At 39.3% G+C, this 992,852-nt stretch overlaps 4 protein-coding genes, 1 long non-coding RNA gene, 1 other non-coding gene and 3 pseudogenes across 12 annotated transcripts in view; 5 read left to right on the forward strand and 4 right to left on the reverse strand.

The window, feature by feature from the left end:
* Positions 1-56,616: 56,616 nt before the first annotated feature.
* TNFRSF19 (TNF receptor superfamily member 19) lies at positions 56,617-170,718 on the reverse strand. 2 transcript variants are annotated; one of them, XM_066236724.1, is made up of 10 exons: positions 170,345-170,718; positions 144,525-144,627; positions 142,328-142,438; positions 121,203-121,381; positions 115,831-115,916; positions 73,785-73,949; positions 73,027-73,146; positions 67,189-67,291; positions 66,205-66,595; positions 56,617-59,459 (listed from the first exon to the last, which is right to left on the reverse strand). In XM_066236724.1, exons 2-9 carry the CDS (start codon positions 144,591-144,593, stop codon positions 66,238-66,240), a joined length of 1,191 nt encoding a protein of 396 aa, XP_066092821.1. In that variant the 5' UTR covers positions 144,594-144,627; positions 170,345-170,718; the 3' UTR covers positions 56,617-59,459; positions 66,205-66,237. The 2 variants fall into 2 exon arrangements, with proteins under 2 accessions (XP_066092821.1, XP_066092822.1); XM_066236725.1 differs by lacking the exon at positions 170,345-170,718 and adding an exon at positions 162,070-162,094.
* A 77,872-nt stretch (positions 170,719-248,590) lies between these two features.
* Positions 248,591-252,448, forward strand: LOC136309365 (PDZ and LIM domain protein 1 pseudogene; annotated as a pseudogene).
* Positions 252,449-311,591: 59,143 nt separating this feature from the next.
* On the forward strand, positions 311,592-429,895 carry SACS (sacsin molecular chaperone). 2 transcript variants are annotated; one of them, XM_066236852.1, is made up of 11 exons: positions 311,592-311,669; positions 342,570-343,062; positions 363,197-363,350; positions 370,998-371,085; positions 371,847-371,932; positions 373,409-373,520; positions 391,772-391,918; positions 395,395-396,877; positions 397,489-397,580; positions 413,053-413,076; positions 417,087-429,895. In XM_066236852.1, the coding sequence occupies exons 2-11, from the start codon at positions 343,043-343,045 to the stop codon at positions 428,642-428,644; spliced, it is 13,764 nt and encodes a 4,587-aa protein (XP_066092949.1). In that variant the 5' UTR covers positions 311,592-311,669; positions 342,570-343,042; the 3' UTR covers positions 428,645-429,895. The 2 variants fall into 2 exon arrangements, with proteins under 2 accessions (XP_066092949.1, XP_066092950.1); XM_066236853.1 differs by lacking the exons at positions 311,592-311,669; positions 342,570-343,062 and adding an exon at positions 362,784-363,065.
* An 11,416-nt stretch (positions 429,896-441,311) lies between these two features.
* On the reverse strand, positions 441,312-896,074 carry SGCG (sarcoglycan gamma). 3 transcript variants are annotated; one of them, XM_066236856.1, is made up of 8 exons: positions 896,017-896,074; positions 486,013-486,207; positions 482,350-482,451; positions 474,883-474,970; positions 470,969-471,088; positions 448,655-448,727; positions 446,168-446,291; positions 441,312-443,269 (listed from the first exon to the last, which is right to left on the reverse strand). In XM_066236856.1, the coding sequence occupies exons 2-8, from the start codon at positions 486,205-486,207 to the stop codon at positions 443,096-443,098; spliced, it is 876 nt and encodes a 291-aa protein (XP_066092953.1). In that variant the 5' UTR covers positions 896,017-896,074; the 3' UTR covers positions 441,312-443,095. The 3 variants fall into 3 exon arrangements, with proteins under 3 accessions (XP_066092953.1, XP_066092951.1, XP_066092952.1); XM_066236854.1 differs by lacking the exon at positions 896,017-896,074 and adding an exon at positions 508,378-508,420; XM_066236855.1 differs by lacking the exon at positions 896,017-896,074 and adding an exon at positions 531,563-531,688 and having other exon boundaries at positions 441,313-443,269.
* PDS5B (PDS5 cohesin associated factor B) lies at positions 558,354-756,188 on the forward strand. 3 transcript variants are annotated; one of them, XM_066234440.1, is made up of 35 exons: positions 558,354-558,502; positions 614,768-614,894; positions 618,929-619,132; positions 621,953-622,039; positions 622,132-622,229; positions 622,852-622,978; positions 628,051-628,131; positions 634,348-634,488; positions 636,664-636,779; positions 640,751-640,845; positions 648,374-648,519; positions 651,167-651,318; positions 652,542-652,655; positions 669,041-669,122; positions 670,579-670,627; positions 672,857-672,996; positions 675,167-675,282; positions 676,732-676,837; positions 679,266-679,426; positions 703,841-703,964; positions 707,116-707,274; positions 715,824-715,892; positions 717,511-717,647; positions 721,773-721,896; positions 727,907-728,111; positions 731,145-731,259; positions 732,836-732,968; positions 733,310-733,429; positions 734,415-734,477; positions 735,436-735,581; positions 738,418-738,523; positions 745,209-745,651; positions 745,743-745,850; positions 750,403-750,541; positions 753,454-756,188. In XM_066234440.1, the coding sequence occupies exons 2-35, from the start codon at positions 614,787-614,789 to the stop codon at positions 753,487-753,489; spliced, it is 4,350 nt and encodes a 1,449-aa protein (XP_066090537.1). In that variant the 5' UTR covers positions 558,354-558,502; positions 614,768-614,786; the 3' UTR covers positions 753,490-756,188. The 3 variants fall into 3 exon arrangements, with proteins under 3 accessions (XP_066090537.1, XP_066090535.1, XP_066090536.1); XM_066234438.1 differs by having other exon boundaries at positions 558,378-558,502; positions 738,418-738,517; XM_066234439.1 differs by lacking the exon at positions 745,743-745,850 and having other exon boundaries at positions 558,378-558,502.
* LOC136308338 (mitotic spindle assembly checkpoint protein MAD2A pseudogene) lies at positions 681,956-684,864 on the forward strand (annotated as a pseudogene).
* LOC136309777 (U6 spliceosomal RNA) lies at positions 751,400-751,484 on the reverse strand (annotated as a pseudogene).
* Positions 896,075-940,971: 44,897 nt separating the features above from the next.
* LOC136308490 (uncharacterized) overlaps positions 940,972-992,852 on the forward strand; it is an 81,155-nt gene continuing 29,274 nt past the window's right edge. Inside the window, exon 1 of the long non-coding RNA XR_010726113.1 lies at positions 940,972-941,159. This is a non-coding gene — a long non-coding RNA (uncharacterized lncRNA). The remainder of the gene's footprint in view (positions 941,160-992,852) is intronic.
* LOC136309710 (U6 spliceosomal RNA) lies at positions 992,007-992,113 on the reverse strand. Its single transcript, XR_010726362.1, has one exon. It is a non-coding gene; the product is annotated as a U6 spliceosomal RNA (small nuclear RNA).

The raw sequence follows: 992,852 nt of genomic DNA on the forward strand, positions 1-992,852 counted from the left end.
TTGAAAATGCATTTGAGGTAATCAGTTACAACAGCCAAGAAACAGGTGTGGTTTCCAAAGTAGTTGTAATTGACTGCGTTGGTTTTTTATGAGTGTTTAGGCATACACAGATGGACTCAGAACAGACAAGATTTCCCCTCATACTTTTCTGCTGGATTCTGAATCTACAAGAGTAAGTGCAGGTCCAATTAATGAGTGGTGTGCCGAGATCCCGCAACTGATAAGTAAGGAGCCCAGGACTTAACCGTGTCTGCCCTGATTTTGAGCACATCTGCCTCCCAGTACTGCATACTGTATCGCTGTGTGTTAATATAGGAAAGCAGTGATTTCATGGGGTTTTCCCATCATCAAAGTCAAGAAATTAATTATAGACTTTAAAATGGCATCTGCAAGAAGCTTCTTTCTGCTTCTCACTGAATGACTACTGATGATGCAAAAAAGGCGGGATTAAGAATCCCCAAAACTAGGACACACATCAAACTTGTTTCAGGATCTGGAGGGATTTCTGTAAGTCCATAATCAGATGAGACCAGGTGAAGAAATACCAGTGACCCACCCATGCAGGGATACTGGACACACAGGGCACCGTCGCCCCCTGACCCCTGCTCACACTGAGAAACCCGAAGTGCACGCCAGCCAGACAGCAGAGTGGCTGCACCCCCCACGCGGTGCTCTCCTGGGGCCCCGGCTGCCCTCGGTCCCTCGTCCAGCTCCCAGAACGTCCTTGGGCGGGAAGCAGTGCAGGCCAGGCACTGGGGTTTCTCCTGTCCTAGAGCAGAGCCGGGGGACGCTGGCAACAGGAGGAGTTCTATAGCTGATCCTGTCCTCCACCCAGTATATTCACAGTGTCTGAGCTAAAGTGAGGAGAATTTCCCCTAACACACTTGCACTACAGAAATGCTCACTCTCTTTTGAGAAGTGGACTTGGAGAAGTTGATACGAACCTGCCCATCAGTGACAGATGAATCTGAAAAGGTACTTCAGCTATCTCCCAGGTGTACCAATGGTGACAGTTCTTCTTCAGTGGAGGCTGAGGAAGGAGAAAGATCTATCGGGCCCATGTGCAAACATTCTTCAGGAAAAGGAAGGAGAAACACCATCTGAAGGAGCAGGATACAGAAAACTATTTTGTAGAGGAAGTGAAACACATTGTAAAAACCCCTCTATTATTCTTAGTGAGATCTGAGAAAACACGTTATTTATGAAGCGGAAAGCCATGAGGAACAAGCAGAAAGAAAATGATAGTAGGATAAGCTAAAGAGATAGGTAGAATAAGAAGGAAAGAAGGAAAGAAAGTATGCAGAGAAACTGAAATACATGCAATGATTTAAAACATCAAAGCAGAAAAGAGCAAAATTGTTGAGCACGAACTCGAGAAACATCTCAGAGTGCAGATTGAAGGGATATAAGAGATAGTAGCAGGGAGTGGAGGAGAAGGAAGGCCCAGCAGCGGAGTGTTGGGAAGGGAGAGGGCATCAGGAGAGGAGGGGAGGGAGGTGCTCGCAGGGAGATTGAGCGAGGGGAGGGAGGTGCTCTCAGGGAGATTGAGCGAGGGGAGGGAGGTGCTCGCAGGGAGATTGAGCGAGGGGAGGGAGGTGCTCGCAGGGAGATTGAGCGAGGGCAGGGAGGTGCTCGCAGGGAGATTGAGCGAGGGGAGGGAGGTGCTCGCAGGGAGATTGAGCGGAGCCCGCTGCCTCCTCCAGACACGGAGTCCTGAGGAGGAAGGCAGGACACCCCGAACAAAAGCAGTAACAGAAAACAAGTTCTGGTGTCTGGTATTCCCAGTGCTCCAGTGATGAGCACATTGGAGTCTCACAAAGAGCATATTCAGTTAATTTAAGAACACTTTTTTGAGATGAGAAGGAAAAATGAGTGTGTAATTTCAAAGGGAATTCTTGATGGTTGCCTGATAATGTGACTGTACTTAATGCCACTGAACTGTACACTTAAAAATGGTTAAATCAGTAAATTTTATGTATATTTTATCACAATTTAAAAAAAATGATCCTGTAGCCCAGACCAGAAGAAACAAAATAATGAAAAGAAACTCTTACCTAGACACTATCTGCCTTTTCTTTTGAGCATTTAATGTGAGTATAATTGAAATTATATATAAGCCAGCATACCCCAAATTGGGCTTTGCAGAATACTTCTCAGGATGTTATTCAGTTTTTAATGAACTCAGAAGGGTCCTATTTTTAAATATATTTGGGAAATGCCAAGTAAGCATCAAAGGTTCACCACGCATATTAGCAACCCTGCAGTCACAAAACATACATAGCACTGTACATACAACCCAATGTTTCCCAAGCATGTGTAATGATAGGGCCCACCCCCTTTTTGGACTCTGTTTTTCAAGAACACTGGAAACAACTGCTACAAGCATTCAGCTAGAAACAACAGGCTTAAGTACAAAGGAACACAGAAAAGAGCAGTGTCATCACAGTGGTACAAATAGAATTGTGCGTCACCATTAAACACCAAAGGACAATGAAAAAAAGGTTTTGAGAGGTGAAGGCTAAAACATAAAATGGCATTCTCAGATAATAAGAGGGTTCCAGAAACATCTCAGGTGGTTCTTTAAAAATTGCTGAAAGAACTAGTAATTTAGAACAAGCATCAAAAGCAAAGAAAATCTCTAAGGAGCTTCTAAGGACACAGAGGGGTCACTGCTTCTTTTTATAATAATAGCTGGATAAGTCATCATAGCAGACAATTATATTATGAATGCTTTTTATAATGGTAGTATACTCATAAGCACCCAGAAATTCCTCTGGGAAAAATTCTCTGCTGTAGTTAGAAGTTACCACCAGCTTCCAAAAAATCCAAATTTAAAGTACTTTTGAATATGTAAACAGTAAAAACGTGGGAATAGAACTTGGTGGATAATAAGTAAAATGTTGCTGTGGCCTTCTTTAGTATCGATACCCAAGGTTCAGCTGATTTAGTAGAAGTGATTGAGATAAAATATTAGTAACCAGCCCTGGCCGGTAGGCTCAGCGGTAGAGCGTCAGCCCGGTGTGTGGAAGTCACAGGTTCAATTCCTGGCCAGGGCACACAGGATAAGCACCTATCTGCTTCTCCACCCCTCCCCCTCTCCTTCCTCTCTGTCTCTCTCTTCCCCTCCTGCAGCCAGGGCTCCATGGGAGCAAAGTTGGCCCGGGCACTGAGAACAGCTCCATGGCCTCTGCCTCAGGCGTTAGAATAGCTCTGGCTGCAACGGAGTGGAGCAACACCCCAGATGGACAGAGCATCACCCCTGGTGAGAATGCCAGGGGAATCCCGGTTGGGCACATGCAGGAGTCTGACTGCCTCCCTGCTTCTAACTTCAGAAAAAGTAAAATAAATAAATAAATAAATATCCATCCATAACCATAATGCTCAACATTTATTTAGCATTTTTCAGTTGACAATGAACACTGTCCTAGTTACTGACTAGGTGATGCTCAAACCTACGAGACAACAGGGCAGTGGGTATTATAGCACCGTCACTGTGAGGCAGACAGGCGTGGTGGACAGGCAGGCTCACAGAGCCAGCTCCTGGCAGAACCAGCTCCTGGCAGAAGCAGGACCAAAGCCAGCTCCTCTGGCTCCGTGCCCACTGTTCTATCCGCTTCATGCCTATCTTCTGCAGACTCTGAGGTAGACACAGACATGGAGTATGGAGTGGTGACACGACCCACACAGCCACACAGCCCCTGTCGTGCTCCGTCTGTCTGCTTGAGTACGCCAATACCATGACAGAAGATGGAGTAAAATAGGATGTAAGATGTCAACATCAGACCAGGAGACTTGCATTTAGGACAGTGTTGGGATGGGAGAGTGGAAACGAGAGGCAGAGACATTCTGGACTACTCCTTGGCAAAATTTAGTATCAAATTGTGTGTGTGGAAGCAGAATGGGATTAGGTAAATATGCCACCTATCTGCTCATCTAAAGCATGATCAAACTTGATTTTAGGGGAAAATATGTGGGGAAGCAAGAACTAGGCACAGGCCTCTAATGGGCTGTTAGTGACTATTCTTTACATTGATAAGCTGCCTAATCTGAGTGCTTTGAATGAGATCACCCAGCTGTTGTCCAGGTACACTTCCCTGCTTTAGCTACAGAAGAAATCACAGTCTGGCTCGGGTGCCTTCCTCAAGACCAGGTGATTAGGCCATAGTATCCCCTTGGCCGGAGGTCAGATGCACTCTCCAGGCACTGTGCTTGTGCACTCGAAGATTGTATCCTTGCCTGGTCGGATAACTTGGTTGACGAGCATCGTCCGGACTGCAGAGGTTGCTGGTTCGATTCCCCAGCTGGGGCACATACAGGAGCAGTTCAGTGTTGCTGTCTCTCTCTCTCTCTCTCTCAAAAAAAAAGAAAAGAAAAAAGAAAGGTTTTATCCTTATAGCAATATTTTGGTGGTGGGACTGGGGAAGGTGGGATAATGATCTCCATTTGAGTGACACTGGGACAAGCCACCTGTTGAACACATGCAGTAGTGTGGTATAAAATGTGGATGGTAAGTCTTCACTACTGCAAGAGGGCCAGCTTGCAATGCTTCAAGCAGAAACAACTCTTAAGCAGAATCTTTAAATACACGGTAGGAAATTTGAACTGGGAAACTAACTCAAAGGAATGTTCATAGTGCCACTGCGATTAATTCACCTAGACAAAGCAGAAAGCTCTAATTTGCCCATATTTGAATCAAGATTTCAGCTTTTTGTAACATGAAATAATAAAGTTTTCAGGAATATATCTATGTATTAGATATAGATAAAAGACCCAGAAAACATAAATCTATTTACTGCGTGCATATAAAATGCACTGGACTTCAGGAGGCCCCAAAGTAGCAGAGTGAATGTTTTATACATTTCCCTTCCATGATGCAAACACTGAACATTGAGAGGCTGCATGGGTGTCCAGTGGCATGCTGTCTTAGAGTTTGTCCTATATTCCAGGCTTTGTTCAAGCCTTCTGTCTTGACCTGTATCTCTTAAAGACACATCAAAGTCAACCTCCCAAATCAAACTCATCTTCTGTCCCTACTACTCCTGAGTCTCTGCCTGAGGAGCACTATCCTGTCAGTCTGAGCTGCTGAAGTAGAAACCCTCTCTCCTCTAAGCAGCCTCATCTCTCTAGTCACCACCTACCCTCCCTGCAGCGCCCCCTTCACTTCCTCATCATGTATCTGCCCCAGCGCGGTGGGAACCACGTCTCAGCCATCTCAGCTGCCCTTTGCCAATCTCAACTGCCGGATGTGTATCAGAACATCAGTGAGAGCCTCCCACTCAATCTAGGAACAAAGTGATAAAGGCCCAAGGACATGAAAATGAGGAGCAGCTATAGGAAATACCTCATGGGAAGGCTAGAGCCTCAGAAGGAGCAAGGTTGAAACCCAATTCTCCCAGACCTTCTTGTTTTTTTTGTTTTGGTATTTTTCTTAAGTGAGAAGCAGGGAGGCAGAAAGACAGACTCCTACATGGGCCTGACCGGGATCCACCTGGAATGCCCACCAGGGGGCAATGCTCTGCCCATCTAGGCCATTGCTCCTTTGCAACTGGAGCCATTCTTGTGCCTGAGGCAGAAGCCATGGAGCCATCTTCAGTGCCGGGCCAACTCACTCCAAAGGAGCCATGGTTGCTGGAGGGGAAGAGAGAGATAGAGAAAAAGGAGAGAGGAGAAGGGTAGTGAAGCAGATGATCACTTCTGCTGTGTGCCCTAACCAGAAATCGAACCTGGGACATCCACATGCTGGGCCGATGCTCTACCACTGAGCCAGCCGGCCAGGGCCTCTGGGACTTCTTAAAAATCTGTCAGATATAGTTATCCTCAACAAGGATTGAGATTTATAGGAACTTCTTTATTTGCTCCCATCACTGCTTAAAGAAGAACCCACAGAAAGACCTGTGGTTTTGTTTGTTTGTTTTTCTTTTCTTTTTAATTTTTAAGAGGTCTGAACTAAAGAAACACCAAGGACACTGGGGACTGAAGCGGCCTCAGGAAAAGCCTCAAGCCCAGCGAGGTGTTTAGAATTCCTGGGGGAAGCTCTTCTGGCCTGCCAGTGTCCCGTTCTGGCCCAGTGTGCTTCCAGGGCTAGCTGGAGAGAAGGTGGTCCTCTCTGGAGGGAGCACAGCCCAGGTCTCTCTGTAATTCTGAAACGCAACCTATGCTAAACATGTAAACACTCCTCAGCAGGGAGAGGGAAGCAAGTCTCAAGGAGGTCAGTGTCATGGAATTCCAGAGAAATTCTTTTCACAGCCTTTTATGTTGATTCCACATCAAGGCCACAGCGATCTTTGCCCTTTCTCACCAATGGCAGAAGGGACGGCACTGTTGGCGGGGCACTTGCACCCGGAAGCCAGAGCCCCCGGAGAGCTGAGCCTGGGAAGGCAGCCCCTGCCCGCAGCGAAAGTCAAACCTGCCAGCGCCTCCTGCCTGTGTTGAGATCAAGCTCCTCTGAAAAGCTCCATTTTGAGGTTTTTAAGTCAAAAAAGAAAAAAAGTTTTAAGGTTGATTTAGTAAAATGTATTAAATTTAGTAAAAATTATCAAGATTAGTACCAAATTGTGTTTAGATTTCTTCAGATACTCTTCTTCAAATGCAGTCTTTGGTAATGTCTTATGCCGAGCTGGTAGAGAGAGTTCTTACTGTTTACCAAAGAAAGTGTGTGCTGGCGGGAGGGGTTGCGGGGAGAAGGCCTCATTGTTCTAGTTTCACTTGCTCAGGAAAGGGATGAGGCGTCTAGCAGGACAACCCGTTGGGGACCTGCTAGCTGGCACAGAGAGGTGGCCATGATGGTGGGCTGGATCTGGGCTGTTTTCCAACAAGGGCATCCTGAGTTAAACAGTGTAATAAAGATAAAACACAAGTAAGTGCTTAGTCACCAAACGGAGGGCAGCCCCGGTTATTCGCGGAAGACTAACACACTCTGCACTCACTTCCTCACAAGGCAGTCGGTGCTTGGATGGAAAAGACAGTGCGATGCACAGGCATTGGAAGGGGCAGGATGTGGGTTCACTGGAGTGAAAGCGGGTCGGCTGAGAACCAAGACCACGATGTGCAGAGAGAGGACACTGAGGAAGATGGAGGAGAGCCAGCAGAAACACCACACCAGTGTGTCTCATGCTCTCAGGGTCTGCAGGTTGTATTCAATAAGCCAGGTCTGCACTTCAGATGGTCCTTTCTCGGAAAACGTATGGCTCACTTTGTGTTGTTCTCTAAGTCCCTTTACTTTTTAGTTTGGAAATTACAAAAAAAAAAAAAAAAAAAAACAGATCATATTACAGTCTGAATGTGTCGTCTCCAAATTCACAAGTTAAATCATAACACCCAATGTGACAGTATTAAAAGGTAGGTTCTAAGACTATACTTTCAGGGATCATTTCTATAGTTTGTTAAAAGGTAGGTTCTTTGGAAGGCAGTTAAGTTGTGAAGGTGGATCTCTTTTAAATAGGATTACAAAAACCACCAGAAAGATCCCTGACCTGTTCCACCACCTGAGGATACAACCAGAAGTCTACAACAACAGCCTCCTGACTGCTTAGCCTTAGAACATCGACCATGGCTGTGGGAAAGGTGATACCAATCCCTTCCCCCAGCCAACCCCCCCCCCCCCACACACACACACACACAATCTTGCATGCCAGCAGAAACCAGGCAGAAGGTAGCAGGAAGCTGGCTTTCAACACACTTGAACTTCTAAACTTGCAGAAGTGTGTCTCATCAGTGGTACCTCATTCTCAGAATACAATGGTTTTAAGATATCTAGGCTTTTTTTTTTTTTTTTTGTACTTTTCGGAAGCTGGAAACGGGGAGGCAGTGAGACAGACTCCCGCATGCGCCCGACCGGGATCCACCCGGCACGCCCACCAGGGCGCAATCAGAGCCATTCTAGCGCCTGAGGCAGAGGCCATAGAGCCATCCTCAGCGCCTGGGCAAACTTTGCTCCAGTGGAGCCTTGGCTGCGGGAGGGGAAGAGAGAGACAGAGAGGAAGGAGAGGGGGAGGGGTGGAGAAGCAGATGGGCGCTTCTCCTGTGTGCCCTGGCGGGGAATCGAACCCGGGATTCCTGAACGTCAGGCCGACGCTCTGCCATTGAGCCAACCGGCCAGGGCTGATATCCAGGCTTTTTACATGAAAAAATCTTGTCTCTTCCCTGAGCCCACATTACACAAATGTGTAGCTTTAAATGTCCTATTTCTGTAAAAAGCAGCACCATCTCATTCACCAAATTTCTGAACCTGGAACTCTTCCAACTCTCTCTTTGCCACATTCAGTCCATGGCCCGTGAGTCTTCCTCTGCCCCCCCCCCCCCCCCCCGTTCCCACGTCTTCTCTCCCAGGCTGCCCTCTGACCCAGCTCCATCTCCCGCCATCTAAACAGGCACCCTCACCGCTCATTGCAGGTTTTCTAAGTGGCTATCAAAGGACCCTTCTAAAGTATGTTGCTCACCATGTCATATCACTGCCCAAAGACCTTCAGTAAGTCCCTGTTGAACATTTGGAAAAATGCCAAGCTCTTTGGCAGGAAACTAACAGCCGTCCACAATTGGCCTGAGCACCTTCTAGCTCGCCTCTCACAGGTGTGCCTTTTTCTTGGAATGGCCTTCCTCCTGTGCTATGTGCTCAACCCCTGTGCTCGCCTCAGGAGTACAACTTGGATGTCATTTGCCTAAGACCAAAAGTAGGCTCCTTTCTTTGATCTTGACTTATAGCATATAATTAGATCTCTTTAGAAGCTCTTGCACTTTCTATTTTATAAAGTATTTATTTGTGAACATGTTTATCTCCCTCTAATTCCCCAAGGTGAAAGGCCACATCTTCCTTGTTCTGGGGTGGGTCTCTTTCATTATGCCTTGCACTTTATAGAAGCTCGGTATTTAATTAATAGATAATGCATATTTTATGAAGTTCTTATGTAATCTACATGTGACTGTGCTCTTTCTTCTAGGCCATGAAAGGGACAAGCCTGAAGTGGCGGCACACTGACAGAGTCAAGAGGATGACTGCAGCAATGCAGGCCGAGCAGCTCCTATTTTATAAAGATTGATGAACACTGTGTCCTGCTGTGAATCAGGCCCTCTGCTGGGTGCTGGAGGGGGGTGGGGGGTTGATCTGGTGATCTCCTTACAACTTCTTCCTTTCAGTTTTACTTCTACTGACATTCCAGTACAGTTCACTTTTAAAGGAAAATAACTTTTTACAGTTTACATTGTTTCATGAACATTATCTGATTCTTGCTCGAGCACTTCATAATAATTACCATTATTAACCAAGGATAAGCTGACAAATTAAATTTATCCAAGACCAAAAAGCCAATAAAAAGTAATGACCAACTTTCAAATGCTATTCTGTCCGGAAAGAGCTACCTGCGTGCTGTAGTTCTCACTCACCAGCAGGCCCCTCCACCCCACCCCACCCCACCCACACCGAGGCAAAGCCTTCCCATGGCCACAACTGCAAAATCCTATCCCTGCAGTTACAACCCCAACAAACACAGAATACCAAGCTCAGGATAGCAGGGCAAGTCCCTGGGTCCTGACCGGCCCATTCTTGTCACATGCTCACAACTGAGCCAAGCACGGTAGCTGTTTTCTGCACTCTCACATGTGGGTCATGCAGGTGAGGATCAGGGCCAGTCTGGGTCACATGTCCAGCAGGAGGCAAGAACAGGCCACCCAACCAGAAGTACGGGACCTGAGCTCCAGAAAGCACAGTTACACAGAGAGAAGCGGTCACTATCTGTGACTGTCAACAGAAGGCATCAAGGGCAAATGGAAACAGATGCTCACTGTCAAAGGGGAGGGGTTATGACGTGGAGGCTCTGTAGAGCAGAAAGAGGCCAAGGGCAAGGTGCTGGGTGTGGCCAGAAGTCAGGCTCTGTGAGAATGGACAAGTGTCCAGCTGTAGCTGTTCCGTGTCTGCGTTCAGACAAAGTCATTCAGCCGTCTACAGGCTGGGAGGGATGGTTTCAGGGTTTGGAGGACACAGAGATGCGCGGAACCTGCCCTCAGAGCCTTACACACCCCACACACCTGCCTCCTGTTGGAGAAGAGGCGGCACATGCCGGCTGAGAGGTGGCTCTGTTCTGTGGTGACATGAGCAGTAAAGGCTCGCTTGTCTAACCCTGGGGTCATGGGCTGGGGAGGGCCTCCCGAGTCCCCCCTGGCCAATCCTGCCTTAGGGCAGAGGCATACCCCAACTACTTTCTGGTTCATAGGCTTTCTACCTTTATTTACCATTTGCAGAGGGGTAGGGTCAGCCTTCCCTCACAAGAAGGTAACATCTCTTGCTACTCCCTACTTCCAGCCCACCCCCTTATCTCCAGTCTTAAAGAAGAGCCAGCTGCTTGCTATTTCCCTGTCATCACCCTTTTAGGTATTGAGAACCTTATTAAAAGTGTCATCCTTTTGCTCATCCTTTTGGACAAGCATGAACTGAGCATGAATTACAAGCCCAGTGCCCTGGTGGCTACTGTGGCAACGGAGATGGATAAGATAAGGTCCCTGCCCCAAAGAGCTCTCAGCCTAACGAAAAAGAGGCCTCTACATAAACAATTACTATACACAGTGAGGTTATAGAACCGGCCCTATGCAGGGTGTGTGAGGACCTAGAGGGCTCTGGAGGGTGTGGCGGTGCCAGGCCCTTAGAAGGAGCACAGGGAGAGCGTCAGAACAGATTATTTTTGAGCAGAGTAAGTTACTAAATATAGATTTTATTCGTATATTTAAAAACTAAATGGATTCACGTAGAAAAAGTTAGAGAATGCGGAGTAAGAAGAAAATACAGTATATTGGTATTTTTCAGTTTTTTAAGCTTCGTTTTTCACTTAAAAACATGATCATTTCAATCATAAGGTGTTGTTTTTTTTACTAGTTTTAATGGCAACATAGCCTTCTATTGAATGTTTTTCAGGGTCTTTGAGAAAGACCAATAATTAGCACCCATCTTACCCACCCAAATCAATGGAGAGATAAGACCACAGGTAGAGACCAAAATATCACCCTTATTCTTAACTAAAGGCCAAATTGGAAGGTGTGGTTCACCACTAGAGACAAATGGGGCTCACTGACTCTGTCTTCCTGTTCAGACCATGGAAAAGCCCACCTCAGGGAAAGCCTAACAGAAAACTCAGCAGGTCCCTGGACTCCCACTGGCCTGTGGCGAGGGATGAAGAAGAAAGAGCAACTTCTCCAAGCAGAGGGACTTTGATCACCTCCACCTAGCGCCTGTAATTCACCAACCAATGTCACTCTGGGGAGGAGGAAGGACGGGAAAGAAGCCAAGCGAACTGAGGTCAAGCACAGAAAACTAGAAGGTAAGGAAGAGGCAGTGCTCTCTAACATATGAAGGTGTTGCCACTCATTCAGCCAAGCCATTGTTGTACATTTACATTGTTTCCAAACAGCACAGAAGGGAAATACCTTTGTAACTCATCTTTGTGTACAATTTATGGTAATTTCTTTAAGATAAAGTCCTAGAAGTGGAATTTCACACATAGCCACATTTCCATAGAGAGTTTGTGTTGATGTGCATCGCACCGTGTTTCCTTAATGCACACCCACTCTAGATCGTTCATCTTGTTTCTCTGTGAACTTGATGGGTAAAACATCTGCACTTCAGCGTTATTTCAATTTTGAGCAATCCTAGTGGAGTTTTCCTGGAGGACAAGGGGGTGGAAGTGAAAGAGGAGCTGTGCTTAGAGACTGAGCAGTGTTTCCGAAGGCTTGGAGCCTTGAAGTCATCCCTAGTCCTCCCACTTCTGTGCACAGATTTTATTTTTCAATCTTAGAGGTATCATAGTGATGTTGAGAGAGGTTGATTCTGGGCAAATACAATTCCTTAATAGTTCTGGGGCCTGGGGCAAGAGAAGCCTAAATATCCTCATTGTTCAATGGAACTCAGTAGTCCCTACATTTTTAATGACAGCCTTTGGACATGGCTTGGCTTATAGTGGGAAATGAATAAATTGCAACCCTCTGAAATCATCTTATGGTTTCTGGTGGGGGGGTGAGTAAATCTGAAATGGGCCTTCTGCCTCCCACCTTTGTGTATATATCTGCCTTTGGTGAATGGTGCAGAGGAGCAGAGTGATCACAGAGTGGTTTGGCATTCTTAGGACTTCTAACCAGAATGCCACCTAGTAGGTCTCTTGAGCCACAGGCTTTTTCTCATGTCTCTCTATACCATGTCCCTCACACCCGGGCATGAGGGCGAAGCTCTCAGTATCTTGAGGGTGTGCTCCCACACCTGTGTGGGGTCTTGTCCAGTGAACCCTTCCCAGCCCGCACCCTCGCCAATTAAAAGCCTGGCCAGGGGACGGGAGTGCCTGGCAATCTTTTCTGCCCTCTTTGTCTGACTTGGGTGCCCGACCTGTGGCTCACCTTTGTCCTCAGACAGACACCTCGGGAAGTGTCTCGGGTCCACCTCCTGTGGCCCATGGATGTCCAGGCAGCAGCAGGCAGAGCCAGACCCAGCCTGGGCACCTCATTGATGATTCTGGGCACATCTCTTTCTGGGAGCTCTTTGACTCAGAGTTTCAGAAGCCCTTTTGTTTCTTTTTGAAAGTTAATGTGGAAAATAAGGTAGGAAGCTGACATACAAATATCCCTTCCAAAGCCTTGTAGCAGTGTGAAGGGAAAGGGAGGATCCAAACAGCTAAGCAGCCGACCACCCACGAATGGGAGGCGCACAGCCACGAATTGACCAGCTGTGGTCTCTGGGACAAGGGCTCACTCAGTTGTTTGATGTCATCTTGTGCCATCCATGAGTGCTCTCTTTCCCTCAGCAACACAGAGTGTGTGTGTGTGTGTGCGTGTGTGTGTGTGAGAGAGAGAGAGAGAGAGAGAGAGAGATATGCATGTTCCATCTTTTCCACTGTGGGGAATCTCTTCCATGAACAGCACTAAATGTTTCTTTAGTTACACATTTAATTGTCTCCATAGTTAATAGATTTGGTTTATAAATTCCCCACCTGGCACAAGTACCTGTTTAAAACATGTGCACACTACCACTGTAAACGAATCACCCATGAAACAGCGAGTCCTTCCGGTGGCCCATGGAAGACAGGGCTCTTCGCGTGGAATCCCTCTGGAGTTGGGCTCAGGACGCTCAGAAATCATCCCAACACTAACACAGCCCAGGGGCTGGGCCACCTGCAGGCCAGCTGCTTTCTCAGTAAACACTGGCGGGAGCTCCGGTGGACAAGCCCTGTATGTGGCAAAGTGGGAAAGGCACAGGCCAGTGAGCTGCTGCTGCTGCTGCCTCCTCGGAGAGGAGACACAGACCAGGACGAGCCCAGGTCCAAGCAGAAGGGAGGTGCCTCCTGAGAGGAGACACAGACCAGGATGAGCCCCGGTCCAAGCAGAAGGGAGGTGCCTCCTGAGAGGAGACACAGACCAGGACGAGCCCAGGTCCAAGCAGAAGGGAGGTGCCTCCTGAGAGGAGACACAGACCAGGGCGAGCCCAGGTCCAAGCAGAAGGGAGGTGCCTCCTGAGAGGAGACACAGACCAGGGCGAGCCCAGGTCCAAGCAGAAGGGAGGTGCCTCCTGAGAGGAGACACAGACCAGGGCGAGCCCAGGTCCAAGCAGAAGGGAGGTGCCTCCTGAGAGGAGACACAGACCAGGACGAGCCCAGGTCCAAGCAGAAGGGAGGTGCCTCCTGAGAGGAGCGAAGCTAGCTAGGGTGGGAGGCAGGCTCCCTGGGGCGCATGGGAGCAGGGTGTTCTGCTCCTTCCCCTGAGTCCCAGGTGTCCCATTAAACTAGAGGTAAGTGGCAGTGCCCTCCAGTCGTGTCTTCTCTTTACTTTCCCATGGCTCCGGGCACACTTGCTGCCTTGTTTCTCCTTGGTGTTAACAAGCTCTTTTTCACCCGAACCGACACTTGCCATTTCTCAGGCCTGGCCTGCCTGTCCCCAGCTCTTGGTTAGGAATTCTCATCCTGGAGGCCTCAACTCAAATGCTCTTCCCTGGGAGAGATCGTCCAGTCTCTGTTTAGGACATGTTGTCACCAACACTACAAGTTATACTTTTCCATTCATTTCTCAGAATCTGAAATTATCCTCTGATTTCTTTGACTATTTGTCCTTTGTGGTAGTGACCTCGTCTGTCTGGGCCATTGTTGAATCCTCAGCATTTAGAAGAGAACTTGACTCATCATGGTCACTCAAAAGCAGAGGAATGATTCCTTTCCTTCCTTCCCTCCCTCCTTCCTTCCTTTCTTCCTCCCTCCCTCCCTTCCTTCCTTCCTTCTTCCCTCCCTCCTTCCCTCCCTCCCTTTCTTCTTTCCTTCCTTCCTCCCTTCCTTCCTTCTCTTCTTTTTCTTTTCTTTTCTTTCTTTCTTTATTTTTTTTCTTTCTTTCTTCCTCTCTTTCTTCCTTTCTTTTTTCGAGAGAGGCAGGGACAGAGGACAGAGACAAGAACAAGCTGTTGCTATATGTGCCTTGACCAAGGTCGAACCTGCAACCTCTGTGCTTCAAGATGACGCTCCAACCAACCAAGCTATCTGACCAGGGCTTAATTTTTTTTCCTGATTGATTTTTAGAGACAGAGGGGGAGAGGAAAGGGAAGCATTCTTTCGTTGTTCCACTCAATTGTGCATTCATTGGTTGCTTTCTGTGTGTGCCCTGACCGGGGATTTAACTTGCAAACTTGCCATTTCAGGACAATGTCTAAGTGATTGAGCTAACTGGCCAGGGCTAAGGAATGATTTCTGATGTATCTCACCTACAAACTAAGATGAAAATTGCCCTATTAAAGGGGAGCAGTTTGCAGGGACCATGATGCAGTTTAACCGTAGGAATGGGCTTTAAGAGGTCCACAGAGCACCTAAATTTATATGCAAAATTTCACGTGTATGTGCATTTTCTTGGGACAGGAGTCTAGAGTTGGCTTCAAATTCCCAGAGGGAACTGTGACAGCCTGCCTGCCTCCCCCAGACAGGGCCGGTGGGCTCCAGTCATCCCCTGGGTCTGAATCTGCGCTAAGGAAGGGAAAACGGGGCCTGGTATGGGATGGTTCCTGGGAGTCCCTCTGGTCGGTGTTTCTCAGGGACTCGTGGTTCTCAGGAGGTCCACCGAGGACGTTAGGTGCCACCATGTGAGAGGGTGACAGCCAGGGGGACAATTTACACACTGAACTTCCATTAAGATGTCATTTAAGGACTATTTCCCACTGCATTGGAAAAAGGAAGGTGGTGGAATGAATGAAAGCACTCTCACAAAATACTTAAATCTCAGTTCAGTTTATTTGGCAAAAGTTTAAAGAATCTTTTTGCCCAAGTATTTATTTCAACTCAGCTCTTCTAACATCTGGAAAAACAGAGCCTGCGATCATCTGTGTGGCGCGGGAGCTTCTGCCGCCCCTGAAAGGGGCGGGAGAAGGGCCCTCAGTGAGTGTCCCGGACTCTGCACAGCTGCACCCCAGCCTTGCCCAGAACCAGTCCCTGTAGGAAACCTCACTGACCCAGAGTGTGAGACCTTCCCAGTGGCTTGGCGCTGAACCAGCCTAGTGTGCTGAATTGGCCAGGAGAAGGAACAAAAAGCAGTCACACAGCATCAAGGCATTGGCTACCATGATGAGTAGGCCCCCAGAAAATGCTTTGTTGGCTGTTGTTTGCCGTGTTTTCTAATCTTATTACTGACAGGTCACATCATCCCCAAAGACCAACTGGCACCTTCCCCAAGGGAGTGAATTCCCGCTGATGCCATAAAAAGAAAAGCAGGGAGAGGATTCATGTCTGAGAAAAGGAAATCAAAACAGAATGGAAATGAACAATCTGTGCATGGCATCGCCATTGATGGGATCTTAAGGTCTCCAAGGACAATCGTTTCCTCTCTGGGTCATGGTGTGGCCTGCATCGATGACTTCCATCTCCAAAACAGGACACAGGAAGTGCTACATGTCACCTGTAGGGTGCTGCACACTGAGTCTTGAATCTATCAACTCTACTGTGAAAAAAAAGAAAGTAAAACGAGTAGGCAAACGATTAAGTGAGGAATCATTCTTGAAGGCCACATGACACAGCAGAGGAAACAATTTGAGTTTCCCAGATCCAGATAAATTCCGGGTCAGCCTTGTCTAGCTTGCCACCTTGGAGACATTTAGGCTCTCTGTATGGAAACGAGGATTGTAATGTCTACCTCGACAGTATGAAGAGAAGTCTATTTACTCAGCATCTGGTACTCAGCAATTCATAACCATGTCCATTTGGACAGCTAAGCATGAAGAAAAGTCTGCAAGGTAAGTGTGCAAAGATGTGACTACATGCAGGAGGATTATCTGGGTTGCAGTAATGGATATATCATATGATATCAATCTTATTGATGAGCCTTACTGAACCACCTGATCTCTGGGTTAAAATCCAGACTGCTAAAAGTTACAGCTGGAGCTTCAATGCAATTTAGTATGATTGTTATGAAGTGACTAAATGTTGGGAATTTAGCTGAGCCAAAGAGACATATTCCTCTATTCAATATGTCACAAATACTCATTAAGCATCTACAGCACATTTGGTAGTTATCAGGCACTAGGGATACAGATGTGAACAAAAACGGTCAAAACTCTCTACTGTCCTGGTACTTATATCCTAGTAGGGAAGGACAGAAAATAAACAAGTAATATGTTAAAAGGTAACAGCTTCTATGGGAAATAGAGGGAAGGGAACAGGGAGTCTGGGGAGGCATGCACCTTTAAGTTGGATGTTCAGAGAGCACAGTGGCAGAACCATGAGATATCTGGGGGAAGAACACAGGGAACAGCATGTGCAGAATCCCTGAGGTGGGAATGAGTCTTCCCCTTTGAAGCTGTAGATGTCTATTTTAAAGCATTAAACGTTGCTAAACACTAGCAATGTATTTTAAAAATTAAAAAAGGGGGGAGCTGGCCGGGTTGCTAAATGGATAAACACCATCCCGGGCAGCGAGGTCACAGATTTGATCTCTGATCAGGGGGCACAATTGAGAAGCAATCAATGGGTGCACAACTAAATGGAACAACTAAATGAAACAATGAAGTGGAGTGAGTTGGTGTTTCTCTCTATCTCTCTCAAATATATGGAAAAGCTTTTAAAAAGTAAAAAGCAAAATAAAAAGGGGGGTTTTCTTTCACACTTTCTATTGTCTAACATTCTGTTCCCTTTATAACATAAGGACCTATTTGTGAATTGGTCCTTGAACTTAGAAACATAACATGATGATCTCAGACCACCATGCAACTCTTCTCTATTTTATTTGAAAAGCATTTAAATAACACTTATTACATGCTAGGTATTTTCTAAACATTTCCTAAGTGTAAAGTCCTAAATCCTCATAACAACTTGAAGTAGGTACTATTGTTGTCCTCATTTTACAGGGAGTTAAACGGGGCGACAGAGAGAGTAGGTTACTTGTCTAAAATTACATAGCTAATAAACACCAGAGCTGTGGCTTGAACCCGGTCTGTCTGGCTTTATAATCTATGCTCTGAACCTTCACACTATGCAGCCTCTGGTAGAGGTAACTCCTCTACAGGTGATGAGCTGGAGCCCTCGCGACCAGCCCTGGTTGCCAGTTACGCATATCTGTTACCAAACCCATATTCACTAGCTCACCTTGGTAACCTAAAACTGGCCACTGCAGAAATATTTATACAATGGAAATCAGCAAACGCTAAAGCCAAGGGTTCAGCCTGAGGAATGGGTTGTTAAACACCCACCAGCACACAGCTGGTTCCTCCAGCATTTGCACTCTACCCTCGCTGGGTTTCCTCCTCCTAGATGTCTGCTCTGACTCCATCCCCTGAGAGACTAATTACTCCAGTTCCACCCAAGCCCTTGTCATTCTTACATCACAACGGAATGGAATACACCGCAGTATCGACTAGGTTTATTTGACTAGAAGTAATGCCATCTTCGACTTTTTGAGTACAGCACCGTAGCAAGAACACGTGTGTTTGTGACAGGAAGACATGACTCAGCTCTGTGAGGTAGGCAGCCTTTACTGATTCACTTCCCATCTCTGTCCCCCCGCCTCCTTCATCTATATAAATGGGATGCAGTAATTCTACTCCAGAGTCTCACAGAGTGTGGGGGACCCAAAGTGAGGTAAGCCTCAAGCTGCCCACACATTGTCATCTCTTTCATATGTCCCTGGGTTGTTTCCTCCGGGGCACTCGTCTGTACCAAGTATCATTTCACCTGTTTGTTCATTTCGTGGCTTGACAACATCTTCTTTTCTTCTAGTATAAGCCCCCTGATGGCAGAGCACTGGTTAATTTCCCACCATATGCCCAGCCCTTAGGATAGCATCAGGCCTCCAGGAAAATGCTGTTGGTGAATGGCCAATTTACCTGAAGTTCCCAGCACAGACCTAGGCACGTGGTGACTGCTCAACACAGCAACTGCATGTGTGTGTTGAGTAGTATCTTCAGTGGTGGGGTTCAAATAATTTAACAACCAGTTCTCTGCCCTAATTACCATTTTAAATATTAAAAAACAATATATCGAAAGGTAGTCAATTATTTCATGCACTTAATACTTAAATAAGAACAATAAAAGAGGTACACAAAACTAGATTATGTTATAAGAAAGAGTTTTAAAATATTAATGAAAAATATTAAATAATGCCTGACAAAAAAACAACAAAACTGTTATTTAAGATATTTCCATATTGCTTCTTGATTGGCATCCTCACTTGCAATTTTTTTCCCCCTATGGACAGAATAAACATTACTATGGGTGCTTAGAATATGCTGTTGCACAGATGAACATTAAAAAAGAGTAAGGAATACATATTTGTGATTTTCACATTGGGTGGCTTCCCCGGTGCCCACCTTAGAGAAAACCCTGATTACAAGCACCATTTTAACAGCCAGTTCACTGAACTCAACAAAAAATTAGGTGTCGGTTCTGCCGAACCAGAGAGAACAGGCTGAATCCCACCACTGGGTATCTCCCAGTCTTCTGCAATCTCGTGGGCGAGAGAGGGTGGTTGTCTTGGGCCCAGGGCATATGTGGAAGCCCGTGATGAAAGAGCTGCCCCTTCCAACCCAGGAAGCCCATCTGCCCAGGCTGAGAGGGTGGGAGGGCTCAGCTGGAGCTACGTCATCAAATATTTGTGAAAGGCATTGGATTTGCAGACTTACAGTCCTAACGAGCACAGGGCAGACCACACTCTTTCAAGTGGCACCTGGCGGGCCGTCTGCCAGCCACTGGCTGGAGGAAGCTGTGGCTAGAGGGAATGCTGTGCTGAACTCAAGTGTCCGATTCTCCTGACTTTTGAGAATTCTTTTAAAAACTCTTTGCATTTCAGCTGCTCTTGTAAAAATGGGAGGAGACTCTTCCTTCTCTGCTGTTATCTCACCTTGGAGGTATGAGGACATCCAGCCTTCTGCCTGGGAACGGCCAGTCTGCTAACCGGTCATCCGGACACCTCCTGCCCTTTTGGGTCATGTCTCCGAACATCAGCATGTTCAGACGCCTCAAGAATTTCCAAGCATCCCCTGATGAAGCATTTTATCATTTTTATGGAACCCATGTGGAAAGTGGTGCAGGAGAGGCCTGAAGGAGGTCCCATGGATCGTGCAAGAGGTCAGTTGGCATCCATCCAGCCGGGCCTGCTTCTTGTTTATTAATCACCTGGAGACTTAGCAGGATTTTGGCAAAAAGCCATCCTGGGCTGTGGTGAGAGTGATCCTTCCCTAGACCTTGATAACGTTCATTCTATCCTTTGCCTCGTGTTCAAAACACTTTATTCATCTTAATCCTGGTTCCCGCCCAATCCAGAGTGCTTGTGGTGTGGCTTCCAAATTATGAAAGGCCTAGCAGGTGGCGTGGTCCTCCAAGAGCAGGAGTAAGTTAATGTGGATCAATGTAGGAAGCATTCGGTTTGCCAAGACATACTCAAGTGGCGGAGTGATGGTGCTTGGTAGTGGTAGAGTCCGGTTCTCTGAAATTCTCCATGCCCCACTGACGGCTCTTGTGGCCATTGTTAGCGCTTGAGTTCATGAGGCAAGACTCTGTGCAGTGCTGCAGGGCCCAGCTGTGATCAGGGACCTACGTGTGCTTTGGCTTGGGCCATTCTAACAGTACTAAGAGGTCATTGTGGGCGTGGCCGCTGGAATACCATGCTCTTAAGCAGCCTTCTCTGGGCTCCACCCAGCCGCCTCTGGGCAGCAACCCAGGAAGGAGGCCTCCACCCCAAATACAATGGCCCAGCAAACCAAAACAGCAGGACACTTGCTGCGGGGCTTTGAAGCACTTTGGAAACCAGGCTGAAGCACGTGACTGAGGCCCGTCGGGGCCTCCTCTTTCCACACCATACCCCACATCAGCTGGTCGAGGGAAGTGAAGAGCTGAGGGCTCTCGTGTGCTGGAGAGTGGAAAAAGAGCTGGCTGGGCCCACCGAGGCCTCACCACCTGGTGCAGAGCATCAGAGGGAGGTGAGGCACTCTGAGTGACCGCCCTGCTCTCCAGGCTTGTTCCCACATGCTTCCCTGCTCCTTGCTGCCAGTCAGAGGACAGAGGGTGTGTCCCCTCCACTGAGACCCAGAGCTCACAGCAGCACCCTGCTCGACCCCTCGGTGCAGAAGTGTAATTTCGGGGGAAGGAATGCACATATCTAAGAAGCATGAGTGAATGTATTATAAGTTAATTTAAAAATCATCTTCCTCTTTATTGTCTGAGAGACTTGTCGTGATTCCCTTTGAGAGCGCGAGTCCGGTCCTTCTGACCCGAGCAGTCTGGCCCGGGCCCCCGGGCCTTCTCCTCGGGCCACGGGCCTGGCTGGACTTCGGAGCCTTTCATTCAGGTGAAAGATTTCTTGTGTTTTAAAACACTATCTTTGCTTTGATAACTAATTTTATCATATTCGGTAGCCTTTTTTTTTTCTTTTTGGTAGAAATAACTTTTTTTTCTTACACTGCCCTAACATTATCTATTTTGCAAGCCAAATAATTAAACTCTGACATTTGTTTTCTGTCGTTTGTCCTTTGGCCACAAGTAAATGCATGTTTAAGCAACAGCTTACTACAACTCTCTAAATACGTAATATAATCATGCCAGAGTGTTTTCACTTTAGTTCTGTAGGTCATATAATCAGAAATGATTTCAAAAATAATTTTAAAAGTCCTATATTTCTAAATCTGTAAAATAAAAAAGAAAAAGCTATTTCTCATTTGACCCTTCAGCAACCCAAGGGCCCAAGGGCCCTGGCATTGCACTTCCTGCCCCAGCCTTCCTGTCGGTCCTCAGACATGCTGCTGCGGTGCGTGCTGCCTCCTGCCCCACCTCCAGGAATTCCTCCGCGTTCTGCAAACCCTGGGGTCCGCCTGGCATTGCACTTCCTGCCCCAGCCTTCCTGTCCCTCAGACATGCTGCTGCGGTGCGTGCTGCCTCCTGCCCCACCTCCAGGAATTCCTCCGCGTTCTGCAAACACGTGGCAGAAAGGGCCCCTGCTCAGGTAGAATGAGCATTTCCTCCGTGTCAGAGTCCCAACGACTTTACACACATTACCATGGATAATCCTCAGAACCGCCATGGGAGGTAGATTCCATTTTAAATTCTTATTTTACAGCAGAGGAAATTGAGGCACAGAGAAGTTAAGTAGCTTGCTTGAGATCACACAGCTTCAGTTCCAGACTGAGTGGACCTAGTGGACCCAGTGTCTGCTTTTTTTCATCACCACGTGATACTTCATGCCTTCTCCTCCCGCGCCCCCACTGCCCTGCCTGGACAGACCCGGTTTCTTCTGCAGGAGTCCACACATCCTTCCTTCCTTAACACCTTCGCTGTTGGCTCCAGAGACCCCTTGCACTCGTGGCTCAGGGGTCTCTGTCCCACCTCGGTTCCCATTAACAGTCTACTTCCATTTCCACTGCGCCCAGTGCGCATCCCCGCTGAGGTTCAATTACTCATGGTTGTGTTTAGTGAGCATGCACTGCTGTGATGATGGGCTCAGGGGGCTCAATATCTGTTTGCAGAAAATTGAAAGGCTCGTATGAAAGGCTGATGAGGCTTGCTTGTACCTGAAACTGGGAACAGGCCCCAGGGAACATTACCTGCCGTCAGCCTGCTGGCAGATGACCTTGGAGGGTGTTGAGAGCCACTGGCTTTCTGCCCAAGCCATCCAGGCCCACAGGCTGCTGACCATGGGCTGGACCACAGGGTCTCCTGCCTCTTCCTCCTCCTGCCACTGCCCCTCACCCCGCCCGCCACTTTGTTGTTTCATTTGTCTTCTGTTTCTGCTCTTCTGTTGGCTTTTTGTGAAAACAGGGCAGAAAACAGCTCACAAGAAATTATAGGAAGATCAGGCATGGTGGGAGGGCAACCAGTGAGAAATAACCTTTATCATGCAGCTTCTCACAAAATTCAGGGTCTTAGTGAGACACAGTGGGAACAGGCAGCCCAGTCCTTCAGAGCTTTAACTTTTGATGGTGCCACCACAGTAGTTATCTGTTAAGGCGGGAAGAAAAGCCCTGTCCCTTTCCCATCAAACATAACCAAGATTCTAGGGCATCCACTGCATCAGCTTCTGTGCAAACCCCGTCACGGTTGTTGGGCCACCTGGAGTAGTCCGCCAGGCTTCAAAGAGCCACTCCAGCCAAGGGGCCTGCAGCCTCCCCGAGTCTCATGGCTGTGTCCCAGCACCTATGGTCACATCAGCCAGTTGACTTACCCTATCCAGCTGCCAGCCTCCCTCCGCAGCCCTCTCTGGTGGCTTGATGCCTGGCCTTCACTGTCCTAGTCACGATTTGCACAAGCTTTGCTGGTTATTCTCCTTTAAAACCAAAGCCTCCCACTCTTTTCCCTTAGTGGTTGCGTCCCCTCCACTTCCCTCTGTCTCATCTGAGTGTCTCTACTCTCTGAGGGCCCAGGACATGGTCTCTGCAAGCTCAGGGAGAAACCTTTCTCGTCCTCGGTCTATGACTTGATCCCTCAACTATGCAATTCAGAACTACTTGTGTTTTGTGTGGTTGTTTTGGCTATATCACATTACGAGCTCACATATAATTTGCTGGCTTTTTTCATCCCTCTGAGGTCTCATTCAATGTTTGTATTTTCCAAAGACTTTATCTCCTTGCCATTAATAAGCATGTTTGGGATTCTTGTCCTTATGTTTTGTTTCCACATCAGACCTCCTATTATTTACTGCCCTTAATTATCGTCTCTTTTGATTTGTGTCCCATTCCCATCCTTGAGTGGGAGGCTTATTTAGTTTCAGTGAATGGACAGCCGCCTACTCCAGTCAGCGCGGCAGTGTCACGAGGAAGGGTCTCCGTCGGGGCCAGTGGCGCTCACTTCCTTCTGCCCTGCAGAGTGCTGCAGCTACAGTGGCTCCTGCCAACCAGGGCCCACCTTAGGCCTGCTGGGGTGACTCAGAGATATGACCTCTGATGAAAACATAAAGTAACTGGGCTGCTTCACTGGGAAGTAGACACAGTGACCTAGCTATGTTCTCTTTGTGTGAGGGGGATTGTTCTATCAAGGACAGAAATGAGTTATATTTGCCATTTCTTTTACATAATGACAATGTGTTAGTGCTAGAAAAAGGAATTCAGCCCTGGCTATTTGGCTCATTGGATAGAGCATCAGCCTGGCTTATGGATGTCCCAGGTTCGATTCCAGGTCAGGGCACACAGAGGCGACCATCTGCTTCTCTCCCTTCTCTTCCCCTCTTTCCCTTCCACAGCCAGTGGCTTGACTAGTTTGAGTATGGGCCTGTATGCTGAAGATGGCTCCGTTGGTCTGAGCATGCCAACTTCAGATGCTAAAAATAGCTCAGTTGTTTCAAGCATTGGCCCTAGACAGGGGTTGTCAGGTGGATCCCAGTTGAGGTACATGCAGGAGTCTGCATCACTATCTCCTCTCCTCTCACAGAAAGAAAGAAAGAAAGAAAGAAAGAAAGAAAGAAAGAAAGAAAGAAAGAAAGAAAGAGAGAGAGAGAGAGAGAGAGAGAGAGAGAAAGAGAAAGAGAAAGAGAAAGAGAAAGAGAAAGAAAAGAAAGAAATCATTTAGATTTAAGATAAAGCTTCTGCATAGTTAATCCTGAGGCATGGGATGCTGAACAAAAAAAGATTTCTTGGGGGTGGGAGCGGAAGGGAGATTGTCTTCCTGAACTTTAAAAATAAAACATGGATTACTCTGTAATATCGAAGGCTCAGGTCCAACCCTTATAAAATGAGGTTCTTAATACATTTAGACTTTATCAACATCCCCTGGTTCTAATTCCAGCCCTTTGAACATGATTCCCAATAATCTTCTTTCCTTCTGGTCTGCGTTAACCATGCATCTTGTATCTTTAGGGTTATTTGGGGTGAGGAGCATGCCACAAACTGCAAACGAGAAGGTTTACAACAGACGTTCTTGATCCTGAAAATTTATTTGATCTCCACACATCTCATCTCAGACTTTGAGAATGGTTTACATGAAAATGGTTCATGTGTGGCCCCAGCTCAGAAGCTCATCTGCCACTTTAAATGAGCAGCTTCGGAACCATCCGTATCGGGAGTCAGAAGCTCTGGGGACGGATCTCAGCTGTGGACAGTTGGAACAGAATCCCCACACTGCTGACACTGCCCCGCTGCTCCCGGCTGCCTGCTGCCTGCAGTGAGAAGCCCCAGAAGAACCTGCCCACGGGGCTGTGAGGCAGAGTCAGTGGTCGATGAGTAGCTGGTGATGATGATGCGATGACAACAAAGATCTTAAGTCTGTTGTTTTCCCTCTCGGGGTCTCACTTTCCCCCCACTGACCTAATTATATTCCGACTTCATTTCATGTACAGTCCTTTCCAGCTTTCATATTTACTCTCTAGATCTAAACTGGCAGAGTGCCTCACCTACCCCTACCCAGACCGAGGCTCACAGAATTGGGTGGATTTTCATAGGACAGGGTGGGCTTTTCAAAATCCTGCACTTTTCCTTACGTGCTACTCTTTCAACGTTTTTATGTTTGAGAAGCAATTAGCTGAGGCATTGCCAGGTCTGATAGAGAGGAAAGACTCTAGTGTTCTCTTGAACCCCTAGCCTTTAGAGTTTCCCCTAACTTCTACACCTTCTTTCTATAAACACTTCTCTCCCCACACTGATCATCGGAGCCTCTTTGCTTCCAAAGCACAGAAAGTAGAAACTGAGCCAATCTTCTCCCCAAACTGAGTTTATCATAAGTCCACAGAGAACGTAGACGCCCCTGCTAGGCTTCCTCAAGATAACCTGGACCGCAGACTTCAGGGCTTTACAAACAGCATCCAGCTCCCGTCTCTGGAGGACCGCTCCAGCCTTTGAGAGCCGTCACTGGGTTCTCGGGCTGTACTTAGGGAGGCATTTGGTTTCTCTGGGTAGGTTAAAGCAGGAACTCCAAAGGAAGGGTCACTTTTATCTTCAGATTGCAGTGATTTGAGATGCTGTGAGAAACGAGAGGCAGTGCGGTCCATTCCTTGTCCCTGAGCAGGAGTTTACTCAGCTCCTGGGGACAGAGCTGTCCAACACAAAAGCATTTGGAAATGAGAGACACAGGCAGAGCTGATGCAAAGGAAAGGAGAGATGAGAAGCAGTGATGTTTCAGTTTATCACAGAACACTCCCTTCATTTCTCCTCCACTACACTCTTCCCTTCCTTCTCCCCTCAGCTGGTCATCGCCCTCATCTTGCCCATCAAATGAAAATGCTGTAGCTCAGCCCAGTGTTTCTACCCCACTGGGGGATCTTATTCAAAATGCAAATGACTGAGCCCAGGGCCACAGGTGACTCCAAAGTCACACAACTCTGAAGCCGTCCCTGATCTCAGGATACTGTCAAAATAGCTGCATGAGCCTGGAAAGGACCGGGTGGACTGGTCAGCACTCAGACCTGCACTAAGTGTGAACGACATTGCCTCCGGCCTGCACACAGTAGCTGTGAGGCTTGGCCTCGGGGTATGCAGACCTGTCCTCTGCCCCTACCCCCTCTGAGGCTGTGTGGCACACAGTGCCTACCCTGGGGCCCTTTGTTCCAGTGACAAGATGCAGCAGTCTCCGAGGTGGAAAGTGCAGCAGTTAGAAGTCTCAACCTCAGCCAGCAGAGTCGGGGACAGGGAGGGCGAGCAGAATATAGCCTGCTGCTTGGATGGACTTCATAGGAATGTGAGCCAAGGCTCTCAAAGAAGCCACAACCAAAGAGGAATTCTTCTCCTCCCACCTCACACCAAGGTGACTGTTATCAGGTTCATTACCTCAGTTTACCTGCTGAAAAGCAGCAGCCTGATGCTGAGTTTACTTGCTTCCTGGGGGGAGGGCCAGAGGTCTCCATGCCACAGGGTGTCTGGAGTGACAGGTCACTCGGAAGAGGCACCTGTAAGCAATTCAGCTGACTTCCAAGGCACAAGTGTCACTATCTCTGAGAAGCTGTCCCACAGTCCCACAGGCTCCCTGCAGGGTGGGACCACCACAGGTAATGAGAAAAGGGGAACTCTTGCCCATACCTGCTGAGGCCGAGTCAGGAACCAAGCTCACAAGCGTCAATAGCTGGCCTTCTCTGAGTGCTCCCTAGGTTTTCCTGCCACAATAAACAACAAATGAAAACCAAAACCAGCCAGCCAACCAACTTTTCTTCCTTGCAAGCATTAGAACATCTCCTCCCAAGAAGGCTTGGCCTGTTGTTCTGTAGTTGCTTCAGAGATCTTAAAAAAAAAAAAAGTTTCTACTAGTTCTCACCTTAACTCACATACCTCTACGCTCCTTTTTCTTGCAAAGTAAATAATATATTGACTTACTTACTTTTTCTTTTTCTTATCAACTAGAATATTTGTCCCTTTATTGGTTATATACTTTGCAAAAAATTTTTTTAATTAAGTAAGAGGCAGGGAGGCAGACAGACAGACTTCCACATGTGCCTGGACCAGAATCCACTAGGCACCAGGCGATGCTTTGCCCAGCTGGGGCCGTTGATCCATTGCTCAGCAACTGAGCCATTTTAGTGCCTGAGGCAAGGCCATGCCAACTTGCTCAAACCATTTAAGCCATGGCTGCAAGAGAAGAGAGAGAGGGAGAGAAAAGTGGGGGGAGGGGGGGAGAAGCAGATGGTTGCTTCTCCTATGTGCCCTGACCAGTAATTAAACCCAAGACATCCACATGCCAGGCTGATGCTGTACCACTGAGCAAACCGGCCAGGGCTAGCAAATATCTTTTCTTGTTTGGTTTGTCTTACCAATTTGTAATTGGCAACTTTTGTGACAGAGAAGTTTGTTTGTTTTTTTGTTTTTTTTTTCTGAAGCTGGAAACGGGGAGAGACAGTCAGACAGACTCCCGCATGCGCCCGCCCGACCGGGATCCACCCGGCACGCCCACCAGGGGCAATGCTCTGCCCACCAGGGGGCGATGCTCTGCCCCTCCAGGGGGTCGCTCTGCCGCGACCAGAGCCACTCTAGCACCTGGGGCAGAGGCCAAGGAGCCATCCCCAGCGCCTGGGCCATCATTGCTCCAATGGAGCCTTGGCTGTGGGAGGGGAAGAGAGAGACAGAGAGGAAGGAGGGGGAGGGGTGGAGAAGCAAATGGGTGCTTCTCCTATGTGCCCTGGCCGGGAATTGAACCCAGGTCCTCCGCACGCCAGGCCGACGCTCTACCGCTGAGCCAACCGGCCAGGGCCAGAAGTTTTAAATTTGAATGCAATCAAATTTGTTAGTCTTCTTTACAGTTTATTTCTTATCTCATTTAAAAAAAATCTTTTGTTACCCAAGGCTGAAAATGTTTTAACAGTCTCAAGTTTTGTTTTGAAAGTTTAGATTTTTAATTTGCATAAAATTTATTTTTGTTCAGGGCATAAAGTAGATCTCCAACTTTATTTAAAATTTTTGTATAGATTCCCAACTCTTTTAGACCCTGAGGTGTACAGTGCCACCTGTCACACTGATTGGCTCCTGTGTTTCTAGACTGCACTGCTGTAATGATTTTCTCTTTCTAGCATATCGACATCTGGTAAGTGTTCTGCTTCATTTGTCTTCAGAAATGTCTCAGCGACATTTGACCTTTGGTCTTCCAGAGAAACTCAAGAGTCAGCACTATTAAGCTCAACTAAAAAAAAATTAGAATTTTTCTTTATTGGAACTTCATTGAATGTATTGTAAGAAATGTGATCAAATCTGCCATTGTGAAGGTCAATTAATTAATTTCATAGTGTAATTGTGTCCATATTATGTATTTTGTCCGTATTTTATTTGTTCATTTATATTTCTTAGCCTATCCCACTACATTTATGCATTGCTATATTTTCCTGTTGTTTCTTTTATATATATATTTTTATTATAATTTTATTTTTTTAATGGGGTGACATCAATAAATCAGGATACATATATATTTTATATATTTTTAAATTTATTTTTTAATTTATTGTGTTTACATAGATTCAAGTGTCCCCCAACCCCCATGTTCTCCTCAACCTCCCCCTTGTCCCCCTGTCCCCCCATGCCCTTCCCACTTCCCTCCAGGATTTGCTTTCCTGCTTTCTATAATGCTGTTATGTATATACTAGAAAGCCCGGTGGTCATACGAAATGACCGCTGTTCTAGATATTATAAATTGTAATTAAAATGATTTGTGCAAAGGTGTCTGCTAATTCAAACTGAATTACCCAGGGCAGGCGGCGAGGACGCCCCTTTGCTTACTGGTTTCCCCCTTCTACTTGCTTAATTGCTTAAAGTAGAGTGCAATGAAGGAAACCACTGGCAGAACATTTCTTAAGAGCCACCGCTAGCTCAATAAATAAAGGTGATTTAAATAATAAAATGTTAATTCACATGTCAAAGATCTCTTTGTATACAACATTTCTTGTGTAGATCTTTCCATCATTTTTAAGTTCGCCTTGCAGAGGACCATCAATTATTTTTAATTTTATGTCTGTTCTTTCACAAACTCTTGAACAGGCAACATAAAGTTGACCATGTCCAAATGCAGGCTCAGGTAAAAAAATGCCAACACGCTTAAGTGTTTGGCCCTGAGACTTATTGATGGTCATAGAAAAGGCAAGTTTTATAGGAAATTGTCTACATCTCAATTGAAACGGCAACCCTGTTTGAGATGGAGCCAAATCAATTCTTGGAATGACATGTATTTCACCTTTAGAGGAGCCAGTCAAAGACTTAGCTATTATGACATTATTTTTCAATTGGAGAACCTCTAGTCTTGTACCATTGCAAAGACCCCTTCTGGTGTTAAGATTTCTTAACAGCATAATAATTGCTCCAACCTTTAACTTCAATTTTTGAGGTGGCATGCCAGAAGGCGACAGACTATTTAAAAATTCCGTTGGAAAGTTGTTGGCACTCGCAAACAAATGTTCACCTTCCCCCTGACCCGCTCAATTTCTGTTCAGCCGTGGCAACTTCAGTCCATTGGTTAGTACAGTTACGCAAGCAACCAATAAGCTATTGGCAACAAACAGACACTTAAGCCGCATATAATAAAGATAATTTCATCAATCTCTTTCCTTTCTCTGATCCCATCCACTCATCCCCTTTCTCTTTGACCACTTTCCCTCTGGTCCCTTTGATCTTGCCTCTGTCTCTATTCCACTCCTCAGTTCACATTGTTCATTGGATTTCTCAAATAAGTGAGGTCATATGATATTTTTCTTCCTCTTCCTAGCTTATTTCACTATGCATAATAGTTTTCAGGTCCATCCATGTTGTCACAAAAGGTAAGATTTACTTCTTTTTCATGGCTACATATTATTCCATTGTGTATATGTACCACTGCTTTTTAATCCACGTGTCCACTGACGGACACTTGGCTGTTTCCAGATCTTGGCTATTGTAAGCAATGCTGCAATAAACATGGGGGTGCATTTCTGCTTTTGAATCAGTGATTTGGTATTCTTAGGATATATTCCTAAAAGTGGATGGCTGGGTCAACAGGCAGTTTCACTTTTAATTTTTTGAGGAATCTCCATACTGTTTTCCTCAGTGGCTGCACCAGTCTGCATTCCCACCACCAGTGCAGGACGGTTCCCTTTTTTCCACACCCTCGCCAGCACTTATGTGTTGTTTTGTTAATGAGCACCATTCTGACAAATGAGGCAGTATCTCATTGTGGTTTTAATTTGCATTTCTCTAATGACTAGTGATGTTGAACATTTTTTCATATGCCCATTGACCATCTGTATGTCCTCTTTGAAGAAATGTTTATTCAGTTCTTTTGCCCAATTTTTGATTGGATTGTTTACTTTCCTGGTGTTGAGTTTTACAAGTTCTTTGTAGCTTTTGGTTATTAACCCCTTATCAGACATGTTGGTGAATATGTTTTTCCATTGTGTGGGTTGTCTTTTTATTTTGTTCATGGTATCTTTTGCTCTGCAAAAGCTTTTTAGTTTGATATAGTCCCATTTGTTCATCCTGTCCTTTATTTCACTTGCCTGTGGAGATAAATCAGCAAATATATTGCTGTGAGAGATGTCAGAGAGAACTGCCTGTTTTCTTCAAAGATGATCATGGTTTCATGACTTACATTCAAATCTTTTATCCATTCAGAGTTTATTTTTGTGAATGGTGTAAGTTAGTGGTCTAGTTTAATTTTTTTACAGGTAGCTATCCAGTTATCTCAACACTATTTGTTAAAGAGACTGTCTTTACTCCATTGTATGCTCTTGCCTCCTTTGTCAAATATCAATGTGAGTTTATTTCTGGGTTCTCTGTTCTGTTCCATTGATCTACATTCCTGTTCTTATGCCAGTACCAAGCTGTTTTGAGTACAATGGCTTTGTAATATAACTTGATATCAGGAAGTGTGACACCACCCATTTTATTCTTCTTTTTCAAGATTGCTGAGGCTATTTGTGTTCTTTTTTGGTTCCATATAAATTTTTGGAATATTTGTTCTATATCTTGAAGGATGTCATTGGTATTTTAATAGAAATTGCATTGAATTTATAAATTGCTTTGAGTAATATAAAGATTTTAATGATGTTTCTTTTTCCTATCCATGAACATGGTATGTACTTCCAATCCTTGTTATTTCCTTGATTTTTTTAATCAATGTTTTATAATTTTTCGAGTACAAGTCTTCAACCTCTTGGGTTAAATTTACTTCTAGGAACTTTATTATTATTATTTTTGCAATAGTGAATGGGATTGCTTTATTTTTTTTTAAAGATTTTATTTTTATTTACTTATTTTGTAATTCTTTCTTTTTTTTGTTAATATGCCAATTTTATTGATTGACTTTTAAACATTAAACCAATCTTATACCTCTGAGTTAAATTCCATTGGTCACAATGTATTTTTTTATTATTATTAAATTTAATGCAGTGACATTGATAAATCAGGGTACATATGTTGAGAGAAAACATCTCCAGATTATTTTGACATTTGATTTTGCTGTATAACCCTCCTCCAAAGTCAAATTGTCTTCTGTCACCTTCTATCTGGTTTTCTTTGTGCCCCTCCCCTCCCCCATCCCCTCTCATCTTCCTCACCCCATCAACCATCCCCCCACCCCCCACCCCCATTGCCATCACATTCTTGTTCATGTCTCTGAGTCTCATTTTTATGTCCCATCTATGTATGGATTCATATAGTTCTTAGATTTTTCTGATTTACTTATTTCACTCCGTATAATGTTATCAAGGTCCATCCATGTTATTGTAAATGATCCGATGTCATAATTTCTTATGGCTGAGTAGTATTCCATAGTATATATGTACCAAAGCTTTTTAATCCACTCGTCCTCTGACGGACACTGGGCTGTTTCCAGATCTTCGCTATTGTGAACAATGCTGCCACAAACATGGGGGTGCATTTCTCCTTTTGGAGCCGTTCTATGGTGTTCTTCGGGTATATTCCTAAAAGTGGGATAGCTGGGTCAAAAGGCAGTTCGATTTTCAGTTTTTTGAGGAATCTCCATACTGTTTTCCACAGTGGCTGCACCAGACTGCATTCCCACCAGCAGTGCAAGAGGGTTCCCTTTTCTCCACCTCCTTGCCAGCACTTATTCTGTGTTGTTTTGTTTGTGAGCGCCATTCTGGCTGGTGTGAGGTGATATCTCATTGTGGTTTTAATTTGCATTTCTCTAATGATTAGTGATGTTGAGTATTTTTTCATACGCCTATTGGCCATCTGTATGTCCTCTTTGGAGAAGTGTCTATTCATTTCTTTTGCCCATTTTTTGATTGGATTGTTTGTCTTCCTGGTATTAAGTTTTACAAGTTCTTTATAAATTTTGGTTATTAACCCCTTATCAGAAGTATGGTCAAATATGTTCTCCAATTGTGTAGTTTGTCTTTGTCTTTTTACTCTGTTCTTATTGTTTTTAGCTGTGCAAAAGCTTTTTAGTTTGATGTAGTCCCATTTGTTTATCCTGTCTTTTATTTCACTTGACCGTGGAGATAAATCAGCAAATGTATTGCTCTGAGAGATGTTGGAGAGCTTACTGTCTATGTTTTCTTCTAATATGCTTATGGTTTCAAGGCCTACATTTAAGTCTTTTATCCATTTTGAGTTTATTTTTGTGAGTGGTGTAAGCTGGTGATCTAGTTTCATTTTTTTGCAGGTAGCTGTCCAATTTTCCCAACACCATTTGTTAAAGAGGCTGTCTTTACTCCATTGTATTTCCTTGCCTCCTTTGTCAAATATCAGTTGTCCATAGAGCTGTGGGATTATTTCTGGGTTCTCTGTTCTGTTCCATTGAACTATATGCCTGTTCTTATGCCAGTACCAGGCTGTTTTGAGTACAATGGCCTTGTAGTATAACTTGATATTAGGAAGTGTGATACCTCCCACTTTATTCTTTTTTAAGATTGCTGAGGCTATTCGTGTTCTTTTTTGGTTCATTATAAATTTTTGGAATATGTGATCTATATCTTTGAAGTATGTCATTGGTATTTTAATTGGTATTGCATTGAATTTATAGATTGCTTTGAGTAATATAGACATTTTAATGATGTTTATTCTTCCTAACCATGAGCACGGTATATGCTTCCACTTGTTTGTATCTTCCTTGATTTCTTTTATCAATGCTTTGTAATTTTCCGAGTATAAGTCTTTAGTCTCCTTGGTAAAGTTTATTCTTAGGTACTTTATTTTTTTGGTTGTAATAGTAAAGGGGATTGTTTCCTTAATTTCTCTTTCTGACTTCATTGTTGGCATATAAAAATGCCTCTGATTTCTGAGTATTGATTTTATATCCTGCCACTTTGCTGAATTCATTTATTATGTCCAGTAGTTTTTTGACTGAGACTTTAGGGTTTTCTATATACAATATCATATCATCTGCAAATAATGATAATTTTGCTTCTTCTTTTCCAACTTGAATGCCTTTTATTTCTTCTTCTTGTCTGATTGCTGTGGCTAGGACTTCCACAACTATGTTAAATAAGAGTGGTGAAAGGGGCACCCTGCCTTTTTCCTGATCTTAAGGGTATTGCTTTTAATTTTTTCCCATTGAGTATGATGTTGGCTGTGGGTTTCACATAGATGGCTTTTATCATGTTGAGGTATGTTTCCTATATTTCCACTTTGCTGAGAGTTTTGATTATGAATGGGTGCTGGATTTTATCAAATGCTTTTTCTGCATCTATTGAAATTATCATATGGTTTTTCTCCTTCTTTTTGTTTATGTGATGAATCACATTGATTGATTTATGAATATTGTACCAGCCTTGCCTCCCAAGAATAAATCCCACTTGATCATGGTGTATGATTTTTTCCATATATTGTTGGATCTGGTTTGCTAATATTTTGTTGAGGATTTTAGCATCTATATTCATTAGAGATATTGGCCTTTAATTTTCTTTCTTTGTGTTGTCTTTGCCTGGTTTTGGAATCACAATTATGCTCGCCTCATAAAAGGGGCTTGGAAGTAAGTCTTCCTTCCTCTTGAATTTTTGAAATAGTTTGAGAAGGATAGGAGTTAGTTCTTCTTTGAATATTTGGTAGAATTTACTTGTGAAGCCATCAGGCCCCAGACTTTTCTTTGTTGGGCGTTTTTTGATAACTGTTTCTATCTCAATTGGTGTAATCGGTCTGTTTAGGTTTTCTGATTCTTCCAGATTGATTTTTGGAAGATTGTATGTTTCAAGGAATTTGTCCATTTCATTTAGGTTGTCTAGTTTTTTGGTATACAGTTCTTCCTAGTATTTTCTTACAATATTTTGTATTTCTGTTGTGTCAGTTATTATTTCTCCACTCTCATTTCTAATTTTATTTATTTGAGTCCTCTCTTTTTCTTGGTGAGTCTAGTTAAAGGTTCATCAATCTTGTTTACCTTTTCAAAAAATCAGCTCCTAGTTTCATTGATCCTCTGTATTGTTTCTTTAGCCACTATGTCATTTATTTCTGCTCTGATCTTTATTATTTCCTTCCTTCTACTTCATTTGGGCTTTACTTGTTCTTTTTCTAGTTCTTTTAGTTGCAGGGTTAAGTTGTTTCTTTGAGCTTTTTCTAGCTTCTTAAAGTGTGCCTGTAGTGCTATGAACTTCCCTCTCAGTACTGCTTTTGCTGTGTCCCATAAATTTTGAGTTGTTGTATGCTCATTGTCATTCGTTTCTAGAAATTTTTTTATTTTTTCTTTGATCCCATTCTTAATCCATTCATTATTTAACAACCTGCTATTTAGTTTCCATGTGTTTGAGAATTTTTGAGCTTTTCTGTTGTGGTTGATTTCTAGTTTCATGCCGTTGTGATCTGAGAAAGTGCTTGATAGGATTTCAATCTTCTTAAATTTGTTGATACCACTTTTGTGCCCTAACATGCGGTCTATTCTAGAGAATGTACCATAAGCACTTGAAAAGAATGTATATTCTGCTGCTTTAGGGCGAAAGGTTCTGAAGATATCTATTAAATCGAGTTGATCTAGTGCGGTTTCCCAACGTAGGTCCCATGCCCCACAGGCGGGCAATTCGATAGTTAAGGGGGGCAATTTGAAAATGGACTCGACATGACTTTAACTCTTTCGCCCCGGGCCATTTAAATGCAATGCTAGATATCGGTGCCAAATTTAACAAAAAATGTAATTCTTAAATAATTGCGGTAAATAATTATTAAGTATAATTTCGTTTGACGAGACCAAAATATCAACTGGGTGATTGGCGTCATCAAGTAAACTTCGTCCTGGGTTCACCACGGAGCGTGCTGTCTGCCACGGGGAACCCCGGACATTTTAAAAACTCGCTAAACAACGCAGTTATTCTCACCTAATTGGCCCATCGCAACTTCTGTAGTGTTTCACATCATTCAGTTGGTGTTAATTTGAAATAAGTGTCAGTCAAAACTGTTGTAAAAGCTCATTGATTTAATAAATATACATATATATTGTATAGATATAATTGGTAAGTATTTGATTTTATTTTTATCAATATTAAACTCTTTATTAAGTACTTCTTGCATCGGGGATAGAAAGCACTAATATTTTATAAATATTATTGGGGCTATAATAGTGCATGCACGACAATTTTAATTTTAGAAGCATAACTTTCCAGAAAATTTTGTCAAGTGGAAAAAATATAGATACCTTTTGATTTGTGGTGGTAGTGTAGTAAATGTGTTATATACATTTAAATAAATATGAATTTTTAGTATACGTTTACTCTATGTCACATTGAATATATTTAAATCGGCTGGATATAACACAACGTGGAGACTTGAGACTAAAGCTAACCAAATTGGAACCTAATATAAAATCTCTGTGCAGCAAGCATCAAGCACAAGGATCACACTAAATTAAAATAATAAATTAATATAAAAAATATGTATTAAAATTATTTGGAATTTAAATTTCTGTTTTTTATTATATGTTTTGAAATTTTACTTACTGTGTGTTGTTAACAATTTCATAGTGATTTCTTCCTAGAACCTATCATTTATGTTTATTAAGTGAACAAATCAATTTTTTAATATTAAAAATGATGTATGTTACATAGGGGGGACATAAAAATTTTAGAAAGGTTAAGGTGGGGCATGGTACAAAAAAGGTTGGGAAACACTGATCTAGTGTGTCCAATAAGTCTGCTGTTTCTTTGTTAATTTTCTTTCTTAAGGATCTATCCAGTGATGTTAATGGGGTATTGAAATCCCCTACTATTACAGTATTGCTGTTGATCTCACCCTTTAGATTCATCAAAGTCTGCTTTATATATTTAGGTGCTCCTATATTAAGTGCATAGATATTTATAATAGTTATATCTTCCTGTTGGATTACCACCCTTATCATTATGTAGTGGCCTTCTTTATCTCTTATTATATCCTTTGTTTTAAAGTCCAATTTGTCTGATATAAGTATTGTTATCCCAGCTTCTTTTTTCATTTCCATTTGCATGAAATGTTTTTTTTCCATCCTTTTACCTTCAATCTATGTGTATCTTTTGTTCTAAGGTGTGTCTCTTGTAAACAGCATATGTACGGGTCTTGTTTTCTTTTCTTTTTCTTTTTTTTTTTTTGTATTTTTCTGAAGCTGGAAACGGGGAAGCAGTCAGACAGACTCCTGCATGCGTCCGACCGTGATCCACCCGGCACGCCCACCAGGGGGCGATGCTCTGCCCCTCCGGGGCGTCGCTCTGTCACAACCAGAGCCACTCTAGCACCTGGGGCAGAGGCCAAGGAGCCATCCCCAGCGCCCGGGCCATCTTTTGCTCCAATGGAGCCTTGGCTGTGGGAGAGGAAGAGAGAGACAGAGAGGAAGGAGAGGGGGAGGGGTGGAGAAGCAGATGGGTGCCTCTCCTGTGTGCCCTGGCCAGGAATCAAACCTGGGACTTCTGCACACCAGGCCGACGGTCTACCACTGAGCCAACCGGCCAGGGCCAGGTCTTGTTTTCTTATCCACACAGCTACCTTACGTCTTTTGATTGGATCATTTAAACCATTTACATTTATGGTTATTATTGATATGTAGTTGTTTACTGCCATTTTATTCTTTAAAGCTGGTTTTTGTTTGGTTTTTTTTTGCTATATTCTTTTTCTATTTGATCTTTTTCTATTTGATCTATTTATTCTTTTTGATCTGTTTACAACAGGCCCCTTAACATTTCCTGCAGCACTGTTTTGGTTGTAATGAATTCCTTGAGTTGTTTTTTGTCTGGGAAGCTTTTTATTTCTCCTTCAATTTTAAACGATAGCCATGCTGGATAAAGTAGTCTTGGTTGTAGGTTCTTGTTCTGCATTACTTTGAATATTTCTTGCCATTCCCTTCTGGCCTCAAGTGTTTCTGTTGAGAAGTCGGATGTCATCCTTATGGGGGCTCCTTTGTAGGTGATAACTTTTTTTTCTCTTGCAACTTTTAATATTTTCTCTTTATCGCTTAGCTTTGGTATTTTAATTATGATGTGTCTTGGTGTAGGTTTCTTTGGGTTTCTCTTTAATGGAGTCCTCTGTGCTTCTTGAACTTGTGAGAGTTTCTCCTGCATTAATTTAGGGAAGTTTTCAGCTATGATATGATTGAACAAAGTCTCTATCCCTTGTTCTTTTTCTTCTTCTTCAGGAACCCCTATGATGCGGATGTTATTTCTCTTCATGTTGTCACAGAGCTTTCTAAGAGTTTCCTCAGACTTTTTGAGTCTCTTTTCTTTTTTCTTCTCTGCTTTCATGCCTTCATTCCAGTTGTCCTCCAACTCCCTGATTCGACCCTCAGCTCTATCTATCCTGTTTTTAATTCCTTCATTGTGGTCTTTATTTCTGATATTGTATTTGTCATCTCTGACTGATTCTTTTTTATACTTGCTATTTCTTTATTTAGGTGTTCATAATGACCATCCATTGTTGTTCTAAGATCCCTAATCATCCTTACAATCATTATTTTGAACTCCGCATCTGGAAGTTTGATTATTTCCATATCACTCAGTTCATCTCCTGAAGGTTTCTCTTGTGGTTTCATTTGGATTGCACTCTTTGTCTTCTCATTGTCTGTGTTTGGGTGTTTTGTTTGTAGAGTTGGTTGAGTCTAGGCTTGGTGTTGTCTGTCTCCAGTTTTCAGTTGTTATTTCTAGGTCTTCTTGGGTTGGTATCAGCTATTATTTGTCATCCACTTTCTGATTTGGGCCACTTTGAAGTCTTGATTTGTTTGTTTTCTTAACAGCTGTTAGTCTTATTTACTGATCTCAGCAGGGGACTTCCTTGAAACTGTATCCAAGAATGCCATGGGTGTAACCTGAGACTCTGAAGGCCTCTTCCACCAACTAATCTCTCTGGGGGCAGGGTGTTTTCTCAGCTTCAGTAGGGGGAGGTGTATCTCAGATCTCCATGGAGACCTGAGTTATTGCCCCTCCTCCCCACTTCTTGTTTTCAGCTGTGTCTTGTTGCACTGATTGGAGCTGGAGAGATGTCTGGAGATCTCTGATCTGGAAGCAATTCAGTACTGTTTTGTGGAAGGATCAGTCCCTCCCCCAGCTATGACCGCCTCCAGCACAGATGAACCAGCTTTTTTAGGTCGTCTCCTGCATTCCTTAGCCCCTCACAGTCTGTTCCTCTCTCTCTCCTTTCTACTTGGGAGATAAGCTGATGTTTGCAACACACCTTGCTCCCTGTTTGCCAGACAAGTGGCTGTGAGCAGTATTTTCTTCTCTTTTCCCTGGAGTGAGATCCCCTCTGGGCTCTTAGCCTCACCCCCCTCCATTCTGGTAAGCAGGGAAGATTCAGGCGCTCCCTACCAGGTTTGTTGTGGCTTCTTCTTTGCTACTAGGTTTTTGAGAGCTGTTCTTGTAGTCCAGAGTTGGTTTTTCATGCTGATTTTTCCTAAATTGATTTGTATTCCAGTTTGGTGGTGAGAGCTGGGCGTCTGTGCGTCCTCCTACTCCGCTGCCATCTTCCTTGTTCTGTAATTCTTTCTTTTTAGATTTTGTTTATTCATTTTTACAGAGAGAGGTGAGGAAGAGCAGGAAGCATCAACTCCCATATGTGCCTTGACCATGTAAGCCAAGGTTTTAAACTGGCAACCTCAGTGTTCCAGGTCAATGCTTTATCTGCTACACCACCATAGATTAGGCGGGATTGTTTTCCTAATTTCTCTTTCAGATAGTTCATTGTTGATGTATAAAAATGCCTCTAATTTCTGAATATTAATTTTATATCCTGCCACTTTGCTGAATTCATTTATCAGGTCTAGTAGTTTTTTGATTGAGACCTTAGGGTTTTCTATATACAGTATCATATCATCAGCAAATAATGATAGTTTTACTTCTTATCCAGTTTGGATGCCTTTTATTTCTTCTTCTTGTCTGATTGCTGTAGCTAGGACTTCCAGGACTATCTTGAATAAGAGTGGTTAAAGGGGGCACCCCTGCCTTGTTCCTGATCTTAAGGTGATTGCTTTTCATTTTTGCCATTGAGTATGATGTTGGCTGTGAGTTTGTCATAGATGGCCTTTATCATATTGAGGTATGTTCCCTGTATTTCCACTTTCCTGAGATTTTTTATCATAAATAGGTGCTGGATTTTATCAAATATTTGTTTTCTGCATCTGTTGATATTACCATGTGATTTTTCTCTTTCCTTTTGTTTATATGCTATTTATATTTATCACATTGATTGATTTGCAACTATTGTACCAGCTGCCTCCCAAAATAAATCCCACTTGATCATGATGTATGATTTTTTTTAGTATTGCAAGATCCGGTTTGCTAATATTTTGTTGAGACTTTTAGCATCTAAATTCATCAAGAATATTGGCTTATAGTTTTTTTTCTTTGTATTGGCTTTGCCTGGTTTTGGAATAAGGATTATGCTCACTTTACAAAGGAAGTTGGAAGTCTTCCCTCCTTTTGAATTTTTTGAAATAGCTTGAGAAGGATAGGAGTTAGTTCTTCTTTGAATATTTAGTAGAATTCACTTGTGAAGCCATCCGGCCCAGGGCTTTTGTTTGTTGAGAATGTTTTGATAACTGTTTAGATCTCATTTGTTGTTATCAGTCTGTATAGGTTTCCTGTTTCTTCCAGACTGATTTTTGAAAGATTATATGTTTCAAGGAATTTGTACATTTTACCTAGGTTGTGTATTTTTTGGCATACAGTTTTTCATAGTATTTTCTTACAATCCTTTGAATTTCTGCTGTGTCAGTTGTTACTTCTCCACTCTCATTTCTAATTTTATTTATTTGAGTTATCTCTCTTTTTTTCTTGTGAGTCTGGATGAAGATTCATCAATTTTGTTTACTTTTTCAAAGAACCAGCTCTTGGTTTCATTGATCTTCTGTATTGGATTTTTTTTTGTTTATTTCTTGTGTGTGTGTGTGTGTGTTTGTTTTTGTGTTGTTGTTTTTGTTTTTTTTTTGCCTCTATGTCATTTATTTTCACTCTGATCCTTTTTATTTCCTTCCTTTTTCTTCCTCTGGGCTTTACTTGCTGTTCTTTTTCTAGTTCTTTTAGGTGCAGGGTTAAGTTGTTTATTTGAGCTTTTCCTTGCTTCTTAAGGTGTGTCTGTAATGCTATGAACTTCCCTCTCAGGACTCCTTATGCTGTATCCCATAAATTTTTATTTTTGTTCATTTTTGTTTGTTTCAAGGAATTTTTTAATTTCTTCCTTGATCTCATTGTTAACCCATTCATTATTTAATAGCATGTTATTTAGTTTCCAAGTGTTTAAATGTTTTTCAGTTTTTCTATTGTAGTTGATTTCTAGTTTCATGCTATTGTTGTCAGAGAACAAGCTTGATATGATTTCAATCTTCTGAAATTTATTGAGACTTGTTTTGTGTCCTAACATGTGGTCTATCCAGAGAATGTACCGTGAGCACTTGAAAAGAATGTATTTTCTTCTGCTTTGGGGTGAAAGGTTCTAGAGATATCTATTAAATCCAGTTGATCTAGTGTCTTTTAAGGACTCTTTCTTTGTTAATTTTCTGTCTGGAGGTTTTATCCATTGATATTAGTGGGGCATTAAAATCCCCTACTATTATAGTATTGCTATTGATTTCGCCTTTTTTGTTCATCAAAATCTGTTTTATGTATTTAGGCACTCTTATTTTAGGCGCATATATATTTATAATAGTTATATCTTTCTGTTGTAATGCTTCTTTTATCATTATATAGTGACTTTCTTTATCTCTTACTATATCCTTTGTTATAAAGTTTATTTTGTCAGTTATTAATATTGCTACCCAGCTTATTTTTTTTTCCTTTCCATTTGCATGAAATATTTTTTTCCATCCCTTTACTTTTAATCTACATGTATCTTTTGTTCTGAGGCGGGTCTCTTGTAGACAGCATATAAATAGGTCCTGTTTTCTTATCCATACAGCTACCCTATGTCTTTTGATTGGGGAATTTAATCCATTTACATTTAAGGTTATTATTGATATGTTGTTGTTTATTGCCATTTTATTCTTTAGATCTATAATCCTTTTTTTCTTGATTTCTTTTTTCCTTTGCTCTTTCTGAAGCAAGCCCCTTAACATTTCCTGCAGTACTGGTTTTGTTGTAATAAATTCCTTGAGGTTTTTTTGGTCTGGGAAGCTTTTTTTTCCTTCTTCAATTTTAAACAGTAAAGAAGTCTTGGTTGTAGGCTCTTGTTTTGCATTACTTTAAATATTCCTTGCCATTTTCTTCTGGCCTCAAGTGTTTCTGTTGAAAAGTCGAATGTCATCCATATGGGAGTTCCTCTACAGGGAATTGACTTCCTTTCTCTTGCTGCTTTTAGTATTTTTTTCTTTATTTCTTAACTTTTTAAATTATGATGTGTCTTGATGTTGGCCTCATTGGGGTTGTTTTTTTTTATCGGGACTCTCTGTGCTTCTTGAATTTGTATGACTTTTTTCTTCATCACTTTAAGGAAGTTTTTAGCTATGATTTTTTCAAACAATTTCTTTATCCCTTGTTTCTCTTCTCCTTCAGGAACCCCTATGATGCAGATGTTATTTCTCTTCATATTGTCACAGAGTTCTCTTATAGTTTCCTCAGACTTTTTGAGCCTCTTTTCTTTTTGCTGCTCTGTTTTTGTGTTTTTATTTATCTTGCCCTCTAATTTGCTGATTTGATCCTCTGCTTCATCCAGCCTGCTGTTGATTCCTTCTAGTGTAGTTTTCGTTTCTGATATTGTAATTGCCATTTCTGATTGATTCTTTTTTATGATTTCCATGTCCTTTTTGATGTTTGCAATTTCTTTGTTTAGGTGCACATACATTGACTCCATACATTGTAGGTTTGAGATCCTTAAGCATCCTAACAATCATTATTTTAAACTCTGCATCCAGTAATTTGATTACTTCCATCTCATTCAGTTCTTTTTCTGGGGATTTTTCTTGTTGATTCATATGGTTTCCATTCTTCTATCTTCCCATTCTTTCTGTGTGAGGTTTGCAATCTTTTAAGAGTTGTGGGTCTGAGGTTGGTTTATGCAATGCGGCTTCTTCTCCAGGACCTTATTTCTCAGCCTCTGCTGGTTGCTTGGATTTTAATTCTCCTTAACTAGTAGAGACACTTAAAAGTCTTAATTTCCCTGCTGTTTGTTTGCTGAGTCCAGCAAGGAGCTTCTGTGTTTAGAATGAGGGAAGAGGGTGTATCTTGCTCTTTGACCCCAGTTGAAACTCTATCCAGGAATGCAGTGAGTGTGACCTTTGAGAATCAGAAGGTGTGGTCTGCCCAGTTACTATCCGGGGGCATGGTGCATTCTTCGTATTAGAAGGGAAAGATGTAGCTCTGGTATCCCTGGAAACCTGAGTCACTGCTCCTCTGCTTTACTTCCTCCTTTCTGAACTGCTTTTCACGCTGATTGGAACTGGAGAGTTTTTTGGAGGTTGGTCAACTGGCTTGTGCTGGACAGAGGGCCCCCCCCAGCTGTGGCTGCCTCAGCACTGGAGAATGACTCAGCTCAGTATTCTTCTCCCTGTCACCAGTTGTGTCCCCATGTCTCCATCTCCCCACTCTCCTCATTAAAGACAAGTACTCTCAGCCCTCCTAACCCCCAGAGCTCCAGGCAAGTGGCTGTGAGCAAATTTTCTGTGCTAGCTCTTTAAGACGGCAACTTCTTTGCCAGATGTTTCCCACAGACAGAAATCCTGCTCTTCTCCCCACTCAATGCTGACAGGCTGTTTCCTTCAGTCTCTGGGTTTCTAGGCTGGGGCTCTGGTCCTGGGACTGAGGACTCCCACCTCTCAGGGTCTCTCTCTTCACTATGAGAAACCCTCTGGACCCTCAGCCTCCCCTTGCTTCTGGGAGCAGGGGAGCCCCCACCATGTCCCACACTCCCTACTTGGCTTGGTGTGGTTTCTTCTGTGCTCCTTGGTTTTTGAGTCCTGTTCTTTTAGTCCAAAGTTGGTTTTTCATGATGATTGTTCTTAAATTACTTTGTAATCCAGTTTTGTCCTGGGAGGTGGCAGTCTGTGTGTCTGCCTACTCCACTGCCATCTTGGAATCTCCCTAGTGTTAATATATTTAACCTTCTTCTGAAAAACATAAAGACCTCAGAAACTTGAACTCTGAGGTCCTTCTTCTGAAATTAATGCACTTACTTTGAGAATTTTAGTTCTACTCTTCTTTGTTTATTCAAATGGTTTCATTGAGGTTTAGTTGGCAAAAACAATATTGATTTAAATTTTGATGTATTTTAACTTGAGTATACATCTCACGAACATTGGAAGAATAAACCTCCACTTTATTCTCAAACCATCTATCAGCCGTAGTTATCACTGTTATTTGATACAGCAAATTCAAGCCCCTGGCTGGTTTGCTCAATGGTTGAGCATTGGCCTGGCATGTAGATGTCTCGGGTTCAAAATTCCTGGCCAGGGCACACAGGAGAAGTGCTCATCTGCTTCTCCACCCCGCCTCCTCTCACCTCTCCCTCTTTCTCTCTCTCTCTCTCTTCTCCTCCCCTCCTTCAGCCATGGCTCGATTGGCCCCAGCACTAAGGATGGCTCCATGGCTTCTGCTTCAAGTGCTAAAAAAATGGCTCTGATAGCAATGGGGCAAAGGCCTCAGATGGGCAGAATATCACCCCTTAGTGGGCATGCCAGGTGGATCCCTGTTGGGGCACATGTGAGAGTCTGTCTCTGACTCCCCTCCTCTCACACACAAAAAATCATATTAATTTGTTCAATTTTAATTTTCATTATTTATTTATTTGCTAACCACTGTTTCTTTCAACTCACTCTTTCCATCCAGGTTCATTCTTTTTATTTTTTTGTTTGTTTTTACTTGAATAAAAATCTTTGTTTCCTCGGTAAGGCTCCATGAACAGTAAGTAAATTCTATTTTTGGCCTCAAGATGTTTTCATTTTACCTGTACATACAGATTTAAAATAAAATCTTACCTGGATCTAGAATCTTAGGTTGACAGTTTTTCTCAGTATTTTAAAAATACAGTCCCAAAGCTACCGACCTCGAATGTTCTCAAGGACCCTTGGTCAGGGTAGCTGTCACTCCTGTGTGGGCAGTTATTTTTCTTCTCTGCTTGCTTCAAAGATGCTCCCTGACATTTATGGTTTGCAAGCTTATGCTGACAATTCGACTCATGAGTATTTGTTACTACTGAAAAATGATAGGACGTGTGGGGCTTAAGCAAATACGTTTTGTGGGGCCCTTGTCTCTGTAAGTCGGCTCACTCAACAAAATCAGTGTGCCAACATCATCTTGGCAGCTCAATCACATCGGATCCCAAGAAAAAGTTTGCTTTGTTCAATTGGAATGGTCCACTCAGCAGGCTATTTCCTGAGGCCAAGTGCCAGCCACAGGGCCCCAGGAAAAGCCAAGGGGCAAGATTTAAAGATATTTGGGGCATCTACCCCCACAAGCCAGGTAGAGAACCAGAGAGTGCCTTCAAGGAAAGCAATAGGACTGTAGTGGTCCACAGTGGCCTTGCTTCAGGCTCTAGGCCCCCTGCCTAAACATTGCCTAATCCTAATCTTTGAAGGTGGCAGGTGGGGGGGAGGTATAGAAAATTTCAAGGTAGGAACTCTAGATCACGGGAGCTTCCTGAGATGCAGAGCCCAGGGCATGGCACCTGCTCTCTGGGGTCTGAATGCGGAACTGTAGATACTGCTTGGTATCTACCACTGGAAAATAGTCTGGATATTTTCTTCTTCTGTCTTCTATATTCTTTCTTTCTGGAACTGCTATAGATTTATATTAGACTTTCTCATTTTATTTTTATGATTCTATCATACATTCTTTCATTTCCTCATATCCAGTTTCTAATTTGCTAATTTTCTTTATTTTTTTATTGTCTATTTTTATTTTTAAAATTTATTACCTTTTTTTTGAGAGAAGCAGTTTCTAATTTGCTAATTTTCTTTTTTTTTATTTATTTGTCTATTTTTATTTTTAAAATTTATTACCTTTTTTTTTTTTTTTTTTTTGAGAGAGAGAGAGAAGCAGGGAGAGAATGACAGGAACACTCCACTGCCATCTTGGAATCTCCCTAGTGTTAATATATCTATGTGCCCTGACCAGGGAATCAAACTGGCAACCTCCACAGTTGAGGCTGATGTTCCAATTAACTGAGCCATGCAGTCAAGGCTTAATTTTTTTTATTGATTTTTTAAAAGAAACAGAGAGAGAGGAAAGGGGAAGAGGGGTTTGGGAAGGGAAGCATTCATTTGTTGTTCAACTTAGTTGTGCATTTTTTGGTTGCTTCCTATGTGTGCCTTGACCAGGGATTGAACCTGTAACCTTGTTGTTTTGGCACAACACTCTTAACTGACTGAGTTAACTGACTATGGCCTAATTTTCTTTTAATTGTCTCTTTTGGTTTTTAACCCTTCTTTTAGTTTTAAATTTCAGTTATTTTATTTTTCATTTTAAAAGTTCTATTGGTTTATTTTCCAAATCTGCTTGTTTTCTTTCTCATAATTTTGTGTGGGGGGAGTTATTTCATTGACATCATATAACAAGATTTATTCCAGACTATGTGGCTCCGTGAGAGCAGTTCTTGGAGATGAATGCCAGCTTGCTTGTGCTGGTTCTTGCTCATGGTGGCCAGTTTTATTTTCTGAGATACTTGGGTGGTAGACCAGGCAAGAGAGTTTGTGCTTGTCTTCTCTGGATAATCCTGTCTGGTCCCTTTTCCCCTCGCCACTGTCAAGTATTGGGGGGTAGGATTCATTTCAGTCTCTCTGACTTCAGAGCCCAAGCTTCTAACAACAGCATTGTGCGGCCTCTATATGAATACATCCCCTCTGCTGCGGAAAATCCCCATGAGGCTAACAGGTTCGCACATCATCATCAAACATGTTGTCTATGCTGAAATGATCTCAGAAAGTGTAAATGAAAGTCAGAACAAATATGTGAGGAGTCAAAGGGACACCACAGTGAGCCAAAAACTCAATAAACCACACAGATGCTCGACCTCATTTAATCATTTGTTCAACAAACATTTGTTAAGCATGTACTATATGCTGCATAATGTCCATATTATGGACATTTAATGATGAACAGGACAGACCTATCTTTTCCTTATTTTGGACTTAATCATTATATTGGAAGGTAGATGAATGGGCAGATAAGTAAATGTTATGTATATGACAGTAAATGCTGAGCATTTGGGAGGGAAGTAATGGTAGCATGTGTATTTTCTGTAAGCGTAGTCAGGGAAAGGTTCTCAGAAGGGTGCTCTTCTTGGAGGGGTGCTCCTGAGCTGCAGTCCACAGCTATCTGCCATCACAGTTCAAGGGAAGAATAAGTGCAAATGCCCAGGCATCAACAAGAGGGCCAGCAGGAGGCAGTGTGAGATGACTGAGAGGGGGCAGGGGTGGGGTCAGCAGGGCCTTGGAAACTAAGATAAAAGGTTGGTAATTTATTCTAAGAATCATGGGGCTCTAAGACATTTGAGAGTCACTCATTCATTCAGGAAATGGTAACAAATACATTTATATTTGCATTATATACATTAAATGTGTTATTTATATGAAACTAGAAAGCCTGGCGGTCATACGAAATGACCGCTGTTCTAAATATTATAAATTGTAATTAAAATGATTTGTGCAAAGATGTCTGCTAATTCAAACTGAATTACCCAGGGCAGGCGGCAAGGACACCCCTTTACTTAGTGCCCCACGGGGTTTCTCCCTTCTACTTGCTTAATTGCTTAAAGTAGAGTGCAATGAAGGAAACCACTGGCGATACATTTCTTAAGAGCCACAGCTAACTCAATAAATAAAGGTGATTTAAATAATAAAATGTTAATTCACATGTCAAAGATCTCTTTGTACACCACATTTCTTGTGTAGATCTTTCCATCATTTTTAAGCTCGCCTTGCAGAGGACCATCAATTATTTTTAATTTTACGTCTGTTCTTTCACGAACTCTTGAACAGGCAACATAAAGTTGACCGTGTCCAAATGCAGGCTCAGGTAAAAAAATGCCAACATGTGGATGCTGATTAGTCAATAATTTATTCAAGAGTGGTGGATAATTCTCAATTAGTGGAACTACAACATTGAGAAAATCCTTTCTTGCCACGGTCAAATCGATTAGTTTCTAACTTGAAGTTTAAGGACTGACAGTGTTCACATTTAATATTCATGTCACCAGAGGAATGCTCAGAAATGAAAGTTTCTCTGTTCGAAACTGTTTTAATCCTTTTTGCGTTTCAGTCAGCATTACTCTGTCGTTTTTTTGCATTTCTCTCCTGCCTTTGTTCAAGGGACTCATTTTGTCGAAACAGGTTTTTTTGTCTTGCATCTGAGGCAAGCCTTGTTTCTCTATGCTCATCAGTCTCATTTTGCCGAGAAAGACGCATTTGCTCTGCGACTGAAGCAAGCCTTGTCTTTCTCTGCTCAGTGGTTTCTTTTTGTCGAGAAAGCCGTTTTTGTGCAGCTTTAGCTCCTTTTCTCTCCTCTTCAGTGCTGTATTTTCTAGGAAGCATTCTTATAAGAAATTACGTTAAGATGTAGTTTTTATGTAAAACAGATGATTGCCAATACAAACAAATGTTCACCTTCCCCCTGACATGCTCAATTTGCATTCAGCCTTAAATTGTTTCAAAAGCAGATGATTGCCAATGCAAACAAATGTTCACCTTCCCCCTGACCTGCTCAATTTGTGTTCAGCGGTGGCAACTTCACCCCATTGGCTAGTACAGTTACGCAAGCAACCAATAAGCTATCGGCGACAAACAGACACTTAATCAGCATATAATAAAGATAATTTATTTATAGAAAATAAATATTTTACTTATTTAACACTTATAATTAATAAATAATAGTTAAACAAGTAAATATTTATGTATGGTAATAAATAATCAGTAAATAAACACCCATGATGTATGAAGCATTGTTCTAGGCTAGAAATGTAAAAACAGAGAGACAAAAGTCTACATTATGTACAGTTTTTTTCTTCTTTGCAGCCTAGTGAGAAGAAAGACACACAATCATGAACTAATATTACTATTGCTAAAATAAAATTATAGCAATAGAAACCTTAGAGCAGTGGTCCCCAGTCCCTGGGCCGCAGACTGGTACCAGTCCGTGGGCCATTTGGTACCGGTCCACAGAAAAAGAATAAATGACTTACATTATTTCCGTTTAATTATATTTAAGTCTGAACGATGTTTTATTTTTTCTAAATGACCAGATTTCCTCTGTTACATCCGTCTAAGACTCTTGACGCTTGTCTCAGTCACATGATACATTTATCCGTCCCACCCTAAAGGCCGGTCCGTGAAAATATTTTCTGACATTAAACCGGTCCATGGCCTAAAAAAGGTTGGGGACCACTGCCTTCGAGGAAAGAATATTTTAAACTGTGTGATGAGTTTAAGAAGAGTTTGTGTAGAAGTTAAATATGTGCTATAATTTGTTATGCATGCTAATGATTTGGACTTAGAATTTGAACTCCCCAAAGAGACCAGGAGTTAAGACCAGAGGAGGGCAGAACAACCACTTTGTGAGCAGATGTGAGAGAATAGAGTGTGTTGGGAAACTCAGTCATTTTAATGAGCCTGGGATGGGTGGCAGACTGGAATGGGACAGGAGACTGAGGGGGATGAAGCTGAGGTGGTGACCTGGAGCCAGATCATGAAGAGCCCTGACCGTCCCACTAAGGAGGCAAGATTTAATATTGTTAGATTGAATAGGGCCAAATGGCTTGAGAAGGAGGTACATAATCATGCCATCTTCATATTAAAAAGGCCATGAGTAATGGTAAGGTGGAACTTAAGATCCTTCTACTAGCTGAAAGGGTTGGCATTAGGATGGAACTCAGTAGGAGGAGGAGGAAGATCAGTGGATTTGGGACCAGCTGACTAAGGGTGAAGTCAGGCTTCTCTGGGTTCTTGCCACATCTCCATTTGCAAAATGAAGAGGCCAGTGATCCTGTGTTGAAAGTAGGGTCACCATGTTCCCCCAACCCAGGTCGCGCTCATTCCCGGAGCCTCCTCAGAACTCGGAGGCTCCACGGATCACCATGCCAAAACTTGTAGACCAGACAATCTCTGCGGTTCTTTCTAGCTCTAGCCTATTCTGAGGTAAAGCACAGAGGCCTTCTCCATGTTATAACAATCCCACACCCTCATTGTTCATACACATGGTCGCACAACCTGGACTCTCCTCTCATTTTACTTGAATTGCATTGCATAGTAGACAAATCATGGCTCAGGGAGTCATAAATCCAGGGTTCAAATCCCAGCTCTCCCATTTACTGGCTGAAAACTTTAAACTATATTTTCTACAACTTTATACCCTTTATTATTTTCAGAGCTGGTTATTTAATCTCTTTGAGTTTCCATTTCCTCATTTTTAAGATGAAGCTAGCTAGTAATGCTAATGCTACTTATTGGACAGATGCAAAGGTCAAATGAAATAACCCATGTTAAAATGTTCCATAAGAGATGTTGTTTTCAGATGTTACGTGTTATTATCATCCGATCCCCACATGAAGAATCTGGTTTTAAGTACATTCATTACTTCTGACAGAAACGTGTACTGTCTGAGGTCTAGCTATAAAGTCCTGAGATTTTATTTTAAACACGCCTTGAGTATCCAGATAAATATTACCTTCAAAGATATCTGCCCATTGGACAGTTTGCTATTTTGATAATGTAACTCTTACTTAAGACTTTGTATCTCTTGGAGCTGTCTCCAAAGCTGGTATCGCCTTGGTGGCGGTAATTTATTTATTGGACTGAACTTTATTTTTTTATTTTTTAAAGGTTACAAGTGACCTTATAGATTTTTAAAAATTTTTTATTTATTCATTTTAGAGAGGAGAGGAAGAGACAGAGAGAGAGAGAGAGAGAGAGAGAGGAGAGACAAAGAGAGAGAAGGGGGGAAGGAGCTGGAAGCATCAACTCCCATATGTGCCTTGACCAGGCAAGCCCAGGGTTTTGAACCGGCGACCTCAGCATTTCCAGGTCGACGCTTTATCTACTGCGCCACCACAGGTCAGGCTGGACTGAACTTTAGTGAAAACCCATAGTGCTATAGGTAGTATGAGTATAGGAGATCAACCTAGATAATGCAAATGTGTTTGAAAATGAGAAATTCCTTCAGTGCCACAAGTGTTTTTCTTTTTGTGACAGATTCTACTGTACTTTTTAATGTATGATTTTTTCTAAAATTCAGGCTCCTGATCTACACTAACAAATTTGACCATTTGTTTGAAGAAGTACGGAAACTGACAACTGAACTGGTTTGCTTATGAAACGGCAGGCTGGGCCTCTGGGCCAGGAGAGAGAGCTGTCTGAGGGGGTCGTTCCTAGGTTTGCTATTTTGATAATGTAACTCTTACTTAAGACTTTGTATCTCTTGGAGCTGTCTCCAAAGCTGGTATCTTCTTGGTGGCGATAATTTATTTATTGGACTGAACTTTAGGGAACTTCTAGGTCCCTGAACCCCAACGTGAGAGAGCAGTGCAGAACTTGTGTTTAGAAAGAATAAAACAAATTCGTTCCCTCAAGTGATTTATAAGATTATGTAGGTGGGGTTGGCTTTTTGAGGAGGGAGAAATTATGCTGCAGGGACTTCGGGTCTTGGGAACAAGTTTCTACCGGACTAATGAAAAAGGTGCTTGGGAACTGTAGATGCCAGAGCTTCTTTCTCCGAATCTGTGTCTGAGTCACTGGGAGACCTTAGGCTCTTTCTATGTATGTATCACTCTTTTTACGGTCAAGTCATTCCCACTTTCCGGACTGTTAAAGAGATGGACTAATTACAAAGCCTCCCGTTCTCAGACAACTGAAATCATGCTTAACAGGCTGTTTTCCATCTCTTATTAGAGCAAGTGACATGAGCATTTTAATGCAAGGGCTCGCTTCAGAAAGAAGTGTTTTGGCCACTCTTCCAGAATAGAATTACTAATTTCTTTTTCTTATTCTCCTTGAACTAATATCTAGTCTTCATAACAAAACCAATGAGAGCCAGGCCTTTCCCTTAATGGAGGATTTCATCTTTAAAGAGAGGTAAAGTCCACATTGTAAAGAAAGGAGGTGGAGAGCTAAACCTCAGTCTGAGTTCCTAGAAGGGAGGGCCGGGGAGGAGCACAAAAGGACCTGCTTGAAGAAGGAGATGAGGAGTTCCAGTAATTTCAGACTGACCGGCCAATGGTTTCTGGGTCATGTTACTTAAACTCTTAAGTAAACCTTGAGCCTCTTGACATTCTACTGGTCTGCCCACAGACAACAGTCCACTTATGTTGCCCCTCCACACATTTTGATAACTGGTGTCTATTTTGCTTGGAAAATTGATTTATTTATTGGTTCTTGTATTATTAGTGTTTTCCAGAGAAACAGATCCAACATGGTGTGAGTGTGAGTGTGAGTGTGTGTGTGTGTGTGTGTGTGGAGAGAGAGAGAGAGAGAGAGAGAGAGAGATTTTAAGGGACTGTTTCATGTGATGGTGGGGACTGATAAGTCTAAACCTGCAGGCAGACCAATGGGAGAGGGAAGAGTTGGCGTGGCAGCTCGGATCTGAAGGCCATCTGGGGGCAGAATTCCTTTTTCCTCAGGGAACCTCAGTCTTTTCTCTTAAGTCCTTCAGCTGCTCAGGTGAGGCCCTTCCACATTACGGAAGGTAATCTGCTCTGCTCAATGTTTACTGACTGGAATGTTAATTCCATCTTTTAAAAAATGCCTTCACAGCAACATCTGGACTGGTGTTTGACCAAATAACTGGGTAATGTGACCCAGCCAGGTTGACCCATGAAATCAACCACCATACTCCTCTGTACAATGGACCCACTCAGAGAGTAAGCTAGAATCCACTCAGTTAAGGATAGTAAACTGGTTATAATCTGAGAAGAGAAATTCTCTGGCGAGGCCTCAGTTGGGAGCTAGCCTCTGTAACAGCCTCCTCCTCCATCTCAGGAGAGGACATCTGCACAGCTGCCTGCGCCCAGGTCTACCATCCAAGCTCTGGAATTCCCACACAGGTTCATTCATTGTGAGGTTCCTCAAGAGAATAGTCAGGCATTACTTGACTGCAACCTGACTCCACAACTAGTTCCATTTCGTGTGCTACTGTGTGACTCTAACTGGTGGCTGTTGGACAGATGAGGAGGCAGCCTTCATATTTGGGGGTGAGGGGCTGCGTTGCTGGGAAATTGGAGACAAGATTTTCGGTCACATGGTGAGGGACACAGGAGAAAGAGAAGGCAATGATAGAAAGAGGAAAAAAAATCCCTTTTTACAAGTACCAATTCTAATTTTTCCTCCCTACATTAACCCTGAACTACCTAAATATTGCATTTGAAAATCACTGTAGGCCCTGGCCAACTAACTCAGTGGATAGAGCATCACCCAGCATAGGGACATCTAGGTTTGTTCTTGGTCAGGACACAGAGAAGTAACATCTGCTTCTCTCCCTCTCCCTCTCCCCCTTTTCTTTCTCTTCCCCTCCTGCAGCCAGTGGCTCAACTGGTTTGAGCGTGGCTCTGGGCACTAAGGATAGCTTGGTTGATTTGAGCATCGGCCCCAGGTGGGGGTTGCCAGATGGACCCCAGTTGGGGAGCATATGGGAATCTGTCTCTCTATTTCTCCTCCTCTCACTTAAAAAAATAAAAAAGAAGGGCCCTGGCTGGTTTGTTCAGTGGTAGAGCATTGGCTAGCATGTCAATGCCCTGGGTTCAATTCCTGGTCAGGGCACATAGTAGAAGCTACCATCTGCTTCCCCTCCCCTTCTCCTGCTTTCACTCCCCTCTCCCCTGCAGCCATGGCTCGATTGGTTCTAATGAGTTGGCCCTGGGAGCTGAGGATGGCTTCATGGCCTCCACCTCAGATGCTAAAAATGGCCCAGTCACTGAGCAACAGACCAACACCCCAGATGGGCAGAGCATCACCCCATAGGGAGCTTGCCAGGTGGATCTTGGTTGGGGTGCATGCAGGAGTCTCTCTGCCTCCCCTGGTCTCAATTAAAAAAAGAAAAATGAAAAACACTGTAAATTCTACTTTATCTTAAGATCCAAAGCCAGGTTTTAGCGACATTAGTGTTGACATGTTCATTCTACTGAAGGCTGCAACCGTCTGGTCAGATGATTGCAGCAGCTGCTGCTCCTCAGCTCCAGGAGCCTCAGGTGTGGGAATAGGGCTCTGGGAGACCCTGGGTGCTCTGGGTGGCTCCTCCCTCCACTTTATGCTTGAGCACCACCTCTAGCTGGTTGGCTTATGTACCTCTTGGTGCCCTAATTTGTGGTTAAAATATCCAAAAAGATCTCAAAGATGGGTATCAGCTTTCAGTTACTGCAGGGGAGCAAAGTGCAGCCACAGAGACAAGGACTCCTCATGGGCAAAACTAACGAGGGCACAGGCTGCCTGCCCCACACCGGATGCCAGCCTTCCTGCCCCACAGGCTTCCTGAGGGAGGCTGCTCAGCCCGGTGGAACAAACAGCTAGAGCAGTGGTGTTGCTAAGAGAAGGACAAAGGGCCGAGGAAGACCAGCAGGCCAGATGTAAGCTCAGGTGAAGGTGACTGGGTACGATTTAGAAATGAGAGCACAAATATATTCTACCCTAAGGCCACCCCAGGTGTGGGGGCACAGATGCTTGGAGCTGCTGGTGGAGTGGGACCAGCAGTCTGAGCCTCGGGCTTGGGAGAGGAAGGCCATGATTAACGTGTGATGTTGTCCACGAGCTCCATCCACCAGGGTGGCTGTATTGTCATCCTTGACTTGCATTCTCAGGGACTCGTGCAGAACGCTGATTTCATGTGAGCAGGTGGTAAAGCCAAGTCCCACACATGTAGCTACTGTTTGGCACTGTCCTCGTCCCCACTTTGAAACCAGGGACGGACCAAGGGACCTGATGACAGAGGACAGTCTCAGGCTCACTGTTTCCAAACCAGGGACTGAGTGTCCACCTCTCCTCGAGTATGTGGCCATGTCCCCACAGTTACTGGGGCTATGCTGTTCTAAGAGACTAGCAGTTTCAGAGTTTCACACAGTTTTACCCATTTGTTCAAAGGCAAGTAAATTTCCTTCACAGTGAGTTCAAAGCCCAGGCGGAGTCCTCTGGACGCTTGTCAGGCTGGGGCTCAGGCCTCAGGAATTTGACCCCTGCCTGCTCCACCCTCTCACCCCCACCCCATGCTGTGCTCTCAGAATGAGCTGGGCCTTCCCACGTGATGTGCTCACTCCTCTTGCCCTCTCTCTGAAGGGTGAGCTCTACACACCCCCTCAGGGCCTACCTAAATGCCACCCAGCTTTTGTGCTCTTCCTGACTTCCTCCAGAACGGCCCTGTGTCCCCCATGTCCCAGAAGAATTGCACTTGTCTTCGCAGTCAAGACACATTTTTATAAACGCTTAAACAGTCTGTTTCTCTCTTACTTCTTAGTGTCTGCTTCATCCCGGCATTGTACTTACAACTAAGTACATATGCTATGCTACTTTGTAAATGTATTTTAGTATGTGGATGAAGAAAGCAGTGGCCTTTTCTTGGGGTCTTCTGAGGGGAATTAGACTTATGCTGAGAACTGATAGATATGAGTATTCCAAACTGCCCTCTTGATGTTCCGCTTATCTGTCAGACCTCACCCTTACTGGACTATTGCCCCTGAGACAGAGGAATTCCAAAAAGCTGACAAGCCACCCCAAGGAGGGGCTCCGGACACACCAGGACTTTTGATTCAACACCCACATGTTCGAAGCCCCCCAAGGAGGAGCATTCCGGACATACCAGGACATTTGCCTCAGTATCCCCTCAGGCTCTATATAACTCGCCCCTAGTCTGTAACCTGGTGCACTTCTCCTGGAGGAGTGCCCCGGCAGGTCTTTCTCCTCTAATAAAGCCTGCACACCTGGTGATGGAGTGCCGTCTCATTCTTACAAGAACGTCAAGGGAAACAAGTCGAATCTGATACTTGCGGTGTGTGATGTGCGCCTCCCTGCTGGGCAGCCCGCCCCCAGTTGGTCAGGGAAGGGTTGCCAGCAGGGTTCTGTCATCTTCTATTTACTGTAAATAGTCAGACAAGGTAAGGAAAATCCCTCTGCAGCGTTCCCTTGACTAAATTCAACCCCAAACAAACGGCTAGAGCGAAGCTATTTCTGTCTTTAATGGGAATACTGAACTCCATTAGAGATTAAGATAAAAAGAGACTCCTCTGTCTGTATACTGATTGAAACCTGCTTCAGAAGACCACCCCTGGTCACAGAAAAAACAAGGGGGTTTTGCTGGTTACATTTCTAAAATTCAAGTCTTTTGGAGAGGATAAGTTGAAAGCAGTCATAAATCACACTAACTCAAAGGCCCCTGGTGGTTTATGAAAGGGCGTAGCTCTGGCCTGCCTAATCTCTACAGCAGAGCCCTGTGACCTTCCTCTGGCTGAAGTGTGACAGGAGCAATATCACTGAGAACTGTCGACTTGAGTCAGTGTAATTATATCTTAAGAAGGACATACCAGGTGTTACTGAAGTTTCTTAAATATTAAAAATGACCAAATGAAACATTTAAGCTGTATTGATATATCGTATTGGGTGCCAAATCAGTTTTTAGAAGTCAGACAATATCTTTTCAGGTTAAAGTGGGACAAATAGACAAGTTCAGGATAAAAGTAGCCACAGCAAGGAGAACTTAATCGTAGTGGGAATAATGAAAATATGTCCTCTATGTCACTATAGGATACCTCAGACCTCCTGCTGGAACCTTACAAACTTTGGATTTCATTTTCTCAGAGAATTGATGGTAACCCATAGCCCAACCAGTCCGCACGGACCCTGGAGAGGTCTGTGCGCCAGAGACTGGCGCGAGGGCGGCCTGGGCAGGGGAGGCGCTCCTGTCCTCCCTCGCAGAAGCCGCAGTGTCATACCACCACCCACTAACCAGCTGAGAAATAGGGTTTCACTTTAATATAACCCCCTTTTATTCAGAAAATTTAAAGTCCTCTCTCAAAATCTAATCCTATTTTTTATTAGCTTCCTAAGGGGAGAGAAGGGAAGAAGGAATAAAGGGATTGAGCAAGAAGGAAGGTAGGAAGCTCAGAAGGGAAAAGGCAGCCGTTAGGTGACCAGCGTTGCTCTATGGAAGTTTCTGTCTCTCTATGGTCCACTCCCCGGCGGGAGATGTGCTGTCCCCTCCACAAAGAGCGAACATAAAACCTTTCTAGCTCCTTCCCTCTCTGTGTTATAAAATGGGGAGGGAGGGGGGGCGGAGAGATCATAATAAAATCTTGACACCAAAGCTTCTCAAATGACTCAGCATTGTCAGTTGCTTGACAGGCCTTGGAAATATAGCCAGATCACCAGCAAGGATCATACTGGGAAGACAGGAATCAGCCGGACCCTCACAAGGGCAGTAAGATGGTGTGCATTCACACCACACACTGCTTTCTTACTGGACATACAAATAAGAATACCAGGTAACAATTTTATTCACAAATAAAAAAGGTATTACAAAACTATTCATATAAGAAAATTCCAGTATGCAAAACTAAATTGAGTCAAACTGACTGCCTTAAACCAATGATGTTTCTCTTCTTCTTCTTCTTTTTACTAGCATAGACAGTAAGTAGTGCTTAACCTAGGTTAACAGCAATATTTACACTTTACCTAAAGTAAAAAAAATATCATTGAAAAATATAGTCCATCTACACAAAATTAGAGAACCCATGCCTTTATGTGGTTGCTTTTCAACAACTCCTTGTCTCACTCTCGTCAATGAGTTGCTGCAGCATTGAACATGATGATTGTGCACTCCCAGTTTCCTGCCATTGGCACCCTACCTAGCAGCTGAGCTGATCTGAGTGCTGGGTATTCCAACCATGTCAAATGCAAAATGGGTGCTTTCAAGTGTTTACTGAGTATAGCATATAACATTGCATATTTCTATAGTAGGTGGGGCTAAAAGTCTTTGTCTTGATAAAAACCACCCAGGATTTTTCAAATGCAGTATGAAACCAGATCAACTTTTGACCCTAAGTATTTCTCTACTGATCAAAAGTGATGTTTCAAGGTTTTTGGCCAAAGTTTCATTCTTGTCAAGTGTTTGTCTTTAAAGTTAATAAGGGCTCTACATATGGAGAATATATTCAGTTTACATAAATGAGCACAACCCTGGCTCACTCTGATCATCCCTCTGCTAAAACAAAAATGATCAGGTTGCAAACAATGGCACACACATGTGAGTTATAGTAAGGCCAGTCTACTTGCATTTCATAGACATCTTGTGATCAAATCATAAATACTTCACCTGAGTTTCCTAAAGGCAGTTCTCATAAGAGTCAGTGGATACCAAGGTTTAAGAACCATTGGATTATGCTAAAAAAAAAAAGTAGAATCAATCAATTATGACAGGGCACTTGATAGACACAAAAGATAGTGTGTTAAAGGAGACACTCTAATTTCCTATGTGGGCTAGAGGAACGGTCGTGAACATGACTGAGCCCAGGCAAGCCAACACGCACATATCACAACCTGAACCCATGGATAGAAAATGTCCAGCCACAGAAGGGGGGCTTGTTAGGTTTTACTAATGTCTTGCCAAAACAGAAAAGTATGGGGTAATAAGTGAGAAGATAAAAATGTCCATGGAAAGGCAGATTTTTAAGGTCCAGTTTAAATATTCAGTTTAGGTAAGAGTGATTTGCATGAGGTAATTTTGAAGCAAAGTATTCTAGTGCACTCTCACACACTGAAGTTCAAAGGTCTCTTTCTGTGTTAAGTGCAAATGGGACAGAGCTAATGCAGTCAGCTAAAAGGCAAAGGCTGGATCTGATCATGTAGGTTCAAATAGGAAAAAAATAAATCCTGCTCAATTAACTCCTCTCCAGGCCATAAAGGTGAAGAGAAATGAGCCACGCCCAGTTGGTGAGTGACCTGGGTTCGTCTCTGTCTCAGCCCCAGAGATCTGTCCAGTGCGTACACGCCTTGGTAAGCAGGGCCGGGGAGGCGCCCAGCCGAGCGGCAAGCTCTTCGTCAGCACTGTCCGGCTAAGACGGGGTGTCACTGCTGACTACGCTGACAGGTCGGAGGAAACACTGTAGCACCTTGGTCAGACTACAGCACAGCAGTTACAGGCTGTTCACCAAAAGGCTGCTGGCAAACTGCTTTGTCCCCGGCTCTAACACATAGTCTCATAAGGCTGTCCCTCAGTAACACGTTTCGGTCATAAGGAACGCTGATATACTGTAATTTCTAAATCCCTTAGTATGATATGCAAAGTAAAAAACACCCCCAAACTGAGCTCACAGATACAGAGAACAGATTGTTGTTGCCGGAGGAAGGGGGAGAGGAGAGGATAAGAGAAATAATAATAAAAAAATCACTATCTTTATAAATACCATTTTACTATGGAAGAGAAATTCTGCATCTTCTAAGTTCAGTCACAGGGATAGATGCTTCAATATCAACTGATTTTCACAGACATATGCTCATCTTTGTGTGCAAGTACTAGACTGTGTGTATTAAGTGGTTTTAGACTCAGGGTGATGGGCGGCCCTGTCATCACGCACTATCTAGCTCAGTCCCCTCCTTACTAGCTCAGGCCAGTAGACGTTTGGGAGACGGTGGCTGAGATTAGAAGTGTCAATTCTTTAAAAGACTTGCTTTCCTTTAATTTCTAGTTAGGCAAATTGACTTCATTTAATAAACCCAAGGTTTAGGCAGACAGTACAAAGTCAATTCTAATCTCCTAACTAAACAAATTAGCTTAGATAACAAAAAAGTGACTTTCCTCAAATGGAAACACCCACTTTTGAAACCAATCTATATAAAAACTAAGGTAAATAATCTAACTGACTCTTAGTAGGGTAATCGGCCATGTGAAATTATTTTTGGAAGAAAATACAAGATGAAAATTTATACTCTGGGTCCTCAGCCTTGTACAACCACGTTCACATGAAAATAAGCATGACTGTATTTCTGGTTCTTATTAAGGCCCGCAGTCTCATAGGCTGCCAGTGCAGCGCGTCAGTCTTTGAAGTCGTGTTTGCAGCATAGAAGCTTCTGGTTTGGGAGAGATGCAAAGCATCGTGAGCGCCTGCAGTTTTTCTTGTTGTTCCTTGAGGTTTCAGCTTACAGCTGGTCTGGCTCAGAAGCAACTGGTTGAATGGCTTAAAAAGCTATCAGTATAGTTCAGATTTATTTTCTTCCCCCAGAAGCCAAGCAAGGTCCAGACCGTTCAGTCTGTAAGCGCAAACGGAGTGCGTGCCCCTGGGTTCCAAATGTGCGCGTCTGTTCCAGAAAGAGCAGAGTCCGGTAAGCTCCCTAAAACAGCAACAGAAGGAGAGCTTTAAAAGACCACACTTTACAAATTAAAACTGTGAAACTGTAATTGCAAAAAAAAATTAATATACATAACTTTTACTAGTATTACACGTGAATTAAATCACATACAGTCAAGCAGCTCATGTACCGGTGTTCAAATATTCAGATACCTATTATTCTGAGGATAAAATAAAAATTCCATAACTCATCGTTAATATTTGCAAAAAGTATTTAAAAGATGATATTGTCACCCACAGTAAACAAAACATATTAACTAACAATCTGCTGCTGATTTTCAACCTCATTTAAACACTGAAAGCTGATTCTGTGCTGCATCCTTTAAACCATCACGGGTGAAGATCTATGAGCCATTGGACCCTAATTTAAAAGAACAAAGATGATTAATGAAAAGTGCCACTCTTCGTCTTTGAATTTAAAACATACATTAAACTACTGAAGAGAGCTGACCCTGGTTGGTTGGTTCAGTGGTAGAGTGTTGGCCCGGTATGTGGATGTCTCAGGTTTGATTCCCCGTCAGGGCACACAGGAGAAACGCCCCTCTGCTTCTCTACTCCTCCCCCTCTTTCTTCTCTCTTCTTTCTCTCTCTTTCTCTCTCTCTTTCTCTCCTGCAGCCATGGCTCATTGGAGCGAGTTGGCTCCGGAAGCTGAGGATGGCTCCATGGCTTCCACCTCAGGCACTAAGAAAAGCTCATTTGCTGAGCAATGGAGCAACAATCCGGATGGGCAGAGCATCACCCTAATTGGGTGGATCCTGGACAGGGCACATGCGGGAGCCTGTCTCTACCTCCCCTCCTCTCACTGAATTAAAAAAAAAAAAAGCCACAAAAAAACTATTGGAGAAAGTTTAGAAATAGTTTGGATATAATATTTCCCTTATAATGATCTCCTTGGAATACAGTATTCACAATCTCCATAGGGTCAACAGCCTTCGCAAAGTAGAGCCCTGAGATTTGTCCTTGTTACCAAAGGGCAGTGATCTCACCTATAGAGGGGAAGAAGCACCCACCAATGGCACCTTGCTGGAAGTAAAACCTTCAGGGTGTGCACTGACTCTCCATTAACTTATGTATCACTGATTTGGCATTGGTGACATATTAGAAAAGTTTATAAAAAGGATTCCCCCCCCCTAGGTTTAAGGAGAGTATCTGAAAATAGAAACTTCTGATATACTCTTCATAATCAGAGATAGTTTTGTCAATCAGATATTATGATAACCACATTGATACTTCTATAGGCGGCAAATTAGATTCATTTTGCAAAAATAAAACAGAGGTTTTAACAGATTAAAAAGCTGGAACCCAGGTCATTTCATATCTTTTCTACTATTACTTTCATTGTTTTATGTTGACTTAAAATGTTGGTTTAGAAACAACAGCAAGAAGAGCTTCTCCCGTAAGTTCAGACTCAAATATCTTCGTTCCCTTTGGGGAGGGGTTAGGATGAAGTCACACAGACATTAGAAGGCCCTGACACCTCTTCTCTTTGTCTTGAACTATAACCTCATCATCACATTCTGGGTGGTCTTAAACCGCTCACAAGAAAACTACTATGTAAAAATACGTTTTTGGAAACAAATATAATACATCCTGCAGTAGAAATCTGAGCTTCACACCAAGTAAAGACCAAAGTGCTGTTATATATGTCGCAACATATACATACAGCAAATCACATTGTAGATCTTCAACTTATACAATGTTATATGTCAGTATATCTCCATAAATCTGGGGAGGAAGTGAAGAGATGTTAACTGAAAATATTTATATAAATGAATGCCTGTGGAGGAACTTAAAGTTTTATTTAAAATAAATTAGTCACTTAAAAAAAAGGCTATTCTGCTGGCTCTCACTGCCCTTACACATCTAAACAGAATCCAGTGTTTCCCTGAATTACGAAAGAGCCCATTACAGGTAGCCAAGCTGCCTAGCCATGACCTCACTTTGATTCATAATAATAAGCTGCTGAAATAAATTTTTTTTAAATGAGAAGTAAATATATTCTCCACCTTGGAAAATTAGCCTGCAGAGAGAAATCTGAATTGCTTGTTGGAATCTAAAGGATTGGAAACAAACAGAACTAATCGAGTTAAATATTTGGCTGACTTGAAATAAAAAAAGAGGGTCGATTTCCCAAAATGTACAGTTGCTGCTATATCTTGTTTTCTTCTGAAAATTAAGCTTCAGTCACTAAGTTTCGCACATTTAGTAAATACAACCAGAGAAAATGCTTCTCAGAATCTGGAAAAAGGTCTTAGAATGGGCTCAAAATAGTATTTGCTGATTTTAATTTTAGGGTAAACATAAAAACAATTTACATTTTTTTTTTTTTGTATTTTTCTGAAGCTGGAAACGGGGAGGCAGTCAGACAGACTCCTGCATGCGCCGGACCGGGATCCACCTGGCATGCCCACCAGGGGGCAATGCTCTGCCCACCAGGGGTCGATGCTCTGCCCATCCAGGGCATCGCTCTGTTGCGACCAGAGCCACTGTAGCGCCTGGGGCAGAGGCCAAGGAGCCATCCCCAGCGCCCGGGCCATCTTTTGCTCCAATGGAGCCTTGGCTGCGGGAGGGGAAGAGAGAGACAGAGAGGAAGGAGAGGGGGAGGGGTGGAGAAGCAGATGGGCGCTTCTCCTATGTGCCCTGGCCGGGAATCGAACCTGGGACTCCTGCACGCCAGGCCGACGCTCTACCACTGAGCCAACCAGCCAGGGCCAACAATTTACATTTTAACAATTTTTCCTCTAAATTCAGAATGTCTTATATAGATTTACTAAAATTATGTAATCATTATAAGATAACACATCTTGGAATGCTAATAAAAAACCTTTCATTAATAAATTCTATTGTGCAACTTGACTATAACACTTTCTTATTCATGTTATGTGTAATTATAACTTTCCATAATAACTTGTATTGAAAATAACTTTATGCAGATCATAGTCACCTTAAGAATGCTCTTTGAAAGAGAATTAATGTCTATTATACACCACTCATATATACGACATGTTTCTAAATTTTGACATTCATGCACCTGAGATCATAGTGTTTATCAGCCATATGTCCACCTCACCAACAAGATGAATAGAAAAAGTAGAGAATGAGTTGGTTATATGACTTGGTATCAAGATGGTTCATTCCTTAGTCTTAGAATTTCATCACAAAATTGGGGACAAGCTACAAAATTAAGATGAGTGGTGATTCTAGTTACTGACAATAGTACAGTTATTCTAGTTACTCAGACTTTCCCCTAACAATGATGTATGAGAAGATGTAATTGATATTTGTGAAGGAAACACAAGCAAGTCTGATATCAGTGCCAATTCACTTGACATAAAAGAAATTTCAACATCTTGTAATGAAAATGAGACTCAGATTAAATTTTAGGAGCTCTAAGACTTTTATTTTGGAGTACCTGGCAAGGCATCTGATTGGGATGTTGGGATTGGTTGTGAAGGGGCTGAGGTCCTCTTCATCCTGTTTCCCGCATCTCTAACCTGTTGTCAGGGACAGTTACATGCTCTGAGCTGCTGGGAGTTCTCAGCCTGGAAGGTTTGTGGGCCACAAGCCATTCTTGAGACCTACATGGAGTTAGGCTAACTCTTAAATCTTTTCTTATTATTATCATGAAAATTATAAAAGTTATGAGATGGTTCAAAAGAATAAGGTCAGTTAACAATCTTTCCCAGCTACAGAGTTATGTTTTAACTGTCAAATTTGTTTATTTTCCCCCCTTTACTTCTCTCTTCTTCATTTCCTTTCTTTTAAGAAACACGTCTCCAAAAACAATTTTTTTTGTATAGAATTCCCTATAAATTCTCTATAGAAATTTATTGTAGTTAAAGAGAAAAGTACTGCAAATTTATACAACATATGTACTATTTTGAAATTTTGCCACCAATTTGAGAGAGAAAGAGAGAGAGGAAGGGAGAGAAGCATCAACTGGTTGTTACACATATTATATTTTTCACTCCATAAGACACATTTTTTTCTTTTGTATTTTTTCGAAGTTAGAAGTGGGGAGGCAGTCAGAGAGACTTCTGCATGCATCTGACCGGGATCCACCCAGCATGCCCACCAGGGGATGATGCTCTGCTCATCTGGGATGTTGCTCTGTTGCAGCTGGAGCCATTCTAGCACCTGAGGTGGAGGCCATGGAGCCGTCCTCAGCACCCGAGCCAACTTTGCTCCAATAGAGCCTTGGCTGCGGGAGGGGAAGAGAGAGATAAGAGAGGAAGGAGAAAGGGAAGGGTGGAGAAGCAGATGGGCGCTTCTCCTGTTGCCGGGAATCACACACGGGGCCGGCGCTCTACCACTGAGCCAACCAGCCAGGGTAAGACGCATTTTTTTTTCCAAAAAAGTGGAGGGGAAAATGCCCCTGCATCTTATGGAGCAAAAAATATGGTATTTTATTAAATATTTTAACATGCCATTTGGTTCAGAATATGTTTTTTTCTTATTTTCCTCCTTAAAACCCTAGATGTGTCTTATGGTCAGGTGCATTTTATGGAGTAAAAAATACGGTAGTTGTGCAAAAACTGATTGCTTCTAGCACCTGCCCTGACTGGAGATGGACCTGGAATTCCTGTGACCTCGGTGTGCCAGGAGAATCTATCCACTGAGAAAGTCAGCCAGGGCTCTTTTAATTTTTTCAAGTAATTGACAGAGGAGGGGAGAGAGAGAGAGAGAGGCATCAAGTCATTGTTCCACTTAGTTGTGCACTTTTTGGTTGCTTCTCCTACATGACCTGACTGGGGATCAAGCCCATGACCACAGGGATGCTACGACGAAACTCTAACCACTGAACCACCCAGTCAGGGCCATGAACTATTCTTAAAAGGAACACATGTTCCTCTCCATGTAACTTGGAGAGGAAACTTGGCTTGTTTCCTAGATAAGTAGACAAGGATGCCCTCAGGAGCACAGGCAGCACGTCTGAGTGCCGCCTTAGTGCCCAGGCCCCCACTGGTCAGTGCCGTGAGAGCAACGCTGGTCTCGTGCAGCCTGGGAGACTTGCTGCTCTGTGACTCCGCCCTTATCCCCAAGGCTGGCATCACCCTTTCAGAAGAATGTATGCCAACAATATAGGTAGGTGCTGACATTAAGGAAATATTTATAAACATGAAGTCAAACTCAGCAAAGGCCACATCCTTGTCTACGAGTCCCAGAGAGCTTCCTGGCCTCCAGTCCAGTGGCATGCCAGAAGACCCATTGGCCTACAGTCACCACCTCCCTCAACCTTATTTTAAAGCCTTTTATCTAGAATGCTCTTATGTTATACTTAGTCTCTGATCACAATGGACAATCAATTTCCAACCAAATTTGTCAGCCAGTCAAAGCAGAGTAATCAAGAAAACAATAGTTGGCCGTGGCCGGTTAGCTCAGTCCGTTAAGAGCATCATCCCGAAACAGCAGGGTTGCAGGTTTGATCCGGGTCAGGGCACACACGGGAAGCAACCAAAGAATGCACGACTGAGTGCAACAAATACTTCCCTTCTCCTTCCCCTCTGTCTCTCTAAAAATCAATACAAATTAAACCCTGGTCAGATAGCTTGGTTGGCTGGAGCTTTGTCCCAGAGCCCAGAGGTTGCTGGTTCAATCCCCGGTCAGGGCATATACAGGGACAGACTGATGTTCCTGTCTCTCTCCTTGTCTTTCTCAAAACAATAACAACAACAAAACAGTACGAGAGAGCAAGGAAAAGCATAGCTTTAGGAGATCTAAATTCCCAAGAAGTTCACACTAAATGAAGTGCCTTGATGTATAGGGCATTAGAATATTACAGGGAAAAATGGAGGTAAGTGCTGTGGTCCCCCAGTCCATGCACATATGAGAAAGCAACCAATGAACAACTAAGGTGCCACAACAAAGAACTGATGCTTCTCATCTCTCTCCCTTCCCGTCTGTCTGTCCCTGTCTGTCCTTCTTGCTGTCTGTCTCTGTCACTCACACACACACACACACACACACACACACAAATGAAGGTAAGGAATTGTTTACAAGATGCTCCCATGACTATGCCTTCTCTCCCCATCAGGAATGGAGCCTGGGGCCCTGTGCTAAGTAGCGCTGACCCTTGGACAACACAGGTTTGAACTGAGTTAGCTCGCTGATATGTGGATTTTTAAAAATACATATGTATAATATTGTAAATATATTTTCTCTTCCTTATGATTTTATTAATGTTTTCTCTCATTTTATTTTAAGAATACAGTATATAATCCATATAAGGTACAAAATATGTGTTAACCTACCTTTTATGTTATCTATAAGGCTTCTGGTCAATACAGCGGTAAGTAAAAGTAGGTTTACAGTTGTGAGTACAGAAACACAAAATTTATCATTATTTATATTTATTAATTATTATATTATTTTTCATATAAACAACTGTAAGTCTTGTTTGCTTGCTCTAAGTCAGTAGTTAAGATTTGGAGAGTCAAAGGTTCTACTTGGATTTTCCACTGTGCAGAGGTTTTGTGCCCCTAACTCTCATGATGCTCAAGAGTCAACTGTAGTTGGATTTACAGAGAATTAAAAACCACAGCTGCCCTTTACAACCTTATACATTAGCCGTTAGCTAAAGAAAACTCCTGAAATTTCATTGAAAATATATTTTTCATGAAAAACCTCCCGTCAGTCTCCCCCACACATTGTGGGAGGAACAGAACTCCGCTCCCTAAGATCTTCCAAAGTCAGGGCCACGTCCCCGCTGCCATCATTCTCCCCTTACCTGGAGGGACATCTGAGTGGTCGGGGTCTGATATCACGCTCGCTTGATGGAGCGGGCTTCAAGCAGGGGGTCATCCTGCACTAGCACTGGTTCTGGCGCTGAGTTGTATCTAAACAAATCAGTAGTTACTGTCAAGTCTTCGGAAGGAGCTTGCCCTGGAACAGCGCTCCCAACCAAATACTGACTGCTGTTTGAATCCAGTGATTCGTCTTCAGGACTGAGAGAATGAATGTCTTCTCCAGTGAGTTCGGGATAAGAGTCACAAAAAGAGATGCCATCACCACAAACGGGATTCTGCATCAGAGGCCAGGCGTCCAAAAACTCGCCACAGATGGACCGGGAAAGGGACCCGAAGAAAGCCGGCACCGTCTCCCCCACTGGATCTGCATTTCTGAACACACGTTCAAAAAATCTGTAAGTGGTCTGTAGGGAGAAGAAAGCACCACTACAAAGCAAAATTGTAACTATACTTTTAAATTTTCTGGATGGAACAGTAATTTACTAAGTCAGAATTCTAGTTGTTATACGCTTACTTAATGCAATACATTGAATTCCTCATTTACTTTAAACCTGAACTGATATGCCTACTTTTAATCAATATAGATATACTTAATATGATGTCTAAACATGCGCTTTCCGGGGTCTTACTGAATCTGAAGGCTGTTCTAAAATTTTATGAGTACATGACATGTTAAAAATTACTTGCAGATGACAGAAGTGTCAAAATCATGAATATAAGACAAAAGGAAAATTGAGTTTAAAGTACAAAAAATGTTGCACTGGAATTTAGTAACCCTGAGAAACTTAGTTAATTCTTGCCAAACTCATGTCCCCTTAAATGACCAGAATGTCATCAATGGCATCAAAAAAGTAAGGCCCTCATCAAACATTTTCAATTGCCCCACATGAAAACTGATAAATGCATATAACACACACCTGCACAAGGGATTACACAGTTAGAGTGCTTAGAAAATACCCAGTTACCTCTCCTGAAGTGTGGCCTTGGAATGTACCCTGCAACCAAGGGCCACCTGGTCCATGCTGCAGGTGTCCTCACAGCACAAGGATGGGATCAGGTGAACGGGCCCTAGGAAAGCCAGCAGAACTATGAAGCGCCATGCTTTTCCTAGGGATGCTCTCTTTACTACCAGTTCAAACTGGTCTTTGACCTTGAGCTATTTCCATGGTTATCTTTTTGGGAGAAGGGGATGTGAGGCTTAATTTGTTTCTCTTTTTTATCCTAAAAAAAAGATTAACTACTTAAGTGATGGGCCTAGAGTAGTCGAATTCACCGAGACAGAAAGTAGAGTGGCAGTTGCCAGGGACTAGGGTGCAGATGGGAATGGAGAGTTAGTTTTCAGTGGGCACAGTTTCAGTGAGGAAGGTGGAAAATTCCAGAGATGACGGGTGGGGATGGTTCCACAATAATGCGAATGTATTTAATCCACTAAAATTTATACTTAAGTTTATTGAAAAAAGGTATAAATAAAAAGAGATATTAGATAAATTTAAAAATAAATCTTCCTCAGCCTTATAACCTAGAAATAAACACTGTCCATATTTGATGAACAACCTTCTAGACTTCTCTCTCTCTCTCTCTCTGTGTGTGTGTGTGTGTATACTATGTAATTCTAATTTTATAAAACTATAGACAGACTAAGGCATGCAGGAACATACAAACACATACACACACACATATATATATAGAGAAAAAAACTTGAAATAATCATATATTTACATGTACACATACATGTTTGTGTATATTCAAATTTAACATGATTATCTATTTTTATAACCAGGAAAATAATATGAAACCATTCATTTTAAAAAATGAATGTTAGAAAGAGAGATACAACTGCAAACCAGTGTTAAGTTGGATGTAGGATGACATCCAAAACATTTATTTTCATCTGACTTTCAAAATAGGCCGCCATCTTGTACTATCTGAATAGATAGACTATAATCATGGGAAACTCATCGGGATTCACTATTAATTAACAAAAGTGTCATAGTCACTTTTAAGGAATTTCTCAAAATTCCTTAGAGAGCAAAGGCACTGTCATTCCTTATAGAAATGACTGGTTCTAGGGCTCAACCAGAGAAAGTATAAGATGAGCCTGGGAATTCTTTTTGTGTCAGAAAGTAATAAAGTGCTAAAAGAATAATGGAACATGTCAAAATGAAGCTGAAGGGACTTCCACTGACTAAGTCTAGAAAAATTTGAGCACCAAAATAAATAATGATAGCAAAGGATTGTAACCCACTGAATGGAGTCCATGAGTCCACACTAACTAAAGTAAATAAATAAATGAGGAAGAAGGGAAAGTTCCCTCTGACCATAGGAAGTCAACTAATAAATGTAGAAAGAATGTTGGAATTAGGCCTGACCAGGTAGTGGCGCAGTAGATAGAGCGTCGGACTAGGATGCGGAAGGACCCAGGCTCGAGACCCCAGGATAGCCAGCTTGAGCGTGGGCTCATCTGGCTTGAGCAAAAAACCTCACTAGCATGGACCCAAGGTCACTGGCTCGAGCGGGGGGTTGCTCAGTCTGCTGAAGGCCCGTGATCATAGCACATGTGGGAAAGCAATCAATGAACAACTATGGTGTCGCAACGAAAAACTGATGATTGATGCTTCTCGTCTCTCTCTGTTCCTGTCTGTCCCTATCTATCCCTCTATCTGACTCTCTCTCTCTGTCCCTGTAAAAAAAGAAAAAAATAAAATAAAATAAAGAAGTAAAAAAAAAAAGAAAAAGAAAATGGTGGAATTAGAAAATCAGCAATTAATCATCATACTAATGACTGAGTCAGGAAGAATCATCAGAGAATGCTAAATGAGTGGGCAAAAGTTTAGAAGCAATAGGATATTTACACAATCTCAAATAATTTATGAGGTTTTATTAATTACAAAGAGACTAACAATTTTCCAGCAGAGAAAGCTTGCAGACCCACTTTAAAAAAGTGACCCAAGTTAATCTGACTAGGAATGGGACAGATATATCTGCTGATACAGGGCACTGAGGAGGACACAGCATCACCTCTGTGGTTTTTCTGAATCTAGTCATAAGAAAACACCAGAAAGCCCAAAGGAGGGTCATTCTAAAGAATTATTGGCCTGTGCTCATAAAAAATATTAATGTCATAAAACATAAAGGAAGATTAAAGAAATATTCCATATCGAATGAGAGTAAAGAAAGAGGACAACTAAATACAACAGTGTTATCTGGGATTCTTTTTTTTTTTTTGCTGCAGAAGACATTATTGAGACAATTAAGAAAATCTTCCCTGGCCAGTTGGCTCAGTGGTAGAGCATCAGCCCGGTGTGTGGATGTTCCATGTTCAATTCCTGGTCAGGGCACACAGGAGAAGTGAACATCTGCTTCTCCACCCCACCCACTCCTTTCTTTCTCCCTTTCCCTTTAACTCCTGCAGCCATGGCTCGAATGGTTCAAGCAAGTTGGCCCCAGGCACTGAGGATGGCTCCAAGGCCTCACCTCAGGTGCTAAAATAGCTCAGTTGCTGAGCAATGAAGCAGCAGCCCAGGGGGCCTGCCGGGTGGATCCCCGTCAGGGCGCATGTAGAAGTCTGTCTCTGCCTTCCCACCTCTCACGTAAAAAAAAAATCTGAATATATTCTGTATAATAGCAATAGACTTAATTTTAATTTCCTGATTTAATAATCAAGCTGTTATGTAATGGAATGTTCTTGTTCTTATGAAACAAACACCAAAGTATGTATTAAGGGGTAAGGGAATAACATATCTGCAAATAATTTTAAGTGGCAAAAAGCATATGTATACATACAAAATACACAAAATACAAAAAATATATATATATACACACACACCAACATACTTAGAGAGAGATAATAATAATAAAGTAAATGTCAGATGAGATCAATGTTAATATTTGGGGAATGTGGGTAAAGGGTATGTGGAAATTCTTTGTCTTAGTCCTTCCAAGTTTTAGTAAGCCTGGAAATATGTCAAATAAAAGGTTGAAAGAAAAAAGCACTGTCATTAAGGAGGAAGCAATTTAAATGAAAAATTAAACTGAACCTGGGCATTAGCATGCGGGGATTAAGATCAGAGTTCTGTTTAGACCAGGGGTCCCCAAACTTTTTACACAGGGGGCCAGTTCACTGTCCCTCAGACCGTTGGAGGGCCGGACTATAAAAAAAAATATGAATAAATCCTTATGCACACTGCACATATCTTATTTTAAAGTAAAAAAACAAAATGGGAACAAACACAATATTTAAAATAAAGGACAAGTAAATTTAAATCAACAAACTGACCAGTATTTCAATGGGAACTATGCTCCTCTCACTGACCACCAATGAAAGAGGTGCCCCTTCTGGAAGTGCGGCGGGGGCGGATAAATGGCCCCAGGGGGCCGCATGTGGCCCGTGGGCCCTGGTTTAGAGGATACAAAACAAGGCTCTCTATACGTAATCTTTTCAGTTAAAAGGGTGGTGGGTATGCAACATAATTGAATGACAAGATAACCTGGACTTGTTATCTTTGAATATATGTATCCTGATTTATTGATGTCACCCCATTAAAAAAATAAAATTATTAAAAAAAAAAAAAAGTTCATGGGCCCTGGCCGGTTGGCTCAGCGGTAGAGTGTCGGCCTAGCGTGTGGAGGACCCGGGTTCGATTCCCAGCCAGGGCACACAGGAGAAGCGCCCATTTGCTTCTCCACCCCTCCGCCGTGCCTTCCTCTCTGTCTCTCTCTTCCCCTCCCGCAGCCGAGGCTCCATTGGAGCAAAGATGGCCCGGGCGCTGGGGATGGCTCTGTGGCCTCTGCCTCAGGCGCTAGAGTGGCTCTGGTCGCAACATGGCGACGCCCAGGATGGGCAGAGCATCGCCCCCTGGTGGGCAGAGCGTCGCCCCATGGTGGGCGTGCCGGGTGGATCCCGGTCGGGCGCATGCGGGAGTCTGTCTGACTGGAAAAAAAAAAAAAAAAAAAAGTTCAGGTAAGGGAGAGTTTGCACGAAGCTGTATTTTATTACATTTAAAATCTGAGTTCATCTCTCAAAAAATGATCCCTCCTCACTCTGATTCTGTGTCAATGTCATGTTAGAGGACCTAGGAAATAATGCTTGGCGTATTTTGAGGATCCCCGAGTAGTTGTTGGTTGCTGCCTGAGACTCTACAGTGTGTCCGTAAAGTCATGGTGCACTTTTGACTGGTCACAGGAAAGCAACAAAAGATGATAGAAATGTAAAATTTACACCAAATAAAAGGAAAACTCTCCCAGTTTCATACCTATTCAGTGCAGTTCGATGTGGGCTCATGCACACATTTTTTAGGGCTCCTTAGGTAGCTATCCCGTATAGCCTCTACAGACTCGTCACTGACTGATGGCCTACCAGAACGGGGTTTCTCCACCAAACTGCTGATTTCCTTCAACTGCTTATCCCACCGAGTAATGTTATTCCTATGTGGTGGCGCTTGGTTATAAACGCGCCAATATTCATGTTACACTTTGGTCACAGATTTGAATTTAGCGAGCCACAGAACACACTGAACTTTCCTCTGTACCATCCACATCTCGACTGGCATGGCCGAGGGCTGCTCCGCTGTATACAGTGTTACATCATCATCTGCGCATGCGCACATGCTGCCACATCATCCTACAGAAATTGGGAGGGTTTTATTTTCTTTTTTTTTTTTTTTTCATTTTTCTTAAGTTGGAAACAGGGAGAGACAGTCAGACAGACTCCCGCATGCGCCCGACCGGGATCCCCCCGGCACGCCCACCAGGGGCGACGCTCTGCCCACCAGGGGGCGATGCTCTGCCCATCCTGGGCGTCGCCATGTTGCGACCAGAGCCACTCTAGCGCCTGAGGCAGAGGCCACAGAGCCATCCCCAGCGCCCGGGCCATCTTTGCTCCAATGGAGCCTTGGCTGCGGGAGGGGAAGAGAGAGACAGAGAGGAAAGTGCGGCGGAGGGGTGGAGAAGCAAATGGGTGCTTCTCCTGTGTGCCCTGGCTGGGAATCGAACCTGGGTCCTCCGCACACTAGGCCGACGCTCTACCGCTGAGCCAACCGGCCAGGGCTGAGGGTTTTCCTTTTATTTGGTGCAGATTTCACATTTCTATCGTCTTTTGTTGCTTTCCTGTGACGGGTCAAAAGTGCACCATGACTTTATGGACACACTGTATTATCTACATAGGCAGAGGCAAAAATATATCCCCACACACCATAAAAGTCTTATGTTTCATTTTTAAACCCTTTTCTAGAATAGAATATGGTAATAAGTAGAAAAATAATTATGTTGAAAACTCCTTATTCCACGTATGAAATATTAGATAAAAAGATAAATCCTACACTTTCTTGGAAAGAATGATTGAATGAGGATAAGTCATGCTGATTGGGATCCACTTCACTTGAAGAATAAGAGACAAAGGGTGCTGTTAGTATTGCCTCAGAGATGCTAAAGAGAACAGGGAGGTGTGGGGGGCGAAGGGCGGCCAGGGCAGGCTTTTGGAAGGGATTGCTGACCGCATCAAATCTTACACTGCAGAGGAGATGAGGTCATTACGGTAGGGATAGGAATGGGGAAAGTGTAGAAACCTTATGTTGATGAATACATGTAAATGGCAAAGGAAATTGGTACTACCTTTGCCCATTTTTGCCCACATTAGAAACCAATTCCCATTTGAATTTCTTCCCCAAATTATCATTTCTGTCAATAACCTAGGAGGCAATTATGATTTGTGGAAAACCCGGTCATAGAGCTTCCTCCTCCCTCTTTAATCCGGGTACATGGACATTAAGTGTGACTCCACCAAACAGAAAGTAATATAAACTTACCACAAATCTGGGCGAGGTCCTGGTGGCACTGACAACATGCCCTGGGGGATTTGTCCCGCGGTCTGTCGAAACAGGACATTTCAGAACCACTGTACTGAGTGTCCTGTGCTCTCAGAGACCCTAGAGGAGGCGAGAATTCTGTCAGTGAGGCAGTTTCCTTCCCTGCATGATGCTGACCGGCACCACCGTAGCCTTTTCATTTTCAAAGAAAAAGAAGGCACAAACATGAAACAATTTGTGAAGAAAGCTCAAAATGGAGAGTACTTATGTTGTCAGAACCAAGAACGATTTTATTTTGTGTTTAAGTGTTATTTTTATTTTATTTAATCTTTTAATTGAATTTATTGGGGTGACATTGGTTAATACAATTACACAACTTGAGGTGTACCATTCTATCATAAAAAAAAGATTTTTGTTTTTGCCTGGTGGCATGGGGATATCCCTGCTGTTCCAATGTCCTTATAAACTGGGGCCACCCATCAGACGGCTCCTGCAGTGCCTCCTTGGAACAGAGGACTGTAAGATCTATTTTCATGTATTCTGTCCCTTTAATAGTGCCTTGACTCTCACTCTGCTCCAGTCTCCTGTGGTATACATAAACGCAGCGATGATGAACACGCTCACCACAGAGACACTGCATGGTGCATGGGGGGCGCAATGTGGGGTGTAGAGGGTGTTATGTTGAGTGGGACACTTGAAACCATGTCATCACAGTAAATTAAAAAGAAAAATTAAAAAATATGTAATTGAAAACTTACAGCTGGGTTTTTTCTCCATAAACTGCCTCTTACAGTAGATGATGCAGAGAATGAGCAGGGCCAGCAGGACGGTGGCCAAGGCACTGCAGATAACAGCGGCCAGTGCGGTGTCCCGCGGGCTGGAGGCGGTGGACGGGATCTTCACAAGGTTGACCTTGCTGCTACCTGAAATCCAAGCAAGCGGAATCAGAGGCTCAGATGCTTACACTGACCTTGGCTGTCATCACTAGCAATGGCCTTCATGCAACATGAATGAAACCCCAGGAAACCAGTGGGAGGCATGTGAAGATGGCTCAAGCACTTCCACTTCTTAGATTTCTTGAATACTATACCTTGCCCTGAACCCCGAGATGTGCAGGTGTGCCATTTCTCCATGCCCATAGCACGAGGCACAGCCCTCAACACTATGTGGCAGGAATGTGTGGCAGGTCTCCTACATCAGACCCACTGGCAAATCTGGGCATTCGCCATCTTTATCTCTTTGTCCTGGTACTTGACAATGTGTTTGGCATTTAGTAGGTACTTAGTATTTATTTCATTGGGATTACACTACATATATTTTTAAGCCGACTAAACTAAGGTATGCTTTTGGGGGCAACTTTAGGGAAAACAAGGCCTCAATTTCCAAAAAATTAAACCTTTTTAAATTTTAGTTGTTCAATCACTGAATAACCGTTGAGTTGTGGAGAAAAGACTGGTACTGTTGGTATACTGTGGAGAGGAGGGCAGACCAATGTGTTAGGAAAGAATCAAGAAAATGATTCTGTCTTAGAGGTTGGTATGGCATCATGGCTCCAGGCTGAGCTCCTGGGACCCTACTGCCTGGGCCAATCGCAAGACGTGACCTTGAACCAATTACTTAATATCTCGGAGTCTCAAGCCCACATCTGTTCAAACAGAGGTCCCTGTCACCTGGCCGGTGAGAGGGTGAATGGGTGATCAGGAAAGCACTGGAGACAGGCCCTGCGCCCAGCGCTGCAGACTCTTTAGCTGGTGCAGCAGTGGAGAGCACAGCTGGCCTTAGTCTTGGGGAACGAGGGGAGACAGACTCAGTTCAGAATCGCCTCGTGTCCTATTTAGCCTGAAAGGAATTTCAGAGATGAAAACCTAAATAGAGGGATGACTTCCCTGGCTCCAAGCAACTGCCCTTGGCTGAGAGGGGCCCTCTCTGCTCCCCTCGGTTGCACTCAGCTCCTTGTTAACCCCCAGCAAGGCTCCCCTGTGCGGAGGGCTCATCCAGATCCCTGCTGCCTGACAGAAGCAGCATGTGCCTCTCGTGTAATTTTAAGTTGTCTAGAATTCAGGTTAAAAAGGAAAAACAAACAAAACAAATCTATTTTTCTTAACCCAATATATCTTCAAACATTACCATTTCAACATGTATTCAATAGAGAAATTATTATTGACATCTTTTGCATTCTCTATTTTGTACAAAAATGTCGAAGTCGGGTGTGATTTCACACTGACAGCACATCTCAGTTTGGACTAGCACATTTCAAGTGCTCACTAGGCACGTGTGGTTAATGGCTATCGTACTGGATACCACAACACTGGAGACTGAAGACTGGTCTATGTACTATTTGTGTGACATGGCACCTAAACACAGGCCAGCTCATCCGCTGGTACCTTTCTCTGTGGCCCTGGCTGCTTGGGACCCTCCCCTCAGGAGCTCGGTTTCCACTGTATGACACTTGAGGCGAGAAACATAGAGAACCTTCTAAGTTACTGTTATTGAATCATAAATACAGCATAGAACTGTCTTGGTATTTCTAGGCTGATTCAGGGATAAACTGATAAAAAGGTTCTTATTGCCACCTGGAAAGACAAATAGTTTTTATTCAGGATTTATATAAGCTATATGCCTTGGATAAACAGCAATCACAATCCAATCATAAACTTTAAAGAATATTTGTTGGTGAACATGTTAATATATTTTATCACTTATAGCTGTACTCTATACACTTAGACAAACTGGGAAAATCGAATAGCACATATTAAATGTTTATTACACATCAAGTTCATTTACATCCATGACCTAATAGGGATTAAATCTGAATCTGAAATAGTCTCTGTCAGCGGACAATCCACAAGAGGATGTGTGAACCAGGCACCACTGTACAAATACTGACAAATAGATAATTGACAAGGAATTTGCATCCTATGCAAGTAAAATAGCAGGTTACACTGAAAGGGAGGTGATTCAGGAAATATAAGTATTGTCTATGTGGACCAAATAGGAAAGTTGTGGAAAACTGCCATCTCATTTATGTTTGTGAGAAAGGCAGTTTACTCAGGGGTGAGATCAGGTCCCTTAGCTTAACTTTCCATTAAATAAACCAGCTCTTGCTGTCATCAAAATGAGACATAATATATGATGTGAGTTGAAGATATCAAAGTTTTTAATCATGTTGTAATTATTGAGTTAAAGTCATCAATTAACATAGTACTGGATAGTCAGAAAAACCCTCCTAAGGATCGGGATTTTAAATTATTTAATGATTAGACTCCTGTAAGTTCTTCTTTTAAAATCTTCCTAAAATATATTAGTCAATTTATTTGCCTTCATATAAAAGGAACTATTTCTGACTTATAAACAAACTGAAATGCCTTCAAATGAGAATTTTTGTTTTTAATTTGATGGTTGTGATTCAGGATTTATTTTCCCCAAGCCAATCATAAAAGTCTTGCTAATATGCATTTTTCCATGATACAAAACTAATTCTGCAATTTCAGTAATATAGAGTTGCCATAATATCATCAGTTTTAAAAGAAATAAGCTCCTTCTTTCTATACCTCTCCCAGGCTGTACATCTGAAGATGAACAAGAAAAATACAGTAGTTTTACCACTTAATTGTTGAGACCTATAGAAGAAAAGGTACAGTATTTTGTTAACTCAAACGCTCCCTCAGAGAGACCCCACGGGAGTCAGGCTCTGATCCCTGTTTACGTGTATGTGTTTATGACACAGCAGACATACCCTTGTTCAGAGGAAGCGGTTCATCACCCAGGCTCAGCTCTCACGTACAGCAGCACAGACACAAAGGAGGCTATGGGCTAGGCTATCATTCGTGTTTGGAACAACCCCAGAAACTCCACAAGGGAAAGCCTATTTTCTTTTTGTCTTGAGCAGGAAAAAGAAAAAGAAGAAGGAAGAAGAAGGAAGAAGGAGGAGAAAAGGAAGAAGAAGAAGGAGGAGGAGGAGGAAGAGAAGAGGAAGAAGAAGAAGAAGGAGGAGGAGGAAGAGAAGAGGAAGAAGAAGAAGAAGGAGGAGGAGGAAGAGAAGAGGAAGAAGAAGAAGAAGGAGGAGGAGGAGGAGGAGGAGGAGGAGAGGGAGAGGGAGAGGAAGAAGAAGAGGAAGGAGGAGGAGGAGGAGGAGGAGGAGAGGGAGAGGGAGAGGAAGAAGAAGAGGAAGGAGGAGGAGGAGGAGGTGGGGAAGGAGGCTGGTACTAACTATAAGAAGTGGCTTCTACTCTACTCTATGAAGTCCTGGTTAATGCAGATGTTGCTGAGGACTCCTCAGAAAAGGAATCCTGCTACAGACTAAGAAGTATGGATGGCTTTGCTGATGTGCAACAGCTGCAATGACTTTGAGATTAAAGGTTCTTCCAACCACACATCTTGACCAAATTCCCTGTTCACAGTTCACCATGTACACTGGATGTCTGCGAGGAATTATCCCCAAATCTTATTAGAATACTGACTGTACTTTTGAAGAACTGGGAATAGAATACTTACATTTTGGGGCAAGTTTTAACTTTTCTGGACTATAAAAGCACCTTTTACCCTAATCAATTAAGTTATTAATTCCACTATAATCTCAGCACTACTTGGCAATTTGCTTCAGTGAGAACTGCTTCCTTAGATTATATTTTACATCACTTTACATACATGACGTAGGTTCAATTTCACATTATACATTTCCTTAGGAGTTCAGCTCAACTGAACAATGAGGTACTGAGTATCTATTTTACAAAAGACAGCCTACAAATTACTCAACAAGATGAATGAGAATCAGAATAGAAGAAGAGAGAATGGAGGTCACCAACAGAGTCTGGCAAGTGTTATCAAGTCTACGTTTACCCTCTGAGTGTGACCGAGGTACACAAATCCAAACAGCAGAGATGCTCTCCTCACATCTCCCCTTCTGGGGAGCTCTGGAAGACAGCTGGAGACACACATGTATTAAAGAGACCTGTGTTATGGCCTCTGACTGGTCATGGGAAAGTCTTAGAAGAGGAACTCTTGCAGGCCACATGACAGACTGAAAGGTGAGCACCTGTTTCTGCAGATTTCTGTGTGCCTTTGTTCCTGACATTGCTCACACACCTTCAGTCACTCACCCTCCTACAAACAAGCGAAGCGCTGACTGTATTGCTGATGAGATCTCATCTGAATGATGAGAAGCCGAGTTTCTGAGTGATTTGTCAAGGTCACACAGCAAAGTGGAGACTGCTCGAGAGCTGGAATCAGGCCTTTTGATCCCTTCCAGTGGACCCCAGTGTTCCACAGGTGCATGCAGCTTCTAAGAGAGTAAAATATTCTTCAAGGTAACAAACAAAATGTGGCTCAAGCCTGTTTCTGTGAAGGCCATGCTCAAACCTGAGAGGAGAAGCCAGCCAGGCCACAGAAAGACTGCGGGACCTCCTAACAGCAGGCCTGCTCGTGTGCAAATGGGAGAGGCTCCACATCGGCCCTGAGAAAAGTCGCAGCGCCCCTCTGCCTCCATGGGACCTCCGTGTCACATGATGAGCTGCCATGAGTAGTGTGCCGGGAGCGGGCACACTGAGCAATGACAGAGTGTCACTGACACGGGAAAAAGAGGAAACTTTATGGGGGTGACAGAATCTGGAAAGGGCCAATTAGAGAGAGAGAGAGAGACAGACAGACAGACAGAGAAGGATTTGCAAAGATGGTTGCTGGAAGTATCAGGCTCAGCAGTGCGCTCTGTCTGGATTCTAGGTCTCACCTCCTTTGTGTAGACATACCGATGCCTTTTCTGTTGATCTTCCTATATGTTTAACCACTCTGACCTTCTAGGAGATTATTGTTCAAGTCTCAAGCTCTACCTATTGACCTGGCCAGGCAACATAGCAGGCTACGTTTAAAACCTGCTAAACAAAAGATCCTTCTTCCCAGAGGATACGCCTAACAAAGGGCTCTGTCCAGGAAGGCTGGCTGGGAGGCAGGGGAACGGGTCTCTTAACCTGGCTCAGCCCTTTCTGCCCTGGCCATGCACAAGACCTTTTACCTCCAAATCTCAGTTTCTTCACAGGGGAAATCAAACAGTGGCTCACAATGCAGACACCGAGATCCACCGTGGGGGCCACTAAAAATCCCTCGTTAAATTTTAAGCCAATAAACAATGCTATCCTAGCATCCATACACACTTGGATAGCTATTGAGAAGTCCCATGATCTCTCTATGGCCTTGTTGGTTTCTTCCAACAGAAATAAGCATCACTTTTAAAGAATAAGATGAAGTAGGATGTATGTTTCACTACTCAGAAATGTATATTTCCAGTTGGAGCTGCCTTCTTAAACACTGGATTCATATATCCAACAGACTATTGAACATTTCCACTGGGTCAGAGATGTACCTTAAACTCAACAGATTCAAAAAATGAGTTCTCCATTAAAATTATGATCCCCTTTTTTCCAATCCCTCCCCAAAACCGACCGCCCACAGATTTCAGCTACCTGCATACCTGTTTCTGCAACGTTCTTTGGGTGGCTGCTCTTTCAGCTGCTGTAGGTCCTGTCTCAAACATCACCTACGCAGTGAGGCTTCCTCACCAAACTAAAATTATTTTTCTCTCTCCAGTATTTTCTACCCACTTCCCTGCCTTCTTTGCCTCCCTAGCACTTATGGCCACATAACATTTTATATCTTTAACTTGTTTGCTTCTTGTCATTCTCCCCTATGGTTGGAAATAATATAATCCGTGCTGCTTCCCCAATACACCCACCTGGTTTATGTTTACACTGGGCCCAGCAAGAGCCTGCGTTTTCCAGCCTCCTTTGCAGCTGGGGTGATAATATGTCTGTATTAGAGTCAATGGGGAACGGCAGGGGTAGGGGGCAGGGAGAAAAAGTGATATGTGTGGCACCTGTGTCATCTCCAGTTTAGGAACAAATTGCTCGCCTTAGACTTTCCTTCCACTACAGGATGGAAGCTGGATGTAGCAGCAGCTGGGTCTTGATTCTACAGGTGAGGAAGATACCCAAAGGCTGGCAAAGCCACGGGGCCTCTGAATGATCTGCAGTCCGGCTGCTCCACCAGGCTGAGCTGGCTAGACTGCCACAGAACAGAGAGCGGAAACTCTCTTACTGAAGCTGTGATATTTGGGGGTTTCCTTGTTACAGCAGCTTAGTGTTTGCCCTGACCAATAAAATCGCTCACTAAATACTAAAATAGAGGTTCCACAAGGGCAAGGGTTTGGGCTGGTTTTGTTCACTACTGTGCTTCTAATAATTACAAGAGGTCCTGGTACACAGATAGTGCCTGATAAATGTGACATTCGAATAAAAACTATAAAATACATTAATAGGCTTGGGAAAATAACTTAAAAAGGAACTGGTCCAGTAAGTACAGTACATTCCCGGAATAGATGAGACCAGACTCCCAGGATGAATAAGACAGATGAGTCCTAGAGATAGGGAAGTCGTTAGACTCCCAGGATGACTAGGAGCTGATGAGTCCTTGAGATAAGGAAGTCGTAAAAACTCCTAAGATAGTTAATGTGACCACATCCTAGGGGATAGATAGGGACATTTCCAGCTGGGGGCTTTCAACTGCATAACTGGTTACTAAGGCACATGACTAAAAATTTAATTTGGAGGAGCCAATTGCTAAACGCCAAATTCGCTTCTGTATGAACTGCTTGCTTGCTACGCTATAAAAACCCCTAGACTGTAGGCGCTCGGTGTGGCTCTTGTGACTACCACTTGAGTGCACCCCTGCGCAGGTTTATTTTCCTTTGTTTTGTTCTCTTTTTCTCTTGGCCATAAAACTTTGTCTGAAACTCTCCAAACGTCTCCAGTGTTTGTTTTACCCGGCGAGTGCAACAATAAATATTTGATAAGTGATCAAATAAGTGAGTATTTGTGAAAGAAATTGGAAAGTATTGCAACAAGTTTATTTAATGGGGAATTGTCCCAATCAATAAGATGAGATTAGGCAATTTGACTTTGAGTGGTAAACACACAATGTAATATACAGATTATATATTATAGAATTGTACACTTAACACCTATATAATTTTATCAACCAATGCTTCCCCAATAAATTAAATTAAAAACTTTTTAAAAGATGAAATTATGCCCCAAACATGCTTGTCTTCTATCCTTCCACCTTTGGCTTTATAGCTGGTGACAGTATGGATGGAAATAATGAGGTAAATAACGGAGTTATTTGCATGCACTTATTTTATATAATGCTAATTTCAGTATGTATGAAAAAACAAGGGTTGCTCAGATCTATCAATACACAAGCCTTGAAGATGACTGACTATAACCTCGGAACGAATACTAAACAAAAATTTAGTCTTCTCTCATCAATTTTAATTAGTATTATATGGAATCATCACAAGGGATCTTATTTTAGTTATTATATGCCAAATGTGTTCTTAGGTGATGACGCGCACTTAGTGACAGCAGGTCTCTGAGGCATTACCAAGAACCCCGAGAACAGGAGGACCTTCTGGAGAACAATCTCATCTTACACAGGAGGCTGCTCTGCTGTCAATTTCAGAAACTGATTATTAGACAAATTGGGTAAAGGGAACAATTAAGCATTTGTATCATTTTATCAAATTAAGCATATTAATCTTACCTGTACACATACCCTCTACCCTTAAAAAGTATTTAGAAGTATGAATAAATTGACATGAGCATCTAGAACACTGTTAGCAACAAGAACCTATAATTATTTTTTGTGGAAAGTTATCCAAATGATCATCAATACCACGACAGCAACCACATACCAAACACCCACAGTGGGCCAGCCCCTTAACTTACTTTTTAGAATGTCACACTGATCCTTTATGGTAAAAGTTTATACATGAAGAAGTCTATACATATCTATAAATAATTCTTTTTTTTTTTTTTTCATTTTGAAAAGCCATCAGGTAGTTGAATCTAGATTTGATCTTGGTTTGTCTGACTCTAAAACTTATGCTCCCCCCCCCAAGAAATTATGCTATCTCTTTCTAACCATTTAGAGCAAAAAATACACTAGAGTGTGAAGGATTATTGGTTCAAATTTTATACAGGCCATTAAACTCTAGTTAATTAGTTAACATATACAATGTAACTTTACCTAATTTAAAAACAAATATAGCTTTAAATTTTAAGGTTAAAGAGGCTATTATATTTTATTGCAAAGAAAAATAACATGACTTTTAAAATTCCTTTTTTAAATGTTATTTTTACATAGTATAATTAGATGAGTATCAAATAAACATGGTAGAGACAAACACATTGTAAATAAAGTACTTATGCTTTCTGTCTGGACTTCCATTTTTGAGGTCTCACTAATGCCTTGTGCTCACCAGAGAGTTTAGCACACAAAGAGCACACATCAGGTTTCTTGCTGTGACACAAGTCACTTTGGAAATGCCAATAGAATTGGAAATGTGAGCATTTTTTACTTGTTGATGATTACATTTTGGCACATGAAATTCAATGAACAATTATTTTGGGATATAAACATACAATTGAGACATTTTCTAATAATTTTCAGTAAAAGATTTTTTATTTGACTTTTATGTTTGTTTCAAGGAAACAATTTAACCCATTGCTTTCTGTGCTCTACCACCACGAGTACCAAAAATCCCATGTTGAATAAAGGTGTAACAAGATTAACACCTGATGCATCTACCTCTAGTCATGATCTTTCTTTAAAAACAAGTAACAAATAATTCCTTCAAGTCTTACTGAGGGAAGGATATAGTTCTATAGGGCAAGATTTCTCTTGTTAATCTAACCTGGTTAAACAAAAATACCTATGATAACACCCAGCATATGAATTCCAGATGCACTGCGAAGGAGTCTGCCAATCAACAAAATCGTTTGATTTTAAGCCTTTATCTTTTACTTTTTCATTTTAGACTTTGGTCTTAGAGCTCTGTGGCATGTTTTTCAATAACTGATAAAAATATTACTCCTAAAGAGCTTTTTTTGTTTACAGTTAATAAATAAATATATAAATGAAACAGATTTTTTATTATAGTTAAAACGTGAAATATAATTTACTATTAGTAACATTGAGTATAGTCACAATGTTGTGAACCATCACTACTAATTTCAGAACCTTTTTTCATCACCCCAAAAGGAAACCCCAATTAAGCAGTCACTCCCCAATCCCCTTGATCCCCTCCTAGCAAGACTACTCTGCTTTCCGTCTCCCTGGATTTGTCTATTCTGGATATTTCGTGTAAATAAAATAATGTAATAGTATGTGGCTGTGTCCAGCTTTTTTCATTTAGCCTTGTGTTTTCAAGGTTCATCCATGTTGTAGCATGGATCAGAACTTCTTTCCATTTTGTGGCTGAAAAACATTTTATCATACGGATATACAGGTATACTCTACTTCTGGAAAGTTCATCTTATGCCACATCGTTTCTACTAAAGACCCATATTAGTGCCTGTTTTTTGGTAACCAAAAGAAATGCAAAGAGAATTTTTGCTTTTATGAAGAAAAGCAAAGACAGCATTCAGCATTTGCAGTAAGCGTGATAGAGGCAGCAGCACCCAGGGCGTCACGGGTGGCACCTCCAGCTCTTTCCTGGGAACCACACTCAGCATCTCAGCATGGAGCCGCCAGAGCTTTGAACTGTGTGAGCATCTGTGCTTTATCTCCGTTTCCTTTGTGCATCTGTTAGCAAGATGTGTCTTAGCGTAACTGCTCTTAGCTTTATGCCATTGGGCTTACAAAGGGTTTCACAGGAACGCTCTACTTTTGGATAACAGGCAAAATCTGAACCACATTTTGTTTATCCATTCATCAGTTGATGGACATTTGGGTACTCTCCAACTTTTGGCTATTGTGAATAATGCTGCTATGAACATTCATTTACAAGCCTTTTTCCCATATATTTAAAATTTTTTCACAAAGATACACAGAAATTATTCCAAATGCTATCAAAAGATATGTTATTATTACACTAAAACATTAAATTCATTAATAAGTTAGTTATATACTCAGTATTATTACACTAAAACATTAAATTAATTAACAAGTCAGAAAATAAGTATGTTTACTGAGCAAGAACTAGAAGAGTGGAGGGAGATGACCCCAGAGAAGGGGTTAGTGGCAGTCCATGTTTAAATGGTGAGGACTTTGGTTTCTAGTCTATGAATAATAGGAAGTACTCAATGACAGCAGAGTACACATTCTTCTCAAGTGCATGTGGAGTGTTCTCCAAGAGAGACCATATGTTAGGTCACAAAGCAAGTCTCACTAAATTTAAGAAGACTGAAATCAGACAGTGTATCTTTTCTAATAAAAATGGAATTAAACCAGAAATCATTAATGAAAAGAAAACTGAAAAATTCACAAATATACAGAAATAAAATAATATACTGTTAAATAACCAATGGGACAGAAGAAATTACAATGGAAATCAGAAAATATTTTGAGATGAATGAAAATAAAAACATACACCAAAACTTATGGGAAACAGCAAAAGCATTGCTTAGAAGGAAATTTATAGCAGTAGACATCTACATTAAAAAAAAAAAATCTAGCCTGACCAGGCGGTGGCGCAGTGGATAGAGCATCAGACTGGGATGCGGAAGACCCAGGTTCGAGACCCCGAGGTTGCCAGTTTGAGTGCGGGCTCATTTGGCTTGAGCAAAAAGCTCGCCAACTTGGACCCAAGGTCGCTGGCTCAAGCAAGGGGTTATTCGGTCTGCTGAAGGCCCACGGTCAAGGCACAAATGATAAAGCAATCAATGAACAACTAAGAAGTCGCAATGCGCAACGAAAAACTAATGATTGATGCTTCTCATCTCTCCATTCCTGTCTGTCTGTCCCTGTCTATCCCTCACTCTGACTCTCTCTCTGTCTCTGTGAAAAAATTAAAAAAAAAAAAAAAAAAATCTAAAATCAATTACCTAATCTTCAAGCAAACTATATCCAAAGCTAGCATATGGGAGGAAACAATAAGAATTACAGTCTAGAGAAATAAAAGAGAGAATATAAACACAATAAAAATCAATAAAAACAAAAGTTGGTTCTTTGAAAACAACATTGACAAAATTTCAGATTGACTAAGTAAAAAGGTAGATGATTCAAATTCCTAAAAATCAAAATAAAAAAGGATATTTTTACTGACTTTACAGAAATAAAATGATTATAAAAATACTATAAAACTGTGCACCAAAAAATTGGATGAACTAGAGGAGATAGACAAATTCTTAGAAATACATGAACCAACAAAACTGACACTTAAGATCCCTTACAAATAAAGATGAAAAAATCCTCAACAAAGTAGTACTAAATCTAATTTACAGCATATTAAAGAATTATATACCATGACCAATGGGGATTTATTCCAGGAAGGCAATGATGACTGAGCATACAAAAATCAATCACTGTAATTAATATACAATAAAATGAGAGGGAAAAACTCACATGATTCTATCAACTATGCTGAAAAGCACTTGACAAAATTCAACATCCTTTCATGATAAAAGCACTAAATAAATTCGGAAGAGTCATTGCCTGCACGCACCCTGAGCCAGTGGTTTTCCACAAAGCCAGCATCCAGCCCGACTCACTGCACACTCAGGGCAGACAAGGGCAGAGCGATGGTGGCCAGGTTTGGACTGGGGATGCTGCTTCTGGCCCTGCTCTTACCCGTACAGATTTATTCAAACTAAACAACACTTTAAGTAATTCTCCCAGAGTATTATTCAGTCTTAAAGAGGAATACAAATTTGATACATGCTACACCATGGATGAATCTTGAAAATGTTATGCTAAATAAAATGAGCCAAATACAAAAGAACAAATATTGATATAATTCCACATATATTAAAAATCTGGAAGAGGCAAATTTATAGAGACAGAAAAGAGATTAGAATTTAAAATTCCAATTATGTATGTAATTATATACCACTGAATTGTACAGTTAAAGTGACAAATTTTATCACAATAAAAAAAAGAATACTAGGAAGTGACTAGAAGATTTCAAGTGTGGAGAGTGACATGCTCTGTCTCATACTTTAGAGAGGTGACCGTGTGCAGGGCGCTGAGGGAAAGATGTGAGGGGCGAGGGTGCTGCAGTGGATGATGATGACAATGATGATGCCCTGGGTAAAGATTATAGCCATGGAGATGCTGCCAACTGGCTCTATTTGAGAGATATTTGTTCTTCTGTATATTGACTATGAGTCAGGAATCAGTGATGATGCCTAATTTTGGAGTAAACCACCAACTAAATAGTGGTTCCATTTACTGACTGGGATAGCAAAAACTTGAGGGTCAGTGGATTTGACAGGGGTTCGGGGAAGATGTTAAGTTTGAGATCCTATTATCCACGTAGAGCTGCTGAGTTGGCATTTGGATATTTGAATGAAGCAAAAAAGAGTTTGGAATTGGAGATAAAAATTTGCAAATGCTCAGTGTATAATTTCCGAAGCCGAGGACTGTTAAAGTCACCTACAGGTGTACTGTAGATAAAAAGGAGGACCGAGGAGTGAGCCAGGTGCACTCTGAAATCAGGAGGTCAGAGGAGCAGCCAGCCTCCGAGCTGGGAAGAAAACAAGCAGGGCTGGTGTCGAGGAAGCCCAGAAAGGAACTCACTGCACGAAGCAGTCAACTGAAGCTTAAGGAGATGAATTCTTCTGATGCTTACATGACTAGGTGACCTTGGGATTTCTTAATTTGGGGATTAGCTACAGAAAGTAAATTTCAACATTTGGAGGAAAGATAAAAAGACATTATTTTAAAAAGAATTAGTGACCTTGTAGCAAATTTATTGAATGAAACTTTGAATTAAAATGAAACCAAAATGTGATTTTAAAATGTGATGTCACAAAAATAAGAGGAGCAAAACTCAGAGAGTTTATAACAAATAGTAAACATGATTAAATCAAGATTCCATAATTTCATAAGCAAGATTATGTAAATTAATAGAGTACCATTTTTCAAGTGAATGATAGACGGTTTATACGTACTAGGAATTACATATTTTTCCCAAGGAATTATTCTGACTTTACTTTTGAAGCTTCATCCAAACAAGTATATGTATATTTTTGGCCTGACATCTCTTTACCAGCATCCGAGATTAGTAAACATTGGCCAGACTTTCTTCTAACGTGTATCTAGAACTGAAAGTAGGTCGTGCCATACCACTTTCCAAACATCCTCTGATTAGTGTTCTAATCTGTTTTTACTGACTTGCCTTTTTGAATAAAGAGCACATTAAAAAATAGTCCAGCTCTGCAAGCATTTTTCCTTTGTTGAGCAATGTTTTAACACTTGTTTATAAATACAGTATTTCCAGCTTGATTCCTTCTTTTAACTTCCCTTCTGGCACTGCCCTAATGACCAGTTCTTCAGTGATTTAAATTGAAGTGAACCAAGGCAGAACCCCAGGGTAGCCCCAAGCTTGCTTTCTCCAAATAATAATACAGACGAGTCACAAAGATGGCTTTATTATAAGCAGAGCCCATCCCTAAGAAGTCAGGTTCTAGATCTGTACTTCCCACTTGGTCAGGCTGTAGCTAAGAGCTACACAGTGAGAGCACAGAAAGTGGAATGTGGAGGGGAAAGGACATCCCAAGAACCAAAAAAACCTAGGGTGGCTGCTGCAGAGGCACCGACAGCCTCTTCCCCTGTGGCACTATGACATGGAGGTTACTCGGGTTACTTAGAGCAGGCGGGCAGGAGATCCTCAGATTCCTCCACAAAGGGCCTTTGAGTTCTCTCTGATTTGACTGATTTCTGTTTTCCTCTGGGGTGCCTGCTCATCACTGTGTTATTTCCCTTCTCAGCCCATTACCATGTTTGTTGGGAGGAAACCATGAAGAAATTGTTAAATGTCCTTCTTGAAACTTGGAGGCAGAGGTGAAGAGAGAGGGGAAATACAATAGTTGATCCTTGATCAATATGGGTGTAAACTGCATGGGTCCACTTACATTCAGAGTGTTTTCCATACTGTAAATACCTATACTGATTTTGATCCATAGATGCAGAAGGCTGACTGAACGCATTGATCTGTGGCTATTTTATATAGGTAACCTCTGAGCATCTGCCGATATTGGTATCAACAGAGGGTCCTGGAACCAAAAATTAAACTTTTGGCTCTGGCCGGTTGGCTCAGAGGTAGAGCATCAGCCCAATGTGTGGAAGTCCCAGGTTTGGTTCCCAGTCAGGGCACACAGGAGAAGCGCCCATCTTCTTCTCCACCCTTCCCCCTCTCCTTCCTCTCTCTCTCTTCCCCTCTTGCAGCCAAAGCTCCATGGGAGCAAAGTTGGCCAAGGCGCTGAGGATGGCTCCATGGCCACAACGGAGCAATAGAATGGCTCCAGCCACAACGGAGCAATGCCCCAGATGGGTAGAGCATCACTCCCTGGTGGGCATGCCATGTAGATCCCAGTTGGGCACATGCAGGAGTCTGTCTGATTGCCTCCCTGCTTCTAACTTCAGAAAAATACAAAAAAAAATTTAAATTTTTGGGGAGTCAAAAGTTATATATATCTTCCTTGGAAAAGTATCTATTCAGGTCCTCTGCTTTTTTTTTTTTTTTACCTGATTGCTTGTTTTTGTGTTGTTGAGTTGCAAAAATGAAGAATAGAGCTACCACATGCCTCAGCAATCTGTCCTCTGAGTATCTATCTGAAATATTTGAAAATACTTCTCTGTAAAGGTGTACATACCCTTCTGTTTACTGTAGCATTATTCATAATATCCAAGACATGGAAACAACCTACATGTCCTTCAACAGATGACTGAATAAAGAAGATGTGGTATATACACATGATAGAACACTACTCAGTCATTAAAATGATGAAATACTGCCATTTGTGACAATATGGCTGGATCTTGAGAACATCATGCTAAGTGAAATAAGTCAGTTGAAAAGGGACAAGGACTGTATGACTGTATGGGATATAAAACATAAGGCAACAAACAAACAAAATAAACATACAGACAACAACAAGAAAACCTCATAGCTACAGACAACAAAACGGTGGTTCCCAGAGAAAAAGGGGGCTGAAGGAAGGACAAGAGGGATCAAACGCATGTTGTCTGAAGGACACTAGATTTTATGGATCAGCACACATTAGAGTATACAGTTGTCATATTATAAAGTTGTACACCTGAAATGTATGTAATATTATTAACCAATATTACCCCAATACCTTTTCTAACTTAAATTAAAAATTTAAAGAAGTTATAGTGCAGATTTGTTTTTTGTTTTTACTGCAGAGAAGGTTGGTGCCCCTAACCCCTGCTTTGCTCAAGGGTTAACTGTATATTCATTCTTAAATTTAAAGCACTTAGAAGTGATCTTCACATCTATGTTTATTCTTGTAATCTTATATGAAGAGTCATTTAAATAATAATTATTATTTAGATTACTAATAAACATTATTCTCTAAGACATTTAAAAAGATATGATTATAGACAATATTCTAAAATGGTTCCAATTATCCCAGTATCTTTTTTTTTTTTTTACAGAGACAGATAGAGAGTCAGAGAGATAGACAGGGACAGACAGACAGGAATGGAGAGAGATGAGAAGCATCAATCATTAGTTTTTCGTTGCGCATTGCGACTTCTTAGTTGTTCATTGATTGCTTTATCATTTGTGCCTTGACCGCGGGCCTTCAGCAGACTGAGTAACCCCTTGCTGGAGCCAGCGACCCTGGGTCCAAGCTGGTGAGCTTTTTTGCTCAAGCCAGATGAGCCCGCACTCAAGCTGGAGACCTTGGGGTCTCGAACCTGGGTCCTTCCACATCCCAGTCCAACGTTCTATCCACTGCGCCACTGCCTGGTCAGGTGTATCTTTTGAATTATAGAAGGAAAGGTTCAAATCTTGTAATTAAAGCATTAGTGATATGAACCAAAGCGCATTATTATATTTTGTAAAGTTTTCATCTGACAATTTTATTGAATTCCTTATAACAGGAGAGGTATGTGATCAGAAAAGCAGAAATTTCTTTAATAGGCCTACCGGTTCTTTGTCTATCTGTTATTTATTTATTTATTTATTTATTTATTTATTTATTGTGACAGAGACAGAGAGGCACAGATAGGGACGGACAGACAGACAGGAAGGGAGAGAGATAAGAAGCATCAACTCTTTGTGGCACCTTAGTTGTTCATTTATTGCTTTCTCATATGTGCCTTGACCGGGGGCTACAACAGACCAAGTAACCCCTTGCTCAAGCCAGTGACCTTGATCTCAAGCTGGTGAACCTTGCACAAACCAGATGAGCCTGCGCTCAAGCCGGTGACCTTGGGGTTTTGAACCTGGGTCCTACATGTCCCAGTCCAACACTCTATCCACTGTGCCACTGCCTGGTCAGGCCTGTCTATCAGTTCTTATCTGCAACTTTATCTCTGTTCTTAGAAAGTTTTAACTAAAGTCTGTAGAATAAGGTAATAAAAGAAGTAAGGTGATCGATTGTTAGTAGTTTGGTACTAACAGAACACTATTAAGCATCAAAGGGTTAAAAATAAAAATGTAATATTAATATTTTAATTATATAGAATAGTTGTCTTTAATTAAACCTACTAATGACAAAGCAGAAAATGGCAGTAATGACTGTCCTGCTAAATTACTATTTACTGTATAATAACAATTAGCAGATTCTAGTGGTAAACAGCCCATATATGTATAATAGAACATACTCTAGTTGTGTTTACACAAGCCTGATTTCACTAAGTGAGAATTAAAATAGCAAACACACATATTCCAAAGGCCGGACCTGCTCTCTCTGCTGGGGCTCTGGAGTAGGCGGCTACTGAGAGAGCCAGAAGCAGTGCTTGCTGATCAGCATAAGCCCTTGCTTCTAAAAGGATGGGCTTATGCTTTTAGAAAGGATGGGCTTATGCTTTTAGAAAGGATTTGGGCAGAAGCCTCCCTCCACTGGCACATGTGTGATACACGTAGGTCAGTAGGCCTTCGTTCATCCTTTTTCCTTCCCCTTTTCTCCTGCTTTAAAACTTTCTGTAAAGTGCTGCACATTCTACTGGCTACGAGTGTTATCACTGACAGTCCAGGTTCAAACCTGATTTTGCCATTTACCAGCTGTGTTAAGGCTAGCAGGTGACAACTTTTCAGCTCAGTTTCCTCATCAGTAAGATCAGAGAATGACAATCCCTACTTCACAGGATTTTTGTGAGAAATGGATGAAGTGAGGCACATAGTTAGCATGGCACCTCACATAGAAAAATTCCTATAAACATTAGCCATGCATTCTCCTCTTACTATTTGGAATCACACATTGTATTGCAGTTATTATTATGTTGGAATCTGGATTGTCTTTTAACTGAATTGAAACCACCTACATAGTAGGTCAGTCATTGAATAAATTGATAGAATGAGCTATTTGCCACTGGATGTTCATGCATGTGTCCCCATAAAAACATCCTAAAGCACTAGAATGTTCATGAGGAAAGTTAATAAAAATAAGCCCAGATAATTCTCTCTAGAAGTAAGCCCCTCTCTAGAGGGGCTTCTTATAAAAGAAAAAGCTGGCCCTGGCCGGTTGGCTCAGCGGTAGAGCGTCGGCCTGGCGTGCGAGGGACCCGGGTTCGATTCCCGGCCAGGGCACATAGGAGAGGCGCTCATTTGCTTCTCCACCCCCTCCCCCTCCTTCCTCTCTGTCTCTCTCTTCCCCTCCCGCAGCTGAGGCTTCATTGGAGCAAAGATGGCCCGGGCGCTGGGGATGGCTCCTTGGCCTCTGCGCAGGCACTGGAGTGGCTCTGGTCGCGGCAGAGCAACGCCCCGGAGGGGCAGAGCATTGCCCCCTGGTGGGCAGAGCGTCGCCCCTGGTGGGCGTGCCGGGTGGATCCCTGTCGGGCGCATGCGGGAGTCTGTCTGACTGTCTCTCCCTGTTTCCAGCTTCAGAAGAATACAAAAAAAAAAAAAAAAAAAGGAAAAGCTACTACTATTTTCATCTAAGTATCCCAAAAGGTCTTGTAATATGATCTCCTAATTGGTATCCATAATCAATGTTATGTAAGAATAAGCAAAAATATATAAAAAGAATTAGCAAAATATGTAAACCTCAAAGCCAATACTAAGAAAATCTTTCAGGGGAAAAAAAATAACCCTTTGATAGGCAAATAAGAGGAAAATGTAATGATTTGTCAGTTACAGAGAGCACTCTTAGCATACAGAGCTGAGGCACACCCACCAAGACTTTGCAGATAACCCTGGGATAATGTTCTCACTGAAGGGATCTGGAAGACAAGCTACAGGACCTGCATATACTTTTCTTCAAATACATTTACAGAGAGTTCTGCATGGATGAGAAGCCAGCTGATAGTACCACAACTGAGCGTAAGTTTTGTACAAGATTTCCAAACCTTTTCAAAGGCTTTTATTAAATATTACTGGTACAGGTTTTTTAAGAGAATGAACTAAAACATTAAAATTGTTTCTTCCCTCACTCCTTGAGCACTAAAATCATGATTTGGACTTACTAACTACATACTGACAGAAATATAAACAAATGTTAAGCAAAAATAATCACATATTTAAATTACATGCAAAAAAGTGGTCACTGAAGGAAAACAGAGACGAGGAATCATATATTCTTAAAAAAGAAATATATATTATATATACATATATTTGGTTCTACGCTAATGTTTAAATGGTCTTGCCTTATTGCAAATTACGGCACAGGAAAAGATCAGTTGCATGGACATTGATAATTATCTTTGTGGAAAAGTTTTTTTGACTTAATTCATTTAGGTGGATCAGTGACACTCAGATGAATATTTTTAATGTTTTGAACTGCCAATATGAGAAGAGAAATATTCTTATGTCAACAATACAGATGACCATCTTGCCCAGCATAGCATTTATACCCAAAAAGAAATACTGATCAATGGAAGGTTATATCCACTGTTGGTGATATCGTATATTATGCCTCTTCTCTCTGCTTAACTTTACTTTTTGTCTTTAGTTGGAGAGGATCAAACTCTCACTCAAAGGTGGGTACATTTTAGCAGTCAAGGAAGTCCGTGATAGTCTTTATTTGACAATAAACTGACAGTGTGAAGTTAAGAAGAGTAGAACATTCTCAGCAACACAGCTAGCAACATTTTCTGACTTAAATTACTAACCTGTGTGATTACAAAAACTGATTTTAAAAAATAAGGCAAAGAAGACAAGATGGCGATGGAGTAGGCAGACATACCAACTTCCACCCCCCAGAACCAAAGTGGATTACAAACTAATTTTAAGAACCATCATCTGGAAAAACCAACTTTGGACTAAACTAAGAGGATTCTTCAACCAAGGAACACTGAAGAAGGCACAGTGAGACTGGTAGGAAAAGCGGAAACGTGGAGAGGGCTGCCCAGCTCCCAGGAGTGAACGGCAGCCAGGAGAGACTCACATGGCAGAAAGTGAGTTTAACAGAGAGGGGAGGGTCCTGAGTCCCAGGAACAAAGCCCCAGCCTGCAGCTGCAGAGCCTAGAAGAGGCATATGGACAGTACTTAGCTGGAAACAAGACAGGATACTGTTTGTGAGAAAGAGACTGATTTCTCAGACCCAGGATTCTTCATAAAGGGACCACGCAGAAAACCTCTCTCACAGCCACTCCCCTGGGGTCCGGGGGACGGGGAGAGAGGAGAAGACTGGAGTAGCAGAAGAGAGTGTAATCTAGGAGGCACAGGCAGAAACACTTTGAGAGACAGCCACCCTAACCTCTGGGATGAGTTTCTCCCCAAATCTGAAGTGAATATTTCCCCTGGAAATAGCAATACCAGCAAAGGGAAGCAGGACACCAGCCAAACAAGCTCTCCTGCAGCACTCAGAACAGAGTCGCTTAGAAGGAGGGAGCTTTCGGGACTACAGTAGTTACTTAGAGTCTGAGCTGCAGTGCCCCCACCCACACGGCTGAGGGCTCGTCTGAGGGCGGGCGGCGGCAGGACGCGGAAGCGAGGTTCTGTCGGCAAGGGCGGAAGCCGGCTGGCCACCACTGAGACCCAGGTGTGAGCTCAGTCTTGCCCGGCTGGGGAGAAGGGACGTGTGAAAGTGGTCAAGGGAGCTGTGTGCTGCCTGCAATCCAGTCTGTGGGAGAAGGGCAGGGGCCCCAGAAGGGGCAGAGACCTGCCCTTAAGCAAAGGCGCAGGGGCCTTGCCCCGCCTGTGGAACCAAGGCTTGTGGCCTAACTTGGGAGCCGGCTCCTCCCGCAGGAGTGGAGCCAAAAGCCTAGAACAGGTGGAGTCCCAATACTGAGCAAGGGCACGCAGTCCTGCCTGGCCTGTGGAGCCAAGGCTTGCAGCTGTCCCATGAGTGGGCTTTCCTGCAAGGGCAGGGCGAAAGCCTGGAACCAGGTGGAGACCCGCAGCTGAGCAAAGGTGCTCACCACTGCCCTCAGGGCAAGTATAACGCCACCCATGGGGGCGGGGCCAAAGCCAAGGTCAAGGCCACCGAGGCTTGCACAGCCACTCTTATGAAGAAGAGGCGGAAACCACAGCAACAGCCCCAGTGGGCAGGCACTGGCAACACCCATACCCAAACGCCCTAGGCAGCAACAGCAGAGGGGGTAGCGGGCCTATAGACAGACCACACCTACGGAACACAGAGGCCACACCCAGTGGACTCCAGTGGCCAAAACCTTCTTTTACAAAGATAAAATGAGAAGGCAGAGAAATGCAAAACAAATGAATCAAGAGAAATCCCCAGAAAAGGACCTGAATGAGTCAGATATAACCAAATTTCCAGATGCACAGTTTAAAATAATGATTGTTAGGATGCTCAAGGATATTAGTACAATAGATGGTCATTATGAACACCTAAATAAAGGGATAGCAAATATAAAAAAAAAACATTGAAATAATAAAAAAGAATCAGTCAGAAATGACAAATACAATATCAGAAATGAAGAGCACAATGGAAGGAATTAAAAGCAGGATGAATGAAGATGAGAATCGAGTCAGCGAGTTAGAGGACAAGATAAATAAAGGCACAGAAGCAGAGCAGAAAAAAGAAAAACTCAAAAAGTCTGAGGAAACTCTAAGAGAGCTCTGTGACAACATGAAGAGAAATAACATCCACATCATAGGGGATCCTGAAGAAGAAGAGAAAGAACAAGGGATAGAGACTTTGTTCAAACATATCATAGCTGAAAACTTCCCTCAATTAAGGCAGGAAAACATCTCACAAGTTCAAGAAGTGCAGAGAACTCCATTAAAGAGAAACCCAAAGAAATCTACACCAAGACACATCATAATTAAAATACTAAAGCTAAGTGATAAAGAGAAAATATTAAAAGCTGCTAAAGGAAAAAAGACTATCACCTACAAAGGAGCCCCCAATAAGGATGACTTCCGACTCTCAACAGAAACACTTGAGGCCAGAAGGGAATGGCAAGAGATAAGTAATGCAGAACAAGAGCCTACAACCAAGACTGCTTTATCCAGCAAGGCTATGGTTTAAAACTGAAGGAGAAATAAAAAGCTTTCCAGACAAAAAAACCCCCAAAACTCAAGGAAATCACTACAACCAAACCAAGGCTGCAAGAAATGCTAGGGGGCCTGTTGTAAACAGATCAAAGGAGAAAAAGAATATAGCAAAAGAGGAATACATTTTTAAAGAATAAAATGGCAATTAACAACTACATATCAATAATAACCTTAAATGTAAATGGATTAAGTGATCCGATCAAAAGACATAGGGTAGCTGCATGGATAAGAAAACAGGACCCATATATATGCTGTCTACAAGAGAAACACCCTAAAACAAAAGATGCACATAGATTGAAGGTAAATTGATGGAAAAAATATTTCATGCAAATGGAATTGAAAAAAAAGCTGGGGCAGCAATACTTATATCAGATAAAATGGACTTTAAAATAAAGGCTATAGTAAAAGATAAAGAAGTTCACTACATAATGATAAAGGGAGAAATCCAACAGGAAGAGATAACCATTATAAATATCTACATACCTAATATAGGAGCACCTAAATATATAAAGCAGACTTTAATGGATTTAAAGGGCGAGATCAACAGCAATAGTATAATAGTAGGGGAATTCAATACCCCACTAACATCACTAGATAGATCCTCAAGAAAGAAAATTAACAAAGAAACAGCAGACTTAAAGGACATACTAGATCAACTCAATTCAATAGATATCTTCAGAACCTTTCACCCTAAAGCAGCAGAATATATATTCTTTTCAAGTGATCATGGTACATTCTCTAGGATAGACCACATGTTAGGGTACAAAAGTGGTGTCAACAAATTTAAAAAGATTGAAATCATATCAAGCACTTTCTCTGATCACAATGCATGAAACTAGAAATCAACCACAACAGAAAAACTGAAAAATACTCTAACACTTGGAAACTAAATAGCATGTTATTAAATAACGAATGGGTTAACAATGAGATCAAAGAAAAAATAAAAAAAATTCCTAGAAATGAACAATAACTGCATACATCAACACAAAATTTATGGGACACAGCAAAAGCAGTCCTGAGAGGGAAGTTCATAGCATTACAGGCATAACTTAAGAAGCTAGAAAAAGCTCAAATAAACAACTTGACCAAACATCTAAAAGAACTAGAAAAAGAGCAGCAAGTAAAGCCCAGAAGTAGTAGAAGGAAGGAAATAATAAAGATCAGAGCAGAAATAAATGACAGAGGCTAAAGTAACAATACAGAGGATCAATGAAACCAGGAGCTGGTTCTTTGAAAAGGTAAACAAGATCGATGAACCTTTAACCAGACTCACCAAGGAAAAAAGAGAGTACTCAAATAAATAAAATTAGAAATGAGAGTGGAGAAATAACAACTGACACAACAGAAATACAAAATATTGTAAGAAAATACTATGAAGAACTATAGGCCAAAAAACTAGACAACCTAGAGGAAATGGAAAAATTCCTTGAAACATATAATCTTCCAAAAATTAATCTGGAAGAATCAGAAAACCTGAACAGACCAATTACAACAATTGAGATTGAAACAGTTATCAAAAAACTCTCAAAAAAGAAAAGTCCTGGGCCTGATGGCTTCACAAGTGAATTCTACCAAATATTCAAAGAACTAACTCCTATCCTTCTCAAGCTATTTCAAAAAATTCAAGAGGGTGGAAGACTTCCAAGCTCCTTTTTTGAGGTGAGTATAATTCTGATTCCAAAACCAGGCAAAGACAACACAAAGAAAGAAAATTATAGGCCAATATCCCTGATGAATTTAGATGCTAAAATCCTCAACAAAATATTAGCAAACCAGATCCAGCAATATATGAAAAAAATCATACACCATGATCAAGTGGGATTTATTCTTGGGAGGCAAGGCTGGTACAATATTCGCAAATCAAAAAATGTGGTTCATCACATAAACAAAAGGAAGGAGAAAAACCACATGATAATTTCAATAGATGCAGAAAAAGCATTTGATAAATCCAGCATCCATTCATGATCAAACCTCTCAGCAAAGTGGGAATACAGTGAACATACCTCAACATGATAAAGGCCATCTATGACAAACCCATAGCTAACATTATACTCAATGGGCAAAAATTAAAAGCAATCCCCTTAAGATCAGGAACAAGGCAGGGGTGCTCCCTTTCACCACTCTTATTCAACATAGTTCTGGAAGTCCTAGCCACAGCAATCAGACAAGAAAAAGAAATAAAAGGCATCCAAATTGGAAAAGGAGAAGTAAAACTATCATTATTTGCAGATGATATGATATTGTATATAGAAAACCCTAAAGTCTCAGTCAAAAAACTACTAGACCTGATAAGTGAATTCAGCAAGGTGGCAGAATATAAAATTAATACTCAGAAATCAGAGGCATTTTTATACACTAACAATGAACTGTTAGAAAGAGAAATTAAGGAAGCAATCCCCTTCACCATTGCAACCAAAAAAAAAGTACCTAGGAATAAATTTAACCAGAGAGATTAAAGACTTGTACTCGGAAAATTATAAATCATTGATAAAAGAAATCAGGGAAGATACAAACAAGTGGAAGCATATACCGTGCTCATGGTTAGGAACAATAAACATCATTAAAATGTCTGTATTACCCAAAGCAATTTATAAATTCAATACAATATCGATTAAAATACCAATGACTTACTTCAAATATATAGAACACATATTCCAAAAATTTATATGGAACCAAAAGAGAACACGAATAGCCTCAGCAATCTTGAAAAGGAAGAATAAAGTGGGAGGTATCACACTTCTGGATATCAGGTTATACTAAAAGGCCATTGTACTCAAAACAGCCTGGTACTGGCATAAGAACAGGCATATAGACCAATGGAACAGAACTGAGAACCCAGAAATAAATCCACACTTTTATGGACAACTGATATTTGACAAAGGAGGTAAGGGCATACATTAGAGTAAAGACAGCCTCTTCAAAAAATGGTGTTGGGAAAATTGGATAGCTACCTGCAAAAAAATGAAACTAGACCACCAATTTATACCATTCACAGAAATAAACTCAAAATGGATAAAAGACTTAAATGTAAGCTGTGAAACCATAAGCATCTTAGAAGAAAACATAGGCAGTAAGCTTTCTGACATCTCTCGCAGCAATATATTTGCCTATTTATCTCCACAGGCAAGTGAAATAAAAGACAGGATAAACAAATGGAACTATATCAAACTAAAAAGCTTCTGCACAGCTAAATACAGTAAGAACAGAATAAAAAGAGAAACTACACAATGAAGAATATATTTGACAATACATCTGATAAGGGGTGAATAACCAAAATTTATAAAGAACTTGTAAAACTTAATACCAGGAAGACAAACAATCCAATCAAAAATGGGCAAAAGAAATGAATAGACACTTCTGCAAAGAGGACATACAGATGGCCAATTGGCATATGAAAAAAATGCTCAACATCACTAATCGTTAGAGAAATGCAACTTAAAACCATAATGAGATATCACCTCACACCAGTCAGAATGGCGCTTGTCAACAAAACAACAAAGAATAAGTGCTGGCGAGGATGTGGAGAAAAGGGAACCCTCCTGCACTGCTGGTGGGAATGCAGACTGGTGCAGCCACTGTGGAAAACAGTATGGAGATTCCTCAAAAAATTAAAAATCGAACTACCTTTTGACCCAGCTATCCCACTTTTAGGAATATACCCCAAGAACACCATAGCACTGTTTCAAAAGAAGAAATGCACCTCCATGTTTATGGCAGCATTGTTCACAATAGCAAAGATCTGGAAACAGCCCAAGTGTCCGTCAGAGGACGAGTGGATTAAAAAGCTTTGGTACATATATACTATGGAATACTACTCAGCCATAAGAAATGATGACATTTGATCATTTATAACAACATGGATGGACCTTGATAACATTATACTGAGCAAAATAAATAAATCAGAAAAAAACTAAGAACTATATGATTCCATACATAGGTGGGACATAAAAATGAGACTCAGAGACATGGACAAGAGTGTGGGGGTTACGGGGTGGGGGGGAGGAGAGGGAGGGTGTTGGGGGAGGGGAAGAGCACGAAGTAAACCAGTTAGAAGGTGACAGAAGACAATTGGACTTTGGGTGATGGGAATGCAGCATAATCAAATGTCAAAATAACCTAGAGATGTTTTCTCTGAACATATGTACCCTGATTTATCATTGTCACTGCATTAAAATTAATTAAAAAAAAAATAAGGCAGAGGCCTGACCAGCTGGTAGCATAGTGGATAGAGTGTGGACCTGAGACACTTAGAACCCAGGTTTGAAACCCCGAGGTAGCCAGCTTGAGAGTGGGGTCATATATATGACCCCTTGGTCACTGGCTTGAAGCCTAAGGACTCTGGCTTGAGCAAGAGGTCACTGGCTTGGCTTGGATGGAGCCCTCGGTCAAGGCATGTATGAGAAGTAATCAATGAACAACTATAGTGACAGAACTACAAGTTGATGCTTCTCATTTCTCCTCCTTTCTGCCTGTGTGTCTGTTTCTCTCTTTAAAAAAAAATAATAATAAGCCAGAAGTCACCAGGTCTTTACTAGGTATGTGTACTCGTGGACTTGGTTCCCTGTCCAATTGAGACCATTCTCTTCCATGGCAAACCTCCTCAATTTAGTAAACAGCCTCCCACAGCAAATTCTAACAGAGTCTTCGGGAGGCCAAGCTGTTCCTCTGAGCCAGCACCACCCAATACCACCCCGCACGCTCTCTGCTCCTCCACTCCCTGTTCCCTTCCCCGCTAGGCTCATGTATTAGACTACTGTAAACACTGACTAGAAAGTAAGTTGATGGTACTTAACAACTTAATTACCCAGCATTGTTACCCTGCCAATATAGTTTTGTTTGGTTTCTTGGTGGAAAAACCACAGGATCATCATTCATTCTGACTGCAATTGTAAGTACTTTGTATTTCAATTGCTACAAAAATAATGATTTTAGCATATCCTTTCACATCCAGTAGTGCATACTGCTTTGAAAACCATCCTTCTGAATACTCGGGCCCTTCTCCTCTTCTCTTCAGCGATTGCCCGGGTTCTGGCTAATCATCTCCTTGTCCACTGCAAGGCCTCCTAACTGGCCTGCAACCTGCCAGGCTGGGCCATACAGACCGCTGTCCTGTGGCCTGAACTGGCCAGGTGAGCCTATTTTGTTTGGACCACACACTACTGGCTGAGGAGCTGCCTAGGAAATAAAGACTAGGTGTGGACTCTTAGAGCCATGCCCTTTTATAGTTTGCTCCCCAACACTGGTGGGGAGGCACCAGGGGAAAGGGGAGGGGAAATCTACCCAGGCTGTGGGCATGACTGAACACAGGCACAGCTCCGGGGTGAGGGGACTTAGAAGGGTGTGAAGGGAACAGGTGTCCTGGCCAGGCCAGTCATCACCCAAGAGCACCAATAACTGATTGAGTGCTTGCTCAGTGACTGCCGATTGTTACCAGTAGTGAGAGGCAAAGATTTTTAGAATTTTTTTTTTACATTTGCCTTTGGGTTTTATTTATTAGTACAAAAATGTGAATGTTTCTATCCAGAAAATGAAAATTAAGTATATTTATAAGGTATTGAAGCGAACAGTTTCATCTCTTCTCAACAGGACAAAAGAAAATTATAGATGATTGAGATAGAGTTCTCTGGTCTTTAAGGTGTGAATGTCATCAAATGTACTGTCAGAGGTGTAACAATAAAACTACGGAGAAACAGGATTGAAGGGCTGTCATTAGCCCAGGGGTGTGACTGGCTGAGGTGTGCTTGAAGGCTGAGCAAGCAGAGGGGGCAGGAACTTTGTTAAGAGATATATATGCTGGGTGATGGAGAGGCTCAGGCTGGCGACAGACACAAGGCTCCCGGGAAGGCCTGGAGGCAGCTAGAGTGATCTGAAGGACTAGAGGTCGAAGGGATTCCCCAACACGACATCTAGAAGCATTTGAAGGGAGGAAATCGTCGGAAGTGATGCTTGTTGATAGGAGCAGGAGGTCACAGTGGCTGAGACTCAGTAAACCACATAACTGAATTTAGTTTCTGCGGTTCTTAATCCTGCTTCCAGACCACTCAGCCTAGCGATCTGTTTGCCACCAGAACTGCACCAAATATTATCATGCATGTCTTTAAGGAGACAGGAAAGAAAGAAGATAACTATCACAGGACAGTAGCTGGTGAGGCAGGAGGTGAACAGGCCATTGTGACCCACAGCTGGGACCACAGGATCGATTAAAGGCTTTTGCTGCCATTTGCTGTTCAGAGAAAGTCTGTTATGCCAAGAGTGAACTCATTACTTTAGTTTTTTTTTTTTTTTGGCACTTAGTGGATTCTAAGCATAACTGTTTGGTATGTTAATTAAGATAAACACCATAATTGACACTGGAGAAATTATAAACCACAAAATGGCAGCAGATTGCCTTTAGTATTTCTCTGAAAACATGATGAAGTAAAATAATTTTTTCCTGCTTCCAAGGATGTTTTTCTTTTTATGATCCCACAGCCCTATAGGGTCTTGCTGTGTTTGTTTGACAGATGAAACAATGAAGCGTTTAAACTTGACACCAAGAAACAGAAAAGACACCATAAAAGAAACACATTATAATGTCCTGAACATCTGTGCTGAAGGACACACAGACTCAAAAATAGTTTTTGCTTCAATTGGAACTAACAAAGCTACCATCTGGGAGTTGAAACAAAGATATGAAACTTTTGCTGCCCTCCCTATTCCTGCACGGACTTTGCTTAACCCTTGCAGTGCCAGGCTCCATGTACAGCCCTGGGCTCTGTCTCAATGAAAGCACGGCCTTGTTCACTGTATCTCATCTTTGGAGAAGGCACCATCAAGATAGGCATGCTTTCACCTGAGGACGCTGCATCCTGTAAGTCTTAGGTTCCCTGTTATTAGTAAAGCGGATAATTCTTATTTACCTCACTGCAGTATTAAAAGAAGTATTTTCTGTGAAATTATTCTAAGATGATGAAACTTAGATGATTTCCAACCATTAACTTCCTCCTAAGAAGAAAAATGTGTGTATGTCTATGCATGGTTTAATATGGCTGGCCTACACTGAAAAAGAAATCTGGATTTAGACTGTGGTTCTTCCTATAGCCTATTCCAGAAGACTGGATACTGCTATCAATTGACTTATGATTTTATAGTAAACAGATTTATGATAAAGAGCAAACTCTAGGGTAGGTCAGAAATAACACACTTTCTGGAGGCTTGGAATATAAGGCAGATTCAGGAATTTAACCAAATCTTTATTCCTCTTTTAAAAATGTTAGAAAAGACTGGTCACAGAAAGTTAAATAACTTGTCTGTAAGTTAGGTGTTAAGACAAGGACTCAAAATCAAGCCCTCTTCATTGTGAAGATTAAATAAACTAATCCGGGAAAAGCATCAATATGATATTAGTTTGCATAAGCCTGGAAATGATCAAATGAGGTAGATATGAGAAAATGTCCTTTCAGTGATCACTTGTATTAGAAGTTAGAAAGCCCCCTGTTATTTTTCTGATCTTCATCTATATTCCTATGGCCTAAAAATCTATGGTACAGTGTAAAATCTTAAGTTAACCTCTTCCAAATTTGGCTTTTGCTCAAGTTTAGGAAAAAGAAAAATCAACCAAATGCTACTCTTCTGTAATTTTCTTTGACATCACACAGAGCATGCAAAACATAACAAATATATTATTACTATAATAACTAAGTAAATTAAATGTATTTGAATTAAATTAATTATACTCATAATTAACTCTTGAGAAAAGAGTGGAAAGCCTATTCTTCCAAGTATATAAATTTATTGTATCAGCTAAAAATATTGCATTCAGGTCCTGGCCTGGTAGCTCAGTAGATTAGAGCATGGCCCTCAACATGCCAAGGTTGTGGCTTAGATCCCCGGTCACAGCACAAACAAGAATCAAACAGTGACGGCATGAATGAGGGAACAACAAATTGACACTTCTCTCCCTTTCCACTTAAGTCAATAAAAATTTTTAAAAATTAAAAAAAAATAAGCTAAAAATATTGTAGTGTTTTTAACTAGCTATCTAGCACCTTCCCTTGTTTCCCTGAAGTTCTCTCCACAGCAACCAGAGGATCTTTTTATAACTTCCTTCAGATCATGTTATCCCTGTAATTCTCATCTGCCATCTCCCTCAGAGGAAAGGCAGGTCTTCCCCAAGTCCCTCCTCCCTGTTCAGTGGGCTTCAGCCTCTGCTGACATTCTGCCCACAGCTTGCATCCTCCTCCCTTCCTTCAGAACCCTGTCCATGGCCCACCTTATTTAGGCCTTCCCTGACCACCTATTTTATTTATTTATTTATTTTTACAGAGACAGAGAGAGAGTCAGAGAGAGGGATAGACAGGGAAAGACAGACAGGAATGGAGAGATGAGAAGCATCAATCATTAGTTTTTTGTTGCGCATTGCAACACCTTAGTTGTTCATTGATTGCTTTCTCATACGTGCCTTGACTGCGGGTCTTCAGCAGACCGAGTAACCCCTTGCTCTAGCCAGCGACCTTGGGCTCAAGCTGGTGAGCTTTTGCTCAAACCAGATGAGCCTGAGCTCAAGCTGGCGACCTCGGGGCCTCAAACCTGGGTTCTCTGCATCCCAGTCCGATGCTCTATCCACTGCGCCACTGCCCGGTCAGGCTTACCACCTATTTTAAATAAGCCCACACTGTGCAAAATGAAAATGTCACTTCCTAAGGACTGGGAACTTATTCTGTGTTTGTCACGGTGGGGTCTCCAGTAGTGCTCCTGGTTGGCATTCCGTATATTGGTCAGTGAATGAGAGGATAAACTCATCTGCAGGTAATTTACAACACAGGAGAAGTGTCTTTATGATGCATTTTGCTGAGATTTAGACAAGCATTAGGCACTCAGACATACTCCCTGACATGCCTCCTGAGTTAAAAAGCCTATTACTATGACTTTTAAAAAGTAATTTTCCTCATTTTGAAGAAAAGCTTGCCTCCTGTGACCACTAAAAAGTTTTCTGGAAATGATTATTTTCAGTGACATTTTTTTTAAGTTTGATACTTAAGCTTTTGCAGAAAATCATTCAAAGACAAAATTCAACATTTCATAACACAACCCTTTGGTCTCCTGATAAGAAAGGAGAAAAAAAAAAACATGGACAGAAAACACTACAATACACATACATAAATGTTAAAGAATATAAAACAGAAAACTATCCAAACTATATATATCTTCAATATATCTTCAAGGCAGTTGATATAAGACAAAAAGAATCTTCTGAGTCTACTCTCAAGTCATTGCTTAACATGAATTACTTTTGGGGGTGATGACAAGAAGACTTTACATCTTCATTGGGGAGACAATTACCCACGTATATAACGCGTCAAAACTCACTGAATTATACACTTAAAATGGTGCATCTTATATGTCAATTATATTTCAGTAACAGTAAAAAAATATTTTGCATCAGTTAAAAAAGAAGCACTTCTCTTTTTTTTTTTTATACAGAGACAGAGAGAGAGTCAGAGAGAGGGATAGATAGGGACAGAGAGACAGGAACAAAGAAAGATTAGAAGCATCAATCATCAGTTTTTCGTTGCGACACCTTAGTTGTTCATTGATTGCTTTCTCATATGTGCCTTGACCGTGGGCCTTTAGCAAACTGAGTAACCCCTTGCTCGAGCCAGTGATCTTGGGTCCAAGCTGGTAAGCTTTTGCTCAAACCAGATGAGCCTGCGCTCAAGCTGGCGACCTCAGAGTCTCGAACCTGGGTCTTCTGTATCCCAGTCCGACACTCTACCTACTGCGCCGCCGCCTGGTCAGGCTTCTCTTTATAACTGTATAAATATCAAGCAAAGATGTTGCTTGAATATTTAATTAATAAAATAGCTACAATTCATAATATAGGCAACACGCTAATGAATGCTTAATATAATTTCTCTTGAGATAGTCAAAATAACAAATAAGTCCGTTAAAACATGTTATCTTTAAAAAATTAATTCCTGGCCCTGGCCGGTGGCTCAGTGGATAGAGCATCAGCCTGGTGTATGAAGATCCTGGGTTCCATCCCCGGTCAAGGCACATTGGCACACAGAAGTAGTGACCATCTGCTTCTCCCTCTCCCTATCCCCCTTCTCTCTCTCTTCCCCTCTTGCAGCCTGTGTCTCAATTGGTTTGAGTATTGGCCCCAGGTGCTGTGGATAGCTTGGTTGGTCCAAGCATCAGCCCCACACAGGGGTTGCTGGGTGAATCTCGTTTGGGGCGCATACGAGAGTCTATCTCCCCTACTCTCACTTAAGAAAAAAAATTAATCCTGTTTGATATTTGACTTCAGGCATTCAATTTTCATTTTCTACTACCTTTTCCAAACTTTGAGTTATTTTACACTATTTTTTCTAGTAAAGATGACTCAACTACATTTCATTTGTAGTCTGAAATTTTTTCTCAATTTTAAAATTAATTTTAAATACTCTTCCTCCTAAGCTCTTCAGAGTTCACCAGGAGAGGCAGTACTGAGCTCAGCAAGTCTGTGCAGTCAGGTTGGCTTCAGTTCAAATTCTGTCTCCTCTTTCATGTACTGTAATTGCTTTCTGGTTGTGAAGCGAGGGCATTAGCAAGCCCACCACAGAGAAGTGTTTGCTATTTTAAACTCTCCTGGTAGTTCTCTCTTCCCTCCTCAAAACGGAGTTTCTCAAATTCAATCCCCCTCCTTAAGCAGTTGACGCAGAAAGTAGCCAGGCACTCACGTGTGCTTCAAGACAAAGGACCCTACAGACCACTGTTTTTCAACCACTGGTCTGTGGACCCTTCTGCCAGAAATTTTGCACTGGTCTGCAAAAGAGTTAGTCACCTTGATGTTGTGTGAAGATTTTAGAGCCAATAATCTTAGTCAAATTCGCTTATACTCAGGGTGATTTCTGCCTTAGCAATCCCTAAAATAATTCTATTTTCACCAGGCCTCAAATGTAAAAAAGGTTGAAAACCACTGGCCACTGGTGATGGCTACGTATTCTGGTCTCCTCTAGAATGGAGGTCCACAGAGGACAATCCTGGCAAAGTGTGAGCCCTTACACACAAACCTGTGAGAATAAATGTTCTGTGTATGAAAAGGAGCGATCTCTAAACTTAAGCTGAGTATTTCCACTATAGGTTTGGCAGAAACGTTTAGATTGCTTTTCTCCGCATATATTTATTTTAAGCATATAATGGATACATACACCAATCACTGATCCATTTGTAAAAGTCCACAACTTAATGAAACAGGCCTGCTAGATGACATATTTTTAAAATAAACTGTACTTAATCTAATATTCATTTAATTTTGTGACGGGCTTTAACAAATTGCAACCTGTTTCTTCATGAGTAAATATTTAAACCAGCTCATTGACTTTAAATGTCTAAAAGAAACTGAAGATAAAGGCAGAGAAATTAGATTTATAACTGACTAAGTAATAATCAACTGCTACTGTTCTTGGAGGGCTGATCAAAGCCTCCAGCCCGCAGCCTGCAGCCCAGGGCTCCCGCCGCCCAGACAGTGGCAGGCCAGTGAGGACTCCACGAAGCATCTCTCGACTCAGGGCACACGGAAACCTGACTCAGTTGGGCAGTTACGTTTTTCTTTTCTCCACTTGCGACAAAGTAAATGGCTTGCAAATATTTAGAAATTTTATACTGGGAGAAAAGAATGAATGTGGAGCACATGAGTTTAAGTAAACTCTTTTTAAGAATGTTTGATTTCTATAACTCTAATGAAACTAGGCCTAAGTAAAGATAAATGTTTGAAATCACTAAATAATTATCCAAAGCAGTCACATTTATAGCACTTTTTTTTTCTCTAAAGGGGGCCAAGACAGTTAAACTGCCCAGTTATTTTTTCAGCATCCTTGGAAAGTGAGCACCTTGCTGTAACAAGCTTCCAGCTAACAGCTATTGAGCTCCATAAGCAAATGAGTATAAAAAAATTGTTCAAATAAATTATAATGGTTTTCTGCTTTCTTAAAAAGACTACAGCAAATTTGCAATCTTATCCTCCCGCACTCCCTTTCCACATCCAGGATAATAATGAGAACTATCACTGCTGTGCTGAGCAGTGTTAGAAGACCTCAGGGGCTGGTCATCCGACTGTATGGGTCTGTTTGCTTTACACCAATTAGTTCCAATTAGAACAAAATTACAGTGTATTTGGAGTTCTTGTGGCTGTTTTGCTGTTTCTGACTCCTCCCTGCTGGACTGCAGGCTGCCCGTTTGCTGCTTGCTGCATTCATTCCTCTGCCTCTGTTACCTTCTTCCAACTCTTCTCCACCCCTTCAGCAGGGCTGTTTAGTTTGGCAGAGCAAGGCTTACAATAAAAAACAAGTGGGTTCCACGGGAGGGCTATAAAAGGCATTCCTCTCAAGTAGCACTGCGGAGCCTCGATTCTGCGAAAAGACATGCTGTTGTTGTTTTGGGTTTCCTTTGACTATTACTATTTTAGATTTGTTTTTCAATAAAATAATGAAATGATATAATATTGACAAAAAAGAAAGGGTGATGTAAAGGACAAGCAGGGAGCTACAGAGAGCGGAAGGAAGAGCAATCGGACCCTAACCCAAAAGATACGTTTGTGGAAACAAGGAATGTTTCAAATGTTAGCAGTCTGTCTGCCACAAGCGGTGGGCTGTTTTGTCGGTTTTGCCAAGCTCTCTTTGATGTCATTGTCCTACTCCCCACCCTGAAAGTCTATCAGGAAAGAGCCATATTGCTAAGACTTATTTTTATGAAGCTCCCTATCTCCACTGCTTTAACCATTTGTTCAGGACACACAATGGCACTCATCTTATCCCAAAACCAGCCCCAAGGAGGGCTCCTAAAACACAAGACATGGCAGTGACCCCCTTACACTTAAGAATCTTGGCGTAAGGACCACAGACTACTTGAAAAACTTCAGTAAACTGAACCCTTAATTAGTACATACTGGCTCTGTGGACTCATCCTGCAAAGACCTAGTAAGATCTCTAAAAGGCCTGACCAGGCAGTGGCACAGTGGATAGAGCGTCGGACTGGGATGCGGAGGACTCAGGTTCGAGACCCCGAGGTCACCAGCTTGAGCGTGGGCTTATCTGGTTTGAGCAAAAGCTCACCAGCGTGGTCGCTGGCTTGAGCAAGGGGTTACTTGGTCTGCTGTAGCCCCACGGTCAAGGCACATATGAGAAAGCAATCAATGAACAACTAAGGTGTCACAACGAGAAACTAATAATGATTGATGCTTCTCATCTCTCTCTGTTTCTCTCTCTCTCTCTCTCTCTCTCTCTCTCTCTCTCTCTCTCTGTCTCTGTTAAAAAAAAAGAAAGAAAAAAAAAAGATCTCTGAAAAGCTAGGCCACTAGATATCAGCAAACTCATTGGAAGAACTCTGCTGCAGAAACAAAAGAACCAGATACAAAAATCATTTAACTTCTCCAAAGCAAATGTACAACAGTTCTGGATTTCAACATCTCTTCCGTATCCCATTATACAGGTATTGACAGTGATCAGGTTCAGTAAGTGTTCAAGCACCCCATGACGCAAAGATGTTTGCTCGGGAGAACACCAGGCACTGGTTTTTTAACATCAGGCATCTACTGGCAAAATCATTTCATTAAAGCTTAAGTCACCTTGTGATTCACCTCCCCTCCTCATCCTTCTCCCCTTTTCCCTTCCCCTCCTTTTCTAAAGAAAACTGCAGAATTCATATTGGTATTGATTTCAAACAATTCCAATTTATTTTTTTAAATTTGTTTTTGTTTTCTTTAAAAGAGGCATTTACCAGGTACCCTTACTTAAAATGATTTAACACTGCATGTCAAAAGACAAAAATAATGCCATCTCTGGATCCATAAACACACTGTGAGCGTCAATTTGTTAGTGTAAATATGGAAAGATGTCTATAGAGAGACATGAACAGCAGCAGTTGGGGAACACGCAGCCTAAAACCCCTGTCGTCCAAACACGGTACTTTACTCAATAAACACATCAAAGTAATGCTCAGAATAGTATGTGAACAAAAATTTACATCTAAAAATTTATATCTCAAGAGGGAAAATGATACAAAATAATATGGACGGCATAATTACATTTATTTTTTAAAAATCAGTGGTACAGATAGAAAAAAGACAAATAAAACATCAAAAGGCTATATCTTGCCTGACCAAGTGGTGGCGCAGTGGGTAGAGCGTCGAACTGGGATGCAGAAGGACACAGGTTCGAGACTCCGAGGTCGCCAGCTTGAGCGTGGGCTCATCTGGCTTGAGCAAAAAAAAAAAAAAAAAAAAGCTCACCAGCTTCACTGGCTCAAGCAAGGGGTTACTCAGTCTGCTGAAGGCCCGCGGTCAAGGCACATATGAGAAAGCAATCAATGAACAACTAAGGTGTCGCAACGAAAAACTGATGATTGATGCTTCTCATCTCTCTCCATTCCTGTCTGTCCCTATCTATCCCTCTCTGACTCTCTCTCTGTCCTTGTAAAAAAAAAAAAAAAAAAAATGGCTGTATCTTGTTTTGTGTGCTCTGATGTTGGAAATGTTTTGTTTACGATGTTTCCACTTCTTTTTTCTATTTCACTTTTTACATTACCTTGAATAAACAAATGTTTCTCTTAAAAGTTTATTTTGAAATTACTTTGATTCACTATTTAGAAATTTTAAATTTCCTTTGGAAAAAATTCTTTTTTAATAATGTGATTACTTCCTGGTACCGGGCCCTGCTGTGCTCCGAGGTCTAAGCGGATAAGATTCCTCAGCAGTTCCAGGTCAGCAGAGCGGCCTGTCTCCCCCACACAGGGACTAATCTGATCGCTTATCTCTTCGCAATCACATGACTTGTTTTACAAAGCCCCCAAGAACAAAGCAAACATCTAGGTTAAATACACTTAAATAAAGCTGGACTTGGCTAAAAACTGCTCTAAATTTTTTCAAAACCATTTGGTCCAACTTTGTTCCACAGTAAGTAAATACTGCTAAAAGAAATAAGACAAAACCTTCGTTTCTTATCAGGCCCAGGGCAGAATGTCGCTCTTCTAAAATCTCTTGTGTGTTTTTGTCCATTTTTCTTTAATGCCCTAAATGGGAGCATGCTATTAGGAATTGAGAGCACAAAGAGGCTCAGAGCCTTAAAGCAGGGATCTCTCTGGAAATGTCCCTTCTATTCACCTGCGATTCACGGTGAGTCCACTAACCAACACTGGGCTCCACACCCAAACAGTCAAGGTCACAAATTAGTGCTCCTAGTAACTGACAAAGAAGTTATGGATGGACTAATCAATTTATGTGCACATACTCATCATTATGTGGAGGGGGGCAGGGCTTAAAGCCATGCTGATTGGGCATGGGGAATGAGGCCTTGGGTCATGGGACAGAGGAAACAGAGATGGGCCCAAAGAGGGCTTCTTCAGCCTGGTAGTCCAGCCATTCAAGGAACCTAACAATCTACTGGTGCCCCTTTCTAGGTGTCTTCCATTGCTCACCCGCCACTGGAGGTGAAGGATCAGCAAAACGAACATCAGAGCCAGCTGTATCATGAGATCCTCCCTATATGGACTACTCCCACCTGCCATTCCCTCCACAGAGCACACCTGGCCAGGGGTGCAGGGCGAACGCAGCCATTATTTGGAAGAGGGCAGGCCGGCAGGCAGAGTGGTCACTGAGTTCACTCTGGCAGGTATGCTTCTGGATACTGTCTCATTTCGTTCTGTCTAATATCTACCAACATGGCGTGATCATCTCCATTTTCCAAGGAGTGAACAGAAGTTCAAAGTGGTGAAATGATTTTACCAAGGTTACACCATCAGTACAAGGCAGAGCCTAGATGTGAATCCAAAACTTCTAGCAACAGGACTCCTACTGTGTTCAGCTGCACCCTACTGCCTCTAAGAGATGCCAAATTTTTGAGGGCTGTGTCAATATAAAAAATCATGAGGAATAGAAACTTATTTCTTGTTTTTGAAATCATTTTACAAACAATACAGGTATATCCTACAGGAAAGAAACCTATTTAGACACTTGATTACACATTTACGATGTAGAGAATCTGTTACTTGATGGCTCAAGTTTCCTCAATCTCCCATTGCCCCACTTCCTGAGTAGTGGGGCCGTTAAACACACAGTTCTAGCTCAGTGGTCGTCTTTGTACCACTGCCTCTGCTGAATACCAAAGCCCTGGGCAGTGGGCTCTCTCCCAACACAACAGGTCCCCCAAATACGAAGAGATAAGCTCTCAATATCCAAGAAGCATTGCACAGGAGGAGCAAGGAAGGGGCCCACAGACTGGAGACCCTGCTCATCACCAGACACTGTGCCAGCGACTGACATATACTGACTAGTCGGTACTTACAACAACCTACGTAGGTAGGTGTCACCCCATTCTACGGAGACCAGTCCGAGCCTAATGAAGTCAGGACGTCACTTGGCCAAAGCGACACCTGCAGGGGGTCCACGTGGGGACCTGGAGTGGCTCCTGGAAGCCTGGCGTACAGATGGGAAGTTTTCAACCTCTTGTTTTCTGTTAAGTTGTTACTTTGGTTTGCTTTAGGTATTATAGAAATATTTTTTAAACTATTATATTAATTTTAAATTATTCTTGTGTTGACAGTAATCCTTTTTAAAAACTTGTTTGTAACTTGCTCTATGCTGCATATTTAGGGTGCAACTTATATGTCTTGGGCCAATTCAGAGGTGGCCTGAGTCATCCGCACAGTAGAAGCTCCTTCGGACAGCATATGAGAAGTAAACAATGTGTCACCAGGACCACAGACTTCACACCAGGAAACCCACTGTGTTCTCTAATCCACTTGCCTCCCCTCTCTGTAATGAGGACTTTAAGCACCTATGCTCTTCCAGCCTCTGTGGTCCTTGTCCCCTGCGTTACTTGGTGGAACACAGTGCCTCACCTCCTCTGTCACACACACAGAAGCAGTGTACAGAAACCCCCAACCCCCTCGCTGAGTGACAAGCCCATGCTCATCAGCCCTGCCCCTCCTTCCGAGGTCACGGCCAGGATCGCTCCCTCCTCCTTGCAGAAGGTTCGCCAAGCGCCTGAGCTTCAGGCTCCTTCTCCATTATGCCCTCTGTGCCTGACTATGTTTTGATTCTCTCAACATGAAAACATGCAGATGTGTCTACACCTAAAAAATGAAATAAAATAAAGCCCTTCCTTTGCCTGCAGGCTGCACAGGCAAACATCTGCAGAGTCATCTATAAGGTCCCCATTCTTCCCTTACAATAAATTTCTAGTTTCATTTTAATAGGGTTTCCATTTCCATTACTCACTAAAATGGTTCTAGTCAATGTCATCAAAGACCTCCAGGGTGAAAAGGACATTTCCAGTGTCAACTGACTCAACCTGCACACAGCTTACAATGCTGCTAGCCACTATACTTCCTGGTTCCCCCAGACTTCTCTGGACCCTGTGTTTAGTATCCCTTTCAGGCGCATCTTCCTCTAGCCAATCTTTTCCATCACAGCTCAAAGCCTTCCCTCTTGCTCCTACATCATTACCCATGATTCACCCTCAGAGCCCTATGGATCCTTCCAGACACGAGACTAAGCAGTCCCAGTTTCACCTCTACATGTATTGTATTTGAACACTGTCTAACTTGGAGTAGCGGTTTGACAACTCCTCCACTATACTGTGTCCGCCATGAAGAGAAGGACTGGGGTCTGTCTGTCCTCCGCTGTGTGCAAAACACTCAGGTGTTTGTTTGACAGGTAAAAAGAAGAGGGCCTGCCCCACAGGACATGGTATTGAACTAGGCCAATCAGACTCCCCCCCTCCGGAGCTTGAATAGGGAAGCGGTGAAGGAGATGACCAAAGCAGTTCAGTGGAAGTATGAGAGAGAACCAGGGGCCAAAAACAAAGGCCTACAGGCTGAGCAAGCAGCTGGGTGGCTGATACAGGGCCCCGGGCAGGGCTCAGAGCCTCTGGCTACAGCAGGGCCATGGCCCCAGACTCCCGTTGCCTGGAGTCTCAGGCAAGGGCTACCCCTGGGTTCCAGGAAGTTCCTGCCTCTGTCACCACGCCTGCATCCTTGAAATAAACCCCATTACTTGAGGTAGCTTGAGGAGCAGCACTTTCTTACAGCTAAGAGTCAATAATACAGGAGCTCAAGGGAGAAATACCACGGAAAAAAAGGTAAAGTAGGTTTTTTTGTGAATATATTGAAAAGCCCAAAGTACGAGAAATTAAAATATAAGGTGCCTTACATAATTTCCCCCCAAAAGGTCAAAGCTCTTTTTTGAGATTAGTTGCGTTCTGAAATGATTCCCAAGAGCTGTGCCAAAGGCAGCAAGCTTTCCTTCACAGAGATAAGGATTAACACTCGCAGAAGACCAACAGGCTTGTTTCACAGTTCAGACGGGCACCAGCTGAGCATATTACATTTCCGACTGAAAAATAATTCATTTTCCTTTCCTTTCTAAAAAGTTTCATCTATGGAGAAATATATATATATATATACACATATATATATATACATACACATATACATATAAGTTAAACTAATTCTTCTTTTCAAATTATAACTTAATTAGGGCTTTACGAGACATTAAAAATTAAATGTGAAATCTATGTTTAAAGGCTAATTTATGATGTCCAAACTTTGCCAGATCTCCAAAGGCAAAAAAATTCCAATGCCTCAGACTTAGGACTAGATTATTAAACAGAAGAATTTTAACCCAGTACGTTCCAACTCTAAATTGGGCAATGTCAATTTCTTTACTAAATCTTTTAATTGTAGTTTTGGGGGTAATCTTTGCCTTCCGGACAAAACAATGGCTGCGCTGACCCATGGGCAAGACCAAGCTGCAGCCCCATCTGAGCTGGCAAGAGAACATGTCACTTTATGGATTGTGGAGCACAAGGAGGCTCTTTCAGGGTTTTCTCTATGTTAGATTTTTATAGTTTTCATTAAATTATGAATATTAAAGCAAACACTATAAGAAGAAGTCAACAAGTGGTAGATTACATCAGCGAACAGATGACAGATTAGATCGTTTGGTTTTTCTTAGGGAGACAGCAGAGTATGGTGGAAAGAGCACCCCACTTGGACCTGGACAGACTTCTGTTTGGATCTTGACTCTGCCAAATACCAGCAACAATGAACCGTTAGTAACCTCTCTGGACCTGCGGTCCTCCTGGACAAATGTAGGCTGATGATGTGGTATTGAGAAAATTAAGTAAAACCAATTGTTTCCCCATGGTGACTAATACATAACAGGCATTCAATATCACATTTGTTAACTGCAATAAATTATTTGCTGAATGTATGGATAGTATAAAAATGAGGGTCAAAATACAGTTCTATAAAAGTTAGAGTCTTCTTTCTTTTTCTTTTCTAACACTTCAAATGAAGAATAAAAAGTAATGCATTTTGGTAAAGGATGTACAATAATATGGACTTCAATATTCAATGATGCTCTGGGAGAGATTACTACTATGTGACCTTATCAAATAATGCTGTAATTTTCAATTAGTTATGCATTGAAAATTATATCAAAACAACCCTGAAATGTAACCACTGATGTTACCAATGCTCCCCAGGAAGGCATGAGCAACCTATGCTTGGGATGTAAGCCCTCCGCCCCCTCTGCCTAGAGCTGCTATCTCTTGTGTGCAGTGAAGCCCAGTGCACTCAAGCCCTGCTCAGCAAAGACAAGCACAACAAGCAGGCCACATGAGGGGCCACCTGCTGAGCTCTTCCCTGGCCCAACACCTGTGGGTTTCCATTGGCCATATTTGTACTTAGGATTCCCATTCAAAATCAGTGCAGGTTCATAAACTTGCAACAAACATCTTTTGTATCTAAGGGAAAAGTATGGTTAAAAAGATGAACTAATATTAATAGAAACAGAAAAGGGCACAATTTTCTCATTTACAGTTATATTCTCAGTACATAATGGGTTTCTCTTTTTATTTGTTAAATGATAAAAATAAAGGAATGAATGGAGTGAACTAAGATTCGATTTAACACTATATTAATTAGGGCAAACGACTCATGGAGAAAAATGTCTCTGGAATGGCAGAAAAGACACCATGTGACAGTGTCTGGGGACGAAGATGAGAAAACATAGGAATTCATGGGGCCATGGCATGAAGACATTATGCACTAGGATTTGGACCACCTGGTTAACTGGAGTTGCCTGAGATATGTGTTCAAATGAATACAGCAGTCACAAAATGTCCCTATTTCATTTTGAGATTCAAGTCAATGGGCACAGTTTACTAACTGAGGCCCACAACAGAAGGGCTTTATGTCCTGCTGGAAGCTTGATGAAAGAGTGCACACTATAAGCCCCACAGTAGAGGGAGAATTTGCTTCATTTGCCAACTGAACAAAGGTTTTTTGTGTTGTTGTTGTTGTTGTTTTAAAACAAAAAGGCGGAGAGCCCACTGCTGCATAGTATTTGTACGGAGTTCACTCACAGAGCGGTTCATAGGGAGGAGGGGGGTCTCCACAAGGTACACACTCCATGTCTTGAAAACCAACAAGTTTTGTCTTCCTATAAAATCTAGAAGAAAAAGGAAAATAATCCTTGTTAGTTCTTTTATCTAAGCTCACAGTTGCAGTGAGCACAGTATATAAATTACTGGCAGACTCCATTATCAATGCTATTGTTTAAAAAAAAAAAGGTTTCTCAAAGCCTTAAATACAGTATACCTTAGACAGACACCCTTAGAAACCCCTCTGAGCATGCAGTGAATACTTAGGGTTCCAATTCCACTAACCATGACTTGGTAGATTTTACTCAGCCTTACTTTTTCTATATTGGGGGGGGGGGGGACTGGTGAGGGAATGAGAGCTCAGTTTAAATGATAAAATGCCTTATAAATAAAGTGCTAGTTTTTAACATTTGAAATTCAGAAACCAAAAAAATCAAACAAATCATAAAAGCAATGGAAAAATGTAGGGAGATGCTTATAGAATTTTGATACAGAGATATCTTATAGACATGACAAGAAACAGAAGCCAGAATGGAAAAGATTAGCAGCTTTGAAAACAACACACCTTGAGAACATTATACTGAGTGAAATAAGTAAATCAGAAAAAGTTAAGAACTGCATGATTCCACACATAGGTGGGATATAAACCTGAGACCCATAGGCCCTAGTCAGTTGGCTCACTGGCAGAGCATTGGCCAGGCGTGTGGAAGTCCCAGGTTCGATTCCGGGCCAGGGCACACAGAAGAAGCACCCATCTGTTTCTCTACCCCTCATCTTCTCCTTTCTCTCCCTTCCCCTCCCGCAGCCAGGGTTCCATGGGAGCAAAGTTGGCCCAGGTGCTAAGGATGGCTCCATGGCCTCCACCTCAGGCACTAGAATGGCTTCAGTTGCAATGGACAATGCCCCAGATGGGAAAAGCATTGCCCCCTATGGGCATTCCGGGTGGATCCCAGTCATGTGCATGCAGGAGTCTTCTGCCTCCCTGCTTCTCACTTCAGAAAAATACAAAAATAAATAAAACTGAGACCCATAGACATAGGTAAAAGTGAAGTGGTTACCAGGCGGAGCAGAGGGGGGAACAGTGTAAAGAGGGACAAATACACATGACAAAAAATGATTTGACTTCGGGTGATGGGTATACAACATAATCAACAGTTTAAATGCTATAAAAAGGTTTACCTAAAACCTATGTACTCTTTTTTTTTTTTAAGATTTTATTTATTTATTTTAGAGAGGAGAGAGAAAGAGAGGGGGGAGGGAGGAGCAGGAAGCATCAACTCCCATATGTGCCTTGACCAGGCAAGCCCAGGGTTTCAAACCGGTGACCTCAGTGTTTATCCACTGCGCCACCACAGGTCAGGCGAAACCTATGTACTCTTATTGATCAAAGTCACTCTGTTAAAGTTAATTTTCTAAATAATATTTTTTAAAAAAGAAAACAACACACACCCAATATTAAAGATAACTGAAAAACAAAAACAAAGCATCATCAACCTAGTTAATTGGCAAAAATAAATAAATGAAAATTAAAAATAATAGTTCTGATCACAGCATTTTCTATAACAAGTCTATAACATTACACTTAAAAATCATTATGGCAAAAGGAAAATACAGGCAAAGAACATTAATTCCCAAGAGAATAACATTTCATAATTTTACTTTTCATAATTAAAACTCAAAAGGATGCCATTTTTTCTTTAACATTAAAATGTTTACCCTCATCACTAATCATGTAAATATAAATTGCAATGAAAATACACCATTTTTACTGAGAAAACTGCAAAAGTATAAGGACAGGCAGATAGGCACATGTGTATGCTGCCTGTGGGAATATAATGCCCACTTGCAGGAGGGCAATTTAGCAATATGTCATCAGAACTTAATAAAATAGTTCAGTTATCTTAATAATTATCCTTTATCCAATAATGTCATTTAAAAATGTATTGTAAAGAAATAATCAAGTTGGGGTAAAAACATAAATAGAACATAGGAGAAAAGCTTAATGACACTAAATTTGACAATAACTTCTTGGATATGACACCAAAAAAGGATCAAAAGGTATACACGAAACAGGCAGGAAAAACAAAAATAGACAAGTTGAACTACATCAAACTTAAACTTGTGATTAAAGAACACGATCAATGTATACTGATTCCCACACTCATCGAGTAAATATGTACAGCTTTTCACGTCAGTCATATCTTAATAAAGTGGTTAAAAAAAGTCAAACCAAAAAGTTTTAAATTATTACACACTAAGTAACAGAATTATTGAAATAGAATTTATAAACCACAGAATGCATCCATTTCAAGTATACCATTAAATGGTCTTAATATATTCACACATTTGTGTAGCCATCAGTATAATTAATTTGAGAACATTTTTAACATCCCACAAAAGAAACTCTGTATCCATATCCCCTCATCACCATTTTTCTGACCCCACCCCAGCTCTAGACAACCACTAGCTTAAAATAATTTCTCTCTTTATAAATTTACCTATTCTGGATATTCATGCAGTGGTACATACAATAGGTGGTTTTTTGTGAGTGACTTCTTTCATTGAACATAATGTTTTCTAGGTTTGTCCATTTTGTAGCATGAATTAGTAATTCATTCCTTTTTATTGCTGAATAAAATTCCAATATTTGCATACCTTCCATTTTGCTTATCCATTCACCAGTTGAAAGAAACTGAGGTTGTTTCCCCTTTTGACTACTATATATAATGCTGCTATGAACATTTGTGGACAGGTTTTCTTGTGGATGTTTTCAATGATCTTGGTTATATAACTAAGAGCAGAAGTGCTGGGGCACACGATTACAATGTTTCACTTGTCCAGGAACTGCCAGACTTTTGCAAGTGGCAGCATCATTTTACATTTCCTCTAAGAGTGTATGTTCCATTTTCTCTGCATCTTCACCAATACCTGTTACTGTCTTTTTAGTAATAGCCACCATAGTGGGTCTGAAGTATGCAGTTTTAATTTGCATTTTCCTGATGGCTAATAACGTTGAGCATTTTTTCCCTGTGCTCATTATTGACCATTTGTATATCTTCTTTGGAGAAATGTCTAATCAAATCCTTTGCCCATGTTTTAATTGGGTTGTTTGACTTTTTATTATTGAGTTGTAAGAGTTCTTTATATATTCTAAATAAGATAATCCCTTATTACATACATATATATGTATAATTTACAAATAATTTCTCTAATTCTGTGGGTTGTCTTTTTATTTTCTTTCTTTCTTTTTTTCAAGTGAGGGGAGAAGAGGTAGTGAGACAGACTCCTGCATGCGCCCCAGTGAGGATCCACCCTACAATCCCTGCCTGGGGCCGATGCTCAAATCAGCCAAGCTATCCTCAGCACACAGGGCCACACTCAAACCAATCGAGCCACTGACTGCAGGAGGGGAAGAAGGAGAGAAGGGGGAAGATGGGGAAGAGAAGCCAACGGTCACTTCTCCTGTGTGCCCTGACCAGAAATAGAACCTGGGACATCCACATGCCAGGCTGACACTATCCACTGAGCAAACCTGCCAGGGCTCCTTTTCTTAACGGTATCCTTTGAAGCACAAACAATTTTAATTTTGAGTAAGTTTAGTAAAGCTATTTTTTATTTGATTGCTTACACTTTTGGTGTTAGACTACTACTTTTTGCACTGTTTTTGGTGTTGAGTTGTTGCCTAAGGCCATCCTCGACCCACAGGCTATTTCCTACCCAGCTTCTGCCTTTCCAGTCCAGAGCTTCCTCTCCCCCTCTGGCCTCAACAAGAGCCCCAGAACTATCACTGTGACATTTGCTCAAAAGCACCCTGATCTTGGGGCATGTTCTGGCCAAGTCCAGTTAGAGTCAGTGACCTGGAACACAGATGGTGGCCTGGATGTGGCTCCAAGCTCCACCACATAGTGGCTAAGTGAACTTGCCTGAATAACCTCCAACCTCAATAAGTCTCACTTTCTTATTTTTAAAACACTATGAACATAACTCATGTAAAAGTACTTAGCCAAGTGCCTAGCACATTATAAATCATAAATGTTTGCTGCTCCTGTAATGCTGCTTGGTTTTTTGTTTTGTTTTGTTTTAATCTCTTCAGCAAAACCTGCTTTCCACAGCTCTGGGAATTCTGGGTTCTCCCTCTTCCGTCTGTCTTTGGCTGCTAACAGGCTGCACTCTACACCCATGACAGTATTCTGATATTCCGCTTTGCCTCTCTTTCTTTCAACCTTGGGCAGTAATACAGCTCATTCCCTAACAAATCAGCGCCCATGCCTCACTGAGACCCACTCTTCAGACAGAGTCTGTCCCTAGCTGCACGCTCTATTGGGCATAGCTATCCAATGCTTACTCAGGAACACTCAAAACTTTAAAATTACTCTTCCTGGGCTTTGTCTCTCCACCTGGCCCAGGTATAGTCCCCTTTCCTTCCATGACCTGGGTTCCTTTTCAACGCACACATTTAAGATGTCCACTGTTCACATGTACTCAACCCCTCCCACCCTCTCTTTCGACTTGACTCTTCTGGCCTCCTGAAGATACCTCTTTGCAGCTTCTTAAAAATCCCAGGTTCATGTCCCCCTTGGGGCCTGTTCCTAGTGGCTGCCAGTGTCTACATACAGGGATCTTCCCCACACAGCTTCTTGGCTAACCTCCTCATCTCCTTCAGGTCTCTGTTCAGATCCCTCTTTCAGTAATGCCTATATTTTAATAAGAAATTTGTCTATCCATTCCCAGATGCATGCCCAATCCCCCTTAGCTGTTCTATGCTTTCTTTTTTTCCCATAGAAATCATCATCATCTACCTTTCTGCATAATTTACTTGATATTTACTGTTTAGTTATTTTTAAAAACCTTACTGGGATATAAGCTCCTCACAAGCAGGGATTTTGGCCTCCTGACCTAAGCAATGCCTAGCTTTTACCCAGAGCATGTTGGACAAACATCTGCTGGAATGACTAGCCGGTCACAATTTGCATTTCTCTGATCTCCAGTGAGGATTTGAACATCTTCAGATCACAAGCCATATGTTTTTCTTCTTTTGCGAATTGCCTCTTCATTTTTTTATCCATTTGTTGATGTTTTCTTTTTTATTGACTTATAGGAACTCTTTAGAATTTTGTGACACTAATCTTTTGCTAGTATGCTTATTCATTTTATTTATAAGCGCACCCATCACAGTGCACTAGATTCACAGAAACTGAGAATGCAGAGGAGACTGCCGAGAGGCAAAGTCATGAACACCCAAAGGATGTGTTCAGGTTATTATCAGTGTGCATTTACGTTTGGAAAAGAACATGAAAAATTCCTTTTTAAAAAACGATTAGATAACTTTTATGGAAAGAAATCACCCAACCTACCCTGGCAAGCAGTCCCCACAGACGGCATCGCTGGCAGCAGAACAGTTCGCTCTCTGGAAGCGGTTCACCAGCACACAGTCTAGGCACGGCTTGCACTTCTGAGAGCCCCAGTCCTCCTTGAACCTGTACGGCCGGCAAGTCACACACTGAGCATCCTCCCCATAGCCAAAGCCACATTCCTGTGGGGATTAACGGGCAACAGAAAACTATTCAGACATGGCAAGCAGGGAAAAGCAAAGATGCTGGGATGAAACGAAGATCTGTTCTAGTAATTACGGAGTGCCTTCCTTCCTAGAGACAAAGGCAGCTCTCTAAGCAAGTTCAAATGTGTCTCCCACTGCTAATCATCTCTCTTACTATAAGAAGCATACTTAGTCATCCACTTTACTCAAGAAGCCACAAGTATTTGAATAACAATGGTTCTCCGGGACCCCCATTGCTGCATCATTGCAGTTTATGGCAGAATGATGGCACTTTACCCTTTTTCTATTTAAGCCAGGCTTGTGAATGTTCAGAACCTAAAGTCAGGAAAATATTCATTATTCATTTATCAAGGCAGAAAAGTACTTTGATATCAACAGAGGTACTTTAGAAAATGAGAACGCATAAGAAATTTCATAAGCTTACAAGCCTGGAAGTCTAGTCAACAGAAAACATCCTGAATGTTTAGCAGCTGAACACTGTCTGATAGTAGGAAGATTCTTACACATTTCTTTCAAAAACTCTACATTCTTGTTTGAATAAAATTGTGTGGTCTTAAGCATCTCGGATTTGGATATCAGAACACAGCACTGTTTTCCAAGGCTGGGCAAAACAGATGGCTCTTTGACCCACATTATGATCCTTTCCACAAGTTCAGGAACTAAACAAATTATAGCAAGTCACATAATGTAATTATAATGCAACCATAAAAAGAATGAAACAGATGTGTATTCATGATTGTTCAAAAAATAAGCTATAATTCAAAATTAGAAGTATGATCCTATTTCTTACAAAACATTAATAATGAGCACTAATATTTGTTGGGTGCTTACTCTATGCCAGGAACTTTTTATCTATTATCTCATTAATTCATACTCCTTCTCAATGAGATAAACATCATGATTCCCATTTCACAGATGAAAGTATGGAGCTTTCCAGAAGGTAGGGAGTCACCTTAATTAAGGTGACACAGCTAATGTCAGAACCAGGCTTTCAATTGGCACAGTTTAATTCCAGAGCCAGACTTCATAACACTACCCTGCAGGGTCTGTCAGCTATTTCATCTGATCCAGACATAAGAAGATGTCGGAAAGATTGCATACCAAATGTCAACACTGGTTATCTACACTTTGTAATGGTTTCTGGGGAACACTGGTCATAAAAAAGGAAAAGACAGCAGCTTAAGACTGTAAGGAGAATGCGTGAAGACAGCATGCTGAGCAGACCCACAAACAAGGCACAGAGGGAGGAAGGGCTCTGAGAGAATCCTTCGAGACTCAGCCTCCTCATCTGCAAACCCCAGATGCCAGAAGCAAATCCTAGCTACTTCAAACTGCTTAAAAATTAAATCAAAACTAACACAAGGGATAGTATTTCCTATACTCAATAAACTAATCAATAAAGAATATTAGTTGTAACACTTTAATCTGGATTTTTTTTTCACTAATGAACTCATTCAGATTGTAGAGAGTGGTACCTCCTTTCCACCTTTTGTTTACTCTGCCTGTCTTTCAAATGTATACTTTGAACACACATAACAAAGAGCAGGGAAGATAAAAGAAAAAAAACAAGAGCAGAAGGCCAACCACCTTCTTCATCCTGAATGCTCCAGCTACAGCTATACAACTCTCTAAAGCAAAGCACAGACAAGAGGACCTAACCATTTGATTTAAAGAATAATTAATGAATTAGAATTTCTTTAAGACTATTAATAGAAATTAGTATAATTATGAGTCATTTTCAATTTTTATAATTCTGTAATAATTTCTTTTTTTTTTTCAAAAAGCACCATTACTCTAGTAATCAGGAAAAAAATAAAGATATATATTCACAAAGAATTTCTTGGGACACGTACTAGGTCTCTGTGGGGAGGCCATTGCTATCTATTTTTTTCTGGTGCTCTGTCCATGGGCAACATTGTTCTATGTGGCAACAGATGTGTGTTTGTGCTGAGCACTTTAGTTGTTAAGAGAACCCAGTTCATCCACAGGTTTTCTTTAAGTATAGAAGGAAGGCTCCACCCAGTCTCCGAGAATCAGGGGGTGATGAGACCCAGCTGTTCATAGGCAAATGCAATATTTCAAAATCATGATTTGATCCAGGCAGCTTGGATTGTAAAGGTCTCACACACAAATTAAAACACAACAAAGAAGGGAAAAAGGAAGAGTAGAAAGGAAACCAAAGGGAGAGAAAGGAGAAAGACGAAAGAGGTGTTCAAACCTGGTTGACAGAGGAAAAGTGTGTATTTTCCTACATTGAAGTAAAGACACATGAGTTTAATGCCTACTCTACACTTGTCAGCTGAGTTATTCTGGGAACTCTCTGATCCTGTCTTCATCTATGAAATGGTTGACAATAGAAATGGGGTTCTTCCAGGGAATTGCAAGAAAACCATTTTGGGGACCTAAATGAGAGGAAGAGGTAGAGTGGTAAGATATATTGGAGTAGAAATAAAAGACTACCCCCAGGTTCCCAGTGTCTCAATTCCATCTGTTCTGCTGTGGAAGAAGTCCAGCCTTGTCTTCATCAAGCCCAGATGAAGAGTGGGGTCCAGAACTTCTATGCCTTGGTCCAGCATTGGTAAGGCATAACAGGGGTGCAGGGCCAGTAGCTGCGGTCACATCACAGCTGCCTGGCCTTTGCAGGTTCGCATTTGTTTTGGACAGACAGTAATAAAATAACAGAGCCAAGAACTGGTGGGCCATTACCTTTATTCCTAGCTCGCACTCGGCAAGCGATTAAACACAAACACAATGAGCTCCAAAACCCACTCATTCAGTGCTCACAAAGCTACTGACACATCCGAGTTTTCCTAGAATCAAAGGCCCCTACTAGTCTTATCCCCTCTGGTTCCCCATCTCCCATCTCCTCTCTGCACAAACTGGCTTCTCCTTCAGCACCCGGCCATCTTGACTGCCTCCTCTCCTCCAAACCACGTGGTCTCCTCCTCTCTCCACAACAATGTGGTCTCTCTCTCAAAATGGCCTCCGAGCTCCTTCTTTTAAAACTTTTTGGCATAAAAGTCCTCCCCCAGCACACATTAGCATAACCACGCCCCTTCCCAAGCATGAAAGCAATCACCTGTATCACGTGAGAGCATCATCACGTGAGCAGTGGCCATTTTTAACAATAAGAGTGAGCAAAAACAGAAAATACAGTTTTTACAACTCATTTGCCCAACAATGGGTTAAACTAGGTGTGGCCAACAGTTTTTGCCCCCAGGCCAGATTAGAAAGGAAACTTTTTTCACGGGCTGGATGAAATATTAAAATTAAAAAACATTAAATATAAAAATGATTTGTTTAAGTAAACAAAATTTTATTATGTAATTTGTTTATGAATAAATGTAAGTAATTTAGTACAACAAATTAACAAAAAAAATCTTTATAATGGAATTTTTTTTAAAAATAAAGAAGTATCGTGAATCCATTCAACCAATTATTGGAAGTAAACCCTAGATTAGTCACACGCGGAATTCTTTTCCACGTATCACTATCTTCTTATATATCTCCATTTCCAATAATCAAAGATGCTTCCGCTTCTGAGTAGCTGAGATTTTAACTTTCATTGTTATACAATGGTTAGATATTGTAGTTTATGTATAATGATTTTAAAGTACCACTTATTTCATTTCCACAGTGCGATGTGCGGAGAATATTAAAAATTTAATTGCGGGTCACATCCGGCCTGCGGGCCATATGTTGGCCATGCCTGGGTTAAACCCATACTTCAGTTAAACTCATGCCAAAGCTTAGTCTAGTCTCTGTCCCCGTCCAGCTAGCTTAGTCTCTGTTATGTCTGCACTCTAGCCAGCACACTGCATTGCTGTACCAGGTCTGTGCTTGGAGACTACCAGCTGCCCGGCCAGCACTTGGAGCCCATGCTTGAGCCTGTGTGGCTTCTATAGAAAGAATATGTGCCAGTGAAGGGGCAAATGCTACCAAGAGAGACCTTTAACTTTGATTGTATTGCAGGCTGGAAAAAGACCAGGAATTCTTTTGAACTAACCAACCTTTTTCCCAACCTTTTGGGGCTTGTGCTGAAGCTTTCCCCTACCCAGTCTTGTCTTTTCTCCAGATTAGGCACTTCCTCTTTATGGTCACCATCTTAGCTTCGACTGCACATGTCCCAAAGTTCTGCTGTGTCACCTGGTTTCTACTGTGCATGTGTTCACTTCCCTCTGCACCAGGGGTCCCCAAACTACGGCCCGCATGTGGCCCCCTGAGGCCATTCATCCAGCCCCCGCTGCACTTTCGGAAGGGGCACCTCTTTCATTGGTGGTCAGTGAGAGGAGCACATTGACCATCTCATTAGCCAAAAGCAGGCCCATAGTTCCCATTAAAATACTGGTCAGTTTGTTGATTTAAATTTACTTGTTCTTTATTTTAAATATTGTATTTGTTACCGTTTTGTTTTTCTACCTTAAAATAAGATATGTGCAGTGTGCATAGGGATTTTTTTATAGTTTTTTTTATAGTCCGGCCCTCCAACGGTCTGAGGGACAGTGAACTGGCCCCCTGTGTAAAAAGTTTGGGGACCCCTGCTCTGCACCATCGTGGCTTCCACTGGGCATGTGACCCGCAGCGGAATTCCTCCTCTTATCTCCCACCCATAATCCCTAACTGGGAAGATTTTTCCTGACCACTTACAGAAGTAAGTCCCAAGGGCAAGGATGCCACCATGCCCAGGGGAGCCTATGAATGCTGTGGCTTTCTAGTGAATGAGGCCTAATGTCAGATTCCATTTCCTCCCTTCCTTTACTCACAACTAGCTAGCTATCACTGTTAACAAAATGGTGCTAATAATACCTGCCCTATGAAGTTGTTCTGAGAAATAAACAAAAAACCTATTAAGCCTCTAAACCCATGATGGGGGCTATGACACGCGTGTCAGCACTGACACGTGTAGCCATTTTCTTTTTTTCTTTTTTTTTATCTTTTTTTCAAAGATTTTATTTATTTATTATAGAGAGGGGGGAGAGAGAGAGAGAGAGAGAGAGAGAGAGAGAGAGAGAAGGGGGGAGGAGCAGGAAGCATCAACTCCCATATGTGCCTTGACCAGGCAAGCCCAGGGTTTTGAACCGGCAACCTCAGCGTTTCCAGGTTGACGCTTTATCCACTGCGCCACCACAGGTCAGGCGCCATTTTCAATGACATGCGGCCACATACCAGAGAAGTATGGGGCTGCATGCCAAGAAGGACGTTTCATCCTCGGCTCCTGCACGACCAGGTGCAGTAGCCGAGGATAAAACATTTGCTGCAGTGTAGACACCCTGTGCCGGAGATCTATAGGCCTAAACAACAGAACTCCGGCACAGAGCATCTAGTTCTGGGACTTCCGGTTGCAGGGGTCGTCAAACTTTTTATAAAAACTGCCCACTTTTGCAGTGCTGGTCAACCTGGTCCCTACTGCCCACTAGTGGGCATTCCAGCTCTCATGGTGGGCCAATCATGGCACCGTTTGGTTGCTCTGCTACACCCACCAATAAAGCTGAAACACCCACTAGTGGGTGGTAGGGACTAGGTTGACCAGCACTGCAAAAGTGGGCGGTTTTTATAAAAAGTTTGACAACCCCTGCTAGGGATCTTTGACCTCACTTCTGGCCGGTGGAGCAGGGAGCAGCGGAATGCGTGGGGGACGCATCTCTGGGGGCCCTTGATCGCCATTACCAGCAACCACATAACCACAGCAACCATCATCCAATCTACTGTTCTGGGGTGTCGTGGATTTCTAATTGACCATCGTTACTGAGATAAGTGAGGGGGAGGCTGGGAGAGGTGAAGGCCTGTGCTATGGGTGCCGTTTCCCGCCCTTAGAAATAGCGGCAGCCATCTTAATTTACATAAGATGCAACTTGCAGAATTTCAAGACAGCATCTGGGCTCAGGTGTTTATCGACTTGGAAGTCAAAACTTGTGAATCTGGAAAGGTGCCGCTTGGAGAATCAAAAGGAGTATCACTATGAACAGGAAATTTGGAGTGCTTGCAACCGATTACCAGACACTTTTAGCACCCTGAAAAAGATAGCAATGGCTTTACTCACAATTTTTCCTTCTACGTACTTTGTGAGACCTTATTATCAGCGTTAAATAATATCAAAACCAACAATAAGAAACAGACAGATGAAGTTAGTAGCACTTGCTTGGGCTTGAAGTGTACAAAATACCAACCTTCAATTGAAGATTTAGCCAATGAAATTCAGCAACAAAAAAGTCACTAATAGCAGGTTAAAGAATTCCCCCTCCCCCTCACTTACCTTAGTTCATGACACCCCACACAAGTTAAATAATATCAAGACCAACAAAAGAAACGACTGACAGATGAACAAGAAGTCACTAAGCAGGTAGGTTAAATAATTAGTTTTTGGTTTATTAAATACAGTTATATATTACAATTATACATTTTTGTTATTTAAACTTTAAATATTGCAAAATTATGTTTTTTTTTCTCTCGAAGTGACACACCACCCGAGTTATGCTTGGTTTTTTGGCGAATTTTGACACACCAAGCTCAAAAGATTGCCCATTACTGCTCTAAACTGTAAATGAAGCACACAGTAAGCATTTGTCAAATAAATGATACCCATATAGGGTGATTATTATTTTGGGTTTTCTACAACCCAGCAAACCACCTTTCCCGATTCAAGTGTAACCCTGGGGAATAGGGAATCTTTAAACTCCCAACTTTTTTCTAGGTTACTTAAAACATTACTTTCCATCTTAAATATTTTTACTGAATAAAAATGTTTCAAAAAATAAATCACAATTACTTGCTTTTTAAAAAAACAAGTTACCTGCCCTGGCCGGTTGGCTCAGTGGTAGAGCGTCGGCCCAGCGTGCAGGAGTCCTGGGCTCGATTCCCGGCCAGGGCACACAGGAGAAGCGCCCATCTGCTTCTCCACCCCTCCCCCTCTCCTTCCTCTCTGTCTCTCTTTTCCCCTCCCACAACTGAGGCTCCATTGGAGCAAAGTTGGCCCCGGGCGCTGAGGATGGCTCCATGGCCTCTACCTCAGGCGCTAAAATGGCTCTGGTCAAAACAGAGCAATGCCCCAGATGAGCAGAGCATCGCCCCCTGGTGGGCATGCCGGGTGGATCCCGGTAGGTGCATGCGGGAGTCCGTCTGACTGCCTCCCCGTTTCCAACTTCAGAAAAATACAAATAAATAAATAAATAAATAAACAAACAAGTTACCTAAAATAGAATTTCACCTTATCTGGTTGAATCAACTGCTGCATTGTGCTGTAACACAAAGACCCAGGGACCCATGCCTGTGAGTGGCGGCAGCAAGGGCGGGCAGTTTGCTGTTCTAACACCCCTGCCAGGCAGTCAGTTACCATTTCTTGCTCCTGCTGAGTATCACTGTCTACAAGGCCTCACTTCTCTCCATTTCTAAGAAACTAGATTAAATGATCCAAAAGAAATGAACTTGAAAAATATAAACAGTCACATCTGTGTTCAAAAAGGATCACAGACTTTAGTGCTGAGATCTTTGTGCTTATTTTTTACTGTGTTCTAGAGTTCACACTGTACACAAGGACTATTTTAACCAATGCATTTTTACCATAGATCATTTTGTGTCATCATATTTTGTAAATGAAGATGTCATAAAAAAAATTGGGGGTTTATTCTATACTGCCCAAAATCATGTACAGAAATAAAAGCTCTCCAAGCATCCTAGTTGCCTTTATTATCTGGGTATCAAGTTACTGTTTCTGCTTAGAGTTTATGTTTTGGTGACAAAATTCATTTTGTGGTAGATTTAGATGAGGGCTTGAATGAGGCGTTGTATCAATTACTACCATAGTACCACAAATAATGATATGATGTACTGAGCATACACTATATATAAAACAGTCCCCTAGGAATTTTTATAGAGATTATTTGGGGGGGGGGGAATGTTATTTAAGTTTTTTTTTGCTAAAGTATTTGCCAATTAAAAAATATAACATTAGAAAACCTGGCCTGACCAGGCGGTGGTGCAGCGGATAGAGCATCGGACTGGGATGCGGAAGGACCCAGGTTCGAGACCCCGAGGTCACTAGCTTGAGCGCGGGCTCATCTGGCTTGAGCAAAAAGCTCACCAGCTTGGACCCAAGGTCACTGACTCAAGCAAGGGGTTACTCGGTTTGCTTAAGGCCCACGGTCAAGGCACATATGAGAAAGCAATCAATGAACAACTAAGGTGTCGCAATGAAAAACTAATGATTGATGCTTCTCATCTCTCTCCGTTCCTGTCTGTCTGTCCCTATCTATCCCTCTTTCTGACTTTCTCTCTGTCCCTGTAAAAAAAGAAAAAGAAAAAAAGAAAACCTGCCTATTATTTTTAAACACTTAAAAATAACATAGCTTTCAATCTATGATAGTCAAGAAATTTATGAAGTGACCATTCTACATGTTATAAATCAGAAACATTTAATTAACTGAAAATTCAGAGAATGTAGTTTCCAGAATTTAAATTACAGTATAGTGTCCAGGGCAGTAATCACTTTTAGAATGGACTGTCCTATTTCTAAAGCACTAGAAAAAGAAATAAATAAATACAGAGACACTATATAAATCACAGAGACACTATAATTATTTTAAGCCATATTTGGTGGCTTTGCAGTAATAAAATGACTCAAAGTAAATAGTCTTCAAATCCTCATCTCCCTCTGCACTGAATAAAAACATAAAGGGGTCCCACTGACACCTACATTTCCGAGGAGCAGGTCCTCAGGCCATGGGAGCCTCACAGGCCCACTATTGTCCAGGATATACGTTCTGGAGCCCTGGGGCTAAAGCACTATTGAAGCATTATTTATTTGTATAGCCAATAAGTTATTAACTTTGGTTCTTTGACCTTTAAAAGTTCAATTCTGGATGAAGAAGAAATTAGTTGTGGAGAAAATCTAGGGCACACAAATGAAAATGACAAATTAGATTGCATGGCTGGTGTTCAGAAATCAACTTTTTAAAAGTCCTTTCATAAAACAAAACCAAAGTCATATTTCTCCCAACTTTCAGTTTATGAAAATCTGCGGTTTGAGTTTCTGAAATAAAAAGTACAAGCTAGAGCTTGTTAATATCTGCCAAACATCACAGGACCCGATTAGGTATAATTAAACATAAATAAAGCAAGCAACACTGTAATTAAGTAGCAAAAATGAATCTTTTTGTGCTTGCAAATTACATTTTTTATGTAATTTTCTTCATATGGATGAAAACAGTTTTACAAAAAGTCGTTATCTTTTAAAATAGGAAGCTGCACATGCACCTGTGTAGAGAGAAGTGTGCTACTGCTTACAGGAATTAATTTTCTCCCAGAGCTAAAGTCACCCCAATAATTGGTTAGAAAAGCTTACTTGGAAAATTGTGCCAGAGACTTGAAAGTCTCTTTCAAGTGGTTCATGAGAAAATGAGCTTCCTGATTTACTGCTGGGAGGTGATCATGTTAAAAGCACATTGTTGGCCTTCATGCTCAGGAGGGAGGAGGGGCCGGGGCCAGGCACATTTCAGACAGCAGAAAGTAAAAGTCTGAGTGGTCACTTTAGGAAAACAAAACTCAGCCCCTCTTATATATCGCAATGGTGTTTATTCTCATGAGCTGAAAGGATGGCTATGTCACACTCCTACCCACACTCACTGCCCAGAACGAACGCCCAGTGTGTACTTCTTGCAGAGCAATGTAAACAGTATTTTGTGTGTTTTTTGCCTCAGAAATAGGAAAAAGACATTATCAGTTATCTTTCTCATAAGCTTTCAAAATCTAAACCCTATAGTAGAAGAGAGAAAAACCAAATATGGCTCAAAGTATAAAATCCTTAAAACAGTCCCCTAATGGCTCAATGATGGGTCAGCAATTTCCCCAAAGATACAAGAAAAACTACTAATTAAGCTGAATTATTAAAATAACCTAAATAAGAAGAAATGATATTGGGGGCTTTCAGGGAGGGAACTGGAAACCAAATGTGATGGGATGCTGAAGAAGGCCCAAGAGGGTCCCTCTAGGCAGAACCACACAGGAGCTGCGAAGGAACAGAAACAGGTGTGTTTGGAAACCAGCAGCCAGCACCAGGGAAGCTCAAAGGAGGAAGGAAAGGACAAAGGCTGACGAGAGGACAGCACCAGCACTGTGCATGGGCATGCAGTCAACACAATTTGGACAGCTATCTGTTTTAGAAGTTGGCCCTATGCTAGAACTTCTGGAGGAAAGCTCACCATTCGAGAAAGGCACTGTCTGATACAACAGCTATAACAGTGCAACTTAAATTCAGTTGTTAAAATCAAATAAACAATCCAGTTTCTTGGTGACACAAGCCACATTTCAACGTCTTTTCTTTTCCCAAGTAAGATGAGGGGAGATGGAGAGACAGACTTCTGCATGCACGCTGACCAAGATCCACCTGGCAATGCTTGTCTGGGGCCGATGCTCTGCTCATCTGGGGCCATGCTCACAATAAAGCTATTTTTAGCACCTGAGGTAGAGGCTCCATGGAGCCATCCTCAGTGCCCTGGGCTGATGTGCTCAAACTAATAAAGCTATGGCTGCAGGAGAGGAAGAGAGAGAGGAAGGAGTTGGGGAAAGGAAAAGCAGATGGTTGCTTCTCTTGTGCACCCTGACTGGGAATCGAACCCAGGACAGGGCAGGCTCTACCACTGAGCCAACCAGCCAGGGCCATTTCAATGTCTTAAACAGTGAGTAGCATATACTTAGTATTCCAAGTAAAACGTAATTAGACTCTTTATAAATGCAGTCACCTGACAATTAATAAAAACTTTAGTCTCAGTTAAAAGACTATACTTTCCCTTGATTTTTAAGGTGGGATGTGATAATTAACCAGTTAAATATATTTCTTAATTTATCTGATTTTAATATGTTCAAAACTTACTTTTCTTTCCTATGAAAGGTATATGTTATTGCTAAAAACTTAATAAAGGCAGCCCAAAAAGAAACTGCAAATTTATGAGTGGTCAAGTTTAGAAATTTTAGGCTCAAAGTAATTGCTTAGAAAACCTCAAGCTCTCTGCCTTGATTAGTTAACTGGGAAATAAAAATATATTCATACTTCCATTAGCAAGTTTGATTCCTTTGCCTCGATTATGTTTTGCATCTTAGACCACGGTCAAGGCTCAGTGCTAATTTTATTTACTAAGAGTTAAAATCAAGATAAAAGACTTGGTGAAATATATTATTTATAACACATACAAATTTGTTAACTTTTATATTACTAGATTTAATTGTCACTTTTTCCTGAAACTACCTGAGATTCACTGATTCATTCACTCCTTTAGCAAAGATATGCTCTGTGTCCGCGAGGAGCGAGGTGCTCTGCATAGACAGTGAGGATGCAAGCTGAGTGAGGCAGGCACCTGCCCTCAGGATGGACCATACACATTTGTAACATTTGTGCGTCTAAGTGGAGCTTGAGAATCTAATATTTCAGTGACGTCATTACTTCCACTTTGTTCTTCCTCACTCAATTTGTCCTGGTCTTTCTTTTAAGTGAAGAAAATAGTAAGAAATATTGAAATGAAAATTAATAAATGAAATAAGTACATAGAGAAGAATCATTTGAACTGTTTCCCTTTGGCTACTTCCACTGTAATGAGATTGGACAGCTAGTTCAACGCTCAGGGAAAACTGCTACCTACAGAAAAATATTTCTCCTGGATGTCCATGAAACATTACAAAATGTGAAAACTATTATCAGATCATCTCAGGAGATCGATTTTTTTAAAATAAAAAATATTAGAGCTAATAGTAGCTTCATCTTCTGGTTTGATTCTCCAGAAATTATTTTGAGATTACAGTCTCTGTATTCAAAGGATGAAGGTTAGGGAGCAATTTCTCAGAAATGATTTACTCATCTTGACATTTGTAAAGTTTCACAGAGTTGTGGGGAAGGAAGAACTTCAGAGGTGTAGAAACATCATCTGTGCTCCTCTTGGGACCCACTGCGTTTTTAACTACTTTGCCCACTGATTCTACATAGATATGCAGATCTTCTATGAGTCTTTATACACCCACACAGAGCAAAGCCTCTGTCTGAAAATGCATGTTACTACAGTCCACAGATTAAACCATATCAGCTGAGGTGCTACCATTAACTGGACATCACACAAAGTTCACAGGTTGGCCAGTTTCAATCCAAATGGAAAGCCCAGGATACTAAAAGCTACCACTTATTTAATGCAACAACCAGAGAGAGGCCATACGCCAGGAATTACTTGTGGTATGCACAAATCTTAGTTTTCTACTATTTGTAGATCATTGAACAAAAAATCTATGAATGAGAAGATTCAACATTAAATAATGGCAGTCTGTAGGGGCAAAAAACTTCTAAGTCACTTTAAATAAAAAGAAAAATCTTTTGTTCCTTTTCTAACAGGAAGAGTTTGATGCTTTATTTAGAACCAAAGAATAATATATCCCTAGCCTATCACAAGGGTAGGTTTCAGAACCCACCCCCCACCCCCACCCCCACCCCCCTTGAAGCGTCATTACTTAAGACACTATTGAACTCTACTTCTTGTGACGTCACGGAAATGGCGCCGTGAGAAGCGCGTCCGACAGCTCTCCGCTAAATCACAACAAATTTATCAACTAGAAACAGAAAAATTTATCCTCGGAGCATTCCGGAGTTCCACACAAACTGAAAGCAAAAGGACTGTTATCACTTGAATCTGAGAGACGAGGGTGTGGAGGAAGCTACCTCAGCGACACTCATTCAAGCCGCCAGGGAGTGCGGCCGCGGTGAGTCAGCCCATATACTTGGGAACCACAAGCCGCCGCGAGCGGCCGACCGCGAGCCGCCGCGAGCCCCTGCGAACCGCCACCGCGAGCGGCCGCCACGAGCCGCCGCGCGCGCGCCCGGTCCGGTTGAGCACCACTGACGTTCCCAGCGGCCCGCACACTGCGAGTGGGGGTCGCCGGCCACCGGTGCCCTGAGCGCCCCATTCGCGCGCGTGCCTTGGGCATTCCACGCGCCCAGGGCGCCCTACTGGCCCGCACACCCAGGGGGCTCCATTATCCTGCGCCTGGTGCGGTCCAGCCGCCAGCGGCGGGGCGAGCGGGAGAGGCTTGGGAGATTCTCTCCGTGGGCGGGGCACCTCACCCAGCCATTCAAGCTAACAATCAAGCGTTGGGGGAGGGGCGCGCGCAGGCAGCCTAAAATACCTTCCGAAACACAGCTGCGACCCAATCACTGAAATTAGCTTAACCCATAAAATCTGCGCACCCTCGGTTCTAATTGATAAGATCTCTCTCAGTTCAGCGATCCAAGACAAGAGGCGTGATATTTTTTAGTGCCTCTCGCTAAAGGGGCGGGGGCAACTTCTGATTGATAGAGCCTCCATATTCAGGGATAAACGCTAACAAGAAGGACTTGGCAGATAATAAGGTCTATACTACACTAGTCGTAAGCAGAGACTAGTGCCTCTTCTTCCCTGCAAAAACAGGCTACAAAATGTGGAAAGCCTGGGTTGAGAGGTCCAACTAAATGATAGGCGCTGAACAGTCACCTTGACAACAATTGACTCCCACCCCCGCCTGATTACACTGGAGGCCCTGACTCTCAGAGCCTTTCCCAAAGCCTTGCACTGAGTGGGGATAGAGTGGGGATTTCCCAGCTCTTTGAGCCTCTTACTCCCCAGGCAGAAGCAGTTGCAGCCTTATAGCTGGATCACCAGGCTGCTAATTCAGAAAGGGGGGACTAGGAGAGAGAATCCAGGAAAGCAAACTCTCTCATCGCTGGACCCTGCAAACGCCAACAAGCCTTTACTTCCAGCAAGACTAAAGCCAATTATATGACATTGCCATAGAATCCCATCAACTGCAAATCCCTACCTAAGAGTGACACAGGGGCAGAGCCTGGGGTACAGAGTCACCGACTAGGAAGAGGGACAGAAAAGAAAAAGGAAGAAGTAAACCTCTCAAAATCAAGAAAAACCCACAGACTTTACAACTTAATCCACTAATTTTTTTTTTTGTTGTTGTTGTTGTTGCTTGTTTCTTCTATCTTTTTGCCTTTATTTCCTCCACCTCGGTCCTTCTATTCTCTGCCCATCTTATGCTTCCCCTTTCTTGAACTACACTACCCATGAGTGTTGCATTTTATTTTTCTTCTTCATCCTCACCCTCCTTTAAGGTTATACTCCAAAACACTTAACTCTCACTCTCTCCTCTTTTGTTTTTGTTTTTTTGTCTTGCTTTATTTTGTTTTTTTCTCCTCCTATTTTATTTCTTCCTTCATTTTTCTCTTTTTCTTATTTTTTCCTTTCTATTCGTTTTTTCTTTTCTCATTTTACTTTCCTCCCATATAATCCTCAATCACGAACAAATTAGTTAATTTGGGACTCAAGGCTTTTTTTTGGCTTTATTTCTCTTTTTTGCTTTTGTTTTTATTTTTTTTTTCTCTTGTTTGTTTATTTTTGTGGCATTTTGGGTCCTCCCAACCCAAGGTCTCCATTGTATTTAGTCTTCGCTCTACTTAATACAACGGATTTTTACTTATTATTTTTATTTTTTCTTCTTTATTATTCTTTTTTGGTCCTTTTTTCTGATTCCCTCTTATCCCTCTCATTATATCTCTTAGTTGACCATCACTTACAAGCAAATCATCTTATGCTTGTCTAAGATTTTCTTCCTTTTTTTTTTTTTTTTTTTTTGCATTTAGTAGGTCCCTACTCCCTTTTTTTGCCCCTTGAACTCTTCACCCCAAATCAGGCCCTCCATTATACGCACGATATTTCCCTGAGGAGGGGAGAGGAGGGAAAGAGAAGAGAGAAAAAAGGGGGAAATAATAAATTATTACTGTTTTTTTTGTGGGGTGTTTTACCCTTTTTTTTTTTTTTTCTTTTTACTCTTTATTAATTCTAATTAGTGCTATCAATAAGACCACCCTCAGATGCCGATAAGAAAGAGGAAATCGAATATTATGGATACAAAAGAAAGAGAGGTAACACAAATAGATGTGGAAAAATCTATGGAGAAAAGACTTAACATATTGGAAGCCTTGGAGCTAAATGACAGAGAATTTAAACTAGAAATCTTAAAAATACTCAGAGATATACAAGAAAACACAGAAAGGCAATATAGGGAGATCAGAAAACAACTCAATGAACACAAAGAATATATTACCAAGGAAATTGAAACTATAAAAACAAATCAAACAGAAATGAAAAACTCAATTCACGAGCTGAAAAACGAGGTAACAAGCTTAGCTAACAGAACAGCCCAGATTGAAGATAGGATTAGTGAAATAGAAAACAAACAACTTGAGGCACAACAGAGAGAAGAAGAAAGAGACTCAAAAATAATAAAAAATGAGAAAGCCCTACAGGAATTGTCTGACTCCATCAGAAAGAATAACATAAGAATAATAGGTATATCAGAGGGAGAAGAGAAAGAAAATGGAATGGAGAATATACTCAAACAAATAATAGACGAGAACTTCCCAAGCCTGTGGAAGGAACTAAAGCCTCAAATTCAAGAAGCAAACAGAACACCAAGTTTTCTTAACCCCAACAAACCCACTCCAAGGCACATCATAATAAAGATGACACAAACCAATGACAAAGAAAAAATTCTCAAGGCAGCCAGGGAAAAGAAGAGTACAACATATAAAGGAAGGCCTATTAGATTATCATCAGATTTCTCAGCAGAAACTCTACAAGCTAGAAGAGAGTGGACCCCAATATTCAAAGCCCTGAAAGAGAGGAACTTTCAGCCAAGAATACTATACCCATCAAAGCTATCCTTCAAGTATGAAGGAGATATAAAAACATTCACAAATACAGAAAAGATGAGAGAATTTATCAACAGAAAGCCCCCACTCCAGGAAATACTAAGGGGGGTTTTCCAACCAGATTCAAAGAACAAAAGAAAACAACACCACAAGTAACAGCTCCACCAAGAACACAATAAAACCAAACTTAAACTGTGACAACAAAGGAAAAAAAGGGGGGAGAGGATGGAGATTAACAGTAGCAAAGGATGATGAAGTGCAGAAATACTTATAAGATAGGGTACTACAATGAATATGGTAGGTACCCTTTTCATTACTTAATGGTAACCACCCTTAAAAAAACCACCACAAAAACACTTGACTTAAAAAAGGTAGCAACAGAGGAAAGAAGTATGGAACACAAACAAACAAAAACAAATGATAGAAAAACAAAAGAGAAGAATCAAACTAGATGCAAAACTAACAGAAAGCAATTTATAAAATGGCAGTAGGGAACCCACAAGTGTCAATAATTACACTAAATGTAAATGGATTAAACTTACCAATAAAAAGACACAGAGTAGCAGAATGGATTAAAAAAGAAAATCCAACTATATGCTGCCTACAAGAAACACATCTAAGCAACAAGGATAAAAACAAATTCAAAGTGAAAGGCTGGAAAACAATACCCCAAGCAAACAACACCCAAAAAAAAGCAGGTGTAGCAATACTCATATCTAATAATGCTGACTACAAGACAGAAAAAGTACTCAGAGACAAAAATGGTCATTTCATAATGATTAAGGGGAAGTTGAATCAAGAAGACATAACAATCCTTAATATATATGCACCAAACCAAGGAGCACCAAAATATATAAGACAGCTACTTATAGACCTTAAAACAAAAACTAACAAAAATACAATCATACTTGGAGACCTCAATACACCGCTGACGGCTCTAGATCGGTCATCCAAACAGAGAATCAATAAAGATATAGTGGCCTTAAACGAAATACTAGAACACCTGGATATGATAGACATCTACAGGACACTTCATCCCAAAGCGACAGAGTATACATTTTTCTCTAGTGTACATGGAACATTCTCAAGAATTGACCATATGTTGGGCCACAAAGACAATATCAGCAAATTTAGAAAAATTGAAATTGTACCAAGCATATTTTCTGATCATAAAGCCTTGAAACTAGAATTCAACTGCAAAAAAGAGGGGGAAAAACCCACAAAAATGTGGAAACTAAACAACATACTTCTAAAAAATGAATGGGTCAAAGAAGAAATAAGTGCAGAAATCAAAAGATATATACAGACAAATGAAAATGAAAATACGACATATCAGAATCTCTGGGATGCAGCAAAAGCAGTAATAAGAGGAAAGTTCATATCACTTCAGGCCTATATGAACAAACAAGAGAGAGCCGAAGTAAACCACTTAACTTCACACCTTAAGGAACTAGAAAAAGAAGAACAAAGACAACCCAAAACCAGCCGAAGAAAGGAGATAATAAAAATCAGAGCAGAAATAAATGAAATAGAGAACAGAAAAACTATAGAAAAAATCAATAAAACAAGGAGCTGCTTCTTTGAAAAGATCAACAAAATTGACAAACCCTTGGCAAGACTCACCAAGGAAAAGAGACACAGGACTCAAATAAATAAAATCCAAAATGAAAGAGGAGAGATCACCACAGACATCATAGATATACAAAGAATTATTGTAGAATACTATGAAAAATTATATGCCACCAAATACAACAATCTAGAAGAAATGGATAAATTCCTAGAACAATACAACCTTCCTAGACTGAGTCATGAAGAAGCAGAAAGCCTAAACAGACCAATCAGCAGGGAGGAAATAGAAAAAACTATTAAAAATCTCCCCAAAAATAAAAGTCCAGGCCCAGACGGTTATACTAGTGAATTCTATCAAACATTCAAAGAAGACTTGGTTCCTATTCTACTCAAAGTCTTCCAAAAAATTGAAGAAGAAGCAATACTTCCAAACACATTTTATGAGGCCAACATAACCCTCACACCAAAACCTGGCAAGGATGGCACAAAAAAAGAAAACTACAGACCAATATCTCTAATGAATACAGATGCTAAAATACTAAACAAAATACTGGTAAACCGAATACAACAACATATTAAAAACTAATACATCATGATCAAGTGGGATTCATCCCAGAATCTCAAGGATGGTTCAACATACGTAAAACGGTTAACGTAATACACCATATCAACAAAACAAAGAACAAAACCCACATGATCTTATCAATAGATGCAGAAAAGGCTTTTGATAAAATACAACACAATTTTATGTTTAAGACTCTCAACAAAATGGGTAGAGAAGGAAAATATCTCAACATGATAAAGGCCATATATGATAAACCATCAGCCAACATCCTATTAAACGGCATAAAACTGAGGACTTTCTACCTTAAATCAGGAACAAGACAGGGTTGTCCACTCTCTCCACTCTTATTCAACGTGGTGCTAGAAGTTCTGGCCAGAGCAATCAGACAAGACAAAGAAATAAAAGGCATCCATATCGGAAAAGAAGAAGTAAAGCTATCACTTTTTGCTGATGATATGACCCTATACATCGAAAACCCGAAGGACTCCACAAAAAGATTATTAGAAACAATAAACCAATACAGTAAGGTCGCAGGATACAAAATTAACATACAAAAGTCCATAGCCTTTCTATATGCCAACAATGAAATATTAGAAAACGAACTAAAAAAAATAATTCCCTTCACGATTGCAACAAAAAAAATAAAATACCTAGGAATAAACATAACAAAGAACGTAAAGGACCTATATAATGAAAATTACAAAGCATTGTTAAGGGAAATCGAAAAAGATACAATGAGATGGAAAAATATTCCTTGTTCTTGGATAGGAAGAATAAATATAATCAAAATGGCCATATTACCCAAAGCAATATACAAATTTAATGCAATTCCCATCAAAATCCCTATGAGATTTTTTAAAGAAATGGAACAAAAAATCATCAGATTTATATGGAACTATAAAAAACCCCGAATAGCCAAAACAATCCTAAGGAAAAAGAATGAAGCTGGGGGCATTACAATACCTGACTTTAAACTATATTATAGGGCCACGATAATCAAAACAGCATGGTATTGGCAGAAAAATAGACACTCAGACCAATGGAACAGAATAGAAAGCCCAGAAATAAAACCACATATATATGGTCAAATAATCTTTGATAAAGGGGCCAACAACACACAATGGAGAAAAGAAAGCCTCTTCAACAAATGGTGTTGGGAAAACTGGAAAGCCACATGCAAAAGAATGAAACTCGACTACAGCCTGTCCCCGTGTACTAAAATTAATTCAAAATGGATCAAAGACCTAAATATAAGACCTGAAACAATAAAGTACATAGAAGAAGACATAGGTACTAAAATCATGGACCTGGGTTTTAAAGAACATTTTATGAACTTGACTCCAATGGCAAGAGAAGTGAAGGCAAAGATAAATGAATGGGACTACATCAGAATTAAAAGTTTTTGCTCAGCAAGAGAAACTGATATCAAAATAAACAGACAGCCAACTATATGGGAACTGATATTTTCAAACGACAGCTCAGATAAGGGCCTAATATCCAAAATTTACAAAGAACTCATAAAACTCAACAACAAACAAACAAGCAATCCAATAAAAAAATGGGAAGAGGACATGAACAGACACTTCTCCCAGGAAGAGATACAAATGGCCAACAGATATATGAAAAGATGCTCAGCTTCATTAGTTATTAGAGAAATGCAAATCAAAACTACAATGAGATACCACCTCACTCCTGTTAGATTAGCTATTATCAACAAGACGGGTAATAGCAAATGTTGGAGAGGCTGTGGAGAAAAAGGAACCCTCATTCACTGTTGGTGGGACTGTAAAGTAGTACAACCATTATGGAGGAAAGTATGGTGGTTCCTCAAAAAACTGCAAATAGAACTACCTTATGACCCAGCAATCCCTCTACTGGGTATATACCCCAAAACCTCAGAAACATTGATACGTGAAGACACATGTAGCCCCATGTTCATTGCAGCACTGTTCACAGTGGCCAAGACATGGAAACAACCCAAAAGCCCTTCAATAGAAGACTGGATAAAGAAGATGTGGCACATATACACTATGGAATACTACTCAGCCATAAGAAATGATGACATCAGATCATTTACAGCAAAATGGTGGGATCTTGATAACATTATAAGGAGTGAAATAAGCAAATCAGAAAAAAACAAGAACTACATGATTCCATACATTGGTGGAACATAAAAATGAGACTAAGAGACATGGACAAGAGTGTGGTGGTTACCAAGGGTGGGGGGGGGGGGGAGGGAGGACATGGGAGGGAGGGAGGGAGAGAGTTAGGGGGAGGGGGAGGGGCACAGAGAACTAGATAGAGGGTGACGGAGGACAATCTGACTTTGGGCGAGGGGTTTGCAACATAATTTGATGACAAAATAACCTAGTCATGTTTTCTTTGAATATATGTACCCTGATTTATTAATGTCATCCCATTACCATTAATAAAAATTTATTAAAAAAAAAAAAAAAAGAACTCTACTTCTTGAGTAGCAATAATAACATTCATTTTAAGAAAAAGAAGTCTCAGTAAATGGTTGCATTACCACTTGCTGTTATCAATGCTTTATATTTAAATCTTAGTAGACTACCAATTCTTCTTAATTAATGCAAGTAAAACTTAATGCTATTCTTTCAATAAAATACAACAAACACTGACATATAATATAATGACATTTATTGAGTTCTGGTTATTAGAACCTGTTTCTTTTATCTCAGTCAGACACATAGTTAAAAGTATAGAAAAGTGCCCTGTCTGGATAGTTTGGTTGGTTAGTTAGAGCATCATCCCGAAGTGCAGAGGTTGCTGGTTCAATCCCTGGTCAGGGCACATACAGGGACAGATTGATGATTGATGTTCCTGTCTCTCTCTCTTTCCCTTTCCCCTCTCTTTAAAATCAATAAAATAAACATTTTAAAAAAGTACTGAAAAGGGAATTGTGTTATATTTAGCTAAAGTGACACAAGGAACCATGAATCCTGTCATTGTGTCCAAATCTTCACTAGTAATTAACTAAAAGAATTTAGCTAAAAAGAATGTATTTTAAAAACACAGATCTACAATCTTACCATGCAAACCATACCTTAGACAACTCCATGCCAGGCCCACATTGCTTGCAGAGAACACAATTTCCAGACCGAGCCCTGAATTCTTGTTGTCTACAGTCCCCTGTTTCACAAATCACTTTACATACCTGAAAAAAAAGTTTCATAAAACATTATATTTAAAAAAGTTTAAAAAAAAGAAAAAAAAGTTAATTGCATTTTTTGCAAGAAAGAAACAATATCATCAGTGTAATTCCCATAATCACTGAATGTAAACATTAAGCTAGAGTGAGGCCAATTTAATTTTCACTTTACGAAGTCAGTGGAACAAATAAATCAATACGCCTAATTCTTCTTTGTATTCCTTGAATGAGATCTCCTTTTTTCTTGGAATCAACTGCTATCTTCCTCTGATACATTTCTGAGGACCCGAGCTAGAACACTACTTAGGAGATGCTCTCTTTTCTGAGAGGCTATATAAAAGAATAGTTATGCAGAGGCCCAAGGTCCTTTTGCAATCTGAAAATTTCTGATTTCCAAAACTATATTTTCCTATCATCAAGAAATATCGCACATTTAAGGATAATCAATTGAATAAATAAATAAATGAAATAAATTGGTAAAGCTACAGGCACTTTGCTATTATCCTTCAGCTATATCTGCCACCCAGTTTTGATGTAGAAGTTTCAACCTTTTTCAGGCGAACTGTATTTTTTTAGAAATTATCTTTCAAAAACTTCTGACAATCATGTGATCAGTAAATTCTGGCCTATGATGAAGATGACAGTAGGAGCTAAACTCCCTGAAAGATTCAAAGTAAAGTGCTATGTAAATATGAACTTACATTCTTACTGATTACCATTTAACAATTGAAATGGGACCTAATATTATACTTTGCTTCACAGTATAGGACTTAAATGGAAAGATGATCTATTTTGGCAAAAATAAAAGTTGTATCTCATTTTCCAAAATATTTCTTATTTTATATAAAAACAGTAAAGTCACTTTATATACTATCATCCTACAAAAATGTGTGTTAATCTGCTTAACACTATTTTGTAAAAACTGTTGGAAATAACAATTTCAGGTTGGTGATAACAATCCATTCAACCTTTTATCAAGAGCAGGAATGCCCTCAATGACCTTCCTGACTATCCTTTTGTTTTCTGAGATGAAAGCTGAAAACCTTAGGAAGCACTGGGAGAACAGACTGCTGGCATGGATCAAGTCTGTCACACAGAGGTGCACACAAAATTGGTTTTGGTGATTTTAATTATTAGCAATTATTCAGTACAAACTACCTGCACCTTGAATCAGAAATCCCTATAACGATGTCCCCCAGCCTCTTTCTATAAAATCAAAGCCTGAACCTCCAATGTGGGCAAGAGGGAGAGGTCAAGAGGAAATTTAAGACTAGAACATGACTTGGTGCTAAAGGTCTAATAATCTCCTGTCTCTCTTAACTGCCCTTGACTACCAGTCTTAGAGGAGTTTAATTTTATTTAATAGAGGAGGGAGATTCCCTCCCACCGCAAAGAGACTGTAATGGCTTTGAAAATGACACTCCCCAACCTCCCTCCTAAACCTGCATTCTGATGTATAACAACCGCAACTGCAAGGAAGCTTGCCTCGCATTGCCTGCATCCCAGTCCGCAAATGGACCCCATTTCCTCTTATTTTGTCTTCCAAGAAGACTTTGGATACTGCCTTCAGTGTAAATTCTTTTCATAGCTGTAGATCATGAGTATATCTTCAAACTAAACAAGGTGAACAGTTTCATAGATCTTTCTGTCAAGCTTTCAATCATGAAAATTCTCCATCTGTCCTTAAATGCTTTTTGGAGCCAAGGATATAAATAAGTATATAAAAATAATAGAACTAAGAAAAAATCAATTCTAAATACTCCACAAATTCTGTGAGTGCTGGTTCCAAATTAGACTCTGTGTTTCTAGGATCTAGGCTGTGCTGTGGGGATACCGATAAACCCAAGGTACTAACTGTCAAGGGGCTGCAGGAAATGCTGTGATTTTGACTTCATCTAAGTTTAAATACAATAATTTTAACAATGTTACAAATGTCCAGACTCAGAAGCAATTTTTAATTTGTTAACGAAATGTAAAAATATAAAATGCAACTTGAAAAAAATTTAAAATATGGAATCAGACGTAGAAAATAGTTTGGTAGCACTGTTAAGAATTCTTTCATCATATTCTTATGAAAGTAGAGTTGACTTACCAAATAGGCTAGTAAAATTACAATGGTGAAAAATGTTTTGTCTTGTTCTGGTAGTGCTTTTAAAGCCATGGTTCTTATCGAGTGTATTTATTGTTGAAGAGTTCTAAAAGATAAGAACAGTTGACACAATAACAATTAGTGACTGTGCTCTGTATTTACCATATAATGTTTACTATTTGCTTATACATACTAGATGACAGTAGCATTTATATTTTAAAAAGAATCACTATTAGAACGATATAATAGGCATAGAATATATAATGTTTAAAAATTTAAGTTATGTGAGTTGATGCTTTGTCTATGAACATACCATATGCAAAACTCCCTCTGATTTTTGAATTCCCAGGTCTTTATTTTCTACCCAACTCCAGTGGTGGGATTCAGCTGGTTTGCAACGGTTTGGCATAACCAGTACCCTAATCATTTGTTGAGTTCGGCAAAACAGTTGTTAAATGGCACTCGTAATCTGAGTTTTCTCTAAAGTGAGTGCCTGGGCAGCCGTCCAATGTAGAAATCACAAGTTTACATTCCTTACTCTTTAACATTCATCTGTGCAACAGCTTATTGTAAGCTTCCATAGTTATGTTCATTCTGTTCATAGGTGAAAAAAATGGCATGTGAAGACACCAATCAAGAAACAGTATGGGGTCCTGGCCGATTGGCTCAGTGGTAGAGTGTCAGCCTGGCTTGTGGATGTCCCAGGTTCAATTCCCGACCAGGACATATAGGAGAAGTGCCCATCTGCTTCTTCACCACCACCCCCTCGCTTTTCTTTCTTTCTTCCCTTCCCCTCCTGTAGCCAGGGCTCGAATGAAGCAAGTTGGCCCCAGATGCTGAGAATGGCTCAATGGACTCCATAGGCTCCACCTCAGGCACTAAAAAAAAAAAAAAAAAAAAAAAAGGCTCCAGTTGCAATGGAGCAAGGGCCCCAGATGGCAGGGCTTGCCTGGCAGATTCTGGTCAGGGCCCATTCGGAGTCTGTCTCTGTCTTCCCTCCTCTCACTAAAAAAAAATTAATTAAAAAAACCCCACCAATATGGAACTATCTTAAATAAGTTTTATTGTTTTGTCAGATATTATTAAATATTTTTTCATTAATATTTTAAAACTCTTATAACATAATCTAGTTTTGTGTACCTCTTTTATTGTTCTTATTTAAGTATTAAATGCATGAAATAACAAACTACCATATTTTTTGCTCCATAAGATGCACTTGACCATAAGATGCACCTAGGGTTTTATGAAGGAAAATAAAAATAAACAAATTCTGAACCAAATGCTGTGTTAAAATATTTAATAAAACATACCACAATAATATTTCAACAATGTAAACTCAACAGCAGTATTAACATCCATTAACACTGTTATTAACAAATGAGAAGAGACTTTAATGTTCAAGTACTCTTCTAGTTGTCCGGGAACCCCAGGAACTCATCACCCTTAGTGTCAGAATTTAAGAAGCTCAGTTGCTCACCACAATCAATATCACTTTCTTCGCTATTTTCATATATGTTAGCATCTTCAGTACCATAAGACATTGTTAATGCCACAGTTTTGAATGACTGTACCACGGTTTCCTTCTTCACTGACTGCCATGATGTTTTCACTCATTCACAAACTTGAGTGATGGTGGGTCTCTTCATTCGTCCAGTTGGTGTCAGATCATGATCACCAGCAGCCATCCATTTGTTCCACTCTTCTCGCATAAAGACTTTAAATGGTTTGTTGATGGAAACGTCAAGAGGTTGCAACTGGCTGGTAAGACCCCCAGGAGTCTTCACTTCTTTAAAGTTGTTTTTGTTTGTTTGTTTCGCTAATATGTGCTCTAAACTGATCAGGCACTAATCGAGCAGATTTTTGTACGATTTGAACCAAACTTTTTCAATCCACTCTCTCATTCCATTTTCATCCATCCATCCTTTCTCATGAATGTGCACAACAACTCCTCGTAGGATCACTTCTTTTGGCATGATTTTCCTTTTGAATATTAACATCGGTGGCAGTTTCGTGCCACCTGCACAGCAGGACAACACAACTGTGTAATGGGTTTTCTCATGTCCTGATGTTTTCACGGTTATGGTTTTGGCACCTTTCAGATCAAATGTCCTGTTAGATGGCACATCAAAGGTTAGCGGGACTTCGTCCATGTTCCCAATCTGGCCAATTTCAAAATCATTTTTCTTCCTAGCATCAATTACAAATTTGTGAAAAGACAGAATCTTTGACTCATATTCTTTTGGCATGTTTTGTGCAATTCTAGTTTTGGTACACATGGCAAGGCCACATCGCTTCATAACTCTGTAGCACCGTGATGGTGATCCAGTAAAATCCTGAACGCCTTTCTCTACAGCTATGCCTTTGGCTTCATATATTATAATTTTTGTAGAGATTGAGAAACTATTATTCCTGTGATGTGTGATCCATTCTTTCATGTCCACGTCTAACTCTGGCCACTTTATAGCATGCCCATGAAGAGCATGCATACATTTATCTTGCTTTTTGCAGCTGATCCTCCTGTTTTATCCACTCCCTTATCATTTTTTCAGTAGGAGGTGGCCCAAAATGTCTCACCGCTGCTCTGTTTCCATGTTTCTTAGCATATTTTACTATCTTCAGTTTAAAAGGAATTTTATATGCTAGCCTTTTCTCCTTTGACATTTGTGTAGGTAGCAAAAGAATGTGGTATTTTTCTGCAAGAAAATACAGTAATATCACACTATTATGGAGTGGATCTACTACAGATGCACTGTTATGCAGGTGGACTAGCTGCTGACACACTGTTATGGGGGACACCATTAGAGTTATACCCTCATAGGGGACAGGTTATGGAAAGATACTTTCTTAGACTCCATTCACATGACTGTATTTTGTTTCCACAGTCAATGGGTCTTGAAAAAAATGGACGCAACACAGACATCATCAGTGGTTTTTTTTCGGATTTTCAAGGATATGGTCGTGTGAATGGACCCTTAGGGGCGCATCAGCAGATCCTGTTCCCAGACCCAAACATTAATATACAGAGCACCAAATACAGACTGGGGAGGGGGGATATATGAGGGGTTCTGGTCAGCGGCTGGGGGTTAGGTGAGGGGGTTAATGTCAGAAGCTAAGGAGGGGGGTTAGGTGAGGGGTTTACGTCAACGGCTCGACACCAGGTGTTGGCAAGTTGTAGCACCAATCCGGCAAGGTCCGGACCAGCAGCTGCAGAGGGAACCTGAAACACAGCAGTGGGCTTGGGGAGCACAGTCTATAGTTTCGTCCCATTTTTTCATCTACGAGCATGGTTTTTTTAAATTTATGGTACATGCATGAGGCCTGTGTCCCAGAATTATGCTTTTTAGGAAAATGGGTGTTGGTACTCGCATACTAGGCTTACTTGCACATTGCCCCCCTGAAAGACTGGCATCTGTGATTGGGCAATGGCAGTCAGGCCAGCTGCAGGTGTGCAGGTGCAGTTTCGCCGGGGAGCGTGGTGAGGTAAGTGAAACCAGCCTTCGAGGACGGCGGTTCCTCGCAATCGGGATGCTCCCCTGAGCCTAGTGCGCGGGTACTCAGACCCATTTTCTCACAAATTGGTGTTGGTTTGCTTTAAAGATGAAATCTATCGATACTAAAAAATGACTGGACTTTCCGTTAGTCCACAGCAGGGGGCATTCCAAATTGGGATGCCCCCGTGTACATTGGCCCTCCGTACCGCTGGAAACGAGGCCGCTGATTCTTACCACTTTGTTATTTGTGCCCTATATGCCCGCCAGCAGTTTATCATGCTTGCTGTACAGCTGTGCACATTACTGCGCACCCTGCAAGCCTGAGGGGCTGCTCTGTGGCTGCTACAGAACGCTTCTAGAAGAGGTACGGTAAGTATCAGCAGTTCCTGGTAGTACAGAGGACCAATGCCACAAGGGGTGACTTAAAATGGACCAAAATGTGGGGTTTTGGTCCATTTCCTTGGGGCATCCCGATTTGAGATACCCTGCCATATGAAACCCCCTGGATTGCTCATAAACGGCACCTTTCCCATGTTCCCATGGCACATGTGCAGGCTCTGGTCCACTCAGCACTTTATGCCATGCTATACATGGCATAAGGCCCTGTATCAGACACAGCTCCAGTATTTGGAGGGAACGGCAGTATCCCCGGTACCACTGTGGTCTGCGGCATGCTCAGGCATCCAGTCTACTTGAATGGCTGGGTTTGGGAGCACAATTTAGCTGCGAAGATGCAGCGTGAAACACCCCGAAACAGTGAGTGTTTATGGGCGATGTAGGGGATAGTAAATCTGCTGGCCCTGAAGTATTTTAGATTCCAGGACCCGTCATTCAGGTTGTTGCTCTTCTTTGATTCAGGATACCCTCCTGCTGCTGCACTAGGAAAAGTCCAGTTATTTTTTCTTCTAATGTCACCACATAGGTAAACTACCTGGATTCCAGCTGGAATAAACTGATGCAGATGAGCAGCACAGCCTGCTCCCTCTGCTGCTGCTTTGTCTGTGCTCTCACTGGCTTCCTTGCTCACTGCACGTGCCTCGCACCTTTGCCCCCTCTCCTATGTGCCAGCCAGCCAGCCAATGAAATGCTATTGCTAGCAACAAGTGACGTCAGCACTTCACACAGAGCTCCAGCAGCTGCAGCGCAGCCCTCCACCTCTGCAGCTAACCTCTCACATCTGCTCTCAATGATGCCAGATGAATGCGCCCACACAACGTTGCTCACCTTCGCTCCTGCTCTGCATGCAACTGTGGACACCGGAATAAGGAGAACACTCAGCAGATACTGGGGTTCTGCACGCCATCACGGCAGGTATGATTATGCTCCCACTGGTGCTCATTCTACATACGTTTCCAGAGCAGCACCCCGCAGCAGATTTAAAAAAATGAACATTTGCTGCATAAGATGCATGGGCATTTTCCCCTCCACTTTTGGGGGGGGGGGAGTGCGTCTTATGGAGCCAAAAATATGGTACCTTTTGGTGTATTGTTTTTTTAATACTTAAAACAGTTATTAGGGCAGAGAACTGGTTGTTAAATTATTTGAATCCCACCACTGCCCAAGTCTCTGTAGTGTCCAATCTACCTCATTCAGTAGTGAATTACATTTGAAATATAACTATGTAAACCTTCCATTCTATGGATGGGACCAGTGCCAAGAGGATAATAATAGTGATAAAATAACAGCAACCTGCTAAGTATCATGTGCCACGCACTATTTTTAGCATGTTAACTCAACTAATCTTTACAACTATCCTAGAAGGTAGATACTGTTGCTATCCCATTTTAGACAGGGGAAACTGAGGCTGAGAGAGAGCTGAGTCACATGCCCAAGGTCACATTGCTGGCAAGAGGCAGAGCTGAATACAAACCCAGATGGGTTGCCTCCAGTGTCGCTATGTCACTATTCCCCGCATAACAATCTTTTTTAGATCTTGGAACTTCAGCTCCACTTAGAAAAAAATACAGCTAACATTTGGCATTTTTTCCCCAAACCAGTTCAGTACATATTATATATTAGCAGAAAAAAATATGCATTCATTTAAAAACATCTAAAAAATCATTTGCAAGTGATGAAATTGGAGGCACTAATCTGACATTTCAATTAAAGATCATCCAAGCTTCTTTGTCTTCACCAGAAATTATTTAAAGTAGAAACAAATCTGGTTGTTTATTACATCAGACAATGGCATGAGACAGACATTTTTTTAAGTGAAGACTTCTCTGGGAGCTCCACCTATCCGGTAGTAAAACAGTGTTCTCTTTAGAGCTGAATCTTCCAAAACTAACGGAGACCCAGAGCAAATAATTTGACTACTTTAAAAAAAACCAGAGCAGAGAACCAGAACTGTGGGCAAAATAGCTCAAGAAAAACAATAACAATAATAATAAAAGCAGCAGAGTTGGCCACACTGCTGTGTCGACTGCTAGCCACATGGCCAGCCCGGAGTGCACCTGAGCACAGCCCAGACATCTAGAACACACACGCTCATTTCAGCACCTGCACAGGTCAAATGCGCAGGGCAATAAAAATATTAGTTTTAAGTTTGTTGAATGAATGACCCATTTGTAGTAAATTCAATCAGCTTTTGCTGCTTTTCCAGCTTCTTGGTTGTAGCCTTTTTCTCCCCTTGCATATCTCAGAATCATCCAGCAATTACCCAACCATACAACTCACTGCCTGTGCAGACACAGGGTTGGGGTCAGAAGATAAAATCACATTTTATGAAAGGTATGCTGCTAGTTATCTTTCTCAACATGGTCCTAAAGTTTTTTAAATGTGCTAATTTTTAAAGGTATAAAACATCAGGCCCTAGCCGGTTGGCTCAGCAGTAGAGCATCATCCGGGCATGTGGAAGTCCTGGGTTCAATTACTGGCCAGGGCACACATCTGCTTCTCCACCCTTCTTCCTCTCCTTTTTCTCTACCTCTCTCTTCCTCTCCCACAGCCAAGGCTTCATTGGAGCAAAGTTGGCCTGCGCTCTGAGGACGGCTCCATGGCTTCCACCTCAGGCACTAGAATGGCTCCAGTTGCAATGGAGCAATGCCCCAGAAGGGCAGAGCATCACCCCCTGGTTGGCATACCATGTGGATCCTGGTCAGGTGCATGCGGGAATCTGTCTCTCTGCCTCCCTGCTTCTCACTTCAGAAAAATACAAAAAGGCCTGACCTGTGGTGGTACAGTGGATAAAGTGTCAACCTGGAATGCTGAGGTTCAAAAGCTCGCAGTTTCCTGGTCAAGGCACATATGGGAGTTGATGCTTCCTGTTCCTCCCTCCCTTCTCTCTCTCTCTTTCTCTCTGTCTCTCTCTCTTCTCACTAAAATAAATAAATTTTTAAAAAGGTATAAAACATCAAATCTATATGGAATTAAACTAATATGAAAAAAGAGGGTATAAATACCAAAGCATTTACAAAAGATTTGAGAAAAAAGAGATTTGAGTTGGTGCATACAATAATTGAGCAACTAGTTTGGACAGAGTGATCTCAAGGGAGTAATAATGACCCCCTGTACTAGTGACTTGAGGAAGATAGACAAATACTGTAGCATATTCTTATAAAGGCAATTACTGACATGCACAAGTTAGAAGTCATGGCAATATGATTTGACTCCATAAGATATACTTCAGGGGTTGGGAACCTATGGCTTGCAAGCCAGATGTGGCTCTTTTGATGGCTGCATCTGGCTCACAGACAAATCTTTAATAAAACAAATAATAATGTTAAAAATATAAAACATTCTCATGTATTACAATCCATTCATTTCCTACCACTCATGTTCATGGTTGCAGGTGGCTGGAGCCAATCACAGCTGTCCTGCGGGACAACACCAAATTTTTATTGGATAATGCATAACATACATGGGTCATTATATGCCTCTCATGGAATTACATTTTAAAATATGTGGCGTTCATGGCTCTCTCAGCCAAAAAGTTTCCCGACCCCTGATATATACTTAATTTATGTCAAGCCTGACTAGGCAGTGGCACAGTAGATGGAGCGTTAGACTGGGATGTGGAAAACTCAGGTTCGAGACCCCGAGGTCGCCAGTTTGAGTGCGGGCTCATCTGGTTTGAGCAAGGCTCACCAGCTTGAGCCCAAGGTCGCTGGCTCGATCAAGGGTTCACTCGGTCTGCTGTAGCCCCCCAGTCAAGGCATATATGAGAAATAATCAATGAACAACTAAGGAGCCGCAACGAAGAATTGATGTTTCTCATCTCTCTCCCTTCCTGTCTGTCTGTTCCTATCTGTCCCTCTCTCTGACTCTCTCTGTCTCTGCCACACACACACAAAAAAATTATGTCAAAATAATATCAATATTAGGTTCATACTGTGGCATTGTGGGTGAATTCCTCCCCTTTCTTTCCTAAAAATTCTTTATATTGTTATTATTTCATTAATAATGAAAAAAATATGTGTAATAATTTTAGGGCCAAAAGCTAAGTAACATGGTCCTCCTTGAACAGTTTATGAAAGAGGTGACAAGAGAAAAACCATACACATCCTACCAAAGGAAGAGGAAAATTAAATAAAGTACTATGAATTTTTGTACCACAGAGTTTTTTCAATTTTTTACTGAATTTATTGGGGGTGACATTAGGTTATAAAATATATAGGTTCCAGGTGTATAACTCTATAATGCATCATCTGTATATTGTACCGTGTGCTCACCACAGCAAGTCAAGTCTCCCTGCATCACCCTTTGTCCCCCTCTTCACCCTCTTCTACCTCCCTACTCCTTTCCCTCTTGTAACAGCCATACTGTTGTCTGTGTCTAAGAGGGGCTTTTCTGTGTGGTTTTTTGCTTAATCCCTTCACATTTTTCTCCCAGCCCTCCAACCCTCACCCCCTCTGACAACTGTCAGTCTGTTCTCTATCTATGAATCTGTTTCTATTTTGTTTGTTAATTTATTTTGCTCATTAGATTCCACATATAAATGAAATCATATGGTACTTGTCTTTCTTTGACTGGCTTATTTCACTTAACATAGTGCTCTCCAGGTCTATCCATGCTGTCACACAAAAGGTAAGATTTCCTTCTTTTTTACAGATGAGTAGTATTCCATTGTGTAAACGTACTGCAGGTTTTTTACGCACTTGTCTACTGATGGGCACTTGGGCTGCTTCCAAATCTTAGCTAATGTAAATAATGCTGCAATGAACATTGGGGCACATATATTCTTTCAAACTAGTGTTTGGGGTTTCTTTGGACATATTCCCAGAAGCAGAATTGCTAGGTCATAAAATATTCCAAAACATAGCAAAATCTCAGACATTCTCGTAGCAATATTTTCTCTGATATATCACTTGGCCAAGGGAAACAAAAGAAAAACAGCCTGACCAGGTGGTGGTGCAGTGAACAGAGCATCGGACTGGGATGCAGAGGACCTAGGTTCAAAACCCCGAGGTCGATAGCTTGAGCACAGGCTCATCCAGTTGAGGGCAGGCTCACCAGCTTGAGTGTAGGGTCATTGGCTTGAGCGTGGGATCATAGACATGACCCCATGGTGGCTGGCTTGAGCCCAAAGCTGTTGAGGGCAGGCTCACCAGCTTGAGTGCGAGGTCACTGGCTTGAGCGTGGGATCATAGACATGATCCCATGGTGGCTGGCTTGAGCCCAAGGTTGTTGGCTTGAGCAAGGAGTCACTCACTCTGCTGTAGCCCCCAGGTCAAGGCACATATGAGAAAGCAATAGATGAACAACTGAGGTGCTGCAACAAAGAACTGATGCTTCTCATCTCTCCCTTCCTGTCTGTCTGTCCCTCTCCTTATGTCAGACACATACACATAATACACACACACACACACACACACACACACAGAAAAAGAGACACATAAGACTACATCAGACTAAAAGGTTTTTGTACAACAAAGGAAACCATCAACAAAATTAAAAGACAACCCACTAAATGGGAGAATATATTTGCCAATACATCTGATAAGGGTTTAATATTCAAAATTCATAAGGAACTTACAAAACCCAACACCAAAAAAGCAAACAATCCAACTAAGCAATGGGCAAAAGACTTGAATAGACACTTCTCCAAAAAAGACATGTAGATGGCCAATAAACTTATGAAAAGATGCTCAGCATCACTGATCATCAGGTAAATGCAAATTAAAGCCACAATATCACCTTACACCTGTCAGAATGGTGCTCATCAATAAATTAACAAACAAGTGCTGGTGAGGGTGTGGAGAAAAGGGAACCCTCGTGTACTGTTGAAGTAAATGTAGATGGTGCAGCCACTGTGGAAAGCAGAATGAAATTACCTTAAAGAGATTTTTTAGATGATAGGGTAGAAAAAAATTAATGGATCCATTCCCCATGGGCTGAATTGTATTTTCTCTCAATACACATGTTAAATTGAACAGTCTGAACAGAAAATATGAAAGTAGCATTGCCTTGCCTAAATTTCCAGGGGTTACGTGTAGGTTTATCCCCACAAATTCTCTTCTAAACTCTTTAGTGTGGCCCCTGTGCCCTTTATAATTTCACCCACTGGCCTACCAGTCTCACCACTGGTCAGTCCTCTTATTGCCCATCCAGCCCAGCCCTACCCCCATACTCATGTTTCTCCTGAGTACCTATGACCTTGCCCTTGCACACAGGCTGTTACCTTGACCTGGAGGGTCTTCCTCCTAATCTCTCTACAAGAATCGGTTCAATTATTATCCTGCTGACTGCTGTCCATAACCCAGCACAGAGAAAAGAGTTGCTCCCCTTGGCCCTATAGCCCCTTCCACATTCACATACAGTATCTATCATGTTGCACAGCAATTATGCTCATATGTGTCTCAGTTTACTCACCATGTTGTGTTCTCCTTAAAACAGAAACCACATCTTATTCCTCTTTGTATTCTCAGTGTCTAGCATGGTCCCCAGTGCATAAAGGTTCTCAATGAATGCTTGGGAATCAAGTGAATAAAGAAGCACAAAACAAGGAAGAATATATTGTTGGAAACAAGTTGGTTGCACATAACAGACTTAATTCTTCTGTGGTGAATAGAATAAACATTCTAATATATGTAAACATTCATATATATATAATCTTATTACATCTTCAAGGCATTAAATAATAGAGTAATATATTTTTTAAAATCTAAATTCACTTTTCTTACATTGGGAGCTAGAGACTAAAACTGTGTCACTGAATCGTGTCACTTCTGTTTTCTGTGAGTTCTCCTTTCTGCTGGTTTTTGATACTAAGAGGCTGGGAAATAATTCAGACTAGGTAGACTGTCCTAACAGCAACTAGGATGCTCCCAAGTACAGGTGTACCCAACATGGGTAAAAATAGCATGAGATTTATCAGGAACTGTCAGAAAAAATGGCAAACTAGAACACATGAGTTTTCAGTCCCATTTCTTAGCAATGTCACTTTCAGACTACCCAGCTACAGAGAGAAAAATAAAACATTTTCTGAGGGATGTGGTGAGGATTAACTGAGATAATGCCTATAAAGTGTCTAGAACAGAATGAAGGCATAATTGATGGTGGTTGCTGATGTTGTTATTGTGGCTGCTGTTAAGGAGAACACCACTCATTAGCTGTGTGAACCTGGACAAGTTACTTAACCCAGGTCTCAGTTTCCCCAACTCTAAATTGGGCATAGTGATAGTACCTACCTCCTGAGATGGCTATGAGGAATGTGTGAGTTTAACAGCTGTAAAGCACTTATAGGAGAGTTCATTGATATATAAACTGTTTCTGGCAACCAGAAGTGCTAAGTAAGTGTTAGCCATGATGGCTGTTGTTATGAATGATATTACTACTGAGGATCAAAAGATCCAACGTACATGATAGTTCTTTGAGACTGTAACTGCTAGACAAATGTGTGACATTACTCAGAGGGTTTCAGACCTTTAGACATACAAAACCACAGAAAGCATTTGAAGACTAAGAACCAATCCAAAGTTTGAACTAAGGATTTTTAATGTCAAGTACAGTACTGTGTTAGCTTCATAAAAAAATCTCTTCCTAACTACCATACTCTAAAGTAGACAATCTTCCCTACACAATGAGAGAAAACTGGAGTCAAAGGACACGTGTCTTAGTAAAGGTTGAAAAGAATCTAATTCATTCCTGTTGACTCCTAGCAAAATAGGGCTCTTGGCCATTCATTCTGCTAGGTTGACTTCTGATTGTATCCTATGTTGCAGCATCCAGTGACTCCTTCCATTTGGCAAAGTGGGACTACATCAACAAAATTGATCAACAGAAACAAGGCTATATAACAAAATAATACAAATCATGATTTATCCATTAATTCAATACACCCCAATTAAAGAGTTATTGGGGGCCCTGGCCGGTTGGCTCAGTAGTAGAGCATCGGCTCAGCGTGTGGAAGTCCTGGGTTCGATTCCCGGTTAGGGCACACAGGAGAAGGGCCCATCTGCCTCTCCACCCTTCCCCTCTCCTTCCTCTCTGTCTCTCTCTTCCACTGGAGCAAAGTTGGCCCAGGTGGTAAGGACAACTTCGTTGCCTCCGCCTCAGGCGCTAGAATGGCTCAGGCCGCAATGGAGCAACGCCCCAGATGAGTCTGTCTGACTGCCTTTCCGCTTCTAACTTCGGAAAAATACAAAAATAAAAGAGTTATTAGGTACCTGAAAGGAGGCAGCATCAGAGTGGGGAGGACACCTACAAAGGTGTGCTTTTGAAGGTGCTCCCAGTTGGTGAGATCTCTTAACCACCTTTAAAATACAGTTTTAACACAGCAGGCTTTATTTTAAAGGAAACAATTTAGCTAGTGGGATATTATCTATGTAACCTGAAATTTCTTGGAATAAAATGAAATACCTTAAGAAATGCTTCAGCATTCATGAAAATAAGGAAAATGTAATGAAATAACAGGTGCTTAAGTACTAGGATTTAAAATTAAAATAAGACAATAAAAAGGTATTTATTAAAATTGATTTTAAATTCTGGGAATTCAGGGCCTGGTCCAAATAGAAAAATGCTTTTTTTTATACTTCAGTAGTCTATTTCTTTGGGGATACTTATCAACCATGAGACATACAAATTATTTACATTATGTACAATGGGTCCACGGGGGTTATCTCAGTTTGCCAAAATACACATACTACACAACATTGACTAAATATCCAGCAACCATTTTGGCAAACTGTGTGCAGAAAGCAATTAAGAAGTCTGATAATATCTGTGTTTCTATATTCTAGGAGTATGAAATTTCTGCCTCACTACTATCTGCTGTTCAACAATATCCAGCAGGGTGGCAATATCAGGAGAACCAGGCAAGATAAAAAAATTAATAAATAAATAAAAAGAAGGAAAGACTGGAGTCTAAGGCTCAGAGCTGGCAAGCATTCTGTTCAGCTGCACAGAAAGGAGCTGCTTATCAACAGAGCTCCTCAGCTCACTCATTTTAACAAATGATAAGTAACATGACTGTGTCTTCATTGGCCAGCATCTAAAAGAGGCAAATCCAACAAATACTGAAATACACACCTTTTCTACTTCCTTGTCCAAACCATGAAAACCTGCACTGGTATTTCACCAGGCAAAGAGGCAGGGCCTCAGGGATGGCAGTTTGCAGGAGTGACGCAGTGCCAGGCCACATCTCTTCCTGGCTGGGCAGACCACTGGGTCCAAACCCACTGTGATTATCTACCATGCCTGCGTCCCAATCTGTCAAAGTTCTTCTGGGGTCTCCCACCCTGAGCACCTCTCCCCTGTTCCTCCATAGCGCCCTGGACTCACCTCTACACCCAGCATGTCTGACTACCTCTTTCTCTTTGCAGCCCTTGTGTTGCCAGTAGCAGCATTAATTTTCCACTGTCTACACAGCACTTAATTTTTTAAATGTTTTTAATATTAAAAATGAATAGTTTTCTTGAAAAGTTAGAGAACGTGGCCACCATAATTCCTACGACAAAGCAACATGAGCTAGAGCTGAGTGATCAGTTGTTCTGTACATAGACAAACATATACTTTCCAGGTTCCTGTCTCCACCATTCCCTATTGTCACCTGGGGCTCTGTTCCTTCATTTTATTACCAGCCAAGCCAAGAAAGTTTACCAGCAATTAGTGTTTGCGCACTTAATGACAAGAAATTTGATCTTTCTCTAGAACTGCAATTCACCCAAAAATCTACCCCATACATGTTGAATGAATGAAATAAATACATTAACCTAATTAATATTAATAACCTAATATTTTCCCTAAGATAATATTTTTACCTCTTAGGGTTGCTATAAAAACTAAAACAATATATGTGAAAAATAACTTGAGATTGAAGTACAAGTTACTATAATAGAATACACCTTAGGTCAGGACCCCATGTCTTGCATGTAATGCTATAATAATGACTGCAATCCCTAAGGAGGAACATCTGGTATTTATCTCGCTAATCTTAACAAATCAGTAACCTTCTGAGAAGGATCTTTGTTTTTCATCTTATAAATGACCCAAATATATGATTCAGAATAATTCCAACAACCTGGATAATTTTTTCAAAATAAATTAATTTCTTTATTTTTCCATCCTTTAAAACTATATGATTTATTATCGAACATGCAGTGTATGCAACAGGTAGTAGTTCTAGTAAAACTGTAATAACATTATGTGATGAATATATTCAACTCATACATTTTTCCAATATGCAATAAGCCGAAATATTTTTTAATCAACATTAAACTGGCAAGCTTACAATTTATAAAATCAGCATTAAAATAAATCCTGTGCTACACATATAGAATTTTACATTTTAATGGTGGAGCATAATAATAAATGGCTTAGACATAATGTCAGTCCCATATGCTAAGAGAATAAAAAATTAACTAGAAATTCAGGGTACTGCTATTTCCAAATAGGACAATAACCCCTATAGCCTCTAGCTATTCTGTACCTTTGCCTTCAATTTCACTATATTCTGTAAATTGTTCTTCCACCATCATGGAGTTGGCAGCCCTTTCTATAGCATAAGAAGCTCATAAAGGTATGCTATAATAAAAAATACATATTGTTGTTGGCTAGGAAATGAAAATGAATTTCCTTTCTCAAATCATGAAATATTTTATGCTAAAAACTTGGTAAGCTCTAAAATATTCCATTGTCAGTTCCCCCAAAGTTAAAAAAACATTGAGGACCACACACTGTTGTGATAATTTCTTTTTAACAGAACTTAAAGTAGGGCAGGGTTTTTGAAACTAATTCCTTTTATTTCTCTGAGTTGTAGACTCTATCATTTTTGCCTTAGGAAAATAATTGTCATACAGTATTCTTAAATTGTTCAATCAACAAGCATTTTGTAACTAAGGTACTTTTCCCCAAATTCATAAATGTTTATTTTAAACTATAAATAGAACAATTGAAGCATGAAGTACTAAGGGGACATCAAACATCGACACAGTCTATTCTAAGAGAATTATGCATAACCATTTCTAAAACACAGCTGTTTAAATTTTTATTTTAGAAGTGAGTCTGGATAGATTCCAAACCACTCCCTAAAACATTTGTAGTGTTCTTCTCCAGTATAAGTAGCCCCCATTCTTTTAGGATTTACTCATATTAGACCCGGCCAAGCCAACTCAAGAGTAGCTAAATAACATTTTATTTTTCAGATGTACAAGTTCCTTTGTCATATATAATTGTTAAGAGGTGGTTTTTCTCTTTTAAAAACCCAGGCTTTAAAACTTTGGTTTAAATGGTACATATGCTCTTATGTATGGACTAGAAGAGAACCCAATACTGTTTAAACATCCTACTTCTAAAAGTAAACATTTTAGACAGATAAAATACAATGAATGAACTCAATGCTCAACCAGTAAATCAAGAAAAGAAATTATGCTTATACTGCTTTACTGTTCTTTTCCTTCAAATAGGTTACTTTAAAAAGGCTATGACCATTTTATAATTAGCTGCCATGAGACAGTTAACTGTTTAACTGTTTCTGCTTCTCCTACCACATAAAAGTAGATGTCTATTTATCTGATGTACATTTATTAAAAGTGGGAATTCTTATTCAATCTGAACTCAACACAGAAATTGTTGGCCTTCTCCAGAATTTAAATGCTTGATTTTACACATTGATTCATCAGATTTAAAAGGACTTGGTTTTTCCTGTATTAAAATGTCTGCAGTTTTTCATTGGTGTTGTGTTAATTTCTGAATGGTAGGACTGAATAGTCACAGGGGATTGGGTTAAGCGTGGGTTCAGAGATTGAAATGTGTGAAAAAGGAGAATCAAATGAATGTTAGCAGAATTCCTCACTTACATTTCAGAGTATCTCACTAGATTCATATATTAGAGCTATAACTAGTAAATTAAAGCAGTATGTTTACCACAGCACGCAACCACTACATTCTCAATGCTCTTCCCATCCAGTCTTCTGGATAGAAAAGACGGTTTTCATTGCAATTTCAAGTTCATAAAAAACCTTCACATAACATTAACTTCACATTCAAGATCCAGCCTGGACTGAGTCAAAAGGCATTCCCATCAAAGAAACAAATAATTTCCATGAATGTCCCAGAAAATAATACAACATCCCAGAGTTAGCACTTGGTACAGGAAAAAAAAAATTCTAAAGTCACTAAAACCATGTGGTCTCTGTAATAAAGTAAAATGACAAAAGATATCTTCATGGGTTAAAAAGTAAAGAACTTATAGAGCTCATGATAACGCACCATGCATTGATGTTAAAACAATATTTTACAAGTGAAATGGAGTCTCTGTGTTTTGAATTATTTTCAGAACATCTTGGTAAGTATCATGCAAAGAAAATTTATTTTTATGTACCCACATCTCTGTGAATAATAATGTCAAAAACTCTCTTCCACACTAGGACTCAATTCTCAACCCCTCTAGTTACAAATCTTTAAATCAGTGCTTGAAATAAAATATATTTTTAACAACATTTAAAGTAGCATCAGCAAAAACGCCTAAGATGAAACTGCACAACAAGAAACATATTGAGTAAATTCTGAACTAATGCACCATAATTTCCTCTCTGGCATAAAGTATTTGATCATGAAAAAACAACATATTAAAACAAATTCTTCTGTTTGCATGAGACACATTTAACAACAACTCTTTCACTGTTTACATAAAAGAAAACTGTCATTGGAGTCAAAACCACCACTTCATAAATATTTTGAGTTAAATTGTTTCAATTAAAGAAATATTGAACAATGCTTACGGTTTTGTTTGCAAATTGAGCCCTTTTATTAAAATGCAAAAAAAAAGTGACAGTATTTCTTATAATGGTAAATGTAAGTTCCTTACCACCAAGACAGATCACTGAGTATATTAACTAAATTTTTATCCCCTGAAATGGCATGAGAACCTTGACAGAGGCTGTGAAAGCTACCCTTTCTCTCTAATCTATATATTACTTGCTCTCCCCATCGTCACTATATATTATGAAATATGCTTACATTTGCGAAACTGGCTTTTTCCACCCAATAACTATGTTTATGAACCACTTACAAAGCTCGTAAATGTTCTCTTCCTACCTCCCCAGCTATATAACTGGTTGTCCCGGCCTGCACACAGATTCCTCCCAAGCAGCGCTCCGGGCGCAGGCTGGATGGAGGTGCCCCGGGCAGGGGCCGAGCACCAACGGCTCAAGGGCGGGTTGGAACCGCAGGCAGACTGATTTATATACTTACACATGTTTGCCTTCCAAGCCGATTTTCTACCATATTTACAAGATCCCTGGAGAAAAACACTAAGTCCGGTCATTCCGAACGCCCACGGAGACCGGGATACGTGCACACCCTTTCGTCCCGCTAGCAGCTGCGACCGAAGCCCCAGCGTTTCGGGAGCCGCCTTCCCCGACAGCCCCAGACTGTCACTCCTTGCCGGGGGGTCGCCCTCGCCCAGCTCAGTCCGCCCCCTCACACACACACACACACACACACACACACTCACACACACACACACACACACTCTGCACGGGAGCAGCCCCTGCCTGCCTGCCTCCCTCAGGCCGCTGACCTACCTCTTAGAGCCGCCACCCGCCGCAGTCCCCCAGGGATGAGGGCTGGGGACCGCCGAGCAGCGCGGCGCAGCCCCCGGTCAGGGGCACACTTACCTCCCCTGTCACCTGAGAGGCTCTGTCACCTGAGAGGCTCTGCCCTCCGCCCCGCGCCCCGCAGGTCCCGGCGGGAGTCGGAGGCGCGGAGGCGCACGGGTTCGGGAAGAGGCAGGGTACCCGTTCCGAGCGGAGCCGAGGGTCCTCTCTCCGCGCGCACGCGGGTCGCTTCCTGGGACCACCCGCTCCGCGCTCTCGGTAGCCCGGCAACGACTGCCGCCTCCTAGGGCCCCGCCCACCCCGGAGGCCCGCCCACCTAGGGCCCCGCCCACGGCGCCACCCGAACCCTCCGCACTGCCATTAGGCTCTCGGCCGCGCCCCCTCACAGTCCCTGATCCGTTTGACCGGGGCTGGCAGCCCGGCCCGCAGCGGCTGTGGGAGCTGTGAATGCGACCTGGGGTGGGGATGGCGGGGGCGCGGGGCTTGAGGGGGTGTCAGAGGAACACCACGAGCACCGAGAGTTTGACTGTATTAGAGTAACTGTCTTGGCGAAGGGAGGGATCCTTCGATTCTACCCTGCACGTGTATCCCCAGCACCTTTCTGCCTTTCCCTTGCGGGTCACATTCTACCCAGCTCCCGCTTCGGCCCATGAGCAAAGGCCCCGGGAAGATAGCGGGGCACATTTGCTCTAGTCTATCAAGATCACGATGACCTTGCTCACCAACAGCCGCCTCATTCATTCATTGATCGATTTTTCCAGCAGACATTCACCCAACGCCCTTTGGGGGGGGGGGGGGGTTGGAGTGTGCTAGTCAACTCTGCCTCCTCCAAGCTAAGACCAGCTCCCAAGGTCCCTCAAAAACTAAGAGCCTAGCTTCCGTGCCTTCACTAGTACTTTGCATAAGGTGTTGACACTCCTGAACTTGTTTGTTGATTTATGAAGCAGAACTAAAGGGTGCCCACTTTGCAGATTTGTTGGAAAGAGTGAAAGAATTATGTATATAACAAAAGTACTTTTGAGGCAGTAGAATGCTCTGTAAGCAATTATTGTTTTATCTGTCCAGTGGGTGACTAAATATGTATACCAACACATTCAAACCCAAGACACCAGGTGACTTTGGGACGAAGAAACATCCACCGTATGTTATGTGTTCGTTTCATTTTCCCTACACGTCCTTTGGATGGACTCAAATCCTATGTTTTATATACCCCAACGCCCATATAGGCATATAGGCCTCTCAACAAATATTTGTTGGGTCAATGAATAAATTAATAGAATTAATTACTGATAAGCACATCTCCTGATCCATACTGAGAACATTGTAGTGTTGTAGTAGTTTCTTGTGAAAAATACATTAAAATATTATCACCCCAAGTGTCAAAATCAAGATTGTCTACTTTACATATGGGATGATCAAGATGTAAGTCACAATAATGACTTGCTTGCAAACAATTTACAAGTGATGTACACTAGCTTATTTGAACCGCAAAGCAAGTATATGTTTCCTTGGCGTAGGAGCTGTTACCTAGTACTACTACAGAATATGTACTGCCCTAATGTGTTGTCATTATATTGAAATTATCTGTTTGTCTGTTTTCCTTTCCCCAACTACACTTCAATGTCCTGAGGGCACATCTTATTTTCTTAATATCCCAGAGCCTAGCTAGCGCATAGGATTCTCAGAAATTTGTTAAGCTGAGTTATCGCACCTTCCTTTGTAAAGACTCATGCATTCACCTCTTATTTTTCTCTTGATCCCGCCACCTCCACCACAGTAAATGCCCTCCCCGCCCTTCACTTGAATATTGCCCCTACAGGGTTGGAATATCATCAAACCTTTCTCCCTGTGGCTTAGTTCAGTGGACCTGTTTCCTCCTGCCTGTCATTACTGTCACTGTCCAATTAAATGATTAACATTCCTCATTGTAAAGAATGGCTTCTATAATCCTTGAGATAGCAGTCAGAAATTTCCAGGTTTGGACTCCAACCACATTTTCAGCCTTATCTTTCTCCCCTCTGGATTGTACACTTTATATTCTGGCCAAACTGGTCTGCGTACCATGCCTCAAAGTGCCCTGAACTTGCTCTTCCCTTTGCTAAATTTCTTGTTTACGCTCACCTATTTCCCTTACCTCTTTGATACCATACTTGTCTGACTATTATTTCAGGACTACCTTAAAAACCACAACTCTCGTGGGTATTTCCAAGGTTGTGACCTTCTTATTAGAATGAAAGCACTTGCCACATTCATGTGTCATAACTGTCTATGACTGAGAGTTCTTCCTCATGAATTAAATGGATTCTGCTTTAAGAAAAGGGTCATGTTTTGTCCGAACTTGTGTCTCTGATAGTATCATTCACAGAAATGTTCAATAAATGTTTTCTGAGTGGAATTTATTCTGCCAGCTCAAGAACTGCCTCTTTGACTTTAGCCAAATGTTCTTTTTTTCTCTAGCCACCTTTTGTACTTAGAGGCAGTGATACATGATGTAGTTGATTAGTTCTTGCATCATTCCCTGTGGATGTGATCAATCTTCCCAGTAAGCCTGTTAGCTCATTGTGGAGAGAAACCCTATTGTGATCAAACACAGGCTTTGTCATCAGATAATCTAGTCTTAGATGACAATTGCCATTCACTGGTTGCATGCCTTTGGAAAAGTTATTTAACCGCCATTTCTTCAACTGTAAAATGAGTTGTTTCATTGGTGGTTATTAAAAATAAGATAAGGTATTGAGATCATTCAGCTCAGTGCCTGGAACATAGTAAGTGCACACTCAGTAGCAGCAAATATTAGCCAGCAGCCTACCTTTTATAGGGCAGATGATGCCTAGCATTGAAATGATATTGACAGTGGGGACAAAGAGCATCGAACCTCTGTGCTCTGTTAAATAAATCTAATTCTCCAGGAAGAGGCATGTTAAGTTAATAAACACTCCCCACTTTACCTCACTTAGAAAGTACATTCTATATGATCGGGAAACGGTATCTGAAGGAAAAACCAGGTCCACAGTTAAGAACCAGAGGTGGTACAAGAAGAACTGTCAGATCCCTAGGTTCATTCAGAATGAAACCAAGCTTATAATTAGAGCTGTAAGCATTTTTCTCTCTTTAAAACACTATTATTAATAGGTTGAAATGTTTACTGTAAAGTGGTGTTGGTTAAGGTTCGTTTTTTCTGAAGCTAGTTTTAACAATATCTAAGTGGATACAAAAGTGTATTTCTTTAGAATATTTTTTTTTAAGTTGAACTAATGAAGTAGCAAACGTCTTTTCTTTTTCTTTTTTAATTCATTTATTTTTTTTCCCTGGAAGTTAGAAGCGGGGAGGCAGTCAGACAGACTCCCGCATGCACCGGACTGGGATCCACCTGGCATTCCCACCAGGGGGCGATGCTCTGCACATATGGGACATTGCTCCATTGAAGCCAGAGCCTGAGGCTGAGGCCATGGAGCCGTCCTCAGCACTCGGGGCCAACTTTGCTCCAGTGGAGCCTTGGCTGCCTGAGGGGAAGAGAGAGACAGAGAGAAAATAGAGGGGGAGGGGTGGAGAAGCAGTTGGGCACTTCTCCTGTGTGCCCTGGCCAGGAATCAAACCCAGGACTTCCACACGCTGGTCAGATACTCTACAGCTGAGCCAACCACCAGGGCCTGAAGTAGCAAAGTTCTTGAAAAATATTTTCAGTGATAAGCTAGCTCACTGGCAGAAAAGTTAATGGAAAACTACTTGCCTTCATAGTAATTCTTAGTATAAATCATTATTCTTTGGGAAAATGGAGTAGAATGCAAGCTACATGAAAATCCTGATTTTTGTTTGTTAGTTCACATTGTCTATACCTAGTAGGTACTCAAAAATTTGTTGAATGAATTAATGAATGGGAGTAGGAATCCCAAAGAATAATAAAGTTTGACAAATACAGTTAAGGAAAAAAATTAGCAAGCTCCAGCAATTTAGGTAATTCTCAACTCCCACTGCTGTCCACTATAGACTATCAGTGTAGGATTGGGACCAGACACTGAGTGACTGGCTCAAGGTCATACACCAAATTAATAATAAAGCTAGAATTAAAACCTAGGCTCCTAATATAATCTTCACCATACCACCAATGCATAAGCACGAAAAGGCCAAGGAACTATTTATGTAGTTTATATAATGTCAAACTCATTACATCTACAGAGCAGAGTTGTTATAAGCTGTAGCACTTGCACTGATCCTTGTGAGTTTATGACACCCCTGTTGGTTAGACTGTTTTCATGAGTTTAATGAGAGAAGAAATAAGTCTTTAACTTTCCTCCTCTCCTTCCAAATAAATATGTAACACTTTTCTGCATATGGTTGAGTCAAGGAACAGGCTTGCTGTGCAATGGCCCATGATGCTAGGCCACAGGGTTGCCAAGGTATTGGAGACATTTAACAGGTAGAGAAAGTTGTACTTATCAGAACTCATCTCAGAGAGAGGAAGGTTTATGTTGGAAGGAATGGTTTGATAAAGTTGCTCCACACCCCCACCTTACCCTTCCCACTAAAGAGCAAAGTTGAGTCACAGTGAATGGTGTCGGTAAACTCTGAGTGGTGATTTCAACAAGTAGGTAGATTTGGAGCCAAAGCTGAATGACTTGTGACAGTAGAGGAAAAATTAAGCACTGCTACCAGGGAGCCTCCTTCTGTGATCCTTCCATTGCCCCTTCTCCTCAATTTGGCTGAAAATTTGAAAAGAATCGCTCTTTAATAGTGCACCAAATTACTCATTATTCCTGGCCAAACAAAATGTGGTTTCTTGAGTTTAGTTCAGTCTTGAAGCAGAGAAGGAATGGATCATATCTGGAGGTCCTTTATAGCTAAAGTTCTAAGCCAACTGATGGAAAACTCTTTCAAAAATTTCTAATAGCTTTCACAAATGTATCAAAAAAAAGAAAACGAAGACATTTTTAACTAAAATTTCAGCTCTATATAATGCTTATAACAGAAAGAATTAACTGCCTAGTCCAAAAACAAACAAACAAACAAAACCCCAGATATACTCTAGTATTGCCATTTAATTAGCCCTATGATCTTGCACATGTTATTTGACCCCCCTGAGACTCACTTGCCTCATCTGTATAATGGGCATGACAAATGTAATTGTACATTTAAATGTGATAGTATTTTTTAAAATGCTGTTAGATTGCCTGGTAGACAAATACTCAATAAATATTACTGAATTAATTAATAATTGGCCAATCAAATATTAATGAACATTACTAACTAATCATTTATAAAGCTTTATATGAAACCTGTATGAGAATAATAAGACATGACTAACAAACAGCTATTCGGCCTTGAGAGCAGTGTACATGTGCATAATTTACAGTCAATACAGAAATTTATTCACAAGAAATATACTCATTTTTTTCAAGAAAAAGACCCAGAAAGAGTTCATGAAAACATATTCAAGGATTCTTAACATAATCATGAATCCATATACGAATCTATATATGGAATACAAATGTAGTATGGAACACATATCATACACAAACCCATATTGAATTTGCAGACTGAAAATCTCAGAAAATCCCATTGGGAATCTCCCTTGAGGAGTAACATTCTCTACTTAACAATTAAATTTTTCATGGACTCCATTGACATCTTTAATTCCTTGGAAACACACAAAGATGTACTTACATAATTCCAAACTTGTATATATACACACACACAGGCACACAAATATATATAATTCCACATTGCATTGAAATATTAAATGTTGAGGTAAAATTATTTTAAAATTCATGGTAAATTATGTGTGGTAGTAATTGAGTTTAGAGACTGCTTAGAAATATGGAAGCAAAAAGAACATTTGGGAAATACCACACTAATCCAGTTGACAGACATATCTACCATGGAAATGAGAAAAAAATGTTTTGCAATAGGAAATGTCCGTCGGTATGATTCAAGTTAACACTGTCTTCTGATCGGGTACCAATGCATTTGTTTTATCAGTGATTGGAAAACAGACTACGCATGGTGAACTAGAAAGCACACTGGACTTACAAAACTAGCTATGTGACCTTAGTGAAGATAGTCAAGTTACTTTTCTCTAGTCTCAGTTTCCTCATCTGTAAAATGGCTATAAAATTTCCTTCCTGCTTATTTCATGAGGATGATCTGAGCAATTCCTTCATTTCATATATGAGAAAAATGAGTAGTGAAGTGACTTTCTTAAGGTCACATAGCTAATCAGTGACAGAATCATGACTAGAAATAAAAGTCTTTTGAAGCGTTGGACTGTCTGCTGTAACAAAGCCGCCATTGAAGCAATAACTAGGAAAGTGCTTTGAAGGATGTAACATCAAGGGTTTTTTTGTTCAGAGGAAGTGCTATGGAGTATACCTACTTAAACCATAATCAAGACCGTCATGTGGCAATTCAGAAATGCCTTTTGAGACTGTACCTGTACATTCAGCATTAGCTATCTTTCTTTTAAAATCAAATAGAATCTGTTTCATTTCCTTACAAAGATACAGAGGTAAACAATTAACTGAATTAATTCAGATACTGAAGTAGATTTTCAAGGACCTGACTTGCCCAAGCGAGTTTTCTACAAAGTCTAAATTAATCAGATAATTGCCAATTCTCCCTTTTGTGATGAGTAGAGCCTGCATTTGTTGACCTGAGCCTAGTAACAGAAAGCAGTCATTTAAAAGTTTAAAAATCCCAAATCTGAACTAACTGATCGATTTCCTAAGCACACTATTTATTTAGGCATCGTCTCCAGTTACTACTTTAAAAGCTTAATTTTATCTGAATATGAACATTAATACTGCTTTTGTGATTTAAAGGGAAACTTTTAGGCAAACAAATGAAAAAAAAAAAAGTCAACCTAAATGGATAATCCAGTATATTGTGAACATATTTTATTATACTCTCAATAAAACAAAAACTTAAATGCCTCTCTTGGCATTACCATAAAAAACAGTTTAGTCTTTTGATTCAATTCTTACTGACACATTGAAAATATATAGTCAGTGTAGTATGGTTTAAAATAATCTCCACTTAAAAGCTATCAAAGTTTTAAAATTAAGCAAACAGTACTAATTACCCTCCTTCTAATATCAGGAGGAAAGTTTTGAAGGTAATTTAATTAATTGGCTCTAAAAAATTAATTACATATGAAATGAGCCTCATTAGGCCTTTCCTGTTTCATCAGAATTTCAGACTAAAGGATGACTGGTCTTTTCACTTGTAATTTCTTTGTGGTTCACAGAGCATAAAATAAACTGTTGGTTGTGCTGATAATTAAATTTTTTACCCAAATAAATTTAGTACTAGAACATTAAAATAAACTGACCTGAACATGGAACTCTTAGTTCTCCACTGTATTAACATTTTTTAAATTGCAATGTAAAGATTTTACTCTGCATGTGTGAGTATGTGGGAGCGTGATTGCTTAATTGACACAAAAATAAAAAAAACTCCACAACAGCTAACTTTCAAATTTAACACACCAATATATTTGGTTTTGCCATGGTGAGTAAACTAAAGTGAAAACTCTATGTCACACATGAGTAAAAACTCTGTCACATAATAACTGTTGCTTACTCAGATACTTTTCATACACAGTTGGCCAATTATAACTTATAACAGCTGTCACTATACATTTAAAGTAAATATTAATTTGGGAATATTGACCTTGTAACTGTTTGTGTAAATAAGGCTTGTACTGTTTTCAGAGGTTACAGAATAGCACTAGAGGATTTTAAAACCAAACCTAGCCCCACTTCACCCTCACTGTTTTCAAATTCTTCAGTTATACACATAAAAAGCTTCAATCATACTTGAATGCCTTAAAGATACAAAGTGCATAGAGAAATGTATTTGATAGATTTACATCCTGGAGGTGAGAGAATAAATAAACTACAGAAATAATATTGCCAGACATGCACTGTGCTCTTTTATGTAAGAAAACATCGGCACAAGTAAAGTCCTACTGACTGTTTCCTAAATAAAGTAATCTGTAAATACTGAGAGCAATTACAGTTTACAGACCTCAGGCTCTGGAGCATGGGCTGTGTGCTAAAGTTAGCACTCGTCTTTGCTTGTCCTGTTTGAACAACTCATTCCCAAGTAAAATTTGCATGACAGATTGCAATCCCTTTTGTACAAACTACTAACATGGCATCCAGAATCATAATTACTCTGATACAGATATCGAGTATAATGTAGCAGTCAAATATAAAAACGCTTGTTTTTAATTGAGTAAAGCCATCTTTTTCTTAGAACACATAGGAGAAGCGAAGTGAAAGCTCACAACAACATGTAAAATGTACCTGCAAAGTGCTGAACTCTTTCCAGTACTCACCCTCCAGGCAACTGAGTTTCTCGTTGGCAGCGCTGCTGTGCCAAATGCTTCCACCTTCCCAAAACTGTGTGTCAGCACAAGCCTAGACGAAACTTCAAATCCAGGAAAATAAAATTAACCATGCAGATCAAAGGCAGGGAGCAGGGAGATGAAATGCGGTAATCTGATCGGTGATCAGTTGCAGAACATCAAAGGCAGGGCTAAGTTTATATATAAGCAGGGATATCAAGAAAGTTCACTTTCAGCAGGTAAGTCATCCTCCCGCCTCTTAGTCCGCAAATTCTTTTGTTTAACATGGATCACGTTGTTGTCCTCCTCTCCCCCCCCCAACCCCCCTTTTTTTTTGGCAAGAAGGCAAAGCCGGTGGTTCTCAAGAGCTTGGAGCCTGGGCTGAGTGGCTGGATCCGTACCGTAGCCTTTTCAGTTCCCAAAGCTGTGTTGTGGATTGTGTGCTGGGAGCTGCCTAGTGCCAGCGGCTTCTGCCTTATCCCTTTCATCTAGCTGAACTGCAGATCCCATGACATCATTCAGCGCCGTGGGACTGGTAGGAGAGCTATAATTCAGCCTGTGGGGGAGTGCAGCTCCAGAGAAGCTCGAGTTTGCCTGATTTCTAATCACGTTAGACTATTGTGCCTCCGGCAGGACAGTTTCTGTTATCTGCTTCCCAGTTGCAGAGGTCTGCAATTGCTGCGGTTTGATTCTAGTGTGATAAGATCCCTGAGCCACACAGGTTCCAAATGCCAGCATTTAATTGGACTGTTGATAAAACCAACTTTTTTTTTTTTTAACAAAGACTGTCGAATATTTAGAAGTTAAAGATTATTGTCAGACCATTCCAGAAAACACTGAGGGACACTGCCAGTTGGAAAAGATGACATTTAAAAAAAAATGTGTTTTTGTTTTAAATATTATAGATCCTTAAGCATTTCAAGTAAACTGTCATTTTTCTTGAAATTTAAGTTATTAAAATTGACTGACAATTAAATGTTTTGATTAAAAAAATTAATGGGCAGGCAGCCAACAGTTAATTGGAGACTGTTATCTGCCACTTTCTCACGTAAACCCTTGCGCAGGCTTAATCTTAGTCTAGGTCTTAGTTTGAGATTCTGGAAATTAGATTTTAAAACATGTAGTTCTTAGATAGGTACAATTCATTAACACCTGTTGAGCATTTTAAAGTTTACAAAAGAAAAGAATGATGTACAGCAAACCACAAGCCCTGTGCTAACCCAAAGCCGTGTTTCTTGCCTTTGAGGGTGTTTCTTCCAACACCCTAATTTGAACACTTAACTCACTAAAAATTGCCGCATTTTGTCTAATTATTCAAAATTTAAAAGTAACACATTATTTAAAATTGTCTTACTATTGTTTCTTAACAATAGCAGAGTCAAAAAAAGATTATTTCAATTTTAGTATTTACTAAAATAGAAGATAATCAGAAATTTTATCTTTATGACAATCCAGGATACAATGTGTTTCTGAATTCCAGGGCATTCTTCCATGGAATGAAGGAAAATTTTGTTTTATAATGGAAACTGGCCAACTTTTACTCTTAGAAGGTCAGTAAAACTGTATTTTTTCAAAACAGAAGATCAAATTTAAAAAAATTTAATCTTTTTTTTATGTTACTGCCCTCTCTAGTAGGTTTCATCTAATTTTTTTCTGATGTGATACTTGAAAATGTAGTTTATGATGTGTTTATTTCCAGATTTCTATGATTCTTGAAAAGATTTTAATAGTAAAATATTTGCTTTGAACAGTTGAGTTCAATATAACATTTCAATTGTCATGTTTATTTATTTATTTATTTATTTTTACTGAGAGAGAGAAAGAGACAGACATGATAAATATCAACTCAGAGTTGCGGCATCTTAGTTGTTCATTGATTGCTTCTCATATGTGCCTTGCCCAGGGGTCTCCAGCTGAGCCAGTGACCTCTTGCTCAAGCCAATGACTTTGGGCCTAAACCAGTGACCTTGGGCTTCAAGCCAGTGATCTTTGTGCTCAAGCTAGTGACTATGGGTCATGTCTATGATCCCACACTCAAACTAGAGACCCTGCACTCAAGCTAGATGAGCCCAGGCTCAAGCTGGCCACCTCTGGGATTTGAACCTGGGTCCTCAGTGTCCCAAGTCAATGCTCTATCCATTGTGTCACCACCTGGTCAGGCAGTCATGTTTATTTTTTAATATATATATATATCTATATATATTATCTTTTACATCATTTCTCAAAGATTCACAGAGCTCAGATAGAATTTGAAGTGCAGATGTGATCATCCATGATTTCTCAAAATTAGAGCAGAAAATTTCCTGTAATTCCTGACCTACACAAAATGCTTCCCGGGATCTTTTAAATAAAAAGAAAATATTTAAAAAGACAAGTGGATATTTGCCAATTTCTTCTCTTAGGTGCTATACCATGAAATACGTATTCCATCAAACTGCACTCAGGAATAAGGTTTCCTGATACACCAATACATTAAAACATAACCAGCCCTGGCCGGTTTGTTCAGCAGTAGAGCATTGGCCCAGCATGTGGAAGTCCCAGATTTGATTCCTGGTCAGGGCACACAAGAGAGGTGACTATCTGTTTCTCTCCCTCTCCCCCCCCCCCATCTTCCCCTCTTGCAGCCATGGCTCGGTGTAGCTGGGCAGCACATCACCTGGTAGGAGCCTGCCAGGTGGATCCCAGTTGGGGTGCATGCGGGAGTCTGTTTCTGCCTCCTCACTTCTCACTTAAATAAATAAATAACAACTAGACGCTTGGTAAGGGTCTTTGGATAAGCGAGTTTATCCTAATGTCTTGACAGAATTCAGTACCAATAGAAATACTGGAGGGACTGATAGAAGGTTCTTATAGTTTCCCTAGAAGCTTATAAGAGACATTTGGAAGTAGGGACTTAAGTGAGAACCAGTCAAATGAGCCTCAATTTATACAAATCTCATCAAGAAAGAACTGTAGTTCAAAATACATTTAGCAATACGATGTTATCTCTAGTGGAAGAGTTTGTTCACCAAGTCACTGAAAATGACTTTGAACTGATCCTCCTGTGGCCAAGCACTCACCACGTATGAGACGAAAAGGGATTGAGACAAGGTCCCCATCTGTTACCAGGAGCAGAGGGTGACTAGGGACCCACTAAATGAGCAATGACCTCCTGACCCTGGGCTCCCTTCAGTGTGTAGATGTGCCCGGACCACTCTTGTTGCTGAGCTGCACCGTGAAGGGGAGCTGCTGCGACACTTTCGTCCTTCCCCTCTAAGAAGCTGGGATTAGTGAACTAAATTTGATGTTCTGGTGACAAGAAATATGCCACTACACTGCACATAATTATTAGTTTTAGCAACACAGAGTTAGGTATTTTATTGGTGATTTCTAGTGCCAAGGCATGGCTTTTAACCCTTTCTACCAAGTTGCATTCCAGCCACCTGGTGTGTAATGGGCTCGAGGCAGCAATCTGATCTGAGGAACTCAAGGCTGCATTTCATTGCACTTAATAATGAGAAAATATTAATAGTTCACATCAAAGAACGGAGGGGGCTGAGTGAGATTCTTCAGGGGGAGGGTCTTGCGTAGCCCCCCTTCCGATTGCCACTGAGGGTTATTTTCTCTACAACACCTGGAACATGCTTTCTTGATAGGCAAACTACATAAATTCCTGATTGTGAGATATAGATTTAGGCAATTTACAATATTGTTTTCCTTTAAGTTTCAAAGTTCTTGGAGTTATCTAGAGCTTCTTTGTAATATCATCTTTTCTAAAGTTTCTGTTCAGAGGATACATCTGGAATTGTATCAGATAAGCCCAGCTTCATATATAAGTTAGAGGAATCATTTTCTAATTTATTTTATTTACACACTTGTGTGTTTGTGTGAAGTGGCTCAATGTTAAGGAAGTATCATTGACACTAGAGTCAGAAGGCCTGGGTCTCAATCTATTTATCTGCAGTTTGGGTCAGCTTCTTAATCTCACTGGGCTTCATTTTCCTAAATTATGAGAAGGGAACAACATCCACCTCGCTAATGTGTCTGGGACAACAAATGTACATAGAGAGCTTCAAGCAACCCATTTCTGGTATTTAGTCAAAGAAAATGAAATCACTGTACCTTTAAGAGCTGTCTGCACCCCCACGTTCACTGCACCATTATTCACAATCACCAAGATGTAGGAACAACTTAAGTGTCCATGGATGGATGAGTGGATAAAGAAAATGTGACATATATGATATAATGCAATATTAGTCAGCCTTAAATAAGAAGGAAATCTTCATGTTGGCAATAACGTGTATGACCCTGGAGGACATATGCTAAATGAAATAAGGCAGACACAGAGGATGGATAGCATATGCTCTCACTTATAGGGGGAATCTAAAACAAACAAACAAAAAGCAAAGTAACAACCTCACTGAACTCACAGTAACAGAGAGTAGAATGATGCTAACTAGAGGCTGTGAGGAAAAATAGGAGATTAAAAGTTTAAGAAAGTAGAATGGTGGTCACTGGGGGTTTGGGTGGGGGGTTATTGGGAGTTGCTGTTTAATGGGTACAGATGTTCAGTCTTGCAAGATAAAAAAAGATCTGGAGATGGTGATGGTTGTGCAACAATATGAATGTACTAATATTACTGAACTATCAACATAGACACTTTAAATGGTTAAGATAGTAAATTTTGTGTTATGTGTATTTTACCACAATAAAAAATTGAAAAAACAAAAAAGATAGTATCAAGCAGAATAAACCCTTAACACAGTTACTGAGAGATCAAACTCCAATTTGAGATGGGCTCATTTTCCAAAGGGGAAGGACAGGCCATCACATAGCTCTTGGGTCTGGTTAATCTGAAGCCAGGGTAACCCAGATGCCCCTAACAGTTCAGGGACCATTCTTAAATCATCTAGGACCACCCTGTACATGATCATAAAAAGAAAATGGTTCAAGCCTATTACAACTTGAATTGTATCCACCTAAAGTTATATGTTAAAATCCTAACCCCTTGCACCGCAGAATGTGACCTTATTTGGAGATAGGGTCTTTACAGAGGCAATTGGGTTAAAGTGAAGTCATTAGAGTGGACCCTAAACCTAGAAGACTGGTGTCCTTCTAGAAAGGGGAAATTTGGACACAGCCACACATCGAGCAAAGGTGATGTGAAGAGACACAGGGGGAAGATTGCCATCTGCAAGCCAAGGAGAGAAGGTTGAAACCGCTGCTTCACTCAGCTTTCAGAAGGAGCCAACCTTGTCAACACCCCAACTTTAGACTTCTAGTCTGCAGAACTGTGAGACAATCGTATTCTGTTGTTTAAGCCACCCAGTCTGTAATTATTTGTTATGACAGCCTTAGCAAAGCAGCATAGAGCCCCAGCCAACATCTCAGAAGGCCATGTGTTCCTCCTCAGTACAGCCTACCATCTGCTTTGTAAAACACCCTCTCAGCGTCTATAGATACTCCTGCTTTGAGTATGCCTTTTTTATGGGCAGAAGGTTCCTTCCTTCTCCCAAAGTGCCCTCCGGGTACTGTTAAGTGAAGCAAAGAATTACTGACAGCTATTAAAGAAAGAGATGAAAGCACAATTTTTGGCTATTATAAATAAAGCAGCAATGAACACTAGTGTACAAGTCTTTGAGTGGCTATATGTTTTCATTTCTCTTAGCTAAATACCTAGAAATAGAATTTCTGGGTTATATGATATATGTTTGACTATATAAAAAAACTTTCAAATTGTTTTCCAAGTGGTTGTACCACTTTACATTCCTGTCAACAGGGTATGAGATTTCCATCCTTGACAACACTTGGTATTATCAATAATTGTAATTTTAGCCATCCAAATGGAGTTGAGTAGTACCTCGTGATGGTTTTTAAGTTTTTATATGCATAGAATTTATTTTAAGAATAGTTTTAGATGTACAGAAAAATTAGGCTGCTAGTAGAGATACTGCCCATGTGCCCCCTGTACCCCATACACAATTTACCTTATTTATTATCATCTTACATTAGGGTGCTATATTTGTAATAACTAATGAACAAATATATTATTACTAATTGAAATCCTTAGTTTACACTGAAGTTGACACTTTTGTTGTACAGTTCTATAGATTTTGACAAACGCATAATGAAATGAGATTGTATGGAACCTATAGATCACATTGAGAAAGAAACAGACATCTTAGCAATAGTGAATCTTACTATCCAAGGACATGAAACAGCTCTCCATTTATTTAGATCTTTGATTTCTTTCATCAGCATTTTATAGTTTTCCCCATGTAGATATTATACATTTTAAAAAATTATACTTAATTATTTTAGGTTTTTTTGAAGGGTATTAACATAAATAATATTATGTTTATAACTTCAATTGTACGATGCTCATATAGAGGAAACATTGGCTCTTTTGTATATTAATCTTATATTCTGCAGTCTTGCTGTTATCATTTACTGGTTCCAGGAATGTTTTGGTCAATTTGGTTAACTCTTTGGAGTCAGTTCTTTGAGATTATTTGTAATCATGTCATCTGTAAGCAAACAAATTTTCATTTCTTTCTTCTCAATCTGTTGATTAACTGTAAATGTATATTGCAAACTCTAGGGCAAACAATAAAAATTAATTTAAATCCTCTTTCATACAATAATACTGTACTGCTTCACAGATACCACAGGCGACTTATAACCAAACATCCCCAACTCCTCTTACCCACCCCTTATAACATTGCTGTAATTTATTTCATGTATCCATCCATATTCTATCATCACCCAAGATGTTGTTGCCATTATTACTTTAGTTATATAAAGATCAATTAAGAATAACAAAAATTAAAGATTTTATTTTACAGGTATTTACTCACACTTTCTCTATGTAGGTCTACATTTTTTCCTCTGTCAGTTTACTTTTCTCTGAAAAACATCTAACATTTCTTGAAAGGCAGCTCTATCAGCAACAAATTCCTTCAGTTTTTATTTGTCTGAGAAAGTATTTGTTTCATTTTCACTTTGGGAGGATAATTTTGCCAGATAAGAAATTCTAGATTTGTGGAATTTTTTTTCAACACGTTGAATATTTAATCTTGCTCTCTTTTTGCCTGTGTAGTTTCTTATGAGAGGTCTGGTATTCTTTTTTTTTTTTTTTTTTTTTATTAGTATTTTTCTGAAGCTGGAAACGGGGAGGCAGTCAGACAGACTCCCGCATGCGCCCTACCAGGGTCCACCCGGCACGCCCACCAGGGGGCGATGCTCTGCCCATCTGGGGCGTTGCTCTGCTGCAACCAGAGCCACTCTAGCACCTGAGGCAGAGGCCACAGAGCCATCCTCAGCGCCCCGGCCAACTTTGCTCCAATGGAGCCTTGGCTGCAGGAGGGGAAGAGAGAGACAGAGAGGAAGGAGAGGGGGAGGGGTGGAGAAGCAGATGGGCGCTTCTCCCGTGTGCCCTGGCTGGGAATCGAACCCAGGACTTCCGCACGCCAGGCCGACGCTCTACCACTGAGCCAATCGGTCAGGGCTGAGGTCTGGTATTCTTATTCCTATTTTTCAATAGGTAGTTTATATTTCTTTAGCCTTTCAAGATTTTTGCCTTTGATTTTAGCTTAAATATTATATGCCTAGGTGTAGATGTTTTGGCATTTATTTTTGTTGGTATTCTCTGAGCTTCCTTGGTCTGTGGTTTGCTGTTTGTCATTAATTTTGGAATATTCACAGCTACTATTGTTTCAGTTATCTCTTCTGCTCCTGCTTCTTTCTTTCTTCTCCTGTTGGCATTCTGATTACTTGTAAGTTAAAACTTTTGTAATTGTTTCACAGATTTTTTTTCATTCTTTGTTTATTCTTGGCAATTTAGTTTGGGAAGTTTCTATTGATATTTCTTCAAGTTCACTGACTCTTTCTTTTACTGTGTCCAGTATGTGGATGAGCCTAGCAAAGACATTCTTTATTTTTGTTACAGTGATTTATAACGTTTCTTTTATATTCTTTCTTAGAGTTAGTGTTTGTTTACACAACCACCTGTTCTATCACATTGTCTATTTTTCCATCAAAACCCTTAATACAGGGATCAGCAAAAGTAAGTTTACTATAGTGAGTACACTAAACACAGAGTTTATTTTCATGTTATTATTTATTAATTATTGCATTATTTATTTGTATTATAACTGTAAACCTACTTTTGCCCACCACCTGTATATTAATCATAGTTATTTTAAATTTTCTATGTGATAATTCTAAAATCTGTACCATGTAATGAGTCTTGGTTCTGATGCTTGCTTTGTCTCTTCAGACTGTGTTTTGTCCCCGTTAGAATGCCTTGTAATTTTTTGTTGAAAGTAGGGCATGATGTATGAAGTAGACTCTTAATGTGAAGTTAATCTCTTATGTGATGTTAGGCTACTGTTATGTTAATCTGCTAAAGATATTGGCTATATTTAATGTTCGCTGCAGCTGTAGGTGCCAGAAGTTTCAGTGTCTTACAGTTTTCTTGCTTTGTTTTTCTCCCATTGTCATTGAATTTCCCTAAGAACTTCTTAAATGGAGTCTGTGTCTTAAAGTTCTCTCAATGCAATCCATTGTTATTTTATTAAAGCCTGTTTGATGTGGTGGTAAGGTTATAAGGAAGGGAAACTTCCTATGATCTTATATTTAAATCTCAGTTTTATAGTGGGCCAGACTCAATGAGTTGTGAAGCATTTCTAACCTATTAAAGGCAGGGATTCTAGAGGGGGCTGTGGTTGACCTGTTGCTCTTCCCAAGTTTAGATACATCTCTGGTAATACAGTTTCCTTTGGAAGACAGGCTTTTGTTGTGGAGAATGTTCTGAGCATATTTTGAAATGGTTACTTTTCTCCTTCCTTTACCAAAACACATGAGTTTTTGTTTTTTCCACTCTGATCATCATTGTGAGAATCTGGTGGAGTTCATGGAGGTAAAATATAAGTGAAGTTGTTTCACTAAAATTTGTCCCCCAGTTTTTAACTCTCACACAAGTCTACACTCAGCCTTTAATAATTCATCAAAAGTATCAGTTAGGTGTTTCTAACAGCTATTGGCTCCTGTGGCTTCTGCTCAAGTAATCAGATGTCAGCTTTTATTCTCTGTATTTGGCTTTCTCTTTAGATTTTGGGGTGGCAGTTTGCCTTGTGACCTTGTCTTATGGATCTAGAAAAGTCCTTAGTTTTCAGCTTTTTTTCTTATTGAGAGAATAGGAATAATGACTTTATTTATTTATTTATTTATTTATTTATTTAGTGAGAGGCAGAGAGGTAAGAAGGCAGACTCCCAGACTCCCACATGCATCCTGACCAGGATCTGCCCCTCAAGCCCATTAGGGCTTGCCTATCTGGGATGTTGCTCCAAATAACCAAGCCACTATAGTGCCCTAGGCAAGGCCATGGTGCCATCCTTAGTTCCCAGGGCCAACTTACTTGAACCATGAGTCATGGCTGTAGGAGGACAGGGAAGAGAGAGAGAGAGAACGAGGAAGGAAAAGGGGAGGGGTGGAGAACTAGATGGCCACTTCTCCTGTGTGCCTTGACCAGGAATTGAACCCAGGACTTCCACATGCCTGGCTGATGCTTTAACAATAAGCCAATTTAGTGAGAAGAGGGGAGGCAAAGACAGATTCCTGCATGTGCCTGGACCAGATTCTATCTGGCAAGCCCACTAGGGGGTGATGCTCTACCCATCTGGGGCCCTTGTTCCATTGCAACCAGAGCCATTTTTTAGTGCCTGAGGCAGAAGCCATGGAGTCATCCTTAGCACTCGGGCCAACTAGCTCTAATTGAGCCTTGGCTGCAGGGGGCAGGCGGAGAGAGAGAGAGAGAGAGAGAGAGAGAGAGAGAGAGAGAGAGAGAGAGATGCAAAAAGGGTAGGGGTAGAGAAGTAGATGGATGCTTTTCCTAGGCACTTTGACCGGGAATCGAACCTGGGACATCTACACACCTGGACGTTGTTCTATCACTGAGCCAACTGGCCAGGGCCAAGTTGTTTTAATTTTGTAATGTTTTGGTAATCATTATTATTATTTAAATATTTGGTTCTTATATTTTCTTTGAACCAGCTGTAGTTTAAGGAAGAATTTCAACATATCCAAGTATTGATAGTTAATGCTTATTTTGATGTTTTATGTTAAAAATATATGTTTAAATACTGTACGTTTCATTATTTCAATTTTTGTTAATTCTTATGATTTTCTTTGTCACTTTAAAAATATATCATTAACCTGACCAGGCAGTGGTGCAGTGGATAGAGCATCAGACTGGGATGCGGAGGACCCAGGTTCGAAACCCTGAGGTTGCCAGCTTGAGCGTGGGCTCATTTGGTTTGAGCAAGGCTCACCAGCTTGAGCCCAAGGTTGCTGGCTTGAGCAAGGGGTCTCAGTCTGCTCTAACCCCCCCTCCCCATCAAGGCACATATGAGAAAGCAATCAATGAACAACCAAGGTGCTGCAGCAAAAATTGGTGCTTCTCATCTCTTTCCCTTCCTGTCTGTCTGTCCCTATTTGTCCCTCTCTCTGTCTCTGTCACAGATACATAGACACACAAATATATATAGTACTGTTAGCTTCCATTTTTAAATGTCCTTCATGTAAAATTGGAAATTAGAGAAGCATTTAGGCATAATTACAGAAACAATGGAGCCATTAGTTATTTAAACAATCTGTCAAATTTAAGAGGTTTCAAAGTAGTGATATATCAGTAGTGTATCTGATAAATATGCAGTGCAGTGTTTCTAATTCTGGTGAAACAGCAACAATAAATTAATTCAACAGACACATAAAAACACAGCCGCAATCTGTTAGTGACCAAAAGTGTGCTTTATTCACAGTGCAATTTTCTCACACCACCTAGCTGCTTCTTTTTTGTTTTCTAACTTGGCTCAATAGATTCCAAAATCATTCTTATTTTCCATATCACCCTAAAGAATGTCTCAGCACCCAGGCTGGTTTTCAGATAAGCATCAAACTTATATTTTATAATTAAGTAAATGTTTTTCATTTTACTTCTGCCTATTTAAAACTCATGCTGATTAATATACCAGACTAATTGTGAATCTAAGCAGAGTTTGATAACGCTAACAAAACTGCTAATGGAATCATGAGAAAATTTGGAAAGAGACAGTAAGAAATGTCTTTAGAATAATAGCTCAAAAGAGAGAGAGAGAGACTTGGGTTCATCAGGATGTACGAGATTAGATATTCTGCCCTTTAAAGACTACTTTAAGATATGCTGATCTAAAATCAAAATATTTAGTGATGCAACTATTTATGAAATTGAAAAGACAGCTAGCATATAACTGGGGTCATAAAACACACAGAATAATTATAATTCTTGACCAAAATCAGGAAAAAAGAAATTTTGTTTTGTGAAAAAATAAGTAAAATAGAATAGTTCTGTTAAAACTAAACCACAAGGTAAAGTACTAGAGTCAATTAACAATCACTTTCAGACAGTGAAGAATAAGTTAAGAGAATGTTTAGAAATGCAGTTTGTAGTACATTTTAAACAAAATTACTAAGGCCAGACTAATTTTTTCTCTCCTAATATGTTTAAATAAAAGAAAGTTTATGTGAGAAATCTTATTCAGTATAGCATACTCAGTTTATTATAAAATTACCTTTGAAAAAAGTCTTCTAAGATAATTTTAAATTTACAGAATTGCAAAAATAGTACAGAGAGTTCCCATATATCTGACACCAACTTTTTTTAATTGAATTTATTGGGGTGACCTTGGTTAATACAATTATACATATTTCAGGTATACAATTCTATAATATATCATCCATATATTTTATTATGTGTTCACCACCCAAAGTCCAGTCTCCTTGTATCACATCCAACTTTTTTATGTATAAACATTATTCATAACAATAAAACAATTTTTAAAATTAAAGTATTAATCTTGATATAGTACTACCAGATAAACTACAGAAATTATTCAGAACATTTATGCTGTAGGTTATAGTGCTGTGTGTTTTAACAAATGCAAGGTCATGTATCCACTATCACAGCTCCATATGGTACAGTTTTATTATCCAAACAATATCCTTGCACTGTCCCTTTGTATTCAATACCTTCCTGCACTCTTCATCCATTGTAGCTACGTTGGGTGGATCATTAGTTGTTCCTTTTTATTGTTGAACATTATTTCATTGAATGGATGTGCCGCTATTTGTTTATCCATTCACAAGTTGAGAGACATCAAGATTGTTTTAAATTTTGGGAATTATAAATAAAGCTGGTAAATATATAATGTACAAGTTCTTGTTTGAACAAAAATTTTTTATTTCTCTTGAGTAGATATCTAGGTGTGAAATTTCTAAGTCAAATGATAGAAATTTTTAGTTTTATAAGAAATTTCCAAACGTTCCTAAAAAGGGTGTACCATTTGCATTCCTTCCTGTAATGTATGAGACTTCTAGTTGTTCCATACTCTCATTAGCATTTGGTATTGCTACTTTTTAATATCAGCTTTTCTAATAGATATGTAGTGTTATCTCATTGTGGTTTTAATTCTCAATTCCCTAATGATGAATGATTTGAGCATTTTTATTTTTTTATTTTTTTGAGCATCTTTTCATTTGTTTATTTGCTGCTTGCCTACATTTTGGGTAAAGTGACTGTTCAGATTTTTTTGCCCACTTTTAAATTGGTATTTTGTTTTCTTATTGTTGAATTTTCAGAGTTCTTTGTCAGGAATATGATTTGAAAATAAATTCTTCTGGTCTGCAGCTTGTCTTTTTAGTCTCTTATTAGTGTCTTCCACAGAGGAAATGTTTTATTTTTTATAAATAAAATTTTTTTAAATTAAAGTATTATAATTATAAATAAAAAAATTTTTATTTATAAAAAAGAAAGGAGAGAGATGAAAAGCATCAACTCACAGTTGTAGCACTTTAGTTGTTCACAGATTGCTTCTCATATGTGCTTTAACCCAGGGGCTCCAGCTGAGCAAGTGACCCCTTGCTCAAACCAGCAATCTTGGGTTCAAACCAGTGACATTGGGCTTCAAGCCAGTGACATTTGGGCTTAAATCAGCAGCCGTGAATCACGTTGATTCCATGCTCATCCTGGTGAACCTGTGCTCAAGCTGGTGAGCCCGTGCTTAAGCTGGCAACCTTGAGGTTTTGAACCTGGGACCTCAGTGTCCCAGGTCAGTGCTCTATTCACTGAATCTATTCAATGCTCTATTCACTGGTCAAGTGAGGAAATGTCTTAAATTTTGATTAATTCCAGTGTAGTAATTTTTAAAGTAAATCATGCTTTCAATGTCCTATTTTAAAACTGTTTGATGAACTCAAGTTCACACAGATTTTTCTCTTATATTTTCTCCTGGTAGTTTATAGATTTTTACTTTCCTTTTAAATCTATGATCCATTTTGAGTTATATATTATGTATGGTGTAAGTTGTACATTAAGATTCATTTTTTTGCCTATAACTATCCAGTTATTTCATAACAATTTGTTGAAAAAACCAAGTTTTCTCCACTAAATTACAAAATATAAAAAATAAAAAAATAAGTTGGCTCTATTATGTTCTGTTGACTCATATGTCTATTAATTTGTTAACACCACACTATATTTATTACTGTACTTTTATAATAAGTCTTGAAATGAGGTATTATGAATCCTCCAACTTTATTTTTTTCAGAATTGTGTTGACTATTCTAGTTCTTTTGATTTTCCATACAAATATTAGAAAAAGCTTGCTACATTATATAAAAAGCTTTCTGGGTTTTTAATTACTATTATGTTAACTCTACAGGTCTTATTTTTGAGACTTGACATTCTAACAATATTAAGTTTTTCAATCCATGAACATTGTAATACATTTCTCTCTGTTTTGGTTCTCTTTGATCAGTGTTTTGTATTTATAAGAATAAATATTATTCACTTTTTTTGCTAAATTTATTCCTAACTATTTAATTTTTTGGTGCTATTGTAAATTATATTGTTTTCTCAATTTTGAACTCTATTTGTTTATCATTAGTCTTTCCTTTACAGGTACTGCCAGACGATGAGTGAGTCTTCTGTGATCAGAGGGGCAGAGTGCCCCCAAACAGACAAGAATTTTGGTTCTTCACAAGTGCACAGGAGAAGAGTATGGTGGAAAGCAGGAATCTCCATGGAGACAGAGGAGAGTAATGGGGAAGACAATAGAGGTGGTCTGCATATGGCAGGAGCTCGGGAAGGGGCAGCATTTTATAAATCTATTCTGGGTTTTCTGAAAGAGGACAGAAGCCTTGAAGTACTGGGAGGAAACTGAACTTCTTATGCTTAGGCTAAGGGTATGATCTTGAAGAATTGTATATGACATGGGTGAATAGCAGAGAGCTCAGCAGGTTAAAGATGGAGGACGTCTAACTGGAAAAACTCAGACCATTAGAAATGAAATATCTCAGCGCTCAGTGTGCATCAGACACTGGCAGGCGAGGTTCTGATCAGAAGTAAGGAATTTTCTAGCTCCCTTTTGAATGCCTTAATGGCCTAACAAGTTCATTAGGGGACTTCAAGAGATTGGGAACACCCCAGAATTCTCAATTTTTATTTGCATTCTGCAGCGCTATGAACAATTGTTCTTGGTTAACTATCTCCCCTTAGCCTGGTACTCTGCTAGCTTCATAATCAACATCTCCAGTTAACAGCCAGGGACTCTAAGGGTCAGAAAAGCTATGTCACTTTTCAAAGTCACATGGTTAAAACCAACCTCAAGAATATATGACTCTAAAGCTGTGTTCTTCTACCAGCTCACAATTATTTTTCACTATTATTTTTCTGTTAATTAATGTCTTTCTAAAAGGCTGTTTTTGTTTTCATAAGTAGGAAGGCCTGCCAACTTAAGTGTTGATAGCTTCTGTAAATTAACTAGGTTTCTTGGGCCACAGGAAGCTTATGGGTCCTTTTTTAAAAAATGTTAAATTTCAATTATTAGCTTTTAAAATTATTATTATAAAACATCATATACTTATTATAGAGAATTGGATAATTATACATAAAATAACAGTAAAAATAATCACTCATATCATGCATAATTCTAATTTATTATTCTTTTGAAAGAATATAGATTTAAATAATTAATACAAGAAGCAGAAGTTTGTCCTTTCCCCCAGATGTAAACCTTTGACTGTCAACAGCTTATTGAACATAATTCTAGATAAGCGATTTTCAACTGGTGTGCTACAAGAACTTTTTAAATACACAATACCAGACTGTTTATTCAGGGGCACTGACCTCTTTTTCCTTTAGACTGTCAAATAAAAAAATGACAACAGTCAATACACAATAGCCATTGGGTATGAATGAATAAAAAATTATACCTATATTTTTCTGTAAAATGAACAAAAAATTTTTTTTTGGTGTGCCACTGAAATGAGAAAGGTCAAAAGTTGCTATTCCAGGTGGATATTCTTTTGATTTTTAGGACACGAATGTAACCCAGCCACTGTTGTTGCTACTTCTCTTGAGACTACCTTTCTCATTACTGACAAATACTGAATAAGGAAAGTTACTAGCACTCTATTTTTTGCCAGGGGTGTTCTTCCTTTTTTGTTTATTTAACCTCTGCTCGCTATCTTAAGTGCCATCTCCGTGTGATATTTAATACAGGAAAGGCATTTCTGCTGCTTTATCTCACAAATGTATCTACCTATGAAGCTTTATGAAATAAATGTTTCTGACAATCACTCCCTTTACAAGGAAGGTCTCTGACACTGGGGAAGAGATCGCAAAACAAGAGCCTCTGGTGAGGCTTTTTAAGTAAAAGGGCTCTGTACTGGAATTCGAATAAAAATTGCACCATTTCCTCTTTAAAGGTCTTGCATAGAAAGAGGAACGTGACTCAGATGAGAACATCAAGACATGGTTGTGTTATAAGAACTCAAAGGACACCGAAATGTATACAGTGACAATGACCTCCTTTCCTTGTCATTTCCATTCCAATCCTATTACACAGGGTTCACCTTGGCAACCCACCTGATGAGAGACCTTCCAAAGGTGTGTCTGTGCAGGCATACACACACCTCACACACAAACACCACCCATGCCTCCCACTCCTCCATACAAACCTCCACACCCACCCCACCATACATATACACCGCACACCGCACATGCATCACACACACATACACACCCCTGCAAAGGACACACACTACACACAGGCACACACCTTTCATTTTTCTTTTTTTTAAAAGGTGACTATACTATATTCTACTGTATTTTTGTACACTAAATATATCAGAATGCTAATGTGGTATTCCCTTATTAGTGGATATTAAGTTGTTTCCAATTAGTTTGTTATTGTAAGTAATATCATAGTTAGTATCTTTGCCAGCCTGTGTTAATGTTTCTTTAGGAAAGATTACTAAAAGATTGCTGAGCCAATTAATATGCGTTTAAAAATTTATAGTAATGCTACATTACTTTAGAAAATGTTTTACCAATTAATATTATTGCAGGAATATATGAAAATGAAGTTTTCTGTAAACTTCAGGTTTGCTTTACATTGAATTTTATCAGTATTTTCAAAATTTTTTGTCAACGAGGTGAAAAATATTATCTCATTGTTTTAATTTGTATTCCTCATTAGATTATAAGTGAAGCTAACAATTTTTTACATGTTTATTGGCCATTTATATTTTCTTTTTTTTCTTTTTTTTTTTTTTCTTGGTTTTATAAACTCAGTATATTTATTTATTTATTTATTTATTTTTGATAATTTTTTTTTTAAATAAATTTTTATTAATGGTAATGGGATGACATTAATAAATCAGGGTACATATATTCAAAGAAAACATGTCTAGGTTATTTGTCATCAAATTATGTTGCAAACCCCTCGCCCAAAGTCAGATTGTCCTCCGTCACCCTCTATCTAGTTCTCTGTGCCCCTCCCCCTCCCCCTAACTCTCTCCCTCCCTCCCTCCTATGTCCTCCCTCCCCCCCCACCCTTGGTAACCACCACACTCTTGTCCATGTCTCTTAGTCTCATTTTTATGTTCCACCAATGTATGGAATCATGTAGTTCTTGTTTTTTTCTGATTTGCTTATTTCACTCCTTATAATGTTATCAAGATCCCACCATTTTGCTGTAAATGATCTGATGTCATCATTTCTTATGGCTGAGTAGTATTCCATAGTGTATATGTGCCACATCTTCTTTATCCAGTCTTCTATTGAAGGGCTTTTGGGTTGTTTCCATGTCTTGGCCACTGTGAACAGTGCTGCAATGAACATGGGGCTACATGTGTCTTCACGTATCAATGTTTCTGAGGTTTTGGGGTATATACCCAGTAGAGGGATTGCTGGGTCATAAGGTAGTTCTATTTGCAGTTTTTTGAGGAACCACCATACTTTCCTCCATAATGGTTGTACTACTTTACAGTCCCACCAACAGTGAATGAGGGTTCCTTTTTCTCCACAGCCTCTCCAACATTTGCTATTACCCGTCTTGTTGATAATAGCTAATCTAACAGGAGTGAGGTGGTATCTCATTGTAGTTTTGATTTGCATTTCTCTAATAACTAATGAAGCTGAGCATCTTTTCATATATCTGTTGGCCATTTGTATCTCTTCCTGGGAGAAGTGTCTGTTCATGTCCTCTTCCCATTTTTTTATTGGATTGCTTGTTTGTTTGTTGTTGAGTTTTATGAGTTCTTTGTAAATTTTGGATATTAGGCCCTTATCTGAGCTGTCGTTTGAAAATATCAGTTCCCATATAGTTGGCTGTCTGTTTATTTTGATATCAGTTTCTCTTGCTGAGCAAAAACTTTTAATTCTGATGTAGTCCCATTCATTTATCTTTGCCTTCACTTCTCTTGCCATTGGAGTCAAGTTCATAAAATGTTCTTTAAAACCCAGGTCCATGATTTTAGTACCTATGTCTTCTTCTATGTACTTTATTGTTTCAGGTCTTATGTTTAGGTCTTTGATCCATTTTGAATTAATTTTAGTACACGGGGACAGGCTGTAGTCGAGTTTCATTCTTTTGCATGTGGCTTTCCAGTTTTCCCAACACCATTTGTTGAAGAGGCTTTCTTTTCTCCATTGTGTGTTGTTGGCCCCTTTATCAAAGATTATTTGACCGTATATATGTGGTTTTCTTTCTGGGCTTTCTATTCTGTTCCATTGGTCTGAGTGTCTATTTTTTTGCCAATACCATGCTGTTTTGATTATCGTGGCCCTATAATATAGTTTAAAGTCAGGTATTGTAATGCCCCCAGCTTCATTCTTTTTCCTTAGGATTGTTTTGGCTATTCGGGGTTTTTTATAGTTCCATATAAATCTGATGATTTTTTGTTCCATTTCTTTAAAAAATCTCATAGGGATTTTGATGGGAATTGCATTAAATTTGTATATTGCTTTGGGTAATATGGCCATTTTGATTATATTTATTCTTCCTATCCAAGAACAAGGAATATTTTTGTACAATATTTTGAGATACAATCCATCTCATTGTATCTTTTTCGATTTCCCTTAACAATGCTTTGTAATTTTCATTATATAGGTCCTTTACGTTCTTTGTTATGTTTATTCCTAGGTATTTTATTTTTTTTGTTGCAATCATGAAGGGGATTATTTTTTTGAGTTCGTTTTCTAATATTTCATTGTTGGCATATAGAAAGGCTATGGACTTTTGTATGTTAATTTTGTATCCTGCGACCTTACTGTATTGGTTTATTGTTTCTAATAATCTTTTTGTGGAGTCCTTCGGGTTTTCGATGTATAGGATCATATCATCAGCAAAAAGTGATAGCTTTACTTCTTCTTTTCCGATATGGATGCCTTTTATTTCTTTGTCTTGTCTGATTGCTCTGGCCAGAACTTCTAGCACCATGTTGAATAAGAGTGGAGAGAGTGGACAACCCTGTCTTGTTCCTGATTTAAGGTAGAAAGTCCTCAGTTTTATGCCGTTTAATAGGATGTTGGCTGATGGTTTATCATATATGGCCTTTATCATGTTGAGATATTTTCCTTCTATACCCATTTTGTTGAGAGTCTTAAACATAAAATTGTGTTGTATTTTATCAAAAGCCTTTTCTGCATCTATAGATAAGATCATTTGGTTTTTGTTCTTTGTTTTGTTGATATGGTGTATTACGTTAACCGTTTTGCGTATGTTGAACCATCCTTGAGATTCTGGGATGAATCCCACCTGATCATGATGTATTATTTTTTTAATATGTTGTTGTATTCGGTTTGCCAGTATTTTGTTTAGTATTTTAGCATCTGTATTCATTAGAGATATTGGTCTGTAGTTTTCTTTCTTTGTGCCATCCTTGCCAGGTTTTGGTATGAGGGTTATGTTGGCCTCATAAAATGTGTTTGGAAGTATTGCTTCTTCTTCAATTTTTTGGAAGACTTTGAGTAGAATAGGAACCAAGTCTTCTTTGAATGTTTGATAGAATTCACTAGTATAACCGTCTGGGCCTGGACTTTTATTTTTGGGGAGATTTTTAATAGTTTTTTCTATTTCCTCCCTGCTGATTGGTCTGTTTAGGCTTTCTGCTTCTTCATGACTCAGTCTAGGAAGGTTGTATTGTTCTAGGAATTTATCCATTTCTTCTAGATTGTTGTATTTGGTGGCATATAATTTTTCATAGTATTCTACAATAATTCTTTGTATTTCTATGATGTCTGTGGTGATCTCTCCTCTTTCATTTTGGATTTTATTTATTTGAGTCCTGTGTCTTTTTTCCTTGGTGAGTCTTGCCAAGGGTTTGTCAATTTTGTTGATCTTTTCAAAGAAGCAGCTCCTTGTTTTATTGATTTTTTCTATAGTTTTTCTGTTCTCTATTTCATTTATTTCTGCTCTGATTTTTATTATCTCCTTTCTTCGGCTGGTTTTGGGTTGTCTTTGTTCTTCTTTTTCTAGTTCCTTAAGGTGTGAAGTTAAGTGGTTTACTTCGGCTCTCTCTTGTTTGTTCATATAGGCCTGAAGTGATATGAACTTTCCTCTTATTACTGCTTTTGCTGCATCCCAGAGATTCTGATATGTCGTATTTTCATTTTCATTTGTCTGTATAAATCTTTTGATTTCTGCACTTATTTCTTCTTTGACCCATTCATTTTTTAGAAGTATGTTGTTTAGTTTCCACATTTTTGTGGGTTTTTCCCCCTCTTTTTTGCAGTTGAATTCTAGTTTCAAGGCTTTATGATCAGAAAATATGCTTGGTACAATTTCAATTTTTCTAAATTTGCTGATATTGTCTTTGTGGCCCAACATATGGTCAATTCCTGAGAATGTTCCATGTACACTAGAGAAAAATGTATACTCTGTCGCTTTGGGATGAAGTGTCCTGTAGATGTCTATCATATCCAGGTGTTCTAGTATTTCGTTTAAGGCCACTATATCTTTATTGATTCTCTGTTTGGATGACCGATCTAGAGCCGTCAGCGGTGTATTGAGGTCTCCAAGTATGATTGTATTTTTGTTAGTTTTTGTTTTAAGGTCAATAAGTAGCTGTCTTATATATTTTGGTGCTCCTTGGTTTGGTGCATATATATTAAGGATTGTTATGTCTTCTTGATTCAACTTCCCCTTAATCATTATGAAATGACCATTTTTGTCTCTGAGTACTTTTTCTGTCTTGTAGTCAGCATTATTAGATATGAGTATTGCTACACCTGCTTTTTTTGGGTGTTGTTTGCTTGGAGTATTGTTTTCCAGCCTTTCACTTTGAATTTGTTTTTATCCTTGTTGCTTAGATGTGTTTCTTGTAGGCAGCATATGGTTGGATTTTCTTTTTTAATCCATTCTGCTACTCTGTGTCTTTTTATTGGTAAGTTTAATCCATTTACATTTAGTGTAATTATTGACACTTGTGGGTTCCCTACTGCCATTTTATAAATTGCTTTCTGTTAGTTTTGTATCTAGTTTGATTCTTCTCTTTTGTTTTTCTATCATTTGTTTTTGTTTGTTTGTGTTCCATACTTCTTTCCTCTGTTGCTACCTTTTTTAAGTCAAGTGTTTTTGTGGTGGTTTTTTTAAGGGTGGTTACCATTAAGTAATGAAAAGGGTACCTACCATATTCATTGTAGTACCCTATCTTATAAGTATTTCTGCACTTCATCATCCTTTGCTACTGTTAATCTCCATCCTCTCCCCCCTTTTTTTCCTTTGTTGTCACAGTTTAAGTTTGGTTTTATTGTGTTCTTGGTGGAGCTGTTACTTGTGGTGTTGTTTTCTTTTGTTCTTTGAATCTGGTTGGAAAACCCCCCTTAGTATTTCCTGGAGTGGGGGCTTTCTGTTGATAAATTCTCTCATCTTTTCTGTATTTGTGAATGTTTTTATATCTCCTTCATACTTGAAGGATAGCTTTGATGGGTATAGTATTCTTGGCTGAAAGTTCCTCTCTTTCAGGGCTTTAAATATTGGGGTCCACTCTCTTCTAGCTTGTAGAGTTTCTGCTGAGAAATCTGATGATAATCTAATAGGCCTTCCTTTATATGTTGTACTCTTCTTTTCCCTGGCTGCCTTGAGAATTTTTTCTTTGTCATTGGTTTGTGTCATCTTTATTATGATGTGCCTTGGAGTGGGTTTGTTGGGGTTAAGAAAACTTGGTGTTCTGTTTGCTTCTTGAATTTGAGGCTTTAGTTCCTTCCACAGGCTTGGGAAGTTCTCGTCTATTATTTGTTTGAGTATATTCTCCATTCCATTTTCTTTCTCTTCTCCCTCTGATATACCTATTATTCTTATGTTATTCTTTCTGATGGAGTCAGACAATTCCTGTAGGGCTTTCTCATTTTTTATTATTTTTGAGTCTCTTTCTTCTTCTCTCTGTTGTGCCTCAAGTTGTTTGTCTTCTATTTCACTAATCCTATCTTCAATCTGGGCTGTTCTGTTAGCTAAGCTTGTTATCTCGTTTTTCAGCTCGTGAATTGAGTTTTTCATTTCTGTTTGATTTGTTTTTATAGTTTCAATTTCCTTGGTAATATATTCTTTGTGTTCATTGAGCTGTTTTCTGATCTCCCTATATTGCCTTTCTGTGTTTTCTTGTATATCTCTGAGTATTTTTAAGATTTCTATTTTAAATTCTCTGTCATTTAGCTCCAAGGCTTCCAATATGTTAAGTCTTTTCTCCATAGATTTTTCCACATCTATTTGTGTTACCTCTCTTTCTTTTGTATCCATAATATTCAATTTCCTCTTTCTTATCGGCATCTGAGGGTGGTCTTATTGATAGCACTAATTAGAGTTAATAAAGAGTAAAAAGAAAAAAAAAAAAAGGGTAAAACACCCCACAAAAAAAAACAGTAATAATTTATTATTTCCCCCTTTTTTTCTCTCTTCTCTTTCCCTCCTCTCCCCTCCTCAGGGAAATATCGTGCCTATAATGGAGGGCCTGATTTGGGGTGAAGAGTTCAAGGGGCAAAAAAAGGGAGTAGGGATCTACTAAATGCAAAAAAAAAAAAAAGAAGAAGAAAATCTTAGACAAGCATAAGATGATTTGCTTGTAAGTGATGGTCAACTAAGAGATATAATGAGAGGGATAAGAGGGAATCAGAAAAAAGGACCAAAAAAGAATAATAAAGAAGAAAAAATAAAATTAATAAGTAAAAATCTGTTTTATTAAGTGGAGCAAAGACTAAATACAATGGAGACCTTGGGTTGGGAGGACCCAAAATGCCACAAAAATAAACAAACAAGAGAAAAAAAAAATAAAAACAAAAGCAAAAAAGAGAAATAAAGCCAAAAAAAAGCCTTGAGTCCCAAATTAACTAATTTGTTCGTGATTGAGGATTATATGGGAGGAAAGTAAAATGAGAAAAGAAAAAACGAATAGAAAGGAAAAAATAAGAAAAAGAGAAAAACGAAGGAAGAAATAAAATAGGAGGAGAAAAAAACAAAATAAAGCAAGACAAAACAAAAAACAAAACAAAAAAAAAACAAAAGAGGAGAGAGTGAGAGTTAAGTGTTTTGGAGTATAACCTTAAAGGAGGGTGAGGATGAAGAAGAAAAATAAAATGCAACACTCATGGGTAGTGTAGTTCAAGAAAGGGGAAGCATAAGATGGGCAGAGAATAGAAGGACCGAGGTGGAGGAAATAAAGGCAAAAAGATAGAAGAAACAAACAACAACAACAACAACAACAACAACAAAATTAGTGGGTCAAGTTGTAAAGTCTGTGGGTTTTTCTTGATTTTGAGAGGTTAACTTCTTCCTTTTTCTTTTCTCTCCCTCTTCCTGGTCGGTGACTCTGTACCCCAGGCTCTGCCCCTGTGTCACTCTTAGGTAGGGATTTGCAGTTGATGGGATTCTATGGCAATGTCATATAATTGGCTTTAGTCTTGCTGGAAGTAAAGGCTTGTTGGCGTTTGCAGGGTCCAACGATGAGAGAGTTTGCTTTCCTGGATTCTCTCTCCTAGTCCCCCCTTTCTGAATTAGCAGCCTGGTGATCCAGCTATAAGGCTGCAACTGCTTCTGCCTGGGGAGTAAGAGGCTCAAAGAGCTGGGAAATCCCCACTCTATCCCCACTCAGTGCAAGGCTTTGGGAAAGGCTCTGAGAGTCAGGGCCGCCAGTGTAATCAGGTGGGGGTGGGAATCAATTGTTGTCAAGGTGACTGTTCAGCGCCTATCATTTAGTTGGACCTCTCAACCCAGGCTTTCCACACTTTGTAGCCTGTTTTTGCAGGGAAGAAGAGGCACTAGTCTCTGCTTACGACTAGTGTAGTATAGACCTTATTATCTGCCAAGTCCTTCTTGTTAGCGTTTATCCCTGAATATGGAGGCTCTATCAATCAGAAGTTGCCCCCGCCCCTTTAGCGAGAGGCACTAAAAAATATCACACCTCTTGTCTTGGATCGCTGAACTGAGAGAGATCTTATCAATTAGAACCGAGGGTGCGCAGATTTTATGGGTTAAGCTAATTTCAGTGATTGGGTCGCAGCTGTGTTTCCGAAGGTATTTTAGGCTGCCTGCACGCGCCCCTCCCCCAACACTTGATTGTTAGCTTGAATGGCTGGGTGAGGTGCCCCGCCCACGGAGAGAATCTCCCAAGCCTCTCCCGCTCGCCCCGCCGCTGGCGGCTGGACCGCACCAGGCGCAGGATAATGGAGCCCCCTGGGTGTGCGGGCCAGTAGGGCGCCCTGGGCGCGTGGAATGCCCAAGGCACGCGCGCGAATGGCGCGCTCCGGGCACCGGTGGCCGGCGACCCCCACTCGCAGTGTGCGGGCCGCTGGGAACGTCAGCGGTGCTCAACCGGACCGGGCGCGCGCGCGGGGGCTCGTGGCGGCCGCTGGCGGTGGCGGTTCGCGGGGGTTCGCGGCGGCTCGCGGTCGGCCGCTCGCGGCGGCTTGTGGTTCCCAAGTATATGGGCTGACTCACCGCGGCCGCACTCCCTGGCGGCTTGAATGAGCGTCGTTGCGGTAGCTTCCTCCACACCCTCGTCTCTCAGATTCAAGTGATAACAGTCCTTTTGCTTTCAGTTTGTGTGGAACTCCGGAATGCTCCGAGGATAAATTTTTCTGTTTCTAGTTGCTAAATTTGTTGTGATTTAGGGGAGAGCTGTCGGTCGCGCTTCTCACGGCGCCATTTCCGTGACGTCACCCTGCGCCGGTCACTCTCCGTCCCTCGGCCTCACTGGGCATCAACTTCCTCGCAGAAAAATGGGGTGGATGGCGACCTGTTCTAATCCTTCCACTGGTGGTTCTAATACTTCCGGATGCTTGATCCAGGAGTTCCTAGGTGCTCACATGGGACTCGCCCCACTGACGTCCTATATTTTCAATATTGTGATTTCCTCTCTTTTTCTATTATTTAACGTGTTTTGATTAATTTGCAACAGTGACTTTCATATTATTATAACTCATCTATTACATATGTTATCAATATTATCTCCTAATCTCCTATTTGCATTTTAAACTTGACTGTGTTTGGGCATGCCTATAACACAATCAGTGAACTATTCTTAGTTTGTGGCAAACTATTATTTATGTAAACTCTTCTGATTTACTATTTTATTATACTTTCCTTTATTTTATTGTATTGTATTTTTACCTTATTTTATTTTACTTTTTCCCTTTCATCTTCATTCCTGATTTTATCTATTCCCTTCCCCCCAATATCTACCATTGTGTATTAATGCAAATGAAAAAGTTTCACACTTTTTTTCCCTTGATCTGGATTTGTATCATGATAAGGGAAGCCTAAATTCTCAAAACTAGAGTATCTTCTTTTTTTTTTAACAGAAATATCAAGCTATCACATCACTTTCAAAGTACTTAGCTTACATTTGGGAGACTTTCTGGCATTTGTATGCTTTGTAATGTTAATATTTTTAGGATGACAGTTTTTAAGGTATAAACATATGACAATGCAGCATATGCTTTTACATTGGTATAAATTCTCTAATTCTGATTCAAAAGTGTCCTAGCTCATCACGTTTCTCAAGAGAGAAAAGACAGTCCTGGCTGGATAGCTCCGTTGGTTAGTGTACTGATACACCAAAATATACCCAGATTGCAGGTTTGAGCTTTGGTCAAGGCACATATAGAAATCAACCAATTATTTGTGTAAGTAAGTGAAACAAATCAATATTTCTCTCTCACTCTCTTTTAAAAAAAATCAATCAATGAAAAAAAAGAGAGAAAGAGAAAGAAAAGACAAGCATTTTTCTCCACCATGCCTCTAAGTGTCAGCTCCCTTAATCCATTTCCCATGTGGTCGTGTGTCTTACTCAGGTCAAGCTGCTATAACAAATTACTATAGACTTGGATGGCTTAAAACAACCTGTTATATCTCACAGTTCCGGAGGCTGGAAGACCGAGATCAGGGTACTGCTAACTGGCCACCTTCATGATGTGTCCTCACATGGTGGGGATAGAGTGGGGGAAGAGGCAGAGAGAAAGGAAGTACACTATCCCCTCTTTGTCTTCTTAGAAGGGCACTGATCCTATTATGATGCTTCTCCTCTCATGACCCACTCACCTCCCAAATGCCCACTTCCAAATACATTACACTGGAGATTAGAGTTTCAACAGAAGAATTTGGAGGGACGCAAATATCCAGTCTATAACACTGAGTCATTTCTCTTTTACCTATAGGATGGGGACCAGCTTTCTTACAACTGTGTGTCGTCTAACCTCTGCAATACTTCCAACCTGATTTCTTTGCAACTCTGAACTTCATATTCCAGCAGCATAAACCTTGTTTTTGTTTAGCAGTGCACATCAGTGCCTTGCACAGCACCTAATACAATGAAGAATATGAATTGAATGGGTAAGTGAATGAATGTGTGCATGAATGAATTTAGTTCTCACATGTATTGTCTTTCTACTCTTCTCTGGTGCTGCTTCATCTAATAGTATCTCCTGTGCTCCTCCTATCCTTGTTGTCTTTTCTGCCTAATTTCAGTCCATCCTCAAAATTCCCCGTTCACATCTAAATTGCTGGAGATGCATAAGGAGAGTAGAATTTGTCATACACTGATGGTAGGTTTATATCTGCATTTATCTATTCTAGTTCTGGGGATATGCTCTATGTGTGTACAAGGGTCATTGGCAAGGGCATCTGTCTCAACATTTTCTGTATGGCAGATACTGATACGATAGCTTCATCTGTACTTTTAGTTGAGAAGGTTGGAGATCAGAGGAAACATGACTGCTTGTGGTGCTGTTTGCCAGGATGGCTAATGCAGATGCATTCTCAGGTAAAGTGGAAACATCAGTAATAGTAATAGGCCAGGAGAGAACGACACATCTTTGACATAGTTCAGCCAAGGTCATTATTTCAAGAATAGGGTCTAAGCCAGGGTAATAGGAAAAATAGCCTTGATCACAAATTCTTCATGTAAATTAGTGGTAAACTGTGTTTCTTCAGGTACTTCAGGAGATAAAGCAGCCTCCAATTTGCTGATGAAGATACTACTAAGAGACGTTCATTTCTGTACCCTCTCCTTCCAGATGTAGGCTAGCCCAGCTTTCCAGAAGTCACAGCAGGACAGGGAAGAGAAAGAAAGGCTCCACTGTGATTCAGCTGAGGCCTCATCTGTTACTTTGTAGGGTGGGGCTAACTTTTCTGAGGGGCAGCGGTGTGGTGGCCGGGACCACTTAATGTCGGCCTTTGGCAGGTTCGGGAGATGAGGGGAGGCCTAGTCAGGAAACATCCACCTGAAAAGTGTCCTTCAAAGGACTAAACAGAAACACACTGCCCTCTTAGATGGAACAACAGAGGGAGTTAGGAGAATAAACAAGCAATTCTTGACTACCACCTCCCTCCCTTTCTTCCCCATACTGCCCCAAATCTGAAAAACCTTAGGATACTCAGAATGCTTTGTCTTTTAAGAAAGTATTACCTCTAGGGACCTTGGAGGTCAAAGTGTATTTGAGCTGAAAAAGATAGAGAGATTCTATTGTTTTTTAGGGAAGAGTACAACCCCTCATCCATAGTTTTCTGGAAAGTACCAACCATCTAGTTGTGGACCACTGGTGTAGAGGAGCGTTAGCCAGTACAGACCCAACTCCAAGAGCTGCAAGGCTGACCTCCAGACCCATCCTCAAGGCTGACCGCCAGACCCATCCTCAAGGCTGACCGCCAGACCCATCCTCAAGGCTGACCTCCAGACCCATCCTCAAGGCTGACCGCCAGGCCCATCCTCAAGGCTGACCGCCAGACCCATCCTCAAGGCTGACCTCCAGACCCATCCTCAAGGCTGACCGCCAGACCCATCCTCAAGGCTGACCTCCAGACCCATCCTCAAGGCTGACCGCCAGACCCATCCTCAAGGCTGACCGCCAGATCCATCTTCAAGGCTGACCTCCAGACCCATCCTCAAGGCTGACCGCCAGACCCATCCTCAAGGCTGACCGCCAGACCCATCCTCATCTCCACTGCACACACAGCTCCCATGGGACCAAATGGAGAGGTAAGCTGCCATTCAGATTATATTAGTAAAAATGATTGTCTTTAAAAAAGGAGCAAAGGTTAAATAAATGATGGAAATACAAACTTTCTAGTTATTTGAAAAAGGGAGGTAAATATGCATGGAAGGATGGAGATGGTAGTTCTTGAGTTTTTGTTGAAAACAAGTTGCCTAACAATCTGTATGAAGAAAAAAGCCACTAAAAACTATCTGTATGAATAGTTGTGTATAGACCGAGAGAAATAGAGAAAGAAGGATACTTAATAACCAAAACAGTTCTTTTAGGAAGCTTTCTTTAACATCATCAAGGTTTTGTGCCTCTTCTCTCCCTCTTGGGTCCCTCAGCACAGCACTTACCATCTCTACCCTGGCACCTATCACAGTCTTATAAGTTGATTTGTTTCCACTTTGTACCTTATATAGACCCTTGGCTCTTCAAGCGAAGAAATCGTGTTGTTCTCATCCTTTTTCCTCAAGTCTGGCTCAGAGCTGAGAACAAAGTTTGTAGTCAGTGAAGTACGAGGTCAATGGGTAAAGCCTGTCATTTATAATTGTGTGGTGCCATTCACACACCACAATCATCTTTCACTAGTGAATTTTTTAGGTAAAAATGAAACAACCATAGTCCCATCAGTAAAATACATTTTTTGGTGACATTATCTCAGACTATGGTGAGAATGCTATAATGGTTCTTGGCAACTCAAGGTCTCCTATTTCAGACTTAGGTGTGCCCCATGGGAAACCCAGTCTAGGTAGAGAAGTGGTACCTGAGCAGAAGTGTTTATTTGTATGCGAAGGCGAGCCCTTCTCAGCGCTCTAGTATCTCACTGTGTGGATAGGCTGACCTCCCATGAACACTGCTGCAACATCACTTTCATGTTAGGACAAAGCTGTATTGTTAATGAACCTAATTTGCCATTTAAAATAAATTTATTCTTAGCAATAGTAAAAGTGTGAATGTTTGTAAATTGACAACAAAAACTTTTCTAAAATTTGCTAATCATAACTTTCCAAAAATCCAACTAAGACTGCAAAGAAAAAGATGTTGCTGTATGACCGGAATCAGGCCCTACCATAGTGAAGACTTTGTTTCAGTTTTGCTCCATCATCAGGCTTGTGTATTTTAGAGACTTCACCCAGCCTTGCTGATGAAAGTGGTTACTGGTCTGATGAGCTTGCTTCTAGTTCTTAAAATTCTGTGATCCTAAACTGTGCACTCCTAGGTTTTAAAAGATGCTACATATGGAACACATATAGCAATGCAACTATGCACATGCTTTCTTATTTGTATGTCTGTATGACTTTGATACATAAATCATATTCTGCCTAAAAGTAGGTGCAATGTCATTGGTGAGACTTAGAAAGATATAGAAAACTTAGATGGCAGGTAGAAGAAAGTAAGGGTTAGTTAAGTATTAAATGATGGGTACAAACGACTCACAAATAAGGGAAGTTATTCATGAGTATTTTCTGCTATGGGCATAGTAGATGTAATGTTTCCCATTGTCTGGTTTTGCAAAACCACAACTGTTATTTGTTAGAAATATTTTCTGATATACTATGTACATGGTTCTTTCTTTAGTTTTACCTTTACTGTTTCACATTATGTCATGTCCAAGCAAGCAAATAAGGACTTGCCTTCTTTGGTGTTAACAACCTTTTAAATATTTGTAGACTTTTATCAAGTACCCAGGTATCTCCCCTCCACCATTACTTGACCAGTTGACACACTGCCAGGTCTTTTGATCTTAATGCACAAGTCATGCCTTTGATCATAAGGGTGCCTTGCTCTGGACCCTCTAAACTATATCAACTTACTTCTGTTAACAAATATTGCTCTGCACAGCCCAGCTGTAGTCTTTGAAGAAGCAGATTATAGAAAGAATATTTCTTTATTGTTCCATGATGTATATCCCTGAAGCATTTGACCCAACTCAAGACATTTTTTATAACTAAAGGTATTTCAAGCTTAGAGTTAAAGCTTGCCCTTCAAGTTCTTAACAATAATAAAATGTAGGATAGCTTTACCTGTGGAATAACAGAAAGAGCTCTTTGTTGGCATCTTCTGCTAATGAATTTGTCTACACCTGCTTCTGAATTTTTTTTCTGAAGCCAGTCAAGCGTTTCAATTAAAATATATAAGCTTTAAAATATTGATACGATTGGCAGAAATGCATTGATATAAATTCCCACTGAGATGGGACTACACTAACTATATATATTACCTAGAATAAGTTTTAAATTATGGCAGCCTAAAATTAGAAAATTAGCTACAGAGAGAGAAAAGGAGCTGAGAGAAGTAGGAAAACTGAAGATAAATGTTATATTGTGTATTTCACAAGTTAATTGGTGTGGGGCCCATCTTGCCCCTAAAGTTTCATTGGAAACTGGATCAATACCTTATATAAATATGTTGGTAGTCATTCTATAATCTCAAATAGGGTGTGGCCCAGCAGATGATCAATAAAGACTGGTTAAAAAAGTGAGTGGCTAATTTCTGTAAGGAATGACCTATTTCTTAAATGTGATTCCCTGGGTTCTATAATTCAATGGGTGGATTAACACGTATTCTTTTTTCTAAACTATGTCTTATTTTTAAATATGTTATCTGTATTTTTCTTGTAGAAATTCTTCAGCATTTCCCCAGCCTATTTCTTTTTGATGTTTTTCAATCTCATGTGAAAATTTCACTAGTCTGCTTACTCCTGTTTTCCATCATCCAAAAAAAGACGGGTTGGATGCTATCCAGAATTGTGCCTGCTTAATCTCCTGTGGCCTAACATGAGGATTATTCACAAACTACTATCTCTTCATGACCAAATTTCATATTCCCTGAAATTTACATCTTTGTATCATATGCAGTAACAGAGCCCCAGCATCTTAGTTATTATTAAATGTGCAAGGGAAAGCAGAAATCTTTAAGGAATTTTTGCCTTGACAATAGATCTTTGTAGAGTAAAATCAGTTCCTCTGAGTTACCTTAAGAAGTAAAATTGAAACCTTCTGTTAGCAGCCAGAGAATCCAGAATTCTTCATGGCTAGCTTTCCAAAACAGACATTGGTACTTTACATAGTTGTTAAAGTGTGTGAGTAAGGTGCAGAAAAATTCTCAAAGGGACTGGAGACTCCAAAGAGACGGATTGCTATGGTGTTGTTTATGGTCAGAGTTTTAAAGTTGGATATCTGTTGTTTTTAATTTCCTGTGGTATTTATTTTGCAATGTCCTATGCCATACCTGGAATTGGAAACATTTTCTAATAAGAATTGCTCCTTGTTCTTAAAGTGATGAGAATAAAATGTATAGGAAAAATGTTTAGGAACATATCAAATGTTTAGGAATGTATCAAATGTTTAGGAAAAGACTTTTGTCTTGGTTTCCTAGGTGACCAGAATATCTGTTAATGCCTTTTATTTTGAACACAAGCAAAATACTGTGGTTGGCACAGAGGGCATAAAACATAGCCCGGACCTTAAAGAAGCTTTTATATGGTGACAGAGACAGACGTGGACCCAGACAATGCGAACAAACTGGAAAGCACTGGTAGAAAGCATGTACACGAAGACTCGGCATAGAATAAAGAATGGCCCAGCTCCCAAACTGAAGTGCTGGGGTTTAGTTGTCTCCTGATGTGGAACTTATAGGTAGTCATAGATATTACTTTCATATTAGAAGACATTTTCCCTGTATTCATGAAGTAAAATTTTAACCTCTATCTCCTCTTCCTGTTGCCCAGGAAATAATTTGGATTGTAAATCTGGCTGACTGTGCAGCTGTTAAGTTCATCCACTGTAACACTCATTTCCTGCCTTTTCCTTCTGTGTGAGTGGCAGGCTTCTGTTTCCTCCCATCACTCTTCCTGTAGCTAACGGAGCAGAGTGGGCTGAATTAGTCTCAAGTAGAATGTTCGCTATTCATCCCAGAGCGTGAGTGTGTCTGGGCCCGCCCCATAGTTGCAGCTCATCTTCTGGCATGATCTAGGTGGACTTTTCTAGGAACTTGATACAGCAGGAGTCTCAGAAAGCTTTGCACCCTGCTTGTGCAGCTCACACTGGGGTCCAGCAGCACCTGCTTCCTACTGTGCTCCTTTCCTTCAGGTGCACACAAGGCTGCGGGACTGAGGCCCTGGCTTTTCAATGAACTGCCTCTCGCACCTGCCACCACTGCCCAGGGAAGACCTGCAACTGCAGGCGCAGGGACACTGTCTGGAAGATTTGTGCAGGCAGGGCAGAAGTGAAGGAGGAAAGAGCCATAAATAACAGGCTTAGGGGAGTTGTTCCTGCCCATATAAAAGTTATTCTCCACATTGATCTTGGTTATATACAAATTAATATAATGTACAACAAAAAACAAGAAAAAAGAAAAAAAAGGAAAAAGAAAAACAGAAAGAAAAAGAAAGAAGAATGAGAAAGAAAGAAAGAAAGAAAGAAAGAAAGAAAGAAAGAAAGAAAGAAAGAAAGAAAAAAGAGAAAGAGAAAGAAAAGAGAGGGAGGAAGGAAAGAAGCAAAAAGGGAGGGAGGGAGGGAGGGAAGGAAGGAAGGAAGGAAGGAAGGAAGGAAGGAAGGAAGGAAGGAAGGAAGGAAGGAAGGAAGGAAAGAAGGAAGGAAGGAAAATTGAAAACGAGCAGTAAAACTATCTTTAAACAACATCATTTACAATGGCATCAAAAACATGAAGAACCTAGTGATAAATTTAGCAAAATATTGTACAATCTGGTCACTAAAAACTACAAAACTTAGCTGAGAATAATATCTAAACAAATAGAGATATATATTGTGATTGTAGGTTGAAAGACTCAATGTATACTTAAAATTTTTAATTGTGGTAAAGTATTTTACATAAAATTTACCATTATAGCCATTTCACAGCATACAGCTCAGTAGTGTTAATTAAGTACATGCACATTGTGCAACCGACCTTCAGAACACTTCTGATTCTGCACACCTGAAGTTCTCTAAGCATTAAACACTAACTTCATATATTCTTACTCCCCTCCCCCCATAACCACCATTCTATTACCTGTCTCTGTGAATTTACTCTAGGTGCCTCATGGAAGTGGAATTATGCAGTATTTGCTTGTTTGTGACTGGTTTACTTCACTCAGCGTAGTGTCCTCAAAGTTGATCTACATTACAGCGTGTATCAGAACTTCCGGGGGGTTTCTGATTTAGTAGGTCTGGGTACGGCCATAAAATTTGCATTTCTAATAAGTTCTCAGGTAATGCTGTTGCTACTGGTTTGTGGGCCACACTCGTTTAATTAATTTAATTCTGACAAATACCTGTGAGGAAGATATTATTGTTTTCCCCATTTTAAACACAGGGAAACTGAGACATAGACTGAGTAATGTGGGTACACCCTTCCCTTCCCCCAAAGAAAAAGGTAAGGCTGGATTTGAACCCAAACAGTCTGACTCTGGTTCTGGATTTTAAATGCTATACTACACAGTGTCCTATATAATTAGTTCCACCAGAGAAATCTTACACATTTAAGACAGCACCTTGGCAGACTTATTGTCATCTATTATAGTTTTAAAGATATTATTCCTAAAAAGTAGCATAAGTTTGAGAGTTAGTGAAATAAGCAACATATATTGGCAAAATCTTTATTAGAAAAGGAATTCATTTTGCCTGACCAGGCAGTGGTGCAGTGGATAGAGCGCTGGACTGGGATGTAGAGGGTTCAAAACCCCGAGGTCACCGGCTTGAGCACGGGTTCATCTGGCTTGAGCATGGGGTTGCTGGCTTGAGTGTGGGATCATAGGCATGCCCCCATGGTGGCTGGCTTGAGCCCAAGGTTGCTGGCTTAAGCAAAGGGTCACTGGCTCAGCTAGAGCCCCTCGATCAAGGCACTTATGAGAAAGCAATCAATGAACAACTAAGGTGCCACAGTGAAGAATTGATGCTTTTCATCTCTCTCTTTCCTGTCTCTCTCCATCTGTTCTCTCTCTCTCTCTCTCTCTCTCTCTCTCTCTCTCTCTCTCTCTCTCTCCTCTCTCCCTCACGCTAAAAGGAAAAAGAAAAAGAAGTCATTTTGATAATTGTCTTTCAAAGAAAGTAAGTTAGATACTATAAGAGCTTGAAGTTAATATGATGGGTGGATAAATCTTATAAAACCTTCAAATCATTCTGGAATTTTAAGGTTTAACCCTGAATGTGGATTACTGTTTGCACTGAACTGAAAAGCTTTTTAATTTATTTACAGTTTTCTTCTCTGGCTTTATGCTGGGCTGAGCAGGTTAAAACATGGTAGATAAAACTCAACAGAAAACATTTCCAAGTTACATTTAGTTACTATGAAATTTGCAATTTCAGGAGGCATAGTGGGTAGATGGAACACATCTCAGATCTAATGATGACTGTGATTTTTAACCTAAATGGAAGCTGATATGCTCTAAATGGTGATAGTCACTTTCAAGCCCTCGAGGCCATAGTAAAGACAACATTAATCGCTAGTCAAGTCAGTTCAGAAAATAAGTAGAAAAATATATATTCTGATTAGAATATCTAAAGTTAGGTGAATCTTCAGAGAATCCTCTACAAGTCTGCTCTTGTTGAAGGAGAGAGCAACCTGTGAAAAAATCAATGTGTGGATGACTATGAGGGAAAGATGTCTGTTAGTTTGCAATTATTTTACAGCATCGGCAACTGGTGACACAAAAATGAGATCGTGATCACTATATCTCTACCTGTTTCTCTATGTCCAAAGATTGGGAACTACCCATGTTGTTCCAAGTCTAGGAAGCGGTGGCAGGAAACTACTCCTTCAACCTAAGTTAAGTCCCTAAGATGTTAGCCTCTCACTACTGACATTCTTTGTGTGGTGCTTGCTGTTTTGGCGGGAGGCTATCTCCCACATGGTAAGATGTTTAGCAACACCCCTGGTGAGTATCATGATACATGAGAGTATCAACTGCTCCGAAGCCCCAGGTGAGGTCATGAAAAATATCTCCAGACATTACAAATGTCCCCTAGGGGACAAGAGTACCCTCAGTTGTGAGAATCACTGATTTAAACACATTCATCTTCTTCTATCTTAAATCATTGCCACTAAGGGCGAGGACGTGCTTTACAGATAATGAAGATAATTATTAAATTATTAATAATTAATTAGTCTCTTGGTGTTTTTTTTTTCCTAGATGAAACAACTTCAAATCATAAGAGGTATGTTCACCTACCTGCTAACTGTAACCTTCAGAATTGGAAGAACTGTTCAAAAGCCTACACATTAACATCTTCATATTTCAGATTAAGCTAATGAAATAATATATTGGCTCTAGTTCTATAAGAGAATAGATTTAAAATAATGGTTCAAAACTCTTTGAAAAGGGTAATAATAAATTATAGAATAAAGATCGCTGCTCCTAACACCACTAGGAAGAGCAACATTATAATTAGGTGCTATGGGTGTGTGCTAACAGGAACTCAGGAGACATCCTATGAATCCATGAATATTTGACTAGCTGACACGCACCCAGTGCCTTCACTTCCTAGATCTTGTTTCCTAGTTTTGTGAGTAAATGAGGACAGTTTGCCTTGCAAGAAGCAACTTAGTGAAGAATCAATATTGTAGAGTCGTTGAACTGAGGTAAAGACAGTGATGAGAGATTTCAGGGACAGACCAGAGCTTCAAAATGATGTACACAGCTTACTAGAGAGGATTTCTGTTTAGTATAGGATGGAAATCAGTAAAAAGAAAACTATACTAAGCTTGTGGACATTGTTTGTTCAGTGATGTATGTCTGTTGTTCAATATTTTAAGTGAATCAAATGATAATCAGTGTTCAGCAAGAGATAAATAACATGTTTTAAAAAGCATTCAATAAGAATGTACTGCACCCCTATCCTTGCCAGGAGCTGTACTAAATGCTGGGTTCCGAGGTTTACAGAGAACTCCATCGCCATAGCCGCCATAGCCAAGGAAGACAGCAACATTTCCTGCACTCTGTTCCCAGGACTGCTGTTTTCAGGTCTGTAAGAGAAAGAGCAATGTTAGAGCGAATTCCTTTCAGTACTTCAAGTATACTGAATGCTATTAACCTTTTAAATGATTGTATTATATCCAAGTTGCCAGCTCAATTGATGTAGATTTTTAGTTACTGTTAATTGATTAGGCAAGACACTTAACCTGCCTTCAACTACTGTGTAATAGGAAGTCATTCTATGGGTAATGGTAGCCCTGGCCAGTTAGTTCAGTTGGTTAGAACATTATCCCAATGTGTGAAGGTTGCAGGTTCAATCCCCGATTAGGGCACATACAAGAATCCATCAATGAATGCACAATTAAGTGGAACAACAGATTGATGCTTGTCTCTCTCCCTCTTTCTCTTCCTTCCCCTCTCTATAAAATCAATAAAAATAAAGGTAATGGTGGAAAGTGGGAAAGAATGGTGTTGAGAAAGTCAGAGGAATCATGACTCTGACACTTGCTAAGTGTAGCCTTCTTTGAACCAGGGTATCTGGTCTGAGATAAGCAAACTAATAGTATTGTTTTCTTACCTTGATTCTAGGCTTGAATAAGCTGGAAAATACTTTTGCATTCTCCTAACTATGCTAACTCTATTTCATTCTAAGGACAACATAATGATGTTGCAAAGGTCATTTTTACTAGTATTTTAAAAGCATTTACACACTAAGTACTAAGTCATATCATTCTAATTATGCAAGATCATGATTAAGAGGTACCTGAATGGCTGTCTCTCCTTTTAGCGTGGTTTTAATCAGTTCAAACTGTTATAACAAAACATCACAGACTTGGTTGCTCACAATCAACAGATATTTATTCCTCACATTTCTGGTGGCTGGAAAGTTCAAGATCAAGGCACCAACAGATGGACTTGGTGTCTGTTTAAGAGCTTGCCTCCTGGTTCATAGGCTTTTTGCTGTTTAAGTCATGTGGCAAAGGGGGTTAAGAGTCTCTATAGGGTCTCTTTTAAAAGGGCACCAATCCCTATCATGAGGGTCCCACCTTCATGACCTAATCACCTCTCAAAGGTCCACCTCCTAATACCATCATCTTGGGGGCTTAGGATTTCAACATATGAATCTTAGGGGGACACAGCATTCAGCCTATGACAGGCTTTTTAAATGTGAAAATGGCAAAGAGAACTGTGTAAAATTTCCAAGGATGGTCACTCTTCAGGAGTTAATGTCACCACTTGTCTATATGCCTTATCGCCCAGCACCCCTCACGGGAGCTCAGTCACTGTGAAGGCATTCCCTTACTTTGAAATGTACAAATTGGCACATGCAGTGGTGAAAAAATGGTATCTTAAGGGCAGAACGGTTTTGCTATAAGAAACCACATCAGGTCAAATTTCTCTGGAGCCTGCAAAAATATTTCTTTATATGTGGAAGGCCCACGCACTGTGTTGTTGCCTCTGGCCTCCACCCAGCTCCTTGCCCTAGGGTAGAATTACCCAACAGGAGACAGATCTCTCCAGGCCACCCAAGGCCAGGGGTTTGCCACCAGCCACACTAGCTGGAAGAAAGAGTGCTTTGAACACACAAGCCTCACATTTGAATGAACTTGCATCTGCTTTCTATCCAATGCATCTATCTTCTACACAGCATATATTTAAATTGATTCCACTGTATTCCTAGATACTCTTTGCATGTGTGTGGTACTTTAATCCCATTATTCTCTTTTAGAAGAATGGGCCTCATGATTGGCTGTGATAGCTAGCTTCTAAAACCCCAAGGATTGCAAGAATGGGCACAACAGTCAAATTAGAGTCTTTAAACAGAAATGATTACAAAATAAACAAATCCACACTTTAAAGCAATGGAAAAGATAAAACATTAAGTGAACCAAACTGTGCATTAAGAGAGGACTTCAGAAACCCTAAATTGTACTCAGTGTTCATGAAAGTGAGAATTATTCCTATTGGTTAAAGGAAGGTCCTAAGCAGGACACTCCACACTGTTTGAGCAACATCATTTAGCTTCAGTCCACGGCTACTAAATTACCCTTTGTTGCTTTTGAGTGAAGCAGAATAGCCCTGTACCATTTTGAATAATTCTGAAGTAGCTTTCCAGAAATGCTCAGTGAAATAAGATACACTTACTAGAGCTTTCCAACAAGAGACTTCATAACCTTTAAATAACACTGCCTTTGAACTGAAACAATTGGGAATGTCTCCAATGAGAAGAAGAATGTGGTTGTAAAAGCTCATTGGAGGTGTGTCATATGACATCTGTTTCTTTTGTGATTTGGAGATAGACTAAAAAAGAGAGAAAAAAATCTTAGTTTTTAATTTTTTTTTACTTGTGATAGAAGCTCTTCATTAAACACATACACATTGATTAAGTACTGAATTTCATATTGCACCATGAAAGATGCAGAGAGCCTTCTGGACCAGGTCTGTGCCTTGTTACCATTATTTCTACTTTATTGACGGAACAGCCAAATTCTAGAGAAACACCTTCCCCTAGTTTCTCAGTCTCCAGCGGGAACTAGCATCCAGGTGTCCTGACCAAGCAAAGGCCCTCTGAAAGGCAAGATTAGCCACCTTGAACAGATTTCAGCGAAGAGTCCTTTCATTGTGAATATTTGCTAAGTGGTGGCAGTGACCCAGCCTATACACTGTGCTCTCACTATCCCAGGGCTCTTATTCTGGCATCTCAGCCAGCAACAGCCAAAACAAAATCACTTCAGGGTTTGAAAGAATCTGCCTGGACCATGTAGAACTTCAAAAGAAATCATAGACAGCGACCACATTAATGGGATACTAATGGAACTGACCTTGACTGATTAAATCCAGTTCCTGCTCTCCAGCCCCTGATATATACTAGGGCTTTTAGAGAGAGACAATGACTGATTTTTTTCTCTGTGCTGAGTTTTCTATAAATAACTAACTAGGGCTTGTGCTATTCTGATCATATGAGTTTTATGTGTCCTTGAGTCGGGCTCTCTCCAATGTTGTCGTTCTTCATGGTTCAGGAAATCAAGAGACCAGCAAGGAAGTGTGATTTTCCATCTCCTCAACACTTCACTCACTGCTTAGCAATGTATGACATCACTTCTGTCCTGTCTTGTCTCTGATCACTAACCACTTAACACCATTTCCAATGTCTAAACTTTCTAACCTCATCACTCTTGCCTGGGTACCCTAAATTGTCTGCCTCTGGGTTAGGAGTCAGGTAGGATTTGTTTGACTCAAGCAGTGTTGGCCAGAATATTTTTATTTTTGAAAACTTGAGTTAGTTGCTAAAGTTTAATATTTACATGTCTATTTGCATTCTGGCTTTCTTTGAAGGCTCAGAAGATTTGGATTGGCCTGCTGGCTCTTGAGGTGATGCAGTGGTCCTTACTTCCTCTCCTGCACCTCAAACTCAAGCATCCTAGGGCCACCGACATTTTTGAGAGTTTTCCATCCCTGCCTCTCTCAGTGTACAGCACCCTTCACCTCTCTTTTTTGAAAATTCCTCTTTTGGCTTGTCCGATACAGTACTGTCTGCTCTCCAGCTACTTCTCTCTTCTCTTTCAGTCCCCTCTTTCAATTACTTTTTCTACTCCCTCTGATTTCTTAAATGTAGGTGTTTCCTAATGAAGAGATCTATCCTGGATGTCTTCTTCCCTCTTTTTACTGTGCCTCAGAACCTCATCTATTTCCATGATTTAAATTAGCAATTACTCAAAACATGGTTTATATGCCTTTATAAATTCAAGCAGATATGGTTGTGCATATGTCCCAGTAAGGCTTATGTATAAATAAATACAGTACAACATGATAAATGCTACAATAGTGGTATACTACCATTGTTCCACAGAGGGCAACATTTGAGCTGCATTTGAAGATTGAGTGGCAATGTAACATAGAATAATGGGAAAGGTTACATTTTATAGATTGTTGTTTTTCCTGTATTTTAGGAAGCATTTCATACTGCCTGCTATGCACTTGTACTTAGATATCCCACTAGTAATCAGCTTACACACATCCAAATCTGATTTCTTATCTTCTTCCCACTTACCACACGTGCCTCTCTCCACCCACCAGTTCTTTCTTTGGACTTCCTTGCACCTGTTGCTGCCATCCTCATTCTCCTGACAATCTGACCTTAGAAATGTCATTCTTGACTCTTCCTTCTGAAATCCCAACCATGTCAGATTCTGAGATTCTCCCTTTAAATGTCTCTAGAATTCACTCCCTCCTAGTTTAGGTCATCAGTATGTTACCTCAAATGATGACAACAGGAGCCCTGTGAAGGCTCCACCAGTCCTGGCCTTTCTTTGTCTGTACCTGCTGTCTGACCTGCTTGGACCCTTGAGAATAGAACTATGAATTTAGTACGTGCTGAGCCTCACTTGAAATGCTTGACATGTATTAACTTATTTGATCCTCATGCCAACCTGACTAGGTAGGACTATTATAATCCATCCCGTAATTAGCCCAACTTGACACATCCATTAGGTAACAGAACCGGGATGCAGGCCTCATGGTTTGACTTCTGAGCCCACCCACCCGCTTACTAGCCTGCATTACCAAAGCACATTCTTGCTTGAAAACCGTCATGACCCTCGTTGCCTTCCAGAGTACTATTTCACTTTCTAGAAGGCTCTTGACAAGTTGGCCTTTAACTAGGTCTTTCATTTCCCTCTCTGTTCCTCAGAGGTTTTGTTTGTTTGTTTGTTGTAGAATTTGTCCTAAGGACTAAGGGTTTACACATATAACACTTTTAAAACAGTGTCTAGTGCCTAGTGGTGCCTACGGCTCTGTTGACTCTTGCTCTCCTACCAAAACACTTGTGGAATTCTGTTGATTCTTATTTAAATATTTCTTGAATTTACACCCTCTTTTTAAATTGGTGGTTATTGATATATTATATATGTCTGTTTTTCCTCACCAATTGTAAGCTTTAGTACATAAGAAATTAGGGTTCCCTGACATTCTGAGTCTCTCTTTTTTTATTCAGCCATGTTGTTCCCCTGCCGGGAGTGATTGTCCGGCTGTTCATTTTGGCTGATGCAAAAGCGATTACCCACAAATGGCACAGATCACATCCACCTTCTCTCTGACTCATTTCCTCATCTCCGGTCTTTGCTCCAACAGAAAAATTTCTCCCTCCTCTGTTCTTAGACTCCTCTGTTCATGGCTCTGGGATGGTCGTACACCATTCTGCTTTTGAGCAGAAGTGTGCCTATACTTTTAATCCTTTTGCTTTTTGAGATAAAAAATTCCTTGCCTGACCAGGCAGTGGCGCAGTGGATAGAGCGTCGGACTGGGATGCAGAGGACCTAGGTTCGAGACCCCGAGGTCACCAGCTTGAGCGCAAGCTCATCTGGTTTGAGCAAAATCCCACCAGCTTGAACCCAAGGTCGCTGGCTCCAGCAAGGGGTTACTCGGTCTGCTGAAGGCCCATGGTCAAGGCACATATGAGAAAGCAATCAATGAACAACTAAGGTGTTGCAACGCGCGATAAAAAACTAATGATTGATGCTTCTCATCTCTCTCCGTTCTGGTCTGTCTGTCCTTGTCTATCCCTCTCTCTGACTCACTCTCAGTCTCTGTAAAAAATAAATAAATAAATAAAAAATTCCTTGAGATACAAGAATATTGTTTTTTCACTTTGGGGGAAGAGCTAAGCTCAGTGACTTGGATATCTTATGCTTAATAAATATTTACTGAATAATATGAAAAATGACAGGGAAGCTCTGCAATCATCTGGATCATCTATTTGATAACTTAATGCAAAAGTTGCATAGAAAAATTAGGCACAAGTAAGATTAGCAATGAAAAGGATAAACTATATATGTATAAATTAACATTTTAAATGTGATATTAGACTATATTAGGACCAAAATATGTCTTAAAGATATTACATCTACAAATTAAATGAGAGACAATGGGATACGTGTATTAATATCAAATATACTATCTACTGCAAATTTATAGGATTTAAATAAATCTATATTCATACTGCAAGTAAATTTTAAAAACCTGAGTCTATAGAGCATATAAATTTCTGTGTTTGGTTAAAATTGGATTGGAAAAAATAACTTTGGGTATGAATCTGACCTGCCCTAAATCCTTTTTTAATTGTGCATTAACACAACCATAACTAAAATGGAGCTTTGTTTGAGAACCTAGGAGACCTTGAGTCTGGGGGAGGGAGACCATTTAGGTCCCCGGAGTGGCTCTTGCAAAGGCGTGGTGGGGAGAGCAGAGGAAGGAAGTAGGGCACATTGAGCAAGGTTGCCAGGAGCCACTGCTTGGTACACTGGAATACAGGCACAGATAAGAGTGGTGAGCTACTGGGGGAACCAACTATCTACTTTGAAGCTCAAGGGGTGGATCTCTGAAGTGGTTCAGGTGGCAGTAAGATCATTGAAGGCCTGTGTAGATTACCTAAGGGTATCTTTAGCTATCATAGAAGAGTGGGGGATGAGGGAAATTTGTATACTCTTCTACTTGAGTTTGAGTACTGAGTCCTATGTTGATACAAGTTGAAAGGCATCATCATCATCAATTATCAGGCAGTCAGCTGTCTCTGTGACATAGGACAGAATGTGCAATCTTTCTGTTAATGTAAGTAGGTAGCTAGAGATGTTACTGTGGAAATAAAGCAAATAGAATTGGACATTATAATTAATAGAGCTGGAAAACCTGCTTCAGTAAGAAGCTTTAGCATTTCATTTAGCTTAATTTGCTAGAAGGCTATAGCATTCATGGGCTCATCTATACTTTCCAGGAGTGCCTTGTACACTCAGCTATCACTCTGAGCTGGTTAAGAAGGAAACAGTTTTTCCAACTCCTTAGGGTACAACCAATTCAAACCCAGATCACGGAGGGAAGTATTTTTGTGCTTCCACTTTAAGGTATGTACAGTAGAATGGCAGTCATAGAGGCCTGTCAATAAAGCTTAGAAGAAGGATCTGATTGCTTAGTGCAAAGAACCAAGACAAGCTTTTGAAATTTTAAAGAAATTGATTGGTTGGAAAGGAAAGCCAGTCCTTTCTAGCCCCAAAATATAAACAGAGGCTGAACAGAGACCAGAGGTGGATAATGGCAGGCTCACCAGGCACGTGCCCTGGATGACTGAAGGGCCCGACTTCTGAAGGGCCCGGCAAAACTTTACATGGTTTTCTAATGTAAGGGGCCCATTATTATTTTCTGCACCTGGGGCCTCAACCGACCTTCATCCGCCTCTGATAGAGACCTTTCCTTTCTCTCTGCCTTCCCACTTGGGAACATGCTAGCCAGTAGTGAGCAACTACGTTGTTTGGGCTGGCAGCCTTACGGTCTCCCACATACAGGCCCTAAGCAACAGCTAGATTGAACTAAGCTTTGATAGGGGCTAAACCACGGTGCAGAGTATCTAGTCTTTGATTTTTATACTGGGTTTGATGAAGACTAGATTGGACTTTGTCCTTGGTGAGACAGACCAAAACGAGACATTGAATACCTGTAAGCAACCTTCTATTTCAACTGTAGATAAATCTTCCTCCAAAAGCCTAAGCTTCTCCAAATATAGGCCCTTGGATATGCCTTTCTCTCAACACTGCACAATTTCCACTGACATCATCTGTGCGATCATTCAATCATTTATAAAATTAGATTATACTTTAAAGTGAAATTAAATGGATTTAAATGTATTTTAAAGTGTGTGTGTGTGTGTGTGTGTGTGTGTGTGTGTGTGTCTCAGAGGGGAGTCTTCTCTGATCAGCATTTCTGTAACAAAGGCCTTTTCAGTAGCTAAGAAGGATGGTAGATAGCATTTAGTAGTGCTTTCAACCTGTGGGCTCACTTGGATTGAAATAGTAGAGCCTTTCACTTAGAACTGAATCAGCATATATGGATCTGTGCATGAAGAGAAACACACCAGGAGACCCAAAACCTGGATTTGAATTTTGAAATGTCTCTTTGTAGATGTTTTACTAAACTTTGTAAAACTCTACAGCACAGTGCCTGGTACAGAGAATTAGAATTAAATTTGGTTCTAGTTTGTTCTTTTTTCTTTGGTGCTTACAAGTTATTAGACTTCCCCCAGGCCCTCTCTGTCAGCTGGCAAAAATGTGATTAAGGAAATAAATTGAACCTGGCTTGGTTGCTCAATGGGTAGAGCATCAGCTCAACATATGAATATCCTGGGTTTGATTCCCGGTCAGGGCACACATGAAAACTGATCATCTGCCTCTCTTCCCATCCCTCTCTCCCTTTTCTCTCTCTTTTCCTCTCACAACCAGCGGCTTGATAGGTTTGAGCGTCAGCCCCAGACACTGGATAGCCAGGTTGATTTCAGTATCACCCGGACAGGGGTCGCTGGGTGGATCCTGGTCCAGGCGCATGGAGGAGTTTGTCTCTATCTCCCCTCCACTCACTTAAAAAAAGAGAAAGAACTGGAGGCACAGAAGAGTTAGGAATTTAAAGGAGATCATATAGGAAATAATCAAGCAGATTTTAAACTATTCAAAATTTCTATGATCATTTTTATGTACAAAGTACTTTACATTTTTAACTGATTTTGTTTACTCTCCACAACACATTTCATGGTTCATGGTTTTTGTCACTAAATAATAACAGTAGTAAATTGCTTTGAATAATTATTGATTATATGGGATCTCATCTCAAATTAGAAGCGGAGAGTGAGGCAGAAAAGGGGATACAGAAACTTAGTTGACAGGGTCCAGTAAATCTGGGGACCCTAACTTAGGTCTGAGACCGACCAGGTACAGTGAGAAAAATAGTGTAGAGTTCATGGAGTCACATCACAAATAACTTATCTCTCTTGGGAAAGGCTAATGATCTTGAATAGGTTGGAATCAACTTCAAAAATCTGTGGACAGCATAGAAAATGAGATGAGACCTAAAAAATATGAAATTTGTCATAATGGCTAAAATGGATCAACTGTATGTTCAACCAAATGTGTGGAATTAGCAAGGTGGTTGGGAGACGAAGGAGACAATGCATTATAAAAATAGCATAAATTGATATTAAATAAGGAGCTTGACTATCCCTTCTTCCAAAAACGATGTCCATCCATGTGTTATCACAATTTAAGATATCCTATTGTTTTTCTGTGAACATTTTCTACAATATGGTTTTTGCACCACCTGCTGGCAAAAAACAGTGTTCCTACCTCTCACTGATGGAAAGCCCTGTATTTCAACTGCTGGTGAGAAAAGATTGGGAAAATAAAAATCAACTTTGTTTATTGGAAACATGTAGCTACCGCTGCTAAACATCATCCAATTTCTTGTCACCACCTTGGTAACAAGTTTTAAATTGTGCCTGGTGATATTCACAAGTGTTTTCTTTCTGCAACTGTCATAAAAATATGAGAGGATTATTCTGGATTAGGTTAGTGGGAAAAAGAATATTATTTTCAGAGATTAAGAGAGACAGAATATCTAGTACACCTGTCTAACATCCAGACTAATCCTTTTTTTTTTTTGGAAAACGCTTCCAGGCTACATGTATTTAAAAATGCTGAACAACATTATTTATATATTTGTTTATTGCCAAAAAAACCCAAAAACAAACAAAAAAACCCAGCCACTTAGATTTTTGGGATTGAATACATTTGAGGAGCAATCCAAAGTATCATGTTCTACTTGAGTATTTGAAGTTGCCTTTCTGAGTGAGGTTTTGGAGAATATACTGAGACTCTTTCATCATGCTCTTTTTGCCACTCTAGAAGGAAGTTAGCCTTTTCTTTTCTTTTTTTGTCAGTAGGGATGAAAAGGCTGAACTGAATTAACAGGCATCAAAGACACTGAAGACTTTATCCATCATCACCACCACTGAGTTCTGCTCTCCCGCAGCTGGAGTCCTGGGCTGGGGAGCAGGAATATAATGGAGTTTCCTAGTGCACCTAGAGTTCAGACTGGGGACTTTCCCTCCCTTCCCTTCTACACAAACACCTTATTTTATGTGAGGGAGAAGTGGTTTATGACTAGATGTGATGAAACTCAAATATTTTTCTTTTTTTTAAATTTTATTTATTTTATTTTATTTTTTAAGTGAGAGGACAGGAGCTAGAGAGACAGGCTCCCTCATGCATCCCACCCAGGATCCACCTGGCAACCTCTGTCTGGGGCCGATGCTGGGACCAACTGAGCCACTGGCTACAGGAGGAAAAGAGAGAGAGAAAGGGGAGTGGGTGGGGAAGCAGATGTTTGCTTCTCATGTGTACCCTGACCGGGAATCAAACCCGGAATGTCTGCTCATCGGGCTGATGCTCTACCTACCACTGAGCCAACTGCCCAGGGCCTCAAATACTTCTCTCTAAATCAATGGTTCTCAAACTTTTTGAAGTCAAGGTGCATTTAAAATCCTACAAATAATTGTAGGTGCACTATATACAAATTTCTGAGGAATATGTTATAATAATTAAGTCAAATATTAAAGAAAAAAATATAAAGTCCAAGCATGCTTTTATGGTAATTAAACAAAATAAATATGACAAAATTAAATTTATTCTGACACTAAAGAACATTTTTATGTTACATTTTTTTGAGTTATGTTTTTTAGAATTTGTAAAAAAGGGGTTAAAAAATAAAAAAAAAGTTTTTGTTTTTATATATAGAGATACACTCTTAGTAAGATTTAGTAAATTCAACAGATCCCAGTGCGAATGTGTAAAGTTTTTTCATTCTTGTGTTTATAAGAAACATGAGCCTGAAGTGTCCTAGAGATTTCTTCAATGTTTGGGCATATATTTGAAAGGCAGACTCATTTCCTCGTCAATACATTGAAGAATTTTTCTCTTTTTACTCTTAATTGTGTTGAGTGCAGAAAACCCCCATCATACATATCATCTTAACTTTACACCAAACAAAGAATAGAAGAAACTTGCTTCCAGTCTTTCTGGAGAACATGGGGGGGGGGTAGTGTAAACAATCCAGCACCACAACTTAACAACATTTTGCAACCTAATCAGGCAAATGAAGTGGGGGTTTGGGTAGACTGTCAGCTTACAGCCAATTCCCCACACCTCTGTCCCCCAAAAATCTAAATTCCAAAAACCCTGTTGGTTATTTTGGTTCCCAACAGGCACATATTTCTCTGGAATACCATAGGGCGCTCCTGGAAATCTTCTAGGGTGCACACTTTGAGAACCACTGCTCTAAATAGCCATTCCATTCCCTATTCAGTTGGACTAAATAAATAGAACACATTTCTTTAGTCTCTGAACACATTTTTGTAAAAATTTTTTGACTTTGAATAAATCTGTGGGACCTTTGTCTTCATTCTTCCCTCTCTCTTCTGTCTATTCCACCAACCCTATTCTCTTCCATGCCTGTGCATTTCAACTCAACATTTTTGAACAGTTACTTTATAAAGGCTCTGTATTTGGAAGGCACAAAGAGAGACACAGATGTGAAGATGTACATAGTTTAGATGCTCAAAGAACCTAATGCTTACTCTGGGAGAAATGACAAGTACCCAGATCTCCTCCATACAGTGATACTCTTCCTCTTAAGGGAACACTGAAATAAAATGTCATGGAAAGGCTGAGGAAAGGCAAATTACTTGGGCTGGGTGAACCAGAGAGGAGCCTAGAAAAAGAAAGAACCAAGCCTAGATGTTTAAAAGGAAACCAATACCTTAAATTCTTGTTCTTTCTTTTAACTGACTTCCCTTTAGTCCCGTTTCTTTTCTAATGAAAGTAACTTTTTCAGACTCAGATCCTTATCTTTGCACATCACTAGTTTCCTTCTCCTGAAGTACAGGCACAGGGTCTTAGTAGAAGGTCAAGGAGGGCAGGCATTTCATAGACTGTCAAACTCTCTTTTGGTAGTCACAAAAGATTTCAGTAGCCTTTTAGAAAGAGCAGATTAATGTTTCAATCAACAGAAGCTGGTGCTGTTAATGATAAGCATTGTTCCAAATGTTGCCTCAATTGGGAAGTAAACTCTTAAGTTCTGTTTGTTATTTTAGAGTGGCATCTGGAAAAATATTTTTGATCTAATATTGAAGTCCTCTTGAAATGCCTAAGCTGTTCCCCATGGAACCAGATGCATAGAATGTGTCTTAAGAGGCTGTTCCAAAGTCTGAGGCATTGAATTCATGTTTGCTGGCAACATCAATGTCTTCCAGGCTCTCCCCACTCTTGTTTGCCAAATAAATCTATGAAGCAGATGTGACTAAAGGATACTGAAGAGATGCAACATAAGGTGGACTAGCCTCATTCAAACACTAGTGGCTTCCTTTAGGAATGATGCTTTGACTTGTAGTTTTTTATCTTGTTTAGGTCATTTGCAATTCTGTCATAAGTAAATAAAGTCACACTTAGTGCCTTTTAAAACAAAGGAACTAATACAAAAGGTGTGATAGTATTTTTAAGTAGCTTATACAAATCTGAACAACTGAAGGTCAATCGTTTTCTGACAAAGAAGTTAAATAATTGCAAGGAAGAAATTTTCTCTCAAAAATATTTATTATTATTTTATTTATTTACTTACTTATTGAGAGAAACAGGGGGGGGGAGAGAGAGAGAGGCAGGAACAGTAAGCTGCTCCTGCAGGTGCCCTGTCCAGGGAATCGAACTGGCAACCTCCGTGCTACATTTTTAATTACACAAGAAACTTTGCAAAGCTAGACCCACAAGAAAGTCAGACAGACCTTTGCTGTGCTCTCTCACCGCAGAGCCATAAGTTCAAAAGCAAGTGATTTTTCTTTTGGACGTGAGCATTCTCATTTGGCTTTTTGGCATAATCCATCACCTCAGAGTTGGGCACAGGGCCACCCCATTGGAGGGTGCCCTGGGGAAACCCTGCCTGCAGGAGCTGCCCCACCCCAGACACCCCACTGTGGGTCTGAGCCTGAAGCCCATCCAGAGCCTCTGGCCATAATCCTCAATTAAAAGGTATGTGTTCTTTTTTGGCAGTCTGGGATCTGGGGTACCAGAATTTAAGGCTTTGATTATAAACATTTGACTTCTGGTATTTGTAATTTAAACTATAAAAAATTGCTTCAGAAAAAACGTTGTAGCATGTGGCCCCTACAAGAGAGTCTCACTGTACTTATAACCTTTTTTTATAAGGAAAGAATACCCCCAGTCAACTGCCATTATTTAAATTTAGGACTACTTGCTTCAAAACTTAAAGCAAAATAATTTCTTGGTACAGTCTTCTAGCAACTTAATGAGAACTGGCACTCGTCTAACTGCTGCAGTATGCGCTCAACTGAACACTTGCTTGCTTTCTCCAGCCCTGATGTGACGCCAGCTGGAAGCATTAACTAGACAAGGACATGTTAACACAGAAAACTAAAGACAATAAGAAAGCTAATTATTAGTCAGGTTATTTTTATAATGGCCTCCACAGTTTGAAAAAATAAAATAACTTTCAGCAGGTACCAAATCAAATCTTCATTTTTCTATGTCAACTTCATCATCTATTTTCTTGAATTGATAAAGCTCAAGGAAAAGTATAAATCTATTAAGTACCGATCCATACCAACTAAGCTCATGGTAACTTGAGAGAGTTAATATCATGGTGGCTTAAGTTATTTGAATTGATTGATCAAATTATTAAGTATTAATTACTGAAAAGATTCACCTCGAGTTCTCTTCACCCTCTGTAAGCCTTACACGTTGCTTTTCAAAGATCTTGAATTTATGACATTGTGCCAAAATACCACCCTGATGTGAAGTCATAACTGTGTAGGAGGCTGTCACTATCCACCCTCATCTGTAATCTGATTGAATATAAAGTGGCTGGTTACCAGGGTGCTGTGGGCACAGATGCAGTCCAGGTTATAGGCTGATGGGTATGTGAGCCCTGGCACAGGATCAGAGTCCCACTCTGTGGCTTCCAACACAGGCTGCCAGATGCAGGAAAGGCACGGATGGCATGGAAACCAGGACCTCATAGCTGAGGGGGTTAGAAAAAGTCAATGTGCACACCCTATTGATAGTCCTAAATATCAGCTGGGGTGAGTTCTGCTTCCACTCAGGATGTAGAACCCTGCAAAGAAGCTCACTCCTATTGAAAATAAATCTGGGTCATATAGAAAATCATAACTTTTCTGGAGCCCATCAAAAACTGAAGCTTCAAGGCCATGAAGCAAGAGAACTTTCCAGGAGGGACCAGTCCCTCCGGGCGAGCCTGGCCCCACCACCTGCAGCCCAGAATGGGGAGGCAAGTGGCCACCATACAAGCAGGAAAGAAAACACCAGGAAGAATGTTATCAGATTCCTACAGGCCCATGTGGGCACACAGATTTCTTCGGAATAGCTGGAAGCCTAGCCATGAAGTGAGTTCTCACAGGCTGCTCACCGCGGGGAGCGGGCAGGTCTGAAGTTTGTGGGAAATCCCACTCAGTGGTGAGTGGCAGATGTGAGCAACAGCCTCTAGGCATGGCGCCAAGCCCGCCCACCCGTGTACTTCTCCTCTTACCACGGAAGGCCTTAGTGGTTAGGGGAAGGGAGGAAAGCCTGCAGCCAGGGCCCACGCAAAACCCTTTACTTCTGAAGGGGTAAAAGGGAAACCCACTGCCTTCAGAGAGAAATGGAAAATTCTCTAGTCCCCAGGATATAAACAATACTTCTTGGTTTCTCAGGGAGAGGAAGAAACATTGAAATCACGGCTGGGGGAGAGACACCTTGAAATCATGGCTCAGTCAACACAACGTTGTATTCGTGGCTGTGTGTTTTCACTTGTTCATTTAATGATTGCTATCTTTCCAAATCTAAGGCAGCATAAAACAAAATATAGTTAAGCAATAAGTTGGATAGACCAAATCAGAAAAGAAAATACTCTGGCTAGTCTAGTTATTGTGATTGAACATGGTACAGTATTTGGTTCTGATTTGTCAGCCAGGGTAGAAGGTGAAGTTTAGTGGGTTAAATACTTCTCATGTAGGCTGCTTATAAATGCCTTAAAAGAGACAACATTTTATGGTGGCAAATTCTGAAGGCATCATGTTAGACTTTTATACAAGGCAAAATAGTGTTTTTTATTTATTAATGCAATGTATAATTTCTCATTTATCAGGTTAGGTTTGTGCTGCATATGGAAATCAAACAGTTAGGAACTTTTAGTCAACTCATTAAGAAAATCAATATGTTTTGGTTACATATGTTGAAAAATCTTTCTAGAGTTCTCGCTGGAACAGAAGTCCAAACAATAAGAGCAGCTACAAGCAGAGTTGAGATTTCCCTCAAAGTTAAGCTTCGAATTTATCCAAATACTTCAGCAAAGTTTCATTTGAGACTGTGGACTTTCTGTTGTGATAGATGGCAAAAGCAGTCTTCACCTAGAAATTTCTCCATGTCCATGTCACCAGTCAGTTATGTGGGCAAGAAAGCCCTGAGCAGTCTCATTAGCTGTACATGGTTCACACAAATTGTGTTGTGGGTGAGAGATGAAGAGCACACCTGAGTATCACACTTGTGATCAGAGGATTCAGCAATTCATAAGGAAAAAAATGTTTAAAAACAGAACAAACTCAACTCAGTATTTTGGCTAGAATAAAATTTAAAAATCCATATTTTGATGAGAATGAAATATAACTAAGATGTACAGAATGCTCGATCACAGTTACTAAAACATTTGTGCTTCTTGATGGTGAATTAGTAGTTTTGGGACATTAGGTCTACCTAGTCCTCCCTCCCTCCCCTTCCCTTCCTCTTTCTTTCTCTTTCCCTTTTTGTCCTTTATCACTTCTGAAAGCCATGGATAGAGAAACAACTGTTGTGATTGGAGCATATTGGTCATTATATGGGACTTAGTGCCCAGGAAGTGGAAGTGACCTCTTTGTTCACAAACCATTTTCCAACCCGTGAGAAATATCCAGAAAATATCTTGCTTAGTAAATTTCCTTTAAACTAAGACTGCAGAGAATTATTGGGATTCAATATTCTAGGGGGGAAAATGACTTGTAACCGAATATTTACTCCTGGATATCCAGCTTGAACTATTCTGAATCAGTTCATTGTCTCCAGGCCGAGGTGTTTAAAGCAGGTGTACAACTTGTTACACTACTATACCTTAAGGATTTTGAGATTCATCAAGAAAAAAGACAGCATACACGTTTGAGCATATAATTATTATTTACCAACATACAAACTTAGTATCCATTTCAATACCTAACTTTTTCATAGTACCTCATATTATCTAAATAATTGCTTCCTATTTAAACTTTGAAAGAGAATTTTTGTATTAATCGAAACCTTTTCTCACTTCAGAGAAGGAAATTTCTCATGGGCTAACTGTATAAAATTTATTGTGAAAGCAGATGATTATCTACAGAGATTCTGGAATGTTTCCCAGGATTTTATCTGGGATCTAGTCAGGGATAACTCATTTTTCTTATTTTTAGTTCAAGGGAAATTTCAGAAATTTAAATGAATTTTATTTGTTCAAATTTTGGCATAAATATGGGAACTCATATGGAAGTTACTTTCTGCTTCCTGGAAGATGAGCTGGTTTTAATTCAGTAAAGTAAATTGAAACATCCTAATGTATCCTGTGCATAAAATAAAGCAGAAAGCTTGACATATTTTTTGTGATATTCATTTTCTTTAAAAAATGGTTTGCAATTCAATTAAGTTAGGACTTAAGCCAGTGTTTTAAAAACTTTGCTTTAGATGTTATAAAAAAGTATCAATAATGATTATAGATATTTGACCTTTTAAATTTAATGCATTCTAATTTTGAAATTTTTCAAATTTAACATTGTTACATTGCCATTAACTAAACTCCAGACAGTAGTCAAGTTTCAACATGTTTTCCCATTAATGTCCTTTTCCTCTTCCATAAACCCATCCCAAACACCAAGTGCTTTCATTGTCATGTCCCTTGGTTCCTCTGCTCTGGGACAATTTCTCAGTCTTTCCTTATTTTTCATAACCTTAGCAGTTTTGAGAAATAATAGTTAAGTATTTCGTACAAGGTCCCTTAATAATCAGCTTAAATGATTTAGAGGTGACTGGCTGATATTAGTCGATTCAAAGGGATGGTTCTCAGAATTTTATGTGCAATGAATGAGTCATTGAGCTCTTAAAAATACAAATACACGGTCCCCTTATTCCAGATAGAATGGGGGTCTTGGAGGGCAGGGAGGGATGCTATGCTATCTGTAATTTTATAACCTAAAATGTTGTGTGTCTTCATGACTATTTTTCAAACTGAGATCACTTTAGAGATACAAAAATTGTGTGTTGTGTATATGTATGTGTATATGGTGCATCTATTTCTCTATTTTCCAAAAACATATTCACATGCAAATATACACACTTTTTAAGCTTCTGAAAAATCACTTTAAGGTGGGGTCTAAGTCAACAAGTTTGGATCAAATACCAGGTGTGCTGCTTGTTCCCTGTTTTCTTCTTCCCTTCCCCCTTCTCTACCCGTTTTTACTCTCTGTCTGAATCGTGGGAGAATGACCCCTATAAATTACACTTTTCACCTTCTTGTTAGCTAGCATCAAGCTGCAGCAAGAGGATGGATTGGCTTGAGTTATAACTTAATTGAATTACAAACCATTTTTTGGAAAATTATTACAAAAAAAAGTATGTCAACCTTCTTCTTCATTTTAAGCAGAAGGAGAGAAAAGTTTGGATCTTTCTCCCCTTACCCTCCTGTATGAGCCGCACAGTTCAGGTGGTCACTGCCCTCCAAGGTTGTAGATACTGAGTTTGATCACTCTCTTTCTTCTGCTCCAGAAGCCCAGGGACCACACTAGCTTCCTAATGTTGCTAATCTCTGGGTGTCTCAGCATCGTTGATCCCTGAAATGGCACACACACAACTCTATGACATTGTGTAAAGTGATCCTCTGAGTGGACTCCTGTTTTTCAATGGGACTCTGATTGATACACAGAGGTTTAAGCATTGCCCCTCTTGCTTGTGAAGGCCTGCATGGCATGTGGTGTCAAAAGAGGAAGAATGAAACTTACTGTTTCAATTAAGGAGCCCAAGAGCTATGATTTGTGAAAGACTAAGAAGTCCATGCCTTACTGAAGAATTCCCTGCCCCCACACATCACCTTTTCCTTTCGGTGTTCAAGGCTCAGGATTAGGGTTTTGTTATCCAATTTTACATATAATTAATTTCATATCAGACTTATACTTAACTGAGCCAAGAATCTAGTCTAGCATTTTTAATGGCATTATTTTAAAATAAGTTTCTGTCGTTTTTGAAGTTAGGAAATTGTCCCAAAACATTGTTTCCAGAGCCTTTTTGGGCTGGAATGTTTCAGGAGGGCAGGGGAGACATGCCGTCTTGAGAAGCTCAGCACCAGACTGCGGAAGAAATCAACCCTGGCTCAGATGTGTGGGCTTCGAAGTTTTACAGAGTACGCCCCTACCGTTTGCGTGAATTGGTTTATTATTTCCTTGTTCTGTTTACCCAGCCTGCTGGAGATGGGCTGGAATTATTTTCATGCACTTCTCCGGCTTTGCTGGCAAAGATCATTCCAGTAAACCCAAACAGATGGGAGCAGAGTACACTGTCAGTCACTGTAAGGCCAGCTTTCATTTGTGTCATTGTTTCTTGTTTCTACTGACTTACAAGGCACTATAAATCTGATCTTTTATTTTGGATTCCCATTTCATAGTGGTACTGACATTTTCTTTGTCACCACCGGGTGATGGCATCTCCCAGATACTTCTTCTTGAGCCTTCTTCATAGTCTGTGACTCCCTCCAAACTGTGTCCTTTTCTTTCTTTCTTTCTTTCTTTCTTTCTTTCTTTCTTTCTTTCTTTCTTTCTTTCTTTCTTTCTTTTTTATTTACAGAGACAAAGAGAGAGAGTCAGAGAGAGAGGGATAGAAAGGGACAGACAGACAGGAACGGAGAGATGAGTCATCAGTCATTAGTTTTTCCTTGCGCATTGCAACACCTTAGTTGCTCATTGATTGCTTTCTCATATGTGTCTTGACCGCGGGCCTTCAGTAGACCGAGTAACTCCTTGCTTGAGCTAGCAACCTTGGGCTCAAGCTGGTGAGCTTTTTTGCTCAAACCAGATGAGCCCGCACTCAAGCTGGCGACCTCAGGGTCTCGAACCTGGGTCTTCCGCATCCCAGTCCAACGCTCTATCCACTGCGCCACCACCTGGTCAGGCCAAACTGTGTCCTCATTGCAACTTTTTCCTGAAAATTGAGATCAAGAACTCCTGAGTATCCCCAGAGTTTAGATAATCTACAGTCACTTTTTAGAAGTGGAGAATGACCAAATATAGTCCAAGTTCCAACATCATCCCTTATTATGTCTGTAAAGGTCATTGTTTATCATGGATAGAAGTAACCTACAGCATAGTTTGTCTTCTGTGAAAACACACTTTGATACTAAAACCATAAATCTATAATGACAATTCATATTTTCACAAAATAATCTAAGCTCTTGAAAGTCAACTGTTTCACAATGTGAGCCACTCTATTTTTTACTTCTAATATCTTTCTTATTCCTTATTAGTTCATGAATTTTGTAATTCTAGTATTTTTTTAACTACAATAACTTTAAGTATATATGTCTAAAGTCTTTTTTCCCCCTAATTGTAGCAAGTATGGCAGATTAGTTTTTTAATGGAAGTTCCAAGTTTCCATGGTTTTATGGTATCAAAAGCAAATCCTCTTGACACCAACCCCATTGTTAGTTAGATTATGTTTGTATATGTCTTAGCTTCAATTTTTACCAGTTAAACATGCCGCAGTTTAAACCGCAATCTGGTTTTGAAAAACAATAAGCTTCATCCACTTCTCCCCTTATTTTCTACTCCTTTTGCCTCTTTTTTTTCACTTTATGTCTATTTCTCTAATGGAATGCGTATATTTCTAGTTTAAATTTTAGATTATATTCCTACCATAAAAGATGACTATTTAACTATGTTTCTCTTATTAACTGTGTTTCTTTCTGTTCTTCCAACTACCAAATAGTTAAGATGTAAACAATTAGCTCAGAATTCAGTATTTACATCATTATGATTAGGTTAATATGATTCATAGTTGATACAAGAACAAATGATAATTGCTTCTCCCTTTGTGTGCAAAGTTTTTTTATTTTTTTTTATTTTCTGGAGTTAATCTTTTCTCTCTTGATTTTCTGTCTTTTTGCTAATTCAATTTTTTTGCTAACACAAATTTCTCACAAATTATTTAAGTCTTCCCTCAAGATTTTCAGATCCACCGGACATTCTGTTAATTTCACTTTTCTGGAAATGTCTCTTTTTCACACATCAGCGTCGTCTAATCTAGACTGCTTGTCCTGTCTGCCTGGTATAACGCTGTCATTCTAAGAGCTCTCTTCACCATTACTTTGCCTCCTCCTATGCTGATTTCTTCTTTCTTTTATTCCATATCTTCCTCTTTATTGGTGGAACTCATCTTCTGGTAGCTTTTTGTGAGAAGCTAAAAGGAAGAAAAAAAAATTTTTTTGAGAACTTGTACACTTTAAAATACTGTTATATTATGTGCTTATACTTTATTTATAGTCGCCTTGTATATAATTCTAAGATGGGAATATTTTCCTTTAGATTTTCAAGGGCATTGTTCATTCCCTCTGGCTTTCATTGCTTATGTTGAGATGTTTAAAATTATGTGGGTTTTTTTTCCATCTTCAAAAATTTTTAGGAGCTTCTTCTTGTCATGGTATTCTGAAAATTTTTGGTAATGTGCTGTCATATGGTTGCGCTTCTTAATTGCTTGGTTACTTGGTTTATTTACCCTTCCCCCATTTTTCTGTTGACTTTTTACAAAACTGCAACTTTTAATTTTTAAAGGAAAGAGAAAAGAAGGAAATTACTGGATGTCTTCTCCACTCTGGTTGCTTAGATACCCTAAGAAAAAGAAATGAGCGGACAGAAGATGCATGTCCAATGAAAGTAAACGAAAGAAAAAGGAGTCCAGGTAAAAGTCATGATAATTCTTCCAATTATTTTCCTTTCTTGAAGACTTAAGTGATTGGGCTGGACTAAAGGTAAAGAAGGATTTTGAGTGTCCTTCTGTAACTTTCTATTGTGGGTAAAGTTGCAAGAAAAGAAGACCAGCTTTTTCAACTATGTATATTTGAGGTTTTAGAATCAAATGATATGTCCCAATAGGGAACTTGGGTTTCTAGTTTAGGTGAATTATCAAGGAGTACAAGTCTTCTGTAGTGAATATATAAAATCTTTGGGTTTAATAATTATCTTGACCTACGGTTTTACAAGAAGAGACATGTTAGTAGATAGGACTGGAAGAAGAAGGATAAATTGTGAGAAGACAGCAATACTAATCATTTATTCTTATTTTCATAATTAAATATTTAGTATGTTCAGTATTATCAGTATGCTCTCCAACATACCCAAGTGCTCCTGCACACACATGGGTGGGCTTGCAAAGCCAACCTCAAAGTGAAATTAAACAAAACTCAACATCCACATATCATTTGATAATTTGTATGCTAGTCTTTATTGATATTTATTAGTGTACCCTGTATAAGCCATTGAAACTAAAGTCATTGTTTTATGTCCCACAATACGCTTCACCTGGTGCATTCCATTTACATGCCCATAAACATTTGTAATTGTTGATAATCCCATTAACTTTTCCTGTAAATCTGAGAGAAAGACAGAAGAGGCTAATAATGCCTAATTTGTGTATCAGCCAGATTTCCTACTCCTCAGTCATGAGGAGTGAATAGTACTTTCTAGTTGGACAAATGTTAAGAAAATCTTAATATAGATTTTTCCCATGCAATTCTTCATAATGTTCTCTTTAAATTCCTTCCTCTGGCATTTTCTACTTGACTTTCACCAACTTGTCAGTTTGTGAGTTAAGGAAACAATGATGAGAGACTGATTATGTAAAGAATTCACTTTGGAAAATTAAATAAGGATAGAAAGTGACCCACGCAGTTGCAAGAGTGGTTGGGGTGAGATGAAAAGGCCAACAGCGGATTGTCAGGTCAGTGACAGCAGCAGATGCCGAGGGCCTGCATTCCAGCACTGGGTCTGCAGCCAAGAAAGTCCTTGCATGTGGAGCTCCGCCCTGAAAAGGAGGAAGAGGAATGCAGGCACCCAGTGTTCACGGAGTTCATGAATAGATCCCGGAAAGGCAGGCTCTGATGTCTATGGCTCATAATTGGCTTTCTCCTATAATTTGATTCGAACTGGTTGAAAAACCATTTTTAAATAGGAACGGGATTCTGAAAACAAACAAATAAAGACTGTTAGGCAAAAGTGTGTATCATATATAATTGAAAACGATTCTTTAATTCTAATGGTTTCTTTATCAAAGTTTTGGTATTTTGTTTGAACTACATTGAAATGATCTTTTTCTAAGAAAGTGAGCATTTTCAAAAGTTGCTATAAAAACAGTTACCATTTTAATGTGAAATGCTCTGTTTTAGAAAGATTATAGCATTATGATCCAAATTTTAGTCCAAAGGAAATGGAGATAATGGAGCTGGAATGCTCTACTCTGCTGCCAGCTCTTGTAAGCTGATATGTCATGGGCGCCTGGCAGAGTTCAAGTTTGAACACAGAGGCCGCCTCTTACCACTGGAATTAGTGGAGGTTCCTGTAGCCTCCTTCAAGTTTGCTTTTATATGTCTGGTTGTGGTCAAATCTTTTAAAATTGTAAGCCTGATTGTTAAGGTGCCCTAATAAAGAGCACAATAATAGACAATAGTCAATATGCAATATGCTGTCGCTATTCTAGGCACTTTTAAATGTTATCTCATAATATCTCATTTAACCCTCACACAAAGTTAGGACATTGGTACTGTCATCATCCTCAGTAATTTGCACAAAGTCTCAAAGCTTAGTAACTGTCAAAGCTGGAATCAGTCTCAGGCAGGACTGCCTCATTGTACCTACCTGCTTATTATTGATTTGCTCCTTGTAGCCCCTTAAAACACAGTCGGGAACAGCATCATTTGAGTCCCTGCCACAGCAAAAGAAAAAAGAAAAACTTCTTGTTCTTCTCAGACCCAGTTCCACAGTGTGCGCCCCTCCCCCCAGTATTCATGTAAACCATGAGATCAACATTCGCATTGTACACCTGGTTCTTTCTTTTTTTCTTTATTTCCATACATCATTTCTTCTTTATTACAAGGTACATATAAACTGGATGATTTTACAACCCCAGAAGGATGACTGGCTCAGAAATGAATAACCACCATCAAATTTTATAAAAACCCATTTCACTAGCTACCAGAATGCCCAAGAGACTTGTAAGGATTTAAATCTATTCCTTCACCAATGGCCTTACCCACTTAGACAGGTATTTTTATACCTATATTACTATGACATGCCATCTATTTCACACCCTCCAAAAAACACAGCTTTCAGCAAAATCTGGGTCACAGACACATAATAGGTTCAAAATGTAGTCATTTTTATAGATTGTGTGAATGTATACACCAGGCTTTCATTCTTGGAGTGAAATAAAGGGGAAGGCTGCAATAGTGTAAGAACCAAATGGAGTCATAGTGAGAGAGCTGAGCTCTACCAATGAGTGATTTCTCATAACCGGGACTCTTCTGAGTATCTTCCATACATTAACTTATTTGCTATGTACGACAGTCTTACTATAAACAGCTTGGCTTCAGAACCCAGCTCTACAACCTCAAGCTTTATGACCTTGAGCCACTGAACTTATCTGGGCCTCTGTTCCCTAAACCATAAAATAAGAATTATAATAATATTACCTACCTTTATACGTTTTAAGCACTGAGGTATGGGTTTTATGCATGGGCTCAGGTTTAAGCCCATGACAGCCTTGTAAGATATAGAGATGGAAGAAGGGAAAGCTTAAAGACCTTGAGTAAGATTCCAGAGCTAGCAAGTGGCAAATCTAGTAAGCAGCCCTGACCTTACTTGCTCCCCTGTTCACACACTGAGCACCATGAAGGTCGAGGGCCTGCTGTCTGCAGTAAGGCCATTGGACATGCTGGTCCAATTGGATTGCGCTAAGAAGCTTGTCTGTCAGAAACTTCTGATGATATCCAAAATGAAAGAAATCTCATTTATATTGCTATTTATAAAAGCAAATGTGTGTATTTAGATACAATGAGAAATGTTTGGAAATTAGAACTTAATTATTAGTAAGAAACCCTTTTCTATAGGCATCTGACTCTTATCTGTGTGGCTACTACCAACCAGCAACTAGTGACAGCAACAAACAGACTTGAAAATATAATTTTATATTTATGCTTTTGTTTTATATTTAGTTCTTTATCGTATAATGTTTGTCTAACTGTAGCTCTCTTCCATTTACCGAGCAATGCATTTTACCAATTTCCTTAAATAACAGTACTGGTTTAGCAAATTAGCTCTTGGCCGTTTTTGTTTTCTGTTTTGATTTATTTTAACATCATATAAATAGCAACTGAGAAGACTATTTTGATACTGTAATTTATAATTAAAAATATATTTTTTATCTTTGTTCCTGTTTCTAGCACAAAACTCCTAAAATCCTTATAATAAAAGCAATAAAGATGTCTTGATGTTCATTACAACCCCCTTTCAACCATGCCTGAATTTATGTTAATGGGGTGAATTTTAGAAAACACCTGAATTGGAGACTGGTGACCAGGGGAAGGAACCCTGTGATTGGAAGGCTGGAACTTTCTATCTCTTTGTCCTACTCCAACAGCCTGGGGGAGGATAGGGTCTGAAAGCTGAATTGATCACAATGGCCAATGATTTATTTAATCAACAATGCCTAGCTGCTTTAGCAAATTAGTCAACCTATGGCTCCAATCTCTGGCTAGTTGATCAGAAGCAACAGCCACAACCTGGGCTTCTAACTGGCACATTAAGTTGGGGAGGTCAGTCTTTTACGATTGAGTTATTAACTTATGAAGTCTGACGCTCTCGCCAGGTAGACAATCTCAGAATTGAGATGTCTGCTTGGGAAATTAGAAGAAAGGGATCTGGGCGCTGTTTCGTCTCTTAACACAATGCTTGCCAGGCTGCTGCAGCCTCCATGCTTGTTGCTCACTCCTCCCCTGAGTAGGAGCCTGGAGCTCATGCGGACCATAAGGTCAACGCCACCTTATCCTCAGTGCCTGCAGAGCTCCCCATTTGCACATCCTCCCATCCCAACGTTGAGGGAGGAGAGAGGGGCAATGAGCCACATTCTGAGTAAGTTCGGGGTGCTCAGGAAACAGGTCCGTGAAAGGTCTGGTTTCACTTCACATGAGGAATATTTGGTTGACTTAAGTTCACAGATAGGCAGAGGCATATTCCCACTTCTTGTTCTTTCATGTTTAAAACAATCATGTAAGGCACGTATCCACTTGGATACATGTAATCACTCATTGGTTTATTATTATTACCACCACTCATGTAGCGCTTATTTGAAGGGAATCTCTAAAATTTCTGGTTACCCAATAAAATTATATTTAAAAAAACCCATATGTTACCAGTCCAAAGTCCATGTGCCCGATGCTTCAATAGACCAAAACTCACAATGTCATAATTGGGAGTAAGGAAAGGTTTATTGATTGAGCAGGTGCCAACCATGGAGATGGGAGACCTAGTGGTTCCTCAAATCCACCTTAAGAAAGTACAGAGTTCAGGCTTCTTTTATAGTAAGGGAAAGGGAAATGAGAGGGGCACGAAGTGATTGACCACTGCAGACATTCAGGTACCAGTGGGGGTATGAGTTAGATTGTTGGGTGTAAGTCTGGTTAAGAGGTTCCTGCAAATCTTTGATAAACAATGCTATTTCCCTTATCTCCTCATGAAAGGCACTTTCTGTTAAAGGATTTTTTTTTTTGAAAAACTCAAGCCACAAGCAGAATTCCTCTAATGATTAGCATATCTATATGCAAAACTAAGCATAAGATATTAGTCTGAAAGATGCCCATGGGGGCATCACAGGCTGGAAGGAGATGGAGTCAATAAGGCTAAACCATTTACTCTGTTACACATGCACTTTGTGGTGACTTTAGTGCTAAGTATGCTGGTTAGTAAACCAACTACAAGGCCATCCACCAGCTTGTAGATTTAAGTCCTCATGATCTACTATATTACTTCATAGCCCCCAAACTTCTTAGTATTTGTTTTTCACAGTCAACATTCTCTCCTGGCCACTGTTACCAGTTTCAGCTAAGGTAAAGAAGTCTGTCTTATGAGGCTTAATGCCCAAGCATATACATGGTTACTTTGGCCATGTTCTTAAATAAACAGATGAAGACAGCTGACAACATTAGCAACTTCACCTGTCATCTTGCTTTTCTAGGGCACTTGCTTCCCTGAAAATTATTTATGTTTGATCTAGTAATCCATGGCAACCACCTAACACAGCTGTACCAAATGGTGTCTCCAGGATGGTCAGTTGCCTTTTCTCCTTTACACTGTTCTATTTGGGGAGTGGGTGGACTTTCAACTCTGCTCAGTTGAGCTCTTGCCTCCTTCAAGTTACCAACGGTGGCTTGTTACACAGTTGGCCACTTAGCCTTGATCTTTAGAAGAAAAAATAAATAAATTCTGCTTATTTACCCAGATTGCATCATTCCTCATATTCAAATTCTAAAAGATTAAAAGCAGAAAACTTTAATAATATATTGTAACAATACTTGCATTGATTTTTAAAAATGTCCAAATAGTTCAGAAAAACATAAATAATAAACACAAAATTGCATGTCATACTTCCTCACCCTGTCCAACTGCTCCTAAATAATAATATTTCTATTTTTACCCTGTTGGTAAACTCAATAACTCTATTATGCTTTTGCATTGATTTTTTTGACCTGTCAGTTTTTTATCATCTCTTGTCTTAAGCACAGCTTTATTGATGTATAATGTACATATCATAAAATTCAGTTATTTTAAGTGTACAATGAAATACATTTTAGTAAATTTAGAGAGTGATGTAAGCCCGACCACAATTTAATTTTAGAACATTTGTATCACTCAAGAAAAATCCTTCCTGATCATTTGCAGTCACCCTACATTTTCAGTACTAGCCCTGGGAAATCCCTATTATATTTTCTATATATATAGATTTGCCTATTCTGGACATTTCACAGAAATGGAAATGACCAGTCAATTTAAGGCAATATTTATTGATTTGCTGATATAAAAGATAAAGATGTATTTCACAAATAGACTTGCCTTTTCTTCTCCCATTTCTGCCAAATTTGACTCCATATTATTTTTACAATTCCTTTGTTGGGTATTTTTGCTATTTTAAGCGACATACCTCTATTTTCTGTTGTTGTTGTTGTTTCATCAACTTTTGTCAGTCTTTTGCTTCCCTGGCCTCCATATAAATATCTTACGCTTTTTTATTCTTTTCCTTTCTCTTGTTCACTGACAACTTCTGATGACTACTGACATTTATGCCTTTATTTTATATTATTAAGGCTGATAATATTTATTTTATTCTGCAATTATAAGGAAGTCTTCACTGTCTACAGATTGGATCCAAAAGAGAAAGCATATATGAGTTTGTAAATAGGGCTCCATGCACATCTGAGTCATTTGCCCAGATCATATTCCCTTCCATTAATGTGCAACGCAGAACCAGGGCAGTGCTCCCAAGGGAATGTTAATCATGTTAGAGACAAAGGAACCCCTTTCTGTATCTTTCATTAAATGCTCAAAATCTCAACCCCGTGTAACAAATGTCATACTTGAGCTGATCCTTTTGTACCCTTTGTTTTTTCCCTAGAGTTTAAAATTACATTTTATCTTTCTTGTTGAAAACTTCCCATATTCTAAAACTTATCTATCATACAAACTACATGAAGTTCTCCTTTTCCCAAAGTCTTCAGTTGCTCTCATAAGTGGGTTTTCTCTGGGTCCAATGCATGAGCCATCATGAATATTTTGTTCACTTTGTACCAGGATCCTAAATTAACCTCCATAATGTGTTCTTTCTTGGTTTTCTCCTTCACTTGACTGGAATACACTCTCCAGTAAATTCCTGAGGAAAAATAAAATGTGTGAGAGGTGAAGTTCCCAATATCACATAAAAAAGTAGTTATTTCTCTTTCACAGTTTATTGCTTGGCTGGGCCTATGATTAAACTTTCTAAATTATTTTTTCTCTGACTTTGAAGACATTGCTTCAGTGGTTTTTAATATATGTGTTGCTAATGAGAAAAATCTGATGCCAGCCAAATTTTTACTCCTTAGTTGATGTCTGTAGTTTTTCCTTTCTTCCTCTTCAAAATATTTTTAGATCTTCTATTTATTGGTACTATTCTGAAATTTCACAAACACCATTCTCAGGCCTGTTACTTTCTTTATTCTGTTTGGAATTCAGCAATCCCACTCAATCTGAAGACATAATATTTTCCATTCTGAAAAAAGTTTTGTCCTCCTCAGTCCTTTAAAAAATAAGTTTCCCTTCTTAATGATCTCTTTTTAGGACCCTTGCTAGTTATATATTAGACCTCTTAAATTGGCTTTTCCTCTTAGTAGTTTAAAAATATTTTTCTATCTCTCTTACTCTTTATTCTCCCTTCCCCTTTGTATACTTGTTATCTTTATCAACTTTGAAATCTTTTCTTTTGAAAAATAGTTTTTTGGCAATCATGTTTTTCATTTCCAAATGACTTTTTTGGTTCTTTTTCTTTCTTTTTTTTTTTTTAGTTTACTGAAGTTGTTTATTGACTTACTGACTGGCACTTGGAGGGCATATTTTTGTCTGCTTTTCTTTTTTTTTATAAATAAATTTTTATTAATGTTAATAGGGTGACATCAATAAATCAGGGTATATATATTCAAAGAAAACATGTCCAGGTTATCTTGTCACTCAATTATGTTGCATACCCATTACCCAAAGTCAGATTGTCCTCCGTCACCCTCTATCTAGTTTTCTTTGTGTCCCTCCCCCTCCCCCTTCCCCTCTCTCTCCTCCCCTTCCGCGCCCCCCCCCAACCCTGGTAACCACCACACTCTTGTCCATGTCTCTTAGTCTTGTTCTTATGTCCCACCAATGTATGGAATCATGTAGTTCTTGGTTTTTTTGATTTACTTATTTCACTCTGTATCAAGATCCCACCATTTTGTTGTAAATGATCCGATGTCATCATTTCTTATGGCTGAGTAGTATTCCATAGTGTATATGTGCCACATCTTCTTTATCCAGTCTTCTATTGAAGGGATTTTTGGTTGTTTCCATGTCTTGGCCACTGTGAACAGTGCTGCAATGAACATGGGGCTACATGTGTCTTTACGTATCAATGTTTCTGAGTTTTGGGGGTATATACCCAGTAGAGGGATTGCTGGGTCATAAGGTAGTTCTATTTGCAGTTTTTTGAGGAACCACCATACTTTCTTCCATAATGGTTGTACTACTTTATATTCCCACCAAGAGAGAATGAGGGTTTCTTTTTCTCCACAGCCTCTCCAACATTTGCTATTACCTGTCTTGTTGATAATAGCTAATCTAACAGGTGTGAGGTGGTATCTCATTGTAGTTTTGATTTGCATTTCTCTAATAACTAATGAAGCTGAGCATCTTTTCATATATCTGTTGGCCATTTGTATTTCTTCCTGAGAGAAGTGTCTCTTCATGTCTTCTTCCCATTTTTTTTTATTGGATTGTTTGTTTGTTGTTGAGTTTTATGAGTTTTTTGTATATTTTGGATATTAGGCCCTTATCTGAGCTGTTGTTTGAAAATATTATTTCTCATTTAGTTGGCTGTCTGTTTATTTTTTTCTCGGTTTCTCTTGCTGAGCAAAAACTTTTTAGTCTGATGTAGTCCCATTCATTTATTTTTGCCTTCACTTCTCTTGCCTTTGGAGTCAAATTCATAAAATGCTCTTTAAATCCCAGGTCCATGAGTTTAGTACCTATGTCTTCGTCTATGTACTTTATTGTTTCAGGTCTTATATTTAGGTCTTTGATTCATTTTGAATTAATTTTCGTACAAGGGAACAAGCTGTAGTTGAGTTTTATTCTTTTGCATATGGATTTCCAGTTTTCCCAGCACCATTTGTTGAAGAGGCTTTCTTTTCTCCATTGTGAATTGTTGGCCCCTTTATCGAAAATTATTTGACCATATATATGTGGTTTTATTTCTGGACTTTCTATTCTGTTCCATTGGTCTGAGTGTCTATTTTTCTGCCAATACAATGCTGTTTTGATTGTTCTGGCCCTATAATATAGTTTGAAGTCAGGTATTGTAATGCCCCCAGCTTCATTCTTTTTCCTTAGGATTGCTTTGGCTATTCGGGGTATTTTATACTTCCATATAAATCTGATGATTTTTTGTTCGATTTCTTTTTTTTTTTTTTTTTTTCATTTTTCCGAAGCTGGAAACAGGGAGAGACAGTCAGACAGACTCCCGCATGCACCCGACCGGGATCTACCCGGCATGCCCACCAGGGGCGACGCTCTGCCCACCAGGGGGTGATGCTCTGCCCATCCTGGGCATCGCCATGTTGCGACCAGAGCCACTCTAACGCCTGAGGCAGAGGCCACAGAGCCATCCCCAGCGCCCAGGCCATCTTTGCTCCAATGGAGCCTTGGCTGCGGGAGGGGAAGAGAGAGACAAAGAGGAAAGCACGGTGGAGGGGTGGAGAAGCAAATGGGCGCTTCTCCTGTTTACCCTGGCCGGGAATCAAACCTGGGTCCTCCGCATGCTAGGCCGACGCTCTACCGCTGAGCCAACCGGCCAGGGCTGTTCGATTTCTTTAAAGAATGTCATAGGAATTTTGATGGGAATTGCATTAAATTTATAAATTGCTTTGGGTAATATGGCCATTTTGATTATATTTATTCTTCCTATCCAAGTACAAGGAATGTTTTTCCATCTCATTGTATCTTTTTCAATTTTTTTAAACAATGCTTTGTAGTTTTTGTTATATAGGTTCTTTACATTCTTTGTTATGTTTATTCCTAGGTATTTTATTTTTTTTGTTGCAATCGTGAAGGGGATTATTTTTTTGAGTTCGTTTTCTAATATATCATTGTTGGCATATAGAAAGGCTATGGACTTTTGTATGTTAATTTTGTATCCTATGACCTTACTGTATTGGTTTATTGTTTCTAGTAATCTTTTTGTTGAGTCTTTGGGGTTTTTGATGTATAGGATCATATCATCTGCAAAAAGTGATACCTTACTTCTTCTTTTTTGATATGGATGCCTTTTATTTCTTTCTCTTGTCTGATTTCTCTGTCCAGAACTTCTAGCACCACGTTAAATAAGAGTGGAGAGAGTGGACAACCCTGTCTTGTTCCTGATTTAAAGTGGAAAGTCCTCAGTTTTATGCCATTTAATATGATATTGGCTGATGGTTTATCATATATGGCCTTTATCATGTTGAGATATTTTCCTTCTATACCCATTTTGTTGAGTGTCTTAAACATAAAGTTGTGTTGTATTTTATCGATAGACTTTTCTGCATCTATTGATAAGATCATGTGGTTTTTTTCTTTGTTTTGTTGATATGGTATATTACATTAACCGTTTTATGTATGTTGAACCATCCTTGAGATTCTGGGATGAATCCCACTTGATCATGATGTATTATTTTTTTAATATGTTGTTGTATTCGATTTGCCAGTATTTTGTTTAGTATTTTGGCATCTGTATTCATTAGAGATATTGGTCTGTAATTTTCTTTTTTTATGCTGTCCTGAGGGTTATCTTGGCCTCATAAAATGTGTTTGGAAGTATTGCTTCTTCTTCAATTTTTTGGAAGATTTTGAGTAGAATAGGAACCAAATCTTCTTTGAATGTTTGATAACATTCACTAGTATAACCGTCTGGGCCTGGACTTTTATTTTTGGGGAGGTTTTTAATAGTTTTTTCTATTTCCTCCTTGCTAATTGGTCTGTTTAGGCTTTCTGCTTCTTCATGACTCAGTCTAGGAAGGTTGTATTGTTCTAGAAATGTATCCATTTCTTCTAGATTGTTGAATTTGGTGGCATATAGTTTTTCATAGTATTCTACAATAATTCTTTGTATATCTATGATGTCTGTGGTGATTTCTCCTCTTTCATTTTGGATTTTGTTTATATGAGTCCTTTCTCTTTTTTCCTTGGTGAGTTTTGCCAAGGATTTGTCAATTTTGTTGATCTTTTCAAAGAACCAGCTCCTTGTTCTATTAATTTTTTCTATAGTTTTTCTGTTCTCTATTTCATTTATTTCTGCTCTGATTTTTATTATTTCCTTTCTTCAGCTGGTTTTGGATTTTCTTTGTTCTTCTTTTTCTAGTTCCTTAAGATGTGAGGTTAAGTGGTTCACTTGGGCTCTCTCTTGTTTGTTCATATAGGCCTGAAGTGATATGAACTTCCCTCTTATTACTGCTTTTGCTGCATCCCAGAGATTCTGATATGTCGTATTGTCATTTTCATTTGTCTGTATATATCTTTTGATCTCTGTGCTTATTTCTTCTTTGACCCATTCATTTTTTAAAAGTCTGTTGTTTAGTTTCCACAGTTTTGTGGATTTTTTTCCGTCTTTTTTGCAGTTGAATTCTAGTTTCAAGGCTTTATGATCTGAAAATATGCTTGGTACAATTTCAATTTTTCTGAATTTGCTGATGTTATTTTTTGTGGCCCAACATATGGTCAATTCTTAAGAATGTTCCATGTACACTAGAGAAAAATATATACTCTGTCGCTTTGGGATAGACATCTGTAGATGTCTATCATATCCAGGTGCTCTAGTGTTTCGTTTAAGGCCACTATATCTTTATTGATTTTCTGTTTGGATGACCGATCTAGAGCCGTCAGCAGTGTATTGAGGTCTCCAAGTATGATTGTATTTTTGTCAGTTTTTGTTTTTAGGTCAATAAGTAGCTGTCTTATATATTTTGGTGCTCCTTGGTTTGGTGCATATATATTAAGGATTGTTATGTCTTCTTGATTCAGTATCCCCTTAATCATTATGAAGTGACCATTTTTGTATCTGAGTACTTTTTCTGTCTTGTAATCAGCATTATTAGATATGAGTATTGCTACACCTGCTTTTTTTTATGTTATTTGCTTGGAGTATTGTTTTCCAGCCTTTCACTTTGAATTTATTTTTATCCTTATTGCTTAGATGTGTTTCTTGTAGTCAGCATACAGTTGGACTTTTTTTAAATCTCTTCTGCTACTCTGTGTCTTTTATTTTAATTTTTTAAATTTTATTTATTCATTTTTAGAGAGGAGAGAGAGAGACAGAGAGGGAGAGAGAGATAGAGAGAAAGAAGGGGGGAGGAGCTGGAAGCATAAACTCCCATATGTGCTTTGACCAGGCAAGCCCAGGGTTTCGAACTGGCGACCTCAGCATTTCCAGGTCGACGCTTTATCCACTGCACCACCACAGGTCAGGCTACTCTGTGTCTTTTTATTGGTGAGTTTAATCCGTTTACATTTAGTGTAATTATTGACACTTGTGGGTTTCCTATTGCCATTTTATAAATTGCTTTCTGTTAGTTTTGCATCTTGTTTGATTCTTCTCTTTTGTTTTTCTATCATTTGTTTTTGTTTGTTTGTATTCCATACTTCTTTCCTTTGTTGCTACCTTTTTAAAGTCATGTGCTTCTGTGGTGGTTTTTTTCAAGGGTGGTTACCATTAAGTAATGAAAAGGGTACCTACCATATTCATTGTAGTACCCTATCTATGAGTATTTGTTCACTTCATCATCCTTTGCTACTGTTAATCTCCATCCTCTTCCCCCCCTTTTTTTTTGCTTTTGTTTTCACAGTTTAAGTTTGGTTTTATTGTGTTCTTGGAGCTTTTACTTGTGGTTTTGTTTTGTTTTGTTCTTTGAATCTGGTTGGAAAACCCCCTCTAGAATTTCCTGGAGTGGGGGTTTTCTAATGATAAATTCCCTTATCTTTTCTGTATTTGTGAATGTTTTTATTTCTCCTTTGTATTTGAAGGAAAGCTTTGATGGGTATAGTATTCTTGGCTGAAAGTTCCTCTCTTTCAGGGCTTTAAATATTGGGGCCCACTTTTTTTCTGATTTGTAGAGTTTTCTGAGAAATCTGATGATAATCTAATAGGCCTTCCTTTATATGTTGTATTCTTCTTTTCCCTGGCTGCCTTGAGATTTTTTTCTTTGTCATTGGGTTTGTACCATTTTCATTATGATGTGCCTTGGAGTAGGTTTATTGTGGTTAAGAAAACTCGGTGTTCTGTTTGCTTCTTGAATTGAGGCTTTAGTTCTTTCCACAGGCTTGGGAAGTTATTTTCTATTATTTGTTTGAATATATTCTGCATTCCATTTTCTCTCTCTTCTCCCTCTGATATACCTATTATTCTCATGTTATTCTTTTTGATGGAGTCAGACAATTCCTGTAGGGCTTTCTCATTTTTTTTTTAAATTTTTGAGTCTCTCTCTTCTTCTCTCTGTTATGCCTGAAGTTTCTTGTCTTCTATGTCACTAATCCTATCTTCTATCTGGCCTGTTCTATTAACTGAGCTTGTTACCTCATTTTTCAGTTCATGAATTGAGTTTTTCATCTCTGTTTGATTTGTTTTTATAATTTCAATTTCCTTGGTAATATATTCTTTGTGTTCATTGAGTTGTTTTCTGAGCTCCCTAAATTGCCTTTCTGTGTTTTCTTGTATATCTCTGAGTATTTTTAGGATTTCTATTTTAAATTCTCTGTCATTTAGCTCCAAGGTTTTCAATATATTAAATCTTTTCTCCATAGATTTTTCCACATCTATCTGTGCTACTTCTCTATCTTTTGCATCCATGATATTTGATTTCCTTTTTCTTAATGGTATCTGAGGGTGGTCTTGTTCATAGCACTAATTAAAATTAATAAAGACTAAAAAGTAAATAAATAAATAAATTGAAAAAATTTGGAGAGAAAAAAACACACAAAAAAACCCAATAATAATTTATTATTCCCCCCCCCCCCTTTTTTTCCTTCTCATCCTCTCCTCTCCCTTCCTCCTTAGGAAAATATCATGATGAACTGTGAATTATATTATGCTAAATGGAACAAAAACTGCCTATAACGAAGGGCCTGAGTTGAGGGGAAGTGTTCAAGGGGCAAAAAAGGAAGTAGGGACCCACAAAATGCAAAAAGGAAAAAATTTGGGTCAAGTATAAAATGATTTGCTTGTAAGTGATGGTCGACTAAGAGATATAATGATAGGGATAAAAGGGAAACAGGAAGAAGGAAAAAAAAACTATTGTATTAAGTGGAGCAAAAACTAAATAGAATGGAGATCCTGGGTTGGGAGGAATGCTAATGAGTTAAAAAGCAAGGTAAAAAGCACCAAAATGCCACAAAAAAAAAAAAACACTTGAGTTCCAAATTAAATAATTTGTTCGTGATTGAGGATTGAATGAGAGGAAAAGTAAAAGGAGAAAAGAAGAAACTAATAGAGAGGGAGAAGTAAGGAAAAGGAGCAAAGGAAAAAAAGAAAAAAGAAAAAAAAAACAAAAAGAGGGAGAGAGAGAGAGTTAAGGGTTTTGGAGTGTAACCCTCATGGAGAGTAAGGAAGAACAAAAGAAATGAAATGTAACACTTATGGGTAGTGTAGTTCAAGAAGAGGACAGAATTAGATGAGCAGAGAATAAAAGGACCAAAGTGGAGGAAGTAGAAATAATAATAATAAAGGCAAGAAGATGAAAGAAACAAAAAAATAGTGGAACAAGGTATAAAGTCTGTGGATTTTTCTTGATTTTGAGAGGTTAACTTCTTCCTTTTTCTTTCCTTTCCCTCTTCCTGGTTGGTGACTCTGTACCCCAGGTTCTGCCCCTGTGGCACGCTTAGGTAGAGATTTGCAGTTGATGAGACTCTATGGCGATGTCATATATTAGGCTTCAATCTTGTTGGTAGTCAAGGCTTGTTAGCGTTTGCAGGCTCCAACAATGAGAGAGTCCGTTTTCCTGGAACCTTTCTCCTAGTCTTTCCTTCCTGAATTAGCATCCTGATGATCCAGTTATGAGGCTGCCACTGTCTCTGCCTGGGGAGTAAGAGGCTGAAAGAGCTGGCAAATCCCCACTCTATTCCCACTCAACACAAGGCTCTGGGTAAGGCTCTGGCAGTCAGAGCCGCCAGTGTAATCAGGCGGGGCTAAAAGCCAATTGCTCTCAAGGTGACTTTGTATGAGCCTCCAGGCCTGTTCAGCACACCTAGCACTCTGTGGGACCACTCTCCCCAGGCTTTCCGCACTTTGTAACCTGTTTTGGCTGGGAAGGAGATGCACTAGTTGCTGCCTGCAGTACAGGAGGTCTTAACACTGCCAAGTCCCTCTTTTTAGCATATATCCCTGAGTATGAAAGCTCTGCCAATCAGAAGTTGGCACCCTTTAGCAAGAGGCACTAAAAAATATCACGCCTCTTGTCTTAGATTGCTGAACTGAGAGAGATCTTGTCAATTATAGCTGCGTAGGTCAGTTGGGAGGTGAGCAGACTGTGGGTTAAGCTAATTTCAACGATTGGATCCACCGATCTGCTCCAGAAAGGACTGCAAGCTGCCCACGCACCCCTCCCCCAACGCTTGATTGTTAGCTTGAATGGCTGGGTGAGGTGCCCCACCCACCCAGAGAAGCTGGGGCATAGGGAAGTTCGCTTTGGCACACTCCCCACGCTGCTGGCAGCTGCTGCTCATGGCGCCGGTGGCTGCTCCCGGCAGCGCGGGCGGTTGCTCACGTGGGCTGATTCACCACAGGCACACTCTTTCCTCGGCTTGAATGAATATCCGTGCCGCAGCCCAGCCTCCTCTACACCCTTAGCTCCCCACCCCCGACTCTCAGTTCCAAGTGAAAGCAGCCTTTGCTCAGGTTAGTGAGGAAGCAGAGTGTTTTTTTGTCCGACTTATTTCCTTCAGGGTTAATTATATATTTAGTCAATTTTTCTCTCGACCCTACCTTCACCTTCAGTGTGTGGAACTCCTGGTCACTCCAAAGATAGATTTTTCTGTCTCTGGTTGATGAACTTTTTGAAATTTTGGGGAGATTTGTCGGTCGCACTCCTCATAGTGCCATTTCTCTGATGTCACTCCTTTTTCTTTTTCAAGGCATTCTATTCTTATTTTTACATTTTAAAATAATTTTATGTTGAGAGTGGATGAGAAGCATCAACTTATAGATGTTTTCACTTTAGTTGTTCATTGATGCTTCCAAGAAAGGGAGGAGAGAATGAGAAGCATCAACTCATAGCTGCTTTCACTTTTAGTTGTACATTGAGCTTTTCGTATGTGCCTTGACCAGAGCTGTGCCAATGTCCCCTTGCTCAAGCCAGAGTCCTTGAATTTTTCATGCCAGTGACTTCTGGGTTCAAGCTGGCGAGTTTTGGGGTCATATGGACGACCCCCACTGATGAGCACCTGTCAGAGTCAACAACCTCAGGGCTTCCAATGAACCTGTATGCTTTACCCACTGCGCCACCACTGGTCAGGCTGTATTTACATTGTAAAAGAAAACAATATTTGAATCAGAGAAATATTTTAAATTTCTCATGTTGAATCTTTACTAAGTCACTTCAACTTTCTTTTAAAGTTATCTTCTAGTCCCTGGATCCCCCTTCTTTTTTTACTTCAGAGTCACCTGCTCTATTTTCTTCGACTGTTTTAGGCTTTACTTTTTTTCATGTAGTAATTCTTATTCATTGAATGCATGTATGAATGAACACATGAATAAATGAAGTAGTTGATTAGTCTCCCTAGCTAATGTGGGATTGCCTGGCTGGTGTGTCAACAGCTCCACCTTTTTTGCATGACACTGCTCTAATGGGAAGTTTGGCTGGAGCTCAGGCATGTGACTGGGCTTTGCTCAGGGAAGTACCACTTAAAGTGTGCTCAGGAGACTGAGGCTGGTCTGCAAACCATTGTCCACATTGAGATAAAAATAGAAGTTTAAAATGCTTATGTAGACACTTTTGTAACATTTTAACACATTGCTGAGGAACCTAAGGAAGCATGTGTAATGTCGGCAAATATGGTTTTACATCTGGATTTTTTATTGGAGTGTATTTTGATGATTCAGCTACAATGACAGGAGAGTATTTTACCGTTAAGTAGATTGTTGCAGAATGTAATCAGTGTACACCTCAGTCAAAGAAATTTTCTTTTTCTTTTCTTTTCTTAAAAAATTTTCCAGGGACCTGCCTGGTTGGCTCAGTGGTAGAGCATTGGACTGGCATGTGGAAGTCCCATGTTCAATTCCCGGTCAGGGCACACAGGAGAAGCGCCTATGTGCTTTTCCACCCATTCCCCTTGTTTCTCTCTCTCTCTCTTCCCATCCCGCAGCCATGGCTCAAAAGGCTTGAGCAAGTTGGCCCCAGGTTCTGAGGATGGCTCCATGGCTTCTCCTCAGGTGTAAAATAGCTCGATTGCTGAGCTATGAAGCAGTGGCCCCAGACAGGCACAGCATTGCCCATAGGGAGCTTGCTGGGTGGATCCTGGTCAGGGCACATGTGGGAGTTTGTCTCTCTGCCTCCCTGCCTCTCACTTAATTTAAAAAAATCCCAATTATTTGAGAAAGAGAGAGAGAGAAGGGAGGAAGGAAGGGGGAGAGAGAGAAAAAGAGAGAGAAGCATTAACTCATTGCTCCACTTAGTTCCATTTAGTTGTGTACTCATTGGTTGCTTCTCATATGTGCCTTGACTAAGGATGGAACTTGAAACCTTGGCATGCTAGGATGAAGCTCTACCCACTTAGCATCCCAGTCATGGCCAAGACTTTATTTCTTTAAAAAAAAATCTACCCACCTAAATTGTGCCTTGAAACCTGGTAAAATTTGAATTATGAAAAGTAATGTGTTAAGTTTGAGGTTATTTTATTTTTATTAGTGATAATATGGAAGTTGATTATGAACAACTATTAATGCTAGCTGAGGTATGTCTATAGAGGTGAAAAAAAGCTGTTAAAATATTTGCAATAAATAATAAATTCTTAGTCTTTCTGCAAAAGAAGAAATGATTGTAGCCTAAAATTTTTTTTTGTATTTTTCCAAAGTGAGAAGGGGGCAGAGGCAGACAGACAGACTCCCACATGCACCCGACTGGGATCCATCCAGCCTGCCCACCAGAGGGCGATGCTTGGCACCTCTGGGATGTTGATCCACTGCAATTGGAGCCATTCTAGTGCCTGAGGCAGAGGCCATGGAGCTATCCTGAGCTCCCGGGCCAACTTTGCTCCAATGGAGCCTTGGCTGTGAGAGGGGAAAAGAGATAGAGAGAAAGGAAAGGGGGAAGGGTGGAGAAGCAGATGGGCACTTCTCCTGTGTGCCCTAGCCAGGAATCAAACTGGGGACTTCCACATGCTGGGCTGACGCTCTACAGCTGAGACAACCAGCCAGGGCCTATAGCCTAAAATTTTTAAAGATATGAATTAACAGTCTTGCTAATCTTTCAATATCTTTGATAATTTAAAAATTATCACCAGATTTTTATACAAGGAAGAAAGCTAACATGATTTTCAAATGTCACAGAAGATCAAAGAACAAAAATAATATTTAGATTCTTAGAAGAACAAAATTTGTATGGAGTGTTATGAGATGTACCATACCTATTGACAACGAAGATGGAAATATTAATATTGCAGATCTGTTAAAAAATTATCATCAAATACCTTAAAATTTAATTAAAGGTGATGAATTTTATTTTCTACAAAAGGGTGATGACACATAGGAAATTCATAGATCCATAATCCATTTATTTTATCAAAGATAACTTAAATGTAACTAAAATTTAGGAATAAACTATTGACACTGGCTCAAATGAATACTCAGAGATAAATCTTAAAAATATAGTATCACTTTAGTTTGAATTAAAGTTTAATATGAATATTCTGAGCTTATTAAAATTTCCTTAAAATCTTTTCTTACATTTCCATCAACATAATTTTGTGAGGCTAATTTTATATTGCATAAGTTATTAAAACAAACATAGAAACAAGTCATATCAGTGGAAATAGTAGAGTAAAACATCCTAAAATCTGAACCTTCATAAAAGCAATGAAAAAAAAACAATTAACCATATCATATTTTTTTTCAGATCTCTCAAAATTAACCAAATCTTGCAGTTACCCAGGGGGCATTTTTTTTTTTTTTTGAGAAAAATATCTGAATCTCAGTAAGAGTAGTAATCTTTGTGGAATTTTAATTTACCTTAGTCCCACCCCTCACTTCCTAGCTCTACAGTAGCCCAGAGAAATAGCAGCCACATTCCAGATACTGAGTGCTCAGAACAGAGAGGGAGTTTTTTCCATATCTCATTCCTTAAAAATTGACATCATTTGACCTATCTGGTGATTCCCTAGACCAGTGGTCCCCAACCTTTTTTGGGCCATGGACCGGTTTAATGTCAGAAAATATTTTCACGGACCGGACTTTAGGGTGGGACGTATAAATGTATCACATGACCAAGACAAGAATCAAGAGTGAGTCTTAGACGGATGTAACAGAGGGAATCTGGCCCTTTTTTAAAAATAAAACATCATTCAGACTTAAATATAAATAAAATGGAAATAATGTAAGTTATTTATTCTTTCTCTGCAGACCAGTACCAAATGGTCCACAGACCGGTACCGGTCCACAGCCTTGGGGTTGGGGACCACTGCCCTAGACGACTGTGCTCCAAAGGTTCATCTTTAATTTGACCCAACTTTAATTGCGCCAAGTACTAAAAGCCTCTCCCAGTGGCAAGGAGGCATTTGTTGAAACTTTTTCAGGCATGTCTTTTAGCTATGAGGTTGTGTGGATGGCTAAAAGTTGGAACAAACAACTGACTAATCAAAAAGCTTAAATGGAGAAACTGAGGAATAAGGTGTTGTAGGGATTTTGGAAAACTCTGACATATTCCTGAGACTCAAAAACATGAAAATGTTCACCAAATCTCAATATATTTCAGTAATGTGATGTTTCTCCCCCACTAAAGGTTTATAATTTTTAGAGAAGGGATGAAGATATACACATTGTCAGTTATAAAAACCAGTCATGGGGATGTAAAGTACAGCATAGGAAATATAATCAATAAATTGTAGTAACTATGTATGGTGTCAGGTGGGTACTAGAGTTATTGGGGTGATCACTTCATAAGTTACATAAATACCTAATCACTATGTTGTACACCTGAAACTAATATTGTATGTAACTTCTAATCAAACAAAAATGATTAAAAGTCATGTTTAGGGGCCTGACCTGTGGTGGCATAGTGGATAAAAAGTCATTTTTAAAAGTTAAAAAAAATAATACATATGCTATGTGAAAGAAGCCAGACCCTCCCAAAAAAGTCCCAAATTGTATTAGCTCATTTACATGAAATGCCCATCATAGGCAAATCCATAAAGACAGGAAGTAGATAAGTAGTTACCAGAGGCTGAGGGAGGGGAGAGTGGGGAATACTGCTAATGATATGAGGTTCCCATTTGGAGGGATGCAAATGTTCTGGATCTAGTGGTGGTGGTTTCACACTTTGCGAATATTCTAAAAACCACTGAACTGTGTACTTTAAACAGGCACATTTGGGGGCATGTAAATTATATCTCAAAAAATAAAGAAGCATACATAGAAACAGTTTAGATATATATTATTTGTGAATAGCCAATAATCCAATATTGATTAAATAAGTTAGAAAGCAAAAAGCAGGCTAATTTTTTTAAAATAAAACTTTTAGTATTTTTATATATTGTGTCTGTCCAAAGCTCACAGTTTTTTTTTCTTCCTTTTTTCTTTGGCATGGCAGCAGTCATTTTCTTCATCACCCCTCGTGACAATTGCAGAATGACAGAAAGTTATTCATGTTAATAATAATCCTCTATTTTAATTTTATGTATGTACACTTTTAATAAATGTGAACCATTTTTGAAATACCCTTTTTCTTCTTTTTTTAAATTTTATTTTCTGAAGCTGGAAACGGGGAGAGACAGTCAGACTCCCGCATGCGCCCGACCGGGATCCACCCGGCACGCCCACCAGGGGCGACGCTCTGCCCACCAGGGGGCGATGCTCTGCCCCTCCGGGGCGTCACTCTGCCACGACCAGAGCCACTCTAGTGCCTGGGGCAGAGGCCAAGGAGCCATCCCCAGCGCCCGGGCCATCTTTGCTCCAATGGGGCCTTGGCTGCGGGAGGGGAAGAGAGAGACAGAGAGGAAGGAGGGGGTGGGGGTGGAGAAGCAAATGGGCACCTCTCCCATGTGCCCTGGCTGGGAATCGAACCCGGGTCCCCCGCACGCCAGGCCGACACTCTACCGCTGAGCCAACCAGCCAGGGCCTGAAATACCCTTTTTCATATTTTAACTTTTATTCTGGTTATACTGATTAAAATGCAATCTTGTGTCTTATGAATCTAATAATAAAATATTTTGGCTTGTATTTTATATGTCTTTGTCTTTTTCTATTTTTCTAATAATTCATTTCTATTGTATTTTTTAAAGTAACTGTCTGTAATGGATTAAAAATATTTTTGAAAAGAACTGTCCCTTTACCATGGATCATTTGAGGCACTCTAACATGGGGTGCCTGAGCTGGCGTCAGTCCTGGCTTTGTGATGCTGGAAGAAGTCCTCTGTGATAAAATATATATGGACGGATTTACAGCTTCTTAGGTAAACCAGTACAATGTCTTCTATAAAAACCTCTTTTAATATTATTTTTAATTGTTGGCAATATTGGCCTTCGACATGCTCTTGGAAGGTGTGAAGAAGACAATGGAAGAGGGGTAACTGACATGGCCATCACACAGATACACATTCAATCACCCCCTCTGTTTTCTGACATCCCTTTCACTTCTACCTACACTACTGACCATTTCTGGAGCCTGTGACTGTCTACAGGCCTCCCTCAGGGAGGCGAGGTCCATCTGACAGTGTCCACAACAGTGACATTCTGGGATCCAGCTCCCTTTGCTGCCCTGCCCACCTGCTTTCTGCCCTTTGGAATTTGTTGAAATTTCTTGTCTACTGTTAACCCCCTCCTTGCTTTCTTTGTTGTGTGAGTTTATTCCATCCAGCTCCCAGGAGGGATGACAGGTGGAGGCCTATGTTCATTACATCCCAAGCTAGGTCAGCCTGCAGTTTGCACCTTCGATATATACATCAGTTCTTTTAACAACTATAGAATAAAATATCATTATGCAACATTTCTCAAGTTGTTGAACTGAGTTAGTATCAGATAAGTTAAGAAGAAATTTACCAGTTTTACTTAAAATGTTAATATTTTAGGTTAAAATTTTACCTTGATGTAAATTATCTGAATTAATTTGACTAATGTAGATATCACCATGTTCTCTTTTTTAATTGAAAAAAAAAGCCACAACTGATATTTGTAAAGTTTTCATATATATTTCATTCATCCAACAAATATATCCCGGTTGAATGCCTTGCGTGCAGGCACTGTCCTAGGTGCTGAGGACATAGCAGTGAGGAGGGCTAAGTCAGTGGTCCCCACCCCCAGGGCTGCGGACCGGTACCAGTTCGTGGGCCATGTGGTACCGGTCTGCAGAGAAAGAATAAATAACTTACATTATTTCTGTTTTATTTATATTTAAGTCTGAACGATGTTTTATTTATAAAAAATGACCAGATTCCCTCTGTTACATTCGTCTAAGACTCATTCTTGATGCTTGTCTCGTAAGTTTGACAATTATATTTAAAAATACCACAGTTTTTAGGCAGGTCGCATAATTTTATTTTGTGCATTTATCCGTCCCACCCTAAAGGCCGGTCCGTGAAAATATTTTCTGACATTAAACTGGTCCGTGGCCCAAAAAAGGTTGGAGACCACTGGGCTAACTGACTTATGTAAGAGTTTTCAGGTAAGAAAGAGTACTACAAAGAAAATAAAACATAATGATATTAAGTGGCTGGGAGAAGAGGTTGCAGCCATTATATAAAGAGTCTGGGAATGGGTTTATCCATTTACAGGGAGATTACAGGCCATTTACAACGATTTCTAAATTGCAATCTTGTCTATTATTCCATTGCTCAAAAAGAATCTTTATGGCCTTCTTAGGGCATTACTTTCTGTCCTGAAAAAACTATTTTCCTAGTTTAGATCATCTTTTAGATATTTGTATTTCTTTTTATAATTAATACTATTGCATAAGCAGTTTTTGAAATTATTACAAACTCTATCATCATTTCTCTTAATTACTGCATAATGGTATGCACATTTTAAATTTAGTTAGCTAATCTTATAGTAAGACCCATTTCTGGCTTTCATGATTATACACATTTTTAAAATGAACATCTTTGTATATTTGCTTGACTCATTTTGAAGTATTGAGTCCAATATTGAAAGTATGGTAGATACACTATGGAATACTACTCAGCCATAAGAAATGATGACATCGGATCATTTACAGCAAAATGGTGGGATCTTGATAACATTATACAGAGTGAAATAAGTAAATCAGAAAAAAACAGGAACTGCATTATTCCATACGTAGGTGGGACATAAAAGTGAAACTAAGAGACATTGATAAGAGTGTGGTGGTTACGAGGGGAGGGGGGAGAGGGAGAGGGAAAGGGGGAGGGGAAGGGGCACAAAGAAAACTAGATAGAAGGTGACAGAGGACAATCTGAATTTGGGTGATGGGTATGCAACATAATTGAACGACAAGATAACCGAATATATGTATCCTGATTTACTGATGTCACTCCATTAAAAAAAATTAAATTAAAAAAAAAAAAGAAAGTATGGTAGCATCATTGAGACTCTTAGACCAACATTTCCAAATTATACCTGAGCAAATACATATTTCCAAATCCAAGAATTTTTTAATTAGGTGTTTCTATTTTTGAAAAGTTTGGCCCTGGCCGGTTTGCTCAATGGTAGAGCGTCAGTCTGGCGTGTGGGGGACCCGGGTTCTCTTCCCGGCCAGGGCACATAGGGGAAGCGCCCATTTTCTTCTCCACCCCCCCCCCCCTCCTTCCTCTCTGTCTCTCTCTTCCCCTCCCGCAGCCAAGGCTCCATTGGAGCGGGGATGGCCCGGGCGCTGGGGATGGCTCCTTGGCCTCTACCCCAGGCGCTAGAGTGGCTCTGGTCGCGGCAGAGCGACACCCCAGAGGGGCAGAGCATCGCCCCCTGGTGGGCAGAGCGTCACCCCTGGTGGGCGTGCCGGGTGGATCCCGGTCTCTCCCCGTTTCCAGCTTCGGAAAAATGCAAAAAAAAAAAAAAAAAAAAAGTTTTTAAATTTGATATGTGGAAGTTGCATATTGTATTATTATTATTATTTTAAGCTAATGGAATGCCCCCACCCCAAGCTCCCAGGGGTGCTGTGAGCTCGCTGCCTCCGTGGCTGCCTGGGAAGCCCCGCGCTCTGCCTCCTGCAGTGTCTGCCCCGCAGGTCATCTGACAGCTCACCACTGCAGCCCCACCGCCACTCAGCAGATAGCCCAGGCTACTGCCAAGGGGGGCAGACAAGGACTTCGAGCAGCCTCTTGTCATTCCTCAGGTCACTCTTGGAAGCGAGGCCTCTATAAGTTAAGTTTGTATAGGAGACAGAATCACAGCCATTGAGAAGGAAAATACTGGCTCTATGACACACTTGGAAGCTCAGAAGCAAATCAAAGGTTGCATGGACAGCATGACTCCCAGGGAAACAGATCTGAACAGGAAGTCTGGTCTCCTTCAGTGGCAGAGGAAAGAGACGTCACCTGTACAAGATGAATTGAGCCTCTGAACCTCAAGAGGTCCTGCACCTAGGCAGAGCCCACAGCCGGGCTGCCATGCAGTGTTCACTGCCTGGCCTGCCCCGCAGCGCTGCCCCCAGAGTCACCACGAACCAACCCAACAGCCCCTCCAGCCTCCACTGCCCTGAAGACATCTCCAACTTCAACAGCGCCTTGGGGGCAAAAGGGGCAGTCAGGGGACCAGAGATGAAGGGCAGAGCCTCAGAGCATTCCCAGACTCCAAGCGGACTCGTCCTCGACAAGGAATCTGAAGTGTACAGGATGCTTCAGGAGGAACAGGAGTGAAATGAGCGCAGAAACAGTTCACGGCACTCCTGGCGTTACAGGAATCCCAGAGTCTGAGGAGAAAGAGGATCCCAGAAAGCACTTGGGGTTCCGAAGTGTTAAGGCTCCAGTCACTACAGTGGCTGCATCGACGGAAATGCCCAGACGTTCCCCGTGTGTGACTAATGTGGCCCCAGCACTGTCAGTGTGTTTGTGAAGCTGCGGGACCATCACCGCCACTGCCACCCTGAGGGGTCTGTGTGCACCCACTGAGGCACACACCTGAAACAGAAGGGTCATTTCTTTGTGGAGGATCAAATCTACTGTGATGTTCAGGGGGTGTCACACTTGTCTTTCCCAAGTGAATCAGCAGCTCTGCACCAAACACTGATTTCCTACCAGCCCCTGTGGTGGCTTGTTCACAATGCTCGGGCCCCGCCCTCTTTTAGAAGCTCTTGCTTACCTTGGTTTTATCCTTCATTAAACGTGTGTCCCCTGCCATTGCTAACTGACTCGCATGGCTGTGTAATGCCTGCTTTTAGGATGAATAGAAGATGGTTTCGTTCAGTGTTCCCTTACTAGCATCACTGTGTCTCCACCTTAGCGCATCTCTGCTGCACACAGACATCAAATTGGAACCAAACTCTGACATTGCTTTTGGTTTTACTCAGCACACTGATAGAATTGAACATTATTTTCCTACTGATTGCTTATGCTTAGGCTTAATATAAATGTGTACACGAATACACACTTACAGAGTGTTGGTCATTAATTGTTTTATAAAATTGGATTTTAATTCATCTTTCTCTGAAATCTTGATTTCTTGCACTTCATAAAAGTGTTTAGAACTCCTGAATCAATTGGAAAAATATGGGATTATTTATTTTGTGAATATGCCACAGTTTTGTTCAATCATTCCACCACTGATGAATAATTTCTTTGATTCTATTTGTGTGCATTATAGAAAAAGAGGCAATAATATTTCTGTACACATGTCCATGTACCCTGGCACTTTCATATCTGAGGGAGCTATTCCCAAGAGAGGGATTGCTTGGTCAGATATGCATATATTTTTACCTTTAACAGAGATTAGCAGCTTCTTTCATTTTTCCTGTATGTTTTAGTATAGTCTATGTAGAATGTAAACGATATATTACTGGAGAATTTAAAGTAATCTGTATCTAAAGCCACATAAGACTAAATTAGTAGTTTTTAAACCTAACTGCCTATTCATATTACCTGGAGAGCTTTTAAAAATCTTAATCCCAGGCCACATTTCTAATGAATGAAATTAGAATCCCCGCATTGGAAGAAAGATAATATAAAGAAAAATAAAATAAAAGATTTGATAGTTCATAAAGTTTGCATCAGATCTAATATTTTCTGATTCTGTCCATAATTGATCCAATTGTAAATATTGATTCATCTATAATCAGTTTACTACCGGCTAATTGATAGAGTCCAACAGGCATATCAATGACAACAGTACCCAAAGCTAGTTTTTCGGCCCTTATCTTATTTTATTTAGTCTTACACCAAACAAGCAAGGTAAAGCAAATAATGCAATAACTATACTAAAAGCAGAGTGAACTGAGGCACACAGCCTCTTAGCTCCCATCATTTTGTCATTTCAATCGATAAGAGTCTGAAGACCGAACAGTAAAAACAATGGTGAATATACAAGAAAAGAAATAGGAGCTCATTCACTAATCAGGTCTTATTTCCAAAGAGGAAATCTGATTACATTGCTGCCTGTTTAAAACCCTTCAATGGATTCTTTATGCCTACAAAGAAAAAAAACCCAAATTCCTTTGTGCAGCATAAAAGGTCTTTTGTGGGACACACGCTGTGTCTCCTCATTACCTCCCCAGCTGTACTGCTCAGAAGGCCCTCTCGCTCCCCTTACACTCAGTAGTGCGAGATGCTCCACAATTCTGCCAGTCCTCTGGCTTTTTCTGAGCCCCTGCCTTAGCTCAGCTTGTTTACTTTTTCTGAAAGGTCTATCTCCCAAACCTTCTATTCTCTATTTCCCTCCTACTCTGTTGACAAATTTATCTTTAAAGACTGACTCAGTTCAAAAGCCAGCCCCACTTTGAGACCTTCCTTCTTCCTTCCTGCGTCTAGAGTTCCCCTATGGAACAGTGACCACCCAAAAGGCTGTGACTGTTTGTTAATCAGCCTATTCACACAGCCTAGAACAAGGTCACGGTTGGTGTTTCATAAGTGCTTGTCAAACGAATAAAGGCCAGTCTTTGAAATACCAGTATGTAAAAATATACAAAGTAAAGGGCATTATAATTTCTAATAGCTGATATTAAGGACTGTGGTAGATATGTCTGTTGAACTCAAGATCTGTCTTAAATTAAATTTTTGTTGCTGTCTGGTTTTTGCCCCCTAGATTGTTAAGGGGTCTCAATGGAATAGGTACAGCATATTGTTTTGGTAACTTCAGAACTTACTCTTCTCAATAGTGACTATAAAAATTTGAGAAAATAAAAATACTCTACACTAGGAAAAAGTAAGAATTTCTTCTTTAGTTGGTTGTTACATTTTTAAGGAGTCGAAATTTCCAACAAGATAATCATATGACTATAATTGTTCTTTCATAGCTAGCCAGCCTGATCATGTGTGGTATGTATGTGTTGTGTATGTGAGTAATGTGTACATATGGGTTAAAGTTTGTACATACTTCTGCACTTAGACAAACACCCTCCAATCAAAAGACAACCTCATGTATAACTAGGTTGTACCTTTGTGAGACAGCCAATGTCCCAGCTGTGTGTGTAAGAAGCTTGGGCTAGAATTCTTCCGCACAGATTCACGTTCTGAGGTGCTCATCTCATCCTGTCGCTGTGTGCTCAGTGGCTACACACCTGGGTGAGAGCAGGATTAATGTCTATGAGAAATGTGCTTGGTTCTCTGCACCAAAGATGATGTCTGAATGAGGGCTGCCAAGGAAGGATTAAAAGCAAGAATGTGAGAATGTGCTCATGAATCCATGTGTGAGATGAGGAGCTTGTGGATTGGTGTTGCTTCTGTGCAGTTCCCAGTGTGCTATGCATGTGCAAGATTTCCTTGCTCTTTATTCAGCTTTCAACATTTTATACAAAGTTTGTTTCTTTTAAAGATCTAACAGCAAATAAAGAGCTACAGTGAAAGTTGAGGAGTCATGGATCTGGATAAATATCTGTCAGATGAAGATGAACTGAACGCAGTGAGATACTAAGTTATTTCTTATTCTCTTAGGCATGAAGGATGATTGTGACCGCTAAAGACCATAAATTCTTCCCTGATCACTCCTTTTCATGATGGTTCCTCTTCTTTGAATTTGCACTTGGGATTTTGACATATTAGTACTGACCAGTCCTTTAACTGGAATATGTGTCTTAGTTTCTTCTCCAACAAGAGTCTGATATTCGTGAGAATAAAAGAAATATAGTATAATTTTTTTGTATGCAACACAGTACTAGGCATGTTAGAAACTGATACATCCGTGTGGATTAATTTATTATAAATGTTTACAAATAAGTAAATGGCTATCATTTAAAAATAAAACCAAACTGTGAAGAACTTCTCTCCTTCAGTTAGAGACTTTCCAGATTTTTTTAAGGAGCAGGGAGGCAGTAGACATGCTGAGTTTTCAACTGACTATTTTGCTGCCAAGAAGAGAACTATAGAGGATGAGAAAATACAAAACCTGGAGCCAAACAAAGCTGATATTTCTTAAGCCACTCATTTAATTTAAAAACCACAGCACTTTTCATTGCTTTTTACCTTAAAAAAAAAAGAGAGAGAGAGAGTGATGAACATGTGCTCAAAATTCAATCCAGAAGTGAAATTATGAAACAAATCTGTGTTGCACATGCATACTCAAATGCCCCCCTTTCATGCGCCGAGCCTGCCAGAGGGTGCGTTTAAACAGCCTGGTGTCTGCCCCGAGGTGCCTGCCAAGAAGCCAGATTCATGGCGGATAAAGTCATTCATAATCTCAAATCAGAGATGCTGAATTCTTGCAGACTCCTGTTTTGAACAATTCCGTTTGAGTTATATGGGAACAAGCTGTCTTCCACGTTTACACTGTCTGGCACCAGGCACAGAGATGTTGATGAATAGACATCTTTCATTCCATGCCTCCATTTGCTGGAATTCTAAGTTTGCCTTTAGAAGTTTGCTCATGTTAACCTAAGATTAGCTTTTGTGAGTTGAGCTTTAATGTCAATTCTTATCTCCTGCAGTATATGCAGAAGCTTTCATGGAGAGTACTATCATTTCTTCACTTAAAGCCACGTGCGTGGAATTTTACATGTAACAATTGTTTTTAGGTTTAGTTTCTAGGAATAAAATTTTTTAAAATCCACATTTTTTTTTGTCTGCTAACGATGACACATTATGTTGGTCTCCAGGAAGCTCAGAACCATATTTTATACTCAAATATCAAAACTATGTTATAAGTTAGCAACATTGTACTTACTATATTTTTTTCTGTGATCCTTTCTTCCCACTTCTATTCTTAATTTTCAAGCCTTTTGTAAGCTGTCTGTTAAAAATTAAAACTATTTTCAAAAAAGGCAGAATTGCTATAAATGACAGCATATAACTGTCCTTTATTGTCCAGCTGAGTTGTCTTTCCTCTAGAAGGAATGGACTGCATCTCTTTTTGAAAAAACAAGCTATTTGCTTCTCTTCATGAGGTAAACCATGACTATAGCATCTACACTGATAATGAATGTCTGAGACCAAGGATTGCATTTGATAACCAGGAAATTTTTCTTATACAACCTCTTATGTTCCTCGTCCTATTTATTTACTGCATTCTGGAAAAATACTCAAGTTTTTAACCAAGAAAAGATAAAATTATACAGACAACAGCAACTAAGTTAGAACAATCATGATTAAATAGAGCAAACATTTATTTAAATTAAATTTAAAATGTGACTGTATCTGTAAATGTTAGACTGGCCCAGATAATAAGTACTGAAGCCCTGTCTGCGGTGGGCTGGCTTCAATAGTCTCTCGCGTTAGGCACAGATGGTACAGAGCTCCTCAGTACGCAGCGCGGCCCCAAGGGGCTGGCTTCAATAGTCTCTCACGTTAGGCACGGATGGTGTAGAGCTCCTCAGTACGCAGAGTGGCCCCAAGGAGCTCAGAGTTTTAGCAGACTGTGCTCCTGCCCTGGACAGACACTGAAACTCAGCCCTCGAACCCAAGGAGTGATCTTACAACTTGGAATGTGGATTGCTTAGCTACTCTTTTATAGTTCTTTATCTCAGAGAACCACTTGCACCAATCACTTTTCATGATCCAATTTGGTTTTTTGTTTGTTTTTAAGGAAAAGAGGGGAGATAGAGAAATAGATTCCTTCATGCACCCCAACAAGGATCCATCCAGCAACCCATCTGGGACCAATGCTTAATTAAATCAACCGCGCTATCCTCAGCACCCTGGGCTGACCCTTGAACAAATTGAGCTACTGGCTGTGAGAGGGAAAGAGGAAGAGAAGGGGAAGAGAAAGGGGAAGAGAAGCAGAAGGTCGCTTCTCTTGTGTGCCCTGACCGGGATCAAACTCGGGACATCCGCATGCTAGGCCAATGCTCTATCCAGTGAGTAAACTGGCTAGGGCCCTATTTGGCTTTAATAATCACTTGAATTGAATCTTTCCTCAGACACTCAAGAACAGAACCATACTATTTCAGTTATTAGTGGAGACCAAGGAGGTATCCATGGGGTGATCTCTGTGAGCACTGATGTCATCTACACTCAGCTCACCCTTGAGCACTCTCTTGCACAGTGCACAGGGCAGCGTCAATTAACTAAGCCCTTCTGGATTCTGTGTTTCCATGGTCTGCTCTTCCTGTGTTGTGTATGCATTATTTTTTCCCATTACAGCACAAGTTCCTCAATTCTAGAAGCGGTGCTGATGTGTCCTCAGCAATCCTCTGTAGCACAGTGGGGCTCCCGTGCTCTGTGTCCTCTTGTGTCCTTTCTGAGTTGTGATGGCCCCTGCTCTGACTGGCTGGGTCGTGATTGTATTCTCTTGGAGAAGCCTGGAGTGAAACATTTGGCCACCAACCACCTGTGTTTCTTGGGCAACTGAAGTCCTCAAACTTTCTGGCCTTAGTTTTCTCGTTTGCAAAATAAGGGGATTGGAACAGACTTCTATTCCAAACAATCTCATTAGAGTTTATATTAGAACAATCTGTTATAAAACTAACTAACTAACTAACTAACTAACTAACTAACTAACTAAATCCCAAAGCAAAAAACCCAATTTGGGTTTCCCCCCAAAACCATGTCATCAATAGCAGCTTTACAGGTGGACCTTTTTTTTTTTTTTTTTTTTTTAAGTGATACCCCTGCGCCCTCTGGTGGTTGAAAGTAAAGTCATCAAGTATGTAGTTCACGTGTGAAGGTAGGGCTCTGGGTAAAAGTAGGTCTGGGATGTAAAAAATAGCCAAAAGCTGGAAGATCAGTATGTATATAAATCAACTGTTCAGTGAATCGCCAAACAGACTGATTGCTAAGTATAAATAAGAGGCCCGAGGTGTCACCAGGCCTCTTTTGTGTGGCTAACAGGAAATGAAGTGTTTTTCAGTTACTTGCAAGCATCTCAGCATGCTAATGATTATGAGAATCATCTTCTAATCCTTTCTAGCGGAACTTATACTCAGATGGACCAGATGAGGGGTGTTGCCTAACTCATCAGGATACATAACAGTTTTTGGAGGGCCTTAATTGAGTCCCCCATTTCCTGGGTTGGCTGCCTCCAGATTCTCCTACAGTATCAAGAAGAGTGGTTCTGCTGGTCACCATTGAGACCAGTGGGAAAACATGGACTCCAACTCTGCCATTCACTGGGTGTGTGCTGGTGGAAAAAACGACTCAACCTCTGCAAGCTTCAATTTTCTGAATTGTAAACCAGGTTTCATCATGAGGTTTGCTGTGAGCTACAATGAAATGGCAAATACAAAATCCCTGACACTCCATGAATGTTAGGTCTCTTTGGGCACCTCAAGGGGTTCAGATGTATGTCTAGATTTTCCCCCCAAGGAACACAGAACTGGTTTCTAGTCAAAATCTAAATAACTTCTGTGGGATGTGATGAGGTAGACACAGTCTTGATCTGTGAGAAGAACGGCTATTCAGCCAGAGCCCACTATGTCTCTATGGCTACCTTGGGGGAAAAGAGAAAGGTTTAGAGAATCCTTTGGATCTTTGTCATAACCATAAATAAAAATGTATTGATCACAACTCTATATAGGGAACTATAATGGATGCTGGGGGATATTAAGAAGAATTAGTAAGAGAACTCCATATTTCGTGTCTTCACCTGCAAGGTTTCCATAAGCACCTGTACTGCTCATATCCTGGGCCCTGGCTTATAGTTCTAAAAGATGCTATAGATTTGAGACATGTTTTCTGCCTCCAAGAGACTTATATTATAGCTAGTAAGAAAAGGTAGATATAGGCCCTGGCCGGTTGGCTCAATGGTAGAGCGTCAGCCTCGTATACAGGTGTCCCGAGTTCGATTCCTGGCTGGGGCACACAGGAGAAGTGCCCATCTGCTTCTGCATCTCTCCCCCTTTCCTTCCTCTCTGTCTCTCTTCCCCTCCCACAGCCAAGGCTCCACTGAAGCAAGGTTTGCCCGAGAGCTGAGGATGGCTCTGTGGCCTCTGCCTCAGGCGCTAGAATGGCTCTGATTGTGGCAGAGTGATGCCCCAAGATGGGCAGAGCATCTCCCCCTGGTGGGCATGCCAGGTGGATCCCGGTCGGGCGCATGCAGGAGTCTGTCTGACTGCCTCTCCATTTCCAGCTTCGGAAAAATACAAAAAAAAGAAAAGGTAGATATATAAATAGATAAGAAACCATCAAGATATTTTATAAAACCTTTTAAATTGTGCTAAAAAACTAGGTAAGATAAAAATGTATCATCTTAATCAGTTGTAATTTCAGCATTGTTGAGAACATTCACGTGGTTGTGCAACCAATGTTCAGAACGCATTTCATCTTCCAAAACTGAAAGTCCGTATTTATTATATTACAACTCTTTATTTTCTTTTCCCTCCATAGTAGGCACTTAAACAAGCATGAGCTGAGTAGGAGCAATAGGCCAGGTATGGAAGGTCACCATGGCAGAAAACCCCAGGCACCTAGCAATAGGCAAAACTGGAAAAACAAGGACCTTGCTTGCCCAGAGGGTGACCTTTCCTCCCCACACATGTCTCTAGTCATGTAGTAGACTCTTCCTTACTTAGCGGAGAAACAAGAGGCCCAGAGAATAGCCTCATATGACACCCATACACTCCCTTGCATGACCAGTTTGTTAAGCATTAAGTCTTCAAGACAATGAAATTCTGATCTGCATCAAATAATCTTAGGAACAAAGCCTCGGGTCTGTTCATGACAGAGACAGAGTTTTGGTCAAACTAGAGATAATGTCTAGGCTTCAGTTATGTTGCAGCTCCTGGCCAGGAAGGGCAATGCCATGGCTGACATCAGGATGAGCTTCAATGATTAATGACTCATTGCCCCGGCACTGACTCATCAGTGGAGACCACTACCCTAAAAAGACACACTTGGAAAGGTGATAAATATTTTACTGAGATTCTCCCCTGGGATCTCCCCTAAGATTCTCTCCTTTAGAGAGTGGAGAAAAACCCTCAAGGCTTAGTGCAAGCTTTCTCCGTTTGAGGAGCATACTCATACGTTTTCCCTCCCCTTCCCCAGGCATGTTCTCTCTTTTTCTTTTGCCTAAGCTCCAAGGATCTCTTATTCTTCTTCTCCTTCTCCTTCTTCTTCCTCTTCCTCTTCCTATTCCTCCTCCCCTTCTTCTTTTTCTTTTTCTTCTTCTTCTTCTTCTTCTTCTTCTTCTTCTTCTTCTTCTTCTTCTTCTTCTTCTTCTTTTCTTGCTCCTCCTCCTCTTTCTTCTTCCTCTTCTTCTTCCCCTTCCTCTTCTCCTTCTTATTCTTCCTCTTCTTCTTTCTCTTCCTCTTCTTCCTAAGCTCCAAGTATCCTTTCTTCTTTTTCTCATTCTTCTCCTTCTCTTCCTCCTCTTCCTCCTCCTCCTCTTCCCCTTCTTCTTCTTCTCCTTCTCCTTCTCATTCTCCTCCTTCTTCTTCCTCTTCCACTTCCTCTCCTTATCCTCCTCCTCCTCCTTCTTCTTCCCCTTCCTCTTCCTCTTCTCCTTCTTCTTCTTCCTCTTCCACTTCCTCTCCTTCTCCTCCTCCTCCTTCTTCTTCCTCTTCCACTTCCTCTCCTTCTCCTCCTTCTCCTTTTTCTTCTTCTCCTTCTTCTTCTTCCTCTTCCACTTCCTCTCCTTCTCCTCCTTCTCCTTTTTCTTCTTCTCCTTTTCCTCCTCCTCCTCCTTCTTCTTCCTCTTCCACTTCCTCTCCTTCTCCTCCTCCTTTTTCTTCTTCTTCTTCTTCTTCTTCTTCTTCTTCTTCTTCTTCTTCTTTGCTTCTGTTTTCTGAGTCCACACAGCAAAGAAGTCAGGGCCCGATAGCAGTTGCCAGCATGCTCACAGACCACAGGGTATGTCAGACCAACTTCATTTTCTACCTTCAAGGAGAAAGAAATTATGTATCTCTTGAAGCCTGCTATATACTTGAATAGAAGCTTCACACACTCTAAACAGCCATGTGAATTAGTTTTTATGTTTATTTCTCTGATGAGAAAGCTGAGGTCAAATACATGGCCTCAGGTCATATAGTTCAATAGTTCCCAACTCCCAGGCTGCAGACAGGTACCAGTCCATGGGCCATTTGGTACTGGTCCACAGAGAAAGAATAAATAACTTACATAATTTTTGTTTTATTTATATTTAAGTCTGAACGATGTTTTATTTTTAAAAAATGACCAGATTCCCTCTGTTACATCCGTCTAAGACACTCTTGATGCTTGTCTTGGTCACGTGATACATTTATATGTCCCACCCTAAAGGCCGTTCTGTGAAAATACTTTTTGACATTAAACAGGTCCTTCACCCAAAAAAGGTTGGGGACCACTGATATAGTTATTAAGTACTGTAGCTCAGATTTAAACCCACACTTGTCTGGCTATGTCAAAATAGTGTGTTCTTTTATTTTATATCATGATGGCTGCTCTTAGATTATTGATATCTCCATAAGATTTGAGAAATGTGTTTCTCAACCCTTCAAAACCCATTTGTCGGAGAGACAAGATGGCGCTGGAGTAGGCAGACGTACCAACATCTATCTCCCAGATGAACTAATTTTGTGAACTATCATCTGGAAAAACCAACTTTGGTCTAAACTAAGAGGACTCTTCAACCAAGAAACACTGAAGAAGCCACACAGAAACTGGTAGGAAAAGCGGAAATGGGGAAATGCGGAGAGGACTGCCCAGCTCCCCGGAGCGAACGGCAGCAGGGAGAGACTCGCATGGCAGAAAGTGAGTTTAGCAGAGGGGGAAGGGTCCTGAGCTCCAGAAACAAAGCCCCAGCCTGCAGCCACAGAGCCCAGAAGAGGTGTAAGGACAGTATTTAGCTGGAAAAAAGTTGGGATACTGTTTTTGAGAGTCTGATTTCTCAGACCCAGGATCCTTCTTAAAGGGATCGCGTAGAACATCTCTCTCATAACCACCCACTCGGGGCTCCTGGGGACAGGGGGAGAGAGGAGAGGACCAGAGTAACAGAAAGAGAGTGTAATCTAGGAGGCACAGGGAGAAGCGTTTTGGGAGATAGCCACCCTAACCCCTGGGACGAGTCACTCCCCAAAGCTGAAGTGAATATTTCCTCCAGAAACAGCAGTACCAGCAAAGGGAAGCAGGAGAGCAGCCAAACAAGCTCTCCCGCGGCATTCAGAACAGAGTCGCATAGAAGGAGGCAGCTTTTGGGTCTACAGTAGTGAGTCTTAGGGTCCGAGCTGCAACACCCCCACCCACGAGGCTGAGGGCGCGCCGGAGGGCGGGCAGCAGCGGGAGACAAAAGCGCGGTTCTGCTGGCAGGGGCGGAAGCCGGCTGGCCACCACTGGGCTCAGGTGTGAGCTCAATCTTGCCCAGCTGGGGAGAAGGGGGCGTGCAAAAGCGGTCAAGCTCAGCTGCCAGCAGCCTGTAATCCAGCCTGCGGGGAAAAGGGTGGGAACCCTGGAAAGGGTGGAGACCAGCCCCTGAGCAAGGGCAGAGGAGCACAGCCTTGCCCCACCCATGCAACCCAGGCTTGCGGTCTGACTTGGTAGCTGGCTCCTCCCACAGGGGTGGAGCCAAAAGCTCAGAAGAGGTGGAGTCCCGCTACTGAGCTGAGCTTGGGAACCCAGTCCTGCCTGGCGGTAGAGCCAAGGCTAGCAGCCGTTCCTTGAGTGGGCTCCTCCTGCAAGGGCAGGGCGAAAACCCGGAAACAGGCCGAGACCCGCAGCTGAACAAAGGTGCTCGCCAGTGCCCTCAGGACTGAGCATAACATCACACACAGGGGTGGGGCAAAGGCCAAGGCCACCAATGCTTGTGCACCCGAGCACGTGATCACAGCCACTCCGAGAAGAGAAAATGCGGAGGCAGAGAAATACAACACAAATAAACCAAGAGAAATCCCCAGAAAAGAACCTAAGTGAATCAGATATAACCAAATTACCAGATGCAGAGTTTAAAATAACGATTGTTAGGATGCTCAAAGATATCAGAACAATCACAGATGGCCATTATGAAAACCTAAATAAAGAGATAACAAATATAAAAAAGGACATTGAAATAATAAAAAAGAATCAGTCAGAAATGAAAAATACAATATCTGAAATAAAATACAATATCTGAAACAATGGAATGAATTAAAAGCAGGATGGATGAAGCAGAGAATTGAATCAGTGAGTTAGAGGACACAATAAATAAAGGCACGGAAGCAGAGCAGAAAAAAGAAAAGAGACTCAAAAAGTCTGAGAAAACTCTAAGACAGCTCTGTGACAACATGAAGAGAAATAACATCCACATCATAGGGGTTCCTGAAGAAGAAGAGAAAGAACAAGGGATAGAGACTTTGTTCAAACATATTATAGCGGAAACCTTCCCCCAATTAAGGCAGGAAAACGTCACACATGTTCAGGAAGCACAGAGAACTCCATTAAGGAGAAACCCAAAGAAACCAACACCAAGACACATCATAATTAAAATACCAAAGCTAAGTGATAAAGAGAAAATATTAAAAGCTGCTAGAGAAAAAAAGACTATCACCTACAAAGGAGCCCCCATAAGGATGACTTCTGACTTCTCAACAGAAACACTTGAGGCCAGAAGAGAATGGCAAGAAATATTCAAAGTAATGCAGAACAAGAAACTACAACCAAGACTACTTTATCTAGCAAGGCTATCATTTAAAATTGAAGGAGAAATAAAAAGTTTACAGACAAAAAAAAACCTCAAGGAATTCACTGCAACCAAACCAAGGCTGCAAGAAATGCTAAGGGACCTGTTGTAAACAGATCAAAGGAAAAAAAGAATATAGCAAAAGAGGAATACAGTTTTAAAGAAAAAAAATGGCAATAAACAATTACATATCAGTAATAACCTTAAATGTTATTGGATTAAGTGATCCAATCAAGAGACATAGGGTAGCTACGTGGATAAGAAAACAGAACCCATACATATGCTGTCTACAAGAGACACACCTTAAATCAAAAGATGCACACAGACTAAAGATAAAAGGATGGAAAAAAATATTTCACGCAAATGGAAATGAAAAAAAAGCTGGGGTAGCAATACTTATATCAGACAAAATGGACTTTAAAACCAAGACCATAGTTAGAGATAAAGAAAGTCACTACATAATGATAAAGGGTGAAATCCAAAAGGAAGATATAACCATTATAAATATCTAAGCACCTAATATAGGAGCACCTAAATATATAAAGCAGACTTTGATGGACTTAAAGGGTGAGATCAACAGCAATACTATAATAGTAGGGGATTTCAATACCCCATTCACATCATTAGATAGATCCTCAAGAAAGAAAATCAACAAAGAAACAGCAGACTTAAAGGACATATTAGATCAACTCGATTTAATAAATATCTTCAGAACCTTTCACCCTAAAGCAGCAGAATATACATTCTTTTCAAGTGCTCATGGTACATTCTCTGGAATAGACCACATGTTCGGGCACAAAAGCAGTCTCAACAAATTTAAGAAGATTGAAATCATATCGAGCACTTTCTCTGACCACAATGGCATTAAACTAGAAATCAATCACAATAGAAAAATTGAAAAACATTCAAACACTTGGAAACTAAATAGCATGTTATTAAATAACGAATGGGTTAACATTGAGATCAAAGAAGAAATTAAAAAGTTCCTAGAAACAAATGATAATGAGCATACATCAACTCAAAATTTATGGGACACAGCAAAAGCAGTCCTGAGAGGAAAGTTTATAGCATTACAGGCATACCTCAAGAAGCTAGAAAAAGCTCAAATAAACAACTTAACCCTGCATCTAAAAGAACTAGAAAAAGAACAGCAAGTAAAGCCCAGAGCTAGTAGAAGGAAGGAAATAATAAAGATCAGAGCAGAAATAAATGACACAGAGGCTAAAGAAACAATACAGAGGATCAATGAAACCAGGAGCTGGTTCTTTGAAAAGGTAAACAAGATCGAAGAACCTTTAACCAGACTCACCAAGAAAAAAAGAGAGAGGACTCAAATAAATAAAATTAGAAACGAGAGTGGAGAAATAACAACTGACACAACAGAAATACAAAATATTGTAAGAAAATACTATTCTCAAAATGGATCAAAGATCTAAACATAAGACCTGAAACAATTAAGTACATAGAAGAAGACATAGGTACTCAACTCATGGACCTGGGGTTTTAAAGAAAATACTATGAAGAACTGTATGCCAAAAAACTAGACAACCTAGATGAAATGGACAAATTCCTTGAATCAGATAATCTTCCAAAAATCAATCTGGAAGAATCAGAAAACCTAAACAGACCAATTACAACAAATGAGATTGAAACAGCTATCAAAAAACTCCCAAAAAAGAAAAGTCCTGGACCTGATGGCTTCACAAGTGAATTCTACCAAATATTCAAAGAAGAACTAACTCCTATCCTTCTCAAGCTATTTCAAAAAATTCAAGAGGAAGGAAGACTTCCAAACTCCTTTTATGAGGCAAGCATAATTCTGGTTCCAAAACCAGGCAAAGACAACACAAAGAAAGAAAATTATAGGCCAATATCCCTGATGAACTTAGATGCAAACATCCTCAACAAAATATTTGCAAACCGGATCCAGCAATATATTAAAAAAATCATACACCATGATCAAGTGAGATTTATTCTTGAGAGGCAAGGCTGGTACAATATTCGCAAATCAATCAATGTGATTCATCACATAAACAAAAGAAAGGAGAAAAACCACATGATAATTTCAATAGATGCAGAAAAGCATTTGATAAAGTCCAGCACCCATTCATGATCAAAACTCTCAGCAAAGTGGGAATACAGGGAACATACCTCAACATGATAAAGGCCATCTATGACAAACCCACAGCCAACATCATACTCAATGGGCAAAAATTAAAAGCAATCCCCTTAAGATCAGGAACAAGGCAGGGGTGCCCCCTTTCACCACTCTTATTCAACATAGTTCTAGAAGTCCTAGCCACAGCAATCAGACAAGAAAAAGAAATAAAAGGCATCCAAATTGGAAAAGAAGAAGTAAAACTATCATTATTTGCAGATGATATGATATTGTATATAGAAAACCCTAAAGTCTCAGTCAAAAAACTACTAGACCTGATAAATGAATTCGGCAAAGTGGCAGGATATAAAATCAATACTCAGAAATCAGAGGCATTTTTATACACTAATAATGAACTGTCAGAAAGAGAAATCAGGGAATCAATCCCCTTTACCATTGCAACCAAAAAAATAAAGTACCTAGGAATAAATCTAACCAAGGAGATTAAAGACTTGTACTCGGAAAATTATAAAACGTTGATAAAAGAAATCAGGGAAAATACAAATAAGTGGAGGCATATACCGTGCTCATGGATAGGAAGAATAAACATCATTAAAATGTCTATATTACCCAAAGCAATTTATAAATTCAATGCAATACCGATTAAAATACCAATGACTTACTTCAAAGATATAGAACACATATTCCAAAAATTTATATGGAACCAAAAGAGAACACGAATAGCCTCAGCAATCTTGAAGAGGAAGAATAAAGCGGGAGGGATCACATTTCCGGATATCAAGTTATATTATAAGGCCATTGTACTCAAAACTGCATGGTACTGGCATAAGAACATGCACATAGATCAATGGAACAGAACTGAGAACCCAGAAATAAACCCACAGTTCTATGGACAACTGATATTTGACAAAGGAGGTAAGGAAATACAATGGAGTAAAGACAGCCTCTTCAACAAATGGTGTTGGGAAAATTGGACAGCTACCTGTAAAAAAAATGAAACTAGACCACCAACTTACACCACTCACAAAAATAAACTCAAAATGGATAAAAGACTTAAATGTAAGCCGTGAAACCATAAGCATCTTAGAAGAAAACATAGGCAGTAAGCTCTCTGACATCTCTCGCAGCAATATATTTGCTGATTTGTCTCCTCAGGCAAGTGAAATAAAAGACAGGATAAACAAATGGGACTTTATCAAACTAAAAAGCTTCTGCACAGCTAATGACAATAAGAACAGAATAAAAAGACAAACTGCACAATGGGAGAATATATTTGACATTGCGTCTGATAAGGGGTTAATAACCAAAATTTATAAAGAACTTGTAAAACTTAATACTAGGAAGACAAACAATCCAATCCAAAAATGGGCAAAAGAAATGAATAGACACTTCTCCAAAGAGGACACACAGATGGCCAATAGGTATATGAAAAAATGTTCAACATCACTAATGATTAGAGAAATGCAAATTAAAACCACAATGAGATAACACCATACATAGGTGTGACATAAAGATGAGACTCAGAGACATGGACAACAGTGTTGGGGGTACAGGGTGGAGGGAGGAGAGGGAGGGGGTTGAGGGAAGGGAGGGGCACAAAGAGCATGACTTTTCAGCATTTGCCATATTCCCCCTTTAATCTATAGACAGCAAATATTTACTTATGGTGTTTCCACTATAAAGACTGCTGTCTTAGGGACAAATGCTGATGAACTATTTCAGCAGTTCCTCCTTCTTCAAAGACTTATATGTCAACATAGAGCTCCATGTTTCATAGGACATACTGAAGCTCACTCCATACTCCCTGGAGCCTTAACACAAGGGAATGCCCTTTTCCTTTCTTTTCTTTTTTTTTTTTTTTTGTTGTATTATTTCTTTTATTTATTTATTTTTTGTATTTTTCTGAGGATGAAAATAGGGAGGCAGTCAGACAGACTCCCGCATGCGCCTGACTGGGATCCACCTGGCATGCCTACCAGGGGGGAATGCTCTGCCCATCTGGGGTGTTGCTCTGTTACAACCAGAGCCATTCTAGCGACTGGGGCAGAGGCCATGGGGCCATCCTTAGTGCCCGGGGTGTCTTTGCTCTGGTGGAGTCTTGGCTGCGGGAGGGGAGGTGAGAGACGGAGAGGAGGGAGAGGGGGAGGTGTGGAGAAGTAGATGAGCATTTCTCCTGGGTGCTCTGGCCAGGAATCGAACCCGGGAATCCTGTACATCAGGCCAATGACTCCTACAGGTCTACCATATCATGCTTTTTACTTAAAAAAAAAATTACATTTCTTTTGAAGGCTGATGAACGGGAGACACCAAATCTTTTTCGCCTGAAAACTACTACCTTCTTTATTAGATCCAGCTAAAAACACTGTTTTGTCTTTTTCCAAATAGCTCCAGATATATGGAAAAGATTTATATAGGTGGATGGGGATCCTCAAACCCCTCAGCGAGATCTTCTGAGCATGGCTTTTAAGATACCTAGAGGCAGAAAAAGCCCAATAGAGATCAAGGGAACTACCAGCTTTTAGGATACACCCTTAAAGGCTCCAACACCCCAAAGGGGTCTCATAGGATGCCATCTGGGTCCTGCTTCAATAGTGGAAAGGAAGGTCATTGAGCTAAAGCCTGCCAGGCTTACATGCTTCTGCTGTGAAGAAACAGGGACACTGGAAGGTAGGCTTTCCCCTCGCTCCTCTAAGGGAGGGTTCAGTCTCTTCCAGCCCTGCTCCAGCCACCTATGACCTAACCTTGCCAAGAAAGCTGGGGCTTGCCACTGAAGGCTGAAGGTGCCCAGGGCCGTTGGCCCCATCTATGACACTGTGGATGAGCCTAGGGTATTTCTTCCAAGAAGCACATAAACTGATCTCAATTACACAAGGGCCACTTAACTATGTCTTGCCTGAATAGTCACAGGGTTGTTTTTTTTTTTTTGTTTTTTTTTGTTTGTTTTTTTGTGGGTTTTTTTTGTATTTTTCTGAAGCTGGAAACGGGGAGAGACAGTCAGACAGACTCCCGCATGCGCCCGACCGGGATCCACCCGGCACGCCCACCAGGGGGGACGCTCTGCCCACCAGGGGGCGATGCTCTGCCCCTCCGGGGCGTCACTCTGGCACGACCAGAGCCACTCTAGCGCCTGGAGCAGAGGCCAAGGAGCCATCCCCAGTGCCCGGGCCATCTTTGCTCCAATGGAGCCTTGGCTGCGGGAGGGGAAGAGAGAGACAGCGAGGAAGGAGAGGGGGGGTAGAGAAGAAAATGGGCGCTTCTCCTATGTGCCCTGGCCGGGAATCGAACCCGGGTCCCCCGCATGCCAGGCCGATGCTCTACCGCTGAGCCAACCAGCCAGGGCCAAGTCACAGGTTTTTTATTCTTCCCTCAAAGATCTCTGTTGTGGGTGTTGATAGTCCTATTTTCTGCTGCTTTGCTTAATATATAGTGTTTCCTTTATCCCTCCTACCTCAATGTCCCACTCATTTTTCAGGCTGGGGCCTACTCCTAATTTAGAGCTCTCTTTCCCCCTTTTGCCAACTTGTATTATGAATTTACCTTTGCCACCCAGCTTAGTGTATCCCAAGGTTCTCTTTTCCATGCCACAGTTGCAGAGCTCCAGGGAAAAGCAACCTGGTCTCAACTCTCCAGGCAGAGGAGAACAGAAGCTCCATATCCACGCATGCTGCAAATGGCTTTACCAGTCTACCTGAATCATTACCAGCTAGAAGCAGCGGTCATTGGGACTTGGACATGAGATGCAAAATATAGAATGGTGACAACAATTCCAGTGCCATGCGGACTTTTCCTGGACTCCTGCTCCCTGTGACAGCTCCTAACAGACTGAACTGTGGTTGGGTTGCATTTTTCAGGAATTTGGCATGGTGATGGGGCCAATTTGGACTTGGTGAATAGGTTAAGGACACTACTCTTTTATGGATTCTTGCTGTATTGGCCAAGAGTTTGCTTAAAGGCTTTTAATCACTGTAAAAAAAATAGAAGACTGGATAAAGAAGATGGGGCACATATACACCATGGTATACTATTAGCTAGAAGAAATGATGACATCGGATCACTTACAGCAGAATGGTGGAACCTTGATAACATTATGCAGAGTGAAATAAGCAAATCAGAAAAAAACAAGAACTGCAGGAGCCCGTACATTGGTGGGACATAAAAGCGAGACTAAGAGACATGGACAGGAGTGTGGTGGTTACGGGGGGTGGGGAGAGGGAAGGGGGGGAGGGGGAAGGGGAGGGGGAGGGGTACAAAGAAAACTGGATAGAGGGTGACGGAGGACGATCTCTCTTTGGGTGATGGGTATGCAACAGAACTAAATGACAAGATAACCTGGAAATGTTTTCTTTGAATATATGTACCCTGATTTATTGATGTCACCCCATTAAAATAAAAATTTATTTATAAAAAAAAAAACATTTGTCAAGATCTCTTATCATCTAATCATAATGTTGTGGGTTAGTAATCAAGAGACGGTAGAATGAGGTGCCTGAAGTGAGGATGCAGATGTCCTGCTGTTGAATGAGAATCAAGTCTACCCCCAGCAAGATGATTCTGGGTATATTCTTTGACCCATGGGTTCATCAGTATCTTCCACATAAAATAAGAATTATAATATTTGCCTATAAGAATTGAGAGGAGTAAAGAAGAAAATACATATAAAATGCTTTAGACCAGACCTTGCAAATGATAAGACCTCAAAACAATTAGTTATTAATGTATGTCATACCAACTAAGTGTTATGACTAAAGTATGCTGATTAAATTATCAGTATGAGTCTGGATTATTGTTCCTAGGCAATTACAGAATTCTACTCCAAGCATTTTCTTTTTCAACAGTGTAAAAGTGATCTGAGCGAGGATGTGTGTACTATACATAATCAAATTTTGAGTAGAAGGAAGCTGGGAGGAGTAGCGAATACACTAGGCCAGGGGTCCCCAAACTTTTTACACAGGGGGCCAGTTCACTGTCCCTCAGACTGTTGGAGGGCTGGACTATAAAAAAAGCTATGAACAAATCCCTATGCACACTGCACATATCTTATTTTAAAGTAAAAAAACAAAACGGGAACAAATACAATATTTAAAATAAAGAACAAGTAAATTTAAATCAACAAACTGACCAGTATTTTGGGAACTATGGGCCTGCTTTTGGCTAATGAGATGGTCAATGTACTCCTCTCACTGACCACCAATGAAAGAGGTGCCCCTTCTGGAAGTGCAGCAGCGGGGGCCAGATAAATGACCTCAGGGGGCCGCATGCAGCCCGTGGGCCATAGTTTGAGGACCCCTGCACTAGGCACTGAAGTCAGATCCACAAAGCCTGGGCAGTAGATGATATTTAGCTACATTAAAAAGCTGACAACAACCCAGTGACTTAAACCAGCAGTCATTTATTATACATTGACCTCAACTTTTAGGCTGGAAGCTTGAATTGGGGCAGCTGAGCTCCACATCCTCTTATCTTCCCATTGGGATGAGCAGCTTTCCCAGACACAGCCTTCTCGTGGTGATGGCCCAATCACAAACATGCCAGTCCAGCCACAGACACACTTTTCAAGACTCTTTTGTTCTTGTGTCTGAAATTTCATTGAGCAAAGCAAGTCAAATGTCCAAACTGAGAACTGAAAAATGGCGCCAAGCCCACAGGGTGTGGACATTGCAAAATTACTGGTAAAGGACACAGAGCCCTGAAGAATTAAAACTATTTGTGCAATCTAATATGAGCTGGATCCAATGAGGTAAAATTTACCAAGGCTAAATTTAAAGTTTTTGATTCGGGTCCCAATTTTATCCCAGGAAGAGAAGCCTAAGCAATAGCATCTGTAGAAAAGATGTGGTTGTCACCATGTTTCACATAAGTAAGGACACCATACAATGTATCACCCCAAATGGGGCACTTTAGGGTAAAAAGGACCATTATTTAATAGTTTTTCCAGGATAATAGCATAACTAGGGACTGCCCTGGGACCCATAATCACTCAATATTTAAGTAATATATTGAAAAGGGAGTCAAAAAAGCTAACATAGGCTAAATTACTAGATGTGTGATATTCAGAAAGAAGGAAATAGCTCTGCTTTTCTTTGTACTGATCTGACCACATCTGGACTATTGTATTCATATCTGAACTTTTTGACTGTTGTAGTAGTCTGAATTCTCCAGAGAAACAGAACCAACAGTATTTATATATATATAAAATAGAAATTGTCTCATGGAATTATGGAGGTCAAAAAGTTCCATGTGTAGTTGGCAAGCTGGAAAATGAGGAAAGCCAGTGGTGCATCTGAAGGCCTGATAACCATGGGGGCTAATAGTTGAAGTCTTACAGTGAGACCCAAGGCTTGAGAACCAGGAGTGCTGATGTCTAGAGTAAAGAGAAGACAGACGTGCACAGAGAACAAATTGGTCTTTCATTCACCATTTTTGTTCTATTCAGGGCCTCTGCAGAATAGATGACATCTGTCCACATTAGTGAGGACAATCTTTTTTACTTGGGAAAATTCAAATATTAATCTCTTCTGGAAATGCTCTGAACAGACACTTTCAAAACTGATGTTTTACCAGATATCTGGGCACCCCTATAGTCCAGCCAAGTTTATGAATAAAATTCATCATCACAGTCATGTTTAGCAGATAAATGAGAATGGTGAAGAGTGTGGAGACCTTGTTGGATAAATCTTAACTAGAGAATAGAAAATATTTGGCTAGAAATAGAAACTACTCATGGAAGAAATGATGTCTGTGTTCAAAATATGAAGGTCTATTATGTAAAAAAGAAATTAGAGATGTGTGGGTATTATTTCATAGGTTAGACCTTAGACATATGGAAAGCATATTGAAATTTGAATGAGAGGAGCCATGTCTTACCACTGCTTACCAGGTGTATGACCTTGGTTAATCCATGCCGTGTCTCTGAAACTCAACTTCCTCTTTCGTAAAGAAACAATAATTTGAATACTAACTCCATTCCACTTAAGATTATATAAGAATGTGTTTGTGACTATACTTTTCAAATGATCAAGTGTTGCACAATTTTGGCATGATAATATAGGCTTCAGATTCCAGTCTAATTAAAAAAAACAAAAAACAAAAACAGTCTCAACAGTCAAAATGGCTATCTCAGGAGGTGATGAGACCTTATAAGCTGATTGGAGATCACTGGGGATCTCTGGCAAGGATGATGTAGAGAGGTTTCAAACAATGTGTGGGTCTTCAACCAGCATATCATGAAGGTCCCTTTTACCCCAGGTATACTGTGATTCTGTTGAAGAACAAAGACAGTGACAATTGTATAAAGAGAAAGCCTTGGCTAGACACTGATCTAATCTGTGGTCTGGGATGGAGATTCAGGACACTGGAGTCAATAGTCTCAGAAAGAGCTGTAATTTTATCACCTTGGCAAACTTCAGTGTTATTAGACAATATCAAAGCCCTTCTTATGAATGTCTCTCTTATTTTAAAACCACACCCACTGGTGCTTCTGCCATTCCACTTAAAATGTCATCTTTATTTTCAAGACCCATTCCAGGGAGTCAATGCAAGAGAGAGAAGTAGGTTGGATGTCACTGTGGTAAAGTAAAGCCAGTGCAGCCCATTTAAAGAGAAGCAATCATCTCCTAGTCTGAGCTCGTTATTCACCATTGGTTATTTGAGAATATGGGTCATGTATGCTCAGATATTTCAGTTGGTAACAGAAACCAGTATTTTACATTTATAAGTAAGTTTGAACTATTTCTTGCAGTCTAAATTGTGAAAGTTCCTTTAGTAGAGACTGTTTAAAATTTGCTAGAGTTATGCTATTCATTTTATTAAATAATAAGATTTGTAAGTTGAATTAAAAGCTAAAGGTAAATTAGATTTTATAATTTGTAACTTAAATTCAATAAATAATAATTTCTAAAATAAAAATCAACTTTGAGTTATATTTGGGTGCACAAAAGCCACTCTTGAGAAAATGAATCTGTCACTGACACCTGAGTCCCACAAGTAGAGTCATTTCTTTTCCGTCCTCTCCCCGCTGCACTTGGTAGACACACCCAATTATGCACACAGCACACTTACTGCCTTTTTTTCTCCTGAGGCCCTGCACTTCTTTGGGAAAGGAGCCATTTGTATTTCTTTTTCTATTCAAGGAACACAGTGGAAGCGTTGGCAACAGAAGGACATGTCTAAGTTACCTTGGGCTGCTTTAACAAATACCAGAGATGAGGTGGCTTAAATCACAGACGTTTATTTCTCACAATTCTGAAATTTAAAGTCAGGATGACAGCCTGGTCAGTTCCTGGGGAAGATGTTCTTACTGGTTCACAGAGGCAGCCTTTCTGCTATGTCCCGATGTGGCAGAGAGACAATCTCTCTTGTATCTCTTCTGATAAGGGCACTAATCCCTATCTGAGGGCTTCACTCACATGACCTAATAACCTCTCAAAGGCCCTACCTCCTAATATCTTCACATTGAAGATTAGGGCTCCAACATATGAATACGGGTAGGAAGGAAGGGAACAAAAACATTCCGTCTATACCAGGTGACCTCAAGAAATGTTTGCTGAAGGAATAAATAGTGAGGAGAAGGCTGATGAGGGAAAAGGAAGCAGCCTGAGAGTGAACTGTAAATAGGCATGCAGAAGGGAGGCAAGGGTTGGCCACACGCTGGCTCTCCTGGCCTGGCTTCTCACATGGACTCTCTTAGGCAGCACACGATTCTGCAGTTGCTCAAGGGTCACGCAGCTGGGCTCCACGGTATCATAAGTTGCTCTTCTTCACATTCCAAACATTAATGCATGATGAGGTTATACCAGCACTTGCCAGTCATCATTTGTAGAAGGATTCACTGAGTTATGTCACACCATGACTTGTGGCAGCTGCTCCTGGGCCATCAGAAGCCATCATCTCCTTGACAAGGTGACCTCTGTGGAAAAATTGTGTCAGAGGGAGCATGGCCAGGTGTCAATCTTTGGCATCTGAGATTTTTTTTTAATTAAAACAAATAGGTTTGTTTTAGCTGAATAGTTGTGTATAAGAATTTTTTAAAAATCCAGAATCTTGATTGGTTGTGCCTTTTCCATCTCTATAATTCCACTTCAATGCACAGTGTCTGGCACCTAAAAAACAGTTAATTAAATATTTGTAGTATAAGAAGATGTGAGGGCCCTGGCCGGTTGGCTCAGTAGTAGAGCGTCGGCCTGGCGTGCGGGAGTCCCGGGTTTGATTCCCAGCCAGGGCACACAGGGGAAGCGCCCATCTGCTTCTCCACCCCTTCCCCTCTCCTTCCTTTCTGTCTCTTTCTTTCCCTCTTGCAGCTAAGGCTCCATTGGAGCAAAGGTGGCCTGGACACTGAGGATGGCTCTATGGCCTCTGCCTCAGGCGCTAGAATGGCTCTGGTTGCAACAGAGCAACGCCCCAGATGGGCAGAGCATCGCCCCCTAGTGGGCGTGTCAGGTGGATCCCGGTAGGGCACATGCAGGAGTCTGACTGCCTCCCCGTTTCCAACTTCATAAAAATATATACAAAAAAGAAAAAAGATGTGAGGATGGATGAATAAGGAAAGTGTTCCTTAAGAGAAGAGGTGAATTCTGTAAAAATGTTTTCATAGAAGATAGCGGTAAAGGTGGTAATTGACAACTCATTTATCTATATACAGGAGTACCCCTCTTCTTTGAGGAACTCCATTATTTAAGGTTTGAGTAAGAGTTCCACCTTCCCCAAATCCATGTCCTGTACATAGTAACTGAACAGAGTTGACCCTAAGCTAACCCAAAAGCCTGGGTGGGAAGTTTCTGTCATTAAATGCATCAAGTGAAGAGAATAAAACTGACCAAAGAAAAAAACAAAGACAAAATACAGTCTTTTTTTTTTTTTTTTGTATTTTTCTGAAGCTGGAAACGGGGAGGCAGTCAGACAGACTCCCGCATGCGCCCTACCGGGATCCACCCGGCACACCCACCAGGGGGCGATGCTCTGCCCATCCAGGGCATCGCTCTGTTGCGACCAGAGACAGTCTAGCGCCTGAGGCAGAGGCCATAGAGCATAGAGTCCCCAAACTACGGCCTGCGGGCCACATGTGGCCCCCTGAGGCCATTTATCTGGCCCCCGCCTTACTTCCGGAAGGGGCACCTCTTTCATTGGTGGCCAGTGAGTGGAGCATAGTTCCCATTGAAATACTGGTCAGTTTGTTGATTTAAATTTACTTGTTCTTTATTTTAAATATTGTATTTGTTCCCGTTTTGGTTTTTTACTTTAAAATAAGATATGTGCAGTGTGCATAGGGATCTGTTCATAGTTTTTTTTATAGTCTTGCCCTCCAACAGTCTGAGGGACAGTGAACTGGCCCCCTGTGTAAAAAGTTTGGGGACCCCTGCCATAGAGCCATCCCCAGCAACCAGGCCATCTTTGCTCAAATGGAGCCTTGGCTGCAGGAGGGGAAGAGAGAGACAGAGAGCAAGGAGAGAGGGAGGGGTGGAGAAGCAGATGGGCACTTCTCCTGTGTGCCCTGGCCAGGATTCGAACCTGGGACTTCCGCACGCCAGGCCGACGCTCTACCACTGAGCCAACCGGCCAGGGCCTAAAATACAGTCTTTGGGGGCATTTCAAGTACTGTTTTTATTAATTCCTGAGACCAAATTTTTTTTTCATGGTGTTAATAATAATGGCAAATGTTCTGAGTGCATACTGTGTGTGAGGCAGTTTTTTTAATCTAGAAAATTGTTAGCCCAATTAATGTTCACAAAGAAAGTTTTAGTCATCAAATTTTCCAGATAGTCAGGACTTTATATGTCCAAGTTTACATAGCTGGAAAGAAGCAGAGCCTGGGTTTAAATCTAGACAGCCGGTTCTAAGCAAGCTCCTCCCAGGATGCTGAAGTACCTGTCTGTGCTCTAGAACAGATGGTGGTAATGAACATGGTACCCACCTTTCTCATTACATCAGAAGCAGATTCTAACTCATCAGTAAGGGATACTGTGGAGTCCCAAATATAACCAGCCAAGCTAGGAAAGCAGGGAGATGCCAAGCTCAAAGTAGCCTTGTGATTTGTATTAATTATTGTTTTCTTTTAAACTTGAAAGCCTTCCTAGGTTGAGAAAATTTTTCTTGGTCACTGTAGGGTATTTAATTAGGTTAGCACATGCCTGGGAATAAGGTGGGATACTAGCCTGGTATGAACTAGTGATGGGGGTAACTGATGGGTTGTAGGCCAGGTAGAGTCCAGATGTTCATGGTTTCTCACGTTGGTATTGATTCACAGTTGGCAAATACATTTTATTTCACTTCATTATTGCTATTACCAAAAAAAGTGGTTAATATTAAAATACCTCGTTATGGCAGATATAACAAAAACACTTTTTAGGTACTAAATCTTCTTTAAATGTTTTATAGAATTCACTAATGAAGCCATCCCATCCTGGACTTTTATTTTGGGAGAGGTTTTTTATTGTTGTTTCAATTGGATGGTTGTTTAGTTGTTAAATTAAACTAATAGACTGTTTATTGGTCTGTTTAGATTTTCCAGTTCTTCATTATTCAGTTTAGGAAGTTCATATATTTTTAGGAACTTATCCATTTCTTCTAGGTTATTGAATTTGGTGGTCTATAGACTTTTATAGTATTTACTTAAGATTCTTTGTATATCTGTAATGTCTGTGGTAACTTCTCTTTTATTTCTGGTTTCTATGAGTCTTTTCTCTTTTTTCTTAGCAATTCTAGATAGCAATTTGTCAATTTTATTAGTCTTTTCATAGAAACAGCTCTTTGTTATATTAATTTTTGTAAAAGTTTTTGTTCTCTATTTTATTTAATTCTGCCCTTGTTTTTATTTTCTTTCTTCTGCTGACTTTGAGTTGCTTTTGTTCTTCTTTTTCTAGTTCTTTAAGATGTAGTATTAGGTTGTTTACTTGGGATTTTTCTTGTTTCTTGACATAGGCCTCTCTTATTATTGCTTTCACTGCATCCCAGAAGTTTTTATGTGTCATATTGTCATTTTCATTGTCTCTCTATATTTTTTACCTTGATTGTTGTTTCATTTTAGACCCAGTCATTTTTTAGTATATGTTATTTAATATCCAAATATTTGTGGGTTTCTTTACTTCCTTTTTGTAGTTGATACCTGATTTCAAAGCATTGTAGACAGAGAATATGCTTGGTATGATTCCAATCTTCTTGAATTTGTTAAGGCTAGTTTTGTGACCTGAAATATGGTCTATTCTTGAGAATGTTTCTTATTCCCTGGAGAAGAAAATATAATATAATATTCTGGGATGAAAAGCTTTATAAATGTTAATTATGTCTATTTGGTCTAATGTGTCAACATTTCAGATATAGATACAAAGTGAAGGAGTCTGGCTGCTCCATAACCAGCCAAAATTTGCCTCCTTTAACCCTTGCTGTAGTACCTGAGAACTGGTACGACAGAGTCACATTTTTTTTCCCTGAGCAAAAAGTGCACTTTGAAACTGGTCCTGGGACTGGCATACATGGGAGACCCAACAGAGATCTGAGGGCAAAACAATAAAAAGCCAGTCAAATTCTCCCAATTCACCCCACCTTCATGCATCACAATTACTGCGATAGCACTGCATGACTGTGGGGGACAGCACTAGCATTTCAAGGATTTGAAGGCCCATTGTTCTTTACATTCTCCTGTTGCATACATACCCTGGGGCTGTGGCCAGTGAATTTCAGGAGACATGCCCACTTACCAAAAAGCATCACCCCTCAAAAATCCAAAAAACCACAGAAGCACAATAGAAGTAAAAATCTTGTGATTCAGCACCATCTCCTGGAACATAATAAAGTGACCTCCTTATATTAATTTGCTAAAGAGTGCCACTCATACACAGATGCCTAGAGAGAGAAGGAATCTATCAAATGGTATGAATAACCAAGGTAGTGAGTTATCCAGAAGGAAAACAAAACATCTCCAGAAAATAAACTTAAAGACATGGAAATGTGTGATATAAATGACAGAGATTTCAAGATTACAGTTCTGATAAAATTCAACAGTATACAAGAAAAACAAATCAGGCAGTTTAACAAGCTCAGAAAACAAATCAATGAACAAAATGAGTACTTTACCAGTGATTAAAACTTTAAAAAAGAGCCAGACAGAAATTATGGAGATAAGGAACTCAAAAAGAGAGACCAAGAATGAACTAGTGAGCAAAGAAAATAGAGCCAATCAGATGGAGGAAAAAATTAGTGATATCAAAAATAAAAATGTAGAAGTAATACAGAAGAAAGAAGAGAGACTTGAGCATAAAAAATAAAAACACTTACAGGAACTATCAGATTCCATCAGGAAATGCAATATAAGAATAATAGGTATTGAGTGACATCACGGAAATGGCGCTGTGAGTAGCGCGTCCGACAGATCTCCCCTAAATCACAACAAATTTATCAACTAGAAACAGAAAAATTTATCCTCGGAGCATTCCGGAGTTCCACACAAACTGATAGCGAAAGGACTGTTATCACTTGAATCTGAGAGACGAGGGTGTGGAGGAATCTACCACAGGGACGTTCGTTCAAACCGCAAGGAAGTGCGCCTGTGGTGAGTCAGCCCATATACTTGGGAACCGCGAGCCGCCGCGAGCGGCTGACGCGAGCCGCCGCGAGCAGAGCCGCGAGCCACCGCAAGCAGCCGCGCGCGCGCCCGGTCCGGTTGAGCACCGCTGACGTTCCCAGCGGCCCGCACACTGCGAGTGGGGGTCGCCGGCCACCGGTGCCCGGAGCGCCCCATTCGCGCGCGTGCCTTGGGCATTCCACGCGCCCAGGGCGCCCTGCTGGCCCGCACACCCAGGGGGCCCAATTATCCTGCGCCTGGTGCGGTCCAGCCGCCAGCGGCGGGGCGAGCGGGAGAGGCTTGGGAGATTCTCTCCGTGGGCGGGGCACCTCACCCAGCCATTCAAGCTAACAATCAAGCGTTGGGGGAGGGGCGCGCGCAGGCAGCCTAAAATACCTTTGGAAGCACAGCTGCGACCCAATCACTGAAATTAGCTTAACCCATGAAATCTGCGCACCCTCGGTTCTAATTGATAAGATCTCTCTCAATTCAGCGTGATATTTTTTAGTGCCTCTCGCTAAAGGGGCGGGGGCAACTTCTGATTAATAGAGCCTCCATATTTAGGGATAAACGCTAACAAGAAGGACTTGGCAGATAATAAGGTCTATACTACACTAGTCGTAAGCAGAGACTAGTGCCTCTTCTTCCCTGCAAAAACAGGCTACAAAGTGTGGAAAGCCTGGGTTGAGAGGTCCAACTAAATGATAGGCACTGAACAGTCACCTTGACAACAATTGACTCCCACCCCTGCCTGATTACACTGGAGGCCCTGACTCTCAGAGCCTTTCCCAAAGCCTTGCACTGAGTGGGGATAGAGTGGGGATTTCCCAGCTCTTTGAGCCTCTTACTCCCCAGGCAGAAGCAGTTGCAGCCTTATAGCTGGATCACCAGGCTGCTAATTCAGAAAGGGGGGACTAGGAGAGAGAATCCAGGAAAGCAAACTCTCTCATCGTTGGACCCTGCAAACGCCAACAAGCCTTTACTTCCAGCAAGACTAAAGCCAATTATATGACATTGCCATAGAATCCCATCAACTGCAAATCCCTACCTAAGAGTGACACAGGGGCAGAGCCTGGGGTACACAGTCACCGACCAGGAAGAGGGAGAGAAAAGAAAAAGGAAGAAGTTAACCTCTCAAAATCAAGAAAAACCCACAGACTTTACAACTTGATCCACTAATTTTGTTGTTGTTGTTGTTGTTGTTTGTTTCTTCTATCTTTTTGCCTTTATTTCCTCCACCTCGGTCCTTCTATTCTCTGCCCATCTTATGCTTCCCCTTTCTTGAACTACACTACCCATGAGTGTTGCATTTTATTTTTCTTCTTCATCCTCACCCTCCTTTAAGGTTATACTCCAAAACACTTAACTCTCACTCTCTCCTCTTTTGTTTTTTTTTTTGTTTGTTTGTTTTGTCTGGCTTTATTTTGTTTTTTTCTCCTCCTATTTTATTTCTTCCTTCGTTTTTCTCTTTTTCTTATTTTTTCCTTTCTATTCGTTTTTTCTTTTCTCATTTTACTTTCCTCCCATATAATCCTTAATCACGAACAAATTAGTTAATTTGGGACTCAAGGCTTTTTTTTGGCTTTACTTCTCTTTTTTGCTTTTGTTTTTATTTTTTTTTCTCTTGTTTGTTTATTTTTGTGGCATTTTGGGTCCTCCCAACCCAAGGTCTCCATTGTATTTAGTCTTCGCTCCACTTAATACAACAGATTTTTACTTATTATTTTTATTTTTTCTTCTTTATTATTCTTTTTTGGTCCTTTTTTCTGATTCCCTCTTATCCCTCTCATTATATCTCTTAGTTGACCATCACTTACAAGCAAATCATCTTATGTTTGTCTAAGATTTTCTTCCTTTTTTTTTTTTTTTGCATTTAGTAGGTCCCTACTCCCTTTCTTTGCCCCTTGAACTCTTCACCCCAAATCAGGCCCTCCATTATAGGCACGATATTTCCCTGAGGAGGGGAGAGGAGGGAAAGAGAAGAGAGAAAAAAAGGGGGAAATAATAAATTATTATTGTTTTTTTTTGTGGGGTGTTTTACCCTTTTTTTTTTTCTTTTTATTCTTTATTAATTCTAATTAGTGCTATCAATAAGACCACCCTCAGATGCCGATAAGAAAGAGGAAATCGAATATTATGGATACAAAAGAAAGAGAGGTAACACAAATAGATGTGGAAAAATCTATGGAGAAAGACTTAACATATTGGAAGCCTTGGAGCTAAATGACAGAGAATTTAAAATAGAAATCTTAAAAATACTCAGAGATATACAAGAAAACACAGAAAGGCAATATAGGGAGATCAGAAAACAACTCAATGAACACAAAGAATATATTACCAAGGAAATTGAAACTATAAAAGCAAATCAAACAGAAATGAAAAATTCAATTCACGAGCTGAAAAACGAGGTAACAAGCTTAGCTAACAGAACAGCCCAGATTGAAGATAGGATTAGTGAAATAGAAGACAAACAACTTGAGGCACAACAGAGAGAAGAAGAAAGAGACTCAAAAATAATAAAAAATGAGAAAGCCCTACAGGAATTGTCTGACTCCATCAGAAAGAATAACATAAGAATAATAGGTATATCAGAGGGAGAAGAGAAAGAAAATGGAATGGAGAATATACTCAAACAAATAATAGACGAGAACTTCCCAAGCCTGTGGAAGGAACTAAAGCCTCAAATTCAAGAAGCAAACAGAACACCAAGTTTTCTTAACCCCAACAAACCCACTCCAAGGCACATCATAATAAAGATGACACAAACCAATGACAAAGAAAAAATTCTCAAGGCAGCCAGGGAAAAGAAGAGTACAACATATAAAGGAAGGCCTATTAGATTATCATCAGATTTCTCAGCAGAAACTCTACAAGCTAGAAGAGAGTGGACCCCAATATTTAAAGCCCTGAAAGAGAGGAACTTTCAGCCAAGAATACTATACCCATCAAAGCTATCCTTCAGGTATGAAGGAGATATAAAAACATTCACAAATACAGAAAAGATGAGAGAATTTATCAACAGAAAGCCCCCACTCCAGGAAATACTAAGGGGGGTTTTCCAACCAGATTCAAAGAACAAAAGAAAACAACACCACAAGTAACAGCTCCACCAAGAACACAATAAAACCAAACTTAAACTGTGACAACAAAGGAAAAAAGGGGGGAGAGGATGGAGATTAACAGTAGCAAAGGATGATGAAGTGCAGAAATACTTATAAGATAGGGTACTACAATGAATATGGTAGGTACCCTTTTCATTACTTAATGGTAACCACCCTTAAAAAAACCACCACAAAAACACTTGACTTAAAAAAGGTAGCAACAGAGGAAAGAAGTATGGAACACAAACAAACAAAAACAAATGATAGAAAAACAAAAGAGAAGAATCAAACTAGATACAAAACTAACAGAAAGCAATTTATAAAATGGCAGTAGGGAACCCACAAGTGTCAATAATTACACTAAATGTAAATGGATTAAACTTACCAATAAAAAGACACAGAGTAGCAGAATGGATTAAAAAAGAAAATCCAACCATATGCTGCCTACAAGAAACACATCTAAGCAACAAGGATAAAAACAAATTCAAAGTGAAAGGCTGGAAAACAATACTCCAAGCAAACAACACCCAAAAAAAAGCAGGTGTAGCAATACTCATATCTAATAATGCTGACTACAAGACAGAAAAAGTACTCAGAGACAAAAATGGTCATTTCATAATATTAAGGGGAAGTTGAATCAAGAAGACATAACAATCCTTAATATATATGCACCAAACCAAGGAGCACCAAAATATATAAGACAGCTACTTATTGACCTTAAAACAAAAACTAACAAAAATACAATCATACTTGGAGACCTCAATACACCGTTGACGGCTCTAGATCGGTCATCCAAACAGAGAATCAATAAAGATATAGTGGCCTTAAACGAAATACTAGAACACCTGGATATGATAGACATCTACAGGACACTTCATCCCAAAGCGACAGAGTATACATTTTTCTCTAGTGTACATGGAACATTCTCAGGAATTGACCATATGTTGGGCCACAAAGACAATATCAGCAAATTTAGAAAAATTGAAATTGTACCAAGCATATTTTCTGATCATAAAGCCTTGAAACTAGAATTCAACTGCAAAAAAGAGGGGGAAAAACCCACAAAAATGTGGAAACTAAACAACATAATTCTAAAAAATGAATGGGTCAAAGAAGAAATAAGCGCAGAAATCAAAAGATATATACAGACAAATGAAAATGAAAATAGGACATATCAGAATCTCTGGGATGCAGCAAAAGCAGTAATAAGAGAAAAGTTCATATCACTTCAGGCCTATATGAACAAACAAGAGAGAGCCGAAGTAAACCACTTAACTTCACACCTTAAGGAACTAGAAAAAGAAGAACAAAGACAACCCAAAACCAGCCGAAGAAAGGAGATAATAAAAATCAGAGCAGAAATAAATGAAATAGAGAACAGAAAAACTATAGAAAAAATCAATAAAACAAGGAGCTGGTTCTTTGAAAAGATCAACAAAATTGACAAACCCTTGGCAAGACTCACCAAGGAAAAGAGACACAGGACTCAAATAAATAAAATCCAAAATGAAAGAGGAGAGATCACCACAGACATCATAGATATACAAAGAATTATTGTAGAATACTATGAAAAATTATATGCCACCAAATACAACAATCTAGAAGAAATGGATAAATTTCTAGAACAATACGACCTTCCTAGACTGAGTCATGAAGAAGCAGAAAGCCTAAACAGACCAATCAGCAGGGAGGAAATAGAAAAAACTATTAAAAATCTCCCCAAAAATAAAAGTCCAGGCCCAGACGGTTATACTAGTGAATTCTATCAAACATTCAAAGAAGACTTGGTTCCTATTCTACTCAAAGTCTTCCAAAAAATTGAAGAAGAAGCAATACTTCCAAACACATTTTATGAGGCCAACATAACCCTCATACCAAAACCTGGCAAGGATGGCACAAAGAAAGAAAACTACAGACCAATATCTCTAATGAATACAGATGCTAAAATACTAAACAAAATACTGGCAAACCGAATACAACAACATATTAAAAAAATAATACATCATGATCAAGTGGGATTCATCCCAGAATCTCAAGGATGGTTCAACATACGCAAAACGGTTAACGTAATACACCATATCAACAAAACAAAGAACAAAAACCACATGATCTTATCAATAGATGCAGAAAAGGCTTTTGATAAAATACAACACAGTTTTATGTTTAAGACTCTCAACAAAATGGGTAGAGAAGGAAAATATCTCAACATGATAAAGGCCATATATGATAAACCATCAGCCAACATCCTATTAAACGGCATAAAACTGAGGACTTTCTACCTTAAATCAGGAACAAGACAGGGTTGTCCACTCTCTCCACTCTTATTCAACGTGGTGCTAGAAGTTCTGGCCAGAGCAATCAGACAAGACAAAGAAATAAAAGGCATCCATATCGGAAAAGAAGAAGTAAAGCTATCACTTTTTGCTGATGATATGATCCTATACATCGAAAACCCGAAGGACTCCACAAAAAGATTATTAGAAACAATAAACCAATACAGTAAGGTCGCAGGATACAAAATTAACATACAAAAGTCCATAGCCTTTCTATATGCCAACAATGAAATATTAGAAAACGAACTCAAAAAAATAATCCCCTTCACGATTGCAACAAAAAAAATAAAAGACCTAGGAATAAACATAACAAAGAACGTAAAGGACCTATATAATGAAAATTACAAAGCATTGTTAAGGGAAATCGAAAAAGATACAATGAGATGGATTGTATCTCAAAATATTGTACAAAAATATTCCTTGTTCTTGGATAGGAAGAATAAATATAATCAAAATGGCCATATTACCCAAAGCAATATACAAATTTAATGCAATTCCCATCAAAATCCCTATGAGATTTTTTAAAGAAATGGAACAAAAAATCATCAGATTTATATGGAACTATAAAAAACCCCGAATAGCCAAAACAATCCTAAGGAAAAAGAATGAAGCTGGGGGCATTACAATACCTGACTTTAAACTATATTATAGGGCCACGATAATCAAAACAGCATGGTATTGGCAAAAAAATAGACACTCAGACCAATGGAACAGAATAGAAAGCCCAGAAATAAAACCACATATATATGGTCAAATAATCTTTGATAAAGGGGCCAACAACACACAATGGAGAAAAGAAAGCCTCTTCAACAAATGGTGTTGGGAAAACTGGAAAGCCACATGCAAAAGAATGAAACTCGACTACAGCCTGTCCCTGTGTACTAAAATTAATTCAAAATGGATCAAAGACCTAAATATAAGACCTGAAACAATAAAGTACATAGAAGAAGACATAGGTACTAAAATCATGGACCTGGGTTTTAAAGAACATTTTATGAACTTGACTCCAATGGCAAGAGAAGTGAAGGCAAAGATAAATGAATGGGACTACATCAGAATTAAAAGTTTTTGCTCAGCAAGAGAAACTGATATCAAAATAAACAGACAGCCAACTATATGGGAACTGATATTTTCAAACGACAGCTCAGATAAGGGCCTAATATCCAAAATTTACAAGAACTCATAAAACTCAACAACAAACAAACAAGCAATCCAATAAAAAAATGGGAAGAGGACATGAACAGACACTTCTCCCAGGAAGAGATACAAATGGCCAACAGATATATGAAAAGATGCTCAGCTTCATTAGTTATTAGAGAAATGCAAATCAAAACTACAATGAGATACCACCTCACTCCTGTTAGATGAGCTATTATCAACAAGACGGGTAATAGCAAATGTTGGAGAGGCTGTGGAGAAAAAGGAACCCTCATTCACTGTTGGTGGGACTGTAAAGTAGTACAACCATTATGGAGGAAAGTATGGTGGTTCCTCAAAAAACTGCAAATAGAACTACCTTATGACCCAGCAATCCCTCTACTGGGTATATACCCCAAAACCTCAGAAACATTGATACGTGAAGACACATGTAGCCCCATGGTCATTGCAGCACTGTTCACAGTGGCCAAGACATGGAAACAACCAAAAAGCCCTTCAATAGAAGACTGGATAAAGAAGATGTGGCACATATACACTATGGAATACTACTCAGCCATAAGAAATGATGACATCAGATCATTTACAGCAAAATGGTGGGATCTTGATAACATTATAAGGAGTGAAATAAGCAAATCAGAAAAAAACAAGAACTACATGATTCCATTCATTGGTGGAACATAAAAATGAGACTAAGAGACATGGACAAGAGTGTGGTGGTTACCAAGGGTGGGGGGGGGAGGGAGGACATGGGAGGGAGGGAGGGAGAGAGTTAGGGGGAGGGGGAGGGGCACAGAGAACTAGATGGAGGGTGACGGAGGACAATCTGACTTTGGGCGAGGGGTTTGCAACATAATTTGATGACAAAATAACCTAGACATGTTTTCTTTGAATATATGTACCCTGATTTATTAATGTCATCCCATTACCATTAATAAAAATTTATTAAAAAAAAAAAAAAAAGAATAATAGGTATATTGGAAGAAGGGAAGAAGAAGAGAGGGAGAAGAGAATGGAGCACCTATTCAAACAAATAGTTGAGAACTTCCCAACCTATAGAAATAACTAAGTCATAAGGTCCAAGAAGCAAACAGAACACCTACTTACCTCAATCAAAAAAAAAAAAAAAGCCTTTTCCAAAGCACATTGAATTAAAACTATCAAAAATTAATGACCTTAAAAATGAATTTTCAGGCCCTGGCCAGCAGGTCAGCAGTAAAGCATTGGCCTAGATGTGGATGGCTCAGGTTCAATTTTTAGTCAGGGCACACAGGAGAAGCACCTATCTGCTTCTCCATCCCTGGCCCTCTTGCTTCTCTCTCTGTCTCTCTTCTCCCATTCTGCAGCCATAGCTTGATTAAAGCAAGTTGGCCCCAGATGCTGAGGATGGCTCCAATACTTCCACATGAGGTGCTAAAAATGGCTCCATTTGCAGTAGAGCAAGGGCACCAGAGGGGCACAGCATCAACCCCTGGTGGACTTGATAGGTGGATCCTGGTTGGGGCTCATGCAGGAGTCTGTCTCTACCTCCCCTTGTCTCACTAAAATAAGATAAAAAATTAAAATTAAAAAATTCTTTTTTTTTTTTTTGTATTTTTCTGAAGCTGGAAACGGAGAGAGACAGTCAGACAGACTCTCGCATGTGCCCGACCAGGATCCACCCAGCACGCCCACCAGGGGCGGTGCTCTACCCCGCTGGGGCATCGCTCTGCCACAACCAGAGACACTCTAGCTCCTGGAGCAGAGGCCAAGGAGCCATCCCCAGTGCCCGGGCCATCTTTGCTCCAATGGAGCCTTGGCTGTGGGAGGGGAAGAAAGAGACAGAGAGGAAGGGGGGGTGGAGAAGCAAATGGGCACTTCTCCTGTGTGCCCTGGCCGGGAATCGAACCCAGGTCCCCCACATGCCAGGCCAACGCTCTACTGCTGAGCCAACTGGCGAGGGCCTAAAAAATTCTTTTAAAAAGAAATTTTTAAGGAAACCAGGGAAAAGATTAAAATAACTTATAAAAGAAATCCCATTAGGTTACCATCAGACTTCTCAGTGGAAACTCTACAAACTATAAGAGAATGGAACCAAATATTCAAACTATTGAAAGAGAAAAATTACAAGCCAATAATAATATATCCAACAAAGTTATCCTTTAGATTTGAAAAAGAAACAAAGACTTTTTCAGGCATAGAGAAACTGTAGGAATTCATTATCAGGAGACCTTTATTGCAGGAAATATTCATGGGGGTTATTTTACCCGAGACAAAGAATAAAAGGTCACAAAACTATAAGATCACTAATAAACTTGCAACATAAACAAGGATAATTTGTGACAAAACGAAAACATAAAAGAAGATAGGGAGATTCCAAGGTGGCAGCAGAGTAGGCAGATGCACAGATAGCTACCTCCCACAACCAAACTGGATTACAAATTAATTTAAGAACAATCATGGTGAAAAACCTACTTTGGACTAAAACAACAGGACTTGAAAACCAAGGAGAACAGAAGAATCCACTCAGATCATGGTAGGGAGTGTAGGGACACGTTGGGGGCTCTCCCACTCCCAGGAGTGAGGGGATGCTGAGGCTGAGGGTTCAGAAGGGCTCTCATTGCAAGAAGAGAGACCCTGAGAAGCAGAGGTCCTCAGTCCCAGGACCAGAGTCCCAGCCTAGAAACACAGGGTCTGGAGGAGATAGCCTGACAGCACTGAGCGGGGAGAAGAGCAAGAGTTCTGTCTGTGGGAACTTGCAGGCAAAAGAAAGTGCAGTCTTAAAAGGACAACACAGAAAATATCGCTCACAACCACCTGCCTGGGGCGCTGGGGCAAGGATGGCTGAGAGGAATGCTTGTGCATGAGGAGACTGGGGAAATTGAGACAGAGGGAGGTTGACCTGAGCTGAGCTGAGTCATTCTCCAGTACCAAGGCAGCCATAGCTGGGGGCAGGTTCGCTCTTTCTGCCCAGCACAAGTCTAGCATGGAACCAGTTGACTCAACTCCAAAAAGCTCTCCAGCTCCAATCAGCACAAAAGGTTGTTCAGAAAGGAGCAAGTAAAGGGGAGAGGCAGTCACTCAAGTTTCCATGGAGATCTGACCTACACCTCCCCCTTAATACTGAGAACATGCCTCACCCCTGGAGAGGCACTGGGAAGAACACACCATCAGTTTCTCAGAGACCACACCCACCACATTCCTGGATACAATTTCAACTGGGGCCAAAAACAAAAACAAAAACAAAAAACAAGATATATCCATTCCCCCCCTTCTAAACAAAGAAGCTCCCTGCTGAGATCAGCAAACATAGAAGCTCCCTGCTGGGATCAGCAAACATAGACACTTCCTGCTGAAGTCAGCAAACAAACAGCAGAAAAATTAAGTCTTTTAAGCAATTCTACTAGTTAAGGAGGATTAAAATCCAAACAACCAGCAGAGGCTCAGGAGTAAAGTCCTGGAGAAGAAGCTGCATTCCATAAACCAACCTCAGACTCACAACTCTAACAAGCTTGCAAACCACACACAGAAAGAATAGGAAGACAGAGGAATGTAAATCATATGAATCAACAGGAAAAATCCCCAGAAAAAGAACTGAATGAGATGGAAGTAATCAAATTACTGGACACAGAGTTTAAAATAATGATTGTTAGGATTCTTAAGGATCTCAAAGCTACAATGGATGGACTTAATGAGCACTTAAATAAAGAAATTGCAAGCATCCAAAAGGACACTGAGTCTATGGCCATACTACCCTGAACACGCCCAATCTCGTCTGATCTCGGAAGCTATGCAGGGTCAGGCCTGGTTAGTACCTGGATGGGAGACAAAAGGACACTGAAATCATAAAAAAAGAATCAATCAGAAATGGCAATTACAATATCAGAAATGAAGACTACACTAGAAGGAATCAAGAGCAGGCTGGATGAAGCAGAGGATCAAATCAGTGAATTAGAAGACAAGATAAATAAAAACACAGAAAAAGAGCAGCGAAAAGAAAAGAGGCTCAAATGTCTGAAGAAACTCAGACTTTAAGAGAACTCTGTGACAATATAAAGAGAAATATCATCTGCATCATAGGAGTTCCTGAAGAAGAGAAAGAACAAGGGATAGAGAAACTGTTTGAAGAAATCATAGCTGAAATTTTTCCTAAATTGATGAAGGAAAAAGTCACACAAGTTCAAAAAGCACAGAGAGTCTCGATAAAAAGAAACCCTATGAAGCCTAAATCAAGACACATTATAATTAAAATAACAAAATTAAGAGATAAAGAAAAAATACTAAAAGCAGCAAGAGAAAAGAAGTCAATTAGCTATAGAGGAGCACCCATAAGGATGACAACCGACTTTTCAACAGAAACACTTGAGGCCAGAAGGGAATGGTAAGATATATTTAAAGTAATGCAAAACAAGAGCCTACAACCAAGACTTCTATATCCAATAAGATTATCACTTAAAATTGAAGGAGAAATAAAAAGCTTCCCAGACAAAAAAAAAATTCAAGGAATTCATTACAACAAACCAGTACTGCAGGAAATGTTAAGGGGCTTGCTGTAGAAAGAGCAAAAGATAAAAGAAATCAAGAAAAAGAGGATTATAGATCTAAAGAATAAAATGGCAAAAAACAACTACATATCAATAATAACCTTAAATGTAAATGGATTAAATACTCCAATTAAAGGACATAGTGTAGCTGCATGAATAAGAAAACAGGATCCATACATATGCTGTCTACAAAAAACACATTTCAAAACAAAATATACACATAGACTAAAAGTAAAAAGATGAAAAAAAATATTTCATACAAATGGAAAGGAGAAAAAAGCTGGGGTAGCAATATTAATATCTGGCAAAATAAACTTTAAAAGAAAGGCTATAAGAGATAAAGAAGGTCATTACATAATGATAAAAGGAGCATTTCAACAGGAAGATATAACTATTATAAATATATATGTGCCTAATATAGGAGCACCTAAATACATAAAACAGATTTTGATGGACAAAAAGGGCAAAACCAACAGCAATACTATAATAGTAGAGGATTTTAATATCCTGCTAACATCAATGGATAGAACCTCTAGACAGAATATTAACAAAGAAACAGCAGCCTTAAAAGACATACTAGATCAACTGGATTTAGTAGATATCTTTAGAACCTTTCACTCCAAAGTAGCAGAATATACATTCTTTTCAAGTCTCATGGTACATTCTCTAGGATAGACCACATGTTAGGACAGAAAACAAGTCTTAATAAATTTAAGAAGATTGAAATAATATCAAGCACCTTCTCTGACCACAACGGCATCAAACTAGAAATCAACTACAATAGAAAAACTAAAAAACATTCAAATATTGGAGACTAAATAGCATGCTATTAAATAATGAATGGATTAACAATAAAATCAAAAATGAAATTAAAAAAATTTTGAAACAAACAAAAATGAACATACAACAACTCAAAATTTATGGGACACAGCAAAAACAGTCCTGAGAGGAAGTTCATAGCATTGCAGGCATACCTTCAGAAGCAAGAAAAAGCTCTAAAAACAACTTAACCCTGCATCTAAAAGTACTAGAAAAAGAACAGCAAGTAAAGCCTAGAGGAAGTATAAGGAAGGAAATAATAAAGATCAGAGCAAAAATAAATGACATAGAAGCAAAAAAACAAAACCCAATACAGAAGATCAATGAAACCAAGACCTGGTTCATTAAAAAGGTAAACAAAATTAATGAACCTTTAATCAGAATCACCAAGAAAAAAAGAGAGCTCAAATAAATAAAATTAGAAATGATAGAGGAGAAGTAACAACGGACACAGCAGAAATTCAAAAGATTGTAAGAAAATACTATGAAGAACTGTGTGCCCAAAAATGGGACAACCTCAATGTAATATATAAATTCCTTGAAAAATATAATTATTCAAATAATTAATATGGAAGAATCATAAAACCTAAACACACCAAAAGAGATTGAAAGAGTTATAAAAAAAAACTCCCAACAAAAAAAGTCCTGGGCCTGATGGCTTCACAGGTGAATTTTACCAAATATTCAAAGAAAAACTAACTCCTATCCTTCTCAAGATATTTCAGAAAATTCAGGAGGGAAAACTTCTAAACTCCTTTTATGAAGCAAACATAATCCTCATTCCAAAACCAAGTAAAGACACTACAAAGAAAGAAAACTATAGGCCAATATCCCTGATGAACTTAGCTGCTAAAATTCTCAACAAAATATTAGCAAACCAGATCCAGCAATACATGAAAAAAATCATACATCATGATCAGGTGGGATTTATTCTGGGGAGGCAAGGATGATACAATATTTGTTAATCAATTAGTGTGATTCATCACATAAACAAAAAGAAGGATAAAAACCACATGATAATATCAGTAGATGCAGAAAAAGCATTTGATAAAATCCAGCACCTATTTATGATCAAAACTCTCAGCAAAGTGAGACTACAGAAAACATACTTCAACAAGATAAAGGCCAACTATGACAAACCCACAGCCAACATCATACTCAATGGGCAAAAATTTTAAAGTAATCCCCTTAAGAACAGAAACAAGGCAGGGGTGCCCCCTTTCACCACTCTTATTCAACAAGTTCTGGAAGTCTTAGCTACAGCAATCAGACAAGAAGAAGAAATAAAAGGCATCCAAATTGGAAAAGAAGAAGTAAAACTATCAGTATTTGCGGATGACTTGATACTGTACTTAGAAAACCCTAAAGTCTCAGTCAAAAAAACTACTGAAACTGATAAATGAATTTAGCAAGGTGGTAGGTTATAAAATTGATATTCAGAAAGCAGTGGCATTTTTATACACCAACAATAAAATGTCAGAAAGAGAAATTAAAGAAACAATCTCCTTCACTATTACAACCAAAAAAATAAAGTACCTAGGAGTAAATTTAACCAAAGAGGTTAAAAACCTGTTCTCGGAAAACTATAAAACATTGATAAAAGAAATCAGGAAGATACAAATAAGTGGAAGCACATACCATGTTCATGGATAGGTAGAATAAATATCATTAAAATGTCTATACTACCCAAAGCAATATACAAATTCAATGCAATTCCTATTAAATTACCAATGTCATACTTCAAAGATATGGAACAAATATTCCAAAAATTTATATGGAACCAAAAAAGAACATGAATAGCCTCAGCAATCTTGAAAAAGAAAAATAAAGCAGGAGGTATCATACTTCCTGATACCAAATTATACTACAAGGCCATTGTACTCAAAACAGCTTGGTACTGGCATAACAACAAACATACAGAACAATGGAACAGAACAGAGAACTCAGAAATAAACTCATAAGTTTATGGTCAACTGATATTCGACAAAGGAGGTAAGAGCATACAATGGAGTAAAGACAGTCTTTTTAACAAATGATGCTGGGAAAATTGGACAAGTACATTGCAAAAAAAATGAAACTAGACCACCAACTTACACCATTCACAAAAATATATTCAAAATGGATAAAAGACATGAATGTAAGTTGTGAAACCATGATCATCTTGGCAGAAAACATAGGCAGTAAGTTCTTCGACATCTTTCGCAACTATATATTTGCTGATTTAACTCCACAGGCAAGTGAAATAATGAACAGGATGAACAAATGGGACTATATGAAACTAAAAAGCTTTTGCACAACAAAAGACAACATGAACAAAATAAAAAGACAACTCACACAATGGAAGAACATATTAGCCAACACATTCGATAAGGGGTTAATAACCAAAATCTACAAAGAACTTGTAAAACTCAACACCAGGAAAGTAAACAATCCTATCAAAAATTGAGCAAAAGAACTGCATAGATACTTCTTTAAAGAGGACATGCAGATAGACAGTGGGCATATGAACAAATGTTCAACATCACTAATTGTAAGGTATTTTTCCACCGAGAAAAAAAGAAGGGGCCAGAGCCATGAAGTGTGGAATAATAAAAGGCTTTATTTAGTACAGCGCTCATTCCCACTTGATGAGGTCCTCTGGTCCTGAGGGACGGAGACCAGAGGAGTCACAAGGGGTGACCCGCGTGAGAGATATTTAAAGGGTCCTTAGGGTGGTCGAGTTAATCTGATGTAGTGAAATCTCACTGGCTGACAGAGGTGTCGCTCTTTTCCAAAGGGCTCTTGGGAAGTTTCTTTTGGCGTGCTTGGTTGTGGGCGGTCCTCACTAAAGTTTCCAGTTTTGGGGTCCCCATGTGACCTTCCCCCATTGCCCACCGACCTTACATTCTTACCTATTGTGTTAAATAGTATAGGGGCGCCGTTTATTCATCGGGCTACTTCCTGCTGATTAGTGGCATCGTGGGGACGAGGATATTGGAAGGTGGTGGCTTTAGGGGTGTCAGGAGGAATATCTGTTTGGCCGTGAGTTGAGAAACTTCGCAGATGCAGGCCTGTAAGGATTTTTTTTAAAAAAGAGGAGTAATAGGGGGATTTTCAGGGTCCAGCCTTTTGGTGAGCTGAAGATGGATGGAGTCCAGTGGTTCCCACTGCCAGTGGCCCTGTAAGGAGGCAAGCTTAAGGCAAAACTGCATGTCAGGAGTGGAGTAAAAAGGGGAAAAGAAAGGGTCCCATCTATTCCCATAACCGAGACCCATGAGGGAACTAGAGGTCCTGAGTGTGATGGCAAAAAGAGAAGGTAGCCCCCATGTCCACAAGAAATGAAATAGACTTACCCACTAGTTGCAGCATACCCTGGGTTCTCCGAGTCCAGGCCATGTCCTAGGAGTTTGAGCGATGCGCCCACCTGGCTGGATTGGCCTTCCATTTGGACAGCTTGTCTTCCACATAGAGGTGCCTGTTGCCCAAAGGGCCAATTGTACTGCCAGTGACCGGACTGCTTGCAGTCAGGGCAGGGCTCAGTGGGCAGCTGTGGGCAGGGGCCCTGCCAGGACCAGTGACCCTGCTTGCCACACTTAAAGCAAGCTGCTGGTGGGGATTTTCTTTGCAGCTTGGACTTGGGCAGGGCACTTCCAGTGCCTTGCCTCTGTTGCTGTGCAGGCCTCAGGGCTGCCACAAGAGCCTGGGTTTGGAGTGTTACCTTCTGCTGCATGCAGGCCTGGTGAACAGCCTTGGCCTGTTTCTACTTGTTGGGACCATTAAAAATTTTAAATGCCATGTTCACAGGTTTTAGATATGGGTTTGGGGTTAGAATAAGAGGAGGGGGGTTCATGGGGAGCCCAGAACCCAGATCCAGCAGGAAACACTGGAGCCAAAGGCAGGACAGGGCAGGAACTTCCTGCAAGAAAATTGGAGTTGGGCATCCAATGCCAGGCTGAGAATGGCCTGACAGAGGAGAGGTTTAAGAACACAGTGGAGAAGGGAAGAGCCCCTGGCCAGTAGTAGAGAAGTCTCTTTCTCCTCCCCTACTGGCCAGGTAGTGGTGAATAAAAAAACACTTTTGCGAAGGGAGGGGAGGGGGCTTTCGGAAGGAAGAGACCTGATCAGGAAGAGGTCCGCAGAGGAACCAGAGAGAAGTCCTGAGAAAGGGGCACCCCCAGGGGTCAGGCAGGAGGAAGAGAGAGTTGGGAGTCCATGGAGAAGGAAAGATCAGGAGTGGAGGTTTTAGGTGAGGTTTCTCTGGCCAGGAAAAGGGCCTGCATGGTGGAACAGGTGGCACAGAGATTAAGGATGGGCACACGAATAACTAGAAGCCCTGTATGTAAGGGATCTCCAACCAGCTCCCAACTTTTTTTGGCGATAAGTTAAATTGGTGAGGGTGTTAAAACCGAAAGTCCCTTCAGGAGGCTAATTCTGTGGCCTGGCCACAGTGAAGAAGAAAAGCAGTTTCTTCTTCTTTAGGGAGGGAGATTCCTGTGCCCCCATGGCCACGCTCAGTCTTCGGAGTGGTCAGAATTGAGTATCGGCGTCCCAAAACTCAAGCTCTGGCCACGAACGGATAAGATAAAGTGGATGTGCTCAGGACGTCTCCATGGGCACACATGCACTTGGACGGAAAGAAGTCCCTGACGTAGCTATGGTTTTCGGACAGGGAGTCTCGGCAGAAAAAACTGAAAGGAAGGCTGGAGGCAGGGGACTTACCACACCACGCACGCTGAAGTGGGTGGAAGGTCAGAGATCCTAGTTCTTTCTCAGAGGGGAAGGGAAGAGGAGCAGTCCTTGCAGACTTCTAACTCCTCCTGGGTTTCGGCACCAAAATGTAAGGTATTTTTCCCCGCTGAGAAAAAAGGAAGGGGCCAGAGCCATGAAGTGTGGAATAATAAAAGGCTTTATTTAGTACAGTGCGCATCCTGCCTGATGAGGTCCTCTGGTCCCAGGGGACAGAGACCAGAGGAGTCACAAGGGGTGACCCGCGTGATATTTAAAGGGTCCCTAAGGTGGCCGAGTTAATATGATGTAGTGAAATCTCACTGCTTGATGGAGGATTCGCTCTTTTCCAAAGGGCTCCTAGGAAGTTTCTTATGGCGCGCTTGGTTGTGGGCGGTCCTAGCTAAAGTTTCCGGGTCTGGGGTCCCCATGTGACCTTCCCCCATTGCCCACTGACCTTACACTAATCATTAGAGAAATGCAAATTAAAACCACAATGAGATATCACCTCACAGCTGTCAGAATGGCACTTAGTAACAATACAACACATAGCAAGTGCTGGTGAGGGTGAGAAAACAGAGAAGAGGGAACCCTCCTGCACTGTTGGTGGGAATGCAGACTGGTGCAGCCACTGTGGAAAACAGTATGGAGATTCCTCAGGAAATTAAATATAGAACTGTCTTTTGATCCACCTATCCCACTTCTAGGAATATATACTAAGAATAACGAATCACCAATTCAAAAGAAGAAATGCACCCCCATGTTTATTGCAGCATTCTTTACAATAGCCAAGATCTGGAAACAGCCCAAGTGTCCATAAGTAGATGAGTGGATCAAAAAGCTGTGGTACATATACACAATGGAATACTACACAGCTGCAAAAAAGAAAGAACTCTTACGCTTTGTAGCAACCTGGGTGTAACTGTAGTCTATTATGTTAAGTAAATAAGCCAGGTAGAGAAAAGAAATATCATATGACTTCAGTCATATGAGGAATTCAATGAACAATGAGAACCGAGGAATGGAAGAGAGGTAGAGAAGGGGTCAAAGAGTCCAGAGGGAAAAGGAAGAGAGAATTGAATCAAAGAAAGGAAAGACATTAGTGAAAGTATATAAACATAACACAGAGAGATAGAGGGCAGAATAGTAAATTATGGAGAAAAGGGAAGAAGGCAGTGGGGGGAGGGGGCAAAGGGGGTATCAAGGAGAACGAGAGGGGGAGGGAGATATATTCAGGGGTACACATGTAACTATGTAAACACAACAAATTAAAACCAATAAAAAGGGGCCCTGGCCAGTTGGCTCAGTGGTAGAGTGTCGGCCTGGCGCGCAGAGGTCCTGGGTTCTATTCCCGGCCAGGGCACACAGGAGAGGCGCCCATCTGCTTCTCCACCCCTCCCCCTCTCCTTCCTCTCTGTCTCTCTCTTCCCCTCCCGCAGCGAGGCTCCATTGGAGCAAGGATGGCCCAGGCGCTGGGGATGGCTCCTTGGCCTCTGCCCCAGGCGCTGGAGTGGCTCTGGTCGCAAAAGAGCGGCGCCCCAGAGGGGCAGAGCATCGCCCCCTGGTGGGCGTGCCGGGTGGATCCCGGTCGGGCGCATGCGGGAGTCTGTCTGACTGTCTCTCCCCGTTTCCAGCTTCAGAAAAATACAAAAAAAAAAAAAAAAAAAGAAAGGAAGGAAGGAAGGAAGGAAGAAAGAAAGAAAGAAAGAAAGAAAGAAAGAAAGAAAGAAAGAAAGAAAGAAAGAAAGAAAGAAAGAAAGAAGATGATTTTGTAAGGAAGGATGAAGATCAGATGCATTAAAAAAAAATGAAAGGACTGCTGTATTTATGAAAGTTTATTTTTCCTAAGCTTAATGGTAACCACATACAAAAAAAAACCAAACCCAAACTGAGACACATAGCTTAAAAAAAGGGAAAACAGCCTAACCAGGCTGGGTGCAGTGGATAGAGCGTCAGACTGGGATGCGGAAGACCCAGGTTTGAGACCCTGAGGTTGCCAGTTTGAGTGCAGGCTCATTTGGCTTGAGCAAAAAGCTCGCCAGCTTGGATCCAAGGTCGCTGGCTTGAGCAAGGGGTTATTCGGTCTGCTGAAGGCCCATGGTCAAGGCACATATGAGAAAGCAATCAATGAACAACTAAGGTGTCACAATGCGCAATGAAAAACTAATGATTGATGCTTCTCATCTCTTCGTTCCTGTCTGTCCCTGTCTATCTCTCACTCTAACTCTCTCTCTGTCTCTGTAAAAAAATTAAAAAAAAAAAGGGAAAACAGAGGAAAGCAGTTTGAAATACTACCAAATAAAAACAACAGGAAAAAAAACACAAAAGAAAAGAACCAATGAAGGCACAATGCTACCAGAAAACAGAAGATAAAATGGCTCTAGAGAATCCTTATACATACATCATTAATTACCCTAAAGCAGGGTCAGGAACCGTTTTGGCTGAGAGAGTCATGAACGCCACATATTTTAAAATGTAATTCCGTGAGAACCATACAATATGTTTAACACTAAATACAAGTAAATATGTGCATTTTATGTAAGACCAACACTTTTAAAGTACAATAAGTCTCTGAGTTCTTTTTAATAATGTTGTTATGCTGTTGCTAACCAAAGATGAATAAAGTACTTCTTACCATTAATGCGACTTCTGGTACTGCATGGTTTTGCTGATGGCTTTGTAGTCTGGTTGATACGTGGTGAGGTTAAGCTTCATGCAGGCTTTGAGACTTCCATGCATTAAATGTGATCATAGGCTGGTCTTGACGTTCTTTAGATGTGAGAAAGACTGCTCACATGCTTGCATAGAGCCAAACATTGTCAGTACAGCAATACTCACACACTGCAGTGTGTGGTATGTGACGGGAAGTGCCTTTCAAGTTTTGACAATGAGCTGGTCCGCAGGTTGAAGTTTTTTCATTTCTTCCCACTTGTGTTTGCTCGCCAACTCTGCTTGCTGTCGTGCAAGTCTTTCCAGATCTTCATTCAGTGACTTGAACTTTTTCACCCACATGTCGGAGGCCTTCAGGTGAGCAGCTTGTAGCTCAAAATTTCTGACGGAGACACCAGGGACGTAACTCAGGTCGATGCTGTCCACTGCACACTCGTGTGGATGGGCAATGAACTTAAAAAGACGAGTGCACTCACGAAATTCTCTGCTATCTGCTGGAGATTAAGATGTTGAGCAGGGTCACTTGCTGTGCATGCATCTTTAAACTCTCCCAGTTTTTCAAAGTGTAGTAAACAACCTGTTTCAATGTCGGCAATGAAGAGTTCCAGCTTGTTTTCAAATGCAAACACTGCTTGTTGAAGGGATAAGACTGTATTTCCAATGCCTTGAATTTTCACATTGAGCTGGTTCAGATGTTCAGTCATGTTCACGAAATAGTAGAACTTTAGGAGCCACTCAGTGTTAGCTAACTCAGGATGCTCAACGTTTTTTATTTCAAGAAAAGTCTGCATTTCGCTCAGACAATCCACGAAACGGCTGAGCACCTTCCCTCTTGACAACCAACACACATTGCTGTGCAGAAGCAGACCAGGATAATTATTCCCAACTTCATCCGGCAGTGTTTTAAACTGGCGATCATTTAAAGCTCAGGCAACAATAAAGTTGACCACCCGAATGACCAGCAACATCACCTCACCAAGCTGCTCGCCACACATCTGAGCACAAAGTGCCTCTTGATGTAGAATGTAGTGAAAACTTAGGATGGCTCTCTTTTCAGGTTCATGAAGAAGCACTAGGAATCCTCTGTTTTTCCCCAACATGCATGGAGCACCATCAGTATACACTGAAATAAGTTTATCCATCGGTAGATTTTTTTCTTTAGCGAACTCAGTGAAAGACTTGAATAAATCCTCACCTCTTGTTGTCTCTCTCATAAGCAAAACAGCAAGACTTCCTCACATAGTGTGTCACCAAGAGCATATCTTGCAATCACACTGAATTGGGATAAATGGCTTACGTCTGTTGACTCATCCAAAGCGAGAGAAAAGAATGGTGCTGCATTTATGTCCTTCACTTGTGTTGCTTCAATTTGATTTGCCATCATGATGATATGATCATGAACAGTTCTTGCCAACAGAGGCATGTCTTTTATTCATTTGATTATCTTGTCTTTATCAGACAAAGTTCATTGGCAACATCAAGCATGAATGTTTTGGCATACTCTCCATCTTTGAACGGCTTTCCATTACTTAGAATTGCTAAAGCACCGGCAAAGCTAGCCGAATTCCTGTCACCTTGTTGGGTCCAAGCACGGAGTTACTGCTGACTAGCTTGCACTCTGCACAGTAGCTCTTGACATGCTTTCTTCCTGCTGTCCCCCGCTGGATATTTCGATGCAAATGTAGTATGGTGTGTGTTGAAGTGTTGCTTCATATTTGACCATTTCATCAATGCAATTTTATCATTGCATATTAGACACACTGCAGAACCTACTCTCTCCACAAAGGTGAATTCCTCTGTCCATTCCTGCTGAAAAGTACGATACTTCTCATCTTTTTTTCTTTTAGCCATCTTCTTCATCAAAGGGGTTTCTGCAATTAGCTAGCTGACTACTTGATTAAAAGGTGGGAAGTTTACTTCCTGATCTCACAATAACTCATGTACGTTAATCATTATCCAATAAAAATTTGGATCCACAGCCATGAACATAAGCTCCAGCCAGCCACAGCCATGAATATAAGCGGTAGGAAATGAATGGATTGTAATACATGAGAATGTTTTCTATTTTTTTTTTCCTGAAGTTGGAAATGGGGTGGCAGTCAGACAGACTCCCACATGCACCCGACCGGGATCCACCCAGCATGCCCACCAGGGGGTGATGCTCTGCCCATCTGGGGCGTTGCTCTGTTGCAACCAGGGCCATTCTAGCGCCTGAGGCAGAGGCCATGGAGTCATCCTCAGCACTCGTGCCAACTTTGCTCCAATGGAGCCTTGACTGTGGGAGGGGAAGAGAGAGACAGAGAGGAAGGAGAGGGGGAGGGGTGGAGAAGCAGATGGGTGCTTCTCCTGGGTGCCTTGGCTGGGAATCGAACCCGGGACTCCTGCACGCCAGGCCGACACTCTACCACTGAGCTAATCGGCCAGAGCAGAATGTTTTCTATTTTTAACATTATTATTTTTTTTATTAAAGATTTGTCTGCAAGCCAGATGCAGCCATCAAAAGAGCCACATCTAGCTCGTGAGCCATAGGTTCCCAACACCTGCCCTAAATGTTAGTGGACTGGACTCACCAATAAAGAGTCACAGAGGAGCAGATTAGATAAAAAAACAAAAAACAAAACCCAATCATCTGCTGCCTTCAGGAGACACATTTAATTTGCAAAAACAAAATTAGACTCAAGTGAAAGGGTGGAAAATAAGTTTCCATGCAAATAGCATCCACAGAAAAACAAAAGTGCCCATACTTATTTATGACAAAATAGATTTTAAGAAGACAAAGGTAACAAGAGACAAAGATAGATAATTTATAATGATAAAGGGGATATTACCACAAGAAGATGTATACTTCTTAGTATATATGCACCAAATCAGGAAACACCAATATATATAAAGCAACTACTAACAGAACTAAAGGGAGAAACATACAAAAACACAGTCATAGTTGGGGAATCTTAATATTCCATTGACAACTCCAGAAGGATCATCCAAACAGAAAATCAATAAGGAAATATCAGCCATACCATTTTCCATAGTGGCTGCACAAATTTACATTCCCAACATTGCATGAAGTTTCTCCTTTCTCCACATCTTTATTAGTACTTGTTTTTCTAGTCTTCTTAATACTAGCCATTTTAACAGGTATGAGGTGAAATCTCATTGTGGTTTTGATTTTCACTGCATTAACGGTTAGTGTCGTTGAACACCTTTTCACATATCTATTGACCATTTCTATGTCCTCTTTGGATAAATGTCTATTTATGTCCTCTGCCCATTTTTTAATTGGATTTTGGGGTGATTTTTTTGATGCAGAGTTGTATGAGTTCCCTGATATTTTGGATATTAACTCTTTTTTTATTGTTTATTTTAATTTATTGTGTTTACATAGATTCTAGTGTCCCTCAAATGCATCACCCCCCTTCCCCATGTTCCCCTCAACATACTTCTTGCCCCACTCTCTCCAATGCCCTCCCTCCTTCCCTCCAGGATTTGCTTTTCTGCTCTCTATAACGGTGTGTTATGTGTATATAATTTTACCAATTTCTTTCCCTTTTCTGATCCCATCCTATCATCCCCTTTCCCTCTGTCCACTTTCCCTCTGGTCCCTTTGATCCTGCCTCTGCCTCTATTCCGTTCCTCAGTTCATATTGTTCATTTGATTCCTCAAATGAATGAGATCATAATGATATTTTTCTTTCTCTGCCTGGCTTATTTCACTTAACATAATACAGTGTGTCAGTAAAGTCATGGTGCACTTTTGACCGGTCACAGGAAAGCAACAAAAGACAATAGAAATGTGAAATCTGCACCAAATGAAAGGAAAACTCTCCCAGTTTCATACCTATTCAGTGCAGTTCGATGTGAGCTCACGCACAGATATTTTTAGGGCTCCTTAGGTAGCTATCCCATATAGCCTCTACAGACTCGTCACTGACTGATGGCCTACCAGAACGGGGTTTCTCCACCAAACTGCCGGTTTCCTTCAACTGCTTATCCCATCGAGTAATGTTACTCCTATGTGGTGGCGCTTCGTTATAAACGCGTCAATATTCACGTTGCACTTTGGTCACGGATTCAAATTTAGCGAACCACAGAACACACTGAACTTTCCTCTTTACCGTCCACATCTCGACTAGCATGGCCGTGGGCTGCTCCACTGTATACACAGTGTTACGTCATCATCTGTGCATGCGCACATGTTGCCACATCATCCTACAGAAACTGAGAGGGTTTTCCTTTTATTTGGTGCAGATTTCACATTTCTATTGTCTTTTGTTGCTTTCCTGTGACCGGTCAAAAGTGTACCATGACTTTACGGACACACTGTAGTTTCCAGGTCCTTCCAAGTTGTCGCAAAAGGTAAGATTTATTAGATATATTATTTGCAAACATTTTCTCTCAATGATAAAAACTACCCCAGCAACAATAATAACAGCTTACACAGCAATGTGAGAAAAGGGCAGATTTATGTTTGAAATCTGGCTCAGCAAGTCAACAGCTGTGTTTCTTGGTTAGATTATTTATTTTTTTGTGCAATGTTTTTCTTACTAGTAAAATAGTACTTGTTTTTGAGAGCTGTACTTTGAGTAAAATTTAAATGAAAGTGAGTAAATCGGTCCTGGAAAATTGTCTCAGTGATAGAGTGTTGGCCCAGCATGTGGATTTCCTGGGTTCAATTCCCAATAAGGGAACACAAGAGTAGCAACCATCTGCTTCTTCATCCCTCCCCCTCCCCTTCTCTCTCTCTTTCTCTATTCTCTTCCTGCAGCCATGGCTTAATTGGTACCAGCGCATCAGCCCTAGGTGCTTAGGATGGCTCCATGGAGCCTCCACCTCAGGCACTAAAAATAGCTCAGTTTTGAGCTTGGCCTTAGATGGGCAGAGCATCAACCCACCTTAGTTCGGGGTTAGTTAGCAGATGGATCCCGGTCTGGGTGCATGTGGAAACCTATCTGTCTATCTCCTCTCCTCTCACTTGGAAAATAAAATAAAAAAGAAAGAAAGTGAATAAGGCCTTGACCGGTTGGCTCAGCAGTACAGTGTTGGCCCAGCGTGTGGAAAGTCCCAATTTTGATTCCCGGTCAGAGCACACAGGAGAAGAGCCCATCTGCTTCTCCACCCTATCTCCCTCTCTATCTCTGTCTTCTTCTCCCACAGCCAAGGCTCCACTGGAGCCAAGTTGGCCCAGGCGCTGAGGACAGCTCCATGGCCTCCACCTCAGGCACTAGAATGGCTCCGGCCACAATGGAGCAATACTCCAGATGGACAGAGCATCGCCCCCTTGTGGGCATGCTGGGCAGATCTTAGGTGCATGCGGGAGTCTATCTGACTGCCTCCCCGCTTCTAACTTCGGAAAAATACAAAAAATAAAAAGTGAGTATATCACTGGCTCATAGGATACTAATAAAGTCTGTCAATAACCAGTGCGGCTATTCTGTTGAAAATGTTATTATAGGGAGTAATACATTCTACACTTTTGTTGACACTTGTAGAGGTTCACAACCGAATCGCCAAAAGGTTCTAGAGTTGGTATGTGGATTGAGCAGAGGGGCAGATGGGTGCAGCCCTAAGCTTTTTTAGGAAGAAATGTGTATTTTTGGCCTTGGTCTCCCAGGCAATATAGACTTTTAAGAGAAACCTGGGAATCAGAAAGAAGGAAGAAGTATATTTAAGGAAAACAGTTTATATAATAGGCTAAGAGAGAATGAAAGGCAACTTTCCGAGGCTCATATGAAGTCATATCTGCTATTGCAACTTGACTGAAATACATTTCACTTTCATAAACCAAGGGAAAATGCCATCATAATGCACGAAGATGCTTTTCAGAATCTAAGAGGGCACATTTGACCCTGGATGACAACTTGATTGATTAGGAACAGGTGGCACGACAGGCTAGGCGAGTTCTTATCTCCCATGGGAGGGTTAGATTTGAGCTGGCCTGAAGCAGAGATGGCATTTAATGACCTTCCAAAGTTCACTAGGGACATACCATGATTTTTCTAGATTCTATATCTCATGGATCCATATTTCCGTCCTGGTTTATACAAAATGAGCCAGCAAACAAACTGTTCAAAATAACTTCTGCATTTTTCCTATTAGATGGCCTAGCATGGCATTGTGAGTATCTATACAACTTGTTTAATTCCTCTTGCAAAGTCTGTCATTAAGTGGACATACAGATTTAGGTGAAAAGGCAAATTCAAAACCATTAATGTTCTCTCTTGTTTTGTAAACACTCAAATTTATCGTTGTTTTCCTGAATAAAAACATACAAATATTTTTATTTCAAATACTTTTTTTCATTTGCTTTTATGTAAGGAAAAGACAGACAAAAAATTACAAGTAAGCTATTTGCTTAATGTATATTAGGGTCTAATTCAGTGCAATTAAGTATACAATTCACGGGTATCTGTTATGTGCAAGGCATTGTATTAAAACACCTTATTTTATTATCTTGCTTATAGTTGCATTAGCTCATTTAATTTGCATAACAACCTGCAGAGACTGGTAGGTCAGACTATGGTAGGTATTATTTTTGTCTGACCAGTCACACCTTTTATTCTGCAAATAATGGAAAACTCACAAAAACTGGCTTTATCTCGATGCGATCTCATTGTTTTTGCCACATAAACAGAGTTTGAAGGGTAAGCAGTGGTTGGCATTAGTTTGGCTGGTTTGTGACATCTTTCAGAACCTGGCTCTTTCCAGCTTTCTGCTCTGCTTTCCTTAGTGGGTTGGCTCTTGTTCCCAGGCTTACTGCTGCCAACGGGCAACCTTTTGTCTAAATCTTACACCGAGAACTCTGGCAGGAATCAACTCGTCTGACCCCATCTTCCTGGGCAACAACTCTTTATTTTTAGCCCTGAAAATAAAAATGTTATGTTGTTTATGAACCAGGACATCCATTACACAAGGCTTTCAGTACTGTGAGGATGGAGTGGGAGAGGGTAAATTATCTTTTTATCCTTTAATTGAAAAGTTTATATTTGGCTTTGGCTGGCTGGCTCAGTGGATAGGGTGTCAGCCTGGCTTCTGGATGTCCTGGGTTCAATTCCCAGTCAGGGCACACAGGAGAAGTGACCGTCTGCTTCTCTCCCTCTTCCCTCTCCTTTCCCCTTCAGTAGCCAGTGGCTCAATTGGTCTGAGCCTTGGCCTCAGGTGCTAAAAATAGTTTGGATTTGAGCATCAATCCCCTCCAGATGGGGGTTGCTGGGTGGGTCCCTGTCAGGGTGCATATGGGAGTCTCTCTCACTATCTTCCCTCCTTTCACTTAAAAAAATAAAATTAATTAATTAAGAAAGTGCCCTAAAGCAGAAAAAATAACATATAAAAGTAGTAATTTTTAAAATTTGAACACCTATTATATGCCAAGCACTGTGTACTTCCATACTGAAAGGTAATGTTCTCATTTTACAGATGAAGAAACTGAAGGACAATAAGCATAAGCAGCTTGCTTAGACATTTACTGGTTTATTGGGCTTGAATTCATGTCTGCCTAACTAAACTGCCAAAAGCAGTCATTGAGATGAAGAGAGTCCTGGCATTATACACAAGCAAGTGAACAGAATCTATGACAAAGCTATTAACACTATGACTCCATAATTATGAATGGATGCTCAGATTGAGCTGACATCTCTCAGGTTGAACAGCAACCATTACTGAAATGACAAAAATCTGACACTCATACAATTTTGTGATGAGGACCATGAAGGGCATGTGGTATCCAGGCTGCACAGGAAGAGAGTTGAGGCCACATGAGATGAATGGAAAGGAAAAGAAGGTCACAGTAAGAGTAACAGCTGGGGGTCATCTAGGAGAAGAAGCCAGAGGGTTGGCAGTGCCAGCTCTTTAAAAGCCCTAAACAAATGGCAAAGACTCATCCCTTGGGCTAAGCCTTCACAGTGCTTGGCAAGGGTGGCAGTGAGTAGTACTTCTCACACCAGTTTCTAAGGTCGGTTGCAGGTGAGATAAAGATTTGTTGACCTCTAACCTGTGTACATCAACAGTCAGTCTTTTACCAGAACATGGAAGATTCATGGTTCACTAATTATCTAGAAACCATTGTCTTTTTAATACTTTTAAGACAAAGTCTAAATCTTTTGATAACAATGTTAATATACCATAAATAGTACCATGAATTTAACTAAATCCACATGTTTTTTGAGTGTGCTAGTGTAGCAAAGGTCAAAGGCTTGTGGTACTCATGAAACCAACCTCAGAATGGATGTAAAGCCCCATATAAATATATGTAATTGATTGTGACAGTAAAAAGGCATATATCACGTGCAATGCTCATGAAGATATTGAAACCTCAAACTCTACATTACTAGGTTATTTCTGCATAATGTTTATTGTACTCTTATGCAGTGGGAGTAGGTGGGTAAAAAGATACTGCCTTTTTTAACCCTCCTGCACTGCTGGTGGGAATGCAGACGGATGCAGCCACTGTGGAAAACAGTATGGAGATTCCTCAAAAAACTGAAAATCAAACTGTCTTTTGACCCAGCTATCCCACTTTTAGGAATATACCCCAAGAACACCATAGAACAGCTCGAAAAGGAGAAATGCACCCCCATGTTTGTGGCAGCATTGTTCACAATAGCGAAGATCTGGAAACAGCCCAAGTGTCCGTCAGAGGACGAGTGGATTAAAAAGCTTTGGTACATATATACTATGGAATACTACTCAGCCATAAGAAATGATGACATCGGATCCTTTACAATAACATGGATGGACCTTGATAACATTATACGGAGTGAAATAAGTAAATCAGAAAAAACTAAGAACTATATGAATCCATATATAGATGGGACATAAAAATGAGACTCAGAGACATGAACAAAAATGTGATGGCAATGGGGGTGGGGGGGTAGGGGAGGGGGGATGGGGTGAGGAAGGAGAGAGGGGGTGGGGGAGGGGAGGGGCACAAAAAAAACCAGTTAGAAGGTGACAGAAGACAATTTAACTTTGGGTGAGGGGTATACAGCACAATCAAATGTCAAAATAATCTGGAGATGTTTTCTCTCAACATATGTACTCTGATTTATCAATGTCACTGCATTAAATTTAATTAAAAGTAAAAGAAAAAAAAAGAAAGAAAGCAATCAATGAACAACTAAAAGAAAAACAACAAAAAACAAAAAGATATTCCCTCTTGAAAACAATTTATATCAACCCTAAAGTTGAACAATAGAGCCGGTCTTGGTGACGCAGTGGAAAAAGCAGCAACCTGGAATGTTGAGGTCACCAGGTTCAAAACCTCGAGGTCACTGGCTTGAGTGTAGGATCATCAGCCTGATTCCAAGGTCACTGACTTTAGTCTAAAGGTCGCTGGCTTGAACTCAGGCTGCTGGCTTGAGAAGGAGTCACTGGCTTAGCTTGAGTTCCCCTGGTCAAGGCACATATGAGAAACAATCAATGAACAACTAAAGTGATGCAACTGCAAGTTGATGCTTCTCATTTCTCTCCCTTCCTGTCTCTCTCTCGCTCTAATATAAAATAAATAACATAAGATAAAAAAGTTGAACAATAGGAAACTGTTGGAATAAGTTATGGTATAACTATAAGAAGGGTTATCAGGCAGGTATTAAAAATTATAACCTCAAAGAAGGAAAGAGAAGTATAATGTTAAATGGAAACACTAAGTCAAGTGATATATATATATATAATATATATATTATATTTATAAAAAATCAAGAGAAGTTATAAGTATTTCAGATGATAGAATTATAGGTTATATTCCTCATGTTTTCTAAAATAAACACACATTTTTCTAATTAATATAAAACAATAACTGTCATTTAAAAAAATCTAGGTTTTGTATTTAATTGCAAAAACATCTCTAAATGAGTGACAGCATAAGACCATGGGACTCCATATAACTAATTGTACCATATGGATGTAGATGGCAGCCTAAGCCCAAGACCCACCTTTCTGTCTATACATAAGACCACTAGGAAGCAGGCAGCAGTTTGAAGAATCACCTTTGATGAAAAAATGAATGTATTTAGGAGACAGCAAAGATGCAATCGGAGTCATTGAGCTCTCGGGTGAAGATGGGTGGTGTCAAAACTGACACAGAGGAGAGAGAAGTTAGAGGACATAGAGGTAAGGACTAGGAAGGGGGTGCCACACCAGAGGTCAGTCCACACCTAGGAGGTCTCTGGCCTGGATAGCAGAGCTCTACATTCATCCTGCAATAGTTTCTTTGTTATCCAAAGCTGTTTTCTTGCTGCCAGAGCTGAATGTGACTCAGCACTGTGCCACATTCAGAAGGCTCTTAAACTTAGCTATAAAAGTCTAGAGGAGGAACAGGAGTTTTTTAACTAAAGGTTTTCTCTTGATGAGGGAACTGAAGACAGAATTATGGCACAAACCACAGCAGGACTTCTGAAAATTTTACTTTATAAATCTGTTTTCCAAAAGTTTCACTCATAATAGCAGCACTTCAACTCCTCTTTCTGCTCGTCTAACCCTCTCTCCAACCTCCCCAATGCCCTTCAGGTGTATTGGTTTCACTCTCTCCAGGGTTCCTTGTTCCTAGAAATTTTTCTAGCATGATCAGCACTCTTAAACAGTGTAATCTAGCTCTTCCTTCGGCTTCTGCTCCTTGCATCTCAACACCTTACACTGAGCAAAACAAAATGATCTTCTTAGGGAGAAAAATTTCTAGGAAGGTAAGGGGATTATACATTCTTATAATTGACAATTTTTGCCCCTTTGGGGTTCAGATCAGTCAAAGTTATGAGTAGATACGATGCTAGGTGAACAAGAAACTGAAGTGCTAAGGCTCAATTAATTTGACGACAACTTAACAATGCTATTGGAATTGAGGTGGCTTCTGGAGAAGACAGGTTCACTTTCATAGGTGCACGCCACCAAGGGCCACACGACACCATGGTAAGAATCAGGTAAAAGGTCCCCAGAAGAGGCACTTGCCAGGTAGCTCAGCTGATTAGAGAGTTGTCCCAATATGCCAAGGTGTGGGTTCGATCCCCATTCTGGACACAAAGAAGAAGAAACCAATGAATGCTCAACTAAGTGGAACAACAATCAATGTTGTTGTTTTCTTTCTCTCTCCCTCCTTCTCTAAAATCAATAAGTAATAATTAAAAAAAATTTATAAAAAGGCTCTGTGAGACACTATTTCTTCCTCATAAAAACTTGTTATATAGTAATTTTGTTTGAACAAGACATTGCCCTACTATCTCCTTGGAAATATATATCTGAATCTATGAGTCAAGAATAGGAAAGACCAGGCATTAGAGTTGGTGTCTGTGCAGGACCTTTTGACAGAGAGGTTGGTGATGCTGCTTCTGAAGTGAATGATGACAACTGATGAATATATACTTTTACATTCCCCAGAAAAGATCAGTTTATCTTTTTCAGGTCTAGCGCTTGCTGAGCTGAGTTAGGTATGTTTTTCAGAGGTAAAGAAACTGGAAGCTTCAATGTTCCGGTAGATCTAGATGAGCTTCAAGTCTAAGTTTCTGTCATGAGGAGTATAATGCACCCAAGGGGAGTAGAGGGAGGGCTGTGGACAAAAATAGGCTCTCTTGGTATTTCACACACACACACACACACACACACACACACACACACAAACACCTGTTGGAAGGCAATCAGAAGATAGCATTCTATTTGAATTGTTACAGTATTTTTTTATTATGAAATGTACAGTAACAATGACAACTTAGAGCACTTTTTAAAAGATACTTTATTTGTTAATTTTACAGAGAAAGGAACAGGGGGAATGAGAAGTGTCAACTCATAGTTCATAGTTGCTTCATTTTAGTTGTTCATTGGTCGTACGTGTCTTGACTGGGCAAGCCTAGGGTTTTGAACCGGCAACCTTAGCATTCCAGGTCAATGCTGTATGTGCCGTGCCACCACAGGCCAGGCCAGAGCACTTCATAACTGCACAGCATTTCACATTTTGCAAAACATTTTGAGTGAATGCCTTATTTTAAACCTTTAGAGCCTCTTCCCCAAATCCAAATAAAATACAAAAAATGCTTTGTGAGTTGTAACCTGCAATACAAAGTTACTGTATTTTATCAGAGAGTGTGTAGATGATGTTCTTAATTTTAATTTTGGGAGGACTTCCAGACTGCACATTACCTGGTCACAATTCTTTATTTTCCATGAGGTAAGTGAGACCTATGAGTGACTTTTCTAAGGTCACTAGTCTTTAATAGACCTAGCTTCTTGTTAGCCATGCCTACCTCCTAAAATTAATCTTTGCAATATGAAGATAATAGGAAATGCATTACATTACGTTAATTTACAGCATCAGCCTGAGCAATCATGCTGCATTTTGTAGCATGACTGAAACCTAAGGTTGAGGATAGTCCTATCTCTTTAAAAAGAAAAAAAAGGCCACTGGAGGGGTGGGGTGCTGACTGCGGCATTGCATCCAGGCAGCCTGGACCCAATGCAGCTGTGGTGGCAGTCGCGCTGGGAACTGCTGATGTGACAAAGGGAAACCAAAGCGTGGGAACGTCATGCTGATAGCTAGCGACCAGTGAGTATTTGAGGATCCAGCTAGGTAACTAATGAAAAGGGAAAATAAAAACGCTTATAGGAATAAGCAGGCACTACAATTTTATAGGTCATTCAGTGCTGTGTGAGCTGGGCTGGAACCAGGTCGGTTGGTCACCGCAGTTGTTTGCAAAGAGCACTGACCACTTTCCTGAGATACTCGCCTTTGTTAAAGGAGAGAGAAATTCTAACGTGCTGTGTAGCTGTGAGTAATGGCTTCCTTGTAAAATCTGCGGTTTGGCTGGTCAGGCTGCAGGCTGGTGGGTGAGGTGCCCGCGACTGTGCTACCAGAGAGATCTATGCGGCCAAGATGCTCAGGCAAGCCGGCTTTGTCATTTTTATTACCACCCTGGGCTGCCTTGTTTGCACACAATGGGTCTACTTCTGTAATATGGTGTTAGGTCAAGAGTCCTGTTGAATAAGAAAGTAGATTCTCAAAGTAGCTTATAGTTTAATTTATAGTTATTGTTCTCTTTTTAAACAGTACATCCTTAAATGATTCCATATCTTATAGTTATCTTATGTAATAGTATTTGAAAATCCTGCTTTTAGTTAAAAGCATTTTACTTATTTAATTTTATTCCAATAAGTGATCAGTAAATTCTTAGAAAGAGTGTTCCAGGTTTAATAACTAAAATCTTGTGCTTTTTTTCCCTTTACACAAGGTTGATACCTCAGTAAAGAGTGCTAGTTTGTTTCTAACGTGTCAATTGCTTTGGCTTTAATTTTATCCTTTCTATGAAATGAAAGCCTCCATGTTTTAGTGGAACATTGAAAGCAGGTGAATTCCTTGTAGTTCCCCAGCACAGGCGCCTGGAAGTTATTCTGAAGGGGGACACTCATTTCTCCACCAATGAAGATATAAGTAACTGACACTTAATTCCATCTTATTTGTCACATTGTTTGATTAAGCTACTCATTGATAACCAGATGCATACTAGGTCTATGTATGGTTATTATGTTCCAGTGGTTTTATTTATGACTAACAAGCTTTTTCCCCTAATATTGCCTGATGTCTCACCTCATGTCATAGGCCGGTGACATCCAGTTTTAGCTCCTCTTTCCTCTGTGCTGCTCCCTCATCCTCTCTTTACCTTTCCTGGCTTTCAGGCTGGCCAGTTTCTTCCTTTTCTCTTTACATCAAGACTACCTCAGTCAACAAACTGACCTTTCCAATGAACCTAACTAGATTTTACATATTCCTATATTTTTCTTGTATGTTGCTTGGTTTATAAGATCTTTTCCATGATTAAAGTGGTGTTTTTTATTTTTTCACATAGTAGGAAAAAAAGCCCGACCATAGCTTTTTAAAACTAGGGTTAGCTTACATCAGAAGCATCTTCTGTATTGTTGCCTTATGCAAGATTTGCTTTAGAAGCCTTAGGTTCCAATCTCCAAATGCTAGCTCTGCAACCACCAAAAAGTCATTTAACTCTTGTAAGTCTCTGTTCCTTCATATGTTAGCAATGATGGCAGTCATCATTCACACAATTGTCATACAGATGGCATAAGGTAATACCTGTGAAAGCCAAGTACCTAGCACACACATGGCACAATGTAGCCTGTTTAGCAGGTGTTTTGTCATTTTCTTATTCAGTCTACTCATCTTCCTATCCACCCATCCATAGGAAAAGAGGCTAATATGGTTTCTAATACCATTTCCCTAAAAAAAAATGAATCTTGAAAGGATCTTTTCACCAAATAATCAGCTCTGACAAAGTACAAAGAGTATATATTCAGTACTTGGTGAAGATCTCTTACCTATAAAAGTAATGCTGTTATTTCTATATTGCTATAAGAGCCTTCTCTCAAAGAACGGAAGACCAACTCCCTTTGTAGAGCTTCTATGAGATTCGTTATGTGGACAGCAGTGGAATGATATTGACCATCATGCCGTGAGTCCAACTGAGGACTGCTAAATGTGATTGATGCAAAAGGTGCCAAACTGGAAATCAAAACAATTCCCATTGCAATAGTGGTTTTGGACAATGGACAGTAATTTGCTCTTTATAGTGCCTTCTTGTCACTCTTTTGGTTTCTGTTTTATATGCCTTTCTCCTTGCTACCTTCACTTTCCTTAAACTCTACACATAGCATACAGTGTCTGATTTAAAAGTCTAGGATGGAGCTGTTGTGCCAGTACCAAAGGTGACCATCATAAAGTTAGAAGAAACCTTGGATTAAGAATCCAGGAGAGTGGTTTAGCTCTGCCTTGGCTTCTCTTTGTGGTAATTGAAAAGTCATCTAACCTCATGTCTGGGATCAGAGGTAAGGGGTACATGATTCATATACTTCTCTTTGGGGTATACTTACTTTATAACAATTATTTGATCAAAAACTATGCTTTCACATATGTTATCTTTTTCATTCTCACAATAGCTGTTGGCAACAGGCAACCCCATCTAACAGATTATAAAATGTAAGATTTAGAGACAGTAGATCCCCCTTTTCTATTTGTAAAAAGAGGGATTGACTAGATGATATCTAAGTTTGCTTTTCTTGCTGAATATTGGTGAATCTTCAGATTGCAAACCCTGAACTCTGCTCCCCACACCTGGTCCCCTCTCCTGGACTCGGTTTTATAAGGAGAAATCTGTCCCACTTACAGCAACTTGACATCCAGACAAATATTGGTTTTAAGTATTCTGCTCTGGATTAGATCATGAGTCTCTTGTCTGCTCCAGAAAATATGGGCTCTGCCACCCACATAACCTTTTCACATGTTCTGAAACTACACTTAAAAATAAGTCAGAGCCATTCTAATATTATTACGAGTGATCATTTAAACTTCATAGACCTAATTTCATTGAAGTACTAAGTGCTAGAGTACATATTTGAATTTTTAAGTATCTGAAATTTGGGCACAATTTTACATAGTAGTAGACATTTAGACTTTCTTCTTGTTTCTAATGCAATGATATGGTTATCCATTAAAAAAAAGTCCTACTAGGATTATCAGATAAAATACAGGAAATACTGTATAAAACACACATATACTAAAAACATTATTTGGTTTTATTTGAAATTCAGATTTTACTAGGCATATTTTTCTTTGTTAAATCTGGCAATACTATATAAATATAACTTCAACTAATGAATTAAATCATAGTTACTTTGAGGTTAAGGATATTGATATGTTGGATTTTAAAGTTTAAAACATGAATTACATCCAGTCTTTATTATTTTTTCATATGTCAAATATCTCATTAGTTTTATTTATTAATGTTTTTGTTTATTATATTTAAAGCTAAGGGACTATCCTAAGAATTTCTGATCCTGAAGAACAGAGTATGTCCAACTCACCTTCATATTTCCTAGAGGCCCTGATACTGGGGGAAAAACCCTAAGATTTTTTTTGGGGGGGGCAGACAAACTTGGCTCTAAAAATGGCTCTCTATCATACTGATAATGGGTTTATAATTTTCATGGCAGAGATCAGAGGACAAGTAAAAAAAGCCTCTGGCATTTATTTTTAAGATTTTATTTATTCATTTTTGAGAGGGGGGAGAGAGAAAGAGACAGAGAGAGAAGGGGAGAGGAGCAGGAATGCAACAACTCCGATATGTGCTTTGACCAGGCAAGCCAGGGTTTCAAACTGGTGACTCAGCATTCTAGGTCGAGGCTTCATCACTGAGCCACCAAAGGTCAGGCAGAAATGCTTTGTTTTGTTTTTTCTTAAGTGAGAAGTGGAGATGCAGAAAGACAGACTCCCACATGTGCCCTTACTGGGATCCACCCAGAAAGCCCACTTATGGAGCAACACTCTGCCCATCTGGGGCTGTTGCTATTTTGCTTAGCAACCGAGCTATTTAAGCACCTGAGGCGAGGCCATGGAGCCATCCTCAGTGCCTGGGGCCAACTTGCTCCTACTGAGCCATGGCTGCAAGAGGAGGAGAGAGATAAAAAGAGAGAAGGAAAAAGGGAAGGAGTGGAGAAGCAGATGATCACTTCTTCTGTGTGTCCTGACTGGGAATTGAACCCAGGATGTCCATACACAGGCTGACACTCCACCACTGAGCCAACAGGCCAGGGTCGAAATGTTGGTTTTTAAGTGAATGAAAGAATATAGTTTTATCCTTCAAAAATCCAGGTAGTAATAATATTAGCCAGATAATATCAAATGAGTCATATTTTAATCATATAATCCAGTTTTAATATTTCTTTTTAAAAGATGTTTTCGGATATAATTGACATGCCATACAATTTGCCCCATTGGTATATTATCTTTATGTGAAATTTATCTTTGAAAAAATAAAATGAGATTTTTAAAGGCAAATGTAAGACTGAAGAGCTTCTACTCCAGGACTAGCCTCCTCTAAGCCCCTGTCTCCCCCAGTTGGCTCTGCAGGTTGACAGACTGCAAGCTGAGGCTAGATCAATTCAATTCAATATGTGCTATAAAAGTATATGTGCATTTTTATTACTAGGAAATTGGCCAAAGTAACTAAATTATTCACTCTGTTATTGAATACTTTCTACACCCATGGTACGGAGTCTGACCGAATAGCAGAGCCAAAGACAAGACATCCTTGAGGAAGTTCAGCAGACCTGGAAGATTTGTACAACAGCCATTGGGAACACTGAGGGAATGTTATACATTTTTAAAAATTGCTCAAAATACAGTATCTTTTCTGTTGTTCATTTTACATAGAACTATTTAATTATACAAATACACACAAACACACACACACCTTTAGCTCTATAAAGTGCATTTAGGTACATATTCAGTTATAGGTATGTATATTTGAGGTCAAATGGTGTTTGTGATGACCATGACCTTTTCTACAACAGATTGTGTCAATTCAGTTCTTCATCAATGACATCCACAATTCTTGCTACTTCTTACCTTTTGGTCTATTGATTTAAAAGGTGAATTAATCTGACTTCTCCATTTTGCAAAGATACCATTTTAAAGGCCTTGCTGACTCATGTTTTGTTCCGGATGGCAAGATGATTGATTATTCTGAGGTAATTCCAGTGGAGGCTTTCTGTGGGCCAGAAGCATGTCCGTACTTGGCTTCCGGTTTTTGTAACATTAGGGACATTCAAGAGTAAATTTCACCACATCACAGAGGACTCAGCCATCTGTGAACTTGTTTGGTCAAACATGATAAAAAGTAACACTGATTTTGAATTCCCAAATTTAGACGAATATGTATCCCATTCTCAGGAGATTGATAAAGGCAGTTCTAGCTATAATCTTTGCTATAAATGGGTTAAAAGACTGTTCTAGAGAAACTAAAGCTATTTTGATAGGTAAAGCTGCAAAGGTGTGCCTAGGAACACTGTAACACTAAGAATGGTGAAAGCAAAAGGTGTCTCCCAAGGTGTCCTTGCTTCTTCATACAGAATATGGGCTCCTTCCTCCCCTGCACCGTCAGGAGGGAGTTTTTCTCTAGTTCTAAGTCTATACAGAGAAGATGTGGTTCTGAGATTTAACAGATGCCCTTAAGCAAAGGGCAGGGTTATTATACATCATACAAAGATTAAACATTTATATAATTTATAAAGTGATCACCCTGGTAAGTCTTATACCCCCCTGACACCATACATAGTTATTATAATTCTATTGACTATATTTCTTATGCTGTATTTAACCTCCTTGTGATATTATAACATCAAGGTGATCATGAAGAGGATCAAGTAATAGGGATAGCTCATAATTATATTTTTATCTCATCCCTGAAGGAAACACCTTTCTTCTCCTTCTTCTGGGTGACAGCCAGGGATCTGTGTGCCGGTTTCTGGAAATTGGCTGTGTGCCCCTTCTTCCTGGTGGAGTCCATTTTCTTTCCCCATAAGAACTCCTTTCTCTCCCTGACCACCTCTACCAGTGAATGGCTTTGGGTTAAGGGACCATCATCAGTGATTTATATAATGGTTATAATTTAAGTCCTCTGGGTTGTTTGTTTCAGGTAGGATAACTCAAAGAAATGTTCACTTCAGTGAGTAAGTGAAGCCGGCACATTTTTTCTCTACTCCTTAAATGAGATCATATGTAGCGCCACATCTGACTATGGGAAAAGCCAGGTTGCCAAAACAGGATATTTTCGCTGGGAAGGCAAAGCGGTCACTGGATGGACGCACTGTGCTTCTTTTAGCTGTGAGCAAAAGCGTCAGGTTTCAGAGCCAAATGAACAGATTCCACAGCTGGTGAGGATGGCCATCCAAGGCCAATTCCCTAACAGCAGTTACAGAACATCCATTGTTGATCCCATAATGCATCTGAGAAGGACATGAATCCATGGGCAGAGTATATCATGAACACATTTCATGTCACTGCATATGTTCAAGAATATTACATGAACAAAGGAGTGCCTTCCATTATTGCAAAACTGTCTATAGTTTATTAAGTCCTTTAAAACATAGTTCACGTTGCTCTTTACGAAAACCCTGTATGTGGATAGGGAAGGTTGTTTTACAGATGAGAGACATGGGGCACAGAAAGCTTATGTGATTCTCAGGTTGTGGTCTCTACGGATGTCACACTACCCTCAAAATGCTATGGTGTGGAAGCTGCTTTTTTTCCCCTGGTAGGAGGGAAAGAAATAATATTTGAAGCCAAACTGTGTGAGGCACTCAATAGTAGGGAATAAGGTAAGAGCTGGGAGTCAGTCCTGTGCTTAATTACAGAATTGGGATGTTGCCTGACTTTCCTGGACACTAATTTTCTTATCTGTAAAACAGAATTAACAATTTCCTACCAAAACACCATGCTGTAATGGTAACTATGAAATCACTTTAGCAAATTGAAAATACCATATCTCAACAATATCTTATTATACTTTATTATTTTTTTTAATAAATTTTTATTAATGGTAATGGGATGACATTAATAAATCAGGGTACATATATTCAAAGAAAACATGTCTAGGTTATTTTGTCATCAAATTATGTTGCAAACCCCTCGCCCAAAGTCAGATTGTCCTCCGTCACCCTCCATCTAGTTCTCTGTGCCCCTCCCCCTCCCCCTAACTCTCTCCCTCCCTCCCTCCCATGTCCTCCCTCCCCCCCCCCCCACCCTTGGTAACCACCACACTCTTGTCCATGTCTCTTAGTCTCATTTTTATGTTCCACCAATGTATGGAATCATGTAGTTCTTGTTTTTTTCTGATTTGCTTATTTCACTCCTTATAATGTTATCAAGATCCCACCATTTTGCTGTAAATGATCTGATGTCATCATTTCTTATGGCTGAGTAGTATTCCATAGTGTATATGTGCCACATCTTCTTTATCCAGTCTTCTATTGAAGGGCTTTTTGGTTGTTTCCATGTCTTGGCCACTGTGAACAGTGCTGCAATGAACATGGGGCTACATGTGTCTTCACGTATCAATGTTTCTGAGGTTTTGGGGTATATACCCAGTAGAGGGATTGCTGGGTCATAAGGTAGTTCTATTTGCAGTTTTTTGAGGAACCACCATACTTTCCTCCATAATGGTTGTACTACTTTACAGTCCCACCAACAGTGAATGAGGGTTCCTTTTTCTCCACAGCCTCTCCAACATTTGCTATTACCCGTCTTGTTGATAATAGCTCATCTAACAGGAGTGAGGTGGTATCTCATTGTAGTTTTGATTTGCATTTCTCTAATAACTAATGAAGCTGAGCATCTTTTCATATATCTGTTGGCCATTTGTATCTCTTCCTGGGAGAAGTGTCTGTTCATGTCCTCTTCCCATTTTTTTATTGGATTGCTTGTTTGTTTGTTGTTGAGTTTTATGAGTTCTTTGTAAATTTTGGATATTAGGCCCTTATCTGAGCTGTCGTTTGAAAATATCAGTTCCCATATAGTTGGCTGTCTGTTTATTTTGATATCAGTTTCTCTTGCTGAGCAAAAACTTTTAATTCTGATGTAGTCCCATTCATTTATCTTTGCCTTCACTTCTCTTGCCATTGGAGTCAAGTTCATAAAATGTTCTTTAAAACCCAGGTCCATGATTTTAGTACCTATGTCTTCTTCTATGTACTTTATTGTTTCAGGTCTTATATTTAGGTCTTTGATCCATTTTGAATTAATTTTAGTACACAGGGACAGGCTGTAGTCGAGTTTCATTCTTTTGCATGTGGCTTTCCAGTTTTCCCAACACCATTTGTTGAAGAGGCTTTCTTTTCTCCATTGTGTGTTGTTGGCCCCTTTATCAAAGATTATTTGACCATATATATGTGGTTTTATTTCTGGGCTTTCTATTCTGTTCCATTGGTCTGATTGTCTATTTTTTTGCCAATACCATGCTGTTTTGATTATCGTGGCCCTATAATATAGTTTAAAGTCAGGTATTGTAATGCCCCCAGCTTCATTCTTTTTCCTTAGGATTGTTTTGGCTATTCGGGGTTTTTTATAGTTCCATATAAATCTGATGATTTTTTGTTCCATTTCTTTAAAAAATCTCATAGGGATTTTGATGGGAATTGCATTAAATTTGTATATTGCTTTGGGTAATATGGCCATTTTGATTATATTTATTCTTCCTATCCAAAAACAAGGAATATTTTTCCATCTCATTGTATCTTTTTCGATTTCCCTTAACAATGCTTTGTAATTTTCATTATATAGGTCCTTTACGTTCTTTGTTATGTTTATTCCTAGGTCTTTTATTTTTTTTGTTGCAATCGTGAAGGGGATTATTTTTTTGAGTTCGTTTTCTAATATTTCATTGTTGGCATATAGAAAGGCTATGGACTTTTGTATGTTAATTTTGTATCCTGCGACCTTACTGTATTGGTTTATTGTTTCTAATAATCTTTTTGTGGAGTCCTTCGGGTTTTCGATGTATAGGATCATATCATCAGCAAAAAGTGATAGCTTTACTTCTTCTTTTCCGATATGGATGCCTTTTATTTCTTTGTCTTGTCTGATTGCTCTGGCCAGAACTTCTAGCACCACGTTGAATAAGAGTGGAGAGAGTGGACAACCCTGTCTTGTTCCTGATTTAAGGTAGAAAGTCCTCAGTTTTATGCCGTTTAATAGGATGTTGGCTGATGGTTTATCATATATGGCCTTTATCATGTTGAGATATTTTCCTTCTCTACCCATTTTGTTGAGAGTCTTAAACATAAAACTGTGTTGTATTTTATCAAAAGCCTTTTCTGCATCTATTGATAAGATCATGTGGTTTTTGTTCTTTGTTTTGTTGATATGGTGTATTACGTTAACCGTTTTGCGTATGTTGAACCATCCTTGAGATTCTGGGATGAATCCCACTTGATCATGATGTATTATTTTTTTAATATGTTGTTGTATTCGGTTTGCCAGTATTTTGTTTAGTATTTTAGCATCTGTATTCATTAGAGATATTGGTCTGTAGTTTTCTTTCTTTGTGCCTTCCTTGCCAGGTTTTGGTATGAGGGTTATGTTGGCCTCATAAAATGTGTTTGGAAGTATTGCTTCTTCTTCAATTTTTTGGAAGACTTTGAGTAGAATAGGAACCAAGTCTTCTTTGAATGTTTGATAAAATTCGCTGGTATAGCCGTCAGGGCCTGGACTTTTATTTTTGGGGAGATTTTTAATAGTTTTTTCTATTTCCTCCCTGCTGATTGGTCTGTTTAGGCTTTCTGCTTCTTCATGACTCAGTCTAGGAAGGTCGTATTGTTCTAGAAATTTATCCATTTCTTCTAGATTGTTGTATTTGGTGGCATATAATTTTTCATAGTATTCTACAATAATTCTTTGTATATCTATGATGTCTGTGGAGATCTCTCCTCTTTCATTTTGGATTTTATTTATTTGAGTCCTGTGTCTCTTTTCCTTGGTGAGTCTTGCCAAGGGTTTGTCAATTTTGTTGATCTTTTCAAAGAACCAGCTCCTTGTTTTATTGATTTTTTCTATAGTTTTTCTGTTCTCTATTTCATTTATTTCTGCTCTGATTTTTATTATCTCCTTTCTTCGGCTGGTTTTGGGTTGTCTTTGTTCTTCTTTTTCTAGTTCCTTAAGGTGTGAAGTTAAGTGGTTTACTTCGGCTCTCTCTTGTTTGTTCATAAAGGCCTGAAGTGATATGAACTTTCCTCTTATTACTGCTTTTGCTGCATCCCAGAGATTCTGATATGTCGTATTTTCATTTTCATTTGTCTGTATATATCTTTTGATTTCTGCGCTTATTTCTTCTTTGACCCATTCATTTTTTAGAAGTATGTTGTTTAGTTTCCACATTTTCGTGGGTTTTTCCCCCTCTTTTTTGCAGTTGAATTCTAGTTTCAAGGCTTTATGATCAGAAAATATGCTTGGTACAATTTCAATTTTTCTAAATTTGCTGATATTGTCTTTGTGGCCCAACATATGGTCAATTCCTGAGAATGTTCCATGTACACTAGAGAAAAATGTATACTCTGTCGCTTTGGGATGAAGTGTCCTGTAGATGTCTATCATATCCAGGTGTTCTAGTATTTCGTTTAAGGCCACTATATCTTTATTGATTCTCTGTTTGGATGACCGATCTAGAGCCGTCAGCGGTGTATTGAGGTCTCCAAGTATGATTGTATTTTTGTTAGTTTTTGTTTTAAGGTCAATAAGTAGCTGTCTTATATATTTTGGTGCTCCTTGGTTTGGTGCATATATATTAAGGATTGTTATGTCTTCTTGATTCAACTTCCCCTTAATCATTATGAAATGACCATTTTTGTCTCTGAGTACTTTTTCTGTCTTGTAGTCAGCATTATTAGATATGAGTATTGCTACACCTGCTTTTTTTTGGGTGTTGTTTGCTTGGAGTATTGTTTTCCAGCCTTTCACTTTGAATTTGTTTTTATCCTTGTTGCTTAGATGTGTTTCTTGTAGGCAGCATATGGTTGGATTTTCTTTTTTAATCCATTCTGCTACTCTGTGTCTTTTTATTGGTAAGTTTAATCCATTTACATTTAGTGTAATTATTGACACTTGTGGGTTCCCTACTGCCATTTTATAAATTGCTTTCTGTTAGTTTTGTATCTAGTTTGATTCTTCTCTTTTGTTTTTCTATCATTTGTTTTTGTTTGTTTGTGTTCCATACTTCTTTCCTCTGTTGCTACCTTTTTTAAGTCAAGTGTTTTTGTGGTGGTTTTTTTAAGGGTGGTTACCATTAAGTAATGAAAAGGGTACCTACCATATTCATTGTAGTACCCTATCTTATAAGTATTTCTGCACTTCATCATCCTTTGCTACTGTTAATCTCCATCCTCTCCCCCCTTTTTTTCCTTTGTTGTCACAGTTTAAGTTTGGTTTTATTGTGTTCTTGGTGGAGCTGTTACTTGTGGTGTTGTTTTCTTTTGTTCTTTGAATCTGGTTGGAAAACCCCCCTTAGTATTTCCTGGAGTGGGGGCTTTCTGTTGATAAATTCTCTCATCTTTTCTGTATTTGTGAATGTTTTTATATCTCCTTCATACTTGAAGGATAGCTTTGATGGGTATAGTATTCTTGGCTGAAACTTCCTCTCTTTCAGGGCTTTAAATATTGGGGTCCACTCTCTTCTAGCTTGTAGAGTTTCTGCTGAGAAATCTGATGATAATCTAATAGGCCTTCCTTTATATGTTGTACTCTTCTTTTCCCTGGCTGCCTTGAGAATTTTTTCTTTGTCATTGGTTTGTGTCATCTTTATTATGATGTGCCTTGGAGTGGGTTTGTTGGGGTTAAGAAAACTTGCTGTTCTGTTTGCTTCTTGAATTTGAGGCTTTAGTTCCTTCCACAGGCTTGGGAAGTTCTCGTCTATTATTTGTTTGAGTATATTCTCCATTCCATTTTCTTTCTCTTCTCCCTCTGATATACCTATTATTCTTATGTTATTCTTTCTGATGGAGTCAGACAATTCCTGTAGGGCTTTCTCATTTTTTATTATTTTTGAGTCTCTTTCTTCTTCTCTCTGTTGTGCCTCAAGTTGTTTGTCTTCTATTTCACTAATCCTATCTTCAATCTGGGCTGTTCTGTTAGCTAAGCTTGTTACCTCGTTTTTCAGCTCGTGAATTGAATTTTTCATTTCTGTTTGATTTGTTTTTATAGTTTCAATTTCCTTGGTAATATATTCTTTGTGTTCATTGAGTTGTTTTCTGATCTCCCTATATTGCCTTTCTGTGTTTTCTTGTATATCTCTGAGTATTTTTAAGATTTCTATTTTAAATTCTCTGTCATTTAGCTCCAAGGCTTCCAATATGTTAAGTCTTTTCTCCATAGATTTTTCCACATCTATTTGTGTTACCTCTCTTTCTTTTGTATCCATAATATTCGATTTCCTCTTTCTTATCGGCATCTGAGGGTGGTCTTATTGATAGCACTAATTAGAATTAATAAAGAGTAAAAAGAAAAAAAAAAGGGTAAAACACCCCACAAAAAAAAACAATAATAATTTATTATTTCCCCCTTTTTTTCTCTCTTCTCTTTCCCTCCTCTCCCCTCCTCAGGGAAATATCGTGCCTATAATGGAGGGCCTGATTTGGGGTGAAGAGTTCAAGGGGCAAAGAAAGGGAGTAGGGACCTACTAAATGCAAAAAAAAAAAGGAAGAAAATCTTAGACAAGCATAAGATGATTTGCTTGTAAGTGATGGTCAACTAAGAGATATAATGAGAGGGATAAGAGGGAATCAGAAAAAAGGACCAAAAAAGAATAATAAAGAAGAAAAAATAAAAATAATAAGTAAAAATCTGTTGTATTAAGTGGAGCGAAGACTAAATACAATGGAGACCTTGGGTTGGGAGGACCCAAAATGCCACAAAAATAAACAAACAAGAGAAAAAAAAAATAAAAACAAAAGCAAAAAAGAGAAGTAAAGCCAAAAAAAAGCCTTGAGTCCCAAATTAACTAATTTGTTCGTGATTGAGGATTATATGGGAGGAAAGTAAAATGAGAAAAGAAAAAACAAATAGAAAGGAAAAAATAAGAAAAAGAGAAAAACGAAGGAAGAAATAAAATAGGAGGAGAAAAAAACAAAATAAAGCCAGACAAAACAAACAAACAAAAAAAAAAACAAAAGAGGAGAGAGTGAGAGTTAAGTGTTTTGGAGTATAACCTTAAAGGAGGGTGAGGATGAAGAAGAAAAATAAAATGCAACACTCATGGGTAGTGTAGTTCAAGAAAGGGGAAGCATAAGATGGGCAGAGAATAGAAGGACCGAGGTGGAGGAAATAAAGGCAAAAAGATAGAAGAAACAAACAACAACAACAACAACAAAAAAAAAATTAGTGGATCAAGTTGTAAAGTCTGTGGGTTTTTCTTGATTTTGAGAGGTTAACTTCTTCCTTTTTCTTTTCTCTCCCTCTTCCTAGTCGGTGACTGTGTACCCCAGGCTCTGCCCCTGTGTCACTCTTAGGTAGGGATTTGTAGTTGATGGGATTCTATGGCAATGTCATATAATTGGCTTTAGTCTTGCTGGAAGTAAAGGCTTGTTGGCGTTTGCAGGGTCCAACGATGAGAGAGTTTGCTTTCCTGGATTCTCTCTCCTAGTCCCCCCTTTCTGAATTAGCAGCCTGGTGATCCAGCTATAAGGCTGCAACTGCTTCTGCCTGGGGAGTAAGAGGCTCAAAGAGCTGGGAAATCCCCACTCTATCCCCACTCAGTGCAAGGCTTTGGGAAAGGCTCTGAGAGTCAGGGCCTCCAGTGTAATCAGGTGGGGGTGGGAGTCAATTGTTGTCAAAGTGACTGTTCAGCGCCTATCATTTAGTTGGACCTCTCAACCCAGGCTTTCCACACTTTGTAGCCTGTTTTTGCAGGGAAGAAGAGGCACTAGTCTCTGCTTACGACTAGTGTAGTATAGACCTTATTATCTGCCAAGTCCTTCTTGTTAGCGTTTATCCCTGAATATGGAGGCTCTATCAATCAGAAGTTGCCCCCGCCCCTTTAGCGAGAGGCACTAAAAAATATCACGCCTCTTGTCTTGGATCGCTGAACTGAGAGAGATCTTATCAATTAGAACCGAGGGTGCGCAGATTTTATGGGTTAAGCTAATTTCAGTGATTGGGTCGCAGCTGTGTTTCCGAAGGTATTTTAGGCTGCCTGCGCGCGCCCCTCCCCCAACGCTTGATTGTTAGCTTGAATGGCAGGGTGAGGTGCCCCGCCCACAGAGAGAATCTCCCAAGCCTCTCCCGCTCGCCCCGCCGCTGGCGGCTGGACCGCACCAGGTGCAGGATAATGGAGCCCCCTGGGTGTGCGGGCCAGCAGGGCGCCCTGGGCGTGTGGAATGCCCAACGCACGTGCGCGAATGGGGCGCTCCGGGCACCGTTGGCCGGCGACCCCCACTCGCAGTGTGCGGGCCGCTGGGAACGTCAGCGGTGCTCAACCGGACCGGGCGCGCGCGCAGCGGCTCGTGGCGGCGGCTCGCATCGGCCGCTCGCGGTTCCCAAGTATATGGGCTGACTCACCGCAGGCGCACTCCCTCGCGGCTTGAATGAGCGTCGCTGCTGCGGTAGCTTCCTCCACACCCTCGTCTCTCAGATTCAAGTGATAATAGTCCTTTTGCTTTCAGTTTGTGTGGAACTCCGGAATGCTCCGAGGATAAATTTTTCTGTTTCTAGTTGATAAATTTGTTGTGATTTAGGGGAGAGCTGTCGGACGCGCTTCTCACGGGGCCATTTCCGTGACGTCACTATACTTTATTTTAATTCTACTGTCAATAACATTTAAACCGTATATAAAATTTAGGATATACTAATATTTTTGGCCATGCTAATGAACTACATTAATGCAAAATTATCATGAAAGCAGGAACACTGCCATATTAATCACATCATGATTAATTTGATTGTTTCATTCAGGAGCTGTCTTAAATTTATTAGTAATGGATAGTTTGCTTGCATTTCTTATTTTTAAGTTGTATTAGACTGCTGTTTAATCACATTATATATAATAAAGAAGGTTACTAGCTTTTGTCTTCTATGCAATGCTATTGTTAAGGATTTACAAAAGTACCTGTGTGACATGTTGAAACATTCAGAAATGGACACGTTACATAGTCACAGACATAAAGTACAGCATAAGGAATATGCACTGCTCACAAAAATCAGGGGATCAGGGAACGTGCAGATACTCCAGTACTTCCAGACTTTTGTATACTGCATTTTCACCAATGAAATAAAAGTTAGTTTTGTACCTCATTTGCATAATTGAACAACTTTCTTTGACCTGTTGTTTGCCTTTCTGATATTCTTGTTTAATTAAAAAAAATCAAATGTTTCTTTCTTTCTTTCTTTTTTTTTTTTATAATTTTATTTTTTTAATGGGGTGACATCAATAAATCAGGATACATATATTCAAAGATAACAAGTCCAGGTTATCTTGTCATTCAATTATGTTGTATACCCACCACCCAAAGTCAGATTGTCCTCTGTCACCTTCTATCTTGTTTTCTTTGTGCCCCTCCCCACCCCCTATCCCTCTCCCATTCCCCCCTCCCCCCCGTAACCACCACACTCTTGTCAATGTCTCTTAGTTTCAGTATTATGTCCCACCTACGTATGGAATAATACAGTTCCTGTTTTTTTCTGATTTACTTATTTCGCTTCGTATCATGTTACCAAGATCCCACCATTTTGCTGTAAATGTTCCAATGTCATCATTTCTTATGGCTGAGTAGTATTCCATAGTGTATATGTGCCACATCTTCTTTATCCAGTCATCTATTGATGGGCTTTTTGGTTGTTTCCATGTCCTGGTCACTGTGAACAATGCTGCAATAAACATGGGGCTGCATGTGTCTTTACGTATCAATGTTTCTGAGTTTTGGGGATATATACCCAGTAGAGGGATTGCTGGGTCATAAGGTAGTTCTATTTGCAGTTTTTTGAGGAACCACCATACTTTCTTCCATAATGGTTGTACTACTTTACATTCCCACCAACAGTGTATGAGGGTTCCTTTTTCTCCACAGCCTCTCCAACATTTGCTATTACCTGACTTGCTAATAACAGCTAATCGAACAGGTGTGAGGTGGTATCTCATTGCCGTTTTGATTTGCATTTCTCTAATAGCTAAAGAAGATGAGCATCTTTTCATATATCTGTTGGCCATTTGTATTTCTTCCTGGGAGAAGTGTCTATTCATATCCTCTTCCCATTTTTTTATTGGATTGTTTGTTTGTTTGTTGTTGAGTTTTATGAGTTCTTTGTATATTTTGGATATTAGGCCCTTATCTGAACTGTTGTTTGAAAATGTCATTTCCCATTTAGCTGGCTTTCTGTTTATTTTGTTATCAGTTTCTCTTGCTGAGCAAAAACTTCTTAGTCTGATGTAGTCCCATTCATTAATTTTTGCCTTCACTTCTCTTGCCATTGGAGTCAAATTCATAAAATGCTCTTTAAAACCCAGGTCCATGAGTTGAGTACCTATGTCTTCTTCTATGTACTTAATTGTTTCAGGTCTTATGTTTAGATCTTTGATCCATTTTGAGTTAATTTTTGTACAGGGAGAGAGACTGTAGTCCAGTTTCATTGTTTTGCATGTGGCTTTCCAGTTTTCCCAGCACCATTTATTGAAGAGGCTTTCTTTTCTCCATTGTGTGTTGTTGGCCCCTTTATCAAAAATTATTTGACTATATATATGTGGTTTTATTTCTGGACTTTCTATTCTGTTCCATTGGTCTGAGTGTCTATTTTTCTGCCAATACCATGCTGTTTTGATTGTCGTGGCCCTATAATAGAGTTTGAAGTCAGGTATTGTTATGCCCCCAGCTTCATTCTTTTTCTTTAGGATTGCTTTGGCTATTCGGGGTTTTTTATAGTTCCATATAAATCTGATGATTTTTTGCTCTATTTCTTTAAAAAATGTCATTGGAAGTTTGATGGGAATTGCATTAAATTTGTATATTGCTTTGGGTAATATAGCCATCTTGATTATATTTATTCTTCCTAGCCAAGAACAAGGTATATTCTTCCATCTCATTATATCTTTTTCGATTTCCCTTAACAATGGTTTATAGTTTTCATTATATAAGTCCTTTACATTCTTTGTTATGTTTATTCCTAAGTATTTTATTTTTTTTGTTGCAATCGTGAAGGGGATTATTCTTTTGAGTTCCTTCTCAGTTGTTTCATTGTTGGCATATAGAAAGGCTATTGACTTCTGTATATTAATTTTGTATCCTGCGACCTTACTGTATTGGCTTATTGTTTCTAGTAGTCTTTTTGTGGATTCTTTGGGGTTTTCGATGTATAGGATCATATCATCTGCAAAAAGTGATACCTTTACTTCTTCTTTTCCGATATGGATGCCTTTTATTTCTTTGTCTTGTCTGATTGCTGTGGCGAGAACCTCTAGTACCACATTAAATAAGAGTGGAGAGAGTGGACAACCCTGTCTTGTTCCTGATTTAAGGGGGAAAGCCTTCAGTTTAGTGCCATTTAATATGATGTTAGCTGATGGTTTATCATATATGGCCTTTATCATGTTGAGATATTTTCCTTCTATACCCATTTTGTTGAGAGTCTTAAACATAAAATTGTGTTGTATTTTATCGAAAGCCTTTTCTGCATCTATTGATAAGATCATGTGGTTTTTGTTCTTTGTTTTGTTGATATGGTGTATTACATTAACCGTTTTACGTATGTTGAACCATCCTTGAGATTCTGGGATGAATCCCACTTGATCATGATGTATTATTTTTTTAATATGTTGTTGTATTCGATTTCCTAGTATTTTGTTTAGTATTTTAGCATCTGTATTCATTAGAGATATTGGTCTGTAGTTTTCTTTTTTTGTGCCATCCTTGCCTGGTTTTGGGATGAGGGTTATGTTGGCCTCATAAAATGTGTTTGGAAGTATTGCTTCTTCTTCAATTTTTTGGAAGACTTTGAGTAGAATAGGAACCAAGTCTTCTTTGAATGTTTGATAAAATTTGCTGGTATAGCCGTCAGGGCCTGGACTTTTATTTTTGGGGAGGTTTTTAATCGTTTTTTCTATTTCTTCTCTACTGATAGGTCTGTTTAGGCTTTCTGCTTCTTCTTGACTCAGTCTAGGAAGGTTGTATTTTTCTAGGAATTTATCCATTTCTTCTAGGTTGTTGAATTTAGTGGCATAAAGTTTTTCATAGTATTCTACAATAATTCTTTGTATATCTACAGTGTCCGTGGTGATTTCTCCTCTTTCATTTTGGATTTTGTTTATATGAGTTCTTTCTCTTTTTTCCTTGGTAAGTCTTGCCAAGGGTTTGTCAATTTTGTTGATCTTTTCAAAGAACCAGCTCCTTGTTCTATTAATTTTTTCTATAGTTTTTCGGTTCTCTAATTCATTTATTTCTGCTCTGATTTTTATTATTTCCTTTCTTCGGCTGGTTTTGGGTTGTCTTTGTTCTTCTTTTTCTAGTTCCTTAAGGTGGGAAGTTAAGTGGTTCACTTGGGCTCTCTCTTGTTTGTTCATATATGCCTGAAGCGATATGAACTTCCCTCTTATCACTGCTTTTGCTGCATCCCATAGATTCTGATATGTCGTATTGTCATTTTCATTAGTCTGTATATATCTTTTGATCTCAGCACTTATTTCTTCTTTGACCCATTCATTTTTTAAAAGTATGTTGTTTAGTTTCCACATTTTTGTGGGATTTTTTTCCTCTTTTTTGCAGTTGAATTCTAGTTTCAAGGCTTTATGATCAGAAAATATGCTTGGTACAACTTCAATTTTTCTGAATTTGCTGATGTTGTTTTTGTGGCCCAACATATGGTCAATTCTTGAGAATGATCCATGTACACTGGAGAAAAATGTATACTCAGTCACTTTGGGATGAAATGTCCTGTAGATGTCTATCATATCCAGGTGCTCTAGTGTTTTGTTTAAGGCCACTATGTCTTTGTTGATTCTCTGTTTGGATGACCGATCTAGAGCCGTCAGCGGTGTATTGAGGTCTCCAAGTATGATTGTATTTTTGTCAGTTTTTGTTTTAAGATCAATAAGTAGCTGTCTTATATATTTTGGTGCTCCTTGGTTTGGTGCATATATATTAAGAATTGTTATGTCTTCTTGATTCAGTGTCCCCTTAGCCATTATGAAATGGCCATTTTTGTCTCTGAGTACTTTTCCTGTCTTGTAGTCAGCATTATCCGATATGAGTATTGCTACACCTGCTTTTTTTTGGATGTTATTTGCTTGGAGTATTGTTTTCCAGCCTTTCACTTTGAATTTGTTTTTATCCTTGTTACTTAGATGAGTTTCCTGTAGGCAGCATACAGTTGGATTTTCTTTTTTAATCCATTCTGCTACTCTGTGCCTTTTTATTGGTGAGTTTAATCCGTTTACATTTAGTGTAATTATTGATACTTGTGAGTTCCCTATTGCCATTTTATATTTTGCTTTCTGTTAGTTTTGTGTCTTGTTTGATCCTTCTCTTTCGTTTTTCTATCTTTTGTTTTTATTTGGTTGTATTCCATACATCTTTCCTCTGTTGCTATCTTTTTTATCTCATGTGCTTCTGTGGTGGTTTTTTCAATGGTGGTTACCTTTAAGTAATGAAAAGGGTCCCTACCCTGTTCATTGTAGCGAACTATTTTGTGAGTACTTTTGCACTCCATCGTCCTTTGCTACTGTTAATCTCCATCTTCTCCCCATCTTTCTTTTTGTTGTTGTCACAGTTTAAATTTGGTTTTATTGTGTTCTTCTTGGAGCTTTTACTTGTGGCTCTGTTTTTTTTTTGTTCTTTGTATCTGATTGGAGAACCCCCTTTAGTAATTCCTGGAGTGGGGGTTTTCTGATGATAAATTCCCTCATCTTTTCTGTATCTGTGAATGTTTTTATTTCTCCTTCGTATTTGAAGGATAGCTTTGATGGGTATAGTATTCGTGGCTGAAAGTTCCTCTCTTTCAGGACTTTAAATATTGGGGTCCACTCTCTTCTAGCTTGTAGAGTTTCTGTTGAGAAATCTGATGATAATCTAATGGGCCTTCCTTTATATGTTGTATTCTTCTTTTCCCTGGCTGCCTTGAGAATTTTTTCTTTGCTGTTGGTTTGTGTCAATTTCATTATGATATGCCTTGGAATAGGTTTGTTGGGGTTAAGAAAACTTGGAGTTCTGTTTGCTTCTTGAACTTGAGGCTTTAGTTCTTTCCACAGGCTTGGGAAGTTCTCATCTATTATTTGTTTGAGTATGTTCTCCATTCCATTTTCTCTCTCTTCTCCCTCTGATATACCTATTATTCTTATGTTATTCTTTTTGATGGAGTCAGATAATTCTTGTAGGGCTATCTCATTTTTTTTAATTTTTGAGTCTCTTTCTTCTTCTCTCTGTTGTGCCTCAAGTTGCTTGTCTTCTATTTCACTAATCCTCTCTTCTATCTGACCTGTTCTATTAGCTAAGCTTGTTACTTCGTTTTTCAGCTCGTGAATTGAGTTTTTCATCTCTGTTTGATTTGTTTTTATAGTTTCAATTTCCTTGGACATATATTTTTTGTGTTCATTGAGTTGTTTTCTGAGCTCCCTATATTGCCTTTCTGTGTTTTCTTGTATATCTCGGAGGATTTTTAGGATTTCTATCTTGAATTCTCTGTCATTTAGCTCCAAGGTTTCCAATATATTAAATTTTTTTCTCCATAGATTTTTCCTCATCTAGCTGTGTTACCTCTCTTTCTTTTGTATCCATGATATTCGATTTTCTCTTCCTTAATGGCATCTGATGGTGGTTTTGTTGATAGTATTAATGAGATTTAATAAAGAATAAAAAGTTTAAAAAAAATAAAAAATCGAAAAGAGTTGTTTTTTTTAAAAAAAATAAATAATGAAATAAAGAAAAATAAAATAAAATAAAAATTTTTAAAAAAAGGAAATTATTTCCCCCCTCCTTTTTTCCTCTCCTCTCCTCTCCCCTCTTTCTTGAGAAAATCTTGTGGTGGACTGTGAGTTATAACAAACAATGCCTGTGATGGAGGGCCTGAATTGGGGAAAAGTAATAAAGGGGCAAAAAAGAAAAAAAGAAAAAAAAAAAAAAGGAAAAAAAAAAAAAAACGAAAAAAGAAAAAAAAAAAGAAAGTATGGACCCACAAAAAGCAAATAAGGAAAAAATTTGGGTCAAGAATAAAATGATTTGCTTTTAGGTGTTGGTTGTCTAAGAGTTATGATGAGAGGAATAAGAGGAAAACGGAAAAATAGGGGGACAAATTAAAAACTTACTATTGTATTTAGTGGAACAAGAACTAGGTAATATGGAGAGCCAGGGATGGGAGCACTGCTTGTGATTTAAAAAGGTGAAGTAAAAACCCCCCAAAATGCCACAAACATAGGTTTGAGTCCCAGATAAGATAATTTGTTTGTTATTGAGGTTTGAATGAGAGGAGATGTAAAGGAGAAAGGAAGAAACTAATATAGAGGGAGAAAAGAAAGAGAGAGAGAGAAAAAAAAAAGAGGGAACCACTAAAAGAAGAAAAAAGAAAGGAGAGAGAGAGAGAGTTAAGGGTTTTGGAGTGCAACCCTCATAGAGAGAAAGGAAGAGAAGAGAAAAGATAATGGGAGATGTAACACTTATGAGTAGTGTAGTTCAAGGAGAGGTGAGAGTAAGACCAGTAGAGAGTTAATCGGCCAAATTGGAGGAAGAAAAAAAAGTATCAAGAATGAAGATAAGAGAAACAAACGAACAAATATAATAAAATGGGATAGGTTATAAAGTCTGCAGATTATTCTTGATTTTGAGAGGTTATCTTCTTGCTTTTTCTTTTCTCTCCCTCTTCCTGGTCGGTGACTCTGTACCCCGGGTTCTGCCCCTTTGGCACGCTCAGGTAGAGGCTTGCAGTTGATAAGTCTCTATGGCAATGTCATGTATTGTGCTTTAGTCTCGTGGGAGTCGAGGCTCATTAGCATTTATAGGCTCCGACAGTGAGAGAGTCCGTGTTCCTGGAACCTTTCTCCTAGTCTTTCCTTCCTCAATTAGTAGCCTGATAATCCAGCTATGGGGTTGCTGCTGCCTCTGCCTGGATAGTAAGAGGCTCAAAGAGCTGGCAACTCCCCACTCTATTTCCACTCAGCACAGGGCTCTGGGTAAGGCTCAGTCAATCAGAGCTGCTAGCATAATCAGGCGGGCTTTCCGCCCACTCAAAGACCACTGGCTCTGCCACTCTGTCCGGTAACACAAGCGGGCGCCCACTTCTGGGGGGCGCTTGGAGGAAACTCTCACTCACTGTCTGCGACCAGGATATCCAGCCATCAGTCTCACGCTCTGAGTGAAACCCCCAACCGCAGGGAAAAGTTGCAGCGTTGGAATTGAGTCTCGCTCCGTCCCCGTGCGCGGCTTTTGCAAGGCGCTGGGGCGGCTCGAGATTCCACTTTGGCCCACACAAAGGCCCCTGACTCTGCCCCTCTGTGCGATAACACCGGCGCGCACTGCGGAGGCACTCGGAGGAATCGCTCACTCCTTATCTGCGCGCGCACACCAGGATATGAGGCCGGCCGCGGTTCCCTCTGAGTGAAACCTTCACCAGCAAGGAAAATCTCCACCGTTGGAAGTAGTTCTCACTCCCTCCCGTGCGTGGCTTTCCCAGGGCGCTGGGGCTGCCCAGAGACTCTGTCCTCGGCCCACAGAAAGGCCTCTGACCCTGCCTCTCCGTGGGGCAACACGGGCACCCACTCTCGGGGCCTAGGAAGAAATTCTCGCCCACTAACTGCGCACCGACCAGGAGACCGGGTAAAATGGCCGCTCCGCTTGTCTTTCTTTGTTTGGGTTTGGCGCGAGTGTTAGCTTGTATTGCCCGGGTTGCCACAGGATCAGATTTTCCTCGGCTTGGATCTGTGAGCCACAGCCTGGTTCGGCCGTTTGTGCTGCGGCGGCCTGGATCTATTCACCCCCTTTGCCCGCCTCAGTTTCTATATTCACAGTTACCAGAGAAAGCCGCCCTGTTTAGGTTAGTGAGGAAGGCGGAGCATTTCTTACTCCCTTTTTCCTTCGGGGTTTGGTTATATATTTAGCCAATTTTTCACTCAATCATACCTTTGGATGTATTGCGAAGCATCTGGAAGCTCCAAGTATAGGTTTTTCTGTTTCTGGTTGAAGATCTTGTTGAGTTTTGGGGGAGATTTATCGGTATCGCTTCCTACCCCGCCATTACTCTGACGTCATCCGGGTCACCAAATGTTTCTTTTTTTATCGCTTCATATTCATTTTGAAATATCCCCTAATTTTTGTGAGAAGTATAGTCAGTACAACTATCATAACTATATATGGTGCCAGGTGGGTATTAGAATTATCAGTGACCACTTTGTGAGTTATAAAAATGTCTAATCTTTGTGTTATACAGTTGAAACTAATATAATACTATGTCAACTGTAATTAAAAAATTAAAAGAAAATATTTTAAGTGAACCCTCCCCCACAAAGTGTATACATTATTCGATGAGGATTATATACAACAGAAGCATTAAACACATAAGTATAAAAATCCTATATAATGTTTATCATATAATCAGTAAGAAATAAAAATCATTTATGTGGTTTGAAAGAATAAAAATAAATTGAACTTAATATTTGTTTAATTATAAGCACAGTTATTCTTGCATATTTAGAATGTTTAATTATGGCCCACCAAGAAGTAGATTTTTGTTGAGTTGAATAAATGGGTGTGCTTGTGTATGAGAGATCAAATTGGGAATCAAAAAATTTCTTTTGCTTATATACTTTTTATCTTGAATTAGCACACAGTAATCACGAGAAGAAATAAAATAACATATAGTAAATGCTTTGTAAATGTTAATGTGCTGTACACACTTCAATACTATTATATGAAAAATGGTCTGGTTTATTAGAGCAACTCCCTGAATTAGGGGACCAGAGCTAATGTTGGAGCTCTGTCACATCTTGCTGTGACCTTGCAATGGCGTAGTGCCACAAGACCCCACAATGGGGTGCACAGCTGTCTCCCTCTACATCAGGGGTCTCAAACTCAACTCAGCATGTGGGCCGCAGAGCAAGATCACAGCTGTTTGGTGGGCCGCACTAGGTCTACAAAAGGCAACTGTTACGCAACACTTTTCTCACTGCAGTTGAAAACAAAAAAAAAAATCAGTACAACAATCACAATCGTACATGCAGTTTACTCAGTGTCACAAAACGACCAGAAACTGTAGTTCACATCACAACTGCTGTTAACTAAGCTAATATCTAGCTAGGATGCTAGAGAAATGAAAAATACAAGTAGGCCCCTAGGTTTACTTAATTTTATCCAAAATATTTTGAACTTCGTGGATTAGTCTGCGGGCCGCACAAAATTGTTCGGCGGGCCGGGAGTTTGAGACCCCTGCTCTACAGTGATTGCAGAGGTGGAGTTCACAAAGACCGAAATCTTTGTGACATCCCTATAGATTGGCCTATGAAACGTTTTATTATTTATTTATTTTTAATTTTTCCCATTTTTTTGAAAGAGATAGGAGGGAAGGGAAAGAGAGAAGCATCAACTCATTGTTCACTTAGTTGTGCACTCATTGGTTGCTTCTCCTACCTACCCTGACCATGGATTGAACCTGTGAGACCTCAGTGCCCTTTATCTGCTAAGCAACCCAGCCTGGATCTGGCACAGGGGACTTTTGTCACCACTTGCCCTTCTTTATGCCCCTACAGCCTGGGCATGCTACTTAACCTCTTTGAGCTTCAGTCTCTTAACCTGTAATATAAGGAAACCATCTGGTTTACCTTTAGTATAAAGTCTTGAGAATCACGAGACAATGTATATCATTGTAAAAGACAACATAAATGTAAGATACTATTATTTAAATACCACGTGCAGAATTTCATATTAATTAAGAAGGGTTTACCAGTAACATGTGGATCTTTGAAAGACTAAGGAATGCTTTGGGATGCTTGCAAAGTAAGCAAGCAAGACTCTCATGGAGTGTTTCACGAAGTGTAGGATGCGTGCCCTGATAATGGTCAGTGGGTGAATGGTGTTTAGGCAAGAAGTAAGTGCTACTCGGGTAGGCATCAAAAAAATAAAAATATGCAGTGAAGGGATGACTCCTCTTTCCAATCTCCCCTCTCTTTGTCTTAATAAATAAAAGGCGTCAAAAACGTCTTTATAGATAACATTAATTTTAATATTTTATTTAACCCAATATATCCAAAATGTGATCATTTTAACATGTAATCAGTATAAAACTTATAACTGAGCACTTTACATTTTTTAAAATATACAGAATCTTCAAAATCAAGTGTGGTTTTTATATTTACAGCACACTTGATTTGGATTAGCCACATATCAAATACTCGTGGGACAACTTGGAGAAACGTACTGTTTCAAACATACACGTTTAAAACCTGTTTTTAATTTTATGCTCCATACAAGACACAATTTACAGGACAAGTTTAATTTTTATCTTTTTAAATGAAAATATGCATACAAAAGAGTATATATAAATTAAAGTCTTTGCTCGCTTTTCTTTTAGTTTGTTTCTTTATTTCAAGATTCCTCTGTATATTCTGTACACAAAACCTTTGTCAATTATCTGTGCAGCAAATACGTTGTTTTGATTTATCTGGCTCGACTTAAGTGAACAAAAGTTCTTAATTTTAATGTAATTTGAATGTGACCATCTTTTCTTTTATGTTTAGTGCTTTCTACTTGTTATTTAAGGAATTCTTCCCTACTTTGAGGTTGTAAAGATATTGTATTTCTTTGTGAAAACATTAAGGTTTGATTTTCTTACTCTTCCCTTGATCATCTGGAGTTGACATTTGTGCACAATGTGAAGTACAGATAAATTTTCCTTTCTATGTATTGATAGATAACTACTTGTCCCAGTAATAATTTCTACATAGTGTAGTTCCCCCAATGAACTACACAAATGCCTCTGTTATGTGTCAAATAAAGCATGGATCTGCTCCTAAGTTTTTTTACTCTATTGATTGTTCTTGTGTGTATGCCACACTAAGTTAGTGATTATTGTTTTATTTGAAGGTTTTTTAGTAAAACAAGTTTTCCACTTACTCTTCTGAAAGAGTGGCTGTCTTAACTCATGTCCCTTAGTTCTTCAGAAAAACATTTAGAATCAGCTTGTCAACTTTTATTTTTAACTGAATTTGTTTGTTTATTTATTTGGTTGTTAGGATATTGATTAAAATTTCTCTAAATTAAAAGATCAATTTGAGGAGAGCTGACTTTTCAAATATATTGAGCCTTCTTGCCCACCATGTACATATTTCCATTTTTCATGAGTTTTTTTAAAGTTTCTAGATTTCCTAAAATTTTTATAAAACCTCTTTTGTTATAATTATTCCAAGGTAACTTATATTTTCTATTATAAATTATTATTGTTATTTAAAAACATATTTTTTATAAATAGTTTTTAATATTAATTACATGTTGGAATAATATTATAAACATACTAGGCTTAAAATATTAAAACTAATTTATCTGGTCCTCATTATTTTTTCTTTTAAAAAATTTATTAAATTATTAGACTGACATTGATTAATAAAATCACAGGTTTCAAGGGTATAATTCCATAATACATCATCTGTATATTACATTATTTTTAATAACTCTTCCTGGCTTGGTAGCTCAGTTGGTTAGAGCATTGTCACAACATGCCAAGGTTGTGGGTTCGATCCTACATCAGGGCACATACAAGAATCAACCAATGAATACATGGATAAGTAGAACAACAAATTGAAAGTCTCTCATTCACTCACTCTCTCTCTTCTTCTTTGTCTCTAAAAATTAATTTAAAAGAATTAGAAAACTCTTGCTAATATGTAAAAATACAATAGAACTTACATCTTGACAAATTTATTAATTCTATTAATTTGTCTGCATTTTTAAAAATATTGCAGCTGTGGATAGTGACAGTTTATTTCCCCTTACCCTCCCCTACTCTTTGTTTCTCTCTTCCTTTTTCTTTCTTGAACTGCCTAGCACCTCCAATAAAATGTTGAATAGAAATGGAGACAGAAAAGCACTATATCTATACCACTGTTAAGCATGAGATTTGCCTTTAGTTTGCCCTGAGAGGAAGTTTTCATTCTCTTCTAGTTTTTGCCTGCTAAAAGATTTGGTTTTATTTTTCTTTCTTTCTTTCTTTCTTTCTTTCTTTCTTTCTTTCTTTCTTTCTTTCTTTCTTTTTTTCTTTCTTTCTTCCTTCCTTCCTTTTTTTTCTTTTTTTTGTCATTAATAGACATTAAATTTTATCTCTGATAAATCCAATCAATTTGGTCATCAGGTATTATCTTTCTTTTATACATTGCTGGATTCAACTTGCTACTATGTATTAATGTTTATAAGTGAGATTAGCCAGTAATTCTCATTGTTCATACTGTCCAATCTGGTTTAGATAATCAGATTTGGAAATATTATCTACCTCATGAAGTTATTTGGAAGGCATTTCCTATTTTTATATTCTCTGGTATAATTTGTAAGATAATTAAAGTTGTCTGTTTATTGAATATTTGGTAAAAGTCACCAGTAAAACCATCTAGCTTAGTGCTTTCTCTGTGGGGAGATTTTCAATATCAGTAATTGAATATATTTATTAGCATTGGCATTTCTTCTCCTTCTTCTTCTCCTTCTCCTTCTCCTTCTCTTTCTTCTGAGGGGAGGGAAGGCAGAGACAGACTCTTGCATGCACCTGGACCAGGATCATGCAGCAAACCTACTAGGGGGCAATGCTGTTGCTCAGAAACTGAACTCTTCTTAGTGCCTTAGATGGAGGCCATGGAGCCATTCTCAGCACCTGGGGTCAACTTGCTCCAATCAAGCCATGGCTGCAGGAAGAGAAGAGAGAAAGAGAAGTGAGAAGGGGAGAGGTGGAGAAAGCAGATGAGTCCTTCTGTATGCCCTGACCAGGAATCAAACCCAGGACTTCCACATACTAGGCTGATTCTCTACCACTAAGCCAACAAGCCAGGGTCAGCATTGTCATTTCTTGAATTAGTTTTGTTACTTTACATTTTCTCAGGAATTAATCCATTTGCAAAATTTTCAAATCCATTACCTTCAATACCCTTTTAGTTTTTTTATGTACTCTATTTTTCATTTCCAACAATGATTTTATTTTGTGACTTTTTTGCTTTTATCTTGATCAGTCTTGCTACAAGATTGCCAATTTTATTAGTCTTTTTAAAGACTAACTTTTGTTTTTACTGATTTTTTCATTGTATCTTTGTTTTCTATTATCAATTCTGCTGTCATCTTTATTTTACTATTGTCTCTGGATTAATTTCTATTATCTTTTTTTATAAATTCTTGAAATGAACCCAATTTTCAGCCTTTCCTCTTTCTCTATGAAAGTATTAAAGGCTTTAAGTGTTCCCATAAATTCACTAATCCCCACTTGAAAAAAACTTTATTTTTCAACTACAATTGATATTCAATATTATATTAGTTTCAGGTGTACAGAATTCCCATTTTTTACTGAAGAAAGACTTAGTGTTTTTCACGAGCACTGGTATCTAATTAGAAATTAATAAAATTCCTTTTGTATTTATTTTAGTATTATATTTAAACTTACTGTCTATTTGTGGCACATGGTACCAGGTTTCCATTTACAGTGTGGATGCAAAATTTCCTTTTATAATACATTCATATAAATAGAGAGTCATTTTAAGGAAAAATATTAAGTAAAAACTCAAACAGGTGATACACGAATAGGCCAAAGATCCTTTGTATGTTGTATTTCAAAAATCCTGGTGGTGATCATTTGTGATTTGTTTGGGAAACTGATGTTCTGGGAAATGTGCTGTATCATTAATATATACAATCTTTCAACCACAGCAGATAATTTCTGAACAATCAGAGAGTAAGATAGGTCTTAGGGAGGTGAATATGTACAACATTCCAGTGTCCAAAAAAGAAATAATAGTTTTGGGAATCCTAAACTGTGAGTTGGATGTTAATTATAGAAGTGATGTGAAATGAAAGACTGGATTATTGGGAAGAGAGAGTTCAACAGCTGTTAGACAAGGATGTAGCACTGGGTCCATCAAGAACAGGGCATGAGGGGAAGCCCTTTGACAAGATGATTAGCCTGGCAGCTCAGGATAGGTCAGGAGAAAGACTGCATCTTGACAAAGTCATCATATCCTGCTAGAAATGATAGAAATAAATGTGTTTGTTAACAGTACATTCACAGAGACTAAGAGTTATCTAGGAAAAGCTATTCAAAGATTGTCCTTTTGTAAATAATCTATCCTTGCCCATTTGGAGGATAATAATTTGTCACAGGGTTCTATGTAGCTTTATCAAACATGTCAGGTGATATAAATCTATTAACATTTCAGATAACAGAATATATATTTTAAAAGATATTGACAAACTAGATCAGTGATGGAAGCTCATAGTGACATTAGTAAGCAAGAACACTCAGAGTTCTACCTTAGATCAGTGCATCTATTTCTCTCCAGTATTCCCACGGAGACAGAGCACCATGAACAAATGTGGATTTCCCTCGGAGTCCCATATTTTATCATCAACACTCACACAAAACCTGCATCTGTTCTACAATATGTTTAAATTTTAAGGTTATATTTTAAATGACATTTTAACGGACAAAACTTTTTTATTTATGAGACATATTTGAATTAACTCCTATTCTCAGAACTATAGATGAGTTAAAACATATATACTTGTCCAGAATAACAGAATTCAGAACATTTATTTCAATCCACTTGTTTTACAAATAAATAAATTGATCTTAATCTTGTACTGTATTACATACAACCTCTCTTAATCTAAACATATAAAGAGTCCAATTTTAAAAATCCATTATCATATAAAAAGCTCCCATCCCCTTGCTAATAAATTAATAAATTAAATTCTTTGATTTAATTTTAACTCTTAATTTTAATGTTAAATCTAGATCTCCTTTAATTCTTGACAGATGGAAATCAAATTTTATTATATATATGTATTTTATACAAAGTAACAAGAAAAATTTAGATTGGTTTGTTTCAATGAATGTCACTCACAATACCTAGCAACATTTTCATTATAATAAGCTACTGGGGAAGTATTTTTGGAGAATTTTCAGTGAATTTGGAATTATTTTCCTGGGTTTTACTGAATATCTGAGAAGCTGTAGTGTTACAAGTACAGCTTAGATTGTTATCTCTGTGGCACTTTTGTCTAAAATGAAACATTGGCGCATAACAAAATGAAATAAGAAGTCAGGAACTGACTTTTTTTTTCCCCGTTTCCAGTCTATTACTTCCTAGTTGAGTGAACTTAAAGCAGTTACTTACTGTCCAAGTTTCTTTAACATATTAGCAATTCTGCCTCTCTCATTCTGTCTTCTTCAAAGAACCCTTAAATGTCTAAGAGAGCACCTTAAAAATTATAGAGTAATTTTAATTGTGATATTTGTATGAATGGGTAGAAAATTTAATCTCATAGGTCTATCTGGTTTATCACTGTTATAAAAGTTTGTCATTTTTTTCTAGTTTATTTATTATAATGTTAGACTTTTGCAGGCACCAATGGTTATTGACACCATTACTAGACAAATGAAGATTTTCTAATAGACACATTTCTCTTCTTTTTCTCCCATCCAAGTACTAACCAGGCCTGACCCTGTTTAACTTATGAGATCAGATGAGATCAGGCAGGTTCAGAGTGGTATGACTTCTTTTTCTAACATAGATATTTCACTTTCAAACATGAGTCACATTATGTGTAAAGTCATTGGTTTGGATTTAAGGGTATTGTTATGGGGAAAAAGACACATTGCTTAAAGCACACATTTCTACTTAGAAAAAGTCAGTGAGAAGAAATGCAAAGAGAGTGAGGGCAGAAAATTAAATTATGTAGTATGTTTTTTATTTTTAGAGGCCACTTCATTTAGTTTCACATGTGCACTCGTTGGTTGTCAAGCAAGGGTTAAATGTGGTGCTATATGGCAAGGTTGTGGTACAAACAGTTTATAATTAGAAAGTCTCTGGAGCTAAGAACCACACTGTCCTCCACAAAGAATCACGGTTTTCAGTGCATTTACTTTGAGTACTTTCCCTACTCCCTCCTTTACCTTCCTTGATCTTTCTTTCAGAAGAACAGAAGTGATGCCGAGATGCAGAAATCACCACTGCAAGTAGAAGGGTGCTAGCCAACGAGAATTTTACATCTGCTGAGATAAGGCTGAGAAACACCAACCCGAGGACATCTACAACATCTTTCCCCATCATCTTCAAAAAGAGACACAGGAGATTCTCACAGGAAAACAGGGTGTTTTTTTGTTTTGTTTTGTTTTGGAGAAAAGCCAAAAGTGATTAACTTTAAAGACTTCATTGCAGCAGGAGGCAACCTCTTTCAGACTGGAGAATCATACCTTAAGGAACACAAAGACAGCACAATGTTTTTGGATATCAGATGATGAATGGACACAGAGGGGAAGAATAGGCTTCACACTGACCTCACAGAGCTGAACTGTAGTACTGGTTAAAAAAAAACACAAACGAAAAACAAACAGAAGAAAAGTATTTTCATGCTTTTCACAGACAAATATTCCAAGGAGAAGTAACAATGGAGACCAAGGATAATCGGTAAATGAGTTAACACTTTAAATTAGAGCAAGTTGCATTGAGATTTTAAGGTTTATTGGGTTTTATCAAATGAGACATCAATAGGCTAAAGCAAATGAAAGGCTTCTAGAGGTGAAAGTGAGTCAGCTATTGGTACTTTAATTCTGACTGTCACTATGTAAGTAACATTTCAAACCAAGGGATAAAATCATTCTATATTTTTCTCCAGGTGGTTTGGATGTTCTGTCTCTTGGTGTGATTGGTGCAATGGACAGTTGACTAGATAGATGTATTACACTTTCTCCTTTATCATATTTGAATATTAGTGCCTCTTACTGGATATATGATTATTTGGAAATAATTAAATAAACTACTGTGAAGTACTTAGAATTGTATTAAGTAAACTGAGAGCACTCTGCTTTTCCTTTTTAAACTATGATGATAAAAGGTCATGCTTGCTCCTTTCCTCAAATTTAGTGGCTATTTTATAAGAACAGATTCCTATTTTACAAGCTTGACAGTTTATGCACAAATGTCATATACCGTTAATTGCCTCTTAAATTTCTATGTATTCTTTGTTTTTTTGCTTCTCAAGCATATGACAAAATACTTTTTCATTGATTTTGACTGCCATGTTTAAGTAGAATGTTTATTAATTGAAATTTTGGTGTGATAGACACCAGGTAAGGTTTCACATCTTGAAATCTAATGATATCAATGGTAATACTTTTGTTTCCAAACTTGAAACATTGAAAAAACTCAACATTTGTTCTTCTCTTAACCTTTTGAAAACTATTCTTTAGATAGAGGAAGTAAGTGTAACATTTTTCAGTAGAACTTGCCTCAATAAATCAGAATTAATTTTGTGACTATTATTTAACTAGGTGAATGAACACAGGTACTGAGACTACTTGCTGTGTTTAATTTTTATTGACAGATTGGAATATTTTATTATTTTCTGTAGTTTTTAGTATTATGAGAAGTCACCTAAGATGCATTTTCTTCCTATTCTGATGTTAAATTGTTTAAACATGAGAGAAATATATTTATGTATTATCATAAATGTTCTATCACTTTCCTTTATTCTGTGAGAGGCAGGGAGGCAGAGACAGACTCTTGCATGCTCCATGACAGGGATCCACCCAGCAAGCGCCTACCAGGTGGTGCTCTGCCTGGATGGATGGGAGCTCTGTTGCTCAGCAACTGAGCTATTTCAGTGCTTGAGGCTAAGGCCATGGAGCTATCCTTAGTGCCCAGGGCCAACTTTGCTCGAACCATTCGAGCCATGGCTGGGAAGGGGAGACAGAGATAGAGATTGAAGGGGAAGGGGTGGAGAAGCAGATGGTCGCTTTTCCTGTGTGCTCCGATCAGGAATCAAACCCAGGACTTCTACATGCTGTGCCAACGCTCTACTGCTAAGCCAACCAGCCTGGGCTTCTTTTTACTTCTTAAGTGCTTCTATATAGTCATTTCCTCTTAGTTTTAAAAGTAGATATTGTTTTCAAATTAAAGTTAAACCCATTTTCATTTAACTTACCAGTAGGCTGATTTGTTAGAAATATTTTTATTTATAATTTATTTTGAAGAATAGTGATTATATAGAATCATTGATGCTTACACTAAGTATAAATTTTTAACAAAAATCAGCATTGGTTTGAGCATCTAACAGATGTTGAAAAAAACAGATTAGATTATTTTAGATTATCTTTGCAATCTCTAGGTGATAAATTCTAGTTATAGCTAGAAAAAAATCGGCCCTGGCCGGTTGGCTCAGCAGTAGAGCGTTGGCCTGGCGTGTGGGGAACCCGGGTTCGATTCCCGGCCAGGGCACATAGGAGAAGCGCCCATTTGCTTCTCTACCCCCCCCCTCCTTCCTCTCTGTCTCTCTCTTCCCCTCCCGCAGCCAAGGCTCCATTGGAGCAAAGATGGCCCGGGCGCTGCCCCAGGCGCTAGAGTGGCTCTGGTCACGGCAGAGCGACGCCCCGGAGGGGCAGAGCATCGCCCCCTGGTGGGCAGAGCGTGGCCCCTGGTGGGCGTGCCGGGTGGATCCCGGTCGGGCGCATACAGGTGTCTGTCTGACTGTCTCTCTCCGTTTCCAGCTTCAGAAAAATACAAAAGAAAAAAAAAAAGAAATATATATATATAAAAATATAATATATATATATATTTATATATATAAATCAACTGAAAACATCTTTGCAGAGATTTACATTATGTGGGTTGGGTACTTAAGAATTTCCTGAAAACTTATAGTTTAATGAAAGCTAAAAGTGATTGGATATAATAATATTTATAGATACATAAAATAGAGAGCATGGGTTGAGAGTTGAATCATCACTTTAAGATTATTTTTATGAATAAATGTTTATTAAGACATTTAAAACCTGTCTTTTAAAGATGATAACTATGTAAAACTTGACTGCCTGGTCTCCTTGATCCTGGGGCAGGGTAATAATTTTTCCCCCCAGAAGTTAGAAGAGGGGAGGCAGTCAGACAGACTCCTGCATGCACCTGACCGGGATCCACCTGGCATGCCCACCAGGGGGTGATGTTCTGCCCATCTGAGGCGTTGCTCTGTTGCAGCCGGAGCCATTCTAGCACTTGAGGTGGAGGCCATGGAGCCATTCTCAGTTCCCCAGGCCAACTTTGCTCCAATGGAGCCTTGGCTGTGGGAGGGGAAGACAGAGACAGAGAGGAAGGAGAGGGGAAAGGGTAGAGAAGCAAATGGGCACTTGTCCTGTGTAACCTGACTGAGAATCGAACCCAGGACTTCCACACGCCAAGCCAACACTCTACCACTGAGCAAACCAGCTAGGACCGCAAGGTATAATAATAATTTTTAAAGGTAAAAATGATCTAGTGTGTGCTTCTAGATCTTGGAGGTGCTGTGTTCTGAGTTCTCAGAGGCATGTGTGGAGTTGTAGAGTTTTGCTCCGAGTCACAGCATTAACATGCAGGGCTTTCCCAAGGCACTGACTTGATGTAAATATTTTTTGGGGAAAAAAAGATTATCTATCTAATAAGCAATGTAAAATATTGCCTGAATAAAAGCAGATACATGATTGAATATATTATCTGAATATTTAAGTAAGAGCTGAGGCAGTCTTACTTGTTGAAGGCCACTTTGGGATTGGTTCCCTCTCCATTCATTGCCTTCAGGAAGATCGTGGAGTATCAGGCTGTGATAGCACAGAGATCAAACTCCAGGATCCGAAGGGTGGATCACATATTGGGAAACCGCCCCCTAGGATACCAAGGAAATAGTTCTAGGTACATGTGCTAAGGGGCTTGGTATATCTGGGATGAATTCAAGCTCATGGCAATATCTAAGAGCCTCTCTTATGGGACTCATTTAATAGATGAAAAAACTAAACTTATGGGACTTGCTCAAACTCAAAGCGTTGGCTAAAGAAGAAAATTACTCTGACATTTTTAAATGGTAAGAAAGATATTATTTAGGACTATTGCAATGGGGGGAAAGGGTAGACTTGACTCTAAATAAACACAAATGGGGATCAATCACCAACAGAGAAAGAGCAGAGAAAGGGAATCAGTGGATGACAAATTAAAAAGCAGAGACATTAAGGAGACTTCTCATAATATTAGAAAATCCAAAAAATGATCAAATATTCCAACTGTCAATAAAAATCAAACACAGTAAGCAGTCAATACCTGTGTGCATTCACACATGTAAATAACAATCAGTCACAAAAATTAATTCTGATTTGTTACAAGGCAAGGCCTATTATATTTCCACTGTCAATTGAATAAAAAATTTTGGAAGGTAAAGGAAAAAACAAATACGGAGTTTCTTTTCAATGTTTCAAATTTGTTTATTGTTTCAATTGTTTAAACTAACTTGACAGGGTTCTTGCTGATGGCAGGACAGCATGAGCAGGTGTCAAAGGCGAGGGGTGAAGAATTTGATTAGATATTGAAAGTGATCAGATATTAAGGTGGAGGGATTCTTACTAACTTGACCGAGTAGGATTTTTGCTGAAACTGGATGAGGCAGGTCAAAACAGAGGGCTCACAGGAGCCTTCTGACATTTGGTCAAAGAAAGAGTCTGTCATGTTGGAGCCCAGTCAGGATGGGATCTGCAGCTCCCATCTCCTTCTGGGGTCTACCCAGTGTGTCTGACTTTACATCTAACCTGGGATTGCAGTGTGGCACTTGCACTTAGGATTCTCCAAACAGCTCCCATCTCCTTCTGGGGACTAACCAGTGTGTCTGACTTTACATCTAACCTGGGATTGCAGTGTGGCACTTGCAGTTAGGATTCTCCAAACAAACTCTGGTCCTTAAAATCATTCATTCAACTGCCTGCATTGAGCATTTTATTATGGTGAGGGGCAGGAGGAGGGAGGATGTCCTCTGAATACAACTGTGAATGAAACTGACATAGATATTGATTTGTGAAATTTACATTCTACTTCTAGGGGAAGACAAGAGATAAATAATAAACCTAGTCAACCATTAAATTATATGGTACCTTGTATGATGAAACAGAAGGAATGGCAGGCGAGGGAAATGAGGTGGGAGTCCAATGGATGATGTAGGAATGTGCGTCACTAGTTTAAACAGGATGGTAAAGACAGACCTCATGGAGAAGGTGAAATCTGAGCAAACACTTGCAAGAAGTAAGGGAATTAATCATAAGCTATTTAGGGGAAATATATTCCAGGCAAGGAAACAGGTACAAAGCCCCTAGGTGGGAGCTGCTTGGCACATTCTAAGAACAAAGAAGAAGCCGGCATGCTGGACTGAAGGGAATGAGGGCCAAGGGAGTGGACACGTGGTTGCAGAGGTGGCCAGGCACCAGACCACTGGGAAGGAAACGGGGACTATTGCAAGGTTTAAAGGAGTGACAAGATCTGACTTATGTGTTTTTCTTCAGTTAAATTTTTTAAAAACTGAAGTATAGTTGGTATACAATATTATATTAGTTTCAGTTTGTACAATATAGTGATTCCGCATTGTTATACCTTATAGATACCTTATAGTGTGATCACCCTACTAATTCTAGTAATCATCTATTGACTTACATTTTTAAAGGATCCCTCTAGTGGCGACGTAGAGGTGCAAAGGTCAAAGAAAGGAAAACCCATTATGGGCTATTTTAAGTATCCAGATGATGGTAGCTCTGGCCAGAGTGGTAGTGTGTTAGAGGGACACACATGCTGGCTCTGTGGTAGCATGTGTCAGTCTTTAAGTGAGACTGTGAGAATATCTTTACCATCTAGCTGCATTGGAATACTGAGTACATTTAAGCTGAGTATAAACAACCTGATTATTACTGCATCCCAGTTTTCCAACAGCAGCCAGTACCCTGATTATCTAATACCAACTGTATATCCAAGAATTCAATTCAGTTCTGACAGTAACTGCCCAGCGCGGGCACGGACCCCACAGGTTAAGGGTTCAGTCCTGCAGGACTGCCCCACTTCAGGCACCAGCCACAAATGGGTTTCCCGGGGGACCCAACTACAAAAGTGGGATTCTCAAGACCCCTCCCTCAGGTTCAGTAATTCACTAAACAATTCATAACTCAAAAACCTCTTTACGTATTATTGCTGTATTACTATAAAGATTCAACTCTGGAACAGACAACAGGAGGAAGACTTGGTGACAGGGGCTGTGCAGAACTTCCCTCTTCACTCCAGGTTTACCCCCCTACCAGTACCTGATAAGTTCACCAACCCAACCGGGAAGTTCCCTTTCCCTCATTTCAGAGTTTTTCCTCGAAGTTTTATTATGTAAATGTGATTGATTAAATTAATAAAACCGTTGATGATTGAACTCAGTCTCTGGCCCCTTTCCTCTCCTTGAAGTTCAGGAAATAGGGCTGAAAGACACATTCCTTTGGTGACCAACCCCATCTTGATGTTATCTAGGAGCTCTGCCATCAGTTATCTCATTAGCATAAAAAGATACTCCCACTGCTCAAGAAATTCCAAGAGTTTTAAGAACTCTGTGCTAGGAACTGAAGACAAAGACTAAATGGATATTTTTTACTATATCACAGTGGGAGTAACAAAAAAATCAGAGAAAAGAGAAAAGTCCAGTTCAGGAGAACAGACAGATAATCTGCATCCAGTGCATGAAAACTAAGCCCTGACAAAGAAGTGGCAATAGAGAGGGCCAAGAAAATCAGGCAGCTGTGTCCTTCTGATGAGGGACAGGATCAAATTTAGGCTTGGAGCCATGAAGCTCCCAGTGGTTACTCAGAAATAGAGCCGGGGTGACAAGGATCCAAAGAAAGAACAAGTGGATTAGAAATTGTTCCACACCTCCTAGGTCTTAGTAGTTCACAAGGTCAGTTAGTATTTGCACCCATATCTCTATAGCTCCAAATCTTCGCTGCTTGAGAAGACTCTAACCTTCATGCTCCTCTCTTCTCCTTACATTCTTTCCTGGCTATTTCCTGGCAGCCTAGGGCAGTGACATCTCATATGGGCTCAGAAATGAATTTGCTCATATTAATTCCACTTTGGCCTCTCAATCAATGTGACTTGCCACAGCTTTTGTAGCTGGTGCTTCTGTCAGGATGCTATCCCCTACATCCAGCAAACCCTTTGAGCCCAAAGCAACTCTGCAACCTGTGGATGGGTGGTGAGGGGAGAAGAATGACTTCTCCTCAAGCCCATGCTGACATTGTTTTGTAGGATGGAAGCAGTATTGCATAGACTTAGTTCTATCCAGTATTTCATGAACACTGTGGCTTCATCTTTTGTCCTCATAAGCTCAAAACCAGTCTCTCATGTGCGGACAGAGAGGGGAGGGTGGGTCCTGATCTGTCCTTCCATGTCTTCTCTCCCTCTCTCCTTTTCTTTAGAAACCTACCTCTGCATCCAAACAAAAGAAAAACTCTCAATGAATATCCTCCCAACTCCTTTAAGAGAAAACAAATTATGTAACAGAAAGAGTATAAACTTTTGTTTCATACATACTTGGCTTGAATCTGTTTTTTTGCTCTTTACCAGTCATGTGGTCTTGCATAAGTTACTTTTTTCTTATAATTTTGAGTAAATTATGCCTATAATTGTGTAAGATTAAAGATCATGAATGCAAAACACTTAGCATAGTACTGACACAGAGTATTCCCCTAAAGGAAATCATTGTTCTTACTCCACCGTTCTCTCAGCCTAATGAGCAGTTGCAAACCAGTCTGTCTATCCTTGTTTGTTGGCTATAGAGATTTTTCTCCCTGCTAATATTAACACTTCAATTTGTCCAGTATGCTATTATCTGTTTTGGGAATGGGGTTATCGAGTGCTTTGGCCACCACATAGGAAATACAAGGTGCAGAGGAGGGTCAGTGAGAATCCTGGTGAATACCATACAATATCTTTACAAAAAGAATCATTAAGGCCTGACCTGTGGTGGCACAGTGGATAAAGCGTCGACCTGGAAATGCTGAGGTTGCCGGTTCAAAACCCTGGGCTTGCCTGGTCAAGGCACATATGGGAATTGATGCTTCCTGCTCCTCCCCCCCTTCTCTCTCTCCTCTCTGTCTCTCCCCCTCTCTCTCCTTTCTAAAATGAATAAATAAAAATAAAAAATAATAAAAAAATTTTAAAAAAATCATTAAAAGCTGACAGGATGACTCCTCACAACTGCTGGTCCTCCACAAGTGGTCAGGAAAAGACTAGCTCAGTTTTCTCATAGCCTCCTCCCACAGGTTTCTGGGAAATGGAAAACTCAGCCCACATGTGTGATGCTCAGATCTTCCATAGAGTATTAGCAGCCTCGTGTCTGGTCTGTAACAGGTAACTCCCCATCAGTGCTGTCAGTTTCATGGGGGGCAAAGAATGCATCTTCATTGTGAAAGGTAAGGGATTCCGTGAGGGAAGGAGAGAAAAACATATTGATAAATGCTTTGCAGTATTTTCCTGCCAATCAGGCATGCTGCTGCTTTTTACAATAGTGAGTTTGATTTACTCTCTCCTTCATGGATACGTGATCATGCCTCATTGAGTAGCCTATCATCTGGGGTCCCCAAATTCAACTTAAGATAACTGAAGTGTTTATGCAAAGGGTGAAAAGGGACCACAAGAAATCACTAAGGAACCTGGAGCTAGAAACAATGGCTTTGTTACTTCTCAATACTAGTGATAGAAGAAATTATCTGAAACTTGGTGGACAAAGACTATTACTGTGGAGCAAGACTGCTTGAGAAGGACAGTGGGGAACAGGCAGGCCCTGGTGAGAGGGGTGTTGGGGGAAGGAATTCGCTAACCGTACTCTCATCCCTTCCTCCTACCTTCTCCTGGGGCTCGACATTGACTGGTGGCTCAGGAGTGTTATTAGATTCTTCTCACTTCTGATGTGTTTTATATCTATCTCCTAAAATATGAATGACTGTTTCCAAAACCCCATTCATGCATGTTTCTATTACATGATCTGAGTCTGAAGTTCCAGCTTTTCCTCATCTCTTCAGAGTAAGAGATCTTGTAATCAACCTGCCTACTTATCTTAGTTCTTATTCACTCCATTGGCATTTACTGGGTTGTGCCAGGCATTGGGGGTGTGGGAAAGGGATGCCAAGATTTATTTCTTGTTCTTAAGATGTTTCCAGTGTCCAAAAGGGGACACAGCCATATAAATACATGGTTTGTGTAATATGGAAAGAACTAGGATTGATGGATATGCAGAGTATTATGAAAGAATAAGAAAGGGGACATAAACTTTATTTGTCATGGACCCATTTCTATTTTTTTCTATATATTTATTTTATTCTTTACTTTAATTTTGAAATTAAACTTAATTGGGTAACATTGATCAATAAGAGTAACATAGGTTTCAAGTGAACATCTCTATACCATTTGAACGGTTGACTGAGTTGTGTGCTCATCACCTAAAGTCAGATCCTTTTCTGTCACCATATATTGTCTCTCTTTACTTCCCTCTCCCCCACCTTCTCCCTTAGGTAACCATTTCACTTGTATCTATGTCCATGAGTCTCAGTTTTATATCCCACCTATGTATGATATACATTTGTCCCTCTTTACTTCCACTCCCCACCCTCCTCTCTCTGGTAACCACATCACCTTTACTTACGTCCTTGAGTCTCAGTTTGATATCTCACATATGGGTGGAATCATATAGTTCTTATATTTTTCTGATTTACTTATTTCACTCAGTATAATGTTCTCAGGGTCCATCCATGTTGTTGTAAGTGGCAATATATCATCATTTCTTATGGCTGAGTAGTATTCCATTGTGTATATATGCCACATCTTCTTTATCCAATCCTCTATCAAGGGACGCTCTGGTTGTTTCCATGTCTTGGCCACCATGAATAATGCTGCAATGAATATGGGAGTGCATGTGTCTTTGTGTACCAGTGTTTTCGAGCTTTTTGGTTAGATAACCAGTAAAGGGATTGCTGGGTCACATTGTGGTTCTATTCTTAATTTTTTGAGGAACCCCCATGCTGTCTTCCATAATGGCTGTACCAGTTTGCATTCCCACAGTGATGGGTAGAAAAGGAGGTTTTTACAATTGAAGTGACATTTGAGCTGGGCCAACAGAAATGGGTAAAGGGTTTAACAGGTAGGAGGAGACAGACACTGCAGAAGGAAACAGAATATGAAAAATAAAGTATTGATACAAAGACATGAACATGTCTGCAGAGCTGGATGGGAGTGGGGGGATGTCTAGAAAGCTGGGGCAGGGACGGGGCTAGAAAGGCAAGCATAACTTTGGAGCATTAGGACCTTATCATGTAGATAATTTAAAATTCTGAATATTGTTATGACAGAGAGAAGATGAACTGGAGGAGAAGGAGTAGGGCCAGTGAGAATAGTTGGGATGCTGACCTACTGGTCTGAGTAAGAGAGGGTAAGGACCTGAATCAGAATGAACAAGGGGAGGAAATGAGATCGATTCAAAAGATCTATAGCATAGTTGAGTACTTAAACATGGTAGCTGATTGGATGTGTAAGAAGAGGGTTTACTGAGAAAAATCAACTTTTCTTTCTTGAAATATTTGCTTTGTATCTGTAATCTAGCCTATTTAACCAAAAATATTTAGAAAACAGGAAAGTAACCAAAGTCTTCAAGACAAATACACATATACGTTTAATTACCAATAAAAATAAAAGTGTTTCCTGAGCTATGGTCATTTGCCCTAGTTTACCAATTGATGAGTTTTAAATGTAGATTGCTTACGCATTATATTTATAAATATTATAAAAATAACAAACATTCAAGTGATTAGATTTAGATTTGAGTGAATTCTGAAAAAACATATTTGAATATTATATGCTTTCTTTAAGAATTTTAACCTTGGAACTTTAGAAATATTCATATTTATAAGCAGTGAGTAAAGCTTTTTCATTTTATAACTAATTTGTCCAATGAAATCCCGTCAAGAGAACATTTAAAATGGTTCAGGGAATTAGTTGGAGGATTTTAAAAGATGAAATCTGAATTGAATTGTAGCACTCATGTAAAATCTAGTTTTTTTATAGATTTATTTTCAATTTTCCATGAAAAACTTTATTTCTAACTAGCGTTCATTTTCTTTATGTCCTTTTCTGTAGAGGTTGCCTGCCAACTACTAGAATGGTTCTCCAAGACAGCAAAGGCATGCAACCACTCATAAATCCTCCCATGTGAAGAAGACTATAGCATGTTCCTCTTTTAATATAAAGTAAAAAAAGGAGATGTTTTTCATAAATTCACAAATTATGGGAGTATGGTTTCTATAATTCATATTTCCAAGTTATTGAGGCATTGGTTTTCACAGACATAAAATAATAATCACTCTTTAGATTGTTCATTGACAGTATCATTCCAAGTCTTGATATTTAGAAATGGAATACATAAAGTATGTTTCTTTACTTTTAAAAATCTTTAGTGAATATGAGCAAAAATATTAAAAATAAAATATAACAAAAATAAATAAGGTTCCACTGGTTTTCATAAATAAGTTTATATTTCACACATACTACTGACCAGAGTATGTTAATCAAATTATTAGTCTAGAGATTCTATCTGAGACATCATTTTGAAACTAAAGGAGAGAATATTTTTAAACAAGTAACTTGGTTGGCTGTAATTAACTGAATAGAAGTAGTTAATTGTAAAATCTTTTTTGTTGAACATCTGCGTCTCTATTCTGTAATTCATACTTGTATATTTATTGCACACATTTAGAAGGATTTTCCAGTGTGAGAGGAGGGGAGCTTGTATGCTGCCTGCATCCAGCCAGGCTACAAAAGTGACACATGCTTGAAAATACAAGATTGTGATTAGCTGTTAGGAGAGAACTTAGGACATTCTTGTCCCTAAAGAATGGTGACCATGTATGATTTTTAGGATCTCAGGAAAAGTGTTTTCCCTTCTCTTAAATTCCAGAGAACAGCACAGAATAAGTGAAATTTAATGGAGACCTGGGCACTGATCTTGACACTTGCATTTAAAAGAAAATCTCAGACAAATTACATCTCTCTCTGGGTCCTGAATTCTGACTTATACTTGTGGCTGATGATGTCTCCTTTGCAGATTTACCTGGGAACTAAAAATAATAGTGGATATGAAGGAGTCTACATGCAGTTGGTGAAGGTCTAAAAGATGAAAAGAAAAATAAGTTCTATGTGTAAACACATGAAAGACACATGGAAATGCACAAGGAAAGAATAAAAGGGCTACTTTCCAAGGACGTGGAGGAACTGAAGTGTGGCCCAGAGGGGAGGTAGAATCAGTAACAACAGGGTACATTTTGTGGGGAGCTGAAGCTTGCAGTGTGCTTGGGAATAAAGATAATGAGGGAGGGAAAGAAAACCCAGGTTTCATCCCAGAAATAAAAGCCACCAGGAAGGCAGTCTTTTCCCTGACTGGGACACAAAGCCATGATGTAGTCGAGGAAAGCTCTGTCAATGGAAGACAATATTTTGGCATTTGTAATAACTAATAACTCTGGTAGGATTCCTTTCTTGTAGCACTTTCCTTTTTGTGTTGAAATTATGTTTATTATGTTTGTATATCAGTCCATTCTTCGAGCTCCTTATGAGCAGTGGGGTTGTTATTATTACCATTAGATGTAATTTCTGAGCACCCCAGCAGAGTGCCAGCACATAGAATATGAACAGTTCTTATGCACTGAGCTCAACAGAGCTGGGGGAATGGTGAAGGAAAGAGTGAGGCACATTAGGAAAAGGAGGCGAAGTTGAGATAAAGGGGTTTAAGAGTACCCAAGACACCCTTTGCTTGATTTTCATTTTTTCTGGCATTGATCTTGACTGTTCAGATATGTAAGCAAGAGAGAAGGGTGAAGAAAGAGGTTGAGGGTAACTTAGAAAGGAGTTTGGAGGTGGCCATCTTGTACTTCTTGTGATGCTTCCCCTAGATAGGAGCTGTGTTCCTTTATCATTCCAGTGTCCTCCATATAGCTAGTTCTACACATTCTTGTCATATGAATAAATGAGCACCCCCCAGGTCAGTGACAGCCCTTTTTACCTGACAATAACCCTAAGAGGAAGTTATCAGTCCAGTTGAGTACGTAAGAAAGTGACCCTGGAACAGCGACAATCCACCCAGTTTGTCAGGTGTGACAGCTGGGGGATCATATTCCCAAGTCACTACCACACAAGGGGCAGAGGCTGGAAATGGGCAGAGTGAAGAACAACTCAGGAAAGTGAAGGACAAAACAGGAAACCTAACTGACTAGAGTAATAGCAAGTCAGAGAAAACAGAAATAAGGGAGTGCATTATGGTATTGGTTGCTCATACTCTTTCCTCTTTTATGTTCAATATAACCAATTCTATGAAAAAATGTTTCACAGGTTTTGGTTTTTGTTATAGGTTTTCTACTATTATGTCTAGGAATAAGATTCCATTCTAATTATAGTATTGGGATGCAATAGCCTGACCAGGCTGTGGCACAGTGGATAGAGCATTTGGACTGGGATGCAGAGGACTCAGGTTTGAAAACCCAAGGTAGCCTGCTTGAGCATGGGGTTTCTGGCTTGAGTGTAGGATCATAGACATGACCCTATGGTCACTGGCTTGAGCCGAAGGTCGCTGGCTTAAGCAAGGGGTCACTTGCTGTGCTGCAGCTCCCCAGTCAAGGCACATATGAGAAAGCAATCAATGAACAACTAAGGTGCAGAAACGAAGAACTGATGCTTCTCATCTCTCTCCCTTCTTATCTGTCCCTCTCTCTGTCTCTGTCACACACATAAAAGAATACAATAAATATATTTTAATGTACATATTTAATTGAGCCAGCCCATTCTGTCTCCATATTTTCTATAAAATGTTCCAAGAGACAATGTTTAATTAAAGGTAATTATAAATGAAAAAGGAATTTTAAAATCATGTGTGGTTTTATTATTCTTTGAAATGGCTGATGGCTCAAGATATGTCACCTTTATAATATCTGAGTGCCTGAGTCATTTCTTTTTTCTTTCTAATGCAAAGTCTCTTTGTATTACTCAATTGATATGTGACAGCATGACTACACAAGGCTCTTACTCGTTAATTTTGCTTTGGCAAGATTTTCTTGAATAATCTGGGATTTTTGGCAACCAAACAGCTAGCTCTCATTAAAATTAACAATAGATTCAGAAGCATCATGTAAATTCTGTACAATTCTTTTTTTCTCAACTTTTACAGCAGTTTAGGGAGTTCATAATGCCCTCCTTGGTAAAAAAGGCAGAATGTTATTTCAGAAAAATGACATCATTGCCCAAAGCATGTTTAATGTAACTAAAAATAAAACTTAAGCAATTGTGTTCACATAGCCCAAAGGAAGGAAAGTTGTGTCATTTGTCTGACAGATTGCTAACTGAATGTGGCCTGTGGATAAATTCTGCCTGGGCCCCAAGCAGTTCTGGTTGAAAAGCTAGTCTTCCTTTAAAGGGATTATTTTGTAGAATAATACTCTTCCCTTAGTGAGTAGGAGGGAGGAGATACAGACAGGATGGATAGACATCTAGAAGGCAACACTGGGGCTCCCAGCTTCGGTGCCTCGGGAGGCATCAGGTTGCCCAGAAGAAGCTTAAATCTGAAGAAGAAGGGACATGGTGGAGGGAGGAAGATCCAGTCTTCCCTTGGTATTTGGTTACAGGACTCCCTCTGATATCTAAATCTGCTTATGTTCAAGTCTGTTAGCCTTCAGCATCCGCAGATTCAACCAACCTCAGATCAAAATTCAGATGCTGCACCTGAGGTTATGAAGGACTGTGCATGTAAAGGTCATGTGAGAGGGCTGGGGCATTCCTGCGATGAGGCTGGAGCACAGCGTGGAAGGGTGGGCTGGAGGTAGAAAGAGTTAATTTGGGGTGGGGAATAGTGAGAGATGAAAGCAAAAGTAGAGCTTGAATGATCTGATAGGCAGTTTGCATTTTATTGTTTATGTCAATATTTGGGAGCAAGGGTATCAGTTTCCTGAGGGTTTCAGCTACGAGTTCTCTCTCAGATTTTAAGAATCTTCACTGAAGAAATAAAACGTGACAGTCATTTCGTTCTCCCTCTCTGCTGGTGGTCATGGGGAGGAGGCCAATGGGTCAGGACCTGTTTGCCTAATCACCTGGGGGTTAGGGGAATTGGCAGACTGAATGATACCAGACACAGGCTCCCTGGAGCAAGATCGAGAACCTCTGCCCAGAGGGCTAAAGCTAGGAGACAGCCAGTGTGTGGTGGGGCCCAGTCAGAGCCACACCACAGCCCTGAATGCAGAGGACAAGGGAATGAAGGCTAGAGCAAGGGGAGAGGGGTGTGGAGGCACAAATGCCCAGGGCATCAGCTTGGTAGGTAGCCCGGGAAGCAGGCAGAGCAAGCATTCATATATTTAACAACTCTTACTGAGCACTTAACGTGAATTGAATCAAAAACAGCTCTGCTCTTGGAGTAAAAAAACTGCAATAAGACTGAGGAACTCCCAGTAGGATAGAACTCATGTAAAGGCATAGATCCTAGGGGAATCTGCAGGGACATGGTCATGAAGTCTCCTTTATGCCATATATGGAGTTACCTGAAGGGCGTGGGGAGCCTTCCAGATTTAAATCAGGTTAGGAGATTACAATTACATTCTACAAAGATTCCTCAGGCAGCAGGACTGAGGATGTGAGGATGACTGGGCAGGAGATGACTTGAGATAGGAATAAAACCAAGAAAATAAGTAAATTCCGGGACTGAGACCTCCTTAGGCAGACTAACAAGGGAAGAGAAGTTTGGTAGAGATTTCTTTGGAGAGAGATGCTGCCAAGTGGACAGGATTAGAGGGGTTCATTTCCTTCCTATCAAGCCTGGTGAACCATACAGAGAACCTGAAACATATGCTAACAGAATACTGTATACAGCACTCCAAAGCATCATGATGGACATGGCTGTGACATCAACCTGCACTGCTCCAGCTTGTTTCCTCTCCCTTGGCTATGATTTTAACTCATTCTTTAGGACTTCACTAAATGGCAGGTCCACAATATCCTTATCCGTTTATTTTCAAGATAAACAGCCTTGTGCTACCAGTTAAACAAAGAAATAACAATTTGTTAGACTTTTGTCTTCATATCACTGGTAAACATTCTGTAGAAAGGACTAATTATTGTTTCTCTATGATCAACAAATACAAGTCATTAGAATCATTCTATTTCATGAAATCCTGAAATATTGTTTCAGGGGAAGTTAACACTCAGCCTTGACCTGTGCTTGTGAACTGCAGTTGACACAGTATGTGGTGCTGAGAAAGGACCAGAATAAAGGGAGCCCAATTAAAATTTAAGAATATTTACATTGGGTTGGACTGGTATTTTGATTATTATCCTAGATAGAATTTTCAATTACTAAAATGAGTCCATTTTAGGGATTGGAAAGGAATGGAAGATTGTTATCTCCTAAAAATGATGGAAAAACTAGGGCCCATGCCTGGATATGTCATCCAGAAAAATGTAAAGAAAGAAACACCAGGACAAGTTAAAACAGGGGTCACGAGAAAAATGACATTGTTTTCTGTTTCCATCATGCTGAGTCCAGCTTGCCCAATAAAACAATTTTATTTGCCCATCTTTACAACTGAAATAGGCTCAAAGGGTGGTCAGATGACTCCCCATTTCTTAATGAGTTTGAGCTCACTCTAAAAGAGGGATTGCAGTTGAAATGGCTTCTTGCTGTTACACATTTGATAATATGCTCCTAAAGAATGAACTAAGGCTCAGCTAAACATTTTTTAAATTTTTGCAAATTTTCTTCTCATTCTAAGTAGTGACAAAAGTTCATGAACAAAGATATTCACTGAAATTTGTGAACTTCTGAAAAATTAAAATACCCACTTAAGCATCAGTAGGATTAAGCGGCCTATGATATTTCTTCTCAATGGAATCAATCAGGCACTAGAGACATAAGATTTTGGCAGTGATAAAAATGTTGAAAATACTATGTGCCCATAGTATAATTGTATCACATTAAAAACCTTTAAATTCATGGCAATATGCCTGACCAGGCAGTGGCACAGTGGATAGAACATTGGACTGGGATGCAGAGGACCCAGGTTTGAGACCCTGAGGTCGCCAGCTTGAACGTGGGCTCATCTGGTTTGAGTAAAGCTCACCAGCTTGGACCCAAGGTCTCTGGCTAGAGCAAGGGGTTACTCGGTCTGCTGTAGCCCCACGGTCAAGGCACCCATGAGAAAGCAATCAATGAACAACTAAAGTGCCACAACAAGAAACTGATGATTGATGCTTCTCATCTCTCTCTGTTCCTGTCTGTCTGTCCCTATCTATTCCTCTCTCTGACTCTCTCTCTCTGTCCCTATAAAAAAAAATCATGGCAATGTATAAAAGTATGTTAAAATTATGAGTAATGTTTGAGCTTCTTTCTTTTCTGTATTATTTATTCATTTCTTTTTTTCTCCCTCTCCCTCTCTTCCTCCCTCCTTCCTTCCCTTCCTTCCTTCCTATCTTCTGAGTACTTATCCTGTTAGGGTCTCTTCTCAACCCTGGGAAGCCATAGTAAACAAAACATACACCAATTCCAAATATGATTTTATAGTGGTTTGGGGAATGGATTGGACAGAGGATAAGTAGAGGATGGAGAATAAGTTGGAGGTGATGGCACCAAATCCAGGTCAAAGGTGATGGAAGTACAAACTACACTAGTTGCTCTGCCCTGTTTCTTCTTACATAAGCTCTTTCTGGGTAATTTCATCTTCCTGTGTTTCATTCAGGCCTCTGCTCAAATGTCACTTCTTAGAAAGAAATTCTTTTACTCCCTTACCTTGCTTTGCTCCAATCCCCCCCCCCCCAACACACACACTTTTAAATAGTACTTATCCCTACCTGGCTGACACTATAGGATGGACTGATATATTATTGGTCTATATGTTATTTGTTTATAGTTGCCTTTCTTTCATAGAATATGAGCATGAGATAGGAACTTGGCTTTGTTTGTCATATCCCTATCCTTTAGAAATGTGTCCATCTGGGACATAGGAAAGGTTTAATAAATACCGTATTTCCCCACGTATAAGACGCTCCCATGTATAAGACACACCTTAAGTTTGGGGCCCAACATTTGAAAAGAAATGTATTACATAAAATTATTGAACTTATTTTATTCATCATAAAATTCATACAACTCCTCATCACTGTAAAAACTCCCATCTATTAGCTTGTCCTCATCTGTGTCTAATGACAAATCACTGTCTTCAACAATGAGCACAAAAACAAGCGCAAAAAAGCGGGAAATGTGAGTAAATAAAACTACAACCACTTTATAAGACGCCCCAGTTTTCAGACTGCAAATTTTTTAGGAAAGGAGCATCTTATACATGGGGAAATATGGTATTATCTAAATGCTTAAAGAAACAAGTGCTGAATATATATCTTTAGCTTTGACATCTCTCCTGAGCTTCAGATGTGTAATTGTAGCTCCCATGCTAACTAATCCTTTAAAGTAAATCCTAAGTATACCTTTAACTCCAGGTGTTCAAAGCTTCTTCTTCTTTTTTTTTTTTTTTTTGGGGGGGGGGGGGTTTTTGTATTTTTCTGAAGTTGGAAACGCAAAGCTTCTCATGATCAACTTCCTTGCCCAACCAAATCTGCTTCTTGTGAAACCCTCTCCAAGGTGATTTCTTTGTCTCTCAAGTCATGTTCCTTTGTCACCATATACTAGGAAAATGCATAAAGTAGCAGGTAGATCTAGGGGTTGTCAAAGGAGTTAGGTATAAAAGATTTATTCTGGGGTATATGTGATAGCAAGGAGTGACAGCTCACATTCCTTCCAATTGTTGGTATTCAGTGCATTTGCTTGTGCAACCTTGTCTGAAAGAAGAAGTAACCATTCAATAAGGGGTTTCTGGCTTGATATTTATATTGAAATAGTATATGCTCTTTTAGTTGATTAAATGTGCTTACCTGGCCCTGGCCGTGCAGGAGTCCTGGGTTCGATTCCCGGCCAGGACACACAGGAGAAGCTCCCATCTGCTTCTCCACCCCTCCCCCTCTCCTTCTTCTCTGTCTCTCTTTTCCCCTCCCGCAGCCGAGGCTCCATTGGAGCAAAGATGGCCCGGGCACTGAGGATGGCTCTGTGGCCTTTACCTCAGGCGCTAGGATGGCTCTAGATGCAACAGAGCGACGCCCCAGCTGGGCAGAGCATATCCCGGTGGGGCGCATGCAGGAGTCTGTCTGACTGCCTCCCCGTTTCCAGCTTCGGAAAAATGCAAATAAATAAATAAATAAATATGCTTACCTGTTCTAAGTAGGGAAAAACCTGCATGACTTAAAGCACTCCCTTTTTAAAATAAGTTTAGATGAAGGGATGGAACAACTGTAAGGGCATTCTGTATATTACAGATAATGAGTTCTGAGTAATATTTTTTTTGTGGATGGAGAAGAGGTAATTGAAAAACAGTAATTAATACAATTTTAGGGGTTAATAGTAAAATTTAATTCTCTTCAGTGTATTCAAAAAAGAAACACACGTTTCCTTGTTCACAACATAGCCTTTGAATTGTCTTAATAGATGTTGACTTTTTTGTTTTGTTTTGTTTTTGCATTGTGATTCATTCAAACCTATGAAAAATAAGCCAGTGGAAAGGACATTCTCAGAAGCTTCATCAAACCAGATACATTTTCAAATTACATGGCAACATTAGTTACTCTGGGGCTATCACATGAACTCTAAGACTCAAGTTTCTGATTTCAAGGAGCTTGTAGGTGTGAATGAAAAACTTAGGGTACTAACACTGTAAGACAATATTGCTAAACTAAATCACATGTGTATATTTTACCATGTCATAGGATATGTTTATGTGTATTCTCATCTATTACTTTTCTACTGGCACTCCTTCCTCCAGGAAACTGCATCACTTATTTTACTTTTATGCCTTGAAAAGTAACAGGAAATGAAACCACAGAAAGAGACTTGCGTTCTGCAATCATCACGTTCCCCTCCAGCATCTAAGAGGGCACCATAAATCTTACTTGGAGATGCTTGCAGACATTAAAAATCATTCAAGTTGAAGGAGACGTAGGCTCTAGAAATGTAGACATTCTGCATTTCCTATCACTGTTGTACTCCATCGGAGAAAATACACGTCCTCTAAACTCATCCGCAATCAACGTGCTTGAGGTTGTCCAGGCGCGGGCGCCGCTGCAGAAGTGGGCGGGGCCCGGCAGGCCCGGCGGAATCTGAGATCCCCGGGCCGGGTCTGGCTGGGGGTGGGGCCTGGAGGGTGGGGTCTGGCTGGGGGTGGGCCGCTAACGGTCTTTGCAGGCGGGCGCGCTCCCGCGGGCGGCGCCTCCAAGGCTTTCGTCGGCCGGGAGCGCGCCGCCGCCGCATCCGTACTCTCCTCCCCCGCGGCACAGCTTCCTCTCGCGTTTCTACCTCGGCGCCGGCGGGTGCTCAGGAGCTGCGGCTGAGCGCAGCCGGGGCGACGCGGTCTGCGCCATGGGGAGCCTGCCCTCCGGGCCCGTGTCGGGCCTCCCGGTGCGGCTGGGCCGGCCGTGATCGGGAGCCCGCGCGCGCACTTGGGCGGACACCGGCCCGCGGCGAGGACGCAGGCGATGGGGGACAGGTAACACCGTCCGGGCCGGCCCGGGCCGGGGCCGTGAGCGTGCCCGCCACCGCGACCCGGGCAGGGAGGGTGCGCTGGGGGGCGCGGGCCCCGCGAGGCCCCCACTGAGTGTCTGTCTGCCTCTCGCACAGGTGGCTCCGGGTGACCGTCCTCCCCGGCTGCAGCGTCGGCTGCAGGACAGTGGCTGTTCTGGAGTCCCGGACCGTGCGCGACATCAAGGAGTGCATCTGGGCCGAGACAGGCTTCCCGGTGTCGGAGCAGCGGCTGTGGCTTGGCGACAGGGAGGTATGGCCCCGGTCCCTGTCCTGGGTAGGAGGACGGGCCTGCCATCTGTGTATGGTGGCAGCGCATCAATTTACTGGTCGGTAGGCTTGCTGGTGGTGAAACCGAGTGGATGTATTCTTGTGTCGTGGAAGGCAGATGCTCGCTAAATAGTCACCCTGGAAATAATGCTTTGTATATAACGTGAACAGAATGACACGGATACAGCCTATCATTGTAATTTTTATTGATTTACCATTTCAACTTTGCACGCCCCCCCCCCCCCATTTTGTCCGAATCTTCACTTCCTGAAATGACGATACTTTTTTGATGGGTATTATAACCAGAAGGTCTTTTTTGTTTGTTTGTGTGTTTGTTTCCTTGTTTGGAGACATCATAGTTGAAGTGACTTAATCATTACTCATATTTTTCTACTTGTTATACATTCAACCCTGGTAAGTAGCTTAATCGTCTTGTCGTTGAAACTCCCCTCAGTTCTGAATCACAGAAATTCAGACTGAAAGAATCTTTAGACATACTATAATGTAGAAGCTACAAGTTTGACAAGCAAATTTATATAAAACTTCTAAGGTGTAAATGAAGAATTTCGTGGATCCAAACTTTAGAAAATAAGAGTATTTCATATTGTCATGTATTGGTGAAAATATTTAAGGGAGGTCACATCGAGACATATTACTGAAAACTTATTCTTTTAACCTGGTAAATATCTTCACTTTTTATGTGATAAAAGAACATCATTTCCAAGATTTAAAAGAGGCAAAAAAAAAAAAAAAAAGAGTTGAACAGATACACAAGGAATACTTGAGCCATACAGAATGACATGTTTAGTATTAGGTTCCTTATTATCCAGTACAGATATTAGTGAAGTACTTGGTACCTGTGATTTTTAATCCCTTAATGTAATCTTGACCTTATGTGTACCTGGGTCCACCCTGTGGTCCCTTGCCCGTTTAGATCCAGATTGCTCACTAATTTGTTCTTATGTTCCTCCATGGATCAGTCCTCTTTAGCAGTTCCCCAAGGTGTTTGGTAGCATGCAGACAGTGACTTGAGGACTGTTGACAGAATGACCTCCTTCTGTGCCTACTCCTATATTTTAACCTTTCTATGTGTACTCTCCTGGTTCTATACCCACTTCTTTGATTACTCCTCGGTTCTGTTTTGTTCGTTTGTCTCATAGATGTGGTTATACCCAAAGGCTCAGTTGTTGCTGGGTCTTGCTATTAGATATGTGTTTGGAGATGTCTGTGCAAAGCATGGGTGCATAGTGTTTCGGGTTGAAATGGGTGGTCACTGGGAGTGTCTAGTTAGGACACTTACACTAATACTAGGTACTGAGGTTCTAGACTGTGATTGTATAGGTAAAACTAAAAGGAAAGGATACAGGAGACATTGAAAAAGAGAAAGTTATGGCAGGTTGATATCAAATGGATGGGGGTACAGAATATGGCGGTGCAGAATGGTGGAGGGGGTGAAATGTAGCATTAGGCAGAAGGCCTTGCCAAGGGTGTTCTAAAACTTCTAGTGAGATCAAGGAAATAATGGCTCAGTTAGCAGAGATAAACAAGCACAGAGGGCATCTAATTTTGGAGGAAAGGTGGTCACCAGATTGCATTTGTCTGGTTTAGCTGATGACTGGAAGTAGAAGAAACATTCAGGAAAATGCATGAAGAGGTAGGTGACCTAAATCCTGCTTAAGTGCTGCCAGTGGATAAAGAGGCCACATTAATTACCATGTTAGAGTCTGCTTTCTGTTTATAATAGGAACGGGATAAGTGAATTCTAGCCAATTCTAAGGTCTCTGCGATGTAAGAGTCTAGACTAGAGAGTGATATTCAATAGGCACATCTGGGACTGAAGTTGAAGGGCCAATTCTGGAGATATAATTTTGGAAGGTAACTTTTTTGGCACATTTCTCTCTCTGTGCTTTGTAAATGCATTGGGAATGTTGACATTTATGGAGCAACAAAATGTTCTACACACTTTTCTAGGTATTTTGTATATCTATAACTCATTTACTACTGAAAACAACCACATAAGTTGGTTATTACTACCCCCATTTTGTGGAGTAGTAAAGCCAAGATTCCAAGAGAAATAACAAATCAGGATTGGAACCCAGGTCTGTCTGATTCCAAAGTCTATGGACTTTTCACTATTGCATACAACAGGGAATCGGTCAGGGTGTCAATAAATAAAAAAGTTAAATATAAAATTTTTAAAACAGAAGAGCTTATACAATTTAAAATGAACTTTAAAGTCAAGAATGGAGCTCCCCCAGAAAACAAAGAGAGGACACAACTCTCCCCTGGTTTGGAGAAGACAGGCTGTGACACTGCTGAACTGGTGAGCTTAGTAATGCTAACATGTACCATCAAAGAGTCACCTTTATATATGCAGATCTTTCACAGCAGAGGCTTGCTTTTCCTATTTAATGCTGCTCAGAACCTTTTAGATTTGAATTTTTGGCAAAAAATTCAAAGTATTTAAGCGTAGGCAGGAAACAAAAGCTGACAACTCCTTCTCTCTCACTGGTTTGGTTGGTATTGGACAGAGCTAGCAGCAGGCACTTAATCTTCTGGGTCACCTGCCATCCTCTTTCTACTTATTTCTCTTTTGCTTTTCCTAGTCTGGAGTTGGCATTTTTAAGTTCTTTACCTCCTGTTCTGTGCAGAGACTGAAGCTATTCATTATAGCTGTGCATTTCTCTGATCCTTTTCCAAACTGCTCCATACCAATCATGTCTGAGCCTCAAGCCGGGTTTGAAGTACCACTTCACTCTCTTGTCTTTTAATTGATCAAAAATGTCTTCCCTGTCAACTCTTGAATTTGTGAACCTCCTTGTGTCCTTGACAGCTGAACAAAGGAAGAAATGTTTGGAGATCCAGACTGCAATTAATATTATACTCTTTGCTTAATAACTTGGAATTACTGTTTCATAGGAAATGGAAATGAGCATCTCTGAGGTTTTTAAGGGAGGCTACGGCTGGCATGGGCAGAAACCCAGATGTTCAGATTGTTTTATAATCCTCTTTTAAAAACAAAATATAAAGACAGAAATGGACAACTTTTACTATTTCATTGCCTTTGGAGGTAAATAGGACCAATGTTACTTTACTTGGTTGTAGTAATTTAAGGTCTAGAAAAGAATGAGACCCTAGCAACATCCACAAATCTTGGCAAGCTCAGGAGGAGAAAGCAGATTGCACTGCTGAGGTTATCTGTGCTGCTGGTTTTATCTTTCAGAAAATCACTTCCCTGTAAATAGGTCACTGATAACAGTCTAGGAAAAGCATTCATTGTCAGACTCACATAGCCAGTTACATCTGTTTTTATTGACGTGGTTCTAGTCTGCATCTTCTTTTTTAGTACTCTTTAAGACAGGGGTCCCCAAACTTTTTACACAGGGGGCCAGTTTACTGTCCCTCAGACCATTGGAGGGCCGGACTATAAAAAAAACTATGAACAAATTCCTATGCACACTGCACATATCTTATTTTAAAGTAAAAAAACAAAACGGGAACAAATATAACATTTAAAATAAAGAACAAGTAAATTTAAATCAACAAACTGACCAGTATTTCAATGGGAACTATGCTCCTCTCACTGACCACCAATGAAAGGTGTCCCTTCCGGAAGTGCGGTGAGGGCCGGATAAATGGCCTCAGGGGGCCGCATGTGGCCCGCGGGCCGTAGTTTGGGGACCCCTGCTTTAAGACCTGGACAAATCTTTGTGCATTATAGTTTTTCTTCCTTCCTCCCTTTCAGCCTTTCTTCCTTTAACAGTACCTTAGCTATACTAAATTGGGCTAAAAATCTTTGGTTTATGCATGGCTATCTTTTATTAGTTAATTAACTAACAATAGTGTGAACAACCATGACATCCAACTGGAGAACTAGAACATTGTTGATATTTATCTCCGTGCTTCTCCTCTCTTCTTCCGCGCGCGTGCGTATGTGTGTGTGTGTGTTTGTACCTGTGCCTCTTCCCATACCCCTTTGTGTTTATTATTCTGTTGCCTTTTTTGTGGTTTTAATAGTTTTATCATATATGTATGTGTGTTTGTATTATATATATAATATATGCATACTTATGTTTATATATATGTATGTATTATCTGTGTTTGTATAACCTAAATATATAACCTACACAATATACTGTTTATTTTTGTTTATTTATGAACTGTATAAGAAGCTTATTATTTTATATATTTAGTAACCTGAAATTAGCTTTTTACACTCAATATTATGTTATGAATATTCATTCCAATTTATGTGCAGTTTAGTTAATTAATTTATTGTTTTGTAATATTTCATTGTATCACTATGTCTTAGAATTTGAGTTGTTTCTAAGTTTTTGTTAAGACAGTACTGCTATGATTATTCTTATCCATATTTCCTGTGCAAGGAGCTGTTACAGGTTTGCTTTAAGATTCAGTGGGAATATGTATAGAAGGCTTCATAAACTGGAAACTGTAACATGTTCAGGTTTGTCTGATAGAAACAGGGACTAGCATGAAGATGATGTACAGAAAGTAAGGAGACAGATGGAAATTTTATAAAAATCTGAGCAATGTGAGAATGTGAACAACTGGAAGTAGAGAACAAGTTAGCTATGAGAGGAGTTGGGGAGAGACACACTGGGACCCCGAGATTAATTGGATGTGTGGTTTGGAGAGAGAGAAGACTTTTCCCCCAGCTTTCCCATTAAAGTGATGAGATAGAAGGTGAACCTTGTAACTGAGATGCATAGTAAAAGATGAGAGGTAAGTGATGGAAGGAAAGCTAGTGATGTCACCTTTTATAGGTTGAACTTTAGGAAACCTGGAGTATATCAGTGTGAAATGGGTAGTAGACAGTTGGAAATACTGAATTTTTGAAGTGGTAGATAATGTCCTTAACACCCTGCCAAGGAAGCAAACGGTACAAAGGTAGTTCTTCAGGTGAGTTCTGAGTAGTGTTTTGTAGACTGTTGACCTGTAAGGAGTCACTCCATAGCAACACTTAAGAGTGGACTGTTGGTGACAAGATTGATCTGGCTTTGGATTATTTACCTTATTTTCCAAAAAAGGCCCTCAATTACACCACTCCTATGGGTCAATGATTGCACATACTGTTTCCTGCCATAATGAGAAATAGAACAATCACCGAAAGGAAAATGAATATGAAGATGTTTCTCAAAAAAGCCAGTTTCAGGGAAGTCGTAAACCAAAGCAACTTCAGAGGTTGGAGTCCTTATTTGTCCTTTACTTTTATATCATACCTATTTTGTAGCAATGTCTATAGCAGTTTTTCCTAAACTGTATTTCTAGGAACAATATCCTATAAGATATTCTTAGAAAATAAATGAAAAAAAAAGTCACTGCTAGAATTTGTGAAATACTGTTTAGTATAATCCTTACTAAGAAAGTTACAATACAAATTTAACCAAGGAGGTAAAAGAGTTCTACTCAGAAAATTCTAGGATGTTGAAAAAAATAAATTGGGGAAGACAAGTGGGAACATATACCATGTTCATGGATTGGGAGAATTTACATTATTAAAATGTTCATACTACCCAAAGCAATGAATAAATTTAGTGCAGTTCCTATTAAAATACCAATGGCATACTTCACAGATCTAGAACAAATACAGATAATCCAAAAATTCATGTAAAACCAATACAGAACCTGAATAGCCTCAGCAATCTTGAGAATGAAGAACAAAGTGGGAGGTTTCACACTTCCTGATACCAAGCTATACTGCATGGTCATTGTAATCAAACCAGCCTGTTACTAGCATAAGAATAGGCATACAGATCAAATGGAACAGAACCCAGAAATAAACCCAAACCTTTATGGTCAACTCATTTGACAAAGGGGGCAAGAGCATACAATAGAGTAAAGATAGTCTCTTCAATAAATAGTATTGGAAAAATTGGACAGGTACATGCAAAAAATGAAATTAGACCACCAACTTACACCACACATGAAAATATACTCAAAATGAATAGAAGACTTAAATGTTAGTTGCAAAGCCATAAAAATTTTAAAAGAAAACATAGGCAGTAGAATCTCAGACATTTCTCATAGCAATACTTTTGCCAGTTTATCTCTTGGGCAAGCAAAACAAAGGAAAAAATAAACAAATAGAATTATATCAAACTAAAAAACTTCTGCACAGCAAAAGACACCAACAAAATGAAAAGACAACCCACTGAATGGGAGAACATATGTGCTGATACATCTGATAAGAGGTTAATAATCAAAATTCATAAAAACTTATAAAACTCAACACTAAGAAGACAATCCAATTAAAAAAATAGGCAAAGGACATGAATAGGTACTTCTGCAAAGAGGGCATACAGATGGCCAATAGGCATGTGAAAAAATGTTCAACATCACTAATCATCAGAGAAATTAAAACCACAATGGGATATCACCCCACACCTGCCAGAATGGCTTTCATTAACAAATCAACAAACAGCTAGTGCTGGTAAGGATGTGTAGAAAAGGGAACCCCTGTGCACTGCATGTGGGAATGCAGACTGGTGCAGCCACTGTGGAATACAATATGGTGTTTCCTCAAAAAATTAAAAATGGATTTGTCATTTGACCCAGCTATTCCATTTCTGGGACTATATCATAAGAACCCTGAAACACTAATTCAAAAGAATATATTCACCTCCATGTTCATTGCAGTGTTAAACAGCCAAGATCTGGAAACAGCTCAAGTGTCCACCAGTGGGAGAATGTATAAAAAAGCCAAGGTACATTTATGTGATGGGATGCTATGCAGCTGTGAAAAAGAAGGAACTCTTACTTTTTGTGATAGCGTGGAAGACCCTGGACATTATTATACTAAGTGAAATAAGCCAGTCTGAGAAAAACAAATACATATGATATCAATTACATGTGTAATTTAATGAACACAATAAACTGATGAACAAAATAGAAACAGAGGCAGGGTCACATGGGACAAATGGACAGTGGTCAGAGGGGATGGGTTTGAAGGGAACTGGATAGAAGAAGGTGAAGGGATTAGCCAAAAAACATATATGTAACACATATATACAGACAATAGGGTGACAGTAACCAAGTGAAAGGGAGGAGGAGGTCAAGTGGGGGTGAAAGATCTTGGGGCAGAGGGTGCATGATGCAGTGTAGATGGTGTTATATTGAGTCACCCCCCTGAAACCTCTGTTGTCTGGCCATCCATGTAATCCCAATAAGTTAAAAATTAACTTATAAAAGAAAGTCACTATATATTAATATGTTAAATGCCCTAAAACCCAAAATATTACACTCATTTAAAATATTTTTTTGTGTTATAATATCTCTTGACATCTCAGAGCTGTGCTCTGAGCAGTACACTTTGGAAATGCTGATCCGAAGAATGACTTTTTTATTTGATGATCCTGATTCATCACAACAAATTAAATGATTAGAAATATGTGTATCTTCATAATTTTTGAAGGAAAAATCTTTCAAATTTTTAAATAAAATTTTTGACTAAAGTTTTATTCTTTGAAATAATCATTTCTCCAGAGCAGCTTACTTCCTGATAAGAATAGTTAACAAGCATTTTAGCCTATGTGAAAAAATATGGCAAAATTTGAATTTACAGTATTAAGAGCTATGTTGCTATTATACATTTTCATTTTTTTTGTTTCAGTTACCTGACTGGATCAAGATTGGAGATCTGACTTCCAAAAATTGTCATCTTTTTGTAAACCTTCAATCAAAAGGCTTAAAAGGGGGAGGTATAACATTGGCTTTACCTGGAGATCATGCCATTTTTATTTGAAGAAAGATTAAGTTTTAAAATTGAAATGAAAGTATGTATCATTGGAATGTGATGAGGGTCAGTCAGGGCCAGAAGGAAACAACGGCAGATGGAGGAGTGAGTTACGAAAATGTGGAATGTATTGTCTGTGGGACATTGGGGTTTGGTCTTGGCGGATAGTTGTGTCAAAATGATACAAATTTATAGTGATTTTGTTTAAGCACAGATTTCTTTTTTACTTACAGATTTCTTTTTTATCCTATACATATGAGAAGTTACTTCCCTCCCCCCATTCTCCTTATACTTTCCTGTCACCTCTCTGAAAATAACCTGGTCAGTCTGTATTAAGAATCTCTAGTTTGGAAAGGCCATCGTGACAGTGATTGTGCTGAATTTCAGAACATCATTTGAGACTATTAAGAATGCCATGATTGTCCCCATTATCTCTGGCTTAAAATTTAGCAGCAAAGCACAATTTATTTATTTATTTCAGTTGTTTAGGAAAATAGCAATCCCTCTACCCATGTCCCTTATTTTTGAATTAATAATCTTTTGTGACGTTTAGTATATTTTTGAACAGATTTTTAAAATCGAATTTGTAGTTTAATGAAAAATCTTGAGATTTGTTACAAATTTTTACTTTTCTGATTTGCAGATAGAATCTCATGTAACTTGTAGAATTTAATGTCTTGGAACCAAATAACACATTGGTAACAGACCATGGGATTTTCATTTTAGGTCGATTTGGTCAAACAACTCCACCGCTGGTTGATTTTCTAAAGGACATTTTAAGAAGATACCCAGAAGGAGGGCAGATCCTGAAGGTAGGGCCCATGCTGTGTATTTATGTATTTACTTTGATAAAAATTAGATGAAGTAAAATTACTTGCAAGTTTTGTTAGTATTTACTCTGTAAAAACTTTTTTCTAGATTTGATGGCTGTATTTATTACCTTTCATACCTGCGGTGCATTTGCTGGATGGCTTGTGTTGAGAATGCTTTCCATACAAATATGTGAGGTTTCAGAGTCAGAGGAACCCATCAAGGAACACTTTATAATTTTATATAATTCTATAATGTAATTTTGTGAATGTCATGTGAAACTTTGTCCAGTGGCATTAAAAATCTACCAACCAACTTACCACACAAAATAATACAAAACCCACACTCAGGGGCCATAATCATGTGCTCGTTTGATCCCTGGGTTTAGAGGTTTGCTTTTGGGGAGAGTTTGCTCTGATAAAAGCTATGCTGTTGGCATTGCTGTCTTCAGTTCTTGCCCATTTCTACCCACTTCCACCCCTGGTTTAGTGGTACCAAAGTGCTGAAAATTTAAAAATATAATTCTCCCCAAAGTTAGAGGTTTGCAAGTGTAATACCACAGGGTAAATTATTGTGTTTCTAAAGACTCATCCATTTAAAATATAATTACCAGATTTGGTTCAGCCTAACTCATCACTCACCAATGCACTGTCATGCATTGACATTCCCATACTTTAAACAAGGTCCAAAATACACTAGGGGATAATATCTGTGGAAATCATTTCAAGTTCTGGTGACTGTGGGGTTGCTAGAGGAGTTGGACTCTTATTTCAAAGTTTGGAGCTCCCAACATGGTGTTGTTGAGACTGGGAACTTTTTTGAGGCTACTGATGGGTATACATTTTGTAGTTTGTCTTTTCCTTCCTACATTTTAGAGCTTGGACTACCCATTTACTCACCTACTCATTTATTCACCAAACAAAAGTACTACCTTTTTTATGAAAGGAATAAGTCAGTGCTGACCTTCAAGAAACTTTGATCTTAGTACAAGAGAAAAACATGTTCTTATCTGAAGATTATACTTTTTTTTTTCTGAGAGGAAGGTAAGTCTAGTAAGAAAATAAATAAAAATCTTTTTTGCTAACTGCTTCAGAATGGGTCCTTGTTGCAAATGACAACAATCTGTACAGCTTTTGGAACTGGAGTGATTGCTTTTGTATGAAGTCTGTGTGCAGATTGTAAATAAGAGGTGGAGTTGTAAATGGTCTCAGGATTTACATTATAGACTAAAGAGTAGTAAGTTACAAATCACATTGTAGGTATGTGTAGTTGAAGAAGGACTCGTGGTCTTTTCAACCATACTTGTATGTATGTAACAATTACTGTCAGTAGTACCCTCACCAGATCTTACTGATATGAGGCAAGTGATGGGTTTCCTTTACTTAAATGTAATTTTTAAATATTATAGGTAAATATAAAGATGGGCAGTAGATTACTTATTATGAAATGTTATTATATTTGGTGTATTTCTTGATTAGGAATTAATTCAGAATGCAGAAGATGCTGGGGCCACAGAAGTTAAATTTTTATATGATGAAACTCAATACGGAACAGAGACTCTTTGGTCAAAAGATATGGCACAATATCAGGGTAAGAATCAATATTTAGGAACAGGTTTTGTGTACTAACAGGTGATTTTTAGAGATGTACAATGCTCTTTTTTAAAATTTTTAATTTATTATGTTTACATAGATTATAGTATTGTCCCAAATGTATCTCCCCTCCCTTATATTCCCCTCAACATCCCCCTTACCCCCTCCCCATAGCGCCCTATGTCCTTCCCTTCAGGTTTATCCATCCTATCATCCCCTTTCCCTCTGTCCTCTTTTCCTCTGGTCCCTTTGATCTCTCCTCTGTCTCAATTCCGTTTCTCAGTTCACATTGTTCATTGGATTCCTCAAATGAGTGAGGTCATATGATATTTTTCTTTTTCTGCCTGGCTTATTTCACTGATTAAAAAGCTGTGGTACATATATACAATGGAATACTATGGGGCCATGAAAAAGAAGGAAATCTTACCTTTTGCAACAACATGGAGGGACCTGGAAAATATTATGTTAAGTGAAGCAATATTCTTTTTAACGAATAGTCCAGTTACCACCTATATTTCACTTTCTGGCATATTTCATTCCACTTCTTCAGATGTTTTTCTCTGCTTTTTATGTGTAGGTGTCTCTGCTAGTTGGTATTTTTAAAAAACGAAAAGAAATAACTCAAAGTAACAAGAACGTAAATATAGCTGACCCTTGAACCATTCAGGTTTAAATGGCATGAGTCCACTTACATGCAGATTATTTTCAGTAAATGTCCAGTTGGCCCTCTGTATCTCTGGGTTTCATATCATCAAGATTTAAGCATTTATAGAGCTAAAGTAGTATTTTTGATTCATAGTAGAGAATCTGCAAATGCAGAGGACCTACTATGTGCATTGTCTTATGCCATTTTATATAAGGGACTTGAGCATCTTCAGATTTTAGTGTCTGAGGGGTGTCCTGGAACTAGTCCCACAGGGATACCAAGCACCACTGAAGTTTTTGGGGAGTGAAAAGTTACATGTGGATTTTCAACTCTGGCGTCATTAGCACTCCTAATCTCCACGTCGTTCACGGTCAACTGTATATAGCTTCTTGTTATATATTTAGTCACTTGTGAGTATTTTATATCATTGGCAAGACAAAAGGATATCATATATATAATGCTTCATATATATAAAAAACTTCTCTGCATTTGGAAAGAAATAGATGCTTCTGCTTTATATTACTGCCAAGACCAGTTCAGCAGTGGGGGTGCATGAAAGGAAGGCACTGCAGGACTTAAGAAAAAACACACAAGACACAACATACAGGAAAATGGATACAGAGGGCTCCCAGGCTCTAGAACTGAGAGCCCAGACCTCTGCAGCCTCATGGTATTTATTGGTCTCTTTGCTCATCAAGCAAATTAGCAGAGCCTGGGTCAAATTAGTCTACAATAGATTCAGGTGCAGAGAAAGATGACCAACCGATGCCCCCCAGGCATGTAGGAAGATGGCTATAGGGATCAGCTGCTTCCTGTAAACAACCATAATAGTGCTTACCAGAGCAGCATTCTGTCCCCGCAGGACTTGGCATTCTGAAGTCCACACCAAAGACTTGTCTCAAGACTGGTTTAATCTCTCAGCCATTTTCCTACATGGTACCCTTGAAATGCTTTGAATTGGGTGGGAAAAAATTTTGAAGATGAGAAGAGAATGAGTAAAATGAAAGACAATAAGAGAACCATATCCAATAGACTTGATACCTTAGTCCAGTGATTTTCAACCTTTTTTGAGCCGCGGCACACTTTTTACATTTACAAAATCCTGGGGCACACCACCTACCAAAATGACACTCTGTTAGAATTTATTTAAATTTTAAATAAATTATTTATTTAAAAAAAGTTAAATAAAAAAGGATAACCCCCTCATATATACAGTCCCACGTAACATCCCCTCATATACAGTCCCACGTAACATCCCCTCATATACAGTCCCACGTAACATCCCCTCATATACAGTCCCATGTAACCTCATATATACAGTCCTATGTAACCCCTCATATATACAGTCCCATGTATCCCTTCATATATATAGTCCCGCTAATATTTACTGGAGCTTTCATCAAGGTTGTGGGTTCAAATCAATTTGGCAAATACTCTCTATATAGAGACTGGACAAAATCAATTTTAGAAAATGTTGGGTACTTGTGTAACATCGTAAGTCCTCAGAGCATCTCTACTGTCAGATTGAGAAGTTTGCTTTCTAGCTAAGGATTTTGATAAATACTAGAGTTCTCCCTGAGGTTGTGGGTTCAAATCCCATGGTCAGCTGGGTTGCAGGGGCCTTAGTTCTGTCTGTTTTGATGGTGTATATAGAGATTTGAGCTCTTTAAGAAGATGACCCTTCAGAAGGCCATATACAATATAGATAACATTGTGATGCATTGTATATCACCCTCTGCGGGGGCCTCTTTTAAAAAGAAAAAGATCGCCCTGGCCGGTTGGCTCAGCGGTAGAGCGTCGGCCTAGCGTGCGGAGGACCCGGGTTCGATTCCCGGCCAGGGCACACAGGAGAAGCGCCCATTTGCTTCTCCACCCCTCCGCCGCGCTTTCCTCTCTGTCTCTTCCCCTCCCGCAGCCAAGGCTCCATTGGAGCAGAGATGGCCCGGGCGCTGGGGATGGCTCTGTGGCCTCTGCCTCAGGCGCTAGAGTGGCTCTGGTCGCAACATGGCGACGCCCAGGATGGGCAGAGCATCGCCCCCTGGTGGGCAGAGCGTCGCCCCTGGTGGGCGTGCCGGGTGGATCCCGGTCGGGCGCATGCGGGAGTCTGTCTGACTGTCTCTCCCTGTTTCCAGCTTCAGAAAAATGAAAAAAATAAAAAAAAATAAATAAATAAAAAGAAAAAGATCAAATATCTATATACACCATCAGGATAGACATAACCAGCTGAGGCTGAGGCTTCATCTGGCCGTGGCAACAATTACCTCCAGTCCTGACCAGGATCAGAAATCGGGACCATGGGGAGGAGTAGCAGCTTCAACTACTCGCTGCGGCCACACAATGACAAGTGCGCAGCAGCCCGAGCGGAGACCTTCCTGGGTGTGGATGAGAGGTGGCCTACTATTGGTTCATTGCTAGTGGTTGGGATGAATCCCAGAAGGTGATTGGTCAGTGAGCGTTCCCTGTGCCTCCACTCTTCCCGTCGCTGATAGCTGGAGGGATTGTGAGGGGAATGTTTATGTTCGGATTGCGGCTGACGGTGGGTGGGATAAATAGCCTCCCTGGGCCGTATCTGGCAGGCGGGCCGTAGTTTGGGGACCCATCTTTAATTTCCCCACGGCACACCTGACCATGTCTCACGGCACACTAGTGTGCCGCAGCACACTGGTTGAAAAACACTGCCTTAGTCTACTCTTTGAAGTGTTGTTTGGAAAAAGTGTTCATTACATTCAGTGCAGTTTTGAAGTCACTACGATGATTGTGAATGACTGTTTATTATATAGAAAGCTATTGAGAAAAGGGAGGATCACTTCGGACTTTCCTGGACATATTTTTAAAGATATGGAAGTCATCTTTTTTAAAAAGTTGCTTTATGATTTAGGAGGGTAATCAATATTATTGTTAAGTATTTAAACATTAAATATTTAGCATTTCTTATAGCTATGTTTATTTTTAGGCCAAATTGTGATATGAATGTTGCATCTTTTTTTTAATTTTAGTTAGAAAATTAACTTTAACAGAGTGACATTGATCAATAAGGGTACATAGGTTTCAGGTGAACATTTCTTTAGTATTTGAACTGTTCAGTATGTTGTACACCCATCACCCAAAGTCAAATAATTTTCTGTAACCTTATATTTATCCCTCTTTACACCCTCCCACTCCCTGTTCACTTAGTCCTCTTCCCCCTCCCCCATGTTCCCTTCCTCCTGGTAACCACTTTATCCATGTCCGTAAGTCTCAGTTTTATATCTCACCTATGTGTGAAATCATAGTTCTTAACTTTTTCTGATTTACTTATTTTACTCAGTATAATGTTCTCAAGGTCCATCCATGTTGTTGTAAATGTCACTATGTCATCATTTCTTATGGCTGAGTAGTATTCCATTGTATATATGTACCACATCTTTATCTAATCTTCTATCGAGGGACACTTTGGCTGTTTCCATGTCTTGGCTACTGTGAATAATGCTGCGATGATCACGGGAGTGCATGTGTTGTTACGTACCTGTTTTTGAGTTTTTTTTGGTAGATAATTAATAGAGGGATTGCTGGGTCATATGGAAGTTCTATTCTTAAGTTTTTGAGGAACCACCATACTTTCTTCCTTAATGGCTGTACTAATTTACATTCCCACCAGCAATGAATGAGAGTTCCTTTTCCTCCACAGCCTCTCCAACACTTGTTATTATCCATCTTGTTGATAATAGCTAATCTAACAGGTGTGAGGTAGTATCTCACTGTAGTTTTGATTTGCATTTCTCAAATAACTGGTGAAGATGAGCATATTTTCATATACCTTTTGGCCATTTGTATGTCCTCTTGGGAGAAGTGTCTTTTCAGGTTCTTTCCCTTTTTTAAACTTGGATTGTTTGCTTGTTTGTTGCTGAGCTTTGTCAGTTCTTTATATATTCTGGATGTTAATCCCTTATTGGAGCTGTTGTTTGCAAATATCATCTCCCATTTAGTTGACTATTTGTTTTCTTGTCAGTTTCTTTTGCTGTGCAGAAGCTTTTTAGTTTGATATAGTTGCATTCATTTATTTTTGCCTTTACTTCTCTTGCCTTTGGAGTCAAATTAATAAATTGTTCTCTATGGCCAAGGCTCATGACCTTAGTACCTGTGTTTTCTTCTATGTAATTTTAAGTTTCAGGTCTTATATTTAGGGCTTTGATCCATTTTGAATTAATTTTTGTGTAGGGGAATAAACTGTAGTCAAGTTTCATTCTTTTGCATGTGGTTTTCCAATTTTCTCAGCACCATTTATTGAAGAGGCTTTCTTTTCTCCATTGTGTGTTTTGGCTCCTTTGTCGAAGATGATTTGTTATATATGTGGTTTTATTTCTGGGCTCTCAATTCTGTTTCATTGGTCTGTATGTTTGTTTTTCTGCCAATACCCTTGAAATGCTTTGAACTTCATGCCGTTTTGATTATCATGGCTCTATAGTACAGTTTGAAGTCAGACAGTGTGGTACCTCTGGCTTCATTCTTTCTCCTCAGGATTGCTGTGGCTATTCGGTGTTTTTTGGGTTTTTTTTATGTTTCCATACAAACCTGGTAATTTTTTTGTTCTATTTCTTTTAAAAATGACATTGAGATTTTGATGAGGATTACACTAAATTTGTATATTGCTTTGGGTAATATGGCAATTTTAATTGTTGATTCTCCCATTTCATGAACATAGAATATTTTTCCATTTCATTATGTCTTGAATTTTAATTTCTTTCAATAATGTTTTATAGTTTTCTGTTTATAGATCCTTCACGTGCTTTGTTAAGTATATTCCTAGGTACTTTATTTTTTTTGTTGCAATTGTAAAAGAAAGTTTTTTTAAGTTCATTTTCTGAAGTTTCATTTTTGGCATATAGAAAAACAGTAGACTTTTGTATATTGATTTTATATCCTGCAACTTTACTGAATTGATTTATTGTATCTAACAGTTTTTTGGTGGAATATTTGGGGTTTTCTATATATAGGATCATGTCATCTGCAAAAACTGATACCTTTATTTCTTCTTTCCCATTACAAATGCCTTTTATTTCTTTCTCTTACCTGATTGCTGTGGCTAAAACTTCCAGAACTATGTTGAATAAGAGTGGGTAGAGTGGGCAGCCTTGTCTCATTCCTGACTTTAGAGGAAAAGCCTTCATATTTTTCACCATTTAGAATGATATTAGCTGATGGTTTGTCATATACGGCCTTTATTATGTTGAGGTACTTTCCTTCGATTCCAATTTTATTGAGTGTTTTAAACATAAAGGAATCTTATCGATGCCTTTTCTGCATCTATTAGGATCATATCTTTTTTGTTGTTTCGTTGATGTTGTGTGTTACATTAATTGTTTTATGCAGGGGTAGTCAACCTTTTTATACCTACCGCCCACTTTTGTATCTCTGTTCGTAGTAAAATTTTCTAACCGCCCACCAGTTCTATAGTAATGGTGATTTATAAAGTAGGGAGGTAACTTTACTTTATAAAATTTATAAAGCAGAGTTACAGCAAGTTAAAACATATAATAATAATTACTTACCAAGTACTTACCAAGTATATCGGATTTTCGCTAAGTTTGGCAGAATAAATCTTTATAAAACAACTATAGTTAAATCTGTCTTTTTATTTATGCTTTGCATACATAGAAATTATATTAGTTAATTGAATTATTAGTGGGGTCCCTGAAGCTGACACTGGGAAACTAAATATTGAATATCCGGTTCAATTGTTGTGAGGAACAAATGAAGGTCTCCCCTTTCGGAAATATTCAGGCAGTTTCTTTCTTTCATCATAATATGATTAACAGCCCTAAATCCTGATTCCACAAGATATGAGGTAGGGAAAGGTGTCAATAAGCTGAATACCATTTTTCACATATTTGGATATAAGACCGGCATTTTTTTATTTTGCCATAGGTTTTCATATCCACCACTGTCGAATTTATGTTTACTTTCTTCATCATATCTAATTTCTAACAGTTCTTCTTGGCAAGTTGTATCAGCCTCTTCAATATTTGTGGTAAAAGGATTTTTCATCCAGTTATGTACCTTCAATTTCAAAATATCTTCAAATCGTTTTTCCATGTCCACTTAAGTTCATTGAGGTAGCTACTGAATCTGTCAATATCCTCTGGAGTTACATCATCTTTTATAGATGATACTTGAGGAAACTGATGAAATTCTCTCCTCAATAGATTATGATGAAGTAGTTCAAGTTTTTTTTTTTTTTTTTTTCTTTTTTTTTTTTCATTTTTCTGAAGCTGGAAACAGGGAGAGACAGTCAGACAGACTCCCGCATGCGCCCGACCGGGATCCACCCGGCACGCCCACCAGGGGCGACGCTCTGCCCACCAGGGGGCGATGCTCTGCCCATCCTGGGCGTCGCCATGTTGCGACCAGAGCCACTCTAGCGCCTGGGGCAGAGGCCACAGAGCCATCCCCAGCGCCCAGGGCCATCTTTGCTCCAATGGAGCCTTGGCTGCGGGAGGGGATGAGAGAGACAGAGAGGAAAGTGCGGCAGAGGGGTGGAGAAGCAAATGGGCGCTTCTCCTGTGTGCCCTGGCCGGGAATCGTCAAGTTTGTCAATAAATAATAACACAATACTATGGCAACCTAAAAGAGTTTTATTAGCTCCTTGAAGCTGCAAATTGACATCATTAAATCTCTTGAAAATATCTGCCAAGTAAAAGGCATCATTCTTTACTGTTTTTAACTGTTGACACAGACTGGTCTTATTACTTTCAAAAAATTGTATGACACTATCATATAATGCTACAGATCTAGCCAAAGATGTACTCTTTGACAGCCACCGAACTTCTGTGTGCTAAAGTAACTTAATAAAATCTTCATTATTGTCCTGGCAAAGCTGCCAAAACATTCTATCATTCTTTGCATAGGATTTGATCTTGTTTACGGCTTGAATTATTATAGTTAATGATGAATGGAGACTTGTACTTAGATGTTTTCCTACAAAATGTTGTCTGTGCACCACACAATGAATACATAAAACATTTGGCACTTCCTGCTTCAAATAAGCAACAAATCCATGATAGTGACCTACCATTGATGGTGCTTCATCAGTAGTGCATGCAACAATATTATTCAAAGGAATATTATTTTTTGTAAAGTATGTTCTCACAGTATTAAATGTAGATAATCCTTTGTATCTGTGATGAGATTTACTGCGAATAGCATTTCTTCTCGTAATATAGTTTTCATCAAAATAGGGTATACATATGCCATCAATAAAGCATCATTATCTGCAATGGTAGATTCGTCCAATTACATGGAAAATGAAGAGTTTTGGAGAATACTTATAAGTTTGTTTTCAACATTAACTGCCATTTCATCAATTCGTCGCTTTACTGTGCTATAGCTTAGGGGCAACGTTTTTAAAATTTGAGGTATATCCTGATGCATTACTGTTGAGATAAATTCTTTTAAAAAGGGTATTATTATAGTTTCTCCAGTATTATAGCTTTTACCACTTTTTGCAATTATTTGTGAAATGAAATAAGTGGCAAGTAATCCATCTTCGTTTGTTGTATGTTGTTTCTTAAATGATGCAACGATAGTTGAATGATTTTGAAACTTTTTATATATTTCCTGAAAATATATAATCCTTGTCATTTTGTAGAAAGATTTCTCGCAATAGACTTGGCTTCATTGCCTCATTGGATGATGTTTTGTGGCACAATAAACACATTGGATGTTGTTTATTTGGAACAGATTCTATGAAACCCATCTTCAGATACTCTGGCAAATAGCCATGTGCATTTTTTTTTTTTTTGAGACATGGGCTCACGATATTTCACAATATTTTCTTCTTTGAAGCTATAAGCATGTGCTTGCTCTCAGAAATCTATGTACTGACTTTAGTTTCAATTACGTAACACCATTTAGCTTCACGTACATAACGTGAACAAAACTTATGCGCTTGAAGTCTGTTACGTGGTCACGATGTTACAGTGTCATGGTTGAGTGAGAGTTTGTCAAGACGAGACTGAGTATCCGTGGTTGTGCGTTTTATAAAATTTTATGTAGCAGGAGTTGGCCAATGGTGATCAGGGCAAAGTAGCGAGACATCGGCTAGTTTTGGAAGTGGGGGGGGGGGGAGGGTTCCTCACCTTATTACCCTAAAATCTGGGAATTGAGACGAAAATATGAGTTAATTGGTGTCTCCATTGTCTGGCAGTTTCTGTCATTGAAAGAAGCGTTGAATCATGGAGTTCTTTGTCTGTGGGTTAATAAAACGATTAACTGATAGTTTTTGGGTGACAATAGCGGTCATGAACTGCCCACCAGATCGGGCGGCGGATGTGGACCCAGAGTCAGGTACCTAGTTGCTTAAGGATGTGGGCCAGGTGGTCGTGAAAGAGGTCGGATGCAGTCCCAATACAAATGCCCTGTAACAGAGTCTGACCGCTGTCCTGATCTTGACTGGTCAACAGTTAGTCGATTAGTATGTAATCACGGTGCCATTTGGTTGCTCCGCTACCGCCCACCATGAAAGCTGAAACGCCCACTAGTGGGCAGTAGGGACCAGGTGACCAGGTTGACTACCACTGATTTTATGTATGTTGAACCATCATTGTGCTCCTGGAATGAATCCAACTTGATCATGATGTATTATTTTTTTAATGTGTTGTTGTATTCAATTTGCTAGTATTTTGTGTAGGATTTTTGCGTCTGTATTCATTAGAGATATTGGTCTGTAGTTTCTTTTTTTGTGTTGTCTTTGCCAGGTTTTGGTTGGTCTCGTAAAATGTGTTGGGGAGTATTGCTTCTTCTATTTTTTGTAAGACTGACAAGAATAGGTACCAAATCTTCTTTGAATATTTGGTAGAATTCACTAGTGTAACCATCTCGTCTTGGACTTTTGTTTTGGGGGAGGTTTTTTCATCATTGTTTCTATTTTCTCCTTCCTTATAGGTCTATTTAGGGTTTCCACTTCTTCATGGCTCAGTTTGGAAAGATTGTATAGTTCTAGGAATTTATTATTTCCTCTAGGTTGTTGAATTTGGTGACATATAATCTTTCATGATATTCTACTATGATCTTTTGTGTATCTATGATGTGGTAATTTCTGTGGTAATTTCTCCTCTTTCATTTTAGATTTTGTTTATATGAGTCCTTCCTCTGTTTTTCTTAGTGAGTCTAGCCAGTGGTTTGTCAATTTTATTGATTTTTTTTAAAGAACTAGCTCTGTTATAGTATTTTTTATAGTTTTTTTCTCTATTTCATTTAATTCTCTAATATTTACTATTTCCTTTCTTCTGCTGACTTTAGGTTGCCTTTGTTTTTCTTTTCTAGTTCCTTAAGGTGTGATATTAGGTTGTTTACTTGGGATCTCTCTTGTTTCTTGATATAAGCTTGTAATGATATAAACTTCCCTCTTATTACTGTTTTTGATGCTTTCCAGAAATTTTGATATGTCATGTTGTGATTTTCATTTGGATATATCATTTGATCTCTGCTTTTATTTCTTCTTTGACCCAGTCATTTCTTAGAAAAATGTTGTTTAATTTTCACACTTTTGTGGGTTTCTTCTTCCTTTTTACAATTGAATTTTAATTTAAAAGTCTTATGATCAGAAAATATGCTTGGTATAATTTCAGTCTTCCTGAATTTGTTGTTGTTAGTTTTGTGGCCCCACATATGGTTTGTCCTTGAGAATGTTCCATGCACACTGGAGAAGAATGTATAATCTGATGTTTTGGGATGAAATGTTCTATAAATGTCTATTACGTCCATTTGGTCCAGAGTATCGTTTAGGGCCGATATTTCTTTATTGATTTTCTGTTTGGATGATCTATTTAAAATCATCAGTGGTGTGTTAAAATCTCCAAGAATGATTGTCTTCTATTTTTAGATCAGTTAGTAAATGTCATATATTTTGGTGCTCCCTTGTTTGGTGCATATATATTAAGAAGTGTTATATCTTCTTGATACAATGTCTCCTTTATCATTTTGAAATGTTCATCTTTGTCTCTGGTTACTTTGTTGTCTTGAAGTCAGCATTGTCAGATATGAGTATGGCTACACCTGCTTTTCTTTTCTTTTTTAAAAATGTTTATTTTAATTTATTTGTGTTTATATGGATTTGGGTGTCCCACTGAATATAACACCCTCACCCCCTACTCTCATATTTCTATTTATACCCCCTTTATCCCCCTCCCCCTCAATCCCTCCCCTCTTTTTTCTGGGATTTGCTATCATATTATCTTTATCTCTGTGTTATGTATAATATAATTTCACTAATCCTTTCACCTTCTCTGATCTCATTCCCTCATTCTGCTTCCCTCTGACTCTGTGCCTCTGCTCCCTGTGACCCGCCTCTGCTTCTATTCTGTTCCTCAGTTCACTTTGTTCATTAGATTCCACATATAAGTGAGATCATATGATATTTTTCTTTCTCGGCCTGGCTTATTCCACTTAGCATAATAATCTCCAGGTCCATCCATGTCATCATAAAAGATAAGATTTTCTTCTTTTTCACAGCTGTGTAGTATTCCATTGTGTATATGTACCACAACTTCTTAATCCACTTGCCCATTGATGGAGACTTTGGCTGTTTCCAGATCTTGGCTATTGTGAACAATGCTGCAGTAAACATGCAGGTGCATATCTTCTTTTAAGTCATTGATTTGATATTCTTAGATATATTCCTAAAAGTAGGATAGCTGGGTCAAAAGGCAGTTTCATTTTTAATTTTTTGAAGAAACTCCATACTGTTCTCCACAGTGGCTGCACCAGTCTGCATTCCCACCAGCAATGCAGGAGGGTTCCCTTTTCTCCACACCCTCACCAGCACTTTTTGTGTGTTGATTTGTTGATGAGAGCCATTCTGACAGGTGTGAGGTGGTATCTCATTGTGATTTTAATTTGCATTCTCTAATGATTAGTGATGTTGAGTATTTCTTCATATGCCTGTTGGCCTTCTGTATGTCCTCTTTGAAGAAGTGTGTATTCAGTTCTTTTGCCCATTTTTTAATTGGATTGTTTACCTTTTATATATTATTTGCTTAGAGAATTGTTTTCCAACCTTTCACTTTGAATCTGCTTTTGTCCTTGCAGCTTAGATATGTCTCTTGAAGGAAGCATATGGTTGGGGTTTGCTTTTTGATCCAGTTTGCTACTCTGTGCCTCTTTATTGGTGAATTCAGTCCATTTAAATTTAGGGTACTTTGACACTTGAGGATTTCATATAGTCATTTTATGTTTTGTTTTCTGCTAGCTCTGTTTCTCATTTGGTTCTTCTCCATTTTTTGTTTCTGTCAGTTGTTTTTGTTTGGTGGTGTTCCATACTTCTTTCCCGTTTCTTCTTTTTTTAAGCTGTGTGTTTCAGTAGTGGCTTTATCATGAGTGATTACCATTAGGTTAGAAGAAAATGTTCATATGTACAAGAGTCCTTCTCATATCAGTGCTTCTGCACTCCATCCTCCTTTGCTACTTCAGATCTTTATTCTCTCCCCTTTTATATTATTGTTGTCACAGATTATCCTTGTTTTTATTGTGACCTTGTTGCAGCTTTTACTTGTAATTTTTATTTTGTTTTTTGTGTCTGGTTGAATAACCCCCTTTAGTATTTCCTGCAATGGAGGGTTTCTGGTGATAAATTTCCTCAGCTTCTGTATGTCTGTAAAAGTTTTTATTTCTCCTTCATATTTGAAGGATACCATTAATGGATATAGTATTCTTGGCTGGTAATTCCTCTCTTTCAGTGCTTTGAATGTTTGGGTTTACTCTCTTCTGGCTTGTAAAGTTTCTTCTGCTGAGAAGTCTGAAAATAACTTGATGGTCTTTCCTTTATATATCGTGGTCTTCTTTTCCCTAGCTGCCTTTAGTATTCTTTCTTTGTCATTGATTTTTGACAATTTTATTTCAATATGCCTTGGAGTAAGTCTGTTTGGGTAGTAGTAACTCAGCATTCTGTTTGCTTCTTGGATTTGAGGTTCTAACTCTTTCCATAGGTTTGGGAAATTCTCATCAATTATTTGTTTGAATAGGCTCTTCATTCTCTTCTCCCTCTCTTCTTCTTATGATATACCCATTCTTAAATTGTTCTTTCTGATGGAGTCAGACAATTCTTGTAGGCTTTCTCAGTTTTTTTCATTTATGAGTCTCCTGTTCTCTCTGTAGCACCTCTAATTCCCTATCTTCAGTGTCACTGATTCTTTCCTCTGTCTGGCTTCTTCTATTAGGTATTGTTACCTCAGTCTTCAGTTCCCATACTGAGTTCCTCATCTCTGTTTTTAAAGTTGTAGTCTCCTTGGTGAGGTATTCATTTGTTCATTAATTTGTTTTCTGAGCTCATTAAGTTGCCTATTGGTGTCTTCCCACATCTTGTTGAGTATTTTCAGAACTTCAATTTTGAATTCTTTATTATTTAACTCCAAGGCTTCCATGTGATTGAGATTTTTTTCTGGAGATTTTTCATTTTCTTTCTGAAATATGCCTCTGTCTTGTGTAGCCATGGTATTTTATATCTTGTTCCTTGATGACATTTGAGAGTGGTATTGTTAAGAACCCTAACAAAAAAGAACTAAAAAAACTTGAAAAAAATTTAAAAATACAGTAAAATATTGAAAAAAAATTAAAAATTATGACAAGAAGAAAAACCACAGAAAAAAAGATGGGAAGCAAAGAAAAAGATCAAAAACAAAATACCCACAAAAAATAAGAATAAAAATATAAAAATTTTAAAAAATGAAGTTCAAAAATGTAAAAAAAGGAATAAGAAGTAAAAAAAGAAAAAAAGAAATTTTGGTTTTGAGAGGTTTCTTCCAGTAGATGTCACTGTATTACAACTTTTAGCACTATGAAGTTCCTGGGATGCTGCTAAGATGTTACTATGGCAATGATGTAGGTGGGGCTATAGTCATATTAGTGGGTGGGGTGTGTTGTGAGGGCTTTATGGCTCTAGCAATGGCAAGTGATCTCAGGCTCCCAGGCACTCAGGCACTCCTTCCTACATCTCAGACCTGGGCACCTGATGTTGAGCACCTCTGTTTTTCAGGGGAGAGAGTGGCTCTGGTGAGCTGGCGTGGGGTTTGTCTCTGTCACTCTCGGTACTGCAAGGTGAGGGAGGCAGGATCTGGGAGACTGGAAACCGCACTTTAGTTTTCTCCATCTCTGCTGAGTGTGAGCTGCAGGCAGACCACAGGAACACTGGCTGTGACTCCACTCTCTGGCCACTTTGGTTTATCTCCCCTTCTGCCCCTCTGTCTCACCCTGCAGAGGTTGACCCAGTCACTCCAGGTTTCCCTCTCCATACTCCTCAGACAAAATCCAGAGAGCCCAAGCTTCCTTCTTCCCTATAGTCCTGGCAGAGAAAAACCAGTCACTCCAGATTTGTCTCCTCTCCTCTCCAAAGCCCACTGTGAGTGAATTTTATTTTCTGCTCTCCTTTTCACCCTGTCCCACCTTTGGTACATTCAGTATGTGGCCCTTTCAGGCGTGCCTGCAAGCCCAGTTGGGGTTCCTTTGCTGTGTTATAGTTGTTCAATTTGTTGAAATTTCAAGGGGAGAGATCAGGAGTATCTCTCATACCGCCATTACTCTGACGTCATCCAGCTTTTTCTCTAAAGTTGCATCTTTTTATCTTATAAAGAGACGTGGTGACAGACATAATACATTCAGAGGTTTTCAGCATTTGGGATCTTGCGCATGTCATTGCACCTGTACTGGTTATGAGAGGATTGAGCAGTAAGGTTTCCTGGTTCTAAGATTCTACGATTTAATGTAACCATTGTTGAAAAATACCAAGTGTGGCTCTGAGGGGCTTTCACTTATATCCTGATCCTACACAGGGCTACCATCTCATGTACCCCAACAGGGTGCCAGTAGGTGGGGTAGCATCTCTGATCCTCATATTCACTCAGTGAGATTAAGCAGATTAATGAGCCTCACTGAATTTCAGTCTGCTCACCTACAGGATAGTATTAAGAACAAAATTGACCTCCCATATACTTTGAGGATTAAATCAGGTAATTTATGTGACAGTGTTTTAGGTGTTCTGGCATACTGATATTATTAGTGTGCACTCTAGAACCATGAAAGGGAGAGTATGGAGATATCCTATAAGTATTTTGCTTCAAAGTACAACCTAAATTTTATGATTTTTTGCTTCTAGCCTTGACTTCACCTCATTTAAAAATATATTTGAAACAAGATTATTTAGTTGAATTTGTGCATAAGTATACTTAGAGATAGGCTTTTTAAACTCACACCAAATAAGCCAATTTAAAATAACTTGGACATATTGGTAGAAATGATCTTTGACATATTTTTAAATTTTTTTTAACTTTTAATTAAAAATTTTTTTTAATTTTTATATATTGATTTCAGAGAGAGAGAAAAGGACAGGAACATCATTCTGTTCCTGTATGTGCCCTGACTGGGGATTGCGCCCATATCCTTTGTGGGCTGACATCTTTTTTGTTTGGTTTTGTTTAAAGATTGTATTTTATTTTAAATGTTCATTTTATTGATTTTAGAGAGGGAAAGGGAGAGAGTGAGAGACAGGAACCTTGATCTGTTCCTGTATGTGCCCTGACCAGTGATTGAACTGGCAACCTATGTGCTTCAGGATGATGCTCTAACCAACTGAGCTATCTGGCCAGGGCTTAATGATTTTTTTGTTTATTGCTATTAGAGAGAGTGGAGAGAAAGAAGGGGGAAGAATGGAAAGTATCAACTCTTCCCATATATGCCTGGACTGGGCAAGCCCAGAATTTTGAACCAGCAACCTCAGCATTCCTGGTCAATGCTTTATCCACTGTGCCACCACAGGTCAGGCCAGGGCTGACATCTTTATTTAACAAATAATTTCCTACATGCTCTTGCATTATTGGAAAATATCTTTCTGTGGCATTCAGATATAAATGTTGTCTTTGATTATGTCTTTTTGGATTATAGTTTTTCCTCCTTATGATACCTAGTTTTGCAAGTGAGAATTTTTTTAATACAACTTGTTTTTGTTCCTTTTTATATAATCATATGACAAGCTCAGTTCATCAAATGAGTTGCAGGAAAAGAAGAGAACTTACCCAGTTCCACACTTTAATCATAAGGATTTCAAGGATGTGGGTAACTAAGAGACAGACACAAGTAAAGGCAGCATGGAGACGTCTTAGATTCCTAAGGCCTCCTTCTAGCTTCTTCCATGCTATGTTAGACACACACCATGGCCTGGGTTTAGGACAAGTGGTCTCTAAGTGATACATGCAGGCCTTCACTTAAACAAATAGAACTCTTTTAGTCATGAAAGATGTTCATGTTTTTCCTGGTAATTACATACCTTAGGGCATTATATGGGAATTATGCCTCATAAATCTATAAATTCCAGGTTTCCTTACAGTAAGCAACCTTCTAAAAGCATCCACTAGATCAGGCCTCTTCTGTTAGTAAATACTGTTGCTGTGTTTGCCCAGAGGTCTGTCAGCAGAGTGTTTACAAGGAGACTCTGGCTTGGGTATTCCTATTTTTATTTTATTTTTTTGTATTTTTTTGAAGTTGGAAACGGGGAGGCAGTCAGACAGACTCCCGCATGCGCCTGACTGGGATCCACCCGGCATGCCCACCAGGGGGCGATGCTCTGCCCATCTGGGGCGTTGCTCTGTTGCGACCAGAGCCATTCTAGCACCTGAGGCAGAGGCCATAGAGCCACCCCCAGCTCCCGGACCAACTTTGCTCCAATCTAGCCCTGGCTGCGGGAGGGGAATGGAGCCTCCCGCAGAGGAAGAAGAGGGGGGAGGGGTGGAGAAGCGGATGTGCGCTTCTCCTGTGTGCCCTGGCCAGGAATCGAACCTGGGGCTCCTGCATGCCAGGCCGACGCTCTACCACTGAGCCAACTGGCCAGGGCTGGGTATTCCCTTTTAAAAGGAGCAAATAGATTACCAGCCTACTATTAATACTCACCTCCCCAGATAATCTTTTGTTTTTTCCTCAGGGGTTTTTTTCTTTTCTCTCTCAACCAAGAATACACCATTTTGATAGGATAGATGTGGAGCATTTTAACCTTGATCTCATGGATGGAGGCAGAGATTCAGTGAGACCCAAGTAGATTGGAACAAAGGCAAATTACATAGCTTCCCTTCTTATTCCAGGATGAGCGGAATCAGAATTATACCTTGATTAAAAACCTTTCGTAACAACTAGGTCTTACCTGCTAGATGCAGAGCCAGTGGAGAGGGCTTCGTCTGCCTGCCTCTCATCCTGCCGTCTGCTCTCTGAGGTGGGTGTGTGTGTGCGCACTCCTGGTCACAGTGTGATCGGCCAGAGTGAGAAGGGCTCTGGCAGCCAGTGACAGGACACTTTCACTTACAGGGTGTCCTTCTTTCCGGGAGTGGCATTAATGTGGATGGGAAAAACGGTAGTTTTGACACTTCAGATACTGTGGAGAGTGGAGATATGAGGAGGAAGTTCTTTTTCACAGGAAATGCTTTTTTATTTGAAAAGAAAACAAGCATCTATTATTTTGTAATCTCACACTGCAGTGTGCTTTCTCCATCCTTCTCAGAAGGACCTCAGCAGTCTTGGCAGCTTTCATATTCCTGCTCGAACTATTTTACAAGTAGCAGTCACATCATTTTTATAAAACAAACTATGTGTGGTCCTCATCCCTGGATCTGCTTGAATTTATAGGCACATGAGAAGAGGCATTGGGGGGTGCTGGAATATTCTCTGTAATTCATTTGAGTGGATCTTACATGGGTTTATTCACTTTGTCAGAATTGATCAAGCTGTACACTTAGTATTTGGTCCTGTATTGTATGTACAGCCTGGGAAAAAGTAGATTTACAGCTGTTCACATGGAAAATAATGCAACAATTAATAAGTAATAATACAAGAATAAACTGTTTTGCACTCACAACTGTAAACCTACTTTTGCCCCACCCTGTATGTTATATGTCAGTAACATTTTCAGAGAAAAATATTAATTATTTTTAAAGTATGAGGAGTTACTTTAGGTGAAAGTATTAAAAAATATTAGAGATTCTGAAGATAAATCTCAAAAAGTAGAGTTCTAAAAATATTTGTGCAGAATTATAACTTTTTAAAGGAACTACTTTGGAGACAAGGGTGGTATTTTTTAACATGCTTACTTACAAATTTGTCACATTGATTATTAAAATGATATAAGGAATATCTTATATAGAAAAATCTAGAGGCTGCCAAAAATAAAAACAAGCACTTAGTGATTATTAAATTTATTAAAGGAGATTGTTTACCTTTTGAAATAACAAGGTTTCTTAAGGAAATACATTTCCATGTATTTGCAAAATAAAAAACTTTAATATGCTATTTAGAAGCAAATTTCACAAAGTAGTACACTGTGATTAAGATTCTTGTTTGCCCCATGTTTTGGATATTTAAGTACCATAACACCCATAATTTTTCTTTTTTGAGTTTTTGCTAGTAACTTTTACCATTTATATGTGTTTTATTTTTATTGTGAAAACAATCAGAATTATAACAGAATTCAGTCATTCCATTCAGTTCTTTATATCTTCCCATCAAATAAGCAACTTTATGTAGAGAAAGTTCGTGAAAGAGCTGAACATCTTACCACACTTCTTTCTGAATGTGTGCATGTGCATTTTAACATCTAGGATCAGCTCTCTATGTGTACAACAATGCAGTGTTCACCCCAGAGGACTGGCACGGTATTCAAGAAATAGCAAGAAGCAGGAAGAAGGATGACCCTTTGAAAGTTGGAAGATTTGGAATTGGGTTTAATTCTGTCTATCACATAACAGGTATAGTATTTGGTATCAGTCTTGAGATTGAAAATTATTTTAGCCTGTAGTTTATAATTTATTTGGTTAACTGTAGAGATAATACTGTTTTTTGTTGTTGTTGTTTTAAGTAGGAGGAGGGGAGACAGAGAGACAGACTTCATATGCACCCCAATCAGGATCCACCTGGTAACCTCCATCTGGGACCAATGCTCTGCCCATCTGGGAATGTTACTTGGCAACTGAGCTATTTTTAGCACCTGAGGTGTAGGCTCCATGGAGGCATCCTCAGCATCCAGGGCCAACTTGATCAAACCAATTGAGCTATGGCTGTGGGAGAAGAAGAAAGAAAGAGAAGGGGAGGGGTGGAGAAGCAAATGGTCACTTTTCCTGTGTGTCCTGACTGGGGATCGAACTGGGACATCCACATGTTGGCTGACACTCTACCACTAAGCCAACTGGACAGGGCTAAAGTATAATATCTAATGGTATTGAATAACTGACAAAGTGAAGATCTTTGATGTGATTCTGATTTCTGTACATTTTTCTCATAAAAATTTTGCTTTTAAGTGAGTATTTTGCTGATTTTGAAATTATGTTTTGAATCTAAAAAGAATATGAGGTTTCTGGTACATACTTATAAGAGGAAACACTTGAAACAGTGTAGACATCTCTAAAAGTATATGGCTGTTCATCCAGAATCAAAGCTTACTATTTACTAGTTTGTGTTAAAAATGTTTTTTTTCGTGTTTTTTTTTTTTTTTTTATGGAATTGGGCCTGGTTATCGTTTAGTTTCAAACTTTTGGCATTTTGAACTTGCAGGAGAAGGAGAGATTGAGCTAGCAGAGCTATAGTTATTGTTCGGGTGATCATATAGTTTATTGTCTAAACTAGGACACTCATGAGAGTGTATTATTTTGAGATAACTATTCTAAATTGGGAATTCCCTGGGTGAGTGGGATGTAGGGTCATTGTCACTATAGCCCAATTTTAGTAAGCCTATTTTTTTGTATTATATTTATATTATTAAATATTGTATAAGGTACTAAGTAATATTACTTATATAACAAAATATATTAATTCATAAATTAAAATGTTATATTACTGTTATATGTGAATATTAATATTCAGCTATTTTCAAATTATCCCTCAGGTCAGTCTTTAAATTTATGGGGTACATATGTGAATGGTATAAGCGTGGAGACTATTATACAGGAATGAATCTCTTAGAGTCCAGCTGACTGCCAGTGTCTGCATCTCCCTATGGAGTTATTTGTCCTGCTATTTGAGAATGGGCACATTTACGTGCAGCAGTATTAAGTGCAGTGCAATTCTCTAATCTGGGGATTTTCGAGGTTCCTGGGTCCTGCTTTACAACAGTCAGTAGTTTCCCAGCATAATTTCAATAATGGCAGTATGTACACAGTCTGTGGACAAAAGTGTCACTGACCACATTTTTGATCGATTTAGCTGCTGGGTTGGTGGATGTAACATTTTCTGCTTAAAATACCTGAGAGAACCTGACCAGGCGGTGGCGCAGTGGATAGAGCATCAGACTGGGATGCGGAAGGACCTAGGTTCTAGACCCCGAGGTTGCCAGCTTGAGTGCAGGCTCATCTGGTTTGAGCAAAAGCTCACCAGCTTGAGCCCAAGGTCGCTGGCTCCAACAAGGGGTTGCTCGGTCTGCTGAAGGCCCACGGTCAAGGCACATATGAGAAAGCAATCAATGAACAACTAAGGAGTCGCAATATGCAACGAAAAACTAATGATTGATGCTTCTCATCTCTCTGTTCCTGTCTGTCTGTCCCTGTCTATCCCTCTCTCTGACTCTCTCTCTGTCTCTGTAAAAAACAAACAAACAAACAAACAAAAACCCCGAGAGCTTAGGGGTTGATGGTTGTGACAACTGAGCCTACAATTGATGACCATCAATATTAAAGGTGGACTTCATTGGAGTTGCATTTTGCATGAAGGTTAGGTGCTGTAGCAGCATGTGAGGCAAAATATATCAAAATTAACCCTCAGGAAGTCCTTAAAGGGGCCATATTGAAGAATGTCTTATAATATAGCACTTCTGACGTGTCTAGTTTTTCTTCCAGTATTTAAATATAACTTTGTCTTTGTTGAAGAACAGATGAAGCAGTTGGTATCAATTTAGGGACCATGCTATACAAAAAAATGTGTCTCTGGAAGCACTACCCCTCAGTTCAGTGGAGAGAGATGCTCCTGGCCTGAGGGCACATCCGCTGTAGGAAGCATAGAGAAAGCTTACTGGGTAACATGGTGGCAGAATCACCTGTGGTGTTAGTTCTCTGCCCTCTTCCTTCAGGGAATGTGCCATTGAAGTTTTTATTTTGAGCATAGGGTATGACTCTGTTCTGTTTGACTGGGTTTACATGGCTATCGGGGCTGAATGTAAATATCCAATTATTCCTCACATATATTGTTTAATAAAAGTTTCAAAATAATCTTAGGTTTTCATAATAACCATGTAAAGCAGGGGTAGTCAACCTTTTTATACCTACCGCCCACTTTTGTATCTCTGTTAGTAGTAAAATTTTCTAGCCGCCCACCGGTTCCACAGTAATGGTGATTTATAAAGTAGGAAAGTAACTTTACTTTATAAAATTTATAAGCAGAGTTACAGCAAGTTAAAGCATATAATAATAATTATTTACCAAGTACTTTATTTTGGATTTTCGCTAAGTTTGGCAGAATAAGTCTTTATAAAACAACTTACTATAGTTAAATCTATCTTTTTATTTATACTTTGGTTGCTCCGCTACCGCCCACCATAAAAGCTGGAATGCCCACTAGTGGGCGGTAGGGACCTGGTTGACTGCCACTGATATGAAGTCTCTATGCCTGATACTTACTGAATCAAGAGAGAATTTATTATTTTTCATGTTGAAAGAATTTTATTTACCTAATTTTTTTTTAATTCAGTGAGAGAAGGGGAGACAGAGAGACAGACTCCACATGTTCCCGACTGGGATTCACCCCACAAGCCCACTAGGTGTTGATGATCTGCCCAACTGGGATGTTTTATTGCTCAGCAACTGAGCCCTTCTTAGCATCTGAGGTGGAGATCATGGAGCCATCCTCAGCCCCTGGGGCCAACTCGTTCCTGTCGAGCCATGGCTGCAGGAAGTAAATAGAAAGAGGGAGAGAGAGAGAGAAGTGGAGGGGGGGTGGAGAAGCAGATGGGTGCTTCTCCTGTGTGCCCTGACCAGGAATTGAACCCAGGACATCTACATGATGGGCTGACTCTTTACCACTGAACCAACCAGCTAGGGCCTATATTTCCTCTTCATGTTCAAAGAATTATATTTTTTGAGCTAAATTTAGTGCTTTTAAAAAAAAAATATTTTGGAGTCATTTTATGGCTTATGCCTTTTCATGTGTAATATTCTGATAGCAATTATGCATTGTGTAATGTAATTATTACTGTTCATTACATTTCAGAGTTGATGGTGGCTTGAATTTTTCTTTGCAGATGTTCCTTGTATTTTTAGTGGTGACCAGATTGGGATGTTAGATCCTCATCAAACACTTTTTGGTCCACATGAATCAGGTCAATGCTGGAATCTCAAAGACGACAGCAAAGAAATTAATGAACTCTCAGACCAATTTGCGCCATTTCTTGGCATTTTTGGAAGCACCAAGGAAACATTTATAAATGGCAATTTTCCAGGAACAGTTTTCCGCTTCCCTCTTCGCCTACAGCCTTCCCAGCTTAGTAGTAACCTCTACAATAAACAAAAGGTTCTTGAGTTGTTTGACTCTTTTAGAGCAGATGCAGACACAGTGCTGCTCTTTCTGAAAAGTGTGCAGGGTGTCTCCTTATGTGTCCGAGAAGCTGACGGGACAGAGAAACTGGTGTTTAGAGTGACTGCTAGTGAGAGCAAGGCCCTGAAACAGGAACGGCCAAATTCTATCAAGATTCTGGAAACTGCTATTAGTAACTATTGCAAAAAAATTCCAAACAATACCATAACCTGTGTCACATATTACATAAATATAGTTTTAGAAGATGAGAGCACGAAAGACATACACAAGACATCTTGGTTGGTGTGTAACAGTGTGGGAGGGCGAGGGATTAGTAGTAAACTTGATTCTTTGGCTGATGAATTGAAATTTGTCCCAACTATTGGAATAGCCATGTCTTTGTCAAGCAGAGATGATGAAAATGGAGCAGAATCTCATTTCTCAGGAAAAGCATTTTGTTTTCTTCCCTTGCCGCCTGGAGAGGAGAGTAAAACAGGCCTCCCAGTTCACATTAGCGGGTTCTTCGGTCTGACTGACAATCGCAGAAGCATAAAATGGAGAGAGTTGGACCAGTGGAGAGACCCGGCTGCCTTATGGAATGAATTTCTGATCCTGAATGTTGTTCCTAAAGCCTACGCTACTCTGATCTTAGATTCAATAAAACGCCTGGAGTCAAAGAGGGGCTCTGATTTTCCCTTGTCAGTTGACGTCATCTACAAGCTTTGGCCTGATGTGAACAAAGTCAAGGTGCACTGGCAGCCAGTGTTAGAACCTCTATTTCACGAGCTGTTCCAGAATGCAGTGATTTATTCAATGAGCAACCAGTGGGTCAAGTTGGACCAGGCGTATTTCTCAGAACTCGATGAAAGTTTGGAGTACACAAAGACTGTGCTCAACTACCTCCACAGCTCAGGGAAGCAGGTTGTCAAGGTCCCAGCGAATCTGGCTGCAGCCATGCAGCTCACTGCCTCCAGTGAGAAGCCCATGCGGAGGGTGACCCCTGCGTGGGTGCGGCAGGTGCTGAGGAAGTCTGCACACCTGGGTGGCGCCGAAGACAGGCTTCACCTCTTAGAATTCGTGCTTTCCGACCAAGCCTACAGCGAACTTCTTGGGTTGGAGCTGCTACCTTTACAAAATGGAAATTTTGTTCCCTTCTCCTCATCTGTATCAGATCAAGATGTAATTTATATTACCTCAGAGGACTATCCAAGGTACAGATCACACTTTTAAAAATAAGTGTTTACTTTTACATACTCCTCTGTCCCTGCCCACATTTAGATTCTTTATTGAGAAATTCATCAATTATCAATGTAGATTTTATAAAAGGAAGACTTTTGCAGAAATATAATACTTTGTTAAAGTATAAATGGACAAATTTTTACATCTTAAAATGAAAAACATGTTTATTAGTTAAAAAGCTATTCAAGCAGTTTTTCTTGGAAATTTTAAAAACAAAACACTGAAAACAATGGCTATAAGTGCTAATAACTAAGATGTGTCAATGAATTTTATGAAATTTAATTTAAATGAATGAAAATAAAGTGTTAAATGATTTTTTATAACTAAAGATATATATTGACATTTCAGAAAATAACAATTCTACTCTGAGCTATTTATAGAGTAGTTCTGGCTATGCATGTGGTTCATGGAGCGCTCATAGTTTAAAGCAAAGGCTCATTCATATTTGAGCAAAAACTATTGCAATGTGATTTGATGTGTGCATTGACCTGTGTAAAATAGTTCATTTAGCTAGCTTGAAATCATTTAATTTATTTTAGACTTGTTAGAAGATTATAATTGCTGCGGTCCTGTCACTTTTTAGGTCCCTTTTTCCAGGTCTTGAAGGAAGATTTATTTTGGATAATTTGAAGCCTCATCTTCTAGTTGCTTTAAAGGAAGCTGCCCAAACCCGAGGTATTCTAATTATTTTTTAAATAAACCTATTTATAAAAGTCTAAAAAGTTTTTATAAGTTTTCTATTAAGTTTCACCAATATGAAATTGCCAATAATTTTCCATTTTCAACATCTGTAAGTCAACAGTTTCATATGGTTTAACCTAATATAATTGTTATATTTTAAGATGTTTCAATACTGGATTCTTTTTTTTTTTTTTTTTTAATAAATTTTTATTAATGGTAATGTGATGACATTAATAAATCAGGGTACATATATTCAAAGAAAACATGTCTAGGTTATTTTGTCATCAAATTATGTTGCAAACCCCTCGCCCAAAGTCAGATTGTCCTCCGTCACCCTCCATCTAGTTCTCTGTGCCCCTCCCCCTCCCTCTAACTCTCTCCCTCCCTCCCTCCTATGTCCTCCCTCCCCCCCCCACCCTTAGTAACCACCACACTCTTGTCCATGTCTCTTAGTCTCATTTTTATATTCCACCAATGTATGGAATCATGTAGTTCTTGTTTTTTTCTGATTTGCTTATTTCACTCCTTATAATGTTATCAAGATCCCACCATTTTGCTGTAAATGATCTGATGTCATCATTTCTTATGGCTGAGTAGTATTCCATAGTGTATATGTGCCACATCTTCTTTATCCAGTCTTCTATTGAAGGGCTTTTTGGTTGTTTCCATGTCTTGGCCACTGTGAACAGTGCTGCAATGAACATGGGGCTACATGTGTCTTCACGTATCAATGTTTCTGAGGTTTTGGGGTTATATACCCAGTAGAGGGATTGCTGGGTCATAAGGTAGTTCTATTTGCAGTTTTTTGAGGAACCACCATACTTTCCTCCATAATGGTTGTACTACTTTACAGTCCCACCAACAGTGAATGAGGGTTCCTTTTTCTCCACAGCCTCTCCAACATTTGCTATTACCCGTCTTGTTGATAATAGCTCATCTAACAGGAGTGAGGTGGTATCTCATTGTAGTTTTGATTTGCATTTCTCTAATAACTAATGAAGCTGAGCATCTTTTCATATATCTGTTGGCCATTTGTATCTCTTCCTGGGAGAAGTGTCTGTTCATGTCCTCTTCCCATTTTTTTATTGGATTGTTTGTTTGTTTGTTGTTGAGTTTTATGAGTTCTTTGTAAATTTTGGATATTAGGCCCTTATCTGAGCTGTCGTTTGAAAATATCAGTTCCCATATAGTTGGCTGTCTGTTTATTTTGATATCAGTTTCTCTTGCTGAGCAAAAACTTTTAATTCTGATGTAGTCCCATTCATTTATCTTTGCCTTCACTTCTCTTGCCATTGGAGTCAAGTTCATAAAATGTTCTTTAAAACCCAGGTCCATGATTTTAGTACCTATGTCTTCTTCTATGTACTTTATTGTTTCAGGTCTTATATTTAGGTCTTTGATCCATTTTGAATTAATTTTAGTACACGGGGACAGGCTGTAGTTGAGTTTCATTCTTTTGCATGTGGCTTTCCAGTTTTCCCAACACCATTTGTTGAAGAGGCTTTCTTTTCTCCATTGTGTGTTGTTGGCCCCTTTATCAAAGATTATTTGACCATATATATGTGGTTTTATTTCTGGGCTTTCTATTCTGTTCCATTGGTCTGAGTGTCTATTTTTTTGCCAATACCATGCTGTTTTGATTATCGTGGCCCTATAATATAGTTTAAAGTCAGGTATTGTAATGCCCCCAGCTTCATTCTTTTTCCTTAGGATTGTTTTGGCTATTCGGGGTTTTTTATAGTTCCATATAAATCTGATGATTTTTTGTTCCATTTCTTTAAAAAATCTCATAGGGATTTTGATGGGAATTGCATTAAATTTGTATATTGCTTTGTGTAATATGGCCATTTTGATTATATTTATTCTTCCTATCCAAGAACAAGGAATATTTTTCCATCTCATTGTATCTTTTTCGATTTCCCTTAACAATGCTTTGTAATTTTCATTATATAGGTCCTTTACGTTCTTTGTTATGTTTATTCCTAGGTATTTTATTTTTTTTGTTGCAATCGTGAAGGGGATTATTTTTTTGAGTTCGTTTTCTAATATTTCATTGTTGGCATATAGAAAGGCTATGGACTTTTGTATGTTAATTTTGTATCCTGCGACCTTACTGTATTGGTTTATTGTTTCTAATAATCTTTTTGTGGAGTCCTTCGGGTTTTCGATGTATAGGATCATATCATCAGCAAAAAGTGATAGCTTTACTTCTTCTTTTCCGATATGGATGCCTTTTATTTCTTTGTCTTGTCTGATTGCTCTGGCCAGAACTTCTGGCACCACGTTGAATAAGAGTGGAGAGAGTGGACAACCCTGTCTTGTTCCTGATTTAAGGCAGAAAGTCCTCAGTTTTATGCCGTTTAATAGGATGTTGGCTGATGGTTTATCATATATGGCCTTTATCATGTTGAGATATTTTCCTTCTATACCCATTTTGTTGAGAGTCTTAAACATAAAACTGTGTTGTATTTTATCAAAAGCCTTTTCTGCATCTATTGATAAGATCATGTGGTTTTTGTTCTTTGTTTTGTTGATATGGTGTATTACGTTAACCGTTTTGCGTATGTTGAACCATCCTTGAGATTCTGGGATGAATCCCACTTGATCATGATGTATTATTTTTTTAATATGTTGTTGTATTCGGTTTGCCAGTATTTTGTTTAGTATTTTAGCATCTGTATTCATTAGAGATATTGGTCTGTAGTTTTCTTTCTTTGTGCCATCCTTGCCAGGTTTTGGTATGAGGGTTATGTTGGCCTCATAAAATGTGTTTGGAAGTATTGCTTCTTCTTCAATTTTTTGGAAGACTTTGAGTAGAATAGGAACCAAGTCTTCTTTGAATGTTTGATAGAATTCACTAGTATAACCGTCTGGGCCTGGACTTTTATTTTTGGGGAGATTTTTAATAGTTTTTTCTATTTCCTCCCTGCTGATTGGTCTGTTTAGGCTTTCTGCTTCTTCATGACTCAGTCTAGGAAGGTTGTATTGTTCTAGGAATTTATCCATTTCTTCTAGATTGTTGTATTTGGTGGCATATAATTTTTCATAGTATTCTACAATAATTCTTTGTATTTCTATGATGTCTGTGGTGATCTCTCCTCTTTCATTTTGGATTTTATTTATTTGAGTCCTGTATCTTTTTTCCTTGGTGAGTCTTGCCAAGGGTTTGTCAATTTTGTTGATCTTTTCAAAGAACCAGCTCCTTGTTTTATTGATTTTTTCTATAGTTTTTCTGTTCTCTATTTCATTTATTTCTGCTCTGATTTTTATTATCTCCTTTCTTCGGCTGGTTTTGGGTTGTCTTTGTTCTTCTTTTTCTAGTTCCTTAAGGTGTGAAGTTAAGTGGTTTACTTCGGCTCTCTCTTGTTTGTTCATATAGGCCTGAAGTGATATGAACTTTCCTCTTATTACTGCTTTTGCTGCATCCCAGAGATTCTGATATGTCGTATTTTCATTTTCATTTGTCTGTATATATCTTTTGATTTCTGCACTTATTTCTTCTTTGACCCATTCATTTTTTAGAAGTATGTTGTTTAGTTTCTACATTTTTGTGGGTTTTTCCCCCTCTTTTTTGCAGTTGAATTCTAGTTTCAAGGCTTTATGATCAGAAAATATGCTTGGTACAATTTCAATTTTTCTAAATTTGCTGATATTGTCTTTGTGGCCCAACATATGGTCAATTCTTGAGAATGTTCCATGTACACTAGAGAAAAATGTATACTCTGTCGCTTTGGGATGAAGTGTCCTGTAGATGTCTATCATATCCAGGTGTTCTAGTATTTCGTTTAAGGCCACTATATCTTTATTGATTCTCTGTTTGGATGACCGATCTAGAGCCGTCAGCGGTGTATTGAGGTCTCCAGGTATGATTGTATTTTTGTTAGTTTTTGTTTTAAGGTCAATAAGTAGCTGTCTTATATATTTTGGTGCTCCTTGGTTTGGTGCATATATATTAAGGATTGTTATGTCTTTTTGATTCAACTTCCCCTTAATCATTATGAAATGACCATTTTTGTCTCTGAGTACTTTTTCTGTCTTGTAGTCAGCATTATTAGATATGAGTATTGCTACACCTGCTTTTTTTTGGGTGTTGTTTGCTTGGAGTATTGTTTTCCAGCCTTTCACTTTGAATTTGTTTTTATCCTTGTTGCTTAGATGTGTTTCTTGTAGGCAGCATATGGTTGGATTTTCTTTTTTAATCCATTCTGCTACTCTGTGTCTTTTTATTGGTAAGTTTAATCCATTTACATTTAGTGTAATTATTGACACTTGTGGGTTCCCTACTGCCATTTTATAAATTGCTTTCTGTTAGTTTTGTATCTAGTTTGATTCTTCTCTTTTGTTTTTCTATCATTTGTTTTTGTTTGTTTGTGTTCCATACTTCTTTCCTCTGTTGCTACCTTTTTTAAGTCAAGTGTTTTTGTGGTGGTTTTTTCAAGGGTGGTTACCATTAAGTAATGAAAAGGGTACCTACCATATTCATTGTAGAACCCTATCTTATAAGTATTTCTGCACTTCATCATCCTTTGCTACTGTTAATCTCCATCCTCTCCCCCCTTTTTTTCCTTTGTTGTCACAGTTTAAGTTTGGTTTTATTGTGTTCTTGGTGGAGCTGTTACTTGTGGTGTTGTTTTCTTTTGTTCTTTGAATCTGGTTGGAAAACCCCCCTTAGTATTTCCTGGAGTGGGGGCTTTCTGTTGATAAATTCTCTCATCTTTTCTGTATTTGTGAATGTTTTTATAGCTTGTAGAGTTTCTGCTGAGAAATCTGATGATAATCTAATAGGCCTTCCTTTATATGTTGTACTCTTCTTTTCCCTGGCTGCCTTGAGAATTTTTTCTTTCTCATTGGTTTGTGTCATCTTTATTATGATGTGCCTTGGAGTGGGTTTATCGGGGTTAAGAAAACTTGGTGTTCTGTTTGCTTCTTGAATTTGAGGCTTTAGTTCCTTCCACAGGCTTGGGAAGTTCTCATCTATTATTTGTTTGAGTATATTCTCCATTCCATTTTCTTTCTCTTCTCCCTCTGATATACCTATTATTCTTATGTTATTCTTTCTGATGGAGTCAGACAATTCCTGTAGGGCTTTCTCATTTTTTATTATTTTTGAGTCTCTTTCTTCTTCTCTCTGTTGTGCCTCAAGTTGTTTGTCTTCTATTTCACTAATCCTATCTTCAATCTGGGCTGTTCTGTTAGCTAAGCTTGTTACCTCGTTTTTCAGCTCGTGAATTGAGTTTTTCATTTCTGTTTGATTTGTTTTTATAGTTTCAATTTCCTTGGTAATATATTCTTTGTGTTCATTGAGTTGTTTTCTGATCTCCCTATATTGCCTTTCTGTGTTTTCTTGTATATCTCTGAGTATTTTTAAAATTTCTATTTTAAATTCTCTGTCATTTAGCTCCAAGGCTTCCAATATGTTAAGTGTTTTCTCCATAGATTTTTCCACATCTATTTGTGTTACCTCTCTTTCTTTTGTATCCATAATATTCGATTTCCTCTTTCTTATCGGCATCTGAGGGTGGTCTTATTGATAGCACTAAATAGAATTAATAAAGAGTAAAAAGAAAAAAAAAAAAAAAGGGTAAAACACCCCACAAAAAAAAAACAGTAATAATTTATTATTTCCCCCTTTTTTTCTCTCTTCTCTTTCCCTCCTCTCCCCTCCTCAGGGAAATATCGTGCCTATAATGGAGGGCCTGATTTGGGGTGAAGAGTTCAAGGGGCCAAAAAAAGGGAGTAGGGACCTACTAAATGCAAAAAAAAAAAAAAAAAAGGAAGAAAATCTTAGACAAGCATAAGATGATTTGCTTGTAAGTGATGGTCAACTAAGAGATATAATGAGAGGGATAAGAGGGAATCAGAAAAAAGGACCAAAAAAGAATAATAAAGAAGAAAAAATAAAAATAATAAGTAAAAATCTGTTGTATTAAGTGGAGCGAAGACTAAATACAATGGAGACCTTGGGTTGGGAGGACCCAAAATGCCACAAAAATAAACAAACAAGAGAAAAAAAAAATAAAAACAAAAGCAAAAAAGAGAAGTAAAGCCAAAAAAAAGCCTCGAGTCCCAAATTAACTAATTTGTTCGTGATTGAGGATTATATGGGAGGAAAGTAAAATGAGAAAAGAAAAAACGAATAGAAAGGAAAAAATAAGAAAAAGAGAAAAACGAAGGAAGAAATAAAATAGGAGGAGAAAAAAACAAAATAAAGCAAGACAAAAAAAAAACAAGAGAGAGTGAGAGTTAAGTGTTTTGGAGTATAACCTTAAAGGAGGGTGAGGATGAAGAAGAAAAATAAAATGCAACACTCATGGGTAGTGTAGTTCAAGAAAGGGGAAGCATAAGATGGGCAGAGAATAGAAGGACCGAGGTGGAGGAAATAAAGGCAAAAAGATAGAAGAAACAAACAACAACAACAACAACAAAAAAAAATTAGTGGATCAAGATGTAAAGTCTGTGGGTTTTTCTTGATTTTGAGAGGTTAACTTCTTCCTTTTTCTTTTCTCTCCCTCTTCCTAGTCGGTGACTCTGTACCCCAGGCTCTGCCCCTGTGTCACTCTTAGGTAGGGATTTGCAGTTGATGGGATTCTATGGCAATGTCATATAATTGGCTTTAGTCTTGCTGGAAGTAAAGGCTTGTTGGCGTTTGCAGGATCCAACGATGAGAGAGTTTGCTTTCCTGGATTCTCTCTCCTAGTCCCCCCTTTCTGAATTAGCAGCCTGGTGATCCAGCTATAAGGCTGCAACTGCTTCTGCCTGGGGAGTAAGAGGCTCAAAGAGCTGGGATATCCCCACTCTATCCCCACTCAGTGCAAGGCTTTGGGAAAGGCTCTGAGAGTCAGGGCCTCCAGTGTAATCAGGCGGGGGTGGGAGTCAATTGTTGTCAAGGTGACTATTCAGCGCCTATCATTTAGTTGGACCTCTCAACCCAGGCTTTCCACACTTTGTAGCCTGTTTTTGCAGGGAAGAAGAGGCACTAGTCTCTGCTTACGACTAGTGTAGTATAGACCTTATTATCTGCCAAGTCCTTCTTGTTAGCGTTTATCCCTGAATATGGAGGCTCTATCAATCAGAAGTTGCCCCCGCCCCTTTAGCGAGAGGCACTAAAAAATATCACGCCTCTTGTCTTGGATCGCTGAACTGAGAGAGATCTTATCAATTAGAACCGAGGGTGCGCAGATTTTATGGGTTAAGCTAATTTCAGTGATTGGGTCGCAGCTGTGTTTCCGAAGGTATTTTAGGCTGCCTGCGCGCGCCCCTCCCCCAACGCTTGATTGTTAGCTTGAATGGCTGGGTGAGGTGCCCCGCCCACGGAGAGAATCTCCCAAGCCTCTCCCGCTCGCCCCGGCGCTGGCGGCTGGACCGCACCAGGCGCAGGATAATGGAGCCCCCTGGGTGTGCGGGCCAGTAGGGCGCCCTGGGCGCGTGGAATGCCCAAGGCACACGCGCGAATGGGGCGCTCCGGGCACCGGTGGCCGGCGACCCCCACTCGCAGTGTGCGGGCCGCTGGGAACGTCAGCGGTGCTCAACCGGACCGGGCGCGCGCGCGCGGCGGATCATGGCGGCCGCTCGCGGTGGTGGTTCGCAGGGGCTCGCGGCAGCTCGTGGTGGCGGTTCTGGGGGTTCGCGGGGGTTCGTGGCAGCTCGCAGCGGCTCACGGTCGGCCGCTCGCGGCGGCTTGCGGTTCCCAAGTATATGGGCTGACTCACCGCGGGCGCACTCCCTGGCGGCTTGAATGATCGTCGCTGCGGTAGCTTCCTCCACACCCTCGTCTCTCAGATTCAAGTGATAACAGTCCTTTTGCTTTCAGTTTGTGTGGAACTCCGGAATGCTCCGAGGATAAGTTTTTCTGTTTCTAGTTGATAAATTTGTTGTGATTTAGGGGAGAGCTGTCGGACGCGCTTCTCACGGCGCCATTTCCGTGACGTCACTCAATACTGGATTCTGACATCTAAAAGAATATAGAATTGTGTTGAAGAGTCAGTCTCTCCTGTTACATTATGGTGGTGTACATTTACAGAGATACTTTCTTAGTCTGCACAGTGCTTTACTTCCTACGCTTTCTCATTTGTTTCCTCATTTGAGCCCCCAGCCTCATCCCTTGTAGCATATGCGGTAGTGAGGACAGCTGTTCTCCAGATTGCAGAGATGACACATAAGGAGGTTAAGTTCAGGCTCTTAAGCTTATACATGTCTAGAGCTCAGATCTTGCACCTGTCAGCCTTGTTCTGTTGCCCATTTGCCCTGCCCTCCACAGTTTTGTGCGGTTGTGCCGAGTCACTTCAGGGAAATGCTGACAGGTAAATGAACTGTGCCACAGAGTCAGGAAAGGGGATTCCTGGGATGTCAGCAAAGGATGAGCATCCTTTACTCAGAATTCTTCTTAGGAAAAGACAGAATGGTTTGGAGAGAAAAATCACTATGGTTCTAAGTTTGATATTATCTTACAACTTTTGCAAGCATCATTTCCCTCATAAGACTATTGCCCAAACTTTTTTCTAGTTAGATATTGGCCTGAAAAATTCTGGTTTTGTTCTACTGGTTAAAGTTGCAAAGCATATTCTTCGTGATGTGTCTTTTTTTGCTTGTTTGTTTTTTGTATTTTCCCGAAGTGAGAAATGGGTGGGGAGTGAGGTGTGGGCGGCAGACTCCCGCAATTGCCTGACTGGGATCCACTGGGCATGCCCACCAGGGGGCAATGCTCTGCCCATCTGGGGCATTGCTCCATTGCAACTGGAGCTATTCTAGCACCTGAGGTGGAGGCCATGGAGCAGTCCTAAGCACCTGGGCCAACTTTTGCTCCCATGGAGCCCTGGTTGTGGGAGGGGAAAAGAGAGACAGAGAAAAAGGAGAAGGGGGAGGGGTGGAAAAGCAGATGGACGCTTCTCCTGAGTGCCCTGGCTGGGAATCGAACCTGGTACTTTCACATGCTAGGCCAATGCTCTGCCCCTGAGCCAACTGGCCAGGGCTTATGATGTGTCTTTTATAACATATCCTATTTCCTTTTAAAAGGTAATGACAGGAAAAGTTGTAATAATTGTACTATCTTAATTCATTTAAATGTAGGTGAAAGGAATTGGAATTGGGAGGCAAATTAAGGAGAGAGTCAAAGTGAGACTAAAAGAAAAGGAATATGTAAATACTGTTTAGTGTAAGTAATCTGTAACTCTGAGGTAGTAACTGTGACAATTGATGGGAATTGTCATCTTCAGAGTAGCCTTTTGGGGAGTCTAAACATGAATTCCTGTAACCCTGCCATTGTTTACTCCAAAGTTTTGGAAATTCTTATTATTCAAATATTATTCTATTCTGTTATAGAAACTTTACACTGAACGATACTGTACATACAGAAAAGTATACATATTATAAATGTAAGCTTAATGGAATTTTGCAAACCAAAAATAACTAGATCACCATCACCCAGAAACCCCTTCTTGCCTTTTTCGGTCCCACCTACTCAACGGTGACCATAATCCTAACGTTTTATTTTTAATTTTTTAAATTGGTTTTATAGAGATGAAGGGGGTGGGGGGGAGAGAGAGAGAGAGAAATTTCAATTTATTTATGCATTCATTGATCCTGACTTTTAATGGCATTGACTAATTCAGCTAGTTAATTGTACTTTCTGTAAAAATGTCATATAGTATATGTATGTATTCTTTGTGTTTGCTCTTTCACTTACTCTCATATTTGTGAGATCATTGACGTTGTCACACAGAGTTGTAGATGTTTCCTTCTTAGTGCTGTGGTATTTTATTGTGCAATGTATCACTTTCTTTGAAGAGAATACTCTTTTTGATAGCCAGTAGTTTCAGAGGTGCATATTGATATAGAAATCAAAAGTTATTTGAGAACCAATCAGGTAAATACCATGCAAGACCAACAAAATAATACTGCTTTTACTCAAACCATTTTATTTATTTATTTATTTTTATTTTTTTGTATTTTTCCGAAGCTGGAAATGGGGAGGCGGTCAGACAGACTCCCGCATGTGCCTGACCAGGATCCACAAGGGGACGATGCTCTGCCCATCTGGGGCGTTGCTCTGTTGCAACCAGAGCCATTCTAGTGCCTGAAGCAGAGGCCACAGAGCCATCCTCAGCGCCCGAGCCAACTCCGCTCCAGTGGAGCCTCAGCTGCGGGAGGGGAAGAGAGAGAAAGAGAGGAAGGAGAGGGGGAGGGGTGGAGAAGCAGATGGGCGCTTCTCCTATGTGCCCTGGCCGAGAATCGAACCCAGGACTCCTGCATGCCAGGCCGACGCTCTACCGCTGAGCCAACCGGCCAGGGCCTCAAACCATTTTAAATACCCTGTGGCATAGGGCGTGACCACAACTTGCTTATCTAGCCTTTGACAGATGGGGGTACCTGTTATATTTTTAAGGATGTTAAAAGTTACTTATTAACTTAGGTTATTTCACATCCCACTTTGTATGTCTTTATTTTCTCATCTGCTGTGACTTCTGGTTTATTTTAGGATTATCCTGTGTGCACTACCTTTTGTCTCTGGTTCTTGGTTAATTTTCTTTAGACTGTTACTGTTACACTAGATAGGGTATACTTACTGTTTTTGTCACCCATAAGGTGTGGCTTGGCTCTACCAGAAATTGTCTTCATGGTCACTTTCTTTTTACTTTGATTATATGTGTTAGGCTACCATTCTTTTAATTACTTAATAATCCTTTTCTATATTTTTATTTGACTACATGGGGGAGTGGATAACTGCTTCCTGGGCACCTTCCTTCTTATTTTTATATTGTTAGTTCCAGAAAAAAAATAATTTTGTTTCAGACCAAAATTACTTTATTTGCATGAACATACAATATTTTGGGAGCATTATAATGTAGGGGTTGATTGGGGACACAAACAATGACTGGCTTTCCTTTCCTGAGAACTAGTCAGTGAAGATACACAGAAAATAGTTCAGCAGATTGATGTCTAAAATCACAACTCTATTATAATTTTACTTTGGAGATCATAGCTAATGTCAGGCGGTGGACTTCTACAGTTCAACTCCAGAATTAAACAGATTAGCTGAGCCCGTTGAGTGGAAATACCACAGGCTTCCTTACGTGGGGCCTGGCCCTGTGCAGCAGAGCACGGAGCAGCTGCCCTGTAGACACTTCTGAGCAGGCAGAGTCTCTCCCTCTCTGATACCAGTTACATATGTCATGCCACTTCCCGGTGGATGGTGCGGAGGGAGGGTACTAGTGCGTGTGGGGGAAGGGAGGCCAAGGGTATTATGCGGAGCTCCCTTCATATGGTAGGAGATATCACAGATATATAACATTTGGCATTTTTTGCTCTAAATAATGGTTATGCGACTGTCAGTAAAAACTGGCCAGTTTCTAAGGGACTGCTGCATATAGTTGAAACATGGTTTTTATTTCTCTGCTGCAGTGGGTACTTCTCTGATTCTATAGCTCAAGAAAAATTTGTCTCATTATTTGACAGTTTTGCCTTTTACTTGTATCACATTTAAAATCATGAGCTAAATATTAAGTTATTGCTTGTCTTTTCTCTTTACATCTACTGTACCTTTTCCAATAACAATTAAACATGTTTCAGTCTTTCTCATTTTGGGGAAAACAAAACAAACCTCAGGTTTGATCTCCTTTCTTGCATGCTGTCGTAGAGAGTAGTGCTTGCTTATTGTCTTTGCATTAGTCTCCCCTTATCCTCATCCCACCATTCAGTAGCCACTGTAGTTATCAGACCGACTATCACAGGTCATCCTTTTTTCACCTGATAACGGTTTCAAAGCATAGGAGTAGTGCTGCTGGCAGTTTAGACCTGCCAAAGAGAAGCTGTAAGGTGCACCCTTTCAGAGAAATGGTATGTATAGATAGGAGAAGACACATCTGAGGTCGTCCATTTAGGGTTCAGTGCTCGTCGTGGTTTCGGGCATCTGCTCTCTCCCCGGGCACTGCCACTGTTGTAGTCGATGGCCTGTGTTTCTGTGGCGTATTACTGCTCCCATCTCTGGACTCCTCCCTCCAGCATGTGCTCCTCGTCTGTTCATGCTGCTTCCCTGTGGAAGGTATCCGGTTAGTGTGGAGTACAGACTTTCGTGATTGTGAACCTGCCGTCTCATTGGCTGTGATTCATTCAGTGCCCCTCTTTCTGTTTTCTCTAGCACTTGTAGGTTGGTAAACTGTGGCGCTCCCTTAATCTCCTGAGAGCAGAGCCCAGTGAGTTTTGTCACCACCATGTAGCACAGTGCCTGCTCTAAGGTGGGTGCTCAGTAAGTTTCTTTTTCACTCAAATGAAAGGTTTTTTATATCAGTTCTTTTATATGCGGCTCTTTTTTCTTAGAATACTTTCGCCATTTTCTACTTTGCCTTGCTGACTTTTATTCATCTTTTAATATTCAACCCACAAGTCTCCCTGAGGGCAGTCTTTCACATCTCTCCCCACACCCCTGCTCCTCCGTGCAGAGCTGAGGTAGACGCCTCCGCTTGGCTCGTGGAGCCCAGAGCATGGTCCATTTGATCCTGTTCACCTTATTATAACAACCATATTTCTGCTGTGCTAGACTATAAAATCCTTAAGTACAGGGGCCATCTATTTTATTTTTGTATTCCCAGTGCCTGATTGACAAGTTTGGTTGGACAAAAATTAAAAACTTAATGCTTCTGTATGATGATCTTGGGGTCAGGGGTACAAAGATGAATAGGCAAGTCTCTGGTATTGTGCCTGTGGGTTAGTACTTGTTTTTAAAGTAAGTTATCTTCTCTTACCTTAGTTGTTCTTCACAGCCATGCCATAACAGAGCCTGTATTATCATCTTCATTTCAGAGGGGGAGACATTGAAGCTGAAATAGTTTGAAGGATTTAAATGACTTGCTTGATTGCAGAGTTGGAGCTATGATTCTGATTTTGTTTTGCTTTTTTCTATTTCCAGGTCTAGATTATTTTTGTATTAAGTTACTTGAATAAATGGGTGACTGTCAGAAGTTGGGGAATAGTTAGAAGAGTAGGTAAATGGGTTTCAGAGAAAAACCAGTCAAGTCAGATGGTAGGAATATATAATTGGTTGGCACCAAAATGATATTTATATTTTAAATTTTTTCTTGTGTTTTTATTACACACGACCTCATGCCTTGTTCTATCTCATGATCAAAGACTCCTAAATAAACATTTGTTTGATTGTCCCCCCTGTCTCGGGCATCTTGCCAGATGGACGTATTGTAGAGGTGAGTACTGAAGGAGCTCAGAGCTGAGCATAGCCAGCATGTCAGTGACATTGGCATTTAGTGAGGTTGGTCCTCCATGAAATACTGAGAACAGAGTGTGTTCAGGAGGGGTGTGGCAGGTCAGGGGACCTCACAGATGAGCTGGCACATCTTCTGACTCATACGTTCAGGAGAAAGACTGTGAACTTCATGGCTCAGAGCATAGCGTATTTACATTGTCCACTTCGACACAACTTTGTGATGATTTGCAGTGTTCATTATAGGGATAACAGCATCTTATATATGTATGTAAGAAAAAACTTTAGAAAGAGTTGTAGTTTTAGTTACCAGCCTCAGGAGTGTGGATCAGCAGCATTTCAAAGATTTTGCTGCAAGCTTTGTGCCACTGGGATGTTCTGGTCACCACTTCACAGCTGTCAGTCAGAGGGGCTGTGTTTTAGGAAGGCTTTCTGCCTCTCAGTCCTTGTTCAAGAGATCTGGAGTGCGGAAATAATCTCAAAAATCTCACATTTATTCTTGCCTATCTGGGTAATAAAACACAATACTCTATATTATCTTTGTAAAATATTATTTTCCCACTTCTTTTTTTTTTTTTTTTAATAAATTTTTATTAATGGTAATGGGATGACAATAAATCAGGGTACATATATTCAAAGAAAACATGTCTAGGTTATTTTGTCATTAAATTATGTTGCGTACCCCTCGCCCAAAGTCAGATTGTCCTCCGCCACCCTCTATCTAGTTCTCTGTGCCCCTCCCCCTCCCCCTAACTCTCTCCCTCCCTCCCTCCCATGTCCTCCCTCCCCCCACCCCTGGTAACCACCACACTCTTGTCCATGTCTCTTAGTCTCATTTTTATGTTCCACCAATGTATGGAATCATGTAGTTCTTGTTTTTTTCTGATTTACTTATTTTACTCCTTATAATGTTATCAAGATCCCACCATTTTGCTGTAAATGATCTGATGTCATCATTTCTTATGGCTGAGTAGTATTCCATAGTGTATATGTGCCACATCTTCTTTATCCAGTCTTCTATTGAAGGGCTTTTTGGTTGTTTCCATGTTTTGGCCATATTTACCCACTTCTTATTTGAAAATCTTCCAAAGGCTCCCCTTTTTCCTTGGAACAAAGGCCAAAATCCTTAACATTTTCTGTGAGGCTCTTTATTATCTGGCTCCATTTTCTGGGTGTTATAAAGAACCCAGGAACGTGGAAGGGGTACATCAGTGTTTGCTGTATGATTATTATTAACCATCTCCTTCCCATACCCTTTAGTATTTCCCCTGGTAGCTCTCATATTTGGAAGGCAGCATGCTCTTTTTCTCCCTTGGATGTGGTGCATGTGATGCCACCCTCTCTATCTTACCCCTCATGCTCGTCTTCCACACAGCCCATGTGTGCTGACCTCGTCCTGAGCTTCTCATGACACTCATGCTCTTGTACCTGTTTAGTCGTTTATAATAATTTACCTACTACCTGCCTTTTCATTAGACTGTTAGGTAAAGTCTGGGACCATGTCTGTTTTGTTCTTCTCTATATATCTAGCACTGACTGACAAATGCCTCTAAAGTAATTGAAAGGATGTTAAGGTTAAAAGAGTTTAAATTCCTTGGTAAGACCCGTGGTTTCTGTGTTTGATGCCAAGTTTAGCCAGAGGCAACCAAATACACAATACCTCACAGAGTTGTAGAGATGTTCTTGATCAAATAAGTGGCTTGGTTTAGGCAGATGATGGGTTAGATATCCATGGAGCAATTATTTGAAGTTTTTAATTATTGATGCAAACAATGGAAAATATATCAAATCTTCCTTTTGTTATTATAAAGACAGAATTAATGAATTAATTGTGTATTACTTTGTAGAGTTATTCCAAAACTTTTTAAAAGTCAAATGTCTTTCTTTTTCTTCTTATCTAGACTATGTAAATATTATGTGATGATAGCCTTTGGAGGCTTATCGAATGACTTTATTTCTGTTGTTGAAATGTAATTTGTGCATATAGAGTACATATTCCTTTCTTCTTGCTTTCTTTTTAAACTAAGATTCCTTACCCTATGTAATTTGGAGTTTTCATTGAAATACATCTTTAAATCTTAACTGTATAATTTGCTGTTTGGAGTTTTATTTATGGCTTTTCTTTTACATAGTGGTGTATTAAGACAAATAGTGTTAATGTAAAACTGTCATCTTAAGATACAGAAAAATTTCTGTAGTCATCATGTGAAAATTGTGACAATTCTTTTTCTAAGAAAAGATTTAATTATATTCTAGCACAACTTCTCTGGGGATATTCAGGTATGATAACTGACTAAATGTTGTGTCCATTTTTAGCCTTATGTTTTTGTTCATTTGATTCTTTGAATCCCATTTTTTCATTTACCTAAGTAACTAGAAATTATATCATTTTTTTCTAGTAGTAATAACTATTAAAGGGGAGAGGAAACTATACATATTGATACATGTATGTATATGGTTGTTATACATACCACAACAAAACCATATTTAAATGGCTTGGACACATTCATTTCATAGAGCATTTAGTTACAAATGAAAGAATTATGTTGAAATCTTTGGTATTTTGTGGCTAAGTATGAAAGTGAACACCCCTATTATATGATACTTATAAGTGTTGAGATTAAAAAGGGTAGAGGGGCATTAGTTCTGGACCTGTGAAGTGAGAACCTATGACTTAGTGAGCTGCAGGGATGTAGCAGAGGACAAGTTCTGTAGCCAGCCCAGCTTCCCTTAGGGACAGGTGGTTGAATGTTCTTACAATGCCTAGTGTATCATTTTGTTGATTTTTTTAATTAAACGTTTTTTACTTACCCTGTATTATTTTCCCTTAGTTTACTTTCACTTAGAAAATTAGAGGGTATAAGATTTTCTTTACAGAAACTTTTGTAAATATTATTTTTGGAGTTAATTTATTCTCTGAAGTAGGCTATACCTATATTAAAATTAATTTAAAAACTAAGCTATTGTTATACTGATACTTCATATAAATATTAAATTTGTTTTCTAGCTTATATTAAAAGTAGCTTAGCATTCACAACTACTGTTATATATTTTTAAACCTTAATTAATATATCTTATATTTTTAAGGTGTAATCAAAGAGGAAAGCGCAATCTCATAGCAGTGGGCTGCCTGGTAGCCCTGCCCTGCAGCTCTGGCTGTGTGAGGGCCCTGCCCGCTGCTGCAGCCCCGGTCAGGATGGACACGAGGGAAGCAGCAGTAGTGTGCATGTTGATTTCCTAAGAGGGGTCCCTGTGCTATTTTTGAACCACCTTTGCAACTCCGTCCACATCAGAGTGGATGTTTCCCCCGGCCCCCACGGTGTGCGCCATGCTGCCGCTAGACGTGTGGCGTGCCAGTTGGAATCTTAGTGGGCAGGCAGGCTTTCCTTTCCTTTCCTGGTTTGGCCTTTTTCATTTGACTGACTTTTACATTTAATTGGACCTTCACGTTATCACATATGTACTTACAGAGAGATTTGGATATCTACACAGTGGAGCATTGTCAGAACTCATCAACAACCAAAGCTACCATTGCCCCTTTCTGTACAAGAAAAGTATAAAAACACTTGTAGCCTTGGGTATCAGCGTGGTCAGCTGGCTGTGACTGAGCGAGGCTGGTCAGCTGTTATAAACACCCAATTCATAAAAGCAATAAGGACTGAGATTTTTTGGTTAAGTAAATTTTGAAATAGACCATAATATTCTGTTTTCATCCACATTGAAAATCTTAGTCAAAGTTAGTACTGAATATAAACATACATGTAAATGTATACAATAAAAAAACAGTGCAGTCTTTCAATAGTGATTCAGTGTGCTGATATTATTTTGAATAAGTCTCTTAGGAGACTTATTTCTTAATTAAACAATCATATTTAATACTAATTTACATAAAAAGCTTTCTGTCTCTAGGAACACTTTCAATACTGCTTAGTTTTAACTACTTTGGACAGTGCTGATAATTTTAAAGGCGAGGCCATAAAAACACAAGTCATTTATTACAGTGCTACAAATTATTTTGCTTATACTGTTAGGGGTGCTTTACCATTTTAGGGACTTTCTAAAGAACATGAAGACTTTTTTCTGTGTTAACATATATAATTTAGGATTAAAAGCTACATAAGTGCTTAAATACAAAATAAATAGAAAACAGAACTTCAGATTGAATTGACTTAGGTACTTATAATTTACCTGTGTCTTACTACATTTTCTCTCTCCTTTATTTTCTATTATGTTTTTTTAGTTGAGCATGACCGATGTGTTAGTTGCATGTTATGTATAGTGTGTGTTTTATTGACATATTATTTATACATTAATTTTGATAATTGTCTTAAAGGTAGGTATGTGTTTTATATATCGCCAAATTTTATGCAAGGATATTGGGTTGGAGTACCTACAAAATGCATGTTATGTGGCAATTATTAACATTGAACATGGTGTGGTGCATATTTGATTTTTGTTTTCTGAGTGTTGTGAACTTTAATTTCTAACTTGTTTTTGTATCTTTGGTATTAAATCTTTGTGTTTCTTATGATTTGGATATTCTATTGTTAATTCAGTAAACATTTGTTTAAAATAGTATTAAAAATTAATTATAAAAATTATATTTTAAAGGGACTCATAGACCAAGGAAGCTATACCAATCAGACTCCTGACAAGATTTTATAATTTCTACTTATAATGCTATTTGATTTACCCTAAATCACACAATGTAGAAACTGAAAATATTCAGAATTTGAGTATCGACAGCTCCCAGAAGTTGCAGAAGTGTGTACTTGCTTAAGTTTCTATGGTAATAATATTAAAATGTCTTATTGTAACAGAGGTAATTTTTTGGCAGAGGTAGAGTCATCTTCCTGATGTGTAAGAAAGAAATAAGGGTGTTCTTCCTTGGTTAAAATACATACAGAAATTTCAAGGGGCTTGAGCTGTGCCCTCTTTTATAACTTTTTTAAAATTAGTCTTTCAAGAGTGTAGAAATTGTATGTACATAGAGAAAAAATTGTTAGTTTCCCATAGGATTGAATTTGAGATGCTTTTTATTTCACCATAGGGGAAAATACATACATATAGGTACATAATGTTAGTTTAAATTTTTTTTTTTTACAGAAGGGAGGGGGAATGAGAAGTATCAGCTCATAGTTGCTTCACTTGAGTTCTTCATTGGTTGCTTGTCATATGTGGTTTGACCTGGCAAGCCTAGGATTTCAAACTGGCGACCTCAGCGTTCCAGGTTGATGTTCTATCACAGCACCGTCACAGGCCAGACCCCCTAGTTAAAAATTTTGTTCCTATTGATATTATAAATACTCTGAAACACAAAATAAACTTAAAATAAAATGTTATTTTCTAAACCAGTGGTTAAAAATCAGCAAAAGCCTTTTTCCCAGACAAATCTTTTTAGTCTCCAAGTTTATAAGAATTCCTGAAGTGAAGCTACTTGATGGTAGATAGCCCCGCATTCACAGCAGTGTCCCACTCGCTCTTGTTGCTTGTCCCGGAAGCATTTCTGCAAAACCTCGGGCTGTGAAGAACACACTTTAATAAGTAGCAGCTAAGTAAAGCTAGTTTGGAAAAGTTATGAATGTGCCCTTTACTTGGGCACAAATATAGAGCTGTCTTGAGACCTTGAACCTCATCCCCATTCTTTTTCCAGTTGAGAGCATGCAAGCCTAGAAAGAGGAAGTGATACATGTAGTTAGTGGTTGAAAAGAAACTAAGTCTCCCTGCTGTCTCAGCTTCAGAGAGTTGGTCAACTAAGACCGACATCCATCCTCTATGTTCTTCCTCTAGGCCCGTCTGTTATCTCGTACTGCCACATGGCTCCTGCAGAGGTGAAAGAAAGGAATTCACATTGGGTTTGCTTGTAAATTACTTACACCTACAATCAACATGGTACTTATTTAAACTTTATCCACTTTCCTTTGGTACTTTTCTCTGTGGACAAATAACCGCTAAAAATTAGTTTCCATGTTGATTCCATTTATAGAACATATACAATAATTTTTAAAGCACATGTAAATGCATTTTTATATATTTATTTAAAATAAGCACTTTCCAGAGAGAATTGTTTTTCCCAGAGGTTATTTAAATATAGATTTATAGGTAGTTTCTCTATTATCATTATTATTTAAAAATTAGTTTAGGCTAGTTATGCTGAATTTTTGCATTTTTACAGTGTATTTAAAACTTATTAAAATGAGTTTCTAGTACTATATAATCTGCATGGATAGAAAGCTAAATAAATTATTGTAGAATTACATATTTATAATGTGTCTGTATATGATTTACAGGAAGACCATGTACTCAGCTGCAACTTCTAAATCCAGAACGATTTGCACGTCTTATCAAGGAAGTAATGAATACATTCTGGCCTGGCAGAGAGTTGATTGTTCAATGGTATCCATTTGATGAAGACAAAAATCATCCGTCTGTTTCATGGCTTAAAACGGTTTGGAAGAATCTCTATATGCATTTTTCAGAGGATTTGACTTTATTTGAAGAGATGCCACTTATCCCCAAAACTACACTCGAAGAAGGTCAGACATGTGTGGAACTCATTAGACTCAGGATTCCATCCTTAGTAATTTTAGATGATGAATCTGAAGCGCAGCTTCCAGAATTTCTAGCTGATGTTATACAAAAACTTGGAGGGATTGTTCTTAAAAAACTGGATGCCTCCATACAGCATCCACTTATTAAAAAATATATTCATTCACCATTACCAAGTGCTGTTTTGCAGATAATGGAGAAGATGCCGTTGCAGAAATTGTGTAATCAAGTAGCTTCACTACTTCCAAAACACAAAGATGCCCTCAGAAAGTTTTTAGCTAGTTTAACTGATACCAATGAAAAGGAAAAAAGAATAATTCAGGAATTGACAATATTCAAACGAATTAACCATTCATCTGGTCAGGGAATTTCCTCTTATACAAAACTGAAAGGTTGTAAAGTCTTGCACCATACTGCCAAACTTCCACCAGATCTGCGACTCTCTATTTCAGTAATAGACAGTAGTGATGAAGCTACTATTGGCTTGGCAAACATGTTGAAAATAGAGAAGTTAAAGACTACTAGCTGCTTAAAGCTTGTTTTAAAAGATATTGAAAATGCATTTTATTCACATGAGGAGATAACACACCTCATGCTATGGATCCTTGAGAATCTATCCTCTCTTAAAAATGAGAATCCAAACGTGCTTGATTGGTTAATGCCATTAAAATTCATTCAGATTTCACAGGAACAGATGGTATCAGCCAGTGAACTCTTTGATCCTGATATAGAAGTGCTAAAGGATCTCTTTTATAATGAAGAAGAGACTTGCTTCCCACCTTCAGTTTTTACCTCACGAGATAGTCTTCACTCTTTAAGACAGATTGGTTTAAAAAACGAAGCCAGTCTCAAAGAGAAAGATGTTGTGCAAGTGGCCAAAAAAATTGAAGCCTTACAGATTAGTGGTTGTCCAAATCAGGAAATTCTTACAAAGAAAGCCAAAACACTTTTACAGGTTTTAAATAAGAATTATACACTGTTGCAGTCGTCTGAAGGAAAGATGACACTGAAGAAAATAAAATGGGTTCCAGCTTGCAAGAAAAGGCCTCCAAATTATCCAGGCTCTTTGGTATGGAAAGGGGATCTCTGTAGTCTTTGCACACCACCAGATATGTGTGATGTGGCCCATGCCATTCTAGTGGGCTCAGCACTTCCTCTTGTTGAAAGTATCCATACAAACTTGGAAAAAGCCTTAGGTATCTTCACAAAACCTAGCATCAATGCTGTCCTAAAACACTTTAAAATTGTCATTGATTGGTATACTTCAAAAACTTTTAGTGATGAAGACTACTATCAATTCCAACATATTTTGCTTGAAATTTATGGATTCATGCATGATCATTTAAATGAAGGGAAAGATGCTTTCAGAGCCTTAGAATTTCCATGGGTTTGGACTGGAAAAAATTTTTGTCCTCTCAACCAAGCTGTGATAAAACCATTCCATGACCTTGACCTTCAGCCTTATTTGTATAGTGTGCCTAAAACCATGGCAAAATTTCACCAACTGTTTAAGGTCTGTGGTTCAATAGAAGAATTGTCATCAGATCATATTTCTATGGTTATTCAGAAGGTATATCTCAAAAGTGATCAAGATCTCAGTGAACAAGAAAGCAGACAAAATCTTCATCTGATGTTGAACATTATCAGATGGCTGTACAGCAATCAGATTCCAGCAAGCCCCCACACACCAGTTCCTATACATCACAGCAGAGACCCTTCTAAACTCGTCATGAAGCCAATTCATGAGTGCTGTTATTGTGACATCAAAGTTGATGACCTTAATGATGTATTGGAAGATTCAGTGGAGCCAATCATTTTGGTGCATGAGGACATACCCATGAAAACTGCAGAATGGCTGAAAGTTCCATGCCTTAGTACAAGATTGATCAATCCAGAGAACATGGGATTTGAGCAGTCAGGCCAAAGAGAACCACTTACTGTAAGAATTAAAAATATTCTGGAAGAATACCCTTCAGTGTCAGATATTTTTAAAGAACTACTTCAAAATGCTGATGATGCAAATGCAACAGAATGCAGTTTCATGATTGATATGAGAAGAAATATGGACATTAGAGAGAATCTCCTGGACCCAGGCATGGCAGCTTGTCATGGGCCCGCTTTGTGGTCATTCAATAATTCTGTATTCTCAGATTCGGATTTTGTGAACATAACTAGGTTAGGAGAATCTTTAAAAAGAGCAGAAGTTGACAAAGTTGGAAAATTTGGTCTTGGATTTAATTCTGTGTACCATATTACTGACATTCCCATCATTATGAGTCGAGAATTCATGATAATGTTTGATCCAAATATAAACCATATCAGTAAACACATTAAAGACAAATCTAATCCTGGAATCAAAATTAATTGGAGTAAACAACAGAAAAGACTTAGAAAATTTCCTAATCAGTTCAGACCATTTATAGATGTATTTGGCTGTCAGTTACCCTTGACTATAGAGACACCTTACAGTTACAATGGAACTCTTTTCCGACTGTCCTTTAGAACTCAGCAGGAAGCAAAAGTGAGTGAAGTTAGTAACACCTGCTATAATACAGCAGATATTTACTCTCTTGTGGATGAATTTAGTCTCTGTGGACATAGGCTTATCATTTTTACTCAGAGTGTAAACTCAATGTATTTGAAGTACCTGAAAATTGAGGAAAACAATCCCAGCTTAGCACAGGATACAATAATAATTAGAAAAACAATTTGCTCTTCCAAGGCACTGACTGCACCTATCTTAAGTGTTTTAAAAGAAGCTGCTGAACTCATGAAAACTTGCAGCAGTAGTAATAAAAAGCCTCCTGTGGATGCACCAAAGTCATCTTGCATTCTCCAAATCTCAGTTGAAGAATTTCACCATGTGTTCAGAAGGATTGCTGATTTACAGTCGCCACTTTTTAGAGGTCCGGATGATGACCCAGCTGCTCTCTTTGAAATGGCTAAGTCTGGCCAATCAAAAAAACCATCAGATGAGTTGCCACAAAAAACAGTAGAGTGCACCACATGGCTTATATGTACCTGCATGGATACAGGAGAGGCTCTAAAGTTTTCCCTGAGTGAAAGTGGAAGAAGACTAGGACTGGTTCCTTGTGGGGCTGTAGGAGTTCTGCTCTCTGAAGTCCAGGACCAAAAGTGGACTGTGAAACCACACACTGGAGAAGTATTTTGCTATTTACCTTTACGAATAAAAACAGGACTGCCAGTTCATATCAATGGGTGCTTTGCTGTAACTTCCAATAGAAAAGAAATCTGGAAGACAGATACAAAAGGACGATGGAATACCACCTTCATGAGAAATGTTATTGTGAAAGCTTACTTAGAGGTGCTCAGTGTCCTACGTGACCTGGCCACCAGTGGGGAGTTAATGGACTATACTTACTATTCAGTGTGGCCTGATCCTGATTTAGTTCATGATGATTTTTCTGTGATATGTCAAGGATTTTATGAAGATATAGCTCATGGAAAGGGGAAAGAATTGACCAGGGTCTTCTCTGATGGATCTACTTGGGTTTCCATGAAGAATGTGAGATTTCTAGATGACTCTATACTTAAAAGAAGAGATGTTGGTGCAGCAGCCTTCAAGATATTTTTGAAATACCTCAAGAAGACTGGGTCAAAAAACCTTTGTGCTGTTGAACTTCCTTCTTCAGTAAAATTAGGATTTGAAGAAGCTGCCTGCAAACAGATACTGCTTGAAAATACATTTTCAGAGAAACAATTTTTTACAGAAGTGTTTTTTCCAAATATTCAGGAAATTGATTCCGAACTCAGAGATCCTTTAATGATTTTTCTTCTAAATGAGAAAGTAGATGAATTTTCAGGAATTCTTCGTGTTACTCCATGTATTCCTTGCTCTTTGGAGGGCCATCCTTTGGTTTTACCGTCAAGGTTAATTCACCCCGAAGGACGAGTTGCAAAGTTATTTGATACTAAAGATGGACGGTTTCCTTATGGTTCTACTCAGGATTATCTTAATCCTATTATTTTGATTAAACTAGTTCAGTTAGGTATGGCAAAAGATGATATTTTATGGGATGACATGCTAGAACGTGCAGGGTCAGTAACAGAAATTAATAAACGTGATCATGCTGCTGCTTGTCTAAGAAGTAGTATCCTATTAAGTCTTATTGATGAAAAACTAAAAATAAGGGATCCTAGAGCAAAGGATTTTGCTGTAAAGTATCAAACAATCCCCTTTCTTCCATTTTTAACAAAACCAGCAGGTTTTTCTTTAGACTGGAAAGGTAACAGTTATAATCCTGAAACCATGTTTGCAGCAACTGACCTTTATACAGCTGAGCATCAAGATATAGTTTGTCTTTTGCAGCCAATTCTAAACGAAAACTCGCATTCCTTCAGAGGTTGCGGTTCAGTGCCATTAGCTGTTAAGGAGTTTTTGGGATTACTAAGGAAGCCAACAGTTGATCTGGTTGTAAACCAATTGAAAGAAGTTGCAAAATCAGTTGATGATGGAATTACATTGTACCAAGAGAATATCACCAATGCGTGCTACAAATATCTTCATGAAGCAATGATGCAAAATGAAGCCACTAAATTATCAGTTGTTGAAAAGTTAAAACCCTTTAGCTTCATTCTAGTTGAGAATGCATATGTTGGCTCAGAAAAGGTTTCTTTTCATTTGAATTTTGAAGCAGCACCATACCTTTATCAGTTGCCTAATAAATATAAAAATAATTTCCGTGAACTGTTTGAAAGTATGGGTGTAAGGCAGTCATTTACTGTGGAAGATTTTGCCCTTGTTTTGGAATCGATTGATCAAGAAAGGGGAACAAAACAAATAACAGAAGAGAATTTTCAGCTTTGCCGGCGAATAATTAGTGAAGGAATATGGAGTCTCATTAGAGAAAAAAAACAAGAATTCTGTGAGAAAAATTATGGCAAAATATTATTGCCAGACACTAATCTTAAGCTTCTCCCTGCTAAGTCGTTATGCTACAATGATTGTCCCTGGATAAAAGTAAAGGATACCACTGTAAAATACTGTCATGCTGATATACCCAGGGAAGTAGCTGTAAAACTAGGAGCAGTACCAAAGCGACATAAAGCCTTAGAAAGATATGCATCTAACATCTGTTTTACAACACTTGGCACTGAATTTGGGCAGAAAGAAAAACTCACCAGCAGAATTAAGAGCATCCTTAATGCCTATCCTTCAGAAAAGGAAATGTTGAAAGAACTTCTTCAAAATGCTGATGATGCCAAGGCCACTGAAATCTGTTTTGTGTTTGATCCTAGAGAGCATCCTGTGGATAGAATATTTGATGATAAGTGGGCCCCATTGCAGGGGCCTGCACTTTGTGTGTACAACAACCAACCTTTTACAGAAGATGATGTCAGAGGGATTCAGAATCTCGGAAAAGGCACCAAAGAGGGAAATCCTTATAAGACTGGACAGTATGGAATAGGATTCAATTCTGTGTATCACATTACAGACTGCCCTTCTTTTATTTCTGGCAATGATATCCTGTGTATTTTTGATCCTCATGCCAGATATGCACCGGGAGCCACGTCCATTAGTCCTGGACGCATGTTTAGAGATTTGGATGCGGATTTTAGGACACAGTTCTCAGATGTTCTGGATCTTTATTTGGGAACCCACTTTAAACTAGATAATTGCACAATGTTTAGATTTCCTCTTCGTAATGCAGAAATGGCAAAAGTTTCAGAAATTTCTTCAGTTCCATCATCAGACAGAATGGTCCAGAATCTTTTGGACAAATTGCGGTCAGATGGGGCAGAACTTCTAATGTTTCTTAATCACATGGAAAAGATTTCTATTTGTGAAATAGATAAAACTACTGGAGCTCTAAATGTGCTGTATTCTGTAAAGGGCAAAGTCACTGATGTAGACAGATTGAAAAGGAAGCAATTTCATGCATCTGTAATTGACAGTGTTACTAAAAAGAGACAGCTCAAAGACATACCAGTTCAACAGATCACCTATACTATGGATACTGAGGACTCTGAAGGGAATCTTACTACATGGCTAATCTGTAATAGATCAGGTTTTTCAAGTATGGAAAAAGTATCTAAAAGCGTTATATCAGCTCACAAGAACCAAGATATTACTCTCTTCCCACGTGGTGGAGTAGCTGCCTGCATTACACACAACTATAAAAAACCCCACAGGGCCTTCTGTTTTTTGCCCCTCTCTTTAGAGACGGGCTTACCATTTCATGTGAATGGCCACTTTGCTCTAGATTCAGCCCGAAGAAACCTGTGGCGTGATGACAATGGAGTTGGTGTCCGAAGTGACTGGAACAACAGCTTAATGACAGCATTAATAGCTCCTGCGTATGTTGAATTACTAATCCAGTTAAAAAAGCGGTATTTCCCTGGTTCTGACCCAACATTGTCAGTTTTACAGAACACGCCTATTCATGTTGTAAAGGACACTTTAAAGAAATTTTTGTCATTTTTCCCAGTTAACAAGCTTGATCTACAGCCAGATTTATATTGTTTAGTGAAAGCACTTTATAGTTGCATTCATGAAGATATGAAACGTCTTTTGCCTGTTGTACGGACTCCAAATATTGATGGCTCTGATTTGCATTCTTCAGTTATAATTACTTGGATTAATATGTCTACTTCAAATAAAATGAGACCATTTTTTGACAATTTATTGCAGGATGAATTACAACACCTAAAAAATGCTGATTATAATATCACGACACGGAAAACAGTAGCAGAGAATGTCTATAGACTGAAACACCTACTTTTAGAGGTTGGTTTCAACTTGGTTTACAACTGTGATGAAACTGCCAATCTGTACCACTGTCTCATAGATGCAGATATTCCTGTTAGTTATGTAACTCCTGCTGATGTTAGATCTTTTTTAATGACATTTTCTTCTCCTGATACTAATTGCCATATTGGGAAGCTGCCTTGTCGTCTCCAGCAGACTAACCTAAAACTTTTTCACAGTTTAAAACTTTTAGTTGATTATTGTTTTAAGGATGCAGAAGAAAATGAGATGGAAGTGGAGGGACTTCCTCTTCTCATTACACTGGACAGTGTTTTGCAAACTTTTGATGCAAAACGACCTAAGTTTCTAACAACATACCATGAATTGATTCCATCCCGCAAAGACTTGTTCATGAATACATTATACTTGAAATACAGTAATATTTTATTGAACTGTAAAGTTGCAAAAGTTTTTGACATATCCAGCTTTGCTGATTTGTTGTCCTCTGTATTGCCTCGTGAATATAAGACCAAAAATTGTACAAAATGGAAAGATAATTTTGCAAGTGAGTCCTGGCTGAAGAATGCATGGCATTTTATCAGCGAATCTGTAAATGTGAAAGAAGATCAAGAAGAAACAAAACCAGCATTTGACGTTATTGTTGACACTCTAAAAGACTGGGCATTGCTTCCAGGAACAAAGTTTACTGTTTCAGCAAATCAGCTTGTAGTTCCCGAAGGAGATGTCCTGCTTCCTCTCAGCCTCATGCACATTGCAGTTTTCCCAAATGCCCAGAGTGATAAAGTTTTTCATGCACTTATGAAAGCTGGCTGTATTCAACTTGCTTTGAACAAAATATGTTCCAAAGACAGTGCATTTGTTCCTCTTTTGTCATGTCACACAGCAAACATAGAGAGCCCCACAAGCATTTTGAGGGCTGTACATTATATGGTTCAAACTTCAACATTTAGAACTGAAAAACTAGTAGAAAATGACTTTGAAGCACTTTTGATGTATTTCAATTGCAATTTGAGTCACTTAATGTCTCAAGATGACATAAAAGTTTTAAAGTCATTTCCATGCTATAAATCCATCAGTGGTCGCTATATGAGCATTGCAAAATTTGGAACATGCTTTGTACTTACAAAAAGTATTCCTACGGCTGAAGTGGAAAAGTGGACACAGTCATCATCATCTGCATTTCTTGAAGAAAAAATACACTTAAAAGAACTGTATGAGGTGCTTGGTTGTGTACCTGTTGATGATCTTGAGGTATATTTGAAACACCTCTTACCAAAAATTGAAAATCTCTCTTATGATGCAAAACTAGAGCATTTGATCTATCTTAAGAATAGATTATCAAATATTGAGGAATCGTCAGAGATCAAAGAACAACTTTTTGAAAAACTGGAAAGTTTATTGATAATCTATGATGCTAACAATCGACTAAAGCAAGCAAAACATTTCTATGATAGAACTGTGAAAGTTTTTGAAGTTATGCTTCCTGAAAAATTGTTTATTCCTAAGGATTTTTTTAAAAAATTAGAACAACTTATAAAACCCAAAAATCAAGTTTCATTTATGACCTCCTGGGTAGAATTCTTAAGAAATATTGGACTAAAATATGTACTTTCTCAGCAGCAGTTGTTACAGTTTGCGAAGGAAATCAGTGTGAGAGCTAATACAGAAAACTGGTCTAAAGAAACATTGCAAAATACAGTTGATATCCTTCTCCATCACATATTCCAAGAACGGATAGATTTGTTATCTGGAAGTTTTTTGAAAGAACTGTCTTTAATACCATTCTTATGTCCTGAGCGGGCCCCTGCTGAATTCATTAGATTTCATCCTCAGTATCAAGAGGTAAATGGAACACTTCCCCTTATAAAGTTTAATGGAGCACAAGTGAATCCCAAATTTAAGCAGTGTGATGTGGTTCAGCTGTTATGGACATCCTGCCCTATTCTTCCAGAGAAAGCAACACCCTTGAGTATCAGAGAACAAGAAGCTAGTGACCTTGGTCCACAGGAACAGCTTGAACAAGTTTTAAGCATGCTTAATGTTAACCTGGATCCCCCTCTTGATAAGGTCATTAATAACTGCAGAAACATATGCAACATTACAACTTTGGATGAAGAAATGGTGAAAACTAGAGCAAAGGTCTTAAGGAGCATATATGAATTCCTCAGTGCAGAAAAAAGAGAGTTCCGCTTTCAGCTGCGGGGCATTGCTTTTGTGATGGTAGAAGATGGTTGGAAACTTCTGAAGCCTGAAGAGGTAGTAATAAATCTAGAATATGAATCTGATTTTAAACCTTATTTGTACAAACTACCTTTAGAACTCGGCACCTTTCATCAGTTGTTCAAACATTTAGGTACTGAAGATGTTATTTCAACTAAGCAATATGTTGAAGTGTTGAGCCGCATATTTAAAAGTTCTGAAGGAAAACAGTTAGATCCTAATGAAATGCGTACAGTGAAGAGAGTAGTTTCCGGCTTGTTCAAGAGTCTACAAAATGATTCAGTCAAGGTGAGAGGTGAGCTTGAGAATGTACGTGACCTTGCACTTTACCTTCCTAGCCAGGATGGTAGATTGGTCAAGTCCAGCATCTTAGTGTTTGATGATGCACCGCATTACAAAAGTAGAATCCAGGGGAATATTGGTGTGCAAATGTTGGTTGATCTTAGCCAGTGCTATTTAGGGAAAGACCACGGATTTCATACTAAGTTGATAATGCTTTTTCCTCAAAAACTCAGACCTCGTTTATTGAGCAGTATACTTGAAGAGCAGTTAGATGAAGAGACCCCCAAAGTATGTCAGTTTGGAGCCTTGTGTTCTCTTCAGGGAAGATTGCAGTTACTCTTGTCTTCTGAACAGTTCATTACAGGAATAATTAGAATTATGAAGCATGAAAATGATAATGCTTTCCTGGCCAATGAAGAAAAAGCCATAAGACTTTGCAAAGCCCTAAGAGAAGGATTGAAAGTGTCCTGTTTTGAAAAGCTTCAAACGACGTTAAGAGTTAAAGGGTTTAATCCTATCCCCCACAGTAGAAGTGAGACTTTCGCTTTTTTGAAGAGATTTGGTAATGCTGTCATCCTGCTCTACATACAACATTCAGACAGTAAAGACATTAATTTCCTACTAGCATTGGCAATGACGCTTAAATCAGCGACTGACAATTTGATTTCTGACACTTCATATTTAATTGCTATGCTAGGATGCAATGATATTTATAGAATCAGTGAGAAACTTGACAGTTTAGGAGTGAAATATGACTCTTCAGAACCATCAAAACTTGAACTTCCAATGCCAGGCACTCCAATACCTGCTGAAATTCATTATACTCTGCTTATGGATCCAATGAATGTTTTCTACCCAGGAGAATATGTTGGGTACCTTGTTGATGCTGAAGGTGGTGATATCTATGGATCATACCAGCCAACATATACATATGCGATTATTGTACAAGAAGTTGAAAGAGAAGATGCTGAAAATTCTAGTTTTCTAGGAAAGATCTATCAGATTGACATTGGTTATAGTGAATATAAAATAGTTAGCTCTCTCGATCTGTATAAGTTTTCAAGGCCCGAGGAAAGCTCTCAAAGCAGAGACAGTGCCCCCTCTACACCAACCAGCCCTACCGAATTCCTAGCACCTGGTGTACGAAGCATTCCTCCTCTTTTCTCTGGTAGAGAGAGCCACAAGACCTCATCTTCCAAACACCATTCCCCCAGAAAGCTTAAGGTGACTTCCTTACCAGAAATTTTAAAAGAAGTGACAACAGTAGTGGAGCAAGCTTGGAAGCTTCCAGAGTCTGAAAGAAAAAAGATTATTAGGCGGTTATATTTAAAATGGCACCCTGACAAAAATCCAGAGAATCATGATATTGCTAATGAAGTTTTTAAACATTTGCAGAATGAAATTAACAGATTAGAGAAACAGGCTTTTCTAGATCAAAATGCAGACAGAGCCTCAAGGCGGACATTTTCAACTTCAGCATCCCGGTTTCAGTCAGACAAGTACTCATTCCAGAGATTTTATACTTCATGGAATCAAGAAGCAACAAGCCACAAATCTGAAAGGCAACAGCAAAATAAAGAAAAATGCCCACCTTCGGCTGGACAGACTTACTCTCAGCGGTTCTTTGTCCCTCCCACTTTTAAGTCAGTTGGTAATCCAGTTGAAGCACGTAGGTGGCTAAGACAAGCCAGAGCAAATTTTTCAGCTGCCAGGAATGACCTTCATAAAAATGCCAACGAATGGGTGTGTTTTAAGTGTTACCTTTCTACCAAATTAGCTTTGATTGCTGCTGACTATGCTGTGAGAGGGAAGTCTGATAAAGATGTAAAGCCAGCTGCACTTGCACAAAAAATAGAAGAATATAGTCAGCAACTTGAAGGACTGACAAATGATGTCCACACATTGGAAGCTTATGGTGTAGACAGTTTAAAGACAAGATACCCTGATTTGCTTCCTTTCCCACAGATTCCAAATGACAGGTTCACTTCCGAGGTTGCTATGAGGGTGATGGAATGTACTGCCTGTATCATAATAAAACTTGAAAATTTTATACAACAAAAAGTGTGAAAGTATTTAAAGAAAAAAAGTAGAGCTAGATCTTGAATGTATTATAGCACAAATAGGAATTGCTGTCCTTCCTTAAGCTTCATTGCCTCTTAGGAATTGTGAAGTATGTTGCAAATTGTTAGGGAAGACTTTCAGAGCTGTTATGAACATGAATATTAATATAAGGCCTTGAATGCATCTAAAAATTATTTTGAAGATGAGAGTGAACTACAGAATTGCTAGATGTGTTTGAATGGCTAGGATGGCACAGTGTTGAACTGCACTTTATATAACCAAACCCTAGCAGTTTGTTAGAGTCTGTTTATGTCCCTGGTTAGAATGAAGTTAATTTTGTTTTTAACACGGTATTTTTGAAGGAGCTAATGAAACACTGGAATATCTTTAGTTTAAACAATAAAGAGAATTAAGTTGTGGAGTTTTGTTTCTTTAAGTGGATTCTCTTAGATATGCTGTTTCCTATCAGCTGGATCTGATTATGAATTTGTTGCAACTTTACATCTTAAATACACAGCACATTTAAGAATTGGTACCTTATTTTAATCCTGAGTATTACTTGATTAAGAGTAGCAGATAGTACTTCCCAGGGTGCACTGAGTGCACTTTACATCTTCATTTAAAATGTTTTTTTACACCTATGTTTACAGGCTTCCTTTTTCATGAAGATAGCATATGGAAAACTCAAAATCGTGGCAGTTCTTATCACCAGATGTTAATATTGCTTTCAAGAACTGCTTACCAAAACATTTATCACCTGTTAGAACATTTGTTTTACGTTGTACATATTTTACAGATGTCATAATTTGTGTAGCGTGATGGAACAGGACGCAACCCTTTGTTGACTAAAGGTGCTGCAGCTAAAAACATTCTTGTCTTTCAACATGGCACTCAGCGGGGCCTTGGGATTTTACTTAGGAATCATTGTAACAATATTCAGTAGTTTATAAAAGAGGAATTATCAACTTGTAGTTTCTTGAATGATTAAGAACTGACAGTGAATTTTCATTATGTTTTGAATGTCTTATAGGTATTTAACATATTTCTTTTGCAGATTGTAAAAAAGGTAATGAAAATTAGTTTATATATGTGTGCTGGCTGTAAATTATGTTAAATATATTTTATGCAATTAAGGGCTTATGGAACATTAAAATTTTTTTACTTTTATTGATATTAAGGAATGTTTGCATCTCCACAATTCAGTTGCTTCTGAATGTGAAGCCATTTCTGCTGTTATATTAAGTGCCATAATTTTAATAAAGCAAATGTACATATGAAATCATTGTAACTGGTATTTTTTTTTATTTAGACCATTAAATTTAACAGGGTGACATTGGTCAACCAGAGCATGTAGATTTAGAGAAAACATCTCCACATCCTTTGGACAGTCAATCATGCTGTATACCCATCATCCAAAGTCAGATCATCTTCTGTCACCCTATATTTTGTTTCTCTTTAAGCCCCTCCCCTACTCCATCCCCCTCTTTCTCTTCTCTTCCCCTCCCCCTAGTAACCACTGCACTTTTATCTATGTCCATGAGTCTCAATTTTGTGTCCCACCTATGTATGGAATCATACAGTTCTTAACTTTTTCTGATCTACTTATTTCACTCAGTATAATGTTATCAAGGTCCATCAATGTTGTCGTAAATGGTACTATGTCATCATTTCTTATGGCTGAGTAGTATTCCATTGTGTATATGTATCACATCTTTATCCAACCCTTTATTGAAGGGCATTTTGGCTGCTTCCATGTCTTGACCACCGTGAACAATGTGATGAACATGGGGTTGCATGTGTCTTTATGTACCCATGTTTTCGACTTTTGGGGGTATATACCCAGTAGAGGGATTGCTAGGTCATATGGTAGTTGTATTCTTAATTTTTTGAGGAACCACCATACTTCCTCCCATAGTGGTTGCACTACTTTACATTCCCACCAACAGCAAATGAGGGTTACTTTTTCTCCACAGCCTCTCCAACACTTGTTATTACCTGTCTTGTTGATAATAGCTAATCTAACAGGTGTGAGGTGGTATCTCATTGTAGTTTTGATTTGCATTTGATTAGCTAATGAAGAAGAGTTTTTTCATATATCTATTGGCATTTGTATTTCTTCTTGGGAGAAGTGTCTGTTCATGTCCTCTTTCCATTTTTTTTATTGGGTTTGCTTGTTTGTTGCTGAGTTTTGTGAGTTCTTTATATATTTTGGATATTAGCCCCTTATTGTGCTGTTGTTTGAAAATATCATCTCCCATTTAGTTGGCTGTCTGTTTGTTTTGTTGTCAGTTTCTTTTACTGTGCAGAAGCTTCTTAGTCTGATGTAGTCCCATTCATTTATCTTTGCCTTCACTTCCCTTGCTTTTGGAGTCAAATTCATAAAATGTTCTCTATTGCCCAGGTCCATGGGTTTAATACTTATGTTTTCTTCTATGTAATTTATTGTTTCAGGTCTTATATTTAAGTCTTTGATCTATTTTGAATTAATTTTTGTGCAAGGAGACAAAACTGTAGTCAAGTTTCATTCTTTTGCACATGGCTTTCCAGTTTTCCCAGCACCATTTATTGAAGAGGCTTTCTTTTTTCCATTGTGTGTATTTGGCTCCTTTATCAAAGATGATTTGACCATATATATGTGGTTTTATTTCTGGGCTCTCTATTCTGTTCCATTGGTCTGTGTGAAACTGGTATTTTAAAAATAATTGAAAGTCAAACTTAATATCTTCCAATATTGTTTTGATATGTGTGTTTATTGGGAAAATTACAGTAGAATTATATATATATAATTCTACTGTAATATATATATATATTTATATTATAATATATAATATATATATATATATATATTTCTTTTTTAAGTGAGAGGAAGGGAGATAGACATTCCCACATGCACTCTGATGAAGATCCACCTGGCAACCCCCATCTGAGGCAGAGCAGCACTAAGAGTTCTGTTTCTCTGGGGCTACCCAAATTCTTGGTGTGATGCCAGTGGCCAAGGCCAGGCAGATGGTAGAGAAACTGCGGAGCCGGAAAGCGTTGGGCCATTTTTGTTTTAATAAAATCTCAAAAGGGTGGACAAGCACACAGGCAGGGGAAAACCGCTTCTCTGGCACACAAACAGCAAAAATGGCCCCTCACAGTGGCAGGCAGGCAATCTGCCATCCGCAATCCCCCTAAGTGCAAGCACCCATAGACTTATATAGGCCACACATATGTGGCGCTGCCAGGTGCTCACGCACCAATCAGGCAAAGGGCCTGCGGCTGGTAAACCAGCCAGCGAGCCTAACACAGCTCCCTACACTTGGCCTTCAGCTTTCTGGGCCATTCTAAGGAAGTGCTTGCTACTTTGGGACTCAAGTGTCAGCACTTGGAATATATTTTATCACTTTTGGGTACTAAAACTTAAACAGAAACCTTGTCTGGCCTTTGTGAGATTTGATCCAATTGGAATTTTGTGTGTGGGGGGGGGGTGGACTTTTTTTTAAAATTTATTTATTAAATTTAATGCAGTGACATTGATACATCAGGGTACATATGTTGAGAGAAAACATCTCTAGATTATTTTGACATTTGATTGTGCTGTATACCCCTCCCCCAAAGTTAAATTGTCTTCTGTCACCTTCTATCTGGTTTTCTTTGTGCCCCTCCCCTCCCCCAACCCCTCTCTCCTTCTTCACCCCATCCCCCCTCCCCCCACCCCCCAACCCTGTTGCCATCACATTCTTGTTCATGTCTCTGAGTCTCATTTTTATGTCCCTTCTATGTATGGATTCATGTAGTTCTTAGTTTTTTTTCTGATTTACTTATTTCACTCCATATAATGTTATCAAGGTCCATCCATGTTATTGTAAAGGATCCGATGTCATCATTTCTTATGGCTGAGTAGTACTCCATAGTATATATGTACCAAAGCTTTTTAATCCACTTGTCCTCTGACGGACACTTGGGTTGTTTCCAGATCTTCGCTATTGTGAACAATGCTGCCACAAACATGGGGGTGTATTTCTCCTTTTCTAGCCGTTCTATGGTGTCCTTGGGGTATATTCCTAAAAGTGGGATGGCTGGGTCAAAAGGCAGTTCGATTTTCAGTTTTTTGAGGAATCTCCATACTGTTTTCCACAGTGGCTGCACCAGTCTGCATTCCCACCAGCAGTGCAGGAGGCTTCCCTTTTCTCCACATCCTCACCAGCACTTATTCTATGTTGTTTTGTTGATGAGCGTCATTCTGGCTAGTGTGAGGTGATATCTCATTGTGGTTTTAATTTGCATTTCTCTAATGATTAGTGATGTTGAGCATTTTTTCATATGCCTGTTGGCCATCTGTATGTCCTCTTTGGAGAAGTGTCTATTCATCTCTTTTGCCCGTTTTTGGATTGGATTGTTTGTCTTCCTGGTGTTGAGATTTACGAGTTCTTTATAAATTTTGGTTATTAACCCCTTATCAGACGTATTGTCAAATATGTTCTCCCATTGTGTAGTTTGTCTTTTTAATCTGTTCTTGTTGTCTTTAGCTGTGCAAAAGTTTTTTAGTTTGATATAGTCCCATTTGTTTATCCTGTCTTATTTCACTTCCCCATGGAGATAAATCATCAAATATATTGCTCCGAGAGATGTCAGAGAGCTTACTGCCTATGTTTTCTTCTAAGATGCTTATGGTTTCACGGCCTATATTTAAGTCTTTTATCCATTTTGAGTTTATTTTTGTGAGTGGTGTAAGCTGGTGATCTAGTTTCATTTTTTTGCAGGTAGCTGTCCAATTTTCCCAACACCATTTGTTAAAGAGGCTGTCTTTACTCCATTGTATTTCCTTGCCTCCTTTGTCAAATATCAGTTGTCCATAGAACTGTGGGTTTATTTCTGGGTTCTCTGTTCTGTTCCATTGATCTATATGCCTGTTCTTATGCCAGTACCAGGCTGTTTTGAGTACAATGGCCTTGTAGTATAACTTGATATCAGGAAGTGTGATACCTCCCACTTTATTCTTCTTTTTTAAGATTGCTGAGGCTATTCGTGTTCTCTTTTGGTTCCATATAAATTTTTGGAATATGTGTTCTATATCTTTGAAGTAAGTCATTGGTATTTTAATTGGTATTGCATTGAATTTATAGATTGCTTTGGGTAATATAGACATTTTAATGATGTTTATTCTTCCTAACCATGAGCACGGTATATGCTTCCACTTTTTTGTATCTTCCTTGATTTCTTTTATCAATGCTTTGTAATTTTCCGAGTACAAGTCTTTAGTCTCCTCGGTTAAGTTTATTCCTAGGTACTTTATTTTTTTGGTTGTAATTGTGAAGGGGATTGTTTCCTTAATTTCTCTTTCTGACTGTTCATTGTTGGTGTATAAAAATGCCTCTGATTTCTGAGTATTGATTTTATATCCTGCCACTTTGCTGAATTCATTTATCAGGTCCAGTAGCTTTTTGACTGAGACTTAAGGGTTTTCTATATACAATATCATATCATCTGCAAATAATGATAGTTTTACTTCTTCTTTTCCCACTTGAATTCCTTTTATTTCTTCTTCTTGTCTGATAGCTGTGGCTAGGACTTCCAGGACCATGTTAAATAAGAGTGGTGAAAGGGGGCACCCCTACCTTGTTCCTGATCTTAAGGGTATTGCTTTTAATTTTTGCCCATTGAGTATGATGTTGACTGTGGGTTTCTCATAGATGGCTTTTATCATGTTGAGGTATGTTCCCTGTATTCCCACTTTGCTGAGAGTTTTGATCATGAATGGGTGCTGGATTTTATCAAATGCTTTTTCTGCATCTATTGAAATTATCATATGGTTTTTCTCCTTTTTTGTTTATGTGATGAATCACATTGATTGATTTACGAATATTGTACCATCCTTGCCTCCCCAGAATAAATCCCACTTTATCATGGTGTATGATTTTTTCCATATATTGTTGGATCCAGTTTGCTAATATTTTGTTGAAGATTTTAGCATCTATATTCATCAGAGATATTGGCCTATAATTTTCTTTCTTTGTGTTGTCTTTGCCTGGTTTTGGAATCAGAATTATGCTCGCCTCATAAAAGGAGCTTGGAAGTCTTCCTTCCTCTTGAATTTTTTGAAATAGTTTGAGAAGGATAGGAATTAGTTCTTCTTTGAATATTTGGTAGAATTCCGTTGTGAAGCCATCGGGCCCTGGACTTTTCTTTGTTGGGAGTTTTTTGATAACTGTTTCGATCTCCTTTGTTGTAATCGGTCTGTTTAGGTTTTCTGATTCTTCCAGATTGATTTTTGGAAGATTGTATGTTTCAAGGAATTTGTCCATTTCATCTAGGTTGTCTAGTTTTTTGGCATACAGTTCTTTATAGTATTTTCTTATAATATTTTGTATTTCTGTTGTGTCAGTTGTTATTTCTCCTCTCTCATTTCTAATTTTATTTATTTGAGTCCTCTCTCTCTTTTTCTTGGTGAGTCTAGTTAAAGGTTCATCAATCTTGTTTACCTTTTCAGAGAACCAGCTCCTAGTTTCATTGATCTTCTGTATTGTTTCTTTAGCCTCTATGTCATTTATTTCTGCTCTGATCTTTATTATTTCCTTCCTTCTACTACATTTGGGCTTTACTTGCTGTTCTTTTTCTAATTCTTTTAGATGCAGGGTTAAGTTGTTTATTTGAGCTTTTTCTAGCTTCTGAAAGTGTGCCTGTAGTGCTATGAACTTTTCTCTCAGCACTGCTTTCGCTGTGTCCCATAAATTTTGAGATTTTGTATGCTCATTGTCATTCGTTTCTAGGAATTTTTTTATTTCTTCTTTGATCTCATTCTTAATCCATTCATTATTTAACAACCTGCTATTTAGTTTCCATGTGTTTGAGAATTTTTGAGCTTTTCTGCTGTGATTCATTTCTAGTTTCATGCCGTTGTGATTGGAGAATGTGCTTGATACGATTTCAGTCTTCTTAAATTTGTTGAGAGCACTTTTGTGCCCTAACATGTGGTCTATCCTAGAGAATGTACCATGAGCACTTGAAAAGAATGTATATTCTGCTGCTTTAGAGTGAAAGGTTCTGAAGATATCTATTAAATCGAGTTGATCTAGTGTTTCCATTAAGTCTGCTGTTTCTTTGTTAATTTTCTTTCTTGAGGATCTATCTAGTGATGTTAGTGGGGTATTGAAATCCCCTACTATTATAGTATTGCTGTTTATCTCACCCTTTAAATCCATCAAAGTCTGCTTTATATATTAGGTGCTCCTATATTAAGTGCATAGATATTTATAATAGTTATATCTTCCTGTTGGATTACTCCCTTTATCATTATGTAGTGGCCTTCTTTATCTCTTACTATATCCTTTGTTTTAAAGTCCAATTTGTCTGATATAAGTATTGCTACCCCAGCTTTTTTTTCATTTCCATTTGCATGAAACGTTTTTTTCCATCCTTTTACCTTCAATCTATGTGTGTCTTTTGTTCTAAGGTGTGTCTCTTGTAGACAACATATGTATGGGTCCTGTTTTCTTATCCATGCAGCTATCCTATGTCTTTTGATTGGATCATTTAATCCATTTACATTTAAGGTTATTATTGATATGTAGTTGTTTATTGCCATTTTCTTCTTTAAAAGTGTATTTCTTTTTTTTTTTTTTTGCTGTATTCTTTTCCCACTTTGATCTGTTTACACCAGGCCCCTTAATATTTCCTGCAGCATTGGTTTGGTTGTAATGAATTCCTTGAGTTGTTTTTTGTCTGGGAAGCTTTTTATTTCTCCTTCGATTTTAAACGATAGCCTTGCTGGATAAAGTAGTCTTGGTTGTAGGCTCTTGTTCTGCATTATTTATCTCTTGCCATTCTCTTCTGGCCTCAAGTGTTTCTGTTGAGAGTCGGAAGTCATCCTTATGGGGGCTCCTTTGTAGGTGATAGTCTTTTTTCCTTTAGCAGCTTTTAATATTTTCTCTTTATCACCTCGCTTTAGTATTTTAATTATGATGTGTCTTGGTGTAGGTTTCTTTGGGTTTCTCTTTAATGGAGTCCTCTGTGCTTCTTGGATTTGTGAGAGTTTCTCTTTCATTAATTTAGGGAAGTTTTCAGCTATGATATGATTGAACAAAGTCTCTATCCCTTGTTCTTTTTCTTCTTCTTCAGGAACCCCTATGATGCGAATGTTATTTCTCTTCATGTTGTCACAGAGCTCTCTAAGAGTTTCCTCTGACTTTTTGAGTCTTTTTTCTCTTTTCTTCTCTGCTTTCATGCCTTCATTCCAGTTGTCCTTTAACTCGCTGATTCGATCCTCTGCTCTATCTATCCTGTTTTTAATTCCTTCCATTGTGGTCTTTATTTCTGATATTGTATTTGTCGTCTCCAACTGATTCTTTTTTATACTTGCTACTTCTTTTTTTCAAACTCCCCCTCCATTGTTGTTCTAAGATCCCTAAGCATCCTTACAATCATTATTTTGAACTCCGCATCTGGAAGTTTGATTATTTCCATATCACTCAGTTCATCTCTCGAAGGTGTCTCTTGTGGTTTCATTTGGATTGCACTCCTTTGTCTTCTCATCCTCTTTTTTTTTTATTATTTGTAGAGTTGATTGAGTCTAGGCTTGGTGTTGTCTGCCTCCAGTTTTCAGTTGTGTTATTTCTAGGTCTTCTTGGGTTGGTATCAGCTGTTATCTGTAATCCACTTTCGGATTTGGGCAGCTTTGAAGTCTTGATTTGTTTGTTTTCTTAACAGGTGATAGTCTTGTTTACTGATCTCAGCAGGGGGCTTCCTTGAAACTCTATCCAGGAATGCTGTGGGTGTAACCTGAGACTCTGAAGGCCTCTTTAGCCAGCTAGACTCACTGGGGGCAGGGTGTTTTCTCAGCTTCAGTAGGGGGAGGTGTGTATCTCAGATCTCCATGGAGACCTAAGTTACTGCCCCTCCTCCCCACTTCTTGTTTTCAGCTGTGTCTTGTTGCACTGATTGGAGCTGGAGAGATGTCCGGAGGTCTCTGATCTGGAAGCACTTCAGCTCTGTTTTGTGAAAGGTTCAGTCCCTCCCCCAGCTATGGCCGCCTCCAGCACGGATGAGTCAGCCCTTTTAGCTCCTCTCCTGCATTCCTTATCCCCTCACAGTCTGTCCCTCTCCCTGTCCTCTCCACCTGGGAGATAAGCTGGTCCTTTCAACGAACCTTGCTCCCTGGTCGCCAGGCAAGTGGCTGTGAGCAGTAGTTTCTGCTCCCCTCCCTCCGAGATCCTCTCTGGGCTCTCAGCCCCCTCCTCCGTTCCGGCAAGCAGAGGAGGTTCAGGGGATCCTTACCAGGACTCCTGTGATTTCCTCTTTGCTCCTTGGTTTTTGAGAGCCGTTCTTGCAGTTCAGAGTTGGTTTTTCATGCTGATTTTTCCTAAATTGATTTGTATTCCAGTTTGGTGGTGAGAGCTGGGCGTCTGTGCATCCGCCTACTCCGCTGCCATCTTTTTTCCGACTTCTTTTTTTTTAAGTTACAGGTTCACAGTACCTTATATGAAATCCTTGGCAAAAGTATTTCAGAATTTGGGTTTTAGGGCATTTCTAATGAAGCATTCCCATCAGGGTTGGTATTTTTGCAGTGAAACCTGTGAATACCTAGATCTGATAAAAGCCTCATCTAAATTTAGGCCAGGTTTTGCAGCTGACATATTTGGAAAGTTTTCATTTTGGGGAGTTTTTTAGATTTTAAAATTTAGGGTGTTGGGAAAACAGTTGTGTTAGGCTTGCTCGCTTGTACTTTGTCTGATTAGTGAGTGAGCACGTGGCAGCACCACATGTGTAGAGTCTGTGTGAGGCTACGGGTGCCTGCCCTCAGTGCGGGTTGCAGATTGCCTGCCCGCCACTGCGAGGCGCCGTTCTGCTGTTTGTTAGCCTGCTGCTGTGAGAAGCGATTTTCCCCAGGCTGTGTGCTTGTCTGCTGTGGTGAGCCTCCAATAAACAGAATGGCACAACACTTTCCAGCTTCGCAGTTCTACCATCTGCCTGAATCCAGTGTAAAGTGTAAACCTGCCTGGCCTCGGCCACCAGCATTACACAGGTAAGGAATTTTGGGCCTGAGCCAATTATCTTATGCTTTTTTTTTTATCTTTTCCCCTGTTTGCTTTTCATATTAGAAGGAAAAGAGAAGCTGTCAGCTGGTGTGTAGAATGCTCCCTGAGTAGCACATAGTCCAGTAAGGGGCTGGCACAGGTGTGCCCACACTCAGGAGCAGGTCCGTGTGGCGGGTGAGGGATGGTAAGAGGATTCCAGGCAGAAGGGCTGAATTGTTCATAGTCTTCATGAGGAAACTAGTGAACAACCTGCACAGTTCAATTAGTTTAAAAACCAGGCCAGAGGCCCTGGCCGGTTGGCTCAGCGGTAGAGAGTCGGCCTAGTGTGCGGAGGACCCGGGTTCGATTCCTGGCCAGGGCACACAGGAGAAGCGCCCATCTGCTTCTCCACCCCTCCACCGCACCTTCCTCTCTGTCTCTCTCTTCCCCTCCTGCATCCAAGGCTCCATTGGAGCAAAAATGGCCCGGGCGCTGGGGATGGCTCTGTGGCCTCTGCCTCAGGTGCTAGAGTGGCTCTGGTTGCAACATGGCGACGCCCAGGATGGGCAGAGCATCGCCCCCTGGTGGGCAGAGCGTTGCCCCATGGTTGGCGTGCCGGGTGGATCCCGGTCGGGCGCATGCGGGAGTCTGTCTGACTGTCTCTCCCTGTTTCCAGCTTCAGAAAAATGCAAAAGAAAATGCAAAAAAAAAAAAAAAAAAAAAAAAAAAACAGGCCAGAGGGGAGTGGGAAGTGCTGATGTTGGTAAAATATTCAAATTGTGTTTTATAAAATAAAGTTGTTCCCAGGTCTGATTTGGGGATAGGTGGGATTTTATTCTATCTGTGCAAATTGACATTTTTTGTACTTAAAATGTTTTGGAGATGTCAATAATAAAATTTGTGCTGGTAGGAAATAGGAATTAGAAAAGATTTTAATTAGTCATATATTAATCAGGGTTCTATCAGAGAAACAAAACCTGTAGAAGATAAGAGAGGTATTTGTGATTGTGAGAACTGACAAGTTCTTAATCTGTAGGCCAGGCCTAAACCACAGGCTGGTAATGCTTGGGCAGGAGCTGAAGCTGCAGTTTGCGGGTGGAGTTTCCTAAATCTTTGGCTTCTAAAGTTTATTATTATTACTACTTTTATTATTTATCTTATTTTAACAAGTATGGCTTGCAGGAGTGCTTCCTGAGCCCCTGTGAAGATTATGTCAGTTGTTTGAGACAGGGAGGTGCGCCCTCCGTCCTGACTGTCGGTTCCATCAACCACAGACTGGTGTGATCTGCCTACTTTTATCATGGATCTACTACCTGCTTACAAAAGCCAAAATTAGTTAGATTTTATTTAAAAATAAGAAATATATTTAAAATGTATTCTTTTTCTTCATAAGTGTCTTTGGAAATACCCTCATTCACTGTAAATACAAAGTCCAGACCTCTAAAACAAAATTGTGGTTGCACTGTCTATCCAGTTAAGAATTTGTGTTTTGCCTAGCAGTGCCCTGAGACCTTTTCTTCCACCTGCTTGTTTATACTTGATACAAAGTTTCTTTGGTTTCCAAACCACAATAAACAGAGTGGAATTTAAGAATGTAGAGAAGACTGCTAAAGCTGAATAAGAAGTGATATTTTGAATCAGGGAGAAAAAAACTAAAGCAGATACAACTGATAGCATTAGTGTGAGGGGTTCTGCCCTTTCAGAATAACTCCCACCCTCCTTCACTGTTCCCCAAAGGAATAGACATTGAGCTGGCGGGTGAACTGGAAGGAAGGACCTAAACATGTGTACTCCACCCCTTCCTGTTTTGAACAGGTGCACCTGTCCACCCTCCATGTAGTGAGCTGTGGGCATCAGGAGCCTACAATTCTGCCTAGAGTGAGAGAATTCATGTTCTATTGAGCTGTCAAGTCTTAGGAAGTCCATTTTAAAGCAAATCAGAGTTCTTTATTATTCAAGCTGATATTTTGATATTCCTTTTTTTTTACTTGTGTCTACTCGGTTTGAATACTGGAAAGGAAATAAGGATTGTCACTAAAATAAACACTCTATGGTCTAAAATCACTTAGTATATCAGGGTTTCAGTGCATCTACCTTATTAGTGTGTATGCATAATTATGACCTTGGAACTTTAATGAAAAATTTAAATATATTATATAATGTAGGAAGGCAGGTTTATGTAATATATTTTAGAATACAGCCTATCTAAAAGTTTTCATTCTAACCATGGGGAAATTTCTTATCTCACTGCAGAATTTAGGTTCCCTTGACTACTTCTTTCACGATGGTGCCATATAGCAAAGGAGCAAATATCTAATTTACCTCTTTTATTTAAAAGGTTCTCTTCTCAATACTTTATCCTTAATACTTTTTCTTTACCTCACTTTATCATTTAAGCACCAGTTTTTGATATGTACTACAAGAACCAAGCTAATTTATAAATGTTCCATGGTGATCCTGTGTTATGTCAACTGGGCTTGAAGATACTTATTTTGCACAAACATGGAACCAGAGAGTAAATATGACCAAAAAATGGAATCAATTTAATATAACAATAAGAATTTCATAGCAAGAAAGTAGACATTAATTTAAATCAGGACAGAAAAGGTGAATAACTTATAATCTAAAATGACCTAACCCTCTGTGAAACTGTACAAACATTATATTTAAAATTGAGTTAGCTCTTAACTGCTTAGGAAGCACTGTATTTTTATTTTGTAATTTCAAGTGTTTATACATATGAGCAATTTAAAAATCAAGTTGTTATAAGTGGGATGCACATTGTCAAATGTACACCTTGTTAAAACAACATTAGAAATGGGTTCATTTTCTATTTTCAGCTTTGAGACTGTAGAAAATGAATTGCAACCTGTATTTATAGTTACAAATCTTATAAATTGAAAGTTGCAATGCTGCTGAACCCACCACATCTTATGCTGTTTGGGCATTGTAGTGATAGCAAATGTCAAACACAAAACCACCTCAAACCAAAATCAACCACTGTTTGTGATGAAGAGCATTTAAAAATTGAGTGGCTTACATACAATTAACTTGTTTTCATAGGTGTAGGTTGTTCTATTTGGGTTATGGGCAACTTATACAACCAATTGGTACTAAATATATTTTCACAAACTGAGTCTGATTCTATGAAGGCACATCCAGTCCTTGTGTCTACTGTGTAAAGACAGTACACAGGATGGGCAGTTATGAGTCCTACTACCTAAGCCAGGGGTCGGGAACGTATGACTTGCGAGCCAGATGTGGCTCTTTTGATGGCTGTATCTGGCTCACAGACAAATCTTTAATAAAAATAACAATAACATTAAAAATATAAAACATTCTCATGTATTACAATCCATTCATTTCCTACCGCTCATGTTCATGGTTGCAGGTGGCTGGAGCCAATCACAGCTGTCCTGCGGGACAACACCAAATTTTTATTGAATAATGTATAACGTGAACAGGTCGTTGTATGGCTCTCACGGAATTACATTTTAAAATATGTGGCGTTCATGGCTCTCTCAGCCAAAAAGGTTCTCAACCCCTGCCTAAGCTGTTTGATATTTGGTGAATGACAAAACCCATTTGGACTTTAGTTTCTTCATCACTTGTCAGAAGAGTTATTATTCCATCTACACAGTTGTCATGTAGATTGGTGTTTTGGAAGAAATGAAACAACATATCCAGGTTTTTCTAAGGGAAAATAGCTGTTCAAATGTAGGGTCACAGTTTAAGTTCCAGTAGATCCTCTATGACCTTGTGATTTGTTTTACCTGAACCGTATTTTATCACCTTTAACTTGGAGAAAAAAACACCTACCTCAGCCAGTTATGAGTATTAAAGAAAGACAGTCAAACTGTGACTGTGGAAAATGTAGGTTGATTTTTTATTGACTATAAAGAAAGCATGATTGATTTTGCATAATTTATTCCTTTGGCTACATATTGAAAATCAGATCAACCTTAATTAAAGTCCTTTTAAAACCTGAAGATTTTCTTGTCAAACTTGATATACTTTGCATTAAAATGAAGAGAAAACTCACAGGTTTGAGTGATACAATAGAAGCAGCCCATAGAACTTTGGGGGCATTTTTAGTACATATTGAACAATTGCTACTTTTATGGGGAGTTAGATATCCACAATTGAACATCATAAATTAATTCTACACAGCAGTTCAATATTTCATCACAGATTGACATGTACAAGAAAGGAAAAGAAAATTCACATGGTTCAATCTAGTGGAATACATTCTTTTGATATTTTTTGACTTTTATGTCTTAACGTCCACACTATTCATCTTAACACTTTCACTGACACAATTTTCTTTCTGAGTTCCTTTTGAAAGTGTGTCCTTTTGCTTTTATCCACCATCTCAGTGTTCCGGGTGTCAAGTTGCTCTAAGTATAAAGGCTTGAGGTCAGTACTCTAAAGTTCACTGTTCTCCATGGAAGATGTGGGTGCTTTAGAGACAAATGTGACTGTTCTCATGGCATGTGGTAACTGCGCCAGCCACAGACAGGTAAAGCTTCCCATCTGGACACGCACACATTTCATAGAGTCTTTGTGAGCTGCCAGCAGGACCCTGAGTCCCCTGAACCAACTTGGGCAAACATACAGTTTCAGCATCAAGCAGAAGCTGTTGGGGAGAAAAGGAGAGATGAAGTGATAAAGGAGGAATGATCACGATAAGCATAAGATTCATATTCTCAAAATATTCTAAACAAATTAGTTTTTTCTCTGCATTGAAAATGAAATAAACAACTGGTTTTACTTGTCATATTATAATTACCTGAACCTTTTAAAGCCTATTTATATTTTACATCCAGGCAGGGTGTTAATTCTTTCTCCATTTTGGAGGGAAGTCATTTTTACTTCTACCCATTTTGCTAGTTGAGCTAATGAAATTTATAATGCTCTACTCCCAGAAATACCTTTCAGAAGTTACTGACAAAATAATAGAATTCTTTTGCCAATTCACATTTATCCTGTCATTCACCTTGACTTTACGTTAAACCTTCTTCCCATTGGGATAAATTACAAACCACAGAAATAGGTTCATCTAAATAATTTTTACCCGTGAATTTTGGAATTTTTCTAGATTTTATTTTCCTGTGAAAGGCAATTAAATTCATCCTATTAGCTATCAACCATTTCCCTAAATTTTAAAATATTATTTGAAACTACTGCCTTCCATTATATATAGAAAATCAATAGACACAGATAAAAACCAACTAAAATAAAATGAGAGCTACTGAATTCTGTGTTCCTATTATAGTTGAGTTCAACTGAAATGCAAACAAACGACCATTGGTTGAAATTTGGAAAATTTTTTTGATAATCAAAGGCATAAAAATTGTCACACTGAGTGCCAAGCCTTATTCATGTTAGGGTGCTCTCTTATTAGAATTAAAGTACATTGTGGGTAGGTGTAATGCTTTTTCTTGCCAACAAAGTTCAATTCTTTCTCTATTGTATGTGGTTCTCATCCTGAACCCCAACCTTTTTTTTTTTTTAATATTTTTTTTTTGTATTTTTTTGAAGTTGGAAACAGGGAGGCAGTCAGACAGACTCCTGCATGCACCCGACCAGGATCCACCCGGCATGCCCACCAGGCTGCGATGCTCTGCCCATCTGGGGCGTCGCTCTGCTGCAACCAGAGACATTCTAGTGCCTGAAGCAGAGGCCACAGAGCCATCTCCAGCGCCTGGGCCAACTCCGCTCCAATGGAGCCTCAGCTGCAGGAGGGGAAGAGGGTGACAGAGAGGAAGGAGAGGGGGAGGGTTGGAGAAGCAGATGGGCGCTTCTCCTGTGTGCCCTGGCCGGGAATCGAACCCGGGACTCCTGCACGCCAGGCCGATGCTCTACCACTGCAAACCCCAACCTTTTAGTAAACTGCTGTTTGCAGGCTACCGTACCTCTTGGGACACTGACTGCTGCCATTAGTGGTATTACAGGCTAAGCTTTATCCTTGCGGTCTGGGACTCTCAGAGTTTACTCTTTTTATTAAGGAATCAACTAGGGATTATTTTTATTTATTTATTTTGTATTTTTCTAAAGTGAGAAGCAGGGTGGCAGACAGACAAGACTCCAGCATGCACCCCACCAGGAACCCGAGATTTTCACACCCGGGCTGATGTTCTACCGCTGAGCCAACGGGCCAGGACCTGGGGATTATTTTTAAAAAGCAGAACCTGCTTAGGTTATTGCGCAATGCTTTGGGTTCTGTGGGCACTTGCTTTTCCCTGCGTGCTTTTGATTTTTTCCAACTTGTCTGTTTCTCCTCTCTTCTTTCTTGTGGATAATCAGCAAATTTATTTCTAGTTATTTTTTTCCCGCAAACTGTAGTCACCGGTAGTTCACATCCCACTTCCTTGCTCATCTTCTTTCGATTTTATGAGACAATATTTTGTGAGAGGCCTGAGATTGCTTTACTCTGAACTGGCCCCCAGTAATAGGAGAAAGAAACTTTCTGAGTCCAGCTGTGCTATTTATAAAGTGACACTTAATTCATAGGAGAAAATGTTATATCATTTAAAACTTAGAGTCAGTATAATTTTTTTTCATAGTAATACATTTTAAGTAGGTAGTGATATTATACTTTAATAATAAGATTCAAAAATTCTTGATTTCCATTTTTTGCATTTATCCGCTCCTGCTATCATAATTTTTTAAGTTAAAACTTTAAAGGAGCTTTGCCAGAAGACTTTTACATTCCACTCAGTCTGTCAGATGGGTTCTGTCTACGCTCATAGGCTGCCTCCCATGGCCTCCACTTGTTGCCTCAACTACACCTTCCCCTTAAAGTCAAATTAATATAATTTCAGTGTCACCCATATTACCATATTGGTGTCTCAGAAGCTTGTGACATAGTTAAGCAAATATTATTTCCCTTATTTGACATATGGGAACATAGGCCCAGGAAGGCCTGTTACTTTTCCTGGATTCAAGCGGTGATCAGGATAAGCTGACCTAGCACCATAACAATCAGTGTTGAATAGCATGTTGCTTCATAGCCTTGTTGTAACTATGGCCCATTTCAGGGATGTTGTATTTCTGGACTAGAAGTACCAGATTTTATCCTATTGTAGTTGACTTTTAAAGGACTATTTTCACTTAACCATAATTTGACCTAAGGAAGCCCCCAGCTCTTTGAACAGTAACAGATAGTGATTGTCACAGGCACTCCTAGTGACAGCCACATTGAGAGAAGTCGAGTCACTGGGAAATGGCAGAGTTAATGTTCTCTGTAAACTCTGAGACTCTGTAGTGCTTTTTCAAAGCTGGAAATAACAAGAGACTTGATGACAATAATACCAGTTAAAAAAAGCTACCTGGATCCAATATAGAATTATTTTAAAATTTCTTGGACCTCTTTTAATGCTAAATTTATTTTTGCCTTTGTTTAACATTTTTCTATTCTATGCTTTCCATAATGTTTCTTTTCAAACTATCATAAATTTCATATACCTATACCTTATGGACATGAGTGCGTATCGCTAGGACATACAGTAGGAGCTTGATCTTTAGAACTCACCATTCCATCACTACTATGAAAAATGATGTCCATCTGAGAAAGGGCCTTGATTTTCCCAGCACGAGTTTTAATATGAACACCTTTTGGGGCATCCATGCTCAGACTTCGTGTGGGGGATTCCAATCTGAGATGAGGGAAAGACACCAAGGAAAATAGTATTAAAAAGAATGCCACCCAGGAATACCTCAACAAACAGCTTAGCACAGAAAATTTAATAAGGTATATAGTATCTTCACATCATTGTTGAATGCTAATAAAGGTATCTTATTAATTGAAAAATCCAGAAATAATGTGCAGTAAAGAAATTAACATCCCATCAGTGAGAGTCTATGAAATTAGTATCCTCTAAAAACAGATAAAACCTATAGAGAGCTCTAACCCTACGCAGCAGTTTCAAATGGCATGGTTAAGCACCCTGGCATACCACGCCAGATGCTATTTGTGAATAACTTTGTAAAACTATATATAGAGAGAACAAAAACTTGTTTGGGAAAATAAGACATTTAAAGGCAACACATACATTTGCACGTTTATAAACTGGAATGTAAGTTTGACCTTTTGGGTTTTTTCTTTTTTTAAAAAAATTTTTTTAACTTGGGAAGATTACAGGACAGGCAACAAAGATTTCTTTTGGAAAAATACTGAACTGATAGACAATACCCAGGATGGAGACTGGCCTTAGCTGGCTTTGTTTTTATAAAATGTCACAGAATCTTGTTGTGATTAAGTCAAACATGATGCAGAAGTTCTAGGAATATATAGACCAGAAAAATTCTCTTGTTTGTCTCTTCCTAGAAAACAATAAATTTCCACCAGATGGCACAATGTGATCACTTGAAAGTTTTTCAGTTGCTCCAACCCAACCCAACTCAAGTTTGAAATCCTGATTGATTGAAATGTTTAAAGATGTATTAGAGGAAAAACAGGATAGAAAAGGATTTGTATCCTCCTGTAGGGTAAGGTTAGAGTGAAGGTGAGTAGAGAAAGAAAGGGAAATGATAAAAAGAAGTACCCTGATAGTTTTCATGTAAACTGACTGAAGATTTATTTGATAGAGTTTTAAATTAAATGGTTGCCACCTTTAATTGGCAAGATTTTTGTCTATCACTATTCGTTATAGTAAACAAAGTTTCATATTGTTAGATACATCTCAGTATGTGAAATTTGTTCTGTTAACCATTTTGAAATCTTAGTTTGAGTATGATAAAACATTTAGAGACATTCATGGAATTTATTGGTCAAATTATGTTGAGCTTAAGTCACAGAGAAACACAGATAAGCTCAGTCTATCTAGCTCAGCAGTTTTCAACTGGTGTGCTGCAAGAATTCTTAAAACATGCAATAGCTGACTATGACGACCATTTGAGAAAATATTAAAATTTTCATAGTGATACTTAAACATGTATATATTTATAAGTGCATCATGATCTTAACCCTACAAAATCCACATTAGTGTTTTCATAGGTCATTAGGATATTCAAGAATGATTTTCACTCCTTAGGCCAGGAACAGTAATGCTACTTACTGAGGCTAGAAATAAAAGTGAAGGACAGTTTATGGTAAGAGTTTATAGGAGAAAATATAACTCATATAATGAAATATGAGCATAAGTATAACTCATATAATAAATATAATAAAAATATAACTCTTTTATTGATTAGAGTTCATATGACAAAGTGGAGTCTGGTAATAGATCAAAGAAGAAATCCCTCAAGGGTCCACTTGGGTGGTGGAGAGAGTAAACAGTGTACATAGGTTGGTTGCACAGTCACAGCTGGATTTGACATAAATTGCCTACTTTGTTATGTTGTGCTTTATAACAGGTTACTGCTTCTGAAATCCATGAATCATAAACCCACAGCATGTGAACTGAAACTTGAGGGAGAAGCAGAGATTCATGACGTCTCCACGGGAAGAAGGGAAAGGGCACTCCAGGCAGACAAGACAGCCTGTGTGGAAGGATGGAGGGGGAAGGGTTGGCAGCCACCCACGTCTGACAGGGCACATCAGGCAGGAGGTGCTGTGAGGGCTTGAGGCCTGAGAGCCAGGAGGAGGAGGCCAGATCATGGAGGGCTGTGAGCGACCAGTGGAGGAGCCTTTCAACCTTCCTATGGACGAGGGGATCAATGAAACTTGAATGCGTAGTTGCATTTGGCCAAGTCCCTCTGGTTTTAGAGTGATGGGCAGATTAAAGAAGAACAAACGAAGGTGGGAATGGGCTATGGGAAAGTACAGGGCCTGAAATGAAGCAGGCAGCAGAGAGGGAGGGTGGGTGCCCAGAGCACAGAGACAGTACAGTGGAGAATCAGGACTTTTACCTCCCTTGAGTTTTGGTAAGTAATGACCATTTATAAGCAGAAAGTCATGAGAATAAAGACAACTAATGGAATATAAAGCAAACTAGAAGCTACTACTACAGTATTATTCCAACACCTATTCCGGTGTCTTCTATAAGAGAGTGTGTTTATACCTGAACAGAATTTTTACCTCAACTCCTGAAATGGGTCGGCTCTTATAAGGGGTGTCTCCACCGAATGTTCAAAAAGAGCCCCTTCAGGCCCTAAACAAAAAACAGATACATAATTTTACAAAAGCAAAATAAGTGACACCAAATGGAATAAACAGACTAAACACTAAAGTGTAAGTACGTTCTGATCTTTGTCTCTGAATTTGTGTAGATGTTTGAGTTGCAAGAAACAAATAGGCACAAATGCTCTCTTGCTTTTCCAGAGAGACCAGAATTTCAGTAGGTCCCTATAAAAAATGATTTTTAAAGCAATTCCAACTACGCAGGGTTATTTTAAATCTAGAAAACAATATTAGCCCTCAAATTGAAAAAAAAAGCAATTTCAGTGGAAAATTACATAAGCTAATATATTTAGGTATTGGTAATTTGACTCCTTCTCTAAATTTTATATATAAAAATTGTATCTTGTGTCATTTTGTAACTGGGAATAAATATGCTGTATTACTGATCTACTGAAACTAATCTGACTAGCCGTGAAATAGAACTAAGTGAGAATGTACTAACAAAGTAACCTTACAAAAGAATTTCTGTAAAATGTTAAATTTAGTTTGTTGCTCTTAGAACCATGACTTGGTATTACTAGTTTAGTGATCACAGTTATATATCCTGTAACAAATCACAAGTATATAATCAGTCCTGTACTTCCACTTCTGGCCAAGCTCTCATTACACTTGAAAGGCCTGTGCCCCTCTGGCTGCGTACATCCAGAGTTAGCATTTGAGCAAGGAGAATAAGCATCAGCAGGAGAAATGTGAGCCTAGGCCAGGGGTCGGGAACCTATGGCTCATGAGCCACATGTGGCTCTTTTGATGGCTGCATCTGGCTTGCATACAAATCTTTAATTAAAAAAATAATAATGTTAAAAATATAAAACATTCTCATGTATTACAATCCATTCATTTCCTACCGCTCATGTTCATGGTTGCGGGTGGCTGGAGCCAATCACAGCTGTCCTCTGGGACAACACCAAATTTTTATTGGATAATGTATAACGTACACGGGTCATTGTATGGCTCTCATAGAATTACATTTTAAAATATGTGGCATTCATGGCTCTCTCAACCAAAAAGGTTCCTGACCCCTGGCCTAGGCCTTCCCTCTCCTTTTACTGCTCCCACCACAGTAATTGCAGTTCTGATTCTCGCTCAAGGCTGACTGTGGGAATCTGTCACACGGAACAAAAACCCTAGTTCATTAGCTACTTGCTAGCTTCAATTCCTGTAAAAACCAAGGGAATGAACATCTACTGTCAGATGCCCCAGCTCCAGAAAATGTGTGACCTTCAGTCTGTTTTCTGAACACTCAGAGCTAGCTTTCACTAGCCACCCCCTTCAGCAGAAAACTCTCAACCTTCTCCTTTTGATTCCTTTGTTCTGTTTTTGTTGATCTCCCTTCTCTCCCCTTATAAAAACCCTTGGCTTCACCAGAAGAGGAAGATGGGTTTTGGAGGACAGGAGTCCCCCATCTTCTCAGGTGGCCGGCACTTGAAAAAACTGCTTTTTTTCTCATCAGCACCTGCGTCGTGTAATTAGTTCTCATGTCAGGCAGCCAGACCTGCAGGATATATATTTTTTTCCCAGTTTTGATTTGCTTCTTAAGACTAATTAAAAAATTACAGAAAACTCAAAAATTTTAAATATTGAAAATTGAATTTCTAATTTCTTGGCGTCAGTATCTCCCCGGCTGTTTCACTAGTCTGAGAACCTAATTATACACAAGACACGGTGTCAGTGGGGGTGCGGAGATGCGAAGGTGACGGTGACATGCTCTTGGCTGTATCTAACTGACTTAATATTCAGAACTCTACAAGGCAGGTGAGATTATTTTACTGAGGGGGAAATTGAAGAATTGAAAGTTAATTGTTAATTAACTTTCCTAAAGTTACACAGCTAAAGAGCAAGGCTGTGATTTGAATTCAACACACTATAGGGTTTATCACATATAAATAACAAATACTATTTGATAGAAAGTAATGTGCTAGTAGGGATGTGCAACTAAGTTATTTTGAGGGTACTCAGCAGGGGGAAATTACTTTAAGGTAGCAGTGATGACTTTCTATAGTAAAATGTAGTTGGCCTGAACCTTAAAATCAGGGGTCCTCAAACTTTTTACACAGGGGGCCAGTTCACTGTCCCTCAGACCATTGGAGGGCCGGACTATAAAAAAAAACTATGAGCAAATTGCTATGTACACTGCACATATTTTAAAGTTAAAAAAAAAAAAACAGGAACAAATACAATATTTAAAATAAAGAACAAGTAAATTTAAATCAACAAACTGACCAGTATTTCAGTGGGAACTATTGGCCTGCTTTTGGCTAATGAGATGGTCAATGTCCAGTTCCATATTTGTCACTGCTAGCCATAACAAGTGATGCAAGTGTGCATCAGTTAGTCTAGATCTGGTTGGAGATTTCAGATGTTTTATTCTGGAAAAAGTCTGTTCACAGACATAAGTGCTGCCAAAGATGGTTGCCATTTTGAGTGCATGGTTCCTGAGATTGGGATATGCCTCAGAGGGGAGAGATGCATAGAAATTAGGCAAGCTGCTTGACTTGAATGCGTCTTTCAGAGAGTCACAATTCTGCAGTTCAGCCAGTTCCATTTGGTAAACTGTATCCACATTTTCAATGTCAATAGAAAATGGGTTACAGAAAAACTGTATGTCCTGTTCATGGAGATGAAGCTCTTTAAATCTGAATTGGAACTCCTTTTGCAACTTTTCCAGTGAATCCACACGTTTCTTTTGGGAATGCAATCAAGGGTTTTTCCACTAACAGATTTTGAATTAAGGGGAGATGGCAGAAATTTTCCTCCTTCACTTGTTTGATAAGGAGGCCTAATTTTACTTCAAACGCTTCACATGTAATCACAGATGAGCTTCCCTTTTCCTTGAAGTTGCCCATTGGAACTGTTGAGTAGCTCTGTTACATCTGTCAGAAAGGCGAGGTGCCATTTCCATTCTGCATCATTGAGCTCTGGTACTTCTTTGTTTTTTGAAAGCATAAAAGCTGTAATCTGTGGAAGTAAGTCATAGAAATGTCTCAAAACTCTCCCTCGATTCAGCCAATGGACTTCTGTGTGGTACAGAACATCGTCATAGGCAACATTTAGCTCAGACAGAAATTCCTGAAATTGTCTGTGGTTTAGTGACCACAATTTTCATAACAGAGTCCCACTTCAGAGATTTACTACATAGCGCTTGTTGGTGGATGAGGCAGTGTATGGCTATTGGATGAGAATGGTTACGTTTGTCCATCTCTAGGTTAATGCGAGCAATTACTCCTTTCTTAGGCCCCACCATACTAGGCGCACCATCAGTTGTCACACTGGATAGTTTAGCCCAGTCCAGCTCCAAATCCTTCACAGTTTGGGAAACCTTTTCATAGATATCCTCTCCCGTAGTTGTTCCTTTGATGCTTTGCAGTGCAGCAAGCTCTTCTGTGACTTCAAAATTGTCATTCGTTCCACGAATAAAAATTAGAAGTTGTGCAGAATCATGAACATCATTGCTCTCGTCGAGTGCCAAGGAAAAATAGGAAAGTTTTCTTGCGGAGTTTTGCAAATGCTGATGCAAATTGTCTCCCATTGCTTCAATCCTTCGTGTAATTGTAGATCCTGAAAGACTAACTGTACTAAATAAGTCTGCCTTTTCTGGACACATCTCTTTGGCAACAGAAAGAAGGCACTCTTTAACAAATTCTCCCTCCACAAATGGTCTGCCAGTGCACGCTATTAGCTTGGCAACTTGAAAACTTGCTCGCAGTGATGAAATATTTAGCTGCTTCTGCCTCCAGTGCTGTACTCAGGGATGGCAGTGATCAGCCTGTGACACTGTGTATACAGCGTCCTGGACATCTGCAGCAGCAGCGCTGGGCCTCTTCTGTGGGAAGCCCACTGCTGCATGTTTCCCCTATTAAAAGCACCTCCTAAAAATAAGACAGCCCCCCCGTCTTTTGGGGGTAAAATTAATATAAGACAGGGTCTTATAATAGGGGACACATGGTGTGTAGTAGTGTGGGGGGAGACTTTTGGGCAAAGGGAGGTTATAGGGGCCATTATGTTATTGTACATTTGGGGGAGTATGGGGCCATTGTACTGTGTAGTAATGGTTATAGTGCTTTGCCTTTCTTCCTACTTCTGCTGTTATTTCACACTGCTTCCGGTGATGTGTGTCATATGACATGCTTCCGGAGCCATGACACGTGTGTCCCGCATCACCAGAAGTAGTACTGTACATGAGTGACGCCGTGCTGACCACCAATGAAAGAGGTGCCCCTTCCAGAAGTGTGGTGGGGCCAGATAAATGGCCTCAGGGGGCCATAGTTTGGGGATCCCTGCTTAAAATAAATAGACATTTGTGACTATATGGAGTTTATGGACAATAGGTAGCTCACTTATCCAATAGCTGGCTTGACATACCCACTTGGCTCTTTTACAGATAGCTTCAATTTGTATATTTAAAACATTAACTGTTAGTTCTTTCTGCCTTGCAAATGTAATCTTTTCTTCCTCAGGTACTGCCATTACCCAGAGAGTAATGCCATCATCCAGATACAAATACAATCTTTTCCTTTTTGTTTCCCTCTCTGGATGCCTGCCACCATTTGAGCTATGTGTCTCTATATGTTAGTTCTTAGTTTGAAGTCATTTACTTCTTTCTATGACCATTGCTAACATCTGGCCAGGTCACCATTATCTATTGTCTGTACCACAATTAACATCATCCTAATTGGTCTTACTGCTTCCATTCTTTCCTCCAAACAATATATCCTGCCTTGTAATGGTCATACTCATTTTAAAGTGAATAGCAAGCTGAAGAGTACCTTGTTCCAAAAGAATCAAATGTCTCTCCTTTGCCCCTAAAATAAATTCTAATGCCTTATAATGTCCTATAAGTGCCTGCATAATCTGGTCCCTTTGTATCCCTTGTTACACCAGGCTTATTTCAGACTCAAATGGAATAAGATTAAAAAATAAAAATTGGCCTGACCTGTGGTGGCGCAGTGGATGAAGCGTCGACCTGGAAATGCTGAGGTCGCTGGTTCAAAAAAAACCCTGGGCTTGCCTGGTCAAGGCACATATGGGAGTTGATGCGTACAGCTCCTCCCCCCTTTCTCTCTCTCTGTCTCTCCTCTCTCTCTCTCTCTCTCTCTCTGTTCTCTCTAAAATGAATTAAAAAAAATTAAAAAAAAATTAAAAAAAAATAAAATAAATAAAATAAAAATTATAAAATAATGTCACACAGAAAGGCCCAAAGAGAGCAGTTACCAGAATGAATGCAGATGTCTTAATAAACTCCTCACTAAAAATCAAAGTGTATCAGATCGAGTTGAAAAAATAAATTCTAGCTAAATGACAAGAGTAAGAGAAATGCAAGTAATTTAATGTGAGCTGAATTTAGCCTTGAAAGGGAACTTAAAGAAGCCAAATCACCAAAGGTCATCAAGGTTCTCTTGCTAGATGTCATTACACAGGGAAGTGATGCTTGGACTTGAAGGAACTGTTAGGCAACTAAAAGGGGAGTGTTAACACACTTGACAAGGAGCAAAGCAGGAGTGAAATATTACTGGCCCACTGAATTAGTTAATTTAGAGCAATCCTACTTCTAGACTTTTCATGTGAAATAATTACATCCTTATAGGTTAAACCAGTTTTGATTGGGGTTTTTGTTTCTTTCAGCTGAAAAAGATTTTTAACTGATGAGCCAGGTCATCAACTGTCCACAGAGCTGCATCAGAAAGTGTTCAGAGCAGTGGCGCAGTGGATAGAGTGTCAGACTGGGATGTGGAGGACCCAGGTTCGAGACCCCGAGGTCGCCAGCTTGAGCACGGGCTCATCTGGGTTGAGCAAAGCTCACCAGTTTGGACCCAAGGTTGCTAGCTAGAGCAACAGGTTACTTGGTCAGCTGAAGGCCCACGGTCAAGGCACATATGAGAAAGCAATCAGTGAACAACTAAGGTGTCTCAACGAAAAACTGATGATTGATGCTTCTCATCTCTCTCCATTCCTGTCTGTCCCTATCTATCCCTTTCTCTGACTCTCTCTCTGTGTCTGAAAAAAAAAGAAAGTGTTCAGAGATGAATGTGTTGGATATGTGCTTAAAGGACTTCAAAGCACCTTCTGTTATACCAAAAAGCTGCAAATAATATTGATATGCTGGGAGGAAGGATCAGGCTTTCCTGTCTCATCCCTCCTTTGGAGAGGGGAGGGAGAAGAATGTAGAAGTTTCTGGCTTACAAGAACAATGGGTCATTTAGTTTTAAATCCAAAATAAAGGTTAACAGAATTTACATACCACCTTGCATTGATTGTAGTTCCTCCCCCTCCCTGGAATCTTGAGAGTAAAATACCTCTAGGCTAGTGAAGGAAGAGGAACCCTGAAAGATTTGTAAATATCTTTGATTGTGTTACCTTGAAAGTCTTAATGTTTCTGTGTATCTATCTCCTAGACAAATGTTATAATCTTGTTAATGATTGTGCCATAATGTCATGCTCTCCCCCGCCCATGTGTGGTCAGAGGTATATAAACAGCCCCTGAACTATTTTTGGGGCTGCATGATTTGGGCCTGCAGATTCCATGTGTCAGCCATATGCAGCTGGCATATTTAAATTTTCCTTTTTTAATAAAACTCTTCAAAACTTATCTGGACTCGGTGTCTGTAAGTGAACTTGATGAAATGAGGTACAGTGCCTTTCAGAATCTGGGGTGCAGTACTTTTTAACACTTCTAGGTATCTGTCTTCATGTCTTTTTGAGGTACCTGGTATCTTTTCTCCTGTTTATGTCTTTAATTGTTAAATCTTATTCTTCAGGTCCTTTTTTGTTAGTGGCTTTTTTACACAATCACTTTTGACTTTATGTAACACTGCTTAGGGGCACACGGACATAGAAATAAATTGACTGGTTTATCCCTAGATTTTGTTTCTCTCATTAGTGATATGAAAAATGGGTACTATTACGTGATACTCTTTTTCTTACTAAATGTTGGGGAATGGACCCAGCTCAGCAAGTCATTGCTGTAAGGATCAAGAAAAGATCAAATTGTTAGATTCAGGAAAGTGTGCTGGGGTTGCCAGAGTGTAGATGCAGAGACAGGGAGGTAAGGATAGGGACCCTGTAAGGCTAAGAACAAAGGAAGACAAACGTTTGCATTCCATTGGTTAGAGACCTTTATCAGAAGTTTATGTTTGAAGTTCGCCAATGAGCTAGACCCAGCCCCTGTTGCTATGCTATGTGCAACTCCCTTAGCAAATAAGTGACCGCTATTTTTGCTTCTGTTTTATGCTTGCTTACTTAGGATATATAAGGAACTAGCTGTAAGTGCCCAGGGGCGGTTCCCATTTGCAGCTCCTACTGAGTATGGTGTCTCCGGACATCAGGGAACTCGCCCCTGCGCAGGTGAAACTGGCCAATAAAGTTACATCTATACCTACCTCTGAAAGTCTCCGACATTTGTTTTTTATTATACCCGGTGGATGCTTCAGATGGGGGCTCACCTGGGATCTGCCTCGGTGCAGTTTTGGGTCGGAGACCAAGGAGACTGCTCAGGCTAAGTAAGTATTCTTTAAGGATCCTCATTTGGTTTCGGTTTGGGCTCCGGAGCATATCACCTGTGGTAGCAGGCAGGACGCTGCTGGTGACCTACCCAGGACTCTCAGAGGCAGGACGCTGCTCTCTGAGACGAGTTTGAAAATTAGGAAGTGACTGGTCACATTAGGAAGTCGCTGCGCTGCATAACTGTTGGGCAATTGAATGAGAGGGGAAAATCCAAATGAGAAGCTTGCTTGTGTGTGTTTAAGTCTATTTATACTTTTAAGCACAGTAGTTCTTGTGTGGTTTTTCCTTGAAGAAGCAGAAAAGAAGAGGATCCAAACTGAAAGCAGCAAAATGGGTCAGAAGGAGTCTGTCCCTAATTCCCCACTGGATTGTGTACTAACTAATTTCTCTGACTTTCAGAAACGAGCTCAGGGATATGGCGGACCAGCTCCAGATTGGGAGACACTCCGCACCTTGAGTCAGCTCGAGTGGCCAAGCCTTAACGTTGGCTGGCCCACTGACGGCACCTTTGATCTTCCTGTTGTATTTGCTCTACGAGCTATCATATATCGGGTGCCCCACCCAGATCAGTTTTTGTATATAGATGTATGGATTGATATTGCTACCGAGAAGCCAGGGTATATCAAGAAGTGCCTGAGGGAGAATAAGCGAGAAAAAAGGGCAGTGTGCTTAGCTGCAAGCAATCAGAAGGCAGGACAGAGAAACAGGGAAAAGAAAGGAAATTCTGAAAAACTTGGGCCCCCAGAACAGTCATCTAGGCTTTACCCAGTGTTGCCGGGGGCACCAGAAGATCATTTAGACCAGGGGTCTCAAACTCGCGGCCGTGCGGCCCACCCACCAATTTTGTGCGGCCCGCAGACTAATCAAACTTCATGGATTAATCTGCGGGCCAGTCTGCGGGCCGCACAAAATTGGTGGGCGGGCCGCGAGTAGGGGTTTTTAAGTCTGCCTCACACCCGAGGAGGGGCGGTATACGGAGAGACCACCATCTTGCCTTCTCCTTCAGGTTTGGTGGGAAGAACCGCCATCTTGCCTTCTTCTTCGGCGGGTTTGGCGGGAGAGACTGCCATCTTGCCTTCTCCTTTGGGTTTGGCGGGAGGAATCCAGGAGAACGCGACATTTTACGCTCCGGGAGGCACCGCTGGCACCAGATGCTGGTTCACGGGCGCCTCCTCACCTCATTTATGTGCCTTTTTCTACCAGTGACTTGTACAATTGGAAGCATCAGAACCCTCCCTTTTCTGAGAAACCGCAGAGATTAATATCCTTGCTTGAGACTATTTTTAGGACCCACCAGCCAATGTGGGATGACTGCCAACAGGTCTTGCAAACTCTTTTTACTACAGAAGAAAGAAACAGGATAATGAGAGAAGCAGCAAAGGTTGTTTTAGAGGATGGGGGAACAGATGGGGAAGTCAAGAATGTCCTTCCTAAACCCCCGCATTGGGACCCAAATACTTCTGGGGGAAGGGAGGCACTCTTCCAGCAGCGCGGGGCTCTGCTTCGGGGTTTAAAGGCAGCAGCCAGGAGACCCACTAACTTCAGTAAGGTAAGTGAGGTGTTGGGCAGATAAAATGTATTATGCTCACTTTGTTAAAGATAACACGAGGAGGCCGTTGCCCAGGTGATATTAATGTGTGTTGAGAATTGTTGTAGCCTGAGGCTTGGTTTTGGGATTAAGCCTGTCCCACCCTTTTTGGTGTAAGGTGGTACAATCCTATCATGCCTCAGAGAAGTGACTTTGTATTAGAGACTTCCCTATTATGTATATTGGATTAAGGGTTTGGATTTCTACACTATAAAATGGGAACGGAGCGGGAGTTTGGCTCTTGGTTCCTGAGGTTAGCATGAGAGAGCAGAGAGAGTAGAGCCAGCAGCGGAAGGAGGCCACGTGGAGGAGGCCAGGAAAAGCAGCCAAGATGGCGGAGAGCTGAGTGAGATGCCAGTTTGTACAGAGTTTGTATCTGGAAGGAGATGGGGAACTGAGGAGAATAAGGCTGGTGAGCTAGAAACCTTTGATTCTAGGAAACTTGGATAAGTCAGTGGCTTTGTGAGCACTGAATGTGACTGGGTTTTTGGAGCCCAGTGTGTATTTTTTACTTGCCCGCCGGGTGCAAGCTAGGATTAAAAGCTATGGCCCACCAGTTTTTGGCTCCATGGTTTCTTTACCGACTGTCCGAATCCTATGCGAACCTGCATGGGCTGGGCTGCTGTGATAGTGGCCCTGGCCCTGGCTCCTGGCTTTACATGAGGTTATTCAGGGAAGGGAAGAGTCCCCCGCTGCATTTTTAGAACAGCTAATAGAGGCCTACAGGGTTTATACCCCTATAGATCCAGAGGCTGAAGAGAATCGCAGGTTGGTGAATATAGCCTTTGTGATGCAAGCTGCATCAGACATTAGAAGAAAGCTTCAGAAATTAGAGGGATTTGAAGGAGAAAATAGAAGTAAGCTATTAGAAATAGCTCAGAAAGTATACGTAAATAGGGATGACCCAGAATTAGGAAGAGCGGCTGTAAAAATCCTCCTTGCCGCTCACAAGTCTGAAGGGAAGGGAAAGAAAGGGCAGCAGCCCCGAGGCAAGGGGAGAGGCCCACCACAGAAGCAAATAGACAAAGATCAGTGTGCATATTGCAAAGAGAAGGGACACTGGAAGAAGGATTGCCCTAAACTGCGGGCTGAAAGGCCCGAGCGGGAATCGCAAGTACTGCTCCAATTGGACTGACGGGGCCAGGGCTCTATCCCTGTTGGCTCCCAGGAGCCCATGGTCATCTTGACAGTCGAAGGAAAGCCCACTGATTTCCTAGTTGACACGGGAGCCGCCTACTCAGTCTTGAAAAGCCCTCAAGGACAAATACAAAAAGAAACTACAAAGATAGTAGGGGTAACGGGAAAAGCAGTAACTTACCCACGGGCCACCACAAGAATTACTAATTTGGGCCGTGGCACCATCACCCATTCATTTCTAATCATTCTAGATTGTCCTTACCCTCTGTTGGGCCGAGACCTCCTCCAGAAACTCCATGCCACCATCACCTTCCAGCAACAAGATAGCAGCTCTCGAGAGAACAGCAAGGGAGGTAGTCTGGAGGTAACGGTGCCCATATCTGAAGAATATTTGATGGCAGCCCTCCAGGAAGGTAAGGATGAAGCTATCGGGGTCCTAGAGGAGTTACAGAAACAGGTGCCCGGAGTGTGGGCAGAAACCAACCCACCAGGCCCATCAGCCACCTGTCATAGTGCAGTTGCTGAGCACTGCTAGCCCCATGCGGGTGAGGCAATACTCCATACCTGCACGGGCTAAGCAAGACATAGCACAGCATTTGCAGCGCTTATTAGCGGCAGGTATCCTCCGGGAATGCCAGTCAGCTTGGAACACACCTTTGCTCCCAGTCCAGAAGCCTGGGACCCAGGACTATCACCCGGTGCAGGATCTGCGAGAAGTAAACACCCGGGTAGAGACTATTCACCCTACGGTGCCAAATACCTACACTTTGCTAAGCTCGTTGCCCCTTACTCATATCTATTACTCAGTACTAGATTTGAAGGATGCCTTCTTCTGTATTCCATTAGCCCCCAAGAGCCAGGACATATTTTCTTTTGAATGGAATGATCCAGAGAAAGGACTAGTGGGGCAGTATACATGGACCAGGCTTCCCCAAGGGTTCAAGAACTCCCCCACTATCTTTAATGAGGCTTTGAGCAAGGACTTGCAGGGGTTTCGAGCTGCTCATCTATCAGTTGTACTGCTTCAGTATGTAGATGACCTTCTCATTGCTGCAGCAGAAGAAGAACAATGTAAAGAGGCCACCCTAGACCTACTCCTGGACCTCCAGCAGATGGGGTATCGAGTCTCTGCCAAGAAGGCCCAAATTGTCACCCAAGCCATAAGTTATCTTGGGTATAACTTACAAGGGGGACAAAGGACATTATCCAGTCGAAGGACTCAGACTGTATTACAAATCCCAGAACCTACTAACAAGAGGCAAGTACGAGAATTTCTGGGAGCAGTGGGCTATTGCAGACTCTGGATACTAGGGTTCGCCGAACTGGCCAGGCCTCTGCACGAGCTGACTAGGGGAAAGGAAGAACAGTTTATTTGGACAGACAAGGAAAGGAAAGCTTTCCAGGCATTGAAGGAGGCCCTAGTGACTGCCCCAGCGTTGGCCTTGCCAGACATAGCCAAACCCTTTCAGCTGCACATTGCTGAAAAGAGAGGGGTAGCATTAGGAATCCTTAGCCAAGAGCTTGGGCCATGGAAGAGGCCTGTAGCATACTTGTCCAAAAAGCTAGATCCTGTAGCGTCTGGCTGGCCAACTTGCCTGAGGGCACTTGCTGCTACCTCAACCCTAGTCAAAGAAGCTAATAAACTGACATTGGGTCAGGACCTCCAGATAATTGGAGAACATTATTTAGAACAAGTGCTGCGAGCCCCACCGGATAGATGGCTTTCAAATGCTCGCCTGACGCAGTACCAGGCACAGCTATTGAATCCCGCGGCAGTGCAGTTTTTGAAAACAGCAGCCCTAAACCCTGCCACCTTGCTACCTTTGCCAGACCCAACAGTGGTCCATGATTGCAGACAGATACTGGATACTGTTACAGGGGCTAGACCGGACCTTCGGGACCAGGCCTATGAGAAGGCAGACCTCACGCTGTTCACTGATGGAAGCAGCTATGTCCGAGATGGACAGAGATATGCAGGAGCAGCTGTAACCACCCAGAACAGTGTTTTGTGGCAAAGGGCGTTGCCAAAAGGTACGTCGGCACAGCGAGCGGAGCTGATCGGACTGACGCAGGCCCTCCAGATAGCTGAGGGAAAGGTGGCCAACGTCTACACGGACAGCAGGTATGCCTTTGCCACTGTCCACATTCATGGTGCCATTTACAAAGAAAGAGGCCTGCTAACTGCAGGAGGAAAAGAGATTAAAAATAAAACTGAGATCTTGGCACTGCTTGAGGCTATTTGGCTTCCCTCTAAAGTAGCCATAATTCATTGCAAAGGACATCAAAAAGGGGACTCTTTCATTGTTCAAGGAAACCGTTTTGCTGACATGGCCGCCAGAGAAGCTGCGGAAAGAGGGACTGCAGACATTCTTCTGCTCTTGCCTCAACCCTTGCTGCCTCCAAACCCTAAGTATGCTCCTGAAGAAGAGCAAGAGGGAAGGCAACTAGGGGGTAAAAGAAATAACCAAGGGTGGATAGAACTTCCTGATGCCAGACTCTACCTACCCCAAGGAGTAATAGGAGAAATTGCAAAGGAGATCCATGCAAGTTTCCATCTAGGGCAAAATAAGATGAAACAACTAATTAAGAAGTATTATGGAAGACCCCAGATTAGAAATATAGTTCAATCTATAGTTTCTAGATGTAAGGCGTGTGCTAAGGTCAATGCTATTAATAAGTTTCCCCTCTAGTTAGGTATAGAGGAAAGTGCCCAGGAGAATTGTGGGAAATAGATTTCATGGAAATGACTCCAGGAAAGGCAGGATTCAGGTATCTACTTGTGCTAATAGATACCTTTACAGGATGGATGGAAGCCTTTCCTACCAAGGGTGAAACCGCTTCCACAGTTTGTAAAATTCTACTAAGAGAGATCATCCCTAGATATGGAATCCCTATAGCTATAGGATCTGACAATGGACCAGCTTTCATCTCTAAGATTTCCCAGGAATTAGCTAAGAGGCTAGGAATTAATTGGAAATTGCATTGCATTTACAGGCCTCAAAGTTCAGGACAAGTAGAAAGAATGAATAGGACTTTGAAAGAAACTTTGATTAAGTTGAAGGAGGAGACCGGCAAGAACTGGGTAGAATTATTCCCTTTTGCCCTATTCCGGGTTAGATGTACACCTTATATTAATAAGTGGACCCCCTACGAGCTCATGTTTGGACAACCAGTTCCCCTGGTTCCCCAGCTATTTCCAGGAGGAAATAGAGGTGTCTAATCATAACTTCCTCAAGTCTCTACAGGCATTGCAACAGATTCGGAGAGAAGTAAGGGAACTGCAGGAGCAAAGGATTGCAGAATCGGGAAGCGACACCCAGAGACCCTCACCACCGGACCCTGGACAGTGGGTGTGGATCCTTAACCACTGCCGAGGAAACCTAGAACCGCGGTGGCAAGGACCATTCCAGGTATTACTCAGCACTCCCTCTGCAGTCAAGGTGGCTGAGAAACCTTATTGGATTCACCTCTCCCACGTGAAACCCGCTACGCTCAGTGAACAAGAGACTGATCCCAAGCGATGGAGAGTACATACAGACCCCAAGGATCCTTTAAGGTTAAGATTTTCATCTGTGTCCTAGGAATACTATTTGATTTTGCTAACAGTGGGTTTGGACCTCCTGTAGACCCTGAAACATTTCTTAGAAAATTATATGGGCCCCCATGTGAGTGTAGGGGTGGCACAGATAGTGTACCACCTGAGCAATGGACAAGGACAGTAGACTGCACCAATAAGGTAGCCTACCTCACTTATCAATGGTGGATACCCACTCTTATGGATATTAAAACAGGCAGACCCTTAAATTCAGGGGGATGGTCATGAGGAACACAAAGTCAGCTACCTACGAGGGGCTTAGAACAACGTTGGGTCTGTCGTGTAAAGCCTCACAGTATGCCACCAACCGTAGGAAAGGATAAGTCGTGCCCCAGGGAGTGCGAAACCATTTATGATCAAATACATTCCACTTGCTATCAGGAATTACAAGAATGCATTAAGGGCAATTTGACAGTATATACTGCAATTCTAATAAGAAACAGAGAAGGAAAAGCACCAGATATTGGGACAAACCACTATATGCAAGTCTCATGTAGAGGTACAGCGGGAAAACCAGTGTGCTGGACCAGGGAGCTACTGCTGCATATCTCAGATGGGGGTGGGCCTCAAGATGCAGTACGAGAGTTTCGAGTCCAGAAGAAATTAGAGCAAATACTTGAGAACATGTTCCCTAGAATAGACTACCACCCTCTAACATTGCCTAAGGGCCGGGATGTTGATTTGGATACCCAAACCTCTGAGATATTGTTAGCTACCTATAAGGCTCTGAACCTTACCAACCCAAGTCTGACTGCTGACTGTTGGCTTTGTATGACTCTAGGCACACCAATACCTATTGCAATCCCCTCCGCAGTTAATGAATCTGCACTTGCTCTTGTCTTAGGAAATAGAAACTGCAGTGGCAACATTCCTTTTAGAGTTCAACCCCTAGAGTTTTTCAATGTTTCCTGTGTAATCAGTTACCCACAAAATAATAGTTTAGACATAGATTTTGGATTGGCAGATTTTGCTAATTGCAGCCGGTTCATCAACTCCAGTTCACCCTTATGTGCAGATACGGGGAAGACATGGCTATGCGGAGGTAATTTAGCTTTCTCCTATTTACCTGTGAATTGGACCGGGGTTTGCATACTAGCAACTTTAATGCCAGATATAGACATCATCCCTGGTGATGAACCCGTCCCTGTTCCCACTTTAGATTACATCAGTGGACGGCTCAAAAGAGCGGTTACATTAATCCCCCTGTTAGTTGGTCTAGGAGTAGCTGGAGCAATAGCATCTGGAACGGCTGGACTAGGGGTGGCCCTTCACTCCTATAATAAATTATCACACCAGTTGATTGACGACATCCAATCTGTGTCTCGGTCCATCCAAGACATACAAGATCAATTAGATTCCTTAGCTGAAATGGTCCTACAGAATAGGAGAGGTCTAGATTTACTGACTGCAGAGCAAGGGGGAATTTGTCTGGCATTACAGGAGAAATGCTGTTTTTATGTTAACAAATCTGGAATAGTCAGGGATAGAATAAAGAAACTACAGGAGGACTTAGTAAAAAGAAGAAGAGAACTCTTCGAAAGCCCTGTGTGGAGTGGCTTTAATGGGATGTTGCCATACCTACTTCCCCTTTTGGGTCCGTGTATTGGCTTCCTGTGTCTTATATCCTTAGGCCCTATAATTTTAAATAAACTACTTGCTTTCATTAAAGAGCATATAGACACTGTTAAGTTAATGGTCCTGTCTCAACCCTACACCCTCCTTCCCTCTGATGAAGAATCAAGGGTTTGATTATACCCCAACAGGAGTAGGGAATGTAAGGATCAAGAAAAGATCAAATTGTTAGATTCAGGAAAGTGTGCTGGGGTTGCCAGTGTAGACCAGAGACAGGGAGGTAAGGATAGGGACCCTGTAAGGCTAAGAACAAAGGAAGACAAACGTTTGCATTCCATTGGTTAGAGACCTTTATCAGAAGTTTATGTTTGAAGTTCGCCAATGAGCTAGACCCAGCCCCTGTTGCTATGCTATGTGCAACTCCCTTAGCAAATAAGTGACCGCTATTTTTGCTTCTGTTATATGCTTGCTTACTTAGGATATATAAGGAACTAGCTGTAAGCACCCGGGGGCGGTTCCCATTTGCAGCTCCTACTGAGTATGGTGTCTCCGGACATCAGGGAACTCGCCCCTGCGCAGGTGAAACTGGCCAATAAAGTTACATCTATACCTACCTCTGAAAGTCTCCGACATTTGTTTTTTATTATACCCGGTGGATGCTTCAATTGCCAGAGAACTAAAATATATTTGGGGGAAGCCAAACTAACAATTTATTACCTGCCAGAAGTCAGTCCTAGCAGTGGAACAGAGTACTTTTATTTTTTTGAAGATGACTTTTGGATGCTATTCCAATAATGTGTTCTATAACTGGAATTAGTAAAAGAGGCATGCTAACTTTGATCACTTGATGAACAATTCTATTTGTAGGGTAAAAATGAGATTGCTTAAAGGCCTAGGTCAATTTCTGAGTTGGTCAAATTGTTGAAGTTCTCCATAATTTTGACTTAAAAATGATTCTTCAGTTTCCTAGTTAACTGACGCCTATATAAAAGCTGTTTAAGAGTTAAAGAGAGATTTCATCTTATTCTTTGCATACCTAAGACAGGGAATGGCAAGAAAACACTGTACCTGAGTCAAGATTAGGATTTAATGCAAGTTGGGTGTTTGGAGTGCACCACCTTAAAGAAGAAGCCTCTTCATTGCCTGCCTTAGATTCTGTGCTTGGGGCACTTGAGCAAGTAACCAGAAAGGAGAAAAGTGAAGCAAGCATTTAATGCTCTTTCCCATTCCCCAGAGTGAGGCTGACTGTCTCTTCTCTTATTGCTCCCTTTCCTTGGCTGTGAACCGCTACTGCTTTTGCTGTCCACAAACTCCAAAGCCTACTTAGAGTCAGTCCATTAAAAACAGAAGCCAAACTTTTCCAGTAAAGAGTGGAGAAAAGGCTTTAGTTGGAATGTACTTTGAAAAATTAAGATTTATGAAAACACTTTCAGTGTATTTTATTTTCACAAAACATAGTTGTCATTGTAGAAACTATGAAATCATATGAAATAAAGAATAGGTCAAGTTTTGTTTGTGGTGCAATTTTTCCAACACAGCTGAAATTGTGGAATGGGTGTCTTAGTTTTCTAGTTCTGTGTTAGAAACTGTGACACAGCAGCTTGGAGTGGTGCCCATTTGTTAGCTTATACCTCTGTAGGTCTGAAGTCCACCTCGGTTGCTTTGCTACATCATATGCTTGGGATCTCCTAAGGCCAAAATCCAGTTTTTAGCCAGGCAGAGCTCTTTCTGAAGGCTCTGGGCAAGAATCTGCTTCCAAGCTCAATCAGATTGTTGGCAGGCTATAGTTCCTCCTGGTTTGGGGGCTAAGGCCCCATTTTCATGCTGTCAGACAAGGGCCTCTAAGCTTCTGGAAGCCACCCGATTCCTTGTCACATGGCCTTCTCCATCTTCTTATATCAACAAAGCAACAGAACCTTCTTGCGCTTTGAATGTCTCTGACTTTCCCTTCTACTGCCAGCCAAAGAAAGCTCTCTGTTATAAAGAGCTCAGATTAGATTAGGTCCACCCAGGTAATCTTCCTTTTGCCACATAAACAACATAATCATGGGAATGGTATCTCATCATATTCACAGATTCCATCCACACGCAGAGATGAGAAAATTCTACAAGGGCCAAGATCACTGGGGATGATCTTTAGAACTCTGCCTACCACAGTACACAATATGACGTTGTTCACATAGTATTTAACATTGTAAAAAAGCCGTCAAAGCAGTCAAATGGAAGGGATTGTCAGTTTTCCCAAGAGTGAATATTTTAATCTTGTGATACTAAAATTATTGCTCTTTGAAGTACCAATCAGTTGTCATCTGTATTCATTTTTGCTTCTTCATTTGCTGGCAAGGCGGAGTTTTCAAGTCTTCTGTTACTAGATTTGTTAGGGATTTTAGTTTTACATGATTTTTGGTTCATGAAACCCTGCATTTTTTGGCAAGACTTGCAACTTAATTTCACATCGGTTTGTATTTGCTTTTTTTGATTCTGTGCAATACCGTTCGGTCGATGAAAGGTGACTGTAAGATGCTGGGAGGGACCCCACCAAGCACTGAGAAATGAGAGACGCACTCATCTACTTACTGAGGCAGCAGTCTGGTTCTCACAAAACCTCTCCATTATTATTTTCAGCAATGGTCTATTAATGTCCATTCATGCCTGACACTCTGTACAGGATGATAATTCTTAATATTTCTTCCTGACAAACTCTTACCCATCTTTCTAAGACTAGCTCAAATTTCTCTTTCCTGGAGAAACCTTCTCTGAGCTACTCTTGTCTCTCTTCCCATTGATAGATACGTGAATTCCAAACTGCCCTCTTGATGTTCCGCTTATCTGTCAGACCTCACCCTTACTGGACTATCGCCCCTGAGACAGAGGAATTCCAAAAAGCTGACAAGCCACCCCAAGGAGGGGCTCCAGACATACCAGGACTTTTAATTCAACACCCACATGCTCGAAGCCCCCCAAGGAGGAGCATTTGGACATACCAGAACTTTTGCCTCAGTATCCCCTCAGGCTCTCCCAAACACTATATAACTCGCCCCTAGTCTGTAACCGGTGCTCTTCTCCCCAGGAGAAGTGCCCGGCAGGGTTCCTTTCTTCCTTTCAATAGAGCCTGTTACTCTGGTCTTTCGGACTCCCATGGATTCCAACACCCATCACCCTCCAGTATAACTGTCCCCTTTCTCCAAGCCCTTGGCCCAGGCATCTATTATGCTCCTTAGCAGACTGTGTCCAACAAATTAATGCTTTACATCTCAGATGAATTAGAAACATCACCTAAAAGGAACATATCTTAATTATTTTGTACTTTAGGTATTTAGCTTAATTACTAACATATAGTAAATATTAAATAAATGTTAATAAACCCTAGAGAAATAGTATAGGTTTAGGTAGACCAGTGGTTCTCCACTAGAGGTGATTTTACCCCTACTCCCCCAAAAAAGGATGTCTGGCAATGAGTGGAGACATTTTGGTTGTCACAAATCATGAGGGAAGGGGGAAGAATTCTACTGGATCAGTGGATAAAGCTCAGGTATCCTGCTAAATGTCCTCCAATGCAAAGGACAGCCTCTACTCACACCAAAGATGCTAACCAGCCAATAATGTTAATAGTGTGAAGGCTGAGAAAACCTAAGCTCGCCTGACCAGGCGGTGGTGCAGTGGATAGAGCGTCAGACTGGGATGCGAAGGACCCAGGTTTGAGACCCCGAGGTCACCAGCTTGAGCACGAGCTCATCTGGTTTAAGCAAAGCTCACCAGCTTGGACCCAAGGTCGCTGGCTTGAGCAAGGGGTTACTCAGTCTGCTGAAGGCCCACAATCAAGGCACATATGAGAAAGCAATCAATGAACAACTAAGGTGTTGCAACAAAAAACTAATGATTGATGCTTCTTCTCTCTCTCTGTTCCTATCTGTCTCTAACTCTCTCTGACTCTCTCTCTCTCTCTGTCTCTGTAAAAAAAAAAAAAAAAAAAAAAAAGAAAACCTAAGCTCAATAATATATAGAGAGGGTCAAATTTTGCATCCTTGGGTAGAAAACAAGGAGAGAAGTCAGAATTGTAGAATATCTTGCATTTCTTTAATCATAAATTGGGAAACTAACAAGAGTTAAACTCAGGGGTCAAATTTTTACTGTTTATATACTCAACACTCATGGTTTCCCTAGCAACCAGAACTCTATGTTATTATAATGGCAAGAAAAATATACAGTGGTTGCAGGTATTATATATTTGCTCTGGTTAGTTTCACTGGAGAGAAGAGTTTGGAAGAAATTTGTGACTGAGACAAAAATAAACTATGAAAGAGAAGAAGAATATGATATTTTTAAAAAGGATATGCGCCAGAGAGTATATCTATATGTTGCTGACATATTGCTTCTCCCACTGTCTCTGGTCCATTTAGTGTGGGGCAGTGGTTCCCAGCATGTGGCCTCTGGTGCTGCAGGACCAGCTAAGAAATGCAGAATCTCATGCCCATTTCAGACCTACTGAATCAGAAACTCTGGGATTGAGGCCAGCAATGTACATTTTTAAAAGCCTTCCAGGTGATTTTGATCCATGCATGTAGGTAATAAATAAAATAGCTGCTTATCGATTTTTTTCTCACTAGTTCCACTCACTAATTAATTAACATCATGGCTTGAAAGAAGCCCTGGGCAAGAAAGAAGTTCATGTCACGATGCCCTGTATAGAATGGCTTGGGTTTGAAGTAAGCTAAACTGGTTCTTAGACTATCTCCCCTACAGATTTTATGGCCCCACAGTGCAATAATACTCTACTATTGCCTGTATTATTGCTTTTCCGAGCTTTCAGCCAGATGCAGTCACCCAGTGATTCAGTGTCACCCTTTACCTCTGTCCTTTGCCTACATTAATCCACTTAATCCAGGAACACTAGTATGGCAGACATTATAGATCCACTTCTAAAAGTGATAAAACAGCCAAAACAGTAACTTGCCTGTGTTCATGCAGCAGTAATTGTTGAGGAAGAGATAGAAACTAGATCTACAAAGCACATATTCCCTGTACTGTGCAACAGTGGATTTCTGATGACTGAGGCCACTTTTATTAGACAATAATCAATCTCCTTTAATTAGATTTCCTCAAGTCTTTTATTTTAGTAAGAAAAGGACCCTACTGCTTTATAGTATGCTGCAAAAGAGGTTATGATTTTATAGTTTGTTTTGTTAGGCATTGTATGTGACATAAAACTTTGCGTTAGAGTTGAGTCTATTTCTTAAATCAGAATATTATTTCTTTTTTTATTTATGAGCATTGGTAACAATATGTGAGAGAATAAAGTTGCTCTTGGTATTCAAGATAGTACATAGAAGTACTGGGATGCATTGAACTAGTGTTTGCTTTTGTATGTCTTTTAGTCTTTACAGCTCAGCAAGTAAATTTAGAACAGGTTCTGAACATTTTAAAAATAAAATTTCTTCTTTTCAGTCCTAAAAATGAGTCATATCAGAAACCCATCTTATCTTTATTTCGAAGAAAGAAATTATTTTTGTAAAAGTATAGGGAATCCAAGTACCTGGTATAGTAAGAGTAAAAAAGCCTTGGAAGAATGTTCTTTTGCAAAAGTGATGTGGAAACCAGATGCTTTAATATTGTGTAGATGATCCAAGAAATTATGATAAGCTTTTGGGTTACACCAGTTGGAGAGAGACAAAGGGTATCAATGTGGTGGAAGAAGAGTGAGTAAAGATTTATGAGGATTCATTCTTCTAGGAATTTCCAAAGAATTTCCAAAAAAATATAAAGAAGAGTAAACAAATTCAAACTATTTTTTCTTATCTGCCTGGAAGATTCTAGAATAAATGTGCCAAAAGTACAATTTGCTTTTGCAGAACTGCACTCCATGGGATACTGTTTTTCTTAAGAGATACTATAGATGACTGGATAAAGAAGATGTGATGTGGAATATTATTTAGCCTTGAAAAAGAAGAAAATCTTGCCACCTGTGATGATATGGATAGATCTTCTGAGTGTTAGGCTAAATATAATAAACCAGACAGAGAAAAACTAATACTGTATGATCTCACTTATATATGGAATCTAAAATAAATAAATAAACCAACCAAAATATCAACCAACTGAATTCATAGATGTAGAGAACAGATTGGTGACTCCAAGAGGTGGGGTTGGGGGATGGGCAAAATGGCTGAAGGAAATCCAAAGGTACCTAATTCCAGCTATAAATGAAAAAATCATGGGGTATAATCTACAGCAGGGGTCCCCAAACTACGGCCCGTGGGCCACATGCGGCCCCCTGAGGCCATTTATCCAGCCCCCGCCGCACTTCCGAAAGGGGCACCTCTTTCATTGGTGGTCAGTGAGAGGAGCACATTGACCATCATTAGCCAAAAGCAGGCCCATAGTTCCCATTGAAATACTAGTCAGTTAGTTGATTTAAATTTACTTGTTCTTTATTTTAAATATTGTATTTGTTCCCTTTTTTTTTTAACTTTAAAATAAGATATGTGCAGTGTGCATAGGGATTTGTTCATAGTTTTTGTTATAGTCCGGCCCTCCAACGGTCTGAGGGACAGTAAACTGGCCTCCTGTGTAAAAAGTTTGAGGACCCCTGATCTACAACATAGTTTCATGGTTAATAATACTGTATTGTATATTTGAAAGTTGCTTTTGAGTAAATTTTAAAAGTTCTCATCACAAGAAAAAATATGCAAGTATGGATGGTAATGGATATTAATTTGAATTATTGTGGTGATAATTTCACAGTATATACAAACATGAAATCGTTATGTTACATTTCTGAAACTAATATGTCAATTTTATCTCAATTAAAAGAGCTACTACGTACCAGTTACTCGAAGTCTATCTGTACCAACCACAACTTCACTTTCATCAACAGTAAACAGTGACTTGCCTTCTTTGGAATTGATCTGAAACTGTTGATTCTGGAATTCTACCAATTTGGGACCTGAAGGATTAATTAAAAGTTTATTATCAAGTGTTACTACATGCAGTGTCATAATCTCTATTTTTACACATTCCATGTCATCTAGAAATAGCAAATTATTAAATATTTAGTATTTGTTACCAATAGTTTTCTTTTATTCTATAATTAAACTTAAACATTTTAAGCCTAAATCTATTATATTATTAAAATTAATTTATGTCAGATCTGTGCTAATCTATATCAAATATATGTATGCATAAATTATTTAAAACAATTTTTTCAGGTTTTTGAAACTTGCCAAAAATAATTTAATTCTGCTACTCTTATTCTTTAAATTTGCATTCAGAATATAAAATAAATATATTATATTCTGAAATGTGAGATTTATTTAAAAGCATCTTATGAATGGTTCACTTTAATGGCTAAAGTTAACCCAGAAAATGTTTTATACTCAGATTATCTTCTGTGCCCTTTTCCTCAGAAAATGTTCTCACCTTTTAGTCCACAGAAAAAAACAGACATCACCATGGAAGAACACCCTCAAATTCTGTCCTTCCCTAAGGCATTTTTGTTTTCTTCACATTCATTCTTTCTTTTTATTTCAGTGACAAAGGAATCACTTTCTCCTCCAAGTTTAATTTATTCATATCAGCTTTAGACCCATTGCATTTCAAATCATTACTGTATTCAACAACTGTTTAATCTGTGCTACGATGGGCCAGGCTCTGGGGATACTGGTATCCCCATGGAGTGAATGAGACCTAGTACTCATTATTTTATGTTTCATAATTTTTCTTCCTGCTTCCAATCTTTCTAACCCTGGCAGCATAATGAATTAATCTCTTTAGAACTCAGTTTTCAGCATTTGCTTAAAAAACTACAAGTGTTTCCTGGTTCTTTTGTATATTAGCTTTATATTCTTATCTACTAGAAAAGCAAATTTATCAAGAAAAGCTGATGGTTTGTGTGGAGGCGTCCTGGTGATCCCATGTGCTCATTCAAGTTGATGGATACCTGCTAGAAATTAGATATAAACTTTTCAATTAATACATAAATCCATTTTGAACATGGTCACCAGCATATTCTTATGTTATTTTTATTAATTTGTTCCTCAAAATCATTCAATGATTCTTCATTTAAATGTGCGTGTGTACATCACTTATAAAGTGAAACTCATTTTCCCCTCTGTTTTATCTTCTTTTTCTTAAGGAAGCATGCCTTAATTTTATGAGTAGTTGCCTGTATTATTCTGAGCTTTCAGCCAGATGCAGTCACCCAGTGATTCAGTGTCATCCTTTACCTTTTATGGGTCACTGATATATTAAATTTATTTGAGTATAAAATTAAAAGAAAAAACCCTGAAATAATTACCCAGTAAGAGTTCAAAGAGTATTGCTCATTGGAGGTTGATATAATAATTTTTAGGAGGTTTTATAAAAGTTAAAGGTGTTAAACTAAATGACAACTTTTTCTGTAACCATTGTCATGAACGTGGTTGAAATCTTCAACAAATAAATCTAATTTCATTTTTTATCAGTAACAAGTTATCTAAGTACTTATTTAGATCAAAGGAAATGCAGGAAAGTGAGTCCATTCTGTTCAAAACAAACTTAATGCATTTTTTTATATTTAAGGTTCTGTGCTAAAAATTGAAGATATACAAGTGAGTGAGATGTAGCTCACAACTCATAAAAGTTCATAGTTTATGAAAGAAAGAAAGCATATACATTTTGTTCCAGGACAATTTGATAAATACCATGACACAGGTAGGGAGAGTGTTCAATGAGAACCCTGACAAATCATCCATGGCCCCCCCTTGTGGGTCAGGAACAGGAGGATGTCGGAGCTGACATCAAAGAAACAATTTATGGTTCCCTGGTGGTGGGAGGAGGCGCTCCAGGCAGAGGTGCTACTTGAATAAAGACACAGTAGTGAATAAATTTCACCCACATTTTATCAAAAATAGGCATTGAATGTTAAATTTAAATGTTTTCCACTTCAGAAGAAACTGTTCTCTAATGATAAACCCATAATAACAGGGATTATCATCTCTTAAAATAACTGAGTTTGTGGTAAAGGGTTTGAGCAAAAAAGAAAAAAAAGAAATTCATGGACACAGACAACAGTGTGGTCATTGCTGGGGAAGAGGGATGGTGGAGGTGGTGAAGGACTTGGGAGGGATAGTGATTGTTGGGGACTTGCATTAGGATGGTGAACACACAAAACAGTGCACAGATGATGTGCTGTGGAATTGTGCACCTCAGTATAATTTTGTTAACCAGTGTCAGTTCAGTACAGTCAATAAAAAAACATGTATGCTGGATAAACTCAGGACCTAATGATCAAACTTCTAAGCAAAAAAGAAATGCAATTAATTATGTAGAATAAGATACAAAGATTAAAACAAAACAGAGTTCTGTTTAATAAAATATGAACTCTGTGTAAAACAGAGTTCTTAAATAATAAAAATATGGAGTTCTTATATAATAAAAAGAAATCATCAGGCTAATATATATTTATGATTTCCAATGTAACATGATTCTGTTTTGTAAAAACAACTACTTAAAAAGAGAGACACTGATTTTTCTGCTTCGGGTTGTGAGTGGCTGTTTCAGCTGGGTCCCGAGGGCTCCGGAATCCTATAGAGTGAAGACTTAATTACAAAGTAATGCCAAACTTCTGAAGTTCATTGCCAGGACTGTGATGGTACATGAAGGGAATGTGGAAGGTGGATATAAGACCCTAGATAGAATCCTCACCGTGGATGGGTTCACCGAATCAGCCCAGTAGGAAAACCTCTATTCTGCAACCCCATCTTCTCTTACCATTTCTTGCAATAAACCCAATTACACACACACACACACACACACACACACACAATTTAAAGGGTAAAATAAAAATTAAAAAAATAAAAAGACACTGAAAGCTACCAGTTTGTGTTGGAAGTATACTTCTCATCTTTGTATTTCCATAATCTAAAGGTCCACCTAATCTCTTAGATTTGACAAATCTATAGAATTTCAATAGTGTAGAAAATGTATACACATTCTTTTTACCTACTGGGTTGCCTTTTTGTTATTTTTCAACTATATTTTTTTGTTCTAATTTGTTTTTTCACTGTGCAAGATTCCATGTGACCTCACTCCTATGTGACCTGGTTCCTGGTCTTAGCTGATTGGATGGAGCTACATAGCCCACCCAAGGGCATTTGGTTGAAGCTTAGTTGGGCCAATTAGAATACTTTGTTGTGAATTTAGAATTCATGAAATTGAAAACTAAGTTGATCGATGTTGAGAACTACAGCTAATCAGATGAAGAACCAGAAAGGTCCTAAATGTCCTGTAGAGTTAGAACAGATGCAGCCATAATATCCAAGGGACAGGGATGGGCAAATACACACTGGAAGAGAGGGGTACTTGGCAGAGAGCGAGAGAGGCACAAAGTGAGAGGTGGGGGAAGAGAGAGAGAACAAATACTTTTGGCTCTTTGTTCTCTTGAGGACAACTGCTTTGGTTACTTTCTGTATTTTTTTGGTCTCTATGAGATTCTTTTGTATTCTGCAATAATCATTTGTTTCTTGTACCTTGAATGGCCCTTTATTTCTTAGAATCAAAATAACTTTAATTAAAATACTTTTAGATTGTCCTCTGTGATGCTAATTATTCTCTCTGAACAACATGGCATATTTTTCTAAATTGGTACATTGATTGTTCATAAATACCTTTGAATTCTTTAGAAGAAAAAACAAATTTACCCATTCAGCACATTGTTCAAGGACCTACACATGCAAAGCACTCTGATGAAGCCTGACTCACCCACTCTCAGTCTGCCCATGACCTCTCCTTCAGAGTTCTGTGCATTCACAGTCACATTCTGAGTAGACTGTAGAAGCAGAGATGAGTCCTAGAAAGGGATTTATGAAATTAGCCAATGTATACTGTTTAAAATGATTATATCTTTATATTTGTATATAAATTTGAGATGTATACAAAATGATTCTCCATAGTCACAGATCCTATAATCCTAATCATTGTTTTTATTAAATTATTTTAAAACCTTGAATTATATTATATTAAGGGGTAAATGTATTAACTTTTTTTTATAAAATAGAGCAATCTTATGTTTGCGTATACTGGTTACAATGCACCAAATCAGATCTCAAGGTGAAGATCTAAAGCAATCAAGTTTTAATGTGTTTGTGCATCTGAAACTTGTATAATTTTGTTAACTAGTGTCACCTCAACAAAGTCAATAAAAAGAAAAAACAGTTTCAATGTGTTTTTTTCTTTTCCAAAGAATTAAAATTTCATTTGTTACTATTTATGTTTAGGACATGATAATGTGTGTGCGTGCGTGTGTGTGTGTGTGTGTGTGTGTGTGTATTTAAGTGAGAGGAGAGACAGTGAGATGGACTCCCTCATACACCCTGACCAGGGGATTCCCTGGCAACTCCAGTCCAGGGCCAATGCTCTAATTAACCAACCTATTTTTTAGCACCTGAGGCTGATGCACTTCAACCAACCCAGGTATTCTCAGCGTTTGGGGCCCATTCCAAGGGAGGTAAAGAGAAACAGATGGTCCCTTCTCACAGGTGCCCTGACCGAGGATCGAACCCTGGACATCCATACACCGGGCTGACACTCTGTCCACTGAACCAACGTAATATACTTTATGAAGACAAACCAAAAAATGGTTAGCACTTCTCTAATAAATACCATGTTACTTTTAAAATGCAAAAACTTGTCATAATTGCAAAAGAGCTTTTAAAATTTATTGGATGCCTTTTTTGAGCTTTTTGTTAAAAGATAAAGTGGCTTTATTCTCACGTTAATGTTTTCTGTGGTGTCAGTTCTGAATGGGAGGTTTGTTTTACAGAAAATTACTTTCTTTCATATAAGTATTTTCTTCATAAGTAGTACAGTAATTAGTCTGATGAACAGGTCTATGCTCATTGTGAAGAATGGGGCATTTCCATTTTCTAAGTGCAAAAGCTGAGGTCTAAGCATTGTGCTTGAGTTCCTCAGTTTTTATCATTAGCTAGTGATATCCTTTTAAACAAATTTTATGACATTTATAGAATGACAGCAAAGTAGAAGGGAAATATTTTTCCATTCATATGAATTGAATTCTGGTTGACATTCTTAAACAAAAACAATGTATCGTTTATATTGTATTTAGCCTTAAGAAGTAGATAAAAGAGACAGAGGACATGATATCTTTTCTCCAGAGTATGCAACTTAAATAAGGAGCTATTAGAGAGATACACAAAAAGACCATTACATATGTAAGAATGTGTTGGTGGGGCCCAAATATAGATCACAACTGCCCTAAGAGTTCTCAGTGATTCCCCTGTAGCCACTTCATATATGGGTATAATTAAATTACTTCAAATTTGAACCTGAAATGGGAATACTACTCAAACATAAAAAAGACTTAAATCTTACCTTTCATCATAGCATGGATGGACCTAGAGAGTATTATGCTCAGTGAAACAAGTCAGTCAAAGACAAATACCATGTGATTTCACTTATATGTGAAATCTAAAGAACCAAATAAGCAAACAAAGTAGAAACTGAGTCACAGATACAGAGAACAGCCTGACAGCTGTCAGAGGAAAGGAGGTTGGGAACCTGGGTGAAAAAGCTAAAGTGATTAAGCAGTATGAGTTGGTAGTTACAGAAAAGTCACAGAGCTGCAGATTACAGCATAAGAAATATAGACAATGACATAACGATTATCTATGTATGGGGCCAGGTGGGTACTTGAAACATTGAGGGAACCATTCTGTAAAGTACATAATTTTTTAACCAACTTGCTGTACATCTGAAACTAATACAAAATAATAGTGAATATAAACTGTAATTTAAACAAGAAAGTTGGGAGAGGCTATACAATTGACCCTTGAACAATGCAGGGGTTAGGGATGTTGACATCCCCAACAATAAAAAATCCTCATATTTTGATTCTCTAAAAACTTAGCTACTAATAGCCTACTGTTGTCCTGAAGCCTTATTGATAACATAAATAGTTGATTAATACATATTTTGTATATTATATGTATTGTATACTGTATTATTACAGTAAAGTAACCTAGAGGGGAGAATGTTATTATGAATACTGTAAGAAAGAGAAAACATATATACAGCATTTCTTGAAAAAATCCACACATAAGTGGACCCTCACAGTTCATACCCAGGTTGTTCAAAGATCACTGTACTAATAACAGGCAAAGTAGATTTCAAAGCAAGAGATAAAGATCTCAGAGATACAGAGGGTCATTTCAAATGATGTAGGAGTGAATTCATTAACATTTATGTAGCTAAACATTTACATACCTAATGTTTGAGCTTCAAGATACATGAAGCAAAAGCCAATAGAACTGAAAGAAAAAAGTAGAACCTTTCACATTTATAATCAGAGATTTCACATCCCTCTCTCAGTAACTGATATAACAAACCCACAGAAAATTAATAAGGATATAGGAAATTTGAATTGTCAATTTCATTTTCTTATTTCTCTGTAGCTTTGTTCTTTCATGTGACTTGAACATGGTTTCACATCTCATTTTTTGGCCACATCTCTTTGGATCTAGTATGCTTCTGCACTCTGTCCAGCCATGTAAATGTGCCCTTAGGTACATATTTGATTGGTTTAGAAACCTGTCTTAAGCCAAACAAAAGACTTCATAGGATATTTTCTAACCAGATTATTCATTGAAAAGAGAAGACTCAAATGACCAATGTCAGAAATTGTAGAGGGGACACCATTAAGGATTCTCCACTTTCAAAGAATGACAATGTGGACGCAGAGGAGAGAATCTGAGAGATGGGCCCTTTGGCAAATAATATTCTAATTAGAGTGTGATGAAGCTTCCTTGCTTGACAAAAATTTCTTCAGGCCCCTAAAACCTTTCCTAGGCTCATTGATGCACTTCCTGGTCAAACCTAATTTCAGTCAGAACCCTACAGAGTGTGTTTAACCAGAACCTCTCACACAGGCTATCCCATCCCACCCTTGATATCTGGTCTCCCTTACCATCTGAACGTATACCTCATTCTCTACCTTCTCCCAGGTGTACCTTACCTTCACCATTCTCCTGCCCCCCGCCCCATTGCTCTGTCAACCATCAAACCACCAGTCTTCTGTTTCTATGGGTCTGTTATTCATTTTTTAGAAAAAAATAATCTGGTTAGATGTTGGTCAATTTTTATTGATCTAAAAGAGCCAGTTTTTGGTTTTACTGATCTCTCCATTGCTTTTATGTTTTCTATTTTTTTATTTCTGTTTTTTATTCTATCACTTCTTCTCATATGTTTGGTTTAATTTATTTTTTTTCTACTTATTAAGGTATATTCAGAAGTCACTGATATTCCTTTTTCTCTAAAATAGACATTTAGTACTATAAGTTTCCCTAAGCACTACTTTAACTACATCCCTTGAAATTTGATATATTGTTTTTTTTTCATTTTTAATCTGTCAAAAATACTTTTTAATGTTTTCTTGCTTCTCTGACTCATGGATTATGTATAAATATTTTATTTAATTTTAAAATATTTGGAAAATATTTAAATATTTTCATGTTACTGTTTTCTTATTGAATTAATTATGGTCAGATAACATGTATGATTTGAATACTTCTAAATTTATTGAGAATTGTTTTATAGTTCAAAATATGATTTTAATAAATATTCCTTGTGCATCAAAAATGACATTTATTCTGCTGTTGGGGGGAGTACTATATAAATGTTAATTATATCAAATAAGTTGACAGTGTTATTCAAATCTCCTATATCCTTATTAATTTTCTGTGGGTTTGTTATATCAGTTACTGAGAGAGGGATGTGAAATCTCTGATTATAAATGTGAACTTTTTCTTTCAGTTCTATTGGCTTTTGCTTCATGTATCTTGAAGCTCAAACATTAGGTATGTAAATGTTTAGCTACATAAATGTTAATGAATTCACTCCTACATCATTTGAAATGACCCTCTGTATCTCTGAGATCTTTATCTCTTGCTTTGAAATCTACTTTGCCTGTTATTAGTACAGTGATCTTTGAACAACCTGGGTATGAACTGTGAGGGTCCACTAATGTGTGGATTTTTTCAAGAAATGCTGTATATATGTTTTCTCTTTCTTACAGTATTCATAATAACATTCTCCCCTCTAGGTTACTTTACTGTAATAATACAGTATACAATACATATAATATACAAAATATGTATTAATCAACTATTTATGTTATCAATAAGGCTTCAGGACAACAGTAGGCTATTAGTAGCTAAGTTTTTAGAGAATCAAAATATGAGGATTTTTTATTGTTGGGGATGTCAACATCCCTAACCCCTGCATTGTTCAAGGGTCAATTGTATAGCCTCTCCCAACTTTCTTGTTTAAATTACAGTTTATATTCACTATTATTTTGTATTAGTTTCAGATGTACAGCAAGTTGGTTAAAAAATTATGTACTTTACAGAATGGTTCCCACAATGTTTCAAGTACCCACCTGGCCCCATACATAGATAATCGTTATGTCATTGTCTATATTTCTTATGCTGTAATCTGCAGCTCTGTGACTTTTCTGTAACTACCAACTCATACTGCTTAATCACTTTAGCTTTTTCACCCAGGTTCCCAACCTCCTTTCCTCTGACAGCTGTCAGGCTGTTCTCTGTATCTGTGACTCAGTTTCTACTTTGTTTGCTTATTTGGTTCTTTAGATTTCACATATAAGTGAAATCACATGGTATTTGTCTTTGACTGACTTGTTTCACTGAGCATAATACTTTCTAGGTCCATCCATGCTATGACGAAAGGTAAGATTTAAGTCTTTTTTATGTTTGAGTAGTATTCCATTTTATATATGGTACCACAGCTTTTTTAACTGCTCATCTATTGATGGGCACTTGGATTGCTTCTGTATCTTGGCTATTGTAAATAATGCTGCAATAAACACAGGAGTGCATATATTCTTTCAAATTAGTGTTTCAGGATTCTTCAAATATATTCCCAGAAATAAAATTGCTGGGTCATAAGGCAGTTCCATTTTTAATTTTTTTTTTTTTGAGGAAACTCTATACTGTTTTCCATAATGGAAGCACAGATAGGTATTCTCACCAACAGTGCACAAACATTTCTGTTTCTCCATATCCTTGCCAACACTTGTTGTTTACAGATTTATTGATGACAGCCATTCTGACAGGTGTGAGGTGGTATCACGTTGCGGTTTTGATTTATGTCTCTCTAATGATTCATGATGTTGAGCAACTTTTCTTATGTTCATTGGCTATCTGTATGTCTTCCCAGGAGAAGTGTCTATTCAGGTCTTCTGCCCACTTTTTAATTGGGTTGTTTGTTTCTCTGATGTTGTGTTGTCTGAATTCTTTACAAATTTTGGATAAAAACACCCTTATCAAATATATCATTGGTAAGTATGTTCTCCCATTTAGTAACTTGTCTTTTCATTTTATTGATGGTTTCCTTGGCTGTGCAAAAACCTTTTAGTCTTATGTAGTTCCAAATTTTTATTTGTTCTTTTGTTTCTCTTTCCCAGAAGATATAGCAGAAAAAAAATAATGGTTAAGAGACTTGTGTGAAATTTTCACTCCCACTTTTTTCATCAGTTTTAGTATAGCATATTCTTTTAAAATTCTTTTACCAACCTGGCTGGATAGCCTTGTGGGTTAGAGCATCAGCCAGAAGCACAGCGGTTGCTGGTTTTATCTCCAGTCAGGGCACATACAGAAACAGATCAATGTTCTTGTCTCTCTCTCTCCCCCTTCTTCTCTGGCTAAAATCAATGAATAATTTTTTAAAAATTCTTTTACCATTAACTTACTTGTGTCTTTATCATTAAAGTGGGTTTTTGTAAGTGGCAAATAGTCTTGCTTCTTCATTCAATACGATAATCTGTGGCTTTCAATTAGAATGTTAAGACCAATTTATTTTGATGTGATTATTGATGTAGCTTGGTTTCAATTTACCACCTTGCTATTTGTTTTCTATTCATTCCAATTGCTCTTTGTGTCCTTTGCTGGCTTTCTTTTGGATTGAGTATAATTTATGGTTTTATTTCATCTCCTTTGTTGATATATTGGCTCTCCTTTGTGTGTTTTACTTTTGAATTTACACTGAACATCTTTAACTATCTTCAATTAATTTTATGCCAGTTTTATTGTGGTCATATATTTTACTTGTTTCTTTGTTGTAAACCCTGAAATACGTTGTTATTATTTCTACTTTAGTTTTGAAGTATCCTCTAAAATGTTTAAAATAATAAGTGGTATATTTTTGTTTATCCACATATTTACTACTTTTGGCATCTTTTTATTCCTTTAGGATCTCTCCTCTGCAGTCATTTTGCACCATATCATTTTGCAGTTGGTAGTAGAGCTTGGTGATTGCTCTGATGTCTAACTTGGAAGTTGCTTTAGCTCTCTTATAAGATCAGGTGTTTGTTAGTGGTTGACCTTTTGTTTCCTTTCTAATTGCTCTGGAATAGCTGGTACAGCTTCTGCATGTAGGAAATACCAACATAACCTTTTGTATCTAGAACAATGAGAGGGAAATAAAGAGTGTACTCTCTTTATACAAAGTTTCTAACATTTGACATATTTAGCTAATATCACCTAATCGGTAATGTTGCAAAATATTTACCTCTACTACAAAGTCTGTAGTATCACATAAGGAAAAATAGAACATACTACAAAAATATTTGACTATAGTTTGTGCTTGGCTCAATTTGTAATAAATTCAATAGAGGTAAGTAAATATAATACTGAGGCAGATTTACTTTTGAAGTCACACAATTATTTAATGATAATGTTTAATTACTGAATGGCTAATCCTACAGGACCACAATCTGCATAATTAGTATAACTGCTACAGAACATACCACCAAGCACTGATTTCTTTCTAAGCTTTTCAGATAATCTTAACTGCCTTGAAAGACATGTACTTAAATTACTTACAAAAATGGAAAGAAGTTTAGATTGTTTTTGATAAAGGTTTTAATTATAAACCTTTACTTGATTATAGTCTAAATTACTGAGGCCACCAAATTCAGATCGAAAGCACATGACAATGGAGCCATTTCAGAATGTAATATCAGAAATAAATTCCACAGCCTTATAGCTAAGCCTTTTATAAAGAGTGTAGCATGAACGTGCGTTCATGTAGACATTTTTTAAGAACTCTCCTCTGAAATATACTTTATTTCTATGCTTAGTCATTATTTGTTTTTCATAAAACACAAATGATTTAAATATTTCATCATTGTCTTACCACTCTGGAGTGTATTTCTTTGGCATACAATGGGAATAAAAATTCCGATTCCCCTTCCAGGAGAAGCCCATCTTTGGTAACATGTAAGTGACCCATTCCAGTCTGTTAAAAAGATGAGACAATAGAGATTTTGTTATGGCTTCTTTCTCCTTCCTTTCTAAAAGTATTAGCTTAAATTACATATGCATTTTCATCTACTTCTTACCAGCACTTTTTCTATATTTCTCCCAAATATTTTATTTTAAAATTTAGTTTTTTTTATTCAAATACATAGTATTTTATTAAGTCTTGTATAAATACAAAGACCTATTTAGGAAATACACATAAGATTTAAAGGATCTCTTTACCATAAACACCCAAGAGCTTACCACCATATAAAAAAAAATCATACCCTTACTATTTAAAATTATTTTAAATAATGGACTCTTTTGAAGTTTCTGTGAATTTTAACACATGTAACCACCAAAACAATTAGGATACAGAACAGGTTTATCACCATCACCCTTAAAATAACCTAAGTAATTTTTAAACGAAGTCTTCAAGTGTATCATGTAAGCTCACAAAATAGCCAGTATTCATTATGCATTTCTTAAGTGAAAAGTGATATAGGAGGATGTGGAGCTCTAGTCAAGTTGTCTGCTCTTGAGGAGTTTCAAGTCTTGAAGAATTATCAGAAATGATAGAAAGCTTAACTCTCAAGATTACACACTGCTGTCATCCTATTAAATCTTGTATATATATTGTTTAATTTTAATTTTTAATTTATTGTGTTGACAGGGTTTCAAGTGTCCCACTTAACATAACACTCTCTAGCCTGACCAGGTGGTGGCCCTTCACCTTCACCTTCTTTGATCTCGTCCCCTCTTCCACCTTCCTTCTGACACTGGATAGAGCATCAACCTGGAATGCTGAGGACCCAGGTTTGAAACCCACAGTCGCTGGCTTATCTGCTTGAGCATGGGCTCACCAGCTTGAGCGAGGGATCACAGACATGACCCCTGGCTTGAGCCCAAACATCGCTGGCTTGAAGCTCAAGGTCACTGGCTTGAGCCCAAGATCACTGGCTTGAGCAAGGGGTCACTGGCTTGCCTGGTCAAGGTACATATGAGAAAGCAGTCAATGAGCAACTAAAGTGCCGCAATTAGGAGCTGATGCTTCTAATCTTTCTCCTTTCCTCTATGTCTGTCCCTTTATGTCGGTCTGTCTTTCTTGCTAAAAAAAAAAAATCCTCTACATACCACATTGTGTCCTCACATGCCCCATGCAAAGTCTCTTCCCACCTCCATCTCTCCCTTTTGCCCCTCTCCCCTAACTCCACCTCCCACATTTCCTTCAGGCTATTACTATACCCCAGGGGTCCCCAAACTATGGCCCACAAGCCACATGCGACCCCCTGAAGCCATTTATCCGGCCCCCGCCGCATTCCAGAAGGGGCATCTCTTTCATTGGTGGTCAGTGAGACCACCGCAAAGCGCAGCGTTGCTCACGTACAGTACTACTTCTGGTGACGTGGGACGCATGCCTCACGGCTCTGGAAGCGCTGTCATATCACTTGTTACGGCTAGCAGTGACAAATACGGAACTGGACATTGACCAGCTCATTAGCCAAAAGCAGGCCCATAGTTTCCATTGAAATACTGGCCAGTTTGTTGATTTAAATTTACTTGTTCTTTATTTTAAATATTGTATTTGTTCCCATTTTTTTTTTTTACTTTAAAATAAGATATGTGCAGTGTGCAAAGGGATTTGTTCATAGGTTTTTTTTATAGTCTGGCCCTCCAACGGTCTGAGGGACAGTGAACTGGCCCCCTGTGTAAAAAGTTTGGGGACCCCTGCTATACCCTGTTGTCTGTATGTATGTATATATGATTTTGGCTAATTCCTTCACCTTTGATCTCTTCCCTTCTTCCCCCTTTCCTCTCACAGCTGTCCATCTGTTCCCTGTGACCCTGCCTCTGTTTCTATTTTGTTTCTCAGTTTATTGTGTTCATTAGATTCCACATATAAGTGAGATCATATGGTATTTGTCTTTCTCTGCCTGGCTTATTTCACTTAGCATAATAATCTCCAGGTCTATCCATGCTGTTGAAAAGTGTAAGATTTCCTTCTTTTTTATGGCTGCGTAGTATTCCATTGTATAAATGTACCACAGCCTTTTTTATTTATACATTTGCCAGTGGACATTTGGGCTGTTTCCAGATCTTGGCTATTGCAAACAACACTGCAGTTAACATAAGGGTGTATATCTTCTTTTGAATTAGTGTTTTGGGATTCTTAGGATATATTCCTAGAAGTGAGATAACTGGGTCATAAGGCAATTTCATTTTTAATCTTTTGAGGCAATGCCCTGCTGATTTCCACAGTGGCTGCACAAGTCTGCATTTCCACCAGCAATGCAGGAGGATTTCTTTTTCTCCACACCCTTGCCAGCACTAGTTTGTTGATTTGTTAATGAAAGCCATTCTGACAGGTGTGAGGCGATGTCTCATTGTAGTTTTAATTAGCATTTTTCTGATGATTAGTGATGTTGAGCTTTTTTTCATAGGCCTGTGGGCCATGTGTATGTTCTCTCTGGAGAAGTGTCTTTAGGTGATGCTATAAAAAATTGTTGTAAATTTTAAAGAAGAAATCACAACTTAAAGATATTTGTATATAATTTATAATAATTTATAATATATGATATAGTTTTAACTATTTTAAATGCATTTATATTAAATATATTAACACATTTCAAGCTATATTTTTAAAGGATTGGCATTTTATCTCTTTGAATATGTGAAAATATAAATATTTATTTATTATGCCAAGAAAAGAAATAATGTGTCTACTGGCTATGGAATTATGAAAGGAAAGAAATAATTGCATAGAAAATGAAGGATACCAATTAATGGAAGGCATTTCAGATCAAATGCTACAACTATTGTTGTTGGAAATAAACTGTGCCTATATCACACCTTCAAGACAAATGCGAGGAGCTGATTAACCTCCCTGTGATGTCCACTGTAGCGCTTTCTGACTGCACTATCTTCCATTCTACATTAAATAATTCTTTTCAAAAAGTACACAAAAATATTGTCAGAGTATATAAAATCAGCTATCTTGGAAACATGCAGTTGTTTAAAAAATAAAATATGAATTCCTTAAGACTACTGATATTTTACTTACTAAATCCATGTTAAATATTGAAGTGTGGACATGACTTCATTGCATATCAGCATGAAGCTTTTAAAAGAATCAGAAAGTAGCACCCAAATGGTATTTATAAATAAATGAGATTAAAGAAACATGACTTACAAAATTTTACCAATTAGTGAATTAAATAATCATTAAGCAATCATGGCTCAATCAACCATAAATTCAAGATCATTACAACTTTTCCCCATGTAAAGATAATTACTAATAAAAATTATAATAAATCAAACAAAGACAATAAAGTGTAATTCACACTGAAATTATTTAAAAAGGTAAAACAGGTAAATATTATATGTATTTTTTGCTACTGAAAATTCTGATACAGACAGGAAACAAACAATGACAGTAAAGGAAGTTTCTACCAATACAATAATACAGATGAAGTGATGGTGCACACGAAACAAAAACTGACTTACCAGCAAAAAATAAAAATAAAATTAGAAAGAAAAGAAAAAATATATATATACTTACTGGGGAAAACCACATCACCTTAAGAATCCAAATTGTAAGAGCAAAATTCACAAGAAGGATGATGAGTAAAAGAAGAACAAATAAGTAGAGGCAGCGCTTTCTCCAGCCATAAATGCCAATTTTATATACATGCTGGCTCTCCGGCCTTTGTATGAGGGTGTCTTCTGTGGCTGTAATGTACTGTTCACGTACCATCTGCCGTGGGGTGGGATCAGGGTGTAGGAAGAGTGGGGAGAAGGGAAGACAGAAAGAGGAAGAGAGGGGGAGGGAGGAAGAGAAGGATGAAAGGAGAGAGGGAGGAAGACAGAGAGAGAAAGGAACAGAGAAAAGAGAGAACTTGTTTGTCAATACTGTTTTACTATGAATCCAACAAAATATTTTTTATCCCCAAAATAAATTTCCAAAATTAATGGTTTTTTAAAAGAGAATTAAATATTACTTTGAAACAGGTCACTATATTTCAAGCACAGAATATTTAATTTGTCATGCAAAATATTTTCGATATGACACACCCATTTCAAGTTCAATGGCCATATTTTTAGATTTTAATCAATAGGTTCAGTATATATACAGCTTCCAAAATTCTGCAGGTTAAATTTGCAATTGAAGTATCAACTTAAAATATCCAAGTTATCAAGTTCTTAAAAGATTAAGTAGGAGGAAAATCAAGCATGTTCCTACATGTCTTCTAAAAATAGAATCCAATTCCTCAATTTTATGTCAAATGATTATTACATTTTTTTTCAGCTACCAAATTACTCAGAATTTTTAAAAAGGCTCTTTATAAGATGCCTACCACATTAACTTTTGTCTATGATTGTTTCCAAGTATTGACCTATTTCAAAAAAGATCAAAACATACAATATATGCATTCAAAAGTTTACAAATATTCCTTGTTTTAAGTAAGTAGGTGTTTTAATAACAACTTCAACTCTATGAAGAGATATTTTAAAATTACTAATTTTCCCCTTTATGCAAAGGAAAAATAAAGAGTAGATATTATGAAGACTTTCCTGCTTGTAAATGTAAACTGATGAATTTGAATATAAAATATTCTCCTTTGAGGTCTGTGTGTGTGTGTGTAAAAGTTATGCCTGTATTTTTATGAATGGTTTGGAGGTATCCTTATTTAAAATAAGCCATGTTCTAAAATAATTATTTAAATATCTTTTCAATTTAGCAATAGGCATTTTCCCATGTTCTAACTGATTACATGAAATTGTACTGTTCATCACATAGTATTTTAAAATACTGACAGTCTATGCTATGCAAAACCTAAATATGTCCTAAGTGTATTATTTATTGATTCACTTCTTTGAACTTGTTCGATCTTCCTTATATGAGAAAGTCCACCACAACCCATACACTTACTGCTATCAAAGTTTCTGAAGTCATCATCGATTCTCTTTTCTCTTCAAGCCCTACATAAGTAGGTCTTATTAACTCTGTCTTCAACATATGTTCCAAATCTGTCTGCTCTCTCCATTTTCATTGCTATCACACAACTTCAAGCCAGCAGTAAACCTCTCACCCACACTACTGCAAAGCCTGCCTTCCTTCTTTCCCTGTAGAAAGCATTCTCTACTCAATAGCATTCTATTGTTTCAAACCTTCCATGGCTTTTCCCCACACTGAATATCCAAACTCCTCCATCACTGACTAGACCCTACACAAAGGTCCTTCACTTACCTCTTTGGCTTCATCTACTACCGTTTGTATTCTGCTCACAGTTCTCCATCTACACTTTAATAGACCAAGTTAACTCTTAGCTCCAGACCTTAGTCCTGGACCTTCTCTTTACCCAAAATACTGCTGGCTCCTGCTTAATTTACCTATCATCTCCTCAGAGATGCCTTCTCTGGACACTCAGTCACTCTCCATCACATCGCCCTATAATATTTATTTCAAAGTGTGCATCATCTGAAATGTGGAGGCAGAGCCAGAATTTCTGTCAAGGACGGGCTAAGATACTTCAATTGTATTAGAAAGGGTATCCAGAGAATCTGATCTTAAAGCAGGGTACAAGTGTGCTATTTTACAGTATGGCTAAAGATCAATAGAATAGCAATTTTCTAAAACTGTCTACGCACACACGCACAGTTTCCAACTGCTATATATTTCTATTTCTATATACAGTTTCTCATTGTAGTTAACAAATTTATACAAACCTAGTGACTGAATGTAACACAATTTTATTATCTTATACTTTTGGAGGTCAGGGCTAAAAAGTGTGAGCAGAGCTGCATTGCTTTTGAAGGGTCTAGGGGAGACCCTCCCCTTTTCCAGCTTCTAGGAGTTTCCCACACTCCTTGACCTCAGCTCTATTTCTTTTGTTACATCTCCTTCTCTGTCACAACTTCTGTCAGCCTCCCATAAGAACCCTTGAGATTACATTAGGTCCACTTGGATATCCAGGACAATTTCCCCATCTCAAGAACCTTAATATAGCCACATATACATAAGTCCTTTTTACCACATAAGGTTCCAGGAATTAGGCATGGACATCTTTGGAGGCCATTATACCACCTACCATAAAAGGCTTTTTTTCCCCACATAAAATAGAGAAAACTTAAATATTCATTTAATATCATTTTATTGTGGTTTACAGAGGGCTTGTAGCAAATTCTGTTATGAGGGTATCTCTTACTTCCCCTGAATTCAGCCTTGTGACCCTGTTTTGTTTATTTGTTTACTTGCCTACTGGCTCCTCCTCTTTCGAATGTAAATTCTATGTGACTCTTGTTCATTGTTGTGTCCCTAAAATAATGCAACTGAGAAATAATAGGCACAAAATAAAAGTCTTGAATGAATAAATAAATTAACAAACAAATTAAACAACTGTGGAAATTGACAAGCATTAATTTAGCCAGGGATGATGCTAGAAAATGGGGCTGGATAGATTGTATAAGTTCTTGGAGTTTTTAAATAAAATGTCTGTGATTTATGAGCATGGTCAAGTCATTAAGAAAAGACGATCTAAGTCCCACACTCTTTTTAAACAGTGATTACTAATGAGGAGCTAGTCCTAATGGGACGCAAAGTGGAGAAAATTAAAATACATAGAAAATTAAAATATGTTGTTTATGTTAAAGTGTTTTCAGAAATGACATGCTGGGAAGAGGATTAATAATATAATATGAAGTAGCCAGTATTTTAAATATTGAAAGAATGCTAATAAGGCCTGACCAGGTGGTGGTGCAGCGTATACAAAAATGTTGACTGGGATGACGTCAGAGTAATGGCGGAGTAGGAAGCGATACCGATAAATCTCCCCCAAAACTCAACAAGATCTTCAACCAGAAACAGAAAAACCTATACTTGGAGCTTCCAGATTCTTCGCAATACACCCAAAGGTATGATTGAGTGAAAAATTGGCTAAATATATAACCAAACCCCGAAGGAAATAGGGAGTAAGAAATGCTCCGCCTTCCTCACTAACCTAAACAGGGCGGCTTTCTCTGGTAACTGTGAATATAGAAACTGAGGCGGGCAAAGGGGGTGAATAGATCCAGGCCGCCGCAGCAAAAACGGCCGAACCAGGCTGTGGCTCAGAGATCCAAGCCGAGGAAAATCTGATCCTGTGGCAACCCGGGCAATACAAGCTAACACTCGCGCCAAACCCAAACAAAGAAAGACAAGCGGAGCGGCCATTTTACCCGGTCTCCTGGTCGGTGCGCAGTTAGTGGAAGAGAGATTTCTTCCTAAGCCGCGGAAGTGGGTGCCCGTGTTGCCCCACGGAGAGGCAGGGTCAGAGGCCTTTCTGTGGGCTGAGGGCAGAGTCTCTGGGCAGCCCCAGCGCCCTGGGAAAGCCACGCACGGGAGGGAGTGAGAACTAATCCCAACAGTGGAGATTTTCCGTGCTGGAGGCTGTTTCACTCAGAGGGAACCGCGGCCGGCCTCATATCCTGGTGTGCGCGCGCAGATAAGGAGTGAGCGATTCCTCCGAGTGCCTCGGCAGTGCGCGCCCGTGTTATCGCACAGAGGGGCAGAGTCAGGGGCCTTTGTGTGGGCCAAAGCGGAATCTCGGGCCGCCCCAGCGCCTTGCAAAAGCCGCACACGGGGACGGAGCGAGACTCAATTCCAACGCTGCAACTTTTCCCTGCGGTTGGGGGTTTCACTCAGAGCGTGAGACTGCTGGCCGGATATCCTGGTTGCAGACAGTGAGTGAGAGTTTCCTCCAAGCGCCCCGGAAGTGGGCGCCCGCTTGTGTTACCGGATAGAGTGGCAGAGCCAGAGGTCTTCGAGTGGGCGGAAAGCCCGCCTGATTATGCTAGCAGCTCTGACTGACTGAGCCTTACCCAGAGCCCTGTGCTGAGTGGAAATAGAGTGGGGAGTTGCCAGCAATTTGAGCCTCTTACTATCCAGGCAGAGGCAGCAGCAACCCCATACCTGGACTATCAGGCTACTAATTGAGGAAGGAAAGACTAGGAGAAAGGCTCCAGGAACACGGACTCTCTCACTGTTGGAGCCTATAAATGCTAATGAGCCTCGACTCCCAACGAGAATAAAGCACAATACATGACATTGCCATAGAGACTTATCAACTGCAAACCTCGACCTGAGCGTGCCAAAGGGGCAGAACCCGGGGTACAGAGTCACCGACCAGGAAGAGGGAGAGAAAAGAAAAAGCAAGAAGATAACCTCTCAAAATCAAGAATAATCTGCAGACTTTATAACCTATCCCATTTTATTATATTTGTTCGTTTGTTTCTCTTATCTTCATTCTTGAGACTTTTTTTTCCTCCTCCAATTTGGCCGATTAACTCTCTACCGGTCTTACTCTCTCCTCTCCCTGAACTACACTACCCATAAGTGTTACATCTCCCATTATCATTTCTCTTCTCTTCCTTTCTCTCTATGAGGGTTGCACTCCAAAACCCTTAACTCTCTCTCTCTCTCTCCTTTCTTTTTTCTTCTTTTAGTGGTTCCCTCTTTTTTTCTCTCTCTCTCTTTCTTTTCTCCCTCTATATTAGTTTCTTCCTTTCTCCTTTACATCTCCTCTCATTCAAACCTCAATAACAAACAAATTATCTTATCTGGGACTCAAACCTATGTTTGTGGCATTTTGGGGGGTTTTTACTTCACCTTTTTAACTCACTAGCAGTGCTCCCATCCCTGGCTCTCCATATTATCTAGTTCTTGTTCCACTAAATACAATAGTAAGTTTTTAATTTGTCCCCCCATTTTTCCATTTTCCTCTTATTCCTCTCATCATAACTCTTAGAAAACCAACACCTAAAAGCAAATCATTTTATTCTTGACCCAAATTTTTTCCTTATTTGCTTTTTGTGGGTCCATACGCTCTTTTTTTTTTTTCTTTTTTCTTTTTTTTTTTTTTCCTTTTTTTTTTTTTTTTTTTCTTTCTCTCTTTTTTGCCCCTTTATTACTTTTCCCCAATTCAGGCCCTCCATCACAGGCATTGTTTGTTATAACTCACAGTCCACCACAAGATTTTCTCAAGAAAGAGGGGAGAGGAGAGGAGAGGAAAAAAAGAGGGGGGGAATAATTTCCTTTTTTAAAAAATTTTTATTTTATTTTATTTTTCTTTATTTCATTATTATTTTTTTTAAAAAAAACAACTCTTTTCGATTTGTTATTTTTTTTAACTTTTTATTCTTTATTAAATCTCATTAATACTATCAACAAAACCACCCTCAGATGCCATTAAGGAAGAGAAAATCGAATATCATGGATACAAAAGAAAGAGAGGTAACACAGCTAGATGAGGAAAAATCTATGGAGAAAAAATTTAATATATTGGAAACCTTGGAGCTAAATGACAGAGAATTCAAGATAGAAATCCTAAAAATCCTCCGAGATATACAAGAAAACACAGAAAGGCAATATAGGGAGCTCAGAAAACAACTCCATGAACACAAAGAATATATGTCCAAGGAAATTGAAACTATAAAAACAAATCAAACAGAGATGAAAAACTCAATTCACGAGCTGAAAAACGAAGTAACAAGCTTAGCTAATAGAACAGGTCAGATAGAAGAGAGGATTAGTGAAATAGAAGACAAGCAACTTGAGGCACAACAGAGAGAAGAAGAAAGAGACTCAAAAATTTAAAAAAATGAGATAGCCCTACAAGAATTATCTGACTCCATCAAAAAGAATAACATAAGAATAATAGGTATATCAGAGGGAGAAGAGAGAGAAAATGGAATGGAGAACATACTTAAACAAATAATTGATGAGAACTTCCCAAGCCTGTGGAAAGAACTAAAGCCTCAAGTTCAAGAAGCAAACAGAACTCCAAGTTTTCTTAACCCCAACAAACCTACTCCAAGGCATATCATAATGAAATTGACACAAACCAACAGCAAAGAAAAAATTCTCAAGGCAGCCAGGGAAAAGAAGAATACAACATATAAAGGAAGGCCCATTAGATTATCATCAGATTTCTCAGCAGAAACTCTACAAGCTAGAAGAGAGTGGACCCCAATATTTAAAGTCCTGAAAGAGAGGAACTTTCAGCCACGAATACTATACCCATCAAAGCTATCCTTCAAATACGAAGGAGAAATAAAAACATTCACAGATACAGAAAAGATGAGGGAATTTATCATCAGAAAACCCTCACTCCAGGAATTACTAAAGGGGGTTCTCCAATCGGATACAAAGAAAAACAAAAACAAAAACAGAGCCACAAGTAAAAGCTCCAAGAAGAACACAATAAAACCAAATTTAAACTGTGACAACAACAAAAAGAAAGAGGGGGAGAAGACGGAGATTAACAGTAGCAAAGGACGATGGAGTGCAAAAGTACTCACAAAATAGTTCGCTACAATGAACAGGGTAGGGACCCTTTTCATTACTCAAAGGTAACCACCATTGAAAAAACCACCACAGAAGCACATGAGATAAAAAAGATAGCAACAGAGGAAAGATGTATGGAATACAACCAAATAAAAACAAAAGATAGAAAAACGAAAGAGAAGGATCAAACAAGACACAAAACTAACAGAAAGCAGGATATAAAATGGCAATAGGGAACTCACAAGGATCAATAATTACACTAAATGTCAATGGATTAAACTCACCAATAAAAAGGCACAGAGTAGCAGAATGGATTAAAAAAGAAAATCCAACTGTATGCTGCCTACAGGAAACTCATCTAAGTAACAAGGATAAAAACAAATTCAAAGTGAAAGGCTGGAAAACAATACTCCAAGCAAATAACATCCAAAAAAAAGCAGGTGTAGCAATACTCATATCGGATAATGCTGACTACAAGACAGGAAAAGTACTTAGAGACAAAAATGGCCATTTCATAATGGCTAAGGGGACACTGAATCAAGAAGACATAACAATTCTTAATATATATGCACCAAACCAAGGAGCACCAAAATATATAAGACAGCTACTTATTGATCTTAAAACAAAAACTGACAAAAATACAATCATACTTGGAGACCTCAATACACCGCTGACGGCTCTAGATCGGTCATCCAAACAGAGAATCAACAAAGACATAGTGGCCTTAAACAAAACACTAGAGCACCTGGATATGATAGACATCTACAGGACATTTCATCCCAAAGTGACTGAGTATACATTTTTCTCCAGTGTACATGGATCATTCTCAAGAATTGACCATATGTTGGGCCACAAAAACAATATCAGCAAATTCAGAAAAATTGAAGTTGTACCAAGCATATTTTCTGATCATAAAGCCTTGAAACTAGAATTCAACTGCAAAAAAGAGGAAAAAAATCCCACAAAAATGTGGAAACTAAACAACATACTTTTAAAAAATGAATGGGTCAAAGAAGAAATAAGTGCAGAGATCAAAAGATATATACAGACTAATGAAAATGACAATACGACATATCAGAATCTATGGGATGCAGCAAAAGCAGTGATAAGAGGGAAGTTCATATCGCTTCAGGCATATATGAACAAACAAGAGAGAGCCCAAGTGAACCACTTAACTTCCCACCTTAAGGAACTAGAAAAAGAAGAACAAAGACAACCCAAAACCAGCCGAAGAAAGGAGATAATAAAAATCAGAGCAGAAATAAATGAATTAGAGAACAGAAAAACTATAGAAAAAAATTAATAAAACAAGGAGCTGGTTCTTTGAAAAGATCAACAAAATTGACAAACCCTTGGCAAGACTTACCAAGGAAAAAAGAGAAAGAACTCATATAAACAAAATACAAAATGAAAGAGGAGAAATCACCACGGACACCGTAGATATACAAAGAATTATTGTAGAATACTATGAAAAACTTTATGCCACTAAATTCAACAACCTAGAAGAAATGGATAAATTCCTAGAAAAATACAACCTTCCTAGACTGAGTCAAGAAGAAGCAGAAAGCCTAAACAGACCTATCAGTAGAGAAGAAATAGAAAAAACCATTAAAAACCTCCCCAAAAATAAAAGTCCAGGCCCTGACGGCTATACCAGCGAATTTTATCAAACATTCAAAGAAGACTTGGTTCCTATTCTACTCAAAGTCTTCCAAAAAATTGAAGAAGAAGCAATACTTCCAAACACATTTTATGAGGCCAACATAACCCTCATACCAAAACCAGGCAAGGATGGCACAAAAAAAGAAAACTACAGACCAATATCTCTAATGAATACAGATGCTAAAATACTAAACAAAATACTAGCAAATCGAATACAACAACATATTAAAAAAATAATACATCATGATCAAGTAGGATTCATCCCAGAATCTCAAGGATGGTTCAACATACGTAAAACGGTTAATGTAATACACCATATCAACAAAACAAAGAACAAAAACCACATGATCTTATCAATAGCAGAAAAGGCTTTCGATAAAATACAACACAATTTTATGTTTAAGACTCTCAACAAAATGGGTATAGAAGGAAAATATCTCAACATGATAAAGGCCATATATGATAAACCATCAGCTAACATCATATTAAATGGCACTAAACTGAAGGCTTTCCCCCTTAAATCAGGAACAAGACAGGGTTGTCCACTCTCTCCACTCTTATTTAATGTGGTACTAGAGGTTCTAGCCAGAGCAATCAGACAAGACAAAGAAATAAAAGGCATCCATATCGGAAAAGAAGAAGTAAAGGTATCACTTTTTGCAGATGATATGATCCTATACATCGAAAACCCCAAAGAATCCACAAAAAGACTACTAGAAACAATAAGCCAATACAGTAAGGTCGCAGGATACAAAATTAACATACAGAAGTCAATAGCCTTTCTATATGCCAACAATGAAACAACTGAGAAGGAACTCAAAAGAATAATCCCCTTCACGATTGCAACAAAAAAAAATAAAATACTTAGGAATAAACATAACAAAGAATGTAAAGGACTTATATAATGAAAACTATAAACCATTGTTAAGGGAAATCGAAAAAGATATAATGAGATGGAAGAATATACCTTGTTCTTGGCTAGGAAGAATAAATATAATCAAGATGGCTATATTACCCAAAGCAATATACAAATTTAATGCAATTCCCATCAAAATTCCAATGACATTTTTTAAAGAAATAGAGCAAAAAATCATCAGATTTATATGGAACTATAAAAAACCCCGAATAGCCAAAGCAATCCTAAAGAAAAAGAATGAAGCTGGGGGCATAACAATACCTGACTTCAAACTCTATTATAGGGCCACGACAATCAAAACAGCATGGTATTGGCAGAAAAATAGACACTCAGACCAATGGAACAGAATAGAAAGTCCAGAAATAAAACCACATATATATAGTCAAATAATTTTTGATAAAGGGGCCAACAACACACAATGGAGAAAAGAAAGCCTCTTCAATAAATGGTGCTGGGAAAACTGGAAAGCCACATGCAAAAGAATGAAACTGGACTACAGTCTCTCCCCCTGTACAAAAATTAACTCAAAATGGATCAAAGATCTAAACATAAGACCTGAAACAATTAAGTACATAGAAGAAGACATAGGTACTCAACTCATGGACCTGGGTTTTAAAGAGCATTTTATGAATTTGACTCCAATGGCAAGAGAAGTGAAGGCAAAAATTAATGAATGGGACTACATCAGACTAAGAAGTTTTTGCTCAGCAAGGGAAACTGATAACAAAATAAACAGAAAGCCAACTAAATGGGAAATGATATTTTCAAACAACAGCTCAGATAAGGGCCTAATATCCAAAATATACAAAGAACTCATAAAACTCAACAACAAACAAACAAACAATCCAATAAAAAAATGGGAAGAGGATATGAATAGACACTTCTCCCAGGAAGAAATACAAATGGCCAACAGATATATGAAAAGATGCTCATCTTCTTTAGCTATTAGAGAAATGCAAATCAAAACGGCAATGAGATACCACCTCACACCTGTTCGATTAGCTGTTATTAGCAAGTCAGGTAATAGCAAATGTTGGAGAGGCTGTGGAGAAAAAGGAACCCTCATCCACTGTTGGTGGGAATGTAAAGTAGTACAACCATTATGGAAGAAAGTATGGTGGTTCCTCAAAAAACTGAAAATAGAACTACCTTATGACCCAGCAATCCCTCTACTGGGTATATATCCCCAAAACTCAGAAACATTGATACGTAAAGACACATGCAGCCCCATGTTTATTGCAGCATTGTTCACAGTGGCCAGGACATGGAAACAACCAAAAAGCCCATCAATAGATGACTGGATAAAGAAGATGTGGCACATATACACTATGGAATACTACTCAGCCATAAGAAATGATGACATCGGAACATTTACAGCAAAATGGTGGGATCTTGATAACATGATACGAAGCGAAATAAGTAAATCAGAAAAAAACAGGAACTGTATTATTCCATACGTAGGTGGGACATAATAGTGAAACTAAGAGACATTGATAAGAGTGTGGTGGTTACGGGGGGGAGGGGGGAATGGGAGAGGGATAGGGGGTGGGAGGGGCACAAAGAAAACAGGATAGAAGGTGACAGAGGACAATCTGACTTTGGGTGGTGGGTATGCAACATAATTGAACGACAGGATGACCTGGACTTGTTATCTTTGAATATATGTATCCTGATTTATTGATGTCACCCCATTAAAAAAATAAAATTATAAAAAAAAAAAAAAAAAAAAATGTTGACTGGGACACTGAGGACCCAGGTTTGAAACCCCAAGGTCGTTGGCTTGAGCATGGAATCATAGAAATAACCTCATGATCACTGGTTTGAACCCAAAGGCCTCTGGCTTGAGCAAGGGGTCACTGGTTTAGCTGGAGCCCCTGCTCAAGGCACATATGAGAAAGCAATTAATGAACAACTAAGGTGCTGCAACAAGGAGTTGATCCTTCTCCTCTCTCTCCTTTGCTGTCTTTCTCTGTCTATCTCTCACTCTGTCTCACTTGTTAAAAAAAAAAAAAGAAAAGAAACTAATAAAGATAAACTGCAAGTTTAGAAAAAGCCCTAAAGGGGCAAGCCACCAGCCAGTGGTCCCCCTAAGGACAGTGAGGACAGTGGTTATGCTTTTACCCCACGTACTCCTGCCAACAGCAGGTACTCACAGACACCTGCAGCCCCAGCCCCATTTATCCACTTGTTTTCACAGCAAAACTCTCCAGTGAGTTGACTGTCCTCACTGTTTCTCTACTTCTGTGATCTCCACTCTAAAACCCAATACCAAACAAGCTTTCACACTTACCATTCCATTGAACTTACACTTGAAAGTTCACCAACGACCTCATGTTGCTAAAGAAAACGTGCACTCACATGACCTAGGATCAGTGCTGGCCAAATAGTCATTGCCTCCTCCTTAAAACATTTTTTCCACTTGGTTTTCAGAAACTGCACTTGGTTCTCTTCTCACTGCAAAGATGGCTCCTTCTCATTCTCATCTGCTGCTTCCTCCGTTCTCCCTTCCCCAGGCTCAGCCTTAGACTTCTCTTTTTTCTCTGTATTTACCCCTAGTTGTGGAAGCATCTTAAAGTTGAGGACTTCCCAGTGCCTATTCCTAGCACACACTCATTTTGAACTCAAGACGTGTATACCCAATTGGGAATCTCAAAGTTCATATGTACCAAACTGTGACCTCACTCCCCAACCTGCTCCTTGTTCAACTTTCTCATTTCACTAACTGATAGCTCCATAAAACCTTAAAACCTTCTATGGCTTTCTATTTCAGTCAGAATAAAACCCAAAATCTACCTTGACTGGCACAACCCATCCCGTCTTCATCCATGGTCACTCTCTCCCTTAGTCCTTTCGCTCCACTCATGCTAGTCTTATCCATAGATACTCCAAGCATGACCCACCTGAGGGACTTTGTAGTTACAATTCCCTTTACCTGGGAGGTCTTCTCCCAAATAACTGCATGGCTCCCCTTTATATTACTCAACTCTCTGTTCAAAGATCATTTATCAATAAAGCCCTCCCTCACCATCTTATTTAAATAAGGACACCCTCATGTACACCACTGACTATCTATCTATATTCCTTCCTGCCTTTTTTTGTGGCCATAGCACTTAACACCCCATGACATACTATATATTTTACTTACTTGCTTCATTTTAAACGCTCACCATACCTCACATAAGCCACTAGATGGTAGTATTTTCAGCTATTTTGTTATTTGTTGTATCCCTGGCTCCAAGAAGAGTACCTGGCACATGGTATGTGCTTGATAAATATTTGCTGAATAAATTAAATACAAATGTTAAATGTTAAAACACTCAGATAATATTATTTAAGCCATAAGAAATGATGACATCAGATCATTTACAATAACATGGATGGACCTTGATAACATTATACGGAGTGAAATAAGTAAATCAGAAAAAACTAAGAACTATATGAATCTAGACATAGATGGGACATAAAAATGAGACTCAGAGACATGGACAAGAATGTGATGGTAACGGGGGGGGGGAAGGGATGGGGGAGGGGGCGAGGAAGGAGAGAGGGGGTGGGGGAGGGGAGGGGCACAAAGAAAACCAGATAGAAGGTGACGGAAGACAATTTGACTTTGGGTGAGGGGTATACAGCATAATCAAATGTCAAAATAATCTGGAGATGTTTTCTCTCAACATATGTACCCTGATTTATCAATGTCACTGCATTAAATTTAATAAAAAAATAAATAAATAAATGTACAACAAGCAATAAAATACATTAAGAGTTAGTTACTTCAGAGCTTCAACTGTCTACAATTAGTAAGTTGAAACCCACTCAAAATGGAGTATGGTTAGTGCGACTAGTCAGTTGTTTACTGAGAAGACTCAGTAGACTGTGCTATAACCAGCTGCGGTTCTCCCAGGGAAACGGAAGCTAGTGAATGAGCTCTACTTAATTTATGGTTACCCCAAATCTGTGCACCGCCTTTGCCAACAGCTGGAGTAGAGGCTGGACCCCACTCCCTTAGCAGAACATAAAAACTACAGGCTGACTTTACAAAAAAATAATGAAATAGCACCTAATATTAGAATTCAAAATCTATTTTCTAAGATAAAGAATTTTGAGTTTTAGTTATATCTCAAACAAATTATTTTCATAGACTCTTTTAATTTCTTAAACAATTTATGTTATTAAAAAAATTACACCTATTTTTTCTGTTAACCATCTTTGAAAGTACATTGATGGTATACTTGATTTTGATTGGCTTTAAATGCTTCTCTCTAATGTAGTACTTAACATTTTAGCACAGAGGGCTCCAGATATAAAGCATTCTGTTTTTCCAGAAATAGTATTTTTATATGCTTTTAAATTCATAGTTCCTTATTTATTATTTAAAATAAAACCACTTAAAGACAAGAATTCTGTTTTCTACATTTATTGATTCTTGTCATATCATGTACTATAGTGAATTTAACATAGTATAATACTAAATAAATGTTGTTAAGTAACATTGTTACATTCAACTAACCTTTACTGAAATGCCTAGTTTGGACAGGTTATTGACAGGAGTTTGAGACAGAGGTGATAATAGATGGATGGTGTTCAAAAGGAACAAATATAATATGATTTTTTAATAGTATCATTTTTTAAATATTTTATTTATTTATTTTTAGAGAGAGGGGAGGGGGAGTGAAGCAGGAAGCATTGATTCCCACATGTGCCTTGACCAGGGAAGCCTAGGGCTTCAAACCGGTGAAGCTCAATGTTCCAGGTCAGTACTTCATCCACTGCACCATCACAGATCAGACTGTATATGGTTTTTTAAATGTAGGATTGAAAAGGAACTAAACAGACCTCTTAGAAATGAGAGCTTCAGTTATTTTAAAGTTCAAAGAATGAGTTAAAGTTAAAAGACAGTTTCCCTTATATCTAACAGATTACATAAAGCTAAAAAGGAGAATCTGTATATAGGAAGCTAGACCTTGGAAAGCACAACAGAGTGAAAAATGATGTAGGAAACATGAAGGTAAGTTTCAAGGACCTGGCTGATGAATGGAAAATGTTTAAATATGTCTACTGAAGCCCCTGTGGGAGTAACTAGAACAAATTTAAGGAAGACAGTGATTACAGAGGTAATTGCCAAACGTATTCTATAACTGAAGATAAATGAGATTGAAAACAGACACTGACTTTTGAGCAGGGCAAATAACTTAAATTATTAAGCACAATTATCCTGAATCTGGAGAACACCAGAAGCAGAGCAACTTCTTGACAAGTATGGGTCCCAGATTTCAACTTTGTAAATGTGGAGTCATATTGCAAAGTTAATGATATAACCCCCATAAAAGCATGTGTGTGTGTGTCTGAGAGAGAGACAGAAATAGAGAGAGTCTATGGGCAAAGAGTCCGTGGACTGGCAAAGAGTTTCAAGTCAATCCTTCCCTAACCAGCACTTCCTGTTAGGGAACTTGCAGAAAATAATTCTGAGTCCTTGAACTTTTGATATATATATTCCTTTGGTAATAGTAAAGTTAATAATAAATTCACCATACTCATCCTTACTTTATGACTACATTTTTTTTCAATTAAATTGGCTTAAATATATTTAATATTTAACTTGAGCTAAAATGAATTAAGAACAATTTAAAAGCCATTTTTAAGACTTATGATTTTTTTAATGTAAGTTTATCTACTTTTTTAGTTTTATTTAGACAATTTTATCAGGGTGACATTGGTCAACTAAGCATATAGATTTAAAGAAAACACCTTCAGATCATTTTGACATTCAATTATGTTATATACCCATCCCCCAAAGTCAAACGTGCTCCATCACCCTTCATTTGGTTTTCTTTATGCCCTCCCCTTCCACCACCCTGTCCCTCTCCTGCCTTCCCCTCCCCCTGGTAACCACTGCACTCTTATTTATGTCCATGAGCAGTGGCTAGTGAGGGGGCAGGGGGGGTCTATCATGCCCCGGGCGCCATTTGCAGAGGGTCGCCAAACGGTCTCCAAGACAAACAAGAAAAGCCTAGTAGAAGCGTAGTTAGAGGGGAGGGGCACCAATAAAGTGTCGTGCCCTGGGTGCCAGATATGTTCGCTACGCCACTGTCCATGAGTCTCAATTTTGTGTCCCACCTATGTGTGGAATCATGCAGTTCTTAGTTTTTTCTGATTTACTTATTTCACTCATTATAATGTTACCAAGGTCCATCCACATTGTCGTAAATTATCTTATGTCATCATTTCTTATGGCTGAGTAGTATTCCATAGTGTATATGTATCATTCTTCTTTATCCAATCCTCTATTGAAGGGCTTTTTGGTTGTTTCCATGTCTTGACCACCGTGAACAATGCTGGAATGAAAATGGGACTGCATGTATCTTTATGTACCAATGACTTTGAGTTTTGGGGGTATATACCCAGTAGATGGATTGCTGGGTCATAGGTAGTTCTATTCTTAATTTTTTGAGGCACCACCATACTTTCTTCCATATGGTTGTATTACTTTACATTCCCACCAACAGCGAATGAGGGTTACTTTTTCTCCACAGCCTCTCCAACACTTGTTATTACCTGTCTTGTTGATAATAGCTAATCTAACAGGTGTGAGGTGGTATCTCATTGTAGTTTTGATTTGTATTTCTCTAATAGCTAGTGAAGATGAGCATCTTTTCATATAGCTGTTGATCATTTGTATTTCTTCCTGGAAGAAGTGTCTGTTCATGTATGACTACATTTTAAGATGACCAAATTTGTTCAAGTATAGCTTTACTTTATCTTTTAGTCAAATTCTCAGCATCATGATAAAGTACATGAATTGTAATGCTCAATTGTAATGCTTAAAAATTTTGTAAAGTCACAATTAGCATAACCTCACAATTACATATGTCTCTATTGTACATGTGCACATAAACACAATCACACAGATTAAAAGGTCATCAAATTGGTCTGTTTTTATTTTTTATTATTAATTTATTGTGCTGACATGGTTTCAAGTGTCTTGCTCAATATAACACCCTCTCCACACTGCATCATGCCCCCCATGCCTCATGCAAGGTCTCTTTCCATTTCCATTTCACCTGCTTTGCCCCACCTCCTACCTGTCCGCTCTTTCCCTCTGGAATTGCTACCCTCTTGTCTCTGTGTTTTGTATATATAATTTGCCTAATCCCTTAACCTCCTTTGACCCCACCCTTCTTCCCCCTTCTTTGTTACAGCTATTGTCCTTTCTTTTTTGCAATAGCATTGACTTTTAAACTAAAATGGCAAACTCTGCCATTTTAAAAAGTCCCTTACAAAATCACCAAACCAACAGAATAAATGCCAACAAAATAAGTGATTAAGAAAACCTCAGACTCCTTGTTATTAAAATATTAGCTTATAAAACTGTGGTTTTAGGCCCTGGCCAGTTATCTCAGTGGTCGAGCATCAGCCTGGTGTGAAGGAGTCCCGGGTTTGATTCCCAGCCAGGGCACACAGGAGAAGTGCCCATCTGCTTCTCCACCCCTCCCCCTCTCCTTCCTCTCAGTCTCTCTCTTCCCCTCCCACAGCCAAGGCTCCATTGGAACAAAGTTGGCCCGGGCACTGAGGATGGCTCTATGGCCTCTGCCTCAGGCGCTAGAATGGCTCTGGTTGTGGCAGAGTGACGCCCCAGATGAGCAGAGCATTGCCCCTTGGTGGGCATGCCGGGTGGATCCAGGTTGGGCACATGCGGGAGTCTGACTGCCTCCCCGTTTCCAACTTCAGAAAAATACCAAAAAAAAAAAAAAACCCAAAACAAAACTGTGGTTTTAAAAGTCATCTATAGTTCATCTATAGGCTTATTTAAAAGTCTTATGTTTATAAAGGTAAGCAATGAAGATTTATATATACTTTTCTTAATGCTTATCCTAGTGTTTATTAAATAAATTCAAACATCTGAAACTTAACAGTGTCATAGTATAAAATATTTGACTAAGAAGTAATGGTCACCATCCAGAAATTGAAGTTGGCAAAATTAGACACAATAGTAATTGAGCAAAAACAGTACTTGTGTCCATTAGGAATGCAACACAACATATCATGTAACAAAGACTGTCACATTTGGGGACCCAGCCTCTTAATTAGACCAGGTGTTATTGGTACCAAACATGGCATGGTTTGGTATAGATTACACCTACCACCACTCTCTAATGTAGTGTACATACATCAAATGGAGAGAGAAAAATTAGTACAGTAGTTGACTGCAGTAAGAGCTGAGGTGATGTTAACAAAATGCTAAACAAGGAACTGCTGGAAGTCCAAAAGCAGCTCCGTATCTCCTGCTGTATCATGTTAGGGTGGGACCTACTGTTTTCTCTTCTGTCCCTAAAACATGCTTCCTGGCCCCATGTGGTTGTAGTTCAGCCACCGGTCATGTGCACACATCTCCACTGTTACAGGCGTGGTACATGAAACAGGCTGACCAATCAGGGAATAGGGCTAGTGAATAGCATTGGGAAGTTGACCCAAGCAGCAAGCCACTCCGCATCACTAGTCTCCAAGAGAAAAGCTTTTCTCTGTTTTCAGAAGCTAATGAACCAACATCTGTTTTTCCTGCCACGTAGAGCAGGAAAGGAATTAGAAGTTTTCCAGAGAAGAAATTAGAAAGAAAGAAAAAAAGGGAGAGAGGGTCTGACAGTAACATCCTAATGACATCATAAGAGAACCTAAATTAAGCAGTGTCTGGTTTACCTTATGAAGTAGTAAGTTCCAACTTTACTTAAACATTTTGACTTGGGTTTCTGTCGCTTGCACCCAATACAATCTTGAATAATGCATAAAACAAAAGTTGTAACTCCAAGAAATCTATGATAAACCACAGAATAAGAAAAAAAATCTACTAAATTAGTGTTTTTAAATTATTTTTTACCTATTTTCCTCCCTACTCAATGGACTCTTCTAAAGAACAATAAAGTTTTTAAAGATAAGGATGTTCTTCCTGAAAAAGTAATTTTATCAACTTTATCTTTGGCTGATGTCAGAGAGATCACATGATTTCTCTGATTACAAATTCAATATATATATTCCTATGCTCATTTTACTCATTCTCAATTTTATTTTATTCATTTTATTTGAAATAGATAACTGCTCACTCCTTGGAACTACTTTCTTTTCTTCTTTTCTTAACCCAATATTCTTCTAATTTACTCTCTGTCTCACTGGACTTTGCTTGTTAGCCTCTCTCATTATCCTTTCCTCCCTCTCCTTCTGTCTCTGCCTCTCTCTCTTGCCTCTAAATGTTCTGAAATGGTTCTGGAACTCTCTCCTTTCCTCTTGATCTATTCACTGTAACAGTTTTACATTATTTATAAGCTGGTGATTCCTACGTTGATATATCTATCTAAAAATCTCAGAACTCTAGCCCTGGCCGGTTGGCTCACCGGTAGAGCGTCGGCCTAGCGTGTGGAGGACCCGGGTTCGATTCCGGCCAGGGCACACAGGAGAAGCGCCCATTTGCTTTTCCACCCCTCCGCCGCGCTTTCCTCTCTGTCTCTCTCTTCCCCTCCCGCAGTCAAGGCTCCATTGGAGCAGAGATGGCCCGGGCGCTGGGGATGGCTCTGTGGCCTCTGCCTCAGGCGCTAGAGTGGCTCTGGTCGCAACATGGCGACGCCCAGGATGGGCAGAGCATCGCCCCCTGGTGGGCAGAGCGTCGCCCCATGGTGGGAGTGCCGGGTGGATCCCGGTCGGGCGCATGCGGGAGTCTGTCTGACTGTCTCTCCCTGTTTCCAGCTTCAGAAAAATGCAAAAAAAAAAATAAATAAATAAATAATAAATAAATAAATAAATAAAAATCTCAGAACTCTAGACTCACATATCTGATCATTGTCTTCTGATATCTCCATCTGTTATATCAAACTGAAGTTGTTCAAATATAACTTAATTTCAGTAACTTTGCCTCTTCCACTTACCTCCTCTTTCCCTTTCTTCCTTCACACCTCAGCGGTTGCACCACCTATTTCTAGTGGATTGCCCCAGAAGCCTGAGTCTCATCTGTGATTCCTCTCACTCCCAATCTAGTTTATTAGTAAGTCCTATCAGATCCACATCCTAAGTGAAGTTTCCATTCATTTTGCTCTCATCATCTGTGCTGACTGCTCCCATCCAGCTCTTCCTCTGCTAGCCCCTTCATTGATCCCCTACTCTTGTTCCAGAGTAAGATCTTCAAACACAACAAGACCACAAGTCTCTCGCTGAAGGTCAATCAGTGGCTTCCCACAGCACCGGAGATGAAGTTCCACTCCTGCCAGTGGGGCCTCTGCAGCCCCACCTTATGCCATCCTGCCCTTCTCAACATTGGTTTTCCTCAATCCCTCAAACAATAAACTTTCTCCTACCTTATAGCCTTTGCACATGTTGTTCTCTCTCCTAGAAAATTGGTCCGTACCATGCGGCTGCCACTTCTGTTGCCCATCAGAGAGGCCTTCCATGAGTACCTTTCTCATGTACCTGTTGTCCTGTAATTTCCATAACTAAGTTTTGCTTTTTTTCCTCCTTAGATTTTTTTCAGGATTTATAATAAAACATTTATTTTTTAATTGCTTCTTTCTTTTTAACTGTTATCTCCATTGAGGCAGGAAGATGTCTGTTTTGTTAGGTTATATACCCAGCAGCTACAGTAGGGACTGGACCAAGTTGGGACTCAGTTATTTGTATTTGTATTTGTTAAAGATAGGAAAGCAGAATAAAGTATGTTAGCTTCTATAATTTATTTATGGAACAGTCTAATATGTAGGATATAATTGAAAACCTAAACATTCTATCTTTACCAGTACTTCATATATCTCTCATACTTATTCTTTAACAGATACTCTACCAATTTAAATAGAAGCTCCATGAACAGCTAGGAAAGAATTGAACAGAAGGGGAAAATGATAGATTTACACATTATTACAGTGTGTCTGTAAAGTCATGGTGCACTTTTGACCAGTCACAGGAAAGCAACAAAAGACGATAGAAATGTGGAATCTGCACCAAATAAAAGGAAAGCCCTCCCAGTTTCTGTAGGATGATGTGGCAGCATGTGCGCATGCGCAGATGATGACATAACACCGTGTATACAGCAGAGCAGCCCACGGCCATGCCAGTCAAGATGTGGATGAAACAGAGGAAAGTTCAGTGTGTTCTGTGGCTCACTAAATTAGAATCCTGACCAAAGTGCAACGTGAATATCGGCACGTTTATAACGAAGCGCCACCACATAGGAATAACATTACTCAGTGGGATAAGCAGTTGAAGGAAACCGGCAGTTTGGTGGAGAAACCCCATTCTGGTAGGCCATCAGTCAGTGACGAGTCTGTAGAGGCTATACGGGATAGCTACCTAAGGAGCCCTAAAAAATCTGTGCATGAGCCCACATTTAACTGCACTGAATAAATATGAAACTGGGAGAGTTTTCCTTTTATTTGGTGCAGATTTCACATTTCTATCATCTTTTGTTGCTTTCCTGTGACCGGTCAAAAGTGCACCATGACTTTACGGACACACTGTTTTTTCCAAACCCTTTTATCACCTTAGTGATATGATTAATGCATGTCATAATTCATAGGCTGAAACTTCCCTTATTTCACATCTCAGTGATCCAGCAATTACTCCATTTTCCAGCATAAATATTAATCCATAAATATTCTTTATGTTTAAACAGTTTTTTAAGGTTCAAGATCATATAAAGTTCTATATAAGATCAATGGGTTGAATTTGGGAGGAAGATTAACATCAGAAAAGCACTTTTTACTTCTGCTTTTCTTCTATAGTACCTTTTCTTTAGTAAAGATGGTATGTCCCTTTTGACATCAAATAAAACAGACTGAGTTCTAAAGGCATGCCTCAATGAGCTCTACGATGAAAACTGTAATGATCCGTTCTGTCGACTGATCAATTCAAGTGGCCTATCTGGTTTTTCTTCACAATGGGAACTCCTGATCACCCCAGTCCTGGCATATATTCTGACATTTGGGCGAACTCATCTCCAGAGCTTTATGGCAAGGCTTTGATTTTGCCACCTGGCCCTGTCAGTGAGCTGCAAGGCATAGGGCCACATATCTTTCCTGATCCTGTACCTGGTTACTTGAGCCTGACGTTCTGCAGGCTATTTTATGTTCTTCCTTTCCTCCATCAGACTGGCATTCCCTCCTTAAACTCTGCTCCAGCCCGAGGTGCTGCTAACGCTCGAGAGAAAATGACAGACAGGACTAACTTGGAGACTCAGAGCCTCTTACAATTAAGACTCCTGAACAAAAGTGGGGGGGGGGGGGGGAAGGCACAATATTATTTTATCTTGGCTAATCTCTTTGTCTTTAAAGCACACTTCTTTGATTTTGACAGTCCAAAATTAACGAGAGTTTATTCATTGTTTTAAAAATATGTACGATTTTGCTCTGGCTATATAGCTCGGTTGGTTGGAGCATTGTCCTGGAGCACAGAGGTTGCCTGACTGGGGATAGAATGAATAAATAAATGGAATATGTATATTAAACATATGTATGATTTTAGAAAAAAACCCTATGGTTACCTTTCTAAAAAAGTTTTGTCTTTGTTTTCACGTTCTGCCAAATTACTTAGGAAATACCTGCAAATGTGTGGAACATTTGATTGCATTTTTTGGAAAGGTATGTCAACAAAAAAGTATCACTAAATAGAATGTTCAATTATGCAGCTATTCAAGAAAACTTCTTTTTACAGATGTGGGTTTCACCGAGTTATTTAGCATCTTATAACTTATAAAAGTTTTCCTAATATCTTGTTGATGTAATAGTTTTCTCCTAAATCCAATATGCTTATAATTCAGATTCCCAGAGTTCTTAAGTTTTGTTTAACTCCTACACACGCTGGCATCTTTCTCATAGCCAGTGGAACATAAGTGTTATTGGTCAATTACATGTATTTCATGTCATGAAAATTAGGTGTCATAAAGGTTATTTTGCCTCTGATAACTATTATTCTTTCAAACTAAGCCATTTTACTATAATTGGACAACTAACATTCACAATCAATTCAGTTAACTGTATATTAATTGCTCTGATACATACCCAAATATATTTAAACATTCCATATATATGGAGGCATATATTTCATTAAAATTTGTCATGATAGCTCCACATGGAAAATGCACAGCTCCTAGAATAATATTTAGCACAGAGTAGCATTATACTTCCTATTATTGAACATTAAGTATTAAATTCATGGTCTTTTTAAGTCAGGTCATACTAGTATTTCAAAGAATAAGTATTTATAGAACATGATGATGCTATATCTTGACAAAGTCCTAGAAACTGTTAACTGTTACTACAGATACAACTCATATCAAATCAGAACCCCAGAGTATCATCAGTATAGTCAATCAAGACTCAAATACCAATTTACTAAAATTATTATATAAATAATTTATATAATATTTACGTGTTGTCTATATAAACTCATATTAAAATATTTAAAATAAAACAATTATGTTAAAATGATTTTCACCATCCATTTTTCATAATATATGTATAAAAAACTTGAATATTTATTTCATGTAATTGTCTTAAAATGTTTTGATAACAGAATATGATTTAATCAAAGTAATCACCAAAATAGTGATGACCTATAATTTGTCTATATCGAGAGTAAAGAGACAATTATTTGCTTTAATTTTTATTTAAGGTGGAATTTATACAGGCAGTTGTGCTAGTAGCTTTAACTTACCTCCCTACTTCTGAATCCAAGCATATTAATCTGAAATGCAAATTTCTCTCTCCTGCCTCCAATTTCCTATCTTATTCAACATCCAAAAAATACTACATCTATGTTCCCACACTATTTGCCTCATATCCACAAGAGAGGGATTTTTTTCCTGTTATTTCCTGGCCGGTTCCATTGTCTATAACACTGCCAATAGTCATTGACCAAGTGAAGGAATATAATACAAAGATGAATTCTCCATTAAATATTGTTTTTAAACTATTGTTCTACAGGATTATAACTTGGTCCTACCTAAAGAAGTAAAATAATTAAGGCAAGAAAATTATTTTCTGAAATATTTATACGAAAATAAAATAGTCACAAAAACAAGAAGCCTTAACTGTAGCAGATACTGTATGTAGCGTGCTGCACAGATGTCCGTCATCAGCGAGGGTCTCATTCTCTCAGCTGCCAGGACTGTTCCCTGCTCACAGCACATACCTGCGTCCCTGTTCTGTATCTGCCTTTGGCTGAAGAGAGCCGATTCCCAGAGCACATACATACAGTGTGTCCGTAAAGTCATGGTGCACTTTTGACCGGTCACAGGAAAGCAACAAAAGATGATAGAAATGTGAAATCTGCACCAAATAAAAGGAAAATTCTCCAGTTTTAAACCTATTCAGTGCATTTTGATGTGGGCTCCATTTGTTGCCCTACACACATCCAAACAATAGTGAAGTTCTTGCCACATGTGGGTAAGGACGTCTAGTGTAACAGAGTGAATAACGTCTGTGATTCTTTGTTTCAAGTGATTAATGTTGTTGATACATTCAATGTACACATGTTGCTTCACATAACTCCAAAAGAAAAAGTCTAAGGGCATCAGATTCGGGGACCGTGGTGGCCATGACTTGACAGAACCACTGCTGAGGGAATAGTCTATCCACTGCTGAGGGAATGTTTTTTCCAGAAACTCACGAGCAATGGTGGCATAGTGTGGAGGAGCACCATCCTGTTGAAAGATGACATCTTCTAGAAATTGTGGCACTGCATATAATTCCAACATGTCAAGGTAGGACTTTGCAGTCACAGACTGCTCTGGGAAATAAAATGGTCCTAGTACCTTATGCATCAGGCCACACCACACGTTCACTTTAGGGATGTTACGTTCGTACTCAACGTAGGCATGAGGATGTTCAGCAGCCCATATTCAAACGTTATGGCAATGAACATGTCCACAGATATGGAAGGTTGCCTCATCACTAAACACAATCTTCTGCAAAAATCTTGCATCATTGTCGATCTCATGAAGCATACCTGTAGCAAACGCGCATTGTGCGAGTCTATCCACCGGTTTGATAGCTTGCAACAGCGACAATTTGTAAAAGGCGAAAGATTTATGCGATCTGAAGAGAAACCAGAGTATAACAGCGACAATTTGTACCCGTAAAACAGAGGAGTTTCTTTAACAACTTATGAACTGTAGTCTTGCTTAGGTGTAATTGTCGAGGTCAAGCACGCACAGATTTTTTAGGGCTCCTTAGGTAGCTATGCCGTATAGCCCCTACAGACTCGTCACTGACTGATGGCCTACCAGAACAGGGTTTCTCCACCAAACTGCCGGTTTCCTTCAACTGCTTATCCCACCGAGTAATGTTATTCCTATGTGGTGGCGCTTCGTTATAAATGCGCCAATATTCACGTTACACTTTGGTCACAAATTTAAATTTAGTGAGCCACAGAACACACTGAACTTTCCTCTGTACCGTCCACATCTCGACTGGCATGGCCGTGAGTGCTCCGCTATATACAGCATCATCTGCGCATGCACACATGCTGCCACATCATCCTACAGAAACTGGGAAAGTTTTCCTTTTATTTGGTCAGATTTCACATTTCTATAATCTTTTGTTGCTTTCCTGTGACCAGTCAAAAGTGCACCACGACTGTACGGACACTCTGTATATAATATCAGACTACTCAAGTTAAACAGTAACCTCCTTGTGTAAATAGTCACAAAATCCTGAGGAAACAGCTTTTAACCTCGAACTTAAAGTAACTTCAATAATCTAGATAACATGAACAGCAAGTCCATCTTAACTGCTCATGTACAGGAAATGTTACAAGGGCACTAAAGTTAAAACTAGAGATATTTTCTACATTACACAGAGTACTTGGCTCAAGATACGTGCATAATCAAAGAATCATTGTTAAACAACCAGTCTATGTTCTGTCATGGTATCCTCAGCATTTACAAAATTACAGATAGCTAATTCATATAGATGAACCCAGAGGTATCCTGGAACTGAAATTAAATGTTTCTCCATACTTTCTGTTATTCTGCTCTTAATATCAAAGTGTATATCATACTAAGCCCCAGAAGATATTCTAACATTAATTTGAACTCATTAGCCTTTCTCTGTCTTTCCCTATCAGAAGTATCAGAATACCATTTCCGTCATTTAGAAAGCATTACGTTTTCAATGCATACAAAACTAAATATACTTTGCCAGAAGTCCAGCAGTTTCCTGAAAAATATTACACTATAAACAAGTATGTTTTCAGTGACATGTATAATAAATTGTTGAAATGCATTGTCAATATTCATCACATTGTTTCTTTCACGTTTTACAGACACAATTCAAAATGTTCAGCTCCCGTCCTATCAGAAACAGTGTCATGATCACATTTCGATTCCAATTGAAACTAAAACCCATACTAGATTTTACTCCTTAGTAAAAGAACAGCATTTGTAAAAGAACATTGCAGGTAAGACATGCGTCTGTATTAGTACTAGAAGAAACAGTTCATCAGAGTACCTTCTTCCTTTAAACCAGACAGCAAACATAAAATACCTTTAAAGACTTCCGGAAACTTTAGCACTGTCTATGACATCCACAGCATACAAACGTTCAAAAGTGACCATAGATATCAACCCTGTCTTTCCACACTTTACAAACACCACCATAATCACCTCTCACATTTACTGTGGTTTTTACTGGAGTTACACAGTTTCTGCTCTTCAGTGCTTGGCAATACTTTCGAATTCACGAGGAGTTTATATATCATACTACTCAATTTTGTTACATTGCAACATGCATAATAAAATTTTGCTTAGACTCTTAAATTGAATGAAATCATGCTGTTTCAAATAACTGTTACTGTACTTTATGTAAGAACTACTAGTACAAAGACCATTTCATACTTCTGAGGATATTTTCTTCTTCCAGAACTTTGGTTAATGCATTATTACACGTCAGAATGACTTTTTTGTTATATCTGGGTTTTTGCATACTCAAGTTGAAGTGTTCTGAGGTAGCTTTTCTCATGTGCACATTATTTTCTATTGAAAATTAACTTTAGGCAGTCATGATTATAATTCAAAACTTTCTGCTCAGGGAGATCTTTCAAGTTGAGTTTACAGAAAGTAATTTTTTAACATAACAGTGCTTTATTTTTGAACAGGATTTTAACCAGCACAAAAAGTTTTATATAAAATCAGATTCCTCAAGTTGGAAAGTAACCTTATAGTGTAAATAGAGTTAGAAAATTTTGAAGAAAACAACAGTTAAACCTGATTTTAAAGATAACCATAATCTTCGAACTAACACGAGCAGCAAGTCTAACTTAACTGCACATGCACAGGAAACGTTAGGAGAGCACAACACTTAATTCTTGAGATAGGTCTACATTGTACACAATAGTTGGTTCTAGATACGTGCAGAATAAAAGAACAATTGTAAAACAATCCGTAAATATCCTGTCGTGTTTTCCTCAGTGTGTACTAGATTGGACAGAGTTAAACCGCAGAAATGCAGCCAGATGTATCCTAGCACTGATATGAAATGAACCTATATACTTTCAGTTATTCTGCCCTGAATATAAAACTATATCTCACACTACGCTCCAGAGGATATTCTAAGGTTAATGTAAACTATTTAGTGTTTTCTGTCTTTCCCTATCAAACTTGTCAGAATAACTTTTAAGACACATAGAAAGTAGTAATTTTTTTTTACTATGTGCATAACAAAACATAGCTTAACGTACTTCAAGCAATTTCCTATAAATTATTACACGGGGAAACAGTATGGTTTCAGTATCTCGTAGAATGAATTGTTGAAATGCATTGTCAACATTCATCGCATTGTTTTTTTTTTCTCCAAAACATTCAGCTCCTAACCTACCAGAAACTGTGCCATGATTGCATTTAGATTCAAAATAAAATGTACAACACATACTGCATTTTGCTCCATACTATCTGAACAGCGTTAGAGAGTGAACCTAGAAGTTAAGACATGCCTTTTTATTAATACTGTGAGAAACAGATCATCAGTACACCTTCTTCCTTTAAAGCAGAGAGCAAACTTAAAATATAGTTAAAGCATACCATAGGCTTTAGCACTGTCTATGACATGCACAGTACAGAGACGTTCAAAAGAGAACATAGATATGAACCCTCCATTTCCACTCCTTACAGACACCACCATAATCACCTCTCATATTTACTGCGCTATTTAAAAGAGATACACAGTTTCTGCTATTCAGTGCTTGGCCATGCTTTGAAATTCATGAGGAGTTCATATACTACTCAGTGTTCTTACACTGCAACGTGCATGCAAGAAGTGTGCTTAGAATCTCAATATTAATGGAATCATGCGATTTCAAATCACTGTTACTGTATTTTATGTAAGAACTTGTACAAAGGTCAGTCCATACTTCTGAAGATTTTCTATTCTTACAGAAATTTAGTTAATGCATTACTAGAAGTCAGAATAACTTTTTCTTTGTGTCAGGGTGTTTGGTAAATCAAGTTCCAAGTGTTCTGAGGTAGATTTACTGATGTGCACATTATTTTCTACTTGAAAATTAACTGCAGGCTTGAGGATATTCTAAAAATAATGTGACGTTATTAGTTTTTTCTAAGTTTCGCTATCCAAGTTTATAGAATAATACGTCGGTGAAGTAGAAAGTACTACATTTTCACTGTGTGCATTACAAAACATACCTTGCCATACGTCAAGCAATTTCTTACAAAATATTACACTGGAATCAGTATGGTTTCAGTATCTTGTGTAATGAATAGTTGAAATGCATTGTCAACCTTCATCACAGTGTTTCTTTCACAAAACATTCTGCTCCTTTCCTATCAGAAAAGGTGCCGGGATTGCATTCAGAATCAAATTAAAATGTACAAACCATACTGCATTTTGCTCCGTACTAAATGAACAGTGTTAGATAGCGAACCATGCAGTTAACTCATGCGTTTTTATTAATACTGTAAGAAACAGATCATCAGTACACCTCCTTCCTCTAAAGCAGAGAGCACACTTCGAATATCATTAGAGCATTCCGTAGGCCTTAGCACTGTCTCTGACATCCAGAGTACAGAGACTTTCCATAGAGAACATAGATATCAAACCTATCTTTCCACTCTTCACAAACACCACCATGATCACCTCTCACTTTTACGGTGCTATTTACTAGAGTTACAGTTTCTGCTGTTCAGTGCTTGGCAATAATTTCAAATTCATGAGGAGTTGATATACTACTCAGTGTTGTTACACTGCTACGTGCATAGAACAACAGTTCATAGACTATTGAACTGAATGAAACTGTGTGGTTTCAAATAACTGTTACTGTTCTGTTCGTAACAACTTGTACAAAGATCAGTTCATACTTCTGACGTTATTCTTTTCTTCCAGAACGTTGGTTAATGCATTAATTACTACACGTCAAAATTACTTTTTTGTTCTATCTGCATTTTAGATAAATCAAGTGAAGTGTTCCCAGGTAGATTTAGTCTTGTGCACATTACTTTGTACTTCAAAATTAACTTCAGGCTTATATTGTTGCAAAGTCTTTCATTCCTTTTCAGACAGATCCTCAAAGCTGAGATTACAGGAAGTCTTTCTTAAAATTAGCTTCATTTTGGAACTGCACTTTTACCAGCCACAATGTTTTATGGAAAATCCAATTCCTCAAGTTGAACAGTAACATTATAGTGTAAACAGAGTTAGAAAATTTTGAAGAAAACAGCAGTTAAACTCAAATTTAAAGGTAACATTCATCTTCACACTAATAATAGCACCATAATCACCTCACACATTTATGGCGCTATTTACGAGAGTTACAGTTTCTGCTGTTCAGGGCTTGGAAATACTTACAAATTCGTGAAGAGTTCATATACCACTCAGTTTTGGTATAATGCAACGTGCATACAACAACTGTGCTTAGAATCTCGAACTGAGTGAAACCGTATCATTCCAAGTAGCTGTTACTGTACTTTTTGTTAGAACTTGTCAAAGAATAGTTCATACTTCTGAAGATATTCTATCCTCCAGAACTTTGGTTAGTGCATTATTAAACGTAAAAGTTACTTTTTCGTTGTATCCGGGATTTTGCTAAATCCAGCTTCAAGGTTTCTGCGGTAGCTTTTCTCATGTGCATGTTATTTTCTACTTGAAAATTAACTTCAGGCTGTCATGATTACAACTCTGTACTTCGCGCTCAGGGAGATTCTCCAAGCTGAGTTTTCAGAGATACTTCTTTTAACACAACATTGCTTTATTTGTGAACTGGACTTTTACCAGCACAAGGCTTAGTTTTATATAAAATCAGATTCCTCAAGTTGGAAAGTAACCTTATAGTATAAATAGGGTTAGAAATTTTTGAAGAAAACAACAGTGAAACCTGACTTTAAAGATACCATAATCTTCGAACTAACATGAGCAGCAAGTCTAACTTAACTGCACATGCACAGGAAACGTTAGGAGAGCACAACACTTAATTGTTGAGACAGGTCTACATTGTACACAATAGTTGGTTCTAGATACGTGCAGAATAAAAGAACAATTGTAAAACAATCCATAAATATCCTGTCATGTTTTCCTCAGTGTGTACTAGATTGGAGAGAGTTAAACTGCAAAAATGCAGCCAGATGTATCCTAGCACTGATATGAAATGAATCTATATACTTTCAGTTATTCTGCCCTGAATATAAAGCTATATATCACACTACGCTCCACAAGATATTCTAAGATTAATGTGAACTAATTAGTGTTTTCTGTCTTTCCCTATGAAACTTGTCAGAATAACTTTTAAGACACATAGAAAGTAGTAATTTTTTTTACTATGTGCGTAAGAAAACATAGCTTAACGTACGTCAAGCAATTTCTTATAAAATATTACACAAGAAACAGTATGGTTTCAGTATGTTGTGTAATGAATTGTTGAAATGCATTTTCACATAACATTCATTGCATTTTTTCCAAAACATTCAGCTCTTATCCTACCAGAAACTGTGCCAAGATTTCATTTAGATTCAAATTAAAATGTACAACACATACTGCATTTTGCTCCATACTAACTGAACAGCATTAGAAAGCAAACCTTGCAGTTAAGACATGCCTTTTTATTAATACTGTAAGAAAGAGATCATCAGTACACCTTCTTCCATTCAAGCAAGAGAGCAAACTTAAAATATAGTTAAAGCAGCGGGAGCTAATTTCAACGCTGGAACTTTTCGTGCGTGCGGGGGTTTCACTCAGAGGTTCAGACTGCCAGCTTGATATCCTGGTCTGCGCGCGCAGATAGTGAGCGAGAGATTCCTCTGTGTTACCCGGGAGCGGGCGCCAGCCCGCCCGTGTTACCGAGCAGAGTGGCAAAGTCAGAGGTCTTTGTGTGGGCGGAAGCCCCGCCTGATTATGCTAGCAGCTCTGACTGACTGAGCCTTACCTAGAGCCCTGTGCCGAGTGGGAATGAATGGGGAGTTGCCAGCTCTTTGAGCCTCTTACTATCCAGGCAGAGGCAGCAGCAACCCCATAGCTGGATTATCAGGCTACTAATTGAGGAAGGAAAAACTAGGAGAGAGGCTCCAGGAACAAGGACTCTCTCACTGTCGGAGCCTACAAATGCTAATGAGCCTTGACTGCCAATGAGACTGAAGCCCAATACATGACATCGCCATAGAGACTTATCAACTGCAAACTTCTACCTGAGCATGCCAAAGGGGCAGAACCCAGGGTACAGAGTCACCGAGCAGGAAGAGGGAGAGAAAAGAAAAAGCAAGACGATAACCTCTCAAAATCAAGAATAATCCACAGACTTTATAACCTATCCCATTTTATTATATTTGTTTGTTTGTTTCTCTTATCTTCATTCTTGATTTTTTTTTCTCCTTCCAATTTGGTCGTTTAATTCTCTGCCGGTCTTACTCTCTCATCTCCTTGAACTACACTACCCATAAGTGTTACATCTCCCATTATCTTTTCTTTCCTCTTTCTTTCTCTCTATGAGGGTTGCACTCCAAAACCCTTAACTCTCTCTCTCTCTTTTTTCTTATTTTAGTGGTTCCCTCTTTTTTTTTTCTCTCTCTCTCTCTCTTTCTTTTTTCCCTCTATATTAGTTTCTTTCTTTCTCCTTTACGTCTCCTCTCATTCAATCCTCAATAACAAATTATCTTATCTGGGACTCAAACTTATGTTTTTGGCATTTTGGGCTTTTTTTACTTCACTTTTTTAACTCACTAGCAGTGCTCCCAACCCTGGCTCTCCATTTTATCTAGTTCTTGTTCCACTAAATACAATAGTAATTTTTTAATTTCCCCCCCCACTTTCCTGTTTCCCTCTTATTCCTCTCATCATATCTCTTAGTCAACCAACACCTAAAAGCAAATCATTTTATTCTTGACCCAATTTTTTTCCTTATTTATATTTTGTGGGTCTATACCCCTTTCTTTTGCTCCTTTATTACTTCTCCCCAACTCAGGCCCTCCATTACAGGCATTGTTTGTTCTATTTAGTACAATATAATTCACAGTTCACCACAAGATTTTCTCAAGAAAGAGGGGAGAGGAGAGGAGAGGAAAAAAAGAGGGGGAGGAATAATTTTCTTTTTTTTTTAATTTTTAATTTTTTTTTTTCCGAAGCTGGAAACAGGGAGGCAGCCAGACAAACTCCTGCATGCACCCGACCGGAATCCACCAGGCATGCCCACCAGGGGGCTATGCTCTGCCCATCTGGGGCGTCGCTCTGTTTCAACCAGAGCCATTCTAGTGCCTGAGGCAGAGGCCACAGAGCCATCCTCAATGCCTGGGCCATCTTTGCTCCAATGGAGCCTCGCTGCGGGAGGGGAAGAGAGAGACAGAGAGGAAGGAGAGGGGGTGGTGGAGAAGCAGATGGGCGCTTCTCCTGTGTGCCCTGGTCGGGAATCGAACCCTGGACTCCTGCACACCAGGCCGACGCTCTACCACTGAGCCAACCGGTCAGGGCCGAATTTTTAATTTTTTTTTTAAAAAAACTTTTCTATTTTTTATTTTTATTTTTTTTAACTTTTTATTCTTTATTAAATCTCATTAATACTATCAACAAAACCACCCTCGGATGCCATTAAAGAAGAGAAAATCGAATATCATGGATATAAAAGAAAGAGAGGTAACACAGATAGATGAGGAAAAATCTATGGAGAAAAAATTTAATATATTGGCAACCTTGGAGTTAAATGACAGAGAATTTAAAATATAAATCCTAAAAATACTCAGATATATACAAGAAAACACAGAAAGGCAATTTAGGGAGCTCAGAAAACAACTCAATGAACACAAAGAATATATTTCCAAGGAAATTGAAACTATAAAAACAAATCAAACAGAGATGAAAAACTCAATTCACGGGCTGAAAAACGAGGTAACAAGCTTAGCTAATTGAACAGGCCAGATAGAACGTAGGTTTAGTGAAATAGAAGACAAGCAACTTGAGGCACAACAGAGAGAAGAAGAAAGAGACTCAAAAATTAAAAAAAAAAATGAGAAAGCCCTACAGGAATTATCTGACTCCATCAAAAAGAATAACATAAGAATAATAGGTATATCAGAGGGAGAAGAGAAAGAAAATGGAATGGAGAACATACTCAAACAAATAATAGATGGGAACTTCCCAAGCCTGTGGAAAGAACTAAAGCCTCAACTTCAAGAAGCAAACAGAACACCGAATTTTCTTAACCCCAACAAACCTACTCCAAGGCACATCATAATGAAATTGGCACAAACCAATGGCAAAGAAAAACTTCTGAAGGCAGCCAGGGAAAAGAAGAATACAACATATAAAGGAAGGCCCATTAGATTATCATCAGATTTCTCAACAGAAACTCTACAAGCTAGAAGAGAGTGGACCCCAATATTTAAAGTCCTGAAAGAGAGGAACTTTCAGCCACGAATACTATACCCATCAAAGCTATCCTTCAAATACGAAGGAGAAATAAAACCATTCACAGATACAGAAAAGATGAGGGAATTTATCATCAGAAAACCCCCACTCCAGGAATTACTAAAGGGGGTTCTCCAATCGGATACAAAGAAAAACAAAAACAAAAACAAAGCCACAAGTAAAAGCTCCAAGAAGAACACAATAAAACCAAATTTAAACTGTGACAACAACAAAAAGAAAGGGGGGGGGGAGAGGATGGAGATTAACAGTAGCAAAAGATGATGGAGTGCAAAAGTACTCACAAGATAGTGCGCTACAATGAACAGGGTAGGAAGCCTTTTCATTACTTAATGGTAACCACTAGATTGGAGAGAGTTAAACCACAGAAATGCAGCCAGATGTATCCTAGCACTGATATGAAATGAATCTATATACTTTCAGTTATTCTGCCCTTAATATGAAGCTACATACCACACTACGCTCCAGAGAATATTCTTACATTAATGTAAACTAATTAATGTTTTCTGTCTTTCCCTGTCAAAGATGACAGAATAACTTTTAAGTCATATAGAAAGTAGTAATTTTTTTTACTATGTGCGTAAGAAAACATAGCTTAACGTACGTCAAGCAATTTCTTATAAAATATTACACAGGAAACAGTATGGTTTCAGTCTCTTGTGTAATGAATTGTTGAAATGCATTTTCAACATTCATCGCATTGTTTTTTTTTTCCAAAACATTCAGCTCCTATCCTACCAGAAACTGTGCCAAGATTGCATTTAGATTCAAATTAAAATGTACAACACATACTGCATTTTGCTCCATACTAACTGAACAGCTTTAGAACGCGAACCTAGCAGTTAAGACATGCCTTTTTATTAATACTGTAAGAAACAGATCATCAGTACACCTTCTTCCATTAAAGCAAGAGAACAAACTTAAAATATAGTTAAAGCATACCATAAGCTTTAGCACTGTCTATGACATGCACAGTACAGAGACGTTCAAAAGAGAACATAGATATGAACACTCCATTTCCACTCTTTACAAACACCACCATAATCACCTCTCATATTTACTGTGCTATTGATATTTACAAGAGATACACAGTTTCTGCTATTCAGTGCTTGGCCATGCTTTGAAATTCATGAGGAGTTCATATACTACTCAGTGTTGTTATACTGCAACGTGAATACAAGTGTGCTTAGATTCTCGAACTCAGTGAAATCCTGTGATTTCAAGTAACTGTTACTGTACTTTATGTAAGAACTTGTACAAAGATCAGTTCATACTTCTGAAGATTTTCTATTCTTCCAGAACTTTGGTTAATGCATTATAACATTTTAGACTTACTTTTTTGTTCTATCCAGGTTTTTGATAAATCAAGAAACATGTTCTCAGGTAGATTTACTGATGTGCACATTATTTTCTTCTTGAAAATTAACTTCTGGCTTTCATGATTACATAGTCTTTACTTCCTTCTCAGAGAGATCCTCAAAGCTGAGGTTACAGTAAGTCTTCTTTAACATAACAATGCTTCATTTTTGAACTGGACTTTTACTAGCCACAGAGTTTTATATAAAATCAGATTCCTCAAGTTTAACAATATCCTTATAGTGTAAATAGAGCTAGAAAATTCTAAAGAAAACCCGAATTTAAAGGTAACTATTATCTTCAAACTAATATGAGCAGCAAGTCCAACTTAACAGCACATGTACAGGAAACGTTAGGAGAGCACAACTCTTAATTCTTGAGATAGGTCTACATTTTACACAATAGTTCGCTAAAGATACGTGCAGAATCAAAGAACATATGAATACAACAATATACATCCTGTCATGTTTTCCTCAGTGAAATTCATGAGGAGTTCACATACTACTCAGTGTTCTTACACTGCAACGTGCATACGAGTGTGCTTAGAATCTCGAACTTAGTGAAATCATGCGATTTCAAGTAACTGTTACTGTACTTTATGTAAGAACTTGTACAAAGATCAGTCCATACTTCTGAAGATTTTTCTATTCTTCCAGAACTTTAGTTAATGCATTATTACAGGTCAGAATAACTTTTTCTTTTTGTCAGGGTGTTTGGTAAATCAAGTTCCAAGTGTTCTGAGGTAGGTTTACTGATGTACACATTATTTTCTACTTAAAAATTAACTTCAAGCTTGAGGATATTCTAACATTAATGTGAACTAATTAATTTTTCTATCTTTCCCTATCACAGTTGACAGAATAACATTTCGGTCAAATAAAAAGTAGTACTTTCTCACTGTGTGTGTAACAAAACATACCTTGCCATACATCAAGCAATTTCTTATAAAATATTACAAGGAAAACAGTGTTGTTTCAGTATCTTGTGTAATGAACTGCTTAAATGCATTTTCAACATTCATCACATTTAAAAAAAAAAACACAACAACATTCAGTTCCATTCTTATCAGAAACAGTGCCATGACTGTATTCGGAATAAAATTAAAATGTACAACTCACACTGCATTTTGTCCCATACTTAATGAAGAGCATTAGAAAGTGAACCTGGTAGGTGAGACATGCATTTTTATTAATACTGTAAGAAACAGATCATCAGTGCACCTTCTTCCATTAAAGCAGAGAGCAAACTAAAAATATCGTTAAAGCATACCATAGGCTTTAGCATTGTTTATGACATCCACAGTACAGAGACATTCAAAAGAGAACATAGATATGAACCCTCCCTTACCACTCTTTACAAACACCACCATAATCACCTGTCGCATTTATTGTGTTATTTACAATAGTTACACAGTTTCTGCTGTTTAGTGCTTGGCAATACTTTGAAATTCATGAGTTCATATATTACACAGTGTTGTTACACTGCAATGTGCATACAACAAATGTGCTTAGACTCTTGAACTGAATGAAACCATGTGTTTTCAAATAACTTACTGTACTTTTCGTAAGAACTTGTACAAAGACCAGTTCATACTTCTGAAAATATTCTATTCTCCAGAACTTTGGTTAATGCAGTATTAAACGTGAGAATTACTTTTTCGTTGTATCCGGGATTTTGCTAAATCCAGCTCCAAGTGTTCTGAGGTAGCTTTTCTCATGTGCACGTTATTTTCTACTTGAAAATTAACTCCAGGCTGTCATAATTACAACTCTGTACTTCCTGCTCAGGGTTGATCTTCAGAGCTGAGTTTACAGAAAGTCTTCTTTAAAAAGCAGTGCTTTATTTTTGAACTGGACTTTTACCAGCCACGGAGTTTTATATAAAATAAAATTCCTCAAGTTGAAAAGTAACCTTATAGTGTAAATAGAATTAGAAAATTTTGAAGAAAACAGCAGTTAAACCTGAATTTAAAAGTAACTATAATCTTCAAACTAATACGAGCAGCAAGTCCCACTTAACTGTACATGTACAGGAACCGTTTGGAGTGCACAAAACTTAATTCTTGAGACATGTCTACATTTTACACAATAGTTGGTTAAAGATACATGCAGAATCTGAGAACAATTGTAAAATAACCTGTATATAAGCTGTCATGTTTTCCTCAGTCTGTACTAGATTCAAGATAGCTAAACCATAGATATGCAACCAGATGTATCCTAGCACTGATATGAAATGAATCTCTATACTTTCAGTTATTCTACCCTTAATATGAAGCTGTATATCATACTAAGCTCCAGAGGATATTCTAACATTATTGTGAACTAGTTTTTTCCGTCTTCCCTATCAAAGTTGACAGAATAACATTTCTGTCACATAGAAAGTAGTACATTCTCACTGTGTGCATAACAAACATACCTTGCTATATATCAAGAAATTTCATATAAAATATTACACTGGAAAAAGGTATGGTTTCAGTGACTTGTATAATGAATTGTTGAAATGCATTGTTAACATTCATCACATTGTTTCTTTCACAAAACATTCAGCTCCTATCCTATCAGAAACCGTGCCGTTATTGCATTTTTAATCAAATTAAAATGTACAACCCATACTGCATTTTGCCCATACTAAATGAACAGCATAAGAATGTGAATGTAGCAGTTAGGAAATGCATTTTTATTAATACTGTAAGAAACAGATCATCAGTGCATCTTCTTCCATTAAAGCAGAGAGCAAACTTAAAATATCGTTAAAGCATTCCATAGGCTTGAGTACTTTCTATGACATCCACAGTACAGAGACTTTCAAAAGAAACTATACGTATCAACCCTCTCTTTCCACTCTTTACTAACACCACCATAATCATCTGTCACACTTTCTGTGGTATTTGCTAGAGTTACACAGTTTCCTGTCTTCAGTGCTTGGCAATACTTTGATATTCATGAGGAGTTGAGATACTACTCAGTTTTGTTACACAGCAACGTACATACAACAACTGTGCTTAGGCTCTCATACTGAATGAAACCATGTGGTTCCAAATAACTGTTACTGTACTTTTCATTAGAACTTGTCAAAGATCAGTTCATACTTCTGAAGATATTCTATTCTCCAGAACTTTGGTTAATGCTTTATTACACATCAGAATTACTCTTTCGTTGTATCAGGGTTTTTGCTAAATCCAATTTCAAGTGTTTTGAGGTAGCTTTGCTCATGTGCATGTTATTTTCCACTTGAAAATTAACTTCAGGCTTTCATGATTACATTGTCTGTATTTTCTGCTCAGGGATATCCTCAAATCTAAGGTTACATAAAGTCTTCTTTTAACATAACAGTGCTTCGTTTATGAACTGGACTTTGACCAGCACACGGAGTTCTACATTCTGTCCATAAAGTCATGGTGTACTTTTTTGTATCTTTCCTGATTTCTTTTATCAATGTTTTATAATTTTCTGAGTACAAGTTTTTAATCTCCCTGTTAAATTTATTCCTAGGTACTTTATTTTTTTGGTTGCAATGGTGAAAGGGATTGCTCCCTTAATTTCTCTTTCTGACACTTCATTGTTAGTGTTTAAAAATACCTCTGACCTAGAAATGCTGAGGTCGCCGGTTCGAAACCCTGGGCTTGCCTGGTCAAGGCACATATGGGAGTTGATGCTTCCAGCTCCTCCCCCCCTTCTCTCTCTCTGTTTCTCCCTCTCTTCTCGAAAATGAATAAATAAATAAAAATTTTAAAAAAATAAAAATACCTCTGGTTTATGAGTATTAATTTTATATCCTGACACCTTGCTTAATTCATTTATCAGGTCCAGTATTTTTTTGACTGAGACTTTATGGTTTTCTATATACAATATCACATCATCTGCAAATAATGATAGTTTTACTTTTTCTTTTCCAATTTGAATGCTTTTTTTTTCTTGTCTGATTTCTGCAGCTAAGACTTCCAGAACTATGTTGAATAAGAGTGGTGAAAGGGGGGCACCCCTGCCTTGTTCCATGGTTAGGAAGAATAAACATCATTAAAATGTTTATATTACCCAAAGCAATTTATAAATTCAATGCAGTACCGATTAAAATACCAATGATTTACTTCTAAGATATAGAACACATATTCCAAAAATTTATATGGAACTAAAAGAGAACACGAATAGCCTCAGCAATCTTGAAATGGAAGAATAAAGTGGGAGTTATCACACTTCCGGATATCAAGTTATACTACAAGGCCACTGTACGCAAAACAGCCTGATACTGGCATTAGAATAGGCATATATCAGTAGAACAGAATAGAAAACCCAGAAATAAACCCACACCTTTATGGACAACTGATATTTGACAAAGAAGGTAAGAGCATACAATGGAGTAAAGACAGCCTCTTCAACAAATGGTTGGGGAAAATTAGACAGCTACCTGCAAAAAAATGAAACTAGACCAACTTACAGCAATCACAAAAATAAACTCAAAATGGATAAAAGACTTAAATGTAAGCCGTAAAACCATAAACATCTTAGAAGAAAACATAGGCAGTAAGCTCTCTGATATCCCTCACAGCAATATATTTGCCGATTTATCTCCATGGGGAACTGAAATAAAAGACAGGATAAACAAATGGGACTATATCAAACTAAAAAGCTTTTGCGCAGCTAAAGACAATAAGAACAGAATAAAATGACAAACTACACAATGGGAGAACATATTTGACAGTACGTCTGATAAGGTGTTAATAACCAAAATTTATAAAGAACTTGTAAAACTCAATACCAGGAAGACAAACAATCCAATCAAAAAATGGGCAAAAGAAATGAATAGACACTTCTCCAAAGAGGACATACAGATGGCCAATAGGTATATGAAAAAATGCTTAACATCACTAATCATTAGAGAAATGCAAATTAAAACCACAATGAGATATCATCTCACACCAGTCAGAATGGCGCTCATCAACAAAACAACACAGAATAAGTGCTGGCGAGGATGTGGAGAAAAGGAAACCTTCCTGCACTGCTGGTGGGAATGCAGACCGGTGCAGCCACTGTGGAAAACAGTATGGAGATTCCTCAAAAAATTAAAAATTGAACTGCCTTTTGACCCAGCTATACCACTTTTAGGAATATACTCCAAGAACACCATAGCACTGTATGAAGAGAAGAAATGCACCCCCATGTTTATGGCAACATTGTTCACAATAGCAAAGATCTGGAAACAACCCAAGTGTCCGTCAGTGGACGAGTGGATTTAAAAGCTTTGGTACATATATACTATGGAATACTAGTCAGCTATAAGGAATGATGACATTGGATCATTAACAACAACATGGATGGATCTTGATAATATTATACTGAGCAAAATAAGTTAATCAGAAAAAACTAAGAACTATATGATTCCATACATAGGTGGGACATAAAAATGTGACTCATAGACATAGACAAGAGTGTGGTGGTTACAGGGTGAGGGTTGGAGGGGGGGGGGGTTGGAGACGGGGAGGGGCACAAAGAAAACCAGTTAGAAGGTGATGGAAGACAATTGGACTTTGGGTGATGGGGATGCAGCATAATTAAATGTCAAAATAACATGTTTTCTCTGAACATATGTACCCTTTTATCAATGTCACCCCATTAAAATTAATTTTAAAAAAAAGTCATGGTGCACTTTTGACTCGTCACAGGAAAGCAACAAAAGACGAAAGAAATGTGAAATCTGCTCCAAATAAAAGGAAAACTCTCCCAGGTTCATACCTATTCAGTGCAGTTCAGTGTGGGCTCATGCACAGATTCTTTAGGGCTCCTTAGGTACCTATCCCATATAGCCTCTACAGACTCGTCACTGACTGATGGCCTACCAGAACAAGATTTATCCACCAAACTGCCAAATTCCTTCAACTGCTTATCTCACCGAATAACCCTATTTCTATGTGGTGGCGCTTAATTATAAGCTAACCGATATTCTTGTATCTTTGGTCACAGATTCAAATTTAGAGAGCCACAGAACACACTGAACTTTCCTCTGTACCATCCACATCTTGACTGCCATGGCCATGGGCTGCTCCACTGTATTCACAGTGTTACATCATCATCTGCACATGCACACATGCTGCCACATCATCCTATAGAAACTGTGAAGGTTTTCCTTTAATTTGGTGCAGATTTCACATTTCTATTGTCTTTTGTTGCTTTTCTGTGACCCGTCAAAAGTGCACCATGACTTTACGCACGCACTGTATTTAATATCAGACTCCTCATGTTAAACAGTAACCTCCTTGTGTAAATAGAGTCACAAAATCCTGAGGAAAATAGCTGTTAACCTTGAATTTAAAGGTAACTTTAATCATCTGGCTAACATGAACAGCAAGTCCATCATAACTGCACATGTACAGAAAATGTTACAAGGGCACTAAAGTTAAAATTAGAGATATTTTCTACATTACACAGAGTACTTGGCTCAAGATACGTGCATAACCAATGAGCCATTGTTAAACAACCAGTCTATGTTCTGTCATGGTATCCTCACCCTTTTCAAAATTCCAGATAGCTAATTCATATAGATGAACCCTGAAGTATTTTAGAACTGAAATGAAATGTTTCTCTATACTTTCTGTTATTCTGCTCTTAATATCAAAGTGTATATCATACTAAGCCCCAGAAGATATTCTAACATTAATTTGAACTCATTAGCCTTTCTCTGTCTTTCCCTATCAGAAGTGTTAGAATACCATTTCCATCATTTATAGAAAGCATTACCTTTTCACTGCGTACATAACTAAACATACTTTGCCAGAAGTCCAGCAATTTCCTGAAAAATATTACACTATAAACAAGTATGTTTTCAGTGACATGTATAATGAATTGTTGAAATGCATTGTCAATATTCATCACATTGTTTCTTTCACGTTTTACAGACACAATTCAAAACGTTCAGCTCCCGTTCTATTAGAAACAGTGTCATGATTGCATTTGGATTCCAATTTGAATGAAAAACCCATACTAGATTTTACTCCTTAGTAAAAGAACAGCGTTTGTAAAAGAACATTGCAGGTAAGACATGCGTCTGTATTAGTACTAGAAGAAACAGTTCATCAGAGTACCTTCTTCCTTTAAACCAGACAGCAAACATAAAATATCTTTAAAGCCTTCTGTAGACTTTAGAACTGTCTATAACAACCACAGCATAGAAAAATTCAAAAGTACCCATAGATATCAACTTTTTCTTTCCACTTTTTACAACCACCACCAGAATTAGTAGTCAAAATTACTGTAGTATTTAATAGAGTTACCCAGTTGTCTGCTCTTCAGGAGAAGTAGTGCTTGGCAATATTTTGATATTCATTAGGAGTTGAGATAGTACTCAGTTTTGTTACACAGTAATGTGCATACACCAACTGTGCTTAGATATTTGAACTGAATGAAACTGTGTGGTTTCAAATAACTCTTAGTGTACTTTTCGTAAGAACTTGTACAAAGATCAGTTCATACTTCTGAAGATATTCTATTCTTCCAGGACAATAGTTAATGCTTTATTACAAGTCATATTACTTTTTTGTTGCATCTGGGTTTTTGCTAAATCCAGTTTCAAGTGTTCTGAGTTACTTTTGCTCATGTGCACGTTCTTTTCTAATTGAAAATTAACTTCAGGCTTTCATGATTATATAGTCTGTCTTTCCTGCTCAGGGAGATCCTCAAAGCTGAGGTTACAGAAAGTCTTCTTTTAACCTAACAGTGCTTCACTTATGTACTGCACTTTTACCAACACAGAGTTCTAGAGTGTGTCTGTAAAGTCATGATGCACTTTTGACTGGTCAGGAATGCAACAAAAGATGATAGAAATGTTAAATCTGTACCAAATAAAAGGTAAACTCTCCCAGTTTTATACCCATTCAGTGCAGTCTGATGTGGGCTCATGCACAGATTCTTTAGGGCTCCTTAGGTAGCTATCCTGTATAGCGTCTATAGACTCATCCCTAACTATTGGCTACTAGAACAGGGTTTCTCCACCAAACTGCCGGTTTCCTTCAACTGCTTATTTCATCGAGTAATGTTATTCCTATATGGTGGTGCTTCGTTATAAATGCGCCGATATTCACATTGCTCTTTGGTCACAGATTCGAATTTAGAGAGCCACAGAACACACTGAACTTTCCTCTTTACCATCCACATCTTGACTGGCATGGCCATGGGCTGCTCCGCTGTATACACGGTGTTATGTCATCATCTGCACATGCACACATGTTGCCACATCATCCTACAGAAACTGGGAGGGTTTTCCTTTTATTTGGTGCAGATTTCACATTTCTATTGTCTTTTGTTGCTTTCCTGTGACCGGTCAAAAGTACACCATAACTTTACAGACACACTGTATATGACTGGTCAATCTTATAGTACCAGAGCTTGGTCTCTGCCTTCATTCAGGACATCCCAGAAAGACCACTCTAGCTTCCGGGAGCACCCCCCACCACCACCACCACCACTCTTTCTTACCTAGCCAGCTCTGTAGAATCAGCTCAGAGCCCTATTTTCACTGATCAGAATTTGACTTCTTCCTATGCTCAACCCTGCTTCCTCTACTCCCTTAGAGTTGTTCTTCCTAAGAACATTTCCTAGGAAACTTCACCCATGTAAATCTCAGTCTCCTAGTCTTTTCTGGGTAAACAGATGCAGCAAAGTTGGTGGCTAGATGTAGTGTGAGGAAGCGAATCTAAAATGTGATTTTGGAGCTGAACCACTGTCAGTTACTAACATTGAGGACCCTAAGTGTGGCGGTAGGTGGAGTATGGATACGCCACCGCACATAGTGGTGGCGACACTGCTGAAAGTATCCCTGGTGGTGAACTTGGGTGAAACATCAGTGGGAGCAAATTTACCAGTGGGTACAATGGATAAGGTGCTTGAGGGTTTTGGACAAAATAATAACTGTAAGAACAAAGGAATCAGTGGCTCTGCTTATTCCTTCAAGTAATTAGAGAAAGATGATGCAAGGCTGAGTGATACAAGGCAAAGTATAAAATTCAGAGGAACTCTGCTGGCGCCAGTATCCATGGCGATGACTTCTTCCTGCTAGTTTTCCCTTTAGTTCCATTTCCCAAGTCCTCAGCTGAGGCCATATTCTGATTTTTTACAACTCTTCCTGTCTGGATCCTCCAATGCTCCTCATCCCTTCTCCATGGCAACCAGAGTGACTCCCCAAAGAATAAATTCATGCTACTTTTCTGTTGTAAGTACTCAAATGGAACATCTTTAGGAGGATGTAAAAATCCTTCTGGTGAGAAAGAGAGCACTCCTTGAAATCCCTGGTCTCATTTCTCATCGGTGCTACACTTCACAACAGTCATGCCAAGTCATACTAACATTTAGAGAGGGATTTCAAAAGAAGTCTTGAGACATTTGTAAATCTACAAATTACTAAATACTCCTGTATCTATTTTCTCATAAAAATCCCCTAAGACAAATAACATATAAAATTAAAAATGAAGTTGGAGTCTGAAACGGTAAATATAAGGGCTAAGGAATTCTTCGCTACTCATGAGAACATCATAGAAATATCTGACCCTGTTGTTGGTCCAGAGAATAGTAAAGCTAGACTGGTATTGACTAGGCTGAGAAGAAGAGGAAGGGCAGACAGAAGTGTAGAAGCACCTGAGGGTACAGGCAGGCTCTGAAGGAACAGAAAAGTAGCAGACTCAGGGCATAGTTTTTTTTCCTTCCTGCTAGGAAGCCACAGCAATGGCGGGCTTAGTTCAGAAACAGCAAGGGAGCAATGAACCAAGTAGAACAGGGAGCAGAAGAGAACCATAGGTCCTCCAAAGCATACAAGATGAAACCAATGGGCACCCATTCACAATTTACCATTATCATTTGATTTCCATAGTCAATACAATAGCAATTTCATCTAATGACAACAAAGTCTAAAGGACAATATGAGAATGATTTTATTTCCTGCATTTCAACTGCCAGCTTAGCCAATATCTTTTGGAAACTTGTGTTTGTTAGTCTTTGTAACATGATATTTAAATACATTAAAATATTACTTTGCATGTGAGTTAGAAAACTTTAAATTCTAGAACCTATAAAGCTAACACCAACTAGAAGTTTTGAAACTTCATAAGTGTGCCTCTTTTTTCCTATCTCTACAAAATGTTTCCAAGAAAATGAGCAAATGATAAACATAGTACATTTTGCAGTTCATTTTGTACCAGGGAGTTACTCATCCTGCTGGCAAATCTTTCATCCAGTTGAGTTATATTTTCCCTTACTATCTTTCTGTATGCCTCCCTTGAAAAACTTGTTTTGGGATTGCCCCATAGTAATTTAGGAAACACAAGGAACTGACAGCTTTAGTAAGCCACAGCAGAAGCCCGTGTTTATCTTTTACCCTCTTTACACTTACTCTTTGGTACATATATTATAAACAATATTTTATTTCTTTCCAGCTTTGGGGAGAGACATTTTTTCACTCCAAGAAAAGTTGGGAAGCTGAAGATGGTGTTAGGCTGTTGTTTTGCTCATTCCCAATTTATCAAATGACTTGGACAGTTGTCCTCATTTATTTTAATCTGTGTTTTAATGTCTATAACAAAACTACTGACAAAATGTAAAGCCAATGTAATTCCACCACAAAGTTTTAAGAGTAAAATTAGAAATAGGTGATCTTAAGGATTATGCTTTGTTTAGATTAACCATGTATACAACTTAATGCTTGATAATATATAAGTGCTATCATGGTATTCTTCAAATTAAAATATTAGGAACACAAATTATGCTGGACTTACATAACATATTAGTAATTAAAATAACTTAAAAGGAATGAAATAAGTTAACTACATTTTGTTGATACTTAGTAATCATTTGGTGATAAACTTACTTGACATTTTAAATTTAAGTTTTTAACTGTCATGTCACCTATGAAGGAAAAAAATCAAGAAAACTTACCTTTATTTGGTTTATAACTTGTACAGTATAATTATATAAAATATAAGTAAAAAACAATTGCTTACCTTAGAAGTATTTAAAAAGTACACAAGTAAGTTGACTGCGAGCAGCTCAAGCTAGCAGAGACAGAACGCTTCAAATGTTCCTATCACTTGCAGAAGAGTGAATGGTTTAGGCCTGGAAGAAAGGGCTCTCAAATGTTTGGCCTGTCTCATGTTTCATCCCCTCCTATTAGCAACAGGCCTGTGTCTAATTTTACTCAGTGACATAAACAGCTCATACCAGCTTAAAATTGTTTGGGCAACAGTTCCAGGACACGGCTTTAAGTGTGCCAAAAAAAAAAAAAAAAAATCTTATAAAACCAATGTTTAAACCCTGAATCATGATAGTCTAATACAACTTTCTAAAATAAACTTTACTTCAAATGAATAGCAAAAAGTTGAGATAGCTTTCAATAGAATCTAATGTTGACAAAACCTCATGAAAAATCACTTCAAATTAATATGTAACATTTAGAATTTACAACTTTATTAGTATTAAATGTATACTGTTCTCATCTGAGTGAGCTGTAGATCATGCAATAGTCACTCTTTAAAAATCAGGCCCTGGCCGGTTGGCTCAGCGGTAGAGCGTCGGCCTAGCGTGCGGAGGACCCGGGTTCGATTCCCGGCCAGGGCACACAGGAGAAGCACCCATTTGCTTCTCCACCCCTCCGCCGCACTTTCCTCTCTGTCTCTCTCTTCCCCTGCCGCAGCCAAGGCTCCATTGGAGCAAAGATGGCCCGGGCGCTGGGGATGATGGCTCTGTGGCCTCTGCCTCAGGCGCTAGAGTGGCTCTGGTCGCAACATGGCAACGCCCAGGATGGGCAGAGCATCGCCCCCTGGTGGGCAGAGCGTTGCCCCTGGTGGGCGTGCCGGGTGGATCCCGGTTGGGCGCATGCGGGAGTCTGTCTGACTGTCTCTCCCTGTTTCCAGCTTCAGAAAAATGAAAAAAAAAAAATATCACTTTCCTTAAGCCTTTTTCTAAGTGAAAACTCTAATACTTGGGATGAGAACCTTCATTAATAATCACAGGAAATAGAAGGTAAACAAACTATATTAAAATTATGTTTTCTTTTTTAGTAAACTAAATTTATATTAATATCTAACAAATTATGTGAGTGTAACAATGTGATCTTGATATCTTTATTTAAAAAGAATAACAATTAAATTATTCAATTTTTATTAAATATTCTTGAAGAAAATAGAACATTAAATTTTAAATAATCTTAATATTGTATTTTGTATTACTTTTAGATAGCCTGGTTAATAGCATGAATTAAAACTAAATTACAGATCTGAAGTCAATATTTTAGTCCTAAACCTTGAATATGAGAAGCAGCAAAACGATATTTTATTTTCTTTTCAGGAGAACTTTTCTCTTGTATTTCTTCATACTCTAACTTCTTTTGAAATTTGATGCTTCTTACACCAGTAGCCGCTTGCCTTAATTTTTTTTAAACTATATTAACATGGTTTCAAGTGTCCCATTCAATATAACACCCTCAACTCCCCCTCTTCGTGCCTTCATAGCCCATGCAAAGTCTCTTTCCATTCTCATTTCACCCCCTTTCACCCCCTTTCACCCCCTTTCACCCCCTTTCACCCCTTTCACCCCTTTCTCCCTACCTCCATCCTTCCTTTTCCTCTGGAACTTGCTACCCTGTTATCTGTATCTAGGTGTTATGTGCATATAATTTGGCTAATCCCTTCACCTTCTTTGATCCCATCCCCTTTCCCCCTTCCCTCTAAAAGCTACTGTTCTTCATTTTCAAAATTGCTGAAGCTATTCGAATTCTTTTTTGGTTCCACATAAATTTTTGGAATATTTGTTCTAGATCTATGAAGTATGCCATTGGTATTTCAATAGGAATTGCATTGAATCTATAAATTGCTTTGGGTAATATGGACATTTTAATTATGTTAATTCTTCCTATCCAAGAACATGGTATATGCTACCACTTGTTTGCATTGTCCTTGATTTCTTTTTACAATGTTTTATAATTTTCCGGATACAAGTCTTTTACTTCCTTGGTTAAATTTATTCCTAGGAACTCTATTTTTTTGTTGCAATAGTGAAGGGGATTGTTTCCTTTATTTCTCTTTCTGACAGTTTATTGTTGGTGTATGAAAATGCCACTGATTTAGCATCAGAAATACTGGACTCTGGTTTTCTTTCTTTGTATAATAGTATCTTTACCTGGTTTTGGAATTAAGATAATGCTTGTCTCATAAAATGAGCTTGGAAGTCTTCCTTTCTCTTGATTTTTTTTAGAATAGCTTGAAAATGATAGGCATTAGTTCTTTTTTGAATGTTTTGTAAAATTTACCTGTGAAACCATCAGTCCAGGACTTTTGTTTTCTGGAAGTTTTTTGATAACTGTTTCAGTTTCATTCACTATAATCGGTCTGTTTAGGTTTTCGGATTCTTCCAGACTCGATTTTGGGAGATTAAATGTTTCTAGGAATTTATCCATTTTGCCTAGGTTGTTCAATTTTTTGGCATATAGATCTTCATAGCATTTTCTTTGCTTTTTAGAGAGAGAGAGTAAGAGAGAGAGGGAAGACAGATAGGAAGTGAGAGAAATAACAAGCATCAACTCATAGTGCAGTACCTTACTTGTTCATTGATTGCTTTCTCATATATGCTGTGACCAGGGGCTCCAGTTGAGCCAGTGACCCCTTGCTCAAGCCAGTGACTCTGGGATCAAGCCAGCGACCTTGGGCTTCAAGCCAATGACATTTGGACTCAAACTAGAGATCATAAGATCATGTCTATGACCCCATGCTCAAGCTGATAACACCACACTCAAGCTGGTGAGCCTGTGCTCAAGATGGATGAACCCTCACACAAGCCATTGACCTTGGGGTTTCAAACCTTGGTCCTCAGCATCCCAGGCCAATGATCTATGCTCTGCACCACAGCCTAGTCAGGCTAGATTTTTGTAGTATTTTCTTACAAACCTTTGTTTTTCTGTAATATCAGCTGTTACTTCTCCTCTCATTTCTAATTTTATTTATTTGGATTCTCTTTTTTTATGATTAGTCTGCTTAAAGTTTTGTCAATTTTGTTTACCTTTTCAAAGAATAAGCTCTTGGTTTCATTGATCTTTGGGGGGGGTTGGGGGGGTTGCCTCTATGTTATTTATTTCCACTCTGATCTTTATTATTTCTTTTCTTCTACTTTCCTCTGGGCAATACTCTCTGGCTGGTATGTTCTGGATATGTTGGTAGAAAGTCATAAAATGTTAAAGCTAAAAGTGACTTTACAGATTATTTATTGAGTTTTTAAATGATAGAGAAATATAAACATAAATTTTTACAATTAAAAAAAATGGCCTAATTCTTAAATGCTATTCCAAGTTACATTAACAATTCTCAAGACTTATAAATAAGTGAACCTATACTTTCATACTAACCCGAAGTAAAGATCATTATTAGCATAAACATTTCATGAGAATCAGAAAACAGATGATATATGAAGCTACTTAAGAGGGCAACATAATTAATATTGAAGGAAACAAAATTAATGTAAAGCAAAATGTTTTTGAACTATATTGTGGTATTTAAAAACATACTTTAAAAAAGGTTTTCATATCTAATTTTTTAAAGTGAAGTGTTTTTGATATTTTAATAGACAAAGGCCAAAAATAGAGCAAAAGAAATTTTCAAATGTAGCTTAAATTATGGTTGCTATTATTTAAAATCTCTAAAATTAAGAATCAGTAAAGCAGATGCATATAGATTAAGAAAGAACCACAGTGCTCTCTAGTGGTAATACTCATGCATTTGCTTGAAAAAAAATTAAATCGGCTAACTTCTAGAAGTAAAATATGCAAAAAATAATTGTTAAAAAAATTTTTCATTCAATATTTGCATGTAATTAGGTTGTATTTTTTTAGCATAAGTTTACTGTTATAGTCCATTATGCATGTATAGCCTGAGAATAGTATATAGAAAATTTAACTCTATTTCTGGAACCAGAGCTAGAATTCTGTCTGTGCTTCTGTACCCCTTGATGCTAGTGAATGCTGGGGTTTAGAATATCAGTGGGTAAGAGCAAGAGAACAACAGTAAGACCACTGAAAACTAAAATGAATGAGTCAGAGCTATGGCCATTCCCAAATTCAGGCATCATCCAGAAGTCAAATGACATCTATGTGGTTACTCATTGGAGACATCTCTCTAAAGTGTATAATTTTCCTCAATTTGCTTGGTTGTTATACTGTTAAAAAATGTACTGTATCTTAACTGAAACCATACAAAAATGTTGTGTGTTTGTATATAAAATTTAGAAAGTGTCTAAATTCAGATAAATATAAACAGATTTTCAGTTACAGGGATATATCATGGGACTTTTGAGATTTGTCTGATACTTAGAATAATGATTCGTTTTGTAAGCCTTTCCATGTATGGAAACAGTCTCGTCTCCCTGTTCTTTTCCTGTTAAGTGACAGTGGAATGTATCCTCATCATAACAACAATCACATCATTCAGAAAACGTCATGTCATCTAGAGACCTGTAGCCCTGCTGAGGGCCAGTACATGAATAAAATGTGTTCAGAAAGAATCTTGAGCCACTTAGTTGATTTGGTACTTCAACTCAATACCTCAGTGCGATTGTGTAATGTTCTGTGATTCTTGTCTTGAAATTCTTTTATTATTATTATTATTATTATTATTATGTATTTTTATGAAGTGAGAATCAGGGAGTCAGAGAGACAGACTCCTGCATGCAACCTATTGGGATCCACCCGGCGTGCCCACCAGGGGGCGATGCTCTGCCCATCTGGGGTAATGCTCTGTTGCAACCAGACCCATTCTAGTACCTGAGGCAGAGGCCATGGAGCCATTCTCAGCACCCGGGCCAACTTTGCTTCAATGGAGCCCTGACTGTAGGACGGGAAGAGAGAGACAGAGAAAAAGGAGAGGAGGAAGGATGGCGAAGGAGGTGGGCACTTCTCCTGTGTGCCCTGGCCAAAATCAAACCTGGGACTTCTACATGCTGGGCCAAGCTCTACCACTGAGCCAGCCGGCCAGTGCCTTTAATTTCTTAATAATTTAATCTTTGAATTTTGTGTTTTGTAAGCCCAGTGGGTTATAGAACACACTTCAGGTATTGTACTTTGGAGCATTCTCCCAGGTCCCCATTTCTATAGGATGAGTCTTGGCTGCTTTTTTTTCCTCCCAAGGTCTTCCTTCCCCTGTAGTCCTGTTCGCCACTGCTATTATTTACCTGGGGTGAGGATCAGGTCACAATGAAGGGGGAAGGCTCAAACTTCAGTGAGCCCCTCTGACTGTAGAGGGATCCATAGACATAGGGAGGATGGGCCTAGGCCAGGAGCACCCCAGCACATTTGGCAGGCGAGTCAGTAGAGGTGACCCTCTTGGCCATTGTGGACCAGGTACTGAGTGTGAACCAGCTCACAGACTGGAGTTAATGAAAGTCATTTATCTCCCGTGGGATGGAGCAATGAGCCCTCGTGAAAGGAAGATGAAGTTTCCTGACCCCTAGCTGGGGTACAGAGCTTTCTTCCAAGGATGACAGAAGGAAGCCAGCATGCCTGCACATACACATCGAGTTCAAAGCAGTGGACCTGGCAGCTATGAGGGTCCATACTTCCTCTGCGATTATGCCCATGCACCAGGGAGCATTGCATTAAATGGCAAATACAAATCACCTAGACAGAAAAAAGTTTTTCATCTTTCTGCCTTAGATGGCTCCATTTTCTTGTGTTTTGAATGAAGGACCCTCCATTTTCATCTTGCACTGATCATGAAAATTATGTAGTCAGTCCTGACCAAGTTCTAAATTCCAAGACCCCAAATGGAGCCAGACCTTCCAGATACCTCTCACTTCTTCCACATAACCAATAAGTAATTTTCTTTTACCACTTTAATTGTTTTTCCTTTTTTATTATTCAATTACAATTGACGTTCAATATCATTCTGTATTATTTTTAGATACACAGCATAGTGGTTCGACAATCGTGTAATTTGTAGTGTTCCCCTGATATTTCCAGTACCCGCCTGGCCCCATACATAGCTATTAAAATATTATTGATGATAGTTCCTATCTGTAATTTACATCCCTGTGACTATTTTGTAATTACCAGTTTATACTTCTTACTGCCTTCACCTTATTCATCCATCTCCCAAACCTCCTTCCCTCTGTCAACTGTCAATCTGTTCTCTGTATCAATAGTATGAGTCTGTTTTCATTGTTTGTTTGTTTTGTTTTTTAGATTCCATATATAAATGAAATGATATGGTATCTGTCTTTCTCTGTCCAACTTACCTCACTTAGCATAATACCCTAGGTCCACCTATGCTGTCACAAAAAGTGAGCTTTCATTCTCTTTTGTGATTGAGTAGTATTCCTCAATACTGGAATGGTTTTTCTGGGGAGCAATTTGGCAATATGTACCAAAACTTTAAAATCTGTACACTTAAAAAAAAGTTATTATTCTAGAATATTTCATATATATACAAAAGTGGACAGAAGAGTATAATGAACTGTCCATGACTCAACCTCAACAATGATTGACTTTGGGTCAGCCTTGTCTCAAATCCACTCCACTCACTTTCCACTCGTGCATTCACTTTGTTTATTGAAGCAAAGTCTAGTTATTATTTTTTTCTAAAGAATTATTTTGTCACTTTTATTTCCATTTATATTTTAAACTTTATATTGAAGGATAATATACATACATAAATGTGCTGCTCATCAAATTTTTTAAAATAAAGATTTTATGTTTTAGAGAAGGTTGGGGTTCACAGCAAAATTTAGAAGTTACAGAGATTTTTCACATACTCGTGCCCTCACACATGCATAGCTTCCCCCATTAACAACATCCTTACTAGAGTGGCACATTTATTATAATTGATGAGCCTCCATTGATCATAATAACCCAAAGTCCATAGTTTATACTAAGGTTCACTCTTGATAGTATATGCTTTATGGGTTTGGGCAAATGTGCAATGACATATATTCTCCTTACAGGGTATTTTCACCACCCTAAAAACATACTCTGTGCTCTCTGCTTATTTCTCCTCACTACTCACCCCTACCACTGGCAACCACTGATCTTTTTATTGTCTCCATAGTTTTGTCTTCTCCAGAATGTCATATAGTTGGAATCACATCATATGTAGCCCTTTTGGATTGACTTCTTTCATCTAGTAATATGCATTTAAGTTTCCTCCATGTCTTTTCACGACTTCATAGATGGTTTCCTTTGAATGCTGAGTATTATTCCTCTGCCTAGATGTACCACCATTTATTCATTAATTCAACTACCAGAGGACATCACGGTTCTTAGTTTTCACACTTATGAGTAAAGCTGCTACAAATGTTCATGTTCAGGTTTTTATGTGGATGTAAGTTTTCAACTCTTTTGGATAAGAGACTGCCAAATTGTTTGTCAAAGTGGCCGTACCATTTGTAGTCCCACCAGCAATGAATGAGAGCTCCTGTTGCCCCACCCACATCCTCACCAGTATTTGGTGTTGTCAATGTTCCAATTTTTGGGCACTCTAATAGGTGTGTCTTGGTATATTATTATTTACTTTGCATTTCCCCAGTGATATAAGATGTTTGTTTGTTTTTTGCTATTGATTTTTATAAGCTATTTATTTATTTACTTAGTGAGAGAAGGGGAGGAAAAACAGACTCCCACATGTGCCTGGACCAGGATCCAACCGGCAAGCCACTAGGAAGCAATGCTCTGCCTATCTGGGGCCCTTGTTCCATTGCTACTGGAGACATATTTTAGCATCTGAGGCAGAGGCCACGGAGCCATCCTCAGCACCCAGGGCCAACTTGCTCCAATTGAGCCATGGCTGCAGGAGGGGAGGAGAAGAGAGAAAGAGAGAGAGAGAAGCAAGAAAGGTGTCGTGGAGAAGCGGATGGGCATTTCTCCTCTGTGCCCTGACTGGGATTTGAACCTGGGACATCCATATGCCGAGCCAATGCTCTACCGCTGAGTCAGCTGGCCAAGGCTGAGTTGTATAAGCTATTTATATATTTTGGATATTAACACCTTATGAGAAATATGACTTACAAGTATTTTCTCATATTCAGTAGAATGCCTTTTTATTTTGTTGATGGTTTTTCTTGCTGTGCAGGAGATATTAAGTTTGATGTAATCCTACTTATTTATTTTTGCTTTTGTTTCCTTTGTTTTTGGTGTTAATCCTTGGAATTTATTTAAGAAATTAGGACATGTTTTCTTGCAAATTGGTAAATATACCTAGAGGCTTGATCAGATTCAAGTTAGATTTTTATTGAAATAATACCTCATAGGCCTGTTATTTTCTTCTGTTGGGGAGCATCTAATGTTTGGTTTTTTCTCTGTGAAATAATAAGCAGGTGTTTGGATCCATGATTTTCATTATATTTTAAAACATGATAATATCCTAATATTTCTTCTTTATTTTTTTAGCTGGACTACTGTTCACAGGAAACTGTGGTTATCCAGTAGTACAGTTTGTATAAGACAGGCAGGGTAGGCCCTGGCCGGTTGGCTCAGTGGTAGAGCGTCGGCCTGGCGTGTGGAAGTCCCAGATTCAATTCCCGGCCAGGGCACACAGGAGAGGCGCCCATCTGCTTCTCCACCCCTCCCCCTCTCCTGCAGCCGAGGCTCCATTGGAGCAAAAGATGGCCCGGGCGCTGGGGATGGCTCCTTGGCCTCTGCCCCAGGCGCTGGAGTGGCTCTGGTCGCGACAGAGCGATGCCCAGGATGGGCAGAGCATCGCCCCCTGGTGGGCGTACTGGTGGATCCCCGTCGGGCGCATGCGGGAGTTTGTCTGACTGCCTCCCCGTTTCCAGCTTCAGAAAAATACGGAAAAAATAAATAAATAAAAGACAGGCAGGGTAAATGATGGCTTGTTTCTGTTTATTTGTCAGATTTCAAAATAATGAGTGGGTTCATAAGCAACCTCTAACAGTGGCTGTGTCTTTATTTTTTAAAATATATTATTACCTCATGGATTTAAATGTATTTTGTTACAATTCATTAGTGAACTATTCTACAATAGGGGTTTGTTAAATCAATTATGGTCTAAGTGTATAATGGAACAGTAGCATATAGTCACTAAAAATGAGGATATAGGTGTGTATTATTATTATTATTATTATTTGCATTTTTCTGAAGCTGGAAACAGGGAGAGACAGTCAGACTCCCGCATGCGCCCGACCGGGATCCACCCGGCACACCCACCAGGGGTGAACGCTCTGCCCACCAGGGGGCGATGCTCTGCCCATCCTGGGCTTCGCCATGTTGCGACCAGAGCCACTCTAGCGCCTGAGGCAGAGGCCACAGAGCCATCCCCAGCGCCCGGGCCATCTTTGCTCTAATGGAGCCTTGGCTGCGGGAGGGGAAGAAAGGGGAAGAGAGAGACAGAGAGGAAGGCGCGGAGGAGGGGTGGAGAAGCAAATGGGCGCTTCTCCCATGTACCCTGGCCGGGAATCGAACCTGGGTCCTCCGCACGCTAGGCCGATGCTCTACCGCTGAGCCAACCGGCCAGGGCCGTAGGTGTGTATTATTCACCTGAAAGTTATTCATGATATTTTCTAAAAGTTATTTTAATGTTAAATACATAATCACAGTACCAAAAGGAACATAGTGAAAATTTTCTCTTCCACCACTGCTCCCAAACCATCCAGATTTCTTCTTAAGAATCCACTAAGTGTGTGTGTTCTTGTAATTCTTCCAGATGTTTTAGAGCTGATCATTCAGCAGCTATGCGTTTGTGTGGCTGTATCAGTTATTAAAATAATTAAATACGGCCCTGGACAATTAGCTCAGTTGGGTAGAGTGTCCTCCTAAAATGACAAGTTTGAGAGTTAGATCCCCAGTCAGGGCACACATGGGAAATAGTCAATGAATGCACTACTGAGTTAAATAATAAGTGAATGCTTCCCTTTCCCCTCCCCTTTCTCTCCCTTCCTCCCTCTGTCTCTCTAAAAACATCAATCAATCAATAAAAAATTAAGTCCTGGCTGGATCGTTTGGTTGGAGAGAGTGTTGTCTGGAAACACAGAGGTTGCTGGCTCAATTCCAGATGAGGGCACACACAGCAACAGCTCAATGTTCCTGTCTCTCTACCTCTCTCTCCCGGCCTCTCTCTTAAATAAATACATAAATAAATAAATAAATCCTTCTTTAAGTTTGTCACAGAGTCACTTCCCTGACCCCCTGAGTGCTCCCCTTTTCCTTTGGGCACTCTAGTCCCTGCCTCATGGTTGCCTACCATCCCTCAACTGCAGGGTGAATGCCTGGGACCAGGAGGATCATCCAGCATTGTGCTCAAGCTACAGTTTTTATCTGTTCTAATTGGTCTTTGCCTATTCTCTACAGTTGCAAATATTTTAAACATTATCTCTAGAGATTTCTACAGAAGAATATGCATCTTATATTTTTAAGGAGGTAAGTTAGTTTATAAAATATTATAAATATATGTTTAAGATATATTAAACTTATATAAAACATATAAACTACATTTTTATAAAATGTGAATATAATATTTAAATGGAATATATTCTGAACTGATGTGTAACAAAGCATTAAAAATACTTTTCTCTGGTGGCATGATTATGATTTTTTTTCCTTTTCAAGATTAACAGCATTTTAAGACTTCTCTACAATAAACACATTTTAAAAAAAGAATATACCTAAACTGGCTTTATTTTAGCAAACTAAAGTGAATTTTAAAAAAGTTAATATTAACATTTTTCAACAGCTCCATCTGCTGGCTGATGAAAAAAGTTTATTTTCTAATATTACTGTATTTATTTTTACCATAACCAGGAGAAGAAATTGAATTTCTGTATTTAAACAAAAGTTGCTCCTTATATTTTATGAATGGTAAATATCAGGAGTCAAGTTAATTTATCTGCAATGAAAAGTGATACAAAAGTAGGCTGTTCACCTATAACACAAACATAACATTGAAAACTCAGTTTGGTGTTTTTGGCTTAGATTGGCATACTGATTGAGCAAAATAAAAACACTGATTAGTGATTATGTATTATATAAACCGTACTTTAGGAATTCATATATCTTTTCACAAATATTCAGAGCTGCAGTCTAAATTCTCCTATGTCATTCTTATTATTTTTCAAGTGAAATTGCTCTTGGTCCCATATCTCTATTATTTTCTAAAGCTGAATGAGTGATAAATGCTTTGCTAAACACAAATCTCTCTTTAGATGGTAGTGAGAGGTATGATATTTTGTATAAATATCTCTCAGTCATCTAATAATGGAACTCTTAAAAAGGATCTTACATGAAGTAAACCAGTCATGAGAAGACAAATACTCTACCAATCGACTTATATGAGATATCTAAGGTAAAATTCATAGAAACAGAAAATAGAATTGTGGTTACCAGAGGCTAGAAAAAGGGGAGTTGTTGTTTAATGAGTATAGAGTCTTAGTTTTGCAAGATAAAAATGTTCTGGAGATCATTTCACAACAATGTAAATATACTTAATACTACTGAACTGCATTTTAAAATTAATAAGATGTAAATTTTATGCTGTATTTTTTTTACCACACTAGAAAAGTATGGTCTCTCAAAAACACATATAGACATATAACTAATCTGAGACTAGATATTAAAGCAGCTATAAACTGCACCTAAGGTTTCATTTTTGTTGTCTTCTCACAAGTCAATCAGTATTTTCACAAATTCTTAGTGTTTGTTTGTGCTTATATAGGAATACATTTAAAAAGAAACTCAAACATGTTTGTGAGATGGAATAGGATTTTAAAGTTACTGTCTAAATTAATTGGAGGATGATGAGATACACTAAAAAATTTTCTCCTATTTATATATCCCAGGACAAATCACTTGGCGATTTTGGTCTCAGCTTATTTACGTAAAATGAACTGAAAGAGGCAATCACTTCTAGGCTCTTTGAACTCTAAAATTCTCAGTGTTTTCATGGCAACTTTCTGACATTCTTTCCCAACCAGCTATAAAGCAATAATATCTGTAAGCAAGTTGGTAATAAAAATTTAAAGCCACCATCAAATAATAAAAGACAATTATGTATAGTGATGTAAACTTAATAAAGAACATACTTGTGAAATAGGCAGACACAGCATTAATATGGCATCACACTCTATTAGGGGAAAATATTAAGATCCTGGGAAAGAATAGAGAATGCTTCCTTTATTGTCCTTTTATAAAATGAAGCAAAATTTGGCCCTGGCCAGTGGTGCTGTTCATAGAGCATCAGCCTGGAGCACTGAGGTCACTGGTTATAGCCCCAATTGGGGCACATATGAGAAGCAACCAATGGCACAACTAAGTGGAACAATGAGTTGATGCTTCTTTCTCTGTCTCTCTCCCCTTATCTCAAAAAAAGGAAAATATTTTTAAATGAAGCAAAATTGTTCTACAATAGTACAGTAAGACTGTACAGAGAGGAAAAGAAAATTAAGATGAAGGGTACACTTAGGAGCAAAGGAAGTCATGGGCCAAAGCACTATGATTGTGGGAAGTGGGGGAGATGTAAAGACTAATGAGAAGTAAATAAAAGTGGCTAAATTAAGTCAAGAAATCTGGCTGAATAAGTAAGGGCAGCCTGACATAACCTCAGGTCTAGTCAACAGTAGCAGGGGATGTCTGGGATGCCAGACAATTCATTGTAATAAAAATGCAAAGAAGAGGTTTGGGAGAGAGCCCTCATTTTTATGCCATTCAGTCAGATTGTTTTATTATTATTACTGACAATACATAAAAAAATTTTATTCTAAACAAAAAATGTTTTTAAAGGAGTTCATGTGTTATTGTAAGTATGCTTATGGTTTTAAGTTTAACTGCTTGCTGAGAATTATGGCTAGTTCTAGTAGTTAATCATAATAGTCTTTAAATTAATTCTCATTTGCTTTCTTACATATCTGAGCTTATGATATACTTGATATAAATATGAAATTTAGAATGAGTCATTGTTCTATATCAAAATAAAAACATGAATGTAAAATAACCATATACATATATATCATGTATGTATAATACTATATAAATATACATACTTATGCATATGTTTCCATATTCCATTTTCAACTGGTATTAGCTTAACAAGCTCCAACAGTTGCAAAGAATACCTGATGAAACAATGTTACCTATTTATTATAAATTTAAAAAAAATAACATTTGATCCCAGAGTCTACGGGCTATTCTGTTCATGCTAGGAAACCACTGGCCTCAGGTGCTTATGGAGCTCCTGGAATACAGGTATAGTGAATTGAGATGAATTTTAAGTGTAAATTCGCAATGTGAACGGAAGAATATATAACATCTCACTAGTATATTTTTATATTGATTCCATGTGGAAATGTTCATATTTCTGGTGACAGAATGACTTTACTGTGTGAATTTAAGCAGTTGCCTCTCATTACCCGAGTTTAGGCCTGAGGCTGCACACGTGGCAGAGCCCTGACTGTGGGTAAGAGTGAACTGTCTTTGCTCTGGCAGCTCGGCTTCCTGCATGCAGGAACCCTCAGCCAGCAGCTCAGAACCTCAATTACAACAATGATCTATGCGGTTTCACTCCAAGGAAGCCACGGAGACTCTACCAAGTCAGTGTATTTAGCCAAATGATCTTTGATAACACGCATACACACATCCCAGAGAGTTCTTCAGGAAAAAAAATAAAATAAAAGGTAAGAATGTGCACAAGAAGTTAGGAGCATCATTGGTAGGTAAAAAGACAGTCCCGAACTCTTTTGGGAACAAAATGTACCTAACAAGATGAGAAACCTATGAAAATGTTTTACAAAGAAAAAAAAATTGGAAGGAAACTACTTTGGTGTAGGTTTTCTAGCTCTAGGGTGAAGCTGGATTATGAAGTAGGCAAAGGTCCTCTCTGAACTCTGTCCCCTAACTTTCCTTTGTGGCATCCTTCCCCTCCTAGTTCCTCTCCCTGTCAGGAAATCCCTATGCCTTTCTCAGCCCTGCCTCTCTTATACCTCTCTCTCTCTCTCTCTCTCTCAAGGAAGGAAGGAAGGAGGGAAGGAGGGAGGGAGGGAGGGAAGGAAGGAAGGAGGAAGAGAGGAAGGAAAGAAAGAAAGAAAGGGAGAGAGAAAGGGAGGGAGAGAGAGAGGAAAAAAGAAAAGAAAGAAAAAAATAAATAAAGAGAAAGAAAGAAAAAATGAGAAAGAAGAAAGAAAGACAGAGAGGGAGGGAGAGAGGAAAAAAGAAAAGAAAAGAAAGAAAGAAAGAAAGAAAGAAAGAAAGAAAGAAAGAAAGAAAGAAAGAAAGAGAGAGAGAAAGAAAGAAAAAATGAGAAAGAAGAAAGGAAGGAAGGAAGGACGGAAGGCAGGACGGAAGGAAGGAAGGAAGGAAGGAAGGAAGGAAGGAAGGAAGGAAGGAAGGAAGGAAAGAAAAACCGCAAATGCAGAAATTTCTCAGGTGATTTGGAAATTTCTGCACTCCACTCAAGGTAGAATAACTCTGGATGTGGCATTCTTCCAGGAATGTTTTTGCATTTTTAAATAGTTTTATTTAGACAATTTTAACGGGGTGACATTCATCAACTAGAGCGCATGGATTTAGAGAAAACATCTCCAGATCATTTTGACATTAGATTATGTTGTATGTCCATCACCCAAAGTCGAATCATCCTCTGTCACCCTTCATTTGGTTTTCTTTGTGCCCCTCCTCTCTCACCGCCCCCTCTCTCTCATCCTTTCCCCTCCCCTTGGTAACCACTGCACTCTTATCTATGTCCATGAGTTTCAATTTTGTGTCTCACCTATGTATGGAGCATACAATTCTAAGTTTTTTCTGATTTACTTATTTCACTCATTATAATGTTATCAAGGTCCATCCACATAGTTGTAAATGATCCTATGTCATCATTTCTTATGGCTGAGTAGTATTCCATAGTATATATGTACCACATCTTCTTTATCCAATCTTCTATTGAAGGGCTTTTTGGTTGTTTCTATGTCTTGGCCACTGTGAACAATGCTGGAATGAAAATGGGACTGCATGTATCTCTATGTACCAATGATTTTGAGTTTTGGAGGTATATACCCAGTAGATGGATTGCTGGGTCATAGGTAGTTCTATTCTTAATTTTTTGAGGAACCACCATACTTTCTTCCATAATGGTTGTACTACTTTACATTCCCACCAACAGTGGATGAGGGTTCCTTTTTCTCCACAGCCTCTCCAACACTTGTTACCTGTCTTGTTGAAAATAGCTAATCTAATAGGTGTGAGGTGATATCTCATTGTAATTTTGATTTGAATTTCTCTAATTGCTAATGAAGATGAGCATCTTTTCATATATTTATTGGCCATTTGCATTTCTTTTTGGGAGAAGTGTCTGTTCATGTCCTCTTCCCATTTTTTAATTGGATTATTTGCTATTTTGTTGTTGAGTATTGTGAGTTCTTTATATATTTTTGGATATTAGCCCCTTATCTGAGCTGTTGTTTGAAAATATCACCTTCTATTTAGTTGGCTGTCTCTTTGTTTTGTTGTCAGTTTCTTTTGCTGTGCAGAAGTTTCTTTGTCTGATATAGTCCCATTCATTTATCTTTGCCTTTACTTCCCTTGCCTTTGGAGTCAAATTCAAAAAATATTCTCTATGGCCAAGGTCCATGAGTTTAGTACCTACGTTTTCTTCTATGTATTTTATTGTTTCAGATTTTATATTTAGGTCTTTGATCCATTTTGAATTAATTTTTGTACAAGGAGACAAACCGTAGTCAAGTTTCATTTTTTTGTACGTTGCTCTCCAGTTTTCCCAGCACCATTTATTGAAGAGGCTTTCTTTTCTCCATTGTGTGTTTTTGGCTCCTTTATCAAAAATGATTTTACTGTATATTTGTGGTTTTATTTCTGGACTTTCTATTCTGTTCCATTGGTCTGAATGTCCATTTTTCTGCCAATACCATGCTGTATCGATTACTGTGGCTTTGTAGTATAATTTGAAGTTAGGTATTGTAATACCCCCAGCTTCATTTTTTTTTTCCTTAGGATTACTTTGGCTATTCAAGTTTTTTTTTTAATTTAATTTTATTTATTCATTTTAGAGAGGAGAGAGAGAGAGGAGAGGGAGACAGAGAGAGAGAAGGGGGAGGAGCTGGAAGCATCAACTCCCATATGTGCCTTGACCAGGCAAGCCTAGGGTTTTGAACCGGCGACCTCAGCATTTCCAGGTTGATGCTTTATCCACTGCGCCACCACAGGTCAGGCTATTCAAGTTTTTTTTATGGTTCCATATAAACCTGATGATTTTTTGTTCCATTTCTTTAAAAATGACATTGGAATTTTGATTGGAATTGCATTAAATTTGTATATTGCTTTGGGTAATATGGTCATTTTAACTATATTTATTTTTCCTATCCAAGAACATGCGATATTTTTTCATTTCATTGTGTCTTTTTCAATTTCCTTTAACAATGCTTTGTAGTTTTTATTATATAGGTCCTTTATATTCTTTGTTATGTTTATTCCTAGGTATTTTATTTTTTTGTTGCAACCATAAAAGGGATTATTTTTTAAAATTTATTTTCGGAAGTTTCATTGACCTCTGTATGTTAATTTTATATCCTGCAACCTTATTGTATTGGTTTATTGTTTCTAATTGTCTTTCTGTGGAGTATTTGGGTTTTCTATATACAGGATCATGTCATCTGCAAAAAGTGAAACCTTTACTTCTTCTTTCCCAATATGAATGCCTTTTATTTCTTTCTCTAGTCTGATTGCTCTGGTTAGAACTTCCAGCACTATGTTGAATAGGAGTGGAGAGAGTGGGCAACCTTGTCCTGTTCCCGATTTTAGAGGAAAAGTTTTCAGTTTTTTTACATTTAATATGATGTTAGCTGATGGTTTGTCATAAATGGTTTTTATTATGTTGAGATATTTTTCTCCTATACCCATTTTGTTGAGTGTTTTAAACATAAAATGATGTTGTATTTTGTCGAATGCCTTTTCTGCATCTATTGATAGAATCAAATGGTTTTTGTTCTTTGTTTTGTTGATATGGTGTATTATGTTGTTTTACGTATGTTGAACCATCCTTGTGATTCTGAGATGAATACCCTTGATCATGGTGAATTATTTTTTTTAATATGTTTTTGTATTCAGTTTGCTAGTATTTTATTATTTTAGCATCTGTATTCATTAGAGATATTGCTCTGTAGTTTTCTTTTTTTGTATTCTCCTTGCCAGGTTTTGGTATGAGTGTTATGTTGGCCTCATAAAATGTGTTTTTAAGTATTGCTTCTTCAATTTTCTGGAAGACTTTGAGTAGGATAGGAACCAAATCTTTGAATGTTTGATAGAATTCACTAGTACAGCCATCTGGCCCTGGACCTTTTGGGAAGGTTTTTGATAGTTGTTTCTATTTCCTCCCTGCTTATGGGTCTGTTTAGGCTTTCTACTTCTTCATGATTCAGTCTAGGAAGATTATATTGTTCTAAAGTTTTGCATTTTGAGGAGAGTCACAGGATGGATAGTGTTTAATGCAGGGGATTGATCATGAAAGGAGAAATTCTAGGCCCTAGGAACTGAGTTTGGGAAGACGAAGGAGGAGAGTCGCTATGCACTTTCAGACATGGCGGCATTATGAATAGGGTCTCACTTTAGAGGTTGGAGAAGACAGCTTTAATCCTTTACCTGCTGCCCTAATGCCTGAAGTATCACAAAACTAATGTGTACTCAGCTTAATCTCTGTTCATAAATACTAATGAGCTAGTGAATTATCTTTTTCAAGTAACACAGCCATATCTCAAAATGTTTTCTGGGGATCCAATGCCTTAACCCAAAGAGTTGGTCTAGTCAATCTCAGCACTGTTGTAGTCTGGCCAGGGTCCTATGCTCAGTTTGACTCGACTTCAAATTACATGGAATAAGTAATAGCTTATATCTAGGTTGGTTCAGTCTTCTTATTTACTAGCTGTCCAGCATGCTTTACTATGGATGACAAATGTTTTACTTTTTTTGGAGTAAAATGATAATGTAAAAGTAAAATTATAAATTTTCTCTGAACAGACAAGGCCTTTCAAAAATTCTCTTTCTCTCCCTACCTAAGAGTGACACAGGGGCAGAGCCTGGGGTACAGAGTCACCGACTAGGAAGAGGGAGAGAAAAGAAAAAGGAAGAAGTTAACCTCTCAAAATCAAGAAAAACCCACAGACTTTGCAACTTGATCCACTAATTTTTTGTTGTTGTTGTTGTTGTTGTTTGTTTCTTCTATCTTTTTGCCTTTATTTCCTCCACCTCGGTCCTTCTATTCTCTGCCCATCTTATGCTTCCCCTTTCTTGAACTACACTACCCATGAGTGTTGCATTTTATTTTTCTTCTTCATCCTCACCCTCCTTTAAGGTTATACTCCAAAACACTTAACTCTCACTCTCTCCTCTTTTGTTTTTTTTTGTCTTGCTTTATTTTGTTTTTTTCTCCTCCTATTTTATTTCTTCCTTCGTTTTTCTCTTTTTCTTATTTTTTTCCTTTCTATTCATTTTTTCTTTTCTCATTTTACTTTCCTCCCATATAATCCTCAATCACGAACAAATTAGTTAATTTGGGACTCAAGGCTTTTTTTTGGCTTTATTTCTCTTTTTTGCTTTTGTTTTTATATATTTTTTCTCTTGTTTGTTTATTTTTGTGGCATTTTGGGTCCTCCCAACCCAAGGTCTCCATTGTATTTAGTCTTCGCTCCACTTAATACAACAGATTTTTACTTATTATTTTTATTTTTTCTTCTTTATTATTCTTTTTTGGTCCTTTTTTCTGATTCCCTCTTATCCCTCTCATTATATCTCTTAGTTGACCATCACTTACAAGCAAATCATCTTATGCTTGTCTAAGATTTTCTTCCTTTTTTTTTTTTTGCATTTAGTAGGTCCCTACTCCCTTTTTTTGCCCCTTGAACTCTTCACCCCAAATCAGGCCCTCCAGTATAGGCACGATATTTCCCTGAGGAGGGGAGAGGAGGGAAAGAGAAGAGAGAAAAAAAGGGGGAAATAATAAATTATTACTGTTTTTTTTGTGGGGTGTTTTACCCTTTTTTTTTTTTTTTCTTTTTACTCTTTATTAATTCTAATTAGTGCTATCAATAAGACCACCCTCAGATGCCGATAAGAAAGAGAAAATCGAATATTATGGATACAAAAGAAAGAGAGGTAACACAAATAGATGTGGAAAAATCTATGGAGAAAAGACTTAACATATTGGAAGCCTTGGAGCTAAATGACAGAGAATTTAAAATAGAAATCTTAAAAATACTCAGAGATATACAAGAAAACACAGAAAGGCAATATAGGGAGATCAGAAAACAACTCAATGAACACAAAGAATATATTACCAAGGAAATTGAAACTATAAAAACAAATCAAACAGAAATGAAAAACTCAATTCACGAGCTGAAAAATGAGGTAACAAGCTTAGCTAACAGAACAGCCCAGATTGAAGATAGGATTAGTGAAATAGAAGACAAACAACTTGAGGCACAACAGAGAGAAGAAGAAAGAGACTCAAAAATAATAAAAAATGAGAAAGCCCTACAGGAATTGTCTGACTCCATCAGAAAGAATAACATAAGAATAATAGGTATATCAGAGGGAGAAGAGAAAGAAAATGGAATGGAGAATATACTCAAACAAATAATAGACGAGAACTTCCCAAGCCTGTGGAAGGAACTAAAGCCTCAAATTCAAGAAGCAAACAGAACAGCAAGTTTTCTTAACCCCAACAAACCCACTCCAAGGCACATCATAATAAAGATGACACAAACCAATGACAAAGAAAAAATTCTCAAGGCAGCCAGGGAAAAGAAGAGTACAACATATAAAGGAAGGCCTATTAGATTATCATCAGATTTCTCAGCAGAAACTCTACAAGCTAGAAGAGAGTGGACCCCAATATTTAAAGCCCTGAAAGAGAGGAACTTTCAGCCAAGAATACTATACCCATCAAAGCTATCCTTCAAGTATGAAGGAGATATAAAAACATTCACAAATACAGAAAAGATGAGAGAATTTATCAACAGAAAGCCCCCACTCCAGGAAATACTAAGGGGGGTTTTCCAACCAGATTCAAAGAACAAAAGAAAACAACACCACAAGTAACAGCTCCACCAAGAACACAATAAAACCAAACTTAAACTGTGACAACAAAGGAAAAAAAGGGGGGAGAGGATGGAGATTAACAGTAGCAAAGGATGATGAAGTGCAGAAATACTTATAAGATAGGGTACTACAATGAATATGGTAGGTACCCTTTTCATTACTTAATGCTAACCACCCTTAAAAAAACCACCACAAAAACACTTGACTTAAAAAAGGTAGCAACAGAGGAAAGAAGTATGGAACACAAACAAACAAAAACAAATGATAGAAAAACAAAAGAGAAGAATCAAACTAGATACAAAACTAACAGAAAGCAATTTATAAAATGGCAGTAGGGACCCCACAAGTGTCAATAATTACACTAAATGTAAATGGATTAAACTTACCAATAAAAAGACACAGAGTAGCAGAATGGATTAAAAAAGAAAATCCAACTATATGCTGCCTACAAGAAACACATCTAAGCAACAAGGATAAAAACAAATTCAAAGTGAAAGGCTGGAAAACAATACTCCAAGCAAACAACACCCCAAAAAAAGCAGGCGTAGCAATACTCATATCTAATAATGCTGACTACAAGACAGAAAAAGTACTCAGAGACAAAAATGGTCATTTCATAATGATTAAGGGGAAGTTGAATCAAGAAGACATAACAATCCTTAATATATATGCACCAAACCAAGGAGCACCAAAATATATAAGACAGCTACTTATTGACCTTAAAACAAAAACTAACAAAAATACAATCATACTTGGAGACCTCAATACACCGCTGACGGTTCTAGATCGGTCATCCAAACAGAGAATCAATAAAGATATAGTGGCCTTAAACGAAATACTAGAACACCTGGATATGATAGACATCTACAGGACACTTCATCCCAAAGCGACAGAGTATACATTTTTCTCTAGTGTACATGGAACATTCTCAAGAATTGACCATATGTTGGGCCACAAAGACAATATCAGCAAATTTAGAAAAATTGAAATTGTACCAAGCATATTTTCTGATCATAAAGCCTTGAAACTAGAATTCAACTGCAAAAAAGAGGGGGAAAAACCCACAAAAATGTGAAAACTAAACAACATACTTCTAAAAAATGAATGGGTCAAAGAAGAAATAAGTGCAGAAATCAAAAGATATATACAGACAAATGAAAATGAAAATACGACATATCAGAATCTCTGGGATGCAGCAAAAGCAGTAATAAGAGGAAAGTTCATATCACTTCAGGCCTATATGAACAAACAAGAGAGAGCCGAAGTAAACCACTTAACTTCACACGTTAAGGAACTAGGAAAAGAAGAACAAAGACAACCCAAAACCAGCCGAAGAAAGGAGATAATAAAAATCAGAGCAGAAATAAATGAAATAGAGAACAGAAAAACTATAGAAAAAATCAATAAAACAAGGAGCTGGTTCTTTGAAAAGATCAACAAAATTGACAAACCCTTGGCAAGACTCACCAAGGAAAAAAGACACAGGACTCAAATAAATAAAATCCAAAATGAAAGAGGAGAGATCACCACAGACATCATAGAAATACAAAGAATTATTGTAGAATACTATGAAAAATTATATGCCACCAAATACAACAATCTAGAAGAAATGGATAAATTCCTAGAACAATACAACCTTCCTAGACTGAGTCATGAAGAAGCAGAAAGCCTAAACAGACCAATAAGCAGGGAGGAAATAGAAAAAACTATTAAAAATCTCCCCAAAAATAAAAGTCCAGGCCCAGATGGTTATACTAGTGAATTCTATCAAACATTCAAAGAAGACTTGATTCCTATTCTACTCAAAGTCTTCCAAAAAATTGAAGAAGAAGCAATACTTCCAAACACATTTTATGAGGCCAACATAACCCTCATACCAAAACCTGGCAAGGATGGTACAAAGAAAGAAAACTACAGACCAATATCTCTAATGAATACAGATGCTAAAATACTAAACAAAATACTGGCAAACCGAATACAACAACATATTAAAAAAATAATACATCATGATCAAGTGGGATTCATCCCACAATCTCAAGGATGGTTCAACATACGCAAAACGGTTAACGTAATACACCATATCAACAAAACAAAGAACAAAAACCACATGATCTTATCAATAGATGCAGAAAAGGCTTTTGATAAAATACAACACAATTTTATGTTTAAGACTCTCAACAAAATGGGTATAGAAGGAAAATATCTCAACATGATAAAGGCCATATGTGATAAACCATCAGCCAACATCCTATTAAACGGCATAAAACTGAGGACTTTCTACCTTAAATCAGGAACAAGACAGGGTTGTCCACTCTCTCCACTCTTATTCAACGTGGTGCTAGAAGTTCTGGCCAGAGCAATCAGACAAGACAAAGAAATAAAAGGCATCCATATCGGAAAAGAAGAAGTAAAGCTATCACTTTTTGCTGATGATATGATCCTATACATCGAAAACCCGAAGGACTCCACAAAAAGATTATTAGAAACAATAAACCAATACAGTAAGGTCGCAGGATACAAAATTAACATACAAAAGTCCATAGCCTTTCTATATGCCAACAATGAAATATTAGAAAACGAACTCAAAAAAATAATCCCCTTCACGATTGCAACAAAAAAAATAAAATACCTAGGAATAAACATAACAAAGAACGTAAAGGACCTATATAATGAAAATTACAAAGCATTGTTAAGGGAAATCGAAAAAGATACAATGAGATGGAAAAATATTCCTTGTTCTTGGATAGGAAGAATAAATATAATCAAAATGGCCATATTACCCAAAGCAATATACAAATTTAATGCAATTCCCATCAAAATCCCTATGAGATTTTTTAAAGAACTGGAACAAAAAATCATCAGATTTATATGGAACTATAAAAAACCCCGAATAGCCAAAACAATCCTAAGGAAAAAGAATGAAGCTGGGGGCATTACAATACCTGACTTTAAACTATATTATAGGGCCACAATAATCAAAACAGCATGGTATTGGCAAAAAAATAGACACTCAGACCAATGGAACAGAATAGAAAGCCCAGAAATAAAACCACATATATATGGTCAAATAATCTTTGATAAAGGGGCCAACAACACACAATGGAGAAAAGAAAGCCTCTTCAACAAATGGTGTTGGGAAAACTGGAAAGCCACATGCAAAAGAATGAAACTCGACTACAGCCTGTCCCCGTGTACTAAAATTAATTCAAAATGGATCAAAGACCTAAATATAAGACCTGAAACAATAAAGTACATAGAAGAAGACATAGGTACTAAAATCATGGACCTGGGTTTTAAAGAACATTTTATGAACTTGACTCCAATGGCAAGAGAAGTGAAGGCAAAGATAAATGAATGGGACTACATCAGAATTAAAAGTTTTTGCTCAGCAAGAGAAACTGATATCAAAATAAACAGACAGCCAACTATATGGGAACTGATATTTTCAAACGACAGCTCAGATAAGGGCCTAATATCCAAAATTTACAAAGAACTCATAAAACTCAACAACAAACAAACAAACAATCCAATAAAAAAGTGGGAAGAGGACATGAACAGACACTTCTCCCAGGAAGAGATACAAATGGCCAACAGATATATGAAAAGATGCTCAGCTTCATTAGTTATTAGAGAAATGCAAATCAAAACTACAATGAGATACCACCTCACTCCTGTTAGATTAGCTATTATCAACAAGACGGGTAATAGCAAATGTTGGAGAGGCTGTGGAGAAAAAGGAACCCTCATTCACTGTTGGTGGGACTGTAAAGTAGTACAACCATTATGGAGGAAAGTATGGTGGTTCCTCAAAAAACTGCAAATAGAACTACCTTATGACCCAGCAATCCCTCTACTGGGTATATACCCCAAAACCTCAGAAACATTGATACGTGAAGACACATGTAGCCCCATGTTCATTGTAGCACTGTTCACAGTGGCCAAGACATGGAAACAACCCAAAAGCCCTTCAATAGAAGACTGGATAAAGAAGATGTGGTACATATACACTATGGAATACTACTCAGCCATAAGAAATGATGACATCAGATCATTTACAGCAAAATGGTGGGATCTTGATAACATTATAAGGAGTGAAATAAGCAAATCAGAAAAAAACAAGAAATACATGATTCCATACATTGGTGGAACATAAAAATGAGACTAAGAGACATGGACAAGAGTGTGGTGGTTACCAAGGGTGGGGGGGGAGGGAGGACATGGGAGGGAGGGAGGGAGAGAGTTAGGGGGAGGGGGAGGGGCACAGAGAACTAGATAGAGGGTGACGGAGGACAATCTGACTTTGGGCGAGGGGTGTGCAACATAATTTGATGACAAAATAACCTAGACATGTTTTCTTTGAATATATGTACCCTGATTTATTAATGTCATCCCATTACCATTAATAAAAATTTATTTAAAAAAAAACAAAAAAAAAACAAAAAAAACCCCTGCAAATAGAACTACCTTATGACCCAGCAATCCCTCTACTGGGTATATACCCCAAAACCTCAGAAACATTGATACGTGAAGACACATGTAGCCCCATGTTCATTGCAGCACTGTTCACAGTGGCCAAGACATGGAAACAACCAAAAAGCCCTTCAATAGAAGACTGGATAAAGAAGATGTGGCACATATACACTATGGAATACTACTCAGCCATAAGAAATGATGACATCAGATCATTTACAGCAAAATGGTGGGATCTTGATAACAATATAAGGAGTGAAATAAGCAAATCAGAAAAAAACAAGAACTACATGATTCCATACATTGGTGGAACATAAAAATGAGACTAAGAGACATGGACAAGAGTGTGGTGGTTACCAAGGGTGGGGGGGGGGAGGGAGGACATGGGAGGGAGGGAGGGAGAGAGTTAGGGGGAGGGGGAGGGGCACAGAGAACTAGATAGAGGGTGACGGAGGACAATCTGACTTTGGGCGAGGGGTTTGCAACATAATTTGATGAGAAAATAACCTAGACATGTTTTCTTTGAATATATGTACCCTGATTTATTAATGTCATCCCATTACCATTAATAAAAATTTATTAAAAAAAAAAATTCTCTTTCTCCATTTTTTTTTCTTTTTATTATACACTGATACATTTCTTACCTCCAGTGCATTTTGAAAGTGATTCTGACTTACATTATTTTTGCTATTCACATACTTCAATAAATTTCAAGTGCTAAGTGCTTTATTTCTAGAGGAGCACGTTCATATAACATGTTTATTTCTTAACCTGAAAATAATTTTGTTTCAAATGGTATAAATTCAAAAAGGCCAGAAAATAAATTCTCCCTTAGGCTCTCCAGAGAGGAACAGGGGCTGTGCCCAAATCTTGATTGCTCAAGAAACCCTGTGCCAAAAACTACAGAACTATAAGACAAATTCGTATTGTTGAAACTTATGAATGTTGTGATTATTTGTTACAGTTGTAATAGAAAACTAGTACATGTAGTGACTGGATTTGTGCTTCCTTATAATCAATTATACAAAATTCTCCTAAGCAAGGGTGTATAAAATCAGCATTTTTAAATATTCCCACATAATTTCTCTCTGTTGGGATAGACAGCATTCACAACTGATTTTTGAATGGTTGGGACAGGAGACACATCCAATTATATTGCTTATGATGAGTTTCAACTTGGTTATGTATTTTTGGCCTTTTTTTTTTGTAGTAGATCAGTTCCAAGTTCACAGCAAAACTGAGAGAAGGTACAGACATTTTCTATGTACACACTGGTCTCCACACTTAGTTATTTTTAAAGTCTTATAAACATAGAAGTTTATTTTTGTTTTACTGCTAATTTCACATTCCAGTTTTTCTAAAGCATTGTTTTAAATGAAAGTTTTTATTACTGATTTTTGTAAATCCACTTGCTGCTGAATGAAACATATGAAAAGTTTCTTCTGTTAGCAACGTTTTATCGAGGCCTTAAAGATTTTTTTCTGTCTTTCTGTCTTAATAGGAATTGTCAGATCAACTTTCAATATACTCCCCCAAGGCTGCAGGAGGGAGGAGCCGCATCTCTAGAAGGTGAAGAGGATTAGAAACCCACCTCCCTGAGAGCATCCTCGTGGTCTTCAGATTTTTTCCTCCCTCCAATAAGGACAATTGTGATAACAAATGAATGGAATGTTTTGTTACAGGTTAAATTACTCCACCCCTCCTCCCAACACCGTTTAAACAATTCTTCAAAATGGGAAGGCTGTGGGATTAAGTAAAGTTGAGACACATACACTGTAGAAAACTATTTTATGGCATTTTGAGTTGGTTAGGTCAGAGGTACCAAGTAAGGAGAGAAGTAATTAGTACCAATTTCATTTACATAGGACAACATCTGTATTCAGTTTCAGTGCTTTAAAAAATAAAAAGCCCAACTTTTATCCATCAAGTTAATGATCTATTGCAATTTATGTGGTTTTCAGCAAAAGTCGCAGAGTAAGAAATAGCAGGGATAGAGACCGAGTCTTTCGACGACCCGGGCCACAGCGGAGACTTGACCGTGTAGCTGCGTGCGCGCGCGGCGGGGCGGGGCAGAGTGGGACCGCGCGCGTGTGCACAGGCGAGGCGGCGGGGAGCGGGGTGAGGCGGAGGGCGCGCGCTCGCGGGTTGTTGGGTCGGCAGGGGGCGCTGCGCACCCACGCCTCGCTTCGCCTGCCCCCGGGTGCTGTCCGCGGCGGTTCGATTGGAGCAGCCGCCGGAGAGCGCTTGGCGCCATTTTGAAGCGGAGAGGAGGAGGAACGGCCCGGCTGGCTGCGGAAGGGGAGGGGGGGAGGAGGCGATTGGATGCGGCGGCGGCGGCGGCGGTGGAGGATCCCGGAGAGCTGCGGCGGGAGAGGAGTAACGAGTCGGACGCCCGGAGGTAAGAAATGATTCAGTTAACGGAAAGAAATCGTCTCTCCTTTCTGGTCGCCGCGCTCCATTTTTCAGCGCCGGCCACGGCGGCGGTGTCTGGCGGGGCTCCACGCCGGCCGCCCGCCAGGCGAGCCGAGCCCTCGCGCTCCGGGGGCTGCAGCCGTCGGCTGCCTGGCGGCGCTGGGGCCGGGCGGCGGAGCGCGGGCCGGGGGCGTGGGCCGGCCGGGCGGTGGGGGTGGGGCGGCCCGCGGCCCCGCTCTGTCCGCGCCGCGGACTCCGCCACAGCCCCGGGAAATTAAACTTGCCGCCCTGGCCCGGGCCGGGGCGCCGCGGCGGAGAAGGCGGCGGGCGGTGACCTTGCGCGCGGGCGGGGGTCCGGCTGGGCCGCCCCTCCCCCGCCGGCGGGCGGCCGCGGCTGGTTCCCGGGGCGGGCGGTGCGGTGCTCCCGGTGAGTCGTCCCGCTGGAGGGTCCCCCTTCCGGGCGCCGCGCTGGAGGCGCGCGGAGCTGAGCTGGCGGCGGGCGGCGGGCGGCCTCGTCTTTCTCGCGCCCTCCACCGGGTCCCCGCGCCTCGCCCGCGCCGCCGGCCTCTACTCCGGGTGAGGGAGACGGGCTGCCCCCGGTGACATTTTTACGCGGTTCCTCGCCAGTCGGCGGAGCTAAAGCGCGCGCAACGCGCCTCCTGGCGCCGGTGCCGGGGGACCTGAGGACCTGGTGGGGCAGGAGCCCGGCACCCCGGCACCGCGGAGGTGTCCTAGGCGACAGCTCGGTTTTAGCTCTCCTTTTGCAAGCTTCGGGGTGGAAACGACGAGGAACGGAAGGGTGTGCAGTAGAAGATAGTGAACACTTTTTGCATTCTCTGATTTTAGTGACACTTGAAAAGTTTGCCTTCGAGACAAAACCCTGTTTGTCAGTGCTGACTGGGTGTAAATGCGCAAGCCGCGCTCAGCTGCGGGACAGTTATTTGCCGGCGTGAATGTGAGCCTTGAAATGCGGCGCTTCGTCGCTTTCGGCGTCGCTCCGCGGGGACCCGCTCCGCCCCGGGACGTCTTTGAAAGAGCAACTCCTTGTCCGCTTGGCGGCCGGCGGCCGTTTGTAGCAGCATCTTTACCAACCCAATAAAGGGAACCCTTTGTTTCTACTTGGAAGAACGAACCTCTCGCTCTTCTCTTACTCTGATTATAAAATGATTATGGTCAGTACTGTCCCTATCGACCTACCCTGTTTTAGAGAACTACTCTCTCCCAAGTAGTTCTACAAACTTGGGAGACAGCCCTTTATTCCCAGGAGTGATCTGCTGTCCTGAGTAGTGATTTAGGAGTCTTCTAATGTCTGATAACCTCTAAAAACTCGAGTGTGTTTATAAAAGATGAACTGTGGACAAATCATAATCGTTTAAAACTGGAAGGGTAATATAACCATTGTTCTCAGTCACTGCATGTAAATCAAGTTATAAGATAGAACATTTTCTGTATTAACTCGTGCACTAGTCAAATATTGTAAAATAGCTAAAAATACAAAAGTGGTATTAAGCAAAATAAGGGCTAGAAAGGACGCTTCTTAATCTATGAAGTACTTATGTGGGGCATGTTAGCAGTTTTCGAGTCAGTAAAATGAGCATTCCTGTGGTGTACGCAGGTCAGTTTGTGGAATAACCTTGTATCACCTGGTGATAGCAGAAAACTCAAAGTGTAGAGTGGTGATTATGTAGGTAAAAGGTTCAACATGGGTCTTCTTAGTTAAGATATATTTATTCTCAACATCTTAAGTCAAAACATTCCTTCGAAATAAATGTACAAATATACATTGTATATAGAAAAGGTGCACTTTAGAGTCTCTTTGATTATTGAAGTAGTTGTTTATTTATTGCCTTTTTATGGTGTAATAGTTATCCTCCGCTTTACTGGGTTTTTCTTAACGGTGTACTTTAAATGACAAGGTAGTGTTTGGGTTGACCTTTTTTTAAAGATGACTTTTGTGCCCCCTTTTTAATTTTCTCCCGTTTTGTTGAGGGTGATTCTCCTTCTGTTAACTCTGCTTTCACAGCAGCTTTTGTTCTTCCTGCAGCTTTTATTTCTGTCTGGTATGTCTTTCTTTTCCCTCACTTTCCCCAAGAATTAAAGTAGGTAAAAATGTGGGGAGCTGATTCTCATCATGAGATGGTTTGTATTAAGCTTATTGGACATGTAGTTTTGCCAAGTTGGCTGTTGGATAAAGTTGTTATTTTTAAATTTTATTTAAAAGTGCTCTGTAGTTTTAACCGTCACAAAGAGGGAGATTTTGAGGACTAGGTTTATCAGTAATTTGTTAAGCATAAAATAAAGTGATACCCTGTATTAGACAGGCCATGCCCTGCTGAAGATTGGTATGGTAGAATAAATGCTCTGTGAGGAGGGGAGTATTTTAGGAGCTTGTGTTCTTTTGTTTTCTCCCCGGAGGAGAATTAGGATTGTCCTTTGGTTCCTCAGTACTACTTTTTTTGATCATATATGTTCCTAGAACTAATAGGAATGCTCACTGTGATTTAGCTTGGATGACAAGTATTGTATTTATATTAGAAAATAAAAAAATCTGTGTGTTTCCGTTGTTAGTGTTAGCTACAAGAAAAATTAAACATGATGTCCAGCTCACTTAAGTACATGAGAATTAGGTTTATATTGTCATATAATTGATTTATTGAAAGTCAGAGTCATATTCATGTGGCATTGTGGCCGCCCTTCCTCTTGGAAGTTTAGAAGCTTCCCCATAGTCTGCATTATTTTATTTAGGATTTAAGCAGTATTTAAAATTATAGCCAGGTAGTGTGTTCTTCTCCATCCTCTTCTCCCCTTTTCATTCATCCATCCATCCATTCATTCATTCATTCATTCAACTGAGAAATAAAGCTTCAAGGTTAACCATCTGTTTCAGAGCCTGGTTTTAATAATTTCTGTTCAGGATTCAGTCTACTTAAGTTGTCTCAGAAGATAACCTCTTGCATGTCTCTGTCTCCTGGAGCTGTGTGCTCTTCGATTGTGTAACACTTGACTTGCCATTTATTTATTCTTTGTAAAATTGATAAGCCAGAGTAATTTGGAAAAGATGGTATCAAACTTTCTTTTGTTATAAGACGTATGTGATATATGAGGTGTGTGTGTGTTTTAAACAATTTGCTTTGTAAGTCATTTGTCACTTGAAATTACAATAGGTATTTGGTTTGAGAATATTAAAAATTCTAACAATAGTTTAAAAGTAAACCCAGGTCCTGGCTGGGTAGGTCAGTTGGTTTAGAGCATCTCTGTATGCCAAGGTGCGGGTTTTATCCTCTCTCTAAAATCAATAAACTTAAAAAAAAAACCACCCCTAAAAATAAACTCAGTAATTTCTGTGAGAATGTATTTACTTTTAAAGCCTTTTTAAGAACTTGTTAATGGTTCACAATTCTCTCTCCTTCCATCTTAGAGGTCATCTCTTTCCTCACACTGTACTGTTATGAACCACCTGATTATACCCATTTTCCCCCATACTAGATAGAGGTTTTAAAACTTTCTCACAAATTAGTTCAAAAGTAAGGATAAGTTTGCTGCTTTGAAACAGTTACTGTTGTAGTTAACATGGTGATCATCCACAGTGAGAAAATCATGAAGATTAAACTCAGAGGAGTAAAATTTAGTTGTTTAAATCTTAAAGCTATTCATCTGAGATATTAAGAATATTCATAATAGTTATTCTGTAATGATTAGACATTAATCATAAGTAGTAATTAGAAATACTTGGTTTAGACGGGGATGTGTCTCTCTGACAGGGAATGTTCTGGACAGGTTCAGTTATAATGAACAAATAACTAAGCTTCCATATACATATTGTACCATGGGTGATGCAGTAACCAGGACTGAGATCCTGCCCTATGGAAGTTTAGAGTCGTGGTTAACCACCTGCGCCTCGCTGATGAGAACTGAGAAAAACCAGAATGCAATCCCTGCTGTTAAGTGATTCTACAAGGGTAGCATTTTTTTTTTTTTAATATGGGGAGTGAAATTGTGTTTTTTTTTTAATAGGGGAGTGAAATTGTGAAAGAAAAGTATAGGGATTCTTTTTCTCTTTTATATCCTAGAAGGTCTTAGAGAAAGAAGTGAAAAGATTTAAAGAAAAGCCCCAGATATATATCCAAAAGTATATCCCGTGGTACTGGAAATTCTGCCTTCAGATATTTGGTTGGCCTGGGGGTTGCAGAGTTGGTGATGAGAGTAGTGGTTAAGGTTTGGGGAAATAGAGTATATTAAAGCATTATGTATTTTAAATTAGAAGTTATACATGTATATTGTAAAAAATTCTAGTCTTGACCAGGTAGCTCAGTTGGTTAGAGCATCTTAAAAGGTAACTCACTATTACTGGTAACTGTTTCCAGAAAGGTTACTTTTCAAAATATTTTACATTAATTGTATTATATCAGACTGTTTACTTTTAAACTGCATTTTACTGTTTTCCCTAGTTAATGTTATAGAGCTATTTTTTCATATTGGCATATATAGGTAAACATTTTAAAAATTAGAGTAATTTATTATATGGATGTATCGTTTGTTCTGACTCCTTTTAAGTGATCCTTGGGTGCTAACAATTTACACTAACCAGCAGTATATGAGTATGCCTGTTACATGCGCACTGGTATTGGACTTTATTAAACTTTACATTTTTTTGACAATTTGATATGTGAAATTTATATCTTGTTTTGGGTTTGCATTTTTTTGATATGAGCAAAATGTGCTTGTTGGACAGAGAATCATTGCAGCATATACTTTGGATCGCGTAGCTTAATTTACTTGTGTCCCCACCCCAGACCCCCTCATCTAAAATGACCTGATGGGAATGGAACTTACAGAGAGGAGTAAGAGTTTGGAGACCATGGTGTCTTGACAAGGGAACAAAGCTCTGCATGGAGAGGCTAAAATGTTAACAGGAGAAAAGACAAGGAAAGAGATTTGAGAGTCAGGGCAAATTTTGTATAGACTCAGCTCTATCTCCTACTGACTCACCTCTCTCTCCTCCTGCCCCCAATTGTCATTTCATTTTTATATAGACTGTCCTTAGATTTGCTCCTTTTCCCTGGCAGGTTGGCAACCTTGACCTTGGTTTTTCAGTTCCCCCAGAGATGAGGGATACTTTTTCTCCATATTAGTCAAAGGGAGCAGCTCTTTTCTCTAGCATTTTTTACATCTGTTTACTAATCTTTAGTAATTATATTCTGCTAGAGTGTCAGAGGCCTTATGGGCTGAACTGCATAGAAATCTGGGGATGTTGGATGGATTTTCACTCTATTTAATCCTTCACTCTGTTTAATCCCTACATGCTGTCCCTAACCTCAGCTTTACATTTTTTTATGAAATGAGGTTTTTTTTTTAAACTAGTCTTGGGAGGTGATTGGTTTAAAAGGCCTTGTCTGTTACACCCTTCCCACCCCCCACCACTACTATCATGGTAACTATGTAGAGATGTTGGTCCTGGCAGGTTGGCCCAGCGGTAGAGCATCAGCTCAGTGTATGTAAGTCCCAGGTTTGATTCCTAGTCAGGGTACACAGGAGAAACACTCATTTGCTTCTCCGCCCCCCTTCTCTTCCCTTCCGGCAGCCATGGCTTGAATGAGCATGTTGGCCCCAATGCTGAGCATGGCTCCATGGGCTCATCTCAGGCACTGCCATAGCTTGGTTGCCGAGCAATGGAAGAGTGGCTCCAGATGGGCAGAACATCAGCCCCAGATGGGGGTTGCTGGTTGGATCCCGGCCAGGGCACATGGGGGAGTCGATCTCTACGCCTCCCTGTCTCTCATTTGATTACAAAAAAAAAAAAAAAAAGATATTGATAATTAGCTTGACTGTGGCTATCTTTTTATAATGCACACATATATCAAAATGTCATGTTGTATACTTTAAATATATACAGTATTTATATTTCAAAGATATCACAAAGCTGTTAAAAAAAAGGATCTTGTCTGTCTCCATTTGACAATGTCTGGAGATACTCTGGTTGTTAAAACTGGGGTGAGGGGATAAATTGGTGCCACTGGCATCTAATTTAGTAAGTAGAGGCCAAGGATGTTGCTAAACATCCTACAGTGTTTAGGAAAGCCCTCCATGACAAAATTATCTGGGCCCAAATGTCAATACAGTAGTGCCGAGGCTGAGAAACCATAGTCTAGGCCAGGGGTCCCCAAACTACGGCCCGCGGGCCACATGCGGCCCCCTGAGGCCTTTTATCCGGCCCCCGCCGCACTTCTGGAAGGGTACCTCTTTCATTGGTGGTCAGCGAGAGGAGCATAGTTCCCATTGAAATATTGGTCAGTTTGTTGATTTAAATTTACTTGTTCTTTATTTTAAATATTGTATTTATTCCCGTTTTGTTTTTTTACTTTAAAATAAGATATGTGCAGTGTGCATAGGAATTTGTTCATAGTTTCTTTTATAGTCTGGCCCTCCAACAGTCTGAGGGACAGTGAACTGGCCCCCTGTGTAAAAAGTTTGGGGACGCCTGGTCTAGGCAGAGCTACTTACTCCCAGAAGCCTGCGGTAACCCCCAGCGCGCCTCATTAGGTCTATCCACCAGCTTTATGATAGCAATCATGCAGTAGTAATCTTTCATGTAATCTTATGCTCAAAATGACAAGCTTTGAAATTTAGCTCTTACTGAGTTTTGTTTTTTCTCTCCTCTGTCTTTGGTACCTTTCTTTAAACGCTTTTGACTTTTCCCCTACCTTTCCGGTGTAACGTAAGTCAGGACTGCATGGGTTTTTATCCTGTATCTGTCCTGAGCTATCTGTGTCACTGTAGGCAAGTTACCCAAGCCTGTTTTCTAAGTTGTAAAGTGGGGATTATAGTATACTATCCCATTTTTAAAAACAGATTTATTGAGATATAATTTGCATACCATAAGTTACTTACTGAACATATGTAATTCATTGTTTTCTAATACATTCACAGGTTTGTATAACTTTCACCACAAACTGATTATAGAATATTTTTGTCTTCCAAAAATGAAACCCCTTTGTCACTTTCCATCACCCTTTATCTCATTACATAAGCCAGGCCAAATGCTTACCGTGGTACCAAATGTGTAAGTATGGAGTCCTTGAGTTATAATACAGTTCTGTTCCTACGACAGTGACAACCTGAATTTTGGTGTAAGTTAAAACACACCCTAGTCTAAGTCACTTACCTGTCCATCCTAACACAGTTGTAAAATCGTAAACCATAAAAATACAACTAAGCCACAGAAAAAGGGATGGGACATAAATATACTGTACTGTACACTGTACTGTGTATTCCACTACGTGCAACCAAACTAGTTCTTCCACGTAGTCTGTAAGTACGATGCTAATGGTGTAAGTTGAAACACATCTCAACTTTTTTTTGATTAATTTTAATGAAGTGACATTGATAAATCAGGGTACATATGTTCAGAGAAAACAGCTCTAGGTTATTTTGCCATTTGCTTATGCTGCATTCCCATCACCCAAAATCCAATTGTCTTTTGTCACCATCTAACTGGTTTTCTTTGTGCCCCTCCCTCCCCCATCCCGCTCCTTCTACCCCCCCCCCCCACCCTGTAACCCCCACACTCTTGCCCATGTCTCTGAGTCTCATATTTATGTCCCATCTATGTATGGAATCATATAGTTCTTAGTTTTTTCTGATTTATTTCGCTTAGTATAATGTTATCAAGGTTCATCCATGTTGTAAATGATCCGATGTCATAATTTCTTATGGCTGAGTAGTATTCTATAGTATATATGACCAAAGCTTTTTAATCCACTCGTCCTCTGACGGACACTTGGGCTGTTTCCAGATCTTCGCTATTGTGGACAATGCTGCTCTAAACATAGGGGTGCATTTCTTCTCTTCATGCAGTGCTATGGTGTTCTTGGGCTATATTCCTAAAAGTGGGATAGCTGGGTCAAAAGGCAGTTCGATTTTCAATTTTTTGAGGAAATCTCCATACTGTTTTCCACAGTGGCTGCATCAGTCTGCATTCCCACCTTTTCTCCACACCCTCACCAGCACTTAATCTGTGTTGTTTTGTTGATGAGCACCATTCTGACTGCTGTGAGGTGATATCTCATTGTGGTTTTAATTTGCATTTCTCTAATGATTAGTGATGTTGAGCATTTTTTCATATGCCTATTGGCCATCTGTATGTCCTCTTTGGAGAAGTGTCTATTCATTTCTTTTGTCCATTTTTGGATTGGATTGTTTGTCTTCTTTGTATTAAATTTTACAAGTTCTTTATAAATTTTGATTATTAACCCCTTATCAGATGCATTGTCAAATATGTTCTACCATTGTGTAGTTTGTCTTTTTATTCTGTTCTTATTGTCTTTAGCTGTGCAGAAGCTTTTTAGTTTGATATAGTCCCATTTGTTTATCCTGTCTTTTATTTCACTGCCCCATGGAGATAAATCGGCAAATATATTGCTGCGAGAAATGTCAGAGTGATTACTGCCTATGTTTTCTTCTAAGATGCTTACGGTTTCATGGCTTACATTTAAGTCTTTTATCCTTTTTGAGTTTATTTTTGTGAATGGTGTAAGTCGGTGGTCTAGTTTCATTTTTTTGCAGGTAGCTTTCCAGTTTTCCCAGCACCATTTTTTGAAGAGGCTGTCTTTACTCCAATGTATGCTCTTACCTCCTTTGTCAAATATCAGTTGTCCATAAAGGTATGGGTTTATTTCTGGGTTCTCAGTTCTGTTCCATTGATCTAAATGCCTGTTCTTATGCTAGTACCAGGCTGTTTTGTACAATGGCCTTGTAGTATAACTTGATATCCGGAAGTGTGATACCTCCCGCTCTAGTCTTTCTTTTCAAGATTGCTGAGGTTATTTGTGTTCCCTTTTGGTTCCATATAAATTTTTGGAATATGTATTCTATATCTTTGAAGTAAGTCATTGGTATTTTAATCAGTATTGCATTGAATTTATAAATTGCTTTGGGTAATATAGACCTTTTAATGATGTTTATTCTTCCTAACCATGAGCACGGTATACACTTGCACTTGTTTGTATCTTCCCTGATTTCTTTTATCAATGTTTTATAATTTTCTGAGTACAAGTCTTTAATCTCCCTGGTTAAATTTATTCCTAAGTACTTTATTTTTTTGGTTGCAATGGTAAAGGGGATTGATTCCTTAATTTCTCTTTCTGACTGTTCATTGTTAGTGTATAAAAATGCCTCTGAATTCTGAGTATTAATTTTATATCCTGCCACCTTGCTGAAATCATTTATCAGGTCTAGTAGTTTTTGACCGAGACTTTAGGGTTTTCTATATACAATATCATATCATCTGCAAATAATGATAGTTTTACTTCTTCTTTTCCAATTTGGATGCCTTTTATTTCTTTTTCTTGTCTGATCGCTGTGGCTAGGACTTCCAAAACTATGTTGAATAAGAGTGGTAAAAGGGGGCACCCTTGCCTTGTTCCTAATCTTAAGGGGATTGCTTTTAAATTTTGCCCATTGAGTATGATGTTGGCTGTAGGTTTGTCATAGATGGCCTTTATCATGTTGAGGTATGTTCCCTGTATTCCCACTTTGCTGAGAGTTTTGATCATGACTGGGTGCTGGATTTTATCAAATGCTTTTTCTGCATCTATTGAAATTATCATGTGGTTTTTATCCTTCCTTTTGTTTATGTGATGAATCACATTGATTGATTTACAAATATTGTACCAGCCTTGCCTCCCAAGAATAAATTCCACTTGATCCTGATGTATGATTTTTTTCATATATTGCTGGATCCAGTTTGCTAATATTTTGTTGAGGATTTTAGCATTTAAATTCTTCAGGGATATTGGCCTATAATTTTCTTTCTTTGTGTTGTTTTTGCCTGGTTTTGGAATCAGAATTATATTCGCCTCATAAAAGGAACTTGGAAGTCTTCCTTCCTCTTGAATTTTTTGAAATAGCTTGAAAAGGATAGGAGTTAGTTCTTCTTTGAACAGTTGGTAGAATTCACTTGTGAAGTCATCAGGCCCAGGACTTTTCTTTTCTGGGAGCTTTTTGATAACTGTTTCAATCTCATTTGTTGTAATTGGCGTGTTTAAGTTTTCTGATTTTAATTTTTGGAAGAGGATATGTTTCAAGGAATTTGTCCATTTCATCTAGGTTGTCTAGTTTTTTTGGCATACAGTTAGTTCTTCATAGTATTTTCTTACAGTATTTTGTATTTCTGTTGTGTCAGTTGTTATTTCTCCACTCTAGTTTCTAATTTTATTTATTTGAGTCCCCTCTCTTTTTTTCTTGGTGAGTCTGGTTAAAGGTTTATCGGTCTTGTTTACCTTTTCAAAGAACCAGCTCCTGGTTTCATTGATCCTCTGTATTGTTTCTTTAGCCTCTATGTCATTTATTTCTGCTCTGATCTTTATTATTTCCTTCCTTCTACTACCTCTGGGCTTTACTTGCTGTCCTTTTTCTAGTTCTTTTAGATATAGGGTTTCTTTTAGATATAGGGTCAAGTTGTTTATTTGAGTTTTTTCTAGCTTCTTGAGGTATGCCTGTAATGCTGTTAACTTCCCTCTCAGAACTGCTTTTGCTGTGTCTCATAAATTTCGAGTTGATGTATGCTCATTATCGTTTGTTTCTAGGAATTTTTTAATTTCTTCTTTGATCTTATTGTTTACCCATTCGTTATTTAATAACATGCTATTTAGTTTCAAGTGTTTGCGTATTTTTTAGTTTTTCTGTTGTGGTTGATTTCTAGTTTTATGCCATTGTGATCAGAGAAAGTGCTCGATATGATTTCAATCATCTTAAATTTGTTGAGACTGCTTTTGTGCCCTAACATGTGGTCTATTCTAGAGAATGTACCATGGGAACTTGAAAAGAATGTATATTCTGCTGCTTTAGGGTGAAAGGTTCTGAAGATATCTATTGAATTGAGTTGATCTAGTATGTCCTTTAAGTTTGCTGTTCCTTTGTTAATTTTCTTTCTTGAGGATCTATCTAGTGATGTTAGTGGGGTATTGAAATCTTCTACTATTATAGTATTGCTATTGATCTCTCGTTTTAAATCCATCAAAGTCTGCTTTATATATTTAGGTGCTCCTATATTAGGTGCATAGATATTTATAATGGTTATATCTTCCTGTTGGATTGCTCCCTTTATCATTATGTAGTGATCTTCGTTATCTCTTACTATAGTCTTTGTTTTAAAGTCCATTTTGTCTGATATAAGTATTGCTACCCCAGCTTTTTTTTTATTTCAATTTGCGTGAAATATTTTTTTCCATCCTTTTATCTTCAGTCTATGTGTATCTTTTTTTTGAGGTGTGTCTCTTGTAGACAGCATATGTACGGGTCCTGTTTTCTTATCCACGCAGCTACCCTATGTCTTTTGATCGGATCATTTAATCCATTTACATCTAAGGTTATTATTGATATGTAATTGTTTATTGCTATTTTATTCTTTAAAATTGTATTCCCCTTTTGCTATATTCTTTTTATTCTTTGATCTGTTTACAACAGGCCCCTTAGCATTTCTTGCAGCCTTGGTTTGGTTGTAGTGAATTCCTTGAGTTTTTTTTTTGTCTGGAAAGCTTTTTATTTCTCCTTCAATTTTAAACGATAGTCTTGCTGGATAAAGTAGTCCTGGTTGTAGGCTCTTGTTCTGCATTACTTTGAATATTTCTTGCCATTCCCTTTGGCCTCAAGTGTTTATGTTGAGAAGTCGGAAGTCATCCTTATGGGGGCTTCTTTGTAGGTGATAGTCTTTTTTTTCTCTAGCAGCTTTTAATATTTTCTCTTTATCACTTAGTTTTGGTATTTTAATTATGATGTGTCTTGGTGTTGATATCTTTGGGTTTCTCTTTAATGGAGTTCTCTGAGCTTGTTGAACATGTGAGATGTTTTCCTGCCTTAATTGAGGGAAGTTTTCATCTATGATATATTGATACTTCAGGAGTCCCCAAACTTTTTACACAGGGGGCCAGTTTGCTGTCCCTCAGACCGTTGGGGGGCCGCCACATACAGTGCTCCTCTCACTGACCACCAGTGAAAGAGGTGCCCCTTTCCGGAAGTGCGGCGGGAGCTGTATAAATGGTTTCAGGGGGCCACATGCGGCCCGTGGGCCGTAGTTTGGGGATGCCTGATATACTTGAACAAAGTCTCTATCCCTTGTTCTTTCTCTTCTTCTTCAGGAACCCCTATGATGCGGATGTTATTTCTCTTCATGTTGTCACAGAGCTGTCTTAGAGTTTCCTCCACTTTTTGAGTCTCTTTTCTTTTTTCTTCTCTGCTTCCGTGCCTTTATTTATCGTGTCCTCTAACTCGCTCATTCGATTCTCAGCTTCATCCATCCTTATTTTAATTCCTTCCATTGTGTTCTTCATTTCTGATATTGTATTTGTCATTTCTGACTGATTCTTTTTTATTATTTCAATATCTATTTTTATATCTCTTTATTTAGGTGTTCATAATGACCATCTATTGTTGTTCTAATATCTTTGAGCATCCTAATAATTATTTTAATCTCTGCATCTGGTAATTTGGTTATATCTGATTCATGCAGGTCCTTTTCTAGGGATTTCTCTTGACTTATTTGTGTGGCATTTCTCTGCTTTCTCATCTTCTCTGTATAAAAGAAGGTCTTGGCCACTGGAGTCCACTGGGTGTGGCCTCTGTTTCCTAGGTCTGGTCTGTCTGCAAGCCCACCCCCCCCTCTGTTGTTGCTGCCTAGGGCGTTTGGGTATGGGCATTGCCAGTGCCTTCCCACTGGGGCTGTTGCTGTGGTTTCTGCCTTTACTTCTTGGGGTGGCTGTGATCACGTGCTCGGGTATACAAGCCTTGGTGGCCTTGGCCTTCGCCTTGGTGTTATGCTTGGCCCTGAGGACAGTGAGGAGCACCTTTGCTTAGTTGCGGGTCTCTGCCTGTTTCCAGGCTTTTGCCCCACCCTTGCAGGAGGAGCCCTCTCGTGGGAGGGCTGCAAGCCTTGGCTCCACAGTCCGGGCGGGACTGCATGCCCACGCTCAGTAGCGGGACTCTGCCTGTTCTGGGCTTTTGGCTCCACCCCCGCAGGAGGAGCTGGCTCCCAAGTCAGGCCAGAAGCCTTGGTTCCGTCGACTGGGCAAGGCAGGGCTCCTGTGCCCTTGCTCAAGGGCTTGTCTCCACTCCTTCCAGGGTTCCTGCTCTTCTCCCAGAGGCTGGATTACAGGCGGCCCGCAGCTGGGCTTGACCACTTTTGCATGCCTACTCCTCCCCAGCTGGGCAAGACAGAGATCACACCTGGGCCCAGTGGTGGCCAGCAGGCTTCCGCCCCTGCTGACAGAACTGTGCCTCCGCGTCCAACCGCTGCCCGTGGGGTGCGGGTGCTGCAGCTCAGACCCTAAGACTCACTACTGTCTTCCTGCTACTCCGGTCCTCTCCTCTCTCCCTGTTCCCTTAGCCCCGGGTGAGTGGTTGTGAGAGAGGTTTTCTGCACGGTCCCTTTAAGAAGAATCCTGGGTCTGAGAAATCAGTCTCTTTCTCACAAACAGTATCCTGACTTGTTTCCAGCTAAATACTGTCCATACGCCTCTGCTAGGCTCTGGGGCTGCAGGCTGGGGCTTTGTTCCTAGGATTCAGGACCCTCCCCTCTCTGCTAAACTCACTTCCCGCCACGTGAGTCTCTTCAGGCTGCCGTTTGCTCCGGGGAGCTGGGCAGCCCTCTCTGCGTTTCCACTTTTCCTACCAGTCTCAGTGTGGCTTCTTCAGTGTTCCTTGGTTGAAGAGTCCTCTTAGTTTAGTCCAAAGTTGGTTTTTCCAGATGATGGTTCTTAAAATTAGTTTGTAATCCACTTTGGTTCTGGGAGGTGGGAGTTGGTACGTCCTCCTACTCCAGCACCATCTTGTCTTCTCTCACGTCTTAATTTTTTTAAAAGTTTTTATGGGAGTAAGTATTGTAAGCTCAAAGTGTTGTATGTCGACAGTGCCGTAACACGAGGACTCCCTATATTTAATAAAATCCAATTATAACTTAGGGCAAGGAGACTGTTTATGGCAAAGTTCATTCTCGTTGCTTTAGAGAAGGCAAAGATGGATCATTGTTCGTTAAATGATATTTGCATGCTATATTATAAAAAAAATTGTGCTAAAAGAGATACAATGGTAAAAATGTTTCTTTCAGAGATATATATTCAAGTAAGAGGAAAGACACTGGTATTATAAAATGCTAGTTATGATTATAAAACAAGGCAGAATATAGTGCTTTCAGGAAGGTATAGACAAATATTTGAAATTCAAAGTTTGAAGAAAGGAGATTGATTGATTATATTTTAGGCTACGAGTGCAAGACCCAAAAAACTTATTGAAGGAGGGACCATTTTGGCCAGGTATTAGATGATGAAATATAGGACTTTGGCTTCTGTGAAAGAAGCTATGATTTTTGAGGTATTCGTAGTATTATCACCTTTTTGCTGCCTCATGCTGCTGTCAAATGATTGCCTCAGGTTGCTTATACCCACACACTTTTTTTTTGAGAGACAGAGATGGGAAGGGAGAGAGATGAGAAGCATCAACACTTCGTATGGTGCCTTAGTACTTGGTTGTTCATTGATTGCTTCTCACTTTTGCCTTCATGGGGGTAAGGGGCTCCAGCCGAGCTAGTAACCCCTTGCTCAAGTCAGTGACCTCAGGCTCAAAACAACAACCTTGGGCTTCCAGCCAGTGACCATGGGATTATGTCTATGTTTCCACACTCAAGCTGGATCAGCCCGAGCTGAAGCCAGCAACCTCAGGGTTTCGAAGGTGAGTCTTCAGGGTTCCAGGTTGATGCTTTATCCATTACACCAATACCAGTCAGGCCACACCCTTTTTGATGTTTCTAATCTGTTGTGAACTTGGGAAATTATTTAAATGTAATAAGCTTTTAGTGAGAGTCTGATGTCTATGCAAAAACAAAAAACAATATGAGTATGTGGCCTTATACTGTCACTTTGTTAGTTGCCTTTTTAGTTTATTCCCTGGGTTAATTGGGTTTATAGAATAAGTACTTCTATATAAATTAGGCTCATATAACTGTTTTCCTCGCCAAGGCTTATTGTAACAGCTATATTATATCCCCCCTTCAGATTTCCTGTCCTCTTTTTCTAGTGTACTTACTATTGGACATCATACCTCCGGTACAATGTGTCCAAAAACTAAGCTGACTTCCTCTACTGTTTAACGTCACCCTTGTTAGTAACACAGATATCCTTTATCAAGTCAGAAACCTGGGAGCCATCTTGACCACTTCATCTCTTTTACTTCTTACATTATATGAGTGACCAAATTCTGCTGAATGTTACAGTATTTTCAAAGGCTTTTTTTTTTTTACATGATATATACAATACTTCAAAAGGAAAAAAGCTAAGAGAAAAAAAGAAATACAGTAAAACGTCTCACCATCTGCCTAGTTCTCAGACTCCTCCAGCAGTTAAGTAGTTTACAAATGTTACTGATTTCTTGCATGTTTTTCTGGGGATTAAAAGAATATAACCATATAGAAATGTGTTTAGTGTGCCTCACTCCCTCCGCCCTTGCACAGGTTTTACACTACGTAAATCTGGAAACTTTGAACTGTTTTGCCTTTTACTTTTTTCACTTAACATTATATCCTTCATCTTTCTGTATTAGTACAGAGAGTGCTAGTGTGCAGTGCTCTCTCTCCACAGCTGCAGTGTTAATTTTTATTGATGTACCACAGTTTAGCCTACTGATGGATAGTTAGATTGTTTCTAGTTTTTACTTTTATAAAAATGCTGCATTAGCAGCCCATATATCATTTTGCATATATGCAGGTATGTCTATAGAAGTTCCTGGAAGTGGAATTGGTGGGTCCAAGAATATAGCAGATCTAATTTTGAAATAAATTGCCCTCCATAGAGGTTGTTACAGTAATGTATATATAAGACTATTTGTTTTCCTTATACCCTTGCCAACACAGTGTATAATCATACTACTTTGGATTTTTGCCAGTATGATAGGTGAAAAATGGTATCGCAGTGTAGTTTTAATTTACATTTTGCTTATGAGTGAAACTGAGAATCTTGTCATATGTTTAAGAGCCATTTTAATTTATTTTTAATGGGAACTGTCTGATCTTAATCTTTACCCATTTTTTTTTAATCCATTTTGGGGATTCTTTTTTTTTTTTTTACAGAGACAGAGAGAGAGTCAGAGAGGGATAGACAGGAACAGAGAGATGAGAAGCATCAATCATTACTTTTTCGTTGCGCATTGCGACACCTTAGTTGTTCATTGATTGCTTTCTCATATGTGCCTTGACTGTGGACCTTTAGCAGACCGAGTAACCCCTTGCCCGAGCCAGTGACCTTGGGTCCAAGCTGGTGAACTTTTTTTTGCTCAAACCAGATGAGCCCGCGCTCAAGCTGGCGACCTCGGGGTCTCGAACCTGGGTCCTTCCGCATCCTAGTCTGACGTTCTATCCAGTGCGCCACCACTTGATCAGGCAGTTTTGGGGATTCTTAAATTTCTCTTCAGCCTCTGTGTCATTGGTTGATTTACTAAGAGTACGCATGATTTGTTTGTTCTGCAGTTGCCTTCTGACAGGTTTCTGCTTCCATTTGCCCTCCCAGGCTTTTTCTCATACTGCTAGTGGGGATGTTTCTAATTGCAGATTTGAATGTGTCATTTCCTGGCTTACACAAGTATTCAGTGGTTCTTTCCTGATTCTACTCCAGGTACCTTGGCATTAGCATGGTACCTACATACCTGATAGCATTTCCTTTTACTTCTTCACAGGTCCTCTAAACTCAAAAAAACCACTGAACTGCTCCTCTCTACTTAAAGTGTTTCCCAACCTTTTTTGTGCCATGCCCCACCTTAACCTTTCTAAAATTTTTATGTCCCCCCCTATGTAACATACATAATTTTTAACATTAAAAAATTGATTTGTTCACTTAATAAACATAAATGATAGGTTCTAGGAAGAAATCACTATGAAATTGTTAACAAAACACAGTAAGTAAAATTTCAAAACATATAATGAAAAACAGAAATTTAAATTCCAAATAATTTTAATACAGATTTTTCTGTATTAATTTATTATTTTAATTTAGTGTGATCCTTGCGCTTGATGCTTGCTGCACAGAGATTTTATATTAGGTTCCAATTTGGTTAGCTTTAGTCTCAAGTCTCCACGTTGTGTTATATCCAGCCGATTTCTTTTTTATACCAGTAAATCATTTACAGCACTAAATCCACATTCAGCTAAAAATGAAGATGGAAACGGTAGCAATAGTTTTCTTGCACATTTGGTTGAATTTGGATATTTGATTTCTGTTTCCTCACAAAGCCATGCCATCGCTCCTTTGATATTAAATAAAGCTTTAACTGACTCATCATTTTGCAATTCTGCGAGTTCTTCTTGATACTGCATATTTGATATATCAGACAAATCCACTAACATTGGCTGCATCATCCATGTTGGGAAATCAACTTGTTTTAAATCAGAAAATCTTTCTTTTAAATCAGCCGATAGAATATTCAAATGATTGACAATAACAAGTAAAGCGGTATCAGTTATTTCACATTTTAGGAGCCAATGAAACTGTTTAAAGTTTTTGTTGTTAATATGTTTCTGACATAACTCAATATTGGTAATGAAACCAAATATCTTTGCTTTTGCATCGACAAGAGTTTTATTTGTTCCTTGAAGTTGCTTATTTAATATATTCAGTTTTTCAAAGATATCGGCTAAATAACTCACAAATGCTTTACCATCTATTGTTAACAGATACTTCATTTCAGGTTTGTCGCTTAAAAAATCACTAAGAGTATCAAACAGTTCCATAAATCTTTTCAAACAGTTCCTTTAGATAGCCATCTTACTTCAGTATGAAGTAAAAGTCTCACATGGTCTTCATTTTGTTCTTCACAAAATAGCTTGAAAAGACGCTCACATTTGGCACAAGCTTTAATAGCATTAAAACACTTTATTACTGTATGTAATACTTCATTCAGAACAGGCGAGATGTTTTTAGCTACCAAGTTTTCCCTATGAATAACAATGCACAAGAATCATTTCTGGATTCGCATCTTTCATCAATTTTAAGCAGCCATTTTTCTTGCCCATCATATTGGGAGCACCATCTGCAGCACAAGATGTTATATTTTTCATTGGTATATCATTGACATCTAAGTAGTTTTTTAGCTTATTATATATATCTTTGGAGGTAGTGGTGCTTTCTAATCTTTTACAGAACAACATTTCTTCAGCAAAATGTCCTTTATCAATATATCTTACGTAAGTTATCAATACTGCCTCACTGTCTCTCAAAGTTGATTAATCCATTTGCAAGGAGAATTTTCTTGTTTCAGCTTTTCAGTAAGTTGTTTTTCAATATCCTCACTCATTTCGTCTATTCTTCTGCTAACAGTATTGTCACTGAGTGGCATAGCTTTTACATCTTTGTCATCTTTTTCAAGAACCTTTTTAAGAAATACTGATATTGATGGTTTTATTAAATTCTCTCCTATAGTGTAATTTTCTCCAGTTTTAGCGATGAATAAAAAAATTTGATAACTAGCCTCAAGAACACGATTATTAGTTGAAGTATGAGCAGTAAATAGAGACTTTAATGTTGTTCTTTTTTCAAAATTTTTCTTTAAAGTTTTAAAGTAACTCAAATCTGAATTAATATGAGCACTATGCTTTGCCTTCAAATGCGCCTCAAGACGACCTCGTTTCATTGATTCGTTGGTCAAGCATTGCTGGCATAAAAGACAAAAAGGAATCCACTCATCGTGAACAGCAGGTATGAACCCAAATTTTAAATATTCCTCCGAATATTGACGAGTTTTTTTCTTGCTTGCACCACTCATTTTACTGTGGGCTATAAGAAATAAAAATAAGATCAATTAAAAACTAATATTAAAATATGTGTTAAAATATATCCAATGTGACATAGAGTAAACGTATACTAAAAATTCATATTTATTTAAATGTATATAACACATTTACTACACTACCACCGCAAATCAAAAGGTATCTATATTTTTTCCACTTGACAAAATTTTCTGGAAAGTTATGCTTCTAAAATTAAAATTGTCGTGCATGCACTATTATAGCCCCAATAATATTTATAAAATATTATTGCTTTCTAGCCCCGATGCAAGAAGTACTTAATAAAGAGTTTAATAGTGATAAAAATAAAATCAAATACTTACCAATTATATCTATACAATATATATATGTATATTTATTAAATCAACGAGCTTTTACAACAGTTTTGACTGACACTTCAAATTAACACCAATGAATGATGTGAAACACTACAGAAGTTGCGATGGTCCAATTAGGTGAGAATAACTGCGTTGTTTAGCGAGTTTTTAAAACGTCCGGGGTTCCCGCGGCAGACAGCACGCTCCGAGGTGAACCCAGGACGAAGTTTACTTGACAACGCCAATCACCCAGTTGATATTTTGGTCTTGTCAAACGAAATTATACTTAATAATTATTTACCACAATTATTTAAGAATTGCATTTTTTGTTAAATTTGGCACTGATCTCTAGCATTGCATTTAAATGGCCCGGGGCAAAAGAGTTAAAGTCGTGTTGAGTCCATTTTCAAATTGCCCCCCTTAACTATCGAATTGCCCACCTGTGGGGCGCGGGCGCCACGTTGGGAAACACCGGTTTAGATCCTTTGGCCCTGTGTCTTTGCATGTGTTATTTCTCTGCCTATAATGGCCCATTCTTGCTTATCCACACGTCCACAGTCCTGCTTTTCATCCGTGACTTCATGGAAAGTCTTTTCAGAAACCTATCTCTCTGTCAGGTTATGTATGGTACTCTTTTCTTTTCCTCACAAGACCTTATGCACATCTCTGTAATGGAGACCCTCCCATTGTGTGTTACTTAAGTGTGTGTCCCCTTGTTAGTTTCTTGAGGGCACAGACTTTTACTTATTTTGAAACCCCAGAATGGTGTTTGGCACATAGTAGATGATATTTACATACATATAAATGTTTTTGTGTACACCAAGTATACTTGTGGACAACTCAAGACTAAAGGAAAATTAATAGAATGAGCTTGTAAATTCATTCTAAAAATTTATTTGCATTTTACTTACGTTGAGATGTAAATTAAACACATTAAAATGGACAGACATTAGGTGTTCACTTTGATGAGCTGTGACAGTTCTACTCATGTTACCATTGTTCTTGGTATCAGCATTTTCTTCACCCCCAAAAGTACCCAGGTCACTTTTTCCATTTAGTTCCCCACTTTCTCCCCCAGCACTCTGATTTCGAACAATGTAGATTAGTTTGCTTCTGTGTTCATATAACGTGTGCTTTTGTGCATTTAGCTTCTTTTGCTTAACATATACTTCCAGATTCATCCGTGAGGTGGGACATACCACTATTTTTTATTGCTGAGTAGCATATGTCATTAGTTGTTTACAGTTTTCTTGTTAAGAATTAAGGCCTGTGTAGATCTTTCTGCAAACATGTGTTTTTATTTCTCTTCAGTAAATACTAGAATTGGAATGGCTGGATCATAGGCAGATGTGTGCTCTAACTCTATGTGAAACGACCACAAGTTTTTCCAAGTGGTTTTCCATTTTATACTCATGTTGTAAATATATGAGAGTACTAATTGCTCTACAACCTTGCCAACACCTGGCTAATGGGTCTTTTTAATTTTAGCCATTTAGTGGGTATGAAATGGTATCTAATTATGGTTTTTTTTGGGGGGGTTCTTGGCAGTGTATAATATATATATATATATATATATATATGAATGCCTCTAAGTTTTTTTAATATTAAAAAACTTTTATTGATGTATAAGAATTCTTACTATATAGTTGTCCTCGGTATCTGTGGGGGATTGGTTGCAGGACCCCTGTGAATACCCAGATATGCGATGCTCAAGTCCCTTATGTAAAATGGCCCAGCAGTTGCATGTAATTTACGCATATCTTCCTGTGTGCTTTAAATAATCTCTAGGCTAATTATAATACCTAATTACAATGTAAATGTTATGTGTAGATAGTTGTTATACTGTATTTAGAATGAGGACAAGAAAAAAGTGTATATGTACAGTACAGTACAACCATTATAGGCTTAATTGTATAATCCATGTCAGCAACAATACAACATTTTTTCCAATATTTTCAATGCACAATTGGTTGAATCTGGGAAGGTGGAACCCATGGATATGGAGGGCTGACTGACTGTATCAATAGAAATTCACTGACAGATCAGGCACTGGAAATATTTTCTCCTAGTTTGTAGTTTGTGTTTTCTTTTCATAATGGTATATTTTGATGAGCTGACATTTTTAATTTTGATGGCCTAATTAATTGGTTTTTTATTTAATAGATTATGCTTTTTGAGTTCTAGGAATCTTTTGCTTACCCCAAAATCATGTACATATAATTTCTTTTAGAAGTTTCATGGTCTTAACTTTTACATATAAGACTGTGCTCCATCTTAAATAATTGTGGATGGTGTGAAGTAGAGGTTGAGGTTTATTTTTAAAAGTATACTTATTTAATTCTAACACCATTGTTTGAAAACCTTTCCTTTCCAGTACTGAATTACCTTTGTGTTTTTGTCTAGAATTTGAATTTATATGTATGGATTTTTTTTTCTGGATTCATGGTGTTCATTGATCTGATTGTTTCTCCTGTGCCAGTATCTTAATGTCTCTATTACTATAAGCCAGTGGTTCTCAAACTTTTTGAAGTCGGGGCGCATTTAAAATCCTACAAATAATTGTAGGCACACTATATACAAATTTCTGAGAAATATGTTATAGTAATTAAGTCAAATATTAAAGAAAAAGAAGCATGCTTTTATGGTAATTAAACAAAATATGACAATTAAATTCTGACATTAAAAAACGTTTTTTATTTTACATTTTTTATGTTTTTTAGAATTCTTAAAAAAGGGGTAAAAAAAACAACGAAAAAGTTATCTTTTTATATTTATAGATACATTCTTAGTAAGATTTAGTAAATTTGGCAGGTCCTGGAGTGAATGTGTTAAGTTTTTTCATTCTTGTGTTTATGAGAAACATGAGCCTGATGTGTCCTAGCGATTTCTTAAATGTTTGGGCATATATTTGAAAGGCAAACTCATTTCCTTGTCAATACATTGAAGAATTCCTCTCTTTTTGCTTTTAATTGTGTTGAGTGCAGAACATCTTAACTTTACACCAAAGGATAGAAGAAACTTACCTCCAGTCTTTCTGGGGAACATGGGAGGTAGTAAACAATCCAGCACCACAGCTTAATAGCCTTTTGCAACCTAATCAGGCAAGTGAGGTGGGGGGTTGGGCAGACTGTCAGCTTACAGCCAATTCCCCACCCCTCTGTCCCCCAAAACCTAAACTCTAAAAACCCTGTTGGTTTTTTTGGTCCCCAACAGGCACATATTTCCCTGGAATACCATAGAGCACACCTGGAAATATCCTATGCACACTAGTGCGCCCTGGTGTACACTTTGAGAACTACTGCCATAAGCCTTGGAATCAAATATTGTGAATCCTCTAACATTGTTTGAGCCAGTCTAGTTCCTTAGAATTTCCATACACATTTTTTTTTCATTTTTCCGAAGTTGGAAACGAGGAGGCAGTCAGACAGACTCCCGCATGTGCCCGACCGGGATCCACCTGGCATGCCCACCAGGGGGCGATGCTCTGCCACTCTGGGGCTTTGCTTTGTTGCATCCAGAACCACTCTAGCACCTGAGGCAGAGGCCATAGAGCCATCCTCAGTGCCTGGGCCAACTTTGCTCCAGTGGAGCCTTGGCTGCGGGAGGGGAAGAGAGAGACAGAGAGGAAGGAGAGGGGGAGGGGTGGAGAAGCAGATGGGTGCTTCTCCTGTGTGCCCTGGCCGGGAATTGAACCCGGGACTCCTGCACGCCAGGTCGATGCTCTACCGCTGAGCCAACCAGCAAGGGCCTCCATACACATTTTAAAATTGTTTTGCTAATTTCTGGTTTAAAAAAGCTTTTTGGGATATTGATTAGAAGTGTGTTGCTTTATAGATACATTTAGGGAAAACAAAATTCTGACAGTATTTGGTAATCAGTCTTTGACATGGCTCCCATTAATCCCTGCCTCCTGGCCTTTGTACCCTTTTATAGTCAATTATCTTGTGTATTGTATTAGGGTTGGTTTGCATGACCAACAGAATATGGTAAAAATGATGGTATGTCATTTCTGAAATTAGGTTATCAGGGTCACAGTGGCTTATGTGTTCATCTCTTTCTCTCATCACTGTAGGTGAAACCAGCTGTTTATGTTGTAGAGAGGTCCATTGCCAAGACTAAAGAGTGAGATTTTTATCCTATTTGCACAAGATTCCTGGGTCAGAGTCAAAGGCAGTTAATTTCCATAACTATAGTAGAAGCCAGGGGTATCAGCATTTTTGCACCAGCTTTTCTAGCTCTGATTCACACCAGGTAATGTGAAGGCCAGCTGACATATGTGCATGCAGTGTGCTGTGATATAGGAGTGGAACTCTAAGCGTAGAGAATTTGGATAATTTTTAATGGGCAGTAAGCTTACCTGCTCTTTGTTCTGAAGGAGACTATCACCCAAGGTTTATTTTATAGATGTCTTTGGAAAAGGCAGTATGGAACAAAAGGCAAAAAGAGCTTTAGTTGTAAGAGGTGCAGAAACAAAATAGATCCAAGGAGTATTTTCTCCTAACAGCTATATGACAAAGAGCTGAGGCCTTCTGCCAATAGACTTGAGTAAGCTTGGGAGCAGATCCTATAGCCATCAGTTGACTGTAGACCTAACACCAGTGTGATTGCAAACTCAAGAGAGACCTTTGAGCCAGACCCATCAGCTAAGCTGCTTCTAGATTCTTGACCCATAAGAACTGTGAGTTAAGTATTGTTTTCAACACTAAGTTTTGGAGTAGTTTATTATATAGAGCAACAGATTACTACCTCTTTTTTTGTACCTCATTTTGTTTTGTACCTCTTTTTTTTATTTAGATCATCTTTATTTTCACATGTACTACTATAAACATACACAGGGGTGGGTAAAAGTAGGTTTATAAGTTTTTGTAATAAATAATAATAAATAATGCAAGAATGAACTCGGTGTTTCATGTACTCAGAACTGTAAACCTACTTTTGTCCATCCTGTATATGTATATAAATGTGAGCTCTTCATATCAACTTACTAAAATAGGCTTTTGCATATTTATAAAATTTTAATGTTCTTTGTAGAGATTTTGCATATTAAATCTCTAAAGTTTTTTCTTTTTGATACTATTATAAATGAAATTTTATAAATTTTTCCCTGCTAGTCCAAAAAAATACAGTAGTAGTTTTAAAAATCATTGTTCTTGCCTGACCATGTGGTGGTGCAGTGCATTGACTTGGGACATTGAGGTCCCAAGTTTGAAACCCTGAAGTCTCCAGCTTGAGTGCAGGCTTACCAGCTTGAGTGTGAGGTCGCTGGTTTGAGTGCAGGATCACAGGCATGATCTCATGGTCTGTGGCTTGAGCCAAGGGGTAACTGCCTCAGCTGGAGCCCCCAAGTCAAGGCACATATGAGAAGCAATCAGTGAACAACTAAAGTGCTACAACAATGAGTTTATGCTGCTCATCTCTCTCACTTACTAGCTGTCTGTCCCTGCCTGTACCCTCAAAAAAATAAAATAAAATAAAATAAAAATTATCCTTTGTCTTGGTCTGTATATAACAGTCATTTTTGTAATGCCTTTTGGTAGCATGTTGATGTTAGTTGTTTAAAACTATTTATGAAGTGTTTTCCTCTTCTGGTTTCATAAATAGTTTATATAAGATTAGTATTATTTTTTCTAGTGTTTGATAACAGTCCAGGTGTGAAGGGATTTTGGAGGGACTTTTGATAACAGATTTTGTTTCTTTAGTAATTGTATTATTATACAGATTTTCTATTTTGTCTTGTTTTCAAAGCAGTCTGTTTCAGTTAAATTGTCAAATTTCTTGGCATAAAGTTTACAGTCTTCCCTTGTGATCTTTTTAATATTTGTAGGAACTGTAGTGATCTCTTACTCCTATTTTGATAGTTTGTATTTTATTCTCTTCATGATCATTTTCGCTAGGGTTTTGGCAATTTTATTTCTTTCCACAGTTTTTGGTTTTAATAATACCTTTTAATTAATTCCTGCTCTTGATAATTTCCTTTACTTCTGTTGGTTTAATTCTTTATCTTTTTAAGGTAGAATTTAGAGTTTTAAGACTTTATTTTAAATATATAAACACTTAGTACTGTAATTTCCTCTTTAAGCATTGCTTAACTACACCCCCCAAATTTATATATATTGTATTTTCATTATGAATCAGTTCAGAGTATTTTCAAATTTCCCTTTTGTTTTCTTCTTTGAATCATGGATTATTTAGATAATTATCCCAAATTTGAATAAACTATTTTGGGGAATTATCAATTAGCTTAAATTTTTATTCTAATTGATTTTTATTATAATTCTGCTATGGTTAGAGAATATACTCTAAGATTTTTGTCTTGAAATTTGAGACTTATCTCATGCAGTATAGTGTTCAAATAATCTATATCAGAGGTCAGAAAACTTGGTAAAAGACTTTAGAAAAATTTTATGTTTTATATTAAAAAAATAATACATCATGATCAAGTAGGATTCATCCCAGAATCTCAAGGATGGTTCAACATACGTAAAACGGTTAATGTAATACACCATATCAACAAAACAAAGAACAAAAACCACATGATCTTATCAATAGACGCAGAAAAGGCTTTCGATAAAATACAACACAATTTTATGTTTAAGACTCTCAACAAAATGGGTATAGAAGGAAAATATCTCAACATGATAAAGGCCATATATGATAAACCATCAGCTAACATCATATTAAATGGCACTAAACTGAAGGCTTTCCCCCTTAAATCAGGAACAAGACAGGGTTGTCCACTCTCTCCACTCTTATTTAATGTGGTACTAGAGGTTCTAGCCAGAGCAATCAGACAAGACAAAGAAATAAAAGGCATCCATATCGGAAAAGAAGAAGTAAAGGTATCACTTTTTGCAGATGATATGATCCTATACATCGAAAACCCCAAAGAATCCACAAAAAGACTACTAGAAACAATAAGCCAATACAGTAAGGTCGCAGGATACAAAATTAACATACAGAAGTCAATAGCCTTTCTATATGCCAACAATGAAACAACTGAGAAGGAACTCAAAAGAATAATCCCCTTCACGATTGCAACAAAAAAAAATAAAATACTTAGGAATAAACATAACAAAGAATGTAAAGGACTTATATAATGAAAACTATAAACCATTGTTAAGGGAAATCGAAAAAGATATAATGAGATGGAAGAATATACCTTGTTCTTGGCTAGGAAGAATAAATATAATCAAGATGGCTATATTACCCAAAGCAATATACAAATTTAATGCAATTCCCATCAAAATTCCAATGACATTTTTTAAAGAAATAGAGCAAAAAATCATCAGATTTATATGGAACTATAAAAAACCCCGAATAGCCAAAGCAATCCTAAAGAAAAAGAATGAAGCTGGGGGCATAACAATACCTGACTTCAAACTCTATTATAGGGCCACGACAATCAAAACAGCATGGTATTGGCAGAAAAATAGACACTCAGACCAATGGAACAGAATAGAAAGTCCAGAAATAAAACCACATATATATAGTCAAATAATTTTTGATAAAGGGGCCAACAACACACAATGGAGAAAAGAAAGCCTCTTCAATAAATGGTGCTGGGAAAACTGGAAAGCCACATGCAAAAGAATGAAACTGGACTACAGTCTCTCCCCCTGTACAAAAATTAACTCAAAATGGATCAAAGATCTAAACATAAGACCTGAAACAATTAAGTACATAGAAGAAGACATAGGTACTCAACTCATGGACCTGGGTTTTAAAGAGCATTTTATGAATTTGACTCCAATGGCAAGAGAAGTGAAGGCAAAAATTAATGAATGGGACTACATCAGACTAAGAAGTTTTTGCTCAGCAAGGGAAACTGATAACAAAATAAACAGAAAGCCAACTAAATGGGAAATGATATTTTCAAACAACAGCTCAGATAAGGGCCTAATATCCAAAATATACAAAGAACTCATAAAACTCAACAACAAACAAACAAACAATCCAATAAAAAAATGGGAAGAGGATATGAATAGACACTTCTCCCAGGAAGAAATACAAATGGCCAACAGATATATGAAAAGATGCTCATCTTCTTTAGCTATTAGAGAAATGCAAATCAAAACGGCAATGAGATACCACCTCACACCTGTTCGATTAGCTGTTATTAGCAAGTCAGGTAATAGCAAATGTTGGAGAGGCTGTGGAGAAAAAGGAACCCTCATACACTGTTGGTGGGAATGTAAAGTAGTACAACCATTATGGAAGAAAGTATGGTGGTTCCTCAAAAAACTGAAAATAGAACTACCTTATGACCCAGCAATCCCTCTACTGGGTATATATCCCCAAAACTCAGAAACATTGATACGTAAAGACACATGCAGCCCCATGTTTATTGCAGCATTGTTCACAGTGGCCAGGACATGGAAACAACCAAAAAGCCCATCAATAGATGACTGGATAAAGAAGATGTGGCACATATACACTATGGAATACTACTCAGCCATAAGAAATGATGACATCGGAACATTTACAGCAAAATGGTGGGATCTTGATAACATGATACGAAGCGAAATAAGTAAATCAGAAAAAAACAGGAACTGTATTATTCCATACGTAGGTGGGACATAATAGTGAAACTAAGAGACATTGATAAGAGTGTGGTGGTTACGGGGGGGAGGGGGGAATGGGAGAGGGATAGGGGGTGGGAGGGGCACAAAGGAAACAAGATAGAAGGTGACAGAGGACAATCTGACTTTGGGTGGTGGGTATGCAACATAATTGAACGACAAGATAACCTGGACTTGTTATCTTTGAATATATGTATCCTGATTTATTGATGTCACCCCATTAAAAAAATAAAATTATAAAATAAAAAAAAAAAAAAAAATTTTATGTTTTGTTGATTATGCAATTTCTGTTGCAGCTACTCTGTCCTTATACATTTCTTGTCAGCTTTTGCTTCATGTATTGCTTTCATGCAGTTTTTGTCTCAAGCTCTAGTATTAGATGCATTTTCCTTTACGATTGTTATGCCTTCTGATGAATTGATCCTTTTACCTTTGGTAGTTTTCCTTTATTGATTTTTTTTATCCCTCCTATTACTATAACCATGTCAGTTCTCCTATGTTTACTATTTACATTCATGGTGTATAATTTTTTATCATCATACTTTTAACTGGGTTGTATTTGTTTTAAAGTGCATCACCTATAGATAGTTTATATTTAATGGGCTTGTTTCCAGTTTCTCCTGTGTTTCCCTTCCTGTCCTGTGCTTAACCACATCTGTCTCTTCTCTCCTTCCCACTCTTCCTCCCTTTCTAACATTAAACTTATCTAACAGTCTTTACCTTTGACTGGAGGCTTTGGCAGTTTTACATTTATTTGCTTATTTATTATTTATTTATCTTTTTCTTTTTTAAGTGAGAGGAGGGGAGATAGACAGACTCCGGCGTGCATCCTGACCAGGATCCACCAGCAACCCCTGTCTGTGTCCAGTGCTTGGACAAACAGCTATCCTCAATGCCTGTGCCTTTGCTTGAACCAGTTGAGCCACTGGCTGCGAGAGGGGAAGAGAGAAGGGGGAGGGGAAAGAAGCAGATGATTGCTTCTCATTTGTACCCTGACCAGGGATCGAATCCAGGATGTCCACATTGCTGGGCTGACTATCTACTGAGCTAACCAGCCATGGCTAATAATTTTACATTTAATGTTATTTATTTGGTTGAATATTAAGTGTACCATTTTCCTGTTTGTTATTTATCTATTTTTATTTATTTTCTTTTGTGACCTTCTTTTATGTTAGTGAAATTTTTTTTTTCATTTTTCCGAAGCTGGAAACGGGGAGGCAGTCAGACAGACTCCCGCATGCGCCCGACCGTAATCCACCTGGCATGCCCACAAGGGGGCGATGCTCTGCCCCTCTGGGGCGTCGCTCTGTTGCATCCAGAGCCATTCTAGCACCTGAGGCAGAGGCCACAGAGCCATCCTCAGTGCCCGGGCCATCTTTGCTCCAATGGAGCCTCGCTGCGGGAGGGGAAGAGAGAGACAGAGAGGAAGGAGAGGGGGAGGGGTGGAGAAGCAGGTGGGCGCTTCTCCTGTGTGCCCTGGTTGGGAATCGAACCCGGGACTCCTGGAAATATTTTTTAAAATTTATTTTAAAGCCCTTGTTGCCTTGTTAAGCTATACTGCCTTGTATATTTTTAATGCTCACTCTAGGAATTGCAGTATTCACAATTAACTTTTACTGTTTATTTAGTGTTAATATTATGCCACTTTATGTGAAATGAAAGATGTGTACAAACCATTTAACCTTTGTTGTACTGATGCTTAATCTTTTGCTTCAGCAGTGCTATTTTTGCTTTAAATAGTTATTTTTCAAAGAATTTAAGAGGGGAAATGAAATAGTCTTTTATATATACTTACATATTAATTATTTTCAGGTTTCTTTATTTCTTTGCATAGATCTAAGATTCCTCTGATGGCATTTCTCTTCAGCTTGAAGAACTTCCTTTAACATTGCATAGTATATACCATATTTTTCTCTCCATAAGACACGCTTAGGGTTTTAAGGAGAAAAATAAGAAAAACAATATTCTGAACCATATGGTGTATTAAAATATTTGGAAAAATATGGTAGATCTTGTGATAGCTTCATTTAGTTGAATGTATATATATTTTACTCTTATTTTTAAAGAATATTTTGACAGCTTTTTTTAAAATTTAAAAGATGTACAGTTGACTCTTGAACAACATATATTTGAAATGCTTGGGTTCACTAATATGCAGGTTTGAAGACAGTATTTTCTATCTGTGGTTGGAAATGAAGTATGAGGAGAGCTGACTTAAGTTATCTGCCAATCTGAGATTGCATGAGGGTCGCTTCTCCCGAATCCTTGCATTGTTCAGGGCCAAATTTATTGTTTTCTGGTAACCAATGTGTTTTTAACTTTTATTTACAACAATTGGGTATTTTTCTTTAATTTCTTTTTTCTATTTTGCTTGGTTTGCCGAGCTTACTTGATTTGTAAGTTGATATTTTTCACCAAATTTGTGACATTTTAACCATTATTTAAAATTACTCTTTAGGCTCCATTCTCTCTTCTCCTGAGATCTTTGTTTTTCTGTTTTAAATTGTACTATAGGTCTGTGAATCTGTTATATTTTTTCAGTCTTTTCCCCTCAGTTCTTTGAATTGAATATTTTCTACTGATCTGTCTTCACTTTCATGACCCTTTTTATGTATTTTCTAATATGTTGCTAAGGCCGTGCACCCCCCATTTATGTATTTGTTTATTTCCCAGCTTAATTGAGATATAATTGACAAATAACATTGTGTAAATTTAAGGGGTGCAGTGTGATGATTTGACATGTATATGTTGTGAGATGATCACTACAATAAGGTAGTTAACATTTATCACGTTACATTGTTAACACTATTTTGTGTTTGTGTGTGTGGTAAAGACATTTAGGATTTCTCTCAGCAACTTTCAAGTATACAATGCAGTACTGTTAACTATAGTCACCGAGCTGTACTTTAAGTGCCTAGAATTTATTCATCGTATAACTGAAAGTTTGCATTATTTGACAAAATTTCCCTAGCAACTACTAATTTACTCTCTGTTTATGAGAGTTGACTTTGATTCCACATAGCTGAGATCATACAGTTTTCTCTAATTTTATTTTACTTAGCATAATGCTTTCAAGGTTCTTTGATGTCAAAAATGGCAGATTTCCTTTGTCGTGGCTGAATAACATTTCATTGAAAGTACATGTCACATCTTCTCTATCCATTTGTCTATCAGTGGACATTTTGGTTGTTTCCATGTCTTAGCTATTGTGATTAATGCTGTAAATATCTTGAATCATTTTCAAATACTGTGCCCATCAGTTACAGTATTTTATTTAGTTTTTCTTTAAAGAAAACTATTTCAATTTATTTGTTCAGATTCTCCATTGGGACCACATTTCTGTTAAGTCTATGCACAGATTAATAGTATTCTGCTTTAAAGTCCTTGTTTGTTAATTCCCTTGTTTGAATTATTTCATGGTGGGTTTTTTTGTGTGTGTGTGACTGCTTTTTCACCCTTGACAATAGGTTATTTTTTTGGTTCTCTTCATGTCTAGAAAGTTCTAATTGTAAAGTGTGTAGCATGGATGATATAACACCTTTGAGTTCTCTTTATTTTCCTTTTATGAGTATAGTTAAATTATGTATTGGCTGATCGTCCTGAACTTGTGAACTTCTTACTTTTTAAGATGGGTCTGTAGAAAGCCTACAGTATTTTCCAAGTCCTTGTAATTTGGTCAAACTCCAGGCTCATTAAAGGGCAACTGAAATTGCTGCTAAGTTCTTTCTACTTCCCACTGAGCCCCATGGAATCTTCCCTGAGCATATACAGGCCAGCGGCCAGTGAGAAATTTGCAATTTATGTTAGTTTTTGGGTCTTCCCTGCTCTGGTTCACACCTTTCCTGACTTTTCCTTCTGAATTTCCAGCCACACTGTTGCCGTGAACTTGAATAAAGGTGCAGCTTTCTGCTCGAGTTCCACTGGCCTTGTGCTGGTGTAGGCTAGGAGTGTCCTTGGGAAAAGCTGTCTCAATTTGAATCTCCCTCCGTGGACCTTCCCTCTTTCGTGGTCAGATCTCTATCTAGTTCTGCCTGCTCTCGCTTACTTTCTTTTGCTTTCTGATCATTAAAAAAAAAAAAAGAGTTTATAATTGTCATCTATGAAAGGTTAATTTACTGAGTTGACAAGCTACTCCACCATTATGGGAACCCTCCACAGACTCATTTTCATTCATTTCAAACTGGACCATTAAGCACAGTTACTGACGTGTACACCTTGTTTTAGGTTTACATGTTTCAGAGTAACATAGAAATTCACTGTTGCTTCCATTGCATACACTTGGTCTAAATAGGTTATTACTCAGTGAAAAGCTGGGAGCTGAAGAACCTTGACGAAGAGGGGTTGAAAGGGACAGCCATACTTTTACTGCTATTTCTCTTCCCTTTATTAGCAGCGACCTCTAATAGACAGCAGTGGGACATGTGGTCCCAGATAATACGGGAAGATAAATGTTGTTTTTCAACTGCCTTCGACCTTTACTTCTCTTGGTATTTCTACCGTGTGGGAAAAGTACTAAAATGTGAATGTCTTTCTCAGCTGCTTTTGTCTCAAAATTCATGTTCAGGGTAGGGCCTTTGTAACTCGATTTAATTGTCATGGACTAGCTGAGGTCCAGAGGATTCTTTAGGATAGTCCACAGAAATTTGAGTTTAAAGCTCTGACTTAAGAATGGCTTTTTTAAAAAGTATGTTCATGAGGGAACTGGATGAGTTGGTTGTAGAGGTAACACAAGTCTAAGGTTAACATTAAGATAGTCTAAATATATTTATTAAGGCGTGTTGATTTTTAACGTTTCTCTTGAATTTGGACAGTGCCTATTTTGTTATGATGTAAATATAACTTTGTAAGAAGGTGGATTTAAAAATTTAAACTTGCTACTTTAGAAAGTAAATGCATTCAAAACTTAATATTCTTCAGGTAAAGTCCTAAGTATTTTTTCTTATGGAAAGAAAGTGAGGTTCATGATAACCCCAATTATTGATATGATATTTGAATTTTTCTTTATAGTTAAAAGGCTTCTATAGTTAGGAAGGAGGCCTATAGTTGGACACATTGAACCTTTTCTACTGTAGTCCTAACTCTTAACTAACATTTCCATCTCTATCAATTGGGGTTTGAAGAGAAGTAAAATTATTCTAGTGATTGAGTTTTACCATTTGTAAGAACTGGCTGTACACTTCTGAGTCTGAGCGAGGCTTGAAGTCAGTAGGACTGGCCTTGTGCAGGGAAGATAGTGGGGAAGTGGGGGAGAGTAAGTAGCTAAATGGAAACCGGCAAAGATCTGGAACTGAAGGAAATAAGCTGGAACCTGTCAGCATAGACTTGACCCTTATCACCCTCTCACTGCTACGTTGATGTAGAGAATGTGCAGTCAGTGTGCACGCTTTATTGTGAAGCTGCACACAGCCTGTCCCAGTATTTTTTGGAAATGCAAAGGAGACCTGACAGGAGCTGGAGGAACTGTGGGCTCAGTACTGCCCCCATGCCAACAAAAGTGAGCCCTTAGATCCATGACAGTGTTTGAGAATTGCAGGAGCACCTGACTTTATGTTAGCATCTTGAACATTTCTGCTGCTTTACTTTTGTCTTCTAAATCTCACAGGAATTTCTTTTAAGGCCAACCAAGCCTTACCCACAACCATACCATACAGGGAACGGAATATGGAGAAGTGTACTTGCAACCTAGTTAAAATGACAAAAAGCCATCACAGTTCATTCTTGTCACCATGACACCTTCTTTTAATCATATTTAACTTATAAAAACAATTGCAAAATTACAGTTTTGATGAACATAATGCAACTATTTTTTCTTCAGACATACAAACCTCCTTAGAGAGGATGCTAAATTACATTATCTATAGTTGGGTTCATTTTCCTTCCTTGTACATCACATTTTCTCTGTAATATTTTGTAAATGAGATACTGAGATATGATAAGACATTAGCTACTATTAGATGATTATAGAAAGGAAGATAAATAAGTTGGCTAATTCACATATAAAATTTTTATATTAAAATAATGAAGATATACTCATTAGAATTTTTATTTCCGCAACTAATCAGGTGGTTTAGTTGTTATTCTACACCTTCTCCTGCTGTTATTCCACCATTCCTCTGTTCTCAGCAGGTACCTCAGCTGGTTGTGGAGTGACCCAGACCTTTATCCTGAAGAGTCTGGATTATTAGCAGTCCTGCTTTCTGTTGGTTCCTCTGACTTTACTCACAGTACAACACATAAAGTACTAAATGGTGTCCCAGAGGAACTCTGCACTCCAGACCTACTTTTCCCTTAGCCCTTCCTGCATGATAGCAACCTCAGTTCCCCTTACTCACCTTGCTTTTTTCTGTAACCCCCCTTTGTTTGTTCGTTGGCATGAAAAGGCTGAAGTGGCTGGGTGATAGTCTAGACTCCATGAAATGGAACCATTGCCATATCCCTTGTGAAAACTAAGACCCACTAAAGAACTGTGTGGCTTAGGTACATATGGGGGAGCTGATGTGGCGTGCTACCTATCGGTGAGTGGGGAAGGAAAGCAAATCAGGTAAGAGTGAGAATGAATTCATGGAAATTAATAGATCCATTTCACAGTACTTGGGGAGTTAATCAGGATACCCTGTACAGAGGTATTTATTTACATTGAAAGAACTGTAACTACATCCAGAAAAGTACAAAAAGTTTTTCTTTATTATATAATTTTGAACAAATTAATGGAGAGATGGTTGTTTGTAATTGAGTTTAAATTCTTGCTCTGATAGGCTTCTTGGACTTTTTGTTTGTACCAAAAGGAGGAAACAAATTATATTTACTATTTTGAACTTTTCAAGAAATTATTTTAAAATAATATAAACTAGTGAGTATAAATGACATCATTTTCTCAAAGGCAAATACTACAGTAGTGTTGTAATATCTACTCTGAAATTGGAATTGATTAGGAGGGTGAGCTTGGAGTCAGACCTGCCTGGCTTTAAATCTCAGCTTTTTTTGCCTTACCATGAATTTCAGTGACTATCCTGCAGCTACCTGTACCCCACCCCATTCAGTGGCTTAAAACTAATCTGTATTATTATTACTCATGAACCTTTGGGTCAGATGGATATTTCTGATCATTTGGCTAAACTGGGCTCATTTCACCTGAGGTGATTTCATCGAGGATCACTCATATATCTGTGAACTCTTGCCAGGTGGCTGGGAGCTGGCTGGTCTAGGGTGGCTTTTCTTGTTTCTAGTGGTTAGCTGGCTCTGCGGGATAGAGGTGTTGCTCCATTGCTCAGCAACCAAGTTCTTCTTAGTGCCTGAGGCGGAGGCCCGGGCCAACTTACTCCAATCAAGCCTTGGCTGTGGGAGGGAAAGAGAGAGGGAAGGATGGAGAAGCAGATGGGCACCTGTGTGCCCTGACTGGGAATTGAACCCTGGACATCCACACGCCGGGCCAACCCTCTACTACTGAGCCAACTGGTCAGGGACAGAAATCTGTTTCCCAATCTGTAAAAGTGAATAGGAGAGTAATGATACTTTGAGATGCTTTTTAGGGTTAGATAAAATAGCCTAGGTGAAGTGCTTTTAGGGTAGATAGTGTCTTGATAGATGCCAGTATGTGCTTAGTGAATGTTAACTATTATTAAAATAATTACTCAGGTGTTTTATATTCATGACTAAATATGCATAATAATCTTGTGATACTGTCATTATTGCCCTCTGATAGCTGAGGAGACAGACTTCAGTTACATAAGTTGTCAGTATGCCAAGATTGGTGGAGACACAGCATTTGAACCTAGGTTTTATTTTTTGTGGGCTCTGGAATTGATCGTGTTGGAATGTCGGCCCCACGCCTTACTAGCTAGTCAGCCTTGGGCGAATTCTTTAATCTGTTTATGCCTTACTCTCTAGGAAAAAGATTGCTTACCACACAGGGTTGTTGGTGAGGGTTAAATGAATTAGTACTCATTAAGTGTTAATATTCTGAGCCCTGAATTCAGAAGGCACGGGTCTCACAGGTGGTTGTTTCTTATGTGTTTGGTCATGCTTGAGTAGGACTCATCGTGTGAAAATTTGGGAGCATAAATTGAGGTTTTTTTTTTAACCTCTATAGAATATTTGCTTTTGTATTCACTAACATTTAGATTTGTTATATACTGGGGACTTTCTAGGGTCCTTGTGTAAAGGATGACTTTAAGGTTCAGCTTCACTCAGAATGGGCATAGTGCTGATAGGGATGTTCACCCTCTTGAATCTCCTGTGTACAAACTACTCACTGCTCAAGTCTCAATTTATCCTACTCTTGTGAGGAGTGTGGTAAGTGAAGGTGGAGAGTAGAGTGTATTTACAGATTTTCTTTACTTGTTAAGAGTTAGTCATGTGCTACGTTTTCTGCAGGATATGTTGGCCCTTCAGAGTATATAGTCTGTGTACTACTGGATATGGTGTTCAATTTTTTAAGGTGTATTCAGTTTTTTAAGCTGAGATTTAAAGCCAGGCAGGCTGATTTCACTGATTCTGTTGAGATTTAGTTCCCCCCTCCCACTCCACCCTGTAAAGCCAGTAGCCACGGCCACCATCACAGCCGCCTGGCCCATGCAGGTTTGCATTTGATTCGGACAGATGGTAATGAAACAATGGAGCCAAGAACTGGTGGGCCATTAACTTTAATCCTAGCTTGCACCTGGTGGGTGAGAAATACACACAGTAGGAAAACACTTCCCTTTCCATTCAGGGCTCCCAAAGCCACTGATTTATCTGAGTTTCCTAGAATCAAAGGTTTCTAGCTCACCAGCCTTATTCACCTCTGTTCCCCATCTCCTTCTCTCTGCACAAACTGGCTTCTCTTTCAGCACTCTGACATCTTGGCTGCCTCTTCTCTGCAATGCTGATGGCAGAATCTGAGTGAGAGTGCCCCTGGTCTGCCTTATTTTATAGTGTAGAAATTAAAGCCTTTAATCCAATATACAAATAAGGAAGTCTGTGATACAAAGCCACTTATCTGAGGCATAAATGGGATTCCTCATAAGAGTGCACCACCCCACATCATGCAACAGTCCAGGGTGTAGGGAAAAGCTTAGTTTTGAGAAGATCCTAGTATTAGAAGGATGTTGAAAAGATCTTAGTATTAAAAGGGTGGGAAAAGCTTAGTCTTAAAACTAAGCCTTAGGCTATAAGGACCCTGCCTGCTTACAGCCCATCTTCCACACTCAATGCAAACTATAAGCGAGTAAACATATATAGCATATTTACAAACCTATTTGACTAACACCCCCCACACACATACTCTTCTAGTTTGCACCAACATGCTTTCAAGTCCCCAGAGTTCTCTTCTACAATTGCTGTTTTTCAATGTAGTCTGTTTTAGGCAGTATGGATACTGATCTCTCCCTATTTCCTTGGGTTTACTAAGTAAAATTAAAAAAAAACTTATTCTGTGTTTTTCTGTATTAACGTTTAATTTGGTCTGTTTACTCTCTCAGTTTGTGCACCTCTTTTGGACTCTTAGAGTCTCCTGTGTGCTTGTTCGTTTACCCTTACGCAGTTATATTTATATATGGGGTTATATTAATAAATTAGTCATTTTTGGTAGTTTATTTAGCACTTTGCACCAATTAGGATTATTTTCTTTAGATGAATTCTCCTAAGAGAATGGGTAACTCCAGTTTTTTTGTGTGGGTGACTTATCCCTGGTATGGTGAATGAATCGACTTGAGAGGATTTTAACAAAAAGTTGGAGTATTTTTAGGGTATATGGGCTGGGAGGATCCTGGCAGGGCTAGTGTCTCCCATGAACAAGACAGATGGCTGATGGAGCATTTGGGTCATAAAATCCCAACTTGATTTATCAATGCCAAGTCAAGAAAGCTCAGGTGCAAAACCTTTCTGTATCTTAATTCTGTTTTGGTTTCTGGTTCAAAATCTTGTTTGCTTTGTTCTCTGAGCTGAGATTATTAACAGGAATTAGGAAAAGGAGTCATTGGAAGAGTCTGTTTGCTTTTTTGTTAATTTGATGGGCCTAAAGTAGGGAATTTTCATTCTCTTGTTTTCATTCCAGCCCTCCCCTCTCCTGCCAGTGAATTTTTCTGAGTTGATTTGCTGAGTCCTGCTTTTGCTTGTTTTGACTATCAACACTAAGTGATCTGATTTCTCAGACTGCTTTAATTTTTTCCTTAGTTTTGTATTTCTTTGGCTATTTGGATTTGAGGAAGAGGAGAGCTAAATGTTTGTTATAATTCAGTTGCCCACTATAAAAATCAGAATTTTTTTTGAAAAAGATATAAATGTTTATCTTTTGTTTTTGGGTTGAATAGTTTTTTCTTAGCTATAGATAAGATCTTATATTTTACATTTAGCTCTAATTCATGCATACCTCCTCCTTTCTCTCCACTCCATTTTTGGTGTTTTTCTTTGGTTTTGATGAGGTGGAAATCCTATGTTGTTTATATTTGTTCTTACCTTTCTTTTCTCCCCACTCCAATTTTTTTTTCTAGGTTGAGAAGTCATTGAGGTAATTTTTAGGCCCGACTTTTGTAAATGGGGTTTGTTTTTATTTTGTTTATTGAGTTTAGAGAGAGAAAAAGGGGAGAAAGACAGATAAACATCTATTTGTTGTTCTACTTATTTATGCTTTCATTGGTTGTTTCTTGTATGTGCCCTGACCAGTGATCTAACAGTTAGATTCTAACCCATAACCTTGACATATCTAGACGACACTAACCAATAGAACTACCTGGCCAGGGCTGTGTGTGACTGGTTTCAAATGGTAGAAAATCTCAGAAAGAATTACATGCAAGAAGAATATTATGTAATCAGGGCCTTTTTTTTTAAAAAAAACATATATTTATGCAGTGAGTTGTATTGTGATTTTAAAGAGTTTGAAAGTTGTTCTAGCTTTAGGCTATGGCTTGTAACCTGTGCTTTTCCAAATAAACATTTATTTAAATGAGATTTATAAAGGTGAGCTGCTCTAATGGAAGGTTGGCTCTTTTCCCTGCAAACTTTAAACTATTTGTTGAAACCCAGCGGTTGCAGTGAATATTGTCACAGGTGTGGAGGAGGAAGGGCCACACTGTGGTCTTAGGCTGCCTTTCAACTGCTGAGAACTCTGCTTTTTAGGTATTTTGTAAGGTAAGAGTTGGTGGGAGTTTTATTTCAAAGTAGGGCTCAGCTGCTAAATAGTGTTTGAAAACCATTGAGATAACCAAGGCTTTGAGACTGAATTAGCCTTGTCTTTAAATAAAGCACCGTTGGGTATTTTGCCCTTTAATTACTGTATTTCACTTTTAGTTTTGTCAGCTCCTTTTCTCCTTTTCTAGAATGAAATGAGGGAGAGCAGTCTGTTATCCTCATTTTTGGTATGTTTTCTTTCAGTCTTCTCAGTTTTTAACTTTCTTAACCCTGTTACCAGTGAAGATAGGGAAGAGATGTTGTTCCATAGTGCTACTGCAAATGTTGTTGAGAAACTTGTAAACATGCAGTGAGAGATTCCTAATAGTTCTTGGCTCACAATGCCCTTAGTGCAGGGGTCCCCAAACTTTTTACACAGGGGGCCAGTTCACCGTCCCTCAGACCGTTGGAGGGCCGGACTATAAAAAAAAAACCTGAACAAATCCCTATGCACACTGCACATATCTTATTTTAAAGTAAAAAAACAAAACGGGAACAAATACAATATTTAAAATAAAGAACAAGTAAATTTAAATCAATAAACTGACCAGTATTTCAATGGGATCTATGAGCCTGCTTTTGGCTAATGAGATGGTCAATGTACTCCTCTCACTGACCACTAATAAAAGAGGTGCCCCTTCCGGAAGTGCAGCGTGGGCCAGATAAATGGCCTCAGGGGGCCGCAGGCCGTAGTTTGGGGACCCCTGCCTTAGTGTTTCATTGTCGTTTTTATAGAGGCAAGGAATGATACCTAACAGTTCTGTTTCAGTTAGGTACAAATAGCTTAATAATTATTTATGGTCTAAGAATTGCACATACATCAAAAGGAAAAATACTTATTTTTTATTCTTAAATAACAGGTGACTTACTGATGGGATATGCTTGCCTGTTGGGCATGTGCAAGATCTCAAGTCTTAGAATCAAATTAGACACTGCTGCCCTCATTTTCTGTTTTACATTGATTTTCATGTGTTTTTTTGTTTTTTTATTATATCAACTGCCTCGAACATATTTTCTCAAAGATACGGTACCTTCAGAAGGAGTATAGAATGTTGAGGTGAAAGTACTTTGTGGCAGAAGTTCACCCGATGTCTGATGGATCTTGAAGATCTCTGTTTTTTCTTCATAATTAAAAATATCCCATGATGCCTGTGAGTTTGCTGTGGTGTCCAGGGTGTTCCAAGAGGTCTTGATGCACAGTGTAGTAACTGCAGGTATAGTGCTTTACAGTTTATACATCAACTGAACAAATAGTTCAAATAGTTACTGTTGGTCAAATAAGTTTATAAATATGATAAATATGTTTGCTCGCTTATAGTTTACATTGTGTGTGGGGGACAGACTGTAAGCTGGCAAAGTCATCATAGCCTAAGGCTTAGTTTTAAAACTAAGCTTTTCCCCACACCCTTGACTGTTGCATGATGTGGGGTGGTGTACTCTTTTTTTTTTTTTTTAATTTTTATTTATTTGTTTTAGAGGAGAGAGAGAGAGAGAGAGAGAGAGAGAGAGAGAGAGAGAGAGAAAGGGGGGAAGAGCAGAAAGCATCAACTCCCATATGTGCCTTGACCAGGCAAGCCCAGGGTTGTTTTTTTTTGAACCGGCGACCTCAGCATTCCAGGTCGACGCTTTATCCACTGCGCCACCGCAGGTCAGGTGGGTGGTGTACTCTTATGAGGAATCCCATTATGCCTCAGATAAATGGCTCTGTATCACAGACTTCCTTATTTGTATATTGGATTAAAGGTTTTGATTTCCACACTATAAAATGGAGCAGACTGGGGGCTCGCTCTCTCAGTTCCTGCAATTAGCATTGCAAGGAGAAGCAGCCAAGATGATGAAGTGCTGAAGGAAAAGCCAGTTTGTGCAGAGTTTGTGAAGAGAGAAGGAGATGGGGAACAGAAGTGAATAAGGCTGGTGAGGTAGAAACCTTTGATTCTAGGAATACTCGGATAAGTCAGTGGCTTTGGGAGCCCTGAATGGAAAGGGAAGTGTTTTCCCACTGTGTGTATTTCTTGCCCGCTGGGTGCAAGCTAGGATTAAAGCTAATGGCCCACCAGTTCTTGGTTCCATTGTTTTGTTACCATTTGTCTGAATCAAATTCGAACCTGCATGGGCCAGGCAGCTGTGATGGTGGCCGTGGCTACTGGTTTTACAGTTACTATCTGCATTTTATAGAACAGAAGATGGAGCCATCTTTGTAGGTACAGTTACAGGTATTTGTACAAAGCTGATCTGCTAACTGTCTATTTGAATCTCAGGAGAGAGTCTATATTTTAAAGTTTATTTCAGATGTGTACTTTTTTGTAGTTTATTTTCTGAATTTTTACCCTTTTAGTAGAAGAAAGTTTGTTTGCCAGGTGATTAATATGAAATACCTAGCAAAACCATTTTTATATTGACATTCTTTCTGCTGCTAGTTTTTCTGAGAAAATATAGAGAAAGGTGGTCAAAAATTAATTTTCAGTTTAGTAACAGCTTAGTAACCATTCATTAATGGTTCTGTGAAGAAAGATTGATAGTCATCCAGGATGAATGAATCAAAATTATACCTATTTCTTTTTGTCAGATTGGCCAAAAAATACTTTTTGATGTGCTACAGGATTTTAGCAATTAGTTTATGTGTGCCCTGAGTTAAAAAAGGTTGAAAATTGCTTGTATAGAAGCTCTGATACAATTTTTTGTTTGTAATGACTGCATAATATTCCATGGTATTTCCACTTCATTTAGCTGTACCCTTGTTGATACGTTAAGCATTTTTTCATGTTCTTTTTTTCCACTATGAACAGTGCTGAAAAAAATACTCTTGTACTTTTATGTTGTTGATTTTATTCTTTTTTTTTCTTTCTTTCTTTTTTTCCTTACAGAGACAGAGAGAGAGAGAGAGGGGTAGACAGAGACAGACAGGAATGGAGAGATGAGAAGCATCAATCATTAGTTTTTTGTTGTGCATTGTGACACCTTAGTTGTTCATTGATTGCTTTCTCATATGTGCCTTGACCACGGGCCTTCAGCAGACCGAGTAACCCCGTGCTCTAGCCAGAGACCTCAGGTCCAAGCTGGTTAGGTTAGCTTTTGCTCAAACCAGATGAGCCCACGCTCAAGCTGGCGACCTTGAGGTCTCGAACCTGGGTTCTTGGCATCCCAGTCCAGCGCTCTATCCACGCGCCACCACCTGGTCAGGTGATTTTATTCTTACTAGACAGAATTGGAAGAGAGGAATTACTGAGTTGAAGGAAATGTGTCATTAACATTGACTAGATAGTACTAGTACATTTCAGAAAGGTTGTTACATTTCTAACAATATTTGACATACCAGTGGTTTTCAGAATAGGGTCCTGTGGGCTTTCTTTTCTCTTTTTGTAAAATAAGATTTTATAATTGATTTTTATTTATCATTATTATTATTTTTTTTTTAGAGAGGAGAGAATGGGGTATGGAGAAGTGGGAAGCATCAAATCGTAGAAGTTGTTGCATCTTGTATGTGCCTTAACAGGGCAAGCCTGGAGTTTTGAACTGGCAACTTTAGCATTCCTGGTTGATGCTTTATCCGCCACCACAGGTCAGGCCCATGGGGACTTTCTTAACAAGAGGAGTTGGGGACGTTTGGGTACCCATCCCTCAATTCAGCCAGAGCAACTCTTAATTTGTTCAATATGTTGGACATTATTAGAAGATTTTGGTTAGAAGAATGAGTTTTATGCCCTGGCCGGTTGGCTTAGCGGTAGAGCGTCGGCCTGGTGTGTGTGGGACCCGGGTTCGATTCCCGGCCAGGGCACATGGGAGAGGCGCCCATTTGCTTCTCCACCACCACCCTCCCCTCCTTCCTCTCCGTCTCTCTCTTCCCCTCCCGCAGCCAGGGCTCCATTGGAGCGGGGATGGCCCGGGCGCTGGGGATGGCTCCTTGGCCTCTGCCCCAGGCGCTAGAGTGGCTCTGGTCTCGGCAGAGCGACCCCCCCCCCCCCCGAGGGGCAGAGCATCGCCCCCTGGTGGGTGTGCCGGGTGGATCCCAGTCGGGCGCATGCAGGAGTCTGTCTGACTGTCTCTCCCTGTTTCCAGCTTCAGAAAAATACAAAAAGAAGAAAAAAAAGAATGAGTTTTATGATTAAAATATATTTGAAGAATCATTGTTCTGGGTAGTTATTTTTCTTCTAGATCAAAACAGATGTTCAGATCGCTGAGTTTTTAGCCTTGTGTTGGCTTCCCATTCCTATAGAATTGTTATTACTGAATCATACTTCAAGTACATCTAACTGTACTTTGGCTTACATTGACGAGTAAGAAAGAAATAACTAAAACTCATTTCTTACCTTTAACAGCAAGCAGCATGGATGGACCTGGAGATGATAATGCTAAGTGAAATAAGCCAGTCAGTGAAGGACAAATACCATATGATCTCACTTATATGTGGAATGTAATAAACACAATATACTGATGAACAAAATAGAAACAGGCATGAACACATGGAACAGACTGACAGCAGTCAGAAGGGAGAGAGATAGAGGACAGGATGAAAGAAGGTGAAGGGATTAGCCAAAATTTATGTATCAAAAACATGGACACAGATCACAGGGTAGCAATAGCCAGAGGGAAAGGAGGGTGAACATAAGGTAGAGGCAGTGGGGACAGAAAGATTTTGCTTGGGGTGGAAGATGCATGATGTGGTGTGCAGATGGTGTTATATTGAGTTGTACACTTGAAACCTGTATGGTCTTGTGAACTAATGCCATATCAATTAATTCAAATAAACAAATAAATAAATAAAATCGTCTACCAAAAAAAGAGTACGAATTGGCAGTTACAAAGTATAGTCAATAATATTGTAGTAGCTATGTGTGGTGTCAGGTGGGTTCTGGATTTATCTGGGAGATTACTTCATAAGTTATATAAATGTCTAACCACTATGCTGCACACCTGAAACTAATATATTGAATGTCAACTGTAATTGAAATTTTAAAAAAAGCAAAAAGAAAGTGCACTATCACCAGACAGTGAATTTGCTGGCATTATCATCTAGGGCTCCCAGCCTCCAGAACTATGAGAAATAAATGTTTGTTGTTTCTAAGTCAAAAAATAAAAACATAGAATAAAGTTCTGAAACATTTAACATGGATAAGTGAAATAAGCCAGATGCAAAGGGGCACATATATGATTATTACACTTACATGAGACATGGTAAGTCTTCACTTAACGTCACCCATAAATTCTTGGAACTGTGATAGAGTAACATATAACAAAACCAATTGTTTCTGTGGCATCTCATTAACCTTATGCTGAACACTGTAATGAAACAATGCTGAATGGAGCAGTATTATTAAAGAACCTGTTGTACTTTAAATAGGTAAATTCATAGAGATAGAAAGTTGATTAGAGGTTATCAAGGGCTGGGGAAAGGAGAAAATGGGTGGGTATTGTTTAATGATTACAAAGTTTCTGTTTGGGATAATTAAAAATGTTTTAGAAATAGATAGTGGTGATGGTTGTACAACATCTGAATGTAATTGATGCCACTGAATTGTACACTTGAAGATGGCTACAATGGCAAACTTTGTTATATATATTTTATAATGAAATATTACTATATCAAAAACTATTGAATTGTATGTTGTATCTTTACATACTGATTTATCTAGTATGTTCTCTTCGGGTAGTTCAGAGCTTCCTTGTTATTGCTTCTGTGAGGCCCTTCAGTCCCTCATATGTTTCTGCCATCTTCTTATGTTTCAGTCGATATGTCTTTGTCTTTGGAAATTCTAAAATACAAATCTACTTGCTCTTAATGTTCTTTAGAGAACAAAGAAAAATAGCCGATAACTGCCCTCTTTTGGGAAAAACCGAACTCCTTATCAGGGATTTGGAACCTCAGGTTAACTGGTTTCAATTTCTTTTAATATCACTTTCACAAATACGTGCACATGTGGGTCTAGTTAAAGCATGCTGTTTAACAGCATTCTGCTACAGTGCATGTTTCTGTAACATAAAAGTAGAGAAATGATATTAATATGATGCAGAAGTATCATTGGTCATATATGTCTTTTTTTTCCAGCACATTAATGTTTTGAAGCATTCATGGACAGTGTTTCCTCCAAAGATAATACTTGAACAGTGTATGAAGATACTGAGAAAACAGCTGAAACTGTTAAATGCAGCTCAGAACCACAGTGAGATATCACATCACACCTGTTAGAATAGCTACTATCAAAAAGACAAGACATAACAAGAGTTGGCAAGAATGTGTAGAAAGGGAACCCGTGTGCATCCTTGGTGGAATCATAAATTGGTGCAGCCTTTATGGACAACAGTATGGTGGTTCCTCAAATAAAAATAGAACTGCCATCTAAAGGAAATGCAAACAAAAATTTGAAAAGATTATCTAGCCCCCAATGTTCAATACAGCATTATTCACAATATTCAGGACGTGGAAACAGCCTCAGTGTGCATTGGTGGGTGAATGATTTAGGAAGATGTGGTATGTGGTTTTCAGCCATAAAAACGGTGGAACCCTCCACTGTGACTTCATGATGAACACTGAAATGCTAAGTGAAATCAATCAAAGACAAATCTCACTTCTATGTGGAATCTAAAAAAAAAAAAGTTCTAATTCAAAGATACAAGGAACAGATTGGTGATAGTTAAAAGAGTCCAGGGGGAGGGTAAAAGAAGTCAAAAGGGTACAAACTTTCAGTTACAATATAAGTCATAAGGGGAAAGAAATAAAAAGGTACAAACTTTCAGTTACAAAAATAAATGTGGTGATGTAATGTACAGCTTGTACCTTACAGTGTAACTATATTAACACTGTATCGTTCATTTTAAAATTGCTAAGAGTGTAACTCTTTAAAGTTCTCTTCATAAGAAAATTTGTAATGATGTATGGTGATGGATGTTAATCCAGTGTATATATGAATTGAAACTAATTTGTCAGTTATACCTCAATAAAAATTTTAAAAAGATTTTAAAATGTGGGAATCATATGTTTGAAGTTCTGTTAGATCTATATAGTTGGGAAAAAATTGTTTAGATTTATTGTGCTATGAAGGTAAATAGGTCCTGTAAATGATCCATAGATACAAGTGCAGAGAAAAAAAAGCCTAAAATTCTAATGCAGAATTGCCTTTGTTTATTATAAGCAGAAGCTTTAATAGTTTGAAGACTCCTTAATCTTCCTATATGAAGCTCTCTGGTACAGCCTAACGTGCACTGTGAAGCTGTTTTCCCCATGTTTAACAAAAATTTGAATGTTGTCACTGGATTTTAATTTTGTTAAGAATTTTCTTATTAGAAGTACTTTCAAAGACTCATCTTTAAAGGGAAAGCCTGACTCCAAGATTTTGGGATGAAGAAATAGTTTATGATGTTGGGAACAAAGGCGAATGGAGAATAAATATGTTAGTATTTTATTAGGATTGTTGTTTTTATGATCTGTCCATTATTTTGAAAGGGTGATTTGGCAGAATGTGAGGTTTTTCTGGAAACACATGTATATTCTAAGAGATACTAGACAGTACTTGTTTCTTTCTTCCTATATGGCGTATCTTTGTGCTTTTGCTCATTGCTCAGTGTTTTCTCTGCCCAAAATCTTCACCTAGCCACCTGTTGTGTTATGGAGCTTAGCTTCAATTCCAACTCTGTGATGTGCAACTTAAAGCTTTCTCTTCCATCTTTGTTGGAATGAGTTATTCTCTCTTTTGTGTTTCCTTTAGAACACTTGTGTGTATAAGTCAATGATTTTTAGTAAGTTTAGAGGGCAGCCATTGTCCTCCAAAGATCATTCTTGTCCATTTATAGTCACTCTTTTTCTCACCCTCAAGCCCCACACACTGACTAATCTATTTTCTGTTTCTGTATATTGGCCTTTTCCAGATATTTCATGTGTATGTAATCATACAATATGTAGTCTTTTGTGTCCGGCTTCTTTTACTTAAATGTTTTTAAGGTTCATCCATGTTGTGTTGTATATCAGTATTTTGTTCCTTTTATTTTTGTTCGTATTTTCATTGCATGAATATAACATTTTGTTTATATATTCACCAATTAATAGATACTAGATTTTTTATACTTTTTGGCTTTTATGAATTACACTTTTGGGCTACTAGGATGCATTGTTACTCAACTTTGCGTATAAAAGTTTTCATGGAATTTTTTTCAAGTGCAGGTGTTTTGACCTGAATATTAGGGGATTGAAGTGTGCTCCAAAGGTTGGAAACCATTAACGGACAGGCCTTAGCAATCATGGATTAGTTCTAGTTCAGCTGCTGGGAAACTTCAGCATAATTCATCTCTCATCCTCAGTTTCCCCATTTAAACATTGGACATAATTATCTGACTCATTCTATTATTAAAAATGTTTGTTGAAGGCCTGGCCTGTTGGCTCAGTGGTAGAGTGTTGGCCTGTTGTGTGGGTGTGAATCCCAGTCGTGGCACACAGGAGAAGTGCCCATCTGCTTCTCCACCCCTCCCCCCCCCCTCACTTTTCTCTCTCTCTCTTTTTCTCCCTTCTGAGGCTTGGTTGGAGTGAGTTGGCCCCATGGAGGATGGCTCCATGGCCTCCACCTCAGGTGATAAAAAATGGCTCTGGTTGCAATGGAACAAGAGCCCCAGATGGGCAGAGCATCACCCCCTAGTGGGCTTGCCCAGTGGTTCCCAGTTGGGGCACATGTGGGAATCTGTCTGCCTCCCCTCCTCTCAATAAATTAAAAATAAAAATAAAGAATGTTTGTTGAGCTCTTGCTTCTTGCCCACGGTTGTATTAGGCATTAGCCAAACAAAATAGGATTCTTGTTCTTACATAGTTTACACTTGAGAAGGAGAAACAGATATTAGAGGATATATATTTATAATTATGGTAAGTTCCCTAAAGGAAAACTACAGGGGTGGTGTGAGAGCATATAACAGAGATTTCATTTAGCTTGTGCACTTTGGCATTGTGTGCTTGAGAAAGTGACACAGGAGTCTTGACCAGTCAGTGTTTGCCAGGCATGAGAAGAGCGACAGGAGGGAAACATTCTTGAAGGAGAAAGAATAGCGATACTGAGATAGACCCGTCTTAACTTGGTGCCTTTAAGGACAAAAGAGGTAACTGCAGCACAGTGAGAAAGTGGTCAAATTAGTCCATTTAGAATTTATTCTAAGGGCGGTGAAAACCTATTTAAAAATTTTAAGGCAGTGATATGAAGAGATTAGCATATTAAGATTACTCTGGCTGCTGTCTGAAGAATGAATTGGAAGGTGGCTTATTAGGTTGTGGTTGACATGACCCCACGGTTGCCAGCTTGAGTCCAAAGGTTGCTGGCTTGAAGCCCAAGGTCACTGGCTTGAGCAAGGGGTCACCCACTTAGCTGTAGTCTCCCCCACCCACCCCCTGCTGGTCAGGGCACATATGAGAAAGCAATCAATGAACAACTAAGGTGCCACAATGAATAATTGATGCTTCTCATCTCTTTCCCTTTCTGTCTGTCTGTCTGTCTGTCTTGTCTGTATCTGTTCCTTTCTCTATCTCTGTCACAGAAAAAAAAATAGATTAGGTTGTGGTGAAGTGACAGCCAAATGAGGACAGGCTTCATTTATTTCTGTAGGTAACTTTTACAGGACTAGTAGTTGGCTTTTAAATATTGAAAGAGAATTGTCAAAGGTCTCTCCCAGTTTTCTCAGCAAAACAAGTCAAGGTTCACTAAGGCATCATATACAGAAAGAAGATTGAAAAAGGATTTTTTTTTTTTTGAGAGGGAAGAAGTTGGGAGAAAGTATAATATGTTGTTTAGTTTAGGGTGTTTGTTCAGGATACCTTTGGGAGTAGACCAGTGGTTTTCAGCCTCAGGTCGAGAAAGAGTTAACCACCCTGATGTTGTATGAAGGTTATAGACCCAATGATTATAGACTCTGTCAGGATGGTTAACTCTTTAGTGGAAAAGTACAAAATTTCTGTTGGACCAGAGGTTGAAAACCATTGACTTAGTAGACAGTTGTATTTATAGATAGGAGTTCAGAAGACAGCTCTTGGTGGGGTGTGTATTTATTATTTTAAAGTCTTTGGAGTAGCTTTAAGAAAGCTTAGAGCAGAGGCCTTGGAATAAGAAACAGATTAAAAAGTGAATAAATGAACTTGTGCAGGAGAAGGAAACAGTGGTCACAGGGATGTCCAGTAGAGAAGGAGAAAAGTCAGGAAAAGGTAAAGTGTAGTAGAAAGAAATGTTTTAAGCAGGTGGCTGCATTCAACTATGTTATACTGTTGAGATCAATAAAATAAGGATTAAAAGTGTTCATTTGATTTGGCAACATGCAGTCAGTGACTTTTAAAAGGTTATCTTTTACTGCATAAGCCCCCAAACTAAAGGCTTAAAACACTATTTACTTTGCTCCCAATTCTGCAGGTTGGCAGTTTGAGTTTGGCTTAGCTTGGACAGTCATGATCTAGGTTACCTTAGCTGGTCTCACTCAGGTATCTGTAGGTAAACACCTGTGGTCACCTGGTGGGTTGCTATAGCTGGCTTGTTCATGATGATCATAGCTGGGATTCCTGGGCCTCTCTCCATATTCTCTCATTTTCTAGTGGGATAACTTCTGGGTTTGTGCACTTGTTAGGAGCAGAGTTTCAGTCGGAGCAAGTCAGTAAACCCAAAGGCACCAGCACTTAGTAAGCTTGCCAGTGTCTCATTGGCCAAAGCAAGTTAGAAGAATATGCCAAATTCGGGGCTGGAAAAAAGCTCAGGCTTCTTGATGGGAGGAACAACAAAGTCACAATGCAAGAGTGTAGATACCGGGAAAAGAGTGTCTGCTATTTTTGAAGTTTGCCACGGTTATGTCAGAAGCTTAATGCTAGTGATGAGGGGATGTTAGAAGCAGGATTGAACTGGTATGAAAGTGAATGGGAACTGAAGATGTGAAGGTAGACAGTATAGATTACGTTGAGAAGCTTGGCTGTGAAGGTAACTTGAGAGAGAAGGCAGTGGCTGGGGTAGGGTATTTGTAGTCTAAGCAGGTGTGTTGTATTTTCTTTCCCTTCCTGCCTGAACACTTTTCCTTCCTGCCTGAACACTTTTCCTTCCTGCCTGAATGCTTTTCCTCTACTCAAGAACAGAGCATTATTGAATACTGAGAAAGGATCAATTGTGGTAGGAACTGAGGAAACAGGAGAGAAGTGAATGTCTCTAAGAAACTTGTAGAGGATGGAATTTTATATACTTGTGGAGGGCTTAAGTTTTGATCTGGTGATGGAGGGGCTAAATACTTTCTGGTAACAGGAAGGAAGCAAGGAATGGGTATAGACACAGTGGATGGGCAAGTATGTTTAGTGATGGTATAGTAGGAAGGTGCCTGTTTGACAGCTCCATGACACAGTGACAGAGGGAGGCTGAGGGAGAGGGGCTGAGGGAATGGGTATAGACACAGTGGGTGGGCAAGTACGTTTAGTGATGGGATAGTAGGAAGGTGCCTGTTGGACAGCTCCATGACTCAGTGACAGAGGGAGGCTGAGGGAGAGGGGCTGTTCAGGAAGATGTGCTTGAAGTTGGAGTTGAATGACTAAGTCCATAATTTTATCCCCCCACTGAATGGGACATTGAGCTGGCTACTTACTAGAGAAGTACTACTAATTCAATAAATGAGAAGATACTACCATTATTAGTACAAAAAGTATTACTGTAAAGGGATTCAACACATTTTCTGTGCTGTTAGAAACGAGTTAGTTGAAACGCTCTAGGGCCTGGGGTTCTTTTTCTGTTTGAGCAGGTTAGTTTGTAACTACTCCCTTCTAAAACATTGATTGTCCTTAACAAGAATGTAGGCTAGAGAGTAAAACCATGTTTAACCTTTTATAAATAAACATTACCAAAAATATGAACAGAATTCTGGTCAGCTTTCTAAAAGGACTTCCTTAAGTATTTTAAATTACCTACTCTGTTTTACCAGAATACATAGAGATAATATAAGTACACTTAATTTGAATTAATAAAGATTAACTCAAGCCAAACGATGGATTAGTGTTGACATTGTGTGTAGGGAAAAAAAAGCAAGTTTTTGTTTGAATCGTTGGAAAATTTATAAATATGGCCTTAAGGTTATATCCTTAGGGGAGAATAACATAATTTGTCTTTTTTCTTTTTCTCTTAGAAAATACTCCCATTAATTTTTAATTGTCCCTGGCCAAGAATAAGCCTAACTTCTTTTTCTGTGTACTGACTATGTAGTGGAAGGGTTGTCTTTATGGAGGGCGCCATCTGCTGGTCGTAAGAGGTGCCAGTTGTAGGAAGACTGTCTTGCATTTAACCAGACTCTTCACAAAATTTTTTTTTTCTAATTAAACTTCACACCTGGAGTAAAGTCCCAGGAGGGAAAACAGCTCTAAATAAACATGGCCAAGTTGGGATTCTAATAGTGGTTTGATTTGATTGCTGTGACTGAACTTCTTGTCACATAATAGATTTTTAAGAAAAATCATTATGAAAATTAAAGATCTCTGCCTTTATTTTTTCCCTGATCAATTAAAAAATGATTATTGCTACTGCTCTTGCCCTTGCTCTTTAGTTCAGTCAATGCTTTGTTCCTTTCTATTCATTGAAAGGATCTGTATATTTTTACTGCTATCTCTTGTTTAGTATCTAATGATCTCTTGATTTTTTTCCTTACTTGGATTATTAGTTTGATTTTTAAAAATCAGTATGTTGTTTCGCCTGACCAGGCAGTGGCGCAGTGGATAGAGTGTTGGACTGGGATGCAGAGGACCCAGGTTCGAGACCCTGAGGTTGCCAGCTTGAGCACAGGCTCATTGGGTTTGAGCAAAAGCTCACCAGCTTGGACCCAAGGTCACTAGTTTGAGCAAGGGGTTACTTGGTCAAGTAAGAAAGCTCACAGTCAAGGCACAGATGAGAAAGCAATCAATGAACAACTAAGGTGTCGCAACGAAAAACTGCTGATTGATGCTTCTCATCTCTCTCCGTTCCTGTCTGTCCCTATCTATCCCTCTCTCTGTCTCTGCAAAAAAATCCCCCCAAAACAAAAACAGTATGTTTCCTTTAATTAATGACCATTTTATTTGAACTTATTCAATGTTTGTATAAACTCTTTACTATTATAGTATTTACTGTGTTTTACTACTGTTTATATGGACATAAAAATGTAAATATAAAAATATTCATATCATTTTAAGATGTGCTTTTTGAAAGGATTTGTTTCAAATTACCCTTTAGAAGCAGGTAAGTTCTAGACTATTATAGTTTTACCTATAATAATTTTACCATAAATTGGTGGTAAATTAAAAACTTAAACTTTCAAAGCGGAGAAAAATTAATTGGCATTCTGTTCTATAGTGTATACAGTACAAAAATGGATTCTGACACAGGTCTGTTTTATATAGAGTATTTCTTAAATACTGTTCCTATTTTCTCATTTTCATTTATCAGCCCTACCTTACTTGTGATACTTGAAATTCCACAAAGATGAAAGGAATTAGGTCAGATAATTCCTCTGACTCGTTTAACCTCAGAGGAGCAGCTATACATCAATATCTTTTTTCTATTGATTTCCAATAGCAATGGAAGATTTCTTCTATTCCATCCTTCCTCTGCTTTATCTTCTCTCCCCTTCTGTCCTTTCCACCTTTTTTCTCTTACCTTGTAGCTTGGTGTTTATTCTTTCTCTTTTTTGGACACATTTCTTAAAGGTCAGCTTATCAAATCCAAGAGACTGTTTGGTGAGGTCCTTTGTATCTTTTATTTAGTGATGTGTATTTCTGATGTGAAGAGCACTGTGTACCGTCCCATGTACCATTCTTCCATCTCCAAACATTTTTTGTGTTTTGTTTTAAAAACACTTTACTCTTATTTTTCTACCTTTCTTGATCTTCCATTTTCCTTATGATTTATCTCTCACTTCCATGTTAATATAGATATTTCCTCAAGGTTTAGTCTTGGTATCCCAGCTCACTCTACACATTTTCTTTACTGATCTTGTAAACTCACAAAGCATAAGCTATAAATGGTTCTAGAGTATTTCCTGGCATTGACTTTCTAGAACTTTAAATCTAACATCGCCAGTTGTCTTCTTAACCAAACATAATTTCCCCCAAGGTTTGATCTTACTCTGATTTTTTCCTGTTTCTCTTACAATGACAGCAGAGAGTTTGTTGTGCTTATTGTTGCATTCCTAATGCCTAGGGTAGTAGTATATTGTACCAAATAAATTCTCAATAAATATTTAAATAATTGACTTGCTGGGAACAAGAGCTTTGAATCTTGTGATCCTCTTTTATAATCATTCAGTCTTTGAATTACTTTTTGTTGTTTTTCAGTCACCGCTTGCAGTCAGCTCATTATGTCTTACCTGGGATTTGGTAGCAGTTTCCTAACTGGCTTTACTGTATTGATTTCTCCTCTTTCTAGTCCTTACTGCCTATGGGGCTATGTTCTGCCCATCTGGGGCGTTGCTCTGTTGTTCTGTGATCAAGCTAATTTTAGCACCTGAGGCAGAAGGCAGGAGCCATCCTCAGCACCCACAGCCAACTCTCGAGACAGTGGAGCCATGGCTGCAGGAGGAAGGAGGGAAAGAGAGAGAAAGAAAGGGGAGGAAGGGGAAAGAGTGGAGAAGCAGATGGTCACTTCTCTTGTGTGTCCTGACAGGGAATCAAACCCAGGACATCCACAGGCCAGGTGGACACTCTACTGCTGAGCCAACTGGCCAGGGCTGGCCTGCGATTTTTGACTGGCCTGTGATCCTTTGCTTGTTTTTCTTTTGATTTGTTATTAGGATATACTTTAAAAATTTTACATGTTTGGAGATTTTCTTTTTTGTTGTTGAAGTATAACAGTTCAGAAAATTTTAAAAATGATAAATGTCTAGCTCTGTAACCTTACCTAAAATGCAAACAGCGGTATAACCAGCATGTAGATAGTAACTGCATTACCTGTGTTAAAAAAATCCCCTCTTAACTCCACCAAAGGTTTTCACTGTCCTAACTTAATAGAATAGGTTAGGTTTCGTTGTTTTTGAATTCCTATAGAGATGTTTACACTACATTGTGTTGTGTGTCTGACTTCTTTCATGTAACTTTCTTTGTAATGTTAATATTGTGTGAAGTTGTAGTTTATTTACTCTAGTAATTGTATGCTAGTCTCCTGTGATGAGTATACTACAGTTTACCTATTATCCTACTATTGATAAGCATTTGTGGTTTTTGTTTTGACTACTGTAAATGGTATTGTTATGAACATCTTTATATATGTCTTGTGATGGACACATGTATGTGTTTCTGTTAAATAAATACCAAGGAGTGGGTCCTTGGAGCCTACATTTTTATTTTAAAATTTATATTCAGCTGAAGTGCTCTCTTTTGTTTAGTCATTGATGTATTTTTCCATCCTTTTACTTTGAACATTTGTATCTATGGTATTTATTGTTTCTTGTAAGTTCTCTATATTGAAATTTTAAAATCTAGGTGGTCTTTTAACCTGATCATACAGTGTTCTTTCTACATGATATATATACATACATATATATATATATAAATTTATTATAGCTTTTGATTTTTGTTTGGCTAAGTTGTCTTTATTTCACCATATTCTTGACAATTATATACCCTGAATATAAACTTGAGCTTTGCAAGTCATGTTCTTTTCCCACATTGAGTTGATATTTTTCTTTCTTTTGGCTTACATTGTTGCTGTTGAGAAGTCACCTATTAGTTTAAGTTAAATGCTGTCTCTGTCAAAGTAATACATCTACTTTAAGGTTTTGGGGTTTTTCCTGGAATTATTATCATTAATATTTTGAATTTAATTGTTTTGCTTCTTGAATTTGTGGGTTGATATTTTATGATACTCTTCAGATATATGATACTCTCTTCAGATAGGGACTTCTGCCTCATTTCTTCTTGTACTTCCATGAATCACAGGTTTAACTTTTCTATCCTCTTTTTTTCATTTCATTCTATTTTTTATGTTTTTGTTTTCTGTATTTTGGACAATTTCTTCTGACCTCTCTTCCAGTTCACTAATTTTAATAGCTTTCACTTCTTTATTTTTTATTTTCAGAAGTTCCACTTTTTTGTTCAAATCTTTTAGTTTACTTTTTATAATTCTTATTCCTTGTAGATATTTTAGAGTTGTTGATTATAAACAGTAGTTTTATAATCTGTTTGATAATTGTAGTATCTGAAGTCTTTGTGAGGTGTACTGTTTCTGCAGGTTCTTGCTCACAATGCCTTGTTTTTTTAGGTATGTGGTTATTTTTGGCTTGATAATGCTCATTGTCCTAGAAACATCATAGTGGGGTTTCTTTGAGGCATAGAATAAAGGTGCTGTCCTCTAGGCAGGACTTGGAATTATTGATATTAGATGCTTGGGGAGGTGCTGTTGGTTGGGGTTAACCACGTTCACGTGCCGAGGTTCTCTGGACTACTTAGGTAATGTGAACCGCAGTAAACGTGCAGGCCCATGGCCAACACTAATTAGGGGGTTGATCCCTTGTATCAGTTATTACTACGCTCTGCTTAGTACCAAGGCAGCTTTCTCTCTTGTCCCCGTGGGTGATGATGGGGGCATGGGCACATTTTGATTTCTGGTTTACTCTCTCTTGCAGGTGCTATCTTTTTTGAGTGTGGGATAATATTCCACATAAATGCCAGAAAGGTCTGTTACTTCACATTCTGCCTTGACAGATTGAGATTTTCTTGCTCTTCTTGCCCCATAAGAACACCAGACTAACTAGAATTTTCAGGATAGTTGAGCGTAAATGGATATAATATAATGCTCCAGTGCTCCACTTCCTTTTCTGGATTCCTGTATTCTCTTAGATTTTGATCCAAGCAACTTGTGGTGCTTTAAAAAATACGCTTATTCTGGGTATTTTATCTGTCATTTGAAATTTTTGTAGTTGGATGGTTAGTGTAGATAAACTAGCTTGCCACTAATGAAATTGTGGGCCTGACCAGTTGGTGGCACAGTGGATAGAGCATTGGCCCGGGACGAATTTGGCCCCAGTTCAAACTCTGAGGTCACTGGCTAGAGTGGGGGATTGGCAACCTGAGCGCAGGGGATCACCAGCTTGAGTGCAGTTACTGGCTTGAGCACAGGATCATCAAAATGATCCCAGGGTTACTGGCTTGAGCAGGGGGGTCACTGGTTCGGCTTGAGGAGCTCCCCCCCATCAAGGCACATGATAAGTAATCAGTAAACATCTAAAGTGAAGCAACTACAAGTTGATGCTTCTCATCTCCCCCCACTTTCCTGTCCCTTGTAAAAAAAAATTGGGAAATATTCAGTAAAATGCTTTTCATTAATTGGGTAAGTAAATTACTATAAATTAGGAGGTATAAATTATTGGGTGGGCAGGTTACTTTTCATGTTTACTGTGTACGTTGTTTATACTTATTTTTTGGTTTGAGTTTAATAGCTTTCTTGTTTTAGGAGTAAAAATATTTCCATCATGGCTCATTCAAAGACAAGGACCAATGATGGAAAAATTACTTATCCTCCTGGTGTCAAGGAAATCTCAGATAAAATATCTAAAGAGGAGATGGTGAGACGATTAAAGGTGAGTAGAATTGTGTTGTTTTTTGGACATCTGTTTAGAGTGCGGTGCTCACACAGACTATTCAGTGGTCTGTCAAGTATCACGGGGGTTTGGTTCCAGCACCCTCTTCGATAGGCGAAAATCCGTGAAGTAGCAACCTTATATTTATTTTATTATTTATACATATTTTAAGGCTTTATAAACCCTCTCCACACTCTTATAAATCTTTCCCACACTGTTATAAACACTTCCTATGGTCTTAAACACTTTCTATACTTTTAAACCTATGTAATTTTAACAACATAAAATTCTTATGGGTACTCACCAGTGAATATATAGTAATATTTTAATATGTTTTAATTAATATATTTTTATATTTTTTCAATTTCTTAGGCTAGAAAATGCTTATTTTATCACAAAAATAATTAAAATAATAAATATATAAAAATAACTACATACTGCAAAATCCCGTGATATAGCAAAAAATCCCTGATGCAAAATTAGATATGTACAATTTAAAAATCCCCGAAACAGTGAGACCAAAAAAAAAAATGAACCACAATATGGCAAGGGACGATTGTATCTTGTTAGGGTAACTTGAAACAGCAAATCAAAGAAGAGAATGGCAGGGAAAGGATCTCAAAAAGTGGAGGCAATAAAGAACTATCGGGTCTCCTTAGTTATTATTGTTCATAGGAGAGCCTCTTAGAGGGGTAAAGCTTAGATATTTTTACACCTCCTATACTTGTGTATAAAGAACAAATCGACAATTTTCATTTATTTTTATATATATTGAATAGAAAACTGTCTCCTACACCTGGTATCTCATTTATTTGATAAAAGCCACTATTTTTATTTGAGAAGGGAAGTTTTAAGTTTTTGTATTGAGAACTCAGGCTGTATTTTACTTTTCTATTAAGTTATTTGAGAGTAGGTTAAAGAGCTTTACTCTTTCTCTGCTTCTGACATGTAGCAGTGACTCAAGATTGATGATGAACTTTGTAGATGAGGCAGTTACTCTATGACTGGAGTCTCTTTGTGTGTGTGCTTGAGTAATATTTCATCTTTTTCTTCATGGCAATGATGGTTTCTTGAGATTGTTAAAATGATAGAAGTAACAGTAGCCAAGGAAAATGTTAAACTGATTTATTAGTTCACATTTGTTTATTTTTGAGTATTTTTTTGCCATCCAGATTGTATCTACTTAGCCATTTATTTTGCTTGGTATATTATTATGTACTTGTATTTCAAGCCTGGAAAACTTGCCTTAATCATTGAAGGCCCAGGAACTTTAAAGAAAGTTACTATTGATAGTTATTGCTCTGTGGTTTATTTTCATCAGAAGAAAAGGACTCTAATACTACTATAAATTTGATGTAAAGCCTTAGTATTATAGCTTTATGCATAAACTATTAGGATATCAGATATCAGATGTTTATTATTTAAAGGACTGAATGTCTTTGAGAAGATTAAATTTATAATATATGGATATTTTATCTAGTTAGGAACTTCTGTATATTTATTAAACATAGTAAGCTATAAATTTTCTGTATATGATATTTCTCATTTTCTGTATATCTACATTCTCTTGACCTATAGGAATTTTAGAGAAGCAAATACATTCATTTCCTCAGATTTGTTTATATTTCAATAATCATAGGTAAACAACCCCATTGTTTGCTAAGAAACTAATGTTAAACACAGAGACTACACTTACAAGCTGACTAGCATTTAGTGACTTAGAGATGTGATTTTCTCGGACATCTTTTGTAATTTAGAGCAGTGGTCCCCAACCTTTTTTGGGCCACAGACCGGTTTAATGTCAGAAAATATTTTCACGGACCGGCCTTTAGGGTGGGACAGATAAATTTATCACGTGACCGAGACAAGCCTCAAGAGTGAGTCTAGACAGATGTAACAGAGGGAATCTGGTTATTTTTTTAAAATAAAACATCGTTCAGACTTAAATATAAATAAAATGGAAATAGTTATGTAAGTTATTTATTCTTTCTCTGCGGACCAGTAGCAAATGGCCCACGGACCGGTACCGGGGTCCATGGGGACCACTGATTTAGAGGACTTATATGAATTATTGGTGAGTTTATAACACCATTCAAGTTGTAGACCCTAGTGAGGAATCCCCATTATCTAGCTCTTGAGTAAACTTGTTAGTCTTAGAATGACTAGCACAGTGCCAACTTTTAGTGTTTGTAGTATGCTTTCATTATTTTGTAGACATTTATGCCCAGCAATAATTTGGTCTATATACTTTATCTTCTTTAATTTTCTTATGTTATACTTCCCGTTATTTTAGCAACCTTCTTAGAGGAATAAAAACAGGATTTAGTGTGGGATGATGATAAATTTTTGACACTTAAATGTATAGCTGTATGTGTCATAAACTATAACTGTTTGTTAATATATAAGGTGTCACTGTTTATATGATCTCTAGTTTCCTATAATATTTTATTCAAAATATACATAACCTCTTACTCTTTTGTGACGAGGTTGTAGAGAAACAAACAATTCTCTGCATGCAAGTCTTTTTTTTTTTCTTTATCTCTTCATATAATACACTAGGCCCCTGGTCAGCAAACTGCGACTCGCGAGCCAAATGCGGAGGCTCTTTGGCCCCTTGACTGTGGCTCTTCCACAAAATACCATGTATGGGAGCTATCTCGATGAACAATGTACCTACCCATATAGTTTAAGTTTAAAAAATTTGGCTCTCAAAAGAAATTTCAATCGTTGTACTGTTGATATTTGGCTCTGTTGACTAATGAGTTTGCCGATCACTGCACCTGGCCATTAAAGTATATATCATAATAATAAAATTAAAAAGTTAGAGTAGTTCTGGACAACGTACCCTGAAACTAACTGTAGTAGTAGACTGGAAGGCTTAGTCCGCTCTTTGTTCTGGCATCTGAAATAGTAGAACTGAAGGTCTCCTCTGTGAGGAGCACTGTTTCACACGGTGGCTCTGATAATTCAGTTAAGACATGGGGCATTTATTTCTCAAAGTCTAGCTCTACAGCAGAGTGGAAACCTTGTCTCCAGGACCACGTCATAGATAGACACTGATACTTGGCCAGCCCTACTGGCTGATTAGTATTTGCAGCACCACCTAGTGGATGCCAGATATTCACCCTTCCTGTTCCTATCAAGTTGGACAATTTTGTTAAATCTCATTTGAAGTTGTAATAGTACAGACGGAGGGTTCATGGTAACTACTAATACTGAAATTAGAGAAAGCGTTTCACAGAATTTAGACTGTACTGTTTGTCCCAATTCTTGTTTTCATCCCACTTCTTTTATGTAAATGTTTTTGAAAAAGGAACCATTTCCTGTAGGTTCCTTCTGCTCATTTTATACATGCCACTGAGTAAGTACTACTAATGAACTATCCAGATCATATTCTCTTTTACTGTGGCACAAGAAATACTGCTTTGGGTACTATGGTAGTCTGTCATGATAGCTTCTTCACATTCATGGATGCATCCCTGTTATCCTTTCTTGAGTCTGTATATACATGTATATTATTAGTTGAATATATAAATCCATGTATCTGGAGTGGTTTATGGCTCAGATGGGAAAATAAATTGTCATCTTAGGTTTTTTTTTTAGAGGTATACTTTTTATCCTAATAAAAAGATTATATTCAATACATACTTAGAAATTATATTTAATAGGGTGACATTGATCAATAAGAGTACATATGTTTCAGTTAAATTATTTTAAAAGATGCTGCTTTTAACAAGATCATACTCCTTTTAGTTCACTGTAACAGTGAGACCAGAAGCGCTGTGTAAGGGTAGTTTTAAACTTTTAAAATCTGGTTAGCAGGTGTGATGGGTAAATTAAAAGTATTTTACTTAGTCTTTTGAAGAAAAGTTATTTGTCCTATGGTTTTAGAATGATCTTCTCTCAGACACTTTGAGGGGAAAATGAAAGCATAATTATTGGAAGCTTATCCTTTGCAATTAATATGGCTTTTATTTCAAATGCCTATTTTTACATGAAGGATTTCATTATTTGATGATTGTGTGTTTGTATAGATGGTTGTGAAAACTTTCATGGATATGGACCAGGACTCTGAAGAAGAAAAGGAGCTTTATTTAAACCTGGCTTTACATCTTGCTTCAGACTTTTTCCTCAAGCATCCTGATAAAGATGTTCGCCTCTTGGTAGCCTGTTGCCTTGCTGATATTTTCAGGATTTATGCTCCTGAAGCTCCTTATACATCCCCCGATAAACTAAAGGCAAGTACTGATTTATAGAACTGCCAAGACTAATACTTTTATTTGTCTTTCTAAGTAAAATGGGAATTAAAGTACTTAGGTAATTTATTTGGATTTTTTGATGTTAGCTATAGTCATCTTTTGTTAAACTTCTGTTTTCTTTAGAACTTCCTCCCTTCAACCCTATCACCAATTTAGTACTTGCTTTTGTAAAACAATTTGTGATCTTTAGTCTATTTTATACATTTTATATCATCTTTCTCTCTATTTCAGTATCACTTGTGGGATACTTTTCCCTTTTGAAAATTCATATTAGAGCCCATGTTTACTATTTAAAAGGCAGTATCTAGTATAAACCTGAATTTATATGAATCCTGATTCATTTAATGAAACGTGTGATGTGAATTATGTTGAAGAAAATAAATAGAATTTGAATATAAAAGGTGCAAAAGGCACTTAGTACTTGATTACAGAAGTTGTACATAAAACCATATGAATAGAGAGTCTGTAAACGATGATAAAAGAGGTGGAACAATGTAAGTCTGGCTGGCAGCATGCAGTAAATGTATTGAATAAAGCAGGTTAGGAGGAAAATTAGAAAAACCAACAACAATAAAAGATAGTTGTGGAAATTATGGGTTAAAGAATGAGTCCATAGGAAGATTATTAATACTGAGTGTGAAAAAAATGACGGTTTAGGCTTATCTTATTTAACAGGTATTGACTTTAAATGTGTCAGGAACTGAGTTTACAGTGGTTAAAAATGACCAAGACTTTTGATTCTTGAACTCATGCAGTTGCTTCATGATAATTGGATGGAGGAACGTACTCATTTGGTCAAGTGTGTTGAATTTCAATATTGAACACTTTGTTTGGGCATGCTTGTTTTACATTTTAATTGGTATAAGAATTTAGGATGGGGGGTGGTAGAGGTAATATATGTCATTTAAGAGTGGAATTGAATTGTCAGAGTTGAGAATGGTCAGAAACTTAAAGTAGCTCAGTGAGTAGTGTGGAGTTGTATACCCAGGTGTGTATTTTGACTTCTAATTGTGAACATCTCATTTGGAGGTAATCATTTAAGGAGTGCTTGAATTTGATTGGGCTATAGACATCACCAGGTGTCTTTTTGGCATTCACATTAAAAGGAAGGTATAACTTAAGGTACTACTACATGATTTCGTCTATCTCTCGTGTATTTCTCAGTTTGCATAATCATGACCTGTGTCAAGGCTTTGGGTGGTAAAAAATCCTCCTAAAAGAACAGCTTCAGATCTGTTCTATATTTAACAGAACAATTTACAGAAGAACTTTGAAGAGCTGAGATTAAATTAGTCTTTGGATTATTTCATAGCTGAAAAATTTAGAGCTGAGTTATTTATTCTGGTCAATTTTTTTGGGTCTTAATGATAAATACCTATTTTTTATTTTATTGGAGTACTTATAAATTATTCATTTTGAGGGTGTTTATTCTAAACATTTATAAAATAGTTTTCAGTTTATTTACATGAGAGTTTAGTGTTCTTTACAGTAGTAATAGTAGAAAATTGTGTTACTTTGGTTCTCACCTGTCCACGGTCCATTTATTGTTGTCTGTGGACAATCCTTTACGCCTGACTTCATGTTCGGTCAGTGGTTGTTGGAGAGATTTCAGTGATTGACTGTTGTCTTTCCGTCTCTAGGTAGAATCAGCATGACACTTAGTTTCTTCACTCAAACCAGAAGGGCTTATTTGTGGAGGATGTATTTTATATAGGACCTTCAAAATAACCATTTTTGAAGGTTGAAAATCTGCTTAGTCATCTGCATATTACATTTCTTCCCTTTTAAAAAATATGCTATTTATCATTTTACTTCTAAGGGGAACATTTTTTCTCTTTTCACTGATTGATTAGCATGCTTTCTTTGCAGAATTAATTTTTATAATTTTTTTCAAAACATCATCTCCATAAAAATTGACTCAAAGTGACATTGAACCTATCTCTATCTAGGTACAAAGGAGGATGTAGCAAAAAATCAAAAGCAAGAGATAGGGAGAGATTGAAAAATGGTTTATTTTGGAATTTTAAGGCTCCTAAACTGTTTTTTCTATATAATTACCATATGTAGTGCTGTTGCACCAAACCTAATCAACTTGTAGTCATTGCTGCTGAGTTTTTTTGGTTGTTTCTTTGTTTGGTTGGGGTTTTTTTTGTATTTTTCTGAAGTTGGAAACGGGGAGGCAGACAGACTCCTGCATGCGCCCGACCGGGATCCACCCGGCATGCCCACCAGGGGGCGATGCTCTGCCCATCTGGGGCTTTGCTCTGTTGCAACCAGAGCCATTCTAGCGCCTGAGGCAGAGGCCACAGAGCCATCCTCAGTACCCGGGCCAACTTTGCTCCAATGGAGCCTTGGCTGCGGGAGGGGAAGAGAGAGACAGAGAAGAAGAAGCAGATGGGCGCTTCTCCTGTGTGCCCTGGCCGGGAATTGAACCCGGGACTCCTGCACGCCAGGCCGACACTCTTACCACTGAGCCAACCGGCCAGGGCCTGCTGCTGTTTTTATTGTGATGAAGTTAGCATAAATTTTAGTTTACTCATTTTCAGGCCTATATTTTTTCCACTTTAAATTCACGTTAATAATTTAACTGTTTTCCTATGAAGGGTATTAAGATAATTGGTGTTTTCATATGATAATCTTTTAAAAATTTTCAGCTAAATACAGTTACACATTCAATATTTGCCTGGTTCTTTACCATTTATTATGGTAGATATACATGAATGCTGAATTAGCTTTAGGAGTTTAGTGGATATTTAAATTTAGCATTCATAATCTAAACAATACTTTTTATTTTTTTAGGATATATTTATGTTTATAACAAGGCAGTTGAAGGGATTAGAGGATACAAAGAGCCCACAATTCAATAGATATTTTTATTTACTTGAGGTAAGCAATATATTATATCTTGAGATGGCATTTTTAACTTTGTGTGTGTGTGTGTTTTCACTAATTAAAGTGTCTTTTTATCTCATTTTTAGAACATTGCTTGGGTCAAGTCATATAACATATGCTTTGAATTGGAAGATAGCAATGAAATTTTTACACAATTATACAGAACATTATTTTCAGTTATAAAGTAAGTTTATTAGGAATATAACTTAAAAAAATTTTTTTTACCTATAGATAATTCTCCTTAAACTGTTATGAATATTGGAAAGCTAAGACTTGTAATTTAAGAATTCATTAGCATTTTTATAGATGTTTTAAAAACAAATAGAACTTAATGAATTTTGTGATATAAAGAATAATATAAGAGAGGCACTACAACAGCAATCTATGTTAAATGTAAAAATAGTTTTTGGATTATACTTTTATCTTTTATTTAAATTACATATTACTCCTTAATTCATGTGAACAGTTGAATTATTTCTGTATTCTTTAAAATTACTAGAATTATCTTCAGGGCCATTTGATTTTCTGAATTTAAGGTAAAACTAAAGTTGCATTTAATCTAATTACTTTTGCTTGTGAGACTGGCTAAAGTTAGGGAAAAATCATATAGGAAATTTAGTTTAAAAATAGATTTTGGTTACTACTATAAGGTTTGGGAGAGAGGGAAGCTTTAAATGATAATAAATAATTTGATTTAATTAATATTTTAGAATCATTTTTAATGAAGTGTCATGTTTGTTGGTACCATGTTATGATTAAGTCATGAATATTTTTGTTACTCCCTAAATATCTATTTTGAATTTCAGCAATGGCCACAATCAGAAGGTTCATATGCACATGGTAGACCTCATGAGTTCTATTATTTGTGAAGGTGATACAGTATCTCAGGAGCTTTTGGATACAGTTTTGGTAAACCTGGTACCTGCCCATAAGGTAAGTAGCAATCTGTACTTAGATATGTCTAAAGCCTGTTGATATTAAGGCCCAAATTTATGTTTCCGTTTTAAATATAACTTATCCTTCTTTAAACTTGGTTTTGGGGAATCTGCTTTATTGACTAATATTAATAAATATTATGTTTAATGTTTAATAATCATATACTTGTTAGTCATAAATTAAATGGAATAACTTAGGTCATATGATAAAATATCTGTAACAACTGAGCTTTAAATAAGATATATTTTAAGAAGTGAATTTAATACCTACTAAATGCTATTGCGTAACTTCATATGTTGGGAAATGTACAACCAAATAGGGCCTAGTGTAGATGAAGAGAAGGTGAAATTTAAAGGTTAAGTTTCTTCTAAGTTGGAGACAGGCTATGTTGACGATGTTTCCTGCCCCGTTAATGTTAATCAAGGGGGATACATGTGTGTTTGTATATTCTTTGAATATAACTAACTTTTGAGTAAGCAGTTGGAAATATGGTTCTATGATTCAAAAGGGGTCAATGTTAAAGAGAGGGATATAGGAATCACCAATATAAAGATCTGGGCAAACGTAAAACCTCCTGGCCGGATATAATCTAAGTTTACAGCTACACAGCATTCACACAAATAAGGCTTCAATCAAAATGACCTCATAATCCAAAATTTCCTAACACTTAAAATAGTTCATCAATGCTGAAACCCATACACTCTAAGATTGGATCAAAAAATTTAGATAATATAATTATTAGATAAAAATAATAAAGTACCCTTAAAAGGATTAAAGATGACATGCTTAAAAGTATTAAAGACAAAAATAATAAAATAAGACTTAAAAAAACCATGATAGCTAGATAAAAGAAGGCTAGAAAAATAGTAAATTAAAATTTTTTTGATTATAACAGATATTTAGAAAAGTAAGAAACTTATCTATGGAAATTATACAGACACAGAGAGATAAAGATAAAGAAAATATAAAAGATGCTAAGACATGAAAGAAAGGTCCGATATGTTTAATAGTGGTTTTAGAACACCAGGTGGAGGGAGAGTGAAGAAGAGATACTGAAATAGAAATTTGCTTAATATGTTTATGAATTGATGAAAAGAATGAATCTATGGGTTAGTTAGCAAAAGTGTCATGTTTATCTTGGAGAAATTGTAGAATGGCAAAACCAGAAATAATTTATAAAGTACCCACAGAAAAAAAGGCATAGCCCTTAACCATGGAATAAAGGTTAAACTGCTGACTTCTTAGTAACAAGAATAGGTGCCAGAAGAGAATGAAACTGTATTTCTACAGTGCTTAGATAAAATAAATTGTATGTGTGTATGCATATTTAATTTGAGTGAAATTAAGACATTGAATATTCGTCAATCCATCCTTCCTGAAGGAACCGCTTTATGAATACTTGAGAATGATGCAAATTGAATTTAAAGGGAATGAGCTACAAGAAATAGTGGTGAACAAAGAAATGCTCTAAATAAGATATATGACAAAAATTACAATAATTATTATAATTAATTAAAGGAGTATTAAGAAAATGATCTTAAAACACTGGATACAAATAACATAAATCGAATGGAGTTGATGAGTGATATAATCTGATGATCAGGAGTATAGACCTGTTGATTAACTGTGAACTTGAAATGTATTCAAATTAAAAATTTTAAGGAATACAGCCCTGACCGGTGGCTCAGTTGATAGAGCCTTGACCCAGTCAGGGCACACAGGAGAAATGACCATCTGCTTCTCTCATCATCCCACGCCCCCTTCTCTCCCTTTTCCCCTCCTGCAGCCAGTAGCTTGATTGGTTTGAGCCTGGCCCCAGGCACTGAGGATGGGTTGGTTGGTCCAAGTGTTGGCCTCAGATGCTAAAAATAGTTTGCTACTCGAGCATTGGCCTCAGACAGGGTTGCTGGGTGAATCCCAGTCAGTGTGCATGCCAGAGTCTGCCTCGCTATCTATATATACCCCTAATAAAAAAAACCATAATAAAAAAAAATTAAGGATTACACTCAAAGGAGGAATTACAATAAATGTAAATGACCCAAATTTATAACTTAAGGTAGATCATCAGATGAGATGGAAAATAATTTAGTTGGTCATTGTTAATAAGAAATAACAAAAATACTGTCACAAAAATACTGAAATTAAAAGGATAGAAAAAAGACTGCCAGGTACATACTAACTAAGAAAACTGAATTAGCTTGTATTAAAATTAGAGGTAATAGTTCTTACTGGGTAAAGAAGAGATTTATACAGTGATTTTGTTCACAAGGAGAAATCTAAACTTGTATATACATAGGCTCATAAATTGAGAGAAATATAAAGAGAAACATTCACAATTTGTGGATGATTTTGACATATTTCTCAGTGATTATAAATGAAGCTGACCAAGAGTTTTTAAGAATATTAAGGATATAAAACATAATAAGACTTACAAGTTTATATTAGTCATGTTATTTTTCAAAAGAATAAACCATATTGGCAATTACACAATATTTAGAAATGATACATATTAAAACTTGTGGTTAGCTCTGGCTGGTTTGCTCAGTGGTAGAGCATTGGCTCAGCGTGCAGATGTCCTGGGTTCAGTTCCTGGTCAGGGCACACAGGAGAAGTGACCATTTGCTTCTCCACCCTTCCCCTCCCCTTCTCTCCCTCTCACCCCATCTCCTCCCCCCACCCACAGTCATGGCTTGATTGGTTTTCTAGCGCATAAGCCCTGGATGGCTCCATGGAGCCTCTGCCTTAGGTGCTAAAAATAGTTGGTTTGCGAACATGTCCCAGATAGAGCATTGGCCCCAGACAGGGGTTGCCAGGTGGATCCCAGTTGGGGGGTGCATGCGGGTGTCATTCCATCTCCCCTCCTCTCACTTGGAAAAAGAAGGGTTAAAAACAAACAAAAAACAATGACAACTTACAGCAACTTAAAATGTTTTTTAATCTAATTTATAGTTAAATGTCCATTCAAGAAGTTATAAAAACATCCTCAGAATATACAAAGTGTACTGTATATAAGGGAATAAAAAACAATAAATACAAATCAATGAAATAGAAAACACAGTAACATGCTACAAAAATTCAAAGTTTGATAATTTGAAAAGCATTAAACAGGCAAACCCTTGACAAGATGAATCAGAAAAGGGGAAATGGTATCAATATATCCTACATAATTGAGTCTATTAGTATAGTTTCAAAAATTTTTATTTGTAGCTTTAAACAAAGACTTGAACTTCTTAGAAATTTAACAAAAATGTGCATGACCTTTATTATGAAAGTCATTATGGTTGACTGAAAAGTATAAAAGAACCTAACTATGTTGCATGAATTGTTACTGTTTATGGGATAGGAAACAGCATCATACAATCAAAATTGAAAATGAAAGTGTGTGTGTGCGTGTGCATGTGCGCACGTGTTGTGATTCAACAAACTGATTTTAAAATTCATATTGAAGGGCAAATGGCCAATAATAGCCAAACAATTTTGAATAAGAATAGGAAACTAGGGACTTACTGTACCTGTCATTAAGACATTATTTCAGTTCATTGACTACGATCAGGCAGTAATGGACAAGGAAACATGTGGAAGTAATGGAGAATTTACAAATGGATGCATAGGTTATATAGGAAATTGTTGTTTGGGTGTTAAATGTCATTGAAGGGAATAATGGAATATTCAATATTCATATGGAAAATAATAATAGATTGTTATTTCACACCACACCTAAAAATAAATTACAGGTAGAATAAAGATTTAAATTTGAAAAGCAAGTCTTTAAAATTTTATTTGAATTAGACTTGGAGTGATGAACACTTAGTACAGTGTACAGGTGATGGATGTATTATAGAATTGTACACGTGAAACCTATATAATTTTATTAACCACTGTCATTCTACTAAACTTTAAAAAGTTTTTTTATTTGAAAACAAAACATCTTAACCACAATGTGGAAAGAATTTCTTAAGAAAGATAAACCACAAGGCAAATAAGCAAGGACTGACAAATTTGATTACATTAAATTTAAGAACTTCTGTATGTTCTAAGATGCCCTAAACTTCGCTGAAAAGCATGTAGACTAAGACATGTTATGCATATAATTGACAAAGGTTTAGTGTATAGAACTTACTGAGAAACAACCAATAAATAAGATCAAGACCAAACAGAATATAGAATCCTGAAAAATGGCAAAGATAGAATTTACAGAAAATTATTTTTTATATGTACAAGGAGGCATGTACAGGACACATAGTTTAATGTCTATGAATTGGAGAATGAATAAATAAGGTTTATTATATTATATAGTAAAATACTAAACAGCCATTAAAAATGAATAAAATAATACAAAATAAGCATCAGGACAAATTAAAAAATATGCTGAAAGTGAGTTTCAACATATATCATATATATTATTCCTGGTCTCTGTAATATGTTCAAACTAGAATTCATAATGATTCCATTTTGGATTTTTGGTCTTGATTCCTTCTGTTATCATCAAAACCTATCCAGAAACACATTTTAAGGTATTTTCTCACACCTGCTTTTTTTTTCATACTTTACTATTTGCTGTGTTTCTTCTTGTCTACTTGAACTTAACTGTGCTCTGAGGTGTGCTTGAGTAAGTCTGCTTTCCCATAGCTGCCCCAGACTCTTGTCTTTCCCCTCCTGTGGGTGTTTCTCCTTCCCATTCTTGTCCACACTCAACCCAGTTCACTCCCTTAGGATAGTTTGGTTCTTTGTGACCAGGGTGAAACAGCCTGTATTTTTAAGTAGCTGAATTGATAGCATTTTACTTTGGGACTAGATTTAGAATTATTTTCTCCTGTTGAATTTACTAAACATTTATTGACCTTTTCTATATGGTTTACATTATGTTATATAGTTACCCTTGCTTGGAAGGATGTATGATTTAGAAGACCAGTTAAACTTAAAAAGCAATGTCTTTGACTTCTCTTTTTTATTCTCAATGTTACACAATTTCCTCATTCATTTACTTCAGTGGCTTTTTAAATACAGGAAATATTTTGTTTTTCATAGGGAAACATAACATAGAAATGTAAATTATTTATGTTTTTCAGAACTTAAACAAGCAAGCATATGATTTGGCAAAGGCTTTACTGAAGAGGACAGCCCAAGCTATTGAACCGTATATTACCAATGTAAGTCTTACTTGTAATTAGTTGTCCAAAGAGTTAGCCAAAATATTAAAGACTCCTAGAAGTAAATTTTGGCAAGTAGCACATACTGTTAAATTTTGTGTTGTTTTAATTATTAAGTAATGTATTTTTTTTCTCCTTACTTAAAATTATTCTTGGTTAATATTTTCTAGAAGGTTAAGTCTCATCTTATTTGCTCACTCATTTGCTTCCTTCACATTGCATAAGAACTAAGACTACTTTTATTTTGGTTAGCAAGATATACTGTTTTCTAATGTTAGAAATAAAGTTAAAAGTATTTAAATAAATAAAATATATAGAACTTTTCATTATTCAGAGAGATTGTTTACAGCTTTTTGGAGAGTAAGTTGATTTGTACAAGAGGAAGATATAAACTAATGTCATGATCTAGAGATTGAAGACAAGTATGAATGGCTTTGATTTGGTAAAAGCTGGCACTCTTGCTTCCCCTGGGGTAGAATCCATATAAAGCTACCTTTTCCGAGAAAGGGGAATAATCGCGATGAAATGAGTCCTTTCATAATTATCCTAAATCTACTTATATGCAATTAACAATCTTTGGTTTTCAGAGGGAATGTATTTCAGCAGATGGGTTCACCGGTAGAATCTTATTATAAGTTTTTTTCTCTCCACAGTTCTGTGAGTTGTACAACCCAGATGGCCCCATTCATACTGTATTCCATGTGAAGGGTTCCTTCTGGAACAAATCTAGAACATAGTGTTAATGTTGCCCTGGGTAATTTGTAGCAGTTGTGTCTCTCCTCTTGATTTCTACTTTCACCCGCCTTCAAATGTAAATTATGTAAATATGTCCTCTTGAAAACAGTGAGAAAGAGAGCTTATGTACTTATTTCCTAAAGTTTATTGAAGGAAAGTTTTTCTTATAGTGTACAAATATTAATTCAGTATATAAAATACATCAAGAGCCTGACCAAGCAGTGGCACAGAGCGTTGGTTGGGACACTGAGGACTCAGGATGGAAACCCTGAGGATGCCAACTTGAGTGCGGGGTCATTGCCTTGAGCATGGGATCAGTAGACCTGAACCCATGGTTGCTGGCTTGAGCCCAAAGATTGCTGGCTTGAGCAAGAGGTTGGTCACTCTGCTGCAGCACACTGGTTAAGGCACATATGAGAAAGCAATCAATGAACAACTAAGATGCTGCAACAAAGAACTGATGTTTTTCATCTCTCTCCCTTCCTGTCTGTCCCTATCTTTCCCTCTCTCTGACTCTTTCTCTGTCAAAATAATAAAATTTAAAAAAATACACCATGAAAAGATGTACTTTGAAGAGTAACATACTTTAGAAAAAAAGTACCTTAAGTTCCAGTTTTTGTTTTTGGCTATGTCCTTAAATGATTTTAAGCATTGATAATTTGGAAAAATGTATTTGATTAATAAATTGTTTTGGAGCGTGAAGTTTAGAGAAGCTGGAGAATGAAATTATGTCATCTATCTTACTGGCTCCAAGATTGGCAGGGAATACTTTCTGTAAGTTTTGTGAGACGTGGGTATTGGCTGGAGTAAATTGGTTAGATTGAGTGAATTAAGATTTTTCTTTATTGACGTAATGGCACTTTAAGTGTATATACCCAGACTTACACATTCTGTCTCCATGACCCATTAGATAGACCAGGTGAGCTCCTCCTGGTGGTGTTTATTTAAATTGATATTGCTAAGCCACATCCTTTATGGGGGAACACAACTTTGATACTTTTTTCTGGAGTAAAAATAAGAAAATAACACTGTACCATGTTGGTAACTTCTGTAGGATTGGGTAATAAAAGAAAAAGTGTTCAAGGTAGATTAGTGGTATTTGTTGTAGCTAGGTGACTAGGCTCTTGTATAGTAATCTCACAATATTTGTGCATATTTGAAAATATTTTTAAAAAGTTAACAAAGATAAAAGGACCAAGATAGGACTTTTCAGCAATCTCAGATAAATCAAAGTAAAAACATTTTCTTATCACTTATACTTTATGTTAAGTTCCTGCTCTTAGTTTTTTTCTATAGAAATAGAACCCCCCGTACTTTCATGTTACATCTTTATCGGAAGCTGGGAGCAGAGGCACATAATTAGTAGAATGGTCTAAGCACAATTTCGATTGTATGTTTATTTCTAGTAGTTTGTTATTTTCTTCTTGTATTTTCTTGTCCCTTGTTTTACTTGAGGGTTAGCTGAGAAGTTATTGAGAATTGCCATTTATTTTCTCCTTTATTTTTTTATGTCTTATTTTTCTGCCTCACACCTATACACAGTAAAATTACTTAATAGGGAACTTAATTGTCTTGTAGTAGGATACAATGAGCACAGTAGTAAAAATTCTCAGCCTTTTGAACTTGCATATGTAATCACCATTATTCATTTATCTTCCTAGTAGAAAATTAGTGAAATAGAGGTAGGATACTACTGAGTAACCCCTCTTCTGTTTCTTTTTTATTTGTGTCTTTTTCACTTATGCATAGACACATTTAGGTTTGTTCTTTATAGGAAGCAATGTCTACATATATAGGACTTAACACCTGACCAGACTGGGTCACAGAGGACCCAGGTTTGAAATCTTGAGGTTGCCAGCTTAAGGTCGGGCTCATCTAGCTTGAGCACAGGCTCACCAGCTTGAGTGAGGGGTCTCTGGCTTGAGCGTGAGATCATAGACATGATGACCCCATGGTCAGTGGCTTGAGCCCAAGGTTGCTGGCTTGAGCAAGGGGGCACTTGCTCTGCTGTAGCCCCCTGGTCAAGGCACATATAAGAAAGCAATCAATGAACAAATGGGGAGCTGCAATGAAGAATTGATGCTTCTCATCTCTCTCCCTTCCTGTCTGTCCCTATCTATTCCTCTCTCTGACTCTTTCTCTGTCTCTTAAAAAAAAGAAAAATCACTGCGGTGTTGTAGATTGTTTTTTAAAATAGAACTTGTTGTAACTTGACAACTCAGGAAACCAAAAGGCTTTCTATATTTTTTAAAAGTTTAAACAGTATGAGAAACAAAAAGTACATAGAGACAGGTAAAAAAATTTCCTACATGGAAATTCCAGCAGATTATTTTAATCAGAGTTTTAGGAGACAGCACAAAATTATTTTGTTGTACTGGAAAAAAAAAATATCAAGACCCTGGCCGATGGCTCAGAGGATCAGGTGTCCCCAAACTACAGCCCGCGGGCCCCTGAGGCCATTTATCCACCCCGCCCTCCCCCCCAATTTCCAGAAGGGGCACCTCTTTCATTGGTGGTCAGTGAGAGGAGCACTGTATGTGGTGGCCCTCCAACGGTCTGAGGGACAGTGAACTGGCCCCCTGTGTAAAAAGTTTGGGGACCCCTGGAGGATAGTGTTGGCCTGGTGTATAGATGTCCTTAGTTCGATTCCTGGTCCAGGCACACAGGAGAAGTGCCCATCTGCTTCTCTCTTTCCTCTCATTCCCCCTTTTCTTCTTCCCCTCCTGTAGACAGTAGCTCGATTGGTTCTAATGTGGCCCCGGCGCTGAGGATAGCTGGGTTGTTCCGAGCATGTTGGCCTCAGGGGCTAAAAGTAGCTCAGGACTCAAGCAGCAGTCCCAGATGGGGTTGTTGATTGGATCCCTATCAGGGCACATGCGGGAGTTGGACTCACTATTTTCCCTCCTCTCACCTAAAAAATAATAAATAAATATGTCAAATCCATCTTGATATAGGGAAAATTTGGTTAAATTGCATACTTCCTTAGTCTCAGTTTTTGCATCTGTAAATTGAGGTTAGTAATGCTTGGGGTAATGGTAGTGAATGTATTATTTAATGTGAAAGCACTTTGTAATTAAGGTAGAATTTATTTCTCACTTTTTTTTTTTTTTTTTTTTTTTCGTATTTTTCTGAAGCTGGAAACGGGGAGAGACAGTCAGACAGACTCATGCATGCGCCCGACCGGGATCCACCTGGCACGCCCACCAGGGGCGACGCTCTGCCCACCAGGGGGCGATGCTCTGCCCCTCAGGGGCGTCGCTCTGCTGCAACCAGAGCCACTCTAGCTCCTGGGGCAGAGGCCAAGGAGCCATCCCCAGTGCCCGGGCCATCTTTGCTCCAATGGAGCCTTGGCTGCGGGAGGGGAAGAGAGAGACAGAGAGGAAGGAGGGGGGGTGGAGAAGCAGATGGGCGCTTCTCCTATGTGCCCTGGCCGGGAATCGAACCCGGGTCCCCTGCACGCCAGGCCGACGCTCTACCGCTGAGCCAACCGGCCAGGGCCTATTTCTCACTTTTAAGTTACTCATACTCCTTTTATTAGGAGGTAATTGTTATAAAATAATTTAATTTCTAGTATGAATATTAGTTACCTGTTTGTAAATAAGAAACTAATGTTTTTGGAAGGGAATACTTAATGAAATCTATATTCATTTCCTCTGCTAAATTATAAGTCCTAGTGCATGGATCGTTTATATTTGTGTCATAGTGCTTGTTACATATTATTTATTCCTTTACTAAATGTGTTACATACTCTGCTGGTACTGTCTTAGGCTCTTGTTATAAAGTGGAGAAGACTGGTTTGGTCTTTGCCTTTATGGGAATTATAGAAGAGTTTAAATGTTCTTGACAGACTTTGTGAGAAGTTAAACCAGGGGATTCTTTTTTCTTTTTTCTTTTCAAATGAATTTCCTCCAGACTGGTAGAAGAAGAAGATGGTTTGATCACCAAGGTGGCCATATTGGAAAATATTATTGCTTTTTGTTAAGGAAATGTAGATTGCCTATTTTTAAGCAAGAGAATATTCACGGCTTAAAACAACACAACCACTTTATTTTCAACCTAAATGACAATGTTTGTTACCATGAAATTCTGTTTCCACAAAATTTATAAACAAGAGGTAAATGAGTTATTTTTTAAACCAATAAAGAAAGATAGTAAAACAGAATTTGTTCTTTTCTCCCTTGCATGGCTGGGTAGTTTATATAGGTTCATAAACCTAAGAAACTTTAAGAACAACCCAAGAACTAAAAGGAAGCAGAAGAGACAAAAATGTAAAGTCCTTGACTTTCCATATAGTAGGCCTAGTTAAAATCAAGTTATGTGTTAACTGTCACAGAGAGAAGAGATTGGGGCAGTTTATGTGGTGTAAAGAACCCTTAACTCCTCCTTTGGGGAAACAAGCTACTATTGAGAACATGTAGTACAGGAACCCCCAAACTTTTTACACAAGGGGCCAGTTCACTGTCCCTCAGACCATTGGAGGGCCGGACTATAAAGTAAAACTATGAACAAATCCCTATGCACACTGCACATATCTTATTTTAAAGTAAAAAAACAAAACGGTAACAAATACAATATTTAAAATAAAGAACAAGTCAATTTAAATCAACAAACTGACCAATATTTCAATGGGAACTATGGGCCTGCTTTTGACTAATGAGATGGTCAATGTACTCCTCTCACTGACCACCAATGAAAGTGCAGCGGCGGGGGCCGGGTAAATGGCCTCAGGGGGCCGCAGTTTGGGGACCCCTGATGTAGTTAGTGTATGTTCTGGGTTGATTTTTACATATTTGGAAGACTTTAAATGCAAAGGAGCTTGACCATTATGCCACGTTTCTTTACCAGTTTCAGTAATATTATGATCTGAATGTGGGAGCTGGAGTTTGCTGCTTGCAGAAAATAAGTTGTTCAAGTTTGGATATTCTTGGTGTTAGTATGTGCTTTTAATTGGATTTTAATCAGTGCCATAAACTTGGTATATTGTTTATTTCACTTTGTTTATGAGAAGAAAGAAGTAAAAAAGGAATAAAAAGAGGCTTTGCATTATAAATATAAAATTACATATTTTAAAAGTGGAATTAACTCATGCTGTGAAGGTGGAAGGCTTTGTCTGTTATCTCCCATACATGATAAAGTGAACAACATGTGAATCTTATCCTTAAGAAATTTATCTAGTAGAGGAATAAGATAACTAATACAGGATAAATATAATGAGTACTGTAATGAGGAATAAAGTATGTTTGGTAGTGGGGTGTTTATTATATGGTAATTGTAAGTCAATATAAATTACCTACTTTAAATTGTGTCTGAGGTGAATTCCATGTTTTCACATACGTAGCCCACCTGCTGTTCAAAAATGTTTGTATATGCCTTGTTTGAGTTTGTATAAACTAATAATAAATTTAATTGAGTAATAATTAGGATTTTAGAAGATTTATTTTTTGTGGTGTTTTTATTAATGCTAAATTTCTTTTTCAAAAGTTTTTTAATCAGGTTCTGATGCTTGGGAAAACATCTATCAGTGATTTATCCGAGCACGTCTTTGACTTAATTTTGGAGCTCTATAATATTGATAGTCATTTGCTGCTCTCAGTTTTACCCCAGCTTGAATTTAAACTAAAGGTAACTGTTCTAAAAACGATATACTTCTGTCTGAAAAATTAGCAAAAGGCATTATTTGTGGCTTTTTAATTCTTGTAATGATTTTATATGTGCGTGTTAGAGATGTAGTATATGACTTCTTTTTTCACGTTTGTACCTCACCTGTTTTATGTAACTGCAGTGCCTGCCAGGATTCCTGCTTAATGATTAACAGGGTGGTATTTTTCAGATAAATTCTAGGTTTTGACTCACTTTTGATGTCATAGCTATACATTAAGCTTATGTTTTCAAGGCACAGTTTATAGTGCTTCCCAAGACCCCTTGATAGAGACATAAAAGTAGTTTAGAGTCTGTATTATTCATAGCATGTGAAATATTTCTCTTTGGTACATACTATTTTTACTTGCCTATGTTAAACGCATTTTTGCTTTTCATGTAGTTCTCTGAAACCTTTTGGAAGCAAGTTCCCATTGCCTTGACAGTAAATTGTGCTTTAATATTGAGGTTTATGTGCTGATTTAGGGAAAATTTTTTTAAAATTATTATAGGAAGATAAAATAAATAAAGCTATGTATCATTAATAATCTTTGATAAAGTCCAGTGTACCACCCAGAAAAGTTCTTAAATTTTTTGTGTTATATTTCCTGTTTTTAAAAATTTTGATTTGTCCCTTTCAAAACAACAAAATAAAGAGTCCATGTTGGTAGTGTAATACTTCCCATTTTATTTGTGGGTTACGGTAGTATTTTTCCTGGGTGAGCCATTTGTCCTCCTGCCTCCCTGCCACCACTTCTTTCTAACAGTTAGCAATTCTGATGAAGCAGAGGCAGGTGTGTACCTTTAATTATTTGTGGATCTGATTTTCTCTAACAAAAATATTGAATACTCTAAGAAATATAAAAATAAGAAATTATCATCCCTGATTTCAGCAAATTTAACATCTAGTATGAAAGGAAGAGGAAAAAATAATCCAGATCTAATAAGAGGCCAGATATTATAAGTGTCACAAAAGATACAAACAGCATACAATTGAAGCAAAGGAAACACCATGCAGAAGCATATAGAGGTAGGAAGGTGCTGGGTGATTTTGTGGAACACATAGAATTATAGTTGGATGGTAGTATAAAGTAAATTTAAATAATTTCTGGCTGCACATTAGACTCTTCAGCTATGGAGCCTTATTCAAGCAGATGTTCAGGCATTAAACCAAACCACTTGATCAGAACTTCTGGCTTAGGGGTCAGGCATTAGTTCTTTCGGTTTTTTGTTTGTTTGTTTTTGTTGTGTTTTGGGGGATTTTTTTTTGTTTGTTTTTTGTAACTTTACAGGTCATTCTGATGTGCAGCCAGGGTTGGAAAGTACTTATGTAGAAGAATAATGCAAGCGGTAATGCAGATGAGTTAGGTCATATTGTGGAAACTCTTAATGCTAGACAGGCATTGGTTTAAATTTTTTTAAAAATATTGTACAGTGCTGTCCATCACACCCTGAATATTAGTGCTTTTTAATATTCCCAACTACCACATTTTATGTTCAATTGTAGAATTATGCCAGCTTATTCATTTAACCATTGTCATCTGTTGGAGGTACCAAATCAGCAGTAAAATTGAGTTCTCATACCTAGGGTACCCATAGTCTAGTGTAGAAATTTTTTCTATGTGCAAGGCTTTTTATCATGTTGTTAAACTCCATTATGAACCTGGTGTATGAAAATGAACTAACTTTCTAACTAGTTCTCTAAAATGAACTAAATAACTTCAGCACATTTATTTCTATAAAGATCTTAAGCAGGACAGTCATGTGGGATTCTTTTGTTTACTGAAGGCCTGACTTCTATCAGTGTTTGTTCTTAAAAATGACAAATAGTTTTTTAAGAGTTCTAAGTAGTTTTGATGCAAGTTAGTGTTTGAATTTGACTCTGAATGAAAATAAGGCTCAATTGTGGGGATAGACCTCTAACATTTAAAAGTTTGGGATGTAGTTTTATAGGGAGTATTGCTTTAATGTCATTTGAGATTATTAGCATACTGAAGATTTAATTTTGTGAAAAGTATATCAAGCATTTTTGTGTATAATATTTCATGTGGAATTTATGAATGGTTTTCTGTGCATTTGGAGGATAAATGAAATTATGAGAAAATTATTCTGAATATATTGACCTCATGGTTTTAATGCTATGGTTGTGTTTTGTTTTAGAGCAATGATAATGAGGAACGCCTGCAAGTTGTTAAACTACTGGCAAAAATGTTTGGGGCAAAGGATTCAGAATTGGCTTCTCAAAACAAACCTCTTTGGCAGTGTTATTTGGGCAGGTATATGATTTTGGTGTCCTGTTTAAAATGTGTGTTTACATTTACTTCTGTTAATGTATTTTTTATTTTTACAGGGACAAAGAGAGAGTCAGAGAGAGAGAGAGATAGATAGGGACAGACAGACAAGAACGGAGAGAGATGACAGGCATCAATCATCAGTTTTTGGTTACGACACCTTAGTTGTTCATTGATTGCTTTCTCATATGTGCCTTGACCATGGGCCTTCAGCAGACCAAGTAACCCCTTGCTCCAGCCAGCAACCTTGGGTCCAAGCTGGTGAGCTTTGCTCAAACCAGATGGGCCTGCGCTCAAGCTGGCGACCTCGGGGTCTCGAACCTGGGTCCTCAGCATCCCAGTTCGATGCTCTATCCACTGCGCCACCACCCGGTGAGGCTGTATTAATGTATTTTAAAACACCATCCACATATAAGATTGTTCTTTAAAGTAATAAAAGTGAAGTTTTGCCTGACCAGATGATTATTATAGACATGATCCCATGGTCTTTGCTTGAGCAGGCTGGTCAAGGCACGTATAAGAAGAGGTCGATGAACCACTAAAGTGACTCAACTATAAGTCAATGCTTCTTATCTCTTTCCCTTCCTGTCTGTCTGTCCCTGTCTGTCTCTGTCTCTCTTTCTCTTGCTTAAAAGATGTTTTATGTTTGGAATTTTTGAATGCTGATAATGATTGATCATATTTATAACTTTTTCTTTACATCCTCAGTAATTTTTAAAAATGATATATTTAAAAAGTTATCTCACAAAGTGTTATAATTGTGAAATTAAAACGTATTATTACATAACAGTGATTAAGTCCAACTAAACATACATTATTCTGAGAGATAGTTCCTCCACAAAAAATTGATATATACTTGGATTATTCATCAGTGCAATGCATACTGTAAGGACATTCACAGAAGGAATAAATATATGATTATGTATATTCCTCCTCCTAGCTTCCATACTCCATTTTTCATTTAAAGAAATGATAACCTGTACACTTCTAATGACCCAAAAACGTCCTGAAATTAGTTGCAAAATTTTGAATGTGTTTATTTATTTCTCTTTTCTCTTATAGGGATTTATTTATTTATGTTTCTAAAAGTATCCCTGACTTTGATCACAGGGTAGGGCAAAAGTAGTTTTACATTATTGAGTACACAAAAGTTTATTCTTGCTTTATTATTTATTAACTATTGTATTATTTTCCATATGAATAACTAACTCTGCTTTTGCCAACCCTGTGTATTAAACCGCTTCATCAGTGGGGTGTTGTCCCAAGAGTGCAGAGGTTGATGGTTCCATCCCTGGTCAGGGCACATACAAGAGCAGCTCAGTGTTCCTCTCTCTCTCCTTGCCTCTCTCTAACAATATATATATATATATATATGTATATATAAAAGCATTTTAATGGTCCTGGCTGAAACCTGCTTTGACCCTATGGATAAAAGATGATTCTGCGCCCCCCCCCATTACCTTCATATATAATGCAGTTAAGTCATAAATAAACAAATGGAAATTAAAGACTTCTATTTTCTTTGTATTGGAATATTTTTATTTTTTGCCAATCTCAATCCCACAACTGTCAATGACTTTTTTAAATTTTATATTTTTCTAGTTTGTTAAATTATGTTATAAGCCTTTATAAGTGCTTATTAAGGGCAGGGCTGAATTTTTATCTGATTTCTTAATGTACCTCAATAACATTAACAAGTTGCATTAAACTAACAAAGATTAGCCCATTGTCATTTTGAGTTTTCTTTCTAGATTTTTTAAAATACAGTTTTGGAGTAGTAAAGCACAGTACTTTAGAAGTGTAATTTAATAATAATGAGACTCAATTTAATATCTGTTTTATTTATTGTGCTAAAACAAAAACATGATTTTTACATATAGACATTCAGTATATTTTTAAATCAGTACATGGATTACCCAGACATTATTTTACAGATATTTTGGAAGACAAATCCTAATTTAAATGTCACCTTTCTATTACTTTGTAACTTTTTCTTTTTAATATTAATGACATAAAACTCCTACATTATTAGCAATTGTAGGAACTCGAATATGTCTTAAAGATGTCTTCTTGTATTTGTGATGGTTATAGGGCATGTTTAGCTGAGAAATGGTAAAATATACAGTAATTGAATACCTGGATTGGCTCAGTGGTAGAGTGTCGGCCTGGCGTGCGGGAGTCCTGGGTTCAATTCCCGGACAGGGCGCACAGGAGAGGCACCCATCTGCTTCTCCACCCCTCCCCCTCTTCTTCCTCTCTCTCTCTCTCTTCCCCTCCCGCAGCCAAGGCTCCATTGGAGCAAAGTTTGCCTGGGCACTGAGGATGGCTCTGTGGCCTCTGCCTCAGGCGCTAGAATGGCTCTGATTGCTGCAGAGTGATGCCTCAAGATGGGCAGAGCATCGCCCCCTGGTGGGCGTGCCGGGTGGATCCCAGTCGGGTGCATGCGGAAGTCTGACTGCCTCGTTTCCAACTTCAGGAAAAAAAAAAAAACACTCAAAAAATTTTAATAAGCTTTTATGATTTTTTTCCCTTCTTTTTCTAATTCTAAATTTCATATGCTATATTAGAAACCTTTTTTTTTTTATTTTTTATTTTTCTGAGGGAAAAAGTGGGGAGGCAAAGGGACAGACTCCTGTGAGCTTCTGACTGGGATCCACCCAGCATGCTTACTAGGGAGTGATGCTCTACTGCAACCGCAGGCCATTCTTGAGCCTTTGGTGGAGGCCATGGAGCCATCCTCAGCACCCAGGTCAACTTTGTTCCAAATGACCCTTGGCTGTGGGAGGGGAAGAAAGAGACAGAGAGAAAGGAGAGGGGAAGTGTGGAGAAGCAGATGGGTGCTTCTCCTGTGTGCCCTGGCCAGGAATTGAACTGAGGACTTCCACATGCTGGGCCAATACTCTGCCACTGAGCCAACTGGCCAGGGCTAATTTAGAAACCTTTGATCTTAAGAAATTAAACATGCAAATAGAGAATGGAAAATTCTCGCTTTGTTTTAATGTCTTGTGTCTTAAAAAGATTTTTATATCAGTTCTGTAGTCCATAATAACTAATGTATATAGGCTTTGATTGAACATTGATGTTTAGAGGCAACTAGATATTGTGTGCTTCCTGATAGAGGAACACAGTGTCATCTATGAAGTACTCTTTCTAAATAAATGAACCTGAATATAATCTTTTTTACATCATAGTCATATGAATTTAGAATTTGGTAGAGAGGGAGCCTGTTTAACCTCAGAATGTCAAAATTAGCAAAATTTTAACTGGGAAAGTACTATACATAAACACAGCAGTCATTTCACCAAATAAATTATAAGGGAGAAAAAAATAGAGGGAAAGTAGAAAATTAAAAGATACTTAAATGACATATCAGCCAAAGGATTTTAGTATTTTTAGAGGTACATACAAAAGTATTTACATTTCTTTATAAAAATTGGCTTTGATATTAATGGGCATGTAATAATTGCTATAGCTATAGGACTAATTTGCACACAATTTTAGAGTCACATAAACTAATGTGGGGTTTTAGTACAAGATCTCCCACATACTATATTTGTGAATGTCCTATGCTTAAGAAAGAATACTTTGAGAAAAAGTTTTTTTTAAAACACAGTATGGGATGTGTATCATGTTATCTATGAGCTATATTCACACATTATACTTTTATAAACAAATGTATTTGAAAGTATGTATGTATAAAAAACATTTTATTTCTTGTATTTGGGCCAAATGTGTATTTAAACATACTCCTTAAAAGTACATAGTTCTCACAGGAAATTGTTCTTATTTCAAAGCATTTATACACAAATAGTATATTAAAATATTTGATAAATTGTCTGGCTCCACTTTGAATTATCCTACATCAATTTTTCTTTTAATTAGAGAAATATAATTTGAAGATAAAAAATATACCTGTTTCTCTGATTTTAAAGATCAATGCCTTAATGTTTTATCAGGTTTAACGACATTCATGTACCAATACGCCTGGAATGTGTAAAATTTGCTAGCCACTGTCTCATGAATCATCCTGATTTAGCAAAGGATTTAACAGGTACTGTATACCCATGACAGCAAATATTTTTGGGTGCTCTTTGGTGAAAAAAATTGGTTTTATATATTGGGAAGGGGCAACTTTTTTTGCTATTATTATAGGTGAAGTCTTGTTTCAGTTCTTCATCAGAGTTACTCTCCTAAGCTAGAGTTTTTACCTCTTAGTGCTTACTTAGGCTAGAAACTCTTATAAAACACTGGTTTTTATCAGATAATATTAATTTCATAGTTTGACATTTTAAAAAATATTTCAGGCATTTGGATTTGAACAGATCTTGACTGTGAGTATATTTTAAGACTTTAGTATTTTCCAGTATGTTTAGAACTTAGATGAGAGTTACTAATTTGTAAACTAATTTAACCATCCTAAAGTAAAACTTATAAGGCAGTTCAGAACTTTGTATTTATCTATCATGTATTTGACTATTGCTGTGCTGTTCTTTAAAGTTATAGAATAGTTCAGAAAATACAGGTGAATGTAACAGCTACTATCTTCCTCTGCAATGTTACCATTTTGCTACATTTGCATAAGAGATTTAGAAAAAGTTTTCAATTTAGTTAAAATGACGTTAGCAAACTGTATTCCTTTCTACTTCTACAGAGGGTAACTAGTTTACTTACTTTGGTCTGCATCCAGTTCATGTTTTTCTATCTATGCCACATGTGTATCTATCCATAAATTATATCTAATATTGTCATGTGCTTTAAAATTTTTATTTAAATATAATTTGAATTTGATATTGTTGAATTTACTCGTAATCTCATTTTCTGCTAAATTTTCCATGCTTTTTCCTTGCTTTTATTCTGTTTTTCTCTCTTCTGCTTAGTTCATTTTTTTCTTTATGCTCTTGGAGGTTAACATTTTCTTTTGTGCTTCCAGTGCATAACAGATTAATGAAGTTTATCTTTTTTTCTTTTTTTGTATTTTTCTGAAGTTGGAAATGGGGAGGCAGTCAGACAGACTCCCTCATGCGCCCGACCGGGATCCACCATCATGCCCACCAGGGGGTGATGCTCTGCCCATCTGGGGCGTTGCTCTGCTGCAACCAGAACCATTCTAGTGCCTGAGGCAGAGGCCACAGAGCCATCCTCAGCGCCCGGGCCAACTTTGCTCCAATGGAGCCTTGGCTGCGGGAGGGGAAGAGAGAGACAGAGAGGAAGGAGAGGGGGGGTGTGGAGAAGCAGATGGGCGCTTCTCCTGTGTGCCCTGGCCGGGAATCGAACCTGGGACTCCTGCACACCAGGCTGACACTCTACCACTGAGCCAACTGGCCAGGGCCCAGATTAATGAAGTTTATAAAGTTGATTAAAATTCTCCTGATTCTTTTGATCAATTAAGGACCCTTGAAAGCTTTAATTCTGAACACTCTTCTCATCTGTCACATTATTGCTTGTTGTTTATTTATTCTTTTTTGACTTTACCAACTTGTAGTATTTTCATAACTGCTCTTTTACACAATATTTGCTCACAACTGCTTCTTAAATCTTATTCCTTCTGAGTTGTTGTGTAGCTTTTTGTAATATTTTAACAATTATTTTTCATAGCAGTGCTTTCAAGTTTTGTTGAATTCCTATGCCAGATTTCAGCAGTAGGTATTTAACAGTTCCATTTTTTTGAAGAGGATATAGATACCCTGCTTATAACCCTCTGCCTACTCGCATCTGAACATGGACTGCTTGCTCTGTGAGCTGCTTTACACCAATTGATTATGATAATTCATTCTTCCTCTCTCTTTTACCTCCCCTCCTTTTTCCTTCCTCTTCATTCATTCCTTGTGCTTGCATGCTGCAAAGTGCATCTGTCTCTCATTTGTCTTCCTCTTTTTCTTTTTCCTTGTATGTTCTTTTCACTGTGACTTCCTCTTATGTTAGTCATGCGGTATTCTCTGAGAAAATTAATGATAGTGTTTTGGAGAAGTTTTATTTTTCCTATAAAATAACCATTTGATCTCACTTGTTTTTCCCGCTTTTTATTTGCTTTTCTATTTTCCCTTTTAGAGGCTTCCTGTAAGTGCCTGGCCATTTATGGCTATTTGCTTATAATTAAGGGAGGGGGCTTAAGTAAAGAACTGATTAGAAAGTCCTGAATGGAGGGGTGGGATAGTCATCTGACCTTTACTCTAGGATGAGTAGGAAGATGAGTAGGATGGGTTCTTCCTTGGAAAACCTTTTATAATTCCTCTTCAAATAGATTCCCCAGAGAGGAGTATCCTGTCAAGAATTTAAAAGTCTAGTTGCTAGTACCTGAGACTCTTGTATTTTCTACTTATTGATTTTATTATCATTATTGAGTAGTATTCCATTGTTAGGAATACACCATAATTCTTTTTTTCTTTTCATGGATATCTGGGTTATTTTGGTTTGGGGTTATTATGACTAAGATTACTGTGAGTATTCTTGTATATGTGTTTCTGTAGATTTACATTTTTATTTCTCTTTAGAACTACTTAGGAGTGAAATTGCTGGTTATGGGGTAAATACATGTTTAACTTTTTAAGAAATAACTAAGCTTTTCATATCAGTTGTACAGTTTTTCACTGAAGACCAGAAATGTTAGAGTTTTAGTTATAAAGTGTCTTTTTTTCTTAAAATTTTTCCATTGATTGAGAAAGCAAGCGAGCCAGAGAAAAAAGGGAAGGTGGGGGAGAGAGAGAGAGAGTGAACAAGATTCGGTTGCTTCTCTTATGTGCCCTGATGGGGTCAAACCCATGACCTCATGCTCTGGCACAGTGCTCTCTCCACTGAACCACCTGGCCAGGACCAGTTGTAAAGCATCTTTGCCAACTTTCTGGGTTGTCAGTCTTTTTGATTTTAGCCATTCCTTTAGGTCTTGCTCTTTTGTGGTTTTCATTTGCCTTTCCTCAATGACTAATGAGATAGAGCATCATTTTATGTGCTATTGATAGATTATTTTCTTTTCTCTTTTTTTTTTTTTTTTTTTTGTATTTTTCTGAAGCTGGAAACGGGGAGAAACAGTCAGACAGACTCCTGCATGCGCCCAACCGGGATCCACCCGGCACGCCCATCAGGGGCGAAGCTCTGCTCACCGGGGGGCGATGCTCTGCCCCTCTGGGGCGTCGCTCTGCCGCGACCAGAGCCACTCTAGCACCTGGGGCAGAGGCCAAGGAGCCATCCCCAGCGCCCAGGCCATCTTTGCTCCAATGGAGCCTTGGTTGCGGGAGGGGAAGAGAGAGACAGAGAGGAAGGAGGAGGTGGGGGTGGAGAAGCAAATGGACGCTTCTCCTATGTGCCCTGGCCGGGAATCGAACCCGGGTCCCCCGCGCGCCAGGCCGACGCTCTACCGCTGAGCCAACCGACCAGGGCCGATAGATTATTTTCTTTTATGAAGTATCTGTTTAAATTTTAAACCCATATTTTTAAATTAGCGTGTTTTTTGTTGATATCGTAGTTCTATATGTATTCTGGATTTTTCTTTTAAATATAAAAAAATTTAAGCATTTTTTTCATGGAACTTCAAAGCAAAGTTTATTATTGACTAAGTAATAGATATTTTGATTTTTTTTTTTTTAAACTATCTCAGTTAGTTAGAACATTGTCCTGATACACCATGTTTGCAGGTTCGATCACTGGTCAGGACACATACAAGAACCAACCAAAATCAACCAATGAATGCATAAATAAGCAGAACAACAAATCAGTGTTCTCTTTCTCTCTCTCTCTTTCCCTCTCTTTTCTTCCCTTCCTCTCTTCAAATCAATAAAAATAAAAAATACTTTAGATGTGAATTATTTTATCAATAATATTTTTAGTCCTTATGTTATTTGAATGTGTTTGTTAACAGTCAGAAACATCTAAATTTGTAGAGAATTTTTATGAGTTTGAGCCAAACTGACAACATACATCAGAAAACAAGGTCTCAAATACTCCTGAGAGTAAGAGTTTTGAGGGTTTTTTAATGCATTTGAAATGAAGGAAGGAAGGAAAGTAAAGATTTTATGAAGCAATTCAGGAGCTGGATCACAGGATGGCTAACAAGATTATGTGCTCTCTGGTAGGTTAATGCCTCCTTCCAAGGGTATTACTTCTGGTATTTTCAAAAGCATGTTAATCTGGATGCACAAGAACAATAGATAGGCTGGTTTAAAACCTTTCACTATAGAAGCTGTAGGCCTGGGGCATGATTGCCCACCACAGCCTGCTCAGTTAGGGATTTAAGATCAGAGCACCTTGTGAAGTTACTTTCCATAGAACCCCCTTATACCAAAAACAGTACATTTGTCCCTTGTTATCTACAGAGATTGGTTCTAGGATTCCCTTATCCCTATCCTGTAGCTACCAAAATCTGAGAATGCTCAAGTCCCTATATAACGGGTTGGAAACCTTTCTGGCTGAGAGAGCCTGAATTCCACATATTTAAAAATGTAATTCTGTGAGAGCCATACGACCCGTGTACATTACGCATTATCCAATAAAAATTTGGTGTTGTCCCAGAGTACAGCTGTGATTGGCTCCAGCCACCCACAACCATGAACATGAGCGGTAGGAAATGGATTGTAGTACATAAGAATGTTTTATATTTTTAACGTTATTTTTTTTATTAAAGATTTGTTTGCGAGTCAGATGCAGCCATCAAAAGAGCCACATCTGGCTCGCGAGCCATAGGTTTCTGACCCCTGCTATAAATATATAGTACGCACATCCTACTCTATACTTTAAATCAGTGGTCCCCAACCCCTGGGCTGCGGACCAGTACCGGTCCGTGGGCCATTTGGTACCAGTCCACAGAGAAAGAATAAATAACTTACATTATTTCCATTTTATTTATATTTAAGTATGAACGATGTTTTATTTTTTAAAAATGACCAGATTTCCTCTGTTACATCCGTCTAAGACTCACTCTTGACGCTTGTCTCGGTCATGTGATACATTTATCCATAAAGGCCAGTCGGTGATAATATTTTCTGACATTAAACTGGTCCGTGGCCCAAAAAAGGTTGGGGACCACTGCTCTAAATCATCTCTTGATTATCTGTAATCCCTATGTATGGCCAGTGGCTGCCACCTTCGTGGCCATGCTGATTCTTACTGGATTTGGGCAGATGGTAAAGAAACAGTGGAGCCAAAAAATGGGAGACCATTCTGTTTATTAAAGTCTCATACCAGTGGACAAGCAAACAGGCAGGGAAGACTGCTTCTCTCATTCAGAGCTCCCAAAGCCCTGACACATTCTCTGGTTCCATAACCTGGAAAGTCTCCAATTCCTCCTGGAATCAAAGGCCCCCACCAGCCTCAGCGGAGTTCACAGAGCCCCTCAGCTCCTATTCCACATCTCAACTACTTCCTCTCTTCCTGCAAAACCCAGGCTGGGAAAAAATGCCTTCTCCAGCAAACATGAGCCCCTCCCAAACAAGAAGGTAATCTGTAATTTGCTGTCCTGAGGGCAAGCACCACACAGCCTTTAACAGACTACATACATGTGGCACTGGTGCCTGAATCTCCAGATGTTCTCAAGGTTCTTCTGCCTTGGAAATGAGTTTGTTTATTGTTTTCTTCCCCTCTTGGATTTTATCCTTTTTCTTTTTCCTCTGGCATTTACTAATCATTTGCTAATTTTTTTTTGAAAATCTCTTTCATATGAACTCTTTTCTTGTTACTTGACCCTTTTAAAAGACACTTTCTTAGGGTTTCAGGAATGATCTGAGATAAATTTGGTTTTTCTCCCGGCAGTGTGTTTGTGAGATTCATCCTTGTATTTTCAGCCAAGTTTAGGAGCATAACCATAGCGGGAAGAGAATTAGATGCTTCCTTCTGCTAAGTAACTTGAGGATTTCTTTCAGTTCCTTTGTTTACTTTTTCCCTGCACACTAAATATAAGTTAATAGTTCTTGTGTATACCTGTTTTATAAATGATTGTTTTAGAGAAATTGGGATGTGTCTTAAAATTCATGATGTGTTGTTGTTTTTTTATTTTTTAGTGGTAAAAAAAATGTTTTGCATGCAAAACCAGTACAGTAAAAGATAAAATTCCTATATTTATCTTGGTGGGGAGATGAACTTGAGATAGAGTTAACATACTCCATTTGAAATCAATTCTAAAAATAACTTTCGTTAGTGAGTTAGGTAAAATAACCTTTTCATTTCTTTGAAAGTTTTTAGCAGGATATGGTCTTGCTCATTTTTTGGAATAGTTCCTATTAGTAGAGAGCTCAAGTTTGACAGACTTAAGACCCGAGCAGTGGTTTTATGAGTGTTTACACTAAATTATTTGTTAAATTGTTATTTTATGGAGAAGTAAATTCATTCATAGTCATAAGGATTGTTTGTTGTGTATAGGTATGGCTGTATTTATTGTTCCAAATTCAAAAATGAAATTTTATCTTACATGTCCTTTTATACAAAAGGTAAATATTTATGTTTAAAATTTTTGTTCAGTTGTGTGACTTCTTCCTTAAGCCTAACATATGATTACTGAAGATTGTTAATTTTTCTTTCACCGTTTTCAGTGTCAGGTCTGAACTCCCATGCATAAGACTTTAAGATCCTCTTCTAGGCACTCATAATTTTAAATGTTTCCTTTCTTTGATCTTCCCTTTGGCCTTTCTTAAATTCAGTTAAATGGAATTGTCTTTGATCTTTCTTGTAATCTTATTTTTTGATGGCCAGTATCAATTGTATTCTTTCAATAATCTCATTGTGAAGGCTTCTTCCCTAAAGAATGGAAACTTGAACTGTTCATTTTCCTAGTAGAGCCCCTTGACTTGAATATTTTAACCATTTAAATGGAAAACAAAGGTGAAATATTTAATGTTGGTACAGTTCTTGGTTCTTCTTTTTTTTTTTTTTTTTTTGCATTTTTCTGAAGCTAGAAACAGGGAGAGACAGTCAGACAGACTCCCGCATGCGCCCGACCGGGATCCACCCGGCACTCCCACCAGGGGCGACACTCTGTCCACCAGGGGGCGATGCTCTGCCCATCCTGGGCGTCGCCATGTTGCGACCCTCCTGGGTGTCGCCATGTTGCGACCAGAGCCACTCTAGCGCCTGGGGCAGAGGCCACAGAGCCATCCCCAGCGCCCGGACCATCTTTGCTCCAATGGAGCCCTGGCTGCGGGAGGGGAAGAGAGAGACAGAGAGGAAGGCGCAGCGGAGGGGTGGAGAAGCAAATGGGCGCTTCTCCTGTGTGCCCTGGCCGGAATCGAACCCAGGTCCTCCGCATGCTAGGCCGACGCTCTACCGCTGAGCCAACCGGCCAGGGCCTCTTGGTTCTTCTTATATGATTTAATTAATGAAGTTAGGAACTCTTTAATCTACTAACCTGCCCTGCAGATGGGGAGGGGATTTACTACTCAATTGCAAGTAAACTACTTTGTTTAGACTCAAAGATTGACCTTCCTATTTTCTTTCCTTCCTCTCACTCTTCCTCTGCTGCTCCCAATGTACTTGACACATTGAACCTTTTACTTAGCTTTTGTTTTTATTGTAGTTTTCTTTCAAAGGTTTTATGCAATTTTTAAAAACATTTTAATTGTTAAAGTTTAATTTTAATCAAATAAAACTTTATCTTTCAGAGTATCTTAAAGTAAGGTCCCACGACCCTGAGGAAGCTATTAGACATGATGTTATTGTGTCTATAGTTACAGCTGCTAAAAAGGATATTCTTCTGGTCAATGATCACTTACTTAATTTTGTGAGAGAAAGAACTTTAGACAAACGGGTAAGTGGGAGTAATAATTACAGCTTTTCATTTTGAATACTTGAAGTTTAATAGTATTTCATTTGAAAATACTGAGGTTTAATATTAATATTCTCCCCTTTTGGCAGATAAGCATTTTAATATTTAAAATGTTAATAAAAAGGTTTTACATTTTGTTTCATTAAATTTTAGTAGTTATTTTTTATTGATTGTTCTCATTCTAAAAGTGAGGTGACCAGTGGTAGAGTAGTCAGATATTCAGCTTGTACACTAATTTTAACAAGTGACTTTTGTAAAGGGCCTCTGACATAGCTCTTCTCTCATGATGTTGGCTCTTTTTTTCTGTTTTTTCCTTTCATACAGATATCGGTTTGTAGTCTTCTTGTTGTCAATTCCATGGAATAGGAAAAGAAAAGATGTCTTTAGTTTAGCAGGGCTAAACTTGACATGCTTTTAGTCTGTGTTCTGTGGCCCCAGACCTTCCTTCTTGAGTGTACACCACTAGCTGCACTCATTAATAGCAGCTTCTGAACAGAGGACCTTGCCTTGTGATGCTTAGGTTCCTGGTGCTGGAGTATGTTTGGCACTCAGTGGTGTTCATTGTCCTCTCCTCCCTTTGCCTTTCCTTCATGGCATATGTTTTATGAACTTATACATAAGAGTAATTTTGCTGACAGATTAAAAAATATGATGTTTTTAGGGGTTAATTAGCAAAAAAAATGGAAGGCCTGTTAGCAGCTGTGAATAGCTTTGACCAGGTAAATATAGCTTTTTAGTAGTTGATTATAAGGCTAATTATGCTTTCTACATAGTTGAATTCTCTCCTTGTGGGTATAGAATAGATGGGAAGATATTCTGTGGCGTTTCTTCCAGATATAGAGGTATTCAGAACAACTTATTTTAACTGATAAATTTAGACTTGCCTTTACTGTTGGGGTATTAAACAATGAAAAGGCCAAGGTCATATAGAAGGAAAAGGAGAGTTGCCTTATAGTAGGAAAACTGCCTTCTACGTGACTTATAGTAGGAAAACTGCCTTCTACGTGACTGGGAATTTGAGAATAGTGTGTGTTGTTGGGTTCATAATTCCACATATATTTTTGATTATCATGTTGTGTTCCTTTTAGGGCTGCTTGGTTCATTCATATAAATAGTTAATTGAGTACCAAAAAATAATTGAATATGTTTTTGGTAGTATTAGAATGAATATACTCTATTTTTAAATTCTTTTTAAAACAGCAATTTGGAGAGTTAGAGATAAGACAGTGCATTAGAGATAAAGTTTTTACAGACAAATTAAATTTTTTCTATGAGTTAGACTTCTGAAGTCTCAATATGTATGGTGGGCAGATAAGGATTAATCTTAATTTACTATAATTAATTTAAAGAAAAAAGGGAAGAATATTGCTATGAATGACAGTCTGCAAAGGAAAAATGAATAATCTGTACACATTCATGAAGTTCTAAATATTATTAATATCCTGTGGACAGTAGTGTTGTGTTTTCATAAGATTAAAGAACTAACTCACTCCAAAATAATTAAATACTGTTAGACATACTATAGACAATATGTATTTATTAAAAAAATAGTTGAATACATCCTTTATACTTGAAGTTAATTCTCAGATACATAAATTAAAACACTGATGTGTTTTTACATTCAGCATTTGATAAAGCCAGTATCACATGTATACTTTTAATATAAGTATACTTAATATGCACCATAATTAGATAAAACTGTAAGGGATAAGTCACCGTTTATCTGACCAAGTCTTTACCTTTTAAAAATATTTCATAGCATATTTTCCCTTACTAATTCCAAGTGACTTTATGTAGATTGTGATTAACTTTTGATTTTAGGGTTAGGTCAGTGATCGGCAAACTTATCAGTCAACAGAGCCAAATATCAACAGTACAATGATTGAAATTTCTTTTGAGAGCTTTTTTTTTTTTTTTTTTTTTTTACAGAGAGAGGGATAGATAGGGACAGACAGAACAGAGAGATGAGAAGCATCAATCATCAGTTTTTCATTGTGACACTTTAGTTGTTTATTGATTGCTTTCTCATATGTGCCTTGACCGTGTGCCTTCAGCAGACCGAGTAACCCCTTGCTCGAGCCAGCGACCTTGGGTCCAAGTTGGTGAGCTTCTTGCTCAAACCAGATGAGCCCGTGCTCAAGCTGGCGACCTCGGGGTCTCGAACCTGGGTCCTCTGTATCCCAGTCCGATGCTCTATCCACTGCGCCACCGCCCGGTCAGGCGAGAGCTAAATTTTTTAAACTTAAGCTATATAGGTAGATATATTATTAACTTAATTAGGGTACTCCTAAGCTGACCTTTGTGCTCGCACTCAAGGGGCCAAAGAGAGCCGCATGTGGCTTGCGAGCCACGGTTTGCTGACCACTGGGATAGGTGAAAAGTTTAAGATTCTAAAGCAGTAAAATTCTTTATACATGTTGATATATCTGTACTTACATAGTAGGTATATTAATTTGGTATATTAGATAGTTGTGTTTTTTCATCTATTTATTATAAATTAACACCCAGTAATTTAGGCTTGATGAAAATAAGTTGTGTATAGTAGATTAAAAACTAGAAACCTAGACTTTAATTAATATAATAGAAGCATTTTTATATTATAAGGTAGTATCTTTGTTTTTATTTAAAGTGGCGAGTTCGCAAAGAAGCCATGATGGGACTTGCCCAAATTTATAAGAAATACGCTTTACAATCAGCTGCTGGAAAAGATGCTGCAAAACAGATTTCATGGATCAAAGACAAGTTGCTGCATATATATTATCAAAACAGTATTGACGATCGGTAAGTTAAGGGCACCTTGTGTAAAAAGTTTTGGTGGTTATATAATTGTTGTTGAACTGTTATTTTAGGCAAACTATTTTCTTTATAATTTTAAACTCCTTTCTTAATTTTAACTGCAGATTAAAGTGACTAATTTTCTTCCCTCCAAAGCCATCAGTGAAAGTCAGTAATGTGCATATAACTTTTAGGGATGGATGGATACAGCTTGTATGTTTATTTTTCTATATTACTTTAGAATAGAATAATGTTTTAGAAGAATGTAATTTACTTTTTGTCTCATAAGTAATTGTGTTATAAGAATCACAATTATTTTATCCAAATACAATTTTTTCAAATAAGATTCAAATGAAAAAAAACACCCTTTGGATTATTGGCATTTTAAATAAAAACAATTTCTACTGAGTTTAAAACACAGTTTATAAATTTATATAAAAACATCTAAATATAATTTTTATATTCTATTTCAACGTAAGGTTAGATGTTTATATGTATCCTAACCATTGAATAGTTAGTAGACCTGTGCATCCTAGAAACTGCATATTTTAGGATAACAGTATCTAAGAAATTCCATAGCTGCTAATTTATAAAATTGAAGTATTAGATTTTTTTATTGGGCAGCATCAATGCATGGAGATTTGCATTATGATTTGATAGTGCTTTTTTGTACTTTTAACGAGGTCTTTTTTCATCGTGATCATTATGAAAATTCAAGAATCTTAAAAATTTCTTTATAGTTTTCACTTATGATGTGTAGTTTTATCGTTTCAAAGGACCTGGTGTATTTTTTTTAACCCTTTATTATTTAGATAAGGAAATTGAGTTCTTGTATAGCTTGTCCAAGGTCATACAGAAGTACATAGTTATCTTAGCTGGGTATAGGGCTAAGTCCAGTACATTCAGTAAAACTTTATTTTGCCTCCCCCCTGTTTTTTAAATTACAGCTTGTAGTCAACATTATTTTGTATTGGTTTTAGGTGTATAGCATAGTGGTTAGATAATCATATACTTTACAGAGTGCTCACATGATATTTCAGTATACCCCTGGCATCATACATAGTTATTACAATATTGTTGACTGGCCCCTATTCTGTCACAAAGAAATCTTTTATTTAGAACTGTGCTCCACTCAGAAAAACATGTTTTGACATTTTGTATACAAGTTTAATGCATACATTTTAAAAAATCAAGACAGTACCCTCTCTATCCTCTATGTTCTTTTGTAGATTGCTCGTTGAACGGATCTTTGCTCAGTACATGGTTCCTCATAACTTGGAAACTACAGAACGAATGAAGTGCTTATATTACTTGTATGCCACACTGGATTTAAATGCTGTGAAGTATGTGTCAAATGTCAAACTGTTCTTTCTGTCTTTTGTAGTATAGTTTATTTTATGGGGGAAAAATACAACTGTAACAAAATATAATTGTTAATTTATATGATTAAATGATCAGGTAGTAAAACACAGCTATTTTTTTCAGAAAGTTACTGCTATCAACATGAGATTAACAAGGATTTTTGTAAGCAATTAAAAAATAGAGCTGATTGGCATGGAATCTTTTAGGATTTGATTTTTCTCTCCAGTTTTTCCTCTTGTTGTCTTAAGAAATATTGTACCGTTTTTTGTTGTTCTGTTGTTTTTTTTCCCCCTAAGTCATTAGAAAGGTCCACACTCTAATAATACTACCTTTTATTTTCCCCTGATACTGAACTGCATTATGGTATAGAATAGTAAGTACATATTTTTGTGCTGCATAGCCTCAACAAACTGTTATGGTTTGGCATAACCATGTTTATTCAGTTTTTATAACCATGTTTTATTCAAAAAGTACTTTTGGATGCCTTTATAGGGCATTGGCATTTTGGACATAGAAAAGACATTGCTGATGGAATCATAATGAAGTTTAGGAAATTGAGTCTAGATTTTAGAAAATGTAGTTCATTTTCCAGCAAATACAGTTACAACTTTTGGGGATTAAATGTTCAGAAATTTGAAGTCTAGGAGCTGTGTATAATTTTCATTCCTATTTCTGCTTACCAGGACCTTAGACTTTACTTCCCCCATGGAAATTATTCTATGTGCTATTTATATTTTTCATAGAATTTTTTTTTTTGGAATAGTGATATAATATTTTATTATTTGTTTTGGTTCTTTTTTTAAAATTAATTTTAATGGGGTGACATTGATAAATCACGGTACATATGTTCAGAGAAAACATCTCTAGGTTATTTTTTTTTTTTTTTTTTTTTTTTTAATTTTATTTTTTAAATGGGGTGACATCAATAAATCAGGATACATATATTCAAAGATAACAAGTCCAGGTTATCTTGTCTTTCAATTATGTTGCATACCCACCACCCAAAGTCAGATTGTCCTCTGTCACCTTCTATCTTGTTTTCTTTGTGCCCCTCCCACCCCCTATCCCTCTCCCATTCCCCCCTCCCCCCCGTAACCACCACACTCTTATCAATGTCTCTTAGTTTCACTATTATGTCCCACCTACGTATGGAATAATACAGTTCCTGTTTTTTTCTGATTTACTTATTTCGCTTCGTATCATGTTATCAAGATCCCACCATTTTGCTGTAAATGTTCCGATGTCATCATTTCTTATGGCTGAGTAGTATTCCATAGTGTATATGTGCCACATCTTCTTTATCCAGTCATCTATTGATGGGCTTTTTGGTTGTTTCCATGTCCTGGCCACTGTGAACAATGCTGCAATAAACATGGGGCTGCATGTGTCTTTACGTATCAATGTTTCTGAGTTTTGGGGATATATACCCAGTAGAGGGATTGCTGGGTCATAAGGTAGTTCTATTTTCAGTTTTTTGAGGAACCACCATACTTTCTTCCATAATGGTTGTACTACTTTACATTCCCACCAACAGTGTATGAGGGTTCCTTTTTCTCCACAGCCTCTCCAACATTTGCTATTACCTGACTTGCTAATAACAGCTAATCGAACAGGTGTGAGGTGGTATCTCATTGCCGTTTTGATTTGCATTTCTCTAATAGCTAAAGAAGATGAGCATCTTTTCATATATCTGTTGGCCATTTGTATTTCTTCCTGGGAGAAGTGTCTATTCATATCCTCTTCCCATTTTTTTATTGGATTGTTTGTTTGTTTGTTGTTGAGTTTTATGAGTTCTTTGTATATTTTGGATATTAGGCCCTTATCTGAGCTGTTGTTTGAAAATATCATTTCCCATTTAGTTGGCTTTCTGTTTATTTTGTTATCAGTTTCTCTTGCTGAGCAAAAACTTCTTAGTCTGATGTAGTCCCATTCATTAATTTTTGCCTTCACTTCTCTTGCCATTGGAGTCAAATTCATAAAATGCTCTTTAAAACCCAGGTCCATGAGTTGAGTACCTATGTCTTCTTCTATGTACTTAATTGTTTCAGGTCTTATGTTTAGATCTTTGATCCATTTTGAGTTAATTTTTGTACAGGGGGACAAACTGTAGTCCAGTTTCATTCTTTTGCATGTGGCTTTCCAGTTTTCCCAGCACCATTTATTGAAGAGGCTTTCTTTTCTCCATTGTGTGTTGTTGGCCCCTTTATCAAAAATTATTTGACTATATATATGTGGTTTTATTTCTGGACTTTCTATTCTGTTCCATTGGTCTGAGTGTCTATTTTTCTGCCAATACCATGCTGTTTTGATTGTCGTGGCCCTATAATAGAGTTTGAAGTCAGGTATTGTTATGCCCCCAGCTTCATTCTTTTTCTTTAGGATTGCTTTGGCTATTCGGGGTTTTTTATAGTTCCATATAAATCTGATGATTTTTTGCTCTATTTCTTTAAAAAATGTCATTGGAATTTTGATGGGAATTGCATTAAATTTGTATATTGCTTTGGGTAATATAGCCATCTTGATTATATTTATTCTTCCTAGCCAAGAACAAGGTATATTCTTCCATCTCATTATATCTTTTTCTATTTCCCTTAACAATGGTTTATAGTTTTCATTATATAAGTCCTTTACATTCTTTGTTATGTTTATTCCTAAGTATTTTATTTTTTTTGTTGCAATCGTGAAGGGGATTATTCTTTTGGGTTCCTTCTCAGTTGTTTCATTGTTGGCATATAGAAAGGCTATTGACTTCTGTATGTTAATTTTGTATCCTGCGACCTTACTGTATTGGCTTATTGTTTCTAGTAGTCTTTTTGTGGATTCTTTGGGGTTTTCGATGTATAGGATCATATCATCTGCAAAAAGTGATACCTTTACTTCTTCTTTTCCGATATGGATGCCTTTTATTTCTTTGTCTTGTCTGATTGCTCTGGCTAGAACCTCTAGTACCACATTAAATAAGAGTGGAGAGAGTGGACAACCCTGTCTTGTTCCTGATTTAAGGGGGAAAGCCTTCAGTTTAGTGCCATTTAATATGATGTTAGCTGATGGTTTATCATATATGGCCTTTATCATGTTGAGATATTTTCCTTCTATACCCATTTTGTTGAGAGTCTTAAACATAAAATTGTGTTGTATTTTATCGAAAGCCTTTTCTGCGTCTATTGATAAGATCATGTGGTTTTTGTTCTTTGTTTTGTTGATATGGTGTATTACATTAACCGTTTTACGTATGTTGAACCATCCTTGAGATTCTGGGATGAATCCCACTTGATCATGATGTATTATTTTTTTAATATGTTGTTGTATTCGATTTGCTAGTATTTTGTTTAGTATTTTAGCATCTGTATTCATTAGAGATATTGGTCTGTAGTTTTCTTTTTTTGTGCCATCCTTGCCTGGTTTTGGTATGAGGGTTATGTTGGCCTCATAAAATGTGTTTGGAAGTATTGCTTCTTCTTCAATTTTTTGGAAGACTTTGAGTAGAATAGGAACCAAGTCTTCTTTGAATGTTTGATAAAATTCGCTGGTATAGCCGTCAGGGCCTGGACTTTTATTTTTGGGGAGGTTTTTAATGGTTTTTTCTATTTCTTCTCTACTGATAGGTCTGTTTAGGCTTTCTGCTTCTTCTTGACTCAGTCTAGGAAGGTTGTATTGTTCTAGGAATTTATCCATTTCTTCTAGGTTGTTGAATTTAGTGGCATAAAGTTTTTCATAGTATTCTACAATAATTCTTTGTATATCTACGGTGTCCGTGGTGATTTCTCCTCTTTCATTTTGGATTTTGTTTATATGAGTTCTTTCTCTTTTTTCCTTGGTAAGTCTTGCCAAGGGTTTGTCAATTTTGTTGATCTTTTCAAAGAACCAGCTCCTTGTTCTATTAATTTTTTCTATAGTTTTTCTGTTCTCTAATTCATTTATTTCTGCTCTGATTTTTATTATCTCCTTTCTTCGGCTGGTTTTGGGTTGTCTTTGTTCTTCTTTTTCTAGTTCCTTAAGGTGGGAAGTTAAGTGGTTCACTTGGGCTCTCTCTTGTTTGTTCATATATGCCTGAAGCGATATGAACTTCCCTCTTATCACTGCTTTTGCTGCATCCCATAGATTCTGATATGTCGTATTGTCATTTTCATTAGTCTGTATATATCTTTTGATCTCTGCACTTATTTCTTCTTTGACCCATTCATTTTTTAAAAGTATGTTGTTTAGTTTCCACATTTTTGTGGGATTTTTTTCCTCTTTTTTGCAGTTGAATTCTAGTTTCAAGGCTTTATGATCAGAAAATATGCTTGGTACAACTTCAATTTTTCTGAATTTGCTGATGTTGTTTTTGTGGCCCAACATATGGTCAATTCTTGAGAATGATCCATGTACACTGGAGAAAAATGTATACTCAGTCACTTTGGGATGAAATGTCCTGTAGATGTCTATCATATCCAGGTGCTCTAGTGTTTTGTTTAAGGCCACTATGTCTTTGTTGATTCTCTGTTTGGATGACCGATCTAGAGCCGTCAGCGGTGTATTGAGGTCTCCAAGTATGATTGTATTTTTGTCAGTTTTTGTTTTAAGATCAATAAGTAGCTGTCTTATATATTTTGGTGCTCCTTGGTTTGGTGCATATATATTAAGAATTGTTATGTCTTCTTGATTCAGTGTCCCCTTAGCCATTATGAAATGGCCATTTTTGTCTCTGAGTACTTTTCCTGTCTTGTAGTCAGCATTATCCGATATGAGTATTGCTACACCTGCTTTTTTTTGGATATGATTTGCTTGGAGTATTGTTTTCCAGCCTTTCACTTTGAATTTGTTTTTATCCTTGTTACTTAGATGAGTTTCCTGTAGGCAGCATACAGTTGGATTTTCTTTTTTAATCCATTCTGCTACTCTGTGCCTTTTTATTGGTGAGTTTAATCCATTGACATTTAGTGTAATTATTGATCCTTGTGAGTTCCCTATTGCCATTTTATATCCTGCTTTCTGTTAGTTTTGTGTCTTGTTTGATCCTTCTCTTTCGTTTTTCTATCTTTTGTTTTTATTTGGTTGTATTCCATACATCTTTCCTCTGTTGCTATCTTTTTTATCTCATGTGCTTCTGTGGTGGTTTTTTCAATGGTGGTTACCTTTGAGTAATGAAAAGGGTCCCTACCCTGTTCATTGTAGCGAACTATTTTGTGAGTACTTTTGCACTCCATCGTCCTTTGCTACTGTTAATCTCCGTCTTCTCCCCCTCTTTCTTTTTGTTGTTGTCACAGTTTAAATTTGGTTTTATTGTGTTCTTCTTGGAGCTTTTACTTGTGGCTCTGTTTTTGTTTTTGTTTTTCTTTGTATCCGATTGGAGAACCCCCTTTAGTAATTCCTGGAGTGAGGGTTTTCTGATGATAAATTCCCTCATCTTTTCTGTATCTGTGAATGTTTTTATTTCTCCTTCGTATTTGAAGGATAGCTTTGATGGGTATAGTATTCGTGGCTGAAAGTTCCTCTCTTTCAGGACTTTAAATATTGGGGTCCACTCTCTTCTAGCTTGTAGAGTTTCTGCTGAGAAATCTGATGATAATCTAATGGGCCTTCCTTTATATGTTGTATTCTTCTTTTCCCTGGCTGCCTTGAGAATTTTTTCTTTGCTGTTGGTTTGTGTCAATTTCATTATGATATGCCTTGGAGTAGGTTTGTTGGGGTTAAGAAAACTTGGAGTTCTGTTTGCTTCTTGAACTTGAGGCTTTAGTTCTTTCCACAGGCTTGGGAAGTTCTCATCAATTATTTGTTTAAGTATGTTCTCCATTCCATTTTCTCTCTCTTCTCCCTCTGATATACCTATTATTCTTATGTTATTCTTTTTGATGGAGTCAGATAATTCTTGTAGGGCTATCTCATTTTTTTAAATTTTTGAGTCTCTTTCTTCTTCTCTCTGTTGTGCCTCAAGTTGCTTGTCTTCTATTTCACTAATCCTCTCTTCTATCTGACCTGTTCTATTAGCTAAGCTTGTTACTTCGTTTTTCAGCTCGTGAATTGAGTTTTTCATCTCTGTTTGATTTGTTTTTATAGTTTCAATTTCCTTGGACATATATTCTTTGTGTTCATGGAGTTGTTTTCTGAGCTCCCTATATTGCCTTTCTGTGTTTTCTTGTATATCTCGGAGGATTTTTAGGATTTCTATCTTGAATTCTCTGTCATTTAGCTCCAAGGTTTCCAATATATTAAATTTTTTCTCCATAGATTTTTCCTCATCTAGCTGTGTTACCTCTCTTTCTTTTGTATCCATGATATTCGATTTTCTCTTCCTTAATGGCATCTGAGGGTGGTTTTGTTGATAGTATTAATGAGATTTAATAAAGAATAAAAAGTTAAAAAAAATAACAAATCGAAAAGAGTTGTTTTTTTTAAAAAAAATAATAATGAAATAAAGAAAAATAAAATAAAATAAAAATTTTTTAAAAAAGGAAATTATTCCCCCCCTCTTTTTTTCCTCTCCTCTCCTCTCCCCTCTTTCTTGAGAAAATCTTGTGGTGGACTGTGAGTTATAACAAACAATGCCTGTGATGGAGGGCCTGAATTGGGGAAAAGTAATAAAGGGGCAAAAAAGAGAGAAAGAAAAAAAAAAAAAAAAAAAAAAAAAGGAAAAAAAAAGAGCGTATGGACCCACAAAAAGCAAATAAGGAAAAAATTTGGGTCAAGAATAAAATGATTTGCTTTTAGGTGTTGGTTTTCTAAGAGTTATGATGAGAGGAATAAGAGGAAAATGGAAAAATGGGGGGACAAATTAAAAACTTACTATTGTATTTAGTGGAACAAGAACTAGATAATATGGAGAGCCAGGGATGGGAGCACTGCTAGTGAGTTAAAAAGGTGAAGTAAAAACCCCCCAAAATGCCACAAACATAGGTTTGAGTCCCAGATAAGATAATTTGTTTGTTATTGAGGTTTGAATGAGAGGAGATGTAAAGGAGAAAGGAAGAAACTAATATAGAGGGAGAAAAGAAAGAGAGAGAGAGAAAAAAAGAGGGAACCACTAAAAGAAGAAAAAAGAAAGGAGAGAGAGAGAGAGAGTTAAGGGTTTTGGAGTGCAACCCTCATAGAGAGAAAGGAAGAGAAGAGAAATGATAATGGGAGATGTAACACTTATGGGTAGTGTAGTTCAGGGAGAGGAGAGAGTAAGACCGGTAGAGAGTTAATCGGCCAAATTGGAGGAGGAAAAAAAGGTCTCAAGAATGAAGATAAGAGAAACAAACGAACAAATATAATAAAATGGGATAGGTTATAAAGTCTGCAGATTATTCTTGATTTTGAGAGGTTATCTTCTTGCTTTTTCTTTTCTCTCCCTCTTCCTGGTCGGTGACTCTGTACCCCGGGTTCTGCCCCTTTGGCACGCTCAGGAAGAGGTTTGCAGTTGATAAGTCTCTATGGCAATGTCATGTATTGTGCTTTATTCTCGTTGGGAGTCGAGGCTCATTAGCATTTATAGGCTCCGACAGTGAGAGAGTCCGTGTTCCTGGAGCCTTTCTCCTAGTCTTTCCTTCCTCAATTAGTAGCCTGATAGTCCAGGTATGGGGTTGCTGCTGCCTCTGCCTGGATAGTAAGAGGCTCAAATTGCTGGCAACTCCCCACTCTATTTCCACTCAGCACAGGGCTCTGGGTAAGGCTCAGTCAGTCAGAGCTGCTAGCATAATCAGGCGGGCTTTCCGCCCACTCGAAGACCTCTGGCTCTGCCACTCTATCCGGTAACACAAGCGGGCGCCCACTTCTGGGGGGCGCTTGGAGGAAACTCTCACTCACTGTCTGCAACCAGGATATCCGGCCAGCAGTCTCACGCTCTGAGTGAAACCCCCAACCGCAGGGAAAAGTTGCAGCGTTGGAATTGAGTCTCGCTCCGTCCCCGTGTGCGGCTTTTGCAAGGCGCTGGGGCGGCCCGAGATTCCGCTTTGGCCCACACAAAGGCCCCTGACTCTGCCCCTCTGTGCGATAACACGGGCGCGCACTGCCGAGGCACTCGGAGGAATCGCTCACTCCTTATCTGCGCGCGCAAACCAGGATATGAGGCCGGCGGCGGTTCCCTCTGAGTGAAACACCCTCCAGCACGGAAAATCTCCACCGTTGGGATTAGTTCTCACTCCCTCCCGTGCGTGGCTTTCCCAGGGCGCTGGGGCTGCCCAGAGACTCTGCCCTCAGCCCACAGAAAGGCCTCTGACCCTGCCTCTCCGTGGGGCAACACGGGCACCCACTTCCGCGGCTTAGGAAGAAATCTCTCTTCCACTAACTGCGCACCGACCAGGAGACCGGGTAAAATGGCCGCTCCGCTTGTCTTTCTTTGTTTGGGTTTGGCGCGAGTGTTAGCTTGTATTGCCCGGGTTGCCACAGGATCAGATTTTCCTCGGCTTGGATCTCTGAGCCACAGCCTGGTTCGGCCGTTTTTGCTGCGGCGGCCTGGATCTATTCACCCCCTTTGCCCGCCTCAGTTTCTATATTCACAGTTATCAGAGAAAGCCGCCCTGTTTAGGTTAGTGAGGAAGGCGGAGCATTTCTTACTCCCTATTTCCTTCGGGGTTTGGTTATATATTTAGCCAATTTTTCACTCAATCATACCTTTGGGTGTATTGCGAAGAATCTGGAAGCTCCAAGTATAGGTTTTTCTGTTTCTGGTTGAAGATCTTGTTGAGTTTTGGGGGAGATTTATCGGTATCGCTTCCTACTCCGCCATTACTCTGACGTCATCTCTCTAGGTTATTTTGACATTTGATTATGCTGCATCCCCATCACCCAAAGTCCAATTGTCTTCCGTCACCTTCTAACTGCTTTTCTTTGTGTCCCCCCCCCTCCCCCAACCCCATCCCTCTCCTCTCCCCCACCCCGTAACCCCCACACTCTTGTCCATGTCTCTGAGTCTCATTTTTATGTCCCACCTATGTATGGAATGATATAGTTCTTAGTTTTTTCTGATTTACTTATTTTGCTCAATATAGTGTTATCAAGGTTCTGTAAATGAACCGATGTCATCATTTCTTATGGCTGAGTAGTATTCCATAGTACATATGCACCAAAGCTTTTAAATGCACTCGTCCACTGACGGACACTTGAGCTGTTTCCAGATCTTTGCTATTGTGAACAATGCTGCCATAAACATGGGGGTGCATTTCTTATCTTCATACAGTGCTATGGTGTTCTTGGGGTATATTCCTAAAAGTGGGATAGCTGGGTCAAAAGACAGTTTGATTTTTAATTTTTTGAGGAATCTCCATACTGTTTCCACAGTGGCTGCACCAGTCTGCATTTCCACCAGCAGTGCAGGAGGGTTCCTTTTTCTCCACATCCTCGCTAGCACTTATTCTGTGTTGTTTTGTTGATGAGCGCCATTTTGAGTGGTGTGAGGTGATATCTCACTGTGGTTTTAATTTGCATTTCTCTAATGATTAGTGATGTTGAGCATTTTTTCATATGCCTATTGGCCATCTGTATGTCCTCTTTGGAGAAGTGTCTATTCATTTCTTTTGCCCATTTTTTGATTGGATTGTTTGTCTTCCTGGTATTTTTTATAAGTTCTTTATAAATTTTGGTTATTAACCCCTTATCAGACGTATTGTCAAATATATTCTTCCATTGTGTAGTTTGTTTTTTATTCTGTTCTTATTGTCTTTAGCTGTGCAGAATCTTTTTTAGTTTGATATAGTCCCATTTGTTTATCCTGTCTTTTATTTCACTTGCCCATGGAGATAAATTGGCAAAAATATTGCTGCGAGCGATGTCAGAGAGCTTACTGCCTTTGTTTTTTTCTAAGATGCTTATGGTTTTACGGCTTACATTTAAGTCTTTTATCCATTTTTGAGTTTATTTTTTGTGGATGCTGTAAATTGGTGGTCTAGTTTCATTTTTTTACAGGTAGCTTTCCAGTTTTCCCAACACCATTGTTGAAGAGGCTATCTTTATTTTAATGTATGCTCTTAACTCCTTTGTCAAATATTGGTTGTCCATAAAGTGTGGGTTTATTTCTGGGTTCTCAGTTCTTTTCCATTGATCTATATGCCTGTTTTTATGCTAGTACCAGGCTGTTTTGAGTACAATGGCCTTGTAGTATAACTTGATATCCGGAAGTGTGATACCTCCCACTTTATTCTTCCTTTTCAAGATTGCTGAGGCTATTCGTGTTCCTTTTGGTTCCATATATATTTTTGGAATATGTGTTCTATATTTTTGAAGTAAGTCATTGGTATTTTAATCGATATTGCATTGAATTTATAAATTACTCTGGGTAATACATTTTAATGATGTTTATTCTTCCTAACCATGAGAACGGTATATGCTTCCACTTGTTTATATCTTCCCTGATTTCTTTTATCATTGTTTTATAATTTTCCGAGTACAAGTCTTTAATCTCCCTGGTTAAATTTATTCCCAGGTACTTTATTTTTTTAGTTGCAATGGTGAAGGGTATTGCTTCCTTAATTTCTCTTTCTGACACTTCATTGTTAGTGTATAAAAATGCCTCTGATTTTTGAGTATTAATTTTATATCGTGCCACCTTGCTGAATTCATTTATCAGGTCCAGTAATTTTTTGACTGAGACTGGAGGGTTTTTTATATACAATATTATATCATCTGCAAATAATGATTGCTTTACTTCTTCTTTTCCAATTTGGATGCCTTTTACTTCTTTTTCTTGTTTCATTGCTGTGGCTAGGACTTCCAGAACTATGTTGAATAAGAGTGGTGAAAGGGGGCACCCCTACATTGTTCGTGATCTTAAGGGGATTGCTTTTAATTTTTGTCCATTGAGTATGATGTTGGCTGTGGGTTTATCATAGATGGCCTTTATCATGTTGAGGTATGTTCCCTATATTCCCACTTTGCTGAGAGTTTTGATCATGAATGGGTGCTGGATTTTATCAAATGCTTATTCTGCATCTATTGAAATTGTCATGTGGTTTTTCTCCTTTCTTTTGTTTATGTGATGAATCACATTGATTGATTTGTGAATATTATACCAGTCTTGCCTCCCAAGAATAAATCCGACTTGATCCTGGTGTATGATTTTTTTCATATATTGCTGGATCTGGTTTGCTAATACTTTGTTGAGGATTTTAGTATCTAAGTTTATCAGGGATATTGGCCTATAATTTTTTTTCTTTGTGTTGTCTTTGCCTGATTTTGGAATCAGAATTATATTTGCCTCATAAAAGGAGCTTGGAAGTCTTCCTTCCTCTTGAATTTTTTCAAATAGCTAAGAGAAGGATAGGAGTTCTTCTTTGAATATTTGGTAGAATTCACTTGTGAAGTCATCCGGCCCAGGACTTTTCTTTTTTGGAAGTTTTTTGATAACTGTTTCAATCTCCTTTGTTGTAATTGGTCTGTTTAGGTTTTCTGATTCTTCCAGATTTATTTTTGGAAGATTATATGTTTCAAGGAATTTGTCCATTTCATCTGGGTTGTCTAGTTTTTTGGCGTACAGTTCTTCATAGTATTTTCTTAACAATATTTTGTATTTCTGTTGTGTCAGTTGTTATTTCTCTACTCTCATTTCTAATTTTGAGTCCTCTCTCTTTTTTTTCTTGGTGAATCTGGTTAAAGGTTCATCTATCTTGTTTACCTTTTGAAAGAACCAGCTCCTGGTTTCCTTGATCCTCTGTATTGTTTCTTTAACCTCATGTCATTTATTTCTGCTCTAATCATTACTATTTCCTTCCTTCTACTGTCACTGTGCTTTACTTGCTGTTCTCTTTCTAGTTTTCTTAATTGCAGGGTCAAGTTGTTTATTTGAGCTTTTTCTAGCTTCTTAAGATATGCCTGTAATGCTATGAAATTCCCTCTCAGTACTGCTTTTGCTGTGTCCCGTAAATTTTGAGTTGATGTATGCTCGTTATCATTCATTTCTAGGAATTTTTTTATTTCTTCTTTGATCTCATTGTTAACCCATTCGTTATTTAATAGCATGCTATTTAGTTTCCAAGTGTTTGAGTATTTTTTAGTTTTTCTGTTGTGATTGATTTCTAGTTTCATGCCATTGTGATCAGAGAAAGTGCTCAATATGATTTCCATCTTCTTAAATTTGTTGAGGCCGCTTTTGTGCCCTAACATGTGGTCTGTCCTAGAGAATGTACCATGAGCATTTGAAAAGAATGTATATTCTTCTCTTTAGGTTGAAAGGTTCTGAAGATATCTATTAAATCGAGTTGATCTAATATGTCCTTTAAGTCTGCTGTTTCTTTCTTAATTTCTTTCTTGAAGATCTATCTAGTGATGTTAGTGGGGTATTGAAATCCCCTACTATTATAGTATTGCTATGGATCTCTCCCTTTAAATCCATCAAAGTCTGCTATTTATATATTTAGGTGCTCCTATATTAGGTGCATAGATATTTATAATGGTTATATTTTCCTGTTGGATAGCTCCCTTTATCATTATGTAGTGACCTTCTTTATCTCTTACTATAGTCTTTGTTTTAAAGTCCATTTTATCTGATATAAGTTTTGTTAGCCCAGCTTTTTTTTCATTTCCATTTACGTGAAATATTTTTTTCCATCCTTTTATCTTCAGTCTATATGCATTTTTTGTTTAAGGTGTGTCTCTTGTTTTCTTATCCATGCAGCTACCCTATGTCTTTTGATTGGATCATTTAAACCATTTACATTTAAGGTTATTATTGATATGTAGTTGTTTATTGCCATTTTATTCTTTAAAACTGTATTCCTCTTTCGCTATATTCTTTTTCTCCTTTGATCTGTTTAAATAGGCCCCTTAGCATTTCTTGCAGCCTTGGTTTGGTTGTAGTGAATTCCTTGAGGTTTTTGTTTTTGGTCTGGAAAGCTTTTTATTTCTCCTTCAATTTTAAACTATAGCCTTGCTGGATAAAGTAGTCTTGGTTGTAGGCTCTTGTTCTGCATCACTTTGAATATTTTTTGCCATTCCCTTCTGGCTTCAAGTGTTTCTGTTGAGAGGTCAGAAGTCATCTTTATGGGGGCTCCTTTGTATGTGATAGTCTTTTTTTCTCTAGCAGCTGTTAATATTTTCTCTTTATCACTTAGCTTTGGTATTTTAATTATGATGTGTCTTGGTGTAGATTTCTTTGGGTTTCTCTTTAATGGAGTTCTCTGCACTTCTTGAACTTGTGAGATGTTTTCCTGCCATAATTGAGGGAAGTTTTCAGCTATGATATGTTTGAACAAAGTCTCTATCCCTTGTTTTTTCTCTTTTTCTTCAGTAACCCCTTTGATGCGGATGTTATTTCTCTTCATGTTGTCACAGAGCTGTCTTAGAGTTTCCTCCACTTTTTGAGTCTCTTTTCTTTTTTCTTCTCTGCTTCTGTGCCTTTATTATCTTGTCCTCTAACTCGCTGATTTGATTCTGAGCTTCATACATCCTGCTTTTAATTCCTTCCATTGTGTTCTTCATTTCTCATATTGTATTTGTCATTTCTGATTCTTTTTTATTATTTCAATGTCCTTTTTTATGTTTGCTATCTCTTTATTTAGGTGTTCGTAATGACCATCTATTGTTGTTCTAATATCTTTGAGCATCCTAACAATCATTATTTTATACTCTACATCTGGTAATTTGGTTATATGTGACTCATTCAGGTCCTTTTCTGGGGATGTCTCTTGATTCATTTGTGTTGCATTTCTTTGCCTTCTCATTTTGTCTGTCTAAAAGAAGCCACTGGGTGTGGCTTCTGTGTTCCCTTGGTGTGGTCTGTCTGTAGGCCCGCCACCCCCTCTGCTGTTGCTGCCTAGGGCTTTTGGGTATGGGCGTTGCCGGTGCCTGCCCACTGGGGCTGTTGCTGTGGTTTCCGCTTTTTCAAGGAAGTGACTGTGATCATGTGCTTGTGTGTACAAGCCTTGGTGGCTTTGGCCTTCGCCCCATCCCTACAGGTGGCGTTATGCTCGGCCCTGAGGGCAGGGGTGAGCACATTTGCTCAGCTGCAGATCTCTGTTTCATTCCAGTCTTCACCCCGTCCTTGCAGGAGGATCCTGCTTGTGGGCCAGCTGCAAGCCTTGGCTCCACAGGCTGGGCAGGACTGTGTGCCTACGCTCAGTAGTGGGACTCTGCCTTTTCTGGACTTTTGGCTCCCAAATCAGGCCACTAGCCTGGGTTCCATGGACGGGGCAAGGCTGTGCTCCTGTGCCCTTGCTCAAGGGCGGGTCTCCTGCCCTTCCCCTGGAGGCTGGATTGCAGGTGGTCCCTAGCTGGGCTTGACCACTTTGGTATGCCCCCTCCTCTCCAGCCGGGCAAGACTGAGCTCACACCTGGACCCAGTGGTGGCCAGTCGGCTTCCGCCCTTGCCGACAGAACCGTGCTTCCTCGTCTTCCCGCCGCCTGCCCTCTGGGGAGCCCTCAGCCATGTGGGTGGGGGCGCTGCAGCTCAGACCCTAACACTCACTACTGTAGTCTAGAAAGCTCCCTCCGTCTTAGCAGCTCTGCTCTGAGTGCCATGGGAGAGCTTGTTTGGCTGGTGTCCTGCTTCCCTTTGCTGATATTGCTGTTTCCAGGGGAAATATTCCCTTCAGATTTGGGGAGGGACTCATCCTAGGGCTTAGGGTGGCTGTCTCTCAAAATGTTTCTCCCTGTGCCTCCTAGATTATACTCTTTTTCTGCTACTCTGGTCCTCTCCTCTCTCCCTATCCCTTGGAGCCCCGGGTGGGTGGTTGTGAGAGAGGTTTTCTGCACGGTCCCTTTAAGAAGAATCCTGGGTCTGAGAAATTCGTCCCTTTCTCACAAACAGTATCCTGTTGTGTTTCCAGCTAATTATTGTCCTTATGCCTCTTCTGGGCTTTGATTTGAGGTTGCCGACTGGGGCTTTTTCTTGGGTCTCAGGACCCTCCCCTCTCTGCTAAACTCACTTTCCGCCACATGAGTCTCTCCTGGCTGCCGTTCGCTCTGGGGAGCTCTGCAGCCCTCTTCGCATTTCCACTTTTCCTACCAGTCTCAGTGTGGCTTCTTCAGTGTTCCTTGGTTGAAGAGTCCTCTTAGTTTAGTCCAAAGTTGGTTTTTCCAGATGATGGTTCTTAAAATTATTTTGTAATCCACTTTGGTTCTGGGAGGTGGAAGTTAGTACGTCCGCCTACTCCATCGCCATCTTGTCTTCTCTTTCATAGAAATTTTGAGGAAAAGGTTGTAGAGGGGAGAAATGTACATCTCAATATGACCTGTATTTTAGGCACAGGAGTATGTATTTAGGGTTGCTTTGAGGCTAAAACAGAATTGAGTTGTTTCAACAGAGATTATATGGTCTGCAAAGCTTAAACAATATTTTTCATCTGACCTTTTATAGAAAAAGCTTGCCAAATGCCTAATATAAATGATAATTTTCTTGTGTTACATATGCTGAACTGTGTCCCATATGGGTCGGTTAACCTCACAAAGTCACAGTAGTTAAGAGACAGAGTCAGGATTTAAACTCAGTCATACATGGTTTTTCAGCTCATTTGGAGCAGAAGGTTGGAGAAGCGTTTCTCTTCAACATTTGGACCAGTTTCTGACTGCAACCTAATGATATCTGCCTTTTTCTTTGAGTTGGTGAGAACTTGTAAGTTGGTGCAAACAAGGAGAAGCCCTAGTGAGGAAACTAGTTGTCTTCTTGAAATGTCAGATAGCACATGTGAGAATATGCAGGCTCTCACCAGATTTTTTACATTACAGAACTGGAATTCAGGTTAAGAGCAAGGAGCATAGATATTTGTATTAATATTATCTCCTCAAATGTTTTCTCTTGCATTTGTTGTCTCTTTTTCTCCATACATTATAAGTTGCTTATTTCTGTGAGGTTAATTAGTCCTCAATCTCTGTTATCTCCTTTTGTAATTTAAACTTCAAAAAAAAAGTAACATATGGCCCTGGCTGGTTGGCTCAGTGGTAGAGAGCATCAGCCAAGAGTGTGGATGTCCCAGGTTTGATTCCTGGTCAGAGCACACAGGAGAAGTGATCATCTCTTTCTCCAGCCCTCCATCTCTCACCCCTCCCTCTCTCTCTGTCTCTCTCTCTCTCCCTCTCTTTCCTTCTCTCTTCCTCTCTCTCTTTCTCCCTCTCTCTCCCTCTCTCTCTTCTCCTCCTGAAGCCATGGCTCAATTGGAGTGAATTGGCGCCAGATGCTGAGAATGGCTCCATGACCTCTGCGTTGGGCGCTAAAAACTGACTCCACTTGCAACAGAACAAGGGCCTATATGAGCAGAGCATTGCCCCTAGTGGCTTGCTGGATGAATCCTGGTTGGGGCACATGTGAGAGTCTATCTGTGCCTCCCATCCTCTCACTAAATAAAAACAAACAAACAAATAAGTAAATAAATGAGTGAGTGAGAATGTTATTAAAACCTTAAAAAAAAGAACATAGCTAGAATATTCTGGAAGGATTTTTTTACCCTTTGCATTTGAATTTATGTTTGTATTTTTTCAGAGCATTGAATGAAATGTGGAAATGTCAAAATCTTCTCAGACATCAAGTAAAGGATTTACTTGACTTAATTAAGCAACCCAAAGTAAGTTAAATTTATTGAAACGTTTTCCATTAATGTTAAGTTTTGTCTTTATCTTGCTGTTCTGTGTTAAATAACTATTTCTGAGTGAAATAGTTCTGACTCTGAAGCTATGATTTCTGACTTAGAACACTGAAATTTCAAAGAAACTTAACTGCATGGAAAAATTGAAGTTTATTATATCTGGAAAATGTGATACCCAACAGGAAAGAGAATGTGCTTATGTATAGTCAGAATTAAGGTTTCTTTTTTGTAGCTTTAAATTAAAAAAATAAAACAAAATAATAACTTAATGTTATTGAAAGCATAGGTCATAGAGTAACATTATACTTTTATCTTGCCACACTGAAATACTCTCATCTTAATATAGTCTTGTGATTTTAGAAAGTTTTTATATGTACAGTTAGGTATGTTGATATTTTTACTTACAGTTAACATTATGGCATTCTTAATGTTCTCAGTCCACAGTTTTATTGGCTGAACTGATTTTCTCAGTGTTGCTCAAAGTGACTATAATTTCTAGGATTGCATTTTTGTTGATGACTTGCTTTTTCGTGTGGATCAACTTCTTGAAAGCCTAGCACTACCTCTTTTCTCTCAAATTTAACAGAAATCTTATTCAGATACTTTAAATTACACATATTTGGGCCTTAACTCATATTGTTATGTGCTTTGTCTTACTTGCTCTTAGCAAGCACCTTAACAGGGGTGGTGTGTTTATTATTTGATTTGTTTCCTTCACCCCAGTGTGTTTATAGCTCTGGACACAGTTGTTAGTTGTTCAGTGACATCTTTTTTAAAATAACTTTAATCTTACCTGACACATAAGTAACATTCTTAAAAACATCTTCTATACACGTGGCCTTACAGAGTATATTACATTCAATACAGTGGTGCTCACATTCACTCACTGGTGTGCTACCCTGATGGAGCAGATAAGTAGCACTCTTGGGGAAACTGTACCTGTCAGTGACATCTTTTTAGATTGTCTTTATTTAACATTTTTACCTTAAGGTTAATGACTATGCCTTATAATCCTCAGGCTTAAACATTTTAGGAACACCTTAGGTCAATCAAAGTTACAAACTTATTTTTCATCTTTTTTGGTGGGGGTGTTTGGGGTGTTCAGGGTGAAAACTTCAAAACCAACATTTCAGATTATTTTGTTCCTTTTGTAAACTGAACTGCCCTATTCTTTTAGTAATAAAGAAAAGCAAAATATTATTGTGTCCCAAAGGCTAGTGCAGCAGTCTGTTTTCTCTTTTTGTTCGGGAGGCTGATGTAGCAGGGTGAGGGAGGAGTGACAGTGTGGGGTCCGCGGTCACTTCCACTTGTCCTCATGCATATCTGGAGCTTAAGCAGTGACACAGGAGGGGCTGCTGGCAAGGCCGTGGGCCTGCAGCACTGGTAGCTTATGCTTAGGAAATTTTAACTTTGCATTTTTTTCTGTGATTTTCAGACAGATGCCAGTGTCAAGGCCATATTTTCAAAAGTGATGGTTATAACAAGTAAGTTATTTCAAACATTATATGTAAAATTTAGGTGTAGTTGAAACATTTTTGTCAAAGTTCTTCATGTGTTCTATTTTAGGCTTTGATAATATAGGAAAAGACTAAAATGTTTTTGATTGATTTGTTTTTTGACAGCCCAGCCTCAGCTTTCCCCCTTTTTCCTGATTTTTACTTACTTTGCATATAACACAGAATTTTTATATTTTGTGTGTGTGTTGATACGAACAAGAGCTGGATAATGAATTTACATAGATTTATTTTGGAGAATTAATTCAGTTCATTACATAAGCTTGATTGTTAAAAGTGCATCGGTGCTTTTGTGTTGCTTGCTCTAATGTGACTGTCTGAAGCTGATTTCATTTTGAATCAAAATTTAGAGTGAAAAATATTCCTAATACTTCAAAGGAGCATCTTTGAAAAAAAGTTAACTTTTTTGCTACCAGTGATTTCAAATAAAATGTTACTTAATTGCATTGAACAGTAAAGACAGGCTTGGGTAGCACATCTCCTTATCTGATCCAAGGAGAGACAATGGGGAGAGACAATGGTAGCTGTTGCCAGACATTCATGTTCCTTCCACCTCAGAGACCACAGAGGATCACCCGGGGACGGGGGAGGAAGGAACACCCCACCTCAGAGACCACAGAGGATCACCCGGGGACGGGGGAGGAAGGAACACCCCACCTCAGAGACCACAGAGGATCACCCAGGGACGGGGGAGGAAGGAACACCCCACCTCAGAGACTACAGAGGATCACCCGGGGACGGGGGAGGAAGGAACACCCCACCTCAGAGACCACAGAGGATCACCTGGGAACGGGGGAGGAAGGAACACCTGGAGGCAGGCTGCTGCTGAGCTCCCACTGGTAGTAATGAAGGGAGGTTAGTGTACACAGGTGGTCCAAGATGTGTGTGGAATGCTACAGCACTGAAGACTTCATTCACTGGGTTTCAGCATAAATAGTGCTTTAAGACCAAAATATTATATATTTTAGTCCTGGACAATTAAACACATTTGGTTTTAGTACTTTTGGATAACTTAAAGCAAGTGATAATGTGCTCTTGCTTTTATGTAACTATCTCCTCAGCCCCTAAAGAAAGGACATCATCTCCTATAATCTTTCTCTCCCTCCCTTACCCCTTATCCATTCTCTTTCAACTATTTTATAGCATTTCCCAAATTCTGTCCTGAGGAATGCTAGTGTCCTGCAGGAGTTAATAGTATTGTTAGAAAACAGGATTTCATGGCCAAGTACATTTGTGGAATGTTGAAATAAAGGTTTTTGTTGCTGTTTTCTCCACCCTCATTCTCTGTCTCCCTTCTTCCTTTCCTCTTCCCAATCTCCACCCACATCTTGTTTTGTTTGTTAAGTGGTAGGCAGCCTTTAATATAATGCCTTTCCATTATGGAGGAGCTGTAATATGACGTTTGCCATACCAAATGTTATTCAAAAACAATGCAGTAGGTATTTTGCATTATAGAACCATGGAAAGGTTATCAGTGAAGCCTTTAGGGGGAAATTTGTTCTTACTTCATTTATTGATCTAGCCAAGGATTTAAATGGAGTTGCAAAGTTATATATGAACTTGAAGACTATATTTACTGTATTTACATTTTAAGATACAGTTGAATTTCTTTTATTAAAGTCCATAGTTCTGTATTATAATTTCTGTTAGACATATCCTATTCAGTTCTTTGTAACATGTGTAAATAGCCAGAAAAAAAAGATTTTAGTAACATTTTGTTAGCTGTCATCAATGTTCTGCTACATGGACGTATTAGGAGAGTAGCATTAGATTCATTAATGATGCTACAAGGACTCTTGTGCAGTAATGGCATATCCGGCCACAACACCTGGAACATACTGCTCAGCACGTGTTGGTGCCAGTAGTTTGTGTGTGTGCGCGCGCATATCTGGATGGTTTAATAATAAAACAGCAGAGTACAGGAAAATTGTTTCTTAAAGGTAAAACATATTGGTCTCTTACTACAGATTTCAATGTATGCAGCAAGCTCGAGGGATATTAAAACTGGTATTGTTCTGATTGACATTTAATGCCCTTAATTATTACAAAGAGTTATTTAAAAATAGCCAGTTCAGTCTTTCCTTGCATAGATGTAAGTTAGGATTATTAAGATTAATAAAAATAATGAAAAATGTTGATGTTTTATTACTTTGAGAAATTCCTAAATTCTGTTTTAATTGAATCTTAATCTAATTTAAGGAAATTTGCCAGATCCTGGTAAAGCCCAGGATTTCATGAAGAAATTCACACAGGTGTTAGAAGATGATGAGAAAATAAGGAAGCAGTTAGAAGTACTTGTTAGTCCAACATGCTCCTGCAAACAAGCTGAAGGTTGTGTGGTAAGGAGAAAAATTTAGAAGAGCTAATGTTTGAAGAAACCCCCAAACTCTTTCTTTCCCCTTTTATAAATTTAAATTCTTTGTGTAAAATAGCAATACAAGTAAACTACAAAAATTAGGGTATATTTTATTGCTTCATATTCATTTTGAAATATCCTCTAACTTTTCTGAGCAGTATTTATATAATACCTCTATAAAGACAATTTCTTTTTATATTTATTATGGTGTATATCCTTCCAAAATGAGAACATAGTATATATATATAGCTTTGTGCATTTTACTTATTTTTATTAATTAGCCTTTTATAGTATTATTCAATAACAGTATCACATATCATTGAATATATTTACCATAATTTATTGAACTGTTCATCCGTTACACATTTAGACTTTTTTCCCTAATTTTTGATTAAAGAACAGTTTAATATTTTTATGGCTACATAATTTTACACAATCTTGATTATTTCTTTAAAATAAATTCAGTATTAGCTAGTTTCACTGTTGGAAACAAGCAAAACTCAAACAAAAACAGTTATTTTTATAAGATTTGTATTTGCTAGTCATCTGGCCATTTTTTTTTTGGATGTATTAGCCATTCATAATTCTTTTTTTACATATTTCTTTTTTGTTTTTAATCTTTTCCTAAATATCCAGAATATTTGTCTTTATCTTACTGATTTGTTAGTTTGTCATGGCATTTTATGTTAAGTCACAAATAATTTTCTTTAATTTATTATGTCCCTAACATGCTATAATATTTTCGGCCCTGGCTGGTTGGCTCAGTGGTAGAGCGTTGCCCTGGCGTGCAGAAGTTCCAGGTTCGATTCCCGGCCAGGGCACACAGGAGAAGCGCCCATCTGCTTCTCCACCCCTCCCCCTCTCCTTCCTCTCTCTCTCTCTCTTCCCCTCCCGCTGCCAAGGCTCCATTGGAGCAAAGTTGACCTGGGTGCTGAGGATGGCTCTGTGGCCTCTGCCTCAGGCGCTACAGTAGCTCTGGATGCAACAGAGCAACGCCCCAGATGGGCAGAGCATCGCCCCCTGGTGGGCATGCTGGGCAGATCCCGGTCGGGCGCATGCGGGAGTCTGTCTGACTGCCTCCCCATTTCCAACTTCAGAAAAATACAAAAAATAAAATAAAATAAAATTTATTTTTCAATTACAGTTTACATTCAGTATTGTTTTGTATTAGTTTCAGGTATATAGCCTAGCCATAACTTTATTTTTATCTAGCTGAGTCTGTCAGCAGTCTCATCAAGGATTTTGCCTTTGGTATTCTACTTATGAAATCCCATTCTTTTACAAGTCAATGAAAATATTTTTTAAATCTGTTACCTTGTATCTTCTAAGAGGCTCTTTTCAGAAAAATAATTCTTGGCTCCATCCCAGACGGACTAACTGGAAATCTTTACAGTGAGGTTCACGAATCTGTAGTTCAACAAGCTCTCCTGTTGTGTTTTGCTGAGCACTTGGTTTTATTGTAATTGTTTTTATCCTGTTGGAATATTTTTGGTGTTAAGTATAAGATAAGAGTCTATTTCTGTTTTTATTCTAAATGTGTTTTCAGTTATTTCCATATAATATACTGAATATTCTTTTTCCTACTTGAAATGTTACTTCTCTTATACGCTAAATTCTTTTTTTTTTTTTTTTTTCCATTTTTCCGAAGCGGGGAGGCAGTCAGACAGACTCCCGCATGCGCCCGACCGGGATCCGCCCAGCACGCCCACCAGGGGGTGATGTTCTGCCCCTCTGGGGTGTTGCTCTGTTGCATCCAGAGCCATTCTAGCACTTGAGGCAGAGGCTACAGAGCCATCCTCAGCACCCGGGCCATCTTTGCTCCAATGGAGCCTCGGCTGCGGGAGAGGAAGAGAGAGACAGAGAGGAAGGAGTGGGGGAGGGGTGGAGAAGCAGATGGGCGCTTCTCCTGTGTGCCCTGGCCGGGAATCGAACCCAGGACTCCTGCACACCAGGCCAACGCTCCACCACTGAGCCAACCGGCCAGGGCTGATATACGCTAAATTCTTAATCTGTTTTCTGGACTTGTTCAATTTCTGTTGATTCATCTCTTCTGTCACCAGTACTATATGGTTTTAATTATGGTAGGTTCTTAATGTTTTAATGTAATTATTTATATGTACCTTTGAAATATTTTTTAAAAATCTACATTACAGCGTGAAATAACTAAGAAGTTGGGCAACCCCAAACAGCCTACAAATCCTTTCCTGGAAATGATCAAGTTTCTCTTGGAGAGAATAGCACCTGTGCACATAGACACTGAATCTATCAGGTATTTGTATGTAAAAATGTTAAATTTTCTTATCTATTCATTTTTTCATACTTTAGTCAGTCAATCACTACTGAGCACCTACTATACGAAGGCACTCATCTGTATAGACTTATGTATATATGTAATGGTTTTATAGTCATCTGTATATATCTGATATATATATATTCATATATGTATGTGTATATGTATACACACTCATCTGTGTATATATAGTTTTTATTATTTTAATTTGAAATATTTTAATTTGTGTGAGAAATTATCAATACAAACCTAGTTTTTCTCTTGTTATCAGTATATCAGGAATTTCTATTTTTTGTTAGCTTTCATATATTTAGGGAATACAAACAAATTGTAATATACCTTCAGGAAAAGAACACTAGGTGAACATGTTATAAAGAAGAATATGATGTTTTTTCACAGGTAATTTGAAAACTGAAGATGTTATTTCTAAAACAACCAGAACAGAAAGGGGAGGGAGAAGAGATAGACTACTAAGGCATGGTTATACTTGTGGATGGTGGTAGTGTAGGAAAAGGAAGGACATATCTGAGAAAGGTTTTAAAAGAACAACCTAAAAAATTGTTCATCTTACTGAAAATGGGGAAAAAAGATGAGGAAGGGTAACAGGTGTCAGTGTTCAGATCCAAATAATGAAGAAATAGTAATACCTTGGAAAAAATGAAGTGAGCTGGTTTTCAAGGAGGTGGAAAGGGTGTGCTGCTTATTTGGACATGGCAAACAATTTTTGTAAAAAATCAAGGCGAATTTAGTTTAATGTGAAACTGACTGTGGATTACTTCTCTGAGCGAGGTGCTAGACTAAACCTTGTAGTTTGTTAACAGAAAATTTTGAAAAATACCTATCAGTGTGAATAATTATTTTAGATAATTGATAATATATTTACAAATGCTTATTTTAAAAATAAGCTTGTTTTTAGAAAAAAATTAAAAAATTATTTTTAATCTAGTCTCATGTTCTAGTGATGCCTTATTGTATATCTGTTACCTAGGTATTTTTACACCTTTCAACAGCAGGCGTGTGTGTCTGTTTCTTACAAGAGTATCTGATGCAGTAATACTTGATAAATGTTTTGAAAGTACTTAATATTGTAATTTATTTATTTCAGTATATATTCTATTTATTGGAACAGTAATGAATTTTTTATAATTAAAAACATCTGTCATTCTTGTGTTTGGGCATAGGCCTTTTGTGAAAAATACAAGAATAAAAGTATAGATAGTAAAGCAAATCACATTTTTTTACCTCATTTGAATGGACAAAGAAAATACTGTTTTTGAAAAGAAGCATCTTAAAATATTACAGTTTTTGTTTTGCTGTAATGTTTGAGAAACCAAGTATGTATATGGTTTCATTGTGAGCTATAGATAAAATATTAAAAATTAGTGTTCTTTGACCGTTTTAAATGACATTATTTTGGTTATACTTTAGTGCTCTAATTAAGCAAGTGAACAAATCAATTGATGGGACAGCGGATGATGAAGATGAGGGTGTTCCAACTGATCAAGCCATCAGGGCAGGTCTTGAGCTGCTTAAGGTAACTATGCTTAAGTGTCCACATTGATAACTGTTAAACATATATAGTATACCGTTTATATTTCTTATTCTTGTGATTTGCTTCTTAAGTTTATAGAACCTAAAGTAAAATTTTCTCAATTGTTTAAGGTAGTTTAGAAATTGCATATTCTAATAGATAAGCTAAATATTTTCAATTAACTTGTATATTGTAGCTTAGTATTAATTATACTTAAATGGTAGGTTATAATTTGAAGTTTTCATAAGTAAAGAAGGTGTTAGCCCTACCCCAGAAGGAGACAAATTCTTCCTAAAATTCTATTTTATCTTTTATTTTGTTAGCTAATGTACTGCTGCTGCCTTATACTGATTACAAAAATATTGGTTAATTCTTGACAACTTAGAAAGTATAAAATTATAAAGAACAAAAACATAAACCTATCATACATAAATATTAGTTTCTTTTATTCCTTTTAATCTTTAAAAACGCACATTTTTATATAGTTGAGGTCAGACTAAATACATAATTTTATATCTTGACTTTTTTCTTATTAAATTATAAACATTTTAAGACAATGTGAGTGTTAAAACATCTGATTTTTGGCCACCATTTAGCAGCTGCATGCTTTTGGGCAAGTTAATTTGCTTCTGCTTCCTCATCTGTAACAGATGGCAATAATAATAGTAGTTACCTTGCTGGGGACTAATTAAATCATGTATGTAAATGTTTTAGTACAGTGTTTGGCTCATAGTAAAAATAATAAACATTTTTTGAAATGATGATTCAGCTACTTTTGGAGTGTCATGGTGCTTCCAGCATTTTACTATTGCTGAATATTTAGATATTTTTAATTTTATTTCTAGTATTACTACTGAGATTATATTGAACATCTCTTGCTAATATTTTTTTGAATGCTAGAAGGGTATTACTAGTTCAAAGAGAATAACCATTTTCAAAATTCATAGATAAAAGAGTGAAATTTTTTGAAACAAATTTTTGTACCGTTTATAACTTCATTAACAGTGTATTGAGGTGCTAACTCATGTCTTCACAAATATGGAATATTGTAAAATTTTAAGAAATTTTCTTATCTGATAAGCAGAAATAGTCTTTTAATTTGTATACTTATTACTAGTGAAGTACACCTTTTAATATTAATTATCACTGTTTTCCCAATGGTGAATTTATTATTCTTATCCTTTGTTCATTTTCTCCTGACATCTCAGTCTTTTGAGTTTTTTTATTTGTTTGTTTTTTGGCTCATTTAAATGTGAGCTTTTTTTTATTTCATTTGCTGGTTTTTTTAGGATGTATTTGGTATATTTAAAAATATATTCTATTTAAGTATAAAGTAAGTAAAGTATATTAATAAAATGAATACCATTGCAAAATAAATAGAATCCTAATTTAAACAGTATTATCAACACTGTTGGATTTCCATGATTTTTCCCCCACGCACATTCCCCATGTGTAATTGTTCTGAATTTTGGATGTATTGTTCTCTTTCTTATCCCTGTCTGTGTATACATCTCCAAACTACATTGCTTATGTTGCTTGCTTCTGAATCTTAAAATATGGCATTATATATAATATCTTTTTCTATTACTTGCTTGTTTTTTACATTCCACATTTGATTATAGTTAAGCTTTAAAAATGCCATAATTTTCAGTTTTGTTTTTGTTTTCATCTGAGACATAACCTATTTGAAATTTATTTTGAAACTGTATATTTTGGGGGTGGTGTTATTTGATCTTCTCTAAATAACTACCCAGTTTTACAAGGACTATTTATTAAAAATCTCATCCAGCCCTAGCTGGATAGCTCAGTAAGTTAGAGCATTGTCTCTATACGCCAAGGTTGCAGGTTCATTCCCTGTCATGGCACATACAAAAATCAATCAATGAATGCATAAATAAGTGGAGCAACAAATCAGCGTTTCACACTCTCTTCCTCTTTTTCTCTCTCCTCTTCCTTTCTCTAAATAAATCAAAAAAAATTTTAAGGATAAAATAAATTTTTAAAAATTAAAATCTCATTCATTCTCATTTATCTTCTGTTACCTTCTTTGTAATTTATTGCATTCTGTTTAATTTATATATGCCAGGGTCTATTGCTTTTTTTTTTCTGTTTTCTGTTTCTTCTGATGTTACTACCGTGTTGACTTAATTATTATAACCTTACAATATCTTTTTACTATGTGGTGTTTTACTTCCTTGGATTGCTTTTTTTTTTTTCAAAAATTTTGAAAGGAATGAGTTCTTTAGATTATACAGTCTTACACAGGAATATTTCTGTTATATATTTGAGCATGTTTTAAGTTTTATTTATAGTGCTTTCCTTCTTAGGAGAATTATTTTTATCTTTGACTTGTATTTCTAATATGTAACAGTTTGGATTTATTTGTAGAGATGAACAGGGTATATATATCGTTTTTATGACTCACTTTTAGGTCCTCTCATTTACACATCCCATCTCGTTTCATTCGGCTGAAACCTTTGAGTCCCTTCTGGCTTGTCTAAAAATGGATGATGAGAAAGTAGCAGAAGCTGCACTCCAAATTTTCAAAAACACAGGAAGCAAAATTGAAGAGGATTTCCCACACATCAGATCGTGAGTTGAGTTTATTCTGATAAATATTCTGGAACATAGAAAAATAATTTACTATTTTTTTTAATTATCCAATAATTGGAATCTTTTAGACTTTGAGACAGTATTGTTTAGGTTATTTTAAGTCCATACTATTTGATTTGGATTCTCATTTTCTGGGAGAAAACATTGATTGGTTTTTCAGAATGTTCATGAAAGTATTGGGTACACATGCCATTTCTTTCTGAAGCATTGATTTTGCTTAAAGATTTTAATGAAAACAATGTTAGAGCCTTTTTTTTTTTTACAGAGACATAGAGAGGGATAGACAGCGACAGACAGACAGGAACGGAGAGATGAAAAGCATCAATCATTAGTTTTTCGTTGCGTATTACGACAACTTAGTTGTTCATTGACTGCCATCTCATATGTGCCTTGACCGCGGGCCTTCAGTAGATTGAGTAACCCCTTGCTCAAGCCAGCGACCTTGGGTCCAAGCTGGTGAGCTTTTGCTCAAACCAGATGAGCCCGCGCTCAAGCTGGCGACCTCAGAGTCTTGAACCTGGGTCCTCCACATCCCAGTCCGATGCTCTATCTACTGCGCCACCGCCTGGTCAGGCCCATTTTATAATAAAATAGTCCTTTGTTATACTGTGGTACAAATAAACATTTTATGTGAATTTAAGGGTGAGTGGGAAATTCCAAAGGAATTTCAGTAGGACTTTCCATTGTACTATTCACTCTTCTTTATGGTTAAGAATATTGGATCAAAAGTTTTCAAAAGCAATGCTTTATTTGTCACAGGAAAGCAGGGATGTATGGAATAGTCATCTTATCAGTATGCTTTCTTTGTGTGTGTGTGTGTGTGTTCCAATACTGTATTTCTAAGAATTGGAAATTGCACTGTTATGCTAGGGATCTCTAAGAGTGGCCAATTATTGGTCAAGGTTCTGTAAGAGTTCAAGAATTAAGTCCTCATTCTTTATGGATCCCTGCTTACTTTACTTGCCTCTCTCCTTCCTGTGCCTGGAGAGCATATCATATCTGCATTTGGTCCTGCTACTGTCGTAGTCATTGATGGCTAGTTTTGCCTTTACCTCATTACTTCTGGCTTCGTCACTGTTGGGTTAGTTGTGATTTGTGTAGCACGTTTCTTTATGTTGAAGAAATGCCTGTGCTCCTTTTCCTTAGAAGTAGATTGTGGACAGGCTCTTAAGAGCCTCCGTGATATTTTTTATTATTCCTGTCTGTTCATGTGAAATTAATTTTAGAAACTATTGTTAAATAGGGAAAAGGCATTAATTAAATGCTAATTGAAACATACCAGAATTTTGTAACAGTATTCTGCTTGACAAGAGTAAGAAACTTATGGTTTAGGACTGACTTCTTAATTTTTAAGGGAGCTCAGAAAATGAATTTCCACTTGGAATGGTGCTGTCGTTTTCTCTCCAGATCATCAGAGATCAGAGTAGAGAAATACATGCAGACACATTTTATACACACACACACACACACACACACACGTATTTATGTACGTATGTGTAAGCAAGCTATATATAACTATATACCATTTACAGAATGTTCACTTAGTGTACTATCTCATTTAGCACTTGTAACACTTCATTAAAGTAGAGGGAAGTAGCTTCATCTTTCTGATGAGGAATCTACTGTACTCTTAAGGTAAATGGTTCTAGCTCATTTTTCTAGCAAGCAGCAGAGTCAAGATTTGAAATAAGGCCTGTTTGTCTGCAATACCTATGGAACTATATGTATTATGGCACATTTCCTTTCTTAATTAGAGCTTTGAACATATTTTAGTTTGCTTTATATATTGGAGGTTATTTTTATTCTAGACTGTCTTTCCTAGTACCTTTTATATTAAAAAAGTATTTGATATATTTATAGAACTACAAAATCAAGGTTGAAATGTGGGCATTTAGAACACAGAAGGGTATTTTGAAACATATGCTGCTGTATTTTGGAACTGAAGTACTTAGTTATTTGGTGGGATATAGTTATATGTGGAGTAGATTTCAGGTGTCTGAGTACCTGCTGTTTGCATATACTGTTCTCAATGAAGTGCTGTAATTTTTGCTCCATAAGACACACCTGACCATAAGACACACCTAGAGTTTTAAGGAGGAAAATAAGAAAAAAAAGATTCTGAACCAAATGGTATATTTAAAATATTTAATAAAATACCATATTTTTTGCTCCATAAGACGCATGGGCATTTTCTCCTCCACTTGGGGGGGGGAGTGCGTCTTATGGAGCGAAAAATACTGTAACTCACAGTATATGTTTTCCAGGAGATAAAATAGGAATGCAGATTTTATATTTTAAATTTTAGATTTTATATTTTAATTTGGGTGCGTTGATTTTGAGGAAAAATAATAGAGTTGAGTGAATGTTGATTAAATCATTTCCCTTGAATTTACCAAAATAATTTAAAAGAACCAACTGAAAAATGTATTTAAGTAGAAGCTGCAACAAAGACAAATTGGTGTTAGATAAGCCTAGAAAATTGGTGTTAGGTAATTTCTGTATAAAGGAATGTATAGCAGGTGTTTTGTCTTTTGCCGATTTAGGATTGAGATACGGCAGTCTGGAAGAAATATGGAAAACCTAGTTTCAGCTGTGCTAGAATTAAAGGGAGAGCCTGTGTGGTCAGACTGTTTTTCTTTGGGCTGACCTGTTTTTCATAAAAGAAGGAGCAAAGATTAGAGTGAAATTATGAAGCCAAAGTTATTACCAACTTTGCAGGAACAGAAAAAATTATATGTTGACCCTCTGAACAAATATGATGGTGAGTTTATGAGTTTCATTCTGACTCAGCCTGTTTTGGAGTCTGACTCACCGCAAAATTGAGAGTCGCTTGATAGCATTGGGTATAACCATCATCAAGTGGAGCCAGCTCTCCCCACTGGAAGACTTTCAGCAGTCCTAGAGAGAAATTACACAGAGATAAGCAGAGCTCACTACCGTTATTCCCAACTCCCTCCTCTATGCTTCTTAGCCAGCTAATTAAGCAAGTTTGGAACTCATTGTAAATTTTTTAAGAGAAATGTCCAATGTACAGTCATCAGGGAGGCACCATCTTCACTTTTGTTTAAATGGCAGATCCAGAGAGAATTTTTGTTATTCAAAGATGAATTAACAGAATACAGATTAATTAACAAACATGAAACTTATGCAGATATTTTAGCATTTATAAAAGTAGCTGATAAATACTATTTGAAAGAATTTAATTCTTCTAGGGAAATAATAAAATTTAGACAGTTCTAAACTGCCAAGAAAGTTAAGCTGTGATGACATCTGGGGGTAGAAAAATAAGATAATATACAAAAAGGGAGGTGGCAGAGCTAAGGATAAGGAAGAGCTGAAACATTTGCCTTGCAGAATATAATTTATTACAAGCAGCAAGGAGTAAAGTAAATATAGAAATTGTTACTGCAAAGCTAGAGATTAAACCTGAGGAAATTGCATAGAATGTGGAGATTAGTGGGCAAAGAGATAAAGGCAGTTTAAGAGAATGAATAGCAGACAGTGAAAAGCTATAATTGGTTTCTATGGGGAAGAAAACAATAATGGGAAGTGCAAAATATTCAAAAAAATAATGTAACTTGTTTAGAATGAATAAAAACATGAATCTAGAGATGAAGAAAAGTTCATATTTTAGGAAAATATTCTGATAGAATTTATTAAATTTTTAGTGATTTCACAAACATCAAAGGAATGGGGGGGGGGGGAGTAGGTCACACACAACAGAAAAGTAATGAGGCTGGTGTGTTTCTTTTCAACCAAGTAAGATTTCCAAACTTCAACAACTAAGGAGTTTTGATGGACAAGAATATAACTAAAGAATTTCCTAACTAGCCAAGGTTGTTTAGGGGTAAATGAAGAATGTTCTTTAGGATAGAAGGATTCAGAAAATGTGTTACGTGTGTGTGTGTGTGTGTGTGTGTGTGTGTGTATTCTTTTTCCCTTTGCATTTAGTTTTGCTTATGCCCCTAACTCCAGCTTTTTTCATCATATTTCTCTATCTGTGATACGTTTTTTTATTATTTTACTTTCAGTACTTAAGTTTTAAATGTGGCTATATCTGTGCTTCAGATATTTGGAAACTTGATTTTTTTTTTTTTAAGAAGGATATAAATTAAAATGGGCTCAAGAAGAATGAAGGAAAACATAATTGGCTATAATTATAAAAAAATAGGAAAACTCTAATAAAAAGTATCAATAAAAGTTGTGTATTAAAGAGATTATTTCAAATCTATAGGAAACCAGGAATTCTGATTCTCTTAATTATTCAGAACATAGTGAGGGAAAAAGAGCATATCACATTTTATAAAGCCAAGATAACTAGCAGGAATACTAAATCCCCACCCCCAAGAGAAAATGAAGACAAATCTTAACAAATATTGATGCTAAAATTACAAGTAAAATACTAACAAATAGTCGATTACAGTAAAACAGTTATCATACTATGGCCAGATGTGGTTTATTCCAGGAATACAAGAGAGTTGTTATTAGTAAACCTAATATTCATGTTACAATTTATTATATAAGTGAGTAAAAGGGGAAAGGAACATACTAGTTCATTTTGATATATGTTGAAAGGACTCTGATTTAAAACATCAGTCTATTTATAATCAGTAGGCATCATCATATAGTAAACCAGTAGAAGCCTCCCAAGTAAAGTCAGGACCCAGATGAGAAAATATACTGTCATGATTTAACATTGTTCTGAAAGCACTAGCTATTATAATTACATAAGAGAGTAAAGGCAGGTAGCTGTCGTGGAGCCCTGTGGTGTCCATGTGTGTGGTGGGCATGCACTGTGGCTGTGAACCGTGGGCCATGGTACCAGGGTGCAGCAGCTCTCCCAGGAGCAGGGAATCATCCTGCAGGGGAGTGCTGAAATCGGGGTGAGTTCTCGTTTGGCATCAACAGCATTTTATGTCAGCTTTTCAGTTATCCATGTGAAACCTTTACTTGAGTGCAGAAATATGGACCTTCCTTTCAGTAACTGCTGATCCTGAGCTCATGAAATACCTAAATAATGTAGTGGGACAACTAAAAGATTGGTTATACAAGTGTTCAGTTCAGAAACTGGTAGAAATTATCTCAAATATTGAAAATGGTGAGGTCCTTGAAAGATGGCAATTTGTTATTGAGTGTGACAAGACTGCCAAAGTGAGAAAAGTCTCAGAAAGCTCTCAAAGGTGAAATCCACTCAGTGATCAAACATATTACAGCTAAATGACATTGCTACCACTGTTGGAATTTTCCTGATCATTTGATCTGCTCTTCTATACAAAGATTTGGTTGTACTTGAAAAGTGGGAAGAGTTGGGACCACAGTTCATGACCAATTCTGAGCAAGTCCGTCTGCATTCTTTCACTGCTGTAATCTACAAAGTAAACAGCATGGTGGCCTGCAAAATCCCTGCCGGTGCCTAATGATGAGAAAGGAACAATAATGTCCTTCTCAAATGTCCATTTCCTGAAACCAAGTCATCTATAGTTCATGTTATATGAACTATATAATTCATTTTTATATGGGGAAAACTTGACATTATACTTGATTGAACTGTGCACAATTGTTCCATTTTTTCCTGTTTGACTTTCCATAGGGTTGACATAATTTTTTGCACACTCTTCAAAAAGGAACCAGCAGATTACACCAGCACTGTAATGCCAATTCCTTTGAAGGTGGTAACTCTAGATGAAGAAACTTTTGCTCTAAAGCTAACTGCCTTTTAAGTCAGACCTTTTGGTCAAGTTGTTTGACTCAGAATATGGGTAAATATGAAACACAGCAAAAGAAGTGAGCGTGCAGACTCTTTAGGTCCTAACATAACTAATAATCCACAATACCAAAATATTACATATATTATATATAAGGTCCTTTCACCATTTATTTTATTTGTATAGTTTCCATGTTGGAAAAATATTCAATTATTTGATTTTAATGTATATAATTTACATTTACAAGCTATTGCTGTTTTTAATGTTTAATTTCTGGTGATACAGGCCTCATGTCTTTTTGTGTTTTATAAAATCAAGCTTTAAGAGTTAAATGATAAATAAAAATATTTGTTTAAAAGTAAATAAGAGATTAAAGTATTGGAAAGGAGGAAGCAAAGTTACAGGTTTTTTTGGAAGATCTTAACTAATTAATTGAAAAACTACGTAAAAACAAGGTAGCCAAAGTTTGTAAAAATTCAAATCTTTCCTTATATACCACTAACAGCCATTTAGAAAATACTATAGGAGTAAAAAATGAGAAGAACTAGAGGTGTAAAGTATACAAGAAATTTGCAATCCTAGAGTAGTCGGGTGAATTAGGAAAAGTTTGGATCACCAGCAGGCTATTTTGAAAACAAAAATACAGACTGTGTCTTGATTTTACGTATATTTCAGATGAGTCAAAGATAAATTATCTAAGATTTAAATATATAAAATGAATTAAAGTATTAGTAACTCATATATTTCTGTAACTCCCTTGGGTGGGGGACCAGATACTTCTCTGTCAGAAAGGAAATATTGATGGATTGGAGTTTTAAAAATTCATTTATTGAAAAATTATTTATAGAGCCTGCACTGTACAAGGTATTAAGGATGTGGAAATAAATAGGAGAGTGCCCTCATATTTTAGTGAGGCAGAATAATATTTAGAAAAAGCAAAACTCATAAAATAAGTTAAAACACAAGTGGTATGCTGGAAACTATTTTCAACATATACATGTGACTTACAGAAGATCAATATTTGTACTGTATAAAGACTCTTAAAGAAATAATAGAAACATCTCACAGAATGCTAGCAAAGGGAATGAACAGGAACTTCGCAATAGGAAACTTTCAGCCTCCAAATCAAGAAAGTACATCTATGTCTGCTAATATTAATGGAGGAAAATAAAAACACTCACACAGGACTAGCTAGCATTCTAGTGACACTCTCTTGTTTGGAGTATACATTCATGTAGTTTTTCTGGGTTGTTAATACAACCAACTTAAAATGTATGTAAGTCTATAACATTGCTGTTTTATGCTAAGAACTCATCCCAGAGGTATTTAGAAAAGATGTCTACATAATGGTTTTATGGTTCAATGTCCAGTCAGAGAAATAAAATTATACTATGTATTTTAAATATAAAGTAATTAATACAGATGTTTGAAGGAACAATAGGAAAGAAGTGGTGTTAAGAATTGCTCATTGGGTAGAAGAGCCTTGTCAACATCAGCCAACTGTGAGTAGGGGTCGCCTGGCTGTTGTGAGGGTGGGGGTGGGAATGGCAGTGAAACTATTGCACAGAATACCTAAAGAAGTTCTAGTGCCTTTAGAAGAACTTAACAGGAAGACAGTTCTTGAGGAAGTCTGGGAAATGCAATTTGCCGATTTATAGCTCTGGATCTCAGAGCAGGCTATAAGATAGGTAGGCTTAATGCTTAGTGATAGTAGTTAAGTAATTAGCACAGGGATGTTTGTGGTTTCATTGCTAAGGTTTAAATAAAGAATAAAAAGAACATCTCTGCTCATCAGTAGAGATTGGTTAGGTCAGTTGAGTTATAACTATCCACTAGAGAACTACGGTATTTCCCCATGTATAAGACACACCGTTTTTTGAAAATTTTGGAGTCTAAAACCTGGGTGACCTTATACAGTGGTTGTATATTTTTTTACTTGCATTTCACGCTTTTGTGATTTGTCATCAGACACAGAAGAGGACAAGCTAATGGATGGGAGTTTTGACAGTGGGAGGAGTTGTATGAATTTTATGATGAATAAAACTTGAGTTCAATAACTTTATGTAATACATTTTTCTTTTCAAATTTTGGGCCCCAAAATTAAGGTGTGTCTTATACATGGGAGCATCTTATACATGGAGAAATACGGTATGTGACTGTTAAAAGAGTAATGTGTGACATAGGAGATTTCTGCAACATTGTTGGGTGAAAAAGGTTCCAAATAGTATTTTTATTGTTATTTATTTAATATACATACATATGTATAGAGAAATTTTAGAAGTATGTTCAAAATGTTAAAAGTGGTTTTAAGGTAGTAGAATTTGGTTTTTTTCTTTACTGGTTTTAATATATTTTTCAGTTTTGTTTGTATTTCCTGCACATATATGATCATCACCATGGAGGAAAAACTTGAATTTGAATTTAATGAGGGAATAAAGGATTCCTTTTAATAAAAGTTTATTAATAGGGAAGTAGTCAAAAGGTCCATACATTTTATTAAGACTGGTACTTGAGAATTCTTGAAAACTATTTCTCTTTATTGTTTTGGTTTATTTCTGTTTATATGACTAAAGGAAACATTGCATGAGCTTATAACTTCTCATGCTACTTTTTTAAAGTATAGTTATAGGCCTGACCTTTGGTGGCGCAGTGGATAAAGCGTCGACCTGGAATGCTGAGGTCGCGATTCAAAACCCTGGGCTTGCCTGGTCAAGGCACATATGGGAGTTGATGCTTCCTGCTCCTCCCCCTGTTCTCTCTCTCTATCTCTCTCTCTCCCCTCTTTCTCTAATAAAAATGAATAAATAAAAAAAACAACTATAGTTATGAAGTATTATATTAGTTTCTGGTGTACGTTACAGTGAATAGATATTTGTATGCCTAGTATGTTCTCACTGCCCGAACTCTAGTAAGTGTGTGTTACTGTGCAGTTTTCATACTGTTATTGATTATATTCCCGTTTGCCTTTTCGGCCGTTCTTCCACTCACCCCCCCCCCCCCCTCTGGCAAGCATTACTTTGTTTCTATGGGTCTGGTTTTGTTTTGTTTGGATTTTTAAAAAAATTCCACATAAAAGTGAATTCATACATTGTCTCTTTTTCTTATTTCACTTAGCATAATACCCTCTAGGTCAGAGATCCCCAAACTTTTTACACAGGGGGCCAGTTCACTGTCCCTCAGACTGTTGGAGGGCTGGACTATAAAAAAAACTATGAACAAATCCCAATGCACACTGCACATACTTTATTTTAAAGTAAAAAAACAAAACGGGAACAAATACAATATTTAAAATAAAGAACAAGTAAATTTAAACAACAAACTGACCAGTATTTCAATGGGAACTATGCTCCTCTCACTGACCACCAATGAAAGAAGTGCTCCTTCTGGAAATGCGGCGGGGGTGGATAAATGGCCTCGGGGCCACATGCGGCCCGTGGACCATAGTTTGGGGACCCCTGCTCTAGGTCTATCTGTGTTGCCACAAATAGCAGGATTCCATTCCTTTTTATTGTTGAGTAATATTCTATTTGTGTGTTTGTACACACCACATCATCTTTATTCATTTATCTATTGATAGACACTTTGGTTACCATAACTTGGCTATTTTATCTTTCACTCTCTTTTTTTTTTTTTTTTTTTTTGTATTTTTCTGAAGTTGGAAACAGGGAGGCAGTCAGACAGACTCCCGCATGCGCCCAACCAGGATCCACTCAGCATGCCCACCAGGGGGTGATGCTCTGCCCATCTGGGGCGTCGCTCTGTTGCAACCAGAGCCATTCTAGCGCCTGAGGCAGAGGCCACAGAGCCATCCTCAGCGCCCGGGCCAGCTTTGCTCCAATGGAGCCCTGGCTGCGGGAGGGGAAGAGAGAGACAGAGAGGAAGAAGAGGGGGAGGGGTGGAGAAGCAGGTGGACGCCTCTCCTGTGTGCCCTGGCCAGGAATTGAACCTGTGACTCCTGCATGTCAGGCCGACGCTCTACCACTGAGCCAACCAGCCAGGCCCAACTTGGCTATTTTAAATACTATATATTGCAATGAACAGAGGGGTGCATATATCTACTTGAAATTATGTTTTTGTTTTCTTTGGATAAATACCCAGAATAGTACTGCCAAGACATGTAATATATCTACTTTTAGTGGGTTTGTTGCCCCCCCCCCTTTTTTTTTGCCAGAGAGACAGCGGGATAGACAGGGATAGGCAGATAGGAAGGGAGAGAGATGAGAAGCATCACTTCATAGTTGTGACACCTTAGTTGTTCATTGATTGCTTTCTCTTATTTGCCTTGACCTGGGGTCTCTAGGTAGGCCTGTAACCCTTGCTCAAGCCAGTGACCTTTGGGCTCAAGCCAGTGACCATGGGGTCATATCTTTGATCCAACACTCAAGCTGGCAACCTGGACTCAAACTGACGACCTCAGGGTTTCAAATCCGGGTCCTCAGTTTTCCAGGCCAATGCTCTGTCCACTGTGCCACTGGCTGGTTGGGCATATTTTTAGTTTTTTGAGGAAACTCCCTACTGTTTTCCATAGCAGCTATACCAATTTGCTTTCCCATGAACAATTCCTGAGGGTTCCCTTTTCTCTACAACCTTACCAACACCTGTTATTTTTTCACTTTTTTGACAATAGCTGTTCTGACAGGTATGAAGTGGTATCTCATGGTGGTTTTTCATTTCCATTCCCCTGATGATTAGTGATGTTGAGCATCTTTTCTTATATCTGATGGCCATGAGTATGTCTTCCTTGGAGAAAAACTCCACATTTTCTGCCCATTTTTTGGTAATATTATTTTTTGATAATGAGTTATATAAATTTGTTATTTTATACTATTTTAAAAATTTTCAACCAGAGTTGCTTCTTACTTGTGTGTAATCTGTCATTTTTCTCTAGATTATTAAGAAAAGATTATGGATGTTCATATCATAAAATCTGATTTACAAGAAGACAGGTTTTACCTAGGGAGTTTAGTTGTCAAAGTAACCAGCCAATAATAATTTTTCATTTCACAGATAGACCCATAGACCAAAAGGATAATGAGACTCTAATTGTTTTCTACATATCTTATTGAAATTTTAATATATATATATATATATAGAGAGAGAGAAGTAGATTTTGATGGACTCGCTTGTATCACTAACCAGTTTATATATGAATAACTTATAGCCACTTTTGTTGAATTTATAATTCTACTCAACTTCCCCTGTTCTTTTTATATTTGAAAGCCAACCCCAGACTTACTAATATAATTTCATCTATACATTCAAGTATCTAAAATATAAGAACTCTTAAAAATTAATCACAATATCATTATCACAAACACAGTTAACAGTTGCTTAATTTTAATAATATCCAGTCTTCTCAAAAGTATAGTAATTTTTTTTAATAGTTTGTTGTTTGAATCAGGGTCCAAGTGAGGTTTTAATAGTTACTGGGCTCCCCCTCCAGTTCTCTTTCTCTCCTATGTTTGAGAAAGAAACCAGGTTGTCTCACTTGCAGAGTTTACTTGGCATATTTTAACAGTTCCTTATATTTTCTGTAAAGTGATAATTAAAGCTGGATGCCCGATTGGACCCAGCTCCACTTTTTTTTGTTGCAGGACCACTTTATAGGTATTAGAATGCTCTTCTAGGAGGCACATCATTTCTAGTTACTGCTCTTTTTAAGATATTAGCAGACAATACTACTTAGTATTCAGTGGTATATTTTATTCTGACAATTCTTTATCACTGTTAGCTGAATACTTTTATAAAGAACTTTCTTATCGTTCTTTGATTCTCCAATGTTAAATTTATTTAGAAAAGGCAGGATAAATACTTTCTTAAATTTTTTTTGTAACAGAGACAGAGGGACAGATAGGGACAGACAGACAGAAAGAGAGATGAGAAGCATCAATTCGTCTTTGGTGGCACCTTAATTGTTCATTGATTGCTTTCTCATATGTACCTTGACCGGGGGTCCACAGCAAAGCAAGGGACCCCTTGCTCAAGCCAGCGACCTTGGTCTCAAGCTGGTGAACCTTGCTCAAACCAGATGAGCTCATACTCAAGCCAGCGACCTCAGAGTTTTGAACGTGGGTCCTCCGTGTCCCAGTTCGACACTATCCACTGCGTCACCGCCTGGTCGGCCATATACTTGATTCTTTTATATTATTGAACAGTGTTCAAAATAGGGTGACTTTACTAGCAACCTCTCAATGTGACCAATTAACTGTTGGTTTTTAAAAATAACATTATAAACTTACGGATTTACATGTATTTGTGTTTCAGTCAGTTATGGTGATCAATCTCATTGATGCTCAGATTGTCCCATCTATATTTGGAAACCTCTGAGTCTTTTTGAACAATGCTAATCTTTGTTGTTTCTTTGCAGTCTTTCATGACAAAATGTTTCAGGCCCATCTAGTACATTTCCTGCTTCACACCTGAAATTTCGGGATGGTATCAAGAGTGTCAGTCATGTGAGATACCAATTGCTAGCTATCGTGTGGGTCATTTTGCTAGGATGATTCAGTGGACACAGCTAAAGAATGGTTTTTGGAAGATAAAATGCTTTGAGTGTTTATATTGATTATTCCAGTTCAGATTCAGGATCATAAAGATTTTATTGAACCTCTTCCACTTTACATTTATGTCTTTACTTCCCCATGCTGAAGTAACCCAGGATGATAAAACAGCAATGTTTTAGTAAATATTGTATATAACAGTCTCAGAATAGTAGCACTACCAATGTCATTCCTAAACACAGTTGTTGATTTGTTTAGGGAGTTGTCTTGTATTTAGGGTATTGGACAGTAGCAGTGATGTATGGTCAAATTCCTATGCTAAAGTCACTTGGAATGCTTCTTCTTTGTGTAGTTATACCACCAAATGGGTACTTCTTTCTGTTCATTTGTTTCATTTTACTTTTTAAGAGATTGCCCTTTTAAATTTAATTTTATTACTAAATTAAATGAAATATTCACTTGTTTTAAAGACAAGTCTAAAAGCAAGATGTATTGCAAAAAGTTTAGCTTCTGTTTTTTAACTTTTTTTCTTACATATAGATAAATGTTTAAAAAAAATGTCTTTCCACACGTTTGTCTGGAAGTGCTCAAGTGTGTATGTGTATATATGTATGTGTATGTCCCCCTTTTGATAGGTAAATGATAAACTACAGGATACATACTTTTCTCCATCTTGATTTTTTTCTTTACTTGTATTGGCAGTTACTCCATATTTCAGTGTTTATTTTGTTGATAGAGTAAATGCATATCTGATTTTCCTAGATGTCACTCCACTGTCCTCCATAGTGGTTATAACATTTTGCATTTCCACTAGCAGTGTACGAGTGTATCTGATCCCCCATAGTTTTGTTGCCAGAACTGAGTTATGAAATGTCTCTCTCCCTCGTCATTTTCTTTGTTCTGTAATCTTTTTCTGAGAGCAGCAGATCCCTTATTTATTAGTGTTTGTGAGGCATGTTCTTTTATTTTAACTTTAAATCTTCCAGGGGCTTATATACTGCTCACAAGATTAAGGGATATTTTATAGCTTCATATTCATTTAGAATTATCTCCTAATTATTGTGAGAAGAATATTTAAAATGAGTTTCTGTTTGGTCTTTGTTTTCTTATACTTGATCTTGCCAAAAGGCCAAGAAACAATTGTCCGTGTCTTCTTTTGTTTTTGTTGGAAATGGTTACCATTTCTGTTGCTCTCTCTTTTCTTTTGGATATGTAGCCACTTTTTCATGTTACCATTTTTCTTCTTAAACTTACTTCTTATAATTCTGCTTATACTTATTTCAGCGTTTCTTTGTCTGAAAATGTCTGTATTTTGCCTTCATTCTTGCAAGGTATTTTTGCTCACAATAAAACTTCAGGTTGACAAATGTGTTTATTTTAGTAGCTGAAAGACGTCATTATAGTTTTCTAGGTTGTGCAGTTTCTGATGGAAAGTGTTCATTCATTCTTTGTCCCTGTGTTTGTTGTGTGTTTTCTATGTTAAAAATTGTCCTTTTTGTTGATATTTTTACCAAATCGATGATAAAGATAGACCTTATAATTTATTTTCTGTTTCTGCTGCTTTAGGTTTATATTGATTCTTGGGACTATGGGTTATTTCCATCATCCTTGGAAAAATTTTGGCTATTACTTCTTCAAATACTGTTTTCCTCTCCCCACCTCCTGTCTCGGACTCCCAATTACATGATGTTTGACTACTTGATAGTGTCTTACAGGTCAATAATGCTCTTTCTTTTTCTGTTCTATTTTTCCTCTGGTTTTATTTTGCATTGTTTCTATTGCTGTGTTAAGTTCACTGATCTTTTTCTTCTCTGATATATACGGGTGGGCAATACTAGGTTTGCAGTTCTGAGTACATAAAACAGCTTATTCTTGAATAGTTTCTCTTGTATTATACGTTTTTCTATATAAAAACAGTAGATCTACTTTTGCTCAGCCCTGTATAATCTGCCTTTACCTCTTATCAATATTGTTATTCATATTTAATAATTCCACCTGGGTCTTTTCTATTTATTTTATTTCTGTGCTTATCACGTTTATATTTTTTTCTTACCTTCTTGAGCCTGTGAGGCATAGTTGTGTCAATGTCTTAGCTAGTTCCATCACTTGTACCATTTCTGGACCTGTTTCTTTCTCTTTTTTTATTATTTTTTAAAGTATTTATTAATTTTAATTTATTGTATTAACATGTATTCAAGTGTTTCACTCAATATAATACTCTCACCACCTACCCCCATGTCCCCCATTACAACCCCACTTTTCCCCTCCCCCTAAATTACTCCCCCCTACTCTCTGGGATTTGCTGTCCTGTTACCTGTATCTATGTGTTATGTATATGTAATTTCACTAATTCCTTCACCCTCTCTGGTTCCATCCCCTCGTCCCCCTTCGCTCTGACAGCTGTCCCTCTGGTCCCTGTGACCTCGTCTCTGCCTCTGTTCCATTTTGTTGATTAGATTCCACATATAAAAGAGATCATATATTTGTGTTCCTTTGCCTGGCTTATTTCACTTAGCATAATAGTCTCCAGGTCCATCCATAATATTGCAAAAGGTAATGTTTCCTTTTTCACGGCCACGTAGTATTCCATTGCATATATGTACCACAGCTATTTAATCCACTTGTCCACTGATGGACACTTCGGCTGTTTCCAGATCTTGGCTGTTGTGAACAATGCTGTAATAAACATGGAGGTGTATATCATCTTTTGAATCAGTTATTTTGTATTCTTAGGATATATTCCTAAAAGTGGAATATCTGGGTCAAAAGGCTGTTCCATTTTTATATTTTTATTATTATTTATTTTTTTGTATTTTTCCTGAAGTTAGAAGCAGGGAGGCAGTCAGAAAAACTCCTGCATGCACCCAACCGGGATCCACCCAGCATGCCCACCAGGGGACAATGCTCTGCCCATCTGGGGCATTGCTCCTTTGCGGCTGGAGCCATTCTAGTGCCTGAGGCAGAGGCCATGGAGCCGTCCTCAGTGCCCGGGCCAACTTTGCTCCAATGTAGCCTTGACTGTGGGACGGGAAGAGAGAGGCAGAGAAGAAGGAGAGGGGGAGGGGTGGAGAAGCACATGGGCACTTCTACTGTGTGCCCTGATGGGGAATCGAACCAGGACTTCCACATACCAGGCCGACTCTACAACTGAACTAACAGGCCATGGCCCATTTTTAATTTTTTGAAGAAACTCCACACTGTTTTCCACAGTGGCTGCACAAATTTGTATTCCTGCTAGCAGTGCAAGAGGGTTCCCTTTTCTCCACACCCTCACCAGATCTTATTGTGTGTTGATTTATTAATGAGAACCATTCTGACAGGTGTGAGTGGTATCTCATTCTGGTTTTAATTTGCATTTCTCTGATGATTACTGACATTGAACATTTTTTTCATATTCCTATTGGTCATCTGTATGACCTCTTTGTAGAAGTGTCTATTCAGTTCTTTGGCTATTTTTTAATTGGATTGTTTATCTTCTTGGTGTTGAGTTTTAGAAGTTCTTTATAAATTTTGGTTATTAACCCCTTATCAGACTTATTGGTGAATATGTTCTCTCATTGTGTGGGTTGTCTTTTTATTTTGGTCATGATGTCTTTTGCTGTGCAAACGCTTTTTAGTTTGATATAGTCTCATTTGTTTATTTTGTGCTTTATTTCACTTGCCTGTAGAGATAAATCTGCAAAAATATTGCTACGAGAGATATTGGAGACTTAACTGCCTATATTTTCTTCCAAAATGTTTATAATTTTGAGACCCACATTTAAGTCTTTTATCGATTTTGGTTTATGTCTGTGAATGGTATAAGTAGGAGGTCTAGTTTCATTTTTTTGCGTATGCCTGTCTAGTTTTCCCAATACAATTTATTAAAGGGACTGTCTTTACTGTATGCTCTTGGTTCCTTTGTCCAATATCTATTGCCCATAAAGATGTGGGTTTATTTCTGGGATTTCTGTTCTGCTCTATTGATCTGTCTGCCTATTCTTATGCCAATACCAAGCTGTTTTGATTACAGTGGCCTTGTAGTATAACGTGATATCAGGAAGGGTGATACCTCCCACTTTATTCTTCATTTTCAAGATTGCCGAGGCTATTTGTGTTCTTTTTTGGTTTCATAAAAATTTTTGGAATATGTGTTCTATATCTTTGAAGTATCCCATTGGTATTTTAATAGGAATGGCATTGAATTTATAAATTTCTTTGGGTAAATAGAAATTTTAATGTTTATTTTTCCTATCCATGAGCACAGTATATACTTCCACTTGAATTGATTTTTCAATGTCTTATAATTTTCTGAGTACAAGTCTTTTACCTCCATCGTTTAATTTACTCCTAGGTCCTGTATTTTTTTGTTGTTGCTGTAATAGTGAAGGGGATTGTTTCCTTAATGGCTCTTTCAGACAGTTTATTGTCGGTGTATAAAAATGCCACTGATTTCTGAATATTAATTTTATATCCTGCCACCTTGCCAAATTTATACATCAAGTCTAGTAGTTTGTTTTTTTTTAACCTCGACTTTAGGGTTTATTACGTACAGTATTGGATCATCAGAAAATAATGATAGTTTAACTTCTTTTCAAATTTGGATGCCTTTTATTTCTTCTTGTCTGATTGCTGTGGCTAGGAGTTCCAGGACTATGTTGAATAAGAGTGGTGAAACCCTGCCTTGTTCCTGATCTTAAGGGGATTGCTTTTAATTTTTGCCCATTTTGTATGCTGTTAGCTGTCGCTTTGTCATAGATGGTCTTTATCATGTTGAGGTAAGTTCTCTGTATTCCCACTCGGCTTAGAGCTTTGATCATGAATGGGTGCTGGATTTTATCAAATGCTTTTTTGTATCTGTTGATATAATCAAGTGATTTTGATCCTTTTGTTTACGTGATGAATCACATTGATTTATTTGCAGATATTCCAGCCTTGCCTCTCTGGAATAAATCCCATTTGATCATGACGTATACTTTTTTAATGTATTGCTGGATCCAGTTTGCTAATATTTTGTTGAGATTTTAGCATCTGTGTTCATTAGGGATATTGGTCTGTAGTTTCCTTTCTTTGTAGTGTCTTTACCTGATTTTGGAATGAGGATAATGCTTGCCTCATAAAAGGAGCTTGGAAGTCTTCTCTCCTCTTGAATTTTTTGAAATAGTTTGAAAAGGATAGGTGTTAATTCTTCTTTGAATATTTGGTAAAATTCGGCTGTGAAGCCATCCGGTCCAGGACTTTTGGTTGTTGAGAGTTTTTTGATAACTGTTTTAATTTCATTTATTGTAATTGTCTGTTTAGGTTTTCTGATTCTTCCAGATTGAGTTTTGGAAGATTGTATGTTTCTAGGAATTTATCCATTTCACTTAGGATGTCCAATTATTTTGCATATAGATCTTCATAGTATTTTCTTACAATCCTTTGTATTTCTGCAGTATCAGTTGTTACTTCTTTATTTTCATTTCTAATTTTATTTATTTGAGTTTTCTCTTTTTCTTGGTGAGTCTGGTTAAAGGTTCATCATTCTTCTTTACCTTTTCAAAGAACCAGCTCTTGGTTTCATTGATTTTTTTGTTTTGTTTTTTTAGTCTCTATGTCCTTTATTTCTGCTCTAATCTTTATTATTTCTTTTCTTCTAATTCCTCTGGGCTTTATCTGTTGTTCTATTTCTAGTTCTTTTAGATGCAGGGTTAAGTTGTTTTTTGAGCTTTTTATTGCTTCTTAAGGTAATGCTGTAATGCTAGGAACTTCCCTCTCAGGACTGCCTTTGCTGTGTCTCATAAATTTTGAGTTGTTGTATGTTCGTTTTCACTTGTTTTAAGGAAATTTTTTATTTCTTCCTTGATCTTGTTAACCCATTCATTATTTAATAACATGCTATTTAGCCTCCAAGTGTTTGAATGTTTTTCAGTATTTATTTTGTAATTGATTTCTAGTTTCATTACATTGTGATCAGAGAAGATGCTTGATATGATTTCAGTCTTCTTAAAATTATTGCGACTTATTTTGTGTCCTAAAATGTGTTTTATCCTAGAGAATGTACCATGAGCACTTGAAAAGAATGTATATTCTGCTTCTTTGGGGTGAAAGGTTCTGAAGATATCAATTAAATACAATTGACCTAGTGTGTCATTTCAGGCCGCTGTTTCTTCGTTAATTTTCTGGCTGGAGGATCTGTCCGGTGATGTTAGTGTTGTATTAAAATCCCCTACTATTATAATATTGCTGTAGATCTCTCCCTTTATGCTTATCAAAATCTGCTTTATATATTAATATTTAGGTGCTTCTATATTAGGTACATAAATATTTATAATGATTATACCTCCTGATGGATTGCTTCTTTTGTCATTATGTAATGATCTTCTTTATTTCTTACTATAGCCTTTGTTTTAAAGTCTATTTTGTCTGATATAAGTATTGCTACCCCAGCTTTTTTTTCATTTCCATTTCATGGAATATTTTTTTCTATCCCTTCACTTTCAGTGCATGTGTATCTTTTATTCTGTGGTGGGTCTTTTGTAGACAGCATATGTATGAGTCCTGTTTTCTTATCCATGTAGCTACCCTATGTCTTTTGATTGGAGCATGTAATCCATTTATATTTAAGGTTATTATTGATATATACTTATTTATTGCCATTTTATTTTCTAAATCTACAATCCTCTTTCTCTAGATTTCTTTTTTTTCCTTTGCTCTTTTGACAGGAGGCCCCCTTAAAGATTTCTTGCAATACCGGGTTGGTTTTAATGAATTTATTGAGTTGTGTTTTGTCTGGGAAGCTTTTTATTTCTCCTTCGATTTTAAATGATAGCCTTGCTGGATAAAGTAGTGTTGGTTGTAGGTTCTTGTTTTGCATCACTTTGAATATTTCTTGCCAATCCCTTCTGGCCTCAAGTGTTTCTGTTGAGAAGTCAAATGTCATCCTTATGTGGGGGTTCCTCTGTAGGTAATTAACTTCTTTTCTCTTGCAGCTTTTAGTATTCTTTCTTTGTCTCTTAAATTTGGCATTTTAATTATGATACATCTTGGTGTAGGCCTCCTTAGGTTCCTCTTTATTGGGACTCTTTATGCTTCTTGAACTTGTGTGACTTTTTCCTTAATCAGTTTAGGGAAATTTTCAGCTATGATTTCTTGAAACAACTTCTCTATCCTTGTTCATTCTCTTCTCCTTCAGAAACTCCCATGATACAGAAATGTTCTGTCTTTATGTTATCACAAAGGTCTCTTAGAGTTTCCTCATTCTTTTTTAGCCTCATTTTGTTTTGCTGCTCTGCTTCTGTGCTTTTATTTACCTTGTCTTCTGAATTGCTGGTTTGATCCTCTATTTTATCCAGACTGCTGTTGATCCTTTCTAGTGCAGTCTTCATTTCTGATATTGTATTTTTCATTTCTGACTGGTTCTTTTTTTATGATTTCTATGTCCTTTTTGATGTTTGGTATCTCTTTATATAGGTACTCATTATGTCCTTTCATTGTTGCTATAAATCTTTGAGTATCCTAAAAATTATTTTAAACTCTGTATCTGGTAGTTCGGTTTCTTCCATTTCATTTAGTTCTTTTTCTGGGGATTTTTCTTGTTGATTCATTTGGTTTGCATTTCTTTGTCTGCCCATTTTGTCTGTGTATTAGATAGTGTCTGACTTTGAACTTTTGTGGGTCTTTGTGAGGAAGATGGGCTCAATGTTGTACTGACCTCCAGGCCACCTGTTTTCTTTGTTCTAGGAATAAATCTTGAGCTTACTATTTTCTCTCTTTTTTGAATGCAGGTGGTCCTTTCATGGGTATGGTTATTTCTTCAGGCTGGCTGGCCCTAAGGGTCAACCTTGATCATGTGTATTACACACTGTGCAATGTCTGTCCAGTTGGGTGTGTATATTCTCCACACTGTCTGATGCCTGGTAGACTCCTCCTTTGGGTATGTTGCTTGTGTAGGTAGCTGAGTCTAGGTTTGGTGCTGTCTGCCACCCACTACCAATTGTGTTGTTTCTAGATCTTTGTTAGTTGGCGTCAGCTGTTGTTTGGAACCTGCTGTGGGCTACCTGTCTGCAGCCACTGCTCATTTCACTATTTATGTCTGTGTGTTTAGTGCCTGGGTAGTGTGGCAGGGGCCAGCCTATGTATAAGGATTAGCTTCCTCTCACTTAGAGATGAGAACAGTTCCGTAAGAGCCCCAAACTGTGTAAAATTTGTCTCCACTTTTCAGCTGTTCCACCTCTTCTTGCAGCTGCCTAGTCTTCTCACAGTGTCTTCATAGAAAGACTGTGTAGTGTTGGCTCAGACTGGCCTCAACCAACCAATCCCTTTCCAGGTTACAATCTAGGTGGGTTAGGTCAGCTGAGGTTGTCAATACAACGTTAGTGAGACCCCCCCCCACTTCAGGGGTCTCTTAGTCAGGAGCTCAGTACGAGAAATGTGGCCCCTACTCTAGATCTTAATCCCTCGGCCACTGCTGGATACTCAAATTTTATTTTCCCCAACAAGGTGAGCAGTAGGTTCAGTCCAAGTGTGGCCGACAGTCCCCTCTGTAGAAGTTCTTTCAGTTGGTGAGACCCTGGTCTCAGGGAGAAAGACTGGAAGAGTCCTCTCCTGGGGCTGACTGTGCCCCCCACTCCAAAGGTGGCTAAGCCCCTCGACCAGATCCAATAGTAGTTGGCAACAGGGACCCACACATTAAATGCCCATGCTCCAGGCCTCTCTCATTTTCCTCTGTGGGATCTAGCCCAGCAGAACAGGATATAGTGCCCAGGCTGGCTGACTATGAAGCCCCACCCCATGCAATGCACATGAGCCGCTGTGCTGGTGCTGGTCAGAGAGTGAAACTTGCCTCAGCTGGGTCAGGTTTGCAGAGCCCTTTCTTAGGATACCACTCTGGCAAGAGTTGTTAGGACCTGAACCATTGCTCTCCTCAACTGTCCGCTGAATGTGCCAGCCCTGGGCCTTCTGGCAGGAACCTGGCACAGACCATTGGGAGACACTGCCCATGAATGGTCAGTAACCTTGGAGCTACAAGCAGTCCAGAGTTTGTGGCTGCCTCTGTTGGGCTCAGTTGCCCATGGCAATACCAAGCTGCACACCTAGGCTGGCTTTTACTCATACTGGACTTGGGGAAGGGTTCTTTCAAAATCCCAAGGTTCTCTGATTCCCGTCTCTTGCAGCTTCTGTCTGCTTGTGGTGCTGAGCCACTGAAGAAACCTCTGGTAGAGTCTAGAGCAGGAGTAATCAACCTTTTTATACCTACCGTCCACTTTTGTATCTCTGTTAGTAGTAAAATTTTCTAACCGCCCACCAGTTCCACAGTAATGGTGATTTATAAAGTAGGGAAATAACTTTACTTTATAAAATTTATAAAGCAGTTACAGCAAGTTAAAGTATATAATAATTACTTACCAAGTACTTTATGTCGGATATTCGCTAAGTTTGGCAGTATAAATCTTTATAAAACAACTTACTATAGTTAAATCTATCTTTTTATTTATCCTTTGGTTGCTCCGCTACCACCCACCATGAAAGCTGGGTCGCCCACCAGTGGGCGGTAGGGACCAGGTTGACTACCAGTGGTCTAGAGCCTTCAGCAATTCAACGATTAGGAAAGGTGGTGGGTGTCGCTCCACCCCTTGGCCCCTGGTGTCAGTCTGTCCAGATATTTTTTGCAGACTTCAGTAGGGTGTGGCCTGTGAGGCCCAGAGGTGTGGTCTGCCCGCACTCCAGACAGTTTCTACTGAATCTCCTGTGAGGCAAAATTACCAGTCTTAGACTCAGGAGTGTGTGGGGAAGGCTCCGTCCTCAGCACCAGAAAACTGAGTCACTTATGTGCCCTCTGTTTCCTGGCTTCTCAGAACAACCCATCTCCCTGACTGGGCAGGAGAGACTCCCAAGGGTGGACCAGTTGCTTTTCCCCAAGCTGATGCCACTCAGGGGACTGCTCCACCCAAGAAAGATGGGGACTGCAGTACTGGGGAATGACTCAGCACAGGGGTTCCAGTGGCCATCTCCAACAGTGTTTCTTCCCGAGCCTCCAACTTTACAGTCTTCTCATACAACGCTAGTCCTCTCATCTCTCCCTCCACCAGAGCCCTGTGTAAATGGCTTTGAACAAGATTTTCTGTGTGGGCCCTTTAAGATGGGGTCTGTGTCTTCAAGTGCTCCATCTCTTTCTCGCAGACACAAAACTGGCTCTTTTCAGTGCCAAATACTGTGTGGGCGCTTCTTGTAGGCTCTGGTACTCTAGGTTGGGGCTCTGGAACTGGGGCTGAGCACCCACACTTTTCAGGGCGGCCCTTCCCACTGTGCAAGTCCCTCTGGACCCTCATCCTCAGCTTGTTCCTGGGAGCGGAGCAGACCTTCCCGCATCTCTACCATTCTTACCAGTCACAGTGTGGCTTCTTCAGTGATCCTTGGGTATAGACTCTTCTTAGGTTAGTCCAAAGTTGCTTTTTCAAGATGATTGTTCTTAAATTAAATTGTAATCCATTTTGGTCCTGGGAGGTGGTGATTGGAAAGTCCTCCTACTCCATAGTCATCTTGGAATTCAATGGACCTGTTTCTATTGATTCACTTTCTACTGGTTATGAATGAAAATGTTGTTTACTATAGCTGGCGGAAACATGAATTATTACCAGGCTTTTTTTTTCTTTTTCTTTTTTTTCTTTGCCTGCTTTTCAGCTTTTTATATCTGGTTTCTCATGCGTAATACTGCCGTTATTCAGCCAAAGACTTGAGGATATCCCTCCCTCTTCAGATCTCCAGAACTTATGCTCTCTTTCTTTCTTTGTAGCTCCTTCCTCTGTGGTTTTCTGCCCTAGAAAGTACATATAGCTCCTTTGGCATCTCTGACACCTTTCTGTTTCCTCAACTTCACAGGGCCACTGGGCTCCGTTTGTGATAGTCTGGAAGCTACCTCAGTGCAGTAAGCAGGGGCCAGGTGGTCGGGCTTCTCTAGTTCTCTTTCTTTTAGGGTTATAGAAGTGTGCTGCCTGGAGTCCAGTGTCTGAAACCTTTAACATTTGTCTTGTATTCTACTTGTTTACTACAGTGTGCCAATAGAGCCAGTCTCAGATATATTGGCATAATCTGGAGCAGAAGTCCTCCTTGTGAAGTTTAATTTGTATTTTATTTTAAATAAGTGATTGTGGACATCTTTTCACACAGTGTAGGATAATTTGTATATATATATTTTTAAGAACTTTCTCTTTATGTCCAACCCATTTTTTCATGATATTATTGGCTTTTCCATTCTCTATTTGTTGCAGGACTTTGAAAATAATATGTCTTTTTAAATATATTTTGATTTTGTGAGACGATATTATTGTGTTGTATTATTATATTTGTAAATTGTTAGAACTGGAACACTGGGTTGATGTTAGGCAAAGAGAAGGATTCAGAAGTTTATTTGAATGTCATTATTTGAATAATAGTTGAGCTGAAAGATTCTATTTTATTTAGTATTTATTTTAAATTTTTGTGTTGTGTAATAATGTGATACATGAATGTTTTTCCAGGCAGCTACATGACTCACTCCCTGATCCCTCAGAACTCAGATCATTAACTTTAGCAAAAAGGTCTTCTGTAACCATCCTGTTTAAAGTTGTAACATTCTCACAAACCCCTCCCCATCCTCCTTTCAGTCCTCTTTCTGTTTTCCTCTGTGGCAGTTAATCACAATTTGACATAACATATTTTGCTAATTTACATATTATTATTTGTCTTGTCCCAATATACTGGTAGCATGAAGGGAAAGAATTGGAACTTTTAATATGTCTGGCACAAAAAAAGTATTCCATTTGTATGGAATAGTTAAGAAATCAGATTTCCTTTTATGTAGGTTCTGAAACCAAGTGAAAGATGAATCAAAGAGGAAGAGAAGTTTTAAAAAGAGGAACAGTTAGGTCCCTTTACAGTGGTCTTAAGTGAAAAGTCGCAGGTTAGCTGGAGTGATGATATTGAGAATAGAAGAAAAAAGGCTAATGGAAATTAGAAAGAAGAAATGGACCACCATTCTTGTTTGTATTTATAGTTTTTAAGTAAAAAGGAAGAAAAATACTTGTATTTGGGTTATATTTTAATATAAATGTTTATAAAGCAAAAATTATAGATGATTGAAAATGAATCTGAGTAAGTGTGACTTTTTTTTTCAAAACATTACTTTAACAATACAAAGTACCTAGTAGAAGTCGTGTTGATTTTTCTTATTTATTTTTTATTTTTTTTAGAGCTTTGCTTCCTGTTTTACATCACAAATCTAAAAAAGGACCCCCCCGTCAAGCCAAATATGCTATTCATTGCATCCATGCAATATTTTCTAGTAAAGAGACCCAGTTTGCGCAGATATTTGAGGTAAAGAGATTTTTTATTTCATATGTAAAATAAATAAATATTAATAATTTTATAGAATGTTCCCATTTGAAGATATATCATTTTATAGTATACAGTCAGTCCTCACTTAAATTTGTTAATAGTCTCTGTGAGTTTAAGTGAAATTACAGTAAAAAGTTTTTCCATAGACTGATTCATACAAACAAGAGTTAAGTTCCTGTGGCATCTCAGCAAAATAATGTTATTTGAGGACCCACTGTATTTTCAGAGTTGAAGCAATATAATTGATATTGGTGAATCATTAAAATATGGAAATAACTTGATTATTCATGTGTATGCTAACTAAATTTGTATATTAAACAATTGAATAATTTTTTGACATGTATATTTACATTATATGTTATGTATACCTTTACATTGTATTTATACTACTACATTTAGTATTAGGAAACTTTTATTAATAATAAATTATATATAAAATAGTACTTACTAATAGTACATAATAGATGATTACTCTGTCAGTTTACTGTTAGATACTACTGAAATGTGAGATTTTGTAAATCAATACTGATTGGTAATATAAAGTAAATGTTTATACTTTAATGGCTGATCTGACTTCATGTCAGATTAAAGTATATCTTTTTAATATATATATTTTATTTTTAACTTATAATTTTTTAGATCGTGAGACTTGAATGAAGTCAAATTTAGAAATTATTCAGAAGCTATCTACATAAATTCTTTGACTTGTGATTTTTATCTTATAAACATTGACTAGTTTTGTCATGTTTTTATGTTATGTTAAAGACTTGAAGGAGGAAGAAAAGATGTTATCAAACAACATCTTTTCTGTAGGGAGCAAATACTTGTTTTAAATTTTGTTATTTTGGGGTGGACGTATTACCTGTAATAAGTTTTTGTATGTGCGAATGACTTCAGTGAATTTATGTTGATTTATATAAAGCTTTTGTTTTTAGGGCACGTTAATTTTCATTTTGGTATTTATATCTATTTATCTTTATAAGAACCTACCCTGTAATTCTCCTATTACATACAAGATTGGTTGGCTTTCTGAGAAAAGTTTTTATAGCACTATCGATCTTTAATTAATTAACCATTAATTTTTCTTTTTCTGAAATGATTTTACTATTTTATTATGGAAAGTTGTCACACTTATAATGACCTAACTGAAACTAATTTACACTATTGTATTTTTGTTTATAGAGCTGGAACTTAAATGTGCAATGGAAGTATTGAGGGAAGGCATCAATAATAGCAAGAAATACATTTAAATGTAATTTTGATTAAATGAAGCTCATTTGCCCTAATCTGTTGGGAAAGAAGAGTTCTATATTGCTTTTTTAAAGCCTAGATTTCTTAGTATTTAGTATAGGAAGATAGAACATCAGTCTTTATTAAAATTAGTCATTAAAAATTTTAATAGCTAATATACCGTATTTCCCATGTATAAGACACGCCCATGTGTAAGACGCACCTTAATTTGGGGGCCTGAATTTTGGAAAAAAAAGTTTATTACATAAAGTTATTGAACTCAAGTTTTATTCATCATAAAATTCATACAACTCCTCATCACTGTCAAAACTCCCTTTTGTTAGCTTATCTTCATCTGTGTCTGATGACGAATCACTGTCTCAACAATGAGCACAAAAACAAGCATGAAAAAATGGGAAATGCAAGTAAAAAAACTACAACCACTGCATAAGACATACCCAGGGTTTTTTTTTTTTTGTTTTGTTTTGTTTTGTTTTTTCCAGGGACAGATAGGGACAGACAGACAGGAATGGAGAGAGATGAGAAGCATCAATCATCAGTTTTTCGTTGCGACACCTTAGTTGTTCATTGATTGCTTTCTCATATGTGCCTTGACCGTGGGCCTTCAGCAGACCGAGTAACCCCTTGCTCGAGCCAGTGACCTTGGTCCAAGCTGGGGAACTTTTTGGTCAAGCCAGATGAGCCCACGCTCAAGCTGGCGACCTCGGGGTCTCGAACCTGGGTCCTCGGCATCCCAGTCCGATGCTCTATCCACTGTGCCACTGCCTGGTCAGGTGAGACATACCCAATTTTTAGATCCCAAAATTTTCCAAAAAGGGTGCATCTTATACATGGGGAAATACGGTATTCACTTGCTTTGCAATCAAAAGATGAAAAACAAACATCCTGATGATAAAATAGCAGAAAGTTTCCTCTCCATTTGAGGCCTGTATCCTCAGCCACCCTGTTCCCTTTCTCATAAGCATCCAGTGTTGTCAGATTCTAATATACTTTTCTGGACAGATTTTATTCATATGCAAATAATATAGAGACACACATTTTGTCCCCCTTACCCATATGCCAATGATAGCATACTATAATCATTCTTATGAATATTCAGTTTTAAAAATTCCACAATACATTTTAGATTTCATTTAATATGTGAATATGAGGAGCGTTATCGTTTTGTAATGGCAAAGTGCACATTGTTTGGGTATCTTATCACGGTATTCAATAATTGATGGTATAAAAATCTGCAAGAAATGCATATGACTATACATAATAAAAGCTTATTTTTTGCTCCTGAAAAAAGTCCAGTAGAGTGTTTAGATTTCATTCCAATCAGTGGCTTAGGCACACATGTTCTTTTTGACTAATGACTTCTCCTTAAGTCCCAGTGGATCCTAAGTATTAAGTCAGCCTGTGAGGAAGGAGAGAGAATGTGGAGCAGACAAACTGGTCATACCTGCCTCAGTATAGGCAGGACATACCTCACTTTCACTCTCATTCTCTTAACCAGAACTTACTCATATGTTCTTACCTAACTGCTGAGTAAGCTGCCCCTATAGTCCCCCTATGCCCAGGAAGTAGAAGAGAACTGATATTGGTGAGCCCTAGCATTCTCTGGCATATTTATATATGTGGTTGTAAAATATGTGATTCTCTTGCTGAAATGTTTCTTTACTTCTAAATATGACTTAGGCAAAACCGATAATATTTAAATGTGATGCTTTTTAGACATAAATAACCTATAGAAGTTTAAATGTAAGCTTGAGCTACTATGTATTTATACCATGTCTATGATATGAAAATTTGTAGTTTTTTTAATTTGAAGATAAAATGTGTGAAGTTTATTTGCATATTTATAGAGTTGGATATATTTTCCTTTCCTTGTTTTCAGCCTCTGCATAAAAGCCTAGATCCAAGCAACCTGGAACATCTCATAACCCCGTTGGTTACTATTGGTCACATTGCTCTCCTTGCACCTGATCAGTTTGCTGCTCCTTTGAAGTCTTTGGTAGCTACTTTCATTGTGAAAGATCTTCTCATGAATGATCGGGTAATTTGTATTTTTTAGACTTGTGCTCTTTATAATGTTATCTTCTAAAATTTTATACAACAGAGAAGTGAAATGGCATAAATAATACTTCGGTTGACTCCCTTGTTTTAGATTTTCCTATCTTTTTAACATGCTGTTTCTAGATCTCTTGAGCTGAGCCAAGGCATGTCATCTAAAATAAATCTCTGGTTAAATACAAAATATCACCTGATTCTATCTATTTCAACTTTACCAGGGCTTAATTTTTGTAACGCATCTCTTTTTTTTCTTCTTTTTCCAAGTGAGAGGAGGGGAAATAGATTCCCGCACGCATCCCGACCAGGATCCACTTATCAACCCTTGTCTGAGGCCAATGCTTTGTCTATCTGTGGCCATGCTCCTAACTGAACTATTTTTAGCACCTGAGGTGGAGGATCCATGGAACCATGAGTGCCTGGGGCCATGCATTCAAACCATTGGAGCTATGGCTTTGGGAGGGAAAAAGAGAGAGAGAAGGGGGAGAGGGCAAGGAAGAGAGGCAGATGATTGCTTCTTTTTTGTACCCTGACCGGGAATTGAACCTGGGACATGCATATCCTGGGCCAATGCTTTACCACTGAGCCAACCAGCCAGGATCATGACATCTCTTTTTTAAAACATTAAGACTTACGAGATTGTTCACAATATGGTCGTCATGACAGTGGTTGTTCCTTTCCTTACCTACAACAGAGTATTATGAGAGCCACAGGAGGAAACATTGGGAAAGAAATAGTGATTTTTATCTGTCACAATTTATAAGTACAGTAGTCCCCCCTCATCCTCAGTTTTGCTTTTTGTGCTTTCAATTACCCACACTCAAATGCATTTTGAAAATATTAAACGGAAAATTTCAGAAATAAGCAATGCACTGTGCAAGATGAAATATTGTGCTGTACTGTCTGGGGTATTAATCATCCCTTTGTCCAGTGTCTCCATGCTCTAATAGTACAGTGCGATATGATATTTTGGAACATTGAGACAGTGACCGTGTTCATATAACTTTTATAATAGTATATTGTTATAATTGTTCTATTTATATTAGTTACTGTTAATATCTTACTGTGCCTAATATAGAAATTAAACTTTATCATAAATATTTATTTACAGAAAAAAACTATATACAAGGCAGGGCAAAAGTAGCTTTATAGTTCATAGGAAAAGTAATACAGTAATTAATAAATAATAATATAAGAATAAACTGTTTTACATATTCACAACTGTAAATCTACTTTTGTCCCACCTTGTATACTAGCCGCATATAGCGATTTACGTATTAAGTTTAAACTAAATAAGATTATAAATCTGTTTACACTTTTCAAGTGCTCAGTTAGCCACATATGACTAGTATTGGACAGCATAGAACATTGCCACCGTCTCAGAGGGTTCTGTTGAACAGTGTAGAAGCTTTATGGTTTTAATTTTCACATTTAACTCTTAAGTCTGCTTGAAATTGATTTTTGTATATGATATGAGATAGATGTTAAAAAATTTTTTTTGAGAGAGAAAAAGACAGGAAGGGAGAGAAGTGAGAAGCATCAACTCATAGTTGTGGCACCTTAGTTGTTCATTGATTGCTTTTCATATGTGCCTTGACTGGGGGCCTCCTGCCAACCCAGTAACTCTTGCTCAAGCTAGTGACCTGGGGCTCAACTCAAGAGACTTGGGCTTTAAGCCAGTGACCTTTGGGCTCAAGCTAGTGACTGGGGTCATGTCTGTGATCCCTTGCTCAAACCAGATGAGCCCACAGCTCCCAGATCGATGCTCTATCCACTGTGTCACCACAGGTCAGGCAGCACTGTTTATTGAAAAGACTTTCTTCCCTGCTGCTTTGTTTTTTTAAACGACATGAAATTCAAATAATGTAAATGAACTATCTGAAATTATACAATTCAAGTACCATTTAATCCATTCACAGTGTTGTACGACTACCATGTCTGTCTTGTTCCAGATCATTTTCACTAAGTAGACACTCTCCAGTCTTCTACTCCTGGCGGCCCCCTATCTTCTTTTCTGTGTTAGTGGTTCACCACTAATATATTCTGTGAACAATGTCAATCAATATGTGACCTTTTGTGTCCGGTTTCTTTCACTTCGTGGAATTTTTTGAGGTTCATATTCATTGTAGCATGTATCAGTACTTAATTGTATTCTATGTCTGAATAATACTCTGTTCTATGTATTCACCACAATTTGTTTATAGATTCGTTCACTGTTGGACATTTGGGTTGTTTCCACCTTTTGAACCACAGTTCACTATTGGAAATAGTGCTGCTATGAATTTTGTATCTGAGTATTGGTTTGCGTATTTATTTTTAGTTCTTTGGGGTATATGCCTAGGAATAGATTTGCTGGGACATATGGTAATTCTATATTTAACTTCTAACGACCTGCCAGACTGTTTTTCACAGTGGCTGCACTGTTTTACCTTCCCACCAGCAACATGTGAAAGTTCCAATTTTTTTACATCCTTGTCAACTTGTTATTTTCTGTTAATTTGATTATAGCCAGCCTAGTGAATATGAAGTGGTTTTTCACTGTGGTTTTGATTGGCATTCTCTAATTAGCTATTTTTGTATCTTTTTTGGAGCAGTGGTTATTGAAGTCCTTTGCCTTTCTCTGTTGCTTTATGATAGTTCTTTACATATTCTAGATATAAGTCTCTCACCAGATATGTATTTGCAAATATATTTTCTCATTGTGCTGGTTGTATTTTTACTTTTTAAAATTTGCTCTTTAATTTTTTTTATATGATCGACATATATTAGTTTTAAGTGTACAATGTAATGATTCTATATTTATATGTATTTGAAGTGATCAGCACAGTAAGTCTAGTTAATATTCATCACCACATATAGTTATAAATTTATTTTTCTGTGGTGAGAACTTGGGAGATCTACTGTGTTAGCAGTTTTCAGATATACAATACACTGTTGTTAACTATACTTACTGTGTAATATTCAATGACTTATGTTATACATAGAAGGCGCACCCTTTGCCCCCTTCACCGATCTCTTGTCCTCTGTTCTTGCAACTACCTCTTTGTTATCCATATGCCAGTTAGGTTTTTGTTGTTATTGTTTGGGTTTTATTTGTTTTGTTCTGCCTTTTAGATTCCACATGTAAGAGAGATCATATGCTAAAAATTAACAGAACTAGATGGCTTACATCTCTATACAGATATAGAAAGGAAACACCCAACAAAGAAGTTGTTTTTTTGTTTGTTTTGTTTTGTTTTCAGCACAATTACAAAATAATCCTGAAATGATAAATTACAGCTACGGAAAATGTGAATTTACAGTGGCAGCCAAGAACTTAAATTAAGGTGACAAAAAAGCTGATCCCAATATTGGAAGCCTGATGATGCCATTTTTATCCACAGCTGATAACTTGTGGTTTCCAGAGGCACCCTGGGAAACAGAAATTGAATACCAGCTCAGGTAACCCTCTCGCAACAGGATAGGTATCTCTAAAATCCAGCAGACAAACTCCCCAAACACATAGAGCTGAAAATTTACATACAGTTTAAGAAGCAGTTCTTTAGTTGAGAAGTACCTTCAAAGTATAAAGTGGAAATAATGGAAGTGGAATCGTAGTGAAAACATTATGCTAAAATTTCTGAACTAAAGATGTCCAAATGATCCCAAAAGCTTCCATGGAGCAACCTACCAAAAAAGAATAATCAGATCAACTTCAGATTTCTCAGCTGCAAGACTAGATTTCAACAAAACAATGTTGCAGATTTTCTGCTGCCAGTTGACTTGAAACATAGAATCTTAGTCTTCAAGAACAAGCAGGAAAATATTTGCAGATAGCCAAGCCTGAAAGTTTCTAAATTACAAACCATTTTGAAAGAATTAATCAAAAGTATGCTCCACTGAAATATTCAATTCACAGGAAATAATTTCAGTTTGCATAAATTATTTACAAATAGAAAAAAGAAAAATATCCTAATAATACCAACAGACTGTCAGGTGGGTTCAAAAATAATAAAACCCAACAGATGCAGCTCAGTGACAAATAAAATCTAAAAATAATATAATGGAAAACTATAACAGTCAAGATGAAAAGCATAAAATATGGATTTAAATTGGATACTGATATAAATAAGATACTCATGTACTGTCTAAAAAATTTACATCATAAGATATAAAAATCTATGAACATTTATACAACTAGCAGAATAATATCAAAAACCAAAAGAAAAATGATTTTTGAAAAAATATGAAAAAAATTTTTTTTTATTTTTTTTCTTTCTGAAGCTGGAAACGGGGAGAGACAGTCAGAGAGACTCCCGCATGCGCCCGACCGGGATCCACCAGGCACGCCCACCAGGGGGGGTGCTCTGCCCCTCCGGGGCGTCGCTCTGCTGCGACCAGAGCCACTCTAGTGCCTGGGGCAGAGGCCAAGGAGCCATCCCCAGCACCCGGGCCATCTTTGCTCCAATGGAGCCTTGGCTGCGGGAGGGGAGGAGAGAGACAGAGAGGAAGGCGGGGGTGGGGGGTGGAGAAGCAAATGGGCGCTTCTCCTATGTGCCCTGGCCGGGAATTGAACCTGGGTCCCCTGCATGCCAGGCCGACGCTCTACCGCTGAGCCAACCGGCCAGGGCCGCTGAGCAAAAAATTTTATCATCACTGCAGAAGACATGAATATACCACTTTCAAAAACTGAGATTAGGATGAAGTGGAAAGAATGTATAGAAAAGATATCTACTTGTCTACGGCCATACCACCCTGAACGCGCCCGATCTCGTCTGAAAAGATATCTACAAATATAAGGAATATATAGATAAGTTATTAAAGGATTAGAAAATAATCAAAATTGATTTGCTTCATAAATATGATTAAAACTAAAAAGTTTAATAGGAAAGGTGGATATAAAATCAAAACTACAAAGTAATTTTCCAAATTAACCACAAACATAAAACCTAATTTATTTATTTGTTTGTTTGTTTTTTGTTCTTTTTCCAAATGAGAGGAGGAAAAATAGACTAGACTCCCACATGCACTCTGACCTGGATCCACCCAGCAACCCCATCTGAGGCCAGTGCTTTGCCCATCCGGGGCCATGCTTGCAACCCAGCTACTTTTAGTGCCTGAGGCAGAGGCTCCATGGAGCCATCCTTAGCGCCAAGGGCCAATACACTTGAACCAGTCCAGTCATAGCTGCAGGAGGAGAAGAGAGAGAGAAGGGGAGTAGGAGGGGTGGAGAGCCAGGTGATCATTTCTCCTGCATGCCCTGACCAGGAATCAAACTGGGACATCCACATGCCAGGCTGATGCTCTACCACTGGCCAACCAGCCAGGATTATAAAACCTAACTTAAATAACCAAAGTACCTAACAGAGTTGGACAAAAGAAATTTTTAAATTTTCTTTACAGAGAAAATGATAAAACCTCTATGAAAGACTCCTTGTGAAGTAGCAGACAAAGCAATGGAAAGAACAGAGTTGATATGTGGTATGAGTGGCAGCACTGCAAACAGCTAGAAGGAGAAGAGAGTATTCCGGAAATTGTGCTGTCCCAAGGGAAGTAAAAAGAAAGGAAATCCTTAAGTGAGAGCATAGAGAGAAAACAAATGAAACAGTTCCAGAGGGATTAAATTTTTAATTGTGAAAAAAAACCTTAAAACTTTTAGAAGAACATACTCTTCTAAAGAAGAACATATTTTGATGACATTGAAGTAGGAAAGGATTTCTTATATGACAGTACCATTAACTACAAAAAAATTATCTATTTAGCTACAATAAAATTAATAACTTTTGTTCAAAGGACACCATAATGGGAATAAAAAACACATCACAAATGAGATTTTATGAAGACATTTACCTGAAAAAAAGTATTAATGTGTGCAAAGATAACCTCTGAGGAAAAGACAATCCAGAAATAAAAAGACATTAAAAGGAGTTTTGGAAAGGAGGCAGCATGAATGGTGACTAGACATATAGAATAAATTAGTAACCAGGGAAATGCAAATTAAAACTAGAATGAGACACTTATATCAATCAGAAGGGAAAAATTAATATGTCAAGAATTCTTGTCATATTGGTGTTATATACTGCTAATTGGAAAATAAGTTATAACAATTTTGAAAAGTAATTTAACGATAAGTTAAAATACATGTATACAGTGCAATTAGTTTCATTCATATACTATAATCTAGAGAAATTCTTGCTAATATGTATCAGGATGCCTCTATTAAAACATTTATAGGAGAAAAGAAATGGAAATATTTCAGTTGTCCACTAAGAGAATAAATAAGTTATTTTATACAATGATATAATACAGGATAATAAATGAACTACAGTTAATTTTAACATCAAGGAATATTCAAGAAACAAATATCTAATGATAAAAGTGTTACCCAAGAATATATATGGTATAATATTTTTATAAACCTCAAGAACTAACAAAACATTGTATTATTGTAAAACAAGTGATACAAGTGTTACATATATACAGGGGTGGGCAAAAGTAGGTTTATAGTTGTGAGTACACGAGTTTATTTTTGTATTATGACTTAAAACCTACTTTTACCAGTTCTTGTATATTGGACATATCTAATATGACATAAAATAAAGCAAATTAATGGATTAAAAGAGGTGAAAGTGAATTCTGTTTCTGACAAGAGCTGACTGGGTTGTCTTGAACCTATATTCCCACTAAATCAAAAAGACTGGACAAAATATCTTTTTTTTTTTTTTCCCCCCCTGAAGCTGGAAACGGGGAGAGACAGTCAGACAGACTCCTGCATGCACCCGACCGGGATCCACCTGGCACGCCCACCAGGGGCAACGCTCTGCCCACCAGGGGGCGATGCTCTGCCCCTCCGGGGCGTCGCTCTGGGGCAGAGGCCAAGGAGCCATCCCCAGTGCCCGGGCCATCTTTGCTCCAATGGAGCCTTGGCTGCGGGAGGGGAAGAGAGAGACAGAGAGGAAGGTGGGGGGTGGGTGGAGAAGCAAATGGGCGCTTCTCCTGTGTGCCCTGGCCGGGAATTGAACCCAGGTCCCCCGCACGCCAGGCCGACGCTCTACCGCTGAGCCAACCGGCCAGGGCCCAAAATATCTTTTTTTAAGTGAGGAGAGGAGACAGTGAGACAGACTCCTGCAAGCACCCCAAACAAGACCCACCAGCTAACCCCCACTTTGGACTGATGCTAGGATCAACTGAGCTATTTTTAGTGCCTGAGGCTGATGCTTGGACCAACTGAACTATCCTCAGCACCTGGGTCAATGCTCCAGCCACTGGCCATCAGAGGAGAAGGGGAGGAGGGAGGGAAGCAGATCGTCACTTCTTTTGTGTGTCCTGACCAGGATCAAACCCAGGACATCCATATGCCAGGATGACTCTATGTGCTACGTAAACCGCCCAGGGCCAATATATTTTTCCAAAATCAGTTTGAAGACAACAGTTACCAAAGCAATGAGAATTGGCAGGGCAAAATTTCAAAAGAGGAGAGAAATCAAGAGATATAAGTGGTGCTGTGATGGTTTTTTATACACATGAGAGCTGACTCTGAAAGTGGAAGAGACTGAGAGGTTGATCATTGATTGCTTTCATCACTGTTACAGAGCTGAAAGAGAAACACTGGAATGCTGGGCCCTTGTTAAACACTAAACTTTCGGGTGGATCATGACTGGAGAGTTTGCCTTCTGAATCTTGGAGATACCTATGCTGTTGCCAGAGGGTTACCTGTTTCCTAGGCTGCCCCAGGGAAAACACTTAGGAGCTGATGGTAAAAATTGGATCTCCAGGCTTCCAAGGTTGGATCTCCAGGCTTTTTTGTCACCTTAAATTTAATTTTCTGGTTGCTACTGTAAGTACACATCTTTCATTAGTGGCAGTTTATCATTTCAAGATGATTCTGTGATTGTCCTGATTTTAAAAAAATACAACTTTTTTTGAGGGGTATATCCTATATGTGTTTGAATAGAGATGTAAACCTTCTAGCTCTGTTAATTCTTGACTGTATATTTTGTGGTTTAAAATTTTTTTTTATGAATCTAGTCTTCTATTGGGCGTTTTTGTTTCCCAACCCTGGGTGTGTGTGTGTGTGTGTGTGTGTGTGTTTGACATTTTGGTGGGATTTAGCTAGGAAAGTATTAAAGCTTGTTTTCTGTTACTTACCTTTAACTGCAAACCTTTAAAATATTTCTCCTGCTCCAGGTTTTTTGTGTATACCTTCCCCCTTATTTAATATCTATACTTTCTGGCTTTATTGATTTTTATCGGAGACCTTGCCAGGTGCCTTAAATATTGAATCAGTCTCAAAACAGGTATTTATGGTAGCGACCATAGGAGGTTAAAGTCAGTCTACTTTGACCTAGAAAGACCCAACTGGTGAGGACTTGTAAGTGCTAAATGCCGGTTCTAGTGAGATACACCCTTCAGCATTTTGGGGGAATAGGGTTAGATAAGGTGTTTTTCTGTTTTTGTGGCTGTCACTCCAGAAGATAAAGTTTTCATTCATTCACTAAATATTAATTAAACATGAAAATTCATGTTTACATTTTAAATTCCTTAATTTTTGTTTAGCTTCCAGGAAAAAAGACAACTAAGCTTTGGGTTCCAGATGAGGAAGTTTCTCCCGAGACAATGGTCAAAGTGAGTAATGAGTATAGATTTATTGATTCAAATGATATTTAATGTATTCTTAATGTAGCTGTTAAATTTTCCATTTTTGTTATAAAGATTGCTGTTCAAATCACTAAGGTTTTTACATTTATTGTGTAGCATTAACCCATGTATTGTGGGAGAGTGAGGCAATAATGAGAAAACCGAGGCCTTGAGGGTCGTCAGCTGCAGGCTAACTGGAAAAGAAAAGGTTTGTAAATTACCTCCGTGCTGCTGCTTCTTAGGTGCCAACCTTAAATGGCAGAGACAGTGCTGCTTCTCTTACATACGTTCTTCTGTTTCAGTAGAGATGGGTTTTCAGGTTTGACAATTATTTATCTTTCCCATAGGAGTCAATAAAATTTTTTATTTTGATCTTTTTGAGAAATTCAGCCTGTGAGTGATTTATACATAAAAAATTGCTCATCATCAGTGTAGAGCATATTAAATTTCCTAAAACCATCAACAGTGTAATTGTAGACCTACCTCAGCCCACTGCCCAAGGTGTAAAGACCAGGAACAAATATATTAAATATTGTTGTTTTTCTAATTGTAATTTCTTGTAAACCCTTTTGGAGGGGGTGTTTATATTTTATATTATTAACTACCTCATGTTATTCCAGCTTCAGATTCTGATACTATTTCTGTAGACCTTTAGAGCATCCCTTCTTTGAGCATTGAATGCTGCCTGATATATTTTTTTAGAGTATGTTTCTGAAAGCTGAGGACAGTAAAACGGGTTTGCTATAGAAGAAGCAGCAGGAGAGGTGGGGTGCTTTGGCTCACTGGGAGGTCAGAAGAAAGGGGCCTAGGAGACAGGTTGTCCATTGCTTCGCTGGTTGCAAGTCTCTTGGGGACCCTTAGAGTTTAGGAGATGCACGCCTGTGGGGGAAGAAGAGGCAAAGGGAAAGGCTTGGGTATGCTTTAGGGAGGGAGAGCACGCCTGATGGTTGATACCTTAAGTTCCAGTATAAACCTGTTTTCTTAGCGTTGGTCCCAAGCACCAATTTTGTATAGTTGAGCAGCACTGGACTGGAAGACAGGCCATTTATGCCTACCAAATGGCCTAAGAAAGGGATCTTAAGGGGGTCTGACATATGCCACTGTTTCAGACCCACTTATCCCCTGTGACTTAGAGCTGTTAAAAGCTAAGCTAATGAGTGGGGGGAAAAAGATAATATGTACCCCTTCAAAAGGGGTCATTTTAAACAATTTAGGTTCTTTAGTTGCATCATAATTATAAAATGTAGTACAAAGGTGAATGGTATCATCTCTCAGACACAAAAGATTGAATGTAATTTATAATTTGAAACAACTTTTCTGCCTTAGGGTAGTTAGTAATGATTTTACTTAGGATTATAAAGGGTAGTGTGTGTTGGGGAAAATTTTTTTAAATATGAAAAGAACCAGTTTTTTGTATCATTCATTTGTCAATTGCCTGGTGGAGGGGTGAAGCATGTTTAATAAAATATTCAAAGTTATCTTCACATATATGCAGAAAAGAATAATTCTTTTTTTTTAAGGCACCCATTTAAAACTCTTTTCATGTTTAAAGCTTGATAAAGACATTCTAATTAGTGTTTCATTTATCAATTTGTCTTTTAAATAGATTCAAGCTATTAAAATGATGGTTCGATGGCTACTTGGAATGAAGAATAATCACAGTAAATCAGGAACTTCTACCTTGAGATTACTAACAACAATATTACATAGTGATGGAGACTTAACAGAACAGGGGAAAATTAGGTATGAAGTTACTACTATTTATGAGTTTTTTGGATTGCACAGTATTTCAGCATCTGGTATAATTGTTGACTGTTTTTTACAAAAATAATTAGTTTGCATTGTAGGTATGTACATATGTTTATTGTAATATGGCTTCGTGCTGTGGTTATTTCATAATGGCGGACACATATCTAGTGCAAGGTATTACTATAATTATTTTAAACAATACAATTTGCTTCTTTGAATACCTAAATATGAAAATGTTAGTGTACCAATAAGTAAGTGATATTTTATATTCCTGTTAATTAATGTCTAAAGGAAAAAGAACAGTGGATAAAAGGCAACTTATTGAATTTGCTTTCAAAAGTATAAATACATACACATTTATACTTTCAAAAGTATAAGATATATACATTTTAAAAGTGCACTTGATGTAAATTATGTAAAACACATCTTTTGGTTGTTTTTGTTTGTTTAAAAGATGTAATACAGAATAGTGATTGGAAACACAGCCCTCTGGAGCCCAGATCAAATCCTGGTACCATCACTTATTAGCTAGGTGACCGTTAGCAAGTTACTTTAACCTCTCTGTACCTCAGTTTCCTTCTAGAGAATGATTATATGGCATCTCACTTAACTGGTATGATAATTAAGTAGGTTATTATATTTAAGGTATTTAAAACACTGCCAAGCCCATACTAATTAGAAGTATAGATGATGGCAATGATTATTATGTGTAAGGGTTAGGTAAAATTTAGAAATTTATCTTCTGTGAAAATACAAATGACATTTTAGACTCTTTGGTAATAAACATAAGAGAATAACTCTTCTCCTATTAATATATCTAGCTTAAAGTCTTACTGACAAGATATAAAAGGATGATTGCCACCTGTGTTTTATTCATACTGTACTTTTTGCATAGACCTTTTTTTTGAGAGAACATTTATTACCCAGCTGGGGACGGTGAAACAAGGAAGGGCCTAGAATAGAAGAAGCAACAAGAGAGCCCAGGCAGGGCTGCCTTGTCTCACCGGAAAGTCAGAAAAAAGGGGGCCTGGGAGACAGGTTCTGGGGATCAGCCCAGGACGAACTGCTGCTGCTGGTTTCTCCCCTGGTTGCAAGTCTATTAAAAATAGCACATTTTTATCAAACAAACCAAATAAAAATAAAAGTTGATCAAGCGTTCCATGTATACAATTCTTTTATGTCCTTCTTTTGGTCTTAATTAGTTGCCTTTACCTCTCTACTCATGTATGCCAGTGTTCAAGCATATAAGTAATTCACTGTTTAGGCATGTAATTATTAATACATAATTGGAGGAAAAATTTCTAGTATTAATACATTTTTATCTCAAACTTATTAATTACATTATTCATGTGCATATTTAGATCTCAACTCACCTGGTTTTTATTACTGGTATTTCTTTAAAATCAAAGGGTACTTGACTTCTGCAAATATATGTGAATTCCACTGGTTCTGCATTTTAAATAGGTTTTATATAGAAACCTGATTTTCAAAATCTTTATTGTAAAGTATTTAATTATAGTTTTGTTTATTTATATTAAATAAACTCCAGCAAGAAAAAGACTCCCTTTTCAGTGGCTGAGTGACTTATGTCATAAGAGCTCTTAGACTGTTGCTGTGGATGAACTGAAAAGCTCCCCTGGGACATGTAACTTATTTTTCAGTTACAGTTGACATACAATATTATATTAGTTTCAGGAGTACAGCACAATTATTAGACATTTACAAAGTTATGTTGTCTGGGAGGACTGGCGGCAACCGCTGATCACCGCTGAGGAGCTGCTGTTCAGGGGCCGACCCCATGGGGCAGGACTTGCTTCAGTGGGGTTCTGATGCCCACAGAGTCCACTCCCTGATTGTTGCTCCTGTAGGTGGTGGGTGGGTCTTTGGGGTGGTCCAAAACTGCACATGTGGTTTATTGGCCCTAGGGCCTGAAAGCCAAGATCAGCCAGTGCCTGTGCCCTGCCCTGGGCTACGAGCTACAAAGTGATCTGCAGACAGTGGCTACTTGTGCTGGGCTTAGAGGTGTCCAGAACAGTCCATGGTGCAAACCAAGACCATCTTCTGCTAGTGCCAGGCCTGGGGCCACTTATCAAGAGGTATGGGGCACACCGAGACCAGATGCTGCAAGTTTGAGAGAATTAGGAAAGTCTGCAGTATTAGCCAAGACAAATTAGCCAAGGCCGTTTGTGTGGGAAAGCGACTGGGAATGGCCTGGCTAGGCCAGCAAGTGTGGTAGAGGGGTCTAAGGGAATAAGCAGGGCGAGCAGTGTGAGCTAGCTTGATGGGGACTGAGATAGGACTCCACCTGATGGCTAGGCCAGCAAGTGTGGTAGAGGGGTCTAAGGGAATAAGCAGGGCGAGCAGTGTGAGCCAGCTTGATGGGGACTGAGATAGGACTCCCCCTGGGGGGGGGGGGCTCTGCTAGCACTTCTGTCTGGGAGAAAGCTGTCCCTCTAGCCCTTGCCTTTATGCTGGACAGTCTACTGTAGTTCCTTTCTGTATGCTCTTGGCACCTTTTGAGCTGCTGCCCCACTGCTGGGGCTCTGAGCTCGTAAGTCCGAGTAAGTGTATTTGGGCCCTTTAAGAGGAACACCTGGGACTCCAGCAGCTCTCCCTCACACTCAGCCACAATCCCCGCTGGTTTTCACAGGCAGATGTTATGGAAACGTCTTTTTCTGGCACTGAAACCCTGAGCTGGGGGAGCCTGGTATGGAGTTGGGACTCTGAAGGAGGGATGTGCACAGCTGAGATACTCCTCCCAGTCTTCAACCACCACACATGGGTGTGGAACCAGTTTGTTCTGCATCCACCTCTCCTGCCAGTCTCAGTGTGGGTGCCTCTGTTTATCCTTAGTTATAGGACTTCTGTTTAGCCAGATCCAGGTGGTTTTGAAGAATGGTTGTCTGTAACTTGTAGTTTTGACATGGCTGTGGGAGGAGGCAAGTACCGCGCTTACCTACGCCACCATCTTAACCAGGAGCCTCAGACTGTGTTAATGTTGTCATGCATTCAGCCAGTATTTTTATAGTCTTAGAATACCAGCTCTTGGAAGATTTAAGTTACAGCTTTCCATCCATATGTTAGTCCAAGATTCCTATAATTGATCTAGTAAGTATAACTTCACTAAATTAGGAAGTGTTGTTTAGATGTCTTAGCCATTCAAGAATTTACTACTTTTTCAAATGTGTCCCATTTAGCAAATGTGTGTGTGTGTGTGTGTGTGTGTGTGTTTCTGAATTAAGAAGCAGGGAGGCAGAGAGACAGACTCCCACATGTGCCCAACCAGGATCTACCTGGCAAGCCCACTATAGGGTGATGCTCTGCCCATCTGGGGTGTTGCTCCTTTGCAACCGGAGCCATTCAAGCACTTGAGGTGGAGGCCATGGAGCCATCCTCAGTGCCTGGGCCAACTTTGTTCCAATGGAGCCTTGGCTGCAGGAGGGGAAGAGAGAGAGAGAGAGAGAGAGAGAGGAAGGAGAGGGGGAAGAGTGGAGAAGCAGATGGGCGCTTCTCCTGTGTGCCCTGACCAGGAATTGAACCGAGAACTTCTACACGCTGGGCCGATGCTCTACCACTGAGCCAACTGGCCAAGGCCTGTTTTCTTTTCTTAAACTTAAAGGAGCTTCTTGGTGCTGTCTGAAAAGTTGGATTCTAGATAAAAATAGTAATGTTTTGTCCACTACACCTGCTTTCATTCTCCTTATTTTGTACTTAACATATTAGTTTTAGTTGATGAATTATAATTAGCACATTAAGACATTTTTATGCCTAATTTATAAGTAAACAGATCCTAAAATAACCCACAGTGGAACACTTAGCACCTAACAACTCCATACACAAATTGTTTTTATTTTTTCTAGGCTTGGCTACAAGCTGTTTTTGTAGGATGAGAGAATTAAATGATTTTAGCAGAGACTTAACGTTTAAGAGGATTTTGTAGTATTGGACACTATCTTCCTAAGTTAAATAAATATAATATGGTGTTCAGTATCACTAAACTGTTTTCTACCCTTTTTTTTTTTTACCTAGAGGGATTTTTGTAAAATTAGATATACAAAGCAGGAATGTTTTTGTGCATATAGTTAGAAATCTAACTTACATTCTTTCTTCTTTTTTCAGCAAACCAGATATGTCACGTCTGAGACTTGCTGCTGGGAGTGCTATTGTGAAGCTGGCACAGGAACCCTGTTACCATGAAATCATCACATTAGAACAGTATCAGCTGTGTGCATTAGCTATCAATGTAAGGAAAATGGCTGTATAGAACTATAGAATTGTCATTTAACTCCACTGTGATATAGAGATAAAAATCTTAAATGTTTATGTCTCCTTTTGAACAATTTATGCATGAGAAACATTTCAGAATTCTTAAACTTTATCATTTGACTTTTGAGTTGCTAACATAGTACAGTTGATTCTTGTTTTACAAAATCAGTCCAAGTACTGAATTAACAAATATTGAACCACTGCTCATAGGAAAATACTGGAATGGTTCATGCAAGCCTCATGTCACAACATTGTTGTCAGTCAGTCAATATATAACCTTGTTTTACATGTGTTTCTGTTTAAAGGCACCTTATCATTTAGTTGTTTCATTAACATTGATCTCAGGGCCAACAGCACTGTACTTAGGTCTGAATGAAGATTATCTAACACTCATACTTTCTCCAAAAAGTACATTCCCTCCTTCTTGCTGTTAAGAATAGTCAACAGCATTTCAGCACTATGCTTGGGAGCTAATTTAAACAGCAAAGTCACCAGCTCAAAGTACAGAGATGTGAGAAATATGGCACTATGTAGACCAGCAACAGCCACTTGTTTGTGCCGTGGGAGCAGAAGCAGACACCACACTGGCCTGGTGCACCCTGCTGAGTGTGGCGGGCTTTCTGCTGTCAGTGTAATCACCCAGGATTGACCATGAAAGCGTTGCCTGTATTGATTTTGGGGTTACAAATAAATTTTAGTGACTAGGTAAATTTACAAGTGCAGAATGTTTGAATAATGAGGCTTGAATGTATTTGGTTTTTAAAAGGAAAATAATCTATAGAAATTTACAGTTTTATAAGGACATGGTATAGATTAATTTTAGGCTAGGAGCATTCCTTATTACTGAGTTAAAATTTCAAATTATTAAAAGTGATATTAATGGGTGTGTGTTTGGCTTAAGGATTTCAGATTAGAGTAACATACAGTATTTGAACTATATTACTTTAGAAATATTTAGTATCGTTTATAAAAATTAAATGAAAAAGGACTTTCATAATAGTAAAGATAATATAATCTGAATTTTTTATAATTTGTTTATTTTACACTTAGTTTTGCTGTTTATTTTCTGATTGTCTTAACTATAAGAATTTGACAATTGCTTCAGGGATTATGGTAGTTTTTCTTCCATGTCCCCTTCTTTCTACTGCTTATTTTTACATTGCAGCTTATGTTTAACCCTTACACATAGTCATATGTTTTATAATTAGTATTATTTTGTCAATTTCTGGTACTTCAGTCTTTAAATGTTATTTTAGATCTTGTATAATTTGTTTTAGTTTTGGTGTTATTCAGATATTAGACTAAACTATTTGAGAAATGAGATTTTGGGGAGCCCATAATTTTCTGATTTTGTTTCCATTTAATGTTGGAGATCATCTTGTTTTGCAAGAAAGTAAAATTTGTTTAAAAAGTGTAAAGTTTTCTAGGAGAAAATGACCTATGTAACTTTTTTTAAATGGAAAGTACTTGTATTTTATTAATTAATCAGGTTCTTTGTCTGCTATTTCTTAGGGTATTTTTGCTATCAATATTAAAGTATAAAAATTTTTAAAAACTAAGAAAATATGGAAACAGGTAGAAAGGTCTTTGTTTGAAACTTAGTGTAATAAGTATGTGCAAACCATTTGTTAAATGTCCACTATTTGTAAAAATCATTCACACTTAGTAACTTTTAGAGACTCCTTTTTAGGCCAGAATTTGTTATTATAGTACTATCTCCGTAACTAAATTCCTAAGGTAGAAGTTCACATTGCCGAAGTTATAAAATTGCTTTGGAATTCTGTTGACTGGAACATATGTTAATGATTAAATTCAGTTATTAGCATATTCTCACAATTTACAGACATGAAATTATCTTCCTTTCTTCTAAATTAAACTTTTCCATAATCTTTTAAACCACATGCCTATCTCTTTTTAAATCTTGAACCTCAGGAAAGAGTAATTCATATTTTCGTCTCTTACCCTCTTACCCTCTCCCTCCTCACTACTCCTTTGCCTGCACTGTTTTTCAGAAATGTTACATTAGAGTCCCCAGATCCAGTGCCATTAGTCTATATTGTACATGTGCTTTCTGCATCATCTGACACAGCTTATTCTTGAAATACTATTTGGTCTTTGTCTCCTGATTTTTGTTGTACTTCTCTGACTACATTTTCTAGCTCTTCTCTTTACTTTGAAATGTATGCGTTTTAGGAGGTTCTATCCATGATGAACTTGTCCACTTGCACAGGGTGGGGCATTTGTTGGTTTACAGTTGTATGTGAAACACAGTTTATTCTTGTATTGTTTATTAATTATTGTATTATTTCCATATGAGCAACTGTAAACTTGCACCTGTCCTCCCATACCTGCCCCCATATTCTTCAGCCATCCCATTTTCTATGTACGGTATGTGATTCTTGTACTGCCAACATTAAACATGTAACTCTTTGGGCCCACTTCCACTGCTTAACAGAATTTTCAAAACTTTATGTTCTGTGAATGTAAGACTGAATTCATACTTTGCCAAATCTATTCTTTTCTGACATGTAGAGCCTCAGTAAGCCTTACATAAATCTGAATGGCATTTCTGAGACCTACAAGCATGATTTTTATTGGACTATTTGTTTGTCCTTAGACCTCTTAGCAAAGGTACAGATAATTCTGATATCTATTTTATATCTTTTTTATTCATACTTCTTAACCATTCTTATTGCTGTAACCATCATTAGCTCTCACCTAAATTATTGTGAGACTTTCTCTGTTACTGGTTTAGTTCCTGTCACAGTTCTGATCATGTTATTTCCCACTCAAAAATATCTAGAACCTTATTCATAAAAAAGAAAAAAATCGCATATATTTGAAAAGTTGCTGTTCACACATTACCCTGTACTTACCCTCATTTCAGTGAAGTCAAACTTTTTTTTTCATCACCCTCTATTTTTACACACTCACATTTGAGCCCTTTTTGCAAAGCAAGACTCAAGCACAGTCTTTCTGCATAAAACTCTGTTTCTTACAGCGTAGTGTCCTTTTGATTCGCTACCCAGTTTTGTCTGCAGTCCTCTTGATATGTGCATGCCTGTACGTTAGCTATTTATGTACCTGTGGTTTATCTCTTAACTTGTTTTGAATTTTTTAAAGGTATATTTTATTTTGGAGACCCTTGTTACGTGTTGAAATGGAAAGTAAATCTTGAGCAAGAGATTCAATAATATGAATCTTAACATTTTTAACAATTACTAAGCTAATTTAACATTTGATTGCAATTCATGAAAAATCTCCATGTTGTGCTGTGTGCTATGCATTGTATTAGATTATGTAAATATAAAAATGAGTGTCATGGTTATAGTTCACGAGGAAAAAATACTTAGGAAAACAGAAATATAAGTAAGTGTTGACAATACAGTAATTGAACTGTTTACAAGATACTAGAAGTAGTTCTGGTGATAATTTGTACTAGAAAAGGCCACGAAAAGTAAATTTACTTAAGATACAGACTACTTAGGGTTAAGACTTTTATTCATAATCAGTAGTGAATAAAGTTCTGTCTCCAACTTTATATTCAGGAAATATATTTTGTGGTATTAGATATCTTTTTTTTTAGTATTCAACCAATTATTGGTTATGATCATATCAAGGGCTTGCTTTTTTTGAGTGTTTTTTCTGAATAAAAATTATGATACTCTATCCTTTAAATTTAACTTTTATAATATAGCCAAAAGGATAATTACTTTGCAGAAAAAACAAACATTTGAGGACCTCGTCAAATTTTAGGAACACAGCTTTTTAAATCTGTTCAGACAATTCTCTCTTGATTGATGTACCTTTGTGCATCATTCTTGTCAATGTCTCCTCTTTCCTTGGTTAACTATGTCAGTTTCCTTGCAGATGATTTGACAGCTCTAAGATTACTTGAATGACTTCTGGAATCCTACTATTTTTGCCATGCTTTGTGTTGTTGGATCCTGAATAGTTAGTGAGAGAGGAACAAAAACATGGTTTTGCTAGGAAACCTAAGTAGGGGAGGGTTTGAAGATTAATTTTTTAATGAGTGGTCTGTTCACTTATGAATATATTTTGATATGTTGATTTATACAGATTGTAATTCCTTATTTTCATAATATATAATTGGTAATGAAGACTCCTCTCCCTCATGAGAATGATACTGGAGGAGTGAAGTTAACTTTGTTTTATTGAGATTGAGAATAGATAATAGGCAATATTTCTGTAAAAACTAGAGTACTTTTGTAAAAGTAGGTATTTGGCATTAGAAACTCAAGTTTAAGTGAAGGAAGATACACAAAGTAAGGATTTAAAGATAAGGGCAAGATATTATTACAGTGATCCCTCGTCTATCACGGGGATTACTTAGGTTCCAGAACTCCCCGCAATAGGCGAAAATCCACAAAGTAACGACCTTATATTTATTTTATTATTTATATATAATTATATATATAAATATGTATATTATATATATATTTAAGGCTTTATATAAACCTTCCTCACACACTTATAAATCTTTCCCACTCTGTTAACCTTTACAACACTTACATTGCTTATTTTACCGCTAACATAATTAAAATAATAAACATAAAATAACTATATACCGCAAAATCCCACGATATAGCAAAAAATCTATACAAAATTAGATTCATACAATTTAAAAATCGGTACAGTGAGACCACAAAAAGTGAACCGCAATTTGGTGAGGGACGACTGTACCTTGGTTTTAAAAAAGAACATTATGAACATTCTAAAATAAAAGAAACAATATACATAAAGTTGCAAAAATATGAGACACTGCACACCCTGTGTTAATTGGTGGAGGGTAAAGTATAATTATGAAGGTCTCTGTATGTCTCACATATGACTCAAAAGTCATGTCAAGCTTTTTCCTAGTTTAGAATAAGTTTTGACAGTGTATGTACCAGATACTGTGCTAGGGTTAGCAGCATAAAGATGAATCAAGACATACTATAGTTCTTGTCTTCAGGGAATGAGCAGTGGTGGGTAGACACATATAAATAGTCATTTTAGTACTGTCTACCTACTGCTGTGCTGGAGACCTATACAGGGCGCTGGGGGAGCACTGGTGGATACAGGATAAAGATTACAGTGATTCTGGAGGGTAGAGGCGCCTTCTGAGCTGGACAGGAGGGAGCTGGGAGAGTGGAGGCAGGCACTTTAGGAGAGGGCCAGGTGTAAGGAAGGCAGGGATGCAGAACAGGAAGTTGTTAGGCATTTCTGAAGTTGATTAGTTAACTCTTGCCTTCAGAGTTGTGCATATTAATTCAAGTAGTTTTTTATATATTTTTTTATTTTATTTTTATTTTTTTTACAGAGACATAGAGAGAGGGATAGATAGGGACAGACAGACAGGAACGGAGAGAGATGAGAAGCATCAATCATTAGCTTTTCGTTGAGACACCTTAGTTCATTGTTTGCTTTCTTATATGTGCCTTGACCGGGGGCCTTCAGCAGACCGAGTAACCCCTTGCTCGAGCCAGCGACCTTAGATCCAAGCTGGTGAGCTTTGCTCAAACCAGATGAGCCTGCACTCAAGCTGGTGACCTCCGGGTCTCAAACCTGGGTCCTCCGCATCCCAATCCCATGCTCTATCCACTGCGTCACCACCTGGTCAGGCAATTCAGGTAGTTTTTTAAATGACAGAACCAAAATATGTAAATTAGAGTTTTATCTTGCTAAATCAAAACGCTACATGAGACAGTATTTAAACTTTATTTTTTGTCCTACCTTATTTAAGTTAGAGTGGGTTGATACTCATGAGTTCTGTCTGTTTTAAAACTATATTCAGTATTTTCTGACTCTTGTAACTGATAGTTATTAGGGTCTAGGTAAATACTCCAGCCTTGAAATTAACTTTTAACAACACTGCAGTCTTGTGAGTGGAAGCTGTGATTGTGGATGAACTTGATATTGCAGTTTGTGTCTGAAGTTGCTCTTTGCCGCCATGTGGGTAACATGTAGAATAATTGTATTCACAGGATGAATGCTATCAAGTAAGACAAGTATTTGCTCAAAAACTTCACAAAGGCCTTTCCCGATTACGGCTTCCGCTGGAATATATGGCAATCTGTGCCCTTTGTGCAAAGGACCCTGTTAAGGAGAGAAGAGCTCACGCCAGGCAGTGTCTGGTAAAGAACATAAACGTAAGGCGCGAGTATCTGAAGCAGCACGCAGCTGTTAGTGGTAAGCACGCACGAAAATGAAAATCTACCTTTTCAGACGGCCGCTTCATTTTATAGAACACAGAATGATGTTACTGTTATCATTATATTCCAATCGCCTCTCATTAAATAAATATTACTATTTCTCAGTAACAGCTTCATCTTTAAAAAGTTTATTTTTAAAATAGTAATACATGAGTATTTAAATATTAACCCATCTCCCTCTCTCTCTCTCTCTGTCTCTCTCTCTCTCTCTCTCTCTCTCTCTCTTTCTCTTTGTAACTGATGAAATGGCTAAGGAAATAAGCAGTACATTGGGTGGAGGTACTTTTAATAGGACAGTAAAATGTGTACATTTGTATAGATTGTCTGAGTGCTCTCTTTTAGTTTAAAAATATACTGGTCTTTGGTCTGTGCTGATTATTGTCATCTGTAGCTGACATTAATGTGGGCTGTCTGTGCATTTTAATCTGCTCACTTTACCCCGTCTTTAACTCTAAACTGAAAGGTTAGATTTTGTGCCTCTGACTTCTGATACATTTCACACTATTAAAATATATCCATGTATCCAAGTTACAAATCAGAGACATTCTTCATATCTTTTATTTCTCTCTCATCAGTCACTAAATTCTTAATTCTTCCTCTGGATATCTTGAACATCTCTCCTCAACTGTCCTACTCTGCTGGATTTCCCTTGGATTAGTGTATATACTTGCAACTACCTCCCTCTTGTAAATGTTACTCTGCCTCTAACCCACCTCCAGCTGTGCCACATAGTGTTCTAAAACAGATTGCATCATATCACTGCCTTGTTTGAAATCTGTGCTAATTTTCTTTTTATTGCTCATAGGATCAAGTTGAAACTCAATAACATGGCCCTTTAGAGTTGACTCAGCCTGATTTCATGCTTTCTTTCTAGCCACTCCCCACTATCAGTTATGTGTTCCTTGTACTCTCTATTTGAAATTTGCACAGCTATCTTTTTCTTCTTTTGTCAGCACTATCTGGAAGTTGTCTCCCCTTCCAGGCAGACAGATAAAACCAGGGAGTGTGGTTTTCACCTTTTACTGCATCACTGGGATCTTTTTTTTTTGTTCTTCGTTCCTCACCTTGGACAATACTAGTGCTCTGGAGTCAAGTCCTACTTCTGCCATTTACTGATTGGGCACGTGACTGAAGCAATCTGAGCCTTAATATCCTTATTTGTAAAATTGGTGTAATTACACTCATTTCTTTTGGTTGTTAAGAGGATTAAAACGGTACATAAGTAAGGCACCTGGCATAATGTATGGTCCAAAGAAGTAGTCAGTGGCCGTTAGCTATTCTTGTCAGACGCCTACTGCATTGAAAGATAGCCTCTGTCTCTGTTTATGCTTTAGTATGAGGGCTTTGTCTAATCTTATTCATCTTTATATTTAAAATAATAAGCCTTAAAAATTGTGAGCAGTCAATAAATATTTGATAAGATTTTACCTTGAATTTCATTGAATTTTGAACCTTGATACTTTATTCTCCTATACCTGCCTTAAAATGAAGGCTATTATAGCCTGGCCTATGCTGGCACAGTGTCAGCCTGGAACAGTGAGGTTGTGGGTCTGAAACCCCAACCTTGCCCAGTAAAGGCACAAACGACAAGTAAATCAATGAACCAACTAAGTGAAGCACCAAGAATTGATACTTCTCATCCCCCCTTCGCTCTCTGTAAAATCAGTAATTTAAATCCTTTTTAAAAAAATGAAGGCTATTACACACAAATTACTCTCTTTGAGTTTAGGAATAGAAATAAGAACTTGCTGCCTTATTTGACACATACATTATTATACTCCAGGTTGAACATCTAATTTAAAATTATATTGTGAAAGTAGAAAATATAAAAGGAATTGTACAGAATATGAATATTGGTCTTTTTGAATCACTATTAAACTAGGGTTGGAATTCAGACCTCTTCTGGGATATGCTGATCTCAGTTAAAATATAAAAACACTTTGGACCCTGGCCAGTTGGCTCAGTAGTAGAGCGTTGGCCTGGTGTGCAGAGGTCCCAGGTTCAATTCCCGGCCAGGGCACACAGGAGAGGCGCCCATCTGCTTCTCCACCCCTCCCCCTCTCCTTCCTCTCTGTCTCTCTCTTCCCCTCCCGCAGCGAGGCTCCATTGGAGCAAAGATGGCCTGGGCACTGGGGATGGCTCCTTGGCCTTTGCCCCAGGCGCTAGAGTGGCTCTGGTCGCGACAGAGCAACGCCCCAGAGAGGCAGAGCATTGCCCCCTGGTGGGCATGCCAGGTGGATCCCGGTCGGGCGCATGCAGGAGTCTGTCTGTCTCTCCCTGTTTCCAGCTTCAGAAAAAAAACAAAAACAAAAACAAAAAAACCAGGTTTGCCTGATCTAAGCACATACAAAAAGCAGCTATGAGTTCATGCTTCCTGCTCACCCCTGCCTTTCTGTCTCTCCTAATAAATCAATAAATAAAATGTTTTAAAAATGTATTTTAATTTAAATTATAAAAAAATGTTTCTTTGTTATACTATTCTAGAAACTCATGGTTGGTTATTTTTTTATATATATTTGTTCTATTACAGATAGTATCAAATACTTTTACTTTATTTTGATACTACAGATGGTATCAAAAACCTTACTTTCCACTTTTGTGTCATACTAACTGAAAGATTTACTAGTTTTTAATTTTGCTCGTCAGCTTACAGGGGAGTGTTGAGCATAGAGTTGCTCATAATAACAAGAAAAATATTAATAGATCTTAAGTTTCTTAGAGTTTGTTTGGGTCGCTTTTTCCCATATGTGTTTGAAAACTGAGTTAATGGTCTTTGTAACCACAGCATATGGTGTATTTATTAGGCATTTCAATATTGGATATGATGGATGAAAGAATAAACTGTTTAATTTATTATGTACCTCAGCACTGGATATTTCAGTATGTTTTTCTTCTAACCATGATGTGGTACTGCTGCGGTATAGGGAATATGGGATCAGAGAGAGAGAGAGACTAAGATTTGGTTTTCTAATCTGCATGTTTTGTTTTATTTTTATTTTTTCTTTTTCAGAAAAATTATTGTCTCTTCTACCAGAATATGTTGTTCCATATACAATTCACCTTTTGGCACATGACCCAGATTATGTCAAAGTACAGGATATTGAACAACTTAAAGATGTTAAAGAGTAAGACTTCTCCTTTTTCTGAAAAGCGTTTCACATTTTCTGAAAGTGTTTTCCTGCTGATAATGGAACCTCAATTATAATTTATTATATTTATTTTATACCTTAGGAATTTAAGTTTTTTTTCTTTATTCTCCTGTTTTTATTCTGTCATACCATCTCTTCATATTTCATTTCTTATGTAATTTTCCAAAACTTAATTTAGCATAATTGTTCTATACTGCCCTATTTTTCTGCTAGTCTGGCATTTCTTTTTTATCGAAGCAATTCATTAAATGTTTACAGTTCTTATCTTCCCTCCTCTCTTCTGAAACTCTGTATATTTTGATGTGGGGTGAAGTGTAATACTCTCCTTTAGTCATATGATAAGCACTTTTTTTTCCCCCAGAAACTATTTCCTTTCATAAGAAAGAAAGAACGGTCTAATGTAGTGATGGGCCAAATTGATAACAAGGGAGCACTCCCACTTACTACTGTACTGGTGATTTTTCTAAATAAAGTTTATGATCATTGTAATTTTTTCAAAGATTTTTATTGAGAGGCTATGAAACTGTATATTCGGGCAATATAATGGCATTTGGAGAAGTCTTTATAAGACCAGCAGAAAGTCAAATCACTGATAACCTGGCAAGGGAAAAAGCTGTTACCCTCTTTTCAGTAGAATTTCTGTTTTTTAAAAATAAGCTATTTGTTTTCCCAAAATGAGTCCTATTAATTAGAGTAATTTTTTTTAATTTAATTTAATTTTTTTACAGAGACAGAAAGAGTCAGAGAGAGGGATAGGTAGGGACAGACAGACAGGAACGGAGAGAGATGACAGGCATCAATCATCAGTTTTTCATTGCTACACCGTAGTTGTTCACTGATTGCTTCCTCATCTGTGCCTTGACCATGGGCCTTCAGCAGACCAAGCAACCCCTTGCTTGAGCCAGTGACCTTGGGTCCAAGCTGGTGAGCTTTGCTCAAACCAGATGAGCCCGTGCTCAAGCTGGCGACCTCGGGGTCTTGAACCTGGGTCCTCCGCATCCCAGTCCGACACTCCATCCACTGCGCCACCGCCCGGTCAGGCTAATAAGAGTAATTATAACTAATGAAAACTTCTAACAATTCCTCTTTCTCAGGTTTTTGAAAAAGATAAACTACTCTTTGGAATTTACTATACATTTTTGGCTGTATTTTCTCAGTTTCCCCAGTACAGCCATGAAGTAGTTGGATTTTCTTGAAGATTTCCAGTGGGACTACAGTCTTGAGTGTTTGAGGTATCACTTTATTCATGGCCCAGGTGTTCCCTAGGTAGACCTCCTTTCCTCTCATAGCTAAGGTCACTTCATTCTTTTCACCATTTAGTCCTTTTTAACCTGCCTCCCCGGAAAAATTAGGGAGTCTTTGAGAAGGGTTCTTATGGACTCACACTTACATTCCTTATATGGTGTGATATGTATGTGTGATACATCTTTTTTCTCTGATAGCTGTTTATTTTTAATTTTTTTGCTCCTGGTGTTCATTATATTTATATTTAGAATTTTTATATCTATATTTAACAACCAAATTTTCTTTTCTGTTTCTCTTGTTCTTTTAGATGTCTTTGGTTTGTTCTAGAAATATTGATGGCTAAAAATGAAAATAACAGTCATGCATTTATCAGAAAGATGGTAGAAAATATTAAACAAACAAAAGATGCCCAAGGACCAGATGACGCAAAAATGAATGAAGTATGTAATTTTTTGTAAATAATAATTATGATTTTGTGTCTATTTAAGCATCTGATTGTAGGATGTGGAACTTTGTAAGTATGTATTTGTAGACAGCATCAATCTTTCCTATTAGTACTCGTGAATAATCAGTGGTATTTTGATTAGTAGTAATTAGACTTACTAATATAAAATTAGTAGCAATACTATTACCGGTAAACTAATAGAAACAATAGCCAGTGTATTTTTTCTTATACGATTGTATTGAAAACTGCATACTAAACATATGTTTTAGAATTACTTCCAATTCAGACTTTAGGATGCCAACTTAAGTACCTAATTTTTTTTTAATACCATTGCAGAAACTGTACACTGTTTGTGATGTTGCTATGAATATCATCATGTCGAAGAGCACCACATACAGTTTGGAATCTCCTAAAGACCCAGTACTACCAGCTCGTTTTTTTACCCAGCCTGACAAGGTAGTTAGTTTAGAATTTGTTTGTGAATGTTGAAATAAAGTGTATTCAATACTAGGTTGTGGGGTGATCAAGAAGGATTACCATTCAGAGCTGGCCTACCACTAATACGGAAAAGTCACCACCAATCGTCATAATGTGCTTCAAGGCCAGAATACAGGCCAAACTAAAGGGCACAAATGCGATTTAGAGATTAGTTAGTAGATCTAGAATGTGTATTCTAAGTTTCATGCCAGTCTAAGGTCACAGGCAAGATAAGATCAAAGCACATAGATAATGTGAGTTAACGGCCATTGTTCCAAAACTAGGAGAATGCTGATAGTGTGAAGTTAAAGCTCTTTAATGAGTTCTGTATGTAAGGAAACAAGCAGAGACAGATGCTGGAACAGGTCCAAGACCCTTGCAGTGCTGCAAGAATGTTTCTGCTGTCATAAAGCTCAAGTATTGTATGAGGTATAAACATTATTTTTAAGAATTTCTTAACGATTCATAAACTACATAGGCCTGTTGAGTAACTGAGAGCATAGAAACCACCATCACCTTTTCATTCATTCATTCATTCCATTCATTCATTCAAGCAAAACACCTTAATAGTATATATTGTATATAAAGTTTTGGAATAGCCTTGTAGCTTTTCCAAATAGCTAAAAGTGATTATCTGCTTTTAAGTTCTCACTTTGGGTGAAATGTTAGGATAGCATTTCCTGTGGCTATCAGGAGTCCATGTGATCTAGTCTGGAGAGTATCCTTACCAAAGTGTGTTAGACCTCAAACATGTTTCGTTAACATTGCAGTTCGTACCAGGTTAGTTCAAGTATAGTATTTAAAATCAGTGACTGAAATTTTGTGTTTCAACTGATTGTTTAGTTTTAATAAGAATTTTTTATGTACTTTAAAATAAAAGTTTCTCTTTGCTTTGTTGGCCCTTGAGCCTCACAGACTCAGTGTTTCACTGTTCACTGACTGCATCTTTTTCCCTTGCTTGTAGAACTTCAGTAACACCAAAAATTATCTGCCTCCAGAAATGAAGTCATTTTTCACTCCTGGAAAAGTATGTTTTAATTCTTGTGTGGTAGTTTATTCTAGTGTGATTAGTGGCATAATTGTTATTTTTTTATTTCTTTAAACATGGTATATTTTAAGTTAGAAAGTGTAATTATTAACTATCTTCCATTTGCTAGTAAGAAATAGCTATATTTACTATATAGATGTAACTGAGTTACGTGAACTTAATTTTTTAGCTAATAATAAAGTCCCTGGAGACTGACCTCTAAGTATCTATTCTGGATTATTAAGATAAAAATCTTAAAGTGAAAACGCATCTTTTTATGTCCTTCCATAGCAAGAGTCTAATTATTTTTATTGTTGACTTTACATTTGACTTGTTCTCAATTATATGTAAGCCTTCAAATAACTAAGAAACTTGACATTTATGCTATTTAGTTTTTTTATTTATTGAAGTGATACTCAATTTATAATTCTTAGTTAAGAATAGGCATATTTTCACCCTGGCTGGTTGGCTTAATGGTAGAGTTCGGCCCAGTGTGTGGAAGTCCTGGGTTCAATTCCCGGCCAGGGCACACAGGAGAAGCACCCATCTGCTTCTCCACGCCTCCCCCTCTCCTTTCTCTTTATCTCTCTCTCTTGCCCTCCCGCAGCCAAGGCTCCATTGGAGCAAACTTGGCCCGGGTGCTAAAGATAGCCATGGCTTCTACCTCGGGCACTGGAATGGCTCTGGTTGCAATGGGGCAATGCCCCAGATGGGCAGAGCATTGCCCCCTGGTGGGCATTCTGGTTGGATACCGGTTGGAAGCATGCAAGTCTGTCTGTCTCTCTGCCTCCTTGCTTCTCACTTCAGAAAAATAAAAAAATAAAAAATAAAAGAATAGGCACGTTTTTCGTGATTTGTATATATCAATACTTTGACAGAGATGTTATTTATAGTTCTTTAAATGTAGATTTCTTTCCAGTTTAATCAAATAGAAAGAGATATGCATTTTTCATTTCAGCCTAAAACAACCAATGTTCTAGGAGCTGTTAATAAGCCACTTTCATCAGCAGGCAAACAATCTCAGACAAAATCATCACGAATGGAAACTGTAAGCAATGCAAGCAGCAGCTCAAACCCTAGCTCTCCTGGAAGGATAAAAGGGAGGTGAGTACATAAGAAATATATACTTTATATTTAAGGATTCCGACAAGGCTAAGAGATCTAAAATAATGTAATCCAAAACATCTAATGTGATGAGGGAGTGGAAATCAGCACATACCATTTAACATTGGTAGTCATTGCAAGTTTATATTGCTTTGCTTGCTCATTTAGACAGGTTCTCCATATTAGCCTTTTATAGTCAGTCTAGCTTGGAGTAATCCAGTTTTCTAGCAGTTGTAAAACTATTAGATTGCCATCCATCCATCCAGTAGGATAAGTCATCAAAAATGATGAGGTAGGAGCTAATATGCAGTTTCCACAATGCTACATTATTGAGTGAAAAGGCAAAGAATAGAACTTGATACAGTATTGTTCAGTGTTTATTTATTTATTTAATTTTTTAGTGAGAGAGAGAAAGAGAGAGACAAAGACAGGAACATCAGTCTGTTCCTATATGTGCCCTGACTGGCAATCAAACCGGCAACCTCTGAGCTTCAGGACGATGCTCTAACTATCCAGCCCCAGGGCATTTTTGAGGTTTTAAAAGAGATTTGTATTTATATTTGCTTATCTATGTATAGAAAGTTTTTGGAAGAATTAATCACATCTTAAAGGTGTTTTATGTAATCCAGTGTAGGAGGGAGATCATTTTATACTTTGTATGGTTTAAATTTCTTGTTAGCATGTACACGTATAAACATTTTGTTCTTGAAGAAAGAACAGAAAGGAAACACATTTTACACTTGCTCAGGTTTTAGCATAGTACTTAATACATCATTTGTTAGCAGTAGAGCCTCATACTAAGGTAAACTGCCACTGTTCATTGATTTTGCTAAGTTATTATGAAAGACTATATGCTGTCTTTTGCATTGTTCATAACCAGTTAGTAAAGAAAGAAGGAGACGTTCTAATCTAGGGTATCTTACTAGTGTCCTTGCAATGAATGTTTAAATTATACATAGTACAATAGAAGCCTATATTAATATTTGTTAGTGGCTTAAACCTAAGGGACTCTCCACCTGTATTATTTGGACATTTTCTAGTAACTATCCTCATACTGAAAATAACAAAGCATTTCCAGCAACTAATTTCTAAGTTAATGGGTTTTCTGCTTTAATTCCCAATGCTAATCCAGATGATCTAGTTTACTAGCCGTAGGCTGAGAACCTCAGAACTGTCTTGAACTCTCTCCACCACTAGGTTTCGCCGACTGTGTTTCCTAGTGTGTTAGGCTCCTCTTTTCTGCTGTCTTCATTTTATTATTCTCTTTCATTATTATATTCAGCTGTTTCCCGTTCTTATTCCTTTAGCTATGTAGATCACATCACTGCTAGATAAATCTTTTTTAAATGTTGCCGGTTTAAGGTTATTCCATTACTTAGAAATCTTAATTGGCTCCTCTTGTTTGCTTTCAAGATAATCAGAATTTTCCCTGTCCTCATCACCCATTGTTACTCAAAACAAGGAACTCCTAGTTTTCCTACTATGCTTTTTTAATATACTTTGGTTAAATTTTCTTTTACCTTTTGATTAATCTTATTTTGTCTTTTTTTCATCTGAATCCCATCTGTTCACTAGGACTCTTTCTAAGAATGAGCTAGATGTGTTTGAGACAGTTTGGTTGGAGAGTAGGAACAAATGCATAATGATAGGAGATGAAGTTGAGAGGTAGCCAGATATTTTGGACTTTGTGAGTGTAAGAAATTTGGATTTGATTTTTAAGTACGACTGGAAGATGTTTTGGAGTCTAGTGATCTAATTTTTGCTTTAAAAGGTTGCCCTGATTATTTGGAGAATAGAGAAGCTAGAATTAAGATAGAAAAAAACCAGTTGGGAGTCAGCTAATAGTATTCTAGGGAAGGGATAAAGAGGGAAGAAGATGGTAAAATAGTGAAATTTGGGATTCATTTTGATGGTAAATCAAAAAGAGTAGTTGTGAACAGTTAGGGAAAAGAAGGATTTAAGGTTAAATCCTGACTTTAATACCTGAATACCTGTATAGATAGGTGATGGTACCATTTACTGAGATGTGGACTCCTTGAGAAGAGAAGGAACAGTGTGTGTGTGTGTGTGTGTGTGTGTGTGTGTGTGTGTGTGTGTGTTCGTTCTAGGGTGGTGGGGAAAATAGGGGTGTCCAAATAACTTTTGGCTCTGGTAAATTGAAATGCCTATGAGAAACTCAAGTGAGTGGCAGCTGGATATGTGAGTCCAGAACTCAGGGTAGCTTCTTAGCCAGTGATTGAAATTCAGGGTTCAATTTCAATAATGTTTAAATGAGTTGTAAAACTGGATAAGGATAGCTTACCCAGGAAAGAAGACTGAGCCTTTATATCAGTGCATGAAAACGTGCTATTAATTTATTTCACAAGTATTTTGGGGTGCCTGCTCTATGCCAGATACTGACTCAGGTGCTTTAGAATACATTGGGAAGTAAAACTGACAAAAGATCCATAAACCTAATACGTTTGGTGTATTACAGGCTGTTAGGTTGAAGAAGAAAAGATGGAATGGGGATATGGGAGAGGCATGGGACCAAGCAGGTTGTAATGTAGACCAATCCACTTTGCTAACAAGAAAAGTTTCAATTTTATGTTCCCCTTCCAAGATAGAAGTTAGGTTTTAAAAAGAATTACGAAATAAAAATCACATTTTTAAAAAATTGTTTCTTTTTTGTTAAATGTGCTTCTTTGCTTGGTGATTTGGTGCGAAGTAAGATAGAATAAAACCAATACTTTTTTTAATGGGATGAGCCTTTTTTATATAAAGTTACGTTATGGAACAGAAAAAACTTCTATGGTCATTTGATTTTAATAACAACTATAAATGTCTGTGTTAAAAGGCTTGATAGTTCTGAAATGGATCACAGTGAAAATGAAGATTACACAATGTCTTCACCTTTGCCCGGGAAAAAAAGTGACAAAAGAGACGACTCTGATCTTGTAAGGGTGAGCTGTTTGGTTTGAATTTATAATTATAGTTATTATTTTACTGTAAATAATTTTTACGCCAAAACCAGTTAATATTACCCTTAAATTTAACACATGGTTTTCTTTATTTATTTATTTATTTATTTTTAATGAAGACAATTAAATTTAACAGGGTGACATTGGTCAACTAGAATACATAGATTTTGAACAAACATCTTCCACATCATTTGGCAGGTCGATTATGTTGTATACCCATCACCCAAAGTCAAATCGTCCTCCGTCACCTTATATTTGTCCCTCTTTATGTCCTGACTCCTTCCTCATCCCCCTCCTTCTTTTTTTCCCCCCTCCCCCTGGTAACCACTGCACTCCTGTTTATGTCCATGAGTCTCAATTTTGTGTCCCACCTATGTGTAGAATCATACAATTCTCAGCTTTTTCTGATTTACTTATTTCACTCAGTATAATGTTATCAAGGTTCATCCATGTTGTTGTAAATGATCTGATGTCATCATTTCTTACAGCTGAGTTGTATTCCATAGTATATATGTACCATATCTTCTTTATCCAATCATCTATTGAAGGGCTTTTTGGTTGTTTCCATATGTTGGCCACTGTGAATAATGCTGAATTCACAGTGAATGTGGGGGTGCATGTGTCTTCACGTACCAATTTTTTTGAGTTTGGGGGGTATATACCCAGTAGAGGGATTGCTGGGTCATATGGTAGTTGTATTCTTTATTTTTTGAGGAACCATCATACTTTTTTCCATAGTGGTTGCACTAATTTACATTCCCACCAACAGTGAATGAGGGTTCCTTTTTCTCCACAGCCTCTCCAACACCTGTTATTACCTGTCTTGTTAATACCTAGTCCAACAGGTGTGAGGTGGTATCTCATTGTAGTTTTGATCTGCATTTCTCTAATAGCTAGTGAAGATGAGCATCTTTTCATATATCTGTTGGCCATTTGTATTTCATCTTGGGAGAAGTATCTGTTCATGTCCTCTTGCCATTTTTTTTATTGGATTGTTTGCTTGTTGCTGAGTTTTTTTAAAAACATGATTTTCTTTTAAAGTATTTAATTACAAACTTGAGTTTAAGGTTATCCTCTACCATGTACTTTAACTATATTGAATTTTTTGTATTTTTTAAATACTTTTTTGTTTAGGTCTTTAGACTCTAATCTGCCAGTTTCATTACTCAGACTGCTTGTGTTTTTGTTTTATTTGCCCCCCCACACACCATTATCTTTATTTTCATATCTTATTTTAGAGATGAAGGGCGGGAGGGAGAGATGCATCAGCTCATTGTTCCACTTAGTGGTGCCATTGATTGCTTCTCACATGTGTGCCCTGACCAGAGCTCGAATCAGTAACGCATCCCTCTGGCTTGGGCCAGTGATCCCAGCACTCTGGGATGATGCTCTATTCACTATGCAACCCACTGGGGCCTGTTTCCTTTATTATTTTTTTTTTTACACATTTAGTTTAGACTTAGTCTTAGAGAGAGGAAATATAATAGAGTGAGAGTCCTTAAAGTCTCCTCCATTTTAGTTGATTTCTTGAGCCTTTGATTACTAGGTAAGCTTCTAGTAAAGGTAGGAAATGCTACAGTTCTCATACAGTCTTTGTTTAGTTTTTAAATCTTAATAACAGTGATAGCCTGTGTGATAGATATAATTTATAAATGTCATTTGAAGATAGATTTGGTAGTTTGGGCACAGATATAGAATACATTTACATATTCAACACAACCCAAGGGCTTTAATAATTGGGCACATTTTGACTTTCTAGGTTAGCTCTAAATAGTTCTTGAATAACTGATGAGGTTCTCTGAATCAGTTTCTTTATTTTTAAAATGTGGATACTTACTGGTAAGGTTTATCAGAATAAGTTAATTAGCCCAAGTGAATTGTTATTATAAAGATTAATATTTTTGATTAATGATTATCACAAAATATAAGTTAATGTGTATGAATCTACCCAATAGGGGTGGAAGATTATTAGGAAAATAATCATTTTAAATACATAAATGGGCAGAGGAGGTTTACAGAAGACAAAGACAAATAATACAACAATTAATAAATAATAAGACAAGAAGATACTGTTTTGTGTACTCACAACTATATATGTACCTACTTTTGCCCACCCCTGTATCACTGACCTATGTGTCTTTACTGGACCCAACATTACATGGCCAAAAAGATTATTTTCAGTTTTTTCAAGTTTCCCCACTAATTTTGCCACATTGTTTCTTTTTCCACTTAAAAAATTACAATGTTAAAATCCTTACTAAATCCTTACTACCTCTTCTGTAAATTCTGATTTTAATTGGGTGGTTAAAAGTTTCACCCAAGAGCCCTGGCCGGTTGGCTCAGTGGTAGAGCGTCGGCCTGGCGTGCAGAAGTCCCGGGTTCGATTCCCGGCCAGGGCACACAGGAGAAGCGCCCATCTGCTTCTCCACCCCTCCCCTTCTCCTTCCTCTCTGTCTCTCTCTTCCCCTCCTGCAGCCCAGGCTCCATTAGAGCAAAGATGGCCCGGGCGCTGGGGATGGCTCCTTAGCCTCTGCCCCAGGCGCTGGAGTGGCTCTGGTCGGGACAGAGTGAAGCCCCAGAGGGGCAGAGCATCGCCCCCTGGTGGGCAGAGCGTCGCCCCCTGGTGGGCGTGCCAGGTGGATCCTGGTCGGGAGCATGCGGGAATCTGTCTGACTGTCTCTCCCCGTTTCCAGCTTCAGAAAAATACAAAAAAAAAAAAAAAAAAAAGTTTCACCCAAGAAAAATTAAATATTTTTTTAGCCTTTCTAGATTTATAGAATAGAATCCTTGAATTGGTAAAGGTATTTGGTATCTCTAGTCCTTCTCACTTAGTGCAGAATTCCTTATCTATGAGAGTTGGTCACTACTTGCTTGAAAATGCTGGAAGTGGAACAGAGATTATGATTGCTCTCACTTGTTGGAAACATCAAGTAGGCCACACACAGCCATAGGAAACTCACCTTTATCCCCTCAAATTTGGAAAACATGGTTTTGATTAATTATTAATAGTTTGTTATTCTGTAAATTCCACATTTAGTTTACCTTATGAAGCAGTGCAAAACACATTTTCTATTTTTTTAGTTTCTGAGCTTTTGGGACTTATTTGTATAATTATAATGAAGGCCTTTGTCCTCTGTGTAACATTGCATTCATTTTCAAAAGTACTAGAACTTTATTAATCTAGTTTCTGCTGAAATATCTTCAAAGAGGTATCTGCTGAAATATCCTCAAAGAGGTATTATTAATCTAGTTTTCTGCTGAAATATCCTCAAAGAGGTATCATGAGATTAGAAGTTTAATTTAAAGACCAGTAAATTATACTGAAAGAGCACAGTCTTCTTTACCTACTGCTAGCTTCACATTGGTATTTTACTGCAAAGGAATTCTCCATATTACATTTATATTCCAATTTTAGTTTTACAAGTAATGTATTTCTCCATTTCTTGCTCCTAAGTTGTTTTATACTCCCTCTGCTCTTAAAACAATGCAGTGCAAAACAAAGAAGAAATTAGAGAATGTAGTGCCTTAGCAAACAAGTATTTTATGGTATTCTCAGGATGCAAGCATGGGGTTCCTGTCTACCATCACCCTTTTCCAGAGCACAAAGGAATTAAAGCATCATTGCAGATCTTTGGACATCCAAATGAATTACAGCATTCAAAATTGGAAGTGACACTTTAAATTTAGTTTTAATATTTCTTTTTTCTTCCCATCTCTGAGTAACAACAGTTAATTTTTAATTTATGTAAAAAACTAAATAAACACTGACAAAACCAATCATTATAGGTCTTGTTTTTGGAATGCAAGGATAACTTAATAATAAAAAAATATTTTAATATAGCATATTAATATACAAAATAAAAATACAAGAGAATTTCATGTCATTGTAAAGAAGACATAAATTTTCAAATATGAACTTCTAATAAACTAATACCAAAAAGGATACATCCTTAACATGCTAAAATTTTTGTCTGTTTATATTAGTAGTGAATGATTTAGTCAGTTATTTTTTTATGAAAAAGGAACAAAACAAGCAGCCTGCTTTGACCACTATTTTTAAAAATTATTCTAAAAGAATGTTTATTTAAAGAACACATTAACTAGAAGTCAAAGGTATGACATTGAAAAAGAAGAAAAATTCATTTTTTATTTTTGTACTCCTAGAAAAATGAGAGCAGTAATCGAAAACCTAAGAGTTTAACATGATGTCTGTATATAAATGTGTATGCAACTAACTTTACTCTGGTGATTTAACCACTACAAAAACAAGATTAGACAGACAGATAGATCTAAACAGGATCTTAAAGAAGTAGTGATAACCTGTGTGGAGAAATACCAAACTTTGGCTCAGCAGTAGACGTCAGCCCAGTGTGTGGAAGTCCTGGGTTCAATTCCCAGTCAGGGCACATAGGAGAGGTGACCATCTGCTTCTCCACCCCTCCCTTTCTCCCTTCTCTGTCTCTCTTCTCCTCCCACAGCCATATTTCGGTTGCAGCAAGTTGGCCTCAAGCGCTGAGGGTGGCCTTGCCTCAGGTGCTAAAAATAGCTCTGTTGCTGAGCAACAGAGCAGTGGCCCCAGACAGACAGAGCATTACCCCATTAGGGGGATTGCCTGGGTGGATTCCAGTTGGGGAGCATGCAATAGTCTTTGTCTCTGCCTCCCTGCTTCTCACTTAAGAAAAAAAGAAATATCAAAGTTGAGAAATCTAGAAGACTTGACTAGAAAGACCACAATGCCATATTCCTTCGTGGGAAAAATGAATTTAAAAGATGACAGTTTTTTCTAAATGAATATATAATTGTTAAACTCCAGTGTGATTTTTAGATCCAGGTGGAAGAAAAATGGATACAAAAAGAGGAGTAATAATGATAAGATCAATCCAACCAGGCAGAAACATGTTTATAAATAGTAAAATTTTACATTCTATTCTAAAGCAATATAAAATAATGTTTTGTCCGCTCAGGCTGCCATAACAAAATATCGTAGGCTGAGTAGCTTGAACAGCAGACAACACAGATTCATTTTCTCACATTTCTGAAGGTTGGAAAATTTAAGATCAAAGTGCTGACCAATTCAGTTCCTGGTGAGTGCTTTCTTCCTGGTTAGTAGATTGCGACCTTCTTGTTATGTCCGTCATTGATGGAAGGAGAGAGACAGAAAGAGATCTCTTATATTTCTTATGAAGTCAATAATCTCATCATGAGTGCCCTGCCTTCATGGCCTCATCTCAACTGAAGTAAGCCTTAGAACAGGGGTCCCCAAACTACAGCCCGCGGGCCACATGCGGCCCCCTGAAGCCATTTATCCGGCCCCTGCCGCACTTCTGGAAGAAGCACCTCTTTCATTGGTGGTCATTGAGAGGAGCACATTGACCATCTCATTAGCCAAAAGCAAACCCATAGTTCCCATTGAAATACTGGTCAGTTTGTTAATTTAAATTTACTTGTTCTTTATTTTAAATATTGTATTCCCGTTTTGTTTTTTTACTTTAAAATAAGATATGTACAGTGTGCATAGGGATTTGTTCATAGTTTTTCTTATACTCCGGCCCTCCAACGGTCTGAGGGACAGTGAACTGGCCCCCTGTGTAAAAAGTTTGAGGACCCCTGCCTTAGAAGATGCATCTCCAAATACTATTTTATTAAAGCTTGTAGCTTTAGTCAGTAAATTTTGTGAAGACAAAATTAGGAAATAAAAATTTTAAATATACAAAGTGTAGAAGGACATAGATTAAAAACTTAAGAGTCTAGTAAACAAATGGAAAAGAACATAATACCAATGATACAATTATGCAGATCCCAAATAGGAAATGCAAATGTCTAATTAAACATATTTAAAATTTACAGGTAGCAGATCATTATTGTTTATATTGATTTTTAAGAATGTAAATTGCTACAAATGTTTTGGAAGTTAACATTACTTAACATGTTTGTGTTTTACATATGTGTGTATGTGGAGAACATTGTACATGTTCATATATACTAGTCTTTGTTTCTCTGAGGAATTTGCTCAGTTCCATCTGCTGGGAAGTGTATAAATTCTCTGAATGTAGGCTAGGACTGTATTTTAAATTTGAAAGTCATTGGTTTTTTAAATTATTTTTGTTAATTTTACTTAGGAAGAAACAGTATCTGATTCAGAAGTGTGTTCAAAACTTAGTAACTGATATATTTAATTTTTTTTGTAAATTGAAATTTTCATTTATAAAGCAAAAATAGTTCTTTTGTGAGGTGTAGAGCATGATTTAGAACACAGCTAGCTGATATTTGAAGTTTTATATACTGTGTGGTAAAATTAGAATTACATTGAGTATCAGAACAGGTCCATTTCACTTAAATATACTTATTCATTATTCAGGCATTCAATTTAGAATGTTCTTTTCATGAAGTAGCTCCCTACCAAAATTTATAATGTAATAAAACACTGATCTTGAGAGGTTTCCATTTGAGTTTCTCTAGCTTAAAAAAATAATTACCTTCTTACCCTAGATAACTTTTTTAATTAAAAAAATAAAAACAAGTGAGGTTATAGTTCTGATGTATTCAAGAGATCTATATTAGGTAGTAGATTTTTGTGACAAAAGTGGGTAACAGATTTTTTAGGTATCATTCTTCAAAATGTGCTGACTAACAATTTTATATTTGAAATTGTGGTTCTAATTCACAGTCTGAATTGGAGAAACCTAGAAGCCGGAAAAAGCCACCTGCCCCCGATTCAGAGGAGAAGTTAGGAATGGATGACCTGACGACGCTGGTGCAGGAGCAGAAGCCCAGAGGCAGCCAGCGCGGCCGCAAGAGGGGCCACACAGCTTCTGAGGCCGAGGAGCAGCCGTGGCCCGAGGAAAAGAGGCTCAAAGAAGATCTCTTAGAAAATGAGGATGAACAGAATAGTCCACCAAAAAAAGGTAAAAGAGGCCGACCACCAAAACCTCTTGGTGGGGGAGGAACAACGAAAGAAGAGCCAACAGTGAAAACTTCTAAAAAAGGAAGCAAAAAAAAAACTGGACCTTCAGTAGTGGAAGAGGAGGAAGAAGATGAAAGACAAAGTGGAAATCCAGAGCAGAGGTCCAAGAGCAAACAGCACCGAACATCACGGAGAACACAGCAGAGGTGAGTTGTGTGACCTACGCTGTATGTATTTAGCGACCATCTTATCAAACATAATTTGATGCTATCCACATTTGGGTCTTCCCCAAAGCAGAGCAGAGTCTCCTGAAACTAGTGCAGTTGAATCCACACAGTCCATACCACAAAAAGGACGAGGAAGACCATCAAAAACGCCATCACCATCACAACCCCCCCAAAATGTGTAAGTTGTAAATGATGTTAAATTTCAAACCAGTTTCAGATTATTTTGCAAAAGTTTATAAATTTTTAAATATACATAGGGCCGCATTTAAATCCCATATATTTAGCACCAATACACTAAGTAAGATAAAATTTTTATAAACTTTTCTAGGTTACTGATATCCCAATTTACCCTCTGGTAAATGTTGTACCTTTTTAGAGCTTTTAGGCAAATCTTTATTTAATGAATACCAAATAGTTTATTATTTACAATACAGACTTTATGATACCTAAAGAGGTGGTAAGGTATTTTTAAATAATCACAGCATATTGACAAGGTTGCCTAATTATTCCACGCTATAATTTTTCTTCGTGTCTTCCCTCAGCAACCTTTTTAAAAAATAATTTATTTACTTTTGCTTTTATTCTTTGAACTGTATAGGAGAGTAAACAGGAATCTTTTTTAAATTACATCCATGGAAATTGATTCTTTTTTTCTGATCAAATTACATCTATATCTACATACAGATAGTTTTAGATGGTCAGTCACATGTTTATATGAGTTACAATAACAGATCTGCATCCAGAATTTTAAAGTGATGGGCATCTGTGCTTTAACTTAATTTTATACTTTCTCTTCTCAGTTATTTAAGTGGAAATAGAATAGCAAGTGTTTAATTTGTCAGTAAATTTCCAGTTTTTCTCAAAGTAATCCCATTACATAACTACATTATTGACTTGAATTTTCAGAGTTGCCAACACACTTTGGTTAAATAGTTATCTTAGAGGTTTTTCCTATTCCTGTGTATTCCACAGGAAGAGGAAAAGCTGCCTGAGTGTCTAGCCAGTACTTCATGTGTTCTTCCATTTAATTTTTCCCTCAGATAAAAAGTAAAGGTAAGTAAATTTTCTTGGCAGCTTCATTGTATTTGGATGGAAACCATGGAAAATCACTGACTTTAAAAAAAAGAATTCTTAAGGAATGTTAAATTCCCATGATTAATTTTATAACAAGGAAATAACAGGGGTAATATCTTTCAAGCTCATAACTTTAAATTGTTTATATTTGGGCATCATAAAATTAAGGGCTTAAATTATTATGTTCTCTCCTAAAATTGCACAAATTCTCACTTAAGTATTATAAAACAAACAAGTATTTCTTTTAAAAAATCAATACCAAAATTCTATATTCTGTCTAACAGTCTGTTAATTCTGAAAAACTTTTATCAAGTGAAAAAAAAAAAGCTTGGGGAAATTGAAGATGACAGCAGAGAAGGTGGAAATTACTCTTACCTCCTCTCAGGACCAAACTGGAATAGCAGCTAAGATATAGAATAATCATTTTGAATAACCAGCTGAAGACTAACTGAACAGAAATCTTATAACCAAGGATTTAGAGACGAAGTCACATTGAGACTGGAAGGAAGGACAGAGATAAAAAAGGGCTGGCCTCACACTCCTGTGTGATGTGGCTGAGGATCCAGAGGGGTATCTCAGCTGCAGAGGTTCCCGCTGAGGAGAATGGGTTATCAACACCACACTGGACTCCCCAGCTCAGAGCACCAGATCCAGGAAGAAGCACCCACATAACATCTGGCTGGGAAAATCAGTGGGGAGATAACCAGATTCTGCTAGCAGCCCAGGCACCCTCTTAAAGGGCCAGCCTCTGATACTTGGCTCCTGTGGAAAGAGGGTGGCTCAGCACTGACTTGACTTGTGTAAGGAGACACTAGGTTGTGTGGCTACAGGAAGAGAGCCAAATGGACAGCTGCTAGGGTTCCTGTGCTAGTCCCTCATCTACACCACCCACAGACACCATCTTTCTTGGGGTCTGGCAATCCCTTCCATATAGCATCCGCCTAGGGGAATGCAGTAGTCCTACCCTCCTACTCCTGGTCGCCTCACCCTGCCGAGAGAACACACTGCAGAGGAGTCAGCTTCCCAGACCACTGATGTAGAGGTCCTAGTGTCAGAGACTGAGTTGTGAGGCTGTGTAGTGGGGGTGGTTCTCCACACTTTCCCTCTAGCCTGACCATTGCCACCTTTTCACAGTAGATCCACTAATCCCACCCTTTTGACTCATGTGGCATCATGCTGCCAATGTTAGTCTCTCCAGGAGATCCAGGCAGAATCTGGGACAAACTGAGTTGTGTGGCTCTGGAACAGGGGACATTTTTCCCTCACACACCCAGGTGGTGCAGAGCCCTCCCTTCACATGGCCAAATAGCGGTCATTTGGGGCCATTCAGGGAGATAGCCTCACCCTGATGACTCCTGGAGGCCCCACCCCACCACGAAGGTCTGTGGCCATCCACTGGTGAGCAGCTAGACTTGGTATTCTCTGGGACTTTTGCTGAGTGGCCTTACATCCAGCACTGGCTCCGAATTTGGATCTGTATCAATCTGGTGAACACTCATTTCTGCCTCGTGACTCACTGAGACCTATCTTATGCAACTCAAGTCTAGCCAGAGGCTCTTTCAGTGACAGCCTAACAGGCAGCCAGCAGTTGGATCTTGGGGTGCCTTGGCCTTTTGCTCACCTGCCCCCAGGTTGGTGCTGTTATAAGCGCACCTCGGTGTCCACATTGGTCTCTTCTACACACACCAGGCCCTAAAGAGCGTCCATAAACTGGATTGCTTTAGAGCTCCAAACAGGTATCCCAGGACCAATCTAAGGCAGTGTATGACATTGACCTGCACCAAGGTCCCTCCTAAGAGACCCCAGAACCAACACACGTGGTGGTGGGCTGCAGACCGCATCAGAGATAGGGCCTAATTAGCTCCATAAGTAGCATGTTCAAACAAAGATCTCAGTGAGAATGAGACCCTGCTGGGGCAAATTCCACTTCCTGTGGTCAGCATGCTCATAACTACTTGTGCACTGTGTTTGGGGTTGATCCTCACAGTCAGCCAGCTTGAAGGTCAGTGTCACAAAAGAACAAAATAAATGAACAAAAAAATGGACTCATGGACACAGAGACCGAACTGGAGGTCACCCTGGGAGGACAGGGTGGAAAACTTGAAGGGATTAAGAAGTACAGGGTGATACGGTACAGCAAAGGGAATGTAGTCACTAATAATGCAATAAGTATGTGTGGTACCAGGTAGGTACTGGGAGTATCGCACCCACTTTGTAAAGTATATGATTATCTAATCATTGTGTTGTATACCTGGAACCAATACCAAATAATACTGAAGGCAAACTAATTGAAATTTTTTAAAGTAAATTGAAATATCAAAAAAAAAAATACTTGCTTTAGTGTAAAGAATGTGTCTTTTGCTTATGGAAATGAAAACATAATATTCTTAATTTTAGAAATAAATATTTACCAGTAGGTATACATTTTATTAACTGGTAATGTCCTACATATTTTTTGGTTGCCTTGTAGGTTTTAGAGCAGGAGTCCCCAAACTTTTTACCCGGGGGGCCAGTTCACTGTCCCTCAGACCGTTGGAGGGCCGCCACATACAGTGCTCCTCTCACTGACCACCAATGAAAGAGGTGCCCCTTCCGGAAGTGCAGCAGGGGGCCGGATAAATGGCCTCAGGGGGCCACAGTTTGGGGACCCCTGTTTTAGAGAGTATTAATTGCTAGGGAATATAGTGACACATAACACATGATTCTTGTCCTTGTGGGATTTACCATCTAAATGGGCAAGTAGTTATAAAATAATCACGCATAAGTAATGGAATTCTAAATGTTTATATGTGCCATGCAGGAACAATTTAGGCTACTAGATGAATATAATGGGAGATCTGGGAAATCAGGAAGTGTTCTCTCTGGAAAGTGACAAGTTGATTCTTTGAAAATAATAGGAATTAGACTGATTGAGTGGATGGGGAGGGACATTTCAGGTGGAGGGATTGCTGTATTTGAAGGTTCTGAAGTGGGGAAAATTTTAGCAAATTGAGAGTGAAAGGGCAGCAAAGGTTTGCTGGATTGTAGTTGTGGAGAATTCAGTGGAGAACTCCACATGGAGAGGTAGGTGGGACTGTCTGCAGGGCCTTGTGTACTGTGTTCAGAGATTTACAGAATTACTGAGTACAGTAGGTAGCTGCCCATGGGGAGTGTATTAGCTGTGTTTACATTTTTCAAAGATTACTTTTTAAAGATAAGAACCAAGAGATGAAAATGGTTTTGAAATACATAGTAGCAATGGAGGTGGAGCGAAGTGAGTGGATTTGAGATTTCTTTATAAATTGTACTGATAGGGCCAGATTAAGAGTACTGTACTATTAGAGAAGACTGAATGTTTTGCTTTAAGCAGCTCTAAATGCCTTTTACTAGTTGGGGAAGATAGAGGAGCAGAGTTTGAGTTACATTTTTAATTCCTTTAAGGTGTTGGTCTCAGTTACACTTATTTTTGTTACTTGGTAGATCTTGGTATATAAGAGACTAGGATTAAACACTGGTTTGGGGTGCAGAATATAAGAAATATATTTCTTGTTTTATAAGTTAATTGAGGATAAAAATGATCTGAAAATTCATGAACTATTTAAAGCATTCTGTCTAATGAGGTGTAATCTACTTCAAGATCAGAATGTTCACTGTATTTTACGTGTGTTTTTCTCTAGCCGTGTAGGACGCTCCAAACCAGCAGCTACTAAAGAAAATGATTCAAGTGAAGAAGTGGATGTGTTTCAGGGTAGCTCTCCTGTCAATGATGATATTCCACAGGAAGAAACAGAAGAAGAGGAAGTTTCTACAGTAAATGTATGTGTTTATTAAAATACCATGTATGATTTTATGGAATACAGAAATAGGATTGGTAAATATTTGGTCACATCTATTTAGCCCTTGCTGTTACTTACAATTGTAAGTATTTATATATTTTTCTTCATTAGTTTGTAGCATTGTTTTATCTATCAGCTTGTATAATGGAGAAAACATCTTTTATGGAAACCTGAAACTAGGTGAGAATAATGGATCTAGCCTAGTGAAAGTGTAAATGTCAGGTTTAAACTGAATACGAGAACAAGTGCCAGTGTAATACTGACACTGCAGGCATGTTTGTGCCTTGGTGTCAGAGCACTGGTAGCTGTTAAGTACACTGCCGTTTATATTTCATTACTTGTAGTTTCTGTTTCACAGTAGAAGTTAGAAGTCAATCATACAGAGTAAAATCCTATCTTAAATTAAAATCAGCCTTTGGAATTCATAAAATTGGTACTAGACACTTCTCCCACAGTAGGAATGCAGGGCTGCCTGGATGATTGTTTTATTTTTTCCAAGTAACGAATAGTGTTGCCAGTTAACACATCTCAAGTAGTTCTCTTTGGAAGAACTATAATTAAACATTTAAGTAAGAGCTATTCTCTTGATAATGCTAATGCTGAATCTTTGGGTCAGCTCAGCCAACCATCTTATCTGAGATACTTGTGTTCTGTGATCAAGTCCCAGAGTTGATCCCCATTCTTCTGCCCTATTTAAAATGTAATCAGCTCTTCAGTCTGCACTAGGATTCATTATGTGAATGAATGGGTTAAGACCACAGAAGAAAAATGCTGATCGGTGGTCTCAGACTAGCTAGCCTTGTTTGTTTGTTTGCTCCTCCCTCCCTCGGGCCCTCCGTCCCTGAGTTTGTGTGTCATCCTTGCATAGGGGCCATGGTAATCTTTGTATCATTCCAATTTTAGTATTATACTGCCAAAGAATGCACTGGCCTTGTTTCTTATAGGGTTTTTTGAGGATGTAAAAATAAGACAAACGAGTCTCTGATAACGTCATCCAAAAAACCCTGTACCAGGCCCTGTACCACTGTTGGCTCAGTGGTAGAGCATCAGCCTCGCGTGCAGGAGTCCCAGGTTCAATTCTCAGCCAGGGCACACAGGAGAAGTGCCCGTCTGCTTCTCCACCCCTCCCCCTCTCCTTCCTCTCTGTCTCTCTCTTTCCCTCCCGCAGCCAAGGCTCCATTAGAGCAAAGTTGGCCAGGGCGCTGAGAATGGCTCTGTGGCCTCTGCCTCAGGCACTAGAATGACTCTGGTTGCAACAGAGCGACGCCCTGGATGGGCAGAACATAGCCCCCTGGTGGGCGTGCCGGGTGGATTCCTGTCGGGCGCATGCGGGAGTCTGTCTGACTGCCTCCCCGTTTCCAACTTCGGAAAAATACAAAAAAAAAAAAAAAAAAAGAAAGAAAACAAAAACAAAAAAACCCTGTACCATAAATTAATTAAATTAAAGTCTTGTTCTGTTTATGTGCCTCTTGTTAATACTGATCTTTTTTGAACTAAAGTTTTACTCTTTCATTAGCTATTGCCAGTTAATGGTGACATGTCTGAATTTTAGCTTATTTGATAGTTGTTAGGCTCTAAACTCAGTAACTGTTTTCCCAGAAACACAGCTGTAAGCCTAAGTTCTTTTTTTTTCCACATGAAAAAGAAATAGCAGGCACTAATTTTAATAATGTTTTCTTTTTTTTTTTTTTTTTTTAAATAATTTTATTTTTTTAATGGGGTGACATCAATAAATCAGGATACATATATTCAAAGATAACAAGTCCAGGGTATCTTGTCATTCAATCATGTTGCATACCCATCACCCAAAGTCAGATTATCCTCCGTCACCCTCTATCTTGTTCTCTCTGTGCCCCTCCCCACCCCCTATCCCTCTCCCATTCCCCCCTCCCCGCTGTAACCACCACACTCTTATCAATGTCTCTTAGTTTCACTTTTATGTCCCACCTACGTATGGAATAATGCAGTTCCTGGTTTTTTCTGATTTACTTATTTCGCTTCGTATCATGTTATCAAGATCCCACCATTTTGCTGTAAATGTTCCGATGTCATCTTCTTAGGGCTGAGTAGTATTCCATAGTGTATGTGTGCCACATCTTCTTTATCCAGTCATCTATTGATGGGCTTTTTGGTTGTTTCCATGTCCTGGCCACTGTGAACAAAGCATTGTCATGAACCCATGTAATCAATATAAAATTGTAAATGAAACCTTTTATATTATTTTTCTTGTGATAGACTTTGAAATTTGGTTTGTATGTCACACCTACGGCCCGCAGATCTCAGTTCAGATTAGCCACATTTCCAATGCTCAATTGTCACACATGGCTAGCGGCATTCATATTGGATGGTGCAGTTCTAAAGCAAGCCTCTGGGTGTCCTGTCTGAACACGGCCTGTGTAGTACAAAATCACCCCCTGGGGCCCATGAGTGGGGCACCACTGCAGTTATAAGCAGTTTTATGGCCTTATGACAACAGTGGGCAGGGATATGTCAGGTGAAATAGCTTTCAACCGCAGAGGCTGTAAGCCTAAGTTCTTAAGTATCAAATGTTTTCTTTTACCACAGAAATGTAAGTAAAAAGATATTTGCAACTGTTTTACTTGCTGTTGACATCGATTTTTCTGCATTTCTTTTTAAACTTATTAAATAGAAAAGTAATCATTTTCTCTTGCTATTGTGAGAAAAGCTATTTATAAACATTCAAATATTACATAGGTCTAAATAAGTGATGCCAAGGCAACAAGTTAAAATAAGAGAAAGGTTTCAAGGAAAGAAAAGTAGAGAAAATCAGGAACAAGTAAAAATAATGACTGATTAAAAAATAATTATTATTGCTGTGTCTAATAAATGTGTACCCATTTTAATTAAACATCTGGTGATTTTTCTTTTAAGGTACGGCGGCGAAGTTCTAAGAGAGAAAGGCGATGAACAAATGTCATTGATAATTTCTATGTGAACGCTTTCAAAAAATAATTTTTTTGTCAAGCTTGAGGCTAAGTAAAGCCTTCGATGCACAAAGTGGGACTGCTGAAGAGTGGACAGTGGACCTTATTTTGATGACCTCATGTATTTCTGGTCACTGCAGCCATACGCATGGTGATACCATTGACTATGGAGTCTTGTGAAAGTAAATTGCAATGGCTATGTAGAAATAAACGAAGGAAGAAACTTGTAAATATATATTTTTCTTTTTTTCTTTTTTTTTTAAATGTTTCTGACTTCTAAAGTGCTTGTATAGCTTTTATCTGTGGCTTTAAACTGACAGTGCCCTACTGTTTACTGGATCTATTGATTTGAAGAGTTTGTTAGGATAGATCTTAAGCAGTCATCTGTCAGTGTTTGTATTTGTATACTCTGCAGTTTACTGTGAAAATAATTTTTCAAAAAATGGTGTCATTTTCTTGATGTCACTATTTATTAGAGAGTTAAATGGCCTCTTTCTCTTGTGTTATCTCACCTAGTGTTTACTCCTGTGCACCCTTAATCTTCAGAGGTACTAACTCATCTGCCATTACACCTGAACGATACCTCTGATGGGAGGAAACCATGTCAGTTGTGAAGTAGTCCTGAAGTTGTTTGATTATTTTACACCTCAGTGTTGATCCCGGAATTTTCTGGCCTTTCATGGCAATGAAAATTTAAAAAAGAGAGATTAAAAATATTTTAATTTTAAAGAATGTGTTATAAAATAATGTACTGAATTCTCTATCCCATTTTATCTTCCCTTTTCAGTTCTTATTAATCTACTGTATCAATAAAATTATATAATTTGAATTAGTTTTTGATAGTCTAGAATGTTATTTGTGTGTAGATATTTCCTCTTGGACATGATGTTCAGAAGATGCAAATTATTACACTATAATATAAAATCTGATATATACACATTAGAAAAGCTCTAGTTCTTCATAACAATATAAAGGTAATCAGAAAGAAAAAATTTTATTGATGCAGTGTGTCTTTATAAAGCTGTTCTTGAAAGTGTTTTGTATTTTATAGTGAGTTGCATGTTTATGAAAAATGCTGAAAATGAGATATGCTCTTTTCTGTAAAATTATATTTAGTCATAGTATATGATAGATTGTCCCATAACATAGTTTTTCATCAAGAATTTATTGTACTTTATTTTGGAGCCAAAAAACTTGTTTCGGGGAGGAAGGGCCAGGGTGCGATTGGTGTGTCCAGCACTACAAGCTGGTAGTGTCACACAGTCTTTGGAACTCCGGACGACGTTTCGCTTGGTTCTGATTGGGGAGTGGAAATTTATTTGGATTTAGAGAAGACCTTTTTTCCCCCTACATTGTAATCTGCAAAATTATAGAAACAAATTACTTAAGGCAGTATCCTTTTACAGTTTTATAAACTGTATTTTGAACCAAAACTTCTAGGTTGCTAGTGAACTTCATGTTAGTCTTTCAGGTGCTGCTTTTTTTATTTTTCATGGTTAACATCAGAAAAAAAAATCATATTCTAACTTATTAAATTTATCACATTGAATAATGGAGCATTTTCATACACCATTATGTTTAAGATATATTTCCAAGATTGGTTATAATAGATGGGGGATATAATAAACTATTTTGGAAAATGACATTTTACTATTTGCCATTGTATATCAAAATTGATGTGATTATTATTTTTTTTAGAGATTTCTTCATGTTTATGAAACTGCCTATTATTTTTTAAAAATATGTTTTGACTTGTGTTGTAATCTCTCAGTATTTAACTATTCTTCATTTACAGCAGCACTGACACCAGTGATTGTGGGAGGCTGCTGTACATCAAGGCAGCTAATGTTGGGCCAAGATATGTTGGTTTTTAAACATTACATTAGCTCAGCTCTCCCAGACACACTGTTTCTATTTCAGCAGTACAAAGGCATGTTTATAAATCTATAAAATAAAGAGTAAGCGATAGCTTTGTATTTTTGTCATTGACTAAATTGCACCAGAAATGTTTATGGAAGTATATCTTTAAGACCATTTTATAAAACAAACAGACAAAAAAATGATTGTGGAGGATTTTTATTTGCATGATCATAGTTAAGCAGATTTTATTGTACATTAATTCTGTACATCAGTTCACAAAAATGTAGATTTTGTTCAATGCCAATGAGTCTGTGATTTTCTAACATGTCTGTTCCCTTTTGGGGAGCATTATGATGTAAATTTTTCATTTTTCTGTAGAAAAATAGGGGCAATAATGATGAAAGTTTTGATGTCCTGCGTCTTCATCTTAAGGGGTTATCTATCTTATTATGTTTAAACCAAACATTTCATGTACTAACATTTGGCGAGCCACATTACTATAAAGTAAAATTATTATATAAACATTAACTGCTAACAGTGGTTAGCAAGCTCTTCAGTAATAATGTTTATTTTGAAAATATGTACTGTATAAAATTAAGAAAATATTTAACTCTCTGTAACAAGTTCCATTATGAAAATTTTACAATTCTTTAGTGAGGTTACCTTGCTGTACTCCAGCAAATCCATTTAATCTGCGTCATAATAACATGTCTTACTGCAGTGCAACAGGAAGCTTTCAGTGATCTCCACTGTATATGTAAATGGCAAATGTGGCTGTAAAACTTGTTCCCGGTATTAAAGGTTAAATTTACTTTGTGTCTTCTTACAGTGTGCAAGTATGCTTTTTAAGATTTCCTTTTTGCCCACTGGAAAAATGTCAGGAGTTTAAGAATTTGTTTAATTTAGGCTTTATCTCCCCTGCCATATAGTATTATGTCACCATATAAACAATTGGTATTTAGATAAATAACCAATTTTCAGACACAATTTTGGATTTCTGTAAAGTTGAATAAACATGAAAGCTACCATAAAGTTGTATTTTATTTATATGAATCTATATCTATCTAGCTATATATTTAAGTATGTTTACTTATTGGAGAAAGGTAAAATTTGATAATTTTTAATTTTGGAGCCTTTGTTTCATGAAGAGAAAATAATATTTCCCATTAATAGGTTTTCTTTTCTTTTTTTTTAAATTTTGAAGAAATTTAAAATATGTCTGCCGCATATGGCTGACACGGGGCATCTGCAGGCCCGAATTGTGCAGCCACCAGTAACAGGTTTTCAAACCAAACTTTTTGTTTAAACTTCTTATGCAAAATCTTGGCTGACAGAGATTTAATAAGTACTATTTAAGCCAAATGATTGCATAACTGAAGAAAGTAAATATAGCTAGTGGTAGTTCTATTAATTTATTCAGCAAATACCTATTCAGTGCCTACTGTGTGCTGGGCTAGTGATGAAGGATAAAGTGGGATCAATCAAGGTAGGAGAAGCCCCTGCCTCTGGGCAGCTTACGTTCTCCAGAGGGAAGTGGACGAACTGAAAAAACAATCATTAAATATGTGTCTGGTACAAATAGAGCCATACTAATTTTGTTTTAGCTATTGGCATGACAGAACTCTTTCTGTCCTTATTTTCAACAAATATTTGTTCTTTGTTTAAAGTTTTGTGTAAACATTTTGAATCTTAGCCTTGCTTTTCTATCCAATCTTATGATCTTTTTTCTTTTATTAGATTGTTCAAACCATTTCCTTTTGGGATAATTGCTGATATTGTAGGATTCAAGTCTACCTACCATCTTCCTATTTATATTCTTTTGCCAGCCTTTATATATTTTCTCGTTTTCCTACTTTCTTTTGGCTCATTAAAAATGCTTCCTACTATTCTCTGTTAGCTTTTTAGTTATGCCTGATAGTATTTTTTTTAGTAGTTACCTTGCAAATTGTTTCTGTTTGGCTTATTATAGTGTGTTATATTAATGCTTCTACCACCTCCAGAACAGTGAAAGAATTTTAAAACAGTTCAGCTCTCATTTGCTACCTCTGTACTCTTTGTGCTATAGTTATATGTTTTGCGGTTACAAATGGCACAATACTGTTGCTTTAAATAGTGTTCTCTTTTTTGTACGTTTTTTTTTATACTTTATGCTTCCATCTTAATTTGTTTTCCTTTAGCGTGAAGAACTTTTAGTATTATAGTGCAGGTCTGATAGTTAACTCAATCAGATTTTGTACGAAATGTCCTTATCACATCTGTGTGTGTGTGTGTGTTTGACGTGAGAAGCGGGGAGACAGAGAAAAACACTTCCGCATGTGCCTGACTGGGATCCACCTGGCATGCCCACTAGGGGGCAATGCTCTGCCCATCTGGGGCATTGCTCTTTTGCAACCATAGCCATTCTAGTGCCTGAGGCGAAGGCCATGGAGCCATCCTTAGTACTTGGGCCAACTATGCTTCAATGGAGCCTTTGCTGCAGGAAGGGAAGAGAGAGATACAAAGGAGAGAGGGAAGGGTGGAGAAGCAGGTGGGCGCTTCTTCTGTGTGCCCTGTCTGGGAATTGAACCCGGGACTTCCACACACCAGGCTGATGCTCTACCACTGAGCCAACCAGCCAGGGCCACATCTTTAATATTGATGGATATTTTCATTGGCTATAAAATTCTAGATTGACATTTTTTTTTATTGGGCAATTTAAAAATTGGCATTCCACTTTTATTCTGGTTTTTATATATTCTGTTGCAAAGTGAGCCAAAACTCTTTTTTTGCTATGTGTTGATAATATGTCATTTGTTCTGGCTGCTTTTAGGATTTTATCTTTATCTTTGTTTTCAGCAGTCTGACCAAGATGAACCTACTTATGGTTCATATCATTTTATTTATCTTACTTGGGATTTACTGAGCTTTTGAATCTATGTTGATGTATTCCATCAGTTTTTATAAATTCTTGGCCAGTATCTTTTCACATGCCTTCAACACTATTATTGCTTCTTTTTCTCACACTTTATTGTAAATATTTTATACTGTTTTGTGTCTTGGGTGCTTTTTAATATTCAGATTTACAGGTCCTATCTTCTGCCATGTCCAGTTGTCCATTTAACCCATACATTTGGTTAATTTCAAATGTTTTTGTTTGTTTTTTTTAGTTTTAGAATATCTAATTATATTGTATAGATTTAGGGTTTTTTTTGTTGTTGAAAGATTCTTTTACTCTTTTTCTTTTTTTTTTAACATGGCTGACAAAAAGGTCTGAATAATGTAACTTCAACATCTGAATCATTGGTAGATCCAATTCTGTTGCCAGATTCTCTATTTCTTGATTATCAGTCAGATTTGTTGGGTCACACTTCTTTTTGCCTCTTTATAGGCCTTGTAATAGTTTTCTTTTATGCAGGGCAGTGTATAAAAGAATTGAAGAATTAAGATGTTTTTCTCCCAGGAGGAGATTTGCCTTATTTTCTGTTAGGCATTGTAGGGAATTACCGCTTCAATCCGTGGAGTTCGGGTTGGGCTTCAGCTTTAGTTGGACTTAGTCCACACATTTCAAAAGTCTTTAGGGTAAGACTTGTATTATATGACAGATCTCTAGCACAGCAAGGCCACAGGAGGTTTCATTCAGCCTTTTCAATCCTGCCTCAGCAGGAAGGCTGTTTTAGATAGTAGAGTTGGAGAAGGTTCTTTGAGAAGAGTACATCTAAGAATGGAGCTTCGTTAAGTGGGGAATCAAGCCATATGCATACTTGAGGAAAGAGAATACAGGTTGAGGGAAGACCACATGCACATGTCTTTATGGAAGAATGAACTTTGAGTACATCAGAGATTTCAAGAAGCCTAATGTTTCCGGAGTGAAAGCGACCAAGGAATAAAGTAGTAGGAAAGAAAATCAGATGATAGCAAAGAGCCAGAATATATACCTGTATGCCTCTCAGGACTTTTGTTCAAAGTCTGATGTGAATCCATTGTAGGGCTTTGAGTAGAAGAGTGGTAAGGTCTGACATCATCATCATCATTATTATTATTATTGCTGGTTTTAGAAAGAAGGAGAGACATTTATTTGTTGTTACACTTATTTATGCATTCCTGGGTTGATTCTTGTATGTGTGCTGACCTGGGACCAAACCTGGAACCTTGGTGTATTAGGATGACACTGACTGAGCTACCCAGCCAGGACATCCTTTTTTTTTTTAATACTTTAGATTCAATATGTTCAAATCTGAATGCATAACCTTTCCTTTCCAAATCTGATCATCTTCCTATATTTGAAAATAGAACTAGTAATATAAATCAGATATCTAGAAATTGCTCTCTTTACTCCAATATCAAGTCCTGTTGAATTTACCTCCTGATTATTTCTGGAAGTTTTCTACTTTTTTTTTTTTTTTTTAGTTAAATTTATTGGGGCAACATTGGTTAAAAAAGATCATAAAGACTTTAAGCATATATTTCTATGATGCATACCTGATCTGTATATTGCTTTTTTTAATTTTTTATTTTAATTTGTTATGTTAACACGGATTCAAGTGTCCCACTGAATATAACTCCCTCACCCCCACCCACTTGTCCCCCATTGCACCCCATTTGTCCCCCTCTCCCCAACTCCCTCCCCCCAACTCCCTCCCCCCTCCCTTCTGGGATTTGCTGTCCTATTATCTGTATCTATGTGTTATGTATATATAATTTTACTAATCTCGTTACCTTCTCTGATCCCATCCTCTCATCCCCCTTCCCTCTGACAGCTGTCTCTCTGGACCCTGTGACCCCGCCTCTGCCTCTATTCTGTTCCTCAGTTCACTTTGTTCATTAGATTCCACATATAAGTGAGATCATAGGATATTTTTCTTTCTCTGCCTGTCTTATTTCACTTAGCATAATAATCTCCAGGTCCATCCATGCCGTCACAAAAGGTAAGATTTCCTTCTTTTTCATGGCCCCATGGTATTCCACTGTGTACATGTACCACAGCTTTTTAATCCACTTGTCCACTGACGGACACTGGGGCTGCTTCCAGATCTTGGCTATTGTAGACAATGCTGCCATAAACATGGGGGTGCATATCTTCTTTTGAATCAGTGATTTGGCATTCTTAGGATATGTTCCTAAAAGTGGGATACCTGAGTCAAAAGGCAGTTCCATTTTTAGTTTTTGGAGAAACCCCATACTGTTCTCCACAGTGGCTGAACAAGTCTGCATTCCCACCAGCAGTGCTAGAGGGTTCCCTTTTCTCCACACCCTGGCCAGCACTTATTGTGTGTTGATTTGTTACTGAAGCCATTCCGAGGGGTGTGAACCGCATTGTGGTTTTAATTTGCATTTCTCTGATGACTAATGACCTTGAGCATTTCTTTATATGGGTGTTGGCCTTCTGTATGTCCTCTTTGGAGAAGTATCTGTTCAGTTCTTTAGCCTATATTTTAATTGGACTGTTTACCTTCCTGGTATTGAGTTTTATGAGTTCATTATAAATTTTGGTTATTAATCCCTTATCAGATGTATTGGCGAATATGTTCTCCCATTGTGTGGGTTGTCTTTCTATTTTCTTCATGGTGCCTTGCTGTGCAAACGCTTTTTAGTTTGATATAGTCCCATTTGTTTATTTTGTCCTTTATTGCACTTGCCTGTGGAGATAAATTGGCAAAATATTGCTGTGAGAGATACCATAGTTTGCTGCCTATGTTTTCTTCCAAGATGTTTATGGATTTGTGACTTACATTTTAAGTTTTTTATTTATTTTGAGTTTATGTTTGTGAATAGTGTAAGTTTGTGCTCTAGTTTTATTTTTTGCATTTACCTGCCAGTTTTCCCCAGCATCATTTATAAAGAGACTGTCTTTACTCCACTGTGTACTCTTCTTTTGTGAAATATCAATTGACCACAAAGACATGGGTTTATTTCTGGGTTCTCGGCTGTGTTTCATTTATCTGTCTGCCTGTTCTTATGACAGTACCAAGCTATTTTGATTACTATTGCCTTGTAGTATAACTTGATATCAGGAAGTGTGATACCTCCCACTTTATTCTTCCTTTTCAAGATTGCCGAGGCTATTCGTGTTCTTTTTTGGTTCCGTATAAATTTTTGGAATATTTGTTCTGTATCTTTGAAGTATGGCATTGGTATTTTAATAGAAATTACATTGAATGTATAGATTGCTTTGAGTAATATAGACATTTTAATGATGTTTATTCTTTCTATCCATGAACATGGTATATGCTTCCATTTGTTTGTATCTTCCTTGATTTTTTTTTTTTCAGTGTCTTAAAATTTTCTGAGTTCAAGTCTTTTGCCTCCATCATTAAATTTACTCCTAGGTCCTGTATTTTTTTTTATTGTTGCTGTAATAGTGAAGGGGATTGTTTCCATAATTGCTCTTTCAGACAGTTTATTGTTGGTGTATAAAAATGCCACTGATTTCTGAATATTAACTTTATATCCTGCCACCTTGCCAAATTCATTTATTAAGTAGTTCTCTGACTTAGACTTTAGGGTTTATTATGTACAATATCAGATCATCAGCAAATAATGATAGTTTTACTTCTTTTCCAATTTGTATGCTTTTTATTTCTTCTTGTCTGATTGCTGTGGCTAGGAGTTCCAGAACTATGTTGAATAAGAGTGATGAAAGGGGGCATCCCTGTATTGTTCCTGATCTTAAGGGAATTGCTGTTAATTTTTGCCCATTGAGTATGATGTTGGCTGTCATTTTGTCATAGATGGTCTTTATTATGTTGAGGTATGTTTCCTGTATTCCCACTTGGCTTAGAGTTTTGATTATGAATGGTGCTGGATTTTATCAAATGCTTTTTCTGCATCTATTGATATAATTATGTGATTTTCATCCTTCCTTTTGTTTATAGTTCACATTGATTTGCAGATATTGTACCAGCCTTGCCTCCCCAGAATAAATCCCATTTGATCATGATGTGTGACTTTTTTTAATGTATTGCTGGATCCAGTTTGCTAATATTTTGTTGAGAATTTTAGCATCTCTGTTTATCAGGAATATTGGTCTATAGTTTTCTTTCTTTGTAGTGTCCTTACCTAATTTTGGAATGATGATAATGCTTGCCTCATAAAAGAAGCTTGAAAGTCTTCTCTCCTCTTGAAGTTTTTGAAATAACTTGAGAAGGATAGATGTTAGTTCTTCTTTGAATGTTTGGCAAAATTCTCCTGTGAAGTGATCCAATCCAGGACTTCTGTTTTTTTGGGAGTTCTTTGATAACTGTTTTAATCTTGTTTGTTGTAATTGCTCTGTTCAGGTTTTCTGATTCTTTCAGATTGAGTTTTGGAAGATTGTATATTTTTAGGCATTTTTTCATTTTACTTAGGATGTCCAATTTTTGGCATATAAATCTTCATAGTATTTTCTTACAATCTTTTGTATTTCTGCAGTGTTAGTTGTTTCTTCTTTATTTTAATTTCTAATTTTATTTATTTGAGTTCTCTTTTTTCTTGGTGAGTTTAGTTAAAGGTTCATCATTCTTGTTTACCTTTTCGAGAACCAGCTCTTGGTTTTATTGATCTTTTGTGTTGTTTTTTTTATCCTGTATGTCAGTGGTAGTCAACCTGGTCCCTACCACACACTAGGGACATTCCAGCTTTCATGGTGGGTGGTAGTGGAGCAACCAAAGTATAAATAAAAAGATAGATTTAACTATAGTAAGTTGTTTTATAAAGATTTATTCTGCCAAACTTAGCAAAAATCCAACATAAAGTACTTGGTAAGTAATTATTATTATATGCTTTAACTTGCTGTAACTCTATTTATAAATTTTATAAAGTAAAGTTACTTTTGTACTTTATAAATCATCATTACTGTGGAACCGGTGGCAGTTAGAAAATTTTACTACTAACAGAGATACAAAAGTGGGTGGTAGGTATAAAAAGGTTAACTACCCCTGCTGTCATTTATTTCTACTCTGATCTTTATTATTTCCTTCTTTCTACTTCCTCTGGGCTTTATTTGTTGTTCTGTTTCTAGTTCTTTTAGATACAGGGTTTTTTATTTGAGCTTTTTCTTGCTTCTTAAGGTATGCCTGTAATGCTATGAATTTCCCTCTCAAGACTGCTTTTGCTTGTGTTCCATAAATTTTGAGTCGTACATTTTTATTTATTTCAAGGAAATCTTTTATTTTTTTCTTGATCTCACTGTTAACCCATTCATTATTTAATATCATGCTATTTAAACTCCAACTGTTTGAATGTTTTTAGTTTTTCTATTGTAGTTGATTTCCAGTTTCATGCCATTGTGATGATCAGAGAAGATGCTTGATATGATTTCAGTCTTTTTATTGAGACTTGTTTTGTGTTCTATTCTAGAGAATGTGGTTTAAAATGTGGTTTATTGTAACATGTAGTCTATCCTAGAGAATATACCTTGAGCACTTGAAAAGAATTATATTTTATGCTTTGGAGTGAAAGGTTCTGAAAATATCAATTAAATCCAGTTGATCTAGTGTGTCATTTAAGGCTGCTCTTTCTTTGTTAATTTTCTGTCTGGAGGATCTCTCCATTGAGGTTAGTGGGGTATTAAAATCTATTATAATATTGCTGTCAATCTCACCCTTTATGTCCATCAAAAACTGCCTTATTAGGCACATAAATATTACTACAATGTTATCAGGCACATAATATTTACAATGGTTATATCCTCCTGTTGAATTTCTCCCATTATGTAGTGACCTTCTTTATCCCTTACTATATATAGCCTTGGTTTTAAAGGCTATTTTGTCAGATATAAATAGTGCTATCCCAGCTTTTTTTTTTTTAATTTTTGCTTGCATAAAATGATTTTTCCATTCCTTCACTCTCAGTCTCTGTGTATCTGTTGTTCTGAGGTGTGTCTCTTATAGTCAGCATATGTATGGGTCCTGTTTTCTTATCCATGCAGCTACCCTTTGTCTTTTGATTGGAGCATTTAATCATTTACATTTGCTGTTTTTACAGCAGGCCCATTAACATTTCTTATAGTATTAGTTTGGTTGTAATGAATTCCTTGAATTTTTTTTATGTCAGGGAAGCTTTTTATTTCTCCTTCAAGTTTAAATGATAGCCTTGCTGGATAAAGTAGTCTTCGTTGTAGGTCTTGTTCTGCATTACTTTGAATATTTCTTGCCAGTCCCTCTGGCCTTAAGTGTTTCTGTTGAGATGTCAGATGTCATCCTTATGGGGGCTCCTCTGTAGGTAATTAACAGCTTTTCTCTCGCAGCTTTTAATATTCTTTCTTTGTCTCTTAACTTTGGTATTTTAATTATGATGTATCTTGGTGTAGGATTCCTTGGGTTCCTCTTTAATGGGACTCTCTGTTCTTCTTGAACTTGTGTGACTTTTTTTCTTCATCAATTTATGGAACTTTTCAGCTATGATTTCTTCAAACAGGTTTTCTATCCCTTGTTCATTTGCTTCTTCAGGAACACTATGTTGCGGTTGTTGTTTCTCTTCATGTTGTCATAAAGGTCTCTTAGAGTTTCCTCGGCCTTTTTGAACCTCTTCTCTTTTTGCTGCTTGGATTTCGTGCTTTCATTTATCTTATCCTCTAAATCGCTGATTTTATCCTCTGCTTCATCCAGCCTGTTATTGATTCTTTCTAGTGCAGTCTTAATTTCTGATAGTGTATTTGTCATTTCTGGCTGGTTCTTCTTTATGATTTCAGTGTCCTTTTTGATATTTTCAATGTATTTAGGTGCTCATTATGTTCATCCATTGTTGCTCTAAGATCCTTGAACATCCTAAAAATCATATTTTAAACTCTGGTAGTTTGGTTACTTCCATTTCATTTAGTTCTTTTTTTCTGGGGATTTCTCTTGTTGGTTCATTTGGGTCGCATTTCTCTGCCCATTTTGTCGAAGTTTTTGTGGTGTCTTTATGAGGAAGATGGGCTCAGTGGTACTGATCTCCAGGCCTCTTGTTTTCCTTGTTCTAGGAATGCTTCGTGAGGTAACTTTTTTCTCTTGTATGTGAGTATTGAAATCTGTTGGTCATTTTGTGGGTACAGTTATCCCTTCAGGCTGGCTGGCTATTACACACTGTGCAATGTCTGTCCTGTTGCACATATTTATTCTCCACAGTGGCTGGTGCCGCTAGACCTCTCCTTTGGGCGTGCTGCTTGTGTAGCTAGCTGAGTCTAGGGTTGGTGCTTTGTGCGACCCACTAGCACTTGTGTTGCTTTTAGATCTTATTGGGTTGACATCAGCTGTTGTTTGTAACCCACTGTGGGCTTCCTGTCTGTAGCTACTGCACTTTTCGCTGTTTGTTTCTGTGTTTTCTGTGCCTGGGTAGTGTGGGAGGGGCCAAGCTTTGTATAAAGATCAGCTTCCTCCTGCTTAGAGTTGACAACAGCTCCATAAGAGCCCCAAGCTTTGTAAGATTTGTCTCCACTTTTCAGCTGCTGCTCCTCTTGCAACTTCCTGGTCTTCCCACAGTCTTCTGTAGAAAGTTTGTAGTGTTGGCTCTGAAGTCCTCACCCATCAACCCCTCTACAGGTTGTTGGGTTAGGGCAGCTGAGTTTGTGAATACATTGCTGGGACCCCCTACTTCAGGGGCTCTTGGTCAGGAGCTCAGTACAGAAAATGTGGCCCATACTACAGAGCCTAATCCCTCAGCCACTGCTAGATACTCAAATTTTATTTCTCCCCAACAAGGTAAGCAGCCCGTTCAGACCAAGTGTGGCTGATAGTCCCCTCTGCAGAAGTTCTTACAGCTGGTGAGACCCTGGTCTCAGGAAGGAAGACTGGGGGAATCCTCTCCTGGGGCTGACTGTATCCCCCCAGGAAGCCAGGGGCTGTGGCCTTAGACCCTGAGGTGTACTCTGCCTGCAGTAGAGACAGTATCCACTAAGTCTCCCATGAGCACCAGTCTTTGAGTCGAGGAGTGTGTTGGAAAGTTTTGGCCTCAGGACCAGGAAACTTGTTTCCCTACATTATTTCCTATTGTGAGAAACATTATGAACATTTCACAAATAAACCTAGACTTGCCCAAAGGTCACAGAGTAGAACCAATCAAAATTGATGGTCTTAAGTAATATGCACCATTGATTTGGACTAGAATGCAAATAACAGTTAAAATCACTTATTATTGAAAGCATATAAAATGCTTCAGAATGAGAGCTTAGTGATGGATAAAAATGTAAATATTTATTATACTCAGTTTAAGTTCTTGAGCTAGTAAGTTTAACTTGGCTCATTATGTAAGTCTTCTGCATTAAGCCCCTTGGGTACCAATACTGACCAGTATAAAAATCCTGGGAGAGGTGGAAATACTGTTAGCACTTTGTAGATGCTATGTGAATGGGGATTGGGTGCATACTAGATAGGTTTATTTGGTAACTGAAACCAGCTATGCTATGCTGGAGAACTTTCTGAGTTGTGAGGAGATTTCCTTTCAAAAGTACAAGAGAACGTTGTGTAGGGCTTTGAATTCCGAAACCAGCTAATGGTACAACTGACTGGCTCTTTCAGAATGAAAATTAGGGGATCAGAGAATGTGCACATACTCCAGTACTTTCAACCTTTTGTATAGTGCATTTTCATGAATGAAATAAAAGTTGGTTTTGCATCTCATTTGCATAATTAAACAACTTTCTTTGACTTGTCATTTGCTTTTCTGATTTTTTTTTCTTAGATTTTTTTTATTTTATTTATTTTTATTAGCGAGAGAAAGAGAGAGAGAGAACAGGGGGAGGAGCTGGAAGCATCAACTCCCATATGTGCCTTGACCAGGCAAGCCCAGGGTTTCGAACCGGCGATCTCAGCATTCCAGGTCGACGCCTTATCCACTACACCACCACAGCTCAGGCACTTTTCTGATATTCTTAATTTTAAAAAAGTCAAATGCTTTTTTTTATCGCTTCATATTCATTTTGAAATATCCCCTAATTTTTGTGAGCAGTATATTATAGCTTTTAACATGGTGGCTTCTAAAGACTAAAAAAGGGAGACAGAAACAACACAGACATTCAGGGCAAAATGTGAAAGTAACTTCAGTTCACTAGGTCAGGATTTTAGTTTGTCGCTTATATGTATATTTTGTTTTTATGTAAGTAGTATCATGTACCTATCTAGATTTTTTCTCTAAACATGACTGCACAGCGGTCAGCACATGTAAGTTTATCTCGCTGTTTTAACATCTGCATAATATCCATTGTATAGACATGCTGTGATTTGAATCATCTCTGCCGTGGGTGGGCATTTGAGTTATTTACATTTCCCACTTTTACAAACAGTGTAGTAAATGGTCACCCCTGTCTATGTCTTTGTGCTTTAGTGCCAGATTTCCTGTAAGAAACAGTCACCTAAGCAGAGAATTGTGGCGTTCCTTTAAATCAGGGGTCTCAAACTCGCGGCCCGCAGACTAATCCACGGGTTTACTTAATTTTATCCAAAATATTTTGTACTTCGTGGATTAGTCTGTGGGCCGCACAAAATTGTTCGGCGGGCTGCGAGTTTGAGACCCCTGCTTTAAATGATAAATTCTGCCAAATTGCTTCCCAAAAGGTCCACCAGTTAATGCTGTTTTTAATTGTTGTTAATCCAGAGGATACAAAATTACTTGTCTTCATTTGCATTTCTTCAGTTACACATGAAACTACTTTGTTGCATGTTTACATTTTGATTGCCTATTTCTAGTTTATGGATCTTTGTTCATATTTGCCCACTTTTCTCTTTAGTTGTCTTTTTATTGTTTTATCTCTGGGTATAAAAGAGTAGGTTATGGACTTTAGTGACACTGTGTTACATTTTGTTTCTTGCGGAAAGGTAGTGCAGTTTTGGCTAGCACATAAGCTAAAAGTGTATTTACCATCTAAGAGCTCTACATGTTCTCACATTACTCTTTGGTTAAATATGTAGAAGATATCTTCTAGTAGTTTTTTTTTTAAGTGGTATCTTCTGTCATATTCAGAAGTTTTTTCTTTTTGTGAGCTCAAATCTATCAGTATTTTTTATTATGGCTTCTAGTTTTTATTGCTTATAAGATTTTGAAGGTACAGTAAGTAGATCCTCATCTATTGTGGGGGAAAATCGACCTTATATTTATTTTATTATTTAAATATATTTTAAGGCTTTATTTTGATTTAATATTCTTTTAATATGTTAATATTTTATATTGTTTTCAATATTTTTAGGCTAGAAAATGCTCATTTTACCACAAAGGTAATTAAAATAATAAATATATAAAAATACCTCTATGCTGCAAAATCTAGCAATACAGTGAAAAATCTGCAATACAAAATTAGATAAATACAATTTTAAAACCCACGAAACAGTGAGACCACGAAAAGTGAACCATGCTATGGCGAGGAATAACTGTATTGTCCTATTTCTTCTAATACTTACAGTTTCTTTACATTAAGTCACTTAATCCATCTGGAGGCTATTTATGTATTTTGTATGTGATTGTGGTCTAACTGAATTGTTTCCTAAGTGTATAATTAGTATTCTCAGCATAGTTTATTGTATACATTCTCTTATCTCCACTAATTTCAAATGGCACAGGTGTCATGGACTAAATATCTGCTAAATATCAGGATCTGTTTTTGGACTCATTTCATTGATCTCTTTGTCTGTGGCTATAACAGCATCTCATGTGCAACTATTATTCTGATATTATATTTTTATATTTGGTCTGAAAATCTTCCCTAAGATTTAATTTTAACAATGTCTTGTTATTCTTGACTACTGTATTCTTATTTTCTCTTCCTCATTATGTCAACGTCTTTACAATACTGAGTCGGCCCACTGAGTCATCTTCTAAAAGACCTTTCCTTCAATACAGTTTTACTATTTTCTTCGTAAGAATAGACTTTGCATCTTTTAAAAAATATTTTATGGATTTTATTATAGCTAACATTTTTATTTTTATCATTCCATTTTCTAATTAGTTATACCTACCATGGTATGTTTTCAGTCTCTTTTTTTTTCCTGAAATTAGAAGCAGGGAGGCAGTCAGACAGACTCCCACATGCGCCTGACCGTGATCCATCCAGCATGCCCACCATGGGGTAATGCTCTTGCAGCCAGAGCCATTCTAGCACCTGAGGCAGAGGCCATGGAGCTGTCCTCAGCGCCAGTGCCAACTTTGCTCCAATGGAGCCTTGGCTGCAGGAGGAGAAGAGAGAGAGAGGAAGGGGAAGGGAAAGGGTGGAGAAATAGATGGGTGCTTCTCCTGTGTGCCCTGACCAGGAATTGAACCTGGGACTTCCACACGCTGGGCCAATGCTCTACCATTGAGCCAACCAGCCAGGGCCTGTTTTCAGTCACTTTTATGTGCTTTTATTAGTTGTAATAATTTTTCAGTTAATTATCTTAGATTTGTTAGCTAGGTAATACTTTGAAAATAATTTTGTCAGTATTATTTAAAGTTGTTCTGTTACTCATATATTATGCTTTCCTGGTCTAATTGTGTTAGCTGGTACCGCCTGAGCACTGTTAAATAGAAAACATTCTTTTTTTCAGATTAAGAGAATTTTAAATTCTGTCTAATCAGGGTTATTAAAAAATAAAATCTGGGGCCCTGCCCAGTTGGCTCAGTGGTAGAGTGTCCACCAGGCGTGTGGATGTCCCTGGTTCAATTCCCGGTCAGAGCACAGAAGAAGCGCCCATCGGCTTCTCCTCTCCTCTCTCTCTCCTCTCTCTCCCTCCTCTGCAGCCATGTCTCAATTAGAGCTCAGTTGGCCCCAGGCGCTGATGATAGCTCCATGGGCTTTGCTTCAGGCGCTAAGAAGAGCTTGGTTGGTGAGCAACAGAGCAATGCCTGAGATGGACAGAGAATCGTCCCCTAGTGGGCTTGCTAGGTGACTCCCTGTTAGGGCACATGCAGCAGTCTGTCTCTCTGTCTCCACTCCTCTCACTGAATTAAAAATAAATAGATAGATAGATAATAGATAGATAGATAAATCTGGAATGTGTGTTGAATTTCATGTCTGCATGGCAGTTATTTTTTTTAAATAATATAATGAATTATATTTCAGTGATACCTTGAGATATGAACAGACCAACATATGAATTTTTTTAAGATAGGAGCTGTGACTCCGTCTGTATTTTTGTTCAAGATCCAAGCGAAATTCCGAGATACGAGACATAATTCAGGAAGCTGCTGCTAGTTGGAGTGTTGGCGCACAGGTCCAGTATCAGCAGTTTGATATACAAGTTGACTGACGAGCTTGGTTATAGAACAAATTAAATTCGTATCTCAAGGTACTACTGTAGTAGATTTCATGTGTAGAATTATCATTGCTTTGTTAGGGTTAACCCAGCTTTTCCAGACTACTAGTCTGAGCCTGCGAACCTTTTATTCCACACTTATATTTATGTTGAGTGGTGAGATTGGTTTATGATTGTTTTCTTGTGTTATCCTTATTTAAGTATTGTTTTAAGGAGTTTTGCCAACCTTCTAGCATGAGTTGGAAAGCTATTCATATTTTTCTTTGCAACAGTTTAATTTAGGTTACTTCCTGAAATATTGACAGGTCATGTTATAAATTGTATATGGTGCCTTTTTAAATTTTATATGTTTAAATGTTCAAGTAAAACTAGAGACCCAGGAAATAATACAGTAGAGCATCGTGATGTCGTTGTCCAGTTTGAAAAGATGTTAGCACCTCATCATGTAGTTTGAGGTACCCCGTCTCCACACACACATTCTCTCCCTGAGAGGAGCAGAAAGATCTCTGGAATGTTGAGCAAGCTGTGTTTCCTTAATGTGTTTTAAGAATAAGCATTTTCTAATTGTGTCACAGATGCTGTGGAGTGATAGAATTTACATCTGTCCCTTCATGGGCTGAAAAATCTCACTTTTAGTGTATGTGCTGTGGAAAATTTTCATTCCTTTTTTTGTAATAAATACAGTGTTAAAGAGATGTAACTAAAGCTTATAACCTCTTTCTGTTCCTTCCCCCTTTTATACCTGATACTAATGTGTATTATTCCCATGCATGTTTTCATCTTTATTTTACATATGTGTAGTTTAAAAAATATGTGACTATTTTGGTTTTAAATTTTATAAGGCCCTGGTTGGTGGCTCAGTGGATAGAGCATTGGCCTGGAGTATGGACGTCCAGGTTTGATTCCAGTCAAGGCACACAAGAGAAGCAACCATCTGCTTCTCTCCCTCTTCCTCCCCCCCCCCCACCCCATTCTCTCCTTCTCCTTCTTCAGCCAGTGGCTTAACTGGTTTGAGTGTGGCTGCGGACACAGGATAGCTCGTTTGGTCTGAGTGTGTCAGCCTCAGGCGCAACAAAAGAGCTCAGTACTTGAGCATTGTCTCCAGACAGGGTTCCCTGGTGGGTCCCGGTTGGGGCACACGCAGGAGTCTGCCTATCTCCCCTCCTGTCACCTAAAAAAAAGTTACGAAAAAGTTCATAGTATTTATAAATTTAAAACCTGTTTTTCACTTAGTACTCTCTCTGAGATATAGTCCTGTTGATACATGTTAATCTATTCGTTTTTTTAACAATATAATGTCTCTGAAAATGGGGTGCTGCTTAAATCAGTGATGTCTTAAAATTGGCAGCATTTTCTTCCCTAATGACAAAATAATGGTACACTTTATAATCTCAAATTTGATTAAATCCTGTAGTTAATCCCTCTTAATTGCTTTTGTAAAGCATTTTATTGTTTGGAAATACCAGAGTTAATCACTTTTCTTATCGATGGATAATCCAACTGTTTACACGTTAACAATGACAAACCAGTGCTAACATGAACATCCCTCCTGTCTCATAAACAATTCTGAATGGAAATGTCGAGTTTAATGAATGTATTTTATTTTCTAGATATTATTGCCCAACTGCATTCCAGAGTAATTGTATTACTTTATACTCCCAGCAGCAATATTTAAGAGCTTTTTACTTTTAGACTTGTATCCTTTTGAAGTCAAGTTTTTATATGCTGTGGTTTAGGGTCTTACTTTTTCTTCTTCAAATGCATAGCCATTCACCTCAACACTATTAGTTATTAAGTAGTTCTCTCTGCTTTGATTTTAATGCCATAGCTGTTCTATACTGAGTGCCTTCATATGTTGAGAACATATTAAGAATAATATATTTTTATAATATTCATTATGTTTCTAAGCTTTCTTATGATCCATTACTTCATAATGTGCTCCTGCAACCTGTGTGTTTTTGTTACTATAGATTTACTCATACTCTTCAAATTGTCTTGGCTATTCTTGCCTTTTGACACCTCCACATGAATTTTAAAATGAGGTTGTAAGTTGCCAAGTTCTGGGAAAAGGCCTTAGGTTCCTTATTGAAATTTAGTTGAATTAAAAAAAAAAAACTTGAAAAAAAATAGAAGGATGATTTTGATGAAATTGAATCTTGCCATCCATAAGTATGTCTTATCTTTTATATTCAGTAAAGTTTAACAGTCTCCTTCATAACAGTCTTGCAAATTGTATCTTTCGTTAAAATTACTGTTTCTAATTGTTGTTGATAGATAGGAATGCTAACTCAGTCTACCTTGACTCCTTTGGAGTCTAAGATCTTTTTTAGAAGTTAAAGCTTTTGTAATCTTTTAGCTTCTCTCTTATGATTAGTTCATCCAAGTTTTTCACTTCTTCCTGAATGAAATTTTGATAACTCGTGTTTTCCTTAGAAATCATGCATGTCTAGATTATAAAATTTGTTGGTTCAAGTTTTACATAGGCTATGTTATTTTATAAATCTCTGCAGCATCTCTAAATAGTTACTTTTATTGATTAAAATATTTTGTTACTTTTTCCTCTCTCAGTGAATTTCATTGAAATTTTCTAAGAAATAGCCTGGTTTTATTAAGGAATTTTTATTTTTCCTTTTTCTGTAATTCTGCAGTGATCTTTATTTCCTTCAACTTTATTTTGATTTTTTTTCTTCTTTAGTCTTTGGGTTGTATACTTAATCCACTTACCTTTAGTCTTTCTTAGTTTCTAATACATGCATTTCTCTTCTAAGTACTGGTTGATTACATATCATAGTGTTTGTTTTGTAGTGTTCCCCTTATTACTCATTTCTAAAGTCATTTGATTTTTTATTTTAAGGTCAGTGATTTTCCCCCAGAGGACTTTTAAGTCCTCTGTTCAGTAGATAGAAGCTGGGTATGTGTGTTTGTTGTTCTAATCTCTCTGTGATTAATTTATAATTTAACTAAATGTGGACCAAGGATGTCACTTATGTAATTTTGCTGCTTAGTGTATATGGAGAGATTTTTTTTTTTTTTTTTTTGGACAAAGACAGAGAGTCAGAGAGAGGCACAGCTAGGGATGGACAGGAAGGGAGAGAGATGAGAAGCATCAAGTCTTTGTTGCGGTTCCTTAGTTATTCACTGATTGCTTTCTCATATGTGCCTTGACTGGGGGGCTACAGCAGAGTGAGTGACCCCTTGCTCAAGCCAGCGACCTTGGGCTTCAAGCCAGCAACCTTTGGGTTCAAGCCAGTGATCATGTGGTCATGTCTGTGATCCCATGCTCAAACCAACAACCCCGTGCTCAAGCCGGTGACCTTGGGTTTTCTAACCTGGGTCCTCCGCATCCCAGTCCGACACTCTATCCACTGACCACCACCTAGTCAGGCTTGAGAGATATTTTTGGTGTGTGTTTCCATATGTATCTGAAAAGAAAGTTTATTCATAGTATTTTGGAAACCAAATTGTGCGTGTATGTGTTTAATGTTTTTGTTTGTTTTAGTAACAGGAGGGGAGGCAGAGAAAGACTCCTGCATGCGCCCCAACCAGATCCGCCCTGTAAGCCCACTAGGGGGCGATGCCCTGCTCATCTGAGGCCCTTGCTCCGTTGCAACCAGAGCCATTTTTTAGCACCTGAGGCGGAGTCCATGGAGCCATCCTCAGCACCCAGGGCCAACTCAATCTAATCGAGCCCTGGCTGCAGGAGGGGAGGGGAAGAGAGAGAGAGAGAGAGAAAAGCAAGAGGGGGAAGGGGGAAGCAGATGGATACTCCTGTGTGTCCTGACTGGGAATCGAACCCAGGACTTTTACATGCCAGGCCAACACTCTACTACTGAACCAACCGGCTGGGTCCATATGTGTGTGTTTTTATTTCTGTTTGGGAGACAGAACTTTTATAAGTCTATCCTTAAACCATCATCTTTGAGCCTTCCTGAGCTGCTTAAATAAACCTATTTGTAGCATATCAAGTTACACTGCTGTGACAATAGTTGGAGGCACTTCAGTTCCTCAGAGCATCTGCCGTGCAGCCCAATTCAGAGCAGCTCATATGGGATTGTTACGGAAGGTACCAATGATGAAGTCCAGGCCTCACTTTTCAGCTCTCTTCCTCCATGACTTCTACGTGTCACTTGCTTTTTGACTGGCCCTTATGACACTGTTAGAAAAGGGTGTTCTTCCTACCTTTCTGACTGTTATTTTCTCTAGGGTTTGTCTTCCTTCATTCACTCCTTAATTAGCTGTAATTTAATGTAAGAGTTAGGTTCTGAACAATTTTACTGACTTCTGCACAGTAGAAATATCCATTGAGAGAATTTATATCTGTACATACAGATCTAGTAATATGTAAGTAGAGTCAATCAATGTATTTAACTTAATACACTAAGTGTAGATACTTTTCTAATATCCACCTTTGGTGGTTTCTCAAATCCATGACCTCTGCCATTGCCCAAATTAGAGTTCATCTAGCCCACTGATTAAGTTGAGTATCCCCCCCCCCCATTTTTATTGTGGTAAACTACACATAAAATTTACTATCTTAATCATTTTTAAGTGTATGGTATTTAATACATTCATAATGTACAACCATCACTATCCATCTCCAGAAATCCTTTCTTCTTACAAAACTGAAACCCTATTCCCATTGAACAATAACTCCCTACTCCTCATGCCAGCCCCTGGCAACACCATTCTACTTGTTCTCTTTGATTTGACTACTATGAATACCTTTGATATGTGGAATCATTCAATATTCATCTTTTTGTGACTAGCTTATTTCACCCACTATAATGTCCTCATTGTTTACGTCGGAGCAGATGTCAGATTTTCTTCCTCCAGACTGAATTCTATTCCACTGTGTATATATGTCACATTTCCTTACCTGCTCATCTGTCAGTGAACGCTTGGGTGGCTCTCACATTTTAGCTGTTGTGCACAATACTGCCTTGGACATGGGTGTTGTAAATCTCTCTTCACCCCATTCTCAGTTAGTTTCTGTGTTTACCCAGAAGTGCACTTGCTTGATCATGTGCTAATTCTATTTTTAAATTTCTGAGAAAAGTCCATGCTGTTTTCCACAATGGCTGTGCCATCTTCCATTCACACTAACTATTCACAAAGGTTCGCTTTCTCCACAGCGCTGCTCCTATTTTATTTATTTGTTTGTTTATTTATTTGAGGGGGGAGAGAGAGAGAGAAGGGGGAGGAGCAGAAAGCATAGCCCATACCACTTCCTTGATGCTTGATGTTTTCAGCTTTCTAAAATTGATTGAACATCTTATGCATCCATGTTATCTCTAGTGTAAGCTTCTATAAAAGACTTTTTAAATTTTAAAATATCTACTAAAAAATACCTCAGTGCTTTACATACAGTAAAGACACAATAAATGTGTACTGAGTTCACTTGATTTTCACAGTAATTGTGTCCTGGTTATCGGTAGTTGGACATCTAATTACATGTCCAAAACCTAATTCCTGGTCTTTTCACACTCATCTTTGTGGCAAATTCATATTTTCACTAAACCCTAAATTCAATTTTGTCTCTCTGGTTTCTCCTTCACACTCCCTCTAATCCAGGGGTAGTTCACCTTTTTACACCTACCGCCCACTTTTGTATCTCTGTTAGTAGTAAAATTTTCTAACTGCCCACTGGTTCCACAGTTATGGTGATTTATAAAGCAGGGAAGTAGCCTGACCAGGCGGTGGCACAGTGGATAGAGCATTGGACTGGGATGCAGATTCAAGACCCCGAGGTTGCCAACTTGAGCACGGGCTCATCTGGTTTGAGCAAAAGCCCACCTGGTTTGAGCAAAAGCCCACCAGCTTGAACCCAAGGTCGCTGGCTCCAGCAAGGGGTTACTCGGTCTGCTGAAGGCCTGTGGTCAAGGCACATATGAGAAAGCAATCAATGAACAACTAAGGTGTTGCAACGCGCAATGAAAAACTAATGATTGATGCTTCTCATCTCTCTTCGTTCCTGTCTGTCTGTCCGTGTCTATTCCTCTCTTTGACTCTCTCTCTGTCTCTGTAAAAAAAAATAAAAATAAATAAATAAATAAATAAATAAAGCAGGGAAGTGACTTTACTTAATAAAATTTATAAAGCAGAGTTACAGCACATTAAAGCATATAATAATAATTGTTTACCAAGTACTTTATGTCAGATTTTTGCTAAATTTGGCAGAACAAATCTTTATAAAACAACTTACTATAGTTAAATCTATCTTTTTATTTATACTTTGGTTGCTCCGCTACCGCCCACCATGGAAGCTGGAACGCCCACTAGTGGGCAGTAGGGACCAGGTTGACTACCACTGCTCTAATCTGTTAGGAGATCCTGTTGACTTAAATATATCCATAATCTAACCACTTCAACTGCTACATCTGTGGCCCAACTCACTATTATCTTTTACCTGGTATGTTAGTTGGCTGGAGCTGCTGTAACTGAGCGCCATAGGCTGGTTAAATAGCAGAAAGTTGTGGTCTCACGGTTGTGGAGGCTGGAAGTCCATCAAGTGGTCCGCAGGGTTGTCTCCAAGGGCAGTAAGGGAGAACCTGTTCCAGGCCACTGTCCTTGGCTTACAGATGTCTGTCTTCTCCCTGTGTCCCTCCACATTGTCTTCAGATGTCCCCTTTTTATTAAGACACCAGTTCTATTGGATTAGTGCCCACCGTAATGACATCACCTTAATTATTGCTCTAAAGACCATTTCTCAAAGTCACATTCCAGGGTACCGGGGGTTTACAAAGGGGGACACAAACCCATAGCACCTCGACTACTGCCCAAGCTTCTCACCTGCTTTCTCTCCTCTTGTCACTCAGAGCTCACTTTCCACACAGGAGCCATCGTTACCTTTTTTAGTGGAAGCAAAATCATACTTTTCTTCTTAAAATTCCCCAGTGACTCAGCACTGGAGTAGAAGCCACAGTACTTAGCATGGCCTGCGGAGGAGGCGCTGTGGGCCGACCCCACTCCATCTCTGGCTTCACACCCCTTGTTCTCACGCTGTCAGCCCCGGGCTTCAGACATGCCAGGCACGGTTCCACTCCATGGCACGTACACATAGTATTCCCTCTGCCTGGAGTATCCTTCCAGATGCTGCCATGTCTTGTCCTCATCCCCTCAAGTCTGCTCAAATGTTCCTGACTCCGTGAGGCCTCCCTGGCTTCCTCATTGAGGTGGCATCCCTCCCCGCAGCACATCAGCTCATTGCCCGTGGATGTGCTGTTTTTCTCCATTGCACTCGGCACCTTCTGGTCTTCCTAGCCGTGAGCATGCGGCTCAGTGAGATTTGCTCTGTGTTGTGTTCCAGAGTCTGCTGGCAGGCAGTCGGTGCACACATACAGTGTGAATAAAGGAGTTCTCATTTGATAAATGTTGGAACTAAAGGTCAGAGAAGTTATGCTGTTTTCAAGGTGACACAGTGAATTGATCGAGTTTAGATCAGAACCCAGGAGGCCTCTTGGTTCAAAACTTGTTTGTACCATAACCAGATCATATTTCTTTTTTATGCTGATGTCATTAATTAAAGATCTAGTTTTCATTTTAAAGCCACTCTTTAGCTCAGTAAGGTTCCTTTGATTTCAACCCATGGAGATCATTGCACTGTCAGTCTATAACTCTCCCCTGTGTGGCCAATTCCATTGGCATGGCTCCCAGACAAAACTCTCAGTCTGCTCAGGGCCTGCATCTGGACCATCAATAATAATGGTAAGTAATTAATATTATTATTTCCAATAAGATTAATAAACCAATATTTTACATTAAGATAAATTTTATAAAGTAATACAAGGACACGGTTGAAAAAAATCAAATACTGTGGAGAAGCCTGCAGGAAAACAGCCCAGCTCCCAGAAGGCCTTCCATCGCTCCCATGCCTGGGCCCTGCTCCCTGCCGCTGGCCCTGCAGCTTTCTCTCGGTGCAGCTCGCAGGCCTAGACTTCCCTTCTCTTGAGTAGAATCTGTTTCCTAGATTTCATGTCTCCCTCTTGGATTATGTCCTCATGTTGTTGCAACTGATCTTTAAGTAGATTATTAAGAAAAGATTATGGGAAGTAAGTTTAGTACTTATGTCTGAAACTGTGTTAATCCTACATTAAGGTGACCAACTTTTTTACAATGAAAAGGAGGACAAAAATAAATTGAAGAAAATATCATAAATAAAAAATATTTTATTCATTGCAACAATAATATACTATAATATAAATGCATAATAAAAACATTTGTAATATTTTATATTGTAATTATGCTTACATGCCTATTAATTTTAAATAATAATTGTAAATAATTTTAAATAAAAATTTTTCATTGAATATTTTTTGTCAATGTGTCATCTTGTAACAATATATTGGAAATATCTGAACAAGAAATATCCTTCATATTGAATTTTAGGGCAAGTGCTGCAGCTAGAGGATCAACATTCAATCTCAATTTCTCACGTGTCACAAATTCATTAGCAATTGAAAAAATTATGTCAACTGCTGCATTAGTTCCAGGGCAGCACAATGTAAATTAAACAAGAATAAGTGAATTTTCATATGGAATATGTTCATTTTTGAAATGGCTGAATATTTCTACCCATCTTTTATCAATTTTGATGTGTTCATTTTCCCATTGTATTAATTTTTCAGAATTTCAATATGCATTCAGTCTTCAAAGAGACAATTGTCGTGTTTTTTTTGTTGTTGTTTTTGTATTTTTCTGAAGCTGGAAACAGGGAGAGACAGTCAGACAGACTCCCGCATGCGCCCGACCTGGATCCACCCGGCACGCCCACCAGGGGGAGATGCTCTGCCCCTCTGGGGCGTTGCTCTGTTGCGACCAGAGCCACTCTAGCGCCTGGGGCAGAGGCCAAGGAGCCATCCCCAGCGCCCGGGCCATCTTTGCTCCAATGGAGCCTTGCCTGCGGGAGGGGAAGAGAGAGACAGAGAGGAAGGAGAGGGGGAGGGGTGGAGAAGCAGATGGGCGCTTCTCCTGTGTGCCCTGGCCGGGAATCAAACCCGGGACTTCTGCACGCCAGGCCGACACTCCACCACTGAGCCAACCAGCCAGGGCCTTGTGGTCTGTTTTGATGTCTGGCATTTCTTTAGATAAAAACTCAAGACAAGATTCAATATCTGTCCAATATACTTGCGATGAAATAAACACCATTGAAAACTGTTCTTTCCTGTGATGTTTGTTTCAGACTATTCTTCGATATATTGAAAACATGTCTGGTAAAAACTCTGCACTTCTTTAATAAATTTTTCTGTTATGCTCGGATTTGATTCCTCTAAGTCTGGAAATTTTCTTTTTATAATTGAAGAAATGTTTCTTCAAAACGAGATTTATATTGAAGGATAAAGTCATTCAAAATAAGACTAACTTCCGTAGCTGAAACTTCATCTTCACCCCATGTTTACCTTCAATCTTTTGAATCATTTTGTGAAAAATAGATGCTTGATTATGTACAAAATACATTAATATCTCAGATATTTTATTATTGAAAAACGATTCCAGGATTTTAGGACATTTGTCTAAACTTTAAAAATATGAACGGAGAGATTCAAATAATTGTTGAACATGCTCTATAGCAGGTGTTAGAGCAAGCCATCTAACTTTAGAATATCATTAAAGTTTTTTGTGTTCAACATTTGCTTCTTCACAAAATTGTTTTAAAGTGGCAACATGAATGGTAAAATGACTAAAATGCAAATAAATTGTAGTTATTACTTCTACATCAAATGGCGTGGCATATGATGCTGTGTTGATTGCATCTGACAAAATATGTGCGTTACAACCTATTCTTAGTATTTTTTTTTTGGAGTAACTCTTGTTATTTTACATACACATTATTCACCCCTTTGCGTTTTCCCCCACCAAAATTTATATTTGTATTATCAGCCGTTAGTGCAACAACTTTGGATTTCAAATTGTTTTCATTTATTACTTTGTATAGATGGTTTGACAAAATTTTAGAAGTTTCGCCTTCAATGGATTCTAAATTTAAAATTTTTATTTGAATGCCCTTGGTAACATTAAAATATCTTACTATTATTGGATACAATTTAATTTCATTATGATTTGATGCATCAGATAAAATTGTTACAAATGCTGCAGCCTCCAAGTCCTCTGTAAGTATTTTGTCACAGTAATTTTTAAATACTGATTTCAAAATAGCCTCGCATTTTGTCCTGGCACATGACAATTTTGCATTGTGAAACTTTTTCAATAATTTAGTCGTACAATCCATACTATAAATCTTTGTTAGCCCTGGCCGGTTGGCTCAGTAGTAGAGCGTCGACCTGGCGTGCAGGAGTTCTGGGTTCGATTCCCGGCCAGGGCACACAGGAGAAGCGCCCATCAGCTTCTCCGCCCCTCCCCTTCTCCTTCCTCTCTGTCTCTCTCTTCCCCTCCCGCAGCCAGGGCTCCATTGGAGCAAGGTTGGCCCGGGCGCTGAGGATGGCTCTGTGGCCTCTGCCTCAGGCACTAGAATAGCTCTGTTTGCAACAGAGTAATGCCCCTGATGGGCAGAGCATCGCCCCTTGGTGAGCATGCCGGGTGGATCCCAGTTGGGCGCATGTGGGAGTCTGTCTGACTCCTCCCCGTTTCCAACTTCAGAAAAATATTAAAAAAAATAAAATTAAAAAAATAAAATAAAATAAAAAACCTTTGTGAATTATGGTATGAAATGCAAATGTTCTCTCCATTGCAGCCAACTGTTTTTCAACTTCAGAATAGTTTGAGGTTTTAAAAAACCTTGTTACTTTACAACTGGAAGCTGATGCATCTAATGATTGCTTATTTTTGTTGGTGGTCAAGTGTTTTGTTATCGCTGCTCTGCCCCCAACTGCAATACAAAATTTTCCACTGCAAATATTGCAGAAAACAATGGTATCTTTCTTTGATATGAAGAATGAAAATTCCTTTTTCAATTTATCATTAAAATGGCATTTTCAATTTTTTGATTTTTTCATCCCTTAAATGAAATTAAAAATTAAAAATAAAATATAGAGCTACACAAATGATGCAAACACATTAGGAACTGACAATGTTACATCATGGTAGGCAAATTTTCTGGAAGCTAAATTAACAAAACTAAATATCAAACAAAACCACTACTTTGGAGTGCTATTCGGGCGTATTTATCATTTCCTAATAAAAAAGTCTATTTTATGCAACTATTTAATCAAAATGCATTATTAATAGATATAGTTTGAGGTTAGATTTCTACTTTAAAACTCAAATTTTGGGAAAATACTTGTAAATAAAATTATACATATTTGGAAATTTTTACATAGATAATAAATTAATAAAACGTGAATTGTGCTTACCTGTCTATGATTATTTACTGAGAAATAAATAATCGTGAGTCTACAATGTTGTATGTGCCGTGTCATGTTTCAGTAAGAAGTACACAAAGTAATTGGAGCGCTTGGTATATCGCACGCTCTCAAGGTCTCCCATGCGGAGTGCATGCGTCTCATAATCGCATCTCGCCGCACTGTGCTGAGCCTTGAGGAATCGTCATGTCAGATACAAATACGTCACATTACACACAATGGATCGACTCTGCATCAATCGAATAGGGGCATTTACAGATTAGTCTTCCAATATCAAAAAGGAGGACATTTAGGAGGACACTTTTTGAAGGAGAACAGAACTTACAAAAGAAGCACTGTTTTCCCTAAAGAAGGACAATTAGTCACCTTACTTACATTCACACTTGAGTGTCACTGGTGGGAACATGGCCCCTACAACAATGGAGGAGTGTCAATGGCACTGTAGGATGAGCCTGGGGAAGGGGTGTACATTGGTGTGTCTCTCTGGAAGGAAATCACAATCTGCCCCAAGTGAGTGATTTAGCAGGAGGTATCCTTGCCTCTTTGAGTCCCTGGTGCCCCCTTCCTTGTGTGGCCCTGACCCCTAACTCCATTTTCCCATGAACTCCTCTGTAGCCATTGGGAATGCTGACCTTTCTGACCCTGGACCCCTGCCTCCTGTTTTATGCCAGAGTCAGACTCCCTGCTTGGGGCTCGCTTCTCGGCATTTCCCTGCTTCCCTCAGTTCTCTCCACGTGTCACTGTCAGTTTGATTTGTAGGTCTGCAGATCTAATAGAGGAGGAACACCGCTTGCAATTACAGTGATCTAATCCAAAAGACAAGTACAGCAGAAGCAATTAATCTCTCTTTGCCTATAAAGTCTGGTTTTCTCCTTTTACCTACTCCAGTCTACAGTTCTTACTGCTGGGGAAAAAAACCCTAAAGCTGGAGAATTCAAATGCAAGGCCCAACTAATTTAAAATAAAGTGGTTTGTGTTTGAAGAGATTTATTTTCTTGGCAGAAGGATTATTCAGTAGCTGGAGCTTCCTTGGTGATCCCTGAATAGATGGTGGAGCTGTTTAGAGCTCAAGGAGGTGGAACCACAACCAGTAGAAGAAGAAATGAAAGGCCACCAAAGCAAGATGGTTTCCCTGTGAATAGGTATTGGGTGCTGAAAATTGGTTAGAAAAGATATAAGGGCTATTACATGTAAGGGAAGATATGAAATAGCTGAGTGTGTGGAGAGGCAGAGAGGATTTCCTGGGGATAAAAAAACTGCTATGAGTTTCTATCCCCCCCACTCCCAACACACACAAGTAGTGAGGGGCTTGCTGGGTGTTCTGCTGCTGGTGACCAGCCTGGGATAGAGAGCTGAGGACTCCTGAGGCAGCTGGATGGAGGTTCCACCTGACAGTGCCTGGGAAGCAACACCTACTCCCCTCAACCGGCCTGATTGGTTCACAGCACAGAATCATGTCCACCAATATCAAACAAGGGTAAGGAAAAGCTTTGAGGTCACTTAAAAGAACTCTTATTTGGCCCTGGCTGGTTGGCTCAGTGGTAGAGTGCCAGCCTGGCATGTAAATGTCCTGGGTTCAATTCTTGGTCAGGGTACACAGGAGAAGCGACCATCTGATTCTCCCCTCCTCCAACCTCTTCTCCTCCTGCAGCCATAGCTCAACTGGTTGAGCACATCAGCCCTGGGTGCTGAAGATGGCTCCATGGAGCCTCCACCTCAGGCACTAAAAATAGCTCGGTTGCAAGCATGGCCCCACATGAGCAGAACATTGGCCCCAGACTGGGGTTGCCTGATGGATCCTGGTCAGGACGCATTCGGAAATCTATTTCCCCTCTTCTCACTGGGGGGGGGGGGGGCTCTTTTTGAAGTGGCCTGCCAGGGTAAGAATTGCTCAGCAGTAAGACTTGTGGGGGGTTTCAAGGGCCAAATTTGTGGAGTGGCCTTTACCTGAAGGGATAAAAGAATCTTTTGGGAGCATCTACCACAACCTAAGAGATTGCTCCTCACAATGGCACAGGTAAGAGTTTTCTCTCCCCAATATCCCCACTCCTAATCCCACCCTCCAGGATTCACCACGGAACCATCAAAAACAGCTGTCTGCGGAGAAGACACTGAGCTGTCACTGCCACAAGGCAAGCTGCTCACCTGTGACCGGCCTTCGCTTGGGAAGGGAGGGGAGGAGGTGGGGAAGTGATTGAAGTGTTTGTTAATATATTGGACCAAACACTCCAAGTCTGAATTTGAGATGTATGACTTAAAGTAACCATAGAGTCCGTCTATTAACAGTGGTCACAATGGTCATGGGCTTCCCTAATTTTCATTTTCATTTCTTCCTCGATATCAGAATGAAACCCATGCTTTGAAAAAATGCCATGCCCTAGTCAGGTTGAAGATTATATGGTGGGGAAAAAACACCTGGCAAATTATAACAAAATGAAAGCTGAGAGCACCATATGAAGAACAGATGCTCTGAGACAAGAAGCATGATCACCAAAATAATAAAAACTCCATTTTACTGGGAATCTATAATTATTCTAAATTTGTGCACTAATAAGATGGCTTCAAAGTCTATGAACAGATGGAAAATCTAAGGGACAAATTCATTGTCATAATACTGTAGATGAGTTTATTCTCTCTCAATTGTTAAACAAAAAATTACCAAAGGAATAGAATACTTGAACAAGGCATTAATGTGACGGGCAACCAACTGAGATGACACATTTTTTTCTCAAGTACATGGGGATAGTTTACAAAAAAATTGATTCTGTATTAGCCTTATTGCTAGTTCTCAACAAATTTCAAAGAACTGAAATTAGGTAGACCAGACTTTGTTTTTTACCACAATACCACAGAGATCATTTAAAGTTTTTCATACATCTGAAGATTGACAGGATATATCATAAAGGGAATTTCTAAATACTGGAATTGAGCCATGACAATAATATATATCAACAGTTATGAGATGGAATAAAACTAATACTTGGAGACAGATTTATAGTCTTAAATCCTGATATCAGAAAAGAAATAAATCTGAAAATTAATATGCTAAGAATCTAACTTAAGATACTAAAAATCCAATATAAAATAATGATTTTCTTTGTTTTTTATTTTAGTGAGAGGAGGGGAGCCAGAGACAGACTACCACATGCGCTCCTACCTGGATTCACCCGGCATGCCCACTAGGGGGAGGTCCTTTGCCCATCTGAGGCCCTTGCTCCCTAGCAACCAGAAACATTTTTTTTTAGTGCCTGAGGCAGAGGCCCTGGAGCCATCCTCAGCACCCAGGACCAAATCACCTCAATTGAGCCATGGATGTAGTAGGGTAAGAGAAGGAGAAGGAGGAGGTGGAAGAGGAGGAGGAGGAGGAGGAGGAGGAGGAGGAGGAGGAGGAGGAGGAGGAGAGAGAGAGAGAGAGAGAGAGAGAGAGAGAGAGAAGCAAGAGGGGAAGTGGCGGAGAAACAGATGGTCACTTCTCCTGTGTTCCCTGACCAGAAATCAAGCCTGGGACATCCACACGCCAGCCAACACTCTACCACTGAGCCAGCTGGCCAGGGCAAAGTAATGCTTTTAAAAGTAGAAAGAAGGAGTTAAGAGAAGAAATCAGGAAAATAGAAAACAGCCTGACCAGTGGTGGCACAGTAGATAGAGTGTCAACCTGGGACACTGAGATCCCAGGTTTGAATCCCTGAAGTTGCCAGCTTGAGTGCAGCTTTGCCAGCTACTTCTTAAATTGAGTGGTTTGATAATGGACACTTCACTTGTTATTATGGCGTGTGACCCACTGCATATACAGTGGTACCTTGAGATACGAGCAGACCAACATACAAATTTGTTAAGATAAGAGCTGCGACATGGTCTGTATTTTTGTTTGAGATCCGAGTGAAATTCCGAGATACCAGTTGTGATTCAGGAAGCCACTGCTAGTTGGTGCATTGGTGCATGGGTCCAGCCTCAGTAGTACAACACTAGAATCTCGTTCTTTCTCAAGTGTTACCCACAGAATCAAGTCAAATGTCATGTGCTGTACTCATTCTTGGATCATTTTTGCATTTTTTACTAACCAAAGAAAGTGAGTGTAAAGGACAGTGGTGAGAAGAAGAAGAGAATGATGTTGATAGAAGTAAAGCAAGAAATAATAGAAAAACATGAGTGTGGTGTATGAGTGATTGAACTGGCAAGGCTGTATGACTGCAATACATCTACAATTTGTACCATCCTTAAACAAAAGGATGCCATCAAAGGCGCAAATCCAGCAAAAGGAACTATAATTCTGTCCCAATTAAGGACAAATATCCATAAAGAAATGGAGAAGCTTCTGCTGGTGTGGGTAAAAGAGAAAGAGCTGGCAGGAGATACAGTGACGGAGACTGTAATATGCGAAAAGGCACGTATTATTCACAGCAACTTGAAAAAGAAAGAACCATCAACCTCAAAAGAGGCAGCAGAAGATACATTTAAGGCAAGTCATGGCTGGTTTGAAAATTTCAAGAAGAGATCTGGCATCCACTTGGTAGTGTAGCAAGGTGAAGCTGCGAGTGCTGACGTTAAGGCAGCTGAGGAGTACATCACACGTTTTGCTGCGCTTATTGCAAAGGAAGGCTACATCCCCCAACAAGTGTTCAACTGTGATGAAACAGGATTTTTTTGGAAAAAAATGCCCCAGAGGACTTTCATCACCACAGAGAAGAAGCTGCCAGGCCATAAACCCATGAAGGACCATCTGACCCAGCATTATGTGCAAATGCTAGTGGTGACTGTAAAGTAAAGCCATTGCTAGTATATCATTCCAAAAATCCTCCAGCCTTTAAGACTCAGAAGATTCTTAAAAAAAAACTGCAGGTTATGTGGTGCACCAATGCCAGGGCATGGGTAACGAAGCAGTTTTTTATTGAATGGGTAAATCTCATCATTGGTCCTGCAGTGAAGAAATACCTTCATGAAAATAAACTCCCAATGAAAGCATTACTAATCCTTGATAATGCTCCAGCCCACCCACCTGGTCTTGAAGATGACATACTCAATGAGTTCAAATTTGTGAAAGTCCTCTACTTCCCACCCCAACATGACTTCAATCTTGCAACCTATGAATCAGCAGGTCATTTCCAACTTTATTTATTTATATATTTATTTATTTTTAAAATTTTTAGAAATTTTAATGGGGTGACATCAATAAATCAGTGTACATATGTTCAAAGAAAACATGTCCAGGTTATCTTGTCAATCAATTATGTTCCATACCCATCATCCAAAGTCAGATTGTCCTCCGTCACCTTTTATCTAGTCTTCTTTGTGCCCTCCCCCTCCCCTCCCCCTCTCCCTCCCTCTCCTTCCCCCCTCCCTCCCCTCCCGTAACCACCACACTCTTGTCCATGTCTCTTACTCTTGTTTTTATGTCCCACCTACGTATGGAATAATGTAGTTCTTGGTTGTTTCTGATTTACTTATTTCACTCTGTATGTTATCAAGATCCAAACATTTTGTTGTAAATGATCCAATGTTATCATTTCTTATGGCTGAGTAGTAATCCATAGTGTATATATGCCACATCTTCTTTATCCAATCATCTATTGAAGGGTTTTTTGGTTGTTTCCATGTCCTGGCCACTGTGAACAATGCTGCAATGAACATGGGGCTGCATGTGTCTTTTACATAACAATGTTTCTGAGTTTTGGGGGTATATACCCATTAGAGGGATTGCTGGGTCATAAGGTAGTTCTATTTTCAGTTTTTTGAGGAACACCATACTTTCTTCCATAATGGTTGTACTACTTTACATTCCCACCAACAGTGAATGAGGGTTCCTTTTTCTCCACAGCCTCTCCAACATTTGCTATTACCTGTCTTGTTAATAATAGCTAATCTAACAGGTATGAGGTGGTATCTCATTGGAGTTTTGATTTGCATTTCTCTAATAACTAATGAAGATGAGCATCTTTTCATATATCAGTTGGCCATTTGTATTTCTTCCTGGGAGAAGTGTCTGTTAATGTCCTCTTCCCATTTTTTTTTATTGGATTGTTTGTTTGTTGTTGAGTTTTATGAGTTCTTTGTATATTTTGGATATTAGGCCCTTATCTGAGCTGTTGTTTGAAAATATCATTTCCCATTTAGTTGGCTGTCTGTTTATTTTGTTGTTAGTTTCTCTTGCTAAGCAAAAACTTCTTAGTCTGATATAGTCCCATTCATTTCTTTTTGCCTTCACTTCCCTTGCCTTTGGAGTCAAATTCATAAAATGCTCTTAAAAATCCATGAGTTTAGAACCTATGTCTTCTCCTATGTACTTTATTGTTTCAGGTCTTATATTTAGGTCATTGATCCATTTTGAATTAATTTAGTACAAGGGGACAAGCTGTAGTTGAGTTTCATTCTTTTGCATGTGGCTTTCCAGTTTTCCCAGCACCATTTGTTGGAGAGGCTTTCTTTTCTCCATTGTGTGTTGTTAGCCCCTTTATCAAAAATTATTTGATCATATATATTGGTTTTATTTCTGGACTTTCTATTCTGTTCCATTGGTCTGAGTGTCTATTTTTCTGCCAATACCATGCTGTTTTGATTGTCGTGGCCCTATAATATAGTTTGAAGTCAGGTATTGTAATGCCTCCAGCTTCACACTTTTTCTTTAGGATTGCTTTGGCTATTTGAGGTTTTTTATAGTTCCATATAAATCTGATGATTTTTTTGTTCCATTTCTTTAAAAAATGTCATTGGAATTTTGATGGGAATTGCATTAAATTTGTATATTGCTTTGGGTAATATGGCCATTTTGATTATATTTATTCTTCCTATCCAAGAACAAGGAATATTTTTCCATCTCATTGTATCTTTTTGATTTCCCTTAACAATGCTTTGTAGTTTTCGTTATATAGGTCCTTTACATTCTTTGTTATGTTTATTTCTGGGTATTTTATTTTGTTGTTGTTGCAATCATGAAGGGGATTATTTTTCTGAGTTTGTTCTCTAATATTTTATTGTTGGCATATAGAAAGGCTATGGACTTTCGTATATTAATTTTGTATCCTGCGACCTTACTGTATTGGCTTATTGTTTCTAATAATCTTTTTGTAGATTCTTTGGGGTTTTTGATGTATAGGATCATATCATCTGCAAAAAGTGATACCTTTACTTCTTCTTTTCCAATATGGATACCTTTTATTTCTTTCTCCTGTCTGATTGCTCGGGCTAGAACTTCTAGCATGACGTTAAATAAGAGTGGAGAGAGTGGACAACCCTGTATTGTTCCTGATTTAAGGGGAAAAGCCTTCAGTTTTGTGCCATTTAATATGATGTTAGCTGATGGTTTATCATATATGGCCTTTATCATGTTGAGATATTTTCCTTCTATACCCCTTCTTTTGAGAGTCTTAAATATAAAATTGTGTTGTATTTTATTGAATGTCTTTTCTGCATCTATTGATAAGATCATGTGGTTTTTGTTCTTTGTTTTGTTGATATGGTGTATTACGTTAACCGTTTTACGTATGTTGAACCATCCTTGGGATTCTGGGATGAATCCTACTTGATCATGATGCATTATTTTTTTAATATGTTGTTGTATTCGATTTGCTAGTATTTTGTTTAATATTTTAGTATCTGTATTCATTAGAGATATTGGTCTGTAGTGTTTTTTTTGTGCCATCCTTGCCAAGTTTTGGTATGAGGGTTATGTTGGCCTCATAAAATGTGTTTGGAAGTATTGCTTCTTCTTCAATTTTTTGGAAGACTTTGAGTAGAATAGGAACCAAGTCTTCTTTGAATGTTTGATAGAATTCACTAGTATAACTGTTTGGGCCTGGACTTTTATTTTGGGGAGGTTTTTAATAGTTTTTTTCTATTTCTTCCCTGCTAATTGTTCTGTTTAGGCTTTCTACTTCTTCTTTACTCAGTCTAGAATGGTTGTATTTTTCTAGGAATTTATCCATTTCTTCTAGGTTGTTGAATTTAGTGGCATATAGTTTTTCGTAGTATTCTACAATAATTCTTTGTATATCTATGATATCCGTGGTGATTTCTCCTCTTTCATTTTGGATTTTGTTTATATGAGTTCTTTCTCTTTTTTCCTTGGTGAGTCTTGCCAAGGGTTTGTCAATTTTGTTGATATTTTCAAAGAACCAGCTCCTTGTTTTATTAATTTTTCTATAGTTTTTCTGTTTTCTATTTCATTTATTTCTGCTCTGATTTTTATTATCTCCTTTCTTCGGCTGGTTTTGGGTTGTCTTTGTTCTTCTTTTTCTAGTTTCTTAAGGTGTGAAGTTAAGTGGTTCACTTGGGCTCTCTCTTGTTTGTTCAAATAGGCCTGAAGTGATATGAACTTCCCTCTTATCACTGCTTTTGCTGCATTCCATAGATTCTGATATATTGTATTGTCATTTTCATTTGTCTGTATATATCTTTTGATCTCTGCGCTTATTTCTTCTTTGATCCATTCATTTTTTAAAAGTATGTTGTTTAGTTTCCACATTTTTGTGTGTTTATTTTTTCTCTTTTTTGCAGTTCAATTCTAGTTTCAAGGTTTTATGATCAGAAAATATGCTTGGTACAATTTCAATTTTTCTGAATTTGCTGATGTTATTTTTGTGGCCCAACAAATGGTCAATTCTTGAGAATGTTCCATGTACACTAGAGAAAAATGTATACTCTGTCGCTTTGGGATGAAGTGTCCTGTAGATGTCTATCATATCCAGGTGTTCTAGTGTTTCGTTTAAGGCCAATATATCTTTATTTATTTTCTGTTTGAATGAACGATCTAGAGCCATCAGCAGTGTATTTAGGTCTCCAAGTATGATTGTATTTTTGTCAGTTTTTGTTTTTACGTCAATAAGTAGCTATCTTATATATTTTGGTGCTCCTTGGTTTGGTGCATATATATTAAGAATTGTTATGTCTTCTTGATTTAGTGTCCCCTTATTCATTATGTAATGACCATTTTTGTCTCTGAGTACTTTTTCTGTCTTGTAGTCAGCATTATTAGATATGAGTATTGCTACACCTGCTTTTTTTTTTTTAATGTTATTTGCTTGGAGTATTGTTTTCCAGCCTTTCACTTCGAATTTGTTTTCATCCTTGTTGCTTAGATGTGTTCCTTGTAGGCAGCATACAGTTGGATTTTCTTTTTTTAATCCATTCTGTTACTCTGTGTCTTTTTAATGGTGAGTTTAATCCATTTACATTTAGTGTAATTATTGACACTTGTGGGTTCCCTATTGCCAATTTATAAATTGATTTCTGTTAGTTTTGTATCTTGTTTGATTCTTCTTTTTTGTTTTTCTATCCTTTGTTTTTGTTTGGTTGTATTCCATACTTCTTTCCTTTGTTGCTATCTTTTTTAAGTCATGTGCTTTGTGGTGGTTTTTTCAATGGTGGTTACCATTAAGTAATGAAAAGGGTTCCTACCCTGTTTATTGTAGTACACTATGTTGTGAGTACTTCTGCACTCCGTCATCCTTTGCTACTGTTAATCTCTGTCCTCTCCTCCCTTTTTTTTTGTTTTTGTTGTCACAGTTTAAATTTGGTTTTATTGTGTTCTTGGTGGAGCTTTTACTTGTGGTTTTGTTTTGTTTTGTTCTTTGTATCTGGTTGGAAAACCCCCTTTAGTAATTCCTGAAGTGGGGGTTTTCTGATGATAAATTCCCTCATCTTTTCTGTATCTGTGAATGTTTTTATTTCTCCTTGTATTTGAAGGATAGCTTTGATGGTTATAGTATTCTTGGCTGAAAGTTCCTTTCTTTCAGGACTTTAAATATTGGGGTCCACTCTCTTCTAGTTTGTAGAGTTTCTGTTGAGAAATCCGATGATAATCTAATAGGCCTTCCTTTATATGTTGTATTCTTCTTTTCCCTGGTTGCCTTGAGAATTTTTTCTTTGTCGTTGGTTTGTGCCAATTTTATTATGATGTGCTTTGGAGTAGGTTTGTTGGGGTTAATAAAACTCATTGTTCTGTTTGCTTCTTAAATGTGAGGCTTTAATTTTTTTCACAGGCTTGGGAATTTCTCATCTATTATTTGTTTGAATATGTTCTCTATTCCATTTTCTCTCTCTTCTCCCTCTGATATACCTATTATTCTTATGTTAGTGTTTTTGATGGAGTCAGACAATTTCTGTAGGGCTTTCTCATTTTTTTAAAATCTTTGAGTCTCTTTCTTTTTCTCTCTGTTGTGTCTCAAGTTGCTTGTCTTCTATTTCACTAATCCTACCTTCTGTCTGGCCTGTTCTATTAGCTAAGCTTGTTACCTCATTTTTCAGTTCGTGAAATGAGTTTTTCATCTCTGTTTCATTTGTTTTTATAGTTTCAATTTCCTTGGTTGTATATTCTTTGTGTTCATTGAGTTGTTTTTCTGAGCTCCCTAAATTGCCTTTCTGTGTTTTCTTGTATATCTCTGAGTATTTTTAGGATTTCTATTTTAAATTCTCTGTCATTTAGTTCCATGGTTTCCAATATATTAAATTTTTTCTCCATAGATTTTTCTTCATCTATCTGTGCTACCTCTCTGTTTTTTGTATCCATGATATTCTATTTCCTTTTCCTTAAAAGCATCTGAGTATGGTTTTTTGATAGTACTAATGAGAATTAATAAAGAATAAAAAGAAAAAAATTATTATTTTCCTTTTTTTTCCTCTCCTCTCCTCTCATTTCCTTCTCGGGAAAAAATTGTGATGAGCTGTGAATTATATTGTGCTAAATAGAACAAAAATAATGGAGGGCCTGATTTGGGGAGAAGTGATAAAGGAGCAAAAAAGGAGTATGGGCCCACAAAATGCAAAAAAGGAAAAAATTTGGGTGAAGAATAAAATGATTTGCTTTTAAGTGATGGTTGACTAAGAGATATAATGAGAGGGATAAGAAGGAAACAGGGAAAAGAAATAAAAAATTTAAAAATTACTATTGTATTTAATGGAGCAAAAACTAGATAAAATGGAGAACAAGGGTTGGGAGTACTGCTAAAGAGTTAAGAAAATGAAGTAAAAAACACCCAAAGTGCCATAAAAAAAAAATTTGAGTCCCAAATAAAATACTTTGTTCGTGATTTAGGATTTATGAGAGTAACAGTAAAGGAGAAGAAGAAACTAATATAGAGGGAGTAAAAAAGAAAGAGAAAAAAAGATAAGAAGAAAAAAAACAAAAACAGAGAGAGAGAGAGGGTTAAGGGTTTTGGAGTGCAACCCTCATAGAGAGAAAGAAAGAAGAAAGGAAAGAAAATGGGAAATGTAACACTTATGGGTAGTGTAGTTCAAGAAGAGGAAAAAGTAAGACCGGCAGAGAATTAAACAACCAACATGGAAGAAGAAGAAAATAATCAAGACTAGGAGATGAAAGAAAGAAACAAACAAATATAATAAATGGGAAAGGTTATAAAGTCTGTAGATTATTCTCGATTTTGAGAGGTTATCTTCTTGCTCTTTTTTTTCTCTCCCTCTTCCTGGTCGGTGACTCTGTACCCCTGGTTCTGCCCCTGTGGCACGCTTAGGTAGAGGTTTGCAGTTGATAAGTCTCTATGGCGATGTCACATATTAGGCTTCAGTCTCATTGGCAGTCAAGGCTCATTAGCATTTGCAGGCTCTGACAATGAGAGAGTCCATTTTCCCAGAGCCTCTCTCCTAGTCTTTCCTTCCTGAATTAGCAGCCTGATGATCCAGCTATGGGGTTGCTGCTGCCTCTGCCTGGAGAGTAAGAGGCTGAAAGAGCTGGCAAATCCTCACTCTATCCCCACTCAGCACAGGGCTCTGGGTAAGACTCTATCAGTTAGAGCCGCTAGCATAATCAGGCGGGCTGGAAGCCAATTGTTTTCAAGGTGCCTTTCTATGTGCCTCTAGGCATGTCCTGAATGCCTCAGCACTCTGTGGGACCACTCTCCCCAGGCTTTTGACACTTTGTAATCTGTTTTGGCTGGGTAGAAGATGCCCTAGTCGCTGTTTGCAAAGCAGGAGGATTTACAAGTTGCCAAATCCCTCTTTTTAACATATAGCCCTGAGTATGAAAGCTCTATCAATCAGAGGTTGCCCCCACCCCTACGTGCATAGCATAACAAGAGGCACTAAAAAATATCACTCCTCTTGTCTTAGATCGCTGAACTGAGAGAGATCTTGTCAGTTAGGGTCGCATAGGTCAGTTGGGAGGCGAGCAGACTGTGGGTTAAGCTAATCCTTCCAGGGTCTGTTAGCTTGTATGGCTGGTTGAGGCGCCCCACCCGCCTGGAGAACTTCAAGCATAGGGAATTTCACTTTCGCACACTTCCCACACGCCCTCTTCAGGGTGCAGGGGCGGCACTGAGACTCTGATTACAGCCCACGCAAAGGCCTCTGACTCTACCCCTCTGTCTAGGAACACAGGCGCCCACTCCTGAGGTGTTAGGAGGAACCTCTCGCACACTATCTGCACACACCAACCTGGGTTCGGGGTGGCCACCACTCGTCCCAGATGAGGCTCCCCACCCGCCCAGAGAAGTTTGAACATAGGGAAGTTCGCTTTCATGCACTTCCTGTGCTGCTCTTCAGGGTTCAGGGGTGACACTGAGACTCCAATCTCAGCCCACACAAAGGCCTCTGACTCTGCCCCTCTGTCCGGTAACACGAGCACCCACTCCCAGGGCGCTAGGAGGAAACTCCCTCACATTATCCATGCTCGCCGACCAGGATATAGGGGCTAATGGCTGCCGCACTTGCCTTTCTTTGTCTGGGTTTGGTGCAAACGTTAGCTTGTGTTGACTGGGTCACCACAAGCACAGTCTTTCCTCAGCTTGGACGTTCGTGCCACAGCCTGGCTCGGATGTTTGTGCTACAGCCTGGCTCTATTCACACCCTATGCCTGCCTTAGTTCCTATACTCTCAGTTCCCAGTGAAAGCAGCCCTTGTTTAGGTTAGTGAGGAAGGTGGAGTGTTCCTTTCTCCGTCCTATTTCCTTTGGAATTGATTATATATTTAGTCAATTTTTTGCTTGATCATACCTTTGTGTTCAGTGTGGGACTTCTAGATGCTTCAAGGATAGATTTTTCTGTCTCTGGTTGAAGAACTTGTTGAAATTTTGGGGAGATTTTTTGGTATCGCTCCTTACGGCGCCATTTCTCTGATGTCACCTTATTTCCAACTTTAAAAAGCTTTACACAAAGCACTTGTTCCACCACTGCTTTGATGTGACTGAGAATACAATTCTAACCCTTTGAGAGTTTTGGAAAGATCACTACAACATTGTGATATGTTCACACATTATTGACTTGGCATGGCAAGAGATTACAAGAAGAACCTTGAACTCAGCATGGAAAAAGTTATGGCCCGATGTTGTTGCAGACAGGGACTTCGAAGGATTCGAACCAGAGACTGAGACCGAGGTAGAAGCATTGGAGGAGATTGTGTCTCTCAGAAAGTGGATGGGTCTGGAGGTAGATGAAGGAGACATAAACGAGCTCATCAAGGAACATGAGGAGGAACTGTCAACTGAGGGGTTGAAGGAGCTACAGATGATGCAACAACAGAGCTTCTGCAAGAGATTAGTAGTGAGGAGGAGGTAGAGTCAGAGGAAGTGATTTGTACAAGTGAAATTAAAGACATGCTGGCAATGTGGGAGAAGCTTTCAAGTTTCACTGAAAAAAAAAACCCAGAAAAAATTTCAACTGGTCATGCTTCAGCATTTTTTAATGACACTTGTTTGTCACATTTCTGTAACATTTTAAAAGGCAGGCAAAAGCAAACCTCTGGTTAGATTTTTATTCAAAAGTTCTGCAAGTGAAAGTGCTGAAAGTGCAGCCAAAAAGGCAAAAACAGGTGATGATTAAATTAAAAATATGTAATGTTAGGCTTAGGTTAAGTTTAAAGTTAAGAAAGTGCATTTTTTACAATTAAGTGTGTTTCATTTTAAGTAAAGAAAGTGCAGTTTTAGTTTTGTTTACAGTAAAGAAAATGCAGTTTTAGTTTACATTTAGCATTAAGAAAGTGCAGTTTTAGTTTACGTGTCTACAGTGCCTGCATCCCTCCCTCCCTCCTCCTCCGCCATTCACCTCCATTAGCTGCACTCATCTGTCTCCAAGGTAAGAATACAGTACTAAATAACACTGTTTTATTTCCTATGTTTTTTTATGCATTGGTAAAGTGTACATGTGTGTTTCTTAATTAAAATATGTCTTTTTTCATAATTTAGGATGGTTTGGGGATGTTTCACAGATTTAATCTGGAACAGATTAAATCTATTTCAGTTATTTTAAATGGGAGAAATTTGATATACAAGTTGACTGACTTAGGAGCTGGTTACAGAATGAATTAAACTCATATCTCAAGGTACCACTGTATTCTTGTTTATGTATTAAGTGTATTCAAAAAAGATATAGAAGAGAAACACATGATACATACTTGTCCTCATTCTGGACTCAGGTTGTCTTTGTGTACCTGGTGCTGTGTGTCGGGGCTGCAGCCTACATGAACCAGTGCATTAGGGCCTGCGGCCTTTCAACCTATGGAAGGAGGAGCCAGCCCCCGGCACCAGAGCCTTGGTTTCCAGAAGGAAAGAGGCATTGCCTTTTCTCTCACTAGATGGGCTCTTGGCCAGTCTAAATCTTAAAGTGAGAGAGGCCAGGAAGTAAACAGCAAACGCTGTTACCAAGGACCGGACAATGCATAGAGAGAAAAGCTGCCCTGATTTGGAACACTTCTACTTGAACATTCCCTAAAAAGGGAAAGGGGCCATTCCCCACCCCCCGTCTTCTTTTCTTTTTCTTTTTCCATTAAGTGAGCGGTGGGGAGCAGGGAGGCAGAGAGATAGACTCCCACATGCTCCTCGACCGGAATCCACCCTACAAGCCCCCTACCGGGCAAAGCTCTGACTGTCTGGGGCTGCTGCTCTGTTGCTCAACAACGGAGTTATTTCAGCACCTGAGGCAAGGCCGTGGAGCCATCCTCGGCACCTGCGACCAAACTGCTCAAATTATTCAAGCCATGGCTGTGGGAGAGGAGGAGAGAGAGAGAATGGGGAGGAAGTGGAATGGAGAAACAGATGGTCACCCTGTGTGCCCTGACTGGGAATCGAACCTGGGGCTTCCACATGCAGGCCAATGCTCTACCACTGAGCCAACTGGCCAGGGCCCCATTTCCCTTTTGCAGAGCTCAGAGTGCACAGTGAGGCCCTCAGGCAGACATGAGACGAGCAGGTCCTGGGAGGTGGCCCTTACGCTTCTTTCACACATCAGTGCCCCTTGGACACTTCAGGTGCCAGTGGAGCCTACTGGCTGGAGGCGTGGCGCCCACTACAGGCTTCGTGAGAGGAGACTGTGTGTCCACTGGGACCCTTGGAAACACCTTGGTGATGGTTATTACTCTGACCACATTAGTATTCACAACCCAGATGATATTTTTATTTAAGAAAATGGGATTTATAAAATGCTAAACTTTTATTGAAATATATATAGTATCAGCGTTAATCGTATCTGTCTGTGTCCCTGTGTTTGGTGCTCTCTCTGTCCCTCTCTGATCTCTCTGTGTGTCTGCCTCTTCTTCCTTCCCTTTCCATCTCCCTCCATTCTTCTAATAGGAATGGTGTGGCCCTCTGAGCACAGGTACATAGTTGATGCTATTTGCTCTTATAGGGGGTTCTAAATTATTTTTTTCTAGAAATAAAGGGTAAAATTTTCAGGGAAAAGTGCCAATGTGTGTGCACTTTTCAGCACGCCCTGCGTCCTGGCAGCCTGCTGGCTCCCCTGTGATCGGACCTGGTGTGGCGGTGTGACTCACTTCTGTGGGGACACGGGCTGCTGGGCTGCCCTTGTTTCCAGAGCTGGGATGTGAGCATGACTATGTCTGTGTTTTAGTTTTGCCCTTTCTGTGGCATTGTGCTCCTTAACTCAAAACATTCTAAACAAATCTATTAAGAACTTTACATAACTATCCATGTTTATTGTGTAAATGCCAAGGTTGAAAAACTGCTCTGAGAAATTTAATTAAATACTGAGCAAGCTTCGATGGAAATTGAGAAGTGGCATTTTATTTGCTCCTAACTATATCTGCCCATTATGAGAATATAATATGATGCCGGAACCCAAGAGATACTGAGCTCATATTAATTGATTTTTAAGGGAAGAGCTTCAGTGTCTCATTCGATTCAAATTATGCCATTCGAATCCTATTTAACAGTGCAAATCTCTGCAGAGCCCACCATTGTCAAGCCCTAACAAGAGCCATGGATGTCAAGCAACAGTCTAAATACAAAGCTTTTAGAACACTTCTTTGAGATTTTTGCAATTGAGTTGTCCTAAAATGTAAGGTTCACTATACTCTTCAACAAGAAACCTATCTTTTCAGTTCATGTTTTTTAGATCAACTTGAAATGAGATTGCCAGATATATATATATTACTTATTCATTTTTAGAGAGAGAAAAGGGGGAGGAGTGGGAAGCATCCCATATGCACCTTGAGGTTGCCAGTTTGAAACCGGCAATCTCAGCATTTCAGGTGGACACTTTATCCACTGCGCCACCACAGGTCAGGCAAGGTCAATGCATTAAATACTGAAACAGCAGTATTGCCATTCAAACAATTACAGTTGGGTGTACAAAACTTGATTTTTTTAAGGTCAGATTTTTTTACCAGTAGAAAGAAGGGAGTCTGTAGATATCCTTAGTTTTGTTTTTGTTTTTTTGTTTTGTGTTTTTTTTTCCAGAAAGTAACAGCTTCATTAATTACATGAGCACTGTTGGGCTACTTATCAGAATGTGGTCAGGTTTGCATCAACATTATATAAACATTGATTGCTGTCGAATCTCCGTGGATCTAGATAATCAATGCTCTGATTTTTTACTCCATGTGTGGCAGAAACTCTGATGTTAATAAGGATAATTGCTATGACTATTTCTGGTATTAAAACTTCTTGACCCTTCTAAATTCTGTTTTTGAAGACCCTGGCATTATGAAAGGGTAGCAAAGAGAATATGCATTTCATTGCAGTAATATCTTTTGTTAATTTTAGCATCTTTGTGGTTATTTGTTAAGGTTTTTAGTCTTTGCTCCATCACTGAACCAAACCAAACAAAATCTAGAAACCAGGTCAGTTCCCAGAGGGTTGAGAGTAGAATTGGTATCATCCTAGAATATAAAATTTAAATTAAAAATAATACTGACAAGAGGAATTGTTAGCAGAACAAGTAACCTTATGTTTATTGGGAACAAAGGTATATGTTGGGTGAGTAAAAATACCTAAGTCCAAGTCCTGCCTCCAGATCCCGAAAAAACCCCAGAACCTTTTGAGCCTTAGGGTTCCCTGTGTGTGAGATGAGTGGTTAGGTGGATAATCTTTGATATATCTTTCCAGTAGGAGACATTATTTCTCTGAAACAAAAATGGAAAAGGAGTCATCATATACCAGTACAGAATTGCTAGGGCTCCTGATGGTACATGCAATGACCGTGTCATGTTAAAGAAAACCGCCTGTGTGCTGAGACCAGAGCCCTGGTGTGGCAGAGGGTGAGATGCCTACTCCTGCCTCTCTGCCTCAAGCACTGCTCTTTAACTCAGTGGGTGAAGAATGATACGTATGGGTGTCTTCCAGCATTGCCGTACACTTCCAGAATTCTCATTCTTGCTGTTGGGCAGCCAACGTGCAGTCACTGGCATGATGACGGTTTTCACACTATGCTCTGGACCTTAGCACGCTGTGCTAGCTCACAGAGGGGCAGTTCCCTGCCACTGAAGATGCTTCTCTGTATCATGAATTTTCTCATTAAAAGTTTTCCTCTAACCGTATAACCCTTGGGGCTGTTTGTTATTTTACTTCACTTCTGTTCTGTTCCTTGGGGGTGTTGGGATCTCTTTGATCTGGCTTCAGTGGCTTACTTTTGGCCCCTACTATTTTAATGCCATATACATGCCCTGCAACACTCTCTCGTATTTGTGTACATGTCTCCTATTGTAAAATCTCCAAGAGCACGTGTAATGTCCAGGACCATTTACATTGTTGAAAGTGTTTACCTGGTTTGATTACTCTGAGCACCAGAATTGATGGTAATAAGAGTGTTTATTGGAGTCTTTAAAAGTTAGTCTGGTTTGGGCTGCAAGAAAAAGAAAATCCTCAATTCAATTTACTTGAACAAAAGAAGAAAATGCATTACATATAACAATAAGTCCGGACCAAGAACCCAAATGAGGGTAAAGTAAGGATTCAGCCTCATACTGCTCAGCATTCTGGCTTGTTCTCAGGGTCACAGAATGCCTATAGCACCTGCATTCATCACACCAAGCTGTCAGCAGAAGGGAGATTTTCTGCATGCCTTTTGCTAGCAAAGATATATTTTTCACATTGCCTTGCCCCTGCCACCTGCCAGATTTTTGCTAGTATATTGTCAACCACAATGAATCAATGTCCATGCCTTCACCAATTTTTGGTAAGAGGAATAAAACTATCATGATTTTTACTTAATTGATATCTTGTTTTATTTGATCAGCTTATTTATATAGGCATAACAAGGCATGTTAAATAACACATAAACACCTTCTTCTTATATATAACAAAGCTAGAGCCACATGGTATTAAAGCTTTAGAATTAACTTCTGTTTGGAGGCTTTGTACAAATTCTTCTTATGATTGAGAGGATTTTTACTATTGTTATTAGTATTTCTCTAACTTTCCCATATTTGTTCATATTCCATGCCTGCCAAGAAATAAAATTCTTTGCTACCTGTAAGATTGAAATGTCATAAGTCATAGAGCAGACAGGTTTTCCTAGGAAGACTATTTGTAGAAGTAATTCCCACATGTAAAATGTAGTCTTTGTTCCTTAATAGAGGCCTACATCTAATTAAATAGAATCTTTGGCATAAGCAATATTCAGTTATATCCTGACAAGAAAAAGGCCTGGCTGTAAGTGATAATTCTCTCCAAAAGTGAATAAGCTATATCAATTTGTTTGGTTAAAATTTTTAAATTATAAAATATAAAATTTGGTCTAAAAAAATAAGGAACTTAGTATAGGTACTTTTCATATTGTTTAATCTTTATTATCATAGTTTTGTAGAAAAGACCATTAATACATGTCAGTATAATCTAAAAAACTGTTATTTAAAAATTGTCTTGATGATATATTAGCTTATAATTTATATCTTATAAGACAAGTTCTCTCACAGGATTTTTTTTCTTTTTTTCTTTTAAATTTTGAAAGTTCATTTGGGACAACAAAAAGCTGTGTTAAGAGTGCTTCATTGTGACCTTGGCCTGTTGGCTCAGTGGGTAGAGGGTTGGCCCAATGTGCCGACGTCCTGGGTTCAATCCCTAGTCAGGGCACACAGGAGAAGTGACCATCTACTTCTCTCCCCCTCCTTCTCCCTCCTCTCTCTCTCTTCCCCTCCTGCACCCAGTGGCTCTATTGGTTCGAGCCACAGCCCCAGACAGAGTGGATCCCTGTCTGGGCACAGGTGGGCAGGTGGGAGTCTGTTTCACTATCTCCCCACCTCTCACTTAAGAAAAAAAGAAAGAGTGCTTCATTGCAATGTATAGATACAACTTGTTAAAGGTAGATTAAACATTTTTTTCTAATAGAGATTTAAAAAAAACACGAATCATAATGAAACCACTACTCAAAAACCCTTGAGAACACATATCCATCTTTATTATAACTCATCTTCAATTATTGAAAATATTGAATTTATTATTCAGTTCACTTATTGACTGAAAAGTAAGAGTTGTTTGTAGTGTGTATGTATGGTACTTTCATTGTTTCAAAGACAACATTTTCTGCAACTGGTCTTTTGATTTTCTTTTGTGTGTCTAGATCCATTCCCAGCAGGATCTTAGCGCTGTTAAATTAGCTTATAGTGGCTAAAAGGAGAAAATAGGCTTCTAGTTAGCCCATTGTAATGCCCCTTCAGAGAAAAGAATTACAACAAAATTGAACTGAATTGTAAAAACATTATACTTACAAAAGCATGAAATTGGACCTTAGTTTGTACATATATGAACGTCTTCTCTGTGTGGTGGTTTTCCCACAGCCAGCACTCAGGCTCTGCAGCACGCAGTCACGCTTTTGCGCCGCCCAGGACTGCATGGCACAGCTGTATCGTCCGCCCGCTGAAAGAAGGGATGAGAAGGGACAGGGAAAGACAAGCCAAGACAAGACAAGGGAACACAAGCAATGGAAAGGAAAGGAACACCCAGAATAGTTTGGGCTGATGCAGGAGGGAAGGATACTGTGCCGACTGCCTTTCTTCTGGACTCCAACCCCTGTGTTCTGTCCCAAATGAGGGCTCAGTCATTTCCTGTGTACTGACAGCCCCTGCCGACTGGTGGGTATTGCTCATCTCAGTCTTCTGGCACCGGGGAAGCACATATTTACATTCAGAGGATCACAGCCAGGCCAGACAGCCCAGATTATACTGACGACCAAGTTGCTGCCACTTAAACCCAACCGCTATGTCAATCTGTTTGCAAAGAACTGTCAAGTATTGCACATGCCAAGCATTCTGTGAAGTGGGGTAAACAAGCCCTCTCTGAACTCACCAGAAAGAGGCTCTGAGATGTGTGGGCTTCTGAACATATTGTCTTGATGACATGGAAGGGCAGAGGGAACAGAACCAGCACCTGCCCATGTAGCGCATTGTATTTTTTATTTTAAATGAGCAACATTTCTTTGGCCTACAGTTTGAAACTGCCCTGTCTAGAAAACAGTTCTCTAACATGTGTATAAATAGTAACATGTTTACTTTGGGGTGACTCGCAGGGAGCTCCATCTTCCAAATCAGACAGACGTTCTGTAATCACAAAGATCGAGTTTCTAAGCTCAGCTCTGCAATCGTACACAAATCCCAGCTGATTCTTATTTTTCGTGGTAGCTATGTCCTACAAAGTTGCTGTGAGCACTGGCTTAGTAAATACGGAAGCACTGCTACAAGAGGAAATAAATCAGGGGAGGTTCCTGCAAGCCTCTTATCACAGCATTTTTATCAACTTATCAATGCAAAACCTTGTTTGATGTGTTTCTGTTTAAAGATATCTTAATATATATTGTTGATTCATTAACATTAAACTTACAGCCAAGAGATTATAATTTATACCTTCTGAACAAAGTTGATTTAACACTTTTTTTCCCTCTGTAAAGCACATTCCCATCTTCTTGCACGTAGGAACACTAGACAGCAACCACAGCGTTGCACTTGGGGGCCATTTGAAATAGTGAAATCGCCAACAAAAGGCACAAAAGTGTAAATACTTGACACTAGATGGAGTGTGAAAAGCACACCTTACAAGAATGTGTCAGGTGACTCAAACTTTCTGCTGCTCTGCACATGTCCGCAAATGACCACACAAATGCTACAAGTTCTGACTTGGGGATATAACTAAATGTTAGTGAGTAGGCAAATTCTAAATATAGAAGCCATCAAGAATAAAGTTTGACTGTACTTAATCTCCATGCACTTTAGCTTTCTCATCTATGAATGAGAGGTTTTACAGTTGAGTCTGGAAGGTTGATGGGGAAATGAGATGAGGAGGTCTTCATAGTATGTAGCTCCTATTCAGGACTTACTAGGCTTTGGGCATTATCGGGGATTTCTTCTTTCGTCTCTTCCCCATTGTGCTCTCTGGCCATGTCTTAGACCCATTTTGCTCTTGGCTGCCCTGTCCTTTCCTTTGCATACCCCTCCAGACTCTAGGGGTCTCCCACCTGCATCCTGCTAGTCCAGATTCCCCTCTTCCTTTGAGATGGGGTTAAGACTCAATTTTGTCAAGAACATTTCCAGATGATCTAGCTCCCACACGGCTGCCGCCATGTCAGTTTATCCCTTTGTTTGAATCTAGTTGTAGAGTTTTGTTTCCTCACACCTTGTAAATGTCTGTGGCCAGGGCTATGCCTTCTGTCTTCCTTATTCCTCACAGCATAGACACCACAGCGGGGGGCTTTGAAGATACTCTATAATTAATGCTTTAAAAAAAATGAACGACTGTGGAAGAAAGAAATGCACAAGCCAACTAACCTGGGTTTTCCATACAACATGTGCTTGCTCATTTGAATGTCTGCTTTGCACTGCTCTGTGTCATCTCAGTTAAGAGATCCTCATGGCTGACTTAGGCACTTGATTTGCAGCTGTGCAGTGTGGTTTGAGGGCCACATATTGTAGGTCTTCACTGGGCCAGTTTGTCAGATTCGAGATGCATCTCCACAAGGAAACAGTCAAGAAGGACAGAAGCAGCTACACAGATGACTCAATACTCACTCCCAACACATGCATGATTCAAGGTACTTTAGATTGAATCTTACAAAAATATCTACTCTGACCTGATTCTCCAACTGCCTAATCTCTCTTCTCTCTACTTCATGCACCCGTTTGATGTGACCCTCACAGTCACTGCTAGCTTTCTGGCAACCAGACCTAGAATCAGTCATTTTCTCAAGAAACCCTAGTGTCTTTTAGAGAGAAAGGGTCATTTCAGGACCAAATTAAAAATGGCCATTTTCTTTCTAGTCCTTTTAACTTAACAGAGCAAAAGAAAAAAGAGAGTACATATATGATCTCATATGGGTAATTCCAATTCAAATTTGAGACTATAAAGCTTTTGCTTAACTCATTCTCTATTATGTCTAAATCTCCTTTCTATTCCAAGAATAGTGGTTTTCAAGGACAAAAAGAATAATAGACTTAGAATAAACCATATTACTTATTTTTTAAATTTCATAATCACACAGCAGTCTCAGAATAACAATACTTTAAAACCAATCTGACCACTAAAAAACAAGACAAAAAAAATTTGCATATGCTCCCTCCATTAAAGAAAAGATACACTAACTTTGTAATGTCAGATCATGTAGCCACTACATACTATATAAATGCTCTCTTTTTAAAAAATATTTTCATTAATTTATTTTATTGAGGTTCAATGGACATATAATATATTAGTTTTGAGTGTATAACATAATGATTCTATAAATATATTTGTATATGCTGTGAAATAATCACCTCAGTGAGTCTAACTAGCCTCCATCACCTTACATAGCTACACAAATTTTTTTCTTTTTTAAAATTTTATTTATAAAATAAAATTTAATGGGATGACATTAATCAATAAGAGTATATAGGTTTCAAGTAAATATTTCTATAGCATTTAAACTGTTGATTGTGTTGTGTGCCCATCACCCAAAGTCTAATAATTTTTCGTCATTGTATATTTGTCCCTCTTGAATCCTTACCCCCTCCCCACTTCATTTTATCTATGTCCACAAGTCTCAGTTTTATATCCCACCTATGTGTGAAATCATAGAGTTCTTAGCTTTTTCTCATTTACTTATTTCACTCAGTATGTTGTTAAGGTCCATCCATGATGTTGTAAATGGCAACATATCATCTTTTTATATGGTGAGTAGTATTGCATTGTATATATGTACCACATCTTCTTTATCCAATCCTCTAAGGCGGGACACATTGGTTGTTTCCATGTCTTGGCCACTGCGAATAATACTGCCATGAACATGGGGCTGCATGTGTCTTTATGTACCAATGTTCTTGAGTTTGGGGGATAGATACCCAGTAGAGGGATTGCTGGGTAATATGACAACCCAAGACTTTTAACAAATTTCACTTCTCTAAGAATAAATTCTTCCTATATAAACTAATATTTAAAAAATGGAAATCTGATTATGTCACCCCATCTCCATTCTGATTCCTCAGTGGCTTGCCACAACAGTTGGGATAAAATCCAAAACTTGGCCATGGCTTAGAGCCTCTCTACAACCTGCCCTTGCCCACCTCTCAGGTCTCATTTCAATCCTCTCTTCCTAGCTCCCGAGCTCCAGACGTTCTGTTTCTAAAATAACCAGGCTTAGTCTGCCACAGGGACTTTGCACTTGCCAGTCCCTTTCTTTGGAGCTTTTTTTCCTAGAGTTTCAGCTCATTTTCATCCTTCCGGTATCAGCTCAAATGTCACTTTGTCAGAGGTGATTCCTGCCCACCTTGTGTGAGGTAGTCCTGTAGTCCCCTAGTCACAGTCACTGCCTATCACATATTTCTTTTACAGTATGTCCATCTTGGTTCTTGTCACAGAAATTCTTCGGTTTTTACTTTTACTTGTTCATTGCAGACTCAGTGGGCCAATGGCCTTGCCTGTCTGATTTTCTTCTATGTCTCCAATGCCATCAACAGTCTTGACACACAGTCGGCACTCCATAAATGTATGCTGAAAAAAAATAAATGCATTTAGTTCAACCATCATCTTTCTTCTTTTTAAAAATCTTTGCAGACCAGCCTGTCCCATACACACATTTGTACTATTCGTCACCACCTGCCACGTGTAGATGTCTTTTACACTTTTCACTTTTCATTCAGTACTCTGTTACTCACTTACTCATTCACAGTCATACTTGCTTACTCTCTCTTCCCATCTCTTTCAGAAAGAATCCATGTTAATCATCTTTGTGTTCCCAGCACACAGTGGGGATACAATCTTTTTTCTTTCTTTCTTTCTTTCTTTCTTTCTTTCTTTCTTTCTTTCTTTCTTTCTTTCTTTCTTTCTTTCTCTCTCTCTCTCTCTCTCTCTTTCTTCCTCTTTCCCTCCCTCTCTTCCTTCCTTCATTTCTCTCTCTTTGTTTCTTTCTTTTCTTTCTGTAGAGATTAGAGGTGAGAGGACATTGATAAGACACCCAGTGAGTGAACTGGGAGATGAGAGAAATATATTTTTAAAATCTGATTTTAGGTTCTGTGGCATTAATTTTGCTTTCTTATATAATTCCTCATTTGATCCTCACAAAATTCTACAGCATAGAACAGCTATTTCTGTTCCCATTAAGAAACAGAGATGCAGAAGCCTTGTGAGCGTTCCTGAGTTCACAAAGGTAGTGGGTGGTGAGTCTAAGATAAAAAGTGAGATCATTTGATTCCAAGCCCATGGCTTTTTACAGTAAACAAGGGCAAGTGCGTCTCTGATACAACACATGAGATATGTGTACTTTCATGGAGGATGAATGTTTGAAGGCAAATCCACAGGGGAGAGCTCAGATTGCTTTAGGTGAATGCAGCATCGTTGGAATAAGAGTATAATCTCAGAAGGACTATGATGGATAGAATCCATCTGGGTGTACACAGTTTGGTGTGGTTTAAAGAAAAATGAGTCTTACTTTCATGCTTGTCTAGAATAGGAGCTGAGAAACAAAGGGAGCTGAAGGTGGGCATGTGGGTTGGAGTAAGAAAATACTGGCCATGGGGCCACAGTGGGTCAGGAGAGGCAGCAGTGATGTGGCAAACTGTGCATTATGGACAGCAGGGAGCTGTGTGGGATCTAAAGGGACAGTGAGTAGCGGGTGGCAGGGAAGGCCAGGAGTGCCTTTTGCTGAGGTGGGGGACAGTGACTGCCTGCAGCCAATTCATGATCTTATCTAAGTCCACCTGGTATCCTGACCGAGGGAGCCTTCTGATGTGAGCCCACAAGTGTGGTTTGTCTTGTGCTGCCTTTGGGTTCTCTTATTCTTTCTCTACTTCCAACTTACAATTTGAACATCCGAAGCATTGTCTAAGCTGGACCCCGGGAGAGAAACGCCACAGAGTTGCCAGCGTCGTTCTTGATTCACTGAACGAAGCAGGAGCTCTGCTGTCTTCTCCGTGGGTCCTCATGAATGTGGGTGCAGGCCATGGGGAACTTGAGGACGTGCCTCCACGGGGTCCCGGAGGCTGTTCTGTACACAGACTGGCCGTCCCTCCTGTGCGCAGGCTGCGGTCCCTCGGCCCTACACCCACAGCCACTAGACAGGTGAGGGACACTGGTGTCTGTGGCATGTTCTGAGCACTGACTGCTTTCCTGGATGGAAAAGGCACTTTTTTGTGAGTGTCATTTGTTATGCTTCTCCTTTTGTTTAATTTTAATTTTTCAATTACAGTCTACTTTCCTTATTGCTTTGTATTGCTTTCAGGTAGGCACACAGTGGTTAGACAATCACATACTTTACAAAGTGGTCCCCTGATACCTCTGGTACCCATCTGGCACCAAACGTAGTCAGTGCAATATAGTTGACTGTGTTCCCTATGCCTACTTTCCATCTCTGTGACTATTCAGTGACTGCCAATGTGTACTCGTAATCCCTTCACTTCTGTCACCATCCCCCAGGCCGCCCCCTCTGGCAGCCATCAGTCCACTCTCGGTGTCTGTTAGTCTGTTTCAGTTTTGTTTGTTTTTTTATGGAAAAGCCACTTTGGAAATTGTTACTACACTTTTCAGCTTTGCCTGTCCCCGCCCAGCATCACGGTCTCTCCTTTGTCCTGCCTGCCCCTCTGCATCTCCGTCCTTGGCCACAGATGTTTGAACCTTGACCTCCCCTTTCAGGTTGGCCAGGTCTAGGCATCGATGTTCTCAACTGAGAGAAGCATGCTCCGGGAGGTCCCCTCGTTCCGATCCTGCTATGTTGATTGCTGAAATGTCACTCACTTCCTCAGATACCTCTCAAATGCTATGCATTCTGTAGTCTCAGAGTCAACCCCAAGTCTCCCCACCTTCCTTCTTTTTGCATTACAAAATGCCCAAAGGAATTACCCCGCTAATATCCATCACCACCCCTTGAGGCAGTAGTTCTCACACTTGTTTGGAAAGAATATAATTTTATTTGTGACCTAAATACTAAATCATGGGCTAGTGCAGAATCTACCCCATGCTAATCTCTAGTGTATGTACTAGAGATAGAACTGTACCAGCAATGTACGGGAAATTTATTGGGAGAATTTTAAATTAAGTAAATTTTCCATTGGTTGTTTTTGGCTCCTATATCAAAGATGATTTGACCATATATATGTGGTTTTATTTCTGGGCTCTCTATTCTGTTCCATTGGTCTGAGTGTCTATTTTTCTGCCAATACCATGCTGTTTCAATTATCGTGGCTCTGTAGTATGATTTCAAGTCAGGTATTGTAATGTAATAATTTTAATGTAATTGTAATGCCCCTAGCTTCATTTTTTTTCCCCTTATGATTACTTTGGCTATTTGGGGGTTTTTATGGTTCCGTATAAACCTGACGTTTTTTTGTGCCATTTCTTTCTAAATGACATTGGAATTTTGATTGGAATTGCATTAAATTTGTATATTGCTTTGGGTAATATGGTCATTTTAACTATATTTATTCTTCCTATCCAAGAACAAGGAATATTTTTTCATTTCATTGTGTCTTTTTTTATTTCCTTTAACAATGCTTTGTAGTTTTCATTATATAGGTCCTTTACATTCTTTGTTATGTTTATTCCTAGGTATTTTATTTTTTTGTTGTAACCATAAAATGGATTATTTTTTTAGTTCATTTTCTGAAGTTTCATTGTTGACATATAAAAAAGCAGTTGACTTCTGTATGTTTATTTTGTATGCTGAGATAAATGATGCTGGGAAAACTGGAAAGCCACATGCAAAAGAATGAAACTTGACTATGGTTTGTCTTCTTGTACAAAAATTAATTCTACATGGATCAAAGACCTAAATATAAAATCTGAAACAATAAAATACATAGAAGAAAACATATGTACTGAACTCATGGATCTTGGCCATAGATAACATTTTATGAATTTGACTCCAAAGAAAAGGGAAGTAAAGACAAAGATAAATGAATTGGACTACATCAGACTAAGAAGCCTTTGCACAGCAAGAGAAACTGACAAAACAAACAGATAGCCAACTAAATGAGAGATGATATTTTTGAACAACAGCTCAGATAAGGGGTTAATATCCAAAATATATAAATAACTAACAAAACTCAACAACAAACAAGCAAACAATCCAATAAAAAATGGGAAAAGAACATGAACAGACATTTCTCTCAGGAAGAAATACAAATGACCAATAGCTATATAAAAAATGCTCATCTTCACTAGCTATTAGAGAAATGCAGATGAAAACTACAATGAGATACCACTTCACACCTGTTAGATTAGCTATTACAAGACAGGTAATAACAAGTGTTGGAGAGACTATGGAGATAAAGGAACGCTCATTCACTGTTGGTGGGAATATAAAGTAGTACAACCATTATGGAAGAAAGTATGGTGGTTCCTCAAAAAATTAAGAATACAACTACCATATGACTCAGCAATCCCTCTACTGGGTATATACCCCCAAAGCTCAAAATCATTGGTACGTAAAGACACATGCAGCCCCATGTTCACCCCAACATTGTTCATGATGGCCAAGACATGGAAACAACCAAAAACCCTTCAATAGAATACTGGATAAAGAAGAGTGGTACATATATACTATGACCCCCGCCACTCAGCTGGCCATCCCTCCTGTTCTCAAGCTGACTGAGAACTACTCAGCCATAAGAAATGATGACAATACTACTCAGCCATAAGAAATGATGACATAGGATCATTTACGACAACATGGATGAAGCTTGATAATATTATACTGAGTGAAATAAGTAAATCAGAAAAAACTAAGAACTGTATGATTCCATACATAGATGGGACACAAAATTGAGACTCATGGACATAGATAACAGTGCAGTGGTTAATGGGGGGAACAGAAGGGAGGAGAGGGAGGAGGTGGTGGAAGGGGAGGGGCATAAAGAAAACCAAATGAAAGGTGATAGAGGATGATTTGACTTTGGGTGATGGGCATACAACATAATCAAATGTCAAAATGATCTGGAGATGTTTTCTCTAAATCTATGTGCTCTAGTTGACCAATGTCACCCCGTTAAAATTAATTATCTAAATAAAACTATTAAAAAATTCTATCCATGAAAATAGCACCCCCCCTCCCAAATGAAGACAGGGGATTATGCCATACTGACAGCAGAGCCCCTCAGTGTGCTGTTGGAATGAGGCAAGATGTCAAGGAGTGAGTGGACAGGGAAAGGGTAACAGGCACTGAACACCTGCTATAAATCAATGTTGGGGGCTTTATGGTTAAACTTAGGTGTCTTAGCAGGTGGGCCCAGTGGAGTGGTGAGAGTTTAAAATGATGACAATGGGTTTCTAAGATCCTTCATGGCAACATTTTTACCCTAGAGGAAAACTTTAAAGAGGGAGAAAAAATAATAATAGCTAATTCTTAAAATAATGCCTACACTATGTCCAGCACTTTTTCTTTTTAGCCACTTTATTGAGATATAATTGACATACAAAAGCTGTACATAATTAATGTATATTTCTGATAAGTTTGGAGATAAATAAACAGCCATGAAACTGTCACTATACTCAATGCCATAAATATATCTACCACTTCCAAAAGTTCTTCCTGCTCCATCCATCCATCCATCCAGCACTGTTTTAAGTGCTGTACATATATTAACTTATGGAATCCTTACAACTTCCTAATGAAGTATGTCAACCAATGATCATTGGCGTTAATTCAACATCAACAAGAATCCTCAATTTGTGGAGAAGTGAAGAAGGAAACAGCTCTGTGCAAACAGCTAGGTTGGAATACAGCACAGCTGTGAGAACAGCATGGCTTTGAGGCAGCCCTGAGGCCAGACCCTTCTTCGACTGGCCAGCTCTGCTTTCCTCTGCTCCATGTAGGTCTGCTTTTGTAACCCAGGAGGTCCAGACCTGGAAAATTGGTCTGTTGTTGTTGTGGGATCCCAAAGAAACCACAAGGGTTTATTACTCTCTCTTCCACAGTTGTGCCCAGGATCTGTGACCACAGTGCCAGGAACTGGGAAAGGAGAGGGAGAGGGGAAGAGGTGGGAAAAAGGAAGGGGAGGGGAGAAGGAAGGGAAGGGGGAGGGGGAATAGGAGGGGGAGGGGGAGAGGAGGGGAAGGGCCATGACCAAGCATGGACCATACAGCTTTGCATTATGCTGCTCTGCTTTGCTCTGGCAAGATATCTTTGCTATTTCAACTCAGCCAGGGAAACCAACTCTTCAGTGGAAAGAGAATGTGCATTCTCAGAGTCAGAGGGGAGCTGGCTTATATAGACAGAAGTCTCCGCCCCTGGTCCTTGATTGGTCTGTCCTCATGCAAATGAGGATTTCTAATTCTTACAGATTGAATGGTCCAGAATGCACTTTTCTGACTGCTCAGAATGGAGCTGCTCTAACTGGTCAGTGAAGATGTTGATGAGCTATAACTATGCAGCTCTGATTGGATGGGGAAAGCCTCAGTCCTATTGGTTGTAATAAGATTCCAGGAGCTCCTTTATAAGGGCCGACTCAGCTGGCAGGAACACAGTGCTGGTCAGTGAAGAGGCAGCTAGTTCAGTGCAGGCTTCTCTGCGAAGTGCAGTTTGCATGAGAGGCCCTTGTATAGAAATAGTTGGGTGAGATTTTTTTCCATCAGTAAATGTGCTAGTATTATCTCTATTTTACAGATGGGAAAAGTGAGAGGTAGCTGACGAAGATAAATTAATAGAGATGGGATTTTCAGAGTCTGTGCTTTTCACTGCCTTGCCCAGTCTTGCTGAGAAATTGCCAGGCAGGTACAATTTCCCATCCCACCCCACAAAATGTTGTCCCATTGGCTCACCAAGTTTTGCTGTGTGTGTGTGTGTGTGTGTGTGTGTGTGTGTGTATGTATGTACATGCTTATGCATGCCCAAGGCTTAGCGCTAAGCTCTGGTGGTGCTGAGATCTTTTTCTCATTATTGTGTCTTTAGGACCCAGCACAGTGCTCAGGAAATGTTTGTTGACTCAATGAAGAAACACACTGAGGTTTTTCTGAGTACAGGGCTCATGTGGCTCTTTTGTTAGCAGTGATTTTGTGACCTTCATCATGATCCAATTTTCTTTTTTCATTTGAATGAAAAATGATTTTGGCATTTAAACAGCATGACTTCATTATTAATTTTTTAATCTGCCCTCACTGTCAAATCTTCCTTTTGTTATTTTGTTACTCCTGTTAGATTTAGATACGTTTGTCTTTGTAGTTTTTTTTTTCTTATCTATAATGCATTTTAACAAGGAGTAGTCATGAATGCAAAATAGTTGAATTTTTTTTTAGTCTTTCTCCCTTCCTCCATACAGAGGTTAAGTATATGCCTATTAAACAACAAAGAACTTTCTTACTATCTTTTTGGTTTACTGGGCAAAGAAAACACCATAATTGTGTGAAATGGTCTGATTTAGAAACTAATTATAAGAAACATAATTACTAGAAAAATATACATGGAAGTCCTTGGTTTGCTGCTTTTAATGTTACTGTTGACAAATGTATAGCCAGCAGTAGCGTGCATAAAGTAAACTGAAAGCCAATCATTTCTGGATTATTTCTGAAAAATCTCATGAGAACCAATACTTCAGAATCAAAAATAGTATCTACTTTTCTCCTGCAGATTCGTCAGCATCTCAGTGTGTGTATGTGTGTGTTGTAGTGACAGTGCTTTCTGATCTGAAATTAAAGTTCACAGTTCCCCTTTCTAAACTGGTGATTATCAAAACTTCAGTCTAATCCACTTGTCCACTGATGGACACTTGGGCTGTTTCCAGATTTTCGCTATTGTGAACAATGCTGCCATAAACATGGGGGTGCATTTCTCCTTTGAACAGTGCTATGGTGTTTTTAGGGTTTTTATATTCCTAAAAGTGGGATAGCTGGGTCAAAAGGCAGTTCGATTTTTAATTTTTTGAGGAATCTCCATACTGTTTTCCACAGTGGCTGCACCAGTCTGCATTCCCACCAGCAGTACAGGAGGGTTCCCTTTTCTCCACATTCTCGCCAGCACTTATTCTGTGTTGTTTTGTTAATGAGCACCATTCTGACTGGTGTGAGGTGATATCTCATTGTGGTTTTAATTTGTACTTCTCTAATGATTAGTGATGTTGAGCATTTTTTCATATGCCTATTGGCCATCTGTGTGTCCTCTTTGGAGAAGTGTCTATTTGTTTCTTTTGCCCATTTTTTGATTGGTATATATATACTGTTGATTACACACCAAAGCTTTATTGTCTAGCTTGGCCAAGCGGCGGCAGCTCCAACAGAAATCTGAGGGAGAGTGTGCTGGCCCTTTGTTCTACTTAGTTTTTATAGTTTTGTAAGTGGGAAGTACAGAAGCAAAAATTGTAACTAGGAGCCCCTTACCACTATTGGTTATAGTTATATGTCCTTCAACATGATAGGACCACGTTCAATTTGCAAGCCATACATTATTTTGGAGGAAACAAAATTTACAAGTCAACACAATGGTAGGAAGATGTCTCTTTACATATTAAAAGGCTTTCCTATATTATCTAGTGTTTATCTGCTATCTCTCTGTCCAGAGTCACACGTGTTAACTACATGCATTTACACAGGAGAGGTATTTTCTGTGGGGACACATGCCTGCAAATGGCTCATTGCTATAAGAAAAGGTTTATTTTGGCTTTTCTCTCCCTGTACCTGGCTAGCCATTCACCCCTTTCCCCACAGGCATGGTGGAATGTCTGGGGATCCATGTTTTCCTCCCCTTGCATTTACAATACAATGCCAAGGGCCATCCTGGTTATGCCAATCACACAGTACAGAGACTATTTCTCACAATTTCTCTGCACACCTTAACCCAAATTAATAAAATGTTCTTCAAGCCTCCCAAAATATTAATATTAATTCTGTAGTTTTTGGTACCTTACAACACCTGCAGGTGAAGTGGCTCAGTGGCTCCTCATTCCCCCCTCTGAATGGGAGCATAAGACGCGGTATCTACCAAGGGGAGAGGCTGGTAGGTAGGCTGAAGCATGGGTCGAAGGCGTTTGACCAGGGTGGGATAAGCAACAATCAGGTATTGCTCTTTGTTAACTGGGTAGGTGTGATGGGTGGTTAGGCCCAGCACCTGTCCCCTGGATATAAAAAAATCACCCTGTTTATATTTTGGTCTCCAACAGATATTAAAATTTCAAATTTGTGTGTTGTGATTCTTACTCATCTGAATTCCCATGTTCAGATTTGGAGGCAGACTGGAAAAATATAAAATAAACAACAATAAAACAGCCAATGCTAACAGATATTATAACAAGTGTCCTAATATAATTAAGTGATTAAAACCTATTAGATTACTAAGCAAAGTCTTAACTAATACAACAGAATTTAAAATAAAATTTTTAGTCTTAAACAGCGGTTCTCAACCTGTGGGTCGCGATCCCGGCGGGGGTCAAACGACCAAAACACAGGGGTCGTTTGCATCGGAAATACATATTTTATTTAAAAATGTATTGTATAATAAATATGTATTTTCCGATGGCTTTAGGCGACCCCTGTGTTTTGGTCATTCGACCCCCGCCGGGGTCGCGACCCACAGGTTGAGAATCGCTGGTCTTAAATGTCCTTAACATGTTAATGTAATTTCACCAAGTCCATATTGACACCATTACCGCTTCATATTATTTGTAAATGAAACCTAACCCCACTTCAGTTTGAGAAGGGTCCCAAGGAGCAGGAGTCACACACATTCAGGAAAAGTCCACAAGGCACTGGAGTTGTGGTCACATTTCTATGCTTTGCAGCTAGAGTCCAAGTCCCAATGACCACTGCTTCTAGCTGGTAACAATTCAGGTAGACTGGAAAAGCCATCTGCAGCACGTATGGAGACGGAGATTCTGTTTTCTTTAAACTGGTGAGGTGAACCCAGAATGCCTTTCTCTGGAGCTCTGCAACCATGGCGTGGTGAAGAGAACCTGGGGATACACTATGCTGGGTAGCAGAGGTAAATTTGTTTAAATTAGGAGTAAGTCCCAGCCTAAAATAGGCATGGGGCATTGAAGCAAGAGGAATAAAGAAAACACTAAATATTAAACAAAGCAGCAGAAAATAAGACTATCAACGCCCACAACAGAGATCTTTGAGGGATGAATAAAAAAAAAAAACTGAATATTCAGGCAAGGTATAGTAAGTGGCCGTTGTGTCTATAAGAAAGGAGATCAGTTTACCTGCTACTTGGAGAAATACCCTAGGCTGGTCCACAGCGACGTGAGATGGGGCCGATGGCCCTGGGCACCTTTAGTCTTCAGTGGCAAGCCTCAGTAGGCTGGCAAGGTCAGGTCACAGGTAGCCGGAGCAGGGCTAGAAGAGACTGAACACTCCCTTGGAGGAGTGAGGGGGCAGTCTACCTTCCAGTGTCCCTTTTTCCCATAATAAAGGCATGTCCCTGGTCTTCCTTTCCACTCTTGAAGCAGGGCTGATGGAGTCCTATGAAGTCTCTCGAGGGCGTTGGAGCCTTTATGGGTGTATGCCAAGAGCTGGTATTTTGCCTGATCTCTTTTTGGGCTCTGTCTGCCTTTTCTGTTCCTCTTTTGGTCATTATAGACCTTAAATGCCATGCTCAGAAGATCTCGTTGAGGGGTTTGAGGGTCCCCATCTGCCTATATAAACTTTTTCCATATACCTAGAGCTGATAGAAAAAAGACAAAACAGCATTATCAGCTGGATTAAATAAAAGAGGGTAGAAGTTTTCAGGAAGAAAAAAGAAGTTTGGCATCTCTTGTAGGATTCCAGAGTCTCTTAGTTGCTGAATAAACCTGTACATTAGTATTACGAGAAAATTTTTTTAAAAGGTCCAAAACACAAAGTTTTATTGAAAACAATAAGATACAAAAACAGCAGATTCTCATTTTAAAGTAAAACTGACATTTCCCAGAACTTTCCTAGTACCGCACTATTCTGATCACTATTAAAAAAACAAAACAAAGTCCCAATCCCAAAATAATTAGCAAACCTGTTGGTAAACATTCTTCTCATGGGTCTAGTTATTTTTCTAAATTTTACATTTGCACCTTTTCAAGAGTGAGTTTTTTCGTAAATTTAACTGATTAATATTTGTGAGAACTGGACTTTCTTCATATTTATTTTTATTTATTTATTTATTTTCTTCACACATTAGCATAGAAAGCCAATGTTTGATTCATGCTGAAAATCTATACAAAACGAAAAGACCTGCTATTCCAGGGAAACCTTAAGGCAAAAGCAAAAGCCTTATGCTACAAAAGAAAGAGCAGAGGCATGGGGGCTGTGAAGTCGGCTCAGAGGAATAAGCACCACAAGGATGAAGGCAATTTTTGTACAAACATATGCAAGAAGTTTTAAAAGGTGCATTCAACATCCATTTTTCCTGCAGAAATAATTGTCATGTCAGACAGCTTAACTCCTGAAACAAGTTTAGATTTTTAACAGAATTTTAATTCTCTCCTCTATTTAGCAGTGGAATCAGCCTTGCTGGGGGTGGCTCTTCCTTCCCCCTTGTCACCACACAGACTTTTAAGTATTTGTTTAGTACACTTTATAATACCTTTACTTCAAAATTGTAAGAAATACTTGTCTTTAAGTTAACTTAACAACACATAGTAAATGCATTTTCATGTAATATTTCCAATTTTATTAAAACATTTCTATCCCATTAATTAACATGCAAATTAAAGTGCACAATAAGGCTGGAAAATTCCAGTGTGGCTTTTATTATTTTTCTATATTATTAATGAAAATCTACACCTTTGTTAGGTAAATTTACTCTGTTTCAAGCTTTGCAGCTTGCAGTAGCAGCCTGAAGTTTGAAGCAGTTTAGCCAAAATTAGCAAGTTTTTAGGATTCGCATTCTATTCTATTTAAATTTAAATGAGCGTGCTATATTTACTCTAATTAAAATTAGAAATTTGTAGGGATGATATCATCTTTAATCCTAGCTTGCACCCGGTGGGCAAGAAAAAACACACACTGGGCTCCAAAACCCATTCACATTCAGTGCTCACAAAGCTACTGACTTATCCAAGTTTCCTAGAATCAAAGGTTTCTAGCTCACCAGACTTATTCACCTCTGTTCCCCATTTCCTTCTTTCTCTCTCCTCTAATATAATCTCAAGAACCAAGAGAGCAAGCTTCCGTTCTGCCCCCATTTTATAGTGTAGAAATCAAAACCTTTAATCCAATATACAAAATAAGAAAGTCTCTAATACAAAGTCACTTATCTGGGGCATGATGGGATTGCACCTCCCCACATCAAAAAGGGTGAGAAAGGCTTAATCCCAAACCAAGCCCCAGGCTGTAGGATCCTGCCTGCCCAGGATGGCTCCCGCCACTAAGCACTGGTGTTTCTCAGAACACGGCCCCCCTCCAGGCACAGAGGCGGTCCTGCGGTCCCCAGGACACCGCCTGGGTCCCTCTTTCCCCCCCCCAGCCAAACACCGTCCAACCTTGCTGGGGCGGGGGCCGCCAAACCCTGCTGCCGCCGCCTCCACGCACAACTCCCCCCCCCCCCGCATGCCCCAAAAGGCGCTTCCCTCACAATGACACGGGCCCGAGGAGCACCCCACACAACCAACCCCAGGACGCCAAAGAGGTGGCCGCCGAACCACATGGTGAGAGAGGGCATGTGCCCTCAGGGCTAGCGGGGCACCCGTGGCAGGGAGGGCCAGAGGCACAAGGCAGGAGGGGGAGGTGCAGGGTGTCCTGCTGAACATGGGGCCCACAACGAGGGCACACGGAGGAAACCAAGTGGGTGTGGGAAGCACCTCGACGCAACAGGCGGGTCCCCCGGGAAAACACATGGGGAATCCCCAAAACCGCCACACGCGGGTGGCCCCGTGAGGCCCAGGATGCCCGCTGGCCCCCCTCGGTGCACACATGCCCACGCCTTCCCTTCTTTCCCCCCACACTTAAAAGCTTCACTCTCTAAAAGCTTTGACGAATGCAGTGACAAAAATAGATAGACAAACAGCAAAAAAAACAAAACAAAAACCAGACAAATAGAAAAAACAGATAAACATACAGGCACCACTTTCCCTCGAGCTCAGAATATCTAAATTCAAACAGGGTTCCCTAAAAGCAGGGTGCCCTCCCAAATCTCCCAACCTCGCATCGGAGAGGAGACGGCCAGTGGCCCCTTCCTGGCCCGTCAGCCAGGGCTCACGTGGCAACCAACGGTCATGACCTTGTTCTACTTACCCGGGGTTGAACAAGAAAGCTCTGGTGTGCAGACCGACGGTGGTCCCTTGATCCCGGGATGAGCCCCCAAAATGTTAAGCCTCATCCGAAGGGACCCAAAACATTGAAGACACAAACAAAGTCCGTTGATTACACATCAAAGCTTTATTGTCTAGCTTGGCCAAGTGGCAGCTCCTCCAATAGTGGTCTGAGGGAGAGTGCGCTGGCCCTTTGTTCTACTTAGTTTTTATAGTTTTGTAAGTGGGAAGTACAGAAGCAAATATTGTAACTAGGAGCCCCTTACCACTATTGGTTATAGTCATATGTCCTTTAACATGATAGGACCACGTTCAATTTGCAAGCCATACATTATTTTGGAGAAAACAAAATTTACAAGTCAACACAATGGTAGGAAGATGTCTCTTTACATATTAAAAGGCTTTCCTATACTATCTAGTGTTTATCTGCTATCTCTCTGTCCAGAGTCACACGTGTTAACTACATGCACTTACACAGGAGAGGTATTTTCTGTGGGGACACATGCCCGCAAATGGCTCATTGCTATAAGAAAAGGTTTATTTTGGCTTTTCCCTTCCTGCACCTGGCTAGCCATTCACCCCTTTCCCCACAGGTGTGGTGGAATGTCTGGGGATCCATGTTCCCCCCCCCCCCCTTTGCATTTACAATACAATGCCAAGGGCCATCCTGGTCATGCCAATCACACAGTACAGGGACTATTCTCACAATTTCTCTGCACACCTTAACCCAAATTAATAAAATGTTCTTCAAGCCTCTTAAAATATTAATATTAATTCTGTAGTTTTTGGTACTTTACAACACCTGCGGGTGAAGTGGCTCAGTGGCTCCTCACTATGGAATACCATAAGAAATACCATAAGAAATGATGACATCGGATCATTTACAATAACATGGATGGACCTTGATAACATTATACTGAGTGAAATAAGTAAATCAGAAAAAACTAAAAACTATATGATTCCATGCATAGATGGGACATAAAAATGAGACTCAGAGACATGGACAAGAATGTGATGGTAACAAGGGGGGAGAGGGAGAGGGGAGAGGGGAGGGGCACAAAGAAAACCAGATAGAAGGTGATGGAAGACAATTTGACTTTGGGTGAGGGGTATGCAACATAAATGTCAAAATAATCTGGAGATGTTTTCTCTGAACATATGTACCCTGATTTATCAATGTCACCCCATTAAAATAAAAAAAACCACAAAAAACTTCAACCTGTTTCTCTGGGCCTCAAAGTCCGAATTCTAAGGTTCTTTTTTTTTTTTGTCATAAGGATGCAAATAGACAGAAAGCCCCCTTGATCCCTTAGGAAATGCATTATTAAGAAACATCCCATTTTGCACCTCAATTTCCATAAGCTATGTAGTTGAGAAAGGGAGGTGAACAAGCTGGTGTTCTTTCTCTCAGGGGATCATAGGGCCAGCAGGGCGGTCAGCCCCTGGTAGAAGGCAGGAGGAGATGCTTCCCAGCCTGCCTTGCCCCCTTTGTCTTGCAAAGGTGTTTATAAGGAGCTTGTTACAGTGGGACTAGGGAAGAGAGCACAGTGGGAGCAAGCTGCACAGCCCGAGTCAGCAGCAGTGACATTCTCCTCTGACTCTAATAGCCAAAGGTCAGAATGCTGGAATATGAAGACACAGAAGGGGCACATGGCCTGCAAATGATTGCCTCACTCATGCAATCAGAGCACATTCTCACTACCCTAAGGCCAAGCAAGCCTGCTGCATTATTACATTTTCCTCTCTGAGTCCTTATTCCCACGATGCTGCTTCAATCTCCTCACTTCCTATATTTTACCTGTACTAAGATGTGGGGTTCTTTTTGGGGGGAGGTGCATTTTAGCATCTTTGAAATCAGGATTCATCTCACAGTCCATGGTTTGTCATAGTTTAATGGGTGGTGTTGAGACATAACGTAACGGTGTGCTTTAGAATCTATGAATTCTATGAAATAACCTTAGTAACAGCTCATCTACAGGCTTTGTGAAACACTCTCCCTCTCCAGCCTTGCTATCTGTCACCACACACACCAACCTTGTCCAGAACGACCTGCTGCACTCTTTTACCAGGTTGTCACTGTCCCTGGCTTCACTCTGCTTTGATGCCTGACCCCTCTCTGTCAGAGGCAGCTGTCCCACTCAGCACACTGCCCAGAGCCCTCCCAGCTACTCCACCCAGAAACCATCCCTTCCATCCCTAGGCTCTGTGCTAAGATCTGTTCCTGCTGCCTTGTGGCACTTAGAGCACTATGACAAACTGATAACCAAGTTATTGCTCCTTAATAAATTCATATTCCGCTGGTATTTGTAAGCAAAGATGCATTTTAAAACCTCACATATTTGCTTTTTCAATTTGGTAAGGCATGTTTGGCAAAACTCTACTCTTTAATTCAGAGGCAATATCTGCTATCAATTTTATGTAAAATCTTTCTATTTAAGGATCAAGTGGAGGGTTTGAAAATATGAGTAATTAAGAATACACTAGAGAGAAGACAAGATGGCGCTGGAGTAGGCGGACATACCAACATCTACCTCCCAGAACCAAAGTGGATTACAAACTAATATTAAGAACTATCATCTGAAAAAACCAATTTTGGACTAAACTAAGAGGACTCTTCAACCAACACTGAAGAGGTCACACCGAGACTGGTAGGAAAAGCGGAAACACGGAGAGGGCTGCCCAGCTCCCCAGAGTGAATGGCAGCCGGGAGAGACTCGCATGGCGGGAAGTGAGTTTAGCAGAGAGGAGAGGGTCCCGAGCCCTAGGAACAAAGCCCCAGCCTGCAGTCCCAGAGCCCAGAAAAGGCGTAAGGACAGTATTTAGCTGGAAACAAGTCAGGATACTGTTTGAGAGAAAGAGTCTGATTTCTCAGACCCAGGATTCTTCTTAAAGGGATGGCACAGAAAACCTCTTTCACAACCACGCACCTGGAGCTCCGGGGGTCAGGGAAAGTGGAGAGTACCAGAGTAGCAGGAAGATAGTGTAATCTAGGAGGCACAGGGAGAAACATTTTGGGAGATAGCCACCCTAACCCCTGGGACGAGTCACTCCCCAAATCTGAAGTGAATATTTCCCCCGGAAACAGCAATACCAGCAAAGGGAAGCAGGAGAGCAGCCAAACAAGCTCCCCCCGGGGCACTCAGAGCAGAATTGCTTAGAAGGAGGGAGCTCTCGGGTCTACAGTAGTGAGTGTTAGGGTCTGAGCTACAGTGCCCGCACCCACCAGGCTGAGGGCTGGCCAGAGGGTGGGCGGCAGCGGGAGATGGAAGCAGGGTTTTGTTGGCAGGGGCAGAAGCTGGCTGGCCACCACTGGGCTCAGGTGTGAGCTCAGTCTTGCCCTGCTGGGGAGGAGGGGGCATGCAAAAGCAGTCAAGCCCAGCTGCCGGCAGCCTGTAATCCAGCCTGCGGGGGAAGGGCGGGAACCCCAGAAAGGGTGATGATCAGCCCCTGAGCAAGGGCATAGGAGCATAGCCTTGTCCCGCCCGTGCAACCCAGGCTTGTGGTCTGACTTGGGAGCCGGCTCCTCCCATATGGGTGGAGCCAAAAGCCCAGGAGAGGCGGAGTTCCGCTACTGAGCTGAGCATGGGCACGCAGTCCTGACCGGCCAGTAGAGCCAAGGCTAGCAGCCATTCCATGAGTGGGTTCCTCCTGCAAGGGTGGGGCGAAAGCCCAGAAACAGGCGGAGACCTGCCGCTGAGCAAAGGTACTCGCCAGTGCCCAAGCATAACATCATCCACGGGGGCGGGGCAAAGGCCAAGGCCACCAAGGCTTGTGCACCTGAGCATGTGATCACAGCCACTCCCATGAAGAGAAAATGCGAAGGCAAAGAAATACAACACAAATGAACCAAGAGAAATCCCCAGAAAAGGACCTAAATGAATCAGATATAACCAAATTACCAGATGCAGAGTTTAAAATAACAATTGTTAGGATGCTCAAAGATATTAGAACAATAGATGGTCATTATGAAAACCTAAATAAAGAGATAGCAAATATAAAAAAGGACATTGAAATAATAAAAAAGAATCAGTCATAAATGACAAATACAATATCTGAAATAAAGAATACAATGGAAGGAATTAAAAGTAGGATGGATGAAGCAGAGAATCGAATCAGCGAGTTAGAGGACACAATAAATAAAGGCATGGAAGCAGAGCAGAAAAAAGAAAGGAGACTCAACAAGTCTGAGGAAACTCTAAGAGAGCTCTGTGACAACATGAAGAGAAATAACATCCGCATTATACGGGTTCCTGAAGAAGAAGAGAAAAAACAAGGGATAGAGACTTTGATCAAACATATCATAGCTGAAAATTTCCCTCAATTAAGGCAGGAAAACATCTCACATGTTCAGGAAGCACAGAGAATTCCATTAAGAAGAAATCGAAAGAAATCAACACCAAGACACATCATAATTAAAATACCAAAGCTAAGTGATAAAGAGAAAATATTAAAAGCTGCTAGAGAAAAAAAGACTATCAACTACAGAGGAGCCCTAATAAGGATGACTTCTGACTTCTCAACAGAAACACTTGAAGCCAGAAGGGAATGGCAAGAAATATTCAAAGTAATGCAGAACAAGAGCCTACAACCAAGACTACTTTATCCAGCAAGGCTATCATTTAAAATTGAAGGAGAAATAAAAAGCTTTACAGACAAAAAAACCCTCAAGGAATTCACTGTAACCAAACCATGGCTGCAAGAAATGCTGAGGGACCTGTTGTAAACAGATCAAAGGAGAAAAAGAATATAGCAAAAGAGGAATACAGTTTTAAAGAATAAAATGGCAATAAACAATTACATATCAATAATAACCTTAAATGTAAATGGATTAAATGATCCGATCAAAAGACATAGGGTAGCTGCGTGGATAAGAAAACAGGACCCATACATATGCTATCTACAAGAGACGCACTTTAAATCAAAAGATGCACACAGACTGAAGATAAAAGGATGGAAAAAAATATTTCACGCAAATGGAAATAAAAAAAAAGCTGGCATAGCAATACTTATATCAGACAAAATGGACTTTAAAACTAAGACCATAGTTAGAGATAAAGAAGGTCACTACATAATGATAAAGGGAACAATCCAAAAGGAAGATATAATTATTATAAATATCTATGCACCTAATATAGGAGCACCTAAATATATAAAGCAGACTTTGATGGACTTAAAGGGTGAGATCAACAGCAACTCTATAATAGTAGGGGATTTCAATACCCATTAACATCACTAGATAGATCCTCAAGAAAGAAAATTAACAAAGAAACAGCAGACTTAAAGAACATATTAGATCAACTCGATTTAATAGATATCTTCAGAACTTTTCACCCTAAAACAGCAGAATATACATTCTTTTCAAGCGTTCATGGTACATTCTCTAGAATAGACTGCATGTTAGGGTACAAAAGCGGTCTCAACAAATTTAAGAAGATTGAAATCATATCAAGCACTTTCTCTGATCACAATGGCATTAAACTAGAAATCACAACAGAAAAACTGAAAAACATTCAAACACTTGGAAACTAAATAGCATGTTATTAAATAACGAATAGATTAAAAATGAGATCAAAGAAGAAATTAAAAAATTCCTAGAAACAAATGATAATGGGCATACATCAACTCAAAATTTATGGGACACAGCAAAAGCAGTCCTGAGAGGGAAGTTTATAGCCTTACAGGCATAACTCAAGAAGCTAGAAAAAGCTTAAATAAACAACTTGAGGCCCTGGCGGGTTTGCTCAGCAGTAGAGCATCGGCCTGGCGTGTGGGGGACCCGGGTTCGATTCTCGGCCAGGGCACATAGGAGAGGCGCCCATTTGCTTCTCCACTCCCCTCTTTCCTCTCTGTCTCTCTCCTCCCCTCCCGCAGCCAAGGCTCCATTGGAGCAAAGATGGCTCGGGCGCTGGGGATGGTTCCTTGGCCTCTGCCTCAGGCGCTGGAGTGGCTCTGGTTGCAGCAGAGCGATGCCCTGGAGGGGCAGAGCATCACCCCCTGGTGGGCAGAGCATCGCCTCTGGTGGGCGTGCCGGGTGGATCCCAGTCGGGCGCATGCGGGAGTCTGTCTGACTGTCTCTCCCCATTTCCAGCTTCAGAAAAATACAAAAAGAAAAAAATAAATAAACAACTTGACCCTGCATCTAAAAGAACTAGAAAAAGAAAAGCAAGTAAAGCCTAGAGCTAGTACAAGGAAGGAAATAATAAAGATCAGAGCAGAAATAAATGACATAGAGAATAAAGAAACAATACAGAGGATCAATGAAACCAGGAGTTGGTTCTTTGAAAAGGTAACAAGATCAATGAACCTTTAACCAGACTCACCAAGAAAAAAAGAGAGAGGACTAAAATAAATAAAATTAGAAATGAGAGTGGAGAAATAACTGACACAACACAAATACAAAATATTGTAAGAAAATACTATGAAGAACTGTACGCCAAAAACCTAGACAACCTAGATGAAATGGACAAATTCCTTGAAACATATAATCTTCCAAAAATCAATCTGGAAGAATCAGAAAACCTAAACAGACCAATTACAATAAATGAGATTGAAACAGCTATCAAAAAACTCCCCAAAAAGAAAAGTCCTGGGCCTGATGGCTTCACAGGTGAATTCTACCAAATATTCAAAGAAGAACTAACTCCTATCCTTCTCAAGCTATTTCAAAAAATTCAAGAGGAAGGAAGACTTCCAAACTCCTTTTACGAGGCGAGCATAATTCTGATTCCAAAACCAGGCAAAGACAACACAAAAAAAGAAAATTATAGGCCAATATCCCTGATGAATTTAGATGCAAAAATCCTCAACAAAATATTAGCAAACCGGATCCAGCAATATATGAAAAAAGTCATACACCATGATCAAGTGGGATTTATTCTGGGGAGGCAAGGCTGGTACAATATTCACAAATCAATCAATGTGATTCATCACATAAAGAAAAGGAAGGAGAAAAACCACATGATAATTTCAATAGATGCAGAAAAAGCATTGGATAAAATCCAGCACCCATTCATGATCAAAACTCTCAGCAAAGTGGGAATACAGGGAACATACCTCAACATGATAAAGGCCATCTATGACAAACCCACAGCCAACATCATACTCAATGGACAAAAATTAAAAGCAATCCCCTTAAGATCAGGAACAAGGCAGGGGTGCCCCCCTTTTACCACTCTTATTCAACATAGTTCTGGAAGTCCTAGCCAGAGCAATCAGACAAGAAAAAGAAATAAAAGGCATCCAAATTGGAAAAGAAGAAGTAAAACTATCATTATTTGCAGATGATATGATATTGTATATAGAAAACCCTGAAGTCTCAGTCAAAAAACTACTGGACCTGATAAATGAATTCGGCAAGGTGGCATGATATAAAATCAATACTCAGAAATCAGAGGCATTTTTATACACTAACAATGAACTGTCAGAAAGAGAAATCAAGGAATCAATCCCCTTTTCCATTGCAACCAAAAAAAATAAAGTACCTAGGAATAAATGTAACCAGGGAGATTAAAGACTTGTACTTGGAAAATTATAAAACATTGATAAAAGAAATCAGGGAAGATAGAAACAAGTGGAGGCATATACCGTGCTCATGGTTAGGGAGAATAAACATCATTAAAATGTCTATATTACCCAAAGCAATTTATAAATTCAATGCAATACCGATTAAAATACCAATGACTTACTTCAAAGATATAGAACACATATTCCAAAAATTTATATGGAACCAAAAGAGAACATGAATAGCCTCAGCAATCTTGAAAAGGAAGAATAAAGAGGGAGGTATCACACTTCTGGATATCAAGTTATATTATAAGGCCATTGTACTCAAAACAGCATGGTATTGACATAAGAACAGGCATATAGATCAATGGAACAGAACTGAGAACCCAGAAATAAACCCACACTTTATCAACAACTTATAGTTGACAAAGGAGATAAGAGCATACAATGCAGTAAAGACAGCCTCTTCAACAAATGGTGTTGGGAAAATTGGAAAGCTACCTGCTAAAAAAAGAAGCTAGACCACCAACTTACACCACTCACAAAAATAAACTCAAAATGGATAAAAGACTTAAATGTAAGCCGTAGAACCATAAGCATCTTAAAAGAAAACATGGGCAGTAAGCTCTCTGACATCTATTGCAGCAATATATTTGCTGATTTGTCTCCATAGGCAAGTGAAATAAAAGACAGGATAAACAAATGGGACTATATCAAACTAAAAAGCTTCTGCACAGCCAATGACAATAAGAACAGAATAAAAAGACAAACTACACAATGGGAGAATATATTTGACAATGCGTCTGATAAGGGGTTAATAACCAAAATTTATAAAGAACTTGTAAAACTCAACACCAGGAAGACAATCCAATCCAAAAATGAGCAAAAGAAATGAATAGACACTTCTCCAAACAGGACACACAGATGGCCAATAGGCATATGAAAAAATGCTCAACATCACTAATCATTAGAGAAATGCAAATTAAAACCACAATGAGATATCACCTCACATCAGTCAGAATGGCGCTCATCAATAAAACAACATAGAATAAGTGCTGGCGAGGATGTGGAGAAAAGGGAACCCTCCTGCACTGCTGGTGGGAATGCAGACTGGTGCAGCCACTGTGGAAAACAGTATGGAGATTCCTCAAGAAATTAAAAATCGAACTGCCTTTTGACCCAGCTATACCACTGTTAGGAATATACCCCAAGAACACCATAGCACTGTTTGAAAAGAAGAAATGTACCCCCATGTTTCTGGCAGCATTGTTCACAATAGCAAAGATCTGGAAACAGCCCAAGTGTCCATCAGAGGAGAAGTGGATTAAAAAGCTTTGGTATATATATACTATGGAATACTACTCAGCCATAAGAAATGATGACATCGGATCTTTTACAACAACATGGATGGGCCTTGATAACATTATAGTGAGCGAAATAAGTAAATCAGAAAGAACTAAGAACTATATGATTCCATACATAGGTGGGACATAAAAATGAGACTCAGAGAAATGGACAACAGTGTTGGGGTTACAGGGTGGGGGGAAGGATAGGGAGGGGGTTGGGAGAGGGGAGGGGCACAGAGAAAACCAGTTAGAAGGTGACAGAAGACAATTTTATCAATGTCACACATCAAAATTAATAATAATAATAAAAAAAGAATGTGTCTCATGGCTAATTCAGACAGAAGAATAGTATAAGGATGCTATTCTGCTTCTCAGGCCACAATCTTTAAAAGGGGCCCCAACAAATCGGTGATTTGGCTCCTCTGATTATGCCAATTGGATTAAAAAAAAATACGTCAGGAATGCCCTGAAATGGAACTAACGATACATGAGCATAAATTTAAAGGACTTTTAGATACTGGAGCTGATGTATCTGTTATTGCTAAGCTACATTGGCCTCCTTCCTGGCCCACTCATGCAGCAGCCACAGAATTACAAGGTATAGGGCAGAGTAAATCCCCTCAACAGAGTTCTAGTTTTCTACATTGGGAAGATTAAGAAGGTCATTTTGGATTTTCTAAGCCTTATGTGCTCCCTGGATGGTCAATTAATTTGTGAGGTAGAGATGTTTTGAAAAATATGGGAGTGTTGCTTGTCAGTCCTAATGGTTTAGTCAGTACTCAGATGCTTGATCGGGGAATTTTGCCCATCAAGGGTCTAGGGAAAGAAGAGCGAGGAATTCTCACCCCCATAGAAGTGGCACCCAATACCAGAAGGTGTGGATTAGGATATCAAAATTTAGCATAGGGGCCATAGCATAGGTAGCTCCTGCTACCTCAATAATGCATTGTGCAGACCTAATTACTTGGAAATCAGATAATCCTGTATGGGTAGACCAATGGCCCCTTTCTCAGGAGAAACTTAGGGCAGCTGCTCAATTTGTACAAGAGCAGCTACAGCTTGGGCACATTGAACCATCTAATAGCCCATGGAATACACTTTCATATTTTGATCTTGTTGCCTCCTGGATTATCAAGGGGCATAGGCGACCCTTACAGCTTATAGGTTTTGAGCCTCAAAATTATTGTTTTTTCTTTTTTCAAAGGATCAACAACAATGGCTCTGCGAAACTTCCACTAAATGGCAAATCGCGCTTGCAAATCCATGGACTTTATACTGAAACTGTCAACTTAAAATCAGCTCAAAGTCTAGAATTATATGCCATTATCATGGCTTTTCAGCATTTGCCATATTCCCCCCTTTAATCTATATACAGACAGCAAATATTTACTTATGGTATTTCCACTATAAAGACTGCTGTCTTAGGGACAAATGCTGATGAACTATTTCAGCAGTTCCTCCTTCTTCAAAGACTTGTATGTCAACAAGAGCTCCATGTTTCATAGGACATACTCGAGCTCACTCCATGCTCCCTGGAGCTTTAGCACAAGGAAATGCCCTTTTTTCTTCTTTTTCTTTTCTTTTCTTTTTTCTTTTTCTTTTTCTTTTTTTTTTTTTTTTTTTTTTTTTTTGTATTTTTCTGAAGTTGGAAATGGGGAGGCAGTCATACAGACTCCCGCATGCACCTGGCCGGGATCCACCCGGCACGCCTACCAGGGGGGAATGCTCTGCCCATCAAGGGTGTTGCTCTGTTGCAACCAGAGCTATTCTAGCACCTAAGGCAGAGGCCACGGGGCCATCCTTAGCGTCCGGGGTGGCTTTGCTATGGTGGAGCCTTGGCTGCAGGATGGGAAAAGAGAGACAGAGAGGAAGGAGAGGGGGAGGGGTGGAGAGGCAGATGGGCGCTTCTTCTGTGTGCTCTGGCTGGGAATTGAACCCGGGAATCCTGCACACCAGGCCGATGCTCTACCACTGAGTCAACTGGCCAGGGCCTAGGAATGCCCTTGTTGATCAAGCTACCCAAAAGAAAATTATTTGGAGCAACCATGACAGATTGAGCAATTCAGTCTCATACTATTCCTTACCAGAATGCTGCAGCCCTGTGTAAACAGTTTCAACTTTCTCGAGAAGCAGCATGGCAGATTGGGAAATCCTTTCCAAGGGGTCCTATACTACAATCTGCCCCTTCATTTGGAGTTAACCCTCAAGCACCCCTACCAGGACAACTTTGGCAAATGGATGTTACTCATATACCTTCATTTGGCAAACAGTCCTATGTCCACGTTACAGTGGATACATATTCTAGATTTATAGTAATCTCTGTCAGAACAGGAGAGGAGGCTGCTAAGCATGTTATAGCTCATTGTCTGTATGCATTGTTCTATTATTGGATTTCTTAAACTGGTTAAACTGAAAATGCTCCTGCATATGGAGCAAAAGCATTTACTGTATTTTGTCATTCTTACAATCTTTAAAGTTAAGGTATTATTAAAGTGTACCCAGCAAATATTTTAAGGTCAATTAAAAAAATTTTTTTTAAAGGGGGTAGTCATATCCTGGAACTCCTATGGGTCTACCGTATCATGCTTTTTACTTAAAAAAAAAATTTTTTTTTAATTTTCTTTTGAATGCTGATGAACAGGAGACGCCAAATCTTTTTCTCCTGCAAACTACTACCTTCTTTATTTGATCCAGCTAATAACACTGTTTTGTCTTTTTCCAAATAGCTCCAGATATATGGAAAAGATTTATATAGGCGGATGGGGATCCTCAAACCCCTCAGTGAGATCTTCTGAGCATGGCTTTGAAGATACCTAGAGGCAGAAAAAAGCCCTATAGCAGCGGTTCTCAACCTGTGGGTCATGACCCCAGCAGGGGTCGAGCGACTGGGACACGGGGGTTGCCTAGAGCCATCGGAAAATACATATTTATTATACAATACATTTTTAAATAAAGTGTGTATTTCCGATGGCTTTGGGAGACCCCTGTGTTTTGGTCGTTTGACCCCTGCCGGGGTCGCGACCCACAGGTTGAGAACCGCTGCCCTATAGAGATCAGGGGAACTACCAGCTTTTAGGATACACCCTTAAAGGCTCCAATGCCCCAAAGTGGTCTCATAGGATGCCAGCTGGGTCCTGCTTCAATAGTGGAAAGGAAGGTCATTGAGCTAAAGCCTGCCAGACTTACATGCCTCTGCTGTGAGGAAACAGGGACACTGGAAGGTAGGCTTCCCCCTCACTCCTCTAAGGGAGGGTTCAGTCTCTTCCAGACCTGCTCCATCCACCTATGACCTAACCTTGCCCAGAATGCTGGGGTTTGCCACTGAAGGCTGAAGGTGCCCAGTGCCGTCGGCCCCATCTACAACACTGTGGATGAGCCTAGGGTATTTCTTCCAAGAAGCAGGTAAACTGATCTCATTTGCACAAGGGCCACTTAACTATGTCTTGCCTGAATAGTCAGGTTTTTTATTCTTCCCTCGAAGATCTCTGTTGTGGGTGTTGATAGTCCTATTTTCTGCTGCTTTGTTTAATATATAGTGTTTCCTTTATTCCTCCTACCCCAATGCCCCACTCATATTTCAGGCTGGGACCTACCCCTAATTTAGAGCTCTCTTTCCCCTTTTGCCAACTGCTATTATGAATCTACCTTTGCCACCCAGCTTAGTGTATCCCAAGGTTCTCTTTACCAAGCCACAGTCACAGAGCTCCAGGGAAAAGCAACCTGGTCTCCTCTCTCCAGGCAGAGGAGAACAGAAGCTCCATATCCACATATGCTGCAGATGGCTTTTCCAGTCTACCTGACTCATTACCAGCTAGAAGCAGCGGTCATTGGGACTTGGATGTGAGCTCCAAAGTATAGAATTGTGACAACAATTCCAGTGCCATGTGGACTTTTCCTGGATGTGGACTTTTCCTGGACTCCTGCTCCTTGTGACAGCTCCTAACAGACTGAACTGGGGTTGGGTTGCATTTTTCAGGGATTTGGCATGGTGTTGGGGCCAACTTGGACTTGGTGAACATGTTAAGGACACTATTCTTTTATGGATTCTTTCTGTATTGGCCAAGAGTTTGCTTAAAGGCTTTAATCACTGTAAAAAAAAATAGAAGACTAGATAAAGAAGATGTGGCACATATACACCATGGTATACTATTCAGCCATAAGAAATGATGACATCGGATCACTTACAACAAAATGGTGGGATCTTGATGACATTATACGGAGTGAGATAAGTAAATCAGAAAAAACCAGAAACTGCAGGATTCCATACATTGGTGGGACATAAAGACGAGACTAAGAAACATGGACAAGAGTGTGGTAGTTACAGGGGGCAGGGGGAGGGAAGGAGCAAGAGGGGGAGGGGTAGGAGTTACGGGGGAAGCTAGATGGAGAGTGACAGAGGACAATCTCTCTTAGGGTGATGGGTATGCAACAGAATTGAATGACAAGATAACCTGGACATGTTTTCTTTGAATATATGTACCCTGATTTATTGATGTCACCCCATTAAAATAAAAATTTATTTATTAAAAAAAGAATACACTAAACATTTTATTATTCTAAAATTTCTATATATTTTTTAAAATAAAAAATAATTCAAGGCAAGTGAAAAATAAGAATATTTTAAAAGTTTATTCTTTTTAACATTCGTCCCCTTTACCTAACTCTAGGCTGTTCACTTTTAGTAATGATGAGGGGGGGGGGAAGAGTAAGTAATGAGCCCATATTTTGGGCATTTATCTTAAATGCCAGGATGAAAATATGGATTTTTAACTCTACTTAATAGAAGCTATTTCAGAAAGTTCTAAGTTGAGGACTAGGGTAAAGAAGTTTCTTGTCCCAGCTCCCAGAGGACTTGGACACTGCGGTTACTTGCAGTGGGAAACGGGCACCTTGTTGAGGACCCTCAGTGTCTGCTGGGCTTGCAGTTACAGAGCTCCTTCTGGGGCGGAGGAGCACCCATGGCTGGTGGGAAACGGACCCTGAACCTGGGCTTCCGGCACTGTGCACAGAAATGAGTGCTACTGGCTAGAGATGAGAGCATTGTCAAAGGTGAAAGTCTGTATGAGCAGAAGAATAGGACCACCATAAAAGATAAGTAAGGCAGAGTGATGACTTTGAGAGAAAAAGATGGGTTCAATTAAGTCTCCCCAAAGATCTGCATTGCTGAAGAGACTCCTTGTTGAAGACACACTTTCAGCTATTGTTAGTGTGTCTACTTCAGTGCTAATGAGACTGGGGTCATTTCCATAGAGCAGGTTTAGAGGATTGGCAGAGAAAGGGCTGGTGGGGGCGCGGGGAGAGTGTCCGTGCAGGGGCTCCTGCACTGTGATCTCGAGGCCGCCTGGAGGAAGAGGCAGGGCAGAGGCCTACTCTTGTTTTCCTGTGGGCCTTTGACCAACATCTCCCCATTTCCAACCCCTATCCCCCATCACCCCACCAGCTCCTGGTAACCACAAATCTACTTCCTGTCTTGAGTTTGACTTTTTAAATTACACATGTGAGATTATACTGTTTGTCTTTCTCTGACTTGTTTCACTTAGTGTAATGCCCTCAAGTTCCATTCATGTTCTTAAATGGCAGAATTTCCTTCTGTTTCTGACTAATGTTCCATTGTATCTACCACATTTAAAAAATCCATTCATTTGCCTGACCAGGCGGTGGCGCAGTGGATAGTGTGTCAGACTGGGATGCGGAGGAACCAGGTTCAAGACCCCGAGGTCGCCAGCTTGAGTGCGGGCTCATCTGGTTTGTGCAAGGCTCACCAGCTTGGACCCAAGGTCGCTGGCTTAAGCAAGGGTTTACTTGATCTGCTGTAGCCCCACAGTCAAGGCACATATGAGAAAGCAATCAATGAACAACTAAAGTACTGCAACGAAAAACTGATGATTGATGCTTCTCATCTCTCTCCCTTCCTGTCTGTCCCTATCTGTCCCTCTCTTTGACTCTGTCTCTGTCAAAAAAAAAATCCATTCATTCATTAATAAAGACTTAGGTTATTTCCATGTCTTGGAATTGTGAATAATACTATAGTTAATTTACATAAGGGTACATTTATCTCCTTGAGACATTGATTTCATTTCCTTTGTACATATATCCCAAAGTGGGATTGCTGGATCATATGGTACTTCTATTTTTAATTTTTTTAAGAAAACCTTATACTTTTTCCCATGGTGGTTATACCAATTTACATGAGTCCCCTTTTTTTGTGAATCCTCGCCAACATTTATCTCTTGTCTTTTTTATAATAGCTGATCTAACAGGTGTGAAGTTTCATTTACATTTCCCTGATTTTTAGTGATGTTGAGCATCTTTTAATGTATATTTAGCCATTTGTATAACTTCTTGGGAAAAAATATCGGATCAGGTCCTTTGCCTATTTTTTAAATTGGATTTTTTTCACTTGTTTTGCTATTTTTTTTTTTTAATAAATTTTTATTAATGGTAATGGGATGACATTAATAAATCAGGGTACATATATTCAAAGAAAACATGTCTAGGTTATTTTGTCATCAAATTATGTTGCAAACCCCTCGCCCAAAGTCAGATTGTCCTCCGTCACCCTCTGTCTAGTTCTCTGTGCCCCTCCCCCTCCCCCTAACTCTCCCTCCCTCCCTCCCTCCCATGTCCTCCCTCCCCCCCCACCCTTGGTAACCACCACACTCTTGTCCATGTCTCTTAGTCTCATTTTTATGTTCCACCAATGTATGGAATCATGTAGTTCTTGTTTTTTTCTGATTTGCTTATTTCACTCCTTATAATGTTATCAAGATCCCACCATTTTGCTGTAAATGATCTGATGTCATCATTTCTTATGGCTGAGTAGTATTCCATAGTGTATATGTGCCACATCTTCTTTATCCAGTCTTCTATTGAAGGGCTTTTTGGTTGTTTCCATGTCTTGGCCACTGTGAACAGTGCTGCAATGAACATGGGGCTACATGTGTCTTCACGTATCAATGTTTCTGAGGTTTGGGGGTATATACCCAGTAGAGGGATTGCTGGGTCATAAGGTAGTTCTATTTGCAGTTTTTTGAGGAACCACCATACTTTCCTCCATAATGGTTGTACTACTTTACAGTCCCACCAACAGTGAATGAGGGTTCCTTTTTCTCCACAGCCTCTCCAACATTTGCTATTACCCGTCTTGTTGATAATAGCTAATCTAACAGGGGTGAGGTGGTATCTCATTGTAGTTTTGATTTGCATTTCTCTAATAACTAATGAAGCTGAGCATCTTTTCATATATCTGTTGGCCATTTGTATCTCTTCCTGGGAGAAGTGTCTGTTCATGTCCTCTTCCCATTTTTTTATTGGATTGCTTGTTTGTTTGTTGTTGAGTTTTATGAGTTCTTTGTAAATTTTGGATATTAGGCCCTTATCTGAGCTGTCATTTGAAAATATCAGTTCCCATATAGTTGGCTGTCTGTTTATTTTGATATCAGTTTCTCTTGCTGAGCAAAAACTTTTAATTCTGATGTAGTCCCATTCATTTATCTTTGTCTTCACTTCTCTTGCCATTGGAGTCAAGTTCATAAAATGTTCTTTAAAACCCAGGTCCATGATTTTAGTACCTATGTCTTCTTCTATGTACTTTATTGTTTCAGGTCTTATATTTAGGTCTTTGATCCATTTTGAATTAATTTTAGTACACGGGGACAGGCTGTAGTCGAGTTTCATTCTTTTGCATGTGGCTTTCCAGTTTTCCCAACACCATTTGTTGAAGAGGCTTTCTTTTCTCCATTGTGTGTTGTTGGCCCCTTTATCAAAGATTATTTGACCATATATATGTGGTTTTATTTCTGGGCTTTCTATTCTGTTCCATTGGTCTGAGTGTCTATTTTTCTGCCAATACCATGCTGTTTTAATTATCGTGGCCCTATAATATAGTTTAAAGTCAGGTATTGTAATGCCCCCAGCTTCATTCTTTTTCCTTAGGATTGTTTTGGCTATTCGGGGTTTTTTATAGTTCCATATAAATCTGATGATTTTTTGTTCCATTTCTTTAAAAAATCTCATAGGGATTTTGATGGGAATTGCATTAAATTTGTATATTGCTTTGGGTAATATGGCCATTTTGATTATATTTATTCTTCCTATCCAAGAACAAGGAATATTTTTCCATCTCATTGTATCTTTTTCGATTTCCCTTAACAATGCTTTGTAATTTTCATTATATAGGTCCTTTACGTTCTTTGTTATGTTTATTCCTAGGTATTTTATTTTTTTTGTTGCAATCGTGAAGGGGATTATTTTTTTGAGTTCGTTTTCTAATATTTCATTGTTGGCATATAGAAAGGCTATGGACTTTTGTATGTTAATTTTGTATCCTGCGACCTTACTGTATTGGTTTATTGTTTCTAATAATCTTTTTGTGGAGTCCTTCGGGTTTTCGATGTATAGGATCATATCATCAGCAAAAGTGATAGCTTTACTTCTTCTTTTCCGATATGGATGCCTTTTATTTCTTTGTCTTGTCTGATTGCTCTGGCCAGAACTTCTAGCACCACGTTGAATAAGAGTGGAGAGAGTGGACAACCCTGTCTTGTTCCTGATTTAAGGTAGAAAGTCCTCAGTTTTATGCCGTTTAATAGGATGTTGGCTGATGGTTTATCATATATGGCCTTTATCATGTTGAGATATTTTCCTTCTATACCCATTTTGTTGAGAGTCTTAAACATAAAATTGTGTTGTATTTTATCAAAAGCCTTTTCTGCATCTATTGATAAGATCATGTGGTTTTTGTTCTTTGTTTTGTTGATATGGTGTATTACGTTAACCGTTTTGCGTATGTTGAACCATCCTTGAGATTCTGGGATGAATCCCACTTGATCATGATGTATTATTTTTTTAATATGTTGTTGTATTCGGTTTGCCAGTATTTTGTTTAGTATTTTAGCATCTGTATTCATTAGAGATATTGGTCTGTAGTTTTCTTTCTTTGTGCCATCCTTGCCAGGTTTTGGTATGAGGGTTATGTTGGCCTCATAAAATGTGTTTGGAAGTATTGCTTCTTCTTCAATTTTTTGGAAGACTTTGAGTAGAATAGGAATCAAGTCTTCTTTGAATGTTTGATAGAATTCACTAGTATAACCGTCTGGGCCTGGACTTTTATTTTTGGGGAGATTTTTAATAGTTTTTTCTATTTCCTCCCTGCTGATTGGTCTGTTTAGGCTTTCTGCTTCTTCATGACTCAGTCTAGGAAGGTTGTATTGTTCTAGGAATTTATCCATTTCTTCTAGGTTGTTGTATTTGGTGGCATATAATTTTTCATAGTATTCTACAATAATTCTTTGTATTTCTATGATGTCTGTGGTGATCTCTCCTCTTTCATTTTGGATTTTATTTATTTGAGTCCTGTGTCTTTTTTCCTTGGTGAGTCTTGCCAAGGGTTTGTCAATTTTGTTGATCTTTTCAAAGAACCAGCTCCTTGTTTTATTGATTTTTTCTATAGTTTTTCTGTTCTCTATTTCATTTATTTCTGCTCTGATTTTTATTATCTCCTTTCTTCGGCTGGTTTTGGGTTGTCTTTGTTCTTCTTTTTCTAGTTCCTTAAGGTGTGAAGTTAAGTGGTTTACTTCGGCTCTCTCTTGTTTGTTCATATAGGCCTGAAGTGATATGAACTTTCCTCTTATTACTGCTTTTGCTGCATCCCAGAGATTCTGATATGTCGTATTTTCATTTTCATTTGTCTGTATATATCTTTTGATTTCTGCGCTTATTTCTTCTTTGACCCATTCATTTTTTAGAAGTATGTTGTTTAGTTTCCACATTTTTGTGGGTTTTTCCCCCTCTTTTTTGCAGTTGAATTCTAGTTTCAGGGCTTTATGATCAGAAAATATGCTTGGTACAATTTCAATTTTTCTAAATTTGCTGATATTGTCTTTGTGGCCCAACATATGGTCAATTCTTGAGAATGTTCCATGTACACTAGAGAAAAATGTATACTCTGTCGCTTTGGGATGAAGTGTCCTGTAGATGTCTATCATATCCAGGTGTTCTAGTATTTCGTTTAAGGCCACTATATCTTTATTGATTCTCTGTTTGGATGACCGATCTAGAGCCGTCAGCGGTGTATTGAGGTCTCCAAGTATGATTGTATTTTTGTTAGTTTTTGTTTTAAGGTCAATAAGTAGCTGTCTTATATATTTTGGTGCTCCTTGGTTTGGTGCATATATATTAAGGATTGTTATGTCTTCTTGATTCAACTTCCCCTTAATCATTATGAAATGACCATTTTTGTCTCTGAATACTTTTTCTGTCTTGTAGTCAGCATTATTAGATATGAGTATTGCTACGCCTGCTTTTTTTTGGGTGTTGTTTTCTTGGAGTATTGTTTTCCAGCCTTTCACTTTGAATTTGTTTTTATCCTTGTTGCTTAGATGTGTTTCTTGTAGGCAGCATATAGTTGGATTTTCTTTTTTAATCCATTCTGCTACTCTGTGTCTTTTTATTGGTAAGTTTAATCCATTTACATTTAGTGTAATTATTGACACTTGTGGGTTCCCTACTGCCATTTTATAAATTGCTTTCTGTTAGTTTTGTATCTAGTTTGATTCTTCTCTTTTGTTTTTCTATCATTTGTTTTTGTTTGTTTGTGTTCCATACTTCTTTCCTCTGTTGCTACCTTTTTTAAGTCAAGTGTTTTTGTGGTGGTTTTTTTAAGGGTGGTTACCATTAAGTAATGAAAAGGGTACCTACCATATTCATTGTAGTACCCTATCTTATAAGTATTTCTGCACTTCATCATCCTTTGCTACTGTTAATCTCCATCCTCTCCCCCCTTTTTTTCCTTTGTTGTCACAGTTTAAGTTTGGTTTTATTGTGTTCTTGGTGGAGCTGTTACTTGTGGTGTTGTTTTCTTTTGTTCTTTGAATCTGGTTGGAAAACCCCCTTTAGTATTTCCTGGAGTGGGGGCTTTTTGTTGATAAATTCTCTCATCTTTTCTGTATTTGTGAATGTTTTTATATCTCCTTCATACTTGAAGGATAGCTTTGATGGGTATAGTATTCTTGGCTGAAAGTTCCTCTCTTTCAGGGCTTTAAATATTGGGGTCCACTCTCTTCTAGCTTGTAGAGTTTCTGCTGAGAAATCTGATGATAATCTAATAGGCCTTCCTTTATATGTTGTACTCTTCTTTTCCCTGGCTGCCTTGAGAATTTTTTCTTTGTCATTGGTTTGTGTCATCTTTATTATGATGTGCCTTGGAGTGGGTTTGTTGGGGTTAAGAAAACTTGGTGTTCTGTTTGCTTCTTGAATTTGAGGCTTTAGTTCCTTCCACAGGCTTGGGAAGTTCTCGTCTATTATTTGTTTGAGTATATTCTCCATTCCATTTTCTTTCTCTTCTCCCTCTGATATACCTATTATTCTTATGTTATTCTTTCTGATGGAGTCAGACAATTCCTGTAGGGCTTTCTCATTTTTTATTATTTTTGAGTCTCTTTCTTCTTCTCTCTGTTGTGCCTCAAGTTGTTTGTCTTCTGTTTCACTAATCCTATCTTCAATCTGGGCTGTTCTGTTAGCTAAGCTTGTTACCTCGTTTTTCAGCTCGTGAATTGAGTTTTTCATTTCTGTTTGATTTGTTTTTATAGTTTCAATTTCCTTGGTAATATATTCTTTGTGTTCATTGAGTTGTTTTCTGATCTCCCTATATTGCCTTTCTGTGTTTTCTTGTATATCTCTGAGTATTTTTAAGATTTCTAGTTTAAATTCTCTGTCATTTAGCTCCAAGGCTTCCAATATGTTAAGTCTTTTCTCCATAGATTTTTCCACATCTATTTGTGTTACCTCTCTTTCTTTTGTATCCATAATATTCGATTTCCTCTTTCTTATCGGCATCTGAGGGTGGTCTTATTGATAGCACCCGGGCGCACTCCCTGGCGGCTTGAATGAGCGTCGCTGCGGTAGCTTCCTCCACACCCTCGTCTCTCAGATTCAAGTGATAACAGTCCTTTTGCTTTCAGTTTGTGTGGAACTCCGGAATGCTCCGAGGATAAATTTTTCTGTTTCTAGTTGATAAATTTGTTGTGATTTAGGGGAGAGCTGTCGGACGCGCTTCTCACGGCGCCATTTCCGTGACGTCACTCAAACATTTTTTTTTTTGTATTTTTCTGAAGCTTGTGCGCCGCAGCGCTGCCTCCGCCGGAAAGTTGTTTTGCTATTGAGTTGTATGAGTACCTTCTATACTTTGGATATTAATCTCTTATGAATTTTAGGTTTGAAAATGTTTTCTCTTTTTTCTTAGGTTGCCTTTTCATTTTTGATTGTTTCTCTTTCTATGCAGAAATGTTAATTTTTTTAAATACTAGCCTTTCTGTCCTTCTTGTGCTTTTATCGCCACTTGTGTGATCTTTAAATACAGTGGTCTTCAACTGTGGGCATTTGGCAATGTCTGGAGATTTTGATCATCACAACTGGAAAGGTAGAGCTACTGGCATCTAGAGGGTCAATGCCAGGGATGCTAGTAAACATTCTAGAATGTATGGGACTGCCCCTGCAACAAAGAGGATTCCAGACCCAAATGTCAACAGTGCTATGATTGAGAAGCCCTATTTTAATATAACATGGGACAAATCCAGCTTGGGTAGCATCTAAAGTTAATACAAAATTTAAGAAAGAAATATAAAATCACAAGTAAAAATCAGCAGAAAAACATTTATTTATCTAGCATGAGAAATGCAACAGATTATTGGAGTTTAAAGATTCAGCTCTCTCTCTCATTTTGTGAGAGAAGGGGAGGCAGAGAATGACTTCCACATGTGCCCTGACCAGGTTCCATCAGGCAAGCCCACTAGGGGGCAATGCTCTGCCCATCTGGGGTTCTTGCTCCATTGCAACTGGAACCATTTCTTAGCACCTGATGCAGAGGGCATGGTGCCATCCTTAGTGCCTGGGGCTAACCTGTTCCAATTGAACCATGGCTGCAGAAGGGGAGGAGAAGAGAAAGAGAAATATAAAGAGAAGCGAGAGGGGGAAGGGTGGAGAAGCAGATGGGTGCTTCTCCTGTGTGCCCTGACCAGGAATCAAACCTGGGACATCCACACACTGGGCTGATGCTCTACTACTGAGCCAACCAGCCAGGGCCTAGATTCAGGTCTCTTTATCAGAATATTTTGAGGCACACTTTCAGAAATGCGTCCTGCTTGTAACCTGACTGCTGTTTCCTACCTAGGCCATCCCCGGGACTTTGAGGCCAGTGCAAGTAAAAAGCTCCCATGATTAAGCTTTGTGAGAGCTTTGCAGTAAGTCTGCCTTTGACTATCTCGAAGTGTGTGGATAGCAGCTTCAGCCCGAGCCTCGTTATCCTCAGAAGGGGGACTGGAAACGCCTGCTCCTGCCAACTCAGAGCCACTCCACCTGCATAGCTCCATCTTAGGCTCCTGCGGCTGCTGACTTTCGTGAAGCTGAACCCGCAGTTGTTCCTCCCACAACTGCCACTGCCAATGTTCAACCTCCGGGCAAACTGCAACTCACGAATCTGTTCAGCCTTCTTCTCCAGCACTCGCTCCAGTTCAAGCTCTTGCTGCCACTGGGTCCACAACTCACCCTGGAGTTCTCGACCTCAGGCTGCCTCTCACACAGAGGTCTGTTTCCTCTCGTAGGCTGTAAAAAACAGCCAGCTTACAGTCCCCAAAAGGATAGCCATGGGGAGCCCATACAACAACCAGTCCTCTACCCCACTCCTCAAGGTTGGTGATATAAATCCACTGAGCACTATGGAGATAATGGGGCCATGTGGATCACACCCTGGGGGATGGGAAAATCTGGGAATAAAGTGAAAGCTAACAATCATGCTGGTACAGGGCAGACCCTGGAGATGGATGTTAAACTTTCACGCAGAATTCCAGTGTACCCCAGCCTGGGACCTCTCTGTGCTTGCTTATTGGTTTAGCAAAGGGGACTGTCCCCAGCCTAGCAGCTTTCACAAACTGTTTTCCTGGAGAGAATCACAATAATTGAGTCCATGCTGGGAACCAGCACGGCTAGTAATTTCAGGTCCTGAGTGGGAATGGCACGAAATTAAGAAAATAGGCTTAAAGAGAAACAGGATGGGCTCAGGAGGCCTTCTGCAATGCCTTTTGCTTGCCAGAGAGGGAAAGCCCCTGGTCTGCTTTATTATATAGTGTAGAAAATTAAAGACATTAAGCCAATATACAAATAAGGAAGTCTCTGATACAAAGCCACTTATCTGAGGCATAAATGGGATTCCTCATAAGAGTGCACCACCCCACATCATGCAACAGTCAAGGGTGTGGGGAAAAGCTTAGTTTTGAGAAGATCGTAGTATTAGAAGGATGTTGAAAAGATCTTAATATTAAAAAGGTGGGAAAGGCTTAGTCTTAAACTAAGCCTTACGCTATAAGAACTTTGCCAGTTTACAGCCTGTCTCCCACATATGCCCCTTTTTTACTTTTTAAAATTTAGCTCATGTGCTGAGATTTGCACTCATCTGATTTCCCAGATTCTAATTCAGAGGCAGATAAGAAAAATACAGAATAAACAGAAAATTAGCATAGCCAATGTTAACAGATAATGAAACAAGTGTCTTAATACATTATAGGAATTAAAGCCTTTAAGCAAATTCTTAGCCAATAACACCTTTACTATTTTGAATATGTTTACCAAGTCCATGCTGACACATCACTGTTTTGCAATCCCTGCAAATACAACCCAACCCCAGTTCAGTCCATTAAGAGCTGTCACAAAGAGCAGGAGTCCAGGAAACATATCCTGAAAAAGTCCAGGAGTCCAGGAGCACGTCCAGAAAAAGTCAGCATGGCACTGGAACTGTTGTCACATTTCTACACTCTGCAGATAGCCTCCAAGTCCCACGACAACTGCTTCTAGCACATTAAACTTTTGTCTCAAGCCTAATTTCAATTCTGGGATTATGGCGATGGTTTAGGTAAACTGGAAGGGTCACCCGCAGGCATGTGTGGAGATGGAGCCCCTGTTCCCTTCAGCCTGGAGAAATGAGACCAAGGGGCCCCTTCCTGGAGTTTTGCAGCTGTGGGATGCTGAGGGGAACCTTGGGATTTACTATGCTGGGTAGTAGAGGTAAATTTGTAACAGAAGTGGGAAAATCTGGCTGGCCAAAAGTAGCAACAAGGCCGATTCTGATGACGAGAGATGAAAGGAGAGAAAGGCTCTGAATTCTTGGCCTAAAATAGGATTGGGGCACTGAGGCAGGAGGAGAAAAAGAGTGTGTAAAGGAGACACCTATTAGACAAGGCAGTGGATCCATGGCAAATGAGGAGGAAAATAAGACCATCAACACCCACAACAGAGATCTTTGAGGGATGAGCAGGACCTGAGTATTCAGACAAGGCAGAATAAATGGTCCCTGTGTCTATTAGAAATGAGATTGGCTTACCTGCTACTTGGACAGTTACCCTAGGCTCCTCCACAGTGATATGAGATGGGGCCAATGACCCTGGGCACCATCAGTCTTCAGTGGCAAGTCCCTGCAGGCTGGGCATGGCTAAGTCAGAGGTGGCTGGGGTAGGGCTGGAAGAGACTGAACCCTCCTTTGGAGGAGTAAAGGGGCAGCCTACCTTCCAGTGTCCCTTTTTCCCACAGTGAGGGCATGGCCATGGTGGGTTCCGAGAAGCCAGGCAGATTTAGCCCAATGACATTACTTTCCACCTTTGAAGCAGGGCCCTGATGGAGTCTTATCAGACCCCTTTAGGGGCATTGGAGCCTTTAAGGGTGTCTGCCAAGAGCTGGTATTTTGGCTGATCTCTTTGGGCTCTGTCTGCCTTCTCCTGTTCCTCTTGGTCATTATTGACCTTAAAAGCCATGCTCAGAAGATCTCACTGAGGGGTTTGAGGATCTTCCTCTACCTATTTAAGCTTTTTACATAAACAGGTTTGACAGAGAGAGGGACAAGAGCTGAGTAAAATAAGCCTTATACAATTGCTCTTGTGGAGTAAGTCTCTCTTCCTGGCTCATGGTGTTTCACCAAATGTTCAGGAACCCACCAAAGAGCCTCATAGTCCTAGGAAAACACACACACATATCCTCAGCCCCATAAGAGAACAGGGTCTGGCCCTTGCCAGATTCCTGTGAGCGGATCCCTCCATTGCACATCAGGGAAGGCTTTCCTTGTTGAATTCCAGAGTCTCTAAGCCATTGAATGGCCCTGAACATCAGCATTCAAAAAATTTAAAGTAAAAAGCGTGAAAAAGATTTGAAGGAGTTCAAGGGTATAACTCCCTCTTCCTTATTTTTTTCTAATTGACTTCTAAGTGTTTGATGTGCATGCTCTACAATGCCTTGACCCTGAGGATTGTAAGGAATACCTGTCCTCAGGTCAATTCCAATAGTTTGACAAGATGTAGTAAATGCTTTTCCTACATATGCTCATTGTTAGTTTTAATCATTTTAGGAAGTCCTAAAATAGAAAATGCATATAAACAATGAGATATAACATGCTTAGCAGCCTCACCTGTTCTGGCAGAGGCTACCATAAATCCAGAATAAGTATCCACTGTAATGTGGACAAAGGACTGTTTGCCAAGTGAGGGTATATGAGTAACATCCATTTGCTAAAGTTGTCCCGGTAGGAGTCCTTGAGGGTTAACTCTAAATGAGGGGAAATTGGTTCAGCAGAACCTCTATGAATGTTAAAAAGTGGTTTTAGTTCCTCTGTAGTTACTTTTAAGGAAGATCTAAGCCAATATATGTCTCCTAACAATTTCTGGAAATCATTTAAAGTTTGCAAGTGATCCATCCTGATTTCTAACTTTTGTGGATGAATTTGTTGTCTCTCAATAATTTGTCCTAAATAAGAGAAAGGCAAGGACTGCTTTACCTTTTCAGAAGCTATATAAAGTCCTGATTCTTTCAAAGAATATTCTAATTGTTGCAAAATCATCAACACAGTGTCTTTATCTGGATGAGCAATAAGAATATCATCTATATAGTGGATTATGTATGCTTTAGGGTGCTGCCTTCATACTGGAGAGAGAGATTGAGCAACATAATTTTGGCACAAGGTAGGACTGTTAGCCATACCTTGAGGCAAAACTCTCCACTGGTATCACTCTATGGGAGCCTGAAAATTAAGTGAAGGAACACTGAACACAAAAAAGCTTGCCATCATGAGGGCTTAAAGGAATAATAAAAAAGCAATCCTTCAGTATCAATAATAATAAGGTGAAAATATCATGGAATAGCAGTAGGAGAGGGGAGTCCTAGCTGGAGAGGACCCATAATTTCCATAATCTTATTTACTGCTCTTAAATCCTGTAATAGCCTCCAGTTTCCTGATTTCTTTTTAATGACAAATATAGGCATATTCCATGGGCTATTAGAAGGTTCAATGTGCCCAAGCTGTAACTGCTCTTGTACCAATCAAGCAGCTGCCTTAAGTTTCTCTTGAGAGAGGGGCCACTGGTCTACCTAAACAGGATCTTCCGATTTCCAAGTAATGGGGTCTGCACAATGCATTATTGGGGGAGCAGGAGCTACCAAGGCCCCTATGCTAAATTTTGGTATCCTAATTGAGGCCTCCTGGTATTGGGTGTCATTTCTATGGGGGTGAGAATCCCTTGCTCTTCTTTCGCTAATCCCTTAGTGGAAAAAAGTCCTTGATCAAGTATTTGAGCACTGACTGAATTATTAGGACTGACAAGTAATGCTCCCATATTTTAAGAAATATTTCTACCCTATAATATTAACAGGCCATCTAGGGAGCACATAAGGCTGAAAAAGTTTAATATGACCTTCTTTATCTTCCTGTTGGAAAAAAACTAGAGCTTTGGTGGGGGAGACTTACTTCATCCTATGCCTTACAGCTCAGTGACTGCTTCATAGGTGGGCCAGGAAGAATGCTAATGTTGCTCAGCAATAACAGATACATTAGCTCTTGCATCTAAGAATCTTGTGAATTTACACCCTTGCATTGTTAGCTTTATTTCAGGGCATTCCTATCTTTTGATTTCAATAGGCAAAACCAGAGGAGCCAAATCCCCAATTTCAACAGGGCCCCTATTGCAGGGTGTGGCCTGACAAGCAGAATTAGCATCTTTATACTATTCTCCTAACTGCCTGAAGCAGCTTGAAACAAATTATTTAAATGACTTATTAGGGCCCTGCTTAATTTTTGCTCAATTCCTTTGTTTTACCTATCTGAGTACAGCTTTACACACAAGCAAGATAATTTACAGCACAAAACCACAAGTATAATAACACATAACTTTGATTAATCTTAATACTTGAATTACTATTTGGCTCTTAACTCTGAACACACCTCACAATGCACTAACCAAATTAGCAAGTCTTAAGGATCTACATTCTATTCTATTTAAATTTAAATGAGTGCTCCTTACAAGTTCCAATTTTAAAGCAAAAAATATAGGAATGAAACCATTTTATTTTATTTATTTTTGCATGCAAGAACTTAATTTAGGCCTTACAAATCACATTTTAGACAATATCAAACAAAGACTAAGCAGGAACACAAATCAGACAAACCAGAGAGAAACCCAGGACTTCAGAGCACAATCAAACTAGAAAGATGCCTGCCTGATCTCAGTCAGGGCATTTTCTGACAGAGGTACAGGAGGATGTAACTAACAAAATCTCCCCAAGAAAATGTCCTCTTGGCATCTGCTTGGGAAATTCTGTAGTTAGATCCACCAGGGCTCCCCTATCTAAATTTCCAGGCAAAGAATATGAAAGAAACAAAATAATAGTTCAGAGGATTGTTGCTAAAACATTAAAGAAAATCAGTCAATAACAAGAAAAGCTGTAACTTTCCTAATACTTGAGTCTCCTAACCATTCTCAAATTCTATAATTTGCAGTTCAAGTTGACTATGCTAAGACCTCTCCTCCACCCCAATTCCAGCTGAGTGGCAAACTAAGCAGCCAGAGAGAACTAGGAGCAAGCACCTTGCTGTTGCTCACGATAATTGGATAATACTTGGCCTGCTGGAATTAGAATTTGCTGAGGAAACACTGACATTACTCTTACTGTTTGATGGGGCTGGGGAGGGCCCTGTTGTCCATTTCCCTGAATCACCTGCCCTTTAGTAGTATACTTAGATTTACATTTATTCACCAAATATTTCCCTTTCCTACAGCATGAGCAGAGGTTAGGAGCTTTAAGAGCTGGCTACCCCTCAGGGGTTGGCTGATACCAACATCTGAGGGGAGTAGGGCCATTTCTAGAAAAATGTCCTAGAGCCCCACATTGGAAACAAGATCTATGGACAGAAGTACTTCCCTGACATTCCTTCTTTTGTTTGTTCTGCTGTTTATCAAAGTATTGTCCTGGAAGTCTCCCCTGAAATGCTGTGGCAATAACCAGACCTCGTAGGTATGAAGGCCCAGTATTAAAGCATATTCTGATGTAAGTCCCTGTATCTCAAGCCTGATCTAAAGCTTATTGGAGTGGGAAATTCCAAAGGTCTGAGACAAAGACCCTGGGAGCAACCAGATAAGTGTAAGAAAGAGCAGAGGGTGGCAGAGGTGCAAAGGTTTAGGAGGCCATAGTTGTGACACCCTCATTATCTCCTGAGTCATCCTCAGACTCCAAGGTCTTCTTAAATTCACATCCCTCTGTTTCTAGCTCACTTGATCAAACAACAGCTCCTCAAATAAAAACATCTGTATAAAAAGAAAGTTCTCTTACTTTTGACCCTAACTGTCCCATAATTTATTACTTCCGACACTACTTTTCCTGAAAACTCTACTCAAAAATTTTACTTACTGTGTGCACTTGGAGAGTTCTATCACCTTCCTTTAGTTTACTTTTTCCCTTCCTCAGGTCCTTGTTTGGGTGCCACTTGCCGCAAACCAAGAATACTCTATCCATCAAAGCTATCCTTTAAATATTAAGGGGAAATGAAAAACATTTACAAACATACAGAAGCTGAGGGAATTTATCACTAGAAAATCCCCACTACAGAAAATACTAGGCCCTGGCCAGTTGGCTCAGTGGTAGAGCGTTGGCCTGGTGTGTGGAAGTCCCGGGTTTGATTCCCGGCCAGGGCACACAGGAGAGGTGCCCATCTGCTTATCTGCTTCTCCACCCCTTCCTTTCTCCTTCCTCTCTGTTTCTCGTCCCCTCCCGCAGCGAGGCTCCATTGGAGCAAAGATGGCCCAGGCGCTGGGGATGGCTCCTTGGCCTCTGCCCCAGGCGCTGGAGTGGCTCTGGTCACGACAGAGCGATGCCCCAGAGGGGCAGAGCATCGCCCCCTGGTGGGCAGAGCATCGCCCCCTGGTGGGCATGCCGGGTGGATCCCGGTCGGGTGCATGCGGGAGTCTGTCTGACTGTCTATCCTCATTTTCAGCTTCAGAAAAATACAAACAAAAAAGAAAAGGAAAATACTAAAGAGAGTTATCCAACCAGATACAAAACAAAACAAAACAAAAGTACAAGTAAGAACTTCAATAAGACTGCAACAAAAACAAGGATAATTTGTGACAACAATAACATAAAATGGGAGAAAACAAAGATCAGCAGTAGCAAAGGAAGATGGAATGCAGAAACTCTCATGAGATAATGAACTTTAATCAATATGATAATTTTTCTTTTAATAACCCAATGGTAACCACCCTTGAAAATGACACTAGTGAGGAGATGACGTCAGAGTAATGGCAGGGTAGGAAGCAATACTGATAAATCTCCCCCAAAACTCAACAAGATCTTCAGCCAGAAACAGAAAAACCTATCCTTGGAGCCTCCAGATGATTCGCAATACACCTGAAGGTATGGTCGAGTGAAAAATTGGCTAAATATATAATCAAACCCCGAAGGAAATAGGGAGTAAGAAATGCTTCTCCTTCCTCACTAACCTAACAGGGCGGCTTTCACTGGGAACTGAGATTATAGAAACTAAGGCGGGCAAAGGGGGTGAATAGATCCAGGCCGTGGCACAAATGGCCGAACCAGGCTGTGACAGGGAGATCCAAGCTGAGGAAAAACTGTTCCTGTGGCAACCCGGGCAATACAAGCTAACACTTGCACCAAACCCAGACAAAGAAAGACAAGTGGGGCAGCCATTTTCCCCGATCCCCTGGTCGGCGCGTGCAGATAGTGGGCGAGAGATTCCTTCCAAAGCCCTGGGAGTGGGTGCCTGTGTTACCTCACAGAGAGGCAGAGTCAGAGGCCTTGGTGTGGGCCGAAAGCGGAATCTCCGGACCGCCCCAGCACCCTGAAAAAGCCACGCATGGGGAGGGAGCGAGAACTAATTCCAATGCTGGAACTTTTCCGTGCGGGAAGGGGTTTCACTCAGAGGTGAGGCGGCCGGCCTGATATCCTGGTCTGCGCGCGCAGATAGTGAGTGAGAGATTCCTCCGAGTGCCTCAGCAGTGTGCGCCCATGTTATCCCACAGAGGGGCAGAGCCAGGGGCCTTTGTGTGGGCCAAAAGAGGAATCTTGGGCCACCCCAGCGCCTTGAAAAAGCCGCGCATGGGGATGGAGCGAGAGCCAATTCCAATGCTGGAACTTTTCCGTGTGGGTGGGGGTTTCACTCAGAGCGTGAGACTGCTGGCCTGATATCCTGGTCTGCATGCACAGATAGTGAGCGAGAGTTTCCTCCAAGCGCCCCGGGAGTGGGTGCCCGCCTGTGTTACCGGACAGAGTGGCAGAGCCAGAGGTCTTTGAGTGGGCGGAGGCCCCACCTGATTATGCTAGCAGCTCTGACGGACTGAGCCTTACCCAGAGCCCTGTGCTGAGTGGAAATAGAGGGGGGAGTTGCCAGCTCTTTGAGCCTCTTACTATCCAGGCAGAGGCAGCAGCAACCCCATAGCTGGATTATCAGGCTACTAATTGAGGAAGGAAAGACTAGGAGAAAGGCTCCAGGAACACGGACTCTCTCACTGGTGGAGCCTATAAATGCTAATGAGCCTCCACTGCCAACGAGACTGAAGCACAATACATGATATCGCCATAGAGACTTATCAACTGCAACCTCTACCTGAGCATGCCAAAGGGGCAGAACCTGGGGTACAGAGTCACCAACCAGGAAGAGGGAGAGAAAATAAAAAGCAAGAAGATAACCTCTCAAAATAAAGAATAATCCGCAGACTTTATAACCTATCCCATTTTATTATATTTGTTCGTTTGTTTCTCTTATCTTCATTCTTGATATTTTTTTTCCTCCTCCAATTTGGTCATTTAACTCTCTACTGGTCTTACTCTCTCCTCTCCTTGAACTACACTACCCATAAGTGTTACATCTCCAATTATCTTTTCTTTCCTCTTCCTTTCTCTCTATGAGGGTTGCACTCCAAAACCCTCAACTCTCTCTCTCTCTCCTCTTTTTTCTTTTTTCTTCTTTCAGTGGTTCCCTATTTTTTTTCTCTCTCTCTCTTTCTTTTCTCCCTCTATATTAGTTTCTTCCTTTCTCCTTTACATCTCCTCTCATTCAAACCTCAATAATGAACAAATGATCTTATCTGGGACTTAAACTTATGTTTGTGGCATTTTGGGTTTTTTTTACTTCACCTTTTTAACTCACTAGCAGTGCTCCCATCCCTGGCTCTCCATTTTATCTAGTTCTTGTTCCACTAAATACAATAGTAATTTTTTAATTTGTCCCCCCATTTTCCTGTTTCCTTCTTATTCCTCTCATCATAACTCTTAATCAATCAACACCTAAAAGCAAATCATTTTATTCTTGACCCAAATTTTTTCCTTATTTGCTTTTTGTGGGTCCATACTCCCCCCTTTTTTTTCTTTTTTTTGCCCCTTTATTACTTTTCTTCAATTCAGACCCTCCATTACAGGCATTGTTTGTTCTATTTAGTACAATATAATTCAAAGTTCACCACAAGATTTTCTCAAGAAAGAGGGCAGAGGAGAGGAGAGGAAAAAAGGAGGGGGGGAATAATTTCCTTTATTAAAATTTTTATTTTATTTTATTTTTCTTTATTTCAATAAGAATTTTTTTGTAAAAACAACTCTTTTCGATTTTTTATTTTTTTAACTTTTTGTTCTTTATTAAATCTCATTAATACTATCAACAAAACCACCCTCAGATGCCATTAAGGAAGAGAAAATCAAATATCATGGATACAAAAGAAAGAAAGGTAACACAGCTAGATGAGGAAAAATCTATGGAAAAAAAATTTAATATATTGGGAACTTTGGAGTTAAATGACAAAGAATTTAAGATAGAAATCCTAAAAATCCTCTGAGATATACAAGAAAACACAGAAAGGCAATTTAGGGAGCTCAGAAAACAATTCAACGAACACAAAGAATATATTTCCAAGGAAATTGAAACTATAAAAACAAATCAAACAGAGATGAAAAACTCAATTCACGAACTGAAAAACGAGGTAACAAGCTTAGCTAATAGAACAGGCCAGATAGAAAAGAGGATTAGTGAAATAGAAGACAAGCAACTTGAGGCACAACAGAGAGAAGAAGAAAGAGACTCAAAAATTAAAAAAAAATGAGATAGCCCTACAAGAATTATCTGACTCCATCAAAAAAAATAACATAAGAATAATAGGTATATCAGAGGGAGAAGAGAGAGAAAATGGAATGGAGAACATACTCAAACAAATAATAGATGAGAACTTCCCAAGCCTGTGGAAAGAACTAAAGCCTCAAATTCAAGAAGCAAACAGAACACTGAGTTTTATTAACCCCAACAGACCTACTCCAAGACACATCATAATGAAATTGGCACAAACCAACAACAAAGAAAAAATTCTCAAGGCAGCCAGGGAAAAGAAGAATACAACATATAAAGGAAGGCCCATTAGATTATCATCAGATTTCTCAGCAGAAATTCTACAAACTAGAAGAGAGTGGACCCCAATATTTAAAGTCCTGAAAGAGAGAAACTTTCAGCCATGAATACTATACCCATCAAAGCTATCCTTCAAATATGAAGGAGAAATAAAAACATTCACATATACAGAAAAGATGAGAGAATTTATCATCAGAAAACCCCCACTCCAGGAATTACTAAAGGGGGTTCTCTAATCAGATACAAAGAACAACAACAAAAAAAAAACAAAGCCACAAGTAAAAGCTCCAAGAAGAACACAATAAAACCAAATTTAAACTGTGACAACAACAAAAAGGTGAGGAGAGGATGGAGGTTAACAGTAGCAAAGGACTATGAAGTGCAAAAGTATTCACAAAAGAGTGCGCTACAATGAACAGGGTAGGAACCCTTTTCATTACTTAAAGGTAACCACCATTGAAAAAACCAACACAGAAGCACATGAGATAAAAAAGATAGCAACAGAGGAAAGATGTATGGAATACAACCAAATAAAAACAAAAGATAGAAAAACAATAGAGAAGGATCAAACAAGACACAAAACTAACAGAAAGCAATAAATAAAATGGCAATAGGGAACTCACAAGTGTCAATAATTACACTAAATGTAAATAGATTAAACTCACCAATAAAAAGGCACAGAGTAGCAGAATGGATTAAAAAAGAAAATCCAACTGTATGCTGCCTACAAGAAATTCATCTAAGTAACAAGGATGAAAACAAATTCAAAGTGAAAGGCTGGAAAACAATATTCCAAGCAAATAACATCCAAAAAAAAAAAAAAAAAAAAAGCAGGCATAGCAATACTCATATCTGATAATGCTGACTACAAGACAGCAAAAGTACTCAGAGACAAAAATGACCATTTCATAATGGCTAAGGGGACATTGAATCAAGAAGACATAACAATTCTTAATATATATGGACCAAACCAAGGAGCACCAAAATATATAAGACAGCTACTTATTGACCATAAAACAAAAACTGACAAAAATACAATCATACTTCGAGACCTCAATACACTGCTGACGGCTCTAGATCAGTCATCCAAACAGAGAATCAACAAAGATATAGTGGCCTTAAACAAAACACAAGAGCACCTGGATATGATAGACATCTACAGGACATTTCATCCCAAAGTGACTGAGTATACATTTTTCTCCAGTGTACATGGATCATTGTCAAGAATTGACCATATGTTGGGCCACAAGAACAACATCAGCAAATTCAGAAAAACTGAAGTTGTACCAAGCATATTTTCTGATCATAAAGCCTTGAAACAAGAATTCAACTGCAAAAAAGAGGAAAAAAATCCCACAAAAATGTGGAAACTAAACAACATACTTTTAAAAATTGAATGGGTCAAAGAAGAAATAAGTGCAGAGATCAAAAGATATATACAGACTAATGAAAATGACAATACGACATATCAGAATCTATGGGATGCAGCAAAAGCAGTGATAAGAGGGAAGTTCATATCACTTCAGGCATATATGAACAAACACGAGAGAGCCCAAGTGAACCACTTAACTTCACACCTTAAGGAACTAGAAAAAGAAGAACAAAGACAATCCAAAACCAGCCGAAGAAAGGAGATAATAAATATCAGAGCAGAAATAAATGAAATAGAGAACAGAAACACTATAAAAAAATTAATAGAACAAGGAGATGGTTCTTTGAAAAGATCAACAAAATTGACAAACCCTTGGCAAGACTTACCAAGGAAAAAAGAGAAAGAACTCATATAAACAAAATCCAAAATGAAAGAGGAGAAATCACCACGGACACTGTAGATATACAAAGAATTCTTGTAGAATACTATGAAAAACTTTATGCCACTAAATTCAACAACCTAGAAGAAATTGATAAATTCCTAGAACAATACAACCTTCCTAGACTGAGTCAAGAAGAAGCAGAAAGCCTAAACAGACCGATTAGTAGAGAAGAAATAGAAAAAACCATTAAAAAGCTCCCCCAAAATAAAAGTCCAGGCCCTGATGGCTATGCCAGCGAATTTTATCAAACATTCAAAGAAGACTTGGTTCCTATTCTACTCAAAGTCTTCCAAAAAATTGAAGAAGGGGCAGTACTTCCAAACACATTTTATGAGACCAACATAATCCTCATACCAAAACAAGGCAAGGATAAGGATGGCACAAAAAAAGAAAACTACAGACCAATATCTCTAATGACTACAGATGCTAAAATACTAAACAAAATACTAGCAAATCGAATACAACAACATATTAAAAAAATAATACATCATGATCAAGTGGGATTCATCCCAGAATCTCAAAAATGGTTCAACATACGTAAAACGGTTAACGTAATACACCATATCAACAAAACAAAGAACAAAAACCACATGATCTTATCAATAGATGCAGAAAAGGCTTTCGATAAAATACAACACAATTTTATGTTTAAGACTCTCAACAAAATGGGTATAGAAGGAAAATATCTCAACATGATAAAGGCCATATATGATAAACCATCAGCTAACATCATATTAAATGGCACTAACCTGAAGGCTTTCTCCCTTAAATCAGGAACAAGACAGGGTTGTCCACTCTCTCCACTCTTATTTAATGTGGTGCTAGAGGTTCTAGCCAGAGCAATCAGACAAGACAAAGAAATAATAGGCATCCATATCGGAAAAGAAGAAGTAAAGGTATCGCTTTTTGCAGATGATATGATCCTATACATCAAAAACCCCAAAGAATCCAAAAGAAGACTACTTGAAACAATAAGCCAATACAGTAAGGTCGCAGGATACAAAATTAACATACAGAAGTCAATAGCCTTTCTATATGCCAACAATGAAACATTTGAGAATGAACTCAAAAGAATAATCCCCTTCACAATTGCAACAAAAAAAATAAAATACTTAGGAATAAACATAACAAAGAATGTAAAAGACTTATATAATGAAAACTATAAACCATTGTTAAGGGAAATCAAAAAAGATATAATGAGATGGAAGAATATACCTTGTTCTTGGCTAGGAAGAATAAATATAATCAAGATGGCCATATTACCCAAAGCAATATACAAATTTAATACAATTCCCATCAAAATTCCAATGACATTTTTTAAAGAAATAGAGCAAAAAATCATCAGATTTATATGGAACTATAAAAAACCCCGAGTAGCCAAAGCAATCTTAAAGAAAAAGAATGAAGCTGGGGGCATTAGAATACCTGACTTCAAACTATAGTATAGGGCCATGACAATCAAAACAGCATGGTATTGGCAGAAAAATAGCCACTCAGACCAATGGAACAGAATAGAAAGTCCAGAAATAAAACCACATTTATATAGTCAAATAATTTTTGATAAAGGGGCCAACAACACACAATGGAGAAAAGAAAGCCTCTTCAATAAATGGTGCTGGGAAAACTGGAAAGCCACATGCAAAAGAATGAAACTGGACTACAGTTTGTTCCCCTGTACTAAAATTAACTCAAAATGGATCAAAGATCTAAACATAAGACCTGAAACAATTAAGTACATAGAAGAAGACATAGGTACTCAACTCATGGACCTGGGTTTCAAAGAGCATTTTATGAATTTGACTCCAAAGGCAAGAGAAAGGAAGGCAAAAATTAATGAATTGGACTACATCAGACTAAGAAGTTTTTGCTCAGCAAGAGAAACTGATAACAAAATAAACAGACAGCCAACTAAATGGGAAATGATATCTTTAAACAACAGCTCAGATGAGGTCCTAATATCCAAAATATACAAAGAACTCATAAAACTCAACAACAAACAAACAAACAATCCAATAAAAAAATGGGAAGAGGACATGAACAGACACTTCTCCCAGGAAGAAATACAAATGGCCAACAGATATATGAAAAGATGCTCATCTTCTTTAGTTATTAGAGAAATGCAAATCAAAACTGCAATGAGATACCACCTCACACCTGTTAGATTAGCTATTATTAACAAGACAGGTAATAGCAAATGTTGGAGAGGCTGTGGAGAAAAAGGAACCCTCATACACTCTTGGTGGGAATGTAAAGTAATACAACCATTATGGAAGAAAGTGTGGTGGTTCCTCAAAAAACTGCAAATAGAACTACCTTATGACCCAGCAATCCCTCTACTGGGTATATACCCCCCAAACTCAGAAACATTGATACGTAAAGACACATGCAGTCCCACGTTCATTGCAGCATTGTTCACAGTGGCCAGGACATGGAAACAACCAAAAAACCCATCAAAAGATGACTGGATAAAGAAGATGTGGCACATATACACTATGGAATACTACTCAGCCATAAGAAATGATGACATTGGATCATTTACAGCAAAATGGTGGGATCTTGATAACATTATACGAAGTGAAATAAGTAAATCAGAAAAAACCAGGAACTGCATTATTCCATACGTAAGTGGGACATAAAAGTGAAACTAAGAGACATTGATAAGAGTGTGGTGGTTACAGGGGGAGGGGAGAGAGGGAGAGGGAAAGAGGGAGGGGAAGGGGCACAAAGAAAACTAGATTGAAGGTGACAGAGGACAATCTGACTTTGGGTGATGGGTATGCAACATAATTGAATGACAAGATAACCTGGACTTGTTATCTTTGAATATATGTATTCTGATTTATTGATGTCACCCCATTAAAAAAATAAAATTATTTTTAAAAAAGAAAAAAAATAAGAAAACGCCACTAGTGAAACACATAGCTTAAAAAAAGAAGAAACAGAGGAAATAAGTATGGAATACCGCCAAACTAAAACAAATGACATAAAAAGAAAAGAGAAGAACCAAACAAGACACAGAACTATCAGAAAGCAATATATAAAATGGCAACAGGAAACCCTCAAGTGTCAATAATTATGTTAAATGTAAATGAATTAAACTCACAAATAAAGAGGCACAGAGTAGCGGATTGGATAAAAAACCAAACCCAACTGTATACTGCCTTCAAGAGACACATCTAAGCTACAAGGACAAAAATAGATTCAAAGTAAAAGGTTGGAAAAATGATTCTTTAAGCAAATAATATCCAAAGTAAAGCAGGTGGAGCTATACTCATATCTGACAATGCAGTCTACAAGACAACAAAGGTAACCAGAGACAAAAATGGTCATTTCATAATGGTAAAGGGGATGTTGTATCAAGAAGACATAATACTTCTTAATATGTATGCATCAAACCAGAGAGTACCAAAATATATAAGACATCTACTAACTGATCTAAAAATAGACACTGACAAAAATATAATTATACTTGGAGATCTCAATACACCACTGATGGTTCTAGATCATTCATCCAAACAGAAAATCAATAAAGAAATATTGGCCTTAAATGAAACACTGAAACAAATGGATATAATATACATTTACAGGACACTTCATTCCAGAACATCAGAGTATACATTCTTCTTCAGTGTGCACGGAACATGCTCAAGGATAGACCATATGTTGTGCCACAAAACTAACATCAACAAATTCAGAAAGACTGAAATTTTACCCAGCATATTATCTGACCATAGGCTTTGAAATTAGAATTCAACTGTAAAAAGAAAGTAAAGTAACCCACTAAAGTGTCAAAATTAGACAGCATAGTCTAAAAAATGACAGTGTCAAAAAAGAGATAAAAGCAGAGATCCAAAGATATATACAGACAAATGAAAATGATAATATGACATATCAAAATTTCTGGGATGCAGCAAAAGACAGTAATAAGAGGGAAGTTCATATTATTACAGGCTTATATCAAAAAACAAGAGAAAGCCCAAGTAAACAACATCACATATTAAGGAACTAGAAAAAGAAGAACAAAGGCAAACCAAAATCAGCAGGAGAAAGGAAGTAATAAAAATTAGAGCAGAAATAAAATGAAATAGAGAACAGAAAAACTATAGAAAAAATTAATGCAAAAAAGAGCTGGTTCTTTGAAAAGATCAACAAAATTAACAAGCCCCTGGCAAGACTCACTAAGGAAAAAGAGAAATGACTTGTATAAACAAAATCTGAAATGAAAGAGGAAAAATTATCACAGATATCCTATATAAACAAAGGATCATTGCAGAATACTATGAAAAACTATATGGGGTCAAATTCAACAATCTAGAAGAAATGGATAAATTCCTAGAACAGTACAATCTTCCTAGACTGAATCATGAAGAAGCAGAACATTAAATAGACCCATTAGCAGGGAGGAAATAGAAACAACTATCAAAAACTTCCCCCAAAATAAATGTGCAGGGCCAGATGGCTACACTAGTGAATTCTACCAAACATTCAAAGAAGATTTGGCTCTTAGCCTTCACAAATTCTTCCAAAAAATTGAAGAAGAAGCAATACTTCCAAACACATTTTATGAGGCCAACATAACCCTCATACCAAAACCTGGCAAGGACAACACACACAAAAAAACTACAGACCAATATCTCCAATGAATACAGATGCAAAAATCCTAAACAAAATACTAGCAAATCGAATACATCTAGTGCTCGACTTACGACCACGATTGGTTCCAACAGACTGGTCGTAACTTGATTTGGTTGTTAGTTCAGTAGGCTATATGTACAGTACTGTGAAATGATGTTATAAAAATCTTCAAGTCATACTTTATCATAATTTTCTTTCATTATTGTTATAATTTTCTTTGTTCATTTTATGTCATTTGTATCATCTCTACACCATTTTGTAGTGCTGCCGGAAGCTGGTCCTCACTGTCATAGCCCAGCTGGGCAACGCTTGCGCTGCCAAACATGGAGCAGTTGTGGCTAGCGATTGTGGTAGTAAAGTCAAATGGTCATAAGTTGCATAGGTTGTAAGTTGATCAATGCATATATACAACAACACATTAAAAAAATAATACATCACAATCAAGTGGGATTTAGCCCAGAGGTACAAGGATGAGTCAACATACATAAAACAACGTAATACACTATATCAACAAAACAAAAACCAAAAACCATATGACCCTATCAATAGATGAAGAAAAAGCATTTGATAAAATACAACATCATTTTAAGTTTAAAACACTCAAGAAAATGGGCATAGAAGGAAAATACCTCAACATAATAAGGGTCATACATAACAAACCACCAGCTAACATCATACTAAATGGTAAAAAGCTGAAAACTTTTCCTCTAAAATCAGGAACAAGATAAGGCTGCCCACTCTCTCCACTCTTATTCAACATAGTGCTGGAAGTTTTAGCCAGAGCGATCAAATAGGAGAAAGAAATAAAAGGCATTCATATTGGGAAAGAAGAAGTAAAGGTTTCACTTTTTTCAGATGACATGATCCTGTATATAGAAAACCCAAATACTCCACAGAAAGACAATTAGAAACAATAAACCAATACAGTAAGGTTGAAGGATACAAAATTAATATACAAAAGTCTATTGCTTTCTTATATGCCAACAATGAAACCTCAAAAAAAGAACTCAAAAAATAATTCCTTTTTCAGTAGCAACAACAACAAAAAATACCTAGGAATAAACATAACAAAGAATGTAAAGGACCTATATACTAAAAACTACAAAGTATTATTAAAGGAAATTGAAAAAGACAAAATGAAATGGGAAAATATCCCATGTTCTTGGATAGAAAGAATAAATATAGTTAAAATTGCCATATTACCCAAAGCAATATACAACCTTAATGTAATTCTCATCAAAATTCCAATGTCATTTTTTGAAGAAATGAAACAAAAAAATCATCAGGTTTGTGTGGAAGTATAAAAATCCCCAAATAACCAAAGTAATCCTGAGGGAAAAAGAAAGAAGCCAGCGGCATTTCAAATAACTGACTTCAAATTATACTACAGAGCCACAATAATCAGAACAGTGTGGTATTGGCAGAAAAATAGTCAGTCCAATGGAAAAGAATTGAGAGCCCAGAAATAAAATCACATATATATGGTCAAATCATCTTTGATAAAGGAGCCAAAAACACACAATGGAGAAAAGAAAGCCTCTTCAATAAATGGTGCTGGGAAAATTGGAAAGTCACATGCAAAAGAATAAAACGTGACTACAGTTTGTCTGCCTGCACAAAAATTAATTCAAAATGGATCAAAGACCTAAATATAAGACCTGAAACAATAATTACATAGAAGAAAACATGAACCTTGGCCGTACAGAACAGTTTATAAATTTGACTCCAAAGGCAAGGGAAGTGAAGGCAAAAATAAATGAATGGGACTACATCAGACTAAGAAGCTTCTGCACAGCAAAAGGAACTGTCAACAAAACAACCAGACAGCCAACTAAATGGGAGGTGATATTCGCAAACAACAGCTCAGATAAGGGGTTAATATCCAAAATATAAAAAGAACTCACAAAACTCAGCAACATAAAAGCGAACAATCCAATAAAAAAATGGGGAGAAGACAGGAATAGACACTTCTCCCAAGAAGAAATACAAATTGCCAATAGATATATAAAAAGATGCTCATTTTCACTAGCTATTAAAGAAATGCAAATCAAAACTGCAATGAGATACCACCTCACACCTGTTAGATTAGCTATTTTCAACAAGACAGGTAATAACAAGTGTTGGAGAGGCTGTGGAAAAAAAGGAATCCTCATCCACTGTTAGTGGGAATGTAAAGTAGTACAACCACTATGGAAGAAAGTATGGTGGTTCCTCAAAAAATTAAGAATAGAACCACCATGTGACCCAGCAATTCCTCTACTGGGTACATACCTCCCAAACTCGAAAAATTTGGTATGTGAAGACACATACACTCCTATGTTTATTGCAGCATTGTTCACAGTGGCCAAGACATGGAAACAACCAAAGTGCCCTTCAATAGAGGACTGGATAAAGAAAATGTGGTACATATACACTATGGAATACTACTCAGCCATAAGAAATGATGACATAGGATCATTTACGACAATGTGGATGGACCTTGATAACATTATATTGATTGAAATAAGTAAATCAGGAAAAGCTAAGAACTGTATGATTCCATATATAGGTGGGACACAAAAATGAGACTCATGGACATAGATAAGAGTGCAGTGGTTACCAGGGTGAGGGGGAAGGGGGGAGAGAGAGGAGGGAGGGGGAGAGAGAGGGGGATGGGGAGGGGGAAGGACATAAAAAGGGACAAATATAAGGTGATGGAGGATGATCCGACTTTGCGTGATGGGTATACAACATAATTGACTGTCCAAATGATGTGGGGATATTTTCCCAAAATCTATGTACTCTAAGTTGACCAGTGTCACCCTGTTAAATTTAATTGTTTAAATAAAAAAAAAATAAAAAAAGGGTACTTCAAAACTGTCTAGGTAATGTTCCACCTGGAAAAATGAACCAATTTTTAGGACTGTCTTGTCACTCCTGCTTGCTCAATGTCACAGAGTTGGCATCCATAAATACTGCATCCAGACACTGGGTTGGTTTGCAGTCTCTGTCTGTGCACGCAGTGCTGCATGGACAGGGTGTCTGCAAGCTGGGCACACAGCTCGTCGTTTTTTCGGGATAAATTCTTATAAGTGAAATTACTGGTTTAGGGCAGTGCTTCATAAGGAGTATAGGAATCATCTGGGGGCAAGTGGTGGTTGTTCAAATATAGAATCTGATTCTATCAATCTGGGGGGATCTGGGGGACTGAGAGTCTGCATTTTTAATAAGCATCCTGCTGATGCTGGTGGTCCAAGGACCACATTTCAAAACTGAAGATAGGTAAGTGGGCAGGCTAGGCCGGCCAGGGCAGCAAACAGCTCACCCTAGAGAGACAGATTAAGTGCCCAGGGCTCTCTGTGTTAGCACAAAAGAGCAAGCTGAGCCCTGGTCTCCAGACCCTATCCCTAGATTGCCCCAGGGTGAGTTTCTGCTCCCACCTCATGACACATCAGAAAGGGTAAAGAAACCTTGGGGGTGATTTTTGTGATGTATTTGGCATCAAATAGATGCCCTGGGAATCAAGAGAATATATCAACGAGCCAATAGGTGGGATGCTGGCAACCTGCCAGGTCTTCATAGCATTCCTCCAGGCCACAAGAGGGAAGCAGATCAGTAGAATGGTCAGCCCAGAGTCTGCCTTCACTGGGGACTGCCATACTCAGTCATTACCGTCACCTGCCCAACCTCTCCTGGGGCAGAAAGCAAACTGCCCCTCCCTTTTGCTTCACCATGGGGCTCTGGCGTCTCCCTCCTGCCTCTCCATGGGGCTCTGGGGTTTCCCTCCTGCCTCCACTGTAGGATCTTCCTCCTGTCTCACTCGTGGGGTTTGAGAGATCAACTCAACCCTGGATTAGCAAGCAGCTTTTCCTCAGATGCAATGTGGCCCTTGATGTCTATTTATCTTTATGTCTAAGTTTATTCCTTCTTCTTCTTCTTCTTCTTCTTTATTTTTTAAAGATTTATTTATTGATTTCTAGAGAGAGGAGAGAGAAAGAAAAAGGAGGGAGGGGAGGAGTTGGAAGCATCAACTCATAGCAGTAGCTGCTTCTCCTATGTGGCTTGACCGGGCAAGCCTGGGGATTTGAACCTGCGATCTGGTTCATTCCAGGTTGATGCTTTATCCTCTGTGCCACCCTAGGCCAGGTTACTCCTTCTTATGTTTAGTTCCAGGAACTGTTCTCTCCACAGCAACAGTCAGGGCCCATGAAAGAAATAACAGGTGGGCAGTGTGAGCCCCCGGGAGCTTCTGCTCCAGGAGATGCACAGATGGGGTCTGAGTTGGTTGAAGATGTGGTTGACCTCAAACCATAGTTTGAAAAGCTGCTGTGGTTTGATCTAGTCTCGTTAACAGTTTCATTTGGAGCAATTTGCCCCTGAGGTGATTTTGTGAAATGCAATCTGAACACTGAATAAAAAAATGATTCCTCAGAAGAATCAGCCTACTGAGGAGAGATGTGACTCCTTCCATGAAGGGCTCTGTCTGTTAAGAGCTAAAAGACTTGAAAATACTGAAAGCATGTTTCAAATACTGCAGTTACTCTCAGGCAGCCTGTGTGTATCTTGTGTTTCTGCTACTTCAACCACATGAAAGGGAATTTTGTCTTCGGCAGGCAGGTCTAGAGAACTGGCTGGTGCAACACAGCCTCGGACCGCAGGAGGACAGGGGAGGTCTGGGAAGCACAGGCTGTGCTTTCACTCAGCCACGTAGCCCAGCTGCGGAAAACCCAGAGACACACGCACGCACCACCCTGGGAGCCTGGGAGCCGAGCCCTAGAGGTGCAGGTTAATGAGAGGAACAGACACAGGCTCACTCGTACATACCGGACTCTGGTTTTCCCAGGAGGAGCACCCTCTCCCACTATGCAATTCTGTGACTTGTGTCCTGTAGACCACTCTCATGCCACTATTGATGATGTTCATCTTTAAAAAAAAAAAGTAATAAATTTGTCTTAACTCCCTAACGTGTAGCTCCTTAAAGACTCTGTCAGATCTCGTTAGACTCTGTAGCCTTTGCACATAAAATTACTCTGGTCTTTTCTGAGTGAATGCCTAGTGGAGGATTAGGTAGAGCCAAGTCAATCTAAGAGGGCTTTCTGGAGGAGAGGACTGTCTTCCTAGGTTTTGAAGAAAGGGATAATCTTGGATTTGGAAAAATTATTCTCTCAATTTTCCTTTTTTCTACTTTGTAGGTTTTTCTACCCCCCTATTCTTATTGTTAAATGTGCCTGATTTTCCAGGCCCTGATATACATATATGTGCGTATAATACTTTTCCTTTGATAATTTTAATTGTCATATACATTTAGATGACTTCTTCCTTGTTCCTAACTTCAGTTCCACATTTCCAAATACCCTGTGACGAGCAACCTCTAAGACACACCCCAGTGATCCCTGCCTCCTGGTATCCACAACCTTGTATGACTGTACTCCCTTTGAGCAACTTGCTCTAACAAATATAATATGGCAGTGTTGAGGGGTCATTTCTCTGCACAGGTTACAAAACAATGTGACTTCTACCTCACTGGCAGACTCTACTGCCTTCTTGGCTTGCACGCTTTGCCGAAGATGCCATGTTGGAGAGGCCCACATGACAAGGGACTGAGAATGGCGCCTGGCCAACAACCAGCAAGGAACAGGAGTCCTCAATTTACCAGTGCAGGAGAAACTGAATTCTGACAGCAGCCAGCTGAGTGAACTTGGAAGTGGACCTGTCCATGGCTGAGCCTGCAGCTGAACCCCAGCGTCAGCTGACACCTTGATTCACACCTTTGTGAAAGACCTTGAGGGAAAGACTCAGCTATGCTGTGCCTCATTCCTGAGCTACAGAAATAGCAAGATAATAAGTGCATCTTGCTCAAGCCACTAAGTTCTGGGGTCATTTGTTACCCAGCAGTAGACAAATACATACCCAGTGACCTTTGCCACTACAGTACCAAGACTGACTCATTCATCACCTTCTCCCTTGTTTCTCCAGTCCAGCCTCTGCTGTCTTCCCATTCCCTCAGTCCCGAGCTTCTTAACCTCTCAACTTGGGGACCCTTCTTTGTCCTCCCTGCCCCTTTATCTGTTTTTTTTTTTTCTTTTCTTTTCTGAGTCTCAGGTTCTGTTCATTTTCCTTTGTAATGCACCATTTCCTGCTTGAGCAGTGTGTTCAGCCTGGAGGTCCCAGGAGAGCAAAGCTCCTCCCCACCCCCACCCCCCACCCCCATCTCAGGCCAGGCTCCTCTGCATGCAGTGGGGTTGTTCTGCTCACATAACTGCCTGTTGACAATGTCGTCTTCCTCCTGTTTCTTTCGTCACCTTGAATCTCAAAATAGGATTTCACTGACAACAGCTTCTTTCTGTAATTCCTTTATTGAACTGTTGATTCACAGGTTCCCTGCGGCCTTTTGTTGAGTGTTACTCAATCATGGGTGACTGATTCAGTGAATCGACTCATGGCCCTGGAGAATATGTGCTGTGGCATTGGAGTGGGCAGAAAGTGTCCGACTCCTCTAGTTTGTGAGAACATTTCGGATCCAAATCACCCTTTCCTGAGCCTGACTCATAAACTAGTTCATCTCATTTGTGTCTACCCAAGGGAGACCTATAGGAACAACCTGGTTTGTTCAAGAATATTTTGAACCTGACCATATGGAACATGGGGCTGGCTCATGAATCAGCAGCTTGAGCGGAAATATTTATTGAGCCCTTAACCACAGACACAGACTGTGAGGGCTAAGAATTGCAATGAAGAGAACAGGGGCGGAAGTGAGGCTCCTTTCGTCTTCAAACTTGCTTTCTAGGCATGACAGGCAGGTTTCTGGGGAGCAAGAAACGCCCATTCACTCCTGATGGCAGGGCAGGGGCTGCTCAGCTCTGCTCCCTTCTGGGCTTCTGGCTGTCCACAGTCACATCAGAGCACAGAGGAGCTCTCTGGGGGCAGAACCAGAGGCAGGAGCACCAGCAGAAGCAGAAGCCTTCTGGAAAGTCCCAACATAACGGGAACAGCAGGGAGAGAGAAGAGAATGGCAGATTTTAGGGTTGGTTGATCATGCAAATATGGCTGTGACCATCGGGTGGGCCCAGCGGTGAAGAGCAAGTCCAGCCCTCACGCAGCCTGGCCTTGCTCCTGCTCCGAGGGGAAGAGCGGGCACTGAGCAGGACGCACTCGGGGCCCCACAGTCCCAGCTCGCTAGCGGGATGAGGCCTTAGTGACAAGCTTGCGTCCTAGAAAGGGCACCTCCTTCTCCCTTCTTTGTCCTCTGCCTCTTCTCCTCAGCACCAAGCCTTTGCCCACTGCAGGCAGCAGCCAGCACAGGAGCGCAGGGAGTGTCCTTGCGTAATGTGCGTGTCATGCAATCACTGCCTAATTCAAAAGGCTCGCTTGCTTCTTGATAGTGCCGCTTATTTAATGTATTTTGTTTTAAGTTTCTGGACTTACAAATAAGAACAGAAACCTTCTGAAAGTTCTTTTGTAACTCGCCTTAGTTAAGAGACTAAATGTGTGTGTGCATGTGCCTAATTTTGTCTTATTAAATGCGTATGCCTTGATTATCTCCAGAACTAACAGGCAAGTGAAGCACCACCAGCGTGGCCTCCTCCTCTGCACACCCAAACAACAGCTTGTCCCGTTTTCTTTCTCAGTGGTAGCTGACGACAGCAGAGGCGTCCCCAGCAGGCTTCGCACCCCCAGCCTGGGGCTCTGAGATAATCTGGTGATGAAGGATGAGAAGGGCCAGTGAAACGGGTGTGGCAGCCTCTCTTTCCATCTTTGATAAACTCTTCTAACAACTGGTTTCCTCCCCCAAAACGATGGCAGGGTTTCCCCTGTAGTGCACTCTGCAGCTTCAAAGTGCTTGCAGCTGGGGAGGAAGCAGCAGCAGGGACAGCACCGGGAGAGCAGCTCTGGCTGCACAGGAGGGTGGGAGGAAGCAGCAGCAGGGACAGCACCGGGAGAGCAGCTCTGGCTGCACAGGAGGGTGGGAGGAAGCAGCAGCAGGGACAGCACCGGGAGAGCAGCTCTGGCTGCACAGGAGGGTGGGAGGAAGCAGCAGCAGGGACAGCACCGGGAGAGCAGCTCTGGCTGCACAGGAGGGTGGGAGGAAGCAGCAGCAGGGACAGCACGGGGAGAGCAGCTCTGGCTGCACAGGAGGGTGGGAGGAAGCAGCAGCAGGGACAGCACCAGGAGAGCAGCTCTGGCTGCACAGGAGGGTGGGAGGAAGCAGCAGCAGGGACAGCACCGGGACAGCAGCTCTGGCTGCACAGGAGGGTGGGAGGAAGCAGCAGCAGGGACAGCACCAGGAGAGCAGCTCTGGCTGTACAGGAGGGTGGGAGGAAGCAGCAGCAGGGACAGCACCGGGACAGCAGCTCTGGCTGCACAGGAGGGTGGGAGGAAGCAGCAGCAGGGACAGCACCGGGAGAGCAGCTCTGGCTGCACAGGAGGGTGGGAGGAAGCAGCAGCAGGGACAGCACCGGGACAGCAGCTCTGGCTGCACAGGAGGGTGGGAGGAAGCAGCAGCAGGGACAGCACCGGGAGAGCAGCTCTGGCTGCACAGGAGGGTGGGAGGAAGCAGCAGCAGGGACAGCACCGGGAGAGCAGCTCTGGCTGCATAGGAGGGTGGCCCGGTGGAACCCTTCTGCAGCGGGCTGGCAGCAGCCCACCGGCGGGAGGAGAGGGCGGAGTGCTGGGTGCGAAATCTAGGGTACCATTCCTCAGCTCAGCCCTGGTATTAGTAATAGTAGGTGAGTACAGCAGAAAACCAGTGACAATCATTTTCTAGATATTCTTTGAGTCAGTAAAGCAGATAAATCTAAGTTGTATGGATACATAGGCACTTCTCACGAAGGGAGAAAAATGCAAACCTAAAATATTTTTATTTTCCCTGAATTGACCCTTACGCGAAGCTGCTGCTTCCCTCTGTTGTGATAGCATGCTCACTCCGGAGTTTGCTTTCTAAGAACTTTGCAGAAGCCCTAGGTTTGAATTTCAAAGAGCTTCTTGAAGGGCCCAGAAATATATCTGTAAATCAGGACAGAATAGAGCATGGGGAGAATTATCTTTTATTATTATTTTCACAAACAATTTCACTTTTCTCCAGCTTTATTGACGTATAATTCACAAATAAAAATTGAGTCTATGAAGGTGTCTGATGTAACTTTTGATATATTGTGAATGTTTACCACAATCTAGTTGGTGAACACATCTATCACCCTTATAAAGTTACTTTTTTGAAATTTTTTACTTTTGGGGGGAGAGAATAATTAAGATCTACTTGCTTAGAAAATTCATATATACATAACAATACAGTATTGTTAGCTGTCTGTGGAAATAATTTTTTTTTTTTTTTTTTTTTTTTTTTTCATTTCTCTGAAGCTGGAAACGGGGAGAGACAGTCAGACAGACTCCCGCATGCGCCCGACCGGGATCCACCCGGCACGCCCACCAGGGGCGACGCTCTGCCCACCAGGGGGCGATGCTCTGCCCCTCCGGGGCGTCGCTCTGCCGCGACCAGAGCCACTCTAGCGCCTGGGGCAGAGGCCAAGGAGCCATCCCCAGCGCCCGGGCCATCTTTGCTCCAATGGAGCCTTGGCTGTGGGAGGGGAAGAGAGAGACAGAGGGGAAGGAGGGGGCCGGGGTGGAGAAGCAAATGGGTGCTTCTCCTATGTGCCCTGGCCGGGAATCGAACCCAGGTCCCTCTCACGCCAGGCCGACGCTCTACCGCTGAGCCAACCGGCCAGGGCCTGTGGAAATAATTTTTAAAATCTCCAGTGGGTCCAAGCCATGGCCAAGCTGGACAGGGAATGTGTCCCTGAAATGGAGGCTTAGATTGCACGTAGAAGTGCTGTGCTCCTGAAGCGCCCGCTTCCAGCGTTTGGAGAAAGGTGTGTGGACAGGACGCAATCTCAGACCCGGGGGAAAGATGCTGACGTGTGCATTCACCTCCACCTCTATCGCCAGAGCTTTTATTGCTGAGCAGCTTGACTGCACGGGTCATGTGCTGGGCTCCATGGGGATGAGTGGTCCACTGCCGGGCTGGGAAGCAAAGTGTGGACACCAAATAGAGCTATCTGTTTAGAAACTAGAGGAAAGGCTTCACGGAGGGGGAAAAGCAGCAGCCACAGGAAGAGGAGAAAGAGGAACAGGAGGCTGTCACCCAAGCCTGCTCTCTGCCCTGTGGACCAAGTTGGTAGAGAAGAAGAGGACCAGAACTCTATTTTGGACCAGAAACAAATTCAAGATATTATTAGTATTTGGAGACTGCAATGAACTACAAATAAAGAATGGAAAATATATTCAGAACATTTTCTGAATGTAGAGGAAATCCATAAACCTTTCTAGCATTGTTCCACTGGAGCTGGGGCAGCTGGCCAGACCCATGGAATGATCATTTTCCCTTCACAGGGAGGCTGATGAACGCAGAGCCCAGGGCGGCTCATCCATTGCTCAGTGCTCAGTGTTGGAGCTCAGAATTTAGTGCTCAGTGCTCAGTGTTTGAAGCTCAGAACTTGGTGCTTGGTGCTCTGTGTTTAGAGGTCAGAACTTGGGCCCAGAGCTCAGAGCTCAGCATGTGGGGCTCAGAACTTGATGCTAAGTGCTCAGCACTCAGTCTTTGGATCTCAGAATTTGGTACTCAGTGTTCAGTGCTCAGTGTTTGGAGCTCAGAACTTGGTACTCAGTGTTCAGTGCTCAGTGTTTGGAGCTCAGAACTTGGTACTCAGTGTTCAGTGATCAGTGTTTGGAGCTCAGAACTTGGTACTCAGTGTTCAGTGATCAGTGTTTGGATCTCAGAATTTGGTACTCAGTGTTCAGTGCTCAGTGTTTGGAGCTCAGAACTTGATACTCAGTGTTCAGTGATCAGTATTTGGAGCTCAGAACTTGGTACTCAGTGTTCAGTGATCAGTATTTGGAGCTCAGAACTTGGTACTCAGTGTTCAGTGATCAGTGTTTGGAGCTCAGAACTTGGTACTCAGTGTTCAGTGATCAGTGTTTGGAGCTCAGAACTTGGTACTCAGTGTTCAGTGATCAGTGTTTAGAGCTCAGAACTTAGTGCTCAGTGTTTGGAGCTCAGAACTTAGTGCTCAGTGTTTGGAGCTCAGAACTTGGTACTCAGTGTTCAGTGATCAGTATTTGGAGCTCAGAACTTGGCGTTCAGAGCTCAGTGTTTGAAGCTCAGAACTTGGTGCTTGGTTCCCAGTGTTTGGAGCTCAGGATTTGGTGCTCAGAGCTCTTAGCTCAGTGTCAGGAGTTCAGAAGTTGGTGCTCAGAGCTCAGTGTCTGGAGCTCAGAACTTGGCGTTTGGTTCCCAGTGTTTGGAGCTCAGAACTTGGTGTTTGGTTCCCAGTGTTTGGAGCTCAGGACTTGGTACTCGGTGCTCAATGTTTGGTGCTCAGAACTTGGTGCTCAGTGCTCAGTATTGGAGCTCAGTGTCAACATTCTGCATTCACATGTCTACCTGGTGAGCAGAGGCCACCCTGAGGACAAAGATTACTGTGGGATGTCAGTCACTCAGTGGAGTTCACTGGCTTCTCCATAGGTTAAAGATATTTGAAAATGCTTCATTATGACTTATACTCTTTGTATAGGAAAATCCAGGGAGTTCTTTGGGCTGTCAGTGCTGTCTGCTTTTTCCAGATAAAGAGATCCTAGAACAGAAAAAGCAGATGAGGTGTCTGACCCAACCTCCTCTCTGGCTTCAGTCTCCTCATCTGTATAGGAGAGAGGTAAACAGCAGAGCACAAATGTTCTCCCTTGATGGGACACTGTTCTAGTCTGAGCTGTATGCAGACCAGAAGCCGTTTGAAATTGCTTAGTCAGGCATTCTGTGTCTCCTACTCTGAGTTCTTTTGGGGGCCGCATATGTTCTTATTTCCCGTGTGATACTCAGTTGACCTAAAAATATAATTACATGCATATTCTGAAGTAATAAGTTTATCTAAACCCTTTTCAATGGGATAGCAGATTTCACTAGAAAGAATGACATCTTAAGAGAGTTTCACAAATCAGGGAGCTCACCAATGTCCTTGTCTTTGGGGGCAGTGGGGAGAGGCAGAGATGATACCCCATTGCCTCCCTGCTGTTCTGTCCTTTGGAGCTAAGCTATGGGAATGGGGTGTGCAAGGTTTGCTCAAAGACTGAGGGCCAACTCTAATATACAGTTTATGGTAGCAAAGGTGAAAGGAGCAGGAAATAAATACATTCTGTTTTCTTGGATATACATCTAAACATCATAAAGTAAACCAGTACTAAACATAAAAATATAAACATTGTGTTTGCAACATAGTTGTGTTTATTTCAACCCTTGTACACAGTAGACCGGGGGATCTGGGCCAAGGGGTGCTACTATGAGACTGATAATCATTTTGGGGAAAGAGTGAAGGTCTATAGAGCATAAAATAATATTGGAAAGGCAGACTGATGTTAGATATTGGATGTCCTGCCAACCTGGCTCACTAATCCAGAATCCCAGATTGCACTGGTTGTTTTCTTCTATCGACCATTTCTCAGCCTTCAATTGCCATCTCTGGCCTTGACACTTCTTAATGCATCATATCAGGAGGAACACGTTGTTGACATGTCTTTTTACCAGTCATGTAACTTTGGTCAATTATTTTGTACAACGCCCCCCAACTTGGGTTCTTCAGAGCTTTGCTTATGATTAGACTGAGGTCAAGGTTTTTGACAAGAATGCTACAGAAATTGTATTGTGACCTTCTTGATGCTTCTTATCGGGAGGGACATGTTGTTGACATGTCTTTTTACTGGTGATGTTAACTTTATGCACTTTTTAATGGTGGTATCTGCCAAGTTTCTCTACTCTTGGGTTACTATTTTCCCCTTATAATTAATAAATATCTTATGGGAAGATTCATTTAAACTATGTAAGTACCTTGTTTATCTACATACTTTTGCTCACTGACTTTAGCATTTATATGTAAATTTTTAAGAGGAGGGATCTTCCTTTTGGCCAATGTCTTATACAGGGCTTACCCACTCTCCCCACTGAAGGATAAGGAAATTAGTCAGTCTTCCTGGTGGGCTGGACGAGTGGTCGGTGTAGAGTGTAAGCTTCTCGGATCTGTGGGACAACAGTGAGAGAGAGGCCAGTCAGACCCCATGGTCAGGGTGGCCACACTGAAAGGAGAGATGGGACCGGTGAGGAGTTATAATGCTCTTGAGGACAAGCAGAGGCAGATTTAATGGCAGGTGCACCGGGCACCCCCTGGGCCCCAACTTGTGAAGGGCCCCACAAAACCCCAACTTCACACTTTTTTCTAATGACACCAAGTTTGGTTTCATGTGTGCAGTTTTAATATGAACAGTACATACTATTTTTCATTTATTTTAAAATATGGGTAACATGTCTTTTTGTTTTCCCTGTCTCTCTTTCTTTTCTTTTTTAAGGGGGCCAGTATTTTCTTCTGCACCTAGGGCCTCAACCAAACTTAATCTGCCTCTGAGGACATGCACAAGTTTGTTCCCTTCATGGTTGTAACCCAAGGCTTAGTGCAGTGTCTGGACATGGCGGTACTCGCTGTGGGCTGAGTCGTGTCCCCTTCCCCATTTCGTATGTTGAAGATTTAACCCTTAGGACCTCAGACAATACAAAAGCCTGTATTTGGAAATAGAGCCTTTAAAGAGGTGATTTAATTAAATGAGGCTGTTAGAGTGGGCTCTATTTCAATCTGACTGGTGTCCTTACGAGAGGAAATTAGCACACAGAGGTAGCTGGGGCACACACAGAGGAAAGATCATGTGAGCACAAAGCAAGAAGGTGGTCCTCAGTGAGCCCAGGAGAAACCAAACCAGCTGACATCTTGAAATTCTAGCAACCAGACCGTGAGAAATAAATTTCTGTTCAAACATCTCTGTAGAATTTTGTTATGGCAGCCCTAGCAGACTTATATAGGCTGCAAAGATATCTTCCGAGTCATTCAAGGAATGCAAAGATTATTGACCTGTGACTCAGAGGTCAAAGACAAGCTTCTTAAAATATGGCTTCTCCCACTTTGAGCATAGGCAGACCACCGGGGCCTCTTGCCAGAATGCAGATTCTGACTCTCAGGCTCTGGGATAGGGCCTGAGATTGCTCATGTCTAACAAGATCCTAAGGGAAGCAGTGGGTCCATGCACCACAGGCTCTGGACTGCCAGACAATCTTTGGTAATTTTAGAGGAAGATGGAGAAACTTATTTGAGTTCAGTTATGCAACTACTTTGAGCACTTACCCAATACAAGACCCTGTACCATCCTATGGAGAAGCCCCCCTGTGGATCATCCAGCCAAAATCCTGAAGGAGGAGGGGGCAGCAACACAGACAAGAGCCTGTCCAAACTTCCAGCCCTCCCTGTCTGGGAGAGCCAGTGTTACTCCACTGCAAGTACAAAGGATGAGACTGATCCATCAGTCATGCAGAGCTGCTGGGAAGACAACTCTTTCCCCATAGCTTAAGAAAAACTAAATTAGTTTCTGAAAAGAGTGGAGGCAGCTGAGAGTTCTTTGTTGATATATCAGTGACCTTGGAAATTCTAAATGAGATTCCCTTTTGTTTTCCTGCCCTTGGGTCGGCATTATTGCCTCCCAGAGCCTGCCTGCAAAGACACCTGGCTCACTCCCCCTCTGAGGTCAAAGCCAGATCTGGTCCCTTCTCCCACCCCTCGTCATTTTAATACACTTTTTGTCTCCACTGAAACAATCAAGACTCCTCTAGGAGCAAGAGCAAGGAACAGTGTCTAGTGTTCATATAAACTGTTCTTCAAGTGGCTCTTTGTCCAAAGCTCCAGGAAAACAGTTTGTGATGGGAATTAGGTACGAGCCATTACTGAGAGTTACAAAAAGGTAGGATTTATGTGATTGTTAATTAATCAAGCTATAATTGGACTCCACATAGAAGTGCAGGTGATTCAGCTTGAGAGGGATGGCACTGGGTCCACAACCCCCTGAGGGAGCCCCGTCCGCAGGGCAGGAGGCCCGAACCAGGCCGGCCAGGCCCGGGAGAGGGGCCTGTGGAGATCCTGTCGGGAGAAGGGCTCTGGGGGAGCTGGTTTGGGTGGAAACTAAGGTTTCTGTAAGAAATTATTTATAAAGAGTATTGGGCCATTGAGTTTTTGTTTCTCTCTTTCAATAGGAAGAACCACCACCATGATTTTACCATTCTCTTGTTCCTCCCTATAGTGGGATGCCATTTCCACAGGAAACACCTGGCACGAGGATGGGGGTGGGGTGGGGCTGTCTTCCTCCACCTGACCGTGTGAGAAGCAGCTCAGGGGCAGAGCCTGCTGCCCCAGGAGTGTGCCGGCTGCCCTCCCGGAAACCTGAAGGCCTTTCTAAAGCAGCTGCCCTCCCTGAAACCTGAAGGCCTTTCTGAAGCAGCTCGGTATGGTGCCCTTGTTGTCTCAGCTTTACTTTTTGTTACTATTTTATTTTCCAGCTTTCTTGAGATGAATTGACAGATAACATTGTGTAAGTTTAAGGTGTTTAACATACTGATTTGATATATTTAGATGTTGCAAAATGATTACTGCACAACAGTTACCTAATACCTCCAAAATACCACTCCTTTTTGTGAGAACATGTAAGAGTTACTCAAGTATGTAATACAGTGTTATTAACTGTAATCACCATGCTGCACGTTAGGCCCCCAGAACTGGTTAACCTTACAACAGAAAGTGTGTGCCCTCTGACTAACACCTTCCTGCTCCTCCAGCCCCAGCCCTGGTAGCCACCATTCTCTCATTTTTCTCTAAGTCTGGCTTTTTTTTTTAGATTTTAAATATAAGTGAAACCATACAGTATTTGTCTTTCTTTGACTTATTGTACTTAGTATGATGCCCTCAAGGTCTATCCATCCAAGTTGTCCCAAATGGCAGAGTTCCCTTTTTTTCTCATGGCTAAATATTATTCCATTATACATTTACGTATAATCTCACATCTTATCCATTAATTCATTGATCGTTGTTTCCATATCATGGTTATCATGAATAATGCTACAGTAGGGTACACATATCTTTTTGAGATTTTTGTTTTTATTTCCTTTAGATACATACCCAAAAGTGGGATTGCTGAATCATATGGTAACTCTATTTTTAATTTTTTAAGGAACCTCTTGAAAGGGTTGCAGGCGGGGGCCATGACCCTCTCCTCCCTTAAGAAGACAAGGGACATTAAAAAACTGGACATTCCAGATCACCTCCCCCCAGACATCCAGACCGACTCACCAGAGTGTGGAAGGTCCCCTAGCTTACTTACCCTTAATCTTTTTTTCCCTTAACGACTTCCAGCCCTTACCCTCGAATTCCCTATTTAACCCTATTTGTTAGAGAACCAGTTGCTGACCTCCACCTTAGGAGTGAGCCCAGCAGATGGCCCCTATAAACTTTTCTTACCTGAACTGGGGTGTCCTTCTTCGGCTTACCTTACGCCTCTATACTGTTTTCCATAGTGGCTGCATCAATTCACAATCCCACCAACAATGCACAAAGGTTCCTCTTTCTCCACATTCTCCCTAATGCTTGTTATTTCTTGTCTTTTTCATGATAGCCAATCTAAACAGAAGTGAAGTGATATCTCTATAGTTTTGATTAGTAATATGAGGATCTTTTCATGTGCCTGTTAGCTATATGTATGGCTTCTTTGGAAAAAATGTCTATTCAGTTCCTCTGGCATTTTTAAATTGGGTTATTTATTTTTTGTTTTGTTGCTGAGTTGTATGAGTTCTTTATATACTTTGGATATTAACTCTTTATTAAATATACAGTTTGCATATATTTTCTTCAATTCTGTAGGTTGCTTTTTAATTTTTAGTCATTTCTTCTACTGTGCAGAGCTTTTTAGTTAGACATAGTCTTATTTATTTTTGCTTTTGGTGTCATGCCTGAAAATCACTGCCAAGACCAATGTCAAGAAATTTTCCATATGTTTTTTCTTAGCAGTTTTATGGTTTCGGGTTTTATGCTTAAGTCTTTGATACATTTTGAGTTCATTTCTATAAGTGGTGTAAGCTAGGGGCCCAATTTCATTCTTCTTCATATGATTGTATAATTTTTCCATCACCATTTGTTGAAGAGACTATTCTTTCTGCATTGAGTATTCTAGGCTCCCTTGCAAATATTAGTTAACTGTATATATGAAGACTTACTTCTGGGCTCTTTATTTTGACTGTTGCTCTATGTGTCTATTTTTATGCCAGTACTATACTATTTTGTCCCAGTAGAGCCCGAGCTCTACAGTCAGGCATCCCGATTCAACTTCCCCACACAGTGGGACACTCCTGCTTAACAGCAGGGCTGGCAGGCTCTTTGAGACTACTCTCGAGGAGGCTATGAGGATTCTACTTATCAGTGCTGAGACCAACTGCCACAGGAGGAAAGACATGACTGACACACAAGTTGCAAAAATCACACAGGCAGTTTATTACAAGTCCTTTTGGCGTGCCTGGCTACAGCATAAGGGGGCCCCGTCCGGCGTGCTCCTCTTAGCTGTCCTTGGTCAGAGTGGTGTGGAGACAGTTTTAAAAGCTGGAGTTTGGGCAAATACCGCAGGAGGGAGGCCTCTTAGCTTTAGTACCTTTTCTGGCCTTCCCTTCTAACAGGTGTCAATCTACAGGATTATCACCTCAAACCACCTTTTTGGGAGGTCCTAGCAGGGTGCCCTTTTTATGTTAATCTACGGAAATGTCACATCAAGCCACTTTTAAGGTGTTCTTAGGGAAGCTTCTTGTTTATGTTAACCTACAGAATTATGACTTCAATCCACTTTTTATCTTTATATAACTTCACACACACACTCACTGGGCCCTGCGCTAAAGGCAGAGTCTGCCTCTCATATCTGTACACACTAGATTAGTTCCTGTCCAGATGTCATAGCCTTATTCACTTGCCTTAATGGCTTTTAATATTATATCCTAACTTCTTTCTATATATCTTCTACTTTTTCTATATTTCTGTATATATAATTACTATAACATTATATTACTGTAACAGTTTTGATTCCTACAGCTTTGTAATATAGTTTGAAATCAGAAATTATGGCCCTGGCCGGTTGGCTCAGCGGTAGAGCGTCGGCCTGGTGTGCGGGGGACCCGGCTTCGATTCCCGGCCAGGACACATAGGAGAAGTGCCCATTTGCTCCCCCCCCCTCCTTCCTCTCTGTCCCTCTCTTCCCCTCCCGCAGCTGAGGCTCCATTGGAACAAAGATGGCCCGGGCACTGGGGATGGCTCCTTGGCCTCTGCCCCAGGCGCTAGAGTGGCTCTGGTCGCAGCAGAGCGACGCCCCGGAGGGGCAGAGCATCGCCCCCTGGTGGGCAGAGCATCGCCCCTGGTGGGCGTGCCGGGTGGATCCCGGTTGGGCGCATGCGGGAGTCTGTCTGACTGTCTCTCCCTGTTTCCAGCTTCAGAAAAATACAAAATAAATAAATAAATAAATAAATAAATAAATAAAAATAATAAAAAAAAGAAATCAGAAATTATGATGCCTAGAGCTTTATTCTTTTTCATGATTGCTTTGGCTATTAGGGGCCTTTCTTGGTTTCATGCAAATCTTAGGATTCTATTTCTGTGAAAAATGCTGATGGAATTTTGATAGGGATTGCATTGAATTGCATAGATGGCTTTAGGTAATAAGAATATTTTAACAATATTAGTTGTTTGGACCCATAAACATGGACTATCTTTCTATTTGTCTGTGTCTTCTTTAATTTCTTTTATCCAAGTCTTGTAATTTTTAGTGAATAGATCTTTCACTCCTTGGTTCAGTTTGTTCCTAAGTATTTTACTGCTTCTGATGTATTGTGAATGGGACTGTTTTCTTTATTTATTTTTCAAATGTTTTGTTGTGAGTGTATAGAAACACAATTTTCTGAATATTGATTTTGTATACTGCAACTTTACTGACTTTATTGATTAGTTCTAGAAGTTTTTTTGTGTGATGTCTTTAGGATTGTTTATATATAAAATTATATCATCTGCAAAAAAAAGACAATTTTACTCTTTACTTTCTTATTTGGGTGCCTTTCATTTCTTTTTCTTGGGTAATTACTTTGGCTTGGTCTATGTTGAATGGGGTGGTGAGTGGGCACCTTTGTCTTGTTCCTGATCTTAGAAGAAAAGCTTTCAACTTCTCACCATGAAGTATGTGGGCTGTGGGTTTATAATATTGATATATAGCCTTTATTGAGTTAAAGTTTGTTTCTTTTATATCCACATTGTTGTTTCTTATTTATCATGAAAGGATGTTGTATTTTGTCAAATGCTTTTCCTGCATCTATTGTGATGATCATATGATTTTTATTTTTCATTCTATTTTTGTGATGTACAACATCAATTGATTTGCATATGTTGAACCATGTTTGCCTATCCCAGAAATAAATCCTACTTGGTTATAGTGAATGATCCTTTTAATGTGTTGTTGAATTTGGTTTGCTAATATTTTGTTGAGAATTTTTGCATCTATATTCATCAATAACACTGGACTTCAATTTCTTTTCTTTCTTTTTCTTTTTCTTTTCTTATAGTATCCTTATCTAGCTTTAGTATCAGGGCCAGTAATGCTGGCCTCTTAAAATGAGTGTGGGAGTTTTCCCTCTTGTTTATTTTCCTGGAAGAATTTGAGAAGGATTAGCATTAATTCTTCTTTAATAGTAGAATTTACCAGTGAAAACATCTGGTCCTAGGCTTCCCTATGTTGGGAGGATTTTGATGACTGACCTGATCTCTTGATTCAGCATTGGTTTGCTCAGACTTCTTGTCTTTACTCTTGGTAGGTTTTATGTTTCTAAAAATGAATACATTTTTTAAAGTTATCCACTTTATTGGCATATGATTACTTATAATGTTTTCTCTTTCATTTCTGACTTTATTTTTCTCTCTTCTGAGCTAATTTAGCTAAAGATTTGCCAGTTTTATTTATCTTTAAAAAAATAAAAAAACCAGCTCTTAATTTCATTGATCTTTCCTACTGTGTTCTCTAATTCTGTTCTGAGCTTTATATTTACATACCCAGAGGGCCCATTCCAGTGTTTTTCTTGGAACAAAAGGTTTTCTGAAGGTATTTCCACGTCTTCACCTCTTGGCTGCTGAAGTACTTTGAAAGGGCAGTGCTTTCGCTTCTCCCCGCTCTGACTTTTCTCATTGCTATCCTGAGGTCAGAGGTCTTAGTACCAGCTTTCAAGGGAGTGGTGGTATCTGCAAGAGAGGCTTCTCAGGCATGTGGGGAGGAATGGAGCATCTACCCTGCAGGGCAGCAGTGGAGAGTCCTGTAGCCATCCTAAGCATACACAGACACTAACCACACTGATCACCCCAGAGCACAGGTCTGGGCTCCTCTTTGCCACATTTATGCCAACTCATAGTCAGCTCTGTCTCGTGTTAGCCTCCTGGCCCAGGCTTTCTGGCTACAAGTGTGAGATGGCTCCCTGACACTTAGAAAGGAGTTTAGGATTTCTGAGAATGTGGGGGCACTTCTAAGAGTGGCCTTAGGCCAGCTCTGGGCAGCTCTTGCCAACCATCCCAACAGGAAAGTGAACACCACAACCCCTTTTTGACAGACCTGTTGATCACTAGAAAGTGACCGGACCATGTAAGGACAACTAAGTAAATTCCTTATTTTCAATGTGAGTTGTGAAGCACTCTCAGAGTACTCTGCCAGTCCAGACTTAGAGGACAGGAGGGAGTCTAGGGAGAGCTGACTCATCCTTCTTAACTTACCCTTGCTCTGCCTCCTACTCAGTCATACATTACTGCACAGACTGTGCTCAATAAATTGATGTTAAGAGTTATTAAAGAATAAGTCAACAGTTTAGAAAATGTGCATTCATGGCAGACATCAACAGTCCTCTGGAGAAGCAGGGGCTCAGCAGAATGACGTGGTGAGTCACGGAGTCCTGGCCTTGCAGCTCTGGAAGTTGAACTAAGTCCCAGTGCTCACAGAGGCCCAGCATGTCCCCTTAAAGAGACAGCTTTACAGGAACCCAGTGGTGACCCAGGGAACCTTGGCTGTGGCATTGCATTTGCGGTCTGGGGGTTTATGTATTTATTTGGGTTTTACATAGAGATTTGTGTATTTATGTCTTTCTTTAAAAATTGTTGTTCTTATTTTTAGCAGCTTAGTGGTCATTGATCTCGGTGGAGCATGGGGTCCTTCTTATACCTATGTGGACAGCTATAGCTTCTTGTTTACAGTGGCCCTAGCACTGCTCAGACCCTGATTGGTACTTGCTTCTCTTTATTGCTGGTTAAATAAGATGACACACAGCCTGGTGCTTCTGTTGCCCTTTCTTTTTTAACTTAAGAATGTGTGTGGCTGTGTTCTTTCCCCAACGGTGACCTCTCGGTGTAGGTAGGTAGATACCTGATCTTCCCTGCTGTGTTAAGAGACAGTAGGTGCTCCATGGAAATAGTTTGCCTTTGGAGTTGCTTTTGGGGCTGGCACCTGGAGGAAGACATTTGTCTGTGGCTTGTAATTTACTGTACAGGGGAGCAGATATATTTGCTAGAGTTTAATGTAAATTCAACTGAGACTTGTCTGTGACTCAAGTGGCTAGGCTGTAGTGCCCAGATTTTGTAGAAGGCCGACTTGGGCATTTTTCCAGGTAAACTGGTGACCAGGTGAGTGACCTCTGGCCAGAAACAGTTAGTGTTTAAGTACATGTTTGCTGCATACCAGAGAAGTTTCTGCAGACTGTATGAGCATCAGCTCATTTAATCCTCAGAACAATAATTTGAGCTAAATTCTCTTTCTTGGATTGTTTTTACTGATGAGGAAATTGAGGCACATAATAGACATTAAATTCCTTGCCTAGGTCACACAGATAGCACCTTATAGAGCTGGGATTTACACTCAGATATTTTTGCTCCAGAGCCTTCCCTAGAGCAGATAGTATAGTGTTTCTCAGAAAATTCTAAACATGCTGACATACCCACCCACCTTCCCACTCACCCAGCTACCAAAAATTTAAGTAACTTTTGGAAAAAAATAGCTTTTATATAATGACTGTGTCTTTAAGAAATCTATCAAATCTACCCCACCCCCCTTCCCAAGCCCCTTCTTGGCTATGAGACTTGGTAGTGAGCATCTACAGTGAATAAAACCTCTGTCTAGGATTTTGAAAACAATAACAAACACTGGAAATGGTGACAGTAATTTAGACTCCACTGAGTTTTTCCTGGAGAAATCAAAATATAAACTGTCTGGAAATTGTATGATTTGTGACACATATGAAAAATTCTGAGAACTGTTTTGTTTTGTGGCATTCATGTTGAGTGATGTTCAAGGTGAGCTGTCATGTGTTTTCTTTATTATTTTCTAAATGTTGACTCATATATTTATAGTCTATTTCCCAAAAGCTCTGAAGGATGTGTTACTTATTTATCTTTTGTCTGTTCAGGCTTCATAGGCATCTGTCTCTCCTGTGGGTTGCCCTGGTGATTTGACTATGTACCTTTGGTCTAACTGCACCATCAAAGGGATGGCCTAGGTCTAGATCTGGTAACACGGAACAACCACTAACCTCTCTGGGATTCAGTTTCCTCATCTGTAAAGTAACTGTAAGGAATAAGATGACCTCCACGGTCTGCCCTTGATTCTGAGTACTTCCAGCCATGTTCTAGAAGGCTGACCTTTCTACACATGCTTCTTACATGTGCAGCAAAACTTTTCATCCTTGGCATTTGGATTTTGGCATAAAGCCATCTTCAGACAAGGCTTTTTATCTTAGAAAATAATATTCAGAAAAAGTGACGATTTAATTTTTTACATTAGACAAATTGAAATGTATTTGCTGCTGGTCTTACAAGTTATTGTCTCTTTACTGCTTTTTAATCTTATTTTTATTCATTTTAATGCAGTGACATTGATAAATCAGGGTACACATGTTCCGAGAAAACATCTCCAGATTATTTTGACATTTGATTATGTTGCATACCCCTCACCCAAAGTCAAATTGTCTTCCATCACCTTCTATCTGGTTTTCTTTGTGCCCAGAGGGAGCCTCCCTCCACCCCTTCCTCACCCCCTCCCCACCCTCCCACCCTACCCCCTGTTACCATCACATTCTTGTCCATGTCTCTGAGTCTCATTTTTATGTTCCATCTATGCATGGGTTCATATAGTTCTTAGTTTTTTCTGATTTACTTATCTCACTCCACATAATGTTATCAAGGTCCATCCATGTTATTGTAAATGATCCGATGTCATTATTTCTTATGGCTGAGTAGTATTCCATAGTATCATATACATGTACCAAAGCTTTATATATATATATATATGCCACATCTTCTTTATCTAGTCTTCTATTTCTTTTTTACAGTGATTAAAGCCTTTAAGCAAACTCTTGGCCAATACAGCAAGAATCCATAAAAGAGTAGTGTCCTTAACATGTTCACCAAGTCCAAGTTGGCCCCAACACCATGCCAAATCCCTGAAAAATGCAACCCAACCCCAGTTCAGTCTGTTAGGAGCTGTCACATGGAGCAGGAGTCCAGGAAAAGTCCACATCCAGGAAAAGTCCGCATGGCACTGGAATGGTTGTCACAATTCTATACTTTGGAGCTCACATCCAAGTCCCAATGACCACTGCTTCTAGCTGGTAATGACCCAGGTAGACTGGAAAAGCCATCTGCAGCATGTGTGGATATGGAGCTTCTGTTCTCCTCTGCCTGGAGAGAGGAGACCAGGTTGCTTTTCCCTGGAGCTCTGTGACTGTGGCTTGGTAAAGAGAACCTTGGGATACACTAAGCTGGGTGGCAAAGGTAGATTCATAGTAGAAGTTGGCAAAAGGAGGAAGAGAGCTCTAAATTAGGAGTAGGTCCCAGCCTGAAATATGAGTGGGGCATTGGGGTAGGAGGAATAAAGGAAACACTATATATTAAACAAAGCAGCAGAAAATAAGACTATCAACACCCACAACAGAGATCTTCGAGGGAAGAATAAAAAACCTGACTATTCAGGCAAGACATAGTTAAGTGGCCCTTGTGCAAATGAGATCAGTTTACCTGCTTCTTGGAAGAAATACCATAGGCTCGTCCACAGTGTCGTAGATGGGGCCGGTGGCCCTGGGTACCTTCAGCCTTCAGTGGCAAACCCCAGCATTCTGGGCAAGGTTAGGTCATAGGTGGCTGGAGCAGGGCTGGGAGAGACTGAACCCTCCCTTAGAGGAGCGAGGGGGAAGCCTACCTTCCAGTGTCCCTGTTTCCTCACAGCAGAGGCATGTAAATCTGGCAGGCTTTAGCTCAATGACCTTCCTTTCCATTATTGAAGCAGGACCCAGCTGGCATCCTATGAAACTCCTTTGGGGCGTTGGAGCCTTTAAGGGTGTATCCTAAAAGCTGGTAGTTCCCCTGATCTCTATTGGGCTTTTTCTGCCTCTAGGTATCTTAAAAGCCATGCTCAGAAGATCTCGCTGAGGGGTTTGAGGATCCCCATCCACCTATATAAATCTTTTCCATATATCTGGAGCTATTTGGAAAAAGACAAAAACAGTGTTATTAGCTGGATCAAATAAAGAAGGTAGTAGTTTGCAGGCAAAAAAGATTTGGCGTCTCCTGTTCATCAGCATTCAAAAAAAATTAAAAAAAAATTTTTTTAAAGTAAAAAGCATGGTATGGTAGACCCATAGGAGTTCCAGGATATGACTACCCCCTTTTAAATTTTTTTAAATTGACCTTAAAATATTTGCTGGGTACACTCTAATAATACCTTAACTTTAAAGATTGTAAGAATGACAAAATACAGTAAATGCTTTTGCTCCATATGCAGGAGCATTTTCAGTTTAACCAGTTTAGGAAATCCAGTAATAGAACAAGGCATACAGACAATGAGCTATAACATGCTTAGCAGCCTCTCCTGTTCTGACAGAGGTTACTATAAATCCAGAATACGTATCCACTGTAACGTGGACATAGGACTGTTTGCCAAATGAAGGTATATGAGTAACATCCATTTGCCAAAGTTGTCCTGGTAGGGGTCCTTGAGGGTTAACTCCAAATGAAAGGGCAGATTGTAGTATAGGACCCCTTGGACAGGATTTCCCAATCTGCTGTGCTGCTTCCCGAGAAAGTTGAAACTGTTTACACAGGGCTGCAGCGTTCTGGTGATGAATAGTATGAGACTGAATTGCTCGATCTGTCATGGTTGCTCCAAATAATTTTCTTTTGGGTAGCTTGATCAACAAGGGCATTCCTAGGCCCTGGCCGGTTGGCTCAGTGGTAGAGCATCGGCCTGGTGTGCAGGATTCCTGGGTTCGATTCCTGGCCAGAGCACACAGAAGAAGGGCCCATGTGCCCCTCCACCCCTCCCCCTCTCCTTCCTCTCTGTTTCTCTCTTCCCTCCCGCAGCCAAGGCTCCACCGGAGCAAAGCTACCCCGGGCACTAAGGATGGCCCTGTGGCTTCTGCCTCAGGTGCTAGAATGGCTCTGGTTGCAACAGAGCAACGCCCCAGATGGGCAGAGCATCACCCCTCGGTGGGTGTGCTGGGTGGATCCCAGTTGGGCGCATGCGGGAGTCTGTCTGACTGCCTCCCCATTTCTAACTTCATTGTCTCTTTACTGCTTTTTTAAGTACTGTCTACTCAGTAGTAGGCAATATGCCCTTGTAGTCAAACAATTTTTAAATGTAGAGGACCAACCTCCAGTTGCTTCCAGAGACTGCTCACAGGCATCACTTTGAAGATTAGCATGTCGTTTAATTGGGACAATATGCTGGTGATGCCTGCTGGTTTGTTGGCACCTGCTCTTGAATTCACTAGTGTTGCATTCTTATTCTGAATTTGGGTCTTTTGTTCCTCATTACCTCAGTACCTCTTTGCTATTTTAAAAAAAATCAATGTCAATGAGGCCCTGGCCATGTAGCTCAGTTGGTTATAGCATCATCCTGATATGCCAAAGTTGCTGGTTCGATCCTTGGTCAGGGCACATGCAAGAAGCAACCAATGAGTGAACAACCAAGGGGAACAACAAATCAGTTTTCATCTCTCCCTCTCTCTTTCTAAAATCCAGCAATCAATAAAAAATCAGTGTCAGTGAAAGATGAAACAACTAGGTGTCACAACAGTAACAAATTAGTGACTTTAATAGTAATACGATGTGCTAATATCTATTGAAGATTTAGTATAGTTCAGACACTATTTCAAATGCTTTGAGTATGTAGTTTTTTTTTGAAGTAGATATTATTTTATAGTTTCTCAACTGAAGCACAGAGAAGTTAAGTAACTTGACCAAAATTACACAGCTTGTAGTAGTTTTCTGAACTTTGACTTTTCCCGCGGGGAGTAGAGGGGAGGAGGGCAGGATCTTGCTAGAGGATAAAATGCATCTCAATAGGCTGGGAGATTGCTTTGGGGGGAGATTGGCCAACTGGATTCTAACAGCTTTAAATTAATATTGAGTGGGGAGAAATGTATGGAAATACTTCTAATCCTGGAAACTTCAGAATGAAAGACATATGCATTACCTTCATTCATTCATTTGTTATAAAAATATTCACTCACTATTATGATGTACTGGAGTTTTAGAAGACAAAAGCCTGGGGTCAGAGGAGACACTTGTGCTTCCAGTTATAGAAAATAAGAGCCAAATGACTAGAAATCATCATTTTTGGCCTCAAATGATTTTATACAAATGCACAGAGTATGCAAAATCATAAAACCATACAAATTTGGAAACAAGACAGATATTATCTTATCTATATGACCAAAATGGGGCAGGCTGGATTATCAGAGTATTAAGAGAAGGGCTCATGTTAGCAAGCGATGAAAATTAGTTGTGTTGTTTATGGTAGTTGGCTGTTGGGAAACCATCTTTTACACACACAACATAGAGTCACCAAGTACATGGCGGGGTACCAGGGCCAGAGAGTCAGAGGGAAGAGTTGACCATGGCAGGAAGCCTCTAGCACAACTGGGCAATAACTTCAGAAGAAGAGTTAGGCGGGCAGGGAACAAAACTGTGGGACAACACAGTGAGCTTAGTTTATTTCCACAAATTTTGGCTGGGTTTTGTAAAGTGCCAGGAGGGTGACATAATCTAATTTGAATATCCAAAGTTCCAGACTAGCTGATCAGAAAAAAAATGTATTTCACTGTCATTGTATTAAGAAGAAAATGGACATTTGGTCCCTATAGCTTTCACTAGGTGGTAAATAAAACATCACAATCAGTTAGGTGGAGTCTTCACTCCACCTAATCAAAGAGTATGATTAATCAAAGAAATTAATCATACTCGGGCAATATTGATGAACAGATTGAAAAATAGAGGGACTGCCTAAAACACATCTCTTGTAGCTCTATTCTTTATTTTTAACTTTAAATACAAATGTAAAATATTACATAAAAGTAAAAAGAACAGTATAATAAACCTCTGTGTACCAAACACCCAGATTCTAGGCTGATCATGACGGTGCCATGCTGGCCTCATTTATTCCCCATGTTTTCTCTGCTGAGGTATTTCATAGTGAGTCTCAGAAAGCACATTGTATCATCTCTATGTAATTCAGCAGAGATGAAAAATACTGAACATTTTCTTACATAATACAGTAACACCATCACACCAAGGGTACAATAATTCCTTGGTATATCTTAACATCTTGATTGTCTCCAAAATAAAAATTAAAAAAAAATCATTGGTTACCTTCAAACCAAGCTCAGACAAGGTCCTTATATTACACTGGGGAACAATTTTTTTTCTATTTTCTGTTGCATGAGGTTTTAGAACTGTTTCTATATATTTCTGCATCGCTGATTCCAAATATAAAATTTATTTTTTGGTGCATGCTCTAGTTTTTATGCAGTTTTAATTTCTTTTTGTTACAGTTAATGGCATGCATTGGTTTTTAAATTGGAGTTAACAGGCAACGACTCTTGGATTGAACATAACCACAAGGCAATTAATGTTTTACAAACATCACTTTTACATAATTGTAGTTGTTTTTAAATGTAAAATTCTGATAAAAACACCCTCTTATTTTGTTTTAAGATTGAATCATGGCTTTTTCGAGTAGGCGTAAATGTAAGAATAGTCCTGACACCTTCTGTTTTATATGTGGCTGTTATATACTTCAACATCAAAGGCGCAATATTTCATCATTTGTGACACGTGCATATATTTCCTATTTTCAAATTCCCCTTGGCGATCAAGACAAGAATTGGGCTCCTCATATTGTGTGTCATAATTGTGAGGAAATGATTCGTGACTGGACAAAAGAAAAACGCAAAGGAATGCCTTTTGGTATTCCCATGCTTTGGCGTAAACCTAAGGACCACAGCAGTGACTGTTATTTCTGATCCATACAAAAGGCATCAGCAAGAAAAAATGGCATATAATTGCATATCCTAATATTCCTTCAGCAACACGACATATCCCACACTCTGAGACACTCCCAGTTCCAGTTTTCAATGGTTTTATTTCTTCTAAGGACAAAGAAAGTGAACATGGATCAAGTGTATTTAGATAAGTGTACAGAAAAAAACTAATGTCAGATTTGAGATCAGCACATTTGAATTAGGTAAGAACAAGTGTTTTTGTGGATGCAACAAAAATTTTGTTCCCCAGTTTGAATTGCTTTATGCCCCCTGAGTGTCTTTCACTCAATGGTGGTTCCCAGCCCTTTTCACCCCATTTAGAACAGTAGCTTTTGAAGAAACCAGGTTACCTGTCCGGTGGACTAACAGTATTCCAGGTTTGTCTGTCTGCTTCCTTGTGCTGTCAGTGAACTTGTTCAGCAAATATCCTGGAACTGCCAGTTGGATCTAGTAGAGCTAAAGTCATTAGGGTTTTTTTTAACAACACTCAGTGGGCACACAAGGTTGGCCTGTCCCACTTTTAGTGTTCTTAATGTTGATGTGCAGGTGGTGACAGACAATATAATGTGTCTTAAGCAGAGGTGACGATAACTGTTTTCTTGGGTTAGTCCCAGTTTATGACTGCTTTGTTAGTGTCCTGACCAGTTTATCATTGTTCTCCATTTTTTCATTTTAAACAACCTGTTGTTATTAACAATCACATTAAAATAACAAAAAGAAAAAGAAAAAGTGTTAGTAGACTTCCACTATGCACTTTCAGCTTCCACCATACTCTGATCAAGAAGTTTTGTGGCCCTGACCAGTTGACTCAGCGGTAGAGCGTCAGCCTGGTGTGTGGAAGTCCCGGGTTCAATTGCCAGTCAGGGCACACAGGAAAAGCAACCATCTGCTTCTCCACCTTTCCCCTTCTTCTTCTCTCTCTCTCTCTCTTCTCCTCCTGCAGCCAAGGCTCCACTGATGCAAAGTTGACCCAGGCACTGAGGACAGCTCCATAGCCTCCACCTCAGGTGCTAGAATGGCTCCAGCTGCAGTGGAGCAATGCCCCAGATGGACAGAGCATCGCCCCCTGGTGGGCATGCTGGGTGGATCCCAGTCAGGCATATGGGGGAGTCTGTCTGACTGCCTCCCCACTTCTAACTTTGGAAAATACAAAAAAAAGTTTTGTGATGAATTACAGGGAGGAAGCCACAGCAGCAGTGGTAGAAGGTGGCGATGGTGCTGATGACAGTGGAAAGAGTAGGATTGAGATGAGGATGCTGGGAAGAGGGCCAGGAGGAGGGATCAGAGACTTCACGTTGGGTCACACATCAGAGAACCCTGGCCCTGGCCGGCCCATGCACAGGTCTGCCATGAAAGGAAAGGCTGATGTTCATTTCCTACTAATGCATGTTTCAGAGCTGGGCATGATCTCTAAACATAAAAAGTTAATCTTGTTGCCATTACTTTCTTCATTGGAGTGATTTTCTGATTGCTTTTATGGATTATTGTAAGGCTGGTTTTGAATGAAATATGTATTTTCACCTTTTGCATCTTAATTTTTAAGAGTGCGTCTATTTTTTGGTTGCTAAGTAACACACCTTTAATGTGTTATCACAGTGGTTCTGTTTGAATAATTTCTGTAGTCACTTAGGAGATTGCTTTAATACTATATCATCTTAAATGGTAAGACAAATGTAGGCTGTTTGGAGAAAACTGACTGCAGTGTTTCTTAACTGTCATGGGTTCATCAACCAAGGAAAATAAAGAAGAGCACATGGTGCATATGCCTCTCCTTCAGAAGTTTATTGCTGCCTTTAGTGTCTCCAGGTGCAGTGCACACTCACTAGGAGCTCTCTAAGGTTTCAAAGAGCCAGAGGACGCAGAAGAGGAGAGCTTTGTTAAGAGAGTATTTTTCTCTAGCGACTTGAAAATGGCATTTATCACGACCACAACAAGGCATGGCACAGAAGTGAGGCGGTTCTATCAGGGATGAAACACCACCAGAGCTGAAATATGCAGATACCATGATTGTCTCAGCTGAGAGGAGCACCTGATGGGAGATGGATCAGCGTGGCTGCTGCTGATGTTCTCTGAGGTGGTGTTCTTCTGCCTCTTACACGAGGTTCCTCAAAAAGGCAGCCAGGAGCTTAGAAACGTTCATCTGAGCTGGGCACCAACAGGACAGAGGCTGTGAATCTGAGCCCTCAAACACAAGCTGGGTTGGTGTAGTTCCCATGGGCAGCCCCTAGCCCAGCCCTGGCCATGTTATAGAGGCCATGATCCAGGCTGGTATGTATAAACAGCACAAGACACATTCTGGTCCTTCTATTCAGAAGAAATGTCCTCCTTAACCTTTCCTTCCTTTCTGTTGACTGCTCAATTTTCTTCCCTTGTCACTAGACTTTTAGAGAGCCCACTGCTGCCCTCATTGTCACTGTCTTGCTCCTCACTCTTTCTCCATCCCAGTACAATTGGATTGTCACCTTCTTCTTTCATGTCAATTAATCATGAAACTGCTATTCCTAAGGTAAAGCATGACATCCTAAGTGCCCATCCCCTGCTCTATTTTCAGCCCTCAGCCTGAAGCATGTCCTGGCTGTGTCCCACATCTGACACGGGACACTCTCTTTTCTTAAAACATGTTTCCCCAAATGGCTTGACCCCTGGTTCCTCTCAGTTGTTCTGTTGACCCCATCTCTTAATTCTTCTGTTTCTCTCCCTCTTTCTTTACTCCTCTTTGCTGGCTTCTCCTCTTGCTTCCACTCTGAAAGTGTTCTGCAGGATTTATTCCTTAGCCCTTCTTTCTTCTAACTTTCCCGGCTATCTCTTCTCTTTTCCCCCAAATCCAGAGCCATTTTATTCATTCTAAACAAGACACAATCCCAGCTTGTGCTATACACACTAGAGTCTAGAGGGAACAACACATGAGTAAATGTCAGTGTACGAGTTTAAACAGGGTGGGTAGGGGCAAAAACCAATTCTACATGATGGGGAAGGACAGGCAGGACAATGCCTCATTGAATGCTTACCATGTTGCATATCCTTAGAAGTGAAGAACTGTGAAGTCATGGCTTTCTAGAAGAAAGTGTGTGTGTGTGTTACATGCACACATGCCCAGAAGCCTTGAGCAATGGAGGAGCTGTGTAGACAGAAACTGAATCCACTCTAAGAAGGGGGCCTTATTTCACTCAGGCAGTGTTTCAAATGTAAGTACCAGAAGACCAGTTAGGGGAAGCGGACTTTGTCCCAGCCTGCAGATGGATCATTAATTCTTCATATTCTTCCTTGAACTTTATACTCAAGGTACCAAATTATTTTTGTGTCTCAAGGGTGATTTTAGAAATATTTAACAAAGACATCAACATAAATCATTCAGAATGATTGAGTTGATTCTTTTCTGTGTTGTAAGGTAAATCCTTTAGTTCTTGATCTTGAGTGTGTGTGTGTGTGTGAGTGTGGAGGGGTGATGCTCTGTAGGAGGGCTGGGTAGCTGAGGCAGAAAGGAGGAAACATTTGGGGTTTGGGGCAGTGCAATTTTCCAACTATATGAAAATATTTCAATATTTTGATGTTCTGTATGGCCATTCAAAAACATTGCCACCTTCTTCTTAAGATTGCAAATTTTCTGAGGACAGACACCTTTCATCATTGCTGTGACCCTATCTCTTAGCAGAATAGGCCTCTGCTCATAGTGAGTGATTGATAGCCACTTGATGACTAGAGTGAAATTAATGATTTAGTAAAACACATTAACTGTATTTGGAAAAACACAAGGGTATATTGATGAATAAGTTACACAGGCTAGGTTTTGCTGTTATAACACACCTCAATTCTTAGTGGCTGACTACACAAAGGTTAATGTCTTGTGTGTGTGACTTGTCTGTTCTACGGCTCTTCCCCTGGGACTCAGGCTTATGAGGTAGCCACTGTCAGAACAAAAGAGAAAGTGACAAGTTGTGTACTGACTCTTAAAGCTTATGCCAGAAAATGACATGTTCCTTTTGCTTATATTTCATTGCCCAAAGTAAGCTTCATTGAATTCCAACTATTTTCTTTTATGAAAGACAGTTTTCATATGTGTAACATGATGTTAATTCTGGGCCCCATGCTGGGCCAGGGTGTATTAGGGAAAGAGAGAGATAAGGTGGTGTCTTTGCTCTAGAGAGGTTCACCTTCTCTTAGGAAAATAGGATGGAAACAGATAAACTGCAGTAAGCCTCACAGGGGATTTTAATGGACTGAAAAGAGGTGGCCTTTTTCTATAAACTCCTTGAGCAGTCTAAGTTTACTGCTGGTCCCTCATATTAATAGAACACAGGCTTGAGGCTTGTGAACTTCTCTATTTAATATGTATTTTTCCATATGTGAAAATGCTGGAATTATTTGTCCTGCTTCTGTGTCTCCATCACCCTCCAACTAGAGAGCAAAGGCTTCAAGACAGACACAGTTCTGTGAGGCAGGAGTTAGCCTTATTGGTCTTTGTCTCCAAAATGCTAGGTGCTTGCTTGGCGCAAAATGAACACATGAGAAGAGGAGAGGATGCATGAATGAAGGGCCACTCTTGTAACTTTCCATGTCCAGTCTTCCTCAGGAGTCGTACCATTGTCCTTCTGCTCTGGGGCCCACTTGCCTTGGTTTGGACATCTAGTTCATTGACTATTGTCCCACTCTTCCTCTGCTCTTCTTCTTAGTTCGTGGTCCTGAGCAATGGCGTTTCTGTGACCCTCGCTGTGGCAGCTTTGTCTGTTCCAGGGCTTCTCTCACTCTCCTGCTCTCTTGTCCCCTCTTGGTTGCAGCCCGATTCTCACTGGGGCGCTTATTCTACCCTTAGCTGGAATAGCGTGTGGCGGCTAGAAAACTACCAGCTGCTGAATATGCTGTTGCTCTTTGTGTTGAATTGCATAATGTCCCCCCCCAAATTTTTGCCTACCCCAAACCTCAGAATTTGAGTTAATTTGAAAATCGAGTCTTTGAAGATGTAATTGGTGAACTTAAGATGAGGTCATACTAAATAAGCGTGTGCCATAATCCAGCGACCCGCGCCATCACAGGAAGAGAAAACAGACCCGGAGACACACACACAGGGAGAACACCACGTGATGACATGCTGCCCTGGAAGCTATGAAGAGGCAGGAGGGACCCTCTCCCAGAGCTGGCAGGGAGGGCATGACCCTGTTCACACCCTGGCTTTGGACTTTGTCTTGTACAACTGTGTTGAATGTGACCAGCTGAAATTAGCATCTATTCGTTTGCTGTTCATGGCCCCTCATCCTGTCTAAAGAACACAAGCCTCACTAGAGAGCCCCTGGTCTGTCAGTCTTTCTCAGCACTCCCCCGCTTGGAGCTTCCCTGAGATGTCCCAAAGTGGCACCAGCCCTCAGAGGGAACTAGGGATTGATTTTATTGACATATTTGCCAAAAAACTATTTCAGGACCTTTTGACCACTTGTAAACTTTGTCATGCTTTCTCCACAAAAGAATAAAAAACATTAAAATTGGTATAATTGTTGAGAGCTCCTGCTGCTAGGAGCACTCAAGTACCAGCATTGCTCCTCAGAGCTGTGTTGTTAAACTTTATAAAGTAAATGTAGTTGGCCTGACTGGTGGTGGCGCAGTGGCTACAGAATTGATCTGGGACGCTGCAGACTCGGGTTCAAAACCCCAGGTCTCTGGCTTGAGTACACGGTTGTTGGCTTGAGCATGGGATCATAGACATGACCCCATGGTTGCTGGCATAAGCCTAAGGTCACTGGCTTGAGCAAGGGGGCACTGGCTCAGCTGGAGCCCCCTGGTCAAGGCACATATGATAAAGCAATCAATGAACCACTATTCAGCTATAAGTTGATGCTTCTCATCTCTCTCCCTTCCTTTCTGTCTGTCTCTCTTGCATGCACTAAAACAAACAAACAAACAAACATCAACAACAACCAAAAAAAAAAACAACGAAAAAGAAAAGTAAATGCATTTGCCTGGCTGATACCCTAAGGCACTGCTTACCTGGCCAAGCATGTAAGAAATGAGCGTTCAGGATTCTTCCTTGGTATCAAGTCCATGTGATGGTGAAGAGATAGAAGACTCAGAGAAGATAAGAGCTGTGCTCCAGGTCTCACAGTCATTAGAGTAGGAGCTGCAGTTCTGATCCTGGTGGAGAGCTTTCTTAGGAAGACGCACAGTCTCTTCTTCTGTTAGTTGAATAATGGTCAAGTAGCTAGCCTCCACTCAGATGAAGTCTCTGGCAGTTAATGTCAGAGCTGCCTCTTGCCACCAAAGGGAAATGGGACAGAAAAAGTTCCAGATGTGTCCCCAGTGCAGGCACACACTACTTGCTGAAGGTTGGCTTGAGTTTTGGGCTTGTGCTCAGGGCCCAGAGGACCTTGTTTCCTTTGGTAGCTGTAAACATGAGGTTATGGCAAGAAAACCTGAACATAATAAAGAAGAAAGGGGTGAACTGAGCCAGGATCATCTATTCAGCTGCTTGGCAGGACTCACTAGGAAATCCGGAGATTTCACTTGAAATGCCCAGTGACACGTGAGGCCTTTGCTAACATCTGCTTCAATGAATGTTCACCATTTCTGTTGATAACTGACACACATTCAACTAATGTTTTCATTAGAGAATAACCTTTTAAAAATTTACCAAGTAAGCTAACAGAAAGCAGGTTGCATTCAGTATCAGTTTGTTTTTTTGAAAAGTAAAACCTACAGAAGATGTCTTCCTCTTGAGCACTCTTCTCATTTGAAATGCATGATGAGAAAGGAGTGAAGTGCCCATTTAGTCCAAAGCTTGGACAACACCTCTCAGCTTTGGGACAGCAGCACTGCCAAAGTGCCTACAGGAAAATCCTGACTGGGTTTTGGAAGGTCGACTGTGGCCACGTGCAGTCAGGTACAGTCATATCAAATAACTGAGGCCTCGGGCAGGTCCTACTGCGCAAACACAGAACACCTGGAGCAGTTCTGAGCCTGGAAAGAACTGGGCCTTGAGGTTACCCTTGTCCCCTTCATGCTCCTGGCATGTCTGGGGAGGCAGAGGCCTACTGGTGGCCAGCGGTGCTCCTGGCTCCTTGGTCTTCGATGTAACTTCTGAACACTCTACTTTGCTGCTGATTGTCCCCCATGCCCATATGCTTCCCACCAAAAATTTCCATGGTCACCCCACTGTGAACACAGATAGGAGAAAAAACAGCAGCAGAGGTGGTGGAGGATGTGCTAGTCTGTCCAGGTGGCTCCAGTACAACACCACAGACTGCGTGGTCTCTCAACCACAGACATTTATTTCTCACGGCCCTAGGGGCTGGGAGGTCCAAGATCAAAGATCAAGATGCCGGTAGGTTTTTTTTTTTTGTTGTTGTTGTTTTTTTGTATTTTTCTGAAGCTGGAAACAGGGAGAGACAGTCAGACAGACTCCCGCATGCGCCCGACCGGGATCCACCCGGCACGCCCACCAGGGGCGAAGCTCTGCCCACCAGGGGGCGATGCTCTGCCCCTCCAGGGCGTCGCTCTGTCGCAACCAGAGCCACTCTAGCGCCTGGGGCAGAGGCCAAGGAGCCATCCCCAGTGCCCGGGCCATCCTTGCTCCAATGGAGCCTTGGCTGCGGGAGGGGAAGAGAGAGACAGAGAGGAAGGAGGGGGGGGTGGAGAAGCAAATGGGCGCTTCCCCTATGTGCCCTGGCCGGGAATCGAACCCGGGTCCCCCTCACGCCAGGCCGATGCTCTACCGCTGAACCAACCGGCCAGGGCGATGCCGGTAGGTTTGATGACTGATGAGGTCCCACTTCCTCGTTCATAGACAGTGTTCTTCTTGTTGAATCCACACATGAGGAGAGGGCTGAGAAAACTCTAGGGTCTCTTTTATGAGGACACTAATCCCATTTATGAGGGACCCACCCTCAGGATCTAATTACCTCCCAAAGTTTCCACTTCCAAATCTCATTACATTGGGGTTAGGTTTCAATACAGTGGTACCTTGAGATACGAATTTAATTTGTTCTGTAACCGAGCTTGTAAGTCAATCAACTTGTATATCAAACTGCCAAATACTGGACCCGTGCACCAACGTGCCAGCTAGCGGCAGCTTCCTGAATCACGACTCGTATCTCGGAATTTTGCTCGGATTTCGAACAAAAATATGGACTGAGTTACAACTCGTATGTTAAAAAAATTCGTATGTTGGTCTGTTCATATCTCAAGGTACTACTGTATTTGCATTTGGCAGAAGACACAAACATTCAGTCTACAGCAGAGAGGGAGACATGTAAGAGAGGCACAGGGAGTGGGTGTCAGGGACAGAGGCTTGGGAATGCGTGGAAAGGGGGTGTCCCACAGTAGAAGCTATTTACTGAGCTGGGTTGCATGAGTCACTTGCATTTTTGTGCCTCAGCCATTGCCAACGGCATTTTCCTGCCAGACTTTGCAAAGCAGACTAGCTTAGCTTTGCAAGTTCTTCCAGCTGCTGCTGTCCCTGGCCTTCTGGCTGTATGTGTCCCTGGCTGGGTCAGGCTTCTTCAGTTCTGGCATTTTTTCCCCAACCATTTTTCTTTAATTTCTTCTTGCTATTCACCACAGTGATATCTATTAACCTCTTCCCTTTTTTCCAATTTCTCCCACCTTCTATTACTTCCCGACATCACCCACCTCTCTTTTCTTCATCTACCGCCATGTCCTGAGAAACTTCCCTGACTTTTATTTTTTATTTAGAAAATTAAATTTAATTGGGTGACATTGATCAATAAGAGTACATAGGTTTCAGGTCAACAGCTCTATAGCATTTGAACTGTTGATTATATTGTGTGCTCATCACCCAAAGTCAAATTATTTTTTGTCCCCGTATATTTGGCCCTCTTTACTCCCCTCCTCTCACCCCCCTCTCCCTGGTAACCATTTCACTTTTATCTATGTCCATGAGTCTCAGTTTTGTATCCCACCTATGTGCAAAATCATACAGTTTTTAGCTTTTTCTGATTTACTTATTTCACTCAGTATAATGTTATCAAGGTCCATCCATGCTGTCGTAAATGATACTATATCATCGTTTCTTACGGCTGAGTTAGTATTCCATAGTATATATGTACCACATCATCTTTTTCCAATTCTCTATGGAGGGACACTTTGGCTGTTTCCATGTCTTGGCCACTGTGAATAATGCTGTGATGAACATGGGGGTGCAAGTGTCTTTGTGTACCAACGTTTTCAAGTTTTGGAGGTAAATACCCAGTAGAGGGATTGCTGGGTTATATCGTTACTGGAACAAGTTGAGATTTGTGCTGTCAACCTTTTTTGCCAATTTCACATGAGACGGGCTGAGTAGGTATAAGAATGTCTTTAATTCAAATCGCAGCCACTTTAGAAGAGTGGGGACTTCTGTCCCAAAGAATTGCCTTAACATTCTCCTGGTGCTAGAGGTTTCTATAGGGTTCAGAGGCTGTTAGTAATGGTGTAAGGGGGAAAACGTCTGCACAGTTAGTCACGTAACAATGCGTGGGAGGCCGGAGATAGGTCTGCAGGGATGCCTCCCTGGAATGTCCTTCTGACACTGGCACAAGTCTCTCTGGTGTCATGATGTTGCTCTGGAACGGCTGGGGTCTGGTGCCTCTGGGAACTCTCTGCAAGAGAACTCCCTGTAGTTCTTAGGCAAAAAGCAAAGATCAAGGCTTGTGAGCTAAACTTTTAGTTATCTACAGTGCCAAACAGGAAATTCTGTGACTGAGCCCTTACAAGAAATTATTGTAATTTAACCCCTTACACAGTCTCCTATTTATTACAACTAAAAAACTACTATTATTGAAGCCAAATTTCTAACTTGGGGTTCCCCTGTCAATGTGGAAGCTCTGTTAGTTTTGTGAGGAGCCATCATGCTGTCTTCCACAGTGGCTGTACCAGCTTATGTTCCTGCCAGCTACCTTGCCTTTTGAGTAGTGATCCTTAAATCTAAGGAGAACTCTAGGGGTCCCGACTGCCTGATATAATCATGCAGACAGCAGTATTTGACTAGTTACTATTTGCTGTTTAAGGAGAATTTCACAGGTACAGTACTGCTCTATTTCCCTTATATTGGGTTGGGGAATAAGTTCGTAGCGTTTTAACTGAAGACTTTTATTTAAACAAAAAACAATAATTATATCAATAAGTTAATCAATTATATATTCACTGTTGCTGTTTACAACCTCTTCCCACCTCTCGACCAATTTGTTGATGCTGTTCCGCCAAAAATCGCCTGGTCTGGTGTCAAAGAAGTTGTTGAGCCAGTTTTTAAGGACCTCTTTGTTATCGAAGGTAACGCCCTTCATATGGTTTGACAGGGAGCGGAAAAGATGGTAATCGGTCGGTGCAAGGTCCGGAGAATACGGCGGATGCTGAAGGACCTCCCATTCGAGCTCTTGGAGTGCGGCTTTGACGATTTGTGCAACATGGGGCCTGGCGTTGTCGTGAAGGAGTATGGTTTGACCATGTGGATCAGGTCTTTTCAGTCGAATAGCCTCATTCACGCGGTGTAGCTGGGCAATGTAGAGCTCCTTGTTGACCGTGGCATTCTTTTCGAGCATTTCCCAGTGCACCATGCCCTCCCAGTCCCACCAAACACATATCATGATCTTCTTTGGATGAAGGTCCGGCTTGACTCTCGGCTTTGGCGTATCTCCTGGAGCCACCCACTCCTTTCTTTGCTTCATATTGATGTATAGGAACCTTTTCTCATCTCCCGTGACAATTAGGTACAAAAAGCGCTGTTTATGACCACGTGTTGCTCGATGGTGGGTGAGATGCTGAGAAGCAATTTGAAGGCGACTTTCTTTGTTTTTCTCGTTGAGCTCGTGAGGCACCCAGGCTCCCAATTTTTCGGTAAATCCCATTGAATAAAGGTGATTGAGAATTGTTTTATGATCGCAGTTCATTTTTTCTGCCAATTCATGACTGGTTTGGCGACCGTTCTCCTTCAAAAGTGATTTGAGACGTTCTTCATCGAATTCAGAAGGCCTTCCGCTGCGGCACGTGTCATCGACGTCAAAGTCGCCATTTTTGAACTTTGCAAACCATTTCCATGCTGTAGACTCGCCTATGACACCTTCTCCATACACGTCGCAAATGTCCCGGGCTGCTTCGGCAGCTTTTTGACCTCGATGAAAAGCAAAGAAGAGCAGGTGTCGAAAATGTTGATTTTTGCCTCCTGGGTATTCCATTTCTAAGCCTCAAAACTAATAAAAAATTAAATAACTCAAAAATACAATTAACATAGTTTTGTAGAGCAGAAAGAGTTTTATCGAATGAATACTTACCCTTTGCCAAACAGCAAAGAAATCGTTGTAAAATAAAAGAAAATATAAAAACGCTACGAACTTATTCCCCAACCCAATAGTATTCTGTGGCATAAATGTTTAGCTCTATAAACATGTTGGATAAAAGCAGAATATGGAAAGAAGGGCAAATTCTAGGGTGTAACTGGGCAGAGCGGTGAAGACCACCTGAGCTCATGAATATCACTGATTTATATACACACTTTGCAAACACTTATCAAAGATGACTGTGCGGACGGCAATGCAGTGATTGCTGGGGAAGGAGGGAGGCGGAGGGCTTAGGGAGGCTGGATGGTGACGGACAGAGACTGGACTTGGGGGTGTGAACACACAATACGGTGAACAGAGATGTGTTGTAGAGCCGGGCCCCTGCAACCTGTATAATTATGTTAGCCAGTGTCACTCCAATATATTCAATTTAAAAAAAAGATGACTGAAATTTTAAAGCACTGAGCTAAGGACTGTAAGGGGAAACATGTTACCTTACATATATGCCTGTCATATAGGGAGCTTCCGTAAAGGAAGAGTAGGCGTGAATTATAGAAGAAAAATTCTCACTTACAGCAGCACACGCCCCGGACCTGGGTGATAACGAGACTGAATGCTGTGGTTCATCAAAACTGATTCTGACCAGCTGCAGTGGACCCAAGCACCAGACCCCTACTGGGCCCAACTGAAGACTATTCTCTGACAATGAAGCGCTGAATTTGTTTGAACCTTGGATTGATTTCTGGAGTATGGGTTGTCAAGCCTCAATCGCTGTGAATGCCGTTCCTAGATTAAACAGCTGACTTTTCCCCATCAGCTAACATTCAGTGAGTACACGCACTTGCGTGGTTTCCTTGCCTGGCAACTCAGTACATGGGCTTTGTCGATTTTTATTTATTTTATAGCAGTAGTCTTTGCTGTATTATTTTTCAGAATATAAGCTTCAGGAAAGCCAACTAATGTTTAACATCTGGCAGCAGCACATAAAGAAATCGGAACATTAAGAATAACTAGAAGAAAAACAACCAAATCAAACAACAAGCAGTAACATAAGAGCAGCACACTTCCTCCTGAGACAGGGCCTGGCTGGGAAGTGAGACCCGCAATAACTTCCCGGCTCAGGGTATTTCCAAGAGCTGTTTCCAGATCTTCACTATTGTGAACAATGCTGCCATAAACATGGGGTGCATTTCTCCTTTTGAAACAGTGCTATAGTGTTCTTGAGGTATATTCCTAAAAGTGGGATAGCTGGCTCAAAAGGCAATTCGATTTTTAATTTTTTGAGGAATCTCCATACTGTTTTCCACAGTGGCTGCACCAGTCTGCATTCCCACCAGCAGTGCAGGAGGGTTCCCTTTTCTCCACATCCTCGCCAGCACTTATTCTGTGTTGTTTTGTTGATGAGCGCCATTCTGACTGGTGTGAGGTGATATCTCATTGTGGTTTTAATTTGCTTTTCTCTAATGATTAGTGATGTTGAACATTTTTTCATCTGCCTATTGGTCATCTGTATGTCCTTTTTGGAGAAGTGTCTATTCATTTCTTTTGCCTATTTTTTGATTGGATTGTTTATCTTCCTGGTGTTGAATTTTACAAGTTCTTTATAAATTTTGGTTATTAAACCCTTATCAGACATATTGTTGAATATTATCTCCCATTATGTAGTTTGTCTTTTTATTCTGTTCTTATTGTCTTTAGCTGTGCAGAAGCTTTTTAGTTTGATATAGTCCCATTTGTTTATTCTGTCTTTTATTTCACTTGCCTGTGGAGATAAATTGGCAAATATAAATCGGAGAGAAGCCAGAGTGAAGGCTCCTAGGAACCAATGTTTAACAGCGTGCTTCCAGAAGGTACAAGGCAGAACAGTAGAAAAATAGGGTAGGAGTGGATCAAAAGAAGGAGGGGAAATCATGATTATTTCTTTGTTCTTTTGTAGAGATCTTCCATAAACTGCCTATGTTTTCTTCCAAGATGCTTATGGTTTCACGGCTTACATTTAAGACTTTTATCCACTTTGAGTTTATTTTTGTGAATGGTGTAAGTTGGTGGTCTAGATTCATTATTTTCCAGGTAGATGTCCAATTTTCCCAGCACCATTTGTTGAAGAGGCTGTCTTTACTGCATTGTATGCTCTTACCTCATTTGTCAAATATCAGTTGTCCATAAAGGTGTGGGTTTATTTCTGGGTTCTCAGTTCTGTTCCATTGATCTATATGCCTATTCTTATGCCAGTACCAGGCTGTTTTGAGTACAATGACCTTATAGTATAACTTGATATCAGGAAGTATGATACCTCCCACTTTATTTTTTCTTTAAAAGCCATAATTTTTAACAACAATTACTTGCCTGTTACTTTTTAATTATTCACCAGGTATAGCTGCAAAATTTGGTTAGTTTAGGTAGGACTGTGCTGCTTTAACTCTTGGACAGATACCTGGATTTCCTCAGAAGCATCCTCCCAGAACCGGAGCAATTTTGAGTCATAGTCTCATTAAAGAAACTCTGGAGGTTTGCAGTCTCAGGCTTTTAAATGGGGAATTAACAGCCTTGCTGGAAGAAACATCCGGTGCTTTCCCCACAAGTGTGCTTTCCTCCTACGTCAAGATGCTGTTATGATTTGTTTTCCCCTCTTGGCGATGACTAATGCACCACATTTCTGTGAAAGAAATTTATTGAAAATGTAGCAGGTTTATTCGATATACTCCTTGCTGTATTTAGAGTATTACAACCCACTCTCTTTTTTGCTTCTGGCTGTCCCTGTATTTTAGGGGGTTTTGTCTACAATATAAAGTACCTAATGCTTGGCTTGTCCTACATAATATTGGGACCCAGTGTCTTTCATGGCGACCTCCCCCCCCCCCCCCCCCCCCCCGTTCCTCACTTATTGTCACTTTAAGTAAAAGTGTATCCAATGCCCATCAGTCAGGGCTTTATCTTGGCCTTACATAAGATGGTATTTGAATATATTCCCTCTGTCTTCCAGTAGCTCAGGTTAAGCCATCTTCCTCCCTCACCCCCACCCCCACTACCCCGCTCCAACATTTGTTAACAGGCGAAAGAATAAACGTAAGCAGAATCCTTTGGCAGTTGAACAGAGAAGCCAGAGCGAAGGCTGCACCAGGAACCAATGTTTAACAGCGTGCTTCCAGAAGGTACAGGGCAGAACAGTAGAAAAATAGGGTAGGAGTGGATCAAAAGAAGGAGGGGAAATCATGATTATTTCTTTGTTTTGTAGAGATCTTCCCATAAGACATGTTTTTTTTTTTTTTCCTGTATTTTTCTGAAGCCGGAAACGGGGAGAGACAGTCAGACAGACTCCCGCATGCGCCCGACCGGACCCACCCGCCATGCCCACCAGGGAGCTACGCTCTGCCCACCAGGGGGCGACGCTCTGCCCCTCCAGGGCATCACTCTGCTGCGACCAGAGCCACTCTAGTGCCTGGGGCAGAGGCCAAGGAGCCATCCCCAGCACCCGGGCCATCTTTGCTCCAGTGGAGCCTCGGCTATGGGAGGGGAAGAGAGAGACAGAGAGGAAGGAGAGGGGGAGGGGTGGAGAAGCAGATGGGCGCTTCTCCTGTGTGCCCTGGCCGGGAATCGAACCTGGGACTTCTGCACGCCAGGCCAACGCTCTACCACTGAGCCAACCGGCCAGGGCCACATGTTTGTTTTTTTTTTTTAAGAATGTATCAATTGTTACACAAACCACCACGAAACTTAGTGGCCTAAAACAGCAACGATGTATTAGACTTATTATCTCTTGCAATTCTTAGGCCAGGAAATCTGGGCAGCTCTGTTGCTTGTCTTGCAACAAGATTTGCAAGAATTTGGGGCTAGCGAGTCTAAGACAGCTCCAGTCAAGGTCAGCAGTTGATGATGCCTGTTGGCTGGGGCTTCTAGCCCCTTTCACACAACCTCTTATCCTCCAGTAGAGTAGAATGGGACACTTCACATCAGCATAGTGTCAGAGTCTTACTATCGAGGCTCCAGGATTTGCTCAATGCTACATCTGCCTCATTCTGTAGATCCAAACAGATCCCAAGGACAGTTCCAGACTGAAGGGGTGGAAAAACAGAGCACACCATTTAGTGGGAGCATCAAAGGGACATAGAGCCAGGGAGATATTCACTGGGGACTATTATTTTAACAATTCATTACAATGGAAGTGGAGTCAGGAGAATGAGGTGGTGCTGGGAGGTAGGAGGAGGATAATTTAAGAATTGAAGGTGAGACTTCCCTTGGAATCTTTGGTCTTGTCTTCAGTTATGGCATTCTATGTGTCAGCAAAAGTTCGGTTGTCTCCAGTAGTCTGTTCTTGGGGATAGAGACTCAAGGGGTGTCTTGGTGAAAGAAAAAGGATAGGTGCCTGCAATTTTAGTAGAGTTTGGTATTTAGAGGATCATAGTTAAAATGGAAAAGCAGAAAAATTAGAAAACAAAGATATGATGGGAAACAGAAGATTTTAACAGGAAATTATATATACTTTCCAGATTATATATACATATTTGTGTGTACATATGGAATACTTTCCACTGTGCAATATCTTTAATTTCATACTTGAAACTTTAAAGATAATTTTCCTTTTGGTAGCCCTGCAATTCAGGCAGGCTGTCAACAAGCGACAGGTGCATGCTTTAACTAAGAACCATGACGGTGCTTTAGTCAAGGCTCTTAGAGTCTGAATCTTGAGTTTCCTATGTATAATAAGGAAACATTTAACTCTTTACTAAAATATTTATACCCAAAAGGTCATTTTCAACTGATTTTTTTTTTTTTGTATTTTTCTGAAGCTGGAAACGGGGAGAGACAGTCAGACAGACTCCCGCATGCGCCTGACCAGGATCCACCCGGCACGCCCACCAGGGGCGACGCTCTGCCCACCAGGGGGCGATGCTCTGCTCCTCCGAGGCATCACTCTGCTGCGACCAGAGCCACTCTAGCGCCTGGGGCAGAGGCCAAGGAGCCATCCCCAGCGCCCGGGCCATCTTTGCTCCAATGGAGCCTTGGCTGCGGGAGGGGAAGAGAGAAACAGAGAGGAAGGAGGGGGTGGGGGTGGAGAAGCAAATGGGCGCTTCTCCTATGTGCCCTGGCCGGGAATCGAACCCGGGTCCCCCTCACGCCAGGCCGACGCTCTACCGCTGAGCCAACCGGCCAGGGCCTCAACTGATTTTTTAAAGTTGAATTTTAGAAATAATTTCCAGAGATTTGCCTCCACCTGTCCCCACTTTTGGATGTCCCCACCGAAAAGAGCCTTGGGCTGCATGAGTTAGGTCCTCAGTGGGTCACCAGGTGTGAGTGAGTGGTGTTCACCAGATCAATATAGGTTCAAACTCTGTGCCACTCAGCACATATACCAGGGTATACAAAGTCTAGCTGCCTCCTACGGGGTGCTTGAAACACCCTTTCGGTGAGACCAGCCAGGTTTACCAGGATCAAACAAACCAAGAGTTGGCCATGTGCTGAAGGGGCTCTGCATCAGTCGGCTCGTAAGGGGAAAGTGTCCCCCGGCCTAGAATCCCACCACTCAGTCTGTCCCAGATTTTTTCTGGAGCTCAATCTCAGTAGTGTGGGGCCACTGGGAGGCAGGAGGGTGGGGCTAATGGATATCTAGTGAAGAGGAAGTGCCAGTCAGGCTTGAAGGAAGGTGGGAAGTGGGCCCCAGCCCAGAGTCACACAGCTGAGCCTGACCTGGATTCTGCCTGGATCTCAGCAGGGTGGCGCCACCAGGAACCAGGAGGCTGAGGCTGCCAGGATAGCCCAGAGAGCAGGACTGGTGAATCTCCCCTGAGAGTGAGGCACTTGTCAGGTTCATAGAAAGTAAGGAGGATTGCCCCGCCCCAAGCCCACACGACTCAGTCACTGACACCCCCGAGTCTGCCCAGACCTCTACATCTGGGCCCGGGCAGCTGACTCCTCAGCAGGGTGCAAGTCCACAGGTTGGGGTGACAGAGAATCCAGAGGGTGGGGCTATTGCTTTCTCTCAAGCTGATATTTATGGCGGCAGGGGTGGGGGTGCTCCACCCAAGATAGATAGTGACTGCAGTGTAGGAGAAGAACTCAGCTCAAGGGTTCTGGTGACCTGTCCATTTAGCTCTCCTTCTAGAGCCACAAATACAGATTCTCCTCACAGAACTCTAGTCTGCTCTACCCTCCTTCTGCTGGAACCCACGGTGAGTGTCTGCAAATGAGAGTTTGTGCATTGGCCCTTTAAGAGTGTGCCTGGTTTCTAGTACACACCTGCCTCTCCCTGGCAATCAGAATCCTTGCTGATTTTGACAGCCAGATGTTACGTGGGTGCTTCTTCCTGGCTCTGGTGCTTTGGGTTGAGGAGCCTGGCTTGTGGTGAAGACCCCATGCTTCTCAAGGGGAATCTTTGCAGCTGAAACATCTCTCTGGAATCTCAGCCACTGCTCACGGGAACTGGACCAACCCTTTTCATGTCTCCGCCTGCCTGTCAGTTTTGATGTAGCTTCTTTTGTGAATTCTTGGTCATAAGATTTCTCTTCAGCTAGTCTTCAGTTGGTTATTCAGATTGATTGTTCTATATTTTAGTTGTAATTTCTTTTTTTTTTTTTTAATAAATTTTTATTAATGGTAATGGGATGACATTAATAAATCAGGGTACATATATTCAAAGAAAACATGTCTAGGTTATTTTGTCATCAAATTATTTTGCAAACCCCTCGCCCAAAGTCAGATTGTCCTCTGTCACCCTCTATCTAGTTCTCTGTGCCCCTCCCCCTCCCCCTAACTCTCTCCCTCCCTCCCTCCCATGTCCTCCCTCCCCCCCCCACCCTTGGTAACCACCACACTCTTGTCCATGTCTCTTAGTCTCATTTTTATGTTCCACCAATGTATGGAATCATGTAGTTCTTGTTTTTTTCTGATTTACTTATTTTACTCCTTATAATGTTATCAAGATCCCACCATTTTGCTGTAAATGATCCGATGTCATCATTTCTTATGGCTAAGTAGTATTCCATAGTGTATATGTGCCACATCTTCTTTATCCAGTCTTCTATTGAAGGGCTTTTGGGTTGTTTCCATGTCTTGGCCACTGTGAACAGTGCTGCAATGAACATGGGGCTACATGTGTCTTCACGTATCAATGTTTCTGAGGTTTTGGGGTATATACCCAGTAGAGGGATTGCTGGGTCATAAGGTAGTTCTATTTGTAGTTTTTTGAGGAACCACCATACTTTCCTCCATAATGGTTGTACTACTTTACAGTCCCACCAACAGTGAATGAGGGTTCCTTTTTCTCCACAGCCTCTCCAACATTTGCTATTACCCGTCTTGTTGATAATAGCTAATCTAACAGGAGTGAGGTGGTATCTCATTGTAGTTTTGATTTGCATTTCTCTAATAACTAATGAAGCTGAGCATCTTTTCATATATCTGTTGGCCATTTGTATCTCTTCCTGGGAGAAGTGTCTGTTCATGTCCTCTTCCCATTTTTTTATTGGATTGTTTGTTTGTTTGTTGTTGAGTTTTATGAGTTCTTTGTAAATTTTGGATATTAGGCCCTTATCTGAGCTGTCGTTTGAAAATATCAGTTCCCATATAGTTGGCTGTCTGTTTATTTTGATATCAGTTTCTCTTGCTGAGCAAAAACTTTTAATTCTGATATAGTCCCATTCATTTATCTTTGCCTTCACTTCTCTTGCCATTAGAGTCAAGTTCATAAAATGTTCTTTAAAACCCAGGTCCATGATTTTAGTACCTATGTCTTCTTCTATGTACTTTATTGTTTCAGGTCTTATATTTAGGTCTTTGATCCATTTTGAATTAATTTTAGTACACGGGGACAGGCTGTAGTCGAGTTTCATTCTTTTGCATGTGGCTTTCCAGTTTTCCCAACACCATTTGTTGAAGAGGCTTTCTTTTCTCCATTGTGTGTTGTTGGCCCCTTTATCAAAGATTATTTGACCATATATATGTGGTTTTATTTCTGGGCTTTTTATTCTGTTCCATTGGTCTGAGTGTCTATTTTTTTGCCAATACCATGCTGTTTTGATTATCGTGGCCCTATAATATAGTTTAAAGTCAGGTATTGTAATGCCCCCAGCTTCATTCTTTTTCCTTAGGATTGTTTTGGCTATTCGGGGTTTTTTATAGTTCCATATAAATCTGATGATTTTTTGTTCCATTTCTTTAAAAAATCTCATAGGGATTTTGATGGGAATTGCATTAAATTTGTATATTGCTTTGGGTAATATGGCCATTTTGATTATATTTATTCTTCCTATCCAAGAACAAGGAATATTTTTCCATCTCATTGTATCTTTTTCGATTTCCCTTAACAATGCTTTGTAATTTTCATTATATAGGTCCTTTACGTTCTTTGTTATGTTTATTCCTAGGTATTTTATTTTTTTTGTTGCAATCGTGAAGGGGATTATTTTTTTGAGTTCGTTTTCTAATATTTCATTGTTGGCATATAGAAAGGCTATGGACTTTTGTATGTTAATTTTGTATCCTGCGACCTTACTGTATTGGTTTATTGTTTCTAATAATCTTTTTGTGGAGTCCTTCGGGTTTTCGATGTATAGGATCATATCATCAGCAAAAAGTGATAGCTTTACTTCTTCTTTTCCGATATGGATGCCTTTTATTTCTTTGTCTTGTCTGATTGCTCTGGCCAGAACTTCTAGCACCACGTTGAATAAGAGTGGAGAGAGTGGACAACCCTGTCTTGTTCCTGATTTAAGGTAGAAAGTCCTCAGTTTTATGCCGTTTAATAGGATGTTGGCTGATGGTTTATCATATATGGCCTTTATCATGTTGAGATATTTTCCTTCTATACCCATTTTGTTGAGAGTCTTAAACATAAAATTGTGTTGTATTTTATCAAAAGCCTTTTCTGCATCTATTGATAAGATCATGTGGTTTTTGTTCTTTGTTTTGTTGATATGGTGTATTACGTTAACCGTTTTGCGTATGTTGAACCATCCTTGAGATTCTGGGATGAATCCCACTTGATCATGATGTATTATTTTTTTAATATATTGTTGTATTTGGTTTGCCAGTATTTTGTTTAGTATTTTAGCATCTGTATTCATTAGAGATATTGGTCTGTAGTTTTCTTTCTTTGTGCCATCCTTGCCAGGTTTTGGTATGAGGGTTATGTTTGCCTCATAAAATGTGTTTGGAAGTATTGCTTCTTCTTCAATTTTTTGGAAGACTTTGAGTAGAATAGGAACCAAGTCTTCTTTGAATGTTTGATAGAATTCACTAGTATAACCGTCTGGGCCTGGACTTTTATTTTTGGGGAGATTTTTAATAGTTTTTTCTATTTCCTCCCTGCTGATTGGTCTGTTTAGGCTTTCTGCTTCTTCATGACTCAGTCTAGGAAGGTTGTATTGTTCTAGGAATTTATCCATTTCTTCTAGATTGTTGTATTTGGTGGCATATAATTTTTCATAGTATTCTACAATAATTCTTTGTATTTCTATGATGTCTGTGGTGATCTCTCCTCTTTCATTTTGGATTTTATTTATTTGAGTCCTGTGTCTTTTTTCCTTGGTGAGTCTTGCCAAGGGTTTGTCAATTTTGTTGATCTTTTCAAAGAACCAGCTCCTTGTTTTGTTGATTTTTTCTATAGTTTTTCTGTTCTCTATTTCATTTATTTCTGCTCTGATTTTTATTATCTCCTTTCTTCGGCTGGTTTTGGGTTGTCTTTGTTCTTCTTTTTCTAGTTCCTTAAGGTGTGAAGTTAAGTGGTTTACTTCGGCTCTCTCTTGTTTGTTCATATAGGCCTGAAGTGATATGAACTTTCCTCTTATTACTGCTTTTGCTGCATCCCAGAGATTCTGATATGTCGTATTTTCATTTTCATTTGTCTGTATAAATCTTTTGATTTCTGCACTTATTTCTTCTTTGACCCATTCATTTTTTAGAAGTATGTTGTTTAGTTTCCACATTTTTGTGGGTTTTTCCCCCTCTTTTTTGCAGTTGAATTCTAGTTTCAAGGCTTTATGATCAGAAAATATGCTTGGTACAATTTCAATTTTTCTAAATTTGCTGATATTGTCTTTGTGGCCCAACATATGGTCAATTCTTGAGAATGTTCCATGTACACTTGAGAAAAATGTATACTCTGTCGCTTTGGGATGAAGTGTCCTGTAGATGTCTATCATATCCAGGTGTTCTAGTATTTCGTTTAAGGCCACTATATCTTTATTGATTCTCTGTTTGGAAGACCGATCTAGAGCCATCAGCGGTGTATTGAGGTCTCCAAGTATGATTGTATTTTTGTTAGTTTTTGTTTTAAGGTCAATAAGTAGCTGTCTTATATATTTTGGTGCTCCTTGGTTTGGTGCATATATATTAAGGATTGTTATGTCTTCTTGATTCAACTTCCCCTTAATCATTATGAAATGACCATTTTTGTCTCTGAGTACTTTTTCTGTCTTGTAGTCAGCATTATTAGATATGAGTATTGCTACGCCTGCTTTTTTTTGGGTGTTGTTTGCTTGGAGTATTGTTTTCCAGCCTTTCACTTTGAATTTGTTTTTATCCTTGTTGCTTAGATGTGTTTCTTGTAGGCAGCATATAGTTGGATTTTCTTTTTTAATCCATTCTGCTACTCTGTGTCTTTTTATTGGTAAGTTTAATCCATTTACATTTAGTGTAATTATTGACACTTGTGGGTTCCCTACTGCCATTTTATAAATTGCTTTCTGTTAGTTTTGTATCTAGTTTGATTCTTCTCTTTTGTTTTTCTATCATTTGTTTTTGTTTGTTTGTGTTCCATACTTCTTTCCTCTGTTGCTACCTTTTTTAAGTCAAGTGTTTTTGTGGTGGTTTTTTTAAGGGTGGTTACCATTAAGTAATGAAAAGGGTACCTACCATATTCATTGTAGTACCCTATCTTATAAGTATTTCTGCACTTCATCATCCTTTGCTACTGTTAATCTCCATCCTCTCCCCCCTTTTTTTCCTTTGTTGTCACAGTTTAAGTTTGGTTTTATTGTGTTCTTGGTGGAGCTGTTACTTGTGGTGTTGTTTTCTTTTGTTCTTTGAATCTGGTTGGAAAACCCCCTTTAGTATTTCCTGGAGTGGGGGCTTTCTGTTGATAAATTCTCTCATCTTTTCTGTATTTGTGAATGTTTTTATATCTCCTTCATACTTGAAGGATAGCTTTGATGGGTATAGTATTCTTGGCTGAAAGTTCCTCTCTTTCAGGGCTTTAAATATTGGGGTCCACTCTCTTCTAGCTTGTAGAGTTTCTGCTGAGAAATCTGATGATAATCTAATAGGCCTTCCTTTATATGTTGTACTCTTCTTTTCCCTGGCTGCCTTGAGAATTTTTTCTTTGTCATTGGTTTGTGTCATCTTTATTATGATGTGCCTTGGAGTAGGTTTGTTGGGGTTAAGAAAACTTGGTGTTCTGTTTGCTTCTTGAATTTGAGGCTTTAGTTCCTTCCACAGGCTTGGGAAGTTCTCATCTATTATTTGTTTGAGTATATTCTCCATTCCATTTTCTTTCTCTTCTCCCTCTGATATACCTATTATTCTTATGTTATTCTTTCTGATGGAGTCAGACAATTCCTGTAGGGCTTTCTCGTTTTTTATTATTTTTGAGTCTCTTTCTTCTTCTCTCTGTTGTGCCTCAAGTTGTTTGTCTTCTATTTCACTAATCCTATCTTCAATCTGGGCTGTTCTGTTAGCTAAGCTTGTTACCTCGTTTTTCAGTTCGTGAATTGAGTTTTTCATTTCTGTTTGATTTGTTTTTATAGTTTCAATTTCCTTGGTAATATATTCTTTGTGTTCATTGAGTTGTTTTCTGATCTCCCTATATTGCCTTTCTGTGTTTTCTTGTATTTTTAAGATTTCTGAGTATTTTTAAGATTTCTATTTTAAATTCTCTGTCATTTAGCTCCAAGGCTTCCAATATGTTAAGTCTTTTCTCCATAGATTTTTCCACATCTATTTGTGTTACCTCTCTTTCTTTTGTATCCATAATATTCGATTTCCTCTTTCTTATCGGCATCTGAGGGTGGTCTTATTGATAGCACTAATTAGAATTAATAAAGAGTAAAAAGAAAAAAAAAAGGTAAAACACCCCACAAAAAAAAAAACAGTAATAATTTATTATTTCCCCCTTTTTTTCTCTCTTCTCTTTCCCTCCTCTCCCCTCCTCAGGGAAATATCGTGCCTATAATGGAGGGCCTGATTTGGGGTGAAGAGTTCAAGGGGCAAAAAAAGGGAGTAGGGACCTACTAAATGCAAAAAAAAAAAAAAAAAAGGAAGAAAATCTTAGACAAGCATAAGATGATTTGCTTGTAAGTGATGCTCAACTAAGAGATATAATGAGAGGGATAAGAGGGAACCAGAAAAAAGGACCAAAAAAGAATAATAAAGAAGAAAAAATAAAAATAATAAGTAAAAATCTGTTGTATTAAGTGGAGCAAAGACTAAATACAATGGAGACCTTGGGTTGGGAGGACCCAAAATGCCACAAAAATAAACAAACAAGAAAAAAAAAATAAAAACAAAAGCAAAAAAGAGAAATAAATCCAAAAAAAAGCCTTGAGTCCCAAATTAACTAATTTGTTCGTGATTGAGGATTATATAGGAGGAAAGTAAAATGAGAAAAGAAAAAACAAATAGAAAGGAAAAAATAAGAAAAAGAGGAAAATGAAGGAAGAAATAAAATAGGAAGAGAAAAAAATAAAATAAAGCAAGACAAAAAAACAAAAACAAAAGAGGAGAGAGTGAGAGTTAAGTGTTTTGGAGTATAACCTTAACGGAGGGTGAGGATGACGAAGAAAAATGAAATGCAACACTCATGGGTAGTGTAGTTCAAGAAAGGGGAAGCATAAGATGGGCAGAGAATAGAAGGACCGAGGTGGAGGAAATAAAGGCAAAAAGATAGAAGAAACAAACAACAACAACAACAACAAAAAATTAGTGGATCAAGTTGTAAAGTCTGTGGGTTTTTCTTGATTTTGAGAGGTTAACTTCTTCCTTTTTCTTTTCTCTCCCTCTTCCTGGTCGGTGACTCTGTACCCCAGGCTCTGCCCCTGTGTCACTCTTAGGTAGGGATTTGCAGTTGATGGGATTCTATGGCAATGTCATATAATTGGCTTTAGTCTTGCTGGAAGTAAAGGCTTGTTGGCGTTTGCAGGGTCCAACGATGAGAGAGTTTGCTTTCCTGGATTCTCTCTCCTAGTCCCCCCTTTCTGAATTAGCAGCCTGGTGATCCAGCTATAAGGCTGCAACTGCTTCTGCCTGGGGAGTAAGAGGCTCAAAGAGCTGGGAAATCCCCACTCTATCCCCACTCAGTGCAAGGCTTTGGGAAAGGCTCTGAGAGTCAGGGCCTCCAGTGTAATCAGGCGGGGGTGGGAGTCAATTGTTGTCAAGGTGACTGTTCAGCGCCTATCATTTAGTTGGACCTCTCAACCCAGGCTTTCCACACTTTGTAGCCTGTTTTTGCAGGGAAGAAGAGGCACTAGTCTCTGCTTACGACTAGTGTAGTATAGACCTTATTATCTGCCAAGTCCTTCTTGTTAGCGTTTATCCCTGAATATGGAGGCTCTATCAATCAGAAGTTGCCCCCGCCCCTTTAGCGAGAGGCACTAAAAAATATCACGCCTCTTGTCTTGGATCGCTGAACTGAGAGAGATCTTATCAATTAGAACCGAGGGTGCGCAGATTTCATGGGTTAAGCTAATTTCAGTGATTGGGTCGCAGCTGTGCTTCCGAAGGTATTTTAGGCTGCCTGCGCGCGCCCCTCCCCCAACGCTTGATTGTTAGCTTGAATGGCTGGGTGAGGTGCCCCGCCCACGGAGAGAATCTCCCAAGCCTCTCCCGCTCGCCCCGCCGCTGGCGGCTGGACCGCACCAGGCGCAGGATAATGGAGCCCCCTGGGTGTGTGGGCCAGCAGGGCGCCCTGGGCGAGTGGAATGCCCAAGGCACGCGCGCGAATGGGGTGCTCCGGGCACCAGTGGCCGGCGACCCCCACTCGCAGTGTGCGGGCCGCTGGGAACGTCAGCGGTGCTCAACCGGACCGTGCGCGCGCGGCTGCTCGCGGCTCGCGGCGGCCGCTCGCGGTTCCCAAGTATATGGGCTGACTCACCGCAGGCGCACTTCCTTGCGGTTTGAAAGAACGTCCCTGTGGTCGATTCCTCCACACCCTCGTCTCTCAGATTCAAGTGATAACAGTCCTTTCGCTATCAGTTTGTGTGGAACTCCGAAATGCTCCGAGGATAAATTTTTCTGTTTCTAGTTGATAAATTTGTTGTGATTTAGGGGAGAGCTGTCGGATGCGCTGCTCACGGCGCCATTTCCGTGACGGCACCTTTAGTTGTAATTTCAATTTGGTTCTGGGAGGTGGTGAGTGCAGCTTCCACCTACTCTATCGTCATCTTGGATCTCCAAAATTTATTTTTCCACTTATTCAAATATACTGTGTCCCTCAGTAGAACTGTATTGTTTCCTTTACATAGATTTGTACATGTCTTGTTCAATTTTATTCCTAGGAATTAGATTTTTTTTTATTGCCATTATGAAAGGCATAACCACCCCTCGACCTCCAATTATAGCTTTCTAGCCTGTTCCACTGCAATAGGAGAATACACGTATTTTCATCCCTTGATATATGTGTGTGATTGGTTTCAGGACCCTAGTGGATACTAAAATCCTAAGATACTCAAATCCCTTCTATAAAATGGCATAGTATTTGTATATAACAAAAGCATGCCCTTCGGTATACTTTAAAATCATCTGTAGATCACTTAGTAGTTATACTGTACTTTTTTGGTAATAATGACAAGGAAAAAAGTCTGTACATGTTCAATAAAGACACAACCATAGTAGTTGGTTGTTACCTAATTATATAGGACACATCAGCAACAATGTAACATTTTTTTAGTGTTTTCGATCTGTAGGTCATTGCATCTAGGCATGCAGAACCCAGGGGTACAGAGGGATGGCCGACTGCAGCTCTTAGCTGCGCAGTCATCTGGAAGCCCCAGCTCCCACTGGGAGCCGAGGAGTGGAGCTGGGGCCAGGACCCTTGCCTTTTCCTCCTTCCCCTTCATTCCTTGAGTCCTCGGCCCCAGGGAGCAGGTGCAGAAGCAGTTGTTATGGTAAATAAGGAAGAACCAACCAACTTCACAAAGCTACCCAAAAGTGACCAGCGATGAAAATATAAACTTATTTCCAAGTGCCCTGTACCCTGACTCTCACATCAACTTCCACAGGCTGTGGCTGATGGTCAGCAGTTGGCTGGGCACAGAAAATAATGTTGGCCTCTTACCTGACCATGACCCTCTCTGAGGCCAGGAGCCCAGGAAGTAAGTCTGACAGGTCCTGTGGGGAGCGTCCAGCCCCGTCCTGGACCACTCTTCTGGCTAGGTAGCAAAAGGAAAGCTAAGGAAGGGAGAAGTCAGCCCAGCTTTTGAGAGGAGCTAGGAAATCTCCTCAGGGCTCTAGTTCTCAGAAAGAGCAATGTCTAGAAAACAAGGGAGCTTAATGCTTTTTTTAGGTCGGATTTTTACCTTAGTCCTTAAAAATCAGATCCTACCATTATGTATGTCTTTTTTTTTTTTTTTTTTTTTTTTTTGACAGAGTGAGAGAGTCAGAGAGAGGGACAGATAGGGACAGACAGACAGGAAAGAAAGAGATGAGAAGTATCAGTTCTTTGTTGTGGCTCCTTAGTTGTTCATTGATTGCTTTTTCATATGTGCCTCGACTGGGGGGCTACAGCAGAGCAAGTGACCCCTTTCTCAAGCTAGTGATCTTGGGCTCAAGCCAGTAACCATGGAATCATGTTGATGATCCCACGCTCAAGCCAGTGACCCCGCACTCAAGCTGGTGAGCCCACCCTCAAGCCAGATGAGCCTGTGCTCAAGCTGGCAACCTCAGGGTTTTGAACCTGGGTTCTCCGAGTCCTAGCCCGACACTCAATCCACTGTGCCACCACCTTGTCAGGCTGTAGGTCTTATTATTATATAATACTCATCACTGGGGCTTTAACTGATTAATAATGGAAGGTTTTTGTTTAAACATTAAACATTAATGGTTTTGTTCTGCTCTTGGGAACTGGCAGCAGACAGTTAGAAACGGGCTTTAGTCATGCTCTGCCCCTGGGGTCTGGGCTGATTATAAAAGTGACTCTTGAGAGACGGTGCCTGTAATCAGAGGACATTCTTGCCCATGCCATGGCCCTGAGCTGCACCCTTGCAAGGCAGCACAGGACTTCACAACAGCCTTTCATATTTTTGTTTTCCCAGATGACCACTGGATCTGATAGAAATTTACTGTCAATTGCTTCTTCTCATTATGGCATTGACTACTCTGAGGCTCAGGAAAGCTAAATTTATCATCTTAATAATGGGGTCTGGCACTGGGCTGACACTTTTTTATGCATTATTCTATTTAAAGTTTATAAGTACCCTAAGGGATATGAAATATTATTCTTATTTTAAATGCAAAGATAACAAGGCCTAGAAATGTTAAATAACTTGGCAACTGTGCCTACCTTGCAAGTGGGCGAAGTAAGATTTAGCATTAATTCTTTTCCGATTCCAAATAGCATGCTCTTGCCATCGCCCCATCTCACCTGCCCAAAGGACAACAAGAGAACCGTGTGTTGTGCTGGAGACAGGACCAGCTCCTGGGTCCTACAGCAGCTCCTGTCCTGTTCTGAGTGAGTGGTGTGTCGGCATGCTTTTGGAGCCTGAACAACAAGGGACAATGGTGCGAATAGAGTGGCAAACACTCACACTGGGCTTTTCCATGTGTCAGACACTGCTTTCCGGACTTTGTAGTGTTCTGTTCGTGAGTCCTCTCAGCAACCTCCTCATACCGGTGAGCATTATCCTTCCACCCGACAATTAGCTCATATAGATGTTAAGCAACTTGTCTAATAGCACAGAACCAGCAAGTGGCTGAGTGGGGACCCAGGCAGGTTGGACCCAGAGTCTTGTGCTCTTAACCATGAATATAGGGTCTCTCTAACTAGGTGGGGGGCAGAGCTTTTAGGGTAAAGGGATGCCAGCTTTGCCAACAGTTCTATTTGAGCATGTTATATCTGAGATAGACTATTAAGTGTCAAGCAGGCATTTGAATATCAAATTAGAATTATCAACATATAGGTGGTGGCCAGGCTCTGGCTGGTTAGCTCAGTTTGCTTGTGGGTTTGATCCCTGGTCAGGGCACACATGAGAAGCAACCAAAAAATGCATAACTGAGTGGAACAACAAAGGCTTTCTTTTCCCTTTCTCTTCCTCTCCCTCCCTCTCACTGTCTCTATCAATAAATACAAACATTAAGCCCTGGCTGGATAGCTCGGTTGGTTGGAGCATTGTCCTGGAGTGTGGAGGTTATTGGTTCTATTCTCCGGTCAGGACACACACGAGCAGCTAGATGTTCCTGTCTCTCTCTCTCCCTGCCTCTCTTTCAAAAAACCCAAAAGGAAAATATAAAAAACAAACAAAACACCCAAAAAGCATATAGGTGGTATGTAAAGTCCAAGATAAAATGAGGTCACCACTAAAAAATGTATGGGAGAAGAAGAGAGGCCCATGGCCTTTTCCACACCCTGAGGGTGGGAAGAAGAGGGAGGGCTGGCAAAGACCCCAAGTGACTCCTCCCTTTCTCTTACACTCCACATGCCAGCCCTCAGCATGGCCTGTGACCTCCCTCCATTACTGTCTACTACCTTAGAGTAAGTCATCAACACAGCTCACTCGTACAATCTGGAGTGCCCTCTGACAGACGCTCTGGCCACCCCCACCTTCTCACGAAGCCCTTGCCACCAGTCTTCTTGTTCTGAACATGCAAGCGTGACCCCTCGGGACCTTGCACTTGCTGTTCCTCTTGCCTGCAGTGTTTTTCCTTAGATAGTCCCAGGGCTCCACTATTGCTTTGTTCAGATCCATACTTAAATGCCACCTCCTTTCAGGGACCTTTCCTAACCACTCTATCCAAAAGAGAACCCCAGTGCTCTCTCCCCTCTTAGACAGCTTTGGTTTTCTTCATAGACCAGCCATTCTCAACCTGTGGGTCGCGACCCCAGCGGGGTCACCTAAAGCCATCGGAAAATATATAATGCATATCAGGTATTTACATTCCGAATCATAACTGTAGCAAAATTACAGTTATGAAGTAGCCACCAAAATTATTTTTTGGTTTGGGGTCACCGCAACATGAGAAACTGTATTGCGGGTCACAACATTAGAAAGGTTGAGAACCACTGTCATAGACCATATCACAGCGTAAAAGCTAAACACTGCTATGCATCATCAGTCAGTTGAGTGAGGGAATGGAAACTGCAGAGCTCCCCCCTGGATTAGTAAGCCCTGTATTTGTCAAACTGAAAAAGTGCTAACATCACCTCAAGGGACAGTGTTGATATTCATTCTTCCTTGTGAGTAAGTTCTTATGGAGAAGAAGAAATAAGAAAGAAAGCCAGAATTCTGGATAATGAGGAGGGGGTTGGGGAGCTGTCTCTCCTGCTCTAATTCCCACTTTGGTGTATTTAATTGAGTGTCTGCAAAGAGAATGGTGTATAAATGATTAGTATCCAAAGGCAGTTCCTATGAAAGAAAGAGAGTTTATGAAAGTTGTAGCAAAACTACCTTCTGAGGGGTGTTGAGCAAATCCAAGGTCATTGTGGGTGTTTACCCCTGTATTTCTCCTTGTGAGAGAAAAGGTGTCAACTTCTGCATCATTTCCCAGCACCTTAGTGATAGCCTGAGGGTGTGTGAGGTCCACTCTGTCCTCCAGGCAAGCCAGTTAGGCTGTCAGACCCCTGGCCTCCCCCATAGCAGATAACCTCATAGATCACAAATAGTGAGTTCATTCTATGGCCAGAGGAGTGAGGCAATGGCAGATGCCCATCAGCCTGGCATATAAACAGATAGCTTCCCAGAAATCGGGTCTAATGTTAATACGAGCACTGAAAATTCACAGGCATGCTGGAGAGGAAGGGTTCTTTTCAAGAACATGATTGATTTCAGGCTTTAAAGTGACAACCTTAATGTGTTAGCTTCTCTGTCATGCTTTCTTAATAATGCAATGCATGCTGCCTAATAGTGTGGGTTTTAGTTCAGCCTCTTATTTTGCCATTTGTGAGGTGGTGGGGAAATGGGAGGGTAGGCGTGGGACACTCTTGTCCTCGTCAGTCTTAAGGATCTATCACCTTGCTAGGTGTTTTGAGGCCCTCTTTGCACTTACAAGTGCTTTGATGTCCCTGTCGGATAGAGTCTGTATGTGTGGCTGGGCAATGTGGCCCGACGGCTTATCCTGCAGGCATTGCTTGGAGAGAGGGAGGGACGAGGGGTGGCAAACAGCTGGATGTTTGAGTACTGGGCCATGTGTAGTTCTTATTCAGAAAAAGAGCCAGCATTACCCTTAGGCTGGGTCAAATGCCTCTTTCCAATGTGGAAAAGAAGATAAAAAAGCTGTACTCAAACATTTCTAAAAGCTCACATTTCATGTATAGCCACATACATAAAATATGCATATACAGTGCATAACTGTTTATAATTTTGTGTTGGTATTTTATATATGTATTATATATATGTATATATGTATATGTAATATGTGTATATGTGCATTCTCATATTCTCAAGATAACAACATATCTTGATAAACTTCTTCTCTAACCACATTTCTTCCTAGCCAACACAGGAATTATCCCTGAGTATCTTTTTTCAAAAACTAGTAAATGGAAGAAAAGCCATCCATTCCTGGTTAGAATAGCACCCATGAGGTTAAAACTAGAACAGGCCACTTGAGAATTTTATTCAATTTATATTTAATTGTAAAACTTGAAAACTATTTTGGAAAAACACTCAGTATATTGAATTAGGAAGACCTGAGTTTGGTCTTTGGGCCTGGTACTGTGAATATGCTTTGGGGTGTGTCTTTTGAGATATGAAGTGGGTTGAGATTGGGGCCTTCTGATCTTAACTCCAAGAGACTCCCCAATGCCTACATCCAACCCAGGGCTAAAGTCTATCTTTATGGCTATGTCACAGAACATGCTGAGTATACCACCCTCCCTGACAATACTGTATACTAAAAAAACCCAACAGTAACAAACTGAAGCTCAGTGAAGCACTATGGAAAGATGTCATGCCTCCAGAATGATTGGCTTCTATGACTGGTAGACTCACAACATCGCCAATTTACTTACCTTCTTCGTTTGTCAACCCGAGAACAATATATCTGCTGAGAAGAACTCCTTGTGGTTAACTGGACCCAATTTCATAACCAGTGTAGCCATTGTTTACAAAGGGCTCTCATGCCCACTGCATGTCAGGGAAAAGCTGCAGACTGAGCTGTCAGCCTGTGCACTGAGCTCCAGCTGGCTGAGCCAACCCTTACAACGCTCCAGGCATTTTATTTTAATAAATAGGACTGAGACCTTTCTTTTCCAATCAGAGCTGCACAGGTATATCCTCTTTAGCATCTTTCTGGACCAATCAGAGTAGCTTCCACACTGACCAATCAGAATGCACAAAGTTGACCAAACAGGGCAGTGCTATCTGGACAGTCAAACTGCAAATATGGAGTCGTCATTTGTATGAGATTGGGTGGACCCATCAGGAACTGACAGCTGGGGCTTCTCTCTATGTAAGCCAGCTTCCCCTTTGTCTTTGTGCAGTGCACTTTTGGCTTCATTTCCCCAACTTAAGCTGCTTCACTTTAGCTGTAACACTTCAGTTGTTTCTCACTAGCTGTTTCGTTGCATAAAGCCTCTCCTATCCACAACCCTCAGATTGGGACTCTTGTAGGCATTGGATTAGTAACAGTGAACTTCTGTTGACATATTCTATGAACGCAATCCCAGACGACTGGTCCCATATTTTATTTATTTTTGTTTTTGTTTATTAATTTTAGAGAAAAGACAGGATAGAGAGAGAGAAAGGGGGGCTGAAGTTAGAAGCATCTACTCATGGTGGTTGCTTCCCATATGTGCCTTGACTTGGCAAGCCTAGGATTCAAATAGGTGACCTCAGAATTCCAGGACCACACTTTATCCACTGGGCCACCACAGGCCAGGCAATCTATCCCCATATTTGAAAAAGCAACTCTTTGCTCAGACAAAATTATGGACCTCTTAGTTTCTTAGGTATGCCATCCAAAATTATAATGGCTTATTTATTGATCAACCTCAAGCTTCTCAGGGTAGTATTTTACAAGTTAAGATGATTGGGCATGGCTATTATATGCATAAGCACTTACACTTTAAATAACTTTTAACAAGTATGTTAGGAAGTGTTTTTAATTGTGGTAGTTTTGTGTCTCTGTGTCCATGGACAGGAACTGGTTGTGAGCGAAGGAGAAGCCCCTGGTGATTTAACGTATTAAATATATATTGATATATATTAGTGGAGCTGTCTTCTAACAGGTTAGGTATAACACTTAGTGTAATGAGATGGAGGTGTAGTTTCCTTTAAGTAAGTTTAATAAACCCCGACCAGGTAGCTCAGTTGGTTAGAGTGTCGTCCCTATACACCAAGGTGGCAGGTTGAATACTCGGTCACAGCACCTACAGTAATTAACCAAAGGGTGCATAAATAAGTAGAACAACAAACTGACGTTTCTCTCTCTCTCTCAAATCAATAAATAAAACTGTTTTAAGTTAGTTTAATGAGTTTGAAGATAGACACATGCACACGTATGTGTCTATCAGGATGGCAAATAGGTGTCACTCTGTGGAAACGCCAATTGATTGGTGGAGACCACTCTAAGCACAGTATTGAGAAAAATTTGAAGTGGTTAATGGAAAAATATGTAGTTGATTAAAGACATCCCCTGAAGGCATGGAAAGTGGGGGGAGTGGAGGGTAAATTGCTATACAAATACAAGGGCTCTTCTTGAAAGGGGAGGCTAAAGTAGAGTGAACAAATCAACTACAGAATCACATTGATTTTGGTTGCAAATCTGTTGGGTGTATCTTTTGCACTTGTTAAAATAACTGCCACAGCTATTCAGTACATAGCAGTAACCACGACAAAACATAAAAAAATGCAACTAAAATTTGTGTATTGAGTGTAAAACAAGTGCTTCAATTTCAGGCAGCAGTAGGAAAGAAAGTTGATCAATTTATTTTAAGCTATTTATATACAAAACAATTTTCTGTATGATATTCCTTTTCATTTTTAAAAAATTTTAATTTATTGTGTTAACATGAATTCAAGTGTCCCACTCAGTATAACACCCTCACCCCCCACCCACGTGCCCTCATTACACCCCCTTTGCCCCCTCCTCCTAACTCCCTTCTCCTTCCCTCTGGGATTTGCTGTCTTGTTATCTGTATCTATGAGTTATGTATATATAATTTCACTAATCCCTTCACCTTCTCTGATCACATCCCCTCATCCCCCTTCCCTCTGACAGCTGACCCTCTGGTCCCTGTGACCCCGCCTCTGCCTCTATTCTGTTCCTCAGTTCACTTTCTTCATTAGATTCCACATTTATGTGAGATCATATGATATTTGTCTTTCTTTGCCTGGCTTATATCACTTAGCATAATAATCTCCAGGTCCATCCATGCCATTGTAATAGGTAAGATTTCCTACTTTTTCACAGCCGTGTAGAATTCCATTGTGTATATGTACCAAAGCTTTTTAATCCACTCGTTCACTGACGGACACTTGAGCTGTTGCTAGAACTTGGCTATTGTAAACAATGCTGCAATAAACATGGGGGTGCATATCTTCTTTTGAATCAGTGATTTGGCATTTTTAGGATATATTCCTAAAAGTGGGATAGCTGGATCAAAAGGCAGTTCCATTTTTAATTTCTTGAGGAATCTCCATACTGTTTTCCACAGTGTTGCACAAGTCTGCATTCCCACCAGCAGTGCAGGAGGGTTCCCTTTTCTCTACATCCTCATCAGCACTTATGTGTGTTGTATATGAAGCAATTAACAGTAAGTTAAACTCACATATTATCTATAAACCTATATTAGCTATGTTTCAAGATTTCCTACTTAAACACATTTCACAATCCTTAACTTTCATAAACACAGAAAGTATAACTTTTAAATGGGCAAAGATATGCTTTATAGTAAAATAATTTTATAAGAGGGCCTTTATCTCTTTCTATTTGATAGTAGGAAAGAAATCTGTGACTAGCATAGGAAAACAGAGAAGAGTCAAACTTACATTTCCTGAGAACTGTGCCTCAATCTGATTAGCTAGCAAATAGGTTTTAAAAAAACCTGTTTAGTTCAGTAGGGCATACATTTAGCTTCCTTGTCAGTCACACAGAGCAAGGCACCTTCTAGCACAGTTCCTGGAATGAACAAAAGCACTTGAAGCCCAAGGAATGTGCTTCATTATTCCCTTTAATTAAAGCTGACTCTCTCCTTAAATAGAAGCTTATGTTTCTAATTTTCGTATTTCCCCTTCTTAGAGAAGGGTTTGTATTATTCTATTTGTCCATATTAATAACAGGATACTTTCAGACAGTGATTATATCATTTAGAAATTTCGTTTGGCTGCCAGTCACAGAAACCCGATTGTGGTGATTTAAGGAAATTAAGCTACTTTCTCCGTCATAAGAGAGGATGGTCTGGCACATGGCAGTGGCTCTGCGCATTGTCAAGGACCCAGGCTCCTTATGACTTCGTGTTCTTTCCACCTTTGATACGTGACTTTTATCCTCAAACCTGCCTCAAGGTGTAAGATGGAGGAAACTTCAGCAGCCATCAAGCCTCTGTTCAGGGGAAGACGTAGGACAGAGAGGGTCTAGTAGCTTTTAAGAAATCTTCCCAGAAGTCACACCCGTCAATCGGCAGTATTCCAGATGCCTCTCAGCTGTGCCTGTCTCCATGGCCCACAGCCACAGGATCAGCTCTGCATCAACTCTGACAGAATGTGACAGTGCCTGCCCCCCACCTGCATGCCACACGTCTGGTCTCAGGGCTCCCTTTTGGCCACCTGGGCCCAGGAGCCTTGGAGGCCACTGGGCACCCACGAATGCGCGATCCTATGCACACGTGTTTGACCTCCATGGGTGAGGATTTGGCTAAGGGAAAATGAGAGCTATCAGATCCATTTTCCCTTCCTGCCCCCACCCCCAGGGATGGATGTTCTGAGCTGCATGGTCCATGTGGACTCTGGGAACAGGACTCTGAAACTGGTCAGTCAGCTTGGTAACATGCCCTCCAGTTGGTCTCTTTTTTCCCTGCTGTTTTCCCTTCCCCCCCACCTCTACTTCTTTGGAATGGCATTCCTTAATATAAATTAGTGGTATATACACTTTTGTCTCAGGCTTTGCTTTCCTGGAAACCCAGGCTAAGATGACAGAACCTGGTGACCTGGTCTATGAGTTCCTAAGGAGACTGAACAACGTGGTTTTCTAGCTAGAAATCTGGACTTGTCAAATCAGATCATAATTCTGTTGCTAAGAAAGGATGGAGGAAGTCTTTGTCGCAGTGAACTACAGTGTAAATGAAACCAAAACTTGCAATGGCAGAGCTATCAGGGCCGGATCACATCTGTGGAGTCTGTCTGCAGCTGGCTTGGTCTACTCAATGGTATGCAAAGCCAGCATTGGAAAATTCCATCGGTTGCATTTAGCTAAATTGAAAATACTGGTGTCTTTGGGACGGTGACACAGAAACCAAATCAAGGTGATGAAGATTGCATCAGCTTGGGTTTTTTCCTCTTGATCCCAACAAAGCCAGGTTATCTTGCCTGTAGCCATAGTTCCCCACAGCCTGGTGTAATTGAAGCTCAACTGCTTCTAAGAAGAAGGTCTTAGCCGCTGCAATTGCGAAGGGACTCAGGAGGCTGCAGACTTGCCTCCCATGGTCTGTTATTGTTGACCAGAACAATGGAAAGTGGGAGACGGTGAGGGCTGGTAGAAATGAAGCAAGGCGTGAGGCTGAATGAAAATGGAAGTCAAGGATCTAGTACAATCCAAGATAGAAAAGATGCTTCTCTTATAGGGCCAGAAGATTGCTGGTGAAGAAGAAACCGAAGTGATTGAAGTTGGAGAAACTCAGTGGGGTTATCCAGAGGCCCTTAGAGATGGAAGATGAGAAAAGGCACTAGGAGTTTGATCTGTACGGAAACTCTCTTTGGCTACTCACACAGGTGGCATGTGAGGGAACTAGAGGGAACCCCAACTAAAGTGGCTTGATTCTTTTGGGTTTAGCCACTTCCTCTCTCTTTTTGGATGTGATTAAAAAAAAACTTTTGGGAAACTTCACACTTAAACATATTACAGACAAGTTAATATCTAAACAGGGATCAGTCAATAACTCCTGAAAGCAATAGGACAGTGGTGGAGGGGTGAGGAGAATGTGGGGTGGGGTGTCAAGAGAGCACCCGTGTCCTGCAGTGAGAAAAAGATGGAAGCCTCAGCAAAGGGCCGGCTCAGGTCCTCAGTGTTTGCTTCCCTGGGCAGCTTGGCAAAGCCCCAGAATGTTAGAAACACTAGGAAAATGACAAACTGTGCCAATTATATCACAAACCATTAGTTCAAAATTGTTCTTTTTTTTTTTTTTTTTGACAAGTTTGGTGTAGCAAAAATTTTTTTTTATGATTTGTGTTTCTGTGCATGTATTCTTTCTAAGTTAACCTTTGCCTATCTTAGGCTAACAAAGATTTTCTTCTACTTTAGTTTTTACCTTTAGGTTTGTGATTTAGTTTAAATTAGCTTTATGTATGGTGTGAACTAAGGGTCAAAGTTATTTTTTGTTTTTTTCACATATGGATATTCAATTGTTCCAGCACCATATGTGAAAAAAGACTATTCTTTTCATATTGAATTACCTTGACATCTTTAGTTTAAAAATCAACTGACCATATAAGCATGGGTCTAGCTCTATTCTCTTCCATTGACCCACATTTCTGTCCTTCACATCATGCTGTCTTGATTAACTAATTTTATAATGAGTTTTAGATCAGATAGTATAAACACTCTAACTCTTTTTTCTCAAAATATTTTGGTTACACTAGGTCCTTTGCATTCCAAATAAATTTTAGAACCAGCTTGTGATTTTCTACAGAAGTCTTGGGATTTTGATTGAGATTATACTAACATTGTTTCCTTTTTTCTGCTTATTTTGAGCTTACTAATTCTTTTTCTAGTTTCTTAAAAGAAATTTTAGGTAATTGATTTTGGCTTTTCTTCATTTTTATTATAAGCATTTAAAATGCAAATTTTCTCATTGGTACTTCTTAGCTAAATCCCATAAGTTTTGGCATCTTGTGTTTTTTTGTTTTTGTTTCTTTTGTATTTTTCTGAAGTTGGAAACGGGGAAGCAGTCAGACAGACTCCCGCATGCACCTGACCAGAATCCACCCAGCATGCCCACCAGGGGGCGATGCTCTGCCCATCTGGGGCATTGCTCTGTTGCAACCAGAGCCATTCTAGTGCCTGAGGCAGAGGCCAAGGAGCCATCCTCAGTGCCCGGGCCAACTTTGCTCCAATGGAGCCTTGGCTGTGGGAGGGGAAGAGAGAGAGAGGAAGGAGAGGGGGAGGGGTGGAGAAGCAGATGGGTGCTTCTCCTGTGTTCCCTGGCCAGGAATTGAACCCGGGACTCTTGCACACCAGGCTGACACTCTACCACTGAGCCAACCGGCCAGGGCCTGGTATCTTGTGTTTTTAGTTTCTGTTAGTTTAGAATATACTCTAGCTTGTTTTGTGATTTATTGCTCTGATGCATGGGTTATTTATAAATACATTGGTTAATTACCAAATATATGGACACCTTCCAGATATATCTCTGTTTTTAAGTTCAAAGTTGATTCTGTTGTGGGTCAGAAAACACATTATATAGGTGCCATTATATATAACCAGAGCCATTCTAGAACCTGAGGCAGAGGCCATGAAGTCATCCTAAGCACCTGGGCCAACTTTGCTCCAATAGAGCCTCAGCTGCAGGAGGGGAAGAAAGAGACAGAGAGGAAGGAGAGGGGGAGGGGTGGAGAAGCAGATGAGCACTTCTCCTGTGTTCCCTGGCCGGGAATCGAACCCGGGACTCCTGCATGCCGGGCCGATGCTCTACCACTGAGATTATTTTAATGAGATTATTTTTTTTGGCCTGGCATAATGTTTATAGTAAATGTTCCAGGTACACTCATCCTCCCTGGAGCACACCCACACCTTTCCTTTCTCCTTCCCTCACAAGCATGCATCTCCTAAACTTTAAGGGTCCTTACAAGACCTGTAACTAGGGGAGCAGTGGGCAGCGGCAGCTCATCCCAGGCTCACCCCTCAGACCCTGTCTCCACGACCCCTGTTCTCGACTTCCCAGGGAGCCAAAGCAGCCCTGCCAGCTCCTGTTGCATCATCTGTCCTAGGCCCTTCCTTGTTTCACTGTCCCCAGCTTTAATCAGCTTCCTCTCAAAATCAAAAGAAACAAACAAAAAATATTCCATATGCACTTGAAAATTCTGCTGCTGTTAGGTGGAACATTAGTATTTTGAGCTTGCTCTAGGGATTACAACATGCATCTTTTACTTATCACAACTTACTTAATATCACTAGACAATCCACTCAGATTTGTATTTTAATAATTTTTGGTTTTCATTTGGTGAAATGTTATTAGTTTGTTAGTTGCATAACAGAATAATTGAGCTCTTTTAAATGGAACTTTCTGAGGCATTAACCAGGAGAAAGATGTAGGAAGATATTTTGAGGGGGAGGAGCATATGGTGTGACACCATATGTGCAGATCATAAAAGGCGGAAGAGCTTCAGCAAAGCTGTGGCCATTTGAGAAGGGGAGAGAGAAATGTTGTTGCAGAAGGTAAGACAGCTTTGAGGTACAGCTGTGCATAAGCTATGGATTCTGAAAAACAAGGAAAACTGAAAGTTGAGTAGTTTTGCACTTGAGGGTAAGCTGAGCTAGAGGAAATCTAATAGTGACAATGCTTGGGTATATTTATAGAAAGAAATAAGATAAAATAAAATAAATAAGCAAAGAGGATGACTGGAACTGGAATATTCCCATGACTAAGAAACTTACTTTCTTAGTCATCCGTCATCTCACTTTACCTATGAGAAAAACGACTCCTTGCCTGATCAGACAGTGGCACAGTGCATAGAGCATCGGCCTGGTTGCTGAAGACTCAAGTTCAAAACCCCGAGGTTGGCAGCTTGAATGCAGGCTCACCAACTTGAGTGTGAGGTCATTGGTTTCAGCATGGGATCATAAACAGGACCCCATGGTTGCTGGCTTAAGCCCTAGGTGACAGGCTTGAGCAAGGGGTCACTGGCTCTGCTGGAGAACCCCCAGTCAAGGCATATATGAGGAAGCAATCAATGAACAACTAAGGTGCAGCAACTATGAATTGATGCTTCTCATCTCCCTCCCTTCCTGTCTGTCTGACCCTGTCTGTCTCTCTCAATCTCACACACAAAAAAAAAAAAAAAAAAAAAAGAAAAAGAAAAATAACTCTTTGTTTTGTATTAACATGCAAATTTACAGTGAATTAACAAGTTCTTGCTTTGTTATAAAAAACCCTTTCCTGGGGAAACTTTAGCAAGTGAATTCTGCTTTACCCTTTTATTTTATTATCATTATTATTTTTAATATTTGTTTCTGAGGGAAGTTGTAACTTTTGCACCTGTTCTGCTACTCCAAAAAAGCATCTTGCATCATCTTCCATATGGGCCAGTGGCAGAAGATGATGTAAAGTCTTGTGCAACTCATTAGATTAACACTGTGCAAAGCCCTCTCATTCTACTTTTTTAAAAAAGGTCTCTCGCAATATAGTTTTTATGAACTGGGGGGTTGGGTGTCTTATCTTGAGAATTTCAGTATTTCATCTTGTCTTTTATTGTGGCTGCCAAAATATTTTAAAAATCAGGTAAAAATTATATGGATGATGAAAAATGTTTTAACCTCTTTAAATCATTTAAATCGCTTACCATAGGAGGCAAATTCAAGAAGATAATATTAACAAAGAAGCCCAGAGATGCCGCTACGTGGTGTTGTCATGGATGAGATTAGACAGGGTGTCATTTCAAAATTTAATTTTTAACAACCGAGTGTAACCAGTTGCCTTGTGTGGCCCAGGACTCCCAAGACCCATCATCCAATGACACTAATGGGGTCATTTCAATAGTAACAGTTTACATTTTGTTGTCTCTTGACCTTACCTACTGACAGAGGACCTCCCACTCTTAAAAAGTCTTTCCAAAGTATGATTGTTTCTGGGGTTTTCACATTTGTACCCCTGAATGAGCCTGAGCCTTCTCCTAAGTTTGCCATGTCTCTCTTCTCTCCTACGCCAAAGCCTGGCAAACCTGTGCGTGAGGGCAGGGCGTGTTGCCTCCGACCCCTGTGATACTCTGAGTCTTGGTGGATTGCAGCACTACTGTGCCCTACATGTTCCTACAGGCGGTAGCATCTCTTCTGGGATGCTCTCCAAACAGGTGAAACTGGGAGGACGTGTAGGGAAGTCCTGCAGCACTCTAATAGCGACTGTTTCTGCCATCTGGTTACTTGGCCAAGTGGAATATTTGTGGCCTCTTGGTTTCATGAGGAATTTTCTACAGGGTTGGGGTCTCTGCTCCGGGAAGGCAGAGGTCAAATCCATCTTGTTTATCTCTGCACTGGCACAGAGTAGACACACAATAAAAACTTCTCTCCTGGGGCTCTTAAGTCTTTCAGCAAATAGAATTCTTCTGGGGCTGGTCCCACAAGTTTACCAGGGTTGCCTAAATTCCATCTTAGGCTCAAGCTTGAACTCTTACTGCATTTAATATGTCTCGCAAAATATCTTACCATAGCTACTTTGGGTTAAATTTCTTTATTCCTAAAGAGCTTGAAAGTAATGTCAAAATTTCATTGCCTATTTTGTTGCCATTTCAGCACGTGTGTCTCCTGATTTCTGTCATTTTGTTTTTGTTTTAAATATAGACTAATGTGGGCATTCCAATGATTTACTCATGATGAAATGGTTGTCCCTTGCATTGCCACTAACAAATCATGTTGACCTAAGTTTGCCAGAGAAAACACAAGGCTTGGAATTTCTAGTAAATATAATAAATAAGTTTTTTTTTTTTGTATTTTTCTGAAGCTGGAAATGGGGAGAGACAGTCAGACAGACTCCCGCATGCGCCCGACCGGGATCTACCCGGCACGCCCACCAGGGGTGACGCTCTGCCCACCAGGGGGCGATGCTCTGCCCATCTGGGGCGTTGCTCTGTTGCGACCAGAGCCACTCTAGCGCCTGGGGCAGAGGCCAAGGAGCCATCCCCAGTGCCCAGGCCATCTTTGCTCCAATGGAGCCTCGGCTGTGGGAGGGGAAGAGAGAGACAGAGAGGAAGGAGAGGGGGAGGGGTGGAGAAGCAGATGGGCGCTTCTCCTGTGTGCCCTTGCCAGGAATAGAACCCAGGACTTCTACACGCCAGGCCAATGCTCTACCACTGAGCCAACCGGCCAGGGCCAATAAATAAATTTTTTAGTATTATTAAGCCCTGCGAATTTTGGTAATGGGGCATAGTCCTACATTTATACTAAACAATTATTGTTTACTAGAAGTTTAAATTTAATTGGTTGTTCTGTTTTTCCTTTTTTCCTGGATATATAGTTTCCCTTTTTCATGTTTCTGCTTTTCATTTATAAAATGCAAACCCCATTAATCCACAGCTCAAGTGACATCAACTGCATAAACATTTTTGGATAAGTAAGAATTTATCGTAAAAATGTGAGACATTATTAGATATTCAACAAATATTTGTTGAGTACCTGTGATTTGCCCTGACTGGTATTAGTACACATTTGCTTTAGCGACTTCAAAACAATCAGAAGATTGGTTTTGTTTTTAAGGAGCTTTGTAGATAGCTGTGAAGAGGACCTCCAGTCTTTTAAGCACAACAGAAGATAAACACGGGCTGTGCAAGGTAGTGAGAACTCTGGCGGAACATCCTGGAAGATGGTGACAACTAAGTCCTGAGTTGGACCTGGGGACTGATTGGATCCTGACTCCTTATAGGCAATACTCAGGAAGCCTGTGACTGCTTCTGTAGAATGCAGATAATTTGGGTTGATGAGAAATAAACATGGGCCACCCCGCAGTTTGGCCAAGGGCATTCCAGCCAGTACCAGACCAAGGTGCCTTTGGTGCGGGTGGCAACGCCATCATTTCTGGGAGAAACAGTTCACACTCTCTCCCTACATTCCACAGTTCAGGCTTCCTGTCACCACACAGTTGAATTTTTTGAGGATCGTTTGTTTCTTTAGGTTGGTGGCCAGGCTCACTTGAGCACGGGCAGTCCTGCACGTTGCAGTGCCCTATTCAAATGGACAAACAGCCCAGAGGAAACATTAATCAGGTGTGCCTTACAGCTGAGAACATGGTGAGAGGCTGCAGGGCGACGGAGGGGCAGCATCTGTCTAGTGTTCGCTGGATCACCAAGCCCAGGAGGATGGGTTGCCTAGCAGCGCCCGTCACATCAGGCCAGTGCTAGGCAACAGAACGCAGTCTGTCAGCCGCAGCCCATCCACGTTTTATTCTTTTTTTTAAAAGACGTGTAGGTATTTTAGAAGCATCTAATTAGCTTCTATCTCTTTCACTCCACCCTCTGCGTCAGGTGTTCCAGTTCAGTCACCCTCCCCGCCCCCTCTCCCCTCCCTCCCTCCCTCTGACATTCACATCTCTTTTCACAGAAGAGGGAACCTAACTGTTGCAGGAAATTTTTGTGCATTTCAGAGGACAGGAAAATGAGAAGTTGTCCCTTTGGTTACATTAGCAATTTCCTCCTTTTCATTAAGCCAGTCTCTCCATGGTCATTTTTAAGACTTCATACTGACACACAAATTGTTAGGTGTACAAAGAGAATTCACTGATGAATGCCTTAAGGAAGCAAGGACCCCAATTATATTATGAAAGCGGCCATTCTGCTACTTTCCTGCTTCCCCACAGAGTAGGGACAGAACAGGATGCGGTGATTCAGGACTCATCTGATTTCCGCAGCCTAGCAATCAATAGTCTTCACTGTGCACTTTCTACGTGTTAATCCTTATTTGCTTTTTAATTCTCATGAGAACTCTATTATTTCCGTTTCACGGTTAAGAAACAGGCTCACAAGGCCAGTCTCCAAAGTGCATAGGTCTCTAGCGGCAGAAAGTGGCATCTGGTGCCTCCCAAAAGGCATTGTGCTCATTCAGAAAACTCTAATCCAGTCGAGAAACCTGCAATGATTCTGAAAAAGCATTCTTTTTTAAAAAATCTAATACAATATAAAATTTAGAAAGATTTAAAAGTCAGAAGTCTGTGGTTGGGCTGAGTGGTAGAGCATCAGCCTGGCGTGTGGGAGTCCCGGGTTTGATTCCCAGCCAGGGCACACTGTGGAGGGTTTGCACGCACTACCAAATCTTTTTCCAGTCAACCGCCGAGAGGCAGCTGCATCCTTTGTTCTGAGGGCCAGGCTTTCATTTTCAGACAGCAGTGCAAACACCGGACGCAAGGGTGACCCTAGATTGTACCCTGCCCACTGCCTTTGGCTGAACTTCAGAAGTCACAGTTCACTACCCCGGTGTGCAGGCGCCTCTGCATGTAGGTCCCGGCTGCTGAGCAGCCTGCCGGCTCTCCAGACACTGGGTGGAAAAGGAGATGAATATGAATCCTTCCTAGCACTGTGGTACCCAATTCCCCAGGTAGGAACTAGAAAACAAACAGGGGAAATCAAATGACCCAGAAAACAGAAAGGGGGAAAAAAAAAGACTCAAGAGGCTTAGTTTAAGGTCAAAGTGAATAAAGTAAAAACTTTTGCCCTGGCCCGTTGGCTCAGTGGTAGAGCATCGGCCTGGCGTGTGGGAGTCCTGGGTTCGATTCCCAGCCAGGGCACACAGGAGAAGCACCCATCTGCTTCTCCACCCCTCCCCCTCTCCTTCCTCTCTGTCTCTCTCTTCCCCTCCTGCAGCCAAGGCTCGATTGGAGCAAAGTTGGCCTGGGCACTGAGGATGGCTCTGTGGCCTCTGCCTCAGGCACTAGAATGGCTCTGGTTGCAACAGAGCGATGCCCCAGATGGGCAGAGCATTGCCCCCTGGTGGGCATGCCGGGTGGATCCGGTCGGGCGTATGAAGGAGTCTGTCTGACTGCCTCCGTTTCCAACTTCAGAAAAATACAAAAAAAAAAAAACTTTTAAGTTATACATGCATCTTTTCACTCTTGTATTAGTCCCCCTCGACAGAGCATTGCTTTTGGAAAAGAGTTTTGTGGTATTTCAATGTTCTAATATCTGGGCACCATCCCCTTCTCTCTCTCTCTCTCTCTCTCTCTCTTTCTCTCTCTCTCTCTCTCTCTCTCTCTCTCTCTCTCTCTCTCACACACACACACACACACACACACACACACACACGCCCCACAAACACACCACACTGCACCATAGCTTTGTTAAGCTATGGATTCTTAGACTATCTATGAGGGTATTATGTAGGGCAATAATTCTTCAACTTTAATGTGCATATAAGTCATCTTGGTAAAATTCAAGCTCTTGGGTGGGGGGTAGTTTGAGAGTGATGCCCATGGTTCTGTATTTCTAACAATTGCCCAGGTGATTGTACTGCTGCTGGTCCAAAAATGTTTCATGATTTCAGCAGCAAGGCTGACTGGGGTTCCTGACTAGAGTAAGAAATTGAACCCAGAGGCCCAACAGGTCCTCCCTAGCTTTAAGGTGTTATTTGGGATCAGAGTGTGGTTTAAACTCAAACCATCAGAAGTACAAAAATTGTCAGACTCACTAAATTTTACTCTCTTTATTCTCTGAAATTGGTTATCTACATAACCAATTCCCCCTCCCCCCAACACCAGCAGCAGTGAGATTTGAAGTGATACTTGACACCTGGTGTAAAAGCTCTGTGATGAGCACTGCTCCTTGGAGTATTATTCCTCTCATTTTCAAGATGAGAGAACTGATAGCAAGTGCCGAAGTCAGGGCTAGAACCCAGACCTCGCCTTCAACTCCTAATGGACATCTAACCACACACACACACCTCACACACCCTAGAGAAAGCAAGGAGTAGCAGGTGTTCATAGTTCAGATCTGATCTATCTGCTGGGGCTTTGACAGATTTTAGGAGGTTGGGCTGGGCGGCTGAATGGAGAAGCAGTGTGAGATTGGCCAACTCTGGGGGCGAAAGAGAGGTGAGATTGTGCTTGGTGTGACCACTTCACCTGTGTCTCCCCCTTCTTTCTGCTTTTCCTTCGCTCCCACTCCCTCCACAGCTGCACACATGTGTTGCTGTCAGCCTTGCTGCAGGGGCCTGGCCTGGCCTGGCCTGGCTGGCCCAGAGGAACTGGGCTGGAATTCATTAAAAATGAGATATATTTTATTATTAACTTGTTCTAGAAGCAACTTAAAGACATTAATAACAACACGCACTTGCTGTATCACCCTTTCCAGGGCAGCAGGAACAATAATTGAAGAGATATTGTTTAACTTTAAGGATGGAATTTCTAATGGTGGTATTTGAGGGATTTCCTTCTGTGCGTATGGAGTGGGGGCTTGTGATGGAGGGAGAGCATTGCAGAAGGAATGTCATTGCCCATGGCTACTCAAATGTGTGCCCAGCAGGGCCCGCCCAGGCTGGGGGCAGAGGCCAAGGCCCCCGCTATACAACAGCACTAGGTATCATGGCTTTTAAAAAGAGCTTGACACCGTTAAAAAAAATAGAGTCACGTTAGATGAGTTTATTCAAATGCGTTTGGAAACAGCCATGAAGTATGAACACAGGCTCTGGAGAAGTAAACAGTGATTAATAGCAGTGTCTGCTGGGCTGCTGTAGGGATCTTTCTTACATTTTATCTAACAGCCTCATTAATGGTCCAGAAGAGGTGAATGCTAACAGAATTTTAATTAAATTCATAGTAGATATTGAATTGAAAGTGATTATGAATCTAAGGGAGGACAGGAAGGCAACCGAAGAATAAGTGAGAAATAAAAAATAAAATAAAATTTAGCGTCCATGGGTGAGGTGGAATGTCTTTGAAGTGACTCGAAGGCAAATGATAAGGGTTTCAGAGGTAGGTGGGCTGTGTGCCAGACAGCGTGCGGGGAGCTCTGTGCGAGCTCACGCGTTCTTCCCAGTGACACCAGGCGGGTGGGTTCCAATGTGACTCTCATCTTGCAGGTAAGGACACGGGCAGGAAGAGCTGACGTGACTTGCATGAGGCATGCAGGTGACAAGTCGTCTAGAAATTTGTTTTTAAATCCCCTTGAGTCTTTCTGTCTTGTACTTCCTTCTTCTAGGGTTACCAGGCAGTGGTACAGCCGTGCTTTTAAAATGTTTCTGGTTATTTGGTTTTTGTGGACATGCATATTTTGTGAATTAGTTTAAAGTCAATCTATTTAAAGAAAGGCTTAAAAAAAAAAGATGTTCCTAGTAATCATTTTATTGCCAACTGACTGGGCATCAGGCAAACCTGTCCTACCAAGGACAGGCCCACGGCCCCGCCGTCGGACGCTCTGTGTGAGTGGCCTGGCACCACGGCCCCGCCCTCGGACGCTCTGTGTGAGTGGCCTGGCACCACGGCCCTGCCGTCGGACGCTCTGTGTGAGTGGCCTGGCACCACGGCCCCGCCGTTGGACGCTCTGTGTGAGTGGCCTGGCACCACGGCTGTCAGACGCTCTGTGTGAGTGGCCTGGCACCACGGCTGTCAGACGCTCTGTGTGAGTGGCCTCGGCACCACGGCTGTCAGACGCTCTGTGTGAGTGGCCTGGCACCACGGCCCCGCCGTCGGACGCTCTGTGTGAGTGGCCTCGGCACCACGGCTGTCAGACGCTCTGTGTGAGTGGCCTCGGCACCACGGCTGTCAGACGCTCTGTGTGAGTGGCCTGGCACCACGGCCCCGCCGTCGGACGCTCTGTGTGAGTGGCCTGGCACCACGGCCCCGCCGTCGGACGCTCTGTGTGAGTGGCCTGGCACCACGGCCCCGCCGTCGGACGCTCTGTGTGAGTGGCCTCGGCACCACGGCTGTCAGACGCTCTGTGTGAGTGGCCTCGGCACCACGGCTGTCAGACGCTCTGTGTGAGTGGCCTCGGCACCACGGCCCCGCCGTCGGACGCTCTGTGTGAGTGGCCTGGCACCACGGCCCCGCCGTCGGACGCTCTGTGTGAGTGGCCTGGCACCACGGCCCCGCCGTCGGACGCTCTGTGTGAGTGGCCTGGCACCACGGCCCCCGCCGTCGGACGCTCTGTGTGAGTGGCCTCGGCACCACGGCTGTCAGACGCTCTGTGTGAGTGGCCTCGGCACCACGGCTGTCAGACGCTCTGTGTGAGTGGCCTCGGCACCACGGCCCCGGAGTGGCCTCGGCACCACGGCTGTCAGACGCTCTGTGTGAGTGGCCTCGGCACCACGGCTGTCAGACGCTCTGTGTGAGTGGCCTGGCACCACGGCCCCGCCGTCGGACGCTCTGTGTGAGTGGCCTGGCACCACGGCCCCGCCGTCGGACGCTCTGTGTGAGTGGCCTCGGCACCACGGCTGTCAGACGCTCTGTGTGAGTGGCCTCGGCACCACGGCTGTCAGACGCTCTGTGTGAGTGGCCTGGCACCACGGCCCCGCCGTCGGACGCTCTGTGTGAGTGGCCTGGCACCACGGCCCCGCCGTCGGACGCTCTGTGTGAGTGGCCTGGCACCACGGCCCCGCCGTCGGACACTCTGTGTGAGTGGCCTCGGCACCACGGCTGTCAGACGCTCTGTGTGAGTGGCCTCGGCACCACGGCCCCGCCCTCGGACGCTCTGTGTGAGTGGCCTCAGCACCACGGCCCCGCCCTCGGATGCTCTGGGTGAGTGGCCTCAGACTCGCTTTGCTCCTGCTGCATCCCCAGCTTCCAGAACAGTGTCCAGAGCACAGGGGATATTCAAAACATCATTGTTAAATGTGCTTCTTGTAGGCAACGTTGATTTCACAGACACTTCAATCTGAAAACATTAAGCAGGGCTTTTCATAGAGAGAGTGGGGCTGGGATGTGCTTCTGCTTCGTGCAGTTTGAGGGTTGAGCTGTGGCACAGCTGCCCTTTCTTATGGTAACCTGGGCAAGGAATTTCCTTCTGTGGACTCCTTGTCAATAACAAAGCATCTTGGCTTTGCCATCTGCCCTGCCTTCCTGTGGTTGGGAGAACCAAAGGAGAAGAGCACTGAGAACCCCAGGTACGTGGCATTTATCAAATTTGATGCCACCCCCAGGCCACTGTTTAGAAAACAGTTAAGGTAGTTTAACCACCAGATAAACTTATTATAATACCAAGATAGTCCCAGATAGCACAGCTCATCACTTAACAAACATGGGAACAGACTCTGCTTTCTTCCCAGGTGAACTTCAGAATCCTTGTGAACTTCAGGAATGCTATTATTAAAATGAGTCCGTGTGACTGTGATGTTCCGACAGGCTGAAGAATAATGACAAGTTCAAGAGGAAAGCTGCTTCTTAAGGGAACAAGAGAAAGGGGAAAGGCTGGCAGTACACATGGTCAGAAGGCAAGGACATGTTCAAAGGATGCTGTAGTTAGGGGAATTCTGGAGAACCTTGACATTTACTGGGGAAGAGGTCATAGGAAATGGTGTCAAAGTCAAGGTCGAAGATCATGCCTTGCAAGATGAAGGGCTTCTCTCTCATCGCTTACTTGAGGGCTGGTCTGGGTGTTTTGTATCTATATTGGGAAAGAGAGCAGAATTAGCAATTACTAGTTCTGGCCATTGAAGATTGATCTTGCAAGTAGAGTCAGTTGTTTGTATGGTCAGCATTGATGTCATCGACTAAGCCCCCTACTATACCTGGAGTTGTCTATTAGTTCCCCTTTTCACTGTATATTCTGACCCATCCATTTCCCCCAAGACCAGCAGTGGGGGTAAACTGTGGTCACTCACTGACTCAGCAACGGTTGGCTGAGCACCCGCTGTATGGCCAGGCTCCCGGTGAGGACCTGGGAACACAACAGGAGGCACGATGGACATGGTCCTTGCCTGCTTAGAGCTCAAGATGAAGTGGTATACTTGAAGGAAATAATAAAATAAATGCATATACTGTTCAGTAAAGTCTGTACATGCCATAAAGAGCATGTCTAGGGTCCATGAGAGTTTATAAAAGGGTCTGCCATAGTGTAAGTGGCTGGGATGGTAATCCTAAAGAAGAAATGTTTGAATTGGCATTGAAAGGCTGTTAAGCACTGACTAGATGAGGAGGGTGGGGAAAAGAGTGTTCTGGATAGAGAAAGAATCTGATCCAAAAGTGCTCGGGACTTAGGGGTATGTCATGAGCAGACCCGTGTGTCTGGGGAGCAGAGGTGGAGGGGGCAGCAGCTGGAAGGAGTCCTGCTGGAGCCCCCTTGCAGGACCTTGTGGGCAGAGTGAGTTCAGGGCTTGGACCTTTGTCTTGAGGGAAGTGGGGGACCTTGGAGGTGTGTTTTTTTTTTTTTTTTTTTTTTTTTGTGTGTGTGTGTGTGTGACAGAAGAGAGAGAGAAAGAGAGAGAGGGACAGATAGGGACTGACAGACAGGGAGAGAGATGAGAAGCATCAATTCTTTGCTGTGGCACCTTAGTTGTTCATTGATTGCTTTCTCATATGTGCCTTGACCTGGGAGCTACAGCAAAGTGAATGACCCTTTCTTCAAACCAGTGACCTTGGGCTTGAAGCCAGCCACCTCTGGGCTCAAGCCAGGGACCATGGGGTCATGTCTATGATCCCACGCTCAAGCCAGCAACCCTGCGCTCAAGCTGGTGAGCCCACTCTCAAGCCGGTGATCTTGGAGTTTTGAACCTGGGTCCTTCATGTCCCAGTCTGACACTCTATCCACTGCACCACTGCCTGGTCAAACAACCTTGGAGGTTTTTAAGGAAGAGTGAGGGTGGTATGTGTGTGCAATTAAGACAGACACACACAATGCTATATTAGTTTACTAGGGAGGGGGAGAGAGAGAGAGAGAGAAAGAGAGAGAGAGAGAGAAGCTATATTCTACCAGGGCAGCCATAGCAAAATACCACAGACTGGGTGGCGTAAACAGCAGGAACTTATTTTCTCATAATGCTGGAAGCCTACAAGCTGTAAGTCTGAGATCAAGGTGTCTGTAGGGTTGGTTTGCTCTGAGGCTTCTCTCTTGATTTGTAGAAGGTTGTCTTCTCCCTATGACCTCACATAGTTTATCCTCTGTGTCTTCATGTCCAATTTTTTTTTTTAAATAAGGGCACCAGTCATACTGAAGAAAGGCTCACCTTGAAGACTTCATTTTAAATTAATTACCTCTTTAAAGACCCTATCTCCAAATGCAGTCACAGTCTGAGGTCCTGTGGGTTAGGACTATGACATAGAAATGTGAGGTAGGGGGCACATCTCAGCCCATAACAGACAGGTACACAGATATATGTTTTAGAAGGTTTCTCTGGCTACAGGGTGAAGAATGAATGGAAGGGACGAGACTGATGGCCAGAGGCCCAGATGAAGCTCCTGTCACAGCCCAGGCATGGCCTATGCCACACACTATGATAGATAACACCTGTCCCAGGCAAAGTTTCAGCCCTATTCTTTCTCCTATTACAAATTTGTTGCATTTTCATGTAGAATATTCTAAGCTATGAAAATATAAACCCTGCTTTATAAGCTATGCTTTTTTAAAATAGTCAAATGAGATACTACAAAATTTTAAATTGGAGCTGTACCTCCAAGTTTGAATTTAAAACAATCAGTCCAGTTTCATTCTTTTGCATGTGGCTTTCCAGTTTTCCCAGCACCATTTATTGAAGAGGCTTTCTTTTCTCCATTGTGTGTTGTTGGCCCCTTTATCAAAAATTATTTGACTATATATATGTGGTTTTATTTCTGGACTTTCTATTCTGTTCCATTGGTCTGAGTGTCTATTTTTCTGCCAATACCATGCTGTTTTGATTGTCGTGGCCCTATAATAGAGTTTGAAGTCAGGTATTGTTATGCCCCCAGCTTCATTCTTTTTCTTTAGGATTGCTTTGGCTATTCGGGGTTTTTTATAGTTCCATATAAATCTGATGATTTTTTGCTCTATTTCTTTAAAAAATGTCATTGGAAGTTTGATGGGAATTGCATTAAATTTGTATATTGCTTTGGGTAATATAGCCATCTTGATTATATTTATTCTTCCTAGCCAAGAACAAGGTATATTCTTCCATCTCATTATATCTTTTTCAATTTCCCTTAACAATGGTTTATAGTTTTCATTATATAAGTCCTTTACATTCTTTGTTATGTTTATTCCTAAGTATTTTATTTTTTTTGTTGCAATCGTGAAGGGGATTATTCTTTTGAGTTCCTTCTCAGTTGTTTCATTGTTGGCATATAGAAAGGCTATTGACTTCTGTATGTTAATTTTGTATCCTGCGACCTTACTGTATTGGCTTATTGTTTCTAGTAGTCTTTTTGTGGATTCTTTGGGGTTTTCGATGTATAGGATCATATCATCTGCAAAAAGTGATACCTTTACTTCTTCTTTTCCGATATGGATGCCTTTTATTTCTTTGTCTTGTCTGATTGCTGTGGCGAGAACCTCTAGTACCACATTAAATAAGAGTGGAGAGAGTGGACAACCCTGTCTTGTTCCTGATTTAAGGGGGAAAGCCTTCAGTTTAGTGCCATTTAATATGATGTATTGTTCACAGTGGCCAGGACATGGAAACAACCAAAAAGCCCATCAATAGATGACTGGATAAAGAAGATGTGGCACATATACACTATGGAATACTACTCAGCCATAAGAAATGATGACATCAGAACATTTACAGCAAAATGGTGGGATCTTGATAACATGATACGAAGCGAAATAAGTAAATCAGAAAAAAACAGGAACTGTATTATTCCATACGTAGGTGGGACATAATAGTGAAACTAAGAGACATTGATAAGAGTGTGGTGGTTACGGGGGGGAGGGGGGAATAGGAGAGGGATAGGGGGTGGGAGGGGCACAAAGAAAACAAGATAGAAGGTGACAGAGGACAATCTGACTTTGGGTGGTGGGTATGCAACATAATTGAACGAGAAGATAACCTGGACTTGTTATCTTTGAATATATGTATCCTGATTTATTGATGTCACCCCATTAATAAAATAAAATTATTAAAAAAATAAATAAAACAAACAATCAGACAAACAAAATCCCCTAGTCATCTAAAGGTAAAGGAAATGATTTTTTTAGTGACTTAATTATGAAAACAAGAGATAAATAAAATAATGTTATATTATTGCATTTCATCATGCAATATCACTTGAGATAAAAATAAGTGAACATATACTAGCTGTCTTTTAAAATATATTTCTCTGACTTTTTGCTGTTTTAGAGATTGAAAGATGAAAGAAAAGAATATTATTGGCCCTGGCTGGTTGGCTCAGTGGTAGAGTGTTAGCCCAACATGTGGAAGTCTTGGGTTTGATTCCTAGTCAGGGAACACAGAAGAAGCAATCATCTGCTTTTCCACCCTTCCTACTCCCCTTCTCTCTTTCTCTTTTCCCCTCTTGCAGCCATGGCTCGAATGGTTTGAGCAAGTTGGGCCAGGTGCTGAGAATGGCTCCATGGCCTCCCCTTAAGCTCTAAAAATAGCTTAGTTGCCAAGCAACAGAGCAGGGTCCCAGCTGTGACAGAGAATCACCTAGTAGGGGACTTGATGGGTGGATCTTGGTCGGGGTACATGTGGGAGTCTGTCTCTCTGCCTCCTTGCCTCTCACTTAATAAAAAAAGAAAAGGATAATATTTAGCTATTGAAATTTTATTTTGTTTTTTTCCCAGTGTGTGATAATATAAGAAAATCTGGAACAGCAAATCAGAACAAGTCAGAATCATCTTTCAATTCAAATGACAATAATCATCATCATGTAGTCATCAAAAGAAAATGCTTCCTAAAGTCTTAAAATGCAGCAATGTCAAAGAAGCACTAAGCTATGAGTAAAATAGAGGAAATGACAGATATCAGAACCATTAAGTCATTCACTGAAGTGCATTTGTAACCACTGAGAGCAACAGCAGATCTCAACTACGTTTGGTGGGAATCATCTGGGAAACCTAATTGTAAATGCAAAGCTGGGCTTAGTCATCTCAGACCCAATCCAAAATGTATACAAAAGGCCAAGGAACCAACAACCCTAAGCCACCAGAAATCAGAGCAGTTGAGTCTTGAATCCAGCAAAGTTCGAGGACCACTGTTAGAGTCAAACGTAAGCTGTACTGTGTGTGCAGAGGGAAGGGAAATCAATTTTATGTGTCTGTCCTGAGGGTTTATTATTAGGGAGGGAGCCTCCATGGAAACACGAAATCATGAGGAAATACCATAGCACAGAATTTCTCCACTTCCAGAGACTTGGGGTCATCTAGCCTGCAATGCTTTTAGTTTGCAATGAGCAACTAACACAGAGAAGGCGGACTAACCCAGGTCACAGGCTTAGGGGACATGCTGGTATTTGAAGCTAGGCCACTAGTTGTACATTTGGTCCACTCTGTGGTGACACATTGACCATGACCCTTGCACTACCTCAAATACGTTCAAGTAGACACACAGCACATGGCCCTTGCAAAGAAGGGTGGCTAGTTTCCTACTTAAAATGCTTGGTTTTGATTTTTTAAGGGGACAAATAATCCTTACTCTTGTCCAAGTTTGAAATCATAAGATCTTACCCGCATTCTGCAACAAGAAATCTCACCCTCTATGCTGCTGTTGACTACAACATTGACAGGAACACAAGGTCACCTGGGCAGTGCACAGAACTTGCTGAGCTCCACTGATTCCTGGAATTCTGAAGTCGTCTCCTGGAATTAATATTTAACTTTTCTAGGTGTGTTTCTTGAAATAAAGTTTGATCTTGCTGAAGAAAAAAAACGAAGGCATTGGAGATTATTTGTCCTAAAAGATTGAAGTGGAAGTAATAGCATCAAGAATACAAGTGTTTTCTATACATTAGGACCAGGGAAAAATTAATTATTTTACACTGTGAAAAATTTTAGGCTCTAAAGGAGGGAACAGCTACCAGGAAAAATGTGTTACCATCAGCTTGCTCTTCGGACTCTGAAAACAAATGATCACCTCTCTTGCAGTTTTCTTGACTTTTCTTATCCAAGTCTGTTGCGTCAAGTGCCCTCTGCATGCTAAAGTCCTCCAAATTCTAATCTTCAAGCCCCACTGCACTGAGGAGGCAACAGAGAGCTTCTTGCCTGCTGATCTCTTGGTATAAGGCATCCAAAGTGCTCTGGTGGCAGATAAAGCTGAAAGTTCAGACTCTTCCTGTGTCCACCAGTAAGAATATCCTCCATTTGAGATGCAGAACTCATTAACTTACAGAGCTCAGAGATACAGGAATGAGAAACAAAACTATCCTATGTGGTGATAAAAGGGGCTGATCCTGCTCCCACCCCTTGGTTCCTGGACTTCTGTATTTTTCCTACTGTGGTCAAAGCACTTTACACTGGTCACTGGTTCCAGATGTAATTGTTTCTTGTGCGGTGCTCTCTGCCCATGTGGGGCATTCCAGCTCCTTAGCTGTAACTTCTGCAGATAATTCTGTCCTTCTGTTAGACAAGCAGCTTCTGGGTGATATGTCTGTGAGACCAGAGGGTGTTGGAGACTGCAAGCTGGCAAAGCCCTTGCAGTTTAAGGCTTAGCCAAAGGTTAAGCTCTTTCCCCACACCTCCATATTGGCTATGAAGCTGAGTGTTTGTACTGGTCCCTTCCCCCCACCTCACTTGCTTGATTAAGTTGCTAGAGGCAATTTACATGCCCTTCCTCTCACCCTTTGTTTGTTCTGATGTTGGTTGATTTCAGTTATGCAAGGTGGAGGGTTTTCTGCACTTGGGAAAATTCTTGGGTTGCTTTGGAAATGTGACTTTGTACAGGAGACTTCCTTATTTGCATACAGCTCTGCACTATATAATAAAGCAAACCAAGGGCTTTGCTTTCGCTCTTGAAAACTATCTTGATGTTGCAAAGAGACCTCCTGATCCCACCCTTTTCCTCTCTGAGTTTATTTCTTCATTCTGTAGCATTCTCACTCAGGACCTGGATAATTACTAGCTGTGCTGGTCTGTGGCAAGTGGCGCCCAAACAGGGACCTGAGAAAGAGAAACTAAACTAAAGGCAAATGACGGAACTCCCCAAGTGTGCACAGTGAGTACAGATTTTGGAGAAAGTATAGTCGGAAGTAATAAATTATGAGACAATTAAGCTCAAAAGTAAGGGATCTTTTTCTTTTGTACAAATGTTTTTATTTGAGGAGGAGCCATTGTCTGAGGAGTATCAGGGTGAGCTAGAAATGGAGGGATGTAAATATGAGAAGACCGTGGAGTCTGAGGATGACTCGGGAGATAACGAGGCTGTCACGGCTGTGGTCACCTTAACCTTTACGTCTCCACTGCTCTCTGCTCTTATGCTCAACCTTCTGCTTCTCCTTACCCTTATTGGGTTTCTCCCAGAGTCTCTAGCTCAGACCTTTGGAGATCCCCACTCCAACAAGCTTTAGATCAGGCTCAAGATATAGGGGATGACATCAGAATATATGCTGATATTGGGCCTTCAAACATGCAACGTCTGTCTATTGCTGCAGTGTTTCAGGTGAGGCCTCCAGGAAAATACTTTGATAAATGGCAGAACAAGTGAACAAATCAAGAAAGGGAGGTCAGGGAAGTACTTCTACCAGTGGATCTTGTTTTCAATGCAGGGTCCAGAACATTTTGCTAGAAATTGCACTATTCTCTCTGGATATCAGTCTCAGCCTCCCCCAAAGATCAGCCAGCTCCTAAAGCTCCTGACCTCTGCCCACGCTGCAGGAGAGGGAAACATTGGGCGAACAAATGTAAATTTAAGTATACTGCCGAAGGGCAGGTGATTCAGGAAAACAGACAACGAGGGCCCTCCCTGGCCCCGCCCCATCAAACAATAGGGGAAATGTCAGTGTTTTCTCAGCAAATTCTAATTCCAGCAGGCCAAACATCACCCAGTTATCCTGAGCAATGGCAGAGCAGCTACTCCTGGTTTTCTCTGGCTACTTAGTCTCTCATTCAGCTAAAATTGAGTAGGGGAGAAATCTCAGCATAGTCAATCTGAACAGCCAGTTACAGCAACTATAGAATTTGAGAATGGATAGGAGACTTAGGTAAAGTTACACCTTTTCCTGTTATTGTCTGATTTTCTTGAATGTTTTAGCTACAACCTTCTGAACTATCACTTTATTTCTTTCCTATTTTTTGCCTGGAAATTTAGGCAGGGGACCCCTGGTGGATCTGACTACAAAATTTCCCATGCAGCTGCTGAGAGAAGACATATTCTCAGGGAGATTTTGTTTAGTTCCATCCTTCAGTCCCTCTGTCAGAAAATTCCCTGACTGGGATCAGGCAGGCATCTTTCGGTCTGGTTGTGCTCTGAAATCCCAGGTTTTTCTCTGGTTTGTCTAATTCTAGTTTCCATTTAGTTTTGTTCTGATGTTGTCTAAAATGTGATTTTAAGGCCTGAATTAAGTTCTTGCATGCAAAAATTGAAAATGCCAGCTCTACTACTGAATAAAAAAATAAAATTGTTTCATCCCTACTTTTTTTTTAATTGGAAAAAAATTCCAGTTTTAAAATTGGAATTTGTAAGGAGCACTCATTTAAATTTAAATAGAATAGAATTTAGATCCTAAAGACTTGCTAATTTAGTTTGTTTTATGTTTGTCTTCAGAGTTGGAAGCCAAATAGCAGCTCAGGTATTAGGATTAATCAGATTTATATGTTATACTTGTGTTTCTGTACTGTAAATTATCTTGTTTGTGTGTAAAACTGTACTCAGGTCTGTGAAACAAAGGAATCAAGTGAAATTAAGCAGGGCCCTGATAAGCCATTTCAAGAGTTTGTCTCAAACTGCTTTAGGCAATTAGAAGAATAGTATAATAATGCTAATTCTGCTTGTCAGGCCACATCCTGAAAAAGGGGCCCTGAGGAAATTGGGGATTTGGCTTCTCTGATTTTGCCTATTGAAATCAAAAGATGTGTGACTTTGTATCTGAGACTTCCTTATTTGCATACAGCATTGCACTATATAATAAAGCAGACCGAGGGCTTTGCTTTCGCTCTTGCAAGCTATCTTGGCATTGCAAAGAGACCTCCCAATCCCATCCTTTTTCTCCCTGAGTTTATTTCTTCATTCTGCAGCATTCTAACTCAGGACCTGGATAATTACTAGCCGTGCTGGTCTGTGGCAAGGGGGTCCCATGATGACGTGCCTGCTGCTGCATTTCCTGGGCTGTAAAGTGGGACTTTCGATGTTATGTGAAATGGTGTTATGTGGGCTTTGAGAGCGTGGATCAGATACTCTGGAGCCTTCAGATAGAAGTGCTGGCTGAGGCCTATGAGCAGGAAAGGCAAGCTCACTTCAAGATATTGTCAATTTTTTCAAGAGGAGTTAGACCTCGTCCAGGTGGAAGGGGTCCCATATAATCATTTTCCCAACTAGTGGCTGGCTGGTCTCCTTGAGGCAAGGTGCTTAGTGTTGGTTTGTTTTGTTGACAAGGTTTTTTTCAACAATGGCAGAAGCCAGACCAGCCTTGGGTTCAAGAAGACCATGTTTTGGGCTCATGCACAGCCTCCATCCCTGCTCTGTAGTGACCTCCATTCATGTGAGGGTCAGCACAATCAGTATATAAATATTTTAAAAGTTTCTCATTTTAAATTTCAAATATAACAAATCTTTATGAATATAACACAATCAAAATCTCATGGGGTCTTCCATAATATTTAAAAATCTAAAGGGGTCTTGAGACCAAAATGTTTGAGAAGCACTGTTTTAAACCAATTACTGTGTTCCTGGGTCATGTGCCTGCCTCTACCCATGGGCTGGGGGTGGGCATTGAAACTCTGTGGATTGTGAATGGGGACAGGTGGCTCACCAAAAGGAAATATAGGAGCAATAGTTAGCAAAAGGGAGATGCACTTGGTGCCCCCAAACAAACAAAGAAACAAACCACAAACCCAAGCAGTGGGTGTCTACTACATGGAGGATCTTGGTTTTATTTTTTTCAAACCCTTAAGGCATAGTACCATGTAGAGGAAATACAGTTTGTTCCATGACTAAATACATGAGTGGGTGAAAGAATGAATGAATGAGTGAATGAATAAATAAATAAATGCTAAAAATCTGGGAAATGATCCAGATAACTGTTGAGGTTCATCTAACCCCCTGATTTTATACATGTCCCGTGGAGTTACATTCTGAAGTCTGTATTTGTCTGTCTGTGTTTTTTGAGTCTGTGTGTGTGTGTGTGTGTGTGTGTGAACATTAAGCAGATAGGGGGATTGTGATGATGACTTGGGAGGTGGCACTCTAGAAGATCCCAGAGTCAAAGGGGGGTGTCACTGAGAAGGTCAGACCTGGGGCTAACATTAACAAGGAATCTAAACTGGGCTGGGAGTGGGGCAGTGGCAGCAGTGGCTCATTCACTGCCCAGCTCCCAACCCATCCCCCATCCAGGTGCAGATGTAACCAATCTGAAAGCCAAAACACTGATGGGGAAAGCTGAGTACCTTGAAGGAGCTCTGAAAAAGAGGCCCATGTAAAAGTCAGTGTTGTATGTGATACTTAAGTTGACATTGCACCCTGCCCTGTGGACCACTGGCTATTGGGCTTGGATTGACACCCATTCTAAGCTAGACTTATTTCCTCAGGAATAAAATTATCAATTATAAACGCTGCTAGTCAGTGTCTTCTGAAAACAATAAAAGGTTGAAATGAACAAGTGCTGTGGTCTGAATATGTTTCCCCCTAAATGTATATGTTGATGGTATTAAGAAGTGGGGCCTTGGAAGGGTGATTAGGTCATAAGGGTGGATCTCTCATAAGTGGAGTTGATGCTCTTATAAAAGAGACCCCACCGAGCTCTGTGCCCCTTCCGTTCTGTAAGTGCACCATGAGAAAGACTGGCTCTGAACCAGGAAGGAAGCCCTCAGCAGAACATGACCGTGGTGGTGTCCTGATCTCAGACTTCGCAGCTTCTGGAACTGTGGGAAATAACTTTCTGTTGTTTATAAGCTAGAAAGAATGAAAGAAAGAACAAAAGAAAGCGAGAGAGAGAAAGAAAGAAAAAGGGAAGGAAAAAAAAGAAAAAGAGAAAGAAAAAAGAGAAAAAGAAATGCACAACCAGTCCATGGGACAGTGAGCTATGGTTATGCATTAGGAGCAGTTGCCTCTGGTAGTGATTAGGGATGCTGTGTGTCTGCGTATGAGAAAAACGGATTTAGGGACAAATTTACAGTGACTCGGAAGGGGGTGCAAGTAATAGAGCCTTTCTGGACTCGGGTGCATGATAGACAGCTGTGGGGTGGCGGTGAGGGGGTGGATCAGTGACAGAAACACTTTTACCAAATAATTGCACTGTGTGTGCCCAGAGCTGGGAGACTGCTGAGCTGTCACAGCCAAGGCAAGAAGGTTTAGATGTGTCTGCCGATCGCATCCCTGCCTCCACGCCACAGCTCCCTGAGCAAGTAAGCACCGCACATGTGGATTCCCTCTCCCTGTGTAACAAGAAGGGCCAATGACTTACTGCTTTCCAAAGGCCTAAGGCGGGAATGTGTGAAATTGGGGATTGCTGAGAAATTGAGAGAAACCCAGCAATGTGTTCTGAAATCCTAGTAGGGATTTTGTCATCTACTAGAGCTAGGTGGCTCTGACAGGGATGGCTCGCGGAGCCCAGGAGGAGGAGGTGTGGAGGGCCCGTGGCCTGGCTCCGAGGGATGTCTGCAGTGTGCGTGGCCTCAGAGGACTAGAGCTTGATATCGGACTGTGCAGTGCAGCCAAGATGAGATTTCTAACCTTGATCTGCCCTCCAACAGGAAGTGTATACCACTCGAGACGATGAGAAAATATGTACAAATATACAAGTTCATAAAGTGAATGTCGCCTGGGAGACCAGCACCTTCATTAGAAGGATAAGGACAAGGTCCTTTAACTAGGATTGAGGCTGGAAATATAGGAATACCCTATATTCTCAAGTTACCTCTCAGACCCTACCCCGAATAATACCTTTTCTTCAATATGATGGCTGGACACCTTTCTGTATGTGGATATATATATTCTCTATTGAAAAAATAAAATTCAATTTATCTAAACTAAGTCAAATCAAGCAAAACAGTTCACTTATTTATCTCATCCCCTCCCCCTCCCTGTATCTGGCTACCACCAATCTACTTTGTGTAACTATGAACTTGAGTTTCTTTCTTCTCTTTCTTTCTTTATTTTAATTTTTATTTATTTATTTTTTTGTGGCATCCTTGTCTGGTTTTTGTTTCAGGATAACGCTGGCTTCATATAATGTGTCTGGATGATTTCCCCTCTCTTTTGTTTTGTGAAAGAGGTTGAGAAGGAATGCTATTCATTTTTTATTGAATGCTTGGTAAATTTCACCAGCAAAACCATCTGATCCTGCACTTTGGTTAATTGGGAGGTTTAGATAACTGTTTTAATCTTACTAGTAATTAGTCTGTTGAAATTTTCTATTTCATCATTATTCAGTCTTGGTAGTTTGTATGTTCCTAGGAATGTATCCATTTCCTCTAGGTGGTCCAACTTGTTAGTGTATAATTGTCTACAGTGTTCTTTTATGATCCTTTTATTTCTGTTATCAGTTGTAATATCTCCTTTATCATTTCTGAGCTTTTTTATTTGAGTCCTCTCTCTCTTTTTCTTTTTCAATCTAACTAAAGGTTTGTCAATTTTTAAAAATCTTTTCAAAGAACCAGCCCTTATTTTCATTGGTTGTTTCCATTGTTTCACTGGGAAACAAAAAGTTATTTACAGTTACTGTCAGGGACCCTGACAATGTTGTGGGCTGGTCTGTCACTGTATTTGTGGGCATTTTCCAGATAATGCACAAATGTATATTCTGTCATTAAAATCTAGCTAAGGGAGTTCAGATCTAGGTAAGAAGATAACTAGAAATATAAGGCCGGATGTGGTAGATGCCAGATAGAAGGTCTAAAGGGTTCAGTGGTGGGAAGAAGTCTTTGTGGGCAATGTACCTCATTGCATGAATCCAAGTATATAGACTTCCTGACCCAGAGGGACTCTATACCAAAAGATATTTTTAAAGAAGACAGATTTGGTTACAGATTAAAGCAGGTGTCGCGAACCTATGGCTTGTGAGCCAGATGTAGCTCTTTTGATGGCTGTATCTGGCTCGCAGACAAATCTTTTTTTTTTTTTTTTTTTGTATTTTTCTGAAGCTGGAAACGGGGAGAGACAGTCAGACAGACTCCCACATGCGCCCGACCGGGATCCACCCGGCACGCCCACCAGGGGCGATGCTCTGCCCACCAGGGGGCGATGCTCTGCCCCTCCAGTGCATCACTCTGCCGCCACCAGAGCCACTCTAGCACCTGGGGCAGAGGCCAAGGAGCCATCCCCAGCGCCCGGGCCATCTTTGCTCCAATGGAGCCTTGGCTGCGGGAGGGGAAGAGAGAGACAGAGAGGAAGGGGGGGGGCGGAGAAGCAAATGGGCGCTTCCCCTATGTGCCCTGGCCGGGAATCGAACCCGAGTCCCCCGCACACCAGGCCGACGCTCTACCGCTGAGCCAACCGACCAGGGCGCAGACAAATCTTTAAAAAAAAATAATAACGTTAAAAATATAAAACATTCTCATGTATTACAATCCATTCATTTCCTACTGCTCATGTTCATGGTTGCGGGTGGCTGGAGCCAATCACAGCTGTCCTCTGAGACAACACCAAATTTTTATTGGATAATGTGGAACGTACACGGGTCATTGTATGGCTCTCACGGAATTACATTTTAAAATATGTGGCGTTCATGGCTCTCTCAGCCAAAAAAGTTTCCTGGCCCCTGGATTAAGGGACGAATGAAAAGGGGAAAGACTTGAGTTATGAAGATAAATTGGAAGATGACTGCAAAATACCAGATGGAAGGTAACGAGGGCCTGTCTTTGCTAGAGGTGACAGTGGAGTTGGAAATAAAGAATCAAAGAGAAGAATTGACAGAATCTGGTGGCTAATTGAATGTGAAGGTCAAGAGAGAAGGAGTCATCAAAGATGGCTCCAAGCCTGGGAGAGAGAATAATGTTCTTCTTGGCAAGAATAGATGCTAGTTTTGAAAATAATAAGCTTGAGCTGAGTTTAAGGTGACAGGAGATATTCCTAGAAGAACTTCTGGCAGGTGTTTGGTGGTAGAGTCTGGTGATAGTTCAGAGCTGGGTGGTGACTTGGGAGTCATCTGCATACAAGTTATATTGTAACCAAAACGTTATAGTGAAGGAGTAGCCCTAAGGAGAAGCTTTGAAGGGAACAATGACTAAGGAGAATATTTAAGGGGTATGCTTACAGCAAGTCTACAAAAGAAAGAAAGAGCATCTGTGAATGAAGACAAAGAAAGTGCACTAAGAAACTGAAGCAGAGAATCAGGGCAGTATGTTATAGAAAGCCAAGGCAAGAGAGAGTTTCCAGGAGGATGGGTATTGTGAACTGCTACAAAAGAAAAGAGGTCTAAGAACACCCATGACTTTCTGGTTACAGATAGAAGATTTGCTATATTTCTTCACAGCTTTCTAAACTAGATTTTATTTTTTAGAACAGTGTTAGGTGCACAGCAAAACTGAGCATGGAGTTCCCATACGACCCCTGCCCCACACCAGCACAGCCTGCCCACTATCAATAGCCCCTATCAGAGTGGCAGAATTGGTGAAGCTGCATGGACACATACATGATTATCATCCAAAAATTACAGTTTAATTACTCCTGTTGCACATTTTATAGGTCTGATAAATGTCTAATGACATGTATCCACTATCAGAGTAGCATACAGAATGGTTATATTGCCCTAAAACTCCTCTGTTCTCCCCTTATTCACCCCTCCCTTTCTCTTCACTCTAGCAGCCACTGATTTTTTCACTGCCGCCAGAGTTTGGCCTTCTCCAGAGCGGCATGTTGTTGGAATCACAGAGTATAAAGCCTTTTCAGATCGGCTCTTTTTTTTACTTAGTAATATGCATTTAAGTTCCCTTCATATCTTTTCATGACTTGAAAGCTTATTCCCTTTTTAACACTGAGTAATATTTTGTTGTCTGCTGTACCATGGTTTACTTATTCATTTACTGACAGACACCTGGGTGTCTTTCAAGTTAAGGTAATTATGAATAAAGGGGCTTTATAGGTATGTGTACAGATTTTATCTATCTATCTATCTATCTATCTATCTATCTATCTATCATCTATCTATCATATCATCATCATCATCATCTATCATCTATATATCATGTGGCAAAATACACATAACATGAAATTTACTTTTTTAACCATTTTGAATGTATAATTCAGTGGCATTAAGTACATTCATATCAATGTGCAAACATTACCACCATCTATTTTCAGAACTCTTTTCATCTAGAAAAACTGAAACTGTCTACCCATTAAACAAATTCCAGTGCCCTTTCTCCCAAGCTCTGACAACCACCAGTGTAATTTCTTTTATGATTTTGACTATTCTGAGTACCTCTTATAAGTGGAATCATACAGTATTTTTGTGTGTGTGTCTGACTTGTAGCCCTTAGTATAACACTTTCAAAGGTAATCTAAGATGTGGTTTTCAGCCTTTTACACTTGAGGATTGGTGAAAATAGAAGAATTGTTTCAGGAGTCACTAAGGCAGAAATCACCCTGAGCATAAGCAAATTCTACTAAGATCATTGGGTCTATAATCTTCATACAACATCAGGGTGGTTACCTCTTTCAAAATTGGCATGGAATTTCTGGAGGACCAGTCCATGGACCAGAGATTGAAAACACTGAATATTGCAGGATTCCCCTCCTTCTTAAAAGGCTGAATAACATTCCATTGTTTGTATACACCAGACTTTGTTTATCCATTCATCCATCAATGCACACGGGTTGCACCCATATATATAAACTGTTGTGAATAATGCTTCTGTGAACATGTGTGTACATATATCTCTTTAATTCTTTTGGATACGTACAAAGAAGAGGAATCATTGGGTCATATGGTGATTCCATGTGGACACATGTTTTCAGCTCATTTGGCTAAAGAATTGTGATTGTTTAGTTTTGTAAGAAACTGCCAAACTGTCTTCCAAAGTGGCATTTGGCATTTCTACCAGCAGTGAGTGAGAGTTCCTGTTGTTATACATCCTAATCAGCATTTGTATTATCAGTGTTTTAAATTTTTGCCATTATAATAGGTGTGTAATAGTATTTTATTATTGCTTTAATTTGCAATTCCCTAATGGTATATGATATTGAGTGTCCTTTAATATTCTTACATGCCATCTGTATATTTTTTTAGTCAAGTGTCATTTCAGATCTTCTGTCCATTTTTAAATCAGGGTTTTTTTATTGTTGAGAGTTTTACATTTTGAATAACAGTGTTTTATCAGATGTATCCTTTGCTAATATTTTCTCATAGTTGATAGCTTGTCTTCTTCAAGTATTTTAGGATTTTCCTATTTTAGCTATCTTTCTGTTTATAATTTCTACTTTAATTCTATTGTGGTCTGAAAACCGCCATTGTGTGATTTCTGTTGTTTTAAATGTCCTAAGCTTAAGGTACGTTTTATGGTCCAGAATGTGGTCTGAGTGAGTGTTTCATGTGAACTTGAGAATAATGTGTGTTCTGTGGTTGTTGGATAAAAAAGTTTATAAATGTCAATTATATCCAATTGATTGATGGTGTTGTTGAGTTCAACTATATCCTTACTGATTTTCTGCCTGCTAGAGCTGTGTATTTCTGAGAAAGAGTTGTTGACATGCCCAACTATCATAGTGGATTAACCTGTTTTCCTTGCCACTCTCCTCGTCTTTTGCCTCACCTAGTTTGACATTCTCTTGTTAGGAGCAGACACATTAAGGATTGTTATGTATTAGTGGAGTATTTATCTCTTTATTATTAGGTAATGCCCTTCTTCAACTCTGATAACCATTTCAGCTGTGAATTCTGCACTGTCTGAAATTAATATAGTTACTCTAGCTTTGTTTTGATTAGTGCTAGCATGCACTAATCAAACATGCATGCTATGTTTTTCCCTTATTATTTACTTTTAATTTATGTGAGTTTTTATATTTAAAGTGGATTTCTTGCAGACAATGTACAGTATAGTCTTGTCTTTTAATCCATTCTGACAATCTCTGTGTTTTAACTGGGGCTTTTAGACCAGTGATACTTAAATATGAATTGTTGGATTAATAGTTACATATTTGCTACTGTTTTTTACTTGCTACATTTATTTTTTGTTTCTGTTTTTGTTTTTCACTCCTTGTATGCCTTTTGTGGTTTTAACTATTATGTATAATTCCATTTTCTCTCCTTTCTTAGCATTATCAACTATATTTTTTGTACTTCTTAAGGGATTCCCTAAAGTTTGCAATACACATTTACTATTAATCCAAGTCTTCTTTTAAATAACATTCTGCTGCATCACATGTAGTGCAAGTTCCTCATAGCAAAATATCTGCAATTCCTATCTTCAGTCTTTTGTGGCACTGCTGATACTCATTTCATTTATATATAAGTTGTTATAATAATCAAATACCTTGCTGCTATTATTATTTTAAACAAACTTATTTTTTATATTGATTAAAAGTCAGAAAAAGAAAAGTTTTTATTTTCACTTATTTCTTCTCTAATTTTCTTTTTTTTCTTTATGTAGATTCAAGCTTCTGGCCTATATAATTTTTATTCTCTCTGAAGTACTTTTTTCAAATATCTTGTAAGGGTGTTCTACTGGTAACAAATTCCCTTATTTTTTGTTTTTCTGAGAAAGTCTTCATTTTTTTTTTTTTTTGTATTTTTCTTAAGTTGGAAACGGGGAGGCAGTCAGACAGACTCCCACATGCGCCTGACCGGGATCCACCCGGCACGCCCATCTGGGGCGTTGCTCTGTTGCAACCAGAGCCATTCTAGTGCCTGAGGCAGAGGCCATGGAGCCATCCTCAGCACCTGGGCCAACTTTGCTCCAATGGAGCCTTGGCTGCAGGAGGGGAAGAGAGAGACAGAGAGGAAGGAGAGGGGGAGGGGTGGAGAAGCAGATGGGTGCTTCTCCTGTGTGCCCTGGCCAGGAATCGAACCCAGGACTGCCGCACGCCAGGCTGACGCTCTACCACTGAGCCAACCGGCCAGGGCCAAGTCTTCATTTTGAAGAAGAATTTTGTATTTATGTTGATGGGTTCTTTTCTTGTCACTATTTAAAATAGTTTTTCATTCCCTTTTTTTCTTGCATGGTTTCTGAGGACACGACATATGCAATTCTTCTCTTTACCCTTTGTACATAAGGTGTTTCTATTTCTTGGCTTCTATACCAATTATCTTTATTTTATTTTACTTTTTTTACAATACAAATATAGTATGTCTAGGTGTAGTTTGGAGAAATATATCCTGCTTAACATTGTTCCCTGAGATTTCTGGATCTGTGGTTTCATGCCTGACATTAATTTGGAGAAACTCTCAATCATCATTGCTTCAAATATTCTGTTCCTTTCTCTCTTTCTTTTCCTTCTAGTATTAACATTATGAGACCATTACAGCTTTTGTAGTTGTCCCTCAGTTCCTGAATATTCTGTTCCTTTATTCTTAGTCTTTGTTTTCTTTGCTCCTCAGTTTGAAAGTTTTTGTGAACGTATCTTCAAGCTCACAGAATCTTTCTTCACTGATGTCTAATCTACTAATGAGCTCATCAAAGACTTTCTTCATTTGTTACAGTTTTTGATCTCTAGCATTTCTCTTTGATTCTTTCCTAGAATTTCCATCTCTGTGCTTACATTACCCATCTATTCTTGCAGGTTGTATACCTTTTCTATTAGAGTCTTTAGCATATTAATCATATTTGTTTTAAATGCTTTGTCTGATAATTTCAACATTTATGTCATATCTGAGTCTGATTCTGATGCTTGTCCTGTTCTTTCATACTGTCATCTAGCTTTTAAGATGCCTTATATTGTTCAAAGCAGGACATGATATACTGGGTAAAAAGAACTTCTGTAAATAGGCCTTTAGTAATATGGTGGTGAAGTGTGGGAGAGGGGAAGCATTCTACAGTTTTGTAATTAGATCTCAGTCTTTAGAAATGCTTTTCAATTACTCCACCCTTACCCCCTACCCACACACATGCCTTTATGTGAGATAGAATAGTTAGAGGTCCTGGAGTTGGGTGTTTCTTTTCCTCAAAGTCAGTTAGGTTCCAATAAAACCCCAATAGGTTATACTCTAGTACAGCGGTTCTCAACCTGTGGGTTGTGACCCCGGCGGGGGTCGAATGACCAAAACACAGGGGTCGCCTAAAGCCATTGGAAAATACATATTTATTATACAATACATTTTTAAATAAAATATGTATTTCCAATGGCTTTAGGCAACCCCTGTGTTTTGGTCATTTGACCCCCGCCGGGATCATGAGCCATAGGTTGAGAACCGCTGCTCTAGTAAAATAGCTTTTTTTGATTGCAGTTCTTGTAAAGAACACAATGCTTTAGGGTATTTATTTTTTCTTTCTTTCTTTATTTCTTTTAAGTGAAAGGAGGGGAGATAGTGAGAGAGAGAGTACTGTATGTACCTGGACCAGGATCCACCAAGCAATCCCTGTCTGGGGCTGATGTTTGAATCAACTAAGCTATTTTTAGCACCTGAGGTTAATTTACTCAGACCAAATGAGCTATCCTCAGTGCCCGGAGCCAATGCTGGTACTGGCTGTGGGAGAGGAAGAGAGAGAGAGGGGGAAGGGAAGGGGAAACAGATGGTTGCTTCTCTTTTGTGCGCTGACCAGGAATTGAACTCAGGACATCCATAGACTGTGCCAATGCTCGATCCACTGAGCCAACCAGCCAAGTCTAGTGTATTTCAAAATGGTTATTTTCTCCCTCCCCTCAAGGAGGCTTCAGGGGATTTTCCTCCAATATTTACTGTTAGAATCTGGTCAAGTTAATATAAATGTGAACCCATCCCCCTAAAACTGACTCCCTTTCCCTGGAGTTTATATCCCTTAGACTTGTCTCCTCTGAGCCTCCAGCCATGTGTCAATGACAGTTCAGGTTTTCCTACCCTAGTACTGATTCCCATGGAGATTTCTCCTAGTAGGTTGCTGCTTCCAGTAAGTTATGATTTTCTTTCTCTACCTGTCTCTTTCCAATTTGGGGACAATCATTTGTCTTGTAACTTCAGTTTTCTGACAGATCTATTAAAAATTGTTAATTTTCCATTTATTCAGCTTTTCCCCTGCTAAGATGGAGTGATGACTTGCATGCTCCTTGCATGCTGGACTGTGTTGATGAAAAGGGTTCAATAGAAAGCAACCTCACAGGGTGATCTGATCAAAAATTCCTAACTGGGGCAGCTCATAGTGGGTGGTCACACCCCAGGCTTGTAATTTAAGTAAAAGGTTTATCTGCCTTTAGAAAACCCTGTCCATTTTTCTTGTTCATATAGGTTAACACACCTTTGAAATGCCAGAGTAATCCATTTTCAGAACCCTCGGAGGAATAACCACCTTCAAGAGGGCACATAATCATGTTAACTGTCCTGCAATCCAATCCTCACCTTGCTTCCTCCCACCTTTATTTAATCTTTCTTAAATTTCTTCCTTAATTCCGAATGCATAACAGGAGCTGCAGACTGTCCTCGTCTGGGAAGCACTTTTCTCAACCTATTGAGATCTTGCTTCCCCTGAAGCACATCTTCAGTTTGGCTCACATGAATTTTTATAAACATTCTTTAGCAGTTTGGACAATCTTACATTGACAGCTGGACATTAAAAGTCCTTAGTTCTCTTTATTACTTTTTAATACTTGGAGAATATTAACTAATAGTATCAGTTTTCAACCAACATAAGTTACAACAAAAAAGTATGTAAAGTAACAACTTTGGGATAGTGAAGCACATAGAAATCAATGTGTTCCTGGAGGGGACTATGGACTTCCTGTCATTTGTCTGGTGGTGTTCTCTGCCAGGAGCCCTAGGACGCAGGCACAATGGAAAGAAAGGAACAGTGGAAGGAGGGTAAAACAAAGGTCTTAAGAAATACTGACAACAAAAAATAGTGGTTTACCAGATGACCTGTTCAAAGTGAACTAGAAATAATAAAAGGAATTTTTTTTTTCATGGAAGCAGAATGGGTTATATAGGAACATTTAGAAGTTATTTTTCTGATACAGTAAACCTTGGGCAATATTTACAGTGCTCAAAGTGGGGCACTATTCTTTTAAAATTTAAGTATTTCGTATTTATCCATATGTTGCAAATATAAGGTCTACTGGAAAGTTCTGTCCGTTTTTGGAATAAAACAAAATACAAATTTTTCTTACCGTCAATAAACTTTATTAAATAATATAATTGCCATTATTATTAATGATTTCTTGCCATCATGAGGGCAATTTGTATATCCCATTTTTGAAAAATGTTTTATCTTTTGATGCGAAAAATTGAACCAGTGCTTGTTTGATACCTTCTTAATTTTGAATTTTTTGCCCTTCAAAAAATTTTGTAAGGACAAAAACAAGTGATAGTCAGAGGGTGCTAAGTCTGGGGAATATGGTAGATGCAACAGACATGCTTCTGTAGCATTTCTTCCTTGTTGAAATTCTTAAAAATTACAGTGGCGTAAATGAACTTTATCAGTAGCCATGGGTACATTATGGCTTCACACATAAGACTAACGTGAATCAACTTTGTTTTAGTTCATTTGCTACGTTAGTATGTATACCTTAAGTGATAAAAATAGAGAGGCACACATGCGCCAAATAAACATGTGCTTACGTGTCGAAACTTGTTGTGATAGAAACGGACAGAACTTCCGGTAGACCTTATAAATATAATATGAAGTTCCTAGCATATTTTGATACATGGCCAATTCTTAGTACCACCTTTGCTACAGGCAGATATGGGTTAAAGTAATTTCTCTAAGCCCCAATTCCCATATGTGTAAAATGGAATAATAATAATTATAATACTGACCCTAACAGAGTATTGTGAGAATTACTGAGATAGTTGGTGTTAAGTATTTAACTTAGACCTAGCATAGAGTAAGCACTCAATAAAATATTATAGTAATAAAATGTTATATTAATAAAAAAAGACATGAAGTCTCAGGCCTTTCATTCATCCTGCAGGACAGCGATACCTGCTTTATGCTTTGTGTGTGGCAGTATCTAGCCTCAAATCTAGTTTATTGTTGGTGTTCATAAATGTTGGTTTCCTTTATTTTAGATATAGTCTATTAAACTATCTTATCCAATCATGTGTATCTAGTGCCAGAGAAGAGACCAAAATCTCTAGAATGTGCTAGACCTTGACAGAAATCAACTAACAAATTAAGGAGCATCGAATTGTAAAGAATGAAAGGAGTCTGTGAAACACATTAGACATATTTGAAAAGTATAGGCCAGTAATAGAATGGATTCCCAGCCCTTCCTCACAAATTAGCCACATATGGAAATAAAAAATTCCACTCTGATGAGCACATTTCCCTGCTTGTAAATGCCAGGACCCAAGTGAACAATGGGAAGACCTACACCATTACCATTGTCAGCAAGCAGCTTCATAATGAGTTTTGGAAGTTTGACCCCTTGCCAGCCTTTGATTCATTAATGTAATATTAAAAAAAAATTTACAGGGTATTTTGACTGTAGAGGAGGCCACATTTATGCAGAACTGAGTCAGTTACAAAGAAAATGAAACCTCAGTTTTCTCATAAGCACTGGAGCTTTTGAAGTTCTTGTTTGCGCTGATGCATCCCATCGTGTCCGCTGATGACTGTGCCTGCTGTTGCTATGGAACGGGAACTTTGAAGCTGTAGTGTCTGTAATAAGCTAGATGAGCTCACTTGTTAATGTGTTTTCTTCCTGTTTCACTTTTCAGTCTGGTAAGCTGAATTATTACAATCTGTGGCATTATTCCACAGTATAATTTCTATGTTGTATAACTGGTAAATAACTTGGTGATACTTTTGATTGAAGAGGGGTAAAAACTATAGAGAAAACATAAGGCTGTGCTTATATAAATGCAGACAAGTAAACAAACAACCCCCCCATTCCATCTATTTCATAGACTCGCCCAAAAACAAGTGGTTAAAAACCATTATGTCCTCTTAGCAATTTTTTCCTTTCATGCAAAGAACATACTTTATACTGAACTTTTCCTTTTTTCATCCACTGCTTGTGGACCCAGGATATGTAACAGCAGGGAGATGAGGAAAACCTACTGAAAGCTGGTTCTGTTTAACAGAGAAATTCAAATTTGTTTTTAAAAAGAAAGAGCTATAATGTTTTATTCAGATTCAGCAATGGCAACTTCATCGAAGTGAGAGCCTGCATTAAGGAAAGAAATTCGTGATTATAAACTCTTATATAAAGTTTGAAACAGCATCAAATTTGTCTATGGGGAGCTGTTTTTGTTTTTAACTTGTATATACATCTGTCACTTATTCACCAAACAATGGCTGCTGCCATCTCTGTGAGCCAGTGAGAAAGGGAGGGGTAGCCTGGTGCCCTCAAGGAGCACTCGGTGCTCTCCTAAACCAGCTTCCCTGGAGTCCACCGCAGCGTGTTCAATATCTTATTGAAATTATTAATTCAACAAATACTTGTTAAATGTTTCCTCCATGTGGAGAGCCAGTCTGTATTCTGTATGGTCCCTGTCTACCTGGATGCTGTGAAGATTAAGTGGCTTCATGTAGATAGAACATTTAGCATCACACTTGCAGTGTCTACTAGATGTTTAAGGAATGATTGACTTCGTTCCCATTGAGAAATTATCACTGGGGAGAGACAGATGGTGACCTCGTGGGAATGACCTTCAATAGGATAAACTGATGGAGAAGGATGTGGCTTTTACTATCTGCTGAAAGCCATATTCTGCCTCTCCTGCAGTCACCCCTGTTGACCTTCTGGTCTCCTTACTTTTGCTTACGTGTTTCTCTTTAGCTTCAGCTACTTTGTCCTCATCCCTCCCTCCCTCCCTCCCTTCTTTCCTCCCTTCCTCTTTCCTTCCTTCCTTCCTTCCTTCCTTCCTTCCTTCCTTCCTTCCTTCCTTCCTTCCTTCCTTCCTCTCTCCCTCTCTCCTTCCTTCCTTCCTTCCTTCCTTCCTCTCTCCCTCTCTCCTTCCTTTTTTCCTTTCTTCTTTGCTCCTTACTTCCCTTCCTTTCTTTCTTCCTTCCTTTCTTTCCTTCCTCTTTCCCTCCCTCCTTGCCTCCTCCCTCTCTCCCTCCCTCCCTCCCTCCCTCCCTCCCCCTCTCCCTCCCTCCCTTCATCCTTCTCTCCCTCCCTGTCTTCCTTCCTTCCTGGCTATTACTGTGATGATCCAGACACTCATCATGTAAGTGGGTTCAGTCTGCACACTGAGGGAGAAAAAATTTATAAAAGAAACATAAGAAAAACAAAGTCTAACTTCACCTTACTGAAAATAATTTTCTTGTTTTAATATCAGCAAATTAAATGACCATGGGCAAGCGTTTTGTTTGTTTGTTTAAATAATTCTGGGCTATATGGAACCCAATAAGTGAACTTAGCAGGGTTAGTTTGACTGACTTGAATCACTATCTAGTCTGTGTAATTAGGTAGTTCTTGGTTTGAAATCAGCATAAATATGCATAAAACAAAGAAGTTGATTCAGTAGTTCATCTAAGATACAGTCATGTAATAGGGATGAGAAAGAAGTTTCATTAAGCCTAAAAGACACCAGGATATGAAAAAGTAAAAAAAAAAAACAAAAACAAAAAAACAAATGAAAATAAAATCTCAGAATTGTATCTATCAGTGAATTATTGAATTACATTGATAAACTGTTCATAAGAGCTGACAAGCATTTTGTTCTATTTCATGAATTTTCTTCCCCATCTATTAGAAAATATTTTTTATAATAGTATGTTACTAATAGAGGGTTCTAAATCATTACTAACCAGTAGTTACTTCCTGTGTTAAGAATAATGCCTTCACCCAGCAAGTAAGTTTGTTTTGGGGAAAGACAGAATATGTCTCTGTAAACAGGCAGCTGAATTAGATACAACTGAAAGATTTGTTTCTCAGATTTGCTCATTAAAATAGCATTTAGGGAGATGACGTCAGAGTAATGGCGGAGTAGGAAGCGATACCGATAAATCTCCCCCAAAACTCAACAAGATCTTCAACCAGAAACAGAAAAACCTATACTTGGAGCTTCCAGATTCTTCGCAATACACCCAAAGGTATGATTGAGTGAAAAATTGGCTAAATATATAACCAAACCCCGAAGGAAATAGGGAGTAAGAAATGCTCCGCCTTCCTCTCTAACCTAAACAGGGCGGCTTTTTCTGGTAACTGTGAATTTAGAAACTGAAGCGGGCAAAGGGGGTGAATAGATCCAGGCCGCCGCAGCAAAAACGGCCGAACCAGGCTGTGGCTCAGAGATCCAAGCCGAGGAAAATCTGATCCTGTGGCAACCCGGGCAATACAAGCTAACACTCGCGCCAAACCCAAACAAAGAAAGACAAGCGGAGCGGCCATTTTACCCGGTCTCCTGGTCGGTGCGCAGTTAGTGGAAGAGAGATTTCTTCCTAAGCCGCGGAAGTGGGTGCCCGTGTTGCCCCACGGAGAGGCAGGGTCAGAGGCCTTTCTGTGGGCTGAGGGCAGAGTCTCTGGGCAGCCCCAGCGCCCTGGGAAAGCCACGCACAGGAGGGAGTGAGAACTAATCCCAACGGTGGAGATTTTCCGTGCTGGAGGCTGTTTCACTCAGAGGGAACCGCGGCCGGCCTCATATCCTGGTGTGCGCGCGCAGATAAGGAGTGAGCGATTCCTCCGAGTGCCTCGGCAGTGCGCGCCCGTGTTATCGCAGAGAGGGGCAGAGTCAGGGGCCTTTGTGTGGGCCAAAGCGGAATCTCGGGCCGCCCCAGCGCCTTGCAAAAGCCGCACACGGGGACGGAGCGAGACTCAATTCCAACGCTGCAACTTTTCCCTGCGGTTGGGGGTTTCACTCAGAGCGTGAGACTGCTGGCCGGATATCCTGGTTGCAGACAGTGAGTGAGAGTTTCCTCCAAGCGCCCCGGAAGTGGGCGCCCGCTTGTGTTACCGGATAGAGTGGCAGAGCCAGAGGTCTTCGAGTGGGCGGAAAGCCCGCCTGATTATGCTAGCAGCTCTGACTGACTGAGCCTTACCCAGAGCCCTGTGCTGAGTGGAAATAGAGTGGGGAGTTGCCAGCAATTTGAGCCTCTCACTATGCAGGCAGAGGCAGCAGCAACCCCATACCTGGACTATCAGGCTACTAATTGAGGAAGGAAAGACTAGGAGAAAGGCTCCAGGAACACGGACTCTCTCACTGTCGGAGCCTATAAATGCTAATGAGCCTCGACTCCCAACGAGAATAAAGCACAATACATGACATTGCCATAGAGACTTATCAACTGCAAACCTCTACCTGAGCGTGCCAAAGGGGAAGAACCCGGGGTACAGAGTCACCGACCAGGAAGAGGGAGAGAAAAGAAAAAGCAAGAAGATAACCTCTCAAAATCAAGAATAATCTGCAGACTTTATAACCTATCCCATTTTATTATATTTGTTCGTTTGTTTCTCTTATCTTCATTCTTGAGACTTTTTTTTCCTCCTCCAATTTGGCCGATTAACTCTCTACCGGTCTTACTCTCTCCTCTCCCTGAACTACACTACCCATAAGTGTTACATCTCCCATTATCATTTCTCTTCTCTTCCTTTCTCTCTATGAGGGTTGCACTCCAAAACCCTTAACTCTCTCTCTCTCTCTCCTTTCTTTTTTCTTCTTTTAGTGGTTCCCTCTTTTTTTCTCTCTCTCTCTTTCTTTTCTCCCTCTATATTAGTTTCTTCCTTTCTCCTTTACATCTCCTCTCATTCAAACCTCAATAACAAACAAATTATCTTATCTGGGACTCAAACCTATGTTTGTGGCATTTTGGGGGGTTTTTACTTCACCTTTTTAACTCACTAGCAGTGCTCCCATCCCTGGCTCTCCATATTATCTAGTTCTTGTTCCACTAAATACAATAGTAAGTTTTTAATTTGTCCCCCCATTTTTCCATTTTCCTCTTATTCCTCTCATCATAACTCTTAGAAAACCAACACCTAAAAGCAAATCATTTTATTCTTGACCCAAATTTTTTCCTTATTTGCTTTTTGTGGGTCCATACGCTCTTTTTTTTTTTCTTTTTTCTTTTTTTTTCCTTTTTTTTTTTTTTTTTTTTCTTTCTCTCTTTTTTGCCCCTTTATTACTTTTCCCCAATTCAGGCCCTCCATCACAGGCATTGTTTGTTATAACTCACAGTCCACCACAAGATTTTCTCAAGAAAGAAGGGAGAGGAGAGGAGAGGAAAAAAAGAGGGGGGGAATAATTTCCTTTTTTAAAAAATTTTTATTTTATTTTATTTTTCTTTATTTCATTATTAATTTTTTTTAAAAAAACAACTCTTTTCGATTTGTTATTTTTTTTATTTTTTTTTAACTTTTTATTCTTTATTAAATCTCATTAATACTATCAACAAAACCACCCTCAGATGCCATTAAGGAAGAGAAAATCGAATATCATGGATACAAAAGAAAGAGAGGTAACACAGCTAGATGAGGAAAAATCTATGGAGAAAAAATTTAATATATTGGAAACCTTGGAGCTAAATGACAGAGAATTCAAGATAGAAATCCTAAAAATCCTCCGAGATATACAAGAAAACACAGAAAGGCAGTATAGGGAGCTCAGAAAACAACTCCATGAACACAAAGAATATATGTCCAAGGAAATTGAAACTATAAAAACAAATCAAACAGAGATGAAAAACTCAATTCACGAGCTGAAAAACGAAGTAACAAGCTTAGCTAATAGAACAGGTCAGATAGAAGAGAGGATTAGTGAAATAGAAGACAAGCAACTTGAGGCACAACAGAGAGAAGAAGAAAGAGACTCAAAAATTAAAAAAAATGAGATAGCCCTACAAGAATTATCTGACTCCATCAAAAAGAATAACATAAGAATAATAGGTATATCAGAGGGAGAAGAGAGAGAAAATGGAATAGAGAACATACTTAAACAAATAATTGATGAGAACTTCCCAAGCCTGTGGAAAGAACTAAAGCCTCAAGTTCAAGAAGCAAACAGAACTCCAAGTTTTCTTAACCCCAACAAACCTACTCCAAGGCATATCATAATGAAATTGACACAAACCAACAGCAAAGAAAAAATTCTCAAGGCAGCCAGGGAAAAGAAGAACACAACATATAAAGGAAGGCCCATTAGATTATCATCAGATTTCTCAGCAGAAACTCTACAAGCTAGAAGAGAGTGGACCCCAATATTTAAAGTCCTGAAAGAGAGGAACTTTCAGCCACGAATACTATACCCATCAAAGCTATCCTTCAAATACGAAGGAGAAATAAAAACATTCACAGATACAGAAAAGATGAGGGAATTTATCATCAGAAAACCCCCACTCCAGGAATTACTAAAGGGGGTTCTCCAATCAGATACAAAGAACAAAAAAAAAACAGAGCCACAAGTAAAAGCTCCAAGAAGAACACAATAAAACCAAATTTAAACTGTGACAACAACAAAAAGAAAGAGGGGGAGAAGACGGAGATTAACAGTAGCAAAGGACGATGGAGTGCAAAAGTACTCACAAAATAGTTCGCTACAATGAACAGGGTAGGGACCCTTTTCATTACTCAAAGGTAACCACCATTGAAAAAACCACCACAGAAGCACATGAGATAAAAAAGATAGCAACAGAGGAAAGATGTATGGAATACAACCAAATAAAAACAAAAGATAGAAAAACGAAAGAGAAGGATCAAACAAGACACGAAACTAACAGAAAGCAAGATATAAAATGGCAATAGGGAACTCACAAGTATCAATAATTACACTAAATGTAAATGGATTAAACTCACCAATAAAAAGGCACAGAGTAGCAGAATGGATTAAAAAAGAAAATCCAACTGTATGCTGCCTACAGGAAACTCATCTAAGTAACAAGGATAAAAACAAATTCAAAGTGAAAGGCTGGAAAACAATACTCCAAGCAAATAACATCCAAAAAAAAGCAGGTGTAGCAATACTCATATCGGATAATGCTGACTACAAGACAGGAAAAGTACTTAGAGACAAAAATGGCCATTTCATAATGGCTAAGGGGACACTGAATCAAGAAGACATAACAATTCTTAATATATATGCACCAAACCAAGGAGCACCAAAATATATAAGACAGCTACTTATTGATCTTAAAACAAAAACTGACAAAAATACAATCATACTTGGAGACCTCAATACACCGCTGACGGCTCTAGATCGGTCATCCAAACAGAGAATCAACAAAGACATAGAGGCCTTAAACAAAACACTAGAGCACCTGGATATGATAGACATCTACAGGACATTTCATCCCAAAGTGACTGAGTATACATTTTTCTCCAGTGTACATGGATCATTGTCAAGAATTGACCATATGTTGGGCCACAAAAACAATATCAGCAAATTCAGAAAAATTGAAGTTGTACCAAGCATATTTTCTGATCATAAAGCCTTGAAACTAGAATTCAACTGCAAAAAAGAGGAAAAAAATCCCACAAAAATGTGGAAACTAAACAACATACTTTTAAAAAATGAATGGGTCAAAGAAGAAATAAGTGCAGAGATCAAAAGATTTATACAGACTAATGAAAATGACAATACGACATATCAGAATCTATGGGATGCAGCAAAAGCAGTGATAAGAGGGAAGTTCATATCGCTTCAGGCATATATGAACAAACAAGAGAGAGCCCAAGTGAACCACTTAACTTCCCACCTTAAGGAACTAGAAAAAGAAGAACAAAGACAACCCAAAACCAGCCGAAGAAAGGAGATAATAAAAATCAGAGCAGAAATAAATGAATTAGAGAACAGAAAAACTATAGAAAAAATTAATAGAACAAGGAGCTGGTTCTTTGAAAAGATCAATAAAATTGACAAACCCTTGGCAAGACTTACCAAGGAAAAAAGAGAAAGAACTCATATAAACAAAATCCAAAATGAAAGAGGACAAATCACCACAGACACCGTAGATATACAAAGAATTATTGTAGAATACTATGAAAAACTTTATGCCACTAAATTCAACAACCTAGAAGAAATGGATAAATTCCTAGAACAATACAACCTTCCTAGACTGAGTCAAGAAGAAGCAGAAAGCCTAAACAGACCTATCAGTAGAGAAGAAATAGAAAAATCCATTAAAAACCTCCCCAAAAATAAAAGTCCAGGCCCTGACGGCTATACCAGCGAATTTTATCAAACATTCAAAGAAGACTTGGTTCCTATTCTACTCAAAGTCTTCCAAAAAATTGAAGAAGAAGCAATACTTCCAAACACATTTTATGAGGCCAACATAACCCTCATACCAAAACCAGGCAAGGATGGCACAAAAAAAGAAAACTACAGACCAATATCTCTAATGAATACAGATGCTAAAATACTAAACAAAATACTAGCAAATCGAATACCACAACATATTAAAAAAATAATACATCATGATCAAGTAGGATTCATCCCAGAATCTCAAGGATGGTTCAACATACGTAAAACGGTTAATGTAATACATCATATCAACAAAACAAAGAACAAAAACCACATGATCTTATCAATAGACGCAGAAAAGGCTTTCGATAAAATACAACACAATTTTATGTTTAAGACTCTCAACAAAATGGGTATAGAAGGAAAATATCTCAACATGATAAAGGCCATATATGATAAACCATCAGCTAACATCATATTAAATGGCACTAAACTGAAGGCTTTCCCCCTTAAATCAGGAACAAGACAGGGTTGTCCACTCTCTCCACTCTTATTTAATGTGGTACTAGAGGTTCTAGCCAGAGCAATCAGACAAGACAAAGAAATAAAAGGCATCCATATCGGAAAAGAAGAAGTAAAGGTATCACTTTTTGCAGATGATATGATCCTATACATCGAAAACCCCAAAGAATCCACAAAAAGACTACTAGAAACAATAAGCCAATACAGTAAGGTTGCAGGATACAAAATTAACATACAGAAGTCAATAGCCTTTCTATATGCCAACAATGAAACAACTGAGAAGGAACTCAAAAGAATAATCCCCTTCACGATTGCAACAAAAAAAATAAAATACTTAGGAATAAACATAACAAAGAATGTAAAGACTTATATAATGAAAACTATAAACCATTGTTAAGGGAAATCGAAAAAGATATAATGAGATGGAAGAATATACCTTGTTCTTGGCTAGGAAGAATAAATATAATCAAGATGGCTATATTACCCAAAGCAATATACAAATTTAATGCAATTCCCATCAAAATTCCAATGACATTTTTTAAAGAAATAGAGCAAAAAATCATCAGATTTATATGGAACTATAAAAAACCCCGAATAGCCAAAGCAATCCTAAAGAAAAAGAATGAAGCTGGGGGCATAACAATACCTGACTTCAAACTCTATTATAGGGCCACGACAATCAAAACAGCATGGTATTGGCAGAAAAATAGACACTCAGACCAATGGAACAGAATAGAAAGTCCAGAAATAAAACCACATATATATAGTCAAATAATTTTTGATAAAGGGGCCAACAACACACAATGGAGAAAAGAAAGCCTCTTCAATAAATGGTGCTGGGAAAACTGGAAAGCCACATGCAAAAGAATGAAACTGGACTACAGTCTCTCCCCCTGTACAAAAATTAACTCAAAATGGATCAAAGATCTAAACATAAGACCTGAAACAATTAAGTACATAGAAGAAGACATAGGTACTCAACTCATGGACCTGGGTTTTAAAGAGCATTTTATGAATTTGACTCCAATGGCAAGAGAAGTGAAGGCAAAAATTAATGAATGGGACTACATCAGACTAAGAAGTTTTTGCTCAGCAAGGGAAACTGATAACAAAATAAACAGAAAGCCAACTAAATGGGAAATGATATTTTCAAACAACAGCTCAGATAAGGGCCTAATATCCAAAATATACAAAGAACTCATAAAACTCAACAACAAACAAACAAACAATCCAATAAAAAAATGGGAAGAGGATATGAATAGACACTTCTCCCAGGAAGAAATACAAATGGCCAACAGATATATGAAAAGATGCTCATCTTCTTTAGCTATTAGAGAAATGCAAATCAAAACGGCAATGAGATACCACCTCACACCTGTTCGATTAGCTGTTATTAGCAAGTCAGGTAATAGCAAATGTTGGAGAGGCTGTGGAGAAAAAGGAACCCTCATACACTGTTGGTGGGAATGTAAAGTAGTACAACCATTATGGAAGAAAGTATGGTGGTTCCTCAAAAAACTGAAAATAGAACTACCTTATGACCCAGCAATCCCTCTACTGGGTATATACCCCAAAAACTCAGAAACATTGATACGTAAAGACACATGCAGCCCCATGTTCATTGCAGCATTGTTCACAGTGGCCAGGACATGGAAACAACCAAAAAGCCCATCAATAGATGACTGGATAAAGAAGATGTGGCACATATACACTATGGAATACTACTCAGCCATAAGAAATGATGACATTGGATCATTTACAGCAAAATGGTGGGATCTTGATAACATGATACGAAGCGAAATAAGTAAATCAGAAAAAAACAGGAACTGTATTATTCCATACGTAGGTGGGACATAATAGTGAAACTAAGAGACATTGATAAGAGTGTGGTGGTTACGGGGGGGAGGGGGGAATGGCACAAAGAAAACAAGATAGAAGGTGACAGAGGACAATCTGACTTTGGGTGGTGGGTATGCAACATAATTGAACGACAAGATAACCTGGACTTGTTATCTTTGAATATATGTATCCTGATTTATTGATGTCACCCCATTAAAAAAATAAAATTATAAAATAAAATAAAAAAAATAGCATTTAGGGCAGAGGGACAATTTTTTCTTGGATCCTAATACTTGTTTAGGCCCACAGAGAGATGGAACAATGAAATACTCTCCTTCATCTATTTAACATATGCATGTATGCGTATGGCTGTCTTTGGTGTTTGTGAACCTAACCTGGAGTAGTCTTTCTAGTACAGTAATCTATTGAAAGTATTTATTCAATATATTTTACCGGTTGCCTTTTGAACAACCTTGTCTGCAAGTTCTTGCACACATGCATGATTTAAATATCAGGAACATTTGCAAGACATTTGTGATAGACACTGCCTGGTTGTCTTGCAAAGAGATCACATCACTTTATTTTCCACCAAAACTAGAAGCACCCATTTTTGTACAGAAAAGCCAGAACTATTTGTTACCAAATCTTTTGGCCTTTGTCAGTCATATTCCTGGGAATTTACCTTTTCTTTTCTTTTTTTTCTTTTATTCCTGGAAATTTAATTTCATAATTTTGTAATTATAATCTAGGTTGAAATCTTTCTGTATATATGCAAATCATTTGTATTTCTTTTCCAGTGAACTATTGTTGTCATACCCCTTAAAAAATATTTTTTCTTTCTAAATCTTGCCAATATCCTTAATGGAGCTACTTTAAAAATTGAACTATATGAGGTCATTTTGCTATCACATTGTTTAAAGTCAGTTTTGAGGACCCTCCATACTGTTTTCTGTAGTGGTCACACCATTTTACATTAGGAGCATACCATTTTTATTTTTATTTTATTTTATTTTTTTCTGAAGTTGGAAACGGGGAGGCAGTCAGACAGACTCCCACAGGCACCCGACCGGGATCCACCCAGTATGCCCACCAGGGGGCGATGCTTTGCCCATCTGGGGCATGGTTCTGTTGCAACCAGAGCCATTCTAGTGCCTGAGGTAGAGGCCATGGAGCCATCCTCAGCGCCTGGGCCAACTTTGCTCCAATGGAGCCTTGGCTGTGGGAGGGGAAGAGAGAGACAGAGAGGAAGGAGAGGGGGAGGGGTGTAGAAGCAGATGGGTGCTTCTCCTGTGTGCCCTGGCCGGGAATCGAGCCTGGGACTCCTGCACGCCAGGCCAATACTCTACCACTGAGCCAACTGGCCAGGGTCTGGAGCATACCATTTTTAGAGGCAATCTCTTTTTGATATGAAAATGTAAGGCAAGCAGCATTTCTGCCCTGGAGAGAAGCTGTCACTGAACAGATTTTTTTTTTTTTTTTTTTGCAAGAGAGACAGAGAGAGAGATACAGAGAGAAAGACAGATAGGGATAGACAGATAGCAAGGGAGAGAGATGAGAAGCATCAATTCTTCCTTGTGGCATCTTAGTTGTTCATTGATCACTTTCTCATATGTGCCTTGACTGGGGGGCTCTAGCAGAGCAAGTGACCCTGGCTCAAGCCAGCAACCTTGGGCTTCAAGCCAGGGATCTTGGACTCAAGCCAGCAACCACAAGGTCATGTCTATGATCCCATGCTCGAGCCAACCACCCCACGCTCAAGCTGGTGAGCTGGTGCTCAAGCAGGATAAGCCTATCCATGCTCAAGCTGGTGATCTGGGGGTTTCAAACCTGGGCCCTCTGCATCTCAGGCCGACGTTCTGTCTACTATGCCACCACCTGGTCAGGCTGGACAGCTATTTTTGAACATAACAGTAACTTTTTCCTTGGTGGGCAGCACAGGGAAAAAGGAAGTGAACTTATCTTGTAAACAACCCAGGGCTTCACTGATACAAGGCCTGTGTCTTAGTCCCTTTACTGTTTGCATTAGCCACTGTTTCCACCAACAGATTCTGCACTGGAAAGAAAGGGAGCTCCCTGGCACTTCCTGTGCTACACCATTAGACATTCTCTCTGGCAGTACAATCTCGTGGAGTAACTATTAAATTTTCCTGCCTACCGTTCTGGGCTCTGTGTAAAAACAAGTTCACAGGCCCCAGAGTTAACGTATTTTTCTTGACAAAAAGTGTCACGGCAATATTACATTCCATAGCAGTGAACGGAGTACTTTGCCACTTGTTGGAACAAGGCTCTGGGCATGGAAATGACGTGAAAACTGAACTGCATTATAACTTCTACTTTAAACACAATGTCCCCATTTTTGTCCAAATGGGATGTAACACCATGGAAACAAGCTTTAGAGAAGAGATTTCTATTCAAATGTAAGTCCTTCTCTTAAAATTGAATCATTTTTATCTCTTCTAAATGAAGATTCTCATCCCCCTCCCCATACACAAACACACCTCAGAGTCTCATAAAAGAGTTATTGTACATGAGTAATTAGTTTCTTTATCTAAATTGATTTTGTAAAAATTGTGGGGGTTTTTTTGCCTATGAAACAAAAGAAAATTTGATTCAGAAGATTAAAATTACAGTTTTTCCCACTTTAATTATAAAGAGTAAAAGTGTGGGGCCTCACCTCAACAATGAACGTCTAGAATATAGGTTTGTACAGATGTTTACAGCAAGCTTGAGAGAGCATGTTTCACCTGCTCTCAATCACACAGAATGGAGTCATCCAAGTACTGGGTGTGGCTGCCAACATGCTGCACTCCTGGGAGTCAGTGTGTGTAGAAGGTCAATGTCATTTAACTTCAGAACCAGGACCTTGTGAATGTCAAGAAGCATAGACTTGCCTGACCAGGCGGTGGCGCAGTGGATGGAGCTTTGGACTGGGATGCAGAGGACCCAGGTTCAAGACCCTGAGGTTGCCAGCTTGAGTGTGGGCTCATCTGGTTTGAGCAGAGCTCACCAGCTTGAGCCCAAGGTTGCTGGCTTGAGCAAGGGGTTACTCGGTCTGCTGAAGGTCCACAGTCAAGGCACATATGAGAAAGCAGTCAATGAACAGCTAGGGTGTCGCAACGAAAAACTGATGATGCTTCTCATTTCTCTCCATTTCTGTCTGTCTGTTCCTGTCTGTCTGTCCCTATCTATCCCTCTCTCTGACTCTCTGTCTCTGTAAAAAAAAAAAAAGGAAAAAAAAAAAGAAAAAGAAGCATAGACTTGAGCTATTTAAGTGACACAAATGATAAACATTAAATGTTTGTGTGTGTGTACTTGTATGTGTTTATATTTGTGTTTAATTGCACTCAGAAGAATAAGAAAACACTTCTTCTTCATGTGTTTGAATAAGTGGAATGATCAAGAAAAGTACGATCCACGTGTGTTCAAAGGCAAAGGAAACTATGCATAGTAATAAGCACTAAAAATAGTTTTTTCATTGGTCCAATTACTTCTTGATCAGAGGATCTCTTCATAGTTTTTAATTATCTCGTTTCCTGTGATAGTTAATTTTATATGTTTACTTAGAGAGTGTTTTCGGATGAGAGTAACATTTAATTCAGTGAATTCTGAGTAGAGCTGATTGTCATCCATATTGTGGGTGGGCCTCACTCGACCAGTTGAAGGCCTGAGTAGAATAAAAGGACTGACCTCCCCAAGCAAGAGGAAATTCCCCCACCGACTGCCTTTGGATTTTATTTGCACCATCAGCTTTCTTGGGTCTCTAGACTGCCAGCACACACTACAGATTTTGGACTTGTCAGCCTCCATAATCAGATGAGCTGATAATTTTTTTTTAATAGTACATAATATTTTTATTTACTTAAAAATATGGTTAACGTGTATTTTTATTTTCCCTGTCTCTCTCTCTTTTTATTTTTATTGATTTTAATTTATTGTGTTTAAATAAATTCAAGTGTCCCACTGAATATATCTCCCTCCATCCCCATGTTCCCCTTGACCTCTCCTTTGTCCCCTCCCCCAACACCTTCTCCATTCTCTCCAGGATTTACTGTTCTGCTCTCTATAACACTGGGTTATGTGTATGTAATTTCACCAATCTCTTTCCCTTCTCTGATCCCATCCTCTCATCCCCTTTCCCTTTGACTGCTTTCCTTCTGGTCCCTTTGATCTGCCTCTGTCTCTATTCTGTTCCTCAGTTCACATTGTTTATTGGATTCCTCAAATGAGTGAGGTCATATGACATTTTTCTTTCTCTGCCTGGCTTATTTGACTTAGCATAATAGTTTCTAGGTCTATCCATGTTGTTGCAAAAGGTAAGATTTCCATTTTTTTCTCAAGGCCACGTTAGTATTCCATTATATATGTACCACTGCTTTTTAATCCACTCATCCACTGACGGACACTTGGGCTGTTACCCGATCTTGGCTATTGTAAACAATGCTGCCATAAAACATGGAGGTGCATTTCTTCTTTTGAATCAGTGATTTGGTATTCTTAGGATATATTCCTAAAAGTGGGATGGCTGGGTCAAAAGGCACTTTCATTTTTAATTTTTTGAGGAATCTCCATGCTGTTTTCCACAGTGGCTGCACCAGTCTGCATTCCCACCAGCAGTGCAGGAGGGTCCCCTTTTCTCCACACCCTCGCCAGTGTGTTATTTTGTTAATGAGAGTCATTCTGACAGGTGTGAGGTGGTATCTCAATGTGGTTTTAATTTGCATTTCTCTAATGATTAATGTTTTTTCATATGCCTATTGGCCATCTGTCTGCCCTCTTTGGAGAAGTGTCTATTCATTTCTTTTGCCCATTTTTTGATTGGATTGTTTACCTTCCTGGTGTTGAGTATTACAAGTTCTTTATAAATAATGGTTATTAACTTCTTATCAGATGTACTGTTGAATATGTTCTCCTATTGTGTGGTTTGACTTTTTATTTTGTTCATATTGTCTTTAGCTGTACAAAAGCTTTTTAGTTTGATATAGTCCCATTTGTTTATCCTGTCTTTTATTTCACTTGCCCATGGAGATAAATCAGCAAATATATTGCTGCGAGAGATGTCGGAGAGCTTACTGCCTATGTTTGCTTGCAAGTTGAACATGGTTTCACAGCTTACATTTAAGTCTTTTATCCATTTTGAGTTTATTTTTGTGAATGGTGTAAGTTGGTAGTCCAGTTTCATTTTTTTGCAAGTACCTGTCCAATTTTTCCAACACCATTTGTTAAAGAAACGCTTTACTTCATTGTATGCTCTTACCTCATTTGTCAAATATCAATTGTTTATATAGGTGAGGGTTTATTTCTGGGTTCTCTGTTCTGTTCCATTGATCTATATGCCTGTTCTTAAGCCAGTACCAGGCTGTTTTGAGTACAGTGGCCTTGTAGTATAACTTGATATCAGGAAGTGTGATACCTCCCACTTTATTCTTCTTTTTCAAGATTGCTGAGGGTATTTTTGTTCTTTTTGGTTCCATATAAATTTTTGGAATATTTGCTCTATATCTTTGAAGTATGCCATTAGTATTTTAATAGGAATTGCATTGAACTTACAAATTGCTTTGGGCGATATAGACATTTTAATGATGTTTATTCTTCCTATTGATAAATACGGTATATGCTTCCACTTGTTTGTACCTTCCTTGATTTCTTTTATCAATGTTTCTTTAACATCCTTGGTTAAATTTACTCCTAGGTACTGCATTCTTTTTGTTGCAATAGTGAAGGGTATTGTTTTCTTAACTTCTCTTTCAGACAGCTCACTGTTGGTGTATAAAAATGCCTCTGATTTCTAAATATTAATTTTATATCCTGCCACCTTGCCCAATTTATTTATGGTGTCTAGTAGTTCTTTGACTGAGACTTTAGGGTTTTCTATGTACAGTATCATATCATCAGCATATAATGATAGTTTTATTACTTCTTTTGCAATTTGGATGCCTTTTATTTCTTCTTTTTCTGTGATTGCTGTGGCTAGGACTTCCAGAACTATGTTGAATAATAGTGGTGAAAGGGGTCACCCCTGCCTTGTTCCTGATCTTAAGAGGATTGCTTTTAATTATTGCCTATTGATTATGATGTTGGCTGTGGATTTGTCATTGATGGCCTTTATCATGTTGAGGTATGTTCTCTGTATTCCCACTTTGTTGACAGTTTTTATCATAAATGGGTGCTGGATTATATCAAATGCTTTTTCTGCATCTATTGATATTATCATGTGATTTTTCTCTTTCCTTTTGTTTATGTGATGAATCACATGATTGATTTGCAAATATTGTACCAGCCTTGCCTCCCCAGAATGAATCCCACTTGATCATGATGTATGATTTTTTCCATGCATTGTTGGATCTGGCTTGCTAATATTTTGTTGAGAATTTTAGCATCTAAATCCATCAGGGATATTGGCCTATAGTTTTCTTTCTTTGTAGTGTCTTTGCCTGGCTTTGGAATGAGGATTATGCTCACCTCATAAAAGGAGCTTGGAAATCTTCTCTCCTGTTGAATTTTTGAAATAGCTTGAGAAGGACAGGAGTTAGTTCTTCTTTGAATCTTTGGTAGAACTCGCCTGTGAAGCCATCTGGCCCAAGGCTTTTGTTTTGGGGGAGTGTTTTTATAATTGGTTCAATCTCTTTTGTTGTAATTGGTCTGTTTTGGTGTTCTGATTCTTCCAGATGAATTTTTGAAAGATTATATGTTCTAAGGAATTTGTCCTTTTCATTTAGATTGTCTAATTTTTTGGCATGCATTTCTTCATAGTATTTTCTTACAATATTTTGTATTACTGTTGTGTCAGTTGTTATTTCTCCACTCTCATTTCTAATTTCATTTATTTGAGTCCTCTCTCTCTCTCTCTCTCTCTCTCTCTCTCTCTCTCTCTCTCTCTTTGTGAGTCTGGTTAAAGGTTCATCAATCTTGTTTAACTTTTCAAAGAACCAGCTCTTGGTTTCATTGATTTTCTGTATTGCTTTTTTAGCCTCTATGTCATTTATTTCTGCTCTGATCTTTATTATTTCTTTCCTTCTACATCCTCTGGGCTTTACTTGCTGTTCTTTTTTAGTTCTTTTAGATCCATAATTAAGTCTTTTATTTGAGCTTTTTCTTGCTTCATAAGGTATGTCTGTAATGCTATGAACTTCCATCTCAGGACTGCTTTTGCTGTGTCCCATAAATTTTGAGTTGTTGTATGCTCATTTTTATTTGTTTCAAGGAAGTTTTTAATTTCTTCCTTGATCTCATTGTTAATACATTCATTATTTAATAACATGCTATTTAGTCTCCAAGTGATTGAATGTTTTTTTGGTTTTGCTATTGTAGTTGATTTCTAGTTTCACGCCATTGTGATCAGAGAAGATGCTTGATATGATTTCAATCTTCTTAAATTTATTGAGACTTGTTTTGTGTCTTAACATGTGGTCTTTCCTAGAAAATGTACCATGAACACTTGCAAAGAATGTATATTCTGCTGCTTTAGGGTGAAAGTTCTGAAGATATCTATTAAATCCAGTTGATCTAGTGCAGTGGTCGGCAAACTGCAGCTTGCAAACCACATGCTGCTCTTTGGCCCCTTGAGTGTGGATGCAAAGTCCAGCTTAGGAGTATCATATTTAAGTTAATAACAATGTACCTACCTATATAGTTTAAGTTTAAAAATTTTGGCTCTCAGAAGAAATTTCAATTGTTGTACTGTTGATATTTGGCTCTGTTGACTAATGAGTTTGCGAACCACTGATCTAGTGTATCCTTTAAGGCTGCTGTTTCTTTGTTAATTTTCTTTCTTGAGGATCTATCTATTGATGTTAGCGAGGTATTGAAATCCCCTACTATTATAGTATTGCTGTTGATCTCACCCTTTATGTTCATCAAAATGTGCTTTATATATTTAGGTGCTCCTATATTAGGCACATAGATATTTATAATGGTTATCTCCTCCTGTTGGATTGCTCCTTTATCATTATGTAGTGACCTTATTTATCTCTTACTATCGCCTTTGTTTTAAACTCTATTTTGTCATATATATGAATTGCTACCCCAGCTCTTTTTTTCATTTCCTTTTGCATGAAATATTATTTTCCATCCCTTCACTTTCAGTCTATGTGTATCTTTTGTTTTGAGATGGTTCTTGTGTAGACAGCATAAGTATGTGTCCTGTTTTCTTATCCACACTGCTACCTTATGTCTTTTGATTGGAGCATTTAAGCCATTTATATTTAAGGTTATTATTGATATGTAGTTGTTTATTGCCATTTTATTCTTTAAATCTACATTCCTGTTTTTCTAGATTTTTCCCCCCTTTGTTCCATCTACAGCAGGTCCCTTAACATTTCTTGCAGCATTGGTTTGGTTGTAATAAATTCCTTGATTTTCTTTTTTGGTCTGGGAAGCTTTTTATTTCTCCATCAATTTTAAGCAATAACCTTGCTGGATAAAGAAGTCTTTGTTGTAAGCTCTTGTTTTGCATTACTTTGAATATTTCTTACCATTCCCTTCTGGCCTCAAGTTTTTATGTTGAAAAGTCAGATGTCATCCTTATGGGAGCTCCTTTGGAGATGATTGACTACTTTTCTCTTACAGCTTTTAGTATTCTTTCTTTAGCTCTTAACTTTGGTATTTTAATTATGATGTGTCTTGGTGTAAGTCTCTTTGGGTTTCTCTTTAATGGGATTCTCTGTGCTTCTTTAACTTGGTGACTTTTTCCTTCATCAATTTATGGAAGTTTTGAGCTATGATTTCTTCAATCAGGTTTTCTATCCCTTGTTCTTTCTTTTTTTTCCAGGAACCTTTATGATGCAGTTGTTGTTTCTCTTCATGTTGTCACAGAGGTCTGTTAGAGTTTCCTCAGACTTTTTGATCCTCTTTCCTTTTTGCTGTTCTGCTTTTGTGCTTTCATTTACCTTGTCCTCTAAATTACCTATTCGATCCTCTGTTTCATACAGACTGCTTTTAATTTCTTCTAGTGTAGTCTTCATTTCTGATATTGTATTTGTCATTTCGGTCTGATTCTTTTTTATGATTTCTATGTCCTTTTTGATGCTTGCTATCTCTTTATTTAGATGCTCATTATGTCCATCCATTGTTGCTCTAAAATCCTTGAGCATCCCAACAATCATTATTTTAAACTCTGCATCTGGTATCTTGGTTATTTTCATTTCATTCAGTTCATTTTCTGAGGATTTCTCTTTTTAATTCATTTGGATTGCATTTCTATGTCTTCCCATTTTGTCTGTGTATAGACTGCTCCTTTGGGTGTGCTGTTTGTGTAGCTAGCTGAGTATAGGGTTGCTGTTGTCTGCAGTGGGTATTTTCTATATCTTTTTGGGTTGACCTCAGCTGTTATTTGTAAGCTACTGTGGACTACTTGTCAGCTGCTACTGCTCTTTTTGCTATTTGTGTCTGCATTTTCTATTTCTTAGCTGGGTCAAGTGTGAGGAGCCCTTCTTTAAGATGCCACTCTAACTAGGGTTGTTAGGTCCTGAGCTGATGCTCTCCGTATCTGGCCACTGAATGTACCAGCCTTGGACCTCTCTAACTGGAACCTGGTGCAGACCAGTGGGGGATAGTGCTTATAACTGGCCCTTAGCAATGTTCTTGGAGCTACAGTGATCCAGAATTTGTGGCTGCCTCTGCTGGGCCCAGATGCTGTTGTAAATATCAATTGACTTTTATCTGCTCTTGGCTAGTGTGTGGCCTCTCTATTCCCGAGGTGTGGTTTGTCCGCTGGCCCACTGCCATGGCTGCTGCCTCCTCCGGCTCTCGGGTACTGGCACTGCTGGGTGCGCGGTCTCACAGGTTGCAGTGTGGGCTGCCCTGTGGGCCACAGTGCAGGCCACCTCACCAGGCACTGCCCCTGCCGCCACCACTGCTGGGCCTGCCCACTCTTCGGAAGGTACTCAGCAGCATGAGAGGGCTGTGTAGCCCAGATCTCAGCACTCAAAACCTGTGTCCCTGATGTACCCCTGCTTCTAAGGGACTCTTTGCTCTGACTGAAGTAGGAGAGCTTTTGGTGGGTAGGATAATTGCTTTCCTTTGCTGGTGTTGCTTCTCCCAGGAATATGGTCACTTTTGGTTTGGGTAGTGATCCAGTACATGGGTTAGGGTGGCTGTCCCCCACAGTCTCTCCCTGTGCCTCTGAGACTACACTCTCTTCTCACAACTCCAGTCCTCTTGGCACTATCAGCTTCCAGAGCTCCAGGTAAGTGGCTGTGAACGAGGTTTTTTGTGTGGTCCCTTTAAGATGGACCCTGAGTCTGAGAGTTCTGTCTGAGTCTGAGAGTTCTGTCTTCCTCTCACAAACAGTAACCCGGCTCTTCTTTCAGCTAAATACTGTCTGTGTGCCTCTTCTAGTCTCTGGGGCTATAGGCGGAACTCTGGTCCTGGGGCTGAGGACCCACAACTCTCTGGGCAACCCACCCCACCATGAGAGACCCTCCAGGCCCCTGCTCGCTCCTGGGAGTGGGACAGCCCTTTCCACGTCTCCGGCCTTTCTACCAGTCTCAGTGTGGCTTCTTCGGTCAGACTTGGTTATAGATTCTTCTTAGTTTAGTCCAAAGTTGGTTTTTCAAGATGATTGTTCCCAAGTTAAGTTGTAATCCACTTTTGTTCTGGGAGATGGGAGTTGTAATGTTAGTCTACTTCATTGCCATCTTCTGAATCTCATGACCTGATTCTTTATAATCTCCCTTTCTGGCTCTCCCTCTCCCCTCTCTGGCTCTCCTATTGGTTCTGTGTCTGTAGAGAAGCCCAAATAATTCATATTATTTCTGATAATACATTACCTTTCTGTCACTGAATGTCTACCCTGTATAAGGTGAACTCAGATCAGTATTTTATGCTTCTCTTTCTTTTCATGGGCAATTAAGATAAATTGTTCTATATAACTATAAAAACTGGTTGTAGAAATAAATAAGATTATATTAGGATCCTAGCAAGAAATATAATTTCACTCAAAAGAATGTAACAAAAAAAGACTAGACTGAGCAAAAAAGACTACACTAAAAAAGTGTAGACTGAACGAAGGGAACTAATTGGCGATAGTGAGGCCCTCAAAAAAAACAACAAACAAACATTGCCAGGAAGCAGTTACCACCCAACAGCATGAAGGGACAGGAAAAGAAATCATGTTCCCAGAGACTGGTGCTGGAGTCCCAGAGATGGTACCTGTCAAAGGCTGTCATAAGAAAAAGATGGAGCTATAGTCAAACTAGGATGGAAGCAAGGAGCAGGAGAACGAGTACCCTGAACTTTCTCTCATTCTCCCTTCGATGTCCTGTCAGTGCTTCCAGTGTCTGAACCCAAGAAATGCCAATGGCCAGGCCCTGCGAGACGCAGCCCAGGGAGGCCAGCCTCTGGGCACCCACAGCAGGGAACAGGACTGGGTCTGGGAGGCAAACAGAGCAGCTAGCACATTCTTCCTCTCTGATGGACCACCCAGCTTTGGTGACTGTGAGCCCACTGACTGGAACACTTGCTGCCCTGCCCACTTAGATTGGGCCAGATTCCACTCGCCCCTCCACCCCCTCTGACCGTCTCTAAGCCCACACAAAGCAGATGAGTGGCCACATCGCTTGCTCAAGCTGCTCTTGGCCTGCCCCTGTTCTTGCAGGATGCTCTGCACATCCCAGGGCAGACTTCATCCTCCTCTGGCTCCTGGCCGGCCTCCAGCCACTTCCCACAGGCCTTAAAAACAAGGGGTGCCTCTTGTGACCACAGCAGATGATGCGACCCATTGAAACTACTTTATCTGTCATTTTACTTCAAGTTGGTGACATACATAGCCACGTGGGAATAAAAGCCTATCCGAGATGATTTTTTGAAGGACACAAAAACTGACAAAAATAAATCAATTTTTTTTCTAAAGTGTTTGGAGACAATGTACGAATGTAAGGTTCTATATCTTTCCATCCAGACAATATACTTCATTTTATTTGGCAGAATAACCTCCCAGCGTCATTATAGAGTGTTTTAAAATGATTGATATCAGAATTACTTGGTAAGTCTGCAAGTTGGATTGCCTGAAATCCTCCTTTAAGAGGGCAGGGCTGATCAAGGGGCAGGGAGAAGGCACAGTATCAGCCTAGCCTGTGAGAGCTGGGCATCCTGGTGAGGCCAGTGTAGGTGCCAGCGGCCATGCCCAGGACCTGCAGTGCGAGCGCCTCTTACCTTTGCACCTTGGTGCCTCCCTGCCTCACCTTAGTCTGGCCCTGCTGGGACGCCCATTTCCTCCGGGGATGTCTCACCTGTCAGTGTGCACTTCCCTTACTCTTTCTGGAAAATCACCCTTTTATAGAGGTTTTTATAGGACTGCACTCACTGAGGTAAGAGGAAAGTTTATGAACCTAGAAAAGAATTTTCCGAAACAGCCATGGCTGGTAAGACTGGAAGGCACAGGCACAGGGTCTGTTGGCAGAGCATGGGAGAGGAGGAGCCAGAGGAGTTCCAGAGCTGAGACTGATCAAGAGAAAGAAGCATTTAACTGCAAACAAAGCCCTCAGCCAGCTAGCGTGAGTGCGTGCAGAGTGAGGGAACATTGATTACTTAAAAAGATGCTCCACTCTTGAACTCTATCACTCAGCTATTCCTTTGGGTAGAAGCCTCTCCTTTTAAAAAGCAGGCACTTCGGCCTGACCTGTGGTGGCGCAGTGGATAAAGCATCGACCTGGAAATGCTGAGGTCACCGGTTTGAAACCCTGGGCTTGCTTGGTCAAGGCACATATGGGAGTTGATGCTTCCAGCTCCTCCCCCTTCTCTCTCTCTCTGTCTCTCCTCTCTCTCTCTCTCTCTCCTCTCTAAAATGAATAAATAAAAATAAAAAATTAAAAAATAAATAAATAAATAAAAAGCAGGCACTTCTCTTTAAGTTGAAGGAGGGTGGGTGGTATATAGTTAAGGTGTCCACGCTGTCTTATAAATTAATTGTTGAGATCATTTCCATAAGGAAGGAGGTTGGAAATTATAAAGATACATCTTATAGTCTTCATAATATATATATATCCCCCCTAAGGTGAGCACAAGATTCCAGAAGCTCCAGTCATCTGAAAAGAATATTTTTGGCCTTGTTTGCTGCTCTGTGAAGGACTTCATATGCAAAGCAAAAAGTAAGCAGCTGAAGAATCTTGAACAAAATTTTACTTAAATACTGACTGCACCATTCAGTCCCCATGGTTATTCCCAGTCACATATGCCTCAGCTTGGGCTGCTGCAATGACATACCATAGATTAGGTGCCTGAAACAACAGATATTATAGAGTATGTCCGTAAAGTCATGGTGCACTTTTGACCGGTCACAGGAAAGCAACAAAAGACGATAGAAATGTGAAATCTGCACCAAACGAAAGGAAAACTCTCCCAGTTTCATACCTATTCAGTGCAGTTCGATGTGGGCTCACGCACAGATTTTTTAGGGCTCCTTAAGTAGCTATCCCGTATAGCCTCTACAGACTCGTCACTGACTGATGGCCTACCAGAACGGGGTTTCTCCACCAAACTGCAAACTGCCAGTTTCCTTCAACTGCTTATCCCACCGAGTAATGTTATTCCTATGTGGTGGCGCTTCATTATAAACACGCCGATATTCACGTTGCACTTTGGTCACGGATTCAAATTTAGCGAGCCACAGAACACATCTCGACTGGCATGGCCGTGGGCTGCTCTGCTGTATACACTGTATTATGTTATCATCTGCGCATGCGCACATGCTGCCACATCATCCTACAGAAACTGGGAGGGTTTTCCTTTTATTTGGTCCAGATTTCACATTTCTATCATCTTTTGTTGCTTTCTTGTGACCGGTCAAAAGTGCACCATGACTTTACGGACACACTGTATTTCTCACAGTTCTGGAGGCTAGAATGCCCAAGATCAAATGCCTGTGAACTTGGTACCAGGTGAGGGGCCGACTTCATGGCTTACAGATGGCATCCTTCCTGCTGTGCAGGCACATAGTGGAGAAAAAAAGCTCTGTTTTCTTTCTCTTCCTATAAGGACACATCCCATCCTGGAAGCCCCAACTCCATGAACTCATCTATTCCTAATTACCTCCCAAAGGCCTCGCCTCCAAATATCATCACATTGGGGAGAAGGGCTTCAACATATGTATTTGGGGGAGCACAAACATTCAGTCCATAGTAACATGGTGCAAGTAACATGCCATGAAGTGCTTGAAAAAAATCACTGTTAAAAGACTTGCTAAAATTTCAGCTTTTTAACTTCAGTTCGACTTTGGTCTATTACTCTAGTTCTGTAGATACAGGGGATCCTTGGATTATGACACAGTTCTGTTCCTACGGCAGTGACGTAACCCGAATTTTGGAGGAAGTCAAAACACACCCTAGCCTAAGTCACTTACCTATCCTAACACAGTTGTAAAATCATAATCTAGAACATAAAACACAGCTCTCTCACTCGTATGCTGCATTACTGCATATTCTCCTGCCACATGCAACCAAACCAGTTTGCCCACATAGTCCGTAAGTATGATGCTACTGGCATGAGCTGAAACACTCATGTCTCAATTATTTTTAAGTTTTAATGAGAGTGAGCGTTATAAAGTCGAAATGTATGTCAAGATTGTTGTAACCCAATGACCCCTGAGTTGGCTGCACACTCATGGTGGTTGAATACAGAGTGGAGCAAATAAGTTTGCAGCCCTGACCCATGGTAGTGCCGTGGATAAAGCCTCGACCTGGAACTCTGAGGTCCCCAGTGTGAGACCCCGAGCTTGCCAGGTCAAAGCACCTACGAGAAGCAACTAGCTTCCTGCTCCTCTCCCACCCCCTTTCTCTCATTTTTAAAAAAGTAAGTTTACAGTTGTTCATATGGAAAACAATACACTAATTCAGAAAATAAGAGTAAACTCTGGGTTTCGTGTACTCATAACTGTAAACCTACTTTTGCCCGACCCTGTACATGATGTCTTATTTCACTTTGAAGAAAGAAGATATGTGGTCCTCACAGATGGTCCAGCAACAGATGGCCAAAGTTTACAAACCACTAAGAAAACATACTCAGCGTATTAAAACAAAGTTCACTGTTAATGTTGAACCATTTCATGTTTTGATTCATAGGGTAACAGTATTATGATCTGGAAATAGAAACCATTTAACATCATTTAAAAAGCACAAGCACATCATTTAGCTGTTTAGAGCAGTTTTTTTTCCTCTCTCTCTTTTTCTCATTTTGGGCATAAAAGCTTTAAGTAAAATACCTTTAAGGGAATGGTTGCATACAGAAATCTTGAAGAAGAATTGCAGATGTGAATGGCACCACACTCCGCATTCACTGTGATGAGAATAAAATTATCTTTCTAATATCTTGTGGATAAAAATTTGTTAGGCAATATGGTATTAGTGAGAAATCTGGAAAAGAATTAAAATATAATTGCTTACTTGAAATCTGTTCAACCACTTATGAAAGAAAGTCTCTCAACTTCAATATGACCTCATTCTCCAAATATATAGGGAAAATTTATACTTGAGTGTCTACTGAATATACCTCAGTAGTGAGGTATACCTCACAGATGTTACTCACGATTAATCAGAATATCTCGAGAATTGTAGAAATAGGAATTCCTGGTAGAAAATAACTTATTGGCATGCAATCAGTTTGTTTATTTACATTTAATTGATTAAAGTAAATCTTTGAAAAACAATATTTTAAAAAATATCCCCTTTATTCTGAGCTTAAACCCATGCGAGTCTGCAACATCATGATCAGAAGTTCTGGGTGAGATTACTCTGCTGTGTCGCACAGGGGCACATGCCTAGAATCCTCTCTGCACACCGTCTCCCCCACTGCCACGAACGCAGAGCAGGGCCGCTGAGTCAAGTCAGGAGTCATGATTTGAAAGCAAGTGTTTGCTCGACAGAAGGGCCAGAAGGTCTTTACGAAAGAGGTGAAAGAGGCAGCCTTTCTGTGGACACTTTAGTCCTTCACGGAAGGTGGTTTCCAGAAATTAAATTATGATGATATCTACCTCAGTTGTTAAAGGGAGAAAGGAAGCACATTACATGTGTACTTTCTTAAACATGAAAGTCACTGTCAATATCTAGAAAAAGAAAATAAGGGGTCACCATAAGGTGACAGAAGAATGAAACAATGGAACAGGTAGGCTGAAATTATGCCATAAGGTACACATTCTTTCTTGAAATTTTAAAGATACTATAATTCCTGTGACATATATAACTTCAGACCCCAAAACACTACATGTGACTTAAAATAGTGGACTGTGTCTCTCTTATTTTTTCTTCTCTTCTGATAATATCACTAAATATGTGCATCATTTTTGCTGATAAAAAAAACTTACAGTGATCTCAATTTTTGATTATTTGAACATATCCTAAGGGAATTATGCTAGTTAGGCCAGATGAAACGTTTCTCATATGAGAAACGTATGTTTGAATGACACGCAGCAATGACAATAATGACTTGCACCGAATGCTCAACATATCACAGACTTCCGTGCATCACTTACATTAACTAATTTAATTATAGAGAGGGAACAACAGCACAGAAAACTTCATTTTTATTTTTATCAAAGTAATGCATTTTTTAAAATTGAAGATACTAAATAGAATACGATGAGAATAAAACATTTATGGTTCAAAGCCTCACAGGTCACAAGAAGAGATAAGAGATCTGTAACATCTAAATGTCACAAGGGATTAATATCTAGATTATACAGGAACTTCAGCAAATCAACAACAAAGCACTAGGATAATGGGCAAAATATGGAAAAGGCAACTCAACAGAAGAGGAAAATCTTTAATCGACATATGAAGAGACATTCAAACATTAATAATAAGAGGAATGCAAATACAATAAGGAAATATCACATTTTACCCATTAACTAGATACTAATTAGCTGAATGGTTGGCTTAGATGTGCTCTGCTGGTGGGAGGATAGACTGAGAAGTCATTTGGGAGGCAGTGACTCAGTCCAGCCAAGTGTATTTCCAAGGGTGTCAATTGTAGGTTTAGTGACAATAGGTTGTAGAGGCAATCTGATGTATTCCATCGGGAGGAGATGGTTAAAAGGTATGGGTAAACACTCATGGAGGACTGTGCTTAAGTTAGAAGCAAAATATTCAGTTTCATATAGGAGCATGAATAACTCTTAAAGCTATAACACTGAGTGAGAAAAGTAAATTCTTTAATTAAAAAAATTTAAATTCTTTAAAATTTAAAGAAAAGCTTCATGATTTAACTTTGGTGATAATTTCTTGGGTATGACCTCTAAAACACAGGCAATGAAAGAACATGGTAGATAAATTGGACCTTATCAAAATTAAAATCTTGTGTGTATCAAAAGACACCATCAAGGGAGTAAAGAGGCAATTTATGAAATGAGAGAAACCATTTATAAATCATATATCCTATGGGCTTAGTGCCCAGAATATATAAAGAATTCCCACAATTCAACAACAGAAACCAAATCCAATTAAAAAGGGCAAAGGACTTGAATGGACACTTTTCCAAAGAAGATATACAAATGCCTAATAAGCACATAAAAACAGTGTCACTAATCATTAGGGAAATTCATATGAAATCACAGCAAGTTACCACATCATACCCATTAAGATGGTTATTATGAAAAGAAAACAAAAACTAAAAAAAAGCAAGTATTGGCAAAGATATGAGGAAGTGGAATATTGTGTATTGTTGGTGGGATGTAAAATGTTGGAGCCATTATGGAAAACAGTGGTAGTTCCTCAACAACTTAAACATCGAATTACCATAGGATCCAGCAATCCCACCTCTAGGTATACACTCCAAAGGAGTGGAAGCAGGACCCTGAACAGATATTTGTATACCCATGTTCATAACAGCAATATTCATAACAGTCAAACAGTGGAAACAACCCAACATTCATCAACAGAGAAATGAGTAATAAGAATGTGGATGTGGTCTATATATACAAAGAATACTATTGATCCTTAAAAAGGAAATCCTGACACATGCTACAACCTGGGTGAACCTCAGAGATGTGATAAAGTAAGCCAATCACAAAATAACAAATATTGTATGATTTTACTTATAATGAGGCACCTAGAGTAGTCAAATTCATAAAGACAGAGAGTAGAATGGTAGATTCCACGGTTTGCGGGGGTGGGGGATGTTGTTGTTTAATGTGTACACAGTTTCAGCTTTGGATGATGAAAAACACTGGAAATGGATGGTGGTGATAGTTGCAGAATGTGAATGTTCTAAATGCAAATAATTTTACACTTAAATGTGGTTAAAATGGCAAATCTCTATGTGTGCTATCCATTATTTAAAAAATAAAATTTAAAAGACACACAAAAAAAGAAAAACTATGTGGTTCTGATAGGTTTAGAGTAGGGGTGTGAGACAGAACTTTTTTTGAAGGAGAAGGGAGAGTATGTTATGTCTTTACTTACATGAAACAATCAAAACAGCATGTCGATATTATGCAAAGATTTGAATTAATTCATAAAAATTTTTGAGAGAAAATATATTTCTTCACAAACCAGTGAGTAGACATTTCAGGATGTCTGTACGACACACTAGAATGTTTGATGCGTGGGGATGGAGAGTGGATTGGCTACAAAGGGAATAAACACACAGATGGAACAGGATGAGGGAAAATACTGGTGACTTCACAACTTCGTTTAGTTTAATACAAACTTATTAAGGCCCTACTTTTTCCAGGCATTTTATTTGTATTTGCCCTATCTGATGGTATTATAATTTATGAACATGAGATAATAAGACAGGTTATTAGTTTTAGTTAAAGAACTGCATATGCCACAAGAACAGAGAGAAAAATAAAAAAATATATTGTGGGAAAAAGTATCTTCTAAGCTACTTTATCTTGCTTTTATAGTAAGATAAACAGACATTAAGAAATGAGATTCTATCATCTTCAGTACTGCTTTTATCTCAAAAATGCCATCAAACCATTAGAAGCCAAGTAATAGAATTAAAAATAAACTGTAACATAAAATAATATGATAGATTTGAAGATTATATGTTATTTAAGTTACTTGTACATTAGTCTTTTACAAAAGAATACACCTTCAGAGGTATGTTTAGCTATTTCTAAATCCCTAGTGACCACAGACTCAACATGTTATGATAAAAACTAATACTCAGCAACATCCAATAATTCATTAATACAACAAATATTTATTAAATTTCTACCATGTCCAGACACTGGTATTCAGATACTATTTACACATCACTCTTAAATTTGTATCTCCAGACTTCTCTGAATTCCAAACCCATGATACAGCTGCCTTGACCTGACTGCTTGACCATCTCAAAGGCACTGCAAAGCCAATGTGTCCAAAAATACCTTGTGATCCATCCCCAAGACCTGTCATTCTTCTTTCAGTTGTTTTTTTTTCCTTCAGAAAATGGCTACACCTTCTACCTAAGTGGCACATGCAAGACACTAAGTGATCATCCTTGATATCACTGTCACTTGTCTTATTCAGTCACTTCATCAAGTCCTGTTAACTTTATCTTTTAAATATTTCTCAAATCCATTGTCTTGCCTTCATCTTCAGCTACCATCCTAGTCCAAGTTATTATTATCTCATATTCCTTTTCTTTTTTATTCTTTTTTTAAGTAAGAGGAGAAGAGATAGTAAGGCAGACTCCCACATGCACCCCAACCAGGATGCACCCCAACCATGCACCCTGTAACCCCATCTGGATCCAGTGCTTGAGTACTGAGCTATTTTTAGCACCTGAGGCTGACACAATCAACCCAGCTATCCTCAGCACCTGGGGCCACACTGGAACCATTTGAGTCACTGGTTGCAGGAGGGGAAGAGAGAGAGAAGGGGAATAAGGAGTGGTGAGAAGCAGATGGTTGCTTCTCATATGTGCCGTGACTGGGAATCTAACCCGGGACGTCCAGGTCGTCCCGGGTTAGACACTGGGTCGACACTCTATCATTCACTGAGCCACTGGCCAGGGCCTTGTATCTGATTTCCTGACAGGACTCCTGACCTTAAATGTGCCCAGAGCCTTCTAGCTCACTCTCTATATTGAAGTCAAATCTAGTCATGTCCTGCCTGACCAGGCAGTGGTGCAGCCCTTAAAGCATTGGACTGGGATGTGGAGGACCAAGGTTTAAAACCCCAAGGTCACCAGCCTGAGCACAGGCTTATCTGATTTGAGCACAGCTCACCAGCTTGAGCCCAAGGTCACTGGCTTGAGCAAGGGGTCACTTGGTTTGCTGTAGCCCTCTGGTCAAAGCATGTATGAGAAAGCAATCAATGATCAACTAAGGGGCTTCAACAAAGAGTTAAGGCTTCTCATCTCTCTCCTTTCCTATCTGTCCATCCCTATCTGTCCTTCTCTGTCTCTGTCACACAAAAAAATATATTCATGTCTTTTTCTATTCCTCCCCCTTCCCTTAAGAATCTATGTCTCTTTAATCAAAGAACGACATCATTAAGGGGGCCAGTGATGCACTCCTGGTATGCTCCTATCTCTCTATCCTCATTCCAACCCTACCATCACCCCCACTTTCTTTGCTCTTTCATACTGGCCTTGGAGTCCCTCGTATGCACTGGCTTCCTCCTGCCACAGGTCCTTGTACATGCTGTTTTTGTAGAGTTTAAATCCTCTCTCTCTCTCTTTCTTTTTTTCTATTTTCTGCATAGCTCATCCATTCAGTCACAAATATTTATTGAGGACCTACTATATGCTAGGTACTGATTTAGGTGCTGGAGATTCATAATGAAATAAACTCCCTGCCCTCTTGAAGATTTTATTTTGAGGAGTTGAACTTAGGCTCTGGTGGGTTAACATTGACTTATTTCAACATTTCTTCTTCAAAGAAGTCTGAGCATCCCAAGTCAGTCAGGTCTTGTGACATGTTTTCCAGGCCCCATGCTCTGCTTCCTAGGACTTATTCCAGCTGGTGCCCATTATTTGTGGGTTGGTTCATCTGAATAATACCCACCTCACCCATTCGTCTGTAAGGTTTCTTTAGGACAAAGACATGTCAGTTGTTACCATCACAGTGCCCTCAAGCCTTGACACACTGCCAAGTGCATAAAATATCTTTGATCTAGTACAGCGGTTCTCGACCTGCTGGGGTCGCGACTCACAGGTTGAGAACCGCTGATCTAGTAACTATGTATTGATTGAATAAAAGGTGAATAGAAAATAGTCGCTGCTCTAAGGCTAATCCAATGCAAAGGCAGATGAAAGCTCAAATAATACATCAGAGGAATAAGGCTAACCTGAAGTATGTATAAAAGCTGAAGGGACACAGAAGGTCCCTCTTTTCATTCTTTTATTTTAAGTGAGAAGACAAACACATTTATGCTTTCAAGATTAATGACCAGAAGAGAGGAGGGAAAAGGCACAGATGGAGGGGCAGTGTCCCTGCAGAGAGGAGAGGGTGGGGTCCAGGGCTCTGTGGCGGTGAAGGGGCGTGTGGTACTGAGGGTTGGTGAATTCTGCTTGAGGGTCTTGATTTCTTTGTGGAATCATAAGCTGGGTCTGCTCTGTCCCAGTACCAGTAGCCACTTGTCACATATAACCACTAAGTTCTTTAAATATGGCCAGTCTGAAGAATACAGAGTGTAAATACAAAATATACATACATTTTGAAGACTTGGTACAAAAAAAAGTAATAATTTTTATAGTAATTACTTCTATGCTAATTTCCTGTTAAAGTGATGATGTAGTCAGTTCTCACTGTTTGTGGTAGTTATGTTGTATGAAGTTGCTGCTCTTGACACTGAATTGATGAACACTGCCCCATCGCTCCTAGAAATAGAGGCTTGGTTCCTGAACAAAGTATCAGCTCACAACATTTTTACCAATCGATCAATACATCATCTTATTTTGTGTGTGTTTCTATTTACAGACACGTTAGTTAATATACATTGTCCCATCAACCTTGAACTCAGGGCCCACAGCACTATAACTCAGTCCTGATGAAGATTATCTAACACACGTATTTTCTCCATAAGGCACATCCTTGCTTTCTTGCTGTTAGGAACATTCAACAGCATTCCAGCGCTCTGCTTGGGAGTCGTTTTAAACAGCAAAATTGCCAACAAAAAAGCACTAAAGTACAAAAACAGTGGCAGTAAATAGACCACCGAAAGCACACTCTTTCTGTACCATATGAGATGAAACAGGAAGGTGGAGTGTGGCTCTGTTCACCCTCAGCTGGGATGTATGTCAGGTGTCTCAAGTTTTCCACCCCTCTTCGCGTGTCCACAAATGGCCATGAGAATGCTCCAGTATTGATTTTGGGGATACAAATACATTTTGGTGAGTAGGCAAATTTGCAAATGCAGAACCAGTAGACAATAAGTGCCCATGCTACCTTGGACATAAGGGGTTAAATAAAAGATATTATTAAAAGGAATATCACCTGGTTCTCTTTACTTTCTTAGTATGGCTGCGAGGAAGCTTGAAGTTACACACGTGGCTCACATTACATTCTGTTGGACAGTGTTGGGAACAACTATCTGTCAGGAGAAGGCATCAGAAATGGGTCAGAAAGTCATAAGAGAAAATGATGAGGGCCACACTGCCCTTGGCCCAAAATGCATGGGTCCCTGCAACACCTCATCTGCTTTGCAGCACCTCCCTTGACATTTTGTAAGGTCCTTCTGGTGCCTGGGCCCTGATGCTGTCTGGGTAGTGTCCCTGAGTCCTGGCCAGGATCCCATGATCCCGATCCCTGGGTCTCACTCTTAGGGCGATTCTAAAACCTAAATCTCATCCCCCACCGGTGGGATTGACCAGATGACCTAGCAGCTACAGGTCTGGCACCCATGGAGTTGTCCTGGACATTAGGAGAACAGCAGTCCTGGGTGAATCCCTGCTGCTGAGTGGCATGGCAATTCTGTCACAGATCATATGGGGTTGGGCCTCTAGGGTGGTGCTAACACACTGATATGAGGTGACTGTCACTCATGTCTGACCCAGGACTAAGAATGATCACATTCACTGATTACACAATAAAACAAGCATAACAAATAAGCATATCTTCTCTACCCGTTGTTCTAAGTCTCCATCAATAAATCACTACGCCTCATGGGAGCCTGTGAATTTGATAATGCATTTGAAAATCAGACTGTTTATGGAGACAACACCCCCCCCCCATTTGTTGCCATCAGGGCTGTTTTGGGTGAGGGTTTGAAATGGCCAGATACACACTGAAGGGTTGCAGTCAGGTGAAGTTTAGGGACACAAAGCTGATGGTTCAAGCTGAATTCATGGAGCTTCAGAACACAGAGAAGAAAGTCAGAGGAAAAGTGTTTTCTTATCCTACAAACTATCTTCTAAGCTTCAAACCCATCAGGAAAGATTAATAACTGAGTCGGAGTCTGGCTCCTCACCCTGGGCCGGCTCTCTCAGCTTAGCCCCGACTACCAGGGCAACTCCGGCTGTGAGGAGGAGGCTGGGGCTGAGGGTCTGTACTCCTTGTCCAGCTCTCGGGTGTGTTCCTAGCATTCAGGAGCTGTTCAATACCTAATGCCCCTTTCCTGAAAAGGAATTCTGCAGCTGAAATCAAGTTCACAGGCCATTGCCCTAGGTCATGTAAGGGAACTGCAGGCATCAGGTGGTAGGGACTTCCAGGGGTAGTGAGCAGGAGGTGGTGGCAGAGTTGAGCTGAGGACACCAAGGCCTCTTCTTCTGATGCAAGATGGCCTTGATTAAAAATGAACTTTGGATTAGGTGACTGACTCAAATGTTTCTTGCATAGGTAAGCACTGTTGTCTAAAGTGTCCTGAAAACTTTCATTATCAACCATTAGATATTCTAGAGCAGATTATTTAGAGTTCCAAATTAGATCTTCACCGACATTCAGTCCTTGATCCCCCTCAATATTGCTAAAGGCATATCCTACAAACATGAGATGACCACATACAGAAGAGGCGTTTATCTTGGATTTGCTGAAAAAAAACCAAAAATTAAAAGATGAGATTATCTGTTTTCTTGCATGGCTACTTTAAGACATAAGTCAATACCCTCTTCCAGTCTCCCCAAGTTTTTCCCTCCTTTGGGACTTCACTTGGATCTAAGTTTCTGAAAATGTTGGGTACACAGAGTAATAGTCATCATTATTTTCATTTTTCCTTCTGTACCAGCAGAACACTGCTCTTATTAAAATGAGTTTGCAATGTATCTTTATCTCTGCAAGTGGCTTTCCAGAACAATAGATAGCCCGACTAGTGAGTTTAAGAAGTGCTAGACATTTTTTAAAAAGGTTTTTAAAATAACATTTATTTTTTAAATGTCAAGATGTACATATAATAGGAAACTGAAAGACACAGGGAAGCAAAGAACAAAGCCATCCATAACCACAAGCAGTTTACAGTCTGATGTGTCCTCTCTGTGCTTTCCTTCTGTGTAATTAAGATTGACTTTAAAAAGTAAATTAATTCTCATCAGATTTAAAGAAATATTTCTCTTGTCTCATTAGATGCTATTATGTAACTTTTTGTACTACAGGAAAATTCTTTCTCTACTGCATGTAAATATATATATATATCTTTACAAATGTCATTCTATGCTTTTTATTAATTTTAATTTATTGTGTTAACATGGATTCAAGTGTCCCACTCAGTATAACACCCTCACCCCCACCACCATCATTACATACCCCTTTGTCACCCTCCCCCTAACTCCTTCCCCCCTTTCCTCTGGCACTTACTGTCTTGTTATCTGTATCTATGTGATATATATATATATATATATATATATATATATATATATAGTTTCACCCCTTCACCTTCTCTAATCCCATCCCCTCATCCCCCTTCCCTCTGACAGCTGTCCCTCTGCTCCCTGTGACCCCGCCTCTGCCTCTATTCTGTTCCTCAATTCACTTTGTTCATTAGATTCCACATATAAATGAGATCATATAACATTTTTCTTTCTCTGCCTGGCTTATTTCACTTAGCATAATGCTCTCCAGTTCCATCCATGTGATTACAAAAGGAAAGACTTCCTTCTTTTTCATGGCTGTGTAGTATTCCATGGTGTATATATACCACTGCTTTTTCAAAAATATTTTTTTTACTTTTTAAAAATTTTTTTTATTTTTTATTTTTACAGGGACAGAGAGAGACAGTCAGAGAGAGGGATAGATAAGGACAGACAGACAGGAATGGAGAGAGATGAGAAGCATCAATCATCAGGGTTTTTTTTTCTTTTTTATTCTTTTTTTCTTTTTTCTTTTTTACCACTCAGACTGCGTTCTCTCCCTCTTACTCTCCCAAAGGAAGAGAACAATGATCATCAATGGCAAAAGGCAGTTGCACAAGCAACACTAAGAACCGGCTTCACGCTCAGGAGAGAACACTGCAACTCCTCCTCGTGGTTTCGGGTACTCTACATGATCAGAGAAACCTCTCTAGTAACAAAAAAATATGGAATGCTTCACGAATTTGCGTGTCATCCTTGCGCAGGGGCCATGCTAATCTTCTCTGTATCGTTTCAATTTTAGTATATGTGCTGCCGAAGCGAGCACAATCATCAGTTTTTTGTTGCGACACCTTAGTTGTTCATTGATTGCTTTCTCATATGTGCCTTGACCGCGGGCCTTCAGCAGACCGAGTAACCCCTTGCTCGAGCCAGGGACCTTGGGTCCAAGCTGGTGAGCTTTTGCTCAAACCAGATGAACCTGCGCTCAAGCTGGCAACCTTGGGGTCCTGAACCTGGGTCCTCCACATCCCAATCTGATGCTCTATCCACTGTGCCACTGCATGGTCAGGCTACCACTGCTTTTTAATCCACTAGTCCACTGATGGACACTTGAGCTGTTTCCAGATTTTGGCTATTGTAAACAATGCTGCAATAAACATGGGAGTGCATGTCTTCTTTTGAATCGGTGATTTGGTATTCTTAGGATATATTCTTCTTTTTTTTAATAATTTTATTTTTTTAATGGGGTGACATCAATAAATCAGGATACATATATTCAAAGATAACAAGTCCAGGTTATCTTGTCGTTCAATTATGTTGCATACCCATCACCCAAAGTCAGATTGTCCTCTGTCACCTTCTATCTAGTTTTCTTTGTGCCCCTCCCCCTCCCCCTTTCCCTCTCCCTCTCCCCCCTCCCCCCGTAACCACCACACTCTTATCAATGTCTCTTAGTCTCACTTTTATGTCCCACCTACGTATGTCCACCCAAAAACAGGAATGCAGTTCCTGTTTTTTTCTGATTTACTTATTTCACTTCGTATAATGTTATCAAGATCCCACCA

Source organism: Saccopteryx bilineata, chromosome 6, assembly GCF_036850765.1.
Source record: "Saccopteryx bilineata isolate mSacBil1 chromosome 6, mSacBil1_pri_phased_curated, whole genome shotgun sequence".
NCBI lineage: Eukaryota > Metazoa > Chordata > Mammalia > Chiroptera > Emballonuridae > Saccopteryx > Saccopteryx bilineata.

What these genes read in the sequence shown, in the direction of transcription:
- TNFRSF19 (XM_066236724.1), bottom strand. Translation starts at nt 144,593, where the DNA reads ATGGCTTTAAAAGCACTACCAGAACAAGACAAAACATTTTTCACCATT. An exon ending in TAATTTTACTAGCCTATTTG is followed by an intron (nt 142,439 to 144,524) that starts GTAAGTCAACTC and finishes CTTTTTTTTCAG; the next exon opens with GTATGTAAAGTGATTTGTGA. An exon ending in GGACCTCGCCCAGATTTGTG is followed by an intron (nt 67,292 to 73,026) that starts GTAAGTTTATAT and finishes TGGCTTTCCTAG; the next exon opens with GGCCCGTTCACCTGATCCCA.
- SACS (XM_066236852.1), top strand. Translation starts at nt 343,043, where the DNA reads ATGGAGACCAAGGATAATCG. An exon ending in AGATATGGCACAATATCAGG is followed by an intron (nt 373,521 to 391,771) that starts GTAAGAATCAAT and finishes TTTAACATCTAG; the next exon opens with GATCAGCTCTCTATGTGTAC. An exon ending in TTCTGTCTATCACATAACAG is followed by an intron (nt 391,919 to 395,394) that starts GTATAGTATTTG and finishes TTTTCTTTGCAG; the next exon opens with ATGTTCCTTGTATTTTTAGT.
- SGCG (XM_066236854.1), bottom strand. An exon ending in CATGGGCAGACTGAGAGTGG is followed by an intron (nt 471,089 to 474,882) that starts GTGAGTCAGGCT and finishes TTAATCCTTCAG; the next exon opens with GTCCCAAATTGGTAGAATTC. An exon ending in GACCCATTTCAGGAGTTGAG is followed by an intron (nt 446,292 to 448,654) that starts GTAAAAATTCTG and finishes CCCTCATCTCAG; the next exon opens with ATTGGAATCCCCCACACGAA.
- PDS5B (XM_066234440.1), top strand. Translation starts at nt 614,787, where the DNA reads ATGGCTCATTCAAAGACAAGGACCAATGATGGAAAAATTACTTATCCT. An exon ending in CCTGGAAGGATAAAAGGGAG is followed by an intron (nt 735,582 to 738,417) that starts GTGAGTACATAA and finishes CTGTGTTAAAAG; the next exon opens with GCTTGATAGTTCTGAAATGG. An exon ending in TCACAACCCCCCCAAAATGT is followed by an intron (nt 745,851 to 750,402) that starts GTAAGTTGTAAA and finishes GTTTTTCTCTAG; the next exon opens with CCGTGTAGGACGCTCCAAAC.